Below are 1,079,327 nucleotides of genomic sequence, written 5' to 3' on the forward strand. Positions count from 1 at the left end.
AAATAAAAAGAATAATGCTGTTCTGCCTGCTGGAAAGCCAGGAGGAAATTGAAGGGCGCTCCAAGATGCCACCTTCCCCACGCTCACCTCAGTTTGGCATTTGTGTGCTGAGCCGGGAGAGCGGGTGCCTTCACAATGGGCAGGTAGCCTTTGTTGTTTGTGCCATCACAGCGCACGGCACCTGCCAGGCGGATTTGAACGTGCCCAGTGCCTGCGCTGTGTGGGCCGAGAGACGGGCAGGGCACTGGTGCAGCACAGAGTTGCCACCATGTGCACATTGCAGGAGAGGAATGGTGTATCACAGGCAGATCTGTTCCCCCTCAAAGGGAGGAAACGGGCCTGCCATTTGAATCCTGGATTCAAAGCCTTCTCCCAGGGGTGTTGAACCTCTTTCAGCCTGAAGGCCAAATTCTATTTCAGAGAAGTGGGGGGCCCCCACTACATTCCAGTGGTGGGCGGGGCCAAAGACAAAAGGGGTGGGGCCAAAAATACCAGCCTATTTTAGCTTGAAGCTCTGAATGCCAGTCACTAGGCCTGAGGAGAGGCATTTCAAGCTCGGCGGGGGGGTATGCACAAAAGCCAAGAACGCACCCAATGAATGGGGGTTGGGGTAAAGGGGGTGGCGCCCGCCTTATACAAAATCAGACCATGGATCCACCCAGCTCAGTACCTGCAGACCAACTGGCAGTGGCTTTCCAGGGTTTCACACAAGGAACTTCCCTAGCCCTGCCTGGAGATGGTGATTGAAGTTGGGACCTTCTGCACACAAACCATGTGCTCTTAACCACTGAGCTATGGTGATGTTGCAGCACTACTCAATAGGTCCCCTCTCCACGGTTGGCTTTTTCCTGATTCCGACTATTCCTGAACTGCTTTTTCAGACCTCACCCTGAGGCAGAAAGAGGTACATTTGTACTGAAGGTGGCTGGGGGTGGGGGGCACTTTCCAAATAGCCCCGGTGTTCTTCTAATGTTACATCTGTCTTCACCTTAAGCAGGTGTTTGGAGAGCCCGACAGCCTTGTCAGGTCTCCTATAGCAGGGAAAAGGCTGGGATGGCGGCTCTTTGCCACCCAATGTGGGCAGGAGTGGAAGAGTTTGTGGCCGGCACCAAAGAATAGCAACAGAAGCCTTGCCCTGCTGGGAAAGTAGTTCCTTTCTCACCTGCTTGCTTTGTTTGGCTGAATCTCACTGAGCAATGACCAGGTGCAGGTAAAACAACAGAGTCTTGTGGCACCTTTAATCTTCACACATTTATTCTGGCATAAGCTTTCCTGGACTGTAGCCCACTTCATCAGATGGGTGAAGAATGTTGACCTGAAACTGGCAGATGTGGTTCGGATAGAGTAATTCCTTGCAAGCATTTGGGTTTCCCTGGAAGTATTTGGGGTTCCTCAGGGCTGCAGCAATATAATATTTTACTTCACTGTGAAGCAATCAAGGGGTGTTCCAACGACACTGTCCCTTTATCCATTTGTTTAGTTGTTTATTTATCTTGCAATGTTGCTCTCTTCCATCTAGCAGCAGCTTCCACCTAGAGCAACGCAGGCTGCAGTGAACATACATGCTTGGGGGTAAGTCCCTTTGAACTCGGCAGAACCCACGGCCGAGTCCACATGAGATAGGATTGGAGTGCCAAAACAGAAAACTGCACAGAATGCACACATTGCAAGCTGCCTTCCCTTCCCCTCACCCCCAAAATAGAACGGCGCTTCTGACAAAATGCTCAGCCATCAGCAAGTCTCCACAGGGGAATATGCTCCATAATTGTACAGGAGCTACCACAGGCGTCTGCTCGTGTTGTATAAACTCTGCACTAAGATGGCGTAGGTGGGGATTTGTTGAAAGGGGCTGGATAGACAATGCGTGCATCGCTCGGTCCCTAGGGTCTGCACACTCCAAGGTGTTCAGAAGATGCTTGTTTTCACCACCACCACCACCTCAGCATACCGCACTTGGGCCCAGTGAAAATGTGATGCCAGGCAAGCAAGAAAAACCCGTCCATGTGCTCTTGCAAGCCCTGCATGATCTTTAAACTGGGTTGCCTCCCCACCTGCCCGTGCAGCAGTGACAAACCAGGGACCCGTAGGTGTGAAGAACCTCAGGCCAGAGGGGCCAAATCTGGCCTGCCTGGGGTTCCAACAGTGGAAGCCACTGGTTCCAATTTTGGTGCAGCTGTCAATCCATTCCAGGTTTCAGCCAGAACTCTAAAGGAGCTGTCCACAGTGCTGAACTCTATTACCACCACCACCACAATCAGAGCCACCAGCCTCCACTGGGCTCCAATCTAGCCCTCTGGGGTTCCCCAGAGGGCCCAGCCCCTTCTGGATCCACCCCCGCCCACTGATCATTCGGTGGTTTCACAATTTTTGTGCATTTCCCCCCACTCTAAAAAGTTACATAAGAAGAGCCCTGCTGGATCAGACCAAGGGTCCATCTAGTCCAGCATTCTGTTCACACAGTGGCCAACCAGCTGCCCACAGGAAACCCACAAGCAGGACATGAGTGCAACAGCACTCTCCCACCCATGTTCCCCAGCAACTGGTTACATAGGTATACTGCCTCTGATACTGGAGTTAGCATAGAGCCATCAGGACTAGTAGCCATTGACAGCTTTAGTCTCCATGAATTTGTTCAGTCCCCTTTTAAAGCCATTGAAATTAGTGGCCATCACTACATCCTGTGGTAGCCAACTCCGTAGTTTGACTCTGCGCTGTGTGAAGGACTTCCTTTCATCTGTCCTGAATCTCCCACCAATCAGCTTCATGGGATGACCCCTCTGGGTTCTAGTACTATGAGAGAGGGAGAAAAATGTCTCCCTATCCACTTTCTCCACACCACGCATAATTTTGTACACCTCTATCATGTCTCCCCTTAGCCTCCTTTTTTCCAAGCTAAACAAGCCCAGCTGTTTTCCCCTTCCCACATAGATGAGATGCTCCAGCCCCTTGGTCATTTTAGTGAATGATTTAAGAGGTTGAAATGGTTCTCCTAAGGCTTAGTTACCGGGCGGCAGCAAGAGGTTTAAGCTAGAATATGCTGTTGTTTTGGCTGCACCCTTTTGCCTTTGGCCCCACTGACCACTGAAATGCAGCCCTGGAAGACGATCACACGTGTGACAGCTGAGGTCTTGGTTTAAATGAGATGCCAGGCACATGCAATGCTGCTGCATGGGTACGTTTAAATGGGGCCTCAGCTGGGAAACTGTGGGATCAGCATGCACATAACATGATCTTTGGCACAGGGAGGAAAAGTTATCTGGTTCCCCCTGACCAGACCGGACCCCCTGCAATGGGACAGCTCCACCATTTCTCACTGAATACTTCCTATAAGCTTTTTCAGGACCAGCCCAGCTTTGGCACTCAGCTGAGTGAAACAACCTGCTTCAGACAGCACCATAAGGGGGTGGGCAGAAAGATGAAGGTGAGAACTTGGTGTTGGAATGGTGCAGCAAGACTTTTAAGGGTGCAATCCTATTCATGTTTAGACAGAAAAAAGTCCTACAGCTCCCCGCATTCCCCAGCTACCATGCTTGGCTAGGGAATGCTGGGAGTTGTAGGACTTTTTTCTGTCCAAACATGCATAGGATTGAGTCCGTGAAGTGTTTGCTACAGTTGCAGGGAACAGGGGATTTGAGCTCTGTTTTGGGCAGCAAAATGTCTCAGGTCAGGACTGAGCTTCCTCCCACCACTCATCACCATCACCTCACACCTGTTGCCAGGACTCCTTCCCCCTCACCCCCAAGCTGGGCTCCCAGGCACTAGAAGGAGTAAAAGTGCCAGGGGTTGGGGGGAATGGTAAGGAGATAACCTGCAGGAGGAGGAATGCCCACCAGGACAGTGAGGGGTCTGGAAACCCAGTCCGATAAGGAATAGTGGAAAGAGCTGAATATGTTCAGCTTGGAGAAGAGAAGACTGAGGGGAGACAAGAAAGCGGTCTTCAAACATCTGAAGGGCTGCCACACAGAAGACGGAGCACACTTATTCTCTGTGGCTTCAGATCATAGGACTAGAAGCAATGGGTGGAAATTGCAGGTAAACAGATTTTGGCTAAATATTAGGAGAAACTTCCTAAGGCAAGAACAGCTTGACAGTAAACTGCCTCCAGAGGTGGTGGGATCTCCTTTGCTGGAGGTATTTCAGCAGAGGGTAGACAGCCAGCTGTCACTGAGCAGGGCAGTGGAGGCTGGTGGCTCCAATGTCAGTGGGGTGGTGAATCACACAAAAAACTCTGCAAAAATGCATATATTAAAGGAAAGTGGAGACAAAAATGTAAGTGAAATTAACCTACAAAAATGCATTATATAAAGGGGAGCTGCATGCAAAAAAAAAATGCGTATGTTAGGTAAAATTGCTTATAAAATGGGGTAGATCAGGAGAAAGCCACACACAAATGTGTACAGGTTTTTGTGCAGACTTCTTTTTAATCGCAAACTGATAAGGAAAGGGAACAAAGCAAACTTTTAAGACTGGAAAAATGAGATACTGAGAGAAACCAAAATTAACAGGTTTGTCCATTCCTATCCAGGACTGATTGATTTGATATTAATTCCAACTTCCTAGCTCACCAAAAAAGAATGCATAAGTTGGCAAACAATAAGTTTGCAACAACAACAACAACAACAGCAAAAGGGGAGGGGGTGGAGAGAAAGTAAAATCAGTATTAAAGCAATAATGAACACAGCTCTTAAAGAGCTACAAAAAGGTTGAGTCTGTGCACATGTGTGGCCTTCATTTGGAGGGAATGCAAACTGTACAAAACTTTTTTCCTGTTGCAAGGTGGAGCTCAGAATCCCATAGAACAGAGGTGGGAAACTTGAGGTCTCCAGATGTTTTGCCCTACAACTCCCATCATCCCTAGGACTGATGGGTGCTGCAGTCTGATAACATCTGGAGGGCCACAAGTTGCCCATCCCTGCTCTGCCACAGAAGAACACAGAGACCTCTGCCTGATTTGAGATAACCAGCAAGGGGATGTTGCTGAGTTTCCTTCTTTGCACAGAGAGGAGGGTTGGTTATCTTCTAGACCTGTGTACTAGGGCTTCTTCAGCTGCTTGTGTGTCACATATGGCTACAGAGCAATGTTTCTGACCACTGTTACTTTCCCCCCACAAGGTCTCTCAGACTAAAACCACGAACCTCATACCCTAAGGCTTGGACTGAATGCCAGTGAGCAGCCAGGACTGTGGATAAATGTTTCCTCTGTAAATTTATCAAATCCCCCTTTCAAGCTATTTCTGAGCCATCAGCCATGGCCACCTCTTGCAGCACCAATTAATCTTGCACCACATGAAGAACCTTTGGTCTGTCCTGAAAAGGGCCAGCTTGGGACATTTTGCTGCCTGAGGTGAAGGACGCCGCCACCCCCATCCCACAAACAGAAACCGGCCAGACTGGCAGCTGAATCTTACTTCAACCAGTGGAAGCTGGTGGCTTCGATGTCAGTGGGGCAGTCAATCCGCTCTGGGTTTCAGGCAGAACCAGGCAGAACCTTGGATAGCTCCTTTAGTGTTCGGACTGAAACCCGGGGTGGATTTACCGCCCCACTGACATTGGAGCCACCAGCCTCCAACACCGGCGACAGGCGCATCCACTATGGATGTGAGGGTGGCAGGCTAGCTTAGTGGGCACAGGGCAAGCTAGTTTAGCCCTGATCTGGGCTGGATCTGGGTTTTTGAGGGCCCTTGGGCAAGGCACCCTCTATGGGAGCCTCCCTCATTGAGCCTGCCTTCTCAGAGCCATTGTCTCCAGCTGGTCTTCCTCATCATTGCTACCACCCACTTGCTTGACAGGCAGAGGGCCAGCCAGCAAGCAGGCCGTGGCCTCTCCTGCTCGTCCTTCTCATCACCACCTCTGTCTGGGCCAGAGCAAGAGGCAGGTAAATAAGCAGGTTGTGATGGTGAAGAGGAGGAGCAAGTCCAGGGGCCTCTTGTGGGTGGGCCCCTACTGGGGTGATGGCCCTTGGCAGGTGCCTGACCATGCCTACTCTGGTCCTGAATCCTCCAACTAGGCAGTTTTACTGGAGTTCTAGTATTATGAGAAAGGGAGAAAAAGATGTCCCTGTCTGCTATCCCCCGCACACACACATGCACACGCGCATACCCAAGTTAGCTGATCCCCATCACCTAAGACAGGATTTGTCTACTTCCAAAGACAAGGACACCTCCATTTGCATTCCTACCCTGTTCTGCTCTTTCTGTTCCCCTGATCAGACCAAGTGGCTGGAAGCAGCTACATCTTTGGGCCTGTCTATCCATACGGACTCGACCTTGGGGGAGCTGGGGGTGGCGACAGCCGACAGGAAGCTCTGGCGTGGGCTGGTCCATGAAGTCACGAAGAGTCGGAAGCGACTGACCAAATAAACAACAAAATCCATACCTTCACGATCACCTTGAGATCATTTTGTTAAAGACCTATGGAGATGTATAGCTGTTACGGGCTCGAAGGATCCCCACCCACCACAAGCTGAATGGGTGCCAGCACAGAGATAACATCTGTCTGGGCATCATGTGATGGCTGATCGTCGCCAGCACAACAGGGTAAACAAAAGGTTTCTCAGAGTTGTGATTCTGGGTCCTTGTGATACCCAGAACCTTCCCCATCCTAAACCCACATCATGAAAGTGAACGAGCCACTCGCTGATCAGATCAAGGGTTTTGGATGTCTCTCTCATACCTGTCCTTCCATATATCACCTTTTCAGCCATACCAGCCTGAGGAAGGCTCTAGGACCTTAGCAGCCTTCTCCCAATCAGGTGCCCTCCAGGTTTTTTTTTAGTGGTGCAGCTAGGGCTGGATTTGGGGGACAAAGTCCTGGAAACAATGGAGGCTGGTGGCTCCGATGTCAGTGGGGTGGTGAATCTGCTCCGGGTTTCAGCCCGAACCAGTCAGAACTCTAAAGGAGATATCCACTGAAGCACCCTGGATATCTCTTTTAGGGTTCTGACTGGTTCTGACTGAAACTTGGAGCAGATTCACCACCCCACTGACATCGGAGCCACCAGACTCCCTTGCCTGAGACCCCAAATGACCACCTGGAGAGTGGCAGGTGATCCAGGCAGTGGCAAACAGGCCTAATGTCAGCACCTGGGCCACCATGGGCATTAAAAAAATATATAGTCAGAGGGCAGCTGGTCAGGCATATACATGGTTACAGATGTGCATTTTATTATTTGTACTTAAACGTATATATGGTTTTATCCTTATCTACAACAAAGTGGTGCTTAGTCCCAAGTCAATGTGTTTTTCTTCAGGGCAGCAGAAGCAAACTCCATTTTAGTCTTATAGTCAAGATGGTGCTTGGGTTTACGCAAGTTTAAAATGTGAAACTGCCCATGCTTGTTGTTGTTGTTTTAATCAGCGTTAGCAAACAAGGGTTTTTGTGTGAGTTTCTTTGTTTTGTTGCTACAAAAAAAAAAAAAAAACAGGAATGTAGAAGCAGTTCTAAAGCATGGAATGGTGAGAAGGGGGAGTAGAGAAATGTTAGTTGTGTGCTAACACACATGGGCATCTAAAGGGGGGACCCCCACTCACCCAAGGCAACTAAGTCCAGGGTCTGAAATGATCTAGCTACACCACTGGGTGCTTTTGGTGGCAACTCCCATCGGCCCAAGCCGGTATGGCCAATGATTAGGGATGATGGGAGTTGTGGTGAAAAATATTTGAAGCGCACCAGATTGGGGAAAGCTGGATTAGAGGCTTGGTGTGTGTATTGGGGGTGGGAGTGGGGGTGTCATGTTTTGCAAATCCCCAAAGGAAAGGAAAGCAGATATGCTTTATACAAACAGTGATGGGGGAAAGCTAGGCCTGTTTGAGGCGCCTGTTGCCATGGCAAAGATAAGACGGTGATGGATGCTCTGCAGGTGACGGCAAGCTGAATGGGGAAAAGGTGGGCTGGAGTTGCCAACCGACTGCCTCTTTTACACTAGGGTTGGGTGTGCCTAGTCTGTGGAGACTGAAAATGTCTCCTTCCAGCCCAGCTCTACCTCCTTGACCCAGCAGAAATGGACTTTCTCACCTCCTTGACCCAGCAGAAATGGACTTTCTCGCAGCTCCGCATCGAATAATACGCCCAGAGTTTCAGCTTGATTTTAAGCCTATTTGCTTCAGAACGAAAATCCCATGTAGCATTTCAGCAGAACATGCTTCCACGTAAGATGCGTAGGGTTGCAATTACGAGCCAAGTCTAGAGTGGCTGTTCCTCCCCAAACACAGAGATGGGTAGGTATGGCGCATGACAATGCGCAAGTTGGGAAGCTGGTTTGTGCCTTAATGGTCCGTATCAAGAGAAGGAAAAGGGCATGAGCAAGGCTGCCCTCACATTTATTTGGATCCAGATTTAGTCAAACTTAGGGCAGACTCATTTCAATCAATGGGACTTAAGTTAGGCATGACTTAGTTAGGTCCCATTGATTTCAATGGCCCTACTGTAAGTATGACTAAATCTGGATCCAAGCCATTACATTGAATATGCTTTTTGTGAGGTGTTCATCTAAGCACCTACATACCATGAATCTTGGCCACATGCAAAAAAGAGAAGACCTGAGCTCTCCTGAGAGTCAGAGGGCCCATACAGAGCAGAGAGTTAAGAGAGACATTTCTGACATGAGTCAAGGTGGAAGGGCAGGGATCATTTACCCTGGTGTGTGTGTGTGTGTGTGTGTGTGTGTGTGTGTAGCTAGAGTAACACAGCCCTGCTCTTCTGAGTCCTTACCAAAAATGTCATATGCAGCAACATAACACGAAGATGGGAGAGCCAGTGGAGGCTGGTGGCGCTGATTTCAGTGGGGCTGTGGATCCATTCTGGGTTTCAGTCAGAACCAGCCAGACCTCTAAAGGAGCTATCCAAGGTGCTAAGCCCTATTCCCAAAATAGGTTCAGCATCTTGGGTAGCCCCTTTAGAGTTCTGGCTGGTTCTGGCTGAAGCCCAGAATGGATACACAGCCCCACCGGAATCAAAGCCACCAGCCTCCACTGGGAGGAGTCACTGTAGCCAGCCATCTCTCCTGTAGCTCTATGGACCCCCAGCCAGTTTACCTACTGGTAAGAGCTGTTTGACAGTGGAACGGACTGCCTCGGATAGAGGTGGGCTCTCCTTCACTGGAGATATTTAAGCAGAGACTGGACTGGACAGGCTTTGGTCAGAGATGCTATAGCTGCATCCTGCATCGCAGAACCTGCATTAAGCAAGGGGGTGGACTACATGACCTCCAAGGTCTCTTCTGATTTGATGACTCCATAATTGCTCTGCATATGGCTCCCACGGTTTGCTAGCACTGATCTTATGACTCTGGCTCTTCCTTCCTTCCTTCCAACCCACCCACCCCCATCTCTATGAGAAGGCCCATTTTTCTTCTGAAAGCAGGTACTAGTCAGTAAGGAGTCAGCTGGGTTGGGTCTAATTGGGACATCTCTGCTGGATTGGGGCAATGCCTCTGCTAAAAGAGCAAAGCAGGTGCTGAGGCTGTTTGGAAAGACCCTCTGTATTTTCTGCTTTGAACATTCCCCAGAAAGAGGCATGTGGCCTGGAGTGAATCAAAGCAATCAAAGGCCTGACCTAATTTTGTTGGTTTAACTTTTCCCAGGTGGCTGGGAGGTTAAAAGGACTGCTTTTTGTATTTTCAAATGTCAGAAGGTGTGATATGTCATGGAAGAACCGGGAACAAAGCGCTCAACTAAGAATTGCTATACAGGTTGAAACATTCCTGTAGGAAAAGCATTGCAGCTCCTGGTTGTGGCCAGTTGTGGATCCCTAGCAGAAGCACACAGAGTAAAAAAAAACCTGCATGGCTATTTGAGTAGGGCATTTCACAACATGTAAAGCAGCCCTCAGTAAAGTCATAATAATCCTTTGCATTTATCTATTTAGAGTCTTCCAAGAACTTACATACATGCCTGAATCTTGCACGTTTACTCAGAAGGAACTCCTGCTACGTATAATGGGGCTTGTTCACAAGTAAGGGAGAGCCAGTGTGATGTAGTGGTTAAAGTGTTGGAGTAGGACTGTCCCCACTCAGCGATGAAGCTTATTGGGTGACTTTGGGCCAGTCACTGACTCTCAGCCTCATCTACCTCACAGGGCTGTTGTGAGGATAAAATGGACAGGAGGTAGATCATGTACTTGGGCTCCTTGGAGGAAAGGTGGGATATTAACCTTACAAAGAAAGAACTAAGTCTGAGCATAGATTGCAGCCTTAAACAATTCATAGCATAACAAGATAAGGTAGGTCAGTATTATTGTTTCAGAGCAGCCCTCCCCAACCTGGTGCCCTCCAGATGTTTGGGACTACATCTCCCATCATTGCTGCTTACAGGCCATGCAGGTTGGGGCCAATAGCAGTTGTAGCCCAAAATATCTACAGAGAGCAGAAGGCAGCTGAAGCTTACAGACAGTAGGAACCTAGGAAGCTGCCTTAAAGGTCAGTCAACTCTTCTACCTAGTCCAGCAGTAGGCAACCTGGTACCTTCCAGATGTTTTTGGACTTCATGTCCCATCAGCCCCAGCCCACATGGCCAACAGTCAGGGATTATGGGAGTTGTGATCCAAAATATCGGGAAGACACCAGGTTGCCTATCCCTGAACTAGCCCCATATTGTCTACTCCAGGGGTCAGAGCGAGCTTCAGGTTTTGGAAAGTCCTTGGGTGAGACATCCTCAATGAGCTCTCAGTAGGTGCCCAAAGATGCCTACCCTTGACACCGACCATACTTGACTCTGATTGACAGGATTTCAGGTGGAGATTTTTCCCTTCAACTGGGACCTTCCACATGCAAAGTATGCACTCTCTCACTGAAGTATGGGTCCTCCCTCAAAAGATAGAGCATCCATACTCCTCCCATATCAGAATTAGAACTAGCTACCTTCTGCTCTGCAAGCAACACAGCTGACTCATCACCCAGCCAGGCCTGCAGCTGGCTTACCTAAGGCTCCCCAGGACATACATGGCAGAGACAAGGTTTGAACAAGGGACATGGCAACTCACATGCCCAGCCACTAATTTACACCTCCTGCAATACGATGCCCAAGAATAATCCTCCATTGGGTGATGTGAGGGGACAGAAGCCTAATATCATTCCTTCTATTTCCAGTGCTCTGATGTGAGTGCCTGTCCTTAAGTAGTCAAAACGGCACCACCTGGATATAAGAGGGAGGTATCAGCAGGCTTGGTGGAGCCCCAGGGGTTGCAGAAGTACAAAAAAGATTAGGGGTAAATGAGGGGGAGGGGAACCCCAACTCAACCCAATGAGTCCGCTCAGTGGTCATGGAACGCTGACTGTTGGGGGTGGGGTGGGGTGGGGTGGGGGACAGAAAACCAGGTGGGAAGAAGAATGGACTATCCCGGAGGTGGGCACTGAACAGGAACACTCCACATTTGGGGGCAGGTCCCACTTGTTCCCATTCTATAACTGAGGTGTTGCCCAAGACTGTTTCTATGCCATGGTCCGTCCTAAGCTCATTTCACAGCCATCCCCTCTTCCTAGGTGAAAGATTTGTAGATCTGCAAGGTGGCAAATGAATCTCTAACCCAGAATCCCCAGTGCTTTCACCAAACTACAATTCCTAGGATTTTTTTCCCGGAAGCCAGGGCAGTTAAAACTACCACAGAAACTCGCATAGGCTTGCAGCAGTGTGCAGATATGTCCTCCTTGAACAAAGCATATGTTGCTTGGGTGAGAAGTGGAGCAAGCAGGCTGCCCACACATTACATCCACAGTTGCCCCTTGTCCTAGTCTAATGCAGGGTTAGGCAACCCAGTGCCTTCCAAATGTTTTGGGCCACAAGTCCCATAATCCCTGACTGTTTGCCATGTGGGCCGGGGCTTATGGAAGTTGTAGTCCAAAACATTTGGAGGGCACCAGCTTGCCTAGCCCTGGTTTGGTACAGCTTCGAACACCTGGTGCCCCCCAGATGGCCAATGGCCATGCTGGCTCAGGATGAAGGGAGTTGTAGTCCAACACATTTGGAGGACACAGCCATGGTGGTGGGGGTGATAGAAGTTGTAGTCCAACATCTGGAGCACACCAGGCTGGGGAAGGCTAGTCTAGTGTTCTAATCATCAGTATTATGTAACTCGTGTTGTGTGTGTGTGTGTGTTTTAATATGAGCAGAGACATTTTCAAGTAGCTATTATTGTGCATCAGCTGAACAGAAAGATGTGGCAAACCACTCCTGCAACAAGAAGCGTAAGTCAGGGTGGGATTCCTTCATGTGTCCATTTTACACAAATCCGCATTTCTCAGATCCTCCCCCAGCCCTGCATTACGGCGGAAAAGCGCTTTGTCAGAGTTTATGGTGCAGCCAGATGTCTCCTGATTCGGCATTTCCATTGCAAATAGTGGCTGGTAATGAGGTAGACGAGATCGCAGATTTAGAGCAGCCACCTTGAAAGCAAGCTTGAACTTTAAAATAATAATAGCAGTAACAGTAGTAACAATAAAAATAATAATGCGTGATGGATCACTCTTTCCACAGCTGCAAAAAACAGAAACTGCGCGAGACCGCGGTCCATTCGGCGCGCCGGCCCACCCGCGCGCCTGGGCCACGTGCTCGTGGCGCCACACCTGAGTCGCGCTGCCGGGATCCAGCCCAGCCGGCCTCGCGGCGCCCGTCTCCGGCGGCGTCTCGGGCCTGAGCCAGCGGCGTAGCGCGCGCTCCGCTCCTGCCCGGGCCGCCGCCTCGCCCCGGGCCGCGGGCGCACGGATCACGGGGGAAGCTGGGCTCCCGGCCGCGGCGCCGCGCCCTTTGCTGTCGCCAGCGCCGCGAGCAGCCGGGAGGCGCGCTTCCTCCCGGGCCGCGGCTGCGCCCCACAGAGCTCCGCGAGGCGGCAGGGCTCCTCGCGCCTGGAGGCCGCATCCGGCCCGGCCGGGGGGCTTGAGAGGTGGCCGAGGTTAGCGTGTGTGCCAGCCAGCCGGCGGGGCGGGGCGGGGCGGGGCGGGGGGAGGCGTCGACTCCGGGCTGCAGACAGGTCAAGAGGGACGGATGGGAGAAACGCCAACGCCGTCCGCACAGCCTGGCGTGCAAGTTCCAGGCATCGAGAGGCAGCCCTGTGGCGTCCTACTGCGGGAGGGGGAGGCAGCCTGGGGAGGGGGGGAGGCAGCCTGGGGAGGGGGGGAGGCAGCCTGGGGAGGGGGGGAGCCGGGGGGGCTTGCAGGCAAACAGGCGCAAGGAAAGAGAGGGGGGCGGAGATGCGCCTGGCAGAGCTACCTGTGGGTGGCGGGAAGAGGTTAGCAATATCCGCAGGGTCACGGCTATTGCTACTAAGTGCTTTTGCAAGGCTGGGGGCTGGGGGGAGGGAGGAGGTTGCCATGGCGAACACACACACACGATGCATACTGATGGACGGGGGGGGGGGGTGAGAACTGCCACAGCAAATATGAGAAGCTTGAGAGCCATCTGTACAGTGAAAGGAGAGAGCGAGGAGGAATGAAGGCGGGCGGGTAGGGGGGACGGGGCTTCTGCCGCAAAGGCGCTTCCCCGCGGGGCCGGCGTTTCTGCACAACCGCCTGTGCGCCAGCGGACTCCCCAGCCCCCCTCCCTCTCCCTCGCTTCGCTTCTCCCTCGTTCTCCCCCAGAAGAGAACAGGCCGCCAACAGACGTTTCCCTTTTGCTGCGCTTCTGAGCGCGCTTGAGAAACGGCCCCCGAATCCCCCCCCCCGGCCTCCCCTTCGCCTGCGATCTTGGCCAACTCAGACAGAGCGCCTGGAAAGGGATCAGAAAGGAAAAAACGCCCGACCACCTGCCAAACCACGGTGACCTTGCAGGGGCTGATTTAAAGGGTCCCCGCTCTTATTTTCTCAACACCGCCAGACGGGCTGACAGCTCTTGCAGGAAGGAAGCGCTGCAGGCCCTTGCCGTTGTAGTGGGTGCTGGCAAAAAGCAGGACTGGAGGGGGCGAGCCGGAGTCTGCTGTGGGAGGGAGGGAGCCAACGAGGAGATTTGGGTTGTGTGTTTGCTCTGAATCAGACGCCAAAGTCATAAATCAACAGAAGGCGGCATTGAGCTCCCCAAGACATTCCCATTTGGCCTATTCCTCCCACCCTGAGTCTCTGGATCAGGGCTGGCTCCAGCTTGGAGGCAGCCCTTGGCAAAGTGCCCTCTGGGACCCTCTTCTCCATCAGTAGCCCTCTATCTGCTCTGCAGCAGGCACATGAATGCTGCTATCTTAAATTTCTCACAGTGCCCCCAGAGTGATGCTACAACAAGGGCATTATGGGAAATGTGCAAGGGCGGCTCGCAGGCCCGGCAGCATTATGGGAAATGTGCAAGGGCGGCTCGCAGGCCCGGCAGCATTATGGGAAATGTGCAAGGGCGGCTCGCAGGCCCGGCAGCATTATGGGAAATGTGCAAGGGCGGCTCGCAGGCCCGGCAGCATTATGGGAAATGTGCAAGGGCGGCTCGCAGGCCCGGCAGCATTATGGGAAATGTGCAAGGGCGGCTCGCAGGCCCGGCAGCATTATGGGAAATGTGCAAGGGCGGCTCGCAGGCCCGGCAGCATTATGGGAAATGTGCAAGGGCGGCTCGCAGGCCCGGCAGCATTATGGGAAATGTGCAAGGGCGGCTCGCAGGCCCGGCAGCATTATGGGAAATGTGAAAGGGCGGCTCGCAGGCCCGGCAGCATTATGGGAAATGTGCAAGGGCGGCTCGCAGGCCCGGCAGCATTATGGGAAATGTGAAAGGGCGGCTCACAGGCCTGGTGTTAATAGGACATTTTAAAAGGCAGCTTGCAGGCCCAGCATTATGGGAAATGTAAAAGGGTGGCTCACAGACTCGGCCCCCCAGCACAGACAGGGCAGAGCAGGTTTAGAGGGTGACAGGTTCCTTGGCTATTGGCATTTCACGCCAGCACATATTCACAACCAGAGTGTGTGTATGTGGAGGGAGGGGCTGCAGTCTGGAGGGGCCAGTGTAAATTAATGCAAAACAGGAAAACCCTAAATGTGTATTGCCTAAGGGTGAGGGTAGCAGAGGCAGTTTTGCAGCTGCTTTGTAAGGCCACATACTCCTTCAGTGCCAAGGTGAGACCTTAACTGGCCCCCTCCAAAAAACAAATAAAATACTGTTCGGTGTCAGCATTGAGGACTTTGATTGGGGAAGATCTGCTTATGAGGGTGCCTATTCACAGCTCCTTGCGATATCACAAATCCAGCCCCTTTCCAAACCATGAAGCAGTTTTACAACTTTAAAAAAACTTTGCATTAAAAATTGACGGATAAGCATATCAGGGCGCAATCCTATGCATGTTTAGACAGAAGAAAGTCCTACAACTCCCAGCATTCCCCAGCCAGCATAACATAGCTGGCTGGAGAATGTTGGGAGTTGTAGGACTATCTTCTGTCTAAACATGCATAGGATTGCACCCTCAGTGAATAAATGCACTGGCGACCTGTCTAAAGCATGGAAGGAGGGAGTGGGGCAGGATGGCTGATAGAACCAGTGTTCGATTTCTTGTTAAATCTGTCTGTCTGTCATGCATACTGCAAAGGTTGATGGAAGCTGGGCCTACAAAAATTAAGTAGAAACTTGATGTTATATCTCTTTTTGTTCTATCTAACTTCACCTCAATGCATGTAAATTAAAGTTAAGTTATTTAGTAATTTCAGCAAGATGTAAATTAATCGTCATAACATTTAATTTTCCTAGTCCTCCCAATTGCTATGTATTCACTGGCCTTAGTAATAGAGCAGGGACCAGGATTTGTTTGGCGTTTTTTTACTAAGCAATTCTGCAATACAGATTCCCTGTAATTTATTTATTTACTGCATTTATATCCCACCTTTTTTCCTCTTGCAAGGAACCCAAGGTGGCTTACATGATCCTCCTCCTCTCTGTTTTATCCTCACAACAACAACCCTGTGAGCTTGGCTCCTCGGCAATATTCTGGGTCCCTTCCCTGAATGTTTTAACTTTAAAAAACAAAACAACTTTCTAGTTCCTTTTGGGAGCTGGGAGATCCGGGTTCTAGTCCCCACTCAGCCATGGAAGACTGGCCCAAAGTCACCCAGTGAGCTTCCATGGCTGAGTGGGGACTAGAACCCGGATCTCCCAGCTCCCAAAAGGAACTAGAAAGTTGTTTTGTTTTTTAAAGTTAAAACATTCAGGGAAGGGACCCAGAATATTGCCAAGCAGCCAAGCTCCCACAAATCCTTGCATGGATATAGGCCCAGTCTGTGGAGGCTTGATAATGAAATGAGGGCGCAATCCTATGCATGTTTAGACAGAAAAAATTCTTACAATTCCCAGCATGCCCCAGCCAGCCATGCTGTCTGGGGCATGCTGGGAATTGTTGGACCTTTTTCTGTCTAAACATGCATAGGATTGCGCCATTAGAGGCTAATGCTATCAGCTTGACTTCTCTTAGATGTTATATTTTTAAAGGTAACATATATAGTTGAATCCCACCCACAAGCTGTAAATCAATTAATAGCATCTGCAGTGGACAGACAGACTGCCTCTTTGACCCCCAAAGACTGCACTCATTGTTTGGTGAGCATCAACAGCATTTTCTCTTTTTGTTGCTGTTTTCTCTCTGTCTGTCTCTGTCTCCTTCTCTAAACATCAAAGCCCAAAGAGGAGGTTTCCATGACTCAAAAAGCTTGCTTTCAGCATTTTAAACACCAATTGTTCCAAATATTTGTTTATATTTTATGCTTTCCCCCGCCTCTTCGGCAAGGAACTTGGGGCAGCTGTAGACATGCTTCACAATGACCCTATGGGGCGGGCTAGGTTTGTCTCAGGGGCACCTGCCTGGGCATGGATCTGAAGCTAGATTTTCCACATCCAAACCATTCTAATACACATTAGGGCTATGCTGGGGGGGGGGGGGCACAAATGAAATAATGGACCAGATAGAGTCTAGTGGGTTCAGTTTCCATTCATTTTGAAAAGAATGCAGAGAAGAATGAATATAAATAGAAGACCCAGTCCTATTCATTCCCATCCATTCCTCATTCATGCCATTTGGGAAGGGGTGGGTGGGTACCTGTTCTGGCAGTAGAAGTCTTCTCAGCAACTGTCTCTCGGCCATTTTCCCCACTGCAATGACCTGGAATAACAAAATGTTTGGGGCATTGTGGGTAAACAAAATGGCGGCTGCCACTATGAGACAGCCACCGAGAAGACCTCCCTTGGTGCCAGTGCCACAGATGGCAACCAGGAACAAATCAGTTAAAAAAAACAACAAAAATGTGAATACCGCCATGATGAATTTTCATGAATGAGAAACAAAATGAATAGGATTTCCACAAAGGAATATCAAAATAAAGATTGTAAATAGGAAAATGAATGGGATAACACAATGAGGAAAAAATATTCTTGCACACCCCTAACCTTACCTGTTCTGAAGTACAGGTTTTGGGCACAGTGTAGACAAACATAGGCACACCTAGAGCTTTTCTGCACAAGGCTGTTAATCCTCTGTATCTACTTTTGGTTTCGTTGCAGAACTGAGATCTGAGCACTACACAAAGAGCCTTTCCTTCCCTGCTTTTCTGCTACATAACCTCTAAGTGGCACTGTGGCATAGCAGAATAGTGCAAATACCCAAATGAAAAAAGTGGTTTCCTTTGCTTTCACAATTAAATGCCACATTTTCCTTGCTCTAAAAAAAATTAGCGAAAAGTGCTGGCTAGACACAGAAGCAAAACTGGAGGGTCATGACATCGTCGAAAGAACCCATAAACAACTGTCAGTAGGGAACGAGCACATGATAAATGCCTTGTGTAGAAAAGCCCCTAGTGTAAGGCACAGGTGGAGTTGGGGCCTTGAACTGGTGGCTTTGCTAACCAACTGAGCAAGGCACTTTACTCTCTGCGCAAGCATGGCAGTGCAGCAGGGGAGAGCACTGATGGCCTGCTCTCTCTTGTGCTTAGATACCAGCAACACTGGCAGGCCAGGAAGTAGTACTGCGGTTCCTGCTCCACAGCTGCCAACTGACCCAAGAGCTACTAGGATTCCACCTAGGCCATGTACAGCCTTGGATCTGGGCTTGGCTCCTCAATCTGAGCAACACTTGCTTCTCCACCATAGGAGCAGGGTCTCCCCTGTTTCGGGGAGAAGGTTATTCTACCCAGTTACATACAGGAATAATGGGGTGACTTAGCAGAGAAGGAAGAGTCGTGTGTCCATCAAGCATTGCAGCTCCACCTGTCTTCCTTTGCCGTTCTTGCCTCTTTCTTCCCAGTCCTCTTCCTGGGCCTTCCGCTGGAGCTCTCTTGGGAGCCTTTTGTGCAAAGGGCTGTGAGGGTGTCACCACACAAGGAAGGCTGTAAGCTGGTAGCAAAGGAACACGTGCTTGCCATAGCAGGAGGATAACGTCATTCGAAATTGCGACCACTGCCCTTTAGTTCAACTCCTTCACCTGTCTCTTCTAGCCATGAATGTGTCAGGGTTGTCAACTGTGGATAGACTGGAAGCGCAGGTCTTCTGGGAGCTCTGTCACCCCAGCGGGATACCGAATGTATGCCTGGGAGCATCATCACATTTGGATCATTAAGGGTGCAATCCCATGCATGTTTAGACAGAAAAAGATCCTACAACTCCCTGAATGCCATACAAGTCACTCACAGAGCCATAGAAGTCACTCACACAACATATACACACACCTAGGGTAATGTTTACAGAACCCCATGAGCCATGTTCAGAAGAAAACTACGTGTTTTATCTTTATTATGGTCATATGCCCCATTCAGGTTAAAAAAGAGAACTCAAATAACAGAACAACAGTATAATTTATCCAGTTTAGCTAATACAGTCATGGAGCAATCTTATAGTCCCTGGGTGAGTGTCCCAGGGGCCGTAGGATTGTTCAGAGTTCCTCTTCTGAGGTCAGAGACAGTGCTCTGACCTCGGAAGAGGGAGTCAGAGATCTGCCGTGGTCCCCTCGCAGCTGGCTCAGAAATAACAGCTCTAGTAGCCCTCCAAGGTCGGAAAGTGACTTTGGAGGAGGAGGAAAGGGTGAGTTTCTGTGGGCAGGGAGGGGACGAGACTGGAGAGACCAGGATACAAGTGATCCTGAGCCTCTTCCAGCCTCCTTCCCTCTGACTCTGAAGCACCCTCACTAGATGGGCTAAAAAATCCATCTAGCAAAATCTGCAGAGTGGGAAGATGGGAGGCAAAGATTGTCTCTGCCGTTCCTCTTGCCCTGCATTGGATTATCAGACGCCTCTGACTTCGGGAGCATCTGAACACTGAGGGTGCAATCGATAGGATTGCACACTCAGTCAGTTGAGCTCTTATACACATAACAATTAGAAAAAAGTTAGAGTCACCTGCTTAGTAATGTATGGGATCTTATCTGATAGACCATGTCTTTCATCTGGATGCCCTGGCAAGCTGGTCAAAAGAGGATAAATTATACAATATCTCTTATCAGCATAATTACAGTATAAAAGTACACTTCCTGGATTTTCAAGGACTCCCGCCTTACACGGACACAACCTATATTGATTCCTTACATGTTCAGTGAATATCAGGGATACACACTCTGGCCCCTCCCATGACCTCTGTGTGTTCAGCTGAAGGCTCAAACAGTTTCATATCTTGTATGTGCATACACCTGTACTTCCGTTGGCTCTGAAGTAGGAAAAACAGAAGAGAAAATGCCAGAAAAACTTTAATAAGCCCAATGAGTTTCAGAGAGATATTTCATTCTTCAGGGAACCCTCACCTTTTTCTGCATATATCTTGCAAAATCTTGCTAATGCTTCTTCTGTTTCAAACTACTAGTAGTTTGTATGGCCAGGATTCCTGTCATTTGCAGGGGTGCCTGAACACTTGGTAAGGGACTACGCCTACATACAGCTTGTACATAGTTAGACTTTTCCAGAGCTGCAGCTGAAAGCACAGGGACAGCAGGCACAATCCCAAATCCCACCCCTGTTAAAATTAGGGAATGCTGCATTAAGGTTTGGGCAAAGGAACTCCAGTTTCCAAAATTCACATCCTCACATCACCCATGCTTCACCCTGAGTGAAGACAGACATTACATTGGGGCCAGCTCCAGGATTAAGGCTGGCCTGGGCAAAGTCGTCTCTGGTGGGCCTGTGATACGTTGATGGGCCTCTGCAGGCTTATCTTGCAGTGGCAGCAGCACTCCAGGGGTGACTGGGAGCTGCCATTTTAATTTACAACGCTGCCCCAGAGTGCCTGACTTAGTGTCACTCTGGGGCATTGTGGGATATTAAAACAGCTTTGCAAAGCCAGGTGCCTAATGTGTAGGGCCTGTGCAGTTACAAGCGCTGGTGAGCCCTTCTGGAGTACTGGGGCCTTAGCAGCTATCCTCAGATGGCAGGTACATTTTAATTACATTTTAAGAGTGGCAGAGGTGATTTGATGTTTGGGATGTTGGTCACAAATGTTTGGGACGAGCTCTGAGGGGAAAAGATTCATTCTGTATGCTTGGGCATAGTTTCAGGTGGAAGCAGTGAAATGCCAGTTTCTCCTCTGATGTTGTTAGTGTTGTGATTGCGTAAGGGAATTATTGGCTAGTATCTAGGATGTAAGGCAGCTTCCTATTACCAGGAACAGTCCCTACTCTCCCTGGTAAAGTACCCTAACCCCATTTTGCCTTTTGATGATGTCTTTCTGAAATAGTGTGCACATGCTTGAGTTTTCCACTTTACAGCCAGTCTCTAGAAGTTTGTTGTCGTTCAGTCGTGTCCGACTCTTCGTGACCCCGTGGACCACAGCACGCCAGGCCTTCCTGTCCTGCGCTCTCTCCCGGAGCATGCTCAAGTCCATATTCATTGCATCGGTGACGCTATCTAGCCATCTCATCCTCCGCCGTCCCCTTCTCCTTTTGCCTCCAGTCTTTCCCAGCATCAGGGTCTTTTCCAGAGAGTTTTCTCTTCACATTAGGTGGCCAAAATATGTGAGCTTCAGCTTCAGTATCTGTCCTTCCAATGAGCACTCAGGGTTGATTTGTAACTCTAGAAGTTACATGTATGTAAAACAGGGATGGCCATACCTCAAGCTTGCAGGATCTATTTTGTTTTTTACTAGAACACTGAGGTCTACCAACGAGAGCCAGACACGAAATGGTGGCTTGGGGGCTGGAGTCAATTATCTACAATCAATTATCGACCCCCTGCCCTGGGATATATACTAATCTACACACTCATTTCACATGCCAGCAAGGTTATGCTCAAAATCCTACAAGCTAAGCTTCAGCAGCATGTGAACCGAGAACTACCGGAAGTACAAACTGGGTTTCGAAGAGGCAGAGGAACCAGAGATCAAATCGGCAACATTCGCTGGATCATGGAGAAAGCAAGAGAATGCCAGAAAAACGTCTATTTCTGCTTCATTGACTATGCTAAAGCCTTTGATTATGTGGATCACAACAAACTGTGGCAAATTCTTAAAGAGATGGGAGTACCAGACCACCTTACCTGTCTCCTGAGAAACCTGTATGAGGGTCAAAAAGCAACAGTAAGAACCGGACATGGAACAACCAATTGGTTCAAAATTGGGAAAGGAGTACAACAAGGCTGTATATCAGAGCTTTCCAAACTTTTCGTGTTGGTGACACACTTTTTAGACATGCATCATTTCGTGACACGGTAACTCAGTTTTACTAGCAAACCAGAGGTTAAATTAACCCGTTATAAGAGATACGGACACATACATAAATTGTAATAACGAAATGTATGGGGATACAACATATCTCATGAAAACCTTTCATTTATATTTTTAAAAATATATGATTTGTAAGATAATAACATACATTGTTGTCATTTATGAGTAACAGTATGTAAATATGTGCAAGAATTTTAAAAAGTTGAATAACACCAATAACTACTTACCATTTCCAGGTCCAGGTAGGAGCTCAGCTGCAAAAACACATGAAGTAGAGAAGCAAAAGTCCAACAAAAATGGTGTAAATATATATGTCTCACTACAAGGTGATACTGCTGTAAATATTTGCAATGCCTATGTCCAGAGTCCAGTTCCAGCACTCTCCGGTGGTACACTGCCAGTGGGTGGTTAATCCACAATTAAAAAGGTAAAAAGGTAAAGGTGTCCCCAACCAGTCGTGTCCGACTCTAGGGTGCGGTGCTCATCCCCGTTTCTAAGCCGAAGAGCCAGCGCTGTCCGAAGACGCTTCCGTGGTCATGTGGCCGGCATGACTGAACACCGAGGTACACGGAACGCTGTTACCTTTCCCGCCGAGGCGGTACCTATTTATCTACTTGCAATTTCTTGCTTTCGAACTGTTAGGTTGGCAGAAGCTGGGACTGAAGACAGGAGCTCACTCCGTCACGCAGGGTCTCGAACTGCTGACCTGCCAACCTTCCAGTCTGCAGTTCAGCGTCTTAACCACTAAGCCACCGCAGCCCCAATCCACAATTACAGCAGAGTAAAAATAAAAATAAATGGCAGAAATCAATTGAGCTCTGTTCCAACTGGCCAAGATGGCGGACGGCCCGCTCGGTGCAGTCCCAGGTGGCGTTTCCACCTGTGTGTTACTTTGGCCAGGCCGCGCAGCAGCGCGGTGCAGAAGTCCGCAAAAGGCACGCCCGAAACCACGCAGGGCTGGTGGCCACAGCCACTTCTCCACGCCGGTGTCGGCCGAGCTCTGCTCCCAGGGCAGTGCCTCCCTTCCCCTCTCTTCGCCCTGCGCCTCTACCTTTCTGGGGAGCGCAGGCTCGAAGCTCCTCACCTGCCCAGCGCAGCCCTCCCTGCTCTGGGGGCGTCCAGCGGGCCGTTGTTCTCCCCCGCTGCCTTGCAGCCGCACCGAGGATGTGGGGAAGCCTCTCGCCAGAGCTGATTGCAAATTGCTCGACTAATTGCTCTGCTAACTTCGAATTCTCCACACTCCTCGTGCAGCCAGCGTTACCACACTCCTCGCCATACCGCTCCAACACCGCCAATCACGTGCGTCCTGCATCAAGACGCCACGTGATCTAAAGCAGCTAATGTTAAAGCACCTAAGCCTTAGCAGCTAAGCTGCTTTAACATTAGCTGCTTTAGGAAGTTCCGGGGGAGGGACCAAGCGAAGCAAACATGAGTAAGGGAACTCCACGGTGCCCTTCTGCACAATTTTCACGCGACACACCTACACACTGCCGGTGACACACTAATGTGTCGCGACACACACTTTGGAAAGCTCTGCTGTATATTGTCGCCCTGCTTATTTAATTTATATGCAGAGTACATCATGAGAAACGCTGGGTTGGATGAATCACAGGTCAGAATTAAGTTTGCCAGGAGAATTATCAACAACCTCAGATACGCAGACGATACCACCCTATGGCAGAAAGCGAAGAGGATCTAAAGAGCCTCTTGTTGAGAGTGAAAGTGGAGTGCAAAAGCTGGTTTGAAACTCAACATTAGAAAAACGAAGATCATGGCATCTGGCCCCATCACTTCCTGGCATATAGAAGGGGAAGAAATGGAAGCAGTGACAGATTTTACTTTCTTGGGCTCCAAGATCACCGCAGGGTGACTGTAGCCATGAAATTAAAAGACGCTTGCTCCTTGGGAGGAAAGCTATGGCACGCCTAGACAGCATAGTAAGAAGCAGAGACATCACCTTGCCGACAAAGGTTCGTATAATCAAAGCTATGGTTTTCCCAGTAGTAATGTATGGCTGCGAGAGCTGGACTATAAGGAAGGCTGAGCGCCAAAGAATTGATGTTTTCGAACTGTGGTGCTGGAGAAGACTCTTACAAGTCCCTTGGACCACAAGGAGGTCAAATCAGTCCATCCTAAAGGAAATCAACCCTGAGTGCTCATTGGATGGACAGATACTGAAGCTGAAGCTCAAATATTTTGGCCACCTAATGCAAAGAGAAAAGTCTCTGGAAAAGACCCTGATGCTGGGAAAGGTTGAAGGCAAAAGGAGAAGGGGACAGCAGAGGATGAGATGGCTAGATAGCATCACCAATGCAATGAATATGGACTTGAGCACACTCCGGGAGAGAGCGTAGGACAGGAAGGCCTGGCGTGCTATGGTCCGTGGGGTCACGAAGAGTCGGACACGACTTAACGACTGAACAACAACAACAACAACACGTGAGTTACCAGAGAGCATGGATTCTAACACAACTCTCTAAAACAGGGCAGGAGAGTTGAACAAGGACCTGGTCAAAAGTGACCAATCAATACTGCTATTTCACAGATGAGGAACACTGAGGCTCAAAGATAAGCAATTAGCACATGGCCAACACATTTTTTTCTAATTACAATTTTACTTGCTTTCATTAAAGTATTGGGAGTCAGAAACCCTTGGATATACTGCAAAACAATGTGTTACAATGAGGGTCGCATCTTTTGCAGTAGCAACTCAAAAAATCCGCTGTAACATTTTAATGACATCTGCTGTGAATTGCCAAGGAGATCATTTATTATAATATAAAGATGTATGAGCTTGGCCAGTTACTTCGTTTGGTATATTTTTGTTATATAAACTGTTTCTTATTCTCAGCGTCAGTTTTTAATGAACTTTTAAAAAATGTTTGTGTGGTTATTCTGTTTTACTGTGGCCCGATCTTAGCATTTTTAAAACTTTCTTATTTCGTATCTCTATTTTTTGTATAGCCCCCCGGATTCTGCTTTTAGGTATTCATTCTTTGATGCTTTTGCTTTGGGCTAATGTTATATATAACTGTATTGTACCTTATATTTGTAAAGGCCTTTGTGCTATGGAGAAATAGTAAATAATAAAAATACTGCAAAACATGCAGAGATCTTCCAGTAGATTCCCATCTCAGTGGTGCATTTAGGTAATTTTAGACTCTGGACTTGCTTTATTTGTTTGTTTGTTTGTTTTACATTTATGTCCTGCCTTTTTTCTTGCAAGGAACTCAAGTTGGCTTATTCAGTCCTCCTCCTCTCAATTTGATCCTCACAACAACCCTGTGAGGTAGGTTGGGCTGAGAGTCTGTGACTTGGCCGAAGTCACCCAGTGAACTTCCATGGCCGAGTGGGGACTAGAACCCGGATCTCCCGACTCCTGGTCCAACACTCTAGCCACTATACCACACTGGCTCTTAATGGTCTTACAGCGCACCCCCCCACCGGAGGCTGGTGGCTCCGATGTCAGTGGGGTGGTGAAACCACCCTGGGTTTCAGTCAGAACCAGCCAGAACTCTAAAATTGCTATCCAAAGTGCTATCTCCTTTAGAGTTCTGACTGGTTCCGTCTGAACCCCAGAGGGGATTCACCAGCCTCCAGTGCTGCCACCATCAACTCAGACTTAGAGCGCAATCCTAGGCATGCTTAGACAGGCAAAAGTCACCCAGTGAGCTTCCATGGCGGAGTGGGGACTAGAACCCAGATTCCCGACTCCTGGTCCAACTCTAGCCACTACACCACACTGGCTCTTAATGGTCTTACAGCACAGACCCCCACCGGAGGCTGGTGGCTCCGATGTCAGTGGGGTGGTGAAACCACCCTGGGTTTCAGTCAGAACCAGCCAGAACTCTAAAAGAGCTATCCAAAGTGCTATCTCCTTTAGAGTTCTGACTGGTTCCGTCTGAAACCCAGAGGGGACTCAATGCTGGCTGGGGAATGCTGGGAGTTGTAGGACTTTTGTCTGTCTAAACATGCCTAGGATTGCGCCCTTAATAGTCTTATGGGGGGAGTCTTTAGACGGTAATGTGCATTATTTTACTTGTTTCTAAATGCAGTAAGCCAGCCCTGCTGTGTTTGTCCCCCCGCACCCCTGCCCGGGACATCTGCCCTTGATGGAACCACTGCCCAATCTACCTTCTGTCTTCCCCTGATGTAAATGAATGAAACACAGGCATAAATTGGAGCGAGCCCCCACACCAGATGGCAAAGTGCGCTCCGCAGTGAGCGATCGGGGCCCGAGCAGCGATCTTTGCTGAGAGAATAGGCCTCGGTTACCAAGCACGACAAGCGATGCCCCTGTTTTCGGCCGCAAGGCCTGGGAAGCGAGGCTGCTGTGGCCTGGTCCGGGCCGCAGCCCTTCCCTGTTCCTCCAAGAAGTGCTTAATTGGCCTCCTTGGCGGTGTGGTGGAGGCCATCTCCCTTGTTAGTGACCTTGCTCCTGCGCAAGGCGCTGCGAGGAGCCTGACATTGCTAGAGGCTGGAGGGGAAGAAGAGGCCAGGCCTGTTGCCTGGCAACCACACAGCTGTCTGTTGACCTAGAAGGAGCTGCTCACTCTTGACACAGCTGGTGTTTGCACGGAGCCAAATCTTTCTCCTTCATGTTTGCATGGAGCGAAAGCAAGGCGCACGGACGCAAGCGCTTGCACACAGGCGCACACGGGCACTTCTCTCCCCAGCTCGAAAGGAAGAGACAAAAAGGAGAGAGAAAACGCAGGGGACCGAGGGAACAGGCCCTCCCTCCCCCTGCTTCATTGCTAGCTGGCAGAGAAGATGTGCGTGTGTGTGAGCGTGCGCACACGCACGCACATGCATGAAGGGGTCAGGGACGCAACAAGAACCTTGGAGAACCAGAGACATCTTTCTCCATGGCAGAATAGAAATGCAGTGAAGGCTGCATGCATCCTGGCTTTTTCTAGAACTGGCCACTGGAGTCCAGGGGCCCCTGGCATGAGCTTGTTAAAATGGATGTCCTAATCTGTACCACATTTTAACCACCCTGTTGTGTTCCTCAATTTAGAGGCGGGGTGGGGGTGGTGGAAAGAGAGCGAGAGTGTGTGTGGGTGTGTGAGGGAGAGAGAGAGACTGACTTTCCCTTGAAAGAATTGAAATAAAAAAATACTCTTAAAAACAACACAGAGCTATAAAGCTCAGGAGGCAGGCAACTTCTGAGGATGAAAACCAGTCCTCTCACCAGCGCCTTTGAATAATGTCCTCTTGTTTATTTTTTTCCTGGTTGTGTGCTTGCAACAATTAAGCAGGGCTGAATCTACATATAGCAGTTATACCGTTATCATAACTATTGGTGTCATGTGTACCAACAGTCACGGTAATGGTATCACTGCTATGTGTATATTCAGTGCAGGAGCAGTTAAAAATGCTTTAAAACTATGGAGGAAATGTGTGCTAGAGCTGGGCTGTGGGCAGCCATCTGTGGCACGCCAGGAGCCAAGAATCAGAAGGCACAGGAGTAAAATCCAGCCTTCCCTACCCTGCCCTCCAGATGTGTTGAACTACAGCTCCCATCCTCCTTTATACTGGCTGAGGGTGATGGGAGTTGTAGTCCAACACATCTGGAGATCACCAGAGTTGGGGAAAGCTAGAATAAGCCAATACTCAGAACTTAAGAGCCAGGCAGGACAGAAGGACTACAGGAACACACCACCAGAACTCAGGAAATCTCTGTTGCTTGAGCAAACTTAACTGGAACAGGAAGTCCTTTTATACTTCTTCCTGTCCAGCAAGATTCAATGGCCAGCCTAGGTGGGCAGAGTCAGTCCAGGCCCATCATCTGTCCCCTTCCCCTATAATGGGCAGGACTTCAGAGATGCTTCCACATTGGATGTTTACTCTGGAACTGCTACTCTTTGTACACTCACTTTTTAATGGGACATCTACATGACATCATCAAATTGTTGTTGTTCTATGTTTTCCCTGTGCTTCTTCCACCTCTTTTAGGAGCTCACAAAATCTAACCTTTCAAGAAGAAGAAGAAGAAGAAGAAGAAGGAACAGACCAGCAGTGCAATCTCCACAGGTGTAAATTGCTTTAGCACAACTCTTCAATCTCTTTGAAAAGCCATGATTTTGACAGGGGCAGTCATGTGGTTTTGGGTGGTTGAGGCTTTTCACTTCAGCACATCTTCACTATTAGCTTTCCAGTTGGCACCACTTTAGAAATGCGTTGTTATTTTTTAAACTCCAATCTTTTAATATGTGCTAAAAAGCTTTTCGCCTCCTTTAAAAAAAAAAAAAAATTCAAGCAAAGCACTTGCACAAAAAAGCAACTGAGCACACATTTTAAAATTGATTACAAAATTAAACACGCTGCTAAAATGGCATGTTCATGTGCATTGTCTCTTCCATGCCCACACAGGACTTTTCTACATGAGGCCTTTAACCCACCACTTTACCAAGGCTTGTGCTCCTGGATTCTTTGTGGGATTAAGATTGGTTCCTTTACACATGTTTCTTCCCCGAGATTTTTCTCTCTGCGTTTCTATATGTTCCGTTACACAACCACTAGGTGGTGCTGTGGTATAGCAGAATTGCACAGCTACACTAGGGTTTCATTCCACCATTTCCAGATAAAACCAGACTTTCCTCGATTAAAAAAAAAGTCGTGGAAATGGTTGCAAAGAATGAGAGGAGGCCCTGGAGGAAGATGACATTGTGTTAAGTACCTGCAAACTACCATAACTGAGGAATCAGAGCACACAATAAATGCCTTGTGTGGAATGGCCCATGGTTAGGTTATGCCCACTTCATGTGGATTGTACATCGCAGGTGGTACACACACAGAAAGCACTATACCCCCTGAAGTGTGGAAACTGTCATGACTCCCCAGGGGAATTCTTTATCAGAGGAAGAGCTAGAATCTTTGGAGCCAGATGTTCCCAAGGAACAGACCGTTTCAGACCCAAAATAGTCCTGGGTCCTCAGGGGATGATGCCTTCAGATCCGCCTCCTCAAGAAGCAGATAATTCAGCTTCTGAGGCAGAACAGGTTGCTAAGCCACCACCTAGCCCCCTAGAATGCTGGCACCTAAAGATTCAGGCTAGGATGCTGGCCAGGCGAAGGAGTACCTGTTTGCTGAAGAATCTCCTCAAGAGTATAAGCCTTCTCAGCAATAAGGCCCTCCTCATGAGTAGACTTCTGACAAAGTACTTGTAATGAACTGCAGCTGAGCCTCAGGGAGTTCATGTTTATAAGCTCTCACCTGAGAGCTGCTGGAACAATGCCTTTCATTTAGCTCCCAGTACTTTGAAACTTTGCTTCTCCTAGGACTGATCTCTTGTGCTGCTGACTTCTGGACTCCTGATAAGACCTTACATTTGGACAGCCAATAATGTGCTTTTGACCTTTTGCTTGTGTACTGACTCTGCTAAAAGGATTTCCCCCTATTTGAGCCTGAGCCAGCTGTAGCAGGGCAAAAAGTCAATTGCAATTCTGCATGTAACTTATAATGGAAGAGCAAGAGCTCAGTAGTGCCCAGACCCCTAGTCTGGAAGCATCCTAGGTGTGCCGTGTGGTGGGATGAAAGGACTGAGCTCTCTAATGGGGTACCTGCAAGGCTCTCTGCCTCCCATGGTTTTTGTTTTATCTGAAGATTTCTTGAATTAAAACAAAACAAAAAATGTTTTTAACTAGGAGGCTGATGTGCTGCAAAGCAAAGTGCTTCCCCCCAGCACCACCATTGTTTAGGTTTGAAAGAGCGGTTTTGTGTTTTGGAGCTCAGACCCCCACCTCTGCCTTGTGAAGTTCTTGGGCAAGTAACTTTTCTTTTAGCCTCTGGGAAATAGGTGTTTGTGTCTGCTCACGCCCATCATTGCAGCCATTTCACAAATGTGCAAGCCCCCTTGTGGCAGCCACATTGTGAGAGTGCCCGCAATGCTCTCTGAAAATTCCAAATTGCCCACTGACACAAAAGAGTTGGGAACCCCCAGACTAGGAAAATAACAGGAGTGAGAGTTTGCAATTGCCTTGCCTGTCAAGACGGTACACACAGCATTGGGAACATTGGCCTTAAGCAAGCCCTTGTTTATTTCACAGGGGGCCGCTGATGTGCCTGAAAGCCTTATGCAGCTTTGGCTTCAACAAGGTGCAGCGGTGTACCACTGCAGCCAGTTTATCTACCAGGCCCAAACTTGTATACAATGCTAGGGCTCAACAACATGCTGGCCGGGGGGGGGGGGGGGAATGGGAGTTGATGATGGGAGTTGTAGTTCAACATATGTGGAGGGTGCCAGGTTGCGGAAGGCTATATTCTAGCTTCACGATGTGATCCTAGGGATGTCTACTCAAAAGTCAATCCTCTTACGTTCAATGGGTCTTACTCCCAGGGAAGTGTACACAGCAACCTTCCCCAACCTGGTGCCCTCTGGATGTGTTGGGCTGCAGTACCCATCATTTTCAGCCAGAGCTGGCTGGGAATGATGAGAGTTGTAGTCTGTCACATCTGGAGGGCACTTAGTTGGGGAAGGATTGTGATCTGAAGCAGTTGCTAAAATTGGATCCAGCACCAAAGGCCACTCGCTGAGTGCGAACATCAGCACTTTCCTGCTGTGCCTGTGCTTAACTTCTATTTTCAGGTCTGCTTTAACAACAAAAATTCTAACACAGCAGGGGCTCCCTGTTACTTATTAGGAGGACCTTTGCATTATGGAGGGAGGGGGGAAGCACACTGCCCCTGTCTCCAATTGACTCCATGTGCCTGGCTTTGGCTCACGGATCAGCCAAATGTCTGCGGCTCTGCGCAGCAGAGGGAAAGCATCTGCTTACTTGACAGCGGGCCAGGGGTTGTGGGAGCACCACACAGTCATGCATCCACCTGGACTCCACCACCTGTGGGGAGAAGGGAAGAGAGGATTTGTGTGGGCTAGCCCTGCCCCTCACTCCTGCTGCCAATGCTGGCCCAGTCAGGACCCCCCTTGTGTAGAGGAGGTGTAGGCACCTAGTCATCTGAATCCCCTTACAATTACCTTGGATAGCTCCTTCAGAGTTCCACCTGGTTCTGACTGAAACCCAGAGCGGATTCATCCACCCCACTGACATTTGAGCCTCCACTGCACCTAGGCCAGCTTACCCCAACCTCTTATTCTCCAGATATGTGTGGGACTACAACTCCCATCATCCCCTCAGCTTGCATGGGGATGATGGGAGTTCTAGCCCCACACCTCTGGAGGCAAGAGGTTGGGCAAGGCTGATCCAAGTTGTAGTCCCAGCCCCAAAATGAATAATAGAACCCAATCAGAAGTGTGGGGGGGGGAGTATCTTAACCCGAGGACCCCAACCAATGAAGGGAGGGGAGGCTAAAAACAAAATGAGAGCCCTGTTGGAGACTTCTGGCCCAGCATTTGGTTTCCAGCAGATGTCTCCCAGAAGCTGACAAGCAACATGGAGGCAACATCCCACTCTGTCCTTTGTTCTCCAGCCACTGGTATGCAAAGTGAGCCCTTTAGCAGTGCATCTCTGTCCCTTAAGAAGAGCGCTCCTATTCATAGCTGGGGCTGAAGGCAAAAGGGCAGGGCAAAAGGGACAAGGACAAAAATACCAGCCTATTTTAGTGTAAAGTGCTTACTGCCAGTCGCTAAGCCTTAGGGGAGGCATTTCAACCTTTTAGAATGGGGAAAAACTGCACAAAAGCCGGGAACCTGTCTGGAGAATCCTGGAAAGCCAAACTGTGACCCCAGGTGGGCTTGAGGTTCATCACCCCGGCTTAAAATATATCTTTATTCCATTTATATCCTTCTTTCCCTTGGAGGAACTCAAGGTGGTTTACAAGGCCTTCCTCCTCATTTGTCCCCACAACAACTGTGTAAGGGAGGTTAGGCCAAAACTTGAACAGATCATGCTGCACCATTCAGGCACCAAGTCCTGCCTTCATCTACCCTGCCACACACACACACCCCCTCTCAATCCTGGTGCCGCGTGAAGCAAGTTCCTTAACACTTTTCGCATGGCGGGGCTGGCCGTGCTCTTCACGGCTACAAAAACACATCTGTTCCTTCCTTCCAGGGAGTTCATGCTGAATCTAAACTCTCCCTCTCTTCGCGCCCCCTCCCCCTGTCAGTTTTCCAAGGGCTCCAGTTTCTCAGTTGCTTCTCCATGAAACGAAAGGCAAGTGCATTGACCTTGTGAGGCTCTCGGGAGGTTCAGGGTGGAATTTGTGCAGCGACGCCTCCTTCTCTTCTTTCCCTCGCATTCTCCCTCTGGTGACTTGATTCCGATTCAGAGAGGCCCGGGCAGAGAGACAGAGAGAGAGAGAGAGAGAGAGAGAGAGAGAGGCCAAATGGCACATAAGGTGCAAGCAAGGCATCTGTGATTGAAGCTTGCACAGTCCAAGCTGGAGAGAGTTTTGCAGGCCAATGCACCCAGCCCAGACAAGTTAGGAGGGACGTTACAGCAGAGCTGAAAACATGCTGCGTATTCCGCGTGGCTGGAACTCCTGGGTGTGGGAGTGCCAGTTAAGGAGTAGCCCTGAGATTCTAGCGTTTGGAGACTGAACTCCATCCATACTTAACATAATCAGGGCAGCATGATCAGATACTTTGAACTCTCTCTATGTATCAGGAAGGACCACTTATTTTATGTCCCTGTTTGCCTTTGTGCAAGGGAGACGTTTCGGGTCTTCCTTTTTTTTTAAAAAAAAAAAGGTTTTTGGGTGGTCCTTCAGGTTTTGCCTCCCCAAAGCCTCTAGAACAGGGGTGCAGAACCTCAGACCTGCGGGCACCAAGGTTCTCCAGTTGGCCACCCACTTCTCCTGACCCCACCCATTTTCCCCAGCCTCTGATCATTGGGTGGGTTTCCCAGCTTTTGAGCAGTTCTTTCCCTCATTCTAGAAAGTTGAAATGCTTCTCCTAACGCCTAGTTACTGGCAGCAAGAGATTTAAGCTAAAATATGCTGGTATCTTTGTTGTTTTGGTCCTTTTACCTCTGGCCCCAGCTACTGCTGGAAGAAGGCACCCAAGAGTTTCTGTGAAATGCAATTCAGCCCTGGCCTGAAAAGAGTTCTTCGCTCCTGCTTCCAGATGAGGCTTGTATCGTGCCATCGTCCTGCCTTGTTCACAGAATTTTACAGCATGTCCAGACAGTGTTGTCTTCCACTTGTGACTCTCCCGTGCTTTCCTAATGGTTCTTCCATCTTTTTTCTTACCACAGAAAATCCATTAAGGAAGGAAAGACAGAATCGCTGCACAGTCTCTTTGGATTGTTAGTGTTAAGGGCCCTCCGTCTGGAAACACCCCATCTCTCTCATACACATGTGAGTAAATGCCTATGGGTTCACATTCAAGCACCTCCCCAGTGCCCAGCCTGTCATTTTTATACACTGCAGCACCGGAGAGGTTCATGTTGAACTGGTGATAACCTCCTATGATTAGGACAGTGCTGGTGCGTTGCTCTGTTCTCTTCCTCTAACAAACACTTTAAAAAAACCACCAAAGGCGTTTTGCTTTGAAATTGATTCAGGGCGGGGCAGGCTACTGCAGAATTCAGCAAGCAGAGCATCCTGCAGGCGGTGAAGGGGCTCTACAGCAAATGTGTGACGGTGGTGTGAGGAAATGGGTGTTGTATAAGCTCACCAGAGAGCATCCCTGTTTTGGTCCAGAAATCAAAAGTTGGAAAGCTTACGCCATGGGGTTCACACCGCTCCCCCTCTCTCGTCAGCATGCCAAGGCCCGCAAGTGCCAGGCTTGGATGATTGGGCTTGCTGGCAAAAGCCGACTTCAAAGGACTGCTTGTGTAAGCCTCCTGCTGCAGACCGATGAGGCACACACAGTGCGAATCTTTTCCCAGATACTGATGTGCTGAAATCCTAGCTGGCACTGAACGGGAGCAAACCGGGGGCGAGGGGGTGGAGGTGAATCAGACATGGCCAGGACTGTGTCCATTTCCTTCCTCTCTTGGGGTATGTTGTAAAGCACTGTGTCTGAAACCAACAGACTTTGCCGCATGGCCTGCCTCCCATCTTTCTGCTCAGCTGAGGTGCCTTGACTCCTGTTGCATTCCGGTGGAGCTTCTTCCTAATGAGCTGGGTTATGGTTGGCCTAGGGTGGCCACTTGTGAATTACCCAAAAAGAGGAAACGCGTCACCCAAGAAGAGGATGCCAGTTTGCATAACATTTGGATGCGCTAATGTATGTGTACAGATGCAAATTTATAATTTATTATAATTTCAATAGAAATACAGAACATCTCACCAGAGGGTGGAATACTGTGACCAAGTGAACAGTGTGCCCTGCCCAGCCTGCTGTTGATGAGCAACATCAAGGACCATCTCTTCCTTCTGATGGTTTCTTATCTTTGTACCAAACTTGGATTGGACAGCACTTCAAATACAGAGCACCTTCAAAACAGAGGGCAGTCCTCTGGCAGCCCTTCAAACAGTGGACTATCCTCTGTAAAAGAGGACACCTGGCCACCCTAGGTTCCCTGCAAGGCTCCTGCCTTCCGGTGGGGGTGGCCACATGTTTCCCAGAATTCAGCACTGTCTCTTGCCTTCAAAAACAAAGAAGAAATCGGTCCTTGCTTCCTGCAGTCCTCCTTTTAGGAATCTCACCTACTGTAGGCCTTAGCAAGGAGACATGCCTGCTTTGAGCAGGGGAGGCAACCAAAGCTTTAAAGCAGGGGTACAGAAGCCCAGGGACCAAATCCAGCCCACTTGGGGTCTTAATCCGGCTCTCTGCAGTCCCCAGATGGCTACGCCCTCTTTCCCCCAACAGCCAAGGGTTTGGTTTCCCAACTTTTGCATGTTCCCCTGCCCCTATTCTGAAAGGCTGAAATGCCTCTCCTAATGCTTGGTTACTGTCAGTAAGAGCTCTAAGATAAAATAGGCTGGTATTTTGGTCCTGCCCTTTGCCTTTGCCCTTGCCCTTGCCCCATTTGAACTACCCACCACTGGAATGCAGCCCCCGACAGCTTTTCCAAAATGGAATTTGGCCCTCAGGCTGAAAGAGATTCAACACCGCTGCTTTAAATAGTACTTGGGGGGAAATATGCTATTCAAAGGGAATTTGCTCCTGTTACTCATTCCAAAAATATGTGGGATGGAGACACGTCACTGTCAAAACCAGGGTTAGCAGCATACAACATTTTGGTGCATAAGGAAGAAAATCAAAATGGCATTCCCTAGCCATTAACCTAGCCACAGTAAAACATGCATTGGTAACATTTTATTTATTTATTTATTTATTAAATTTATTAATCGCCCATCTGACTGGTCACCCAGCCACTCTGGGCGATGTACAACCCACCATAAAACAATTTAAAACAATAAAATTTTACCATAAAAAAATTTTTTAAATACCCTAGCCCACCCCAAATGCCTGCCTGAACAACCATGTTTTTAATGCACGACGGAAGCTCATTAAAGAGGGGGCATGACGGAGTTCCCTAGGGAGGGAGTTCCACAGAGTGGGGGCCACCACAGAGAAGGCCCTCTCCCTCGTCCCCACCAGTCTAGCTGTCCTGGCTGATGGGACAGAGAGAAGGCCATCCGAGGCTGATCTTGTTAAGCGGCCTGTCTGGTGTTGCTGGAGGCGCTCCTTAAGATAGGCTGGGTCGGAACCATATAGGGTTTTAAAGGTCAAAACCAACACCTTGAATTTGGCCCGGAAAACAACTGGTAACCAGTGCAACTCCTTCAGCACTGGAGTGATGTGATCTCGCCGGCGGCTGCCTTTAATCAGGCGAGCTGCCGCGTTCTGTACCAGCTGCAGTTTCCGAACCATCTTCAAGGGTAACCCCACGTAGAGCGCATTACAGTAGTCCAAACGAGAGGAGACCAGGGCATGTACTACCGATGGGAGCAGATGGTCGGGAAGGAAGGGGCGCAGCCGCCATATCAGATGGAGTTGATACAGCGCTGTCCGGCTCCCAGCTGACACCTGAGCCTCCATGGACAGCTGGGAGTCCAAAATGACCCCCAGGCTGCGGACCTGGTCTTTCAAGGGTAGCCGTACCCCATTCAACACCAGGTCAACATCCCCCAGCCTCCTCTTGTCTCCCACCAAAAGTACCTCGGTCTTGTCAGGGTTCAGCTTCAGCTTATTCCTCCCCATCCAGCCACTCACCGTCTCCAGACATTTGGACAGGGATTCTACGGCCAACCTTGGTGAAGATTTGAATGAGAGGTAGAGCTGCGTGTCATCCGCATATTGATGACACTGCACCCCAAACCTCCTGATGATAGCCCCCAGTGGCTTCACATAGATGTTAAATAGCATTGGGGAGAGGATGGAACCCTGTGGCACCCCACAAGTAAGTGGCCACGGGTCCGAAACCTCCTCTCCCAGTGCTACCCTCTGGTACCTGCCAGAGAGGAAGGACCGGAACCACCGCAATACAGTGTCTCCAATGCCCAACCCCTCCAGGTGGTCCAGGAGGATACCGTGGTCAACGGTATCAAAAGCCGCTGAGAGGTCGAGGAGAACAAGGAAGGAGCATTCACCCCTATCCAGAGACCTCCTCATATCATCCACCAAGGCGACCAAGGCCATTTCTGTCCCATGCCCAGGCCTGAAGCCCAACTGAAATGGGTCTAGATAATCAGTTTCTTCCAAGTGTGCCTTCAACTGCTCCGCCACCACCCGCTCAATCACCTTGCCCAAAAATGGCAGATTTGAGACTGGGTGAAAGTTGTTCAGAACTTGAGGATCCAAGGAGGGCTTCTTTAAGAGCGGTCTTATCACTGCCTCCTTGAGGGCTGATGGCATCACTCCCTCCTCAAGGGAGGCGTTCACCACCACCTTGATCCCCTTACCCAGTCTCTCTCTGCAGCTCATAATGAGCCAAGATGGGCAAGGATCAAGTAAGCAGGTGGTTGGCCTTACAGATGAAAGCACCTTGTCCACTTCATCAGGAGGAAGAAGCTGGAACCGATCCCACAAAACCGGTTTGCCACAGGCCGCCTCTTGCTCACTAACTGTATCCACAGTGTGCAGAGTAACACACCTAATCTGATCAATTTTATCTGCAAAGTGCCTTGCCAAAGCCTCACAGGAGGCCTTAGAATGCTCCAGTGGTTCCGGAGCCACAGGACCGACCAGGCTCCGGACCACTTGGAACAGCCTCCTGGGGCAGCACTCTGCAGACGCGATGGAGGCAGCATAATATTCCTTTTTTGCTGCCTTCACCGCCACATGATAGGCTGAAGATATAGCTCTAGCCCGTGTCTGATCGTCTTTGGAGCGAGACTTCTGCCACCGGCGCTCTAGCCGTCTCACCTCCTGTTTCAGAGCTCGTAACTGCGGATTGAACCATGGTGCAGTCCGAGCCCTGTTCAGGGGGAGAGGGCGTTTCGGAGCCACCCGATCTAATGCCCCAGTAATTGCGGCATTCCAGCCACCCACCAGGGTCTCGACCGAGTGGCCGTTGGCATGCCCCAGAGAATCCCCAAGCGCGTTCAGGAATCCATTTGGATCCATAAGACGCCTGGGGCGGACCATTTTAATGGGTCCTCCACCCCTGCGGAGGGGTTGTGGAACCGAGAAGTCCAACATCACCAGATAGTGATCTGACCATGACAAGGGGGTGGTGGATATACCCCCGACTTCCAGATCACTCCCCGCTTCTCCAGAAACAAACACAAGGTCTAGTGCATGACCGGCTACATGGGTGGGCCCAGTTAGAATATGGTGCAGCTCCCAGGAGGCCATGGTCTCCATGAAGTCCCGAGGTGCTCCTGTGAGGATGGCCTCCGAATGTACGTTGAAGTCCCCCAACACCAGTAAGTTAGGGGACTGTACACGCACATCAGAGACCACCTTAAGCACCTCGGCCAGGGAGTCAGTCGTGCAGCGGGGTGGACGGTACACGAGCAGAACATCCTGATTAGACTACTGCAATGCATTTTAGGTGGGGCTGTCCTTGAAAATGACTCGGAAGTTGCAGCTAGTACAAAATGCAGCAGCTAGACTGCTGACCAGAACATCTCATAAAAATAATGTAACACCAATTTTAAAGGAATTGCACTGGCTGCCAATACAGTTCCATTTAAAGCCCTAAGCGGCTTGGGGCCCCGATATTTGAGGGAGCACCTCTCCCTATATATGCCTGCCCAAGGACTGAGATCCGCTGGAGGGGCCCTCCTCTGCATCCCACCAGTGCGAGACATACACTATGGTGGGACATGGGAGAGGGCCCTCTCTGCTGTGGCACCCTGGTTGTGGAATGCCCTCCCCTTGGAGGCCTGATTTGCACAGACATTGGTTTCATTTCAGTGCCAAGTAAAAACATGGCTTTTTACCAAAGCTTTTGCAGGCTAAATGCGTTCCCTAAAGTAGCACACTGTTTTAACTGTTTTATTGTTTTAGATTTTAATTGCTATTAGCTTGTTTAATGTTTAATATGTTTTAGCTGTTTAAACGATTTGTTGTTTTATACTGTTTCAATTGATTTTATCTGTATGCCGCCCTGAGATCGTAATGATATAGGGCAGGATATAAATGTTTTAAATAAAATAAAAATAAAAAATAAATTCCTGCCTACTGCTGATTCAGCAGTGGAACAACCTAGGGCTGGTGCCAGCACCTGATATCCTTGGGCAACGGCTGGGGTCCAAGCAGGGACTACTACTGATGCTTGTCCTGGCTGTTCATTAAACAATCCAACAAAATCTGCCCCAGGGCTCTCTGAACAGCACTGGGCATCTGGGCCAAGCTGCCTATTGATTTCCCACAATTCCGTTGATGTAGCATCACTCCAAGACGTTGTGGGAAAATAAAATGGTCGCCCCACTCAGCCACCCGCTGCAGCGTGTAGTGCTGTTGCTTGCTACCTCTAGGCAAGCCCCAAAGGCCCAACTCACAGAAGGGGACCCCCCCCCCCAAACCTGGAGCTAGTCCTGGCACAATCCACTGAGAAGTTCTCCCCCCGAGACTCGTTGGTATGAACAGGTGTGTGCCAGGTTGCAATCGTGAGATCTTCTGCTACACTTTTCAATCTTGCATTTAATCACGAGACTCTGTAGCCTGTGGCTTCTCCTACCCATTTCCCCACTGGTCCTTTTGTCCTCAGCCCAGCGCCTGCAGCAGGGAGCAGAACTCCCAGGTGTGCCACTCAGGAGGTTGGGAGGATGGACAAAAGGACCAGAAGGGGAGCGGGTGGAAACATGTGGTTCTCATCCCTGTAATGTTGTTCGCATCTGTAATGCTGCCCCTCAAGTAGGCTTCCCCAGCCTGGCACCTGCCAGATGTGCTGGACTGCAACTCCTATCATTCCCACCTAGCATGGCCAATGGGAATTGCAATCCAGCACATCTGGCAGGTGCCACAGTGGGGAAAGCTACCCTGTAACAGGAATGGGCAGAAGGTAAGATCTCCAGCTGTTTTGGACATCAACTCCCAGAAGCCCCTCCTAGTGTGGCCAATGGTCAGGAATCCGTAAGGGCTGGTGGCTCTGGTGTTAGTGGGGCGGTGAATCCACTCTTGGTTTCAGTCAGAACTCTAAAGGAGCTAGTCAAGGTGCTTGCTGAGAACTGAAGTCCAAAACAGACAGAGGACTACTTTCTGCCCACCCCTGCCCTGTAATATGTCACTTCTCTATTGTGTTGCATTTGCACCAAGGTTTGGTTCAATCCAGCCTGCACAAAGTAGGGAAGTTCAGAGGACGCCTCCACACACACACACACACACACACACACACACACACACACACAACATGCATTGCAAGAGCATGTGAGGGGAGTTGCAAGGCCACTATGGGCTAGCCCCACTCCTGTCACCGGCGTGTGCCATGGACGCACCCCCACCACCCTTCACGCACCAGCCAAACGTGTAGATGTTTGGTGTAGGTGTGGCCATGAGGGGGTGGGAGGGGCTAGCCTGCACAGACCCACACTCTTTCAGTGTATGTGTGTGTGTGTGTGGGGAGGACATTTGAACCCCCCTAGAGTAATCCAGCCAAAGCCTATGCTTATTTAGAGCCAGTGTGGTGTAGTGGCTAGAGTGTTGGACTGGGAGTTGGGAGATCCGGGTTCTAGTCCCCACTTGGCCACGGAAGCTCACTGGGTGACTTTGGGCCAGTCACAGACTCTCAGCCCAACCCACCTCACAGGGTTGTTGTTGTGAGGATAAAATGGAGGAGGGGGAGGACTATGTACGCCGCCTTGGGTTCCTTAAGGAGGGAAAAAAGGCGGGATACAAATGTAATAAATAAATAAATAAATTTACTCAGAACTTAAGACCCATTGAGTTCAATAGGTTTTATTCCCTAGTAAGTGAGCTTATGAATTTCAGCCTTCATCAACTAGCAAGGACTCTTTCCTAACAGCTGCTACTAGAGGGCACCAGGTTGGGGAAGGTTGCAGCCAGGGGAAGATGGGCAAATTCTGGCTCCCTCTGAGCTGATAAGGGCCCCTTTGCAAGTAAGTGTGTCACCAACTAGTCTAGACAGCGGTTTCTTGCGCAAAGGAAAGGAAAGGTTCCTCCTGTGCAAGCACTGGGTCATTGCTGACCCCTAGAGGGACGCTGCTTGCGCTGGCGTTTTCATGGCAGACTGTAGTGGGGTGGTTTGCCATTGCCTTCCCCAGTTTCCCCCAGCAAGCTGGGTACTTATTTTACTGACCTCGGAAGGATGGAGGGCTGAGTTGACCTGAGCCGGCTACCTGGCACCCAGCTTCTGCTGGGATCGAACTCAGGTCGTGGGGAGAGTTTTCAGTTGCAATACTGCCACCTACCACTCTGCGCCACACGTGCAAATTTTCAAAAAGCCTCTCATTTCATGCTATACTTTAATAAGGAGGGGGGAAGTCACCAGAAAATAAGGATGCATTTTTTTAAAAGAGCAAATGAAGTATTATTCAAGCAAGTGCCTTCCTTCTCCACTGACTTGGGTAGAATTACCAAGCAGGGCATAAAAACCTAGGAGTTGCTACAATCCCCTGTGGTTCAAAAGACATCTCAAAGAGTTCAAGATGGCATTGACTGCCTGGCTTCTAGGCTTCCCAGGCCTTGGAGAAGCTCTAGGCAAGCCATCAGGTTAATAATCCCCACAAAAAGTTGTCTGGTCTGTCCCCTTTGCAGGGGCTTCTCTGTAAAGAGAAGTAGTAGAAATGGAGGGAGAGGCCTTGCTTCCCTAAATCAACCTCAGGAAGTGCTAGGCAGATTTTAGGGTGGCTGCTTAGTATCTCCCCCTCCCCCCAAAAGAGGAACAGATTTACATTAAAATGTGAATATATAGAGATGCAAATTTAGAAATAATGACTTAAATGTAAATAGATGTGCAATACAACTCACTATAGTGGGGAAGAGTGCGCCAGGTGATCTGTGTGTTGCTCTATCTGCTCTCTGGGTGCTGAATTAGGTTGTCCAGGTGTCCTCTTTGACAAAGGAAAGTCCTCTGTTTGAAGGCATCCTCTATCTGAAGGGCTGTCCAGCCCAAATCCAGTTTAAAGATAAAGAACTGGGGGCCTTGAAGTTGCCTCTCAGGTAGTACCTAGACAACAAATTAAGCAGGTCCTCAGGTCATCCGGTCACAGTAACTTCCCTACTCGCAATGGTGAATATGGTGGCCAGTGTGTCTTCTTTCATAAAGGATAGTCCTCTATTCGAAAACCTGCCAAAATGCCCATCATCTATTTGAAGACATCCTTTATTTAAAGGGCTGTGCTGTCCAGTCCCAGTTTAAAGGTAAAGAACCTTAAGAACTGTTACCCATCAAGAGTTAGCACCTGGGTAACGGACTGAACAGATAGGCACACGGGTCACCTGGCCACTGACTTCCAGACTATGGAGAGATGTACAGTACTTCTATTGAACTAATAATTTCTAAATTTGCATCTGTACATATAAATTAGCAAATGTAATGCGAATCACTGTCCTCTTTTGGAGTGATGCATTTCCACTTTTTTGGCCATTCATAAGCGGCCACCCTACTGGGGACGGGCAGCCTCAAGGCCCCCACCAAACGGCTTGGGGTTCTTTATCTTTAAAGCAAAATTAGACAACCCTTCAAATAGAGGACTGTCCTCTGTAAAGTAGGACACATGGCCACCTAGATTTGCAAGAAGCAACCATGGCTTCTGGGCACGGGCCACCCAAGACATTTTGCTGCCTGAGGGAAAAGACAAGAAGGCGCCCTCCGCCATTCCATGCACACAAGCTGACTGGCCTGACAGATGATGCTGTCTTAACACTGATGATAAGACAGAATCTTCCCCTGTATCTGAAGGCAGCAAGCTATCTTAGGAAGCACAGAGCAGATCCCATGGCACACAGGTCTCTCCTCCAGCACTTTGCTGCCGTCTTCCAGCAACTGCCGCCTGAGGCAACTGTTTCACTCTGCCTAATGGTAGGGCCAGCCCTGCTTCTGGGACTAGCTCCAGGTTGAGAAGGCCCTGGGAAAAATGTCCTTGGGGGGGGGTCCTCTGTCAGTTGGCCACGGCAGGCTTATCTGGCTGCCAGGGCAGCTCTCCAAGCAGTGTGGGGCAGTTGCATCTAGCCACCCTTTTAATTTCCCATATCCCAGGTCAGGGGCATTGTGGAAAATTAAGAGGGTGCCTAGATCTAGCTGCCTGATGCAGTTTGGAGTGCCAAGCCAGAAAAAAAATAAGGGGGGAGGGTTAGGGTAGGCAGTGGCCCCTTTAGAGTTTTTTGGGGGGGCCCTCTAGAGTTTTGGGGCCCTGGCAACTACCCAGGGATGCCAAGGGCTGATGCCCACATCTACATTGTAAACAATAGCTTTCAAGTACCTTTGACACAGGAGAACTCAGTGTGAATTAAGGACAAGTGGATAGGAAAATACAAATAAACAGGCAGCCTCTGCACTAGGAACATAATGGCCTAGCATTTAAGTGTGAAAAGAAATGGGTTGCTCTCCAAGAAAAGCTTAACTAGTTTGGGAATCTGCATTTTTAGAGCTTCAGCAAGGTTGTTTGTTTGCCGGATGAATAATCACAATCTTCCATCAAGCAGGGAATCATTGCAATCTCTTCTCAAGAAGGCTCCCGGGCCTTGAACATCTGCAGGGCAGGGAGAAATGTAGCAGGTGAGACTGTTTCTCTCTCTCTCTCTCTCTCTCTCCCTCACTCTCATATCTCTGTATTTCTATGATAAGAAAAGCAGCTCCTGTTTAATTTCTGCCTGTCAAGCAGTGGCTAAAGGCACCAGCTCCTTGAGAGAAAGCAGGCAGTAATCTTGATTCCTTGCTCTAGGATAAAATGCACAGTGCACAAAATAGAACGTGGAAGAAGATGACGATACAGTGTGATGTATTGGTTAGAGTGTTGTACTGGGACTCTGGAGACTGGGGTTCTAGTCCCCACTCTGCCATAAAGCTCACTGGGTGAATTTGAGCCAGTCACTGACTCCCAGCCTAACCTACCTCACAGGGTTGTTGTGAGGATAAAATGGAGAGGAGGAGGACCACGTACGCCACCTTGGGCTCCTCGCAAAAGTGGGGGAAAGGACTGGATATAAATGTAATAATAAGTAAAGTTTGGGACGGGGGTATCCGTTTATTTTCAATCCTAAAGGAAATCAACCCTGACTGCTCATTGGAAGGACAGATACTGAAGCTGAGGCTCAAATATTTTGGCCACCTAATGCGAAGAGAAAACTCCCTGGAAAAGACCCTGATGCTGGGAAAGATCGAAGGCAAAAGGAGAAGGGGACAGCAGAGGATGAGATGGCTAGATAGCTTCACCGATGCAATGAATATGGACTTGAGCACGCTCCGGGAGAGAGCGCAGGACAGGAAGGCCTGGCGTGCTATGGTCCATGGGGTCACGAAGAGTCGGACACGACTGAACGACTGAACAACAACAATCTCTTTATTTATCCTATATGCTAATAGCAAACTCATTTTCTGAGTGTTGATCCTTATGTGGGAAAATAGCACCATCCACATACAAGAGGGGTATATTTTTGCAGGAATACAAAACAAATTAGGAAAAAAATCCTATGTTGAGGGGAAATACCCCCAAACAGTCTAATCAGCATGTTCAGTGGCCATGGAAGGTGGACAGACTGTTGGGCGAAGAATGGAAAACTGAGGGAATGGAATGGAATAGAGTATCCTGGAGAAGGGTGTAGCATCCTGAACAGGAGTTCTCCACACTGCAACATTTTGCAAACGTTAGCAAGGTGATCATGCTCATTTCTGAGCCACCGAAAGCTTTCACCCTGCTGATTTTTGTAGGGCAAGCTTCTGTTAAAGGGCATAGCAACAATCTAGGCTGTCTTCTCCCCACATCAGTTGGCAACCCTAGCCCTTGCCTTCTGGCTGCAAGTGCAACGGGGTGGTTAAAGGTTGTTATAGACTCACAGATCTGTGCCACGTGATGTCTTGGGTATGGACCCTTGCAGACGGCTGCTGATAGCAGAAAGCGAATCCGGTGCAAGGAAGATAAGGGGATGTTGCTGAGCCAGTGAGGCCGGCAAAGACTTGATGTGTGGTTCTGCAGCTCCTCCATCCGACTCTTCTTGTCTGCCTCATCCAGGCAGCTCAAATCCCCAGCTGTTGCTGCGCCAAGTAGGCAGGCGGGCGGGGAGCTCCAGGCAAAGGAGCCACACTGGTATATCATGCTGGTGTTGTTGTCGCAAGAGCAGAGCAGGAAGAGGATTTACGGGTTTCTCAGTGTTGCGGGTGTGACTGTTTCATCCTGCAGCCCCCTTTGCTAGATGTGATGCCAGCTGAAGGCTTTGGTGACAAAACAAGAGAGGTTTAAAACACAGGCATGCACCCACACGGAAATCACCATGAAGTTCTACTGCATGGGAAGCAAACTGTCAGCTGAAGCAGGCCACTTAGAGGAGTTTATCCTTTAGAGCAGTTTATCCTGTCCATCCTTTAAATATATTCATTTGGAGAGCCAGCATGGTGTAGCGGCTAGAGTGCTGGACTGGGAGTCAGGAGATCTGGGTTCTATTCCCCACTCGGCCGTGGAAGCTCACTGGGTGACTTCGGGCCAGTCACAGACTCTCAGCAAAACCCATCTCACAGGGTTGTTGTTGTGAGGATAAAATGGAGAGGAGGAGGATAATTTATGCCGCCTTGGGTTCCTTAAGGAGGAAAAAAGGTGGGATATAAATTAAATAAATAAATGTGTGTGCGTGCGCGCGCGCGCGCGTGTGCATGCGTGTGTGTTGAGGTTCTCTTTAGGTGCTTCCAGATGGGACTGTTATCATGGAATTTTGTGGAGGGTCCAGATGTCTTCCACTCTCCCAGGTTTTCCTCACCACTTCTTCCATCTTTTTCCTTACTGCAGAAACTCCATTAAGAAGAAAAAAATGGAATAGCTGCATAATGCCTTCTGATTGGTAGTGCTAGGAGCCCTACATTCAGAAGAACCCTTAGTGCACTGGCTATTTCTGTAAACTTTGTATCACTGTTAATGCAGAAGCAGAAAGCAAAAGAGAGGCATTTGTAATGCGGATGAGCATTATGGCTAGTGTAGATCTTACATACACACAATGGGGCTGTTCAGACAACATACTAACCCACACTCAGTGGTTGAGTGTGCGTTGTTGATGAACCGTGGCTTAGCATGTTGTCTGAATCCAGGACATTTTCTGCCAAATGGCTTGTTAACTATGCAGTTTGGCTTGTTAACCACCTCGGGTTCTCATTGTGGCTTGTTCGAGAAAAATAAGCCACACTACATGGTTAACAGGCCACCCTGCGGAAAATGTCCTGGGTTCAGACAACACACTAACCCACGGTTCAACAAACAACCCACAGTTCAACAACAACTGTCACTCAACGACTGAGTGTGGATTAGCGTGTTGTGGGAACCCAGTCTGTAAAAGGACAGATGTCACACTTGTACTGATCCGTCTCTCTCTCTGTATTGTATATGTCTTGTGTAAAGCGAATGGTTCTTAATTACCGATCAAGACCAAGCCACCCCAAAATACTTTGCATTACAACAGGGATTGATCACAATAATATATTGATGCTGGGGAAATCCATTTTCTCCCAGCTACTGGGAGGACCGCAGCTAAGCTCAGAGAGAACAGAGAAACCTAAGAGGGTGGCAGATGATCTCATCATCCCTGCTATTCAAAAAGTCCTGGTGCTTTCACCCCAGGAGCCCTGGCTCCACTACACCACTGCTGGACCTCCAGAGTTGATTCAGCAATTAATGTGGTTTGGTTTGGTTTTGCAGCAAGAAACTCACATGGCTATTGGCCTGGAAGCTATCTGGTGGCACGGTGGATGCCAAGGGACTAGAAAGACAGGGTGACATCTGGGAAAGGGGAGGCAGATGTGACGCAAACACAGCCATCCAGGCCCTGTTCTGATTGCACCACTGCTCTAGGAAAGCCTTACCAATATTTCCATGGTGAGTGGGCCAGAACTGGCACTGGTTTACAACAAGCTCCACAGAGTGTCACCCTGCTGAGGCTAATGAAGCTGTAGGTAACGGAGGAGGCTGGTAGCTCCGATGTCAGTGAGGTGGTGAATCCGCTCTGGGTTTCGGTCAGAATCAGTCCGAACTCTAAAGGAGCTATCCCAAGTGTGTCTTGGAGAGCTCCTTTAGAGTTCTGACTGGTTCTGACTGAAACTCAGAGCGGATTCACCACCCCACTGAAATTGGAGCCACCAGCCTCTACTGGTTGGTAGTGAGAGCGGGTTCAAGGGTATCCTGTATCTAGGGAGAGCAAGTTGTTTAAAAATAAAAAAGCAACCCAAAGCATTTATTTTCCACGGGGGGGGGGGGGGCAAATTGTTAAGAGTTATCATTGGAGGCAGAAGCCCTCCACCATTTCCTGCTGGAGAGCGGAGTGCAAGTCCCCAAGGGGACAGATTAGAGGGATTATTTTATTACTGGTTATCGCTGAAAAGAGGGGGGTGGACAGCAAAGAAGAAACTTCAGTTGCTGGGAATTCTGCCTAATCGGAACAATTATTAGCTGTCCTCTCCAGCTCGCTTAGCACAGTGCGGGGGTGGGGATGGGGGGAGATCTCCAGCAGGCTGTTTGCCTCCCGTTTTTCCTTCTCTCCACTAAGGGCATTTATAGGTTAAAAGAGGTCCTGTATGGGAGTTTTAGCTGCAGCACATCTGCAGAACACCAGGCTGGCTTAGGACTTGTAACAGCACAATCCCATGCAGCATGGCTATTATTTTATGCATTTATTGGAAGTATTTTTATGCCACTCCTCAGCCAAAAGGGCTCCCCGAGTGGCATATGTATAATAAATTAAACAAGACGGTCCCTGCCTGCAGGCTCTAAACATATACAACACACACAGAAAAGGGAATGGAGAGGGAAGGGGAGGGGGAAATTAATTCTTTTTGCAGGGTGGGTGGAATGGCCCTGCTCTCCCTCTCCTCTCCTCTTCTCTCCATCTATGCAGCCTGCTGGAATGACGTTTTGACTTACTCAAAAGTAAATTCTAGTAAATGCCAGGGGGCTTACTCTCAGGCAAGCGAGTATAAGGATTGCAGCCTAAAGGTCAATACAAGCTCTCGAAATTGAGCCTGGAGACTCGCGGGTATTTGTGGTGAGGCCTGCCCTTGCAAGCAAGGCCGATGTCAAGGGTAGGCCTGGTTGGGCATCCGCCAAGGGCCTACATTCTTTAGGGACCCACTGACAAGAGCCCCCTGGAGTTGCTTCTCCTCTTCACCATGGCAACCTGTGTGTTCTCCTGCTTCTTTCTCTGGCCCAGACAACAGAGGTGGTGAGAAGAAGGAGAAGTCGACGTCACTGTCTACTTGCTCACTGTGCTAGGGTGGCCTCTTTTACAGAGCTCAGTCCTCTGTTTGAAGGGCTGTCCTGACCAAATACGGTTTAAAGATAAACAATCATCAGGAAGAGGAGCTGGGCCCTGAAGGTGCCCATCAATAGCACCTGGACAGCAGACTGAGCCAGGCCCAAAGGTCACCTGGTGTACACCACGGCACTATGGCAAGATGTACTGTATTTCTATTTAAATTATAATAACTATTTCTAAATTTCCCTGTGTGTGTGTATGAACTTTTATTGTTTCCACCAATGGTTACAACAAGCATAGAAAAAACATAAATGCATAAAACAGATAAAACAGATATTACATTTTTAATCATTCTGCAAAATAAAATAAGAATTCTCTATAACTTTGGCCTTTATGAGCAAAATTGGCCAGTGCCAAAAGATTTGTCTTATCGTGACACGTAAACACAAAATTTATTCTGTCTGTATCAGACCAGTTAAACTTTTTCTCAAAGAGTGGCTCTAACTACTTGGGACGGATTTGAGAAAGATAGGGCAATAAAACGGATAATGAAACAGGCCCTCCACTTTCCCACTACGGCAGGGGCAAACTCTGGAGGCATAAGGCACTTTATCAAAACGCCCTTCCAAAACTGCCGTTTTCATTTGCTGTGTCGTGTTTAATTGTGTTAAAGCTGATCTGAGACGGAGATTAGACATCTCAACATGTAGATTAGCATGTGCAAATTTGTGCAAAGTCTTCTCTTTGGGTCCTGCATGTCCTCTTTTTTAGTGATTGATGTGGCCACCCTATGTGTCTCTCTGTCTGTCAAGCAAGCAAGTGGTAGCGATGGTGAGAAAGAGGATGAGGAGACATATAGCTGGTGACCATGGCGGTAAGAAGGGAGGCTCTTGGAGGGATCGGGTCCACTGCGGGTGTCTTGCCCAAGGGCCCTCCAGAGCCTGAAGCCGGCACTGCTTGCAAGGGTAGCAGGCCCTGGCTTTGTCCATTTGCCAGTCCAATGTTCAGCTGCAGCAGTGGGAAATACTGCTTGCCGCAGCTCAAGTGAGTGTGGGCCCAGGCTGCCACTTACTGCTGGAAGACTCTGCAGTGGTTCAGGGGAGTTAAAGAGACAGAACCGATGACTGCTTCTGGAGAGAAATCATTGACCAGCAGCACTGTGGTGGTGTTTTTAAATTAAAAAAACAAAAAACCAAAGTCACCATTCTTCCCCCCTTTTTCCCCCTGAGAGGGCTGCTGGGGCTGCTGTTCTTTTAACAGCTACATGACAGGCAGCAGTTCAACAGGTGGAGGCTGTCATACCCGCGCACACCCACGCCCTTGCTTCTCCATGCTGTGAAAACCTGCATTTGTTTGATTTTTGCATCTCATGCAGCTGCAAATGGCATAATACCTGTGTCAAAGGGGAGGAGAAGTGGGAATCCTAGATTTGCAGCATCCCCCATGCTCACCTCTTTGGGGGGATTACCAGGGGGCGGGGGGAGCCATCTGCAGTGTGTAATCAATGTAACTGCAACAGTGGGCTCCTAGGAATTCTATATGCAACAGAGGTTCCGGGGGGGGGGGGGTGGCATTTTACTCTGAACACACACACACACACACACACCCCACCAAGCTTTACAAGTGAAGAATAATTCATAAGAGTCTGTGGACAAACAGAATCAAATTTATAAAGCTAGGAAGTAGGAGCAGCTACCTTACACTATGTCAGACAATTAGTCTATCTAGGTCAGTACTGGCATCACAGCTTTCTCCAACCTGTTGCCCTCCAGATGTGTTAGGCTACAAATCCCATCATCCCCAGCATGCTGGTCTACACTGACTCTTCAGCGTTTCAGATAGGGGCTTTTACTGGTCCTACCATGAGATGTTGGGGATTGAACCAGGGATCTTCTGCATTCAGAAGCAGGGATCTTTTGCTCCTGTTGGTTCCACACGGACCTATGGCCCGACTGGATTCCACCCAGAGAACAGCCTTCAGTGTGGTGGCCCCCTTCCTATGGAAATCCCTACCTCTGGAGGTCAGGCAGGCGCCAACATTGTGCTGTTTCTGGCACTTTCTGAAAACATCTTTATTTCAGGAAGCCTTGCTTAACTGACCGGCCAGGGTTTTATTGGAATTCTGTTTCTTTTTTTAAAATAAGAACAATTTTTAACGTAGAGTTTTATCCTTTTATCTTATCTTGTATCTTTTATTGTTCACTGCTCCAGAATCTGTCTAGATGTGGAGTAGTATATAAATGTAGTAAATGAAATAAATAAATGCATAGTATGTGCTCTACAATAGGAACCTAGGAAGCTGCCTTATACTGCCAGACCATTGGTCGATCTAGCTCAGTACTGTCTAAACTGACCAGCAGTGGTGCGTTCAGAATTTTTCCCAGCCCTACCTGGAAATGCTGGACCTTGAACCTGGGAAATGTGCATGCAAAAATATATGCTAGCACTGAACTATGGCCTTTCCCTAGGAACCCCAGAAATTGAATTAGGGGTAAGACAAAGATCTAATGGATTTACCTCTAGAACCTAACCTGCTGTCCCTTCTTCAGGCTCCATTTCAAAATTCAGTTCTTCTGGAATTAACTCTTTAATCCTCATACACACACATAACATGCATGCAATGGGAAAGGGAGTTAGTTATTTAAGACATTTATATCTTGTAATTTCAACATGACTGCTCCTAGAGGAGCTAACAAGTAGTTTAAATCAATGTAACACAGCCAACAAATCAATATGCAGAACAATAAAGACACGAATAAAGATAATAAAAATGTAAGAGCATAAAAGCCACAACAGCAGATTAAAAAGCAGCAACATACAAGTTAACCAGAGTTTTAAAGGCCTGGAAAAATACAGTGATCTTCTCCTCATGCCAAAATGGCATCAAAGTAGGAGCCAGGTCAGCCTCCCTTGGGGAGAGACTTCCAGAGACCGGTCTCCACAACCAAAAATAGTATTTTTGGTGGTGGCCTCATCTGTGGAACTCCCTCCCACACGATTTACATTTCATTCCATCAATAGTGGCTTTTAAACAAGCACTGAAAAACCATTTGTTTTTGGCTGCTCTTAGTTGAGATGCCAGGCTGCATTTTAATTATTTGATAGCCTGAATCGGTCTTCCCCAACTGGGTCCCATCCAATGGCTATGCTGACTGGGGATGATGATGATAATTATAGTTCAACACATCTCATTGGGAAAGTCTGGTGGCTTTTTAGAAAAAAAACCCCATTGTTCAAATTAATTTTAGACAAGCCTGCTGCTGCTGGTTTGTGAAATGTTTTAAACCACTGTTTCAAGTTGTTGTATTTTACTGCAATATGATACTGTGGTTTTCTTTTTATTTGTTTCTATTCGTAGGCTTGCAGCCTCCCCCAATGACCCCAAAGCAGCAAGGATTAGAATATAAGAACATAAGAAGAGCCCTGCTGGATCAGACCAAGGGTCCATCTAGCCCACCATTCTGTTCACACAGTGGCCAACCAGCTGCCCACAGGAAACCCACAAGCAGGACAGGAGTGCAACAGCACCCTCCCACCCATGTTCCCCAGCAACTGGTGTACATAGGCTCACTGCCTCTGCTACTGGAGGCAGCACGTAGCCATCAGGGCTAGTAGCCATTGATAGCCTTCTCTTCCAGGAATTGGTCCAATCCCCTTTTAAAGTCCTTCAAAGTGGTGGCCGTCAGTACATCTTGTAGAAGTGAATTCCATCGTTTAACTGTGCGCGGTGTGAAGAAATATTTCCTTTTATCTGTCCTGAATCTCCCACCAATCAGCTTCCTGGGATGACCCCAATGGGTTCTAGTATTTTGAGAGAGGGAGGAAAATGTCTCCCTACCCACTTTCCACTTTCTCCGCTCCATGCATAAACGGGAAGCCTACAAGAAGGGCATGAGTGCAAGAGCCCTGTCCCGCCCGTGTTCCCCAGCAACTGGTGTATACAGGCTCACTGCCTCTGGTACTGGAGGGAGCACACGGCCATCAGGACTAGTAGCCATTGATAGCCTTCTCCTCCAGGAATTGGTCCAATTCCCTTTTACAGCCATCCAAACTGATGGCCATCGCCACGTCTTGTGGTAGTGAATTCCATAGCTTAACTATGAGCTGTGTGAAGAAGTCCTTGCTTTTATCTGTCCTGAATCTCCCACCAATCAGCTGCTGCTTCTATGCCACTAATGGCAGTTGCCTGGGAAGTAGCGTTCCTGAACAATGTAGCCTCTCCCACACACTCCAGTGACCTTGAGCAGGATTGCAGGGATGGGGGCAAGGTTAAGGCCTCCCCTCCCCTCCATGCCAGAGAACCTGTGCCTGTCTCCCTCTCGTTCTCCCTCCCCCCCATGTGTGTGTGTGTGTGTGTGTGTGTGAGAGAGAGAGAGAGAGAGAGAGAGATCCCCCACCCCACCCCTGACTGACACCAGATGCAGACCTGAGGAATGAAAAAAGGTTGTGGACTCCTGAGTTAATTGGTTAAAAAAAGAGAGGCCTTTTTAACAACCAAAACTGCCTGCTATGAATCATGAGTTTACAGAATGCTGATGGCAGTTAAGCAGAGAGAAAGGATCAAGACTCTCAGGAAACCAGGGGAGGATTAAGTTTGGGGGGAATATGTACCATGAGGTTAAGGCACTCTCCTCTGTACTATGCAGGAATGTTTCTGAAGCAGAGGAAAGAAAAAGGCACCTTTTCCTTTTCCCATTCCCAAGACACCACCTCTGCCCCCCTACCATGGGCCTGTCTTGTCTCAGCTCAAAGGAACATAAGAACATCAGAAGAGCCCTGCTGGATCAAGCCAAGGGTCCATCTAGTCCAGCATTCTGTTCCCACAGTGGCCAACCAGCTGTCAACCAGGAACCCACAAGCAGGGCATGAGCTCAACAGCACCCTCTCACCCATGTTCCCCAGAAATGGGCATGTATAGGCATACTGCCTCTGATACTGGAGGTGTCCTATAGCCATTGGGGATAGTAGCCATCAATAGCCTTCTCTTCCATGAATTTGTCTAACCCTGTTTTAAAGCCATCCAAATTGGTGGCCATCACTGTATTTTGTGGTAGCAAATTCCATAGTTTATCTATGGGCTGTGTGAAGAAGTCTTTGCTTTTATCTGTCCTGTATCTCTGGATTCAGACAGCAGACTGCAGCAGAGGCATTTAGCTCAAGCCACATCAGAATAGAGCCATGTCAGGAAAAGGCGAGGCAGGACAGGGTTGCAGCAGGCAAGGCAGTGGCTGTCAGGACCTTGGACAGCAACTGTAGAAGGTGCTGCTGGGAGCATTCTCCCAGAAAGAGAGCTGTTGTCTCAGCAAGAAGCCTTCTGAGGTCTTCTGAAGGCTGGCTGGTCTACTGCTGCTGTTAGACCTGTCCCTTTCTGAGGTGTCTGAACCCTGAAGGCAGGGATTGTCTGGTTTCTGTTGAATTGTACGCCACTCTGGGAGTCTTTCCAGCTGAAGAACAGGGTATAAACGCTTCAAGTCGGACATGTTCAAGCCTGTGGGCCAAATCCAGCCTCCCTAGGGTTCTAATTGGCCCTCGGATTCCCCAGATGGCCATGTCACCTTCCCCTGGCTTGGCCCTGGACTAGAGTGTTGGGCTTTGATGTGGGAAATCCACATTAAATCCCCATGCAACTGTAAAGCTTGCTGGGTAGCCTTGGGCACATCACTCCCACCCAGCCCAGCTGACCTTGCAGGGTTGTTCTGTGGTTAAGGGTACAATCCTATGCATGGTTAGACAGAAAAAAGGCCTACAAGTCCCATGCTGGCTGGGGAATGCTGGGAGTGGTAGGACTTTTTTTCTGTCTAAACATACATAAGATTGTGCCTTAATCTGCTGTTCCAAGCCCATGGCAGAGAGGCAGGCACATTGCACTGGATCAGTCTTGGCTCCTGAATCAGTCCTAAAATGGGCTGATTGTTGGTTTGTTTGTTTATTTTCATTTCTATACCGCCCAATAGCCGAAGCTCTCTGGGCAGTTCACAAAAATTAATAACAGAGCCATGAAGAATTTGATGGGATGGGGTGGAGCCTGGTCATAGAATCATAGAATAGTAGGGTTGGAAGGGGCCTACAAGGCCATCAAGTCCAACCCCCTGCTCAATGCAGGAATCCAAGTCAGAGCATCCTTGACAGATGGCTGTCCAGCCTCGTCTTGAACACCTCAAGTGTGGGAGAGCCCACCACCTCCCGAGGGAATTGGTTCCATTGTCGTATTGCTCTAACAGTCAGGAAGTTTTTCCTGATGTTCAGCCAGAATCTGGCTTCCTGTCACTTGAGCCCATGAATCCGTGTCCTGCACTCTGGGATGATCAAGAAGAGATCCTGGCCTTCCTCTCTGGGACAACCTTTCAAGTACTTGAAGAGCGCTATCATATCTCCCCTCAGTCTTCTCTTCTCAAGACTAAACATGCCCAGTTCTTTCAGTCTCTCCTCATAGGGCTTTGTTTCCAGTCCCCTGATCATCTTTGTTGCCCTCCTCTGAACCATCTCCAGTTTGTCTGCATCCTTCTTAAAGTGTGGTGCCCAGAACTGGACACAGTACTCCAGATGAAGCCTAACCAGCACTGAGTAGAGGGGAACTAGTACTTCCCGAGATTTGGAAGCTATGCTTCTATTAATGCAGCCCAAAATAGCTTTTGCCTTTTTTGCAGCCATATCACATTGTTGGCTCATATTCAGCTTGTGATCGACAACAATTCCAAGATCCTTCTCGCTTGTAGTGTTGTTGAGCCACGTATCCCCCATCTTGTAACTGTGCAAACCGTACAAACTGTACAAACTGTGGTTGGTTTGTGGGTGGACCTAAATCAAATTTAAGAAAATATCCAACCCACCCCCTCAAAGGCCACTCATGCCAGCTCTGAAGATGACACTTCCATTCAGACTCCAATACTAGTGACCTGCGGAAATATGGTTTTACTGCATTTTTATGGAGCCATGCAAAATATTGTCCCTGCTTGCAGGAAAATTGTAACCAATAGCAAATGTGTGCTTCTAGCTCTCTGTATTGTATAGATAAGCACACAAACTGGGGATTGGTTGTGACTCCCTGTAGTGGCAAATGTCCCACTGCCACTGTATAACGTATTGTTAAGTGCTCCCCATTTCTCAAAGTCAGGAGCAATGCTACAGTGTTTAATTTCCTTTGGGTGAGGGAGCACTGGAGATCTGTATTGTCTTTGCAATCTTTGCTTTAGTGACAGTACAGTAAATTAAATAAATAAAATCCAGCAATAGCAGAGACTATTGGCACAAAACCAGGCAGTAACTTTACTAATCTTGTATCAGATCCCCAGCGAGCCATGACCCCCCCCCCCTGCAGCCCATGGGCTCCTTCCAGTCCAGCTAACCTCACAGCTCCCTTTTCTTCTATGTATCCAAATTCAAAGTGCTGCCTCTCTCCCTCAAACTCTGGTGGGTGTTCATTCCAAAGGCAGAGGAGAGAGAATCCCAGGCCATTAAGGAACATTGGAGGTTTGTGTGTTAAGTCCTTGACTACCCATTAGTTACCCAGGCAACACCACAGCATTCACATTCATCAAGAAAGCCAGATTTCTATAACACCATGAAGTGGTCCAAGAGGTGGTATCACAGCCCTGGGCAATCATTTCAATACACTGGGGTAAAAAAAAAAAAAAATGGCAGGGGTTCTCAATGCTCATTTTAAAAATTGGGGAATTGAGACCAAGACAGGAGGAAGAGGAGGAGGAGGAGGAGGAGGAGGAGGAGGAGGAGGAGGAGGAGGAGGAGGAGGAGGAGGAGAAGAAGAAGAAGAAGAAGAAGAAGAAGAAGAAGAAGAAGAAGAAGAAGAAGAAGAAGAAGAAATGGCTGCTGTTTTGCTCAGCATCCCTTGATACCGGACAAACTGTGAATTTTATTTTCTTCCTCAGTGACCTTACAAAACCCCAGCAAGATGCAGTCCTGTAGCCCTGGGCTAATGACAGTCAGTCTCCAGAGCACGTGTGTACATCTGCACCTTGTAGGTAGGACACAGCCTGCCTCATCTATCTTGAGCCAATCGCCAGCCAAAGAACCAAACCTTGAGGGCATGAGACCTAGATGGAGCTGGGGAGAGGAAAGCTTCAGAGTGGGGGGAAATTACTCAAAAGAAAGGGCAATGATGGCTGGGCACAAACCACAGAGGCCTACACACTGGGCTTCCCTCTTCCTTTTCCTTCTGATTCCTTGCTTGCCCCCTTTCTCGCCTAACTTTTCTTTCTACTTGCTTGTCCAAGCAGAAAGCTGGATGCCTGTCATCAATGCACAAAACAAACAAACAAAACATCCCATTATGACTCCCTGCAGGGAGGGAAAAGCTAGAAAGAGCTTCTGGAGCACCCTACCCCAACCTGCCGCCCTCCAGATATGTTGGACTACAACTCCCGTCATCCTCACCCAGGATGGGCATGCTGGCTGCATGGATGGGAGTTGTAGTCCAGCATGTCTGGAGGGCACCAGGATGGGCAAGGCTGTTCCAGAGGCTGTGAGAAAGACATGGTTGAATAAAAACAAACATGTTTCAACATCAGATTTTAACCAAAGCTTCTCCCAAAGTAAAAGGGTTTTCAGCATGTAACACTTTCTTAAAAAAAAAAGGTAAAGGTGTCCCCAACCAGTCGTGTCCAACTCTAGGGTGCGGTGCTCATCCCCGTTTCTAAGCCGAAGAGCCAGCGCTGTCCGAAGACGCTTCCGTGGTCATGTGGCCGGGTCTCTAAAGGGACCCACAGCAAAGGCCTTATACAGGGACAATTAATATATATATATTTATATATATATATAAATTATATATAATTTAATTTTGTAATTATCAATACATAATAATAATAATGTTACACATATAAGAATTTTACATAAATAACAATTCAGATATCACAAAACAATAAAACAGAACAGCCCTCCCAAAGTTCTGTCTTCCCGACTGGGTCCACAACAAACATATAAATAAAACATCTCCCTGAAGCTTGATTTTTCTGCTGGCCAAAGAGGAAAAACAGACTCTTCTCATTTCACCTCAGCAATACAGCAGTCTCCTCAAAGTTCCTCACAGGAACAGAATTCTTAAAGGGAAATATACTGGTGGGTTACAAGTGCTGATGGCATCATTGCAAAACAGGTACAAGCAAAGGAAGGTGTGGATTATTGAAACAAGAAAACGTTTGCAGCTCCACTGTGTGTGATTTTTTAAAATTACTTTGGTCTGCTGTTTGCTTCATCAGAGATCCACCCCACCCCCATAAAAGGATCTTTGCTGAGATACAGCGTGATGTATGTATGTATTTATTTTAAACTGTTTGTGTAAATGCTTAGCTTATCCCAAGGGCTGGGAGGGGGAAATAATCATCCAAAACAAAGCACAGATAATAATTCCATTAAAAACCAAGCTAGGTCCAAACATGACAAAAAAGTAAAATCTGCCCCCCAGTCAGCTTGACCTTGCTCAACAATTCCTTGCTCCAAACTCAGCCTCATTTGACAGTTGTTTCTGAAAAATACCCAGGTCTCCAGGGTCCGTGGGGCAAAGCAATCCATGGTTGTGGGATTGGCACTGAGTACACCTCCCTATGTACTTTTAAGTGGCGGTGCGGGTGCTTTCCACTCCATTTATGAGACCAAGGTAGGGTGGCCATGTGGCCTACTTTACAAAGGACAGTCTTCTGATTGAAGGGCCATCCAGTCCAACCCTGGCTTAGAGATGAAGAACCATCAGAAAGGAGAGCAGATCAGGGCCCTTGATGTTGTCCATCAGCTTAGCACCTGGACCAGAGACTGAGCAGGCACACAGCTCACCTGGCCACAGTCTTCCCTACTAGGGTAGGGATGCTGGAGAAATCCACAACAGAATCAAATGAGTTCAAATTTCTATGAATCTGACCAGTGGATTACACAGTGGACCAGCTTTTCCCGAGTCTCATGGATTCCACAGACTTGCAGACCATATTTGGGTTTTTTTACTTCCTGAAATTTTACGCAAATTTAGTCATAGAAAAATACGCAAAATAAAAAAGCACCACCCAAAACTGAACATTTCCCCCATAGGCTAAAGCAAGACAGTGCACATTTTGAGGCGATTTGTGCATGTTGGGGAAGATTTGCGCAACTTCGGGAAATGGGGGGAAAATCTGATTCTGTCAATGAGAGGATGACGGAAGGCTAGGCACCTAATGATCTGTGAAAAGCAGACAGAACAGATTTTACAAAATCCGTATATCCTTACACTAGGGTGAGATGTATTATATTTCTACTTAAAATATAGTAATTATTTCTACATGTGCATCGCCACATATACATTCGCGCATACAATTTTTGTGTAAACTTGTGCCCTCTTTTCTGTTAGTAATGCATGTCCTCTTTTTTGGCCATATGCAACTGGCCTCCCCAGGTAGATGCAGGTGGAAGGCCAAGGAAGAGACTGTTTGGGCCTTTGCTCCATTGCTGGGAGATGAGGAACTGGAGCTGTGGGTTGTTATCACCTCCTCTCTCCATTTCTGAGACCAAGGGAGGAAACAGAATTTTGGCGGATGAAGCTGTACTTCTTCCTATGGCATGGTCATAATGAAATGTGCCTGCAGGGTGTCCAGGTGTCTTCTTTTATAATTGACAGTCCTCTATTTGAAGGGCTGCCAAAGGACTGTCCTCTCCTTCAAGCGCTGTCCTGTCCAATTCCAGTTTAAAGATAGAGAACCAGAACATCAGAATAGTTTAATTAACATCAGTTTAAAGAACCATCAGAATTGTTGCCCATCAACAGTTAGCACAGGGACAGCAGACTAAACAGGCAGCACAGAGGTCCTCTGGTCAAAGTCTTCCACACTATAGTGAGATGCAGTGTATTTCTACTTTTACTATAATGATAATTATTAATTCCATATTTGATCCTATACATAAATTAGCATATGTAAATTTTATGCAAATCTATATTATCATTTGTCCTCTTTTCAGTGACAGCTTTCTTCTTTTTTGGTGATTCATATACACCTGTCAAAATTCCTTCTACCCAATTATTCAACGGACAGGATCTCTGTCCTCTGTTGTAGCTAGTCCCTTTATGCCTATGTCTGTTGGGCCCGAGTCATTTGGCTGTTTGAATGAGTCAATGAATGAACTAACTGTTGAGGGAAAGCAGCATGTTTTGTTAACTAAAAATCTTTATTCGGCCAGCAGCCAAGAAAACTTTGCAGCTTGCAAAAGGGCAGGACTGCAGGTTTCATCATTGCAGAATAATGAAAAAAAGGGAAACTGGGAGCAAGCAGTGGAGGCTGGTGGCTGGGATTTTGGTGGGGCTATACATCCATTCTGGGTTTACAGACATACCAAAATCGGAGCCACCAGCCTCCACTGGGAGCAAGATACTGTCAAAGGTTCCTTGGAGGCCTCTCTCAGTCTAATCCAGTAGCCCAGTCCAGACACAGACAAAGGGATTCTTTTCAAAGCTTTATTCCTCTTTACAACTTAACAACTCTACCGTTAGCAACTAGATATGAGCAACAGAATACCTATGCCCTAAGTTGGAACAGTTGGTCCCCATTTGAAAGGGAATTACTGGCAGACGCCTGAACTTAAGGACTAGGGAGAGTCCCTCCCCTTTTCCCTTGGATCCTCTGGGCACAGCCGTTGTTTGCGTGCCAACCGGGCACTACGCCTCCTTTCTGTGCCCTCCATTTGGCGCCACTCTCTGCGTCGGCGTCGCACGTCCATCAAGTCTGCTTCCCGCACTCTGTCACTCCCAGGACTGCTATCTAAGCTAGGAATGCTGGTGGTAGGAATCTCCATCAGCTGTTGGCCCTGGGAAAGAGGAGCTGACAGCTGTCCAGCCTCATCTTGAATGCCTCCAGTGTGGGAGAGCCCACCACCTCCCAAGGTCATTGGTTCCATTGTCGTATTGCTCTAATAGTCAGGAAGTTTCTCCTGATGTTCAGCCGGAATCTGGCTTCCTGTCACTTGAGCCCATGATTCCGTGTCCTGCACTCTGGGATGATGGAGAAGAGATCCTGGCCTTCCTCTCTGGGACAACCTTTCAAGTACTTGAAGAGCGCTATCCTATCTCCCCTCAGTCTTCTCTTCTCAAGACTAAAACATGCCCAGTTCTTTCAGTCTCTCCTCATAGGGCTTTGTTTCCAGTCCCCTGATCATCTTCATTGCCCTCCTCTGAACCCTCTCCAGTTTGTCTGCATCCTTCTTAAAGTGTGGTGCCCAGAACTGGTGATATCCACCAAGTCAGGTTGTGAAACTGACAAGATGTATTCATTAAAAGAGAGTGGTATGACTCTGAGTGTGAGTGTGTGTGTGAGAGAGAGACAGAGAGAGAGAGAGAGAGAGAGAGAGAGAGAGAGAGATGGTATTCACCAAAACAGGTTGTGAAACTGACAAGATATATGTATCTTGTCAGTTTCACAACCTGTCTTAATTACATTCAGTATTATAGAGCAGGGGTGGATAACCTGTGGCCCTCCAAATATTGTTGGACTACAACTCCCATTGCCCCTGACCTTTGGCCATGCTAGCTGATAGGAGTTGTAGTCTGTCAAAATGTGGAGTGACACAAGTGTCACCCAGCTGTAGAAGGAAAGTCCACATAAAGTTTCAAAACGAAATGGGGGTGGAAGGAATAGGCGATGAAGTGCTGATGTCATTACTGCAGTTTGAGGCTGAGTCAGGGATGTGGCTTTGCAGGTGTTTGCTGTTTTAGTTTTTTTGTTTCCATCCAAAGGGCTAAATCAGTGCTCCAATTCTTCAGTGGTCCAAGAGGCTGACCTCAGTCATGCAGTTAGGAGGCATTTGTTTGTTTCATTTCTATACTGCCCAATAGCCAAAGCTGTCTGGGTGGTTCAACAAAATTAAGGCAGGGTGTTACTCATTTATTATTATTTAGTTATTTATATAGAACCATCAATGCGCATGGCGCCGTATCTATATCTACATAGAATCATAGAATAGTAGGGTTGGAAGGGGCCTACAAGCTATCCCTAACAGATGGCTGTCCAGCCTCTTCTTGAACGCCTCCAGCATGGGAGAGCCCACCACCTCCCTAGGTAGTTGGTTCCATTGTTGTATTGTTCTAACAGTCAGGAAACTATTCCTGATGTTCAGTCGGAATCTGGCTTCCTGTCACTTGAGCCCATGATTCCGTGTCCTGCACTCTGGGATGATGGAGAAGAGATCCTGGCCCTCCTCTGAACCCTCTCCAGTTTGTCTGCATCCTTCTTAAAGTGTGGTGCCCAGAACTGGACACAGTACTCCAGATGAGGCCTAACCAGTGCCGAGTAGAGGGGAACTAGTATTTCCCGGGATTTAGAGGCTATACTTCTATTAATGCAGCCCAAAATAGCATTTGCCTTTTTTGCAGCCATATCACATTGTTGGTTCATATTCAGCTTGTGATCTACAACAATTCCAAGATCCTTCTCGCTTGTAGCCACGTATCCCCCATCTTGTAACTGTGCATTTGGTTTCTTTTTCCTAGGTGCAGAACTTGGCATTTATCCCTATTACATTTCATTCTGTTGTTTTCTGCCCAGCGCTCCAGTCTATCCAGATCACTTTGAATTTTGTTTCTGTCTTCCAAAGTATTAGCTACCCCACCCAGTTTTGTGTCATCTGCAAATCTGACCAGCATTCCCTGCACCTCCTCCTCCAAGTCATTAATAAAAATGTTGAAGAGCACTGGGCCCAGGACTGAGCCGTGCAGTACCCCGCTCATTAAGCACTCTTTGAGTCTGATTCTGTAGCCAACTGTGGATCCACCTCATTGTTGTTTCATCTAGCCCACTTTGAGCTAGTTTTCACATCTATATGTGCAAACTATATAAAACATCTATATCAACATCTATCTATATCTGTCTCTCAGGGCTGGGGAACCTGTGGCCCTCCTGATGTTGTTGGACTACAGCTCCCATCTTCCCTAACCATAGGCCATGCTGACTAGGCCTAATGGGAGTTGGAATCTCTTGTAAGGTTCTTAGAGTGGCCATGTACCCAGGGCTGGCCCAAGACATTTTGCTGCCTGAGGTGAAGGGCAAGATGGTGCCATGTCCCCATTCCATACACAGAAGCCCATCCAGACTGGCAGCTGAATCACCCTTCCATGCTGTGACATCCCCAGACTCAGAGGCTCAGCAGTGCCCCTAGGAGAGTCCAATGAGCCACAGGTCACCCCATTTCAGGGAAGACCCTTGGAATCCCCTCATATACCTTCCAGACTTGAGGATGTAATGTCCCCTCAACCGCAGACACTGACTCCCTCTCTGCTTCTCCTGTCCCTTGGCCATGAAGGAGCATGAGGCTAACAAAAATAACTATTTTTAATTTTAAAAATTATTTATTGCCTTAAGGGCTGCAGCTAGCGTCCAGCAGTGGTGGAGCTTGTGATAGTCCAGGGCATGCCAGCCGTCTTGAAACCTCCGTTGCCTGTAGGCCTTTGCTGGGACAACAGTTCTTCCTGTGAGGAAATACTTCACTGTCGGTCACTCTGGTCAGTATCCCCTGTAGCGTGCTCTACAGGGTCCTGACAGTTCCTTACCTTGCCTTGACTCTGTTCTCCTGAAGCTGACTGAGCTTTCCGGGATATGACCTTGTTTACTGAGTGTTATCCTGTTTACTGTACCTGACCCTTCTCTACTTGATGCTGAACTTTCTGTGAATGCACATGATATAGCAGGAGTGGGCAACTTGTGGCCCGATGCTTTGGCCTACAAATCTCATCAGTCATGGCCAGCATAGCCAGTGAGGAGGGATCATGGGAATGTGGCCCTCCAGATGTTTTAGCTTACAAGTTGCCCACCCCTGTGATATAGGCTGCACATGATATAGGCATCAAGCCAAGCCTGGACAAACACTGGCAATGAGATAGAGTCCTCCATCACACCTGAGGCAGTAAGCTAGTTCAGGGGTGGGTGGTGTCACGTTCCTTCTTCTTCTCCGTTGGTGATCGACACACTCCAGGAAACAAAGCTTCAGGCTGACACAACTTTATTAGTAAAGGACCAGCTTCTTTACAAATGCAGATTTTAGGAAACTCTCAGACTGCATAGAACCAGCTAATCCACACATCTGCGAATATCAATAGAGGAGACAAAGTGAAAGTTAGAGAAGTTGCCCACAGTCTGGGCATGAACTTCACGGCCAGACGTGCTTCACAGGGATGCCCCTCCCTTAGGGTGGCTCCCTTCTACGTTGGCTTCCACGAGTGTCCAACCTGGCAAAGTGTCTTAGCTCTGCCCCCAACTTTTCCTGCTTTGCTCTGCAATGGACCCTAGCATACCTCAAGTCACGCCCCTTGCCATCCTCCTCCTCCTCTGAAACTTGAGTTCTCATGGTGGAGGAATGGGGGAGCCATTCAGGCTGCGCCATCTATGTGTCAAGGTCTTGGGAAGAAAGTCTCACCATACCTGGGCTCACTCGGGAGGGTGCCTGCCTCTGTTCTGGCTGTTCCCATTCTGATTCCGAATCTGAACTGCCAGACATCTCTACAGACTCAGATTCATTCCTGACAGGTGGGTCATGTTGTATGGCATCCACAGCTCTGTTGTCCAACAAAGCAGAACAGCCAAAAAATCCAGGGGGTTCAGCTGGGAGGCTGCCCTCACTGCTCCCCTCCAGCACCTGCTGCCTGAGATGATTGTCTCACTGTGCCTAATGGTAGGGCAGGCCCTGCATTCCTACTACCTTACAGAAGACAGATCTCATCTGTCTCATCTGTCTGGTTTAAAGAGAGAAACCCATAAGGAGGAAGAGCAGGGACCTTGAAGTTGCCCATCATTCATTAGCACTTGGACATCGGAGCAGGACACACCCCTGTTCACAGTCTTCGCCACCCTGGTGAGATGCATTGTATTTCTATTTAAATTCTAGTAATTACTTGTGAATGTGCATTAATAAGTATAAATTAGCACATGCAGATTCTATGCAAAGCTATGTTCTCTTTTGCCTTTTTGGTGATGCGTAAGTGGCCAATCTAAACAATGGTGTGAGATGCTCCCAATGGCTGGTCCCGGTCAGAATTCTAGCAGCTGTATTCTGCTCTGACTGCAGCTTCTCAGCCATCTTTAAGGGCAGACCCACATCTAATGCATTTCAGGTAACCATAGTTAGACCCTCATACTAGGACAGGTTGCAATTGGTACAGCAGCCTAACGTAGCAAAGGAGGCTCTGTGCCACTGAGGTCACCTGGGCTGCCGATAGGAACATAGGAAGCCGCTTTGTATCAAATCAGACCATGGGGCCCATCTGTCTCCAGGGTTTCAGGCAGGGGTTTTTCCAGCCCTCCCTGGAGATGCCTGGGATTGAACCAGGGACCTTCTGCATGAAAAGCTTGTGCTCTCCCAACTGAGCCATGGCCCCACAATGACAAAGCTGTATCCAGAAGGAACCCCAAATGGTGAGTCTGATTTTTCAGAGGGAGCGCAACCAACCAGTGGAGGCTGGTGGCTCTGATGTCAGTGGGGCAGTGAATCCACTCTGGGTTTCAGTCAGAACCAGTCAGAACTCTAAAGGAGCTACCCAAGGTGCTTCAGTCAGAACCAGTCAGAACTCTAAAGGAGCTACCCAAGGTGCTTCAGTCAGAACCAGTCAGAACTCTAAAGGAGCTACCCAAGGTGCTTCAGTCAGAACCAGTCAGAACTCTAAAGGAGCTACCCAAGGTGCTTCAGTCAGAACCAGTCAGAACTCTAAAGGAGCTACCCAAGGTGCTTCAGTCAGAACCAGTCAGAACTCTAAAGGAGCTACCCAAGGTGCTTCAGTCAGAACCAGTCAGAACTCTAAAGGAGCTACCCAAGGTGCTTCAGTCAGAACCAGTCAGAACTCTAAAAGAGCTACCCAAGGTGCTTCAGTCAGAACCAGTCAGAACTCTAAAGGAGCTACCCAAGGTGCTTCAGTCAGAACCAGTCAGAACTCTAAAGGAGCTACCCAAGGTGCTTCAGTCAGAACCAGTCAGAACTCTAAAGGAGCTACCCAAGGTGCTTCAGTCAGAACCAGTCAGAACTCTAAAGGAGCTACCCAAGGTGCTTCAGTCAGAACCAGTCAGAACTCTAAAGGAGCTACCCAAGGTGCTTCAGTCAGAACCAGTCAGAACTCTAAAGGAGCTACCCAAGGTGCTTCAGTCAGAACCAGTCAGAACTCTAAAGGAGCTACCCAAGGTGCTTCAGTCAGAACCAGTCAGAACTCTAAAGGAGCTACCCAAGGTGCTTCAGTCAGAACCAGTCAGAACTCTAAAGGAGCTACCCAAGGTGCTTCAGTCAGAACCAGTCAGAACTCTAAAAGAGCTACCCAAGGTGCTTCAGTCAGAACCAGTCAGAACTCTAAAGGAGCTACCCAAGGTGCTTCAGTCAGAACCAGTCAGAACTCTAAAGGAGCTACCCAAGGTGCTTCAGTCAGAACCAGTCAGAACTCTAAAGGAGCTACCCAAGGTGCTTCAGTCAGAACCAGTCAGAACTCTAAAGGAGCTACCCAAGGTGCTTCAGTCAGAACCAGTCAGAACTCTAAAGGAGCTACCCAAGGTGCTTCAGTCAGAACCAGTCAGAACTCTAAAGGAGCTACCCAAGGTGCTTCAGTCAGAACCAGTCAGAACTCTAAAGGAGCTACCCAAGGTGCTTCAGTCAGAACCAGTCAGAACTCTAAAGGAGCTACCCAAGGTGCTTCAGTCAGAACCAGTCAGAACTCTAAAGGAGCTACCCAAGGTGCTTCAGTCAGAACCAGTCAGAACTCTAAAGGAGCTACCCAAGGTGCTTCAGTCAGAACCAGTCAGAACTCTAAAGGAGCTACCCAAGGTGCTTCCACACCTTGGATAGCTTGAGTTCTGACTGGTTCTGACTGAAACCCGGAGCAGATGCAGCACCTCACTGACATCAGAGCCACCAGCCTCCACTGCAACCAACCCCCTCCAAAGCAGGGTGAACACCACCTCTCTCAACAGAAGAACCATCCATCCACCAAACCTCAGTCACATTAGGATTGAACATCAGTTTATGTTGTTTGTACTGTGACGTGTGATCAATAATCCACAGGCCAGTCTGAAATTCCTCTGTTTGGAAAACACTCCCTCTTCCCCTGGCCTCAAATGGACCTGGTTCACATTTGGGGTGAAAAATAAAAATTAAAAAAAATGGTTGGTTTGTGCCTGTCTTTCTTTCTTTCATCCCAGATTCTTAAATGCAGAGCTCTGCTGCAACAGATAATCAAAGCCCTTTCAGCTCATGCCCTTTCCAAGCGGCCAGCGCTGTTTTCCAAAGTCTTTTATTTACACGTTTATGGCTCTTGTTTTTGCAGTGGCAGGCTCTGCTGGAGAGCACAGCAATCCTTCAGATCTTGGCTGGTGGCAGAGATCCACCTAATCATAGTCATTATCTGGTAGCAGGTAATGGGCATCTTTCCCGTGTTAATTTTGAGAGGGAAGAGATGAGAGAAGGACACTTCTTGGAGGGCGGAGGGTGGGGGGAATGCTTCTAGCCTTCCCTGAGGTTGGAATTCTTTACCCTTTCTACTTTATTCCACCTTCTCTGCCAACAAATTATGAATAGGAGTTTTGATACAGGGCCATTCTCAATCATAAGACCTTGATTCCACCCCGCTCCACCAGACTCATAGTATCACATTTGCTTTCATCCAATGTTTCTCAATTAAAAAGAAGAAGCTCAGCCCTAATTCCACATTTATTTTACCTCCTGGACACCTCCCCCAGCCCTCCAGCAGCCATCTTTTTGGCAGGCAAGCACACTGAATTCTCATAAACAGCTGCCTGCATGCAACACATGAGGGTACGCATTAGGAACAGCCTTGCAAATAAGCCCACAAAAGTTACTAGCCTGCTGGGGCTGGCAGAACAGGCCCGGAGAGTTCCATCCCTCCTCCAGCAGCCTGCTACATTTTGAGCATCTCTACACCAGCCTAAAATCCCACATTTAAAAGGGGGCTTTCTGCTTCCATTTTAAATGCAGGATCATGACGGACTCCCTTTACACGTGCTTCCTTTCCCCCCTCCCCTTCCCCCTCCTTCTCTCCTGTCTCTGAGTCTTCCATATGTTTCATTGATCAAGCTCCTCTTCTTGTGGCTTTTCCTTTTTCATGGAGGGAACTCAAGCACAACACAAGCGGGGTAATGTGATACTTCTTTATCTCTGATCTATTTAAAAATGGAATCAAGGTCATTTAGTACAGGAGATGCCCTGGAGATTAACAACATCATCTAAAGGGCCTGCGAATCTCTATGAGTGAGCAAACACAATAGCAGGATAAAAGCTTTACGTGAAGAAGCTCCTTCTATGATGGGTACAGAAGAGGGATGGAGCAGTCATTGCCTCCTCTGCCAGCCTGCTTGTTTGACTGCATGCAATGCCATGCACTCCCCCGGATCCAGTTCTGTATGATGGCTACCAGGTCAATGCTTAAATACAAGGCTGCTTTAGGATTGGTGGCGGGGGCATTGCTACACCTGGGCCTAGGGCTCCCTATCCCCGAATCTATTTCCTAGGGCCCCGGATCTGTTTCCCAGAACCCCGAGTACCCATTGCTTCCAATAGGGTTTTTTCCCCTCTTTCAGCTTAATCACCATACTGGGGGGAGATTTCGGGGGTGGTGGTGATCACAGTTGGGGAGGGAAGGGTTAACCCTCCACTCCCTGCCTGCCCCCAATCCCCCCTCCCCCGCTAATTAAGCTTAGACGAAAACCTTCCATTGGTGCCAATATATGCTTTTTCTATGCTCAATAGCATGGTGGCAATTTTCTTCCAGTATGGGGAGGAGACAGAGAGATGAGTGGGGATGTGAACTGGAACAGTAATCTAACCATGGCATCAAAAGAGGACTGGAACAGAGCATCTCCAGCCAGAGAAGGAGATGGAAGGGGGAAGAGCCACTGAGAAGTGCCAACTTCTGGTTTTTGTGGGCCCTTGGCAAGACACCCCCAAGGGCCTCCCTCTCAGAGTGAGTCTACCTTCTCATCAGTGGAGGCTGATGGCTCCAGTGTCAGTGGGGCATTGAATCCACTCTGGGTTTCTGTCAGTACCAGTCAGAACTCTAAAGGAGTTTTCCAAGGTACACCTTGGAGAGCTCCTTTAGAGTTCTGACTGAAACCCGGAGCTCCGCACCTTGGAGAGCTCCTTTAGAGGTCTGACTGAAGTCCGGAGCTCCGCACCTTGGAGAGCTCCTTTAGAGCTCTGACTGAAGCCCGGATCGCCACACCTTGGAGAGCGCCTTTAGAGTTCTGACTGAAACCTGGAGCTCTGCACCTTGGAGAGCTCCTTTAGGGTTCTGTCTGAAACCTGGAGCTCCGCACCTTGGAGAGCTCCTTTAGAGCTCTGACTGAAGCCTGGATCGCCACACCTTGGAGAGCGCCTTTAGAGTTCTGACTAAAACCTGGAGCTCTGCACCTTGGAGAGCTCCTTTAGGGTTCTGTCTGAAACCTGGAGCTCTGCACCTTGGAGAGCTCCTTTAGGGTTCTGACTGAAACCCAGAGCTCAGCACCTTGGAGAGCTCCTTTAGAGCTCTGACTGAAGCCCGGAGCTCTGCCCCTTCGAGAGCTCCTTTAGAGTTCTGACTTAAACCTGGAGCTCTGTGCCTTGGAGAGCTCCTTTAGAGTTCTGACTGGTTCTGACTGAAACCCAGAGCAGATTCACTACTCCATTGACATCGGAGCCACCAGCCTCCACTGCTTTTCTCTGTCATTGTCACAAGCTGCTCCTGGAAGGACTGGAAAGGACTCTTTTCTGGAATCTTGCTGCTGCCAGTCAGTGTAGACAATACTGAACTAGATGGACCGATGATCTCACTCAGTCGATATGGGTCAGCTTTCTCCGTTTCACTGCGGTAGCCCCCTATCCTATATTGTCCAAGCAATCCAGCTCCTGAGCTTAGCCTACCTTGCAAGATTGTTCCGAGGATGAAATAGGGTTGGGGGGAGAACCATGTATGCTGCTGAGCTCCTTGGAGGAAGGGTGGGGTATAAATGCCAATAAATTGAGAAAATGGCTTTAGTCTAACCTCACTGGGGAGAAGCACAATCTGATAACTAATGGGGAAGAATAGCCTGCTTAAAATACAGGGCCTTCAAAAATAACTAAAAGCTCTGGTGGTGCTTCTGATGGCTCTGTGCTTCGGGACATGGGGCTCCCGGGGCCCACTGGGCGGACTTGGCGCCTTCTCCCATGACATCTGGTCCAAAGTTACTCTGCTGGTGCTGGCTTTCTTTCCCCCTTCTTTCCTGCTGCTGCTTCCATGTTGACCCGCAGCCGGCTGAGGGGTGCATTCTGAAGTTGCCTAGCAACAGCGGCCTACTCTTGCGCCATCCTCTCCTCCTGCCCCAAGAAAACCCCTGGGCCATGCCCGAAGCGTGTCTCGGTTTTCGAACCACTGTACGACCAGCAATTATAAATGGAGGAGCCTGCATCTGCAGTGTACCGCCAGCAAACTGGCTGCTTATTTTTGAGCCCCACAGCGCTGCACACTGTGCATACATCAAGAGGCGTGCTTGTTAGGTGTATGTCCCAGGTGCCAAAGGGCTCTCAGACGTGCCTCTGACTTTTTCCTTGCTTGCAGCCAACTGGCTCCAAGAACCAGTTTAGTTACTTAGCTTCCTTTGTGCCTCACAAGCCATCAGCCTGTCATTCCCAGAAGCCCATGCAGGATGCATTGCCATATTGCTCCAGCATAGCTTCTCACAACTCATACGCACTCTCCTGTACAATCCTGTTCCTTTAAGATAGGGGTGGGGCACAGATTACTTGGAGGGAACAGTGGGTGGGGCCAGAACAAAAAGTGGGCAGCTTGCCCCCTTTCTTTCTCTCTCTTTGACACCTCTCTCTCTCTCTCTCTCTCTTACACACACACACACACACACACACACACTTTTAGCCTCTCTCACACACTTTTTGCCATTCTCTGTCTTTGCCACCTCCTTTCTCTCTTTTGTTATTTGCCTCCCCGTTCTCTCTCTCTCTTGCTTTTTGCCACCCCCTTTCTCCCCCTTTTTCTTCCTCTCTTCCCCTTCTCTTTTTCTTTTTTGCCACACTCTTTCTTTGCCACCCTTCCTCTCACTCACTTTCTCTCTCTCTTTCTCTTTACTATCCCCTTCTCTTTCATACACACGCACACGCACACACACACTTTTAGCCTCTCACACACTTTTTGCCATTCTCTGTCTTTGCCACCTCCTTTCTTTTGTTATTTGCCTCCCCTTTCTCTCTCTCTTGCTTTTTGCCACTCCCTTTCTCTCCCCTCCTCTGTCACCCTTTTTCTTCCTCTCTTCCCCTTCTCTTTCTTTCTTTTTTGTCTCTTTTCCACCCTTCGTCTCTCTCACTCACTTTCTCTCTTTCTCTTTGCTATCCCCTTCTCTCTCTCGCGCACACACACACACACACACACACACACTTTTAGCCTCTCTCACACACTTTTTGCCATTCTCTGTCTTTGCCATCCCCTTTCTCTCTCTTGTTATTTGCCTCCCCTTTCTCTCTCTCTCTCTCTTGCTTTTTGCCACATGTGGCTGTAGGGGCTCAGGTTGCCCACCCCTTTTTAAAGATAAGCAGGGGTGCCAACAGTGCCACCCCTTTCCAGAAGAATCAAAGTCTGGGGAGAAAAATACAAAGGTGGTTGTTTGTTTCTCTCTCCCCTCCATTGGGCAAGATTCCCCTACCCACCTGGCTCCGATGGAGAGGAAGGAGGGAGTGGGCTTTGCTTTCAGAGGTACCATTAGTTGGTGAGCAAAGGTTGCCGTGTGTCTCCATGGAGACAAGACAGCAAGCCAGACAGTGTATGTGTAGATCTAAGGTTAAAGCTGATTAGCAAATGTCAGCGGGATCATGGCAGCAGTGTTCCTAGGACTGCCCTCCATCAGTGTTGGCGTGGGTCCCTGTCAGAAAGGAAAACGCAGCAGGCTAGAGCAGGCTGAAAGGAAAGATACGGCGGGGGGTGGGGATCGTGTGGATGAAAGCTCATGTTCCTTCTTCCAAAGCTAAGCATTAAAGAATTAAACAATAGAGACCCTTTCTGCAGTTGCAAAGTATAGAGTCATTGTTGCTTTCCTGTGCCCATAAGCAGGACTAACGCCTTATTTGGTCTGTCAACTGATTGAAATACCTGAGTCGTTGCATTTGCTTTCGACTGACTCATCAGTTCAATTTATTATTAAAATTATGGTTGGTTAAAAGTCGCTTTTCTACCCATCGGGGAAAAGTAGAAAAGTGGCATACAATTTAAAAGACCAATAAATAAATGCAACTGTGGCAGAATAAAAGCCGAAACACAACATTCTTTCAGATGAGCCAGAACAATATTCATATCCATCAAAGCCCCGCCAAACAATGTATATTTTACTATCTGTCTAAAACTGGGCAGGGATGGTGTCTACTTGAACTCTCTTGGGAAGGAGTTCCAGACTCAAGGTGCTGTCTCATGTACCTAGCAACTTAGGGTGCAATCCTATGCATGTTTAGACAGAAAAAAGTCCTACAACTCCCAGCATGCCCCTCCCAGAACATTTTCCACAGGGGTGCTTGTTAACCTCCCTGAACAACCCAACAACAAGCCATGGATTCTCAATGTGGCTTGTTTGAGAAAAATAAGCCACACTGCATGGTTAAGCCACCCTGCAGAAAATGTCCTGGGTTCAGACAACACACTAACCCACGGTTCAACATACAACCCACACTTCAACAACAACACACACTCAACCAGTGAATGTGGGTTAGCATGCTGTGTGAACAGCCCCATTTTCTTACTGGCATCTGGGATTGCTATGAAATAGATTTCTGTTGGTGCTAAAAACTGTGGGCTCAAAGGAATTTAGTGTGTTGGGGTTTAGACACCACCTCTGCCTTGTACTTAGTCTTTGGGGCAGGTTACCTTTCCTTTGCCATGCCTCCCATGGCAGGACAATTTCTCCAATTGCCAAATGTGCCCACAGCCCCAAAAGTTTGCCTACTCCTGTGCTAACCACTGCACCATGGTGTCTCTCAATAAAAGCTGATACTCATTAATAGGTGAAAAGAATGGCTTTAATCAAGGCTTTTTCATTGCCCAGTTTTGTAAGATGCTCTGGATGAAAGGTGGCCTAAAGATCTTTTAAATGAAATAAATAATGAAGTAAATAAATAGTTACAGGAATGCATACACATGACCTGAATCAAAATTGCCTAACAGTCACACCCTTAATTCACAGCCTCTCCAACTGAAATTGGACCACCCCACAATTATTAAAGCTATGCAGTATAATCCTATGCTTGTCTACTCGGAGGCAAATCCCATTTAGTTCAATGGGACTTACTGCCATGTAAGTGTTTATAGGACTGCATCCTTAGTCGAACTAATCTACTGATATGAACCAATATAAACTTGCAGTCCTGCTGATTTATTTAGATGTATGGCTCTGCTAAGGATCAGGAGAGGCACAGGTCGGTCAGAGCAGCTATATCAAGGCTCTTGTGTGTGTCGAAGCAGGAAGGGCTAAATCGTTATTTGGTGACCTTTCCATGACTTTAGTTTCTCCGTCAGCACTTCTGCTGTGAAATTCAGGGGTGGGGATGTGCTTTAACAAAATGATCGCCCCTGGCAAAATATCTAAGCTGAATCGGATGATAACTGTGGAATTACACAGGATGCCAAATGAGGGTTTGCTGGCAAAAATGGCAACTTATGTCCAGTTCCTGAAACTTGGGATGCAACATCATTGCAATGTCCTTGGCCCTCGTTACTGGCTCTTGCTGGGAGAGAGAAAAATGAAACAGCTGATGTCAGATCATACGTTTCAGGAACTAAACCAGCCTGCACCAACCATATGCCAAACAGATGTGTTGGACTACAACTCCCATCATACCAGGCCAGCAGCCAATTCTAGCACCTTTTGGATGTGTTGGACTATAGCTCTCACCACCCCCAGCCACCATGCTGGCTGGGGATGGTGGGAGTTGTAGTCTAACACATCTGAAGGGCACATGGTTGGGGATGTCTGTGGTCAATATTACAGGGAATTTATGACATTTTTATCCCACTCTTACTCTGTGGTGCTCTGGACTGCACACATGGTTTTCTTCTCTTCCTTCCCCCCAATTGACCTTCATAACAACCCTGTGAGGTAGGTTAGGCTGAGAGATGGGTGACAGGCCCACGGGCACCCAGTAAGTTTTGTGGGTGAGTGGGGATTTGAACCTAAGGCTCCTTAGTCCTACCCCGACACTCCTGGCACCACACCATGTTGGACGCAAGTTCCGTTTTCAGTGGCAAACCAATCAGTGGTTGCAATGATTCTGGGGTCTCCAGTGTGGTGCACCATCGACACCTCTCTTGGCACCAACCAGGTTCCCTGCCCCCTTGGTTTTTATTTTATTTCTTAAGATTTTTTTTAATCATTTTGTTTTTAACTGGAAGGTTGCCCTGCTGCAAACCAAAGTGCTGCCCTTCAGTACTATCTTTATTTTTGTTCAAAAGAGTGTTTTTGTTTTTCAGAACTCCGCCCCCACCTCTGCTTTGTACTTAGGTTCTTGGGCAAGTCTTTTAAACTCAGCAGTTTAGTCTCAGCAGTTCGACTTCTGGGAAATGTGTGTTTTGTGACCAGCCACCATGGCAGCCATTTTGTGAATGCGCAAGCCCACCCTCCGACCCTGGTGGCCATTTTGGAAGAGTGCCCCAAACATTCCCTCAACATTCCAAATGTGCCCACCAATCCAAAACGGGTGGGGACCCGTGGCATCATGTCTAGTCTGCCCTTAAAGAATCTAGTGATTGGGGTGGGGGGAAAGCTAATCTTATTGCAAGAGGGGACCTAAGGAGATGTGGGCCTGATCAGTGATTGGATGGGAGGCCACCAGGAGACCGTGCTGTTTGCACATGTCAGAGTTTGTGGGGGCACATGAAATGCCCTGAGCGGCCTAAACCTCAGCTCCTTTGCTGGTAAAGCTGGAAAACCCTACTTCACAGGATTGTTACGACGTGCAGACAGATCTAACATTTTCGGAATGGCAAGGCCCACGGTCTCTGGCTGAACTTGTTTGGCAGGTTTTCGGCATGCCTCAAGTTGCAAAGGGGAAAACTCAACTCCACCTCTAAGAGAGAAGATGAAGGTCCCAGGGCATAGCCTGAAGGCACATGAGGCAGCCACCTTGCTGAAGTTAAGCAGGTCTGGGTCTGGTCAGTGCTTGGAGGGGAGACCACCTGGGAACCACGTGTAGCCACCTAAAGTTCCATGATGGAAGAAAGGTGGGATATAAATGTAATAAATAATTTTAAAAAATTAGGTAGTGGATTATACAGAAGAGTGCATGAGTACAGAAGAGTGCATGTGGCTGACTATTGGCTAGTGCCTGTGAAATCATGGGAGCCAAATAATGCACTCCCACCCCTCCCAGGAGGAGTTTAAACATTTTTGTCTAAAAAAAGCACACAGCACATAGTTAAACTAAGGAATTCGCTACCACAAGACATAGTGATGGCCACCAATTAGTATGGCTTTAAAAGCGGGTTAGTCAAATTCCTGGAGGAGAAGGCTATCAATGGCTGCTAGTCCTGATGGTTCTATGCTGCCTCCAGTATCAGAGGCAGAAAGTCTATGTACATTAGGTGCTGGGGAACATGGGTGGGAGGGCGCTGTTGCACTCATGTCTTGCTTGTGGGTTTCCCATGGGTAGCTAGTTGGTCAATGTGTGAACAGACTGCTGGACAAGATGGACCTTTGGTCTGATCCAGCATGGCTCTTCTTACGTTTTTTATGTTCATTAAGGCTGCAGTCCTAAAGATACTTACCTGAAAATAAGTACCACTGAACTCAACTCATTGAACTCAACACTTGACTACCTCTGAGTAGACAAGTGCAGGATTGCACTGTAAATGTACAGTACTTCTATTGTTACTTACGTTGGAGGAACACATACACACATAAACACATCTCTTTTATTTGTATAAAAAAGAAATCACACAGGACAGCTAAATATTTTCTAATTGATTTGATACCCTTTGTATGATGTGTAATGAATAGTATCAATCTGTATTTTTAAAAAACAAAATACATAAAATAATAGTAATACTAAGGAAGATGACAAACAGAAATAGTGCAACACTGCTCACCGCCCCCACCCACCCACCCACAAGACGGCACTGACAATGAGATAGTTGTATTATTTTGTTAAAAACAACAACTCACATTTTAAATGTACAGAGTGTGTTCTTCTTCTCCAAGAGAAGAGCGTACATCTGGGGGTTTTCATCTTTTAAAAAGAAACAAACCTGTTTTCCATCCGCAACAAGGCATCCCATTTCCTATGTTATGTTGTCTATCTACCATAGCAGGATTTGGGGTCACTGTAGCGGTATAGGGAGAGAGGTGCAGCCAAAGACAAGGCTTAGAGTGTATGGGGTTCCTGTTGTAGGATTCCTTATATCTTTGAGGGGCACTGACTGTGGGGCGCAAGGAATGAAAGGTTGTTTGAGCTTACTGACTTTTCTTATATGGCTCTTCGCCCGCCCACCCCACCCCTACCCTGCCATCTTCTAGTATCCAGTCTGAAAAATAAATTCTGTGTGAACTGAAATGTTGCAGTTCTCCACTTTCGCTGGCGTTTTCACTTTCGCTGGCGTTTTCATGGCAGACTGTAGCGGGGTGGTTTGCCATTGCCTTCCCCAGCCGTGACTACCTTTCCCCCAGCATGCTGGGTCCTCATTTTACCGACCTCGGAAGGAAGGAAGGCTGAGTTGACCTGAGCCGGCTACCCGAGACCTGGCTTCTGAACTGCCGCCTACCACTCTGCGCCACACGAGGCTCTTAAACAATAGGCAGCCCCATAAAGAATGTTGGCTCAGATGCAAAGATCAGCTAACTTAGCGTGCAATCCTATGCATGTTTAGATATGCAATCTTATGCATATCTACACTTGCATAGGATTGTGCCCTTAAGGAAGTTCATGGAAGGAAAGTTTCTTGTTCCTCCCTGCCACCGCCTCCAGCCACCTGATGACACACAACCCTCCAGAAAATCTTTTCAAAAAGAAAATGATTCATCTCAGGTAGCTGCCAGATGGGGAAGAAGGGACGAAAAACTTTCCTGAATCTAACACAGAGATAGGCAACCTGGTGCCTTCCAGCTGTTTTGGACTACAACTCCCATCATCCCTGGCCATTGGCCATGCTGGCTAAGGGCTGGAGGGGGAGCCAGAGCGCTCTCATAATTTCAAGCTGGACTAGCAGGACATGCTGGGAGGATTCTCATACAGTATATTGCAGGGAAGGGGCTTTTGGAGCAGGCAGCTTTGGAAAGGGAACATTGCTGAAATCATTTGGGGGTCTTTTCTGTAGAAATGAATAATATTTGATGCTGGAATCAATGTTACTAAAATGGAAATGGTGTCACTGGTGTGTGTGTGTGTGCGCGCACACGCGCCCATGCGCACATGTGTGTGTGTGTGAGTAGCAGGTGATTGGAAACATTTCGGATTGCTAAGGTGCAGAATATTCCATGTGGCTTTTTAATCTATTCCAAAGTTGATTCAAGCATCTGCACCTGCAGTTTGCCTCTTGAAAACACCTGAGTTCCAGCTCTTCAGCTCCCCACGCTTCCTAATTTCAGAACTGATTCTTGGGGAGGCTGACATACTAAATCCTGCATAAAAACAATCCTTGTCTCAACTGCAAACTTCAGCAAACTCATTTACAGATGGAAGTGAGTGGAGGACGAGCCCAGCGTCCACAACAATTCTGCTTGGGGCTGTTCATTTCCCGCAATTTTTTGAATGTGGGATTGTGCATGGAACTGGATACCTAGGATCATGTCTTTCTGAGATGTTCCATTTTCTTTTTTTTAGAAGTCTCAGCAAGTTTCTGGTCCTCATGAATCTGAACATGTGCTTTAAAACATGCAGGTGAGTGTCTGCAAAAAGCTGCTTTGTTCCCAAGCAGACTAATTTCTCCTGCCTGCAGGGCTTGTGCTGCCTGTGCCTCCACTGCCATCTCAGTGTTCACTGCACCAAATTTGAAATCTGTTGGAAATTTATGTATTTAACACTATTTCTGAATTGCTTGTATTAAAGATGCTTCTAAGCAATGAAGAGAAGATTAGCTTCCTGGGTACCCCTGTTGGAAAAGGTATGTTTTTAGTAGGTGCTGAAAACCCAGAAAGGTTGGCATCTGCCTAATTTGTAGTGGTAGGGAGTTCCCGAGAATGGGTGCTACAACACTAAGGGTGCAATCCAGCATGGCTGGCTAAGGCATGCTGAGAGTCGAAGAATATTTTTCTGTCTAAACATGCATTGGATTGGGCCCCAGATCCCTATTTTGAGTAGGGATCTGAGCACTAGTTCTCAGCCTCAGTTTCATATGCATGTAAAAAATAAGGCACTTTAGGGCACAGTCCTATGGATGTTTAGACAGAAAGAAGTCCTACATCTCCCAGCATTCCCCAGCCAGCCTTGTTGGCTGGGGAATGCTGGGAGATGCGGGACTTCTTTCTGTCTAAACATCCATAGGATTGCACCCTTAAATACTTTTGTACACTGAAAATACTTTTTGTACACTGAACCAGCAAACAAACAAAGAAAAAGCAATACAATGATCTGCTGCACTATTGCGTATGATAATTGGATATTGTCAGGAAGGAAAGGTTCCTCCTTTGCAAGCACCGAGTCATTGATGACTCCTAGAGGGACGCCGCTTGCGCTGGCGTTTTCATGGCAGACTATAGCGGGGTGGTTTGCCATTGCCTTCTCTAGTCGTGACTACCTTTCCCCCAGCAAGCTGGGTACTCATTTTACCGACCTCAGAAGGATGGAGGGCTGAGTCGACCTGAGCCGGCTACCCGGGACCCAGCTTCCACTGGGATTGAACTCAGGTTATGGGAAGAGTTTCGGTTGCAATACTGCTGCCTACCACTCTGCGCACAACAGGTGTGCTTTTTGGCATCCTTTGTGGGGTTTCCCATTTGCTGCCCAGTTGCTAACTACGGATGGGTAACTTCAAGGTTACCAGTTGTCCGGGAGAGTGTGCAGGACAGGAAGGTCTGGCGTGCTATGGTCCATGGGGTCACGAAGAGTCGGACACAACTGAACGACTGAACAACAACAAACTTCAAGGCCCCCTGATCTGCTCTAACTTCTTATGGTCCCTTATCTTTAAACCGGGCTTCAATAGGACAGCCCTCCAAATAGAGGATGGTCCTCCATATAAGAGGGCATATGGCCAGCAATACACCTTTGCTGGCTGGGGAATGCTGGGAGTTGTAGGCCTTTTCTCTGTCTAAACATGCATAGGATTGCGCCCTAAGTGTACACTTGGTAACAGACCCGGCTCTGTTGCTGTGTAACGTGTGAAACAACCCTGCTCCAGCCACATTCTCGCACCGCAGACCTCGCCACTCCCTTCCATCACGGGAGTTTCCAAACTTTCTCGCTTTGTTATAATACCCCCACGACGCCAGGGGGAGCCTTCCTTTAAGCCTCAAGACCATCGAACTGACTGGCCTAGCGAAGAGAAATAACGGGAAGGAGGTCGAAACCATGATGGAGAATCGTCCTCCTGAAACAAATCTGACGCGAAACATCAACTACCGTCCTTTCTTACTTAAATAAAAACAAGAGCGATGTCAAACTTCGCCTTCCCTTCCAAATCTACTGTCTAACGCGCGTCACCTCTTCACCCTCCTCCCCCACCGACCTCGGCTCGTGGTACATCCCACGCTGTCGTGTCCCCCCCCCCCCCGAGGCTCGGTTGGGTGTGGTCGTTTAAGGGTAAGGGAAGGAAGCTGGGGTGCCTACGCAAATCGCGTAAGGTAACATTTGACAGGCAGCGCTGGCTAGCCAATGAAGCGCGGGCGGTTAGGCGCAAGGGAGCCAACGGGAACGCGGACCGGCGGAGAAGGCGGGGCTAGCTCCGGTCCAGGCAGGCTGAGGGGAAAGCCGTGGAATGGCGGACGGCTGGGACGTTTCGCTCCGGGGGTGACGGGCTGAGGGGAGAGGGGCTCGGAGAAGGCGGCTGTGGGCGGGTAAGGCTCGGTCGGTGGCGGGGGTGGGGGGGCGAGGAGCGGGAGGGGATATTATGGGGTGGCGGGGAGGGGATATTATGGGGTGGCGGGGAGGGGCACCACTGGGGGGGTCTCCACCTTGAGCACGGAGGTGGGGGGCGAGTGACGTGAAGAAGGCCCTTGGGCAGGAAGAAAAGATGGGGGGTCGGGCCCTGTATGAGGATCCTCATCGGGAAGGTCGGACGTGTGTTGTGTCCTGGGATGGGTTGGTGATGGTGGGTGAGGTTGCCCCCTTCTTCTTTTGCCTGTGTTTGTCCTGCTCCTCTGCTGTTAGCAGCTCCCTCTTTCCGCAGGTGTGTGAGTGAGTGAGACACTGTTTCCCCTATCGCTTTGCTAAGTGCTCTTATTGGAATACTGTTAGTACTTTGGATGGGTTCTGCCTTTCATAAGAAGCTGGTTCACCAAATGGAGAAGGACGGTTCTTTTCCAAAAGAAAGAAGCTACAACATTGGGTGAGATCCGGATTTAGTCAGTAGGTAGACCCATTGGAAGTTAGGTGTGACTCAAGCCCTGTTGATTCCTGTGCATCGACTGTGACTGAGGGTAGTATCCAGTGTTAGTCCTACATGGAGTAGACCCATTGAAATGCATGAGACGTAAGTTACAGCTAACTTAAGCCCCATTGATTTTAGTAGGTCTACTCTATGTAGAACTAACATTGGATGCTACCCTAAGTCTGGATCCAACCCATTTGTCCTCATTGTCTTATGACAATGTCTTGGCTAGGCTTTTATATTATAGAATACATGACTTCTGGGGCTAAAGCAGTAACATATTTTTAACACTTTTTTAAAGTGCTCCTAAACGACAGTGGCTTATTCCTGTGGTAATTTCTCCATTGCTTTGGGTACCATACTATCTGGGTGGGGAAGTGGAGTTGGGAGTGCAGACAGCATAAAATGAAGTATTTTACTGCTGGAGTAAGTGACTGCTGTTTAAAAGTATAATCCTGTGTGTTTACTCAGAAGTATGTTCCATTGTGAGTACCAGTTTGGTGTAATGGTTAGAAGTGTTAGGAAAGGGCTAGGGAGACATGGATTCAAATCTCCCCTTAGTCAGGAAGCTCACAGGGCCACCTTGGGCCAGTTGCTGTCTTTTAGCCTACCAAACCATCAATGAAATGGAAAGGTACTGGATGCCACACAAAAAACAAGAGAAATGATTCTCAGAATGCATAAAACATTTAGTCTTCCCAACCTCACCCACAGGGATATTGTGTAGATAACATGGGTGAGGAGACCAGTGTAACTCACTCTTCCTCCAGGGAACTTGAGGGTAAGAATGACATAAAAAGTAATAATAGCAACAGTAATCTTGTTTAATGGGACTTGCACCCTAGTAAGTGTGTAGGATTGCAGCCTGAGACTGTTAAGTGTCAGCCTCCCACCTAGTGTAACTATGTAAAAGCATTTCATTTTTGTACAGAGCACACTGCCAACTGTATAACTGTATAGGGAATATCTTTATAGTAAAATGTATAGGCTGCCTTTCAGCCCCACTCAGGGTAAACTAAGTTGACAGCGGAAACTACACAGAAGGGAATACTTCTGCTGCTGTAGTAAATTATTGTTGTCTGAGAGCATAAGTGTGAATGTACTGATTGTATGTCCCATAAGGCAGCCCTTTTAGCTTATGGAAGGTTGAACCCTTGTTCAGGTTGGGCTTGCTTCTAAGTACTACATACCTGCTGGCAACTCTTTCCACTTATCTGGCAAAGTTGTTTTCTGGTTGGATTTCGTTGGGGGGACGGATGGACAGACAGATGGTCATCACATACAAGGGATGGGGAAAGCCCTTTATAGATAAAGTGTCATAGTTTTGTGTGTAGTATGGTAGAAAGGATGCGGGTGCCCTGCCACCGGAAGAGCAACAGGGCGTGCTTGTGTTTGTGATGGTGGAAGGAAGGGCACTGAGGTGCTGCATGTGGCAGAGCTGGGTAAACCTGACAGGAAAGGGGAACTTGTGGCATTTAAAAGTGGACATGGAAGGGAGGGGCAGGTTTCACACTACATGAGAGAGGGGGGTAGTGAATGCTGATGGATGGGGGAACAAATAAAATGGGCAGGGAGATGGAGTCCCTGAATGAGAGGATTCCTGGTTTCAGATTAGGCAGTCTCTGTGGCTTGGGGTGGGGAAGAAGCCTAAAGTGGGTCCTTGAATTCATAAGTAGAAGTGGCAGGGGAGCATATAGTGTGGGGAGGAAAGATGGACATAAGGAAGGGATTTTTTTTAAGGGTGGTCTATAACAGGTAGATGGTACTTGTCTTATGATCTCTGGAGATAATTTGCCCTTCAGAAAAGACACAGAATGCCTCGATGTGGGGCTAAAGAGGTGACTGGCAGAAAGGAAAGCTACTTTCCTACAAAGTAGGTGAAGTTTCCAACTTGGAGAAACAGTGCCCTGGATAGGCATGGGAGATAAAGTGAATATTAGGGTGGCAGTGATGTAGATATAGTGGGAAGTGAAAATGTGGCATTGCATGAAGGTAGGCATACTGTAATAAGGAAGGGTGTCCATGCTTTTTATTATATTAAATGTATAACCTGCCCTATCCCAAAGGCAGTGGTTGGGCAAAGGTACAGGGTCATTTGCTCAGGAAATGATTTGGAGTATGAATTCAAGGGGTGTGTGGAGAAGCATGCTCATGCTGGGTTGGAAGTTATCAGCAGAACTGAGGCAATTGTAGCACGCAGTAGCAAGGAGTGGGACTGTGTATGTGGCTACAAGTTCTAGGCCTTCGAAACAGAAGGCTGTGTGTGATCTCTGGTTATCTCACTTTTGTCCTGCTTTTTCTCCAAAGAGCCCAGGGCAACATATATAGGATCCTCTATTTTATCCTTACAACAATGCTTGTGAGATAGATTGGGCTAGAGGTCTTGACCTGGTTTGCACGACACGGCATGCTCATCCTGGGTTATTTAATGGACATGCTGGGCATCTGTGGCCACCATTTTGAATATGCAACCCCCAATTGGGGCTATTGGGGGTTGCGCCATGTCATGCGAACCCGGCCATCATGTGTTATTCGAGGGTTAAACAACTCTTGCATAACCCTCAATTAGTAGGAGGTTTATGTGAGGGTTGTTTAACCCTTGGAATAGTCCATAGTGGTGGGGTTTGCAGAACGTGTCACAACTCCCGCTTGCCCGAGTTTGGGTTGCATATTCAAAATGGTGGCCACACACTACAGCTCATTGTGGGTTAAATAACCCATGATGAGCCATCTGTGTCATACAAACCAACCCAGTGATTGGCCCTAGGTCATATCATGACTGAGCATGGATTTGAACCTGTTTCTCCTGATCAGAGTTCACCACTCCAGCCACTACACTGGCACGCTACAATGGGTTTTCCCAGTACTAGAATGCAAATACAGGAATGCTGGGGAAGGAGTGGTTCTGAGAAGGCATTCCTGACCTCCTTTATAAGCTGATAAGACTAGGTAGTTTACAATTACATGAAGATCTCTAGAACCGTTTAGGCCTTCTTACTTAAGGAAACCTGATGGATATGGTCATCAGTCTGATGTACAAATAAAGAGTTTCACTAGCGTATGTATCTTTTCTGTGTGGAATCTTTCTCTATGTATATTGATGTAATTTGCCTCTGTGAAACTTGCTTTGCTTGTGGAAATCTCGCTGTTTGTGTGTTTGTGCATGCAGCCAGTTGCCCTTACTTGTAAAATCTATTATGACTGGAATTGTTCTGGAATTTTGCTTGCATGTTAACCTTTTAAAATGTGTATCAGTTTTCAGTATGATGTATTGGGTATGAAGCAGTTATCAGCTTGTAGCTAATCTTGCTAATCAGGGAGGTGCATTTTGTGAGGGTATCTATATAAAAATATGAAGATAGACTGAATGCGCAACTAATGTTTGCTTATGTATGTTTGTGGAACAGTTCATTGCATATGACACCTTCCCTCCATCATCATTAATACTAACGTTAAAAATTTCTGTTGAAATCCTTAATGGGGCTAACGTTTTACTGTAATTTTCACTTGCATCCTCGTTCCTGTATGATACAATAATAATTCATTTTTTAAGCTAGGAGACTGAAGCTTACAGTGTGCCTTGGCCAAGGCTAGTTGGAATGCTCATGGCTGAGGAAGGGCATGAATCAAACACTTTCCATTACAACACAGTAGCTATCAGATCCTTAGGGGTCTATAGAAGGTACAGTAAGATTATGAGTAGTGGCCCTCTTATGCAACATACAGTTAACCAGCCTGATTAGATTCTTTACATTTTGTGCATGTGGTGAAATGTGATCTAGCTTACGAATCTTATGCCACAATATATTTTCAGGCTTGTTAAGATGTGACCCTGACCAGGGCTGGGCAACTTTTAGCCCTCAAGGTGTTGTTGAATTGCAACTTCCATCAGGCCTAGCCAGCATACCCAGTGGTGGGGGAGTTGCAGTCCAGCAACATCTGAAGGGCCACAAGTTGCCCACCCCATGATGTAGCATTATGTGCACAAGCCACAATGTGTCTCCAGCTTGCATGCACTCCCTCCATTCCTTTCCTTCTCTGGTGTGCACCTGAACTTGGGGAGCTCTGTTTAAACTGTGGTTAGTGAACAAGCCAGGATGATATACCATAGTTCGATTCTGGCTTGTTTGAACTAATTAGAACTCCCTGAGTTTAGACATAATACGGAATTCTGGTTAGCTTAAAAGTGGAAGCTTTGCGGGAGGGGAGCATGCCTGAGTTCAGTGCAGCTCGATCATCTAATGCTATTCTATGGCTTAGTGTTATCTCTGTAGTGGCCCTTACTCTTTAAGGTGCTGAAGGATTCTTTGTTTATGACTAGGCAAAAAGAAATGTTATTTTAATAGGATGGTTTTATTCATTTAGGAGAGCCATCTATACTGTCTTTCAATATACATCTCTAGAAGAATATAAATCATAAAACTATAACCATCAAATAATATAAAACAAAACCAACAAAGCAGAAGGATCGAGGCTCTTACCTATTTGCAGTGCATGTTCGAGTAATAAATAAGTGCCATTTCCCCATCTTCCTGATCTTCTGTTTCTGCAACATCCTAACAACTTGTGAGAGAAAAAGCTTGAAAGCCAAAAAATACAGTAAAAAAGAACCAAGGAAGTATAGTTCCTTGTGTTTGAGCAGGGTCTGCTGCTTCATCTGACATTGATGGGTCTGTGCAAAAACCGATTGCTGGAGGAATAAGAAAAAAGTCAGTTTTTTTTGCTGATCTAAAAACCTTTAGGTCCATTGGATAAATAAATCGTGGAAAATTCTCTCTTAGTGTTTGGATAAGTTTTACTTTGCTGCAAGAGCCATGTGCATAGAAGGAAATCAGCTAATGTAAGAGCGACAAATGGAGTAAAAGGATTTGATCATGGTTGCCTGGTAAAGAAGGAAAAGAACTGTGGAACTGCTGGCCAGCATTTGCACAATGTTTTCACTATGTAGTTGTGGAAATGAATCATCTGCAGTCTGAATAGTCTCAAACTAGTTTTACTAGAAATTCTGTTACATGCCAGATATGAAGTGCTTGTTATATTTATGGTTGAGATTGCACAATTCCTCATCAGATCTTGAGGCAAGGTAGATTATCCAGTTAGATTTGTGCTGTGCCTCATGTGCTGCTTTCCCAAACCAAAGCTGCAGTCTTATATACACGTAAGAATAAGTCCTATTGAATGCAGTGGAGGTTACTTCTGAGTAGACATGTATAGGATTGCACTGTCGGTTTAGGTGGAACAACTGATTTATTCATCAGACTTGGCTAACCTCAGCCTTCTGTGATAGCTCACATTGTTTATCTTTGAAAGGGGCATTAATAACTTTGCTGTAGACATTGGGTGTGGTCGTGATTACTTAAGTGTAAAGGGGCGGAGAAGCTTTCCAAATATGAGCTGGATTTCTTGGCTTTTAATTAGTCATTCTAACTTAGCTTTTTGCATGTCTTTTCAGAAGCCTTTGAAAAACATCTTCTAAGAACCACATTTAAAACTAGTAATCCGGTAATCCAAGGGTGAGGAACCTTTTTTTGTGGAGGGCTGTTGACCCATGAGGAAAGTCATTTGGGGTCTGGAGCTAGTGGTGGGATGCCCCTTTCCTCTCTCTTGTCTCTGACCTGTAAAATGCAGCATAAAGCCAGAATCAAAAGGAAACACCTCTGCCAAACTCTGCAATAGAAGGGTGGTGGAGGCATACTGGCTTTCTCTGTCTATTCATCTGTCAGGCAGATGGAGTTTCAACCACCTTGGAGGTGCATAGGCTGGGAAAACACCTTGGGAAGTGGCATCCAATGCTTCCCCTCACTCCTGAGGGAAAGTTTGGAAGGAGGGGAGTGCGCAGTGTGGGGTCCTGCTTCCTAAAGGCACATGGAGCTCTTTTGGGCAGTGGCACCCAATGTTCACACACTACCTGGTCTTTCCTGAGGGAAAATGGTGGGGGTAGGGGCAGGAGTGTGCACTCTTGAGTGCTGCTGCCCAAAGGGGTGGAGCAGCTAGAGCAGGCTAATGCCATGGGCTTGATGAAATTTGGCTGTGGCCCTGTACTTCTGCACCCTGGATGTAGTCAGTCCTCTTTAGACCTCCCATAATGCTGCTTTTCATATTAAAGTATTCCTGGGCAGATCTCATGCACTCGAAAATCACTTGTTCCTTGCAGATGTGGTATTGCTTTTCAATCACTGCTTAGAAGTTGTTTCACCACCTTTCCAAAGAGATTTCCTGAGAAGGCTTGAGTACTTGCTGCAAGGATAGGTGAATTCAGTTTTCTTTGCATCAGGTCTGTCTCCTGAAAGTGGCGGTACTTAGCAACTGATTTATCTACCTCTACATATTGGTATCTGGGCACACTGCTGTATAATACCAGAACCTAGTCATGTTGGATTTGCAAATATCCAGTAACTGTTTTCCCCATCTCCTGTTTGCATGGCTTCGTATACATTTTTGTGCTGCCTAGCGCTTTTCATACATGCAGCTAAATCTGATGATGCTTTTATAAGGGTTAAACTAAACAGAAAATGGTGAGTAGTGGCTAATGGATTGATATTCCAGTTAGTATAGAATTTGTCATACATACTGTAGGGATGAAAAACAGTTTAAAATGCAAAATATGTGGTGTGTCATAAGCAACAAATGTCTTGCAGTGTTATAGTTTTTTTGGAAGGCACAAGACAACTCTATGTTACCATCATATATAGGTTTTTATACTATTCTAGCTGTCATGGTTCCCCCAAAGAATCTTAGGTATTGTAGTTTGGTGAGATTTAATTGTTGGAGATCCCTAGCTCTGTAACAGATTTATAGTCCCTTGGGAAGAGAAAATGACTGCTAAACTGATTTAAGATTGTAGTGTATTCGAACAGGGGACATGGGAGTAAGGAGAATTGCTTTGCATTAATTTGGCTTCTCTTGCATTGCAGAACTTACCACTCAGAAGCTAGATGTCATGACCTCTCTGTTGCTTTAATTTTTAAAAAATTATTAATATAAAGCACTACGTATATGTTTAAACCGGCAAATGTTGCTAGATAATAAAACTTTGGCTGTTAATCTCCCCCCCCCCCCAATGTAAGCCTCACATTTAATGGTAGCAAAATGCTGTGTGAAGGCCCTACAGAGCTAGTTTTTTTCAAGCATTACTTTCCTAGATATAACTGAGCAGAAACATTCTTGTACCATTACTGTTCTGCCCTGGGGATGTATATAGGGGGGAGATGGGAAATCTGTGGCCCTCCAGATATTGTTGGACTATAACTCCCATCATCTCTGAACATTGGCCATGTTGGCTGAGAGTGGTGGAGTCCAACCACAGGTTGCTCGCCCCTGATATAGGACTATCCTAATTTGAATATGAGTAGGGAGGTTGGGACTGCAAACTAGTACTACGTATGGCACAAATACAGAGATCCCAAATACAACTGTTTGTTATTGGGTGAACTAAAATATAATGCGAAAACTTGTTATTAGTCACCGATCAGGTTGCCAATGGCTGGGCGGACAGCCAGCCCCTACGACATTACAAGGCTGCCCTAACTTTTCAGAATGGCTAACTCCAGACACACAATCACTTCTGTAATTATCCATTTACCAGGTTCATATGAGCAGGAGGAGAACATGAGTAGTTGAACTCCTTCTTTTAATGGCTGACGCAACTGGTCATTCTGCAGTAGGATAACTATAAGAGATCAGTTGATCTCACTTAAAAAAAAAACAAAAAAACAGTTCTACAGCAAGAGACTCCAAATGACATTCATGGGCCAAAAGCATTTGGTGTGTGGCATGCTGATGTTGCCACTGCTCATGCAGACAATGCAAGGAGTGGGGTTTCATTGGAAAGGAAGGTGCTGCTGCTGGTATCATTGTGCAACACCTAATATTTATTCAACATTTTAACACTTCAAAAAGACCACAGCAGAAGTGAGCGAGAGCAGAAATGAGAGTTCCCTTTTGCATACATCTGGATCTTGTTGCACCAGCTGGTAGCATACCTAGAATCAACACCTGTGATATAAGAATTACTTGGTGGGATTAGTCTCACAATCTTACCTTGTTCAGCATTGTGTCACCATCAGAGGCCTGCTGTATGCCACTGTAAATCATACCTAGACCTCATGAATTTGTCTAACCTTTTTTTTTAACTACACCAGTATTGGAGGCCATCACAGCATCTTGTTGCGATTAATTGTTGTTGTTGTTGTTCAGTCGTTCAGTTGTGTCTGACTCTTCATGACCCCATGGACCATAGCACGCCAGGCCTTCCTGTCCTGTGCTCTCTCCTGGAGCGTGCTCAAGTTCATATTCATTGCATCCGTGATGCTATCTAGCCATCTCATCCTCTGCCGTCCCCTTCTCCTTTTGCCTTCAGTCTTTCCCAGCATCAGGGTCTTTTCCAGAGAGTTTTCTCTTCGTATTAGGTGGCCAAAATATTGGAGCTTCAGCTTCAGTATCTGTCCTTCCAATGAGCACTCAGGGTTGATTTCCTTTAGGATGGACTGATTTGACCTCCTTGCAGTCCAGGGGACTTGTAAGAGTCTTCTCCAGCACCACAGTTCGAAAGCATCAATTCTTCGGCACTCAGTCTTCCTTATAGTCCAGCTCTCACAGCCATACATTACTACTGGGAAAACCATAGCTTTGATTAGACAGACCTTTGTCGGCAAGGTGATGTCTCTGCTTCTGACTATGCTGTCTAGGTTTGCCATAGCTTTCCTCCCAAGGAGCAAGCGTCTTTTAATGTCATGGCTACAGTCACCGTCTGCGGTGATCTTGGAGCCCAAGAAAATAAAATCTGTCACTGCTTCCATTTCTTCCCCTTCTATATGCCAGGAAGTGATGGGGCCAGATGCCATGATCTTAGTTTTTCTAATGTTGAGTTTCAAACCAGCTTTTGCACTCTCCTCTTTCACCCTCAACAAGAGGCTCTTTAGATCCTCTTCGCTTTCTGCCATTAGGGTGGTGTCATCTGCATATCGGAGGTTGTTGATAATTCTCCCGGCAATCTTAATTCCGACCTGTGATTCATCCAACCTGGCGTTTCTCATGATGTACTCTGCATAGAAGTTAAATAAGCAGGGTGACAGGGTAACTGTTTTAGCTATTTTAAATGCTGTATATTTTAATTTTTTGGAAATTGCATTGAGTCTTTTTTGAGAAAGGCATCTAAAATCTAATAAAAATAATAACAATGAATTATGAGTTGAAACACCCTGCTCATTTTCAGACACATATTCTCCACAATCATGGGAACTAGAAACATTTGTGTGTGTGGGGGGGAGTCTTTAAATGTGTTTTATACTGGATCCTATGCAGAACTCAAGAGTGAGAAAGAATAAAAGCAACTCATAGCCCAAGGACTTGACCCACTCTCTCACAGATTAGCATAACCAGTTAGTGAAACAGAGCATACATCTGAATCCTGTTATTTCCAGCAGCTTCTGGGCCTGGTTCTTTGGAGAAACGTTCTCTAGGCAACTTGTACAAAGGCTTTCCTGTACTTCTGAGTGTGCAAAAGCTTCTTGCTTCTCCAGAGAAATGCCCTTGACCTACCTATTTTACAGTTCAGTATTGGGGGGGGGGGGGATGTCTCAGAAACCAGAACTGCATCCAAGAATATGTGAAGCCTGACTCTAAATGAGAAGCTTCTAGGAAGCGGCTTCAGTTAGGCCTGATCCCTGAGCAAGATGGCTATTATAAAGCCCTCGTATGTTAAAAATGCTGGGTACATAACATCTTGGGTTTACATTGGTGATGGCCCTAATGCTATTCTTCTGGGTTCTTTAGAACAATACAAAAAATTTCTGAAGCAATTTTAAAAAAAAATCTAAAACAAGGCTTAAATGAGTGGGTGATTGAGACAGTATTTCTGGGTAATAGATGTGACTATGAGTAGTCACATACAGTAGTTTGATTTGCCTTCAGTAAAGGACAAATGATAACTTTCTCTGGAAAGTGGTCTACATGGTGCTCTCCTGTAATGTCCTTGGTCTGTAATGCTGTCTTATCTGTCATTAAATGGTCCCAGATGTTTACAATCCAGCACTAGATGTATGGAAGCCTCTGTACTGCTAGTTGAGATCCTGGAATTGCCAACAGTATAGAGTCTCCAACCTTTTTGGGCCCATGCACAAATCTGGCATTTTGTAAAAGTGCCCTGGGGACCATCATAAATTAGATACACTAGGGGGTATGGAGCCAATCACAAAAATTTTGAGAGCACCCCCTTATCTGTGTTTGCTTGTGTGTGCATTATTGTGCACACTGTATGCTACTCTGATTTCTCTCTCTGGCTCTTTTCTCTCTTCTCTGGCTCCACCCCCCCGGCTCTTTCTTTCCTTCCTTCCTTCCTTCCTTCTCTTTGGTTCCTCTTTCTTCATCTCTTTGGCTCCTCTTCTCTCTCCCTCTGCCCCATGCCACTTCTCTCTCTCTCTGGCTGCTCTTCTCTCTCCCCCTGCCCCCCGGCTCCTCTTTCTTTCTATATCCCTGTCGCCCCATACCCATGTAAGTGAATGGAGCAATTTCTCCATTCATTTGCATGGGGCAGGGAAAAGTCCCCCTGCCAAAAATCAGCTGGAGTAGGAGTGAAGGTCACCCCCTACCAAGGATCTTGTTTCTCCAAGGGTCCTTGGTGGAGGCTGGACTTGGCCTCCTCCTAACCAATTTTTGGTAGGGGGGACTTCCCCACCCCCATACAAGTGAATAGAGGAATCACTTCATTCACTTGCAGGGGGTGGGGGAATTGCTTGGCCAGGGCCCTGGTATAGATATTCGTTCATTCTTTACTGGTGGGATTTCTTCAGCTCTTGTACAGTTCAGGAGGATAACGTTTGGATCTACCATTAATTTATATCTAGTGATAACATCTGTGTGGTATAAGATCTGGGTTAATACCGTGCACCTATAGCAGGTCCATCAGATACAGTAGAACTTGCTCTCTTCTCCAAGCATCCTCCAACATTGGCCAGGATTTACTGATATGCACTGCTTAAACTGGATCAGATTTATACTGCCTTCTGCTGACCAATTTAAACATGCTTTATCTTTGAGGTACCTTGATAGTTTGTTGTTTATTCGTTCAGTCGCTTCCGACTCTTCATGACTCCTTGGATGACCCCATGCCAGAGCTTCCTGTCGGCCATCACCACCCCCAGCTCCCCCAAGGTCAAGTCTGTCACCTCCAGAATATCATCCATCGATCTTGCCCATGGTCGGCCCCTCTTCCTTTTGCCTTCCACTTTCCCTAGCATCAGCATCTTCTCCAGGGTATCCTGTCTTCTCATTATGTGGCCAAAGTACTTCAGTTTTGCCTTTAATATCATTCCCTCAAGTGAGCAGTCTGGCTTTATTTCCTGGAGTATGGACTGGTTTGAGTTTCTTGCAGTTCAAGGCACTCTCAGAATTTTCCTCCAACACCACAGTTCAAAAGCATCTATCTTCCTTCGCTCAGCCTTCCTTATGGTCCAGCTCTTGCAACCATAGGTTACTACGGGGAATACCATTGCTTTAACTATGCGGACCTTTGTTGTTAGTGTGATGTCTCTTCTCTGAACTATTTTATCAAGATTTGTCATTGCTCTCCTCCCAAGAAGTAAACGTCTTCTGATTTCTGGATAGGGCACTGGATAGGGGCGAATGCTCCTTCCTTGTTCTCCTCGACCTCTCAGCAGCTTTTGATACCGTTTACCACGGTATCCTCCTGGACCGCCTGAAGGGGTTGGGCATTGGAGACACCGTATTGCGGTGGTTCCAGTCCTTCCTCTCCGGCAGGTACCAGAGGGTAGCACTGGGAGAGGAGATTTCGGACCCGTGGCCACTCACTTGTGGGGTGCCACAGGGTTCCGTCCTCTCCCCGATGCTATTTAATATCTATGTGAAGCCGCTGGGGGCTATCATCAGGAGGTTTGGGGTGCGGTGTCATCAATATGCGGATGACACGCAGCTCTACCTCTCATTCAAATCTTCACCAAGCTTGGCCGTAGAATCCCTGTCCAAATGTCTGGAGATGGTGAGTGGCTGGATGGGGAGGAATAAGCTGAAGCTGAACCCTGACAAGACTGAGGTACTTTTGGTGGGAGACAAGAGGCTGGGGGATGTTGACCTGGTGTTGAATGGGGTACGGCTACCCTTGAAAGACCAGGTCCGCAGCCTGGGGGTCATTTTGGACTCCCAGCTGTCCATGGAAGCTCAGGTGTCATCTGTGAGTTGTTGATACAGCCGGACAGCGCTGTATCAACTCCATCTGATATGGCGGCTGTGCCCCTTCCTTCCCGACCATCTGCTCCCATCGGTAGTACATGCCCTGGTCTCCTCTCATCTACACTACTGTAATGTGCTCTACGTAGGGTTACCCTTGAAGACGGTTCAGAAGCTGCAGCTGGTATAGAACGCGGCGGCTCGCCTGATTAAAGGCAGCTGTTGGCGAGATCACATCACTCCAGTGCTGAAGGAGTTGCACTGGTTACCAGTTGTTTTCCGGGCCAAATTCAAGGTGTTGGTTTTGACCTTTAAAACCCTATATTGTTCCGGCCCAGCCTATCTTAAGGAGCGCCTCCAGCAGCACCAGACAGGCCACTTAACAAGATCAGCCTTGGATGGCCTTCTCTCTGTCCCATCAGCCAGGACAGCTCGACTGGTGGGGATGAGAGAGAGGGCCTTTTCTGTGGTGGCCCCCACTCTGTGGAACTCCCTCTCTAGGGAACTCCGCCATGCCCCCTCTTTAATGAGCTTTCTCCATGCATTAAAAACGTGCTTGTTCAGGCAGGCATTTGGGGTGGGTTAGGGTATTTTAGAAAACCTTTTTATTGTAGAATTTTATTGTTTTAAACTGTTTAATTATACGCTGTACATCACCCAGAGTGGCTGGGTGACCAGCCAGATGGGCGATTAATAAATTTAATAATAAATAAATAAATAAATAATAAAATTTCCTGGCTGCAGTCAGCGTCTGCAGTAATCTTTGTGCCTAGAAATACAAAGTCTGTCACTGCCTCCACGTTTTCTCCCTCTATTTGCCAGCTATCAATCAAGCTGGTTGCCATAATCTTGGTTTTTTGAGGTTTAACTGCAATCCAGCTTTTGGAGTGATTTCCAAATCTGAATCCAAATTTCATCCTCTGTTCCAAGTCCTGTTCTCATAACTTAATGATCTTGCTTCTGTTTTAAGGAAGTGAGAGGTAGCTGGTACTTAAGCGGTAGTAACACCTTTAAAAGATGTAATTATCTGGTTTATTTCTCAAAAGAAGTTGGATGTCTGTCAAACTGCTTGTTAAGAGATGGAGATCACAAGAATGGAAATACCTGGGAATAGGGAATTTTCTCCTCTTCCCTCTTGCATGATATTTTCTCATTAGTTAACATTTTACCTTTATGTAGGACTTTAAGTGAACCTAAACATCCTGTATTTGTGTCAACTTTTGAAGTTGCTAGTTTGGATACATTACAAATGGAGATACTGAGAATATAGTTTGAGCCAAATGCCTTAGCTAGTAGTTCCAGCCCCTTAATGTAGTGGATATATACATACAGATTTTTCAAGAGCCTATCTTGTTTTGGTACCCATATCATTTCTTCAAACGAGTGCCCTGCTAGAAAATAAATTCTTTCAACTTTCTGTTTTCCTGATTTTAAAAATAATAATTTTAACATTCAAGTCACAAAGCTCTAGCATTGAGGATTTGTTCAAAACCACAAACTAATTGATAATGGCAAAATGGCTGACAGACTTCTTCATCAGGGATAAATGGCTAGGGAGACTCACTATATACTCTGCTCTTTAGAACACAGCTATCAATGTAGCTCAGCTGTACTCTGCCTGGTATTAGGACTTCTAAACTTCAAGGGTGAGAGCAGATATTGGCAGTGTGGCAAAAAGGCACAGACTTGTCCCATTGCAGGAGTGTGTTGCTTTCATTGGATATCTATTCTGTGTAGACATGGCCAGAAGTTTGGTTCAGTGACTATGTGGTACTTATTTATTTTATTTATTTGTTACATATGCATCCTGCCTTTACTCTGAGGAGCTCAGGGCAGCTTACATGGTCCTCCTCTCTATTTTATCCCCACAACAGCCCTGTAAGGTAGGTTAGGTTGAGACTCAGTGACTGGCCCAAAGTCACCCAGTGAGCTTCATGGCTGAGAGGGAACTAGAACCCAGGGGGTGTTTCCATGACAATGGAAGGAGAAGTGAATGGAGGAGTACCAGATTTTTTAAAAAGAATCAGCTTTGCTGTGCTTTGGTCCATGCAGGGCTCTATGAGCGAGTACTCCACACCAGTAAAAATCTTTTCACAGAACATACTTCGGGGCGGGGGAGGGGTTGGAGTGAACACCATCTGATTGGCAGGGGCTGCTCAACCAATAAGAGGATCCCCCCATCCCTCCCCCCTTTCTCCTTTCACCTGAAGCTCCAGCTGCACCTGCATTTCAGGAGCAAGCCTCATTGACCACAGTGAGAGTTACTTCCAAGTAGACAGACATATGCTTGTGTTGGGAAAGGGTGGGGGTGGGGAGAACACAAGGATGGGAAACCAGCACCCTTTCTAACCCGATGCTGCTCAGGATCTCTATAACGAAGGTGTGAAGTAGTTGCTTAATTGGAGCCTCGAGATCATGCTTTACAGCCTTTAGGGAATTTGTGTTTTAAACTGTGCCATTTCAGTTGTGGGGGATCTCTGTAAATTCTGATGTGCGCATTTGGGAGACAAGCCTCATTGAGCACAGTGGGAATTACTTCTGAGTAGACACTAATTGGTTTGTGTTGGGAAACAGGGACAGGAAACACACCTTGACTGGGGTCACAGTGAAAGACACACCCCTGGGCAGGGCTAACGTACCCCAGGTAAATGCGGGGGTTGGGGCACACAACAACTATACTTCCGAGAACCCAACTTGAGGAAAATAATCTGACTTTAAGCAGCCTCAGGAAATCCGTTTTTTTCGTCATCAGCTCCAGGGTGGCTGCTGGATGGCCACAATGTCATGTATCCCTAATGACCTCAACATGCAGTCAGCTAGGAGTAAATCGCTGGTGGAAACACCCCGCAGGTCTTCCAAGGCCAACACTTTTAACCATTGCACCACACTGGCTCTCAATTCTTTGGAGAATGTAAAGAGGAGGTGAGAATTGGTTTATTGTTAAATGTGTCTGAGGTGGCTAATCTGCCAATGGAAACTCTCCACATATCCTGAGCAATACTTTTGTACTATATTTGACAACAAATGGGTATTGAATGTAAGAAATAAGTATTTTAGGATCAAAAGAAAGGTCTGTTTAGACCAGCATCCTGTTTCTCACAGTGGCTAGCAGATTCTTTCCAGAAGCCTCACAACCAGGGTATGAAGGCAACAATGAAACTACAGATGTGTGCAACTACGTGTTTTAGGGTGCAATCCTCTGCATGTTTAGACAGGAAAAAGTCCTACAATGCCCAGCATTCCCCAGCCAATCTGGCTGGCTGGGAATGCTGGGAGTTGTAGGACCTTTTTCTGTCTAAACATGCAGAGGAGTGTGTTCCCTTGAAGACTGTTCTGTGGCAGAAGTGCCTCAAGATGTTGAGGTGAGAGAGGACCTTGGGTTGAAAACCTGCTCATCCAACATTGCTGTACCACCATCACTGGTGCTAATCCCTGAGACATTTTTAACCAGATTATTTTGTGTATAATGGTTCCCATAGCTTGCCTGTTCTGATTTTTAAATTGTGTGATTACCATGAGGGAATAAAACCTGAATTTCTAGTATAGACTGTTAACAAAATATATCATTGTGAATTATTCAGAGCCCACATTCTCGCTCAGTCTTGGTGCCATTTATAAGTCTCTTAGTTCAAATGCTTGAGACACTTCTGCAAAACATTTTTTTAAAGACAAATCTGAACCACTATCTGTAAAACATGTTAAGAAAAAGAAATTGTCTGCCATAGATTTTGTAATGTCAAAGTTTGACTTAATATGAATGCAGCAATGATTAATTTAAGATATTAAATCTATTCAGGCAAGAATGCATGTACATATTGTAATGACTTCCTTTTCTTACAATTAAAGTAATTGGATTATATTTAATGAGTTATTTACATTTAATAATTAAGAAAAGACTTATCTTTCCAGTATTCCCTAAATGCAACAAACGGAAGGGTGGGGGCACTCAGTACTGGAATATAATTAACAAGCCATAAGTTGAAACTGAAAGAGCTGATGAGCTGTTGTGGAAAAATCTGCTTTATTTCAGTAATTTAGAATTGCTTTTGAAAGAGCCGCACATAATTTAAAATCTGAATTATGGGAAACAGCTGATTGCTTCTAGAGACTTGCTTATATGACACAATTTTGGGTACATGGCCTGCAGAATAGCAGTTAGCCATTCCTAGCTAGGTATACTGTGAGAGAAAGGAAACGGTATGTAAAGGGAAGATAAATTTGCTTCTCTTTGTATTTAGGAAGTGAGCCACGCTTTTATAATCTAGGTCTTGTAAATTTTAAGTGTTGGGAAGACAAGGGTATTTTCCAGGTGGAGAAAGCAATAAACCAACCAGATGCAAATGAGAGTGAATAACCATCTTCAGATGTGTTTAGATACTGGAAATAATCCAGTTTGCAAAAAGATGCATTAAAGTCCTGCCTGCTCACAGACATCTATGTTAGTAATTTATGGAATGTTGTTGGGCGTGGAGGAGAAAAAACTCATTTCTAATTTATGAATACTTTCCTGTCTGGTCACCTGGAGGGGTGTGGTGTGTGTTTGCCACAGGCAAGTGGCTATTTACAAGTTTTCTTAACCTCTTTGCAGCTGCTGTTGTGGTTCTCAAAGGCATAGGGTGGATTTAAGGATGAGCAGTCATGTGCAGTAGCCTGCACCTGCCCCTGTGCCACGGGAATCAGGAGGGTTTAATACATTTTTCCTTGACTTTGGAGGACTTACTATCTCACTTTAAGAATTAATCGCTTAAACCGCAATCCTTTTAATGTCTACTCAGAAGTAAGCTTCACTGAACTCAGTGGGGCTTACTTCCAGGTAACTGTTAGAGGATTGCATCCATACAGTTAGCATTTTCAGCTTGTATTCTTGCAGTGTTGTACGATAGAAGAGTGCAGATCACAGATCAGATGGGCAACTGAAACGCAGAACTGTTCTTGGACACACTGCAGAATAATCTCTGGCTACCAGTGGGACTAGGCCGTAGTAAGTAGCTTCAGTCTCTAGTGGAGTAGAATTGAAAAATCCCTGGCTGACAACCCAGACATTAAATTAGTTTTCCTATTTGATGTTGCACCTCAACATCTGGTCACAATGGCCTGGGCCACATGTAATGACAACCCACGATTTTTTAAAGTTTTGGGTTGTTGTGAACAAGGCGGTATGCTCACCAGTTGCTCACACTGCAAGTGGGAACAGCTAAACAGCCCAAGGATGCTCAGTCCCTGGGTTGTTTGCTGTGAAGTGTCGACCAGGAACTCTGGCTTGTCTCTCTCCCAAAAAGCCAGAGAAAGAACCCATGGTTTGTTCTTGGGTTATTTCTCTGGCTGTCAGGAGAGAAAGAAGCCAGAGATCCTGGTTCACACATAACTCTAAACAAACCACAGATAGAAGGCCCGTGGTTTGTTTAGCAAGTGGGATCAGGCATTGTGCACCAGCACCCTGTCTCATTCGCAAGAACCCACAGTTTTTTTAAAAATGTGGGTTACATGCCAGCCAGCCTATTAGTTATACAAGCAAAGATGGCATAAGCCAGTTAGCAGAAAGTTTTGACTCCATGCACCTGTGTGGTCCAAAGCAGTCTTTAGAAGTGATTCTGTTTTGTTACTTATTGTCACTAGCTTTGGGCGAATCGCTAACCGAGGCTGAGAGGTGGTGTAGGTAACAAAAACAACGCTATGTGATATACAACAAGAGCATCAACTTTTTTTCTTTTCCCCTTTCCCTTGCTAAAATGGACTTACTAGGTGGTGATGGTAGAATATTGGTATTCATTAGTGCACATTTGGAATAAAATTAATTAGTGTACACACTGCACCATATTTATGCCCCAAAGATATCTGCTCTTAGAGCAGCTTCATTATTTTATGGGCATGTCTTAATACTTAACATCAGCAGAAACAGGGGTACTGAAATGTCAGAATGATGGAATGAGTGCCCTTTGACTCCTTGGCTATGTTTTGGGAAGCTGGCATTATGGCTTGCAACATGTATATCTGAGGAAAAATACTCATTCTGCCATTCTCCATGACAGTATAAATAATGGGAATGTTAACACTTGACACAAGTGTTGATGTCCAAAACTAACAAACAGTGGGCAAAGTGGCTGTTAATCACTCCTTGACCCAGTCAGTCATTAGCTTGTTGGCTGTCGTTCCTGTGGAAACCAAACGTGCTGTAATAAGTCTTGTTCCAGTGGATATAAGGTAGTTTTAATCTATTTCTCTAGAAACTGCTTTGGCTGCCTGAATAAGTGAAAACAACTTCCATGGTTGTTGCCCTCTGTAGCGGGTACTGGATTCTTTGTCCTTGCTTAATATAGAAAAAGGGGCAATAAGAATGAGCAACCATTTCAGGCGTAAACAAGAAATGCTTTCCTGCAAGTTCCAGAAATCTTACAGGCTGATGGACATTGTTTATTGCACTTGCCCATTTTTAATTGGAGTTTTCTGTTCTGGGAATTAAACACTTGTCTAGCTAAGTTAGCTCTTTTCAAGTGTGTTAATGATTGGCATACATGTGAACTGACAGATTTTCCTACTGGCAAGCAAACTGCATTTTGTGTTCATCTCAGTTTCTAAAAAATATAATGGAAATGGTACACAGTCTCAGGACATACTTGGGCATGCTCTGAAAAGTAACTGTAGACATGGCTTGTAGATCTAATCTCTAGTTGTATTTGAAAGAGCAAATCCTAGTAGCGAACAGATTTATTCCTAAGAAAATGACTGAAGGCTAACTTCTGTGCCCATTCTTCACCATAATCAACTTCCAAAGAACCGAAGCCTTGGTAACACCTTCCTAGAATTTCTCAGAAGGTACAAACATTTGAAATTGGGAAAGCCATTTTGTGTTCAAATCTTGCAACAAGTTAAAAAAAACACACACGTGGCAATAAACATAGGGCATTCCAAATTGTCTCATCTCAACTTTTTCAATTATATATTTAATTTGCATTAAGTTAATGTAATATCAACTTTTATTCTTGGCTCTTACCATCATTACTCATGCTTTTAAGTTCATCTTCCATGTAAATACTTACATAGGACCTTGCTTCCTCTCATTCTGATGAACTAGCAAATGTAGCAGCTTTTCCCATCCTTGGGTCCCCAGTTGTTGTTAGGCTACAGCTGCCATCATCTCTGACTATTGACCATGCTGGCTGGGGATAATAGAAATTGTAGCACAACGTCTAGGGACCCAAAGTTGGGAAAGGCTATATAGTAAGGAGCTTTACACAAGTACTTCACGCATCCACCATCTGTAAATCCAGAATGCTTAGAGAATTTATTATATTAGGTTATGGATATTTCTTAATAAATAAACCATTTGGTATCTTGACATTTTTCTTTCCAAGCCTCTAGACTTCAGAAAAATGTCTGTACAGCTGATTCTTTCCATGGCTGTTATTCTGTTCTCTTCCCCTCCAGTTGTCCTTACCAAAAAGAGTATTTTTACAAAAACCTGGAACAGAATGAATAACAAAAATTATTAAATACTGAATATTCAGACCAGCAACTTTTTTTTTTTACATCCCAGATCACCACTGAGCTACAAAAATATTTCCAGCTTGTGGGTATCGGGATGAGCAATAGCCTGGGATTTTCCTAGTGCTGCATTCAAGTGCATTGAGCCATGAGAATATTACTCTCCTCCTGGTTCTTTGGAGAGAAATAAAATCTGTTCCAAGGGAGTGGTAAAGGCCACACACAAGTAAATTATTCTTCCTGTGAGTAGGAAATGAGTGAATTTAGGGTTGTCTTATGGTGGATAGCTCTGCACAAAGCCTCTCTGGACTGTTGGGAAAAGAGGAACCTGCTAAAGCCCTGTAGCTGCCCTTTCCTACCAATTATTATTTGGCTGCTAGCTATAGCTGGACTGTTAATGACAGATAACTCTGTGATATTTGGGGTGGTAGGAGAGAATAAATGCTCATTACAGGTGAAAAGGAATAATGTGTGGCATCATGTGGCAGTTGCTTCATAATCGTTACTCTTGTGCTGACTGCTGATGCTTCTCCCTTAGGTTGGTCTGTAATTGCTGTGCCCTGGATTTACAGCATTCCCTTCTTTGTGGCCACATCTGTGAATATTGCTCTGAGCCCTCAGCAAAACTTTCTGCTGAACATCCTTTTTTATTTTCTGGCCTCTGCATGTCTTTTAATTGTTTCTCCCTTACTTTTCAGATTTACGTAAAGCCAGCCCCTTCCTGGCTGTTTTGACAGAGAAACTGTAACTGTTGAGAGAAGCTTGAAAACTTAAAGCTAGTTGCCTTAAGAGGTTGGAAGGAACAGTTGGCCTGTGTTGGCAGAATGCAATGAGACCTCTAACTCTGTTATCTGATGGGAATTTTAGATTTAATTATTGCCTTCCTCCCTTGCTTCCAAACCTTCTGCTGTGTCTAATTCACCTTTGGCCATTCTGAAAAGCTGTCCCTGAGGAAGTTATGCTGGAGGCTTGTTCTGGTTGGCTTTGCTGCATGGTTCTGTAAGGGGCAATGGGGGGAATTGTTGGTAACTAGATGCACTGTAGGTACTCTTACCTTGAGCGTGCAGGGTTCGATGTCATCAGAATCATTGCAACAGTGTTTGGGTATGGATTCCAAAAAATTCCTGACTTTGAGAAGGGGTGGTTTGTTGATAAGAGACAGCCTATGTGGCATTACTAATTCTAAGATTTTTCACACAGATGGTGTCTAAGAGATAACTTTTCACAATAAAATAACTGAAATTAGTGATTTCCACACATGCCTCTTTCCCCCTTCCCCTCTCCTTTAAATAACTGGTGAAACAGGCTCCTGATTTCCTCTAGAAACTTATCTGAAGCATTTCTTGCAGTTATGTTAGGGGAGGGTGGGGCATGTTGGCTTCCTTCCTTTCTGGGTTCACTGATTGCTTTCAAGTGTGTGTGGGGGGAACCTCAGTCATTTGGTGCAAAGGATTATTCATATGAGGTGGTTATTCTGGGAGAGTATTTGTGATCTTTGATGATAATGGTCTAGTTTGTTCAGGAACGTGACTGAGCATGTGTGTGTTTTTGCTCATCTGTACAGTATTATTCTATAATAGTTTACTCACCCTCTGGGGCAAGTTAGTATTATGCTTAGATTGTTCCAGCCAAAACCCCCGCTTTGATACTCAAGTCCTTAGGGATCTTATGAGCACCTACTTGATAACATTTCAAACCCACCTTCTTAATAATGCCTGCATATGAGTAATGGCATGCTTCCTACAACCAAATCTGTCACTGGTGCATTTTGTGCAAGTGGGAAACCTCTGCCGTGGCTGCTGTTATGTGCTAGAAATGGCCAGTAAGCCATGTACATGGACCACAGCTCAGCCGTTTCTGCTTTCCGAAGCCTAAAATAAGCCACCTCTGGGGGATGACATCAGTATATGACTTTGGGTGTGGCCTGCTGCCACAAGGTAGAAAGACTGCTGTTCTAGGATCTGGGGTCAAGATCAGACTTCTCCAGCCTGGTGCCCTCCAGATGTTTAGGACCCAAACTCCCAGCATTCCTGACCAATGCAAATGGGAGCTAAAGTCCAAAACATCTGGAGGGCACCAGGCTGGAGAAGGCTGCTATAGGTCAAATGTTGGGAGTCGACAGGTGGTTCTGGTATTGTTTTCTCTTACTAGTGCCATGGGGGGCTGACCGTTTCAGAGATATTTGTACAGAGACGGTTCCCTAGGTATGAACGCAAGTGGCTAATCTTGGAGTGCTTTTTACATTGTCTTCTAATATTTTTAAGCAAAAATAATTCCCCCTCATTTTCCATAGAGCAAAACTAGGGCACAGCCCCAAAATTTGTGAGGCAGTATGTTCTTCTTTGTAGTCAAGTGGTGATTCTCCCTGCCCCCTCTTTTTCTTCGCTGCATGCTTATGTTTGCACTTCTGTTTCCTCTTTTGTTTGTTTTATCTCCTTTTTTAAACATTTGTGTTTTTCCCCTTCACATTTCTACTGTTCTTACTTCTGTATTTCTTGTATACTTATGTCAAAGCTTAACATTAAAAGTGAGGAATGTTATGCTGTTATGAAAGAGAACAGTCTTAAGCTGATTCTTGAACACTCCGTCTCTGTCTTCTGTGATGGTGAATGGACTGCATCTTCTAGGAGCAGCCCTGCATATGTCACAGATCAGTGATGGGATCTCTGTGAGTGTGCATTCAGTGGTGGGGGTAGGGGTTAATTGGGTTGGAGCAGTGATGCCAGGAGAAGGGAAGTTTGTTTTCCTACTCCATATCCTCCTCTCAGCTGTGATTAGTTCCAAATTGCAAAAGATACGTGTGTCTGTATCCTGCCCATGTTTTCCCCCAAAGGGGGACACCCCCTGTCCTAGAGTTGCTTTTCTGATCTAACGTGTAGCTCTAGCAGCTGTTCAGAATAAAAATAAATAAATTAGGAGATCATGGATCTCTCGTACCATGTGTAGTTTGGCCCTAGGAATCCCATCAACATTGGAAGCTTGAGGGTGCTTAGATCCTTACAGAATCTTTTTTTTTGTGGCTCTGGATTATGTTATATGAGTAAAGAGTACTTTCGGGAAACTCCTGGACTTAAAGTAAGTGATTTTGAATTTTTACTAAACCTCCAGGTGAAGTGTTTGTGTGTAGCATTTATGAATCACCCCTCAGTATTAAAGCCAGTGTACAAAATAAGAAGAATACAAGAAAACAACATCAACACTAGCTTCCAGATAACAATAAAAATACAAACACAAAGAGCACTTTCCCCCAAAGGTGGAGCAAGTAAGGTTTTTTTTAATTAGGCCTTCCAGTTGATTAAAGGATTTTAGTTGGTCATACTTCTGCCTTGTGACCAATAAATGAATTGCTTAAATTTGTATTTATCCAAAACAGTGGTATGGGTGTATTTTTCATATTCTAAGAAGTGTGAGAGTTTACAATTTAAGGCTATTCCTCATTGCTAGTAGGAAAGACCATCTTCAATAGTATATCTGGTCCTGATATTATTACCTACCATGTGCATTATTTACCATGGCTTCAGCAACTTTCCTTGGAAGGAATGCTACCAAGAACTCAAGAGATATGGTTCCTTGAAGTGGTTGAGAGGAGGAAAACCAAACACCCCATCACATTTTGAAAGGTTCAAAAACAATACCAAGTAACGTGTTGTATCATTTACCGATAATCTTGTTCCAAAATGATGTGTTGATGGTAATCCTTATTATAGTAACACATCTAAATCAAAGTATAAACAAGTGTGTCCGTAATTCTCAACACCCCCCCACCCAAATTAATCAACTAAAGCAGAGAAATGGACTGATTCAAACCTGCAGCTGCAGGGGATGATTCAGTTCCCTATTACGTTCTTTCCTTATCCTACCATCAGGCCCCATCTTATCCCCCTCACCTGCATGGAGGTCATGGAGTGCTGTGTCTCTAGTTTAAAATCTTCAGAAATTAGCAAAGATGTTGCATGACAGGACTTGTTAACGAGAGTGTTACACATCTGGGGATGCCACCAGTAAGTAGAGACCAGCCATGTTGGGATGATCGTGGGGGCAAAAGAACCTATTGTGGGTTCTTCCCCGTGTGTGTGTGTTGTGTGTGCGACCGCAATTTGCATAATTACCTGCAAAGCAGCACAGGTTGCCATGTTGTCCAAACCCAGCGTGATGGGGATGGCTTCTTACCTGCACCACAACCCATGGCTTACAGTACGGTTGTGGGGTGGGTGCACCACTTCGGCTTTGGATGGCACGGCAACCCACACTGTATCAAGGGTAATTATGCAAATCGTGGTCACATGCACGGGGGCAGGGGAAGAACCCACAGTGGGTTCTTTTGCCCCCACAATCGTCCGGTCACCGCCTTCAAAAAACAAAAGCAGGACACGAATCTATTAAGCATTCTCTGAGCCGTTTTAGTAGAATTGCAATACACAGTTCTGCTAACCTTGAAATTTATGGAATGCCTATTAATCCAGCAACTAGAGGGGTTTTTTTTTCTATAAGTGTCACAAAGCCGGACCGTTGTTGTCTTGCCATCAGTTAATTTGGGGAAATTAGATGATTGTGTATAGCTTCGTGTCCTTTTTCCTTGTAACATACGGCCAGTCATCCTTTTACTGTTTTAATAACAAATCTGGTTTTATTAACTGTTGTTGCTTTTCTTTGCAGTTTAGTAATTTAACACTTTGCATTTCATGAATATGTATTTAGGGTATTTGCAAACACTTCCTGCAAATGTGGAGTGTACATTCAAGTAAACTCATAGATGGAGTTCTTAAACCTGACCTGTCCCACAATCATGGCTAGTTTTTATTTGCTCTTGATACTGAACTCTTTGGGGAAAAAAATATCACAGTGGGGATGTTGCAATGACTTTGTGCTTTTTGTCTATTGACCCTTGAAGACTTGCACAAGGTGTTGCATATTTTCTTTTCTTTCCCTTCTGTCTTTGCTGTTCATTTATATTCATCTATTTGATATCTGCGCTAACTTTAGATCCCAAAGGATCCTTCTCTAGTGGCTTTCAGTGCTCCAGAATGTGTCTATTAATGACGCACTGGGGCCAGGCTCTGTGTTTGTGTCCAGATGTTCAGAGTCCAGTGCTGTTGAAACTACAGACACGATTGCTGCCTGGGTCTCTAGCCCCATAGATGTGAGCTGTATATATAGGTGTTTGCTGTGGTGTAAGGGAAATATTGGTGCTGATAAGGTAGAACCACATGTTATGGGTAGTGCAGGGGTGTTGCCAAAAATGTCATTCTCATATCAAAGTTCTGCTCTCCCCTGTAATGTTTAGAGTCACTTACACCATCTTCTGTACGTCTCCCCGTCCCCCCCCACCGCCCCGCCCCGCCAGCCAGTAACATGAGGCATATGTGGGGAAAGTCAGAATGATAATTAGCAATGCTGGGCAAGTGATCCTCAGCATTACAGAGGAGAACTCAGTACAGGGATGCTGTTTTCAGCATGTTCCACCCTTCAACAGGAACAGAAACCTCTAAGTGGCATGAACAGTCAAGCAAACATGACTGTAGGGACATTGCATATGTGACGTGTTTCCAGGCAGTCTGTGAAGGAAAAACCATAGATATGAAGCTGCCCCTTAGGAAGAGTTAGGTTCAGATCAGGACTTGGCCAAGAACATGGTGGATGACTTTGAGCAAATCCTTTTAGCCTGTTTTCTACCTATAAAATAGGTAAAGAACTGCCCTGCACAATTAACATGCAGTTGAGTGAGAGGTGACTTTCTACACTGAGCAGTATAACAAATTCTCTGATTGTTAAAAGATATAACTAGAAGTGTGTCCTTATCAGTGGTTGTGCTTTTCGATACAGCAAGCTGGCTGACCTCTGCAATACCCAGGCACAAGGCGACCATTAAGAGGTGGACATATTCCTGTCAAGATTTCCCAGCTCTTCTTGGCTCAGGCTGTGAATTTCTTGAGGTTTTTCTAACCTCATGTTACACATAAAACCTTGGATGTTGTTCTGTGCCCTCCAGATCTTGAACTCCTCTGCAGTGGCAGGTCAAATTTGGAAATTCAGATTTTTGGCTTGGGAGGTAATTAGCAAAAGCTAATATCGGCTTCAGTCTCTTAACACCCTGATAGAAAAGCATCCAGGAATGACTCCTGGACCTCAGAGATAAGCTGCCAGCTGCCACAGAGACTATAAAAGGGTGGTTCAAAGTCAAGCACAAAAAGCTGACTTAAAAAAAAAAGAGAGAGTCTTGGTTTGTTGCTGTTGGTGACAGGAAGCCATGTTCCCCAAGCTGTCAGCTTCCTGCTTTTATTTTTCCCATTCTATCCACAGCAGATCAGAGTCTTTGTCATAAGACAGCTGTCTCCTCCAGCAGAGTTGTTCACCATCTGACCTAGGAGGGGGCCCTCCCTTATCCTTTTAAGAAATTAGCCAACCAGTTGCAGGGTACTTTATTTTCGTTAGTTGGATAATCTCATAAACACTTGGTTTTGTTCTCCATCAGAGCTTAAAGTTCTCAGAAAGAAATATTTCAAGAAAAAAAATCTTGAAGATGAATGACCTGAGCATACAGGCAGTATAAATGGACTATATTTGCTGGGAATTGAGTGGTTATTTTTTGTTATGGGATGGGGCAGCAGTGAACAAAAGATGAACATTCTTGCTTATTTTGGTGCGTGTGTGTGTTATTTTTAAACTGAAATTCTATAAAATAGAAGTCATGTGCTGCTTGCTTCCAAGGATCAGGTTAAGATCACTGCAAATGCTTTGGTAAGATCATTTTTGGGAGGGCAAATAAGTGTGTTCCTCTGGAAAATCCTCTCAAAGCTTGTATTTTAATTTCTAGAAGTAAGATCTTCCCCTGACAAGAATTGGCCACTCACTGCTGTATGTCTTTGTAAAGCTACTTGTGTGTACGTAGGCTACAGTATCATTAAAACTGCAGCTGCCTTAGTGGGAAAACCTTCTGTCACAAGGGACTTTGGAGAAAATGGCGCAGCCCTCCGGCTAAGAACCAGTTGTTAGCAAGCTTCCTGGTCAGCTAAAAGCGCTTCCTGTTTTCTCAGGAGAGTCCAGCTTGTCTGGCATGACAGAAATGTTTAACCCTTTCCCAACTGAAATACAGAACTGTGGTGGTGTCACAGCCTTTTTCTGTCAGCCTTTCATGCTTTTGGCAAAACGCTCAGTGGTAGTTAAAAGAGCTCATTTAGATAGTTTTGAACACACGGGTGGTGGACTGGTTACAGCAGCCCCATATGCATTCTTGTTATCTGGGAAATGTCCCGTTGGTGGTCTTGGCTTCTCTGCAGCAAGCAGAAAAACACCCGGCTCCTTATTTTGGAACAGCGGTTCTGGTGGGTTTGGGAGTGTGATGGGGAGGGAGGGATGTGGTGACTTGGATAAAGCTGATTTCTGAGCATGGAAATGAACGCTCTGCCTAGGATCTGTGGCTGAGTAATCCTTTTCCTTTTCGGGGGATGTTTTTTATCTTTCAGAACACCGCCCAAAGCTAGTCCACCATGCCATTAGTAACAAGAAACATCGAGCCAAGGCACCTGTGCCGCCAGACATTGCCCAATGTTCGGAATGAGCTGGAATGCGTGACCAACATCACCCTGGCAAATGTCATTCGGCAGCTGGGCAGCCTGAGTGAGTACCATGGCAAGCCTGCGTGCTGCCCTCAGGAGCTGTTGGGCTCTTGATTCAGCTGCTTTCTCTCCTTGTGTTCCTATTTCTCCCCCATCTGTCTTCCATGGGTAGTGCTAAAATATCTTCCTGGTAAAACCTTTGTGAACTTTGTTCAGAAACACAGATGGAATGAGTATAAGGTGGGTTTCATAAATGGCCTGCATACAGAAACCCTGGGCTGAGAACTTCCAGCATGTTGAACACATTAACAAGCATAGCTCATCTGTTTTTAGTATCCAGTGTAAAAATATCCATTTATCAGGGTCCTGTCGGGATACAGTAACTTAATGATTTGAACTTTAACATACTGCATTGCTTACTTGAAATTCCCCCACAAAGGCTACAAACAGCCACGAAGTCTCTGGTATTTGGTATTTTCATGTTGCATATTTCTACAGATGACCAATATGAGCAACTGGTTTTGGCTATTTATCTAGCTGGCCAGTAGCCTTGTAAAAGGGGAGGGTTAAAACTTTAGACTGAGGCTGGATAAAGAGTGAAATCATCCACTTTATCTTTGTTTTACCCCTTTTAAACTTGTTATGGAATTGGAGTAAGCGTTTAACCTACTCAGTTCAACAGACTTCATTTTTCAAAATATTTTACAGGGAGTAACTCACTTACTCCTCACAGACTTGTGAGGTAGGCAGTCAGAAAGTGATTTGCCTGAGGCTATGCAGGGAATGTTAAGGATGAATATCTAGGTGTATTGATTGACATCAACTTTCTCATCTTGAAACTCATGTATTTCCTGAGCAAGCATGTATACTACCTGGTTGGTACAACTATTAGAACATACTGATTTGTAACTAAATAGAGCCCTTATATAATAATGTAGGAGCAGAATCCAAAGCCTTTGGTCCCATAAATCACATGCCTTTTGCACTGACACAGATTTCTGTTTGGCTGGCTTTCTTCGTACACATACAAGAATACTAAGCAAGTTCACTTATTGGAAGGCTAATGGAAGTCCCATTGAACAAAGTTGAACATTTCTGAGTAAACATGCACAAGACTGGGCTGTAAGTGTCCAGAACTTTGTAGAAGGAAGGGCTGATAGTTCCAGGAAAAAATTCATGTCTCCATGAGATGGAATGTAAATGTTCATGCTGTTGGTTTGATAGAATCAGATGTTCATCATGTGAGAACCAGAAACAATGTAGAGCTCATGTAGTTGGAAGGCATAAAATAGATTATCAGTATAGGCTCAATAGATGATCCTAGCAAGATGCAGAGGGATGTCTTCTGGATCCTGTTAGTCCTTGGTTCTACTAGGAAACCCATAATAATAAAGTTAGGTTTTATAGTTCATTCTTTAACATTTGAAACGTTCCTTAACTCAATGACCTGGTTCGCATGATCAGATAACCCAAAGTTAACAAACCATGGGTTGTTTGTAAACATGCAGGAGCTGGTGAGCGTGCTGGCTCCTGACCGCTCACCCACTTTCACTTTGCTAAACAATCCAGGAGCACCCTGTTCCTGGGTTGTTCACTGTGACGTCTGAACTCAGAACTCTGGGTTGTTAAGGGAGAAACAACCCAGAGTTTTAAACCATGGTTTGGGTTAAGACTCTGGGTTGTTTCTCTATCAACAATCCAGAGTTCTCGGTTTGGAACTCAGCATGCGCTGAATGCGCCTGAGTTGTTTAGCAAAGTAGAAGTGGGCGAGCAGTCAGGAGCCACCATGCTCGCTCTCTCCCAGCTGCTTACAAACAACCCACATTTAACTGTGGGTTGTTCAGTCATCTGAGCCAGGTCAGCGTTTTTAGATGGTAACAATCCAGTTTGAAGAGATTATAGGTATGTGTTTCAACATGGTTGTAATCAGTTTGGTTTTTAAATCAGGCTATTTTTAAAGACATTCTTAGAAAATCATAACAAAAATTGTTTAAAAAAAGAAACAAAAATCCATCTGGCTGAGCAGAGACTGCTCAGGCACTCAGCCTGAAGTGAACTGTTCCTATGTTGGTTGGTGGCATTTCTCTGCTTTGTATATCCCCTGGTACACTTATGAGTCATCAGTGTTTGCAGTAATAGTAATTCATTTACAACAAACTGGACAGTGTTGGAACTTGCATATCAGCCGAGTGAATTTTCAGTATTTATTTCCATTTCTATGCTTTATTTATTTAAAATCCATTTATATCACATTTTATAACAGTGCAGAAAAACAAGGTATACAATAAACTAATACAATATTTTAAAAATAGTAAACAAAATTAAACCCAGTAAATGAAACAGCAGCAAAATCTTAAGCCAGCATACAGTACCAAAAAAGCAGCAGGTGGTAGCCTAAATAATTCTCATCTATATAGTTTCTAAAATAAAGAACAACCACATTTTAAACAATAGAAGCAATGATATCAGTAAAAATAGTAAAATAAATAAACCAACAGCAAATGTTTACAAGACCTGCCAAACAATAAAAATTACTGCCCTTTTTAATGGCTCAAAAGGGTACAAATGAGACTTGCTTGAAGCAGTAGTGAGCCCGATTTCGTCAGAAGCTAAGCAGGGTCAGCCCTGGTTAGTACTTGGATGGGAGACCGCCTGGGAATCAGGCTTCCTGCACTGAGCAGAGGGTTGGACTCGATGGTCTTGTAGGCCCCTTCCAACCCTATGGTTCTATGATTCTATCAGGTGGCAGTTTTGCCTCCTTTGGTGGTTAAATCTGCAATAGGACCTTATTACTAGAACCTAATTTCTGTGGTGTGGTAGTTTTAGGGATTCATAGGAGGAGAAGGCACAAATATCCCGCACCCATTCCATTTAGCTCCTTGAATTTGGCTTGGAAACTAATTGAAGCCAATGGAGCTCTCACAGAATTAGAGTAATATGCTCCTTGTGTGTTGCCCCAAATTAGCCACATTATGAACCTGTTGAATTTTCCAGACTGTCTTCAGGGGCAGCCCCTGTACACAGTAGTAGTAAGGCCAAGTAGTTACCAGAGCATGCAATATATCAGGAAGGTCCTCATCCAGAAGAGGGAGCAGCTAGTGCTACTGGCCAGATTTACCACTTAAGAATCCAGGAATTCAGCTGGATCTAGGAGTACTCTAAAGCTGCAAGCCTTTTATTTTAGAGTATGACTCAGATGGGTAGATCTTCTACTTTCTGGGTTCCTCAGTCTTCCACCATAAAAAACAGCAACCCGTCTTTTCTGGATTGAGCTTGTTTTGTAAATGTGTTTCATCCCGTGTCCTCTTAAAGGTTTTTTTATGGTCTCTAAAAGGAGTAATTGAAGGTCCTCTTAGAAGCTTGAGCGGGGCATGGGAACACACAGTTAAGCTACACAGAGTTGCTTGTTCATGTGTAAGACATTTTCCTGAGGCACTTGCATTTCAGACTGAGGTAAAGGAATAGCAAGAACATGCTAAATTGGCAGGGGTCTGAGATGGCAGAGCATGTGAACAGAAAACCACAATTCTTGCAACATGAATAAATTATATAGGTAGAAAAATTGAATAAATTTAACTTCCATAATATGGAGAATGCAGCACCTTGGCTTTGGGCAAATTTGGAACCTTGTGATAGCAGAGATCATGTGTAGCAAGCAAACAGATCAGGGGATGGAGATTATGTGAAAGGGTAAGGATCTGTGTGGAATGCTACACTTGGAGCCTTTTTAATTTCTGATCTTGCATGTTACCCTGTGTTTTTCAGGGGTCTGAAAAAATATAAAGCCTGTCTTCATCCTCTTTAAGGAACTTGACACATTGATTTTATATGTTCTACTTTACAGACCCAGATAATAGCCATAGTTGACCAAGTAAGGTATTATGGTAGATCTGCATGCTGCTTTCTCCCCCGCCACATGCCTCCTCTTCATCTCTCCCCTTTGGGTAAAGCAGCAGCACTTCTGCCTGCAAAGCAAATGTGCACCTGAGACAATCTGACATATACACAAGTTGCTGCTTAAACTCTTGAGGTTTGAAAAGCAGATTGCAACATATCAGCGAAGAAGTTTGGATATTGCCGTAGGATCAAACTTGTGGAAGGCGAGCTGCTCTTGGAGCTAATGTGCATTTCTGAGGGGGATGAGGAGGAGGTTGGCAGGAGGGCAGGGAGAATGGGCTGGCTGCTCCTCCCACACCTGCAGCATCCGTATTACTGCACCTGAGTATTGATGAGGGAATAGTAGGAGCCTCTGTCCTCGTTATTCTTGAACTATTTTGGAGATGGGGCATGCTATGTTGCTGCATTTGACCCCAGAAAAATGTATGTGGACAAATCAAAATCCTCCTGATGTAATTTGTCATCTGCGCCTGCCAGTATCTTAGCCTTTGTTGGTTTTCCCCCAGCACAAAAGAGACTGCAATGAGCTAGGCTTGTGAATTGTGGCACCACTTGGTTTTAATTGTACCATGGCTGGAAAGTAACATTGCATGTTTCTCCCAGTACAAAAGGGATTACCTAGGAAGTTGGCAGACATAGAAGTCCCATCTCTGCATCCCCAGGGATAGGAGAGTTCCGTTGGGTATACAAATACCATCGGAAAAATAAAATGTGGGTCAAACACAGGAGCAGGTGCTGCAGTTAATCAAAGTATATGTGCTAAAATCAATGGAAGGGTCAGATTTTCCCCAGAATAAAGCACAATTTCTGCAATAAAAGGTCCTTTGGATAATTACCTTTGGTAAAGAGTGCATTGCATTGCAGCCTTACTTGGGTGTACTTCCAAATGCCCATGCATAGGATTAGGCTGTAAATAGTTACACCAGCAATGTCCAGACACAACTAGAAATGCATACGCAGACCTGTTTCGTGGTGAAATACCTTTAAATACTAATATGTATGACTACCCAAGAGCATAAGTTGTATGATGCAATTCCATGAAGGTAGGAATAACGGTGCTTCCAGACACAGGGCTCCTAGTGCCACCAATTAAAAGCCATTGTGCAGCTCTTCCATCTTTTCCTCAACATTTTTTTTGTGTGTGTGTGGAAGGAAGGAAGGAAGGAAGGAAGGAGAGAGAGAGAGAGAGAGAAAGAAAGAAAGAAAGAAAGAAAGAAAGAGAGAGAGAAAGAGAGAGAGAGAAAGAGAGAGAGAGAGAGAGAAAGAAAGGAAGGAAGGTGGTGGGAAAACACAGGAGGGTAAAAGTGGGAAATGATGAGTCTGGGTCCCCCATAAGATTCCCTGGATGAGGCAGGGCAATTGCATGATAAAAGCCTAGTCCGGAAGCACCCTAAAAATACTTCCAAGCCAGTATGGGGAGAGGCCATATCTCAGAGACAGAGAACATGCTTTGCATGCAGAAGGTCCCAGGTTCAGTCCCTGGTATCTCCAGTTAAAAGAATTAGGTATCAGGTGATAAAGTTCTTCACCTGAGGCCTTGAAGAGCTGCTGCCAGTCAGAGTACATAATATTGGACTGGGTGGACCAGTGGTCTGACAGCATCAGACAGCTTATTTATTTATTTATATTTATTTATTTATTCAAAACCAAACACACAATAAAACAATTTAAAACATATAGAACATTAAAACCACAATATAACAATACAACCACAATAAAATCTAGCAGCAGTGCAGGAGTTTAAAATACAGATTTAAAACAGCAAAGCTAAAAATTTAGAAAGCTAAAATGCCTGGGAAAATAAAAAGGTCTTCACCTGGCGCCCAAAGGAATACAATGTAGGCGCCAGGCGAACCTCACTAGGGAGCTCATTCCAGAGCCGGGGTGCCACAACAGAAAAAGCCCTCCTCCTAGTAGCCACCCGCCTCACTTCCTTTGGCAGGGGCTCATGGAGAAGGGCCGCTGATGATGATCTTAAGGTCCGGGCAGGCACATATGGGAGGAGGCGATCCTTCAGGTAACCTGGCCCCAAGCCGTTAAGGGCTTTGAATGTTAACACCAGCACTTTGAATCGGGCCCGGAAATGGACTGGCAGCCAGTGCAGCTGGAAAAGTACTGGCGTAATATGAGCTCGCAGGCCAGTCCCTGTTAACAATCTTGCTGCCCTATTTTGGACCAGCTGAAGTTTCCGGACCGTTTTCAAAGGCAGCCCCACGTATAACGCATTGCAGTAATCCAGACGAGAAGTGATCAGAGCATGGATAACTGTAGCTAGGCTATCTCTGTCCAGATAAGGGCGTAGTTGGTATACCAGCCTAAGCTGATAAAAAGTGCTCCGTGCCACTGAGTTCACCTGTGCCTCAAGTGACAGTTCTGGATCCAAGAGCACCCCCAAATTACGAACCTGATCCTTTAGGGGGAGTGCAACCCCCTCCAGAACAGGTTGAATATCACCTAGCCGGGCAGACGAACCACCCACTAACAGTACCTCTGTCTTGTCTGGATTGAGTTTCAGTTTATTGGCCCTCATCCAGTCCATTACCGTGCCCAGGCACTGGTTCAGAACAGCCACTGCCTCACCTGGTTTTGATGAAAAAGAGAGGTAGAGCTGGGTGTCATCTGCATACTGATGGCACTTCAGCCCACACCTCCGGATAACCTCCCCCAGCGGTTTCATGTAGATGTTAAACAGCATGGGGGATAAAATAGAGCCCTGTGGAACCCCATGGCACAATTGCCATGGCACAGAGCAATAATCCCCCAGCACCACCTTCTGGAATCGGCCATCCAAGTAGGAGCGGAACCACTGTAATGCAGTGCCTCCAACTCCTAACCCAGACAACCTATCCAGAAGGATACCATGGTCGATGGTATCGAAAGCCGCTGAGAGGTCCAGGAGAATCAACAGGGTCGCACTCCCCCTGTCCCTGTCCCTCTCCCGGCAGAGGTCATCCCACAGGGCGACCAAGGCAAGGCAGCTTTATATATTATGTATGCTAATTAAACATCACTTTTCCCATCCTCTCCCCCCCCGTCCCCCCCCTGCCCCTTGCACTCTCTCTCTCCCTCTCTCTCTGTGATACTCAGAAACATGTTCCCTTGACGGAAATCAAATTCCAATGCAAGCACACCTTTTTGTGTAAGGTGTGTCTGTATTAAAAATGTGTGAGAGACAATACCATGAAAAGTAAATATTCGATAAAGCTGTTTATGGGGACCTCTGCTTTGTATCCAGGTCTATCTACAAAACAGTGAATATTCTTTTGAGATCTGCTGTTAGCATACTGATGACAAGAACCTGCCAGCAATACCTGGGAAAGCAAAAATTCTAAAATCTAGTGGTGCTGAACAGCTTTTATAGGAGGGCTCTGAGGCTGGTATATCTCCAGAATCTGGGATCTATATGCGTTTTGTAGCTGTTAGGAGGAAAAACTGAGGTTCAGCCTGTGGTAGTGGTGTATTGGCATGCTGAAACAAAACCACTTTTTCTGTGTTGCTGTCTTCTGAGAACCTGATAGCTGTTTCTGTTGCAAGACAGTATCACCTGTCTCACTACCTTTTCTTCCACCCGGGATATACTCTTCATCTTTTACTCTTTTTACATCGCCTTATCATGTAGATAATTTATTTTCACAACTGTATCTTGCCTTTCAGCCCACCAGAACTTTCAAGGCATTAGATATGGAAGCACTTGGGAATGGGGATCTGTCTTCTTGTTTCACACCCTTCCCCTCTTTTGTTAGTGTTACACGTCTGATTTTATGTATTGCACTGCGCTTGTGTGAGAGGGTGATCTTTGGATCTCAACAAATAATGAATTATTTACTCTGCTTTCTTGGCTTCTCAAAACTACTGAACACCTTTTTAGGCTTCTTGGGTACCAATGGGAACTTCAAGTACTCTGTAGTTTTGAATTTAATCTTTAATTTTCATTTTTATTTTAACTCTTTAAGTTCAGGTTTCTTCCTTCAAACCACTTGTAACTATCTAGTTTTGCAAGAACATAAAATCTTCAATTCAGAGTTGTTTTCACCTTTGAAAGTACCTTGCTTTGTTTTTTTGTGCTGCCACCTGCAAGTAAGAAATGACTCTATGTCCAGTATGAAAGAAAGCAGAGCGAGACGGGGACTTCCTTTTTGTAGTATGCAATGAAATGAGTCTTTTAGAACTTCCAGAGACCAATGGACTGTAGCTGTAATTGTGTGTCTGTCTAGCAGACCATCTCAGAAGCGAAAGAGATCAGACTCATAAGATGAAGGCTAATGTGTCATGGTCATCTGGCTCATGACTGCCTTCTTTAATGAAGTAATAACGTCTTTACAAATAAGTCTTTACAAATGCTGCCTCACTTCTTTCCTTAAAGATGCTCTGAAAGAGTCACAGTTCGCCAGACAGGTTCATCGGTTCTGTTTATACAGGAGTCTCTTGTTACTAATGTCCTGGTTGTGAGAGCAAATGTGACTTTCAGTCAATCCCTCCTGTAAATAACAGCAAATACGTATAAATACTTATTGCACCTATGGATGCACTTACATGCATATATAATTTATATAGCACCCCTCTAGCAATCAACACTTTATGGCACATCGCAAAATATAACTAAGAAGGAGACCATGTCAGGTTGGTTAGTGAGGGGGGGAGAACAAGTGGCTGGGCATCTGTGTGGCTAATACCATTCAGAAGTGTAATATTCTGCTCTCCTTTTTCTCCTTTCCAGGTAAGTTTGCAGAGGACATATTTGGAGAACTTTTTACTCAAGCAAACACCTTTGCCTTTCGAGTGAGCTCTCTAGTCGAGAGAGTTGACCGCCTTCAGGTCAAAGTCACTCAGCTGGATCCAAAGGAGGAAGAAGGTAAGGGAGCAAAATGGTATGCATTTTGGCCAGCTGTGCTAAAGAGTCACACCTGCAGCTGAGAAATGCTTGTGGCATGAACTTGAAAATAGGGTTGGGCACCTATTATTTGACAATCAAACATGAAGATGTTTCATGTAATCAAGAATATTGTTGCGCCCATCCTTCTTGTTGTATCACAGGGAGGTCACCTGATAGTAAGGGCAAAAGTGAAGGCCTTTTGCTAGCCATTCTACAGGATCAGGAATGCACATGGATGAACCTCATTAAGGAGCCGGCCCCCCTTGCCTTGCAGCTCTTTCCAGAGAGCTGCCTCCTCTCCTGATTAAGCTGTAGGGAGTGTTCAGTGAACAGCGGAGAAAGAATGCAGCAGCAGTAGTTTTCCCCGGCCCTGTGCATGCCGGTTGCGCAATTGGGATTACCCTAATTACCCGCACCGCATCATCCAAACGTGGTGTGGGCGTAGTGACTTTTCACCCACCCTACAACCCCTACTGCAAGCCATGGGTTGTATGGTGGGTGAAAAGTCACTACGCCCATGCTGTGTGCTGGGTTCAGATGACATGGCAACCTGTGACACAGTGCAGGTAATTAGGGTAATCCCGGTCGTGCGACTGGCACATGGGGGCAGGGGAAACAACCAATGCTGTGTTGTTTCCCCTGCTAATCGTCTGAACCCGGTCATACAGTTTAGCTTTTCCTACTGGCCATATAAGTTAATTGTAGGGATTTCTGAGAAGGAAGAGGAACACGGGGTTCAAGGGGAATTTTGAAGCAAACACAAGCTATTATCAGAGTGCCGAAGGATCACAATTACCACTGAGTCCATTACATTTGCTGTGGGGAGAGATTCCTCATTGACCTAGCTTGGTGATCTGTAAGGCTTCTGGGCTTTATTGGATGCCAGAGATGTTTAGAAGATAGTAGAATTTGTCACAGCCATCATTTTCTGTTGGTCCTTTTAAAATATTTGAGTGATTGGTTATTTGATGAAAAGTGTAGAATTGGGTTATTTTCGGGGGTGAGGTGGAGATTGGACTGGTCAGATGCAGCCCTACATGAAGGTTTTCTGAATGCTTATAGATCTCCTATTTGACTAAAGGTGGTTGGCTCTGTCCCCATGTTTTGTTTTGTTTTGTTTAAAAAAAGCATTCCGCTATTACTAAAATAAATTATTCCACAGCAGTCTGGTTTCTTACCCAGCATACACTGGCTGTTAGGCAGTTAACTCCTTTCCCAGGCTTCAAACACAGTATCAGATGATATTGTGAAAAGAAGTTTGTCTTGAAACGCTTCCTTAGAGAAGTGGCAAAAGGATCCATGTTGTAACTGCGGAGTGCATTGAGAACAGTAACTGGGCAAATGCTGGCTCAGCTTGTGTTTTGAGGTGAGTTCTCAGTTTCGTTTTTCTTTCTTCCTTTCTCTCCTCTTAGTGTCCCTGCAAGGCATTAACACCAGGAAGGCCTTCAAAAGCTCCACAACTCAAGACCAAAAGCTCTTTGACAGAGACTCTCTCCCCGTGCCCGTCCTTGAAACATACAGCGTTTGTAATATGCCTCCACCTCTTAACATCCTCTCCTCCTACAGGTAACATACCTTGTATTCATAACCAAGCATGAAGGTTGCCCATCTAATTGATAAGGATGGTCATGAACCTGCCTTGTTCCCTAAATTCTGTGGAGTGGTCCAGCTGGTCCATAAGAGAGCCTACTCTCTGATCAGAGCATTGGCGCACCTTCCTTACAGAGGCTAAAATGTTTTGGCCTTTTTAGTTGAGAGGAAAAATGTGATGGTGGGGGGACAGAAAGTGGGCAACATGATACAGATTTGTGAGAGGAGATGGGGACAATTTTTTTCCTATAATACTAGGACACAGGGTCACTCAATGAACTTGGCTTAGGACAAAGAAAAAGGTACTACTTCATCTTTCGTATAACTGACTTATACATTGGTCCCACTTAAGTGGTGATGGCCACTAGTTTTAGAAAACTTTTTTTTAAAGCAGTAGACAGTTTCATGTAATATAGGGCCACTCAGTGGCTATAGGCCCTGATACCTAAATGGAGCTTCCATCTTCAGAGGTGACATTCTCTGAGTATGCTAGACTCAGACAAAGGAGGGCTGCCTTCACCATGCTGTGCTTGTGTGGTTCCAGAGGCATCTCACCAGTCAGTGCTGGACTAGACTAGACTCTATCTAACAAAGATAGATCTTTGCTGTAATCGAGCAAGATGCTCTTATGTTTTCCATTCTCTAATGCAGGGGTGTCTGACTTCATGAGCCTGCGGGCTGGGTTCCCCTTGGCCAAAGTGCTCAAGGTCCATATTCCCCACTACCAGCAATAACAACATTGCATGCTGTCTCCCCGCCCCCACCCCATATGCACCTGTATGGAGCTAGGTGGATCACTGGCCCAACTCAGTATAAAACAACTTCCTGTGTTCCAAAGGTGACTTATTGCAATTAGGGCAGGGGCCTGATATTGCCTGCAGGCTTCCAGTTGCCCATCACTACTATAATGGGTTTTTAAAATAATTTCCCTTTAGGGATTATGTGAATGGATGTGGCTGGAAAATTGGTAATTTACTCTCTGGTATAGCTAGTGGTCATAGTTTTTGTAGTAATGCCATAGGAAAGTGGAATCCTGATAGCTCTACATAAACCTCCACAAAGGCAAGCCTAGCATATCTTTTGTTTGTGTTCATGCATATTCCTCTGTGCAATCCTGCTGTTTCTTTCCTACTGCCATATATGCAATTTACAGTGCATATATTTGCACGTTGAGTTGCCTGAAGTAGGTGCAGACTGTTCTTCTGGGAAGTGTGACTGTCTGTTGGCCCCTCTGTCTGGTCTCAAGAGATGGATCCAACCAGGGTAGAATGTTGTAGTAAAAGCAGGCAGGTTCCTTGCTGACCCTCTAACTGTGCCATGTCTTCCTGCAAGATAGCAAGCATATTCAGGGTGAGAGGGTTAAGTGGTCAGGAATACAAATATTTCTTCAGCCCATATCCTTAAATATCTTTTGAACAGGTAAAAAGTAATTACAGATAGCTAGAGGCAGCTGTCTTTGAGATACAGTTACACTGCAAAGCAGGCATGGGTGTCTGTACACCGTATAAACATACTGCCTTCTACATCTCAAAGGCACAGTGGGTACCCTCACTAGTGTAGGTTGTGACTGAGAGTTGCAAGTGGGAAAGGATTGAACCAGAGTTTTTATTTTAAGGGGGCAGGGAATCTTTTTATTTTAAGGGGGCAGGCAACATGGTGTCTGCACTTGTTAGGTGCATGGTATCTGGGCTTCAGATAAAACATTTAACGATCTTGCTGTACCTATCTGTCTGGCTTTCCTCTTTCCTAGGGATGATGGCAAAGAAGCACTTAAATTCTACACAGATCCATCATATTTCTTTGATCTTTGGAAGGAGAAAATGCTGCAGGACACCAAAGATATCATGAAAGAGAAGCGGAAGCATAGGGTGAGATGAAGGGCATCTTTCTTGTTGTTTTTTTAACCCTTAAACAGAGCAAGGAAAGGAAAACATAAGAGATCACTACTGTCTGAATCCAGGTAACCATTCTTAAAGGTGGATGTGGATATTTTTGTCACACAACTGGATTGGTTCTTACGGTTTCAGATGAAGTAGGCACTGTTTCTATCTAATCTGCTTCATGGGATGTTTGTGCTGGCACAGCCGTGCCATTTCTTTTGCAGGGGTGATATTTAGAGCCTCTTCACAAAATCTTTAGTATATTGTTAACATCTCTCTTCAGTGCCTAAGGATGCAATTCACTGGCAGTAAGTCCCATTGAACACAGTGTGGTTTACTTTAGAGCAAACATGCATAGGATTGGGCTGCAAGCTATTTACTCTGAAGAAACTGTGGGAAACTCTAGTAGAAACATACTAACATACATCTTGTAACTCATCAAATGTGTTTCAGGCAGGCCCATCCTCACATTTTGCAAAAAAAATAAACCGCAATAGAAAGCCCCCCTTTCCTCTGCAATAAATAAGTGGTGGAGGGATTTTGTTCGGAAGTAGCTTTTTGTAGGCCAACTCTGCTTCTCTTTCCCTGTGCCTTGGCATGTTTTGGGAAGAAGGGGAAGCGCTGAACCCTCCCTTCATTCCCCAAACAGGCATGGTGGAGTGGGGGCAGGAAGGGGAACAGCCTCCAACACAGTATGCCAAAAGGTATGCTATCTGAGCCAGTTTTCCCCCTTCCTCCATATGGTCTCTTCAGAGGCAAAGGGGATCAGTTTCCCTTTGCTTTCCAAGAGACCGTGGTGAGAGGACTGGCTGCTTGTGCTGGCTGAGCGGAAAGCATGTCATGCTTGCTTCTCTATGCCTGCAGGCTTGGAGCTTGTGCCTGTGTTGCTGCTCTCTGATATTGGGGATCTTCTCCAGTGGCATAAGGGAAGTTTGCATTCACAATTGTTGACCAGCTGGGTGTGTGCATGAATTCTCACTCCTTGCTGGTTTTCTGCAAGGGTAGGCCCCTGGAATGCCAACGCAATTCTGCTCTAAGCCGCGCTTTGAACGGCGGAGTATAACTTCCTACAATAAATAAATACACCCTGCTTTTGAAAAATGGGAAGTGATATTCTGAGCCATGTGGTAAATGAGAGGTGTGGTTGCTGCTTCCCCAGAGCTGGATCCTGTACTGCTCTGGTACCTTTTGAGTAATAAGATTATGTTAGCAGTTTTTGCATCAGAGCTGGTAGTCCCACAGAATAACTTCCCAAGTGATCTGGTAAGGTTTCTGCAGCCAGAGTAATGTGGAATCCAGCAACAGGAAAGTGGCTTTGGTAATGCATAAATCAACCCAACAAAAGCATTTCCTGCCTGCCCAAATGAAGCAATGTGTAGTCTTCCCCTTTCAGGACTGACTACTCTCTTAGTGTCATTAGGCTGAACTGTTGTGGTGTAGCAGTGCTCTGAAAATGCTGATCCATCAAGTCACCATGCATAGATTTGCTGTGGCTGAGCAGCTCTGGCACAGGAAGCTGTTCCATAGCAATGTAGTTTGCCTACAACAAAACAAGCTATCCCTTTGCCTTTGTTTTGAATGTCTGTTCATAATAGGCCATGAGTGGTGATCTAATCGGACCTTAGGAACATTGCTTATTTGAGACCCTTTTGCTGAGTTTCGCATTAGCCTAACTGTATTTTAGGTGGGCATCTACAAAGTGCACAGCTCACTTATTGTGTTACTTCATGAGTTTGTTTCTGCTACACCTGCCTAGGCCCCTGTAGCTGTGTAATATTTGGAAGCAGTCTGAATGTTAGTTGCCCCATGCTTAATTATGTATGCTATTGTATAGCTGTTGACATGTATAGTGGGTGAAGGTGATGTTTCTGCAACTTTGATACATTACACATGGATTCCTTATACTAAGGATAGGCAACTTTGGGAGGTCTAGGTGCCAGTTTTGCCCCCCATGAGCTGCACCTCCCCCGCCCCCCCGGTGGTTCCAGTTTTTTTAAAGGGCGTCTGGAGCAGCTACAGAGCACTAAAAGGTTAAAAAGGGCTTTAGAATGGCCACTCCAGACACTTTTTTAAAAAGCGGGGGGGGGGCAGTGGGGGCCACAATGCGCACATTGCCCACCCCTGGCTTAGATCAAAGTATTCTCTGATATAGGGGGATATAGCACACAGTGGCTCTTACTCCATGAGTTTCTGTTGCAGTTGTATCAGTACTGTCTGAGATTGATGCCACTTTGAGTTTACAAAGGTGTGGGAGTTCTAGCCCAGTGCTATACTATCTTCTAACCCCCGCAAAAAAATCTGGCACAGTGACTTTCAAATGTATTCCAAGCAACCCTGGAAACTACTTATTGTTTAAGAAACATAAAGGGAGGACAAGCGTCCTTGTCTGCCATTACTGATCCTCCCATACCATGCACAGCTACAGGAGAGTGTAGGGAGTGTTCTGGGGCACTTCGGCACCTTCTCAATTGGTGTAGGGCAATGATGAGGCTCCACAGGCCTGGCCAGCACTCCCCATGGATAGAGGATGTACCCCTAGAATGCACCCCAGAATCCTCTCACATATAGGTGTGTTGGGGCAGAGGCACAGAGGCAGACACATCAGCTGTTCCTTGAAGTTAAGAAGTAGCTCTCCTGGTCTGCTCTGCTTGAGTTGCAGGTAAAGCCTTCTGGAAATTGAGACCGCATATTGGTCACATTAATGGCTCTTCTCCTGTTTCAGCCCCTTTGAAATCCAGAACAGGGGATAGCACTTGGTAATCTCTGTGTGCCTGTGTACAACACCCCTGCAGATTATTGGGGTAACCGCAGTGAAGGGGTGCTATGCAAATATTTCTCTTTAGTGGAAACATACCTCTGAATGGAGGACTAGCCCACTAGTTATCTCCTAGTTGAGGGCTTGGTTAGGAAACTGCACACCTTGGGTGTTGAAATCTCTAGGAAAACTAAGGAAGCTTTCTAATTTTATTAAGATAATCTCGTAGTTTCACTCTCTGGTACAGTGGGGAAGCTTTTACAGTAACTACTGTGTCCTGTGTTGCTCTCTATTCTCTAACTTAATAAGATAAGCTCTAGCAATGAGGAAACTGCTTTTAAAAGGTTCCATGCAGTCCCCAAGTATGTGGCTGGGATCATCTTTACTCTGTCAATGCAATAAAATAGGACGGTCCTGGAAACTAATCTTTTTGGAGTCTATTCTAAGAGGTTTGTTTTTTATATTCATTTTATTTTATAGAAAGAAAAGAAAGATAATCCAAACAGAGGAAATGTGAATCCTCGGAAAATCAAAACCCGGAAGGATGAATGGGAGAAAATGAAAATGGGACAAGAGTTTGTCGAGTTAAGGGAAAAACATGGACCAGGAGGGTAAGAAAAACTAGAATGCTGAGCATGGCTGATCTGAACATGATCCATACTGCTCTGCAGTTCCTCTGCTTTCATTCTGCAGTCTTGGTCCTATCAAGAGTTTTTAGGTGCTCTCAGTAATGCATTTGACAATGTTAATGTTTTCTGACTAAATCCAAGAGCAAAACAGGTAACATATATTTGCACCTTGCTATGTCCCTGGGGCTCAGGGTGGGTTACACAGATACTTAAAATTGGGCATGCACTGAACAAAAGGATTTGAACAGGACTGTGACAGGAATGTATAATAAACTTTGAGTGACTGATTGAAGAAAAGGGTTTTCACTATGTAGCTCAACATTTGATTTATCCTTCAGTGGCTTCAGCTTAAATGCAATGGCCAGGTTCCAAAGAACCATACAAGAAGTTCTGCATGTCCAAGGGAGCTTTATGTTTCAGCTTCTTGAAGAGCAGCCCCTATGTTGCATGGCAGCCCACCTGGAAACTGGAGGGGCTCTCAGACTGTTTGTGATGGAGGTGGTTTGTTCAAAGCAAAGTCAAGAATCACACTGAGCTCTTTGGATCCTAGCCCATTTCCTCCTGTTTTCTGGTTCTGTATCTCTACAAGGCCTTTGGAGCCGATAACTGATTGCCAGCCTGTTGATTTGGTAGCTTTCTAGAGAATTCTTGTCACATTCTGCTCCCACCAAACCCTCCCCTTACTCCTAAACACTACATGTTCGTAATGCCTAATTCTGAAACCAAGGAAAATGTATAAGGGAGGAGGGAAGTGAGCAAAAGGAGGCTTGTAATACATGTTACGCATGCAGTGGTAGCTACACTTGCCTGCATGCTATGCAGCCTGAAAGTCAGTCTTGAGCCAGCATCCTCTGGACTTGCACACTAATGCTTAGAGCCACTGCAGGTTGTTTTAGGGACTACTGCTGGCTCTGAGGTTGCTCCTGGTATGTCTTTCTGAGATCAGATTTGGAGCATGTTCCGCAAACCAACCATTTCACCCTTGGAACACGTTGGCTATTTATAAGAGGGTACTGCCTGCAAAATCCAATTTGAGGGTACTTCCATCACCCAAACATAGCCACAAATGTCGTGTTCTTATTTGGGCCCAGCTTTTGGCTGGCACTTTGGACATGGTGTTCTGGCACTCCACAGATAATTCTCAGCTGGTTAGCTGGCAGCATTATGTGCTGTAGCTTTTCCCCCTGAAAAATAAGCACACAAGATGGTCCTGTCCTTTCTTTCTGATTTTCTCTTGGTACTGAAGTTAGAAGTAGACTGGGTTGGTAGCATGTCTCCTTTTTAGTTGAATCCATAGATTGAATAGAATTGTCCATTTCAAAGATGAATGCCACAGCAGGCAGGGGAAGATGGTGGTGAGCAGATTGTTATGTTTAATGGCCACTTTTCCCCATTTTAAAAAAATATTCTTTTGGCCTTCTGTCTAGGGCACATACAGAGTGAAACCTCCTCCCCGTTTAAATTTTCCAGACTCTACTGTTCTGAAAATATCCTTCTTTTCTCTTTAGTGGGCATTTTGTTTGTGGATTTAACTTTTGGTGCTCATTTTAGCTGTCATTGAATTGCATAACTGCAGTCTGGAGAATACAATTCCTGCCTTTTGTGAACATTGGAGCTTGAAAAAGCTTCATGCATCCAGGTCACACAGCGGCATATGCACTCCCAACTCCTCTCCTCTCCAAAACTTCAAGGGAGAGAAATTTGTCTAACACTACCTCTAGAATGGCAACCCATTGGTGTTGCAAAAGAAAAGCCTTTGGCAGTATTGGAACGAAGTTGCCTTCCCCAACCTGATGCCTTCCAAATAGAGTGCTCAGCCAGCATGGCAAAGAGCCATCGGGAAAAGGAGCAGTTGATGAGAGCTGGGCCCTGTGTTCTGCTAGGCCATGATCTCTGAGGTTACTAGAAGAGAGCTTCCCAAACAGTCACATTTTTCAGAAGCCCTCAGTGTGTGGTCACTAGTATTTATTTTCCACACTTATTTGCTCTAGTAATGAACTGGAAATATCAATTAGGTATCTTGAAAGGCTTTTTAATTGTTTTGGCAAACAGGTGAAACTTGAATAATTCTGCATATTATTTTTCTGCCTGTCATTTGCAGCCAAGGTCTGTCAGTTTAGGCGTATAGCAAATTTGTAAACTCTAAATGAGCATTAAGCTGAATCAGAGTTGTGCCAGTACAGACACAATTCTGGCCACATTTAGGAGCCCCTTCTCTAATGAGTGTGTGTGACTTGCCTGAATTGGTCTGATTAGGAGTAGGCTCACATGTCTGTTCTTTCTCCTCTACAAGGATTTTTTTTTTCATGTACATGTTTGCCCCTTTCAGAAGATTCTGTTGCATGTGAGGGGAGGCCAAAAAAAATCAGCATTGAGTAGGAGAATATTGCTTGTAATTCCACCACTGCTCATTCTTAAAATACTTGCTACAGTTATTGTTTCACTATTTCTATCTCCAAATCTGGGTAGGTCACTTTCAAATATACAGGCAGGGACCGTTGAGCTCCAAGGAATTTAGCAACCCTTTGTCACGCTGCTGCTTTTCTTTGTAAGAATACATTGTTTTGAAGCTAACTTCATATTAGCTGTCTTCTGGATTGTACCATTTCAGATTGCAGGTAAGACGATCCTGTGTTGATACACTTCGAATTTTAAAAAAAAAATGCCTGCACATAGTTCTGATGCCTTGATGTGCTAGATTTCTATCTTCCTACAAGTTTATTTGATTCTTTTATTGATTGATTTGGTTTATACCCCACCTTTCTACCAAAAAATGGCACTCAAGGCGGCTTACGAAAACAATTTAAAATTGATTAAAACGATAAAATACATTAAAATACAATAAAAACATAACAATTACAGAATAAAAACAACACCCAACCCACAGACCCATTTACAGGCCAAAGTCCTTCTTGAATAAAGCAGAAGAAGAGCAGAGAGGGAGTGAACCTAGCCTCCCTCGGGAGGGAGTTCCACAGCCTGGGAGCAGCCACCAAAAATGCCCTCTCTTGCATCACCTCCAAATGCGCCTCTGATGGTAGCGGTTTTCAAAGAAGGGCCTCTCCGGAAGATCTTAAGTTCCTGGCAGACTCATATGGGAGAAGGCGGTCTTTCAGGTAGCCTGGTCCCAAGCCATATAGGGATTTATAGGTCACAACCAGCAGTTTGAATTCTGCCCAGAAACAGACTGGTAGCCATTGAGACTGCTATACAAGGGAGTTGCATGTTCCCTGTAAATGGCCCCATCGGCAGTCTGGCCGCAGTATTCTGGACCAGCTGAAGTTTCTGAACAGTTTTCAAAGGCAGTCCCATGTAGAGCACATTACAATAGTCCAAACAGGATGTAACTAAGGCATGTGTGACTGTGGCCAGATCAGACATCTCTAGGCAAGTTTGCTTGTTTGTTTGTTTGTTTTTCATTTCTGTACTGCCCAATAGCCGAAGCTCTCTGGGCGGTTCACAAAAATTAGCACACAGTAAAACAATATAAAATATAAAAACGTTAAAACCACAATATAACAATACAACCAGAATAAAACCAGCGTAAAACCTAGCAGCAATGCAAAGATTTAAAATACAGATTTAAAACAGCAAAGCTAAAAAGTTTGCTTTTCATTTGGAGGGACTTCTTGACATACAGGGGAATATTCAAACATGCAGTCACCTATGTGCAGTCAAGTGATACAGTCCAGAAAGAGCTGTGCTGTGTGAAACTTCTTGCTGTCTTCTGTCACTGCCCTGACAGTGTTCTTCCTAAAACTGTTACTGTCATGCTTGAAGGACTTTACTAAAATCAGAATTACAGGGCTGGAAAAGACCAGGAGACAACCCTAGCCCAACCTCATGTCCTCCTCACCCCGTAGTCTCCTTTACATGTTATGCTATATCTGTTCCATGCCCTGAAAAGCCCATCTGCATGTATGCCCTGGTTACTATCCATACTGATGGTAACTCATCATAAGTAGAAAAGGAGTGAACCAGTCTTGGAAAGGAAAGGTTCCTCCTGTGCAAGCACCGGGTCATTACTGACCCCTAGAGGGACACAGCTTACGCTGGCGTTTTCATGGCAGACTGTAGTGGGGTGGTTTGCCATTGCCTTCCCCAGTCATGACTACCTTTCCCACAGCAAGCTGGGTACTCGTTTTACCGACCTCAGAAGGATGGAAGGCTGAGTCGACCTGAGCCGGCTACCCAAGACCCAGCTTCTGCTGGGATCAAACTCAGGTCGTGGGGAGAGTTTCGGTTGCAATACTGCCGCCTACCACTCTGCGCCACATGAGGCTCAGAGTGAACCAGTCTTAACTCTTCTCAAATACCTGCACAAGAATGTTTTAGTATATCATGTAAATGGCCTATTTATTTATTTGTTTATTTATTAAATTTCTTAATTGCTCATCTGGCCAGTCACCCAGCCACTCTGGGCAATGTACAATAATACAAACAGTTTAAAAACAATAACATTACACATTAAAACATCATTTTCTAAAATTTCCCTAGCCCACCGCAAATGCCTGCCTGAACAACCAAGTTTTCAACGCGTGGCGGAAGCTCATTAAAGAGGGGGCATGGAGGAGTTCCCTAGGGAGGGAGTTCCACAAAGAGGTGGCCACCACAGAGAAGGCCCTCTCCCTCGTCCTCACCAGCCTAGCTGTCCTGGCTGATGGGACACAGAGAAGGCCATCCGAGGCTGATCTTTTTGAGCGGCCTGTCTGGTGTTGCTGGAGGCGCTCCTTAAGATAGGCTGGGCCGGAACCATATAGGGTTTTAAAGGTCAAAACCAACACCTTGAATTTGGCCTGGAAAACAACTGGTAACTAGTGCAACTCCTTCAGCACTGGAGTGATGTGATCACGCCGGCAGCTGTCTTTAATCAGGCGAGCCACTGCGTTCTGTACCAGCTGCAGCTTCCGAACCATCTTCAAGGGTAACCCCACAGAGAGTGCATTACAGTAGTGTAGATGAGAGGAGACCAGGGCATGTACTACGGATGGGAGCAGATGGTCGGGAAGGAAGGGGCGCAGCCGCCGTATCAGATGGAGTTGATACAGCGCTGTCCGGCTCACAGCTGACACCTGAGCCTCCATGGACAGCTGGGAGTCCAAAATGACCCCCAGGCTGCGGACCTGGTCTTTCAAGGGTAGCCATACCCCATTCAACACCAGGTCAGCATCCCCCAGCCTCCTCTTGTCTCCCACCAAAAGTACCTCGGTCTTGTCAGGGTTCAGCTTCAGCTTATTCCTCCCCATCCAGCCACTCACCATCTCCAGACATTTGGACAGGGATTCTACGGCCAACCTTGGTGAAGATTTGAACGAGAGGGAGAGCTGCGTGTCATCCACATATTGATGACGCCACACCCCAAACCACCTGATGATAGCCCCCAGCGGCTTCACATAGATGTTAAATAGCATCGGGGAGAGGATGGAACCCTGTGGCACCTCACAAGTGAGTGGCCACGAAAATGGTCTGAAACCTCCTGTCCCAGTGCTACCCTCTGGTACCTGCCGGAGAGGAAGGACCGGAACCACTGCAATATGGTGTCTCCAATGCCCAACCCCTCCAGGCGGTCCAGGAGGATACTGTGGTCAGTGGTATCAAAAGCCGCTGAGAGGTCGAGGAGAACAAGGAAGGAGCATTCGCCCCTATCCAAAGCCCTCGTAGCATCCACCAAGGCAACCAAGGCAGCTTCTGTCCCGTGCCCAGGGCTGAAGCCCGACTGAAATGGATCTAGATAATCGGCTTCTTCCAAGTGTGCCTTCACCTGCATCACCACCACCCGCTCAATTACCTTGCCCAAATATGGCAGATTCGAAAGTGGGTGAAAGTTGTTCAGAACTCGGGGATGCAAGGAGGGCTTTTTTAAAAGTGGTCTTATCACTGCCTTCTTGAGAGCTGATGGCATCACTCCCTCCTCAAGGGAGGCATTTACCCCCAGCCTGATCCCCTCACCCAGCCTCTCTCTGCAGCTCATAGTAAGCCAAGATGGGCAAGGATCAAGTAAGCAGGTGGTCGGCCTTACAGATGAAAGGACCTTGTCCACTTTATCAGAAGGAAGAAGCTGGAACCGATCCCACAAAACCGGTTTGCCACAGACCGCCTCTTGCTCACTAACTGTATCCACAGCGCACGGATTAATACTTCTAATCCAATCAATTTTATCCGCAAAGTGCCTTGCCAAGGCCTCACGGGAGGCCTTAGAATGCTCCAGTGGTTCCAGGGCCACAGGACCGACCAGACTCCAGACCACTTGGAACAGCCTCCTGGGACAGCACTTTGCAGATGTGATAGAGGCAGCATAATATTCCTTTTTTGCTGCCTTCACCGCCACGTGATAGGCTGAAGATACAGCTCTAGCCCATGTCTGATGGTCTTTGGAGCGAGACTTCTGCCACCGGTGCTCTAGCCATCTCACCCCCTAAGCAAATGAACCAGCCTCCATATCTTGGGGAAGGGGCAACGCACACTAGCTGCAAATGTTCAGTGCTGTGTAGGCATGCAGCGTAAGAACAGTTCCTGTCAAAAGAACTCCACATTACCAGATAAGCTGTTGCAAAGTATCAGTACTAGAGAGGTGCTGTTTTTGATGGCGCTATGCGTACTTTTTTCTTTTTTTATATAATTATTTTTCTTTTTTAAAAAAGAAAAACAAAACACAACAACAACATAAACACACAATACACATACACTAAAATATCTCTTAAGATTGTAAGATATCTACCTTTGGCTCCCCTTACACAACAAATGCTTATTATTATTCTCTAGTTCTGTTCTTAGTTGTATATCATGCATTGAGTTCACAGACCTTATCTCATTTCTCTCCTAATTTTAACAACAACAACAAAAAAGAGAGCCATCTCAAAGTTCAAAATCCACATACATAGATATCATTTTTTTCTATTTCTTGTACAAATTCTATAAAAGGTTTCCAATCTAACATAAATTTAGTTGTTGATCCTTCTTTAATTATAATAAGTTTTGCCATCTCTGCCAGCTCCATCATTTTCACGATCCACTCGCTCACAGTTGGTATTGTTTTATTCTTCCACTTTTGTGCATACAGTAACCTTGCAGCTGTTGTCATGTAGAGAAAGAGTTCCCTCCTTCTCTTTTACGTGTTTATCTGTTAGTCCCAACAAGAAAGTTTCTGGCTTTAATTCTATAGTAGTCTTTTAATATTCTTTGAGCTAAAGACTGTATTTGTTTCCAAAATGTTTTAGCTTTTTTACAAGTCCACCATAAATGATAAAACATTCCCTCTTGATCTTCACATTTTCAACATTTTCCAGAAACACCTTTATACATTTTAGACAATTTAAACGGTGACATATACCATCTATACATCATCTTATAAAAATTCTCTTTAAGACTTGTACATAAAGTAAATTTTAAATCTTTTCCCCACATACTTTCCCACTCTTCGTTGATATATTATGACCAACATTTTGTGCCCATCTTATCATACAATCTTTTACTTGTTCATCCTCTGTCTCATACCGTAACAGTAATTTATACAGTTTAGCAATAACATGTTCATCATTTGTACACAGTGCTGTTTCAAACTCAGATTCTGTTTGTTCAAATCCACCATTTTTCTCATCTATCTTAAACCTTTCTTTAATTTGCAGGTATGAAAACCAGTGACATACATGACCTTCTTCCAATAAGCTTTCCCTCGATTTTAACTTATATTCCCCTTGTGACAGTTCCAGTAAATCATATCTTATTCATTTATGCGTGCTATCAAATTCTCTTCTGTGCATTGCTTCTTGTGAAGATATCCAATGTGGTATTTTTTGATAGAACCTTAATTTATATTTATTCCAGATTCTTAATACAGCCCTTCTTATATAGTGATTATTAAAATCTACATTCACTTTTGTTTTATCATACCACAAGTAACCATGCCACCTGTATCTCAATTCATGTCCTTCTAGTTCTAAAAGTCTTCTATTTTTCAACATCACCCATTCCTTCATCCACATCAAACAGCAGGCAGAAAAATAGGTTTTAAAATCTGGTAATCCCAAGCCACCTCTTTCCTTTGCATCTTGTAAAATTTTATTTTAACTCTTGTTTTTTTTTGCTTGCCATATAAACTTGGTTATATCTATCTGCCACTGCTTAAAAGGTAAATCCGATGTAATAATGGGTCTCATTTGAAATAAAAATAACATTCTAGGTAATACAGTCATTTTGATCATTGCAATTCTTCCCAAAAGTGATAGTTGTAATTTTTCCCATTTTAATTGGCCTTGTTTAATTTCATTCCACACTTTAACATAGTTATTTTGAAAAAGCATACAATTCATATTTGTCAAAAGGACTCCCAAATATTTTACTTTCTTCTCAATTTGGAAGCCAGTCTTATCCATCAACTTTTTTTTTTCTTGAACATTCATATTCTTTGTTAAAAATTTTGTTTTCTGTTTATTAACTTTGAACCCTGCCACTGCTCCAAATTCTTTTAATTTTTTCATTAAAATTTCAATTCCCTTTAATGGTTCTTCCAACATAAACACCAAGTCATCTGCAAAAGCCCTCAGCTTATATTTCTCCTTTTTAATCTTTATTCCTGTAATTCAATCATCTTGTCTTATATCTCTGTTCAATAATTCTAAAACCAATACAAACAGTAGCGGTGACAATGGGCAACCTTGTCTTGTTCCTCTTTGTATATCACAAGGTTTAGTCAAATCCCCATTTATAATTATTTGAGCCTTTTGATCGGTATATACCAATTTCACTGATTTTATAAAGTTTTCTCCACAGTCCAGTTCTTCTAAAGTCTTAATTAAAGATTTCCAGCTGAGATTATCAAATGCTTTCTCTGCATCTAAAAAGATCAGAGCTGCTTGTTTTTCTGGGTGTTTTTCCAAATATTCCACCACATTCAAGACCGTTCTTACGTTATCTCTCATCTGTCTCTTTGGTCCTCATATACAAACTCCTGCAATATTTTCTTGAGCCTTTCTGTCAAAATTGTTGCAAATATCTTATAGTCATTGTTTAATAATGAGATTGGTCTGTAGTTTTTTGTCGTGGTTAAATCCTGTCCTTCTTTAGGTATTAATGTTATATATGCTTTTTTCCATGTTTTGGGTATCTCCCCTTTTCTAAAATACTGTTCATCATATTTTTCAATGGTTGTAAAATTTCTTCTTCACACTTCTTATAATATAATCCTGATATTCCAATTTAATTTTTTTTATTGCTTCCACCATTTCATTTACTGTTATTGGGCCATTCATCATTTGTTTTTGTTCAGTAGTAATTTTTGGTAAATTTTGTTTATGAATATATTTATCTGCTAATTCTTGGGAGATATTCTGTCCTTTATACAAATTTGAATAATATTGATAAAAGGCTTTCTGAATTGCCACATTATTGGTTAATTCTAATCCACTTTCACTTATTTTCACAATTGTTTTCTTTTTCCTTTCTAAGTTTTTAGACCAACCATCTTCCTGGTTTAAGCAAATTCAAAATTTCTTTGTTTTACAAAGTTTAATTTTTTTTTTGCATATCCTGAACTGTTAACATCAACAATTGTTGTTGGAGTAATTTAATCTGTCAGAGGACACTTGCCTTTCCCGTTTTTTTCTTTAGGAATTCTTCTTTCTCCTTTATCTGTTTTAGAATATTTTGTACCTTCTCTTTTCTTTTTCAGTTGCGTGTTTTGTTGTATAAAATAACCTCTCATATAGGCCTTACTTGCATCCCATACTGTTCGAATATTTGTTGCCTTGTCTAGAGTCAGTTTAAAACATTCAATTTCTTTTTAGTGTCATCCACAATACTTTTATTTTGAAATATTTCATTCAGTCTCCATCTAAAAGTAGTGCTTCTTTTCACATATGACACAGATATAGGGTTATGGTCCGAAAATGATCTTGATAGAACTTGTCTTTTGACAATATTCGTAGCAAGCTCTTTAGTTGTCAAAATCATATCAATCCTTGAAAAAGATTTATGTATTTCTGAGAAATATGTATATTCTTTTGAGTTTCCATTTTTATTTCTCCATACATCTACTAAAGCCAAATTGTCCATCAATTAAAAAAAAAACTTTTAGGTAATTTCCCTTGATTACGCTTAATTTTTTTCTCCGATATTCTATCCATTTGAGGTGCAATCACCCCATTCCAATCTCCCGTTAAATACCAACAGACGTTAGATCCACGAGTTTGGATAAGAGAACCTCATAAAATTCCGCTTTGTGGTCATTACGTGCATAAACCCCTAAAATCAATGTTGATATGCCATTCAGTGTAATTTTAACTCCCACAAAACGACCTTGTTCATCTGACATTACCAATTCTGGTCCCAAATGTGGCTTAATATATAAAACTACTCCATTTTTCTTTTTTCGGCTTGCAGTTATAAACTCTTCACCTAATTTTTTTATTAATTAAATATTTGGTATCTTCTTTCTTGATATGAGTTTCTTGTAAGCATATTATATCTTGTTTCAGTTTTTGTAAATAGTAAAATATTTTCTTTCTCTTTTGAGAAGCGTTCGCCCCATTAATGTTCCAAGTTAAAAATTTATAATCCATTTTTTAGAAAATATAAGATTAAGGTACATTCTTAATTTACACCTGTTGCACCCTGAGTGCTGTGTCTTCTTGTACATCAGGTTGTAGGTCTATCCAATATTTCCATAAGTTCAAAGGAACTCTCTTGCTTTTTGAACTGAGCTCAACTTAAATCTCTGTCTGTAAGACAAGACCTCACCTTCTGGGAATTCCCATCTAAACATGATCTTGTTCTGTTTCAGGATTGTTGTTAAAAATGCATAATCTCTCCTTTTCCTCAGAAATCTTCCAGGAATTCTTCCAGGAAAAAAAATATGCATACTTTTTTCTGACTTAAATATGCTGAAAGCATTCCTCACTTGGGGGTTTTGTGAAGCCTTGGCAGGGAAGGATCATGGCTGAAGTAAAGTTGTCTTTCTGTTGTTTTTAGGTATCCATCTAATATGGTGTATCAGAATGGTAGCATTGGCTCCAATGAGAGTGTTGATGCCAACTACTACCCGCCTCCTCCACAGCCAGATTCAATTTCATCATCACCCCCCTCATTTACAGATGACAGTCTTCCGCCACCACCAGTGGAGTTTAGGTAAGCAGTGCTGAAGCCACAGTAGGCAGAGCATAACAAATATATGGTCAGGAAGTTTCTAATACAAGTGTTCAGGAAAGGCCATAAAGAGCCTGTCTGTAAGCCCCACCCATGAAGTCTGCAGAAGCCGTTTGGCAGGAAAATAAACCCTTTAGGGTGCAATCCTATGCATGTTTAGACAGAGAAAAGTCCTACAACTCCCAGCTGTGCTGGCTGGGGGATGCTGGGAGTTGTAGGATTTTTCTCTGTCTAAACATGCATAGGATTGCACCCCTAGTTTTTTTTTTAAGCAGTCTGTTAAATGCCATGCAAAAAAAGGTGCTGCCCCTGTGCTTTCTTGACAGATGAATTCTTTTTACTTAAGCTGCTGCTTGGGATTGTTTCACACAGCACATTTATCCTACATGTAGGGAAAAATATGTTACGCTACTGTGTGAAACACAAGTATGTCTTCCTGTGATTACACCTGTTAGCCAGTGTGAAGCAAATTAGAGAAGAATTGCTGTAGTTAATCTCCAGAGTGGGGAAGAATTTTACCAAGGGAAGTGGGGAGTAGAAAAAGTTTGAAAAAGATAGGTGCGAATGCATATACAAGTTTCCTTTCATTACTATGAGGGCTAGGAACTTTATTTAAATGAAAACAGATGTTTCTGGGATCCAGATAAACCTATGCAATTTTAGGTTGCTTGCTAAAGCAAGATCCAATATATTGCCTTGCATCTTCAAGGTACATTTTGTAGCGGTCTCTGTACCTTGATGGGAAAATGCTACAGTGGAATGTTGGGGTTCCAAGACATTCCCATTTGCTGGAACTAGATTTTTAAAAAATCCTACTGCTAGGGTTATCTTTGAGCAAACTGTGCTCAAACTCTTTTCATGCATTGTCTTCTAAAATCCCGCCACTGGATGCAAAACAGAGTATTACAACATAATTCTTACATTCCTGGATCTTTTAGAGGCAAGATCGATCTAATAAAAATCAAGACTGGTTGAGCTGGGTCTTGAGGTGTGACAGGAAAATCTGAAAAATAGTGCTTTCCTTTGCACCGTAGTGGATGACCTTAGCCAAGCTCAGTTTGCAGTATTTGCAAGACTAATGGAACTTTCCTTCTGTCTCCCTTCCTGCTTCCCAATTTCCACTCCAGCAGCTATCCAGCACACAACCAAAGCAGTTCTGGAGGGCCGAGAAAACCCAGCCTAGTCAGCCCAAGCCACCCTCCACCGGCTCCACCCATTGGCTCACCACAGGGGGCCAGGCCAGGCTTTGCGCCACCTCCTGCACCACCACCACCACCGATGATGGGCGCTCCACCACCACCTCCACTTGTGGGCTTTCCAACTGCAGGCATCCCACCGCCACCGTCCCCACCCTCATTTCCCCCTCACCCCGATTTTGCTGCCCCTCCACCCCCACCCCCTCCAGTAGCAGAGTATGCTGTTGTACCTCCACCCCTGTTGCCCCAGCCAACAGGTGGTGCACCACCCCCTCCTCCACCCCCACCCCCTCCTGGTCCTCCTCCTTCATCCTTTGGTGGCATGGATGGTCCAGAGGCTCCTCTTCCACAACCAGATTCTACGTCCTCCAAGCCCAAGTCTTCATTGCCTGCCGTTAGTGAGGCTAGGAGCGACTTGCTCTCTGCTATTCGTCAAGGTAAGCCTCTTCTCGTTTTGCATATCCAAGACTTACCATCTGAAACGATAGACATTTCCTCTCTGTTGGGGGATTGGGGGGGATTGCAAGCTTGTGGCTACTAGATCTTTAGCCCTTAGCAAGCATGTATTGGGAATGCCTTCAGCGAACTTCCCTCCTCTAATCCATTGAGGATCTCCCCTTTGAACCTTTTCCAGTTTGACCTGTGAATATCTTTGTACACCACACATCCAAACAAAGTAGCATTTCAAAGGACAGTATAACACCCACACTTTGAATGTCCTTTGGTTATTGCTTGTTTGGGTTCTTCAGTGCCAGAAGTAGTTTAACCTCTATGTTCCACCAAGCTGGTTCAAACTGAAGCAGTAGTTGAACTTTTATTAGTTCCAGTTGAAAAGTCACAAGACTGAACGTCCAGATGACTTACATTTTTCAAAGGGGGAAGAGCCATTGCTGCTTTATCCCAGGCTACTTTGCTGTGACCCAAAGACTTTTGCATTTGACACAGTCTGAAATTAGCTTTCTGCACCTCAGTCTTAAGATTGTCATATTGTCTCTGCCATATTTTGTACCAGCAACATTTTTTTCTTTTCCCCCACCTTTCTTGTTTAACATCTAAGGATGCAATCCTATCGCGATGATCGTAAGCCTCAAAACTCAGAGGCTTACAGTCATCCAATGCAGCATGAACACAGTATTTTTTTAAAAAAACTGAAGTGTTCTTCCATGAAACCTGAAAGCTAGCTTGTTTTGTGATTATTTGCAGTTAAAAAAATACCTAATAAAAGATATTCCACTGTTGCTTGGGGTTTTTGTCAAGCTGGGTCAGTGTGCTTCCAGAAATTGTGCAGCCCTTCCCCTGGGCCCTGCACAAGACATCACTAAAGGTCACTACTCCCTGGAAGAGCCTTCAGGTAACCTCTTCCTTCCTTCCTTGCCAGGATTCCAGCTCCGTAAAGTAGAGGAGCAGCGTGAACAAGAGAAGAGTGATGTTGTGGGCAATGACGTGGCAACCATCCTTTCACGCCGCATTGCAGTGGAATACAGTGATTCCGAGGATGATTCTTCAGAGTTTGATGAGGACGAGTGGTCTGATTAAATGCCTGCCCACCCTCCAAGCCACCTTGGGGAGGAGGGGCAGTTGAAGAGATAAGCCCACATAACATCCCAGATTGCCAAAACTTTTCTTCACTTTTCTCTCGCTCATCCAATAACCAAAGATCAATGCACCAAGCTTCCAAAACCATTTTTCAGTGATGGGACTTGTACCTCCTTCCCAGCAAGAAAGAAAATGAAACTAACCCCAGATCTCCAGATTCTCAGGGTCCTATAACAAAAAACACATCTGGTTAAAGATTTATCTTGGGTTGGGAAGATACAATTTGTTGTCAGACTGAAAATTGCAGGTGCTGTTGCAGTCAAGAAGTGTTCTTTAAGAGGACTAGCATCTTAAAGGGCAGTACCCCTGTAGGCAGTGCCCTCTTCCTTTGCAGTTGCATGTCAGGCATTGGAAATACTCAGCAGTGCCTTCCCTTATCCAGTCAAATTGGGAAACGGGCTTAAATTTCTATTCCCAACCCACCCCATCCTTAAATGCTCATTTCAAAACCTAACACAGATGTTCTTAGAGAGTTGCACTATATACAGAACAGTTAGGATCTTCTAAAAGTTGATCCACCACCCCCACAAAGTCCTGTTATGGCACTTTGTGCCCCCCTCCCCAAATGGAAGAAATGACCCAGAGGCTTTTGAGTAGTTCCATATTGGCCAGCTGGTCTCCTTAATAATGAAATTGATATCTGATAAATGGGGGAGCATGTTCCACCACGTGCCTCACGTAGGAAGCCATAAGCACTGGGCATGGTCTTGTATTTCAGTCTGTGGAGTTGCATACTCTTGGTCCATTTGGGGGCCCCTGAGTAGACCAGGTGCTTTTTAAAATTACTAGGAGGGGACGCTTTATGCTGTAGGCTGAGCAGCAGCAAATCCAAGCCATTAGGCTCAGTGTGCTGCCTCTCCAGATACCACATGGGAGCTTTTAAGAATAAAAAGTGTCTGTTGATGGACCAGGTTGGCCATCTGTAATATACGCCTAGTTTGCCTTACTAGCTTGCTTTTAACCCTTCAGTAGTTAGTTCTGAGATATTTTCTCATTTCTATTAGTGGATAAAATCTACAGATCCCCAACTTCAGTTGCAAGGTTGGTTTATACAGAGCAACTCTTACAGATCTTCATTCGATTTTACTTTAAGTTTCACACAGCAGCATTAGGTGCACATGCCTCTTTATAGACGAGGCCCTTTAAAATGGCTTCTCTGGGTTTTCTTGGCTGAGAGCTGGTACGCAGAATATCAGAGGGCAGGTCCTTAAATTTTTCTGGGGATCCTGGTTACTGGAATGATGCTGGCTGCTCCCATAATGAGGGTTATGGGATTATGCATGACACTAGACTGCGCTCCTGCCTTTTTTCCAGTTTGAAATTCTTTCGCCTGCTGTATGCCTGTCCTTCCTTTCTCAGTAGGATGTGCCTTGTAACCACTTTCATACACCAAAGGAAAGGTGTTACTGGTAAAGAGGTGATATTGTTCCTTTCTGCCTTGTGTTTCCAAACCCTTATTGCCTGTCCACTTTTTAAAAAGAACTTCTGATGCCAGAACATAGCCTAGAGCTTAGAGTTGTGTTCAGTCAAGGGACCAAAGTATCAAAAGCAGGCACAGATTTGCTTCCAACTGTGAGGGAGTGGGGAGAATTCATGTCTAAACTACACTGGGGAAGCTCCTTCAGACATTCCCTGTTGTAGGCCTGGTGCTTTTGCTTGTGGCACTGAGGAGCCTTAAGCCCAGCATGTTGAGGAAAGGGTGATAGACTCTTTGCTGGTGGATTATAAAACTTTAAAAAGCACTCTAAATCTTAGAACACAAGATGCTTATAAAAACGGTTCTATGCTTTCTAGCTTCTATTCATTGGTCCTCCTAAAGAAAAAGATCTTTTAAATGGCAGTAGGGAGAGACTGGATGCTGCTTTACATAGAACATTATCCTGGAAGGTGCTGTATCTGCTGTGATTCGGAACACAGAATTTATGTTCAGGCACTAAGATCACCAGCTGGCTTGTAATGGGGTGAAGTGACCTTAGTCTGTTTTGTAATGTGCCTTGCATCTCCTCCCAGTCTGCTGTCAGTCTGTGCAACAAAACCTGCAGTTTTGTCACTATCATTAAGCAGTGATATTTTATGTGGCTTCCTGGTTATTCCTTGTATGAACAAATAGCACATCAGGCAAACCAGGATAAATAATAATGGATTGGGTTATCCATGAAGACACTGCTATCATCATTGTGTACTTGGGATTATGGTAGTAAGTGTCCCTGCTTTCCCATTTCCCATGCACACTGGGTGGCAGTTTCAGTCTGAGTTGCTTATCAAGTGTACAGAAATGGGGTAGGGTAGTGGGCATTCTTAAATAAAGCAGAATGAGAAAAAGAGCATCTCAATATGTGTTCAGAACTCTAAAAGTTTGACAGTGGTGCTAACTCTGTAGCCCTTCAGAGGTGGATATAAAACAAACACACACATACAGAGAGAGAGAGAATGAATAATTCACTCAGGGCTTCAGAAATAACTTAGTAGCTCAAGGTTCTCCCTCCTAAATCTCAATGAGGTCTCCTTCTGTCCTGTTTAAAGAGGTGTAATGACATGTTTCTACACACAGCAGTGAGCTTAACACGAGTACCCGGAAAGAAGAGATTGGTTGTCCAGATTGTATCGTTCAAATGTAGGGCAAGCCTGTACAGCCTCTGACCCACCAAGCTGGTCACAGTCCACCAGCCATGTAATGTGGCCTGCCAGATGCTGGGCAGCACCTCCACCCCTTTTTTGCAGTTCTTGTCAGGCAGTAAAAATGGGTTTATTGAGCCCTCTGATATAAAACAAATGATACTGTGGTCTGGATTAACTAGAACTGAAATGGATGCTTGCCAGGAACGATCTCCAAAATTAGCTTTACTTCAGCCATTCTGACTTTTGTCAACCACGGGGGTGGTGTACGATCAATCTTGTTGGTTGATTTACTTTGGGGTTCTTGAATTTTGCTTTGCCTTAGCTGCATTCTAAAGAAGAGCAGAAATGGCTGTTCAGTTAAGTGAAGAATGGGGTAGGTTGGGGGGAATGCTTGAGCTTCCTTTCCAGGCTTCAGGATTCTTAAGGAAATCCATTAGAACAGTGCTACCGCTGCTTGCATTCTGCAGAAGTGTGCCAGTTACTCGGCCTGCTTTCTCCTTTTTACTTCACAGCATGTTTCTAAGTAGATTCTTTCCCCCCTTTTAGAGTTTTTCTGGCTCTGGTTTTTAAGAGTTCTTTCTCATTGTCCTTTGCTCCAATTCTTGACTGCAGCTACCCTGGGATACAGAATGCTGGGTCCAAAACTTCTTCTACAGGCATTGAACTTTCACTCTTTTCCTTCCTTCTCCATCACAGCTGACCAAATCTAAGGAGAAGAGCCCTTGGAAGTCCCACAGAGCTGTGTCAAGCAGCCTTTTGGGAAATCCAGGACTCTTGAACTACATGCCTGGGGAAAGGGGACTGTGTCCTTTTAACAGGCTGTCCGTGCTTTCAGAAACTCTGAAGCCATTTGGCGTTTGATTTCTTTTGTATGTATTTCCTTTTTAACAAAATCTTGAACTGTGAGGAGGGCTAAGGGTCCGATTTTTTTTTGCATTGCAGCTTTTAACATGATTCATTTAACTGATTTCAGAAACTAACCCTTTTTTCCTATCTAGAATGATAGATGACTTCTATAAGTGCCTTATTTCATATGACACAAGTTATATTTATAAGAGTAATTATTTCAGATGTATCGTAAGGGTGAACCTAAACAAAAATCGAATGTTGAAGGAAGCCTCCTTTTTTTAAACAAACATACATATTTCTAAATAGTTGGTTGACAGAGGGATACCAGCAGATGTGCCTTGGTATCAGTGGGAAAAAATGGTTATGACACGGGTTGCTTGATTCTTACCAGTGGGAAAGGCTGTTTATCAAACTCAGAGCTGGTACATATGCTCCTGAACGCCAACACTGTGATTTCCCACTTGCCGAGCATTTATGTTTTCACATGCTTGCTGGAGATGAGGCATGCGGTCAGGCAGCCTGTTGTACATTGAGAAGCTACTGTATACCCAGACTTGGCTGTTACCCTAGACCAGCTTTCCCCAACCTAGTGCCCTCCAAATGTTTTGGATATCAACTCCCATCAGCCCCAACCAGCATGGCCAATCAGGAATTCCAGGAGTTGTAGTCTAAAACATTTGGAGAGCACCAGGTTGGGGAAGGCAGTCATAGACTCAGCAGTTGTGTGAACTGGCCCTTAGGGTGGATCCAAAAGAATCTGAGTTTTTCAGAAAATGCTGTAATGACTCCACTCTTATTCAGTGCTGAGTCCAGTAGCATGTATGTTTCTGTACAACTCGTTTGTCGGGTGCCACATTCTAGTTTGTTCACCTTGCGTGAGGAGGCGGAAGTAGCATCATTGAGTCAAGTAACGTTACTTCCCTTTGGGACCCTCGTTCAGAATTTGTCCCTCCTTGTTCATCTTACTGTCTCTGATTGCAGTTCTTAATCGAAACTTTTTTTTTAATATTGCTTTTATAATCTCTTCAGTCTTGTCTGTCTCTCTTTTCTTGAGGGACTTTTTGTAATGTACATGTGATTTTAAAAAATACTTTTTACCATGTAAACTTTAAAGAAATTATAAATTCTTTCTAGCCAATCGACTCTTGTGTCCCTTTTACTTGGAAATAAGGGGAATAATGCCATTGCTTGGGGCACAAGGAAGGGAGTGACTGTTCACCTTATATTATTTGCTCTGAGGACTGGAAAGCCTCTTCATTGAACTTCTTGGAATGTACGGGGCTGAATTTCTACAAATCTCTACAGGGCTGTATGTCTGTACCTATATAAAAGGGATCACCTTTATCATTCTGGGTTTCTACACAAGTCTTCCCTCAGGTGATAGTGCCCCAAATAAAGAGCGCAGCCTTTTTGTCTGTTTCCAGTAAATTATCTGTAAAAACACGAGAAATTGTCTTACTGGATCAGACTAAGGGTCTGTGCTTTATCTAGTCCAGCAGTTTGTCTCCCAACAGCGGCCAGCTGGAAACCTCGCAAACCCAGTGAGGGTGGGTTGTTGGGTGTGACAAGCCACCCAGAACCCATGGGCTGTTTTAGGGTTGCGGGTAGCTTGCCAACTACCCCAACAACCAACCCTTGCTGGGTTCGCACGTAACGTGAAGCTACGGCATGCCCCTGCTGTCCCCCAAATACTCAAAATGGCCGCTGTCCAACGAGAAGCCCATGAGGAAATTCACCCATAGTGGCTTCTCCTTGCTTGCAAACCAGGTCACTGCCTTGGCTGTGCTTAAAGCAAGTTCACCCTCTTTGTTTTATCTCAGTTGAACCCAGAACTGTTTTCTATGATCCCTTGGTTTAAACCAAGAATGTGGAACATGTGGCCCTTTGGGTGATGTTGAACTGCAATCCCCATCATCCCCTACCATTGGCTATCCTGGCTAGGACTGATGGGAATTGCAGTCTAACACCATCTGGAGGGCCACACATTCCCCACCCCTGGTTTAAACTATAAAAACTTGGGGCTCCAAGCCCTCAGCGCTTGCCTGCCCTCCTGTAGTGTTAGTGTTCCTACAGTGTCAGTAACATGACTTTCTACTTGCCCATAAAGTTCTGTGGCTTATCACATCTTGGTATAATTTCAGTCAGTTTCTCCAGTGATTATGACATTTCTCACAGCCATTCAGAAATAAAGCTCTCAATGAGAGCTTTCCTTCCATTGCAAATAGCAGGCATGGAGTGAAGCCTTGGGAAAGGGTCTGCCTGGCACCCGCCTGGCACCAAGATGCGAATAATGTCCTGTCTAGTTTGGCCCACAGAAACAAGAACCAGGCAGAAACAAAATGAGGCTGCAATTGATCTTTCCTTATTCAGCTCAATAGTTACAAGAGGATCCTGAATAAGAGACTGGTGTTTACACCCATCTGCACGCTAAAGTAAGCTTGAGCCACCCCAAATTGTACACTCCCATAAAGAGTGTTACAGGTGCCCTAGTATTTTCTTTAGGGTGACTGCTTAGGAATTGCCCAAAAAGAGGAAACGCATCATCAAAAAAGAGGACATAAGAGTTGCATGAGCTAATGCATATGTACAGATGCAAATTTAGAAATAGCTAGAAATTGACATTGAAATGCAGTCTATCCATAGTGCAGATGATTATGACCAGGTGACCTGTGTGCCTGCCTGTTCAGTCTACTGTCCAGGTGCTAACTGTGGATGGGCAACAGTTCTTAGGGTTCTTTATCTTAAGCTGGACTTGGACTGGAAGCCATTCAAGTCGAGGATGGTCCCCTGGTAGCCCTTCAAATAGAGGACTGTCCTCATTTTTAACACATGATGCCCATTAGGAATAAGGATCTATGGCTTTTTTTTTTTACCTAGAATGAACCATGATCCACCCCAAATTGTACACCCCCACTGCTGGAGGCCATGCTGGAGCATCTTGAAGCCCAAGGCTAAGGTTGGGCTGGAAGTGCATAAACCAGTTCCATCTTCAGGCTTCTGATGTGGCTCTCTACTGATTTACGGGGCAACTAACTTTAGCTTTGTGCAGGTTAGCCTAAAACACCATCTCCCTAAGTTCTGAAGCTTGTCAATACCATCTTACCCTTGTACAAATCTGTGGTGCAGCTGCACTTGAAATACTGTGTACAGTTCTAGTTCCTACACCTCAAAAGGGAGTTGGAAAAAGGGCAGACAAGGGCAACCACAATGACCAAGGGGCTGGACCAAGACCCTTACGAGGCATAGTTACAATTTTGGGGACGGTTTAGAAAACAGGTAAGTGAAAACATGATAGATGTGTACAAAATTATGCATGGTGTGGAGAAAGGTGGATAAGGAGTTTTTCTCCTGTCCTGCATGATACTAGAACCCAGGGTTATCCCATGAAGATGAATGGTAGAAGATTCAGGATAGATAAAAAGAAGTACTTCTTCACACTGTGCATTATTAAATTTTGGAATTTGTTACCAGAAGATACAGTGATGGCCACCAACTTGGACAGGTTTAAAATTCATGGAAGATAAGGCTTTCAGTGGCTACTAATCATCATGGCTGCTAATAATGTTCTCCTGTATCAGAGGCGGTATAGCTCTGTACGCCAGTTGCTGGCGGACATGAGCAAGAGGATGCTATTGCGCCAATGTTCTGCTTGGGGGTTCCTCACAGGCAGCTGGTTGTCCAGTGTGTGAACAGAATGCTGGACTAGATGGACCTGTGGTTTGATCCAGCATAGCTTTTCTTACGTTGTTACAAGATGTAAACTCTTAGTTCTGAAATGCAAGTGTGATGTTTCTTCCTCACTTTCCAGTCTGTTGTATACCCTTTCACCTTTGATCCTGCTGCTGTTCCTAATGCTCAGTTGCTCGGTTGCTTCTTAAAAGTCTCTCCAGCTGTTGCCCCAAAGACCCATCAAAACAGTGGCATGCTGATGCTATAGGACAGGAGAGAAGAGAGATTTTGTCAGCCATTTTTGTATGTTGTAGTCCCCCATGTGTGTGTGGGGGGGGAGGTCTGTATTAAGCCTTTTGTCATGATGGGGCACTCGGTTTGCTTAATAGGTCTGCCTGTATTCTATGCCCCCCTCTCCCCAAATACTGTAGTAAAAAATGTGCAAAGGGTGGAGATCTGAGTACATTTGTCAAATAACGGTGCCAGCTTCAAAGATCCAGGATTTTAGAGAACATGGGTAAGGATTGTCAGAAGTCATAGAATCATAGAATAGTAGGGTTGGAAGGGGCCCACAAGGCCATCGAGTCCAACCCCTGCTCAATGCAGGAATCTTAAGTCAGAGCATCGCCGACAGTTGGCTGTCCAGCCTTGTCTTGAATGCCTCCAGTGTGGGAGAGCCCACCACCTCCCTAGGTAGTTAATTGTATTAAAAGGTGGATGGAAAAGAGAGCCTTTGGTGGGGTGGGGGGAGAAACAGTTGCTACAAAAATAGTATCAGGGCCATCGTGAAGAGTAGGCATGGTTGGGCATCTGACGAGGGCCAACACCCCAGCAGGGGCCCAGTGACAAGAGGCCCGTGGAGTTGCTCCTCCTCTTCACCATTGCAAGCTGCTTGTTCACCTGCCTCTTGCTCTGGCCCAGACAGTGGCGGTGGTGAGAAGGAGGAGCAGCAGTTGCCACTGCCAGCTTGCTCACTGGCTCTCTGTCTGTCAAGCAAGCCACTGGTAGCACTGGAGAGAAAGATGATGAGGAGCAATCGCAGCTGGTGACAAGAAGGTCGACCTGCTGAGGGAGAGGGCCCACGGAGGTTGCTTTGCCCAAGGTACCACAAAGACCTGGAGCAGGCACTGCGAAGGATTATATGTTGGGCAAGATCCCCGCCCTTGTCCCAAAGCGCTGGAGAGAAACATCCCAGCAGCTTCTGATTTTCTCAGCCTGCACCAGACAGGGGGCGCATGGCTTCAGTATCTCTGTAACCAGAAGCAGACATTCTCAGCAGAACAGATTTCCTGTTGGATTGCACCCTGGGTGGGAAAGCACAAACAAACAAACAAAAGAACATCGCCCTATAGGAGTGGGGGATGGTTTGTGCTTGGGTGGGGCAGATGATCCTGCTCCCAAGTCCTCAATGGGCCAAATGATGCCAGGCACAATGCCACGCCATGTGTCAGGAGTGTTTCTGAGTGCAGGGAGTGGGAGAGCAATTCAGATTCTGAAGAAGAACCGCCAGACGTGGGGGAGGTATGTTCCCAGGCTAGTCCAGAGATGGCTAGGCAGGCTCCTCAGGTTTCAAAGGTCCACCTGCAGGAGGAGGGTCCCTCCTCACCACTACCCCTGTGAGAGATAGCAAACAGGGAGAGGCGGGGTTTGGGGAGTCTGAATTATTAGATGCCAGACAGAGACGCAGAGCAAAGAGGGAGAAGGCTGGGGTGGAACTTAGACAGTCTACCTGGTTGGCCTAGCGTGAACAGCTGCACCTAGAGACCTCACGAATGAGGGAGAGAGAGGGACCTCCCTCCACCCCTTAAGTTAGGCTAGTGAGACTGCTTAACTTTCTTAGCTATCTTTTGAACCCCCTGAAGGCATTTCCTTGTAGACTGAGAGTCACTGATAATTTGCATCTGTATAACCCTTTGAAGAAATGGATCAAAAGCCGTAGATCCAAGCCTCTTGTCTGTGTTTGATTTGGCATTTGAAGGTCAATGGGGGCAAAAGGAATCCTGGCACCATGCCACGCCCTGGCTGTATATCCCAGAAATGCCACAAGTCTCCTGTGACTTCCTTCTAAGGAAACTGAACCCTGGGTAAGCACTGGAGCCTCAGGACATCTCACCGCCCAGAAATGGGGTTGTTGTTGTTCAGTCGTTAAGTCGTGTCTGACTCTTCGTGACCCCATGGATCATAGCACGCCAGGCCTTCCTGTCCTCTGCTCCCTCCCGGAGTGTGCTCAAGTTCATATTCATTGCATCGGTGATGCTATCTAGCCATCTCATCCTCTGCCATCCCCTTCTCCTTTTGCCTTCAATCTTTCCCAGCATCAGGGTCTTTTCCAGGGAGTTTTCTCTTCACATTAGGTGGCCAAAATATTTGAGCTTCAGTTTCAGTATCTGTCCTTCCAATGAGCACTCAGGGTTGATTTCCCTTAGGATGGACTGATTTGACCTCCTTGCAGTCCAGGGGACTCGTAAGAGTCTTCTCCAGCACCACAGTTCGAAAGCATCAATTCTTCGGCGCTCAGCCTTCCTTATAGTCCAGCTCTCACAGCCATACATTACTACTGGGAAAACCATAGCTTTGATTAGACGGACCTTTGTCGGCAAGGTGATGTCTCTGCTTCTTACTATGCTGTCTAGGTTTGCCATAGCTTTCCTCCCAAGGAGCAAGCGTCTTTTAATTTCATGGCTACAGTCACCATCTGTGGTGATCTTGGAGCCCAAGAAAATAAAATTTGTCACTGCTTCCATTTCTTCTCCTTCCATATGCCAGGAAGTGATGGGGCCAGATGCCATGATCTTAGTTTTTTTAATGTTGAGTTTCAAACCAGCTTTTGCACTCTCCACTTTCACCCTCAACAAGAGGCTCTTGAGATCCTCTTCGCTTTCTGCCATTAGGGTGGTATCGTCTGCGTATCTGAGGTTGATGATAATTCTCCTAGCAATCTTAATTCCGACCTGTGATTCATCCAACCAGGCGTTTCTCATGATGTACTCTGCATATAAGTTAAATAAGCAGGGTGACAATATGCAGCCTTGTCATACTCCTTTCCCAATTTTGAACCAATCGGTTGTTCCATGTCTGGTTCTTACTGTTGCTTCTTGACCCTTGTACAGGTTTCTCAGGAGACAGGTAAGGTGGTCTGGTACTCCCATCTCTTTAAGAATTTGCCACAGTTTGTTGTGATCCACACACTCAAAGGCTTTAGTGTCGTCAATGAAGCAGAAATAGACGTTTTTCTGGAATTCTCTTGCTTTCTCCATGATCCAGCGAATGTTGGCAATTTGATCTCTAGTTCCTCTGCCTCTTCGAAACCCAGCTTGTACTTCCGGTAGTTCTCGGTTCACATGCTGCTGAAGCCTAGCTTGTAGGATTTTAAGCATAACCTTGCTGGCATGTGAAATGAGCGCAATTGTACGGTAGTTTGAACACTCTTTGGCATTGCCCTTCTTTGGAATTGGAATGTAAACTGACTACCTTTTCCAGTCTTGTGGCCACTGTTGAGTGTTCCAAATTTGTTGGCATATTGAGTGCAGCACTTTAACAGCATTATCTTTTAGGATTTTAAATAACTCAGCTGGAATACTGTCATCTTCGCTAGCTTTGTTGTTAGTAATGCTTCCTAAGGCCCACTTGACTTCACTCTCTAGGATGTCTGGCTCAAGTTCAGTGACCGCACTATCATGGCTATCAGGGACATTCAGATCTTTCCTGTATAGTTCTTCTGTGTATTCTTGCCACCTCTTCTTAATCTCATCTGCTTCTGTTAGCTCCCTGCCTTCTTTGTCCTTCATCATACCCGTCTTTGTACAAAACGTTCCCTTGATATCTCTGATTTTCTTGAAAAGATCTCTAGTCTTTCCCATTCTATTGTTTTCCTCGATTTCTTTGCATTGTTCATTTAAGAAGGCCTTCTTGTCTCTCCTTGCTATTCTCTGGAACTCTGCATTCAGTTGGATATATCTTCCCCTTTCTCCCTTGCTTTTCGCTTCCCTTCTTTCCTCAGCTACTTGTAAAGCCTCATCAGACAGCCACTTGGCTTTCTTGCATTTCTTTTTCTTTGAGATGGATTGAGTTGCTGCCTTCTGAACAATGTTACGGACCTCTGTCCATAGTTCCTCAGGCATTCTGTCTATCAGGTCTAATCCCTTAAATCTATTCCTCACCTCCACTGTATATTCATAAGGGATATGATTTAGGTCATACCTGAATGGTTTAGTGGTTTTCCCTACGTTCTTCAATTTAAGCCGAAATTTTGCAAGAAGCAGCTCATGATCTGAGCCACAGTCAGTTCCAGGTCTTGCTTTTACTGACTGTATAGAGCTTCTCCATCTTTGGCTGCAAAGGACATAATCAATCTGATTTCGATATTGACCATCTGGTGATGTCCATGTGTAGAGTCGTCTCTTATGCTGTTGGAAAAGAGTGTTTGCTATGATCAGCGTGTTCTCTTGGCAAAACTCAAGTTTTGTTTTCAAAACAAAACAAAAATTAGCCTTTGTCTTGCTTCATGTTGTACACCAAGGCCATGCTTGCCTGTTATCCCGGTTATTTCTTGACTTCCTACTTTAGCATTCCAATCCCCTATGATAAAAAGGACATCTTTTTTTGGTGTTAGTTCTAGAAGGTGTTGTAGGTCTTCATAGAACCAATCAACCTCAGCTTCTTCGGCCTCAGTGGTTGGGGCATAGACTTGAATTACTGTGATGTTGAATGGTTTGCCTTGGATTCGTACTGAGATCATTCTATCGTTTTTGAGATTGTACCCCAGTACTGCTTTTCCCACCCTTTTATTGACTATGAGTGCTACTCCATTTCTTCTAAGGGATTCTTGCCCACAGTAGTAGATATAATGGTCACCTGAATTAAATTTGCCCATGCTTGTCCATTTTAGTTCGCTGATTCCCAAGATGTCAATGTTCAATCTTGCCATCTCATGTTTGACCACCTCCAGCTTACCTTGATTCTAGGGATGTCAGAGAATTTTGCCACGAATCTCGGGGAGGCCGAATGCCAGTGCATTCGGCCCCCTGAAATCGGTGGCGAAACGGTCTGCCCCCCCCGCCCCCCCGGGACGGGACTTACCTTTGGTGAATCGTCCTGGTGGCAGCGGCTCCGGCGGCAGTGCAGTGGCGGCGGCGGCCGGTCTTCCGACCGGCTGCCACCGCCGCCATTTCCAGTTAAAAAAACAAAAAAACAAAAAAACGTGATAGGCTACGTAAAGATTTACGTAGCCTATCACGGCTAGATTTTTTAAAAAACACCGTGATAGGCTACGTAAACATTTACGTAGCCTATCACGGCTGACTGCAGGGACACAAACGGCGGTGGCTACGGCTGCCGCCATTTGCAGAGCCGGCCGGCCAGAATTTGGGGGGGGGGAACGGAGCGCCTCCCCCCCGGCCAGAATTTCGAGGTGAGGGACGGAGTGCCTCCCCCCTACCGCGAATGTCACCCTTCGAAAAGGTAGGTGACTTTTGTACATCCCTACTTGATTCATTGATCTTACATTCCAGGTTCCTAAACAATATTGTTCTTTACAGCATCGGACTTTCTTTTCACCACCAGACACATCCACAGCTGAGTGTCCTTTTGGCTTTGGCCCAGCCGCTTCACTCTTTCTGGCACTACTTGGAAATTCCCTCTGCTCTTCCCCAGTAGTGCATTGGACACCTTCCGACCTGAGGGGCTCATCTTCTGGCGTCATATCTTTTAGCGTCGTGATACGTTCCATGGGGTTTTCTTGGCAAGAATACTGGAGTGGGTTGCCATTTCCTTCTCCAGTGGACCACATTTTGTCAGAACTCTCCACCATGGCCTGTCCATCTTGGGTGACCCTGCACGGCATAGCTTATGGCTTCACTGAGTCACGCAAGCCCCTTCACCGCAACAAGGCAGTGATCCATGAAGAGGAGAAATGGGGTACATGTGTTTAATACTATAAGCAGAACCAGGGGGCAGGGGAGGATAACAGAGTGAGAGCGGAGAGAGAGTGAACAAATTTTAAAATACTAGATTCCGCTAAGGGAACAAGAAGGGTTGATTTCTCTGAATGCAGCAGCATCGCCGCAGCGCACCTGTGCGAGCATCTTTGGCCTCATGCAAGCATGTGGAATTGATCAATCTAAGGTGGCGCCAGATGGCTCCTAGCGTTACCGACCACAAGGCATTGCGCAGCCATTCTGTGTTTCCCTCCTTCATGGATTTTTTTAAAAAGTAAAGCAAAAGAGTTGGAAGAAGCGGTGGGAAAATACAGAGGGGTAACAAATTGAAAAACACGCCTCTCCCCCACCCAGCGCATAAACTTCCATAAATGAGGCATTTGCTTGTTGTTGTTTTTTAAGCCTCATCTGGAAGCACCCTAAATCACAAGGTTAGCCTTTCCCCTATCCTGAAGCCCCCCTGCCCTCCCCCTTTAAGGAATGAGACTGTGGTTACCTGGAAGACCTTTTGGCTATGCATATGGCCTTCTGCAAGGCAATAGCCTCCTGTGTGCATCTTAATTTTGTTCTGGTGGAGGGTACCTAGGCTGCAATCCTGGGAGCAGGGGCATTGCTAGGCACTTAAAAGATTTGGGGCCCAGGCCCCATAGGATACGAATGTGCATTAAAAATTCCTATGTTGATTTATATCAGTATGTGCAAATGTAGAAATAATTACTAGGATTTCTTTAAATTTCGCAGGAGACAACGCCAGCCAGTTGATTTCTTGTCCCTGCTAAATAGCCTTTGAGTGAGTGCCCAGTTAAACTCAGTGGGACATTACTTGTGAGAAGCGCTGGATTGTGATATTAGCTACTTGGGGACAGTGGAAGCTGACAGTGTTTGCTCGTTCTGCAGCTTGAATGCTACATCCAGCGTTTGCGACAGCTTTGGATTGAGAGCTGCATAAACTTTTAAAGTTTTGAGGGACATTATTTCGTAAGAGTAAATCTCTTTTTTTGTTCAGTTGTACTCTAACCTTCCTCTGGAGTTGAAATTTCTATGAGCTTTTCTAGATGAGACTGTTTAACCTGCAGTTCATACTTCCAGTTTCGTTGCGGAGTTAAGATCGGAGTTCTGCATGGATTATTTTCCTTTCCTATCTTTCTGTACTTTCCACTGCATAACCTCTATATGGTGCTGCAGCATAGTAGAATAACACAACAACACTAGTGGGGACTAGTGCTTTATTTCACTTTCACACAAAAAATACTGGATTTCCCCCACTCCAAAAAACTCTGTGAAATTGCTTTTGAAAAATGGAAGCAAAACTGGACGGTGAACCTGTAAACAACAGTGAGTGAAAAATGACCAGTGCACAATAAAAGCCTACTCTAGAAAAACTCTAGGTCTATCCATGTGCTTCAGCATACTACAATGTTATTATGCTTTAAACAGAAATACACTACCTCTCACCGTGGTGCGGAAGGCTGCGACCCGGTGACCTGTGTGCCTGCCTGTTCAGTCTGCTGTCCGGGTGCAAACTGGTGATGGGCCTCAGTTCTGATGGTTCTTTATCTTTAAACTGGAATTGGACAGGGCAGCCCTCCAAATAGAGGACACCTTCGAATAGAGAGTTGTCCTCTGTAAAAGAGGACACATGGCCACCCTAAGATGACTAATCTAACCTCTTCACTTTTATGTTCTCTTTTTCCCATATCTTTTTTCTCTCTCAAGAACATAGGAAGAGGCTTGCTGGATCAGACCACAGGGCTCTCTAGTCCAGCATGCTGTTTCCCACATTGACCAACCAGACACCTCTGGGAAGCCCACAAGCAAGACATGAGTGCAAGGGCACCCTCCTGCTCGTGTTCCCCATTAATTGATATCTAAAGGCATCCTGCCACTGATCCTGGAAGTAATATGTAAGCATCATGATTAACAGCCATCACCCTTATCCTCCATGAATTAATCTAATCCCCCTTTAAAGCTGTCTGAAGGTGCAACCCTATGCATATTTAGGCAGAAAAAAAGTCTCACAGCTCACAGCGTTCCCAAGTCAGCCATGCTGGCTGAGGAATGCTGGGAGTTGTAAGACTTTTTTTCTTTCTAAACATGCATAGTATTGCGCCCCTAGGTTGGTGGCTATCACTGCATCTTGTGCTAGCGAATTCTGCAGTTTAACTATGAGCTGTGTAAAGAAATCCTTCCTTTGGTGTATCCTGAATCCTTTTGTGTATTCATTGGATGACCCTGGGTTCTAGAACAACGAGAGAGTAAAACCTCTCCCTGTTTTCCTTTTCCACAATATAGATAATTTGAGAAAGCTCAACCATGTTTCTCACCCCTGGTCTTTTTTTTCTTAAATTATAAAGGGCCAAACTTTGTAACCTTTCCTCATAGGAGAGTTGCCCCAGCCCCCTGATGGTTTGGGATGCCCCTTTCTGCAACTTTTCCAGCAAGTTGGCAAGGAAATAATCTCAAGATGGTTAAATATAAGTGGTTACCACAGTTAGAAGGAGAGGCCTTTTCTTGAGTGTTGCCTTTCTACTAGAACCAGTGTGTGTATCCCCCCCCCACCACGCAAAGAAGTTGGGGCCAAGCTATCCATTTGGTCTTGCCTGAATGTTTTGGCATAGTTTGATGTTGCTGTGTCTTTAAAAAATGTAAATAGCAGTTACTGGGGAAGCACAATCAGGACTGGGACCATATAGGGGAAGGTTCCCCCCCCCAATACTGTGGTCCCAGTAAAAATGCCCCCTTGGTGCTGCTATTGGGCACAGAAGACAGAAGCTACCAGTGCTTCTGAGCCCAGCCAATTAATAAACTAAAAGGTTTAACTGATTTAATCAAGTGACTAAACCAACAAATGCTTTCAGCCCAATTTAAAAATCGATTGCATTTCTAATGGGTGAGTACTCATGGTGATTTACACAATATTTTAAAGCAATCAAACATTACAACCGTCCATTAATATAGTACCGTAAGTACAAAAGCAACAGCGCAGCAGGGTGTTGAAAGAGTCCGCCCGTAGTGGCATTTTTAAAAGCTTGCCAAAGTGTCTTTAAAAATAATTTTTAAAAAGTTTAATAAGGGCACCATCCTATGCATGTTTAGACAGACAAATGTCCTACAACTCCCAGTGTTCCCCAGCCAGTTGTAGGGCTTTTGTCTGTCTAAACATGCATAGGATGGTGCCTTAAGTTGTTTAAAACTGAAGGAGATATCCTTCCAGGTCTCTTTGAGGTAGTTGTTTCATAACTGCAGTGCCACTACTAAGAAGGCCCCGCCCCACATGTTGCAGGATTTTGCTTTCAGAGGTGGTGAAAGCAGTGACAGGGATTTGGTCCGGGGAAGGGCGGTGTTTGAGTGAATGAGTGGCAACAGAGAGGAGGAGAAGGCAGGTCCGGCCCTACCATTAGGCAGAGTGAGACAGTTGCCTGAGGCAGCAGCATCTGTTTACTTGTGCCCAGAGTACCTGAGGGAAAGGCTAATCAGCTGCTAGTGTTAATACGTTCCCACATTTCTTTCCATTAGCTGTGATTTGGAGGCAAGGGGATGAGCTGCTCATGGATGCAGCTGCAAGGGGCTTGCAGAAGGGAAGCCTTGCTAGGCCTCGCTATTCCACCTTGGGTTCGCTGGGTCAGCTCCAGGTTTTGGAGGGCCCTTGGGCAAGAACAAATTCTGCCAGACGAATCTGATCTCATTTTTTGATCAGGTAACCTCCCTTGTGTTCTCGACTTCAGCAAAGCTTTCGACAAAGTGCCCCATGATATTCTGATGAGCAAACTAGCTCAAAGTGGGCTAGATGAAACAATGATCTGGTGGATCCACAGCTGGCTACAGAATCGGACTCAAAGAGTGCTTCTCAATAGGATCTTCTCAAACTGGGGAGAGGTAATGAGCAGAGTACTGCAGGGCTCAGTCCTGGGCCCAGTGCTCTTCAACATTTTTATTAATGACTTGGAGGAGGAGGTGCAGGGAATGCTGATCAAATTTGCAGATGACACAAAATTGGGCGGGATAGCTAATACTTTTGGAAGACAGAAACAAAATTCAAAGTGATCTTGATAGACTAGCGCGCTGGGCAGAAAACAACAGAATGACATTTAATAGGGATAAATGCCAAGTTCTGCACCTAGGAAAAAGAAACCAAATGCACAGTTACAAGATGGGGGATATGTGGCTCAACAACACTACAAGCAAGAAGGGTCTTGGAATTGTTGTCAATCACAAGCTGAATATGAGGCAACAATGTGATGTGGCTGCAAAAGAGGCAAATGCTATTTTCGGCTGCATTAATAGAAGCATAACTTCCAAATCCTGGGAAGTACTAGTCCCCCTCTACTCAGCATTGGTTAGGCCTCATCTGGAGGACTGTGTCCAGTTCTGGGCTTTGCACTTTAAGGAGGATAAAGACAAGCTGGAGAGGGTTCAGAGGAGACAACAAAGATGATCAGGGGACTGGAAACAAAGCCTATGAGGAGAGACTGAAAGAACTGGGCATGTTTAGCCTTGAGAAGAGAAGGCTGAGGGGAGAGATGATAGTGCTCTTCAAGTACTTGAAAGGTTGTCCCAGAGAGGAAGGCCAGGATCTCTTCTCGATCATGCCAGAGTGCAGGACACGGAATAATGTGCTCAAGTGACAGGAAGCCAGATTCCGGCTGAACATCAGGAAAAACTTCCTGAGTGTTAGAGCAATATGACAATGGAACCAATTACCCGGGGAGGTGGTGGGCTCTCCCACGCTGGAGGCATTCAAGACGAGGCTGGACAGCCATCTGTCAGGGATGCTCTGAGTTGGATTCGTGCATTAAGCAGGGGATTGGACTTGATGGTCTTGTAGGCCCCTTCCAACCCTACGATTCTATGATTCTAAGACACACCGCATGGGCCCCCTCCCTCAGCGAGTCTCCCTTCTCGCCGCCATGGCCACCAGCTGCTATTGCTCCTCATCCTCTTTCTCTTGCGTGCTACCAATTGCTTGCTTGACAGGGAGAGAGCCAGGGAGCAAGCAGGCCGTGGCATCTCCTGCTCCTCCTTCGCAGCAGCACCATTGTCTGGGCCAGAGCGAGAGGCAGGTGAACAAGCAGGTTGCAGTGGTGAAGAGGGGGAGCAAGTCCAGGGAGCTCTCGTCAGTGGGCCCCTGCTAGGCTGTGGGTCCTTGGCAGGTGCCTGACCAGTCCTGCCCTTGCTACTGGCCCTGGAAGCTTTGGTTGGAAGCTTGGGTGTGTTTGTGCGTCTGCGTGCGTGTCCCTGGGTGTCGCTTACACAGGAATGCTAGTCTCCAAAGACCTGCTTGCTTGTCTCCTTACAAGTTGGTGTTAGCAACACCTAGGAGATCTCACTGTTTAGCTCAGACAAGTGGGGATTGCCCGTCCTCTCTACTGTTGATGTCACGTTCTTCCTCTCCCTCCCCTGACTGCCTTCATTCCCCCGCTGGGACTGAGGCGCGATGAGGCACTGCCAGCTTCGATCAGAGTTAACTGAGCGCCTTCTCGCCACATCGGTTGCCCGTGTTGGCTCCGTTGTTGGCTGGATGTCCGTGGGGTGCAGGGAATTCAATGCATGTTGGGCAGGGGGGTGGGGGGCGTGAGCGAGGAGTCGCTGTTGGCTCCTGTTCCTGAGACCTAATTCTCCATGCTACTCCACGCCTCCCACATCCCTGTTTCCTGCCATCTTGTGATTTTTGCAGGCATTTTAGGAAAGCCCACTGAGCTTGTATAGAAATGGCTGACATTTTTACTGTGGACTCCGCAGCTGGGTCATCGGAAGCAGAAATGGCCTTTAAGCCAAGGACAGCTTTGTTTCTAGCCTTTTGCCCTCCTTTCCCCTCACTCCCCAACCTGTTTGCAAATAACCACAGGCTGCCAGAACGAAATAGGAACTCGAAGCTACAGCTGTCTGGCAGAGTCTTGGCTCAGCGCGAAGCTCAACTGCTTAACAAAGGCCAGCCCCTACGTGCCGAAGGCTTAGAGCACAGAGCTTGTCAGATGCTGCTTCCGTGCAGAAGAGCCAGATCGATCCAACGGCACAGCCATTAGGCCACAGCCCTTTGCACTTCCTGCTTCCAGTGCAAGTTTGCGGGGGGTGCTGGAATGCGGCCTTTTGGCTACCGAAGAGAGGGGCCTGATGCTACATCGGCAGTTGCCAAATTAACTTTAATCGGGGACTGTGGAAACAAGAAAGACCCAGCCAGGCCTAACATTTGCTGTCGTGTTTAGCATTTGACCACAGCGAGAATGTTTTGCTGTGACTTCCCTTTCCATTTGTACATACAGAGAACGATTTCTTTATTTACTTACTTACTTACTTACTTATTTATTTCTATACCACCCAGTATATTTCTATACCACCCAGTAGCCGAAGCTCTCTGGGCGGTTCACAAAAACTAAAACCACAAAGCGCAGCATAAAACAATATAAAATATGAAAGCTTAAAACCACAGTATAACAGTACAGCTGGAATAAAACCTAGCAGCAATGCAGAGATTTAAAATACGGATTTAAAGCATCAGAGCTAAAAGATTAGGAAGCTAAAATACTGGGAAAATAAAAAGGTCTTCACCTGGCGCTGGAAGGATTATAATGTGGGTGCCAGGTGAACTTCTCTAGGGAGCTCATTCCACAAACAGGGTGCCACAGCAGAAAAGGCCCTCTTCCTGGTAGCCACCCGCCTCACTTCCTCTGGCGGGGGCTCCTGGAGAAGGACCCCTGAGGATGACCTTAAGGTCCGGGCAGGCGATCCTTCAGATAACCTGGCCCCAAGCCGTTAAGGACTTTGTATGTTAATACCAGCACTTTGAATCTTCTATAAAATGCTCTAGAACAGATAGCTGGGGATGATGAGAGCTGCAGTCTAACACGTTTGAAAGGCACCGGGTTGGGGAAGGCTGATTCAGAGAGTGGGCAAATGCGTCCATCCATTCATCCCCTTTTCTTCTGCTTCCACTGCCTCGCTCGTGTGACAGGAGAAGTACAGCCAGAAAGCTGAGAGGTGTCAGGCCCCCTTTGGAAGACTCCTCTGTCGACGAAGGGTTAGAGGCCCCAAAGGGAGATGATGCCCAGGGCCTACGCTGCAGGAGGGGTCTGAGCCTGTGGAGGAGCCAGCTGAGGCCCCAGGCCCCGGGAAGAGGGGGAGTTTGCCCCAGAGAGGGAGGCTGAGCACCCCCAAGGCCCAGGGAGCGACGGCACCAGAGAAGGCAGGCCCAACTCAGAAAACCGCCACAAAGTGCGAGGCTGCGGCAGAGGTCTACTCAGGAGGAATGCGTCTCCTCATGAGTAGAGGGCCCTCCTCACGGGGAGGACTCTCTGCACTCCAAGTGAAGGACTGCAGCTTGGGTGGGGCTGTGGCAGCTCCAGTATATAAAGCCCAGAGAAGTTGTTGGAAGCCACATCTGTGTTTGACTCTGGTTGCAGCTTGTCCCTCTGTTGCACCTTCAGGTACGGACTCACCAGACCCCAGCCCAGCTAGAGCACCGGGAGGGTGGGGGGAATAGGACAAGAGCGGGGAGAGCGAGTGACCGCTCACAACAGAGAGAGACCAGGGACGGCAGTCAGGGACAGGCTCCCTCAACGCCGTGTTAAGGGCCGCTGTGACATCAGCAGCCACCAGACTGAGTTTCTCCCTCTGCACTCTCCCCTATTTGCATGTCTGGGGGGGAAAATGGCTATGTGGTTGCAAATGGCCCACAATATTTTGCTGCCTGAGCCAAAAATGAGATGCCCCACAAATTACAGAAGCTGGCTGGACTGGCAATTGACTTCAACAGTGGCGACAGGACAGCATCTTCCACTGCAACTGAGGGCCGCAGGCTAGCGTAGGGGCACAGGGCAGACTGCATGGTATGCACAGCTCAGTCGTCCAACACCTTGCCACTGTCTGCACTGTGCTACCCGAGACGAGTGATGGTTGAACGTCCCCTGAGTGAATGAATTCGTTATTTCCATGGAAGTCGCAAATTCATCCAGGTAAGCGTGGATGAGAGTTGTCTTTTAATACGAAACCGTGTTCCGTGTATATGTGTTTTTGTGCATGCGCGATATCAAGGTGCATCTTGGGAGCTGTAATCTGGAATTGCAAAGTGTGGCATGGCGTTATCTGTCACCATATTCTGTGCCCTCTTTCTGATGGGTTCTTTTCGCGTGGCCTGCCTGCGTGATGATGTCATGTCACGTGATGATGTTGTGGGATGTTTACTCGCCGATCGCCAGTATGAAGATGACCTTCAGGGTCTTCCTTCTCTTCCTCCTTGAAGCCAGAGCTGCGGTGGCAGTGTCAAGGAGGGAAGCAGGTAAGGTGACTGCTTCAAGTAAGTTTTTGGCGGTTCTAGGAGGCAGGATGAATGAGAATTTAGGTTGAGGGGAGGATCTCTGTAGTACTTTACCAGGCATGCTTCGAAATTTGCAATCAATTCTGAACTTAATAGCAAATTGATCCAGGCTGGCTGCAAAGGTGAGCATTATGAACAGATGGGTTTTGACCAGTGAGCCAACTAATCATGAAATTCAGTGGCATCGCTACCTGAAACATCTACCTCATTCTGCCTAATGTTAGGGCCAGCCTTGAAGGTGGCCCATGCTGCAGATTTCAAGCACAATCCCTGTTTGGTGGGGGTATCTTATCAGTACTATCATGTAGCTTGTGTGCCAACCAAAAAATGTAGGTAGTCGAGGAAAGTCCATCAAGTCAGTGGACTCTTTTTTAAAGGCAGTAGGAATTCTGGCATCTTTTATGTCAGCAATAGAGGACAAACCTGCCCACTGAAGGCGGGTTCTAAGACAGGAGTGAGGAACCTCTGGCCTGCAGAGCCTCCCCAACTGGCCCAGAGCTCCCCAACTCTTCCTGGGGCCCCCCAGCAATTTGGCTCCAAAAAAGCCTTCCATAGGAGCCAACAGAAGGCCATTTTGATGCCTAATAGCTGTGTGGGGCAGGGGAGATTTCAGGGGGCGTAGCTGGGGGGAGATGGGTTAACCCTCCCCACATGCTGTTACCAAACTCCCCCTTCCCCATCCTGTAATTAGGATTGAAAGAAGCCTTCCATTGGAGACAATTGAAGACATTTTCCCCAAAACTAATTGCCATGTCAGGGCATGTGTGTGACTGGGTGGGGTGGAGATGGGGGTATTGCACAACAACCTCCTCCAAAAAATCACTCCTGGAGAGGAAGTATTTGTGTGTGTATGTGTGTGTATAGACCCTGACGCTGGGAAAGATTGAAGGCAAAAGGAGAAGGGGACGGGAGAGGATGAGATGGCTAGATAGCATCGCTGATGCAATGAATATGGACTTGAGCACGCTCCGGGAGAGAGCACAGGACAGGAAGGCCTGGCATACTACGGTCCATGGGGTCATGAAGAGTCGGAGATGACTGAACAACAACAATGTGTGTGTAACCATTTTGGGACTGGCGCAAGTTGGTGGACCTTGGGGGGATTATAGTGCAACACAAATTAGATCCTGCAAGACAGAACTCCTCCCTTTCCTGCTCTAAGTCCTTTGATTTCAAGGGATTTAGGTGCATATCTAATTTCCAATAGTGGGGTCAAGCTGTTAGGCTCCCTCTGCTTTAATGGGAAGGAAGGAAGGAAGGAAGCGGAGGAGAGGGAGAGAGAGAGAGAGAGAGAAAGGGAAGGAAGGAGCTACACAAAGTAAACGACACCTTCTCTTCAGGAAATGATACATTCTTCCCTGCTTTTCTGTTTTCTTTCTGTTGCATTGGAAAATACTGTTTGGACTACAGAGGTGTTTGGTCTCTAGTCTAGTCCTGAACACTTTGATCGGATCTGAAGGCCTGCAGCTTCTTCCAGCTGGAACAGCTGCTTTCAAAGAACAAAAAGGACTAAACTTCCAGAGCATTAATGTAGGATGAGGTCAGAACTTTGTCTGTTGCCCCTGTGCTAAAGTCAGGAGTTTTTAATAATGTGTTTGTCACACTCCCTCCACCTTTGAATGGTAGCAGCTGTGTTGACTATGGCTTTCTTCTTAGGGTGGCTGAGGTCAAAGATAATAATCACATGCTTTTGTTTTCTTTATTTTAATAATTGGTGAGATTTTAACCTGCAGTGAAGTGCAATATATTGGAGATTCAATCTGTAATATTAGATTGCATGCAAAGGTGGGGTGGCCATTTGTCTTATTTTAAAGAGGGCAGTCTCCTATTTAAAGGCACCCTCTGTTTGACGGACTATCCAGTCCAAGTCCGGTTTAAAGATAAAGAGCCCTAAGAAGGGAGAGCAGATCAGAGGCCTAGAGGCTGCCCACGAACAGTTAACACCTGGACAGCAAATTGAGCAATAAAGAGATCATCTGGCCACATCTCACTTTGGTGAGATATATTGAATTATCGCTATTTAAATTGCATTCATTATTTCTAAATGTGCATCTATATGTATTAGTATATGCAAACTGTATGTAAATCTGTGTCCTCTCTTTTATTGATGTGTAAGAAGCCACCGTAATAAAGCAGAGTATAATAAAGTCATGTTGTTGGACAGTAACCCGATTTGTACAAGTGACAATGCCCACCATGGTTTAAATAAGCCATGGTGGTTTGCAGTGCATGCCGGTTGCCATTGTGAATATTCAAGCCATGGTTTATCATAACCTGTGAACCCAGGTTGGGTGGCTTGTTGCCGTGGGTTGAATATTCACAACTGCAGCCGGCATGCCGTTCTGGGCATCACAGTTTAAGAAGGATGCAGACAAGCTGGAGAGGGTTCAGAGGAGGGCAACGAGGATGATCAGGGGACTGGAAACAAAGCCCTATGAGGAGACACTGAAAGAACTGGGTATGTTTAGCCTTGAGAAGAGAAGGCTGAGGGGAGATATGATAGCGCTCTTCAAGTACTTGAAAGGTGGTCACGGAGAGGAAGGCCAGGATATCTTCTCGATCATCCCAGGGTGCAGGACACGGAATCATCGGCTCAAGTTACAGGAAGCCAGATTCCAGTTGAACATCAGGAGAAACTTCCTGACTGTTAGAGCAATACGACAATGGAACCAATTCTCTAGGGAGGTGGTGGGCTCTCCCACACTGGAGGCATTCAAGATGAGGCTGGACAGCCATCTGTCAGGGATGCTCTGACTTGGATTCCTGCACTGAGCAGGGGGTTGGACTCGATGGTCTTGTAGGCCCCTTCCAACCCTACTATTCTATGATCCTATGCCTGTCTCAACTCACTATGGCTTATTTAAGCCACAGTGGGTGCCAACGATTGTGCAAACCAGCCCATTGAGTGAGCCCTCGTTTCTGAGTCACTGCAGGGTTGGTTCCAGCTGGTAGTAGTGGGGAGATTGCTTCTTGACCCTGTGACCACTGTGCTATAGGGTCCCGCAGGGCTCCATCTTGTTCCCCATGCTCTCTACCATCTATATGAAGCTGCTGGGAGAGATTGTATGGGGATTTGGAGTGAGGTGACATCAGTATGTTGATGACACCCAGCTCTGTTTCACCTTGTCATCTGAGTCAGGTAGGAACATAAGTCAGACCCTTGGTCCATCTAGCCCAGTATTGTCGACACTGACTGGCAGCAGTGGCTCTCCGGAGTTTCAGGCAGTTTTTCCAGCCCTACCTGGAGATGCCGGGGATTGAAGCTGGGACCATCTACATGCAAAGCAGGGGCTCTACCACTGAGCTACTTCCCCTCCTGTTTTGGACAGCAGCTTCACTCCCCCTGAAAGGACACTTTGGGGATACACCCTGATCCAGGCTTGTCACTAAAGGTCCAGGTGGCCTCAGTGGCACGGAGTGCCTTTGGCCCACTTCAGCTGGTCTGCCAGCTGCAGCTGTTTCTGGACAGTAGGTGGGGCTGCCCTTGAATATGGTTCGGAAGCTTCAGCTGGTGCAGGATGGAGCCACCAGAATGGTGAGTGGTCTGACCGGGTTTATGCATATAACCCCAGTGTAGCCTGGAGTCCTCTGAAGCTCCAGGCTAAACTGGAGTCCTCTGAAGCTGGACTCTGGAGCCTGAATCAGTTCTGAGCTAGAGTTAGAACTGCATCCATTTGCTTGAGCATCTCTGTCTCTTAACTTGGGCATTGAACCTGCCAGGTTGAGTGGTCTTAATGAGTTGATTTCTAAGTTGGGTTTCCCTGCTGCAAACCGCCTCCTGTAGTGATCATTTTACAGCACCAACCTCTGCATGCCTACTCAGAAGTAAGTCCCACCGGGTTAGAAATGGGGCTTGTTCCCACATACAGCAGCCTTCTTCAAATTGGCACCCTCCAGAAGTGTTGGCCTGCAACTCCCATCATCCCCAGCCAGCCATGCTTGCTGGGGGTGATGGGAGTTGCAGTCCAACACATCTGGAGGGTGCCAGGTTGGGGAAGGGTGGTGTATAGGATTGAAACCTTTTCTCTATTGACGTAAGCCATGTTGAATATGAATCCAACAGAACAGAGGCCACCTTTTCTATTTATTTGGTGTCTGGTGTTCTTGCCCAAAGCTACTTCTGCTCTCTCTCAGGCACATCTGCAACACCTTTTTATTTCCCTCTTTTGGCTAAGAGGCAAGAAAAGCTTGCTATCTTCCCAGCATAAAGCAGGCCAAGGACATAAACCTCCCACTCAGACATCTGAGTGGCATCGCCTGTCAGAGGACGTAAGCTTTCCGCTCTCCTCCTCTGCCAGGGAGTTTCCCCAGTACTTTTGCATTACTAGAGCAAGAGCCCAAAGAGAGTTGTGCCTTCCCCCCTCCCCTTTTACTGGAGAATTTATTTACTAAAGAAGCATGGAGCAGGTGGAGGGGGGGGGGCATTAGAAACTTCCTGAGCTTGGCTTCCACGTACTCAAGCATATTCAAAACCATTTCCCTAAATTTATATAATTGTTTCTTTGTTTATAGCATTTTATTCCCACCATTCAGCCAAAAAGGCTCCCGGAGAGGCTTACAAAGTTAAGGAATAAGACAGTCCCTGTCTACGGGCTGACAATATAAAAGATACGACACAAAAGGAAAAGGGATTGGGAGAGAAGAGGGAAAAAAGCAAATTTCAGGTACTGGATTAGAAGTGGGCAACTTGTGGCCCTCCAGATGTTTTAGCCTACAACTCCCATCATGACTAGTCAACATAGAAAATGGTGAGGGATCATGGGTGTTGTAGGACAAAACATCTCAAATGCCACAAGTTACCCACTCCTGCTGGATTTTTGGATGCAACTTTTACAGCTTTCTTGTTTTAAAAAAAGAAAAGCCTCAGAGTCTAACCATTTACTTATGGAAATAATAAAGTGGGCAAAAATGTGCAGGCTGTCTTCTGTGCCAGAATGGCAGACGTCAGGTGTGTGGGATCTGTTTTGTGTTTCACTAAAACCCTGAGGTCTCCTAACCACAGCCAGACACAAAATGGTGGCTCAGGGGTGAAGTCAATTATCTACTGCACCCCATGAACCCGACACTGGGATATATCCAGATCTACATGTGAGATATCAGTGATCAGGGACTCTTAACACAATGCTCTCAAACTGTCCAGCAGAGCTGAACAAAGACCTGGTCAAAAATGACCAATTAGTACTTCTATTTCACAGATGAGGAACACTGAGGCTGAGAGATGAGCAATTACCTCTCAGAGATTTTTTTTTCTTGCCATTTCATTTACTCTCATTAAAGTTTTGGGAGTCAGAAACCCTTGGAGATCTGCTACAGATCACGCAGGAATCTACCATTAGATCCTCTTCTACCTTCTGCCTGCCCCTGCAATACATCTCGCCCTATTGGGGAAGACTGTGACCGGGTGACTGGTGCTACTCAGTCTGCTGTGCAGAAAGGGGACGTTCTCTCCTTGATCTCTTGCTGTTAGAATTTCTTTGGGATGACCGTGTGCAGGATACATTGCCCCTCTTTTTGACTTGGGTAGAAATCGATAAAACTGTGAATCCCCCCCCCCATATTTTATTGTGAATTTTAACAAACCAAACCAAACTGAAAACATAACAAAACCATAATAATAATAAAAAATAAAAATGCAACAACATATTCTAAAATCCTCAGTTTCAAATATTACAATATTCAAAAAAGAAAAAGGAAAAGAAAAAATAGGTTACACATACACTTCAGTGAAAGCAGAGCAAATATCCACATTTAAGTCCACCTGCAAGTTACATCTATATACTTGGTTCTGAAGGACGCAAAAGCCAACTGTAGCCAAATGTATATCCTGGATTTTAGGAAAGCCGATTTTAATAAACTCAGAACAATGATAAGTAAGGTCCCATGGCAAGTGACTCTAACAAGAAAAGGAGTCCAAGATGGGTGGGAGTTTTTAAAGAAAGAAATTCTAAAGGCACAATTACAAACAATTCCAGCAAGAAAGAAAGGCGGAAGACAACAGAAGAAGCCAATGTGGCTTCACAAAAAGCTAAGAGATGACCTGAAAACAAAAAAGCACACATATAGGAAGTGGAAGGAAGGCCAAGCAACAAAGGAGGAGTAACGGCAGGTAGCACAGAATTGCAGGGATGGCGTCAGGAAGGCTAAAGCTGAGAACGAGCTGAGGTTAGCGAAGGATGCTAAAAGCAACAAAAAGGCTTTCTTCAGATACGTGCATAGTAAAAGACAGAGGAAAGAAATGGTGGTTCAGCTGTTAAATAAGGATGGCAAAATCATAACAGATGACAAAGAAAAGGCAGAAGTGCTCAATTCCTACTTTGGCTCAGTCTTCTCCCAAAAGAGGGTCTGTGACCCCCCTGGCAAAGGTGAAGAACAGTCTGAAGGGGCAGGATTGCAGCTTGAGATTGATAGGCATATGGCCAAGGAACACCTAATTACTTTGAATGAATTCAAATCTCCAGGGCCAGATGAACTGCATCCTAGAGTAATAAAGGAACTGACAGAAGAGCTTTCAGAGCCACTGTCTATTCTCTTTGAGAAATCATGGAGGACGGGTGAAGTGCCAGATGACTGGAGGAGGGCTAATCTTGTCCCCATCTTCAAAAAGGGCAAAAAGGAGGCACCTGGGAACTACAGACCAGTCAGTCTGACATCAACCCTTGGGAAAATTCTGGAGCAGATTATAAAGCAATCAGTAAGCACCTTGAAAACAATGCAGAGATTACTCGAAGCCAAAATGGATTTGTCAAGAACAAATCCTGCCAGATGAATTTGATCTCATTTTTTGATCAGGTACCCTCCCTTGCGGTCTGTGGGAATGCTGTGGACATAATATACCTCAACTTCAGAAAAGCTTTCGACAGAGTGCCCCATGATATCCTGAAGAGCAAACTAGCTCAGAGTGGGCTAGATGAAACAACAATCATGTGGATCCACAGTTGGCTACAGAATTGGACTTAAAGAGTGCTTATCAATGGGACCTTCTCAAACTGGGGGGAAGTAACGAGCAGGGTACCGCAGGGCTCAGTCCTGGACCCAATGCTCTTCAACATTTTTATTAATGACTTGGAGGAGGAGGTGCAGGGAATGCTGATCAAATTTGCAGATGACACAAAATTGGGAGGGATAGCTAATACTTTGGAAGACAGAAACAAAATTCAGAATGATCTTGATAGACTGGAGCACTGGGCAGAAAACAACAGAATGATGTTTAATAGGGATAAATGCCAAGTTCTGCACCTAGGAAAAGAAACCAAATGCACATTTACAAGATGGGGGATACGTGGCTCAACAACACTACAAGCGAGAAGGGTCTTGGAATTGTTGTCGATCACAAGCTGAATATGAGCCAACAATGTGATGTGGCTGCAAAAAAGGCCATTGCTGTTTTAGGCTGCATTAATAGAAGCATAACTTCCAAATCCCAGAAGTACTAGTCCCCCTCTACTCAGCAGTGGTTAAGCCTCATCTGGAGTCCTGTGTCCAGTTCTGGGCACCGCACTTTAAGAAGGATGCAGACAAGCTGGAGAGGGTTCAGAGGAGGGCAACAAAGATGATCAAGGGACTAGAAACAAAGCCCTATGAAGAGAGCCTGAAAGAACTGGGCATGTTTAGCCTTGAGAAGAGAAGACTGAGGGGAGATAGGATAGTGCTCTTCAATGGAACCAATTACCTAGGGAGGTAGTGGACTCTCCCACACTGGAGGCATTCAAGATGAGGCTGGACAGGGATGTCAGGGATGCTCTGACTTGGATTCCTGCATTGAGCAGGGGGTTGGACTCGATGGTCTTATAGGCACCTTCCAACCCTACTATTCTATGATTCTATGACCACTCTTTCAAATGTTGCTAGTGTTGCTAAATCTTCAGTCCATTGCATTATAGGTGATGAGCTTTTATCCTTCCAATATCATAATATCAGTCTTTTAGCAACCAAAAGGGCACGAAAAATCCATTTACACTGACCGTGTGTTACATTCCAAGAAGGAGGTAAGTAATTTAAAAGAGCATTTATATCAGTAAATATTAAAGAGCTTTCCAATACAAAATTTATCCATATAATAACTTCCTCCCCAAAGGTGGCAGCCATTGGGCATTTCCAAAATGTATGAATAAGAGAAGCATTGACTGCATTACACCTCCAACAATTAGCCGAATTTGACAAGCCTTTATTAAAAAGACATTGTGGCGTCTAGTAGACCCGAAACAAGAGTTTTTGCTGAATAAAACTGTGAAATTAAGGCAGCCCAATGAACCTAGCTCCTGTGTTTTTCAGGGTACTAGAGAAGAAGGGATTATGGCAAGTGCAGCTTGTGCTCTGGTGAGAAACTGCACGCTCTGAATTTCCCTAATAGGTGTTAAAAGTGCCAGAGCTTTGTCCTTTTAATGCATCTGATTCACTTAGGTAAAACCAGTCGCTCTCCTGAAGGAGCGCAGTTGACATCAAGGACTGCCAAGTGTCCCTTGCACAAAAGCAAAGCTCTGCTGCCAGCTGTCATTTTTGTTGCATGGAGATCCACAGCATCACTACACTGCAGAATCACAAGCACCCTCCCTCCCTCCCTGGAATTGTAACTGACTGCACAGGAGAGGCCAAATGTGGGAGGGGCCTGCTAGGTTTAACTGTCTGCAGCGCACACGTACGTATGGTTGACATGCCTGGGAGCTGACCTTGGGGATCAGCTTAGTTGGGCGCCTCGCAAGCAGGGTGGTGAATTAGGGTCATCAAAGAGGAGACAGTGTTTTGCATAAAATGTGCATATGCTGATTTATATGAATAGATGCCAATTGGGAAATAATGAGTATCCTTTCTATAGAAATACAATCCATCTTACCGTAGTGGGGAGGACGGTGATCAGGTGCCCTGTGAGTCTGCTGTCCAGGTGCCACCTGCAGATGAGCTTTCCCTTCTTATGATCCTTTATCTTTAATCCGGACTTGGACAGCCCTCCAAACAGAGGACTGCCCTCTGTAAAGCAGGACACATGGCCACCCTCCTATCCTGTGTCCTCTGGCGTGCACAGATGGCTTCTGTCATTTGTGCAGAGCGGGAAGAAGGTAAGAAGCACTCTCCTGCTGCATGGACAGGACTCCTGTTGCTTTTTACCTGCTCAAAAACTGCAGTGGAAATGAGACATCTCCAAGGTTGGATTCTGTGGGACGCTCGATGTCCTGCTCGTCATGGAGCCAGGGGCACTCGCCTCTGGCAAGCTGGCCAGCCTATTTGTGGATGCCTAGTCTGTAAGCTGACCCTGTGAAAACTCTGCTAAGTCAGCCTTGCGTTTAAGTGCTTGCCTGGTTGACACAGGCGGGAAGGCGTTGCAACCACTTGGACGGCTTTAAAAGGGAATGAGAACAATTCATAGAGGATGAGGCCATCAATGGCTACTACGTATGATGGCTATATGTTATCTCCATTTCAGAGGCAGTATGCCTTGCCTATCAGCACCAGCTGCTGGGCAACTCAGGTGAGAGGGTCCTGTTGTCCTGCTTCTGGGCTTCCCATTGGATGCTTCCCATTGGAGCATCTGGTTGGCCTCTGTATAAACTGAACGCTGGATGAGCTACGCCTTTGGTCTGATTCAGCAGGGCTCCTCTGATGATGATGATTGCATTTATATCCCGCCTTTTTCCCTCTTGCAAGGAACCCAAGGCAGCTTACATTCTCCTCCTCCTCCTCCTCTCCGTTGTATCCTCACAACAACAGCCCTGTGAGGTAGGTTGGGCTGAGAGTCTGTGACTGGCCCAAAGTCACCCAGTGAGCTTCCATGGCCGAGTGGGGACTAGAACCTGGACCTCCCGGCTCCCAGTCCGTCACTCTCACCACTACACTACACTGGCTCAGGTGAGTGGCCTGGTGGAGAAGGGACAAGCGCTGTGTCTCAGAGTGCTCTGTGACCAGTATAGAAATGCAGCAGGCTGTTGTAGGAGACCCAGAGCTCCCCGGTCATCCTCTGCTAGCCCCCAGCAGACTAGCAAACTATTTTGCATGCTAGCAACTCTTCTGGGCTGATTTTCAAGGCTGTGTAATTCTGTACAGTGCCCCAGGACTCCTAGTTGTTTTTACTGGGGCACACTAACGTGGCTGTCCGTGTGTCTCTCTCCAGTCTTTCAAAAGATCCATGGCAGTTCCTACAAAATGAAAGGTGACCAGACTTTGCCCAGCTGGTTTTCTCACTCAGGACCTGTCACCACAGTCAAGGAGAGACAGTGTGGTTAGAGTGCTGGACTGGGAGTTGGGAGATCCGGGTTCTGGTCCCCACTCGGCCATGAAGCTCCCTGGTTGACTTTGGGCCAGTCACTGAGTCTCAACTGAACCTACCTCACAGGGTTGTTGTGAGGATAAAATAGAGGAGGTGGATCTTGTACGCCACCTTGGGCTCCTTGGAAGAAAAGGTGGGATATAAATCAAATAAAGAAGTATCCCAACCTCTTCTTCACCTTGCCACATTACCCTGCAACTCTGTTTTCTGTGACAATAACATGAGAGATCCCATAAAAACAATAGCTTGGTGGCAATTGCCTTACTGTGAAGAGAAATAGCAGTGTTCCCTCACTCAACACACAGTTTCATAGGCAAAATAGATACTTGTCATCAAGGCATTTACAGTCTCGTGGGGGAGCAGTATGTTTAGAGGTAGCAATGAACAGTGTGTGATCCAAGGTCTGCCTCAGGATCGATTTCAATGTCTCAGGTCAGCCATAGATCGACTTATGCCAGGCAGGTGCCCTCCAGGTGTGGTGGACTGCAAGTCTTATTATCATAGAATCACAGAATAGTAGGGTTGGAAGGGGCCTACAAGGCCATCGAGTCCAACCCCCTGCTCAGTGCAGGAATCCAAGTCAGAGCATCCCTGACAAATGGCTGTCCAGCCTCGTCTTGAATGCCTCCAGTGTGGGAGAGCCTACCACCTCCCCAGGTAATTGGTTCCATTGTCGTATTGCTCTTACAGTCAGGAAGTTTTTCCTGATGTTCAGCCGGAATCTGGCTTCCTGTCATTTGAGTCCATTATTCCGTGTCCTGCACTCTGGGATGATCAAGAAGAGATCCTGGCCTTCTTCTCTGTGACAACCTTTCAAGTACTTGGAGAGCACTATCCTATCTCCCCTCAGTCTTCTCCTCTCAAGGCTAAACATGCCCAGTTCTTTCAGTCTCTCTTCATAGGGCTTTGTTTCCAGTCCCCTGATCATCTTTGTTATCCCCACCCTGCATGGGAATTATAATCCAACACATCTGGTAAAGCACCAGGCTGGGGAAGGTTGACCTATGAGTGTACAAACAGCACAGCCACACGTATCACAAAATCATTTTTATTTTTTTCCCTGATGGTTGTAAACAAAAGTATACAGTACTTTTCAACTCATACAGAGCATCTTTTAGTTTCTCCACAATGCAGTAGTAAAAACATCAGATTTCCAAAGTGCCTGTTACATTCATTTCCTTTCCAGGATTGTGCAAATTTGAAGGAGGGAGTGGGGGGAAGTTCAGTATATAGACTATATGTGATCCAGGGTTTTCACTGTTGACAATCATCCATTCTATTTCCCCATGGTCAGAAATGCTCCCGCCCCCACTGCCGCCGGTGCTGGGGAGTTCCTAGTGCAATAGTTCAGGCCAGACTTTGCCAACCTTGGGTCCCCATGTGCTGTGAGACTACAACTCCCATCACCCCCAACCATTATGATGTTGGCAGGGGCTGATTTGTAGTGCAACAATGTCTCAGGATCCAAGGTTGGGAAAGACTGGATTTAGGCCGTGATCCATAAATCACTTACTTTAGAGTAGTACCGCTAAAGTCCTTGAGTATCACAATCTCTTTTCCACTCTACATTGTTTATTTTTATTAGTTATACATTCCATTTACTAATACTGACTGTTAACAGACATGCAAAATAATCCTCTTTACCGCTCCCCTCCTTCTTCACAACTTTGTGTGTAATGAAATGGAATGAACACCAGAGGGCAGCAAAATACAGAATAGGGAAAAATCTATTTTTGTTTTTAAAAGCTGGTAAATATTAAATAAATAAATAACTAAAACGCACACATTTCCTTTAGAAGCTGGCATATTTCTGGACCCATCTCTCTTCTTCCATCAGGGTAAAAACAACAACAACAACCAAATATGGAAGGGGGTACAATGGAATTTGTTTAAATGTAGAAAAATATTTTCGGATGATCTGAGGTTATTAAGGCTGTAGAAACTCAAAAGCAAGGTCAAAAGGTTTTGAGATTTCTTCCCATTTCCCTTTTAAGAAAATAAATGCATTATAAATATTTCACATAAAATATTTATATCAGATCTCTGACATGTAACACACACACACACACACACACACTGGCAGAAACACATTTTTAGAAAATGTATGGATAAAAAAATAAATGATATTTCTCTCTGTCCTTTTCTATCTGAAAAAAATAAATAAAAGATAACCACAACTTCACTTACATGGGGGAAAGGAAATTATAAAGGAGTGCCACATATTTGAGATGTCTCTCAAAAATCCCAAGGGATTGTGCAAAATAAAGAGGCTATTTGCAGATCAAGTCTTTTGAGCAGAGCAGGCTAATGTGGGAGGTGTGATTCAGACGTCACTGGGAGATCTGGATCGGAAAGGCATGGTGGAAGAGATACACCCACAGCATATAGTCCATAATACTTTCTGGATTTCTTGGTTCCTGAAGGCATAAATCACAGGGTTGATCATGGAATTGTAGGTAGCAGGCAGCACAGTCATATACGTGTAGAGGGCTGGGTAGGTGTAATCTCCCAAGAGGCAATAGATGGCAAAGGGCAACCAGCACGAAGCAAAGGTCCCCAAGATGATGGCCAAAGTGGAGATCCCTTTCCGCGTGGTGACGTAGTGCGAGGTGGCCAGGAAGTGTCTCTGGAGGGCGATCTGCTGGGCGTGCCGGCAAACGATCTTGCAGATCTGCACGTACAGCTGTAGCATCATGGCAAAGACCATGAAGAAGGAGATGGAGAGGATGATGAGGTTGTTCTTGGTCAAGGGCTTGACAATGCTGCAGCTGGAGTTGTCCTTGAGGCAGTTCCAGCCCATCACGGGCAAGAGGCCGAAGCAGACGGAGATCCCCCAGGTAATGATCAGCATGATGTACGTCCTGGTGACGGTCCTTTCCGAATAGTACGTCAGTGCGTTGTAGAGGGACAGGTACCGGTCTATGGTGATGGCCAGGAGGCTGCCCACGCTAGCTGTAAAGGAGCAGACCAGGAGGCCCACCGTGATGAGGTTCACGGCCTGCGACGGGATGCAGTAAACGAAGGCAAAGTGGAAGATGAGCCCCAAGCCAGCTAAGAGGTCTGCAGTAGCTAAGCTCCCAATCAAAAGGAACATGGGAGTCCGAAAGGCCGGGGTGTAAAAGATGACAGCCACCACAATGGCATTCTCGCAGGAGATGATGGTCCCGGAAACGCAAAGAACCACATCCCAAGGGTTCAGGGGAAGAGGAGGAGCCTCGGAGAGGGACAAGGAGTCACTGCTGGTGTTGCTGGGTACAAACCAGCCAGGCTGCTCTTCCGTAGAATTGGGGAGCACGTCCTCTTTCATGCTGTCCACCTGCGAGGGCACACAAGAAAACCCGCTCAGTACCATGCAAGAGACAGCAGAAATCGACCCGCATTTGTGAGTGTCTGGGGACCAAATTGGGGGGGGGGGGAGAATCTTTGAATTGACTCCAGTTTTTCTGGTGCTAAAAATCAAGATGGGAGCAAACTGGCCACTTTTATCCACACGCATTGAGGGCGGGGGGAGAAGGTGCAGGTTAATTTCACACACAGAGAGAGCATGTGATCACAACGTGCTTGTTATCAATGGTCCCTGGATGGGATATTTCTGGCTTAGACCTGCCCTTGTTTGCAGTCCTTCCCTCCCACCAACCTCTTTCTTTTTTCCTCAGATAAAGCCATCAAGATAAAGGATAGCAGCCCAGCTCTCACTGTTGTCTCTTGTCAACATAAACTTTCCCAGATTACATCATTATTTTGTACCTGGCAAGTCATCCTTTCTTTCCATAGCATGCACACGCACAGACACTAAGTAACTTAGCTCTCTTAAATTTATTTATTCATTGCGTTTATATCCCGCCTTTTTTCCTCTTGCAAGGAACCCAAAGCAGTGTACATAATCCTCTTCCTCTCCATTTTATCTTCACAACAACAACCCTGCGAGGTAGGTTTGGCTGAGAGTCTGTGACTGGCCCAAAGTCACCCAGTGAACTTCCAAGGCAGAGTGGGGACTAGAACCCACATCTCCGGCTCCCAGTCCCAAGACTCTCACCACTACACCACACTGGCTCCCAATCACTGACTTTATCGAAGTTTACAGAGACTCTGTAATGGACACTGTAAGATGGCCATGGTACCTTGAGTGATCATTTATCTGCTTACAATTTGGGCATCTAAGGACTACTGGCAGCTGCCTGCCAGCCAGAGCCATTTGTTATTATAACAGCCAAAGAAGCCGTTTTGCTTACTGTCCGCCCCCTTTTTTCATCTTTACTGTTTCCTCCTCCTCCTTTAGCCAGTGTCTACTGGAGCCCACAGAGTGAGGCACACACAGAGATGCAGGTCCTTGCCTATTACAAATCCGTGGTCCCTAAATGAACACCGCAAAGCTACCATCCTGGACTGCTTCTATGGGGACCTACGGGGGGTGGCGGGTGGGCGCCTCCCATTTTAATGTTTCAAAACCCTCCCTTTCACTCTTCTACAAAGCCGATCGCTCCCAGCCTTTACGTGTCTACTCAAAAGTAAGCCCCATTGAGTTCAGTGGGACTTACTCTGGTGTAAAAAAAAGGGGGGGGAGAAGGATAGGATCGCAGCCTCAGCCTCCCTTCAGAAGCAGTCGCACATTATTTTTGTCATCCGCCCAGAGAGCTCCAGCCTTCGGGCGGCATAGAAATAAATAAATGATTATTTTTTAAAAAAATGGCTCTTGGTCACCTCCTCCCTGGGAAAAGGGGCTTCGGCTGCAATCTCCCCTCCGCGTACTTGGGAGGAAGGGAGCCTCCTCGACCTCAGGCAGGGGGGAGGCTTACTTCTGAGTAGACCCGGCGAGGCTCGCACTGTTCGGCGGCGCAGAGCCGGCTCGCGCCTCGGCCAGCCGGGTCGACCAGTGCGGGAAGGCGGCGGCACTCACCCTGGGCGGCGCCCCAACTGCAGGTCCAGCTGGGGACGGGTCTTTCCGGGGGGCGGCGGGCTCTGCCCGGGCGTCCGCTGGGAGGGCAGGCGGGAAGCAGCCCGCCTCCCCGGCTGCAGAGGCGAGCTGGTCCTGGCTGCGGGACGAGGCTCGAGTCCAGCTGCCGCGGCTGAGGCTGAGGCTGGCTGGCCGGCTGGCTGCTGGGGGCGGGCGGCGCGGAGTTATAGTGAACAAGCCCCTTGCCGGGGGGGGGGGGGGGCTGACTCACGCGCCCGGCTCGGGCAGCAGCGGGCGGCTCCGCCCTCGGCGGGTCTCTCTCTCTCCTGGGTGACGTCAATGGGCGGCGGGGGCCAATCAGGCGGCGGCTGCCGCCGCTCGCCGCGCGGCATAGTTATTAGGCTCCGACTGGAGAATTCCATTCATAAAAAAAGGGGGAAATTGGAGCGGCGGGGGGCGCTGCTGAGGCTTCTGATGTGCGGCCGCCGGAGCCCTTCCTCCTCCCCCTCCCGCCCACTGTGTCCTTCCAAGCCCTCTGCGGAGAAGGGAGCGGGGGAGAGGCTCCGGTAGGATTCCCCGGGGGGGCGCAGCTGGTGGCGCCCCGGGCCGAGGATGCTGTGGGGAGGCCTGGCTGCCTTTCTTTCCCATTATCCTCGGAGGCGCCATTCCCATCCTGCCAGGCCTGTCTGAAAGACTGGACTGATGGGGTTGTATCCAAGATTAGCCCTGCTCAGAGTAGACCCGCCGAAAGGAGTGGGACTTAAGTTGGTCATGGCGGAAAGACTGAAGGCAAAAGGAGAAGGGGACGGCAGGGGATGAGATGGCTAGATAGCATCACGGATGCAATGAAATGGACTTGAGCACACTCTGGGAGAGAGCGCAGGACAGGAAGGCCTGGCGTGCTATGGTCCATGGGGTCACGAAGAGTCGGACACGACTGAACGACTGAACAACAACAACAACAACAACCCCGCAGGGCTGGCGTCAAGGGGAGGCCTGGCCGGGCGCCTGCGGAGGACCCACACCCCAGCAGGGGCCCACTGGACATGCTTCTCCCTATCAGCTGCCTCCCCCAGACAACAGTGGCGGCGAGAAGGAGGAGCGGGCGGGAGATGCCACTGCAGACTTGCTCGCTGCCTCTGTGCCTGTCAAGCAAGCAAGTGGCAGCAATGATGGCAAAGAGCGGGAGGAGCTATGGCAGCTGGGGACAATGTCGGTGAGAAGGCAGACTCACTGAGGGAGGGGGCCCATGGGGGGAGTCTTGCCCAAAGGCCCTCCAAAATCTGGAGCCGGCACCGCTAAGAAGTCCCATTCATTTCAGTGGATTCTCTCTAAGTAGAACTAGCATTGCATACAACCCATGATGGTGCGGTGACTCCAGGCTACAAAAGAAGCCCCTCTGTCAATCTTAGAAGTTGCATGTTGCAACAGAAGGAGGGATCTGTGGAATAGAATGGCATGGGCTGCCCATTGGAATGCAGACATTCCCCATTGGATGCACATGGTTCCATTTGGAAGGAACCTGTGTATTCCAGTGGGAAATTATTATTATTATTATTTATTGTTGTTCAGTCATTAAGTCATGTCCGACTCTTCGTGACCCCATGGACCATAGCACGCCAGGCCAACCTGTCCTCTGCTCTCTCCCGGGGTGTGCTCAAGTTCTTCTTCTTCTCCTCCTCCTCCTTCTTCTTCTTCTTATTATTAATAATAATTGCATTTATATCCTGCCTTTTTTCCTCTTGCAAAGAACCCAAAGTGGCTTACATCATCCTCCTTCTCTCCATTTTATCCTCACAACAACAACCCTGTGAGGTAGGTTGGGCTGAGAGTCTGTGACTGGCCCAAAGTCACCCAGTGAACTTCCATGGCCGAGTGGGGACTAGAACCCGGATCTCCTGGCTCCCAGTCCAACACTCTCACCACTACACCACACTGACTCTCTGGATAATTTAGCATTATCCTTTTTCATAGGTCTACAAAAACAACATCAACAGAGTCTAGTGTGCCCCCTTTAAGGCTAACACATTCATTGTGGCAGGAGTATCAGTGAGCCATCTTTATAAAGATAAATAAATCTTTATAAGAATGTTTCCATTGGTCTGCATAGAAAGTGGATCATATCTGGCAAACCTCTTTTATCCCAACACGAATTAATTCACCTGGAAGTCTTTTTTAATCCAACAGTGCTTTATGATGAGTAATTTGGGCTGGTAATCTTATACTCACCCGGGAGTATGTCCCACTGAACTCATTGGGGCTTACTTCTGAGTAGACATACATATGTTCTGTTAGAAACAAGGAACTCTGGTTGATGTGATGTTTGCAGAGCAGTAATCTTTGCCTGTTTATCAACCCCGTCTCCAGGTAATTTGGTACAGAGCTCCATTCCCTTTCATTAGTTGCAGCATGACATCATTTGGATTGCTACAGAGTGGCACTTTGACTTGAATCTATATTGTCTGTCTGTCTGTCTCCCTTTTTGTCTAATAAATACAGAGAAGTGGGATGGTTAAAGGCCCCTGATAGGTAGAAATCTGAAATTCATTGTTCTGGGATGATGACTTACATCAGCGTTCCTCCAGCTGTAAGATCAGCTCCCTTTAGCATGTTTATGTACATGCATGCATTTTCATAGAACAGGGGTAGACAGCATTTTTTTCTGTTGAGAGCCACATTCCCTTGCTGGTAATGTCAGGGAACAGTGTGGTGGGGGCAGGTGGGGCCAAAGCCAAAAAGTGGGTGGGCCAGCCCTTTTCTCTTTCTGCCACCCCTTTTCCTCTCTCCTCCTCTTACTTCCTGCCCAGTGAGCTGCCAGGGAAGGGACAGATCACACTTGATAGAGGTCTGAACTGACTGTGTGCAAAGGGCCTTGGAAATCAGGCCACAGGCTGCATGTGACCCTAGGTATGCAGGTAGCCCAACCACTGGCATAGAGTCACCTGAAAGGAGAACATGACATCCCAAGGATGGAGAGGATCCCTTGACAGCCAAAGTCAGAGGCATGTTCTTCTCAGCTGTGCTGCGTAAGCACTACATCTACCAAAATTGCTATGCTAACTATAGCATGGCCATATGGAAGGGACTATATGGAAGCTTCTGGCCATAGGAACTTCTCCTCTCCCCACTCCCCCCTGCCACCTTGCACCTCCTTTCCTGACTGGCTGTTTGGTTTTAAAAGGAGATGCCCTGTTATCATCCTCTTCTAGTCCCAGTGTTAGATGAGTGCCTTCTAGACTTGGTGAAAGATGCATCTATTCTGTACTTGGGGGTCTGTGTCATTAGGAAATTATGTATACTACTATACCCAATGTCTAGCCCTTAGAATACTGCTATAATGTTATGGGCAGGGCACTGTAGTGCCTCAGGCAAACAATTCAAATGGCACCCTCTGGCCAAGAATTAAGATGGGACATTTGGGAAGTTCTCCTGCATAAGCATTATAGAAATGAATAGAAGTGGCCATTCATTTAAATGGGGCTTGCACAGAGTTTCCTGGTGATCATGCCTCAAGGATTAGATCTAACTGCCTCCTGCTTTGCAGCCCTTAACATTCCCAAAAATCTGCCACCTGGGTTGGTTTCCAGACTTTGCCATGTGACAGGGCTAATTCTGACATGGGAGGCCCAGCAAGACATGGGAGGGATCATAGCTCAGTGGTGCAGCACACAATTTGCATACAGCAAAGTGAAGGTTCAGTCCCTACAGTTAGAAGGGTCAGGTAGCAGGTGATGGAGAAGAGACCTCTGCTTGAGCCTGGAGAGCCACTGCCAGGGAGGGGAGACAATTCCTTGGTTAGATAGTCAAATGGACAGAGCCTGGTCAGCTTCCTATGTTTCCATATAATTCACTTTTGACAGTGATTTTAAGATTCCCTACTCCAAGACAGACCATGGGAGTTCATCTGACCATTAAAACACCTTTGTATTTAAGCACTCACCTGGTCGCCACCAGTGACCAGGAATCACATGCAGGTGAGTGCATGGAATTGCATGCAGGCAAGTGAGCAGGCTGGACAAAGTGTGATGGAGTTCTCCATCCCCCATTCTGAGCTCTGCATTCAGCATGTTGCTGGAAGAGACACAGAACTCTCTGTCCCTCCTCTGCCATTTCCACAGACAGGTATGTAAAATATTTTACAGGCTAGTAACTTTTGTGGGCTTATTTGCAAGGCTGCATTAGGACAGACTTCCTTTGACGGGGCAATTTCTTTTTTGGCGTGGGGTTTTAAATTGTGTGGGGAGCCTACTCATGTAGAAGAGCCCCTCCTGCTGTAGATGTTTGCCCCCACGTTATGGAGGATGATGAGGATGGTGAGGGAGGTGGGGTAGAGCTAATATGCTCATCCAGAGTCACTCTTTCACCGTGAGAAACTTGAATGCCTAAATGGGGCTACAATGAATGGTGTGGAGAATCATTAATTAAAATAACTCCTATTCTGAACTTTTCCTGGGGGTGGAGGTGGGGAGATCTTTCAAAATAGAACATCTTAACTGAGTTTATGACGCACCATCTGTCTCCATCTCTTTTTTAAACCAGTGACTGTACCGCTAAAGCAAATGAAATGCACATATCTCCCCATTTCTTTGGTGAGTGCTTCTGCTGCCAACAGAATATCAAACAGCAGCAGTTATGTAATAGCCCACTGCAAAGCCATGCATGTGTAATTAGATCCCACCAGAGTAAGCAGGCAGGCCAAGGAAGGAATACCACTTGGAAGTATTTCAGGATGATATCTTGAGTGCTCCCATGCCCCTTTGCATAATAGGATTTGGGTTGGGGGGAGCTGGAAATAAAATGAGGGGTGTACACTGGATCTGGTTGTAGGTGTCACCTGCAGGTCTGTTTTCAAGGACTACAACGGTAGGGGGTTCAGTTAGGTAGTTTTAGTCTCTGAACTTGGGGCTCTTTAGATGGTAATGTGTATTTGTTCACTTCAAAAAGTGGTAAGCTAGCCGTGCTGCATTTGGGGTAGCCCTTCTACTTCTAATGGGATACTGCACGTCTGCCCCAAGCCCTTCGCCGAAGGCGCTACTCAACAACAAACAGCTACTCTTCCTTGATGATCAGTACTGAAGAGTTAAGCTTCGCAGGCAGGGCTACAGGGGCAGGAGCTGTCTGTGGTGCTGAATCTCCCTACCTTGATCCTGCACTGTGGATAAAAAGCACCTAACTTTACTATGAAGCCATGTGAAGCATCTACTTCAGGCAGCGAGTTCCACAGCGGGAAACTCCCCCCCCCACGCCATATTCATTTCCCCAGCTCTCCAGCTTTAAGCAGAATGCAATCACAACCCAGTATTCATAATTTTTGCAGCTATTCTTATCTCTTGAGGTGGCTGGAGGGAGGGAGGGGGAATTAGTTATGTCATTGTTGTATTTTCTGAATTGTAGGGAAACTTGGAGGATCCAGACCAATCAAGTGCTGTGTGTGTGTGTGTGTGTGTGTAATTAAAGGCAATTTCTTCCCTGAAATTTACAGCCTAGAAACAGCCTTTGGAGAACCAGAAATCAGGTGAAGTCAAGAGAAGTTTGGCAAGGAAGGAGCAGTCTTATCCAACAGAGAGCAAAATGGCTATCAGGGCCAGTCTGTATGGCACATTTCTTGTGCTTGATTCAGTTCTGTATCATTTAGCAGTGTGTGTGTGTGTGTGGGTGTGAGAGAGAGAGAGAGAGAGAGAAGGCGGGAGAGAGCGCACAGAATTTGGGAGCAATGGTCTTTGCTTTGGACTTTAACACCTATACTGGTCTTGCTAGTTAGTTCTTGCTCTGCTGTTTCTACTAGCAGTAAAGCAGCAGGCCACCTAATCTGGACCATTAAATTCTCCAGTCTGGCCAACAAGACCTTCCTGGACTGAATGTCCTTTTGCCTTCAATCCCACCCCCTCCACTCAGTCATGGGGGGGAGTTTAAAAGTGAGGGGGGCTTCCAACTGAGCCTTTGAGGAGCAGTGTCCAGGGCCCTGCAGCTCAGTTGGAATTTTGTGTGTGCCCCCCCCATCTTTCCTGAGTAAAGACTTTCTCACATGCATCTAGGGGTGAATGCGTACATCCCCACTGTATGGGAAATGTTTTTCCTTCAAGCACCCTAAGAGCTCTCGGTTCACCTCCTAAGGGACTTCATATACCAGTGGTTTTCAAAATGATATTTAGCTGTGACACGCTAACTCCTCCTTCCCTCTTGCTTCCCCCCACCTCATTCTCTCCTTTCCTGTTATCTTTATAGGTCTTGCTTTTTTATGTTATACTGTATGGCTTCACTGAGAGAACAGCAAGCAAAGGATTACACAGAGGGAAGGAGCACAGAATAAAGTCACAGAGTTGGATCCAGACATACTTAGAGGAGACCCCTTGAAATCAATGGGATTTAAGCTAGTCTTAGCTAACTCAAGTCCCATTGATTTCATATGATTAGGTCTGGATCCAACCCATACTGGTTATCATTAACATTAATGACAAGAAAATGAAAACGTTGAGTGATGCCAATGTAGCTTCTCCACCACATCCCTTACCAGGCACATCTGGTTGTCTGAATCAAACTTCTCCCTTGCACACACACACAGGTATTTGTGTCCTGCCTTTCCTCTGAGCAACCCCAGGACGTACACACAGCACCTGATGACCACACATCCATTTTTATTCTTCCAGCCCTATAAGATTACCTAATCAAGGAAAGATTTTTTTTTAGCTTGCAAAGCTTTATTAATTTTATCTACACGGCTAAGAATATAATTACATATTGATAACGTGCATAAAAAGTTGCAATTCATTTGAGTAATGATACTTGTCACTGTAGCAATTGTTTCTGCGTTATGCATTGATGTGTTTGATATTCTGTTGTTTATGATTTTGTGCACTTCCTTAATCTGTATGTGTAATGCTTGAACTGCATTTGCTCTTGATGTCCAGTGCATGTCAGTGTCTTTTCAAAATTGTGTTCAGAACAGACATTAGCATGTTCCATGTTATCATAGCTGGACTTAGAGACTGCGTGCATACATGCTAGATTTAGACTGTGTGCTGAACAGGGGACAAATGTGGTGGATTTGTTTTGTTTTAATATAAGGGTTAGAATGCCTTTGTACATGCTAGACATATTTGCTTTATTATCATATCCTTGGCCTTGGGCATTTTTAATATCAATATTATAGACACACACAGAGAAATTAATCATGATTTTGGCATCATCTTGAATCAGTTGCCCAGAGCAAGGGACTCACTCACCCTACCCCAGCTCCAGCTCTACTAATCACTTCAGTTAGGCTTAAGATTCCACCCCACCCCAGTTCTGGAATGCTCTCCCAAGGAAAGCTTGCTGGTACCCACACTGCTAGTTATCTGGTGCCAGGCTGAGACTTTCCTGTCTTCCCAGGCTTTTAAAATCTTTTAAAGTATTTTTAAGTATTTTACTATTTTTGCGTTTTCACATTTTTGCCCCCGGAATGTGGTTTTACCTCTTATACCTGATGTTATATTTTATACTGTGTGGGTACATTTATTGGTATTATATTGTTGATTTTATTGTGACTTTATTTGTGTTATAAAACACCTAGAGGAATTTATTTTATGAGATATTTAATAAATATAAGAAATACATAGACAGGGCCAAAACATGGCAATTGCTCTGTGCCATGGCAATTGTGCCATGGGGTTCCACAGGGCTCTATTCTATCCCCCATGCTGTTTAACATCTACATGAAACCGCTGGGGGAGGTTATCCGGAGGTGTGGGCTGAGGTGCCATCAATATGCGGATGACACCCAGCTCTACCTCTCTTTCTCATCAAAACCAGGTGAGGCAGTGGCTGTTCTGAACCAGTGCCTGGGCACGGTAATGGACTGAATGAGGGCCAATAAACTGAAACTCAATCCAGACAAGACGGAGGTACTGTTAGTGGGTGGTTCGTCTGCCTGGCTAGGTGATATTCAACCTGTTCTGGAGGGGGTTGCACTCCCCCTAAAGGATCAGGTTCGTAGTTTGGGGGTGCTCTTGGATCCAGAACTGTCACTTGAGGCACAGGTGAACTCAGTGGCACGGAGCACTTTTTATCAGCTTAGGCTGGTATACCAACTACGCCCTTATCTGGACAGAGATAGCCTAGCTACAGTTATCCATGCTCTGATAACTTCTCGTCTGGATTACTGCAATGCGTTATACGTGGGGCTGCCTTTGAAAACTGTCCGGAAACTTCAGCTGGTCCAAAATAGGGCAGCAAGATTGTTAACAGGGACTGGCCTGCGAGCTCATATTACGCCAGTACTTTTCCAGCTGCACTGGCTGCCAGTCCATTTCCGGGCCCGATTCAAAGTGCTGGTGTTAACATTCAAAGCCCTTAACAGCTTGGGGCCAGGTTACCTGAAGGATCGCCTCCTCCCATATGTGCCTGCCCGGACCTTAAGATCATCATCAGCGGCTCTTCTCCATGAGCCCCTGCCAAAGGAAGTGAGGCGGGTGGCTACTAGGAGGAGGGCTTTTTCTGTTGTGGCACCCCGGCTCTGGAATGAGCTCCCTAGTGAGGTTCGCCTGGCACCTACATTGTACTCCTTTCGGCGCCAGGTGAAGACCTTTTTATTTTCCCAGGCATTTTAGCTTTCTAAATTTTTATCTTTGCTGTTTTAAATCTGTATTTTAAACTCCTGTACTGCTGCTAGGTTTTATTGTGGTTGTGTTGTTATATTGTGGTTTTAATGTTCTATATATTTTAAATTGTTTTATTGTGTGTTGTTTGGTTTTAGTTTTTGTGAACCGCCCAGAGAGCTTCGGCTATTGGGCGGTATAGAAATGAAATAAATAAATAAATAAACAAACATGGTGTTACATGAAAATGCTTACAACTGTAGCACAGTTCCTCCCCCCTCCCCCCCCTTTTAAGCCATTTCAGGAAGGGACAGCTAAGACTAGGAAAGCTGGAGAAAGAGGCTGTACTTAACCCTTTCTCCACTGTTTCCTTCCTGCCAATCACCCCCAAGTGGCTTCCCTCTGCCCTGTGGGGTTTCAGATGCAGGTTTCTCCTTACAAACACAGATTTTGAATCCTTCAGGGTCTGTGTGTGTGTGTGTGTGTGTGTGTGTGTGTGTGTGTGTGTGTAGAGTGGAGGGAAAGGTGTTGGTTGGCTGGGTGAAGATTTGGAATGAGGGAACGGGGTGAAGAAAGGACTAAGCACGGGGTGAAGAAAGGACTAAGCACCCCCTCACCATTCTCTCCTTTCAACTTCTCTTTCTAAAGTGGCTTTAAAACAAATGGAGTGGGTGGCATCAAGCTAGATGTAACATGTCCTTTGGCCCGAGGTCATTCAGTGTGCTTCAGAGATTTGGATCTAGTTCTCCCTGGCATAAATCCAGCATTGTTTTCATTACTAAGCCTCATCATGCTAGCTCTCAGGCTGACTAGAGCTGTATGCCAATGGCCTCTCGAAATTCTCCACCCTATATGTGGGCAGAGGAGTTGGGCAGGACAGTTTAATGCTCTAACAGTTCCTCAGGGACAGGGCTCACCATTAGCAGTGGCAGGAGATCTGCTTTCTTTTTTTACTAAGGGTTTTGTTGCTGCTGCTACCGCCACTGCAAGTGTGACAGCTGTTTTGTATCCTCCACTGTGCTGGGGCCTAATGTCATTCTGAGGTATTGTGTGTGTGGGGGTGGGGGTGGGGAAGGAGTTGGCAGCCTCTACAAAAAACCCAGTGGAGATTATGAAGAGAAAGTTCTGCATAGCAGCCTTCTTTTTCTAGTGTGGGGGGTGGGGTGTTAAAAAAAGACAAGTCTCATACGTTCTCAGAAATATGAGGGAATGTTACCACAGCTGGGACTGTTTAGCTTAGAGAAAAGGTGAGTGGAGGAAGACATGAGAGAGGTGTAGAAAATTATGCATGATGTGGAGAAAGTGGATCGAGAGACATGTTTCTCACTCTCTTATAATCCTAAAACCCAATGGAGTCATCCCATTGAAGCTGATTGGTGGGAGACTCAGGACAGATAGAAGGAAGGACTTCTTCACACACACATAGTTAAACTATGGAATTTGCTACCACGAGATGTAGCGATGGCCACCAATTTGGATGGCTTTAAAAGGGGACTGGACAAATTCATGGAGGAAAAGACTATCAATGGCTACTAGTCATGGCTATCTGCTTCTTCCAGTATCAGAGGCAGTAAGTACACCAGTTGTTGGGGTATATGGGTGGGAGGGTGCTGTTGCACTCCTGTCCTGCTCATGGGTTTCCCATGGGTAGCTGGTTGGCCACTATGTGAACAGAATGCTGGATGAGATGGACCCTTGGTCTGATCCAGCATGGCTTTTCTTATGATCTTATGTAAAGGTTTTCTCAGAAAAGTTGCTCAGCTCTAGTTGAAACATGTGATGGCCCTGTGAAAGTCTGAGTTCAATGCTATCTACCATGGGAGATCAAGCAACTCATCCACAGACCTGATTTGTATGTGCTGCCTCTTCTTTTCTCCCTCTGCAAAAGAACAGAGAGTGTTCCAGTTCAGGGTGTCCTTGACCCGCTCTGTATTGTGCATTGTCATGCTGTTATTCAGCTCAAGTCACAAGATGCTCTTTGCTCCAGACTTGGCCAAACCAGATGTATCAGAGCAACTGGTACCCACACAGCCTGTACGAACCATGCAAAGGCAGCAGCACTTTATGGAGCGCTTCTGGAGATGGCGGGTTCTGCAAATATAATCTTATTAACTGTGTGAGGTTGAAGGGAAGCCTTCTAGTGACAGCTGCATCTTGTGCTGTTTCTGCATCACTACGGCACTGTGTGTGTGCATATGCACATATGTGTGTTTTGACACAACTTATGCATCAATAAAAAGGGGGCTGTTGTTAACTGCAAGATCTTTAGTGAGGTTCTCTTCATCCCCTGCTGAATTAGCTCACTTTCCATGTTTAAGTTGTCTGTATCATTTCATTGTGCCTTGATGGATCAAAAGGACCCTTAGTGAATTTGCTGTCCATAATTCTCTGCCTCCTCCAGGACTATGTAAGCTGTTCTTTGGACTGTAGATACAAATGAGAGTCCAGTCATACTGAAACATGCTCAGACAGCTGTGCTTTACTGTGTGTACAAAAATGGGGGGGGTGTAGGAGGAACTTGGAATCCAGTGATACAAAAACCATCTGGATAGCTGCCCAAGGGAGCAATCAAGAAAGAACAGATCTGTACCATCATATTTGGGGGTGGGGGGAAGAGAATAATTTAAGAGGGGTTTTATTGTGAAGGAGCCATAGGACAGGAGCTCTCCTGGAATGAATATGCAGATATGTCTGCTGGAATTTGTAGGAAGGATATTGTCTTGGCCTAGGACTGTGAACCCTCAGAGGCTGAGTTCAGCAGCAACAGTAGCTCAGATAAGTTAGAAGAGGTCCCAGGCCCCTCTGCCTTGGATCCTGCACCCCGTCCACTAAACCCTGGGGAAGTACTGCTGCCGTCTGGCTCCAAGGAGTAGCCCCCAGGCTCTTCCAGCAAGCAGGAAGGCCCTGGGGAGCATGAGATGCTCACTGCCCAGGAGAAGACAGCAGTTGCAGAAAAGGTCTGTAGCCCTTTAAAAGCCAGAGGCACCAGTGAAGATAGCGGAGCTGCCAGGAGGACTCTCTTGGCCAAGCTAGAAAACCCCTGTCAGTTCTTCCAGGCTAGTGCTGGTGCAACTTGTCATCTATTTTAGCTACAGGGTTGTTAGCCATGGTCCTGAATCCAAGTTGAGCTCCGTGCCAGGACCGGCGGTGCTGACCAGGGTCCTGAACGTGCGCTGTGCCAGGCTTGCACCAGTCAGCTGCCTTACCTTGTGCCTTCTCACCTGAGCTGCTGCCTGGCTGGGATGGTGGCATCCCTGATAGAGCAGGACAGATACTGCCTCTGTAGAAGTTTGAGCAGGGGCAGGGAACCTTTTTTCTGTTGAAGGCCTCATTCCTTTGGGTGTAATCTTTCTGGGACTGCATGATGGCGATAGGCTGGCCTGAAAATGATGGTGGATGAGGGCCAGAGCCAAAAGTGGGTCTGACCCAGTGGAGGTTGGTGGCTGCCTTTTTTGTGGGGCTGTGAATCCATCCTGGAGTTCAGACAGAACCAGCTAGAACTTTACATGGGCTATCCAAGGTGCTGTACCTATTTGAAGGCTGGGGTACAGTGCCTTGGATAGCTCCTTTAGAGTTCTGGTTGGTTCTGACTGAAACCCAGAATGGATTTACAGCCCCACCGAAATCAGAGTCACCAGCCTCCACTGGTCTGACCACCACCTTTCTCTCTCTCTCTCTCTCTGCGCGCAACTCTCCTTTCTCTCTTGCCTTATTCAGGCATTATTTAACCCACTTTCTTAAACATGTTCCAGAGGAGTAGCAATTTGCATGGAGCGTTAAACTCAAATTGGCACCTCTCTCTACACATGATGAGAGGAGGGGTGATAATTTGGCTCACCATTGCCAAGATGTCTGTGTTATCACCCAACAACATTTTGTGAATGGCAACTGTTAAGGTAATCATCAATTCCTGCACTTTTTGCATTTCAGTTCCATCTTATAACACAGCTTACATCTTCAGCCTCTACCCCTCAGCATGTGTACATAGATCTGCCAAGTCCAAGAAGAACCAGGACAGCCCATCCCCATATGCCTGGACATTAAGATGTTCAGCAGAGAGCTTCCTCTGGTTCATTGCCATCAGAGGTGCATCAGGTGGCTACCAGAAAGAGGGCCTTTTCAGTGGTGGGACCTGGGCTTTAGAATACTCCCCCCCAGAGTAGCCAACTAATAAGGGTACATACTTCCACATGTGGTGGAGATGCCCAAAGGCAAAAGACTATTGGGTGGCTATTTTTAAGAAGCTTTCAGAGATCACATGCCAACAGATAGATCTAAATCCTAATATTGTGCTTCTTTAGGCACAATATCTTTAAGGGGATCAATGTTACTTTCTTGCATAAAGATTTGATCATTTTTCTAGTTGTTACAGCATGGTTAGTTTTTGCTAAAAGTTGGAAGGACTGTACATCTGGACATTTAGTATCAGAAGGCATGGTATCTGGCACTACCTGAAAAAGTAACCCACCAGATTAGACTGATAAAAGAAGAGACTTAAGCCAGACTCCTCCTTTTTGACTTGGGAAGCTTTTATTTCTCATACAAGCAATGGAAAGAACAGAAGAAAACCACCAGTTTCATGTGTTGGGCTGTGGACAGACTCATGAGAATGAGATGGTGGAAGATGAAACATTAAGAGGACCATCATTGTGGTGAAGATGATGGATAATGATGCTCATCTTGTAGAAACACCCTGTAATAGACAAAATGATGAGTTTGTTATACTGTTTTGTGCAGTTGTTAACTTCTTCTTTTTTAAGTCAAACCAAGTGTCAGAAGCACCTCAATTTGTGCCCAGAAGCAAATAGGGAATCAGGGCAGCTGTTGTGGGCATCTGTATGATCTCTTTCCACTGGTACACCTACTCCCACCAGAAGACTGACAGACGTGTTGAGTTGCCAAAGGTTCCTTCTGAAGGATCATCAAGTGCAGCTCTCTGTAGAGCAGGAGTGGGGGAACCTGTTGCCCTTTACATGTGATTAGACTACAACTTACATCAACCCTTACCATTGGCTATGCTGGCTGGGCCTACTGGGAGCTGTAGCCCAAAACATCCAGAGGGCACCAGGTTGGGGAAGTCTGATGTGCTGAAATAATTAAAGACTCTTGAGAGAAGGAACTCTTACTTTATTTTTCTCTTTTACATCTGGTAACAAGTGTTTTGCTTCTTAAAATAGTAATGCCAACTATTGCACCTATAATTAAGCACTTATTTTATTGAGCCAGGCAGCTGATACTATTCACTAGAAATTTCCAGGTGTATGCATTCCTCCTTTTCCCTTCTAAGGGATGCCTTGTATTTAATAACATCGGAGCTCTGTAGAATGTAATGGGTTGGATACAGATTTAGGTGGATGCAACTGGGTTGGCAGAACTGGACTTCCCTGCTTCCTCCTCATTGTAGCCCCTGCAGCCCCCAAAAAATGCTACAGAGAGAGGTTGGAGACCCTGCTGGATGGGATGGGATGTGGAACTGGGAGGTTCCCCCCCAAATCAGGGAGAAGCTCCTTCTGTGAGTGGAGCCCCCCTGTCTATTGATGGCAGATCCTGGATCCAACTTTTGGGATTACTCTCATCTTAAAACACTCATAATAATCCTAAAATTGTCAGAGAGAGAGAGAGCGAGTGAGAGAGACAAAGAGAGGCTTGCGCAAGGTCATCCAGTGAGCTAATGGCTGAGAGAGGATTCCAACTCAGTTCTTCCCAGTCCAAACCCAACACTGTCTATCACATGCAAGCAAGATGCAATTACAGCATCCATGACAGATGACAGTTGTTGACTTAAATAGAAAAAGGCTGAACACACATCAAGTAATACTTTAAAAAGAAAAAAATATTTCTGGAGCAGTAACATTACCTCTTCCTGCCCACAACCTTGCCGTTTCAGAAACCTTACATGGAATTTATTGCTGCTGCTGCTGCTGTTGTTAAATCACATTATTTATTCATTATTCCAGTTGATATTCCACCCCTTCTACATGGGGCACTCAAGGCAGTGATAACAACAGTAATGACAATACAATGCCCATTTTTTGACTGGCTGTGCATTCCTGTGGTCTGTCTATGGTTCTGTCTGTTAATTTGCACACACAATCAATATAAAATTCTGTGCCAATCAAAGCTAAGTTCTATAACCTGCATAAACTATATAGATATTTTTGCTCAATTCCTCTTATTTTGCCCAATTCTGCATTTTTAAAGTTTATTTTAACTCTTTCAGGAGGCTTGAGGGAAATGGGCTAACTACAATTTGTTCGCATGGAAACACCTGGCTGTTATGAAGTCCAAGGCTCTGTCCACATATTTCCCCACTGCAATGCACTGCTGAAGGTCCTACTCACATAAATCTCATAGGAAACCCACAACAATATCTTTTTAGCCATAAGGGCTAGAAACCTGGGGGGGAAATACCCATGCACAACCATTATATTCTATGGGGGCTTTGTGCTCCCATGCAATCATGGCATACCAAACAATCATCCAGCCCCTCCACCTTTAAAAAACATACACCAAACATTTGTTGTAAAACCCCACCTTTTCCACTAAGCCTTGGGCACAAACCCTTAGTCTCCCCATATCAGGGGGCCAGTAGGCCCAGGCCAGGGTGATCTTGGCTACGAATCTCGTGGTCCATACCCTGCTGCAACCAAATATAAATACATGAAACTGAAATGCCAAAATCCATATTAGTGTAATACCTTGATTAGGCCAACCAAAAGAACACAAACAATGTTCAAGCTTTCAAGATCTCCAGATCTCTTCATCAGGCAAAATAAGAACATAAGAAGAGCCCTGCTGGATCAGAACAAGGGTCCATCTAGTCCAGCATTCTGCTCATACAATGGCCAACCAGCTGTTGACCAGGAGCCCACAAGCAGGACACAAGTGCAACAGCACCCTCCCACCCACGTTCCCCAGCAACTGGTGTACATCAACTTACTGTCTTTGCTACTGGAAGTAGGACATAGCCATCAGGACCAGTAGCCATTGATAGCCTTCTCCTACAGGTATTTATCTAACCTCCTTTTAAAGCCATCCAAATTGGTGGCCATCACTACATCTTGAGGTAGCAAATTCCATAGTTTAACTCTGCAGTATGTGAAGAAGTCTTTCCTTTTATCTGTCCTGAATCTCTCACCAATCAGCTTCCTGGGATGACCCCGAGTTTTAGTATTATGAAAGAGGGAGAAAAATGTCCCCCTGTCCATATTCTCCACACCATGCATAATTCTGTACACCTCTAAGATGTTATAAAAAGCAGGTTTGACTGGATAGAGGAAAGCTGCCTTGTTAAAGTCCTGGTGTCTGCATGATCACAGCCTTGACATGGAATGGAGGACCTGCTAACCCCTTATTTGAACATCTGCAGACCCTTCCTCTTCCCCATTCCATCTCAAGATCATGATCAGGCAGACTCCATGATTTCAACAGCAAGCCACTCCCCCCCCTCCTTCCCCCATCTCCCAACCTACTTTTAATAATATCTTGCCTGATGAAGAGATCAGGAGATCTTGAAAGCTTGCACAGTTTTTGTGTTCTTCTGGTTGACCTAATAAAGGCATTATACTAATATAGATGTTGGAATTTGACTTAGGGCTGACAGAGCTCCCTTTGTTTTTTGTGTCATGCTCTTCTCCTGTTTACTCCTGCCTTCATCCTCTGTTCTCCCCTGTGTCAGATTTTAGATCCTGGGGGAACAGGCCTGTCCTTCTCTAGCTTGTCAAGGGCTTTGCACGTTGGTGGTACAATAACAACAACAGCTTTCACTGTTGTCTACATGTCTACCTGACATGCCACAGCAAGGCAATGCTCCCCTCCTTTATGTGTGGAACAAGGGCTAGTTCTGCTGGCCAGGGCCAGTGCCAAGGGTAGGCCGGGTCGGGCACCTGCTGAGGGCCCACACCCCAAGCAGGGGCCCACTGCCAAGAGCCCCCTGGACTCACTCCTCCTTCACCACTGCAGCCTCCTTGTTCCCCTGCCTCTTGCTCTGGCCCAGACAACAGTGGAGGCGAGAAGGAGGAGCAGCAGATGCCACGGCCTACTTGCTCACTGGCTCTCCCCCTGCCCTGTAGGGATGGGTGAACTCATCCCTGTCCGTGCCACCGGCCCCTTGATTCTGCTCGCTGCATGGTCTGTGGGTGCCCAGCAAGTGGCACCTGGCATCCTGCTCCTCTCCCAAGCCGCCATTTTGTGCAAAATGGCAGCTCGTCTTTTTCTGTAAAGATTGATTTTGCGTAAATGGCGTCATGAAGAGGCCCATTTATGCAACATGACAGGCATAAATGATCTAAATAGACCATTTATGCCCATAATGTTGCGTAAATGGGCCTCTTTGTGGCTGCCATTGACATAAAATTGGCCTTTACAGAAAAGGCTGAGCCACTATTTTGTGCAGAATGGCAGAGCAGCGGGGCCTGCCGGGCAGAGCAGCGGGGCCGCCACAACTCAGGCCATGCCAGCAGGGCAAGTGCAGTAGTCTGCAGACTCCAGTCCGGGGGGGGGGGGGCAAGCTTCTGGTCACCCACCTGGCTCGAGCCCCCAACCAGACTCTGCTGCCAAGCAAGCGAGTGGTGGCAATGATGAGAAAGAAGATGAGTAGCAAGAGCAGCTGGTAGCAGTGGGGGTGAGAAGGTGGGCTCACTGCCCATGGAGGGTGTCTTACCCAAGGGCCCTCAAAAACCTGGAGCCAGCACAGCTTCTGCTGCTGGATCATCATGGCTCCCATCAAATTTATGCGAGGACTAAGAGACATTCTGTACGTGCTGTTTTTGCTTGCGCAGAGAAACGTCCTTAACTGGTGCAATTCACGGCTGAGGAAGAATTGACAGCAGGGTTGAAATGGAGGCCCACAGGGCCTGTGGATGTCTGTGAGGCATTGCGCTGACCCCTGGGATCGATCTCTCTTTGATTTGCATCCCTCTCCAAATGAATGAGCCTCTCCCCTCACCCACAGCCCAGGTGCAGGGAGAGACTGCCTGCTGTGCGAGAATGCTGCCGTGGAAATCTGGATCGGGCTGGCTAGAGCCTAATGGCCTGTGATCAGAAGTGTTTGGGGTGAGAGCGCTGCAGGCGGCACCTGCACACGTGCGCACATGCGCCAAGGCAAACCATGGAGGGTGAATAAATCCTAAAGCATTCATGGCTTATGACAGTGGAGCTGATGTGCCGTGTTATGAATCAACGTGTGTAGGATGTATGACATTGGTGACTCAGCACACTGCAGAGAGAATTTCTTCTCTCCCCTCCCCCCCCCCATGTTCTTATGAGCACAATGGCTTTTAAGCACCATGGATTCCTGGCACATTACCTGCCTCGATCCTTCCCAGAAACATTGAGCACATTTCCCTTCCTCAAAGGAGTGGGGAAGGGGAAAGCCAAGGAGGCCTGGCAGTTGAGTTAATGTTTTCTGTAGTCAAGAAGAATTCTTCCCTTCCTCCAAAACCTAAAATGTATCCTTTAAAGAAATGTGAGATCCTCATTTTCCACCTGCGGGGTGGAGGTAGGGGTTTGCTTCCAGCGCAGAATAGCGCTGCGGTCAGAGTGTTGGACTGGGGCTTGGAAGACCTGGGTTCTAGTCCCCACTCAGCCATGAAGCTCACTGGGTGCCTTAGGGCTCGGCACTAACTCTCAGTCTAACATCCCTCACAGGGTTGTTATGAGAATAAAATGGAGAGGAGGGGGGCCATGTAAGCTGTCTTGGGCTCCTTGCAAGGGGGAAAAGACAGGATATAAATGCAGTAATAAATAAAATAAAATTTTAAAATATGCTCCCCACATGAAACTAGGATGATCCCTAAGGTGACTGGGGATCTTTCCCTGTGAAATAGCAGCCCAGTGCCCTCCAGAGGGGTTGGACTACACTCCCATCATCTCCAGACAATTCAGAATGGTGGGCATTGTAGTCCAACACATCCAAATGGCCATGTTGGCTGGGGAATGGTGGGAGTTGTTGTCTAACACATCGGGGGGGGGTCTTGGTCAGGGAGCCGTGATGCAACCTTTTCTGGCTTGTGTATCTTCAGTGTCCGGGGGGGGTGTTATGGGGGTGTCATATTTTTGAATGTTCTCCATGAAGTGGAGGCAGGGAGAAAACCCACCTCTGCATAAAAAAAACTGGGGTATCAGGGTGAAGTCTAGCTTAGAAAAATTCCCACTGACACACTGGTTTTCTTTGCACAGGGAGTGGTGTTTTTCCCCCCTCATAGGGAAGCATGACCTCCATCCTCATGCTGACATTGTGTGGTCCAGTCCATGAAAATCTGGGTCACATGATTTTGCTGCACATGTGGATCAGTCCTTCGGTTATTCATTAAACTGCTGACAAGTGGAGCCTGCAACAAAATGGTGCAGCATGGAGTTTTGCTCTTCAGGATTGCAGCCACTCCATTCCATTCTCCATGCAGTCCATGCCCAATGAGCATGCTCAATTCTTGTTAGACTGTTTCTAGATTGTCATTCCCCTACCTTTACAGAGTTTTTGTTCTAAAGTTTTTTTTTCATATTTCTGCAAACTTGGGGTTCCCCAATCCCGCTGACACCTCCCTGTTGTGCATGGACATTGCCGTTTCAGCTTATGCAACGGCACTCATGCTCTGGACATTAGAAATAGAGGGAATGAGGATGCTCTCAGTGCAATAACACTCAAAACAAGGACCAATTATGGGTGCTACATGAGGACTGCTAGAAAATCTTCCTTGTGGTGGTATTTCCAGTTGGCAGGCATAATGGTATGGATTCCATTCCCTTGATAAGTTGGAAAGTCTTCATATTACCACTGGAGACTTTTTGGCAGTAGCTGATGCCAATGGGAATGTTCTCTATTTGACGGGACAATGCATGCAGCAAGCAGCCCAATTCCACCATGTGGATCCTGTGCCACGTGAAAACATTTCCACTTTCTGCCATGTGGTGACCATAGCCTAGCTCTTGCATTTTTATTGTATTTATCCTCACAGGGATGTTTATTTGTCCCCATTGTATTACACCATGAGTTCTATGGAGAAAGGGTGCGATTCCAATGTGATGCTGGCAATTGACAATGACATTGTGTTAGCAATTTTATCATCTGCTTATTGTTTACGGTGGTTTTCCTATATTTTAAAGATGTTTTCAAAAAACATATTGCTTTAATTTTTCCTTTATTGAGATTATGAGCTACTTTGAAAATCAACTGAATTCTAAAGTGGGGTAAACATTTCCTAAATGACAGAAACGGCCTTGGTCGCCTTGGTAGATGATATGAGGAGGGCTTTGGATAGGGGCGAATGCTCCTTCCTTGTTCTCCTCGACCTCTCAGCGGCTTTTGATACCGTTGACCACGGTATCCTCCTGGACCGCCTGGAGGGGTTGGGCATTGGAGACACCGTATTGCAGTGGATCCGATCCTTCCTCTCCGTCAGGTACCAGAGGGTAGCACTGGGAGAGGAGGTTTTGGTCCTGTGGCCACTTACTTGTGGGGTGCCACAGGGTTCCATCCTCTCCCCGATGCTATTTAACATCTATGTGAAGCCGCTGGGGGCTATCATCAGGAGGTTTGGGGTGCAGTGTCATCAATATGCGGGATGACATGCAGCTCTACCTCTCATTCAAATCTTCACCAAGGTTGGCCATAGAATCCCTGTCCAAATGTCTGGAGACGGTGAGTGGCTGGATGGGGAGGAATAAGCTGAAGCTCAACCCTGACAAGACCGAGGTACTTTTGGTGGGAGACAAGAGGAGGCTAGGGGATGTTGACTTGGTGTTGAATGGGGTACGGATACCCTTGAAAGACCAGGTCCAGCCTGGGGGTCATTTTGGACTCCCAGCTGTCCATGGAGGCTCAGGTGTCAGCTGTGAGCCGGACAGCGCTGTATCAACTCCATCTGATACGGCGGCTGCGCCCCTTCCTTCCCGACCATCTGCTCCCATCGGTAGTACATGCCCTGGTCTCGTTTAGACTGTAATGCGCTCTACGTGGGGTTACCCTTGAAGACGGTTCGGAAACTGCAGCTGGTACAGAACACGGCGGCTCGCCTGATTAAAGGCAGCTGCCGGTGAGATCACATCACTCCAGTGCTGAAGGAGTTGCACTGGTTGCTAGTTGTTTTCCAGGCCAAATTCAAGGTGTTGGTTTTGACCTTTAAAACCCTATATGGTTCCGTCCCAGCCTATCTTAAGGAGCGCCTCCAGCAGCACCAGACAGGCCGCTTAACAAGATCAGCCTTGGATGGCCTTCTCTCTGTCCCATCAGCCAGGACAGCTAGACTGGTGGGGACGAGGGAGAGGGCCTTTTCTGTGGTGGCCCCCACTCTGTGGAACTCCCTCCCTAGGGAACTCCGTCATGCCCCCTCTTTAATGAGCTTCCGTCGTGCATTAAAAACGTGGTTGTTCAGGCAGGCATTTGGGGTGGGTTAGGGTATTTTAGAAAATGTTTTTATGGTAGAATTTTATTGTTTTAAACTGTTTTATTGTATGTTGTACATCGCCCATAGTGGCTGGGTGACCAGCCAGATGGGCGATTAATAAATTTAATAATAAATAAAAAATAAATAAAATACAATAATTTTAACCAATTCTGGCACTTCTCTTATTTGTTATCTTTATTTACTTATTACACTTATAGCCTGCCTTTTTTCATCTTGGAAGGAACCCCAGGCCAGCACCTCCATGCGCTGTTTCTGAGTACATAGCAGTATCTTGCCAGCGGTGTAGGAGATGGGGAACGCAGTACTGGGAATTTTGCTGGAACAGGAGCAATGACTGCTTCTGCCGGAGGGTAACCGACAGACTCTCCTTGCTCCAGAGACTGAATGAGGTGATAACAAGGCTTTCAAGTTTACTATTATTTGTGTGTGAAGGTTTGAGGCCTACAGAGGCAAAGGGGGGAAAGCTCAGGCTTAGAGGCCTGGACTTTTCTTTTGGGAGGGGTAACCCTGAGAGGAGTAGTTTCATTTCTCCAGTTAAGCATCAGTTTCATTTCTCCACTTCATTTCTTTCGGTTTGAAGCAGTACTTTCAATTTTGAGGAAGGACAGTATATAAAGAGACCAAGAGAGACAGTAAGAGCAGAGACAGCCAGAGCCTGAAGCGAGAGCAGAGTCTGAAGAATGAGCACGAAGAAGCAGCCTAGAAAAGTCTAAGGACAGCTAGGGTAAAGGAACTTGCGTTTTGCAACTTTTATTTTCTTGTAATGCCTTCTGTATCACTCAGCTCTATTGTGTAAATACCTTTAGTTGTGATTTGCTTCTTTTAATTCACTAGCAAACTGTTGTCATTAAACCCTGTGTCTAGCATGTCAATCACCCCACATCTACAACCTAAACCCCATGTTATTGGGAAGGGGAAGTTTAAAAGAAGGAAGGTGGGACTCTAAAGGAGGAATGAGATCCTTAAGGAGTTGCTCAGGGGGTCCAGGTCATAAGGAGAGCCTTGACATTGTGACATTAGCACAGAATGGGGTGTTGAACCTCTTTCAGCCATAGGACTGAATTCACTTTTGGAGAAACTTTCTGGGGCCACATTCCAGTGGTGGATGAGGTGGAAAGCAAGGGGAGGGGAATATACCAGCATATTCTAGATTAAACCTCTTACTGCTGGTAGCTAAGCCTTAGGGGAGGCATTTCAACCTTTTAGAATGGGGAACAAACGGCACAAATGCTGGGAATCCACCAAGCAATAGGTGGCTGTGGGAAAGGGGGTATGGCCAAGAGAAGGAGATGTGGCTATCTGGGGATTCCCTGGGAGGGCTGGATTTAGCCCCTGGCCCTGAAGTTCCCCACTCCTGGCATAGAGGAGGTCAGAGAAGGAGGCCATTTCACGATTCTATGATTGTCAGCTAATACTAATAAATTGGATATGTATGTATGTATTTATTTACAATATTTATATACCGCTCCACATCAAAGATATTTGAGTGGTGAACAACAAGATAAAAGAATAAAACACCATATTAAAGCAATTAAAACATTTTAAAATAAACAAATTCTGAATTTAATAAACTGCGGCTGGTTACTCAAGGAAGGCCACTCAAAATAACACTGTCTTCAGGAGGTGGCGAAAGCAACACAACATTAGTGCCTGCCTGACCTCCAAAGGCAGGGAGTTCCACAGGAAGGGGGCCACCACACTGAAGGCTCTTTTCCTGGTGGACTCCAGCCGGGCCATGGGTCCATGTGGAACCACCAGGGACATGCCCCCTGATGACCTCAGTGACCGGGCAGGTTGGTAAAGAAGAAGGCGCTCCCTCAGCATAGATACTATGCTATGTATAGATGCTCTCGCTCTGTGTGTGTGTGTGTGTGTATTCATGTGCATGATATTTCTGGACTCTCCTTGGGGGTGACGCCACTGCATTTGGTTGCCTCTTTTGGCAAACAAAACAACATAGCTGGAGTTCTGGGTCTCAGCCAGCCAGAAAATAAATCTTGCATTCTTAATTAAACAGCTGTATAGAGCTCTGGGAAGGATGGATAAGTTGTCACCTACACAGCCTTCATGTTGCTTTTGTTTGGCTCATCTTAATCTGTGCATCTTGCCTTGTGGCCTGTTTTTTGTTTCTGGAGATTGTGAGCCAAGCTGCCTGTCAATCTCAGCAAACCCTTGAGACCCGGGTGGAACCTGTTTGGTTTATTGAAAGGCGACTTTACCAAGGTCTGATCAGCCTGTGCAGTTTCATAGCAACAGGGAGAAATCACTATGACGAAGCCCGTGTATGTGTGTTTGTTTGTGTGTGTGTGTGTGTGTGTGTGTGTGTGTGTGTCTGGGCGAGATGGGACTGCCTGGAATTAGTCAGTTTCATGTTTGATTGAGTTTTGATCCTGCTGAAAAAGCCAGCAGGTTCTGAGCTGGGGATCCCTGTGCTATGAGCTGCAACGGGATGCTCTCTGCCTAAGCTGCCAGCTCTGGATTGATGCAGAGGAAGGAACAGATGTGAAAAAACAACAAATCAGTTCTGCAATAAAATGTTGCAGCGTGGAATGCTGCTGTTCAGGATCCCAGCCATTCCACTCCCTCTCCCCCTGGCTTTCTGTCTCCCCACCACTGGGGACATTTCATGTCCACTGAGCATGCTTGGCCCTCAGAAGGATGTTCGTAGGTGTTTCCCCCCTCTCCTGAAGTCCCCCCACCAAGATTTATTGTACTTTTGCAATCCTTGGGTTGCTCCCCCAAACAAGCTGGTACCTCCCATTTGTGTGTGGGTGGTGCTGGTTTGGCGACAGGAGCAAGAGCGCTCATGGCCCGAACATTAGTAATAGCAGGAACAGTGGAGGTTGGTGGGTCCGAGGTCAGTGGGGCAGTGAATCCACTCCAGGTTTCAGTCAGAACTCTAAAGGAGCTTTGCACCTTGGATAGCTCCTTTAGGATTCTGACTGGTTTTGACTGAAACCTGGAGCGGATTTGCCATGCCACTGACATCGGATCCACCAGCCTCCGCTGAGAGGGCTTGATGGATTCCAATATCTCCATTACATTGCAACTGCCTACAAGTAGATCCAGTTACGCAGACAGTCAAACAATCCCTTGATTTTAAACTAGCCACAAGTGTTTCAGTTATACATCACCCTTTGCTCCAGACCAAAGTACCATCACATGCTCCCCATTTCTCCCAGCAGAGACAGGTTCCAGGGGCAGTGCTTCTCAGATTGGCTTCCTTTTGAGGAGGGATCACTGAGGAGACTTATGGGATTTTTGTCATAGTTTGATTTACAAATCTGTAAATCAAATATACCAGCAGAGTGTAAGCGGACGCAAAGAGCACACACAGGATCAGGGCTGGCATCAAGGGCAGGCCTGGTTCAGCACCTGCCAAGTGCCCATACCACAGCAGGGGCTCACCAACAAGAGCCCCCTGGGCTTCTTCCTCCTCCTCCTCTTCACCATTTTGTTCACCTGCCTGTCGCACTGGCCCAGGCAATGGTGATTGTAGGAAGGAGGAACTGTAGATGCCTCTGCCTACTAGCTCCCTGTTCTCTGGCTGTCAAGCAAACAAGTGGTAGCAATGATGAGAAGGACTCAAGAGTGCTTATCAATGGGATCTTCTCAAACTGGGGAGAGGTAATGAGCAGGGTACCGCAGGGCCCAGTGCTCTTCAACATTTTTATGAATGACTTGGAGGAGGATGTGCAGGGAATGCTGATCAAATTTGCAGATGACACAAAATTGGGCGGGATAGCTAATACCCTGGAAGACAGAAATAAAATTCAAAGTGATCTTGATAGGCTGGAGCGCTGGGCAGAAAAGAACAGAATGAAATTTAATAGGGATAAATGCCAAGTTCTGCACCTAGGGAAAAGAAACCACATGCACAGTTACAAGATGGGGGATACGTGGCTCAACAACACTACAAGCAAGAAGGGTCTTGGAATTGTTGTCAATCACAAGCTGAATATGAGCCAACAATGTGATGTGGCTGCAAAAAAGGCAAATGCTATTTTAAATGCTATTAATAGAAACACAGCTTCCAAATCTCAGGAAGTACTAGTTCCCCTCTACTCAGCACTAGTTAGGCCTCATCTGGAGTACTGTGTCCAGTTCTGGGCACTGCACTTTAAGAAGGATGCAGACAAGCTGGAGAGGGTTCACAAGAGGGGAATGAGGATAATCAGGGGACTGGAAACAAAGCCCTATGAGGAGAGACTTAAAGAACTGGGCATGCTTAGCCTTGAGAAGACTGAGGGGAGATAGGATAGCGCTCTTCAAGTACCTGAACGGTTGTCACAGAGAGGAGGGCCAGGCTCTCTTCTTGATCATCCCAGAGTGCAGGACACGGAATCATGGGCTCAAGTTACAGGAACCCAGATTCCGGCTGAACATCAGGAAAAACATCCTGACTGTTAGAGCAATACGACAATGGAACCAATTCCCTAGGGAGGTGGTGGGCTCTCCCACACTGGTGGCATTCAAGACGAGGCTGGACAGCCATCTGTCGGAGATGCTTTGACTTGGATTCCTGCCTTGAGCAGGGGGTTGGACTGGATGGTCTTGTAGGCCCCTTCCAACCCTACTAGTCTATGATTCTATGATTCTAAGGAGGAGGAGGAGCAAGAGCTGCTGGTGACAATGGTGGTGAGAAGACAGACTCGCTGAGGGAAGGGACCCATGGAGGGTGCCTTGCCCAAGGGCCCTCCAAAACCTGGTGCCAGCACCATATAAGAACAGGCTAGAATAACAACAGCTTGGAGTGTGGCAGCCTTGTTGATTTGGATGCTCTGGACCAGGCGCCTGGTTGAAGGCTCCTGCCAGCCATGGCCCTACGTTCCCTGTGTTAGCATCATTCTGTTCCTGTGTGGGACTGGACCAGACACATCCCTCTCCCATCCCTGGTCCTCCTCCTTAACTGGGGGGAGTGGGAGCTGGTTGTTTCCCAGCACACCACCTCCAGGTGAATGGGAATCATCTTCTTCGGTTGCTTAGCAACTTCAGCCTTCTCCCTCCCTCCCTCCCTCCCTCCAACCCAATAAAATGGTCTGTTGATGGCTGAAAGAACAAAGAGCTACTGATGCCAAGAACAGTGTCCCAGCAGCTGGTTTATTTTATTTATTTAAGAATATTGATATACCACTTCCCATTTTAAAAATCCCAAAGCGGTTCATGACAAATTATAAAACAAGACATCATTATAAAAGCACACAAGCGTTTAGACAAGTTAATTGTTGGGAAAAGCCAGGATAAGCAAGGAAGTTTTTAATCATCAAAAGCACGTGATCGCCAGTGCCTGATGTATCCCAGAGGGGAGCTCATGGCAGAGGGAGGGTGCCACCACAGGGAAGGCCCATTGCTGTGTTGCTACCTGATGAGACTCAGCAGGTTGTGGCACAAACAACAAGGCTTGCCCTCAAGGTCGTAGTAGTCTAACAGATCTACATAGGGGGAGATTATCTTTCAGGTAACTTGGTCCTAAATGGTTTAGAAGCAGACTTGGGAGCACAGCGAAACAAATCTATGAGAAGGAGGAAACCTGGCCACACATCCCATAACATCACTCAAACCCATTTGTTGACCCCATTGCCAAGCATCACACCCCCATCCTAGATTTGAGGGACACCCCCCCCACACACACACACACATCAGAACTTAATATGCTAATTCCTCCTGGCAGGGCAGAAGCAGACAACCTGGCTAATTTCAAGTTCAATTCTCCAAAGTGAGAACAAACACAACCCTAGGAAGCGGTTCCTCCTTGCCTCCAAAGGGACCATCCATGGCTCACCCCCAGCCACCCCCACACTTGTTCAGACTTGCTTGCACTCTGTCTCTGCCCATTCATCATATCTACTCATCACAAATTAATTCTCTGAGTGCTGATCTTAGGTACTCAGAACCGTACCTATGACGAACAAGGAGGAGGCATCAGCAGGCTTAGGAGAACCCCAAGGTTTGCAGAAGTACAACCTTCGGGGGGGAACCCTAATAGAACAACTCCCCCAAACCCTAGGCTAATGATGAGAACTAAGCATGCTCAGTGGCCACACAGTGCTGTCTGGCTGGCATGTGTGTGTGCGCATGAAATGCAGTACACTGAGAGAGGGCAGGGCTGGCCGGTTGGCACCCTAAACAGAAGCACTCCATACCACAACGTTTTGTTGCAGCTCCCATTTGTTCTTGTTAAGATTTCCCAGAATGGGTTGTTCTCTGAATCTCAACAGAAGCAGAGGGGGAGGACTTCCCCCTCCCCCTCCTGCTCTCTTAGACTGCTGCAGATCAGAACACTGCTAGTGCGGGCGCATGAGTGCACATGCACACAAACGTGTGCGCATCCAGAGATGGCTTCTCCCCTTCACAGGAGACGTACTCGCAGTCCGCCTTGCTGCTTCCATCCTTGAGGAAGTCATCATTACTGTGTTAATTTCCAGAGCTCATAAATAAGGAGTAAAAGCCAGCCCATTAAAGTGGTTATTAATATTCCAGGCAGCTACACGGAGAAGCTACAAAGTGTTCATGCGGAGATCCCTGCACTTAGGATGAGGAATTAGCTAGAAGCAGTGATGTGGACTCTGACAGCTCTGTGCTGCTAGGTTTACAATTCATCCCGCCCCCCTACACACACACACACACACACACACACACACACATTTCATTTCAGGTTGTAGCAAAAGGAATCAAGTTTGTAGTATTTGAATAGTGCAACTTTTGTGGGTATTTTAAAAAGTCACTTTCCCAAACCTAGTAGTTATGCTCAGAGGCAGAGAGCATCATATGCATGTGCATGCATGTATGGCTCACAGCCCCTCCTCCCAGCTGATGCCAGCTGTGTTCCTGGGGGGTGAAAACATTGGGCACTCCTATTATCACATTTGCCCGCTATCACCCTTTCCACTTTGTCACCTTTCTTCTGCTGAGGGTCTCCTTTGCAACTGCAGAACAGGCAGAAATTCAGCTGGAAAAGAACTGTCCATTGCTGCATCTTCAAGGTTGCATCGTTTGAATTTCTGCCTGTTGTGTAGCTGCCCAGCTTCATGCTGTTTGTTGGAGCCCTGCCAGATTATTTTTAAAAAGAGTGGCATCCTTAACTCACAGCTGCATAGCTCTGATAAAACAGTCGCCTTGGAGGAAAAGTACAGGATGATGACACCAGGGTGTATGGTGCACTAAATTGGCAAAGGTGTGGAATGCTCTCAGGAACACCCTGCCTTCCACAGCTGGATGGAACCAGAATTAGGAACAATTGGGGAAGCTGCTTTATTGCCTGTTTCATCCTTCTCCAACCTGGCGCCCTCCAGATGCTCTAGACTACAATTCCCACCAGCATGGCTATACTGGCTGGGAATTATGGGAGTTGTAATCCATCACATCTGGAGAACACCAGATTGGGGAAGGCTCTACAGCAGGGGTGGACAATCCGCAGATCACAGGCCACAGGCCCCCTCGGTGCAGCTCCCGGACTCCCCTGCCACACCTCTGAAATTTGCAACAGTGGCAAAAAAATGTTGTCAGTATGCCACCAGAAACCAGTGGCAAACCACTATGGAATGCTAGAATGGTCAAAAGTAGCTTGTTCTCAAGCTGGATTCAGCCACTGTGGGATTCCATAGCTGTTTGCCATTGAGAATCGGTGGCAGATTGGCGGGGGTTTTGATGCCACCGCCAAATTTCAGGGGGTGCCCAACAGCAGGAGGGTGGCTTGTGGGGGGGAGGGCAAAAATGGCCCTGGGGATGTCCCAAAGTTGCCCACACCTGCTCTACAGGGTCTCAGCAATCTGAGGTACTTCTTGTCACCCGACCCTTTTTACTGTGGAGATGCTGCGTATTAGGCGTGGAGGATATTCCGCATGCAAAGCCTGGGGCTCTGCCACTGAGCTGTGGTCCTTCCCCAACTGTAAAGGTTGGGGTTGCAGAGCACATGGTGTACCTTTGGCAGCTCTTTCCCAACAAGCACGCATTTGGCAAAATGGAGGTGCGCTCAGTCTTCATCCATGCCGGCGCACATGGTGTTCTCCCACCCACAGGTATACTTCTTTTCCTGCACAGGAAAAATGTCACATCTGAAATAGCTCCTTGTAGGTAGAGGAGGCCTTTTGAAATGGAGGATTGTGACAAAACGATGCTCTTGCAACACAAGGCTGCTCTTCGCTTGCTCCATACAGCACCTCCTGCTGGGGAAAGCGAGGACTGCCGCAACGGTTGAGAACTTCCCCGTGGCAAAGTGGTCCCTTGGTCCATCCCACAGTTCTCCTTCCTCAAAAAAGCTACTCACCACCCAGTTGCAACACTGGCTTTTTAAAAAAGGAGAAAAAGAGGGGTGCCAGGACTCCAATGAGATCCTCCAAACAGGATCCCTTCCCTCTCATTTCAAATGCATGGAGGTAGGCTGCAGTGAGGGAAATGCATTGGGCAAGACATGCTCGGAGGCATTCTTATTGTCTTCTGCATGCATTTCCGGAGCCGACACCTAGCACTGGAGAAAAAGAAAGACTCCACGGCTGAGTGCTGCAGAGATTTAGCCTAATCCCACCAGGTCATGCTCAGTCCTCTGCCAGCCCTAGTCCTTTAAGCAGGATCCTGAAGACCATCTCTCTCTCTCTGTCTCTCTCTGTCTCTCTCTCTCTCACTGTCTCTCTCTCTCTCTCTCTCTCTCTCACTGTCTCTCTCTCTCTCTCTCACACACACACACACACACACACACACACAACACACACACACTCCTATTGAGTCAGACTACAAAGCAAATGAAAAGCGTCTCGCTCTCCAGGGCCCAGTCTGCTGCCTACTTTGATTAGGATTCCACACACCCTTCCTTTCCCCGCTTCCTCTGATGAGCTGACAGAGCGGAGTTAGCAGTCAGGGAAACATCATGTGTTGCTGCTGCGGTGGCTTTTTCCTTTCCCAGGAATTAACGTCACCAGGCAAGGACGTGAGGACCCCGTCAGAGCAGCACCCCTTGGCTCACACACTGATTCCTAATCCAGCAATAACAGTCGCTCATGTAGGCCTACCAGCTCAACTCAGCTGCTGCTGCTGCAGTCACCGGGAGTGGGAGACCTACGCCAATCACATCCAGAAGCCTCATTCCTCCTTGGCCAATTGCCGATGGGATATAACAGCATCCGGAAAATTTCTTAGGAACCAAATAGGGTCAGAAGAATCCAGCAACTGCTCTCCTGCTTCAGCCATTGTCAGGGTCGCCACTCATGAAACACAACAGAGTGCGGAAGCTCCATTGACTATGCATTTCATGCAACAGCGTCATCTACCTGATCCATTTAAATGTTTTGCTTTGGAATATATTCATCACATCCCTTTTAAATGCACTGTGTTGACTGAAGTATTGGCCAAGAGGGAAGCCTTCTGGATACATAAACTAAAATCCATGGCTCCGGTGGGCTTAAATGACAAGTTATATCTGTCTCTTTTTCTTTAATTGAATCCTTCACATCCTTTTCTGGCCATAATTTTAACATGTGTCCCTCATATTAATTGGACCTTAACATATATGTAGGGATGTATGAACCCCCCCAATGTCCGGTCTGGGAGGGTCCACAGTGGGGAAATCTGGGCCATCTGGAGCTCCGCAGATTTCCCTGGAGCCCTGGTGCATCTGCTGGATTTCCGTGTTTCTAAAAGTAACAATAGGATAACGGCAGCTGCCATTAGCCAATCGTGGGAAAAATACCGCCTTAAATTGTGTAGTTTACAGCCTTTGTGGCCGTAAAGCACTTCCTTCTATGAAAATTGCAGCCATTCATTCATTCATTTATTTCATTTCTATACCGCCCAATAGCCGAAGCTCTCTGGGCGGTTCACAAAAAATTTATATAGAAGGAAGTGCTTTACAGCGGCAAATGCCATAAATTACGCAATTTACGGCCATTTCCCTCCCGCCCCCCACAATTGGCTAATGGTGGCCGCCATTAGCCGATCATGTCATTTAGAACAGAGGAGAGCCGCCTCATGGGAAATCCGGCTGATCCGGAGGTGAGTGGGATTGGTCCTCTGTGGACTTCGCAGGTCGTATTCTTGAGAATCCAGCCTTATTTGAGTCCGCAGCAGATTCTCTGCCATCCCTACTTATATGTACAGTCACAGTCTTGACTCAAAATAGCTACCTCTGTAAAAGAGGTCACATGGGCACTCTTGATTGTTTTCTGCCCAAAGTGAAACCAGTCTTTGAGAAATGAAATGAGCAGGAGGGGCCCAAATGCAGCAGGGCTGGCTTACCACAGTTTGAAGATATCAAAGTGATGCACATCACCATCAGTGGAGGCTGGTGGCTCCGATGTCAGTGGGGCGGTGCATCTGCTCCGGGTGTCAGTCAGAACTCTAAAGGAGCTCTCCAAGGTGCTTCCGCATTCACCACCCACTGACATTGGAGCCACCAGCCTCCACTGATTACCATCAAAATGGGGCGGGGGGGCGGTTGTCCGATGAGACTGTTAAGCCAGAGTCTAAAATGACCTAATTGCACCACCATCTGGCTTTGCAAGTAGTCTACAGTTAAAGGTCTTTATTTTCCCAGTGGCAGAGAAAAATGTCCTCCCCACTCCCTCTCGATTTCTGTAGGTGCTGGATATTAAACTGAATGGCTGGCAATTCAGTGGCTGGTTTTATCTTTGTCACAGCATCAAGTAGTGCTGTAACTGCTGTTTTGTAAAAAAAAGAAAAGAAAAAAGAAGACATTAAAAGCAAACAACTCCAGTCGTGGAACACTCTCCCCAGACAGGTGATACTTAGTCATGAATTTGGAGGTGTGTGTGGTATGAAATATCCCAGAAACCCTCCAGAAACCACACCGTAACATAGGGGAGGACGACTGCAGGATGTCTGGGGCATTTTTGCCCCTGGACACCTCCCCCCATGCAGGCCGCATATACAGAGCACTCCAGCATCTTATCTTTTAAAGGAAGTTTGCTGTTGAAATTCAGTGGCAAAATGCTCTGTAATGCTAAACGGTTAAATTTAGCTTGTTTGCAAGATAAATTTGACCCTTCTTAGCACTCTGTATCACTAAAGGAGCCATATTGTTTTCTTAATTTATTTCCCACCACTACCAAATTCAGTAGCGCAGAGGGGACCACATGCAGCCCATCGCCCACCCCTGCCATAGGAGCACCAGAAGAGCCCTGCTGGATCAGACCAAAGGTCAGTCTAGTCCAGTGTCATGTTTCCCACTGGCAGCCAGATACCTCTGGGAAGCCCAAAAGTAGGGCATGAAGGTGTTAGCTCTCTCCTGTTGCTCCCCAGGTGGGAAGAGGAGTCTGTTCAGCAGTGTCTCCCAAATGCAAGGGCTGAACCAAGCTCGAACAGCAGTTATATACAGCTAGCCAGATCCTAATTGGTTCTTCACATCACCAGGTCTGGCTGGGTAAACGAGCCACAGTACCTTCTCTGGCCATTGCACAGGTGGTGGTGGTGCAGTGCAGTAAACATCAGGTCAATAACTCTCTCAGCTTCTGGGGTCCCAGATGGCCACATCTCTTTCCCCTGACCCCACCCCCTTTACCCTGACCGCACCCTCTATCCCCTGACCACCAATCGTTTTGTAGTTTCCTGACTTTTGTGCAGTTTTTCCCCATTCTAAAAGGTTGAAATTCTTGTTCTAAGGCTTAGTTACTGGCAGTAGGAGCTTTACTCTATTTTTTTTTGTATTTTGGCCCCTCCTCTGTTGCCTTTGGCCCCACCCACCTCTGGAATGCGGCCCCCGAAACCTTCTCTTAAATGGAATTTGGCCCTTGGGCTGAAAGAGCTTCAACACCCCTGATCCATGACTTAGCTCTCATAGCTTCCCACTTCTTGGTGCTGGAACACTCTTCCTCAAGATTGATCCCTCCAGTCGTTTAGCAACACATAGACCCAGTTTGCACAGTGGCGATTCCTGGGTTGTTTAATCCAGGAATTGCGGGGATTGAGAGTAACACATGAGCTGTGAGTTTGTCATTACCTCTTTTAATCAACAACTCAGGAATGCCCCATTCCTGGATTGCTTTGTGACATGCTGTCAGTGTTCCCCTTATGACCCGGATGCCCTGAGCAACTCCTTAAGGATCTCTTGCCTCCTTAAGAGCCCCACATTCCTTCTTTTAAACTTCCCCTTCCCAATAACATCGGGTTAGGCTGTATGCATGTGGTGATTGGCACGTCAAACACCTGAGTGTTAACCACAACAGTTTACTGGTAAATTAAAGCAAGCAAATTACAACTAAAGGTATTTACAGAATATTGCTGAGTGATATAAAAGGCATTAAGAGAAAATAAAAGCTGCAAAAATGTAACTTCCTCTACCCTACCTTCACTTAGACTTCTCCAGGCTGCTTCTTCCTACTCTGGTCTTCCTCTCTCTTCCTCACTGGCTCTCTCTCCCTTTTCATCCCCTCCTTCCCCAAAACCAAAAGTACTGCTTCAAACCTGGAAAAATGAAACCTCGCTCAGGAAAATGAAACTACTCCTCTCAGGGATACCCTCTCCCAACAAAAAAAACCCAGGCCTCTAAGCCTGGCTTTTTTCTTTTCCTTGCCTCTGCAGGCCTCAAACCTTCACATGTGCGAACCCAGAAAATCTGAGTTATTTATGGGTTAACCAAACAACAAACCATGGGCAATTGTTGGGTTAACTCTGGGTTGTACACAGAGTTTCTGGGTTCACACATTATGAAACAACCCAGGAATGGGGCGTTCCTGGATTGTTGATTAAAAGCAGAAATGACAATCACACAGCTCATGTACCTCGCAGCTCATGTGCTTCACTCGTCCCTGCAATTCTTGGGTTAAACAACCCAGGAATTGCCACCACGACATACGAACTGGATCATTGGCTCACTGGAACAGAGAAGCTGGCTGCTACACACCAATGGTGTAATTTTGGCATCGACGTTCTGGTCACACGGTTAGTTCTGGTCCATGTGCGTACTTGCCATGCCAGCATACCAATCCTGTTTTCCTGCACTGCTTCCCTAATAACATTGTTTGGAGATAAAGAGCAAACAACAAGGCTGGTATCTATCTGGCTATTCATACAAATAATATTTCAGAAGGATTGTCTGGAAGACGTGTAGCTAGAGAAATCTCCACTCCTCTTCACAGAGAGAGAGAGAGAGAGAACACATGTCTCTCCTGAGCGTAATTTTGGCCTGGATTTTCAAAAGGGCTCTCCCAGTTCTGGAAGTCTTGTTGCCATAGTAACAGTCATTGAGTGATTTACTGCTCCCATGTGGAGGGTTTAGGCTACAGCTGCTCGCCTCACCCCCTGCTCCTGTCCTGTGTCTGTACTCTGCTTTTGCCTCAGAGCCACAGGAACCCTGAAACCAGACCTCCAAACCTGCTCTTCTGTATCATCGTAGGACAGGTTGTGAGAGTCAGCCGCCCTGGAGATTGAGAGCATGGCCTAAACATAGTTAAGGGCAAGACTTATCTATAAAAGTTGCAAATGTAAAGGTTTCATTGCCATTTCAGTCTGGCCTTTACTATTTTTCCCCTTTACACCCATGAGTATGTGTACCTGCCAACTGAGGAGAATCACACGACATGCATCTGATGAAGTGGGTTCTAGTCCATGAAAGCTGATGCCACCCTAAAATGTGTTACAGCGCAATCCTAACCATGTTTACTCAGAAAGAAGCTGTGCTGGCTGGGGCATGCTGGGAGCTGTAGGGCTTATTTCTGTGTAAACATGCATAGGACTGCATCCTTAGTCTTTGAGGTGACACACGACTCTTGGTTGTTTTTATTGTCTTTAAGTTGTGCTGCTATTTTGTGTTTGAATGTCACATTCAGTTTAGTATTGCTATTTTATCTTTAAGATCGAGTTGTTTAGCTGTCTAGATTTTCCTAGCTGCCTTGGGAATTGTATATAGAAAGGTGGGATAAAAATACTTTAAAATAAAGACATTGGGTAAAATCCAATGTAAATCCTACTTGAGTGATTTACTAGGGTTACTCTCTCCCAACTGTGCCCTCCTGGGTACTCAGTGCAGCACCAACACCAACTTGAGGGTCGGGCGGGGGGGGGGGGGTTGCTGTGGTCTATTGGAATTTGATCTCCCTCTCTAGGCTTCCGGCTCATTCAAGTGCAGATCTTGAGTGTCTGTACGTTGTGTTGGGTACCTGGGACAGATTAGGGATTCTGCTGGTGTACCGTGCACCCCGCTGCCCATCAGACTCCCTGCCTGAGCTGACAGAGGTGGTCTCGGACTTGGTGTTGAGGACCCCTAGGATGATGGTCCTGGGGGATCTCGACTTCCATGCCGAGGCCGCTGTATCCAGGGCGGCTCAGGACTTCATGGCTGCCATGACAACCATGGGGCTGTCCCAACATGTCATCAGCCCAACACATGTAAAAGGACACACGCTTGATCTGATTTTCTCAACTGGGCAGGAGGATGGTGATCTGAAAGTGGGGGAATTAACATCTGTCCCCTTGTCCTGGTCAGATCACTTCCTGCTGAGGTTTAGACTCTCGGCAGCCTTTCCCCTCTGCAAGGGTGGGGAACCTATTGAAATGGTCCACCCCTGGAGGCTAATGGATTCTGATGGATTCCAGAGGGCTCTGGGGGATTTTCCTGCTGGTATGGCTGGTGCTCCTGTCAAAGCCCATTGCACTGTGGAATGCAGAGATGACTCGGGCAGCTGACACGATTGCGTCCAAGTGCTCTCTCCCCCTCAGCAGAGCCCAGCCAGTTCCTTGGTATACACCCAAGCTAAGGGCAATGAAGCAAGAGGGGAGACAGCTAGAAAGCAGGTGGAGGAAAACTCGTGCTGAGTCTGACTGAACACAGGTTAGAGCTCATTATCAAGCCTACTCTGTGGCAGTGAGTGTGGCAAAGAGACAGTTCTTTGCTACCAGCATTGTATCTTCTCAGTGTTGTCCAGCGGAGCTTTTCTGAAAGGTTCGCAGCCTGTAACATTCTAGGCCAGGGAGAGAGACTTGGGAATAGGGATGTACGAAAGTTCCGCCACGGATCTCGGGGAGGCCGAATGCCAGCGCATTCGGCCCCCCGAAATCGGTGGCGGAACGGCCTGCCCCCCATGCCCCCCCGGGACGGGACTTACCTTGGGCGGATCTTCCTGGTGGCGGCAGCTCCGGCGGCGTCTCCGGTGCGGCAGCGGCGGCCGGTCTTCCAACCGGCTGCCGCCACCGCCATTTCCAGGTTAAAAAAAAAACAAAAACAAAAAAACATGATAGGCTATGTAAAGATTTATGTAGCCTATCACGGCTAGATTTCAAAAAAACACCGTGATAGGCTATGTAAATGTTTACATAGCCTATCACGGCTGACTTTAAAAAAAAAAAACCCATGCGTACGCAAATGGCGGCGGCCATGGCCGCCGCCATTTGCGTTCCTTATTTTGGCACGTCTTAGTCTACGTAAACATTTACATAGACTAAGACGGCAAAAATAAGGGGAACGCAAATAGCGTAGACGCTACGCTATTTGCGTTCCCCTTATTTTCGCCGTCTTAGTCTACGTAAATGTTTACGTAGACTAAGACGTGCCAAAATAAGGAACGCAAATGGTGGCGGCCATGGCTGCTGCCATTTGCGTACACGCGTGTTTTGTTTTTAAATCAGCCGTGATAGGCTATGTAAACATTTACGTAGCCTATCACGGCTGACTGCAGGGATGCAAACGGCGGCAGCTACAGCCGCCATTTGCGTCCCTGCTAGCCAGCGGCCGGATGTCCGGCTACTGGCGGAGCCAGCCGGCGGCTCCGCAGAATCTCTGCGGAGCACAGCCGGTCAGCCAGGATTCCGGGGGGGAGGAACGGAGCGCCTCCCCCCCCCCCCGTCCAGGATTCTGGGGGGAGGGACGGAGCGCCTCCCCCCCACCACCATCAGCATAATCCCCAAAAGGTAAGTGATTTTCGTACATCCCTACTTGGGAACCCTCGGTAGCATGCTGTGATGGGTTTGCACAGCACTTTGACTGAACATGAACTGGACACCATGATTAATGCAGTTCCATTGGTAGAGGTGTCCAGAGCACTGTCTGGTCCACTTTTATTGGATGAGTTTCAGTTATTGAGGCCTGATGTGGACAAGGTGCTTGGCCAAGTCCAGTTGACCACTTGTGTGCTTGACCCTTGCCCTTCATGGCTTATTATATCAAACAAGGAGGGGATGTCTGGCTGGGTCCAGGAGGTTGTAAATTCCTCCTTGAGAGAGGGAGTGGTGCTGGCCTCTTTAAAAGAGGTGGTAATCAGGCCACTGCTGAAAAAGCCTAACCTGGACCCGGAGGATGTTAACAACTATAGGTCGGTGGCTGACATCCCCTTCCAGGGCAAGGTGCTTGAGTGGGTGGTTGCAAGACAACTCCAGGCACTCTTGAATGAAACGGATTATCTAAATCTATTTCAATCGGGCTTCAGGTCTGGTTTTGGAATGGAAACTACTTTGGTCACCCTGTGGGATGACCTCTACCAGGAGAGGGACAGGGGGAGTGCGACCCTGTTGATTCTCCTGGACCTCTCAGCAGCTTTTGATACCATTGACCATGGTATCTTTCTGGATAGGTTGTCTGGGAATTGGAGGCACTGCACTGCAGTGGTTCCACTCCTAGTTGGATGGCCAATTCCAGAAGGTGGTGCTGGGGGATTATTGTTCTGTGCCATGGCAATTATGTAGGGATGGCGGAGAATTCTGCCATGGACTCCAATGAGGCCGGATTCTTTAGAATCCAGCCCCCCGGAGTCCGTGGCAGAATGGACCATTCCCCTCTGCCACCCTGCAAAATTATCCCCGGATGGACCCTACCTGCTGCTGACTGGTCCAGTCCAGTCTGTCTGCTGCCCTGGTCTGTGGCCACAAATGGCGTCCAGCGTAGTGGACACAATTTGCATCCCTACTTTAGCCGTGATAGGCTACGTAAATATTTACATACCCTATCATGGCTAAAGCAGGGACGCAAATGGCATAGCAGACTCCATTTGAGTCCCTGCTCTTTGCCATGATAGGCTACATAAATATTTACGTAGCCTATCATGGCTAAAGCAGGGACGCAAATGGCGTCCACTATGCCGGATGCCATTTGCGGCCGCAGACCTGCAGCAGATGGAAGTCCAGCTGCGGACGGACCCGGCCAGTGGCTCTGTGGACTCGCCGCAGAGCGGAGCAGGCCAGGGAGGATTCCAGGGGGAGGGACGGATCACCTCCCCCCCCTTCGCGGACGCCCTGGACCGGAACAGTGAGTGGGGTTCATACACCCGTACAATTATACCATGGGGTTCCACAGGGCTCTATTTTATCCCCCATGCTATTCAACATCTACATGAAACCACTGGGGGAGCTTATCCGGAGGTGTGGGCTGAGGTGCCATCCATATGTGGATGACACCCAGCTCTACCTCTCTCATCAAACCCAGGTGAGGCAGTGGCTGTTCTGAATCAGTGCCTGAGCACAGTAATAGGAAGAGGGCCAATAAACTGAAACTAAATCTAGACAAGATGGAGGTATTGTTAGTGGGTGGTTCATCTGCCTGGCTAGGTGATATTCAACCTGTTCTGGAGGGGCTTGCACTCCCCCTAAAGGATCAGGTTCGTAGTTTGGGGGATGCCCTTGGACCCAGAACTGTCACTTGAGGCACAGGTGAACTCAGTGGCACGGAACACTTTTTATCAGCTTAGGCTGGTATACCAACTATGCCCTTATCTGGACAGATATAGCCTAGCTACAATTATCCATGCTCCGATAACTTCTTGTCTGGATTACTGCAGCGCGTTATACATGGGGCTGCCTTTGAAAACAGTCTGGAAACTTCAGCTAGTCCAAAATAGGGCAGCAAGATTGTTAACAGGGACTGGCCAATGAGATCACATTACGCCACTACTTTTCCAGCTGCACTGGCTGCCAGTCCATTCCGGGCCCGATTCAAAGTGCTGATATTAACATTCAAAGCCCTTAACGGCTTGGGGCCAAGTTGTCTGAAGGATCGCCTCCTCTCATATGTGCCTGCCTGGACCCTAAGATCATCCTCAGTGGTCCTTCTCCGTGAGCCCCTGCCAAAGGAAGTGAGGCGGGTGGCTACCAGGAAGAGGGCCTTTTCTGCTGTGGCACCCTGGCTGTGGAATGAGCTCCCTAGTGAGGTTCGCCTGGCATCGACATTGTATTCCTTCCAGCGCCAGGTGAAGACCTTTTTATTCTCCCAGGCATTTTTGCTTTTTAGCTTCCTAGTCTTTTAGCTTTGGTGCTTTAAATCTGTATTTTAAATATCTGCATTGCTGCTAGGTTATATTGTTATATTGTGGTTTTCATGCGTTTATATTTTATATTGTTTTATCCTGTGCTTTTTGGTTTTAATTTTTGTGAACTGCCCAGAGAGTGTAGGCTATTGGGCGGTATAGAAATGAAATAAACAAATAAATAAATAAATTACATTGAAATGAATGGGATTTAGTCATGACTAACTTAAGGCCCATTCATTTCACTGGCTGTACTCTAAGTAGGACTTCTATTGGATTTTACCCATTGCAGACATGGAGGGGGGGTGCACATGTGTTCATGACCCACAAAAATAATTCACCCTGCGAAGTGGAAGGCTTTCACTTACATAAAAGTTCTGCCCACAAACAGAAGGCTGGCTCAGCCACAAAAGCTTTCCATAACAGCTGATCAATGCAAAGCACAAGCTGGTATTTTTTCATCCTATGGGACTAATAGCAAACCCATTCTCCAAGTACCATTCTTTCTATAGCCAAAACAGCAACACTCATGCACAAGAGGGGAGATCTCAGTAGGCTTAGGGGGACTCCAAGGTTTGCAGAAAGAAAGAAAGAAAGAAAGAAAGAAAGAGTGTGGGGAGGGAGGCAAAAACAGCCCAATGAGGCCTGAGCTTGCCGAATGCTGACTGACAGTTACGGAGGAATGGAGTGCTCAGAATCCTGAACAGCAGCACTTCCAACTGCAACATTTTGTTGCAGGTTGCCCACTTGTGTAATCAGAGTGCTATTGTGGGACACATGAGTCGCGCTTTCTCAGCACAGCCTACCTCACATGGTTGTGGTGAATATTAAATAGAAAGGGCGGAAAAATTGTAAAACACAACTGAGCTCCTTGGAGGAAGAGTGGGGTAAACATGTTATTTCCCATCGAGCGCTGCCTGTCCTAATGAGATTTGGAGTTGGTCAGAAGTGACCTTTAAGGGATCTCTGATGCCTAGCCTAGTTGTACAAGATTCAGGGTCAGTGAGAGGCCAACAGTTTAGCCTGGCACATCCTCATTAGCTCTTTACGGTCAGCAAATATCTGAAGGGCTTCCTCTCCCACCAACCCCTAACAAATGTGCTAAGTGGAACAGACGAAGATAGGAAGCCACCTTATACTGGTCCATCTAGCCGAGTATTGTCCACACTGACTGGCAGCAGCTCTCCAGGGTTTCAGGCAGGAATTTTTCCAGCCTTACTTGGAGACACCAGGGATTGAACCTGGGATCTTCTGCCTGCAAAGCAGGTGCTCTGCCACTGAGCCACGGTCCTTCCTCAGTGGGTGTCTAGGAAAGCTTTTCCAAACCCGTTGTCCTCCTGATGGGTTTGCCACAATTCCCATCATCCCAGCCAGCACAGCTGAGGGTGATGGGGGTTGTAGTCCAGCACATCTCAAGTGTGCCAGCTTGGGGAAGGCTGGTCTACAAAAATTCAAGCAGTTTGGGAGGGGGGAAGTTGCAGCTGGAAGAGATTCTGGCTGGAGGTAAGTAAACTCAAATGGAGTTTTGGAGGCTTCAGGTGCAAGCTCCCCCACCTCACCCCGCCCTGCAACCTATTGCAGGAGCCTACAACTCCCATCAGGCCTCACCATTGACTATGCTGTCTAGGACTAGTGGGAGCTGTGGGCCATAACATCTGGACAGCCAAAAGTTGCCCACCCCTGGCGTAGAGACTTTTCATTCCACTTTGGTGGAGCAGTCTAGTTTAACATTGGGAGGATGTTTCTGGGTTTGCTGTAATATGCCAGTATCCCACTAGGGGGAGATTTTAGCTAACATTATTCTCAACTTCTCATCATCACACAAGCTTATATTTTAGATTTTCCCAGATAGACATTTGATTAGGTGAATTTCACGCATTGGTTTTACAGGTATGAGTATTAAAGCCACTGTGAAAAGCAGATAGGCCATAATGTGTGAAAAAGAGGGAGAGAGTTTACTTCTCTGAAAAGATGGATATGTGTACCTATTATGAGGCATGTTACAAAATGCCAAGAATCTTACAACAAAAAAGTTACACCCTCAGGAGCCTTTCTATTTTATTGGCCCAGTTCACACATAACAACTATTGGTTAAACAACCTACAGTTAGTTGGGGCCGCATGGCAGTGAACGAGCGCACAGCGTCCTGCCTGCTCACCACTTCCACTTTCCATCAGCTTTCAGAAACAACACAGGAACGCCCCATATTAAACCCATGGCTTATTGTTGGGCTAAAACACTAGGTTGCTTGTAGGGATGCATGGATTTTCTTAAATCTGTTTCATCTGTGTTTCACAGACTGACATGCATCTTTCATTCTATCGTCCACTCATTGACAAAATCAGTATTTCTGTAGGGATGTAAGAGAATTTTGTTCCACTTGCACAAGTGCACATTAGCAGTAATGCACATTAGTGCAAGCATGCACTTGCGCTAGTGTGCATTAGCGCTAGTGTGAATTTGCACAAATCCCACCCCTGCACCCAAAGTAAAAAACTGGTCCACAAGTCCATGGAATCCACACAACTCAGAAAAAGCCAGTTCACTGCAGACCCACAGGTCAGATTCATAGAAATCCATAGTCATTTGAATTTGTTGCAGATTTCTCCAACATCCCTAGTTGCATGTCTCTCAACATTCCAGAGTTCCAGATTCAGACAGTCGCATCAAACAGCTCAGAAATGGAGCCTTCCTGGGTTGTTTACAAAAGCGGATGCAACGGCAAGCAGGACAGAGGCAGTGTGCTCACTTGCTCCGCTACAGGCACACCAATTCATGGGCTAAACAACCCATGAATTGGTGTTACGTGCGAACCAGGCCAGTGTGTGAATAAATTCCTTAGGCTCCCTTCCGTAGGCATTTTGTGGCCTGATCCAATGGGCACAAATGAGAAATGTGGCTGTTCTTTTCTAAAGGCATCACTGAAATGTATCTTGATTTATATCTTCCTGGCACTGGCAGAGTGGGAGTCAAAACTAGTCTTTGCCTCATCTAGGGGAGCTGCCAAGCAACCATCTAGAGGAGGAGATGGCTTAAAAATTGGTACTACAGAAAGAAAATAATTTCCTGCTTGGCTGTGCATTGCAATATTCATATATGTTTAATATCCCAGTGATCAAGCTGACATCACTTTCCTGTTAGCTTAAGATCTTAACCAGTTAACTTTCTTTCTCTCCCAATTTGCTTCCACCTAAAGGCTGGGAAAGACCCCTGCCTAAGTCCCTGGAGAACTACTGTCTGTTGGCATATGCTGGGACTGGTGGACCTTTCTTTCTGTCAAGGGACCACGATGGCAGAAGATGATGCTGAAGCCAGCAGTGGGTGGGGCCAGAGCCAAAAGTTTGCAGGGTCACCCTTCTCTCTCCCTGTCCCCGCCCCAGTCCTCCCCATTTAACACAATCTCTTTTTTACCTGTCTCGGCTTTACTTAAAGCTTTAGCTGCCAGGAACTAAGCCTGGGAAGCATTTCAACCTTATAGAAGGGAGGAGAAACTACACAAAAGCTGAGAAATTATCAAACTACTGGTGGCTGGGGGGGGCAGGGGAAGGGAGGCATCTGGGGAGTGCTGGAAAGCCAGATTGGGACCCATGAATGGCTGGATTTGGCCCACGGGCATCAGGTTCCCTACCTCTGTCCTAAAGTGTCAAGGCCCCCCCGCCCCCAAATCACTTCCTCTCCCAAATGTGGCAATCCAGGCGTGGCAAAACTGCTACCCCAAAAGCAGTTCTGTGAAATAGGATAAAACCTGCATATAGAGATGTTCAGCGTAACCCTTCCAGGCAAAGCACCCTCAGCGGGAGAGCTTCTTCCTATGTTGCTGGGCTCCTGGTCATGGGCTTACCTGGTGGCGGCGGGGGCAGGGACCCATTTTAATTCCCCACCATGCCTTTGATGGACACCATTTACTTTTCCCAGCAAGCTAGAGGGTGTTACATCAGGGCACAGCAGGAAATTAAAATAGCCACCTGCTGCAAGCACCAGGTAAGCCCATGACCGGGGTCCCAATCTGAGCATTAGCTCTGGTGTGCCCCGCCAAGGCACCAGGTTCCCACTAAGGTGCTGTGCGCTGATGGTGATCAGTGTAGGATGATCCCATAGTTTTCGTACTGTATGTATATATGCTGGGAAGGCCTTTGGAATTTGAGTTTTGCAAGGTAAGGTTGCAATCATTGGCACATTTACCTGGGAGTAGCGATGTATGGATTTTGTTCCATCTGTGTTTTGCGCATTGTCAGGCATCTTCCATTCCGTCCAGTGGAGGCTGGTGGCTCCGATGTCAATGGGGCAGTGAATCTGCTCCAGGTTTCAGTCAGAACTCTAAAGGAGCTATCCAAGGGGCTTCCTCCTTTAGAGTTCTGACTGAAACCCAGTACGGATTCATTGCCCCACTGACATTGGAGCCACCAGCCTCCACTGCTTCCGTCATCCACTCATTGACAGAATCGGATGTTACGTATGAGAATTTCGTTCATGTTTGCCAATGCGCGTTACTGCAAATGCGCATTTACACAAATCCCTGCAAAAGTTAAAAAAAATAATCCATATGTCCATGGAATCCAAGTGATGCTGGGAAAGGTAGCCCACTGTGGAATCCCCAGATTGGATTCTTAAAAATCCAAACTCTTTTGAATCTGTTGCAGATTTCTCCGACTTCCCTGCCTGGGAGCAAACCCCATTCAACATAGTGGGACTGACTTCCGAGACAACATGCCTAAGCTTCTGTTGTAAATAATTTGACAGCTACTGGCTTTGTTTTTGTTTCCCCTTGCATTTCTAATAGTTCTTGTTGTTGTTATTATTATTATTATTAAATGAATGTATTGTGAACTGCCTCGAGCTTATGCAGCGATGATAGGGCTAAAAGAAAAGAACAGCAAAGTAAGAAGATACGCTCGCTTCTCAGCCCTCCCCACCCCGCACTTGCTGCAAAATACACGTATGGGAGCATGCACGCGTGACTCTTGGCACGTGGCTGTCCACTGTCTCTTCTTGCACACCCAGCGGAATTCTGCGCCATCCTAGGTGTAGCGGTCCCGGGGCACGAGGGGACAGCACTCTCCACGTGCTCAGAGGACGTCCTTTTCTGCCACCATTTGACCTGACGTGACAGGGTGTATATAGAAGAACCCCGGCACGGAAAGCCGACGGCTGAACTGCAGCTCAAATTCTAGCCCGGGCGAGGGCTCGTCGGGCTCAGGTTCCCCCGGGTCGGCGATTGCTCGGAATAACAAAAGAGGAGCGGGGCGAGGACGCGCCCCGCTGGAGGGGGTGGAGCTGCTTCCCCCCCCGCACCCCCCGCCGGCGCACCTGCCCGCCCCGCCCCCTGGATCCCGCCCCGCCCCGCCCCGCCCGTGCGCGCATGTGCCCGCCACCTGCTGTCGCTGGTTTCCCAGGCGCCCTGATCACTTTCTAGTGGGTCGCCGTTACCAAAGTGAAAAACAAGCACCCGAGCCGGGCGCTCTCAGCCGCCGCCGCCGCCGCCGCCGCCGCCGCCTCTGCTCGCCCCGAGGAGGACGCACAGCCATGCCTGCGGCCCGCCCCTGGCCGCTCCGGGCGGCGCTCCTCTGCGCCCTGCTCTACGCGCGCGGCGGGCTGGCGAGCCAGGCAGGTGGGTGAGAGCGCGCGGGGCTCTCTTCTGGGTCCGATCCCCTCTGCCCGCCCGCCCGCCCCGGTCCTGATCCACCCCACGCGGCCCTCCGCGTGGAGCCAAGACTGGGGGGGACCCCCTCCCCCTCCCCTCCCCCTCCCTCTCTCCCTGGGAAGGAGCGTGTCTTCCCTTCCGTGGGGAGGGCGCGCGGGGGAGAGAGAAGTTCGGGAGATCTCGGCCTGACCTCGTTTTCCTGGAGGTGGGCTGGATGGCGCAACAACGGCCGGCTCTTGGGTGGGGCGGGCCGGCGGGCTGCTTCGCGGGGCCGTGCGGAGTTGGTCAACCCCCCCCCACTCGCACGCACCGCCCCCGCCCCTTGGGAGAGCCTCCGGGTGACCTGAGTAGTTCGAGCATGAAGGCACTTCCCAGTTCCTTTCGTGGTGCCTTGCTCAGGAAGAGCCGCCCCTGTTCTTCTTTATTGTCCTGGAATGCCTCCATAGGAAGTCGCCTCTGCTAGGATTAATGTGCCAGCTGCGTGCGTCCCTCAGCTTTTCTCAACCTGGTGCCTTCCGAATCTTTTGGACTTTTGGACTCAACTCCCATCACCGCCCCCCCCCCAGCCTTTCCTCTAAGGTATTGCCCCTGGGCGGCACAAGATGACCCACCACCGGAGGTGGGAGAACATATGATGCCCTCCCCCCCCCCCGCTGCCTCTCCCCCAACACACATAATCCTCATAACAGCCCTGTGAGGTGGGTTAGACTAGAAGGACCAGCCCTACCATTAGGCAGAGTGAGGCAGCCACATCAGGTGGCAGATGCTGGGAGGCAGGGAGTTGCAGCAAAGTGTTACAGGACAGAGCTGTGTGTGTCCGGCGGCCTGTCCTGAGCCCTCTAAGCTAGCCTGCTGCCCTCTGATGCGGTAGCAAATGCTGACCTGTCACCAGTGCCAAAGTAAAGATTCAGCTGCTACTGTGGCCGTCTTCTGGATGTGGGATGGGGATAGGTGCTATCTTGCCCTTCCCTTCAGGCAGCAAAATGTCTTGGGCCAGCTCTCGTTTAGAGAGAGAGAGAGAGCAGCTCACCCTAGGTCACCAAGTAAGTTTCATGAGCCACTCTGCATTTGAACCCAGGTCTTATGGGTCAAAGTTTGAGGCTCAGTCCACCAATCCACCTTGTGTGGATGGCTTACACATGTGCGTTTGTCACTCAGTAACCACAACATAAAGTGGCAACTGGCATGTACAAATGGGCCATCATGTTCATATAATATCCTTTTATGTCACCATGGAATGATGTGGGGCTTTTTGGTGAACTCAGTTCACACATTTGGCTTCAGGTTGCCAAGGGTTTGTTCAGATCCAGAGTTAAGGCACTACGTGTGATATTGAGTGGGCCCATGGTTTGGGAAAGCATGTGTCTGCCACCACAGAGGTGACCATGTGTGAACCGCACCATCATATGTATGATTGTGCAATTCTTTGGCCAGGATATCTGTGATCCAGGTGTAGCCCTATTTGGAGGGGAAAGGAGTATGAACGCCCGGCATGTGTTTGTAAATGCAAAGGCCTGACTTGCATGTGAGCATGCTGTCTGCTCTTTGCCGTGTGTGGGACGATACTTGTCTGAATGTCTGAACCTGCCCCAGATGCAGAGTTCTCACATGTAGAGCACTCAAGTAGCAAAAGAGCATGTGTGAATCAGCCCTGCGTAACCACCACACATGTGGATTTCCCATTTGGAAAGCTGCGGTTGGCTGTGTGCATATATGTTGGTTTGTGTGCATGTGAGATGATTGCACAATATGACCTCATGTGGGTAGCATGTTAATTCTTGTGTGCCAGTGACTTCTGTGCAAGGGTATTTGGAAACCCATGGCATGAGTTCTCTCCATCCACTTCTTGTTAGCACTGTGTAGCTCCAGTCCTTGTCAGCATTCAATCTAAGATATTTAATTTTTTTTTTTTTATAAAGTGGGTGGATCCATACAGTTGCTTTTCTCCTACTCTGAGTGGGTTTTCATTCCTCCTGAAAAGATAATCCGCTTGTTCATATGAACAGCCTAAAATGCATTGGCCTCCCTGGTCAGCAAACCTGTTTTTTAAGGTTTCCCAAATGCAAGGAGGCTGGGGAAGTGAATGGATCAGCCTTCCCCCAGCTCAATGCCCCCTAGATATCTTAGACTATAATACCCATCACTGTTAGTCAGCATGCCCATGCTGGCTGGGCATGATGGAGTTGTAGTCGATGCATCAAGAGACTCCTGCACTGTGTGTGTGTGTGTCCTCTTTTGAACGTGCTTTATCATCAGCATGGTATGTCATGTGAACCAGAGCTGGATCTGCAAGGTCTGAGTTTGGCCATGGCACTCTGCTTTTGCCAGGTTGGTGTGTCTGTGCCTAATTTACGTTTTGAAGTTGTTTGAGGATAGCAATGCGGGATGGATGAATTGTAAATGTAATCTGAATCCTTGGGAACAGGGCCGGAAAGAAAAATAAGTTACTTCTCAAAGCAATTAAAATGCTTTAAGGCAAGGCACAGCATGGTAAGTGTTGTGTAAACTCTCAAAGCTCTTTAAATGGCTGCCCTCCGGAGACCAGCCCTCCCCGTGTACCTTAGGGCAGGGGTGGACAGGCTTCAGGCTTGCACGATCTGTTTCGTTCTTGGGGGGTTTTATAAGAACGCTGAGATCTACAGACCACTACCAGACACAACATGGTGGCTCAGGGTCCAATTATGGACTGCACTCCATGAACCATACACAAAGATATATGCACATCTACATGTGAGTTATCAGCAATCGGGGATTTTAATGCAACACTCTAAAACTGGACAGCAGAGCTGAACAAAGATCTGGTCAAAAGCAACCAATTAGTACTCCTCTATTTTACAAATGACAAACACTGAGGCTGAGAAATAAGAAATTAGCACATGGCTATTGGGAGCCAGAAGAGATCTACTGCAGATCACCCAGAGATACCCCAGAAAAATGAAGGAATCCTGATTCTTTAAGGAAAGGGCAGAAGCTCAGTGGTAGAGTACCTGCTTTGCATGTTGAAAGTCCTGGGATCAGTCCCTGGCATCTCCAGGGAGGGTGAGGAAAGAATCCTGCCTGAAACCCTGGAGAGCCACTGCTGATCAGTGCCAACAGTACTGAACTAGATGGACCAGTGTTCTGTCTTGTTATAATACAGCGACCTATATTCCTGTGTTTTGTAATGCAGTGAAGCATGAGTTTCCTTTATAGCCCCCTGACCCTACAGCATAAACGCTCCCCTATATGGTTGGGGACACCTTTACCTTTTTTATATTAAAAATAAAAACTGAAAGCTCCTTTAAAATATGCTAATCCTTCACATTATAATCCTTCACATTTATCTTCTCAGCGTAGGTTGCATTGTTCCCATTTTACAGATGGAACAGTATAGGAAATGGCTTGTCCAAGGTCACCCAGCAAATTTGGGGGCTGCATAGAGCAAGGGATGGGGAGGGGGACCTCCAGAGTAGAGTGGGCAAAGGCTGAATTTGGCCTGTCAGGCCTCCCCATCCGGCCCATGAATTCTATTTATTTTATTACTTTATTTAAAACATGTCTTGGTCGCCTTTCAGAGCAGAAGTCCTCACAGAAATACAATACATAAAAACAGTTAAAATATTAAAAGTGATACAAACAACGATAACAGCCAACAATAAAGCCAACCTTTGCCCAAGTCCCATGAGCAGCACTTCTCTGGGGCTTCACTCACCCCCTCACCTTTCCCAGTGAAGGAGTGAAGCTGGCTCAGTGTGAGTGAAGCTGGCTCAGCGTGCTTGTGTGTGTTGGGGGGGGGGATGTGCCAGCAGTGGCCCTGCCCACTCTGGGCTGTGGCTCCGCCCACTGCTGGCATATGCCATTGCCCAGTGCCGTTGCCCTGGGCCAATTCCCACCCTGAGCATAGGAAGTTCGAATCTAAGCCTACCTAAGCCTGCAAACCTGCCCACGCTTACTCTGAAGTAAGCCCCGTTGAACTCGGTCAGGTTTCCTACTGAGTAAACCTGCATAGCTCAGGTTGTCAGTTGCTGGGTTCCAGGTCTCTTTCTGTTGGGCTGCACCCACCATTTAGCCATGACTGATGTCAGCTGAGCGGCCTTGAGAGAGCAACTGATTTTATCTAAGGTGAGCAGATGCATTCAGAGGACACAGCTCTGGCACTGTTAACACCCCTGAAGAAGGCAGCTCTCTTGCTGTGAGCGTTTCTTTGACATGACAGGGTAAAGAATGCATTGCCCCTCTGCTTGACTTGGGTTGAAATGGATAAAACTGGGAAATTAAGGCATCCCGATGAACCCGGCTCCTGTGCTTTTCAGGGTGCCAGAGAAGAAGGGATTGTGGCAAGTGCAGTTTGTCATGACCCAATTGCTGCTCAGGTGAGAAACTGCGGTCCCTTAATTCCCCCCTCCCCCAATCTATACAGGTCTTAAAAGTGCCTGAGCTGTGTCTTCTTTAATGCATCTGGTCAACTTAGGCAAAGTGATTGCTGTCTCAAAACTGCTAAGTTGACATCAAGGACCGCTAAGTGTCCCATGCTTTAAAAAATGGAGATGGGCTGTGGCTCAGTGGCAGAGCACCTGCTTTGTATGCCGAAGGTCCCAGTTTTGATCCCCAGGTTGGTAGCAGGGTGCAAATAAAGCTGTTGGAGAAGGTGGCATGGAAGCAGCAATGGCCCCCGTCTCCCAGTGATCATCAAGAAAGTAGGATGACAGAGGGCAAAGGGATATTCTTTAGTTTCACACCAGTGGTGTAGTGGAGGCAGGGCGCACAGGGACACAGCGCTGTCACCATGGACGCTGGCATCATCTGCCACCCCACTCCCCCCTCAAGCTTCCCTGTTCTCTCCGAGCTTAGCTGCGATCCTCACAGTAGCTGGGGGGGGGGGGGATTAATTTTCCTACCAACTATATATTGTTCCCTGTTGTAATGCAAACTGTTTTACCCTTAGTTTTACCAAAGACCTGCTGCTGATAGAGATGATAGAGATGAAGATTGCTAGAACTGATTAGTTGATATGGATCAATGCAGCTGCCTGCAATTTTTGGACTCTCCTTGGGGGGAGTGGCTATAGGGACTGTCACGATGGGCGCCTGTACTTCAAATTTTACTACTACACTACTGTTCCACAAACAGAGCTTGAATTGCAATCCTTCCATCTGGGATTACCAGGGCCGGCCCTACCATTAGGCAGAGTGAGATGGCCACCTCAGGGAGCAGAATTCGGGTGTCATGAAAGGGCTGCAAATGGTTGGTTATTGATTATTCTCTTGACTGCAAGGGAGGGGGAGCGGTGTGTGTGGGGGGGTTCTGCCTCAGGTGCCAAAATATCTCAGGTGGCCTTGGGTACTGACTGTGTCCCTTGACTTGGGCGAGGGATAGAGGGGCACCGTTTGATGCTCTGCCTCAGGTAGTACAATGTGAATGTGTTCAGCTGGCCTTGGAGATTACCTGGAGAAGCTGACGGCGCTCTTGCTCTTTCTGCAAATGGCTTTGAATTGGGCCAGGGCTGACTGTGGGTGATGCACGATGCAAAACTCCGTCCCCTGGGTTACCTTTTCACCTGTTCGGAGAGTGGTGGTGTTTGCTGGCAGGAGCACTAGATGTGGGCTGACCAGATGCGAAGGCGGTTTGGGCTCTTCTACCTTTTGCTCGCCTCATAGAAGGGGGGATTTTGGCATGCGCTGTGTACCCTGCAGAGCAGGGAGAAGATGTACCTGTTGCAATTCCTCCTCAACACACCTGTCAGAGGCCCAGAGGCCCTGTCCTCTTTTGCCTGCCATCCCCGTAAAAATACTTCGTGTGCTGGATCAACTTTTCAGCTGACGTTGAACAACCCCACTTTAGGGGATGCTTGAAATAACTCCTGCAGCCCGCATCTCCAGGGCATGTTTACTCGGAAGCAAGTCCCACTGTCTCAAACAAGGTTTACTCCCAAGCAGGGGTTTTGCAAGACATGTTAAAAGATTTGGGGCCCGGGCCCATAGGACACCAGTCTACGTATGGTAATTTATATCTATAGATGCAAATTTAGGAATAACTATGAGGATTAAATTTCACAGGAGGCAGCCAGTTAATTCCTCATTCAAATCATCTCAAATAAAATAGATTCTGCAGTTAATTTGCACCCTGCCCTAGATAATCCCAACCCACTGTAAAGAGGGTTTTTTTTCTTTCTCAGTTTAATTTGCCATGCAGAGGAAGATTTGGGAGGGGGTGTTTTGCAGCGTGTGAGGAGGGGAGAGTTGACCTTTCCCTTCCCAGCTACAATGACCCTTGGAAATTGCTCCCTGCATGGAAACTAAGTGAGAGAGAAAACCCCTTCTGTTGGCACCAATGAGCAGTCAGGACTCTGTAAAAGTGATCCGGGACCCTGTGAAAGAGATTTGGGGCTGGGCTAAAGGATCCTGGCAATGCCCCAGCTTCCAAGTGCTTAGAATCCCAGCCTTTAGGTGATATTTGCGCTGTGCAGGTCCTGGAAACTATTGTTCGTTTGTTTGTTTGTTTCTATACTGCCCAGTAGCCGAAGCTCTCCGGGTGGTTCACAGAAATTAAAACCACAGAGTCCCAGCATAAAACAAAATAAAATATGAAAGCTTAAAGCCACAATATAACGGTACAGCCAGAATAAAACCTAGCAGCAATGCAGAGATTTAAAATGCAGTTTTAAAACATCAGAGCTAAAGGATTAGGAAGCTAAGATGCTACAATACTGGGAGAATAAAAAAGTCTTCACCTGGCACCGGAAGGAGTACAACGTAGGTGCCAGGCGAACCTCTGTAGGGAGCTCATTCCACAGCCAGGGTGCCACAGCAGAAAAGGGCTCTTCTAGGTAGCCACCGGCCTCACTTCCTTTGGTGAGGGCTCCCGGAGAAGGACCCCTGAGGATGATCTTAGGGTCCAGATAGGCATAAATGAACCATTGTCGTGCAGATGGGCAAGTAGGATCGTTTTGGTACACCTACCCACCCCCCAGGATTCATTTATCATGGGGGCTATTAGATGCGCAAACAGGGCCCCATCTGTGGGGCGTCTGAAACAGATTGGTAGAGATTTTGAAGCAGTCAGCGCTTCTCCCCCCAGCGCCCCCGTCCCTCCCGCTGTCCGATGCAGCATGCCAGCATTCGAAGGCGTTGGGTAAAGCATCCAATTTCTGAGCGTCTGTGCCATGTTAAAAATAACTCTACTCATAAAAAAAACCTGTCAGAAATCTGGAGAACGAAGCCCTACTTTCTTATTGGTTGTGCCACCAGTCCCTCACTGCTAGATTTAAGCAAAAAACAAGAAAAGTGCTGTAACCAGAACACTGTATCCATGGCAATGGGGCCCATCAGCTTTTCAACTTACCCCATAGAAAGGTAGTTGGTTAACTCGTGTGTGTGTGTGTGTGTGTGTGTGTGTGTGTGTGTCTTTCATATTAAGAGAAAAGACTCCCACGCTACCTTGGAAGCTTTCTGTTGCTTATTGACATGCTGGTTCTCAGAGAGTGGGTGTCACCTGCGGATGGTTGCCTCCCACTCTCAAATTCCTCCCAGGGCTGGAATCCTATGCATGCTTTCTTGGAAGGAAGCCACATCGGATTCTTGTGAGCCTTGCTTCTTGGGTAAAGATGCATAGGATCTGGGCTGCGTGGCAGATACCGTCCAGTTCCTTGCTAAGTAGAAAGACTCGATATCTCCAGTATGTGATTCATTAAAATATGCGGAGGGGTGTGGGGAGAGAGACGGTCTCCTCATCCAATTCCTGCTCCCACAGAGCTGCTTGCAGTGGAAGACTGAGCTCTCCACACACTGCAAAAGCTCACTCAGGCCTCTGCCCTAAAGGGAACAGCCGCGTTCGAAGATAGTGGTACCACTCGGGCAGGTTGAATGCAACTCTTAGGCCAGAACATCGCAACTAGTTAGTGTTGCTCTCTGGCTGATTGGCAAGCTTCCATATCTCACAGAACTCTTCATCATCAAGCAGAATGGAAAGCCAGCAGGATCTTGAGTAAGAATATAAGGACATAAGAAAGAGCCCTGCTGGATCAGACCAAAGGCCTCCAGCAATCCTGAATCTCCCAATGACTGACCAGATTCCTCTGGGAAGGTCATGAGCAGGACTTGAGGGCAATAGCACCCTCCTGCTCACGTTCCCCAGCTACTGATACACAGAGGCTTGCTTCTTCTGATCCTGGAGATAAAGAGTATAGCCGTCATGACAAGTAGCCATTGACAGCCTTATCCTCCATGAATTTGTCTCATCCCTTTTTAAAGCCATCCACTTTAGTAGTCATGATCTTTGGGCAGTTAGTTAATCCCACAGTTTAATTATGTGCTGTGTGAAGTACTTCCTTTGGTCTGTCCTGAATCTCCCACCGTTCAGCTTCATTGATTAATCCTGGACTATAGTATTATTAGGGACCGCGGTGGCTCAGTGGTTAAGACGCTGAACTGCAGACCAGAAGGTCGGCAGGTCAGCACTTCGAGACCCGAGTGCTGCGTGACGGAGTGAGCTCCCGTCTTCAGTCCCAGCCCCTGCCAACCTAGCAGTTCGAAAGCAAGAAATTGCAAGTAGATAAATAGGTACCGCCTCGGCGGGAAAGGTAACAGCGTTCCGTGCACCTCGGTGTTCAGTCATGCCGGCCACATGACCACAGAAGCGTCTTCGGACAGCGCTGGCTCTTCGGCTTAGAAACGGGGATGAGCACCGCACCCTAGAGTCGGACACGACTGGTTGGGGACACCTTTACCTTTTTTTTATAGTATTATTATGAGAGAGGGAGGAAAACCTCTCTCTGATTGTGCATCCCTGGTATAGGGAAAACAATCTTTTTGGCCCTGAGAGCTGCTTGTGATACTGGCACAAGGGGTGGTGTGTACGCACGCACGCACATACACACACACGTGCACTGTCTCCAGTGGCGTAGTGGAACCAGGGCTCACAGGGACACAGCACAGGGATTTTTTATTAGCAGGGACACTGACATCATCTGCCACCCTCCTAAGACTTCCCTGTTCCCTCTGAGCTTAGCTGCAGTCCTCACAGTAGCTCAGCGGAATTGGATTTCCCCAGCAATATATTGTTCCTTGTTATAGCACAAAAAAGTGCTGTGCCAAAAAATTTCCCCCACATTTTTTTTGACCATTCTCATTCAACTTGATAGCAAAGAAATTGCTTTCGAAAAGACATTCAAAGGAGGAGAAATTTTGGAGAAATTTTCATGGGTTGGGTTTGGGGTTCTTATGCTTACCTTACTGATGAGGTGGCTGAGGAATGTGCATGCGTGGTCCTGTCTGTCATTGTACAATTACCTCTGCGGCAGCCTGTAGCCTCCTCAGCTTCCTGCACTTCATAAAGCCATCATGAGGAAGACATCATGAGGCAAATCCTCCTGTGGGGCTTTTTCAGTTCAGGAAGTGCAGGTGGCCTGGGAGGCTGCAGAGCAACGGGCAGATGTGTAATGGAGAGAGAAAACACACACAGCACTCTCTGCCACCTCACAGGATTAGGTAAGCTCAAAAATACCACCAAAAGAAATTCAGAATTTTGCCTCAAAAAAGTGGAAGCCTCAACACAGTTGATGCTGTTGCCTCCTACAGAAGCAGCGCAATAAAGCAAAAACCCTGAGGAAAAAAGAAAGAAGCTGTGCTACAACCCCTGTCACTAGTGAGCCCTATCTGTGAGAAACTGTTGGAGAATTTCTCCTCCCCTAGGAGAAATGTGGTGAAATTGTCCCCCCAATTTCTCTGCCCACAAATAGGCTGGAGAATTTTCAGAGGCCATTTGTGCACTGCTCTAGCGCAAAGTATTTTGGGGTGGATTGGTCTTGAACGGGCAATTAAGACACATTCGCTTTACAGAAGGCTTGCTCCTGGTGGAGATAAAACAGCTAGAACTGGTTTGTTGATATGGATCAACGCAGCAGCCTCACGTTTTGGACTGTCCTTGGTGGGGCGTAGCTATGGGGATCATCATGATGAGGGCCTGCACTTCAAAATCTACCACTGTGCCAGTGACCGACTCTCTCTCTCTCTCTTTCTTTCTCTTTCACACACACACACACACACACACACACTCCCCAGAGTCTACCCCATGCATAATCCACACCATGGATATATGCAGGGTGTGATTAAAGTGTTCAAGATGGGCTATTGATAATATGAATTGTATAAACCAGTGGTGGCTCCACTGACATTGGAGCCACCAGCCTCTGCTGACCAGAGGCCTATTTAGCCCAGCATGCTGGACTATCTATCAGTGGCCAATGGGAAGTCCACAGACAGAACATGAATGCAGTTCTCTTGCTTGTGTTCTCCAGCAGCTGATATTCAGAGGCATATTGTCCCTGATACTGGAGATAATATATAGCCATCATGAGTAGTAGCCATTAATAGCCTTCTCCTTCTCCATGAATGTGTTTATTCCCTTTTAAAGCCGTCCAATTTGGCAGTCATCACCACAACTTGCGTTAGTGAATTTCACAGTTTTCATCACTGTTTATTTTATGTATTTATTTGTTTATTCCATTTCTATACTGCCCAATAGCCGCAGGTCTCTGGGGAGTTCACAACAATTAACACAACAACTCACAACAATTAACACCACGATAAAACATAATATAAAAATGTGAAAGTACAGTATATAATAAAAATAAAAGCCAAAATAAAACCTAGCAGCAGTTCGAAGATTTAAACTACAGTTTAAAAACAGATTTAAAACAACAGAAACTTAAAGATTAAGTGCCTGGGAAAATAGGAAGATCTTTACCTGGTACTGAAAACGCTACAATATAGGCACCAGGTGAGACTTTCTGGGGAGCTCTTTCCACAACCAGGGTGCCACAACAGAAAAGGCCCTCATCTTAGTAACCACCTGCCTCACTTTATTGGCAGGGGCTCCTGGAGAAGGACTGTTATGCTCTGTGTAAAGAAGTACTTCCTTTTGTCCTAGATCACTCACCATTCAGCTCCCTTTTCACCCTTACCCCCAGGGAAGATTCATCCCAAACTGAATGCTCCCCAGCTCCTGTTGGTTCTTTCCTAGGGGGTTAGTTAAAAAGCTGCTCTGCCACCTTTTTGATAAGCACCAGTGCCATCAGTCTGATTCGGCTGAAGCCTGTCCCTTTTGTACAGACCTGGCTTGTCCCAAAACGTTCCCCAATGCCTAACAAATGCTAAACCCCTCCTCCCTACGCTGCCAGGCATGCATTGAGACCTGCCTCAGCTTCACCTGTCCAGCTGGTGCTGCATGTGGACCAGGTAGCATTTCAGAGAAAGCTACCTTGGAGGTGTTGACTTTCAACCTCCTGCTACCTAGCGAGCTTTAGGGCAGGGGCAGGGCCAAAGCTCAGCAGTAGAGCGTATGCTTTGCATGCAAAAAGGTTGCAGGTTCAATTCCTGGCATCTCCAGGTAGGGCTGGAAAAACTCCTGCCTGAAACCCCAGAGAGCCCCTGCCAGTCAACAAACTGGCAATACTGGGCTACGTGGACTGATGAACTGAGCCAGCTTCCCGTTTACCCCCAAGTCTCTGCAGTATAACTGAAGTGAAGCTCCACTTGCTCTCTGTGCTGCCCGGTTATACTGTTTTCTCTTTCCGCATCGTCCCTTGGGGTACTTACACAAGAATACACCTTTTGTATCCTGCGTAACCAATAATTGCTACGACTCCTTGGGTCCCTATTCACCAGTACAGATGAAAATCCGCCATTTCATTGAGTGTGTGTGCGTGAAAACCTCACCCTTCTGTCACACTCTGTAAGTAAAATAAGATGATGAAACTAAGCCAAATTAAGGCTGCAATCCAATGCACACTCCCTCAGGATTAAGCCATATTCTTGCATGCAGCAGGATGTATTTCCAAGTAAACATGCATAAGATCAGGCTGTACACAGGCTTTGGTCATGGTGCAATTGAGGGCTCATCCTCATATGGTACAATTAATTGAGAGGATCAAAGGCACAACATGGGTGCTTTCTATTGAATTTGGCTTTTTAAATTGCCGAGCCCAGCATGCCCAAGAGAGTTTTCATTTGAAAACTGCATCCAACTCCTGTTACATTTATTTCTTTATAACACAGTCTTTCTGTCTGATTTTTGTTGTTCTTGTTCCTGCATCCCAAACACAAATGATAAACTCTAATGTTACAATATGCCACAACTTCGAACACCCCAGAGGACTGCAATAAAAACGAAACCAATTGCTACTAACCTAATAATAACAGTATACAAAATAACGGCATATCAGGAGAGAACATAAGAAGAGCTCTGCTGGATCAAGCGGAAGGCCTGCCTTGCCCAACTTCCTGTTTCTCACTGTGGCCAACCAGATGCCGCAGTGGGAAGCCTAGAAGCAGGACATAAGCTCAAAGAGCACCCTCCTGCTCATGTTCCCCAGCTCCTGCTCATCCCCCAGTAATGCTCATCCCCCTCATTACTCAGCTTCATTGGGGTGACCCCAGGTTCTAATATTATAAGGGGGGGGGAGTTCTCCCTATCCACTGTCTCCACTCCATGTAAAATGTTGTGCACCAGTCTGTCATGTCCCCCCTGCTTTCCTTATTTTCTCCTAAACTGAAGAGTCCCAAACATTGTAACCTTTCTTCAAGGGAGTCTCTTCAGCCCCTCTGAACGCTGAGTGTTCTTCCCAGATCTTTTGTCCCCTTCCTCAAACTGGTTCAAAACTTTCCTTCCTCTTTGTTTGTTTGAATGTAAAATTATAGCAGCATGTTTTACCTGGAGAATAAAGGGACCTAGCTGCGAGGGGAACTTGCCAACAAGGCCTCCTTTAAATCCCTTTCGATTGGCATTCTTGAGTTCTAAGTTGGAAGCTTAATTTTTGATGTGGGAGCGAAAGAATTCTCCGGGCAGATTTAATAAAACAAAGGATTTGCTACTAATAAGCTGTGACTCATGTGTTTTTTTTTTCTAGGTTTATATATTTAAAATATTGAGTGTCAGTCAGCAAGTGGATGTGAGGAATGTGGAGGGAGCTGCCATACAGAGATGATGTTCAATAGGAATAGGATTTAGGATTAATAATTGTTCGGATGGAGGGAGAGAATGCAGAGGAGGTGAGCAGACTTCAGGTTTGTGAGATCTCGTTTGTTTTTTATTAGAGCCCTGAGATCCAGTAGCTGGAGCCTGGTGCAAAAGATGTATGCTTAGAATTAAAGAATACTGAGTCCAGGAATTTGTTATCAGTACCAGAACTGAATGGAGCTCACACAGCCCTTCCATGAACAAATCCACCTATGGGTACCCCCAACTTTAGGAAGTGCGGTTACCCCAAGTAACTTCAGATCTACCTTCTGCCCATTCCTGGGTTAAATCAGTCTCCCACCCACCCAGTGTAGGAGTTGCATGTTTTAAAACCGAAGGCTGTGGTGCAGCTAGGTGATCGTAGACTCTGGTCTTATTGGGCGGGGTTTAGATGGCCATGTGTATTATTTCAGTTGTGAACTGACATTGTGAACAGCTAACATTTCTCTTCTCTGCTCCCCACCCCCAGCTTTCCATACTTTACAACTGCATGTACATTCCTGATTTTTTTGTAGCAACAAAACCAACAAATAAACAGACCCTGTTTGCTAAGCCCAATGAAAAGGAATACTCTGAGCATGTGCAGTTTTGCATTCTGAACTCACTTAAAGCACCACCAGAACTTCAAGAAGAAAATGGAGTTTGCTTTGGCTGCCCTGATGCAAAACACATTTACTCGAGAAGAATCGCTTTGTTGTATCTGCAACCATATCCATGCCTGGCCAGCTGCCTCAACTTTATTTTTTTTTTCAGTGTCCATGCCAGGCCTGTTTCTAGGTGGTCATGTGTGTGTGTGTGTGTGTGTGTGTGTGTGTGTGTGTGTGGCTGCACTGCAGGCTTCTGAACTTTGACTCCAAGGTGCAGCCGTAGCTGCATCACTGACCAAAGGGTAGGGTAATTCAGATTCTTCCAGCTGGATACTAAACAAGGAAAAAAGTGTGGTGGTTTTTTTTAAAGGACGGGGCGGGGGGAGAAATGCAAAGCCCAACTCTGCAGATTGTGATTGCTTGAAGTTGAAGTGGAGAGGTGTCTTAAATTAGGTCAGGTCAGGTCCTGCTTGGTGCAAATAGCTCTCTGGTTGCACCAAAGGCTACAGGAAATTTTCCCAGCAGTAGTTGGAAGGACAGTTTACACTGGCGTAAGCTGGGATCTTCGTTCTTCTCACTGAGCTGCATTTCTTGGGGTGGGGAGCAAAGCTGAAAGGGCAAAGTTTCTTGGTCCTAAATTGTTTTTGAAGATTGCTTTGATTGTGACAAGTTCTGTCAGAGTCATCCTTTTTAAGGAAGAGTAGCAGGAATGTTTGCACCCGGCTGCACAATTGCCATGGGTGGGTGCAAACATTCCTGCCACTGTCGAACCGTAAAGGAACTGACTGACAAAAAGAGAGCCAGGGTAGCAGTTAAGAGCAGGGGTGTGAAACCTCTTATGACCTGAGGGCCAAATTCAGTTCTGGAGAAGCTTGGGGCGGCAGGGGTGGGGCCAAAGTCAAAAGCAGCAGGGCAAAAATAGCCCAAACACTGGGATGTTTGAGCTTAAGGTTCTGACTGCCGGTAAGTAAGCTGTTGCATTTCAACCTTCTAGAATGGGGAAAAAACATGCAAAACTGGGAAACCACCAAATAATTGGTATTCAGAAAAAAATGGGGGTGGGCCTGGGGCAGAGGTGTGGCCTTCTGTGGAACCACAGGGGGATACATTGAGACCCAAGGCGGGCAGGATTTGGCCCAAGGGCCTGAGGTTCAACACCCCTTGGTTAGAGCGTTGGACTTGAACTCGTATCCATTTCCCTGGTTCAGGAAGGCTTTAGAATTCCATGTCTAGGTCCAAAGGTTCATTGGGGTCATTGGAGGTGCAGGAATGCTAGGGGGTCCTGCTCCCCCTGCTTATCCCCTGAAGAGACCCCAGGCTCCAAATCTGGGCAGGGCTGAACCCCGAGGCCTGGGTTTAAATCCCCACTGGGCTACAAAGCTCACTGACTGACCCTGGGCCAGTTTCTCTTCCTCTCTCTCTGTCTCTCTCTCTGTCTCTCTCTCTCACTCTTTCTCTCTCACTCTCAGCCTCACCCACCTTGCAGGCCAATGGGCATGATGGCTGGGGATGATCGTAGTTGTTGTCCAGCCCATCTGGAGGGCACCAGCTTGGCCATGGCTGTTGTCAGGGAAATTGTTGTCAGGGCATTGATGGTTTCCATTCTGCCGGTGTCCAGCTACAGACCTTGAACCCCGAGGCCAGCTGCCTTAGCGAGCATAAAGTTCTGTAAGAGGCAAATGTAATCCAACATTTATAGGTTTAATAAATGTTAAATAAGCTTCCAAGCGTTTCAGCCTTATCTGTGCTCCAGCAAGCCGGGATTCTTGGCAGTGCTTCCACTAGCAGGTCAGCGAAATACATAAACACCTGAGTTCAACATGAGCTTATACTGCATGTGTAGATCCTCTCCTTTTTAGAAGGTCTTCTTTTCGGTGTACAACTTCTGGTTCGATACCCTCTGGACAACTTGGTTCTATTCCAGCATATTACCGGTTTTGTGATAAGTAGGAGTCTTTATAAATACATGCAGCTCGTAATAGAATTTACAGATTGTCAGAATGGTGGTTGTTATTAGCAGTAGTAGCAGTAATAATATTTATAAAGCACCTAAAAATTTCCTACATGCTGTTCAGCAGGGAAGGGCGGAAGGTAGATTAGGTTCTACTGGTAGATCTCTGAGTAATTTGAAGTAGAACGGTAAAGATTTCAGACTCAGTTGTTTAGTAACGGCAACAGCAAAATGGCTCCCCTCTTGCCCTAAATTATACTGCTGAAATGAAAGCCTGGAGTAACCAGGAGAAAGTAGATTTTTGTGTGGAAGGACCATGAGCTCCTTTGAGTTCTGGTACTCAGAACAAATTCTGGGGCTCCGAATTTTTTAAATTCCAAGAGTATATCATTTGCACCAGGCTCCGATTGGAGGATCTCGGGAAAAAACAGAGTAGATCCCACAAGCCTGAGGTCTGCTCACCTTTGCTGTATAGAGGGGTTTTTCTTTTAAATGAAGACAGTCCCTGCCTGCAGGTTCACCATCCAATACAGCCTGGCTGGGGAATGCTGGGAATTGTGGTCCAACACATCTAGAGGGCACCAAGTTGTAGAAGGCTGATCTAATAGACACAATGCAAAAGGAAAAAGGAGTGGGGAAGGAAGAGGAGAACAAGCAAATTCAGGGACCAGTTCTTATAAAAGTTACACAGACATAATTGTTTCTTCTTGTGACCAGCTAGAATGGCTGCTGAGAGGGCTGCTCTGGGAGAGGAGGAGCCAAACGGAAGCTGGGCCCAGCAAGGGCAACGGAGTGGACCTCAGTAGCCAAACTCCTAGATAATAGATCTATCAAAAGCAGGGGTCAAGAAATCTTCGCTAACCCTGGTAGCCAGCCAAAATTTGTTCTTGCTGTGACCCTGTCTGTCTGCCTGCCTCCAGAGAGGGGATCCTCTAACATTAAGCTGAGCTCAAGAAAAGCATAACTGTGGGAGGGTGTGAGCCCCTGCTCTTCTCCACAGGTGAGGAGAGGCATGGGAGCTCAGCCCCTTTGCACTGAGCTTCAGATGCTTAGAAAGCAGCAAACAGCCTTGTGGCTTTCCAAGCATCTCTGAATTTCAGTACAGTTCTCTTCCTCCCTGAGCTGTCACTGCCAGCAGCTGTTCCAGCTGAAAGGTCACTTGCTTTTTTTTCCTTCTTCCCTCCCCGTCCCTTCTTCCTTGTGCGTCGTAACTTTTTGTAAGCTTGCAGGTAGGGACTCTCTTGTTTTACTGATTGCATGCAAGCCACTCTGAGAGCCTTCTTGGCTGAAAAGCAGGAGAAAAATAGTTTAAATAAAGAAATAAATGCAGCCACGGGAGGAACCCCTGCTACTCTCGTGTGCTTCTGAAGTCAGAGTAGCGTAATTTCCGTTTTCCAGCCATGGAAGAAGGGTGGGGCTTCTCTCTCTCTCCCTCTCCCTCTCTCTCTCTCTCTGATTCCATACTCTCTTCAGGGCAAAAACTGACCTTACCAGCGGTAAATTGGCAAATGTGTTTGTGGATCTTTGATCAAAAGTTACTGGCTATGATAGCTGAGCAGAATATCCATGCTCAGAAGTGGTATATCTCTCTGAGTACTAGATGCCAAAGAGTAGGCGGTGGCTGTTCATTCCCTGCTTGTAAGCCTCTATAGACAGCTGACCTGCTGTTATGGAAAAAAGAATGTTGGATTAGATCAGCCTTCCCCAATCCTGGTACCCTCCGGTACCTTCTCCAACCGGATGCCTTCCAGATGTTTTGGGCTTCAGCTCCCATCAGTCTAGCCAGCATGGCCAAAGGTCAGGGATTACGAGGGTTGTCGTCCAAAACGTCCGGAAGGCACTGCATTGTCTACCCCTGCCTAAAAGGATAACAGTGTCAGGGCGTGACAGATGTCACTTGGAAGGGCGTTCCACGAGGTGGGTACTGCTGCTAAAAAGGCCCTGCTACTAATAAGGCTGCTTTGTGGGAGTGCCCTTTAAATCGCTACTCACGTCAGTGTTCCTACTTGATAAGCCATTCATGGGCAGTGGGATCAGATGGTTTTCTCCCTGCTGGTTGCCATCATATATATATGGCAAAATCTCCTTCAGTGGGGGGCCACTGCACTGAAAAAAGGCACCCTGCGTAGTAGTGGACAAGTGGAACTATTTCAAGATGGCCACTAGCATATATTGGCCGTGACATGTTTGTACCAGCTCTAGGGATTGGTTCAAGCATGGCATTGCTGCTCTTGAGTGCCTGGACTAAAACAGATTGGGGACTGGCAGAGGTTCTCAATCATTTATCTTTCTTTGTTCTTTCAATAGAGATTTGTATCCCGCTTTAAAACGTACACACACATTTCCAAAGCAGCGAACAATAAAGATCAGTCAAAACAAAACTCCATTTAAATATCGCAGGAAATAGAGTTAACTTGCATACCAGCAGATCTGATGAATAGCCAGCAGCATCTGCAGTAAAAATAATAAAAACATCAGAGCTATCATTGTTTTATCTATGCAAAAGTTCTCCATGGATTAAAAAGTTACAAACTCACTCTTTGCTAAAGCTAAAAGACTCCAGCAAGTAAATAAGATCATAAACTGGCACCTAAAACTTTACCAAAGAAGGTGTCAAGCAGACCTCTTTGTGGAGGACATTCAATAAAAGGAGTGCCAGCACCAAAAAGGCTCTCTCCACAGTCATCACCCGCCTCTCCTGTAATGCTGAGGGCACCCCAAAGGAGGGCTTCTGATGAAGATCTCAATACCCAGGCAAGTTGTATGTGAGTAGGATGAGTTGGCTTTAAATGTTTTCGAGCTTCTCTACGTGCCTGACAGAGCGCCTCTCCCGGTATGAATCTAGCCATACACTGCGATTGTCATCTGAGGCCCTCTTCCTCTGAGGGAGGTTCCAAGGATGGCAACAAGGAAGAGAGCCTTCTCAGTGATGGCCCTCTGATTGTGGAACACTGTCCTCATTGAGGTCCGCCTGGCACCAACATTGTCATCCTTTCAGCGCTAGGTTAAGACTTTCCTCTACTCCCAGGCATTTGACAGCATATGAGAAGGTTTTAACTGGCCATGGGTTTTTTATTGTTAGTTTTAAATTGTTTTGTAAATGGTTTTATATTATGCTTCATATTGTATTTTAAAGTTTTAATCTTTTGTAAACTGCTCAGAGAGCTTTGGCTATTGGGTGGTATAGAAATGTAAAAATAATAATAATAATAAATTAATATATTGTAAAGACAGTAAAAAGATAGTTCTTCTAGTAGTAATGATGGCTGCTGCACACACAGCACAAGCTGAACATCAGAATAGCGGGGGAGTGGGACCACATGAAAACTGCCAGGCAAGGTGCCTATACTAACCAGCATAGACTTGATGTGTAACTTCCAGGTCGTTTTTTCCCCCCCTCTTGTGCAGCCTGTTTTAATGTGTCAGTGTTAAGATTCACACTCACTGCCTGGAAACCCAACTTCATCTGTGGGGGTTGTGTCATTGCAGGAGAATGCAGAGAGCTGGAGCAGTGTGACAAGTGCATCGAAGGCGCTGCTTCCCGGAACATCACGGACTGTGTGTGGATGCACTGTCAGGAGTCCCCGGAGAAGCCAGGTGAGTGGGAAAGAAAAACTGGGTTCGCGCACCTTGCAAAAAACAGCCCAGCTCTGCAGGATCTATGCAAAGTGAATGTATTTGCCTAAATCATTTCCCATTTCCCTGTGTTACCATCACAGCTTGGGCGTTTGGTGTGTGCGGTGCAGGGAATAGGCAGGGGGGGCTGAACTTGATTTGAACTAACCGGCCTGATTTTTGGATGTACGCCTGTATTGCGCTGTTGTGCAGCTGAGCCTTTGGTTCCGATCATAAGCATGTTCTGTGGCTGTTGCTTTTCCACCCTCCAGAAATTGGAGAACTCCCCAAAGGTGCCTGTTTCTCCTTTGACATAACACCTGGAACCTTCCAGAGGAAAGCTCCAGAGAGACGTGTGAACAGCCAGACGGTGTGGTCTCTGATAACTAGTGTCTAGCCCTACTCAGCACAACTACACTGCAAACCAGAGATCCAGAGGCAACAGGGCCGGTATCTCTGCAGACCAGCCTTCTCCAATCTGGTGCCAGCCCTATCGTTTTGGATGACAGCTCCCAGCATTCCTAACCATTGGCCATGCTGGCTGGAGCTACTGGGAGACCATTCCAGTATTTGTAGTGCACTGTACCTAAGGTCCTGTGATATGACAAGAATGTGTGCGTGCGTATGTGCATGCGTGTGTATGTCAGGGCCTGGGCGGAGCGAGTCTCCCCTTTCTTAAACCAATTTGGCCCCCTCTGGGGAAAAGGTACAAGTGTAAGAGGTCCTCCCACAAGCCAGCGGCTTGATGGCCAGCAGGATCAGTGCCATATATTTGTATTTTGATTATGGTAGAGTTGCACAACTTTACTTCTTGTAGTGCATTGTTTCTGAGATGGTGTTTGGTTATATTGGACAGGTGTCCTTGAACAGCGAATATATGATGCATATTCATCAGATCACCAACTCAGGTTAACTGCTTTCAGAGGAATAATGCAGTGAGGTGCATAGGATAAGTATGGTGCCCTGGTAGCTGAATGCTTGCAGAGCTGAATGCCACACTTTACACAATGCTCTGCCCCTCTGGAGAAAACCATGGTCTTCCTTAAGAAAGGGATTTATCAAAGCAAAGGGTCTGGTTCCCCCTCCATCTCTGCTTCTGGAAGGCAGAAACAAAATTCAAAGTGATCTTGATAGCCTGGAGTGCAGGGCAGAAAACAATAGAATGAAATTTAATAGGGATAAATGCCACGTTCTGCACATAGGAAAAAGAAACCACATGCACAGTTACAAGATGGGCAGGGCAATACATAGCTCAGTGACACTACAAGCGAGAAGGATCTTGGAATTGTTGTCGATCACAAGCTGAATATGAGCCAACAATGTGATGTGGCTGCAAAAAAGGCAAATGCTCTTTTGGGCTGCATTCATAGAAGCATAGCTTCCAAATCATGTGAAGTACTAGTTCCCCTCTATTCAGCCCTGGTTAGGCCTCATCTTGAGTACTGTGTCCAGTTCTGCACACCACACTTTAAGAAGGATGCAGACAAACTGGAAAAGGTTCAGAGGAGGGCAACGAAGATGATCATGGGACTGGAAACAAAGCCCTATGAAGAGAGACTGAAAGAACTGAACATGTTTAGCCTTGAGAAGAGTAAGCTGAGGGGAGATAGGATAGCGCTCTTCAAGTACTTGAAAGGTTGTCAGAGAGGAAGGTCAGGATCTCTTCTCCATCATCCCAGAGTGCAGGACACAGAATCATGGGCTCAAGGGACAGGACGTCAGATTCCGGCGAACATCAGGAAAAACTTCCTGACTATTAGAGCAATACGACAATGGCACCAATTACCTAGGGAGGTGGTGGGCTCTCCCACACTGGAGGCATTCAAGACGAGGCTGGACAGCCATCTGTCGGGGATGCTCTGACTTGGATTCCTGCATTGAGCAGGGGATTGGACTCGATGGCCTTGTAGGCCCCTTCCAACCCTACTATTCTATGATTCTATGATCATTTTGGTTAGAGCAGGGGTGGGGAACCTGTGGCCCTCAGCTTCCCTGACCATTGGCCATGGTAGCTGGGTAGAGTAGTCGTGTGTCCTACTTTACAGAGGACAGTCCTCTGTTCACAGGGATGGGCAAAAGGTAGATCTCCAGATGTTTTGGTCTTCAACTCCCAGAAGTCCCTGCCAGCATGGCCAATGAGCAGGGATACTGGGAGCTGAAGCCCCAAACATCTGGAGATCTACTGTCTGCCCACCCCTGCTCTATTGGAAGGTACCTTCCATTTGAAGGGTTTAAAAATAAAGAATCCTACGAAAGGGCCTTGAAGTTGTCAAAGCATAGTTTGCACCTGCACAGCAGCCTGAGCGGCAAGCACACAATCATCTATATTGTATTTCTGTGCAGATGATTGTGACTATTTCTAAATCTCTATCTATACTTTTAAATTACTATTTGCAAATTTTATGCAAGCCTGTGTTCGTGTGTGTGTGTGTGTGTGTGATGCACTTATTCTTTTTTGACAATGTATAAATAGCTTCCCTCCGACTGAGCCTGATGGGATTCCCGCAACATCTGGAGGGGCACAGGTTTCCTTCCCCTGGGTCAGAGTACATGCAGAGCACAGCTCCTGGAAATGAGAGTGGTACACTTTATACTTCCCATGTTGCTTTCTCCTACAACTTCCTCCTCTCACAAGAAAGTCCCCTTGAACCACCCCTTCCCCATAGGCTTCCTTGAGGGACTCCATATCTGCCTGTAGCCCACAGGAATAGGGCTGGAGGGAAGTAAAAGGGGGCCTGATGGAAGACTGCAAGGAACCAGATTACTGGTGGGGCTTAGGAACATGGAGCTGCCTTATATTGAGTCAGACCCTGGGTCCATCTAGCCCAGTATTGTCGACATTGACTGGCAGCAGCGCCTCTCCAGGGTTTCAGGAAGAATTCCTTCCCAGTCCTACCTGGAGTTGCCAGGGATTGAACCTCGGACCTTCTGCATGCAAAGCAGGCGCTGTCCTGCTGTGCAACAGCACCATGCTTCTAAACTATGGCTTAGCTGAATCAGGGTGAGGGGGGTCTTAGCAGAGTGGATCTCTCTTGCAGAAGTGGTTTGGGGTACTGAATGCTAATCCATTAGCACAGGGTTGCAAAAAGCAGGCAGTCCCCTAAGCCATGTCTGGCAGCCCTCAGACCCCTAGCATCTGCCAGTGCTGAAAAAGGTGTGTATGGGGGAAAGACACTCTTAAAATAGTCTCTACCGTTCCTGTTGTGGAAGCCTCATTCTTAGAGCATCCTAGGAAGCTGTGCTTGAAGGTTCCTGTTGGCTTCCTAGGATGCTCTAGGAATGAGGTTTTTAGCCTGTTTCTAGAGCATGTTTCCTCTGTGTTTATGATCCGGGTGGAGGCTTCAGTACATCGATGCTGTGATGTGGAACAGATGCTGTTGCTGCAAGACCAAGGCCTGTTGCTGCTGACATGAGTGGTGGGGAGCACACATGAATGCCTGTGTGCGGCCCCCACCAGCCCAGCTGACACTCAGTGTGGCCCTTAGGGCCGAAAGGGTTGTGCGCCCTTGCGTTAGCACCACTCTGCTCTCCTCCTTGGTTAACATGGCTGCCTGGCCATTCTGTATTCCTGCATTCAATTGTGATTGTTGATATCTCTAGGGCTTTGGGGACTTTCTCAGCCTGCGCCCCCTGTTGCATCCTCATCAGCCCTGCTGTCCGTGTGTCAGAGAGAGAGCTGGCCAAGGGAGCTTGTTCCCCGTGTGATTTGGAACTGTGATCGCACAGGGTTTGAAATTCCACAGGGAGCTTTTGTGTCTAGAGCAGGTGTCCCTCTTCAGACCTTCTCTCAACGTGTGGATAGTTGGGGTGGGGTTTGGGGGATGCAACGGCGGGGGCAGGCCCAGCAACTGCAGCCCTGCGGTCTTTCTCCAAGCAACCTTCATCGTGCAGTCATTGAAATAGGGCTTGTCTTTCGTCACTCCACAATGAGAAGGGAAAAGAACTGAAGGAAGGCTACTACGGTTTTCGGTGTGCATTGATTTTTTTACAAAAATGTCTCCTTTTTTAGGTACTGGGAGCTGTGTGGGGAAGGGAGAATCGGCCAAGGAGAAGTGTTCATTTTTCAATGTCTCCAAAACTTGTGAAGGTAATGGTTTCTGCTTCTAAAGTGCTTATTGTGGAAGGCTTTGCAAATGCTACTGCCTGTACTGTAGCTTAACTAGTTTGTGAAGATTGGGAAGGGCCTTCTTAGTGGTGGCCCCACACCTCTGGAATCAGTGGGGATTCGTCAGGCCCCTTATTTGCAGGTCTTCAGGAAAGCTCTGAAGACTCACCAGTTTTTGTTGGCTTTCCTAAAATGCCTTGGACTGCTGGTTTTTATTGATATCTGTTTTTACTGATTTTTAAAAAAATGATAATCACTATTTTAATGGAACTTTTATTGAATATATATTTATTGGATTTTATTGTATCTGTTCTGTTTGGTTTTTATCTTGTACGCCACCTTGAAAGGGTTCCACCCTTAAAGGCAGTCTGGAAATAATTTAAAATAAAATAAAGAACTGCATTCTGCTGTAGGTTGTTGTACTGCATTCCCGGCGCTGCCCAGAATGCAGTACAACAACCTACAGTAGCCTTCCCCAACCTGCTGCCTTCCAAATGTGCCAGACTACAACTCCCATCACCCACAGCCAGCATGGCCAATCTCTAACACATCTGGAAGGCACCAGGTTGGAGAAGGCTGAACTGAAAAGTGTAGAACAGAGGTGGGGAACTTGTGGCCCTCCAGATATTTTGGACTACAACTCCCATCAGACCTAACCAGCATAACCAATGGCAAGGGATGCTGGGAATTGCAGGGCAAAACATCTGGAGGGCCACAAGTTGCCTACCCAGGTGTAGAAGAAGTAACGCATATGGGGTACCAGCAGAGGTGCTGTTGGCAGGCAGCAGTGGGAGAACACTGTTCTAATTGTAGAGCATAGCAGAGAGGCATGTGTGTATAAATTCTGTATTTAGTGCAGAATCTAGAATCCAGAGAACTTCGGCTTTGATTTTTAGGGATGATGTGGGGCCTACAACAAAATGTTGCAGTATGGACTGTTCCTCCTCATGGTGTCAGCCGGCCATGCCCTCTTGCAAGATGCTCTGTTCCATTCCCCCTCCCCTCCTTTTTGGGGCGGGGGGGTTGTCACCAACAATCAATGACCATTCTGTAACCACTGAATATGCTCAGTCCTCACTGGGCTATTTTGGGAGTTCCCCCTGCTTTAGGATTTTAAAAAAGAAATATTTTGTGTTTGTATTTCTGCATACCTTTGGGTTCCCCCAAGCCTACTAAATTCTCCCTCTTGAGTGTGGAAGGTGCTATTTTGACTACATAAGGATTCACATTCAGAGAATGGGTTTGCTGTTAATGTATAGGATCCCTTTATATGGCCATATGAAAGTGCCTTATCCCGAATCAGACTATTTATGCATCTTAACCAGTGCCATCTCCTCTTACTGGCAAGGTCCCAGGCAGCTTATGGAATTCCTTGCCACAAGATATATGAAATTCATTCTTAGCACAGCCCTGAGCATATTTCCCTAATTTGACCCTCTCTGGTTAGAGATCTTGATACACCATACAACAGTTTGCTTAGTATGCTTAATATACAATTAAGAAATGTTGGGTGATTTGTTTGGATGATCTTTTCGTAGCACCAAAAACAATGACCACCCCCACAGAACCTCCGCCCCCAACTACTAAGGAGCCTCCAAAGCCATCCACTAAGGAGCCTGAGATCCTGACGCCGGGTAAGTGATCTCTGCAAGTTTTTGGAAAACTGCTCGCTGCCTCACCTGTCTCCCCAGCTGCAAGAGAGCACTGAAGAAGCTGCCTCATGCAAAGTCAGGCCCCTGCATGGTCCAGTTTTGTCTGTATTGACTGGCAGCGGCTCTCCCATGGTTTCAGACAGGAGTCTTTCCCAGCCCTACCTGGAGGTACCTGGCATTGAACCTGGGACCTTCTGTATGCAAAGCACGTACTCTACCACTGAGCTACAAGGAGGAGCACCAGCAACAGAGCCTCCAGTCCACCATGCGGCCCCTGCAGGGTATGGGCCTTTGGCAGTGCCCAATTACGCTGACTGCTGATGCTGGCCCTCTGTGGAAGGATACTGTTTTCCCCCCAATAAGCACCTTTTGTTATTTATTTATTTCATTGAAATATTTCTATCCCACCTCCTATGCTATCAACATCTGCATCCTAGAGTCATAAAGGAACTGGCAGAAGAACTCTCAGAACCGCTGTCTATTCTCTTTGAGAAATCATGGAGGATGGGGGAAGTGCCAGATGACTGGAGGAGGGCTAACGTAGTCCCTATCTTCAAAAAGGGTAAAAAGGAGGAACCTGGGAACTACAGACCAGTCAGTCTGACATCAATCCCTGGGAAAATTCTGGAGCAGATCATAAAGCAATCCATCTGGAAGCACCTTGACAACAATGCCGTGATTACTCGAAGCCAACATGGATTTGTCAAAAACAAGTCCTGCCAGACAAATCTGATCTCATTTTTTGATCAAGTAACCTCCCTTGTAGACCGTGGGAATGCTGTAGACATCATATACCTCGACCTCAGCAAAGCTTTCGACAAAGTGCCCCATGATATCCTGATGAGCAAACTAGCTCAAAGTGGGCTAGATGAAACAACGATCCGGTGGATCCACAGTTAGCTACAGAATTGGACTCAAAGAGTGCTTATCAATGAGACCTTCTCAAACTGGGGAGAGGTAATGAGTGGGGTACCGCAGGGCTCAGTCCTGGGCCCAGTGCTCTTCAACATTTTTATGAATGACTTGGAGAAGGAGGTGCAGGGAATGCTGATCAAATTTGCAGATGACACAAAATTGGGTGGGATAGCTAATACTTTGGAAGATAGAAACAAAATTCAAAGTGATCTGGATAGACTGGAGCGCTGGGCAGAAAACAACAGAATGACATTTAATAGGGATAAATGCCAAGTTCTGCACCTAGGAAAAAGAAACCAAATGCACAGTTACAAGATGGGGGATACGTGGCTCAACCACACTACAAGCGAGAAGGATCTTGGAATTGTTGTCGATCACAAGCTGAATATGAGCCAACAATGTGATGTGGCTGCAAAAAAGGCAAATGCTATTTTGGGCTGCATTCATAGAAGCATCGCTTCCAAATCCTGGGAAGTACTAGTTCCCCTCTACTCAGCACTGGTTAGGCCTCATCTGGAGTACTGTGTCCAGTTCTGGGCACCACACTTTAAGAAGGATGCAGACAAACTGGAGAGGGTTCAGAGGAGGGCAACAAAGATGATCAGGTGACTGGAAACAAAGCCCTATGAAGAGAGACTGAAAGAACTGGGCATGTTTAGCCTTGAGAAGAGAAGACTGAGGGGAGATATGATAGCACTCTTCAAGTACTTGAAAGGTTGTCACAGAGAAGAAGGCCAGGATCTCTTCTTGATCATCCCAGAATGCAGGACACGGAATAATGGGCTCAAGTTACAGGAAGCCAGATTCCGGCTGAACATCAGGAAAAACTTCCTGACTGTAAGAGCAATACGACAATGGAACCAATGACCTAGGGAGGTGGTGGGCTCTCCCACACTGGAGGCCTTCAAGACGAGGCTGGACAGCCATTTGTCAGGGATGCTCTGACTTGGATTCCTGCATTGAGCAGGGGGTTGGACTCGATGGCCTTGTAGGCCCCTTCCAACCCTACTATTCTATGATTCTATGATCTGTCGCAGTCATTAAAATTGGGTGTGGAATGCAATTGCATCCGTCTCTTGCAGGCATCTATTGGCTAGCACTTGTGATGTCACTAGTGAGTCTTACCCCTGCCCCACTACAACACCATTTTGTGCTTTTTTATTAAAGTCCTGTTTTGATCTTAAAAGGTAGCAAGAGATGAGGATGAGTGCTGCACCATTCTTTATTTTTCAGCTCCTCCTCCTTTGCTGCACTGCTCCAGCAGGTGTTCACTCGACTGTAACCCAGAAATGGGCAATCTTTTTGGGTGAAGGTGTGCCTTGGTAGCTGTGGGAACCTTTCAGGGGTCACATGGGGCTGGCGGGGGCAGGGGGTGAGGAAGATACGCATACCCACACCCCCATTTGCACACATGCCCATTCACAACCTCAACTGCATGCATGCGCGCACGCACACGTTCCTGAAGGGATCACTGGTTAAGGTTAAGGGCAGGTTAAGGCCTCACCCACAACCCAACAATCTCTGCAGCCAGGATGACTGTTTCCCCAGTGCTAATAGCCACTTTGATCTCCACCACCCAGCTGATGGCTGATCAGCTAGGCAGTGGGGAGAAGTTGCCCACCTGCAATCCAACCTATTAACACAAGCATGCAAAGGCAATCCAGGGAAGCTACCCACTTGCTCACCCACATGAATGCTGTTGCTTTTTCCTTTCTTCCCCCATCCCACTCCTTTTTCCCCTTTTGTGTGCTTGCTCTGTCAATTACTGCAGTGCACGTTTTGCTCATCTTTAAAGGAAGAAAAACAGTGTGAAGGCAAGTTTCCAGCTATGCCTGCCCTGCAACACAGCAGAACATCCACACGTACCCCGCAGAGCTATCCCCCCACCCCTTCATGAATGAGGTTGGGGAATTGTGCTCCGGACTTTCGTTTGGGGCATGCACTGGCACCCCACCAAGGCAGCCTTCCCCAGCCTGATCCGTGGCACCACCACCCATTGTTTCATGTCTTTGCAGGATGATCTAATCTGGATTCCTCCAGATATGTTGGCCTACTACTCCCAGCATCCCTGACATGCTGGCTAGGGCTGGTGGAAGTTGTGGGCCAAAACATCTGGAGGGACCCAGTTTGGGTAGGTTAGGCGAAGGGGAGTTAAAATAATCGAGAACGGCCCTGCTTAATCGCTTTCAGCTCAGTTTTCTATCACACTTTTCCAAAGTGGGCAAAGCGTAAGGGACCAGCCTTGGGTGTCCCTGAAAAGCCTGTAGGCAGAAATTAAAGCACTAGCCTCGTGAACACAAAGTGCTGCGTTTGACTCCTGTGGTAGAGTAAGGAAGGTGAACCAGCGTGTTGTACTGGTCAGAGTGTTGGACTGGGGAGACCCAGGTTCTAGCCCCCATTCGGCCATGAAGCTCACTGGGCAGCTTTGGGCCAGTTGCTGACTCTCAGCCTAAGCTACCTCACAGGGTTGCTGTGAGGATAAGATGGAGCGGAGGAGGCCTTGTGTTCCTTGTAAGAGGAAAAGAGGCGGGATATAAATGTAATAATAAATAAAATGATAAATAAAAGGTCTGAGCCCCGGATACCTGCTTGAGCAGGTCTTCCCATACATAACCCAGTTCGTGCCTTGAGGTCATCAGGAGAAGGTCCTATTATTGGTGCGTGTTTGTCCCCATCTGAAATTTGCAGGCTGGGTACTAGGGCCATGATCTGCCCATGTAGCACCTTCCCTGTGGAGCTCTCTTCCTAGGGAGCGCTGCCTGCCCAGCTCCCTTGAAGCTTTCAGAAGCGGGAGTCAAGACACCCTCTGTTAGGGCTTTTTATGGTTAGTCTGGCACTTCTGACAACAGTTTTTTCTTGGCGCATGAGCCTTATTAATATGTCTTCTGTCTTGCTGTTGTGGCTGTCCTGTTTTGACTTGGTTGTTTTGTTGGGTTTAAAACTGTTAGGCTGGTTTTTAACTTTTGAAAGCTGCCTTGGGGAACAAAGTGGTTGAATTTCAGGGTACACGTTTAAAAACTCGATTAAAACAAATTCTGCACCAGACAACTCCAGCTTCTGCAACTGGGGAAGACCAGTTGACTGTCTGATGCACATTCTGATCTGATCCAAATAGCTGACACACGTTATTCTGAGGCTGCAGGATGGGGTTATGATGACTGAAGAGCTGGCTTAGCGTCACTGGACTTGTCAGGCTTTATGGTTAAACATGGTCTGTGGCAGAGGTCTGGAGAGATCACAGAGAAGACCTACATCACTGTTACAGTTCGTGGTGGCTGCTCAGTTCTCCTTTGATATTTGGTGGTTAGCGACTGGAGGAATCCCGTGAAAATTACCTGAATCTGGGAACGTGCCTTGGGCTGTGTCCTCTCACACCTCTCTCACACGTCAGTTCCATTTCTGGATTGCACCAACTGCTTTTTCTGACATCTGAATAAGCTAGCCTTCCCCAACTTGATGTCCTCCAGCTGTGTTGAACTGTAGAGCCTATCATCCCCAGCTAGCATGGCCAAGGGCTGGGTCTTATGGGAGCTCTAGCCCAACACAGCTTGAGAACACCAAGTTGGGAATGTCTGCTCTAAACCGTGGCCTGCGAACTGATGGCAAATGATGCTTTCGAACAGGGGTAGGCAACCTCCTGTCCCCAGATGTTTTGGACTGCAGCTTCCATCAGCCCCATTCAGCATGGTCAGAGACAATGGGAGTTGTGGTCCAAAACATCTGGGGGGCACCGAGTTGCCTACCCCTGCTTTAGAAGTTAATGCTAACTAGGAAAGCTTGTGAAATTCGCCATTCACGAGTTGCAATCCATACCAACCTGATCCATGCTTCTTGGAGTAATGTGCAGATTGGAATGTAGCCATCGGATTTCGCACATCTCCAAATGCTCTGACTTGGATTCCTGCATTGAGCAGGGGGTTGGACTCGATAGCCTTGTAGGCCCCTTCCAACCCTACTATTCTATGATTCTGTGATTCTGTGAAATATTATGGTGGAGTTTTCAGCTCCAAAGTATCAAAATGCATTTAAAAATGCATATTTTACATCCAAAAATGCAAATGATTTTTTCATTTTTCATTTAAAGAGATTTAAATGCAAATCTTTGTGTGGATTAAAAAAAAAAACCCACACAGATTAACACAGAAACGGGATAGAACAGAATGAACATGCGTTCATGATAGAACAAATGAACATGTGTGAAAGCAAGATGGACCGGAAATAGACTGATCCCTCCATCCCTAGTGCTAACCATATTTTGCCTGTTTCAGGCATCATAGCGAACTATATGGTTAGAGCAACGGAGGAGGAAATTCTGGAGTTTGAAGATACCTCAGAGGTCATCTAGTCCAACCCCCGGTTGTTGCAGGGAATCCACAACTGCAGCATCTCTGCTAGGTTACCACTCAGCCGCTGCTTTAGACCACTGAATGAAGACGAATCCACTATCTTCCAAGACCGCCTGTTCCACTGTCAAGCAATTTGTACAGTCAGGAAGTTCTTCCTAAGGTTAAGTCAATATCTCCTTTTTAGATGCGAGAGGTAAGTGGGGAGAGTGTACCAGTCCTCAGCATGTACCTGATCCTCCAAACAGCGGGTTGGAGGATCGCCCACGCTGACCCTTTGAAAACATCCAGGCTCGTAGCAGCAATTAAGAAGACCCAAGACTTCTACTATCCCACCTCCCACCCTCTGGTGTCTGTTAAGACTGCAGATGGAAATGATGGGACTTAATTTAAAAAATCCTCCTGCTTCTGGTAAGCTCTTTCCGCACCTGTGCTGCCTGGATGGGAGAGCTTAACAAGGCAGGCCAAAGGAACGTTGCTGGTTAATAAAGGAGAGAGGGAGAGATGGATGTGTGTGTGTGCGCGCGCGCATGCTCTTGGGGAGAATGAATCTTCCTGCCGAAAAGAAGACCAGGAATGGAAGAGCTTTGGGCTAATTAAAGTGAGTAACTCTATCCCAAAGCCTTGTGAATTATTGATCCAACACATTCTCCCGATGGGCAGTTGTGTGCTCGTTTATCTCTGTGCGAGCGGTGAGGCTTCTGTTTGGCTTCCACCCCAGCCCGCCTGCCCTGTATTTGATTGCTTCATCTCTTCCTTTTGCGTTTCCTCGCACGAGCCCTTGTTCTTTGTGTACCCTTTCACTAGCAACTCTTTTGCTATGGCAGCCTCCCCAAACTTGGTGCCCTCCAGATGTGTTGGACTGCAACTCCCACCACCCCCAGCCATCTGGCGGGGGTGATGGGAGTTGCAGTCCAACACATCTGCTCATGGGCCATTGAAAAGGGTGAAGCCTTGGCTCTGCAAAGCGGGCGGGGTGGCAGCGGGAAGAGAAGCACAGCTTGCGAGTCAAATGCGTGTCACTTTCTGCGTTTTTTCAAGCGTGGCATCGGTTTGGCCTGGAGACACAGGCATCGGCCCCCTTTTTGCACACGGCCTCCTAATCCCTTCCACCGTCAGGAAAGCTCAAAGGGCTCCTTAAGGGGCTATTTGGCTCTCTGACCTGTTAACGCTGCTCACGAGGGATTCTTTGGTGAACGCAGCCAACGGAGCCTGCAAGAAGCCTATATTGGGGATTCAGCTTGCCAAAGAAGAGCTGTTATTTATACAGCGCCATTGGTGCACGTGATACTTTGCAAAGTTTAATAAGCAAAGAAAAAACAACTACTAAACAAATCTGGATCCCTGCCCACAATGAGCTTACGCTCTTAAATCTTGAAAGCGGGAGAAGCTATCGGAAGGAGGGAAAGACAAGGGTAACAGGGGATGAATGTGTGTGCGTTCCCATCTCAATATGGGCCTAATCTAGGTTATATTGGGAGAGCAAAGGGAGAGGAAGGGCGAATCCATAGAATCATAGTTATAAGTCCAAGTAATCTTAGAGGTCATCTAGTCCAACCTCTCCCTGCTCAATGCAGGATCTATAACACAAGATGCAGCTCCAACATCCCTGACAGATGGCTGTCCAGCCTCTGCTTAAATACCTCCAATGAAGCAGAGCCCACCACTTCCCTCCTTAGGCAGTCTGTTGAGCAGCTCTTACCACTGGGAAGTTTCTCCTAAAGTTGCGCTGAAAGCTGCTTCCCCCACCATTTCCACCCCTTTGTTCTGATTCTGCCCTCTGTAGCAACAGAGAATAAGTCTGCTCCATCTTTTGCCTGACAGCTCTTAGATATTTGAAGACCACCACTATCGTGACTCCCCCTAATCTTCTCTTCTCCAGACTAAACATACCCAGCTCTTTGAACCATTCCTCATAGGACTTGCTAGACTTCTCAGCATCCTGGATGCCCTCCCCTGGACACGCTCCAGTTTGTCAGTGCCCTCCTAAAATTATGGGGCAAAGCTTAAGTTTGTATTGTTCACATTGCTATCGTATGTAAAAATCAGTAACTGAATCATAGAATAGAATCGTAGAATATAGGGTTGGAAGGGGCCTACAAGACCATCGAGTCCAACCCCCTGCGCAATGCAGGAATCCAAGTCAGAGCATCCCTGACAGATGGCTGTCCAGCCTCGTCTTGAACATCTCCATTGTGGGAGAGCCCACTACCTCCCTAGGTAATTGGTTCCATTGTCGTATTGCTCTAACAGTCAGGAAGTTTTTCCTGATGTTCAGCTGGAATCTGGCTTCCTGTAACTTGAGCCCATTATTCTGTGTCCTGCACTCTGGCATGATTGAGAAGAGATCCTGGCCTTCTTCTCTGTGACAGCCTTTCAAGTACTTGAAGAGCGCTATCATATCTCCCCTCAGCTTTCTCTTCTCAAGGCTAAACATGTTCAGTTCTTTCAGTCTCTCCTCATAGGGCTTTGTTTCCAGTCCCCTGATCATCTTCGTTGCCCTCCTCTGAACCTTTTCCAGCTTGTCTGCATCCTTCTTAAAGTGTGGGGCCCAGAACTGGATACGGTACTCAAGATGAAGCCTAACCAGTGCTGAATGGAAGGAACTAGAAACAAGAAATGAATGTGAGCAAACACAGATACCTGTACTTAGCCGTGGTTGCAACCGGGGATGTCGATTAAGAGTTGAGCCACAGACTTTGTGGAGTTTGGGCATCTTGTTCTTAACTTGAAATACGGGATGGGGAAAGGAGCATCTCTTCTTCTGGGCTGTCTAGAACTGATGCTGTGAAGCAAGTTGTATGGGCCGCAAGGCATTGCTTTTGTAGGTTGTGTGGACAGGACAGAACAGGAAGCCTCACATGGACCAGTGCGGGTGGACTATGAAACCAGATGACCTGTATGAACGCCTCCAGTTTTCAAGATAATAACCGTCTGCAACCATTCTCTAAATTCAGAGACCACAATAATGTTCTCAATAAAATCTTACATGTTCAGAACTGCTGTATCGGTTCAACTTCCAGTAGGGTTGACACATGCAGCAGAATAGGGTGCGATAATCCTGAGATGGTACAGCGAACAGTAGTGGTCCAAACTCTGTGTATGGGGAAGGGGCGCCATTTTGTCAAATATTTCTCCTCATTAAAAAAAAAAAAATCGAACATCAAAAAGGGAGATTCTAGCCTGTCCTGTTTCCTTGCTCTTCTAGCCTTCTACCTGAAGGGAGATTTTTATTTTAAAAAAATTCTGGAGGAGGATTCAGAAATGTGATCTTCCATCTTCAGTCTGAGGTAGTAGAGTTTACTCTACCAACTTACTCTCCGGCATGCATAAACCAAGCCTAAGATGGAGTAGATGAGATGGCCATAAGATACTATGGAGATACTGCAGGTTGTTGAAGGGGGCTGAATCGCGGGGCCAGAGTGATTGGAACAAGTTCACAATTCCAGAAAATGGTGAAGCCCATTTTTGAAACTTATACACATCAGTGCTGCATACTGCAGAAGAATCCTGCCGGATCTAGTTGAATCCAGAGTTCATCATAATTAGAAAGACTGAAATCAATTGACTCAAATTTTGGAAGCATCTTTAAAAGGAAGGAAGGAGAGGGGGAAGTTGAGAGTATGCAAACTCATGACAAAAAAAATATTTGTGCATTTCATGCAGGGATAGGGGACCTTTTTCAGCTGAATTCAGTTTTGGAGAAGCTCTCAGGGGGCTGCATTCCAGTTGTGGGCTGGGCCGAGGGGAAAAGGGATGGGGACAAAAATACCAAAACTCCCAGGGTATTTTAGCTGCAAGCTCTTCCTGCCAGGAACTAAGCCTTATGAGAGGCATTTCAACCATTTAGAATGGGGAAAAAAACTGCACAAAAGTCAAGAAGCCACCAAATGATCAGTGGTTGGGGGAAAGGGGGTGGGGTCAAGGAAAGGGGGCCTGGCCCTCTGTGGAACTCAGAAGGGCCACATTTGCCCCTGGATCTGAGGTTCCTCACCCCTGATCTAGGGGTTCTCCATTTGTTTAAATGCCGCATCTCCATCATCTCTGCCTTGGCATCACTTCAGTGTATGGATATGGAGAGGAGTTGCTGGATGATACGGACCTTTGTAACCAATAATTTATTCAAGTTGCAAAATACATTTGCTTTTTCTTGCCAGGATTCGGTTTGCCCTGGTGCAAAATTCGGATGTAGCATTAAACAAAACCAAAGTAGAGTGAGTTAAGAGATCTTAATATAAGAAGGTAGAGAGCATGCGAGATACCTGTGGTGAATCTTTTTGCCTCATACCATCAGAGCCCTCCTGCTCTGTTTTCCCTTAGGTACGACAGTCAGTCCTCCACTAACTGGCTCCCCAGAGTTCCACCCACCGGGCTTTGACTCTGCCAGCTTCATCGGAGGGATCGTCCTGGTGCTCAGCCTCCAAGCTGTCGTGTTTTTTGTTGTGAAGTTCCTGCGATCAAAGGACAGCACCTATCAGACACTGTAAGTTCCCTACAGGCTTCTGGGAGCAGTGGTTGGGGTGGAGAGTCAGGGCAGGACTTCGGGGCAGAAGCCAAGGGCCCCTCTCAGCAGAAAGGGAAGGAGGTCCCCCCAGATACAGCAGGGCTGGCCTATCACATTTTGAAGTTTAGTAATATACATTTAGATTTACCTTCTAAAGAGGGTAAACCCATAAGACCATTAAACCCAGCTTTCCAGAAGAACATCTGTTCTTCATTTTGATGCCCAAGCTAATGATCTGGAGCCGGGCAGTTAAAACAAATCTTATAAAAAGTGGGCAGGGGGGATGAAAGAGGTGCTTCATCCCTTGGGTTCAAGAACTTCTGTGGGATGTGAAGTCTCCCTTCATGACAGGCAGCCATTTTGTATCAGGCAGTTACTTTGAACGTGTCCTCAAAATGGCCGTTCACGCTGGCTGTTAACACAGCTGCTGTCTTTTTTTCTTTTAATGTGAGTGGGATAAAGCAAGGCAAATCAGCTTCCTTTCCCTAAACACAAGAATAAAGGGATCTCTTGCTTGACAACCCTCCACTCCCTCGCATCATACCTTTATCCCCACACACCATTTCTCTCTCCTTTGCTGCTGCAGTCTGCACTTCCCATTCACACATCCGCACTACCAACTGTGTGCAGAGACTGGCAGTTCCACATGCTACCCAGTGCTGCGAAACTCTGTACTGTTTGTGCCAAGGCAGGGACTATGCCTGCTGCTCGCATAACTGACTTTTCACAGACTCATTTCCTCTGAGCAGATATTTGCGCTCTTCTCAGGTATCGTTCGTTTCCTTCCTTCCTTCCTTCCTTCCTTCCTTCCTTCCTTCCTTGTTGATCGCAACTCTTGCTTTCTTCCTCCATTTGTTCTGCTTCCCCTGCCCTCCGCCTCCTTGGTCACAAAATTATGACTCGCTTTAAATTAGGACCCTGGGACTTTAAAAGGTAGCAAAGCTTTAACGCATGAGGGTTTTTCCAAAAAAACCTTTCTCACTTCCTTTATACTGCTTGCCATTTGGGGTCAAGCTGTAGCTTCAGATGCCTCACTCAGAAGAGTGGCTATGCTGTGTTAGCAGCAAGTACACACCAACCACCAATCTGTGTCATGTAGTCATTTCTCGGGGCCAAAGTATGTGTTGCATTGTCCATGCGTCTGATATTTGGCCTCTGTGTTATTCTCCTGCTGAAAATCACCCCCCTCCCTGACAGATGTTTGCCTCTAAATATCAATGGGCACCTGCAGAGGCAAACTGCAGCCTGTGGGGGATGAAGTAACTGCCATAGTGGCCCAATCCAGATCAGAAGCCCATTCGTATATTGGGCTGGTTTTCCTTCAAAGTTTTTAAAGTTTTCATTTAAAGTAAAAAAAAAAATGTTTTTAATAAAGTAAAAATTATATTTATTTTCCTTCAAATAAAAGCTTACGGGTGCAGTCCTATGCATGTTTAGACAGAAAGAAGTTCATGCTTCTTCAGGAGAGCCAGTGTGGTGTAGTGGCAAGAGTGCTGGACTAGGAGCTGGGAGATCCGGGTTCTAGTCCCCACTTGGCCATGGAAGCTCACTGGGTGACTTTGGGCCAGTCACACACTCTCAGCCCAACCCACCTCACAGGATTGTTGTTGTGAGGATAAAATGGAGAGGAGGAGGATAATGTAAGCTGCCTTGGGTTCCTTGCAAGAGGAAAAAAGGCGGGGTATAAATGCAACAAACAAACAAATAAATAAATAAATGCTCGCTGCAGGATACTGGGAGTTGTAGCACTTTTTCTGTCTAAATGTGCATAGGATTGCACCCTTAGTGTGGTCTTTAAAAAGCATGGATAACATAATGTGTAGTCTGGCCCTCAAAGTGGGTTGTACTTTTGCCTGCTAGTGGCAAACGATATCTCTCTCCCACCCCCAAGATTTCTATATCCCTGCTACTTTTAGACTTCTGTCAATATGAAAGAAATCTCAAATGTTCTGTGAGGCACTGTTCCCCTCCCCGCCACACACAAACACACACACACACACACACACGGGTATTTCTGAGTTTCTCATCTATATCTCTGCTACTGCCACCTCTGTCTGCCTTAACAGGTGCTCCTGGAGAGTTACCAGCTGGTTGTTACTCCTCCTCTCAATCTGTCCTTTCTTTTTTTTCCCCCTCAGCCCAACTCACCCTACTCAGATGAAACTGTGGGTTCAAAAACTGTGAAGTAGACACACAATACTTTTCCATGAGAGAACCTGCAGACACAGTCATATGCAGCGTAGGACACAACTGTGTGTTTTTACTTCAGCGATATGGAAGCCAGTGGGGTCTACTTATAGAAAAATATCTCCGCGTAGGAAAGCGATCGCTTGTAAAACCTCGGCAAACTTGGCTGCGTTTTAGTTGCATCCTTTTTGCCCTGATTTCAGTCATGTTTTAGTTTGGCCCTGGCTTAAACAGTGGGCCAGTCAGGAATGGATTATCCAGTGTCACCAGGGGGAGGAATTTGAGGCAAGATAAGAAAATGCCACCCTTCGCCCAAACCTTGGATCGCATTTCTTTCTTTTTTAAAAACTGCATGAGGCGCAAGATCTGAAGCCTGCTAGTCTTCCCTCTCCAGCTTTTAAAACCTCCTTAAACAGATGGCTGCCATCCAAGGGCAGTCTGGCAAAATGAGCACGCGAGGATTGTGAGGACAAGAGTTTAACTGGCATGTTTACAGCTGTGTGCAAACTGCAGCCGATCTCTAAAACGTGACTTGCGTGCACGCGTGCGGTCGTGCTGATTTGTGTCCTAAGTCCGTAATCGCATGTGCATCTCAAAAGGGGTTTGTTTGGCTGGTGTTGTTAAGAACAAGCGTGCGCTGCCAGTGTGGGGTGACATCAGCCAGGCAGTGGCTGCTTCCTGCTGGTAGCATGCCAGTCAGGCCCACTAACCGAATGGCTTATCTCATGGGTAGGACATCTGTGGCCCGCCAGATGTTGTTGGTCTCCAAGTCCCAACAGCTCCACCTGGCATGGCCAATAGTCAGGGGTGATGGGAGGTATAGTCCAACCCCATCCGGAGATCCCCAGGTGTCCGTACACCTGGTTTAACCCTAGGTCGACTATATTCTGAAAGGAATGGGGCTTCTGTCATTTTTTCAGAACTGTGGGAGGCAGGTATTCTACAGGTGCCATTCCCCCCCCCCCCATCAGCGTTGCTGTGATGGGGAGGACTACCCTTATTCTGCTTCAGAGTTGTTGACAGAGGCAGAAGCGTTGTCCTTTTGGGATCACCCCCATCTCATCCCACTCCGCCTCTAACCTTCGTATCTCTAACTAACTTGATCCATTACTCTCCTCTCTGGTCATCACTCAACACAGTGTGGCATAGTGGTTAGCGTGTTGGACTGGGACTTGGGAGATCCAGGTTCTAGCCCCTACTCGGCCCTGTGAAGCTCACTTGGGTGACTTTAGGCCAGTCACTGATTCTCAGGCTAACCTACCTCACAGGTTTGTTGTGAGGTTAAAATAGAGAGGGGAGGTCCTTGGAGGAAAGGTGGGATATAAATGTAACAAATAAATTAATAAATCCCCGTCCTTGGCTCTAAAGTTAAGCTTACAATTTTGCCCTAGCCCAGTTATGCACATTCCTCCTCTGCCCCCATTAACCCAAATGCTAACCTTAGCCAAGGTGAACTTTCCTCCTACCTGGAGCGTGGGAGGCTTTCTATGCTCCCCCCTCCAGAAAAGAGAGAGAGAGATGAGTGCATTGGGTATGTTTTAAAGGAGCATTGTGGTGTTTTTATGTTGTCTCTAACATCCTGTCCCCATTCCCATCTCCCCCATTTTTTTTTGTATCTCCCTTGCATGCTGCCTGCCATCAGAGAGGAGAACCAGCAGTAGGTGTAGCTGTGTGTGAAAAGAAGCAGCGGGAAGTAATGGGCTGTCTCTGGAACAAGGAAAAACCTATAACCTTTTTCTTCAGTCTGCTTCCTAGTGGTGTTCTTTTTTCAGAGCCAGGAAAGGCTATGGACCAGTTTTTATACATTCAGTAGGATCAAAAGGTCATGCTATTTGAATGCTTCTCCCTGCACATAGAAGAATAGCGTGTCTTGAGGGAAGGCTAGCCTGAACTCCCTCACATGCTAGTCTTCTATCTGCAGGGGGATATATATTTATATTTTAGACACACACACCAGAGAAATCTTTATCCCTTCTTTCTGCTGAATGCATAAGCTGGCCCTGACTCTGGGGGATTCAACTTAACTCATTCTTCTCTCTTCCTCTGCTGTCTTGTTCTGAGTGGAGGGATGGATGAAGGACCGGGACTGCTTTGAACCAAATACTGTGAACTTTTCGACTGTGTGTGTGTGCTTGTGTGTCTGTGTGTGTTTATGCGCGCGCGCATGGAATGGGAATGTGCAAAACAGCCAGTTCTGTTTGCTTTTGAAAGGAAGGGCCTTCCCTATGGCAAGGATGAGGAATGGAGACAAGCCATTCAGAGCTGACCAGAGCCCGTCTGGGCTCCCTTTGTTGCCTGGGGGCATGGCTGCATTTTACATTCCTCACATAATGGCAGCTCTACCTTATGAGAATCCTGAAGGTTTTTGCCCCTAAAGATATGAGAAAGCTGGTGGGGTCAGGTTGTGCACTTGGTGGAGGGGGAGCCATTGGCTGCCTTTTTGGCCTGCCTGCCTGCCTGCCTGTATAGCCAGTATGGTATAGTGATTAGAGTGTTGGACTGGGACTCAGGAGATCCAGGTTCTAGTCCCCACTCAGCCATGAAGGTGACCTTGGGCCAGTCACTGACTCTCAACCTAACCTACCCCACAGGATTCTTGTGAGGATAAAATGGAGAGGAGGACGACCATTTAAGCCGCCTTGGGTTCCTTGAGGGCTAAAAATGAAATAATAAACAGCTGCTAAGACAAAAGAGATGGGGAGGGAGGGGAAAACTGGGGCACGAGGGGAAATAAGCAACAGATAGAGAAAGGCAGGCAGCAGCTCCTGCTTGGCTGGGGTGTGTGAATGCTTTCCTCTCCAGCTCTCTCTGGCTCTTGGTGGCAAAACCTTACGAGCCCTGATGAGTGTAATACGCCGCCAGGCTTTGAGGCCTGTGAGGGCGTCATCGCGTCGCATATTCTGCTCCCAGACGAGGCCTCTTCCCTACCGCTTGGCCTATATGGTTTCCCTGTGGCGGGGCTGAGAAAGTAAGTGCTTGAAAATAAGAAGCTGTAGAGTCACCATGGCGACTCCTGAATTCTATTCCCAGCCAGCTTTGCTTCTCTGCGCGAGGATGGAAGCGTCTCTCCCTCTTGGTTGCCGAACTTGTTCAGTTGAGGAACGGCAGCTTTAGGAGGAAAGTGGTGGATTGCGACCTCCTTTGCTAAAATGTGGCATGGGGGATAATTATGCCCTAAATCAGGGGATGGGAGATCTGCGGCCCTCCACCAGGTGGTGTTGGACTCTAATCCCCATCATCCCCTGCCAGGGGGATAGTTGTGGATGACGGGAGTTGGAGTCCAACAGCAGGTTTCCCTGCCTAAACTGATTTTAGTCCATTTCATGTCTTCACCACCACCACCACCACCACCACACCTTTTTACATTGATGGGAACTTGATTACAGGAACTTGATAACACACATACTGAGCCCTCTTTCCCTATGCATAGTAGGAGGTAGTTTGAGTGCTCTCTCATCTAGCTCCGTGTGCCTCCTGACTCGTGAAGAAATCTTCCTGCCCTCACCCTTCCCCCTTCAAATATTATTATTTATGCAGCTTATTAGTCGCTTTTGCTGCAAAATACCCAAGATGATGTACCCAATATGATCATCACCTCATTGACCATAATTTTGTAAGCTGCCATGAGAGCTTGTTCACAGGCCAGGAAGTGGGATTAGGACTCCTGAGCCACAATCCTCTGTGCTGGACACTCAAAGGATGGAGGGCTCCAATGTCAGAGCAGGGCAGGAGAAGCAACAGAGGCTATTTTTGCCTCTCCATCCTCCAAAATAGCTTTTTACACTAGATGGGCCTCTGAGCCTGTCTAACTGTCCCTCCCTGCTGGCAACAGGGACAGGAGCTGAGAGGCCTTTGGATACAGCGGATCCATGGCCTTGCCTCTCCCTGCCCACCAAAAAGACAGGGGCTGGGGTGGTGGTGAGATCTGTAGTCAGATCTCGTCCTCCATGGTCAGCGCTCTATCTCTGGCCTTGGAGGAGGAGATCCACTGGATCCTAAGCCCCCCCCCCCAATGCTGTCTAGAGGCCATTGGATTGCTACCTTAAACTGGAGTAAGCCCCATTGAACACAGTGGGACTTACTACCCAATCAACATGGTGTTGGAATAAACTGAGCATTCAAGCAATGATTTAAAAGTAGACACAGACTACGAGGCAAGGAAGAGAAATAAACGTCATTTAGTTCAAATAAAACCTGTCATGTGAAATTAGGTTAAACTCCCCTGGAGTAAATAAAAGCTTCAACAACCTGTTTAAATGGGGGAAGACCCTGCTTCTCTCAGGGCACAGAACTCAACGGAGGGAGTTGATGAGGACCAAAAATAATGTCTGGCTCTTACCATAGACAGCTGCCTTTCTAGCAGACTATTTCTCCATCTGGGGTCTTGAGCAGGGGTCTTTCTCATCGCCTGTGACCTCATCCTTTTTAATAGGAGATGCTGGGGATTGAACCTGGGACCTTCTGCATGCAAAGCAGGTGCTCTGCCCCCCAAGCTTGGGTCCCTCCCCATAAGACAAATTGACACATGTGGGCCCCTGCCTTGAGCCCTTCTTCTCAGAGTCTTCCAAAAGCAGAAGGGGTCCCTGCCCCTCCCAGTAACAGCCGTGCTATTTGTTTGAGCAGACCGGGCTGCTACTGGGACTGGGGGTCAGTACTGGATCGCCAGAGGAGACGCAGTGTCCATTTGAGTCACGCGTTCACAGCAGCTGCTCTAGTTTTCCTTAGTAAGCCACTTAGTGGCACATTTGCTTCCAGACAACTGGCAGGTCTGAAGCTGGGATGGCAGAAGCACGGCACCAGCCGCAAGCCCTTTGCGTTGGTGTGCAGTGGTGTAGTGGAGCCAGGGCTCACAGGGTCAAAGTGCCAGGACTTTTTGATTAGCAGGGATCATCTGCCACCCCCTTCAGAGTTCATTGTTCTCTCTGAGCTTAGCTGCAATACTCGCTGGGAGGAGGGTGGATTTCTCTAGAAACAATACATTGTTTTGAGGTGAGTTACTCCATGCACGCACATATAATACACACGCACACATATAGGTATGGATCAACACCTGCATTTTTGGACCCTCCTTGGGGGCATTGGTATGGGCACTATCATGATGAGCATCTGCACTTCAGAATTTACCACTATACCACTGTTTGTATGCTACCAGTGAGAAATAGCCAGTTCCTTGTTCACCACCTGGCAGATGTGCCAACTGTAGAAACTGGCAGTCTGAAAACCCAGAGAAGTGATATTTTTACCAGCTTTCTCCTTCTCCTCCTCCTCCTCCTCCTCCCAGTCCAGAAGCTCACACATGCTGAGCAGAGTGAATGCAGGTGAATTCTCTTGTTGGTTGCCCTTTCCTTCCACCAGCTCAGGAATGAATTCTGTGTGTTTCTTGCAGTGCCTCTCTCGTGTTGCTGTGTAACTTTTGCGGTGCTGGAACCTTCCTTCTCGGGGGAGGAAAGCGGGAGGGAGACTAGCTGAATTGCTGTAACACCATCTGGGGTGAAGGCTTGTGATCCCCAGTTCTTGATTAAAGCTTGTGGGAGCTTGATTTTCTCCAGGTCTCGTGCTGTTGGGCGTCTTTCTTCTGCAGCGTTACTTGGTTCGGAAGAGCTTGAGCTAAGAGCCCGAAATGAGCAGCATGTGGGGTCCCAGACTTCTGCTGCCTGACTCTCTCCTGGTGGTGATGGACTTGAAAGCCCTGGCAGAAAGGGCAGATGGAGACAGCTGGGAGCCACCCAGTAGTTGCTGAAGAACTTACCCCACTTGGCACCTGTGATGGTTGACTGGCAGCAGCCTCTCGCCATGCTCAGCATTACTATGTCCTCTGGAGCTGCTCAGAGTGGGATGGTAATGCCGGCCTTAGAGAGGGACCCTAGCTTGGTAGCAGAGCACCTGCTTTGCATGCAGAAGGCCCCAAGTTCTACCTCCAACATCTGGTGGTTCCACATGGACCTGCTATGGCCCAATTGGAGTCCACCAGGAGAAGAGCCTTCAGTGTGGTGGCCCCCTTTCTTTGGAACTCCCTGCCCCTGGAGGTCAGGCAGGCACCAACACTGTATTGTTTCTGGCACCTCCTGAAAACAGCACTGTTCCAGGAGGCATTCCTTAACTGACCAGTCACGGTTTCCATTGGCATTCTGCTTTTTTTTTTTTAAGCGTATTTTTTAATGTGTTTTAATCTTTTTATTTGTTTACTGTTTTATCTTTTGTGTTCACCGCTCCAAAATCTGTTTTAGATATGGAGCAGCCTACGAATATTGTTAACTAACTAACTAATATCTCCAACCAACAAGAATCAGGCTACCCTGCTTCCCCCCTGGTGCACAGAGCAGAGTTGCACGGTGGAATTTGCTACCACAAGATGTAGCGATGGCCCCCAAATTGGAGGGCTGGGGGTGGTAGGCCAGTACGTCATGCTGGGGAAGGCTAAGGCAAGCAGATGATGGCCAAGAACTCCCTCAGCCTGAGAGGCTGGAGAGCTGCTGCCAGTCAGAACAGACACAGGTGGGCTAGATGGACAAAGGATCTGACAACTCCCATGATCCCTCACTGTTGACTATGCTAGTTAGAGCTGATGGGAGTCGTAGGCAAAAACATCTGGAGGGCCACATGTGGCCTGTCTCTACTTTAGGGCGCAATCCTATGCATGTTTAGACAGGAAAAAGCCCTACAACTCCCAGCATTCCCCAGCCAGCATGGCTGGCTGGGGAATGCTGGGAATTGTAGGATTTTTTGCTGTCTAAATATCCATAGGATTGCACTCTTAGACCTTTGTTTTATGGAAGGCTGTGCTGAGGAAGGAGACCTCCCCATCCCCCTGAAGGCAGACCACCAGCCAGTTCCATTGGTACAACCTTCAGTGCCTGGATCCCACATCTGTTGTCTTCACGGCAGCAACAGCAGGCAGCCAGCTGCCTTACATGAAATCAAACCAATGGCCCATCTAGTGCTTTTTACAACCAGCCTTCCCCCAACCTGGTGCCCTCCCAATGTTTTGGACTCCAATTCCCATCAGCCCCAGCCAGCGTGGCCAATGGTTGGGGTGATGAGAGTTGTAGTCCAAAGCATCTGGTGGAGGGCGCCATGTTGGGGAAGGTGGGTTGGCACTGGCAGCAGATCTCCAGAGTTTCGGCCTTGGCGGTCTTTCCCTACCTGGAGATGCCGGGAATGGAAGCTGGGACCTCTTTGCATACAAAACGTGGTTGCCGCCACTGAATTACAGACCCTCCCCAAAGTTAAAAAGAGGTGGGATCCTTCTGCTAACCCATGTTTTTATGCCTACTTTACTGACACCCTCTCCCTGGCCTGCACTTTTGTAGTCCCTCCATGCTATATCAGTCTCACCCTCCTCAGGGAGTGAACCAGTTACCTGTTGGTCATTATTGTACCCAAACGACCAACGACACCAGGACTTATACTTGCTTCTGCTTAGAAGCCCTGTCGCATTCACTGCAATCCTGCAGAAGCAAATGTAGGCCACCCAGTTTGGTTTGCCAATAATCTCCACTTCCTTTTAGAAGTCGCCGCAGGATTGCATGCTTGACAGTGAGATCGCAGGGGCCTTCCAATGGCTTGGGGAGGAGGGGGGCGTGGGAATGTAGTACCCATGACAGCAAAACACAAACTCTGCAAAATATGTTATGTAAGATTAATGGAATCATACAAGTTTGCTTAATTCTGCAGAGTTGTCTTGTGGTGGAATTTCAGTTAATATCTTGGCACAATGTTGCTGTTTTTCTTAATTTGGTGCAGAGAACACACTGTCCTAATCAATAGCAGAAGGGGCATATGTTATCATCTGTTGGCCTTCCTTAACCTGCTGCCCTCCAAATGCATTGGACTACAACTCCCATTAAGGGCCATGCTGGCTGAGGATGATCAGAGTTGTCCACACATCTGGGCAGTGCCAGGTAGAGGGAGGCAGATCATAGAATAGTAGGGTTGGAAGGGGCCTATAAGACCATCGAGTCCAGCCGCTATGTGAACATCCCAAAAATGGGACTTGTTCTTCCCCTTCCTGGGGTGTGTCTGTCCACCCACAGAAAGTTATTGCTACTTGCACTTTGGGGGGCAGAGCCAAGAAGATCTCTGGATTTTTACAGAAAGGGTTCCTTCTGGGGAGGGGTGGGGGAAACAGCTCCCTGTTCTCAAGCAATCTCTGTTTCAGGGAAAGGGACAACATTTACAGCGAAGTGCAGTGATCTGCCCTTGGATAAATTTTACATTGTGCAAAAAGGAGGGGGGGAGCAGCCATGCATTTCATTATCATTTGTTGAAATTGCTTTTTTTTTCCATACCAGAAAGCAGCCAGAGATTTCCATCCTCCTTAGGCAGGACCATATGAGGTTTAAACTGGGGGTGGACGAAAGAGACAGTTGCACCTTCTTTCTCCTCCTCCACCCTCAGTTTTGCCCTTTCTAAATGGTGCCGGAACCATTAAAGGGACCAAACTTTTGAACAGTTTTTCAGAAATACCCACTGCCATTTATTTATGTGCATATGAATTATTTATTTTTTTAATTATTTGTATAACTCATTTTCCAGCCAAGATTGGCTTCCAAAGCAGCCTGTGATCACTATCTATCACAAGTTGCAGGGATGCTGATCTCCCTTTGGGGATCTCGTCATGCTCACGTCAGTCCTTCAAGGCCCCCATGTATATGTTCTCCTGGTGTTAATTTCCATTGCGGGTTTGGCTGGCCAGTGACCTCCCATCAGCGCACGTTTAAACATTAGAACCATCCTTAAACTTTTACAGAGCGATCCTCAGAAGCTAAATCCCACTGTGTTCAGTTGGACTTACTCCCAGGAAAGCGAGTATAGGATTGCAGGCTGACAGCTATGCATGTCTCCACATGCATAGCTGTCAGCCTGTATGCATGTGTTCACAGAAGTAAGTCACTGAGTTTAATGGGACTCACTTCTTGGAAAGTGTGTCTAGGATTGTTGCCTGAGGCTGAAAACTTGTACCCTGGAAAAGGAAAGTGACTTGGCCAGCTCAGATGGTCTTGTTCCCAGTAGATTTTTCTCCTCCTGTCTGATTTTTTATGTTGAATTTTCTCCAGATAACTCTCAGAATACCTGATTATCTGTCTTTGCTGTCTTGTGGTGGTTTTATCTGACAATTGCTATTTTAACAGCATTTGAGAGCTAACATGCAATACCATTTCATATCTGACTGTGTTTGATAGCTGACATGCAATAGCGTTTGTACCCAACACCACATTTGATGGACAAGAGGCAATGTTGCATAGGATCTGGCAGTTGACAGCTTATAACATTTCATGCTGTTGACGCCTACCAAAATCAAAGTGAGCAGGATGCCAAGCAGTCTAAACTGCTCTGATTTTGATATACAAACTTCACAGTTGAATTTCACATCTTAATCGTTTTGCAAATAAAGATTTGAATGGCGAAACGGGACATTTTGGCATGCACATGTCTTGGTATCCAGCCATTCTCAAGCTATGTAAGTTGCACCTTTTGTGTTTCCCAGATGTAGTTCTTTCCAGCACTGGAGAAAGCAGCAGCAACAACAGAGAAGTTGTTCTCAATGGTGTATGTAGACTAGCTACCGTTTTGGCTAAGCTAGGCTCCCCCCTGCTGTCTGTGCTCTTGCCTGGTGAGGTTTTCCCCCCTTTCTCATTTGTTCCATCACACTAGGATCTGATGGCTGATCTCCAGGGAGCTGTCTTGACATGTTTCTCTTGCGGGAGGAGTACCTGATGAAGAGGTGGCTAGTCTGGCCATATTTGGAAGCCAGGACAACACTCTCTTTCCATCAGATGGAGTTGCTGAAGCAGAAGACCTGCTCTGGATCTAAGTAACCCGTTGCCACAGTGGGCACTGCTTGGCTCAGATGCCTGGACCCTTTAGACTTGCTGCAGAAATGGTATAAAATATGCCCAAGATCTTTTTTTACTAGCAAGCTCAAGCTGTAGGGGAACCTTTCTCTGCTTCATCGGTGTGGGTATATGCAACTGTGAGGTTAAGAACCTCCTCAGCCAATTGGAGTTTTTTCTGTACAACTAGCTTTAGGTTAATTATTCTTCTCAGCCCATGGAGAGCCATATATCCCTTTCTCAGCACCCACTGGTTCTGTCTCTGCATTTCCTGATGCCCCCTCCCCATGTTAGTTTATTTTAAAATGGCCCTCCCAGCACTACCTGCAGTGCTGTAGGCAATGCTAAATTAACCCGTTTTCAGGGGAGTGTTGCTAGTCCTCATGGCCTCCTGGAATTTTTTTCTTAAATATTTTGCAAGTATCCCAGCATATACTCCTAATAATTATGATCTCCTTTCTAAAATGTGGGCTGCTTGCTCCCAGTCTCTCCCTCCCCCATCCCACTTCTGTACATGTTGATTTGTTGTTGTACCCCACACCAAACATGGAATATCCAGTGTGACTGGAGCTGCTTCCCTTTATATGCCTTTCTTTCCCCCACATATTGTTTAGCCAGGTCACTTTAAAATTTTGGTATCTCATGCAGATGTAAAGACACTTGAGTCCTGATGTTAAATTTCTTGCATGAGAGATGTGGGGTCTCATTCACACGTTTTCTTGAGGGTGAACTCTAGAGCCTCCTTTCCGGTATAGGAATTGTAGCAGGGATGAGCAGCAAGGCTGGTGGGTTATGCTAAGCCTAACCAATGTAAGACTTCTTTGGGAATGGATCCTTGAAGACTCCAGTTCTGAGCTGCCCCATTGGAGAAGCAGAGAGACCCCTATTATGGAATGCAGGGAAGAGAGAGAGAGACCTCTCAAATAAAATGAAATATTTGTGGAGCATTTTGTCTTTTGTACTTTGTGCATATGAGCAGTGAGATGGCCAAGTTTGCTGACAACACCATGTTATCCAGGGTGATTAAAACACAAAGGGATTGCAAAAGAGCCAGTCACAGACTCTCAGCCCAACCCACCTCACAGGGTTGTTGTGAGGACACAATGGAGAGGAGGATAATGTAAGCCGCCTTGGGTTCCTTGCAAGAGGAAAAAAGGCGGGATATAAATGCAACAACAACAACAACAACAATAATAATAATAATAGGCTCCAAATGGATCACTCTGACCTGGGGAAATGGGCATTAAAATGACAAACGTGTTTCAGCCTAAGCAAATGTAAAGTGATGCACATTGAGATCAAAAAGAGTTCCTAACCTTACTTTCATGCAGATAGGGTTGAGTAACCAGGGGTGCTTCCTAATGGAAGACTCCCAGCACTACCCATTAGAAGGATATCTTTGTTTGCGATCAGGTGATCTGTGCAAGAAAAGGAGTCAGGCTTGTGGCTAAAGCTTTTGGTCTTTACCAGAGGCTGCCCTTGAAGCTTGAGAGTCCATCCTGTCAAAGCTGTTTTGCAGTGGGCGTTTGCCACAGTGGGCGTGGCCAGCTCCTGTGTACTTGGAGACTACTGAACTCTCCAGTTATTAGTCTGGGGCCTGTGTAACGAAAGGCAGAGGGCTACATGATTCCCTGAACCACCTTTGGTCTGCTGCCACCACCTTTTGCTGGCCTCGCACCTGAAAATGGAGGGAATCCCTGGTGACCTGCCCCTGGGAATTAAGAGTAGAGATCAAACCGGTTCCCCAGTTACTTGAGTCCAGACAGAAATACTTAGTACCACCAACCCCAAACTATCTTGGATTCAGCACTGACCCAGAAGGAAATAGCAGCACAATTCTTAGAGGCAGATAGTTTATTTCCAAATGAGGGAAAAGGGATGTGAGAAGGATACAATAACAAGTGGATTACAAAAAAGATCTACAGTACATCAAACAGCTGGAAAACCACGTACAGACAATATAAAAGCATGCTAACTGGTCTAGAGTACTTACTGGCTGTAACAGTCATAAGCTGTACCAAACCTGAAAAACCTCTTCCTCGAGACAGGATGAGAACAAGACTGAGGGGAGATACGATAGCGCTCTTCAAGTACTTGAAAGGTTGTCACAGAGAGGCAGGCCAGGATCTCTTCTTGATCATCCCAAAGTGCAGGACATGGAATCATGGGCTCAAGTGACAAGAAGCCAGATACCGGCTGAACATTAGGAAAAACTTCCTGACTGTTAGAGCAATACGACAATGGAACCAATTGGCTCTCCCACACTGGAGGCATTCAAGGTGAGGCTGGACAGCCATCTGTCAGGGATGCTTGACTTGGATTCCTGCATTGAGCATGGTCTTATAGGCCCCTTCCAACCCTACTATTCTATGAATCTGTGATCTGGGGTGAAAAACCCTCCCCAGATTTATACTAAATCCAGGTCTGACTCCGGTGCTTTCCCACTCCCTTCAGGAGAGGAGGGAGAGGTGGTGTGATTTACACCAACCCAGCTGTAGGCATTCTCCCTGTCCTTCAGCAGTTTATGACCTTGAAACCAGAGGTAACTTGCCTGGAGACAGCAGAGCCATATACTTTGAGACAGTGCAGACTCATCTTCCGCTCAGGTGACATGAGGTCTTCATGCCACCATCCTCCCTTCTTGGGCTCCTCACAGACCAGCAATCACTAAGCCACCCACCGTAAACTGAATATCACAAGCAAAAAAGAACATGGTGTCACTCTGGTTCTTTACAGCCTGCCACAAGCTTGACCCCATTTTAGATGGCCAGCTCACACAAGTATAGAGGATATGTGCATTCATGGCATGAGGTTATTAGCTGAGGATGGAATGTACTTCCTGAATGAGCCCCACAAGAGGCAGAAGGGTAATGAAGCACATTTTCTTCTTTTCCTTACAACCAGCAAACAAAGCTTTGATCAAAGTTGTTTACCTTGATTATTTGTCCGCTGTCTTCAGCCGTAGTGGCGCTCGAAGCAGGTTCACAATAATAAAGTCAGATATATAGGTGGGTGCTGCTGTTTTCACACAGCTATGCATTCTGTGAAATGCATGCTAGCTTGGGAGCAGTTACCCTTTCTAAATGCTGTGATGTAGTTGTGGGTGAATTCCTGAGTTGAGAGGTTAAAACCTAGCTGCAGGGCCACCCTGAGGTTTGCGGTGAAATGTACTTCAGCTGGGCAGCAGTGGTTTTAACTGGCGGCAGGAGGCTGGGAGCCACTATTTTAATTTCCTACAATGCCAAGAAGTGATGATACATTGGGGCATTGTGGGACACTAAAACAGCAGCTTCTAGATGCAACCACTGGGTGCATTTTTAAAGATTATTCTGCAAATATTTAAAGATTGTTTTTTAAAACTTTTAAGATTATTTATTGGACTGGTTTTCTATACCACCCACTAGCCAAGGCTCTCTGGCTGGTTCACAAAATAAAGGTTAAAACCCTAAACTATGCAAATAAAATAAAACACAGAATAAAACCAACAGCAGTGCAAGGATCTAAAAGCACGAACATGTTTTGTTTTTTTTTAAAGGAAGGACTTAAAAACCTGGAAGAATAAAAAGGTCTTCACCACATGCTGAAAAGACCACAATGGAGGTGCTTAGGCGAGCCTCTTTGGGGAGGGCATTCCACAACCAGGGTGCCACAACTGAAAAGGCCCTCTCTTAGAATCCACCCACCTTGCCTCCAGCAGACCTCAGAAGATGACAGGGTATTTCATTTCATTTATTGTATGTCTATACTGCTCAATAGCCAAAGCTCTCTGGGTGGTTTACAAAGATTAAAAACCATGAAAATACATTATACAAAGTGTAAAAACCATTTACATGCTAACATATAGACAGACAGCACAGACACATGTAGAGTATGGATAAATATATAAGGGAGAAGAGGTTCCTTCAGGTAACCTGGCCAGGTGGCCCCAAACTGTTTAGGGCTTTAAAGGTAACACTTTTTAAAAGGAGGCCCAGGGCTCACAGCAGCTATGGGCCCTGCGGGGGTGCTGTGTGCTGATGCCAGCAGGAGATCTCCACGACAACAGGAAGAGAAGTGAATGGAGGATTACCGGATTTTTCAGGGAATCGGCTTTGGTCCACGCAGGGCTCCATGAACAAGTGCACTGAACCATTCTAAGTCCCGTCACAGAAACATAATTCCAGGTTGGGGGGGGGGGTTGAGTGAACGTCATCAGACTGGCAGGGGCTGATCAACCAATGTGCGAGGCTTTCTCCCCCCCCCCCATCCTTCCTTACAGCTGACAAAGCAAACATTAAAGAAAGCCTTCTCCCTCCCCCAGAGCTCCCCTTATGCGAAGGATTGAAGCTTCGCAATAACTACTTCCTCACAGCTGACAAACATGAAAGAAGTGTTGCTCCCCCCCCCCCAGCTCCCAATGCTGCAAAGGATCAAAGTTGCAAATTAATTACTTCTGAAAAGCAAGGAAGCAAACATCAAAGATATGCAGCTTCCACATAGCTTTAAGGGCATTTCAGGAACAAGCCTCATTGACCACAATGGAAGTTACTTCTGAGTAGACACACATATGTTTGTGCTGGGAAAGACAGGGATGGAAACACCCCTGGGCAGGGCTAACATACCCAAGGTAAATGTGGGGGTTGGGGCATACAACAAATTATCATCATCACCTCTATACTATCCCACAGCTGAAGTTCTCTGAGCGGTTTACAGAAGTTAAAACATTAAATACAACATACAAAGTTTAAAAGCCATTAACATAAACTCACACAGACAATATACGCAAACAACATATAACTAAAAACAGTCTAAAGACACATCCAGGACTGATTCAAACTCATCATGTGCTGCTAAGTGCCTGGGAAAGGAGATAGGTCTTAACCTGGCGCTGAAAAGATAACAATGTTGGCGCCAGGTGGACCTCATCGGGGAGCTTGGACAGGCCTCCATCCCCCAGAACCAACTATACCACAGAGGAAAAGAATCAGACTTTAAGTAGTCTCAGGAAATCCGGCTTTTCTGCAAAAAGCTCCAGGGTGGCTGTGGGATGGCCACAATGTCATGTGCCCCGAATGACCTCCAAACACAGCCAGCTTGCAGGAAATCTCCTGTGAAGACCTCCCCCAGGTCTCCTTGGCAAGGCCAATGGGCAGTGGTGGGGGGAGAAAGCCAATGAAGTTCCTTCAGGGTGTGAATATGACCCATGAGTTACCAGTTGGCCATCTGTGTCTTACACAGAACCTACTTCCATGAAATGATACATGTAGGTCAGCCTTTCCCAGCTAGTGCCCATTCTGGCTGGGAATGATGGGAGATGTAGTCTGAGACTTCTGGCAGGCACCAGATTGGGGATGGAGGCCCGTGGGGGAGCTGCCCCAAGTGCAAGCTTTCCCATCCTGGAACCCTCCAGATGTTTTTGACCACACCTCCCAGCCTTCCTGACCAATGTTTGTGCTGGCTGGGGCTGATGGGAGTTGAAGTCCAAAACTTCTGGGGAAGGCTGGTGTAGTGGAATGTGGAAACCTGTGTATAGAACAGTACATAAATTTTTAATTCCCCGTTTTTCTTGTAGCAGGCAGGGCTGCAGCTGACTTTCACTGCCATCTTGTGTACAAATTGCTCCATGCCAGTTCAAAAGAAAAGAGCGAGCTCCTGATCAAACACCTAGACAATCCCAAAGTAGCAACTGCGCACACATTTTAACATTCATTTGAAGAGTGTGGAAATAAATGGATACAACAAGGACACGTGCATCCATGAGATGGCAAATGCTCTTTCGTCCAAAGGAAATGGCATTTTTTCCATATATTAAAACGTTCCTTAAGATAAGCATTATCCTTCGTTCCTAAACTCCATCAAACACAATCAACCAGTGCAGCGTCCACAGTGCATTTGCAGCCCTGGCAGACAGTTGTTTTTTCCTTCCTCTTCAGCAGAGCCTAAAAATTCCTAAACGTTGACTGTGATGGGCTTTTGTTGTGCAGTGATGCACCTGCATAGATCCAATGTTAGCAGAAGCATAGTAGAGCAGGACTGCAGAGGAGCAGAGCTCCAGCACGTTTTTTTCAGCACTAAAAAAAATGGGGTGTTGTGCTGTATACTGCTGCTGCCTGTATTTTTGGACTGTCCTTGGAGGTACGGCTATGGGAATTCCTGCACTTCAGACTTTACCACTACACCACTGGATGTTACTACACAATTTCCTAAACTGTGGGCTAAAAGACAGTAGGAGGCTGCCTTATATCAGGTGAGACTGTTTGTTCATCTAACCCTGGTGTGGTCTACTGTAACTGGAAGAAGCTCACCAGGATCTCTGGGAGGGGTCTTTCCCATCACTTGTCACCCAATTCTCTTGCCTGGAGATGCCAAGGATTGAATCTGGAGCCTTCTGCATTTCAAAGGCTGAACTACAGCAGTTCCCCATCCATGCCAAGAGCATCAGGCCAGGAGGGAACAGCTGGTGACCCCAAGGCACCCACCCCCTGGGAAGCTGCCTGCTGTGTGGGTGCATGGCAGTCATCTATAGATATATACTCATGGTGAGGTCATTCGCTACATTTTGCCGATCCATATGTAGCCAAACTGGCACTGTCCACACATAAGAGAGCGGGATCAGCAGGGTTGAGGGGTGAAACCCCAAAACAGGTCAGCGAGACCCGAGCATGCTCAGTGGCCACAGAATGCTGAGTGTCTGGGGGTAGGGTGGAAAATGTGGAGCAGGGACAAGGGGAGTTGAATGGAGCGCCATCAAAAATGGCATGGCTGGCTCACTGACCAGGAGCGCTCCATGCTGCAACATTTTGTCACAGGTCTCACTTGTGCTATGTTAATATTTATAGGCAGTTTGAATTTCATTGGGCTGCTTTGGGTTTTTTCCCACCCCTTAGGGTGTTTTTTCCTGAAGTGTGCATATGTGTTTCTGCAAAGCTTTGGGTTTCCCCTGAACCTGCTGAGCCCTCCCTGTGCGGATGATGCTCTTTCGACAACATAAGGATGAGGATGAGTTCCCTATTCGTATCTATAGGATAAGAGGGTGGTTCCAGATGGACCTACCAATGGGAAGCTATTCTGTCTTCTCCTCCTTAATGCAGGGCCAGCCCTACCTTTGGGCAGAGTGAGGCGGCTGTCCCAGGCAGCAGATGCTGGGTGGAGGCACAGAGCAGTGGCAAGGTGTCGGAGAACAGAGCTGTGTGTGCCCTGTGCCCCCTAAATGATCCTGCTGCCGTCTTTGGCAATGGAGGATGCTGTTCTGTCACCATTACTGAAATAAGAATCAATAAGAGTCCAGCCAGTTTCTGTATGTTGAAGGGAGGTTGTTAACTTCGTTAACTTGTCCTTTGCCTCAGGCAGCAAAATGTCTTGTGCTGGCAATGCCTTACCATAAAAAAATCTGTTAAGAAAAAAGCTGGAAGAGGTGGAAAATAACTGGATGGTTACAAATGGAAGACAACACTGTCCTGTAAAAGTCCATGTTTGAGGCAGGGCAATTAATTGCACAATGAAAGCCCTGTCTGCAAGCACCCAAAGAGAGAAGGTGCTGGCAGCAACCAGATTCAAATTTCTGGATTCCTGTGTGTGTGGCAACACATATGCTCAAGGGCAGTGCTAGGTACCTAAAAGATGTGGAGCAAAAAATTGCACAAATCTACATATGCTAATTTACATATGCTAATATATGTGCATAATTAGAAATAATTACCATAATTTAATTTTTTTAGACGGCAAGATGATTAATCCTTTGCTTGCTTTCAGGACAGAACTGTGCAATGTGCCAAATTGTGCTTGCTTGAAATTTACCCTCCATGCACCCACACTTTTCCTCGGTCTTTCACGCCCATATCCAGATGGGGAGGCTGGACCAGCAAAGAGCTGTATAGCACCTAAAACATTTACCGATTAATTGCAAACTGAACATGGCACACTGGCGTGGAAGAGCGTGGAAATGTGTTGTAGACTATAATAACCCATGCTTTTAGGCTGCAAACTTATACAATGACTAGGGATTTGCTTCTGAGTAAATCCTCACTTCCCACCCACCCCCAGTCACCAACAAGCACAACAGCACCCGACAGAGACAGCAGGACTGAAAGGTATTGCTTTGCTGCTCCAGGTTCTCAGACCAAGTGAGGAGGTGGAGAGAGCCGCTACCGAAGGTGGCTCCTCATTTTATTTCAAATACTTTTGCAGTTTCTGGGATACTAGAACACTTTTTTTTTTTTTTTACATTTCTTGGCTTCCCTGGCAGTGAAAATACAATAATTAACAAATTAAATAATGAATAAGTTGCTGCTTTTTCATGATGTCCCAAATCAGCTGTCTGAGGCAGCTGCCTCGGGCTTTAAAGTGTATATCTGTGTGTGTGTGTGTGTGTGTGTGTGTGTGTTTAAAGGACCATGTCTCCTAAGGACGTCCCTATTTGTAAAAAGGGATGTATGGACAGGGGAGAGGAAACATTTGATTTTAGGTGGGGGGGGAACCTCAGGCAGAAAGATTCAAGGGAGGCAGCAGGAGGGGAACCACATGTGGCCAAAAAGCCAGCTAGTCCAGGGGGATCGGATGCAACAGAAAACATCAGGGCTCCTGTACCCTTATTTCAGCAAGTACCATTTTTCTCCAGTTACATGAAAAGCGACATCTTTCAAAATAACCTTCTGTACAGTGGAATCCAGGCTATGAACGTTTATTATGCCACAGTAAACGTGTGGGGTTTTAAGGTGCCACAAGGCATTGTGGCTTTTGAACACAAAACAGCAAGAAGCCTCTATCCTCCTCCCACATCTATTCACCTTTCTCTCGCCTAGCACAAACCCCCTAACACCGAGGACCATGCATCCACCAGAATCTGCTCACATGGATCATGTATAAAGCGGGTGCACTCCAGAAAGATGATTGCAGAGCCAAGGAGCTCCAGCCACACTCAAGCCAGCCAGTGCAAGCTGCATACTGATACATTATCTTGCCCCAAATTCAGACACTGCTGCTCATTTAAACACTTTTTGCAAGCGAACCCACTCCTATTTCCCCCCAAGGTAAGGGGCCTGGGCCCTCTTGGAGGAAGCAACACATGAGGAAGGCCTCTGATACATGAGCAGCCGGTGTGCCTACTCTTCCTTCAGTCAGGGCCTCGCTGCCTACAATGGCCCAGGGCAAAGGTGCAATTGTCTACTAGCAATTGGCTGGGCAGCTCTCTGCAGAGTCATGCACACTCCGAGAAAGCCAGGTGACAGTGGTGCTGTTAGGCAATTTTGGACTCTGGACTTAATGAAAATAATGAGCAGACTGTGGAAGGAAAGGTGGCAGTCTTCTATGCCGTGCAGGGCCACCCAAGACGGACAGGTCATGGCAGAGAGTTCTGACAAAATGTGGTCCACTGGAGAAGGAAATGGCAACCCACTCCAGTGTTCTTGCCAAGAAAACTCCATGGAACGTATCACAAGGCTAAAAGAGATGATGGCGGAAGATGAGACCCTCAGGTCGGACGGTGTCCAATATACTACTGGGGAAGAGCAGAGGGAATTTCCAAGTAGCTCCAGAAAGAGTGAAGCAGCTGGGCCAAAGCCGAAAGGACACTCAGCTGTGGATGTGTCTGGTGGTGAAAAGAAAGTCCAATGCTGTAAAGAACAATATTGTTTAGGAACCTAGAATGTAAGATCAATGAATCAAGGTAAGCTGGAGGTGGTCAAACAGGAGATGGCAAGATTGAACATCAACATCTTGGGAATCAGCGAACTCAAATGGACAAGCATGGGCGAATTTAATTCAGGTGACCATCGTATCTACTACTGTGGGCAAGAATCCCTTAGAAGAAATGGAGTAGCACTCATAGTCAACAAAAGGGTGGGAAAAGCAGTACTGGGGAACAATCTCAAAAACGACAGAATGCTCTCAGTACGAATCTAAGGCAAACCATTCAACATCACAGTAATTCAAGTCTATGCCCCAACCACTGAGGCCGAAGAAGCTGAGGTTGATGGGTTCTATGAAGACCTACAACACCTTCTAGAACTAACACCAAAAAAAGATGTCCTCTTCATCATAGGGGATTGGAATGCTAAAGTAGGAAGTCAAGAAATCACCAGGATAACAGACAAGCATGGCCTTGGTGTACAAAATGAAGCAGGACAAAGGCTAATAGAGTTTTGCCAAGAGAACACGCTGATCATAGCAAACACTCTTTTCCAACAGCACAAGAGGCGACTCTACACATGGACATCACCAGATGGTCAGTATCGAAATCAGATTGATTATGTCCTTTGCAGTCAAAGATGGAGAAGCTCTATACAGTCAGTAAAAACAAGACCTGGAGCTGATTGTGGCTCAGATCATGAGCTTCTTGTTGCAAAATTTCAGCTTAAATTGAAGAACGTAGGGAAAACCACTAAACCATTCAGGTATGACCTAAATCATATCCCTTATGAATATACAGTGGAGGTGAGCAATAGATTTCAGGGATTAGACCTGATAGACAGAGTGCCTGAGGAACTATGGACGGAAGTCTGTAACATTGTTCAGGAGGCAGCAACTCAATCCATCCCAAAGAAAAAGAAATGCAAGAAAGCCAAGTGGCTGTCTGATGAGGCTTTACAAGTAGCTGAAGAAAGAAGGGAAGTGAAAAGCAAGGGAGAAAGGGGAAGATATATCCAACTGAATGCAGAGTTCCAGAGAATAGCAAGGAGAGACAAGAAGGCCTTCTTAAATGAACAATGCAAAGAAATCGAGGAAAACAACAGAATGGGAAAGACTAGAGATCTCTTCAAGAAAATCGGAGATCTCAAGGGAACGTTTTGTGCAAAGACAGGCATGATAAAGGACAAAGAAGGCAGGGAGCTAACAGAAGCAGATGAGATTAAGAAGAGGTGGAAAAAATACACAGACGAACTACACAGGAAAGATCTGAATGTCCCTGATAGCCATGATAGTGTGGTCACTGAACTTGAGCCGGACATCCTCGAGAGTGAAGTCAAGTGGGCCTTAGGAAGCATTACTAACAACAAAGCTAACAGAGATGACAGTATTCCAGCTGAGCTGTTTAAAATCCTAAAAGATGATGCTGTTAAAGTGCTGCACTCAATATGACAACAAATCTGGAACACTCAACAGTGGTCACAAGACTGGAAAAGGTCAGTTTACATTCCAATTCCAAAGAAGGGCAATGCCAAAGAGTGTTCAAACTACTGTATCATTGCACTCATTTCACATGCCAGCAAGATTATGCTCAAAATCCTACAAGCTAGGCTTCAGCAGCATGTTAACCAAAAACTACCGGAAGTACAAGCTGGGTTTCGAAGAGGCAGAGGAACTAGAGATCAAATCGCCAACGTTCGCTGCATCATGGAGAAAGCAAGAGAATTCCAGAAAAACGTCTATTTCTGCTTCATTGACTACGCTAAAGCCTTTGATTGTGTGGATCACAACAAACTGTGGCAAATTCTTAAAGAGATGGGAGCACCAGACCACCTTACCTGTCTCCTGAGAAACCTGTACGAGGGACAAGAAGCAACAGTAAGAACCAGACATGGAACAATCGATTGGTTCAAAATTGGGAAAGGAGTACGACAAGGCTGTATATTGTCACCCTGCTTATTTAATTTATATGCAGAGTACATCATGAGAAACGCCTGGTTGGATGAATCACAGGTCGGAATTAAGATTGCCGGGAGAATTATCAACAACCTCAGATACGCAGACGATACCATCCTAAAGGCAGAAAGCGAAGAGGATCTAAAGAGCCTCTAGTTGAGGGTGAAAGAGGAGAGTGCAAAAGCTGGTTTGAAACGCAACATTAAAAAAACTAAGATCATGGCATCTGGCCCCATCACTTCCTGGCATATAGAAGAGGAAGAAATGGAAGCAGTGACAGATTTTACTTTCTTGGGCTCCAAGATCACCGCAGATGGTAACTGTAGCCATGAAATTAAAAGTCGCTTGCTCCTTGGGAGGAAAGCTATGGCAAATCTAGACAGCACAGTAAGAAGCAGAGACATCACCTTGCCGACAAAGATTCGTATATTCAAAGCTATGGTTTTCCCAGTAGCAACGTATGGCTGTGAGAGAGCTGGACTATAAGGAAGGCTGAGCGCCAAAGAATTGATGCTTTCAAACTGTGGTGCTGGAGAAGACTCTTACGAGTCCCCTGGACTGCAAGGAGGTCAAATCAGTCAGTCCTAAAGGAAATCAACCCTGACTGCTCATTGGAAGGACAGATACTGAAGCTGAAGCTGAAATATTTTGGCCACCTAATGTGAAGAGCCCCTTCATGGATCACTGCCTTGTTGTGGTGAAGGGGCTTGCATAACTCAGTGAAGCCATAAGCTATGCCATGCAGGGCCACCCAAGACGGACAGGTCATGGCAGAGAGTTCTGACAAAATGTGGTCCACTGGAGAAGGAGATGGCAACCCACTCCAGTATTCTTGCCAAGAAAACCCCATGGGACGTATCACAAGGCTAAAAGAGATGACGCCGGAAGGTGAGACCCTCAGGTCGGACGGTGTCCAATATACTACTGGGGAAGAGCAGAGGGAATTTCCAAGTAGCGCCAGAAAGAGTGAAGCGGCTGGACCAAAGCCGAAAGGACACTCAGCTGTGGATGTGTCTGGTGGTGAAAAGAAGATCCGATGCTGTAAATAACAATATTGTTTAGGAACCTGGAATGTCAGATCAATGAATCAAGGTAAGCTGGAGGTGGTCAAACATGAGATGGCAAGATTGAACATCGACATCTTGGGAATCAGCGAACTCAAATGGACAAGCATGGGCAAATTTAATTCAGGTGACCATCATATCTACTACTGTGGGCAAGAATCCCTTAGAAGAAATGGAGTAGCACTCATAGTCAACAAAAGGGTGGGAAAAGCAGTACTGGGGTACAATCTTAAAAACGATAGAATGATCTCAGTACGAATCCAAGGCAAACCATTCAACATCACAGTAATTCATGTCTATGCCCCAACCACTGATGCCAAAGAAGCTGAGGTTGATGAGTTCTGTGAAGACCTACAACACCTTCTAGAACTAACACCAAACAAAGATGTCCTCTTCATCATAGGGGATTGGAATGCTAAAGTAGGAAATCAAGAAATCACCAGGGTAACAGGCAGGCATGGGCTGGATGTACAAAATGAAGCAGGACAAAAGCTAATAGAGTTTTGCCAAGAGAACACGCTGATCATAGCAAACACTCTTTTCCAACAGCACAAGAGACGACTCTACACATGGACATCACCAGATGGTCAGTATCGAAATCAGATTGATTATGTCCTTTGCAGTCAAAGATGGAGAAGCTCTATACAGTCAGTAAAAACAAGACCTGGAGCTGATCGTGGCTCAGATCATGAGCTGCTTCTTGCAAAATTTCAGCTTAAATTGAAGAACGTAGGGAAAACCACTAAACCATTCAGGTATGACCTAAATCATATCCCTTATGAATATACAGTGGAGGTGAGCAATAGATTTCAGGGATTAGACCTGATAGACAGAGTGCCTGAGGAACTATGGACGGAAGTCTGTAACATTGTTCAGGAGGCAGCAACTCAATCCATCCCAAAGAAAAAGAAATGCAAGAAAGCCAAGTGGCTGTCTGATGAGGCTTTACAAGTAGCTGAAGAAAGAAGGGAAGTGAAAAGCAAGGGAGAAAGGGGAAGATATATCCAACTGAATGCAGAGTTCCAGAGAATAGCAAGGAGAGACAAGAAGGCCTTCTTAAATGAACAATGCAAAGAAATCGAGGAAAACAACAGAATGGGAAAGACTAGAGATCTCTTCAAGAAAATTGGAGATCTCAAGGGAACGTTTTGTGCAAAGACGGGCATGATAAAGGACAAAGAAGGCAGGGAACTAACAGAAGCAGATGAGATTAAGAAGAGGTGGCAAGAGTACACAGAAGAACTATACAAGAAAGATCTTAATGTCCTTGATAGCCATGATAGTAATGTCCTTGATAGCCATGATAGTGCGGTCACTGAACTTGAGCCGGACATCCTCGAGAGTGAAGTCAAGTGTGCCTTAGGAAGCATTAGTAACAACTAAGCTAGCGGAGATGACAGCATTCCAGCTGAGCTTTTTAAAAGATGATGCTGTTAAAGTGCTGCACTCAATATGACAACAAATCTGGAACACTCAGCAGTGGCCACAAGACTGGAAAAGGTCAGTTTACATTCCAATTCCAAAAAAGGGCAACGCCAAAGAGTGTTCAAACTACCTCACAATTGCGCTCATTTCACATGCCAGCAAGGTGATGCTCAAAATCATACAAGCTAGGCTTCAGCAGTATGCGAACCGAGAACTACCGGAAGTACAAGCTGGGTTTCGAAGAGGCAGAGGAACTAGAGATCAAATCGCCAACATTCGCTGCATCATGGAGAAAGCAAGAGAATTCCAGAAAAACGTCTATTTCTGCTTCATTGACTACGCTAAAGCCTTTAATTGTGTGGATCACAACAAACTGTGGCAAATTCTTAAAGTGATGGGAGTACCAGACCACCTTACCTGTCTCCTGAGAAACCTGTATGAGGGTCAAGAAGCAACAGTAAGAACCAGACATGGAACAACCGATTGGTTCAAAATTGGGAAAGGAGTACGACAAGGCTGCATTTTGTCACCCTGCTTATTTAACTTATATGCAGAGTACATCATGAGAAACGCCGGGTTTGATGAATCACAGGCCGGAATTAAGATTGCCGGGAGAATTGTCAACAACCTCCGATATGCAGATGATACCACCCTAATGGCAGAAAGCGAAGAGGATCTACAGAGCCTCTTGTTGAGGGTGAAAGTGGAGAGTGCAAAAGCTGGTTTGAAACTCAACATTAAAAAAATGAAGATCATGGCATCTGGCCCCATCACTTCCTGGCATATAGAAGGGGAGGAAATGGAAGCAGTGACAGATTTTACTTTCTTGGGCTCCAAGATCACCGCAGACGGTGACTGTAGCCATGAAATTAAAAGACGCTTGCTCCTTGGGAGGAAAGCTATGGCAAACCTAGACAGCATAATAAGAAGCAGAGACATCACCTTGCCAACAAAGGTCCGTCTAATCAAAGCTATGGTTTTCCCAGTAGTAATGTGTGGCTGTGAGGGCTGGACTATAAGGAAGGCTGAGCGCCGAAGAATTGATGCTTTCGAACTGTGGTGCTGGAGAACACTCTTACGAGTCCCCTGGACTGCAAGGAGGTCAAATCAATCCATCCTAAAGGAAATCAACCCTGAGTGTTCATTGGAAGGACAGACACTGAAGCTGAAGCTCAAATATTTTGGCCACCTAATGCGAAGAGAAAACTCTCTGGAAAAGACCCTGATGCTGGGAAAGACTGAAGGCAAAAGGAGAAGGGGATGACAGAGGATGAGATGGCTAGATAGCATCACCGATGCAATGAATATGAACTTGAGCACACTCTGGGAGAGAGCGGAGGACAGGAAGGCCTGGCGTGCTATGGTCCATGGGGTCACGAAGAGTCAGACATGACTGAACAACAACAACACCTTCATGCTACACTCCCTTTCAGTCTGCTAAGGTAGTGAGACCTAAAGTCTCCTAGTAACGGCAAGGCTACCGAGTTCAGAAGGAAGAAGTAGCCTTATATTAAGGCAGATGATGGCAGCTAGAATAGCTCTAAAGATCCAGGGCCCATGCGGAAGTGAGTGGTTTTGCTAATAGGCAATGGTTCTGTTTGGATATTCAGAAACAATAAGCACACCAGTGGGTGAAGATGAAAAGAAGCTTATTCAGCAAGAAAATAGACTGGTAGAGCAAGAAAGGAATACCATAATACAGGATAAAGACAGCAAGGAAAAATTGCAAAGCAAGATTGTTACGCTTACACCCTTTCAGCTACTGGGAGTTCCTTGCAGCAGCGAGAATCGGCCTGCCTTGTACATAGCACTTCTGCAGTCAGTCTGTGTTGAGACTCTCCCTAATGAAGTTCCTTAGTGACATATATACTGTTTAGCTCATATGTACAGCACTGATTGATACATTAATCACACCTGTTCTTTTGGTTATGCAACTGCCCTGACCCTATTTGTACATTCTTGCAGAGCTAAGTCTATAGATAGCAGTGTGATCATCTCAGTGCTTTCCAAACAAGTGGTTGACCTTGAGACTTTTCTCCCAGCACAGACTGTCTCAGACAGATAACTAGCCCTGTGACTAACCCTGAGAATAACAAGACAAGAAGCATTGCAAACCATTTAAGGGGGCAGGAACCAAAAAGGAGATTCAGGCATGGAAGGAGCAATTACCATACACCACTTAAACTGCTTGATGTACAACTTTTCTTCTGGTGATTTCCAGATTTCCTCTACATGGGCCTTCCCCTAACACCGCCCATGCATACGCTTCTCTCATTTGGCAAACAGAATGGAATAAGATAGGTTCTCTGCACATGAGCAAATTGTGCAAGGAGTATGGTATCTGTGCTTTCCTCTTAAGGAAATCTTATTGATGAAATTCTAGAACATGTTTTGCTGTTGGTATATGGCAAAGATTTTGCCTCACCACCACCACCTCCTCCTCCTCTCCTGATGGTCTCGAAGAAATGGGAAATTAATATTTTTGGTGACTGACTTTAAACAAAGGTTGGAAATCGTCTGTTTACTTTCCAAGATAAGCCTCCTGCAATTTCTTTGTCCCCAGCAATTATACAGAGAGTAGGACAGGAAGAAGAAGGAAGAGCAAGAAAGTGAGTTGCAAACAGGGACAAAGAAATGATGGATTCGGACATAGTTCCAAGGGTTTTTGCAGCCTTGCTCTGGTTTTCCACCTGGACAGAGGCAACTGATAATCCCAGCACATGCCCAGGTAGGAGACTGTTCGCTTTGCGATGGTAATTGAAGAGAGGAAGCTGCCTTATAGTTCAGTATTGCCTGCAACAGGGAAAGGGAGAAGGTAGATTGGGATCTGCTGGTAGATCCCTGGGTGATTTGCAGTAGTTCGACAACGGTTTCTGACTCCCAGGTATTCAATAGCAGCAAGTACTACTGTAACTTTTTTAAAAGCCCCAGCTATGGCCAGCATTCCACTAATCACTTATCTCGGCCTCAGTTGTTCCTCACCTGTAAAATGGGAATATTCATTCATTGCCTTTGACCAGATCTTTGTGCAGCTCTACCAGCCACATTGAAAGTTTATGTTAGAATCCCTATTCAATAGTAACTCAAATATAGATTTATATATACAGTGTATGGCTCTATAATTGATTCCACTTCTCCCCTCCAAACAGCATGGGTAGTGAGAAGGGATTTGTGGTACTAGTCACCTTGGTGTCACAGGCATTCGCCAATAGGTGCTGGAGATGGGCAAACTGCAACCCTGCCTCAACCTAATTTCATGCGGCCCTCAGCCTAATTTCAAAAGGCCTCTTCTCTTCAAATGTTCAGTGCAGAACTGTGGCAAGAGCCATCTGTCCCTCTTCCAGCAGTCTGTTGAGCAAGGAGAAATAAGGAGCGGAGCAGAGCGGCGTGGCGTGGGGTGGGGTGGGGTGGGGTGGGGTGGGGGAGAAAGAGGGAGAGAGAAGGGAGTGGCAGTGAGAGAAAGAGAAAAGGGGTGGCAGAAAGAAAAAAGAGAAAAGGGGTGGCGGGGGAGGGAGGGAGAGAAAAGATAGCAAAGGGAGAGAGAAAAAGAAAAGAGGGTGGCAGAAAGAGAACAGTGGGTGCACGTTCAACTCTGGTTCTACCTACAGATGACTTCAGCCCTGCCTACTGCCAGCATACAGCCCCCCTCCCCCTCCCAAGAGATTACCCCCAAGAAATGCTGTCCTTGACAGAAAAAAAAGTCTCCCACCCAGCCATAATCCACATAACACTCATCATTACTGCTGGAGTTGCTGTTGTGAAATACAATTTTATTTACCAACAACTGCCATCGTGATTTGAGTGCAGGGAAAAAGTGTGATTTGTTAGAAACAGATGTGCTAGCTGGGGGAAATGTTGTCTGGAGCACACTCAATATATAGCTAACAATTGCATGGCCACCCCACCCCCACTCTCACAAAAGCAGCTTTGCTCTGCAGTGCCCCTAAACTCTTCTGAAAGTAGAAAAAAAGAAAGAAAAGGTGGTGCTGCCTGGTAAAGGACAGGGGAGCAACTGGAGGAGAGAGCAAGCAATGGGGGGGTGAGAGAAAGTGCAGGAAGAGCAGAGGGAGAAAAGGTGTAGGAAGAGCAGAGAGAGAGAGAGAGAGAGAGAGAGAGAGAGAGGAAAGAGTGAGAGAGGGGGTGCAGGAAGAACAAAGATGGGGGTGCAGGAGAGAGTGAGAGAGGGTGCAGGAAGAGCAAAGGGGGGGTGCAGGAGAGAGTGAGAGAGGGGGTGCAGGAAGAACAAAGATGGGGGTGCAGGAGAGAGTGAGTGAGGGTGCAGGAAGAGCAAAGAGAGGGGGGCAGGAGACAGTGAGAGAGAGGGTGCAGGAAGAACAACGATGGGGTGCAGGAGAGAGTGAGAGAGGGTGCAGGAAGAGCAAAGAGAGGGGGGTGCAGGAGAGAGTGAGAGAGGGGGTGCAGGAAGAACAAAGATGGGGTGCAGGAGAGAGTGAGAGAGGGTGCAGGAAGAGCAAAGAGAGAGGGGGTGCAGGAGACAGAGAGAGGGTGCAGGAAGAACAAAGATGGGGTGCAGGAGAGAGTGAGGGAGGGTGCAGGAAGAGCAAAGAGAGGGGGGTGCAGGAGACAGTGAGAGATGGGGTGCAGGAGAGAATGAGAGAGGGGGTGCAGGAAGAACAAAGATGGGGTGCAGGAGAGAGTGAGAGAGGGTGCAGGAAGAGCAAAGAGAGAGGGGGTGCAGGAGACAGAGAGAGGGTGCAGGAAGAACAAAGATGGGGTGCAGGAGAGAGAGAGAGGGTGCAGGAAGAGCAAAGAGAGGGGGATGCAGGAGACAGTGAGAGAGGGGGTGCAGGAAGAACAAAGATGGGGTGCAGGAGAGAGTGAGAGAGGGTGCAGGAAGAGCAAAGAGAGGGGGTGCAGGAGACAGTGAGAGAGGGGGTGCAGGAAGAACAAAGATGGGGTGCAGGAGAGAGTGAGAGAGGGGGTTCAGGAAGAACAAAGATGGGGGTGCAGGAGAGAGTGAGAGAGGGTGCAGGAAGAGCAAAGAGAGGGGGGTGCAGGAGACAGTGAGAGAGGGGGTGCAGGAAGAACAAAGATGGGGGTGCAGGAGAGAGTGAGAGAGGGTGCAGGAAGAGCAAAGTGAGGGGGGTGCAGGAGAGAGTGAGAGAGGGGGTGCAGGAAGAACAAAGATGGGGGTGCAGGAGAGAGTGAGAGAGGGTGAAGGAAGAGCAAAGAGAGGGGGGGTGCAGGAGACAGTGAGAGAGAGGGTGCAGGAAGAACAAAGATGGGGGTGCAGGAGAGAGTGAGAGAGGGGGTGCAGGAAGAACAAAGATCGGGTGCAGGAGAGTGAGAGAGGGTGCAGGAAGAGCAAAGAGAGGGGGGTGCAGGAGACAGTGAGAGAGAGTGCAAGAAGAACAAAGATGGGGGTGCAGGAGAGAGTGAGAGAGGGTGCAGGAAGAGCAAAGAGAGGGGGGTGCAGGAGACAGTGAGAGAGAGGGTGCAGGAAGAACAAAGATGGGGGTGCAGGAGAGAGTGAGAGAGGGTGCAGGGAGAGCAAAGAGAGGGGGGTGCAGGAGACATTGAGAGAGATGGTGCAGGAAGAACAGAGATGGGGGTGCAGGAGAGAGTGAGAGAGGGTGCAGGAAGAGCAAAGAGAGGGGGTGCAGTAGACAGTGAGAGAGAGGGTGCAGGAAGAACAAAGATGGGGGTGCAGGAGAGAGTGAGAGAGGGTGCAGTAAGAGCAAAGAGAGGGGGGTGCAGGAGACAGTGAGAGAGAGGGTGCAGGAAGAACAAAGATGGGGGTGCAGGAGAGAGTGAGAGAGGGTGCAGGAAGAGCAAAGAGAGGGGGGTTGCAGGAGACAGTGAGAGAGAGGGTGCAGGAAGAACAAAGATGGGGGTGCAGGAGAGAGTGAGAGAGGGGGTGCAGGAAGAACAAAGATGGGGTGCAGGAGAGAGTGAGAGAGGGTGCAGGAAGAGCAAAGAGAGGGGGGTGCAGGAGAGAGTGAGAGAGGGGGTGTAGGAAGAACAAAGATGGGGTGCAGGAGAGAGTGAGAGAGGGTGCAGGAAGAGCAAAGAGAGGGGGGTGCAGGAGAGAGTGAGAGAGGGGGTGCAGGAAGAACAAAGATGGGGGTGCAGGAGAGAGTGAGAGAGGGTGCAGGAAGAGCAAAGAGGGGGGGTGCAGGAGACAGTGAGAGAGAGGGTGCAGGAAGAACAAAGATGGGGGTGCAGGAGAGAGTGAGAGAGGGGGTGCAGGAAGAACAAAGATGGGGTGCAGGAGAGAGTGAGAGAGGGTGCAGGAAGAGCAAAGAGAGGGGGGTGCAGGAGACAGTGAGAGATGGGGTGCAGGAGAGAGTGAGAGAGGGGGTGCAGGAAGAACAAAGATGGGGGTGCAGGAGAGAGTGAGAGAGGGTGCAGGAAGAGCAAAGAGAGGGGGTGCAGGAGACAGTGAGAGAGAGGGTGCAGGAAGAACACAGATGGGGGTGCAGGAGAGAGTGAGAGAGGGTGCAGGAAGAGCAAAGTGAGGGGGGTGCAGGAGAGAGTGAGAGAGGGGGTGCAGGAAGAACAAAGATGGGGGTGCAGGAGAGAGTGAGAGAGGGTGCAGGAAGAGCAAAGAGAGGGGGGGTGCAGGAGACAGTGAGAGAGAGGGTGCAGGAAGAACAAAGATGGGGGTGCAGGAGAGAGTGAGAGAGGGGGTGCAGGAAGAACAAAGATCGGGTGCAGGAGAGTGAGAGAGGGTGCAGGAAGAGCAAAGAGAGGGGGGTGCAGGAGACAGTGAGAGAGAGTGCAAGAAGAACAAAGATGGGGGTGCAGGAGAGAGTGAGAGAGGGTGCAGGAAGAGCAAAGAGAGGGGGGTGCAGGAGACAGTGAGAGAGAGGGTGCAGGAAGAACAAAGATGGGGGTGCAGGAGAGAGTGAGAGAGGGTGCAGGGAGAGCAAAGAGAGGGGGGTGCAGGAGACATTGAGAGAGATGGTGCAGGAAGAACACAGATGGGGGTGCAGGAGAGAGTGAGAGAGGGTGCAGGAAGAGCAAAGAGAGGGGGTGCAGTAGACAGTGAGAGAGAGGGTGCAGGAAGAACAAAGATGGGGGTGCAGGAGAGAGTGAGAGAGGGTGCAGTAAGAGCAAAGAGAGGGGGGTGCAGGAGACAGTGAGAGAGAGGGTGCAGGAAGAACAAAGATGGGGGTGCAGGAGAGAGTGAGAGAGGGTGCAGGAAGAGCAAAGAGAGGGGGGTTGCAGGAGACAGTGAGAGAGAGGGTGCAGGAAGAACAAAGATGGGGGTGCAGGAGAGAGTGAGAGAGGGGGTGCAGGAAGAACAAAGATGGGGTGCAGGAGAGAGTGAGAGAGGGTGCAGGAAGAGCAAAGAGAGGGGGGTGCAGGAGAGAGTGAGAGAGGGGGTGCAGGAAGAACAAAGATGGGGGTGCAGGAGAGAGTGAGAGAGGGTGCAGGAAGAGCAAAGAGGGGGGGTGCAGGAGACAGTGAGAGAGAGGGTGCAGGAAGAACAAAGATGGGGGTGCAGGAGAGAGTGAGAGAGGGGGTGCAGGAAGAACAAAGATGGGGTGCAGGAGAGAGTGAGAGAGGGTGCAGGAAGAGCAAAGAGAGGGGGGTGCAGGAGACAGTGAGAGATGGGGTGCAGGAGAGAGTGAGAGAGGGGGTGCAGGAAGAACAAAGATGGGGGTGCAGGAGAGAGTGAGAGAGGGTGCAGGAAGAGCAAAGAGAGGGGGTGCAGGAGACAGTGAGAGAGAGGGTGCAGGAAGAACACAGATGGGGGTGCAGGAGAGAGTGAGAGAGGGTGCAGGAAGAGCAAAGAGAGGGGGGTGCAGTAGACAGTGAGAGAGAGGGTGCAGGAAGAACAAAGATGGGGGTGCAGGAGAGAGTGAGAGAGGGTGCAGTAAGAGCAAAGAGAGGGGGGTGCAGGAGACAGTGAGAGAGAGGGTGCAGGAAGAACAAAGATAGGGGTGCAGGAGAGAGTGAGAGAGGGTGCAGGAAGAGCAAAGAGAGGGGGGTGCAGGAGACAGTGAGAGAGAGGGTGCAGGAAGAACAAAGATGGGGGTGCAGGAGAGAGTGAGAGAGGGGGTGCAGGAAGAACAAAGATGGGGTGCAGGAGAGAGTGAGAGAGGGTGCAGGAAGAGCAAAGAGAGGGGGGTGCAGGAGAGAGTGAGAGAGGGGGTGCAGGAAGAACAAAGATGGGGTGCAGGAGAGAGTGAGAGAGGGTGCAGGAAGAGCAAAGAGAGGGGGGTGCAGGAGAGAGTGAGAGAGGGGGTGCAGGAGAGAGTGAGAGAGGGGGTGCAGGAGAGAGTGAGAGAGGGTGCAGGAAGAGCAAAGAGGGGGGGTGCAGGAGACAGTGAGAGAGAGGGTGCAGGAAGAACAAAGATGGGGGTGCAGGAGAGAGTGAGAGAGGGTGCAGGAAGAGCAAAGAGAGGGGGGTGCAGGAAGAACAAAGATGGGGGTGCAGGAGAGAGTGAGAGAGGGTGCAGGAAGAGCAAAGAGAGGGGGGTGCAGGAGACAGTGAGAGAGAGGGTGCAGGAAGAACAACGATGGGGTGCAGGAGAGAGTGAGAGAGGGTGCAGGAAGAGCAAAGAGAGGGGGGTGCAGGAGAGAGTGAGAGAGGGGGTGCAGGAAGAACAAAGATGGGGTGCAGGAGAGAGTGAGAGAGGGTGCAGGAAGAGCAAAGAGAGAGGGGGTGCAGGAGACAGAGAGAGGGTGCAGGAAGAACAAAGATGGGGTGCAGGAGAGAGTGAGGGAGGGTGCAGGAAGAGCAAAGAGAGGGGGGGTGCAGGAGACAGTGAGAGATGGGGTGCAGGAGAGAATGAGAGAGGGGGTGCAGGAAGAACAAAGATGGGGTGCAGGAGAGAGTGAGAGAGGGTGCAGGAAGAGCAAAGAGAGAGGGGGTGCAGGAGACAGAGAGAGGGTGCAGGAAGAACAAAGATGGGGTGCAGGAGAGAGAGAGAGGGTGCAGGAAGAGCAAAGAGAGGGGGATGCAGGAGACAGTGAGAGAGGGGGTGCAGGAAGAACAAAGATGGGGTGCAGGAGAGAGTGAGAGAGGGTGCAGGAAGAGCAAAGAGAGGGGGTGCAGGAGACAGTGAGAGAGGGGGTGCAGGAAGAACAAAGATAGGGGTGCAGGAGAGAGTGAGAGAGGGGGTTCAGGAAGAACAAAGATGGGGGTGCAGGAGAGAGTGAGAGAGGGTGCAGGAAGAGCAAAGAGAGGGGGGGTGCAGGAGACAGTGAGAGAGGGGGTGCAGGAAGAACAAAGATGGGGGTGCAGGAGAGAGTGAGAGAGGGTGCAGGAAGAGCAAAGAGAGGGGGGTGCAGGAGACAGTGAGAGATGGGGTGCAGGAAGAACAAAGATGGGGGTGCAGGAGAGAGTGAGAGAGGGTGCAGGAAGAGCAAAGAGAGGGGGGGTGCAGGAGACAGTGAGAGAGAGGGTGCAGGAAGAACAAAGATGGGGGTGCAGGAGAGAGTGAGAGAGGGGGTGCAGGAAGAACAAAGATGGGGTGCAGGAGAGTGAGAGAGGGTGCAGGAAGAGCAAAGAGAGTGGGTGCAGGAGACAGTGAGAGAGAGGGTGCAGGAAGAACAAAGATGGGGGTGCAGGAGAGAGTGAGAGAGGGTGCAGGAAGAGCAAAGAGAGGGGGGTGCAGGAAGAACAAAGATGGGGGTGCAGGAGAGAGTGAGAGAGGGTGCAGGAAGAGCAAAGAGAGGGGGGTGCAGGAGACAGTGAGAGAGAGGGTGCAGGAAGAACAACGATGGGGTGCAGGAGAGAGTGAGAGAGGGTGCAGGAAGAGCAAAGAGAGGGGGGTGCAGGAGAGAGTGAGAGAGGGGGTGCAGGAAGAACAAAGATGGGGTACAGGAGAGAGTGAGAGAGGGTGCAGGAAGAGCAAAGAGAGGGGGGTGCAGGAGACAGTGAGAGAGAGGGTGCAGGAAGAACAACGATGGGGTGCAGGAGAGAGTGAGAGAGGGTGCAGGAAGAGCAAAGAGAGGGGGGTGCAGGAGAGAGTGAGAGAGGGGGTGCAGGAAGAACAAAGATGGGGTGCAGGAGAGAGTGAGAGAGGGTGCAGGAAGAGCAAAGAGAGAGGGGGTGCAGGAGACAGAGAGAGGGTGCAGGAAGAACAAAGATGGGGTGCAGGAGAGAGTGAGGGAGGGTGCAGGAAGAGCAAAGAGAGGGGGGGTGCAGGAGACAGTGAGAGATGGGGTGCAGGAGAGAATGAGAGAGGGGGTGCAGGAAGAACAAAGATGGGGTGCAGGAGAGAGTGAGAGAGGGTGCAGGAAGAGCAAAGAGAGAGGGGGTGCAGGAGACAGAGAGAGGGTGCAGGAAGAACAAAGATGGGGTGCAGGAGAGAGAGAGAGGGTGCAGGAAGAGCAAAGAGAGGGGGATGCAGGAGACAGTGAGAGAGGGGGTGCAGGAAGAACAAAGATGGGGTGCAGGAGAGAGTGAGAGAGGGTGCAGGAAGAGCAAAGAGAGGGGGTGCAGGAGACAGTGAGAGAGGGGGTGCAGGAAGAACAAAGATGGGGTGCAGGAGAGAGTGAGAGAGGGGGTTCAGGAAGAACAAAGATGGGGGTGCAGGAGAGAGTGAGAGAGGGTGCAGGAAGAGCAAAGAGAGGGGGGGTGCAGGAGACAGTGAGAGAGGGGGTGCAGGAAGAACAAAGATGGGGGTGCAGGAGAGAGTGAGAGAGGGTGCAGGAAGAGCAAAGTGAGGGGGGTGCAGGAGAGAGTGAGAGAGGGGGTGCAGGAAGAACAAAGATGGGGGTGCAGGAGAGAGTGAGAGAGGGTGCAGGAAGAGCAAAGAGGGGGGGTGCAGGAGACAGTGAGAGAGAGGGTGCAGGAAGAACAAAGATGGGGGTGCAGGAGAGAGTGAGAGAGGGGGTGCAGGAAGAACAAAGATGGGGTGCAGGAGAGTGAGAGAGGGTGCAGGAAGAGCAAAGAGAGTGGGTGCAGGAGACAGTGAGAGAGAGGGTGCAGGAAGAACAAAGATGGGGGTGCAGGAGAGAGTGAGAGAGGGAGCAGGAAGAGCAAAGAGAGGGGGGTGCAGGAAGAACAAAGATGGGGGTGCAGGAGAGAGTGAGAGAGGGTGCAGGAAGAGCAAAGAGAGGGGGGTGCAGGAGACAGTGAGAGAGAGGGTGCAGGAAGAACAACGATGGGGTGCAGGAGAGAGTGAGAGAGGGTGCAGGAAGAACAAAGATGGGGGTGCAGGAGAGAGTGAGAGAGGGGGTGCAGGAAGAACAAAGATGGGGTGCAGGAGAGTGAGAGAGGGTGCAGGAAGAGCAAAGAGAGTGGGTGCAGGAGACAGTGAGAGCGAGGGTGCAGGAAGAACAAAGATGGGGGTGCAGGAGAGAGTGAGAGAGGGTGCAGGAAGAGCAAAGAGAGGGGGGTGCAGGAAGAACAAAGATGGGGGTGCAGGAGAGAGTGAGAGAGGGTGCAGGAAGAGCAAAGAGAGGGGGGTGCAGGAGACAGTGAGAGAGAGGGTGCAGGAAGAACAACGATGGGGTGCAGGAGAGAGTGAGAGAGGGTGCAGGAAGAGCAAAGAGAGGGGGGTGCAGGAGAGAGTGAGAGAGGGGGTGCAGGAAGAACAAAGATGGGGTGCAGGAGAGAGTGAGAGAGGGTGCAGGAAGAGCAAAGAGAGGGGGTGCAGGAGACAGAGAGAGGGTGCAGGAAGAACAAAGATGGGGTGCAGGAGAGAGTGAGGGAGGGTGCAGGAAGAGCAAAGAGAGGGGGGGTGCAGGAGACAGTGAGAGATGGGGTGCAGGAGAGAATGAGAGAGGGGGTGCAGGAAGAACAAAGATGGGGTGCAGGAGAGAGTGAGAGAGGGTGCAGGAAGAGCAAAGAGAGAGGGGGTGCAGGAGACAGAGAGAGGGTGCAGGACGAACAAAGATGGGGTGCAGGAGAGAGAGAGAGGGTGCAGGAAGAGCAAAGAGAGGGGGATGCAGGAGACAGTGAGAGAGGGGGTGCAGGAAGAACAAAGATGGGGTGCAGGAGAGAGTGAGAGAGGGTGCAGGAAGAGCAAAGAGAGGGGGTGCAGGAGACAGTGAGAGAGGGGGTGCAGGAAGAACAAAGATGGGGTGCAGGAGAGAGTGAGAGAGGGGGTTCAGGAAGAACAAAGATGGGGGTGCAGGAGAGAGTGAGAGAGGGTGCAGGAAGAGCAAAGAGAGGGGGGGTGCAGGAGACAGTGAGAGAGGGGGTGCAGGAAGAACAAAGATGGGGGTGCAGGAGAGAGTGAGAGAGGGTGCAGGAAGAGCAAAGTGAGGGGGGTGCAGGAGAGAGTGAGAGAGGGGGTGCAGGAAGAACAAAGATGGGGGTGCAGGAGAGAGTGAGAGAGGGTGCAGGAAGAGCAAAGAGAGGGGGGGTGCAGGAGACAGTGAGAGAGAGGGTGCAGGAAGAACAAAGATGGGGGTGCAGGAAAGAGTGAGAGAGGGGGTGCAGGAAGAACAAAGATCGGGTGCAGGAGAGTGAGAGAGGGTGCAGGAAGAGCAAAGAGAGGGGGGTGCAGGAGACAGTGAGAGAGAGTGCAAGAAGAACAAAGATGGGGGTGCAGGAGAGAGTGAGAGAGGGTGCAGGAAGAGCAAAGAGAGGGGGTGCAGGAGACAGTGAGAGAGAGGGTGCAGGAAGAACAAAGATGGGGGTGCAGGAGAGAGTGAGAGAGGGTGCAGGGAGAGCAAAGAGAGGGGGGTGCAGGAGACAGTGAGAGAGATGGTGCAGGAAGAACACAGATGGGGGTGCAGGAGAGAGTGAGAGAGGGTGCAGGAAGAGCAAAGAGAGGGGGTGCAGTAGACAGTGAGAGAGAGGGTGCAGGAAGAACAAAGATGGGGGTGCAGGAGAGAGTGAGAGAGGGTGCAGTAAGAGCAAAGAGAGGGGGGTGCAGGAGACAGTGAGAGAGAGGGTGCAGGAAGAACAAAGATGGGGGTGCAGGAGAGAGTGAGAGAGGGTGCAGGAAGAGCAAAGAGAGGGGGGTTGCAGGAGACAGTGAGAGAGAGGGTGCAGGAAGAACAAAGATGGGGTGCAGGAGAGAGTGAGAGAGGGGGTGCAGGAAGAACAAAGATGGGGTGCAGGAGAGAGTGAGAGAGGGTGCAGGAAGAGCAAAGAGAGGGGGGTGCAGGAGAGAGTGAGAGAGGGGGTGCAGGAAGAACAAAGATGGGGTGCAGGAGAGAGTGAGAGAGGGTGCAGGAAGAGCAAAGAGAGGGGGGTGCAGGAGAGAGTGAGAGAGGGGGTGCAGGAAGAACAAAGATGGGGGTGCAGGAGAGAGTGAGAGAGGGTGCAGGAAGAGCAAAGATGGGGGTGCAGGAGACAGTGAGAGAGAGGGTGCAGGAAGAACAAAGATGGGGGTGCAGGAGAGAGTGAGAGAGGGGGTGCAGGAAGAACAAAGATGGGGTGCAGGAGAGAGTGAGAGAGGGTGCAGGAAGAGCAAAGAGAGGGGGGTGCAGGAGACAGTGAGAGATGGGGTGCAGGAGAGAGTGAGAGAGGGGGTGCAGGAAGAACAAAGATGGGGGTGCAGGAGAGAGTGAGAGAGGGTGCAGGAAGAGCAAAGAGAGGGGGGTGCAGGAGACAGTGAGAGAGAGGGTGCAGGAAGAACACAGATGGGGGTGCAGGAGAGAGTGAGAGAGGGTGCAGGAAGAGCAAAGAGAGGGGGGTGCAGTAGACAGTGAGAGAGAGGGTGCAGGAAGAACAAAGATGGGGGTGCAGGAGAGAGTGAGAGAGGGTGCAGTAAGAGCAAAGAGAGGGGGGTGCAGGAGACAGTGAGAGAGAGGGTGCAGGAAGAACAAAGATGGGGGTGCAGGAGAGAGTGAGAGAGGGTGCAGGAAGAGCAAAGAGAGGAGGGGTGCAGGAGACAGTGAGAGAGAGGGTGCAGGAAGAACAAAGATGGGGGTGCAGGAGAGAGTGAGAGAGGGGGTGCAGGAAGAACAAAGATGGGGTGCAGGAGAGAGTGAGAGAGGGTGCAGGAAGAGCAAAGAGAGGGGGGTGCAGGAGAGAGTGAGAGAGGGGGTGCAGGAAGAACAAAGATGGGGTGCAGGAGAGAGTGAGAGAGGGTGCAGGAAGAGCAAAGAGAGGGGGGTGCAGGAGAGAGTGAGAGAGGGGGTGCAGGAGAGAGTGAGAGAGGGGGTGCAGGAGAGAGTGAGAGAGGGTGCAGGAAGAGCAAAGAGGGGGGGTGCAGGAGACAGTGAGAGAGAGGGTGCAGGAAGAACAAAGATGGGGGTGCAGGAGAGAGTGAGAGAGGGGGTGCAGGAAGAACAAAGATGGGGTGCAGGAGAGTGAGAGAGGGTGCAGGAAGAGCAAAGAGAGTGGGTGCAGGAGACAGTGAGAGAGAGGGTACAGGAAGAACAAAGATGGGGGTGCAGGAGAGAGTGAGAGAGGGTGCAGGAAGAGCAAAGAGAGGGGGGTGCAGGAAGAACAAAGATGGGGGTGCAGGAGAGAGTGAGAGAGGGTGCAGGAAGAGCAAAGAGAGGGGGGTGCAGGAGACAGTGAGAGAGAGGGTGCAGGAAGAACAAAGATGGGGTGCAGGAGAGAGTGAGAGGGGGTGCAGGAAGAGCAAAGAGTGGGGGGGTGCAGGAGACAGTGAGAGAGAGGGTGCAGGAAGAACAAAGATGGGGGTGCAGGAGAGAGTGAGAGGGGGTGCAGGAAGAGCAAAGAGGGCGGGGTGCAGGAGACAGTGAGAGAGAGGGTGCAGGAAGAACAAAGATGGGGTGCAGGAGAGAGTGAGAGAGGGGGTGCAGGAAGAACAAAGATGGGGTGCAGGAGAGAGTGAGAGAGGGTGCAGGAAGAGCAAAGAGAGGGGGGTACAGGAGACAGTGAGAGAGAGGGTGCAGGAAGAACAAAGATGGGGGTGCAGGAGAGAGTGAGAGAGGGTGCAGGAAGAGCAAACAGAGGGGGGTGCAGGAGACAGTGAGAGAGAGGGTGCAGGAAGAACAAAGATGGGGGTGCAGGAGAGAGTGAGAGAGGGTGCAGGAAGAGCAAAGAGAGGGGGGTGCAGTAGACAGTGAGAGAGAGGGTGCAGGAAGAACAAAGATGGGGGTGCAGGAGAGAGTGAGAGAGGGTGCAGTAAGAGCAAAGAGAGGGGGGTGCAGGAGACAGTGAGAGAGAGGGTGCAGGAAGAACAAAGATGGGGGTGCAGGAGAGAGTGAGAGAGGGTGCAGGAAGAGCAAAGTGAGGGGGGTGCAGGAGACAGTGAGAGAGAGGGTGCAGGAAGAACAAAGATGGGGGTGCAGGAGAGAGTGAGAGAGGGGGTGCAGGAAGAACAAAGATGGGGTGCAGGAGAGAGTGAGAGAGGGTGCAGGAAGAGCAAAGAGAGGGGGGTGCAGGAGAGAGTGAGAGAGGGGGTGCAGGAAGAACAAAGATGGGGTGCAGGAGAGAGTGAGAGAGGGTGCAGGAAGAGCAAAGAGAGGGGGGTGCAGGAGAGAGTGAGAGAGGGGGTGCAGGAAGAACAAAGATGGGGGTGCAGGAGAGAGTGAGAGAGGGTGCAGGAAGAGCAAAGAGGGCGGGGTGCAGGAGACAGTGAGAGAGAGGGTGCAGGAAGAACAAAGATGGGGTGCAGGAGAGAGTGAGAGAGGGGGTGCAGGAAGAACAAAGATGGGGTGCAGGAGAGTGAGAGAGGGTGCAGGAAGAGCAAAGAGAGGGGGTGCAGGAGAGAGTGAGAGAGGGGGTACAGGAAGAACAAAGATGGGGGTGCAGGAGAGAGTGAGAGAGGGTGCAGGAAGAGCAAAGAGAGGGGGGTGCAGGAAGAACAAAGATGGGGGTGCAGGAGAGAGTGAGAGAGGGTGCAGGAAGAGCAAAGAGAGGGGGGTGCAGGAGACAGTGAGAGAGGGTGCAGGAAGAACAAAGATGGGGTGCAGGAGAGAGTGAGAGAGGGTGCAGGAAGAGCAAAGAGAGGGGGGTGCAGGAGACAGTGAGAGAGAGGGTGCAGGAAGAACAAAGATGGGGTGCAGGAGAGAGTGAGAGAGGGTGCAGGAAGAGCAAAGAGAGGGGGGTGCAGGAGAGAGTGAGAGAGGGGGTGCAGGAAGAACAAAGATAGGGGTGCAGGAGAGAGTGAGAGAGGGTGCAGGAAGAGCAAAGGGACAGGGGGTGCAGGAGACAGTGAGAGAGAGGGTGCAGGAAGAACAAAGATGGGGTGCAGGAGAGAGTGAGAGAGGGTGCAGGAAGAGCAAAGAGAGGGGGATGCAGGAGACAGTGAGAGAGGGGGTGCAGGAAGAACAAAGATGGGGTGCAGGAGAGAGTGAGAGAGGGTGCAGGAAGAGCAAAGAGAGGGGGATGCAGGAGACAGTGAGAGAGGGGGTGCAGGAAGAACAAAGACGGGGTGCAGGAGAGAGTGAGAGAGGGTGCAGGAAGAGCAAAGAGAGGGGGGTGCAGGAGACAGTGAGAGATGGGGTGCAGGAGAGAGTGAGAGAGGGGGTGCAGGAAGAACAAATATGGGGGTGCAGGAGAGAGTGAGAGAGGGTGCAGGAAGAGCAAAGAGAGGGTGGTGCAGGAGACAGTGAGAGAGAGGGTGCAGGAAGAACAAAGATGGGGGTGCAGGAGAGAGTGAGAGAGGGTGCAGGAAGAACAAAGATGGGGGTGCAGGAGAGAGTGAGAGAGGGTGCAGGAAGAGCAAAGAGAGGGGGGTGCAGGAGACAGTGAGAGAGAGGGTGCAGGAAGAACAACGATGGGGTGCAGGAGAGAGTGAGAGAGGGTGCAGGAAGAGCAAAGAGAGGGGGGTGCAGGAGAGAGTGAGAGAGGGGGTGCAGGAAGAACAAAGATGGGGTGCAGGAGAGAGTGAGAGAGGGTGCAGGAAGAGCAAAGAGAGAGGGGGTGCAGGAGACAGAGCGAGGGTGCAGGAAGAACAAAGATGGGGTGCAGGAGAGAGTGAGGGAGGGTGCAGGAAGAGCAAAGAGAGGGGGGGTGCAGGAGACAGTGAGAGATGGGGTGCAGGAGAGAATGAGAGAGGGGGTGCAGGAAGAACAAAGATGGGGTGCAGGAGAGAGTGAGAGAGGGTGCAGGAAGAGCAAAGAGAGAGGGGGTGCAGGAGACAGAGAGAGGGTGCAGGACGAACAAAGATGGGGTGCAGGAGAGAGAGAGAGGGTGCAGGAAGAGCAAAGAGAGGGGGATGCAGGAGACAGTGAGAGAGGGGGTGCAGGAAGAACAAAGATGGGGTGCAGGAGAGAGTGAGAGAGGGTGCAGGAAGAGCAAAGAGAGGGGGTGCAGGAGACAGTGAGAGAGGGGGTGCAGGAAGAACAAAGATGGGGTGCAGGAGAGAGTGAGAGAGGGGGTTCAGGAAGAACAAAGATGGGGCTGCAGGAGAGAGTGAGAGAGGGTGCAGGAAGAGCAAAGAGAGGGGGGGTGCAGGAGACAGTGAGAGAGGGGGTGCAGGAAGAACAAAGATGGGGGTGCAGGAGAGAGTGAGAGAGGGTGCAGGAAGAGCAAAGAGAGGGGGGTGCAGGAGAGAGTGAGAGAGGGGGTGCAGGAAGAACAAAGATGGGGTGCAAGAGAGAGTGAGAGAGGGTGCAGGAAGAGCAAAGAGAGGGGGGGTGCAGGAGACAGTGAGAGAGAGGGTGCAGGAAGAACAAAGATGGGGTGCAGGAGAGAGTGAGAGAGGGTGCAGGAAGAGCAAAGATGGGGTGCAGGAGAGTGAGAGAGGGTGCAGGAAGAGCAAAGAGAGGGGGGGTGCAGGAGAGAGTGAGAGAGGGGGTGCAGGAAGAACAAAGATGGGGTGCAGGAGAGAGTGAGAGAGGGTGCAGGAAGAGCAAAGAGAGAGGGGGTGCAGGAGACAGTGAGAGAGACGGTGCAGGAAGAACAAAGATGGGGTGCAGGAGAGAGTGAGAGAGGGTGCAGGAAGAGCAAAGAGAGGGGGGTGCAGGAGAGAGTGAGAGAGGGGGGGCAGGAAGAACAAAGATGGGGGTGCAGGAGAGAGTGAGAGAGGGTGCAGGAAGAGCAAAGAGAGAGGGGGTGCAGGAGACAGTGAGAGAGAGGGTGCAGGAAGAACAAAGATGGGGTGCAGGAGAGAGTGAGAGAGGGTGCAGGAAGAGCAAAGAGAGGGGGATGCAGGAGACAGTGAGAGAGAGGGTGCAGGAAGAACAAAGATGGGGTGCAGGAGAGAGTGAGAGAGGGTGCAGGAAGAACAAAGATGGGGTGCAGGAGAGAGTGAGAGAGGGTGCAGGAAGAGCAAAGAGAGAGGGGGTGCAGGAGACAGTGAGAGAGACGGTGCAGGAAGAACAAAGATGGGTTGCAGGAGAGAGTGAGAGAGGGTGCAGGAAGAGCAAAGAGGGGGGGGTGCAGGAGAGAGTGAGAGAGGGGGTGCAGGAAGAACAAAGATGGGGGTGCAGGAGAGAGTGAGAGAGGGTGCAGGAAGAGCAAAGAGAGGGGTGCAGGAGACAGTGAGAGAGAGGGTGCAGGAAGAACAAAGATGGGGTGCAGGAGAGAGTGAGAGAGGGTGCAGGAAGAGCAAAGATGGGGTGCAGGAGAGTGAGAGAGGGTGCAGGAAGAGCAAAGAGAGGGGGGTGCAGGAGAGAGTGAGAGAGGGGGTGCAGGGAGAACAAATATGGGGGTGCAGGAGAGTGTGAGAGAGGGTGCAGGAAGAGCAAAGAGAGAGGGTGCAGGAGACAGTGAGAGAGAGGGTGCAGGAAGAACAAAGATGGGGGTGCAGGAGAGAGTGAGAGAGGGTGCAGGAAGAGCAAAGAGAGGGGGGTGCAGGAGACAGTGAGAGAGAGGGTGCAGGAAGAACAAAGATGGGGGTGCAGGAGAGAGTGAGAGAGCGTGCAGGAAGAGCAAAGAGAGGGGGTGCAGGAGACAGTGAGAGAGAGGGTGCAGGAAGAACAAAGATGGGGGTGCAGGAGAGAGTGAGAGAGCGTGCAGGAAGAGCAAAGAGAGGGGGGTGCAGGAGATAGAGAGAGGGTGCAGGAAGAACAAAGATGGGGTGCAGGAGAGAGTGAGAGAGGGTGCAGGAAGAGCAAAGAGAGGGGGGTGCAGGAGAGAGTGAGAGAGGGGGTGCAGGAAGAACAAAGATGGGGGTGCAGGAGAGAGTGAGAGAGGGTGCAGGAAGAGCAAAGAGAGGGAGGGTGCAGGAGACAGTGAGAGAGGGGGTGCAGGAAGAACAAAGATGGGGGTGCAGGAGAGAGTGAGAGAGGGTGCAGGAAGAGCAAAGAGAGAGGGGGTGCAGGAGACAGTGAGAGAGAGGGTACAGGAAGAGCAAAGAGAGAGAGAAACAGGGGTTCTGGAAGACCAGTAAGAGAGCGAGAGTGCCAGGGGAGAAAATCAGGGAGATGGAATGCCCTAGTGTGTGCAGGGGGGGCGGGCAGGAGGGCAACTGTCTCAGAGCCCTCAGTCCTGGCAGCCCAGCTGATTCCCCACTATAAAGCAAGAAAATGTCCAGGTGCCTCAAACCGGAGCCCTCACTGCTATATAACATGAGAACTCCATGTGCATATGTGTCCATGTGTAAGAAGAAGGGTGTCCTTTATCCCTTCTCCACTCCTGAAATTCCACCCACCCACCCACCCGCAAGAGGCCTGAACAGCACTACGGGGTTGTCTGGAAACTTGATTAGAAGTCTTCCTCTTAGCGGCTGGGGCCACACTGCAACATTTTGTCAGAGGTCACACTTATGATTGCTGGATGGATGGATTGATGCCATCCTTCCCAAACCTGGTGCCGTCCAGATGTTTTGGACTGCAACCAGTGGTGCAGCTAGGTAGTGTTAGACCCTGGACGGTTTTATGGGGACCCCCCTTAGATGGCCACATGCATGAAGTCTGTCGTGAAGAGCACAACTAATATTTCTCTTCACCCTGCAACCACCCTTCCATGCTGTTTGACTGCTTTTACATTCCTGATAATAAGGACAATAAAACTGTCCTTAGTTTTATTGTCCTTATTATCAGGATAAGAACAATAAGGACAATAAAACTGTCCTTATTGTTTAAATAAAAATAAAATAAATAATTACCAAGAACAATAAGGACAATAAAACTGAAACCTGTTAAAAAAAAAATACTCTGAGCAGGCGCAGTTTTGCATTTTAAGCTCACTCAGAACATAGCACTGTCATGACTACAGGAATAAAATGGAGTCTGCTTCCACTGCCCGGATACCTCATCTTTCTGGGTGGTCATTTGGGGGCAGCCTTGGTTGCAGGGTTCTGGACGTTGGGCCCAAGGTCTAGCCCAAGCTGCACCACTGACTTCAACTCCCAGGAACCCCAGCCAGCATGGCTAAAAGTGAGGAATCCTGGGAGTTCTAGTCCATTGAATGGCTCAGAGTCTGGAAGGGACACACAGCGTTCCACTCTAATGCTGTCTTTCCACAGGGGTGAAGATTGTGGGCCTTTCTGGCGAGGAGAGACTTGCCATTCTGCAAGGATGCCCTGGCTTTCCTGGAGCAGCAGGAAGCCCTGGAGAAAAGGGGGCACCTGGACTATCTGGCCTAAAAGGTACTGAACTGGTGAGGATGATGTCACTCCGAGGGCTCTACCTAGGGGGGCCAGGAGTCCTACTTTACAGAGTATCCTCCTAAACTATTGTCCTCTAATTGAAAGGCTGCCAGGGACAGTCCTCTATTTAAAAGCATGTTCTGTTTGAAAGGCTGGCCAGTCCAAATCCAGTTTAAAGAACCCTAGGAAGGGAGAGCAGGGGGCCTTGAAGTTGATGGGATCATTTAGTAATGATTAACTGACTATGGCTGAATGGCAATACTTGCAATTACAACACTTGTTGGAATCTGGGTTTGGTCCGACCGGTTTTACAGCTCCAGAGTCCCCATTGTTATTGGAAACACTGATAGCAGCTGATCAGTCATACCGATGCACGATTCATGTATATAAATACTTGTTATCAGTAAATAAATATGGTATTCAGAGTGTAAGACAGGGATGGGGTAGAGAATTGGAGCACCCCATTTTGCCTAATCAATGGATTGATGTTTTAGCGGCTGTACTTGAAGTTATCTATGGACTTTAGGCTACGCCTTATACAGGAAAAAAAATCTTGTTTCGGGTTTACTGGACTCCACAACATCTTTTTAATAAGGGTTTGTCTAATTCACATAACTGTTGGAGATGTAATACACCTAATGCTTCTCTTATTCACATGTTTTGCAAAGCTTAGTTGTCACTGCCTTTTGGGAGGAGGACATAATACGGATAAACTTTGTACTCGAACACTCCTTAATACTGAATGATGTACATGTCCTCCTAAACTATTTACCGGTTTCTTGGAAGTTAACATATGGTCAGTGCAAATGGATTTTCAAAGCCTGCTTGACAGCCAAAAGACTGATATTATAAGATTGGAAGGATAAATATTCACCTCATATAATGCAATGGATTGAGGACCTAACAACGCTGTCAACATTTGAACATGTGGAGTATAGTCGCCACTCGCAAATAGATAACTATATGGATATTTGGTCTGCTTTTCTTGATGCTTATGCATAATCTCTTGTCTGTTTGCTTTTTCTTCTAGAATGTTGTATTTAATGGAATATTGATATTTCTATGCATATAATTTCTTGTCTTTTTTCCTTTATTTCTGCATGATTTGTTTTTGTTTTGTTAAAACCACAATATATAGTAATATAGTATACTATATATAGTATAATATATAGTAATATAGTAATGATGCCTCCTGTTAGAAAGGCAATTCACAGAGAAAAAACAAAAAGGCAAAAACAGAATGAGCATTTTCCAGGCCCACATGCACGCAGGCTATCTTAGCACAATAAAAGGAGACCACACCCTTCTTTAGTGAGGAAAGGGTAGTTTTACTCACAAATGTTCTTGCATATAAAATGCAGGTAAAGCGTAGAGTTTCAAAAAGAGTTTGTTCAGTCCATTTTGTGTTCCATTATACAGGCATGAGCGAAAGAGCAAACACACGTGCTCCCAACAATGGTGGAAGTCAGAGGGGGCGGTGAGGGAGGAAGGGAAGGAGTAAAAGGAAGAAATCACAGGAAACCACATTGTAGGGTATAGAGATCCTCAGGCCAGCTGCTATGAACTAATTGCAACACTGCCCCCTTCCAGTAACTTGCAGATGAGGTTGCAATATTCCCAACAGAAGTTGCCCATCAGTTAGAACCTGGACAACAGACTAAGCAAGTCCACAGATCTCCTGGTCACAGTAATTTCCCCACTCGCTATGGTGAGATGTATTGTGTAGGTCTTCTTAAATTAAAGCCATTGGGCAGTTCTATTACACCCTGCCAATTCCTGTCCGCAAGTGGCACCCACTACTTGTAGAATGAAGATTTGGCATTTCTGGGGCAATTGGAAACAAGTGAAAGTGCTCGTTTCTAGAATGGGGCAGGTCACATAAGGGAGCTCCACCGACCTGCCCCAATCAAGAAACGAGCGTTTCCACTAATTTCAGGGCTTCCTCTGGGAAGTGCTGCATCTCTGTTGCACAAGTGGTGGATTCCACTTGAGCAACAGAAACTGCAGGACACAAGAGAATTGGTGGGGACGTAAGCACCCCATTGAATTCCACTCAGTATTTCTAAGTTTGTATCTACATCTACTCAGTTTGTTCTGAATCCAGATTCTTCATTCTTGGAGTCCCAGGCCTCCAAACACAATGACAGACAGTTTGTCAATTCTTTCGGGGCCGTGGCTTAGTGGTGGAGCACCTGCTACCTGCTGTGCATGCAAAGGGTCCCAGGTTCAATCCCCAGCATCCCCAGGTAGAGCTAGGAAAGAATCCTGCCAGAAACCCTGGAGAGATGCTGCCAATACTGGGCTAGATGGGCCAATGCTCTGATGCAGTATAGGGCAGCTTCCTATGTTTCTAACCTAGCTCACGTGGATTTGCAACAAAAAGTTACTGGCTGAAGCTGTATTCCTGACCCACCCCTCCTATAATAGCAGATTCAAAGGGAAGGGCTTTAGACCGGGAAAGCTGCATGGAAAAAATGGGTTATATGCCCCCTTCCCCAGTGTGATTGCTCTGATCAAAATTAGAAACCCCAGAGGCTGCTTTAATGTAACCCCCCCATACCCCAACTCCAGATCTGATCACAGATCCGTTTGGTTTTTTTTTACTCAGCTGGCCACTTAACATATTGCCAAAAAGAGGAAACTCATCACCAAAAAAGAGGACAAAAGAGGACAAGATTTGCTTAAATGTTGCAGATGCTAATGTATATTTATAGATGCAAATTTGGAAATAATAACTATCATTTAAATCTAGGATGGCCATTTCTGAATCTCCAAAGAAGAGGAAATGCACCACCAAAAAGAGGACACTGATTTGCATAACATTTTGCATGTGCTAATTCATGTGTATGGGCCGCGGTGGCTCAGTGGTTAAGACGCTGAACTGCAGACTGGAAGGTCGGCAGGTCAGCAGTTCGAGACCCGAGTACCGTGTGACGGAGTGAGCTCCCGTCTTCAGTCCCAGCTCCTGCCAACCTAGCAGTTCGAAAGCAAGAAATTGCAAGTAGATAAATAGGCATCGCCTCGGCGGGAAAGGTAACAGCGTTCCGTGCACCTCGGTGTTCAGTCATGCCGGCCACATGACCACGGAAGCGTCTTCGGACAGCGTTGGCTCTTCGGCTCAGAAACGGGGATGAGCACCGCACCCTAGAGTCGGACACGACTGGTTGGGGACACCTTTACCTTTTTTAATTCATGTGTATAGATGCAGACATTATTATTATTATTATTATTATTATTATTATTATTATTATTATTATTATTATTGAAATAGAAATACAGTACATTTCACCACAGTGTGGAAGACTGTGACCAGATGACCTGTGTGCCTGCCTGTTCAGTCTGCTGTCCAGGTATTAACTCTTGATGGGCAACAGTTCTGATGGTTCTTTATCTTTAAACCAGATTTGAACAGAACAGCCTTTCAGACAGAGGATGCCTTCAAACAGAGGACAGCCACCCTATTTTTGACCCTTAATGTAATGCATGCAATTGTTCTGTGTGTTCACAGGTGTTATTAATCCCAATATCCATAGGGAAATTGTCCTTGTCCTTTGAAGGATGCTATGTCCTTTGAAGCACGGCAAAGCAAAAAAAAACGATGACAAAAAAAACGATGATTTGCATATGCCAATTTGTATGTTAATTCAGCCCTCAAGACACACTGTCCCCGCTACCCTAGAATCATAGAATAGTAGGGTTGGAAGGGGCCTATAAGACCATGGAGTCCAACCCCCTGCTCAATGCAGGAATCTAAGTCAAAGCATCCCTGGCAGATGGCTGTCCAGCCTCATCTTGAATGCCTCCAGTGTGGGAGAGCCCACCACCTCCCGAAGTAATTGGTTCCATTGTCGTATTGCTCTAACGGTCAAGAAGTTTCTCCTGATGTTCAGCTGGAATCCGGCCTCCTGTCACTTGAGCCCATGATTCCGTGTCCTGCACTCTGGGATGATGGAGAAGAGATCCTGGCCTTCCTCTCTGTGACCACCTTTCAAGTACTTGAAGAGCGCTATCATATCTCCCCTCAGTCTTCTCTTCTCATGGCTAAAAATGCCCAGTTCTTTCAGTCTCTCCTCATAGGGCTATGTACCTCTCCAGCAAGCTAGATGCTTAAGATCTGTAAGGATGGAAAAGACACAAACTCAAGCTGGTACCCAGGAGGAACTGAGTTCTGTTAACTCAGGGCTAGCCAGTTCATTCCTGGCATATAATAGGTTCAGACAGTGGTAGCCAAGAGTCAGTCTTGTCAGCAAAACATTAGATCTTCCTTGCAGAAGAGGCTGTGATTGGAAGGCTCAACATTGCTGAGTTGTCAAAAAGGCTGCAAATCTTCCCTTTTTCGCTAAGGATTTCCATTTTGTGAGACTGCTTTACCTTATATGTTATTATATTTCAATTTATAATTGCTTTCTTTTTTGTTTATTGTTTCCTACCGTGCAAACTGCTTTGAGCTTATGGGAAGGTAATATAAAAATTCTTCAGATAAAGAGAATTCCCGTGAGACCTTTTTTGGGTAGTGGTAGTTATTATTTGGGGGGGGGGTGTCTTGATCTTCCCTTTGCTGTCAGTATAATCTAGCTGTATAATATATACGGTTGGGGGCAGTATAATATAGAAACCAGGCTTATATCAGATTATGTGTCCATTGTCTAATTCTCTGGCAGAGGTCTTTCCAGTTAACTGCTGCCTAATCCTTTTAACTGGAGATGCTGGAGATTGAACCTGCATACAAAGCATGTGCTTTACCACTAAGCTACGGTTTCTCCTTTTGACTCTGGCTGTTTCTCGTTCTAAGAGAACACCTATATTTTTCAGTGCTGTTCTTTCATCACTGAGCTTTCACAGTGCCCTCATAGTGTCTTGCTTCACTTTCAGGAGACATGGGGCCACCTGGGAAGCAAGGACCGAAAGGGGCACAAGGTAACCCTATGCTGATTTTCTTCAAGGGGATGAATTCTAGAAGGGTAGTCACGTTGGGTTGTTTGCAGCAAAAACAACAGACTCAAACAACACTTCACAGACTAAGGGTGACCTCTAAAGAACTACACAGCCAGCTCCACACAGCCAAAGGGACTTTGGATTTGTGTTTTTCAAACAGCATTTCCATCCCCTCACCAGGGCCAGCCCTACCATTAGGCAGAACAAGGTGGCTGCCTCAGGTGTCAGATGTTGGGAGGTAGAGAACAGCAGTGATGTGTTGGAGAACAGAGCAGTGTGTGGCACACAGCCTTCCCTACATATGAGTTACTATTTATTTATTTCATTTATATCCCACCTTCCTTCCATTGTGGAACTCAAGGTGGCTACATGTGGTTCCTAGGTGGTCTCCCCTCCAAGCACTGACCAGACCCAGACCTGCTTAGCTTCAGCACAGTGGCTGCCTCATGTGCCTTCAGACTATGCCCTGGAATGCATAGATCAGGGTTTCTAACAGTCTAATTTAGAAAAAGGAAGAAGTCTTTTGATGTTTGGGATCTCTAGCCAAGTTTGTTCTGCATCCTCATCCACAGCCATTCCCAGGACCTGGGGTGGGGTGGGGTGGGGTGGGGGAAGTCTGCCATGACAAACTAACACAATAATTAACCACTATTGGTTCTATAGACAAGCCCAAAACCAGTAATTTTTTGTATATGTGCTGGCAGTATTTGGGGAAGATGGGAGTTGAAGTCCAACAATATATGGGGACCAAAGCTTGGGAAATGCAGCTGTACATGAGTATCCTGTTCTCCTGGGGCATGAGGTTCATGGGGTCAAGTTAAGGCAGGTCTCTCAAAGCAGTAACCAGAACCTTGGAAAGTTACCAGTGGGCCCTGCTGGCTGAGCTATGGAAATACAGTCAGGGCAAGAAATATTGGAACACGGATAACTGTTTTGGCAGTTGGCCTCTGTACACCACCATTGAAGTTGAAAGGAAACACACCCAGATGGGAGCAAAGTCAGGACTTTCAGCTGTAATTCAAGGGGTTTGACAAAAGTGGGGCACTAACCATTCAGGAAGTACAGCCAGTGGCATGCACACACCCCCATCGTTGGTGGCCCATAAGTAATGGAACAAACCAACATCATTTCAAACCTAAGGATCGCCTTTAATACCTAGATGAAAATTCTTTGCAGTCAATGACTGCCTGAAGTCTGGAAGCCATGGACATGACCAAATGCTGAGTTTCCTCCCTCGAGATGCTTTGCCAGGCCTTTACTGCAGCAGCTGCTGCTTGTTTGTAGGTCTTTCTGCCTTCAGTCTTGTCTTCAGTAAGTGAAAAGCATGCTCTATTGGACTGAGATCAGGTGAGAGACTTGGCCATTGAAGAACATCCCACTTCTTTGCCTTGAGAAACTCTTGGGTAGCTTTTGCTGTATGTTTGGGTCATTATCCATCTGCAATATGAAGCGGCATCCTATCAGTTTGGCAGCATTCGGCTGAATCTGAGCAGAAAGTATAGCCCTATACACTTCAGAATTCATCCTGCTGCGTTTATCAGCAGTCAAGTCATCAATAAACACCAGTGACCCGGTTCCATTGGCAGCAATACATGCCCATGCCATAACACTGCCTCCACCATGTTTGACAGATGATGTGGTATGCTTTGGATCATGAGCTGTTCCTTTCCTTCTCCATACTTTTCTTTTCCCATCATTCTGGTACAAGTTAATCTTGGTTTCATCAGTCCAAAGAATCTTATTCCAGAACTGGACAGGCTTTTTTAGGTGTTTGCTGGCAAAGGCTAATCTGGCCTTTCGGTTCTTGAGCGTTACCAGTGGTTTGCACCTTGTTGTGAAGCCTCTGTATTTAATTCATAAAGCCGTCTCTTGACTGTAGATGTTGACAATGACATGCCTACCTCCACAAGAGCGTTCTTGATCTGGCTAGATGTTGTGAAAGGGTTCCTCTTCACCATGAGCAGAATTCTGCAGTCATCCACTTTAGCTGTCTCCCATGGTCTTCCAGGCCTTTTGCTGTTGCTGAGCTTGCCAGTTAATTCCCTCATTTTCAGGATGTTCCAAACTGTTGTATTGGCCACTCCCACTGTTTTTGCTATCTCTCTGATGGGTTTATTTTGTTTCCTTGGCCTAATGATGGCCTCCTTCAGTCGCATGAACACCTCTTTGGACCTCATGTTGAGAGTTCCAGTGAACAGCTACCAAATGCAAACTCAAAACCACCTCCAGGCCTTTTATCTGCTTGACTGGTCATGGGACACCCAGGAAACAGGCCACACCTGGCCATGCAGCTGCTTGTCAGCCATTTGTTCCATTATTTATGAACCACCAGCAATGGGGGGGGGGTGTATGCGACTGGCTGTACTTCCTGGATGGTTAGTGCCCCACTTTTGTCAAACCCCTTGCATTACAGCTGAAAGTTCTGACTTGGCTCCCATCTGGATGTGTTTCCTTTCAACTTCAATGTGGTGGTGTACAGAGGCCAACTGCCAAAACAGTTACCCTTGTTCTTATATTTCTGGCCCTGACTGTATGTTGCCTTAACAGGGAGGGAGCCAAAGCCCTCTGAGGCCTTAAGTCAGGCAAGGCCAGTTCTGCATTAGGCCCCACCTCCTTGAAGGAGCCAGCTGTGTTCCTTAAAGGGTCCTTGCCTGGTTCCAAATCCTTTGACCTGCAAGGTCTAAGAGATGGAAGAGCTGCTTGGGAGATTCATCCTGTGTGTCAAGGTGGACACTGAGCCCATAGAATCCCAGAGTAGTTTTGATTCTGATTCTGAGGAGTCGCTCCTGGGAGAGGAGTGCACTCCTCTTTCCCAGGGCCAACAGCTGACGGAGATTCCTCCCACCGGCATTCCTAGCTTAGATAGCAGTCCTGGGAGTGACAGAGCGCAGGAAGCAGACTTGATGGATGTGCGTCACCGACGCAGAGAGCGGCGCCAAATGCAGGGCGCGGAAAGGAGGCGTAGTGCCTGGTTGGCACGCAAACAACAGTTGCGCCCAGAGGATCCAAGGGAAAAGGGGAGGGACTCTCCCTAGCCCTTAAGTTCAGGGTCTGCCAGTGATTCCCTTTCAAACGGGGACCAGCTGTTCCAACTTAGGGCATAGGTACTCTGCTGCTCATATCTAGTTGCTAATGGTAGAGTTGTTAAGTTGTAAAAGAGGAATAAAGCTTTGAAAAGAATCCCTTTGTCTGTATCTGGACTTGGCTACTGGGTTAGACTGAGAGAGGCCTCCAAGGAGCCCTTGACACTGTGACTCAGAGGCTGATTGATGGTAGGGCCATGTCTTCTGGCTAGGAAGGCATAGGGGGAGGTACTGAAGGTTCTGCCGCAGGGAAATTGGCCTCAACCTCATCTTGATCTGAGTCCTCCTCAGAGCCCTGTGGTACCCCAAGGTCAGGGGCCAGGTCAACGAATGCAAGGTTGTCGTTATTTGCTTAGTAACATGTTTGGTTTCTTTAAATACCAGGTGAACCACCGGACCTTTCATCCCTCTGCCAAAACGGTGAGTTTTTTATTGCCTCTTCAAATAATTCCCCCCCATACATACACACAATGCCTGCGCTCACTCCAATTGCCTCCATCAACAGCAGCACTTCAGGACTGCAATAATAAGGAAACAAATCAGTTATGCGTTTTTCAAAGCTTGAAGCAACTGTCCTTTCTTCAAAGGAATATGCAGACTTTGAAATTCCCCAGCTTTTCTTTCATTCATTCATTATATTCCGTTTAACATTCACTTTTCATGGTAAGGAGTGCTGCTGAGCTGCTGATAAAATCCTGACATCACTACACACAGCAGAGGCTATTTCTTAAATGCTTCAAAAGCACCAGTGAATGAAGCTTTTCATATCTTATAAATTTAGTCTCAAGGAGGTCAAGGGGTGACTCTTGTACCCCAAACCAGTTAAAAATGTGGAGTAGCAATGATAATCTGTATAATTGTGATCTAGTGATTGACAGAAAATTTCTAGATTAAAATACACGGAATTACTGAGGACACGCGAATTACTAAATGGAAAAGCCATCCTTTATATGATCTTTACCTTACTATATAAAATGGGAACACAACGGGTTTTAAACTGTGTTAAAAGTAGAGATGTATGGATTATATGAAATCCATTCCATCTGTGTTTCACGGATTGTCAGATGCTTTTCGTTTCACAGTCCGCCCATCAACGGAATTGGACTTTTTTTAGTTTCCGAATTTGTGCAAACACGCATTTGTGCAAATGTGCATTTGTGCAAATGTGCATTTGTGCAAATGTGCATTTGTGCACATGCAAAAATGCGCAAATTCCCCTCAAATGCACAGAATCCCCCAAAATGTGCATTTTCAAGCTTTAGCCTATGGGGAAATGTACATTTTTGTCATTTTAAAAAAATGTTTGAGCATTTTTCCATGAGGAAACCTAGAATACTGTCCACAAGTCAGCGGAATCTGCCCACCAGGGAGGAGGGGGGTGGTCTGCTGTGGAATCCACTGGTCAGATTCATCAAAATCCAAATTCATTTGGTTCCATTGCAGAGTTTTCTGACATCCCTAGTTAAAAGTAACAGTAATATTACATTGTAAGATACTTCAAATGTGCTCTTAAAGCGTGGAGTAGTCCTAATCCACTGTACTCAAAATACAATCCATGGCTAATGTCAGCATGCAGCATCCTAAGGTAGCTGCCAAAGATTCCTGCGCTCGGGCAGGGCCTGCCCCTGTGTTAACACCTGCCCTGGGGGACACTCACTCACACTGGGTGACTGGACCTAAGAGCCACCCACCATTTTAATTTCCCACAGTGCCCTGATTTAGCATTGTTCTTAGGAAGTTAAGCTGGAGCTCATCAGTTTTGTTGTTTGCTGCACTGCCAGGTAAACCCACTAGATTTCAACAACGTAGGAGTGTCCCCCTCAAATCTGGGCCCCAATACAATCAGAATCATATGGTTTTTCAAAAGGGGAAATGGCCAAACACTGCTGCTGAGAATGGAAACTGTTCATTCATTTCCCTCCTCTCACTCTGTATTGTCTGGTAAAAATTACCTCAGGCTCTGACATCAAGCCGCACCACGCTGCTGGGTCTAGCTGCCATTTTAATTTCCCACAATGCCCCAAAGCAACACTACATCGGAGAAGATAGACCATCTGCCTGGTGCTACTTGGTGCATTTTTGCTGTCATTGCTGCTTACTGCCAGGAAAACCCACTAGGGCCCACCAACAGAGAAAGGAGCCCACCACAGGGTACTTTGCCAAGACCATGAGATCTAGACACCTGAAATTTGGCATAGATACTAAGGAGAGACTAGGGGTGTGCATGTCGGGATTATTTTGTTTTTAAAACACGTTAATTAATTTTAATGTGTCCATGCAGTTGAAGTCTGAAGTCAGAGGAGATTGATTGATGGATTGTTTGTTTGTTTATTTCTATACCTCCCAATAGTTGGTGGAAGGAGAGAATTATAACCTGCCCCTTCTCCCATGCTGTGGGGCAGCCCCCCTTCAAAAGAATGGAGTGGACAGACCCCTCCAACGTTTCCCTCAGAAGGATAGAGTGGGAAGATGTCTCCCTCAGGGGCTTGTAGGAGTGCACCCTGGCAGGTCCCATGCCTAGGGGTGTCTGGCTTCACTCAGACAGGACGGGCACAATGCGTTCAACTCGGACAACTGCGTAAGTTTGCTTGCAGCCTTTGCTGTGTCGGCGTGAGGCAGGGTGGGCACCTTGTGTCCCTCTAGAGGTTTTGGGCAGGTTATAATTCTCTCCCTCCACCAACTATTGGGAGGTATAGAAATAAACAAGCAATCAGTCAATCTCCTCTGGCTTCAGACTTCAACCTCATGGACACATTAAAATTAATTAACATGTTTTAAAAACAAAATAATCCCGACATGCACACCCTTAGAGTCTTCTTAGTATCCATGCCAACTTTCAGGTGTCTAGATCTCATGGTCTTGGCAAAGTACCCTGTGGTGGGCTCCTTTCTCTGTCAGTGGGCCCTAGTGGGTTTTCCTGGCAGTAAGCACCAATGACAGCAAAAATGCACCAAGTAGCACCAGGCAGATGGTCTATCTTCTCCGATGTAGTGTTGCTTTGGGACATTGTGGGAAATTAAAATGGCAGCTAGACCCAGCAGCATGGTACTGCTTGATGTCAGAGCCTGAGGTAATTTTTACCAAATTGGTCAGAAATGTGGGAAGTTTTCACACAAGAGATCAATGCAAACCATGGTACCAAATTATCTGTTGAAAGAATGGGAATTCCTTGCTTATTATTTTTCCTTTCTCCGCTACCATTGTCTATTGTCCTTTGGCATCTTTCCCCAGGACCAAGGAACTGCAAGGAGCTCTTGAGGAAGGGGGAGTTCTTGAGCGGCTGGTACACCATCTACCTGCCAGACTGCAAGCCACTGCGGGTCTTCTGTGATATGGATACTGATGGAGGGGGCTGGCTGGTGAGTCCCTGCCTCAAGATGAAGGCACTGCAGTCTTACTATGCACTCTGTTATGATGGGGAGTTTTGCTCCTTTGGTTTTGATTGCAGCTTATCACCATTTTGCAAGGATTCCAGATTTATTTATTTATTTATTTATTATATTTCTATACCAGCCAATAGCCGAAGTTGGCTGGGCAGATCACAGATGCAGAGATTCCTCATGGTGATTCCCACCCACCCATCATTTCATATAAAATTGAAAGAGCCACTTGCTCAAGACAGTAAATAAGTTTTACATTATAATGACATGTTTTTATTGTTGTTATCCTGTGTATGTACATGGCTCTTTACAGGCTTGACAGGGGCTTACAGTCTAAAGATAATGAAGAATAATGCATAAAATGCACAAAATTATTCAATAATGAGCAAAATTATTCCAAAGTCACAGTTAGGGAAGTATGGATTTCATTAAATCCGTCCCTTCTGTGTTGCACAGATTGCTAGGTTTCTTTTGTTCTGTTATCCACTCATTGATGGCGTCAGATTTTTTTTTACCAGAATGTCATTCTACTTGTGCTAATGCTCATAAACTAATGCGGATTAGCGCAGTTGTGCAGGTGTACATTAGTGCTAATGCGCACTTATGCTAATGCACATTAGAGCTAATTGCATTAGTGCAAATCCTCCGCAAAATTGAAAACTGGTCTGGAAGTCTATGGAATCTGTCTGACTCAGAAAAAGCTGGTTCACTGCAGAGTCTACAAGTTGGATTCAGAGAAATCCAATTTATTTGAATCTGTTGCTGATTTCTCCAACATCCTTAGCCACAATATTGTTTGGGATCACTTAAGTAAAACACTAGAAATAATGGCATCAAAAAAACAGCACTCCAGATCGGGGTCACTAGGACAGAAAGGAGTCTCCTCACCATGACCCCAAACCAGTCCATCCCGTGTGTGTGTGTGTGTGTGTGTGTGTGTGTCTGACTCCAGCCTGCAGCTGACATCTGATGTGGCCCTCAGAGCTGAAAAGGTTGTGTATACCTGCCGTAGTTCATGGATCAGAGTGGCTGAGCAAAATAATAACCCAATTACAGATGGCCCTCACCTCTCTTCCCACATCTCTTTCTCAGGTATTTCAGAGGCGATGGGATGGCTCTGTTGATTTCTACCGCACCTGGAGTGAATACAAGAAAGGCTTTGGAAACCAGCTGTCGGAATTCTGGATGGGCAATGACAACATTCATCTTCTCACCCATGAGGGTAATGGAACCCAGCCTTTTGATTCGAGGAAATTTAATTGCATAGAGGCTTGTGAGAGGGACCTGCTATGCCCCCGTGAGCCTCAGGGAGGCAAGCGAGAGCTGCAATTTTTTCCTTTTCTCAACAAGAAGATCAGATTTACCTGCAGCAACCTGTCTGTGCGGAATAAAAAAATATGATGTTCACAACTTTAGGACACCCAGTCAGTTTTTTCTGTATAACAATAACCAAAACGTGGGAAACAGACCAGGCCTGGTGTCAGTGGTACGTTATCCTAGGACAGTTGTTAGGGCCCCAGGAGGTCCCACCAGCAAGGACACCTGTCCCAGGGCCTCTACATTGCGCAGCTGGGTCTGCGATCCTCTATTTTAATTTCCCACAGTGCCCTGGAGCGACACTACGTTAGGCACTCAAGGGCATTGTGGGAAATTAAAATGGCAGCCCTCACCCACCCTTGGAGTGATGATGCCACCACCAGGAGGGCAACATTGAGAGGGGGGCATCAACTTAAGAGCAGGCCCACCAGAAGGCACTTTGTCCAGGGCCCCCTCAGACCTGGAGCCAGCTCTGAAAGTGATGTCACCTATTTAAAACTAGAAGGACCGCTCAGATGATGATTATATATTGCCAAGGGTTCCGGGGCTGAAGTTAGGAGTCTCCAGTGTCCGGGGCTGGAACCAAGCCTAGCAAGCTACCGTGTACGATGCACATTCAGACTAATGCTGTGCCGAAAATATCTCCCACATTTTTTTTTTTACCATTCTTATTCAACTTGATAGAAAATAAATTGCTTTCAAAAAGAAATCCGAAGGAGGAGAAATTTCTGAGAAATTCTCATGGGTTGGGATTGGGGTTCTGGTGCTGACCTTCCTGATGAGGTGGCTGAGGAGTGTACATGAGTGTCCTGTCTGTCATTGTACAATAATCTCTGTGGCAGCCTGTAGCCTGCTCAGCTTCCCACACATCAGTTAAAGCCACCATGAGGAAGACATCATGAGGCGATTCCTCCCACGGGGCTTTTCCAGTTCAGGAAGTGCAGGTGGCCTGGGAGGCTGCAGAGCCATGGACAGATGTGTAATGGAGAGAGAAAACACACACAGCACCCTCAGACACCTTGCAGTGATTAGGTAAGCTCAGAAAAACCGCCAAAAGAAGTTCAAAATCCTGTCTCAGAAAAGTAGAAGCCTCAACACAGCTGATGCGGTTGCCACCTGCAGAAGCAGTGCGATAAACCCAAAACCCTTAGGAGAAAAGAAAGAAGCTGCACTACAACCCCTGTCAGTAGTGAGCCCTATCTGTGAGAAACTGTTGGAGAATTTCTCCTCCCCTAGGAGAAATTCGGTGAAATTGTCCCCCCAGGTTCTCTGCCCACAAACAGGCTGGAGAATTTTGAGAGGCTGTTTGCTCACAGCTCTAGTTCAGACCTCATAGACCAATTCAGGCCAGAAAGAGATAGTGCTATGCAATATCAACCCCTTTGATTGGCAGACAGTAAGAATCCTCTGGATTGGCTCAGTCTAGTATAAATATGAGCCTGGCTGCTGCTGCTGCTGCTGCTGCTGCTGAAGAAGAAGAGGCGGCGGCGGCTGAAAATAAAACTGATATCAGTGGCCACTTACGCATCACCATAGAAGAGGAGCAGAGAGTTCAGATTTGACTAGAAATTTTCATATGGCAATTTGTCTAGACAGATGCACATTTGGAAATAATGGGTTGGATCTAGATTTAGTCATATCTAGAGTAGATCCATTGAAATCTACTCTAAGTATGAGTAAATCTAGATCCAACCCACTATTTCTAAATGGGGCAGGGGGGAGGAAAGACCAGCATGAACAGCGAGTATTCTAATTTTACCCCAAACTGCAGATTGTCGAGAGAATTATGGGTATAATAATTCTGCTGCACTGGTGAAAATCCCCAACCCACATCAGATCACAATAGGCATACCTGGGATTCAGCATACCCCAGGGCATGATGGCTACACAGCATGCAGCAAATCTGGCAATGATTGGTTAGAATAGTTATGACAGCTCCTGACCAATGGTTCAATTTTCTTCCCATAACTGGGCACAAAGCATTGACACTTAACTGCAGATGGACGGCATGCAGGGCCTCTGGAGGCACATTAGCACAGGGGAGTTTGTGGACTGCTGATGTGACCATGTTTTCCATTTTGCAGAGGAGAGTCCTCTATTTGATGGCATTTTCTGTTGAGGAAAAGGGCACTAAGGGTGCAATCCTATGCATGTTTAGACAGAAAAAGTCCTACAACTCCCAGCATTCCCCAGCCAGCCATTCCCCCATGCTGGGTGGGGAATGCTGGAAGTTGTAGGCCTTTTTTGTCTAAACATACATAGGATTGCACCCTAAAATGATCAAGGGGCTGGCCCCCCTATGACAGAAGTTTGCAACAGATGGGATTGTTTAGCTTGAAAAAAAGGAGGGTAAGGGGAGACACGATAGAGGTCTACAAACTTATGCATGGTGTGGAGAATGTGGAAAGGGAGACATTTTTCTCCCTCTCTCAAAATGCTGGAACTCGGGCTCATCCTATGAAGCTGATTGATGGGAGATTCAGGACAGATAAAAGGAAGTAGTTCTTCACACAGCACAAAAACTATGGAATTTGCTACCACAGGATGTAGTGATGGCCACCAATTTGGATGGCTTTAAAAAGAAGTTAGACAAATTCCTGGAGAAAAAGGCTATCAATGGCTACTTGTCCTTTGGTCTGATCCAGCAGGGCTCTTCTGATGTTCTTATGTTCTGCCTAGCCCAAGTCCAGTTTCAAGACCCAGAAGATGGGAGATCAGGGGCCTTGAAGTTGCCAATCAATACTTAGCAACTGGGCAGCTGACTGAGGGCAAGATGTATTCTATTTATAGTAACTGGGTTAGATCCAGATTTAGTCATACAGTAACCATTTTTTCCCCATGCCCCTACATTAGAAGCATTTTATTGTGTTTTAAGTATTTTATGAAATTTTTAAAGTCACTTTCGAGTTCATTTTATAAAGAAAAGCTGGGTATAAATGTTTCAATGAATAAATGAAGTCACCAACATTCAACAAGTTTTGGAAGAGACCAAAATTTCCAGTTAAAAAAAAAAAAAAGTGATAGGCTACGTAAAGATTTACGTAGCCTACCACGGCTAGATTTTTAAAAAAATACCGTGATAGGCTATGTAAATGTTTACGTAGCCTATCACGGCTGATTTAAAGGAAAAAAAAAACGCGCGTATGCAAATGTGTATGCGTATGCGTTCCTTATTTTGACACATCTTAGTCTACGTAAACATTTATGTAGACTAAGATGGCGAAAATAAGGGGAACGCAAATAGCGTAGACGCTACGCTATTTGCATTCCCCTTATTTTTGCCGTAGTCTACGTAAATGTTTACGTAGACTAAGACGTGTCAAAATAAGGAATGCAAATTTGCGTACGCGCAGCGTTTTTTTCCTTTTAAATCAGCCGTGATAGGCTACGTAAACATTTACGTAGCCTATCACGGCTGACTGCAGGGACGCAAACGGCGGCGGCTACGGCCGCCGCCATTTGCACACCCGGCCGGCCAGGATTCGGGGGGGAGGGACAGAGCACCTCCCCCCCCGGTCAGAATTTCGGGGGGGAGGGATGGAGCGCCTCCCCCCCACCTTGAATCAAATTTCGTTAAAGGTAAGTCACTTTCGTACATCCCTACTGGCACTTGGCTTGACTTTTACAAAACATGCTGGATTTCCCACACTCCAAAAATCCCTGCAAAATTGCTTTCAAAAACCAGAAGCAAAACTGGACAGTGACAATGTCATCTAAAGCACCCATAAACAAGCATGAGTGAGGAATGACAAGCACACGATAACAGCCTCGTTTAGAAAAGCTCTTTGTTTTTTATTTCTTCCCATCTTCTTAGCAACACTGGCTAAGTGGCGCAAGAGACAAAAATTATGCTGAATTTGTGCACTTTTTTCCTTAGGAGAGTACCAGCTCCGGGTGGACTTGGTGGACTTTGAAGACCAGAAAACCTTTGCTCTTTATCAGTCCTTTGAGCTCAGCGGAGAAGATGAAAACTATCAACTTGCCCTGGGACCATTCCTCAGTGGCTCAGCAGGTGAGGGACTTTAATGCTGTTTTAACATTACATTATTCCTCTAGCTTTCTCAGTTAATCATACAGGGATGGCAAATTTATCACCTTGTGCTTGAAGGTGTAAAGCCAAGAAATTAAATATGAGAGAATCCTGGTCAGTGGTGTAGTGGTAAGTTTTGAAGTGCAGGTGTGCTCCTCATGACCATCCCCATAGCCACGCTCCAGAGAGAGTGCAAAAATGCAGGCAGCTGCGTTGGCCCATATCAACAAACCAGTTCTACCAGTTTTATCTCCACTAGGAGCAGGTCTTTTTATAAAGCTGATGGGTGTTCACTGCACATTCAAGAGCAAGACACCTCCAAATTATCTGCATTACAACAAGGAATAATATATTGTTGCTGGGAAAATTCATTTCTCCCAAGCTACCGTGAGAATTGCAGCTAAGCTCAGAGGGAACAGAGAAGTCTAGGGGGGTGGCAGAGTTAGTTAGTTTTGATTCTGTGCGAATAAAAAACTGCTAGTGCTGCATCCCTATGAGCCCTGACTCCACTACACCACTGATCCTGGTCAGCTCTTGATCATTTAGGGCACAATCCTATGTATGTTTCGACAGAAAAGAGGCCTGCAATTCCCAGCAGGCCCCAGCCAGGTATGCTGCCTGGGGCGTGCTAGGGACTGTAGGCTTTTTTATGTCTAAATATGCATAGGATGGTGCCCTTAATGTGCTATTGTTATGCTGCTCAAGACATAATAATGGGGGTGGTGGGGATGGAATTAAGTTGCCTAGGGCAGCCAAAAGAAAAAAAAAGTGCTGCAAGGCAAACTTACACAGCACCCTTGCACTTTACAGGTGACTCCATGTCATTCCATAAGGGACATCCATTTTCCACCCATGACAGGGACAATGACAGCGGGACACAGAACTGCGCTGTCACTGTGCATGGAGCGTGGTGGTACTTAAACTGCTATTGGTCCAACCTGAACGGTGGCTACCCAGTTGGCAATCGGAAGGGACAGCGGTATGGCATTGACTGGCAAAGCGGCAAGGGTACTGGCGTCTCATACAAGCACACAGAAATGAAGATACGTTAAGCAGATCCCATTCGACAGCCCACGGGGCAACAGTACATAAATAAACAGAAGTAAGCCGTGTGTGTCTGTGTGTTCATACTGCACAAGATATTTTGCTTCCAAAATCCTTTCAAATATTTTTAAAGGGCATCAAAATGACGATTCATAAAGGCAAACCTGTTTACCCTGTCTACTGGGGAGAGATAAGGAACAATAGATTTCAACCACACAAACCATCATCATCACCCCCCAATGCAAAATACCAGGAGACTTAGAATACTTAGGCTGTAATCTAATAGCCACTTACTTGAGAGTAAGCCCCATTGAACTCAATGGGACTTATTCAGTATTTTTCTTTGATTTCCATTATTGGGTATTCTGTTTAATTAACCAGATGTTTTGAACTGGATTTGTTATTGAACTGGGTGATTTGTTGCTGTTGTCGTCGTCCTCCTCCTTCTTCTGTGTTTGAAATCTATTGCACTGTTAATGGGTGTTGACCATAGTATATGTATATGTGTGGCTTTATAGTGAGTCAAGCACAGTGGTCTATCTCTGTTCTAATTCTGTCTGCTGTGAATAGCAACAAAGCTTTCGAAGGTTTCAAGTAGAGATCTTTCGTTATTCCAGCTCTGCTATGTGAGCTCTTCTAAGAGGAGAGAATAGAGAACAGAATGGGGACCTTACGCGTGTAAAGCATATGCCTGGCCACCAAGACGAGCGTCACTCCAGTTCACTGATGGGGTCTGGTGCTAAGAGAGGTTATGTAGAAATACTAGCATGATTGGCAAGGCAATCTGCTGACTGTGAAAATGCTTTGAAACTTGGTTAACCCAGTATAAGCGTGGGACAGGGTGGTCATGTGTCCGGCATTACAAAGGACAGTCCTTATTCAAAGGGCTGTCCAGTTCAAGTCCGGTTTAAAGACAGAGATCCATAAGAAGGGAGAGCAGCAGGGACCTTGAAGTTGCCCATCAGGAGTCAGCAGCTGGGCAACAGACCAAACACACATGCACAGATCACCAGGTCATAGTTCAAATAGTCCACTATGGAGAGGTGCATTGTGTTTCTATTGACATTATAGTAATCATTTCTAAATTAGCATTTATATGTAGGAATTAGCATATGCACATTTTCTGCAAATCTGTGTCCTCTGATTCAGCCAATGCATTTCTTCTTTTTTGGTGATGCATAAGTGGTCACCTTACTTACATCTGAGGTCTGGAAGTTTCTCGACGCACATTCACTGTATTCCAAGACATCTGTTTGCAGGGCAGAGAAGGTGTGCCAAAAACATGTCCGCCGCTAGGGATGTGTGAACCCACCACCGTCCAGGTTCTCCGGGCACCTGCCCAGCCCCTGCCCCTGCTCGCCATTCCCCGGACCATGCTTGAGACCCTTCTGCGTTCAGCGAGCAGCCCACACTCACCACTGCAGCCTCATCAAGCATATTTGCATGCACGCGAAAAGCACTTTTTTGCAAAAATGTGCATTTTCGCGCATGTGCAAAAATGTGCATTCACAAAATGCACATCTTCACGCACACGCAAATATGCGCATTGGCAAAATGTGCATTTTCGCATACACAAAAAATGCAAATTTTTGCACATATGCAAATATGCGCATTTTGCGACCGCCATTTTATTTTTTAAAAAATGGCAGCTGCGGAGCTTGATGAAGCTGCTGGGGTGACTGCGGGCTGCTCCCGAGCAGGGGCAGGGGCTCCGCGAGCAGGGCTCAGGGGTGCAGGCAGGGGGGATTCTGCCATATTCCCATACGGAATCGGTGGCCTGCACCATCCCTATCCACCACACTTTAAAATATTTGTTTCTCGTCACCCTCTGATTTTTAAAGCTTCATCCCCATAAGACAGACTATGCAAAAGAAGAAGAAGAACATGAAGGACATGGACAGACATAAACAAATTCTCATAAACACTTCAAACATTCCCTCCCTCACCCTCAGTTTATATCCTGACTGGAGAAGAAGCCTTTGAGAACAAGTTCATCTGCAGACATATGCTAAACTTCTTATACTCTCCTAAAATAGAGTGCCAGGTAAAAGTATGTGTACATGGGCAGCGGGTACTACTGCTGCAGGCAGCCTTCCACTCCAGATTTTTTCCAGGTGGGGCTTCCCAGCAAATGACTTTAAAAGTTCTCAAGAAGAGAGAGATAACAATTTGGTTGGAAGAGAAGGCAGCTCCATCAAGCTCCACCCTCCAACAACTGTCACCTGGCAGCAGCCATTCCATCAGGGTGAAGTAAGGGAGAGAAGGGAACATTTGAGATTGCTTTCCCAACTCTTCCCCCCCAATCCCTTTTCCTTTTGTATCTGGTCATTTATATTTTAAGCCTGCAGGGAGGGACTATCATATTTCTGATCTTTGTAAGCTCTTCTGGGAGCCTGTTTCAGCTGAACAGCAGGATAAACATGATAGTAGATAGATGATAGATAGACAGACAGACAGACAGAGGCAACAGAAACTTCTAGAATACTGTCACTGACTGGTCACACAACACGATAACCCACACTTTCTGATGCTAACAATTTGTAGACACTAAACACCTATGTAGATAATTGGACTGACTGGGTTCACACAACATGACAACCCACACTCAGTGGTTGAGTATGGGTTGTCATGGAACCATGGGTTGTTGCTGAACTGTAGTTTATTATGTTGCCTGAACCCAGCTACACTAACAAACCATGGTGTGTTAACTATGAACAACCCACAGTTCACAACCCAAAATCAAATCAGGGTACTTGTTTGAGAAAAATAAGCCACACTGCAGAAAATGCACTGGGTTCAGACAACATGATAACCCAAGGTTCAGCAACAACCCACGGTTCAACGACAAACCACACTCAACCCATACTCAATCTCTTAATTTGAGTTATCGTGTTGTGTGAACCTAGTCAGTCCAATTATCGATGTAGGTGTTTCGTGTCTGCAAATTGTTAGCATCAGAAATATACAAATTGAATAAGAACAGCTCTTTTTCCGTTCTAAAGCTTTTATCTCCTTATCATGAACACCTTTCTTTAAAAAAATAAAAATAAATAAAGCTTCCTTAAATTGCCTCTCACTTCTTTAAGCACCCTGCCATGTTCAGAGTCATAGGAGCTAAAGGGGATGTTTTACTCTCTCGCGCCCAAACTACTTGGGAAATTCTTGAAAAATTCTACTCTGATTTTTCAGGGGAAATATTGAGTGAGCAGTGTGAAGTGGGTGGAACACTTCCAGTTTTGGATGGCACTAAAAAAAACAAAAACAAAAATGTTCTTAGTATTCTTAAAGACAAGCTATCATTCTTTGAATGGAATCTGACATGGCACAAATGAAAAAGCCAGTTCTTTGAAGCAGTGTTCCAGTTGCAGTGCAGTCACTGGGCCCATACTGGCAAGAGTGCCAAAGAAGACTGGAAAAAATAACTCTTTTTAATCTACAGGTCCTAACTTTCACTGCTCTCCACACCTGGCCTTTTCTGCTTACACCCATTTTTCATTTCTTCATGAACCCCCTGTTGTTTCCCCACCATCCCCTCCATGCTGCTCCCTGTGCCTTGAACAGAAGCTTCCTCACCCCTCTTTGTACATCGATTTGCTTTCCTCTTGTCCTCCAATCCTGTTAAGCAAAGCTTTTTGTGATCCACTCAAGCCTCCGCATCTCCTACTCTCCCACTGCCACCTGCATCCCCTCTGCCCTGTGCTGCTGTTGGTTAGGGTAGGACTTTAGGGCAGACATCCAGAGCCCAATTGAACAATTTAGAATCAGACTAAAGAGAATAGGGAAGACCCACAGATCAGTTAGATATGAGCTCACAAATATTCCTAATGAATATGCAGTGGAGGTGAAGAATAGATTTAAGGGACTAGATTTAGTAGATAGGGTCCCGGAAGAACTATGGACAGAAGTTCGCAACACTGTTCAGGAGGCGGCAACAAAAAACGTCCCAAAGAAAAAGAAAACCAAGAAGGCAAGATGGCTGTCTGCTGAGACACTGGAAGCAGCCCAAAAAAGAAGGAAAGCAAAAGGCAACAGTGATAGGGGGAGATATGCCCAATTAAATGCAAAATTCTAGAGGTTAGCCAGAAGAAATAAGGACTTATTTTTAAACAAGCAATGCGCGGAAGCGGAAGAAGATAATAGAATAGGAAGGACAAGAGACCTCTTCCAGAAAATTAGAAACATCGGAGGTAAATTCCAGGCAAAAATGGGTATGATCAAAAACAAAGATGGCAAGGACATAACAGAAGCAGAAGAGATCAAGAAAAGGTGGCAAGAATATACGGAAGATCTGTATAGGAAGGATAATAATATCAGGGATAGATTTGATGGTGTAGTCAGTGAGCTAGAGCCGGACATCCTGAAGAGTGAGGTTGAATGGGCCTTAAGAAGCATTGCTAATAAGGCAGCAGGAGACGACGGTATCCCGGCTGAACTGTTTAAAATCTTGCAAGATGATGCTGTCAAGGTGATGCATGCCATATGCCAGCAAATTTGGAAAACACAAGAATGGCCAACAGATTGGAAAAAATCAACTTGTATCCCCATACCAAAAAAGGGAAGCACCAAAGAATGTTCAAACTATCAAACAGTGGCACTTATTTCACATGCCAGTAAGGTAATGCTCAAGATCTTGCAAGGTAGACTCCAGCAATTCATGGAACGAAAACTGCCAGATGTACAAGCTGGGTTTAGAAAAGGCAGAGGAACTAGAGACCAAATTGCCAATATCCGCTGGATAATGGAGAAAGCCAGGGAGTTTCAGAAAAACATCTATTTCTGCTTTATTGACTATTCTAAAGCCTTTGACTGTGTGGATCACAACAAATTGTGGCAAGTTCTTGGTGGTATGGGGATACCAAATCATCTTGTCTGCCTCCTGAGGAATCTGTATAACGACCAAGTAGCAACGGTAAGAACAGACCACGGAACAACGGACTGGTTTAAGATTGGGAAAGCAGTATGGCAGGGTTGTATACTCTCACCCTACCTATTCAACCTGTACGCAGAACACAATGGTATTCCCTGTAGTAACCTATGGCTGCAAGAGCTGGACCATAAGGAAGGCTGAGCGAAGGAAGATAGATGCTTTTGAACTGTGGTGCTGGAGGAAAATGCTGAGAGTGCCTTGGACTGCAAGAAGATCAAACCAGTCCATACTCCAGGAAATAAAGCCAGACTGTTCACTTGAGGGAAGGATATTAAATGCAAAACTGAAGTACTTAGGCCACATAATGAAAAGACAGGATACCCTGGAGAAGATGCTGATGCTAGGGAAAGTGGAAGACAAAAGGAAGAGGGACCAACCAAGGGCAAGATGGATGGATGATATTCTGGAGGTGACGGACTCGACCTTGGGGGAGCTGGGGGTGGTGACGGCTGACAGGAAGCTCTGGCATGGGCTGGTCCATGAAGTCATGAAGAGTCGGAAGCGACTGACCGAATAAACAACAACAACCAGAGCCCCACTAGGCAGAATGAGCAGGTGGGCCTCCAAACTCAGGAAGGCTACACATTATCATTTAAAAAGAGCAGGATCCCTATAAGACCATCCAGCGTCCAAAATTACTCACTGCTCATCATAGATCCCCAGCTCCTCTGCAGTCCATCCCAATCTTGTTCACTCCGAAATACAGATTATAGTGACAGGCAGGGCTGGCCCTACCATTAGGCAGAGTGAAGCAGTTGCCTTGAGCAGCAGATGCTGGGAGGCAGCAGCTAGGTATTGGAGGAAAGACCTGTGTGCCATGCAGCCTGCAGTGCGCTTCCTATGTTCAGGCTCAGTGGAGGATGCTGTCCCATCACCAGTCTTGAAGCAAGATTCAACTGCCAGTCCAGTTGCCTCTTGTTCACCGAATGGGAGCAGGCGCCATCTTGTCCTTTGTCTCAGGCAGAAAATGTCTTATGCCGCCCCTGGAGACAGATCATTTTTGTTTCTACCAGCCTTCCCCAACCTATACCCTCCAGATGTGTTGGACTACAACTCCCATTATTCTCCTAGCCAGCATTTAAGGATACCAGGGTACCAGATTGGGAGAGTACCAGGTTGTGGAAGGCTGTACGTAGCACTCCGCTGGCCAAGCCACCCCCCCAAAAAACAGCCCTGTCATCTCCATGTTGCTGTTTAGAAACCAGAAGCGGTCTGTCTGGTGTAGTGATGGCAGCAGGGGAGGGGAACCTGTCACCCTCCAGCTGTTGTTGGACAATAACAGTGTGAGAAGCAGTGTGGTATAGTGGTTAGAGTATTGGACTGAGACTCTGAAAACCCGCATTCTAGTCCCCACTCAGCCATGAAGCCCACTGAGTGACTTTGGGCCAGTCACTGATTGTCACCCTAACCTACCTCACGGGCTTGTTGGGAGGATAACAAGGAGGACCATGTAAGGCACCTCGGATTCCTTGCAAGAGGAAAGAAAAGGTGGAATATAAATGTAATAATAATAAAACAATTAAAAATCATCCCTGACTATTGGCCATCCTGGCTGCAGTTAATGGGAGTTGGAGTCCCATATCATCTAGAGGTTCCCCACCCCTGGGTTAGAGTGTTGGACTAGGGCATGGGAGACCCAGGTTCTAATCCCTGCATGGTCACAGAGCTCACCTGGTGACCTTGGGCCCATCACCGCCTCTCAGTCAAACCTACGTGACAGGTAGGCTGATGCGAATAATGGAAGGACAGCATTTAATAGAAGCACAGAATCATAGAATAGTAGGGTTGGAAGGGGCCTACAAGACCATCGAGTCCAACCCCCTGCTCAATACAGGAATCCAAGTCAAAGCATCCCTGAGAGATGGCTGTCCAGCTTCATCTTGAATGCCTCCAGTGTGGGAGAGCCCACCACCTCCCGAGGTCATTGGTTCCATTGTCATATTGCTCTAACAGTCAGGAAGTTTTTCCTGATGTTCAGATGGAATCTGGCTTCCTGTCACTTGAGCCCATTATTCCGTGTCCTGCACTCTGGGATGATCGAGAAGAGATCCTGGCCTTCCTGTCTGTGACAACCTTTCAGGTACTTGAAGAGCGCTATCCTACCTCCCCTCAGTCTTCTCTTCTCAAGGCTAAGCACACCCAGTTCTTTCAGTCTCTCCTCATAGGGCTTTGTGTCCAGTCCCCTGATCATCTTTGTTGCCCTCCTCTGAACCTTCTCCAGTTTGTCTGCATCCTTCTTAAAATGTGGTGCCCAGAACTGGACACAGCACTCGAGATGAGACCTAACCAGTGCTGCATAGGGGGGAACTAGTACTTCCCGAGATTTGGAAGCTATGCTTCTATTAATGCAGCCCAAAATAGCATTTGCCTTTTTTGCAGCCACATCACATTGTTGGCTCATATTCAGCTTGTGATCGACAACAATTCCAAGATCCTTCTTACTTGTAGCATCGTTGAGCCACGTATCCCCCATCTTGTAACTGTGCATGTGGTTTCTTTTTCCTAGGTGCAGAACTTGGCATTTATCCCTATTAAATGTCATTCTGTTGTCTTCTGCCCAGCACTCCAGCCTATCAAGATCACTTTGAATTTTGTTTCTGTCTTCCAAGGTATTAGCTATCGTGCCCAATTTTGTATCATCTCCAAATTTGATCAGCATTCCCTGCACCTCCTCATCCAAGTCATTAATAAAAATGTTGAAGAGCACTGGGCCCAGGACTGAGCCCTGCAGTACCCCTCTCGTTACCTCTCCCCAATTTGAGAAGATCCCATTGATAAGCAGTCCTTGAGTTTCATCTAGCCCATTTTAAGCTAGTTTGCTAATCAGGATATCATGGAGCACTTTGTCGAAAGCTTTGGTGAAGTCGAGGTGTATTATGTCCACAGCATTTCCATAGTCCACAAGGGAGGTTACCTGAACAAAAAATGAGATCCGATTAGTCTGACAGGATTTGTTCTTGACAAATCCATGTTGGCTTCGCGTAATCACTGCATTGTTTTCAAGGTCCTCCCAGATGGATTGCTTTATCCAGAATTTGCCCAGGGATTGATGTCAGACTGACTGGTCTGTAGTTCCCAGGTTCCTCCCTTTTGCTTTTTTTGAAGATAGGGACAACATTAGCCCTCCTCCGGTCATTTATGCTGCCTTAATCACCTTGGAGGAAAAACAAGATCTGCATGTAATAAAATTAACGCGAGTAAATCTGATATTGCAACTGGAAGTCTGTAGGAGTATTTGCATATGTGACTCCACAGCTGCATCTGCAACACCTTCCAACCCATCACACCCCATTTGAGTCCCAACAGATCCCCATTAGAAAGGGTTAGATATTGTGTGAAGCAACAACCTGCACCTCTCAACCCCCTGAATAGATTCAGTAGCCAGGGAGGGCATGCCTCATCCTGCTGGGTGATTTTTTTCCCCACACCTGCTAGTCTGCAGTGTTTAAGGCTGCAATTCCATGTACAATTAGCTAGGAGTAAACCCCACTGCACGCTGTGGGACTCATGCAGAAGATCAGGCTGCAGCTTTGCTTATCAGAAGGGACCTGCAGCACCTCCTCCCTTTGTGAAGAAACCTTGCAGCTTAAGAATGCAAGATCTCCTGGGTCAGGCCAAAGGCCTAGTCTAATCCGGCATCCTGTTTCCCACAGTGGCCAACCACATTGCCTCTGGGAAGCCCACAACAAATGGGACATGAGTGCATGAGCACTCTCCTGCTGTTGTTTCCCAGCAACTGGGGTTCACCAGCATGCTGTTTCTGATCCTCAAGGTAGCAGAGAGCCATCACAACTGGTAGCCACTGATAGCCTTCTCCTCCATGAATTTGTCTAAAGCCATCTTAAGCCTGGTATGGGTGAGTCAGGCTTGTGGGATCTAACTTGTTTGCTTTTTACTAGAAGTCTGAGATCCACCACTGAGAGCTAGATGCAAAATAGTGGCTGGGGGCAATTACCTACCCATCCATGCCCCAGGAGCCATACGCTGGAACACTCTGCACTGTACATCTGAGTTGCTACAGGTCAGGAATTCTGGCAACCTAATTGAGATATGGGGAGAAACTCTTTACTGTTGCTATTGATTCACAGCTGGGGGTAAGAAAGCCTTAATAATCTACTTCAGATCATCCAATGATCTGCCAGTAGTTCTCAAGTAGATCTACAAGTAGATCAGTACCCTTGAACTAAGCCAGGCTCCCAAGACTTTTTGGGTCAGTGGGCACGTTTGGCATTTTGAGGGAATGTCTTGGGTGCTCTCACCAAATGGCTGTCATGGGAGGGGCACTTGCCCATTCATAAAATGGCTGCCAAGGTGGGCTTGGCCAGTCACAGAACAGTCATTTCCCAGAAGGCAAACTGGTGAGACTAAAAAAAAAAAGGACTTAGCCAAGAACTCCCAGTTGGGAGTTCTTGGCTAACAGGGAGAAACCTCTGGCTTCTCCCTGCTGATAGAAGACAGGGGTTGGGTTTGAGCTCCAAAACACAAAATAAAGATGGCACTGAAAGGCAGCCCTTCACTTTGCAGCATGCCGGCCTCCCAGTAATTTTGTCTAATTTTAAAAAAATTAATAACATAAAAAGCAGCAGGGGCAGGGAGCCAGGCAGGAGCCAAGAGAGGTGCCTGTGGGCACATTGGAGGCTCCTGATCTATGCAGTCACCTCAACTTGTGTTGCAACTTCCATTGGTTAACTGTGGAATTAACAACCTGAGTGCCCCCCCAGATGTTTTGGACTACAACTCCCATCAGTCCCAGCCAGCATGGCCAGTAGTGATGAGAGATTATGGGGAAACATCTGGGCTGCCTACCCCTGAACTGTGCACTGTGTGAAGAAGTCCTTCCTTTGGCCTGCTCTGAATCTCCCACCAGCAGCAGCTTCGTTAGATGACTTTGGGTCCTAGTGTTGTGAGAGCAGGCGAAGCTGCAGGAGGCCAGCATCCTTCCCAGCCAGTGGTGTGTCAGCCCAGTGCTTCCTTTCCTGCTCTGCAGTCATTTGCAGGTGTGGACTTCATATAGGCAAAGACTGAAATTTGGGGGCAGGGGGGAATGGGAAAGAAATAGACTGGGTCAGATTATTCTGGTACTTCAAAACCTGGGGCTGGGTCCAGATTTATTTATTTAGGGTGCAATCCTATGCATGTTAAGACAGAAAAAGTCCTACAACTCCCAGCATTTCCCAAATGCCTTTGAACCACTCTCATGTTAGGTGTGCGTGCATGCATGACCTGAGATGTGTGCATGTGTGACCTGAGATGTGTGCATGTGTGTGCATACGTGACTTGAGATGTGTGCATGTGTGACCTGGGATGTGTTACCTGGGATGTGTGCAGATGTGACCTGGGATGTGTGTAGGTGTGCATGCTGTGTGTGCATGTGTGAGTGCTGTTCATGGGAGAGAGAAAGCAGCTGACGTCCATTTAAAAACTGGTCACACGTTAATCCATGTCCGACTTATTGACACAGTCCTGACACGGATGAGAATTCTCTGAAGAGATCTGAACACATGGAATGAAAACGCCCAAAGGGACGGCCGTATATATTAAGCTGCATTTGAGCAGGGGTTTTCTATGATGCGTTCAGTTCTGGAACTTCACAAGCAATAGTGAAGGGTGTTCCTCTGTGCATGTAGAGCAGCCTTCCCCAACTTGGCGCTCTCAAGATGTTTTGCAGAGTCCATGGCTGGCTGGGAGATGCTGGGAGTTGTAGTCCAACGCATCTGGAGGGCACCAGGTTGGGGAAGGCAGAACAGAGAGTGCTTTTTGTTCATTACAAATAACTAATTAAAAAAAGCTCCAAAACACTGGGGATTAGAAAGCAAGAGGTCCCAAGCTAGTGAGCGTGGCTTCAGCTCCAGGACCTCTCTTTCTCATTTGGTTGTTTAGAACAAAAATGAGCTTTTACACTGTAGGTCCCAGGGTTGGATCCGGAATCTGCCTTCTGCGAGAGGAACGGCTCTGCTCATGGAAAGTCTCTCCCCCTGATTTTGGGGGATTCCCGCTCACTACATTCAGCAGGGTCTCCTGACTCTCTGTGTAGCGTTTTCAGGGGGCCAGAGGCGCTACTGTGGAAGGAGGGGGTGGAAAAGTCCACTTCCATCAGCACAGTTGATCCCAGGCTTTTTAGCCCTTCAGTTTTAAAAACTCTTAGTGCATCTTTAGGTCTTTGCACTGCCGCTGGCTTTTATCTTGGTACCTACTTTGGTTTTAAACTTATGGTTTTACGACTTTATTGTATTTTATGATATTTTGGCCAAAATATTGGAGCTTCAGCTTCATTATCTGTCCTTCCAATGAGCACTCAGGGTTGATTTCCTTTAGGATGGACTGATTTGACCTCCTTGCAGTCCAGGGGACTCGTAAGAGTCTTCTCCAGCACCACAGTTCGAAAGCATCAATTCTTCGGCGCTCAGCCTTCCTTATAGTCCAGCTCTCACAGCCATACATTACTACTGGGAAAACCATAGCTTTGATTAGACGGACCTTTGTCGGCAAGGTGATGTCTCTGCTTCTTACTATGCTGTCTAGGTTGGCCATAGCTTTCCTCCCAAGGAGCAAGCGTCTTTTAATTTCATGGCTACAGTCACCGTCTGCGGTGATCTTGGAGCCCAAGAAAGTAAAATCTGTCACTGCTTCCATTTCTTCCCCTTCTATATGCCAGGAAGTGATGGGGCCAGATGCCATGATCTTCGTTTTTTTAATGTTGACTTTCAAACCAGCTTTTGCACTCTCCTCTTTCACCCTCAACAAGAGGCTCTTTAGATCCTCTTCGTTTTCTGCCATTAGGGTGGTATCGTCTGCATATCGGAGGTTGTTGATAATTCTCCCAGCAATCTTAATTCCGACCTCTGATTCATCCAACCCGGCATTTCTCATGATGTACTCTGCATATAAGTTAAATAAGCAGGGTGACAATATGCAGCCTTGTCGTACTCCTTTCCCAATTTTGAACCAATCGGTTGTTCCATGTCTGGTTCTTACTGTTGCTTCTTGACCCTCGTACAGGTTTCTCAGGAGACAGGTAAGGTGGTCTGGTACTCCCATCACTTTCAGAATTTGCCACAGTTTGTTGTGATCCACACAATCAAAGGCTTTAGCATAGTCAATGAAGCAGAAATAGACGTTTTTCTGGAATTCTCTTGCTTTCTCCATGATGCAGCGAATGTTGGCGATTTGATCTCTAGTTCCTCTGCCTCTTCTAAACCCAGCTTGTACTTCTGGTAGTTCTCAGTTCGCATACTGCTGAAGCCTAGCTTGTAGGATTTTGAGCATCACCTTGCTGGCATGTGAAATGAGCGCAATTGTGCGGTAGTTTGAACACACTCGCTTCCCTTCTTTCCTCAGCTACTTGTAAAGCCTCATCAGACAGCCACTTGGCTTTCTTGCATTTCTTTTTCTTTGGGATGGATTTCGTTGCTGCCTCCTGAACAATGTTACGGACCTCCGTCCATAGTTCCTCAGGCACTCTGTCTATCAGGTCTAATCCCTGAAATCTATTCCTCACCTCCACTGTATATTCATCAGGGATATGATTTAGGTCATACCTGAACGGTTTAGTGGTTTTCCCGACGTTCTTCAATTTAAGCCGAAATTTTGCAAGAAGCAGCTCATGATCTGAGCCACAGTCAGCTCCAGGTCTTGTTTTTACTGACTGTATGGAGCTTCTCCATCTTTGGCTGCAAAGGACATAATCAATCTGATTTCGATATTGACCATCTGGTGACGTCCATGTGTAGAGTCGCCTCTTGTGCTGTTGGAAAAGTTTGCTATGATCAGCATGTTCTCTTGGCAAAACTCTATTAGCTTTTGTCCTGCTTCATTTAGTACACCAAGGCCATGCCTGCCTGTTATCCCGGTGATTTCTTGACTTCCTACTTTAGCATTCCAATCCCCTATGATGAAGAGGACATCTTTTTTGGGTGTTAGTTCTAGAAGGTGTTGTAGGTCTTCATAGAACCGATCAACCTCAGCTTCTTCGGCCTCAGTGGTTGGGGCATAGACTTGAATTACTGTGATGTTGAATGGTTTGCCTTGGATTCGTACTGAGATCATTCTATCATTTTTAAGATTGTACCCCAGTACTGCTTTTCCCACCCTTTTGTTGACTATGAGTGCTACTCCATTTCTTCTAAGGGATTCTTGCCCACAATAGTAGATATGATGGTCACCTGAATTAAATTCGCCCATGCCTGTCCATTTTAGTTCGCTGATTCCCAAGATGTCGATGTTCAATCTTGCCATCTCATGTTTGACCACCTCCAGCTTACCTTGATTCAATGATCTGACATTCCAGGTTCCTAAACAATATTGTTCTTTACAGCATCGGATTTTCTTTTCACCACCAGACACATCCACAGCTGAGTGTCCTTTCGGGTTTGGCCCAGCCGCTTCACTCTTTCTGGCGCTACTTGGAAATACCCTCTGCTCTTCCCCAGTAGCATATTGGACACCTTCCGACCTGAGGGGCTCATCTTCCGGCGTCATCTCTTTTAGCCTTGTGATACATTCCATGGGGTTTTCTTGGCAAGAATCCTGGAGTGGGTTGCCATTTCCTTCTCCAGTGGACCACATTTTGTCAGAACTCTCTGCCATGACCTGTCCGTCTTGGGTGGCCCTGCACAGCATAGCTTATGGCTTCACTGAGTTACGCAAGCCCCTTCACCACAACAAGGCAGTGATCCATGAAGGGGATGGGTGTTATAGAAATGTAATTAATAAATGTATGAATGAATGAATGAATGAATAAATAAATAAATAAATAAATGAGACTCCTATGCATGTTTGGCTGGCTGGGGAAGGCTGGGAGTTGTGGGATTTTTTCTGTCTAAAGATGCATAGGATTGCACCCTAAATAAATCAACCTGGATCCAGCCCCAAGTTTTTAAGGTGCCAAAAAGCACACCATTGATTCTGCTAGATATATATGCTGTTTTAATGTTGTTTTGCTGCAACACAGATCAACGCAGTTATCCCTCTAGAAGTCGTTACCACAACATTTTTAACCTTTAAAACCCTATATGGTTCTGGCCCAGCCTATCTTAAGGAGCGCCTCCAGCAACACCAGACAGGCTGCTTAACAAGATCAGCCTTGGATGGCCTTTTCTCTGTCCCATCAGCCAGGACAGCTAGACTGGTGGGGATGAGGAAGAGGGCCTTCTCTGTGGCAGCCCCCACTCTGTGGAACTCCCTCCCTAGGGAACTCCACCATGCCCTCTCTTTAATGAGCTTCTGCCACGCATTAAAAATGTGGTTGTTCAGGCAGGCATTTGGGGTGGGTTAGGGTACTTTAGAAAATGATGTCTTTACTGTACAATTTTATTGTTTTAAACTGTTCCATTACATACTTTGTACATTGCCCAGAGTGGCTGGGTGATCATCCAGATGAGCGATTAATACATTTAATAAATAAAAACATGTTTAAAGCTTTTCCCCAGGCTGTATCACCACAAATAAGGGGCTGGCATGTTTGGAGGCTGGCATGTCTCAAACCAACTAATCAACTAACCTCCTTGCATGTAGAAAACTAGCTTGTCAGGGAGAAGGCTTTTGGATTCGTCTTCTTTCTGGCATGCGCTTTTGCGTCTTTTTTTTTTTTTTTTTTACCCCTTCGAAGTGGCCCAGACAGTCCCCGCAGGTAAGCAAACAACAACAAAAACGATCGCCATTCGCTTTTGCGCTTTGGATTCAAACGGGCCCTTGGAGAGTTCGATTGCGCAGGAGCGATTCCGGGAAGGAGCCGCTAAGCCGGGCGTCTACCGGCAGGCAGCGGCAGCGGCAGCGGCGCAGAGACAGAGGGAGGGGGAAAGAGCAGTCGCCACAGAGACGGCTTCGCGCGAGTTCTTCGCAACTCTCTCTTGCACAATCGCCCTGGGGCGCTCTCGCTCGCCTCGCGGGGATCGTGCCAACAGGAAAGGCGGCGGCAGAGGAGGAGCGCGCCGCTGCCGCTCCAGGGGGGCCCCTTCCCTCCGTCGCTCCAGGCTCGTGGGCGTGTGTCTGCTTGCTCGCTCCCTCCCGGATCGCGGGAGGACGCAGGAAGGAGAAACGCCCGACAGGCTTTCGACGGCAGCCCGGCCAGCTGGGGACCCACCCTCTGCTGGAACTCGCGGAGGAAGTTTTCGCCAGGCGGGGCTTGGGAGTCCCACGTGGGGCTGGAATTGACCAAACTTGGAAGCTGGTAAATAAGCCCTGATTTCTTCGGTGGGGGTGTGTGTGTGTGTTTTTTAATACGTGCGTCTGAAAACTTCGGCGCAGGCGGAAAAGTCGGGGGTTGTTTTGGGGTTAGGGTGTTTGGTTTTTTTGCTCTTTCAACCTGATGCGGGCGGAAAAACCTTTCTCCTGTCATGGGTGGTTTTGAGAGCGGCGAGTTCTGAGCCCGACGCATCGCAGCATGGAGGGAGACAGTTGCAAGCTAGGAAGCGCCGGCAGCCTCTGGCAGGACACGTTAGCCATCGCGCTCACCCCCAGCAAGCCCGTCTCTGTGGGGACCCAGGGCGGCCGAGGGGGCTGCGGCGGCGGCGGCTGCGGCGGTAGAGACCGAGCCCTGAGCGTGGTTTATGTCTTCACCGAGGATCTGGAGGAACCGCTGCCTCTCCAGTGCTTGCGGGAAGCCTGCAGGGAAGTGCCGGCGGCTGAGGTGACGACGGCGCCCTTTGGCACCTTGATGCTGGGGGACACCGACACCTTGGACCGTTTCTACAACGCAGGTGAGTTCCCTCGAACCAAGCGCTGCCTGTCTGTCTGTCTGTCTCTCGCGCCTTGATCGGGCCAGCTGTTTTGTTCAGCACAGCAGGAACTTGCCCGGGGAAGAAATAGCAGCAAGACAGATCCTCGGTGCAATTTTCATTCATACCTACGGAACAGTGTTGTATCACCTTGTGGTCACTCCCCCCCGCCCCCCGAGCAGGACTCCTATGGCCTCTGGACAAGCTGCAGGACAGGCTCCGCCCTCCCCATGGCTAAATCTCCACGACAGGGTGAAAACTAGGCAAGCATCGCTGGCTGGGGTCCTACTCAGTCATACAGCTGATAGTGTTCCTAAAAGAAGAGCCAGCAGCAAACCCTATCAGATTTTTTTTTCAAAATCTGGAAGTTTGATTCTGTTCATTTAGGACTCAGTCGCGGCTAAGATTTTGTCTCCCACCGCAAGAGTTCAATGAGCAGAGCGAAGTGAGGAAGGCTGCATTATCGTCAAGTAGCTGCTGTTGTGAATAGTGACTGTGCTTCTCTTGTTTACATTTTGAGCTTTGGATAGAACCTTTTCACAGATCTTTGGTCCCATGGTTTACTCCCCCCCCCCATTTGTAGTTATCTATATACACATTGGTATGTGTATATAAGATTGGGGGCAGGGAGGAACACACGGATCGCAGGCTTTATGTATCCCCCCAGAAGCACAAAAGCTTCTGGGGGGAGGAGTTGTAACTCCGTGGTAGAGCATATGTACCCCATGTACCTAGCATGCAAACATGTGCATACACACACACACACACACACTTCCCCTTCTCTTCTTCACTGCAGGCATACACAAAACCACACTCACTCTCCCCAAAATCCCCCATGCTCTGGATCCCTCCTAAACCCTTTCTCTCTTCCTCTCTCTTTCTCACGCACATGCGTGCTTCTGTGGCTGAATGAATGGGAGTCACAACTCTCCTCAACCCCACGGGTTGCTCCCAGATGATTTCTCACTGCTCTCTCTAGCCCCCTCCCTGGCTGCTGGCTTTCCTCCCCCCCCCTTACTTATGGCTGCATTTCTTAGTTGTCCCTCATTGTTTATTTATTTATTTATTGCATTTATACCCCGCCTTTTTTCCTCTTGCAAGGAACCCAAGGCGGCTTACATTATCCACCTCCTCTCCATTTTATCCTCACATCAACAACAACCCTGTGAGGTGGGTTGGGCTGAGAGTCAGTGACTGGCCCAAAGTCACCCAGTGAGCTTCCATGGCCAAGTAGGGACTAGAACCCAGATCTCCCAGCTCCTAGTCCAACACTCTTGCCACTACACCACACTGGCTCTCTCTTTTATTTATTTATTTACTGATTTACAGCATTTTAATCCCATTTCTCGGCTGCAAAAGGCTCTTCAAGCAGCTTACAAAGATTACTATTAAGATTCTCCCTGCTATCAGGCTTTCTAAAAGACATGAGGAAAAAGGATTGGGAGGGAGGAGGGGAAAAAGCAGAATTCAAGCACCAGTTCTTAGTTCCAAAGTTCTTACAAGAGCTGTATCCAGCAGGGAGGGGTGACGCATGCTCCTTGGAGCTGCTCCCTCTGGCTGACATTTGGGGCCAGGTTGGTCTCCCTTTCTCCAGGATGTTCTTCCTGGAGGGAGGGGGTGCAGCCTTACAGTGGCCTTTGGTTCTTGTTAATGGACCAGTCTAGTGACCTGCATTTTTTCATTTGAACTTGGAGCATGCCCCAGAATCCTCTGCAACATGCTGGCAGACAGGAAGCTGCTTTATAACATGCAAGACCATTAATCCATCTATCATGGATCCATGTAACATAGGAGTGGGTAACTGTGGAAGGTCCTGGGTCCATTCCCCCCCCCAACACACACACTCAGACCCTCTCCCCTGCACTGTTTAAAAACATTAAAATAATTTGCTCTTTGTTTTTTAAATTGGCAGTTTGCCGCCAAAATTTGTCAGTTCCGTAGTAGCCAGTTGCACTAAAACAGATAAATTCAGCTTGTTTGCAAGCTAAATTTGACCCTTTTAGTACTCTACGGCGGCTATTTCATTTATCGAACAATGTGTTTTTTTAAAAAATTGAGGGGTGCAGTGGGGGCTGCATACAGCCTGTGGTCCACGTGTCCTGTAGCCCCCTGATCTAACAGATGCTATGTTTTAATTAAGATTTTGTTTTAATTCAGTTCTTATTGTTAGCCACCTTGAGTCCCATTCTTTGGTGGAAAGGTGGGATATAAATAAATTAAGGGCACAAGGCTGGCTGGGGAATGCTGGGAGTTGTAGACCTTTTCTCTGTCTAAGCTTGCATAGGATTGCGCCCTGAATAAACAAATAGCTCGCTATTGTATACACAACAAGTGCATAACCTGCAGTACATGGGCCACGTGTGGCCCTCTGAGGCCTTGAGTAAAGCCAACCAGTGGCCACTGAACGAAGAGGAGGCCCACTGGAGGGAACTTTGCTCAGAGCCCCCTCAAACCTGGAAGCAGCCAAATGGGACCTGGGCTGGGCCAGTGTTCCACTGGCCACCATGTTAAATAACCCCAAATTCATTGCCCAACATCTACGTTGGGTTGGGCATTGCATTTTGGATAATCTAAGAAGAGGCCAGCCAGCACAGAGTGAACCAAACGCTGCCTCGGCTCCCATTCAGAAATGTTGCCACCAGCCCAGAAAAGGCACTCGGTCCATCTATGCGCGGGGGTGAGTGACTGGCTGTGGTGCAGCATGATGGCGGCAGCACAGGGTCTGGCAGGCAATGGGCTCATTGGCCTTGCAGTGCTGAGGGCCCCCCCGGCTGGCATTAGGATATGGGGGACTTTGGCTTTTGAATGTCCAAGAGTTCCATGGCCAGTGGTGCAGATAGACAGAATGTGCTCTTTTCCATTTTCCGAGAGCGGGGGTGACAAACCTCAGGACTGCGGGCCAAATCTGGCCCACCTGCCATCCGAATCTGGTTTCCCAGACAGCCGCACCCCCTTTCCCCCGACTGCCGATTGTACTTGGTGGTTTTTCGGCCTTTGCATGTTTTCCCCTCTTTCTAAGACGTTGAAGTGCCTCTCCTAAGGCTTAGTTCCTGGCAGCAAGGGCTCTAGGCTAAAATATGCTGGCATTTCTGGTCCTACCCCTTTTGCCCTTGAGCCCGCCTTCTTTTGCTTTCACCCCGCCCACCACTGGCTTGCAGCTGCCCCACCGCTAGCTTCTCTGAAATGGAATTTGGCCCTCGGGCTGAAAGAGGTTTGCCATGCCTGTGCCAGAGGGTGGCAAGTGTTCCTGCAAACACACCTTGCCCTAGAAAGCCAGCCCTCGCCAGCTAGCCTTTACGCACAAGATGGGGGCTGAGGGACAACATGGGGGCACGTGGGGACAAAATGAGGGGTGGGCTGTTTGCTCTCGGCCCTGTTTGCTCTCGGCCGTGCAAACCTTGTTTGCTCTCGGCCGTGCAAAACCTGTTTGCTCTCGGCCGTGCAAACCTTGTTTGCTCTCGGCCTTGCAAACCCTGTTTGCTCTCGGCCGTGCCTGATGGTCTCTGCTGTCTCCCTGCCTGCAGATGTGGTTGTGGTGGAGATGAGCCATACCCTGTGCCAGCCTTCACTCTTCTATCACCTGGGGGTTCGCGAGAGCTTCAGCATGACCAACAACATCCTCCTGTGCTGCTACACGGATCTTCCGGAGCTGCAGGCCCTCCGGGTGAGTGGAGGCACGCTATGCAATTCTGCAGGAGTGCCTGTCTGCGGAGACTGCTCAGAGAGCCATCCGGCTGTCCAGGCTCTTGGCCACAGTGAAAACCAGTCAGCTGGTCAGACCAGCCAAACATCTCTAGCAGGGCCAGCGTCAAGGGTAGACATGGTCAGGCATCTGGCGAGGGCTCACATCCTAGCGGGGGCCCACTGACCACAGATGCCTGGACTGTCTCCTCCTCTTCCCCATTGCAACCTTCTTGTTCACCTGCTTCTCACTCTGGTCCAAACAATGGAGGTGGGGCAGAGGAGGAGCAGGAGATGCCACTGCCAGCTTGCTCACTGGCTGTCTGCCTGTCAAGCAAGCAAGCATGCAAGCGGTAGCAGTGACGAACCAACGACCTCGGGAGGTGGCAGGCTCTCCCGCGCTGGCAGCATTCAAGACGAGGCCGGACAGCCACCTGTCAGGGCTGCTCTGACCTGGATTCCTGCACTGAGCAGGGGGTTGGACTGATGGCCTTGTAGGCCCCTCCCAACCCTACTATTCTATGATTCTATGAAAGAGAGGATGAGAAGCAACAGCAGCTGGTGACAATGGCAATGGGAAGGGACTCACTGAGTGAGAGGGCCCACTGAGGGTGTCTTGCCCAAGGGCCTAAAAAACCTGGAGCTGGCACTGATCTCTAGGGCAGGGATGGGCGGTCTTCAGACTTGCAGATCTACTTTCATTTTTCTTTTTTTACTAAACCCTGAGGTCCATTAACTGAAACCAGGAACAAAATAGGGGCTCGTGGCAGGGTGGAGGTGGGGAACACATTGAATTAAAGAACGAGGCACATGCTCAGCCCAGGAATTTATTGCCTGTATCAGCCCAGAACTGAGCTCATGGTCCTTCCACACAAGCATCCGCTCCTGGTTTTCCTCCGAGTTTGCTTTGTTTCAGCAGCCTAATTTAGGAGGGAGTGTGTGGGAGGTGGGGGAGAAAAACCTTGTTGTTATTCTCAAACAATTAGGAGCTGGGGAAACCCTTGCTGATCTAGGGCAGGGGTGCAGAACTGCTGGGGGGGGGCAGATTGCCCACACCCCATGGGCCAGAGGACCTCAGGGGGAACTGAGGGCAGCAGCCTAGCTTTGGGGGCGCAGGGGAGGCTGCATGGCACACACAGCTGAGGCTTCCAAACCTTGGCACTGCTTCCTGCCCCCAGTATCTGCCCCCTGAGGCAACCTGCCAAGCACCTCCAGTTATGGATAGCAAAGGCTGGAGATAGATCTCTGCCCAAGCCCTGGGGAGCTGCCCCCACTCAGAAGAGACAATGACTGGGTTCACACAGCACGATAACCCACACTCAAGGTTGCGTATGGGTTAAGTGTGGGTTATCACTGAATTGTGGGTTGTTGTGTTGTCTGAACCAAGCCACTATAACAAACCATGGTTTGTTAACCACAAGCAACCCACAGTTCACAACCCAAGAACAAACCATGGATTCTCTTCACAGGTTGTTCCCGGTTAACAAACCATGGTTCAGACAACACAACAACTCACGGTTCAACAACAACCCACAGTTCAACGGCAACCCACACTCAACCTATACTCAACCTTGAGTGTGGGTTATAGCGTTGTATGCACCCAGTTAATACAGGGCTAGACAGATCCATGGTTGGGGTCAGCAGGAGGCCACCCCCCCACCACCTAGGTGATTCCTTATATACCACTTCCACACCAGATTTCCTATGGAGCTGGGGGCTGGAAGAGGCAAAACATTTGGTGGGTAGGGTGTGTGTGGAAGAACAGAGCCATGAAACATAGAAGGAAAAAACTACAAGGGGCCAGGCAAGAGCCAGTTTTGGACTCAGCAGGGGAAACCAAAGCTAGTTTGCAGCAGAGTAAGGAAGGTGAACCAGTATGTTGTAGTGGTCAGAGTGTTGGACTGGGACTCGAGAGACCCGGGTTCTAGTCCCCACTCGGCCATGAAGCTCACTGGGTGACTTTGGGCCAGTCACTGACTCTCTGCCCAGCCTACCTCACAGGGCTGTTGTTGTGAGGATAAAATGGAGAGGAGGAGGAGGATGTGAGCTGCCTTGGGTTCTTTGCAGGAGGAAAAAAAGGCAGGTTATTAATCTAATAATAAAAAATGTAAAAAGGCGGATTTACAAGTGTCGATAACAGAGAAAACAAGAGCTTGTCGCAAGTAATGCAGAGATGGGGAACCTCAGGTTCGCAGATCAGTTCTGGCCCTCGTGTGTTCTCAGTCCAGCCCTCCGGGGTTCTCAGATGCCCATGCCCCCTGCCCCCAAACCACTGATTATCTGCCATTTGGCAGTTTCCTGGTTTCTGCGCAGTTTTCCCTCCATTGGAATGCCCCTCCAAAAATTGGAATGCCTCTCCAAAGACTGAGTTGCTGGCAGTAAGAGCTTTAAGCAAAAAGATGTGGGTCTTTTTGGTCCTGCCCTTTTGCCTTTGGCCCGCCCACCCCTTGAATGTGGACCCCCGAGAGCTCCTCTGAAATAGAACGCAGCACTCGGGCTAAAGTAGGACGGCTGGCCCTGTTGCACATGCATAGGGAAAGAGTATATGTGTGTATATGCTTTTTCAGCTTTAAAGACACTGGAGGGGAAAAGGTTGGGATGACACTCCTTCCTTTTCCCCTCTCCACAGCACATTTTGTACAAGAAAAGGGAAAAAATGTTGCCTGCGTGTCCCATGTAGTGTGAGAGTGAGATTTACTTCTGCATAAACCTGAGTGGAGTGGTGACAGCGAGGTGTCCTAGGAACACAGGAAGCTGCCCCAGACCAAGTCAGACGGTCAAGGAAGTCTGATGAGTTTATGATCACCCTGCATTATCCTGTGTTATCTGCTCTCTAGTGTGATGAGGAAACATCTCACATCACGTGGCTCAGCCTGGCTAAGGGGGGGAAGGGCATCATTGCGTCTGCTGCAGCAGAGGACTCCTTATCTCGCTGTTCTGACAGTAGATTATAACCTTGCGCACTTCATTCATTTATCTGAAGTAACGCACTGCTCCTGATTTCACGCCTTAGAATCGTCAGTGCAGATTAGGTTTCTCACATTGCCCGTAAATACGCATGAAATCATGCAGGGAAAGGAGACGATCCACCCTCTGAGCTCTCTTTTGCAAGGACGAGAGGTGGCTAACAGCACAAAGCTATGCATGTCTATTCAGAAGCAAGCCTTTCTTAAGTTAAATGGGTTTTGCTCCCAGGTAAATGTGTATAGCAGCCTTCCCCAACCTGGCACCCCCCAGATGTGTTGGACTACACTTCCCACCATCCCCATTTGCTGGGGTGGTGGGAGTTGCAGTCCAGCACATCTGGAGGACACCAGGATGGGGAAGGCCAGCTCATAGGATTGCAGTTTTTAACAATCTTAAGATGGTGTGCAAGGACGTGTTATACAAAATAAGCTGCAGTCCAAAATCCCATTGAATGCAATGGGACTGGGACTTATTTCTTAGTAAAACGTGCATAGGACTGCCCTGCTAACTAGGTTAAACGGTGTTATGTTCCAAACAGATTTCAAAGGAACTATGCTGTTCCCCTTTCTGAAAATAGAATAGCCAGCAGTTATTTGGAACCAGCAGTTCTTGGAACATACAGGTCCTTTGTTAGGCAGAGAGTGTAAGTAAAGGAAAATATGGTTGTCCTTGTTTTACCTAAGTTTTAGGTGGTGTATTAAGAAATAAAGTGTCAATAGAAGCCTAATTAGGTAATTTTACCTGGTGGCTAGACGGCCCATCACTGTCTCATCTTTAGGTGGTAGAAGAGTCTTAGTTCACACAAAATGACCACCCACACTAACAAACCATGGGTTCTCTTTGTGGGTTGTTTGTGGTTAACAAACCATGGTTTATTAGAGCAATTGGGTTCATACAACACAACAACCCATGGTTCAACAAGAACCCACAGTTCAACAATAACCCATATGCAACCTTGAGTATGGGATGTCATGTTGTGTGAACCCAGAGTTCACTCTGCTAAGCTTCTAGGGTGGCCATGTGTCCTGTATTTGAAGCAGGGCTGGGCAAAAAGTAGCTCTCCAGATAGGGGCGTTGCTAGGTTCTTAAAAGATCCGGGGCACAGGCCCATAACACAAATTTGCATATACGAGTCTAAGCGCACGTCTTTTATATATATATATGTGTGTGTGTGTGCGTGTGTGTGTGTGCGTGTGTGTGTGTGCGTGTGTGTGTGTGGTATGTACATACACTGTGCTTGCATGTGTGTATAGATGACAGACAGACAGACAAAGTGTGTACTGACCCCCACCCCACTTCAACTCAGACCCCGATTCAGCATTTTGGAAAACATCCTGCTTCTACTCTGGTCAATTTGTAGTCGGACCACTTCAGCTTAGCACCAAATCTGAGTCAAGGTTTCGAAAAATGACTCTTTATGCTTCCTGTTGACTACCATGGGAAATTAGAAAAAAAATGTAACTTTTTTCTCTTGGTCAGAACTGGATGATAATTTCAGGCATAGTAGCCCCCTAGAAGGGGATTACACCTGCCGCATGTCAGAAAAATAGGTGCAGGGTTTATATTTAGATTTTCTTTTCAAGGGAACTGTCAATAACATTTTAATTCCTTGGAAGAATTAGATAAAAATTTCAGGATTCATTGCCCCATCAGAGGAGATCATGTCTGCCAAATGTCAGAATACTAGCCACAAGGGGTTTTGTGCAAGGGTGGTCTTGACATTGTGAGGTCTCCAAAAGAGGACATAGTTATCTCCCTATGTTCCTTGTGGACCATTGTTCTGAAAATTACAGACAGCCTAGAGTTGTCCCTAAGTAAGAAACCAGCAAAGTTTCAGAAGGATAGGTGTAGCAGTTCATGTAGAAGGGGAGTTCTCCAATTTGGGGGAGGGAGTGATTTGCTTTCCCTTCCATTCATACCTTCTCCAATAGTTTTTGGGTAAATTTTTATGAAAATGCACAGGTCATTAGAGGCATCCCCCAGGCAAGAAGCCTGCAAAGTTTCTGAAGGATATAAAAGCATTCTAATTTAGAATGACTAGAATTTATTTACATTTCACCAATGTTAGCAGCAGGGGAACATGGGTGGGAAGATGCTATTCCACTCATGTCCTGCTTGTGCATTTCCCATGGGCATCTGGTTGGCCACTGTGTGAACAGAATGCTGGACTAGATGGACCTTGGTCTGATGCAGCACGGCTCTTCTTATGTTCTTAAATAGAGAGTGCCTCTGAGCATGTGCAGAATGTTTTACTTTCACCACTGATCACTTACATTCTCCCCCTACCAATTCTTTTCCCCTCCATGCAACCATCCCTCCTCATCCTACCATCCTCCAGCAACTCTTCATCAAAACAGATGTCTTGTTTTGTGCAACTCCTCTCTACCTCCTCCTCCTCATGCACAAGCTCTCATTGTATCTTCCTCCCCATAACTTCATTTGTGCCAAGACTTCACCAGGATTCAGCCAATGAGTCATTTTTCAAAACTATGACTAAGTTATGGAGAAACTCCGAGCATGTATTAAGTGCTTTTCCCTCACCACTGAAGCTAGAGTTCATGCAAAAAAAAACACAACCCAAACCAAACCCATAAATGACAAAACATGCATAGGACTGAGCTGAAAGGGTAATCAGTTCATTAGACGGAATTGGGTAGGCACTGTATTAAGCTTGCAGTACCATGCTCACAACTCAGGGCTTATTTCTGAGTAAACATCAAGGTGCAAACCTCCCTGCAAAAGTAACTTGTGCTGGAATCTTATGCACACTTTCTTTTCTCAAAGGCTTGAGTGAGAAGAAGGAGAAAAACCAACCCTCTTGTCTGTTTGTATAAAGTCAAATACAGTTCAGAATTTCTCTTGCCCACCGAAGAGAATTCTCTTTAAAAATTCCCCAAGGTATGTTCTGGGTGGAATAAAGAGAAAGAAAGAAAGAAAGAAAGAAAGAAAGAAAGAAAGAACAGGGGAGGGGAGGGGAGGGGAGGGGAGGGGAGAAGAATGGTGATTGGAAATGTGCATGGGGGTGGGGGGTAGAGAGAATTCCCTAAACCAAGTGGCTCAGGGTTTGCAATGACTGCACATACTGCACATAAAATGAGCTTTATGAGGTGAGGTGGCTGAGGGCTTTTTCTAGCTTTTTTAAACCTGTAGAACTTATTTAAAAGCTCCAGCAGTTTCTCGATCATGACGCCACATAGTACTAACCCTCCCTTTGGGATTATTTGAGTCCTACAGCTATTTAGGAGAAATTAAAGTGGAGTGGGAGAAAGAAGTTTGTGGAGGCTGATTGGATCCTTTGCTGTACTGAAGCTACTAAACTTCTGTAGAATCCAAAGGTTCCAGTTTGGGGCAGTAAAATCAGATGCTGTGTGAAATACCAGTATTTCACATGGAGAAGGAAGGGAAGAAAGAGCTCCGTCTTCAACAGTGGGCATGTAAAAGCAGAAAAGAAAAGTAGGGGGAGAGAGGTTTTTTTGCTCCTCAAAAAAATCCTACACCAGAGATTAGGGATAGTGACCTCCTAATGGTCACCTTAAACACCTTCTGATTAGGATCTCTAATCCCCTGGGTGACTTGACAGTTTTTACTTTTTGTTTTAGACTTTGAGAAAAGAAAACTTTATGCTTGGCTAGCACAAAAAACACTGGACCTAACTGTCTGAAATTTGGTAGGTTCAGTCAGCTCCACAGGGCCTGCTAGGTCCTCAAATTCCATGAATTTTTGTGGAAGCACACACACAAAAAATCATAGCTCTTTACTTTGACAGATTTTCTTGGAAAAAGCAAATTTTACCTGTGGCTAGCACAAAAGCCACTAGACCTAACTGTTTGAACTTTGGCAGGCTCAGTCATCTCTATAGGGGCTGCCAAGTCCCCAAATTCCATGAATGTACATGGAAGCACAAATAAAATATAGCTCTTTGCTTTGACACATTTTCTTGAAAATAGCAAATTTTACCTGTGACTAGCACAAAAGTTACTGGACATAACTGCCTGAAATTTGGCAGGTTCCATCAGCTCCATGGGGGCTGCCAGGTTTCCCAACTCCATACTCTCATCTCATGTGGAAGAACAAAGAAATTATAGCTCTTTGCTTTGACACATTTTCTTGAAAAAAGAAAATTTTACCTGTGGCTAGCACAAAAGCCACTGGACCTAACTGCCTGACATTTGGCAGGCTCAGGCAGCTCTATGGGGGCTGCCTGTTCCCCAAATTCCATGCATGTATGTGGAAGCACAAAAAAATTATAGCTCTTTGCTTTGACAGATTTTCTTGAAAATAGCAAATTTTACCTGTGACTAGCACAAAAGCCACTGGACCTAACTGCCTGACATTTGGCAAATTGAATCAGCTCCATGGGGGTTTCCAAGCCTCCAAATTTCATGAATTTATCTTACAAACTAAAAAAGTTATGGCTGTTTTTGTTTTCCAATGCAAGTCAGTGGGAATATGTAAAAAAAAAAAGTCAGTGGGAATATGTAAAAAAAAGGGGGGGGGCAATTAAGACAGCTCAAAAGATCCAAGGCACAGCTCAAAAAAAAGATCTGGGGCCTGTACCCAGGTGGGCCTCCAATAATGATGCCCCTGTCTCCAGATGTTTTGGACTTTAACTCTCAGCATTCCTAGCCTTTGGCCATCGTAGCAAGGGCTTCTGGGGGTTGAAGCCTGAAACATGGCTCAGTCTTCTCCCAAAAGAGGGTCTATGACCCCCCTGGCAAAGGCAAAGTACAGGCTGAAGGGGCAGGGTTGCAGCTTGAGATCGATAGGCATATGGTCAAGGAACACCTAATTACTTTGAATGAGTTCAGATCTCCAGGGCCAGATGAACTGCACCCTAGCGTAATAAAGGAACTGGCAGAAGAACTCTCAGAGCCACTGTCTATTCTCTTTGACAAATCATGGAGGACGGGGGAAGTGCCAGATGACTGGAGGAGGGCTAACGTTGTCCCTATCTTCAAAAAGGGTAAAAAGGAGGAACCTGGGAACTACAGACCAGTCAGTCTGACATCAAACCCTTGGAAAATTCTGGAGCAGATGATAAAGCGATCCATCTGGCAGCACCTTGAAAACAATGCAGTGATTACTTGAAGCCAACATGGATTTGTCAAAAACAAGTCCTGCCAGATGAATCTGATCTAATTTTTTGATCAAGTAACCTCCCTTGTGGACCGTGGGAATGCTGTAGACATCATATACCTCGACTTCAGCAAAGCTTTCGACAAAGTGCCCCATGATTGCACTTGGATTGCACAACCCCCGCCTGGAGGGGTTGGGCATTGGAGACACTGTATTGCGGTGGTTCCGGTCCTTCCTCTCCGGCAGGTACCAGAGGGTAGCACTGGGAGAGGAGGCTTCAGACCCGTGACCGTTCACTTGTGGGGTGCCACAGGGTTCCATCCTCTCCCCGATGCTATTTAACATCTATGTGAAGCTGCTGGGGGCTATCATCAGGAGGTTTGGGGTGCAGTGTCATCAATATGTGGATGACACACAGCTCTACCTCTCATTCAAATCTTCACCAAGGTTGGCCGTAGAATCCCTGTCCAAATGTCTGGAGACGGTGAGTGGCTGGATGGGGAGGAATAAGCTGAAGCTGAACCCTGACAAGACCGAGGTACTTTTGGTGGGAGACAAGAGGAGGCTGGGGGATGTTGACCTGGTGTTGAATGGGGTACGGCTACCCTTGAAAGACCAGGTCCGCAGCCTGGGGGTCATTTTGGACTCCCAGCTGTCCATGGAGGCTCAGGTGTCAGCTGTGAGCCGGACAGCGCTGTATCAACTCCATCTGATACGACGGCTGCGCCCCTTCCTTCCTGACCATCTGCTCCCATCGGTAGTACATGCCCTGGTCTCCTCTCGTTTAGACTACTGTAATATGCTCTATGTAAGGTTACCCTTGAAGACGGTTCGGAAGCTGCAGCTGGTACAGAACGCGGCGGCTCGCCTGATTAAAGGCAGCCGCCGGCGAGATCACATCACTCCAGTGCTGAAGGAATTGCACTGGTTACTAGTTGTTTTCCGGGCCAAATTCAAGGTGTTGGTTTTGACCTTTAAAACCCCATATGGTTCCGGCCCATCCTATCTTAAGGAGCGCCTCCAGCAGCACCAGACAGGCCGCTTAACAAGATCAGCCTCGGATGGCCTTCTCTCTGTCCCATCAGCCAGGACAGCTAGACTGGTGGGGGCGAGGGAGAGGGCCTTTTCTGTGGTGGCCCCCACTCTGTGGAACTCCCTCCCTAGGGAACTCCGCCATGCCCCCTTTTTAATGAGCTTCCGCCGTGCATTAAAAACATGGTTGTTCAGGCAGGCATTTCGGGTGGGTTAGGGTATTTAAGAAAACTTTTTTATTGTAGAATTTTATTGTTTTAAACTGTTTTATTATACACTGTACATCGCCCAGAGTGGCTGGGTGACCAGCCAGATGGGTGATTAATAAATTTAATAATAAATAAAATAATAAACATGATCTCCTGATGAGCAAACTAGCTCAAAGTGGGCTAGATGAAACAATGATCCGGTGGATCCACAGTTGGCTACAGAATCGGACTCAAAGAGTGCTTATCAATGGGACCTTCTCAAACTGGGGAGAGGTAATGAGTGGGGTACCGCAGGGCTCAGTCCTGGGCCCAGTGCTCTTCAACATTTTTATTAATGACTTGGAGGAGGAGGTGCAGGGAATGCTGATCAGATTTGCAGATGACATAAAATTGGGCAGGATAGCTAATACCTTGGAAGACAGAAAAAAATTCAAAGTGATCTTGATAGACTGGAGCGCTGGGCAGAAAACAACAGAATGACATTTAATAGGGATAAATACCAAGTTCTGCACCTAGGAAAAAGAAACCACATGCACAGTTACAAGATGGGGGATACGTGGCTCAACCACACTACAAGCGAGAAGGATCTTGGAATTGTTGTCGATCACAAGCTGAATATGAGCCAACAATGTGATGTGGCTGCAAAAAAGGCAAATGCTATTTTGGGCTGCATTAATAGAAGCATAGCTTCCAAATCCAGGAAGTATTAGTTCCCCTCTACTCAGCACTGGTAGGCCTCATCTGAAGTACTGTGTGCAGTTCTGGGCACCACACTTTAAGAAGGATGCAGACAAACTGGAGAGGGTTGAGAGGAGGGCAACAAAGATGATCAGGAGACTGGAAACAAAGCCTATGAAGAGAGATTGAAAGAACTGGGCATTTTGAGCCTTGAGAAGAGGAGGGGAGATATGATAGCGCTCTTCAAGTACTTGAAAGGTTGTCACAGAGAGGAAGGCCAGGATCTCTTCTCGATCATGCCAGAGTGCAGGACACGGAATCATGTGCTCAGGTGACAGGAAGCCAGATTCCGTCTGAACATCAGGAAAAACTTCCTGACTGTTAGAGCAATACAACAATGGAACCAATTACCTGGGGAGGTGGTGGGCTCTCCCACACTGGAGGCATTCAAGACGAGGCTAGACAGCCATCTGTCAAGGATGCTCTGACTTGGATTCCTGCATTGAGCAGGGGGTTGGACTCGATGGCCTTGTAGGCCCCTTCCAACCCTACTATTCTGTGATTCTATGATCTGGAGATGTACTTTCTGCCGATGCCTGATTTAAAGGACTGTTGGAGGACATTCCTTTATCTGAAGGCCTGTCCCATCCAAGTCCAATTTAAAGATAAAGAACTATAAGAAGGGAGAGCAGCACAGTGGCCTGTAAGTTGCCCATCAACAATTAGTACCTGGACAGGAGACTGATCAGGCAGGTACACAGATCACCTGGTCACAGTTTGCCCTGCTATGGTGAGATGTATGGTACTTCTGTTTAAATGGTAGTGGTTCCCCCCACCCGCAATTTGTATCTATGCATATAAATCAACATAGGGAAATTTTATACAAATTTCTGCCCTCTTACGTCATCTTTTTTTTCTTTTCTTTTTGGCAATGTGTAGTTGCCAAAGTTGACTACCAACACAAGTGACTGAGTTCAGGGCAAATGCCTCTAGATTTTGGTCTGGGCGATGGCATGTTTCGCAAACACATCACAAGGTGGCCTGGAGGAAGTCCTTGTGCTTCTTCAGAACGTCTGTGAATTTGAAACCATAAATTGCAACCTCCACCATGCCCCTCTGAAGCCCTTGGTGGTAGTGCCTGGTTCTCGTTGAGAACACTGATGCCATGAGGTTTTTTACATCGATTGCTTTTGATAGCCAATGTGTATTCTGTGTGGTGTCTATAACAACTATCTAAAGTGCTCTGAGGCTAATGCAGTCCTGTGGCCCTTGCTGGCTTCTGTTAGCAGATGTCGATCCTCTGAGGGCCGTGCAAGCTTCCATGTCTGTTGTCCTTAATGCAGCAGCAGGCCTAGGTTTCGTTTAAATGAATCACCCCAGCCTTCCCCAGCCTGGTGCCTTCCAGATGTTTTGGACTACAATTCCCAACATCCCTGACCATTGGCCATGCTGGCAGGGGCTGATGGGAGTTGTAATCCAAAACATCTAGAGGGCACCATACTAGGGAAGACTGGGCCACCCTGCCCAAAGAGCTGTGAGCTCCTACTCTGGATTGCTACGAAGTTTTCTTGTGTAAGATGGAGAGGAAAGGGGACTGGAATCATAGGTAAGGGTTTCCTCTCCTTCTGACGGCAGTTACAGCAGGGGATTGTTCCAAAATCCATATGGTGTGATGCCTTTATTATGCCAACTCCAAGATTTTTTAAAAATATATGCAAGCTTTCGGGATCTTCAGGTTTCTTCGTCAGGCAGATGTTAGAAAAGGCAGGTTAGCTGTGGCAGGGGAGGGGGGCAGACAGGATGTTGTAGCCGGGGTGTCTGCGTAGTCAGTCTTAAGATGATATGCCTGCCTCATGAAGAGATCTGGATATCTCAAAGCTTGCACATTTTTGTGAACTTTGAGTTGGCTTAATAAAAGTATTACGCTATATGGATTTTGAGATTTTTCTTATGGTCAGCACAGCCGCCTTTTTTTTTTGTATATCAGGAGGTAGGACACTGATGGACTGGGGTAAATAGAACTGCATGAATCAGTTGGGTTGTGATGACCTGAACTAGAGAGCCTAGTGATGCTGAAAGCAGTCAGTAGTTTTTAAAGTCTAAACATGTCTAAACATGCAATCCTATGCATGTTTAGACAGAACAAACTCCTTCAACTCCCAGCATTCCCTAGCCAGCATGCCTAGCTGAGGAATATTGGGAGTTGTAGGACTTTTTTTATGTCTAAACATGGATAGGATTGCACCCTAAGAGAGTTTTGTTTGGAAGAACTGTGAGCTCAGTTTCGTTCTGGTACTCAAAACAAATTCCTGGGCTCAGAATTCTTAAATTCTGAGGATATATTTTTTGCACCAGGCTCCAGCTGGTGGATCTCAGGATCCTAGTCAAAAACACAAAAACACAAGCCTGAAGTCTGCCCACCCCTGGTGGAGGTGCAGCAATATGTTTTTATCAAGCAATCCCAATTAGGGCATTAAGTGTGACAAAACAAATCACACTTGATTTGCATGTATTCCACTTTTCTTACTTGACCTGTGACCATTTCCTAGTGGCTAATAACTAGGGTGGCCCTTGGCCATTCTTCAGTGACACCAACTAGGGTGACCAGATCCAAATGAGGACAGGGCTCTTGCACCTCTCCTACAGAATTATTAAAGGTGCAGGAGCCGTATCCTCTTTCACATCTGGCCACCCTACTAATATAACCCTGCCTATCTTTCTCCTTTCTAGGAGGAGATCTTCCAGAAAAAATCAGTAAGTTCAGCTTATTTTCTGACTTTCACTATATTAGATTCAAGATCTCCTCCTGGGAATTCAACTGGTCCAGGTAGCTGACTTTTCCAAAGGTGTTGCCACCATTTCAGGTGGCAAACAATGGACAGTGCAGCCATTTACTGCATCGGTAGGGCAGCATTAGTACGAGAGCAAGGGATTTTTATTTTTTGCTACCATGGTGTAAACCCTAGATGTCTAATCACGTTACTCAGGTGATTTCAGTTGTACAGTGCAGAAGTGAGAAACAACTCACTAGTGCCAAAGGGTCACTACAAGCGGCAACCTTATGCACACTTAACTGGGAGTAAGCCTCATTGAACACAGTGGGGACTCGGTGCAGAGTAAACACGCAGATGATTGCACTGCATGTCCCTTATTATCCATCTCAGCCATTTCAGCTTTTAGAACAGGCAGGACAAAACCCTTGCTGCTGTTCTTGTTTTAATGCAATGGAGGGTGCTGTAGGCGGCAAAGTGAACGAAGCAAATCTGTTACCCCCAAATTCCTCCCCTGGGTTAAGTAGGGGTGGGTTTTATTTTGAAAAGAATACAATTACATTCCTGTGCCATCTTTCATGCCATAAAGTTTCATGAATCTTAAGGTAAGAAGAGCTGTGCTGCATCAGGTGAAAGACATACATATTGTATCTGTCTATCTATCCTTCGCCACCTTTCAGGGCAGGAACCTTCCCAAGGTGGTGTGCAAGAGTAAAACTCACATAATAAAAACGAATGGGGTAAAACCCCCGCAAAAACAGCAACAGCAGCAAACATTCTAAAAAACAACACCAGCATAAAACAAAACCTACAACACACAACTGCATCTACAACTCAGTTTATGGAGTCCATCGTGAACAGCATTGTGTTTTCCACAGTGGCCAACCAGGTACCCCTGGGAGGTCCACATGCAGGACATGGGGGCGATAGCATCGTCCTGCTCATGTTCCCCAGCAACTGGTAATCAGAGGCACGCCTGCATCTATTGATATAAAACAATGTATGCAAATTTTATTGGCGATCTGTCAGTGGCTGCCCTAGTTTTTAGTTCCGGTTTGGGGGAATTTCTGGAAAACATGCTTGCACTTTTACTTTGCTGCCTTCAGAAGCGGCCCCCCAATAATGTTTGAAATGTGTGTAATGGACAAATGGAGCTCTCCCCGCACCCCAAATATGGGCAGAATCCATCTATAATCTTTCTTTTAAAATTTATTACGTTAAAATATGCATTTCCTCCACAATGGAACTTAAGGTGGGCAGCCATTAGGTCCCTAGATGGACTCCCATCTGGGCACTGACCAGAACCAGACTTGTTTAGCTTTGCAGGGTCGCTGCATCATATGCCTGCAGACCATACCCATTTTAAATTTCTGAGCAGATTGCCCCAAAGATGTTTATGGCGTCCATAAAGAATTATGAAGACAGGTGGCAACCCATATTTTGCTTTTCAGTGCTACTCCCATCCAAACAGCATCCCCACCCACCCCTGACCAAAGGTTGTGTTCTGAGCCAGGGCTCCAACCTGGATGCCTCCAGATGTTTTGGGCTACACCTCCCATCAGTCCCTGACCATTGGCTCTGCTGGCTGAGGTTGATGGAAAATGTTGTCCAAAACATCTGGAGGGCATCACCTTGGGAAAGGCTACATGTCAAAGGACTAATAAAGGTGAGTGAGTGCCTTTAAGCACAACTTCCTCACCAAGGGTGTATGCAGCTGAAGCGTGGGATAAAAAAATGTTTTAAATAAATAAGGGAAAAGGTCATGTAATCATAAATAACCAAGGTGGATGCCAGTACTTTTGATGTGTGCTTTGAAATTTGGGGATGGAAATGGGGGGAATTTATGAGGCTAATTTGCATGGCTCTGTTTTAGGATTGCAACGGCAGCTACATCTTCATTCCCTACATGGTGACAGTCCAGAACAAGGTATTCTGTTGCGATCCCAACGCCATGAAGTGCCTGAGTGAGCTTTACCAGCCTACCTTCAATATGGCAGCTTTCTTTACCCCGCTGTCCACAGAGCTTACAAGACTGCTTGAGGGCACCTCAACCAGCTCCAGGTAACACACCTTTTCTCACCCTCCTAATCCTCCTTCCATACATGGGCTCGACTAGGCAGCAATGAGAGAGTTATGTGCATGCATGAACTTGCCTACTCTTACTGAATACCATTTTGCACTCCATCTTTCTCCAAGCTGTGAAAAGTTTTGGGTTACCTTTACGGAATCAACTTCCTTTGGAGGCGAGAATACTGAGTGCACATAGAGACAGGGTTCACACAACATACTAACCCACCATGAGTTATTATTGTATTGTCTGAATGCGGCACATTTTCTGCAGGGTGGGTTAACATGTTGTCTGAACGCAGAGCATTTTCCGCAGGGTTGGTTATCATGTTGTCTGAACACAGTGTGTTTTCCGCAGGGTGGCTTGTTAACCATGCAGCGTGGTTTATTTTTCTCGAACAAGCCACCTTGAGAACCCATGGCTTGTTGTTGGGTTATTCAGAGTGGTTAACAAGCAACCTTGCAGAAAACACGCTGCATTCAGGCAACATAATAACCCACCCTGCGGAAAACGCGCTGCATTCAGACAACATGATAATTCACGGTTCAACAACAACCCACACTGGGTGGGTTAGCATGTTCTGTGACTCTGTGGTAATCGACATATTTACGAATGCACAGTCTGAGCCAGTAATATGGGGGTAAAGAAGCAAGTACATAAGCAGTGCAAGAATCTAAGCAATGTTGATTCTTGCAGGGCCGGCCCTTGGATAAATGGCACCCTGGGCGAGGAGTGCCCTTGGTGCCTCCCCGTAGTCAGTTTTGCAGGGCCACCCAGAGGATTTATGGGGCCTGGCGCCGGTGTGATGTCCATCAAGAGCGACTTCTCAAAACCTTGATCGCTCTGCCACTGTGCTACAGTTTGCACAAGCCAACGTTCGAAAAGCCACTTCCTGAGCAGTGGCAGTGCGCTATGCAACACAGCAGAACTATCACAGGTTTTACTTATAATATTCTTTGTTTTGTAGCCATTCCTATCTTTGGGTGAGCATTCTTTATTTTAGAATATCCATTATTTTTCTCTTGAAAAATAATTTAAAAAGTTATAAATAAAAAAGGTATCCAGCTGACCTCATATAGCTTACGGTTTTATTTTTATTTATATAGTGCTGATAGTGTTTACAGTACTTAAGTGCTAAGTGCTCGGTAACCTTGCCTCAAATAAAGCTGCTGATTTTTACCTAGCCCAAATGACATCAAGGTGGAAACTGAAAAAGAAACACACTTTAAAGCTAATAGAACAAAGATCATTTTTGTAGTTAGTACCCAAACAGCCTGTAAAACCTTGAAAGAAAGGTTACAAACTCTTGCTTTTTGCCACCTGAGCGCACTGCAGAAGGTACATTAAAAAACACACAGCCACTGAGCTCAGCTTGGCATCCCCGTCAGCTCAAATTACCACCAAGTACATGCCATGTGACTTGAGACAAGTTAAAAAAAACAAAAACAAAGCTACATTAGACTGCTTCTTTATTCCTCACTGGTAGCTGATGGGAGTTTATCAAGATTATCAGAGTTGGAGAATGTTTTGTAGGCCATCTAGTCCAACTCTTGCTTGATGCAAGAAACCTAGGGCTCGAGCATCAATAACAGGTGGCTGTCTAGTAGACTTGCAGACAAGAGAGCCTTTGCATGATAGAATGTTATGGTGCAGCCACCCCCAAGCTGGTACCCTCCAGAAGTTTTGAACTACAACTCCCAGCATTCCTGAGCATTGGCCAAACTGGCTGGGGCTGATGGAAGTAGAGTCCCAAACATCTGGAGTGCACCCGCCTGGGGAAGGCAAGTGTGGTGGAATCAATACTTGGAAGAAACAGAGAGCTTCAGCTACAGGGCAATATAAAAACCCAGTTAATAAATAATAACAATGTGTAGGAACAAAGCACTACTGTGATATGGTCTCTGCCCCCAAGCGCTTACAGTGCTTGGAAGATAGGTAAGTGAACAAGGAAAGAAGCTTTTGTTGATGATGTGGTGTGTGTAGATAATTCCAGAGCACAGGAAATGTGGGCCTCTAGTGGTCAAGGACAGACATTGTGGAAGTAAGCAAAGGGGAGCAGAAGTGGATTTCGAGAAGGAATGTGATGGAGATGCTGCTGGTTTGGTAGGTAGAGATCGCAAGGCCTTTGTAAACATGAGGAGCAGCACTATAGACAGCAAAATAAGGGGGAGCTGGAAAAATAGTATTAAATATTAGGCATATTTCATTATCTAATAAAATACACCAGTAGCAGTAACAGTTCCCCAACCCCATGATGTGTAGTTATTAGTACCGCTGTCCAAAGGTTTTTTCCTTCAGTTAATGGGCATCATCTGAAATGAAAACTTCCAAATTCATAATCAAAAGCTACAGGAGATTGATGGACGAGAGGTTGTTTATTACTATCATCATCATTTAACCAATCTGGAAAATTAGAGTGTGGAATATACATTCTTGTTAACAGAGTGTGGAATAACAGGCTAGATTCCAAATGGCCTAAAAATGAACAAGTTTAAGCACCGTCAGTATTGTCAAAGATGGAGATTTAACATATTGATGTTGATTTAAGCACCATTGGCACCAGTTGTCTGTAGCTGTTCTTGCTAGATATCTTCTTGGTTTGGATACAAAGTGGAAGGGAGAGCCATTTCAGAGTCCCTTTTGCATCAAACTGAGAACAAGGAGAATTATCTCTGTGTGGCAGCATGGATTGCATAGTGTTAGTTCATCCATTTGGGCCCCAACCATTAATGAGGGGGGGCATTTTAATCTGAAACCTTAAACTCCTGTTGATTGATCTACAGATAACATTTATAGAAGCTTGCAGCCCGAATTACCATAAGAAGGAAATCTCCCAAGAAAAGAAACACAAACCTTTGGCATTTTCCTTGAACAGCACCTCTGGAGGGTGCCAGATTGAGGAAGGCCGCTCCACTCTGAGCAGAGCACATCAAGGCCACCTGTGGGTTCTCTGGCAAAGGAACATAGGAAGATGCTTTATATTAGATTATTCATCCATCTGGCGCAGTATAGTGCACCAGGGTGGCCACTTATGCCTCACCAAAAAAGAGGACAAAAGATGGCAATATTTACATCAAATTTGCACAGGCAAATTTATATGTAAGGATGCAACATTAAAAATAATTACTCTGATTTAAATAGAAATGCAATACCTCTCACCAAAGTGAGTGGGAAAGACTGTGGGTTGGGTGACCTGTGTGCTTGCTGGTCAATGTACTGCCCAGGGGTGAACTCTAGATGGGCCACTTCAGGGCCCCTGCTCTGCTGTCCCATCTTATGGCTCTTTATCTTTAAACCCGACTTGGACTGGGCTGCCTTTCAAATAGAGGGCTGTCGTCTGTAAATTAGGACACATGGCCACCATATTGTCTACAGGGTCGGCAACCCGGTGCCCTCCAGATGTTTTCGATACAACTCCCATAATCCTTTATCATTGGCCGTGCTGGCTGGGACTGATGGGAGTTGTAGTCCAAAATGTCTGGAGAGCACCAGGTTGCCTATCCCTGGTTCTGTTCTGTTCTGATCAGCAGCACCTCTTTAGAGTCTCAGGCAGAGAGAGTTTTTCCATATCACCAGCTCCTGATCCTTTTTAACTGCCTGGGACTGAACATGGGACCTTTTGCATGCAAAACGTGTGCTTTGCAACTGAGCTCTGGTTCTTCCCCTCTTGTTTCTGTCAGGCCCCATTTTTAAATGCATTTTCATGGTTTTCATGGTAACAGTGATGTTGGGTTTTTTGGTCTTTTCAGCTGGAAAGTTGAGATTTTAAGATGCTGTAAAAATCTAGATAGCCACTTTCTGTTATCAGTGGTGTAGTCGTCGCCTCGGCAGATTCTTAGAAGGACAGATGACAGTCTGCAACTTGTAGGAATTCATATTAATAACTGTAGGTGTGGGGAAAACCCTTCAAAACTGCTTTGATCAGTCTGCGTTCAAGTTAGATAAGCAGGAATGTTGATGGTTGAAAGGGAAGATTGTAATACAAACCATCCCTTAGCTAAGAAGTCCCTCAAAATCTCATCTGACAAAGAGGTTGTGGGGAGCAAAGGTCACCGGGAAAAAGGGGATAAACCCACAGCTTAATGTGAGAAAGGCTTTGAACAATTTGAACTCATTTTCTGTGGTTAACTGGAGGGAGCCATTCATTTATTTTATTGATCATAAGAAGCTGCCATATACTGAGTCAGGCCAATGGTGTACCTAGTTCAGTACTGTCTACGCCAGGGGCAGGAAATATTTTTGAGCATTTGCCCTGGGGGCAAGGTCTTGGGGTCCGCATTCCTATACTGGATGGGGCCTGAGGAAAAAATGGTCAGAGCCAGAGGTGAAATGGGCAGTGCATCCACACAGCCATTCTCTCTCTCTCTCTCTCACGCACGCACGCACACACACATGCACGCACACACACACACACACACCACTCCATCAGCTGAACATCCCAGGGGAGGAGAGATTGTGGGGGAAGGGGAGGTTTCAACCAAAATTACAACATAATGTGCAAGCTGTTGAGTTCATCAGAAGTTCTTGAGGTTGAATGCTGAGCAAAGGAAGGAAGGAAGGAAGGAAGGAAGGAAGATAGATGTAGCTGCGGGGAGAGAGATGTTCCTTGATTTTGTGAAAAGCCCCTGTCCAGTCCTTAAATGGAACAGAGGAGGTGTTACACAGCACAGAATTAACTAGGCCAAACTCTGCCTGATGCAAAAAGAGCTCAGGTGCAGCAAAGCATGCTGGGACAAATGGCTGCTCTCCCTTTGAAAATACAAGAGCGTGAATCAGAGCTCACTGGTCATTTGCAAAGCAGTGTGACAATAAAGGGTGAAAGTAAATAAAGCTGGATGCTGACGTCAGATGATCAGGGCTCACTGGAAATGCCTCCCAAATTCCCTGCAAATTGAAGGATGTTTTGGCAATTTGGCAATTTTTGGCAGTGTGTGTGTGTGTGCAGGTAATTTTTTTTAAGAGGGTCAGGGGGAGTTACCATCAGCAGTTGCAGCAGGTCTTTTAAACATGTTTCTGAACTTCTTTTCTCCTGGCGGCTGCATTTTCTTTTTTCCCAGAATGCTCCCAGAATGACACTATGGTTGGGGCGTTCTGGGGAAAGAAAATGGCGGCTGCCACCACCCCTTCCGGCAGTAGCAGGGGAAAAAAGGTAAAGGAAAAAAAGACTTGCTCTGATTTACTGGTACTACCAAAAATGATAAGCTCCCCCTAAACACCATTTAACCTCCCCTCCCAGTCAAACTCCCCCAAACCTCCTCTCAATCTGATTTTCAAACTAAACGTTCTCATTTGAGAACTTCTGGCTCATCAGATATAGAATCAATAGAACCCAAATGGGTAGTATTACACAGCGGTCGGAGGGCATGTTTTTCTCCTTTAGACAAAGTCCCATCATTGTGAGCTATGAGGTTGATCACTCACCATCACTGTACAGATGGGGAACTGAGGCTGAGTGATGGTGCTTTGCCCAAGTCCATGTTCAGTCTGGAATTTGAACCCAAGTCCAGATAAAGATTGCTCCCTTGACACAGAAGGGCAGGTCATACCATAGTGTTAGCAACTTCAATGTCACTTCCCTGGATAAGAAAAACAGCCTGTCCGTTGTGTAAATAAATAAACAGGGTTGGTAGGCTAATAACCATGGAAAGGGTCGATGTTGAAGGGAGAGAAATTTAAGTGAATAAACACAGCACCATAGAGACATGTCTGGAGGAACAGCTAGGTACCCTGCGGCACTGCTGAGACAAGTCTGGGTTTAACAGAGGATCACAGGCTGAATGCTCTGGAAAAAGTGATAGTTGCCATGCAGGGATATCAGTGCAGAAATGCAGGACGTCTTATTGATGGGGTGTTGCAGGCTGAGCCGGCAAATGAGTGAGTCCCAGACAAAAAGGCTCTTGTTCTAATGCAGCTTTGCAATTTGTTCTGTTGACACTTGTGCAGGAAAACAGGATGTTGCTCTGGACGGGCAGCTCAGGGCAGAACAGCCACACACTGTCATATAAGGACTGATGTAGGTCAGATGTGAGTAGAGAGGGGGTGTGATGTGTGGGCAAGGCAGCCTGTGGTGTAGAGAGATGCTATTCATCTGTGCCTCGGTTATATTTCTGTCCCTGCTCTGGATGACTTTGTCACCTAAGAAGAGCTGTGCTGGCTAAGATCAAAGGCCTATCTAGTCCAGTAAACCTGTTCCCCACAGTGACCAATTGGATGGCCACAGGAATCTCACAAGTGCCACATGAGGGCAATACGATCATCGTGCTTGTAGTCCCCAGCAACTGGTTTTGAGAGGCTTGCTGCCTCTGATACTGAAGGTAGCATTTATTGATTTATTGTATTCTTAATCCCAAGGCCAGCCCAAGATGTTTCGCTGCCTGAGGCAAAGAACAAAGTGGTGTCGCTTTCCATTCCATTTGCAAAAGCTGACTAGAGTGACAATTAAAGCTTTCTTCAACACTGGTGATAGGACCACACTTGCCACACCTGAAGGCAGCAGACCAGCTTAGGGGGCGCAGGGCAGGCTGTGTGGCGCTCAGCTCTCTCCTTCAACACCTCGCTGCTGCCTCCTAGCATCTGCCGCCTGAGGCAACTGCCTCACTCTGCCTAATGGTAGGCCCTGCTTAATCCACCCAATAACAAATGTCCTCTGGGCAGATTCCAAATGGTTGAAAGAATACAATAGAAATGGTTCAGACTGAGCCGTCATGATGCAACTGGAGCCATCATGACTAGTATGTATGTATGTATGTATTTATTGCATTTATACCCCGCCTTTTTTCCTCTTGCAAGGAACCCAAGGCGGTTTACATTATCCTCCTCCTCTCCATTTTATCCTCGCAACAACAACCCTGTGAGGTGGGTTGGGCTGAGAGTCTGTGACTGGCCCAAAGTCACCCAATGAGCTTCCATGGCCGAGTGGGGACTAGAACCCGGATCTCCTGGCTCCACTCTTGCCACTACACCACACTGGCTACACCACAGTAGCCATTGATAGCTTTCTCCTCTGTGGCCAGGTGATCTGTGGGTCTGCTTGGTCCACTGTCCAGGTACTAACGCTGAATGGGCAATTTCAAGGCCCCTGCACTCCCATCTTATGGTTCTTTATCTTGAAATCAGACTCGGATTGGACAGCCCTACAAACAGAGGTTGCCTTCAATTACTGTCCTCTGACAGCCCTTCAAATAGAGGACTGTTCTTTGTAAAGTAGGACACTTGGCCGCCCTAGGAGTGAAGGGAGAAGGAAAGAGTGGGTGTCCATGGGTTTCAATCTGTCACATGGCCCAAATGGTTTTTCTCGGTGCTCTTATTTATTATTTTGCATTACATTTATAGCCTGCCTTTTTCCCTCTTGCGAGGAACCCGAGGCAGCTTACATGGTCCCCCTCCTCACCGTGTTATCCTCACAACAGCCTTGTGAGGTAGGTTAGGCCGGCCCAAAATCACCCAGTGAGTTTCATGGCTCCCCAGTCCACTGCTCAAACCGCTACATCACACTGGCTCTCTTGGGCTTACATAGACAACACAAGGACAAGGAGGCAGAGGCTGGCTGGCAAAAACTACTGTAGTCTAATGTTCACATTTTCCATGCAGTTCCTCTGTGGCGAAAGCATGGCCTCTGAATCAGACCACCGGTAATGTGCTTGGCCGTGATGTAACTGCTGAGGCCAGCCACCGCTTCCTGCCATCTGTGGTGCAGGACAATTCTGGAAAGAGGAAGAAAGTTCGGAACAGCGAGTTTTCTTCTGCTTTTGGGGGTTTCTTCTGCTTCATGGAAACACACCGCTGATCTAGGTTAGCCTTCTCTGAAATTAGCCAGAGCCCAGCAACAGACATTGCATTGGTGGCCATGTGTCCTTCAGAGAGGGCAGTCCTCCATTGGAAGGGCTGTCCAGTCCAAGTCCACTTTAAAGATAAAGAGCCCTACGAAGGAAAGGGGAGCAGCAGGAGCCCTGAAGTTGTCCGTCTGCAGTTTGCACCTGGACAGCAGTCCAAGCAGGCAGATGGGTCACAGTCTTCCCCACTCACTATTTCTGTTGAAATTGTAGTCATTAGTTCTAAATGTGCATCTGTACTTATAAGTTAGCCTATGCAAATTTGAAATACACCTGTGTCCTCTTTTTTGCTGATGTGCACGTGGCCACCCTACCTTACATGAAAGACGAAAAGCTTAGTTTCCACCTCCCAAACTGGAGACAGCACCTACTCCTTTAAGTCAGCCTTCCCCAACCTGGGGATCTCCAGATGTGTTGGACTACACCCACCATCCCCACCCACTGTTCCTTGCTGGGGGATTGTGGGAGTTGTAATCCAACCCACCTGGAGGGCACTGGGTTGGGAGAGTCTGTTTTAAGCGCTCTGATGAAAGGGGATGCCCCTTCATATGTGGCACCCGCTGTGAAAGTTAGGAAGCTGCTGCTGGGTGGTTTTGCTCTGTGTTTGAGCAGGCTCTAAGGACAGGGTGCTGACTAGCTTTGTGCCAGTGCAACTGTTGGTGTAGCAAGTTCTCAAGCACCCCTGGATGGGTCAGCCAGTGTCTGGCAGACTCAGGTCACTGTGCGTAACTGAAAAGCATTTTTTAGCCCTTCAGTAGGGTGGCCCCCTCCCAGCCACAGAGACAGCACCTCTTCCTTCTCTAGCTAAACCATGGAATTCGCTACCACATGATGTGGTGATGGCCACCAACTTAGATGGCTTTAAAAAGGGATTAGACCATGGCCGTGCTGGCTGGGAATGATGGGACTTGTAGTCCAACACATCTGGAGGGCGCCAGGTTGGCAAACCGGCCGCTGTATGCAATTCCTAGGTTTCAGAGGCCTTTCAGTTGCAATTGCTGGGAAGGAACCATGGAAAAAGCCTATTGACTTCTCGTCTGGCTTGTAGGCTTCCCAGACACATCTGGTTGGCCTCTGTGGGAATCAGGATGCTGGACTAGATGGACCTTCTACCTGAGCAAATTGTCTGTTCTTACGTCCTTGTGCAGCTCACAGTCATCTCCATGGGGCATGTATGGGAGGACTTCCCAGCGGGTTGCAACCTATGGGCCAGTCCTGTCACTTGCCCACCCAGCTGTCCTTACTGGCACTCAGATGTCCTTCCATCTGAGTTGGCCACCTCACGTTGCCTCATGGTAAAGCTGCCCCTGCTTCACAGCACCACTTGCTTTAAAGTAGCTAGGGCTGGCCCTACCATTAGGCAGAGTGAGGCGGCCACCTCAGGCAGCACATGCCAGGGGGTGAGAAGTGGCAGTGAGGTGCTGGAAAACAGAGACGTCTGTGCCACATGGCCTGCTCTACACCCCCTAAGCTAGCCTGGCTGCCCTAAGATGTGGTGAAGGAAACTGCCCTGTCAAATGTTTTGAGAAACAAGGTTCATCCATCAGTCCAGTTGGCCTCTGTACTTGGAATTGGCAACATACCAACTTGTCCTTCACCTCAGGCAGCAAAATGTCTTGGGCCAGCCCTGAAACTAGCCCTATAAATGGTGTGGGGGGTATATCTCGGGTGGGTGGGGCAAGGAGGACAGGGAGGAAGCCATCCCAAGTTGAATAGATCAGTGTCCCTGGAATTACTTGAGCAGCCTCTCTGAAATGTAATGGGCCAGGATCGTCAGCTGTTAGCCCTATCCAGAAGTGTCCTCCATGTATTAGCAAACATTTCAGGGATGGAGGGCTCTTGGCTTTTTGCCTAATGCCACATGCGATACCATGCCGACCTCATGTTGTGACATCTGCACATTGAGCGTGGATGTCTGCTAAAGGCTGCTTATGTTTGAGCAGCTGGATGCACATAGGTGGTCCATGGAATGGGGACCCCCAGTTGTTCAGGGGTCCTGATTGTGTGGTCTGCCAATGCAGGCAGTGCTAGGAGGTCAGAAGGGGCTGTTGCATGGGCCATAGAAGAGAGGATGGGCCTTGGGTAAATGCGCCCACCTCTCCTGTATAAGTCAAGGGCAAGAAAAGCATGTTGGTTTCTCCAGTGGCTACTTCCGGGAGATGATCCGGAGGGACATCCGCAGGGCTCGTGAAAGGTACTGCGGGGAGCAGCTGAGCCGCGAGCTGACCAGCATTCAGCAGCGCCTGGACAGTGTGGAGTGCCTCAGCCTCGATATCGTCATGAACTTCCTCCTATCCTACCGTGATGCACAGGTGAGTGGTTTTACTGGGGCTATGGGCCCTCTTGCCATGGTGGGTTGATGTGCACAGGTGGACTAAATGCTCCAGTGGCAACAGCAAGCTGGCTGTAGAGAGTGGGGAACATCTGGTGGGTGGGTGGGGGCAAATGGCTCTCCCATCCAGCCCTCCACAACCTGGATGATGTCAAGGGCTGTGTCCCTGATGTCAGGGGTGTGTGGCTACAGGGAATCTGGCCATGTCCCTGATCATACAGTCCCTGGTTGAAGTCTCAGGGGAAAGGCGTGGTTCAGGTGAACTGAGGTGTAGGGTAGAGGAGCTTCCTCCCATTAGGGTGGGCAAAGAACCTAGTGCGCCGCTTCCCTTCTCAATTGGGAGGACACATTAAGTAAAGGGAATCCCCCTGTTATCTCCGCTCAGTTATCCCCGTGTCTGCCCCCTCCCCAAGCTCCCAATAGTTTCCAAGGAGTGGGGCTTGAGGAGGGGAATGCGTGTGGCCCATGGAGGGAGCCAAAGCCTCTGTGGGCCAGATGGGGAACTTCTGTGCGCCCTGGTTCCTCATCCTTGCTGTAGTCCATTCTCAATATGTGTCTGTCCCTTGGGGGCAAACCTGTCCTCACATCAACTCAGTACTCCCATCAGCTCCGGTATTTTCTTGTCCTGTCAGTACAACTGTAGTATAACCTGCTTGTCCTACAGCAACGGAGGGTTACGTGTCACTGTCCCACATGCAGTGGCAGCTCCAACTGCGCACAGTCGGCATCCCCTGAAGAATGTGACCTTTCATTGTACTGTTGACGCTAGAAACGTCATTGCTATTCTGAATGTTGCAATTACTTGAGTTTCTCATCAGCAAAAGATGAGTTTCTCATCTTGAGTTTCTTGAGTTTCTCATCATCATCATCATCACCGCCGCCGCCACCCAACCACCACAGATCCATTAACAAAAATCCCCCAAACCACACTAGAGTAACTTCTTTATCAGAGCCAACTGAAATGTCCCAAAACAGGGAACTATGGTCCTTGCTGTGTTTCTTGGATTGTGTTGCTTCATACAAAGTCCCCAGAGGAGGAGCCATGTGGAGCTGGGTAGAACTGGGTTTGGGTTCAGATCGGTGGTTCTCAACTGTGGGTCCCCAGATGTTCTCGGATTACAACTCCCATTATGCCCACTGCTTAGGGATGATAGGAGTTGTAATCTGACACTATCAGGGACCCAAGCTTGGGAACCGATGAAGGCTGTGTCTGTCTGTACTGTGGCTTCACTTGATGTCTTCTCCTGCAGGATTTCGATGCCATCATCACGCTGGTTGAGACCTTGCAGGCTCTGCCGACTTGCAACGTTGCCGAGCAACACAATATCTGCTTCCACTATGCCTTTGCTCTTGACAGGTGAGGAACTTCGCCACGCAGGGATGGGCCTCTATTCTCAGCCGTGTTAGCCCTCGCTGCCCTCTGCCTGTCTGGATGTCCATGGGTACTGGTGCTCTAACTGATGTCCCAGATTCCTATGTGCTGCTATGCTGAGAGCAGTGATGTAGTGGACCAGGGATGCAGGGCAGCACATCTCTGGGACTTTTTACAGTGAAGGACACCTGCCAGAGCACCAGGGTACTTGTTAGATCCTCCTTGCAAGTGAATGAGGTGATAAGGAGGCTTTCAACAGATTCACTTGCAGGAAGTCAGAGCATAAGGAAAATAATTAAGCAAAGACTGGATACTTTCCTTTCTTTTAATGGGGATAAAATGCTAGCAGTTTAAATGGTAACACTTCTTTGCAAGGTTGTTTGCATTTCTAAGTAGAACGTAAAGATTGCATTTCAGGTGGCTGAAGATCTTTTGTTAAAGCTCCAATGTGTTTTACAAGTTGACTCCTTGCACTCAGAAGTAAATACCACTGGGTTTAATGGAGCTTACTCCCAGGTAACCAAGCATAGGATTGCAATCATGCCCCATTCACTTAATTTTGATATTTGATTAGTGGTTTGTTTGTTTGTTTGCTTGTCTGTTTTGGATGTCTGTGTTTTGTGAGGGAGCTAATTTTAAGAACATAAGAAGAGCCATGCTGGATCAGATCAAGGGTCCATCTAGTCCAGCATTCTGTTCACACAGTGGCCAACCAGCTGTCAACCAAAATGTTGATGTTTTTCTTGCTCTGCTGCTGCTACAGGTGGCTTTTTTAAAAAAGAAAGAAATTGGCACCTACAGGGGATGTCTGGAGGGGGTGAAAATGGCCCCTGGACCTCCCAAAGTTGTCCACCCCTGTCCTGGCACTAACAGACAGGCAGTGCTGGTGGCCTTGAGCCAATGGTGGGACATGGCTCTTCTTGCACTAGAAGTGGGATCTGGAACCATCGCTGCTTTGGTATCGACACTGGGTAACCCCTGCACTTGCCATAGGCACAAGTTCAGGCACAAAGGCAGTTATACCAGTAGCGTGGGGGTAGACAGAGCAGTGTCTCCTCCAGCCCCTGTCAGAAAACATACCTTTTGGCCCACGGAAGTATGTAATTAGGGTGGTGGGAAGCTCCTAAAAGAAGGAACACAATAGATCCTTAATGTAGGCGTGTGGTGCAAGTTGCTACATGTGCTTCTGCCTCTAAAACCAATATTAGGAAGGAAACATTTGTCAGGGAAAAAAGCAGAGAACATATGGGCTGGTTCTCACAATATATCTTTTGTCCATGCTGGAAGTCCCAGACACTCCCACCCACCCCCGCATCAGTATTCGCATTGACAAGTGCTGGGCGACTGCAAACATGATGAGTGCAGGTTGCCATTTACCAGGTAACTGTAAAGATAAAGTCCCTACATACGACGATATGTGCTGGAAGGAAAAAATGTCCACAGGCCCGACATCAGCACCTGGAAGCTTGGGGCTGCTGGCCGGGCCCACTGGTGCTGACACCTGCCCAGAGTCCCTGCACTGGTTGGCAGGCAGCTAGGAGCTGCCGTCTTAAATTTTCTGTAATGTGCCCTAAAGCACCCAACTTAGCTGTCCTGGGACATCACGGGAAATTGAAATGGTTAATTGGTACTGGTTTGATTATGTTTACAGATCTTTTTAACAACATTATTTGTATATAGATGTAAAGTTAATGGATGCATTTATTTGGAATGATTATAGTGAAAGTAACCTGAACTCAGAATAGTGTGTGTGTGTGTGTGTGTATGTGTATATATATATATATATATATATATAGAGAGAGAGAGAGAGAGAGAGAGAATATAGAATGTATAGAATCTATATAGAGAGAGTTCAATATAGAGAATATACATAGATATAGATAGTTATATATATCTATATATATGTATAATATATATAGATAATCTATATAGAGAGTATATTCCCCCCCTCTATATATACTCTCTATATAAATTTATATCTATATATCTATATCTATATCAAAAGAGAGAGAATATATATTGAGTTCAATATATATAATATAGATATAGATATAGATATAGATATAGATATAGATATATAATCTTTGTACATTTAAAAAACCGTGCAAATCAAATCAATGAAGGGCATCCCCAAGTCAGGGGCTGCCATTTAAATCTCCCACAATGCCCTGGAGCAAAGCTGCATTGGCTGTTCCAGGGCATTGTGGGAAATCTTAAAATGTTGGCTTCCTACCTGCCTGCTATTGCCAAAGAGGAGTGAGACCCCTCAGCCATGAAGCCAGCCCTGACCAGCCATGTACTAAAGCAGGGGTGTGAAACCTCAGGCCCGTGGGCCAAATCTGGCCTGCTTGGGGTCCCAATCTAGATGTCCGCACCCCTTTCCCCTAACCTCCAGTCATTTGGTGGTTTCCCAGTTGTTGCACGTGCCCCCTTTTCCCCATTCTGAAAGGTTGAAATGCCCCTTCTGAGGCTTAGTTGCTGGCAGTAAGAGCTGTAAGCTAAACTACACTGGACATTTTGGTATTTTGGTCTTGTCCCTTTTGCCTTCAAGCTGGCCTACTGTGTTGGTGAGCTTGCTCTCGGTGACCCTTGAATGCTCTGTATGTACGTGTGCGATTTATTTGTAGGCGGAACCATCCCGGTGATCGTGAGAAGGCACTTTCTGTTCTCCTGCCCCTGGTGGAGAAGCCCGAAGGGGCAGCACCCGACCTCTACTGCATGTGCGGCCGCATCTATAAGGACTTGTTCATTGAGTCCGGCTTCACCGATGCCGAGAAGAGAGACCAGGCCTTTTATTGGTGAGCAATGGAAAGGAATCCCTGGGACAGAGGTGGAACTATCCTGCACTTCTATGGGTTAAAACTCTGGGTTGTTTCCCCCTCAACAACCCAGAGTTCTGCGTTCTCACATCACACTGAACAACCCAGGAATGGGGCATTACTGGGTCGATTTCTAAACTGGGTGCAAAGCGGAAGCAGTGCGTAGGTGGGAGGCAGTGCACCCACTTGCTCCTTCATGGCCCCAACAACCCATGGGTTAAACAACCCATAAGTTGTCGTTACATGTGCACCAGGTCCAGACAGGCAGTCATTGGGTGGGGGTTAGGGGGAGACAAAAGCTAGTGTATGCATGTGCACAATAGCAAGATGTGCATTCCTTCAGATCTCCCTCAAATGAGGGAGTGATTTGCCAGGGGCAAGTAAACTGAGAAAAAGGGCAACCTCTGGTAAACAGAGGCTGAGCTAGGTTCATGGCAGGATGTGGAGAAAACTCTTGTTTGTTTTGAAGTCTGAGATTCCCATATGCTTTGACCTCCTCAGGTACCATGAGGCCTTCTTAACGGAGCCGAGCCTCCATGCTGGGATTAACTCTGTCGTCTTCCTCATTGCCGCCGGGCACCACTTCGAAACCTCCACGCAGCTTCGGCAGATTGGTGTGGGGTTGTTTTCTTTGGCATATCCAAATTACGCCAGTGGGGAGGTGGATCGTAGTTCTGAGCCATAACAGCTTTTCAATAGACTTCTAATAGATACATTTATTTTTTAAATTCGAGAATGCTAGGTTTCAAGACTTGCTAGATTCAATAATCCTAAGCATTGTGATAGAGAATGTTGAGCGGGGAGCAAATCAAAGTACTATCAATTAGGAAAAAAGCAAATGAGACTCTGTCTGGTGCAGTTTCATTATTTAGTCTAGGGGTGCAGAACCTCAGGCCTGGGAGCCAAATCCAGTCCTCCTGGGGTCCCAATTTTGCCCTCCAGAGTTCCTCAAATCACCACACACCCTTTTCCCTTGACCACTGATTGTTGGGTGGTTTCTCAGATTTTGTGCAGTTTTTTTACCTATTCTGAAAGGTTGAAATTTATTATTCAGAACATCAGAAGAGCCATGCTGGATCAGACCCAGGGTCCATCTAGTCCACCATTCTGTTCACACAGTGGCCAACTAGCTATCAACCAGGAACCCACAAGCAGGGCATGAGCACAACAGCACCCTCCCACCCATGTTCCCCAGGACTGCCTCTGATACTAGAGGTGGCAGACAACCATCAGGACCAGTAGCCATAGATAGCCTTCTCCTCCAGGAATTGGTCCAGTCCCCTTTTAAAGCCATCCAAATTGGTGGCCATAGCTACATCTTGTGGTAGCGAATTCAGTAGTTTAACTACGCACTGTGTGAAGAAATCTAATCAAATCAATCAATTATTGATTGATTTGATTTGATTGGTACCCCGTCCTTCTACCAAGAAAAATGGCACACAAGGCAACTATCATAGAACTTCAGATAAGATCTTGAAGCTAAAATATGCTGGTATTTTGGCTCCTCCCCTTTTGCCTTTGGCCCCTCCCACCACTGGAATGCAGCCTCCGAGAGCTTCTCTGAAAAGGAATTTGGCCCTCAGGCTGAGAGAGGTTCAACACCCTTGGTTTAGCTAGAAGGTGACAATAAATATGATAATGTTCTTGATGAACCCCTGCCCCACTAAAAACTGTTTCAACTCTAGGAAATAATCTCTTCCCTCCTTCTTTCCCTCCTTCCCTCTTCCTGAAGGTATGAAGGTGAGCTGTGTCCTGGGCCGGAAGGGCTGCCTGGAAAAAATGCAACATTACTGGGATGTGGGTTTTTATCTGGGTGCCAGTATCTTGACCGGTGACATGGACAAAATCATCCAGTCCTCGGAGAAACTGTATAAGCTCAATGCCCCTGTTTGGTATGTGGTGGGAACTCTGGCTTTTCTCTGTTGTGGGGGCGAGGGGAACTAACTGCCTGTTGAGGTGAACAGGAGAAATGAGTCAAAGAAGGTGCTGGAAGAAGAGGGCTGATTTGGAAAAAGCAGGCAATTTCGTTCTTGCTCAAATGTGAAATAGAGCATGGCCTACTTTCATCTTAATGAAAGACATCAAGACTGACCCGGTTTGCATGATGAAACAACCCTCGGTTTGTTAATCTTGGATTATTTGGAACCAAGTGAGCGTGCTGGATCCCAACAACTTGCCCGCTTCTGGTGCACTAAATAAACCAGGGACATCCTGTCCCTAGGCTATTCTCCATGACATGCGAACCCGGAACTCTGGGATGTTGAGGGAGAAACAACCCAGAGTTATAACCCAAGGTTTGTTCTTGAGTTATAACTCTTTTGGTTGTTTCTCCCTCAACAACCAAGAGTTCTGGATTCTCACATCATGGAGACAACCCATGGACAGAGCATTCCTGGGTTCTTTAGCACACTGGATGCGGGTGAGCAGTCCGCAGCCACTTGCTCCTGAACAACCCATGGTTTAAAAACTGCAGGTTGTTCTATTGTGTCCGCCAGGTCAGGATGTTATAGTACAAAAATAAGGCAAAAACTTCTGAATAACCACTACAGGAATAGGCAATGCTATTTACCTAAGTTGATGCTATTTATTCATGAAAAGAAGTGTCGAACCAGGGGGGGTCCAGACAAAGTGGCACCTTGTGCTACCCACTGTGAGCTACATGTGGAATTGAAGCTGACTTTCCTCACTTTGGGGGTTAGATGGGGAGTATACCTTTGTGTACATGTGTGTGTACATCCTGCTATGTTATGTCCACCCTAGTAGATGTGACATAGCCATATGGGTGAGGGAGGGACAATTCTGAGTAGGCCAATTTTTAAAAAAATATTTTTCTGAGCAATTTTAGAAATCGTTTTTTAAATTTGCACTGAAGGACTTTTGGGTTTAGGTAGTATTGTGTGATCACAATAACTGGTTTTGTTTTGAAACATAGGCCAAGAGGTGTTTTAGTGCTAATTAAAAGATTGGCAAAAACAAATAAATAAAATGAATACGTTGCTAAAAGGGTGCCAACAGGAAAGGCGTTGGCTTTTTACAATCAATTTTTTACACGTTTGCTAAAATGGTTTTTCCGTTAAGTGTGATTGTGTGAATATTTCAATGCCTAGAAAAAACGGGGGGAAAGGCATTTTAGTGCAAATTAATAAATTGGTAAAAGAAAGACACTGATAAAATGGTGCTGATGGAAAAGGGTGTGCCAAATTAGATGCATACTACATCACAGCTAGGGATGCTGGAGAAATTTGAGATGGATTAAAATTAGCTTGGATTTCCAAGAATCCAACCTGCAGAATCCACTGCAAAGTGACCCCCTCAAGCCGCCTGGAGTCTGTGGACTTCTTTTACTTTCCCAAAATTTATGCATATTTATTTGTAGGGAAATGTGTGTTACGAAACCTCTTATGTAATTGTGTATTTTTCCACATGACGAAAAAAATCGCATCCGTCTGTGAGCAGACGGTGGAACAAAAGGCGCCTGACAATCCACAAAACACAGACGGAGCAGATTTCACACAGTCCGTACATCCCTAATCACAGCACATGTCAAAATCATGCCTCTGCTGTAACCACTACACCACACTGGCTCTTAGATGCATACCAGCTTTTGGGGGGCGGGGGGAAGAACTGTGCAGCTCTCAAAGTTTAAAGAAGGTGGGCCCAATCTAGGGAATGAATCTGCCACTTGTCTTCCCATTCTGACGTGGTATCTGTCAAAGGAAATCTGATCCACATATATTCTTCTTCCTGATCTTGGGGGATCCAGAGTTTGCTTTGGAGTCACTGGCATTGGATGCATTGGAGGCTGGTGGATCTGATCTCAGTGGGGCAGTGAACCTGCTGTGAGTTTCAGTCAGAACCAGTCAGAGCTCTAAAGGACAGAACTTTAGAGTTCTGTCTGAAACGTAGAGCAGATGTACTGACCCACTGACATTGGAGCCACCAGCCTCCACTAATTGGATGGAAACATTGACTTTGCTGTCTGGGAGGGATTGTCTGAACTATGTGTTTCTCCTTTCTTACTCTCTTTTCTCCCACCCCATCCCATTATTGATGCAGGTACTTGATTTCTATCAAGGAGACCTATACAATCTACAGTCATTTCACTCCTCCCTTGGAAACATGGTCCCCCAAACAAGAGCTGGTGGATTTCTGGCTGGGGGTTTTGATGGAGTGTTGCCAGCCCTTTGTCTCCACAGAGCAGTGTCTGGTAAGGAGGGAGTGAATGGGTGATTCTTTAATAATGCCTCTCCTGAACCGTCAGCCACACCACCTACTAGGGATGGGAAGAAATATGTCAGGAAATATCCGCTTCTTTTGTATCCTCTCCACTCTGGTCTTTTATGTTCCCTCCCCCTAATCTGAACAAAATTCAAGGCATGCTTTACAGTGCTGGCTTGGTTTAGAGGAAAGAGCAACTGGGAGTCCCTCTCTGCCTCTTTTGGTTACATCCATAAATTTACAGGGCAAAAGAAAATGGTAGGGATGCCGTTTGCTCTTCCTTCAGATCCCTTTTCCAGCCCCGCCTTTTCTGAGATGCTGTTGTGTTAATTCTCTGTTCTTATCTCTTACCTCAGGGGAGGGGAACCTGCAGCCTTCCAGATATTGTCGGACTACAACAACCATCACTCATTGTTGGCTGTGCTGACTGGGGCTGATGGGTGTTTATTCATTGATGTATTTATTTATTACATTTCTATACCACCCAATAGCCAAAGCTTTCTAGGCTGTTCACCACAAACAAGTTTGAGTCCAACAACCTCTGAAGGGCCGTAGCTTCCCCATCCTTGTCTTAAGTGAAGCAAAGCTGAAGGATGTGTAACTGCCTCCACTCATGTTCACCCCTTGTTATCTATTTTATTATCTATTTTATTATTTATTTATTTATTGCATTTATATCCCGCCTTTTTTCCTCTTGCAAGGAACCCAAGGTGGTTTACATTATCCTCCTCCTCCTCTCCGTTTTATCCTCACAACAACAACCCTGTGAGGTAGGTTGGGCTGAGAGTACATGACTGGCCCAAAGTCACTCAGTGAGTTTCCATGGCCGAGTGGGGACTAGAACCCGGATCTCCCAGCTCCCAATCCAACACTGTAGCTGTTACACCACACTGGCTTGTTCCCTTGCCTCTTGCATCCTTCACCTCTCTTAGTCACCTTTATTAATTTATGACATTTACAGTATATGCTGCCCATAACACAAAGATCTCTGGGTGGCTTACAAGAAGCAAGCATAAAAACCCCAATTTCGATGGAAAATAGAACATAAAGCCACACAATCATCAGCAACATAACATACGACAGCAAAACAAAATTCACATCATCCCCAAAATTAGGGTAGTATCCAGTGTTGGTCCTATTTAGAATGGACCCATTGAAATGAATGGGACTTACACTATTTTATTTATTTGTTTGTTTGTTTGTGACACTTGTATACCACTGAATATAATAAAATGCCTCAGCAGTTGACAATAAATATTAAAATACATTGAAATACAGTATTAAAAAGACAACATTAAAACATTTCCAACTACAATAAAATCAATTCAAGGACCAGTAAAATGACATTAGTCATTGATACTACCCACAGATTTTAAGACTGAGAGGCCCAGACTTAACGAAATCATGGAAAAGGCCTGGGTGGACAGAAAGGTCTTCACCGGGCACTGAAAGACCTCAGGAATGGTACTGTTGAGCTCATGCCCTGCTTGAGCATTCCCGGCCGACAGCTGGTTGGCCACCATGTGAACGGAGTGCTGGACTACATGGACCCTTGGTCTGATCCAGCATGGCTGTTCTTATGTTCTTACCAGACAAACCTCCCTGGGACGGCTGTGCCACAACTCGGGTGACACTTCTGAAAAGGCCCTGTCCCTAGAAGTCACCTGCTTCACTCCATTCAGCAAGAGGAATTCGGTAAAGGGTCTCTGTGACCTTACTCATCTCCCCCCACTGTGGAAATTTGGACTGCAAGTTTCTTGGAGCAGGAACCTCTCTCCCTCTTTCTGTCTCCCTCCACCCCTCTGCTTATGACACCTGTATCACACTGCACCAATATTAATTATACGAATAATATAGATTTATATACTACTTACCATATTTAAAGTGTATCTCTGAGTGGTTTACAAAGAAATACTACAACATATGATAATGTAAAAACATTTATTTAAAACACTTACAAAAACACTGTTATATAGAAAATAGTCCTGAAGAAACACCAGTACAGTGTAGGTCATGGCTGCCTCTACTCTTAAACATAAGAGCATAAAAAGAGCCCTCCTGGGTCAGAACCAAGCAGCCCATGTAGTCCGGCCATTCTGCTTCCCTGTGGAGGTTGGTGGCTCCGATGTCAGTGGGGTGATGAATCCACTCCGGGTTTTAGTCAAAACCAATCAGAACTCTAAAGGAGTTATCCAAGGTGCTTTGAGTTAAGAGTTCTGATTGGTTCTGACTGAAACTTGGAGCAGATTCACTGGCCCACTGACATCGGAGCCACCAGCCTCCACTGCTGCTTCCCACAGTAGCTAGCCAGATGCTTACAGGAAGCCCAAAACCAGGGCATGAAGCCAGTGGCCCACCCCTGCTTATGCTGCCCTCCCAGCAACTGGTATTCGGAGGTACACTGCTGCCAAACCTGGAGGTTTGATATTAGCTCCCCTCCTCCATGAATGAGTTCAATCCCTCTCTTAAAGTAAGCGCTTGTCTGCTGGCTTTCTTCCCAGGTCTTGATTCTAGAGTTGGGCAGAGTGTTACAGCCATCCCAGCTCAAAGTCTGCAACCAAGAGACAAACAAATCAGTGACGTTGAGTCACATTGGATCCCTGGAGGAGGTAAGTTCAGAATTTTGCAAACTTGCAGTGGTTCAGTTTTGTCTTCTGATTGTTCCCCCATGGTCCTGATTTGCAAGGCTTGGGGTTTTTGTTTCTGTGTGTGTGTGTTTTACCTTTTGGGGTTCTCTCTACAGGAAGGAATTTCCACCTGGACATTTCCAGTATCCTCCATCCGTGGAATCAGGTGATCTTTGTTTATATTTTAAATTGCTCGTGATTAACACCAGGCTAGTGCTTAACATGGGAAGCTGACTTATACCAGGTCAGACTCTTTGTCTATCTAGTCCAGTATTCTTTACTCTGACTGGCAATGGCTCTCTAGGGTCTTAGAGCAGGTGATGGGCAGATGGTAGATCTGAAATCTCTGGGTGATTTGCAGAAGATTGGCAAGGGTTTTTGACTTCCAGTTGTTTAACAACAGAGGCAACAAAATGGTTCTTCTCCCCACCACAAATCATACTGCTAAAATGAAGAAAACTTTGAGTAACCTGCCATGGACGTTTGCATGGAAGGGTGGTGAACTCAGTACAGTTCTGCAACTCAGAATCAATTCCTTGGCTTAGTTTCTTTAATTCAAAGTGTAGATCCTTCAAGTCTGCCCAACACTGAGGCAGAGAGCCTTTTCCGTCACCTGCTACCTGATCCTTTTAACTGGAGCTACCAGGGATTAAATTTGGGACCTTCTGCATATAAAAGCATGAGCTCTAGAACCGGGTGGTGGCCCCGGACCACTTGATAATGCCTTATGTACTAATTCAAGGTGTCCCATTCAGGCTGGCGTCAAGGGTCGGCATGATCAGGCATCCGCACCCCAGCAGGGGCCCACTGACAAGAGCCCTCTGGAGTTCCTCCTCCTCCTTTTCCACTGCAGCCTCCTTGTCCACCTGCCTCTCGCCCTGGCCCTGGCCCAGGCAACGGAGGTGGTGAGAAGGGGGAGCAGGAGATGCCCACTTTCTCACTGACTCTCTGCCTACCAAGCAAGCAAGTGGTAGCGATAATGACGATGATGAGGGGGAGAAGGAGGAGGAGAAAGAGCAGCTGCTGACAATGGCAATGTGGAAGTAGGCTCACTGAGGGAGGGGGCCCATGGAGGTGGCCTTGCCCAGGGGCCCTCAGTAACCTGGAGCTGGCACTGGTTCCATTAGAACAAGCTGCCTTCTGCTTAGGCCGGCCGTTGGTTTCGGACTGAGAAAGTCTTTGCCATCATCTGCTCCTTGCTCTCTTTTGAAGCAGAGTTGCTGGGGGTTGAACCTGAGCCTGTCTGTGTGCACAGCATGTGCTGTGCCCCACCTTTCCTCCCCTGCTTCTTTCCTCCCCTGGCTCCCCCCCCCCCTTCTCTCCTGCAAGAGACCCTTTCCAAGTGTCTCCTAGGCCTCCTTCTCACTGCGAAGGTCTGTTCTCGCAGGTCTGTTCTCACAGGTCACCACTTCTCACAGGTCACCCTGTTTCTGGGCTGTATCACATCAGACTGCAGGTGGGGCTCACCTGCCAATGCTTTTCCCATGCCCATAAAGAAAGAACATCCCTACACGTAGAAAGCTAGTATCCCAGGAAGAAAGCTTCTAGCTTTTAACCAGAAAGCCCCAGGGATGGTGCACACAATATGGGGTAGAGGGACCAGGAGAGAGGCAAGTTGCAGGCTTGTGCTGATGAGAAAGGGCCGTGCTGATCCATGCTGATCCTTTTTTTTTTCTCTCACCAGCATCTCGAAGTGCGATGAGCGGTGCTGCTTTCTCTATGTGCTGCACACAGCCGAAGACTTCCAGCTGTACTTCCCTACCCAGTATCACTGCCGCTGGTGAGTGGTGGGTATCCTGAAGGGAAGAGCACCTTTGGAAATGGGATGATAAGGGACCCCGCTTTTTGTTTTTTGTGTTGGGGAAAGCAGGGGAGCTTGTCTAGGATGGATCTGGGAGCTGCTTCACACATGGCGATTTCTAGGGGCTCTATTGCAGACCCATGAAAACTAATCATTGGAGCATATCCATGCTGATTTTGTTCGTCACATGTACAACGTGGAATTGGATGAATGAGAGCTATGATTAGATGCAACTGTATCTGCTCTTTTGAACAGGTCTAATAGGGAAAATATCATTTATTTACAATTGTTATTAGGTGTTTATATTGTTTTAATTGTTGTGTGTTAAAATCTTTTAGATTGTTTTTATCATTTTGTATTTTCTGTAATGCTGGTATATTTTTTCTGAATTGTAAACCACCCAGAGAGCTTCGGCTATAGGGCAGTATTGAAATGAAATTAATTAATTCCTTAGCCAGGGGGTTAGGACCCTCTAAGGCTGAGATAGGTGAAGCTGCACTCAGCAGGTATTTATTTATTTAGAATATTTTTGGATTCCCCCTCCACTCAGTGAGTGCTCACAATATACAATTAAAGCCCTTGTGGGCTCTTGCCAGTGTTCTGACAATGTCAGTGTTTGTTTTAAAACCATTATCAAGGTGCTAGGCCTCATGGATGCAGCATGGAGTTTGAAAATGGGTTCATGAAGATGAAATTAAAGGTTTGAGGACAGCAAAGTAAATAAAAAGAAGCTCAGATTCCCAAATCTGATTTCTAGTATATCAGGTCTACATGCATTTACGTGGAAGGAAATCCTGTTGATTCTCAGTCGAATTTACTTCAAGTAGTTTTTTTAAAAACTTTTATTTGAAACACCCCAATAACAACAGCAACAACAAAAACAAGAAAGCAAAAAAAAAGTGCGGGGGAGATCATATAATAAAATATATCAATATACAGTAATCATTAACATCAGTCCTGATATAGAAAGAGAGAGAGAGAGAGAGAGAGAAACAAACAAACAAACACAAAAGGGGAAAAGAAGGATTGAACACTTCCATTTCATTCATATACACACACACACACACATACACACAAACACACACACGTACACACACGCACGCATGCTGATATAAGCAGTCCATATATCTAAAAAGGCATCCATACAATTTTGATGTACTACTTCAAGTAGTTTTAAACTTGGGATCACTGCCTTACCTTCCATGCCACAATTTTAAAAATGCTGCCTCAGGGTTTTCTTTCCTGGGAGGTGGTGGTTAACGGTTTCAACACAAAATTGTTGAAATAGATGCAACACACCCACTGATTATAGTTTGCTATCCACAGTGTTCATAGTATACAAACATAATATGGACCATCTATTAATGCAAATCAGAGGCACTGGAAATCTGCCATTATGCTAAGCCAGGCATGGGAAATCCATGGCCCTCAGATATTTTTGGACTTGAGCTCTGATGAGCGCCAGCCAGCTTGGCCAATAATGAGGGATGATGAAAGTTGTAGTTTAGCAACATCTGGAGAGCCACAGGTTCCACACCGATTTTGCACCCTGTCCCTTGAAATTTGCCAGATTATTTTGACTCCCTTTCCCCCTCCCTCATCTTTCCAAATTCAAGCTGCCAAATTTTCCTTGGCTAAGTCACCCCTTTCCCAGCTCAAGGCCTCCCTTTTAGCCTTTGATGCTGAACCAATGCTAAGTAGATGTTTATGCAGGTTGGAGTCTGTTCTCTCAGGTTTTCCTTCCTCCTTCACCTTGTTACTTAGGTTTTGTGAACTGGTCCATTCTTTCATGGCAGAGATGGGCGAGGAAGGGAATAGCTGCAGCTCCCCAGAGGAACTAGAGGTGAGTTGGGGGAAGAGGGTGCTGATTTGGTTCAGGAACATGAATTGGCCCCTGAGTCACTCAAGACCTAGTGAAGGACGGTTTTGAGAACGGGCATTAAAACTGCTGTGATAGACAGCACAAAAAAGTCTGCTGCAGAGACAAGGCCAATCCAAGATGTTTTGCTGCCTGAAGGACAAAGTGGCATCACCCGTTCCACGTATAGAAGCCAACCAGACTAGCAGTTGAAACTTACTTCACCGTTAGCTGTCTCTTCTACATTTGAGAAAGCAGCCAGCTAGCTGAGGACATGCAGGGCAGGCTGTGTGGTGACTGTCCTCCAACTGTCCTCCAACACCTCACTTCAAATCTTCTGCATGAGGCAGCCACCTCAGTCTGTTTAATGGTAGGGCCAGCCCTGTGCTTACAGCCAGGTGTCAAACCTCTGTCAGCCCAGGGGCCAAATTCAATTTCAGAGAAGCTCTCAGGCGGCCACATTCCAGTGGTGGCGGAGCCAAAGACAAAAGGGGCGGAGCCAAAAAACCAGTATATTTAAGCCCTTACCGACAGTAATTACCTTTAGGAGAGGCATTTCAACCTTTAAGAATAGGGGGAAAACTGTAAAAGCTAGGAAACTACCAAATGACTGGCAGTCAGTTGAAAGGGGGTGGGCCAGGGGAAGGATGATGACCCTCTGGGGACCCCCGGAGGGCTAGATTGGGACCGTAGGTATGCTGGATTTGACCTGTGAGCCTGAGGTTCTCTCGACCAGGCCGTGTAGTTCCCTAACTCTTTGTGCTTTGGCTTGCACAGTACGACTATGAATACACAGAAGCGGGCGACAGGGTGATTCTGGGTAAAGGTACCTATGGGGTGGTCTACGCTGGGCGAGACCTCAGCAACCAGGTGCGCATCGCCATTAAGGAGATCCCGGAGCGGGACAGCAGGTAAGAGCTGTGGGCGGCAGGGAGGGGATTGCTGGATCACTCCTTGGGGATTTGAGTCTTCCTCCATGTGGGGAGAAAGCAGCGAGAGCTCTGGGATGTCTTTGCAGAAACAGAATGGGGGAGAGTTCTAGGATGTCATGGAATCCCATTCCCACCTTTGACAGGATCCTTGAGACAAGTCCAGCCCAAGCTATTTTGACAGGATCCTTGGGACAAGGCCAGACTAAGCTATTTTGACAGGATCCTTTGGACAAGGCCGGCCCAAGATACTTTGACAGGATCCTTGGGACAAGGCCGGCCCAAGATACTTTGACAGGATCCTTGGGACAAGGCTGGCCCAAGATATTTTGCTCCTTGAGGCACAGCTGCAAGATGGTTCCCCCTGAGCCCAGTCAAAGGGCATAGTACCCAAGGCCATTCAAATTATTTTGGCACCTGAGGCAGAAAATCCTTCCAGCACCTCTCCTCCTCCCTAGCAGTAAGGGTACTACTACTAAATTAAATAACCAACAATTTTCTGCCCTTTCTTGACACCGAAAACCAGCTGCCTGAGGCAACTGCCTCACTCTGCCTAAGGGCAGTGGTGCAGCTAGCTATTTTTTGACCCTGGACTTAATGGTCTTGTGGGCAGCCCTTTTGGTGGCCATGTGTATTCTTTCAGTTGTGAAGCACTCAGCTAACATTTCTCTTAACCTCAACCATCTTTTCATGCTTTACAGTAGCATCTACGTTACCGATACGTTAGTACAGTAACAACAAAACTATTTGCCAACCCTGAACATGTGCAGTTTAGCATTTTAAATCATAGCGCCATTATGACTACAGGAATTAAACAGAGCTTGTTTCTGCTGCTCTGATGCCCATATCACCTGCCACTCTCTCAGTGCTCCCTTGGGGTCCCCCAGAGCTGGGGAGCCCTGGACCTTAGCCCTAGCTGCACTACTGCCTAAGGGTAGGGCCGGCCCTGCCTTGGCAGAGGGTGAGTCACTCTCTCATGCATTGCCACACTTGCTCCTCAGATACTCGCAGCCCCTGCATGAAGAGATTGCTCTCCACAAGCGTCTGAAGCACAAGAACATTGTCCGCTATCTGGGCTCTGTCAGTCAAGATGGCTTTCTCAAGATCTTCATGGAGGAGGTACCGGGGGGTAAGTAGACAGAAGATGCCTTCTTGAAGTTTGGCTGAATCTTGGTGGGCCCTTTGCACGGGCAAAAGGGCTGGGAACTTGGACTTCTGATTCCAAGGTCAAAGTGGCATCTCTGACCTCAGATCCAGGAATCAGAACTATCTTATGGCCCCCTAGACTCTGTCTAAGAATCAAACATCACCATCATGCTTTTTTACCTCTCCCTCCCAATCCATTTCCTCATGTCCCATGTTGTTTTAGATTGGAAGCTTGAGGGCAGGAAGTTTCTAATTATTAATTATTGTAAACTGCTCTGAGAGCCTTTATGTGAAGAACAGGGTAAAAATGCTTTGAATGAATGAATTGATTAATTAATTAATGAGATCTATCTTTGGTCACTTATATCGGCCTGCCTTGGAGACGGTCTGGAATTGATTCAAAATGCTTCAGCCAGACTTATTTGGCAGTGGTCAGCAGGACAGACAATCTCACTGGCTACCAAGTTTTGTTTCCAGGCTCAAATCAAGTGGTGCTGGCCTTTAAATGCCCTAAATTGCCTGGGACCAGGTTTCCTGGGAACCCTCTCTTCTTGTCTGAATCTACTGGAGACCTGAGTTCAGTTTTGGAGACTCTCCTTGTCAGTGCCTGGGGTCAAGAGAGCAGGCCTTTTCAGTGGTGGTGCCTAAACCGTGGAATGGCCTTCCAACGGAAGCTCGGTTTGCTTCTTCCTTGCCTGCTTTGAAGGCCGTTCTTTTTCTCTCTCCCTGCAAGCATTGTTTACTTAGAGCAGGGGTGGGAAACCCCAAAGCAGGGGCGGGGAGGAAATCTGGCTCTCCTGGGGTTCTACAGATGGCCCCTTCCCCTGGTCTCAGCCCCTTTCACCCCACCACCAAACGTTTGGTGGTTGCCTGGTTTTGGCTGAAATGCCTCTTCCAAGGCTTAGTTACTGGCAGTAAGAGCTTTAAGCTACAATATTGGGGGGGGGGGGCGTTGATTGGTTGGTATTTTTGCCCCACCCCTATTTATTTATTTATTTATTTATTGCATTTATGCCCCGCCTTTTTTCCTCTTGCAAGGAACCCAAGGCGGCTTACATTATCCTCCTCCTCTCCATTTTATCCTCACAGCAACAACCCTGTGAGGTGGGTCGGGCTGAGAGTCTGTGACTGGCCCAAAGTCACCCAGTGAGCTTCCATGGCCGAGTGGGGACTAGAACCCGGATCCCCCAGCTCCTAGTCTAACACTCTTGCCACTGCACCACACTGGCCTTTATCTCCACCCACCACTGGAATGCAGCCCCCAAGAGCTATGTCAAAATCAAATTCGGCTCTTGGGCTGGAAGAAGATCCCCACCCCTGACTTACAGCTAATGAAGACACTATTATTCTGCCATTTGCTGATCTGTCTTTATGCGCTGCCTTATTGCTGTTTGCTTGTTGCTAGTATTGCATTTTTAATTTGCTTGTGATTTTATGTTGTTTTCGAGCTGTCTTGAGGATGATTTATTAATGAAAAGTGAGACATCACGTTACAACAAACAAACAAAATTACCGGGTGTGTGAGGAGGCAAAATAATGAGTATTGTGCTATGTGATTCCCCGCCATTGATTTGGGAATAGACACCATTTGACCATGTACGTAAATGTTGCCTTGTAAAACCTCCAAAGAAAAGAGACCCTTGGAAGTAAATGCTTATGGGTCAAGTGTTCCTAAGGGCCAGTGTGGAAGCAAGGAGGGGTGGGTCTGTCAGTTTTGGTTTCTCCTGCATTCAGACTTTTTAAACCACAAGCTCTTTCCATCCTGAATATGAAGAAATTTGTGAATTTTGGTACATAAAAAATGAACTGAAATAAGAGTCTCGCCCATTTGCGCCAGCCAAATCCAATAGGTAATCCTGTTCCCAGCATGAAGAGGATCATGTGCTACCTGTAACTGACATACACCTGTTCAAGATGAGAAATTTGTGAATCTGGATAAATTCGTGTGTGATGGTATGGATTTCCATCTTTATGATCGAAAGAACTTGAAATGTAAAAGATTTGAATGGGGGAGAAACCAAAACTGAAAGATTCATCCATCCAGGCTTTGATGGCTTAGCTGTTAGAAATCTGAATTAGGGCTGCCACTTCTTTTTTCTGATGGGCTTTTCATCTTTAACAGGTGTATGGAAGGCATACACCTGCTAAATATAAGCATATATATATATATATATATATATATATATGTTGAAACAAAATTCTCACCTATCTCTATGTGGAACTGCCTGCTGCCAGTTGGAGAATCAAGGTAGATGTATCGATGGTGTAACTGAGTCAGTGCTGGCTCCAGATTTTTGAGGGCCCTTGGGCAAGGCACCCCCACAGGCCCCCTCCCTCAGTGAGTCTGTCTTCTCACTGCCATCGTCATCAGCTGCTCTTTCTCCTCCTCCTCTTTCTCCTCACTGCTGCCACTTGCTTGCTTGACAGGCAGAGAGCTAGTGAGCAAGTAGCCATGGCATCTACTGCTCCTCCTTCTCACCAGCACCATTTCCTGGGCAAATGAACAAACAGGTTGCAATGGTGAAGAGAAGGAGCAGCTCCAGGGGTTCTTGTCTGTGGGCCCCTGCTGGAGTGTGGGCCCTTGGCAGGTGCCCGACCATGCCTACCCATGACACCAGGCCTAGACAGTGTATAAGGCAGCTTGTTCATACAGTCACTGGAGGTGGTGGCCTTGAGGCAGTCATTCAGGAGGTTGGACTCCTAGAGGCTTTCAGACTCTGTAATTTCCCATTCTCCCTGTTCCCATATAGGAAGTCTTTCCTCTCTTCTGCGATCCATGTGGGGACCCTTGAAGGACAATGAGCCAACCATAATTTACTACACCAAGCAAATCCTAGAGGGGCTGCGTTATCTCCATGACAACCAGATCGTCCATAGAGATATCAAGGTGAGAGCTGTCCCAGACTGGGCTGCCAGCATTTATGTGTGTGGGGGCCACCTCTGCACGGCATTGTCAGGACTGGTAGGGAGCAGGGCAGGAGAAGGGAGACAGAATCAAAAGGACAGGCAAAGTCCCAGGAATGAAAAGGAACGAAGTCTATGATTTGTCCAACGCGTCGAGAAAATGATCTTCAGGGGCATTGCAATTCAGTAGCATAAGAATAAACAAGGGAGTAAATCCTAAATCAATGCTAAGATGATTTAATAACTATAAACTTTAGCAGTGTTGTTGAAGTTCTTTCAGCTTGCGGGTCGAACTCAATTTCAGAGAAGCTCTTGGGGGCCACATTCCAGGTTTGGGTGAGGACAAAGGCAAAAGGGTCGGGGCCAAAAATAGCAGCTTATTGTAGCTTAAATCTCTTACTGCCAGTCACTCAGCCTTAGCGGAGGCCCGTCAACCTTTTAGAATGGGGATAAAACAGTGCAAAAGCCAGGAAACCACCAAACGATAGGTGGTCAGGGAAAAGAGTGGGGTGAGGGGAAGGGGGCGTGGGCTTCTGGGGAACTTAGAGGGCTGGGTTTGGCCCATAGGCCTGGGGTTCAATGCCCTGCTTTAAAGTAAGTGTTTTGGTCGTGTGGATTCTAAACATGGATATGGAGTTACATTTTATATTTTGAGTTGTTTGTGTAACACGTGTGTGTGTGTGTGTGTACACAGATCACAAAGAAGAGAAACAGGTTCTCAGGATGCAAGATAGAATTTATTATAAGAAGGCCAACACATTTTGGCCTTTTTTCTTACTTTAGGCTTTCTTCAGGGGTTAAGAAAAATGTCTGCAGAATTTCTGTCTGACACAGAAAAAGTTGACACAGGAGACAATCTTTTGCTTAAAAAATTCTGCAGACTTTTTTTTTTATGCCCTAAAGAAGTCCTAAAATAGAAAACAGGCCAAAATGTGTTAGGCTTCTTATAATAAATTTTATCTTGCATCCTAAAAACCTGTTTCTCTCCTTTGTGATCCACTTTGGATGCTCACCTCCTTCTGTTTTCTCTGTGTATACACAGACACATATTCCATTATAACAGCCTGATCCTACGCATATTTACTTGGGTGTAAGTCCCATTGTGTTGAGTGGGGCTTACTCCCAAGGGAGTGTGTGTGTGGTTGCAGCCTGGAGGTTTCTATTTATTGGCTCATCTTAGCATTTAGAATGTAACGTTAGCGTAGTTTGTCTGCCATTTTTTCACAGTGCTCCTGAAGAAAAGCGTTTTCAAAAGGTGTCAGGCATACCATAATCTATACTGATACTGATGTCAATTCTTGGAGTGCCGATCCTTATATAGCCAAAATGGCATCACTCACTCACAAGAGGGAGGTATCAGCACGTTTGGGGAAACCCAAAGGTGTGCAGAAGTACAGAAGATCTTTAGGGGAAAATGCTTCAGAGAGAACTTCCCCCCCACAAAAAAATAGGCCAGTGAGGGCTGAACATGCTCAGCGGACCAGAATACTGGCTGACAATTCGGGTGGGCAAATACTGTAAAATTTTAGGGGAAAGGGGATGAAATGGAGTGAAGAGGTCATGGCTGAACAGGATCACTCCATGCTGCAACATTTTGTTGCAAGCCCCACTTGTAGATTATAAAACGTTTTCATTTCTGAGCACAAGTCTTTGGGCTTTTTGTATTGGAGGTAGCAGGGAGGTTTTTGGTGCTTCTCCTTTTTTCATGCTCTGGAGCGGGGGAAAACCCTCAGCTCTTGAGTAACTTCTGGACCTCCAAAGCAGTGACTTGGGCTCTCTGGGGTTGACAGGGAGATAACGTCTTGATCAACACATACAGCGGAGTGTTAAAAATTTCAGACTTTGGCACCTCCAAGAGGTTGGCAGGGATCAGCCCCAGTACGGAGACGTTCACAGGTAAGGGATCATGTGTGTGTATTTCGCAGGGGAAGGAGTTACCTCTTTCTTCATTATGTTTGTGTCTCTCCCCCATCCCCTGCACACACTTCCTTATAGTTTTAGCAATGAACATTAAAAAACAACATTCTATTACAGGCATAAGCCAGCATATCAATTCAAAATAAAAGGGTGCTTCTATTCTTCTTTTTTTCCTTAACCTATTTTCTACTGCAAAAAAAATGACAGAAACAGCAATGGGGAAAACACAGGAAGGTTACAGTTGGAAGACGTCATTGTCTGGACCCCCCATAAAATTCCGTACATGAGGCAGGGTGATGGCACGATAAAAGCTTCATGTGGAAGCAACCCAAGAGCAAGGTTACTCAAAACAACAAAAGATCAACAATAACCGTAATTAAAGGAAAGATAACAATCACTTGCAAGTCATTCTTTCCCAAACAACCGCTGAATTCGGTAACCATCATAAAAGTGCTTATACACAGGGAAATTGGAAGAGAAAGCAAAAAGTTACAGTGTCTTCTTCTCCCAGGAATGCTCCTTTTCAGGGTTCCAGCCAGCCAGGGTTCCAGCCAGCTATTCAGTCGCAGAGGACATTCTTTGCATGCAGAAGGTCCCGCTTCACTCCCTGGCGTGTCCAGTTAATGGATTGGGTGGCAGGTGATGGGAAAGAGAACCTGCAGATCCTCTGCCAGTCAGAACAGACACTACTGAGCTAAACAGACAAACAGTCTCACCCAGTGCAAGGCAGCTTCCTATGTTCCTATGCCCTCCTCCTTATAAACTGTAAGGAGCTCAACCTCTTCTTTCTCAGTGGCCCTGTCTGGCTCTATTTCTCTTGGCACTCACTGCCTGAGTTTGCTATTACAGGGAGTGATGTATTGTGTTGCACAACAACAAATGATCATCAAATTGTCCGTGATCAATAAACATGAAATAAAATGATGTTTGAACGCCATTGCAATATATCTGGCCTGTCTATAAGAGTTACAAAGTGGAACCAGACTTCTATAAATGCCTCTTGCCCAGGGGTAGGAAACTTTGGTGGGTCCAGGGGCCATTTTTGCCCCCTGGACACCCCCACCTGCTGCGCTCTGTGGCAAAAAATAATAACTGGGTTTTAGTGGAGGAAAAGGCAGTTTTAGGGCTATGGATAATTAAATGGGTCAAATTTACCTTCAGAACAATCTAAATTTGACCCATTTAATGCTTTGTATTGGCAAAACTGCCATTCCCCCCACAACCTTTAAAAAAATAATCTTGTTCTTTGCAACAGAACAGTAACAACAAACAAAAAGGGGAATTCATAGCATGAAATGTATCAATATACAGCCATCATTAATAACTGCCTTGATATAAGGAAAAGAAAAACGAGAAAAAGAAAAAAGAAAACACAAGTGGGATGGAAAAAGGATGAACATCTTCATTTGAAATATATATGTTAATATAAGCAGTCCATATATCTAAATAAGCATCCAGACAACTTGGACAGTTGTACGAGATATGCTCAAATGTAGCAAAAGCAGTAAGATCTTCAGTCCATTGAGTGATAGGTGGCAGGTGTTTTTCCTTCGAAGCTTGGAGTATAAATCTCTTTGCAACCGCATGGGCTCTCACTATCCACTTTTACTGTCCATCTGTTAACACCCACATCACAGGCATGTAATTTAAACGCTCATGTACATCCATGACTATCACAGATTTTTCAAGAACAAAATTTATAGAAGCCATGACTTCCAACCAAAAAAAAGCCACTGCTGGATATGCCCATGTCCTCTGCCTCAGCGAAGCATTGCCCATATTACATCGTCAGCATCTAGCAGAGCTAGCCAGCTTCTTCTTAGCAAACCTTTGTGGTGTCCAATATACACACAATACCAATTTTTGTTGAATCTATCTCAATTTTAAATCTACAGAAAAATAGTACATATCAAAGCTAAGGCAAGTTTCCATTGATTACAATGTACAGAGCATTCCAAATCCTTATTACATTCATCTGTGACCTTCTGAGCATCTACTTTGCTAAATTCCAAATGACTTTTATAGACATCTGTTATAGGCTTAGGGTGCAATGCTATTGGGAAAGTCAGCCGCCTCCAAACTCGGAGGCAGCCAACTATCCAATGCAGAGTGGACAGAGCATGGAGGGGATCCTCTCCTTCCGCACTCTGGCCACACTGCATTTGCGGCTAGACAGCTGGTTTTGGCTGTCTAGCTGGGGACATCGGAGCGGGAGAGTGGGAGGCCAGATGGCGCATAGGAAGCATTGTAACGATGCTTCCGCAGTCTCCTCCCCTCCCCAGGAACGCCCCCTTTTTGCCTGCTCCATGCTGCAGTTATGAGCGCAGAGATGGGGAAGAACCGTGCTGCTTACGAGACAGCGTGGAGGGGGTGGGGAGCGCAGTTTCTGGGAACCGAGCTCGAAGTCCTGGCTCTGAGCTCGGTTCCTAGGAACCAGAAAATCCTATGAGTGTCTAGATGGCGCTGTCAAGTAGCCACAGGATTGCTCTCTTAGCTTTCTGCAAGGCCCGAATTAATTCCTCCAAAAGTGCAGGAGGCACTGAAGCACTCATCGCCGATGGGCCGTATACAAATTTCCAGTAAATGCTGAAGCTGCATATACTGCCTACTAGACAATGATCTCTAATCCGCAATAGTGAGTATGGTAGGAATTCATCATCCAAACCTCTTAGTTGATCTAATGTATTAATTCCATTATCAGCCCAACTCCTCCACATAAAAGGTTGTCTCTTTATTTTCAAAATTGGATTCTCCCATAAGGTTAGTTTAGCATAAGAAAATGGGTGAAACTGCAGCTGACGAGCCATTCTCTCTTGCTGCTAAGATTGTTGGTGGAGCCATTCGTTTCTTTTTAATATACCTAGATCCCAGCGCTGTCCAGCCAGAAAGGGGCGCCAAATAATTTGACTCCAAAAAAGCTAGGGACGTCAGAGAAATCTTCCACGGACCCCAATGAGGCCAGATTCTATTGAATCCGGCCCCCTGAAGTCTGTGGAGGATCGGATCTCCTACCTCGCGAAGTCCTTGCCCGCCGGATCCTGCCTGCCACCAGCTCCGAAGCCCCAGCGATACGGCCACTATTGCTGCACCACTGGCTGGACTGACGGACTGCGGATGCAAATGGCGTCCACTACGCCATTTGCGTCCCTGCTCTTTGGCGTGATAGGCTAAGTAAATCTTTACATAGCCTATTGTGTGAAAAAACAGGGATGCAAATGGCGAGGATTCGGGGGGGGGAATGGATCATCTCCCCCCCCAGTGGACCCCCCACAGACGGCAAGGTAAGGGATTTATTTATTTTTTATTTATTTTATTACATTTATATCCCGCCTTTTTCCCTCTTTCAGGAACCCAAGGCGGCTTACATAATCCTTCCATTTTAGCCTCACAACAACCACCTTGTCAGGTAGGTTGGGCTGAGAGTCTGTGAGTGGCCCAAAGTCACCCAGTGAGCTTCCATGGCTGACCAGGGACTAGAACCCGGATCTCCCGGCTCCCAGTCCAACACTCTCGCCACTACACCACACTGGCTCTTCGTACATCCCTAAAAACAACCCATGGAGGAGTATTAAAGGGATTGTTTTCCAATCATTAGTACAGATCAACAAATAAGCTTTATGATATAAACCATGATCTGGGAAATTAAATCCTCCCTCTTCAATTGACAACTGCATCTTCTTCAATGAAAGACAGGGAGGAGCTCCCCCTCCCCAAAATAAACTTCCAAAAAATGACCTAATTTTTTTGAAAACACGGTTGAGGAATATATAAAGAAATACTACATAATACACAAATTACCCATGGAAAGACATTAATCTTAAATGTATTAATCTTGCCCCAAGTGCTTAAATTAAGTGATGCCCATCTTTCCAAGTTGAGAGCTATTTCTGCCAGTAATGCCCTTATATTTAATTTAACCATTTGCGAAATATCTCTAGGCACCAAATATGCCAAGATACGTCATCATTTCTGGGCACCAACGAAATTGCCAATTACTAACTAATTTGGGTAACTTGAAACTACCTACAGCATTAATTCAGATTTTGTCCAATTAATAGTATAACCCGAAAATGTACCAAAGGTATCAATTAATCTTATTAATTTTGGCATAAAATATTCTAAACACGCTTGCTCCTTGGGAGGAAAGCTATGGCAAAGCTAGACAGCATAGTAAGAAGCAGAGACATCACCTTGCCGACAAAGGTCCGTCTAATCAAAGCTATGGTTTTCCCAGTAGCAACGTACGGCTGTGAGAGCTGGACTATAAGGAAGGCTGAGCGCCGAAGAATTGATGCTTTCAAAATGTGGTGCTGGAGAAGACTCCTACGAGTCCCCTGGACTGCAAGGAGGTCCAATCAGTCCATCCTAAAGGAAATCAAGCCTGAGTGCTCATTGGAAGGACAGATACTGAAGCTGAAGGTCCAATATTTTGGCCACCTAATGCGAAGAGAAAACTCCCTGGAAAAGACCCTGATGCTGGGAAAGACTGAGGGCAAAAGGAGAAGGGGACAGCAGAGGATGAGATGGCTAGATAGCATCACCGATGCAATGAATATGGACTTGAGCACACTCCCGGAGAGAGAGCACAGGACAGGAAGGCCTGGCGTGCTACAGTCCATGGGGTCACGAAGAGTCGGACACAACTGAACGACTGAACAACAACAATTCACGAATAACAACAAATCATCTGTGTATAAAACCATTTTATAATCAATCTGCTTGTGCACAAGCCTGAAAATTATTCTGCCTAATTGCACGCACCAAGGCTTCCAAGCACAAATCTAACATCAAGGTAGACAGAGCACAGCCCTGCCTTGTACCCTGCTCCATCCTAAAAAAAAAAGTTGAAAGAATGCCACTTGTCAACACTTGTGATACAGAAGAGAGATACTAATCCATTTTAAACACTCCTGTTGAAATCCAAATTTTCCCAAGGTTGCAAACATAAACTGACAAGGGGGAAACCAACCTGGCCCAATACAGAGGTCAGCGATGTATTTGCTTTCTTTCCCCTCCTCCCTCCCAGCCCCTTTCCCTTTTGTGTCGTTTAGATTGTAAGCCTGAGGGCAGGGACTGTCCTTTGTAAGCCACTCTAGTCTGGGCGCCTTTTTCAGCTGAAGAGTGGGGTAAAGTTGCTCTAAATAAATAAATAAATAAACCGCCAATGTAATTTGTCAAATGCTTTCTCAGCGTCAAGTGACAGTCGAGTGAAATAACCGCTGCTGACATACATTCTTTTAGAATTCAAAGCAATCAGATTTACTGCAGGGCTTAAATTATCTGCTCCCTGTCTCTGGCAAATAAATCCCACTTGGTTAGGATGAACAAATGCATGTATCACTTGCTGAGGAGCGAGTTCATGTAATTTTTTTCTGACACTGCCAAATTTTATTTTATTTTATTTATTTCATTTCTATACCACCCAATAGCCAAAGCTGTCTGGGTGGTTCACAAATTTAAAACCAAAATGCACACAGTAAAACAATATAAAAACATTAAAACCACAATATAACAATACAACCAGAATAAAACCAGAATAAAACCTAGCAGCAATACAGAGATTTAAAATACACCTGGCGCCAGAATGTGGTGGTGGGGAGGAACGCGCTGGGGTGGGGGTCACATGTAACACATTACCCACAGCCAGCAGTTGCCCACCTCTACTCCAGCTTATTCTTGCCTAAAGTTGCTAACCTTCAATGGATTGATTTTTTGCATTTTAAAAGAATTTAGCTCTTTCTTTGGAAACAGCCTTTCAGGTAGATCCAGAGAAACAACCATCCGAAGTGAGGATTCTGGCTGTGGCCAGATAAATAAGAGATCAAATAACAGCCTAAAAATGATTTAAGTCCAGATCAGGGGTGTCAAAGCTATTTTGGGAACAGGTAACTAAGTACCAGCAAGAAGGGAAGGAGATGTCGTTTGGGGAGAAACCTGACCAGCTCCTGCTAGAAGGTAGTGTGATGTGGCTCCCATGACTCTTCTGGCCTCTCCCTTCTTTCCTTCCTCAGGCACCCTGCAGTACATGGCCCCGGAAGTCATCGATCAGGGGCCCCGTGGTTATGGCAAGCCAGCTGACATCTGGTCCCTGGGCTGCACCATCATCGAGATGGCTACGGGCAAGCCCCCTTTCTTCGAGTTGGGCAGCCCGCAGGCTGCCATGTTCAAGGTGAGGCTGGGGAGAGCATGTGGGTATTCTTGGGTTGCTTAGATTCTTGCAGATGACCAGCAAAGTGGGTGAGCTGACATTCCTAGTTTGCTGGCCATGCCAGTCTCTGTCTAGGACCACTCTAGCAAGTTGGGCATACTTGTGACTGCAAGAGAAATGTAGCGCCGGGGTAGTGGTAAATTTAGCCACCTCGCTGACCGCCTTCCCGTGTATATAGCCAGTTGATCCCTGAGATCTTACTGGTCGTTCCGTGAGCAATGGAATGTCGCCAAGCAGTGGCATCAAAGTGGGCCTTCTCGATGGTGGCACCTGCCCTTTGGAACGTTCTCTCATGTGTCGTTCGAGAGGCAGAAACGGTGGCAAGTTTTAAAAGACTCTTGAAAACCTATCTGTTCATACAGGCTTTCCTTGCCCTGTAAAGGATTATATTACTGTCCTGTTTTATTGTTACCTTGTTGTAATGTTTTTAATTGTTTACTATTTTTTGTTTTTATATTATATTGCATTTTACTTGTACTTTTAATGTGAATCACTTAGGGATTTTAATATATTAAGCGGTATAAAAGTATTATAAATAATTACATAAAAATAAACAGCCAGGCCCTCAAGGAAAGTCCAAAAATGCAGACAGCTGTGTTGATCCATCTCTGTCTCTCCCTCCCTCCTCTCTCTCCCTCTGTATTGTATAAGTCTTTTGTAAAGCTAATGAGTCTTAATTACCCATTCAAAGCCAATCCAAAATACTTTGCATTACAGCAGGAACAGCTCACAACAATATATTGTTGCTGGGAAAATCCAGTTTCCCCCAGCTACTGTGAACATTGCGGCTAAGCTCAGAGGGAACAGAGAAGATTGCGGTTAGGATTGAAGAAGATTGCGGTTAAGATTGTGGTTAAGATTGCGGTTTAGATTGCGGTTTAGATTGCGGTTAGGATGGAAGAAGATTGCAAGAAGATTGTGGTTAAAATTGTGGCTAAGCTCAGAGGGAACAGAAAATTGCGGTTAAGCTCAGTTTGCGGTTAAGATTGCAGTTAGGATTGCAGTTAGGATTGCGGTTAGGATTGCAGTTAGGATTGAAGAAGATTGTGGTTAAGATTGCGGTTAAGATTGCGGTTAGGATTGAAGAAGATTGCAAGAAGATTGCGGTTAAGATTGAGGCTAAGCTCAGAGGGAACAGAGAAGATTGCGGTTAAGCTCAGTTTGCGGTTAAGATTGCGGTTAAGATTGAGGTTAAGGTTGCGGTTAAGGTTGCGGTTAAGATTGCAGCTAAGCTCAGAGGGAACAGAGAAGCCTGATGTGTGTGGGGTGGGGGTGAGGGGGAGGTGATGTCATTGTCCCTGCTAATCAAACGTTCCCAGTGCTTGGAGCCTGCAAGCTCTGGTCACACTGCACCACTGGAGTGCAGTCCTAAGAGTTTGGTCCCAGAGGACCTTTAGCATCAGACAGAGGCTGTAGCTGAGGGAAAATGCAGCAGCCTCCCTCCATTCTGCCAGAGCTGGAGGAGCTGTACTTCCAGGCACTTTTCGTCTTGTAGTGATGAGAGGTACTATCCTCTAGTGGTTAGGGTAGGAATGGGAAGACTCAGCTTCTGGGAAGACCCAGCTTTGAATCTCTGCTCAGCCATAGAGCTCACAGGGTGATCCTGGGTCGGTCGGTCACACTGCCTTTCAGCCTAACCTACCGTGTAGCATTGTTTTGAGGATAAAAATTGGGAGTGTGGGAGGCCCATCCAGAATGATGCCTTGAGCACTATTTTTGGTGGGAAGAAGGGATATCAATAAAACATTACAATAAAATGTATGTTCCTTTGGAGGAAAGTTCCATGGAGGGAGAAGGTGGGCTAGAAACGTAATTCATAAACAAACAGAGCTCTGACCTGCAACTAATATTACTAATAAGGCCTGTGTTGAGAAAGGAATGTGGGGTGGTGGGATAAGGCCCCTTGCTACTCCTCAACACAAGTCTTGCTGCCAGAGCTGCTGTTTTCTCCGCATTCTCTTCTTCACCTTCTGGGTTGGCAACTGGCACCAGAAGGGGATGCCACTTGCCGTTTCCTATTTTAAGAGTCCTCCAGCTGCAATTCGGGGTACAATTGGGAACACTATGACTAGACTACTGCAATGTGCTCTTGTGGGGCTGCCCTTGAGGCTGGTCCAGAAGCTGCAGCTAGTGCAGAATGCGGCTGCCTGGCTGTTGTCCAATGCCGCCCCATATCAGCACGTAACACCTCTGCTGAAGGCTCTGCATCTGTTTTTGGGCCAGGTTTAAGGTTCTGACATTAGCCTATAAAGCCCTGAACAACTTGGGACCAGGATAGTTGAGGACACGCCTTCCCCCTTATCATCCTGCCCAGTCACAGCACTTGGAAACCTCCAGGAGTAGGGCCTTTAGTGTGTTGGCTCCCACCCTATGGAATGCCCTCCAACTGAGATCAGGCATGCATCTATGTTAGTTTGGTTTTGGTGTTTACTTTTCAGGCAATCATTTCCTGGCTAATCACTAAATTCCAGCCACTGCTTGTTTCGGATTTATTGTATGTTTTTTAAAAAATTGTTGTACACTGCTTATCTCTTGATGTGGAGCAGTTTATAAATTTGATGATGGTGATGATAAAGAATTTTAAATAGTTTATTTTGAAGTTTAAAATACTGTTATTAACATATCTAAAACAAGAAAAGGGGGTGACATACATTAGTGGTATGGAGGGCAGGCTTTGGCAGGCATAACATCCTAGGTTCGAACTCTGGCATCTCTGTTTCAAGGACTGCAAGAGGCTGGGCTGGGCTGCTCAGGGTCCCTCCCTGAGACCTTGACGAGCTAATTAGAATAGACAGGACAAGCTTAGATGAGTGGGACCTGCAACAAAATGTTGCAACGTAGAGCCCTGCTGTTCAGGATTCCTACCACTCCGTTCAATCCCCCTACCCTCAGTTCCACCTCCACACATAAGAGTTAGTCCTCATTCTGTGGTCACCGAGGATGCTCAGTCCTCACCGAGTTGTTTGGGGGTGGGGGGTCCTACCATTAGATTTTTTTTGTGAAGTTTTTTGTACTGCAAACCTTGGGGTTCCTCTTGTGCAGGGGTGGTTCCATTTTGACAGTACTGTTGCCAAAGTACTATTTGCCAGTCATGTGTCTTTTCTCAGGTGGGCATGTTCAAGATCCACCCCGAGGTGCCCAGTTCCATGTCAGAGAAAGCCAAGGCCTTCATTCTGAGTTGTTTTGAAGCTGATCCGGACAAACGGGCAACTGCTGCTGCCTTGCTTCAGGAACCCTTTTTGAAGGTGCCCAATCGGAAGAAAGTCAGGAGCCCAGTGGTGCCAGGTGAGGTGGAGAGCCAATCTGTGAGCCAAGCCAAGCTGGGATTCCTGATGGTTTGGACTATGGCTTCTCCTTTTCTTTGCTATCAGCACTGCAGTCCTCTCTCTTCTCTCTGCAGATGAATTGTCTGCATCGGACACACCTGAAAGGTCAACTTCAGTGGAGGGGGTTGGTGGGTCGAGGAACCGATCTTCGTCCTTGCAGTCCTTGAGAACACAGACAGAAAACATATTTCTATCTCGGAGCTCCAGCGAGGTGGCCCAGAGAACCAACTTTCTAAGGTAAGCTGTGGGGCAGAGGGGACTCCATACACGGGCAGGTTCACAGTACACTTTGTGCCATACGGAATTGAGGTGCCACACAGGTCTTGCTAACTTAAGAGGCTGATTAACAGGGTTTTAAATGGCTCCCTGGTTGGGCCCTTAATGTAGGCCTACAGCAAGGTTCTTCTTGGCCAAGGGAAGAGAGAGAATCTGGAGACTGGCTTGCCCCTAAGGGAACAGTACACAGTTAATTCACCGTGTCTGAATACAACACACACCTGCTTTCATGCAATCATTAGATTTTATTGAGAGAGTTCGGATGTAACACTACACCATCATTTAGCATTATGTGCATGAGACTCGAGTTTGTGCACTCTCTGCTCCAGCTCCGGGGCATTCACTTCCATTTTCAACTAACCATGGCTTGTCATTGTGTCCCAAACTGGAATAAACTGTGGTTAGTTTTAACTACATTTTGCCTGAATGACCAACTTCAGACTGTGGTTTGTAATTCTGGCTTGTTCAGATAAACTTGGGCTGGGGACCCTCTGGCCCTCAGCTTAATTTCACACAGCCTGCAGAGATGGTAAATATATGAAGAGGTGGGAAGAACCATGTACACAGGCTTGAACTCCTTGGAAGGAAGGGTGTGTGTGTAAATATTAAATAAATCTATAAATATTGTATGTAGTTATAAGTCTCCTACCACCAAGCAAAACCATCCACATATAATATTGGGCTGCTACAAGGCAACCTAACACAATTCAGATGTACGACTCTGTCTCACAAAGCAAGAATTGAAAGCGTGCGCAGAGCAGACAGCTCAAGAAAGTGAGCCAAGGCAGCAGTGGCCAGAAAGAAAAATAGTCCAGAAGGGCCAACCAGAATCATCAGTTGGCACCCGTACTTAAGCCTTATTACAGGTGCTTCACTAGTGGGTCTAGGTGGAATGCGCTGTTGATGTCTGGCAAAATAAAGAAGAGTTTGACCACCACCTGGTGACAGCCTTTTGTCACTACCATCCTGAACTTCCAGTACTGTCGATATGATACTTTATTGCTTAAAGCCATAGGCCACCACAATGTACATTAAAAAGAGAGAGAGAAAGAAAAAGAACAGTACAGTCACATATTTGTATATACATAAATTCATACATCCAACAGAATCATCTCAGGTAGGCTGTTTGGGCTTTGGCACGTATTTTCCTTGCTGCCAAGGCAAATTTTGCTACCTGGGCAGTGGTAAAAGCATCTGTGCCAGCAAGAAGGACACATATCTGTTCTAAAGGTGTTCTATTTAGGAGGCTCTGGGAAATAATGGCAAGAAATTTATGCCTAGCATGGCCATAGAGAGGGCATCTTAGTAAGTAGTGAGAGACATCCCCAACCTCCCCAGACCCACAGATACAGAGTCTCTGATGGACTGGGGTATTGTCAAATCTTCCCTCCAAGAAGGCAGAGGGCATGCATTGTAGATGCAATGCTGTAAATGATTTCTGTAAGTGAGGCACAGTCAGAGTTGTAAAGTAACTCTCCAGACCAAATGACGTCTTATATAATGGGTACCAGCAAGAATAAGCCATTTGTGAGATTGAAACCAAATCCATCCACTTAGAATAAAGATTTTTTTTTTCTTTAAGCCTCTGCTTTACTCTATCAGAAGGGAAAGAAGGAAAGGACTCAGTATCAGTTCCACAAGCTTGCAACATAGGTTTAGTCAGGTTTACCCAACTTTTGGGATGGGGTCTGAAGTTGCTGTTGAAAGCATTTTTTTGGAAGGCGGGAATCACTCATGGGTCAACTTGAGCCAATACAAAGTGAGAGCAGCGTGAATAGATGTTTTAACTGAAATCGATCCTATTTCTGCCCTTAGAAGGGCCCCAGGTGTACTCCGAGGGACAGTTAAGAGAGATCTCATAAAAGAGTTCTGAACCACCTCAAAAATAGAGGCATTCGTGTATCCCCATACCTCAGCCCCATATGTCAGTTGTGAAACTACCTTCTTCTGAAATATCTCAACTGCAGGGGCAACTACCAGTACTATTATTATAGAGATAATGCATGTGACCTGCTGTCCTTTGAGCGCTCTTTAAAATAAAGTGTGACGTAAGTACTAACTATTATTAACAAATGAATAATTTTAGCCATGTAAATACTTCATAATTTTAGCCATGTAAATCAAAGCTAAGTAGTGGAAATCATGCTGCCACGCCCCCCAACCCACCCTGGTGAGCCATTAATCTGGATCAGGGCCCTAGCATAGTGGGTAGGGGAGCTCTTAAGATCCAGATTGGGGGCTCTGCACCTGAACTAGAGTAAAAAAAGAAAAGAAAAAGACATAGGTGCTAGATATAAAGTAATGTCTGTTCTGGCCGGAAGTGTGCAGCTTAGAATGTTCCTCCAGAATCCTTTGCCACACATAAGGGTTCCACAAGGGTTCCTCTGGCAGATAAGACAGCATCAAAATGGCTCCCTGAAGGCAGAAAGCTTGAAAGCCCCCACCCTGGAGCAATTTCAGAACTGACCGGGGGTTTCCCCATATCAAAGGGCTAAATGATGTCCTTTGCAAAAATCAGAAGCAACTGTCTGTGACAACCACTGTGAGGATGAGGAACTGAGCAGCTTCCCTCATTGACCAGAGTGTCTGACACAATGCAGATTGAGAGCAAACCAGCACATTTGTGTGTTGTTCCATGTTTCTTTTTAGAAAGACTTTTCTTTCTTTCACTCAGTGCAGCTGCTGAGGTTGCAGTTTAAAGAAGGAAACTGCTGGGGGGGGGGGTCAGGGAGGGCCTTCTTGCTTTTCCTCATCTTTTTCCATAGCTAGGGTAAAGGCAACCTTTGGCAGGGGGGGGATTTGAATGGAGAAATTGGCGCAAGGGAAAGGGGTCAAGATCTAAGAAGACCCCTCTCCTCCTTGCACTGGTCCCTGTCCAATTGCAGCAGCTGCATTATGTTTAACAGGGGGTGGGGGGAGTCTCTAAAAAGTATTACGAAAACGTACAGAACATTCAGTTCTGCCCAGAGGACAGGTGGGTTGAGAAATCTTGGTATTGACTGAGCACATATGGGGTGAAGTGGTAGAATGGACACCGCTGTCTCAGGAGAAGACCACATTTTTGAATGCTCTTTAAAAACGAAACAAAACACTCAACTCCACGCAATGAGAAAGTTAGGATAGCAAGGAGATGGTTGTGTTGAGGTTTTCTCCCTGTTGAGCCCATTTTCTCCTTGCAGAGAATTCTTTTATGTGAGGGAGGCTTAAAAAAATGATATTCCCCCATTTTGGTGGTACAGTCCAATCTCTCACATCAGGACTGTACCACCTCATTCTTCTCAGCAAGTGTAGAGACACCTGCTTTAATCCATTGCTTGTCCAGAGTTATGCACCAGTGTGCCAGAACTGTAGACAGGTGTGTTTGTGTCTAGGTTACAAAGCTGCCTTACACTGAGTCAGACCGTTGGTCCATCTAACCCATCATTGTCAACACTGACTGGCAGAGGCTCTCCATGGTTCCAGACAGGAGTTTCTCCAGCCCTACCTGGAGATGCAGGGGATCGAACCTAAGACTGTCTGCCTGCAAAGCAGGTGTTCTACTACTGAGCTATGGGCCCTCCCCTGCCAGGGGTGGGCAAAGCATTGCCACCTTTTTTTCTGGCTGGGCTCCAGTGCCTTTAACAGAGGAACAATAAGCAGCAATTCAACTGGTAGAGTCTCCGTCCCCCCGTCCCCCCCCCAGTCTTTGCATCTTTGTGTTGGGGTATGGTGAATCTACTGAATTCTGGTCATGCAGCTGTCAATGCACAGGAGCCCTCACAGGGCAGACAAGAGGAGGCAGCTGTTAGCCTGAGGGGATAACTGCATATAATGTGGGTCATCACCAAATGTATATAAAGCAGGGATAGCGGGATAACTCAAAGCCGAGAAATGGCAGGCAACCCTTCTTCTCCCGCCCCCCCGAGCCATTTTTCTCCTGACGAGCTCCAAGACTGGAAGTAAGGCCCACCAGGAGAACGAAGTCAGCAGGGGGGAGGGTGTGTGTGCAAGCAAGTGGGGGGAGGGTTCAGCGCCCCTCCCCTCTCCCCGTGTTTCCGCTTCAAATCCTTCTACCTTATTTTACATGAATTCAGCTCGAGCCCCACCCATGTTCTGACAGAAGATCATAGAATCATAGAATAGTAGGGTTGGAAGGGGCCTACAAGGCCGTCAAGACCAATCCCCTGCTCAAGGCAGGAATCCAAGTCGGAGCATCCCTGACAGATGGCTGTCCAGCCTCATCTTGAACGTCTCCAGTGTGGGAGAGCCCACCACCTCCCTAGGGAATTGGTTCCATTGTCGTATTGCTCTAACAGTCAGGAAGTTTTTCCTGATGTTCAGCCGGAATCTGGCTTCCTGTCACTTGAGCCCATTATTCCGTGTCCTGCACTCTGGGATGATCGAGAAGAGATCCTGGCCTTCCTCTCTGTGACAACCTTTCAAGTACTTGATGAGCACTATCATATCTCCCCTCAGTCTTCTCTTCTCAAGGCTAAACATGCCCACTTCTTTCAGTCTCTCCTCATAGGGCTTTGCTTCCAGTCCCCTGATCATCTTTGTTGCCCTCCTCTGAGCCCTCTCCAGTTTGTCTGCATCCTTCTTAAAGTGTGGTGCCCAGAACTGGACACAGTACTCCAGGTGATGCCTAGTACTCCAGATGAGGTCTGTCTGGAGATAGATCTCCAGAGGTTTTGGACTTCAACTCCCAGAAGCCCCCTGCCAGCATGGGCAGCGGTCAGGAATGCTGGGAAGGGGGCATCCGAAACATCTGGAGATCTACGTTCTGGCCACCGCAGCTCACACATGGTTTGTGCTGCCGCCACCTGCACCTAGTCCTCGTGTGGACCAGCCGCTGTTCCTCTTGGATCCAACCGCCCCCCTCCCCCCCCCCCGTGTCTACACAGGGCTCCTGAGGAACTCTCCAGTGCTGACTTCAGCCTCTCCTCTTCCACCCACGAGGAGAGCAGCTGCTTGTTCTTGCTGAAGAAGGACAGCGAGCGGAGGGCCACGCTGCACAAGGTGCTGACGGAGGAGCTGCCCAGCATTGTGGCTGCCATACACGAGGCCCAGGATGAGGTAAGTGCTGCTCGGGCCTGGTGGGCTTCAGAAGTGCCTGTGCCCAGCAGCGCCGGCTCCAGGCTTTGGAGGGCCCTTGGCAAGGCATCCTCAGTGGCCCCCTTCCTCAGCGAGTCTGCCTTCTCCCCGCCCACCACCACTGTCACTGGCTGCTCTTTGTCCTCATCCTCTTTCTCACCATGGCTACCGCTGGCTGGCTTGACAGGCAGAGAGCCAGGGAGCCAGTAGGCATGGAATCTGCTGCTCCCCTTCCTCACTGCTTCCATGGTCTGGGCACGTGAACGAGCAGGTTGCAACAGCGAAGAGGAGGAGCAACTCCAGGGGGCTCTTGTCAGCGGGCCTTTGCTGGGGTGTGGGCCCTGGGCAGGTGCCCAACCATGCCAACCATGCTGGCTGGGGCTGATGGGAGTTGTAGTCCAAAACATCTGGAGGGTATCAGGTTGCCTGCCCCTGCAGTTGCCGGATGCAGACTTTGAGAGATCTCTTCCTTTCCCAATCCCAGATACAGGGATCGGAAGGACATGGAATAAAAGCGAGTCCTCGCAGGGGACGTTTTGTTGCAAGCACAAGCCCACAGCGCCTCTGGCCTTTTCCGCTTTGGACGTTGCAGGGCAACTGTCAGCTGTCTAGCCTTCCAGAGCGGAGGGGAATGGAAATGGGAGATGGGGATGTGCAGCTAGCACCTGGACAGCAGATTGAACAGGCAGGCACAGAGGTCTCCTGGCCATAGTCTTCTGCCCGGTGGTGAGATGGACTATATTTCTGGTCAGATTATAATAATTACTTGGAAATTTGCATCTATACATGTGAATTTGCACATGCAAATTTTATTCAAATCAGTGTCTTTTTCTATCCTCTTTTTTTTAGGAAGGGCTATTCATAAGCAGCCACCCAACTGTGAACTAGGCTGCTCACACTGTTGGGTGGGCCATAGCTCAGTGGCAAAGCCCCTGCTTTGCAGGCAGAAGGTCCCAGGTTTGATACCTGGCATCTCCAGGCAGGGCAGGAAAAATTCCTTCCTGAACAGAACAGAAGAAGAGCCCTGCTGGGTCAGACCAAGGGTCTGTCTGGTCCAGCATTCTGTTCACACAGTGGCCAACCAGCTGTCGACCAGGAACCCACAAGCAGGGCATGAGCGCAACAGCACCCTCCCACCCATGTTCCCCAGCAACTGGTGTACATGGACTCATTGCCTCTGGCACTGGAGGTAGCACACAGCCATGAAGACTAGTAGCCATCGATAGCCTTCTCCTCCAGGAATTTGTCTAACCCCCTTTTACAGCCATCCAAATTGGTGACCATCACTTCATCCTGTGGTAGCGAGTTCCATAGTTTAACTCTGCACTGTGTGAAGAAGGACTTCCTTTTCTCTGCCCTGAATCTCCCACCAATCAGCTTCATAGTATGACCCCGGGTTCTAGTATTTTGAGAGAGGGAGGAAAATGCTTCCCTATCCACATTCTCCACACCATGCATAGTTTTGTGCACCTCTATCGTGTCTCCCCTTACCCTCCCTTTTTCCAAGCTAAACAAGCCCAGCTGTTGTAACCTTTCCTCACAGGGAAGTTACTCCGGCCCCTTGATCATTTTAGTTGCCCTTTTCTGCACCCTGAAACCCTGGAGAGCCGCTGCCAGTTGGTATTGACGGCAGCAGGTTAAATGGACCAAGGGTCTGACTTGGTATAAAGCAGCTTCCTGCGTTACGTTCAAGGCTCCTTTGGTTCTGTTCCCTCCAGGTCTGGCCTTCTTCCCCCTCCTCCCCTCGGCGCTCACTGTCCTTGGAGCACATCTCGCAGCTGGTGTCCTGCCTCAAAAGCTACATCCGCTCCCCCAGCCGCAAGCAGATGGCTCAAGACCTGCTCCAGCTCCAGGCCAGCTTGCAGGCGGATGGGCTGGGCCTCTGTCAGGTGCAGGCCCCGCTCTTCACCTTCCAAGACACCGTGAGTACTCAGCATTGGGCGTGGCCGGGTACAGCTAACAGAAAAGTGGCCTTGGCAGCATTTGCTGCCACTGGCAGCCTTCCAGGGCTATAAGAGGTCTAGCAAAATACCGTGCAGGCACAATGCTGGTGGTGTATGAGAGAAAAGAACTATAGGGCACTGCCCCCAAGGGTTATTCCAGTACGCTCCTCCTAAACATCTTCTGGCCTTTAAGGGTGCAATCCTATGCATGGTTAGGCCTGACCTGAACCTCCCCAGACACTATATGATCAACATCAGAGGCCTTCCTCAACACTGTCATTTTTTCGACACCAGCTTAAGACTGTCCTCTGCTCCTTGATGGCATATGATGGGGCATTTATGTCAGTTTCTGTCAGATCCAGTATGTTATTGTAAATGTTTTAGCTCTTTAAATGGTTCTAAATTTTCTTTGCTAGAGATTTTATATGATATTTTTATTATCTTGTATTATGATGTATATTTTTTGTGAACCTCCCAGACAGCTTCAGCTATTGGGTGGTGTAGAAATGATGATGACGACGATAGGTGAAAAAGTCCTACGACTCCCACCATTCCCCAGCAAAGGTTTGCTGCTCCATGGGCATGACTAGTTCAGTACACTTGAGTTAAATGGTTCTTTCTTCAGGGATGATTTCCATTCCATTCCATTACTACATGCAAACTAGAACAGTGGAGGCTGGTGACTCTGATGCCAGTGGGGCGGTGAATCCTCTCCATGTCTCAGGCAGAACCAGTCAGAACTCTAAAGGAGCTATCCAAGGCATGAAGCTCCTTTAGAGCTCTGGCTGAAACCTGGACTGGGTTTACTGCCCCACTGCCATCAGAGCCACCAGCCTCCACTGAGGTAGAATCATCACCATCTCATGTCCACCAGTCTGCTAGACAACCATCTGTTGGGGATGCTCTAGTTGGACTAGATAGCCTAGAAAGGCCCCTTCTATATCTATCCTATAAAGCAGGGGTCCCCAACCCTTGGGCTGCGGGCCAGTACCGGTCCATGGCCTGTCAGCAACCGGGACGCAGGGGTGTATGAAACCCCCTCACCTTGGGTCCGCGGGGGGCGGGGGGCGATCCATCCCTCCCCCCACCCAGAATCCTCGCCGGCCCCAGCTGGCTCCGCTCCGCAGCAAGTCCGTGGAGCTGCCAGCTGGCTCCGGCCGCTGGCAGACTTCCAGCCGCTGGGACGCAAATAGCATCCACTATGCGGATGCCATTTGCATCCCTGTTCTACAAGTAATAGGCAACATAAATCTTTAGGTAGCCGATTACTGCAAAGAATAGGGACGCAAATTGCTTTGCATCCCTATTCTTTGGGATAGGGATTTGCATCCCAGTGGCCGGGAAACCTCCCCCCCCCCCCCCCGGTCCGTGGAAAAATTGGACCGGACCCTGGCACTGCTATAAAGTGTCCTTTCTGGCAGTTCTGAAGGGATGCTTCAGTCCAGTTCACCGTGTGGTGACTGGCTGTGGCCAGAGAATGCCGGGAGCCAAGTGGAGCAAGGATGCCCAGTCCATCTTGAGCCTGTCCTCTCCCCCCTCCACAGGTAAAGCAGGCACTGCGGAAGCTTCAGATCAAGCCGCACTGGGTGTTCGCTCTGGATAACCTCATGGGGCAGGCGGTCCAGGCAGCTTTTACAATCCTTTTAAAAGGTAGGTTCAGCAGGTGGAGGAGAAGCCTGGATCGCTCATGAGAGAACAGGACCTGGAGTCGCCTTGGCGGAGAAACTGAATGGGTGCAGAGAAGAAATTGGTGTGTGTTCTGGGGGCAAATGGTGTGTGTTTGCATGTGCTCTAGAATCCTGCACCTTTAAAAAAAGAAAAGAAAAACCAACTTCTACAACTAGGGAATTCAACTTGAAATTCTACAACTAGGGAATTCACCTTGAAAGTCTCCAACTAGGGCATTCTAATTCTGATTAGAATCAGCTCTTCAAATCTGGAGGACTTTATATGAGTTTCCATGCTTAACTCTAGATGCATCGTTTTTATTTCTCCTAACCCCCTAAGTTTACAATTTATTTATCAAAGAAAAAGTGTAGGGTGTATATATGGTAAATGCAGAAGGACAAGAGGCTGCAGAAATGAGGCTGGGAACTCCTAATGACCTGAGAAGTCCCACATACTAATTACTGGCTATTAACGAGGGGTCTGCTGAGGCTAAGCTTTTCCTATAATTATGCGGTCTAGAATGTTGCTGTTGTCCTTGTATGTTTTGCTCAAGGTATTGGTCTTCACCTGGTGGATTGGGATGTAAGGTGGATCACAACAGTAGCATCACCACCTCTATAATTTTGCTGTTGTTGTCGATTAGGTTTTCTTTTCAAAGAGAAACAAAGACAGGGAGAGGGGGTGACCAGGTGCTGAAAAGGACAATTCTCCTATACATTTAATGGTTGAGTAGACAAGGGAATTTTTGGCATGTTCAGCTTCTTGCACCCCTCCAGGGTAATCTGCACTTGTTTGATTTCCCTCTTCTGCATATCTTAAAGGTACTGTTACACTCGTGCACCCCAGTCCTGAGAGGGGAGAACTTTCAGGGGCTCCAGTGCTTAAGCAGACTTCAATTTCCTGAAAGGAGGGCAGTGGAGACTTGTGGTGTTCCTTTTATAAAGGTTTATTTATACTGTGCTCAGGATGAAGGCCCACAACATCACCACACCAAGCCATCCCTGCTCCCTCTCTGCTGCCCAGCGATCTTCAAGACAAAAGCTGCTCTCCTTCTGTCTGAGATCCACCCTTCCCACAATCCATTTCCTCCTACCCCCCCAGGCCTTGTAGAACAAAGGTTACCAATTCAAGATAGCCTTTGGGTAACTTGCCCAAAAGACTGCATTGGGGGAAATCCTCAGTCCCTTTGTACTTAGCAGCACTGAATGGTAAGGTGCCTCTGGAGGCAACATAGCCTGACCCCAAACACATAACAGTACAGAATCTTTATTCCTTCCTCAAGGCCACCCTAGAGCATGTGTGGAGAATCTGTGGCCCTCCAGATGTTGTTAAAATAACCTCCATCGTCTCTGGGGCTCCCATCGTCCCTGGATGCGGCTGATAGGAGTTGGAGTCCATCAATATTTGGAGGGTTGCAGGTTACCTAATTCCGTCCTAGAAACTAAGACAGGAAGATGGGCATGCAGTATTAATAAATAAAATTAAAGTGGGTTCCGTGTTGGATGCTGAAATTAAGTAGGTATGGGTCCGCTTCAGTGGATACATGAGACAGACAGGCAGCAACTCTCTCAGGTCTTGGGTGGAGGCAGGGCCATCATCTAGGGTCGGCATAGTTGAGCCCCTGCTGAGGGACCACACCCTAGCAGGGGGCCCGCTGACAAGAGCCCCTGCAGCCTCCTTGTTCTCCTGCCTCTCGCTGTGGCCGGGACAACGGTGGTGGTGGTGAGAAGGAGCAGTAGATGCCACTGCCTGCTTGCTCATTGCTTCTCTGCCCTGACAAGCAAGCAAGTGGTAGCAATAATGGCAAGGAGCAGCAGCAACTGACCATGCTGGTGAGCAGGTAGAAGAAGAGGGGGCCGTTGAGGATGTCCTGCCCAAGGGCCACCTGAAACCTGCAGCCGGCACTCTGGTCCTTTTGAGTGGAAATGCTGGGAACCGACCCCGGGGGATCTTCTACAGGCCAGAGCATGTGCTGTGCCACTGAGCTGCACCCCCCACACCCTTGTTTGTTGCTCTAGAACTGCCTTGCCCCCCTTGAATCACTCATTCTCTGCCGTTTCCAGAGCTCAAGGTGAAACCGCAGCTTTCGCGGGGGGAAGGCCAGGGACACCTGAGTAGCCCGGAGGAGGACGAGGACGAGGGCCTTTTGACCCAGGAACCGCCGCCTTTGAAAAGCCGGGACAGCACCCTCAAGGGCAGCGCAGACACACCAAGCTCCGGAATTGGCACCAGCTCCAGCAGCTGGCTGGACTCCCAGGCTCCGCCGAAGGGCCGTTTGCCCCTCATGGCCCAGCTGAGCCATTTGCAGGCAGAGACGAGAAGGTGAGCCCCTTCTGGCTTCTCTGGCATGGGGGTGAGGGGACAGAGGGCAGCAGGCCTTTGCCCGCTTGGGGTGAGGAGTGGTTGGCGACTGACTAAGCCAGTTTGGCCCTCATGTCTGAGCCAGCAAGGCCAGCGCAGGCCGGCAGCCCACCAGTCACTCCATGAACCATCCTCGTGCACGCATGAGGGCTGCACGCCACGCGAGCTGGCAGGCCATGGCGCAGAATCGGAGAGCTGCATTTGGCTTGGCGGCTCAAACGTTTAGAGAAACTGGGCTGAACTCTCTCAGAGGAATTTCAGTTTGAATTTTAGCAGGCCCTTGGAAAGGGGGTGGATGGGCATTTTGCTTAATATTCTTTGGGGAGAGGAGTGAGATTGTGCAACAGCTTTTCCGGTGAATCACCATTAGCAGTTGGGTGGCTTCTTTCTTTCTTCCGAACTCTTCTGCCACCTAACAGCAGCAGACCTGGTCTTATGTATGTCCAAAGAACATACATAATGTTCATAATGTTCATACTTAAAGAGAAGAAGCACCTGAAAAATGCTTTAATAAGCCCGAGGCTTTGGGGGAAGATATTTCCTTCCAGAGGAGCCATACGTCCCTGTCTGCATATATATTTCAAAAATCGTACTGATATCTTCTGTGTTTCCAATGGATGTGGGTTCACCCTCTGACCTCCTGTGTTCTGCCAGGCTGCAGTGGAAACTGATGGAGAAGGAGCGTGAATGCCAGAGGCTCCTGCAAGAGGCACTGCAGGCAGTGGAACGGGATGCCTGGATGCTAAGAAGGCCAAAGTCAACAGGTGAGGTCACTGGCAGTGGCAGGATTTGGTTGCAGTTAGCATCAGAGGGTATGCTGCATACTATGCAGTGGCATGCAAGACTATGTCCGCTCTGTGCTAAACAGATCAAAATTAGGCACCCAGCCAATCCAGATCCTGTGCTGAGAAAAACTGGGCTCCATCTACCTGGAAACAGAATGAGAAGAGCTTTCAGGTTATATCCGGATTTTCATGGAATCGCTTTGGTCCATCAGGGGGCACACAAAGCAATAAAAGTGGAGTATAACCTAACCTAAAAACTCGGGTCACAGGTCACATGTCCTGCTTTGGGGTTGGGTGGGTGGAGTAGAACTGAACATCATCAGTCCCATAGGTGCTGCTCAGCAAATGAGAGAGGCTTGTCCCCTGCCCCTGTCCACGCTCCCCTGCTCAGGGAAATTTACTGGAAGCACTGAATTAAGCCCCTGTAGTTTACCCCACACCTCTCTCCTCTCATCCACCGTTGGGACATTGCGAAAGTATTAAAGATACTACATTGTCGTGAATGGGAAAAACAGGCTTTACACTGTGAATGGGTGACGCAGCTACCGCGCTGTTGTGAATGCTTGAAACAGCAGTACTGTGCTCTTCTGAATGGGAAATGCAGGCTACATACTGTGAATGGGGAAAGCGGCTTAGGAGCTGCGTTTAAGGGGAAAAGATGCATTAAAAGGACTTTCTGAAAATGTGCCTTTTCCAGGGGGAAGCTGTGGGGTTGCTGTGGGTTGGCGACAGCATCCTCTGTTGCAAACCACCTTGATATGCCGTCACTCCACACTAAAGCGGCTATGTAGATTGGGCCCTGGATTCTGAAAGCAGTTCCAGTTATGCAGAGTTGCATTTGGGTGTGCTTCATTTGCATAATTCTGGTTTTGCTTCAAGCTCTGACCCATATCCCCTGGAAATCCTCATTCTAACATTGCTGTGGCTTGGGAGATTTCAGCAGACACTGCCCACTCACTTTCAGTCATCGGTTCATTGGAAGGTGCTGTAGACCAGTTTGGACTGTTTGTCCATCTGGCCCAGTATTGTCAACACTGACTTTGTTGTTGTTGTTGTTCAGTCGTTCAGTCGTGTCCGACTCTTCGTGACCCCATGGACCATAGCACGCCAGGCCTTCCTGTCCTGCGCTCTCTCCCGGAGTGTGCTCAAGTTCATATTCATTGCATCGGTGATGCTATCAACACTGACTGGCAGAGGCCTTTTGTGTCACCTGCTACCTGATCCTTTTAAAACTAGATCAGGGCTGGGGTACATGTTGCCCTCCGGATGTTTTTGGACTCCTGTTCCCACTGTTCCTATCAGCCGCTGCAAGCCTGGGCAATGCTGAAGGATGATGGGAGTAGAAGTTCATCAACATCTGGAGGCCCACAGGTTTCCCAGCCCTTCTGTAGAGGCTGGGGACTGAACCTGGGAACTTCTGCATGCAAAAATGTTCTGTCACTGAGCTATGCTTCCTCTCCTAAGATCTATGGACTTTGCAGCCATGAGGGCAGAAAACTTGCTTTTTAAAAAGAGATTTTCAGAAACCTGAATTCTTCTGCATCGAGTAACATATTACGTCTTCGTGCAACACCATACACAGAGAGGCCTCGTTATACAGTAGAAGAGAAGGAGTGGCGGGGGGGGGCAGATTTCTATCCCCCACTCGTGCATCTCCCTCCAATCATGACATGGTGCATTGCTTCTTCAGCCCAGCATTGCATCATCTCAGTCTTTTTTCCTGGGGCGCAAGTTGTCCGCCTTTCAGAACCAAAAGCCGCCTGAAGCAAGGAACCATGGGAGGGTTGTGCTGTGTGCTTTTAGGAAGCGGAAGCTGATCTGCTTTGAACCTCCTTCCTCTTCCTCTGCTTCCTCAGTAGTCTCTACTGCCCTGACTCTTTCCTGGGAGGGAGAGGAAATGGCTGCGGATCCCCTCCTTGCCGAGTGGTTAGAAAAACATGGAGCAGACAAAGCTACAATCGCAATGGTAGGTCACGTTTTGGGGGTGGTGGGAGAAGGGGGTCTAGCATCTCCTCCTGGCTCCAGGTAGCATGGCCCAGCCTCCAGCCATGCGTGCCTGTTTTAAATGGGACTGGCAAGATGGGAAGGAGCCCCACTGCATCAGCCCTTGAGCAGAAGCTGAACTGCACCTTCCTTGCAGGGTCCTTCCTCTTTTCCTCTTTTTAAGAAGAGCAAGTACTCTTGACTAGTCTTCCCCAAATCTGCACCCTCCAGATGAGTTGGACTGCAACACCCATCATCCCCAGCCATCCCATCCCATGGGTGTGCTGGCTGGGGTGGTGGGATTTGTAGTCCCAACACATCTGGAGGGCCCCAGGTTGGGCAAGACTGCTCTCCATCCTTTTCCTGGGGTGGAGCCAAGCCCTGAAATTGTGTGTGTGTGTGGGGAGGGGAGACACAGAGAGACAGAGACAGACACACAGACAGAGACAGACAGACAGAGACAGACAGAAAGACAGAGGGTTGTATCCAGATTTAGATGTACATGAGGGTAGGCCCATTCAAATCAATGGGACTTTAGTCAGTGATGACTCACTTAAATCCCATTTATTTCAGTGGGCCTACTACTCTGGAGTATGACTAAATGTGAACCAACTCACCGTGTGTAACATATATGCAGAAGACTCCCAGCAGGACTTGGAGCCTTCTCTTTCATTTGCTAGGAGGTGGTCCAGAGGAGGGGGCACGTACTTCCCTACCTGAAGTTTCTCCTATAAACAAAGCAGCCTTGTAGAGTCTACAGATTGTACAAACCTGCTGGGGTGTTGTAGTGGCAAAGGAGGGACAGAGAGTTCTGTCCCTCCTCTGGGAGCCTGCTTGGTTTCTGTGCTTGGGTGCGGAGGAAGGGTAAAGCGGTCCATCCCTCCTCTGCCAGCCCACTCACTCACCCACATGAAATCCTTTGTCACCGATGGTGACCAGGCCATGTAATTTAAGTACTAGGCTGATTTTTAGGCAGTGTTTACACTGGCAATTATGTAGCTGCCCTTGTCCAGTCTGCACCAGTTTCTCCATCCCAGCCAGGTATCAAGATTGCTGATACTGGGAACTGTAGACTGTGCATGGGTTGTTCCATCTACATCAGGGGTGCAGAGCCTCAGGCACGGGGACCAAATCTGGCCTCAGGAGATCCCCATCTGGCCACACCCCTTCCCCTAGTCCCACTACCTTTCCACTGACGGTTTGGTAGTTTCTCAGCTTTTGTGCAGTTTTTATGCCTCGCCTAAGGCTCAGTTGGACCGCAGTGGCTTAGTGGTTAAGATGCTGAACTGCAGACTGGAAGGTCGGCAGGTCAGCACTTCAAGACCTGAGTGCCGCGTGACGGAGTGAGCTCCCGTCTTCAGTCCCAGCCCCTGCCAACCTAGCAGTTCAAAAGCAAGAAGTTGCAAGTAGATAAATAGGTACTGCCTCGGCGGGAAAGGTGACAGCGTTCCGTGCACCTCAGTGTTCAGTCATGCCAGCCACATGACCACGGAAGCGTCTTTGGACAGCGCTGGCTCTTCGGCTTAGAAACGGGGATGAGCACCGCACCCTAGAGTCAGACACGACTGGTTGGGGACACCTTCACCTTTTTTTAAGGCTCAGTTACTGGCAGTAAGAGCTTTAAACTAAAATACGTTGGCATTTTTTGTAACTTCAGGCCCACCCACCACTGAAATGTGGTCCCCAAAAGCTCTCTGAAATGGAATTTAGCCCTTGGACTGAAAGATACTTTTGCCTGGATAAAGCTTCCCTCACTTCTGGTTCAGTGCTGTAGCCCCAAACTAGGACTTGCAACTTCACCTGTGGACACGCCCGTCCTTCCAGCCCCACAGGTTCTGTTTCCCCTGTGGGAAGGAGCCTGGCTGCAGCGCCACTCTTTGACCAGCCATAACTAAGGTATCTCCCGCTTCTTCCCAGCTCTCCCACCATGGCTTTACCTTGCGTGACCTGCTGAATTGTGCCACAGCTGATGACCTCCGGTACACCTGCATCAGGTAAGGCCTAGATAGGAGTCAAAAGATGTAGCAGGCCCCATTCTTGCAGCTTCTCCTTGCTGAAATTCCATTTCCTCCACAATTAAAAGGAGATCCCTCCTCCCCCATCCCAATGGACATCTACCTCAGCACTGACTGTGTCTGTTCTGGAGATGAAGATGGGTTAATGACATATTTGTCTAGCAATAGTTATTAGTCATAAAGCTTAATGGAACCTCCAGGGTGGGAAGCAGTCTATCTCTCAATACCAGATGGTGGGTGCTAACCGGAGAGGGACATTGCCTTCCTTCTGAACCTCCCAAAGGCCATTGTTAGAAACCAAATGCTGGGTAGGCGCATAGGAAACTCCATAATACCAAGTCAGACCGTTGGTCTGTCTAGCTCAATATTGTCCAAGTCACCCTTCCCCAACCTGCTGCCCTCCAGATGCTTTGGACTACAACTCTCATCATCCCTGAATATTGGCCATTATGGCAGCCATAGTCCGAAAAAACTAGAGAACACCAGATTCAGGAGTTTTAGTCTATGTTGACTGACAGTGGTTCCCTGGGCCCTGAGGCAGGGTTTTTCCCCTAGCCGGGAGTGCTGGAAGCATCACTTTTGTGAATGCTTCCCTGTGGACAAATCTCTCTGCAAGCAGAAATCTAGCACACCAGGGATAGAACCTTTCTCCCTGAGGGGCTTCTTTTATATGTGCAAGGAGGACCATAGGAAGCTGCCTTATATCAAGTCAGACCATTGGTCTACCTAGCTCAGTATTCTCTCCACTTACTGGCAGCAGCTCTGCAGGGTTTCAAGGCAGGGGTTTTTCCAGCCCTACCTGGAGATGCTGGGGATTGAACCTGGAACTTCGGCATGCAAAGCAGGTGATTTACCACTAAGCTGTGGTCTTTCCTCTTCTGCATCAGGGAGGCATTGATGTGGTCTGATCTAGCGAGGCCATTATATTGGGTCCTCTCCCCCTGCAAATGTTCTCTATGAAGTCCTAATTCTTCCTCACTGCTCTACAGAGCCCTGTCCATTATCACAAAACATCCAAACCTCTGGCAGTATGACACTTTTAAGCAGACAAACTACAATTTATTTCAATCTGTGGAATCTAGCTATAGTCAGCCTAGAATATAGGCCTGGGGTCTGAGCATACCTCCTCCTAGAGGACTGGAACCCAAATGCTACCTCTTAAAAGTAAAAAAAAAACAAAAAACACATTCTGGAAGCCACTACACCCACTACTTGCATAATTATCTTGTAAGTCACATCAGCCAAATGGATGAGAGTTTCACTGTGGCATGCCCAGCGGCTGATGCTTTTCTTTGTCTTTTCTTGGCAGAGGCGGCATGGTGTGCCGCATCTGGAGAGCCATCTTAGAACATCGTGAAACCCTTCACCAACAGTTGCAACACACAGCCAACTGAGAGCAAGACCAAGGGACGCCCTCGATTTGTTTGCAAGGCGGCCGGCTCTGAATTGTGCAGACCCCTTTCTTGCCCAGCAGTGAAAAAGAAGGAAAACGAGTCTTCGTAGGGTTTCAGGCTTGTCCATCCGCACACTGCAGACTTATCTGTCCTCACATTGAGGCAACAAACTGGTGTCCCATCTTTCTTTTGGGTGGGGAAGGTGGGAAAAATCTTCCTTAGCACCTCTGGCAAATAAGGTCTAGAGAAAACCTCATGGCGTCGGTTCTTGTGGAAGTGCCTCTGCCAAAATCTTCAATGCACACACTCTCTTGGATTGAGAAAAAGGAAAACAATTGGTAATTTCCTCCACTGGTCTGAATCTCAAAAGAAAAGGGACAGAAGGATTTGGCATGACCCTGCAAGCATTACAGGGGAGGCTGTTCTGGGATCAGCAGTGGAAAATCGCTGCTGGAGTCTAATCTTAGCTAATGAAGCGTATTCAGGAATGCCAGACACACACAACCACACCAGTGTCTGCCGACCATAACGCACAGCTCTAGGCGTCATTGGTTCAGTAGTGGGAGATGATGGGAAATGTGCCTGCCACGTTAGGGTCCCCTAGCTAAACAGCAGGAGGGAAAGCACGGATGACTTAATAAGGGAACCGTTTGGGTTCCTTTGTGTACCAGCAAGGATGGAGATGTGATGCAGAGGAATGAGGCCATTAATAAAAATAAGTGGCGGAACCTGTATTTGTCAATGTCAATAGTGTGTGAAGACTGGGAAGGCAAGGGGCAAAAGTCAAAAATAATTGTAGCTATACATGGGGCATTCCCACCCCAAAACTATAGTGGCTGATCCAAGTTACCCTTCTCCGAGAGTCTTGCATGCTCTTCTCCCGAACCGTGTGAGGGCAGGCACTTTCCGGTACAGGAGTCAGCAGCAAGTGGGCATGGCTCCTAGCACCAAGTCTTTTATTGTACCCTGTCAGGGCTGGTCCCTTCAAAACCAGTGCTGCTGTCATCATGAGGTTCTGGAGATTCTCGGGATCCTCCGTCCACATCCATCAGGTCCCCCTCCTCTGGAGGCAGATCATCTCTTCCCCATCATCCCACCAAGCACAGGCATTCCACTACAGATTGGCCAAGGTGTGGGATTAGGTCCTAGAGCTCAAATTGGTCCTCAGGGGAAGTCCTGCTTCCACCCACTGCTGAGGGTTCTTGAACACCATCTCCCAGATGTGGCGCTCCTCCTCTGTCGAATCCATCCAGGGGACGGGCAGGCCATAGCTGTTCCCTGCAGGAAAACAGAGCCTCCATTTAGTCCCCAAGTCATCTTGCCTCCAGTGACTGTTAAGACAGCTGCATGTGCCAACTTGTGGCATTCTTAGGACCCTCTCTTGACACCTGCCCTGCTTCCCCCTTCAAACAACTATTTTTGCCCAGCACTCTGATCAGGTGACTGCGTCTAGGAGCTGCCATTTAATTTTCCACAATGCCTCTAATTGAGCAGCAACGATGGGCATTGTGGAAAATTAAAATTGTGGTAGGCCCTGAACCCACACTGGATACTGCCTGGTACTAACTGGAACACTGCTGTTCCCCGTGCTATTTTCCCACTGAAAATCACCCCTCAAAGCTGCTAATTGCAACTTGGGAGCAGGGTGATTTTCAGCAGGGAAATGGTCACATTCCACCTCCAAATGTGGATCGGGGTTCCCCATGGCTAGCTTTTGCTAATGAAAAAGAGAGGTCAGTTATGCAGTTTGGCCCAGAGGCTGTCATCCTAAAACGCACTTCCTAGATTAAAGGCAGGGGAAATTGTAACATCCCCCCCCCCCCGCTCCCCAACTGTTACTGCTTCACACTCCCAGAAAAGGTCAGCCTGTTTCTTTTCTCCTGCAATGACATTTGTCTTTGCAAGAGTGTCCCAACTGTCTGCCCATACACATATTTACTCAGACGTAAATTCTACTTACTCCCAACTATGTGCATGTAGGATTGCAGCCTCCACCATCCCAAGATCCCTGTCTCATTCGGAATAAAGCAAAGCCGTTTGAAGCTTCTTTGATTCCAGTGACCATATATCTGCACATTCCTTTCTATGGCCATGCATTGCTTCTTCTGAATGCGATGCCTGGCAAAAAGACCCCTTAGCAGCCAATCCACCCAACTTGCCCGATGCCTTGGCATCTCACCTGTGCCAAGGCTCAGCCGGATGCCTCCAAGCCACTGCTTGGAGAACTTCTCACGGTCCCAGACGGTGAACTCTGCACATGCCTCAGCCAAGTCTTTGGCCTGGAAGCCGTCATAGACCATGGTGTGGTTGAAGGTGGGGCTGAGGCTCTTCTTCACAATGCGGGTCTTCTGGCGGCTTGTCTTGCTGTCATCAGGGAGGATGTAACTAGAAGGGTAAGTTGGGGGAGAGGGAAGGCTCTGGTTGAGGTAGGTTTATCTTTTGGGAGAATCTGTCTTGAACCGGACAGGAAGGGGAGTCTGGGGAGGGGCCGTGGCTCAGGGGTACAGAACCTGCTTTACACGCATAAGATCCCAGGTTCAATCCCCAGCATTTCCAGGTAGGGCTGGAAAAGCTCCTGCCTGAAACTCTGGAGAGCTGCTGCCAGACAGTGTCAACAATATTGGGCTAGATGGGCCAATGATCTGACTCAGTGTAAGACAGCTTCCTATGTTCCTATAAAGCTCGTCTGCCTTGGGATCTGGAGAGTTTGCTCCTGGCCAATGGCAAATGGAGCTTCCAGCACTAGCTGGCACACCCTCGGCACTTGCAGCGAGCTGAGTTTCCCAGCTTCCTGACGCATTTCATCTTTTAAGAAACCAATGCAACACTAACTAAACTTTGCAGAGATGCTAATTCAGTCAGCTATAGCAGCCCTTTTGTCTTAGTTGACAAAAGACAAGAGTGGAAATTTGGGACTTGGGGTCAGACTACCCATGATGGGAACTCCCAAGGTCTTTTTTTTTATAGAGTGCAGTTGCTGGAGTTTATGTGCGAACTGAACTGGATTGAGACCATGCCATGGGGGGTGGGGGGGATTAGGTTTAACCTTTCTCTACATGTTGCTGAAAAGGCTATTTGTCCCAATAAAGGGGGGGGGGAAACACCTCACATGCATAGCCCTGTGTGCCCATATGTTTTCCCTAATTGGGGCCTGAGCAGAGGGATTTGCAGTCTGAAAATGGCACAGGGACAATGGGTTAACCCACTTTCCCCTGGGTCATGGTCGTGACCTGGGTTGTGGGTTTGCCCTGTTTGTTAAAGAAGAAAATGTCAGGAGTTCCAATCACTCCCACATCAGATCTAGTTTGATTTTCATGCTATAAAAAGGAAGCTCTGTGCAGACAGCAGCAAATGAGCGCTGGTCTACATGTGCAGCAGAGGGAGATGGTGTTCTGAGGCTATAGAATAAACTGCAGCACTTCAGAATGCAGGTGCTGGATTCCAATTTTCAATGTATCTCCTTGTAAACAAAAGGTCAAAAATGAGGACAGAAAGGAGCCTTCTTTGCCTGTTGTGCTGGCTTTCTATAGGCAAGGAGGCATTTTTTTATACCATAGGTGAGCATTCAAAAAAAGGGCAGTCACATCATCTGCAGTCCAAAACGGCGAACATGCACTCATACATAACTTTGGCTGCACCATGATGCCTTTGCTTCGTATTTGAATCACTCCTCCTCCTCCCTTAAACCAGCCTTCCCCAACCTGGTGACCTCCACATGTTTTGGACTACAACTCCCAGCATCCCTTTAGCCATGCTGGCTGGGGCTGCAAAACAAATGGAAGGCACCAGGTTGGGGAAGGCTGCCCTAAGCCTTCGCCGCTGCAAGAGACACTGCCACTCACCACTGCACATAGGAGTCCGCTGTGCTGCCCCGGCGGGGAACAATGTTCTGTGCGTCCTTCACCCAGATGTGAAGCTCTCCAGTGGGAGGAAGCCCCTTCTCTGAAATAAAGCCATGTTAATGGAGGCGACTCCGGAAGCCACAGCATCTACTCCAGCCCAATGTCAGCTGGATTTTAAATGTGGTCCTCCTCATGTCCACCAGTGGCCAGATCCAGCGGGTTTAAGACAAAGCAACACTCACTGACGTTGGCTCTAAACCAACCTTTCCCAGCATGGTGCCTTCCAGACGTTTTGGATTACAACTCCCATCATCCCAGACTACATGCTCTGGAGGCTGGGGCTGATGGGAGTTGAAGTCCAAAAATCAGGAGGGCACCCCGTTGCAGACGGCTGACCTGAGCCAATTCAAGCCCTAAATGGTTTGGGAGCGGGGTACTTGAAAAGCCACCTGCACCTATATGAACCTGTCCAGCAGCCTTCAGGTGTCCATGGCTGGTCTCTGGGCTACCAACAAGATGGCCTTTCCTGGGGTTGCATACTGATGGTGGAACTCCCTCCTGGGAGAGATCTGCTTGACCTTTTAGGTGCCAGGTGTCCTGTTTACTTTGGCTTTTGGCAGGACAACTGATGGGTTGAGGTGGTCTGTCTGCTGCTGGCTATCTAACCACTGCTGAATCTGAAGTCCCTCTGTTCCCAAGAGACCCCAGGATTGATCACCTACCTACGCTACCCTGGAGTTGGCACAGATCATTTCCTCTCCACTGAAACCCGTGGGGGATTTTGGAGGTGGGGAAGAACCACAGGAGAACCCTCTGGGGAAGAACCGCCCCCTTAGCCGCTGCTCTGACCAGCTCCCCACCCCGGGACTGCTCCGCTTGTTACTTGCATTCTATTTTCTGTGGTTTTATACTGCTGTACAACCTCCTGCCCCCAAAGATCTATATGGCCCTCTTAACACGATATTTCTGGCTCTCTAGCAGGGGAGGGCAAACTCCGGCCCCTGGAGGCTGCCCATCTGATCCACAGAGCCTTCCTGGGTTCTTCCCTGCAGGACTGGCTTGCAGTGCCTTCCGCATTGGGGAAGCCAAGTCAAATCAAGCCAAATTCTACTGAATTAGTCTTCAGACCGTCGCAAACTGGGGAAGTCCTCATGCAGGTGAAGCATCAGGGTAAGGGGCGGCAGCTGGAGGAGCTCTCCTCAGCAGCTGACTCAGCCACGGTGGCTTTGCCTGCCCCACATCCTATTCCAAGTGGGAAAAACGGTGGGGGAAGCAAAGCAGCTTTGCTGTGTGAGTGGGCTTCCTCCAGTGGGAGAGAGCCCATCTGCAACTAAGCTGGTTCCTGTCAGACACACTGGGAGGACCTTCCTCCAGGTGCACCTACCCGGGACCAAATGACGCCAGGGAGAGCAGCCACGCACCTCTGATGGCAAGGGGTGTGGCCACACATGCTTCCGATGTCATGTCATTATGCCCATGGATAGGGGCGCATGTTGGAGATGAGGAGTTATGTGCCCAAGACACTGATAAGATCTGAACTAGCAGCAACTGACTCAGGCTGGGTGAAGAGGTCATTAGCCCCCCCCACAATTTGGGTTGCCCTTCCCTGCTATAAAGGGTACCATGAAGTTAAGGTGCACCCCAACAAATCCCCCCTCCCCCCCAAAAACACAGGTCTTACATTTTGGAAGACCAGTTTTGCTCATGTTGATTGCTACATCTGGGGGCATTGAGGTTCCCCCCCTCCAAATGGAATTGGCTAATAGTTGCCTTGAGGGGTTTTGAAGCATGCATTTAAATCCCCCACCCCGCCCCAATCCAGAAATGGCAGATGGCAGGGAGGAGCCTGAAAGGAACCCTAGCCTGGAGCCTCACCTTCTGAGCTAGCTGGGATGAACTTCAGGGCCAGATTGAGTTTGCCATGGCTGGAGAGAGAATCAGGAGTGACCGGAGTCTGAGAAAGGAGGAAGGGAAACAGGTCACAAGGGAGAACTGCACGAGCGCAGCCATAAACAGAACGGCAGGACTACATTGCTCCAGGTCTGGCTGCAGGTTTGAGGGGGCCCTGAGAAGATTGCCCTCTGATGGTCCCCTCCTTCATCAGTGGGCTCTGGTGGATGTACCGGGTGGCAATGGTTGGTGGAAACAAAGCACTGCTCCAAGCTGTGGCAGGTGGCTGGGTCTAGCTGCCACTTTAATTTCCCACAATATCCCAAGTGTTGCAGTGCATTGTGGGAAATTCAAATGATGGTTAGACCCTGATGGCCAGTGCTGGTGGGAATGCCAGGCCACTGTCCCCTCCCCACTACCCAGCATCTGCTGCCTGAGGTGGCTGCCTCACTCTGCCTAATGGTCAGGCTGGCCCTGCAAGTGCAGATCTCTTCCCCCAGCCAAGACCTCTTCTGGGCAATGTTCCATAAGAAAGTGTTGAAACGCTAAAGAGGAAGCAGTGCATGGGGGGGAAAAGTGCAACAGTTTGTGCAACATTCCTCCAGTGTCAATTGCACCACCTGTACTGACACAGCAATTCTTTCAGGCTATGGTGGAACAGCACGTAAAGGTCAACTGCCCTGAATCCAGGCCCCCACAAAGCACCCTTGGGAGAAATGCCCTTAGGGCACCCTTTGTGTCGTGGGGATCTTTAGTGGGAAAAGGAGGCGGCATGCTCCCTGCCAAGTTGCCTCTCTGCTTCCTAGACCTTTCTGCCTATGTGCTTTACAGGTGAACAGGCCACAAACAGACTATTTATGATTATATTTGGGCACTAGGAACAGGCAATTTGTCCCCAGCTGGAGTGCTCCAGTCTGGAATATAGCCACATGTCCGAAGTACCCAGGGCTGGAGGAAGAACCCTGCATCCTCTGCTAGTAGCAAAGGATCTGAGTGCCCTACAAGGGCTGGTGCAGGCTGTGGGAATCAGGCCCACCTGCCTGCTTTCAGGTCCATTTGTTTACCTTCGTGGTGGGCATGTGGAAGCCACCCACCGTTTAATAATTTCCTAGAATGCCCTGTGGGAGCAATGCATCCACCCACTGCCAGTAAGCCTTTGGGGGGTGGGCAGGGAGGGAGGCATAAGATGGAACTTTGCTGGCCCCGCAAGTGCCTCCTGGATAGTAGGTTGGAACCAGATTAAGGGCGCAATCCTATGCATGTTTAGACAAAGAAAAGGATGTCTTTTTTCTCTGTCTAAACATGCATGGGATTGCGCCCTACGCCATTCTTACAGTAGACCCACTAAAACCAATGGGACTTAAAATTAGCTGTGACTAACCTACCCCACTGATTTCAATGGGTCTACTCTAAGCAGGGCTAAGTCTGGATCCAACGCAATATCCGATAAGTGACACAAATCCCCACCCACACCTTTGCCTCCCTTAACATTTTATTCATGTATTTATACACACACAGCCAATAGCAGCAAGCATGTTAAGGAGCTGCCCCATCCTGCAGCGCACCAGTCCAACATCTAGCCCAGTTGTTGTGTGTACTATGATTGGCAGCTGCCCCTGCGGTCTCAAGCAGAGGTCTTTGCTGGTTCTGCTACCCATGTTTGAGGCCTAGGACAGCATTTTTTGTGCTCTTCCTGTGCTCCAGCTGGATTGCAGCAAACCAACAGCCCTGACTATTTTGCAATCTTGAAACAATGACCTTGTGAAAGAAGCAACAGTTGTACTGTCTTGGTTTTGCGGGGGATTGAACCTGGGCCTTTCAGCATGCAAAGCAAGGACTCTTACCCCTGAGCCACAGCCCCTCCCTAACAACTGAGAGGCAGTGACATTAGAACCTGGCTGAGCTCTCCCACTCCAGAGATCAGCACTTTGGCCATAAGCCTACAGGAGGTGAACTCCTATCCCAGCATTATATGCAACCTGGGTGAAACTGAAGGTGGGAAGAGAAGACTTTTGGGCAGCCATGTTTCTAACACTAGTTGCGAAACAAAGGATGGATGGATGGATGGATTTATTTATTTATTTTATATTATATTCTTAATCGCCCATCTGGCTGGTCACCCGGCCACTCTGGGCAATGTACAATAACACAAACAGTTTAAAAACAATAAAATTTCACATTAAAACATAATTTTCTAAAATTTCCCTAACCCACCCCAAATGCCTGTCTGAAGAACCAAGTTTTCAATGCATGGCGGAAGCTCATTAAAGAGGGGGCATGGCAGAGTTCCCTAGGGAGGGAGTTCTACAGAGTGGGGGCCACCACAGAGAAGGCCCTCTCCTTCGTCCTCACCAGCCTAGCTGTCCTGGCTGATGGGACACAGAGAAGGCCATCCGAGGCTGATCTTGTTGAGCGGCCTGTCTGGTGTTGCTGGTGGCGCTCCTTAAGATAGGCTGGACCGGAACCATATAGGGTTTTAAAGGTCAAAACCAACACCTTGAATTTGGCCCTAAAAACAACTGGTAGCCAGTGCAACTCCTTCAGTGTGATGTGATCACACCGGTGGCTGCCTTTAATCAGGATCTAGTACTCATCAAGGTTGTAAACCTGTGCCTGGGCTGTTCCACTTAAGGCCTCAGCCAGCAGCTCACAGAATCAACCACTCCTCCATATCAAACCACTTCCCTGTGTAGGGAAGACTAAGACGTCAAGGAGGAGGCTAGAATCGGTTTCTCTGACATCTAGTTTTCTTTGTGGAGGAACATTTCATCATACAAATGCCCACCTGCAGTCTGAAGCGGTACAGCCCTGACACAGACTTGTCATCTCAGGGAGAATTAGGTGTTGAACACAGTCACTCCCCACCAGACATGCAAGGAAAGCTCCCCCTCTGATGCTAGGGAACTCTTTCTCCCATTATGCGCAGTCCGGATGCTCCAGTCATGAGACTAATTCCATTATAAACAGTACACATATAAACATCTGTCCCCCATCACCTGGGAAAGCCCCTCTGCTGGGGGATGCAGTGAAGGATGTCATTCCTCCCAGGGAGAGAAAGTGAGAGGGAATGGGACAAAAACAAAGGAGAGTGGAAGGGAAAACAAGATAGATTTGTAAGCAAAGGATACTCACCCTGGGCAGGAGGTTGAACCATTGCGGACCTGTGTTGCTCCAGTCCCAGGCATTCAACGCAACTTCCACCTCTCCCATGAAAAGGTTTCGGCTCAGGGCATCATGATGCCAGACGGACAGGTTCAGGAGCCGGCCCTGGAGCTCAGCCCTCTCAATCTTGTACTGCAGACCAGGAATGGTGGAGAGAAGGGGAGGACAAGCAAAAATTCAGAACATGCCGATGGTCCAGTGTGCGTGCAGCACAACGGATCTCAATGTCTGGCAGCCCCACTGGATTACTTCACTCTTACTATCAAACTTCAGGGAGCTGCCTTCGAGGAAACGGTGGAATTTCCTCCCAAGAGCGATCCACCAGGCTCTGTCTCTCCCAGTCTTTAGACGATTAATAAAGACTTCTTTACATGGTTATTTCAGTTGGATTTGGCAGGGCCAAAGATACAAAAAATACCAGGACATTCTAGCTTAAAATTCTTACTGCCAGTAGCTAACTTTAGGAGAAGCATTTCAGCTTTTTAGAATAGGGAAAAACCTCCATAAAAGCTGGGAAACAACGAAATGATGAGTAGTTGGGAGGAAGGGGCCATGGCTAGAGGAATGGGGCATGGCCATCTGGGGAATCCCAGAAGGCCAGATTGAGCTCCCAAGCCTGAGGATGCCCACCCCTGCACATCCTTCTTAAAAGTGTGACGCTTTCGCACCAGCAGGTCCTATGGCCCAAGTAGCTTCTCCCTCCTCACCTTAAGGGTCTCGTTGAAGATGGGGTCAAGGGTCCTCTTCTTGACAGCGGTTTTCCTCTTGCTGTGATTGGATTTGTCAGGAAGGAGGTACGTTTTGACATACCTGTGAGTGAGAGGGAGGCAACACAGCAGCAATGCAGAGATGCCACAGTTCTTTTCAGTTCGCTAGGATCACAGTTGTGGGTCACAACTCACAACTGGGGTGAGATCTTCCCTAAAGTGAGCCACCCTAAAATTGCTACTATCACTTTCTGGTAAGCAAAGGAGAAAGAGAAGGGAGGAGGAGGTGAAAAACGGCAGAAAGAAGGAGAGCAAGATTAAGAGAGAGGTGGAGACAAACCATGAAAATAAAAGCATGAAAATTCAAGGAAGACAGATCTAATAGGAAATAGAACAGGGATGTTAAGAACCTAAGAACATAAGAAGAACCCTACTGGATCAGACCAAAGGTCCATCTAGTCCAGCATTCTGTTCACACAGTGGCCAACCAGGCATCGACCGGGAACCCACAAGCAGGGCCCAAGTGCAACAGCACTCTCCTGCCCATGTACCCCAGCAACTGGTGTACATAGGCATACCGCCTCTGGTACTGGAGGTAGCACATAGCCCTCAAGCCTAGTAGCCATTGATAGCCTTCTCTTCCAGGAATTTGTCTAACCCTCTTTTAAAGCCATCCAAGTTGGTGGCCATCACTACAGAGTGGTCCGGGGAAAGAGGTGGGAGCATGACCAACTGGGGAACACCAGAAGGCAGGACTGGGACTCCAGGAGGGCAGGATTTGGCCCCAAGCCTAAGGTTCTGCACCCCTGATATAGAAACTAAATACTAATGGTGGCTCCTTTGTTACAAGTGTCTCTGGAAAGGATGAAGACCATGGTTGGACCACACACATTTCGCAGGATCCATGTCACCAGGATCAAGCCATGCCACTAAGTCCCTACACTGCCTCTCCAGTGCCTTTCAACACTCAAGCTCCTAGTCCTTACACTTAAGAGCTCTCTTCCCTAACTATATTTCTTGTCTTGACCGCCCCACCCTGCCCCTGCTCTTATCTCCACTTTTTCGATTGCATACATGGTAAAGGAGAAAGGCCATAGCTCAGTGGTAGAGCACCTGCTTTGCAATCAAAGGTCCCGGGTTCAATCCCTGGCACCTCCAGCTAGGGTTGGGAAAGACCCCTGTCTGAAAAGCAGGACAGCTGCTGCCAGTCTGTATAGACAATACAGAGCTGGATAGACCAAGGGTCAATTAGTTAAGGCAGTCAGCTTCCTATTTTCTTTTGCTATTGGACCCTTTGCTCCATTCTTATTTATTCATTGGATAAATGTATATCCTACCTTTTAATTAATTTATTAATTAACTAATCAATTAATGTAGTACATTTCTATATCACACCATAGCCAAAGTTCTCTAGGCAGTTCCTTCCAGGTAGATCTTTGAGTCTTCTGTGCCTTGGATTTGGAACAACCTATTCACCTTTAGCCATGAAATTACCTCCCTTTAGTTAGGAAAATTTAAATTAAATGTATCAGAATCCCTGTCTTTACATTTTTGCTGTTGTGTGTGTGGGTATTAGAAATTACTCTAAGCATACCTTTGGGTGCCACAATACACTGGCAGAGAAAGTTTTTCTGCCCAATACCTGAAAGAGTCCTTTGCCAGATTAGACAATACTTCAGTGAAATCAATCAATGGACCTGACTGAATATGAAATAACCCTTTTATAGCATACAAGTGGGAACTGCAATGAAGTGTTGCAGTGTATCCTTACCTCTAAGATAAATGCTCCTGTTCAAAGTTCTAGCCAGACATGCCCTTCCCAAGGATACTATAAGCTATGAGGGATTCAGGCAGACCATTTTTATCCTCACCCCACCAATTTCTTTTTTTTTCTTTTCCAGTGGACACTCCACAACCCATGGCACCTGCAAGCCATTGAATATACTCAGAAGTCACTGGGATTTGGGGGTTCGAGGGGTTGTCCCCTTCGGGGGGTTTTAATGTGTACTTCTGCAAACCTCAGGATTTCTCTGAGCATGCCAATACCTCTCTCTTGTCTGTCAGTGGCCCAATTCGGCTCCATTTTTGTCAGCACTCGCCACCTGAGTTCGAGGGAGTTAGAGGGAGGGATATCCTCACACAGGGTTGTACTGTAGCAATACTCGCAGTGGACAGAATTCTCTTGAAAGTCCTTGGAAGGATTTCTGTTTTCCCTAAACAGCCACCCACCCATGACATTCTTCCATTTGGCTGGATCAAGAGAGTGGCACAGAAGCTAACAGAGGACAACTAAGAGCAAGCCCCAACCCCAAACATACGGATCCGACCGCTGCTTCTTGGCTTCAGCAAGGTCTCGGCACTGGATGACTTGAACATGCAGCTCCTTCCTCGTGGAGTCGTACTGCAGGGAGAACTGAATGCAGCCACGGACCTCCACATTCCCAATATCATTGTCGCTGAATATGCTCATCATGCTGCCACTAATCTGAAACAAAGCAGGAAGGTCAAAAGAGGAAGAGACAGGATCTGAACACAGGGCAATAATGCAGGAAAGGAAACTAGGGGGCCCAGGGGGAGAAGGCGAGTTTGTGGTGGAGCCAAGGTTCTTCAAGTCTCTCCATAATGAGCCTATACAAGGAAATATGAAAGAAACAAACCAAGAACTACTCAGTATCCACAAATGTACTCAGTACAAAACAAATCATGCTCTTTATTGCAACCTTTTTCTTTGGCACTCGATAAAATGTGAAACCTCGATGAGAAGACAGGGGAAATGCAAACCTAACTTTTGAAAAAGGAGAGCGTGACAACTGAGGGGCCTGTGGAATCAAACCATTACAGCACAGTCCGAGTGGCAATCCCTTGGGGATCTCAGAAATAAAATATTTTCTACTCGTGGATCAGATGACTGCCCCAGGGCAGATCACAAGATTTTAGAACCCACGTGCCATTTGTACACCTCTCTTTTCTTTGTACAATTTCGTTCCCTTTTCTCCCCATCTTCCCTGTTGCCATTTTTGCTGTCTTTGCTTGTGCCTCCAGTAGAGGTGGTCCTCATGGAGGCCCAGCTCTCAATTTTGAGACACTGGATTGTTCTAGTGGGGTGGGAGTAATGATCCAAGGATGAGAGAGGCAGGGCAGGAAAGATGATGAACAGGGATATCAAGGGAAGATAACGTTCTGCTCCATTCATTTCCTGCTCAGTTCAGCAGGGGTGGGGAACTTGTGGTCTTCCAGATATTTTGGCCTACAACTCCCATCATCCCTCAGCACTGGCTATGCTGGCTAGGGCTGATGGGAGTTGTAGGCCAAAATATCTGGAGGGCCACACGCTCCCCAATCTCTGTGCTGAAGGCTGTTCCAGCCACCAAGCTGCTGCCAATTCCCCACACACACACACACACCTCTCTGCGTCACATACCGTGGATGAGCTTAGACTGGAGAATGAGGAGCTCATGCTCAGCAATTTATTCCGGGGGCTCATTGCATTGTTCTTCGGAGGTGATGAACCCAACGCTCCCCTCTGGCCATTTTCAAGACTCCCATTACTCTAAGAATAAAAAACAAGTGGGGTGGGAGGAAGGACCTTATTCTCACAGCCCTTCTACAGCAAGGCACCTGTGAATTTGAGTGAACCTTGCGGACTTCTAGCTGCAGGATGTCACGCGCTAAGATACCAATGCTGGATCCTGCATGCTACAGGAATGAACAAAAAGCTGTAGGTCTGTAGAGGAGTCCAAAAAGTGTGACTGCACCAAGAGCTGGTAGTTGACATTCAGACAACAACAACTGCCCCCCCGCCCCCCATGGTGCCCATGGCTGGAAGTCATTTTATTTATTAATTACATTTATATCCTGCCTTTCTGCCAAACATGGCACTCAAGGCAGCTAACAGAGCTTAAAAATAGAAAAACGAATCAATTAAAAACAGTTAAAGATGCAACAATAACAGAAACAGCCAAAACAATAAAAGAAATAGACAGCACCCAACCAGTTAAAACTACCTTCAGCAGCAGACCAGCTTACATGCCATAACAGACATGCAAATTTGGGGGCCAGGAAGCCAATACATTATTTATTCAGAACTACGAGATCCAAAGGACTCATGGTTGGAAACATTTTCTGTCATCCACCCTCAAAAACAACCCCCTGCGCACGCTCACTCTCATTCCCATTTTTCAGAATGTGAAATGAGGCAGAGAACTGGCCATTTGGTTTGTTTAGGGCAGAGCAGGATTCTTATCCCAGCATCCCTAGTCCCTTTCACCAGAACACACCAGCTTTTCACTTGGGCTTGGGTTTCTTCAGGCCTGGACTTAGTTTGGACAGTGGTCAAGTGGGCAGCTGGTATTAGGTTACTTAGCAACACCCTCAGCCTTCATACCTGCAACGTGCCTGTGATGGCTGGTACAGTATTGGTCCGCTGTTCCTCTTCTTCCTCCCCAGTGTCTGAACTCAGGCTACTAAATGAGTCGCTTCTCTCTGAGGGGGAAAATAATGATTTGGTGAGGCCCAGAACTTGGAAATTCAGCAAGTCTGAAATCTAACATTAAGTAATGTTACGTAGCACAAGTGTGCAGGGCTGGGCCTGCTATTAGGCAAAGTGAAGAGGTCATCTCAGGCAGCAGATGCTGGGAGGCGGCAGCAAGGAGGAGAACGCTGTGGGCCATGTGGCCTGCTCTGCACCCCCCAAGTTAGCCTGCTGCCTTCAGGGGCAGTGGAGGATACCAGCTCCACAGATCCATCTGCCACTCCAGTCAGCTTTTGTACAAAGAATGGGAGGGGGCACCATCTTGTCCTTTGCCTCAGGTAGCAAAATGTCTTGGGCCACCCCTGCAAGTGTATCGGTCAGAATTCTTTTATCAGGATACTCCATTCCCTTTCAGTCCTCATTGGGCTTTTGTGGGCTCCCCACCCACTGTTTAAGGATTCCCCCCCCCAGAGTGTTTTGTACTTATGCAAAGCTTGGATTTCCCTCAAGCCTGCTTATACCTCCTGCTTGTGCACTGACAGTGTCATTTTGGCTACATAAGGATCTACACTCAGAGAATGAGTATGCTATTAGCATACAGGAATTTTATAGCACTTCCAAGTCTTCCACAGGCTTCAGATACATTATCTTGCTGTCATCCTTACAACAACCCTGTAGGTATTATTTCAAATGGGGGGCGGAGGGGAGACTAAGAGATGGTGGCCTTAGGCAAGACACACGGCCATGAATGTACCATGCTGAGATTAGGGTCTCCCTGATTTGTAGCTCAAGGTCTTAGCCATTATGCTAATCCCAGGTAGTAAATTCCAGGTACTTGAGACTCTCAGGTATATTGTGTGTTGTTTTGTGCTTTTAAAAAAGGAAAGCTTCTACTCCTCATGACTGAAGCTTGGAAATATTTGGAAAATGCATGGTGAGATCTCCAAAGCTCCAGGAGGATTGCCAATTTGTGGAGCCTTTGTTGCGTCAGGGGTGGGCAGATCTCAGGCATATGGGATCACCTTTTATTTTTTCTACTAGATCCCCAAGGTCCATCAAGTGCAGCCAGGTGCAAAATAATGGCTCAGGTGGCCAGAGAGACATACACTAAAAATGAAGGAACAGGGCACCTCTGTGCACATGGTCAGCCCAGAAATGTGTGATTGGTATGAGAACCAAGTTCACAAGTCCTTTCACACAAAAATCCACTTCTGTTTTTCTTTCCAGTGTCCGTTTTGGGCAACCTAAATTACAAGGTGGCAGTGGGAGCTTTTTAGTTGTTGCTATATTGTTAGACATTTGGCCACCAGAAATACTTGCTGATCTACTGCAAACCAGACAGAAATCTACCAGTAGATCCCAATCTACCTTCTGCCTACCCTGATATAAATCTTTGTGCCTTTCTTAGAACCCTCAGAAGCAATGATGCAAATAAGCAAAGATATTCCAATCATTTTCACAGTCTGCAGCTTCTGTTAGGTCATAAAATCCAGCTTGTCTTGGCAAAGCTCACCTTTCCACAGAAATGCTTGGGACAACTAAGCACCACAGGACACAGAGTGTTGTAAAAGATGGTATCACTCTAGAGCAAATGCAATTGGGCTTGCCCAGTGCAACCTTGGAGGTACTTCCTCCGAACTGGAGGGAGCACACACTGGGAGGGAGATGTGGCCTGCTTGGTTTTTTGACTTCAAGTGGCAAAAAGAACGATGTGGGGAAGCTGCGAAGCTGCAGGATAGGGTGTGATACTTAACCACTGCAGGGAATTTATATGGCACCCCCTGGAATGTGCTGTCTCTGAGGCAAACTAGACATGGCAGAAAAATGTGTTATTGCATTTAACATGCAACGGTTGTTTTAGTGTAAACAGTTGCTGCAGCGGGGCAGGGGGAGACGAGACAGGTGAGCTGAACCAAGACTGTGGCAGGTACGGATGTTGGATAAATCTGCAACGGGTTCAAATGAGTTCGGATTTCTATGAATCCAACCTGCAGTTTCCACAGCAGACCGGCTTTTTCTCAGTCATGCTGACTCGCAGACCGTTTTTTTAACTTTTGAGGGGGGTTCACGCAAATTCACACTTGCACTAATGCGCATTAGTGCTAATGTGAGTGCAAATTAGTGCCAATGTGCATTAGCGCAAGTGGAATGAAACTGTCGTGCAACCCTAAAAAAAATCCGATTCTGTCAATGAGTGGACGATGGCATGAAAGATGCCTGGCAACCCATGAAACACAGACAGAACGGATTTAACAAAATCTGTACATCCCTAATGGCAGATGAGGAGGGAGAGTTTACCTTTCCCTCCACTTGCGGCAACTACAACAAAGGTCTCTCTCTCCTGACACAATGATTTGAATTGGGAGAAAGCTCTCTTCAGAGCCAATGGAAAGCTTTCCTTCTAATGCAAATTGCAGTGATGGGGTGGAGGGATTTTTGACAGTGTCACGGCAGGGCAGAGAAGTGTTAAATTCCCCATCCCTGCCACCTGCAGTCCCAATCCTGCTCCATTCATAATTGTGGTTATTTAAACACAAAAAATGCATCAAATACGTTAAATGCAATAACATATATACATCATATCTAGTTTGTGTGTGTCTCCACCCCACCCCACCCCTCTCCATCTCTCACTTTCTCACACACTGATGCTGTCTGTGTGGTTGCTTGTTGTTTTGTTTTGTTTTTACCTGGCCTGTTCTCAGCCATCTGCTCTGGGGACTGGATCACATCCTGGGGAGAGGGAGAGAGAAGGAACATGCTGAGTTCATTGGCTATGGATGGCCTAACCATGGAAATATATTCTGATTCTGATTTGCATATGCAAATCACACCAATCACCATCCCCCTCCCTTCCAGAGAAAGAGCTGCACGACCCAAGCAGTCTGTCAAAGCAGCATTGACGACAGCAGCAAAAGCACCCAGTTCCACACTTCCCAGGACATTTGCTTATGCAAAATGTGAAAAGCTGCTGCCTTGTGTGTTATTTTAAAGCCAGCTCTGTGAATAAAGACCAGCCTCCCATCTACAGATTTAGGAAGCATCATGCTCCAAAATGAGGAACGGGGACATTTTGAAAAAGGATGTTCATTCTGAAGTTCTGTTTTGGGGAGGTGATATCTGCAGCCGGGCATTCCGGGAGTGCCACCAGGAGGTGTTCTTGGATGTCCCACTCCCACTTCCACACCAGCAGGGCCAGCACCAGGAGTGGGCAGGGTCAGGCATGTGCCGAGGCTCACTGCTAACCCCTGGAGCCTCCGGTCCACGCTGCTGCTCCTGTTGCTGCCGCTGCTCTTTCCAACCATGCCAAGCAAGCAACGAGAATGGCAGGGAGGTGGAACGCTTGGGCCACTTCATTCATGCTCTTCCCCTTAGGTCAGCATTCCCCAACCTGGTGCCCTCCAGATGTTTTGGACTGCAGATTCCACCAGCCCCAGCCAGCATGGCCAATGGGAAGATATGCTGGGAGTTGCAGTCCAAAAGATCTGGAGGGCACGGGGCTGAGGAAGGCTGCTCTAGGTGGCTGCGCCAACAAAGCCCAGAGGAGAAACCAAGTAAAGGGAAACAGTGACAGTGGCACAGAGGAGGTGAGCTCGCTCAAGAGACAGGGGCCCCACTCTGGGCATTTTGCTCAAGAACCCCACCCCCCAAAAAACCTGGAGCAGCACGGCATGCTGGATTCGAGACCCTGGCACACACAGCAGTAGCGAGAGGTGTGGGCTGCAACAACAGGAACTGTTGCGTGCGTGAGTTCAGTGCCAAGGACTAACCTAGGAACAATGGAAGCTGCCTTATGCTGAGTCAGACCATTTGTCCATCAAGCTCAGTACTGTCTACACCAGCCATGCAGAACCTCAGGGCTGCGGGCCAAATCCGGCCTACCTTGGGACGCAAACCCACCCTCCAGGTTCCCCAGACGGCCATGACCCCTTCCCCTGACCACCGATCATTTCGTGGCTTCTCGACTTTCGTGCCTTCCCACTCTAAAAGGCTGAAACGCCTCTCCTAAGGGCTAGCTACTGGCAGCAGGAGTTTTAAGCTTAAATACACTGGTATTTTGCCTTGCCCCCTTTTGCATTTGGTTCCACCGCATTTTGCCTTCAACCCCGCCCACCTGTGGAATGTGGCCCCCGAGAGCATCTCCAAAGCTGAGTTCAGTCCTCGGGCTGAAAGATGCTCCATATCTGTGGTCTGCACTGACTGGCCATGGCTCTCCAGGGTTTTAAACAGGAGTCTTTGCCAGCCCTAGCCAGAGACGCCGGGGATGGAACCTGAGTCCCTTTTGCAGGCAAAGCAGGTGCTCTATCCCTGGGCTACAGCACTCCATCCAGTCCAATTCAGGTCGCACCCAAAAGTCACACATTACTGGTCGGACTCAGTGGGAGGTAGCTTTCCATGTTTAAAAAGTGCTTGGCACTGCTCCAGGACTTTGCAACCAAATTCTGAAACACAGACACGCAACCCAGCAGTACAAAGGGCCGACACACCTGGAATATTAGATGTCCTTCTATAAAAATAAAGGGAAGTATATATATTCCCCTGCCCCTACCGCAAGCAGGTTTTGCCGTCTTACTGAAGCTGACTGCAGCAGCGAAGTGAACTCACCTGAGTCTCTTTTGGCCAGTGTGGCTGAGAAGCAGCAGTGTCACTGGGGACCCTATGAAGAAATGGACAGTTGAAGACTTTTCAAGGCAAGGTCTCTGGTTCATAAGATGGTTCCCCCCCGCCCCTTTGTTGAAGGAGCAAGCGTAATATTCCGCTGCTCAGAGAGACGCATAGGGGAAAGCCTGGCTCCTTCAGGTCCCAACAGGCTACGGTTATTGCTGCTCCACACATTGTGCAAAGACCACCGAGTAGCAATCATTGTTCCACTTTATCCGGCCTTAGCCAGACCTCATCTGGAGCACCGTGTCCAGTTCTGGGTGCTGCATTTTAAGAAGGATGTAGACAAAATGGAAGTGGTTCAAAGCAGGGCAACGAAGATGGCCATCTGTATGGAAACCAAGCCCTTTGAGAAAGCCTGAAAGAGCTGGGCATGTTTAGCCTTGAGACAAATAGACATGATAGTTCCCTTCCAGTACTGGAGGGGCTGACACACAGAAGAGAGCCAATGTCAGGGTGGATACTGAGCCCAGAGAGCCCCAGAGCAGTTCTGATTCTGAGGAGGAACAGAAATCCGTGGGAGAGGAGCCAGCTCATCCCTCACAGGCTCAGCACCTGGCAGAGATTCCTCCTGCCGGCATTCCTGGGATAGATAGTGACTCTGGCAGTGAGGGAGTGTGGGAGGGGGGCTTCTTAGATGCTCGACACAGACACAGAGAGTGACAAGCAATGGAGGGCGCGGAAAGGAGGCGTAGCGCCCGTTTGGCGCACAAGCAACGGCCGCCTCCCGTGGACCCAAGGGAAAGAAGGAGGATCTCTCCCTAGCCCATAAGTTCTGGGACTTCAAGTGACTCTCTTTCAAATGGGGATCAACTGCCTACTTGAAGCTTAGGCCTCTCTGCTGTTCCTTGCTTTAGTCACTGGTGATTAGCATCTGAAAGAGTCATTAAGTTGTAAAAAGATTAAAGCTTTGAAAAGAATTCCTTTCGTCTGTGTCTTGAGTTGGCTATTGGAATATACTGAGAGAGGCCGCCGAGGCACTCCTGACAGCCAAGAGTTGCTCTCTGCTGCCCACAGAGGGCAGGACTTGATCTAACGTGCTCAAGTTGCGGGGGGGGGGGGATTTCAGCCAAACACATTTCAGAAAGAGCAGTTTGGCAGCGGAACCAATTACCTAAGGGAGCGGTGGGCTCCCCCCTTGCTAGAGGCCAAACAGCCATTGTGTGGGGGGGGATGTTCTTCTAGCTCTGGATTTTCTGAATTGAGGACGCTGGGATTCTAACCAAGGTAGGCCACCCCATGATCAGGGCCGCCCCAACAAATTTTGCTTCCTGAAGCAAAGAACAAGATGGCACTCCCTCCCATTCCATGTATGAAAGCCAACTGGCCAGCCAGATAAATCTGTCTTCAAGACTGACAAAGGTCCAGCACATGAAGGCAGGAGGCTAACTTAAGGGGCACAGAGCAGGCTGCATGGCACACAGCATTTTGCTGCCACCTCCCAAGATCTGCCGCCTGAGGTGACTGCCTTACTCTGCCTAATGTTAGGGCTGGCCCTGGCCATGCTCAATAGGAAGCTGCATTCAAATTATGTCTCCTTGCTGGCAAGTGCACCTGTATGTTTGCAATCACGTGTTTCTCACATGCACAGACTTCCACAATTTGAGATGCGTGCCCCTCAAAATGTAGTGCAAAGTAGCTCTGAACTCTCTTTGTAAAAGGACTCTAAGCGGGAGAAGGTAAGCTGAGATCTACTGGTAGGTCTTTGGGCAACCTGCAGTAGATTGGAAAGGGTTCACAGAACGTTATGAGTTGGAAGTGACCTCAAAAAGGTCTGGACCCAAAATACCAGAACACATATTGGCCTTCACAAAGTGCAATCCCATTCCACAGAAACACACACATACACAGGCAAAACACTGTGTGGGACCCAGAGTATTTCATTACTGGAAATAAAAATAGCATTGGAGGCTGGTGCTTCACTTTATAGCATGCCAGCCTCCCTGTTATTTTTTTTCAAAAACTCTAAAACTAATTTTAAAAATCAGGTGGGTTAGAAAGCCTGGCAAGCATCAAGGGAGATGACCACGGGCCTACTGACTGGAGACTCCAGGCCTAAAATGAACCTGTAATTTTCATAGCTTGGTGGGGATTTGAATCCATGCCTTCTTGGTCTAAGTCCAACAGTCTAACCCAGGAGCTGAATGCGGCTTCCACAACCCCCTAGTGAGGCCCCCCACCTCTCCCTGCCCCGGAATTTAAAAAAACAACAAACAAAATGGCTGCTATTGTGTGCTAAGAGTTTTAGCACTTTGTAGCAGCTAAAGGGTGCTAAAAAGGTCAAATTTAGATTGCAAACAAGCTAAATGTAACCCTTTTAGCGCTACCAAGCACCATGGAGCAGTGTGCTGCTGAATTTCAGCAGCAAACTAGTGATTTATTATTTAAAAAAATTTAACCCTGGGCAGCCCGCAGGGGGGTGTTTGGGGGAGCAAAAAAGGCCTCCAGGGCTCCTGCAGTTGCCCACCTCTGTTTCAACCGCTAGACAACAGTTTGCTGCAATATGGTAGGTTGCCAATGAGTCACTGGGAGTCATGCAGAAGTTGGCAAGCGTCCCAGGACCAATCACAGCCTCGCTGACTGTGTGTGACCTTCTGGTGATAGGGCATGGAGACCTATCACCAGACCACCAGCTTACCACAAACACTCACAAGCCTAGGCAGGCAAAAGATAACCGCTTGGACTGAATTTTCTTTTTTTGGTAAACTGGGCCACTGGTTGCATGAGTCACTCCTGCTGACTCCCCAGTTCCAGCCCTGCACCTGGGCTTCCACTTTCAGCTAAGAGATTCTGTACGACCTTATTAAGCCACCCCCTTTTTAAAAAAAGAAAGAAAAATCCTTGTCTACAGCCTCCTCAAGCAGCTGTCCCTCACTGAAGCTGTTATCCATTTGAGAAGCACTCATTGGCTTTTGGCTGTTTGACATGCTCCTGGAGGAGGAGACATTTCCAAACAAAAATGGTCTCCCTTCCACACTGTGATGTCAAAGCTTCTCACCTGTCCACAGCATCTGGCACATTCTCTTCCTCAGCAGTGGGTTCACTGATCACCTCCAAATCTCCCAAGCTGGCTCGTTGCCTCAGTTCCCATTCACCTGTTTTGTCATGGTGAAAGTTGTATCTCTTTTAGTGAATATCACCTCATTATTTTTAAAAAAGTAAGAATTGTACCAGCCTTTCTCAACCTGGTGCCCTCCAACTGGACTACTGCTTCCCAGACATGTTGTCTGGGAATGATGGAATTTGTAGTTCAAAGCATCTGGAGGACACCAGGTTGGGGGAAGGCCATACTAGATGGTGCAACTACTTAATATATTTGGGCTTTCCCCACTTAACAACTATGGCATAGGACTTCCTCCTTTGGTAAGAACTCCCAGTATGAGAAAAGACAGAGGGAAGGAAATACTTTGAAGGGGAGAGAGAGTCTTGCCAAAGTATCACTAACATGCACCAGATCTAGTGAATTGGCACGCAAACCCTGTAAGCTGTTTTGCAACGTTGCTCATTTTTTAATTTTTAAATATCTCCACATGCAGGAGCAGTATCTCTCCAAATGCCAGCTACTGGGGACAAACAACAAAAGAAAGCCGCCACCTCCTCCACCCCTTTGCTTGTGAACTTCCAAAGGCATCTCCCTGGCCACAGCCAGAAATGCAACAGCGGACTAGATCTGCCTTCCCCAATCAGGTGGCCTCCAGATTATTTTGGAATACAACTCCCATCAGCCCTAACCACCATGGCCAATTATCAGGAATGCTGTATTTATAGTCCAAAACATCTGGAGGGCATCAGGTTGGGGAAGGCTGGGAAACAAAGACCTGTGGTTTGAGCCAGCAAAGCAGTTCTCATGGTATTAAATATAGTTGTTCCCCTTTTATTTTTCCTAGGTTTAGGAGTTGGGGGAACAAGATGAGACATTTAGAACTTTTCAGATAAGGTATTTTGCTGCACAGATGGCAGCAAAGTATTTTATTAGTTATCATTATTTTTCTTTATTATATTTCTTAACCTGCCCAATAACTGACGTTATCTGAGGAGATTACAAAAGCTAAAATTATACAATAAAATACAAAAAGCAGAGCCTCAGGGTGTGTCTGCCTCTTACCTTTGGGCTTCTTCCGGCGGATTGAAGCCCGGACAATGTCCGAACCAAAATGATTGTGCCGGTGCCGCTTGGAACGGACATCACAGAACCAGTCCCCGGATAAGATCTTCAGGCAGTTTGGATCAGAGACAGACTCGCGCAGTTTGCTTGAGGCAGGAGGGATAAAAAGAAGACAAGTTAGAATGCTTCCCAGGAGTAAAATCCCAGGCAGCAATCCTATGCAAACCTAGCTGGGAGTATGCTCCATTGAACTCAGTGGATGGGACTTACTTCTGAGTAGACATGCATAAGACTGCACATCAGTCTCTTAACACTTAATCCTATATACCAGACTTGGGGAACCAGTGTCCCTCCAGATGTTGGACTCTAACTCCCATAAGCCCTAACCAGCATGGCCAATGGTCAAGAATGATGGAAGTTGTAGTCCAACAACATCTGGAGAGCCATAGGTTCCCCAACCTTCCTATATACCAATACTGAACTCAATTATTCACATGTGGATCCTTATGTAGACAAAACAGCTTCACCCAAGCACAAGAGGGAGATATTAGCAGGCTTGCAGGGACCCCAAGGTTTGGAGAATGACACAAATACCTTAGAAATAAACTAAGGGGGGGAAGCAAGCCAGTGACGAGTGAGCATGCTTAGTGGTCATGGATTGGTTGTTGGAGGGCTCAGGAAAAGGAATGGAATAATCTGGAAGAGGGCATGGCTGGCTGGCACTCTGAACAGTAACTCTCCACACTGCAACATTTTGTTGCAATATGGATTAATATACCACTTACCATATCTAAAAAAATATCTAAGAGGTTCACAAAGAAAGATTAACATACATTTAAATTCATCATAATAAACACAACAACATTTATATAAAACATTAAAACCAAATACTCAAAACACTGTAATTAACAAGCAAACTGGGCTGCACAATCAGGGAAGGCCTGGATAAAGAGATGAGTTTTATGTATTAGAGATTATTGGAAATTGCAGGACCATTTCAGCTGAGCCAGGTAGGAAATCCGTCAACAAGAGGCTCATGAATTCCACCATGCCAACGCTGGTGAAGAGAGTATTCAGTAACTGAAATCTTTAAAAAAAACAAAAAACAACCATTCTAAATAATTCCTCCCTCTTCAGTCAAAATATTCACCTACTCTGGTGAATTATATCTTGGGAACATCATTACATTTGCATCAGCCCAGCTTTAAAAAAAATGTGTTCCTTTGTTAACAAATTTCAGGATAGGTTTGTCAAATGGATGGCGGGGCGGGGATGGGGGGGGATGCAAATAAACCAGCCTGACCAGTTGTGTTTGTTTTGTTTTGCTTATGGGCCAGTTGCCAAAGTAAAGAAAGAGAAACTCAGCCAATTATTTTCCCCTCAGCTGTTTACTTTATTTTTAACTGTACACCTGAGGTGAATAAATAGACAGATTTTGTGCCAGGCTCTGCCTTCAGAAGACCCTTCAGCCTCCACCCCAGGCCAGCCCACCAAAAGTTAAACGTTTTCTACAGAGGACTGGGCTTGAAACTGGAGAGGTTGAGGGGATGAAAGGTGCCCCCAAACAGCCCCCCACACACACTCTTTTTCACCAACACCTCCTATTTCACCGTGATAGCAGTATTCCTCTCAGGAATATCAGCAGGTGACAGCCAGAAGTCTCTTCAGAATGAAGCTACATCATCCCAAGTTGTGGTTCTGAAGTGATTTCTGGATTTAAAAAATAGCACCTGCCAGCAAAAGGGGCTGCAGGGAACACTACCGTCAGGAAGTTCAGCCGGATTTCAACTCATTTCAGCCCCTGCCCCAAAGATATACATTTCAGTACTTTATATTAGGGGTGAGGAATCTGTGGCCCCCAGTTGTTCTTGCACCCCAACTCCCATCAGCCCCAGCCAACATGGCCAACAGTCAGGAATGATGGGAGCTGTGGTCCAATAACATCTGGAAGGCTACAGGTACCCCATTCCTGCTTTATACAAACCCTTTGCTTCCATTTCATAAATCAGGGATGTTGAACCTCAGGCCTGTGGGCCAAATCTGGCCCACCAGGGATCACAATCCACCCCGACCCCAGGGTTCCTCAAATGGCCCTACGCCCTTCCCCTGGTTCTGCCCGCTTTCCCCCAACCATTGATCGGTTGGTGATTTCCCAGCTTTTGCAGTTTTTCCCCATGTTAAAAGGTTGAAGTGCCTCTCCTAAGGTTTAATTCCTGGCAGTATGAGCTTTAAGCTAAAATATGCTCGCATTTTTGGCCCCAGCCAGGGCCGGCCCTACATTAGGCAGAGTGAGGCACTCCCCTCAGGCAGCAGATGCTGGGAGGCGGCAGCAAGGTGTTGGAGGAGGGAGAGTTGTGGCCCATGCAGCCTGCTCTATATCCCCTAAGCTAGCTTGCTGCCTTCAGGAGCGGTGGAGGATGCTCCGCCATTGCCAATGTTGAATTCAACTATCAGTCCTGTCAGCATTCGTACATGGAATGGGAGGGGTGCTATCTTGTCCTTCACCAGAAGCAACAAAATGTTTGGGGCCAATCCTGGCCCCACCCCTTTTGCCTTTGGCCACACCCACCACTGGAACGCAGCCCCCCAGAGCTTCTCCATAATTGAATTTGGCCCTCAGGCTGAAAGAGGTTCAACATCCCTGTCAGAAATTAATGGGATTCCCCTACCCTATCCCCAGTCAAATCCTAGGGAAGCAAGGAGACAGAGAGCTGTTTCACCAAAAGGTGGGTGCGTGAAGTCATTTCCCTGGAGCCCCAGACTCTGAAACTGGAAGCACGTGCAGGCAGCCCTGGTCAAGCCATTCTGCCTCTTCCTTGGATTCCAAGACAGCGGGGAAATCATGAAGCCATTTATCTTCATCTATTTTCAGGGAAAGACCATAGCTCAGTGGGAGGGTGACCAGTTTGCATGCAAGGGGTCCTGGGTTCATCTCCACTGGAAAGGATCAGGAAGTGGGTGGTGAGAATGGCCCTGGAGAACTATTTCAGAATAGACAAATTTGGGCTGAACAGACAGAGTCTAACTTGCTACAAGACAGCTTTGTACGTCTCTGGACCCGGGGGTGGGAAGATTGTGGATCGGGATCTAGATCACTGAGTGGATCAACAAGGATTTCTGATTCCCAATTGTCTAACAAGAGCAATAACTGAAAAGCTTTCCCCTCCCCCCTAAAGTAGGATGCTGAAAAAGAACTTGGGGAGGGGGGGTCAGGAGTGGATTTTTGCATGAAAAGGCTTGTGAATTTGGTTCTGGTACTGATCACAAATTCCTCAGCACGTGTTCAGAGGCACCCTGTTCCTCAATTCTTAGCATGTGTCTGCCTGTCTGAGCCAATATTTTGCACCTGGCTTGGAAAAGGAGATCCTGCAAGCCTGAAGTCTGCCCACCCCACTTCAGCCCCTGTTTGTTGGGACTACTGCCACCAGGCAGCCCCTCCTCACCTGATTCTTCCCTCCTCCGACATCCGGAGCTGCAAGTCTCTCTGGAGAACTTCCACAATGGCATTCTGCTCCTCCTCGGTCAGGAAGCTGAGGTCCAGCAAGGTGTCCATGCCAGTGTCTTGATCCATGGGAAGTGTTTGGCACGAGTGTGTCGAGTCAAGGCCGTTGGAGTCTAAATGCAGCCGCTTTTCTTAAAGGCCTCACAGGTGTGGCGTGTCAGTACATCATCCCTCTACCTGGAACTGGGAGGTCCAGCCAGGAGACCAGTAGCATCATTCCGCTCGTTGCCATAGGTATGAGAACACATTTCAAGAGGGAATCATTCCGTTCTAGGTGATGCTCCATGGACGATTACTCTCCATCCTGACACAGAAGAAACCATGTTAAGTACCAGATGCTCTTTCTCAAAGACTACACAGTTTAATGTCTTTTTAAAATATATATATACCAACTTGGGATCTCACAAAGAATCTTGGAAGCTGTAGTTTACTGTAGGGTGGCCACTTACAAATCACCAAAAAAGAGGACAAAAGAAGACAGTGATATGAGGGGGAGAAGAGGAGGAGCAGCAAGGAGACAGAGAGAGACTGGCTGCCTTTGGCTCTCTTCAACCGTCACTTATCTGGCAAACATTCCAGCAGGCTACCTGAACTGTTTTCATCGCAGCTGGTTGTGGCAAGAATTGTAACTTTAAGAAGCAGTGGCTGAGCTTGCTTTTTTCCTCCTCCCTCCCCATCTCCTTTTCCTTAGGTGTGGTGTCTTTCAGATTGTAAGCCTGGGGCAGGGACTGTCATACTATTGGTATTATTTATTTATTCATGTCAGAAGCATCACAATTAAAAACACACTATAACACATAACTTTTAAAATATAAGATGTTAAAGCTAAAATATATAAAAGTTAGACAACCCTTGCCCCAAAACTAGCAACGTTAATTGTGTTCTGTCGCGCTATCATAAGGTCCTCATGTGTGCATTGCTCAGGGCACAAAGGGCAAGTATACATATGTGTTGTTGTCTGCAAGTCTCCGAAGTCGCATAGGGCAGAGATCTCCGGATAGCCCCATTTATTCAGAGTATCTCTAGATCTTGTTGCACCCGTGCGCAGTCTATTCAATGATTTCCAAACTTCCCAGCTTTCATGGGAACCGGGTGCCAGTTTCTCTGCTGGTTCCATCCAGTGTTGATTCTTTGTAGCAAATTACTACTGGTATTTATAAGCAGCTTTGGCAGCCTGCTAAAGCTAAAAAGCAGGATAAAAAAAGCTTTAAATAAAATAAATTTAAACAATAATGTTTTAGCTGATAGCAGTGAAAAAGTTAAAAAGTGCATTTTAGAGGCTAAGCTTAATATCAAGAAAAAAAAACGAAATAAGAACAATCAGGATGTGGTTTTTACATTCCTGTTGCCTTTCGACAACTTGCTATTGTGCAAGATGCCTCAAACTACCACTTTCTTGGTGCACTTCCTGTATCTCAGGGAACAGCCTGAGAGCGACAAAAGCTCATGTCACAATAATCCAGAGGAAGTCTTTTCACAAGCAATATTAACACTGCCATTTCCACCTGGATAGACAGTCACTTCTGAATGTTGCCCCAGTAATCCTGCCACATTTTAGTTCATTTCAGTTGAGTACCTTGACGGCCTGGTACTAACCTTCATGTTTTTCCCATGAAGATGTGCTTGCCTCCAGCAGGAGTGATGTAAGCTGTAGCCCACCATATCTTGAGGGCCCCAGCTTGGGGAAGGGCACCCTAAAGTAATACTGAATTATGCATGACAGCATCTATGCACTAATATGCATGCCATGGGCATGCAACAAGTTTGATGCAGTGTGTTTTTTAAAAACAAAACATTTTCGGGAGTAATCTTATTGCTGCTGTGTTCTGTGGTATCTGGGGGAAATGGATAATCTCAGCAACAATATATTGTTGTGAGCTATCCCTGTTGTAACGCAGAAGTGTTTGGGGGTGGCTCGGACTTGAATGGGTAAGACGGATCAGCACAGCTGCCTCCATTTTTGGACTCTGCTACAGGCATTGTCATGATGAGTTCTGCATGTCAGAATTTACTACTAGACCAATGCCCAAGGGAGGGCAGGGGAAGGAACAACTGCCCAGAGAACAGCAGGTTTCTAAAACAAATGTGTAGTCGGAGCAATGGCTATACACATGTAGATGCTCATTTGATTGTTTTTACTTTAAAAAATACAGTATCTTTTTCTACAACAAACCAGTTTTTCTTCCTGAGCCAATGTTTAGCATCATGGTAGCAGAAGAAAACTCAATTTTATTCCTGAAGTCATGATGGTGCCATGATTTCAGTGAGTTTAAAATGCAAAACTGCCCATGCTCAGAGGAGAGTTTAAAAAAAAAATTAAGCAGAGCTGACAAACCATTTTTTGCTTTTCTTTCTTTTTTTCTTCCCCCCCCCCCGTAATGTATCAGAAACACAGAAGCAGTTGTAAAGCATAGAATGGGGGTGGAGAGAGGGAAAATAGAAGAAATTGTAATTGTGTGCTTCATACCTAAAGTTAGGATCTGTAACAACATTCAGTCCAGGGTAAAAAAAAAAAAATACCTAGCTGCACCATTTAGCAGGAAGCTCAGTTTGACAGATCACAGGATGCAATGTGGTTTGTAGAGTTATATCTGTAGCAGATTGTGTGAATACACACCGGTCTGGTGGCATTCTATTTGTTACCTCACCTGAGATGAAAGCACCAGCCTGTTACTTCTCATTAATTCCCAAACTCTGGGTGACACACGAGTACACATACACACCACTCCTTCATTTTTACCCTGGCCCCTGTCCAAGATTGGAGTTACTAGGACATTTCTTCCTTGCCAACACACAACTACATCCTGGAGATATTTTAATGGGCATTGTTATTTATTTTTCACAGCCATCCATAACTGAGTCAGGGAGGATCCTACTGTGCGGACGGTTGCACACCCTGTGCAAACACAGCTCCTCCCGCCTCCCTGGTTCAGGCCACCCTATCTTCCAGCAACACCATACTCACTTTCCACATCAAACTATAGGTTTATCCACAATGGTGTGAAGTGGAGTACAGTGAGATGCTGCAGTTGCCAACCTGCATTGGGCAAAGGGCTGGACTACAGGCTCTCCATGGTCCCTTCTAACTCTATGGTTCTAGGAGATACGATACAAATACACCAGTCGCAGCAGTCGATGTTTCATAGGGGAAGGGTGCATGGAACGCATCCATTAAGCCAGGTTGGAGGAGAAGGTAGATCTCCAGATGTTTGACCTTCAATTCCCAGAAGCCCCTGCCAGCATGGCCAATGGTCAAGAATGCTGGGAGTTGAAGTCCAAAACTTCTGGAGATCTACTTTCTGCCCACCACTGCATTAAGCCACCTGGGGTGCAAACCTATGCATGTTTAGACAGAAGAAATGTCCTACAACTCCTAGCATTCCCCAGCCAGCATAGAATGCTGGAGCTGTAGGACTTATTTCTGTCTAAATATGCATTGGACGACACCCTTAATCCATTTAGGGTGTGATCCTATGCATGTTTAGATAGAAAAAAAAGTCCTACAACTCCCAGCATGCCCCAGGCAGCATGGCTGGCTGGGGCATGCTGGGAGTTGTAGGACTTTTTTTCTGTCCAAACATGCATAGGCTTGCTCCCTTAGCCTTTCAAAAGTGTCAGGTTATAGGAGAGTGGTAAGAGAGTGACTGAACAGCCAGTGTGATGTAGTGGTTACAGTGTTGGTTAGGATCTGGGGAGTCCTAGGTTCAAATCTCCACTCAGCCATAAATCTGATTGGGTGACCTTGGGTCAATTGCTATCTCTCAGCCTAGCCTATCTTACAGGGCTATTATGATATAATGGGGGATGAATCATGCATGCCATCCTGAACTACTAGGAGGAAGGATGAACTAATAATTTTTAAGAAATTAGAGACTGAATTATGATCCAAAAAGCTCCTGATTTAAATCTTACCTCTGCCATGAGCTGAGTAGTGGCCTTAGGAAAGCTATATGGTAATATTATCTTGACCTACCTTACACGGCTGTTGTAAGGATCACTGAGATTTGCTATATCGGGTGCTTGGAACACTCCAAATCACGACATCGTCATTCACTCTATTTCCAATGTTTAGGCTGTGAGTGCCATTGCTTATACAGCCAAACCGGCACCACCCACGCACAAGAGGGAGGTATCAGCAGACTTGGGGTAATCCCAAAGGTCTGCAAAAGTACCCGCAAATTAGAAACAAAAAAACATTAAGGGGAAATCCCAGCCATAAACGCAAAACAGCCCATTGTGGAGCGAGTTTTCTCAGTGGTCACATAATGCTAACTAACTGCTGCAGGGAATGGAATGGAGTGGCTGAAACTGTGAACAGAAACCCTCCACGCTGTAACATTTTGCTGCAGGTCTCACTTGCATAAAGTATGGAGTACTTCAGCCCTTCCTGCCAAGAGCAATATTACTCTACAGCAGCTATTCCCAACCTGGTGCCCTCCAGGCAGGTTCACCTACAACTCCCATCATCCCCAGACAGCATGGCCAATGGGGATGCACACCCAGAGGGCACCCTGTTTGGAAAATCCGCTCTTCAGTCTCCCTTCCTGTATGCCAGGGGTGGGTAACTTGAGGCCCTCCAGATGTTTTAGCCAACAACCTCCATCAACTATCAGTTATGCTGGCTAGGGCTGATGGGAGTTGCAGGTCAAAACAGCTGGATGGCCACACATTTCCCATCCCTGCTGTATACACTCACATGTTCTCAAACCTTCTCTGTCTTATGCAGGTGTACATTTTGAGGGTTAGTATTATTAATGAACAACAGAAGCTTGCCAAGGTGGTTAATGTGATTCCCGGAATTCCTTGTGATTTGTTCACTATATTTAATGGCACCTCCATGGGAGGACTACACATTTCTTGATTGTTGCATGGCAAATGGGCTTAAAACCTGAACCATGTTATCAAAAAGTAAGACACGATTAATTTACATCTCGTTCATTATTTAAACAACTTCCAGGCATTAAAAAAGGGTTTACCAGTATTTTAACTTTTTGCCTTGACATCTTAAAAAGAAGAAAAATTACATAGGCGATGACTACGTAACAAAACTACGTAACAAAACTCCACAACAAAAGGAGTTTCTCATTAAGAGGGACATGGAAGAGGGGAATATTTATCACTGTAAAGTACAAAATCTGCCCAGTTTAAAACACTTTGGTCAAAAATGCAAAGCTATAAAGAGATTCAGGCCATTTTAAAGCAAGGCCAGCCCAACTAGGCAGCAAGATGAAGAAAGCTGTTTCAGGCTACAGAATTTATTTATCTATTTATTTATTTAATTACATTTATATACTACCTTTCTTCCATCACAGAACTCAAGGTGGCTACATGTGGTTCCCAGGTGGTCTCCCCTCTAAGCACTGACCAGACCCAGACCTGCTTAGCTTCAGCATGGTGGCTGCCTCATGTGGCTTCAGACCATGCCCTGGGAGGAATAGATGAAGGCAAGAACTGATGTCCAAGAGGTGAAATGGACAGTTTGGAAGTACCAGATGCTCTAATGTGAGTGAAGCTAAGCAGCTCTGGTCTTGGTTGACTCTCTGGTTGGGTGGCCACTGGGAACATCTTCTAAGAACAAGATATACATACAAGAAACATACTTAAAAAAAAGACAATAATTAATGTCTGAATGGTGCAGCAAGACTTTTTAAAATGTTGACCCTAGCACATGGGCATTTGGTTCTCCACTTCAGGCAGCAAGCTGTCCTGGGCAATGAAGGGTGACAAGACAATATCTTTTGCAATAGTCCCTCTTACTTCTTGCTGAATCATAGTGCTGATTAACCTGCAACATCGTTCTTCTTATGGGTTAAACAAACTACACTTGATCAGGAGGTTAAGTCCATTTCACCCTCCTGTCTAATCCACCCTCTCCCTACAGCTGGCAAAACTAGGCAAGCAACTTGTATTGGGAAAGGCGCATGCTTGAGTAACTGGATGGGAGGAAATTTGCACAAGAAGGAGCCAGAAAGATCATTATCTGCCGAATGAGGCAACAAGCTTGCTTGGCACGCAAGGAGCCATACCGGAGGTAGAGTTGGTTGCTTACTCTACGCTTCCCAAACCTGGAGCCCTCCAGCTGGGGGGCAGGGCACCTTACAGCTCCCATCATCCCCAGACAGCATGCCTCCTGGCTGGGGATGATGGGGGTTGTGGTCCAGCACAGCTGGAGGGCACTGGGCGCAGGAAGGCTAACTTATTCATTGCCCAAAACAGTCTGTGAGAGCAATCTCATAAAATGAAGCAGAGGGAGAGGTGAACTAGAGAGCCACTGGGTCGAACCAGGGCAGGGTCTAGTAGCACAGGAACATCGGAAGCTGCCTTATGCTGAGTCAGACGACTGGTCCACCTAGCTCAGTATTGTCGACAGGGACTGGCAGTGGTTCCCCGGGGTTTCAGGCAGGTTTTCCTGGCCTACCTGGAAATGCCCGGATCAAACCTGGGACTTTCTGCATGCAAAGCAGGGGCTCTATCCCCCTCAGCTATGCCTCCCACTATGGCAAGGGGCAAAATCTGGCAGCTCAGGGATGGAGCTGGATGGATATGGGGTAAAGCAAATATTTATTGATTTGTTACATTTTTATCTCCTCCTTCCAAGGAATTCAAGGCGGCATCCAACATTCTTTCCTTTCCCCTGTTTTATCCTCTGGCCCAAAGTTATCCATCCATTCAGCTCCACGTCTGAGGAGGGATTTGAACCTGGGTCGTCATCCCCCAGTCCTTTCCCAATACTCTAACCACTACACCATACAAGCAAACATTCCCAAGCCAGACAGAAAACAACCTGCTCCTTGGCTTCTGGCCACTTCATGATTCCCCCCCCCCCCCAACACGCACACAAGTTCTTCCCCTGGAGAAACAGGATATAGTTCATGCATCTAATGAAGTGGGCTCTAGGCCCAGGGGTGTTGAACTTCAGGCCTGCGGGCCAATTCCAGCCTACTGGCCCACTAGGGCAAAAGCCAGCCCTCCAGAGTTCTCCAATTGGCTATGCCCCTTTCCCCTGGCCCCATTCCCCAGCCCCCCCCCCCCATTGTTTGGCAGTTTGCTTGCTTTTGCATGTTTTCTCCCACCATTCTAAAAGGTTGAAATGCCTCTCCTAAGGCAGTAAGAGCTTTAACTAAAGTATGCTGTTTTTAGCCCAGTTTTGACTTTGACCCTGCCCCTTTTGCTGTGGGTCCTGCCCATCACTGGAATGCACACACACATCCCGCCGGAAGAGCTGCTCCAAAACTGAAGTCAGTCCTTAGGCTGCAAAGGTTTCAACATCCCTGTTCTAATCCATGAACACTTTGGCCAAAATAAATGCATTCTGCTCTCTTAAGATGCCAAAATACTTCTTTTGGGAATCATAGAATTTTAGAGTCGGAGGGCATCTTGGAGGTCATCTAGTCTACCCCCCTCAATGCAAGATGTAACTGCACCTACCCTAACTGTTATCCATCTACTTCCTTGCAATTTCCAACCCTTGGTTCTAGTCCTGCCCTCTGGAGCAACAGAGAACAAGTCTGCTCCATCTTCTGCCTGAGAGCCCTTCCTATATTTGAAGACAGCTATCCTGTTTCCCCCTAATTTGCTCTCCTCCAGGCTAAACATACCCAGCTCTTTTAGCCTATCCTCACAGCAGTTGGTTTCCAGACCCCTCACCATCCTGGTCTCTCTCCTTTTGAGAAAGTCCCAGGCAGTTTCAGTTTGCCCAGGAAGACATTGCTTCAAAATGCCTAAGGGGGAGGTTGAGAGCCAATTCAGATGCAAATTTCCCCAGCAAATGCCAAATTTGCAACACCTCTCCAGAATCAAAGCATGCAAATCCTCGTGCAAGATAAAGTATTTGCAAATTGTTCCTGTCTCACTTTGCCTACTTGTATTTCAAGTCATACTTCCTGGGACTGTGGAAATATGACTTGCCTCACCCCTAAGAAAAAGGCAGGCAGGCAGTGAGGCTGCCTAATGTTTTGAAGATGGAGGAGTGTCGCCAAGGAACAAGGAGGTGTGCCAATCCCAAACACCAGCATGAAGTCACAGACAGCTCTTGTGTGTCCAAGGAGGGGGCCCCTCGCAGAGGGAGGAGGAGGAGGACAGGTCTCTGCTCCAGCCCAGAAATCCAGTCCGGGATTTGCCCAACACCCTTCCAGAACAGCAGCACTCCCAATCTGAACCTGTGCCAGCCCAGCAAGGCTCATCCGCCCATCCTGGGGCATTCATTCACCTGGGACAAACAAGAGAGAAGGAATTCCCCCATCCTGCACCTGTGTTTCCAAATGCCCCATAGCCAGCAGGACCAAGGCCAAGCTGTTTTACTTCTGCGCTTCTACCCCAGCCACCTGGTGAGCAGCTGCAAGGCCTTCCCTGCCTTGCTCAAGTCTGGCTGCCTTCAGGGGAGGTGTTCATGCCAGGAGAGGATGTGGTCGGCAGCAGGTCTCAACCCGTCCACTCTCCATCCTGCATTGGCAACATCTGGATCAACATGGCTGCTGCATATGCCTCTCATCACTCACATATTATGGCACCCAGGGGTAAATGTCACGTCTACAAAGAGCCAGCACACCAGAACGCTGGTCCACAAGAAAACATACAATCTACTGTGGACTGGGGAAATGGGGAAATGTCAAGATTAAATATCCCCTTCATGGATCACTGCCTTGTTGTGGCAAAGGGGCTTGCGTAACTCAGTGAAGCCATAAGCTATGCCGTGCAGGGCCACCCAAGACGGACAGGTCATGGCAGAGAGTTCTGACAAAATGTGGTCCACTAGAGAAGGAAATGGCAACCCACTCCAATATTCTTGCCAAGAAAACCCCATGGAACGTATCACAAGGCTAAAAGAGATGACGCCGGAAGATGAGCCCCTCAGGTCGGAAGGTGTCCAATATGCTACTGGGGAAGAGCAGAGGGAATTTCCAAGTAGCACCAGAAAGATTGAAGCGGCTGGGCCAAACCGGAAAGGACACTCAGCTGTGGATGTGTCTGGAGGTGAAAAGAAAGTCCGATGCTGTAAAGAACAATATTGTTTAGGAACCTGGAATGTCAGATCAATGAATCAAGGTAAGCTGGAGGTGGTCAAACATGAGATGGCAAGACTGAACATCGACATCTTGGGAATCAGCGAACTAAAATGGACAGGAATGGCTGAATTTAATTCAGGTGACCATCATATCTACTACTGTGGGCAAGAATCCCATAGAAGAAATGGAGTAGCACTCATAGTCAACAAAAGGGTGGGAAAAGCAGTACTGGGGTACAATCTTAAAAATGATAGAATGATCTCAGTACGAATCCAAGGCAAACCATTCAACATCACAGTAATTCAAGTCTATGCCCCAACCACTGATGCTGAAGAAGCTGAGGTTGATCGGTTCTATGAAGACCTACAACACCTTCAAGAACTAACACCAAACAAAGATGTCCTCTTCATCATAGGGGATTGGAATGCTAAAGTAGGAAGTCAGGAAATCACCGGGATAACAGGCAGGCATGGCCTTGGTGTACAAAATGAAGCAGGACAAAAGCTAATAGAGTTTTGCCAAGAGAACATGCTGATCATAGCAAACACTCTTTTCCAACAGCACAAGAGACGACTCTACACATGGACATCACCAGATGGTCAATATCAAAATCAGATTGATTATGTCCTTTGCAGCCAAAGATGGAGAAGCTCTATACAGTCAGTAAAAACAAGACCTGGAGCTGACTGTGGCTCAGATCATTAGCTTCTTGTTGCAAAATTTCGGCTTAAATTGAAGAACGTAGGGAAAACCACTAAACCATTCAGGTATGACCTAAAGCATATCCCTGATGAATATACAGTGGAGGTGAGGAATAGATTTCAGGGATTAGACCTGATAGACAGAGTGCCTGAGGAACTATGGACGGAGGTCCGTAACATTGTTCAGGAGGCAGCAACAAAATCCATCCCAAAGAAAAAGAAATGCAAGAAAGCCAAGTGGCTGTCTGATGAGGCTTTTACAAGTAGCTGAGGAAAGAAGGGAAGCGAAAAGCAAGGGAGAAAGGGGAAGATATATCCAACTGAATGCAAAGTTCCAGAGAATAGCAAGGAGAGACAAGAAGGCCTTCTTAAAAGAACAATGCAAAGAAATCGAGGAAAACAACAGAATGGGAAAGACTAGAGATCTCTTCAAGAAAATCGGAGATCTCAAGGGAACGTTTTGTGCAAAGACGGGCATGATAAAGGACAAAGAAGGCAGGGACCTAACAGAAACAGATGAGATTAAGAAGAGGTGGAAAGAATACACAGAAGAACTATACAGGAAAGATCTTAATGTCCCTGATAGCCATGATAGTGTGGTCACTGAACTTGAGCCGGACATCCTCGAGAGTGAAGTCAAGTGGGCCTTAGGAAGCATTAGTAACAACAAAGCTAGCAGAGATGACAGTATTCCAGCTGAGCTATTTAAAATCCTAAAAGATGATGCTGTTAAAGTGCTGCACTCAATATGACAACAAATTTGGAACACTCAGCAATGGCCGCAAGACTGGAAAAGGTCAGTTTACATTCCAATTCCAAAGAAGGGCAACGCCAAAGAGTGTTCAAACTACCGCACAATTGCGCTCATTTCACATGCCAGCAAGGTGATGCTCAAAATCCTACAAGCTAGGCTTCAGCAGTATGCGAACCGAGAACTACCGGAAGTACAAGCGGGGTTTCGAAGAGGCAGAGGAACTAGAGATCAAATCGCCAACATTCGCTGCATCATGGAGAAAGCAAGAGAATTCCAGAAAAACATCTATTTCTGCTTCACTGACTACGCTAAAGCCTTTGATTATGTGGATCACAACAAACTGTGGCAAATTCTTAAAGAGATGGGAGTACCAGACCACCTTACCTGTCTCCTGAGAAACCTGTACGAGGGTCAAGAAGCAACAGTAAGAACCAGACATGGAACAACCGAGTGGTTCAAAATTGGGAAAGGAGTACGACAAGGCTGCATATTGTCACCCTGCTTATTTAACTTATATGCAGAGTACATCATGAGAAACGCCTGGTTGGATGAATCAGAGGTCGGAATTAAGATTGCCGGGAGAATTATCAACAACCTCCGATATGCAGACGATACCACCCTAATGGCAGAAAGCGAAGAGGATCTCAAGAGCCTCTTGTTGAGGGTGAAAGAGGAGAGTGCAAAAGCTGGTTTGAAACTCAACATTAAAAAAACTAAGATCATGGCATCTGGCCATATCACTTCCTGGCATATAGAAGGGGAAGAAATGGAAGCAGTGACAGATTTTACTTTCTTGGGCTCCAAGATCACCGCAGACGGTGACTGTAGCCATGAAATTAAAAGATGCTTGCTCCTTGGGAGGAAAGCTATGGCAAACCTAGACAGCATAGTAAGAAGCAGAGACATCACCTTGCCAACAAAGGTCCGTCTAATCAAAGCTATGGTTTTCCCAGTAGTAATGTATGGCTGTGAAAGCTGGACTATAAGGAAGGCTGAGCGCCGAAGAATTGATGCTTTCGAACTGTGGTGCTGGAGAAGACACTTACGAGTCCCCTGGACTGCAAGGAGGTCCAATCAGTCAATCCTAAAGGAAATCAACCCTGAGTGCTCATTGGAAGGACAGATACTGAAGCTGAAGCTCCAATATTTTGGCCACCTAATGAGAAGAGAAAACTCTCTGGAAAAGACCCTGATGCTGGGAAAGACTGAAGGCAAAAGGAGAAGGGGACGGCAGAGGATGAGATGGCTAGATAGCATCACCGATGCAATGAATATGAACTTGAGCACGCTCCGGGAGAGAGCGCAGGACAGGAAGGCCTGGCGTGCTATGGTCCATGGGGTCACGAAGAGTCGGACACGACTGAACGACTGAACAACAAAATTAAATATAGACATTTTGGGTATCAGTGAACTGAAATGGACTGGAATGGGCCACTGCACATCAAATGACCACCAGATCTACTACTGTGGACAAGAGGACCACAGAAAAAATGGAGTAGCCTTCATAATTAATAATAAAGTGGCTAAAGCAGTGCTTGGATACAATCCAAAAAATGACAGAATGATCTCAATTCAAATTCAGGGTAAGCCATTTAACATCACAGTGATCCAAATATATGCCCCAACCACAGATGCTGAAGAAGCAGAAGTAGATCAGTTCTATGAGGATCTGCAGCACCTACTGGATAGTAGGCCAAAAAAAGATGTTATTTTCATTACAGGAGACTGGAATGCTAAGGTGGGTAGTCAAACGACACCTGGAACTACAGGCAAGCATGGTCTGGGAGAACAAAATGAAGCGGGACATAGGCTGATAGAATTTTGCCAAGACAACTCACTGTGCATAACAAACACTCTCTTCCAACAACCTAAGAGATGACTTTATGCATGGACTTCACCAGACGGTCCACACCGAAATCAGATTGACTACATCCTTTGTAGCCAAAGGTGATGGACATCTATGCAGTCGGTAAAAACAAGACCTGGAGCTGATTGTAGTTCAGATCACGAACTTCTTATTGCACAACTTAGAAACAGACTAAAGAGAATAGGGAAGACCCACAGATCAGTTAGATATGAGCTCACGAATATTCCTAATGAATATACAATAGAGGTGAAGAATAGATTTAAGGGACTAGATTTAGTAGATAGGGTCCCAGAAGAACTATGGATGGAAGTTCGCAACATTGTTCAGAAGGCGGCAACAAAAAACATCCCAAACAAGAAGAAAACCAAGAAGGCAAGATGGCTGTCTGCTGAGACACTGGAACCAGCCCAAGAAAGAAGGAAAGCAAAAGGCAACAGTGATAGTGGGAGATATGCCCAATTAAATGCAAAATTCCAGAGGTTAGCCAGAAGAGATAAGGACTTATTTTTAAACAAGCAATGTGTGGAAGCAGATAATAGAATAGGAAGGACAAGAGACCTCTTCCAGAAAATTAGAAACATCGGAGGTAAATTCCAGGCAAAAATGGGTATGATCAAAAACAAAGATGGCAAGGACCTAACGGTTTAAAATCTTGCAAGATGATGCTGTCAAGGTGATGCATGCCATATGCCAGCAAATTTGGAAAACACAAGAATGGCCAACAGATTGGAAAAAATCAACCTATATCCCCATACCAAAAAAGGGAAGCACCAAAGAATGTTCAAACTATCAAACAGTGGCACTTATTTCACATGCCAGGAAAGTAATGCTCAAGATCTTGCAAGGTAGACTACAGCAATTCATGGAACGAGAATTGCCAGAGGTACAAGCTGGGTTTAGAAAAGGCAGAGGAACTAGAGACCAAATTGCCAAAATCTGCTGGATAATGGAGAAAGCCAGGGAGTTTCAGAAAAACATCTATTTCTGTTTTATTGACTATTCTAAAGCCTTTGACTGTGTGGATCATAACAAACTGTGGAAAGTCATTGGTGGTATGGGGATACCAAGTCATCTTGTCTGCCTCCTGAGGAATCTGTATAACGACCAGGTAGCAAGGCTAAGAACAGACCACGGCACAACGGACTGGTTTAAGATTGGGAAAGGAGTACGGCAAGGTTGTATACTCTCACCCTACCTATTCAACCTGTATGCAGATCACATCATGCGACGTGCTGGGCTTGATGAAGCCAAGGCTGGAGTTAAAACCGCTGGAAGAAACATTAACAATCTCAGATATGCAGATGCTACCACTTTGATGGCTGAAAGTGAGGAGGAGCTGAGGAACCTTATGACGAAGGTGAAAGAAGAAAGTGCAAAAGCTGGGTTGCAGTTAAACCTCAAAAAAAACAAGATTATGGCTACCAGCTTGATTGATAACTGACAAATAGAGGGAGAAAACGTGGAGGCAGTGACAGACTTTGTCTTTCTAGGTGCAAAGATTACTGCAGATGCTGACTGCAGCCAAGAAATCAGAAGACATTTACTTCTTGGGAGGACAGCAATGACAAATCTTGATAAAATAGTGAAGAGCAGAGACATCACACTGACAACAAAGGTCCGCATAGTGAAAGCAATGGTATTCCCCATAGTAACCTATGGCTGCGAGAGCTGGACCATAAGGAAGGCTGAGCGAAGGAAGATAGATGCTTTTGAACTGTGGTGCTGGAGGAAAATTCTGAGAGTGACTTTGACTGCAAGAAGATAAAGACAGGATACCCTGGAGAAGATGGTGATGCTAGGGAAAGTGGAAGGCAAAAGGAAGAGGGGCCGACCAAGGGCAAGATGGATGGATGATATTCTGGAGGTGACGGACTCAACCTTGGGGGAGCTGGGGGTGGCGACAGCCGACAGGAAGCTCTGGCGTGAGCTGGTCCATGAGGTCACGAAGAGTCGGAAGCGACTGACCGAATAAACAACAAACTGTGGACTAGAAACTTAAAATGTGCTGCAGAATGACAGAAAGAGAGAGAGCAGATGTGTGCTGAGCCTTAAAGAAATATGATGTGAGCCATGGACTACAAACCAGCTAACCATTTGCTCTCCAGTTTGTTGGTGAATAAGCCCTGTTTCTCTAGCCTTGCTTGGCTGACAAGGGCAAGGAAGGTCCAGGTTTTTTGCATCCTGGGCAAGAGATCTGCATTGGGCCCAGGCTGCAGCCAGCCTAAAAGTTTTTGGGGGGGAGTAAGGGGGGGCAGTTCATCTGGTTTGCAGGCCTTTTAAAGACAAAACTGTAAACTGATTTTTAATTATTTATTTGTAAAAAGGGGGGGCAGGCCCCCCTAGCCCACCCGGAGCTACAGGCCTGAATGGGCCCCATATACATATCTGCTGACTCTGCGGCCTGTGGGCAGACTCTTTTGGCTGTCCAAGTGCAGCCACTTGAGAGGTACAGTGGTCACACTGCAAGCAGACGGTGTCAGCTGAGCGGAGGAAGATAGTTAGCAGCTCAGATGCAGAAGAGGAACAACCAAAACCAGGGGATGCATTTTCCCAAGCCAGTTATGATATGGGTAGGTGTGCTTCTCAGGTTACTAACTCCCAGATGGCCGGGCCTGAAGGCCCCCTGTGCCCCCTCTGTGAGAAGCCCAGAGGAGGAGGAAGAGAGCGGGGGGCTATGACCTAAGCGATGCTAGCCTACAGCGCAGAGCTAAGAGAGAAATGTCAGGGGCGGAGCTCAGACTGCCGGTTAGTATCACTGGAAGGGTGGGACATCCCTCCCTAAGTTAGTCTAGCCAGCAAAGCTTCACTTCAAACTGCAGGCAACTTCGTGTTCCCATCTGAATCCCCTGGAGGCATTCCTTTGTAGCCTGAGAGTCTTCAAGGATTTGCATCTGTAATGAACCTGTTGATAATGAATTAAAGGCCTGAGACTGAAGCCTCTCTATTTGTGTGTGTGAGTGCATCAGGAAAGAGGGGGCCCAAGGGAAACGTGACAGATGGATGGATGGATCTGGATCGCTGATGGTGGCAAGCGGCACCTGAGACTCAGAACCCAGTGTACTAGCAGGCAGCACAGCTAACCGTTGCGTTGCAGGACTCACTGTGCCCTCCCACATTTCCCATAAGAAAAGCAGTGACAGGCTCCTGTACTTGGAACAGCCCTGTTCTCACACCTGCACTTCCCACCCACCACTGCTACACATCGCTGTTGCTTTTCTCTGACAGCCACACACTGCAATCAGTTACTTTGCCATCTCTTGTCCTGCACTGGCTTCTGAAGCGGGTGTGCTAGGAAACTGATCATAAAAGCATTTGTAAAACTCCTACCTTTTCTATAACTCCTTTTGTAAAATTAAAGCATGCTTCATAGGCTGCTTACAGTGCAATCCCAGATATGTCTATTCAGAAGTAAGCCCCATTGGGTTCAATGGGGCTTACTCCCAGGTATGAGACTGCAGCCTTAATCTCACACCAGATAGGGTTATCATATGGTTGCTGCAACTCAAACACATGAAAGCAGAGGAAGGCAAGCTGGTGGGCTCCAGATGCTTAGGACTAGAACTCCCATAATCCCTCACAATTGGTCATGCTGCCTGGGCTTGATGGGATTTGTAGTCCAAAACATCAGGAGGGCACCAGCTTGCCTACTCCTGCATTAAAGTACACTGAGTATCTTGATAGGCACTTATGCAAGAGATAAAGGCAGTGCACAGGCATTTTTTGATTAGACAGCCAAGAAAGAATCAATTTAGCCACACTCAGCCTGGATCTTGTCACATGAACTAAAAGGGAAAAAAGAAGAGGTGATATATCAGAAAAATATAGTGGATCGCTAATATGACATACTTAACTGTTCAAAAGGAACTTCAAAGCCATGTTGTATCAAATGGTATGTCAGTATTCATGCCAGTATGTCAGTATTCATGCATTTGCATTTACATGGATGTGCACTGGAGAAAAGAGGCATCTGTCCTCCATGCAGAGAATTAACTTCTAAAGACTCAGGGGAGGAAGCTGAAACCCACAGATTAGGAGCTTTTCTACAAACATGAGGTATTTGTTGTGCACTTGTCATTCCCTACTCATGGTTGTTTATGGGTTCTTTAGATGACAACATGACTTTCCAGTTTCATTTCTGTTTGTAAACAGCACTTTCTGTGTGGCTTTTTTTTTTTTTAGAGCAGAGAAAATGGGGTGTTATTTCTGATGGTGAAAGAAAGCGCGATTTCTTCTTGTGTTATTCCGCTAAACCACAGTGCCACCTAGAGGTTATGTAGCAGAAAAGCAAGAAAGGAAACGCTCCTCATGTAGTGCTCGTATCTCAATTCTGAGACGAACCCAAAAGTAGATTCAAGCGGTTTAACAACCTCGTGTAGAAAAGCCCTAAATCATGGAGAAGGGCTGTAGCTCAGTGGTAGAGCACACGATTTGCAAGCCAAAGGTCCCAAGTTCAATCTTTGGCATCTCCAGATAGTGATGGGAAACAGATGGACCAATGGTCTGACTGGTGATAAGGCAGCTTCCTATCTCTCTTCCTAATTCTAGTGTGTGCGCGTGCACGCACAAAAAATGTATTGTTGAAAGATATCTTTACACTCTCTACAGTGATTTTCCAGAGATGAATACCACAAATAGAAACAGTTGGATTCACTCCTCTCCCCTCCCAGATAGGGACACAACCATCACTGATACCATGCCTACTTGAGAGCATCTGGCTGACTCTTGTAGCTTTGCACGCATGCTCAGAATTATGCAGGGTCTGGAGAAAGGGGACAGGAAGACATTTTCCCCCCTCTCTCATAATACTAAAACTCTGGGTCATCCCGTGAAGCTGACTGGTGGGAGATTCGGGACAGATAAAAGGAAGGACTTCTTCACACAGCGCAGAGTCAAACTATGGAATTCACTATCCCTAAGGTGTAGTGATGGCCACCAATTTGGATGGCTTTCAAAGGGTATGAGACAAATTCAGGGAGGAGAAGGCTGTCAATGGCCACTGGTCCTGGTGGCTATATGCTACCTCCAGTATCAGAGGCAGTATGCCTATGTACACCAGTTGCTAGGGAATCATAGAATAGTAGGGTTGGAAGCAGCCTATAAGACCATCGAGTCCAACCCCCAGGAACATGGGCAGGAGGGTGCTGTTTCACTCATGTTTTGCTTCAGGGTTTCCCACATGCAGCTGGTTGGCCACAGTGTGAACAGAATGCTGGACAAGATGGACCCTTGGTCTGATCCAGCAGGGCTCTTCTTATGTTCTCAGGCAAAGCCAAAAGACGGCACCTCTCAGCAGAGATTTGCTGGTGCCTCTGATGAGCAGTGTGCCCCTTCCTGGTCCATGGATCCAGTATCAGCTGCTTGTCCATGATGGTCCCTGAACAGAGTTGTGTAACTAGGAGATTAGAGCAGCACCTCGAACATCAGAGTGATTGAAGCATAACAGCCAGGAAAAGATACTTCTGCTCAGGAAAAGATACTCCTGGGTACATACATGCTTTAAATATATATGTAACATCCGAGCAATTCTTAAGAGAGGCAGTCCAAGTGTTACAATTCAGTAACTTTTAGTCCCAAACAATCAAGGTCCCATGAACCTTCCCAGGAGGCAAAGACAACTAGTGTCTTGAGAAAGATGTGGAGAAGGTGGATAGGGCAAAGATTTTCTTCCCTCTCTCATATTACTACAACCAGGGGTCACGCACTGAAGCTAAATGGTGGGAGATTCAAGGACAGACAAAAGCAAGGATTTCTTCACACATCACATAGTTGGATGTCCCTACCACACGATGTAGTGCTGGCTACCAAGTTGGATGGCTTCAAAGAAGGATTAGACAAATCAATAGATATCAATGGCTACTGGTCATGATGACTATATATTACCTCCAGTATCAAAGGCAGCATTTTATCATTATTACATTTGTATCCTGCCTTTTTTTCCCTCTTGCAAGGAGCCCAAGGTGGCGTACGTGGTCCTCCTCCTCTCCATTTTTTCCTCACAACAACCCTGTGAGGTAGGTAGGTTAGGATGAGAGTCAGTGACTAGCTCAAAGTCACCCCGTGAACTTCATGGTCAAGTGGGGACTAGAACCCGGAGTCCTCTGAGCCCCACTCCAACACAGTACACCACACTGGCCTCGGTATACCAGTTGCTGGGGGACATGAGCGGGAGGGTCCTCTTGGGCTCATGATCTGCTGGACTAGACAGGCCTGTAGTCTGTCTAGTCCAGACAGACTACAGGCCTGTCTGGGTCTTCTTAAGGCAAATGAACCAAACACAAAAATAAGAGTTCTACTAACGCCCCCATCCTGTTTACACATAACCAGGACTTTTAAACACACCCAAACAAATGCCTCTCATGCTCAGACAAGGAACCAATGCATTGACTGAGGTCTCACCACAGCCCAAGAGGTGTTCAGGTTGTGGATCTGCTTCTGTCCACACTGGAAACACAGAGAGAGGCCACGGCCACAGTCGTAGGCAGCATGGAGGGAAAGAGTACATATGAACATGGCAAAAACAAAAACAACCAGATGGAAAAGGAAATGAAATATTCGTAAATGTTTCTGTGACACACTGAAAGTGCCTCTCTAAGCACTTACAAACTCCACCTGTTGGACATACAGACGCACCCTACTTAGACAAACAAGAGAACACCCTCAGCCATGTGGGTTTATTCACACACATCACACACATGAGCCCAGGCTGTTAAAAAGAAGGGTTGCTAACTTTTAAGTGGTTTAATCAGTAGATTAATCAACATTAAATACTTTAGTTGATTAACAAGTAGAGTTATTTTAATGAGGAGGCTGCAGATTAAAGGATGACTGTGTTGTTTTGAGGCTCTCATAAACAGGGGTTGAGAAGGAGAATATTAAAAGGCAAATATTACTTCCAAAAACAAATGGTAGCTGTAGCTTTGTTAAGTTGTAGGCGATCATACTTCCTTCCAAATTTCAGCTAAACAGGTCAAAAAACAAAATGATTTAGGTCGCAATCCTATGCACATTCAGGCAGGAAAAATGTCCTACAACTCCCAGCATTCCCCATCTAGCATGGCTGGCTGGGGAATGCTGGGAGTTGTAGGACCTTCTTTCTGTCTAAACGTGCATAGGATTGCACCCTTCATCAACTAAAAATGTCTCAGGATCTAAAAACAAAATCTGGGATGCACATGAGAGGGATATCCAAAATAAACTTGTGATCAGCTGATCCAGTTCTCTTAGGACTCATTGCACTTCTGTTTATCATTCCAAATCCAGGAATGTGTCTGCCTCTGGGCTGGAGTGAAGTGGAGGCTATGGTAGACATTTTTAACAGCTTGCTGAACCCAGTACAGCTGTTGCATTTTGTAAGTAGGTATGTAAGTAAATTTTAATGTCCACCTGGATGACTTGCTCAAGGTAACAGACCTTAAGGCTGAGAATGAACAGGAGGGACCTAAATTGTTGCAAGGCTGAGTTAGCACATTTTGAAGTAATACACATTACCGTCTTGGGGGTTGGGGTGGGGTAAGACTTAAGCCCAAAGTCTAAAATTACCTAACTGCAACACTGGCTAGGGCAAGGACAGGAAACCTGTGTCCCTCCAGATGTTGTTGGACTCCAACTCCCATCAGCCCCAGCCAGTATCACTGATGGCTGGTGTGATGGGGTTGTAGTCCAACACCATCTGGAGCGCCACAACTACCCCATGCCTGGGTTAGGATGACTGGATGTAAGGGAGGGGTCAGGGTTATTGCAGCTTCAATCATTCTGTGCAGAATGGAAACATGTTCTTTGTTTGTTTAAACATTTTCTCTTTGAATTATAGATTTGTTTCTATTTCAGTTTTTTACTTTTACAAGACACAAGTAAAGTACATCCAACATAAACGGAAAGAACCGGGGACGAAACTACACATGCCAAAGGGCAGCGTAAAAGAAAGAAGTGTAAATTTTGAGCTTTTGCTCACCCCTTCAGCGATGTTGCACCCACCAAATCACCTTTTTTTTTTTTATAGTGGCAGCAAACTGCTTTACATCTGGCTGCTTGAGAGCGCTCCCAAACTCAAGTTGCCAGCTTGCACTCTGGCACACTTCCTGTGCCTTTCAGCAGCTCTGCAGCAGGCAGACTTTCAACAGGGACAGCTTGCCCCAGAACAAAGGCACTGTACTGTGCAGTGCTCCCCCAGTTTGATTTCTGCCTGCAACAGAGCACCTGGGAAAAGTACAGGAGTCCTGGGAGGAGGAGGAGGAGGGGATACACCATTTTTGCTACTTCCATTTGGCTGATAGCAGTGCCGGGGTCGCCTTGGGAGATGCACTTCTACTGGGCCTCATTCATCTAGAAGAGGGTGGCCATTTAAACCAAGAATTGACTCGTGCCCCCTTGGACCCTCTTGGGAGCTCCATGCAAAGGAAAAGTGGTGGTGCTGGGAGGGCGCTGCACCACCCACCCAGTCTCTGGAGCCAGGGGTGCTGCCAGGGTGGGACTTTGGGGCAGTGGTCCAGGGCCCCATCCAGCAGGAGGGCCCCCAAATACAAAAAGAACTGGCTTACCACATTTTGAGGTAATGCACATTACTTCAGAGGTGTGTGTATGTGTGTATAAGCCCATGAGATCTAAAGTATAAAATCACCTAAGGGTCACCTATGCACGTTTAGACCCACGAAAGTCCCCCAACTGGCTGGGGAAGGCTGGGAAAGGCTGGGAGTTGTGGGGCTTTTTCGGTCTGAACATGCATAGGACTGCGCCTTAAAGGCATCATTGCTCTAGATCCTGCCCTTCTGTCTCTGCAGCCAAGGCTGGTGGGAGGTACAAATAAGAGATAAGCATACCTATATGGCTGCTCGCAGGCAGCCAGCTTGGGCGAAGTGCCATCGCGCGCGCGCCCAACCCTGCGCCTTCCTCGAGGCACTCCCCAAGCAGGTACGCACAGCTGAGCGGGCCCGGGCAGCCAGGGGCGAATGAAGCGCAGCGCCGACCCGCTCCGCGGCAGGGGACCCGCGTCCTTTCTCGCCCAGCCTAGCCCGGCTTTCCCATATGCGCCAGCAAAACGAAAGGAAGCGGGGGGCCGACGGCAGGCCCGCGAGCCTCGCCCCCAAACCTTTTGCTAACAGGCAAGAGAGAGAAGGAGGGGGTCGTGTTACCTGGCCGGGGGGGCTCCGCGGGGGTGCCAGACCCAGCCAGAGGAAGGCTACAGCAGCGGGGTCCGGAGACGGCGGCTCGCGCGCTCCCTGGAGAAGCAGAAGTTGGCTCTCTGGAGTCCCGCCGCCGCCCGCCGCCCTCCTCTGCTCGTTTTGTGTTTTCGCAGAGGGCACAGAGGGGAGGCCTCCGCGGGAGGCCTAAGGCTGAGTCAACCGCAGAGAGGAGGAAACACCTCCCCGCGCAGCTAGTGGGAAACCAGGGCCTGGAGCCGAGGCCGCCGGCTGGGCCGGAGCGCGCCGCGCTGGAAAGAGCTCGCCTGACGCCTGCAGTCGTCTGAAAGGGCCTGGGAGGAGCTCGCCTGACACCTGTGCTCGTGAGGCAGGCTATGCCCGGACGGACTCAGTAGGCAGGCGGGCAGGCCGGCCGGCCGGGCCTTGGACGGGCTGACCTGAAGTTGCGGGGTCGGGGGGCGTTCTTCCGGCTTTCTTCACCGAGTCTCCAGAGGGAGGCTTTGTTTTCAGGAGGATGGGCAGATTTTTTTTTAAAAAAAAAACTTCACAGCATTATCTGTTCCCCACACACCCCTCACACTCACACACTTCCTCCAGCCCAGAAGCTCAGGATTGCATACTTGTTGGGGCTCTGCATCAGGATCCTGATGTGGGGAGTGTGTGTGTGTGTTTAGGGGGTGTTAACCCTGCTCCTGATTGGGCTTCTATGTCTGAAATTTGTATGCGGGGGGGGGGGGGAGTCGCATTGGATGGATGGAAGCTTTACCCTTATACAAAATTGCAGGTGTGGGGCCCCAATTAGGGGGGCCACAGCAGAGGGGGCAAAAGGTTAAAGCCCCCCTGTGCCTGGATCCTAATCCAGCTCCCCAAAGCCCCACAGCTCCCGGATGCTCCAATTAGGAAACTTGGTCCGTATAGCCCACACTTGTCAACACTGACTGGCAGCAGCTCCCCAAAGTTTTAGGCAGGGTTTTTTCCAGTCCTACCTGGAGATGCCAAGTATCGAACCTGGGACCTTCTGCATGCAAAGCAGGAGCTCCACCACTGAGCTATGGTCTCTCCTTATTGGAAGGCATTGCACAGCTATTCCATCTATCCCACCTTAATGGATTTTTCTTTGTTAAGAAAAAAGAAGAAAGTAGTGGTGGAAAAACAGAAGAGGGTTACAAATGGAAGATGACTGTGGCTGGACATCCCCCCCGCTCGCCCCAAATATAATTCTGTGAATAAGGCAGTCCGCATTTGAGGAGTTCTCTGGCCATGAGAGGGCAGCCTTGAGCAATTCTTGCAAGGGTGGCAGCTTTAGATCAGAGAGACTGAACCCAGCACCTTCAAGAGAGCAGTCATGGGACCAGCATAAAAGGCCGCCTCTGCAAGGGCATCCATGATCCCCTGGAAAGGGCTGCTCAAGACTTCTGGAATGCATGCACAGGAAGCTTTAAGAAGTGGAATAGTGCCAAAGGCAGAATTTCGGGGGAGAGGGGCACAGGGTACAATTGCAGACCGTGTGTTGTGTTTGTAACTGGAACCCATGAATAACTATGGAGGGAGCAATCCTACAGTTGACCACCTATCCAATGCAGGGCAGGAGAAGCGCAGAGGGGATCGTCCCCACCACGCTCCAGTTGCCCTGCATTTGCAGCTAGACAGTTGATTTCGGCTGTCTAGCCGCAGGAAAGCAGAGTGGGGGAAACGGCTGCCAGATGACACATAGGATGTGTCCTACTGGCATTTCCACCTTCCCCGCCACGGAACACCATTTTCGCCACTCCGCGCTCCTCTTCCAAGTGCAGAGTGCAGGGCCATTCTGCGCTGCCTACAAGGCAGCGCAGGATGGGGGGAAGGTCAGTTCTCCGGGAACTGATGGATCCTATGGCCATCTCGCCACTGACTAGTGGCCATAGGATTGTGCCCTTAATCATGCAATCCTATGCATGTTTATAGTTCCTAGGATTACTCAGCCAGCATGGCTGGTTGGGAGAATGCTGAGAGTTGTAGAACTTTTTCTGTCTAAACATGCATAGGATTGCACCCTAATCCTCTGCCTTGGAAGGCATCTTGTTCCACCCACAAAACAGCTATTCAGTCAGAATGCAAAAACTGAGGAGGGGGCAGATTTAAAAGGCCAGGATGCTCTCTACCTTTGCCCCCTCACCACAAAGGAGGTTGCTCCACCCATCAAACACCTATCAACAGAGATCGCCGTTATCTATTTCAGATTCCCCCAACCATGAGTATTTCCAGCAAGCTAATAATGTCATAAATAAATCCTCAAGCATGATGTACAATTTAGCCTTGATTTTTTCTCCTCCTGTCAAAGTAATGGATTTTCAGCATGGGCATCCTGCCTTGGTCAAGTGTATCCATTTCCTCCCCACACACCCCATGCTTGGGCCCTGGGTATCTCTTGCCTCCTAGCAACACACTTACTCCAACGCCAGAATTCCTTTTTGTTTGCACTAAATATCAAAATGCTGCTATAAGGGATGGAAAAATCCGAAGCTCACTGTTAATCAGTCTCCTAAAAACATAATGTGGGTACACTGAAATTTTAGAAGTTTTTCCCTCCATCCCTGTACACAAAGTTGATGCTTTAGGTAATAATAAAAAAGTAACAATGGGTGCTACAGAATTCATGCTGGAACCTAAGGCTTGAACCTCTGACCCTTCCCAGCTGTGCCCTTGCTACAGTTCAAACAACATCAGGATTCTAGAGAGCAGCAGCCCAATAAACAAAAGTCTGGATGCTACATGTGAACCTAGATCAATGAGAAAAATGGAGGAGTGAATGAGAACAGAAGCTTAGAGATTGTGTGTGATTGTGATTCTGTGTATGTGTGTGCATGCAGAAATTCAGCAGTGGACAAAACTTACGGCAGCTGACTGGGCATGATGGGAATTATAGTCCAACACATCTGGAGGCCAACAGGTTGGGGACGGCTGATCTACACTGGCCAGCAGCAGCAGCCTCCAAGCTTTCAGGCAGGGCTCTTTCCCAGCCCTACCTGAAGATCCCAGGAACTGAACCTGGGACCCACTGCATGCAAAGCGTGTGCTCTATCACTGAGCTATGGTTTGGGGGGGGGGGAGACCTCCCTGTTGGCGCTTTATTAACTCATTAGCAAAGTACATCAATGCCAGTGTGAGGGGTCCAGTTTCAACCCACCAATCAATAAAGGATGTCCGCTAGCAACGCTGGAAAAGCTGGTCAGAGTTGACATTATTGGGCTAGATTGAAGATGGACCTTGCTCTGACTCAGATCAAAGCAGCTTCTTCCTGCCAGCAGGGTACACCCACATTTCCCATGGTGTTATCAGGGCTGGGTACACTTCACACTGACCCAGTTGATCAGCCAGCGTCGTTGTACCCAAGAAAGCACAATGGGATGCTGCCATCTAACGGGCACACATTCTTCTCTCTCCACAAACATTCCCTCCACCCCCCTGCAGCAGTTAGAAATAGTTTTAAGATTTTAGTCAGTCACGCTATAAAGATCAGAAGGCAGGACAGTTTTTGTTTCTTTTTCTGCCTTTTTGCAAGAAAACAAGGAAGTGACCATATACTTGATATCTTCACACACAAACACATCTCACCAAAATTTGCTTGATTTATTGACAGAGGTTTTCCTCAAAGGAAGCCTTCTGCAAAAGCAGTAGGTTCTTCTCCTCAGCTAACTTATTCACTATACATAGAAAAGCATTTTGGAATGTGAGAAAAAGTGAAATAATTTCCTCTCCCTTTGAATCTCTCACAAATCTCTTGCAGTGCTATCCCTTAGGGATGGATCTGTCCATATCACTTTCTAGAATGTTCACATTTTTTAAAGCACAAGTTCATTCTGTCCCGTTTCCACATCAGTTTGCAATTTTTTCAAGTCTACATGAAAATTCATACATGTTTTTATACCCAGTTTCTAAACTGGGGATAAAATGCACTTTTGTTGTTGTATGCACTTCCTCCTAAGGCAATTTCCCTAACGGATTGGAGAACTGCATTGCAAAATGTGGAGAAGTGTGACAAACACAAGGATAATGGCATTGCAGTTCACATATAACTATGAATTAGGTTGGTTGGTATTAAAATGCAAAACAAATTTCTCCCCTATCCCTAAATCCTATGCGTCAGAAATAAGGCACACTGAGTTCAGTGGGACTTACTCCTAAGTAAGTATGCATAGGATTGTAGCCATAACCATGTAAAAAGAGGCATTTGTACAGACAGAGATTTGAAAGCCCTTAGTACTTCTTTTATGGAAGGAAGAGCTCAGCTCCGTCCATATCGCAGCCTTTGATCACTGGGAGGGAAGGTAGGATCAGCAGCGCACAAAGATGTCATGATACAGATGACCAACTAGCAGCTTGTAAGCCATATCCAGTCCCCAATCCCAGGGGGTTTGGTTTTTGGTGAGCAGATACAGCTTCTTGAGGGACTTTGTTGAGGACCATGTTGGTTGAGGGTGATGGGAGTTGCAGTCCAACACACCTGGAAAGCACCAGATTGAGGAAAACTGGTTTAACGAATGGGATCACCCTGTGGGGATAAGACTCTGTCTAGGTTCACACAACATGATAACCCACACTCAGTGATTGAGTGTAGGTTGTTTGTTGAACTGTGGGTTGTTTGTTGAACCATTGGTTAGCACGTTGTCCAAACCCAGGACATTTTCCGCACGGTGGCTTCTTAACCACGCTGAACAACCCAACAACAAACCATGGATTCTCAAGGTGGCTTGTCAGGAAAAATAAGCCACACTGCATGGTTAACAAGCCACCCTGTGGAAAATGTCCTGGGTTTGAACAACATGCTAACCCATGGTTCAACAAACAACCCACACTCAACCACTGAGTGTGGGTTAGTGTGTTGTGTGAACCCGGTCTCTGTCTGAAACCCTGGAGAGCCAGTGAGTGTGGAGACTTGGAGTAGGGGAACATGTGGCCTTCCAAAAGTTGCTAGACTCCAACTCCCATTGGCCTCATTCAGCATGGCAAATAGCCTGGGATGATGGGAGTCGTAGTCCAAAACATTTGGAGGGCACCAGGTTGGGGAAGGCTATCTTAGAAGTTATCAAAACAGAGCCAAACAGCTTAACACCAAAGAGGTCTTAAAGAACTCAAATATGAAATGATGGAACTATTACGTTTGGAACTGATCACCACCATAATTAGCATCCTTAGCAGATGCAGAAGGCAAACAAAGAAGGGATGAGCTTCCCACAACCATCTAGCAGGCCCCAAAGGAATGGTAGGCTAGATAAGATCTGAGTCAGCATAAGCAATTCTTACATTCATAAGATAAGAGATGCTGGCTTCTCAAAGGGTTTGTAGCTTTCGTTGGGCAACAGGGAGGTAAATGCAGCCATCCATAACTCAAACAGGCCTAGGAAGCCCATTCTCTTGGCATCTGGTCCTATCAGCAGTAGTATGCTTACTTCAAAGATGGGCAGACGTTGGATGACAGATGAGGATCTGCTGGAAGATCTCTGGGTCATCTGCAGTAGATCACCAAGGGTTTCCAATTCCCAATGGTTTAACAACAGCAGCAACAAAAAGTCTACCCTCCCCCATCCTAAATTAGGTTGGTGAAATCAAGAAAGGTGGGCCGGGGACAGGAATGGACTGATGTGTGCAAGGACTTGTGTGCAAACTTTTCAGTTCTGGAACTGAAAACAAACTCCTGGGCTGAGCATGTGCTCAGAGGCACCCTTGTTCCCCAATTCTGTCTCTGTCTTCCTGAAGTGCTGTTTTGCACCTGGCTTTGGTTGGTGGACTTCAGGGTTCTACTGAAAAACAGGTTGCCCAAGTCCCAGTTTAGAGGTCTCTTTATTTCGGACTACTACGGTACTAACCAAGGGTAAGCAGAATAGCTCATCTCTTGTTCAACGACAGCCAACCCATGCGTTTAGGCTGCAATCCTATACGGCAGGGGTGAGGAACCTCTTTCAGCCAGAGCATCAAATCCGATTTCGGAGAAGCTCTCAGAGGCTGTGTTCCAAGTAGCGGGCAGGCCGAAGGCAAAAGGGGCGGAGCAAAAATACCCCAAATGCCAGCAAATTGTAGTTTCAAGCTCTTGCTGCCCGTAACTAAGCCTTAGGAGAGGCATTTCAACCACTTAGATTAGGGAAAAAAACCCACAAAAGCTGAGAAGCAACCACATGATTGGTGGTTGGGGCGGGAGGGAGTGACTGTCTGGGGACCCCATGACTGAGTGAATGAAGGTCACACTGAACTCAGTGGGGCTTACATCCAAGGAGACATGTCTAGGACTGCTTTGCCAGCTTTCTAGTGCACTTTGAATGAAGGTCTGGGGGTTTGCTGCAGGCTGAGCCATATGCTCAGAATAATGTGGAACAGCCCTCCTATCACTGTACCTCTTCAAAATGACAGTGGAGGATCACCTGGCCTGACTGTGAGCATCTTTTGTTTGTTGTTGTTTATTCGGTCAGTCGCTTCCGACTCTTCCAGCCCACGCCAGAGCTTCCTGTCAGCCGTCATCACCCCCAGTTCCCCCAAGGTTGAGTCCGTCACCTCCAGAATATCATCCATCCATCTTACCCTTGGTTGGCCCTTCTTCTTTTTGCCTTCCACTTTCCCTAGCATCAGCATCTTCTCCAGGGTATCCTGTCTTCTCATTATGTGGCCAAAGTACTTCAGTTTTGCCTTTAATATTCCCTCAAGTGAGCAGTCTGGCTTTATTTCCTGGAGTATGGACTGGTTTGATCTTCTTGCAGTCCAAGGCACTCTCAGAATTTTCCTCCAGCACCACAGTTCAAAAGCACTTATCTTCCTTCGCTCAGCCATCCTTATGGTCCAGCTCTCGCAGCCATAGGTTACTATGGGGAATACCATTGCTTTCACTATGTGGACCTTTGTTGTCAGTGTGATGTCTCTGCTCTTCACTATTTTATCAAGATTTGTCATTGCTGTCCTCCCAAGAAGCAAACGTCTTCTGATTTCCTGGCTGCAATCAGCACCTGCAGTAATCTTTGCGCCTAGAAATACAAAGTCTGTCACTGCCTCCACGTTTTCTCCCTCTATTTGCCAGTTATCAATCAAGCTGGTAGCCATAATCTTGGTTTTTTTGAGGTTTAACTGCAACCCAGCTTTTGCACTTTCTTCTTTCACCTTTGTCATAAGGTTCCTCAGCTCCTCCTCACTTTCAGCCATCAAAGTGGTATCATCTGCATATCTGAGATTGTTAATGTTTCTTCCAGCGATTTTAACTCCAGCCTTGGATTCATCAAGCCCAGCACGTCGCGTGATGTGTTCTGCGTACAGGTTGAATAGGTAGGGTGAGAGTATACAACCTTGCCGTACTCCTTTCCCAATCTTAAACCAGTCCGTTGTGCCGTGGTCTGTTCTTACCGTTGCTACTTGGTCGTTATACAGATTCCTCAGGAGGCAGACAAGATGACTTGGTATCCCCATACCACCAAGAACTTGCCACAGTTTGTGATGATCCACACAGTCAAAGGCTTTAGAATAGTCAATAAAACAGAAATAGATGTTTTTCTGAAACTCCCTGGCTTTCTCCATTGTCCAGCGGATTTGGCAATTTGGTCTCTAGTTCCTCTGCCTTTTCTAAACCCAGCTTGTACCTCTGGCAATTCTCGTTCCATGAATTGCTGGAGTCTACCTTGCAAGATCTTGAGCATTACTTTCCTGGCATGTGAAATAAGTGCCACTGTTTGATAGTTTGAACATTCTTTGGTGCTTCCCTTTTTTGGTATGGGGATATAGGTTGATTTTTTCCAATCTGTTGGCCATTCTTGTGTTTTCTAAATTTGCTGGCATATGGCATGCATCACCTTGACAGCATCATCTTGCAAGATTTTAAACCATTCAGCTGGGATACCATCATCTCCTGCTGCCTTATTAGCAATGCTTCTTAAGGCCCATTCCACCTCACTCTTCAGGATGTCTGGCTCTAGCTCACTGACCACACTGTCAAATCTATCCCCGATATTATTACCCTTCCTATACAGATCTTCCGTATGTTCTTGCCACCTTTTCGTGACCTCTTCTGCTTCTGTTAGGCCCTTGCCATCTTTGTTTTTGATCATACCCATTTTTGCCTGGAATTTACCTCCGATGTTTCTAATTTTCTGGAAGAGGTCTCTTGTCCTTCCTATTCTATTATCTGCTTCCACACATTGCTTGTTTAAAAATAAGTCCTTATCTCTTCTGGCTAACCTCTGGAATTTTGCATTTAATTGGGCATATCTCCCCCTATCACTGTTGCCTTTTGCTTTCCTTCTTTCTTGGGATGCTTCCAGTGTCTCAGCAGACAGCCATCTTGCCTTCTTGGTTTTCTTCTTGTTTGGGATGTTTTTTGTTGCCGCCTCCTGAACAATGTCGCGAACTTCTGTCCATAGTTCTTCCGGGACCCTATCTACTAAATCTAGTCCCTTAAATCTATTCTTCACCTCTACTGTATATTCATGAGGAATATTCGTGAGCTCATATCTAACTGATCTGTGGGTCTTCCCTATTCTCTTTAGTCTGATTCTGAGTTGTGCAATAAGAAGTTCGTGATCTGAACTACAATCAGCTCCAGGTCTTGTTTTTTACGGACTGCATAGATGTCCACCACCTTTGGCTACAAAGGATGTAGTCAATCTGATTTCGGTGTGGACCGTCTGGTGAAGTCCATGTAAAAATCATCTCTTAGGTTGTTGGAAGAGAGTGTTTGTTATGCACAGTGAGTTGTCTTGGCAAAATTCTATCAGCCTATGTCCCGCTTCATTTTGTTCTCCCAGACCATGCTTGCCTGTAGTTCCAGGTGTCGTTTGACTACCCACCTTAGCATTCCAGTCTCCTGTAATGAAAATAACATCTTTTTTTGGCCTACTATCCAGTAGGTGCTGCAGATCCTCATAGAACTGATCTACTTCTGCTTTTTCAGCATCTGTGGTTGGGGCGTATATTTGGATCACTGTGATGTTAAATGGCTTACCCTGAATTCGAATTGAGATCATTCTGTCATTTTTTGGATTGTATCCAAGCACTGCTTTAGCCACTTTATTATTAATTATGAAGGCTACTCCATTTCTTCTGTGGTCCTCTTGTCTACAGTAGTAGATCTGGTGGTCATTTGATGTGCAGTGGCCCATTTACACCAGCCTAAAATCCCACATTTAAAACAGGGCTTTCTGCTTCTGTTTTAAATGCAGGATCACGACCAACTCCCTTTACATGTGCTTCCTTCTCCCCCTTCTCTGAGTCTTCCCTATGTTTCATTGATCCAGCTCCTCTTCTTGTGGCTTCTCCTTTTTCAAGGAGGGAACTCAAGTGGAACACAAGCAGGGTGATGTGATACCTCATTATCTCCGATCTATTTCAAAAAGGAATAACAGGCATTTTGTGCAGGAGATGCCCTGGAGGGTAACAGTGTCATCTAAAGAGCCCGCAAACTTCCATTGAGTGAGCAATCTCAATAGTGGGATAAAAGCTCCATGTGAAGAAACCCTGAGTGCTGTCAAAGTTTCCCTGCATATAGAAAATTAGCATGCCAGGAAGATTTCTAGCCTACTCCTCCCACAACATGGTTATTTTCTACATGCAGAGAAGTTTTGGCCTGGGATAGCATTCCATCATGCTGTACTCTGAGGCAGTGGGTTAGTGGTAAACACTGAACTGCAGGCACTCATGACAGTCCCCGCCCCAGCCACGCCCCCCCCCCAAGAGTCCAAAAATGCAGGCAGCTGTGTTGATCCATATCAACAAACCAGTTCTAGCAGTTTTCATCTCCACCAGGAGCAGGTCTTCTGTAAACTTCATGGGTCTTAACAGGCCATTCAAGACCAAGCCACTCCAGACTACTTTGCATTACAACAGGGAACAACATACTCTTGCTGGGAAAATTTATGGTCCCCCACCCCACCCCAGGCTCCTGGGAAGATTTCAGCTAAGCTCAGAGGGAACAGGGTAGGTAGGTAGGTGTGTGTGCGCGTGCACGTGCACACGTTAAAAATGGGGGAGGGTTAAAAGAGTGGTGATGCTGCATCCATGTAAGCACGTGTGGCTCCGCTACTCCAGGGGTGGTCAAAAGGTAGATCTCCAGTTGTTTTGAAATTCAACTCCCAGAGGCCCCTGCCAGCATGGCCAATAGTAAAGAATGCTGGGAGTGGAAGTCCAACACATCTGGAGATCTACTTTCTGCCCACCCACCCTGCACAATACTACTTGCTCTGAAGTGTTACAGTTGCAGACAGATGTGCTTCAGGATCCCTTTGAATATGTAGATGAGCTCTCATGGAGGAGTAAATAACTACTAAAGGAGATCACCATCAAACCTCCGAACTGGCTGCTGCCAAGTCTTTATCTGACTCTGTTCCATCATTGGCGCCCTTCTGTAAAATGATCCAAGTTATTTGGCCATGTCTGACGTAAGCCCCACTGTGTCCCCAGGAACCAGTTCCTCAATTCCAGTATCAGAGTCAGTATGCCTACATATACCAGTTGCTGGAGGAACATGGGCGGGAGGATGCTCTTGCACTTGTGACCTGCTTGTGGGTTCTTGGTCCATGGCTGGTTGGCCACTGTGTGAACAGAATGCTGGACTAGATGTACCCTTGGTCTGATCCAGCAGGGCTCTTATATTCTTAACAGATAAGCAGTCCTGTTGACACAGGACAAAGGAAGACTCTCCAGGTTCTATATGACTGGACTGGAAAAATCCTAAACACTTGGCCCTCCAGGAAGCTAAACATAAGTGGTTGCATCCAGACTTAAGCAGAATCAGCTGCATTGATGGAAGTGGACTTCCCTGCCTCTTCCTCCCCACAGCAGCCCCTCCAACCCCCTGAAAATGCTACAAAGAGAGCCAGAAGACCCTGCTGAATGAGATGAGCTGTGGTATGCTGGGGAGGAGATGCCCAAAAATGGAGCCCTTCCTCTCATGGAAGGTCCCTTCCTCTCAAAGAAGGCAGATCCTGGATCCAACCATTGATGATGGCACATAAGAATCTTGATAGCTTCCCCCACAACCATTTCCAGAACTGGCACCTAGAAGTATGAAATATATTTTTTTCCAGCTTAGTTTTAAATGAATCAAACCTCCTGCAAAATGTTAATGATGGATAGGAAAGGAGGACCTTTGAGTCTGTGCCCAGCATTTACTCCACAATTCCATCCTCCTTAAAAGGCTTGGGTTTTGATGGAGGAGAAGGCACCTCCAAGCCGCAGGGTTCATCCCAAAGAACAGACGCTACTGGGCCCCTGACAAGACACAGCAGCAAAAAACAGATCTTGAAAAGACTTCGAAAGAGATCAACTGCATCATATGTCCAGTGCTGGGACTTGTGTGATGCGGTGATCAGAATCAATTTCATAGTGATAGCGGTACTCCTCCATCAGGTTCTGGCAGGTATCCCTCATGCTGTTCATCCATGTCTTGATGCCCTTACGATTCAAGTAAAGGACAAAGAGAAAGATGACCCCAATGACTCCTAGGACTACACCTAAGGCAGCATAAGAGGTCTGAAGAGTGTTTTCTCCAGGCTGGGTAGAGTGGCATTCCAGATCCACCCCCACCAGTTCCATCAGGGAGGCATTCTTCATATCCCGAGGGAAAGCACAGGCAAGTTTTTCCATGTCCGCTACCTGCCCGCTTTGGTTCAGCCAGCTCACCAGGTCTTCGATGTCACAGTTGCATATGAAAGGGTTGTCCTTCAGGAAGAGGCGGAGATGGGGCTGTCTTGCAAGGGCAGATAACCCTCCCCTCCTCAAGGTCTTGAGGGCGTTCATGGTCAGATCAAGGTATTTAAGGTCCAGGCCAGCAAAGGTGGAGTTCTTAATGTCCACCAGGGAGTTATTCCTCAAGTCTAAGTGCTCCAGTTTGGACAGACCAGACAACATGCCTGTGGGCAAGTAGACAATGTCATTGCTGGTGAGCTCTAGCCTGGAGAGGTTCTGAAAGCCACCTTGGGCCAGGGCAGCTGCCATAAATTGAATGGCAGAGGAGTTGTGCAGCGAGTGGCTAAGGTTTAGCTCCTGGATGGAGTTGTTTCTAGCGTTGAAAGCATCTGGGTGGATGGCAGCCAGATGATTATGACTCAAGTCCAAGTAACGCAAGCTCTGGAGAGCAGAGAAGGCCTGCGACTCCACAGTGTTAATCCTGAAGAGAGAAAATAGACAAGATTTCAGTCATGGGCAACTCCTGTCACACTAAAAGTGCAATCCCACGCTGGCTGGGGAATGCTGGGAGTTGGAGGACTTTTTCTGGTCAAATATGCACAGGATTGCACCCTTAAGAAGATGATACAAGATAGTTAATTCTGTAAGGTTGTTCCACGAAAAAGGGGAAGATCCCTCTGATCCAGATGGGATTTTTAAAATCTGGCATAGCAGACTGACATTTCTTCTTAACAGGGGCATTCCTAGGCCTGGGCCCATGGGATCTCAGCCCAGAACTATTTCCTAAGGCCCCCAATTGATTCCCCAGAACCTGGGAGTCCATTAGTGCCAACAGAAGGTTGTCTTTTCCTCAGTTTAATTGCCATGCAGGAAGCAATTTTCATGGGGAATTGCAGCTGGGGGGGGGAGTGTGGAAAGGTTAACTCTCCCCTCCCCACATGCTTCAAAACCTACATCCCCACCCCCAAATCTCTCTCCCTGCATGGCACTTAAGCTTAGAAAAAACTTCTTCCATTGGTTTATGATTATCTTAACTGAAGAATTTGTTTTATCTGAAATTATTTGGATGAGCAATTAATTAGCTGGCTATGCCTCTTGTGAAATTAAAATAAATCCTAGTGATTAGTTCTACATTTGCATGTATAGATATAAATCAACATATGAAAATTTCATGCACACATATGTCCTATGGGCCTGGGTTCCGAATCTTTTAAGTGCCCAGCAACACCCTTGCTTCTTAAGGTGCTCCATTCTGGACTTTAAAAAAAACCTTTAAATCTTTTATTGCAGAGGTAGGCACCCTGGCGTCAGTGGAGGCCAGTGTCTTCAATGTCAGTGGGGCAGTGAATCCACTCTGGGTTTCAAACAGAACTGGTCAGAACTCTAAAGGACCTATCCGAGGTGTTTCCGCACCTTGGATAGCTCTTTCAGAATTCTGACTGGTTCTGACTGAAACCCGGAGCAGATACACCGCCCCACTGACATCAGAGACACCAGCCTCCACCACATGGCATCCTCCAGATGTTCTGGACCACAGCTCCCATCAGCCCCAGCCAGCAGGACCAATGGTCGGGGATTATGGGAGTCATAATCCAAAACATGTGGACGGCACTACGTTACCTATCTTGGTTTCATTGTTCCTCCAAGAATAGGGTTTGTTTTAAAGAGGTAAAATTATGTATTTATTTATTTCATCTCATTTTTTGTTTCATTTCTATACTGCCCAATAGCCAAAGCTCTCTGGGTGGTTCACAAAAATTAAAACTAAAAAGCACACCTGGTTAAGGTGTAACATTTTAACTGAATTCAAAGACGCCCGAAGGGTAACTGACTCTGTGGGCCCATCTTCCTGACAGCTGCTCTCTCTTCCATTTCAGCAGTGGCCCTCGTATCTCATATCTACAGATCATCAGACAGGCTCATCTCCCCGGCCGCTCTGTGCTCCCTGGGGGAAATAAGCCACACAGACCTGAGCTTTTGTGAGTGCTTCAATCATCCAGGACCGCCCCCTGGATGGTTGGAGGAGCATCAGGGAGCCCATGCCTCTGATCTCAGAAACCAGATGTGCAGGATGGGCTCCCCCTCGTGCTTCTTGCTGCCAACAGAAATGAGAGCGGGCATCAGAGCATCAGTGCAAGGCTTTCACTGCCATCTCCAACAAGCCTGTTGCCATGGTGATGCCTGCACCTCCCAACCAAAGGTGGCAAGCTACACAAGAGTAGCGCATAGCCCAGACTGGGGGGCACTAACTGTAGGTGAACGTACAGAACACAGCAACCGAGACAGGTCAAGCACCATCCGCAAAAGGCAAACTGAGCTGGGTTTCCAGGGCTGTGCATTTTCAGCAACCGCATCATAACGGAGCAGAAGCATTGAATTTCAGACTAGGCACAGAATCCAGCACTCTCAGAAATCGTGAGCTTGGGTTGCGTGTGTGTGTTATGGTAAGTTGCTAGACCTCACAGCTGCAAAGAAAGGCTTGGAAATGCAGAGCCCTGAAAACAGATTGCGAAGTCTAGAGAGAGATCCGAAGCCCAAGGAGCAGCCTCGGGGTTGGGAGAGTGGCTCAGTGTCCCGTGTAGCTCCTTGTAGCCAGCAGAAGCAAATTAACTATTCAGATTAAATGTGTATTTTATTTATTCATTCATTCATTCATTCATCCATCCATCTATCCATCCATCCATCCCATTTCATTTTTCTATACAGCCCAATAGCCGAAGCTCTCTGGGTGGTTCACAAAAATTAAAACCAAAGAGCACACAACAATATATATGCAGCAACCTAGCGGTGAGGAAAATGGCAGATGGTCTATACATGCTCAATGACCAGGCATCTACCCACATTCCAAGTATGCTGCTTGAGGGCCCAGTATGTACACAGAACTGAAGGTGGTTGGCTGGACTGGACTATTTCAGACTGCAGAGGCAAGGGACAATTATTGGATGCTTCTCCATGTAATGCACACATACACACAAACCCTGCAAGTAAAAAACTAGCATGGCAGGGGAAAATATTCTAGCACAGTCCACTCCCTGGTATGCTACTTTTATACTTGCAGGGAGGATTAAAAAAAAGTTACAGAACAGCATTCAAAAACTGTGATACCCTCAGCTGCAGTACGGGGTCTGTATGTCTGAAAGATGTTGCACAAGTCCCCCAAGATGGAACATGATGGCCTCTTGTTCAGAAGGATATCCTTATTTATTTGTTTGTTTGTTTATTAAATTTATTAATCACCCAGCCACTCTGGGCTATGTACAACATATAATAAAACAGTTTAAAACAATAAAATTCTACAATAAAAACATTTTCTAAAATACCCTAACCCACCCCAAATGCCTGCCTGAACAACCACGTTTTTAATGCACGGCAGAAGCTCATTAAAGAGGGGGCATGACAGAGAACCTTAGGGAGGGAGTTCCACAGAGTGGGGGCCACCGCAGAAAAGGCCCTCTCCCTCGTCCCCATCGGTCTAGCTGTCCTGACTGATGGGACAGAGAGAAGGCCATCCGAGGCTGATCTTGTTAAGCGGTCTGTCTGGTGGTGCTGGAGGCGCTCCTTGTGGAGGCACAGTATTATCCTCAGCCCAAGATATTAGTACAGGATAAGAAGTGAATCTGATGGTGGTAATAATTAAATTTTCATCTTTTATTTCAGGTGAGCAAGACTCTAACCTTTTATTTACAGAGGGACAAAGAAATATAGGCAAGCACTGGTCACTAAGTAATCTGCTGTCAGCTTCCAATGAGTGCAAATAAATATGGGGTTTTAACTTAATTTTATGGTAATGTGCTGCTGTCTTGTGAATTGTTTTAAACTGCTGTCTTAAATTATTGTAATTTATTGCAATGAGATTGCATTCCCAACAGTTTTATGTTTATTTTTCTGTAACCTGCTTTGTGAGGTCTTTGTGCTAAAAAGTGGCATAGAAATATTCAAAAGGAAAGCAACAACTGTTATTATTTAGCAAAACTGCCACACTTTAAATTTAAACACAACAGAGAACCTGCATGTAGTTGGGGGTTTGGAGAGTGTTCCTCCAGCATTATTTTAACTTCTGTAAACCACCCAGACAGCTTCGGCTATGGGGCAATATAGAAATACGAAATAATAATAATGTTGATGATGATGATGATAATTATAATAAAAAATTAAACTGTTCCATTACCAAAACTTTTCAGGCTTTCAGCCTGGAAGAAGATAAAGGATTCTGAATATGATGGCATTTCAGTTTATTTCTAATGCCCCCATTTATGTTAAGCCTTTCAGATGGAAATATATATTTAAAATCAGGGGTGGGGAAAGCCAGAGGCTTTGGCCTACAACTCCCATCCACAACATAGCCAATGATGAGGGATCATGGGAGTTGTAGGCCAAACTATCTGGAAGTCCATAAGTTACCCCTCTGATTTAAATCCTTCCTCCATTCCCTTCCAGTGATCAAATTTGGGGTGAGGACTTAATGAAATCTACACGCCTGACTCCGGAATTCCCCTAATTTTAGCCATATTATGACCCCACCCCATAGCCTTCTAAAAAAAAGTAGCTAGGGGGGGGCAGACTGCCCCCTTCTGTGGTTCCCCTGTAATTTGAGCACTGTTCCCCACTTTCCACTGGGCTTTACCTGTTGTTGGCCAGCGAGAGTGTGACCAGGTTGGGCAGCCCTTGGAGGTCCTGGCTGCCGACGTGGGCGATCCAGTTGCCAGTTATGAAGAGGTTGCGGGTGTAGCCAGGAATGCCAGCTGGGATGGCAGTCAGCTCCTTCTGGACACACTTGACGGTGCGGGCCGGTTCTGAGCACTCACAGGGGACAGGGCACAAGTGGCAGGAAAGGGGGGCAAGGAACAGGAAAAGGAGCCCCCAGGAGCCCAGAACGGCACCGGGAGGGTCACGAGGGGTCATTTCCAACACGCCTCCAATGGCGAAGGATCCTGGCTGATGAAGGAAAAGAGGTCATCAGAACCCATAACAGCTGAGAGAGAGAGAGACCTGCCTCGCTGGATAACCTTCCTTCAAGATAGCAAGGTCAGAGCTGGCCCAAGACATTTTGCTGCCTGAGGCAAAGGCCAAGATGGCGCCCCCGCCATTCCACAAACGGAAACCGATTGGACTCGCAGATTAATCTTTCTTCAACACTGGTGACTGGACAGCACCCTCTGTTGCACCTGAGGGCAGCAGGATAGCTTAGGGGACACAGGCTGCATGGCACGCACAGCTCCATCCTCCCACAACACCTTGCCCCAGCTCTGTGCCACAAACCCCATCCCACCAAGCACCTGCTGCGTGAGGGGGCCATCTCACTCTGCACAATGGGACCAGCGGAGGCTGGTGGCTCCAATGTCAGTGGGGCAGTGGATCCGCTCCAGGTTTCAGTCAGAACCACTCAGAACTCTAAAGGAGCTCCCCAAGGTGCAAAGCACACCCTGGAGTTCTGACTGAAACCCGGCACGGATTCACTGCCCCACTGGCATTGGAGCCACCAGCCTCCACTGCATGGGACAGAGGGCCCCAAGCAGAGCCGTGAGAAGCAGAACAGAGGAGCGTGGCAATGTAGCATAGCGGTTACATCAGCCTTCCCCAACCGGGTCCCCTCCAGGCGTGTTGCACTACAACTACCACCAGCCCCAGCCAGGACGATTGGAGTTGCCGTCCAGCACACCTGGAGGGCTCCAGGTTGGGTAAGGCTGGGTTCAAGGGTTGGATTCAGTCCCGGGAGAGCCAGCTTCAAATCCCCACTCAGCTACACTGGGTGACTTTGTGCCAGTCACTGTCTGTCAGCCTACGCTACCTTCCAGGGTTGTTGTATGGAGAGAAAACGCAGGAGGTGGGACTATGTATGCCCCCTTGAGCTCGTTGGAGGGAGGGCAAGATAAATATGTAATGAAAATGTCCCTTGTCTTCCAAAAACGAAGTCCAGCCCCAGCACTGCACTCACATGGATTACAATTACTGCTTAATCTTAGCATGCATATATATATATATATATATATATATATATATATATCCCGTCTGCCTTCCACAAAGCGGCCACAGTTGCACTCCCAGGTGAAGTTCCATCCAGGCCAAGACCTGCTTAGCTTCAGCAAGGATGCTCATATCAGGCACCTTCAAACTGTATCCTGGGAGCTAGCACTGCCAGAGAGTTTAAAATGCTTTGCACATAGTGTGTGCCTAGACTGTTGGACTGGGAGTCGGGAGATCCGGGGTCTAGTCCTCCAGACTCTCAGCTGAACCTACCTCACAAGGTTGTTGTTGTGAGGATAAAATGGAGAGGAGGATTCTGTATGCTGCTTTGGGTTCCTTAAGGAGGAAAAAAGGCAGGATATAAGTGTAATAAATACATATCGGTAATCCTTACAAACAACCCTGTAAGGTAGGTCAGAATTATTATCCCCAGCATTGCAAGATGGGGGAACTCTGGCTAAAAGACAGGGGAGGGACCGGAGCTCAGTGGCAGTCCCTATGCCGGCCTTCCCCAACCTGGTGCCCTCCAGAGGTGTAGGATTGCAATTCCCATCATTCCCAGGCAGCATTAGTCCCTGGAAAGCTGCTACTAGTCAGAGGAGACAATACAGGGCTAGGTCCTGAACCTGGTGTCCTCCAGTTTTGTTGGCCTATAACTCCCATCATTCTCAGCTGGCTGGGGATGATGGGATTTGTAGGCCAACAAACCTGGAAGGTATCCGGTTGGGGAATGCTGACCTAGATGGACAAATTGTCAATTCAACAGGCCAGTTGATAAACATTTCTGAAGGCACAAACCACCAGGCCGAGCCTAGGACGCCAAGCATCGCAGTAGCACTCGCAGATTCTCAGTTTTCTAGGCCTTCCTTTTTTCCACCTTCATCTCCGTCTCACAAATACTCCTGCCCCCCTTTCCAGCCTGGTCTACACATGGCGCAGAATAAAATGGGGCAGGTGGAGATGAGGTGGTCAAGTTCTGAGATGGTAGAATACCCTGTACCATTTTGGACGACAGGGAGGGGCAGCCAGTTTGGAATGCTCCCTGCAAGGAGAAAGCCAGCACAACAGGGAGCAGGCAGGGTTAAAATCTTATTGTGGTAGCTTTCTTTTTAATTAAAGAGAAGTAGTTCTTGTTTTTAATATTGGATAGTAATTTTTTTTACTGGTATTACCCCTAGTCCACTCTACCCCTTCGGAATTGTCATTCTGTTGCAAGGGCAAATTCTACCTGCCTCCTTGTCCACAGTCCATCCCCACCCACCACAACATAATGGTCTCCCCCCCCGCCCGCCCCAAATCCCATCCCATTTGTCTCCGCACACTGAAGCTGCCTGCCCCCCTGCTCATCCCCCGCCCCCGCGAATCTTGGCCAAACACTCAAGAGTGGGATGCCTGCCCTACTCCCCTGATAAAGACAAAAATGACCCCCCCCATCTCCCCGAAAGTTGCACCTTTTTTCTCCCTCCGCTTTGCAAGTCGAGGACTTCTGTCTGGCTCAGCTGCTTCTCCAAACACGACCGACACCCCCCCCCCCCCAATTAAAAAAAATAAAATCTGATGCAAACTTCTTTCGGGTGAGAGCCCTTCCTTGCTTCCTCCTCCTTCGCCGCCGCCCCAAGGCAAGGACCTCTCCGCTTCCCAGCACGGATCTGCCGGCGGGCGCACACAATGGGATGAAATAAATTCAAAGGCAAAACCGGGGGGCGGGGCTAGCGGGGGAGGGGCCCCCGCCTCTCTTTCCCACCCGCCGCCGCCGCCGCCGCCTCCTTAAAGACATAGACACCCGCCCCGCAGGGCTCAGGCGACCTCGCGCTCCCTCCTTTGCCCTCTCTCGCCCCCAGGGCGGTGGGAATCGCGGATCACTCAGAAGAAGGGGGGGCAGGGATGGAAATGAACCCAGTCTCAGGCAGCCTTCCCCGACTGGGCGTCCTCCAAATGTCTGGGACTACAACTCCCATCATCCCCGGGCAGCTTGGACAGTGCGAGCTGGGAACGATGGGAGTTGCACCCCAACACATCTGGGGAGGTCTGACCCAAAGCGTCATAACTGCAAGGGGCATTTCCTCTGCTGTAGCTCCCGACGACCACAGCAAAAGCCAGAAGGAATGTTGTGGTACCCAAAACAGCAGCAGGAGCATCTTTCATGGGTTAAAGGCAACTTTGCAAGGTACAGACAGAAGCAGAGGTCCCTTAAAAGACTGGGCGGTGTTATAAACCTTCAGGGAAAAGACGCAAATTCAGGGGCAAGAACAGAAGCTTTGAGTGCACAAGGTCACAGGTTCTGTACTACCTGGCATGTTCAGGTTCAGCTGCGCCTGGAAAAAAAAGAAGCTTGCAGGGCCAGAGAGATGCTGCCAGTCCGTGGAGGCAACACTGAGCCAAATGGGCCAAGTGCTTGATTCCAGGTACATGGCAGGCAGCTCCTTATCTTCTGTAGGTGTTTGGATTACAACTCCCATCATCCCAGACCGTTTGCCATGTGGGATGGGGCTGATGGGAGTCAGGATCCAAAAAAGATCAGGAGAGCATCAGGTAGCCTGCCACTGTTCTATACTATCAGCCTTCTCCAACCTGGTGGTGCCCTCCAGATGTATTGGACTACAAGTCCCATCACTGCCAGTCCACATGGGTGACGGTCAGTGATGCTGGGACTTGTAGTCCAAAACATTGGTAGAAAAGCCAAACCTTTCTTTCCCCCACCCCACACCCATTTTATCCCAGGGTTGAAAATCTAATGGATAGATCGATGTGCATCAATTTCCTGGAGTTTAGGAACTTTAGACATTTACTTTATTCAAATAGCTTGAATGTTAGAAAAAAATACAGGAAGTCAAAGCTAGAAAATAGAATCTGCAGAATCTTATTTACTAGACACTTGACTTGAGTCCTGGAAGGAGCCAACCTGGGCTGTAAACAGCACTTACCATGTAGGTGTTGCTACTACTTTGGTTCAACTGCTACCAGACCAGCTTTCCCCAATCTGGCACCCTCCACATGTTTTTAGACTACAACTCCTATCACTCTCAGGCAGCAATGGCCAGGCTGGCTGGGGAGTGTGGGAGCTGTAGTCCAAAATATCTGGAGGGCACCAAGTTGGGGAAAGCTGTGCTAGATTATATTCTGTGCAGCCAATTCCCTTAGAAACACTGCACATGCACACGCACACACTGATCCCGCTCTTAGCAAACTGTTATTATAGGAATGGATGGGGGAGATGCTAGCTACACCTGTTGCAGGTAACTGCAGGCCTGCCTGCATTAATTTAAATAGCCCCCTCCCACCTATTCAAGGATGAAAGCAATTACTGCTACCAACAGCAGTTTAACTATATAGATTTTGAACTACGTTTCATAAAGTAGTTATAATTAACATTCAATGACATGCTGAACACTTAAACAGTGATGGGGAGTATTCAAATAGTCATACCCTACCTCCAGGGAATGTTGGGAAGTATAGTTCTGTGAAAGGAGCTAGGGATCTGTGATGGAGAATTCTCAACACACGTTCCAAAACTACGATACCCAGGATTGGGGGGGGGGGTATGACAGTTAAACCACTGGTATAAAACCAACATAAGATTTACAAGTGGGATCTACCACAAAAGGTTGCAGTGTGGAGTGCTTCTGTTTCAAATATTCGATTCCATTCACCCTCCCACCTGCTTTCCGCTCTTTGCGCAGCATTCTGCTGCTAGAGCACACTCAGTCCTCATTGGGCTGTTTCAGGGGGGTTCTCCCTATAGACTCCACCCCCCAAATTGGGTATATTTCTGCAAACCTTGGGGGTGCACTGCGTCGGCTGATCCCTCCCTCTTGTGTGCAGGTAGTGCCGTTTTGGCTACATAATGGCACACAGCCTGGACAATGGCAATAGAGGGAATGATAGTGGAGATATGCCCTTAAAAGTCTTTAGTAGGGATTCATCCAGGTTTAGGATGGGCCCATAACAAATCCTCAGCCACTGTCACATTGCAAGATGGATTTAAGCTGCCGCCTTTGGCATGGCTGCTGCTCCCTGTGAGCTATCCAATCCCCTTAATTATGGATATGTTTATGGAAACGCTCAAAAGAGATACCTCCACCCAAGCTGTCGTGGAATGGCTCTGAATTCCCTTTGATCTCTCCTTACAAACAGAGGCACTATGCACAGGCGGGCTGGAGGCGCCAGGGCCTGTTTTTGCCTTTGTGATCTGCTCTCCTGCAAAACAAGGAGCAGGGGAGAGGGGTTGGAGGCGACAAGATAGATGACATTTTTCCAATAGAAAAGTATTTATTTGGCTTTTAAACGGCAGGCTTGGAAAAAACACTTCCTAATCAGCTTATCAATCACCACAAAGGGTCATCTTGGTTGGAATCAAGGCAGCTGCCAAGCTGATAGCCACCATGCTTTTGGTTGGGGGGAGGCAAGCAACTCAGGAATTCAGGGTAAACCCCTTCCTGTGACTGTCCGACATGCAGAGGGAGCCTGGGAGGAGGCCATGATAATGCAATGCAGCTTTTTCTGGATAAACAATAGCAGAAGGAGGAAGAGAGAGAGAGAGAGAGAGACTAATGAGGCAAACAAGACAAGCTGTACAACTTAGCTGAGATGTGAAAGAGCACAAACTCATTTTCAGTGATGATTTTTTGGCAGGACAAAATTGGGCGACGGCAGGGGGAGCGGGGGGGGGGGAATCAAGCCATGACTGAAAAGGTAATTGCCAACTGTACAGTAGGATTGCTACAGAAAGGCCTGATTCTCTCTCTCTCTCTCTCTCATCTACCCATTGTAGTTTACACGTGCTGGTTACTTTTAGAGCACAATTATGCCATCTAGAAAGTTTAGGATTTTAGGATTTAGGAAAGCTTTAGGATTTAGTGCAAATCTTCACCTCAGCCAATGGATCTTGGTGAAAAAGCACCACTGGGGACCCGGCGCCAGCAGGATGTTAGGAATACACCAGTGTAACAGTGCGCTAGCACATTAATCTGTGTCACTGGTACATCTCTGCCAGCAGAGAAACTGAAAACAGGCTATGTCAGAGGAGAAGCAGATTTAGTCTGGATCCTAAACCCACTCAGACCTTGCTTCTGGCCTCTTACGCAACCACAACATGATTTTTTTAAAACAATGATGTCCCACTTTTGGTCAATAAGAGCTCAAGGCAGCTAACAACAACAACTACACATTAAAACCACCTCCCCCAACCTGGTGCCCTCCAGATTTTTGGACTACAACTCCCATCATCCTTGACCATTGCCGTGCTGGTGGGTGTTGCAGTTCAACATCTGGAGGGCACCAGATTAGGGAAGGCTGGATGAGGGTAAGCCACAAGGGAAGCCACAACTGCACTCTCATGGGAGTGTATGCTGATAGGTCACTGGAGAGCACTGGGATGGGAAAACACAGGTAAGGCAGGTGCAAGCGCTACCAGGGGGAACGGCAGAACTCAGGGAAAGGCTGCCCTAGTTCTTCCATTTCCTTTCCAGGCAAAGCAAGCCACCTCCTTAGCAGGCCTGGAACCCTTGTCCTAGGCAGACCTGGGCATTCTTTATGCGCACCTCTTCCGAAGCAAGCTGCACAGGAATCACACTGTACTGGCTGCCCTTCCTTGCCCCCATGTGTTGGTCAGGTTATTGGTAGTCTTTGTCTGGGTGCATGTGCCACCACCATGCAGGGAACCCTGGAGCCTCTTGGTTTCTTGGCTCCTACCGCTTGGGTCACTGTGGAAGCTGCCATGTGTAGCCCTGTGGCATCCATGTGTCTGCCAGGTTGTGTATGTGGTGAGGTCAGGTGATGGTGATGGGGGGGGGTGTAGGCAGTGGAGGCTGGTGGCTCTGATGTCAGTGGGGCAGTGGATCCGCTCCAGGTTTCAGTCAGAACCACTCAGAACTCTAAAGGAGCTCCCCAAGGTGCAAAGCACACCCTGGAGTTCTGACTGAAACCCGGCATGGATTCACCGCCCCACTGGCATTGGAGCCACCAGCCTCCACTGCATGGGACGGAGGGCCCTGAGCAGAGCAGTGAGAAGCAGAACAGAGGAGCGTGGCAATGTAGCATAGCGGTTACATCAGCCTTCCCCAACCGGGTCCCCTCCAGGCCTGTTGCACTACAACTGCCATCAGCCCCAGCCAGGACAATTGGAGTTGCCGTCCAGCACACCTGGAGGGCTCCAGGTTGGGTAAGGCTGGGTTCAAGGGTTGGATTCAGTCCCGGGAGAGCCGGCTTCAAATCCCCACTCAGCTACAGTGGGTGACTTTGGGCCAGCTAAAGGATGGCTCCTTTAGAGTTCTGACTGGGTCTGACTGAAACCCGAAGCGGATTCACCACCCCACTGACATCTACCTGCTGCCAGGTTGCTGGCATGCCGCTTGGCGATTGGTGGGAGCTGGTGGGGTTGCCATGGGCCCTGGGAGAGCAACTGATGGAATGGCTCTATGCCCTGGTGCTTCCACTGCTGCCGCTTCCGCCTCGATTCCTCTGCTGCTGGGAGTTCATAGGGTCCCAACCGTGCTATGCCGGTGTTATCCTGGTGCAAGCTCACTACTGCCATGGCAGAACCGTAGCATTGCCCAGCCCAGCTGGCATGTGGCAAAGGGGCTGTTCCCAGTGGTGGCTTTGGGCTAGTGGAAAGCACATCCACTTGCCCAAGGGGGGCCACCCAATTTTCATGGGGCCACCCTACCCAATTGCGCGGACATGCATACACACATACACACCCCCTAAAACTGCTCTTGAAGGTTGGGGCACCCTCTGGGACATGATGGGATAGGACAGAGAGGGTAAAATTCAATGGATCTACTTAGAGTAGATCCACTGAAATGAAGGAGACTTCAGTGAGTCATGACTTAGATCCCATTCATTTCAGTGGGTCTACTCTAAGTAGGACCTGTGTTGGGTTTTACTCAGAGGTTTCTGCAAGCGCAAAGCCGCATCTGGGTGCAACCAACAGCCCATGGTTTGGCTGGTTGACTCAGATCCATGTGAAAAACTGACTGCACCCACCGCTACATGGCCCACATTCCCTCACTCACTGCTTGGCCTGCAGTCCCCTCCCTCCAACTTCCAAAGCTCCCAAAGTATCTATTCATCAGTAGGGATGAGCGGATCTGTCCATTTCTCTTTCTCCTGCATTCATTTTCCGTACACTTTGAAGTTCATCCTTTCCTGACCATGAAGAACTTGGTGAATTTTGCTAAATTCTTATCAAAACCAAACCAAACCAAAATCCTCGCCCATCCTCACCACCAAATTCAACAGGTACAGCTATTCCCAGCATGGAGAGGGACCATGAGGTACATGCCTGCCAGGCAGCTGTTAAAGTTGAGGAGCCTGGGGGGTGGGGAGCTGGTGATCCTAATTCAGCACTAACATGGGTGAATATGCAGGGATTAAAACCCAGACTTTTAAGAGCTAAGCCCTCAAAGCCCTGGGCCTGGAGGGACAGATCTGTCAGCATTGGGTTCTCCCACATTTTAATTTTTTTTAAAGCTCCAGCTCTTTTTGTCCCAAATATGGAGTGTTGTGTCCAGGGGCCTGGGACCCTTGGAAGTAACAATCTGGATTCACACAGAATGTAGGTGATAATAGTTTGTTTTAGTGTCCCTTCCTTGCCTAAAGGCACAGGTGGACTAGCCCCCGCCTTGCCAGTCTAATATAAACCCTGGGGTGGACTATCTGTGCTTAGCCCAGGACATTCAGAAATCCTGGCCCGGCTCAAGGAATGGACCTACCACAAACACTTCATGGAGAAGTTTGCAAATTTGGCTAAATCCTTGTCAAAACCAAACTGAAATAGGAACTACTCACCTGTCCTGCCCCCCAGCCCTGTGTGAAGAGAACCCAGTGGCTTCCTATTGGGAACGCTTACCTAATGGTTATCTTCCAGTTCTCAAGGACTTCTTTATCTTCCTCTCTTCTGAGGTGTCCTGCTTACAATATTGCAGGACAGAGCTCCAGGGATTTAGAGCTTTTCTATATGAGACCATTTAACCTGCTGTTTCTACTGCCGGTTTTATTGCAGAGTTAAAATTGGAGCTCTACATGAAGTTATTTTCCTTCCCTGCCTTTCCATACTTTCCACTACATAACCTCTAGGTGGTGCGGTGGTATAGTAGAACAAAGCAACTACTATGGTGGAAACCTGCGCTTTGTTTTACAATACCAAGAAATAACAGATTTTCCCTGTTCCAATCTGCCCCGCCCCCCACTCTTTAAAAAGGAGCAAAATTGAATGGTGACATTATCTAAAGCACCCATAAACCGTGAGTGAGGAGTGAATGCACAATAAAAGCCTCCTGTAGAAAAGCTCTTCGCCAGCATCACTTCCCGAGGCAAGGTCAGTAGGCAGTCCAAAGGCTAAACGCAGGACCGTCCAGAGAAGAGCAAAGTAGGCTGGCAAAAGGCAAAGCAGGACCTACTGCACAAATGTTGTTTCAACACTTTGTGCCTAGAACTGAAGGCTTTTAATCCTGAGCCTTCAGAGATCCACCAAGAGCACAGCTGCAGGCCATCAGTACTACATGAGTACAGCCTTGATCATGAGTATATCTTTACTTATGAGGAGTCCTTGTTCCTCAGGCAGACAATTCTGTGTCTGGTAGCTGGCCAGGCCTGAATCTGTAGGCGCCTGTGCTACCTAAGGCTAGCTGCCCTCTCAGCCCTCGCCTCTGAGTCCAAGAGGGGGCTAAGTGTGTCTTGAGCAGAAGTTACAATGGCTGTGTCAGGATTCCCCTGATCTGCCTCAGTTCATTCTCTGAAGTAGAGTCCTCTGGGCATGACACTAGGCCAGGAGTGCAAAACCTTCCTGGCACTCTAGGCAGCCATCTCTATGGTCACCACGATTTATTCACGGAGCAACCACATTTACCTATGGAGCGCCCAACAGACGGCATGGGCAGGAAACACGCCCCCCCCATGACACACTAACGCATTGTGGGTCACTCCCAAACGCAACCCATGGTGGGTTAGCATGTTGTCTGAACCCAGCCAAGATATATTTAAGCAGATGCTGGTCAGACATCTGTCAGGGATGATGTTCAGCCTTTCCCAACCGGGTGCCCTCCAGATGTTTTGGACTTCAAATCCCATCAGACCCAGCCAAGGTAGCGAATGGTCAGGAATGCTGGGAGATGAAGTCCAAAGTATCAGGGGCACACCAGGTTGAGGAATGCTGCTGTAATTGTTTCTTGCATTGTAAATCCTACATAGAGCAGGTAGTAAGACTGGGGGGATTTCTACACCAGCCTAAAATCCTGCATTTAAAATGGGGCTTTCCACTTCCGTTTTAAATGCAGGATCACAACTGATTCCCTTTACACGTGCTTCCTTCTCTGTAGATGGCCATTCCCATAGCGTTCTGTTTCCATGAAGAGGCATTACACACACTCCAGGTTCAGCGATGCTTGCTCCTCGGTTCCTGCCCCTTTCCCTCCCCTTGCACATTAATGGTGGATGGGGACTGACACACGGACAGCCTCCCCCCTGATCTCCCCGGGCCCCACCTCCCTCTTCCATGCTTTTGGCCAGTCCCTGCTGCTCAGCCCCTCTGCCGCCCCCCTCGCTGCCGCTCTGCTGTTCTGCCGCTCTGTTTTGAACAGGCAGGCTGAAAATGGCGAGAAGCCAAAATGGCACAGGAGTGGGAAGGCTGAATGCCCATCAGACCTTCATCACCACCTTCAACATCATGACCACGCCCCCAACAACCACACTCAGCGCTTCGTTCACGCTAAAGGAGAAATACACGGGGAGGACGTGGCGCTCCATTTGGGCATATCTGGAAAAATACTCCATTTTTCCCGTTTGAGGAAAACATGGGACAGGTGGGAGGAAATAGTGGAATAATGACTGGACAACGACGACGTCATATAATGGACCCGCACAATTAAGTGAGTGAGCAATGATGAACATGCAATAAACTTGAGGTGTAGAGAACCCCTGGATTACCTCCAATATTCCTTCCATCTCTATAGTTCTATTATTCTACTTAGAAATAAGCCCCACTGTGTTCAATGGTCTGCAATTTTATCCTACACTCCATCTTAATATTGTGACTGAATGCAGACGTTGTGACTACAGCATCAAGATTGCTTTTTTCTCCCTTTCCCCCTGCTCCATGCACTGTTTAACATCCAGCCTGTGTTGTTTTAAGCGGGCCATTAAAACTTGTCTCCCCACCTTGTGTTTGAGTGATTTTAAATGTAATTCAGCTCTTGATTTTAAAAGATGATCTCCTGTTTTAATTTGTCTAGTAGTGTGTTACATTTACTATTCTATATGTTTTGATTTGTACATCACCTTGGAGCCTTTTTCAGAGGCCAGGGAGTGGAGGAAGCTAAGAGGTGACCAATATAACAATTTTATAAATAACTAACTTTCCTACACAGCCAGGGAGTTGGACAATATCTCCTTTAAGGTCCCTTCCAACTCTTAAGATTCTACTAAGTTAAAAAGTCAAAAGAAGCCAAAGAGGCTGTAGAGATGAAGCCCTTTTCCCTTCTGCCCCATATCCAAGCCACTCAGCCCTGACATCAAAGCTGTTCATCCTTTGAAACAAAAGGGTAATCAAAAGGGGTCAAAGGAGCATGCGAGGAGGAGAAACCAGCTGTTGGAAATCCATTCTGTCCCATCCCCTGTGCTCAGTCACCAAGATGGTTCTCTAAATGGGGAAGAGGGATAATTTGGGCAAAATTCGTTGCTTTTCAAAATAGAAATGGCATATCCCGTTACTTCCACTGTCCAGTGCAGATTTGCCCTGCTTTTTTGATCTCACAGGTTCACCAAGATGGGGATGTTAAGCTGTGAGAAGTCCCATTGGTGGCTGAGCATTAAAACGTACACACACACACACACACACACACACACACGGTCAACAGGAAGTTTGGTATTGCAGTTCCTTATAATATGTTTTATATCAAATGCTAATATTCAGTGGTGTAGTGGAGGGTTCACAGGGTTGAAGGACTTTTTTTATTAGAACAATGACAACATCTGTCACCCCCAAAAGGCTTTCTTGTTTCCTCTGAGCATAGCCGCAATCTTCACAGTAGCTGGGGGCAGGGGCGATGGATTTTATGAGGAACAGCATATCATTGTGAGGTGAGCTATCCCATGCACACACATATAGTACACAGATATGGATCAACACAGCTACCTGCAGTTTTGGACTCTCCTTGGGAGTGTGGCTATGGGGGCTCTCATGATGAGCACCTGCACTTCAAACTTGGCAACCTGATGTCCTCCAGATGTTTTGGACTATAACTCTCATAAGCCCCAGCCAGGATAGCCAATGGTCAGGGATTCTGGGAGTTGTCATCCAAAACAGCTAGAGGGCACCTGGTTGCCCACCCCAGAAGTATATCATAGGAATGCAGGAAGTTGCCTTACACCAAGATTTTTGGGTGGTCAGAGGCCTATTATGCTCTGGCCTGCAAAAAAAGGAGGCGACCACTCAATAGCCCGCTGTGACCAATTGTAAGGCCCCAGGCCTGAACTAAGCTATTAGTAGTTTTAGAGGCGCTTAAATGCTCTCTGACTTTGACTCTTGGTGGATGCTATGAGGAGGGCTCTGGATAGGGGCGAATGCTCCTTCCTTGTTCTCCTCGACCTCTCAGCGGCTTTTGATACCGTTGACCACGGTATTCTCCTGGACCACCTGGAGGGGTTGAGCACTGGAGACACCGTATTGCGGTGGTTCCAGTTCTTCCTCTCCGGCAGGTACCAGAGGGTAGCACTGGGGTGGGGAGGTTTCAGACCTGTGGCCGCTCACTTGTGGGGTGCCACAGGGTTCCATCCTCTCCCTGATGCTATTTAATATCTATGTGAAGCCGCTGGGGGCTATCATCAGGTGGTTTGGGGTGCAGTGTCATCAATATGCGGATGACACGCAGCTCTACCTCTCGTTCAAATCTTCACCAAGCTTGGCCGTAGAATCCCTGTCCAAATGTCTGGAGACGGTGAGTGGCTGGGTGGGGAGGAATAAGCTGAACCCTGACAAGACTGAGGTACTTTTGGTGGGAGACAAGAGGAGGTTGGGGGATGTTGACCTGGTGTTGAATGGGGTACGGCTACCCTTGAAAGACCAGGTCCGCAGCCTGGGGGTCATTTTGGACTCCCAGCTGTCCATGGAGGCTCAGGTGTCAGCTGTGAGCCGGACAGCGCTGTACCAACTCCATCTGATATGGCGGCTGTGCCCCTACCTTCCCGACCATCTGCTCCCATCAGTAGTACATGCCCTGGTCTCCTCTCATTTAGACTACTGTACTGTGCTCTAAGTGGGGTTATCCTTGAAGACGGTTCGGAAGTTGCAGCTGGTCAAAGGCAGCTGCCAGTGAGATCACATCACTCCAGTGCTGAAGGAGTTGCACTGGCTACCAGTTGTTTTCTGGGCCAAATTCAGGATGTTGGTCTTGGACTTTTAAAACCCTATATGGTTCCGGCCCAGCAACACCTGACAGGCTGCTCAACAAGATCAGCCTCGGATGGCCTTCTCTCTGTCGCATCAGCCAGGACAGCTAGGCTGGTGAGGACGAGGGAGAGGGCCTTCTCTGTGGTAGCCCCCACTCTGTGGAACTCCCTCCCTAAGGAACTCCACCATGCCCCCTCTTTAATGAGCTTCCGCCGTGCATTAAAAACATGGTTGTTCAAGTAGGCATTTGGGGTGGGTTAGGGTATTTTTAGAAATATGATGTTTTTAATCTAGAATTTTATTGTTTTAAACTGTTTCTATTATTGTACATCGCCCAGAGTGGCTGGGTGACCAGCCAGATGGGCAATTAATAAATTTCATAACTAACTAACTAACTAATCTAGTTCCATTTCAATCAGGCTTCAGGCTTGATTATGGGAAATGGATGGACTTGTTTGCCTTGGTGGATGATCTACGCTGGGAACTGAACAGGGGGAGTGTGTTGTGTCCCTCAGGACACACTTCCTTCCTATCCTCCATGCTATTTAACATATAACTGCTGGGAGAGATTGCCTGGAATTTTGGGGTCAGTTGTCAGCAGTATGCTGATGACGCCCAACTCTGTCTCTCCTTTCCATCCAAATCTAAAGAAGCTGTTCTGGTTCTAAATCGATGTCTGATGTTGGTAATGGACCGACAACATATGCTGTTGTTGTGTCTGTTATTTATTCTATGTTATTACGTGAATGGTTTTATATTTTAAATAATGCATTTTAATGATTTTTAATTTCTGTGAACCGCTCATAGAGCTTCAGCTATAGGGCGGTATAGAAATATAATAAATGAAATGAAATGAACGGACTGGATGAGAGTAAACAAATTGAAGCTTAATCCAGACAAGACAGAGGTGCTCCTGATTAATCAAAAGGCAGATCAGGGAATATTGTATTTGTTTATTTATTTATTTCATTTCTATACCACCCAATTGCCGAAGCTCTCTGGGTGGTTCACCAAAATTAAAACCACAAGGTGCTGCATAAAACAATATAAAATATGAATGCTTAGAACAGCAATATAGCAGTACAAACAAAAACCTAGGAATGGGGGGGGGGATTTCAACCACAATAAAACCTAGGAATTGGGGGGGGGATTCAACCAGAATAAATCCTAGAAATAGGGGGGATTCAACCAGAATAAATCCTAGAAATAGGGGGGATTCAACCTGTGCTGGATGGGGTTACATTCCCCCTGAAGACCAAGGCTCACAGTTTGGGTGTACTTCTGGAGTTGGCCTTGAACCTGGATGCCCAGGTTTCACTGGTGGCCAGGAGTGCATTTGGGCAGCTGAGGCTAGTGCGCCAGCTGAGCCTGTTCCTAGAGACATCTGATCTGGCTATGGTCGAACATTCCTTAGTTGCATCCTGTTGGGACTACTGTAATGCACTCTACGTGGCGCTGTCTTTGAAAACAGTTCAGAAACTTCAGCTGGTCCAGAACACTGCAGCTGGTCTGTTGACCGGGGCTGGTTTCAGGGAACATGGCACTCCCCTGTTCCAAGAGCTTTGCTGGCTACCAGTCTGTTTCTGGGCAGAATTCAAAGTGCTGCTTACATCCTATAAAGCCTTATATGGCTTGGGACCAGGTTACCTGAAAAGTGGCCTTCTCTCACATGAGCCTGCTGGGTTCTTGAGGTTTTCTGGAGAGGCTCTTCTTTCAAGACCACTGCCTTCAGAGGCGTATTTGGTGGCAATGCAAAAGAGGGCCTTCTCGGTGGCCACTCCCTGGCTGTCAAGGGAAGCTAGGTTTGCTCCCTCTCTGCTCTCCTTCCACAGGCAGACAAAGACCACTTTATTCAAGCTTTATTAAAAGCTGTTTTTAATCTGTTATTGGTGTGTTTCTAATTGCTTCTAATGTTCTAATTGTTTCTAATGGTTCCAATTATTTTATTATTGTTTTTATCAAGTTTTATTCACGCTTGTAAGCTGCCTCGAGTGCCATTTTTGGTAGAAAGGTGGGGTACCAGTCAAATAAATAAATATGAACCTCTGGTGGTGACTGTGGTGCAAAAGCTGGAGGAAGCTTCTAGCTGGAGCCAACAGGCTGCTTTCGGGGACCTGAGAGGAAGAGCAGCAATTCAGGCTGTGCTGCTGTCACATTTCAGAAGTTCCAAATGCACACCAGCTTAAGCGCAATTTGATATCATTCCACCAGGAAGGCCTTTGATGCGGTAGCCTGCTAACAGGATGAGAAACCCCCTTCTATCCAGCTGTGACTAACCCCCAACCCCCAGCCTACTTCAAAGCATGCCTGGCAGCTGACCCCTGCCATGACATGCCTGCCTTCTTCCATCGCAACCATCGCTCACTTTCACAGGCTTTCCTGCTGCGTGGGTTGTTTCCTTTCCTTTCTCACCCCCGCCCCTCCCCCTGAGAGAAATACTTCTCCTTTAAACCCCCCCCCCCAGGAATGCTAATTCTGCACTGGCAATGATGGGGGGTGGGGGGGTATTTCTTCCTGGCCCTCCTCTCCCCATCCACTCTTTTGGGGGCAGGAGCAGAAGCCAGGAGTCGGATGTGATCCCCAAGGAAGAAAGAGGAACTCTTGTAAACACACGTGCCGCCCCCTGTGCCTAATAGCTAATGTATGTTTATCATCTCAGAAATACCCTTGGGGCTTATAGAGCCCAGGTAAGCCTGCATAGTAATGTAGCCCTTCTCCGTGAGCCCCTGCCAAAGGAAGTGAGGCGGGTGGCTACTAGGAGGAGGGCTTTTTCTGCTGTGGCACCCCGGCTCTGGAATGAGCTCCCTAGTGAGATTCGCCTGGCACCTACATTGTATTCCTTTCGGTGCCAGGTGAAGGCCTTTTTATTTTCCCAGGCATTTTAGCATTTTAGCTTTCTAAACTTTTAGCTTTTCTGTTTTAAATTTGTATTTTAAACTCCTGCACTGCTGCTAGGTTTTATTGTGGTTGTATTGTTATATTGTGGTTTTAATGTTCTATATATTTTAAATTGTTTTATTGTGTGCTGTTTGGTTTTAATTTTTGTGAACCGCCCAGAGAGCTTCGGCTATTGGGCGGTATAGAAATGAAATAAATAAATAAATAAATAAATAGCCCTATTGCAGGTGTCCTATTTCACAGTCCTCTGTTTTGGAGAGCTGGCAGAAGACAGTCCTCTATTTGAAGGCCTCTTCTATTTGGAGGGCTGCCCCTTCCCAAGTCCGATTTAAAGAAAAAGGACCATAAGGAGGGAGAGCAGCAGGGGCCTTGAAGTTGCCCATCCACAGTGAGCATCTGGGCAGCAGGCTGACCAGCACACAGGTCACCTAGTCAGTCAGACATCTTCATGAAGGTGAGATGCACTGTTGTTGTTTTTTAAATCATAGTTAGTATGTCTAAATTCGCACCTATACAAATACAAATTTGCATGTACAAATGTAATGCAGATTGGCACCCTCTTTTTTGGTGATGCAGTGGTTCCCCTGTATGTGTGGCATTGTGGCCATAGGGAGCATAATTTAGGGAGGGCAACAGGAAGGGCTCCCCCCCACCACAATATTTCAAACCATTTGTGATTATTCTTCAGGCATGTCATATATCCTACATACTGTTGAAGGCAATTCACTTGGGCCTAGCTGCGTGTGCCAAACGCAGAAATCTCTTTGCTAAAAAAAAGGAGGAAAGGGTAACTTGGGCCCGGGTTGATAATACTGAAATAATTATTAGGAGGCATAACAGGTAAGTATAGCTGGGGCTGGCCCAAGGTGTTTTGCTATCTGAGGTGAAGGACAAGATTGATTGATTGTATTTATATCCCACCTTTTTTCCTCTTGCAAGGAACCCAAGGCGGCTTACATTATCATCCTCCTCTGCATTTTATCCTCACAACTACAACCCTGTGAGGTAGGTTGGGCTGAGAGTCTGTGACTGGCCCAAAGTCACCCAGTGAGCTTCCATGGCCGAGTGAGGGCTAGAATCCTCACTCGGCCAGATCTCCCGGCTCCCAGTCCAACACTCTCACCCCTACACCACACTGGCTCCCACTCTCTCCCCAATCCCCCATTCCATGTACAGAAGCTGACCGGACTGTCACTTGTATCTTGCTTGAACAGGTCAGCAGGCTAGCTTCGGGGCTGCAGGGCATACAAAGCTCTGTCCTACAACAGAGGAGAATGGCTGGGGGAGCTCAAAAGGAATGGGTGGGAAGGCTCACCCCCGGGACCTGCTGCCTGAGGTGGACAGGCTTTGTGGCAGCCCATGCTGCAGTTTGCTAGCATGAACCACTGGGCTTCCACTGGAGGACAACCAACAGGGAGGGAGAATTCCGGTCAGTCCCTATAAACATTGGGAGGTGGTGGTGGAGGAAGCAGAGGGCCCCTCCATTAGGATTGTGCAAGCCTGTGCTTGCTAACTAGCTAGCCGCTACTGCTGACCTCAGCAGCCAATATGGAGGGCAGCCAGTCAGCAACCACATCCTTGCATGGTACTGACGGAGGTGTCCCTTGCTGGTGCCGCCTCCCAATGGTTTCTGGTCAAGAAAGAGATCCCCCTCCCCCCTTTGATCACCTCATGGCAGCAATCGGCAGTTCCTACTAGCAAGCCTTTTCATTGCTGCTGTTGAATATGCTGCTGGTTTGCAATTTAATTTTGAATATGCACAAGACCAGGCTTTTTGAACCTTGCTGTGAAACTTTGCCTGCCCTATCAGGAAAAAAAAACACCCTCTCTCCTCTCTAACCACCCACTGTGACAGGAAACAGCTCCCCCTGCATAAACCAGTGCAGGTAGTCTGTTTCTCAAAATGAGAAGCTGTCCCGAATGGAGCTGAAGTGTGGCCCGGAAGCCACATGTTTGGGTTTTGTCCTGGAATCCATCCCTGCAGATCTTCAGATGTGAGCGGTGGGCTGGTAGCAATTAGTTCGGAATGAGTAAAACCAGATGTGCATAGCATACGAACCTTTCATGCTGTCAATTTAGCATCGCCATTTTCATCCAAGAGCTGGTGTGGTGTATAAAGTCTTGGACTTTGACCTGCTGAGCCAAGAAGCTTGCTTACACTGAGTCATAGGGCTCCGTCACACAGGGCTTTTATCCTGCGATTGAGATTGCTCCTTCACGGAAGTTTGCGGGCTCTTTACATGACGCCGTGATCCTCCTGCACTAAATGCCCTTTGTTCCATTTTTAAATAGATCGCAGGTTTGAGCGATCAAATTACCTCCCCACCCTTGCGTTCCACTTCAGGTTCCCCTGTGAAAAGAGTGGAAGCGGGAAGAAGAGGAGCGAGTTCAATGAAGGATAATGGAAGACTCAGATACAGGGAAGGGGAGGGGGGAAAGGGAGTGCATGTAAAGGGAGTCGGCTGTGATCCTGCATTTTAAATGCAGGATTTTAGGCTAGTGTAGAAATGCCCAGAGAATTCAGGGCTGGCGCGAGACATTTTGCTGCCTGACGCGAAGGACAAGTTTTTTTTTTAAAAATATTTATTTATTATTACATTTATATCCTGACTTTCTTACTCTTCCAAGGAACCCAAGGAGGCTCACATGGTCCACCTCCTCTCCATTTTATCCTCACAACATCCCTGTGAAGTAGGCTAGGCTGGGAGTCAGTGACTGGGCCAAAGTCACCAAGCGAGCTTCATGGCCGGGTGGAGACTAGAACCCAGATCTCCTGAGTCCAACACACTAACCACTACATCACACATGCCTTCTCCTTCCATGTGCAGAAGCCAACTGAAATGGTAGTTGAATCTTACTTCAACCCTGGTGGTGGGACAGCATCTTACACTGCATCTGTGGGGAGCAGGCTTAGGGAGCACAGGGCAGGTGACACAGCACTGAGAACAGGGAATCAACGATACTTGAGGCTGCCAAAATTCTCCAAGCTTCACCTTGAAGCCTGGACGGCCTCACTCCCGTTTTCAATTGCAGTCTGATTTGTGGTAGTTTTTATTTTCGTTCAAATAGGAAAAGTGCACATTTTGGTATTCATTTTTTGAAAGTGTGCACCCAAATACACACTCCCCCCCCCTGCCCGCTGCCATAGACTAAAGTGTCAAAATGCGCATTTTAAAGGGTGCGTTTTTCTAAAGTACTCATTTTGCAAATCTGAAAGCCACCTCAGGAACGTGCCAGTTTTCTCTGAAAACTGTGCTTGTGGTTTTGGGTTGTGAACAGGGCAAATCTTTAAAGGTTCTGAATGAATTTCTCACACGGCTCTGTCCTCCATCACCTTGCCACCCCAACCCTCAGCCTTTGCTGCTTAAGGCAGCGGACTCATTCCATCTAACAGTGTTCTGGGGGGCAGCTCCAAACATATGGGGCAGCAAGGGAAAAAGGGTGGAATCTTCTGACTTATGGCAAATCTTATTTTTTAATGCAGTACAAATTTATTTTTTAAAGCAGTACAAATTGTGGGGAAGGACTGGCTGACTGGCTTTACTGCTGCTGTGCCTTCTGTGCCATTCTTTTATGATTTTGAGATTTGTAAAAAAATGTTTATATGGCACGCTATATTGCATGTTACGTTATTTTTATTACCATTGTTACTATTGGGGGTCTTCTCGATGGAAAGGAAGGGTTTAAAAGAACACAAACAATATAAATGAATGAAGTTCTTCCTCTCAGTTTCTGTGCAATCATTGCAAACCCAGCTACTCTGTAGGTGACATATTTCCCCTGATTACCCAAGGTCACGAAGAGTCGGACACAACTTAACGACTGAACAACAACAACAAATAACATTTTAGATGATCTCCATATAACCGCCTGAGTAGTAAGCAGTACTTGCCTTCCTTTGTTCCTCATATATGGAATATGCACTAAATAATGGGACAAAGCTACATACAGTCTACGTGCCACAGGTTTGTAGGCTTGGATCTTAAGTTGCTGCTGCTATCATCATTATTTTCATTTCTATACTGCCCCATAGCTGAAGCTCTCTAAGTGGTTTACAATTCATAAAAAGTTACAGAAACAATATTTCAACAATATGACATTATGATAAAAACAGTGTAAAAATTTAAAACTTTAAATAGCTAAAATGGCGGTAAACAATTTCCCCATAACAGTCCTGTTCAAGACTGCAGACAGAGATGCCCCATCATATGCCATTAAATGCCTGGGAGTAGAGGGCAGTCTTAACCTGGTGCTGAAAAGATGACAGTGTTGGCTTGGCACCAGGCAGGCCTCAGTGGGGAGCTCACTCCATAGCTAACTAAAGGTGCAATCCTATGCATGTTGAGACAGAAAAACATCCTACAACTCCCAGCATGCCCCAGCCAGGACTGCTGGTTGGGGTATGCTGGGGATTGTAGGAATTTTTCTGTCCAAACATGCATAGGATTGCATCTTTAGAGCACAATACTGTGTCTACTTAGAAGGAAGCCCCATGAATTTGATGGGGCTTACTTCCAAGTCAGTGCACAGCAGCCTAAATTGCCTTATTTTAAGGATCAAAGCCATAGTCTCTCATCCAGCAGAATCTTGGGATCTCTCCAGGTGTATGGCCCTGGCATCATTTGAAATCAGCACAGCAAGGAAAGGAACAAAAAAGCCTTGGCAAGGAACTAAATGAAGTTCATGAAAGCAAGATTCCAGAAAGCTTAGAAACAAGCACACATTACAGATCAGGGGTGCTGAACCTCTGTTAGACAGAGGGCCAAATTCCATCTCAGAGATGCTCTCAGAGCCACGTTCCAGTGTGAGCAGGGCTGAAGGCAAAAAGGACAGGACCAAACTAACAGCATATTTTAGCGTAAAGCTTTTACTGCCAATAATTAAGCCATAGGAGAGGCATTTCAACTAAGCCATGGGAGAGGCCGTGGAGTCCAATGAGGCAAAGGTTTAGAGGAATTTTTAATAAAAGGAAGCTGCAGGGTCTCAAGGATGGAGCCAGCCAGCTAATAGCAACCTGCTTTAAATTAGAGCAACTTTTCAGCTTAGCCCATCCAAGCCCTCGTGCCACTGTGAGCTCTCCTTGAACTGGGACCCTTGACATCTAAACCAATAAATGCAAGGAGAAAAAACAGAAGGAAATGAAGACACAGCTGTTTTGCAGCCAGCAATCCAGAAAGGGTGACTGATTGTGCAAAGAATTCTTTTTTTCTGTTTCAGACTTCTGCATTCTGGGGGTCGGGGTAGAGTCCTTGTTGCTGAATTTGTGATTTCTAAAGGCAGTTGCAAGGGGAAATACACTCATGAGAATTGGGTTCTACATGAAAACAAAGGTTCTGTATTAGACCCCTCACTGCTGTACTAGTAGGTGAGACTGGTTCTGCCCTCAGTTTGCTTTAGATGGGCAGTAAAGAGTGTTGTTCTCAGTTGGGCTTTTAATTCTGTACAATGCTTTGTTGCTCTTTGATTTTAATTTTGCTCTCAATTTTTATTTATTTGGTCCTTTGTTCCTTGTGAGTCTTCATTTTGTGGAAAGTTTAACATATTTTTATTATATGTTGGTTCAGGCACCAGGTAGGCAGAGGGTGCAATTTATAAATTTAATAAATAGAATAAAATACTGCACTAGGTAAGACAGCAGTTGAGATGGGATTGTATTTTTGAAAGCCTCCCCTTAAAAGGTTCTCTGCAAGTAGAAATCTAGTCTAGAACTTTGCTCCCTGATGTGCTTTAAAAAAAAAAATTGTTGTTGCTTGCAGGCTGTTGTTTATATGGAAGGATTCTATCATGGCATCCTCAACCTTCTGTCCAAAACAGTACAGTCCTCCACTACCAGACCTCTTCAAATCTGCATGAACACTTCTTTAAAGATTGCAGTGTCTGGTCGGATTTGCTATAGACACCGATGGTGATGCAAACAGAATGACTGAATGCTTAAGACATGCAGATGGTGCGATACGTCTGGAAGGGGTATTATAGGGGGTTTTAGTTGCATTTCATCCAGTCTAAGGTTCACTTGAGGAACTCCTTTCTACTAGAAATCTGAATGGTCAAACTGATTTTTAAGACTGGATAAATGAACAGAAGGTAGCAATCTCAGTAGTAACTGGGTACAATGTTTAGCAATTGTGGATATGACATTTAACAACAAATCCTCTGGAGGACCCACCCAACTACCCGTATTCTATCACCCTGTGTTGCAGTGTTTCCATTTTGGCTAGGGTTGCACTAGGCACCCATCTTTACTTACCAGCAAAGCAGAGCTAAGCCTGTGGTGTTGCTCACAAAGGGAAGCTGCACCCTGACATGCACCCCACCCACCACAAAGCAATGCAACAGATGCTGTCTGCAAAAATCAGCACTTTCCTGGTGCTGATGGAGCTAGGGCCAACTTCCCTGGCAGTTTGATTTGCCTCCTAGGCAGAGACTACATATTATAAGAAACTTGGAGCCTCTGGCAAAAACAGCAGACCCACACCAAGTGCCCCCTTAAACTCCAGTACAACTTCTCCCAGTGCCATCATGTTGCATGTTTCCCTGCCACTATGAGTGGCAGGTGAGAATGTGGAGCAGCAGTGGAAAGTGTGAGCTTAAACCTGTTGATTGTGGGGCAAGTAGGCTTCCCGTTTTCAATGGGCTTAGGTCAACTTACTTCAGTCCATGCCGGATTGTGGCTTCAGGAAATAAATTCTGCATAGGCGAGGAGAAGCTGATCTCACTACTGACACTATCCTATAACTTTGGAGCTTCTCCTGTGAAACACATGGGACCTGCATCAAAATATTAGTTGGCGGTGCTCTTGGTCAGGGTTCCAGCCAGCCATGGCCTTTTCAGGACACTCCACTGCATTCCCCCCTTTCATCTGGTTTTCTATCCCCCCCCAGCCCCCAGGCACTCCGTGTTCCAAGCCCAGAACATGACCAGTTCTTACCAGGCTGCTTTGCGGGTTTCCCTCACTCCTTAGGGTTTTTTTTTTCCACCCTGAAGATTTTTTTGTAATTTTGCATACTGTCAAGCCTGCAGATATCGCCCTCTTGTGCATGGATGGTGCTGTCTTGGCTACATAAAGACCCATGCTTGGATGAGTTTGCTATTAGTATATAGAAACTATGAGCTTCCAAATTTATGGAAGCCAGTCCTGGGTCTGAGTACTTGTGCCTCTTTTTACAGGAATCTCTTCCCACATTATGCTAAGTTATAATGGGGGCTGTGTGAAGAATTCAACAGCTACATCCTGTAAATGCTCACTAAAATGAACAAAAAGGTCTAGTCTTCAAGTCTGCAAAGATAGGGGGTGCTTCTAGACAAGGCATATTTATTATAGAGTTGCCCTGACTCATTCATAGAACTTTACAGGAGGTCCAGACAGTGTCAGCTTTGATTTGTAGCCCTTCTGTGTTTTCTCACTGCTTATTCCACCTTCTTTCTTACCAGGAAAAAAAAATCCGCCAGAAAAGAAACTGCTGGGCCAGCACTTCCCCCTCCCTGCCTCAATTGCTAGGACAGTGCTTTGGTTCACCATGATTTCATATGTATGTATATGAAAATATATAGGATTGCACTGTTAACTTCCTTTCAGTTTCAGTAAACTGCAGACCCTGCAGTTTGAGGGACAAAGACAGGACATTACACACTGTTTTACTGCCCAGTACCCAAGACTATAGAAAGTAAATTTCAGATCTAGGAATTGCACAGCTGGGAGCATGGATCAGTTCCCAAGAATTCTGCTGCTCCCCCACAACAAACATTCAAATAAAATGAAGCAGGGTACTCAAAAAGTAGCTGCTGTTGCTTTAGCCCTATTGAGACAAACTATTGATGTTTGTGCTTAATTGATATTTGGATATTTTATCTTATAGTGTCCTTAATGAATATTCTGCAACGGGGAAGGGGGGAGTGCTTTGGCTTTGATTATGGCTGTTTTTATTCTTTAGTTAGACACCCACAGTGTGTGCATGCAACTATGTTATGGCTTGTAGCCAACTGCCCCCCTCCACACCAAATCAGCAAAAGGTACCGAAACAGTGTTTCCATGCTTTGCAGGTGTGATGGTAATTTATGTGGATTCCAGCGCAGTAGCCCCACCGCCACCCAAATAGGCCCACCTCTTTTGAAACTTGCTGGGCACGTAGGTATACAACAGCTTGTGGAGCATGTTCACAATGTTTGCAACAACAACAAAACACCCCCAAAAAGGGTTGGTGATGTGAATCTAACCAAAGATTAAATCTGACTATGATTGATAGGGCCCAAGTTAAGGGATTTCTCAGTTCTTATCTTTCAGTACTATAGATAGCCCAATTCGATTTCTAGAACCTTTCTGCCCTCCCCATGTCACACAAAGGCCATCCCAGCAAATTGTCCAGGAACAAACAATACTGTACTAGTGGTTGAAATTAAGTGGATGTGAACCTCAAACAGTGTTTAGCTGGGAGACCACTGGGAGAGTGCCATGTAAACTGCTCTGGACTTTCTGAACCAGAAGAGCGGGACAAAAGTGCGATTAAAATAAATCCCTCCCGCCTCTCAAAAATACAGATTTTTTTAAATACATTCATACTAAAATCTACCTTATTTGTGCAAAAAAACAATACCCAAATATTCTCCAGTGGATTGTGTCTGATCAAGCATGGGCAGAAGGTAGATCAGGATCTACTGGTGGATCATCGAGTGATTTGCAGATTAGCAAACATTTCTAACTTCCCGCAATTTAACAATAGTATGCGGGGGGGGGAGGGGGGGGGAGACAGAATGAATAGAATAGATTTATGTGTGAGTTCCAGTTGTGATACTGCAAACACGTTGTCAGGCTGAGCATGTGCTCAGAAACACCTTGTTCCTTGGTTACACATCAGCCTTCCTCGCTATTATTTTGCACCTGGGCTGAACCTCAGGGCCACATGAAAAACAAAACAGATTCTACAAGCATGAAGTCTGCCCACCTCTGTACTTGATCACAGCCATGAAGCCTTCTAGCCCTCACTCATTTTGAATACAAACCCCTCTCCGCCCTGACAGCTGGAGGGAGGGAGGGAGAGGCAGTCAGAACAATGAAACCACCGCTGCTTGGAGACATACATAGAACTGCATTTATTTTTCACCATCATCAGGATTATGAAATCACAGCAGCAGAGTTCAGTATGTACAAAGGAATCCAGCACCCTCTGGAGAAGCAACTCGAAGGATAGAGGCCCATCTGGCTAATCACCAGCAAAGGAAAAAAAAGGGGGGGGGGACAACCCCAAGTGGCAGATCACTGAAGCTCTGCAGCAGAAACAGAGAAGTTTAAACAAAATGAAAATGGAAAAGGGGCATGCGTGTATATATATATATATACACACACACACACACACACATATATATATATATATATATACACATACATACATATATATACACACACACACAAATACATACATACATACATACCTAGGGAGTCTCAAAGTGGGAGGTAAGAAATCAACACATGAAACCTTTGAGAAGTATGTTGCACCTCACCAAATTCTTACATGAAAGTCATTCCCATGCGAATGTGAATGTGAAATCCACGCAGAGATTGTAGCATACATGACACTATATGAATGTTCCTTGCTGTGTCTACACACCCAGTACATTTTTGCCAAGAAGCTGCAGCCAATGGCTGTGTGCAAATGCACGTATGTACACCAAGAAACCCACTGCACTTAAAGTCAGGATGGACTCGCAGGTTTCTAAAATCTCTACACAGAAGTGCTTCGCACAGAGGAATTTTTAGCTCACAAGAAGTGGCATTAAACTGCAACACAGTAGTTTGAAAATGGGCGATTACTAGGCAGACATGGAGAAAGAGGGGCCCATTCATTTGGCAAGGATGTGGGCTGGATTATGCGGGCTCACAGTGAAGATGTCACAAGCACGGTTCTTCTGCTATGTGCCCTGCTTAACCCACATTTTTCCCTGGCTTTGCCACCTCACTTTCAAAAGCTTATCTTTTTCAGAAGCATAATCATTACAGACAGGACTGCCAGCCAGGTGTGTGCAGTGAAGGAGATGTAAGTCAGATGACCAGCAGCCACTTAAGAACTTACCATAGAAGGCCTTTAATTGGGGTGGGGACAGAGAAACAAGACAGCTGCTTCTAATCACACCATTGTGCCAACCATGGCAATCCCTTAACAACAACTTCGAAATCCTTTGCAGCCAGGTTCAAAACCCAGTGAAATCAAGACAAGCAAAGGTTTCTCTACAACTGCAGCCTTGGCCCATTAGCAGGATAGAGCACTTGACCTGTCAGGTGCATTATATTACGCCTCCAACCCGACCCCCACCTTCTTCTTTGGGTTTGTCAATTTATCACTAAACAGTCTGTTCAAGAACACAGAATCTAAAATACCTATTATGAGAACATAAAAGGGGGGGGGGGAGAAAATATGATTACTTCGAATAACTTTGCTCTTTCTGCTACTGCTGCCAGCCTTCCAGTTTGTTCAGTTGCATTATGTTAGCAAAGCACTTTTTAATTGACTCAAAAGACAAGTCAAGACTGATGCTACTGTAGAAAGGAAGTTGGCTTTGAGTGTGAGGTCTGGGAATTGCTTGGGCTTCCTGGAGCTCTTTTTGGCAAGTCACTGTAAGGAGGGGGGGGAATTAAAGAAGAAAGGATTGTGTGTGTGTAGTTTCTCAATTCAGGGGACTCAGTCTATTATTTCCATAAGAACTGGAATCCCTGCTGGGGAGTAACTGAAGCAGCTCAGGGATAGCTTGATGGAAATGCCACACGCATTCACTTTGATGTAAGACCTTTGATCTCTAAGCAGCCTCGAGCTTATTGACTGGCTGTTTGTTCATGCTCAAAATGGCTGAATGCAGCTCAGTCACAGGTGTAGGGGAGGGTACAATGCCTCTCCTTAGCACAGCACAAAGCAATTGGCACTCCAAAGCGTTTGCTAAAGAGGACCGGAATGGATGGAGATTAGCATAGGGAAAGGCAAGAGTAGAAAAGAGAGGAGAGTGGAGCAGCCTAACAGCCTTTTACGTCCCCTTCAGTTAAAGAGGAGGAGGCAAACGAGGCTGCCCTTTTTATCATAACATGGGCAAGATGAGGAGAGGCCACAATTAAGCCTGTTTAGAAGTGGAAGACAGAAGGTGATTAGTGAACACACACACACAATTCCCTACTGCTCCCAAGTTACCTGGATGCAGTATGGAAGAACATGGATCTAGAATGAATTATTCTATTCCCCCAAGAATAGACTTCATACTGGTAGGGCTTCTAGCTTCAGTACTCTTGGTGGGAGAGATCAGGCATTTACCCAGTGTGGGTTATGCTTCTAGAGTCTTCCAAGGCACAGTGTAGTGCATAACCATATTAAAAACCAAATAGTTTAACTAGTAGGCTGGTATGTCTTTGACACAAAGACACACAGAGAGAACTCTGGAAATTGACATTCAGTGAAGAGGACTAGGATGTCTTAACAGAACTCTCATAGAAAGCTTTGCCAAGGCCAACTCAAGGTCAGCCTTGACAACAACTGTGCCAATGACAGCTTGAGCTGGTGGGAGCTTGAGAAAAACCAGCTGCTTTTAGGTTTACTAGTACACCACATTTAAAAACCAAAAAACGAGAACATGCACCTTTTGTGCAACAAGAGAATACAATAGCGAGCCCCACACTGTGCCAAATTACTATCTGCAAAAGCAGACACTGAAGTTAACCCCAAACATGGGCACAGCATCTCCAGCCTGCATATACGAGGCCATTCTCTCGTTTTGAGGTTGCCAATATTGAGGTACCCAGCTATAGGAAAAATACTACAACCAAGAATGCAGCAATTTACCAGTCAAAGTGCAAGCAGATAAAACAGCTCCTCCACCCCAAGTCACAACGTAGAGCGGACCGCGCACCATCACTTCCCATTAAAGGCCATCCTGGATCACTCCATGAGAAAGTGGGGAACTCTGCAACCAGCCCTGGCACCCACTGCAAGGGGAGTGAAGCAAACCCAAGTCCAGGCTGTTAATTCCACACAGGACCTTCAGTTGCAACGGAGCTTTGGTGAGAAGCGAGATGCATGGCTTCTCCACCCCACCCCCCACCCTGATCCCTGGACAGTCAAAGGCAAGGAAGATGAAAGGATAAAAGAAGAGTCGTTACAAAGCACAAATGGATGTCTTTTCCAAGGGCTTCCAGGGCACGAAGCTCCAAGCTTTACTGGGCTGAAAAGCCAGTTTCCAACACTTGACTTCAAAAGGGGGACGGGGTCGCTGGCATCATCCATCATCACAAGTGAAGAGTCAGGCTGACAATCAGGACAATCCCCAAAAAGAGGATGAAGGGGAGCCAGGTCTTCACAAAGCCCCCTATGCTACAAGGGAGAGAAAAGAAAGTGCTAAGGAATAAGGGAGGGGGGTGAGAGCATGACACAGAGAAGATGCGACTGTGGAAGAGTAAGGACAGAACCAGGAGAGGGTCCTTGGGAAGTCAGTAGGAAATAAAGGGAGAGGAACCATGTCCATCATTTCTGTTTTACTGACACTAAGTCTGTTTCAATTATACACACTCAGGCTTGCTAACGATCACCTATCTATTTCCCCATTTATCCCTGGCTCTGTTTCCTTCCTCTGCCTCGATTGTGTTTTAGACTGTAAGCTCATGGGGAGAGGGATCTCTACTTTGTAAAGCACCATGTGCACAGATGGTGCTATATAAATAATAACAGTAATAACTGAACTGATCTATTCTAGCTGGGATCTTGGGAGTGGCATGTTGGTAGGCTAACGCACTTGCCAACTCAGAGCTGGAGCGGGGTGGGGTGCAACCATCCCTGCAGTGCCACCGGGCTTCTTCAGACATTAGACCAGTCCCTTCCCAGGGGAGGGACAGGAATGATGATGAGAACTATTTTTGACAGGCGACCAATGCTAGCTACAATTTTTAGACCCCTGCCTGGCAGCCACTGGAGAAAGAGGTGAAAGAGACATGTCCTTTTCAAAGGTCCAGCTGGGACCATAAGCCTCTTGGCTCTCCCCATCTTTCAAGAACCGACTCCTTCACAGTGACAATTCCATCAGGCCATTACATTAATGCAATGTACCTGAATCTGCTTCTTCTCCAATTCCCTGCTTCCCCTTCTGTCTGCTAGACTGTAAACCTTTCAGCAGGAATTTATTTTTATGCCCAATGTTTCACAGTCAGGCCAGATATTGCGGGCAGGTTTCAGCACCCCAAGAAACTCGCCTTTTTAAAAAAGAGGTCAAATTTCTACCCCTTAAGGCTGTAGATACACAGGTGGAGGATCACACAGGCAGGGGCGTAGCATCATATGAAACAAGAGGAGATTGGGGGCAGGGGGCGAAGCTGTGGAGAGATTTGAAGATAAGAACAGGCTTGTGCTGGATTAGGGAACGGACAGGAGAGCACTGTTTCTGCCCTCCCTCTGGTGCCAAGGGGAAAATGGAAAAATGGTGTCGAAAAAGAGTAGAAAATGTAGTTGCCACTGGGAAGTGGGAGTAAATGTTTTATGCAGGCCCCTCAAAAAAATCAAGCAGGGGATTCTTTGCAGTGAGTGTGCATGTCTGCAATTTCTGCTCAGCCCTACTCAATTTGCCTACTTTTTCAGGTCAAAAAATGCAGGTTTTCCTGGCACTCAATGCCCCGAACTGTATTCTATGGACAAGAGGGAATAACTGGAGCAAAGGTCACAACTGGCTGTGCTTTTTCAACTGTACAGGTCATGCTCCTAGCAAATTGTGCCCACTGCCGGTGTTTTACACCTTGTGCAAGGTTAGATACCCATCAAAATGGCTTGCAGCTGTCCTCAGGGCTGAAATAACAACACACAATCTGGACTGTGAGCACCACAAGATTCCAAGATCTGAACAGTATTCAAACCTGGACACAGAGGGTCACAGCTACCTGAGTGCTACATTCTGGAGAAGCTTAGTGGAGAACCAAGCTCTTGATCGAAGTCTCCCCCCACCCCCAATGGTATTTACAGCAGCCAGGCTTTCTACTTACCTTACATATTTTCCATATATCAAGGAGAGGAAACAAAGTTTGATCATATTCCAGGATGTGCTGTTGTCATATCGCATGAGGTTTAAGGCCAGAGCTACGTGGGAGTGGCAGTTGTCACAGCAGAGGTTGTGCTGGGATAGAAGATGTACAATTGAGGATAGCTGTATCTCAGAACACAAGTTCTTCTACTGTCTTATCAACATTCAGTGCCAAAGTACCACTCTAAGGTTGATCTGTCCACTTATTAATCTGAAGCCACTATGTGTGTGAAGACGTATTTCACTTGATCAAATGCAAAACACACTTTGGGTTATGTTCCTAACAGAAAAAAGAAAGAAACGCACCCAACTCCTCTGTTTTCAAATATGCTACCCAAGTTAGGTTCAGCCTTTACTAACTTTGACTCTGTCTATCATTGCAGGTTGAGGAAGGAAAGTAAGTGCAGACCAGTTTATACATTCACAGGAATCATATAGTATAGACTTTCTGGGACTGTTTCGTCTTATAATGCAGGGAGAATTGCAGGCTTGAATGAACGCTATGTGTGGAAAGCTTATAGTGTAACAGGAATCCAGCTGTGCAATTTTTTTTGCTCAGTTTGACACCAAGGATGCGATTGCTTCACCATATTAACATATGTTACTCTGCTGGATCTGACCAAAGGCTTATCTAGTCCAGGATTCTGTTCCCACAGTACCAACCAGATGCATGTGGGAAGCCCACAAGCAACAGCTGCTAAGAAGATGGAAGGTTGAGAGGAGGGCAATTAAAAAAGGCAGACAAGGACCACCACAGCCGATAGGCAGGACTAGGAAACAGTCTAGTCATCGAGGCACAGAATGGCTGTGAGGGGTAGGTGGGAGCAGGAGGCCTGCTATGTGAAAGCCACCAGAGAAACAAGCAGTTGCAGCGTACTGTCAACTGATTCCAGCTAAGACACTGTGTGCACATAGCAACTGGAATCAAGGAAGAAGACAGGGAAAAGGGGCAAAACATCTGTTAAAGCGAGGGAAGGAAATTATTAGATTTTAAATAAATAAAACTTTAATTATTCAGGTATTTGAGTGGACCCTTTAATCCCCATCTCAGATCCCCTGTTAAAGAAACCAGTGGCCCCAGCTGCCACGTATACTGCCTCCAATACTGGAGGTAATATACAGCCAACATGACTAGTAGCCATTGATAGCCTTATCTTCCATGAACTGGTTTAATCCCTTTTTAATATGTCCAAGTTGTCATCATCTAATGACTTTATGTTTGACTCTCTTTTTATACTTATTAGCGAACCGTACCACTTCCCTATGGCTGTAGTTCAGTCAGCTTGAAGGTTTATTATTTTTCTCTACATCTGTAACTCTCAAATGCTTAATAAGAATAGTTTAACTGATACAATAGGACACAGTCAAACTTGCTGTCTGAAGTATGACAATCTCAAGAAATCTGTACTATGTGATGGTTCCGAGTATATAGCTGCAGTCTGATTCTTGTCTATGAAGCAACTATGGCAATTGTTTCAAATGTGTAGACAAGAGTGTCTGATCAGTTATGACTTGCAAGGAATTGAGAGGTTTAAAAATGACAGGAAAATCCTGGGATACGAATAGTCACTACACCGAATTGGATCAAACTTTTAGAATTGTACTCCTATAACAATTCACAAACTTTACGTAACAGAAGTATAGCACTTCTGGAAGAATCCTTCAGCTAGCCTTCCCCAACCTGGTGCTCTCTGGATGTGCTGGACTATAACTCCCAGCATCCCCAGCCAGCTGAGAGATGCAGTCTAAAATTACCTGGAGGGCCCTGCGGAATGTTGTTCTACAAGTTCTCCTAATTTTATTTAATACATCAGATTTGTTCTCATGAATAGACTTCATATTTGGTCTTTTCCTGGACAATTAAGATACTATGCAAATATTCAGGGCTCAGATTTCCTAAAGATCCTTGACTAGTAAGTGCTTGTGTTGAGCTTAATAAGTCAAAATAAAGCTCCTCCCATACATCTTTCCTCAGCAAGTAAAATAATCAAGAAGAATCTTGCCAGAGATCAGCTGCAACTTAATATAAGTTTAGCATTTGAAAGCAAATTCTGGCATTTACTGTTCGGCCATAAAGCACAGTTGACACCGTTACCTTAAAATTTCCCTGAAACATGCACTTAGTATGATGAGAACAAATCAAATTAAATTAACACTTTTTTCCCCTGGCAGGGCTCCTGTGTCTTATCAGATGAAACTTTTACTATCACTTAATCACCATATAAAGAAAATCTTCATCTAGCAAGATTTCTGCCCTTAGGCAGCTGCTAAAAAAAATACAGGAGCCCTACAAGGAAACCTCTCCCTGCCAAACATCTCTGAAAGCATTGTATGGACTTTACTTTTGCAAAGATCACAACGAAGGGATTTCACAATTAGAGGGCAGATCTAAATTTATTTCTTAATGACCTTCAGTAGTTGACAGGCATATTTATATTTGTAACAGCTCTGCTGACCAAAGGCAAGATCAGCCTTTCAGAGAAGGACTCTAATTCTTCCACTTCTGCATGTATGGGAGCACTCCAAGTTGAGTGCTAAAGTCACCTCACCATTCGGTGCTTGTACTCTTCAGAGGCATCATGCACTGCAGTATCCCAAGCATTAGGGCCACAGGAATACACTTTGCTGGGATCCAGCTTCCAGTATCTGAGGGCACAAAAAGAAAAGAAAAAGAGAGAACCAAAGATGCCACTTCATCTGTTTTCCCCACCTTCCTCCCAGGTGGAATCTTTTTTCTTCTAAGTTCTCTGGCTAGGATTTTCAAACGGCATCTCCCTAGACCTGGTTCTGATAACCCGAGAGCAGGTTTGCATATACACGCTTGTGCCATGACTTCACAATTGTATCACAAAAGGAAATGATGACTGGGTCCAGAATTCAACACCCTAAGAATTAACACTCTCACACACTCGCGCGCACACTCGCGCACTACCAGTCTTTATGGGACTGGAAGATCTTCTTGCCCTCCCACTTGCCCAAGACGTCTCAACACATTCCTCCAAAGGATTTCCATACAGCAAGAAGATCTAGAAATTTGGGCAGATAGGAGCCAAGGTCATTGGGATGCCAAATCCCATGCTAGATTCTGTGCATCCCCAACTTGAAGCACATGGGAAGGCTGTAGTTGAGTGGTAGAGCATATGCTTTGCATGCAAAATGCCTCAGGCTCAATCTCCAGCAACTCCAGATAGGACTGGGAAAGACCCCTGCCTGAAAACATGCAGAGCTGCTGGCAGGAGACAACAGTGGACTAGATGGATCAGCTTCCTATTATGTTAAGTCAACCTTCCCCTACCTGGCACCTTCCAGATGTGTTGGACTACAACTCCCTGCCAGCAAAACTATGCCGGCCGAGGATGATGAAGGTTATAATCTAACACATCTGGACAGCACCAAATTGGGGAAGGCTGATGTATGGATTGCCTTAAGAGTTTCTCCCTGACAGAGAACTCAAAATAGTGACAAGAAACCCATCTGGGGAAGACTTCCCTGCAATGCTCATCACTTACTACATCTATTTAAGATCTTCCATCCATGCAGATTTTCTCCAAAGGAAAGGCAAAGACAAGTAGCTTAAAAGTTATCCCCAAATGACCCCAACACAGTGCCAGGTAGCTCTTAAGTGATGGGGATGAACGTTCAATCAGGAGAAATGTAGGCTAGGGGAAAAGGGGTGCATGGAGCTTTGAGAGGGGCATTATAAGTTTCTTTCGCCCCTCACCCCAAATATGAATTTCAGATCTAGAATATCCAAAAACAAAAAGCAGCACTGAATTCAGGAAATTTTTTCAGCTTCTGTCATAATCTGCAGGCAGCAATAAATTACCTTCAGTTCATGCTCAGAGTAGCAGAAAATACTATGGTGAGATTGGAAGCTCAGATGGCTGCATGTCTGCTGCTTATGAAGAGATTTTATGTTATGCTCCTAGTTGGGAAGTGCAGGCCCCAGCTGTCTGCTGTAACTTGAATATTTACTTGGCCTTATTAACTACAACATAGCACATATCTGTAATACTTTATCCACTGAAAATCTATTTTCAAGTGAATACATTAGGCCTTGGAGGCAGCAGGGAGGAAAGCAGCACTTACTTCACAGGCTTCCCAAAAGCCATGTTGTCTTCCTAGAGGGTGTGGAAGAGAAAATAAAAAGCACCATTTCAGTTAATGAGCACCATAAAATAAAGGTATTCATACCATTAATCACAACACTCTGGGTTCAGCGGACTTAAGCAGAACAAACAGCTCCCAACACACTCCCTCAACTTCATATTGTCTTCTCCCCATCAGGCTGGGAATCTCACAATGGGACCATCTTCTTTAACATCTATCTTGTCTTAGGAAAGGCTGACAGCTTTCCCCAGCCTGATGCCCTCGAGATGCACCGAGACTACAATTCACATCAGCTCCAGCCAACATGGCTGAGTGCCATGTAGGTTGCGGATGATGGGAGTTGCAATCCAACCTATCTTGAGGCTGGGCTAAGAGGGCAACTGCACATCAGTCTGCTTTAGAATGTTGTGCAGCTGGTAAAGAAGCAGAGAAAGCCTTCAAGCATTTGGAGGAAACCTTTTTCAGAACATTTTTGTGCTACTGGAAGGAAGAGCAATGGGATGGAGCAGCTCAGGTACAGATTAAGGGGGAAGCTGTTCGTGCTAGTGAGGAGACGATTAAAGAGCCATTTTATACTTTGACCCATGTGGAATGAGTCAGCAGGCAGAGCTAATGCAGGCCCTTCAGCCCTTGTTCAACTCCGATACAGTCCACTTAAAAATGTAGTTGCCAACCAGACCTGTACAACAGGACAGGGAGAACTTGTTTCACCTCAAGAGCTGCATTCCCCATCATGGGTAGCCTTTGGGGGTGTGGGGGTGTGCCAGCAGCAGGCAGGGTCAAAGCCACCCGCACACCGCACTTGCTCAAAAGCATACACACACACGAAGATGATTGTGCCCCTGGCTGCAATTCAGCTTGGAAAAAAAGCCTCCTACTGACTCCAGTGGAAGAATTTTTCCCAAGCTGAACTGCTGTGGGCAACCGGCACATCATGGGATGGTCAGAGAGTTCTTGCAGGCCACGTCTGGTCCACAGCCTGGAGCTTCCCTATCCATGGTGTACACTACAGGAGCACGCTTTTACTTACTGAGACATAGTAAGGCCCTGCAAAGTCCCGGATGACTCCAGCCGAGGTACAAATCCCCATGTGACCGATGATGGGGAAGAGCCAACTGCAGAAAGAAGGGAGAGTGTTCAGGGGCCTTGTGTTTCTCTCTTTGACAACAAAAGGTGTGGTTTTTTTAAAAACTGGAGAAAGCGGCTATCCCATAGCCAGACTGGACTGAAAAGACCAATAGTTGATAAGTGACAAGAGAAAAGAATGCCCATGAAAGCCAGCAGGCCTCACATAAGCAAAAAGACATGGTAAGGGTGCTCACAGAGGGACCTTTAGTCTTTCATGCTGTCTCCTTCTGATTCACTTATACTCTGAATGGTTACAAACTATATATTCCTATTAGAACAGGATATGCTCAGACTTCTAAACGACTACTCTCCCAGCCACTTGGGGAAGTAAGAATCACCTCCAGGCACCGGGGTGGAGGAAAACCTTTGTAAACTGGAAGACATGGAGGGTTATTCCCCTCCACACCTTCTTTTCAGGCCGATGATACCCCAAATGCCTAAAAGAGGTATTATGGGCACATGGACTAGTTGTGGACTTTTTTTTGCAAGGCAGCCAGCTGAGCTATTGGCAGGATTAGAGTTAACTTTTGCACTGCATTAGCATGCTAAGAGCATGAGTTTGACGTTCCAAGTTCAAAAGCTGAGCAACATTTGCGTGGACAATGGGAGGGTTCACACACTATACTAAGCAGTGCACTCATAAATACTGTCTGATCACTTCTGCTACAAGTGGGAGTGGCTAAACAAACGGTGGACCTTCTGTCTGTGGTTTGTTTACTGTGATGTATAAACCTCTGGCTTGTTTCTCCCCTGACAAGCCAGAGAAATCAACTGAGAAAAAAAAATGTGGGTTATTTCTCTGGCATGTAAAGGCAGAGACAAGCCAGAGGTCCTGGTTCACACCCCATCCCTCCTATATAATTGGGAAGGCGGGAGGGGATTAAAAAACAATCACCACCAACCCAACCCAACCCACCCCCTGCAAAACAACCCCAAAACATACAGCTACAGAATAAAACCAAGAAAAAACAACAGCAGATGCTAAAAGCGGTGCAAAGATCTAAAAAGCACTCTCACCATTTTGCAAAACTGAAAGTCTAAGAAATCTAGGAGAATAAAAAGGTCTTCACCTGGTGCCAAAAAGAATGTAATGTAAACATCAGGAGAGCCTCTTGGGAGCAGGAGGTGACCTTCCTTAACCAGCCACCCACCTCACCTCATTTGACAGGGGCACCTGGAGAAGGGCCTGTAAAGATGACCTTAGGATGTGAGCAGGAAGGAGACAATCTTTCAGGTAATCCAGCCCTGTTTAGGGCTTGTGCCCTCACTGCTTGGAAGACCTCGAACTTGGAGGCTTCTGAGATTTCTATGCCCTGCCAGGCTGAAGCTGCCAATTTCCCTCCCCGTCCTTCCATCTTTGATTTTTTTGCTAGACAGGCTTTTTAGTCTGTCTAGCGAGGTGCTTCAGAGGGGGGAGGGAAGGAGGCTGAAGGAGGCTCAGAATAAATTGTACCTTGGCTTCTCAGGTCTCCACCCCTCCTTGCCCACCAGACCACCACCTTTTCTCCTCACCGACTTTGATTACAGCCTCAGAGGCAACTGGCACAGTTCTCTCTGCACCGGCTGCAAGGGGGCACAGGTCGGATCTCCAGCTCCTACTTTTGAGCACTGCCTCTGATCTCAGAGAGGGTAATCTCAGCCATCGGATCCTGGGGCACTTGCCCAAGGACCATAGGATTGCTCTACAGCTTATGTGTGTGACAGTTGTTCACGTTTACCAAGGGGAGTCCCTGTTTTGTGATATCTGTTTGTAGCAAATCCCTGCTTTGTCTTTTAGGGAGCTTTTAGGGAGGGGGTGTCTTTTGAATTTATTTTTGGCGCAAGTTGCTAGTGTTTTGAAGTTCCTTGTCTCTGGGGATTGACTCTCCGGGGCGTTTGGAGATAGTGGATGCATCCTAGCACTAGTAGGCATGCAAATAGTGTTCCTTCTTCCATCCAAGTGAACTGCCACCCTTATGAACATACGAAATTGCTTTTACCAAGTCAGATAATTAATCCATCTAGCTCAGTGTTATCATTCTACACTCATAGGAAGCAGCTCCCCAGAGTTTCATGTGGAAGTCCTTCCCAGCCCTACTCGGACATGTGAGGGACTGAACCAGAGGTGTTCTGCACACAAAGTCAGTGCTCTTATTGAGCTATGGCCTTTAAAGCTGCTGCGCAAGTTTGCCAGGGAGAAGACAAAGCTTCTTCATTGTAGCCCATGCCCCTGTCTACAGAACACTGCCAGCATCGGATTAAAAGGGCGACACCACCTGCAACAAACATCTGAGCTCCATGGCCAGGGAGCTCTAGAAGTTTGGCCTAGTTCTCTTGCTCCCACAGAAGGCCGCCTCAAACCAAGCAAGAGGTATGAAGGGCTGTGGGTGTGGGATCTTTTTCTAGGCACACAAAAGAGAAAGGACTGAAAGGATTGTTTCTATTACGTATCTTCTCTCTTAAATAACAGTCAAAGAACATTTTTTGTCCTTTAAGCTTTCAGAATAGTTTTCTGACCTGTCATATTTAATTATTTGCAGATATCATTTCTATATCTTTAAACATATTTTTTTTAACCGCAGGGTGCATTAGTACCAACACCTGCCGCCTTAAGGCCGAAACAGATGCAGTGTGGGAGATCCATAATCAAATCCAACTTTTTTTTATTTTTACACTTTCAAGCAGCCATGTGGAGCTCCGAATTTGACCAGGGTGGTGGCTCCGAGGGAGGAGATGTTAAACTCTTTCCCCTGTGCCACACTTAGTACTGTTACTGGTGTGCCCCCTCCCCTGCTCCTGTACTTTCCATAATTGTTAGCTCTTTTTTTTCCCCCTTCCATAGCCGTTAGCTAATCTGTGTTTTTGTAATGCTGCATTTTACCTTATTGTATTTTTACTGTATCATTTCTGTATATTTTATATTGTTGTTTCATTTTGCAAGCCACCCCGAGAACGTCCTCGTTATGGGCCAGCTTATAAAGAACACAAAGAAGTGAAATAATTATACTTCAACCCTTCCTTTTATCCAAGGAACTAAGGGCAGTATATATACTTGCCGCTTAACAAGATCAGCCTCGGATGGCCTTCTCTCTGTCCCATCAGCCAGGACAGCTAGACTGGTGAGGACGAGGGAGAGGGCCTTTTCTGTGCTGGCCCCCACTCTGTGGAACTCCCTCCCTAGGGAACTCCGTCATGCCCCCTCTTTAATGAGCTTCCGTCGTGCATTAAAAACGTGGTTGTTCAGGCAGGCATTTGGGGTGGGTTAGGGCATTTTAGAAAATGTTTTTATGGCAGAATTTTATTGTTTTAAACTGTCTCGTTGTATGTCAGAGTGGCTGGGCGACCAGCCAGATGGGCGATTAATAAATTTAAATAATAAATAAAATAAAAACATAGCCTCCCCGCTCCAACGTACATTTTATTCTCATAACCGCCCTGTGAGGGAGGCCACGCATGCACGTGTGCTGCGCACACTGTTTATACGCTCACGCGGCGCCCCCATTTCGTCCTCATAACAACTTGACGGGGTAGGCTAGCCTGAGGGAGGCGGGGGGGGGGGGACGTACGTATACACCAGCTCTCCCCAATGCGTTGCCCTCCAAATGCGTTGGGATTGCAACTCTGGCTACGCCGGCTGGGAGCCACGGAAGCTGCAGCCCGGCGCATCTGGGACACCGGGCTGGCATACCCAGCCCCCGCCCCGCCGATTTCACCCCCGCAACAACCCTGTATGGTAGGCTAGGCTGGGCTGCGAGCGACTGAGCGCGGGAGAGGAATCGCCCCACGCGCTGGGCGGCTGAGGGAGAGCCTGAACCCAGCTCCGCCTGCTTCTCAGACCCCCCACTCTATCCCCGAGGTCCAGTCTCTGCCCCGAGAAGCGGCCGAGGCTGCAGCCACGCCAGGCAGGACGAGCGCTCCGCAGCCAGCCAGCGGGGCCGCCAGGGCGGAGGGTCCCTCTCCAGCCGGGTCTCTCCGCAGCCCTCCGCCTCCAAGCTACGGGCGGGCACTCACGTGAGCACGGGGATGGGCGTCCACACGACGCAGTAGGGGAAGCGGCAGCGCTCAGGGTCCAGCCCGGCGCCGGCGCCGCCCCCCACGGCGCCGCCGCCACCGCCGCCGTGGAACTGCTTCATCTTCCCCACCGCGGCCTCCTCTTCCTCCATCACCGGGAGGAAGGGGGGGGGCGTCGGGGTGACGCCACTTCCTGGATACGGGCGCCCCGCTTCCGGGGCAACTAGGGGGGGCGGGCCAAGCAAAGGGGCGGGGCTGCGTGGGCGCTGCTCAGGCGGCGGGTTCTCGTTCTCCCCCCCCCCCCGCCGCCCACCTCACCGGGTTGTTGTGAAGAGACAAGGGGCGTGGGGGGGGGGGAAGGAGCCACGGCGGCTGCCTTGAGTTTCTGGGGGGAAAGGCGAGGTGTATAACAACAACAACAACGGGCCCAGTCCCACGCACGTTTAGACAGGAAAAAGGCCTAGAACTCCCAGCATGCCCCAGCCTGGCTGGGGCATGCTGGGAGTTCTAGGCCTTTTTCCTGTCTAAACGTGCGTGGGACTGCGTTCTAAATAAATAAAGATATTGCCAGAGGCTCCCCGCAAATGGGGGCCGTGCAAAAGCCGGAATGGAACCGGCCGGAACATTTGTTCATTTCGTCCATTCATCACGCTTCTGTTCCGCCCCGTAGCCGAAGCTCTCCGGGTGGTTCACAAAAATTAAAAACGGTCGCGCTGCATTATATAGAATATAAAACCATTCATGCGATGACACAGAACAAACCACGCACGCGACGACGACGACGACGTATATCTAAAACGATTTAAGTCAGCCAGAGACGGTCAAGACCGGTTACACGCTGCCAGATGCCTGAGAGAGGAGGGCAGTTTCATAAAATAATGAGCAAGCTTTGGAGTTCTCCAGAGCACTTCATCGTACTAGATGCTAAGCAAACGCTTAGCCAATGGTGAAGGGCAGGGACTCCTTTGGCAATTTGAGAAAGTGTCCTGGACGCCACCACAAAATGGATGCTGTAGGAGGCATGGCAAAGGTACAAGTTACCTGCCCCAAAGACTGGGTACAAGGCAGAGGTGGAGTCTGAGCCCCAACACGCTAAACAACTCCGTTGAACCCACAGCTTTCAGCACCAACAGAAACCTATTTTGCAGCAATTGATAAGAACACTTTTTTTTTTTTTACAGTGAAGTGATGGGGAGAGAGTGCCTTCATGGATGCTAAGAAAGGTATCCAGGACACCACGTTGCCTACACCTGGTATAGTGCTTACAGTAGTAGTATACGGCCCTCATTCTTTGAATGTTTTGGTGAAGACTGAAATTGTGTCCCTCTTCAGTTCGCTCTTCTTTTCTACATCTTTGGTCTTCTTTGCTATCGTTGTATAGGATGGTTTGTGTATAACTTTAATTGTGCTTGTAAGGCAACCCAAAATGTGTGCTCACCACGACCCTGCCCCTCCCCCTGTGCCTGATCTTGTGCTGTACCTCCATGCAAGTTCGGGGATAATCCTGGCTGCCCTCCCCAACTCTAGGCTTTGAGTAGGGAGCATGGATTGTCTCAACACTTGCGCTGGGCTTTGTAGACTCTTGGAGGACTCCAACAACCCAGAGCAACTATGGGAGCAATCCCTGCAATTCCGCCCCCGCGTCCCACACGCATGCAAACCTGGAGCTAGGAAGGGATGCTGCAGCCCAGTGCTCAAACTGCATGCCCCAGCCTTCTTCACTAGCTGGGATCTACAGTGGATGGGTGGATGGGGATCTCCCTCAGAGAGGTTGTGGGTCCTCTCAGCACAACTGCAGGGATGATTCCCACCCCCTCTCCAGCTGGAGAGGAATGCTGGGACGCTTTTCTTCACCCTTGCCAGAGATGAACACTTGCCATGGCAAGCAGGTGAGGGAGGCTAGCAGAGTTGTAGACCCCTCCCTGTTAAAATAATCCAGTTGCACCTTTGAGGTGAATGTACATTATTTTATTGGAAGAGCACAAGCTTCCATGGGTGGTTACCTACATTTGATCTGTCAGCCAAATGACTTGGTGTTACTACTCTCCAGTCTAGCATTTGGAGGTGTAGGCCATTGCCTATCAAAGTTCAGGCTCTTCCAGCTAGAATGTAGGGCAACCTTGTGCATTTCTACGCAGAAATCTCACCTTTCCCAGCTCGGTGGTACGTACGTATGTCTGAGTAACCGTGCATAGATACAACTGTCAATTATACAAGGGTAGCCATAGCCATGTCCTTAGGAAGATATATAGATGTCACTGTGGGAGATTTTTTAGGAACTACAAAACCACAGGGGGGCAGTGTTGGCTTGGTCAAAACTCTAAAGGTAGTTAGGTAGTAGGCAGCAACTCATTTTATCCATTTTTGTTTCGGATACCTAAGACCAGCGGAGCCCCATCTACATGGAGTCAGAGTCTGAAGCGTTTTCTGGTTATATATGGATTTTCATGAAATCGGTTTGATCCGTCAATGGCACGTAAAGCAAAAAAAGTGGCGTATGCATTACCTAAAAACCCGCTTTCTCGGGTCAAATGGCACCTGAAACTGCCATACTTTGGGGTGGGGGTGGGGCAGAGTCCTGCTAGTAGAACTGAACGTCATCAACAGAGTAGGTGCTACTCAGTGAGTGAGTGAGGCTTGCTCCCCGCTCCTCTCCATGCTCCCGTGATCAGGGAAATGTAATGGAAATGTACGCCCCTGTAGTTTACCCTACACCTCTCCCCTCACATCCACCATTTGTCTTCAGAAGTGCACACAGCTTCTAGAATAGTTATACTGATACAACCATGATTTGCATAAGTGGCAGTAACTCAGTAGAGACCCTGTTACATGTCCAACCTCCTAGAGAGCAGAGGTTGGTGCCTACTTGAGACATGGCCTTTTGTGTGGCAGCACCCCAGTCGTGGAATTGCCTCCCTGGGGAAGTTAGGCTAGCTTCCTTTTCATTGTCCTTTACACATCTGGTAAAGAAAACAGCGTTCTGCCGAGCTGTGAATAGTTAATGCCACTCCCTGATTTTACTATTCATCCCTGGTTTTATTGAACAAAAAATTGTTCAACCTTTCTAGTTTATGTATGTTACTATCTAATTTGTAGGTCACCTTGAATGCTCATTGAGAGGAGGGGTGATCCAAAATATTCGAAGGGAGCAATCCTATGGGCCCCTAGACATTGTCTCATGGGCCATTGGATACAGGGGATTCCCCCCTCCAAGGTCGGAGACAATGCTCCATCCCTCGCAGCCAGTGCGGAAAGAACCAGGCTGGCAGCCCTCGGAGGTAAGAAACTCAACCTCAGACAGGGGAAAGGGGGCATGCCAGTGGGCAGAGAGGGGAGGAGCCTGGAGAGGACGGGATACGAGTCATCCTGCACCCCTGCCAGCCTCATCCTCTCCCCTTCTGAAGTGCCATTGCTAGACAGGCTAACAATCCCAACCAGTGAAATATGCAGGGTGAGAGGATGGGGAGGTGAAGATCGCCTCCGCCACTTCTCCTACCCTGCATTGGATGATCGGAAGCCTCCAATTTGGGGGCTTCCAATCATCGAGGGTGCAAGGTTTATTTTTTTATCTATTCATTTAGGGCGCAATCCTTTTGATTGCACCTTAAATAAATAAAATAATAAACCTCTCTGAGGGATGAGCAGGGCTCGCCGCCTCTTACCAAATGCCTGACGAGGCACTCGTGGCATCGCCAGTTTTCTCGGCACATGCCAAGGCTCCCATGCCAGAGCAAAGGGCAAGGACAGAGCGGCCACGGGTGGCGATGGTTCAAACAGAAGGCCTAGAGCTGGCCCCATCAGCCAAAATGAGCATCACCTGAGGGAAGAGAAGCCAGGAGGATGAAAGAAAGACAGGAGAGCAAGGAAGCAGGGGGCTGTGGGAAGAGGGAGATTGCCCACGAGCAAGGATGGCAGAGGAGGCAAGCCCAGACAGAAAGGCAAGAAAGGGGAATGAAAGAGGAAAGCACTTGGGGAAGACATGGAAAAGGTATCCCTGTGGGGGCGGGGGGGAGGCATACTTCCAAATGGGGCAAAGAGTTAATGCACAGCCAGTTTAGGCCCTTGGTGGGGGAAGAGAGGCTTTCCAACATCCTGTCATTAACCCTACTGTGGCAGGACGGACTGAGTGACCTAGTGGCGCAACTGTTGGGCGCTGGAGAAGGTGGAGGCACGAGCAGAATTGCATGTTAGAGGCAAAGCAACAAGAGGAATTGTCCGAGAAGGAGTGAGCAACTCTAGGCTCGGTGCAGAGCCCTTCTAGCACTCTGGATGAGGACTGTTTTCCAGGGAGGAGAAGAGCCATTCCTTGAATGTCAGAGGCTGTTCTGGTATTGTTTATGGAGAGCTGATCCCTTTGTGTGATGGTTTTAAGGGGACTGCCAGTGAATCTCCCTCCTCTCACACCCAGGATGTGCCTCCGGGGGGAGGGGGCTTTTGGTAGTGGGAGATTCAATCATTAGACACATAGACGGCTGGGTTTGTGATGGTGTGTAGGCCGCATGGTGAATTGCCTGCCTGGTGCGAAGGTTGCGGATATCACGCGCCATCTAGATAGCCTGGTAGATAGTGCTGGGGTGGAGTCAGTGGTCGTGGTCCATGCTGGTACCAACGATGTGGGGAAATGTAGTCGTGAGGTCCTGGAAGCCAAATTTAGGTTGCTAGGTAGGAGGCTGAAATCCAAGCCCACCAAGGTGGCTTTCTCTGAAATGCTGCCTGTTCCACACGCAGGGCCAGCTAGACAGGCGAAGCTGAGGCGTCTCAATACGTGGATGAGATGGTGGTGCAGGGAGGAGGGGTTCAGATTTGTTAGGCACTGGGAAATGTTTTGGGACAAGCTGGGTCTGTACAAGGGGGACGGGCTCCAACCAGAACAGAACCAGACTCCTGACGCTTAACATAAAAGTGGTGTCAGAGCAGCTTTTAAACTGAACTCTGGAGGAAAGCAGACAGGATCTGGGAAGCATCTGGTTCCGGTTAAATCATCCCAAAGGGATGAAGATGAAAACTTTTTTGATTGCCCAAATGTAGAAGGGGAGGAAATAGGCCAGGAGTACATGGCAGAACATAATAGCCTATCAAAGGGGCCAATGTCCCATAGCAAAAGATGCACATGCCAGAGGCATCTGGGGAGGGATACTGTGTATAGGTGTTTTTATGCAAATACTAGAAGCCTCTGAGCCAAAATGGGAGAATTGGAGTGCTTGATTTTAAAGGAAAACCTGGATATAGTGGGCATTACAGAAACCGGGTGGAGCAGAGAGAACCAGTGGGATATGGTCATTGTTGTTGTTCAGTCGTTCAGTCGTGTCCGACTCTTCGTGACCCCATGGACCATAGCACGCCAGGCCTTCCTGTCCTGCGCTCTCTCCCGGAGCGTGCTCAAGTTCATATTCATTGCATCCGTGATGCTATCTAGCCATCTCATCCTCTGCCGTCCCCTTCTCCTTTTGCCTTCAGTCTTTCCCAGCATCAGGGTCTTTTCCAGGGAGTTTTCTCTTCGCATTAGGTGGCCAAAATATTGGAGCTTCAGCTTCATTATCTGTCCTTCCAATGAGCACTCAGGGTTGATTTCCTTTAGGATGGACTGATTTGACCTCCTTGCAGTCCAGGGGACTCGTAAGCGTCTTCTCCAGCACCACAGTTCGAAAGCATCAATTCTTCGGCGCTCAGCCTTCCTTATAGTCCAGCTCTCACAGCCATACATTACTACTGGGAAAACCATAGCTTTGATTAGACGGACCTTTGTCGGCAAGGTGATGTCTCTGCTTCTTACTATGCTGTCTAGGTTGGCCATAGCTTTCCTCCCAAGGAGCAAGCGTCTTTTAATTTCATGGCTACAGTCACCGTCTGCGGTGATCTTGGAGCCCAAGAAAGTAAAATCTGTCACTGCTTCCATTTCTTCCCCTTCTATATGCCAGGAAGTGATGGGGCCAGATGCCATGATCTTTGTTTTTTTAATGTTGAGTTTCAAACCAGCTTTTGCACTCTCCTCTTTCACCCGCACCGAGAGGCTCTTTAGATCCTCTTCGCTTTCTGCCATTAGGGTGGTATCGTCTGCATATCGGAGGTTGTTGATAATTCTCCCAGCAATCTTAATTCCGACCTCTGATTCATCCAACCCGGCATTTCTCATGATGTACTCTGCATATAAGTTAAATAAGCAGGGTGACAATATGCAGCCTTGTCGTACTCCTTTCCCAATTTTGAACCAATCGGTTGTTCCATGTCTGGTTCTGACTGTTGCTTCTTGACCCTCGTACAGGTTTCTCAGGAGACAGGTAAGGTGGTCTGGTACTCCCATCACTTTAAGAATTTGCCACAGTTTGTTGTGATCCACACAATCAAAGGCTTTAGCGTAGTCAATGAAGCAGAAATAGACGTTTTTCTGGAATTCTCTTGCTTTCTCCATGATGCAGCGAATGTTGGCGATTTGATCTCTAGTTCCTCTGCCTCTTCTAAACCCAGCTTGTACTTCCGGTAGTTCTCGGTTCACATACTGCTGAAGCCTAGCTTGTAGGATTTTGAGCATCACCTTGCTGGCATGTGAAATGAGCGTAATTGTGCGGTAGTTTGAACACTCTTTGGCGTTGCCCTTCTTTGGAATTGGAATGTAAACTGACCTTTTCCAGTCTTGTGGCCACTGTTGAGTGTTCCAGATTTGTTGGCATATTGAATGCAGCACTTTAACAGCATCATCTTTTAGGATTTTAAATAGCTCGGCTGGAATACTGTCATCTCCGCTAGCTTTGTTGTTACTAATGCTTCCTAAGGCCCACTTGACATACTCTCTAGGATGTCCGGCTCAAGTTCAGTGACCGCACTATCATGGCTATCAGGGACATTCAGATCTTTCCTGTATAGTTCTTCTGTGTATTCTTGCCACCTCTTCTTAATCTCATCTGCTTCTGTTAGGTCCCTGCCTTTTTTGTCCTTTATCATGCCTGTCTTTGCACAAAACGTTCCCTTGAGATCTCCAATTTTCTTGAAGAGATCTCTAGTCTTTCCCATTCTATTGTTTCCTCGATTTCTTTGCATTGTTCATTTAAGAAGGCCTTGTTGTCTCTCCTTGCTATTCTCTGGAACTCTGCATTCAGTTGGCTATATCTTCCCCTTGCTTTTCGCTTCCCTTCTTTCCTCAGCTACTTGTAAAGCCTCATCAGACAGCCACTTGGCTTTCTTGCATTTCTTTTTCTTTGGGATGGATTTCGTTGCTGCCTCCTGAACAATGTTACGGACCTCCGTCCATAGTTCCTCAGGCACTCTGTCTATCAGGTCTAATCCTTTAAATCTATTCCTCACCTCCACTGTATATTTATCAGGGATATGATTTAGGTCATACCTGAATGGTTTAGTGGTTTTCCCTACGTTCTTCAATTTAAGCCGAAATTTTGCAAGAAGCAGCTCATAATCTGAGCCACAGTCAGCTCCAGGTCTTGTTTTTACTGACTGTATGGAGCTTCTCCATCTTTGGCTGCAAAGGACATAATCAATCTGATTTCGATATTGACCATCTGGTGACGTCCATGTGTAGAGTCGCCTCTTGTGCTGTTGGAAAAGAGTGTTTGCTATGATCAGCATGTTCTCTTGGCAAAACTCTATTAGCTTTTGTCCTGCTTCATTTTGTACACCAAGGCCATGCCTGCCTGTTATCCCAGTGATTTCTTGACTTCCTACTTTAGCATTCCAATCCCCTATGATGAAGAGGACATCTTTGTTTGGTGTTAGTTCTAGAAGGTGTTGTAGGTCTTCATAGAACCGATCAACCTCAGCTTCTTCGGCCTCAGTGGTTGGGGCATAGACTTGAATTACTGTGATGTTGAATGGTTTGCCTTGGATTCGTACTGAGATCATTCTATCATTTTTAAGATTGTACCCCAATACTGCTTTTCCCACCCTTTTGTTGACTATGAGTGCTACTCCATTTCTTCTAAGGGATTCTTGCCCACAGTAGTAGATATGATGGTCACCTGAATTAAATTCGCCCATGCCTGTCCATTTGAGTTCGCTGATTCCCAAGATGTCGATGTTCAGTCTTGCCATCTCATGTTTGACCACCTCCAGCTTACCTTGATTCATTGATCCGACATTCCAGGTTCCTAAACAATATTGTTCTTTACAGCATCGGATTTTCTTTTCACCACCAGACACATTCACAGCTGAGTGTCCTTTCGGGTTTGGCCCAGCCGCTTCACTCTTTCTGGCGCTACTTGGAAATACCCTCTGCTCTTCCCCAGTAGCATATTGGACACCTTCCGACCTGAGGGGCTCATCTTCTGGTGTCATCTCTTTTAGCCTTGTGATACGTTCCATGGGGTTTTCTTGGCAAGAATATGGTCATCTCTGGATATAAACTCTATAGGAAGGACAGGGAAGGGCGTACTGGGGGAGGTGTTGCCCTGTATGTCAAAGACAGCATAGCGTCGAGTGGACTAGAACACCTAAAAGGGGTAGGCTCTTTCACAGAAACACTGCAGGTGACAATACCAGGCTCCAAAACTAATTTAGTGCTAGGGACATAATATCATCCCCCAGACTAGAATGCTCAGAGTGAGCTTGAGATCGAAAACAAAATCAGGGAGGCCTCCAAACAAGGTTGTAATAATGGGCAACTTCAATTACTGCCACATTGATTGGATAAATGCATGTTCCAGCCACGACAAAGAGGTTAAATTTCTCAGTGCCCTAAACGATTGTGCCCTAGAACAGTTGGTCATGGAACCGACCAGAGGGGAGGCAATCTTGGATTTAATCCTAAGCAGTGTCATCCAGGACCTAGTACAAGATGTAAATGTTGTTGAACCACTTGGAAAAAGTGCTATCAGATTTTATATATATTTGAGTGGAAAATTGCCCAGGAAGTCCAATGCAGTCACGTTTGACTTCAAAAGAGGAAACTTCTCTAAAATGAGGGAACTGGTGAAAAGGAAGTTAAAAGGGGGAGTCAAGAGGATTAAATCCCTTCAGAATACTTGGAGGTGACTTAAAACCACAATAATAGAAGCCCAGCTAAAAATGCGTACCACAGGCCAGGAAAGTTAGTACCAAGTCCAAGAGGTTGTTGACATGGTTAACGAGCAGTGTTAAGGGAGCTATTAGAGAAAAGAGAGCTTCCTTCAGAAAATGGAAGTCTTGCCCAAGTGAGGAAAACAAAAGGGAGCACAAGCTTGCACAAAGGTGATGTAATCAGACAATAGGAGTTGCAAAAAAGCATTTTGAAGAGCATATCTCTAACAACATCAAGGCCAACAATAAATAATTCTTTAAATATATCAGAAGCAGAAAACCAGCGAGGGAGGCAGTTGGACCATTGGATGACAATGGAGTTAAAGGAGTACTGAAGGAGGACAAGGAGATGGCACAGAAGCTGAATGAATACTTTTCATCCATCTTCACTGCAGAAGATATAGGACAGATACCTGTACCTGAACTGATGTTTTCAGGAAGGGAGTCTGAGGAACTGAGGCAAACAGTGGCGACAAAAGATGAAGTCCTCAACCTTACTGATAAATTGAAAACAAATAAATCACCAGGCCCAGATGGTATCCATCCTAGAATTCTCAAAGAACTCAAATATGAAGTTGCTGATCTTCTAACCAAAATATGCAACATGTGCCTAAGATCAGCAGCTATACCAGAGGGATGGCCAATGTAACACCAATTTTCAAAAAAGGGATCCAGGGGGGATCCAGGAAATTACAGGCCCATTAGCTTAACATCTGTTCCAGGTAAATTGGCTGAAGGCATTATTAAAAATAAAATTAGTAAGCATATAGAAGGACAAGCCCTGCTGAAAAAGAATCAACACAGCTTCTGCAAAGTAAGTCCTGTCTCAGTAACCTTTTAGAGTTCTTTGAGAGTGTCAATAAACATGTAGACAGAGGTGATCCAGTAGACATTGTTTACTTGGACTTCCAAAAGGCTTTTGACAAAGTCCCTTACCAAAGGCTCCTGAGCAAATTTAGCAGTCCTCTTATGGATCAGTAACTGGTTAAAGAACAGAAAGCAGAGAGTAGGAATAAATGGCAAATTCTCCCAATGGAGGGAAGTAAATAGTAGGGTCCCACAGGGATCCATATTAGGACCAATGCTTTTCAGCCTGTTTATAAATGACTTGGAATTAGGAGTGAGCAGTGAAGTGGCCAAGTTTGTGGATGACACCAAATTATTTTGGGTGGTTAAAAGAAAAAGGGATTGTGAAGAGCTCCAAAAGGATCTCTCCAAACTGGTAGAATGGGCATCTAAATGGCAAATGCGGTTCAATGAAAGCAAGTGTAAAGTGATGCACACTGGGGCAAAAAATCCCAACTTCACGTATAGCCTGATGGGATCCGAGTTAGCCATGACCGACAAAGAAAGAGATCTTGGGGTTGTGGTGGACAGCTCAATTAAGATGTCAACCCTGTGTGCGGCTGTTGTAAAAAAGGCAAACTCCATGTTAGAAAAGGAATTGAGAATAAAACTGCCAATATCATACTGCCCCTATACAAGTTTATGGTGCAGCCACACTTAGAATACTGTGTCGAGTTCTGGTCACCACACCTAAAAAAGGATATTGTAGAGCTGGAAAAAGTGCAGAAAAGGGGAACTGAAATGATAAAGGGGCTGGAGCATCTCCCCTATGAGAGAAGGTTACAACAGCTGGGATTGTTTAACTTGGAAAAAAGTTAAGGGAGACATGATAGAGGTGCACAGAATTATGCGTGGTGTGGAGAATGTGGATAAGGAGACATTTTTCTCCCTCTCTCACAATACTAGAACCTGGGGTCATCCTATGAAGCTGATTGGTAGGAGGTTCAGGAAAGAGAAAAGGAAGTCCTTCAAACAGCGCAGAGTGGAACTCGCCACCACAGGATGAAGTGATGGCCACCAATTTGGATGGCTTTAAAAGGGGGTTGGACAAATTAATGGAGGAGAAGGCTATCAATGGCTACTAGTCCTGATGGCTATGTGCTATCTCCAGTACCAGAGGCAATGAGCCTATGTACACTAGTTGCTGGGGCGCATGGGTGGGAGGGTGCTGTTGCGCTCATGCCCTGCTTGTGGGTTTCCTGTGGGCAGCTGGTTGGCCACTGTGTGAACAGAACGCTGGACTAGATGGACCCTTGGTCTGATCCAGCAGGGCTCTTCTGATGTTCTTATGAATGTAACTAGGACAGTCAGCGTCAATAAAAGCTAGCTTAACACCCACTGACTGTTGCCATTCTGATGGAGACAGTGGATCGAGGGGGTTTTGATTCTCTTCTTCCTTAAGACTGGCCAACAACCTCAAAGAACATTGTGGTGCTTAGGAAAATGTATTATTACAGAGGGAGGATATAGTACAGGAGGTAGGTGGTAGCTGAGTGGAACATTTTCAAGAGAATACCTTTGTGGAAACAAACTGGGTTTCTACACAGGGAGCATCAAAGGCCCCAATCAAAGGGTTTGGGGTTTATAAAACAGCTCACCTTAAAATAAAAGTGGTAGATCAAAATATATGAAGATTAACACAACAGATTCACTTAGAAGAACATTTTAAAATGTTCAAATATACATACAATTGTTTAGAACACCTTAAAAAAACCTTGATTTTATTATTTTATTAATTGTACATAAGTTGTAAAAAAAACAACATTGAAGCAGAAAAGAAATCCGACAGACTTTTTCAAATATGCTAACAAATACGCTAAAAGGGAAAATGGTACCATTGATAAAAAGGGGGGATAAAATTTTGAGCACAGCTGAAGAAACTCTAGATGAATTTTTGTATTTGTATAAGACATTATACACATCAGTAAATAGAAAGATGGAGGAATTTTCCCACTAAAATTGATGTAGCTGAACATTATGATGGAAGAACTTAAAAAATTAAATGTGCAATTAAACCTGAGCTTTTCTATGGATCACAAAATAAAGCGATATCATTTGTGTTTAAACTGATCTTAACCATCTGCATTCGTAACCTCAGCCCCCAATTTTAGGACTTGTTCTTACAACCTGGGCTGAAGACAAATAGTAAAGGTGATAAGGGGCATCCTTTCCAGCTGTTTAGATTTTGACTTTACCTCATTTACTGATACACTTTTAGCCTCAACAGCCTGCCTTTTATGACTATCTCCACCATGGCAGTCATTTTGTGAGGGGAAAAGCCACTGCATGGCAGCCATTTTGTGAAAGTGCCCCTAATAGTCTCTCAAAATTCCAAATGTGCTCATCAGCCCCAAACGGTTGAGGCTCCTTGTTATAGACCTTTTAAATCAGGACTTCGAAACCTGGACTGGTTTAGAAACTCCAAACCTTGATACAGGCAAAAATATAATAAACACTAAATCTCATTGAAATTTAGCAACTTTTAAATGGACTAAATAGGATATGCTGTTAATCTCCCAGACCAAGAAGGATCACAGCTTGAAAGCCTACTTTGAATCCAGAAGTCCCCTCTCCAGCAGTATGCCATTGAATGAAGACAAAGGACCTGGTATGCTGGCAAAAATGCCTAAGATGTTGATGCCTACATGAGGCATTTATCATGTGCTCGTCATTCCCTACTCATGGTTGTTTATGGGTTCTTTAGATGTTATCGTGATGCTCCAGTTTTGCTTCTGTGTTTAACCAGCACTTTTGGCGAGTTTTTCTAGAGCAGGGAAAATGTGGCTTTTAGTTGGGAAAGCAAAAGAAAGCACAATTTCCTCTTGTGTATTTGCACTATTCTGCTATACTACAGTGCCACCTAGAGGTTATGTAGCAGAAAAGCAGGAAAGGAAATACTCCTCATGTAGTGCTTGGATCTCAATTCTGTGACAAAACCCGAGAGCAGATACAGCGGATTAACAGTCTTGTGCAGAAAAGCTCTAAAAGACGGCTGGGCGATTGTAACGGAGATATCTATTCAGATAGCAGACCTCAAACAAAACAGTACTACACTATAGAAGGAATCCATCACACCACTGGAATGGAAGATCCATATCTCCTAAATAACTTTCCAAAACGGCAATCTCAGCATTTGAAATCAGATTCTGCTGTATGGAAGACATCGCCTCTATCAAATGGTCAAGCAGTCAAGTACTTGACTGGATTGAAGCATCGTGTGTCTTTTTAGATTGCAAGGCTGTCTAGTTACTTATAATTGTAAGCAAAATAAAGATGCTTTGAATAAATAGAGAATCTATGCAACTGTGTGCCTTTTCATGTTGCTTCTGTCCTTTAGGGTATGAGAATGAGCCTTAGTTAGTGAGTTCATTTTTAATTATGCATATTTAAAGCTTTCAATTTTTATAGTGGTTCTTTTTTATATATAATTATATATTTTATGTTCACATGAGGTGATATTGACTCATTCTTCGGCTGTCAAGTCTAAGAGCACCCAGACCACAGTGAGCAAGGCACACAGATCATCTGGTCACAATCTTCTCCCCTATGGTGAAATTTTTATATATTTTTAGTTAAATTATTCATTATTCCTAAAAGGCAACACATGCAGATTTTATGCAAAGCTGCATCCTCTTTTTAGTGATACAGTTCCACTTTTGGAAAGTGGCCACCCTAATAGCCGTGTCCTGGGCTACTTGAGTTGCCCTTGGGCTGCTGAGCTGAAAAAAAATACGCTCCGGCCCAGAGGATTATGTGCTGGTGGACTGTGTGTGTATATATATGCGGCAATTGGCTTTGTATTACCATCTATTGTAAGCTGCCTTGAGGATCTTTTGATGAAAGAGCAGGGTATAAATCTTCAAAACAAAGGAGTAACCCACTGCTGGATGACCTCCCCTGAATTTAATTGCCTATTCTCCCCCCCACCCCACCCCATCCCACCCCCGTTTACCCCAGCCTCTGCTTCCCTTCCTTTAAGTTCCTAGGGGCAGAGACCTGCTCTCTTGTACTCTGTACATTGATGGTGCTATATCAGTAAAGCAATAATCATTCATTGAAACTTCAGTGTTCCTTTGCTGCCTGTCATGCAGTTGTGAAGCCCTAGAATCCTGCCAGAGACACCCTTGCACAGGGCCCAGGGACGGATGTGATGAGCTGAGGGCAGGTAAGTTGGTTTGCAGTGTCAATGTCGCCCCGTAGAGCACTGCTCTTCAGGATGCAGACCCTCCGTTCCGTTCCCTCTCCTCCCTGCCTGGTTTCCATTTCCCCTGCACAAGAGTCAGTGAGATGATTTGCCACCTGGCACCAACACTATCATCTTTTCAGCGCCTGCTTAAAACTGCCCTCTTCTGTCAGGCATTTGGCAGCATTTAACGAGTCATTTTGATCGGGTCCTGGATTGTCTCTGGCTGATTGTTTTAGATATATGTTGTTGTTGTGTGTGCTGTTTTATGTCCTTACATGAATGGTTTTTATACTGTATCTAATGTATTGTTAGGGGGCCGCGGTGGCTCAGTGGTTAAGACGCTGAACTGCAGACCGGAAGGTCAGCAGTTCGAGACCCGAGTGCTGCGTGACGGAGTGAGCTCCCGTCTTCAGTCCCAGCTCCTGCCAACCTAGCAGTTCGAAAGCAAGAAATTGCAAGTAGATAAATAGGTACCGCCTCGGCGGGAAAGGTGACAGCGTTCCGTGCACCTCGGTGTTCAGTCATGCCGGCCACATGGCCACGGAAGCGTCTTCGGACAGCGCTGGCTCTTTGGCTTAGAAACGGGGATGAGCGCCGCACCCTGGAGTCGGACACGATTGGCTGGGGACACCTTCACCTTTTTAATGTATTGTTAATGGTTTTTAATTTTTGTGAACTGCCCAAAGAGCTTTGGCTATGGGGCAGTATAGACATATAATAAATGAAATGAATGTTCCTACTGGCCACTGTGTGAACAGAATGCTGGATGGGATTGGCCGGTGGTCTGATCCAGCATGGCTCTTCTTGTATTCTTACTGCAGATTTTAATGTGTGCTGAAGGAGCAGGGGGTCTTATCAGGAGGGAAGGCTTCCCGCATCTTCATCACTTTGTGTAGGGCAGAGCAATCTCCTGTCTGCACAGTTGTGCTGTGTTTGCAAATATGCCACTGCCCCCCTCCCCACAAAAGGTGAGAAAATGACAGATACTGTCCTGGGACAGCTCGAATCCGTCCTATAGCCCCAAATCGGGGACAAAACAGTCAACAACACCCACATGCCTCATGCTGACAGAGGAAGCCAGTAACAGTGTGACGCCCCTGCATGTGCCCTGCATCACATGACACACCACGCTGTCACCGTGACACTCTTCTGGTCACTGTGACAGGTGTGGGCAACCCTTTCCCTCTTACATGCCACATGTGGGGGTTGGCTGGCAACATTCACCGTCACCGAACAAGATCGCTGGGAGGAGCAGGAGGCTGTACCTTCACCCTCTTCCCAGCAACCCTACCAGGAAAGAAGTTGCACGGCAGTGACTCTTATCCATGCCTTCATGCTTGGCAGGCTATCAGGAGCCTAATAGTGCTTAGGAGAGAGTGGCAGAAGAGTCATCCCCCCCACTCGCTTGCACCCATCCTTAGCGGTGGTGGGGATTCGAGGAAGGGCAGTCCTCCGAGGAAAGGCATCCTTCAAGGCCTGCGTGTGGACCACGGACCACCCACCCCCGCCAGGAGGCATACGATTAGGAAGCTAGTGACTGGTGTTCAAGCCCCATGAGGGGAAGGACGGACATGCCCCCGCCCCACTCACATTTGCAGGCTAAAGCTGGGAGAGGGGGAGGCATGTCCTGGCAAAAGAGGGAGCTCCTGGGACTTGAACCCACACAGCAAACGCCACAGAAGAGACAGCATTAAAAAGGACATTGCGAACATTCTGGATGACCATGGATGGGACGACCACACATAGCCAGTGGTTATTCCAGATGGAGAGCTCCCATTCAAAAGGCATTGTGCAGCTATTCTGCCTTTTCTTCCTTAACAGATTTTTTTTCTCTCATAAGAAAAACAGAAGATGGAAGTGACGGGAAAATACAGGAAGGTTACATACAAATCAAAGATGACAACACCTGGACCCAGCCTCCATGAATGAGGGGGACTGCGCAATCAAAGCCTCATCTGGACGTCCTCCAGGCCTAGATACGATTTTCTGTGGGACGCTGCGGATTCCCCATTTTTATCTTTTTATCTAATACAGGAACATCTCCTTTGTACATATCAGGCCGTGGTTCCACATGTGAATCTTCCTCTCCATACGTGGACTATTTTCTCACACCATTTGTTCCTTTTCTGGGTGTTTGCAACTCTCCACAGCATCCAAAAGCTCTTGCAGGGAGTGATCACGTCACTCTCGAGCAGGAGTGGGCAACTTCCAACCCAGAACCCACCCACCCTATCACTACTGTTGAATTGCAGCCTCAGGGAGCACAACTTTGCATTAAAACAAGATGCCCCCTCTCCTCATGCCTTGCTCTAAAGGGAAAGTGCGGCTTTGTTTCTCATATAAGAAATATATGGTAATGGCAACAAACAAAAAAGAACAGGGGTACATGCAGCCTGCTTGTTGCCCCTACCTGTTCTAGGGCCATCTCTGACTTTTGATGTGGCTCTGGGTATATCCTTACCATAGACTAAATAGCCATTTGCTTCCTGGAGAGAATACCGGGGGGGGGGGGGGGAGCAGGTATCTCTTTGAAGTGCATGCATGTGAACATGTGTTATATTACACACGCATACTTTCAAATATATTTAACTGAGCAACCGTGGCCTCTCAGAGGTAGCCAAGAGCAACAGCTAATGAATTTCCAAAGAACCCTAATGGAATCAAAGGTGTTTTGTGTTTATCAGTCACTCCGAAAACTATAAGAGTTCTGTAGGAATCTAAGGCTGCTTCCACCACACACATCCTTGAGATTAACTGCCACATACACATGCATAGATGCATGCTTTGCAAGCTTACAGTAGCCATTATGCCTTTGAGCTTTTCTAGACGAGGCTGTTTAATCCGCTGTTTTTACTTTGTTTTGTTGCAGAATTAAGATGGGGGCTCTGCATGGATTTTCCCTTCCTGCCTTTCCGCTACATAACCTCTAAGTGGTGCTGTGGTATAGCTGAATAATGCAACTACACTAGTGACAATTAGTGCTTTGTTTCAGTTCCACAAATACTGGATTTCCTCACTCCAAAACCCCCTGTGAAACTGCTTTTAAAGACCAGAAGCAAAATTTGATTGTGGCCTGGTCTAAAGCACCCATGAACAACTGGGAGCGAGGAATAGCGAACACACAATGAAAACCTCATCTAGAAAAGCTCTGTGTGACCAGTTCTCCAGTTTCTCATTGCATTAAAAAATACAACTACGTAAATAGGATACCCATAATTATAGCATGGCTGCAATCAGCTCTTGTGAGCCTTGTTCATTTCACCCCACCAATGTAGCAAAAGGCTGAACTCCCTGTAACTTTGTGAGGCTAAAAACGTGGCAACTCTTCACAAATTAATAGTTTCCCTGCCTTGGTTTGTAAATATAGTCTTGGGAAAAAAGAGACCTGCAAGACAGAATTCCATCAAATGTTGAGTGAAATAGAATACATTTCCAGCTGCAAAAATAGAATACATTTCCGAATAAATAAGGCGCCCTCTTAAGAACATCTTGTCATTGTTACTACGCAAATGTTTTAGAATAGGTATATAGTTTCTTACAAATATCCATATGGGAAGCTGTTTGGCAGGAGTATGGTCTCTTGAAAGAAAGGAAGCATCTTCTCCAGCCTTGTCCACTTTGCATCCTTGGGTACGCACACAGAGCCAGCTGGCATAGGTACAAGCCGTCTTCTTACCATGAGAGACAAATGCTTCCAATGAATCATTGCTTTCATGAAGTCTTTGGATCTTTGTTCAGGATATGCTGAATGTTTTCCCATTTTTACAGGGGAGTGATCCCCTGCCCTTTTTAAGTCGCAGGATTGCAGAGATAGAATGTCAGACACAGTGACCTGGCTTGCATGTAACAACAACCTAGAGATTGTTGCCTTACCCAGAGTTTGCCTGCCCAATGATGACACAAAGTACAAGTAATTTTTTCAATTCCTGGGTTGTTTGATTCTCTCCTCCTTCACCTGCTTGCTCCCTATATCCCAAATCTTTTGCACCACTGTAAAAACCCCCAGAAGGGAAAAGCTTATATTTCTGATCACCTGCTGATCAGAGATAAAAGCTTTTCCCTGCTGGGAGGGGGAGGTGGGGCAAGGGAAGAAGACTGCTGAGTGATTCAGTCCTGCTTGCTTGTGAGTGGACATGGAGAAGCTTTGTATTTGGGTGCTATCTGAAAGTGCTGCTGAGTTATTCAGTGCTGCTCACTTATGAGTAGACACACAGACGGTTATTTCGCTTATGTCTGATAAGGCTTAAAATATGAGAGAATCTTATTTCGGACCCACCCACTCTACTTTTGTTCTCACCCATGGATGGAATGTAGCGCCCAAGACCTTTCCCAGATTGGAATTTGGCCCTTGGAATGGAAACAGGTTCCCCACGCTTGTTGTAATCGTATCTCCTCTATACAAAATGCGAAATCCCCAAGTTTCCATGAAAGCATCCCATATATCAAGGCAACGATGGATGTGGCGGACAAAATATTCTTGAGAATCAAGGCTACTTCATTTTGTCTGGTACAGGGACAGGCAACTTGTAGACCAAAATATGTGGAGGCTACAACTCCCATTATCCCTCACCATAGGTCATGCTGGCTAGGGCTGATGGGAGTTGTGGTCCTTCAGGTGTTTTGCCTACAAATTGCCCCCTCTGGTCTATCATAATAAAAAGCACATGTATGCACACACACACATGAACAGATGTGGTATTCAACCTCCAGAAGATATATTATCTAAGTGCGCACAAGATGTAATAATTAGTTTCTATGAAGTGAATAGTATATGAATGTGGATAACTGCATTAACTTTAGTCTGGAAAGTGCTTTTAAAATAGTGTGGGAACTAACAGACAAAATGAGCAGAATTTAGCAGATTATCACCCCTGTATAGACTACTCCACTCCCTTACCACCTTCACCCAGTTGTTTTATTATTGCTAACCTACCCATGTTATAGTGAGTGAAGTCCTATTTTGGAAAAACTATTGAAATTCATAAGATTCAAGATCTCAGTTTTACAGTACATTTTATGCACTTCTGTTTTCTTTTGAAATAGGAAGTATTACATCAGTTCAATATTATCATCACTTATATATTTTTTCTCTCTGTTTCCACAACCAGTAAGTTATGCGGCTGCTATGTGTATCAGAAGTCCAGCCGATCCACTATTTTGGAATTTGGCACAGAATCTCTCCTGAAGAAATGTAGCCAATATTGGAATTCAATACTTAAATATAGCAAAGATACAACTTCAAGATGAGTCACTGGGGTGGGGGAGTATAAGTTTTGCCCCCAAAGAGGAAGATGAGGCGTTAACTAGCACACCCACCAAGGATTCATCATCTCTTTGCAAAAGCCGCAGAAGGTAAGCCCAAGGCCAAAAACTGTCTAAAGAACAGAAGGACACCAAAAAGAAAACTAGAACAAAGAATTGTTTAATTGCTTAACCCCTTCTCTTCCAGCGACCAGAGAAACAGAAATATCCCCTTCCCAATAAGAAAAAAAAAGACTGGTGTATTATTCTCTACATCTGCAGGGACAGGTTTTTGGAAGAAAATTTTAGTTTCAAATTCCCGAAGAGTTATATATGCAACCATTTTCCCAGCTGCGAATAAGAAGCCTTTTCTATACATTCATAAATGTATACACCAGAAGAGATCCCTTTGCTAATTACAAAAATAGTATTTCTGGGCTTTTTAAAAAAGGAATTAATCAAAAGGAAAAATAGAGCTGATCTTCTCCCCACATCGAGCATGAGGGGGCAAATAACTAGAGTCAAACAGCATCTCTTCCGCTATCACAGTTTTCTTCTATCAATCCATACAAAATTTCTCATTCACAAACATGGCGCATATGTCCAGAGTGAGATGTTGTAGAAGATAGGGATATCTCTAGTCTACTTTTTCTTTCTCTTTAAGCCAAGCAGCAGTGAAACTAAAATTCTGTTCATGGCAGTGGAAAAGAAGGTTCTAGCTGTCACACCAAAGATGGCGGCAGTGGGGGGGAGAGGAATGTTGCTCTTGCATCAGGAACAGTAGCAGCTACAGTAGTAGCTACACAGAGAAAGGTATTTTGATCCTATTCTCTAGAGCAGGGATTGGGAACATGTGACCTTCCAGATGTTGGACTGCAATTTCCATCATCCCTCACTGCTCTTACCCACACACCCTCAACACCACACCCACACCCATGGATGAATTTAAAAAGCTTCATCTGCAGAGTACGGAGGGTCAATTATTCACTGGAGTAATTACTCAATTACTCACAACGAGCATCCTTTCCAGTTGCCTTATCCCACAGAACAACTACCTATCATTACTATTCCTTTTGCCCTATCTATTGGAGGCAGGGGGTAGTCATGATGTTGTGGCTAACTGAATTCAATCAGTTGGATACTTGAGGGTCCACCAGGGAGACTCAATAGCACTGCAACTTTCAAACAGTAGCAGCCCTTTTTATATTTCTCCCTTACACACACATGCATGCAACCCCACAAAGCATTTTTCAGGGTAGGGAAGAGGCGACCCAAGCTAGCCCCTTATTCCCTAAGGATTGGGGAAAGTGCATTTCCAATGCAAGAAAAGGGAAAAGCAGCCAAAAAAAAAAGGCATGGTGGTTGTGGTGGAAGAGATATGTTTTCTTCTCTTATGGGCCAGAATACCAGGTACCCACAGTCAGCTCAGTTTTGTTGTGGTTTTATTTCTACTTGAGTTCTTCGGATGGGAAAGAAACTGATAAGGTTTCTCCAATTCATTATCGTTGGGGTAATCCCTTACCTGTGTCACAGATAATATATTCTGTTTAATACAGTTGAAGAACCTGGGAAACACAGTCACAGAATCATAGAATAGTAGGGTTGGAAGGGGCCTATAAGACCATCGAGTCCAACCCCCAGTCACGCTTCTAGCTTTATGAAGAGAGAGGCATGCACCCATTATTAAAAGATACTGCTCTGTAAGTGGCTGGAAGGCCAGGCTAAGACCATGGCTTTAGCAAAAGGGAGGGGAGCAAACCAAAGTTGGCCCGGTCCAACCCACGTCTCCTAGGGGGTATGTGGATTGCAGAAGTGTGCAGTCCTCCTGTACTTGATGGGTACATTGCTCAGTGGCGGGGAATTAAGTGTAATCAAGGACTTTACCTCTGCCTAACATGCAGTTGTCTGGGCCTAGTTAGAGAGTGGAGACAGGAGACACAGAGCTGTGCTAGTTCTAGCTTGGTGACCACAAGAGGAAGAGGAAGCGCGACATGACATGGACCTACAGCATTTGCTTCTGCTTGGAAAGACCATGCTATCTGGGGAGGAGGGGGGCAAAGCAAGCAAGCCTCAAGGCAGCTTTCCCCAACCTGGTGCCCTCCAGATGTGTTAGACCGCAACGTCCATTTGTTGCAGTCCAAACACATCTGGAAGGCACCAGGCTGGGGAAGACTGTCTTATGGCAAGGTCAGTTGCACCCAGATTTCTAACACACGCATATGTGCCTGGCATTGCTTCCAATTCCAACTGAATATTCCAGGGAAGCCACTTGGAAGAGAACTTACGAGCTGTTTCAGGATAACCTCATGCGATCACCACTATCTCACCTTGAATGTGCTGAGAGCAGAGCTTATGCTGGCCTTACTTCTGCCACCTTTTACTCCGGAGGGATTGGGGGAGGCAAGGGTGGGGGGAGAGACACCAGCATGAGACTGAAGACCTGAGGGCTATGCTGTGCCAAGCGATCACTTTCCTTAAGATCTGATCCTCTGGATAACATGGGAATGCTGTGCTGCCAAAAATCAGCCCTACAGTAGCAATTTGCCCTGGTCGTGCCTTTCCCCCATCCTCACCCCATGCATACTCAAGGAACAAGGCAGGCACTGCAATGTAAAGCAACACTGAATAAGTGTTAATGTAATTTTCAGGGACACCGTGGGTTTTACATTACAATCGGGGGGTGGGGGATGGGGTGGAAAGAAGACTGTAGATCAGCTGTGCAGGATCCATGTGACTGTTGGAATATGGCAAGCGCACAGGTGAATGGGGTCATTTAACAGAAAGGAACAAGGGGACAGCCAGCATGGTACACTGCCTTAAAGAATCCCGCCTACTGGAAGCCAGTGTTGGCAAAGGACAGAAGGTCCCCAAAAAGTTCACAAGCCCATGAAGCTTCCCCTACACATGGCAAAGGGGGTGAGGGGGTCATCACACTAGCGACAAGGAGTTGGGGAGGGGCAACCCCGTTCAGAACCAGTGGGCAGCTCCTTCCCATATGACACAGCTTTCTTGGTGCTCAGTCTCACGCTGTGATGAGGCATGTCAGCAAAACACCCCCCACTCCCTGCCAGAGAGACAAGGGAAAGAAAACATTTTGGGAGAAGGAAAAAAACATTATCAGGAGTTTTCAAAAGAGCAGTAACATCGGGTCTTTTTAGTAGCTCAGGTCACAGGCGTCGCTGTGCCCCGTGCTGACACCTCTCAATTACAGCCATCTCTCTCTGCACGCAGAAGAAATAACATATTAGATACCAGAGCCAGAAAGTTAATTTCTCTGCCTGATGCCATGGACTCGGCCCCTCCGTAGCCACGTTAGCCAAGGTGCCCATGTTTATCTGGCCATGTTGTTGCGGTTGTGTTCTAGATGCCGAGGCCAGGTGAATGCTCGTCAGCTGTCCTATGGGCTGAAAGAGGACCCCGGTCAAGAGCTAGCAGCGGAGCAGGCAAGCCAAGCTTCGGAAACAGAGATCACTGCATTAAACTTCATTCCATAATCCCTGCCCTAGTTTACGCTTTTATTGAGCTTTTAACATCCTCTCTGCAGAAACGCGTTCGTGTAGGCAGTGCCTCCCACCATCCAGGAGCCATGCAGCAGCACTGGAGGAGGGGATGGTTACCCTGTTTTACACTGCTCACAGACAACACGGAAAAGAAATCTCTGCACAGACTAGATTCTGCTAGGAGGCAAAACTCGACAGGCTGCGTTACCATGCTGCCCGATAGTGGGACGGGGCAAAGGGGGAGAAACGGTCGCAGCAGTTAAAACAAAGCCACTCCTGCCCCTGCTGGCGTGTCCTATTCTGTGCATAGTGTGAAACAGTGCAGTCGTTCATCAGAGTTCAAACTGAGCAAACTAGATTTCCCTTCAAACAAACAAAAAACACCAAAATTATGGGAAGGAGAGGCAATTCGGCTTTAGCTGGTCCGGCAATGGACCTGCCCCTCGGAACTGTCTTCGTCATCCAAGCCTCCGGCGCCACCACCGGTCAGTCCTGTGATCCGGTAGCCCATGTTCAACAGCATCACCTCCAACGGGTCGGCGTTCATCCGCCTCTGGTTGGCCTGGGAAGCGCCTTCCATGTCTTCCACCACCCGCCCATTTAGTGCTTCGCTCTGCAAAACAAGAGGGGAGAGGGCACCAGACAACATCAGTGGCTCATGCGGGGCAAACTGGAGCGGAGGGGGTTGCTCCAGCTGCTCCCACCAAAGGTCTTGAGATGCCCTCTGCTAGACTAGAGAGCGTGTGCAGGGCTGGATAGTGCCTTGTGGGACACAGACAGGTGGGACAGGCTGAACCCACAATGGGCACGCTGCCACTGAACACGGAGAGATCATTTAGCTGTCACATCTAGAAGAAACTGATAGAAGGCAGACCTTCAAACGTGTCTCACCCATTTCAAAATGCCACCTAAGGTTAGTGCCTATCATCACACCTTGTGGCAGTGAGTTCCATAGGCTCCAATAGATCTCCTTTTGGTTCAAGATTCCATAGAGAAGATTATTTTGGAACCATCATGAACAAAGGCAATCATTGCCTTTGGGGGCCAGTGCGGTCAGCCATCTCTCTCTTCATCCCCCTGGACCCTGAGAACAAGACCATATCATGAAGTGGCAGCAAGGGTTTTGTTGTTTGAACAAAAAGGAGAGAAAACCCCCTGGTATTTAAAGGCAAGACAAACATTCTTAAGATTCACCTGCTCCCCCAAAGTTAATCCATTTGGTGGGGCGGGGGGAGATACACTTTGAATTTCCAAAATATGGACCAGATACTTGGAGTCAGCACTGGAACTCAGTTTTAAATCCAGCATTGCCCAATATGCCAAGCTGGTTCTGATAACCCAAGGTCTGGTTTGGGTAAATGGTGATGATGATTAATACAGCAAATTCTGTGATAACTATTCTTTCATATCCATATCCCACTCTACAAATAAGTAACCAGGGCAGTTTACCAAAACGGAAAGCACACAAAAACAAACGACCAGCCACTATGAAAAGCGGCAATTAAAATAATTAATTATTAAACACAACACCAGAACTGGATATTCAACTGGTTTGATTTTTTTATTCAGTTTCTGCCTGTGGGGGGAAAAAAACCCACAGGAAGGGCATTCCACATTCCAGGCGACACCAATGTGTTTATGAGACAGTGGAATCATTTCTGAGGAACAGATAGAGCCATTTCACAATGTGTTTTCATGGTTTTTAATTTCTGTGAACTGCCCAGAGACCTTCGGCTATTGAGCAGTATAGAAATATAAGCAACGACATGAATTCTGGATAGCAACAAGCCTATTACCCCTTTTTGTTTGAGCTTCCCCGTCCTGCTGCAGTCTGGCCCGATACGGCGACAAAGTGTGTCATTTTCTGCATTGCAGAAGAACGTGGCTCTTATAAATAAAGCTACCTGCCTGACGAAGGTGGCAGGCTCCTCCCGGCGGTCCCCCCCAGGCCCCTGCCTCTGATCTTACCTCTGGCCTGGGATTCCACAGCCGCACGACCGGGTCGATGCCGCTAGTAGCCAGGAAGCAGTAACTCGGATGAGGCTGGAGGCAGTTGACGATCGACTCGTCCCCCTGCAGTACCCGCACCAGGTTGGTTGTTTCTTTCTCCCAGATGAAGAAGGAGCCATCGTCGGAGCCGCTGACAATGTACTGCGCATTGCTGGGAAGAAGAGAAGCAGAGGAATTGAGGCCGAGATCACAGATGAAAGGCTCAAGAAGGGCAAAAAGTAGGGGAAAGCCCAACTCAAATTACAGAGGCTGTTACACATAGCGTGGACTGCTGTGCTTACGCACTCCATATCCCCAGCTGTGGCTCTGGAAAACTTTAGCCTTCTGGTCTATTACGGACAAGAACCAGGTGGCAGCATGGTAAGGGAGGTAGGTAGTATTATGGGCCTGGTAAGAACGTCAGAAGCTACCTTACGGAGTTAGTCCTTTTGTCCATCTAGCTCTTTTTTGGCCGGAAGTAGCTCTCCAAGGTAGAGGTCTTTCCCAGCCCTGTCGCTCAAGATGCCAGTCATGGGAGGTGACAGGAATTGAACTGGGATCTCTTCCATAGAAAGATGTCTTCTACCAGACAGCTATGGATCGTCCCACATCTTATATGGCATAGGAGGATCAGGAAGGTCCCTTGGGCTTGACTAGGCATGCTACAGACTCCTGTTGTCTGTGTCACCCCTGCTGCAAACTGGCCGCTCGTGGCTTAGCTCTAACTTGTGTACCAATCCAGTGCACAAATAAGACCACCAAATGATACTAGTGAGGGTTTTTTCCCCAGTTGTCACAAGACACTTATGAGGAGACGTGCACCTAGCAAAATTAACAGGTGCCATCACCGACACCAACAAGATAATTGGCAGTGTTATTCTAATGTCAGTCACCCAAATGGAGACATATTTTAAAGTCAGGTTCATATAAGTCTCTGGTACCCTGGGGGTGGGGGGTACAGTACCCCCATGTGTATGGCCCACCATGCATATGATACAGAGCGCAACCCCTTGCAAAGAGGGGTGGAAGGTCACAGAAAATCTGCAACACAGCATACACAAATGCACATTTTGGGCTTTTCTACATGAGGCTTTTACTGTGCACTCGTGATTACTCACTCACAGTAGTTTACAGGCCCTTTACACAAAGTAGTCATCCTCCAGGGCCTCTCCCATGCTTTGCAATCATTATCGCAGATTTTTTTTAGACTGAGGACAGTCTGGTATATCCTGAATGGTGCTATGAAATGCTCTGTGTACCACAGTGCCATCTAGTGGCTGTATAATGAAACATATAGAAGGCCAGGAGAAAGAAAATCCCGTGGAAAAACACACATGTAAAGGAGTCGATCTTAATCCCATACTGAATCCAGAAGCAGAAGGCCCAGTAACAGTGTGGGACAAAAGCCTCATGTACAAATGCTCTTTGTCATACAGCCTCATGCTCAGGGTTTTCAGCTGGCAACTGTGTGAACTGACCCTAGCATTGACTGCAGTTATCTGTACCAAGGCACATTCTAAATACCACAGAACTGTACTACCCATAACTGACAGTTAAAGGGGGATGGGGGCAGCAAGAGCAGGTTCTTACACAGAGGGCACATATGGGAATTATAAGTGAAAGGCTAACTCCACAGAAGTCTGCGGTCTGAACTACGTGCAATGCTCAATGAGTCATTAGGAACGCTGTGAAATGTGTTAATTTCTGTAATAATTAACAGGCACAGCGGCAATGTTCATCTAGACTGTAGCATGTGGGGAGGTTTGACCCATCCCTTCCCATTTGTGATCCCAATGAAAATCCCGCCCCCAACCTCCTCCACTCCGTTTTCATCAGGAACAGAGAACACACAGAGGTTTAACCTTTCCCACCCCAGCCACGACCCAGACAGAAATTTCTTCCCCACCGCTTAGGGAAAAGCTCCTGCTGGTGCCAATGGGACCATTCCCCCCCCCAACCTTCATAGCCGAGCTGGAGGAAAGATTTTTGTCTGGGTCGTGGCTGGGGAGGAAAAAGTTAAGACTCCATATGTATGTTCTTGATGAACATTCCCCCTCCCCCTGGCTAATAAGTTTTCAGAGTTTGGCAAGAGTTCTTAATGATGCGTTTAGCTTCATATGTATTTTGACCCTAAGAGCAGGAGAAAGATGGCATCTAGATTTTGGCAGATCCCTCAAGAGCCCTAAACCATGGAAGGGCTGCCGCTGCTTTCCCCAAACAGTGAGCAGTGAAAGACGATTAGATTACAGGCCAAACATTGCGCCCAGCAGTGATTCAGCACAAAAAAGCTGTATCCCCAGTTTCTATTGTCCGTCACGCCTATGAAGAAGATAATGTTTGCTGAAGCTGCTGCTAGTGCTGCTGAAATGAGAACCTTCGGCACTTGGGCTGGGACTCTGGTGGTCGGAGACTACTACCGGCCACCCAATCAAGGAGAAGACAAGGATGAAACTTTTGAAAAGCAAACTGCCGATGTTTCAAGGAAGCATGATGTAGTAGTAATGGGGTACTTCAATTTCCCCGATATTTGTTGGGAGACAAATTCTGCAAAACATGGCCCCTCCAGGAAATTCCTGACTTGTGTGGCGGATAACTTCCTCCTACAGAAAGTAGAGGAAGGAACTAGAGGATCGGCTATCCTTGGCTTGATCCTAACCAACAGAGATGACTTAGTGGATAAAGTAGCAGTTACAGGAACTCTGGGGGAAAGCGACCATGTTGTACTTGAGTTCTTGGTTCTAAGGGAAGCAAAAGCTGAGTGTAATCAAACGCGTACCCTGGATTTTAGGAAAGCTGATTTTAATAAACTCAGAACAATGATCAGTAAGGTCCCATGGCAAGTGACGCTAATGAGAAAAGGAGTCCAAGATGGGTGGGAGCTTTTGAAAAAGGAAATTCTCAAGGCACAATCACAAACAATTCCAACAAGAAGAAAAGGTGGAAGACAACAGAAGAAGCCAATGTGGATTCACAAAAAGCTTAGGGATGACCTGAAAACAAAAAAGGACACATATAGAAAGTGGAAAGAAGGCCAAGTAACAAAGGAAGAGTACAGGCAGATAGCACAGAATTGCAGGGATGGCGTCAGGAAGGCTAAAGCTGAGAATGAGCTGAGGTTAGCAAGGGATGCTAAAAACAACAAAAAGGCTTTCTTCAGCTACGTGCATAGTAAAAGGCAGAGGAAATAAATGGTGGTTCAGCTATTAAATAAGGATGGCAAAATGATAACAGATGACAAAGAAAAGGCAGAGGTGCTCAATTCCTACTTTGGCTCAGTCTTCTCCCAAAAGAGGATCTATGTCACCCCTGGGAAAGGCGAAGTACAGGCTGAAGGGGCAGGATTGCAGCTTGAGATTGATAGGTCAAGGAACACCTAATTACTTTGAATGAGTTCAAATCTCCAGAGCCAGAAGAACTGCATCCTAGAGTAATAAAGGAACTGGCAGAAGGGCTCTCAGAATCACTGTCTATTCTCTTTGAGAAATCATGGAGGATGGGGGAAGTGCCAGATGACTGGAGGAGGGCTAACGTTGTCCCTATCTTCAAAAAGGGTAAAAAGGAGGAACCTGGGAACTACAGACCAGTCAGTCTGACATCAATCCCTGGGAACATTCTGGGGCAGATGATAAAGCAATCCATCTGGAAGCACCTTGACAACAATGCCGTGATTACTCAAAGCCAACATGGATTTGTCAAAAACAAGTCCTGCCAGACAAATCTGATCTCGTTTTTTGATCAAGTAACCTCCCTTGTAGACCGTGGGAATGCTGTAGACATCATATACCTCGACTTCAGCAAAGCTTTCGACAAAGTGCCCCATGCTATCCGGATGAGCAAACTAGCTCAAAGTGGGCTAGATGAAACAACGATCCGGTGGATCCACAGTTGGCTACAGAATCGGACTCAAAGAGTGCTTATCAATGGGACCTTCTCAAACTGGGGAGAGGTAACGAGTGGGGTAGCGCAGGGCTCAGTCCTGGGCCCAGTCCTCTTCAACATTTTTATTAATGACATGGAGGAGGAGGTGCAGGGAATGCTGATCAAATTTGCAGATGACACAAAATTGGGCGGGATAGCTAATACTTTGGAAGACAGAAACAAAATTCAAAGTGATCTGGATAGACTGGAGCGCTGGGCAGAAAACAACAGAATGGAATTTAATAGAGATAAATGCCACGTTCTGCACCTAGGAAAAAGAAACCAAATGCACAGTTACAAGATGGGGAATACGTGGCTCAACCACACTACAAGCAAGAAGGATCTTGGAATTGTTGTCGATCACAAGCTGAATATGAGCCAACAATGTGATGTGGCTGCAAAAAAGGCAAATGCTCTTTTGGGCTGCATTAATAGAAGCATAGCTTCCAAATCCAGGGAAGTACTAGTTCCCCTCTACTCAGCACTGGTTAGGCCTCATCTGGAGTACTGTGTCCAGTTCTGGGCACCACACTTTAAGAAGGATGCAGACAAACTGGAGAGGGTTCAGAGGAGGGCAACAAAGATGATCAGGGGACTGGAAACAAAGCCATATGAGGAGAGACTGAAAGAACTGGGCATGTTTAGCCTTGAGAAGAGAAGACTGAGGGGAGATATGATAGCACTCTTCAAGTACTTGAAAGGATGTCACAGAGAAGGCGGCCAGGATCTCTTCTTGATCATCCCAGAGTGCAGGACACGGAACAATGGGCTCAAGTTACAGGAAGCCAGATTCCGGCTGAACATCAGGAAAACCTTCCTGACTGTAAGAGCAATAGGACAATGGAACCAATTACCTGGGGAGGTGGTGGGCTCTCCCACACCGGAGGCCTTCAAGACGAGGCTGGACAGCCATTTGTCAGGGATGCTCTGACTTGGATTCCTGCATTGAGCAGGGGGTCGGACTCGATGGCCTTGTAGGCCCCTTCCAACCCTACTATTCTATGATTCTATGACTCCACACCCTGGGCTATTCAGGAGAAGGGAGGGAGGGGGGCAGGAGAAGGCAAAGGGAACTTCAGGGCCTGCTCTGGTTGGACTGTCCCCACCCCCAGGAGATGAGAGGAGAAGAAGGACTATTCCACCAGCTCTGCTGACAGTCTGCTTCCCCCCGCCCTTCCCTCCTCGTCCCTTTTTCCTTGTGTGCCATGCCTTTTTAGATGATACACCATGTGGGCAGGGACTGTCCTTTTTGTTGATTGACTGTAAGCAGCTCCAGGAGCCTTTTTTGGCTGAAGAGTGGGATAAAAACACTTTAAATGAACATTCGACAGGCAGTGTGGATGGATGGGTGCGCAACAACATGCAACAGAAACACCGCACTTGACCTCGTGAGAGGTCCCCGTACCTGCCAAAAAAGTTCGCCTCTTTGATGTCCGTGGTGGTGTTGCAGTGGCCACAGTATCTGAACTTGTAGTCGTAGCTGCGCTCCCTCAACACCATCTCATCATCCGAGATGGAATCTTTGCGGCCGGTCGCTCGCAGCCAGATGGGGCCGCTCCCTTTCTTGTCTTCCGCTAAGCAGAGTTAAATGCCAAGTTACTGATTTCTGAGTCTTCAACAGGACAGAAAGCCTCACTACCTACCAGGCTGTCCTACTTCACAGGGAAGACCGTCTCCACACACACCCGTTTTACAGGCGGGGAACAGAGGTTGCAGCACAGCAACTTCTCCAAGGCCGACCACTGAGCTGAAGACCGAGCTGGGTTTGAACCAGGAATTTCAGGCCCAGCCCGTCCTCATGCTCCAATCAAGCCCAAGCAGACGAGGTGCTGGGGACCTTAATTTCTTTTCAACGTAGCCACAGGGGGCTCCAAATGGGATCAGGCTCGTGGCGGAAGGAGGGAAGGGTTCAACCCTTTCCCCACTGATGCTCTTTCTGTGATCTAAATGGCACCTTCACCCCTGCCCCACACAACCTGCTTTCCCCCATTTCGAAAAGCACACAGGCACAGAAACACACAAGGTTCAGTGCTGCTGCTGCATAGTCTTGAGCAATGTAATGTTTCACCGAGGCCTGCACGGCCGAGAGAAGGAGACTGGGCCTTCGCCGACACTCGGGGCGGGAGGGGGAGATGCTGTCATGTAGGTCCTCACCGTTATCCGTTTTTGAGAAGAGGGCGGCATTGATGTCCCGGTCCAGGGCATCACAAGCACTGCTATGCGCCTGCTCGGGGAATTTTCCTTTGAAGTCATCCAGACACTCCAGCGCTTCCGCCACATACTTCAGCTCAAAGAGGCAGCGGGCCAGGCGGAAGTGCGCCTTCAGATGGCAGGGGTTCAGGGAGATGGCCCTTAAGCAGTCTCTCAAAGCATCGTAGTGATCCCCATCCCTGCAAAGGGGACACAAACAGATCCTTGCAGCGGACAAAGCTTGGATGTTGATCCTGTCCTCCGTTGCTGCCCCCCAAAAGCACATTTCTGTCCAGATCAACATAGGAAGCTGCCTCGTATGAATTCAGACCATTAGTCCAGATATCTGACTCAGCGTTGTCTGCACCAGGCATGATAAATGGGTGGCCCCCTGGATGTTGTCAGGTTGCAATTCCCATCAGTCCCAGCCAATAGTGAGAGATGGTGGAGCTGCATTCCAGCAACATCTGGAGGGCCACACAGGCCCTAGCCCTGATCTACACCAATCGGCCGTGACCTTCTGGTTCTTTCCAAGCCTGACCTGGAAGAGGCCAGGGGTTGAACCTGGGACTCCTTGCCTGCAAAGCATGTGCTCTGCCACTGAGCCACAAATGGCTCCACGTGTCCCTCAGAACAGAAGCAGCTCTGTTTTCCTTCTAGAACAGCGATAGCCAAGATATACCTGGCCCCAATGTAGGGCGCTACTGCTCGCAGCGGTTCTCCCAACAGGGAAAGTGAGATGTTCTTTTTTGTTCCTGTTGGGAGGGCAGAAATGCCAGAAGGCAAGGGCTAGGGCTGTTGACCCAGACGGAAGCTCATGCAGCTCCTCTGCCTAGAGGACAGCCGAGGAGTGAATCCACAAGCCAGTGGGGAGTCACCTATGGCGATTATCTCCATGTTCCCTGGGATTTAGGAAAGGGTAAGAGCAGGGTGCCCAGCACTGGCTTATTTCTCAGGCCGCCCCGAGACACTTGGCTGCCTGAGGCGCAGGACAAGACGGCGCCCCCCCTTCCACGTACAGAAGCTGGCCGGACCGGCAGCTGAACCTTCCTTTGACAGTGGTGCTGGCACAGTGTTCACCGCCACGCCTGACGGCAGCAGGCTAGCTTGGAGGGTACAGGGCAAGTCATGCGCTACATGCAGCACGTCCTCCACTGCCGCTCCCCAGCCACCCGCATCTGTTGCCCGAGGCGGCAGGCCTGGTGCTGCTGGCGTTGCCAGCCTCCCACAAAAAGGTCCCGTTTGCTCACCACTTGCGCTTCATGTAGGCCGCTGCTCTGTTTCCGAACAGCATGGCATTGCTGGGGGCTTTCTGGACAGCTTTGCTGTAGAGCTGAATGGCTTGAGTCCACTGCTGACAAGCAAAGGCCTCGTTGGCCCGCAGCTTGATTTTCTCCAGGTAGGGAGGCAGCTCCACCTGTGGACTGCAAAGACCGGGAAAGATGGAACAAGGCAGAGAGAGCCCCAGGCGGGGAACCCCCGCCCCACCTCCATTTTATCATACCCTGCTATACAGCTAGGTTTGCCGAATTAAAATCGGAACAAGAAAGGCACAACGCAGATAGAGTATGTTGGTGTAAGGCAACCTTCCCCAACTTGGTGCCCTCCAGATGTGTTGGACTGCAGCTCCTGTCACCCCCAGCCAACATTACACTGTGGCGTAATGGGGGGAGGGAATCTTTTCTGGTCCCCAGCAGTTGGTCATATTGTTCCAGTTCTTCTCTCTCTCTCTCTCTCTCTCTCTCGGCAAAAGGATGCCAGAGCAAGAGCCCCTTTCTGCCTGGAAACTCTTCTCCCCTTGGTCCAGGTAAGGACCAGTTGTGACAATTCAGTGGCAAGGCAAAAGATACCCAGCACTCAGCAGCACTCCCTTCCTCGCTATTTATTCACACAGCCTATGGCAAAACCCGAACACAGACTGCAGATTGTATGACTAAACCCTGATGGGCGTCAGATTAAAATTAAGCCTCAGTTGCTTTTCAGTGCCTTGAGCACGGTACAGATAAGGCCACTCTTTTCAAAGGAGAGACGTGTTCCTATCGCAGCTAAAGTGGGAGCAGTGGTGCATGTGCATGATGCATACCCAGGAAGCCCAGCTCCTCCACCTCCACCTCCTGCAGGACAGCAAGGAGAACAAAACTGCTACTTGGGGCAGTGGCTACGGTTTCCAGCAATAGGTGCAGTTCCTAGCTAAGCTAGCTCTTGCTCTCAATCTCTGCAAGTAAAGCTCCATAACGTTCTGGGCACCGTTTGGGCTAAAAACGCAGAAAACCCTGTCCCCAACACCTCCTCCTCCTCACAGAGGCACAGAGTGGATGTTGTTAGTAAGACAAGGAGGTCACCTTACCTCATGTGCGCTCGCCCTTCAGACAGCCTGAACCCGTTGCTGTGGAGGTGGATGCCATTCGACACGCCGTTGGTCGAGGTCTTCCCATTCTGCACCTCTGAGGGTCATAAAGTTAAAAAGACATGTGCAAGCAGCAAATAAAGAGGCATCCTGTGTGCACTTGGCCTTTCAATTCCATGGACTTACCGACCTGGAAAGAGACCAGATGTAACAGCACCATGTGCTGACTCCCCACACGTGTGCACACCCTCACTAACAACAGAATTCATGTAGCACTTTGCATTCCCCATCTCTATAGTCCCTACAAGAGTCCCAGTAAGGCAAATTATTGCTCCCTTGTTGCAGATGTGATGCTGACTGTGGGTAGCCTGCTGGAGGCTGCTTAGCACGTTTATTACAGGGGCAAGATTTTAAGTAGCACTCCCTGGTTCACAACTCACTCCCTTTAACCATGAATTCACTGAGTCAACTGGATCTCACTGCCCACAATATATTCTGTGCATATACTGTGCAAGGTTGCATCCCCCCACCCCCAAAATATAGGTTGTTCCAGTAGACCTAGATGCGTGCAGTGCTGTGGCCTACAGTATGCAAGGGGAATCCCAGATGCTTCAGATATTTTGGACGACAACTCCCAGAATTCCTTTCCATTGGCCATGCTGGCTGGGGCTGATGGGAGTCGAAGTCCAAAACACATGGAAGGCACCAGGTTGTGGAAGGCTGGGCAAACCTAACCAGCAATTGTAACTGGCCTTTTCCAATTCACCACACGTGTTTTGGGTGAAATGCAGGTATGGGGAAACAGCGCCCCCAAGTGGCACGTCCTAGCTACTACTCGTTCTTAAGCACGGTGAAAAGTTTAAGGGCATATGCACGGCTACACTAAACAAAACTACTGAACAATGAACTAGCGGTTTTGTACCAATGTAACTGTGATGGCTTCTCCCAAGTAATCCTAGGACTCACAATTCAGCAAGTGTGCTGAAAATGCTGTTACAGATCCCCAACTCCAAAAAACCACCGCAGTTCCCCATGGAAGAAGCGTTACTGTTAAACTAGTTTAAGTTGATGCTTGATATTATTTTAACTCTAGCATTACGCTTAAGACTCCACTTCCCCTCTACTCCAAATGGGAGAGAAACCCTGAACGGAGAGATAGGCATCCCGAGCTGAAAGCAATATGAAGCCACCAATATTGCTTACAAATGGAAGCAGCCCTGAGAAAGGACAGGCCTCACAGTATTGTTCTGTTATCTGTATTGATCATTCAAAGCCAATTAGTTTTGCTTTATATGCTTCTCTCAGCCCTTTCCCTCTTAAGCAAATAAGCTTCTATCCATTACAAACACCTGGTTTTATTGCTCTGCAATTAGGCTTTGGACGCTGGGTACTTACAACTCAACCAAAAGGCTGAGTTGTAAGTACTGCTTTGCATTACCCTCTGCCGTGCCATGGCTTTTAACAAAGCCACAGCATGCCATAAATTACCTACCCTGGCAGCCACATCTGAAGTATCAGCTGGAAAGCTGTAGTTATTTTGCATATCTGATTTATGTGTTATTACAAAATGCACGTATGAATGCCATGAATAGGGCTGAAGCCAAAATTGACAACTGATAAATATTCAAAGCAACACGCAGAAAAAAGACATCCCTCTGTGTGTGGGATGTTGCAAAACCTGTTAGGTGATTAAGGACTGACGTGTCTATAGTTTATAGGGAGACACTAAAATTACAGTTGTATGGAATAAAGCACTGTGCAAAGTTGCTGGAACTGGGTTGCTAGTGTCCTCCTCCCCCAGCCACAATTCCGGAGGATTTAAAACAAAAAAATTACAATATTCATTTTGAAATCTATGTCAGACACCATGAGGGCTAGAAACATAGCAGACAATTCCAAAAAAGCCAGAAAGCAGCACACAGAAATACCTTGGGAACTGAAAGCAATGAAGACCCTTCACTTCACTTCAAGATAAGTGTAACACACTTACCTCCTGAAGAGTGGCATTTCTTTGGCAGGAGAAAAGTATATGGCCGCTGCTTATAAGTCAGGTCAAATAAATAAACCTAGAAAACAAATGAAAATGGCAGTTGCAGACTATGCAGCCAAATGATAAGCAAGGAATAAGGCATCCACATGAAAGTACTGGCTTTCTGTTGGTTTAAAAACAACAACACATGTATCTAATAGAAAGCAATCATGCCCTCTGCAGGGTAAAATAAAACATGGGCTCAAGTAGGGGCATTAAAATAAAAAGGTCCCTCCCTGCCCTGAAAGGTGGTGTCTGACTGAGAACTCATAGAATCATAGGATAGTAGGGTTGGAAGGGGCCTACAAGTCCAATCCCCATAGAGTCCACCCTCCTGCTCAATGCAGGAATCCAAGTCAGAGCATCCCTGACAGATGGCTCTCCACCCTTGTCTTGAAGGCCTCCAGTGTGGGAGAGCCCACCACCTCCCGAGGGAATTGGTTCCCAAGCATTGTCGTATTGCTCTAACAGCCTGGAAGTTTTTCCTGATGTTCAGCCGGAATCTGGCTTCCTATAACTTGAGCCCATGATTCTGTGTTCTGCACTCTGGGATGATCAAGAAGAGATCCTGGCCTTCCTCTCTGTGACAACCTTTCAAGTACTTGAAGAGTGCTATCAAATCTCCCCTCAGTCTTCTCTTCTCAAGGCTAAACATGCCCAGTTCTTTCAGTCTCTCTTCATAGGGCTTTGTTTCCAGGCCCCTGATCATCCTCGTTGCCCTCCTCTGAACCCTCTCCAGTTTATCTGCATCCTTCTTAAAATGTGGTGCCCAGAACTGGACACAGTTCTCAAGATGAGGCCTAACCAGTGCTGAATAGAGGAGAACTAGTACTTCATGGGATTTGGAAGCTATACGTCTATTAATGCAAACCAAAATAGCATTTGCCTTTTCTGCAGCCACATCTCATTGTTGGCTCATATTCAGCTTTTGATCTACTGAATACTTATTGATGGCCCCAGAATAAAAACATGGATTTCAGAGCTACACCAAGAGGCTACTTTATCTACATCATGGAACAGATCTCATAAAGTTTTATCAGCTCTTGGAAATCGAAAATCAAGTCATTTGCTTGACCCAGGAAGCAGGTTTGCCTGATCAGGGCAGAGAACAGAAAGACTTCTCAATAAATCCCTAGAACTACATCTGTGAGCGTAACAATGCTTACATGAAATCAGAATGCAGGACACATATGCATGCGCAGGAGTTTAATGATTCCGAGCAGACACCACGGATAATCTTATCCAGTTTCATACAAAAATGCTACAAATATGGGTTGGCAACTTCTCTTCAGCCAAGGATGAGTTGTTCGTTTGCTTTAAAGAGACACACTGAAGACACACTGAACCTGCCACAGGATGCACCAATGTAGACTGTAAGCCCTGTCGACAGGGACTACATAATTTTCATCTTCTTCCACCAACCTGGTGCTGTCCAGCTGTTTTGAACTTCAACTACCATCTCTTCCCAGCCAGCACAGCCAAATCAGGAATGCTGAGAGTTGTGGTCCAAAACATGTGGAGGGTGCCTAGTTGGAGAAGGCTGTTCTTTACAATACCCAACACTTCCCTGGTACCTAAGGAAGTATATCCTTCGCTTCCCAAAGAACAAGTACCTGGGAAGGGTAAGGTTCTAACTTGTTAACCATTTTTCCAGACCATCCAAGATTTTCTGAGTCCTATAAAGGATTCACAACCTTCACGTCAAGTTCCCAAAACACTTTAGTTCAGGCAACTCTCAAGCCCAGAGAGGCCAGAAAAGAGGCACTGAGCACAAACTCTGGTGCTTCTGTCTACAGCACTCTACAGCATGACTGAGAGAGAGGTCCCCATTATTTATTTATTTATTAGATTTATTAGCCACCCATCTGGCCCAGCTACCCAGCCACTCTAGGAGGCGTACAATACAAATAACACAAAATGCAACATAATCAACTGAATAGAACAACATTGCTTTAAAAAACCCTAACCCACCCCAAATGCCCACCTGAACAGCCAAGTTTTCAAAGCCCGGGGGCAGCTCATCACCCCGTGCCCGATCATTAATGACTGCCACATACATCAAATGATCACGTGCGCAAAGGAAACTGCCATCCAAGGTGAGTCTCCCAACATGACCTCGACTACAATAATTTTCAATAGCAGCAGTTCACACATTCAGCTGAACATCCATGAAAAAGGCCATTCCACAGATTATGTAGCAGCAAACCCGGGTTTGGGAATAAGGAAAGGCACCAAATGCAGGGAAAGAAAAGAGACCTCGAGGTGCACAAAATTATGGTTTGCTTTCAGCCCATGCCATTTCAAATGTCATTCTTTTTCTGATGCACACTTAGGCACAACCAGTGCCTCTTTAGTCTCCAAACTGTTGCGAAATAATTCCAGTAGTTTTTTTGAGGTGTTGCTAGCTTTTGAGTTCGCATTATCTAATGGAGCTTTCTTCAACAAATCACTGGGTCCTATCTTCTATCTTCTATATATATAAAAGTCAAAAATTGTGTGTGGGTTTGTGGCTGGCTGCAGGGCTGTCTGTAACGCAGGAAATAAGGGGGAGCTGCCCTGGGTGTTTTCACACTGTAGGGGCCCACTGAGCCTGCCATTTGGGCCCTACAGTGCTGCCGCTTTTACTTCACATTCTCACTTGCCAGAGTGTATGACAGGAGGCACTGGGTTACATTATTACTTTGATTATACTTTCCCTTACTAACAAGTACACCCTCTCAATCATGGTACAGGCCAGGTTTCTGATTTCAGCTACCAGTCATCCTATTGGCCATCTTTCATTCTATTGGTCTCTCTCCCATGCACTCTGACTTCCTTCACCTTGGATTGGCTGGCTGCCGTTTGTTCCCTCCCCTTTACTCGTGGTTTCTTTTCTGACTGTTCAGAGCATTTAGTTTCTCTCCCCTCTTCCTGCAATATCCAGCGAGCAAGCAAGTCAGTGTTAAATATCTTTACCCCTTTCAATGCCAGATGTATCTGTTAGTGGTGTGTGATTAACACTAATGTGAAATGTGGTGCAGTGTGTATTCGCCTGTCTGAGGGGCTGGGATGACACACTGGAGTGGAGACTTAGGGATTTATTCATAAAAGAGTGAAGTGCGGGGAATTGAGGAATTGCAAAATAAAGGGCAAAATAGCAGAGTTTTACGTGTAGCTGAATTGAGGATTTTTCCCAACTCAGCTTCTTTGGCTTTAAGTTTGCAATTCCCTCTTTCATGAATAAAGCCCTAAGTGGCAGAGTTCAATATATAAGGTGGCAGAGGTGACATTTTTTCAGGTTACTGAGCTGAGTGTGTAGCTGGGGTTTGATGTAAAGGATTTGCAAGTTAGCTGGTAGTTGGTAGGCTGGTGCATCACATTGTAGTACGTGACATTGTCATATTATCACTGTCACACAGCACACTGAAGTAGGGAGAAGTTTTGGTGAAACATGGGACATGGAGCAGTGTTTGTTTGGGGGGGCACAGTAGGGTGATGTGAATTTCAGTTTTACATTGCTGTAGGCGGTGTCCATTGGGGGCACATTGTGTGTGAGAGAGAATGGGGTTGGAATAGGATTAGGTTTTTTGTGACATATTTCAAGATTTTGGTGACCATTAAGGCTTACAAAGCATTAAAAAAAAAAACCCTCTGTGTGGATGATGTGCCATAAGCCTGAAACCATTTATAGTGTTAATGCAGTGTTATGATGGGGCTTCATGTCAAACCAACCACTGTGCTGGACTCTAATAAATAAACAAAAAATCTCCTAAATTTTCCTTTTAATCTTTCTTATGGAGCCTTTCCGAGAAGCGTAAACCTACCTTAGTGTGTTTCTAACATATAGTACCTATGACAAAATTACATCCCGGGCAACGCCGGATATATCAGCTAGTTATGTATGAAAGAGAAAGAGAGTGTTCAGAGTACTCCATGTTTCTCAGTTTTGCAATGTTTTCTGCACTGTAGGTGGACTGAAGACCACCCTAATGATGCTGACCCTGACCCACTGGAGTTTTATTTATGAAATAATTTGAGTGACCTTCCATTCCAATTTAAGGTGCCCAATACAACAAAGAATTAAAGTAGGGAAGCATAGCAAATGCCACCACCAAAACTCCTTCCACCACCAGTTTGGAATGGATAATTGACCTAGTATTCTTCTTACCTGCTCCCCTCCCATATTGACCAAGAGTTCTGTACCATCGGGACTGAAGGTGACATACGTAGCTACCAGAACTCTCAGCCGGTTATTGTAGTCGGGTAATTTCACTGGAAGATGCCCTGCAGATGAGAAAGAAATCCAAGCATAGCTCAACAGTACAGCTTGGCAGAACAGATGCTACTTCAGTCTGCTGTTAGCAACAGCTTACCAAGATCTTTTAAAGTAAGAACAGTACCTCAGATTTATGCCGGCCTCTGTGCATCAGCAGTGAAAGAATGGGCTCTGCAACTCAAACTGCAAGCACACTCTACAGCTGATGAGATCCATGTTTGAGGGTGAAAGCCTACTGGATTACCACCCATTGCACAAAAGCCTCTGATCTCAGAGGCTTCCACATATCCTGTGCCCTGCAGGGCTGCCACCAGCAGGGTGGGCGGAGCAACTGAGGTGATGTTCACCTCTCCATCCTTCTTTGCATTTTTTCTCTCTAGACAGCCTCTAAGCCCATCTAGAGGAGCAGCGCTGGGGTGGGGCTGGAGAGACCAAAGAATTCTGCAGATCCCAGCCTCTCCTCCCTTCCTTGCCCACTGGAACACCCCCGAAGTTGCTTTTGTGATCTCGGAAACCAGGCACCATGGTTCTTTCTGCAGCAGCTGTGAAGGAGCAGGAGGAGGGATCAGATCTCAGAGTCCCTCTCCCGAGGTCATAGGAGTGTCTATGGTGTTGAGAGGAAGACTCCAAAATACCCTATGGTACCTGGGACACTCTCCCAGGGACCACAGAATTGCTCTCTTAGCCACCCACCTGAAGTTGCTGATGTGTACTGCACCTCTCACCTTAATGGGCCAGCAAAACTACCAAGCTTTCTGAATATATTAACCAGGCACCAGCTACAAAGTCATACCTGCTACATAGTACTGAGCTGCACCATCTGGGAGAGGTTTCTGTCGATCGCAGAACGTATGGACTCCAGCGGTGGGATTCTGTTTCATGCTTTTTCTAGGCAAGAGAGAGGAAAAGTTTAGTCTTCTCTTCTGTTTGTTTCTTTAAGAAGAAAAATGCCATTTTTCTTGAGAAGACACATTAGAAGGCCAAAGCAGTTATATTAAAAAGGGAACCATACAGAAACCACTGGGGGAATATGTCAGTTTACTGGGACATCCCCTGAAGTCTGTATATTTATTGGTGGGGTTGGGGAGAGGACTGATTGAACAGGAGGCCTCTGAATTAGTTTGTTATATTAATTTCCAGGTGCACAGCCATGTTAGGTCTGTCGCAGCAGAAAATAACAGTCTTGTGGCACCTTAAAAACTTAGCAAATTTATTATGGCATGAGCTTCCAGGGACTCCAAATGCATGAAATGTTATCTTGAGTTACAGGTATTTTAAACTGCATCCCAAGATTTCCAAGCAGTTTACATAAAAACTCATACAATACAATATAAAAACAGTATAAAACAATACTTTAAAAACATTACAACAAAAGCAGTGAAACACAGCAGTGTCATGACTGATTACAAGACAAGGAAAGCCTGAGTGAACAAATGCATTTTTAAGAGGCATTTGAAACTCACCACAGTTTCCAGCTCTGAAACCACATGTGGGGAGAATGTTCCAGGAGGTGAGTGCCACCACCAAGAAGGCCTGCTTATGCGCTGTTACCTGACGATATACTGCTGGTCATGGAATGACCAATAAGGCCTGTTCAGAAGATCTCAGGGATCGATCTGGTGTATGCAGGGGAAGGCTATATACACCTGGCCCCAAGTTCAATTTGGGACCAGGTCACTTTGCGTCTGACCTGGCCCCGAGTTGTTTAGGGCTTTGAATGTCAACAATAAATCCTTGAACATGGCTCGGTAGCTAACAGGCAGCCAGTGCAGGTTTTAATAGGTGTACTATGTGTATAGCTAGGTACTCCAGTGAGCATCCTGGTTGCTGCATTCTGCATTAGCTGCAGCTTCTGAACCAAGTACAAGGGCAGCTCCACACAGAACACACTACAGCAGCCTATATGAAAGACAGAAAGACTAACAACAGAGTATTAAAAAAATATATTAAAGCTAAACGTTTTGGCTTCTGCCCTCATCAGTAGCTGTGCTGTTAAATGGATATCAGGAGTGGCAGTTTGGAATGCCTGGAGATGAAAGTCCCTTAGGAGAAAAAACAGAGGTATGAGTGGTATAATGCCTACAAGTTGACCTCCAGATTAAGGCCATTGAGACTAAGAGTTCTCAGTCTATAGATCCAGAAATTTTCCTTTTTGTCAAGCGTGTTACTGTCTTTTTGTTTGTTCTGTTGGAAGCCACTGTAAATCCAAGAGAAGGTGAGTTGACATGACTTGCAACAGGCTACTCCAATTTTTTTGGTATAATCACAGATTTGTGGTTACAGAATCTTGTTCTTAGGCCCATTGTAGTTTGCCCTACATATTGCATCCTTTTTTTACACTCAATTAAATAAACCACATTAGTAGAAGTGCTAATGATTGCCTAATTCAACAAGGGCGCAATCCTATGGGGATAGTACTCTGAACTTGGAGGTGGCCGACTATCCAATGCATGGTGGACGGAGCACGGAGAGGAGCCTCTCCTCCATGCTCCATCTGCCCTGCATTTGCGGCTAGACAGTCAACTTTAGCTGTCTAGCTATGGATGTTGGAACGGGACGGGGAGCCAAGAGGCCAGAGAGGAAGCATCATAACAACACCTCTGCGGTCTCCTCCCCTCCCCACCCCACCCCACCCCCAGCAACGCCCCCTTTTTCCCTGCTCCACACTGCAGTTACGAGCATGGAGATGGGGACAAACAGCGCTGCCTACGGGGCAGCAGGGGAGGGGGTGGGGAGCGAGGTTTCTGAGAACTGAAAAATACTATGGCTGTCTAGACCCTATCTAGTGGCCATATGATTGCTCTGTATGTTTCACTAGTAACTGTGCTCCTGAAAAGTGGTTTCTTGAAGGCAACTGCAGGTAATGCAACACATTGATTTACAATGGTATGATCTTGGGTTGCAAGTATCTTGTTTTATATATACACATACACACACACACACGTTAGGATGGGTGGGAATTGGAAACAATGAGGTCCAGGGGAAATGAAATGCAGAGAGTAATTATCACTGTACTTTCTGCATTTCATTTCCCCCTGACCTCACAGTTTACAATCACCCCCCAAAACCATAACGAAGGACAACACTTCTTGCATCTGAGGAAGTGGACTACAGTCCACGAAACCATGCCAGCCTTCCCCAACCTGGTGCCTTCCAGACGTATTGGACTACCACTCCCATGGCTGGTTGGGGGATGCTGGGAATTGTAGTCCAATACGTCTGGAGGGCACCAGGTTGGGGAAGGCTGCCTTATGCTACCATGCATTTGTTAGTCTTTAAGGTGCCACAAGACTCTGTCTGTCACATTTGACATCATCGTTTGGTATAAATCAGGAATTCAAACAGTAACCTTGCCACAAAGAGCATGTGTAGTGTAACAAATCATATTAAGGTTTCACAGTTCAAAAACTTTTTAATTTATATATCACTATTGATAAGCATGGGATCCTTGTCTGAAGGAGTTTACAATTGAGATTTCTACAGTGGGGACACTTAGAGGGGGAGCAGAGGGGAGAAAAAAGACAAGTAAATGCAGCTGCACACCAAAACAAAACAACCAACCAAAAAACCCTAAGTTTAGTTCCCATTGGGTATGAGGACATCTAGGTTCTACTACATAAGAACTAAGCACTATAGGGTCACTCCATATGAAATCAATCAATTTAAAATTAAATAGTTGCATGAACATTTTTTAAAAAACAGTTTGTTTATCCGGCCTGAAACTTCATGCGTATACTGTCTATATAGAGTACAATGAAAGAGGGAAATATCAGGCCTGATACTTTCCCCCTGCATAAAAAAAATTAGCTCAGAAACTGCTTTTTTAAAAAAACATAACCATAATTTTCAAGTCAAATTTCAGGTATAAGGTAATAAAATAGGAATAGAATGTATATGAGATGAAATGTAGCTCATTTCAAGAGCTATGTGATTTTTTTTTAACCAAGTCTCTAGCTTAAATAGGCTCTGAGATATTGATGATTGTATGAATGTAAAAATTTCCAAAAATTGATGGGCGCTACTTTGGAAAAATGGTGTATTAGAAAAACTATGGGGGATAAAAATAAATTCATGGTGAACTACCAATACATGTAGGAACATGTGTTCAAAATTTATATATTTTTTAAAAAATGGTCATGCAACCACCACTGGGTGATTTGACATGGAATGACCCTATATAGTTCAGTTGATTTTATTGTATATAACCAAGGGTTCTTACAATTTTGCCACAACAACAACAACAACAACAACAACAACAAAAGAGTGACAATTACGGGGGTGGGGGGGAAGGCTGAACAAGCTACTCAGATCAGTTCTTCATGTGCACAATCTACAGCAACAGTTTTTAGGCCCTTACTCTAATCTTTTTAGCAGCCACTGCAAATACGGCTACTTGATTAGTTACATAAGGATGCATATCTACAAGTAGTCTGCACAACTGCTCAGCCAAAGTTCTATCAGACATTCCTCCCACCAAAGGTGCAAGAAATATTTTGCTAGGACTGGCATACAGTTCACAAAGATATACATGATGAATAATGTCCTCTATTTGTGGACCCCCACATATACAAAGGCGTTGGGATGTTGGAACATTGGTATATCTCCTATCCAGGTATGCCGAAGGCATAGTCCACTAAGCACTATACAACAAGGGTTGGGTATGATTTCATTTCACTGATAAACTGATCTTTTAGCATTCTACTGTGGTCTTTTCATTTATAGCTAAAATATAAACAAGATACATTCCTTTATCTCACATGGTAAAACTGCCCCCACCCAACAAACAGTCTCCTCTATGCATGTGTACACATTAATATATTTGCCACCTTTTCTGTCCACATTGTATAATACAGGAAAACAGACTTTTTTATTTGAAACCATGTGCTGCAATAAAATCACTCAATATTTTAAAAACATGCTACAGGTCTCACTTCTGCTGCAAATGAATACTTTTCTAGAGTCTGCCCCATTGCAGCAACCACATACACCCACTGACAACTAAGACGATTCCTAAGGTTTGGGCAACAGGACCGACTCACATGACCCTTGATGGACTGTCAGTTCAAAGGGCATTGTAGCTACCTCCACAGCAAAGCAGACAGTTGACTGTTCCACCACATAGTTGGAGCAGTTTTACGTGTGGGATGAAGATAGGCGAGTGCAGGAAGACAAACCTCGTCAACTCTACAGTTAATGTTTGCCTTTAAAGGTGCCATAGTGAGAAGACTTTGTTTTTGCTGCAGTTTTTGCTAATTTGCTTGTTTGTTTAAATATTTAAGTGCCGCGTTTCTGGACCAAGTCCACCCAAGCTGGTGAATAAAATATATTACAATAAAAGTTTAAAAAAATTAAATACACACGAAGCCATTAAAATAGTTTAACCAATATAAAACATTCCTAGAGCTACAGCAATAAAATAAATTAAAAGCCTCTGCAACAGGTAGGTTTTGAAAGCCTTTTTAAATGCCACAACCGAGGGAGGCAACCAAACATCCCTTGAGAGGTAGTTCCATGAGGGTGGGCCATGACTGAGCAGCGCTGCCCCTAGGGCCCACCAACCTAAATGATGTTAGAAGTGGGCCAATTAGTAGAGGCTCCGATGCTGAACCTAAAAACGTGGGCAGATGGGCCTTCAAGCAATCTGGCCCCAAACAGTTTAAAGTCCAAAACTAGCACTTTGATTTGGGTCTGGAGACACACCGGTAACCAGTGCAACTGGCACAGAATTCGTGCAGTATCATCTGTCTGGCTCAGACAAATACCTGAGCAGCTGCATTCTAACACCAGCGGAAGTTTCTGGGTTGTCTCCAAAGGCAGGTAGAGTGCATTACGGCAGCATAGTCTGGGTGTAACTAGTGCATGCGTGACCGAGGCTAGATTTCTCTAGGTAGGTTAACAGCTGGCACGCCAGCCTATGCTGGTAAATAGCACTCCTGGCTGCCACCACCACCTGTGCTTCCACAGACAGTGTTGAGTGCAGAAGAACTCCCAAACAATGAACTTCCTCTTTCACGTGGAATGCAGTTCTGTACAGAACCAGTTGCACCCATGTACCCACATCAGCTGGTTGCCCTACGCACAGCACTTCTGCCTTGTCCGGATTAGGCTTCCACCTGTCCACCCTCATACATCCCAAAACCACCTCCAACATACTTGTCCAAGAGTTCCAGCCTCCCTGGTATTTGGAAGTGGAAATCGGAGGCAGAGCTGCATGTCATCAGCATATTGTTGACATCACAGTCCAAACCTCCAGAGAACACCCCACCCTGCAGTGGAAGTTAAAAAGTATGGGGACAAGACTGAATCCTGTGGTATCCCATATGCCACAGGGCAGAGGAGAAATCCCCCAGCACCATCTATGGAGACCGAGCCTCCAGGAAGGGCCAGAGCCACTGCCACAGTGTGTCTCCCAAACCCAACCCAGCCAGGCACCCCAGAAGAATGCTGTGGTCGGTGGTATTGAAAGCAGCCGAGAGGTCCAGGAGAACTAATAGGACTGCGCTCTCCTTAATGTAAGTAATCCACAAAGGTGACCAAGATTGCTTCCGTCCTGAAACTAGACTGGAATGGATTCAAATAACGAGTTTCCTCCAGAACTACCTGAATTTGAGAGGCCACCATCCATTCCAACACCTTGCTCAAAAAGGGAAGATTGAACACTTACATGGTCATTGCCCTTGAAGATTTGTTTTTTCTTCCGAAATGGTTCTCGCTACTGCCTCCTTAAGACTGGCAGGAACTACCCCCTTTCTCAGAGAAGCATCGATTACCTTCGAGGTCATAAATCCAGCCCAGCTCTGCCAGATTCCAACAGCCAGGATGGGCAAGGGTCCAGAGGACATACGGTAGGCCTCAATGCTCCAAGCGGTTTGCCCACATTCTCAGGTTGTACAAGATGAAAATATCCATTAACAGGGCCAGGCTTGGTCCTGGGTGCATCCATCTCTGACTGTTAAAACATAACTCCCCCTGTAGAATTTGAATTTGCTACCTCCTCTATAGACTGTGTGAACTGGCACTTAAGTCTCTTTCTTCTGGATTTCATCATTATTGCCCCTTCCTCTTGAAAGCTTAGCCCCACTGTTAGTCCTCATTACCTGTGGTTGTGGATCATGCGTATATCATAGATCCGTACGAATGGCCCACTGGCTCCCACTGCTAGGTAGTTATTGTCCTGCGGGTTGACAGTGAGGCACTTTGCCTCCACAAGCTGTCCACAGTATTCTGTCAGATCAATCAGGACTTCTGAGTGTTTGCTGTTCTCTCGTAGGTCATACTGTCTAAAAGGAGGAATAGAAGGGTTAGCAGGTAATCCACAGGACAGATGCAGCCAATGGTAGGCATTGCACATCAACCCACTCTGGAATGTAGTGAATTAAGCCAAGACACCCAGACTTCATTGACCCCCTTCTTTATAGTCCTGGGTTTAGTTTATGTGCTTTTGTTTACCTGGGGTACCTCTGATGAAAAGTCTGACAGAGAGGGCCTATAGTTTAACAGTAGAGTACATGCCTGGCATGCATGAGGCCACCAGTTCAATTCCTGGCATCTCCGATTGAAGGATCTTGGCTCATCCATCAGCCCTGGGCCCAAGACCTTGGACAGTTGCTACCAGTTACAGCAGGCAATTGTGTGTGTGCGTTTTGCTGTGGTATAAGGCAGCATTATATCTATACTACAAACTAAAACTGGGTTAACACTTATGGCTCTCACCCCACCCCTCCAAGAAACCTGGGAATTGCACTTATGGCCAAGAGAGAGATCTCAGCATCCTCGCGAACCTCACAGTCCTCGGGGGACCTGAGTGGGAAGAGATAGAGCAGTTATTGCTCTTCAGGTCAGAAGAAAAAGGCTTGTACCTAATCAGCCCATCCTCAGCTGCACTCCAGAAGGTGTTGGGCCACATGGGAGCTGTGGCAATCCGCTTGACTCGGTTTTTGTGATCCCCAAACATGTGGATGGTTTCTTTAACAGTCAAGTCGTGGACGTGCACCTTGGAGTCAGCAGCCCCAGTGATGAGGATCCGATCCTCCGTATGCGGCAAGAACTACGGAAAACAAGCAAGATACTCAAAGCAGTGGTCTCCCAACCATGTATTTACTACCATTCTGCTGTTAGCAGGAGAGCCAGACAGTTACAAGTGCAGCTTTTCAATCTCTGCAGACACTCTTTCCTCTATAGCACAGAGTGAATGTGCGCTGGATGAACCAGTCATGGGAGTTGGCCACTGCAAACAAATGGCAGTGAGCACGCAAGTAGCTGTGCAAGAAAATCCATGCAGACCGTTACGTGTATGCCAGAAGCACCACTGGTAGGCTTAATCAGGAAGTGAGGAAAGCTCTATACCAGAGGTTCCCAACACAGAGCATGCAAATGGGTCCTCAGTGTGGTGCCAACAAGCAGCTGGGGGAAAAAATTACTCCCATTTTTAAAATATACACCCATGGATTTGTATGAAATGAAATGCATACGACTTTCTAGCAATTATACATGGTTTTCAAAAAAAGTGGGCCAAATATGCAAATAAGTATCCAATTGAAAGTGGCGTCTTTTATGCCACCCATCCAAATATTGGAAGCATTATAAGGTCCTCAATCCATTGCATTATAGGAGATTAGTGTTTATCCTTCCAATGTTGTAACATCAGTCTTTTAGCTGTCAAAAGGGTGCAAAGAAACCATTTACACTGACCATTTGTTAATTTCCATGAAACAAGTAAATATTTTAAAGGAGCATGTAAGTCAGTGAATGGTAAAGACTGTTGCAATACAAAATTGATCTGTGTAATAACCTCCTCCCCAAAAGAAGCAACTACTGGACATTGCCAGTACATACCTTTAAAAGAAGCAATAGCAGTATTGCACCACCAGCAATTAGCCAAATTAGACAATCCCTTATTAAAGAGATGTTGCGGTGTCCAATAGACACGAAATGGGTTTTTGCTGAATAAGACACAGCCTAAGATCCATAGATGCAACAGGTAGATGCCAAAGCGGCGATCCACTGATTAGGTATTTGGTGGTGGTGCCCACAGAATGGTCTCAAATTCCCAAATGTGCCCACAGGTCCCAAAAGGTTGGGGACCCCTGCTCTATACAGAACCTATGCAGAACTTCCTGTGAAACAGTCCGAACAGAGGCAGCCTAACCATGAGGCAAGGTGGGTAGCTGCTTCAGGTGATGGACTCTGGGTGCCAATTACAAAACGAGGATGGGAGAGACAGCGAGATTAGCCCATTAGACACAACCCACTGGGATGTTCCTGCACAAGCGCCATTGAAATGGGTAGGAGTTGCACAAGAGCATGATTAGTTTGTGTTTGTGTGGGGGGCACGATTTGGATGTTTTGCCTCAGAATGCCTTGGACCAACCTTCCCCAACCTGGTGCCCTCCAGAGGCTTCGGACTTCAACTCCTATTAGCCCCAGCCAGCATGGCGAATGGTCAGGGATGCTAGGAGTTGTAATCCAAAACCTCTGGAGGGCACCAGATCGGGTGTGTGTGTGGCAGCGTTGGACTAACCCTGGGCCAGAGCTACTGTAGAGTGGATTTGTCACAGAACTGTCTACTCTGCTCTCCAGTCCTAAAGGTTTAAAAAGCTGAGTTCTCCTTAGTTATAATATATACTGTTAAAGGAGATCATTTCCCCTCCCCTTGGCTTTCACCACTTTGTCCAAAGCCCACTCACCTTGACAGAGAATATGTTTGCCGAGTGTCCTGTACGCATGGAAAGTAGCTTTTTGCGGTGCAAGGGATCCCACACAATTGCGTTCTGGTCATCAGAGCCAGAAGCCAGCAAGCTGAGAAGTAAAGAGAGACAAAGTGTTACAAGCTTAGCTGCACCGACGGCCTGCAAAAGGCTGCTGTGACCTTGCAAGTTCTTCCCCGTGCAGTTGCAGCTAGCCCTCAGGTGCAAGTGCAGCATGGACGCTCTCGAATCTAGAAGGTTTGCAGAGTACAAGCAAGGAACTCAGGAGCAGAAGCAGTCGACTCCGCCATTGGCAACAACATTCAACAGAAAATGGACAAGACGATGGTAAATCATCTGCTAACAAATGTTGGAAGGTGGCCTACGTTATGGAATAGGTCTGGAGCTAAACAGGACCAAATTAACAACAAAGGGCTCTGACCAATGCCTTTGACAGAAACCGTCCCTTTGGCAAGAAAACCGGGGGAGGGGGGGAAGAGACGAACCTGTGGCCCTCCTGATGTTGTTAGCCTCTAAGACCCATCAACCCTGATCATTGGCCACCCTGGCTGGGGCTGATGAACTCTGAGTCCAGCAACATCTGGAGGGCCACAGGTCCCCGCACCCCACCACGCCCGCTATAAACATTTAGTTGAGTGGCCTAGTACTTCGCCAGGATACATTTCTGCTATGCAAGGGCTTGAATCATAGATAAGGGAGTGTCAACGTAACCTTACAACTGTCATGTCAAATATGGCCTGCAGATACCATTTCTGCAGCCCTCAGAAAGTCTCCAAGTTGTACTGTGTGGCCGTCAATTTATGTGGCTTACAGTATGACATATTCAGCATGACTCCTACCTTCCAGCATTTAACTCTTCCTGAATAATACAACATTGCACTGCATGGTATAAAAAGGGAAGAATTGCCTCGCTGGATCAAGCCAAGGTCCATCTAGTCCAGCATTTGATTTCCAACAATAACCAGACTCTGGAAGGTCACAAGCAGGGCATAAAGACAATGGCTTCTGCCATTTACCCCCAGCACCTCGTATTCAGAGGTACACCACCCCTTTGTGCATGCCAATCTCAGTTTTGCTGTTGTGGCTAGTAGATATTGATAGCTACTAGCCACAACATGAATTGATTTCATCTTTTAACCCATCTATAAAACATTACCACTGGAAGAGGTAAAACTATAACAAAGGGGCCATTTGGCTGAACTGCAACAGAGCAAACTGTAAGCTAGTGCATCATAAAACCAGTTGCACACCCCAGTTTCCAGGATTTCCTCCATTCTGCCCTGGACACACAATATGCCAGCCTTCCCCAACCAGGTGCTGTGGGACTCCATCTCCCATCAGCCTCTGCTAGCATGGCCAATGGTCAGGAATGCTGGAAGTTATAATCCAGAACAACTGGAGGGCACCAGGTGGGGGAAGGTGGTGCTACGCTAATCATCCAGACATCCCATAAGTTTTAAAATGATACTTACTTTCCCTTTTCATTCCATTCAAGACAGTTGACACAACCAGTGTGACCCTGAACAAAGGTGACAGAAAGAGTTATACAAATTCTAGATTTAACAGATTGTTCCAAAAGAAAGTTAAAATGAATGCCTCCCCCACCCCAAAACTGGACATGTTCACTTTTCTTTAAAGTTTTAAGCTTCTCAGACTTTCTCTTGACGTACAACCAGCTGAAAAATCACAACCCCATCTTAGAAGGCCTGTTTCAATAGCCAGCAAGACCCAGATTGCCTGATTAGAGGTTCACTTCTTAAGTTTGCTAGATGGGCCCTCTAATAAGTTCTACTGCTCAATTCTGACCAGCAAAAGCAAGACATGCTGCTCCAAGGCACTCAAGTATATGTTCAAAGAGTGATGTCTTCCTGGACTCAAGTTAGCTTTACTTCCAAGTAAACTTGCATATGATCAGAGTGCTCATCTGATACACACATCATATTGACACTTCACTTATAGGACTGCGAAGGTTCTTGTGTGTCACATGCACATAAAGCAGGAAGCTAATCCTTTGAGACAAAGAAATGGTTCCCTTAATGGTAGTAAGCCTCTGCCTGGGCTGTACCACTTCTGGATAAAGGTGGGGGGCTCTCCACATAAAAACTAACATGTCAGGGAGAAGGGTTCTAGCTGAGCCCTGCCCAACGTACTAACTTTCTATCTAAAGGACTTTTTTTTTTTAATATGAAAGAGGATTTAATCATGCAAGCCCCACCCCCACCATCTGCAGCCTGAAGTGCTAAATACATGTGTGGCCTGTATCACCTCAGTGAGAACTAGGCCAAGGCTGCCGCCTGAAGACCACCATTTATTTCCAAGCACAAGTGCATGTCTGTGGAGGGAAAAAAAACCCTCCTCTTGTATAACTGGGAGGATCCAAGTGTCTTCACATCACCAACCCCAAACATCTATACAAAAATATGGTAATGCTTACAACTAGCATTATACCAGACTGATTTGCTCATTTTTTAAAAAAAAACTGAAGCTTGAGCAGCGTAGACGTGCAGAAAATTTTGAAACTTCGAAAAGTTCAAAGCTCAAGCTTTAAAAGTAAAACAGTATGAGTATCTGTTCCACACCAAACAGTCTCCTATTGCTCTATGGTTCAATGCTGGTTTATTTGCTCTGAACCAAACAGCGCCTGATCTGACATCATTTGTTTTCTACCTCCATTACCTGCATCTTCCTGCTTTCCTTTTTTCTGTTTGTTTATTATTCATTTTGCTTCACAGGCAGGCTTCAAGGGGTGCTGCTAGGCCTTGGGGTGGTTGCTAGGAGCAACAGACACGCTCCCCCCCAGATTGCATTATTTCGAACAGAATGAATCACAGAGCAAGGAGGGAGGGGCTGCTGGTGCTCCTCCCGTGATGCCCTGCACGCGGGTGGTGTGTGTGTGTGTGGGGGGGGGGGTAATGGGTGGGGCGCTGCGGCAGACATGGGTGGGGCACAAGACCAGAGCCATATTGGATGGCTCTGGCTCACGACAGGTGAGAGAAAGTCGATGTTTCTTCTCCCCCCCGCCGTCTCATCTTTTGTTTTTCAGGCCCAGGTGAAGATGGGGTGGGGGCTTGGAATGCCCCCTTTTCCTGCAACAGAGGAGGGGTGGCTCTGTCTATGCTTTCATGTTATGGGAAGGGGTGCTTATTGGAAAGAGAGAGGCTAATTGGGTGGGTAAAGGAGGGTGAGGATGGTGGGTTGGAAGACCCCATTTGCTGTGGCGGGGGAGGCATGTTTTAATGTAATGGGAAGAGGTCGTATTATTGGGGAGCTCACTGAAGGGAAGCTGATGTGTGACATAATTGGAAAGTTGAGAGAGGAAGAGGGAGGGAAAGAAGGAAATGCCCCCTGAAAGTTGTTCCAGTCAGAAGGGAAACGGCCAAACATATTTTCATCATATAATTCTCGGACTACTCGCGCCCATGGCACCATGGGCTTTACACTAGTTTAAAATGAGTACTTAAGAGGATGATTTAAATAGGCTAAAAACAGTGGGATTTTAAGGGTATCACAAGCCAGCGTAACGCATTCCTTGGGTAGTTGTTTTTTTTTTAAAGCACCCCAAAGAGCAAAGCATGTCAAAAGAGGCACACTAAGTCTTAGAGAAAGAAAAACCAGATTTGCATTCGCGCTCAGCTGCTCTACAGCTGATATCATCAGACAGGCACATGTTTCTTCTTGTGCCTTCTTCTTCCAGCACTGCCCACTTACCTGCAGCTCTGCCTCCAAGCCCAGGCGCTGGATGAATGGGTCGGTAACATGATAGTGTCGTTCAAAGCTGAGGGCGCCCTTCTCCTACAAAGAGCCAATATATACCATATTTGTTGTTATGGAAAAGGGCCTTTCGCAATCAATATGGGAATTCTAAATCCAACTCTATACCATTCTAGCACCAAGAGGCGGTGCATCTCACATTCTCCAATTCAGCTCTTACAAGGTCTTGGAGATGATGAATTGGTCATTTATTCTTTATTGACCAGGAACATAACTATCATTTTAAGAATCACCAAGGGCTTAATTTCCACATCACTTTTTTTTAATTTGCAAGTTACCACTTGTGTCAGAAACAGCGGGTGCTTCCAGACAGTGGGCACTTAGCACTACCTATCAAAAGGCATTGTGCTCTGTTCCATCTTTCTTCCATTAACAGATGTTTTTGTGTTAAGAAAAGAGATGGAAGAAGCGGTGGGGAAACACTGGAGGGTTACAAATGGAAGACAATGCCATCTGGACCACCCATATAATTCCATGAATAAAGCAGGGCGACCACACGATAAAAGTCTCATCTGGAAGCACCCAGAGAACACAACATGGTGAAGGCCAATGTGCACTAAAAAGAAAAAAAATAATTCCCCACAGCCATCCCCACATTACACTGCAGACATTTTCCATGCCCCTTCTCCATGTGTGTAACAAGTGTAATACATAATTGTATAAGAACTGTGAAAATAATCCCACAGATGCTGGACTCTGAACTCATCATAGACCCCAACACAGATAGGACAGGGTTTTGTGTAGTTGTTTTTTCATCTGTGCCACATGTTCACATTAATAAGATTTCGTCTCTTGAGCAAGAGAACAGAGCTAGGCATTTCTGTGAAACAAGAATTGTTCAGAGCTTAGCAATTGTTGCTGAAACTTGAAAAGTGCTTCACTAAGTGGCTAGGAGTGTAGTGGGGAACCCTCTGAAGTAATTCCCCCATCAAGTACTTCAGCTGCTCCTGCTTTATTTATTTAGGGCACAATCCTATGAAGGTTTAGAGAGAAGAAAGTCCTACAACTCCCAGCATTCCCCAGACAGCATAGCTATCCTGATAGGGAAGCATACATAGCTATGCTGGCTGGGGAATGCTGGGAGTTGTAGGACTTTCTTCCATCTAAACCTGCATAGGATTGCGCATTGATTGATTGGATTTATATACCCCTGAACATATTTAAGAATATCTGTAAGCGGTTTTGCATGATCATTTGGTTCCACATAGGAGTAACAAGCTGATGTGGATAAATAGGAGAGGACTCAACAGAATTTCTGCTGCTGTTCACACAGCAGGGGGAGTGGGGTGTTAAACAGCTCATTGCCTGTGTTTCAGCTCACAGGAGACAGCAGCAGACATGCAAGAAGGAATTCTTAAGATGGAGAATTTTGTCAAGATCTGATGGGAAGCCCCTGAGAACTCCAGGTCAACCGCTACCTATCCCTAGCTTACACTACTGCCTTCAGATTACCTTTATTGCTATACTGATGCATTGGCTCAACAGGGTAGGTACAGCAACCCAGTTTAGACATCACAGTGAGACCAGTTTATCCATCAGAAATGTGCTCCGTGCTCCACACAAATGCTCCGTGGTTTACAGTATCCATCGTTTGCCATGATGTCCAAAGTGGGCAAATGATGGTTACTGTAGCCTGGCTCCAAGCTAGAATCAGAAACTGTGGTTTGAAGTGGGTTTCCGATCCTGATAGGGAAGCATACAGCAAGGGGTAACCACTGTTTGCCCAATCTGACCTTATGGTGAAGGATGGTTAATGAAACCAGGGAGTGCCGGAGGGGATCTGAACACCCAAGGGGAGGAGGAAGTGCCCAAACACGTTCCTGATGGCCAGGGCCAAAGGGAGAGGGAAGCATCATTGGGCTCCTCCTGAGGCCCATTGCCAGCTCCTAGAGTTCCTGCTTCTTCCCCTTCCTGTCATTGCTCTCCCCAAGTTTGCAAGCAGTGATAAGACAGATGAGACAGAGCAGCATCCAACATTTGCTTTGTGCTCTCCCTCTGGGCACAAACTGGGCCCAGAGGGAGAGGGCAGGCAAATGGGCAGAACTGACAAGCTGGCGAGCCCGCTCAGAGGAGAGTCCTCCAAGGGCATCTTGCCCAAGCCTCTCTGCCCCAAAACCCCTCTCACCCCCCTCCCCAATAAAACACAACTCAGGGACTCTTTAAGACAAGATGTACCTTGAGCTGCCTGTGGATGAGGTCTCTAGTAATGTTTGCATTTGCCATCTTCTCACAATAGGGCCAACGAAAGCAAGCTAGTGGAGGTGTTGCTGTGAATCCAAGCATTCCAGTAGAGTTCATGTCCATAGAGAAGGCATTGAAATTACCTGTGGTCAAATAGGGTGGGGAGCAAAATAAAAAAAAATATATATTTTATACAGAAAATTAAGCAGTATTTCCAGTCAACAGAGGAAAGGAATCCCTTTCTTAATCTCCTGAGATATCCAAATGTTTCCCCCAAGTATTTGACTTGCAAAATCTTACATCTACCTATAAATACATTCCTCCTCCAAGCAGCAGGCCCAGTTGTCTCACTAAAGTTTGAGCATTAATTTTCAGCATAAAGCCAATGCATCGCCACAGCTTTCAAAATCCAACTTGATGTTCAAAAATCAACTCATGTTTTCCTACTCTGCAAAGTTGGCAAATAGCCCTCTACTGTTAAATGACAAAGAAGGGGCTTAAGGGAGCAAACCCCTTTCTCCCACCCCAGTTATTCCACTCAATTCAATCAGCAGTCCAACTAGTACCCTATCTGGGCAGCTGTGCCTTCTAAAGTTAAAGTACCCCCCAAATCTCTCCAATACATGCAGCAGATTCTACCTTACAATTTAAACTAAGGCCTAGGTTTCATCGTTCTTGTAAGAGAGGGACACTGCAGTACTTCTTAGACAAAAAGCGAGATGTGTCAGATCACTAGGCACTGTCCGAATTCCAAGTTCTCAGCTACCACAAAAAATAATGCAACACTACATCTCAACTCTTGGACCATCATCCCCTAAATCGCAGCCTGACACAGGACTAAATTTTTGAGTTCAGGCCAACATAAGACGGAGGGCCAGGTAAGCAAACAAGCCAGCCCAAGCTCGAGATAGAGAGATTCTCTCAACCTCAGACTGACATGGAATACAACGAGCCTAGCCCAAGTCTGCCATATATTTTTATTTCTTTGGGCTTCGTAAAGAATAGACCCCTCCCGATCCTAGTAAAAAGAACAGTTAGGTACAATAAATGTGCCATATGCAGACGTTATTTAAATCAAATACAACTGGATGTATTAGGCACAGACAGCATTCAGCATCAGCAAGAGTACTAACCATTTGAGAAATTAGCACCTATCTTCTCTTAGGTACTCTGACTGCAAAACAGACAAAAGGAGAACAGTAAAGGGAGAAGATGAGGTGGGGTGCATGGAATACTGTCAGGAAGGAGAAATGGAGACAGGGCACATGAGGAGAGACAAGGTGATGTTCCCCCTCCCCCTGGCCACTAGAAGCTCCTCCAACGCCATTCTCTTGTCTTGGTGCCATCAGCAGATTACATCTTTCTCCTTATAAGAAGATTCTTCAGAAGTTCATGATCCTGAAGCTTGTTCATGCAACACTAAGGCCTAGTTTAGCATTACATTTGAATGAGGCCATTATGTGTCTTCCAGTCAGGTCAAAACAGTTACCTGTCGGGGGCCAGTGCTCATCACTGATTGGTTTGGATTTAAATGTACCACTGCTATTCTTGGTTTCCCCCTCTGTTTTTAGAGAGTGTTTTGTATTGATTTTATACTGGTCCTGTTTTGTACACCCCACAAAGCACTTTATTGTAAGGAGACAACCAGCTACCATAAATAAAATAAAAATGAAGTACACAAGCAGAAAAGCACAAAAGCTTGACACAGGTGCCCAAGAATTCCAAGTGTGTCTTTAGCTCTATGCAGTGCTGGCTCCCAAAAACACTTGATTCTTCCATTAAAGAACCTGGAATATCATTCCATCCCTATAGTTAAGATTTACAGAGTGTTGATCCGATATTCTGGCAAAAGCTATGTCGCAGTTTTGATATATTAGAGACTTAGAGAAGAAGACAGTTTCCACTAGCAACTATACAGGCATAGGCAACCTTTCCGGGTCATGAGCAGGGGTGGGGTCTGAGCCACAACATACTAAACAGCACCAAAAGAAAATGACTTCCCAGCAATCTCAGCTGCTGGTAAGAAAATGTGTTATCATTGTTTTTTTTTAAGTGAGAGGGGTAGGGCACCTTGGTGGGCACCAATAAATGTGCCAGAGGGTGCACTGGTGCCCAGAGGCGCCACATTGCCCAACTCCAGCACTGAAAACAGGAATGGGGTGGTGTATCCTAGAAGAGTTGTGCTCCATTCATGCCCCCTGTAATTCTGAACCAAGAACTACAGTTATTATGGGCTGAATACTGGGGACTAGGGACTGGTCAGTTCATTTATATTCCACCCTTTCTCCAAAGAGCTTAAGGTCAGAATATCTGCATTTTAGTCTCACAATGTTTCAGTGGGACAAGTTAGGCTGAGAGATAGCGACCAGCCCAACTCTAGCTCTCTAGCCACTACATCACACTGGCTAGCCATCCTAGGTATGATCAGGCTCTTGGCTCCAGAAGATACCATCTGTGCCTAGAAAGTTAAATAGCCCTGCTCAAGTAAATGGCCTCACTCAGTATGCTTGCACACATAATAACAGAAATCCAGTCTGTCTATGCCTTTGTGTGTATACTCTCTCAGTTATAGAAGGTGTGTGTGACAGTTCAGAAACCAATTTTGCAGGACTTCTAGGCATCAGTTCAACTTTGTATCACCATATCTGACGTGGAAGTTTAACAACTTTTTACAAAAAACCCTATGATAAATACATTTTTTGCCATACATATTAGGTAGAATGGAGAGTAAGTTAGGACCACAAAAGAGCCCTTGAAACAAACTGGTACTCATGAGCGCTGTTTGGTACCTAACTTTCCCTGCACTGCATATGATGGCAACTACCAAACCCATCACTCTACAACATCAGCACACATACTAATTCCACTCATTTATCGGCTTTCCTCTCAAAAGGAGTTATTGCCTCCCAAACTTCTTTGAGAAACCTAGGAAGAGAATTTAAAGGGGAGGAAAGAAACATTCAATCCCCAAGTTAAGGGGCAGGGAGAGAGCAAGAGAAGGGCCAAGTGAGCAGTCAAAGAAACGAATTTGGTAATCCTACAGTCTAGCCAGGGTTGATAAAAATCAATGATTTAAAAACATATAAAAAACAAATTGGATTTTAATAATTTAAATCAATTTTTAAATCAGATTTCAAAATTGTCTTAAAACAGTAAGTAAAAAAAGACCCTAGGTCAACGATATCATCATCATGAATACTAATTATACACCTTCTAATTATATGAATTTGTTAACAGCAGTTTATGGAGATGGGAGATAACCTGATCAGTCCTATTCTGCACTGCAGGTGGTATACAGAAGTGCAGTCAGTCAATCTCTCTTTTTCTCTCAGCCTTGCTTCTCTTTAAGTACAACGACAGAGAAGGTCAATGAATAGAGAATTTGGGGAGATGGAATAGATCTGAACAAGGAGGAAGAACCTGGATAGAAATGCAAGGGATAGGGGAGGGGAATAGAAAGTGAAACCAAAAGTGAACAGAACATATTTACAGTCCAGACACCCGAGAAAACTTCTGCTGTATGTATCCTCCACAAAAATCCATGTGCATGGTTTGTTACTGTTGTTGTTTGTTGAAGAAGAAAACTAACCAGAAGAATAAAGTCTTATTAGTACAATTTAAATGCCTGTTTGGTGGTGGTGTTTCTGGCACATCATGAAAAAAATATCATGATTAATTGAATAGTTGGAGCTGGTTCATCTCCTGAATGACTTCACAAGTTCATTCTGCTTTATTACCAAAATGATCAAATTATCATCCCATTTTTTTTAATGAAAATTAATCTGAAAACAATTCAGAATTGTTTAGTTCGTGCCTACCCTCTAATGAAACCTACATCTCTGAATATGTATTAAGGTTATATTAAACAATATGTATTAAGGTTATATTAAACAATGAATAAACTAGTGATTTAAACTCTAATTTAAATAATTAAAATTGAGTCCTTCAGAGAAGCATTTTAATCATTATTTAAATCAAACCAACCCCGAGTCTAACCTTGCACATTTTGACAAAGGCAGGGTATCCCCCATACCCCCTATTACTTGGACTATAAGTGTCCCATGATTGTGGGCAGGGGCACAAAACACACAATTATGTATTGACTACAGTCTTATCATTTCTCTAAAACCAAGTTCCAAGGTCTGACACTGATGAAGATATGCTCAAGAATGTGGACAATACCTGGAAAAATCCCACAAATTTCAGAGCCCTACTGAATCAGACCAACCTGTGGTCATGCTGGTCTAATCCAGCATGTGTTTCCCACAGCAGTCAACAAGGTGCCACATAAGCAGGGCATGGACCCAATAGCCCTCTCCTGTTGTTTCTCCCCAGCAGTTAGTGGTCAATGGCATACCCTCTCAGAACCTGGAGGTTGCCTATAGCCCTGACTGGTAGCCACTGATAGCTTTACACTCCATGAACTTGTCCAAACCACAGCTTAAAGCCATCTGAGCTAGAGACCATCACATCTTGCAATAGCGAAATCCACAAATTAGTTCCATAAGGAGCATGACCAAGATGGATTTGCACTTGCCTGCGGCGCAGGACTTCAACACCCTGTCAAATTCTTTTCCTCTCAGTAAACAGAAGTAAAAGCAAAATAAGTTATGTAAAATAAGCAAGTTATCATATTTGATATCATATATTTGAGTAATATAGATCACAATTTTTCTTGTCACAGAATTTTGGTTCCCCCACCCCGAATTATATACTGCCCTATTTCATAGAAATTATCATAGAATCATAGGGTTGGAAGGGGCCTACAAGACCATCGGGTTCTACCCCCTGCTCAATGCAGGAAGCATCTCTTGTCTCTTCCAGAGCTCCATGTACTTACTGTGATCTTGTGATGCTCACCCAACTCCACCTACTTGAATCAGTTACTGTGAGGTGAAACTAGCAAGGAATGTAGGCAAAAACAGCCAATGAAACCAGCCAATTAAGCATGGAAAAAGCCTTAGATCTTTTTCTTTATTTTGTTGCTGCTGTTGAGCTTGCTCCAGGTTTGACTTTACCATCCATTATGCAAGCAAACTAACTGAACACTGTAATGTTATCTCACGATAACTGATTGCTCAAGGAACCCCCAGGGTAAAAAGTGTGTGTGTGTGTGTGGGGGGGTGATTTAATGACAGAAAGAGATGAAGTAGTTAGGGCTTCCATCTCTCCACAAAGGAGTGCTAAAGACTTAAGCTTCTCTTCAAGATGGGCTTCAGCCAGCAATCTGGGCTGGAAGTCCATCCACAGAGAAATGCACGATGGGTGTCATACAATGGGGCAGAATTGCATGGCCAATTTATCCCATATAGATATTTTGTTATTTAATAATTTATATTCAAAGCAAAGATGAAAACACATTAAAATAGATTCCCAACCTTGTGTCTGGTGGTTAGTCTGAGCTGCAAGAGACAAATTTACCAAGCCAAACATAGTGCTTGAATTAGTGTGGGGGGGGGGGAGTAAGGGGTTTCTTTATGAAATCTGGAAGTCTCCCACCCCAATTCCTACCCACTAGTAACTAAATCATGACCTTTTCACAGGCTTCTGAGAAACTAAGGGATAGTCACAAAAGGAAAGGGGGCCAGGCCCCTTCTGTCTCCCCCGTAATTTGAGCACCATGACAGAAAAGGGCAGCAAAGATGACAGGATGTGGGATGGAAGGAACAAGGCACAACCGTTTCTCAAAAGGAGAACAAGAATTACAAAAGGAGAGATTCAGGTCCACTTCATACCAATTTTTTAGCCAGTTTTTCAAACTTAGAGTGCAACCCTATGTAACTCCTAGCTGGGAATGCTGGGAGTTGTATGACTTGTTTATGTCTAAACATGCATAGGATTGCACCCTAAATGGTCTTGTTTTGGTTAAACCCCTGACTCAGTTTGCACCTGTTGGAACCCTGGTCATCCAAGGTCAATTCATGTAGCTGCTATTCAACGCTTCTTTCTCAATCCATGCAGATTTGTTACCCAGCAGAGCCTGAGCCTGTGCATGGCAAACTGGTTGTGTGTGTTAGGATTGCAAGATCGCAACATAAAGAACCAGCTTGTTCCTTTAGACGTCTTCAAACTTACCTGGGAGCAAGTCCCACTGAATAGCATGGATTTCCAAGCATAGGATCAGGCTGCAAGTTCAAATGGAGCAGAATATGAAGCCACTATGTCTACAGCCCCATTTCTCCACCGGTACCTTTACTCACCCTCCTCCTCAGTCTGCTGTGTAGTAAAAATCTGGGAACCATAGCATCAGGCCAACCATGATCAGTAACTATCCACATGCAGTGATGAGCTATACTGATCTTCTCACATAGCTGTTCATGGGCATGCTGAACATTTGGACTCAGGGCAGGCTGATGCCTACAACCACTTTTCCATCTTCGCATTCAGTCATGGACAGAAACAACCATGCGATTCTGTCATGAATGCTTCAATACATTCCCATATAGTTAGGCAACCAGTATTAAGCCAAAGAAGTTTTCCAACTTCTTTCAGCACAGGCTGGCCAGCTAGATACACCCATGAAACACACATATATTCAACCCAGATTAGCTTTGCAAGTTAATGTTTGGGCTTATTCTACCTGTTTTGATGCTCGCTGGGATGCAGAGGCACGTATGTGAAACAGAATCTCATACCTAAAAAACAACAACCCTGTTTACAGTAACAATGAAATGCAGCCATAGGTTTCATTGTTTAACTCCCCAAAATAAAATAAGATATGGCACTCCGCTTACACATGCACCAATACATGTGCCATACAGGGATAAAATAAGGCCAAAATGCATGGGTGATATAAACTAACTTTGGTTACCAAGTAGCAACTAAAACCAATCTAGATTAAAACTAAGTACTAAAACAGGTGTACTCCTAAACAAGAAACTAAGAAGGAGAAGCAGGGCCATAAGGTATGGGCAGGGAAATGGGCAGCAAGGGCAGCTGTTTGGAAAATCAGAAGTGCAAAACCGTCTGTAGCCACAAAAATGCTAGGTTGTTCTCAGCAAGGCACTAACTTCCACCTCACTTCCCCAGCCATGAGAGTGGAGTAGCAAAAATCCAACCACCTATGCCTGGATGCAACTGAGAAGCAAAGTAAAACCACTGCAGAACTGAATAATAGGATAAGAGAAGACTTTACTAATCAAATTTAGGTAGGACAATTTCCTGACAGAATAGATGACTAATACCACAAGAAGGCAAGGAGGAACAGTGGCATGGCAGAGGAAATGAGACACAAGGGCAGGTAATACTAGCAACAGGTGGAGGGCAGTAGCTTGGGCACACATATACAGGAAATTGCTTTTACTAAAGACTGTTAGTTTTCCAATCCACTCCTGTCCACTCATAAGCACAAACACTGAACAAAGACTTGCCATCACCTTTATCACTCTGATGGCCAGTACAATGCTGAAAAAATTTGTTCAAAGAAGAGAAAGAGGGTAGCTATTCTATGGTCAAGAAAGGAAGGAAAGGGAGGTGTAACAACTGTTTTATATTAAGGGATCTCAGGTGTTTGACCATAAACTGCTACCTGTAACAAAGGGGGGGGGGATCTTGTGATACCTCAGATTTATTATGTTAGAAGCTTTCATGGACTAGATTGCTCCATTTGCTGACAAAGTGAGCTCTAGTGCATGAAAAGGGCCATCGCTCAGCAGTAGAACACATGCTTCCCATGCAGTAAGTGCCGGGTTGAAAGCCCAGCACCTCCAGGTAGGTCGGGGGGCGGGGGGCGGCGGGGGGCGGCGGGGGGTGGGGGGGAGAAACTCCAGCCTGAAACACCAGAGAGCTGTTGCTGGTCAGCATACACAATACCGATCTAGACAGACCCATGGTTTTACTCAGTGCGAGGCAGCTTCCTACACAGAGGTTTTCCGGTCATTTTACAGGGAAAGGCCGTAGCTCAGTGGTAGACCACATGCTTCGCATGCAGTAGGTCCCAGGTTCAATCCCCGGCACCTCCAGGTGGGTCCCGGGAGAAGAAGACTCCCCTCCGAAATTCTGGAGAGGCGATGCCAGCCCATGCAGTAGTCAGTCCCGAGCTAGACAGTCAGATGGCCTGCCTGGATTTAAGGCAGAGTCCTACGTTCGGGAAAATCTTCCACCGCAATAGATCTGTTGCTCTTTCGAGTGCCACAAGACCCTCCGTTTGGGGGATGTGCGTGTGCCTGGGGGCGGGGGTGATAGCTGCTGGGACGGAGGAACGCAGCTGCCCCTTTGGGATTCTGCTTGGGAAAAGACACCGCGAGAGAGAAAAGGGGCGCGGAGGGGGGGGGGAGAAAGCAAGTTACGGGGCAATAGGTCATAAGGGCAATAGGTTATGGGGGCAGAAAAGTGGAGGGGTCACATCTACCCCTCTGGAAAGGGGCGGGGGGCACGTCCCCTCGCAAGGCTGGGGGGGTTACCTGTCGGGCCTCCTCAGGGCAGGCGCAGCAGCCAGGGGACGAAGCCCTTGAACTTCCATGCAGGGGGGCGGCCCGACCCCTGAGCCAGGGCAGGGGCCCCTCCAGGAGGTGAGCGGCTGGGCGGCAGTCGGAGCCGCTGGCCAGGCGTCGCCGCCCCGGCCTGGCTGGGGCCCGAGCCCTCCTCGGCCCCCTCCTCCGCTTCTCCCCTCCAGCTGTCTCGGGCTCAGCAGACACCCACCGCCACCAACATCGCCGCCTCCGCCTCCTCTACCGTTTCGCCCCCTCCCCTTTCTCCACCGTTTCGCCCGCCAGCGCGCCTGCGCGACGCTAACTGCGCCACCAACTCCCTCTCCCCGCGCCGGCCTTTACGCCGCGCGAGCGGCGCAGACGCGCTTGGAGAATAGCGTTGCCTCCCTTGACGTTAGGCGTCCAATTGGCCCTGCGAGGGAGTGACGGCTGGGGCGCCCAAAGGGAATCCGCCGAGCGGCGGGAGGCCCGGGCCAATCTGCGCACTTAGAGTAATGTTAAGAGGGGGCGGGCCCATCGGGGCCAGAGGGGATGTTGGGAGATGAAGTTTGCAGAGGAGGGGGAATGGGCTCCCTCTTCCTAGGCCAGTGAAAAAGGGAGCGGAGGAATATTATTATTATTATTATTATTATTATTATTATTATTATTATTATTATTATTATTATTTAGAATAGCAACAACCAGCTGTCTTGTTGGCGCTGTTAATTTTTTTTGAGGGGGTAGTCCTTAAGGAATAAGCCCCACTGGACGCAGCAGGACTTACTTCTGAGTAGACATGCATAGGCTTGCACTGTGAAGGTTTAGCTCTGTGGTGTTCACTAGGACATTGCCACGGGGCGATATAGATGTAAGAAACGTTAGCTGCTGTAAGCGTCGCTGGCAAATATTTCAGAAGGGGAGGTCGTTTTTAAGTTGCAATCCTTTTGCAATTTTACCCGAGAGGAAGCCCCATTGAAGGGCTTCTGCGTATACGTGCATAACGTTTGCGTGACACCAGCAGACTTGGACTGAATAGGCACTGGGAGTGGCTGCCGCCCAACGAAGAGTTTTGTGGTACTTCAAAGACTTACTACATTTATGATGGCACATAAGCTTTCGTGGGCACCGTCTGTGGACTCTGAGCCACAAAAGCTTGTGCCATACATAATCTGTTAAGTTGCTCTGTTGTACTTGCTGCAACAGACTAACACAATGCTACCCCCCACTCCACCCCCGCGTGGAAATTGTTACTACAGAAAGTAATTGCCCTTCTTTCGAGGTTGGGTTGTTACTGTTTTGCACCTGATTCAAACTTATTTTGCCAACTAGAAATGCACAACTTGCTCAGGAACTCACACTAAGGGTACAATCTTATGCATGTTTAGACAAAAGTCTTAAAGCTCCCAGCATTCCCCAGCTGGGCATGCTGGGAGTTGTAGGACTTTTTCTCTCTCTAAACATGCATAATTTAATGAGCTTCCGCCGTGCATTAAAAACGTGGTTGTTCAGGCAGGCATTTGGGGTGGGTTAGGGTATTTTAGAAAATGTTTTTATTGTAGAATTTTATTGTTTTAAACTGTTTTATTATATGTTGTACATCGCCCAGAGTGGCTGGGTGACCAGCCAGATGAGAATTTAATAAATTTAATAAATAAATAAATAAATAAATAAAATAAACATACATAGTATTGCATCCTAAATGTGTTAGCATTTAAGATGCCACAGAGGAAACTTAGGATTGATGTAGGATTGGGCTTTGTGGCTGCAATCCTATACATACTTACTTGGAAGTAAGCCCCATAGAATGGAATGGGACTTACTTCTGAATAAACACGTATAAGACTAATCTGTATGTATGTTACAGCAAACTCAAAAGAGTCTTGTGGCACCTTAAAAGTATCAGCACAATCCTATACAAGTTTACTCAGAAGTAAGTCTGAAATCCTAAATACACTTACTGGGGAGATTCTTCCAAGTAAATATATCTAGGATTGCACTGGGCAAGATCTATTGAAGCATAAGCGTTCATGGGCTAAAACCCACTACATGGATGTATGAAGTTTTAGCCTCATATATAGAATAAAAGTGGATGTGTGTCTGTCTGTCTGTCAATGCCCTAGTGCCGAGACTGAAACCTACACACCTGAAACTTGGTATGCATACTAAGGGGACTCTATCTGTGTGCACTACAGGGTTATTTTCTTTTAAAATGCATTAAGTAGTTTAATTTTAATGCGTCCATGTGGTTCAACCCTGCAGTAACATCTTAAGCTATTAGCAGTAGACTTCCTTAACTAGCACATGGCTTTGCACTCCATACAGTCTGAAGCTAGAGGAGATAAGTAGGTCGAGGAACAGTTATACTCCTTCCCCCTCCCCACTGTTGTGGGGTAGCCTCTTCAGGGGAATGGAATGAACAGACTCCTCCCTCAGGAGGCTATTGCTTAAAAGCTTTGCTGTACCAGAGGGCTATTCCAGCCTGTATGAAGCCAGGTCTATTCGCTAGTATTTAGGTATAGAGGGAAATGTAAACAGTGCATCCAAAAGGCCATAGAATGTTAGCAGTACAGTATGACATTCTGTGCAAAGCTCATATACATACATTACAGGATATGCACAGTGACCATTTACAACAGTGTTTGCTCCTGTAGCCTAATCTTTATGTGGAAGTAAGAACCGCTGATTTCAATGGGGCTTGTTCCCAACTAAGTGTTCCCAAGAAATGCAGTCAGTAAGACTGATTGTGATTACAGCACTAGGGACTATATACACATTTTTCTTCATTACATTTATATCACACGTTTTGTCCTCCTTAAGGAACCCAAGGCAGTGTCCACAGTCATCCTCCTCTCCATTTTTTTCCTCACAACAACTCTGTGAGGTAGATTAGGCTGAGAGTCTGTGACTTGCCCAAACTCACCCAGTGAGCTTCACGGCCGAGTGGGGAATAGAACCCAGATCTCCTGAGTCCCAGTCCAATGGCCTTGACTTTTTAGGGAGCAATCTTACCAGGATAGGCGTCCGCCTCTGAACTCGGAGGCTACTGCCTATCCAATGCAGGGCAGGAGCCGCTCTGCATTTGCGGCTAGACAGCCGATTTTGGGAAGGTGGAGCAGGGGAAGCAGATGCCAGATGACACATTGGATGTATCCTACTGGCATTTCCACCTTCCCCACCCCGGAACACCCCGTTTTCACAGCTCCGCAGTCCTCTTCCAAGAAGGCAGCGCGGGGGGGGGGGGGAGGTTGGTTCTCAGGGAACCGACGTATCCTATGGCCATCTAGCCACTGACTAGCAGCCATAGGATTGAGCCCTTAGTAAGTCTGTCTAATTTTAAAAGATTTTTTTTAATGTGTAGCAAAACTGGGTTTGTTTGTTTTTTAAGATATTGATATATGGTTATTAAGAACATAAGAAGAGCCCTGCTGGATCAGGCCAAAAGTCCATTTTGTCTAGCATCCCATTTCCCAACCAGCAAGATGCTCCTGGGCAGCCCAAAGCAGGGCATGAAAACAATAATAGCACATCTTCAGCAACTGGTATTCAGTGGAATGCTCAGCTGACTGACCGTCTCCTCCTCCCTGAAATGACTCCACCCATTTTCCCTTGCTGTCCCTATGCCTGGAACTGCCTCCCAGAATGCCTCCATGTGTCCCCCCCACCCTTATTTCCTTTAAGTCCCTCTTCAAAACTCATCTTTCCCAAAACTCACCTTTTCCAGGAAGCCTTTGGATCATCCCTCTGCCCAGTCCCTTAACTTATTGCAACTAAGTCAAAGTATGTGTAATTTAAATATTCACATTTTATTTAATTATACTAATTTTATACTGCTTAGGGCGCAACCCTATGTATGTTTAGACAGAAAAAGGTCCTACAGCTCCCAGCATGCTGGGAGTCGCAGAAAATTTTTTTCTGCCTAAACATGCATAGGATTGCAGCCTTACTATCCTAAAATCTCTGAGCCCTTCATAAAACATTTAGAATGTAGTCTAAAAACAATGTAAGAATATAGTTAATCAATTAATTAAAAGCATTACAACAGAGACACTATATTTTATTTATTTATACTACTTTTATACTGCTTAATATCCTCAAATCTTGGATGGTTCACAGTACATATTATAAAACCAATATAAGGACAATCTAAAATAATTAATTAAGAACATCACATATGTGAGAGAGAGCCAGTGTGGTGTAGTGGCTAGAGTGTTGGATTGGGAGTTAGGAGATCCAGGTTCTATTCCCCACTCTGCCGTGGAAGCTCACTGGGTGACTTCGGGCCAGCCCAGCCTTCCTCACAGGGTTGTTGTTGTGAGGATAAAATGGAGAGGAGGAGGATTGTGTACACCGCCTTGGCTTCCTTAGGAGGAAAAAAGGCGGGATATAAATGTAATAAATAAATAAATAATGAATAATGAATATTCTTTCCCTGCTTACCCAAGCCTCCATTTCTCTCTTCTTCTGTTGTTTTCCCATGTCTGTTTCAGATCATAAGCCCCTTGGAGGAGAGACCTGTCATACCTATTCTTTGCCATATCTGTTCTATATCTGTACATAGATGGCATTATATAATAATAATAATAAAATAATTAATAATTAATAATAATAATACCTCTTGAATATGGAAATTCTATACAACCTCATGGCCAATAGCCACTGACAAACCTCTCCACCTTCTACAGAAATGTGTCTATCCCCATTTAAAGCCATCTAACCTGGTAGCCATGGTCACATCTTAATCCCAATCCTTAGCTACTCGTTGTGTAAAAATCTACTCTCTTACGGTCTCTTACAGTTGTCCTGAATCTGCTGCCAATCCATTTCTTCGTTATAATAATTATTTAAATATCTATACAGGCAGATGCTGTAGATGAAAGGAGATGAGCCCCACAAGGAGGAAAGGAAGGTGGAAAATCCAATCAAGAAAATCACAGAAAAAGGTATATCACTAATAGCAGGCTGAATGAAACAATGGAGATGGAGAAAGCTGGACTTTCGGGATGGACAAATTGTTCCAGTCGTGGAGTGGAGATGAGAAAGAAGTTGTAATTTGAGGCTTAACAAGGAGAAAGGTATGACTGTGGTGGGGTCAGGTTGGGTTGGGTGGGGGCAGGGATGAAGGAAAATGGAGACAAGAGCAGGAAAAATAAAAGTGTGAAAATATTTAATTAGGGTGGTCAGGTGCAGAAAAGGACAGGCTTCCTTCACCTGTAATAGTTGTGTAGAAGAGGGAATTTCAGCGGGTGGACCTTGCAATGCAAGGTACACCTGCTGAAATTCCCTCTTCTACACAAGTATTGTAGCTGCAGGAACCCTGTCCTTTTCTGCATCTGGCCACCCTTTATCTGAAGCTGCAGTCCTGTGTCCACATAGGTGGTAGTAAGTCCCACTGAAATAAGTGGGTCTCATTTCTGAGTAAATACAGATAGGTTAGGCGGAGCAGAGATGTAAAAGAAGCCCTTTAAAAAAAAATGAGATGAAAATGGGTCAAATAAGGAGACACAGTGGAGATGCTGTTTGTTTGCTTATTTATAAAAAGTATCTACTAGCTCAAGGAGAGGGAGATGTGCAGGGAAGTGAGCCCATTCCTCCAGCCCTGTCGAAAGACTCCTTAGGGCACAGTCCTATCTGGATGCCCATCAGCCTCCAAACTCGAAGGCTGACAGGCATCCTGTGCAGAGCTGGAGGAGCACAGAGGCAATCTTGGCCTCCACGTTATTCCTGCTCTTCATTTCAGCTAGAGGGGTGCTTTTGCCCATCTAGCTGAGGCGTCAGGGAGAGGGAGGGAAGGAGGCTGGAGGATTCCTCATATGCCGGCCTCCCCAGTTTCTTCCCCACCCCACCCACGGGAGTGTCCCCTTAACCTTCCTTCTGAGGTCGCTTTTGCGAGATCAGAGAGGCAGCCTGTGGGGTTCTCTCTGCGCCAGCTGTGAGGCAGAGGGGAGCTCTGACTCCTGGGTCCAAGCCCTGTCGCTGACCTCCAGTCCAGGAATCCGAACTATCCTATGGTCCCCCAGGCACTGTCTAGGGGCCATAGGATTGCTCTCAATTTTTCTCTCTTCCTCATCTCTTTTTCCTTGTGTGTTATATCTTTTTAGATTGTAAGCCTGCTGGCAGGGATTGTCTTGCTTTACTGACTGTATGTAAGCTGCTCTGGGAACCTTTTTGGCTAAGGAGCAGAGGAGAAAAATACTTCGAATAAGTAAATAATAATAAAGATTCTGTTTGCAGCAACAAGTGCAGCATAGAGGAGGCAGGCAGCTCAAAAAGGAAAAAATGCAAAGGGTGTTTAATAAAAACAGCTCCATGGTAAAATACATAACCATAAATATTGGCTTTTCTTTTAGTTTTTTATTTAAAAAACACACAAAACTTAGCCATTGCCTTTTGTGTAAATCCACTATATAAATCCCTTCCCATCCCCATCACTGCTGCTGTATCCTCAGTCGCATTCCCCATAGCTGCTACAGCGTCCTAGAAACAGATATAGAAGGGGTGCGGCACCTTGCCCAGACCAAGGGCTTCTTCACATGGAGCTTTTATCCTGCTGGTGAGATTGCTCACTCACGGAAGTTTGCGGGTCCTTTTCATGACTTCATCAACTTCCAGGGCACATCCAAAGGTATTTCCTGGTTATTCCATCTCAAAAAGATCCAGAAAGAAAGAACTATCTTTTTAAGTTGGGTTGTTACGCTATTAAAACAGCCACTAGATGGCGCGGCTTCATTGATCTCTATGGAACCTCTCAGCAATCATGTGGTCACCATCTGGGAGCCTGCTGTAAATGCGGAAAGGCTCTACAACGGGAAGACTGTGAGGATTTTCTTTAGTGAAAAGGCAGCTGAAGGGGCGAATTCCCTTTCAGGGGACACATTCCAGTGGGTGGAGCCAAAGTGCCAGCTCTTACTGCCAGTCACTAAGCCTTAGGAGAGGCATTTCAGCCTTGTAGAATGAGGGAAAAACTGCACAAAACCCAGGAAACCACCACACGGACTGGCAGTTAAAGAAAAGGGGCCAGTGGAAGGGGGTGGAAACATCTGGGGAACTCTGAAGGGCTGGATTTGGCCCCTAAGCCTGAGTTCTGTAGCACTGAGCTGTAGCCATCAAAGTTTGCAACATAACCCAAAGCACACACAACCAGGAATAAGATTGATTCTGGCCTGCTTGCACTGGCTGCCTATATGCTTCCGAGCTCAATTCAAAGTGCTGGTTTTGACCTATAAAGCCCTACACGGCTCGGGACCACAGGACCTGACAGAACACCTCTCCCAGCATGAACCAACCCGCACTCTACATTCTGCATCTAAGGCCCTCCTCCGGGGGACTCCTCCGAGGGAGATTCGAAGGGTGGCAACAAGGGAGAGGGCCTTCTCGGTGGTGGCTCCCCATTTACGGAATAATCTCCCTGACGAGGCCTGCTGGGAGCCAATTTTGACATGTTTTTGGCACCAGGTTAAAACTGCCCTCTTCTCTCAGGCATCTGGCAGCGTATATTGAGTCTCTTGGTTGTCTCTGACCGATTGTTTTTGTTTTAGATATATGTTGTGTTGTACACACATATGTAATAATGTGTCTTATTTGTTCTACATTATTATGTGAATGGATTTCTATTTTATATAATGTATTTTAATAGTTTTTAATTTTTGTGAGCTGCCCAGAGAGCTTCAGCTATGGGGCAGTATAGAAATATAGTAAACGAATGACTGAATGAAGCTCTTTCCCGGGCAGATCCACTTCTGTGAGGGAGCAATCAGTGATCATTCCAGGGGCTATAGTACCACCGCCCTACTAGACCTAGTATGTGACCTGTATTAAATCAGTCCGACACTCTTCATGCACTCAGAGGTACTCTCTTCTTTGTCATTCTTTCACATACCTGAGGGATGAACCACCGTGTTGAAAAAGGTGCTTTTGTCAGAGGGTGAAAATAATTACAAAATATGCCCTCAACCTCCACCCCTGTTCAGCTCAGCACAAATTATAATTCCCTTTCCTCCTAGCACCGCTGTCGCCAATTTATTATGAAAGTCAATTCTGCCATGTTTTTTTTTAATCCATCCTGCATCATTGAGGCTCTGAATATACCAGCTTTTAGTCTATCGCAGATAAGAGGATGCTCTGAGCTCCCAGCAAACCCCCTAGTCCCCATGCCAACTTAACTCCTCAATTCATATCTACGTGAGGAAAATTGAGGTAAGTGCACAGATCCTGTGTATCAGGATCTGTTTATGAAGATTATGAATTTCCTCTTATACACTGTCTCCTCTCCACCCCCACCCCCACAAGCACCAGTACCTACACCAATGTCATGATGGCAAATGGGAGTAGCCTTCGCACAAAGCGAAGTGAAACAGCTGCTTTGGGCAGCAGACTCTAGAACTGGTGCGATTTTCCTGCCTCCCTTTGTCTTTTTTTAAAAATGATCTCCAGAGCAGGTTGGAAATTACTTTAACCTTTGAAGGTGATGTGGGAAGTAACTAGAGAAAGGGCCTTTGTAGTGTTGGTTCCCCAATTAATGGAATAACCTTTCTAGGAAAATTCACCTGGCACCATTACTTTTACATTTCAGATGCCAGGTCAAACCATTTTTATTTTACCCAGGCATTTTAGGGCACAGTCCTATACAGATAGACGGCCGCCTCCGAACTCGGAGGCAACCTCCTATCCAAAACAGGGCAGGAGAAGCACAGAGGGGATTGTTCCCTCCGCACTTCTCCTGCCCTGCATTTTCGGCTAGACAGCTGATTGCAGCTGTCTAGCCACGGGGGGGGGGGGGCTGGGCAGGGGAGGAGGTTGCCAAACGAGTACAGGCATTTCTGCCCTCCCCACCCCAAAACAGCCCCCAGGAACGCCCCATTTTGGTCACTCCACGCTCCTCTTGCTTTTCCGCACTGCCTGCGAGGCTCCAAGGTCACTTCCTAGAAAACCAGATATCCTATGGCCATCTAGCTGCTGACTTGCGGCCATAGGATTGCTCCCTCCATTGTTTTGATATTTATACCATGCCCTTCCTCCAATGAACTCAAGGGAGTATAGATGGTTTGTTCCTCTCCCCCCATTTATCATCACAACAACCCTGTGAGGTAGATTAGCCTGAGAGATAGTGACCAGCTGAAGGTTGTGCAGCAAACTTCATGGCTGAGTGGGGAATTGAACCTGGGTCTTTCCAGTCTTAGGTCCAACACTCTAATCCAGCCCTCACAACCTGGTACCCTCCAGATGTGTTGGGCTACAACTCCTATCATTCTCAGCCATCATTGGCCATGCTGTCTGGGACAATAGCAATTGTAGTGTGACACTTCTGGAGGGCACCAGGTTGGGGAAGGATGCAAACCACTACACTGAGCTCTCTTGTAGTTCTATTCTGAGTGTTTTTATTCTGCTGTTTCTGTTTCGTTCTGTTTCTGACTTTTATATTTTGTTGCTATTGTAATCCCACTACTTTAATTATTTTTCCTTTAATTTTTTAATGTAGGATTTGTGTCTCCCTGCCATCTTTTTAGTTACCCACATTGGGAACTGGCTTTAAGGTGAAAAGTGGTTTAGGGTGCCATTGTACGCATGTTTAGACACAAAAAAGTCCTACAATTCCCAGCACTCCCCAGCCAGACATGCTGGGAGCTGTAGGACTTTTCTCTGTCGAAATGTGCATAGGATTGTGATTTTATATCGATTACTTCAAATCGATCAATCAATCTCAGGTGTGAAAACATCTAAAGCTGAGACTGATGAAAACAGCATACCCATTTTTTTTAAGATGATCTGGCAGAGAAGACTAAGAACTTGCTTCTACCTCCAGCTCAAGAACTAGAAGAGCAAACAAAAAAACTCAAGATGTTTACTTTAAGACTCAATATTGCAAGATGCAATATATTGCCCCTTCATGGATCACGGCCTTGTTGTGGCGAAGGGGCTTGCGTAACTCAGTGAAGCCATAAGCTATGCCGTGCAGGGCCACCCAAGACGGACAGGTCATGGCAGAGAGTTCTGACAAAATGTGGTCCACTGGAGAAGGAAATGGCAACCCACTCCAGTATTCTTGCCAAGAAAACCCCATGGAACGTATCACAAGGCTAAAAGAGATGACGCCGGAAGATGAGCCCCTCAGGTCGGAAGGTGTCCAATATACTACTGGGGAAGAGCAGAGGGTATTTCCAAGTAGCGCCAGAAAGAGTGAAGCGGCTGGGCCAAAGCCGAAAGGACACTCAGCTGTGGATGTTTCTGGTGGTGAAAAGAAAATCCGATGCTGTAAAGAACAATATTGTTTAGGAACCTGGAATGTCAGATCAATGAATCAAGGTAAGCTGGAGGTGGTCAAACATGAGATGGCAAGATTGAACATTGACATCTTGGGAATCAGCGAACTAAAATGGACAGGCATGGGCGAATTTAATTCAGGTGACCATCATATGTACTATTGTGGCCAAGAATCCCTTAGAAGAAATGGAGTAGCACTCATAGTCAACAAAAGGGTGGGAAAGGCAGTACTGGGGTACAGTCTTAAAAATGATAGAATGATCTCAGTACGAATCCAAGGCAAACCATTCAACATCACAGTAATTCAAGTCTATGCCCCAACCACTGATGCCGAAGAAGCTGAGGTTGATCGGTTCTATGAAGACCTCCAACACCTTCTAGAACTAACACCAAAAAAGATGTCCTCTTCATCATAGGGGACTGGAATGCTAAAGTAGGAAGTCAAGAAATCACCGGGATAACAGGCAGGCATGGCCTTGGTGTACAAAATGAAGCAGGACAAAAGCTAATAGAGTTTTGCCAAGAGAACACGCTGATCATAGCAAACACTCTTTTCCAACAGCACAAGAGACGACTCTACACATGGACATCACCAGATGGTCAGTATCGAAATCAGATTGATTATGTCCTTTGCAGCCAAAGATGGAGAAGCTCCATACAGTCAGTAAAAACAAGACCTGGAGCTGACTGTGGCTCAGATCATGAGCTGCTTCTTGCAAAATTTCGGCTTAAATTGAAGAACATAGGGAAAACCACTAAACCATTCCGGTATGACCTAAATCATATCTCTTATGAATATACAGTGGAGGTGAGGAATAGATTTCAGGGATTAGACCTGATAGACAGAGTGCCTGAGGAACTATGGACGGAGGTCCGTAACATTGTTCAGGAGGCAGCAACGAAATCCATCCCAAAGAAAAAGAAATGCAAGAAAGCCAAGTGGCTGTCTGATGAGGCTTTACAAGTAGCTGAGGAAAGAAGGGAAGCAAAAAGCAAGGGAGAAAGGGGAAGATATATCCAACTGAATGCAGAGTTCCAGAGAATAGCAAGGAGAGACAAGAAGGCCTTCTTAAATGAACAATGCAAGGAAATTGAGGAAAACAACAGAATGGGAAAGACTAGAGATCTCTTCAAGAAAATTGGAGATCTCAAGGGAACGTTTTGTGCAAAGACGGGCATGATAAAGGACAAAGAAGGCAGGGACCTCACAGAAGCAGATGAGATTAAGAAGAGGTGGAAAGAATACACAGAAGAACTATAAGATCTTAATGTCCTTGATAGCCATGATAGTAATGTCCTTGATAGCCATGATAGTGCGGTCACTGAACTTGAGCCGGACATCCTCGAGAGTGAAGTCAAGTGGGCCTTAGGAAGCATTAGTAACAACAAAGCTAGCGGAGATGACAGTATTCCAGCTGAGCTATTTAAAATCCTAAAAGATGATGCTGTTAAAGTGCTGTACCCAATATGCCAACAAATTTGGAACACTCAGCAATGGCCGCAAGACTGGAAAAGTTCAGTTTACATTCCAATTCCAAAGAAGGTCAATGCCAAAGAGTGTTCAAACTACCGCACAATTGCGCTCATTTCACATGCCAGCAAGGTGATTCTCAAAATCATACAAGCTAGGCTTCAGCAGTATGCGAACTGAGAACTACCGGAAGTACAAGCTGGGTTTCGAAGAGGCAGAGGAACTAGAGATCAAATCGCCAACATTCGCTGGATCATGGAGAAAGCAAGAGAATTCCAGAAAAACGTCTATTTCTGCTTCATTGACTACGCTAAAGCCTTTGATTGTGTGGATCACAACAAACTGTGGCAAATTCTTAAAGTGATGGGAGTACCAGACCACCTTACCTGTCTCCTGAGAAACCTGTACAAGGGTCAAGAAGCAACAGTAAGAACCAGACATGGAACAACCGAGTGGTTCAAAATTGGGAAAGGAGTACGACAAGGCTGCATATTGTCACCCTGCTTATTTAATTTATATGCAGAGTACATCATGAGAAATGCCGGGTTGGATGAATCAGAGGTCGGAATTAAGATTGCTGGGAGAATTATCAACAACCTCCGATATGCAGACGATACCACCCTAATGGCAGAAAGCGAAGAGGATCTCAAGAGCCTCTTGTTGAGGGTGAAAGAGGAGAGTGCAAAAGCTGGTTTGAAACTCAACATTAAAAAAACGAAGATCATGGCATCTGGCCCTATCACTTCTTGGCATATAGAAGGGGAAGAAATGGAAGCAGTGACAGATTTTACTTTCTTGGGCTCCAAGATCACCGCAGACGGTGACTGTAGCCATGAAATTAAAAGACGCTTGCTCCTTGGGAGGAAAGCTATGGCAAACCTAGACAGCATAGTAAGAAGCAGAGACATCACCTTGCCGACAAAGGTCCGTCTAATCAAAGCTATGGTTTTCCCAGTAGTAATGTATGGCTGTGAGAGCTGGACTATAAGGAAGGCTGAGCGCCGAAGAATTGATGCTTTCGAACTGTGGTGCTGGAGAAGACTCTTATGAGTCCCCTGGACTGCAAGGAGGTCCAGTCAGTCCATCCTAAAGGAAATCAACCCTGAGTGCTCATTGGAAGGACAGATACTGAAACTGAAGCTCAAATATTTTGGCCACCTAATGCGAAGAGAAAACTCCCTGGAAAAGACCCTGATGCTGGGAAAGATTGAAGGCAAAAGGAGAAAGGGACAGCAGAGGATGAGATGGCTAGATAGCATCACGGATGCAATGAATATGAACTTGAGCACGCTCCGGGAGAGTGTGCAGGACAGGAAGGCCTGGCGTGCTATGGTCCATGGGGTCACGAAGAGTCGGACACGACTGAACAACAACAAATTGCAAGATGCAGTTGGCCTTGGAACCCTTGCTGCTTTCTGCTGTAGATGTAGGCAGCCCAAAGCTACAATCCTGCGCCAGGTTTTGCAGCTTAAATCCTACTGACCTCGAATAGTTTTAAGCAGCCAAGTGGTGCACAGCATTGCAGCAGCCCAAATGTGTCACATCAAAAATAACAAACGCCTTGTACCATCTTAAAGGCTAACAAATCTTTTATGACATAAACTTTAGTGGACTAGTTCACTTCATCATGTGAGGTAGGCTCCAGTCCATAAAAAATTGTGCTGTGGTAAATGTCTTAGACATTAAAGTGCTGCAAGACTCTTTTGGTTTGACTGGCTGGAAACTGTGTCTGATTTAAAAATAGCTCTACTTTCTATTCTGCATGTTTTAAAATCTTCAAGTGATCCATCCCCCCCCCCAACATATACCCAGGCTCTGAACACATTTACTTAGAAGCCAGTCCTGCTAAATTCAGCAGAACGCTCTTCGCTGCAAGTGGACGTTGGCAGTGTGGATCCTGATACCATACAGGCTTATTCAGAAGTTAGCGCCCCGAGTACAATGAGATCTATTCATGAGTAAATGTGTCTAGCATTGCAGCCTTAATGTCTCTTGTGAAAATACCCTTTCTTTGAATATCTAAGAAGAGCTATGCCAGATCAGACCAAGGTCCATCTAGTCCAGCATTCTGTTCACACAGAATTGAGACGTTTGTAGCTTAAACAATTTGGCTGCTGTGTCTGGGAAATTATTTCTTCTCCACGGGGTGGCAGTATTTGCAAAAGGCCCCATTCACACCCTCCTGTTTCTATTCTTCTGTTATTTCTTGGTTTGCAAATTGCTTTTCAGGGTCTTTGTGAAATGATCCACTCACTCCCAACATGTTTTTTTTTTTTTTTAAGAGGAGTGTCTGTTGCAATTTGGAATATGAGAACTATAGTTCTACAAGTGTCATGGGCAGCTCTTTGCTAGCAGCTGTGACATCGCTGGTGAAGAGTGGCATGTACGTCCCATACCCTCCCACACAAACACCCCAGGTTTTGTCCCTTGGACAAATTAGGAAAGGAATCAAAAATAAAACTGCCAATATCATACTGCCCTTATGCAAATCTATGGTGCAACCACACTTGGAATGTTGTGTACAGTTCTGGTCACAGCACCTAAAAAAGGATATTGTAGAGCTGGAAAAAAGTGCAGAAAAGGGTAACCAAAATGATCAAGGGGCTGAAGCAACCTCCCTATGAGGAAAGGTTACGATGTTTGGGACTGTTTAGAAAAAGGGCGCGTAAGCTGATTGGTGGGAGATTCAGGTCAGATAAAAGGAAGGACTTCTTCACACAGCGCAGAGTTAAAAGGATAGAATTCACTACCACAGGAAGTAGTGCTGGCCACCAATTTCTGTGGCTTTAAAAGGGGGTTAGATAAATTTCTGGAGGAGAAGGCCTTTATTCCATTTTTAAACAGATGGGAGATAATGAGGTATCAAATGGCTACTCGTTTGGTGGTTTCCCAGCTTTTGGGGCAGTCTTTTCCCCTTCTACAAATTTGAAATGCCTCTCCTAAAGCTTAATGACGGGCAGTAAGAGCTTAAGGGCTCCTTCACATGGAGCGTTTATCTTGCTATTAAGATTGCTCACTCATGGAACTTTGCGGCCCCTTTAGATTACACCATTAACCTCCAAGGCGTCTCCCGCCCTACATGACCTTTATTCCATTTTTAAACAGATCAGAGATAATGAGGTATTAAATTACCCCACTTGTGTTCTGCTTGAGTTCCCTCCATGAAAAAAGAAAAGCCACGGGAAGAGGAGCTTGATCAATGAAATGTATGGAAGACTCAGAGAAGGGGGAGAAGGAGGGGGAAGGGGAGGGGGGGAAAGGAAGCGCGTGTAAAGGGAGTCTGTTGTGATCCTGCATTTAAAACGGAAGCAGAAAGCCCCATTTTAAATGCAGGATTTTAGGCTGGTGCAGAAATGCTCTAAAGCTACAATAGGCTGGATTTGTTTTGGTATTTTTGCCCCTGCCCCTTTTGCCTTTGGCCCCACCCACCACCAGAATGCAGCCCCCAAGAGCTTCCCCGACATGGAATTCAGACCTTGGGCCGAAAGAGGCTGTACCCCTGACGTACAGCTTCAGGGCAGCACACCTAGCTAGATTCTAGCCACAGATCATGAGGTTCTCAAACACTTCGACGTTTTCAGACTGAGTGTTCCTATCACTAACAGTTGAAATGATGTATACAGCAATTCCACCTTCCCCTCCTTAACAGGTTTTTTGCAGTCAGAAAAAAAGATGGAAGAAGTGGTGGGAAAACATGGGAGTGTTACAAACGGGATATGACATCATCTGGACCCCTGTAAAATTCCATGTTTGAGGCAGGGTGACTGCATGATAAAAATCTCATCTGGAAGCACCCACTATATCCTTAGAAAAACTGCTGTGCAAGAATCCTCCTTATCCTACATGGATGACACCAATAATTCTTTGTACTAACTTGCATGTAAATGCTTAATTGAATAGACATCTCTCGTAGAACCCTGGAGAAAGTTCTTCCTGACCGCACGCAACCAGCCACATCGATTGGTCTTACACAGATGCACGTATATAAATGAATGCTTTACAAAGTTTTCATGCATCTGAAGAAGAGAACTATTAGTGAGTACTTTGCACAGTACTCCAAAGCTGTATTATTCATGAGCATTTGAAAAGGGGCAAAGACCACTGAAAATTCCAAAGATTGCAAGAGAGTGTATGATTAAAGACTTTAAATGGTTTATCAAATGATTAAGGATGCAACCGTAGGCACAGTTAGCGTGAAGGCAGACCTATTATGAAAACAGAGCTGTGTCAGGTGCCTAGCCCCTGGCTTCCTTTGTAGTCAAGCTGCCCAGCCATGTTTCCAGTCAATTACTTTTATTATGCAAACTACAAACAAACAGACCTTATGCAGCAATTGACAACAAGCTTTTCTAGCAAGCTTTGCATAAAAGAGGAGGTTTCAGGTAACTACCTGGGTTGCTACTAAACTGCCCTGGCTACTTCCGAGCCCCCTTCTCAAATGGAGTGGCTTACCAAGTCTTGCCCTCAAGGTGGGTCTTTGCTGCAAGTTTCATGGAGCCCCTCAAGACCCTGTGTTGCTCCTCCCTTTCCATCTGACTCTATTCCCACTCCCTCTTCCTCTTCATTAGGAGCCTGCTTTCCCATGGGTTCAGGGGATGGCCTGCCCAGGCTGTAATCCAGCTGATTAGTTTGCTGCTGGGTTTCACCCTTTATGGCACCAATATTCTTATGGGGCAGGGGGAGGGCTCCTGCAACCTTGATGCCCCAACAACTCCTTCCACATCCCTGTCTGACTTGGGGTGTGTCTGCAGAGGTGCTGGGCCCAATCCCTACAAGCTAACAGCGAATTCTTCAGCTTCTACATGAGCCTGGATTCACCAGTGAAATAAACACCAGCAAATTGAATGCTGGCTCAAGCCATCAGCCTTGTGTCTCCCCTTATGCATCAGGAGGAGTGTCTGGTTTTGTTTTTTAAAGTGCTGCATGACCGCTCTCTGATTTATCCATCCATTTTCTTAGCTGGTTTGTGTGTTTATTGTGTGTTTATTAAAAACATTGAAAACTCTTGGAATACTGCCTTTCATCCAATAGATTCCAAGGTGGTGAACAGCAAATATATCCCCAAACACTGTGTGTGTGTGTGTGTGTGTGTGTGCGTGTGCGCGCGCGTGTGTGCGTGCGCGTGTGCGTGCGTGCCTGGGAGAGTAAACATGTCTTAATCTGGCATCAAAAATAATGAAAATAATAAAAAAAACCAGGCACACCTCTTTAAGGAAGGTATTCTGTGACAGCGGTGCCACCACCGAAAAAGCCCTCATTGTTGTTGCTGCATAGGCACTTCTGATAAGAAAACCGCTTGGAGAAGAAGTTTAGGATGTTGAAGCAGAGTACTACCACCTTGAATTGGGCCCGGGAATGAGTAGGCAACCAGTGCAGTTCTTTCAAGACTGGTGTAATATGTACAAGCCTGGCTGTACCAGTTAAAATTCTGGTAGGTATATTCTGCACTTGTGAACTTTCCAAATGGTCTTCAAGGAAATTTAAGACATTGCATTAATCCAGCCAGAAGGTTATCATATCATGGATTACCATGACCAGACTACCCCTGTCCAGGAACAGCTACAACTGGCAAACCAGCCATATCTGGTAAAAGGCACTCCATGCCACCAAGGTGACCTGGGCCTCTAGTGATAAAGCTGGATCTAGGAGCACCTCAAAGCTGCAAACCTGCTCTTTCTGGGAGAGTGTAAACCAACTTCTTCAAATATGCAGGACATTTTTTACAATTTGGCCCTGGAGAGGAAAGGTACATTTGGATTTAAAAAGGGGAGGGCACTGCCGTATACTTAAACAAGTGTAAAATATTACCTATATTACTCTTCCATTCAAATGTGGCAATGGCAGGTTCATGTTTTGGAACTTGTGTCATGACTGGATTGATAAAGAAGTGACTGTGCTTTTCCCCCCAAATCCCATTCTCCCAGATGCTTTTCTCCTGGCCAGGCTCCAAGGGGCAAATTAAGTAATGCTGAGCCAAAGTATTACCTTGGCAATCCTTTACAGGGAAATGGGGTGTGGGGAGATGTGGGGTGTGAAATGCCGCCTCCTCAAGAAAATCCTAACACTGTCTTTCAATTCACTTCTGTAGTAGCTGTCTGCAAATGTTGCAGCCACAAAAGCAACACATTGCAGCACAGAACTAGAAGATAAGGAGAGTCTCCAGATTGCCCAGATTGCATTTGAAGCTGGGGTTCAGTTCAGCCCTAGAAGTTCACCCCACCAGGAGAAAAGCAGCTTGAGGGAGGCAAATACAGCGGGCAAAGCAGGGACAGGGGAAGGGTTCAGCAGCCCCTTCGTTCCTTCCCACTTACTTCCCTTGCTCCTTGCTTTATACCTGTTCAGAACTTTAAGCAGTTCTGGTTGCCACCGCTCAAACAGAATATTGTAGAGCTGGAAAAGGTGCAGAAAAAGGCAACCAACATGATCAGGGGGCTGGAACAACTCTCCTATGAGGAAAGGTTAAAATTTGGGGGTTTAGAAAAAAAACATGAGCATGGTGGAGGTGTATAAAATAATGCATGGCTTGGAGAAAGTGGGTAGAGAGAAGTTTTTCTCCCTCTTATTACTAGAACCTGTGGTCATCCAATGGAGCCAAATGGTGGAAGATTACGGACAGACAAAAGGAAGTACTTTTTTCACAACGAGCACAAAGTAAACTATGGAATTTGCTACCACAGGATGGCTGCTATGCCTCCTCATCCTTTGGAGGTGAGAAGTCTATTGCTGGTACTACCAGCCTATTGCTACCACCTGAAGAATGTTCATATGTTACCCTATACCAGCCTTCCCCAACCTGGTGCCCTCCAGAGGAATTGGACTGCAACTCCCATCATTCTATGCTATTGACCATGCTGGCTGGGAAGATGGGAGTTGCAGTCCAATACATCTGGATGGCATCCAGTTAGGGAAAGCTGCCCCATGCCCTCAAGTACACCAAGGTAACTTTGTTGCTTCTGTGAAAGCTGCCAGCTCTAATCATGCTGGAAACGAATTCATCCCAGCCATGCTGGATATGTAACAATGTCTTTAATTTTCCTTTTAAGTAACAGAAACCACTTTTGTCATTCTCACAAAGCCAAGCCACCCATCCAAGCAGAACAGACAAAGAACCTCTTCCTTTTTACTTCAAGATCCCGCTTCCAACGGCTTGCTCTCTTCAACTGTCTAACACAGGCGTGGGCAACTCACGGCCTGCGAGCCGTTTGTGCCCCCGTGCCTTTTGTGGGGCTCCCACTGCTGCCAAATCGCAGTGGCTGAAAAGGGCCAATTTAGCTTAAAAAGAAGGTATGCCCTCCCAGTCCACCTTGCTTAAAAGCTAAATTGGCCATTTCAGCCACTGCAATTTGGCTGCAAACTGCCCGTTTTTTTTGCCACTGCTGTAAATTCAGAAGGAGCGGCAGCGGGTGTGGGTGCGGGGGTATGGGTGGGGTGCAGCACAAAAGAGAAGGGTCACATGTGGCCTGCAGCCCATGTCTCGCCCACCCCTGAGTGAGAGGATCGAAGAGTGTGAGCAGTTAGGACAACCAGAGTGGGGTCTTGTTTTAAAGGTTTGGGGAGGGGAAGAATTAGCCTGAACCCCTAGAAGTTGCCCACCCCTGTCTGACTGCTCACAGAATCCCTCTGTCCAATCCCATCTCAAAGAGAAGACCAATCACAGTGAAGTCCTATCATCACCACAGCCTGTCAAAGAGTGGATTTGCCTCCCTTCTTCTTTCATAATACCTTTATTATTCTCTGACTAAATACATATATTGATCTTGAATATGTTTTTCAAAATTGTTATAAATTCTAGACTTCTAATGGTGTGAAGCAAATATGCTTGTGTTCTGATCAAGAGTTTGATTGGGTTTATTTTGTTGTCTTATGGTTTGTTGACGGAGGGAACAGTCCTATAGCCACTAGTCAGCGGCTAGACAGCCATAGGATATCTGGTGTTCCAGGAACCGACATTGGAGCCCTATGCTCCGAGCTCGCAAGAGGAGTGCAGAGCGGCCAAAACAGGGCATTTGGGGGGGGGGGCATTCCAGGGCAGGAAGGGCAGAAATGCCTGTACGACACATCCTATGTGGCGTCCATCAGCCTCCTCCCCCACTCTGCCCTCCTGTGGCTAGACAGCTGAAATTGGCTGTCTAGCTGAAAATGCAGGGCAGGAGAAGCATGGAGTGAACAATCCCCTCCATGCTTCTCCTGCCCTGCTTTGGATAGGCGGCCGCCTCTGAGTTTGGAGGCGGCTGCCTATCTGCATAGGATTGCGCCCTAAGAGAGCAATCCTATGGCCGCTAGGCAGTATCTAGAGCCAGGGTTCCAAGCTCAGTTCCCAGAAACTGCACTCCCTGTCCCCTCCCCTGCTGCCTCATAGGTGGCACGGTTCTTCCTCATCTCTGCTCTTGTAACCGTAGCATGGAGGAGGCAAAAAGGGGGTGTTCCTGGGGGCGGGGAGGAGACCGCAGAAGCATCCTTACTACGCTTCCTATGCTCTGTCCAGCCTCCCCCGCCTCCTGCTCCAACATCCCCAGCTAGACAGCCAAAATCATCTGCACAAAATTGGCAGCCAAATTCGGCTGCTTAAATGCACATCTGCCATCTTAAGGGTTTGGTGGCATAACAGCAAGTTCTACAGCCCACTTAAATTAGGTTGTTTGAACTCATTGCTACTTTGGCTAAAATGAATGTGGCTGAGTTTGATCCACAAACTTAATCCATTTAATTAGTATGCTGGTAGTGAAGCTGGCTTCCTAGGGGCTAAACTAGCTTATGTGGTTTCTTGTTGTGCTCTGCATTGGTTTAAGTGCATGGAAATCAGTTCAAGCTGTGGATTATACTGCTGGCCCATAGAGGGTTTGCGATGTGACTACAATTTATATGCCTGCCCAAGGATTGAGATCTGCTGGAGGAACCCTCCTCTGCATCCCACCAGTGTGAGACATACACTATGGTGGGATGTGGGAGAGGGCCTTCTCTGCTGTGGCACCCTGGTTGTGGAATGCTCTCCCCTTGGAGGCCTGATTGGTGTAGACATTGCTTTCATTTCAGCTCCAGGTTAAAACATGGCTTTTTATCAAAGCCTTTGAGGACTAAATGCGTTCCCTAAAGTAGTACACTGTTTTAACGGTTTTATTGTTTTAGATTTTAAATTGGTATTAATTTGTTTAATGTTTAATATGTTTTTAGCTGTTTAAATTATTGATTGTTTTATACTGTTTAAATTGATTTTATCTGTATGCTGCCCTGAGATCTTAACGATATAGAGCAGGATATAAATGTTTTAAATAAATAAATAAACTTATGAGTTCCATTTTTTATCTCCCCTTGCATTCCTGGGAGGGGGAAAAATCCAATATATCAAGAAAGCGAGGAAAATGGTCCTGCCATTATTAAATTAGTTGCTAAGAATTGACTTAGTACAGGCTCAGCACCAAATGCACACAGTAGAAGTCATGCTGGCTGGGGCATGCTGAGAGCTGTAGTTCTTTTTTCTGTCTAAACATGCATAGGATTGCACCTTAAGTAGTAAAAAGACAAAGCAGCATGTAGAAATGGAAGCAATACAAATGAAATGTAACTGCCAGGATTAAGATGGTGTCAGGCTTCTGGGCAACCTGAGGCCAAGGGAAACCTCTTCAGGGGAGGATAGGAACATCTGAACATAAGAAGATGCCTTATACTGAGTCAGATAATTGGTATGAGGCAGGAGTTTTTCCAGCCCTACCTAGAGATGCTGGGGATTGAACCTGGGACCTTCGGCATGCAACGTAGGTGCTGTAGTACCACTGAGCCACAGCCCCTTTTCATAACATTAACCAGGCTCAGCCCTGCTTAACTTCCAAGATCAGATGGAATAGGGTGCTTTCAGGGTGGTGCAGTTAAAGGCTTGAGATGCCTCAGGAAACTCCTCTCCCACAGATGATGTGGGGCAGCCTGAGGAGCCCTGCCATAGGAGTGCCCCGCCTGGGATCCCAAAGAACCCCTTCAACCCAATCCCAAGCCCTGCCCTTGTTCCCAACTCTCCCCCTTGTCCTGCAGGTCTCCAGAGGATCAGGTGGGAGACCGAAAGTCATTGCCAGAGCGCCTGCCTGGCCACCACAAGACCCTTTTGCCCAGGGTCTGCTCAGGAGGAAGGGCCTACTTAGGAGCATAGGTCTACCTGGGAGGAAGGAAACAGCCCAGCTACAGGTGATGAGGAAGCAGATCCAACTGCTGAATCAGGAAGAGAGGTAGTTGACAGCATGTCTATAAGCCCTGTCACCTCCTAGACCTTTGTTGGGTCAACAGCTCCTTGGCTATGGACAGATGGTCAGCTCATGTTAAACCAGTCCTACATCAATTATGTGTTCATTAGGCTAAATTCTGGGCACCATCACCAATATGCTGGTGTTGATCTCCAGATGCTTGGGACTTCAACTCCCAGAAACCTCTACTAGCATGATCAATGGGCGGGAATGCTGGTAGTTGAAGTCCAAACATCTGGCGGTCTACTTTCTACCTACTCTTGGTCCAGGACAGGAGTGGGGAAACTTTTTCTTTCTTGTCGTGTGGGGCTGGACTCCCTGTGGGATAATCCATGCAGGGCTGTTAGCTGGTGGTGGGTGGGACCAAGCTAGTAATGGGTGGGGCCAGAGCTGAAAGTGGATTGAGTAAACTCTTTTGCTGTCTCATTTCCCCAAACTGGCGCCCTCCAGATGTGCTGTACTACAAATGGCTGCAGGATTATGGGAATTTTAATCCAACACATCTGGAGGTCACCAGGTTGGGGAAGGCTGCAGGGCTTAGTGTCATTTCTTTTTGTTGTAAGGTTTTACTGTCTCATTGATGCAAGTGCATTCTCTCTTTTTAAAAAAACTTTCTACGAGACACTTTATGCTTATTGATTTGTTTATTTTTGAGGAGGTGGTGTGTACCACCATCCCATGGGTAAAAGCAACAAAGAGCCTTGTGGCGCCTTAAAGATGAATGCTTTATAAAAATGAAATAAAATATGGCATAAGGTTTTGTGGATGACAGCCCACTTCTTGGATGCATATGTCCCACTGGTGTAGCCGTAGATGCACAAGATGTAGCAATGGCCACAGCTTTGGATGGCTTTAGAAGGGACTTGGACAAATTCCTGGAGGAGAAAGCTATCAATGGCTACTAGTCCTGATGCCTATATGCTACCTCCAGTATCAGAGACAGTTTGCCTCTGAACACCAGTTCCTGGGGAGCATGGGTGGGAGGGTGCTGTTGCAGCCATGGGACACATGCGGGAGGGTGCTGCAACATGGGACACGTGCGGGGGGTGCTGTTGCACTCGCGTCCTGCTTGTGGGTCCCTGGTTGACAGCTGGTTGGCCGCTGTGTGAACAGAACGCTGGACTAGACGGTCCCTTGGTCTGATCCAGCAGAACTCTTCTGTTGTACTTGTATAATAATATCGTCCTTGGCACATTATCCTTTGTATAATATCTCTATAATATCTGTATATATTATCCTCTGTATAATATCTGCACATATATATTGTATATTATACAATGTATCTGCATATTATTCTTCGTATAGTAATATCCTCCGCCTTTGCGTAATATAAGAGAGAGAGAGAGAGAGAAGAAGGGCTGCTATTTCACAGGGAAGGCGCTGAAGGAGAGGGCCTGCCCGAGGCCACCCGAAGCGGGGCGCGCTCTGAACGCGCGTCCCGCTCGCGCTTGCTTCCCCACGACCGGCTAGCCCCGACCCGGGGCAGCGGAGGCGGAGAGGGCGGGCGCTGTGGGGAGAGGGCGGGCTCCCGTGTAGTGCCGCTCCCAGCCGGTGGAGGCTGCTGTGGCTGCAGCCGAGGCGCCGCCTCCGCCGCGCTCTGCCTTTGCCTCTCCCCGTGGTGCCCTTGTCTCGGGCGTAGATAAGGCTGAACGAGCCGGCGGGAGAGCGAGAGCTCGGCGCGCGCCGGAGGAGGAGCAGCTGCAGCTGGGTTGGGTTGGGTTGGGTTGGCCCGGGCGGAGCTGCCGCGCTGCAGCGCACGCGGAGCCGGAACAGGCGCCGCTTCCTCGTCCCCAACGAGACAAGGCGGTCCTCTGTCCCCCGGGCGCCGCTCGGCCTGCCGGTTTCTCCGCAGACCGCCGGAGGCGCCTTCTGCGGCGGCCTCTCCAAGGGGAGCCCCGGCTGCGCTCGCTCGCTCGCTCGCTCGCGCGCCCCCTTTCCTGCCGCTCGCTCTGCCGCTCTCGCCGCCCGCTTGCCCTTGTCTCTGCGGCGGAGGCGGCTGCTACCTGCCGCCGCCGCCGCCGCCCCGTTCTCTTGCCCGGGCATCTCATTTTCTTTCTCCCCCTCCCTGGGCCGTTGACTGCCGGCTTCTTCTCGCTTCCCTCGGAGCTGCCCGCCTCCTCTTTTCCTCTTTCGGTCAGGTATGTCCAGTCGCAAGTCGCTTCCTCTTTAGAGAGAATATTTGGACTCCTTTTTAAAAAATAGTCTGCAGGCGCTAAGTTTTTTTCCCTCCTTGGGGGGGGGGGAAATACTGCAGGGGTTGTCCTTGTTTTAGGGGTGGAGGGGAAAAAAGTACCCCATCCTAATCCAGACTTCTCTATTATGAGAGCTTTACCAAACCCAGCTGTGTTTAGGTTTTATTTCTTGGCCAGCTCTCTCTCTGTGGCCTTGCTTAACTTCTCTGCCCCCCTGCTCTAACCAAGTCTTTCCCTGGAAGCAGGTTCCTCTGAAATATTTGGGTTTGGGCTTTATAGACAGGGAAGAAACCTGCCCTGGGCAAGAGATCCTCCCATTTTCTGCCCCAAAGGAGGAAAATGCCGGCAAAATTCCTGGGGGCTCCTAGCTCTTTCCGTGCTTTGCCCTTCCTGTTTGGGGTCGGCGCCCTCCTAGGGCTGCTGCCTGTGCTTCACAGCCATGGCTCGCAGCCGAATCCCATGGTGGTCACTACGCCATCTCACTCGTTGAAGCCGCTCCTAGCCGTGATGGACAGCATCACCACTTCACCCCCTGCATCCCAGGAGAGTCACCCTGGATCCACGCACCCCAAAAACACTTCCACCACTGGACAGGGCAAGCACCGGAAATCTTTTCCTGTCCTGGGCATTGACTACACACATGTACGGACACCCTTTGAGATTGCGCTCTGGATACTGCTTGCGTGCCTCATGAAACTGGGTATGTATTCTGTACGTGTGTGTGTAAGTATGGACCTGTATGAAAGGGCTCCATTTTGCAAAAGGAGTTTTCAAGAAGTGACCTACGGTTCCATCTCTCACAATTGTTACTCTCCTGATGCTTCTGAATTTGTCCTCAGCCACTTTGGGGACATAACCACAGGAGCCGGGGGACTGCTTGTTTTTTTGTGGGATGGGAGTTGGTGGCAGCGGGGAGACGGTGTTTGTCCTGAGCTGATGCTTGGAGAGATGACACATGTGGTTGTACATGAGATGGTTAGGTGTGAAGGTTCCATAGTTTGCAGCAGGGGTGTCAAACTTCTTGTAGAGCTGGAAAAAGCGCAGAAAAGGACAACTAAAATGACCAAGGGGCTGGAGCATCTCCCCTACGAGAGAAGGTTACAACAGCTGGGATTGTTTAGCTTGGAAAAAATGGTGACTAAAGGGAGACGTGATAGAGGTGTACAAAATTATGCGTGGTGTGGAGAATGTGGATAGGGAGACATTTTTCTCCCTCTCTCACAATATCAGAACCCAATCATGTCATCCCATGAAGCTGACTGGTGGGAGATTCAGGACAGGTAAAAGGAAGGGCTTCTTCACACAGCGCATAGTTCAACTATGGAATTCACTACCACAGGATGTAATGATGGTCACCAATTTAGATGGCTTTAAAAGGGGGTTGGACAAATTCCTGGAGGAGAAGGCTAGCAATGGCTACAAGTCCTGATGGCTGCGTGTGAGCCTGTGTACACCAGCTGCTGGGGGACATGGGTGGGAAGGTGCTGTCGTGCTCGTGTCCTGTTTGTGGGTTCCTGGTCGACAGCTGGTTGGCCACTGTGTGAACAGAATGCTGGGCTAGATGGACCCTTGGTCTGATCCAGTAAGGCTCTTCTTAGGTTCTTAGGTTCTTTCAGCCCGAGGGCCAATCTCAATTTCAGAGAAGCACTCTGGGGCTGCATTCCAGTTGTGTGTGGCAAAAGGAGCAGAATCAAAATACCCCAAATACTAGCATGTTGTAGCTTATGGGTTAACATGGCTGGCTGCGGGAATGCTGGGAGTTGTAGGACTTTCTTCTGTCTATACATGCATGTTTCTGTCTATACATGCATGTCTATACATGCATGGTTGGGGGGAAAACACGCAGTTTTCCCCCCAACCTTTCAGAATGGGGGGAAAACTGCGCAAAAGCCAATAAAACGACCAAATGTTTGGCTGGGGAACGGGCAGGACCAAGGGAAGGAGGCATGGCCCTCTGGGAAATCCCAGAGGGCCAGATCAGGACCCCAGGAGGGCCAGCTTTGGCCCACAGGCCTGAGGTTCCACACCCTTGGTTTTCAGGGTCATGTCTATGTACTGCAATAAAGGGTAAGTTGACATACCCTTGTTTCAAGTTGAATCTCTCTCTTGGTATGTTCTTTTTATTATCCGGTCCAGTCCATAGCATTCACGCATGAAAAAAGTCATTGGTTCTTGGTTCAGGGATTTCTGGAATGGCAAACTATTCCCTAAGACTTGAACCATTAACTTTTGAACTGAATGAATTACACACTGAGACATATTAAGGTTATCATGATTTATCTTTAGAAACTTGGATCTACCATGAATGCAACCTGTGGACAAAGGCAACGTTCATCAAATATAGTACTTAGTTAATTGCCTGAGAGCACAGGTCAGGATGCTCTGTTCTGGTTGAATATGGCTTGAATTGTGTTCCTGAGCACTGGCTGCATGTATCTTTGTCCACAGGTACACAACTATATGGTTATCCCCCCCCCCAGAGTAGAGTTTATTTTTCCATGGCTGCCCACTTCCCATGTGTACAGACCATTCATGCTAGCCTTTCCCCACATGTTTCTATGACTGCATGGATAAATTAGACACACTGAACTTTAATTTCTAAGTTTACTATCACCTACAGATCAGCCTTCTCTAACCTGATGCCCTCCAAATGTGTTGGACCAGAACTCCTGTCATTCTCAGCAGATGGCCATGCTAGCTGGCAATGACAGGAGCTGCAGTCCAACAGATCTAGCACTAGGTTAGGGAAGGCTGACTGAGAGAACCTCATTTGCTTCTATAAATTGCCAGTTAGTTAGGATCTTCATAGGACAGTGTTTTCGGAGAACCCAGGATGAAAGATGGTGACCAAAAAGACAGTGTCCTGTTACATCTCGTTCTCCTTCCCAAACTAATGCCAGCATTCCAAGTATTGAGAAACAGCTCCCTGAAGCAGCTTCTGGTTTCTGAATTTATGCAGGAGAGGAAAACGACTCGGTTTTAAAATTGGAACGTGCCACCATCCCACAGTCATCTCTCTGTGGCTGCCTTTACACTAAAGAAAAACCCACAGTCCCCCCATTCTGGAGCCTTTCCGCGTTTACTGCGGGCTCCCAGACAGCGACCACATGATTGCTGAGAGGGGAAGCTTTTAATTTTCAAGGTTCTATAGAACTCAGTGAAACAGCGCCATCTAGTGGCTGTTTTAATCATGTAACATTCCAAGTTAAAAAGATAGTCCATTACTTTAGTATCTTTTTGAGATGAAATAACCAGGAAATACCTCTGGATGTGCCCTGGAGGTTAATGATATCATGAAAAGGACTCGCAAACCTCTGTGAGTGAGCAATCTCAATAGCAGGATAAAAGCTCCATGTGAAGGAGCCCTGTGTCCCAGATTTCAAAGCTTTCTTCTGAATGTAGAGATAGTGGTCATACTGGCTATCCTCCAAGTGGGATGGAGTGTAAAAGTCATCACTACAATGTAGTAGAGAATCTGTCTCTTTTAGAGGATAACAGAAAGGTGATAGGGAGAACTCTGTGTGTGTGTGTGTGTGTGTTTTCCCCCATGCTCTGCTCCTTTCAACTTTCATCAAAAGCCAGTGTGAGTGAGTTGCATACTAGCTTCATGGGAAATCGGGTACTGCTGCAAGCGTGGCATTTTTACACAACCTGGAATCTTGCATGTTCTAACTTCTTGGTTTAGACTGGGCTTTTAACCATAGTGCTGAGGGGAAAAGACTGGTGCTTAAGACGGGAGGCTTTTCTGTGCATAGAGTGCTTGCATTTGAACATTCAAGAACTGATAATAGAGATGCTTCCTTTGACCTAGATGAATTCCTTCTTCCCTTTAACACTTTCCCATCCTCTGATCTAGAAGACCTAACCTCAAGAAAACTAGAATAGAGACAGTCCCTAGGCATCAGCTGCCTGGCTCCTGGCTTCCTTTGTAGTCAAGCTGTCAAGCCCTGTTTCCAGTCAGTTACTTTTATGTACGCAAACTACAAACAAACAGGCCTTGCTTCAGGCTACAGGTAAGATCCTTAGGCAGCAATTGACAGCAAGCTTTTTTTTTTTTTAGCATACTTTTTGTAATAGAGGACGCTTCAGGTAACTATCTGGGTTAAAACACCATGCATGAGAGTTGCTACTAAACTGCAGCTGACTAATACAGAGCCCTCATCTCAGACTGAGTGGCCTACCAAGTCCTGCCCTCAAGGTGGGTCTTTGCTACAAGTCTCTTGGAGCGCCTCAAGACCCTGCATTGCTCTTCCCTTTTTGTCTGACTCTGGGGTATCTTATTCCCACCCCCTCCTCCGCTTGGAGCCTGAATTCCCACGGGTTCAGGAGATGGCCTGGCTGGGCTGTTACACAACTAATTAGTCTATAGCTGGGTTTCCCCTTCTCTGACGCCAGTATTCTCACTGGTGGGCCCCTCCTGCAACCTTGGTGCCTCAACAACTCCTTCCCCCTCCCTGTCTGACTCTGAATCAATTCCTGTGTCTTCTTGGGGTGCATCTGCAGAAGTGCTGGGCCCTGATCCTACCCTAGGGAAATTCTGTTGCACAAGCCTTGTTGAAAAGCCTGAATGCTGCGCATGAGCATTGCTCATTCCTAACCATGAGGCCTGTGCAGAAGAACTTCCCTTTGGATTTTGCCCCAGGTACTTAAAAATAAATATACTTGAATTCATTCAAATATACATTTCTAAATCGCCTTTGAAAGCAAAAAACAAAGCATTCAGCAGTTTCCATTGCCAGATGGTAACGCTAGAGTTGCTATCTCTGCAGTTGAGCTCCTGCAAAGTTTTGATTGCTGTTCTCTTTTTTGTTGTTGTTAGAGTTGCCATCTCTACAGGTGAGCTCTTGCAAAGTTTCGATTGCTGTTCTCTTGTAAAGGAACTGTGTTATTGCGAGGATATCTGCTGATGGAGTGCATGTTTTGCATACAAACCTCCCCAAGTTTGATCCCCAGCGTCTCTAGATAGGGCGGGGAAAGAACTCTTCAGAGCCGCTGCCAATCCATGTAGACCAGGGCTAGGCAACCTGGTGGTGCCTTCCAGATGTTTTGGACTACAGCTCCCATGACCCCCAGTCAGCATGGCCAGTGGTCCATGATTGTGGGAGCTGTAGTCCAAAACATCTGAAGGACACTAGGTTGCCTACGTCTGGTGTAGCAAATACCAAGCTAGATTAGATCAATGATCTGAATTGGTACAAGGTAACAACCCAAAGATTACAAAGCTATTCTTTTGCACCTTTTGTTTAGGAAACATCAAGAAGCCAATACCTAAGAGGAGCTCCTAAGATGAAATGGTCTGGAAGGAAAGTGGCCCTTCTCCGTGAGCCCCTGCCAAAGGAAGTGAGGCGGGTGGCTACTAGGAGGAGGGCTTTTTCTGTTGTGGCACCGGGGTGGAATGAGCTCCCTAGTGAGGTTCGCCTGGCGCCTACATTGTACTCCTTTCGGCGCCAGGTAAAGGCCTTTTTTTTTCCCAGGCATTTTAGCATTTTAGCTTTCTACATTTTTATCTTTGCGGTTTTAAATCTGTATTTTAAACTCCTGCGCTGCTGCTAGGTTTTATTGTGGTTGTATTGTTATATTGTGGTTTTAATGTTCTATATATTTTAAATTGTTTTATTGTGTGCTGTTTGGTTTTAATTTTTGTGAACCGCCCAGAGAGCTTCGGCTATTGGGCGGTATAGAAATGAAATAAATAAATAAACTGCACAAACACTGGGAAACCACCAAACGATTAGCGGTCAGGGGAAAGGGGGTGGAGCTAAGGGAAAGGGGTGTGGCTCTCTGGGGAACTCTGGAGGGCCAGAGTTTTCAAAAAGATGAAAGATTCAAAAAGGATAGGGGAGGTTTGGAAGCAATCTCTCCCCGTAACGTGTGGGTACTGGGTGGTCCTAACTCACTTTGCCTATACCAGGCTTGCTTTGAATGCATACAAGGATTCGATTTCCCTGTGTGCCAGTGGAATGGCAAACTGTCACTTAAGAACTGAGTCCAGAGTATTTTATGATTCTTTAGCAAAGGCCTCTTATAAAGGTAATATTAGGATTGTGTTACTTGATTACAGCAATCTTTCCATGGATATGGGCAGTGAATTCAAACCATGCCATGGGGTGGCAGAGAGCTTGGCCCAGTAGTGCCAAATGTACTTCATTAGTGAAATCTTAGAATCATAGAATAGTAGGGTTGGAAGGGGCCTACAAGGCCATCGAGTCCAACCCCCTGCTCAATGCAGGAATCCAAGTCAGAGCATCCCTGACAAATGGCTGTCCAGCCTCGTCTTGAAGGCCTCCAGTGTGGGAGAGCCCACCACCTCCCCAGGTAATTGGTTCCATTGCCGTATTGCTCTGACACTCAGGAAGTTTTTCCTGATGTTCAGTCGGAATCTGGCTTCCTGTAACTTGAGCCCATTATTCCGTGTCCTGCACTCTGGGATGATCAAGAAGAGATCCTGGCCTTCTTCTCTGTGACAACCTTTCAAGTACTTGAAGAGCGCTATCATATCTCCCCTCAGTCTTCTCTTCTCAAGGCTAAACATGCCCAGTTCTTTCAGTCTCTCTTCATAGGGCTTTGTTTCCAGTCCCCTGATCATCTTTGTTGCCCTCCTTTGAACCCTCTCCAGCTTGTCTGCATCCTTCTTAAAGTGTGGTGCCCAGAACTGGACACAGTACTCCAGATGAGGCCTAACCAGTGCTGAGTAGAGGGGAACTAGTACTTCCCGGGATTTGGAAGCGATGCTTCTATGAATGCAGCCCAAAATAGCATTTGCCTTTTTTGCAGCCACATCACATTGTTGGCTCATATTCAGCTTGTGATCGACGACAATTCCAAGATCCTTCTCGCTCGTAGTGTGGTTGAGCCACGTATCCCCCATCTTGTAACTGTGCATTTGGTTTCTTTTTCCTAGGTGCAGAACTTGGCATTTGTCCCTATTAAATGCCATTCTGTTGTTTTCTGCCCAGCACTCCAGTCTATCCAGATCACTTTGAATTTTGTTTCTGTCTTCCAAAGTATTAGCTATCCCTCCCAATTTTGTGTCATCTGCAAATTTGATCAGCATTCCCTGCACCTCCTCCTCCAAGTCATTAATAAAAATATTGAAGAGCACTGGGCCCAGGACTGAGCCCTGCGGTACCCCACTCGTTACCTCTCCCCAGCTTGAGAAGGTCCCATTGATAAGCACTCTTTGAGTCCGATTCTGTAGCCAACTGTGGATCCACTGGATCGTTGTTTCATCTAGCCCACTTCGAGCTAGTTTGCTCATCAGGATATCATGGGGCACTTTGTCGAAAGCTTTGCTGAAGTCGAGGTATATGATGTCTACAGCATTCCCACGGTCTACAAGGGAGGTGACTTGATCAAAAAATGAGATCAGATTTGTCTGGCAGGACTTGTTTTTGACAAATCTTCTGGCAGTCCAGTCCAGCATGTAATGTGTGAATGGATTCCACAGAAGTAAGAGTTGGCAGATGTCCAGTCTCCCTGGACCAGACCCTAGGTTCCCCCACATGGCTCCTCGGTGGTACCATTGGTGCAAGGAGTGGAATTGCCATTTTATTGAACGAGCTGGGCCTCAGAGCCAGGAGATGCTTTCACGTGGGCTCTCTTTTGCCATCACTCGCCGTCACTTGGTGGCAGCCAGGAAAAGAGCAGGCTGAACCTTGGCAACCGGATTCCTGCAAAATATCACCGAAGAGGAATCTGTAGGCGGGTTTAGGGCACAATCCTACACATGTTTACACAGAAGAAAATTCTACCATTCCCAGCCAGCTGGAGAATGCTGGGAGTTGTAGGACTAAATATGCATAGGATTGCGCCCTCAGCGCCTTTGTGAAGGGACTATTGCTTGGTGGTTGACCACATGTTTTCCATGTGGAAGGCTCCGCGTTCAATACATGGTATCTCTGGGTAGAAGGATCAGGTAGCAAGTGATAGGGAAAGACCTCTCTCTGCCTGGGTCCCAGCAGAACCAAAGCAGACAGTACCGGGCAGATGGACAAATAGTGTGACCTGATAAAAGGCAGCTGCATGTCATGTGTTCTCTTCCGCACATGAGTTAAGTAACATTTTCCCTTTAGCTGCTTCAGCAGCGTACATCGGCAGTCATCCCTTTGACTTAGCAGGTGATGGATGAGGAAATGCGGAGTGGTGGGAGTCCATGCAGAAGCTTGCAGAGGGCAGGAGGAAGAGGTGGTAATTCTGGTCTGGAGTTGAATAGCCAGTTCCAAGCGTGACTTGACTGGAAAAAAGGGGTAGTGCCGGGAGAAATGTAAGGAAAGCCTTTCTTAGTTGTTAGAACAGACTTCCCCAGTTCGGCACCCTCCAGATGTGTTGGACTACAACTCCCATCATCCTCCAGCCAGTATGGAGATTGTTGGGAGTTGTAGTCTTTTAGCTCTACTGCTTTAAATCTGTATTTTAAATCTCTGCATTGCTGCTAGGTTTTATTCTGGTTGTACTTTTATATAGTAATTTTAAGCTTTCATATTTCATATTGTTTTATCTTGTATTTTGTGGTTTTAAGAGCTTCGGCTCTTGGGCAGTATAGAAATGAAATGAAATAAATAATAGTCCAGCATATCCGTAGGGCACCACTCTGGGGAAGGCTGTGCTAGGTGGAGGAACAGCAGGATTATAGAATGCCTAATTTCTAATAGGCATCACTTGGCTGTCTCTTTTTGTAAGGATCTTCATTTGTCAGCTTGATTTGTTATCCCTCTGGAGATACTTGTACACAGAATGGTTTCTGCGGAACTGGTTCTTTAGCTTGGAGGAGTGATTTTTAGCCAGTGGGTGAGCCATTGCTACCGTTTGCAAATGAAGATGAAAGTTATCCACTTCCAAAGCACATGGGAGGATTTGATCTTGCCATGTGTCTTTTCTCTGGTGCTATAATACTGCATAATTGGTCTTGGAGCAATGATTTTTTACTGGGGATATATTTTCAGAGCTTTTCTTAACTGTTCTTTCTCTGGTCCCATCTCTTTATCCTACGTTAACAATTGCTGCTAATAGTGTCTGTCTCTGTGTGTATCTTGTTACTCATGAGTAGCACAAAGCAGAAGACAGTTCAGAATGAGACAGTTCAAAACCTGTGACTTTCCAGATGTTGGACTCCAACTCCATCTGTCCCAGCTAGCATGACCAGTAGTCGGGGGTGGGAGTTGTAGTCCAGCAGCATCTGGTCAACAAGTTAGTTGTTCCTTGTTCATTAATTTAAATAAATAATAAATAAGTCCCCCACTCCTGGTTAAGAGCTTTCTTGGGTACATGGAGAGGGGTACATCTGCTGAGTGCATCAGATTGGCTTATCCACTTGTAGGTTAATGTGCAGTGCAATCCTGTGGATGTTTACTTAGAGGTAAGCCCGACTATGTTAGGTTAGTATACATAGGATTAAAGCAGGGGTGGACAACTTGTGGCCTGCCAGCTGTTTTGCCCTACAAGTCCCATGATCCCTCCTCATTGGCTTTGCTGGCTGGGACTGATGGGAGTTGTAGGCCAAAATATCTGGAGGGCCACACAAGCTGCCTCCACCTGGATTAAAGCCTTAAACCTTGAAATGTCTGCATTAAACATTATACTATAGGACTGTGTGCTACACAACAGCATCCCATCTTGCAGGGAAAGAGAAGTGTGGGATACCTCTATGGGGCGATGCTCATAATGTAGATTTCTACTTGCACAATTGTGCATTCCAATTAAATAGGGACTTTCATGGGGTGTTTGCATTTATGACTGAGAACAGAGACTTACTTTCCATTAAATATGCTTTATGTGAAAAAAGCCAGTCCTGGAGTAAGTAAATGTCACAAACAGTTCTTAGAATGCACCACCAATTGTCTGAGTTCAGACTTCAGGATAAATGATGGTTTATTGTGATGGGAGGAAGCCTATTCTCCCACTGGGTTCACTGACTCTTCTCTCTTCTGGCATAGCCATGAGAGTTTGGAAGCTTCTACTTCTGTTTTAGATTAACTGCAGTTTAGGGTTTGGGCAACACACTACACTGTGGCTAACCTGAACTCTGGTTAGTTTAAACAAGCCAACTCAACTATGGCTTGAAGATGGTTTGTTTCAAACAAATCATAAGTTAAGATTTAGACACAGTTTGTCAGGTTTGGATGATATGACAAAATGGTTTTGACAATGATGCTGACACTGAAGAGAAATATGTTATTAAAATTTGCTTTGATTTGTAGAAAAACAACAAAAAGTTTATTAAGTAGCCCGCTGAAACCCCTCGCAATTTTCAAGTGGTATACACACACACACTTGAGAAATTCTGCCTTGCTGTAATGTGAAAAATCTTACCTGGTTGCAGTCTATTGTACTTACCTACCTTTCTTCTTGAATCAGTCCTTCATGCCCCTGCTAGAGATCTGCACTTCTCTGATATCAAATGTTTTAGTTGCAATGGATGTGATCCTTGCTTTTTCACCCCTCCCCATCTATCTTCTTTGGGCAGCAGCACCTTGGGCAATATGCAGTGGTAGTCCTACATACGCTAGGTCCATTCACTTCAATGGGTCTACTCTGTGTAGCAGTACCACTGGATACTGCCCCCTTGTCTCTGGAACTTGTCGATTCCAGGCATTTGTTCAGTCCCTCCAGTGCTTTTGAGAATCACTCTCTATTTTTTATCAATCTGTTTTAATTAATGGAGGTATTTGGAAGCATTCACCACTTTTTCACAGAATGGCTTACCATGAATGGATTGTGTGCTGGTTCATACAGCCTGTTCCCTCTGGCTTGGCTCCTCCCACTAGCACAACTGGCTAAATGAACCAAAAATAGTTTATTTAGCGCGTTTTCTGAACCTGTGATCCAGGCTTTTTGCTTCCAAATGAGCCAGGATTTGTAAGCCTGGTTTATAATCCTGACTTGTAAAAGGCTCAACAAACCAGGACCCTGGGTTTGGATGACACACTAAACTAGGGATGAGGAATGTGTGGCCCTCCAGATGTTGTTAGACTACAACTTCTATCATTCCTAGCCAGCATAGCCAGTAGGGAAGGATGATGGGAGTGCATCCAACAACATCCCAGAGACAAGGTGCTACTGCCCAAGAAGAACATCTGGAGGACCACACACTCCCCATTCCTGCACTAATGAACCATTCCATCAAGCTTCTGCATCAAAGTGCATTTTTTTTAAAAAAATCCTCATGAAAATTTGTGTCACTACACATTTAAATAATATTTTTGAATGTTTTTCACAAAATATGCATCTTTTATACACTTTTTACCCTAAAACACACATTTTATATGCATTTGGGTTTTTTTTTAGCCACAATCTGCATCACAGCATTTGGAGAAATGCACAGACTTATGGGTAACTCTGTTCTGATCTGCACATTAATTTGTGAGGTGTGGATTGGGTTGTTTCAAGGCAAACAAAACCTCAAGCAACCTTAGCAGCCAGTAGAGAAAAATATGGATAATGTGTAATCCTGGGATGAGGGGAGCTGCTGTGAGATTAGGCTCGAGTGCCATTTTTGGAGGAAAGGCGGGGTATAAATTTAATAATAATCATGGGGTGTTAGAAATGGCCCTGCTTTAATCTGTGAAAAGTTGGCAGGTGTGCAGATACCTATACAGCTTCCACTTCTCTGATGGGTTTCCAGATGTCTCAGTGTTAGGTCAGACCAAAATGGATAATTACCTAGGAGCGTTTTGTGGCCTTAGCCGAGAGCTCTCGATTGCAATGTTCAGGCTAACAATTTAGCTCTAAAATCTCGTGTCTCCCAAATAAATATGGGTTGCTAAAATTGGTTGCTGTACTGATGCATTTTCAGACTTAATGATGTGGGAGAAGCACAACCAAAGGGGCTTGATCCGTATCACCTCCACTTCCATGTCTGATGATCTGGGTGTTTAATTATCGCTGTTCCTGTTTCTAATTGTAGTATTGAGACAGGCAATTGCATATTGCTATTCCTACGTCTAATTGTAGTATTGAGACAGGCAATGGAAGATAAGTTTGAAATAAGCAGGGGATATGTCTGCACTGAGGTCATCTCATTCTGCCTTGTGTTGCTTCAAAGCATTTTTATCTGATAATCTGCCCCTCTCATTGCTCATGAGTGGGGCTATTGTGTTATTGGCCCAAAGCACGTTATATTTGCTTACATGTATGAAATGGTAGGAGGTAGGTAACATCATTACGGACTTACTTGTTAAGGGCTTTTTTAAAGAAAAAGGATGTTCCTGTACAAATCCTTTGGGTGGGTGACAATGTCTAAATGGAAACTAATGGTACTTGTGCATCTTTTGGAAAGTTATGGTAGCCTTCAAAAAAGGACATCAGCTGTTCCTTTCCAAAATGCACTTATTTTATTTACTTTACCCTAACTGTGTTTTGGAGTACTCAGATGATGTTCTCACCCCAGGTGAAAACATATGTTAAAACAGTACATATGTTTTATGTACATATGTACAGTTAAAGAGGTATAATTTTCCCCGTGATTTATCTGTGGGAAAAGTAACATGCTGTCCCTTCTTCCAGCGGTTGTCTTGGCCCCTTATTCATCCTGTCTACCTGTCTGTCTTTTTAATACTAAAATTGCACCTATGGGACTATTAACATAGATAGCTACTAACTATGTATTAATGGAAGTTAAAACTAGATATTTTTTTATTCTGGCACCTAGCTACGTCATGATCCCAGCTCAAACTCCGATTTTGCTTTTCAGCATGTTCTTTTGCCAGGGCATATTTGTGCAAATTCAGCATAATTTTAAGGGGCAGAAATGTCTGTGTGTGCATCCGTGCGTGTGTATGTATGTGTGTATCTATATATCTTTAAACATTAACAAATGAAGGGAAGACTCCAGCGATATAGGCTAGATAATCCAGAAATCAGAGCTCATAGCAACCAATCAATAATATAATTTGTTTGATAGTAAGAAAAAAACACTAGAGATAATCAAATTCCAGGTGGATAAGAGGGGGAAAACCCCCATCCTATTGCATTCCCAAATTAGAGTGTACAGAACCACCTTTTCCTTGAGATCCAGACTGTTTTAATGAAAACTTGATCTTCTTCCCGATATCTTGCATAAATTGTTTGACACTTAAAGACAAACACACTTAAAAGGGAATCCCTATCATCTAACCCAGCCTGAAGAATTTACCAAATCTCTTAGAACCAAGCCTGTATGTTACACGCTAAACATGTGTTTGGTGCCAAAACCAGCATTTCTGTGGTTTGCTGTCCCCACTACAGTTTCTCCTTAATGTCTACTAGAACTTACTCATGTTCTGAGGTCATAGTGTTCAGCATTTCTTTGTCATGACCCAAGAAATGGCTTCAAACAATTAAAGCATGACTGCCATTTTTGGCAGCAGTTATGTGTTTAGGACCAAGCTATGCATTACTTTGAAGGTGTAACTAGCAGCTGTATCTGTCTTGTTTACTCTAAAGTAAGAGCAGGGGGTGATCTAGGGCAGGACTTTAACCCTTCCCCTCCCCCATCTTGCTGTGATCCTAATTCAGATCAGGGGCCCTGCTCCTGTAATTTTCATTGCCAAAAGTGCTTCACTTACAGTAATCACTTTTTCACATTCAGCTTTACAGATGCAGGGCCAAACTGTCAACATATTTTAGGTTAAAGATTTTACTGCCAGTAACAAAGCCTGAGGAAAGACACTTTTAGAATGGTGGGGAAAATGTGCAAAAGTAAGGAAACCAGGAAATAATCAGTGGTCGGGGGAAACGGGTGGGACGTGAGGAAGGGTGTGCTGCAGAACCCTGGAGCAATGGAATTGGCCCTGGGGGGCTAAGGTTCAACACCCCTGCTGTATGAAATGGACAAATCATTTGATAGATATTAGCAACTCCTGTTGAGAAGAGAGTCTTGTGGAATGGATTCTGTATCAAGCAGTGGTTACATGTGAGTTGTAACAGGGTCCCAGTGACTTGGATACAGGCACAGGAAGTTTTTGGTTCTGTGTGAGATGAACACTAGCACCCAAAAGGTAGATAATTGGGGTCAACTGGCTTGGAAAATCCCAAATCTGGCACCCGCTGGTTGTGATGGGCTACAGTTCCAGCCAGGATGGCCAACACATCTGGAGGGTACCAGGCTGGGGAAGTCTGGCCTAGGGGTTTCAGCTAACTTTGCAATAGATCTTTATCTGGCTAGGCCAGAGATGTTTCTTCAAGACTGAAATATTACCACATTTTGGGTATGTGATGACAGTTGCAAGGCACAAGCCATCTGTTCCTTGACATTTTGTCGAACAGCCAAATATCGGGCACAGAGGATCTCAAATAATGTTCGTGATTGGGACTGCACCTTCTGTCTAGCTCCTTAATATTTTTCTAGCTGACTGTCTCCTCTCCCCACCCTTTGTCAAAATATTTTATTCCCTTTTTGCTTGTGGAGAATTGTGGCCAGCCTGTTCCCAGTATAAACAGTAGATTGTGGCCCCGGAAATCCCTTGCAAAGCACTTGGATTCCTGAGCAGACAATTCAGTGTGGAAAAAGTTCCCTGGAGGTAACAAGTTGAAGAACTACTTTTTTAATTTAAAGAATGCAACCTTATAATGTTTGCATCAGTATGGAAAAGTTTGTTTCTTTTCAGAGTATGTTTGTTTTGAACACACAAACCCGAGGAAGAGTTCTGTGTAACATAAAAGCTTGCTTCCAGTATTTTGAATATGACATGGTTCAGTGAGGGTGCTCCTTTTTTCATTTCTTTGCTGCTTCACATCATATGCTTCTCAAGTTTTGGATATATTTACTTTTCAAGCAGCTCAGAGAAATGCTTCTATGGGTTATCTTTCTCTTGTGTGCTAAATCAGCCTTGAGCCATTCGAGGCTTCCTTTTTTGTTGTTGTTCAAGGGGATTCCCTAGGCCAGCCTTCCCCAACCTGGCGCCCTCTGGATGTGTTGGACTACAGTTCCCATCATCCCCAGCCAGCATGGCCATTGACAGAGATTCCCGAGCCTGGGGGCCACCACTGAAAAAGGTGCCATCTCTTTGTACCTGCCAACCTGATTGATCTTACAGGGAGACTTACGTGGAGGGCCTCTGAGGCAGACCTTCATGCTGTGGTATCTTCATCTGGGTGCAGGTAGTTCTTTAGTGGCCAGACAAGCCCCAACCTTCCCCCCAACTTTGGAGCTGAGGAGGTGGTAGGGATGGACCCGCAACTGCCTAGACAACCCCCCTGTCTGCTTCCAAGGTTGGGAGGGAGGCTGCTGTTCCTTGTGCCTCTCCAGAGAGCAGTGGCACAGTTACCATGGTGAGCAAAAATGTGGAAGCCTGGTTGTGATATGTGCTTCAATTGCAGTGGGAGTACCACTGCAGAAATGCAGCCTCAAAAACGATACGTGTTTTGCTCTTGGAATTGCTCCAGTGACATGCCTGTCTACAGAGCCAGGACTTCCCTTGATGTTTTTCTCTGCTGCTCCTGCTCTTGAAGAGACAAGCTACCACTGTTCAGTTGAAACTGGCTTGCCTCTTCAGGAATAGAAGCTGCAGCAGAAGGAGGGGGCGGGATATGCAGAGAGATCCAGCTGTTTGTGCAATTTCCTTCATTTCAGTAAATGACTTCTCTAATGGCTTATGTCAGCTTACTTGTTTTTCCCCTTGCTCAGGGCTGTTTTATTCAGCATTTTTAGCAAGTCCACCATGTGTTCCAAGGTAAACATCAAATGCGCCCGATCTCATCTGATCTCGGAAGCTAAGCAGGGTCAGCCCTGGTTAGTACTTGGATGGGAGACCGCCTGGGAATCAGGCTTCCTGCACTGAGCAGGGGGTTGGACCTGATGGTCTTGTAGGCACCTATGATTCTATGGGTTATATGATTCTGTGATCACGTTTGAAGCATATTTACAGATTTATGCCTCCCCATCAAATGTTACTGTGGTTGCCGTAACGACATGCTGGAAACACACTCCTGGTATGGAGTGGCCCCTCTGTTTGGCAAACTGAGGCCTATAGGGCTGATGAAATATTTTGTAGGTGCAAGTGTCCAATTTTATGGGTCAGTCTTACACACAGAGTTTTTAAAAGCCCTTTTGTTCAAATGTTAGGGCACTTGCAGAAAAATGTTACGTGCCCAGGATTTTTGCTCACTAGCTGCTGTTTAGTGGCCTGTTGATCACAGGCTAAATTAAAAACATATTTTTGTAAAAGCTTGCAATGAAAGAGGAAGAAGTGGAACAGAGAGGCGAAGCAAAGCTTGATAGATATTTTCCTGGGTAATGCATATATTCAGCTGAAGCAGCTAGGAAAGGGTACTTGTTCCATAGGCATTCCCAATTGCGCTACCACGTGTAGCTTAAGCGGTGTTATCTTGGGACGCCTTTGCACAGGGCAGTTTTCTTACATGGCTATTGCTTTTGTATGGGGCAGCCTTTCCCAATCTGGTGCCTTCCACATGTGTTGGACTACAACACCTATTATTCCCAGCCAGCAAGACTGCCCAGACGATAACCTGCCCACTTCTGCAGCTTCAAGGCTGGGAGGAAGGAATACTGAGCTGCAGTCCCAATGGATTTGGAAGGTCCCAGGTTGGGGAAGGTTCTTATAGCGGTTCTTATCTTTTCCATGAGTGGTAAACTTATCAGTGTCTGTGATGCCACATTGCACATTGGATGGGAAGCAGTGACTAACACATATTGGTGGATACACTTTCAGGTTGAAAGCTTTCCTCCCCCCGGAACTGTGTTTTAGTTTTTGAGTGTTGGAAGCTGCCCTATGTGGAGTCAGACCATCCACACCCAGTATGGACTGCTTTGACTTTGCAGGATTTTAGGCAGAGTTCCTTCCAATTCTGCCCAGTGAGATCCATTTAACTGGAGCAGCTGGGGGACCAAATCCTCTGCAGGCAGGACTGTTGTGCTGCTGAGCTATAGCCCTTGGCCAAGTTTCTGTACTGGTCTCTGCTCCAAGGCCTTTAAAAGTGCTGCGATCTGCAGATGAAGAAAGTCAGGTTGTGTGTGTGTGTTGCTGTATCCTTTGCAGGAGCTGGGAAGCTACTCCTACTTAAGGTCATCACTTTTGCTGTTTTTACAGCTTGAGGGCACCTTTGCCCAAATTGGCACCTTTCAGATGTGTTGGGCTACATCTTCCACCCCCGCTCCCAGCCAACGGACTTGCAGGCTGGGAAAGATGGGACTTGTCGTCCAATACATCTGAGGGGCTCCAAAGCATCAAGGCATTATTCAGGAATGAGATCTGTGCCCAGTTCCTTCTCCCAACCCTGCTCCTCTGCCCCAGAGCTGTGAAACAAAGCTAGATTTCTGCTTGGCAAGTGTGGAGTGGGAGGATCCCTGAATCCCAAACTCCTAGTCAAGCGACTCAAAAAAAAAGGAGGCCTTCTCTACTCAAAATAAGGAGGGGTGTGTGTGTGTGTGTTTTAAACTGAGCCTTTGGACACACTTTCTTTCACTCCTGTCTCTTTTCTCTGCTAAGCTGTATGTGATGTAAGATCAGCAGCTGATGCAGCTCTTCTGCTTAGCTGGGCTTGCTGTAATGAGTGAGTCATTGCAGAGGGCTTTTTTTCTTGTTTGTTTGCAGCCCTTGGGTTTTGTCTGGGTCAGGACTGGCTGATTGGGTTAGCCTGGTGTGCAGCAACCCGCTCTGGTGACCTAGCTCTTAATAGCCACCTGACATCAACTTGTGCTTTTGGGATGGGGGGAAAATGTATCTCTATAATTTAGGCAAGCAAGATTAGGGGTAAAATGACCTTGGCTTAAGCCTTTTATTATTGTTATTGAAAACTAACAGTTTGCAGGTTCTCCTTTCCCGTGCCTTCAGTCAGACTGACTGACCCAGCGTCCAGACAGTCTCGGTTGGGATGGATTGAGCCATGCGCTCTAACGGAGCTTAATGTATGCCTCTCATCGTACGACGAGCCTCACACAGGTCCATTTACACAATGTACTATTTTTGTAACGTGGGATGGTTGCATTGCAGAAATGCCATCGGCTCCGTCGGGCTGCTTCCTGTAATAACATCCTGGCTTTTGACTGCAGTGCTGCTGCTCCCTTGGGACGAATGCTTGACTCAGTCGAACCCCAGAGTAATGACCATCCTGGGAGTAAATCTTCATCTCTTACCTGACCCAGCAACTCAGGTTACTGTACCCTTGTCCAGCAATTCCACTCCTATGTCACATAATTCCAACAATTGCAGCTATTTTATGTTGATAGTTCTCTGAGGGCACAATCCTATGCAAGTTTAGAGAGAAAAAACTCCCAGCATCAGTGTCAACTTGAGATGTTTTCACACCTGAGTTTGATTTGAAGTATAATTTATAAATCTGCAATCCTATGCATGTTTAGACAGAAAAAAGTCCTACAACTCCCAGCATGGCTGTCTGGGGAATGCTGGGACTTGCAGGACTTTTTTCTGTCTAAACATGCATAGGATTGCACCCTTAAGGAACACAGGTGCTGCTGCCCCTCTAAAAATTTTCATGAATTTGTCTGATAGTCCCCTTAGTGGTTAAGATGCTGAACTGCAGACTGGAAGGTCGGCAGGTCAGCAGTTCGAGACCCGAGTGCTGCGTGACGGAGTGAGCTCCCATCTTCAGTCCCAGCTTCTGCCAACCTAGCAGTTCAAAAGCAAGAAATTGCAAGTAGATAAATAAGTACCACCTCGGCGGGAAAGGTAACAGCGTTCCGTGCACCTCGGTGTTCAGTCATGCCGGCCACATGACCATGGAAGCGTCTTCAGACAGCGCTGGCTCTTCGGCTTAGAAACGGGGATGAGCACCGCACCCTAGAGTCGGACACGACTGGTTGGGGACACCTTACCTTTACCTTTACCCCTTTTAAGGCTATCAGAAGTTGTAGCCATAAGCCCATTTTATGGCAGGGAGTTCCATAAAACAATAAAATGAAATAAATATTTATAATAGTTGCATTTTCATGTGAATTCAAATTTATTATGGCAATTCAGCATGCTAGGACGTAGTAACTCTACTTTCCCCTCTTGAACAAAGGGAAGCTCACTATAATTTTAAAAATCTGAACTCTTCTCTAGGTCATTATTTTTTTTAATCCTTTGATATCTCATGGATTGGCTTAATAATAAGGCTCTATGCCTGAGATTTAAGAAGCCTAGGTGCACATGATTGCAGCTTTATGAGATTTTGAAGGATCTCCTGGTCTGCTGTAGTTCATGAATACTATAAACTGATTTGGGGTATATGTGGGGCAGGCTTTAATTATTCGTGTAACAACTTGCTCAGATTTTCCTCTTATGGTTAGGCAGGCTGCCAGGGCCAACCCAAGATATTTTGCTGCTTGAGGTGAAAGGCAAGATGGTACACCCCCTGCAGCCCCCCATTCCATTTACAGAAGTTGAGCAGACTGGCAGTTGATTTTTTCTTCAACAGTGGCAATGAGACAACACGGAACCCATGGGCAGCAGGAGTAGTTTAGTGGGCACAGGGTATGGGAGGCTACATAGCACCACACACAGCTCTATCCTCCAACACAGCCTTCCCCCACCTGGTGCCCTCCACATGTGTTGGACTGTAACTCCCATCATTCCCAGTCAGCATGGCCATTGGCTGGGAATGATAGGGGCTGGAGTCCAACACACCTGTGGGGCAGGCTGCTCCAACACCTCATTGTCACTTTCCACCCCTTGTCTCACTTTCCTAATGGTAGAGCTGTCCCAGGATGGGATCCGGGGGACTGGGGCTGTGGAGAATGTGAATTGCTATACCGGAGGACTTATGCCCCCATTATTCAAGAACTTTGAGATCAAATATCTTGGATCCCAAATTCAGAAAATCTGGAAAAGAGATAATGCTAACAATGCCAACAATATGTGCTACATATTGACTTCATTTGTTCTTTTATTTAATGCATTTCTTTGCCTCCTTTCAAGACTGCAGCCTTCTCTAAGCGGTTTACAATAGAAAACCTACAGTTCCATTTCAATATACCAAGTTCATAAAATCATAGATCATTTTAAAACAAATGTATTTGATTGTGTTTATTTACTTATTTAATGACATTTCTCAAAAGCAGATCTGCAGAAGTACAAATACATAGTGGTATATCGATTGCATTGCATTATAGCCTGCTTAGTTTGTGACCACTAAAGCCAGATATATCCCAATAATTGTGGTGTGCTAGGTGTCAACATTTTTGGCTTTTATCGGCATCAAAGCTTGGACCACTGTACATGGCTGGTGGGCTTTGTTCAATTTGCTGGGTGACGTGTTGTTCAAGCCTGTATTGTAGTACAATGTTTAGCTTGCAGCTGAGCTCTCCATTTTCCTGAGTGGGGGCAGCTTGAGGGGACAGCTAGAAATGTGTGTGTTTCCTTGTGGGGTGGGAGCCCTGGGGACTTGTGGCATTTTTGTGACTGTTTTTTTTTTTTTTTTTTTGAAGTAAAGAAATATACAGGTTGAGCACTGGGAAAACAAGCGAAGCACCTAGGCTGTTATCTGCCCCAGTCTCCAATCCTGATTTCCTAACTATAATTAGGATTGGGAGATTGGTCGTGCAGGTTCCTTCCCCCTCTCATGGGAGAATTCTCCCTCCCTTTCCTTTTTGGAGCTACCTAAAGTGTTTGTAGCTGCACTGGTGTTGACACTAAACATGGTTTGCAAACCTTGCTCTTTTTATAAGCTTTATTGCTACTGAGCCTTTACAAGAGGTATACAAGAGTTGCAAGAAATGCAATCAAAGAATGAAAACATCAGAGTATGCATGTGCAACCCCCCCGCTCCCCTTCTCTGAATGAGAAACAGAGAAAGCAAACTAAAGGTGCAATCCTTTGCATGTTTAGACAGCTTGGGTGGCTGGGGAATGCTGGGAGTTTTAGGATTGTTTTCTGTTTAAACATGCATAGGATTGTACCCTAATACACACATTCACAAAAACAATGCAAACCCTGGCTACAGTTAACCATGGTTACCATGAACATTTGGGTAAATGTAAAGCCATGCTCTGGTTTGCTCTGAAAAGGTGTGCCTGAGCCAGCCTGGGGCAACCTACCCTTTTCCTAACAATGGTTAGGAGGTCAGGAATGTTACACCTCCATCAGGCCGCAATGGTAGTCCTAAAAGCAACATCATCCCACCCCCACAAAGCAAACTCAATCTTCTTTGAGCGCCCCCCCCCCCCCCAAGGCTCTTTCCCTTCAGCTGAAAAACTCTGGCTTATGTTTCCTTATATGGCTACATTCCAAACAAAATAGTTTCATTCTAGGATTTCCAGTCCCACTGAAATATGTGGGATGAGTTCAGTCTAGTAGCTACCAGCCAACAGTACCCAGTAGGAACCCCCCCCCCCAATCCATACGCCCTCTTCTAGCTTTCATCAAGTATTGTATAAGCATCCTCAGGTAGCTTCAGAAATATCAAGTGCTCATTGGCTATAACCAAGTTATCCAAGAGATGGTCATGTCCCCACTTGACACAGGAGTATCCCCATTGTGATAGAATATAATAGCATCCAACATCGTCCTATATTTTGGAGGCATGGATAGTTGTTAAAAGAGGCAAAAACAAATTGGGTGTCTCAATGGAAAATATGACATTTATGGGCTATGTCAAGGCCATGACACTAATAAATGAAGATTCAGAAAGAATGGAGAACATTATATTGCTCTATAAAAAGTGAAGTGTTGTAGCAAAATTTTAAATTGGAGAGATGAAGATGGATTGGTTTGCTTGAACCATGATTTTTTTTTTTTTTTAGAAAGGTATAGAAAACTATCTGGATAACCTCTTGTTACTTCATCATTGATATGTTGCGTATGTTAGATACTGCAGTTGTATTTACAGAAAGGGAAGAATACTATTAATGGGTTGGTTCAGATGTAGTGATGTTGGTCGTTTGAAAATCAGGCACTTTTGGGGCCTGATCGTTCCCCGCTGATCACCTGGCTTGGGTTGCATTCACGAGCTGAGTCCTGGGTTTTTCCTGAAATCCGGGAACTTTTTGCACATTTCCCCCTTCTTGTCAATAGAAAGTTGCACAAATTGCAGGTGCAATTTGTGGAACTTCCTGTTGACGAGGGAAAAAAACTACTGGAAAATTTGCAAGGTGGCCTGATTCGATCCTGATCATATCGGGCTTGCTTGCAGGGTGGCCATAGCTGAGCTTTACAAGAATGAGCCTAGCCTTCCCCCACAGGCTCAAACCCAAGGGCAGCTTTCATTTTTGATTAACCACATCTTGCTGCATTGCCCAGTCCTGGACAAACAGTAGTTAATCTTAAGTACGGTTTGTGGAAACAAGCCAACTTCAAACCATATTTATGAAGCTGGCTTGTTTTCACTAACCATAGTTTAAGATTAACTAGAGTATAGTGTTTGGATGGCATGTTAAACTGTGGTTAATCTAAAGCAGAAGCTTCCATTCTCCTCACAGCCATGCTGGACGTGGAAAGGGGAGTGTGTGGGTCTTGAGGTGGGAGGGGGTGGGAATGTTATTCTTGTTTTTGTCATAATAAACCATGGTTTAGCGTTACACCTTCAGTGCAGGCACTGCAGCATCAGAGAGACTTCATGGCTTAAATCTGAGGCCTGCAAATCTGGGCAGCATCATATCCATGCTCTTTTGTATAAGATGCCATATCATTATGGGAGAAGACTTTTATTTCATGAATTTACCTGACGTATATTTTGAAGCAGGTGTTTTATCTCAGGCATGGAGTGTTGAGGGAAAAGACTACAGGTTGTGGTTTTGCATGAATACTTCTTTATTTATTTCACTGTTTAAACTGTAGCAAAATCAGGGGTGGGGGTGAGTTGGGGGCAATAGGGGTCTGGTGGGCACATTTGAGGGTCCTGGCAGGCACCGAATTGCCAATGCCTGGGTTGGAGTGTTGGACTAAGACTCGGGAGACCTGTGTTCAAGTCCCCACTCAGCCATGAAGTTGACTGGGTGACTCTGGGACAGTCATTGACTCTCAGCCTAAGCCTACCTCACAGAGTTGCTGTGAGGATTAAATGGAGAGGAGGAGTATCATGTACACTGCCTTGTGCTCTTTGGAGGAAAATGTGGGATATAAATGTAACATAAATAAATTTTTGAGAAGTTTTTAATAACTAACTGAGTGAAACATTCACCTATCCCTAGACATTAAAAACAAAAAATAGAGTATAAAATACTGTTAACTACTGTCATGATATTCTTGGGCTTTCTGTCATAGAGAGGGGAAAGTAGGGCTCGAGAAGTGGAGTTAGTTTATAAGTTAGTACTGCAAGACTGACTAAGTTTATAGGCATGTCTTGCTTCAAAACGTTTTAGGAGCGATGGCCTAAGCAAAAAGGGATAAGATCAAGTAGAGGCCTAAAAAAGGAGTAGCCAGAGGCCTACGAAAAACACAGGCTAAGGAAATAGTGGGGAGACGACTAGGAAAAGAGAACTGGTGAAGAGCAAAGCCAGACAGATACAGAGAATGGGCCGCGGGAATGGCAGCACACAGTCCGAAGGAGAGGCAGCATTTGAGGAAGGCTGAGGTTTTGCATAGACTGATTTGATACAACCAGCTGAAGGTTTGGCTGTATAGGCCTATAGTCCAAAATCGGTGTAGTGCTTGTGCGCGCGCTCTCTCTCTCTCTCTCTCTCTTTTCAGCTGATTTTGTGATATTCAAGTCTGCAAATGTCAAAATTACACATATATTAAGTTTAATGCATCTGTGTATTGCCTTAATTCTATTGGTTTCTGTGATGAACTTTGGCAATGAGCCGGTTAAGTTTCACTGCTGTGGAAAAACATTGTGTACGTTTTCCTCACTTGGCTGCTTCATGAATGGCTTGAATGCACTGAGGGAAGAAACTTTTTTTTAATAATGTAAATAGCAGTGAGGAATGAATTGCAGGAGCAGCCTTGTAAACACTTTTTATTCTTTTGCTCCCCAAGGTTTAATTTGCTCAAATAAAAACTGAAATCCCATCAGAGTGAGAGGATGTGTGCTTAGCAGGGTGCCAGACCGCTGTGCTGTAAATTTTGTAGATGGGGGAGGAAAGCTTTCTTCCTTTTCTTGTTTTTTGCAGCTTGAAGGCCCTTAAACCATTATTTCTTACACCCAGTAACCAAATGCAAAAAGAGAGTGAGAAAACACTGTATCTTTACTGCAGAACTAGCAATAGAAGAGGTTAATGAGCAGGGTTATGTATACTTGGTGATTTTTAGTTTTTTAAAAATCACATTCTGCACAAGTTAAGGTCAGCCACCTGTGTAAATTTATGCAAATTTGCATAATTTGTCTTTGACTTATTTTCTGTTTTGCATAATTATTCTATTTCTTTTAGTCATGAGAAGGAGCTAGTCTTGCCCTGTGCCCCCTGGAAATGTTTATTCAGTGCAGTCCTTTACATGTCTACTTAGAAGTAAGTCCTGTTGAGTCAAATGGGGCTTACTCCCAGGTAAGTGGGTGTAGGAATGCAGCCACACATCCAGCTGCTGAAATTTCAGTAGACATTCTACCCACACACTTTGTGTCATTACAAACCATAAGGGCTAGAAACTTTCTTTTTCTTTTTCTTTTAAAAGAAAAGTTGAGGTTCTTGGAAGCTAAATTCTGTACCCATTACCAAAGTCTGTGCATACGTTGCTTGGACTATTTTGAATTGCATGGAAAGTGCCTAACAATGCATTTGTGAAGCTTGAACTCACCGTCTTACCCTGTGAAGTGATACAAAGAGAGATGTACTGCATCTGAATCCTCTATAGAACTATCATTTATTATATACTTCCCTTCAATATACGATTATCAGGACAATTGATGAAAGTTAGAGTAAAAACGCAATAAAACATCAGCAAACTCATAAAACAGAAGGATTAAACTAGTATAGTAAAAGATACCATCATATTGAATAATCTTAGATGCTGTCTTTGGGATCAACATAAGCTCTGTTTTATTACAGAGGCGTCATCCATCAGCTATGTTTAAATAATGTCAAGATGATTCATTTGTCCTTCAGTGGAGCAAGAAGGCTTTATCTGTTAGTTGGTTTGGATGTAATAGATTTTGGAGACTTATTCCTGCCCCCCCCCCCCGCTCTTCCTTAGCTGTATATCTTGAGTGAACCTGTTGAATCTCCGTTTCTTCCCAGTTAATATAATACATGTGTAGGGGCTGCTTTGCAGAGATGCTTAGCTGAAGAGCACACCAAATTCCCCAAAGGTTTTTACAGAATTCTCCAACAGTCCTTTTTGCAGGTATGTTTACCTGACTGGCTGCTGGGTTGGGCCACAAAAGCCAGGTACAGACGTCACGCTGGCTGCATGGAAACCATGGGCAGTATCCAACGGTATTATTCGCAGACTGTCAGGATTGGGCCCAGGCTCCCTGGTTTGTTTTCTGAATCGGAGTCAGATTCGGAGACAGAGCTAGAAGAAGCCCAGCCGAGACAGGGAGCGTGGGAGGAAATTCTCCAAGACTCTCCAGGAGCCAGCGAAGAACCTTCCCAGGGGCTTATTGAGCAGGAGGGCCAGGCTCCGGGACCTTCTTTCCCCCTCCCCATGGGACCCTGGCCTCTGTCGGAAGGGGAGGGAGCACCGGAATACACAGTTGCCAGAGCCCACCGCTGAGCTAAGTAGGCAGAGGTGAGAGGAGATGGGAGGTGTTTCGCCAGATTGGCTGCGCATCAGAAGATGGGACAAGAGGCTCCTCCCTGAAGGGAAAAGCCCGGAACAAGCCTGTTCAGCACAGAGGGAAACTGCTTTGCTTGAGTACATCTCTTAACAAAGCCCTATTAGCTAATTAGGCTTCCAGGACCGCTCTTAGCTTTGCAGATGCTATAGGTATGAAGAGGTGCTATTAACTGAATAAAGAGTTTGTGGTTTACACGGGGTATCTTTGTTGCTTCACTGCTCAGTGGGAGGGCTTGGAATACTTGACAGAAACTCAAATAGTGCTAGCAGAGCTCTGCCAAATCATTCCATTGTGCAAGCAGTTGCCCATTCCGTCTGTGCACCTGGCTGTGAAAGCAGTTGCGCAACTGGCTGTACACCAGGTTGTGCGAGCAGTTGCGTACCAGGTAGCACAAGACTTGGGTACAAAAATGTACAACTGCCTGCACAATGACGCTTGTGCAAACGTAACTCTAGTTGGATTCTCCTCTTGCTCATAGTTTGGAACCTAGTTTCTACTAGCACAATGTCATTTGAGCAAACAGAATGACACAGTTGGGTACTACCCCATGGTCTGCAAACTAGGAGCCAGCTTCAGAAACATTCACTCTTACCTCCCCCTGCTTTCCAGAGTGAATTTATCCATTTGACTTCCAAGTATTTAAATACTGGTTTTGCATTTCATGTGTATCGGTGCCAAACAGGTTCCTGCATAGCCAGGGGTTGCAAACCCACCTCCTAAACAATGGTTTCTCGATCCAGACTTTTGCTAGCATTTGTGCCAAACTGCTTAGTATAATTTTGTGTGTGTTTGGGAGTACAGAATCCCTCTGCTAACTCAGGAAAAATGGACAAATCTAAAGAAAGCTGCTCTGTTGCTTAACTTGCAGGATTTGCTATGGCCCACTTTACAAGATGCAAGATCTTTCTCCTCCCTGCTGTCCCTGTTAATGGTCATTCATATTTAATGGTTTATAAAGCTTCAGTTATCCCCAGCGGGAAGTACTGTTCTCTATAGCTTGTGTTGCGTGGCAGAAAGTGACAGTTGGGGAGATATAAGACATGTCTAAAGGTGCAATCCTATGCATATTTAGGCAGAAAAAAGTCCCACAACTCCCATCTTCCTCAGCCAGTTGGCCTTGCTGGGTGGGGATGATGGGAGTTGCAGTTCAACACATCTGGAGGGTGCCAGGTTTCGGAGGGCCATTCTAAACTGGTGGCAACACCAGACCATTTTGCAGTTGGTACTCCGTTGCATATATCCAGTTAAGTACATGTGTGTGCTTGTGCGCACATGCTTTGCATGCAGAAGGTCCATTTTCACTAGTATCTCTAGTGGAAATTATCTTTGGCAGCAAGTCTGGGAAAGCCCTCTGTCTAAGGCCTTGGGAAGCCTGGCATGGGAAGCTATCTTAAGTTATACCAGGTCAGACTGTTTGTTCAACTAGGCCAGGTTTGTCTGCTGTGATTGGCGGAGGTTCTTCAGGTTTTCATGCAACGGCCTTTCCCATCGACTGCTGCCGGATCCTCGTGACTGGAGGTGTCAGGGGTTGAATTTGGAAGCTGCTGCGTGGAAGGCACGTGCTGTGTCCCTGAGCGATCATCGCTGCTCTGGCAGGCTGCTGCTAGTCAGACTAGATGGTGCTGAGCTTGGACAAACAGTGGTGTGATTTTGGCAGAAGATCGTTTCATCTTTTCATATATGCAGTTGGCTGATGGCGAATGAAGAGGGAGCACAGCCCATTTTCCCCTCTGGAGCAACTGAGGAGGAAGGTTGGGCTGGACTCTTCTGTAGTGTCCAGCATTCCCCAGTGCTGTCATTAGTTTAGCTTCCACGCTGATGGCTGAAAGGCCATAAATTGTACCAGTGCTGTATTCCCCTTGATGCTCCTTGTGACATGTGCATGGCGGATCTACTCGTGAGGAAGCTCTTCTGCTGCTACTTAACGCAGTGAGCTGGGGTGCTTGCCTGCAAGTCATTTCTCTGCTTGCGCTTTATGTGTGTGGATCGTGCATGGCGAAGGAGCAGTACAGGAGTGTGCTGGGACTAGCAGGATTATGCTGTTCCTATGCTAGTTCTTCTACCTAGAAATTGTTCCTAAGGCAAAAATGAAGTGTGTGTGTGTGTGTGTGTGTGTGTGTGTATTCCCCTTGCTGTGCCCCAGTAATTCATGGGCTACCGCTACCCTCTGACAACCCACACCCACAAGGAACAGCACAGGAATGACTTTGCCCCAACTTGCCATATCAATCAGTGGGCTGGGATGCTTAGGCATGGGCTTGTAGCTTGATGAGCAGGATAGAAACTTCCTTTGAAAATGGCAATCCTCTGGTCTAGATACTTAAAAAAACAAAAAAAAAACAAAAACCAGCTGGGGCGCTTATTGATGAGCAGGGCTACTTGTTAGCAAGCACCTGAGCTGTCCTTTCAAGTGGCAATCCTACTGGTGGGAATGTTTCTGGCACAATGACTGGGTTAACATGATCAGTGGGGGAAAAGAAGCCACCATGCCTTCTTTCTCTGCCCCATGTGTGCTGCTCACGCACCTCCCATTTCCCTAATTACCCACAAGAACAACGTGGCACGGGTTATCATATTGTCCAAACCTGGTGAAGTGCACGGTGGGGGTGGCTTCTAAACCACAAGCCCTACAACAAGCTGTAGGGTGGTTTAAATGCTCCCCTCACTGCATGCCTCCCCTGGTGTGGCTGACATGATAACCTGCAGTTCGTTGTGGGTAATTAGGCAAACAGTGGGAGTGTGAGCAGCATCCATGGGGGCAGGGGAAAAAGCCGTGGTGGCTCCTTTTCCCAGGTAATCCTCCGAATCCAGCCATTATCTTCTCCAGACTGCCTGGAACGTTGTGGGAGAAAGGTGAGTGCCAGCTGAAAGAGGCGCTTGCTTCCCAGTAACCCCTTCCCCTTGGAAACTGAGCCCTAATTGGGGGTGTGACTTGGGGTATGGTGTAGACCTACAATGGGGGGAAATGGCTGAGGTGGACGCAATTTCAATTTGCCCTTCCTTCCGCCAGAGTTCCGTCGCACGCTTCTTTCCAGGACAAATCGTTCTGCTGATAAAAGAGGAGGGACTGGATCTCAGTGGTAGAGAACATATGTTGCACTTGCAAGGTTCCAGGTTCAATCCCTGGTATCTCTACTAGGAGCAGGCAACATGGGTGGGGGGGAGGTGTAGCTCAGCGGTAGAGCACCTGCTTTGCATGCAGAAGGTCCCTGGTTTGATCCCTGGCATCTCTAGGTAGGGGTGGAAAAGAATCCTGCCTGAAACCCTGGAGAGATGCTGCCAGTGAGTGTTGACAGTACTGGGATAGATGGTCCAGTGGTGTGACTCAGGCAGTTTCCTATGTTTTAAGTGATAGACAATGCCTGAGTCTCTGCCTGAGACCCTGGGGAGCCCCTACCAGTCCAGGTGGACAGCTCTTGACAAATAGCTTAGCCCTATCTACCTACCTACCTACCTACCTACCTTCCTATGGAAGAACTAGAGCTGGTTCAAGACACTTTGCTGCCTGAGGCAGAGTAGCAAATGATGCTCCTACCCTCTCCCAAGTCAAGGTGCGTAGTATCCAAGGCAGAGCAAGTTATTTTGACACCTGATGCAAAAAAAAATCCCCACAGGTGCCTTTCCCTCTGCTTTGCAGGAGAAAAATATGATAATAATCAATTAAATAACCAACAATTATTTGCTGTCCTTTCATGACTCCGCGCCCCCTTCAAACTTGCTACCTGAGGCAGCTACTTTACTCTGCCTAATGGGAGGGCCAGCCCTGAAAAGAATACTTTAATTTGTATCTCATGTGTGCTCGTTATTTATGGTGTCTTATGAAAGCCTCACCTTCTCTTCAGGCCAACCCCTGAACTCTCGCCAAACCAACCCGCTAAACTGGCCAAACTAGGATGTATGAGAGAGCTGCAGTTGAAATAACTTTTTATGTGAGGGCTGAAGTTGAAAATAAGGGAGAGTCCATAGTTCAGCACAGAGCACCTGTTTTGCATGTACAAGGTCCCAGGTTCAGTTCCCAGCATCTCCAGGTAAGGTTGGGAGACGTTCCTGCCTGAAATGCTGGAGAGCCGCAGCCCATCAGAAAAGGGAAGGAGCCAGACAGACCAGTGTTCTGACTTGATATTAGGCAGTTTCTTGTGTTCCTGGTTATGCTAGCAATAAGCAACTATTGTTAGAGGCCAGGCATCTTGAGCTGGACTCTCGGGAGTCTTTGGGCCTTCCTGCAGCTGCCCTGCCTGCTCATAAATGCATCGTTCTTCTGTTTTCAGTGTGAGGGGCTGTCTCTCTGACTAGGAGATATAAGTGCTGATTGTCTCTCCTGAATACATATTTCTCTCCTCGTGTCAAATGACCAAGGCCATGTGTTCATCTTTCGTATGCGTGTTAGCTCTGTTTATCTCGCCGCTACATCCGCCTTTATCGGTCCGCTCCAGAGTTGCTTGTATGCTCCTTTCTTTTGACACACATAATGGGTATGTGTATGTGTGGATCCTGTCTTTGCATTCCTGCTTGTCTTTCAGTATAAAGTATGCAAAGGCCTTAAAAGTTAAATCCTCACTTACATATCTGAATTTGGAAGTGACATCATTAGTGAAAGCCCCTTTTTGGGATGATTTGGAAACAGTTATGACATATGCCGGCCTCCTGCAACCTGGTGCCCTCCAAATGTGTTGGCCAACAATGCCCATCACACTCAGCCAGCAGGGCCTGTGCTGTCTGGGGATGATGGTACTTGTAGCCCAGTGTCAGGGTGGAAACTGAGCCAATAGAGCTCCAGAGCAGTTCTAATTCTGAGGCGGAACAGCAATCTGTGGGAGAGGAGCTCGCTCATCTCTCACAGGCACAGCAGCTAGCAGAGATTCCTCCTGCCAGCATTCCTGGGATACATAGTGACCCTGGCAGTGAGAGAGCACTGGAAGGGGGCTGGCTGGATGCTCGGTGCAGACACAGGGAGCGACGACAGATGGAGGGCGCGGAAAGGAGGCGTAGCGCTCGTTTGGTGCGCAAACAACGGTCGCATCCCGAGGACCCAAGGGAAAGAGGGAGGATCTCTCCCTAGCCCATAAGTTCAGGGTCTTCCCGTGATTCTCCTTCAAACGGGGACCAACTGCCTTACCTGGAGCTTAGGCTACTCAGCTATCTTTCCTCAGTGCTGTTCCTTGCTTTGGCGCTAGCGACTAGTATTCTGAAAGAGTCATAAAGTCATAAAGGAATAAAGTCTCGGAAAGAATTCCTCGTCGTCTGTGTCCTGAGTTGGGTATTGGTGGGGACTGCAAGAGGGAGCTAGGGCGCTCCTGACACCCAGCACCTGTGGAGGGTGCCAGGTTGGAGAAAGTGAATGTATGCTTCCTTTGGACTGGAGAAGGGCCATTTCAGATTCTAATTGGTTACAGTTATGGCTTTCTTCAAGTATTATTTTGGTAAAGCATGATGGTTATTAATAAGACTCTTGGACACGTGGATTATGGCCTATAATTTTTCACTGCTGTTCTGCTTCCTTTTTATTAAAACAGAAATGATCATTTTGATCATATAAGCTTTAAATGGGGGCTACAGGTTAATGCATGTGGCGTATTCGAGAGGTCTGTCTTGAAACCCTCTGGGCCTTTTTTAGAGGCTGGAAATACACATTGTGTCTGCCTTCCTCCTCTCTCCCCTAGTAAGGACTTTTAGTAATGCAAAACATATGATGCAATGTCCTCACGTTGCGAGTTTCTCCATCCGCTTTATGAGGCAGGTGATGGAGAGGGGTCGTGGGCATGAAAACTCATGACATGGTGTCAAAGTTCTTGCGTTGCTCAACTTCATGGAGGGGAGAGGAGGTGGCGGCAGTGCAGGACTGTTCCCTTTGGTGGCAATTGCATGTCAGCCATTACATAATGAGTAGTCCCAGCCTGATTCATTGGGTGCAGTAACATAGGCACACCTACTAGGGAGTAAATGCCCTTCTCAGTAAACATACATAAAATCATGCTGCATATACGTAGCATCATTACAGACTTTTATATTCTCTTTGGATTGTTCTCTCTCTTTCTCTCTCTCTCTCTCTCTCTCTCTGACAATCTGACTTGTCACATTGTTCTTTCCTAGTGATGTGCTGGTAATATGACTTGAAGAAATAATGGCTTGGATCCAAGAACTGCCTTCTGCAAGAGGAAGGGACTTTCCATGAGAGGGAGGGTTCCGCTTGCAGAAAGTCCCTCTGCTTGATTTTGGGGGATCCCCACACACATATCACAGCTTACTCCATTCAGCAGGGTCTCCTGGCTTTCTGTGTAGCATTTTCAGGGGTCTGGAGGGGCTGCTCTGGAGGAGCAAGCAGGGCTGTCCACTTCTATCTGTGTAGTTGATCCAGCATAAATCTGGATCCACCCTTATGACCAGGTGCCCACGACATGACAGCCCATTGTGGTTTAATTTACTCACAGGGGCTGTCACATTGTGCTGGGTGCCCATGGGTGCCGTTGTGGCTTGTCATGTCGTGCAAACCCAGGCAGCAGGGATTGTTTGAGGGTTAGACAACCCACAAGTAACCCTAAAACAAGCCATGGGTTATTTGAGGGTTGCCTAACCCTGAAAAAAACCTGGGCGCCTGAGTTCATAGGATGCAAGAAGCCATAGCAAGCTGGGCGCCTGCAGGTGCCACGCAAAATTTATTTATTTATTTATTACATTTATATCCCACCTTTTTTCCTCCTTAAGGAACCCAAGGCAGCATACATAATCCTCCTCATCTCCATTTTATCCTCACAACAACAACCCTGTGAGGTAGGTTGGGCTGAGAGTCTGTGACTGGCCCAAAGTCACCCAGTGAGCTTCCATGGCTGAGTGGGGACTAGAATCTGGATCTCCTGACTCCCAGTCCAACACTCTAACCACTACATCACACTGGCTCTGTGGTGCCTGCGGGCACCCAGAACAGTGGAACAGCCCCCATGGGTAAATTAAGCCATGGTGGGCTGTTGTGTTGTGCAAACCAGGTCTGAGTGTGCTAAGTGTGACTTGCTACACACAAGTCAAAGATGTATTTCAGGAGAGCTCATATTTTCTTTTTCCAAATAAGTTATGCAGTTTAATTTGTTTGTGAATCTGTTTTACCTTTTGTTTGCCTTATGGCTAAATAAATAAATACCAGTATTTATTTATTTCATTGGATGTTATATAGTTATGGCAACAGTGTGCACTGCTAAACAGTAAGGGAACATTATCAAAAATCACGTGGGAGGTACCAGTAGCTGTGCATAGCACAAAAACCATATGAGAGTCCTTTGCACACATCACAAAGTTTCACATGTGTTTTTCTCAGCCACGAGAGCTAGAGACGTGTCTTTTTAAAAAAGAGAATCTTAAGATTCAGTAGAAAAATATTTTTCCTGAAGTTGTGTAGATGTTGGAATTGTTCCAAGAGTTTTCTGGGAAATGCCTTTGTATGCTACCACCTGCCGCATGGCCTTGGAGGGAATTAAAATTATTTCAGCTAATTCCCAAATTATTTCAACTAGTCCCCCCTAATTTTGTTCTTGGAGCTGAGTAAGTTAATATTCAGTTCAGACTGCCTCTGGCTTATGTATAACTGTTAAATTGCCCATTCAACCAAATTTAAGTCAGGAGCAGGTAAATGAGTCAATGGCTCTGATTTCCGGAGTGGGTGGAAACAGTGTTTGGTGGTGGTGCCTGATTCTAAAATTGACTGAAGACAGAAAGCAGTCCCCCTGCCTGCCTTGTTGAAGGTGGGTTGAAAGTGGGATATTTGCACCTTCATCCAACTTTTGCCTAACTGGTAAATGGGTTTTGCAAGTTTTTTCTGCATAGTTTCAGTACAATATAAGAGACAGCAGTGGGACAAATAAAAAGCATGTACAAACTCTTGGAAGCAAGGCCTTTCTCAACCCCCACGTTCAAGAAACTAAAAAAAAAAAAGCTATTGTCTGCTTCTAGCCATTAACAGCAGGATGAAATCTACTTTGCTTTTTTCTAGAGTACGGTGCAAAAGATATACACTTAGAATTAAATAATTCTGAGTCCAGGGATTTATGTTGGCTGGGGATGATGGGAATTGCAGTCTGGGGAAGACTGTCTTACACTTTCTTCATTTCAGCAGTATAACTTGGGTGAGGAGATCATTTTGTTATGCCATTGCTAAGTGACTGGGAATTGAAAATCCTTGTGAATCTATCGCAAATCCCCCAGAGATGTACAGTTACAGCCATATATATATTCTTCCCGCTGTTGCCTTACAGTCAAAATTGGGAAGCCCGTTTGTTTGTTTGTTTGTTTGTTTGTTTAAAGCATCCTGCTTCCAAACAGGAAATGTGCTCCAATATGCTAGGTGAATTTTGGATGTATCAGCAAAGTCAGATGAGAGAAATGGGTGTTGGGAGCCTGGCCAAAAGCACATCTCTCTTCCTGCTCTTCAATGTGAAATTATGGTACAGGACATGACAGTGATCTGATTTGTCCAATGGAAGTATGTAGTCAACTATTTCCCCATAATTCTCAGTGACTGCACTCCTGTCCATATACTGGAAGAACTCCGAGGGGTGACCCCAGTGTGAAATTGCTGACCTAAATTATCAGTAAGTTTGATTCTGTTTGCTTAGGTCTCCCTCAGGACCAAGGCTTTCCTTTTTTACCACAGGTTTTAAAAGAGCATAGGATAACTAGGAAGACTGCATTGTTGTGATATGTGTATATACAGTGTCTTGCATCAGTATTCACCCTACTTTGACTTCCCCACATTTTGTTGTGTTACAAGCTGGAATTAAAATGAATTTAATTAGTATTTCTTGTCACTGATCTACACAAAATAGTCCATAATGTTGAAGTGGGGAAAAATCTACATATTTTACAAAATGATTTCTAAAACTCCCACAAAAAACTGAAAAGTCTGGATTGCAAAAGTATTCACCCCCTTTGCTGTGACATCCCTAAATAAGCTCTGGTGCAATCAGCTGCCTTCAGAAGTCACATAATTAGTTGAATGGAGTCCACCTGTGTACAATTCAAGTGTCACATGATCTCAGATTAAATACACCTGTTTCTTGAAGGCCCCAGAGTTTGTTGGAGAGCATCTGTAAACAAACAGCATCATGAAGACCAAGGAGCTATCACAACAAGAAGGGGATAAAGTTCTGGAGAAGCACCAACCAGGGTTGGGTTATTAAAAAATATCCCGAACTATGAACATCCCCCAAAGCATCGTTAAATCCATTATTACAAAATGGAAAGAATATGACACAATCGTGACTCTGCCTAGAGAAGGCCATCCATTAAAACTCAGTGATTGGGTAAGGAAAACATTAGAGAAGCAACAAAGAGGCCAATGGTAGCTCTGAAGGAGCTGGAGAGATTCACAGCTGAGATGGGAGAAACCATCCATTGGACAACTATCACCTGGACGCTCCACAAAGCTGTGTTTTATGGAAGAGTGGCAAGAAGAAAGCCATTGCTGAAAAAAACCCATATCAAGTCTCATTTGGATTTTGCCAAAAGACATGTGGAGACACAGCATACATGTAGAAAATGGTTCTCTGGTCTGCTGAGACCAAAATCGAACTTTTTGGCCTTACCACAAAACACTGTGTGTGGCTCAAAGCCAACAGTGCTTATCATCCTGAGAACACAATCCCCATGGTGAAGCATGGTGGTGACAGCAGCATGTAGGGATGCTTTTCATTGGCAGGGACTGGGAAACTGGTCAGGATGGAGAGCAAGATGGATGGAGCCAAATACAGGGCAATCCTAGAGGAAAACCTGTTTCAGTCTGCAAGGGGACTGGGGCAGAGGTTCACCTTTCAGCAGGACAGTGACCCTAAACACACAGCCAAAGTTACAGTGGAGTGGTTTAAATACAAGAACCTGAATGTCTTAGAATGGCCCAGTCAAAGCCCAGACCTCAATCCAATTGAGAATCTGTGGCAAGACTTGAAAATTGCTGCCAACTAACTGAGGGGAGATATGATAGCGCTCTTCAAGTACTTGAAAGGTTGTCACAGAGAGGAAAGCCAGGATCTCTTCTTGATCATCCCAGAGTGCAGGACACAGAATAACGGGCTCAAGTTACCAGAAGCCAGATTCCAGCTGAACATCAGGAAAAACATCCTGACTGTTAGAGCAATATGACAATGGAACCAATTCCCTTGGGAGGTGGTGGGCTCTCCCACACTGGAGGCATTCAAGATGAGGCTGGACAGCCACCTGTCAGGGATGCTTGACTTGGATCCTGCATTGAGCAGGGAGTTGGACTCGATGGCCTTGTAGGCCCCTTGCAACCCTACTATTCTATGATTCTATGGTCCCCATCCAGCTGTCAAGGGCTCCTTGGCAGCCTCTTTCAGTCTAATCCAGTAGCCAAGTCCAGACACAGACAAAGGGATTCTTTTCAAAGCTTTATTCCTTTTTTACAACTTAACTCTACTATCAATGACTAGCTATGAGCAGCAGAGTACCTATGGCCTAAGTTGGAACAGTTGGTCCCCATTTGAAGGAGAATCACTGGCAGACCCTGAACTTATGGGCTAGGGAGAGTCCCTCCCCTTTTCCCTTGGATCCTCTGGGCGCAACTGTTGTTTGCGCGCCAACCAGGCACTACGCCTCCTTTCCGCGCCCTCCATTTGGCACCGCTCTCGGCGTCGTGCGTCCAGCAGGTCTTCCCGCGCTCTCTCACTCCCGGGAGCACTATATATGTCAGGAATGCCGGTGGGAGGAATCTCTGCCAGCTGTTGGCCCTGGGAAGGATGAGCACGCTCCTCTCCCAGGAGCGGCTGTTCCACCTCAGAATCAGAACTACTCTGGGATTCTATGGGCTCAGTGTCCACCCTGACATCAACCTGACAGAGCTTGAGCAATTTTGCCAAGATGAATGGGCAACAATTGTAGGATCCAGATGCGCAAAACTGGTGGAGACTTATCCCAAAAGACACACAGCTGTATTTGCTGCCAAAGGTGCTTCTACCAAGTATTGACTCAGGGGGGTGCATACTCATGCAACCAACAAATGCTAGTTTGTTTGTTTAACTTTCGTGCTACAATAAAAAAAAATTTGCACCTTCAGAGTGTTAAGTATGTTGTGTAAATCAAATGGTGCAAATGCCAATTGAATCCATTTTAATTCCAGGTTGTAACACAACAAAATGTGGAATAATCAAAGGGTGTGTGTGTGAATCCTTATTGAAGACACTGTCTTATATATCTGTCTATTGGGGGTACGCTTCATGCATTTGACAAGTGAGATCTAGTCCACGACCATCTCCGTCGGGTGGCCTTTTGTATCCAGGAAGGCTACCTGTGCAATGTGGAGCCCTGCTTGCCCCCACCGAAGTTCATCCTCAATACGAGGAGGGTATTCATCTGAATCATAGAATCATAGGGTTGGAAGGGGTCTACAAGACTATCGAGTCCAACCGCCCTGCTTGGTGCAGGAAGCCTGATTCCCAGGCGGTCTCCCATCCAAGTACTAACCAGGGCTGACCCTGCTTAGCTGCCGAGATCAGACGAGATCAGGTGCATCCAGCCCTTTGCTCATGTCAATGAGGGGGTTGCAGAACTAGTGCCTTTGTCCCCACTCTCTCCCTCCTCGTGTGTAGAACCTAAACAGATTAAGAACAGCTGCATAGGGTTTTACTCAGTCTGGTAAGTGTGCCCCTTGCAACTGCGGCACTTGGCTTCCAGTTTCCCTTCTCTGCCGACATCCTCACTGAGTCATGTCTCTTGGTGCTGACTAAGCGAAGCCGGATGCCTCTGCTTGGAGGCCAGATAGCGGCTGAACTGTTGTCAAACCAGGAGATGGCATCTGTGGCTGCAGAGCATCCTCTCTGTATTCAGGGTTTTGTAATGCTTAGGGGTTGGGCACTCCTAAGTGAACACAGAAGCCCCATTTAATTTGATGAATGCTTTAATTTGTGGGGGAAAGGCACCCCCACCAAGCAGTTCCCAAATACCCAGGGCCCTTCGGCCTTGTCCTTTCGGCAGCAATCCATGTAGCTAGCCAGTCTCTATGGAGGTTCTGGTAGGGTAGGGAAGGGGCTGCCCTTGTGCACCTACTAAAGCTATACTGCAGATGTCGTGGCACAGCTACATCATTTCAGATCCTGGACTTAGAGAACAATCCTGTTGCCCCTAAAGAGCAGCCCAGTTGTGTATGGGGGGATTTGATAATTTGGATTCCTGGATCCGCGGTCCGAGTCAGCGCTCTGACCTCAGACCCAGGTGTCCGAGCCCCCCACTCCCCCTTGCACTGGTGCAGAGAGAACTGACCCAGCTGCTCTCCAAGGTCACAAAACTTCAGAGGAAAGGTAAAGGGGGTGTTCCCGTGGGAGGGGAGGGGACTGGGGAGGCCTGCTTACGAGGAATCCTCCGGCCTCCCCACCCTCCTTCCCTCCCCTATGCCTCAGCTAGACAGGAGAAAAAGCTCACCAAGCTGAAATGTAGAGCGGGAGGAGCACAAGGCACTCCCCACCTCTCCTCCCGCTCTGCATTGATGGTTGTAAGCCTCCGAACTCAGAGGCTTATGTCCACTGCCACAGTATTGTGTCCTTAACGGTCTTGTGTGGGGCTTCTATTACGTCATTTGTGAAGCACGCAACTAACATTTCTCCCCCACCCTGCTGCCATTCCATGCTTTAAAACTGCTTCTACATTCCTGATATATTAGAGCAAAAAAAAAGGAAGAGAGAAAAAAATAGTTTGGCAACCCTGATAAGAAGAAGAAGAAGAAGAAATACTTTGAGCACATTCAGTTTCACATTCTAAACTCACTGAAATCATGGCAGCAGCATGCCTACAGGAATACATTGGAGTTTGTGTCTGCTGCCCTGATGCTAAACACATTGACTTCGAAATAAGCACCATTTTATTGTAGGAAAATACATTTTAAAAGTAAAAATAATAAAAGGAGTACCTGTAACCGTGTAGATGCCTGTTCAGCCACCCCCTTATAAAATGTGCTTAAAAATAAGAAGTAAATAAGGCTATCAATGGCTACTCGTCCTGATGACTATATGCTGCCTCCAGTATCAGAGGCAGTATGCCTTTGTACACTAGATGCTGGGGAACATGGGTGGGAAGGTGCTGTTGTATTCATGTCCTGCTTGTGGGTTTCCCAGGGGCAGCTGGTTGGCTGCTGTGTGCACAGAATGCTGGACTAGATGGACCCTTGGTCTGATCCAGCAGGTTTCTTCGTATGTTCTTAAGTAAGAAAGGGGATGCTGCATGGAGCAGTGTGTCTCCTTGTGGGTTCAGGTGCTGAAGCTGGGCCTGTTTGCCACTGTTCGCCTCACCTGCTGGTGTTTCCTTGGTTATCTGGGAGGCCACCTGGGCTGGGGGCTGCTGAACATCAGCCCAAAGTCCTACCCTAGCTGCACCACGGGTAGTTGGCAGAAGATAGATCTGAATCTACTGGCAGAGCTTGGGGTGGTTAGATTGGCAAGGATTTTCGATTCCCAATGGTTTAACAATGGCAACAATAAAATGACTCCCCCCCCCCAGCTGTACTGCTGAAATGAGGAAAGCTTGGATGGATGGGGGTGACCAGGAGTAGATTTTTGTCTGGGAGGACTGTCAGTTCAATTCTAGTACTCAGAACAAATTCCTGGGCTCAGATTTCTTTAAAGTGTACTTCTTTTGCAACTGGCTTCGGTTGGTAGATATCAGGGTTCAAGGTAAGTCTTGCAAGCCTGTACTAAAGCCCTTGATGGTCTCTTCAGGTGCTTAATGGGTTGAAAGCTCTGATCTGGTGGGGGGTGTCGTCCTCTCTTTTTCCCTGGGAGCAAAAGGAACATTGTATATTTTGAATAAGGAATTTGCCCATTACAAGCAGATTTTTCCCATACATCCATCTGGAGTACTCAGATTATTTTCCCAGACACCCAATTACTGTCTGAAAAATTAATAGAAATGCTAGATTGGGTCTGGATTGATTTGGGCTCCTAAGCTTTGCTGCATAGTGATAATTTTATCTTTATATATACCATTCAAGGTCGGGAGATAGTTGGTCATACCTTTTGACTGCCTTCCTGTTGACTGATTCTCATGAAACACACTTTATTGGAAAGCTCTTGACACGCAGATTCCATGAGTAACAACAGTTTTCACTATCATTCAAAGTTGGGTGTTTCTTTATGTCCATAATTTTTTTTAAAAAGAATTATGCTATCTTCCATAACGATGTAGTATAAAGTTTTATTTTTAATATAAAAATCATTTGCAAATTGGAGCAAAATGAAATATGAACAAAAAAAAGTATCTGTGCATCTTTATAAATACAAGTGCAGCCCAAAGTACAGTGATATGCCAGTAATATACAGCCTGTAAACAAATTATGAAGGGATTAAGATACACTTACCATTAAAAGTAACCCAGTCAAAGTTTAGTTATTGCTCAGAAAGGAAGTCACTAGCTGTTACATGTAACAAAGTGGCATTTAAAAGTCTCTGTACACCTTTGTAAACAGAGGTGCAGACCAAAGTACAATGATAGGCCAGTAACATGCGGCTTGTCAACAAATCATGACGGCATCTACGTTGCCATGAGTTGTGTGTGCTCATTGGCAAACCTCAAGATTCAAGTTGTTGATGGACCAGAACAAGGACGTTACAGTGGCCACCCTGGAGTTTACACCAAGAACAATGTATTTAAGGAAGTTTTGCAAAGATAAAAGATGTAACTCTGAATGTTTCAATAAATGTAGCTAAGTTTAAACTTTAGTTAGTTTGATTTTTCTTGGCAAACTGTGTTTGTGGGTAACCAGCTAGCTTTATTTAAAGTATTTTTACCTGCTCCTCAGCCAAATAGGTTCCTAGAGTAGCTTACATATAACCAGGACTACATGACAGCACACAGGCTCACCATCTAAAAAGTCATGACACACAAGGAAAAAGGGATGGGGAGGAGAGGAAGAAAAAATTAAGTCTTTCATCGTGGTGGGTGGGATGGCTCTGCTTCTCACTTTCATCTCCCTCAGTACAGCTTACCGGAATGGCTTCTGGATGTGACAACTGAGGGAAGAGAAGCCTTCATGAGGGAGGATTATCAGCTTGGCTGATGGAAAGGCCCCGGTTGTCCCTCTCATCTCTCTCAGGACATTCTGGTTCATTGCCACATACCAAGGCCTTCCTCTTTATTTCCTCTTCCATGGAAATATGCACACTTACCATTCTGCTGCATGTTAGGTATTGTGTATGAACTCCTCCCTTTTCCTCCTGGTTTGCCAAATATGCTGTTTGTCCTGCAGACGAGTACTTTACCTTCTCAGCCTCCCATTGCATCCTTTCCACCAAGCGTGGCAAACTCTTTTTGGTCGCATGTAAGCATCTTAAAACCTATGTTATGGTCACTGGGGATTTTCTTTCTTGGGATCTCGATTCTGTCATTTTGTATTAGCGTTCTCCTGTAGGTTTTAAGGACTCTTTTATTTCTCTTTTTAGTGCTTTCAGTTTTTGCAGGTTGCTTCTGCTTGCTCTGATCCACAGCTCCTTCCATCATAAATCTAGAACCCGGAGCCGACCTATGAAGCTGAACAGTGGAGAGTCAGGACAGACAAAAGGAAGTGCTTCTTCTTCCGACAGTGCATAGTTACACTGCCGAATTTGCTACCACCAGATGTAGTGATGGCCGCCCACTTAGATGGCTTTAATGGGCTCAGACAAATTAAGGCTATCAATGGCTGCTTGTCCTCCAGGGTCAGAAGCAGCAAGCTTCTAAATACCAGTTGCTGCCCTCATGCATGGCTTGTGGGCTTCCCAGAGGCATCTGGCCAGCAGAATGTTAGACCCCTTGGGGTAGGCAACCTGGTGCCTTCCAGATGCTTTGGACTACAACTCCCATAAGCCTCAGCCAGCATGACCAGTGGGCAGGGATTATGGGAGTTATAGTAAACAACATCTGGAAGGTGCCAGGTTGGCTATCCCTGAGATAGGCCTTTGGTCTGACCCAGCAGGGCTCTTCCAACAACTACATGACTGGCTTACAGGGTCTACTGTGGGGGCTTCTGGGGCAAAGGTTCTTGCCTTCCTCTAGGATGGTTCCTACACTCCTGGATGAGAACTGTAGCTCTGAATAGGGCCGGCCCTACCGTTACGCAAAATGAGGCAGTTGCCTCAGGCGGCGGATGCTGGCTGCTGTGGAGGGGGCAGGGGCGGAAGCCCCCCGGCTGTTCCCCTCTGCTGAAAGACCGACTGACCTGGTTCACATGACATGACAGCCCACCATGGCTATTTTAGGGTTATTTGAGGGTTGTGTAACACTCAGACAACCCCTGATGCCTTGGTTGGCATGATATGACAAGCCACGGCAAGCCGGGCACCCATGGACGCTATGCAAAAATGGCACTTGCAGGTGCCCAGCATGGTGCAGCAGTCCCTGCAGGTAAATTTAAGCCACGGTGGACTGTTGTGACATGCAAACAGGCCCAGTGATGTGTTCCAGGCAGTCTGCTCCTCACCCCCTAAGCTAGCCCACTGCTTTTGGGTGCGGTGGGGGATGCTGTCCGTTGAAGTAAGATTCACCTGCCTGTCCAGGTGGCTTCTGTATGTGAAATGGGGGGCGGGGATGTTTTCCTCACCTCAGACAACAAGATGACTTGGGCCAGCCTGACTCTGAACTCAGGAGTGAGAGGAACTGCTGCCTTCATGAGTTGTTCGACATTTCCTCCCCACCCCAAGAGTCCAACAAGCAAGAGGGCACACCTTGGTCTGTTCCCCTATTGGTATTCTACTTTTCCTTCCAGGACAGAGTGCTAAGACATCCCAGGATATGTCCCTCTGTGCTTCCTCTTTGCCAGTAACTGTCGGGAAGACCTGTGTGGGCCTAGTTGTTAGTGAGGTGGTAAACCTATGGATGGGTTTCTTTAGACTGCAGTCAAGGACTCACATGATAAAATGCTCCTGTCTCTGTCTCTCTGTCTGTCTGTCTGTCTCTGTCTGTCTGTCTCTGTCTGTCTGTCTGTGTGCATGCGTGTGTGTGTGTGTGCGCGCGCGCGTGTTCAGATTTCCCTCTACACAGAGAAAATCACAAAGTCCAGGAGGAGTTCTAGCATAACCACCCCCCTGGCATGCTAGCTTTCTATATGCAGGGATTTCTTTGTGTTTATTTAGAAGGGGAAACACTTACTCATGTGAGCCCCCTCTTGCAATCTGAGGTGGTACAGCCCTAGTTCATTAAGAGCTAGGCCATAGAAGCACTCTTCGTTAGCTTTTTATCTTTTCCCTCCCCAATTAAATCAGAAATGTGTTTACTTTTTCTTTCTACTTCCATTATGCTACAGGAGTGCATTTATTCCCTTCCCCATCCCTCCTCAAAAAGCTATTTTTTTGCTAGCTGTTGGTTATCTAGAACAGCCCTCCCAAGCCTGGTGCCCTCCAGATGTGTTGGACTGCAATTCCCATCATTCCTAGCCAGCATCCACACTCCTGGCATCAACTCTGTGTGCACGTCTCAAGTGGAACTTGGCCTTGTAGAAATGGAAGGGTTCAAGGTATTTGGATCTCCTCCATCTCTTTCCCTCTATTTTTCTTCTTATCGGGATTACTCCTTGTCTTTTGCTTGCAGGGGTTACACACTTGTTAAAAGATTCCAATCTACTCTCTGCAGTTATTGCCAATGCCATGGCCATTTTTCATCTTCGTAGTGGCAGCTACAATTCATGACTGGGTGCTAGCAGAATTTTAAGGAGCAGATAGCCCATCAACACTGCCAGTAGAGATGTCAGAGAAATCTGCAACAGAACCAAATGAGTTTGGATTTTTATGAATCTGACCTGTTGATTCTGCAGCAGACTGGCTTTCCCCCTGTCAGGTGGAGTCTGTGGACTTGTGGACTGTTTTTGTAACCTTTGGGATTTTTGTGCAAATTTTGTTGAAGAAAAATCCGCAAAAATTAAAAAAAACCTTGGCCAAAAATGCATATTCCTCCTGTAGGTAAAAGCTCGAAAATGTGCATTTTGTGGGAATTTGCACATTTTGTGGGAATTTGCACATTTTTCATATGCAAATTTGTGCAGATTCGGTAACTACCCCCCCATTCCGTCGATGGACAGACAATGCCTGACAGCCTACGAAACACAGACAGAACAGATTTTAAACAATCCACACATCCCTAACAGCCAGTTTCTTTTTTTGCACAAAAGGAGGGCACTGACTACCTTCCGCCTTGGGCCTAATTCATATCACCCGAAATGTGAACGATCCAGTTAGATTCTTCTCTCCAAGCAAAAGGTTCCTGCCTGATCGCCAGTCACCAGACCTGCTCCAGAAGTAAATGCTCACGTTGAATGTAAACCTGAAAATTCTGGATCAGAATTTTTCTTTCACATCACGTTCTTTAAACCTAGGCTTAAGAAACACAAACCCTCAGAGGGTGGAAAAATACTTTAAACTTTTAGATGCCAGCGTCAAATATTTACATTACCAGCCACGAAGGGTATTTTCAGCCTGAGTTCTGCCATTAGCTATAAACACGGAAACTGTAAAGCAGCCTTCAGTTATGTTGTGGTACCATTTCTATCATCCCCAGCCAGCGTGGCCATGATGGGAGTTGTAATACCATACATCTGGAGGGCACTGGGTTGTGGAAGGCTGCTGTAGTGTTAAGTTTAGGTGGGGGATTTAATACATTTGTAAGTTCCAGTGTTAAATAATGTTGCTGAGGAGTTCTTGCCAAGAGCTCTGGTTCATCCTGGAAGTTTAGTTCTTGCAAAAGTTACCTTTGTAGTCTTTATTTATTTAAGGATTTATATTTTTTTGTGTCAGTTTCAAGGTGCTTATCCATCAAATAAGATAAAACAGTAAAGCAATATAGCACGACAAAATAAAAATAATTTTTTATTATTAAAACATCCTAATGAAAAGCAACAAACAGTATAAGATAAATAAAACAGACCCAGGGTATAGTTTTTTAAAAAGCCACAAAAATAAGGGAAGCCAGTATCCTAAAAGTTAGATACAATGTTTTGAGAAGTCAATGAACAGAGATGCTTAAGGAGATGACACTGTCCAGGAAGAAAACCACCACGAGATAGAGCATAAGTTCCCAAACCAATAGGTGGAATTGCTACTCCTGGAGCTGACCTGCATCCAAGACAGGTGCTGCAATCTGATGTGTGTTTATTCAGAAGTAAGTTCCTCTGTGTCTAATGGGGCTGACTCCGAGATATAAGTGCAAAGGGTTCCAGCCTAAATTTGATGACTGAGTTGGGCCCGTATTTCAGTGGTAGAGCACACCCCCTGCATGCAGAAGCCCCCAGTTCTTGGTCCACTGTATATCACAGAATCATAGAATAGTGGGGTTGGAAGGGGCCTACAAGGCCATCGAGTCCAACCCCCTGCTCAATGCAGGAATCCAGGTCAGAGCATCCCTGACAGATGGCTGTCCAGCCTCTCCTTGAATGCCTCCAGCGTGGGAGAGCCCACCACCTCCCTAGGGAATTGGTTCTCCAGGGACTTAAGTAACAGGGCTGGAAAAGATCTCATCCCAGGGCTTCAGTAAGTCACTGCCAATCAGAATCGAGTTGCCTCCCCAAACTGGTGCCCTCTAGATGTGGTGAACTACAACTCCCAGCATGCTGGAGGGCACCAGGTTGGGGAAGGCCGGAGTTGATCATGCAGTTTGATGGGTCACAGGTGTGCCTTGACATAATACAGCATGAAATCTTTGTACTACAAAGCAGGAAGCTGTGGCACTGTTTGGAAAATAGCCTGATGAATGTGTAAATTGGCCATTCCTGTTCTCTAGACACAATGGCTGTTGTAATATAGTGGTTAGGACTATAAGTTAGGACGCCCCAGGTTCAAATCTCATCTCAGCTCTTAGCTCATTCGGGAACTGCAGGACAGCCTTCTCCAACCTGGTGCCCTATAGACATATTGGACTACAGCTCCCATCATCCTCACTATGCTGTTTGGTGGTGATTGGGGTTGTAGTCCAACCTCCTTGGAGTGGCGCCAGGTTGGAGAAGGCTGCTATAGGAGCTTAGGCCTATGAATTGTAATTAGCCTTGTCAGCTAAATGGAACTGCCAGTTCTAGAGGCAGTATATACCTCTGAGTACCAGATGATGGGGACATTTAATGGGGTGCCTAGCTTATGGCATCCATTACATTTCCCCAGTATGCTGGACTAGAGGACCATTTGGTCTGATCAAGCAGCACTATTCCCATTTTTTTAAAGAACTGCTGCCTTCCCCAACCTGGGTTCCTTCTGATGTTTTGGACTACAGCTCCCATAATCCTTAACCATTGGCCATAGTGGCTTGAGCTGTTGAGAGCTGTAGTCCATATCATCTAGATTGACCCAGGTTGGAAACTGCTCCCTTTGCCTTACATCTCTGGTATGAATACGGTCACTACACCTTCCCTTCCGGTGTTTGTTGTGCAGGTTACTGGGATAATATGGAAAGACCTTTGAATGTGTGTGTGTGTGTTTTTTTGTAAAGGGGAAGGACAACAATACAAATGCTAAATATTACCATTGCTTCTACCCTGAAGTTGGTGGCCGCACTGCTAAGGTTAGGATTCTGTGGTGGAGACACGGCTGTTTTCTCATAAAATATTTGCTTGGTGTGTAGACAGGGGAGTGGTGACCCAGGGGCAGTCACAAAGTTTGTTGATTTGCAGGTCGTACCAGGTACCTTTTATAGAACAGGCAATAGGCAGGATTTTGCCTTCCTGATTTCTTATCTATAGGTGTGGCTTAAAATTCAAAAGGGAACCTTCTATTGACATAAACCAGGAATACCTGGGGGGGAGCTTAGGGGCGGAACTTGAATGACCAAGAGGGCAGGCTGTATATAAAGAGACTTAAAAGTAGGAATTGCCACATTCCCCCCTTCTAACTTCCCCTACCTTCACACTGCATTTCAGACATACTCTCCTCTGAATCATCTACTGAATGTTCAGTTTTTCACTTTCTCCAAGTGGGGCTGTCCATCCTTTAAAATAGAGGTCTAAAGCATGATTATTTTAAAAGTTAATTTGGCACTTCTTAATGTTTTAAAAAGATTTTGTTAAGTAGAAAAATTGTTCTGGGGAGTTGGGTTAGTGATGACACAGGGGTGAGCCAATCCATGCTGAGCATAGCCAGCTTCTGTTTCAAGCTGGCAGAGCCAGTTTTCCTTGAGCTCAGTCCAGGTGAGAATAGTATATATGTGAAGAAGATTCAGTGAGTGTGCTTCCACAGCAATCCCAGTGCTCAAATAGGAACATATCCTTATGTCTGGACCGTTATAGGGACAATAGTGAAGACCCATATTAATGCAAGCTAACCCAGCACAGAGGTGTATTTATAAGCTTGGCTATTATCACTCTGGAAGCCATTTCTCTGTGCCTGAGCTGGGTTTGTCCTTTATCTTCAGAAAGGGCAGGGTAACTTCTGGTAATGCATATATAGTTGGCATGCCATTGGAAAGTATTTGCGTGGTGCTTTTTAGGAGGATAGTCTCTCTTTGACTGACGTTGGAAATGCTGTTTTCTCAAAGGCATGGCTGAGCAGGGGAAATGCACACTGAGAAACTTTTGCAAAAACTGGCTGGCGAGCCCTCGATCCAAATCGGACAACGCTTGATACAAAAATAGTTTGCTATTAAACTTTTAAAAGTGCCAAGAGGCGGGGGTGGGGGGGGGCAGAGAGTTGAATCCCCCAGTTTTTTCTCCTGTCTCACGAAGTCCCAGAATGACCCCCCACCCCACCCATGACACTTCCTGAGTCTGTCTTCTGTAGTCAATGATGGAGTGAGCAGTTCCTATCGGGCTGCCCGGCAGCCTCACTTAGGATGCCCTTCCTCCTTTCCTTTTTCCTGCCTGTGCTGGGATCCCAGTGCTTCAAGCCAAGCGTAGGTGAGTAGAAGAAAGTGGCCAGATAAGGGCTTCTCCACACAGAGTCTTTTCATCCTGCAATTTTACTAGGGCTTCTGCTTCCGGATTCTTTGCTGTATTAAGATCAGCCCTTTACATGCGCTTCCCTTCCCCCCCTTTCCCCCTTTATCTGCAAGTTCTATATGTTTCATTATACAGCCACTAGATGGCGCTGTGGTTATAGCACCACTTCCTCTTTTCACAGACAAATTCAACCCAATTCAAAATTATTATTTTCGTTAGCTCATTTCCATTTCAAATGAAGCCGTGGAAATGGTTGGAAACCATGGGACAGGTGCTGGAGGTTGAGGACATCATATAAAGGACCCTGTGAATAACGAATCTCAGTCTCAAGTTAAAAGCCGCATATGGAGAAGCCCAAGGTGACATAGAGTTCCTTCCCCAATCCTAACCCCACAGCCCATACTTCATTTCTAAGGGAAAGGATTGTACATTAGCTGTTTGCAAAACTGAGTGGATTTGGGAGCAAGTATCTCCTTTGTGACTGGCAAGGGGTAATGAAATTGTTTGAACTTGCTCAATGTGAATTTAATTTTAAGGCCCTAAGAGGGCCTTAAAATTCTATCCTATTTCTAGAGAGAAAAATACTGTGTGTGTATGTGTCTGTTTCCTATGGGATCTTGGAAGTTCTGAATATTCAAAGGGGGAAACCCTAATTCTCAGTTCACTTTGCCTTTGTTAAGATGTCCAATTGTTTCTGACCTTCTGGGATGTGCAAAAGTGGTGTGATGTGTGGCCTGTTTTTTTGACCTTTCTATAAAATGTTTCTCTTAAAAAAATAAATAAATCAGGTATAGGATAGTATACCCTGCTCCAATCTGGCTCCAAGAAGGAGTGTCAAGAGTACAATCTACACCTGTCCTCCCCAACCTGGTGCCCCCCAGATGTTTGGACTGCAACTCCCATCACCCTTGACCAGTGGCCATTCTGGCTGGGGCTACTGGGGGGCACCAGGTTGAGGAAGGGTGGTCCACATGGACTGGCAGCCATGACACTGAAGCTTATTTATTTGTTTACTGCATTTTTATCTCACTTTTCAGACAATTATTGTTTTCCCAAAGCAGCTGACATCAATAAAAATGTGAGAGACAGGCCCTGCCATCAGGCTTACAAGCCAAAATGACATGACACAGAAGGGAAGGGGAGAGGAGAAGAAAAGGGAGAAGGGGGAGATCAGTCTTCCAAGGCCAAAACAAGGTGGTGAGCTATAAGAGGGCATTGAAATGCATTTTGGGCCAGAAGTTGGCTCCTAGTTCCTTATACACCAGTGTGGTGCAAAGGACTAGAAAGACCCAGGTTCAAATCCCCCCTCAGTCATGAAGCTTACTGGGAGACCTTGGGCTGGTCACCATCTCTCTCAACTTAACCTACCTTATAAGGAAAAATGGTGGCTGGGGACCCCTACTTTGAGCTCTTTGGAGTATATAAATGTAATTAACTGAAGTTTCAATAAAGTGCTGAGAGTGGAAAGTTCTTTCACCCTCAAACTTAGCTTTGGGCTAACCAGCCAACATCAATGCTACCAGAAGACTTCCACCAGCCTAGCGGGGTGTCGAGGCCCAACACATCCTTGTCTGTGCCAACTTGAATACTGTCAAGCTCGGGTTTACGGATGGCCGTTAATGCTTAGTAAGGGTGGGAGGTGTGTGTTCGATGGGAATGAAACGACATGGCATATGTGACTGGATGGGACTCCGAATATCTTGGCCTTAAGTGGGTGGCAGCTGGCCATTCCTATCGTTTGGGCTCTTGAAGGTTAAGCTTGCCTTAAGAATGGGACTCTTTCCTGATGCTGGGAGGGAGGGAGGTGTGTGTGGTGTTTTGTGCTCTCTCTGGTTGGAGCAATCTAGACGCCGTGTCCTTCAGAAGGGCAATGTCCCCCAAGCGCATGTTCCCTTTTCTTCCCCTTTATATATAAATCCAATTCCCTACGTGTTAGTAACTCAGCCTCACTTTGCACTTCGTATCTGGGTCACGTAGTTTAGTAAAGAAGGAGCCATAGGTGTCCATCGGTAGCTCAGCTGTGCTTGCATTTTCAGGAAACTGCTTAGGAGCCTGTGACTGTGCCTCATTCTACAGCTTTTTAGCCCTTTGGCAGGGACACAGGATGCTGCCTCAGATTGAGCCTGACCATTGCTCCATCTAGCCCAGTGTTGTCAACACTGACTGGCAGCAGCTCTCCAGGGTTTCAAGCAGGTGTTTTTCCAGCCCTACCTGGAGAAGCCGGGGATCGAACCTGGGACCTTCTGCATGCAGAGCAGGCGCTCTACCACTGAGCTACGGCTCCTCCCCTTTTCAAGCAAAATGTGCGAGAGATAGAAGTTCCCCACTTCGTGCTCCTTATTCTTCCCCCCACACCCTTTTATAGGTAATTTAAAAACAAAATGCTCATTAACATCACTGGAAGGATTCTCGCAGAAGGCTCAGAAAGCTATAATCAACATGTCTAAAAGGGAAAATATATGAACAACATTTTGGCAGATTCCTCCTCTGGAGTCTCATGTGTTAGAATGTGCAGTGCTTTTGTGCTGTGGAATAGGTGGCTTCTGAGCATCTTTAGATCCGTTGCATCCTTATAATAATCTTATCAAAAGAAGGGAGTCTTCCCTTTTATATCTATTTTAGAGTTCTGTCTAAAACAGGGGTGTCGAACCTAGGACCGGGGGCCAAAACCAGCCCTCCCGGGGTCCCCAGAAGGCCACACCCCTTTTCCCCTTCCACCAATCATTTGGTGGTTCCCTGGCTTTTGTGCAGTCTCCCCCCCCCCATTTTAGAAGGTTAAAATGCCTCTCCTAAGGTCTAGTTACTGGTAGTAAAAACTTTAAGCTAAAACATTCTGGTATGTTTGGCTCTGTCCCTGTTGCATTTAGCCCCTCCCACTGCTGGAATTAGGCCCCTGAGAGCTTCTCTGAAATGGAATTCGGCCTCGGGCCGAAAGACGTTCTGCACCTTGTCTAAAATAAGTGAACTTCCAGTTGCCAACCCCCTTATAATGTCAGAAAGGACGCTGCATTGGAAGCGAGGCATTGTACTCTCAAGCCCACAAGGTCAAGATGCTTCTGAGAGTACAATGTCTCAATTCCAATAAAGTCTCATCCGACTTTATATGGCAACAGGAAGCACCTTGGCTGATCTATCCCCCTGATGCAGCCTGTTTTCCCAAGTGCCAACCTACAAGCAAAAGCCGTGCAACGTCAGTGGTATTTATGATAGCAAATCTCCCTAGCAGGCCGTTTTAATGGGCCAGGTAGGGAATGGCTCACTACATCTCTCTGAACTCTCTGCTGACCAGGGTTACAAGGAGGTAATTTTCCCTCCTGGCTCTGCGCCACCAGTCTTGAACTCCCTGCTCCTTTCACTTCATGAGGCTTAAATCAAGGAAGGACTGAGAGCCAGTCCCCTGTTAACATTTCTAGAATTCGCCCCTGCAGCATTGAGGTGTGACTCAGTTGCTTGTGAGTCTTGAAACACAGCACCTTTCCCAATCTGGGCATGGAACAAAAGAGTGAGAGAGACAGACAGAAATCTGGCAAGGCCCTGGGAGTGCAGTGTGACTCAGATACCGTGCCTGATCTTGGCAACATTCCTCCAGATTGCACATCCCTACTCAGGTTCTCAACCGCATTCGAGATACGGGCAAAACTGGATGTTAAAAAAAAGGCAGAGTTGTTTCTCCTCCCTTTTCCTTCAGGGTCTCTAGTGCAAATGCTGTGAGATGTGATGACATCGCACTGTGCACTCCCCCCACACCTGCCCGTCAAAAGTGAGGTGGGGAGATGCGCAGTGCAGTGGGCATCATTTATTGCTTACACTGTCCTTAACTTTTAACGTCCTCTGACAAGAATTTGGCCTCTATCTGTTGGTAACCTCCTGTTCCTCATTTTTGCCTGGATCAGTAATGCTCTGAATCATTAAGTGTATGTCATTCAGTCTGCATAACATGGAACAATTTGAAACATTTGTATTCCAGAGATCCTTTACATTTTTTAAAGGATGTTGCAATAACATGTTGAGATTTTGAATAAGTCTCTTGTGCAATTCTTTGTACGCTTACTCCACATGCTGTGTTGAATCTTTGTTAGGGGTTAATTTCCCTGAAATTTATTTATTTATTTTTATATGTTTATTTATACATTTGTTATTTGCCTTTTGGCTCAAATAGGGCCCAAAAGGTGACTTACAATTTTAAAACAGTTTTAAAACTAAAAAAAAAATAACTCACAGCAGAATTAAGAATAGGAGAGAATCTTAAAAAAAAAACAAAAAACAGAGTGCAAAGAGTTCTACAACTCCCAGCATGCCCCAGCCAGCACGGCTAGCTCTATGCATGTTTCAACAGAAAGTCCTACAGCTCCCAGCATTCCCCAGCTGGCTGGGGAATGCTGGGAGCTGTAGGTCTTTTTTCTGCCTAAATATGGATAGGATTGCATCCTTAAAATACTAAAATGTCGCGTGGAACAAAAAGGGGTTAACAGCCTACCTAAAACTGAAGAAGGAGCTGCTAACAGTCTTAGGGGAGAGTTGCCCAGGTGGGATGCTGCCACAAAGAGAAGGCCCTGGGCATCTCTACAGCAGCCTAAAATCCTGCATTTAAAATGGGGGGTTTCTGCTCCTGTTTTAAATGCAGGATCACAATGACTCCCCTTTTCATGTGCTTCCTTTCCCCCCTCCCCTTTCCCCCTCCTTCTGCCCGTATCTGAGTCTTCCATTGATCTCACTCCTCTTCTTGCTGCTTTTCCTCTTTTCACTTCCTCTTTTCATGGAGGAAACTCAAGCGGAACACAACGGGGTAATTTCATAGCTCATTATCTGCCATCTATTTAAAAATGGAACAAAGGGCATTTAGTGCAGGAGACTCCTTGGAGGTTCATGGTGTCATGTACTGTGAAGGAGCAATCTCAATTGCAGGATAAAAGCTCCGTGTGAAAAAAGCACCTGTCTGTTTTCCCACCAGCCTAGCCTCCCTTGGTGGTGGGACGTGCAGAAGAGGATCTAAACCTACAGGCAGGATTGTATAGGAGGAGGCTGCCTTTCTGATATCCTGGCCCCAAGCCATTAATACAATGTATATATTAATTACTTTTAAAGATCTATACAATCTGGAGGGCCTTTCTGTGAGGGAGGCACTGCCGTTTTCCCAGCTCTTCCAAGAACTGTACAGGTACAGACCTGCACACACCTGGTGGAAGCCCCTACCATTTGAACTGTGGCTGGCTGTATCTCTGGCTTTCTGGCATCTGCTTAAATCATGGCTCTTCTGGAATGAGCTTTTGGCTAGTTGTATCACTGTTTGGATCTGGGTCTCTTTGTTGGGACTTGTGCTGAAATCTCTTTGGCTGTTCCCCCCCCCCCATGCTGGTTGTGGCCAGTTTTAAATTGTACCCTCGGGTTTTTAACTGTTTCAGTATTTGGTGAGCATTCTTATTGCACTCTGTTGTATGCTGCTTCAGGTGCCACATTCAGGCAGAGAGCATGGTTCATACCCTTTATTTAACATTTTTAGACACTGATTGCTCCATATTGTACTGTTCCAGTGGAATCGCGTTTGGTAGCAAAGTAATGAAACACTGGGAAAACTCATTCTGCAGTAATTCCCTGCTATTAGTTGACCAGTTTGTCCTTATATACACACAGTATATAAGTGAGTGAGTGAGTAAGAGAGAGGGGGCTGGTTTGCCTGATCACTGTGGCTTAAGCCTCAGTGTGCGCACAGGCACAGCTTGTCAGGTCATCCAAACCCAGGCAGCATGGCTTATCGGAGGGAGAAACAACCCTCAAATAATCCAACAACAGCCCATGGGTTAAGTGAGGATTGTTTCCCCCTCCAAGAAGCCATGCTGCTTGGGTTCGGATGACACAATAATCACCAGGTGGGTGATTATACAAACTGTGCCCAGCATGTGATAGCACACGCTGTGGCTTAAATAAGCCACTGTGCCTCTTCACAAGATCACTGTGGCTTGTTTAACTGGATCAGAGAGAGAGCAACATTTGTATTCCAGAGATCCTTTACATTTTTTAAAGGATGCTGTAATAACATGTTGAGATTTTGAATAAGTCTCTTGTGCAGTTCTTTGTACTCTTACTCCACATGCAGTGTTGAATCTTTGTTAGGGGTTAATGGCCGGTTTGCATGATCAGCTGGGTAAATGACGCAGTATGGATCGTTTCCCCTGCCCTTGCATGTGCCAATTGTGTGATCGGCATTTCCCTAATTACCTACGTTGCATTGCAGGTTGTTGTGTCGTCCAAATCCGGTGTGCAGTGGGGTGGGGGTGGCTTCTTACCCACCCCACAAGGTCTACTGCAAGCTATGGGTTGTGCGGGGGTGGGGGTAGGAGGAAGAAACCACCCCCGCTGCACCACATGCCAGGTTCAGACAACACCGAACATATGATGCAGCATGGGTAATTAGGGAAGTGCTGGTTGCGCCGGGGTGGGAGAAACTACCTGTACTGTGTAGCTTTCCTGCTGGTCTTGCGAACCTGGTCAGAGAGAGGGGTGGGGAGAGAATTTGTAACCTGCTCATGGTGGCTTACAACAATTAAAATCACACTATCACAGTAAAACGGGAGGAGAACCTCTGGCCAGTTGGCCTAATCCGGCCTGCAGGTGTTCCCCATCTGGCTTGCAGGGAGTTTGGCTCCTTCCATGGGCCCCACCCTCCCAAGAGGCTTGGGAAGGTCATAGGGGCTTGTGCAGGGGACAGGAATCCCCCTGTTAATAATTAATAGGAAATAACAAGGGGATTCATCTCCCTGCCCCTTGTTTACCTCTGGTCAATGATAGGAGATAACAGCGGGATTCTTCTTAGCATGCCAGTCACTCTCACCATGCCCCCCATCACATCATCTGGACTGTGGAGAGCTGGGTGGGGAGTCATTTGCCCCCTGACCCAAAATCAGTTGCCCACTCCTCCATTAGATTGATGGGTCAAAAGCCATGTAGGCCTACTTAAAAAGCACAGCTCATGCATTCTATTTCTCGCTCTCTCTCACTGTCTACTTTACTTTTTTGAAGTGGGATGGATTGCAGTAGCTGCAACGTTTTCTAAGCTTGCTGATGTTTGTTTGACGCAAAGGGTTCCCCCCCTCTTCATCTCTGGGTTTGGGTATGAATGGGCAATTTACACCTACTGGAGCAATGATTTATGCCAAGCTATGTGATGATCTGACCTCATTTCTGGGTTATTCCTTCATTGGTTGTATTGGATTTGAAATCACAACGAAATAGCCAAAACATACTTGAAATATTCTTCCTTTTATTTGCTCCACATGTAAGAAAAGAGAGATTTAATCCCAGCCAGGTTCTTGCAAATGCCTTCCTGTTCCTCCAGATTCTTGATTAGCTTTGAGGAGATACAGCATTTTTGGCTTATGAAATGTAAACAGGGATCTCATCAGGAACCCAAACAAGTGGAGTATTGCGTTTTCTTTGGCTGGATACTTTTGAAGAAAGCTGTACTAAAAATGGAGCAATGGGAACCTGTCTCTTCTGGGAACAGTAGCTAGGTTAGATGTTGAAGCTTGAGGCCCTGGTGAGAGAGTTTTAGCTTCTTAAACTTGGGCAGTTGTGTGGTCCTGCCTCACCAATACATGAGTACTGCTGAGACCCATAGCTCAGGAAAGGAGCTGGCCAAAGTGGTGCAACTGGTGAAGGGTTGAAAAGTGCTCCCCAGAACTGGTTTTTCTGTCAAACTGGGAGAAACCTGTGCTAGGAGCCATTTAATATCACATCTGCAACTCCCACCTCCATAGAATGATAGAAATGTAGAGTTGTAAGGGACCTGGGATGTCTTCTAGTTGAACCTCCTGCTCAGGAATCCTCAACTACACCATACCTGACAGATGGCTGTCCAGCCTAGGGATGCATGAGAGATTTGTTTCAGCTCATTTTCTATCAGGATTTACCCAGTTCGCAGCTTCTGGACTGAACACAGACTCAGACGCAATCTGCAGTTGAAGTCTGTAGATTTCCAAGCTTGGAATGTGATTTGTGGACCCCCAAAACATGTGTTGAATAGCATGCGTACAAAATACGTACTTTTGAAAAATGTGCAGAAATACGCTTTAATCAATGGGAGAAGAATGAGTACACTTCAAAGATGCGCGCAGTTGAGCCATACATTTGGAAAAATACACACAGGTTTTCATGTGAAAAGAAAATAACAAAGATTGCGATCTGATTTGGAATGAGCTTCAGGATGGAATTCGGAGAACTTTGATGAGCTTGTGTTTTGCTGATTTGCACATCCCTGGTCCAGCCTGTGCTTAAATACCTCCAAGGAAGGAGAGCTCCCCACCCCTGGAGGCAGTGGCCACATTTGGACAATCAAGAGGGGGAAAAGAAGCCACTGCGCCTCCTTTTCCCTGCCCTGCGCATGCAACCGCCACTTGCATAATTACCTGCAATGCCGCACAAGTTGCTGCGTTGTCCAAACCTGGTGTGTGTGGCGGGGGTTGCGTCTTACCCACCCCATGACCCCTACTACAAGCTTGTGGGACAGGTAAGAAGCCACCCCTGCCGTGCGTTGTGCTGGGTTTGGACAACACGGCAACCTGTGCATCATCACGAGTAATAGTGCAAATGGAGGTCATGCATTCAGGATGCACGGGGGAGTGGAAGAAGCCACAGTGGCTCCCCCCCCCCTGCAAGATTGTCCAAACCTGGTCTGTCTGTTTCACTGCTGAACAGCTCTGAAAATCTGTTCCTCTAGCCTGGCATTGACTCAGACTAACAGCCCTCTGAAGTCTCAGGCAGAGACAGGGTCTTTCCAATCACCTGCTACCTGATCCTGTTAACTGGAAATGCTTGGAAATGAACACTGGAACCTTCTGCATTCCAAGCATGTGCTCTACCACTGAGTTGTGGTCTAGGACCCCTATAAATTGAATCAAGGTCTCCAGTTCACTAGACATGCAATTCACCCAGCTTAGCCAAGGCACCTCACACAAATTCTGTGCTGCCCTAAAGGTTAGATTTAGAATTCATGAAGGAATTAACACTTCTGTGTCATCGAAACCAAAAGGATCATCCCCACATTTGTGTATATATTTAAAGCATTTTAACTGAAAGGAATTCCTTGTCCAACTTTCTGATAGTCCAGTCCTAGCCAAATTAGTCAGTTTCACCAATTGAGTCATCTCCCAAGGTCTTGACAAACCCCTTCTTTCTCAGTTTTCAGACTCCTGTGACTACTTCTATCCTTGCTGCTACCACCAGGTCTATTACCAACTCCTTGTCTATTTTTCTTTTCCACTCCATCCAAAAGACCAAGCAAAAAAGCACCAAGTCAAATGGTACTTTGTAACCTACAAGATTTTCAATTGCTTGTTCCTCTTGCAGTCACTATATCCACCCAGAAACGCACATCTACCAGCACTAAATTTGATTAGCTGGAAATTGCCTGCACTTCCAGCATCTGTGGAAACTGTCATCCATTTTTCCCCCTTTCAAGCTTTTTTCTACGTGTCGAATGCATACTGCACTTTTCTAGTATAGTTGCAGCCCATTTGAGGGGCTGGATCAACTCAAACACACACACGGTTTGGCAGAAAATTCTCATCACCATCTGTTATTTCAAAGATGGAGAACCAGTGGCCCTCTGGATGTTGTTGGATGCCAGTTCCTGCCAAGTTGGCCAGTGGTGAGGGGTGATGGGAGTAGTAGCTCATCAGCGTCTGGAGGGCTTTATGCTTTCCACCCCTGCATTACTTGTTTGCATGCTGCATTTCCATTGTTTCCCCAAGTGGCTCACAACATATCGAATGAACAGCAATAAATATAATAATTAAAAATGATATATATTCATTATTTATTTATTTACAATATTTATATACCGCTCCACATCAAAAGATTTCGGAGTGGTGAACAGCAAAGATAAAAGAATAAAGCACCATGTTAAAACAAGAAACAAGTTCTGATAAGACTGAATTTAATAAACCGCAGCTGGTCACTCAAGGAAGGCTTCCCAAAATAACAATGTCTTCAGGAGGGTCTGGAAGCAACACAAGGTTGGTGCCTGCCTGACCTCCAAAGGCAGAGAGTTCCGCAGGAAGGGGGCCACCACACTGAAGACTCTTTTCCTGGTGGACTCCAGCCAGGCCTTGGGTCCATGTGGAACCACCAAGGACATGCCCTCTGATTACCTCAGTGACCGGGCAGGTTGGTAAAGAAGAAGGCGCTCTCTCAGGTATCCTGGTCCCAAGGCTAGAATGCAGGTGGAGGAAAACTCGTGCTGAGTCTGACCGAACACAGGTAAGAGCCCACTATCAAGCCTACTCTGTGGCGGTGAGGGTGGAAAAGAGACAGTTCTTTTCCACCAGCATTGAATCTTCTCAGTGTCATCCAGCGGAGATTTTCTGAGTGGTTCATGGCCTGTTACATTCTGGGCCAGGGAGAGAGACAGTGGAACCCTCGGTAGCACGCTGTGACGAGTTTGCACGCCACTTTGAAGATAAAGTCGCTCAGATTCGTCATGAATTGGACACCACCATTAATGCAGTTCCATTGGTAGAGGCGTTCAGAGCACCATCTGGTCCAGTTTTATTGGACGAGTTTCAGTTACTGAGGCCTGAGGATGCAGACACGGTGCTTGGCCAAGTCCGATAGACCACTTGTGTGCGTGACCCTTGCCCTTCATGGCTTATTAAATCAAACAAGGAGGGGATGTCTGGCTGGGTCCAGGAGGTTGTATATTCCTCCTTGAGAGATGGAGTGGTGCCTGCCACTTTAAATGGGGCGGTAATTAGACCACTCCTGAAAAAGCCTAACCTGGACCCAGAGGATGTTAACAATTATAGGCCAGTGGCCAACATCCCCTTCCTGGGCAAGGTGCTTGAGTGGGTGGTTGTAGGACAGCTCCAGCCACTGTTGGATGAAACGGATTATCTAGATCCATTTCAATCAGGCTTCAGGCCTGGTTTTGGAACGGAAACTGCCTTGGTCGCCCTGTGGGATGACCTCTGCCGGGAGAGGGACAGGGATAGTGCGACCCTGTTGATTCTCCTGGACCTCTCAGCGGCTTTCGATACCATCGACCATGGTATCCTTCTGGATAGGTTATCTGGGTTGGGAGTTGGAGGCACTGCATTACAGTGGTTCCGCCCCTACTTGGATGGCCGATTCCAGAAGGTGGTGCTGGGGGATTATTGCTCTGTGCCATGGCAGTTGTGGCATGGGGTTCCACAGGGCTCTGTTTTATCCCCCATGCTGTTTAACATCTACATGAAACTGCTGGGGGAGGTTATCCGGAGGTGTGGGCTGAGGTGCCATCAATATGCGGATAACACCCAGCTCTACCTCTCTTTCTCATCAAAACCAGGTGAGGCAGTGGCTGTTCTGAATCAGTGCCTGGGCACGGTAATGGACTGGATGAGGGCCAATAAACTGAAACTCAATCCAGACAAGACGGAGGTACTGTTAGTGGGTGGTTCGTCTGCCCGGCTAGGTGATATTCAACCTGTTCTGGAGGGGGTTGCACTCCCCCTAAAGGATCAGGTTCATAGTTTGGGGGTGCTCTTGGATCCAGAACTGTCACTCAGTGGCACGGAGCACTTTTTATCAGCTTTTACCAACTACGCCCTTATCTGGACAGAGATAGCCTAGCTACAGTTATCCATGCTCTGATAACTTCTCGTCTGGATTACTGCAATGCGTTATACGTGGGGCTGCCTTTGAAAACGGTCTGGAAACTTCAGCTGGTCCAAAATAGGGCAGCAAGATTGTTAACAGGGACTGGCCTGCAAGCTCATATTATGCCAGTACTTTTCCAGCTGCACTGGCTGCCAGTCCATTTCCAGGCCCGATTCAAAGTGCTGGTGTTAACATTCAAAGCCCTTAACAGCTTGGGGCCAGGTTACCTGAAGGATCGCCTCCTCCCATATGTGCCTGCCCGGACCTTAAGATCATCATCAGTGGCCCTTCTCCGTGAGCCCCTGCCAAAGGAAGTGAGGTGGGTGGCTACTAGGAGGAGAGCTTTTTTTGCTGTGGCACCCCGGCTCTGGAATGAGCTCCCTAGTGAGGTTCGCCTGGCACCTACATTGTATTCCTTTCGGCGCCAGGTGAAGGCCTTTTTATTTTCCCAGGCATTTTAGCATTTTAGCTTTCTAAATTTTTATCTTTGCTGTTTTAAATCTATATTTTAAACTCCTGCACTGCTGCTAGGTTTTATTGTGGTTGTATTGTTATATTGTGGTTTTAATGTTCTATATATTTTAAACTGTTTTATTGTGTGTTGTTTGGTTTTAATTTTTGTGAACCGCCCAGAGAGCTTCGGCTATTGGGGGGGTATAGAAAATAAATAAATAAATGAAGTTGTTTTGCACTTTGTACGCTAGTACTAATACCTTAAACCTAGCCCAGTAGCAAATAGGCAGCCAGTGCAGTTCCTTCAGCAAAGGAGTTGCATGCTGAAAAGGGGCAGCTCCTGACAACAGCCAAGCTGCTGCATTCTGAACTAGCTCCAGCTTCCAGACCAGCCTCAAGGGCAGCCCCACATAGAGCGGATTGCAGTAATCCCGTTTTGAGATTACTAATGCCTGGACCACTGTGGTCAAGCTATCCCTGTCCAGGAGAGGCCATAGCTGGCAAACCAGCCGAAGCTGGTAAAAGGCACTCTGAGTCACCAAAGCCACTTGGGCCTCCAGCAACAGTGATGGATCTAGGAGTACCCCCAGACTACGAACCTAATCTTTCAGAGGGACTGCGACCCAGAACAAGCAATGCGCCTATCTCCTGGACCCGGGAACCACTCAGCCACAGGCCTTCCATCTTGCCAGGATTCAGCTTCTGTTTATTGGCCCTCATCCAGCCCATCAGTGAATCTAGGCACTGATCCAGGACTTGCACAGCCTCTCCTGATTCAGATGTCACAGGGAGATAGAGCTGCATGTCATCAGCATACTGATGGCATTCAGCTCCAAGATATTCGGGGCAGTTACAAATTATACTGTCAGTGGGCACCATCCCAAAGTTGCCCAAGTGGATTTCCACTCATGCAAGGACTTAGCCTTCCCCTCTTCCCCCTTGCCCCCCTCCCCATGCCCCTCCCCCAAATGTGCTCCAGAGAGCCCTCCAACCCTCTGGAGCAGATCAAGGCAGGGAGTTCCATAGGAAGGGGGCCCCCACGCTGAAGGCTCTTTTCCTGGTGGACTCCAGCCAGGCCATGGGTCCATGTGGAACCACCAGGAATATGTCCTTTGATGACTTCAGTGACCAGGCAGGTTGGTAAGGAAGAAGGTGTGCTGTTCGGGGAGAAGGGGGGATCTACTGGCAGATGGAAACTGTTGGGTTTCACCCAATAACTAAATTAGCGGTGGGAAATCACTTTCAGCCTGAGGTCCACATTCTGTTTCAGGGAAGCTTCTGGAAGGCTGCACTGCAGTTGTGGGTGGGGCCAAAGGCAAAAGGGGTGGAGCCAAAGGCAAAAAGGGGCAGGGCCAACCATACCAAAAATACCTGCCTATTTTAGCTTCAAGCTCTTACCGCCAGTAGCTAAGCCTTAGGATAGGAGGCATTTCTGCTTTTTAGAATGGGGGGGAAAACTGCACAAAAACCAGGTCCACAAAAAATTTGTGGACCCCCAAAACATGTTTTGAACAGCATGAGTACAAAATACGTACTTTTGAAAAATGTGCAGAAATACGCTTTAATCAATGGGAGAAGAATGAGTACACTTCAAAGATGCGCACAATTGAGACGTACATTTGGAAAAATACACACAGGTTTTCATGTGAAAAGAAAATAACAAAGGTTGCGATCCGATATGGACTTGAGTTGGAACGAGCTTCAGGGTGGAATTTGGAGAGCTTTGATGAGCTCGAGTTTTGCTGATTTGCACATCCCTGGTCCAGCCTGTGCTTAAATACCTCCAAGAGAGGAGAGCTCCCCACCCCCGGAGGCAGTGGCCACATTTGGACAATCAAGAGGGGGAAAAGAAGCCACTGCGCCTCCTTTTCCCTGCCCTGCGCATGCAACCGCCACTTGCATAATTACCTGCAATGCCGCGCAATGCCCATTACAGTTTGGGGAGATAGGACATAGGAAACTTCCTTATACTGACTCAGACCAGTATTGTCGACACTGACTGGAAACAGCTCTCCAGGATCTCAGGCAGGATTCTTTACTTGCCCTACCTGGAGAAGCCGGGGATCGAACCTGGGACCTTCTGCATGCAAAGCAGGTGCTCTGTCACATTGCGCTATGGCCCCCAATATTTCTCCATCTCTCTCCACCAAGTATCCCTTCCAGCCCTGTGTTGAAGACAGCAGGCTTTATCGAGCTCCAGGTTGGTGGGTGTGGGGCAAGGCAGGGGGAAATGCGCAATCCCTTGACACTAGTCTCTCTTCACCAAGCACCCTTAGATGACACCCCATCCTTCAAATTAACATGAAGTTCAAATCCACGATTTGCTGCACGATCCCCATTGAAATGAGGAATAAACCAAAAGCATTTTCAACTTGGATGATGCAGAGAAGGGCCCATGTGCTCTCCACCCTGCGCTTTTTCGACCACCCACTACATACTTTAAATCAAAATCAGAAGTACTTTTCATCGAGTGGTAATGCCTGCTTGTTTGTTTGATGCATCATATTGCAATTCAACAAGACATTTTAACAACAGCAACAAAAAGCAACCTGTAAAAAGACAAGACAAATGATATACGTGAAGGCGAGAATCGTGGAAAGAAGGACAGATAAGGATCAAAATGTACACACGTTGTGAAAAACACTGATTTATTGGAAGGAGCAGGGCACGTGTGTCACATTGCTGAAAAACAAATGTGAGAATTGTCGTAACCTTGATGCAAACCTTACAACTGCAGTGTGTGTTTGTGTGTGTGTGTGTGTGTGTGTGATGTAAATCAAAGCTGTTCTTTTTGAAGTTAGAACTGTTCTGAAAAAGGAAAAATGTTAGAACAGTACTGAAAGGCAGAAAAACTATTTTTCTTTTTTTCTTCTTAAATATTAAAAGCTACAAATGCAAGAGTCCTACCAAAATCTATGTCGTAGATACGGACAAACTGAAACAGAATTAAAAAAATTATGATGTATGTAGTGCAATATAGCTCTTGGAAATGATGGGCATTGTAGTCTAACACACCAGGTGGGCATTGGGGTGGCGAAGGCCAGCCTACAAGATCCTTCATGATGTGCGTTGTCTTAACACTGTATTGGGAATGTCCAGCTTGAGCAGTTGTTGTAGCCCACGGCAATATGAATTCCAATGTTGTAACTGTTTGGGCCTTCAAAATCCTGCCAGCTCTCCAAGTCCAGTAAGCCCAAAGTACTTTTTCACTGCTTTTACCACCTGCCTTTTAATCACCCCTCTGGCAGTGCCAGACAAAGCTATTTTTCTACACCTATAATAAAGATGGGTGTCGATATTGCTATGCATTCTTGGGGGATACGGGGCTAATTGACCACTTGACTTTAATGACTAATAAGAAAGTTGAAATTTCCACTGAGCTTGCAGAGAGGTGTCCCTTCCCATGTCTACGTAATTGAAAATCAAGGCTGTTACATTAGGCTCAACCTATGGGTTTAATTGCCACTTTTATTATTACTCATATTTAAAAAGTTGTTAGTGTGCCAAGAACCTTACAACCTATGTAGCCCGATCCTACGCATACTTATTTGGAGCTTACTCCCTATTAACGTGCAATCAAACTGATCAAGGGCTTGGAATAACTCCCCAATGAGACAGATTACAACATTTGGGGCTTTTTAGCTTAGAAAAAAGACAAGTCAGGGAGGACATGACAGAGATATACAAAATTATCCATGGGGTGGAGAAAGTGGATAGGGAGAAGTTTTTATCCATCTCTCATAGTACTAGAACCCAGGCCATCTAAGGAAAGTGGGAGATTTAAGAGAGACAAAATTATGGACTTCTTCACACAGCACATAGGCAAACTGGAATCTGCTACCACAAGACGTATTGGTGGCCACCAACTTGGACATCTTTAAAAGGGAATTGGAGAAATTCATGGAGGATATAAAGCTACCAAAGGCTAGTATTCATGATGGCTATATATTACCTCTGCTATCAGAAGCAGTTGAATAGCAGTTGCTGGGGAACATGAGCAGGAGGGTGCCATTGGTCTCTGTGATGTTACACGTCTCTATATATGGAGTTTGTAAGTATAATAATGTATTCCTGTTATAAGTCTATGTTTTGCTGAATATCTCTATGGTGAAAGTGGGATGAGTGGCAGGAAGAATGGTGGATTTGCATATGTGTGATGATTGGCTGAGTGAGTGAAGGGAGGAGTTAAGTGTGTGTGTTATATAAATTGAACTGTGCTGTGTGAGTTAGACAGGGTTTAGAACAGAGATAGGGATATGATTTGAGATAGGGTATGGATTAGAAGGAGATTGGAAGAGATATAGATATAGTGAAGGTCTGTGGTGATTGTGTAGTGATTGACTGAGAGTGTGGTCTGGAGTATTGTGTATGAGAGGACATATAGTAGTAGAACCATTAAAAGTTACTTGTTTACTGTTCAACAACTTATTGCTATAATTAATAAAATTTTGTTTGTTTATACAAATCCTATGCTTTCTGCTCTTGGCTACATAAGGGGAAGGTAATAAAGAAAATAATACAGGTGATAATATAAACAAGTGGGACCTCACAGCTTGAGGACAGAGTAAAGGGTTGGACCTTAGCCTTAATGGTCCTGGTGGCAGTGTGATTGTGTGTGGAGAAGGTGTTTTCTGCTTGGGTGAGAAAGGTCTTAGAGAAGGGGAATTTTCACTGGGAAGGGGCAGGAATGCCACAGTCTCATGTCCTGCTTGTGGGCTTCCTAGAGGCATCTGGTTGGCTACTGTGGAAATAAGATATTGGACTAGATAGGCCTTTCGTCTGATCTGATGTGGCTTTTCTTCTATTCTTACTATGTTTGCATAGAATTGGAGCCTTAGTCCTTTTTGCTTTAGTAAGCCTAGCAAGTTTCTTTCTCGCAGACAGAGAACTTGAGGCGTTATGACTTGCCCAATCCAAGGTCAATCAGTGGATACCTGACTCAGGATGGAAACTGAACTCACATTTTCCAGGTTTAGGTCAAGTGCATAGCCAAGCCAGGTAGGGGGTCAAGATCCAAGGCAGCAATCAGGGAAATGGAGCAGGAGTTTAGGCAGCATCCTTACATCACAGACGAGTTGTCCATACTGAGGAGGAAGCTCTGAGGCTAGGACTTTATAGGACCTGGTGGGTAGGGATTGGCCTTTGGGGGTCAGCTGACAGAATTCTCAGTCTGGCTGGTATTGCAGCCCAGATGGTGCCCACAAATCACAGGGTTGAGTTGGCTGGACTTACAGGGGAAAAAGAACAGAGGTGGCAAAGGAGGTAAAGTACTGGAGCTGGACTGCTGAGAATGCCAGTTCAACACCTGCACACGCACACCAGGGCCTTGCGCTCATGCAATCTTATTCCTAACAACATCTAAATTGTGGCTGAGTTCATGAGGCTTCTACAACTTAACTTCCTCTTCCGTTTTGTTTGTTTGTTTTGCATTGCGCAACCATCCCATTCCCTCGACTGCTGTGGCAATTAATAATTTCATGGAGCTCTGCATGGCAGACCGTTTTAGTAACGGAGGCAGCCAGCCAGGCTGGGCTTCGTGACCAGCATAGCATTTGGCTGCATTCTGGCAGCTGCTATAAAGTACAAGTTCTGAGCGGGCCGGGTTGATGTTTGAATTCGTGTCTTATTAGCGCCGAAGGTTATTTATGGATCTCATGCATTGGGAGTGAGTCATGGTGCAACTGTGCTTTTCCAGATGAGAGAGTGGCCAGCTGGGATTTTTCTCTCCTCTTAGAGGCCTCCGACGAATCGGGGTGGGGTGGGATCCTGTGCTTTGTGGACTTGAAAAATGCAGCCGTTGAGCCAATCACAAACCCTAAAATCGGAAGTTCTTTAACTACATCAGAGGTGGGGAACCCCAGGCCTGGAGGCCAAATCCAGTCCTCTGATGTTCTCTACATAGCCACATCCTTTCCCCCCCAACCACCAATTGTTTGGTGGTTTCTTGACTTTTGTGTGATTTTCCCCCCATTCTGAAAGATTGAAATGCCTCTCTGCAGGCTTAGTTACTGGCAGTAAGGGCTTTACGCTACAATACGCTGGGGTTTTAATTTTTTTTTAGGCCCTACCCCATTTTGCCTTTGGCCCCACCCACCACTGGAATGCAGCCCCTGAGAGCTTCTCCAAAACTGCATTTGGCCCTCACGGTCAAAGAGGTTCCCCATCCCTGGCCTCCATATTTAGATACACATATATGTATAGAGAAGTCCCAGGGCAGTGGTACCATATATGAAGTGTTGACCTAGGCATGTTTACTCATAAGAAAGTCCCACTGTGTTCAGTGGGACTTACTCCTAAGAAAGTGTGCATCAGATGAGAGAGAGAGCACTGGAGACTTAGGCCCAATTTGGAAGTAACCATCTTGGTTCGATAGACAATGGTTCATTGACGGAGTACAAGCATTGTGCCCGGATGCTCCCTGCCCTTCCCTCCTCTGCTTGCTCTCCTGGCTCCTGAGGAAAATACCATGGTTTTGCTGGTTTCACATCCTGGTTTATAAGCAGTGCTTAGACCACAGTTTCCTGATTCTGTAGTCATGGACAATTCTGGTTTAAGCATGCTATCTTCCTTGAAGCCAGGTGCATGGGTGGCAGGAAGGCGAGAGTAGACAGGGGTGTGTAGGCAAAGGCATGTCCTTAGTCCAGCAGTGCAGGACCTCAGGCCTGGGATCCCAGTCTGACCCTCTGGAGTTCCCCACGAAGCCATGCCCACACCCCCTTTCCACCAGCCACCAGTCACCTGTTGGTTTTCTGGCATTTGCACAGGTTTCCCCCCATCCTAAGAGGTCGAAATGCCTCTGCTAAGTTGTAGTTACTGGCACTAAGTTAAAATATGCTGGTATTTCTGGTCCCACTGCTTTTCTCTTTGCCCAGCCCCCTTTTGCTTCAGCCCCACCCCTCCCTGGAATGTGGCCCCCAAGAGCTTCTCTGAGAGTGAATCTGACACTTGAGATTGAAGAAGTTCTGCACTCCTGGCTTAGTTCATCAAACTGGTTTATGGGACCAAAATGGTTGCATCTGAACTGGGCTGTTGGGTGCTAAAAATGTATGGGCAGAGCATAAGTGGAAGCAGACAGACAGTCCTACGAGACAGAAGATCCCCCAGAGAGCACCTTGAGGCAGCTACCCAAGACTGCACTCTGTTTCCAGCTGGAAATACACACACTTTCCTTGTGGGACTAATCAAATAGCTGATCCCAGCCAATCATCGATAATGTGATTGTTTAGCTTGGAAAAAAAGGAGGGTAGGGGGAGACATGATAGAGGTGTACAAAACTATGCATGGTGTGGAGAATGTGGATAGGGAGACATTTTTCTCCCTCTCTCAAAATACTAGAACCTGGGGTCATCCTATGAAGCTGACTGGTGGGAGATTCAGGACAGATAAAAGCAAGGACTTCTTCACACCGCACAAACTGTGGAATTTGCTACCATGGGATGTAATGATGGCCACCAATTTGGATGGCCTTAAAAAGGCTATCTATGGCTACTAGTCTTGATGGCTATGTGCAACTCCAGTACCAGAGGCAATGAGCCTATGTACAACAGTTGCTGGGGAACATGGATGGGAGGGTGCTGTTGTGCTCATGTCCTGCTTGTGGGTTGTCCTCCTGGTCGACAGCTAGTTGGCCGCTATGTGAACAGAATGCTAGACTAGATGGTCTCTTGGTCTGATCCAGCAGGGCTCTTCTTATGTTCTTATGTTATGTAATGGAAAGGAGGGGGCATAGCTTAGTTGTAGAGTACATGCTTTACATGGAGAAGGCCCCAGGTTCAATCCCTGGCATCTCCAGGTAGGGCTGGAAAAATTCCTGCCTGTAACCCTGGAGAGTTACAGCCAGTGTTTACAATAGTGGGCTAGATGGATCAATGGTCTAACTCTGTATAAGGCAGCTTCCTATGTTCCTAATGCAGTGAATTGGATGACGTCACGGCTCTCTGGAGCTAATCAGATTTGGCTACAAAGTGACATCACAGAGGGTAAATGCGGCCGAGTGACAGAGAGGGGAATGTGGACCGATTGGTTTTCAGTAGTCTTGCCCAGTCAAGGATCATGCAATCAATGGGATGATGCATAGAATCATAGAATAGTAGGGTTGGAAGTGGCCTATAAGACCATCGAGTCTAACCCCCTGCTCAATGCAGGAATCCAAGTCAAAGCATCCCTGACAGATGGCTGTCCAGCTTTGTCTTGAATGCCGCCAGTGTGGGAGAGCCCCCCCCCCCAGGTAATTCGTTCCATTGTTGTATTGCTCTAACTGTCAGGAAGTTTTTCCGGATAAGCACTCTTTGAGTCCGATTCTGTAGCCAACTGTGGATCCACCTGATGGTTGTTTCATCTAGCCCACTTTGAGCTAGTTTGCTAATCAGGATATCATGGGACACTTTGTTGAAAGCTTTGCTGAACTCGAGGTGTATTATGTTCACAGCATTCCCACAGTCCACAAGGGAGGTTACTTGATCGAAAAATGAGATCAGATGTGTCTGTCAGGATTTGTTCTTGACAAATCCATGTTGGCTTCGAGTAATCACTGCATTGTTTTCAAGGTGCTTACAGATGGATTGCCACCCCCACCCTGCAAAATGACGGCAAGCGAAGGGCAGTGGATAGGTGACTTTCATGAAACACTGAAGAGTGATGGCTCCACCTACAAAAATTGAAGTTATAATATTGGGAACAAATATTTTGCAACATTGGCAATGTATGTCGAAAAAGAATTTCAAACGCTGGATGAAAGAAAGTGGCAGTTCTGGAAGACACACACAATTTCCCCCTGCCTTCCACCAGAGGGATGTGACCTTCCTCAAGTACTGATGGTAACAACTTCCAGAATGGTGGCCTTCCATTGCAGCAAAAACAATGAAGAGTCTTATAGCACCTGAAAGACTACCTGATTTATTGTGGCACAGGCTTTCATTAGACTAGAGTCTGCTTCATCAGATGCTCTGACTGGGAGGTATCCTTCAAAAAATACGGAGAGATTCCTAACTTTCACCATTAGCTCCCATTGATGATATAATAGATAACCAGCAATCTGACTAACAGTAGATTTGCATCTCATTGTTCTGCATGCTTGAGGTGGCTTACAATAAAACTATAAGGCAGCTACATCCTAAAAAGCTAAAAACACAGAGCTATAAATACAGAGCTGAAAGCTAAGTACACCGAGTATAACAGGGCAGCAAAGTTTATAGGGGGAAGTGGCTTTCTCTGTGGTATGTTGGTCCCAGGCTATTAAGGGCTTTAAAGCTCAGCATTATTGAATAAAGTCAGCCCAGCTTGCAATCTTTTATTGGACACAAAGTAGCCCCCCCCCCTTGATGTCTGGATGCATTTTATTGGCCTATAATTTTATAGCGCCTGCAACTAGATGCTTTCCTGGTGAAGATAAAGAGAGATTCCTGCCCAGGAGCTTAAAATTTAATAGGAAAGGGGGAACAGAAGGGGCAAGGTAATGAGCTCAACAACGAAATATTAATCTGGAAAGGTCAAGTGGAGGGTTGGGGGAGGAACTGAGGGTTTACCTCTTTTTAAAAGCAACAATTAAGGAATTAAGATTGCTGGGAGAATTATCAACAACCTCCGATATGCAGACGATACCACCCTAATGGCAGAAAGCGAAGAGGATCTCAAGAGCCTCTTGTTGAGGGTGAAAGAGGAGAGTGCAAAAGCTGGTTTGAAACTCAACATTAAAAAAACGAAGATCATGGCATCTGGCCCCATCACTTCCTGGCATATAGAAGGGGAAGAAATGGAAGCAGTGACAGATTTTACTTTCTTGGGCTCCAAGATCACCACAGACGGTGACTGTAGCCATGAAATTAAAAGACGCTTGCTCCTTGGGAGGAAAGCTATGGCCAACCTAGACAGCATAGTAAGAAGCAGAGACATCACCTTGCCGACAAAGGTCCATCTAATCAAAGCTATGGTTTTCCCAGTAGTAATGTATGGCTGTGAGAGCTGGACTATAAGGAAGGCTAAGCGCCGAAGAATTGATGCTTTTGAACTGTGGTGCTGGAGAAGACTCTTACGAGTCCCCTGGACTGCAAGGAGGTCAAATCAGTCCATCCTAAAGGAAATCAACCCTGAGTGCTCATTGGAAGGACAGATAATGAAGCTGAAGCTCCAATATTTTGGCCACCTAATGCGAAGAGAAAACTCCCTGGAAAAGACCCTGATGCTGGGAAAGACTGAAGGCAAAAGGAGAAGGGGACGGCAGAGGATGAGATGGCTAGATAGCATCACGGATGCAATGAATATGAACTTGAGCACGCTCCGAGAGAGAGCGCAGGACAGGAAGGCCTGGCATGCTATGGTCCATGGGGTCATGAAGAGTCGGACATGACTGAACGACTGAACAACAACAACAACAACAAAAGCAACAATTCCGTCTTAGCAGGAAGAGGGTTCCAAAGAAAGGAGCTGGTGCAAGGGTGAGAGGTTGAGAGGAAGTAGCTTGTGGCGTAATGAACTGATCAGAACCAGAAGGCCCATTAAATCCAGACATCTGGCCACAACACCTCTTTCTCCTAATTTGCACTGATTTTTAGCCACGGTTTACATTTTGTTATAGCACATCCAAGGTTTGAGATTGACTTGAAACATATATTGCCAGTATTGCAAAACACACTTATTACCAACATTATAACTACTTTTCAAAATGTTTTTTTGTAAGTTGAGCCAACACTATTTCATGAAAGTCACCTATCCACTTACATTCCCCAACTTTTTTGCCCTCATTTTGGGGTGTGTGAGTGGGGCACCATTCCATTAACTGTGTGATCCCTGATTGGGTAGGAGTATGTCAGACTAACCTAGTCAGCATTACTCACCCTGTTGATTGGCCACATTTGCCCTCTGTGATGTCACTGTGTAGCCAAACCTGATTGGTTCCATAGAGCCATAATGCCACCCCATTCACTACATTGTTGCTGATTGGCTGGGATCAACTATGTGACTAATCCCAGAAGGAGGAGAAAGTAACAGCAGTCTGGAGAAAAAATGGTACTGAACATGATAGGGGGGAAAGTTAAATATTCACTACATTGTTGCTGATTAGCCGGGATCAACTATGTGACTAATCCCAGAAGAAGGAGAAAGTAACAGCAGTCTGGAGAAAAAATGGTACCGAACATGATAGGGGGGAAAGTTAAATATTCACTACATTGTTGCTGATTAGCCGGGATCAACTATGTGACTAATCCCAGAAGGAGGAGAAAGTAACAGCAGTCTGGAGACACAATGGCACCAAACATGATAGGGGGGAAAGTTAAATATTCCTAGTGGTTTTGGGGGGAAATTTCTCCTCCCACCAAATTGCCAATTTTGATCTGGAAGATGACATGGGAGAACATACAGTAGAGGTCCAGTTTTGTATGAGGCCTTAGCGAGGTTAATTGTGACAGTTTAAAAATTATTGCACTGGCATGATTATGTTTCCCATAAAACACTGAATCAATTTGCCTCACTTTTTTGTAGTCATTCCATAAACAATACATGAGTAAAGGCAGTCACTGTTTACACTGTGTTGGTCATACACAGGTGTGTTGGTCAATATCTCTGGGTTCTACCCGGGGAGGCAGAGGGTGGAGTAGATGAGAACTGTAGAACACTTGGACAGGTCTAAGAATTCTTATAATGTAATATGGTCAACATACTTCCTATGGGCAGCTACCAACCCTTTTGTATATAGTGCTTAGATAATTCTGCTTAGTGTCATGCAGGGGTAGGGAACCCGCGGCTCTCCAGATGCGGTTGGACTCCAACTCCCATCAGCTTCAGCCAGCATGCTAGGATGGGGATGATGGGAGTTGTACTCCAACAGCAACTGGAGAACCGCAGGTCCCCCACCCCTGATTTAATGAGGATATTACAAACTTGCTCAGTCAGAATCTTTAGAGGCCCGAAAAGCTTGTTGATGCTTCAGTTTATCTTCTTTTATTGTTTTAATTTCAACTTTCACGAAATCAAACATTGGTTGTGCAGGTATTTATGCTGATATACCGAATCAGTATATCTTTGTGCTCTGTGGATGTCTTGGAAACAGTGTCTTTGATTCTTTGTCATGTTCTAGTATACAAGATAAGAAGACGTTCATTTTTGGTTAAAGCATCCTTCTCTGCTATTCCTGAACTTAATCGCCAAAAATAGTAGTAAAGTTTAAGAGCAGCAAGCACATAGGGATTTACCATAATGAAAGTCATGGATAGTATCTGATTGTTCTTCCCGTATTTTGGCTCTAAGAATTTGAGCTGCGAGCAGAATAATAGCAGTTCCATTCGGAGGCTCTGAATCCATCCGTCTCAAAAGGAAGAAATCCAAAGGAAAAAGGCGTAGAAGACTACTTCGGGTTTTGAAACGGAAGATATAGAAGAGATCAGCTGTCAGCAAGTTACCTTTGGAGCCAGATGTCACACATTGTCCCCCAAAGTATAGAGGGATATTAGGAGCTCGATCAGACCCTCCCTGATAGGCTTGGAAGATGCTTCACGGGCTGTCACCTCTTTAGCTGGTGTGCGGCAGCAAGGGAAAGTTTTGAAAGAGTACAGGAGCTTCAGCCAGTAGGAGTGGGTTCCCTTGGTTACAGCGATGAGCGAGCGATGTGAATGACTGCTGGGAAGTATTGCATCTCTGCTTTCCCAGTTGGGGAAAAAAAGATGCAAATAAGCTCTCCTGAGAGTACCAGGAACTTCTTCTTATGCCATTCCACCAGCCTCTACTGAGGGAGGTGAAGGGAGGAAGCAGGGCCATTCCATCAGACCACCCCTATGAAGCCTCCTGCTCTCTCCACTGTTGCCACCAGCAGCCATTCCAGCAGGCTGCAACAGAGGCAGATGAGGGAGGAAGTGACGCTATGCCACCAGCCCTGAGAAAAGGCTACGTCGTTTCCCCCCTCTTCCCTCCCCATCCCTTTTTCCTTGTGTATACTGTTAGCTTAGACTGTACACCTGCGGGCAAGGACCATCTTATTTAACTGATTGATTGTAAGCCACTCTGGGAGACCATTTGGCTGAAGAGCTGGATTTAAAATGCTATAAATAAATAAACTGAAAGCTTGGAGGCACTTCTGAATACTCTCAGTTTTTTAAAAATACATCTAGTGCAGCCTTCTCATATGTGGGTACCTCCAGGTTTTGGAGTGCAGCTTGCCTCATCCCCAACCACTGGCCATGCTGGCTGGGGATAATGGAAGTTGGTGTCTAAAACAATGGGTGGGGCCAACATTGGGGAAGGCTGATCCAGTGAGATTTGTCTCAAGCAGGGTTCCCCCCGCCGCCAACATATCAACCAGCCCCCCTCCAACATCTCAACCCGCCCCCCTCCAGTTCAAATATTTACACTTCTCTGGCTGTTATCAGCTCTGCTCCTGAATTGATCTGGGAGCCAAACGTTACTGGGAAGGGTTTGCTCTTTGCTCCACTGCCACAACTGCTTAGGAGGTGTCAGTAGGCAATGTCAAAGTGTTTATGTCCTTTGGCAGGGCCCAGTGGGAGTCTGTTGATTTGTTTTTTAGAGTGGAAGAACTTTGTCTGCTCGCCTGGAGTTGATGTTACTCGCCACAGTAGACCAGGCGAGGGACAATTTATAACCCTGATTTTTCATTGCGCATCTTATAGCCTAATTGCCTTGCTTGTTAGTTTGTGCTTTTTTCTGGCTCTTTCTTGTTTGACTTTGGTTGCATATTGTTGGAGAACTCTCACAGTGCCAAGCTGGTTGAAACAAAACAAAAATCCAGGCACTTTGGTTATAAAAGCACGGGAGGTGCTAAGCGACTGGGTGTTCTGAATTTCATCGAGATCAAAGGCATAATGAAAGCGTGCTCCATGTCAGTGTATTTTTAGAACATCACAAAAAAGACTCAGGATCCTTCATTCTCATTAACTCAGGAGTGTTCCATCCTAATGGAATCTTGACAGCCCATGGGGACAAAGTGAGAGACGGTTATAATTGCTAGACTTGAGTCTTTAATTCGTACTTGACTCTCCGCCTTTTGTAGGAGGAAAGTGACTTTGCTGCAGTCTCCGGCAACTTGAACAGTTCACAAGTCTGTAGGCAGATGACGAGAGTTAAAGGGATCTTAATCTTGGCTGCCAATTTCCATTTTGTCAGGTTAGTTTTGCACGAACTTGGAATGCTAGCAAGCAACATGGTTAGAAGCGTTGGGGGTTTGGAGGTGTGGGGGCACAAACAAGGAGGAATTTTTTCAGGGCCAGGCCAAGCTCCTGGGTGGCCCTATCCAGCGTAGGACCTGGAAGGTGTCACGTGCTCTCCACAGCTCCGCGTTGGGAGCTGCCAGGACTAGAACCAAGAACCTTCAGCCTTTTAGGCAGCTGCCCCTTGTGGCGAGCAACTAGAGCTGCAGCTTGGAAGAGCTTCCTGGCAGTGAAGTATTCTCAGGTTGTGGACTGGCCCTGCCCACCCATTGATCCCTCCTGGACAGGAAGGGCTACAAAAAGCTTCCTGTTTGGGCTGGGACTTCACCTGAACAAGATCTTCCACCTGAGCACACCAAGATCTGGTGTGTTCCTATGCATTCTTTGGTTCCGATCCCCTGGCTTGGTCTCTCAGCCCTGGCTCACCTGGTGGCGGCTGGCTACAGCTCAGCCTTGACCTTCAGGATCCGTGAGGTCAGTGGCTGGAGCTGGAGATGCTGGAGACCAAAGTGCAGCAGGCAGAAGGTGACCACTGCAGAAGGCCAGTCTGCCAGTGTTTTGTAGGCCTGGCCAGATCGGGCAGATGTTTCACATCCCAGTGAACACCCGGAGCCCAGTGTGTGGGTGGGGCGGGGGTAGAACGTTGGACTGCAACTCCCATCATGCCCAGCCAGCATGGCCCTTGGTCATGCTGTGTGGGGCTGATGGGAGTTGTAGTCAGCTTGGGCTGATGGGAGTTGTAGTCCAACACATCTGGAGGCCACCAGATTGGAGAAGGCTGCTCTATGACTCAGGAGATCCCTGGATTCTGGGCTGTACTGCTTCAGGAAGCCCCTTTATGCTCTTTCCTGTCCCGGAGGACCCAGTGGCCATCCTGGGTGGGTGGATCCAGTCCAGGGGCTGAAGGTGCTTCACTGAGAGGGCCACTATCTGCAGTTCAGTGGTGAACTTCAGCAGGGAGCTGCACCCAGATTCAGTAGCTCCCGACAGCAAGACTGTATTCTCCTCCATGGAGGTGGGATGAATGCACTACAAGTAAAAGGGAAAGGGGCGGGGGTTGCTTGTTTGTATTGCAGGCGTGTGCATTCATGTTATTTTCACCACCTATAATCTGAAACAGTACAGCCCAGGTACATACACATCTCAGGAAAAAGTAGGGGCTGCTGAAATTCTGTCAGGGGCTGGATCTTCTGGCACACTGGCTGCTAACAGACTGTACCTGCTCTAGCCTGTCCCTTCTCATTGTTTTTCTTTCCCTCCCTCGTTTAGACCTGGCACCCTCCAGTTGTGCTGGCCTGCAATTCCCAGCGGCCATGCTGGCTGGGAGTGATGAGAGCTGCAGTCCAACACATCTGGAGGGTGCCAGGTTAAGGAACACTGATTTAGACCTAATTTGTTTATCTTAAAAAGAACAAACAAACACAGCCCCAGAGTTTGGGAAAGCTCTGTACACCTTTGTTGCCATGCATGCTCTGTCCGGCACGAAAGCCAGTCTGCAGGCAGCTTTGAATACCAGCTGGTGTCGGGAGAGAACGATGTTTCGTATTAGATTTGTAGATTTTAACCACAATTCTGCATGCAACATTTCAAAAACCTCTCTACTTCCACGGTGTGGAGTAGGAGGAGATGGAAGTAATGCTGGTGTCTAAATCTATCTTGTTTTCTGCTCTTGATCTTTTTTCAATGCCATTGGGTGTATATTTTCCGTCTAGCGGTTGCAGCAAACTGCTGACTCATCGTTTCGTCCTTGGATGACTCCACTGAATTCTTGCCTGTTACATATGGGGGTGGAGGGAGAACAGCGGGCTGTCACAGTGCAAAGGAGCCAGGTAGAGAGCCGCCGTATGCGAGCGGTGCATCCTGAGCTGGGCTAGGCACTTGTCATTCCGGGACTGCTGCCTGATGCTTTCTCTGCAGTGTGCAAAATAATTGCATTGCACCAGCTGGGCTCAACAATTATACAGTTCTGCACCAAGAAAGGCTGAATTCTGTGAGCTGTGTACATTATGTGGATTAAGCAAATGTGCAATTGCATACTTCATTCTGGTATTCAGACATTGCTCGGCTCTCTTCCCACCATTATATCCCTTTTGACCTGGTCCAAAGCTTCTTGGACTTGTTGTGATTGCCTCCTGAGAGTGTGGATGGACGTTTGGCCTTTTGGGGTTGGTTGTATGAACCAGTGCCGCTGCATGGGCACAGATGCTTGGCTGCTGCAGCTTGCACCACTGCAGAGGAGCCCTTCCTTGAGCTGTAACCACTGTGCAGGAGATCACACCAGTTGTGCATCCACCCCATCCCTGTAGAGACAGCAGTTCATTCAACTGGTACCTTTGTGTGATCCCAGCCAGGTCGCAAGGCTGCCAGCAGCCCGTTACGCTCCTGGAAGCCTTTGCGACGAGGGCCAAGGAGCATCTCAACCGGGTCTTTGTTGCACTCTAACAGTGTGTGTGTGGGTGCACACACACACACACACACACACACACACACTCAAAGGTATCACAGCAGTATGATACATTTGACAGCTCAACAGGTTGTAACCAGAACAGATGGTCTAATGTGCCCTAACAGTTCAGCAGGAAAGAGGGAAGCAACTGAGGTGTTGATTAAAAATTGCTGCCTCTCTCATGGAAATTAGTTCCTTTGCCAGAGAATTAGAGGACAGAACATGCTGTGCTTACCAGTTATTTTCTCCCCTAAGCAGCAGGGTTGGATTTTGAGGGACAAGAAAAATTCTTACCTTGGTTCTCGCAGGAAGGAAGCACTGGTTGAATTTCTCCGTTTGCAACTGGGAGCTATGACAAAATGTTGCGGTGCGGAATGCCCCATCTCCAGGATTCCATCCTCTCCGTTCTGTTCCCTCTCCCAACTGGGTTTCCTTCCCCTGCCCTCCCCCAACAGTCAGCCAGCATTCCATGGCTGCTCATTGGGTTGTCTTGGGGGGGATCCACCCCTCCCCCTTTTAAGATGTTTTCCTAACGATTTTCTGCACTCCTGCGAACCTTGGGGGACCCCCCAAGCCTGCTGATACCTTCCCCTTCCCCTTGTGCTTGGGTGTTGCTGTTTTGGCTACATAAGCAATGGCACTCACAGCCTGAACATTGGAAATAGAGGGAATGATGATAGAAATTTAAATGAGCTAAGAAACTGGCAATTCCTCAAAGGACCTATGCCTAAAAAGAAGCAGATGAAGTAACAGGCGGTGGTAGAAGGGGAGAAAACATGGTTTTAACAGCTATGCCCTTATAGCACAAACAAACTAGTTTAACAAAAATGTGAGTGCCTGTGGGCCGCATCACACCTAATGTTTTTACATGGATGCTTAAAAACCTCTTGGGTGCACATCTAAAAGTTGTCAAAGTATGAAAGCGGCAGAGGCGTTACCATGCAGGTATGCTTCCCAGGGGCCACTTCTTATAGGGGCTGTGGTGGCTTAGTGGTTAAGACGCTGAACTGCAGACCGGAAGGTCAGCAGTTCGAGACCCGAGTGCCGCGTGACGGAGTGAGCTCCCGTCTTCAGTCCCAGCTCCTGCCAACCTAGCAGTTCGAAAGCAAGAAATTGCAAGTAGATAAATAGGTACCGCTTCGGCGGGAAAGGTAACAGCGTTCCGTGCACCTCGGTGTTCAGTCATGCCGGCCACATGACCACGGAAGTGTCTTCGGACAGCGCTGGCTCTTCGGCTTAGAAACGGGGATGAGCACCGCACCCTAGAGTCGGACACGACTGGTTGGGGACACCTTTTTTTTATGCTTCCCAGGCAGCTGGGATTGGCTGCAGTGCATGCTTCCGGTTAAATCCAGGTTGACTGTTCAGTAATGTCTGAAACAGACCTTTGTCCTAACAGTTACCTTGCAAACATGGCGTGGAGTCCTGAGACTATGCCTGTTGCCACCTCTGCTGGACCCATGTAGCCTCAGTGGCGTGGAGTACCTGCTTTGTGCCCAGACGGTCCCGGGTTCGATCCCTGGCTGATCTATACCTACATATGCAAATTAAGAAATAATTATGAGGATTTATTGACATTTCACTGGAGGCAAAGCCAAACAATTCATTTCTCATCCAAACCATCTTGAATAAAAAAATTTCCTCAGTTAATTTGCACCCTGCCCCAGACCACCCCAAACCAGCTGGAAAAAAGTTCTTTTTCTAAGCATAATGGCCATGCAGGGGAAGGTTTTTTGTGGGGTGTTACATCATTTGGGGAGGGGAGAGTGAACCCTTCACTCCCCAGCTGCAATTAAACCAAGAGAAAACACTTTCTGTTGGCATCAATGGACACTCAAGGCTCTGTGGAATAGATCCAGGGCACTGTGGAATAGATCCAGGGCCCAGACCAAGCAATGCCCCGCTTGGCATTTCCAGTTAAAGGAGAATTTAGCAGGGCTGAGGAGTGCCTCTGGCTGGTACCTTGAATAGCTGCCACCAGTCACAGGAAGCAATAGTGGTCATGGACAGACCACTGGACTCTCTATAAGCTGGTTTCATCAAATAACCCTTCTTTGGTAATTAGCGTGGCAACAGAATTATTATATTATTTTCCAAGCCTCCTATGCTGACTCCTCAGACTCCTGTATATTAGAATGTAGGCCACCTACATTCACCTACATCCAAGAGGAGATGCCTTTCTGATGGCCGCAGCTCTCCAGGGTCTCGAGCTCAATTGCTGGAAATTCCAAGTAGGTCTGGGAAATCCTGCCATCTGGAACTCTAGAGAGAACTGCTGCTGGTCAGTGTACAGGCCAGCCTTCCTCAACCTGCTGCCCTCCAGCTGTGTTGGACTACAACTCCCATGCTGGCTTGGGGATGTTGGGTGGTGTAGTCCAACACATCTGGAGGGCAGCAGGTCAGGCAAGGCTGGGGTAGACAATATTGAGCTAGATGGACCAATGGCTTGAAAAGAGCTAAAGAAGATAGCACCTTATTACAAATGTACCCAATTTTTGTGATTTATATGAGTCACAGAATCCGATTATTGTCTTGCTGCAGAATCAGGCAGCCTTGGAGTCACAATGTTATCTTCTGTATTTCTTTAAAGAACAAAAGCCTTTTCTGTTAGTGTCCCTGAGCTTCCCACATCCATGATTCTAGGAAGATTACATTATTTTAGTTTCAAGTATAGCTGTGGGCATAGGAAGGACCATTGGGCACTATAGCACAGCTGAATAGGGACTCACCGTTGTCATGCTGCTTCTCTTTCCACTTCCAGGTTTCCATGTGATCCCCACAATTTCCAGCATCGTTCCTGAGAGCTGCTTACTCATCGTCGTTGGACTGCTGGTCGGGGGGCTGATCAAGGCTGTGGGGGAGGACCCGCCGATCCTAAATTCGAACATCTTCTTCCTCTTCCTCCTCCCACCCATCATCCTGGATGCCGGCTACTTCCTGCCCTTGCGCCAGTTCACGGAGAACATGGGCACGATCCTGATCTTTGCGGTCGTGGGGACGCTGTGGAATGCTTTCTTCGTGGGCTCCCTGATGTTTGGTGTGTGCCAGATTGGGGGCTCCGGTTTGACTGATATCGGCCTCTTGGCCAACCTGCTTTTTGGCAGCATAATCTCGGCTGTGGACCCTGTTGCCGTGCTGGCCGTGTTTGAGGAGATCCACATCAATGAGCTCTTGCACATCTTGGTGTTCGGAGAGTCTTTGCTGAATGATGCGGTCACAGTGGTGAGTGGAATGTGACTCTGGCAAAGCTGGCCCTACCATGCGAGAAAGGAAAGCAGCTGTCAGGAATGAATCTGAGCGTGTAGAGATATCTGGCAGCTCAGATTCAGAATGGGAACAGTCAGAACAGGGGGAGGCTCCCTCCCTAGTGCGCTCAGATATGGCAAGGCTTTCTTCCCAAGACCTTGATACATAGATGGCCCAGCCTGAACGGCCCCCCACTTTCCTCCATGATGAGAACCCAGGTTTCGGAGGAGGAGGAGGGCGAGGGACGTGACTTGAGGGATACTAGGGTCGCAGAGCGAAGTGGGAAAAGTTAAGAGGCAGGGATCAGACGCTCCACCAGGTTGGCCACTTGTGAAAGCCTACGTAGGAGGGATCCACCCTAAGGGAGGGGCAACCCTGCGAAGCTAGTCTGGCCAAGAAGTTCTTGCCCAGACTGCTGGCAACTTCCCTGACTTCCACTTTGTATCCTCTACTGATTTTCCTAGATGTGTGGATTAGCTGTTCGTTGTAGTCTGAGAGTTTCCTAGAATCTGCATTTGTAAAGAAGCTAGTTGTTAACTAATAAAGTAGTGTAGCCCAAAGCCTTGTTTCCTGGAGCGTGTTGATTGCGAGAGGGAGAAGAAGGAACGGCAGCAGCTGCCTCAGGCTCTAAATGTGTGTGTGTGTGTGTGTGTGTGTGTGTGTGTGTGTGTGTGTGGCATTTAAGGCAGGGCTGCAGGACTTCAGGCCTAGGGGGCCCAATCCAGCCTGCCTGGGGTCCCAATCTGGTCTGCCCGGGTTCCTCAGATGGTTCCTCTTCCCCTGCCCTCCCTCCTCCCGCCTTTCTTTGGGTGGTTTCTTGGCCTTTGTGCAATTTTGTCCCTATTCTAAAAGATTGAAATAGCTCTCCTAAGGTGAGGGGCAGTAAGTGCATTTGAGCTGAAATATGCCTGTGTTTTTCACCGTGACCCTTTTGCCTTCGGCACTCAGCCTTGGAATGCGGCCCCAAGGAGCTTCTCTGACATGAAATTTGGCCCTTGGGTGGAAAGAAATTCAGCACTTCCCGATCTAAGACAGCAGAGTAGGAGAGAAGTATGACTTCCAGGGGAACAATCCAGTGGGCTGCCCAAGCAGAAAAAACAAGATGAGCACAGTGATAGAAATCTACCAGTTGCCTTGTTGGATCAGACGACTTAGTCCAGATTTCTGACTTCAAAAGCAATCAGCTGTATACAGTGGGAGCCTCACAGGAAAGGTGTGATGCAGTACTCGTGTCCTGTTGGTTTTGCCCTTAGCATCTGGAAATCAGAAGTATGCTGCATCTAGTCATCTGTTGGCTTGACGTGGTGAACTGAAAATCCACCAACAGGCCTCCAAATCTTTTTTAAAAATTCCAGTGGTAGAACATATTATTTCCATGCAGGAGGTCCCAGGTTCATTCTCCGGCATCTGCACATAGGGCTGGGGAAAAACTCCTGTCCCAAACCCTGGAGAGTCACTGCCAGTCAGTGTAGACACCACCTTCACCAACTCTGGTGCCCTCCAGATGTTTAGGACTACAGCCCATGTCAGCCTCAGCCAGCATGGTCAATGGTCAGGGATGATTGGAGGTGTAGACCAAAACATCTGGAAGGCACTAGGTTGGAGAAGGCTTGTGTGTAGACAATACTGAACTAGATGGACCTGCTTATAATTCAGCCTCCTTTGCTAGTGGCCATCGTCACGTCACGATAATGAATGTTGTAAATTTTAGTTCCGTGTTGTGTGAAGCATTGCTACTTTATTTAGTTATTAAAACATTTATACCCACCTCTCAGAGATCCTCAAAGAAACTAGCAATATGCATCTGAAAGCATAGCAACATGATAAAAAAAAAGTCCATGGTAAGTTTTAGGACCAATAAAACTAAACAGATAAAACAGCTAATGAGGAACAGTATTACAGCTGAATACCCTTAAATGCCAGCAAGAATTTTTAAAACAGTCACCTAAAAACATCAGCAAAACTGCTTGGAAGGATTTCCAGAGATAAGGGCCCACAAGTGAAAAGGCCGTGCTTCCTCATTGCCTTCCACTGCACCTAAGAAAGTGGGGGTGTTCTGAGCAGAATGTCTGCTGCCCTTCCCCCACTAGTGTCATTGGGGGTGCTTCCAGGTGAGGCTTTTATTGAGCATTTGCCCTGCTTATTCATGGAATTTTATTGCGGGGGAGGCGGCAGGGTTCAGTCGTTGGCTTTCATTTGTAATCCTGCCATGTTTTCCCGAGGGCAACTAAAACGATTAAGGGGCTGGAGCATCTCCTCTATGAGAGGAGGTTACAACAGCTGGGATTGTTTTGCTTGGGAAAGAGGAGGGTAAGGGGAGACATGATAGAGGTGTGCAAAATTATGCATGGTGTGGAGAATGTGGATAGGGAGACATTTCTCTCCCTCTCTCAAAATACTAGAACCCGGGGTCATCCTATGAAGCTGACTGGTGGAAGATTCAGGACAGATAAAAGGAAGGACTTTTTCACAGGGCACATAGTTAAACTATAGAATTCGCTACCACAAGAAGTAGTTGTCATGATTCCCTTAGCCCCCACTTCCCTTCAAAGGCACAGAGGAGAGGCTTCAGTCTTCAGCTTTTAATCCATTACTTCACAGGGTCATACGGATGCAAATTTTCAGAGAAACTCTCAGTCTACAAGGAATACCTTCAGGGGATCCAAATGGAGTTGCCTGCCGTTTGAAGAGGGAGGCGGTCTCGCTAGCCTAACTTAAGGGGGGGAGGTCCCTCTCTTCTTATGAGACCTCTAAGCACAGTCTCTCACGCAAGGCCAATCAGGTAGACCGTCTAAGTTCCGCCCTGCCTTCTCTCTCTTTGCTCTGCGCCTGCGCCTGGCATATATTAGGTCAATCTCCTGTTTGCTGCCTCTCACGGGGCGGGGGGGTGAGGAGGGACCCTCAAGCTCAGCCATCTGTACATTTGTAACTTGAGAAGCCAGCCTACTCATATCTGGAACAGCCTGGGAACACACCTCCCCCATGTCTGATGGCTCTTCTTCAGAATCTGAACTGCTGTCCCATTCCCTGCGCTCAGAAACAGCCTTGACAGTAGTGATGGCCACCAGTTTGGACGGCTTTAAAAGGGGGTTAGACAAATTCCTGGAGGAAAAGGCTATCAGTGGCTACTAGTCTTGATGGCTACGTGCTTCCTCCAGTAGCAGAGGCAGTGAACCTATGTACACCAGTTGCTGGGGAACATGGGCAGGAGGGTGCTGTTGCACTCATGCCCTGCTTGTGGGTTTCCTGTGGGCAGCTGGTTGGCCACTGTGTGAACAGAATGCTGGACTAGATGGACCGTTGGTCTGATCTGGCATGGCTCTTCTTGTGTTCTTATGTTCATTGCTTCCTCTTTTTTCTTACCAAAAAAAAAACCATTAAGGAGAGAGAGGCTGAATAGCCAGTGTGGTGTAGTGGTTAAAATGTTGAACTGGGGCTTGGGAGACCCTGGTCCCCCCTCAGCCATGATGCTCACTGAGTGACTTTGGGCCAGTCACTGAGAGTGATTCTACATGAGGCTTTTATTGTACGCTTGTGATTGCTCGCTCACTGTAGTTTGCAGGTCCTTGTACATGATGTCGTCATTCTCCAGGGTCTCTCCCATGCTTTGCAACCATTATCACGTTTTTTTTTCCTAATGAGGAAAATGTGGCATTTTTTTCTGAATGGTGGTCTAAAGCCCTGTGTAATTTCCACTATGCTATGGCATCACCTAGTGGTTGTGTAATGGAACATATAGAGAGGCAGAGAAAAAACATCCATGGGGACAAAAACATGTGGTGTTGTGAGGATAAAATGGAGAGGAAGAAGATCACATAAGCTGCCTCTGGTTCCTTTGAGGGGAAAGAAAAGACGGGATATAAATGTAGTAATAATAATAATTCATAATTTTGTATTCCTCTGCCTTATTATTATTTAAATCTATCCATTGCTTCTCACTGAAAAGCAGTACACCAGGCCAGATCTGGGGGCCTGGGTACCATGGTTCTGTTATTAAAAGCCTTCGAGTCTCTGGCTTACATCCTGAATTGTTTTTTGGCAGGCCATTGTAGACATAAAATGGCTGCCCAAGTACTGTGCACTGTAAACCTATTTCTCTCTTTCTGTGCTAGCCTGCAATGAGCTTCCACCATGCATTAAAAACATGGTTGTTCAGGCAGGCATTTGGGGTAGGTTAGGGTATTTTTAGAAATATGATGTTTTTAATGTAGAATTTTATTGTTTTAAACTGTTTTTTTTATTGTACATCGTCCAGAGTGGCTGGGTGACCAGTCAGATGGGCGATTAATAAATTTAATAAATAAATAAATAAATAAAATTGGAGGGCTTAGATTGGCTTAAAGTGCTGAGGAATGCAGTTGTGGCCAACTGGGAAATGTAAACCTCAGGCTAGAAGAAGTCTGCACTGTGGGTGGAATGACACAGAGGACTAGGCTCCTCTGTCAGGGCAGCAGAGGTAGCTCAGGCAGGGATGGCTCAGGACTGGAATAAATATAACAAGGCTGGTGTGGTGTAAGCAGCAACAGCAGTTGAGTGACATTGTTTGTAAAAGGCGACATTGTTTGTAAAAGGCCACATTCCCCAACCGGGCGCCTTCCAGATGTTTTGGACGGCAACTCCCAGCATTCCTGGCCAGTGGCCGTGGTGACTGGGGCTGATGGGAATTCAAGTTCAAAACATCTGGAGGGCAGCAGGCTGAGGAAGGCTGCATAAGGCAAAGTCACTTAGCAGTGACCCGGAAGTGTATGTGAGTGGTCGATGAAGGCTCGAGTCCGACTCGGCTGGCCTGTGGGCAGGCTAACAAAATGGCAGAGGATCCCATCAGCCCCAAACAGCAGAGCCAATGGTCAGGAATGCTGGGATATGTCACCCCAAAACATCTGGAAGGCTCCAGGCTGGTGAAGGTTGCCGTAGCTCTTGCATAGCTCTTGTTTAGGTCCAGTTGCCTGCTGTTTTGGACACTGTTCTGGTGGCTTTGGGCTTCTTCCCATGGAGCTATTGAGATTGCTCACTCACAGAAGTTTGCGAGCCCTTTAGACAACGTCGTTCCCCTCCAGGGCGTCTCTTGCACTAAATGACCTTTGCACAGATGAGAGATAATGAGCTATCAAATTACCCCGCTTGTGTTCCGCATGAGTTCCCTCCGTGGAAAAGGAAAAGCCGCAAGAAGAGGAGCTAGACCACAGCGCCATCTAGCGGCTGTATAATGAAACATATGGAAGACTCAGAGCAGGGGGAGAAGGAGGGGGGAAAGCAGGGAGGGGGAGGAAGAGCATGTAAACGGAGTCCGTTGTGATCCTGCATTTAAAACGGAAGCAGAAAGCCCCGTTTTAAATGCAGGATTTTAGGCTGGGGTAGAGATGCTCTTTGATGCCCACCCACCACGCTTTGCAGCAGGTGAGAAGCACTTTTAAGCTCTTCCGAATTCTACTGCCACTAGGTAGGCACTGAGAAGAACCAAACTGGAAACAAATTCATTCCCAAACCTACATTGCGCCATGGTGGGGAGTGTGTATATTTTAATCTGGGCTCCCATGTTGTGCTTTCAGTCACTAATACAGAGGAGGATCCTTACCTCAGCCTTAGCTTGCATTTGCAAGAAGTTTGAGGCAACGGGGAGAAAGCTTATTTTTAGCCAAATTGGTTCATTCCATGAAAATGCAACAAGGGGTGACTAAATCTGTGCTAAGGCATCATTAGTATGTGGGCCAAGATATATACTGTAATTTCGGAGTGATGCAAGAGGTTAGTACACCCTTTCTCTCCCCAGGACAAATTTCTCCTGTCCACTTGTGACTCATTTTAGCTTGTAAACTCCCTTGACCTTTGACAGTTTGAACCTGTGACTGCTGGAAAAGGTGCAGAGAAGGGCAACTAAAATGATCAAGGGGCTAGAGCATCTCCCCCATGAGAGAAGGTTACAACAGTTTGGATCGGGAGACATTTTTCTCCCTCTCTCACAGTACTAGAACCCTGGGGTCATCCCATGAAGATTAGTGGGAGATTCAGGACAGATCAAAGGAAGGACGTCTTCACCCAGCGCAGAGTTCAATGATGGAATTCGCTACCACAAGATGTAGTGATGGCCTCCAATTTGGATGGCTTTACAAGGGGGTTAGATAAATTCTTGGAGGAGAAGGCTATCAGTGGCTACTAGTCCTGATGGTTATGTGCTGCCTCTAGTACCAGAGGCAGTGAGCCTGTGTACACCAGTTGCTGGGGAACATGGGCAGGAGGGTGCTGTAGCACTCATGTCCTGCTTGTGGATTTCCCATTGACAGCTGGTTGGCCACTCTGTGAACAGAACGCTGGACTAGATGGACCCTTGGCCTGATCCAGCAGGGCTCTTCTTATGTTCTTGTGTGGAGTGGCTGTGTTTTAATTTCCAAATTGCTATGTAACTGCATCCAGGGGTGAGAATGTAAGAACAGGCCTGCTGGATGAGACCAGTGGCCGACCTAGTCCAGCATTCTGTTCTCTACAGTGGACAACCCAACACCTAGGGCAGGGGTGTTGAACCTCTTTCAGCCTGAGGGCGAAATTCAGTTTAGGAGAAGCTCTTGGGGGCTGCATTCCAGTGATGGGTGGGGACAAAGGTAAAAGAGGCAGGGCCAAAAATACCAGCATATTTTAGCTCTTTCAGCTAAAAACTAAGACTTAGGAAAGGCATTTCAACATTTTACAATTGGGGGAAAAACCCTACACAAAAGCTGGGGAACACTAAACTACTGGCAGTTGCGGGGAAAGGAGGTAAGGCCAGAGAAAGAGGGAGTAGCCATCTGGGGAACCCCAGAGCACTGGATTTGGCCCACAGGCCTAAGGTTCAACACCCCTGACCTATGGGAAGTCTGCAAGCAGGACATGAGGGCAGTAACCCTTTCCTGCTGTTGTTCCCAGTGATTGGTGTTCAGAGGCATGCTGCCTCTGGTCTTGGAGGTGGCAGCTGTAGGTAGGGGCTCCTTCACACGGAGCTTTTATCCTGCTATTGAGATTGATTACTCATGGAAGTTTGTGGGTCCTTTAGATGATGTCATCAACCTCCAGGGCATCTCCCGCACTAAATCACCTTTATTCCATTTTTTAAAAAGATCGGAGATAATGAATGCTTGAGTTCCGCTTGAGTTTCCTCATGAAAAGAGGAAAACCTGCAACGGACCACAGTGCCATCTAGTGGCTGTATAATGAAACATATGGGGGAAAAAAATTTCTTGCAAGATGACGCTGTCAAGGTGATGCATGCCATATGCCAGCAAATTTGGAAAACACAAGAATGGCCAACAGATTGGAAAAAATCAACTTATATCCCCATACCAAAAAAGGGAAGCTCCAAGGAATGTTCAAACTATCGAACAGTGGCACTTCTTTCACATGCCAGTAAGGTAATGCTCAAGATCTTGCAAGGTAGACTCCAGAAATTCATGGAACGAGAATTGCCAGATGTACAAGCTGGGTTTAGAAAAGGCAGAGGAACTAGAGACCAAATTGCCAATATCCGCTGGATAATGGAGAAAGACAGGGAGTTTCAGAAAAACATCTATTTCTGTTTTATTGACTATTCTAAAGCCTTTGACTATGTGGATCAAAACAAATTGTGGCAAGTTCTTGGTGGTATGGGGATACCAAGTCATCTTGTCTGCCTCCTGAGGAATCTGTATAACGACCAAGTAGCAACGGTAAGAACAGACCACGGAACAACAGACTGGTTTAAGATTGGGAAAGGAGTACGGCAGGGCTGTATACTCTCACCCTACCTATTCAACCTGTACGCAGAACACATCATGCGATGTGCTGGGCTTGATGAAGCCAAGGCTGGAGTTAAAATCGCTGGAAGAAACATTAACAATCTCCGATATGCAGATGATACCACTTTGATGGCTGAAAGCGAGGAGGAGCTGAGGAACCTCATGACGAAGGTGAAAGAAGAAAGTGCAAAAGCTGGGTTGCAGTTAAACCTCAAAAAAACCAAGATTATGGCTACCTGCTTGATTGATAACTGGCAAATAGAGGGAGAAAACGTGGAGGCAGTGACAGACTTTGTCTTTCTAGGTGCAAGATTACTGTAGACGCTGACTGCAGCCAGGAAATCAGAAGACGTTTACTTCTTGAGAGGAGAGCAATGACAAATCTTGATAAAATAGTGAAGAGCAGAGACATCACACTGACAACAAAGGTCCGCATAGTGAAAGCAATGGTATTCCCCGTAGTAACCTATGGCTGTGAGAGCTGGACCATAAGGAAGGCTGAGCGAAGGAAGATAGATGCTTTTGAACTGTGGTGCTGGAGGGAAATTCTGAGAGTGCCTTGGACTGCAAGAAGATCAAACCAGTCCATACTCCAGGAAATAAAGCCAGACTGCTCACTTGAGGGAATGATATTAAAGGCAAAACTGAAGTACTTTAGCCACATCATGAGAAGACAGGATACCCTGGAGAAGATGCTGATGCTGGGGAAAGTGGAAGGCAAAAGGAAGAGGGACCAACCAAGGGCAAGATGGATGGATGATATTCTGGAGGTGACGGACTCGACCTTGGGGGAGCTGGGGGTGGCGACAGCCGACAGGAAGCTCTGGCGTGGGCTGGTCCATGAAGTCACGAAGAGTCGGAAGCGGCTGACTGAATAAACAACAAAATGGGAAAATCAGATAAGGGGGGAAAGGAGGGGGAAGGGTGAGGGAAGGAAGCACGTGTAAAGGGAGTCCGTTGTGATCCTGCATTTAAAATGGAAGCAGAAAGCCCTTTTTTAAATGTGGGATTTTAGGCTGGTGTAGAGATGCTCCAGGAGTGCCTTTGCCCGGTTTAAGAATGCTCACCAACTGCATCCATTCCTGACAAGGCCGAACCTGACCACGATGGCACATCTCCTAATATTCGGATTGGGTTATTGCAGTGCACTCAACTTGGGGCTACCTTTGAAGAGCCTTTGGCAACTGCAATTGGTCCGGAAAGCAATAGCTTTTCCATCATCTCTCACCATTGGCTATGCTGGCTAAGGCTGATGGGAGTTGTGGTCCCTCTGCTGGGTCAGTTGTCCTCAGTGACACCCATACACACACACAGGCACACACACACACAGCTTCAGGCCCTTTTACTCTCTGGATTAAAGAGACACCCAATTAACCTTATTTTATCTGGGTCACTTTTCACAATGCAAACACATACATGAAGATAACAGGCATATGTTACACAGTCCAGAAACACCTGGAGGTCCAAGGTGCTGACCCCTGGATAAAATAAAAGCCACCCTTTATATGAAGGTCTTTGCCAGATGGTAAAACTCCAGAAGAGAAGGTGTCAGCTGAGCCATCCAGGACAAAGAACTCCACATTTTAAGTGTGGCCACAGGGAAGGTCTTTTCTCTCTCATCCCCATCAACTGCGACTCTGCCATAGCTGGGACCAAGAGATCTTAGAGCACAGACAGGCTGGCAGGATATCCTAAGGTATCCTGGACCTAAGCTATGTAGGGCTTTAAAACTCCTCACTAGTACTTTGAACTGTGTCCAGAAACAAATGGGTAACCAGTGCAGACCTTATAGGACAGGCCTAATATGATCCCTGAGTGTTGTGCAACCACCAGAAAGGTGAGATCGAACTTGTCATATTCAATAAATAAATTATGCCATCATGACTAGCAGTCATCAGTACCTTAGCCTTATCCTCCCTGACTTTGTCCAAGTTATTTTTTAAAACTGTCTAAGTTGGTGGCCATCTTATGGTAGTGAATTCTGTTATTTAACTCTGTGTAATGTGAAAGAAGTACTTCCTTTTGTCTGTGCTTTTTTTCTTCTTAATGGGTGGGATCCAGACAGCCTCTTGTGTGAGTGGAAGGCACTTCTGGGTGTGGCTGGAGGGGCGTTCACAAGTGACTTCATCTCCACTTGTGGCTCTGCGGATCCCACACACTGTTATTACCATTTTTCTGCTTCTTTGAGTACATGCAATGATTTATAATGCTTAGATCATTTAATCCTCACTTGGCCCAGTGCAGACATAATGCTGGCAGATTATGGTTTGCAAAGAGAGCCAACCTCACAAATGTGTGCTTTCTCCCCTCCCTGGAGTGATACCCTCCCTTCTCTTGTTTGCATTAACCATGATTTCATGCTATAGTGCTGCAAACCATGGTTAATCCAAACTATGGTTCTCTTCATAAACCAGAGATCTTGATTGTACAATATACGCCCTGTGTGGAGAAGCCCTTAGCCACTGCGCTACACCAGCTCTCAGGCACTAAAGCATGTATAACTGTGGCCAGCTCTGATCCTTTTTCTCCAGGACAGGATGCAGCTGTCGAACCAGCCTGAGTTCGTGAAATGTACTTGTAGCCACCACTGTCCCTGGACGTCCAGGAGGCTGGGCCCAGAAGTACACTCAAGCTGTGAACTTGAGCTTTGAGTAGCTGGGCAGCCCATCCAGCATACAATACAACAACAAAATGTTGGTCTAATAAAGGCTTGTCTTTTGGGCATAGCTTGTCCTATATCCTTTAGAGCAGACTTCCCCAACCTGGTCCCTTCCATATAGCTCCTATATGGAACTTCCTATATGGAACTTCCTTCCAACTTCCTATAGCTCCTATCATCCCTGAAAATTGGCCATGCTGGCTGGAGCTGATGGAAGTTGGAGTCCAACATCATCTAGAAGGTACCAGGTTGGGGAAGTTTCCTGTCTTTTGTTGCTAGTTCCTGCCTTTTGACTCTTGGCATTCCAGTGCTTTTCCTGTTCTCTGTGGAGTGAGCATGTAGGAGGCCAGCATGACCAAGAGGCAGGGCATCAATGCATCTTTCTATCTCCGTTTTGGAACTGTTTGCCTCCCCAGTAGCAAACTAGATAAAAAGGGGAAGGGCTGAGCCCGGTGGGGCTCAGCACAGCCTGGTCCCTTTTTCCCTTTGCACCTGACTCTCCAGGTCCTTGCAGGATGAGGAGGAAGAAGAGTCAATGAATCAATCAATCAATCATTCCATTCCTCAGCCAGAAAGTCTTGAGGAGCAGCTTACAGACAATAAATAAAAACAAGGCTGTTTAGGCTTACAGTCTAAAAAGACACAACACAAAAGGAAAAAGCAATGGGGAGGGAAGAAGAAAAAAGCAAGTGGATTTTGAGCACAGATGGTGGGATGGCCCTGCTTTCCATCTCATCTCCTTCTGCTTCAGTTGAAGGAGGAGCCTGATGCAATGCTCCAACCACATAGATCTGTCCAAGAAAGGCTTTTGACAGCTGAATCACCTTCAGGCCGCTGCAAGATGGACTAAGACCTTGCCTTTTCTGCTTGCCCCGGTCTTTGACCAAACTGTGCAAGGAACATTCTTCAGAAAATAACTTGCTGGACAAGTCCTCTCCCACTCCCTTCCTTGCTCCTACTGCTCTGGTTGGATTCACTGGTGAACTTTGTTCTGAAGCTGATCTGGGAAGGAGGAAAATATTTCAGCAGCGCAAAGCTTCTTTCCCCCCAGGGACCTGTTCTCCTCCTGCATCTGTAACTTGGTTTGAACAAGCCTCCCCTCCAGAACATTGTTTTATGATGCTAGCTCTAAGTCAGCAGCTTAGGATCTTGGGGAGGGAGAGGTTGTAGAACTCGCTGCCTGTAGTGGGAAAATGGGAGTGAAACAGGAGCACTATCCAACATTAAACTGGAGGGAGATCAGCCAGGCGGGTTCTAGTAAAGCTTAGATTGCAGTTTGCCTTGTATGCACTGCCCATCAGGGAAAGAAACTGTTTTGTAATTATGATCTTGTGTGGCTCTACTAGAGCTGTCTGTCAAATTGTTGGAGGAAAGTTGTTGGAGGAAATGGTGAGAGGGAGGGAGAGAACGCAGTTTTCCGAAAGAGCTCTGTGGCTGAAATCCTGAGAAAAATCTCTGCTTGGAGTTTTGCTGTTTTAACACTGGTGGAACAGATTTTGGATTGTGTTCCCTACTGCCCTCCACCCCCACTGGCAAAAAAAGAGAAAAAGTTGTTGGCAATGGAGACCTCCTTCAGTGTGCTTCAGCGAGGAATAAATAGCTAAATATAAAAGAGTAGCTAAAAATAAATAATTCAAATGTTAGTGTGGGAGTCTGTTTGGCCAGTTTTTTTTTTAAATAGACTGAGAGAGAAAACAGTAAATTGGAAAAGAGTGATGGGTTGTTGTTTAGTTTTATTATTTACTATTAGCAGCAGCAGCATCCCTTCTAATACCAATTCACGTCTTCCTCTGCTAACCACAACTGCACCACCAATGCACAAGGAAGAGGTAGCAACAGGTTCTGCATACCCCTAAGACAACTTCCTGCAACTCGATGCCCTCCAGATGTTTTGGAGTACAGTTCCCATCATCCCTGACTATTAACTATGCTTGCTGGGGCTAGAATCATAGAATCATAGAATAGTAGGGTTGGAAGGGGCCTACAAGGCCATCGAGTCCAACCCCCTGCTCAATGCAGGAATCCAAGTCAGAGCATCCCTGACAGATGGCTGTCCAGCCTCGTCTTGAATGCCTCCAGTGTGGGAGAGCCCACCACCTCCCTAGGTATGATGGAAGTTGTCACTGAAAACACCTGGAGGATGTCAGGTTAGGGGAATCCACCCTAAGGTTTGCAGATGCTCAAAAAAATCTTTAGGGGAAAGAGGCACAGAATGCCGAGAGACCTGACAAGTAGAAAAAAAACAACAGGGTGTGAGGGGGAATGGAATGGAGTGGCTGGAAAGGGAGGCAGGAGAAAGACACATAGATATATTAAAGGTAGAAAGCACCACCACACTGTCTGGATAGGTCACTCTCAGGGATGGAACTAAGAGCTGCCCAATGCCCATAGGTTTTGAGAGAAAAATTAAAGAATTCAATTTTGCTTGGATTAAACCAAGTGTGTCCCCACACACAAACATGCACCCCTCCCCCCAAAAAATAGAACATGCCTGGGGCAGACGGGGACAGGCCAGTGAGGACTGAACCTGCTCAGTGGGCCCAGAACACTGACTGACTACTTGGAGGGGGATGGGGGGGAAGGGAATGGAAGGGATTGGCTGTACCCTGAACCAGAAGCACTCCATGCTGCAACAATTTTGTTGCAGGTTCCCTCTTGTCGTTACCATTATTGTTTGAAAGCTGGAAGGAAACATTCTGTTTTTTATGACTTACACCCAGATAGAAAGAGTCCTACTATTATGTTCAACAGTGTTTATTTAGTCCATAGAGCTTTCCACAAATTGGTACATAAAACAGTTATTAAAACCATAAAATGGGGATAAATTAAGGACATGATTCTATGCATGGCTGGCTGGGGCATACTGGGAGTTGTAGGATTTCTCTCTCTCTCTAAACATGCATAGTATTGTGCCCTTAGATATGTTAAATAAACAGAACAGTGTGTGTGTATGTGTGTGTGTGTAAACTAATAATAGAAATATTAATTAGCAGCTAAACATGCATACACACAACGTAACATTAACAGTCAACCGCATTATTAACAGTGCCCATACCATATATCTCCCAGTAACAATTACTGTCAGCCATTAATTAATTATGATCTCATCTTAATAGCTGCAGTAAAATATTTGGCTGTTCATTCTGTTGTGACCTTATTTATGGTAGCCAGCAGATATGAAACATAAAATCCAACTGTCCTTCCAGGCAGTGAAATAAACAGTGGGGTTATAAAATGGGCCAATCCCTTTATATAATTTGAGAGTCCCTGCTCCCTTCAAATATAGTCAGTCCTTGTCTGACAAAGGGCTGGTTCAGATGCAGACTTCCTGGCTTAATAAACCAGAATTTATTAAACCAGGAATGAGCATCAGGCTCACGCATTTCCTCGCACCTCCTGCCTTGTGCTAGCTTTAAATCACAGTTCCCTGTGACATCTGAAATGAGGTGCTATGGTTCAATGTTGGTTTATTAACCAGGATCTTAAACCATGATTTGATCCTGGTTTAAGATCCTGGTTAGCAGTTCTGGCTCCAGGTTTTGGAGGGCCCTTGGGCAAGTGACCGTTCATGCGCCCCGCAAGGGAGTTCGCCTTCTCACTGGCGTTGTCACCAGCTGCTATTGCTTTTCCTCCTCATTGCTACAACTTGCTTGCTTGACAGGCAGAGAGGCAGTGAGCAAGCGGGCAGTGACATCTCCTGCTCCTCCTCCTCACCGTCTCCGTTGTCTGGGCCAGAGAGGCAGATGAACAAGCAGGTTGCAGTGGTGAAGAGGAGTAGCAAGAGTCCAGGGGGCTCTTGTCAGTGGGCCCCTGCTAGGATGTGGGCTCTTGGCAGGTGCCTGGCCATGCCTACCCCTGACACCTGTCCTGCTGAGAACATTTAATCACAGTTCTCAGTTTTGGGTGTAACAAATTGCAGTGGTTTAATTTAACCAGGATTACTGTACTGAAACCAGCGTGCGAGGGGAGAAGAGAGAGAGAAGTGCGCAGAGCCAACATTCGTCACTGGCTTCCTAAACCATGGGGTGTTGAACTAGTTTGAGGTGGGGGGCCAAATTGTTCCCCAGCAGGCTGTTTGCGGGCCAGATGACGTCAGTGGGCATGGCCACACTCGCTGATGTCGGTGGGCGTGGAGACACCCGCTGACGTCGTTGCTTCTCCCCCATCCATTTTGCCTAAAGAGACTTGGCCACTGATGAAAAGAGCAGGCACTCTGCCCAACGCTGGCCATGTCCCTGGCATCATGCTGCTCCCCTCAGTGCTGACGAAGTCCCCTGGCTTCGCTTAGTGTGCGTCATCTCCATAGGGGAGCCATGCAGGATGAAACAACATGGCTGGTGCTGGGAAGGCCAGACGCTCCTCCCGGCATGGGCCACTTTCCACCTGCGTCCCCAGCTTGCATCCCGGCCATTATCTCCAACCTGAGGTTGGAGATGATAGCTGGAATTCCTTCAAGGGGAGATTCCTCCATGGGGTGGGGCTTGGAGGCCAAGCCCCGCCCCCTTGGAAGACCCCAAGCAGGATCCATGGGCTGGATGCAGAACTTCTGCAGGCCGGAGGTTCAGCATCCTTGGTTTAGGAAGCCAGAATCAATGCACCCCCAAAAGCCCAAAGAGTAACACAGAGTGTGTGCGTGAGAGAGAGGTTCCCGCCATCTGCACATCAAGCAACTCACCAGAGAGCCAAAAGCAAGACAGGAACTCCTTTCCCAGCTACTGTGCAGTCAGGACTCCTCTGTCCAAGCAGCAAGAGGGAGGCTCCTTGCCTGCATTTGCCTTGATGATTCTAAGACAGTGATTATGAAGAGGTTTTGTACTCAGCAGGATGAACACTGTAGAGTTCTAAAGCTACCTTTTTGATCCACTCCCCCCCCCTTCCCTTTGCGGGATACTAATTTTCTGCCTCTTTCCACGTTTGCACACCTATTGGCAGTCTCTGATCAGGGCTTCTCTGGGTTGAGCTGGCTTCTTCCTCCTCCCCCTTCTGTCTCTCCAGGTCCTCTACCACCTTTTTGAAGAGTTTGCCACATTCGAGCAGGTCACCTTTACGGACATCATTCTGGGCTTCCTCAGCTTCTTCGTGGTATCCCTGGGGGGCGTCTTCGTTGGAGTCGTCTACGGAGTCATCGGAGCCTTCACCTCTCGCTTCACCTCCCACATCCGTGTCATCGAGCCCCTCTTCGTCTTTCTGTACAGCTACATGGCATACCTGTCGGCAGAACTCTTCCACCTCTCGGGCATCATGGCGTATGTATTGGGCTGGGCTGGGCCAGAGCAGAAACTGGACTTTGGTGGGAGCATAGGAAGCTGCCTTATACCGAGTTGGAGTGTTGAGTTTCAGACAGGAGTCTTTCCCAGCTCTTCCTGGAGATGCTGGGAATTGAACCCAGGACCTTTTGTTGCAAAGCATGTGCTCTGCTACTTAGCTATGGTCTCTCTCCTAAAACTGAAGCAAGGTTCCATGCCTCATGGTTCTTAATAAAAGGCTGATAAAAATAGGAACATAGGAAGCGGCCTTCTACCGGGTACAGATGGACCTTCCACCCTTGGTCCATCTAACCCAGTATTGTCAACGCTGACTGGCAGCTGCTCTCCAGGGTTTCAGACAGGGGTCTTTCCCAGCCCTACTTGGAGATCCCAGGGATTGAACCCAGGGCCTTTCACTCCCAAGGCATGTACTCTGCCACTGAGCTCTTTCTCCTACAAGTAAAGTAAGGTTCTGGTCTTCGTGGTTCTGAGTAAAGGGCTGATTCACGCTGAAACATGAGGAACTGCCTCATACTGAGTCAGATCATCGGTCCACCTAGCTCGGTATTGTCCACGCTGATTAGAAGCGGTGCTCCATGTTTCAGACAGGATGTTTTTCCCAACCCTGCCTGGAGATGCTGTTGATGGAACCCAGGAATTTCCACATGCCAAGTATGTCCTTTGACACCAAGCTGTGGCCCTTCCTCTGTCAGATCACACCTTTGAAAGGGGCACAAACTGTGCTATGCTTTGCAGCACCCCGTGTTGTTTTGTTCTACTCCAAAAGAAGAAGCAACCATTTTTGATGTCTGCTGTGACAAAACGTTTATTCTGCAAGCACAATATGTTGATCTGTTTAAGAAAGTCATACATCTTCGAAAGAAGAAGAAAAGAATTGCACAACTCTTGCATTTTTGATGTCTGCCGTGACAAAATGCTTATTCTGCAAGCACAATATGTTGATCTGTTTAAGAAAGTCATGCATCTTTAAAAAAGAAGAAGAATTGCACAACTCTTGCATTTTGGGAGAATTTGGCTACCTTTCATTCTGCCAGCTTGCAAAGGCGACTTCATCCATGTGATCAGGAAAACCCATGTCCGTGTCACGCTTAATCCTAATAATACTTTGCATTTATACAATCCTTTTCCTAAGTACCCAAGGTGCTTTGCAAACATAATCTCAAGAATCCATCCAACAACCCTGCAGGGTAGACAACTATTACTTTCCCCCAGATTACAGATGGTGGGCTGAGATTAAGTAACAGTGGCTTGCTTAAGCGCACCAAGTCGGTCCATGGATGAGATGGGATTTGAACCCTGGACTTTTCAGCTTACTACCCATACCTGCATCTGAACTTTCAACCAACACACATCTAACTGCTCATAGAAGACTCTTGGGGCATGAGTCTTAAAAATGTACATGGATAACAGTTTGAACCGGTCCTCCGAAACCAGTATTCTTCAGTGCGAGACCCAAAGTCCACTCACCTCAAGTGCAGTTCTTCCCTTTTTCTTGCTCTCATGAACTCATTCTCCTGCTTTCTTTGTGCAGGAGCTGCTCACTCTCCGCAGAGGCTCTCTACCTTGGCCTTGTTTTTTGTTTTAGTGGTTGTCCAGCTGCTGTGATCTGAGCTACTAGAGGAGGCTTCGGGGGTGGGGAGTCAGGAGACCTGTATCAGCTGTAAGGTGGTGGAGTGGAGAGGAGAACTCAGGCAATCAGCCAATTAGCTCTGGTGGAGGAGGAGCCCAAGTGACAAAGAGCAACATGATTGGCCAGCTGCAGTGCTGGACTGTACAGAAGCTGGAGGCGAAATTGAATGCGTGGCCGAGAAAGTGAGCAACGTGGACCTCATCTGGGAGATTTTGCAGATGCAGAGCCAAGCTCTCTCCTAGTGATGAGAAAAAGAGCCATTCCTATCCAAAGACCATGAGCCTGTCAGAATTTGCCTGCCTGTTGACAGAATTATCAGTCCTTGCCTGGATGATGTGGAGGGGGATAGGGAGGAGAGGCCTGGAAAGGCCTTCAGCTGAGGCCACCCAACTGCATGGGAAAGGCCCCCAAAAGGACTCAGTGGCAGTGCCTGGAGCTAAAGTTGCTCCTGCTTGAAAAGTAATGGAGTTCACCATCCTAAACATTTACAATGGAGTAAGCCAGCTTTTCTCAACCTGGTGTCCTTCAGACGTGTGGGACTACAACTCCCAGCATATGCCAGCCAGCCATGATGAGCATGGACTTCCTTCTGAGTAAATGTGCACAGGATGGCACTGTCAGCGTAACTCGCAAGACTGAACAGAGACAATCTCCCACAGACAGCGAGACAAAGAGAGCATATGTGCTTCAGTGTACAATTTCTTTTCCTTCTTTGCCTCAGAAAAATGTATTGCGTGAAGCCAATCTCGGTTGGGCCAATAAAATATAGGGCCTCTCTTCCTGTTTTGTAACCCTGTTTTATGAGAGGCTGACGTAGCAACAGCTCTCCACCAAACCTGACGAGTGAGTCATCGACAGGCTCGGTTGCTAGTGAAGCCAGGATTCTCAACACTCTCAGCTAGAGGAGAAACAATGGCTTCCAACTGCACAGGGAAAGGAGCTGAAATCCAATCGAGGCGGTAAACCATGGGGGCAATGCAGAGGAAGTTAGAACCCCTCTTGAGTCTCGTTTGAAAGTGGTAATAGTTGTGTGCACATCCTGTCGATTCAGTAGAACTCAGAGCTGGTTCGTTCATGCATGTTCCATCTCTAGGTGACGACTTGCCTCTGTAAATGAGCCATAACAGATCTAACTCTCTTCATAGGACCAAATATCACCTTAAACAAGCCCACAAAAGCTATTAGCCTGCATTGTTTTTTTACTGGTCTCCGGGGGGTGTCAGAGGGGAGACGGAGAGTTTCTATGCTGGGCATGGAGGAGGAGGCTTCACTCCTCTAGCAGCTCACTTAGTTTCTGTGTGGGTACAAAGGGCTCCATCCCTCCTGCACCAGCCTGTTTACCCAGCTACATGCAATTCCATGCATTCGCCTGCCTGCAGTTCCTGGTCGCCTGTGGTGAGTGCTTAAATACAAGGCTGAATGTTTTCACATATTCAGCTGCTAGTCTTCAAGTGATGTACATGGATACGCGAGTCTCCATGCTTTCTTTCTTTCTTGGTCATGATTGTGCCCCATCACGTCAACCATGAAGGCTGGGGGAAATTCTCCCTGCTCCTATTTTAAAGCTGACATTCTATAAAAAAAGACGTCACAGATGGAGGCCTATTCAGATACCTTGCCCTTCCTTGCCAGTTCAGCTTGTGATTATCTCGTTAGAATGCAACACCCTCTTCCAAGAAGGATCAGGGCACACTAGCTGGGCCTTCCAGATGGAGCCCCCCCCCATGCCTTGCTACAACTCAGAAAGCATTGTGCAGCTATTCTGTCTTTTCTTCCTTAACGGATTTCCCGCAGAAAGAAAAAATCTGGAAGAAGTGGTAGGAAAACACAGGAGGGTTACGAATGGAAGACCCCCTCCCCTGGTAAAATGTTGTGAGTGAGGCAGTGCGATTGCACAATAAAAGCCCCATCTGGTAGCACCCATGAGGTGGAGGACAAGACTGTTGCCGTCCTCTTGGGGAAAGGGTTCTGTTCTGTTGCAGGGAATTCCTTTGCTGATCTTCCAGTGTTTCCCTTTATTCTGAACTCTGTGGCACAATAACTGCAGGTGTAGCTTTGTGCTACCAATCCTCTATGGTTGTCCCTCACCTTCCTAGTGTAGGAATATTGAAAGATGCCTTGTCCCATTTCAGACTTCTACCCATTTTGCTCAGTGTGGTACGCAGCAGGGATGTTGAGCTTCTTTCAACCCGACAGCTGAATCCAGTGGGAGGGGCTGTGGCTCAGTGGTAGAGCAGCTGCCTTGCATGCAGAAGGCCCCAGGTTTGATCTCTGGCATCTCCAGCTATGGCTGGGAAAATTCCTGCCTGAAACCCTGGAGAGCTGCTGCCAGTCAGTGAGCTTCTCTACACGAGCAATTCATTGCATGCTCATGATTGGCCACTCGTGGAAGTTTGCAGGGCCCGTACATGACGTCCTCAACCTCCAGGACATTTCCCGCCCTTTCCCCCCTTTATCCCCCCTTTAACCAGCTTTCAAAAAGATCTGAGGTAAGCTGTAATAAAAGGTAATGGCGCAATATTGGCAGTGTGTCATGCTGCCATGGTGCTATAACTCAGCCGCTAGATGGCGCTGTTTCATTGAACATATAGAGCATTGCCGAGAAGGGAAGTTTTCAATTCCAAATCACACGTTTGCCGTCTAAAGTAGCCCATCATAAACCCGGAAAGACTCCAGAAGAAGAAAGCCCCAGTAAGCATGTGGGCTTTTTGCTTAAGGTAAAGAAGCCCAGTGTCGACAATACTGAGCAAGGTGGTCCAGTGGTCCATCAGCTTCTTGTGGTTTTCTACTCATTTGTATTTACATGTTATGAATCTGTTATTCTGTGGTTCGTTGTCTGACCCAGGATCATAGGAAGCTACCTTACACTATGTTCCAATTTCAGCAAAACTCCCGGGGACCACATTCCAGTGGTGGAGAAAGTGAAAAGGGCTGGGACAATATACCAAAAATACTCCCCCCCCCATCATATTTTAGCTTAAATCTCTTATTGCCAGTAACTAAGTCTTAGGAGAGGCATTTCAACCTTTTAGAATGGGGGGGGGGAAATTGCAGAAAAGCTGGGAGATCACAAAATGGTTGGGAGAAAAGGGGTGTGGGCTGGGGAATCCCAAGGGGCCAGATTCAGCCCACAGGCCTGAGATTCAATGGCAGTGGCTCTCCGGGATTCAAGACAGGGCTCTTTCCCAGACCTAACTGGAGATGCCAGGAATTGAATTTGGGACTTTCTGCATATAGAGCATATGCACTACCACTGACCTACAGCCTGACATTATAAGCTGTGAGGAGCTCCCTGACTCTGAGCCCATCTAGCCCAAAACGTGGGACAGCAATGGCTGGGCAAGGGTGCTTTCAGATGGAAAGTTCCTAGTGCTAGCAGTCAAAAGGAGTTCCATCTCTCCTGGACCTGTATATATGCGAAGTATTCTGTCTCCCATGGAACTCTGGTCCTTTCCTTTCTGTCCTAGAGCCAACTGAAGAGTTAGCTGTTGTGGAATGTGGATGAAGGAGGTCTCCCAGGGAGTCGGGGAGAAATGAATTAATTGCCTGCTTTTGGTTTCTTTGGCTTTCCATAGCACATGTCTCCCTCCCTTGCAGGCTCATTGCTGCTGGGGTTGTTATGCGCCCGTATGTGGAGGCCAATATCTCCCATAAATCCCACACCACCATCAAGTACTTCCTGAAGATGTGGAGTAGCGTCAGCGAGACCCTCATCTTCATCTTCCTCGGTGTCTCCACTGTGGCTGGGAAGCATCACTGGAATTGGACCTTTGTCATTAGCACTCTGATTTTCTGCTTGATTGCCAGGGTTTTAGGTGAGGGGCAGAGGCTCTGATGGGAAAAGGTCAAGTGGAGGTGAATGGGGCAGGGGGGCTTGTGTTACTGAAGACAAACCTAGAACCCTACACATGTAGGACCAGAACAGCAAGCCTCAACTGGAGAAGGGCCGCCCGTAACAAGGAAAATGTCTGAACGCTTTCCCTGCATCAAGAGCACCAGGCATTCGATGTTTCTGCCTTATTGCGTGGCATCTTTAGCCCAGCGTTCTCCAATCTGGTGTCCTCTAGATGTGTTGGAGAACAACTCCCAGAATCCCCTGGCCAGGAGGTTGTTGTTCAACCCATCTGGAGGGCACCAGGTTGGGGGAAGGCTGCTCTAGCCCCATTCATGTGTTATTCAAGCTGTAAAATGTACCACACAGGCAGGGAGCAGGGACACGCCAGGTAGTCCCGACCCTCTTCTAACATGACCTACAGCACAAACGCCAAGGGCATGACCACGATGCATCGCATGAGGGGTGGGGCTCCTCAGGATGGCCCCGCCTGCGTGGTGAGTTCCACAACTTTAATAACGTTGTGAGTAGGGCTTCAGTCTCTCCCTCCTTTCAGGGCAGGGATGGGGAGTGTGTAGCCCTCTCCTGGATGGCAGCTCCCATCATCCCCCACCATTGGCTGTGCTGGCTAGGGCTGATGGAAGTTGGGACCCACCAACATCTGGAGGGTCACACCTTCCCCACTTCAGTTTTAAAAACATGTTTCAAACCTTGCGGGGGCATGTATGTCGTTGGACTCCAACTCCCATCCATCGTGGTCAGCATAGTTAATGGTGGAGGATGATGGGAGTTGCAGTCCAGCACTATCTGGAGGGCCACATGTTTCTCATTCCTGGTTTATAGGGACTGCGCCACCCAAGGGTAGAAGTGTGTGCTGCCTCCAGAATTCTAGATGCTGAAAATCGCTGCTTCTCCCATGTCTTTCCCCCATTTGAGGGCAGTTTTCTGTCCCTGAAGGGTGCAGAGGCAGAAGCCTGTTGGGAACTTCCAGGGCTAGAATCGGGAGGCTACAGAGCCCATGTAGTAAGCCACCAGAGCGATGGGGTGGAAAGTTCCCTGGGCTGAGAAGCGGCCCTAGGGGTAGGCAACCTGATGCCCTCCAGATGCTTGGAACTCCCACAATCCCTGGCCATGGGCTGTGCTGGCTGGGGCTGATGGGGATTATGCTCCAAACTGTCTGGAGGGCTCCAAGTTGCCTAGCCTTGCTCTGGAGCATCTCCGCCCGCCCAAGCTGCCTGTTGGCTCCCCCTGACCCAGATGGGACTAAAAAGGCTTTCCAGGTCAGGCTGGCTCTTTTGCCCAGGCAGCTGCCCACAGGCCAGTGTTGACAAAGCCAGAGAGGATCTCAGCAGGATTTCCTGTGGTCAAAGGGTGGCAGGACTGGAATAAGTTAGGCCATTGAGGCATGATTTTCTCCCAGCTGCAGAATTCTTTACTGTTCCATCTGATGCTTCAGCAGTGGCCACAGGTGGAGATAAGATAAGGACTTTTGTGCCAGAGACTAAAAACATTTCTTGTTGGGGTAGCTGAGTGATTTCCCCTCCCCCCTTGCCCCCACCCTCATAATTATGTGATGCACACCAAACAACACCGCTCCAGGTTTGACGGGGTCCTGGGCAAAGTGTCCCCTGGTGGGGCCCCCTCCTCTGCCAGTGGACACTGGTGGGTTTATCTGGCTGTGGTGGTCATGCTCTAAGCAATGCTGCAGGTGGCTAATTTCCCATAACACCCCAGAACAATGCTAGGTCAGGGGCACTGTGAGAAATTAAACATGTGGCTCCAGGGCTGTGGCCACTTCCCAAAGACACCAGATAATGAAGCTGCGCCTCCCAAACAGCTTCCCTGCTTTTAGAAAACTAGCATGTCAAGATGAAGGGTTTTAAGCGACCCTACTCTCAGATGTGCTAGCTTTCCGCATTCCGGGAGGTTTTCCTCCCTGAATCCCACAATCCTCTAGCAGTGTTCATATGCTGTTTTGTTCTCAAGGACCAACAAAATAATAGAATGAGGGAGAGACGCTTTTCTCCTGAGTCAGTTTGGCTGCCGCTGTGACATCATTAACTTTCTTCCTCCAGAACGTGGGTCAAGGCTGCTTCCGTGAGCTGCCCACGTGTGCGTGCGTGTGTGTTTGCTAAATGTCTTCCTTGCCCTGGCGCATCTCGGTATCTCCTGCTTTGTGCTCATGCCTCGCTGTCTCAGTCTCTCAAAACGCAGTAGCGCCTTTTCTGCCACCTGCTGCTAGCAGCGCCTCCTTATTCCCCTATGTGAAATTCGGTGATTCTGGATAGGCGCCATTTCTGTGAAGATTTTGTTTCCAGATTATTTCAAGCATTCGGTCCTATTATCTTTAGTCATCCTTTTCTTTTTTAAAATGATTTTATTCAGGAGTCCTGGGGCTGACGTGGTTCATCAACAAATTCCGCATTGTGAAGTTAACCCCGAAGGATCAGTTCATCATTGCCTATGGCGGCCTGCGAGGGGCCATCGCCTTCTCCCTGGGCTACCTGCTGGAGTACGAACATTTCCCCATGAGAGACATGTTCCTCACGGCCATCATCACAGTCATTTTCTTCACAGTCTTTGTGCAGGTAGGCCTGCAGATAAGCCCTCCATTTGCTCGGCCTGGGGACATCTTGGCAACAGCTGTCGGGTGAAGTCCGGCCTACTCGTGCAGCAGGAGGAAGTGGTAGCAACCTGAGGGCTGCACTACTTCTTCAGGAGGGGGAAGCCATTTTTATTGCTCTCCCATGTCGAAACAAAAAGAACAACAACCCCGCTACAGTTACAATAACAACAACAAACTATCACATGAGGGAAAGAGTTCTATCCCAGACTGCTCTCCTGGCCATGTTAGCTTGGTGCTGGCAGTAACATAGGCAATACTCCCTGCTGCAATCTGAAGTAGGCAGCCCATTCTACTACCTCATTTGGCTTCATGTCTACATCAAGCCTAAGAACTGACAGCTGACAGGAAGGGGAAAGTTCTGGCATGTTCCCCAGGCTTGACCCATCCTCTGGCTCCAAAGAGGACTCAGAGGCAGAGGAGACTGCCTCCATTAATCTAGTCCCCACTAGGCCGGGGCCTTCCAGACCAGAGGATGTGCCTCAGATGCAGATGATGTTCTCCCATTACAGCCTTCACCACCCCTATCCCGTAGGTGCCAGCGGCTACAAATCAAGCAGTAGCCCTTTAAGAAACAAACCACCTCTCTGAGGGGGTGGAGTTAACTGCAGGTCTTTAGCTGCTGGCCTTTATAAGGCTTCAGAAAGCTGTTGACTGTCGCTGAGTCAACAGTTCCTTTTCCTCGAGTCAACAGTTCCTTTTCCTCGAGTCTCCACTAACTTGGAGCTGGCCAAGGTCCTGGAAGACCCGGCCTGGTCCAATCTGTGTGGCTATTCAGCACCCTTAAACTGGCCTTGCCTTGCCTGGACTTGTCTTTCCTGGACTGGACCTGTCAAGTCAGACCTGACCTGACTTGTCAAGTCTTTGCTTGTATGTGCCTTGCTGGTTTAGCATCTCTGGGTGCCTTGAACCAAGTCGGACAGGACAAGTTCAAGAGCTCCTGGTTGAGGGAGCAGATTTTGAAGGCACCAAGGAAATAGATCCGGCTGCAGCTGTTGCCGCTGCAATGACATGCGGAGAGTGTCGTATCCAGTGTCACTTGCAAAAGCCACAAATGCATCTGTACTCCACCCCCCTTTTTTTTGTCCTATAATCGCTCAAGCTTCTAATACTGGAACTCAGGATGGTGATAGTGGTTCACCCAACGAAATTGATTGACAAAAGAAAGTGCTTCTTTGCACAACACATTTAACATATGGAACTTACTGCCCCAGGATGTGCTGATGGCTGCTAGCTTTTTAAAAGGGCTTGGACAAATTCCAAGGAGAAGAGATTTATTTTATTTTATTTTTTATTTATTACATTTCTTAATCGCCCATCTGGCTGGTCACCCAGCCACTCTGGGCGATGTACCACAATACAAACAGTCTAAAATAAACATTAAAACATCATATTTCTAAAAATACCCTAACCCACCCCAAATGCCTGCCTGCCTGAACAACCACATTTTCAATGTGTGGTGGAAGCTCATTAAAGAGGGGGCATGGTGGAGTTCTCTAGGGAGGGAGTTCCACAGAGCGGGGGCCACCACAGAGAAGGCCCTCTCCCTCATCCTCACCAGCCTAGCTGTCCTGGCTGATGGGACAGAGAGAAGGCCATTGAGCAGCCTGTCTGGTGTTGCTGGAAGCGCTCCTTGAGATAGGCTGGGCCAGAACCATATAGGGTTTTAAACGTCAAAACCAACACCTTGAATTTGGCCCAGAAAACAGCTAGTAGCCAGTGCAACTCCTTCAGCACCAGAGTGATGTGATCACGCTGGCAGCTGCCTTTAATCAGGCGAGCCGCCGCGTTCTGCACCAGCTGCAGCTTCCGAACCGTCTTCAAGGGTAACCCCACATAGATCTGTCATCTTGCCCTTTATTTGTTGCTATGCAGCCAAAACAGCACCACCCATGCACATCCATGCACAAGAGGGAAGTATCAGCAGGCTTTGGGGGAGCCCTGGGATTTGCAGGAGTAAAAACATTTTTGAAAGAAAGCAAAATCCTAGAAAAGGGGGGGGGAATCCCAAAATAGTCCAGTGAGCATGCTCAGTGGCCATTGAATGCTGACTGTTAGGGGGGTGAGGAAGGTAATGTGGAATGGAATGGAGTATCCTGGAAGAGGGCATTGCTGACTGGCTTGAACCCTGGACAAGAGCAAGCTAGACTGCAACATTTTGTTGCAGGTCGTACTTGTCAGTAGCTATCAGCCATGAAAGCTAAAAGGGTATCCCACATTCAGAGGTAGTGCACCTCTGAACACCAGCTGATAGGGGGCAAAAGAGGGGAAGGCGAACAGGCCCTATCAGTGGGCCTCCCAGATGCATCTGGCTAACCACTGTGGGAAATGGGACGCACACTCAAGAGCCACCATCCTTTCCCCTGTGGCCCTCCAACAAACTATTCTGCAACAGGGCTGATTCCCCACCCCATCCCCGGAGTGGCATTTGGTGACCTACTCTGCAGATCATTTCCTCCACCATATTGGTTTCACCACGGTCTGATCCCAGGCCCGTTTTCTCTCATTCGTTGAAGTGCCTTGTGGGAGCTGCTATCCATCACATCTGTCTCCTGCTGTGCAGTTAACCTGGCCTATTGACTGTTTTGCTAAGACGGTGCTCAAATCAGCTGCTTGAGCAGATCCCTCTGAGGAGGCCGCTAAGGAGGCTCAGATCAAACCTGGGCTTCTCCTGCTTTAGACAGAGGATCCAGAAGCCTCTCTGCTTTGCGACCCAGCCCGAAATGCCAGATGTGCTCCCCTAGTCAGACAAGGGCAGGGCTCAGCACTTTCACACCCATTCTGTGACAATGCACATCCGTCCTTCATGCTGGGCTCCGCAGTGCGCCTACTACGAAGGATGTATGGACTGTGTTAAATCCATTCCATCTGTGCGTCGTGGGTTGTCAGGCACCTTTCGTTCTGTTGTCCGCCCATCCACGGAATTGAATTTTTTAAACTTTCCAAATGTGTGCATTTGCGCAAATGTGCACGAGCGAAAATGTGCGGATTCCCCCCAAATGCACAAAATCCCCCAAATGTGCATTTTCACACATTAGCCTAGGGGAAATGCACATTTTTGGCTGGGTTTTTTTTCTTGGTTTTTTTGGCGTATTTTTCTATGACAAAATTTGCGCAAAACCGGGAAAGTTAGAAAAACAGTCTGTAAGTCCGCAGGACCTTCCCGACTGCAGAATCTGCTAGACGGAGTCATCAAAATCCACACTCACTTGGTTCTGTTGTGGATTTCTCTGACACCCCTAGCACCGTCCTCTCGGTGGTTGAATGCTGCCAAGCTTGGGGATCCCTGTGCCCCTCTGCAGGACCAGCCCATCCTTAAGAGGCCAGTTCCCATGCTGCCCACTTTGCAAATGGAATGAAGCCTGTTCTGTCTGCAGTTCAGAAGAGGTGGAAAGGCAGGAGTGAGCAGCCATCAGCCAGTGGGCTGCATGCAGACCTCCACTGTCCTTGGCGTGGCCTGCTAAACCCTGGGGAGCCCCACCCGCTTTTTCAGGGGGGAGACTTCTGTTCCAACACCGCTGTTTCCAGCATCAGGACAGAGGTCCTGATCAGGAATGCTGGGGGGGGGAGAGCCCCGCCACCCCACCCTGAGTAATCCCAGTCCTGCTGACATTGCAGTTGAAACAGCGATTTCAGAGGGGATAGCTGGGGGTGGGAGAGGTGTTAATTTTCTCACCCCTCAACAATCCCATTTTAGTGAGCAGGGAGGGGAAGTTTAAACCTCAAAGTGTGTGTGTGTGAGGGGGGGTCGTGGTTTTTCCCCCCCCAACCCAGCTCTCCATGTGGCTGTCGGGACCCACCCCTGTAATAAGGACACAGGCTGCTGCCTTTTAGCAATCCATGCAGGTGGCAGCAGCTGGGGAGATTTCCCAGCACTTGCTAGTTTGGTCCAAGCACGTATGTATGTATGTATGTATGTATGTATGTATTTATAATATTTCTTGGCTGCCTTTCAGGGCAGAAGCCCTTCCAAGGTGGCTTACAGCCATAAAATACATAAAAACAGTTGAAAACAGTTATTTCTCTTCTACCCCCACCCTTGTCCACCCACCACAGCCTCCAGTCACTGCTATGGGGCCACTCCAAACTGGGCACTCCACTGCTGTAGCTGGAGGAGGCTTTGAGTGCTGAGGGAGGGGAATTGGTCCATTTTGCTCAAAGGAGAGTAGCAGCCACTGCCAGAGTGAGGCAGTGGGATGGGATTCTACGCATCCCCTCGTAAACAGTGGAACCTATGGCTTGTCTCATATGATGCCTCCCCTCTTAAGTGCTGTTGCACTTAAGTGCTGTTGCGGCCATTTTCTTCCAGAGCTCCAGGTATTCCCTCAGGGTGAAAAGTTCCAGCCTTATCCTTCTCCCTGATGAGCTACATTTTCACCTGCGGGGAACTTCTGGGACCATTTTACAGGTTTCATGGAGGCTAGTTTTAACCACCAAGCATACATTCCACAGGGCAGAGGAGCAATTTGTAGTTTCCTCGTGAGCGTAACTATAATGATACATGGGTTTGCTGCGTTCACGCTTTATGTTTTTAGGCGTATACTTCTTTATGCACATTTAATCTTTGGTATTAAAGATTAAGAGGTAACGAGTGGGGTAGCGCAGGGCTCAGTCCTGGGCCTAGTGCTCTTCAACATTTTTATTAATGACTTGGAGGAGGGGGTGCAGGGAATGCTGATCAGATTTGCAGATGACACAAAATTGGGCGGGATAGCTAATACTTTGGAAGACAGAAAAAAATTCAAAGTGATCTTGATAGACTGGAGTGCTGGGCAGAGAACAACAGAATGAAATTTAATAGGGATAAATGCCAAGTTCTGCACCTAGGAAAAAGAAACGAAATGCACAGTTACAAGATGGGGGATACGTGGCTCAACAACACTACAAGCGAGAAGGATCTTGGAATTGTTGTCGATCACAAGCTGAATATGAGCCAACAATGTGATGTGGCTGCAAAAAAGGCAAATACTATTTTGGGCTGCATTAATAGAAGCATAGCTTCCAAATCCCAGGAAGTACTAGTTCCCCTCTACTCAGCACTGGTTAGGCCTCATCTGGAGTACTGTGTCTAGTTCTGGGCACCACACTTTAAGAAGGATGCAGACAAACTGGAGAGGGTTCAGAGGAGGGCAACAAAGATGATCAGGGGACTGGAAACAAAGCCCTATGAAGAGAGACTGAAAGAACTGGGCATGTTTAGCCTTGAGAAGAGAAGACTGAGGGGAGATAGGATAGCAATCTTCAAGTACTTGAAAGGTTGTCACAGAGAAGAAGGCCAGGATCTCTTCTCGATCATCCCAGAATGCAGGACACGGAATCATGGGCTCAAGTTACAGGAAGCCAGATTCCGGCTGAACATCAGGAAAAACTTCCTGACTGTTAGAGCAATATGGCAATGGAACCAGTTACCTAGGGAGGTGGTGGGCTCTCCCACACTGGAGGCGTTCAAGATGAGGCTGGACAGCCATCTGTCAGGGATGCTCTGACTTGGATTCCTGTATTGAGCAGGGGGTTGGACTCGATGGCCTTGTAGGCCCCTTCCAACCCTACTGTTCTTTGATTCTATGGTTCTTTTATGTTCGGGAGACAACAGTGGTGATCTGGAGGTGAAGGAGCCTTCTGTGGTTCTGTTGTCATGGTCAGATCCCTGCCAGGTCTGCTTTGAGCTAGTGGTGCCATCTGTCCTCTGTAGGGGGCCCATTAACATGGTCAGTCTATGTAGGTTTATGTCTTCAGCCAGATTTCTTACGTCTCTTGGAGATTTTCCTACTTGCATGTCTGGTGGCCCTGTTGAGGACCTGGCTCACCTCTGGAATTGGGGGGTGACGCGGGCAGTACCAGGTGCTCCTAGCAGCCCTCTCCTTCCTTGTGGAGCTCAACCAGCTCCCTGGTTTTCCAAGGAACCAGGAGCACTAAAACCTGGGTGTTGGGTGGCGCTCAAGTGGAGGAAGGCTCATGATAAATCCAACCAAACACAGGCCCTTGCTGTTGTTTAGGGCCTACGGAATTTAATCAGTTGTGTCTCTCCACAGGGCATGACTATTCGCCCTTTGGTGGACCTTCTAGCCGTGAAGAAAAAGCAAGAGACCAAGCGGTCCATCAATGAGGAAATTCACACGCAGGTAACCATTCTGTTCTACTTGGTGGTGAATGATGTTTGTGTGTGTGTGTGTGCGTGTGCGTGCCAGCTTCTCACTACTCTTCTCCTTCATATCTGGTTACATGACACACCTTACAGAGTAGCTAGTAACTCGTAAAGTATACGGACCTCCCCGTATTCCCCACCCCAAGGACTTTAGTTGCTGAACTCTCAACATAGCTGTCTGTTGCCACCTGCGGGCTTGCCATTGGACTGCACCTTGTCCCAGTGTCCTCAGATTTACTGATCTTCTACTAGGGCATCGCCTCAGGAGTGGGCTGCAATGTGACTTAAGATGGATCTCGCCAATGGCAAGGAAAACGGATGGCGGCACCAATGCCAAACAAACCAAAACCAAAAGTATAGCTCATAAGATGCTGAAGAAATAGTATTGCAGATTTGCAAAAGGCCTTCAGTTCTCTGCTGGTTATGCCTAATGCAGGGGTGCAGAAACTTCGGCCTGGGGGCAAATCTGGCCTGCGTGAGGTCCCAGTCTGGCCTTCTGGGGTTCCCCAGAAGAGCATGCCCGCTTTCTCCCAACCCCCGATTGTTTGGTAGTTTCCTGTGCAGTTTTTCTCCCTCCCCCTCTATTCTTCTAAAAGGTTGAAATGCTTCTCCTAAACCTGGGTTACCGGCAGTAAGAGCTTTAAGCTAAAGTGTGCTAATATTTTTGGCCCCAAACCCCTTTTGTCTTTGGCCATACCTGAGAGCTTCTCCTAAATGGGATTCGGTCCTCGCTCTGAAAGAGGCTCAGCACCCCTGGCGTAGCGGGTTTGGAGTGCAACCGCTCTTTGTCAGAGGCAAGCGTGGCTTTTTGTCTCCTGAATGAGAAGTTGTCTTTTGTCTTCTGCTTTTGCAAACAAACTATGCTATTTCTTCAGCACCTTGTGACATTTGCTTCTTCAGGTTCATACTGTTGTTGTTGGTATTGGTGGTGGTTTTTGGATTGCACCACTCACACCACAGCATTGGTTTTTTAAAAAAAAGCAGGGATAGAAAGATCAGGGGGAGAGAAGGAGATTGAGCAGGGCTGGGCAGAAGTAGACCAGGATCTAGTGGCTGATTGCTGGGTGATTTACAGTAGATCAGCAAGGGATTTTCATTACCTGTTTTGTTTAGCAGCAGCAGCAGCAGCAGCGAAGGTTGGAGGAAGGGTTTCCTTAACGTTTGGCTCCTGAAATGGAGAGAGCTTTTTGGGGAAAACCAGGAGTGGATTTGTTTGTGAAAGGGCTATGAGGCCAGTTCTGGTATTAAAACAAATTCCTGGGGTGGGATACAAGAATGCGTATGAATATATGCCTACACTACCAATGTTTGTCATACCAGTTCTGTACTAACGTAACTGTCATGTCTTCTCTTCACTGGCCCAAATTTTTGGAATTGCAGTTAAGAGCAGGAGCAAAAGGGGAGTATGCAACAGGGCCGCTCTGCTGGTTCTGATGTGCTCGTGGGAGCAGTCGCTTGGGCAACAGGGCTTTCACCCTTCTAAAAATAATCCCAGAAATGCTCATTTCCTCATCGGGACACCTCCCTTCTGCGAGCTCTGCTGACCTGCCTCGTTCCGGAAACAAGTGTTTCTGCTCATTTCAGGTTCTTTTTAGAAGTGCAGAAGCCCAGTTGCACAAGTGGTCACTCCTGCGAGCCCACAAGCATAATAGGATACTACCCTGAGACCACTACCTACCACCTACAATTCCCAGAGTTTCTTAGGGTAGGGATGTGGAGACTCTGATCCATAGAGCCCCCTTGCATTCCCCCAAGCCCCGCTCCCTGGAGGAATCCCTGTGGTTTGTCTGCAGTCTGAGTACAGAGGTAACTGTGGAAATTCCCCTGCATGCTGCTCTCCTTCCCTGTTGGGGAGTGAATGACCATTAAATCAGCAGGTGTGCACAATTCCAAGTGATGATGATTGCATTTGAATGACTGAGGGAACAATCCTACCAGGATAGGTGTCCACCTCCGAACTTGGAGGCAACCGCCTATCCAATGCAGGGCAGGAGGAGAGTGGAGGGGATTGTCCCCTCCGCGCTTCAGCTGCCCTGCATTTGCGGCTAGGCAGCCTTTTTTGGCTGTCTAGCCACAGGAAGTTGGAGCAGGAGAAGCGGCAGCTGGACGACACATTGGATGTGTCATACTGGCATTTCCGAGTTCCCCGCCTCAGCACACCCCGAGGAACACCCCATTTTGCCACTCTGTGCTCCTCTTCCCGGGAACCATCCTATCCTATGGCCATCTAGCCACTGACTAGTGGCCATAGGATTGCGCCCTAAAGGCACAATCCCATGTAGGCCTTTTTTCTGTCTAAACATGCATGGGATTGTGCTTTAAATGACTTGGGCTCAGGAGAACTTGGGGACTGCCACCTTCCATATCATACTGCCTGCTCCTTAAGATCAGAAGGAGAGGCCCTTGCATGTATCCTATCTGGGGGGGGAAGCATGCTTGAGTGAGACAAGAAAAACGGCTTTCTCAGCAGCTGCACCTAGGTTATGAAACACCTTGCCCAGCAGGGTAGCCATGTGTTCTACTTTACAGAGGGCAGTCCTCTATTTGAAGGGCTGTTCAGTCCATGTCTGGTTTAAAGGCAACCTTAAGAAGGGAAGAATCGTATTTTTCCTTGGCACAAAATATTTCAAGTTACATGCTGGGCATCTGTTGCAGGCATAAGATGAACAAGTGGGGTGCAGTGAATGAGAGACAAATGCACATTACTTCTTTCTTTTTTTAAAACAGTTCTTGGATCATCTTTTGACAGGGATTGAGGATATATGCGGCCACTATGGCCACCACCACTGGAAGGACAAGTAAGTGCTGCTGACCTAGAAAAAAATGGAAACAAAATGCATTAAAAACTGCTGCTGCTGCTGTTGGTTTTATTTATATGCCACTGTCAGGGTTCCTGTTATGACCTGGACCCCCCGACCAACTCCTTAAGGATCTCTTGCCTCATTAAGGATATCTTGCCTCCTTAAGGGTCCCACCTTCCTTCTTTTAAACTTCCCCTTCCCAGTAACGTAGGGTTTAGTCTGGAGATATGGGGTGACTGACACTCTAGACACAGGGTTTAACAACAACAGTTTACTAGTAAGTTAAAACAAGCAATTACATCTAGAAGTATTTACAGAATAGAGCTGAGTGATACGAAAGACATTAAGAGAAAATAAAAGCTGCAGAATGCAAGTTCTTTAATCGTAGCTGTACTTAGACTTCTCCAGGCTGTTTCTTCCTGCTCCCAATTCATGTTCTGCTCTTCCTAACTCTGTTCTTCCTTCTCTTGTCTTTCTGACTCTCTCTTTTTATACCCTCCCCCCATAAAACTGAAAGTATTGTTTCAAACCTGAAGAAATGCAACTTAACTGGGGAAGTGAAACATAACAGGGGAAATGGAACTACTCTCAATAAAAACTCCAGGCCTCTAGGCCTGACCTTTCTGTCCCTTTGCCTGGGGTAAGCCTCAAACCTTCACAGCCACCTTTCAAAACAGAAGTTTTCTCAAGGCTGCTTACAGTTAACATCTTAAAAACATATAAAACTGATATCTAAACACTTTTCACTTAAAAACATCAGCCTAAGCAATTTCTGAGCAGTCCCATAAAATCATATTATAAGTTAAAATGAGAGCAATGACAGCTGGAAAAAATAAGCCCAACATAAGCCCAATTTCAGCAAAAAGCAGATTGCAATAAAAAGGCCTTTAAAACCTGCTTGAAAGCAAACAGAGAGGGAGAACTTGGACATTCCTGGAAGATGTGGTTAGTATCAGCTACTTCTGTTTGGCATCTCTAACTTAAATCATTCTGAGGATTAACGATTCACCATCACAGGGATAAATATGATCTAACTGTCATATGTATATAAACTCTAAGAGTAACATTAACTGGGCTCTTTCACATTATTCCTCCACATCCATTCCCATTCTTTATTTGTCATGACTATATGCTCCCTGATAAACATGTGTGCTTATTAATTTTTATCCCACCCCTGCTCCAAGGAGCCCAGGGCAGCTCACGTAGTTCTCTTTTGCTAGCTAAGCCTGTGCTAGGGAACCTGTGGTCCTCCAGATGTTCTTGGACTGCAATTCCCATCACTCCAGTCAGCATGGCCACAGGCCAAGGATGATGGGAGTTTTAGTCCAACAACATCTGGAGGGACCGCAGTTTCCCCAGCCCTGAACTCAACAGACTGGATGGATGATGGTTTATTGTAGTCTTACATGGTTGTTGTTTTTTTCATCTCCCTTTCTCCCCCCACCCCTCCAATCACGATGCTTCTCTGAAGGCTGAACCGCTTCAACAAGAAATATGTGAAGAAGTGCCTGATTGCTGGGGAACGATCGAAAGAGCCCCAGCTGATTGCCTTCTATCATAAGATGGAGATGAAGCAAGCGATCGAGCTGGTGGAGAGCGGCGGAATGGGCAAGATCCCCTCTGCCGTTTCCACGGTCTCTATGCAGTGAGTATCATAATGAGAGCAAGGAAAGGAGGGCGGTTATTTCATTAAGAGGGAAAAACTCACAAACCACCCTCCCCCTTTAAATGTTGGAAGAAGCATAGCACTTTTAAAATGTCAACATGCTCTGCATACGTTAATCTTGTTAAAGGGTGGCCAACCCTCTGGAGGCATGTGGCCCGCGGAGGCTGCTGTGAAACCCAAAATGCCTGCTGTGGAACCCAAAATGCCCCCCCACACATTTCCACCTTCTGTTCCAAGGAGGTGTGATCGTGCTGGAGAAGATGGTGTGCGTGGCTGACTGTTCATCCCCCGTCTTTCCCAGCTGTACCACACTGCTGACAGCCTGCCAAACAGCTGTTCAGCAGGCTGTCAGGAGCCCAGCTGAGCTGAGGAAGGGGGCACGTGAGGAGAATAATCCCCATTCTCCCTCTTCCTCTGCACGCTCAGTCTGGGTGCAGTGGGGATTGCTGTTTCTTCACAGCAAAGGGCATTATGGGGGATGGGGGCAGGGAGAAGCTTTCGCTTTCCCCAATGATCCCAATGCAGCCTGGATCACTGTTGCCCACTCCTGTTATAAATCCTTTCAACAACCTCTGTAAGGTATCATTTTGCAAATAAGGGAGGAGAGGGGGTGTTGAAAGAGAGGGAATAATGGCTTACCCCTAAGGCTACCTAGTGAGTTTATGGCAGAGATGAGATGTGAACTAAGGACTACTTAATTCTTAGCTCAGTCTCTTAGCCCTTATGTCAACCTTCTCGAACCTGGCGGCCTCCAGGTGTTGGACTACAACTCCCATCATCCCCACCCTGGGGATTATGAGGGAGCTGCAGTCCAACACCTGGAGGCCACCAGGTTTGAGAAGGGTGCAGTTTGTTACGCCAGCGCTCTGGCTAAGTATGCTAAAGCTTTCTTTCCCCTCACCCCCCTCCATCTTGCATAACTGGTTCTCCGTACAAAATCTGAAGTTCTTCCTTAGTGAAACCTGGAGCTTTGAGCCAAAAATGGGGAATGCCTGATGGGGATGAACTGAAGGGGAAATGCCAAGAGAGGGACCAGCAAACTGCACAGGTCCCATCTTGAATTGACCATTGGAAGCTGTATGCAAATCCACATAAGGATTTGAGAAGGTTTGTTCCTCCCTCTTTTCCCACTCTGCTCCGCTCCCACCAAACCGGGTTTATTTCTTTAAAAGATGTATATACTGCCCATCATTGATGCTTCCAGTGTAGTTTACAATGAGGTAAAATACAAAGTTAGATTATCAATACTGGGGGGGCCTTGCTTTTCCTTTGTAGCCTGAATCTTTGAGGCTTTCCCTTAACCCTGCAGGAATATCAATCCGAAAACCTTGCCTGTGGAACGTATCTTGCCTGCTCTTTCGAAGGACAAAGAGGAGGAGATCCGGAAGATCCTGCGCACCAACTTGCAAAAAACCAGACAGAGGGTAAGAACACGGACCCCGTTAGGATCTGTGGTCTGGAAAACCGTGGTAGGTCAGAGCTATTTCCAGTGTTCCTTCTTGCTGGGCCCTCTCGTCACCCCTCTGAAGTCCCCCCAAGGAGAATTCTCACAACCACACAAAAAGCACACGGGCTGGATCTGCATTTGCATCTAGCTGGCAATCCAGGCATGTGGTGAAACAAAGCGATTTGCTGCCCGGCCAGATGCAGACCTGGTACTGACCAGCCAATTAGAAGGTGGGTGAGGATGGGACTGTGCAAGCGGAGCACTGCGTTTGGGGTCGTCAGGCAGGAAGGATCGGCATACCTCTCTGGAGCAACAGTATGATGATGATAGAAGAGCGAGTATTTGAGCACGGGTGTTGAACCTCAGGGCCTGGGCCAACCCCAACCCACCTGGGGCTCCAATTTAGTCCTCTGGGTTTTCCAGATGGCCCTTTGCCCCGACCATCAGTAGTTTGGTGGTTTCCCAGCTAAAAGGTAAAGGTAAAGGTGTCCCCAACCAGTCGTGTCCGACTCTAGGGTGCGGTGCTCATCCCCGTTTCTAAGCCGAAGAGCCAGCGCTGTCCGAAGACGCTTCCGTGGTCATGTGGCCGGCATGATTGAACACCGAGGTGCACGGAACGCTGTTACCTTTCCCGCCGAGGCGGCGCCTATTTATTTATTTGCAATTTCTTGCTTTCGAACTGCTAGGTTGGCAGGAGCTGGGACTGAAGACGGGAGCTCACTCCGTCATGCAGCACCAGGGTCTCGAACTGCTGACCTGCCAACCTTCCAGTCTGCAGTTCAGCGTCTTAACCACTAAGCCACTGCGGCCGGTTTCCCAGCTACCACACAGTTTTCCCCCCCATTCTAAAAGGGTGAAGTGTTTCTCCTAAGGCTTCGTTCTTGGCAGTAAGAGCTTTAGGGTGCAATCCTATTTGCTAGGAGTTGTAGGACTTTTTTCTATCTCAATATACATACGATCCTGCCCTTAAGCGAAAATGTGCTGGTATTTGGGGTGTTTTTGGCCTTGTCTCTTTTGCCTTTGGCCTTGCCCACTGCTGGGATATGCCCCCAAGCATCTCAGAAATTGGATTAGGCCCTCTGGCTGAAAGAGGTTCCTCACCCTTGCCTTTGAGAGAGGGGGAGAGCTGAAGAGCAGCTGTCCCCATCTCTCCGTTGAGGGGTGTTATTGCACAGCTGTGAGTGTGTTGGGACTGTTAGAGAAAAGGGGCATGATCACCCTTGCCACTGAGATGCCACCACTCCCCAGTTTGGGTGTGTGTGTGTGTGTCAGAGGAGCCGTTGCTCATGTACATTTTAAGCCAAAGAGTTTGATCCTGTTTTTCTGAAACCGCAGCAGTAATTCAAATATCGAGGTGTCAAAATGTAATCAAAGGTGCCAAACCCTCTATGCATTAAGGATGTACATTTGTTTTTCAAACTGTGGAAGGCAAAACAAATGAGCACCCGTTAGTCTGTTTTTAGAGTGTAATATGAATTTAAACGAATGAAAACTCAACAAAAATTCGTTCATTAATTTATTTGTCTTTAACTGCTTTGCGTTGCAGGCATTTTGCACTGAAGAAAAGGGCTAGAACTCTTTGCACAGTTCATAGAAAAGGCACAAGGAAGGGGGGGAGAGAGAGCGAGCAATGGAGTTAACACAGTGTTTGTTGCCACAGCTGTGTTGACTTTTAGATAGCAGCTGGGTGGTGTGTCTGTGCACCTTTTAAAATTGCCTATAACGTGGAGGGACCCTTTGTCCTATCCATCTGAAGTTCGGTAGGTCTGATGCCTAACTAGAAGAATGCATGCACCTTTCATGCTGTTTGGATTGGGGGCGGGGGAATGAAAGTTGCAGGCAACAGAAGTCTGGATGGGTCTTCCTTTGAAATCAGGTGGAAAACAAATCCAATTCAAACAAGTGGAATTAATGGGAAAGCAAATGCAATTCGGAAAAGAGAATTGTTTTCCTTGCACACCCGTTCTTGGAGGATACTAAAAATAAGTTTTCATTGAAGAAGTTCTTGTTAGAGCTCATTCCCAATATCCCCCGAGTAAGAATGGCTTTGCTCAAAACTTAACAGGATTTGTATACCTCCAAGTTAAAGTCAATATTCTTTGTTTCAGGAGTGGGCAACCTGTGGGCCTACAGATGATGTTGGACTTCAGATCCCATCATCCCTGGCTGTTGGTCATGATGGCTGGAGCTCATGGGTGCTAGAATCTGGCAACATCTGGCAGGTTTTAGGTTACCCATCCCTGTTGTATTTGAATCACTCTAATCATTTTCCAGATGTTAGCTGTGTTTACCTGTGTTTACAAGTGTGTGTGTGTTCTAACCTGTTTTGAGTTCCGTTCTAGTTGCGGTCATATAACCGACACACCTTGGTGGCAGATCCTTACGAAGAAGCATGGAACCAGATGTTGCTGAGGAGGCAGAAGGCTCGGCAGCTAGAACAGAAGGTGTGGTCGTGGGAAGGGCAGGATCAGGTCGAAGGAGGGGGTGGCTTTATTGATTGATTGATTGATTGATTACATTTCCACCCCACCCTATATCATTAAGATCTCAGGGTGGCGTACAGATAAAATCAATGTAAACAGTATAAAATAATAAATAATTTAAACACCTAAAAACATATTAAACTATTAAACAAGCTAAAACCAGCGAAAATCTAAAACAATAAAACAGTTAAAACAATGTGCTAGGGATGCATTTAGCCCTCAAAAGGGCTTTGGCAAAAAGCCATGTTTTCACTTGGTGCCAAAATGAGACCAGTGTCTGCGCCAGTCGGGGCAGGGGGGATGCCCGGTTGTGGAATGCCCAAGGCAAGGGCATTCCACAACCGGGGTGCCACAGCACAGAAGGCCCTCTCCCACGTCCCATCATAGTGTATGTCTCGTACTGGTGGGATGCAGAGGAGGGCCTCTCCAACAAATCTCAGTATTCGGGCGGGCATATATAGGCTTGTGGGAGATTTTTCTCTTCAGCAACTCCCATATTTTGGGCTTGCTTCAGGACCTGCCTCTCCACTTTATGTTGGGCTTGGCCAGCACCATCGGGTCATGAGCTAAATCTTTCCCCTTTTAAAACTCCAGCAGTGATGATCAAACTAAACTCTGCAAATCACGTAATCTGCATTTGAAAGCACATACTTTAAAACAACAACAACAACAACAATAGAAGCTCTTTGTGTACTACTTTTTCCAGAACTGATTCTAGAAAAAGCTTATGCTCCTTACGGGCACACATTTCTTGCAGACAACGGGCACTTCAGGTGTTCGAGTGACTCAGCAATGGGTTGTGCGCTTGCAGGTGTTGGACGCCTCCGAGGGAATTGTGCCAGTCCCTGTGCTGGTTGCCGTCTGTCAAAACGGAATCAGTGTAGGCGGGATAACACAGTCAGCAACAGTGTAGCGCAAAAGCAATGTGCTGGCTGGTGATGTTTTATGCTGTACTCACTCCCAGCCTCCCAGGTTTATCCCTTTAGTGCAAAATCATCTGTGAAAGAGGTTGTGAACTGGGCATGCCTTCTCTCCCCCACTCCGCCCTTGCACTCCCAGCGTTGCACCGGGACTGTTTTCTGATTTGCTAAAAACACACACGCGCTATGTGTTGCCTTCACAATTTTCCATTAACACTTCATCCAGGTCCCTTGTTCTGTTGGAGAAATGTTAAAATGTCCCAATTTCTAGGCATTTCTCATGGTCAAGGTGCTTTGGGCTACATGCATGTACCAAATCTTGGCTAAGTCATACGTAATACACTAACAATTTTGATATTCTCCTGAGGCATAGTCAGTCGCAAGTGCCATTTGTGTGTGTGTGACACATGTAAATGATACTAGCATCCACTCTTCCCCAATCTGGCACCCTCCAGATTTGTTAGACTACATCTCCCATCACACCCTGTTGACTGGAACAGATGGGAGTTGTAGTTCAACACATTTGGAAGTAGGGATGGGTAGGTGCGCCTCCACCTGGGTTCTCCATCCGTCCACCCAGCCACTGCCCCCGCTCGTGCACACCCAGACCCCACTCGTGCACACCCAGCTCTCTGCCACTCGCCAAATCGCCCTCTCTCACATGGGTGGCCTTGTCGAGCTCTGCGATTGCCATTAAAAAAAAAATGGCCTTGAAAATGTGCATATTTGTGTATATGCAAAATGGGGACGTGAATACCCTATGTGTGCAAGCTTACAGGCAAGCAAACGCCTGTAATCATGCCTATATGGGCTATTCATGGCCCCATTTTGCATATATGTGAATATGCGCTTTTTCATGATCGCCATTTTTTCCCGAAAGATGCCAATCGCGGAGCTCAGTGTCGATGCCTGGGCGAGTGCAGGCGGCTCAGGGGGTGAGCAGGGGCAGGCGTTCGGTGAGTGCCGCTCGGGGGCATGGGTGGGGTGGGGGTCCACCAGATTCCCGGATGGAATCAGGCACCTGCACCGTCCCTGTCTGGAAGCCTGGTCTACTCACTGGCTAGCAGCACCCAAATATAGTAACGTGCTGCCAGTCCCTGCCAAGAGACAGTTGCCTTGCAGTAAATGGCACAAAAAGCGGAGGCTGTCACGTGCCATGAGAAGATGCTGAAGATTTATTTCGTTATTAGCTGCCTTTCTTGATCTGACTGCTCAAGGCTGCATACGAAACTTAGAAATTCCAGCAAATGTCAGAAAAGGTTCTGTAGTAGCTGCATTCGCTCCATCACAAGAAGCAATTTTAAGTCATGCCTTGGAGAAAAGAAGAGATCTTGCACCACCTGGCAGAAGACATATTACCTGTTTGTTTGCGTAGTCATTTTTACATAAATGTCTATATTCTACAGCTGAAAAGTTCCTAGAGTGGCTTAGTAATCAATAAAAAGAACACATATTAGTACTTTGGGCACTACATTGGGCAGTATGCCACTGTGCTCCTGCTAGTTCCGTTGCACCAGCAAGACCCATCGCCCGTGCATCAGAAAGCTAGCAGTTCAAAAACAACCCCAGAAACAAGTGGAAATGCTTGTTTACAGATTGGGCCAGGTCAGCAGAGCCTCCTTCTGCAAGCTCTGCTGACCTGGCCCATTCCAGAAAGCATGTTTCCATTTATTTTGGGTTGCTTTTAGAACCGCTAGCTCACCGTTGCACTGGTACTGAATCCCGCTGGCCCGCAGGCAGACTTGGGTACTGTCCATAGTGTTCAGATGGGCATGATCTCAAAGGGACTGTTTCACAAAAAGGGTGCCACAACAGAGGAGGCCCTGTCATGTTTACTAGCCTATCTTGCCTATCGTGTGGGTCACGCATGGAGCAAAGTCCCTCCTGCCTGTATCAGAGAGTGGGGGAGAGTCATTGTGGGAGATGTTCTCTGAAGTAAAATTACCTTGGGCCATTTTTGGGATGTAAAGGCAATAATAACCACATTGATTGGCCAGCTGAGGAACTCCTGGCATGGAAAGCTAGCACATTGTCCTGGAGCTTATTTTTGAGTGCACACGGGGCACTGGTGAAGCCTGTATGCCATAGTTAGAACATGCTTTGCACTCTCTAATGACTGCACATTGTGGATGAAGCTTAGCACTTGTGGGCCAGCTGGTCTTTCAGGGAAGTTCATCCACCATCGAAGAAGCCCCGATAAGCATCCAAGGAACCCCAGGGTCCCCCAGCTTAAAATCCACCAACCTGATAGGTAGTTGGTGCAACTGGGCCAAGTGAAGCACAAGTGGGTTCATGAAGAGAACTGGAGGGTGGGTGAGCTTCTCCATAGATCAGTTCCATATGGCAGGGGGCACGGTGGGTCACCATTTTGAAAAGAGGACAAAGGAGGCTGCTCAGGGACGAGAGAAGAAGGGTGGTGCCAATGGGGCCTTGTAGGTGGGAGAGCTTTTTGTGAATGGCTGTGTGTTTCTGTTTCCAGATAAACAACTATCTGACGGTGCCGACGCACAAAATCGATTCGCCAACCATGTCACGGGCGCGCATTGGCTCAGGTGAGAAGAGAGGGGGCGGTTAGGCTCTCCAACAATTAGGAAATGGAAACCGGGGCAAGGTGGATGGCTCAGGAGCAACGTTTCAAGCCTGCACTGATGCTGATACTTACCCCACCTGTCCACGCCTGGCAGGTCCCACCTCAGTGCAGGGGTGCAGGACCTCTGGCCCAGGGGCCAAATCTGTCCTCCTCGGGTTCCCCAGAAGGTCCTGCCTCTTCCCCTGGCCCCACCCCTTCTCTCCAACCTCTGATTGTTTAGCGGTTTCCTGGCTCTTATGCAGATTTTTCCCCATTCCGAAAGGTTGAAATGCCTTTCCTAAGGCTCAGTTCCTGGCAGTAGGAGCTTTAAGCTACAACACGCTGGTATATTGTGTTTTATGGCCCCACCACTGTAATGTGGCCCCCGAAAGCTTCTCCGAACTGGAATTCGAGCCTTGGGCTGGAAGTGCTTTTGCGCTGCTCTTTTAACGGGCCAGCTCTGACTTTTCGTCAGGGCCCATCTACAGGAGGTCCCCAAAAGGCTCTGGAGCAGTGTGTTTTTAATGTGTTTGGGCCAGGGGTGGGCAACGTGTCCCCCTGCCCTGATTTTTGGGCCTACGAAAAAGCCAAGTCCCAACAGGGCACAGCGAAAATTCTGTAATGGCATTAGTCATCTGATTTGGGCAACTTTTCTCCTGACCCCAAGTATCCCTCGGTGAGAGCTGCGAGCAAAGCAAAACCCACCCACTGAGTCTCCCCAAGGGCCACGGTGGACCTAACCGATCTCTATCAAGGATTGTTGTCCTGCCAGCTCTTCCTTGTGCCTTTCTTTGTTCTTTTTATCAGACCCCCTGCTCTACATAGAGCTGCCACTTGTCGTCCTCCGCAGGTAATGGAACGAAACCCGGCCATCCCTGCTGTGATTTGTACAAGCCCACCCTGCCCCCTTTTTTCATTCTTGAACCAAGAATGGAAACCCAGGGGGCCTGCAACCCAGCGTAGCTTCCTCTGCCTACTTAGACCCCCATTTCCTCCCACCCCACCAAGCCCTCTTTTTGTGGAGATTGTGTGTCTTCTGTACTAGTCACGTTCTGTAACTCCCCAGATTGTGAGTTGAGCAGCCCAGAAGTCTGCCACTGAGGGAAGAACTGCTAATGGGCATGAAAAAATGAATAGAATTAAGAGTTCCAGTGACAAGCCCCTGATAAGCCCCGTTCTGGTGCTTGGTGCCCACGAGTAGCGAATGCATGAAGGGGCTCCCATTTCAAGAAAAGCCCCCCCCCCCCCCCCCGGCCGGCTAGCCTCACCTCCCAGACACCGTCGCACATGCGCAGTCTGAAGAGGGCCTTAGGTACGTATGGATAAACGTGCATAGGGCTGCAGTCCTCACAGGAGCTGGGGGAAATGAATTTTCCCAGCAACAATATATTGTTCCCTGTTATCAGGCAAATAATTTTGAGGTGGCTTGGTCTTGAATGGGCGATTAAGACCCCTTAGCTTTATTTTATTACATTTCTATACTGCCCAATAGCCAAGCTCTCTGGGCAGTTCACAACAATTAAAACCATAACATGCAACATGATAAAACACAATATAAAACTTTTTAAAGTACCATGTAAAACCAAAGTAAAACCCAGCAGCACTTACAGCCCAGGGAAAGCCTGGGTGAAGAGGTATGTTTTCAGGAGGTGTTTAAAAGGTGTCACATTTTCTGCTTCCCAAGCTGCACAAGGGCGGGTTTTCCAGAGGGTGGGTGCCGCTACCGAGAAGGCTGTCTGTCGGGGTTCTTCATGGCAACACTCCATTCATTTTGGAACGACCAGCAAGGCTTCCTTTGATGATCACAGATGTTGCCTGGGTATATATAAGGGAAGGCGGAGTGCTAGGTATCCTGGTCCCAAGTTGTTTTACAAAAGACCTGCTCCTGGTGGAGACGAAGACTGCTAGAACTGGTTTGTTGATATGGATCAACACAGCTGCCCAAATTTTTGGACTCTCCTTGGGGACTGTCACGTGAGGCCCTGCACTTAAAAATTTACCACTACACCACTGAACGTTTGTCATTTTCTAGCAGGGGGAGAAACAATCATTTCAATCTGATCTTTGTGCTATGTGCTTCCCAGAATTAAACAAAATAATAATTAATCTCTGTCTACTTTCAACAATGACAACTGCAGTTCAGTGTTCTGCCCCCACCCCCCGGCCCGTGACTGAATAGAATGTTCTGTTCTGAAAGAAGTTGCCTTCTGCCTGATGGCTTGAATGAAGTAATAAGTCTATCAATGGAACTACTGGCCACACGTGAATAATCTCGAAATGAACGCCCTCCATTTGACAAGTTGGTCAGCAAGAGTGGTGCAAAATTACAAGAGGAAAAGAAGGGTGTACCTGTAGCTAATTTGTTAGTTAAAATCCAAATCTGATGTAATTTTTTACTATGATGTCATGCCTCCTTGAGTCCACATTTCCCAAATGTGAGAAGTCTCACATTCAGCCTTCACCCCCCTGAAAATCCTAAGCACCCTCCCTTATTTCAATTCCTGGGGGAAATATTGGGGGAGAAGAAGGGAGATGAGTGCTATTTTTATGCACCCAAAAGTAAACCTTTGTCTGTAGGTGCAAAATGTTAATTTGGGAAAAATGTTAGCCTCTGCAGTCAGGAGCTGGGGAAACTCTGGCCTCGCTCCTTCTGTATGCTCAGCTGCATTTGTCTTTCCTCTCCCCATCCAGACCCTCTAGCTTACGACCCCAAGCCGGACTCTGAGAACCTCCCCATCATAACCATCGACCCCGCATCCCCGCAGTCTCCGGAGTCCGTTGACCTGGTGAACGAGGCGCTGAAGGGGATGAGCCATCTCCCACCGTCCCCGGAGGAAGACGAGGATGAGGAAGGGCTGGTGATGCAAGTCAAAGAGCCTTCCTCTCCAGGCACGGATGACGTGTTCACCCCCGGAACCGGTGACAGTCCCAGCAACCAGCGGATCATGCGATGCCTGAGTGACCCTGGGCCTAGGCCCGACCCCGAAGAGGGGGAGCCCTTCATCCCCAAAGGGCAGTGAGCCCTGAGATGCACTACCAGACCTGACCTGTAGGGGGAGCTTCTTGCACGCACACACACACACACACTCTCTCTCTCTCTCTCTCTCTCTCTCTCTCACACACACACACACACACACATATATATATATATATATATATATCTCACAGGCTCTCTCCCCTCTTGCTTTCTTCTCTCTCTCTCTCTCTCTCTCTCTCTCTTTGCTCTTCATTTTGGAAGCTTTGCTAGGAGGTGAGAGAAAGCCCTCAGATGGAACACAGCTCATGCCAACTGGGCAGCTTTGCCAAGGAAGCAACAGGTAGAGCGGTTGATCCAAATTCCTTTTCCTGTGGTGGGAGGGAAGCCAGTCTCCACACGTCGAGAAGAGCATTTCCTCCAGGACAGGGGTGTCTTTTGCCCTGCTGCTGCTTTTTCCTGCCGTGCCAAGAGACTGCTTTCGTTTGGGCGCCTAAAACCTCTTGTGCATTTGCACATTGGAGAGCCGTCTTTTTGTTGTTGCTGTTGCTCTTTCCTGCAGACATGCACGGGCACACACACCCTCCAAGCACACCAGAAAAGCTGAGGGAATTATGTTTCATCTTGCATCACGTGTAGCGGAGCCTGTGGCCAGATGGTGTCTCATGTTGTGCCAGTCTCTCCCGCATTCTTGTGGACCTGACCACAGCGCAGGCGTGCTCGAGGCGAGTGGCGAAGCTGGATCTTCATGGGACGCTGCACACAGCTTTAATTCACCAGCTGTACTTTAGCTTGTCCTCTCCTCTGGCTGATCTTGGCCGTAACATACCTGTCAGCTGCTCCTCCTCCAAAGAGGGTCCTTGAAATCTCTGAGCCACGGGTGCTTTAAACCCAGTTGATTTTTTAATTTTATTTCTAGAGTGCTTCTGACTCAGAGGGAGTTCGGTATTGTGACATTTCAACGTTGCCTAGTGCCTCCACCCTCAACTCAGATGCCACACTTTTTTCTGACACTAGTTTCTAGTACAGGGTGATGGTTTGGGGGTTCCTCTTTAAATTCCATGAAGCCATAGATAAATTAGTCTCGCCTTTTCGACTTCCAAACCTTAAGGTCACCTGGTTTGTGTTGTGTTTTTCGATTAAGAGAAAATGAGCAGTTTGCTCCTTAGAACCTAACCTGTAAGTGTGATCTGACAATGAGGGCTGATCTTGTGCCAGGTTGGTGATCATGCGGGCAAGTTGGCATGAGGGCCCAGCTCCCGCTGCCCTTCTCCGCTACCCATCAGGTTTCACACAGCCACACATACAAGCCACCACCGCCTGCCTAATTCTACACGGCATACGGTCGCTCTACTAATCACCTCCTTCCCTGGAGTTACCCACTCCCTCATCATGGTCGAAATTACTTAAAAAGAACCCCCCATGCTCACTCAAAGAGCATTTTGTTGACCAAAGATGAATATGTGGTTGTACATATCTAATTGTTGCTTTATTTTTATTTTTTTTTAACACAGGGTATCTATTTCTTAAAAGGTGACAAATTATTCCCCACCAGGCACTGGGATGTCTGTAGAGAAGCTCACGCCACCTGCTCTGTCTGCGGGTCTAAATACTGCGCAAACACACGCACACCCTCTTCCCCTAGTGCAGGGTGGGCAACTTGTGGCCTCCAGATGTTGGGCTGCCACTCCCATAATCTCTCTCACCATTGGCTCTGCTGGCGAGGGCTGATGGGAGTTGCAGCCCAAGAACATCTGTTGCCCACCCCTGCTCTAGCGAGAAGCTTTAATCATCTTTTTTTTTCTGCCTATAAAGTGAGAGCATGGACTCTCCTTGGTTGCTGGGTTGGGCCTTAGCTTTTAGCAATATCTGATCCAGAGAAGTTCTAATCCCAGCCAGTTTTCTCTCCTTCCACAGACGCCTCTCCCAACAGGGACCCCCTCCAACCTCCGTTCTTTATCACACACTCCCTACTTGTCCTTCCCCAGTGGGCACCATCGCCTTTCTATAGAGGGTGCTGTTCTTCCCATGCCTCTTTCAGTCACCCATCCTGGGTTTCTTGGAACCTAGCCTCTGTCTCATTAGCCTGGGCTATAAAGCTCCGTCTCTATCCTTGCCCCTCCCCGCAATTGTATATTAGGAGATTGATTGATTGATTGAGGAGGCGTGTCATGATTATTCTACAACCAGCAGTAAATCCATCCTTGCAAGTGAAAGCAAGGCTTGAGTGTCTGGAAGTCGGAGGATTTCCGCCCCCCCCCCCCCCCGCTGTCCTGGGGTGGAGTAGCAGCTGGGCCATGAAGATAAAGTGTTGTCTACAGAACAAGCAGGTCACTTGAGCCCTACTCACACATTAGGGTTGAGTGTTTAATGAAGACACAAGCAGGAAGAGCAGGGATAAGTGAGGACGGCCTTCTGTAGCAGGGAGTCTTTCGTATTCCAGGAAAACCTACTTTACGCAGAGATAAAAAATATGGATACAAAAGACTCCCCGCTGCCAAAGTTTGGCATCAACATGGGGAGGGTGATGTGAACGGCGATGGGCGGGGGCGGGGTTAGCGTGCTCATCTTTCTCCCCTCTCCTGCGTTCATACTACTCTAAAACAGAATGCCTGAATAGGGCTGTGGTCAAAATGTGGATGGTACCACTCCAGATAGCAGGTACGGGAAGTGGCATGATTTAATGCTCCCCCGTATAGGGAAAAAAATGCTCTGCACATAGAAAACGAGTGTGTCAGGCAAGAGGGGTCTAGCCTAGCTTTTGCCCTACGATGATCTAGTTTTCTATATGTAGGGAGTTATATATGGGGGAGGATTCAGTCATCCCCCACCCTGCAGCCTGAAGTGGTATGGTCCACAGTTTGACCATGTGATCTGCCTCTTGTGTAGAGCAGCCCTTAGCCCAGGGGTGGGCAACATGTGGCCTTCCAGATGTTCTTGGACTGCATCTCCCATCAGCCCTAGCCAGCATAGTCAATGGTGAGGAATTCTGGGAGTTGCAATCCAACAACATCTAGAGGGCCACAAATTGCTCACCCCTGCCTTAGCCAAAGATGGCCTTCCTGTCCAGATGTTGCAGGGATTCCCTATTGCTTACACGCAAAGAAGATAGACTGTGAGGTTGCTTTTCTGTACATGGGGCCATCCCTTTTTAGCAGGGGTGGGCAACTTGTGGCTCTCCAGTTATTTTGGCCTACAACTTCCATTAGCCCTAGACAGCATAGCCAGTGGTGAGGGATCATGGGCGCTGTAGGCCAAAACATCTGGAGTTTTGGCCTACAAGGGTTGCCCACCCCTGCTTTATAGCATGTTGCAACATGGCTTGTCAAAAGAGAGTTGGTCCTGATTCCTGCTGTGTTTTGTTCTTCTGTCCTACACTGAACTGATCTCATATCTCGGTCCGGTTACTTCAGAGTGGGCTGATCTATTTATTTATACATTTGTTTGTGGTTATTAAGGTTGGGGGTGTGTTGTGCGTATGGCAGGGGAGAGTAAGGTAGAGGCTGCGTATATTTTGGTATCAGTTCTGCATTTTGGCTACCAAAGTCTGGATATTGTGAGTCTGTTATCAAGACATCGTTCAAGGACAGTGCCCTCTTACAGAGCCATGCTGGTGCCTGCTGATTTTTTCCAGTAGTTCTTAGACCTCCCCTCTGCCCTCCCTTGAAGGCGGCATTTCCTTTCTTTGCCCCTGTGCTGTGCCTTTTTAGCCATACAGTGTCTGCCTGCGCAAAATGGTGTTGTGGTTTGCTGCTCTGTTTGCCCGGCAACCGGGGGGCCCAGCCGGAAGGGCCGAGAGTTGGCCTGCCAGTTGTTCCATGCATGCTTCTCCATCTTTCCATCCAAGTAGCAACCAACCCCCAACCCCCCTCCAGCACCCTCACTCCATCAGAGGGGAAGAGCTGCAAGCAGCACAGGTAAGAGAGGGGATGAGCGGCAGAAAGGGGGCCCATCCGGCTTGCCCCCCCCCCATGACTCTGTGTATTCTCTATCTAACTTGGGTTTTGCCGTTATCTCTGCTTCAGACTGAGCAGGGGTCCAGTAATCCGCAGTAGCCTGTATTGTGCTTTTGTGTACAAACGCTCTGTCTCCAGCGAAGAGCGGTTAAAGCAATGACAAATATTGTATAAAAATATGTGTAAAGAGAGTCTTTTTACATAAATATTCTAATAAATGAATGTTTTAATTTTTAATGGCCTGTGATTATTCTTCTCTCTTCCCCACCCCACACCCCTTTCATTCTCATTTTTAACATTTTTTCCCCTACTGTAGATTCTAGGAAATATTGGTGCAACACAGGCTGGGTATCTTTGGTAACTTTTCAGAGATGAGGAGCCCTCTTTTCACACTTCCCTCCCTGTGTTCAATCCAGTAGTGCAACTAGATAATTTTAGACCCTGGACTTCATGGTCTTACAGGGAACTGCCTTTAGACCGCCCCAAAAAGTTTGGCAACACTGTTAAAACAATGAGTTTCTAAGCATGTGCAGAGTTTCATGTTTTAAACTCAATTTATCATGGCACCATCATGACTACAGGAATAGAATTGTGTTTGCGTTGGCTGTCCTGATACTAAAAACATACATACATTGCGGAGTAAGCGCTATTTTGTTGTAGAAGGGGATAATGTATTTTTAAAGTAAAAATAGCAAAATGAGCATCAATAAGCATGTGCTCACTTGGCCGGCCAGCCCCTAACAAAACACTTAAAAATAAGAGAGTGGATGCTGTGGCAACAGGAGCCACTGTGGCACAGTGGCTAGAGTGTTGGACTGGGCCTTGGGAGGTCCGGGTTCTAGTCCCCACTCTGCCACGGAAGCTCACTGGGTGACTTTGGGCCAGTAACTGACTCTCAATCTAATCTATGTCACAGAGTTGTTGCAAGGATAAAATGGAGAGGAGGAGGACCATGTAAGCTGCCTTGGGTTCCTTGCAAGAGGAGAAAGGTGGGATATAAATATTATTAATAATAATAATAATAAATGAGCATCAGCCCTGGTAGGCACAGGCACGACCGCGCCAGCCCAGATGCTGACACCTGTCTGTTTTGCCATGTCCTCATCCTCTGCCGCTCATTGGGGGTGGGGGTGCTGGGCTGGGCTGGGCTGTGGGCCCCTGGACTTCAGCCTTAAGGTACTCCCACTACACCATTGGTTCAATCAATCCATGGAGGGGAATGGAGTTGTGCTGGATGGACATCAGCCCCTGATCTTTGACAATGAATCAAAGGTGAGAATGGAGCCTATAAGCCAAGCTAAGTAGGACTAGGCTCAACTGATGAAGGACTTGACCTAGGAGAGGCTGACAACAGTGATAAAGCACATCTGGGAGAGATGCCAGGTAGCCAAATTGACAGGGTGTGGCCATAGAGAGGTGTGGCCTCAGCATCCAAAGGATACAAGGAATGGAAGTGGGAAGGAGAAGGAGATGGCTGTGAAAAAGAAACTGGGGAAAGAAGTCAGAGAGGACAGGCCTCTACATTGAGGAGTGGGACACTCGGAGGCCCAGCCAAGCTAGAGCACAAAGCAGAAGGAAAAGGAACTAAACAAAGGCCTGAGTGGAAAGTAGCTGCAGTAAGGTGTGTGTGGTCAGAGAACTGGGGAAAAAGCACAGGGGATGCACACATATTCACCGAGCATGTGGGTGATAAGGTGAGAAGAGGCCTAGCAATGTGGTTTTCCAGAAAATGTTAAAGTGGCCAGTATAGGGCCGTGGTGGCTTAGTGGTTAAGACGCCGAACTGCAGACTGGAAGGTCGGCAGGTCAGCAGTTCGAGACCTGAGTGCTGCGTGACGGAGTGAGCTCCCGTCTTCAGTCCCAGCTCCTGCCAACCTAGCAGTTCGAAAGCAAGAAATTGCAAGTAGATAAATAGGTACCGCCTCGGCGGGAAAGGTAACAGCGCTCCGTGCACCTCGGTGTTCAGTCATGCCGGCCACATGACCACGGAAGCGTCTTCGGACAGCACTGGCTCTTCGGCTTAGAAACGGGGATGAGCACCGCACCCTAGAGTCGGGCATGACTGGTTGGGGACACCTTTACCTTTATAGGTTAGAATCTGATTTAGCACATTTTTATAACATCAGAACATACGAGCCCTGCTGGATCAGACCAAAGGCCTATCTGGTTCAGCAGTCTGTCCATGGAGCGGCCAACCAGATGCCTGTGGGAAGCCCACAGGAAGGACATGAGGGCATCACCATCTCTTTCTCATGTTCCCCAGCTGCTGGTATCGAGAGGGATACTGCCTCTGATACTGGAAGTAATATACAGCCATCAGGACTAGTAGCCATTGATAGCCTTCTCCAGGAATTTGTCTAGCCCCCTTTTAAAGCCATCCAAATTGGTGACCATCACTAAGTCTTGTGGTAGCAAATTCCATAGTTTGACTATGGGTGGTGTGAAGAGGTCCTTCCTTCTATCTGCCCTGAATCTCCCACCAATCAGCTTCATGGGATAACCCCAGGTTCTAGTACTGTGAGAGAGGGAGAAAAATGACTCCCAATCCACTTTCTCCACACCATCTATAATTGTATACACCTCTATCATGTCCCCCTACTTAATCAGCTTTTTTTTCTAAGCTAAAAAGCTAGAAGCAAGGTAACCCTTCCTCAGAGAGGAGGAGTTCCATCCTCTTGATCATTTTGGCTGCCTTTTTCTGACCTTTTGAGTGAGATAGTATGCAAACAAGCAAGTAAAAGTCCATCATGCTAGATTTATACACTATATAAATATCCAGAGCGGTATTTTTTCCAATAGGCAAAAGCAGCTGAACTGAAGTGACTTGACTGAGGAAAAACTAAATAAATAAAATGAAGTGCATTTAATGTGAGATGCAATGCAACAATCCAATGCATATCTACTCAGAGGTAAGACCCACTGAATTCAATGGGCCTTCCTCCCTGGGATATGTGTGTGTAGCCTTCGAAGTAAAGCACCAAATATAACATAGAAACATAGAATAGTAGAATCATAGAATAGTAGGGTTGGAAGGGGCCTACAAGGCCATCGAGTCCAACCCTCTGCTCAATGCAGGAATCCAAGTCAGAGCATCCCTGACAAATGGCTGTCCAGCCTCGTCTTGAATGCCTCCAGCGTGGGAGAGCCCATCACGTCCCTAGGGAATTGGTTCCATTGTCCTATTGCTCTAACAGACAGGACATTTTTCCTGATGTTCAGCCGGAATTTGGCTTCCTGTAACTTGAGTCCGTTATTCCGTGCCCTGCATCGAGAAGAGATCCTGGCCTTCCTCTCTGTGACAACCTTTCAAGTACTTGAAGGGTGCTATCATATCTCCCCTCAGTCTTCTCAAGGCTAAACATGCCCAGTTCTTTCAGTCTCTCATAGGGCTTGGTTTCCAGTCCCCTGACATCTTTGTTGCCCTCCTCTGAACCCTCTCCAGCTTGTCTGCATCCTTCTTAAAGTGCAGTGCCCAGAACTGGACACAGTACTCTAGATGAGGCCTAACCAGTGCTGAGTAGAAGGGAACTAGTATTTCCCTGGATTTGGAAGCTATGCTTCTATTAATGCAGCCCAAAAGAGCATTGGCCTTTTTTGCAGCCACATCAAATTGTTGGCTCATATTCAGCTTGCGATCAACAACAATTCCAAGATCCTTCTCACGTGTAGTGTTGTTGAGCCACGTATCCCCCATCTTGTAACTGTGCATTTGGTTTATTTTTTCTATCCCTATTAAATTTCATTCTGTTGTTTTCTGCCCAGTGCTCCAGTCTATCAAGATCACTTTGAATTTTGTTTCTGTCTTCCGAGGTGTTAGCTATCCCACCCAATCTTGTGTCATCTGCAAATTTGATCAGCATTCCCTGCACCTCCTCCTTCAAGTCATTAATAAAAATGTTCAAGAGCACTGGGCCCATGACTGAGCCCTGTGGTACCCCGCTTGTTACCTCTCCCCAGTTTGAGAAGATAAGCACTCTTTGAGTCCGATTCTGTACCCAACTGTGGATCCACCTGATCGTTGTTTCATCTAGCCCACTTTGAGCTAGTTTGCTCATCAGGATATCATGGGGCACTTTGCCAAAAGCTATGCTGAAGCTGAGGTATATTATGTCCACAGCATTCCCACAGTCCACAAGGGAGGTTACCTGATCAAAAAATGAGATCAGATTCGTCTGGCAGGATTTGTTCTTGACAAATCCATGTTGGCTTCAAGTAATCACTGCATTGTTTTCAAGGTGCTGCCAGATGGATTGCTTTAGAATCTGCTCCAGAATTTTCCCAGGGATTGATGCCAAACTGACTGGTCTGTAGTTCCCAGGTTCCTCCTTTTTACCCTTTTTGAAGATAGGGACAACATTAGCCCTCCTCCAGTCCTCTGACACTTCCCCTGTCCTCCATGATTTCTCAAACAGAATAGACAGCAGTTCTGAGAGTTCTTCTGCTAGTTCCTTTATTACTCTAGGATGCAGTTCATCTGGCCCTGGAGATCTGAACTCATTCAAAGTAATTAGGTGTTCCTTGACCATATGCCTTTCGATCTCAAGCTGTAATCCTGCCCCTTCAGCCTGTACTTCGCCTTTGTCAGGCGGGGTCATAGACCCTCTTTTGGGAGAAGACTGAGCCAAAGTAGGTATTAAGCACTTCTGCCTTTTCTTTGTCATCTGTTATCATTTAGCCATCCTTATTTAACAGCTGAACCACCATTTCTTTCCTCTGTCTTTTACTATGTACGTATCTGAAGAAAGCCTTTTTGTTGCTTTTAGCATCCCTCGCTAGCCTCAGCTAGTTCTCAGCTTTAGCCTTCCTGACGCTATCCCTGCAATTCTGTGCTACCTGCCTGTACTCTTCCTTTGTTGGTTGGCCTTCTTTCCACTTCCTATATGTGTACTTTTTTGTTTTCAGGTCATCTCTTAGCTTTTTATGAAGCCACATTGGCTTCTTCTGTTGTCTTCCGCCTTTCTTGTTGAAATTGTTTGTAATTGTGCCTTGAGAATTTTCTTTTTTAAAAACTCCCACTCATCTTGGACTCCTTTTCTTGTTAGAGTCGCTTGCCATGGGACCTTGCTTGTCATTGTTCTGAGTTTATTAAAACCAGCTTTCCTAAAATCCAGGGTACGCATTTGGCTATACTCGGCTTTTGCTTCCTTTAGAACCGTGAACTCAAGTATAACATGGTTGCTTTCCCCCAGAGTTCCTGTAACTGCTACTTTGCCTACTAAGTCATCTGTGTTGGTTAGGATCAAGTCAAGAATAGCCGATCCTCTAGTTCCTACCTCTACTTTCTGTAGGAGGAAGTTATCCGCCACACAAGTCAGGAATTTCCTGGAGGGGCCATGTTTTGCAGAATTTGTCTCCCAACAGATATTGGGGGAATTGAAGTCCCCCATTAGTACTAGATCATGTTTCCTTGAAACATTGGCAATTTGCTTTTCAAAAGTTTCATCCTCGTCTTCACCTTGATTGGGTGGCCGGTAGTAGACTCTGACCACCATGTTCCTTTTATTCTTTGCTGCATTTATTTTAACCCAGATGCTCTCGATGGGGCTACCAAGCTCATCCGCCTGTATTTCTGTGCAGAGATAAGTATTTTTAACATACAGTGCAACCCCACCTCCCTTTCTGTTCCTCCTGTTCTTTTTGAACAAGTTATATCCTTCAATTGCTGCATTCCAATCATGAGAGTCATCCCGCCAAGTCTCAGTTATACCTATCAAGTCATAATTTCCCTCTTGTATTAAGAGTTCAAGTTTGTTCTGTTTGTTTCCCATACTCTGGGCATTAGTATATAGACATCAAAGACCATGTGCTTCATGGTCTGGCTTTCTTCCTACACGTTTGTGAAGACTATTATTGGGCACTATTAGAGCTGTTCTCTCCCTTGCGGTGCATGAGCCTTCGTCCATTGTTACCCCCAACTTTACGTCTCCCTTCCCCGTAGGATTCAGTTTAAAGCCCTCCTGATGAAGTTCTTCATGCTGTTGCCAAACACATTCTTCCCAGCCTGTGTGAGGTGCAACCCGTCCCTTGCCAACAGTCCATCTTCCAGGAATTATAGCCCGTGGTCCTAGAATCCAAATCTCTCTCATCGGCACCACCTTCATAGCCAGTCATTCACCCCGAGTATTTTTCTTTCCCTTTCTGTCCCTCTTCTAACTACTGGAAGGATGGATGAGAAAACTATCTGGGCCCCAAAGTTCTTGAGTTTCCTTCCCAAAGCTTCAAAGTCTGACGTGATTTCTTCGTAGCTCCACTTGGTGGTATCATTTGTTCCCACATGGATGAGAAGAAAGGGATACTCGTCAGTGGGCTTTATGAGTGCAGGCAACCCTTCAGTCACATGTCTAATTCGTCCTCCCGGGACACAGCATACCTAGCGAGTCCACAGGTCTTTGCAACATACTTGGGTTTTGATCCCACGCAGCAAGGACTCTCCCACTACTACTCCTCTTCTCTTCTTGTTGTTGTAGGCCTTGGTTTCATCGCCTCTGCTTGGCTGACCTTCAGCCTCTTGCTCCCTCTCATGCAGGTTCCCCTGTAATTCTCCCTCTGCAGGCTGTCCTCCAGTCTCATCTTCACATACCTGGAAATGGTTCCCTAGTTCCACTGCCTCCACTGGTGCCCAGTGTCTTCTAGTTCTTCTGCTCCTAACTGTCACCCTTTTCCAAGGAGTATCCTCTACTTCATTTTTCCTCACCTCAGCAGTTTCCTCTTCTGCCTCAGCTTGCTGTTTCTCTTCTAACTTCTGTTCTTCACTTTGCTGCTGTAGTTCCACCATTCTGTCCAAGAACTCTTCGTGTTCTCTTATTCCCTGGAGGGTCGACATTCGCCGCTCTAGTCCTCTTACTTTTTCTTCCAGCAGCGTGATCAACTTGCACTTGTTGCAGGTGTAGGCCATGTTGTTCTCAAGCAAGAAAACAAACATGGCACACACCTTGCAGGTCACCACCACTGGAGAGTCTTGTCCTTCCATAGTCTCTTTTCCCTTTTTGTGTCTAGCTTCCTGGTTGTTCTAGAGTAGCCTGTGCCTGGTCCTCTACTCACTCTTTGCCTTTGTCTCTTCTGCCACTGCAGCTCCCCTGGCCAACTCCTGTTTGCTCCCCCTGTTTGCTCGCTCTGATCGCTCACTCTCTCGGAGCTTGCTTCCTTCTGTAGTCCCTAGACCAGCTGGAGCAGCTTCCTCTGCTCTGCTCAGCTAGGAAGCGGGAAACAGACATATGTGAATGTAACATGTAACCCATGAAGCTGATTGGTGGGAGATTCAGGACAGATAAAAGGAAGTCCTTCTTCACACAGCGCAGAGTTAAACTGTGGAATCTGCTACCACAGGATGTAGTGATGGCCACCAATTTGGATGGCTTTAAAAGGAGGTTGGACAAATTCCTGGAGGAAACGGCTATCAATGGTTACTAGTCCTGATGGCTGTGTGCTACCTCCAGTGCCAGAGGCAGTGAGCCTATGTACACCAGTTGCTGGGGAACATGGGTGGGAGGGCGCTGTTGCGCTCATGCCCTGCTTGTAGGTTCCTGGTCGACAGCTGGTTGGCCACCGTGTGAACAGAGTGCTGGACTAGATGGATCCTTGGCCTGATCCAGCAGGGCTCCTCGTATGTTCTTATCTTTTTATTAGATTACTTGTAAATCAGAACCTCTTTCAGCCCGAGGGTCAAACTGCATTTTGGGGGTAGTTTTCAGGGGCCGCATTCCAGAGATGGGTAGGGGCAGAGCCAAAATATCAGCCTATTTTAGCTTGCTTTAGGAGGAGAGGCATGTCAGCCTTTTAGAATGGAGAATAAACTGCACAAATGCTGTGGAGCCACCCAATGGTCAGTGGCTTGGTGAAAGGGGGAGGAGCCAGGGGAAAGGGACCTAGCTATTTGGGGACCCCAGAGATATGAATTTGGTCTCCAGACCAGAGATTCTGCACCCGTCTTGTAAACATTTTAAGACATGACAATTCAATAGAATTAATTAATTAATTACATTTCTGTACCACCCAGTACAGAAGCTCTCTGGGAGGTTCACAAAAATTAAAACTGCAAAGTGTAGAGTAAAAACAATATAAAATATAAAAGCTTAAAACTACAGTATAAAAATACAACCAGAATGAAACCCAGCAGCAGTGCAGAGATTTGAAATACAGTAACAAATTTAAAACAGCAACGTTAAAAGACTAAAATGCTAAAATGCTGGGAAAATAAAAAGGTCCTCTTCAACTGGCACCGAAAAGAGTACAACGTAGGCGGCAGGCGAACCTCCCTAGGGAGCTCCCACAGCAGGGGTGCCACAGTAGAAAAGGCCCTCTTCCTGGTAGCTACCCACCTCACTTCCTTTGGCAGGGCTCCTGGAGAAGGACTCCTGAAGATGATCTTAGGGTCTGGGCAAGTATACATGAGACGAGGCGATCCTTCAGATAACCTGGCCCCAAGCCATTTAGGGCTTTGAATGTTAATACCAGCACTTTGAATCGGGCCTGGAAATGGACTGGCAGCCAGTGCAGCTGGAAAAGTACTGGCATGATATGATCACATTGGCCAGTCCCTGTCAACAAATCAATCTCACTGCCCTCTTTTGGATCAGCTGAAATTTCTGGACCGTTTTCAAAAGCCACCACACATATAACACACTGCAGTAATCCAGACAAGAGGTTATCAGAGCATGAATAACTGTAGCTAGGCTATCTCTGTCCAGATAAGGGCGTAGTTGATATATCAACCTAAGCTGATAAACGGTGCTCCATGCCACTGAGTCCACCTGTGCCTCAAGTGACAGTTCTGGGTCCAAGAGCACCCCCAAACTATGAATGTGGTCCATTAGGGGGAGTGCAACCCCCTCCAGGAGAAATTGAACATCAGTTAGCTGGGCAGATGAACCACCTACTAACAGTACCTTCATCTTGTCTGGACTGAGTCTCAATTTATTGACCCTCATCCAGTCCATTACTGCACCCAGGCGCTGATTCAGAACCACCACTGCCTCACTTGGATTTCTACATTATTAATTTGCTGGGGAGGGAAGGGAAGGGAAGGAGTAGCATGCCCAAAGAACTCTGCAATATATTCCTGGGGCAGTTACCAGAAAAAAAAAATGCAAATTTTAACTTTGAACCAGCATGATTATGATTATGATTACGATTACCATTATTATTGTTGTTGTTATGTCATTTCTATATAGGCTCTCTGGGTGGTTCAGAACAATTCACAAGAAAATACAAAAAATACATTATAAACATTGTAATTACACTGCATCCATACAATTCAATCCATGAATTATATCCATTCATTATGTTACTAATTTGATTTTGTGAAACAATGCATTAGAAATGTAATAAATAATAAATAATAATAATTTTTAGAAATTGACATTTTCCCATTGTATAATTTGTTGTTGTTCAGTCATTAAGTCGTGTCCGACTCTTCGTGACCCCATGGACCATAGCACGCCAGGCCTTCCTGTCCTCCGCTCTCTCCCAGAGCATGCTCAAGTCCATATTCATTGCATCAGTGATGCTATCTAGCCATCTCATCCTCCGCTGTCCCCTTCTCCTTTTGCCTTCAATCTTTCCCAGCATCAGGGTCTTTTCCAGAGAGTTTTCTCTTCGCATTAGGTGGCCAAAATATTGGAGCTTCAGCTTCAGTTTCTGTCCTTCCAATGCGCACTCAGGGTTGATTTCCTTTAGGGTTGACTGATTTGACCTCCTTGCAGTCCAGGGGACTCGTAAGAGTCTTCTCCAGCACCACAGTTCGAAAGCATTAATTCTTCGGCGCTCAGCCTTCCTTATAGTCCAGCTCTCACAGCCATATGTTGCTACTGGGAAAACAATAGCTCTGATTATACGAATCTTTATTGGCAAGGTGATGTCTCTGCTTCTTACTATGCTGTCTAGGTTTGCCATAGCTTTCCTCCCAAGGAGCAAGCGTCTTTTAATTTCATGGCTACAGTCACCATCTGCGGTGATCTTGGAGCCCAAGAAAATAAAATCTGTCACTGCTTCCATTTCTTCCCCTTCTATATGCCAGGACGTGATGGGGCCAGATGCCATGATCTTAGTTTTTTTAATGTTGACTTTCAAACCAGCTTTTGCACTCTCCACTTTCACCCTCAACAAGAGGCTCTTTAGATCCTCTTCGCTTTCTGCCATTAGGGTGGTATCATCTGCGTATCTGAGGTTGTTGATAATTCTCCCAGCAATCTTAATTCCGACCTGTGATTCATCCAACCCAGCGTTTCTCATGATACACTCTGCATATAAATTAAATAAGCAGGGCGACAATATACAGCCTTGTCATACTCCTTTCCCAATTTTGAACCAATCGGTTGTTCCATGTCTGGTTCTTACTGTTGCTTCTTGACCCTCATACAGGTTTCTCAGGAGACAGGTAAGGTGGTCTGGTACTCCCATCTGTTGAAAAATTTGCCACAGTTTGTTGTGATCCACACTATCAAAGGCTTTAGCATAGTCAATGAAGCAGAAATAGACGTTTTTCTGGAATTCTCTTGCTTTCTCCGTGATCCAACGAATGTTGGCGATTTGATTTCTAGTTCCTCTGCCTCTTCGAAACCCAGCTTGTACTTCCGGTAGTTCTCGGTTCACATACAGCTGAAGCCTAGCTTGTAGGATTTTGAGCATCACCTTGCTGGCATGTGAAATGAGTGCAATTGTACGGTAGTTTGAACACTCTTTGGCATTGCCCTTCTTTGGAACTGGAATGTAAACTGACTACCTTTTCCAGTCTTGTGGCCACTGTTGAGTGTTCCAAATTTGTTGACATATTGAGTGCAGCACTTTAACAGCATCATCTTTTAGGATTTTAAATAGCTCAGCTGGAATACTGTCATCTCCGCTAGCTTTGTTGTTACTAATGCTTCCTAAGGCCCACTTGACTTCACTCTCTAGGATGTCCAGCTCAAGTTCAGTGACCGCACTATCATGGCTATCAGGGACATTCAGATCTTTCCTGTATAGTTCTTCTGTGTATTCTTGCCACCTCTTCTTAATCTCATCTGCTTCTGTTAGGACCCTGCCTTCTTTGTCCTTTATCATGCCCGTCTTTGCACAAAACGTTCCCTTGAGATCTCCAATTTTCTTGAAGAGATCTCTAGTCTTTCCCATTCTGTTGTTTTCCTCGATTTCTTCGCATTGTTCATTTAAAAAGGCCTCCTTGTCTCTCCTTGCTATTCTCTGGAACTCTGCATTCAGTTGGCTATATCTTCCCCTTTCTCCCTTGCTTTTTGCTTCCCTTCTTTCCTCAGCTACTTGTAAAGCCTCATCAGACAGCCACTTTGCTTTCTTTTTCTTTGGGATGGATTGAGTTGCTGCCTCCTGAACAATGTTACGGACCTCCGTCCATAGTTCCTCAGGCACTCTGTCTATCAGGTCTAATCCCTGAAATCTATTCCTCACCTCCACTGTATATTCATCAGGGATATGATTTAGGTCATACCTGAACGGTTTAGTGGTTTTCCCGACGTTCTTCAATTTAAGCCGAAATTTTGCAAGAAGCAGCTCATGATCTGAGCCACAGTCAGCTCCAGGTCTTGTTTTTACTGACTGTATAGAGCTTCTCCATCTTTGGCTGCAAAGGACATAATCAATCTGATTTCGATATTGACCATCTGGTGATGTCCATGTGTAGAGTCGCCTCTTGTGCTGTTGGAAAAGCGTGTTTGCTATGATCAGCATGTTCTCTTGACAAAACTCTATTAGCCTTTGTCCTGCTTCATTGTATAATAGGGTTATTGTTTTTCTGGAAATCCCACATTACTGTTTGGAGGCTTTTTTTTATATTATTTACATTGTGTCCAGGCTGTTTTTCCAATACAATTTCCCAAAGCATTGTTCAGAATTTAAAATATCAATAGAAATTGCATAACACAACACAAAACTAAAGTGAATGTTGGCTTTCACTGTTGATTTTTAGCCTTGTTTTACATTGAAGTGGCAAATAAAAAGTTGAATTCAGTCATCAAAGGGGCCTGGAGGACTTCCTGGGGGAATCATCTTTTGGTGAGGCACCATTACTGAAAAGGCCCTTCCTCTTAACATAGCAGAGCTTCCCCCGTTCCTATATAGTGGGGATGGGGGGAGACCTGTAGCCTTCCAGATGTTGTTGGACTTGAGCTCCAAAAATTTCCAACCACGGTAGCCAGGGATGATGGGAGTTGTAGTCCCAGCAACATTTGGAGGGCCACAAGTTTCTCTCCCCTGCTCAACAGCAACTGTTCCCAATTTTGGGGCTCGAATTGTTGCTGGACTGCAACCCTCCATCATCTGTGATAATTGGCTGTACTGGCCAGGGATGATTGGAGCTGTAGCCAACAACATCTAGGAGACCCATGGTTGGGAAAGGCTGCTCTGCAGGAATAATCATCTGTAAAAAACACAAACATAAACAGCCATATTGTCAAAGCTTAAAACTGGGTCGCCCCAGAGAAGTTGCCAGAAATCACACGATTACCACTAGGTGGCAACCTTCCTCCTTGTATTGTTAATCCAGCAAGTCTGAACATGGGCACGTATGGGAATTTCGTTTCTGTTCGCAAATCAAACTAATATGTTGCATTTGCAACCCTGAACAAGCAGGAACACTTTTTTTTTTTGTTTTTGAGAAATTGGGTTTTTTTTAAAAAAAATGCGCACTTTGAAATGTGCGCTTTCTAAATCATGGAGGAGCCTCCATAGCTACAGGATTCCCCACCCCCCATGGCTTGACAAGTGACAGACAGCACAGCAAGGGGGATGGTGGCAGTGGAGGCTGGTGGCTCCAATATTAGTGGGGTGGTGAATCCACTCCGGGTTTCAGTCAGAACTCTAAAAGAGCCATCCTTTAGAGGTGCGGAAGTTTCAGCTATTGAGTGGTATAGAAATGAAATATGTAAATCATACAAACGCTTCTCAATGACCTTTTTATGTTCAGAGACATCCCCCACCCCCACCCCTTTACAGTGGGTGAGCATTCACTAAAAATGCAACTCTCCATCTGCGGACAAATGTGGTACTGTCTAGGAAAAGAATTACATTCCGTTGAATATATGACCTGCTGCGAACGCCGACAACTTGGGCTGGGTCTCCTCGTTCCCATTCCTGCATGGAAGAGGGGTTACAAATGAACCAGAACATCCCATGTTTATTGCAGGGGTGGGCAGCGTATGACCCTCCAGATGTTTTGGCCTACAACTCCCATCAGCCCTAGCCCACATAGGCAATGATGAGGGATCGTGGGAGTTGTATGTGAAAACATCTGGGGGGCACCCAGGCTGCCCAGCCCACGTTAGCGGGTCACAGGGATCTTCTTGAAGCAATGCCAGAGCTCTCGGCCTCTGTCCATTATTCCCATGTGCCGCCCATTTTGAAAATGGTTGTGACAAACTCGCCCGGTCCCCAAACCTGTGCTTAGGGTTGGCTTTGTTGCCATCAGCAGATGATTCACCAGTTCAGGACACCATTCAGGCCTTTCAAGGTTGCTGTTCGGCGTCTGAAGGATAAAGACAGCAGAGCCAATTCAAGTGTTAAGGAAGAGCAGCTGCCCTGGGAAAGCACCATTTGGGTGAGTGTTTGAATGCTTCCCTGAACATCAAAACACTCCGCATGTGGAAAGCTAGCATGTCAGGGACAAAGCTAGGCGTGAACCTTCCTTGGGATGTGCTAAGTTTCCACATATTGGAGGAAGAAAGGCAGGGATGGGCACAAGATAGATGTGCTGGACCTCACCTCCCAGAATCCCCTGCCAGCATGACCAATGGTCAGGAATTCTGGGAGCTGAAGTCCAAAACATCTGGAGATGTCCTTCCTGCCCACCTCTTGACATAACTTGTCATTCAAACTTGTCATCCCACCAAGCCCCCGCCAGGCTTGGTGTCAGCATGTGTCATTCCTTGGTTGCAACGGGGGCCACCCCCATAGCTGATTCCTACTTCACCCCATCCCAACTGGGTGTCCCCCTGTGGGAATCTTAATTTCCCTCAATGCCCCAGAGTTATGCTATGCTGGAGGCACTGTGGGAAATTTAGATGGCAGCCCACCCAACATTCATCAGATTGCTGATGCCTGCCTACCTGCCTGCTTGGGGGTGGGGGCTACTAATGTACAAGGGGGGGACACAAATGATCATTTTGCTGAGGACACCCCACAAATGTAGGCCTGGCCTGGCCTGGCCTGGCCCACGGCATTCTGAAGTAGTGTGTACCATGTAGGGTTTTTTTTGGCCCTGAATGTTTGAACTGGATCTGAGGACTTCCGTGAGCTCTGAGGTTGAATCTTGCATGCACACAGCTTCTATATCCATGCAAAGAGCTATTCCTGTGCAGTGTAAGATCTCCTGTTCAGCTTTCAGTCTGAGTTTCCCTCCACCAGAAATTCACCAGGCAGCATGATATGATAACAGCGAGGTACAGAGGCCGAGGCTGGCACCCAGTCCCTGCTGATGGGATCAGGCACAGCCAAAGCACGTTCGTGAACGGGGTGAGATATGGATGTCTGAACAAGCAACGCACACTGAATCTGTGAGGAGCGCAAACTCCACGCTGTGTCCTGACGGAAGCCACAGGTGGGCGGAAGGGGGGAAGGTTGGTGTAACATTTCTTCTAAACCACCTCAGGCGTCTGGGCAGACCACTAGGCATGGAAGTCTATGAATAAAAGTGAGTTAACAAGAACCAGGAATGGCCCTGCTTGCACATTCAGCATCATGATCAGTGCAAATAAAAGCAAGACCTTCTATGAAGTTCTCCTAGTGCCAGGTGGGCGACCTCTCCTGGTCTGGAGACTAGTTGCCCCCCTGACCAAGGCAGCGGGTTAGATGATGTCAAGGGACTGGAACCTGCCCCTCCCCCTTCCATTGCATCATCCAGCCCCACCTACTTTTCCTTTCTCCACCAGGAGGGGAGTGGCACACAGGAAAGTCCCTTTGTTATCGCTGATTACGGATGGGAGATAATACGAGGATTCATTTCCCCCGCCTCATCCCCAAGCCTCCAGTAGCCTCCGGGCCAAGGGCACAGTTTGAGGAGGAGGGGGCTCATGAAGGGTGCCCAGCCCTCCATGAGCTGGATTATGCCCAAGGGCGAGAGTTTACCTGCTGCTGTGCTAGCTGGATGATCGGTGGTCTTGTGGGAGGGGGTTGGTCACAGAGGAGCACAGCTCTGGGGCTTTTTCCAGAACCAGAGCACCAGTGTAACTGTTGGCTGGTCCCTGCTCTGGCAAATGAGGTATCTTTGGGGGCCATTTGTTCAGCTGCACGGAATATGCTAATTTTGAGACAAATATCAAAATCAGAGAACATTGGGCACAGCCCTTGTGAACTGACTAGCGAGTAGTCCCCACAATCTTCAGTAGAGGAAATAAATGAAGTCTGTGCCAACCCCCCTGCCCAACCCACTGTAGATCTCCCCCCCCCGTGGAATTTAGCTGTGTGTATGAGAGCTAGGGTGGCCATGCGTCCTACTTTACAGAGGATGTTCCTCTATTTAAAGGGCAGTCTGGCGAAGGGGCTTGCGTAACTCAGTGAAGCCATAAGCTATGCCGTGCAGGGCCACCCAAGATGGACAGGTCATAGCGGAGAGTTCTGACAAAATGTGGTCCACTGGAGAAGGAAATGGCAACCCACTCCAGTGTCCTTGCCAAGAAAACCCCATGGAACGTATCACAAGGCTAAAAGAGATGATGCCGGAAGATGAGCCCCGCAGGTCGGAAGGTGTCCAATATACTACTGGGGAAGAGCAGAGGGAATTTCCAAGTAGTGCCAGAAAGAGTGAAGCGGCTGGGCCAAAGCCGAAAGGACACTCAGCTGTGGATGTGTCTGGTGGTGAAAAGAAAATCCGATGCTGTAAAGAACAATATTGTTTAGGAACCTGGAATGTAAGATCAATGAATCAAGGTAAGCTGGAGATGGTCAAACATGAGATGGCCAAACATGAGATGGCAAGATTGAACATCGACATCTTGGGAATCAGTGAACTAAAATGGACAGGCATGGGAGAATTTAATTCAGGTGACCATTATATCTACTACTATGGGCAAGAATCCCTTAGAAGAAATGGAGTAGCACTCATAGTCAATAAAAAGGTGGGAAAAGCAGTACTGGGGTACAATCTCAAAAATGATAGAATGATCTCAGTACGAATCCAAGGCAAACCATTCAACATCACAGTAATTCAAGTCTATGCCCCAACCACTGAGGCCGAAGAAGCTGAGGTTGATCGGTTCTATGAAGACCTACAACACCTTCTAGAACTAACACCAAACAAAGATGTCCTTTTCATCATAGGGGATTGGAATGCTAAAGTAGGAAGTCAAGAAATAACCGGGATAACAGGCAAGCATGGCCTTGGTGTACAAAATGAAGCAGGACAAAGGCTAATAGAGTTTTGTCAAGAGAACATGCTGATCATAGCAAACATGCTTTTCCAACAGCACAAGAGGCGACTCTACACGTGGACATCACCAGATGGTCAATATCAAAATCAGATTGATTATGTCGTTTGCAGCCAAAGATGGAGAAGCTCTATACAGTCAGTAAAAACAAAACCTGGAGCTGACTGTGGCTCAGATCATGAGCTGCTTCTTGCAAAATTTCGGCTGAAATTGAAGAACGTAGGGAAAACCACTAAACCATTCAGGTATGACCTAAATCATATCCCTTATGAATATACAGTGGAGGTGAGGAATAGATTTCAGGGATTAGACCTGATAGACAGAGTGCCTGAGGAACTATGGACGGAGGTCCGTAACATTGTTCAGGAGGCAGCAACTCAGTCCATCCCAAAGAAAAAGAAATGCAAGTGTAGTAGCAATGTAGAAGGTCAGACTAAGTAGCCTCATGCCTCATGCTCTTGCTGAGCTCTTGCTCTCTTGAATATATGTTTGTAAGCTGACGAGACACAGCAATTTCTTATCTTGTCAGCAAGGCTAAGGTCAATATAGAGTTGTATATCATGTTCCCTGCTTATCATGTCCTATAACCCATTTCCTGGGATATAAACAATGGTGCTAAGAGAGGAAATGTTGAGGACTGCAACCCCACATGGGAGGGAGAGGAGGAGCCGTTTCCTATGTGTCACAATATCTATAAAAACAATCTGCTGATGTAAATTGGGGCTTTTGGCTCTTTGGAAGTGATTCCAGCCATAAAGCCCGCGCGTTAATAAAGAAAAACCCTTTTTCCTTCACTCCGTGGTCTCTCTGACTCTGCTTTCTGCAACACAAGAAAGCATTTGTCTGTCTGATGAGGCTTACAAGTAGCTGAGGAAAGAAGGGAAGTGAAAAGCAAAGGAGAAAGGGGACGATATACCCAACTGAATGCAGAGTTCCAGAGAATAGCAAGGAGAGACAAGAAGGCCTTCTTAAATGAACAATGCAAAGAAATCAAGGAAAACAATACAATGGGAAAGACTAGAGATCTTTTCAAGAAAATCGGAGATCTCAAGGGAACGTTTTGTGCAAAGACGGGCATGATAAAGGACAAAGGCAGGGACCTAACAGAAGCAGATGAGATTAAGAAGAGGTGGAAAGAATACACAGAAGAACTATACAGGAAATATCTGAATGTCCCTGGTAGCCATGATAGTGCGGTCACTGAACTTGAGCCGGACATCTTAGAGGGTGAAGTCAAGTGGGCCTTAGGAAGCATTACTAACAACAAAGCTAGCAGAGATGACAGTATTCCAGCTGAACTATTTAAAATCCTAAAAGATGATGCTGTTAAAGTGCTGCACTCAATATGCCAACGAATTTGGAACACTCAACAGTGGCCACAAGACTGGAAAAGGTAGTCAGTTTACATTCCAATTCCAAAGAAGGGCAATGCCAAAGAGTGTTCAAACTACTGTACAATTGCGCTCATTTCGCATGCCAGCAAGGTGATGCTCAAAATCCTACAAGCTAGGCTTCAGCTGTATGTGAACCGAGAATTACTGGAAGTACAAGCTGGGTTTTGAAGAGGCAGAGGAACTAGAGATCAAATCGCCAACATTCGCTGGATCATGGAGAAAGCAAGAGAATTCCAGAAAAACGTCTATTTCTGCTTCATTGACTATTCTAAAGCCTTTGATAGTGTGGATCACAACAAACTGTGGCAAATTCTTAAAGAGATGGGAGTATCAGACCACCTTACCTGTCTCCTGAGAAACCTGTATGAGGGTCAAGAAGCAACAGTAAGAACCAGACATGGAACAACCGATTGGTTCAAAATTGGGAAAGGAGTACGACAAGGCTGCATATTGTCGTCCTGCTTATTTAACTCATATGCAGAGTACATCATGAGAAACGCCAGGTTGGATGAATCACAGGTCGGAATTAAGATTGCTGGGAGAATTATCAACAACCTCAGATACGCAGATGATACCACCCTAATGGCAGAAAGCGAAGAGGATCTAAAGAGCCTCTTGTTGAGGGTGAAAGTGGAGAGTGCAAAAGCTGGTTTGAAAGTCAACATTAAAAAAACTAAGATCATGGCATCTGGCCCCATCACTTCCTGGCATATAGAAGGGGAAGAAATGGAAGCAGTGACAGATTTTATTTTCTTGGGCTCCAAGATCACCGCAGACGGTGACTGTAGCCATGAAATTAAAAGACGCTTGCTCCTTGGGAAGAAAGCTATGGCAAACCTAGACAGCATAGTAAGAAGCAGAGACATCACCTTGCTGACAAAGGTCCGCATAATCAAAGCTATGGTTTTCCCAGTAGTAACATATGGCTGTGAGAGCTGGACTATAAGGAAGGCTGAGCGCTGAAGAATTGATGCTTTCGAACTGTGGTGCTGGAGAAGACTCTTACGAGTCCCCTGGACTGCAAGGAGGTCAAATCAGTCCATCCTAAAGGAAATCAACCCTGAGTGCTCATTGGAAGGACAGATACTGAAGCTGAAGCTCAAATATTTTGGCCATCAAATGCGAAGAGGAAACTCTCTGGAAAAGACCTGGTGCTGGGAAGGATTGAAGGCAAAAGGAGAAGGGGACGGCAGAGGATGAGATGGCTAGATAGCATCACCGATGCAATGAATATGAACTTGAGCACACTCCGGGAGAGAGTGGAGGACAGGAAGGCGTGGCGTGCTATGGTCCATGGGGTCACGAAGAGTCGGACACGACTGCACGACTGAACAACAACAACTGGAGACAGTCTGCTATTTTAATTTTATTTGTCGGCGGGGGAGGAATGTGAGTGGCCACCCTAACTGAGAGCAAGTCCCCTTCCAGTTTTTAACTCTTCTCCTTGGGCAGCTGGCTCACCTGCTTCACTCCTTTTCCCTCTGCAGCCCTTGGGATGTTCTCTCGAATGTGCTGACACATTCATTCTTGGGTGGGGCAGCGCGAGATAAAGAGACAGAGACAGACCAGCCCTGGAATTCGAGCAGAGCTAGGTCACATTCAATCGACAGACAGGCTCTTGCTTGGGTTGATGAATGGTGACTGGCTGGGCCGCGTCTTGCTAGCGAAGCAGGAAGTCTGTTGGTGTGGCGTCGATAAGAGACTTTTGTGCAAGCCAAGCCCAGCTATTAACTTTGCAGCCAATTCTGCTGCTGCTGCTGCTACCATTCCACTGTGCCCTGCACAGACAGGGATTTCCGACTGATGCTGCATTTTTCTCGCCTTAGACAAGCATTTGCTAATTACGTTGCCACCTCTTCCTTGTGATGGTTTCTCTTTGCATTCCAGCAAGGAAGCAAGAGTCATTTCCGTGCCATGGTTCAGTTAAAGGAAGAGGGTCTTCCGTAGAGATAGAAAAATGCTACAGTCATGCATAGTACCATCCTTCCAGTTTCCAGTTGAAAATTCCATATTTACACCCATGGACACAGGGGAACAGTTCTGTCTCCTTCCCTGCTTGGTATTTCCATGGTGCGCTGGTCCATTTGCTTGGCACCCATCATCCTGCACATAGCCTCTCTCAACTGACAGATACCAGCCCATGGCTTGATTGTTGTGCGCCTGCAGCTTTTATTATATTTCATTTCATTTATTACATTTCTATACCACCCATTAGCCTAAGCTCTCTGGGTGGTTTATAAAGATTAACCCCCACCCTAAAAAATACAACATAAAATGCAGTATTAAACCATCTGCATAAAAATATATGAACAATTTTGGGCAATCAACAATAAAAATCTCAAGACCCATTAAAAATCTTTATCATATGAAGTCAAATGCCTGGGAGTAGAGGGAAGTCTTAACCTGGTGCCAGAAAGATGACAATTTGGTGCCAGGAAGACCTCACTAGGGAGAGCATTCCACAGTTGGGGGGGCACCACCAAGGAGGCCCTCTCTCTAGTTGCCATCCTCCAAACTTCCCTCGAAGGAAGCACTTGCAAGAGGGCCTTCGATGAAGATCATAGTGTATGGGAAGTTCATACCAGGCGAGGCACTCCATCAGTGTATTGCAGTCCTGAACCTTGAACTGGGCTCAGATATGGATGATCCCTGCCCTGTCCCCAACTCTTAAGCTAGAGAGGGAAGCTGGGGCCAGATCTACACCCTGTGTCACATCATGAGGATCCCATCATAGTAATGCTATAGACCTCCTGCACATTTATACCTCGTAGGACACACAATGACATTTGTTGCAGTATATTGGGTAATGTGGAATAAAACGCAGGAAATAACACTATAAAAGTGGCATATAGACTGTGTAATGAGCTCGAAGAGTTATCAGTGCACTTCAATACTGCTATAAAGCAGTAGTGTAGATCTAGCCTGGGTCTCCTCAACCTCGCCAGAGGGTGAAAAAGACTCACCATGGCAAGGTTGGCAAGTGGATTTATGTTCTCGTGGTTACGCCGGTTTTCTTTCTATTGCTTAACAAAGAAGTTATGTGTCCCTGCTTCAGTTTTGCTTGTGGTGTTTTCATTGTTTCAATATGTAATTAGACTTTGAATTTTTGGGTGACCTTGTTCAGATCAAAAGGTAGCAGTAATAATAACGTCATCATTATTATTCTTTTGTATTATTATTGTTGCTTTATATTGTTGTTTAGTATTAACATACAAATGGGCCAGCACATGTAGTAATTGCATTTAAATGTGACCAAGCATATGCAGAAAGTAGATTATACTAAGTATACGAATAACAGTTTTTCCCAGGCTCGGTATCTTGCATGAATCAAGGCCATCAAGCAGATATTTGCAGAATGGGATGGTAGACTGAGATGCAGAGACTGTACCACTTCAACATACAGGTAGGCAGTGCCATGTGGGAAAAGTCATATACTTGTAGGGCTCCTTCACCCAGAGCTTTTATCCTGCTGTTGAGGTTGCTCATGCACGGAAGTTTTGGGCCCTTTAGATGACGTCGTGAACCTCCAGGGTGTCTTCTGCACTAAATGACCTTTATTCGTTTTTAAATACATCGGAGATAATGAGCCATCAAATTACCCCACTTGTGTTTCACTTGAGTTCCCTCCGTAAAAAAGGGAAAGCCGCAAGAAGAGGGGCTGGATCAATGAAACATAGGGAAGACTGAGAGAAGAGGGAGAAGGAGGGGGAAAGGGGAGGGGAGAAAGGAAGCGCATAAAGGGAGTCCGTTGTGATCCTGCATTTAAAATGGAAGCAGAAAGCCCCCTATTAAATGTGGGGTTTTAGGCTGGTGTAGAGATGCTTGTAGTAAATCAAGATATTGGAAGACAGGTTTAGTGCAGCCTTTTCCCTGGTGTGCTAGTTTACCACATGCAGGGAGGTTTTTGTGCAGTGTGCACTGGGAAAGGGAATCCCGTGGTGTTAGTGCATTTTTAGATCCTTGCACTGCAGCTGGCGTTTACTTTTGTTTTATTCTGTTGTGTTAAGCTTTTAATATGGTATTTTCTTAAGTTTTTGTATTTTAGGGTTTTAAGAGAGCAACCCTATGCCTCCCAGAGACAAATAATGCTGAGGATTCCCCACAGAGTTGCGGTCTTGGAGGGGGAGATCCAAGGGATTGCTCCCTCCACTCCCAAGGCCCACCCAGCCACCACAGAAAGATCCACGGCAGCTCCCTCTCCCAAGAATGCAGCTCAGACCTTGGGAGGAGAAAGAAGAGGGAGGGAAGGGGGCATGCCAGTGGGCAAGGTGAGTGAGTTAGACGGGCAAATGTAAAAGGACACAAAGAGGATTTCCAGGGGATGGAGAGGTCCGGATAAAAAAAGCTTCTGTTGTTCCTCCCACCTTGCCAGCTCTTGCCCAGATACTTGGCGTGCCCGACAGAGTCTTCCATCCTGTAGAGTAGGATTGTTCTCAAAGTTCTGTTTTCTGAATCCCCTAGAGAGCTTCAGCTATTGGGCAATATAGAAATATAATAAAACAATACAATACAATACAATACAATACAATACAATACAATACAATACAATACAATACAATACAATAATGGGACAATCCAGAATTCTACCACTTCATTCACCAAATCATGCAGTGCATGTATTTTTGTGGGAGGTGGTAAATTAAGAGGAGAGAGGGTGTGAGCCTTTTTCCAGGCTCTGGGAAAATGACTGTGAAAGTAAACAGCACCTTAGGACTCCAGGCATATAACAAGCTGCCCCCAGCAGCTCTCAGTGGCCTTGCTAACTGCGGTCATTTCAGGGCCAAAAAACAGGGCTGATCCCTGAAGCAGCCAAACAGGAGTAAGACAGGGAGGTGTATTAGACACCGAATGAGGGGAGGACATGATTACCACCATGCCCCTTAATTAAAATAATTGGCTTTAATAGCCAAAGCAAGGAGAGGTGCTGCAATTTCCCATTTTGTAGGGCATTTTTTGCCACCAGGAAGCTGGGGTGTCAGAATTGTTTCTGTGGCTGCACAGCTTTAATTGAATCCTCTCCCTCTGCCCGGTTCCCAGGGTGATAGGGATCAGCAATCCGTGGCGGAGCAGAGCTGGACAAAACTGGCGGGGGGTGGGGGTGGAGGTGGGAAAGGGTTGAGGGGCACAATGACCTCAGTGTGTATCCTTCATTGGCCTTGGGGTTTCCCAAACGGAGGCCCGGAAGGCCCCGCTAGTTCCAGAAATTAGCAACAGGAACACATTGAAAGATTCCAGCGGAGCTAGGATTGCGGGTGTTTATTAACTACACCAACAACCCACCCTTGCCGGGATCAGGCGGCACAAGAAGCCCCGGCAACCATCTGCCGTGGCTTGAATATTCAAAATGGCCACCAACAGGCACCACAACCTGCCATGGCTTAAATAAATAAGTCACAGTGGGCTGCGGGGATCGTGCAAACAGGGTCGACAGGGGGATTTTTTGACTGGGCCAGGCACTATAAATGTAGCTGCTTTTGAGAGGAGTTGAGCTTGCAAACCCTACAGCATTTCCCAGAGAGGAGATTGGTATGCCATAGAGCAGCCTCTGGCACCCTCGAGAGATGTGGGGTTCAACTTCTATCATACCCACAATGGGAGTTGTAGGTATCTGGAAGGGCACCAGGTTGGGGAAGGAAGGCTGGCATATAGGGTTGCCAACTTCTGGTTTTAAAGAACAACGTGATGCCTCAGGTTAAATGCCTCTGACATATACAGAGAGCCTTTCCCCCTGCATGGAATAACAAAGGTTGTTACAGAAGAAGCAGAAGCAGTAGCAGCTAAAGGCAAAGTGCCTCTGATCATATGCAGAGTGTTCCTGAAGCAGCCCCTGACTGAAAAGAACATCTGAACACACGTCTTTAAATTATCTCTCTCTCTCTCTCTCTCTCTCTCTCTCTCTCTCTCTCTCAGATAAACATTACAATGCACACAAGTGCACGTCACTCATTTTTTCTTGTTCATTACACGTTGTCAACATGGTTACCTTTGCTGCACTTCTTTCCAATATAGCTACCCACTGCCATACTTCTCACAAGACACAGCTTATTAAACAGGATGTCTTTTTCTTCTGGTCTGGCAACTGGTGAGGCAAGTACAGTGGGGCCCAATACAGTGCAGGGGAGATGGGTTCCAATCCCCCCTCAGCCAGGAAGTCCATTGTGATCCTGCATTTAAAATGGAAGCAGAAAGCCCCAATGGGTTCCAATCCCCCCTCAGCCAGGAAGTTCAATAGCGGACTGTGGCCCAATCACTCTCTCTCAACCTGACCTACCTCACAGGGCTATTGTGAGGACACAATGGAGCAGGAGGGGTGGAGGAGGAGGAAGAACCATATGTGCTTCCCTGAGATTTGGAGCATCTCTACACCAGCCTAAAATCCGGCATTTAAAATGGGGCTTTCTGCTTCCATTTTAAATGCAGGATCACAATGGACTCCCTTTACACGTGCTTCCTCCCCACTCCTTTCCCCCCTTATCTGAGTCTTCCATATATTTCATTATCCACCCGCTAGATAGTGCTGTGGTCTGGCTCCTCTTATTACGGCTTTTCCTCTTTTCACAGAGGGAACTCAAGAGGAACTCAAATGCTGTAACTGGATAGCTCATTATCTCCGATCTTTTAAAAAATGGAATAAAGGTAATTTAGTGCGGGAGACGCCCTGGAAGTTGACAACGTCATCGAGAGGACCTGCAAACTTCCATGAGTAACCAACCTCAACAGCAGGATAAAAGCTCTGTGTGAAGAAGCCCTTGTAGAGGAACAGTGGGATGAAAATATAATGAATGAATTCAATGATTAAAAAACCTGCCAGTTTAAGACCAGATTTAAGGCTATCTCATGTTGGTTCAAGTGCCACGAAGCCAGGAAATTGGAAGCTAAGGCTGATGCCTCAACTGATGTATCCTGTGATCCATGACAATGTTGTGCAATGTCACAAATCGTGTTTGCATACATCCTACCCTCCATGCACCCATGCTTTCCCTTGGTCTTTCAGGCCCAGATCTAGATGGAGTGCCTGGGATCAGCAAAGATGCCCCACATTGTCCTGATCCTGTATTACCATATGAAGCCACTGGGCCTTACTGTATTGCTAGACGAATCTTCCTGTGAGTTGACCCATGCCAATTCGTTGCTTCCATTTGCAGTCGGATGGGCAGGTTAAACGGTGAGGCTAGGTGCCAAGTAGTTTGAAACAGAGGAAGCGTTCGCAGGTTTTTGCACGATATACGCGGAAAGGGACAAGCAGCCCCCGAGGAAGGAAATACCTTTCTGAAATGCATCAGGCCTGCTGAAGTTTTTTCTGTCGCACGAAAACGTTTTCTCTTCTGTTTTGGGATACAGTAGGTGCCTTTCCCTCTTGCTGGTTCTTTAACTTTAAGGACCACCTCCTCCCTTGCATATCCTCCTGAACACTCAGATGTACATCAGAGGTCCTGCTCCGAGCCCTACCCACCCCCACCCCACTGCCTGAGGTTTGGTATACAAGAGACAGGTAAGGTGGCCACTTATGCATCGCCAAAAGAGAGGACAAGAAGACAGGAATTTGCATGTGCTCATTTATATGATGCAAACTGAGAAATAAGTATTATAATTAAAACAGAAATACAGTACATCTCACTATAGTTTGGAAGTCTGCGACCAGGTGACCTGTGTACCTGCCTGTTCAGTCTGCTGTCCAGCTGCTAAGTGTTGGTGTGGGCAAGAATTCTTATGGTTCATCATCTGTAAACCAGAATTGAGCAGAGGAACCCTTCAGGTGCAGGATAGCTTCAAAGAGAGGGTGATCATCTGGCAGTGCTTCAAATACAGAACTATACAGGCAGGAGAATGTGAGAATTGTTCATTACCAGGCAGAATGGAACAGCAGCTAAAGACTAGGTGATATAATCTGGAGGTAGGATGGCCAGGTGTTCTACTTTAAAAAGGACATTCCTCTGTTTTGGACAGCTGGAAGAGGACAGTCCTCTAAGAGGTATCCAGTCCAAGTCTGGTTGTAAAGTCAACGAATCGTAAGGAGGGAGAACAGATCAGGGGCCTTGAAATTGCCCATCAAGCAGTTAGCACCAGGACAACACGAGCAGGCACACAGGTCACCCGGCTGATATTCTCCACGTGAGACATATTGCATTTCTATTTGAATTGAAGTTATTATTTCTAAATTTGCACCTATACAGAGACATTTGCATATGCAGATGTTATGCACACTGGTGTCCCCTTTTGTCCCCTTTTTTGGTGATGCGTTTTCTTCTTCGGGGCAGTGTGCAAGCGGCAGGCGCATCATCATGAGGATGATGCACAGGATGCATCATGGGGAACGAGCACAGGAGCCCTTGTGCCAGCTGGAACAGGCAGAGCAAGTTGCTCCATGCCACGCAGGTGAATGAACTCTTGCAGCCCGGCATGAACTCCACAGGAAAACGGGACAAGGGCGGCCTTCCAGTCTGTAGACTGGCACTTCCCCTAACGTCCTCGCAGTCTTTATCCTGCAAGGAAACTTGGACAGCATCTATCAACGGTGCGATTAGAGTTTTTAACAAACGTATTGGTGTTTGCTTTACGAAGGCATGCGGGTTTTCTTGGAAGGCTTCCAGAGGATTCAAACAGAGCTGTGTTGCAGTGCTGGCTCTGGGTCTCCCCCCACCCCCCTTGAGTCTACCTTCTCACTGCCATTGTCAGTAGCTGCTCTCATTCCTCATCCTCGTTCCCATCGTTGCTACCATTTGCTTGCTTGACAGGCAGAGTTCCAGTGAGGAAGCAGCCCGCAGCATCTCCTGCTCCTCACCATCACCACTGTTCGGACCAGGGCGAGAGGCAGGTGAACAAGCGGGTGAAGCAATGGTGAAGAGGAGGAGCAACTCCGGGGGGCAGTTTTCAGTGGGGCCCTACAGGGGTGTGGGCCATCAGCAAGTGCCCGACCAGGCCTATTCTTGATGCTGGTCCTCTGCAGCTGTGCGACTGAACCAGAGGAATGGTATTGCCCTTGCAAGCATCCCTGCCCCTCTCTCAACATGCACATCCTTTGGTATGAGAAAGATGATAGGTGGCCATGTTATGGTGAGCGCCTACTGATGCTGCCAAAAATCCTTCCTTGTTGATCAGCTATCATGATAAAATGCTAATTTTTGTTCTTCCAGCAATCATGGAAAATTGGGGAGAAATTTACTTCTCCCCATCTCAATAGCCTCGTATTTAATGAGACATGCTGTATCATGTTAACGTGATGAACTTGGTTCAGAATAAGATCCAAGGAAGCTACACAAGCTAGTGTGAAATGAATGAGAGGAGACGCTGAGCAGATGTGCACCGCAATGGTTTCAATACCTTCAATTAAGGTTTTTTGCTAGGCTGGATACTATTAAGGGCACTGTGACATCATGTATATCGATACTTGAATTGATCATATGTGACAGGAAAAAATCAAAGAAGGCTTGTTATTGCCAATTTATTACATTATGTTAGCCTTAGACCAGGGGAGGGCAACCTGCGGCCCTCGGACCACATGCTGCCCTCGGACTAATTTCAAAAGCCTTCTGCATGTGATGTCTTCAAACCTTCAAGCAAGAGAGATCTGTCCCTTCGCTGGCAGCCAACAGCATGGGAAGAGGGAGGGAAAAATGGGGATGATAGAAAGGATAAAGAAGGTGGCAGAAAGAGAAAAGGGGTGCTGCATCCACTTTTGTCACAAGCCCTGCCCACCTCTGGCTTGGCCCCAACTCCCCACTGTTGATGTGCACTCCATGACAGATCACTCGTGATGGAATGTGGCTCTCAACATAATAGAGGTTGCCCAGCCTTGCTTTTGATGCAGGGATGGCCCAAGATATTTTCCTGCCTGAGCCAAAAAACAAGATGGCTTCCCTCCCAATCTGTGTACAAAAAGCCAACTGGACTGGCAGATAAATCCAGCTTTGACACTGATGAGGGGACAGCGTCCTCCACTGCACCTGAAGGCAGAAAGCTAACTTGGGGGTGGGGTACAGAGCAGGCCACTCAGGACACAGCAATCTCCTCCAACACCTTGCTGCCTTCTCCCAGTATCTGCCACTTGAGGAGACTGCCTCACTCTGCCTAATGGTAGGGCCAGCCCCGTTTAGATGACATCAAAGGGAAGATGTGGAAAGATATTGAATATACGTCTACCTGGCTGTCAATTTCCTTCATACAGTTAGAATCATGTGAGGGAGAGTGGAGACCATCATGCTATTTCCACCTCCTCCAACACAATCTTCATCACCCTCCACAAATAGGAGGGTGACCATGTGCTACTCGAGTAGCAGGGGTCAGGGCCGGCCCAAGACATTTTGCTGCCTGAGGTAAAAGACAAGATGGCACCCCTTGCCCAGTCCATGTACAGAAGCTGACTGCATTGGCAACTCAGTCTTACTTCCACATGGGCGATGGGGTAGTGTCCTCCATCACAGGCCATGGTTAGGGGGTCCAAGACAGGTTGACTCCCTGTCCTCCCACAGGGACAGCCAGAGGGTTCATGAGGACAGCCAGGGCTTTGCTGCTGCTGCCCCCCTGTATCTGCTGCCTGAGGCGACTGCTTCACTCTGCCTAATAGAAGGGCTGGCCCTGGCAGGAGTGCAGAACCTCAGGCCCAAGGGCCAAATCTGGCCCTCCTAGTGTCCAAATCCAGCTCACTGGAGTTCCTTAAAAGGCCCTTTCCCCCTGACCACAGATACTTTGGAGGTTTCCTGGCTTTTGTGCAGCTTTCCCCCCATTCTACAGGGTTGAAATGCCTCTCCTGAGGCTTCGTTACTGCCAGAAAGATCTAGAAGCTAAAATAGGTGGGTGTTTTTGGCCCCTCCTCTCTTGCCTTTGGCTATACCCCTTTTTCCTTCAGCCCCTCCCACCACTGAAATTAGACTAGATGGGCTAGATGAAACATCGATCAGGTGGATCCACAGTTGGGTACAGAATCGGACCCAAAGAGTGCTTATCAATGGGATCTTCTCAAACTGGGGAGAGGTAACAAGTGGGGTACTGCAGGGCTCAGTCCTGGGCCCAGTGCTCTTCAACATTTTTATTAATGACTTGGAGGAGGAGGTGCAGAGAATGCTGATCAAATCTGCAGATGACACAAAATTGGGCAGGATAGCTAATACTTTGGAAGACCGAAACAAAATTCAAAGTGATCTTGATAGACCAGAGCACTGGGCAGAAAACAACAGAATGACATTTAATAGGGATAAATGCCAAGTTCTGCACCTAGAAAAAAGAAACCAAATGCACAGTTACAAGATGGGGGATACGTGGCTCAACAATACTACAGGTGAGAAGGATCTTGGAATTGTTGTCGATCATAAGCCGAATATGAGCCAACAATGTGATGTGGCTGCAAAAAAGGCAAATGCTATTTTGGGCTGCATTCATAGAAGCATAGCTGCCTAATCATGTGAAGTACTAGTTCCCCTCTACTCAGCACTGGTTAGGCCTCATCTGGAGTACTGTGTCCAGTTCTGGGCACCGCACTTTAAGGAGGATACAGACAAGCTGGAGAGGGTTCAGAAGAGGGCAACGAAGATGATCAGGGGACTGGAAACAAAGCCCTATGAGGAGAGACTGAAAGAAGTGGGCATGTTTAGCCTTGAGAAGAGAAGACTGAGGGGAGATACGCCGAGCCCCCTCTCTCACCCACCTGCCTCCCACTCGCCGAGCTGCTCGCACTCCTGCTGGGCCCATCTGGCTACCTCTGTGCCTGCCATTTTGCACAAAAAAATTGGTGGGTGCAGATATGTGCACATTTGCACACCCACAAAATGGCGCTGTGAATGGCTAATACACGCAATTACAGGAGCGTATCCCTGTTCCCTGGCGCATCTAGAATATTTCGTTCACATACATACATACATACATGGTAAAGGTGTCCCCAACCAGTCGTGTCCGACTCTAGGGTGTGGTGCTCATCTCCATTTCTAAGCCAAAGAGCCAGTGCTGTCCGAAGACGCTTCCGTGGTCATGTGGCCGGCATGACTGAACACCGAGGTGCATGGAACACTGTTACCTTTCCCGCCGAAGCGGTACCTATTTATCTACTTGCAATTTCTTGCTTTTGAACTTCTAGGTTGGCAGAAGGTGGGACTGAAGATGGGAGCTCACTCCGTCACGCAGCACTCGGGTCTCGAACTGCTGTCCTGCCGACCTTCTGGTCTGCAGTTCAGTGTCTTAACCACTAAGCCACCGCGGACATATATATATATATATATATATATATATATATATATATATTCATATGTACGGATATATATATTATTCATTCATACATACATACATATATATCTATATATTCATATACACACACACACACACCAGCCTGCTCTCTGGGATATTTAGAATATATCCCTGCTTTATATACATATATCCCATCCTGCTCCCTGGGGTATTTAGCTGGTATATAACATGCTCCCTGGGGTATTTAGAATGCCTCAATAGGGCTGGTGTCAATTTCAGTGCCAGCTTGGCATTCAGCCTCTACCAAAGGGTCAGCTCATCAGTGCTCAGATGATGGTGGGGAAGGCAGAGGGCCTTCTCCCCCATGTATTTGACCATTGCCCCACCTGCATTGTTATACATGATGGGGGTAGTGCCGTGTTTAAACATACAGAACTGCCGCTCTCCTGCGTCAATCTGGTGCAGAGTGGAAGACACATGGGGATCTGAGCCAACATGAGCACGATCTACAGGACGTTAGGGTGGCCATGCCAAAAAATTATCTCTCTCTCTCTCTCTCTCTCTCATCACATTTCTTAATCTCCCATCTGGCCGGTCACCCAGCTACTCTGGGGGATGTACAACAGTACAATTTAAAACAGTAAAATTACACATTAAAACATCGTCTAAAAATACCCTAACCCACCCCAACTGCCTGCCTGAACAACCATGTTTTCAATGTGTGGTGGAAGCTCGTTAAAGAGGGGGCATGGCGGAGTTCCCTAGGGAGGGAGTTCCACAGAGTTGGGGCCACCACAGAGAGGGTACTCTCCCTCGTCCTCACCAGCCTAGCTGTCCTGGCTGATGGGACACAGAGAAGGCCATCTGAGGCTGATCTTGTTGAGTGGACTGTCTGGTATTGCTGGAGGTGCTCCTTGAGATAGAGCAAATGCATCAGCAAAAAGGAGGACATCAATTTGCATGAATTTGGCATAGGGCACTTTATATGTAAAGATGCAAATTTAAAAATAATTATTATAATGTAAATCGAAATACAGCCCATCTCACCAGTGTGGCAGAGTGTGACCTGTTGGCGATTTCGTCTTTAAGGATAAGCCCACGCCCACCCAAAAGGTCTCCAACGTCATACCCTTCACCCAATATTGCCTCTATTCCCACACACACACTTTCAGGGAGCAATGGTCCCACAAATTTTGGGTGAGGGACAGTGGAAGCTGGTGACTTCAGTGAGGCAGTGCATCTGTTCCAGGTTTCAGTCAGAACCAGTCAGAACACTAAAGGACAAGGGGCACCTTGGGTAGCTCCTTTAGAGTTCTGACTGGGTCTGAATGAAACCCGGAGTGGATTCACCACCCCACTGACATCGGAGCCACCAGCCTCCACTGGTGGGGGATATTCTGCCCAGCTGATCTCTACTTTGGCATATGGAAGGGGAAGAAATGGAAGCAGTGACAGATTTTACTTTCTTGGGCTCCAAGATCACCGCAGACGGCGACTGTAGCCATGAAATTAAAAGACACTTGCTCCTTGGGAGGAAAGCTATGGCAAACCTAGACAGCATAGTAAGAAGCAGAGACATCACCTTGCCAACAAAGGTCCGTCTAATCAAAGCTATGGTTTTCCCAGTAGCAACGTATGGCTGTGAGAGCTGGACTATAAGGAAGGCTGGGCGCTGAAGAATTGATGCTTTCGAACTGTGGTGCTGGAGAAGACTCTTCTGAGTCCCCTGGAAATCAACCCTGAGTGCTCACTGGAAAAACAGATACTGAAGCTCAAATATTTTGGCCACCTAATGCGAAGAGAAAACTCTCTGGAAAAGACCCTGATGCTGGGAAAGACTGAAGGCAAAAGGAGAAGGGGACGGCCGAGGATGAGATGGCTAGATAGCATCAGCGATGCAATGAATATGGACTTGAGCACGCTCCAGGAGAGAGTGTAGGACAGGAAGGCCTGGCGTGCTATGGTCCATGGGGTCACGAAGAGTCGGACACGACTGAACGACTGAACAACAACCTTTGTAAAATATATGAGACTGTGTGTTTTCTCGTGTCTTTCTCATTTTGAGTTGGAAAAGGGTTGGTAGGTTTTAATCCCCTTTTGATCTTTGGAAAGGTGGAAAAACACCAGTCAGCACACACATGCACAGCCCAGACATTCAATGGTCATGCTGCTGGGGAGGATGGGAGATGTAGTCCAACCCATCTGGAGCGGGACAAGTTGGGGAAGACTGATCTGAATAGCGACCCTGTTCCTTTACCCTACAGCAGAGGCAGATCCCTTTTCCCGTGGAGGTGGGGAACTGGACTTTTTCCAGCATTGTCATTTCTGCCAGAGCCTTGTGGATCCAGGCAGCCCAATTCTTCCATGACCAACAAGCCCTGGTGCTCATGTTCAAGGTGAGTTGCTCTGTTTGTGGAGCAAGCACCCCTTCAAGTCTCCCTTCTATGGAAACTTGCTAAGGCCACTGGAAATCAATGCCCCTTGCAGGCATGCCACACAGGCACGCTACGGAAAGAAACGCCCCTGCGGGCCCTTGCCCTCTCTGTTTGCTGTTTGCTCTTCACTGTTTGCCAAGGGGGCAGCAGAACATTTACTTGCCTTTCGAATCACCCTGGCCATAAACATCTGTTCCCTCCCTCCCAAGTTACTCAAGGTGTCAGCCGTATCCTAGCGCTGGCTTTGGTCCAGACGCGGCAGTTGGGTGCATAATAATACTGAACCCCGCTGTACGTCTGCAGTTCAGATCCAGAAACCAATCCTTTCCCACCCACTGCCAAGACTTGTCAGATGAAGCCAGGTGCGATTGCTTTGTGTTATGTGGGAAAAATACTTTCTCATCGTGCGATTGGCAGCCAGCAGCACAAGCTGAGCCAGGACAGATTTAGAGTGGAGATTCCCAAACAGTGCCACAAGGGGTACAGAACTGTGTCTTTGAAAAATGGAGGCACCACATCGGATGTCTCCATTGGTCTTTGCCCATCAGAAGAGGGTAGGGTGACCAATTATGAACTGCCAAAAAAGAAGAAATGCATCACCAAACAAAGAGGACAAAAGAGGACACCATCTTGCATAACATTTGCTAATTTAAAAGTATAGATGCAAATTTAGAAATAGTTATTGGGATTTAAATAGAAATACAATCCATCTCACCATCGTGCGGGAGGCTGTGACCAGGTGACCCATGTGCCTGCCTTTTCAGCCTGCTGTCCAGGTGCTGACTCATGATGGGCAACGGTTCATAGGGTTCTTTTTTCTAAATGGGGAATTGATTGTGTGTTCATCATTACATCTGCATGGAGCAGCGGGTTAGACTTGATGGTCTTATAGGCCCCTTCCAACCCTACGATTCTATGATTACCTACTGATGGTTCTTTACAGGTTGTTTAGATGATGATGTGATCCTCCAGTTTCACTGCTGTTTGTAAACAGCACTTTCAGAGAGTTTTTTTAGAGCAGGGAAAATAGGGTATTATTTCTGAAAGCAAAAGGAAACACTGTTTCCACTTGTGCATTTGTGCTATTCCACTATACCACAGTGCCACCTAGAGGTTATGTAGTGGAAAAGCAGGAAAGGAAATGCCCTTTGTGTAGTGCTTGGATCTAGATGCAGTGGATTAACACCCTTGTGTAGAAAAGCCCTTCATCTTTAAACTGCAAATTGACAGGACAGCATTTCAAATAAAGGATACTTTCAAACAGAAACAGAGGATGATCCTTCAGTAGCCCTTGAAATAGAGGACTGCCCTTTGTAAAGGAGGACACATGGTCACCCTAGGTCCCATGTGGCATTGAATGCCCCCTCTGTCTGCTAAAATTTTGGGCAGTGACACAAGATCCTGCGGGAGGGAGAAAGAAAGCCTGAAGCCACCAGGCCCCCTTTTTTTGGGGGGGGGGTCTAATACAAACTTGGAGCACTGGCTCCCTCCCATATGCAGACCACTATCACATCCCCTATGTACAATCTCATGAGCCGTGAAAGAAGAGTTTCTATTTTAATTCAGACATTACATTTTCTCCATTTCTAAAATTACATCATGGCCCACACTGGAGCTTTACTGCTATGCCCGCCACCCCCGCTTTTTGGGGGGTGCTATTTTGCTTTAACATAAGATCCAACCCGAAAAAAAGTCCTACCAAGACTCCTGACTATTCTATAAATTTTTGATTGGTTCTAATAAGGGTTTTATCATGTTGATGTTATGTTATATTTTTTCTTAATAGAGCGACACAGCTGCAATCCATTTAAATCAGGAGTGGGCAACTTCAGGGGGTCCAGGGGCCACTTTCCACCCCCTTGCATCCCACTCTCTGTAGGTCATGCTTCTGCTGCTGCTGAAATTGGCAGTTTACCACTGCAAACAAATTGGCAGTTTATAACTGAATTTTGGTGGCAAACTGTGACAGAGGCTTAAAAAGGACAAATTTAGTTTATTTTAAAGCAACATTTGGCCTTTTTAACCCTCCATTGTGGTTTGCTGCTGGAATTCACTACAAAGCTTTATTTTTCTTGCCTTTTTCATTGCAAAACCATGAATTATCGCCCCAAAGTCAATTTCTCCTGCAAGTTCATGCTCTACAGACAAAATAACCAGGTGGCCTAACCATTTTTGCCCCATACTCGGACCCCTACAGTTTTATGTCCACCCACATCTTTTGCCATTGACTTTTCTAGTGTCCAGGTTTTTTCAAAAGTCAGGATACCAGCTAGAACAATTTTTTGATGGATAGAATCTGTTGTATTTTTTGGCCACACGCCTGGATCTTTGGGGTTGGGGGGAAGAATCAGATTGTGTAGCACTACTCACTCCTGGTTTGTTTTTGTAATCTTTCTTCTGAATGTGGCAGTGCTAATGGTGCTATTAGCTGACTTGTGAAAGTGTCTGATTAGAGTTGCAGGATGCATCTGGCAGCTTTCCTTCATTGTCAATTTGCCCCAGACAAAGCCCCTACATTGAAATCATTTTCATCTTGCTTTTGTTCATCTACTTCCCTAGTTAGTATATTGCCAGAGTCAGACTGCAGAAAGGCTTTGTCTGTTTTGAAGAACTGGAGGACTGATGGGTGTCCTAGCTTCATTTATATTTAGAGCCAGACATAGCAGTATGCTGTGTGTGTGTGTGTGTGTGTGTGTGTGTGTGTCCCCTGCCAGTAGCACTGGCTCCCACTACTCTTGGGATCAATGTCCCTGATTATTATGGTGTTTTGTCCCTCCCTCCCACTTATGCACAAGGAAGACTGGAAGCGGTAGGTCTTGAGAGAGCATGCCACTTAGGAAAGCACAAATCTCTCTGTCTCTTAAACCCACTGTTCAGAATCTTACCTCTAACATTGCTTCTCCGTTTGGCTCCAGCAGATCTCACAAGTTCTGGACAATCTGTACATAGATACAAGGAAATAAGATTCCATAACTATCTTCAAGCATGATGTATTTATTTATTAGATTTGTATGCCACCCAGCTGGCGGTTTACAACCATAAAATCAAATAACAACAACATAACCAAAAAAATTAATGAATAAGAATAACAATACAAGTTTCAAAATAATACAATATTAAACATTAGAAACATTTTAAAAAGTTAAAAGCATTGAGGAGCCATGGTAAAATTAATAAAGCAACAGAGTAAAGGTTAAATGCCTGCATAAAGAGGAAGGTCTTAACCTGGTGTCTAAATGCATACAGTGAAGACGCCAGTCGGATCTCCCAGGGAAGGGCATTCCATAGACAGGGGCCACTACAGGGAAGGCTCTTTCCTTGGTAGCCACTGTTGTGCCATTGTGGTGGCTCCTATTTCAGTGGGGCTGTGAATCCCCTGGGTTTCAGTCAGAACCATCCAAGATCCTCAAAGCACATTCAGCATCTTGGATAGCTCCTTTAGAGCTACCAGATGCGGACTCGAGTTGAAACGAGCTTCAAGATGGAATTTGGAGAACTTCCGCCAGCTCGAGTTTTGCTGACGTGTACATCCCTATGCGCCATGCACTCAATCCTACTCGGGTTAACTGGTCATCCCATCCCACACTCTCAGCTTACCGCTCTGGCCATGTGAACCAGCTGACTCAGCAACACAACTCCGCTTGCCAAGGGGGCTTGCTAAGGATCCTGTTGGTTTTTATCAGAAACTGGGTACAAGCAAACACTGGCCACACGCACAGGAAAGGGATTGGAGCGATGCAGGTGTCCCGAGTCGCTGCACCAGCATAGTAACGCTCTGCCTGCAAACAGCCTCCGGGCAGACAGGTGTGACCTTCCCAAAGACAGAGAGAGAAACAAGTGTGTGCATTTCTAGTAACCTGCACGGATTGCCATGGGAGCAGTATACCAGTGGAGGCTGGTGCCTCCGATGTCAGTGGGGCGCACCTTGGATAGCTCCTTTAGAGTTCTGATTGAAACCCAGAGCGGATTTCCACCCCACTGACATCGGAGCCACCAGCCTCCACTGCAAGATACCACACAATGGTCTTGGCCAAATGTGTCCAGTTCATGGCAGGAGAATGCTGATCTCCTCCTTCCCCTGATTTCTGAGGAACGTTTTTGCAGGAACAGCCAAAGACTGCCTGGAGCACAGGGATGACGCAAGGGGAGGGTCTCCCCAAATGCTTCCCATCCCCGATTCACTCCCCCCAGCTTTCCGTGACAGCATACGAAGGTCCTAAATAGCATGGACTAAAGCCTTGCTCCCCCAGTCAGGCTCTTTGCCAGCTGTTCATGGCCTCAAATGGTTTTTGTTTCTCTGCAGCCAGTTACTCCAGAAGTAAAATAAATAAAAAATAAATGCAAAGCTTGCCGCTGCTTGCAGTAGTAAAAATATAATAAACTATGTTTGTTTGCTATTATTATTATTACATTTATATTCTGCCTTTGTTTTCTCTTGGGCGGCTTACATGATCCCCCTCCATTTTATCCTCACAACAACCCCGGTTAGGCCGAGAGTCAGTGAGTGTCCCAAAGTCACCCAGTGAGCTTCATAGCGGAGTGGAGACTAGAACCCAGATCTCCTGAGTCCCAGTCCAACACTCTAACCACTATGCCACACGGGCTGCAATACTTACACCTGCGAGTGAGTCCCATTGAACTTCAGGCTTATATCTGAGCAGATATATATAGGACTGTGCTGTAAATAATTGGCAGTTTGCTGCTTCTTATCTCCAGTCAGCAGCTTGCTATATAGTATATACCCTACAGAACACATATAGGATTGAGCTGCATAAAACTGGAAATGGGAATGCCATAGAATGCATTGGCTTTGTTTGGCTCTGGAATCCACGAGGATCTTGAAATATGGGTGTGGAATGCTGGAAGCTCTTACATCAAAAGGGGAGTCTTACCAAAGTGTCTCCAACCCACACTTTCTGAACCAACAGCCCCCTCCACCCTTGCCACCTTGTGTTGTATCCGTCAACAGATCTGAGTACACAGAAAAGTAATTTCCAATCCATGAAGGGTACTTTCAGACAGTGTTGTGCCCTGGGGATTATTATTGTTGGCTGCGTTCTTGGGGAAGCAATTATCATCTTGATGAGCAAGCATGAAGTGCTCAATGCTTGTGAACAACCGATGCAGTTAAGCAATTCCCAGGTTCGTGGAAGGTAGTAGGCAAGAGACGGAGCTGTAAACCAGGAAGTCTCTGGTTCAAATATCACGTTTGAAGTGAGAGCAGTCCAAGGCAAGCCACGTGCTCTCTTTCAGCCTGAGTTTCCCATCTGCAAAATGGGTGTGATATTACTGAGCTACCTTACAGGGGTGTTGTAAGATTGCTAGGATAACTGCATGTTAAGCCCTTTGAACACTGATCTATAAAACTTAAGTATTTGTTATGCTTCCATGTGGCTTAAATGATAAATATAAGAGCATGAGAAGAACCATGCTGGATCAGACTAAGGGTCCATGTAGTCCAGCATTCCGTTCGCATTTTGCTTTTCTACCTAAGGCTGTTAAGCTGCTGTATCTACTTTTGGTTTCATTGCCGAACTGAGATCTGAGCACTACACGAAGATAGTTTCCTTTCCTGCTTTGCTGCTACATAACCTCTAGGTGGTGCTGCGGTATAGCACAAATGTACAAGCAGTAAAAGAGTTTTCTTTTACTTTCAGAAATAATACTGCATTTTCCCTTCTCTAAAAAATCTTGCCGAAAATGGCCTTTAAAAACAGAAGCAAAACTGGAGGTTCATGACATCATCTAAAGAACTCATGAGTCGGGAATGACGAGTGCACAATAAATGCCTTATGTAGAAAAGCTAATAGAGGCCAACAAGATGTCTGTGAGAAACCCACAAATAGGACATGAGTGCAATAGCACCCACTCACTCATGTTCCCCAGCAACTAGTATACAATGGCATAGTGCATTTTATACTGGAGGTAATATAGAGCCATCAGGACTAGTAACCGCTGATAGCCTTATCCTCCATGAATTTGGCTAATCCCCTTTATAAACGGGGATTAGCCAGCGGGGACAAATAAGTCCTTTGATCCGAAATAAGTCCTTTGTTGGAGCGCCTTTCCAGATGATGAGCTTTTAGCAGGAAGAATGTGTGCATGGGTATATCTGTGAGCCCTGCCTTCCACATGACATTTCCACAGCAAGCTCACCCACTGCGTCAGTGAATGTGGCATTTATACTCCAGGTGAGATTGTTGCAGGCTAATACTACTTATGTCACAAGCAATTAGCAGAAAAAGGAGAAGTTGGCCTGTGACAACTGATTTTATCTAAACACTCTTATTACAGTCAAAACAGTGACTGCATATTGCTCACGGTACCTTGGTAATTTCAATCAGTCTGTAGCTGTCATATCCGGCATTTTAATGAAACTCAATGCCGATGCTTTTTAAGTGAAGTTCAGATTTGGTAACTGAATGATGTTTTGCTGATCTACTCTATTGGTAAATTTGGAACTTTACTTTGGAGATGTTTGATGGTGGATAAAACAGCTAAAAGCTGTAACCTTCACACTTACTAGGGAGTAAAGCCTATTGAACACAGTGGAATTTACTTCTCAGTAAACGTGGATAGGGCCACCACTGACACTGCATTGATTTCCTGGGTGAATTGTCAGTGATGTATAATAAAACATTGTTTTGACTGTAATAAAAGTAATGCCGATTGTTATAGCTGCAGTTCTTGTTTCTCTGCTTATTTTGGGTTGGATTTAAGGCTGCCTTTCCTGTGGCTTTTTTTGGGGATGAGTACTAATAATGAATAACATAACTGCCCCTGCTCTCATGCCTGCAGCATCTTAAGAACCTTTTATGTCATCTTTCATTAATTTATGTAAAAACGTATATCCTGCCCGTCTAGTTCTCCTGGGTGCACTACAACAGTTTAAAAGCACAGGTGTTTTCAGACGTGGCTTTTATTGTACAATCGTACAATCATACAGAGGTTGTTCTCTGCTCATAACCCTCCTGTGTTTTCCCACCACTTTGTCCATCTTTTCCCTTACTAAAGAAAATCCATTATGGAAAAGAAGATGGAATTGTTGCACAGTACCTTCTGTTCAGTAGCGCTAGGAGCCCTCCATCTGGAAGCACCCATTATACAATTTTAAAAACCACACATTCATTGTGCAATAAAAATACAGAGGCAGAGGCAATAGACAAAACAACCTTGCCACAAAACAAACACCTAGCAGGCAAAAACCTGCTGGAATAGAAATATTCTATTAGGGTGATTGATGAAAGCGTTCATTACTTATTATTACATTTATATCACACCTTTTTCCCTCTGTGGGAAGGAAGAGGCTTACATGACCCAGTCCAGCACTTTAACCACTATACCACACTGGCTCTTGAGGACAGACAGGAGAAGGGAGTGGCCTGATGCAGGGAGATATGAACAGAATGGCTGAAAGCATAAAGAGAGAAGTGGGAAATGGCTGCAAATGTACTTCGCTGTAAGCACATATTATTACATATATCTTAGCCATGCTATATGCACTTACAACCCTATATGGACTTACCATTGAACACCATGGGACCTCCTTCTGAGTAGATATGCATAGTGTAAGTGCACTGAAAGGTGAGTGTGTTGACTGGGGCTGGTTACAGGGGGCATGTGAGTTTCTTGATACAACAGCTTCATTGGCTATTCAAAGTGCTAGTGATGACCTATAAAGCCCTATACGGCTTGGGACCGGGCTACCTGGAAGACCCACTTCTCTCATATGAGCCTGCCCAGGTTTTAAGATCTTTGGGGCAGGCCCTTCTCGCGATACCATCACATTCAGAAGTGCACCTGGTGGTGGTGATGCAAGAAAGGGCCTTTTCAAGGGCTGCTTCCAAGCTTTGGAACTCCCTGCTAGGTTGGCTCCTTCCACCGGCAGGCAGAGTAATTTCCAATTTCAAGCAGGGCTTTGGCATGTAAGGTGGTCTGTTGTATCGGGTGGTGTTTTTATGCTTTTGTTGTTGTATATTTTTTTAATTGTGCTTCAATGTATTTGTTTTGTGATTGTTTTAATTCAGTTTTTATTTTAAGTTTTAGTTCTTACTCGTTTTAGCTACCTTGAGTGCCATTTCCTTGATGGAAAGGCTGGGTGTAAATCAAACAAAGAATTAAAGAATTTAATTTTTGTGAACTGCCCACAGAGCTTTGGCTCTTGGGCAGTATAGAAATGTAATTAATTAATTGATTAATACAATAAATACAATAATGAAAGAATTAAACAGAAGAAGGAGGGTAGGGGAGATGGGCAAGGAAATATAGCCAGTGCCAGAGAGGAGTGAAGCTTTAAAAAATGAGGACTAGAACCTTGATATAATGATGAAGAATATAATGAGGAGCCAATGTTAACAACTGAAGACAGGAGGAAAGTGGTGGAACAACAAGATTTCTTTAGCAGAAACATTCTGGAGTGTTTGGAGAATGTTAACATGGCAGGAAAGAAGGACAGAGTAGAATAAGTCTAGATTAGAGACAACTAGAGCATGAAGAATTGCATTATTATTATTTGTATGTATGTATGTATGTATTTTATTTTATTTTATTTATTTCATTTATATCCCACCTTTTTCCTCTTGCAAGGAACCCAAGGTGGCTTACATTATCCTCCTCCTCTGCATTTTATCCTCACAACAACAACAATGCTGTGAGGTGGGTTGGGCTGAGAGTCTGTGACTGGCCCAAAGTCACCCAGTGACCTTCCATGGCTGAGTGGGGACTAGAACCCAGATCTCCCGGCTCCCAGTCCACCACTGCACCACACTGGTTCTCACTGGGTGCAGGTATTTGCATCCTTCCTCCGGGGTACTCATGGCACATACACTGTCCTCCCCACCTCCTTTAGCCTCAAAATAATCCTTAGGCTGAGTGGCAGTAACTGGCTCAATTCCTCCCAGTGCAATTCACAGTTGGTCGGGTATCTGTTTTGAACCCAGGCCCTTGTCCAATAGATGTCCACTATACCAGCCTTCCTCAACCCAGAGCCCCCAACAGATATGTTAGACTACAACTCCCATCATCCCTAGCCAGCATGCCCAAGGGCACTGGGTTAAGGAAGGCTGCCCTATATTATATGTGCTTGTGTGGCACATGCTTCCCTATGATAACTAACAATCAGTGCCCGTGATCTAAATCTCCTGCCTTTTAAAAAAATATCAAGCTACAGTTTATACACCTATAGTTGTGGGTAATTACTTGTAATGAAATGCCTCCCTTCACATCTGTGCTGTTCTGTTTATGGCCAACCATCCTCTGGACGTTTCATGTCATCTTTAATTAGAAGATTATTTGACAAAGGCCTCCCTGCATCATCAGCTTCATTTCACAGGTAGGATAAACTGAGGGTCAGAGAAGGTAAGCTGCTGTGTGCAAAGTCATGCCAGTTGCAAGACTGAAATTCAGCGCTGGGAAAAGAGTACAACTCCTGACAGCTTATTACATCTCAGTGTGCCTCTGCATGGCGAATTATTATTACAGCACGTGTCTCTGTGTGGAATTCTCTTATCACATACCAGCAGGGAAACAATGAACGAGTGTGCCGTGGTGAGTGTTTCTCAAAGGCTGCCAGAAGTATTTGCATGGACCAACTGGTGCAAACATTTTCCGAGGACCAGCTGGAAATGAGAGCCATGTAGCCCTGAGTCTCTACCTCACCGTTGCCTTGAAAAGCCATATTGGACTATACTGTCAGGACAGGGAACATTACATACATCTGGTGAGAAAACTCAACCCAAAGCTTTTTGTTGCTCTAGGCAAATTAGAAATGTACACACACACCCCGCCATCCTATACAGAGAAGCATAACAACACCAACACATCTCAACTGCAATCCTATACCCACTACATAATATAGGATTCAGAGTGTAGGACAGCACTGTAAGTGATCGAAAATTGACCAGCATACTATATTTTCTCATTGTCTCATAATTGTCTTCAGGTTTGTCTTTATTTCTTCCCTGTTTTAGTGGTGCCTCTGTTCCAGGCAGCTGGTGAAGATAAGAAGGCTCTCGATCGTGCCTCCTGGAATGCTGACAAGCTGCTAAGCTGCTTTGGTGCACCGCCTCCAAAAGTGCAAGCAATATTCCTCCCTCCCTCCAAGACATGAACATAGCTGAGGCAGGCACCCTCTGACTTTGACACCCAAGCAATTGCCTAGTTTGCCTTTCTGGAATGGCCAAACCATACTCAGCCATACCATTAAAAGGTGGATGCTAGAAGAGAGGACAGCTTCCTTTTGGAGAGAAATGGAAAAAGCTTGTTTGATGATCTCTAGACTTCACTAGAGACCAACTCCCCTCTCTGTATCATACTGTTTTTTGGTTAGAAGTACAGAGATTGATGGGAATGAAGCTGATGACCAAGTGTCACCATGCCACTCTGTTCTCAAAGCTGAGTAGCTCAGCCAAGAGACAGAAGCCTTTCTAAAGTGGCTGGAGCACATGGCTTCTTCCATAAAATCCTCTAGTTCTACCAAAGCTTTTGGCAGCTGGAGTGGGGGAGGGAAGTTCTCATTTTTGGTTTTGCCAGTGCTTTGACCTAGCTTTGCCAAAGATGGTTGGATATTGCAATAAATAACCATCAAAAAGCCGTTCCTAGCCTCTCTTGACCTTGCTTTCCCCCTCAGGCTCACAAACCTGAAGGCCAGTTTGTTGGCCACTTTCTTGACAAAGCCACCCTTTGTACTGGAAGAATGTTAAAACTCATCCAGGCAGAGATGGTCATGGAATGGAAGCTGCTGTCATACCTAAGATGTTTTAATGACACAACGTCAAAGGAAGGTTTCACAAGCCCATTTCTCTTGGCAGGCACTCAAAACTGAAGACCAACCAAGACGCCCATTGTTGACTATTTTGTTGACCCTGTCTCTGCACTGGATACAGGCTTGTTTCAATAGTTGTTCATTACTTGTCCACTCAGGGGTCATGACAGAGGCCCTTCTTAAACGGAGGTCAAAGAGAGAGTTTCTTTCAGGCTGTAGATACCTGAAGAAAGGCATGATTTCATGTATACCTTCCCAGACATTGGAACTTTTATTCTAAGTTTCGTTGTCAGCCAAGGTGAGACCATGAGTGATGAGGAACTGAGCCTTCTTCCTGGTGCTGCCCTCCCACTGGAACTCCTTGCCCTGGGGCGGGGGGGGATCATTTTGATGGTACTTTGAGTACTTTTTTGAAGGCTGGTCAACATCTCCTTCTGCAAGAAGGCTTTTGGCTTGTGTGACAGATGGCTGTGCTAAATGATGGGTTCCTGCCTCTGCTGGGCAGGTTTTGTTTTTCCTGCATTGATTGTATTGTTTTTAAAGACATTCAGAATATGGTATGTATTGATATGCCTGAGCCACCACAAGTTCTTATTGTTGGCTAGTCTAGCAGGATACACATCTATAATAATAAAAGAGGATGTGCGTTTGTCAGTCTGCTATCAGAGCCTTAGTGCCAAGAATGTGAAACCTAGACTCCAGAAACTTGGCATGCATACTAAGGGGATCCCAGGGATGTGCACCTCTGGGCTATTCTGTTTTTAAAAATGATCAATTATTTGAAATATATCCATGTGGTTGAAGCTTGCAGTAATATAGTCAGCTACTAGGGTCTGACTTCCCTCACCAGACTTCCCTTACCAGTAACCAGCACACAGCTTTGCATGCTATAGTTTGAAGCCAAGGGGATTAGTCGGTCGATGGACACAGTTTTACACTTGCCCCCCCCCCCTGCTGTGGGGCAGCCTTCCCTCAGGGGAATGAGGTGGACAGGCAACTATAGGGGTGCACCATGGCAGAGGCCACATCTAGGGGTCCCAGCAGGTGTGCCTTCACTTAGATGGGGCGAGTACAATGTGTCCAGCTCTGACAGCTGCGTAAGGCTCCTTGAAGGGTTCGCCATATCAAACTAAAGGCTATTCCAACCTGTGTGAAGCCAGGTCCCTTTGCTAGTTTTCAGTCAGTGAAACAAAGCATAAATAAATAGGACAATTTATCTGGGTGGACACAAAATGGCTGCTAATCAAACACTTCAAGTAGTGAATGAAAGACACCAGCGGAGGCCAACAAATCTAAGCCTAAAGCAAAAAAGTTTCCATGATTCATGACTGGTTCCACAGAGGATTATTCCAAGTGAAAGGGTGACTACTCCACACTGTTCTTCTTGTTGAGAGCCCTAATGAACTCCATGCAAAGCTCAAGGAGCCACAAAGGCAAGCTTCGACTATTGGGTGGTATAGAAATGTAATAAACAAACAAAATAGGAAACAAAATGGTCAGCATACCAACCACAAACCCTGAAAAAATACAAAAGCACAGCAGGAAATGACTGGGCAAACCTGACAGGTGACTTTACTGCGGGCGAATGTCATATATACACTTAACCTTTCAGGAGCCTAGGAAATACTTGGAAGAAGTTTGATCCTCCTCCCATTAAAGTAAATTAAGACCTCATCCCATAAACAAGGGCACACCCATTCTGAAGCTTATTTAGAAGTCTACACAATTCAGGTAGACTAGGAGTGAGGTTAACCACCCACAGGCATTCGGTTATAGGGTAAGCGAGCCCCAGGCAGTTCCTCCTAGACTGGCACAGCCTGGTGCTGCTGACCTTTTTTTCTTCTTTTAAAAAAAGTCCCATCTAAGATGGTGGCGATGAGAGCAATAGGAGGAGCACCCAAGGGTCATTTTGGCTGCTCCAAGCACAGTGATTCAGGAACCATAGGCAAAAGGGCCCATTGGTCCATGGGACCAGAATCTAAAGATCTAAAGCTGCCTTGAGCATTGTTTTGTTTGGTGGAAAGGCAGGGCACAAATCAAATAAATAACATATTATCACTGGGATATTTATTTTACTTAGAGAGCAATCCTACAGCCTGTAGACAGAGTCTGGGGGGCCACTGGATACTTTGGATTCCTGGATCCGAGGTCGAAGGCAGCGCTCTGACCTCAGACTCAGGAGTCCGAGCTCCCCTCCCCCTTGCAGCTGGCACAGAAAGAACCACGCCAGCTGCCTCTCCGAGATCACAAAAGTGGCCTTGTCGAGGACAGGAAGGGGAAGTTCCTGTGGGCAGGGAGGTGACTGGGGAAGCGGAGAGCCAAGCTCTCCCCAGCCTTCCTCAGCCTCCTTCCCTCCCCCTCCCCAGCGCCTCAGCTAGATGGGCGAAAATGCCCGTCTAGCTCAAATGCAGAGCGGGGGGAGCGCGGAGGCGACGAGCGCCTCCACTGTTCCTCCCGCTCTGCATTGGATAGTTGTAAGCCTCCAGGTTCTGTGGTTTTTGGCCATCTCCTTAGGATTGTGCCCTTATTGAGTTTTACATTTTTATCAACTCCACCTCCAAATTGGCTCAGAAATGTGTAACTGGGCCCGTACTAGGGGGTGGGCTGATCTGATCTGCTCAAGGCTCTCAGTTTTTCACTGGGAAGATCATTCAGTCCTGGTTCTGTATGAGGTTTTGTAGGCTTTTCCACACACAGATATCCAGACATATCCAGTAGTGCTGGATATGTCCACATCACTGCAGTGTAGCCCAAAGTTGTTATCTAGCCTTGTAGTGTGTTGTAGTGTGTAGTGTGTGTAGTATTGTAGTGTGTAGTATGTTGTAGGCTTGTAGTGTGTTGCGTGCTGTTATCTAGCTTTGTAGTGTGTTATCTAGCCTATCAGTGACATCACTGCACTGTTCCCCAGAGTTGTTATCTAGCCTTATAGTGTGTTGTAGTGTGTGTTGTAGTGTGTTGTAGCCTTGTAGTGTGTTGTGTGTTGTTATCTAGCCTTGTAGTTTGTTATCTAGCTCATCAGTGACATCATGGCAGTGTAGCCCAAAGTTGTTATCTAGCCTTGTAGTGTGTTTGTTTTTTGTTTTGTTTTTGTTTGTTTTTAGGGAAATACAGTTGGGGTGGGGTGCTGAGAAGTGTTTAATGAAAAGAAGGATACTTTCCTTCATTTCCTTCATTAAATACATTCTGCATTTAATTTCTTTCTGACCTCACTGTTTACAATCCCCACCCCCGCGCCCCAATATATACCGTCATATGAGAACACGATGTTTTTCAAAATTTGAATGTTTAGTGTGAGTTATAAGAGCTGGTGTCAGTCAGTCTTCAGGCTCCCTCCCCAGCGTCTCTGTAAGATAAATTTCCAAGTGAGGTACTTGATGTATCTTGTGTCTACTGCATGTGCATGTAAATGAGTGCACACCGTAATGCAATGCACTGGTGGCCACTTTACACACTAGAGAGACTTATTATGAACAAAGTGTAAGACAAGTATGTTTTTCTAGTATAGAATTATTTACTTTATTTTATTATCTTTTTGTTTTGCTTTCCCCCACGATCTCCCCATTTTTACCATCACAACAACCCTGTGAGGTAGGTGAGGCTGACAGGTAGTGACTGGCCCAGATCATCCAGGCAGAAATGGGAAACAGTGTGTCCTGTTTGGCTGTTGGATCTGAAGAATCAGGCAGTGAGTCAGTCTATGTCTCCTTCTTGCGTGTGTGTGTGTGTGTGTGTGTGTGAGAGAGAGAGAGAGAGAGAGAGAGAGAGAGAGAGAGAGAGAGTTTATGTTTTCTGTGACTGTGTGCTGTGTGCTGTAAAAGGGGAAGCTTGTGTTTGTATCTGAGTTCTCTACCATGGGAAGAGATACTGGCCCTATACAGACATCACTCTAAGCCATGATGGTTAGGAGTTTTGAGCTAACCATGTTAGCTTAGCGTGATGTCTGAACAGGCGTCTGTCCCAACCATGGTGGTTTATTAACCACAGACTAACCACGTTCACTAACCACTTGCTGCAATATGGTTAGTGGGCTCTATCATGGCTTAGCGTGATGTCTGAATAGCCTCCGTGGTTAATTGATAGCTACCATAAAGCTCCATGGCAAGAGCAGCCAAAGAAGGAGTAGCTACTGAGCACCAAAATGGCTGACACCACAAAGGCCACTGGGATGTATGGCTGCCCATCGGGAGGATTGCAGGATCCTGCAGGAGAGAGGGTGGTTAGAGAATGGTTAGCCTAACCATGTTGTGGAACATGGTTACCTGCACGTGTGGCAGTAGCACTCGCAGTGGTTAGCGGTAACCACCATGCACCATGGTTAGCCTAACCACCCTTCCCCAATGTGCATCTGAACAGGGCCATTAGTCTTTTGCTTCCAGAAAAGCGCTCTCTCTCTCTCTCTCTCTCTCTCTCTCGGTCTGTGGTGAGGCCTTGCAGCTACTATTAATGCTTACATAACATCAGTCCCATTGTAGATAGCATAAATCATTTTATGAGAGCTTGTATTCCATTTAGTTAGCTCCTGCAGAGAAGAGATGCCCCCGCAGACGGGGATGGAACCCTTCCTTTGGCCCTGCTTGACAATTTCATTTCTCCTGCTGTTTCCCAGGAAGGAGCTCTTCTAGGCCTTGAAGCCATTAACGGTAATTATTGGCAAATCCATAATGAAACATCAGCACTAATTCAGGTGGCATGGATGGAACGGTTCTGAAGGCTGTGTGCCAAATGGTTTACCTTCAGCTGAAATGAACATGGGATGTGCTGGCTAACAAAACAAACAAAGCTGCATGGAAAATGCCAGTCAGTATTTGATCTCTGACATTTAATTAGACCTGCATACAATACACGTCTCTATATTTGAAAGGCAAACAAGCCAGCAAACACACTGGTTTACCCCAGGAAAATTTCAAAGAGCAGATGCATCTACCCTTCCTGGATTCTTGAACAGGCACTCAGCACCACTGCAGAAACTTCTGTTGTGCTTATTCCATATTTCCTCTGTGCCTGGAGGCCTGGAGATGCTAATACCTAGTTAATGGGGGTGACTTTCCAAGCTCTTGGAAATGTGAGGTTGGCCACCTAGAAGAGACCTTATACCACATCAAACCATTGGTCCATCTAGTTCAATATTGTCTAAATCAAGGATGCAGAACTAGATATGGGTGGTGATGGTGGTGGTCCCCCACCTGGTGGTCCGCGGGCCAGATAACATCAGCGGCTGTGGCCAAACCTACTCATGTCAGCTGCTCCCCCAAGCACTAGCTGAGTCCCTGGCTCTGCATGGTGTCCTGATAGGATTGCCTTACACCTCACCCAGGAAGAGTGGCCACTCTGTCCAGCACTGGCCAAGTCCCCCGCTGCCCACATCCTGGATGTTTTCTCCTATCTGAGATAACCATGGGGATTCCCCTGAGGCTGCTCCCCGCTCTCAATGGGAGGAAGAGCTGCACACAAGGGCAATACCTGCTGTTATCTCTGATCTCAGATCGGCCAGACACTGCCTCCTGGAGGAACTCTACAGGCCAGACTGGGGAGCCTGGTAGGTCAGTTGGGCTCACAGGACAGGGGTTCTGCACCCCCGGTCTACACTGACTGGCAGGAACTTGCCAGGGTTTGAGAGAAAGGGTCTTTCCCAACAGGGATTGAACCAGGGATCTTCTGTATACAAAACATGTGCTATGCCATTAAGCTATAGCCCCTGATGGAGTTATAGCCTGGCAGCGATTTGCAGGAGAATCTATCTTGCGAAGCTGATCTGCGAGCCTTCAGGTGGGACAAATCAATCAAGCATATTATTGCCATCCTACCTTCCTCTCGAGTCTCCCCCAAGCAGCCACATTTCTCTCTCTTTCTCTCCCCCCTCACTCCCTTCCTCCTTCTTCCTTCCTCCTTTTTCTTTTTGCATTATTACATATATCAAAAGGAGCAAAAATGAAAGCCCTGTATAGGCAACACAATGGGATCTAGGATGAATACCATCAAGCACCACCAGTGTATAAATCTATCCTGGTTATAGGGGTGACAGGACTAAATCATAGTCCCTCCCCATTGGCTTCCTCCTCCACCCACCCCCAAGTTGGCCGTCTATAATACACAGTCCTAAAATGCCACATTAATCAGAACCACATTGCTGGGTCAGAATAAAGGACCATCAAGTACAACACTGTGGGAAGCTCAAAACAGGGCTGTGAGGGTGATGGCCCCCTGCTGTTGTTTCCTCCCAGCATCCGCAATCAGATATGTTGTATCTATGTGAACATAAGAGGTTCCATCTTAGCTATCCTTATGTACTCATAGCAAACTCATTCTCTGAGTGAAGATTCTTATGTAGTCAAAATGGCACCATTTCCACACAAGAAAGAGGTGGCACAGCAGGTTTGTGGGAACCCCAGGGCTGGCAGAAGTACAAAAGATCTATGGGCAGGAGGGAAACCCTAAGGGCAGGGGGAGAACCAAAACAGCCCAATGAGGACTGAGCATGATCAGTGGGCACAGAACATTGACTGACAGGGGTGGGGGACTGGAAAGGGGGGGATGAGATGGAATATGGGGCATGATTGTCATCCTAAACAGGAACACTGCAGACGGCAACATTTTGTTGAAGATCTCACTTGTAGGAGATGTCTAATAGTCATTGACAGACCCCGTGCACTTGGATACTTTTGAAGGCCACTGAAGCTGGTCACTTCTTGTGACAGTGAAATGTACAAGCTGATGATATGCAACATGAAAAAATAAATATGACTTACGTTGGTTTGCCCTGAACTTACTAGGGATGTCAGAGAATTCTGCTACGGATCTCGGTGAGGCCGAATGCCAGTGCATTCAGCCCCCTGAAATCCGTGGCGGAACGAAGCCCCCCCGCCCCATGAAAGGCGCACGAAACGGGACACTTACCCAGTGCTGTTTGCACTGCTCTGCAAATGGCATCCGCGTCCACCATTCTCTTCATCACTATAGTTACTATGTAAATACTTACTATGTAAATACTTAAATAAATGTAAATCACTATGTAAATACTTACGCAGCCTATCACGGCTAACGCAGGGACGCCATTTGCGTTCCTGCGGAAGCCATGATAGGCTGCATAAGTATTTACATAGCCTATCACGGCAAAAAAACACAAAAAAACAGTGAATGCAAATGGCGGTGGCTACGGCGGCCGCCATTTGCGTTCCCTTTTTTTTGCCGTGATAGGTTACGTAAATATTTACGTAGGCTATTACGGCAAAAAAAGGGAACGCAAATGGCGTAGTGGCCGCCATTTGCGTTCCCCCCCTTTTTTTTGCCATAATAGGCTATGTAAATATTTACGTAACCTATCACAGCAAAAAAAAAAGGGAACGCAAATGGCGGCCGCTGTAGCTGCCGCCGTTTGCGTTTGCTGTTTTTGTTTTTGCCATGATAGGCTACGTAAATATTTATGGCAGCCGCCATTTGATTCCCTGCAGGCTGCCCAGCGGCTGGATGTCCAGCTGCAGGCGGCCCCGGCCGGCGGCTCTGTGGAATTTCCGCGGAGTGGAGCCAGCCAGAGAGAATTTCGGGGGGAGGGACGGAGTGCCTCCCCCCCACCGCGAATGTCACCCTTCGAAAAGTTAAGTGACTTTCGTACGTCCCTAGAACTTACTGCAAATCAAGTTAATTAGATTATCCTGCGTTCCAGTATTATGTGAATGGGGGAGAAATGTTCCTCCTTTCATTGTCTCCACAAGGTTCAATGTCTGTAAATGCTACAACAGGGGGTGGGGGACCTTTTTTCTGATGAGGGCTGCATTCTGTTGCGGGAGGTCACATGTCAGTGGAGGGCGGTGTCAGGGTGGACACTGAGCCCATAGAATCCCAGGGTAGTTTTGATTCTGAGGAAGAGGAGTTGCTCCTGGGAGAGGAGCGCGCTCCTCTTTCCCAGGGCCAACAGCTGACAGAGATTCCTCCCACCAGCATTCCTAGCTTAGATAGCAGTCCTGGGAGTGACAGAGCGCAGGAAGCAGACTTGATGGACGTGCAACGCCGACGCAGAGAGCGGTGCCAAATGGAGGGTGCGGAAAGGAGGTGTAGTGCCCGGTTGGCACGCAAACAATGGTTGCGCCCAGAGGATCCAAGGGAAAAGGGGAGGGACTCTCCCTAGCCCTTAAGTTCAGGGTCTGCCAGTGATTCCCTTTCAAACGGGGACCAACTGTTCCAACTTAGGGCATAGGTACTCTGCTGCTCATATCTAGTTGCTAACAGTAGAGTTGTTAAGTTGTAAAAGAGGAATAAAGCTTTGAAAAGAATCCCTTTGTCTGTGTCTGGACCTGGCTACTGGATTAGACTGAGAGAGGCCTCCAAGGAGCCCTTGACAGGCGGTGTCGAAGCCAGTGACAGGCGGGGCCAGAGCCCAAAGTGGGCAAGGCCACCCCCTCCTCTCTTTTTGCCACCTCCTTCTCTCTCTCTCTCTCCCTCTCAGGCTATGGTGAGGCTTACAGCTACTGTTAATGCTTACAGAACATCAGTCCCATTGTAGATGGAATAAATCATTTTATGAGAGTTTGTGTTCCATTTACTTAGCCCTGGACCTAAGCACGGTATTTGAGCATGAGGCTCCTGCAGCCAAAGCCAACCATCTATCCAAAGCACCAGTAGTCCAGCATCCCGCTGTTGTTGTTGTTTATTTGGTCAGTCGCTTCCGACTCTTCGTGACTTCATGGACCAGCCCATGCCAGAGCTTCCTGTTGGCCGTCGCCACCTCCAGCTCCCCCAAGGTCAAATCCGTCACCTCCAGAATATCATCCATCCATCTTGCCCTTGGTCGGCCCCTCTTCCTTTTGCCTTCCACTTTCCCTGGCATCAGCATCTTCTCCAGGGTATCCTGTCTTCTCATTATGTGGCCAAAGTACTTCAGTTTTGCCTTTAATATCATTCCCTCAAGTGAGCAGTCTGGCTTTATTTCCTGGAGTATGGACTGGTTTGGTCTTCTTCCAGTCCAAGGCACTCTCAGAATTGTCCTCCAACACCTCAGTTCAAAAGCATCTATCTTCCTTTGCTCAGCCTTCCTTATGGTCCAGCTCTCGCAGCCATAGGTTACTACGGGGAATACCATTGCTTTCACTATGCGGACCTTTGTTGTCAGTGTGATGTCTCTGCTCTTCACTATTTTATCAAGATTTGTCATTGCTGTCCTCCCAAGAAGCAAACGTCTTCTGATTTCCTGGCTGCAATCAGTGTCTGCAGTAATCTTTGCGCCTAGAAAGACAAAGTCTGTCACTGCCTCCACGTTTTCTCCCTCTATTTGCCAGTTATCAATCAAGCTGGTAGCCATAATCTTGGTTTTTTTTAGGTTTAACTGCAACCCAGCTTTTGCGCTTTCTTCTTTCACCTTTGTCATAAGGTTCCTCAGCTCCTCCTCGCTTTCAGCCATCAAAGTGGTATCATCTGCATATCGGAGATTGTTAATGTTTCTTCCAGCGATTTTAACTCCAGCCTTGGATTCATCAAGCCCAGCACGTCACATAATGTGTTCTGCGTACAGGTTGAATAGGTAGGGTGAGAGTATACAACCCTGCCGTACTCCTTTCCCAATCTTAAACCAGTCCGTTGTTCCGTGGTCTGTTCTTACCATGGCTACTTGGTCGTTATACAGATTCCTCAGGAGGCAGACAAGATGACTTGGTATCCCCATACCACCAAGAACTTGCCACAATTTGTTTTGATCCACACAGTCAAAGGCTTTAGAATAGTCAATAAAACAGAAATAGATGTTTTTCTGAAACTCCCTGGCTTTCTCCATTATCCAGCGGATATTGGCAATTTGGTCTCTAGTTCCTCTGCCTTTTCTAAACCCAGCTTGTACATCTGGCAATGCTGGGAAAGACTGAGGCAAACGGAGAAGGGGATGGCAGAGGATAAGATGGCTAGATAGCATCACTGATGCAATGAATATGGACTTGAGCACGCTCCGGGAGAGAGCGCAGGACAGGAAGGCCTGGTGTGCTATGGTCTACGGGGTCACGAAGGGTCGGACACGACTGAACGACTGAACAACAACAACCTTGCAAGATCTTGAGAATTACCTTACTGGCATGTGAAATAACTGCCACTGTTCGATAGTTTGAACATTCTTTGGTGCTTCCCTTTTTTGGTATGGGGATATAAGTTGATTTTTTCCAATCTGTTGGCCTTTCTTGTGTTTTCCAAATTTGCTGGCATATGGCATGCATCACCTTGACAGCATCATCTTGCAAGATTTTAAACAGTTCAGCTGGGATACCGTCATCTCCTGCTGCCTTGTTATTAGCAATGCTTCTTAAGGCCCATTCAACCTCACTCTTCAGGATGTCTGGCTGTAGCTCACCGACCACACCATCAAACCTATCCCCGATATTATTATCCTTCCTATACAGATCTTCCGTATATTCTTGCCTCCTTTTCTTGATCTCTTCTGCTTCTGTTAGGTCCTTGCCATCTTTGTTTTTGATCATACCCATTTTTGCCTGGAATTTACCTCCGATGTTTCTAATTTTCTGGAAGAGGCCTCTTGTCCTTCCTATTCTATTGTCTTCTTCCGCTTCCGTGCATTGCTTGTTTAAAAATAATTCCTTATCTCTTCTGGCTAACCTCTGGAATTTTGCATTTAATTGGGCATATCTCCCCCTATCACTGTTGCCTTTTGCTTTCCTTCTTTCTTGGGATGCTTCCAGTGTCTCAGCAGACAGCCATCTTGCCCTCTTGGTTTCCTTTTTCTTTGGGACGTTTTTTGTTGCCGCCTCCTGAACAATGTTGCGAACTTCTGTCCATAGTTCTTCCGGGACCCTATCTACTAAATCTAGTCCCTTAAATCTATTCTTCACCTCCACTGCATATTCATTAGGAATATTCGTGAGCTCATATCTAACTGATCTGTGGGTCTTCCCTATTCTCTTTAGTCTGATTCTAAATTGTGCAATAAGACGTTCATGATCTGAACTACAATCAGCTCCACGTCTTGTTTTTACCAACTGCATAGATGTCTGCCACCTTTGGCTACAAAGGATGTAGTCAATCTGATTTCAGTGTCAACCGTCTGGTGAAGTGCATGTATAAAGTCGTCTCTTAGGTTGTTGGAAGAGAATGTTTGTTATGCACAGTGAGTTGTCTTGGCAAAATTCTATCAGCCTATGTCCCGCTTCATTTTGTTCTCCCAGACCATGCTTGCCTGTAATTCCAGATGTCGTTTGACTACCCACCTTAGCATTCCAGTCTCCTGTAATGAAAATAACATCTTTGTTTGGCGTACTATCCAGTAGGTGCCGCAGATCCTCATAGAACTGATCTACTTCTGCTTCTTCAGCATCTGTGGTTGGGGCGTATATTTGGATCATTGTGATGTTAAATGGCTTACCCTGAATTTGAAATGAGATCATTCTGTCATTTTTTGGATTGTATCCAAGCACTGCTTTTGCCACTTTATTATTAATTATGAAGCCTACTCGATTTCTTCTGTGGTCCTCTTGTCCACAGCAGTAGATCTGGTGGTCATTTGATGTGAAGTGGCCCATTCCAGTCCATTTCAGTTCACTGACACCCAAAATGTCTATATTTAATCTTGACATCTCCCCAATAACCACATCCAATTTGCCCTGGCTCATAGATCTTACATTCCAGGTTCCTATGGTGTGTTGATCTTTAGAAAATCGGATTCGTTTTTCAGCACCAGCACTATTGGCTGCTAGCCATCCTTTCGGCTTTGAGCTAGCTGCGTCATCACATCTGGGGCTAGTTGAACTTATCCTCTGTTCCTCCCTAGTAGCATTTTGACTAGGGATGTACAAAAGTCACTAACCTTTTCGAAGGGTGACATTCGTGGGGGGGGGGAGGCGCTCCGTCCCTCCCCCCGAAATTCTGGCCGGGGGGGAGGCGCTCCATCCCCCCCCCCCCAAATCCTGGCCATCCGGCTCCGCTCTGCAGGGATTCTGTGGAGCCGCCAGCCGGCTCTGCCAGCAGTCGGACATCCGGCCGCTGGCTAGCAGGGACGCAAATGGCAGTGGCCATAGCAGCCACCGTTTGCGTCCCTGCAGTCAGCCGTGATAGCCTACGTAAATGTTTATGTAGCCTATCACGGCTGATTTAAAAGAAAAAAAAACACGTACGTACACAAATGGCGGCGCCCATGGGCGCCGCCATTTGTGTTCCTTATTTTGGCACGTCTTAGTCTACGTAAACATTTATGTAGACTAAGACGGCGAAAATAAGGGGAACACAAATAGCATGGCGTCTACGCTATTTGCGTTCCCCTTATTTTCGCTGTCTTAGTCTATGTAAATGTTTACGTAGACTAAGACGTGCCAAATAAGGAACGCAAATGGCGGCGCCCATGGGCGCCGCCATTTGTGTATGCATGTGTTTTTTTTTCTTTTAAATCAGCCGTGATAGGCTACGTAAATATTTACATAGCCTATCACGGTGTTTTTTAAAAATCTAGCCATGATAGGCTACGTAAATCTTTATGTAGCCTATCACGTTTTTTTGTTTGTTTGTTTTTTTAACTGGAAATGCCGGCGGTGGCAGCCGGTCGGAAGACCAGCCGCCGCAGCCGCCGCAGCCGCCGCTGGAACCGCCGCTGCCAGGAAGATCTGCCCAAGGTAAGTCCCGTCCCGGGGGGGTGGCAGGGGGGTAGCAGACCGTTCCGCCACCGATTTCGGGGGGCCGAATGTGCTGGCATTCGGCCTCCCCGAGATCTGTGGTGGAATTCTCTGACATCCCTAATTTTGACCGTCTTCCGACCTGGGAGTCCCATCTTCCGATGGTATACCGACATATCTCTGGTTGTACTGATCCATTTAGTTTTCAGTGCAAATGTCTTGGGCTGGCCCTGGTGGAGAAGCAGGCTGAGTAATAGATGAGAAGAGAGTGTGTGATGAATAGGGATTAGGGATGTAGGAGAAATTTGTTTCAGTTTGGTTTTGATCAGGATGAACACAGACTCAGGTACAATGTGGTCAATGTCTGTACATTTCCAAGCTTGCCGCATGATTCGCAGACCGAAAAAAATGCATTTCACAGCATGTGTACATTTCAAAAATGTGTATATTTCAAAAATCTGTACATTTCAAAATGTGTCCATTTCAAAAATCTGTACATTTCAAAATGTGTCCATTTCAAAATGCACACAACTGATGTGCATATGTAGAAGGGGAAAAATGGGGGAAAAATGGGCCAAGAGTATTACAATTTAAAAAATATGTTTTCCAGTCGACAGTAGATTAATACAGGAGACAATCTTTTTGCTTTGGGAGACTGCAGACATCTTTCTCTAGTAAATAAGAATTTATATGTTATTTCTTAGCATTATGGCAGATTTTACATGTTTTTTTTTAACAATATTAAATATGCATAGGCCCTTGTGGCAATATGTTTTATTAATCAATTTTGAAAAGCGTTTTAGTAGTATGTCTTGTCTGATTTGTAATTTTTATTATCGCTAATGTCACAGCCCCCTGAAGAAGGCCTCAAAACAAGGAACAGGCCAAAATGTGTCGGGCGTCCTGTTAATAATTATTTTTGCATCCCGAGAACCTCAAAATCCTACAAGCTAGGCTTCAGCAGCATGTGAACTGAAAACTACCGGAAGTACAAGCTGGGTTTCGAAGAGGTAGAGGAACTAGAGATCAAATTGCCAACATTCGCTGGATCATGGAGAAAGCAAGAGAATTCCAGAAAAGCGCCTATTTCTGCTTCATTGACTACGCTAAAGCCTTTGATTGTGTGGATCACAACAAACTGTGGCAAATTCTGAAAGAGATGGGAGTACCAGACCACCTTACCTGTCTCCTGAGAAACCTGTCAAGAAGCAACAGTAAGAACCGGACATGGAACAATCGATTGGTTCAAAATTGGAAAAGAGTACGACAAGGCTGTATATTGTTGCCCTGCTTATTTAATTTATTTGCAGAGTACATCATGAGAAATGCCGGGTTGGATGAATCACAGGTCAGAATTAAGATTGCTGGGAGAATTATCAACAACTTCAGATACGCAGACGATACCACCCTAATGGCAGAAAGCGAAGAGGATCTAAAGAGCCTGTTGTTGAGGGTGAAAGTGGAGAGTGCAAAAGCTGGTTTGAAAGTCAACATTAAAAAAACTAAGATCATGGCATCTGGCCCCATCACTTCCTGGCATATAGAAGGGGAAGAAATGGAAGCAGTGACAGATTTTATTTTTGGGGGCTCCAAGATCACCGCAGACAGTTACTGTAGCCATGAAATTAAAAGACGCTTGCTCCTTGGGAGGAAAGCTATGGGAAACCTAGACAGCATAGTAAGAAGCAGAGACATCACCTTGCTGACAAAGGTTCGTATAATCAAAGCTATGTGTCAAGGGCTCCTTGGAGGCCTCTCTCAGTCTAATCCACTAGCCAAGTCCAGTCACAGTGACAAATGGATTCTTTTCAAAGCTTTATTCCTCTTTTACAACTTAACAACTCTACTGTTAGCAACTAGATATGAGCAGCAGAGTACCTATGCCCTACGTTGGAACAGTTGGTCCCCGTTTGAAAGGGAATTACTGGCAGACCCCTAAACATAAGGACTAGGGAGAGTCCCTCCCCTTTTCCCTTGGATCCTCTGGGCGCAGCCGTTGTTTGCGCGCCAACCGGGCACTCCGCCTCCTTTTTGCGCTCTCCATTTGGTGCCGCTCTCTGCGTCAGCGTCGCGCGTCCACTCCCAGGACTGCTATCTAAGCTAGGAATGCTGGTGGGAGGAATCTCCGTCAGCTGTTGGCCCTGGGAAAGAGGAGCGCGCTCCTCTCCCAGGAGCGACTTCTCTTCCTCAGAATCAGAACTACTCTGGGATTCTATGGGCTCAGTGTCCACCCTGACATCATGGTTTTCCCAGTAGCAACGTATGGCTGTGAGAGCTGGACTCTAAGGAAGGCTGGGCGCTGAAGAATCGATGCTTCGGAACTGTGGTGCTGGAGAAGACTCTTATGAGTCCCCTGGACTGCAAGGAGGTCAAATCAGTCCATCCTAAAGGAAATCAAGCCTGAGTGCTCATTGAAAGGACAGATACTGAAGCTGAAGCTCAAATATTTTGGCCTCCTAATGTGAAGAGAAAACTACCTGGAAAAGACCCTGATGCTGGGAAAGATTGAAGGCAAAAGGAGAAGGGGATGGCAGAGGATGAGATGGCTAGATAGCATCACCAATGCAATGAATATGGACTTGAGCACACTCCGGGAGAGAGCGCAGGACAGGAAAGCCTGGTGTGCTATGGTCCATGGGGTCACGAAGAGTCGGACACGACTGAACGACTGAACAACAACAACACATGGAAATGTGCATGGATTTTCATGCAAAAAGAAAAAAAATAAAGCTCGCAGTCTGATACAGATTCAAGTCAGAATGAGCTTTGAGATAGAATTGGGAGAACTTTGGCAAGCTTAAGTTTTTCTGATTCACGCATCCCTAATGGGGATACCACTTTTTATTGGCCCTGGTCCTGTGCCTTTAGTGGCTGCCTGGCATGCAGAAATTAACCCAGTGAAGCTTTTTAACAGAATGGAAAGAAATGATGAGAATAGTTTCATTTCTCCAAGTCAGGCCACTTTTAAAAAGAGATGGACAAATCACTCTACTTGCAGTCCGTGTCACTTTCAATGTGTTCACTTATAAATCCATTCCGTCCTTTTTCTGCTTTAATTTGCAAAACAAACAAATCCCAAATCAATCCACATGAAATGTCACATTTAAATAAGTATCAGAATATGCATGGCTAAACATATTTTCATTTTCAAAATAGGCATTTCTAAATGCATTTTGATATATCTTTTGAGTTGAGAACTGCGTTGGAATGTTTGGGGAGTGCAAAAGCCAATGGGTAACTACGTCCCACTACACATCTCCCTCTGGGATGTGTGGGGCGGGTCAGGTCATATCTGAATTCACAAATATTGAAAGACCGAGGGTGCAATCCCTGGACTTGGGGGCTTACGAGCATGCAGGGCGGGAGGAGTGGCGGAGGCGATCTTTGCCTCCCCAACCTCCCACCCTGCATTTTCGCTGGGTGGACTTTTTTGCCCATCTAGCAAAAGCATTTTGGAGGGGGAGGGAAGGAAGCTTGAGAGGCCTCAGGGCAGCTCATATCCTGGCCACTCCAGTCCCCTCCTCTCCCCTCCCCATCCACCAAAACGCCCCATTTCCTGACCTCAGAGAGGCAGCCGGCATGGTTCTTTCTGTGCCAGCTGTGAGGTGGGTCAGGGGGTCGGAGCTCCAATTTCTGGTGCTGAGGCCAGAGATGGGAATCTGAAATAGCCTATGGCCCCTCAGACGCTGCCTAAGGGCCATAAGATTGCTCCCTGAATTACTCAAGCCATCACTACTTTTAACAGGCTAAAGGAACCTCTTTCAGCCTGAGAGCTGAATTCGATTTCAAAGCTCTTGGGGGCCACATTCTAGTGATGGAAGGGGCCGAAGGCAAAGGGGATAGGTCAAAAATACCCAAAACACAAAAGCCAGGGAACCACCATGTCATTGGTGGTTATGGGAAAGGGGGTGGAGTCAGGGGAAGGGGGCATGGCTATCTGGGGAATCCCAGATTGGGACCCCAGGAGGGCCAGATTTGGCCCTTGGTCCTGAGGTTCCCCACCCCTGGATCAAGGAGTAGGGCCAATTTTAAAAATGGAAACTTTAGAGCCAACAGAGAGAGGAAGAAAGGAAAGGGAGGAATACATTGGTTGGGTCAACGAGGTGGGATGTTGGTGATCTGGCTTGTACTAGCAGCTGGGCTCCTGACACAGCATGTCAATATGCATTTCCCAACTTGGTACCCTCCAGGTGTGTTGGATTATGATTCCCACCACCCCAAGCATGGCACAGCATGGCTGCACTGCCTGGAGCTGATGGGAGTTGTAGCCTGACACATCTGGAGGGTATAGGGTGGCCATTTACACATTGCCAAAAAACAGGAAAAGCTTCACCAAACCAGAGGCTGCCTATGTATAGGTGCAAATTTAGAAATAATATCTATAATTTAAACAGAAATACAATATAGCTCATCTTGTGGCTGGGCAGCTTCAAGGCCCCTGCTGCTCTCCCTTCTTATGGATCTTTGACTTTAAATCAGACTTGGATTGGACATCTCTTCAAACAGAGGACACCTTCAAACAGAGGACTGTCCTCTGCCATCTCCCCAAAATAGAGCACTGTCCTCTGTAAAGTAGGTGGGGAAGACAGAATCATGGCCTGAAGGCACTCTCCAGGCCACTGTGGGTATAAACACATTCCCAGAACTGCCTTGAAGAGACCAATTCACAGCATACATGGAGGCCAAGGAATTTTTCTTGGTCTGTTGAAGCAGTCTTGTGGCTCCTTCGATCAATATCCTCGAAGCTGAGTTGTGATCAGGTGAGGAAGAGTGCTGCCTCTTGAGATTTCAGGCTGCCTATACACATCCATTGATTCTCAGGCAGAAACTTAAGGTGATCTGGGAAGCTTTCATCCTGAATTCCAAGTGCTAGCCTATTATTAACATTGTTATGAATTCAGGAGGACAAGACATGGGATAAATGTATATTGTTTCCCTCATCCTCTGGATCATGAAACCTCAGTGGCAGTGAGTGTGAAAGCTATTTTTCTTTCACAGCTTTTTTTGGATTTATTTCCTACATCATTCATTTATTGGAAACATTATTCAGATTAGGCTTTCTTCCCTGTGCCTGTTCCTACCAGAGTCGGCCCAAGATACTTTGCTGCCTGAAGGAAAGGACAAGATAGCGCCCCCTCCCGTTCCATGTACTAAAGCCAGGTGGACTGGCAGCTGAATCTTTCTTCAACACTGGTGATGGAACAACCTCCACCACCACACCTGAAAGCAGCAGGCTAGCTTAGGGAGTGCAAGGGAGACTCTTTCCTCCACCACCTTGCTGCCGCCTCCCAGCATTTGCCACCTGAGGTGACTGCATCACCCTGTCCCATGGTAGGGCCGGCCCTGGTTCCTACTGTAAAAGACTCAAGGATGTGTGGGTTTATCATGCTTCATTGAGTTGGTAAGCCTGTCTCTCTCTCTCTGGGCTGTACCAATTCAGACTGATGGGGGGGGGGTTCCTCATGATTGAATACTTCCCCTGCAAAATCCCCCTACATTTTTTTTTAAAAAAGAAGTTACCATGTTTTAGAGAAGGCTAGGTTAGAACCCTTCCCCGTGACAGGGAGTTTCCTGTGTGAAGGAACCTGTTGTTGTTGTTGTTATGTGAGCCCCCACCTGCAATCTGAAATGGTATAACCAGGGCTGGCCATACCATTAGGCAGAGCAAGATGGCTGCCTCAGGCAACAGGAGCTTGGGAATAGGGTGCTGTGACAAGCAGTGGAGGCTGGTGGCTCTAATGTCAGTGGGGCAGTGAATCCTCTCCGGGTTTCAGTCAGAATCAGTCAGAACTCTAAAGGAGCTATCCAAGGTGCTTTGCAGTTCTGACTGAAACCCGGAGAGGATTCACCACCCCACGGACATCGGAGCTGCCAGTCTCTACTGCCCACAAGGTGTTGGGGTACAGAAGTGTGTGTGCTACAGGGCCTGCCCTGTGTCCCCTAAGCTAGCCTGCTACCCTCAGGTACAGTGAAACAGGGAGGAGGGTGCCACCTTGTTCTTTGCCCCAGGCAGCCAAATATCTTGGGCCAACCCTGGATACTGCCCAGATACAGGTGTGTGTGTGTGTGTGTGTGTGTGTGTATAAATACTGGTCTTCCCGGCGGTGAATTACAAATCATAGTTGAAAACAGCGTAATTAAAAACACTGCTTTTTTGTTTATCACGACATAATATAAACGACCAAAAAATTTATATAATGTATAAGGTGAGTGCATAAACAGTATATTTCTACAATATACATGAAGTTTACCACCTCAGGGAGGTTAACTAGGCCTATCTTATTCTATTTAAATAGTATTTGACTTAATTGTAAGAAAATTGCTTCTTTGACCTGTTCCATGTCTGTTAGAGTTAATTCCTTTTTATAAGGTTGGTCCAGCCACAGTTAGCTTTACATTCTGTCTCTGTCACCTCAATTTGTGGGATGAAAAAGCATTTTAGGCTGTGGCTAGAGCTGCACTTGACCTCCCTCACATTTTGAATTCAAACCAGTTCGCTCCTACATGTCACAGCACCTGGGTTACACTTCTCCTATTTAGTTCTGCCCTGAGTCGTAATTCGAATCCAGGACTCCCTGGCCCAAGACCAAGGGGTCCACTGCATCCACTGCACTGGTTCTCTGAGCTTGGTACGTGCGCTCCAGCATCCCAACACTGCCCACCCCCACAAGCCAACTTGTGCTGACAAAACCCTCAACAACTTTCTGTCAGTATATGTTACAATTGTGCTTGTGAGCTTGTCCCCCCTGGGGGCTCCTCTCCCATCAAGAGACCCACACTCAACCTTATCCTTATCTCTTCTCTTTCATGTGTGGAGAGAGACTGAGGGAGGTGCAGAAAACTCACATAACTCTCCCCACCCGCCCCAGTTGCTCAGGCACACCTAGCAGCTGGGGCATATCTACTTCCTCATCTCCAGGCGGCTGGATCTGAGGAGATTTCTATCTCTTCTCTATTTGTATGAGCACAAGTGATACGCTTCGAGTGGTTTGGTAACAATGACATGGCAGCTGCAGAGAAAGGGGAGGTAAAGCAAATGGCTGATAACTTTGGGTGGAGGGAGAGCAAGGGTGGGAGGTGGTGTTCCCCTTTGTGCTTTCGCAAGCCTTAAATAGCTTGTCCGCATGAAAAAAAAAAAACATGGAGTGGAAGGGAACAATCAGAATAATTATCCTCCAAGAATCTGCTTGCTCAGCTGCTTGCCTTCATTTCTTTGATGTTGTATTCTTAGCCTGAATTTCACAACTATCAGAGGGCAAGATCCTTTGGCATCATCTCTGTACAAGTGGGGCTTCAACAAAAAGTTGCAGTCTGGAGTGCTCCCATGTAGGGTGCCAGCCAGTTAGCCATATGCTTATCTAGTCTATGCCATTCTATTCCCCCTCTCCACTGGTCTTCCATTTTTCCACCAACAGAAACTCAGCATTTTGTTGCCGTTAAGCTTACACAGGCCCCGTTTGGCTGTGTTTGGGGTTCTAAGATGTTATTTTTCTTTGTCCCCAATGATTTTTTTGTATATTTCCAACCCCTCAGGGATCCCCTGAACATGCTGATACCTTCCTCTTGCATGTAGGTGGTGTCATTTTGGCTACACAAGGATCGACACTCACTCCCAAAAATTGCTAATACAGGGAATGATTTATCTATAACATTCCATCATTCTATTGTGTGACTGAGAAACTCGTTGACTATCTGGGCCTTTAAATATGTGCAGAGTGTTTTTCCCTCACGTCTGGGTAACCGCATCCGCCTCATATACATCTGAGATTAGATTACATGAGAGTTTCCACCATACAGGTTTAACCCCCCGCTCCCCATCTCTCTTTTTAAAAAAATTAAGAACTGGGGTTCAGGGGAGAACCTCCCCCCCCCCACACACACACACTGTCTTACACATTCCAAGCCTTCAACAGAATGCATATTTTAACATTTCCAACAGAATGCATATTTTAACACATCCAGCCAGAACAACCATCAAAAGCCCTGCTCCTTCTGATCTTTTGTTTGCTTGTTTCGTTCCAGGGCGGAGGCACTTGGCCAGACCTCATTCCCAGCAGATGTCACTGTTGTCACCCTTGCCTGTGGGTTGCATTGATTCCTAAACAGCTCACACAGAGGGAGTTTGGTGTTGTTCCACAGTCCTGCCTCACTTGCCTCTCCTTCAGTAATGACAGCCCACCCAGCTCCAGCACCTTTCATCTCTGGATCTTAAAACATGTTACAAGCACTCATTAAGTCTCGCTACACCCTGTGTGAGGTAGGTGTTAAGTGTTATTAATTGCATTGTATGCAGAGGGAAACTGAGGCACAGAGCGGTCAAACTACTTGCCTCCGGTCACAGAGGAAGTCTGTGACAGAGCCATTAATAGAACCCACGACTGTTGGCTCACCATCCCTTTTTTTAGATTTTACAATTCCAATAAATAGCAGCATGATGCACTTCAGGGTAATCATCTTGTATCTTTGGTGATGTATCATGGTTTACCTGTGCTCAGGGGAAAGGGCTGGGGCATGGCTATCTAGGGAGCCTGTGAGGGCTGGATTTGGTCCATGGGCCTGAGGTTCAACACCCCTACTTTAAAGACACTCAGGAATACACTCAATTCAATGGGAGCAGATTCTCTGGTGTCTACTCCTTTTCTGACTCATCATTTATCATTATAAAAAGTCAACAATGGTAACTTGCAAATGCATACATTTTATGTATTTATTTATAGAATGCATATCCCGTCTTTCACTGCAATCAGCTTCAAGGCAGCTTAAAACTACCATAAAAATAAATAAAATCAATTTATATAAAAAAAATTCAAATATCAAACAGCAGTAAAACCAGAAAATAAAAATAAGAGCCAGCAGAATAAAACAACATCTGAAAACCATTAAATGGATCTCAAATACCACTAAAAGCATGGGAGAACAGGGCAGACTTCACCTGGTGCCTGAAAGATAACAAGGATGAACATGTCTAGGGAGAGAGTTTCAGAATTTAGCTGTCACCACAGAAAAGGCCCACTCCCTCAAAATTAGCACTTAAACTTTTCTTTCCTTCTTTTTATTGTATTTATAGATTGTGTTTCTCCATAATCGGGGTCTCTGAGAGACATACAGTTTAACCAAACAAAAAAGGTATAAAACATAAAACTGCACACGTCACTCAAATATAAAAATTACAGCAAAGGACTAAAGTCCTGAAGACCTATCCATCAAAAACCACAACCCAGAGAGTTAAGACGCATCAAAGGGCAAAACACATCATAACAGCACAGGGAATCAAATCGTTACTATCAGTAAAAAGATGGTAAATTATACTGAAACAATGTTAAAATAACATTGTAAAAATCTGAATGTAAAGGTCGTTGCCAGGTACTGAAAAGACATCAATGGAGGTGCCAGGCAAGCCTTTCTAGGGAGAGTGTTCCACAATCAGGAGCCACCACTAGGATGGCCATGTGTCCTACATTACAGTCCTCTATTGAAAGGGCTGTCAGAGGACAGTCCTGTATTTGAAGGTGTCCTCAGTTTGAAAGGCTGTCCAGTCCAAGTTCAGTTTATAAAGAAGCTAAGAAGGGAGAGTGGGGAAGGGGCCTTGAAGTTGCCCATTGAAGTTGCACAGTTAGCGCCTGGACTGAGCAGCAGGCACACTAATCACCTGGTCACAGCCTCCCTCCCTGTGGGGAAATTGATTAAAGCTTGATTTAAACTATAGTCATTATTTTGAAGTCTGCATGTATACTTTAAATTAGCATATGCACATTTTATACAAATCTGTGCCCTCTTTTGTCGAGTTTTTTTGGAGATGCCTAAGTGAGTCCCGGAGGGAGCAATCCTACTGGGATAGGCAGCCGCCTCTGAACTCAGAGGCAACCACCTATCCAACGCAGGACAGGAGAAGCGCAGAGGGGATCATCCCCTCCGCGCTTCAGCTGTCCTGCATTTGAGGCTAGACAGCCAATTTCAGGTGTCTACCTGCAGGAAGTCGGAGGGTGGGAAGCGGCAGCCGGACGATATATGTTGGATGTGTCATACCAGCATTTCTGACTTCACCGCCCCGGCACGCCCCCAGGAACGCCCTGTTTTCACCGCTCCGCACTCCTCTTCTGAGTGCGGAGCCGTTCCACGCTGACTGCAAGGCAGCGCGGGAGGGGATGAAGGTTGGTTCTCAGGGAACCGACCTTGGCGCATGAGCTCCAAGGTTGGTTCCCGGGAACCGACCTCTCCCATGGCCGACTAGCCGCTGACTAGCAGCCATAGGATTGCATCACTGATAAGATGCACCTTTCGCACTCCAAAATAGGGACTATTTGGAAGAGGACTGCTGTAAACTTCCCTAGAAATAGTGTATACTTCATTTTCCCTGGAACCATTGCGTAAAATCCAATATATGTCTTACTCAAAGTAGACCCATTGACATTAATGAGACTTAAATTAGTTATAACTTAATTAAGCCCCTTTCATTTCAATGGGTCTACTCTAAGTAGGATTTATGTTGGATTTTACCCATTTATAAACTTCCCTGGGCAGCATGTTTTATAGGTACATAGAATATATTTTCTATACTGGGCAGCAGGGGCATTTCTAGGTTCTTAAAAGGTCTGGGGCACAGGCCCATAATACAAATTTGCATATACGAGTCTAAGCGCACGTCTAATATATATATATGTGAGTGTGTGTGTGTGTGGTGTGTACATGCAGTGTGCTTGTGTGTGTGTGTGTGTGTATAGATTACATACATTCAGACAGACAGACATAAGAAGTGTGCACTGACCCCCACCCCACTTCAACTCAGACCCCGATTCAGCATTTTGGAAAACATCCCACTTCTACTCTGGCCAATTTGTAGTCGGACCACTTCAGCTCAGCACCAAACCTGCGTCAAGGTTTCGAAAAATGCATCTTTATGCTTCCTGTTGACTACCATGGGAAATTAGAAAAAAAATGTAACTTTTTTCTCTTGGTCAGAACTGGATGATAATTTCAGGCATAGTAGCCCCCTAGAAGGGGATTAAACCTGCCACATGTCAGAAAAATAGCTGCAGGGTTTATATTTTGATTTTCTTTTCAAGGGAACTGCCAATAACATTTTAATTCCTTGGAAGAATTGGATAAAAATTTCAGGATTCATTGCCCCATCAGAGGAGATCCTGTCTGCCAAATGTCAGAATGCTAGCCACAAGGGGGGTTTGTGCAAGGGTGGCCTTGACATTGTGAGGTCTCTGAAAGAGGACATACTTATCTCCCTATGTTCCTTGTGGACTATTATTCTGAAAATTACAGACAGCCTAGAGCTGTCCCTAAGTAAGAAACCAGCAAAGTTTCAGAAGGATAGGTGCAGCAGTTCATGTGGAAGGGGAGTTCTCCAATTTGGGAGAGGGAGCGATTTGCTTTCCCTTCCATTCACACCTTCCCCAATAATTTTTGGGTAAATTTGTATGAAAATGCACAGGTCATTAGAGGTGTCCCCCAGGCAAGAAACCTGTAAAGTTTCTGAAGGATATACATGCATTCTAATTTAGAATGACTAGAATTTATTTACATTTCACCAGTGTTAGAAGAAGGGGAACATGGGTGGGAAGATGCTATTGCATTCATGTCTTGCTTGTAGGTTTCCTATGGGCATCTGGTTGGCCACTGTGTGAACAGAATGCTGGACTAGATGGACCTTGGTCTGATGCAGCACAGTTCTTCTTATGTTCTTAAATGGAGAGTGCCTCTGAGCATGTGCAGAATGTTTTTCTTTCACCACCGAGCACTTACATTCTCCCCCTACCAATTCTATTCCCTTCCGTGCAACCATCCCTCCTCATCCTACCATCCTCCAGCAACTCTTTATCAAAACAGATGTCTTGTTTTGTGCAACTCCTCTCTACCTCCTCCTCCACATGCACAAGCTCTCATTGTATCTTCCTCCCCATAACTTCATTTGTGCCAAGACTTCACCAGGAGTCAGCCAATGAGTCTGTTTTCAAAATGAGGGCTAAGTTATAGAGAAACTCTGAGCATGTACTAAGTGCTTTTCCCTCACCACTGAAGCTAGAGTTCATGCAAACAAAAAACCCCAAACCCACAAATGACAAAACATGCATAGGACTGAGCTGAAAGGGTAGTCATTTCATTAGATGGAATTGGGTAGGCACTGTATTAAGCCTGCAGTACCATGCTCACAACTCAGGACTTATTTCTGAGTAAACATGCAGAACATCAAGGTGCAAACCTCCCTGCAAAAGTAACTTGTACTGGAATCCTATGCACACTTTCCTGAGGGTAAGTCTCATTAAACATAATGGGACTTCTCAGTAGGCATACATAGGATTGCATAAATTAGCAATATTTATCTCCCCTCTACTTAAAAAACAAACCCAAAACTCCTATTTTTTTAAATTAAAGCTTTCTGTTCATAGGAACATAGGAAGCTGCCTTATACTGAATCAGACCCTGAGTCCATCTAGCGCAGAATTGTTGACACTGACTGGCAGCAGCGGCTCTCCAGGGTTTCAGGCAGGATCCTTTCCTTGCCCTACCAGAGATGCTGGGGATTGAACCTGGGACCTTCTGCATGCCAAGCAGGTGCTCTGCCACTGAGCTACAGCCCTTCCTGTTGCTGGATAATGGCAACTGGCAAACAAAACAGCCCCAGATTTGTTTCTCTGCAACCGTGTGAACCCACTTTTCTCAAAGACTTGAGAAGGAGAAAAACCAACCCCCTTGTCTGTTTGTATAAAGTCAAGTACAGTTCAGAACTTCTCTTGCCCACCAAAGAGAATTCTCTTTAAGAATTCCCCAAGATATGCTCTGGGTGGAATAAAGGAGAGAAAGAAAGAAAGAAAGAACAGAATTGGGGAGGGAAGAAGAAAAGAAGAATGGTGATTGGAATTGTGCGCAGGGGTGGGGGGTAGAGAGAATTCCCTAAACCAAGTGGCTCCTTTCAGAGAGGTAGTATTTCAGAGGAATTTAGGAGGCTGTGCAGGGTTTGTAAGGACTGCATGTAGTTAAATGAACTTTATGAGGTGAGGTGGCTGAGGGCTTTTTCTAGCTTTTTTAAAACTGTAGAACCTATTTAAAAGCCCCAGCAGTTTCTCAATCATGACGCCACATAGCCCTAACCCTCCCTTTGGGATTATTTGAGTCCTACAGCTATTTAGGAGAAATTAAAGTGGAAGGGGAGAAAGAAGTTTGTGGAGGCTGATTGGATCCTTTGCAGTACTGAAGCTACTAAACTTCTGCAGAAGCTAAAGGTTCCAGTAAATCAGATGCTGTGTTAAATACTAGTATTTCACATGGAACTCTTTCTTTCCTTCCTTCTCCCTCTTCAAAATTTCATTGCAGGCAAGCTCCCAACAGGGGGCATGTAAAAGCAGAAAAGAAAAGTAGGGGGAGAGAGGTTTTTTGCTTGTCAAAAAAATCCTACACCAGAGATTAGGGATAGTGACCTCCTAATGGTCACCTTAAACACCTTCTGATTAGGATCTCTAATCTCCTGGGTGATGTGACAATTTTTACTTTTTGTTTTAGACTTTGAGAAAAGGAAATTTTATGCATGGCTAGCGCAAAGGCCACTGGACCTAACTGCCTGAAATTTGGCAGGTTCCATCAGCTCCATGGGGGCTGCCAGGTTCCCCAATTCCATACTCTCATCTCATGTGGAAGAACAAAGAAATTATAGCTCTTTGCTTTGACACATGTTCTTGAAAAAAGCAAATTTTACCTGTGGCTAGCACAAAAGCCCCTAGGCCTAACTGTGAAATTTGGCAGGCTCAGTCAGCTCTATGGGGGCTGTCGGGTCTTCAAATTCCATGCATGTATGTGGAAGCACAAAAAAATTATAGCTCTTTGCTTTGACAGTTTTCTTGAAAACAGCAAATTTTACCTGTGACTAGCACAAAAGTCACTACCCCTACCTGCCTGAAATTTGCCAAATTCAATTAGCTCCATGGGGGCTTCCAAGCTTCCAAATATCATGAATTTATCTTACAAACTAAAAACGTTATGGCCATTTTTGTTTCCCAATGCAAGTCAATGGGAATATGTAAACAAAATTGCGATTAGGACAGCTCAAAAGATCCAGGGCACAGCCTAAAAGATCTGGGGCCCATGCCCAGGTGGGCCCTCTGCTAATGACACCCCTGCTGGGCAGTATATTTTATAAGTAAGATATCCATATAAGTGTTTGCAGGTGGCATCTATATACAAACAAAAGTGGCCTGCCATTGCTGAAGTTTATGTATAACTCTCAGAGAGCCATATTTTCATATATGCATGCATTGAAATTGATATATTCAAATTTATGTAGCTACATTTTTTCTTGTTCTCTTCTGGTTTTGTTGAAATTTCACAATAAAAATTAATTAAAATATTTTATAGGTAAAATAAAATAGTATTTAACAAGTTATTCAAATTCATTCAATTCCAGAGTTAGCATGTACAAATTAGAATATTCAAAGGATCCAACCTCTGAAGCAGCCTTGCCCAACCTGGTGACCTCCAGATGTGGACTACAACTCCCATCATCCCCAGAGAGCATGGGAAAGGGGAGTTGCAGTCCAACACAAGAGGGCAGCAGGTCAGGGAAGTAGGGCTTGCAAAACGTAGAAGCTCTGCTCATTTTAAGCACTAACAAAAAGAGTGTGTTCTCTGACCCCAATTCAGCAACACATTTTAGGCATGGGCCAGGGCTCGATTTGCAGAGGTGCTTCAAGTGAGATTTCTTAAAGAGTTCAGCACCCAAAAGCAGAAGCGCAAATTTTGAATGGGTTCTTTGGGGACCGCTGGGCTGCAAGTCAGATAGTTTTTGGCTCTTGTGTGGCTCTTGAACCCTGCTAGACTTCCTCCCGGTTCTATGACACATACACGGATGCTGGCCTCTCTCACCAGGCCTGAAGCCAGTCAACACATGCAGTAGAACATAGAACAACATAGTAAAGTGTTGAAGAGAGCCAGTGGACTGTACCAGTTCAGACTGTAGGTGGACGATACCATTTTTTAAGGCTCCCTTATTTTATTTGTTAACACTCTGCAAGCTCATCAGGGACAGCACTGCCTGGTCCATACTGTACTATGGTGTGTATGTGAGTGTGTGTGTTGTAACTTGCAGCAGCTTTTTAAAGTATATATTTCTGTGTGGGACCCTAGCTCAGTGGTAAAGCACCAGCTTTGCATGTAGGAATTATCAGGTTCAATTCCTGGCATCTCCAATTTAAAAGAAGAACAGGAGCAGCAGGTAATAGGAAAAGACCCTTTTTTGTGTGAGACCCCAGAGATCCACTGCCATGTAGAGTACAGCATACTTGGTAAGATGGACAAATGGTCTGACTGGTTGTAGGGATAGACAAATCTTTCGATTTCTATTTTTCTCAGTTCCCTATTTTTTTCAATCAGTTCATCCTGTACACTGAGATTTTAAAAAAAGTTTGCTTCAAAATTTGAACACATTTTTGTGCACATTTGTCCTAATATAGGTGTTTTTGTACTCAGGTTTGCCTAACACACACATTTTTTGGAAGTGATTTTCCTAATATAATGCATTTTTACTGTTATTTTCATTAATCACACATTGTTATATGCACTTTCCCTTAATATACACATTTTTGTATGCATTTTTTGCTTGGAGAAGTCTACTGAAACATTCAAAGAAGTGCAAATTTCAATAGATAACTGAGTTTTAGTTTGCATATTGTTTTGAAAGTGTGAAATTGGGTATGTTTATATTAAACAAAGGACTGAACTAATTTCTCCCCGGATCCCTAACTTAGTATAAGGCAGCTTCCTACATTAAGTAAGCTTTTTTTTTTTTTAAGTGTCACTGAAATGGTGCTATCCATTCTACCACCTCCTTTTGCTGGTTGTGTACATTCAACCACAGAACATTTGCATTCCAGAAACAACTCTTTAAAAGATGCTATTTCCACGAAGTGAGATATCAAAGATCAAAGGGAAAGAATCAGCCAAAAGCAATTTGCCTGGAAGGCACTACTGTTCTCAAGTGTATGAACATCTGCAGGAAAAGTACTGCCACTTGTGGAAACATGCAAGGCAGAAGTAAGAGAGGAAGTTCTAAGTTAATAGCACTCATGGGCATGGGAATGAGACTGCTGCAGGCAGCTCAATCAAGCAGATTGTAGACAGAAGGGTTGACAACAGGTCCAAGTCCAAATGGTTCAAAATACAGCTGCCAGAATATTAACTCGATCACGTTGTATTAAGCACATAACTTGCATTCAGCACATAATGCATATATTAATGAAAATAACATTAAAATGCACTGTGTTAGGAAAATTGCTTGCAAAAATGTCTATATTATCTAAAATTTCATACAAAAAATTCAAGTATTAGGAAAAATGTGCATAAAAATAAGTACAAGTTTTCATGCAAACTTTAAAAAAAATTAAATCTCAAGAGTTTGGGATGAACCAAATTTAAGATTGGAAAAATTATCCAAGATTGGGATGGAACAAATGTAAGACTGGAAAAATGAGAATCTGAGAGAAACCAAAATTGACATAATTGTCCATCCCTATTATGACCATATAGATACAATCCATTGCAGTGGGATATGCCACATTGAATGCGCCTTGATGGCATCAAGGCAGCGTCCCAAAGAGTCACAACCCATGTTTGGAATGAAGTTGGTGGCTTACAAATACAATGCACACTTATCAAGAATCTGCTAACACAATTCCATTGAGATCAGTTTGTGAAGGGTGGTTTTCTGACGCAAAAGAACTCCACCTCTTTGGTCCACATTCACGGGCCTGGAGGCAGCTGTGTCTATGTCGCCTTGATTGACTGCTCCTAGTTGAGTGCATGGGGAATACCTGTAGGTGCTGGAAAGGTGCAGTCACAGCTCTACAGAGCCCTAAATCCATGGGAAAGGATTGGCAGAAATTATCTTTAGCCATGAATACGTCAAAGTCAAGCAATGTTCTTATGTGGCTACACTGGACAGATATTCCAGATATTATTCAAGAATATCCGGTTATTCAAGAATAACCTGTGGTATTCTGTGATGACAAAACCACAACAAACAAGTACAGAATTTAGTGTGGAATGCAGAATAATTTGCACTGAGAGTCTTCTTTCTTTCTCTCTTGAGATTAAAAAAACACACCAAGTTTCTAGCCCTTGAGAAAATAGGTTTGGAGTCAATGAACAAAATGCCTGGTGAAATCTCAGAAGCCCAGGGGAAGGGGAAGCAAATTTTCATCATGAGCTTTAATACCCCCAAATAGCTTTTTGTTCTGGTGTTTGACTAGTGGAAGCAAGGTAAATTATGCAAAATTATGCAAAACTGGTAAATTTGCATAATGCCTATATTGCATTATTCAGCATTTATTGGCACAAATCTTTGATCTTTCCTTTTTAAAGTGCAGCTCTGCCTTGACACTAACCCTCTTTTAAGACATGGACCAGGGCTAAAGTGGAGAACTTGCCCTTGGTAGTTTACATTAAGATTCTCTGATATGAGAGGGGGATGTCTCTTATTTGCTCCAGCTTTTTTGCTTTTGACACACTCTGCTTTGAGGTGATGTCAGTGAATCTGGAGCTGGGGTACCAGCTATCATTCTCTGAGCATGTTGCTGGAACTGGAGGATGCGTAACGTCAAGGGGGAAGGAAAAAAATGCAGCGGAGCCATTCTTGCCAGTCATGTGCTTGCACACGTTCTGTTAGCCTGCACATGTCAACTAAGGGATCCTATGCACAGTACCAGCTGCACTCACTATACTGCCCACTACATCAATTTTTGCCCCTTAAAAAAGGGAATGGCATAATTGCCAGAAGAACCGGACTTAGGTGAAAAACGAAAAGGCAATGTTTAAAAGTGCATTTTACATTAGAAACTCAAGCTTTCAGCAACTGTGCTCATTGCTTTATGTATTTGGAAAAATGACAGCAGGTCATCTCATCATTAAATTTCACACAAAGCTCTGCTTTCACAAGAGGACCTAACGTATGATTCCTTTTGTCATGTTGCCTGTGTGTGAAAACACCCTCTCCACATAAGCATCGCTTACTGGGATGGCAAGCACAGCGCTTACAATGTGCACTAGAAATCTAGATTCTATGTGCTTCAGTAGCTGCACCCAGTTGTGGTCTAGTGCTGCTCCATCTGTGCACAGTCAAAAGTAGCCACATGCTCAAAAAAGTCATGGAGAAGGACATGGGGGCTGGGGGAGAAGCTTATGATGCCACTGCTGTTACTTTCCTCCCCCTAACCAAGCTGGCTTCCCCCACTGCTGTTGGATATGGCATTTTCTGTGGCTACATTAGAATTTGCATGACCGTGTGTCAACAATACACTGTAAAACAATTTGCTTTAAAATTTGAGTTCTTGAATGGGAGAAAAACAACAGCATCTAGACTACAGCATCTAGGCAGCCTTTCCCTTCTCCCATTCCCTCTCCCCCCAGATCTGTATTTTTGTAACGTCTTGCCTGATGAAGAGATCTGGAGATCTCAAAAGCTTGCACATTTTGGCAGTCTTGGACTTGACCTAATAAACATGTTGCACTATATGGAGTTCAGTATTTACATAGCATTCAAAATGCTTCACATCCATTACTCTTCTTGAAATCCTTGCAACAGCCCTGTGCAATGTGTGATTTCACGACCATTTGTCATCATTATATGTTTGATGTGTGTATGAATATATATGTATACATATACATATATGCATGTGTGTGTATCTATATGTATACATACACACACACTCGTTGTTTAATTTCAAAATTTTGGGGCGATCATAAATATTGTAATAACTTTTATCCTGACCTTTAGATTATTTCTCATTATCACATGTGGTTATTAGGGATTATGTGGGGCAGGCGGGGGGAGCAAATTCTGCATGGGCCACAAACTCAGCGGTGCCCTCAGCAAACCTGCCACCTGTGGGCAATATGTGGTTAACAAACACTAGCCCACTTCATGGGGCTGTTGCAAGGATTGCAAGAAGAGTAAGGGATGTGAAGCAATTTGAACGCTATGTAAATATTGAACACCATATAGTGCAACATGTTTATTAGGTCAACTGCAAGAATGCCAAAAACGTGCAAGCTTTTGATATCTCCAAATCTCTTCATCAGGCAAGATGTTACAAAAAACAGATGGGGGGAGAGGGAATGGGGGAAGGAAAAGGCTGCCTAGGTGCTGTAGTCTAGATGCTGTTGTCTTTCTCCCATCTGCCTTATTTAACATCTTGCCTGATAAAGAGATCTCAAAAGCTTGCACATTTTTTTTTTTGTGATCTTTGAGTTGTCCCAATAGAAGTGTTATACTAATATGGATTTTCAAATTCTTCTTATGGCCAACACAGCACCATAATCTTTATATATATGAGAAAGATTCCAAAATATGTGTGTGTGTATCTATCTCTATCTATCATCGTGTGTGTGTGTGTGTGTATATATATATAGTTTTGAGAATGGCTGTAATGGACCGCCTTTTGCATATATATTCCTCACTAAAACAGGGAGTGGACTCCTGTCATGCCCTGTGGCGGGGAGTAGGGGCTGAGCTGTGGTGCAACTCAGGCCATGACAGAGTCCAACCTCTGTCATGCTCCTCTTACGAGAGCCACAAAAGACTACAAATCCCATCAAGAAAGTGCCCCCTCCATTCCACATACAGAAGCTGACAGGAATAGCAATTAAACCTTACTTCAACGCTGGCAATGGGATAATGTCCACCACCATATTTAAGTGCAGCTGGCTGGTTTCAGGGGAACAGGACGGACCATGTGGCACTCACAGTTCTGTCCCCTAAGCCAGGGTATTGCCAGGGGAGCTCAGAAGGAACGGCCATGGGGCTGCTTCCACTGTCCCTCAGTATCTGCCGCCTGAGTTAGATGCCTCACTCTGTCTAGTGGCAGGGCCGGCCCTGATGGTTGGCCTCTTTTAAATGCTGAGTTTCACCAGATGGAATTTTGGATTGTTATTTTCATTTTAGATTCTCTTCTTCATTTACAGAGTCTCACTGAGCCTGGCTGTATATGCTTGTTTGTTTGTTTATTTAAGGTCATTTATGTCTCATCTTTAAAAATAGAATCCTCCCCTCCCCCAGGCATCTTACAAAATAAAATTATAATAAAATCACAGACAGTTTAAAAAAGTACCAAACAATTAAAAACACAAGATTACTCATAAAAAGTCTTGTGGAATAAAAAGGCTTTCAGAGCCCATCTAAAGATGGGAAGAGAGGGGAATTGATGGAGTACCCCTTAAAAAGGCATTCTCCATCACTGTATAGCCACCACTGAGAAGGCCCTGGCATTAGTCAGACATTTACTCAGAATTAAGTCCCACTGCCAAGTGCACATAGCATTTCAGCCTTACCTTTTCTAGGTTAAAATCTTGTGTATGCTTAATTGAAAACAACTTAAGCCCTATTGAATTCAGGGAAGCTTACGTCCTAGTAAAGAATCAACAGTATAATTCCTATATCAAGAAAGAGCACTGGCTAATTTTGCCTGAAGCGTATTTTGCCCTTTCTTGCTAAACCATCCAGATCCTCCTGTACTCTTATATCAATTCTCTCTAACTCCTTTGGGACAGTAAAAGCCTGGGCCACTGAGAGATGCTGGACTGCACCCAACAGAAACAGACTCACCCCTTTGGTGCACAAAAGAGATACAGCAATCCCGATTTGGAAAGCACCTATTAAAATCAAGAAATTGCCTCACCAGCACATTCTCAGACTCGTACATTTCATGAGCCTTTTCTGTAGGCCGTCCTCAGTTCTTATAAGGAAAGGTGCTAGAATGAAGTCTGTCTGAATGTCCTATTGAACTCAGTGGGCAGGGTCAAGGGTAGGCATGGTTGGGCACCTGCCAAGGGCTCACACCCCAGAAGGGGTCCATAGGCAAAAGCCTCATGTTGTTGTTCCTGCTCTTCACCATTTCAATATGTTTGTTCACTTGCCTCTCACTCCAGCCCAGACAATGTAGCTGGTGAGAAGGAGTAGGAGATGCCACAGCCTGATTGCTCACTGGATCTCTGCCTGTCATGCAAGCAAGTAGTAGCAATGATGACAAAGAGGTAAAAGCAATAGCAGATAGTGATGATGGTGCTGAGAAGGTAGATTCACTGAGGGAGATACTCACAGAAGCTGGGTATCCCAAAGGCCCTCAAAAACCTGGAGGCAGCACTCTAGTAGGACCCACACTTCTGAGTAAACATGCGTCACATCAGGCTGGAAGAATGAGACTCAGTGGTTCCAGAGTGCTCCACAAACATTTAAGCTGGAATACATGGATTTACTTGGATTGATCCAAAACTTTTTCATGAGTGTCATATAAACAGTACGTCTCCATTTTGGCAACTTTCACTGTGCCTTTCCTCCTTCTTTGCCCTCACTGTCCTTGGCCTCAGTTGTCCTCACTGTCATTTTAATCAAATCAGCTGTGTCAACTCACCTTGAGAGCCAGTGTGGTGTGAGAGTCAACTAGGGAAACCTGGGTTCAAATCCTCACTCAGCCATGAAGCTCACTGAGTGACTTTGGCTCAGACCCTCAGCCTAACTTACCTCACATGGTCCTTGTGAGGATAAAATGGAGAGGAGAAGTAACATGTATACCACCTTGGGCTCCTTGCAGAAAAGGTGGGAGATAAATGTGACAAATTAGAAACAGATGAAAAATATATTTCCAGACATGGGGAAAATGAGACAGTGGGTTGGATCCAGGATCTGCCTTCTGCAAATCAGGATCTGCAAATCAGAAAGGATTTGCTCCTGGAAGGTGCCTCCACTTGATTTTGGGGGATCCCCCTCCCCCCACACATCACAGTAACAAACAAACAAATAAATAAATAAATGGATACCTATAAACAAAATCAGATGAGTGCCCACAGTCAATAGCATTAAATGGCAGGTGTGGGGTGGTCAAATAAGGCTGAAGACAGTGAGGGCAAAGTAGAAGGAGGAAAATGATGCCAAGAGAATGCAGCAGCCACAGGAACACAAGTGTGCTGTACATCTTTGAAACAATGTGAATGCTTGGTGAGGTGAGTGTATATGATAGCTTGTTTGGCTGCATGAAATATGCTACTTTTGAGCCAAACATTGAAATTAGAGAAAATTCAGCATAGCTCTCACTGAAGCTGATTTAGCCCATGAAATCATAACATTTGTGCTGGGGCGCCAGGAACGTCAGGACAAAGTCACAAAAACACCAGCACAACATGTTTGGTGATATTTCATTAGCACAGCTCTTGGCTTGCCTTATCCTAAGAAGGAAGTTCTAAAGTTTTGTCCTTTGCATGTTAACTCAGAAGTAAATCCCTTTGACCTTGGAGAAGATGCTGATGCTAGGGAAAGTGGAAGGCAAAAGGAAGAGGGGCCGACCAAGGGCAAGATGGATGGATGATATTCTGGAGGTGACGGACTCGACCTTGGGGGAGCTGAGGGTGGCGACGGCCAACAGGAAGCTCTGGCATGGGCTGGTCCATGAAGTCATGAAGAGTCGGAAGCAACTGAACGAATAAACAACAAAAATCCCTTTGAGTACAGCTGGAGTTACTCCCAAGCAAAAGCATATGGGATGATAGCAGCCTTAGGATCAAGCTGTTGATGGGGTTGCAGTGCAATCCTATGCATGATCGCTAAAAAGTAAGTCTAACGTATTCCAGTGGAACCAACAGTGCAATCCTATACTCAGACATAAACCCCATGGAGCCCTACTGAACCTCCCTCCACACCCAGGTGAGTGGATATAGGGTTGCAGCCTAAATCTCTAGTAAGTGTGCTTAAATAGAAGCACCTGATGAAGGGGACACTATGCCTTGATAGCTTATGCTATAATAAATTTGTTCAACTTTGCTTCCTTCTTTTGCCTTAAATAGTTTATGGCTAGGTAACCAGTATACTTCCTTTACACACTGAGTACAAATCACAGGGTTTCAGCTCATTCATTTGAGTTGTTACTCATCAGGGAGGATAAAGCTATCAGCTAGTCATGATGGCTAGATTTTACCTCCAGTATCAGAGGCAGTATGTCTATTTATCAGCTGCTGGGGAACACAGGCGGAGGGTGCTATTGCATTCATGTCCTGCTTTTGAGCTCCCCATTAGGGCATCAGGTTGGCCACTGTGTGAATGGAACGCTGGACTAAATAGGCCTTTGGTCTGATCCAGCACTTCTCTTTTTATGTTCTTATGAGCCACAGTTACCGCCTCCTTGTGATTTACTTCAACTGCAATTAGTTGACAGGGAAACTGAAAACTGGTCGATCTCCTTGCCTCTTGATCTTCCTATCACTGGCTCTTTTAAATAATGACCTCTGATAAATATTAACCACTGTGTGGTTTTCCATTAGACAAGGTTGTTTGCTTTGGCATCCAGAGTACCTTGTCCTTCTTCAAAGTTGGTTGCAACCTAGATCTTATGTCAGGAACAGACAGGCCCTGCCTTTCCCTCTGGGAATTTGCACCTCCCTGTTCTCTTCACTGATAATTTCATTGTTCTCCTTCCTACCAGATGTCTTCCTCATCTTCCAGGTAGGGATTTGGAAAAAATATCCAAAAGCAGCTTCTCAAGCTGACCTATTTCTTCCAAGATGAAAAGGCAGACAGCAGGAGCTGAGACCAGTACAGCGGCTCTACGGGTCTCAGTTATGTTTTGTTCCTGTATACCTGGGGTGCAGAATTTCTTTCAGCTCAAAGGCCAAATTCTATTTTGGAGAAGCTCACAGGGGCTGCATTCCAGTGTTGGGGGTGGGGCCAAAGGCAAAATGGACAAAGCAGACCCTGCAAATATCAGCATATTTTAGCTTTAAGCTCCTACTGCTAGTAACTAGACTCGAGAGAGGCATTTTAACCTTCTAGAATGAGGTAAAAACTAAACAAAAGCTGGGAAGCCACCAAACTATTAGTGGTTAGGGAAAAGGAGGTAAAATTAGGGGAAGGGAGCATGGCTCTCTGGGTAGTCTCAGAGGGCCAGATCAGGACCTCAGGAGGGCTGGATTTGGCCCATGGGCCAAATACGGGAAACAAAGAGGATTGAGGAATCAAAGACAAAGACAAAGCTACATGCCTGTTCAACAGAGTGAAAGATAACATTGTCAATGGATAAGGAATGTTCATGACAGGCATAAGGAATCTGTGGCCCTGGAAGACGTTGTTGGTCTACAACTCCCATCTTCCCTAACCATTGACCATGCTGGCTAAGGCTGATGGGAGTTGGTTTATGGGAAGAGGAGGGCTTGGAAGGGAAGAGGAGGGCTTGGAAGGGAAGAGGAGGGCTTGGAGGGAAAGATGGGATGTTTATATTATTGACTTTGGGATGATGACAAAGCATCCCAGCTAGGGATGTACAGATTCCCCACCATCTGATCCGGTGGGGAATCTGCGGGGGGGGGGGGAGGCAATCCATTCCTCCCCCACCCCGGAATCCTCGTGGAGCAGCAGAGTTGAGGGCTGCCCCATTCCGCCGTCTGCATGCCCCAGATTCCCCCGTTTTTTTTCGGCTCCCAGAACTTATGTAAACATTCCGTAAGTACCGCTGAAAAATCCTTTTCGGAGCCTGCCATCAGTCTCCGTAAGGCCTGGGTCATGGGGAAAATGCCTGTTTGTTATTGTAAAAAAGGGTAAAGCACTTCGCGGGGATTCCCCACGTAACTTCCTGTCACCTGACCTCACCAGACCTGATCTGACCCGATCTCACCTCACCTCACCTCCACAAACAATAAACAGAAGAGATGGAGGATTTCCGTGGACTTCGCAGCCCCAGCAAAAGAAAGCCTCGGGTCACAGGGAAAATGCCTATTTATTATCGTAAAAAGGGTAAAGCCGTTCACGTTCTTCCCCTATTTCTGATTTACGTATTCTTTTTCTTTTTACGTATTTTTGTAAAATCCGCCGTTCGGCGGACAAAAAAAAGGGTCCACGTGAGCCAAAAAAAAGGGTCCACGTCCGGGCCAACCAGACCGCCCTGTTCCAAGGAGGATTCCGCAGACCGGATTTGTCAAAATTTGATCACATTTAAAATTCGTGCGGAATTCTCTGACATCCCTAATCCCAGCAGAGATATCAGACAGACAGCTGGAAATGCAGGATTGGAATGAGGAGAACAGTTCGAGGAAGAGAAATAGAGCCGGACACCATCTGTATGCCAAAGTGGAGGCCATGCAATCTGACAGGGACAGTGGGTAAAGAGAGAAGACAAGAGGGCTAAGTAAGAACAGATCCCTAAGAGAGGTGAACTATTATAAAAATATTGTAGGAAGAGAACTAGTTAAGAACAGAATCATAGAGACCTAGGGCATGAAATGAATCACGGAGGAGAGAGGATCATTGTATCAAATGCAGCAAAAAGATCTCGAAGAATGAGGATGGAACAGAAGCCTTTAGAGAAGGGGCTTTGAACCTTAGCCTTAGGGCAACTAAAATGATCAAGGGGCTGGAGCATCTCCCCTGTGAGAGAAGGTTAGAACAGCTGGGATTGTTTGGCTTGGAAAAAAAGGAGGGTAAGGGGAGACATGATAGAGGTCTACAGAATTATGCATGGTGTGCAGAATGTGGATAGGGAGACATTTTTGTCCCTCTCTCAAAATACTAGAACCCGGGGTCATCCTATGAAGCTGACTGGTGGGAGATTCAGGGCAGATAAAAGGACTTCTTCACAGAGCCCATTGTTAAACTATAGAATTTGCTACCACAGGATGTAATGATGGCCATCAATTTGGATGGCTTTAAAAGGGGGTTGGACAAATTCCTGGAGGAAAAGGCTAGCAATGGCTACTAGCCTTAATGGCTATCCGTTACCTCCAGTACCAGAGGCAATGAGCCTATGTACACCAGTTGCTGGAGAACATCGGTGGGAGGGTGCTGTTGCGCTCATGTCCTGCTTGTGGGTTCCTGGTTGACAGCTGGTTGGCCACTGTGCCAACAGAATGCTGGACTAGATGGACCCTTGGTCTGATCCAGCATGGCTCTTCTTATGTTCTTAGATGTGCCTTATATGGAATCAGACCTTTTTATTTTCTGAGGCTTTTTAAAATGTTCAGTTTTAAAAAACCATGTTAGTGTATTTTTAGATTTTTGCATTGCTGTGGACTTTTATCCTGGTTCCTACTTTGGTTTTATTTTGTTTTAAACTTTTGTATTAATTTTCATATTGTGTTTATGGGGAACATGAGCAGGTGGGTGCTCTTGCATTCATGTTCTACTGGTATGTTTCCCGTGGGCAGCTGGTTGGCCTCTGTGTGAACAGAATGCTGGACTAGATGGACCTTTCTGTTCTTTTGTTATTGTATTTTATGGTTTTAAGTTTTGCTTTGTGAACCTCCCAGAGAGCTTCAGCTAATGGGCGGTATAGAAATGTAATAAATAAATAAAAAATTTTATGAAGCTGGAGCCTTTTGCATATGAAATGTCTGCTCTGCCACAGAGATAAGGTGGCCCTAATTAGGGCTTTGAACAGACAGCTCATGATGTCAGAGCTTCTTTGAGAATTGGTACTACCAGTCAGAATGTCTTTGATTCAGAATATCTCATGGACTGATGGCAAGGTGGTCTCAGGAAGCCACTCCCAGTATCAGCCTTCTTCTCCCCCCACCCCATCTGCAATAGGCCTTACAGTTCTGCTATACAGATTAGCAAGACAATATGTGATGTGTTTTAAATACTCTGAAAAACACAGTATTTTAACACAGTATAAATATATTTACTATTATTTATATCCTACCTTTCCTCCAGGGTGCACAAGGGAGGATACGTGGTTGCCACCTTTTATCCTCACAACAACCCTGTAAGGTAGATGAGGCTGAGAGAAAATGACTGGCCCAATATCACCCAGTATCCTTAAAGGTGAGCTGTTTTTCACTAGAGGTATGATCTGGGAAGTTATGTTTGGCACTTATCATTTAAAACAGTCAGCATGGTGTTGTGGTTAGAGTGGCTGATGAGAACAGGAGAGGCCTTGATTCATAGAATCATTGAATTTTGGTGTTGGAAAGTATCTGGGAGGTCATTTAGTCTACCCCTCTGCTCAATGAAGGATCTGCAATACAGGATACAATCACAGCATCCCTGACAGAAGTCCATCCGGCCTCCAAGTGAGAGCCCACCACCTCCTGAGGCAGATGTTTCTGCTGTTGAAAGGTCATTCTGTCAGGAAGTTTCTCCTAATGTTTAGCTGAAATTTGCTTCCTTGCAGTGTCCACTTATTAGTTCTAGTCCTGCTTTCTGGAGCAAGAGAGAACAAGTCTGCTCTGTTTTCTGTGTGACAATTAGTGATGTCCAAATCTCTAAATTTTGGTTTCTCTCAGTTTTCAAGTCTTATATTCAGTCCATCATGTTTCCATATCGGTCTGAAAGAGACAGAGGTGTGCGCGTGTGTATTTGCATGAGAATTCATATGCATTTTTGTGTGCAATTTTTAACTGATATACCATTTCCCATACTATAAGCCATTTCCCCTACTATAATGAATCCTTGAATGATGTTTTCATGAATACATGCATTTTTGTTTGCACTTTCCCCTAATATACATATTGTTTATTTCAAAGGATAACTCACATATATGTTCAGATGTGCAAAATCAGGCAAGTTCGTATTCTTTCTAAACTGCCCAGGTAATCTTTGTAAACTGCCCAGAGAGCTTCGACTATGGAGCAGTATGGAAATGGAATAAATAATAAAAGAACAATATAAAATAAATATTAAAATGTGAACCGAACAAATTTCTCTCCCATCCTTAGTAACAACCCTTCACATATCTGAAGTCCACTATCATGACTCCCCTTTATCTTCTCCTCTCCTGGCTAAACATACCCAGCTCTTTCAGCCATTCCTCACAGGACTTAGTTTCTGGTTGTTCACCAACCTGGTTGCTCTTCTCTGGACACGCTCCAGTTTGTCAACGTACGTATTAAAATATGGCACCAGTGACAGCTTCAGGTTTTTGAGGGTCTTTGGGTAAGGCACCCTCAATGGCCCCCTTCCTTCTGTGAGTCATAGAATCATAGTATCATAGAATAGTAGGGTTGGAAGGGGCCTATAAGACCATCGACTCTACCTTCTCACCACCATTGTCACCAGCTGTTCTTGCTCCTCCACTTTCTCACCACTGCCTGACTGACAGGCACAGAGCCAGTGAGCAAGTAGGCAGTGGCCCCTACTGCTCCTCTTTCTTGCCACCACTGTTGTCTGGGCCAGAGCGAGGCAGGTGAACAAGCAGGCTGCAAGGGGGAGCAAGGCCAGGGGGCTGCTGTCGGTGAGCCTCTGCTGGGGTATGAGCCCTTGGCAGGTGCTCGACCAGGCCTACCCTTGCCACTGGCCCTGTGTAGCACCCAAAACTGGACACAATTCTCCAAGGAGTTTTCTTTTACCTGGTCTGTGTAGGTTTAGCAGCCATCAGCCCCTCTGTACATGGCTCAGCTCTTGCTTACGTAGGTCACCTTGGAAGCAAAGTTGTGTCACACCAGCAAGTTCCTTAACATAGATGAAACTGCAGTGTGTGCATAACCTGAGCTGTTTTGGCTACACGTTCAGCAAGGCCTGGAACGTGTCTCCCTTTGTGTTGCCACACGTACTGGCTTTATTGCAAGAGGCAATGAGTGGCTGGGTATTGCTGTAGACTAGCATTAATATGGTAGGATGATTATATAAACAGCTGGCGTTGCTTGATGAAGCTAATTACGGGCTCCCTCCAGCAGAAAGCTCTCCTAAGCATGTCCCACACCAACATGAATGGGGCCAGCCTGTGCACCTCCTTTTGTTCATTTTGAACGGAGCTTATGCAGGAGAGCTTCCCGTTGGCCTGTGCCCTAAAAAAAACACTGAGCCAGGACAAGGTTGCTGTTGATGGTGGGAATTTAACAGAAGATAACGGAAGTCCTTCAGTGAAACTGAGATCCAATAAGATGTAGTGGTTAGAGGGCTGGACTATGACTGGAAAGACCCAGGTTCAAATCCCTGCTCAGTCATGAAGCTTATTCAGTGTAAACATGGATACTTCCTCTGCCTCACCTACCTACCTCACAGGGCTGCTGTGAGGATAAAATGGAGCATGGAGAGAGAACTGCAATGCCACCTTGAGCTCCCTGGAATAAAGCTGGGGATATAAATATGATAAATAAAATAAACTGGGGCTCTTTCATCATTTAGAAAATGTTTGCATTCTTCTCTGTGTCTCTTCTATTATTCGTTTGTTCTAAACTAACATTTTCAAACTGGGTAAATGATGATTGTTTAAGGCAACCTGAGTGTATTTCTGACCACTGGCCATGCTTCTGGGAGTTGAAGTCCAAAACAGCTAGATATCTACCTTCTGCTGTAATGTTTAACCAAAATCTACCCTCCTGTAACTTAAACCCATTTAATCTAATCCTGTCTTCACCTATATGACAACCTTCAGGTATTTGAAGAGTGCTCTCATATCGCCCCTCAATCTTCCTCTTTTTCTGTCTAAACATACCCAGTTCTTTCAACCTTTCTCACAGGACTTGTTTTTCATACTGCTGACCATCTTCACTGCCATCCTCTAAGGGTGCAATGCTATGCATACTTCGACAGAAGAAAGTCCTACAATTCCCAGTATTCCCCAGCCAGCCAATGGCCATGCTTTCTGGGAATTATGGGAGTTGCAATGCAACACATCTGGAGGGTGCCAGCTATGCAGTCTAGCAAACTCCATCCACTTTTGGCTTCTGGCTCTGCCCACCAACAGTTGCTCCTCCAGTTGACTTTTCCCATGGATCAACAGCTCTTCATAAGAAAAAGATCTGCTCTAGATACTGGTTGAATGGCCAAAGGTCTCTCCTGATTCTACTACTACTGTTTGGAAGATCTCACTGGTTCCCAACCTAGTTCTGCCATGATATGCAAATCTTATTCTAGAGAATCTCCCCCAGCCCATGACTTCACTAGGGCTTCTTTGGAGTCAGTGGTTACCAGACTGGAGCTTTAAGAAAACAATTTGATGTATCATGGCAGGGAGAACAGGAGGTGCATAAATCCTAGAGATTTGGGAGAGGAGAAAGGAGCACTCTTTGATAGTCCTTGATCCAGAATGTGTTTGGAAGCAGTTGTGCAGTTAGGTAATTTTAGACTCTGGACTTAATGGGCTTATGGTGGGGAGGATAGCTGGTAATAGTTTGGATCCTGGCCTACTCTAAACATGACTACATCTGGATCCAACCCAATGGGTATTGTTTCACTTACTTCAAAATGTGGTAATCCAGGCTGTGACATGGGAAGTAAGCTAGGGTTGGTCTACGGAGATGGAGTTTACACCCTTTCCCCTGAGCTTCTCCAGCTTTCCTGTTTGCATCTCGTCTGATCTTCCCTCTGTAGGTAAATTACAGTGTGCGTGTCATCAGGGTATCTCTTAATTGGCTTCTGTTTGATAAGCCTCATAGCCGGAGTTCCTTCTGTGTGTGTGCTCTCAGATATCACATGTCCCCAGCAGCAGGGTTGTGGCACTTCAAGTCGGGCCTCCTTTGATGTCATCAAAGCTTCAGCATCTATGATTTAAACAGACACATGAGTGTATGTTAGTAATGCATGTGTCACTGTCACAGTCTCCCCCCCCCCACCCCCCACTGTCAGTTGCTGCTAAGAGCTGTGCTTTTAAATGACATCCCTCCATGCTGTTTAGGGGGCATAATATTCCAAAGGTGATGGTGAGGGCTATGTGTCCAAAATCCATTCTGGCTCGTACATTCTCAGTATGACTGGGGAGGGGGGCTGCTAAGGCTAGTCTCCAAAGGCCAAAAGACTGAAGCAAAGTGAACAACAGTGAGCCACTTATGAGGATCCTGATGCGTTTTCTTAGTGCAGAATTAAGGACAACAGGAATAATCAGGATGAATAAGGTCTCCTAATTGCCAGCACATGTGATTAATTGGACAGTACTGTAAAACCAATAAAAGTAAATTGCTTCAATGAGCACATCAACTTGACTGTCATTCTTCTCTTCTCTTCCCCTCCCCTCCCCTCCCCACTAACCATCCCCTCCCTCTAATTTGGGAAACAGCTCAGAGCCTCAGAAGCAGCCAGCATGATGAGGGCAAGCTGCAGCAAGCCTTGGGCTTGCTTGCTCCCCCTCCCCTTTCTCTTTCAGTGCAGACCAGTTCTGAAGGGGAGATTGGAAGCTTCTGCTTTAGATGAATCACAGTTTAGCATCACAGCAACACCCTAAACTGTGGTTAATCTTCACTATGGTTTGTTGAAACAAGCCATCTTCTTTAACTATGGTTTGAAGCTGGCTTGTTTCAACAAATCATTATTAAGATTAAGTTTGTCAGGTTTTGTCCAAATTAGGGATAAGGGAGAATTTCATTTTATATGAACTTGCGAAAATGTACAAATTTCTCCATAAACAGGATGGAAAGAACGCAAAATTCACAAAGATTGAACATGGGAGAAAGCGAAACGGACAGATTTATCCACTCTTTGTCCAAGTGCAGTCACTGAAAATCCAAACTCTCTAGTTCCAGCAGGGGTCTCTATGTCACCTGCTAAGGAGATAAGACAATAAGAATTGCCTTGTCAGGTCAAACCAAACTATCCAACTAGTCCAGAATCTGGGTTTCCTGGATGCCGAATTTTGATTTTATTTGTTTTAAAGCACAAGAGTATATGCAGCCAGTGGATGCTGGTGGCTCCGATGTCAGTGGACGGTGAATCCATTCTGGATTTCAGTCAGAACTCTAAAGGAGCTATCCAAGGTACAAAGCAGTTCTGACTGAAACCTGGAGCAGAAGCATCACCACACTGACACTGGAACCACCCATCTCCACTGTACACAGCCCTGCAGGTTGCTGGGTTCATCACAGACAATTGACTATACGAAGTTCCCTTACATCAAGTCAACCCATTTGCCCGCTTAGCTTCCACATCATGGATAGCTCCTTTAGAGTTCGGATGGGTTCTGACCGAACCTGCAGCAGATTCACAGCCCCACGGACATTGGAGCTACCAGCCTCTACTGGGTATCATGGCTGTTGGGAATAAAGACAGATGGATCAATCTATCTCTGGTCTGTGTCATTTTTACAGGTATTCATTCAAATCAATCAAATATATATTTTAAAAAATACAGTACTGCACTAAAACCCTAAAGAAAAACACGTCAAAATTCCATCAAAACCACAACACAGAGAGTAAAGACACCTCAAAAGGCAAAACACACCAATCATCATAACAGCAGCAACACAAATAATATCAAAGTGTTATGACAATATTACAATGGTAGGAGCACTGGAGACTTATGATGTCTCTTTTTCTTAAATAAATGTGCAGATCACCAAAAACACCCTATGGTGGTTAGAGTGTAGTGGTTAGAGTATTGGGCTCTATGATTCAGCCCCATCTCCGGATTAATCTGCAATTGTGTTTTTTTAAAAATCCCCACAAAAATCTGTATTTAAATACATACTTTTGAACATACCGCAAAATATGCATTTATTTATTTATATACAACATTTATATACCACTCCACATCCATGTATTTATCTTAAAATTCACATTTCTAAGTATATGGTCTCATAAAATGCACATTTTAAACACATTTTGGTATAATTCATTAATTTGTTATAATTCATTAAGGATAATTAAATCCCCAATCTGCACACTAGTCTGTGAGATGTGCATCAGGTTAGTTTGCATCAGAATTTGCAAAGACTGAATTACCCAAAGATTCCATAGCTGGGAGATCAGCCCCGGTATTCAGCCCATTGTTTATTAATTAATTTATTAGTATGTGATCAGTTGATGTTCCCTGAATGGCTGGGAATCTCTCCTCCCTGCCTTTGGAAGGCGATATCTTTCAGTGACTGGGAAGAATACTTTGATGGTGAGCAGGTTTGGAATGAAGAGCCAGCGAGGTGCAAGTTGGTTGAAGGTGAAGGGCCCGGAGCTACAGTTGCTGTCTTTGGGAAGCCTGATGCAGAGTTACCAATCGTACTGTGAACTTCAGGAGTCTGATCCCAAAGTGCTCCGCTTGTATATTTATACATAATACAAGTATTTATTTATTCATTTATTACCTTTAGGGTGCAATCCTATGGGTTGTGCCCTCGTGAAACCGAAGCCTCTGAACTTGGAGGCTTCCATGTATCCACTGCCCGGCTGGGCTCAAATCGGCAGGGCAAGAGGAGCAGCACAGGTAATCTTTGCCTCCTTGTCCTCCAATCGTTGCATTTTTCACTAGATGGGCTTTTATGCCTATCTAATGACAGCGCTTCACAGGGTGAGGGAAGGAGGCTGGAAGAGGCTCAGGATATCTTGTATCCTGGCCTCTCCAGTCTCCTCCCCTCCCCCTGCCCACCAGAACACCCCCTTTTTACCCTCTCTGATGTCGATTTTCTGACCTTGGAGGCCAGCCAAGTGTGGTTCTTTCTGTGCTGGCTGAGAGGGGGTGGATCTTTGACCTCCTTCTGAGGTCAGACTGCTGTCTCCGACCTCGGAGGAGGGAATCCCCACTATCCTCTGGCCCCTCAGACAATGTCTAGGGGGCATAGGATTGCACCTTATATCCAGCCCTTTTTCCTCTTGCAAGGAACCCAAGTCAGCTTACATGGTCCTCCTCCTCTCCATTTTATCCTCACAACAACCCTGGGAGGAAGGTTAGACTAAGAGTCAGTGACTGGCCTAAAGTCAGCCAGTGAGTTTCATGGCTGAGTGGGGACTAGAACCTGGATCTCCTGACTTCCAGCCCAACACTCTAACCACTATAGGGCGTTTTTGGTGATCTGCATATTTATTTAAGGAGAAGAGACATCATAAGTCTCCAGGGCTCTCATCATTTTAATATTGTCATAACATCTTTTCTAGATATTATTTATTTGAGTCGCTGCTGTTATGATGATTGGTGTGTTTTGCCCTTCGAGGTGTCTTTACTTTCTGTGTTGTGGTTTTGATGGAATTTTGACAGGTTTTTCTTTAGGATTTTAGTGTTGTGCTGTATTTTTTATATTTGTTTGATTTGATGTCTTATAATTCTGCGAAGTAGGAGATATGGCTATTCTAAGATAGAGAGAGAGGAAAGATAAACAAAAATATGAAGAGTTTCAAAGTGACTGTGGTATACAGCACACCGCAATGTATTTAGAACATACCATTCAAATGCAAGGTATCATTATGACAATAAGCGAAGCCACGGGTTTAAAAAAAAAAAAAACACACTTCCTGGATGGTTGGATGTTTACAGCCAAGGAACAAATGAGAAAGGTTTAACCATGTTCCCTTACAAACAAATCACTACAAAGACTTGCCTACACAAGTTTTTCCACAGAATTAGCAAGCCGCTGTGCTCTGTGTTCACACCCCTTAAATGCTAGTTAATTAACTACATGGCCACTTCTCTATCCATCTTCAACCTCTTGGTATTTATTTAATTAAATAATTGCTTACTATAACCCACCTTTATCACAGAATGGTGAAGGCAATTCTGGACAACCTCTCAGATTGCCTGCTTTTTTATGACAGGCATTTTGCTGTACCAAGAAATTTTAGAAACACAAACGACAGAAAAACCAGTAAAAAAATCAATACAAGAGTTAAGTTAAAACTATAATGTGTGTGTGTGTGTGTGTGTGTCTGTCTGTCTGTCTGTCTCTCTCTCTGTGTGTGTGTGTGTGTGTGTGTGTGTGAGAGAGAGAGAGAGACAGACAGACACACACACACACACACACACACACCATATGTAACTATAAAGGCAATAGCAATGGGATCAGATACGTCAGCAGCAGTTTACCCACATTTGATGACCTGCTCCCCAAAAACTCTCCCAGACTCTACGGGGGGGGGCAACTTGTGGCCCTCCAGATGTTCTAAACCAACAAGAAAAATAGGATGGCACCATGAACAGGAAAAAAAGAGGGAGGAACTCCACATACCAAAATAAGATTTGCAGTCCTGAAACATTTGAGAAAACCTTCCTCAGGGGTACTAAATAACATACTTATAGAATGAGATAATCAGAAAATGAAAATGAACGCATAAGCAATTGTAATACAATCTCTTGCTAAACAGTATTAAAATAAAATGGTTCCAATTATTTTCATTAAAAATGTACATCTAGAGCTATAACTCAAGAGATTATATTGCCAAAAATTTCTTTTGTTAAAAACTAACAATATTGAGCATGTATGCAAAACAAACATTGGGCCTGTTCGCACAATCAAACAGCCCACCGTGGCTTATTTAAGCCACAGTGGGCTGCAGCATGTGCCAGCAGCCATTTTTAACGCGTCATCTGGCTTGTTGTGTGTCATCCAAACCCAGCAGGGTTGGATTGTGCAAGAGTTAAACAGCCCTCACACAACCCACCCCCGCCGCGTTCAGACGGCATGACAAGTCGCAGTCGGGGCTGAATATTCAGGATGGTACCTACAGGTGCCGCAGCTCGTTCTGGTTTACATAAGCCATGATGAACTGCAGCGATTGTGCGAACCTGGTCATTGTTTAAAAGACAAAACCTCTAAGAACAAAACAGCCATTAAAAATTACAGCTCAAAACACCTTTGCCAACATTGTGCTCTCCAGATGTTTTAGTCTACACCTCCCATGATCCCTCACCATTGGCTATGCTGATGGAATTGTAGGCCAAAACATTTGGAGGCCCCCAAATTGCCCACCCTTGCTCTATATCTTTCTATGTGGCAGAAGGCATTCAACAATAGGGCTATGCAGGGGCTTCCTTAGGGATGGCATTCCAGAACAAGAGTGCCATGACCTGTCTCACATTCCCACCTACCAATATTCAGCCGACATGGGAGACCTGGAATAGGATATGTGATGTTCGTCTTTCATTTGTTAAGCCTAATAAAAACAAGTGGTTTGAGAGCAGCAACCATTGTAAGCTGTTTATGCTTAAGGTCTGTTCTAGGAATTCCCAAAGTGTTTGCCATGAGAAATAATTAATTAAGGTTGCAATCCTATGTCCACTTAGAATCATGAAGTTGGGAGGGGTCCCAAAGGTCATTTAGTTCAGTCCCCCTGCTGATGCTGCTACAGCATCCTTGATAGTTAGCCATTCAGCCTCCGCTTGAAAACCTCCAAGGAAGGGAAGTCCACCACCTTCCGAGGCACTTCCGGAGCACAAATCTCATTGCCACAAGCAACTCAAATAGTCAGACTGGTTCTTCCAGGCAATCTCTCTGAGTTCTGGAATTTATCTGGAGCTTGGGGGCCTTCAGAGACACAAGCCCCACTTCAAATCTTGCTTTAACTATGACGAATCAGAAGCACATGATGATGGCAGCTCTGCAACTGACACAATTAAACCAACACATGAACCGGCTCTGTCGAAATCAGTGGGGCTGATTTACGTACAATGTGCTTGAATCAGGATATAAAAGAGTCTATCAAAGTACCACATCAGCAAAAGCCCCACAAGGAAGCGTACAAAAATAATCCTTGCGCACACTTTGTGTTTAGCTAATTGGAGCTCAGGGCACTTTTCATATTACAGTATCACAGCCAATCCAATTAGGACATAATGTTAAGAGAGAGGAAGGGGAAGATACATTAATGGGGAGCAAACAATGGATCTTCTCAGAAACTCCTAGAAATTTAAATTGGGGTGCAATCTTATGCATGTTTAGACAGAAACTGTGTGATAGCCTGCCCCCCTTAATTTTCTCTGCCCCCCCTAAATTTTGTTTACAAACAAATAATTATAAAACAGTTTACAATTTTGTCTTTAAAAGGCCTGCAAACCAAATGAACTGCCCCCCCCCTACACTTTTTTGATGGGCCCTCCCAGAACTTCTAGGCTGGCTACAGGTCTGGTTGCAGTTCAACACATCTGAAGGACACCAGGTTGTGGAAGGCTGGGCTAAAATGTCAGACTAGGACTGGGAGACCCAGGTTCCATTCCCCATTCAGCCATGCATGAAGTTTACTGGGTGACCTTTGGATGGTCTCTCTCTCTCTCCTCTCAGCCTAACCTACCTCACAGGGCTCTTGTGATAATAAATTGAGAGGAGGAGAGGACCACGTACGCTGCCTTAAGCTCCTTGGAGGAAAGGCCGTATAGCAATAAAGTGCATTATTCTTTCCCTATTAAAAGGTGTCAGCAACTGCAGCTTTCTTAAGAAAAAAATCACATGCTGGATTGTGGCCGAAGTCTACAAAGGTACTGGACTGAATGACAAGCACTTGACAGGGTTTTTTTTTTTATTTAATCATATTAAGGGTGCGATCTTATGCATGTTTAGACAGAAAAAAGGTCCCACAACTCCCAGCATCTCCCAGCCAGCATGCATTACAAAACTACAGACATAGTGGAGAACTTGTATTTAGGCTTTTCTTATGCACACACACCCCCCATGTACCCTTAGGCTTCACCAACACAAAATTTCTAACTGCAGGCCTGAGCCTCAGCACTCAACCACGTTTTCCCATCTAATTCCATTTATCCACCATCCAAGCACCCAAATTCTCCTCCCACCACTTAAAAAAGCATTTCTTTGCACACAGTGCAGGAAAATTAACTTCTTCCCACCCACTTCTCTCATCCAATCTTCATTAAGGCCAGTCTACCTCAATATCCCATCTTGTTCACCATCCCATCTCCAGTGTTCGATTTTGAGCCGGGGTTCTGCCTTGGATCCTGAGAAACATTATAAGGCAAGAGTGCTTCTAAGCACGTGCAAAATACTGGCCCTGCCCTTTCCCCCACCCTCTCTTTCTGAATAATTGCAGTCAGCCATGCACATCCGTGCTTCCAGGTCAGAGAACATGAATTCTGGACTGCCTTTCAGCCCCAGCCTGGCCTTTTATATATAAATAAAGCTCTGTGCGTGCGTGTACACGCGAGCACATATAATACGTCCTCACCTCCAGCGCCGTAGACTAGACTACCGTCTTCGTTACCTTCTCGGCCTGGTTGCCTTTGATGGCCTCCTGTCTCTTTAAATCCAGCCTTTACCCAGCTAGCCAATCCCAGACAGGATTCCCTATGACGTCCGAGCCCAGCCATCGCTCTTCCCCAACGCTTCATTCCGCGCACCTTTCCACAACTGCTCCTCCCATCTCCCTTCTAACGAACTAAGGGGAGGGGCGCCACTGTGAGCCCCACCCCTCCCTCCTTCCTTCCATCCAATGAGAACGCCCGGAGCTTCCAAAGTTCGCCGAGGGTTGGTTTGCCGAGCCGAACCAATCGCGGTGCGCCGCCGTCGGGGTATAAAATGTGAGTGCGGGGCTGACGCGCCTGCAGTGCTCAAGCGTTGCTGGCGCAGTCAGAAGAGGGGACGGGTGGAAGCGAGGAAGGGACTTGGCTGTTGCACGCGCCGCCGTTACGCCTCCCCTTTCCCCGTCCCCTCAGATATACTCGTTTTTCTCGGGGTTGCGGCTTCCCCCCCATCCTTTTTCCTCCTCGTGGAGTTTTCCTTCGGCTGTTTTTTTATTAATTAGCCCGGTTTGGTTTCCTCAGTGACGCGGCCCGCTTTTATTCTTTTTTTATTGCCCCTCCTCAGCGTGTTCTCTCTTCTCCTTCCTTCGTCTTCCCGGGAGGGCTCCTCAGCATGCGTACGACGGGGTCGGCGGCTGCGGTGACGGGCGCCGGACCCTCGGGCGCCGCCGCCAACTCGGGAAAGCCGCCGCAGCAGCAGCAGCCGCCCGGCAGCGGCGGGGATGGGCGCTTCAGCGTCCTCAGCTGGGAGCAGGTGCAGCGCCTGGACCACATCCTCGAGGAGGCCGTGCCCATCCACGGCCGCGGCAACTTCCCGACCTTGTCGGTGCGGCCGCGCAGGATCGTGCAGGTGCGTGGCAGAGCCGGATAAGATGCGGCCGGTGGGCGGGAAGGCCCTCTTAACCCTTCTAGAAAGGCCGTGGGTTGAACCCGGGCTTGGCCGTGCTCGGAGTGGACCGTTGCAATCAGTGGGGCTTCAGTTAGTCACGAATAACTCGAGCCCCGTTGGTTTCAGTGGGTCCGCTCCAAGTATGGGTAGCGCCGGATCCAACCCATAATTCTTAAAAGTCGCCCTCTCAGCCGCCTTTTACCTTGAAGTAGGCTCCTCTGGCTTCTGTGGTGCTTACTTCCAACTAAGCATACTTGGAATCTGGTTCCAGGTTGCGGAAGAGAAGTCAAGAGCGAGGCTAAGTTTCTAACCTTAGCTAGCAGAAACTATGGTACACAGTCCTAAATGCACATACTAGGGTTTTATTTATTTATTACAATTCGTAGCCTGCCTTTCTGCCTATGGCAGGAGTAAAATAACCAATCCGAGTGGCTTAAAATAGCATGCACAACTTAATGAGTAATAAAACACATAATGTAGAAACAGTAACACATCAATTACTACAGAGCAAACACGCTTAAGGTCACGCTGATTAATTCAGCAAGCTTATTGCTTCCCTCCTGCCAAGGGAAAAACCGACTGCCTGCCCTCAGTCATTTTTACTTGTATGTAAGGCCTCATCAACTCAGTGGGTCATACTCCCAAGTAAATGTGCATATGGTTGCAGCCTTAAATAATTGGTGTAGTTGTCAGCTCTCATTAGGTTTATGCAAACTATAGCTATTACAGGTATTAAGAAGCTTGGCTCACTCTGAGCTAGATTGCCTGGTATAAAGTGGGTGTATTTATACGTGTCAGTTTTGCTCTTCTGTGGCTCTCTTTTATCTTGGATAGCTGTATCGAGATTTTTAAGAGCTGCTCTCTGTAACCATCAAGATGGGTGGCTGTAACTAAAGCACCAGCAAACCTAATGTCATGGCTCCCCACCCCCCCCGAAAGCCTGGGAAGTGAGCTATTAGCATTTAACTTTTCTATAGTGTACTCTGAGAATATAATGCTTTTTTAAACAACTTTGGTAATCCTCACCATAATCTCCTGCTAAGTTAGCTAAGTGTTTCTATATAATTTACAGCAAAGGCAAACTTTGAATGCAGGGCTTTCTTATTGATACTCCTAGACTAGCTGCTGTATTTCACAAGCTCGCTGTACTTTGAGCAATGGCAACAGCTTTGGCAAAGAACATTTTAAACGGGGGGGGGGGAGGGCTAGTAAGTTCATAAGCCTTTGTTCTGATTGGTTTTTCTTATCTAGTCCAGCATTCTGTTCCCACAATAGCCAGCTGCTTGTGGGAAACCTGCAAGGACATGAGTGCAATAGCAAACTCCTGCTCTTATTCCCCATCAACTGGTATACAGGAACATACTGTATTCATAATAGCCCTTCAAGGTGAGCCAGTGGTGGTATTCACAAATTACAAGTGGGGGCCAAGAATAGTGGTTGGTATTCAGTGGTTGTCTTACTGAACTTAGTTTCTGTGTTCTTAGTTCAGTTTTGCCCCCCCTTTGAGAATATAGATTGGAAAAGGCCCTGGGGTCTCCCTGTAATCCATGTCGTGCACCTCTTGGGGTTTAGTGGCGGGGGCTGGTGACAGTGCCACCCCACATCCTAATATGGAAGGAGATTGCAAATTTCTTCAGGCCTTGCATTCACTTGTGAGGTGGAAACCCATGACCACATATGGTATTCAGGTGCTTTCTTTAGGAGGAAAACCTGACCTAAGAAGAGCAGCGTTTAGGGTGCGTACAGGATATATAGGATACCGGTAATGGGTGTCTTAATACAATGGAATCTTGAAGATACAACCCCAGGCACGTGAGCAAATGAGTGTGAATGTGTTGAGCAGAGAGGTTTTGGGGAAATAACCCACCCACTTCTGTTTGTGTCACTATACCATGTATCTGGGAACATTAGTCTCTGGATTGGGTTGTGGTAGAGGGGAATATTTAAGATTCTTTGTCAAGAAACTATGCAGAAGTGAAGTGCACTGGAGTCTACCCACAAACTACCCACAAAATCCCACTCCAGTGAATGATACTGGTGCAGTCCATGTCCTTCAGCTAGTGTATGAGGCATCTGCCCCTGACACTGGGGCAGGAGAAGGAAGGGTGGTGAAGATGCTGGGTAAGGAAGCGGAGTTGAGAGTAGTGAGGAGGGGAGGGGTTCTTCCTCCGAGAGCTTAGGAGGGCTTTTTGCCAGGTAAGTGGTTAACCTTGCTAAAGTGATGCTGGGGAGCATCCTCCAGAGTAGGGATGGGCCAGTGCTCCTGAGCTGAACTATGCATATTGCTAGTGTGACTCCTTCTCAAGGCAGTGTTCCCTTGACAGACTATGTGGTAAGGATGCTTGGCATGATGGGGTTAAAGGCAGGCCTCCATATATCATGTGAGGTGTGAAACCATAAGTCAGAATTTCTGTGGAGCTAAAAGATCATAAATTGGCAGAGATGCCTCTTATGCCAAGCTATGTTTGAACAGCTTTTGCTTGTTGGCCCTTGGGGTGTCTTTCTGGTGTCTTCCAAGGGTGTCTTCCTTTCTGGCGTAGACTTGCATTCAGCCTCCCATAAAACAGGATGTATGTTGAAGCAAGTCCAGTTGACACTGGTGCTTTTTCATATATATATATATATGAAAAAATATATTTTTTCATATATATATGCCCCTTTTTCACATATATATGAAAAAGGGGCAACCAGCAACCCTCAACAAGAGGCTGATGCGACGCTAGAGAAATGCTATATATATATATATATATATATTGCATTTCTCTAGCGTCGCATCAGCCTCTTGTTGAGGGTTGCTGGTTGCCCCTTTCATGCTGAGCCTGAGGCCACAATCAACTCAAAAAGGGTCTCCTGCTGTGGTTCGATGTGTGTCTGAACACTGTGCTAGATTTGCCATTACAGTCCTGCAGTGCCCTTCCTCCACAGCAAAGACCAGATTGAATAGTGCATTACCGTGCTGGCTATCCCAACTACAAAAAATGCTGCAATCCACACATTTTTTTCCATCTCTGTGCAAAAGAGACGTCTGTGGGGGATGGGGGCAAATACCAGCTGTTGAAAAGTAATGGAGAAGGAACTGTATTGTACTTCTGACATTACATAGCCCACAAGCAGCCGATACAGGTTAAAATCCTGCTGATCAGGTGGCAGGGTGGAATGGGGGATGGGTCGAGTCTTTAGCCCCTTGCTTCCTCTGTAGAACAGCTGCTCAGGAGCATCTAACCTTTTTGAAAGGGCTCAATGGGACCACAATGGGGTGGGGCAGGCAATGCAGCAAGATCAGCTGCCTCAGACCACTCCTCTTGCCAGTCCACATGTGAAGGCTGGTGCTGCAGTTGTGTTCAAAGTCAGGAATTGCCACAGGCCATGTCTTCAAGATGGGAGAAGAGGGAAAACAGTAGAACTCAACAGTAGCAGCAACATTGTCTGGATTCTCTGGGAAATACATACACCAGGCACGCTTGAATGAAATGGATTATCGAGATCCATTTCAATTAGGCTTCAGGCCTGGTTTTGGAATGGAAACTGCCTTGGTTGCCCTGTGGGATGACCTCTGCCGGGAGAGGGACAGGGAGAGTGTGACCCTGTTGATTCTCCTGGACCTCTCAGCGGCTTTCGATACCATCAGCCATGGTATCCTTCTGGATAGGTTGCCTGGGTTGGGAGTTGGAGGCACTGCACTACAGTGGTTCCGCTTCTTCTTGGATGGCCGATTCCAGAAGGTGGTGCTGGGGAGGGTATGGGCTGAGGTGTCATCAATATGCGGATGACACCCAGCTCTACTTCTCTCATCAAACCCCAGTGAGGTGGTGGCTGTTCAGAATCAGTGCCTGGGCACAGTAATGGACTGGATGAGGGCCAATGAACAAACTCAATCCAGACAAGATGGAGGTACTGTTAGTGGGTGGTTCGGCTGCCTGGCTAGGTGATATTCAACTTGTTTGGGGGGGTTGCATTCCCCCAACGGATCAGGTTTGTAGTTTGGGGGTGCTCTTGGACCCAGAACTGTCACTTGAGGCACAGGTGAACTCAGTGGCATGGAACACTTTTTATCAGCTTTTGCTGGTATACCAACTACGCCCTTATCTGGACAGAGATAGCCTAACTATAGTTATCCATGCTCTGATAACTTCTCATCTGGATTACAGCAGTGCATTATACTTGGGGCTGCCTTTGAAAACGGTCCAGAAACGTCAGCTACTCCAAAATAGGGCAGCAAGATTGTTAACAGGGACTGGCCAATGTGATCACGTTCCGCAACTAAGTTTCCAGCTGCACTGGCTGCCAGTCCATTTCCGGGCCCAATTCAAAGTGCTGGTATTAACATTCAAAACCCTTAACGGCTTGGGGGCAGGTTATCTGAAGGATCGTGTCTTCCCATATGTGTCTGCCTGGACTTTACGATCATCCTCAGTGGTCCTTCTCCATGAGCCCCTGCCAAAGGAAGTGAGGTGGGTGGCTACTAGGAGGAGGGCCTTTTCAGCTGTGGCACCCCAGCTGTGGAATGAGCTCCCTCGAGAGGTTCACCTGGCACCTACATTGTATTCCTTCTGGCGCCAGGTGAAGACCTTTTTATTTTCCCAGGCATTTTAGCTTTCTAGTGTTTTAGCTTTGCTGTTTTAAATGTGTATTTTAAATCTCTGCATTGCTGCTAGGTTTTATTCTGGTTGTATTGTTATATTGTGGTTTTAATGCTTTTATATTTTGTTTTATCCTGTGCTTTTTGGTTTTAATTTTTTTGAACTGTCCAAAGAGCTTTGGCTGTTGGGCAGTATAGAAATGAAATAAATACACAAGAAGCTGTCTTATACTGAGTTAGATCATGGGTCCATCTAGCCCAGTACCGTCGACACTGACTGGCAGAAGCTCTCCGGTGTTATAGGCAAGAGTTTTCCTGACCTACCTGGAGATCAAACCTGGGGCCTTCTACATGCAGAGCATGTGCCCTACCACTAAGATCCCCCCCAATCTGAGTAAAATGTCACTTACACAAGTCAGCTAATATGAAGCATCCAAGGTCATTTAACTTTAGAGGGCCACCACTGGCTAGTCTGACCAAAGCAATTCAAGTCAAATGTTGGACTCTGCCCTGATGAGCTTGCATCCTTGCTGGCCCCTCACTTGGCAGACTGCTGTCTGCTTATATGGGGCTTGGAATCTGCTAGCAGAAAATAAATCTGCTGAGCGAGTGATATCTAGTCTCTTGGCCTTGGCTCTGTGCCACCGGGGCTCAGGATTCTCTAGTTGAACTTGGAAGAGAATGCCTGTTTGGTAGCTGTAGCTATGGAGCAGGAATGGAAACCCATTCAAGGTTCCTAGTCCCTATGGCTAGGATAAGCAGTTGGGCATGTGATGAAATGCTACTATTCTTGTCAAGGGGCATGATCATGTTTATACTTGATTCTAAGTATTACATTTCAGTAATGGCTCCTGTCCAGTTGGCCTGTAATGCTAGTAAAATGGTCAGAAAGATTGATGCCTGGGTTTAATAAGGAGAGAGGATTAATGGCAGACAGCACAGGTGTCTATGGTTGGCTAAGAAAGGCTCTACAAATTGGTCTGTTTGAGGTTCATATACATGGGATTATCACAACAGCCCTGTGAGGTAGGTTAGGTTGAGATAACGGTGACTTGCCCAAGGCTACTTGCTGAGTATCATGGGTTCAGATCTACACTTGGTCACGTCTCTGTGGCTTTCTTCACCTGCATAAGTGAGAGCTGTTCTAACATGGATCTACTGATGGCCAAGAGGAACAAAAAGGTGGGATGGGAGACTGATTGATGATCACATATGGCGAAGGTAGTAATGAAGGCAATGCTCATACCAAATGGGTAGAGTCTTCTCATTATTACATTGGCAATAGACGGTCATTAATGGTCTTTGTCCATTATTATCTTGATGATAAAGGTTTAAATAATATAGTAGGCTAACATGTTCTAGAGTTGTAGCATCAGCTGCTGTCATAGTTCTGTCATACTTTGGCTTGTTTCTGCTCCTTAATATGCCTGCTGGGTTAATGACAAAGATTGACCATACAGGTTTAACAGGTACAAAGCAACCTGCTGTGCAGAACGTCACCCACAAGGTTGGACTTCTTGGAAGGTAACATTGTACAACTTGATTGCTGAACATCAGGGTGGATTTTTAAAGTTCTCATTGGAACATGGTGACTTTAATCTAGATACTTAAGGGCAGCATAGTAGGCTGAGCTGTAGCTGAGACAAACAACCTGAGGCAGGTAACTCCAGGATTGCAGTTCAACAGAATGCTTACATTGGCTTCTAAAACTTGGCCATTTATAACCATGATGCTTGCTGCCAAAACAGATCCAGTCTCTTGCTTGGAAGTGAATCTTAACACACTAGAGTAGGATTTAGACTTCATTTTTATGTGGCATGTAAGAGTGCATACAGACAGCTTGAGCAGCAAGTCTGATGTGGAAGTTCATGTCCTGCCATTTGTTTAGATGTACAGTCTTGTCTCCCAGATTTGTGTGTGTTGGGGTGTGGGGGATCTGTGTTGAACAACTTCTGCATGTGTTAAATATCGAAACAGAAACCCATTGTGTGGACAGGCCACAAGCTGCAGGAGAAGCCACAGAATCTTGATGTGTGTACCCAAAGTGAATCAAATTGATATGTATTAAATAACTAGAAGCCATATAAGGTCTTGTGCTTCTCCTGCAGCTCTTTACTTGTATTTCTGTTTTATGTTTTTCCATCCTTCTGTCAAAGAGCTCAGGGTTTTCACGCTATCCCATTTGATCCTCTTAACAACCCTGTGAGATAGATTAGGCTGAGAGAAAGAGACTAACCCAAAGTCATCCAGCAAGCTTTGTGGCTAAGTGGGGATTTGAACGTGGTCTCCCTGACCATAGTCCATCGGTATAGACAGTCCAACCGCTACACTACACTGGTTCTTACACATGACATTTCTTTACATGGAAACTACTTCATGGGGACAGGAGGTAGTGAGCATGTGTTGGTGCAAACATGTGCATGCAGCAAAATACTCCTACTATACTTCCCACAAGTGTACATCTGTGACGGAAATAAGTGCACTTGAAATGTCAAAGCAATAAATGGCTTTGATGTGTATTGTCCCTATTGCTTGTTGACGCCCTCCAGTGAGAAGCTGGATAATACTGAAAGCTGCTTCCAGTACAGTCCATTTGCCCTGAAATAGCCTACTCTGCTGTGTGTCATCACCGCCACAAATTACTAGGGTTTTGTTTGTCCATAAAGTAGCAACAGTGTGCTTAGTAGGCACTAATGTTGTGCCAATAAGCTGCTTGCATATTCATTTTGTATGGGAGGTGGCTTCATTCCTCAGCAGTGACTCACTAATGTAAAATAAGGCACATTGGGTTCTAATTTTTTTAAGCATTTTAACAAACTGGCTGCCTTCCACAATAGCAATTGCCAGGAGTCAAAGATCATATAATAAGATATTATAGATTATGTGTAAATTTCCTGTTCTGTTTTAAGCATAGTACAGAATTTAGGGCTAATTACACTAGGCAGAATACTGACTTTCTTGTTGAGCTCTTTTTCTAATTGTATACTTTAAACCATATGCTCAAACTGTAAAGCTATCTGCACTTAATGATGAAGACTATTAAAATCTATATTCAGGCAGTTTTACTTAGACTAGACTATGCATATTACTGTTTGTAAGCTTGCTTTAATTCATTACTGGCATTACAGTGGAACTTGAAACTCTGGGAGGGTGTGGATAAGTCATAAAGTCTATGAGGAGTGGGCATCCAGTTATGGTATGTTGGTAAAGCACCACCATCTACGCACCGAAACAAATCAGCCTCATGTTAATCTCCAAACACATGCAGGCATAAGAACATGAAATTTCTTAAAGATTACTGGCACTCTTCACGAATTGTCAGAATCTGACACACTCTGTGCAAACATCTAGCCCTGCATTTGAGTAATCGGTGTGGAGTTGTCAAATATATGGTTTCAAAACTTACTGAGGTCCCCAGTGTGAACCCACAGCTATCCTTCTATACAGGTTTAGAAAGCAATGCCCTTGAGAGGGCACAGATTGCTGCCAATGACTTTGGTTGGATGACTGCCTTTGCTATTGTTCCCTCTCAAATGGGAGTGCAGGTATCTGGGGGGAGCAGGGTGGGAGTGGTGCACTGGGGCGAAGTAGCTGGAGTGTAGCAACTGCAGTGGGTGTGGTGGTGTGGAATTTGTAGCAGCCAATGGAAAAGCCTTGGCTGGCAAGGGATGGGAAGTGCTGATCTAGCATGTAGGGATTTTAGAGGGCAAGTTGTAGCGTGTAGGAAAGGGGCTTGGTTGGGGATGAGTCAAATTTTACTGGGGAGGGGAGGGTGGTTGGAGGCAGCAGTGATGCCACTGAAGGGATTCTGGTGAACAAGGTGTAGAATGGTGGCATACTCTAATGCAGCCTTCCCCAATGTGGTGCGCTCCATATGTATTGGACTACAACTCCCAGAACCCCCCCCCCGCCGCCGTTCAGGGAGTTGTAGTCCCAACACATCTGGAGGGCGCCATGTTGGGGAAGGCTGCTCTAATGGGGTGAAGAGAGCTATTTTAAGACCACTGATACTAACTCTCCATCTCCCCATAAAGAGCAGTGTTTGAATTAAGCTATGGCCCCTGGGCATATGCTTGATAAGCCACTTGCCTTTCCAACCCATTTTGAGTTTGATGCCCTGTGAGAATGACTACTATATGAAGTTGTAGCACTGTCAGTGAATGGCCACAGCCACAACTGCACATGGGATAGTTGGGGTGTCATAGTTGTCTCATACTGGCACAAGAAGCAAGAGGAATATAGTACATTCTCTCCCTCTTCAGTTCTGTGGACTGATGCAATGTGTACCCAAAAGCAAATCTGCTCCTCCTGAAAATCCCAAGAGTTTGGTAGATTGCTTGTTTTGAGGGCGTCTACCCTTCTGGCTGCTGCAGTAGTGATGACTGCAAAGGGAGACTAATAAATATAGTGCCCCACTTGTGGTGGCTACAGCATGCTAAAGTCTAGGTACATAGAACTAGTAGCAGCTGGGTGACAAACTGAATAAACCATGTGTGGCAGTTGGTGGGCACATGTTGCTTATGAATAATAAAGATAATCCTTGTTATCTAGTTTGAGTCAATCACAGCTTGGCACACTTCTACCACTCTCAGAGAAATACACAAATGGAAACAGAGTGGTAGGATAGGAGATGGAGCCCATGAACCAACTGCCACAATAGTTTGTATTCAGTACAAAGAGGGAGACTAACAGTGGTGATACCTGATTAACATAGACTGTAACACACTATATATAATCTATTGACCGGCTAAAAAGAAAATGCAAGCTTGAGTTCAGACTTTCCTTTGAGCAAATGGTCAGTGCAACGTGTTTCAGGTAAGATGGAGATAATGCTGGATAAAACCCCCTAGCATCCTCCAGAAAGTTTGTAAGCTATTAGTTCACACTGTAGTACTCATCTGGCATCTATGTATGTAATTTAAAAGATGTTGTCTAGATCAGGTAGCATTTGGAAATCCTCTTGCTAAGCAGTGCCATTTGTCACCATGTTTCAATATTCTAGTAGAAAGTACAACTCTGCACTTATCAGTGTGATTGAACCAGTTTCAATTCACTCCTGGTGAATTAATACACTAGTCAGATGAGCTCCTGACTGTTGGTGGTAGATTTTAACAATGCCAGAGCATGGAGGGCTGTAAGGAGTTGGGGGGGGGGGCAGTGGGGGAGAGAAACGACCCTCATTGCTCATTCTGTAACAAGCCCATCTGCTGAAACAACTGAATCAAATGTGTCTGTCCACACTTCTTCCTTTTGTGAGAAACCTCACTCTCTTGTAAGCTTCAGTAATACTACTGTAGATTAAAGGGTAGCTAATGCAGTTCTTCCTATACTTTAAAAACCATAATAGCACACTCAGTGGCTCACAGCAATTTTCTGTAAGCAAAGGCAAATGACTCTGACCAGATAAACATTAGTCAGCCCTAAATGCAGAGGTTGCCAATCTCCAGCAAGTAACCTAAAAAGGAAGTCACTTCTGTAATGCTTGGTCCGTGCATTGTCTCCAAACCAAAAGAGGTAAGGAACACTAGATGTTAAGACAATCAACGTACTATGCCTGGTCTGCTGGGTGGGTAGGTGGCACACAGTAGTTCTATATTCTGGTTAGTGTTCTACAGAAAGAGGCAAGCAGCTCTCTTCTGTAATCTGCTACAATACCCAACTCACTAGTAGGCTTGTATGATAGCTGTGTGGCAGGCAAAATAACGATGGGCAAAACTTTCTTCATCGCTACACCCAAACTGTGTATGAATTCCTATGAATTGTTGAATTCCTTTTGTACCGGGGTCAAAAGCATTATTGCATTCTGCAATAAAGATAAGGCAGTCCTCATCCAAATTCCTAAACATCATTAAAGCTTCCCTTACCAGAAAATTAAGTAACTTCTTAGCTATACCTAAATGCTTGTTAGCAAAATGAAGTCATCATCCTCCCACCCCCCAAGTTTTGGAGGCTTGACTCTGCTACATTCTGTAGCTCAGCTTATGAGCCTTTAGTTGGTGGTGGTGCTCTGTCAAAAAAAGTATAGCCCTTCATTATATGATCATTCATGTCTTCCTCCTGACACTCTGAACTGACTTAGTCCAGAAGGTGATTAAAGATGCACCTTAAGTGGTTTAGTTAACTCCTTTAATGCAATGTTCTAAGCACCTGGCTATACTCAAATTGGGATGGAGTACTGCATCCATTTTCCATACATATGTATTAATGTAACTGCTCTGAGCAATGCTCTGGGGGTTGTAATCTTGTGTCCCTGTATTTAGTTCACCTTAATTCTCACAAGTAGCATTTAACACTTGGGTGACACTGACAGCTGCCTTTTAGTTTGATTTGATGCTGGCATGTTAGATGCCTAAAACTGCCCAGCCTGCTAGCACATGGCCCTGCCATACAGGTGGCCAGTGTCTGGTCTGTTGCAGGATCTCTTGTCCTTGAGCCTTGGTAAAAGCAGCTCCAGAAATGAGCAATTTAATTGCCAGTATTCTTAACTGCATTTTATCAAAAATGTATGGTGTTTCGGGCTCCTCCCTTCAGTTTTAATCTCGCTGTGTTGTATTTCTTCAAGGAAAGTTCTAGGAAACTCCTGGCCCAAGAATAAAGGCTGTAGGAGGAGGCATAGTCATTTGTGTCTAACTTGCCCAGACAGTCACTGCCTTAGGGTGGGAACAGCAACAGATCTCCAGCTCCCATCATGGAAGATTTGAAGACCTGTTAGCAAGCATGTTGATGTAAAAGCCAGAATCTGAACCTATTTAAGGTCAAACTAAACATAATGCCACAAGATCAGTGACTAGATTTCCTTTGGTCCCTAAAATTAACTGCAATTAGGGTAGGTGGTTCCCATTCTTTCCCATGCCACTTCCCAGTTAAAATTGCTCTGCCAGAGTTGCTCTCTGTCCCATAGGGACAGGTTTCCTGTATAGGTTCCCCTGTGGATCAAACAGCAGCTTTGAGGAGGTAACGGCAAATCATGCTAAAGTGCTCTCCCCAACAGCACTTCACAGTCAGATTTGTGGTCCTTGCAGCCGCAACTAAACTTTTAAAAAAAACCATGAGAGATTTCCTACACTGTACCTAATTGTGTGCATAGAAATGCTCTTAGATGTGTGCTTCTTCATTTGCTCTTCTAAATTGCCTATAAAGGTATTAACACAGGTCACCTATTTAATCACACCAGCCAGATGTTCGCCGAAGGCAGTGGGGAATTGCCTCCTGTTTTGCTAGCTGTCAATGCTTACAGCAATCTGCCTCTCCTTGTGTTGCAGGTGGTCCGTAGCCGTCTAGAAAAGCAGGGCATCTCTGTTCACAATGTGAGATTGAACGGCTCGGCAGCAAGCCACGTGCTGCATCAGGACAGTGGCCTGGGGTATAAAGATCTGGATCTCATTTTTGGTGTAGACCTGAAAAGTGAGGATGTTTTCCAGCTGGTGAAAGATGTAGTGATGGATTGTCTCCTGGACTTCCTCCCAGAAGGGGTAAACAAAGATAAGATCACTCCCATGACTCTGAAGGAGGCCTATGTGCAGAAGTTAGTGAAAGTGTGCAACGAAACAGACCGCTGGAGCCTTATATCGTTGTCAAACAATAGCGGGAAGAATGTGGAGCTCAAATTTGTAGACTCTCTCCGACGGCAGTTTGAGTTCAGCGTAGATTCTTTCCAGATAATATTGGACTCACTGTTGCTCTTTGGAGAGTGTTCAGAAAACCCGATGTCTGCAAACTTCCACCCTACTGTCACTGGGGAGAGTATGTATGGGGACTTTGAGGAGGCAATGGACCACCTGAGGAACCGAATCATTGCCACCAGGAATCCAGAGGAAATCAGAGGTGGTGGGCTTCTGAAGTACTGCAACCTCCTCGTAAGGGGATTTAAGCCCAGATCAGAAGTTGACATGAAGGCGCTGCAGAGATACATGTGCTCCAGGTTTTTTATAGACTTTCCTGACATTGGGGAGCAGCAGCGGAAGCTGGAGTCCTACCTCCAGAGCCACTTTGTTGGCATGGAAAGTAGAAGGTACGATTGCCTGATGACCCTACACAGAGTGGTGAATGAGAGTACAGTGTGCTTAATGGGACACGAAAGGCGGCAGACACTGAACCTCATTGCCATGTTGGCTGTGAGGGTCCTGGCTGAGCAGAACATCATCCCGACTGTCACAAACGTGACCTGCTACTACCAGCCAGCACCGTACGTCAGTGAAATCAATGTCAACTATTACGTAACCCACATGCAGCCTCTCCTGCCGTGCAGTCACTCCTACCCAACTTGGCTCCCCTGCAACTGAGCACTGAAATGGCTCCGGTCAGTGTCCTCTGGGGAGCAGAGGTTGTGCGCTCAGAAGAAGAAGAAAAAATGCTCTTGACTATCTTGGTCCTACATTGGAACTAAGTCTGCTGTATATTGTGGGAAATTGTGCAGTGTTATGAGTAGTTACCAGAAATGTTTACAGTAAGAAAATGCTTGAGTTATGTATGGGGTGGGTGGATAGGATTAGGTTAAAGGTAGAGCTGCACTACCTGAGATGCAAGCTGATTTTTTTTCTTTTTTTTTTAGTACAAAAGCATTAAGGGCTGTGCAGACTGTTTCTGAACATATGCCACAGTGGCTGATTCCTTTTTAAGGGACCAAAGAAATCCTATTCAAGTGCCTGCAACCAAAAAAAAAATTGTACTGTAACCTTTATTAATATTTTTTGTAGGAGCAGAACTCCCTGTTGGTAGTTCAGTTTGGGATGTCTGCAATTAATTTGGGGGTTAGGGTCACTCAATCATTTCTGTCAAGGGAACTGAACAGGGGCTTGTGAGAACAGTCACTGTACTATGGCTTGGTCTCTGATGGACCAGCAGTATTGATTTAGCCATCACAGCCGAATCGGGGTGGGGGGGGGTTCATAGCAATAGAGATGCTTTTGACAAGATGGGTTGTTGTACATAACCATCATGAAGGCTAGAAGAGGAATGGGATCCTGCCCCCCCCCCCCAAGTATTACTCCAGAAAATGTGCAGTGCCAAACCTAGGAGGTGACTTCATGAAGGAAAGGATCTAGATGAGTCTTTGCTATATCAATACACCCTTTTGAAGGGAATGAGCAATAGTAGGAGTTCTCTGTGATATTGAAAGGCAGCCTAGCTGGCTACCAACCAGTATAAATATATGGAATCACAAACAGATGTGGGCAGACCATCTGTTCTTGGTAGCAGCTGTGAAGCTAAGGTTAAGTCTTGGGCCAAGATTCCTGCCCGCCCCCCTTTACAGAAAATAGTAGCAGACTCTCTGACACTATCACCAGCCCTGAGAGCTGCTGCTCTTTTCCTTATTGGATGCCTGTGTCCACCTGCTTGACCTCCACATCAGGGTAAGATAATATTTTATGTAGCCTAGCAAGAGGCTTCTCATTGGCAAAGGATTGATGTTGGAGAATTCCCCCAAGTTTGGTGCTTTTCTGCCATGGAAGGGAGATTGGGGGAGATGTCTTTTAAAGCCAAACTTCTGTATCCAAGAGGCGCTTGGTATCTTGTACAAAATACACGAGCTTTTGAAGGAGCTACTTATACAGCACAATAGTCCTTTCTCCGGATGTTCTGGATTGCGTAGCAATTCCTTGTGCAATATGTCAGTTCAGGTTGGTTCTTTATGCTTTTTCTTAGGAAGCGAGGCAGTGAATGAATACTTTAGCTTTTTGGCAGGCCTGCTCTGAAAGGGCTACGTGAAAGATGCTTCATGGTGTATCCTTGAAGGCCAACTTACTTACTAATCTGTTTCTTTGCAATAAAGCTGTACCATATTGGGGCAGGCTGAAAAAAAATGAAATAAAATATCATACTTGGATTGTGTCTAGGTAAAATTCTGCCTCTTCCTGGGGAATGTGAGCTGGTTTGACAAGACCAAACCATTTTAAGTCTGCTGCCATCTCGACAAATATCTGCTCCAACTTCTCCCATTTTGACCTTTCACAACTCTTCCTGGCTGAGAAGGTTGGACTGCTCACTTCTGAGAGGTCCAACACTATGTAAATAGGGAGTTCTCCTGAAATACGTAAATGATTCTTGAAGACATTTCTTCTACATACCAGTGAATTCTTCCCTGCTCCAAGATGAATGCGGCTGCAGTGCCAAATGTAAGGGGCTTTATCGAGTTTTCCTTTTTCCACTTCAAGAAAAGGCTGCTTCTAGACTCTTCCTTGGCAGCCTTTTAGTAGTTCACATTTAAAAGGGGTTGCACTAAAGTAGCACAGCTGACTAGCTAGCAGCACTTTTTTGGCTAACGGGAAACTTAAGCATTAGAAGAACTGCCTCTTTACAAAGGTGGGTTTAAAAAAAAACAAAAAAACCTTCCTCTATAATCAAGGGCTTGCTGGAGGAATTAAAAAATGCACTTTTGTGGCATGGGGATGTGTGTGTGGTGAAATTCTTACAAATGGAAGCTGCATCAGACGTATGCTGTGATCATGCTGTTTACTTTGTATGTGTGAGGATATCCTAAAGATTTGAAGAGTTTGACACTTTGAATGGCACTTCCAGACTTGTGTTTGAATGTGTTCTGCAGCAATCAAACCTGTCATGCAGTAGGCCTGACATAAGACTTGCTAGATTCTTTAGAATCTGTCACCATAAATAAATACAATGTATTGAACTCTGTTGGATTCTTCTTACTTGACCACATGAAGAGATCTTGGTTCTCATTTCTTGATCACCAGCCCTCCCTTCTGCCCCACCAGTTGTTCACCTGAAACAAGACTGATTTGGGCAGAAACGGGCCCAGGCACAAAGATGGCTTCCAGATTGCTATCTTTCCCTCCCCTCTATGAAATGCCACTTCAAATTACAGTTGCAAATGGGAAGAACAGGTAAACTCGAGCGCCTTCCCTGACCTGGTGCCCTTCAGATATTTTGGAATGCAACTCCCATTGTCCCTGACAATTGGTTGTGCTGGCTGGGGCTGATGGGAGGTGTAGTCCAGCACAACTGGAGGGCACCATGTTGGGGAAAGCTGCTTAAACATATGGTGTCAGCTCAATCATGGTACTATGGGAAGGGAGGCAAATAACCCAGAATTGGGACGGGGGCAGAGGTGTGAAGAGGCAGAATATTAACACTCTATAGTCACACCATGTCAATGGGCAAAGTAATTCACGTTAGTTTTTCCGTCATGATAGAACATTCATGCAGCACACATTTACATCCTCTCAACTAAAAAGCTGGAAGTAAATACAGCCAGTATGGGGGCTTCCTTTGCCTATGCTGTCTTAACAGAAGCATGCATAGTTTTCTTTGCCATAGGGCGCTAATGTAATCAAAGGCTGACTTAGGCACTCTAGAGTAAGTCTGTTTCTGGAGTAACAGTTCCTTCTGCAGTGGAAGTTGAACTTCAATATGAGTGGAAGAATTCAGTGAGAAATCATGATTAGATAAGGGCTAAATTAGCAGAGGTTATAGGCACTATATGCACACAAGGGTTGAAAAAGCTGAACTGAGCTAGAGAAAATGCTGTTTCTTAACATGGGCTGTGAATTGCAGTCTATTCTGGAGGGGGGGGGGAGAAAATACTGGGATTCAGATAACACTAAGCTTAGCACCCTGACTGTGGCTGGATCTGGCAACCTAGCTCCGTGTGGTCCTGTCTTAACTCTCCATTAGTTGAAAATGAATATTCACATTTGCCCTGCCTACAAGGCTCAAAGCAGTTCTGAAGATGATGCTTCTGGTGTGAAAATTATTTTGCCCCTTATGCATAATATGCCTTAGTTCTTATCCTACCAAGTTCTAGCTCTCTTATGCCATTCCAATGGTGTGATCTCTCCAGTCTCAGCCTATTATGTTCTGCAGTTGGCAGTTGTCTCTGAATCTGACCAGAGCAGCACAAAACACCTGATGTGGTTGGCTTTTTCCATTGTTGGAGCAGATCAAGCTAAACAAAAGGATGCTAGTGGAAAACACTAGTTGTGATCGGAAAGGGGCTTTCAATGTTTGAGTTGATCTCTTTTAAAATATCTAATAAAACATCTATTTTCTCAAAATGTGGTCTGTCATTCTTGGCTAACCAGTGACAAAATGCTGAAGGCGACCTTCAGTCTATACCTCTTAAATTTACTAGTCTGTCAGTGACTAGGAAAAAACAGTTAAAGGGAAACCCTTGCTAGATTAGCCCAAGTATAATGCAAATTTCTTTGGAGGGCTGTAAGAGAAGCAAGCAACCCTGAGCTGGTTAAATAAGGGTTGCTTTTATGCATGCATATTTGGCCTTGATAGTTGTAAGTAGGGATGTCAGAATTCTGCGATGGATCTCGGTGAGGCCGAATGCCAGTGCATTTGCCCCCCCCGAAATCTTTCGTGGAACGAAGCCCCCGCTGCCCCCACCCCACGAAAGGCGCGCGAAACGGAGCACTTACCTGCTCCCATCTGCGCTGCATTGCGAATGGCGGCCGTCCTGGCCATTCGCTTCCTCCTCTTCCTAGCCGTGATAGGCTACGTACGTATTTACGTAGCCTATCACGGAGGGGGGGGAACCCCAGTGTACGCAAATGGCGGCGGCTACCACCATTTGCGTACACTGGGGTTTCCCCCCCTGCCATGATAGGCTACGTAAATTTTTACGTAGCCTATCATGTCTCAATACAGGGGCGCAAATGGCGGCAGCTACGACAGCCGCCATTTGCGTCCCTGCAGGGCTGCCCAGCAGCTAGATGTCTGGTTGCGGGCGGCCAGCTGGTGGCTCCGCGGCTTGGCCGTGGAGCGGAGCCAGCCGGGCAGGATTCCGGGGGGAGGGACAGAGCGCCTCCACCACCGTCGAGGATTACGGGGGGAGGGACAGAGCGCCTCCCCCCCACCGTAGATGCCCCTGCGCGGAGCCAGGTAAGGGATTCGTACATCCCTAGTTGTAAGGAGAGATGAGTGAATCATTTGGGATCCTGAACTTTCTGGCTTCAAGTGTTTTCCATGAGTATACTGACGTAGCATACATGTTACATCAAGGATAGGCAACCCAGTGCCCTCCAGATGTTTTGAACTACAGGTCCCATAATCACATCATTAGGCATGCTGGCTGAGGCTGATGGGAATTGTAATCCAAAACCTGGAGGGGGCCAGGTTGCTTTCCTCTGCGTCACACCTTATCAAGTTAGCAGAGTTGGCTGCTCGCACCCAAGCTGCTGCCATGATCAGACTTGGCCATGAATTGCTTCCTTGCAAGATCAAAATGACCTGGTAAGGGTTGACAATCCATGCAAATGTCCCCGTAGATGTGACAGCTTCCATCTACCAAAAGGTTTAAGATGGTTGGTGGCCTGGCTGTGTGTGTGCACACTGGAAGGGCTGCTCCGCCTTTAAATAAATTAATACCCGAACAGCATAACCGTGCTGTAAGGGAGCAATCCTATGGCCACTAGACGGTGGCTAGACAGCCATAGGATATGGTGTTTTCTGGGAAATGACCTCCCCTCATTTCTGCACTGCCTCAAAGGCAGTATGGAACAGCCCCGTCCTTTGCACTTGCAAGAGAAGCGTGGAGCGGCCGGAAAGGGGCATGTCTGGGGACGTTCCAGGGTGGGGAGAGCGTAGCTGCCTGCACGACACATCCTATGTGCTGTACAGCAGCCTCCTTCCCCGCTCCGTGCTCCCGCAGCTAGACAGCCGAAAAAGCAGGGCAGGAGGAATGCGGAGGGAACAATCCCCTCTGTGCTTCTCCTGCCCTGCTTTGGATAGGCGGTCGTCTCCAAATTTGGAGGCGACCACCTATCTCGATAGGATTGTGGTCTAAGTAAATGAAGTTCTAGAAGCCAAGCTTCTGTGTGCAGCTTCTGCCACTGTGAGGGGGGAAAATTACTACTTCCTAATGTTACAGGAGCCTAGAGCTGTGTGCCAATGGCATCCCAAAATTCTCCACTCAACAGTGGACAGACATTTGGGGGATTGGAGCATTTCACCAAAAGTTTTTCAGAGGTTTGGCTCACCATTAGTAGTGGCAGTAGCACAGTTTCTGTTTTCCCCAAAGTTTCACCTACCCCTGCTGTGCCAGCAACCGCAGCAACTCAGTTGGCTGTCTTGCCACCATTTTGCATCCTCCACAACACCCCAGACCTAGGGACCACACAAAACAAACAATACAGTCATTGGTATTATTGTATTTGCTGTTGTTATGTATGGTATCTTGAGAGCATTGGCTATAGGGGGTCACATTTTGAATGAAAACATGAGTAGTTAGAGAAAATTCTGCAAAGTGGCCTCTTCTAGGGGAGGCTGATGAAAAAAAGAAAAATGTCTTCAGAGAAATTTCAGTCCAGCTCTACAGGAGTCCCTCTCAGCCTTGTCCTACCAATCCTGTATAGGAATCAGTCTTCATAGGCAGTGGTGTACATGAAAGTTACAAAAAGTAACTGGCCTGTTGAATTGCATCTTAAAGTAAATCCCACCTGAAACCTTGGGACAGGCTTCTTTAAAACACACACACACACACACACACACGCACCCCAACACTTGCCTCATATCCTACAGTGAAGGTTCCACCTCTTTCAGCTCACATACTGGCTGTTGCTGATGGGAGTTGGAGTCCAACAACATCTGGTGGGCTGCAGGTTCCCCGCCCTTGCATTAAGGCATGGATATTTAGAGGTATCCATGGAAGTCTCCTATAGTTTCTGCCCATGTAGCATGGAGGTTAATGCATTCTCAGTGACTGATGAAAACCTGGACCCATGTCTAACAATGTTTGCCTGAATGTCTTACACAAATGGAAACACACTTTGTGCATGGTATGGAAGAGGAAACCAAATGGGTTTAACTGCAAGAACAAGATCTTGGTGGTGTCATCTGCTGAGCCAAAGGATGTATCTCGTACTTTTTCTGCTGAACTAGCTTAACGCACAGTGCTTTGCATCCAGATTAAGTTATACCTAGAGTACACTCATTAAAATCAATGGACTTGAGTTAGTCATTACTAAATTAAATCCCATTGATTTCAGTGGTCTGCTCTCAGTAATTCTGGATCTGACCCAATGCAGGAAAGGAGCAAGAAGTGGGTGATGGTAGAAAAACATTTTCTGCTAAAATGGTCTTCGATCCCCCTCTCGGCTTTACTTCTGAAATGTTTGTTTCACAACGTTTTTTCAGCAACTGTTCTTTCAGTCAGTTGATCTCTGTTTCCTATTGCATTATACACACACTCCTGCCGGGATTGCAAGAATGAATTGATAAGCAACGTGACCTGTACTGGCATATTTTTGGAATAATGTCCCTCAGTAACCGTGTGGAACTGACTCCTGCTGCCCTCCCAAAGAACATTTTGCTTGAGCAGTGGCGTAGTGGAGTTAGGGCTCACAGGCGTGCAGCACTGACACTTTTTTATTAGCAGGGGTGATGATGTCATCCGCCACCTCCCACCAGCTTCCCTGTTTGCTCTGAGCTGCCAGTGCCATCCTCAGAGTAGCTGGGGGAGGGGGATGAATTTTCCCAGCAATAATGCATTGTTCCCAGTTGTAACGCAAACTATTTTGGGGTAGCTTGGTCTTGAATGGGCAGGTAGGAGTAGGGCTGTGCACCGCTTCGGCTCTGGATCCGAATTCTGAGAGCGGGTCAGGATCGGCCTGAAGCAGGTTGGATCAATCCAAAGTGCTTTGGAACACTTCGGGCCGATCCGGACAGCTGCCTACCCAGCTGCGCAAGCCCTCGCCTCCTTACCTGGACCCATGGGGAGCGCTCACAGCCTTCACCCTTTCTTCTTTTCTTTTGAAATACTTTTTGTTCTATTTTTTTATCTTTATAAATGAAATAAACAATAGCAACAACCCGGTCATTTGCCTTCACCCTTTTCAAGTGAGCCACCATTTTCTTTTAAAAGACTCCAGAAATAAAATCTTGTGCCATTGGTGGCCGTAAGGCCATCATGTACACAACATTACAGGCCGAGGTGGGTTGGGGCGAATTTGAAAGTGGGTTTGGGGGTCCCTGCACAGCCCTAGTTTAGACCCATCAGCTTTACCAAGGACCTGCTCCTGGTGGAGATGAAAAGTGCTAGAACTGTTTTGTTGATATGGATCAACAGAACTGCCTGCAATTTTTTGGACTCTCCTTGGAGGTGTGGCTATGGGGACCGTCATGATGAGCCCCTGCCCTCCAGAGATTACCATTACACCACTAGGCTTGAGCAAAGAATGGATACCAGCCACAATGGTCATGAAACTGTGGACGTACAGATCCTGCTTGCGCAGCTATAGTAATAGTTAAAGGTAACCATGTGAATGGAACCATGCTGCCACCGGTTCTTTATTTAAAGCATTTTTGTACCCCTCTCTTCAGCTGAAAACGTCTCCCAGAGCCACTTACAAAAATGAGTGATAACAGAGTCCCCAACCCTCAGGCATGCAGTCTAAAAGACATTGGAAAATGACTTGAGAAGGAGGAGGAAAAAAAGCAACCCCAGGCATATCTTTTAGTTCTGAAGTTCTTCTAGGCCGTCTTCTTTCTGGCAAGGCGGAGCAAAGGGAGCTCCTTGCAACAGCTCCTTCTCAAGGCTGGGTTGGCCTCTCCCTTGCCTTGATATTCTTGGGGGGGCGGGGGGGGGGAGCAGCCCTTGGGAGGCCCTTGGTTCTCTGGCTGATGGTAGAGGCCAGAGTGTTCCACCCTTACGGTCTGCAGTCCCAGGGCAACTGTCAGTGGGAGCAGAGTGTTCTTTCTGTCAAGCGGGGGCAAAGAAAGTTCCCTACAGCTGCTTCCCCTGCCCTATGGCTGGCTGGAGCCAGGTTGATCTCTCAGAGTTCACTCTTGAATCTAGGAGGGGTCAAATTATAGCCTTCTCCGGAGCTGACAAAGACTGTAACCGTGTCATACCTTTTTTTAAAAAAACAGAGTTCTAGCTATACAGTAAAAACCATGGCTACCTTTCAGAATCCCCAAAAGTACCTTTGGGGGCTGTTGCAGTTAGATGGATGAAATCTGTCAATTTCAGTTTCTCTCAGTTTCTCATTTTTCCAGTCTTAAATTCAGTTCACCTCAAACTTAGCAAAAAAAGATTTTTTAAGTTTGCATGAATATTTGCATTTTTGCACACATTTCTCCAAATGTACATCTTTGTACACAATTTTGCCTTATACACATTTTTGCATTTTTGCAAAAAATAACATGCATTTTTGAATGTTATTTTCACTAAGATACACATTCTTATGCACTTTTCTGTAATGTACACATGTTTTGATTGGAGAACTGCATTGCAAAATTTTGAGAAGGGTAAATTTCCAAAGATCACTGAGTTTCAGTTCACATGTTATGTGCCTTCAGGATCAGGACACACCCTGACAGGCTGAGCATAAGCATGGTAACTCAGAAATAAATCCCACTGGGTTCAATAGGATTTACTCTCTCCTAGCTTTCCCCAACCTAGTGCCCTCCAGACTACAACTCCCATAATCCTCAGCCAGAAAGGTCATCAGCAGTGCTGGCTGATGATTCATTGGAGTCGTAGTCCAACCCATACTGTGGTACGGTATGAAGTCATACAGCCTAATCTGCAGCCTCAGGCTCTACCCCCTTGTTCTGTTGCTTGGGCAGAGCAGGCCTCTGTCTGACTAATACAATCAGACAAAGCAGTAGGATTACCTCCAGGTTTTATGGGGTGTGGGGAGCCTTATGAATTGGCAAAAAAGAGGAAATTATTTATTTACTATTTCATTTCTATACCGCCCCATAGATGAAGCTCTCTGGGCGGTTTACAAGAAGTCATAAAAGTACACCAGCATTACAAAATACAATGAAATGCAACATAATAAAAACAGTCTAAAAATTTAACACTGAAAAATTAAAACAATGTAAACAGCTAAAAGCAATTTAAGTGAACAATATATTCCCTAATAGACCTGTTCAAAAGCAGCAGACATAGATGACCCATCATATACCATTAAATGCCTGGGAGCAGAGCAGTCTTTACCTGGTGCTGAAAATATGACAGTGTCGGTCCCAGGCGGGCCTCAGTGGGGAGCTCATTCCAAAGTCAGGGAACCATCCCTGAGAAGGCCCTCTCTCTTGTTGCCACCTTCCGAGCCTCCCTTGGAGGTAGCACTCAGAGGAAGGTCCCAGTTATTGATCATAGTGTCCGGGTATGTTCAGGCTGGAAGAAGTGTTCTATCAGGTACTGCAGTCCTGAGCCATATAAGGCTTTATAGGTTAACACCAGCACCTTGAATCAGGCTTGGAAACATACAGATAGCCAATGCAAGCAGGCCAAAATTGGTCTTATATGCTCAGACTTTCTGGTCCCTGTTATTAATCTAGCAGCTGCATTTTGCACAAGCTGGAGTTTCTGAACAGTCTTCAAGGGCAGCCCCATGTAGAATGCACTGCAGTAATCTAATGTAGAGATTACCAGAGTATAGATTATTGAAACCAGGTTATCCCCCTCCAGATAGGGGCATAACTGGTCCACCAGCTGAAACTAGTAGAAGACACTCTGTGCCACTGAGGCCACCCGAGCCTCAAGTGACAGAGATGACTCCAGGAGAACCCGCAAGCTACAAACCTGCTCCTTCAAGGGGAGTGCAACCCCATCCAGAACATCCTCCATCCTGTCAGAAGAACCACCCACTTAACAGCATCTGTCTTGTCTTGTGATTGAGCTTCCATTTGTTAGTCCTCACCCAGTCTATTGTCATGGCCAGGCACTGATTTAGCACATCCACAGCCTCACCTGGTAAGGATGAAAAGGCGAAATAGATAGGGATGTACGAATCCCTTGCCTTGGTCTGGTCCGGGGCGTCTGTGATGGGGGGGAAGTGATCCGTCCCTCCTCCTGGAATCCTCCCTGACTGGCTCCACTCCATGGCGAGTCCGCGGAGCAGCCGCCCAGGGCCGCCCGCAGCTGGACCTCTGTCCGCTGCCGGGCTGCGGCCGCAAATGGTGGCTGCCGTAGCAGCCGCCATTTGCGTCCCTGCGTTAGCCATGATAGGCTACATATATATTACGTAGCCTATCACGGCAAAGAGCAGGGATGCAAATGGCATAGCAGCCGCCATTTGCATCCCTGCTCTTTTCGTGATAGTCTACGTCCCTGCGTTAGCCGTGATAGGCTACGTATATATTTACGTAGCCTATCACGAAAACAGCAGGGACACAAATGGCATAGTGGATGCTATTTGCTTCCCTGCTCTTTGCCGTGATAGGCTACATAAATACTTACATAGCCTATCATGGCTAAAGTAGTGAGGGAAATGGTGGCCGCAGACCAGGGGCAGTGGATGGACCACACGGCCAACACAAGGTAAGATCTGTCCCGGGGAAGTTTTGCGGGGTGGCAGGGGGGATTGCTCCATTCCACCATGGACTCCGTGGGGGGGCGGATTCTAAAGAATCTGGCCTCACTAGAGTCCGTGGCGGAATTCTCTGACATCCCTAGAGATATAGCTGTGTGTCATCAGCATACTGATGACAACACACTCCGGATGACCCAGCTTAGCAGTTTCATGTAGATGTTGAACAACATGGGGGACAAAACAGACCCCTGAGGAACCCTATGTTGGAGAATCCACAGGGCTAAGCAGTATTCCCCAACCACCACCTTCTGGAGCTGGCCATCCAAATAGGAGCGGAACCACTGCAATGCGGTACCCCCAACTCCCAGCTCAGACAGTCGCACCAGAAGGATACCATGGTTGATGATATCAAAAGCCACCGAGAGATCAAGGAGTATCAACAGGGTCCATACTCCCCCATCTCTCTCCAGGCATAGGTCATCATACATGGCGACCAAGGCTGTTTCCATGCCAAAACCCAGCCTGAACCCCAACTGAAATGGATCCAGATAATCGGTCTCATCCAAAAGTGCTTGGAGTTGGTTGGCCACCACCCACTCAGGGACCTTGCCCAGGAAAGGAACATTTGCTTTGTGCCTAAAGCTGTTTAGATCTTCCGGGTCTGGAGGATTTCTTCAGGAGTGGCTTCACCATCACCTCTTTCAGGCGGGCTGGGACCACTCCCTCTCACAAGGAGGCATTTATCCTCTCTCTGGCCCAGTCAGCTGTTCCTACTGGCTTTTATAAGCCAAGAGGGGCAAGGATCCAATATAGAAGTGGTCGCTCGCAGGGCTGGCCTTAGGGGTGGGTGAGCTGGGCGGTTGCTTGGAGTGCTGAGCTGACGGGGGTGCCAAGCCGAACTCAGTAGCTGTGGGGTTTTTTAAATGTACTGTCTGCGGTGGGCTAGGCTGGCAAAAAGCAAGTGCCTGTAACCGTTTTTTCAGGGTCTACAGGTTGTTGAGGTATTAACTACAAAAATGATCTTCCTTCAGTTAGCTTTAAAGTATGCTTCTTTTTCAATTTCCACTTTGATCTCATTTGAGCTGGGCAAAAATCAGTGGAACACAGCATTACTTTGAGGCAAGGTTACCGAGCACATAGCCCTTCAAAGACTGTAAACACTATAAGCACTATTACTATATAGATAATAAAATAGAGCTGTAAGCTGCAAGAGATCAGCTGGATACCTTTTTTATTTATTTATTTTTATTATTTACTATTTTTAAAGAGAAAAATAATGGATATTCTAAAATAAAGAATGCTCACCCAAAGATAGGAATGGCTACAAGACAAAAAAAAATACTATAACTAAAACCTGTGATAGTTCTGCTGTGTTGCATAGCACGCTGCCACTGTTCAGAATGTGGTTTTTCGAACTTTGGCTTGTGCAAACTGTAGCACAGTGGCAGAGCGATCAAGGTTTTGAGCAATGTCATTCTTGATAGACATCACACCAGTATCAGGCCCCATAAATCCTCTGGGTGGCCTTGCAAAACTGACGGGGGGGGGGCATCAAAGGCACTCCTCGCCCAGGGTGCTATTTATCCTAGGGCTGGCCCTGGTCACACGAACCTGTCCCAAGCACCTTGTCCACGTCCTCGAGCTGTACCAGCTGAAACTCATCCAAGAAAATTGGACCTGGCTGTGCTCTTGACACCTCACCTGATTCACCTGCAGTAACACTGGAGTCTAAATCCTGGCGGATGCAAGAGATTTTATCTTGGAAGTGCCTAGCCAGTGCATCACAGTGGGCCTCAGACGGGTCCACAGTGTCCTTAAGGCCAGCATGTAATAGGCCCCAGATGACCATAAAAAGCTCCACTGGGCAGAATATGGAGGACTGAACAGAGGCAGTGAAATGTTCTTTCCTTGCCACTCTCACTGCCTTTGAATATACCTGGCCACAGGCACACACCAGAGTTCAATTGCATCCACTAGGAGTTTTTCTCCACCTGCACTCAAGCTGTCTCCTGTTTTGTTTCATTGCTCTCTCTGCTCCAGGTTATACGATGGTGCTGTTCGAGCTCTACTACACAGAGGCACTCAAGAGTGATCATGTCCACTGCCCGGGTCATTTCTGCATTCCACAGATTGACCAAGGCTTTGACAGCAGCACCAGCCATATCAGCCCAGAAACTGCCCACAGGTCCTCCAGAAACCACCTGGAACCATTAGCCTCCTGGGGCAGACCATCTTAGTAGGCCCCCCACCCTTGCAGACAGGAAAAGCCTCAGTCTAAATCTCAGCAGGAGGTGATCTGACTATGAGAAGGGACTGATTGAAAGACCCCCCCACTTCCAAGCACCATGACCATGACCAGCTGAAAAAACCAAGTCTAAAGTGTGCCCTGCTCCCTGCGTTGGGCCGATGACATGTTGGGACAGTCCCATGGCTGTCATGGAGACCATGAAATCCTGAGCTTTCCCAGACAATGGGCCCTCAGCATGAATGCTGACGTCCCCCAGAATCAAAAGCCTGGGAGACTTCAACATCACATCCGAGACCACCTCTGTCAGCTCAGGCAGAGAGGCTGCTGGGTAGCAGGGTGGGCGGTTGACATTGTAAAAAAAAAAGGACAAAAGAAGGCAGTGATTTGCATACATTTTGCATATGCTGGTTTATATGCATAAATGCAAATTTATAAATAATGACTATAATTTAAATAGAAATATAGATACGTTTCACCATAGTGTGGAAGACTGATGTGTGTGCCTGTTCAGTCAATTGATGGGCAACAGTTCTTAATTGGGTTTGGACTGGACAGACCTTCAAATATAGGATGTCGTGAAACAGAGGACGGTCCTTATAAAGGAGGATACATGGCTACCCTAGGGGGACCTTGGCCAGATGCCCTCAGTGGGCCTCCCCCTACATGGGAGGGTCCCCCTAAAGTACAAGGGCAGGGTTAGCTTGTAGTATGGCAAAGTGGTTGGCTTTTTTTCTTTTCTTTTGTATACCTGCTGTAAGGGACAGGAGATCGCCTCTGTAGAAGAGCAGCCTCCCAGCATCCATCAATTTCTTTTTCCCACAATGCCCTGGATGTTGCATTGGTTCAGAGCATTGTGGGAAAACCAAAATGGCAACCTCCACTGGCATTCACCATTCTGCCCCCCATTCCCGGAATGATGCAAAGCCTGGAGCACTGGAAAAAACAAAATGGCAGCCACCAACCCAATAGCGGCCATCAGACACCGAAGCAGAGGCAAGGGGAAGCAGGCAGGCAGCAGCAGAGTGGGCCCTAGCAGTTGCCCAGAGAGGCTACGTGCTAATGCTTTGCCTGTAAAACATTACTGTCCTGCTGCTATCAAGGAGCAAACTATGTACACAAGCCCTGCAAATGCAAGGTAACCTTTGTTACACAGCAAGGGAAGGGCTTCCTACAGCCAAGAAATTGGCATCAATGGAGGGCAAACAGAGGTTAGCCCACTCTGTCATTGCCCAACGCAACCACATTTTGTCTCTTGGCACATCGCTGCTGGCTGGCTGTTACCGTCCACTCACGATTAAGTTACGCTTCAGTTAGGCTTAATTCCCACAAATGGGATTTCAGGGTTCTCCAGCATCTGCTCTTGGAAACAGTTCCGAAACAAAATATTCGACTCACACGCAACATGAAAATATTCATCTCGATGAGAGAGCCAGGATGCGGTGATGGAGAGGGTGTTGTTGGACTGAAACCAGGGAATCCTGGGTTTGATCCGCTCTCTTATGTTCCCCCAAGCCTGGCCTGGACCTGTTGAACTATGTTTTAGCAGAAGCTGCCAACACCTTTTCATGGTGTTCTTGTTTCCTGGAATGATAAAGATTAGAAATCTGTTTATTTACACTGCTTTCACCTGTGCTGTCCTCCAGGCTCAAGGCAGGTCAAGCCAATGCCCCCTTACAAACAATACTTACCATCTGGCTCTTTCCGGTGAAAGGTTCTGAAAGCACCATTCTTTCTATCTGTGCCCACAGGGTTCAACATCCATGGCAGATTGATATGGAAGAGGGTCTTTAGTTTCATTTAGGATGCCAGTGGACCTTGGAAAACAGAGTCTGAAATCTAAATATCTCCCTAAGCCACACATGGGCTGGCCATGGGCCACATGTGGCCCACAGCTGGCTTCTGGGGGCCCACAGGCCCTCTCCCCACTGGATTGGTGCTGCAAACAGCTGTCAATGTGCTCTTCACCTTTTCCCAGCACCAAACCACTGGAGAACAGGAAGCGGGGGGAGGCATGCAGTGAGATTACTGGAAGAGTATTTGCATGTTTGTTTGTTTGTTTGTGAGAGAGGGGGGAGCCCAGACTTCACCCCCATCTGAGCCCCAATCTGCTGCCCACCAGCACATGTGGCCTTCAGGGGCAAATAGGTTGCCCACTCCTGCCACAAGCAGCAGCACTGCCTAGCCCAAAGGAGAGCAGCTACTCAGTGACATCAGAGCATTTAAGCCACTGGCAACCAGCAGGGCCATGACTTTCCTACCAACTACGTCATCAGAGCAGCTCAGCCAATGATAGTGGTGTGATGCAAAGCGGACAAAGGCAGAGGAGAAAAAAGCGGAATTGAAGGGAGGATAGGCCTATGGCAACATTGCAAGAAGGTCAGAGGACGAAGAAAGGTAGGGTGGCCTCTTCTAAAATGCCACAAAACAGGAAATGCATCATCAAAAAAGAGGACAAAGGAGGACACCAAATTGCATAACATTTCCATATGCTAATTTGTATCTATAGATGCAAATTTAGAACTAATAATTATAGTTCTACATTTCCACTAGTTGCCCATACATTTCCAAGCCCAATTCAAAGTGCTGGATTTGACTCGGGAGCACAATACCTGATGGAGCACCTCTCCTGGTATGAACCTACCCATATTCTACACTCATCATCTAAGGCCCTCCTCCAAGTGCCTCCTCTGACAGAGGCTCAGAGGGTGGCAACAAGGGAGTGGGCCTTCTCAGTGGCGGCCCCCCAATTTGAAATGATCTTCCAGTGAAACCCACCTGGTGCCAACATTTTGTACTTTTTGTGCCAAGTTAAGACCTTCCTCTACTCTCAGGCATTTTACAGAATATGGAAATGTTTCTAATGGGTTCTGGGATTTCTTATTGTTGATTGTTAAGATTTTTTATAATGTGTGTGTGTGTGTGTATGTGTGTGTGTGTGTCTGCCTGTCTGTCTGTCTGTCTGTCTGTATATATATTATGTTGTATGTAAATAGTTTTTATATTATGTTACAATATTGTAGTTTTAAGGTTTTTAATCTTTGTAAACTGCCCAGATAGCTTTGAATATTGGGCAGTGTAGAAACAGAATGAATGAATTTAAACAGAAATAGTCTATCTCACCATCAAGTGGATGACAGTGATTAGGTGACCTGCGTGCTGGCCTTTTCAGTCTGCTGCCCAGGTGCTAAGCATTGATTGGCAACAGTTCTATGGTTATCTTTAAACCAAAATTGGACACTTCAAATAGAAGATGCCTCCAAATAGTGGATGGTCCTCAGGCAGCCCTTCAAATACAGGACTTTTCCCTGTAAAAGAGAACACATGGCCACCCAAAGAGTGCAGGACTGTCAGGAAAGAGTTTCAGCCACATTTGCAACTTGTCAATACTGGTGGGGATTTGAGCTGTCCTTGCTCCCATGTTATCACCCTCTGATGCCCGCCAAGTTCAATTTAAGTGGCAGCTGATCATGGACAAATGTTGTCCAAAGTACACCACTTCTAGACCCTGAACAGCTCTCTTCCATGTGGCCTGCAGAGCCCTTCCTTCGCTCCCCAGCTGAATGCCTTCCCATTTCCCAGTAGATTGGTGCTGGAAACAAATATCACTGCACTCTTCAGCTCTGCTGAGGGTTTAACCCTAAAAGAAAGGATACATCCATTAATAAGTGAAGCAAGGTGTTATACTCTTGTTGTTAACAAAACCACTTTTGTGGGGTTCGGGTGACAACCAAAGAAAAATGAGTGAGCTAGAATAGGCGTGGGCAAACTTCAGGCTTACGAAATCACCCTTTCTTTCTTTCTTTCTTTCTTTCATAACCTGCATTCTACCAGGAAATGGCACTCATGGCAGCGAACAACAATTTAAGATAAAAACGTAACTAAGGGCGGAATCCTATGTTGATAGTAGGCAGTCTCCAAACTCGGATCCTCACCTCTGTGCTCCAGCCGCCCTGCATTCTTGCTTGACGGGAGATTTCGTCCATCTAGCTGTGGCACTTCAGAGCAGGAGAGAAGGATGCTGAGGCAACCATAGTAAGCTGCATAAGGCAGCTTCCCCAGTCTTCTCCCCTCCCCGCCTCCACCACAACCCCCTTTTCCCCATCTTCACACTCAGGTTTCTGAGCACAGAGAGGTAGCTGGTGCGGTTCTTTCTGCACTGGCTATGAGGGCAGGGATGGGTGGGTAGCACAGTTTCCTGGCTCCGAGCCTGGAAACCAGAAAATCCTATGTGTCCCCCCTGCCCCCATGCTGTCTAGGGGATATAGGACTGTTCCCTAAAACGATCATAAAACAAAACACCTGAAGCCCATCAACCAGAGCCGGGTGTAAAATAGTGTTTCAGGCAGGGTAGACAGATGTTAATAATTAAGGAACAAAATGCCTCTCAGCACATGCTCAGCCCAGGAATTTGTGACTGGTAATAGGAACAAGCTCACAAGTCCTTACACACACAGCTTCACTGCTGGTTCCACACTCCACCACCCATGAATTTTTATAGCAACCTAATTTGGAGCGGGGGGGGGGGGGAGCTTTTACTTGGTGGCATTGTCAGACAATTCGAAGTAAGAACTCTTTGCTGATCTACTATAAGTCATGTGCAGATCTGCAATAGATCCTGATCTACCTTCTGCCCATCCCTGAAATAAAATGCTCAAAATCAATATCTCCCTATAATGCAGAAGGACGTCTTCAGTTTTACTTTTCTCATCTATTTAAAAACGTCCATCTGCATTTAATCCATACCTGCCTGGACAGCTTATGATATAGCAATTTAAACAAAAAAACATAGAGAGGTTTTAATAAAACACTTAAAACACACATGCCAAACCACAAGTGTATAAAGATGGCAAGTAGTGCAGGGCATTCAGTGCTCATTTCAATGTCATATTTTAGACCATTCTCAATGCCAATAGGCCTCATGTGGGAGGAAAGGCTGTGAGACAGATTGTAGCTCTTTAAACCAGAACAGTGCATTGTGGGTAGAGCCTCTGCTGCTGACACCATTCCTTCGACAGTGCAACCACCTCCACCATCGGGCCCGTCTGTTGTGCAGACAGGGGTGGGGAGGGTGGGGCATGGCGGTGATCAGACAACTCACTTGCTCACAGACCAACACCCAGTGAGCAACAGAACGATTGTCTTTGTGTTTGTCTTGCATGTCATCCGGCCGTACTTTTTTTTTTTTTAAGTGAGGCAAAGCGCTCAGAATATTTACACTTGAGAGAACTTTCTTATGACACCTTGTGAGATGAGGGCTGTTTGTAAAACATATAGTCCTCGTCCCAGCCAAATAACTCCAGTCAGCAGATAGATACAATCTCATTTCTTGCATTCCTCATTTGCTGAAATGGCTACGGTGTTACCTTATTAATTCTCATCAGATAATTTCCCTTCATATAGGAAATTGTATACCCATTTTTTGGAAAATCCAAAATCTTTGCCCAGATTCCAGAATATTTTTCTTTTAAAGCTACGGTGGTTTCTGAGAGGTATATTCATATAGCCATTCATTATTGTATTTATGATTTTATATTGTTTTTATATTGTACTTTATGTATTCCATATGTAAACTGCCTAGAGATCTTCTGACATCAAGTGGTATATAAAGGCATGCATGCGTGCATAAATAAATAAATGGGGCTGCATGAAAACTGCTGGAAGAGATTTCTTGTATTGGTCCCAGCCTATGGTGATTTGGGCCAGCCCTTCATTTCTGGCATAACCCTGCCCTTAATTTCTGTTGTGCAGAATTTCTGTTGTGCAGAAATCCTGCAGCAATCATTATAGGTCAGAGAGAGACTGTGCACACTTTGAACTTTCCATGTGGATTTCTAAAAATGTAAAAATAAAGCCATGTTGAAATTCTCTACAAATATATAAATTATAACATCTTTAGTATTTACTGAACAACAACAACAACCTGTGCCCCACCAAATCCTCCCCTCCTTCTCCAGCTTGTCCCATGTCTGAATTCTCTTCCATTGATCCTCCTTTCCCATGATCTCGCCTACAGGAAAAGCACATCCACAACCTACAAAGTGCATAAAGTATAGACTACTTAGATTTTTAAAAATCTCACCCTATCTCTAAGGCTTGGAATTGCTTACATTTTGAATACAGCCCGCCACTGCCCCAAATACAATATTCCCTATGCTTTACATTTTTATAAAGAAGAGATTAATAAGGCCAAAATTCCCTGTAGAAATCATCCAAGATTTATCTGCCCTCCTCCAAGCCCCCTCTCCTCTTGCCCAGAGACATCCTCTTCACACCACCTTGACTCCACACCCTCCAGACCCTGTCCAAAGCCCCAAGCTTCCCCTGTTTCATAATATCCTAACCACTCCCCTTCTTCTGTCTCTCCAGTATTCTCCAAATGAGCCTGGACCATCAAAACATTTCAGAAACAATGAAGAGTTTTAAAGACAAAACACAAAGTTATGTCACCATCAGCTTTCATGCACCAGGGTCCATACCATCAGGCGCACAGTGATGGGCATGCGGCCTGTGGATGATGGGCTGGTACCAAGTTGAGGAAGGATGGCTTGTGCCAGGGATTCCCAACGCGGTGCCCACAGGCACCTGATTCGCCCCACTTTTTTTACTATATGTACTTTACTATTTTTTTACTATATGCATTTCATACTATATGTATGAAATGCTTACAACTTTCCAGCAATGATACATAGGCTTCAACAAAAGCGGACCAAATATCCAAATAAGTATCCATTTGAAGGTGGCATCTACAGTATATGTCACCCATTCAAATACTGAAAGTGTTGTAAAGGCCATCAATCCATTGCATTATAGGAAGTGAGTATTTATCCTTCCAGTGTTGAAATATCAGTCTTTTACCTGTCAAAAGAGAATCCATTTACACAGACCATTTGTTAATTTCCATGTAGCAGGTAAATAATTTAAGAGAGTGTGTACATCAGTGAGTATTAAAGACTGTTCCAGTACAAAATCTTTCTGTGTAATAACTTCCCTGCAAAAAGAACTACTGGACGTTGCCAAAACATATGTTTAAAGACGCATTAGCCACATTGCACTTCCAGCAATTTGCTGAATTAGACAATCCCTTATTAAAGAGACGTTGTGGTGTCCAATAGACACGAAACAAGTGTTTTGCTGAATGAGACACAGCCTAAGATCCATAGACACGAAAGGCAGACGCCAAAGTGGTGATCCACTGATTAGGCATTTTGTGGTGGGGCCACAGCAGTTATCAAATTCCCAAATGTGCCCATGGGTCCGAAAAGGTTGGGGACCCCTGGTTTATGCTGTAATAAATGTGTTAATTTTTAAGACTTTTTGTTGGGTTTGCTGCAGCAGATAAACATGGCTGCCCCTCTGAAAATAACATTCCCAGGCCCTTTCTCAACATCACAGATCAGTGGATCAGTTTCTGTGATGGCCTTCCAAGCTGGCTAAGCCTTTCTCCACAGAGATGAGAGGTGTTTCCCTCTCGTATGCCCGGGGGGAGGTATTTCTGGAGAAGAGGACAGTGTATTTTTCTGCCAGCACAACAGAACAGAACCCAGCATTGCTTATGGCAGCCTTTCCCAACTTGGCGCCCTTCAGATGTGTTGGACTACAACTCCCATCATTCCCAGTCAGCATGGAATGATGGGAGTTGCGATCCAACACATCGGGAGGGCATCAGGTGGGGGAGGCTACTGTATATGGTGTGATCACAGTTGGAATACTGTGTATAGTTCTGGTCACCACACCTGAAAAGGCTATCACAGAGCTGGAAAAAGTGCAGAAAAAGGCAACTAAAATGGTCAAGGGGTTGGAGCATCTCCCCTATGAGGGAAAGTTACAACATCTGGGATTGTTAGCTTAGAGAAAAGGCAAGTGAGGGGAGACATGATAAAGGTGTGGAGAAAGAGGATAGGGAGCCATTTTTCTCCCTCTCTCACAGTACTAGAACCCGGTCTATGAACCCATGAAACTGATTAGTGGGAGATTCAGGACAGATAAAAGGAAGGGCTTCTTCACACAGCACATAGGGAAACTATGGAATTTGCTACCACAAGAAGTAGTGATGGCCACCAATTTGGATGGCCTTAAAAGGGGATTGGACAAATTCATGGAGGTGAAGGCTGTATTGATCTGGGGTTCTGATTCTGTCAGGGCCCAGTCAAAGTAGATTATTTTAGATTACTAAGATGAAAGAAAGCCACTGGTGCAAAAGGATGACAGTTTAGTGATAGAAATAGATGCAGAAAGCTCACACCTCTCTTCAGCTGACAAAGCAGTTCTCTGTCCCACTGTTTGTACTCCCCCCCCCCCCCCGAGTACGAGAAGTCGTTCCTCTAGGACCGGCAAAAGTCCTCCAGGCTGATAGTGCACACATTGCCCCTTGGAGCGAGACCAGAGACCAAAACCAGCCTGCTTGATTTTATAGGTTTCTGTGTCTCTAAGCTCAGGAGCTGACAGGTTACCTCCACCCATCCCAGAGAGGGGGGCTCTCTTTCCCGTGAGAAGCAAAACCTATCTCATCTCAGGATGAGCCAATACAGCTGGCCTAAACAGCTTCAAGGCAGACTGTGAATTACCAGCCTGTGTGAAAGGGCTTCTTTTTAACTATAAAGCTGCCAGTTAGGCCAAATTGCACAGGTCTACCCCCAGCATATAGGAATGCTATGAACTCTACTTTTTTGCTCACTAACCAACTCCCTACAAAGGCTACCAATGGTTACTAGTCATGATAGCTATAGGCTACCTCCACTATCAGAGGCAGTATGCCTATGTACACTACTTGCTGGGGAATATGGGTGGGAGGGTGCTGTTGCACTTATGTCCTACTTGTGGTTTTCCTACAGGTAGCTGGTTGGCCACTGTGTGAACAGAATGCTGGACAAGATGGGCCCTTAGTTTGGTCCAGCATGGCTCTTACATTCTCATGAAGGTTGAGAAAGGGTGCTATATATTTTTGTTCCTGGACAATTCTGCATGGGGGAATGTGAGTAAGTCCTGGACTCTGTACAAAAAAGTGGATCCCTGTTCCATCCATTCCAACCTGGCCTGGTAACCACCCCCCTTTAATCAGAAGCGAACTCTTTGCAAGCCACTGTCAGTGAATATACCACTGGGGATCCTTCCATGCTCCAATCCCAGCTCAGATATTGATCCTTGCCCCCTGTCCTGCCACCAGTACATGTTTACCCTCCTTATCTTGCCCACTATCGAAAGGGAGTTTCAGTGAGAGCAGTGTCACCCTGCCTTCAAAGCAAAAGCGAACAGCTTCGGTGCATTCCAAAGGGTGTTTATAGCATGCCCTAGATTTGGCTTCTTAATACAAGGAGGAGTCAGCTGCCAGGACACACCCATCTCTTCTAAGGTGGTGGAGCTTGGAACATCTGATTACTTTGAAGCTTCTCTGTGCTCAGTGTGCAATTAGAGGTTACTCGAATTAAGTGCTTGCTATGGAGTGATTCATGTAACTACCGCTCTACTAATGAATGAATACTAACTAAATTCATTAACAGCTGGACAGAATAGTAACATGCATTCTGTCATCCTATCCTCCATCTTTTCTTTTTTAAAAAATAAATCACTAGAGTGCAAGCTGAGCCAGTTTTTCCATATCAACAACAATCAATGGTTCACCTGGCAAAATTGCCCATATACTACTAGACTAGAAATTACTGCTAGACTAGAAATGACTACTAAATTAAAAATTGCAAATTGCATCGCAAGGAGTATAATTAAGACTCAGCGAAGGGGTTTCCTTCTTAGCGGCTTTCAAGAGTCTTGCAGCAATGATGCGGTAAGGCACCTCACAGAGTTCCTGTGAGGTCATTTTGGTTTATTTAAAGCATATTTACCCTACACTTCAACAACAACAAAAGCTCCCAGAGAGGTTTACAAATATCAATAAAAAATTAAGACTAACACTTGTTGTTGTTCAGTCGTTCAGTCATGTCCGACTCTTCGTGACCCCATGGACCATAGCATGCCAGGCCTTCCTGTCCTCCGCTCTCTCCTAGAGTGTGCTCAAGTCCATATTCATTGCATCGGTGATGCTATCTAGCCATCTCATCCTCTGCCGTCCCCTTCTCCTTTTGCCTTCAATCTTTCCCAGCATCAGAGTCTTTTCCAATGAGTGTTCTCTTCGCATTAGGTGGCCAAAGTATTTGAGTTTCAGCTTCAGTATCTGTCCTTCCAATGAGCAGTCAGGGTTGATTTCCTTTAGGATTGACTGATTTGACCTCCTTGCAGTCCAGGGGACTCGTAAGAGTCTTCTCCAGCACCACAGTTCGAAAGCATCAATTCTTTGGCGCCCAGCCTTCCTTATAGTTCAGCTCTCACAGCCATACGTTGCTACTGGGAAAACCATAGCTTTGATTAGACGGACCTTTGTCAGCAAGGTGATGTCTCTGCTTCTTACTATGCTGTCTAGGTTTGCCATAGCTTTCCTCCCAAGGAGCAAGCGTCTTTTAATTTCATGGCTACAGTCATTGTCTGCGGTGATCTTGGAGCCCAAGAAAGTAAAATCTGTCACTGCTTCCATTTCTTCCCCTTCTATATGCCAGGAAGTGATGGGGCCAGATGCCATGATCTTCGTTTTTTAATGTTGACTTTCAAACCAGCTTTTGCACTCTCCACTTTCACCCTCAACAAGAGGCTCTTTAGATCCTCTTCGCTTTCTGCCATTAGGGTGGTATCGTCTGCGTATCTGAGGTTGTTGATAATTCTCCTGGCAATCTAAATTCCGACCTGTGATTCATCCAACCCAGCGTTTCTCATGATGTGCTCTGCATATAAATTAAATAAGCAGGGCAACAATATACAGCCTTGTCGTACTCCTTTCCCAAGTTTGAACCAATCAGTTGTCCCATGTCCGGTTCTTACTGTTGCTTCTTGACCCTCATACAGGTTTCTCAGGAGACAGGTAAGGTGGTCTGGTACTCCCATCTCTTTCAGAATTTGCCACAGTTTGTTGTGATCCACACAATCAAAGGCTTTAGCGTAGTCAATGAAGCAGAAATAGACGTTTTTCTGGGATTCCTTTGCTTTCTCCATGATCTAGCGAATGTTGCTGATTTGATCTCTAGTTCCTCTGCCTCTTCTAAACCCAGCTTGTACTTCCGGTAGTTCTCGGTTCACATGCTGCTGAAGCCTAGCTTGTAGGATTTTGAGCATCACCTTGCTGGCATGTGAAATGAGCGCAATTCTACGGTAGTTTGAACACTCTTTGGCATTGCCCTTCTTTGGAACTGGAATGTAAACTGACCTTTTCCAGTCTTGTGGCCACTGCTGAGTGTTCCAAATTTGTTGACATATTGAGTGCAGCACTTTAACAGCATCATGTTTTAGGATTTTAAATAGCTCAGCTGGAATACTGTCATCTCCGCTAGCTTTGTTGTTAGTAATGCTTCCTAAGGCCCACTGGACTTCACTGTCGGGGATGTCTGGCTCAAGTTCAGTGACCGCACTATCATGGCGATCAGGGGCATTAAGATCTTTCCTGTATAGTTCTTCTGTGTATTCTTTCCACCTCTTCTTAATCTCATCTGCTTCTGTTAGGTCCCTGCCTTCTTTGTCCTTGATCATGCCCATCTTTGCACAAAACGTTCCCTTGAGATCTCTGATTTTCTTGAAAAGACCTCTAGTCTTTCCCATTCTATTGTTTCCTCGATTTCTTTGCATTGTTCATTTAAGGAGGCCTTGTTGTCTCTCCTGGCTATTCTCTGGAACTCTGCATTCAGTTGGCTATATCTTCCCCTTTCTCCCTTGCTTTTTGCTTCCCTTCTTTCCTCAGCTACTTGTAAAGCCTCATCAGACAGCCACTTGGCTTTCTTGCATTTCTTTTTCTTTGGGATGGATTTCGTTGCTGCCTCCTGAACAATGTTACGGACCTCCGTCCATAGTTCCTCAGGCACTCTGTCTATCAGGTCTAATCCTTTAAATCTATTCCTCACCTCCACTGTATATTCATAAGGGATATGATTTAGGTCATACCTGAATGGTTTAGTGGCTTTCCCTACGTTCTTCAATTTAAGCCGAAATTTTGCAACAAGAAGCTCATGATCTGAGCCACAGTCAGCTCCAGGTCTTGTTTTTACTGACTGTATAGAGCTTCTCCATCTTTGGCTGCAAAATACATAATCAATCTGATTTCGATATTGACCATCTGGTGATGTCCATGTGTAGAGTCGCCTCTTGTACTGTTGGAAAAGACTGTTTGCTATGATCAGCGTGTTCTCTTGGCAAAACTCTATTAGCCTTTGTCCTGCTTCATTTTGTACACCAAGGCCATGCTTGTCTGTTATCCTGGTGATTTCTTGACTTCCTACTTTGGCATTCCAATCCCCTGTGATGAAGAGGACATCTTTTTTTGGTGTTAGTTCTAGAAGGTGTTGTAGGTCTTGATAGAACCGATCAACCTCAGCTTCTTCGGCATCAGTGGTTGGGGCATAGACTTGAATTACTATGATGTTGAATGGTTTGCCTTGGACTCGTACTGAGATCATTCTATCATTTTTTAGAATGTGCCCCAGTACTGCTTTTCCCACCCTTTTGTTGACTGTGAGTGCTACTCCATTTCTTCTAAGGGATTCTTGCCCATAGTAGTAGATATAATGGTCACCTGAATTAATTTCGCCCATGCTTGTCCATTTTAGTTCGCTGATTCCCAAGATGTCAATGTTCAATCCTGCCATCTCATGTTTGACCACCTCCAGCTTACCTTGATTCAATGATCTGACATTCCAGGTTCCTAAACAATATTGTTCTTTACAGCATCGGACTTTCTTTTCACCACCAGACACATCCACAGCTGAGTGTCCTTTCGGGTTTGGCCCAGCCGCTTCACTCTTTCTGGCGCTACTTGGAAATACCCTCTGCTCTTCCCCAGTAGCATATTGGACACCTTCCGACCTGAGGGGCTCATCTTCCGGCGTCATATCTTTTAGCCTTGTGATACGTTCCATGGGGTTTTCTTGGCAAGAATCCTGGAGTGGGTTGCCATTTCCTTCTCCAGTGGACCACATTTTGTCAGCACTCTCCGCCATGACCTGTCCGTCTTGGGTGGCCCTGCACGGCATAGCTTATGGCTTCACTGAGTTACGCAAGCCCCTTCGCCACAACAAGGCCGTGATCCATGAAGGGGAAGACTAACCCTATCCACAGCTTTATCATCTAAATTCATGGCAGCTGTTTGTATACTCTCCCATGGTAATGTTATAGTAATGACATTATACACATTTAAAAGTTTAAAAGTACTATTTAAAAATAAAATAATGAAACAGAAGCTAGCAGCAAAAGATGTAGAATACAGTATCAGATAAAAACAAACTGAAAAACTAAAATGCCTGGGAGAATAAAAAGGTCTTTACCTGGCGCTGAAACAACCACAATGTAGGCACCAGGTGAACCTCTCCGGGAAACTCATTCCACAACTGGGGTGCCGGAGCAGAAAAGACCCTCTTCCTAGTAGCCACCCACCTCACTTCCTTTGGCAGGGGCTTCCGGAGGAATACCGCTGAAGCTGATATTAGGATCTGGGCATGTGTACAGAGGAGACTATCTTTTGTTGCCCCCGAACAAGATAACAGCAGTTAAACATTTACTTCAGGGATGGGGAACCTTCATCCCGCAAGCCTAATCCATCTGGCAGAAGCTTGACCTCCTTCCCCAAACCCTGGCCACTCCTCCAGCTCTGCCTCCTGTAGGCTCACTGATCAGAGATAATGGTGGAGATTCCCCTTAGCATGATGCTCACCTTCTCCATTGGGAGGGTGAATACCATGCTAAGTGCTTCGCATTCCCCGAGGCTTCCCCAGTGGGGGAAGGCACAGAGCAGGCAAAACTACCCTGATCAAGGCATGGGGCAGAGGAATGTTGCTCTACTTGGTGCCTCAGTGAGGGGCGAGGGGCTGCATGTGCAAAGCGGGGCTCCCAGTCAAGTTGTGGGATGGAGGACACTCCTCCATCTGGTGAGGCCACTGCCCATAGGCTTTCCCCAACTGAGGACTGCCCACACACAGTGAAGCCAGAGTGGATGACATCACGGGGGGGGGAGGGTGTTCTCCTGATGTCGGGGACATGACCCTGCTCCCTGTCATCATCAGGCCCAGTGGTGGCATTTGGAGGGACAATCCAGCCCACCTAAACAAAATGGTTCCCCACCCCTGATGTACTTCTTATTTGTAGATCAGGGGTGGGACACCATTTTGGGTAGAGGGGCTGGATTGCCCTCCCCTGAATTCCACCATGGGCTGGGTGATGTCAGGGGGAAGGATCATCCTCTGACATCCGGGGTGTGTGCATTTTCAAAAAAATGAAGAATCCCTAATTAGCACTAATGAGGGATTTCCTCCCAGTGCAAATAGCTTCAGAGGAGGGAATTTCCTCAGGACCATGTCAAGTGAGGAAAGAGAAGAATTCTTCCTCCCTGCCTGCTGCGACCCCGATCATGTGTAGAATCAGTGTGGTGTCGTGGCGAGAGTGTTGGGCTGAGAGCTGGGAGAGCCGGGTTCTAGTCCCCACTCAGCCATGGAAGCTCACTGGGTGACTTTGGGCCAGTCACAGACTCTCAGCCCAGCCTACCTCACAGGGTTGTTGTGAGGATAACATGGAGAAGAGGAGGATTATGTACACCACCTTGGGTTCCTTAAGGAGGAAAAAAAGGTGGGTTAGAAATTTAATAAATAAAGATCAACCCCACCTCCCATACGCAAGCTGATGCAACGTGTATTTTTTTAAAAAACCCTCCAGATTAACTGCAAAGACATTTCATGTCAAGGGTAGTTTGGCCCAGAGATTCTCAAGATGGTGAATTCTCTTGTCCATCAATCAATTCTCCATTTTGGTGAAATTAAACCATGTTTGTCCTTTTTTAAAAACAGAAAAGCAACAAATGGCCTTTAGATGTTAGGCTGATTTGATAGCATAATATGAAAGTTACAGGCTGAACCAGTTGTTGATGGTGGCAGTTCCAAGCCTTTACAGATGGAACTGCCCCAGTTATGTAGAAAGAGGTGTACGTCTGATTCCTGACCTCTGAGCAGTCACCAGGGCTGGTCCAAGACATTTTGCTGCCTGAGATGAAGGATAACATGACGTCCCCTCCATTCCACCTATAGAAACCAACTGGACTGGCAGGTAAATCTTACTTCGACACTGGCCTCCACCACAGCTGAAGGCAGGCAGCAGGCTAGTTTAGCGGGTGTAGAGCAGACTGCCTGATACATATAGCTCTGTCTTCCAATAGAGGGGAACAGCAAGATGGCTGCCACTGCTGCCCCCTCCACACCACCCAGTGTCTGTTGCCTGAGGCAGCTGTCCCACTCTGCCTAATGGTAGGACCAGCCCTGATGGGTTCTCAGTCAATCAATCTTTATTTACAGTCAGCAGACCATTAATACATCATATTGAATATACACATATTAATAAAATAAATATTAGTAAAATGGAGGGATACAAAATCTGTAAAGGACTGAATGTAAATTTATCTCCACAAGGAGTATAATCAAACAAACATAAGTGGTCTAGTGAGGATAACCAGGTTCAGGAATTTAGCCACTTGCTCAGTGATTAACTTGTTGGTACCCTGGAGCAAAACAATCATAAGGGACTCTCTCTTGGCCAGCTCTCCAGGTGCAAAGAGCCCCAGTGACAAAGCATCAGCAAACAAACAAATTAAGCAACTGTGCAAGGGAAAGGTAAGTGAAATTACTTAGTTATTTATTAAATTATCTCAGGCAATCACTTATAATCCATAAATAGCAGCTGAAGCCAAAACAAGGGCACAGCCAAGGGAGCTAAATCCCAGAGGGGTAACTCCTTACAGACTTACAGTAGAGAGCTAAATAGCGGGCTGGGGGCAGAATCCAGCAAGAACTTACAGGTCTTGCAGCTTTGCACTAACAAAGATCCCTGAGTGGTTGAAAAGAACCTCAGCCACATATTGTAACTAATCCCAAGCTTAAAAGGGGGGAATAAAAGCAATTCACAGCAATTCTATAATTCCCAGAAGCCAAGGAAATCTGACTTTCCTCCTAGAAAAGACCAGTTGGCTGTCTTCACAAGCAATTTACTGCAAAGTTAGAGCAGTCTGAGTTCGTTCGCAACAGATGACGTTGTCACCAATCCGCTACTGTCAACCATCCACTTCCCTCTTGAAAAGCCGCATTTCCAAGACTCTTTTTACTACGACTTTTTTTAGTGAAAGCGGCTTCCTGGTGGTTTTACCACAGTGTGCCATGTCCCCCCCTTAAATCCTGGGCATGCTTCTGTGACCTGGCAGTGACATGATCAAGGGGGTGGGATGCCCCATTCCCTCTTGTTTCCTCAATCAAAGTAGTTTTTCCCATACCCCCCCTTCTGCGCATGTTTACTTGGAAGTAAGAAATACATCTGTGCATGTTTACGCTCCCCCACAGTGAATCTTTAACATATTCCAATGTTGGCTGGGACTCTTTAAAGCATTCCCCTCCTGTGCATGTTTACTTGGAAGTAAGAAATAAATCTAGCTGTTCCTCAGTGAATCTTTAACAGATCTCAGTGTAAATGGAGCCATGATAAATCGCTAAAGCATTAAAGCATTTAAAGGGCTAAAGGCTAATTTCAGTAACTCGCCCTAAAGCACTCTTTCGCTTCTCTGTGAAATCCCTACCTTGATGCTGTGCCTCTTTGACATTCTGTAGTTTCTCTGTTGTTATGTAAAGTCACAGTAGCGATCATTCCAGATCAAGGGAGTTTCTCATCTCATTGTGAGAAAGGAGAAGGAGAAAGGGGGGTAGAAAGGGGTGGTGGTGGAAGCAATAATTCCCTGGGAGAGTGCTGGAATGGGGCGAAATTGAGAGGCTGGGCTGCTTTCCTTGGAAGTCTTTAGACACTGCGCTCCAGAATCAGGGATTTTGGCTTCTCAAGGCAAGAGTGTGCACATTGGGGAAAAGGTGTGTGTGGTGGGAGATAATATAGCAGGAGAAGGGAGCGGAAAGCAAGCCTCTCTCATTGGTTGAGCAGCCCCTGCCAGTCTGATGATGTTCAGTTCTACTCCCTCCACCCCACCTGGAACTATGTTCCTTTCTAGCGCTATGTGACCCGTGAAAACCAGATTTAAAGGTACTGTACACTCAGCTTTCCTTGCTTTGTGTGTCCCTGACAGACCAAAGCCGATTACATGAAAATCCAGGTAATACTCCAACACGCTTCTCATTCCGTTATCGTGAAGATCCCGCCCCCCCCCCTTTAGTTTTTGTGAAATTGATTGTTTAAAAGTTTTTTTACAATACTTGGCAAAGCTGCTCAATAATCTTTTAAGGCCTGCCCAACAGGTCTGGGAGATCAGAACAGCATCATCAGCATACAGAATCATAGACTAGTAGGGTTGGAAGGGGCCTACAAGGCCATTGAGTCCAACCCCCTGCTCAAGTTACAGGAATCCATGTCAGAGCATCCCTGACAGATGGCTGTCCAGCCTCGTCTTGAATGCCTCCAGTGTGGGAGAGCCCACCACCTCCTGAGGGAATTGGTTCCATTGTCGTATCGCTCTAACACTCAGGAAGTTTTTCCTGATGTTCAGCCGGAATCTGGCTTCCTGTAACTTGAGCCCATGATTCCGTGTCCTGCACTCTGGGATGATCGAGAAGAGATCCTGGCCTTCCTCTCTGTGACAACCTTTCAAGTATTTGAAGAGCGCTATCCTATCTCCCCTCAGTCTTCTCTTCTCAAGGCTCAACATGCCCAGTTCTTTCAGTCTCTCTTCATAGGGCTTTGTTTCCAGTCCCCTGATCATCTTTGTTACCCTCCTCTGAACCCTCTCCAGTTTGTCTGCATCCTTCTTAAAATGTGGTGCCCAGAACTGGACATACTACTCCAGATGAGGCCTAACCAGTGCTGAGTAGAGGGGAACTAGTACTTCCCGGGATTTGGAAGCTATGCTTCTATTAATGCAGCCCAAAAGAGCATTTGCCTTTTTTGCAGCCACATCACGTTGTTGGCTCATATTCAGCTTGTGATCTACAACAATTCCAGGGTCCTTCTTGCTTGTAGTGTTGTTGAGCCACGTATCCCCCATCTTGTAACTGTGCAGTTGGTTTCTTTTTTCTAGGTGCAGAACTTGGCATTTATGCCTGTTAAATTTCATTCTGTTGTTTTCTGCCCAGCGCTCCAGTCCATCAAGATCACTTTGAATTTTGTTTCTGTCTTCCAAAGTATTAGCTATCCCGCCCAATTTTGTGTCATCTGCAAATTTGATCAGCATTCCCTGCACCTCCTCCTCCAAGTCATTAATAAAAATGTTGAAGAGCACTGGGCCCAGGACTGAGCCCTGCGGTGCCCTGCTTGTTACCTCTCCCCAGTTTGAGAAGGTCCCATTGATAAGCACTCTTTGAGTCCGATTCTGTAGCCAACGTGGATCCACCGGATCGTTGTTTCATCTAGCCCACTTTGAGCTAGTTTGCTCATCACGATATCATGGGGCACTTTTTTGAAAGCTTTGCTGAAGTCGAGGTATATTATGTCTACAGCATTCCCATTTATTATTATTAGTCCACAAGGGAGGTTATTTGATCAAAAAATGAGATCAGATTCATCTGGCAGGATTTGTTCTTGACAAATCCATGTTGGCTTCAAGTAATCACTGCATTGTTTTCAAGGTGCTGCCAGATGGATTGCTTTAGAATCTGCTCCAGAATTTTCCCAGGGAGGGATTGATGTCAGACTGACTGGTCTGTAGTTCCCAGGTTCCTCCTTTTTACCCTTTTTGAAGATAGGGACAACATTAGCCCTCCTCCAGTCATCTGGCACTTTACCCGTCCTCCATGATTTCTCAAAGAGAAGAACAGAGACTTTTGTGAGGCCAAGCTTAGGTAGATGGGATGTTATTGACGCCAGCATGGAAGGGAGGTCTAACAGGTATAAACTGAATAGAGTGGGGGCAAGAATGTCTTATCTAACACCTCGAGAGGAGTCAATCTCGTTGGTTGCTGAAAACATTCCTGTTGTCTCACAGTGTCTACTGAGGTTTGGAGATCACCATACAACAAGAATTTCAGTGAACAGACCCAGCATCAACACATAGGATACTTGGGCATCTAACGTGGTTCCAGCACTGTAGGAAAAGCCCACCGCTAATGGCTTCAGCTATTGGGCATACAGAAATGTAATAAATATATAAATAAATACCTCCTCTGGACCACCACCACCCCTTTGAAAAATATGGCTTGTCCAGGGAGCCTCCATTTCAATTTCCCACAATGCCCCTGATGCAGGGACACTTCCTGTTTATTAAACATATGGAAGTGCTGTCTGTTGTCTCTAGTTCGTCTATAGCATTCTTTTGTTGCTATGACTGCTGGTCATTCATGCCCTTTGCTTGACAAATTGCCTGTTAATAGCCCAAAATGACTGTAACTAATTAATGGTTAGGAAACAGCTGGAAATCTCTTTTGAATATTTTAAATAAGACAGGCTACCAGAACTTGAAAAGTGACACGCCTTTCCCTCGTCCCTCCAGCTAAGGGTGGAGTAAGCTCTGTGTTTGTGAAGTAACAAAAGAAGTAGGTTTGGGATACAGAACGAGAGGGACACAGAGCAGAAAGAGCGAGAGAGAAATCTATGCTCAAGGCACCCGGAGAGCCCAGGTACCTCTTGCTGGGCATCTGTTTTGGGGTTGTAGATTTGCAGCCTGCTAGGACCATGTATGCCGTTTGCCTCCACCTGTTTTGTAAATAAACCAAATATCACCCTCTTTTTCCTCTTATTTAGTGAGGGCTTAAGTGGCCCTCTTACTAAAGCCTAGAAGTCATTCACATGTTGTTATTGTTGAGGTAGTGAGGGGAGAGAAACAATCCCAGTGCTGTGTATACCAGTGGAGGCTGGTGGCTCCGTTGCCAGTGGGGTGGGGAATCCGCTCCAGGTTTCAGTCAGAACCAGTCAAAATTCTAAAGGACCTTGGATAGCTTGTTTAGAGTTCTGACTGAAATCCAGAGCAGATTCACTGCTCCGCTGACATCGGAGCCACCAGCCTCCACTGGTGTATACTCTCTACTCAGCACCCAGCTTCACATTTAGTTTGGCCTTCCAGTCCTGGAATTTGCGTGAGGACTAGGAGATCTTTGCTTCTATGGGCATCTTTACACCAGCCTAAAATCCTGCATTAAAAATGGGGCTTTCTGCTTCCGTTTTAAATGCAAGATCACAATGACTCCCTTTTTCACGTGCTTCCTTTCCCCCCACCCCCTTCCCCTTTCTTCTCCCCGTTCTGAGTCTTCCATCATCTTTCATTGCTCTCGCTCCTCTTCTTGCCGCTTTAAGTCTTTTCACAGAGGAAACTGAAGCGGAACACAACGGGGTAATTTGATAGCTCATTATCTGCGATCTATTTAAAAATGGAACAAAGAGCATTTAGTGCAGGAGATGCCCTGGAGGGTCACGGCGTCATGTAAAGAGCCCGCAAACTTCCGTGAAGGAGCAATCTCAATGGCAGGATAAAAGCTCCGTGTGAAGGAACCCTGTGTGGGTTTGAGCTGCAGTCCTGAGGAATCTAATTGCTCTTCTAAGAAGAATGCAGTCCTTGGACCAGAAATGCTGCATTAGTGCCTCAGTGAGGGGATCCTTACTCATCCATGCCTAACGAAGTGAGTAACCTATTGATTCAACCTGCGTAAGATTGCTAAAATGTCGCCCTGAATGCCATGCTGGGCCCAATTCTCAAAGCAGCCAAGTCCCTGTAAATGCCACAGGAAGGCGAATCAAACTTTTAAAATCTGACCCTAGAGTGGTGGAGGCCGAGGCCAGCCCAAAACATTTTGACATTTGAGGCACAATTGTGAAAACTATGAATCTGGCAAACGGACCGACCCTTTGAACTGCAAAGTCACATTATCCATTTGGGCCTGAACTTGAGCACGCTCCGGGAGAGAGCGCAGGACAGGAAGGCCTGGCGTGCTATGGTCCATGGGGTCACGAAGAGTCGGACACGACTGAACGACTGAACAACAACAACAATACTCTGCATATACACAAAAAGGATCCAAATATCTGTTCTGCCAGTCCACCTGGGATTCCTGCATTACTAGCATGCAACAGTATTCTGTACAGGCTTTTTGCGAGAAGAGAGACTTCACCCCTACCGGCCCTGATCAGGGCCAGCCCTTGAAGAAATAGCGCTCTTGACTGAGGAGCATGGCCGGCACCCACCCCCTTGAAGAAATAGCTGGTCTGCCAACAATTTCTTTTATTATCTATAGTTCTTTATAGCGTTTGTAGTTCTTATAACGTGTTATGTTGTCTCAAAGTAAAGGCATGCTGTGTTGATTTTTAGCTGTTCTAATGACAATCTAATGACAATCTGGAAATTGAAAAAGGAACATACTTTGCATATAATTGATGGAAGTTCTGTAGAACATGGCGGGGGGGAGGTTAAAGACCGCTTTCTTTGGCTTCAGTGGAGGCTGGTGGCTCCTATGTCAGGAGGGCGATAAATCTGGTTTCAGTCAGAACTAGTCCTGATAGGTTCAGACAGAAACCCGGAGTGGATTCACTGTCCCCCTGACATTGGAGCCACCAGCCTCCACTGATTGGCTTTACTGCTTTTGTTGGCTGTAGTTCACTGCAGACAGTACACTCAACAAAACCAACTCCCCAAGCTCAGCTTGGCGCATCCTTCTGCTTGTAGCCTTGGGCCATCCCTAAGGCCTGCTATGGCCCTAATCAGCAACTGGTTTTATGGGAGAGCTACTTTGAAGGCCAGGACTGGGAGCCACGCCCCACCTTCCCCAAACTGAGCTACCAGTAATTCCCATTGCCACAGCCAACACATCCGCCACACTGATCTCTTTCCTCTGAGTTGGCAATTGGGTACTGGCTAATACCTGCAGCTCACTGGGCTGGACTGGCCCCCGGATTGCTAATCCATACCTCAGGAAGTGCACACACAGAACGGTTGGATGGGCTGGAATCACTGGATCCAGGTCTTACTGTTTAATTAGAATTTTAACTAGGGTTGCCAATGAATTACAAAATGTTTAGCGGATTAACTAGCCTGGCTTTTAACCAATTAATTAGTTAAAAAGCTGGTTTAAGTTTTCACGCATCTACGTGCTTTTCTTTTATTTATTTATTTATTGCATTTATACCCCGCCTTTCTCCCTCTCGCAAGGAACTCAAGGCGGCTTACATTATCCTCCTCCTCACCGTTGTATCCTCACAACAACAACCCTGTGAGGTGGGTCGGGCTGAGAGTCTGTGACTGGCCCAAAGGCACCCAGTGAGCTTCCATGGCCGAGTGGGGACTAGAACCCGGATCCCCCGGCTCCCAGTCCGTCACTCTCGCCACTACACTACACTGGCTCTCCCAGGATCGCCAATAGAAGGTGATACGTTCATTTTCAATTAATCAGTATGCATGTAAAGCCACAATTAAAATTCTGAATCTAACAATTCAAGGAACCAAATGAAAGCTCACAGACTCTTTTTGACCTTGTACTGTCCACGTGCCAAATCTGCTCCATTCCCAAAGGCTTAGGGCCTAGAGACCTAACAATGATTAGCACTTATATAGCAATTTCAAGCATTAAAACACCTTGCATACGTTGTTTCTTATTATTTCTTCATTTAAAGCATTTTTATCCTGCCCCTCATTCAAAAAGGCTCCAGGAGCGACTTACATATAACCAATATAAACAAGACCATCCCTACCTGCAGGCTCACAATCTAAAAAGACACAACTTCACCAAGCTACTTTAATGCATATCATAATGTTTTTAATGTTTTTCATTTTTCTTATAAACCAGATAATATTATTAATTATTAATAATAAGAGAAATTATTAATAATAAGAGACATTATTAATACGGACAGCAGTATATAAATCTATTAAATAAATACACACACCCCCCCCCAAAAAAACCCAGTTTGTGTCTATTTTCCAGCATTTTGCAACGCAGTTGGTCTCTCTGCTTGGCTGACTGCAGGCAGAAATGAGAACATGGGTCATGAGAAGCTCTCCAGAGAATACATTCATGCGTAGCGTCCACTATGTCCTTTTGAGACACCTATCTGATCTAACCTCCTGTCATCTATACACTTCATCTCTTTCTTCTACGACTCCTGTGAGGGGACGCCCAGTTAGCTAGTCACAGACAGTACCTACAGCCCCAGCAGCCAGGTAACTGGATCTCCCCGAGACCTGCAGAGTGCTGCTAAGCCAGGGAAATATTAGAGCACTTTGAGAAATGATCCATGACAAGAGACGTCATGGTCCCACATAGAGTTCTGGTGCCCCCAGCTCTCAGCAAAACGGGTGCACTGGAACAAGCCGTGATGGGTCAGCAAATGAAGTGGGAGCTTCGCTTGCGTGAGCTGCTTACACGCTCCTCTGCCATATGACACCCCTGGGCTTCTTCCTTGCGTATTGCCAGTAATGAGAAATGGACAGTGGCCAAATCTAATGCTTGCACAACCAGCAATGAGCTGAAAACAGAAGCCATAAGGCGACAGCTGCACAACTCTTCTCATTTTGCAAAATTAGAAAGTAGAGGGCATTGTCTAATCTCTTGAAAGGACTGGAGGGGGTTCTAGGTGCATTCATCAGCACGGCAGGTTTCTCCTCAAGCTTATATCCTCCTGCCCCCATTAGAGGAAACAAACAAGTCAAGAGGAATTGTGGGGGGAAGCAAAGGATTCTTCTAAAAAAGTTGAATCCTTTCTCCTCATCCCTTTCCTTTTGTCTGCAATGAAACGATTCTTGGAAGAGAGAATTTTCCCTCTGAGCACAGTCTAGCCCTGAAATGATTGCTTGGGCACCAGAGGAAGTCATGGTGGGGACAGGACAGGGGTCAGAAAAAGCACACAAGAGGGAATGTTGCAAGTCGCTATACCACCAAGATTGGCCTGAGAATTTTGCTCCTGAGGCAACGTACAGGATAGTGCCCCCCTCCATTCCACGTACAGCAACCAACTGGACTAGTGGTTCAACCTTTCACCACACCTGAGCAGGCCAGTTTAAGAAGTGCAAGACAGGCAGTGTGGCACATATAGCTCTGTCCCAACATGGAAGACGGGGGGGGGGGGGTGGCCAGGGGCCTTGCGAGAAACAGCAAGGGGAGGGCCACTGTTCCCCCCCCCCAGCACTTGCCACCCGAGACAGTTGCTCCTAATGGTAGAGCTGATCCTATCTAGCAGTTTTGAAGAAAAACAGCTTGAGGAGCTTGCTGGATCAGACCAAAGGCCTATCTGGACCAAAGACCAAATCTCCAGCTGGCTTGAATAAAGAGATGAACTGGATGGTCATGCTTTAAAGCTGGTCACTAACAACCCTATTTTGTATATGTTTTTTTAAATGTTTGGCCATGATGTGCTTGATTTGCTGTTATACTGGTGATGTTTTTAAATAATTTACTATTATCAGTTAGTAACTGATAATTAGTAACTGATAATTGACTGTTATCAGTTAATTTACTATTACCAGTTAGTTTGGGATGGGTGACCTTTAAGGAACTTATTCAGCTTTATCAGGCTCCGTCCTCTACATCTGTGCCTTTATTGTTTTAGGGCACAATCCTATCACGATAGCCAGCAGCCTCTAACCTCGGAGGCTATCAACCAGTCTGTGCAGGGTGGATGGAGCATGGAGGAGATCCTCATGGGGCGGAGAGGGGATCCTCATGGAGGGGAGAGGGGAGAGCAGATCCTCATGGAGGGAAGAGGGGATCCTCACAGAGGGGAGATCCTCATAGAAGGAAGAGGGGAGAGGAGATCCTCATGGAGGGGAGAGGGGATCCTCACAGAGGGGTTCCTCTCCTCGATGCTCCAGCCGCCCTGCATTTGTGGCTAGACACACGTTTAGCACATCTAGCCTCAGCTTTGGGGAGGGGGAGGGAAGGGGTCCAGAGACCTGCTAAGAAGCTATCAAAAGCAGCTTCCACAGTCACAGCCCCGCCCTCAGGAAGGCCCCCTTTTGCCCTCTCCGCGCTCCATTTATGAGCATGGAGACAGCGGTGCCAAAGGAACTGCACCAGCTACAAGGGGGCGGGGGATGGGAGCGCAGTTTCCAGAAACTGGAAAATTCTATGGCCATCTAGACAGTGGCCATAGGATTGCGCTTTAATAAGTCAAGGAGAGCTCCAAGCCTCAACAGGCTGTGTGGAAAGCTTGAAGGCTCCAGTTCAGGCAGCTTTTTAGAGTGGCTCTTTTATCTTCCTGGCAAACTGTTTGTGAGTATGTGGTTTTATACATGTGTAGCATTGCATTTTATTGATCTTTTAAATCTGCATGTATTTATGTTCATATATCTACTTTTGGGAGCACTGCAATCCCTTTCCATCCTCAAAAATAGTTGGTGATAGCGGAGCCTTTGGTCCCCTTACAGTTTTTTCACTACCATCACATGCACATTCCTTTGTTGGTCCATCTACTAGAGGAAGGTTTGGCCAGACTTATAAATTGGTGAGTTTTTAACTTTTAATTTTAAAAATTCTGCATATTTTAATGCATCTTTAAGTAGCATTTTTTAATCACAGTTAAAATATTTTTAAACATAATCATGTTTGTATATTCACAGGTCTAAATACTGCAGTGCTGGTAATTGTGAGCAATGGACTATATACAATGTGCTTGTATGCATATGTTTGTTTTTTTTACTTTTTGACATACCTTTTATATGCTAAACCATGTCCTTTGTACTAGGCCACTGAGGAAGACTGTGTGTTGAAACACGTTTGGATGATTTGGTATTGGTTATTTTTGGTATGGTTAGGCTTATACAGCACAAGCCCATTGTATTCTCTCCTACTGGTTTGATGTATATTTCTTTTACAGAGTAATAGCAGTGCATTTCCTCTAAGTGTTTTGATGTATCACATGCCAGCCCAATTTGCTTAATTACGCTCACCACTGTGGCTTGCCAGGTTCGGACAACACGGTAAGGGTGGGTTGCTGCCATGGGCCCATGGGCTGCTTTAGGGTTCTGGGGTGGTTTGTTAATAACCTTACAACAGGCCATGAGTTATTTGAGGGTTGTTTCCCCCTCATACAAATATGTTTCCAGATATGGGGAAAAGGAGACAGTGGGTTGGTTGCAGGATCTACCTTCTGTGGACAGAACGGATCTGCTCCTGGAAGATCCCCCTTCCCCCATGCACCACAGCTCACCCCATTCATCATGGTCCCCTGGCCCTCTTTGCAAGATTTTCAGGGGGCTGAAAGGGCTGCTGTGTGGGAGGGAATGGGCCGGGGAAGTCCACTTCATCCAACCCAGCTCCATACACCTAAATCTGAATCCAACCCCTTTTATTTTAATCAACTCTTTGAAATATGTCAAAATTGGGTCATTTGTTCAGACCCGAGGGCCACAGCCAGAAAACTCTTGTGAGCCAAAGGGCTTCTGTGCATTGTTTTCCCAGTCCCTCATCATTGTCACTGTTTGCATAAAACATGCGCGAACATGGCAGACGCTCATTTCTAGCTGGAGGGAATGTGTCACAGACCTTCCCATCCATGCACTTTGCAATGGGCAACTTAAAACAGGTATGGAAAACTTTAGGAGATGATCACCATTTAATTGAGCTCTCAATTTAGATTTAATTTAGGTTCAGCTATGCGCATGTTGACTCATGAACGCACATTCTTCCTTTGACACAAGGCAGTTTGTTGAAGGCCAGAGGAAATGTCTTGTCTTCTCAATGCATCTCCCAAGGAAGCTGTTCAAAGAGACGGAGTCAAATGAATGTAAAATAACAAGGGACATCATGACAATTTATTGATCAACGGCCTTGTGACACACAAAGGAAGGAACATACAAGCCCTGGGGCTTTAATTTCTGCTCTCACCAATTTGGAGCATGGAGTTTCTGAGATGCCAAGGTGCTTTCTCAGTCCTGCTCTTTCGGCCCGCGTACTCCACATATCTTTGTGCCACGCGACATTCCTTTCCCTCTGAGACAGTGTGCAAGTAGGTGAGCAGGCGAAGTTGGGTGTGTATCGCATCTTCATGTGCAGTAGTAACAACAGCAATAACTGAAGAGAGAATCCTCAGATTGCCACGCTAATTAAGACACAAAAAAGCCACAGAGTGTCCTGTGTACTTAGACGGGTGGATTTCCCTATGCAGAGAGACTTCTCTTGCATGCCCAGTGGGATGATCTCTCTCTGTGGAGGTGGCCTTCCCAATGTGGGGAGCAGAGTTTGGCCTGCTACAATGGTGCTACCAAGTGCAAGACTTTATTCCATAATGAATGGCGGCCGATGCCACTCACCCTTTGGGAAGGAATGTGCTCATCATGGGCCAAATTAGAAGTGACTTATTTGGGCTGTGCACCTCTTTGGATCCAGATCCGAATTCCCAGCTACAGTGGGGCGATTCAGCTCTAATCGGTCCAGTTCCAAAGTGGGTCAGGATTGGCCCGAAGCAGTCTGAAGCAGGTCAGATTGATCCAAATCATGTCAGACCACTTCAGCCGATCTGGATGATCCCGAAGCTCCACAACCCTCCCCCACGGATGCACCCAGTGAGAGTGTGAGCTGCCCACTGAGCCACCCACTGAGCCACGGGAATCCCCTGCTCCTGAACTGGACCCATCAGAGTGCCTACAGCCATCAGCCTCTTCAAGAGAGTCACCATTTTCTTTTAAAATGGCAACTCCTCTATTTCCGGAAATCAAATCCTGCACAAATGGCGGCTGTGAGACAATCCTTTATGCAACATTACTAACGTAAATGGGCCATTTACTGACGTCTGCAGGCGCTCCAAAGGGTCCAGGTAAGGAGCAGGGGGCTTGCGTGGCTCGGCAGGCACAATTCGGATGTCAGAATCTCACTTTGGACCAGGAGTCCGAAGCAAGTCAGCCCAGGACCAAATCAGATCGAGGCGGATTAGGGCTGATTCAGAAACTCCAAATCGGCCTCCAAAGTGGGTTGGGGGTCCATGCACTGCCCCAATACATATAGTTCGAGATGGACACATCTGTCAATTTCAGCTCCTTTCACTTTCTCATTTTTCCAATCTTACGGTTGGTTTCTCCCAAACTTTGAGAATTTTTCCAGTCTTAAGTTTGGTTCATCCCGAATATTTGGAATTTACTTATTTTTAATTGTGTGAAAATTCATATGCATTTTTGTGTATACTTCTCCTAATATATGCTGGTTGGATCAGATTTTGAGATGGTATTCTGCCTGCCTCTCTCTCTCCCCGACTGGATTGCATAGTAATTGTTTAATTATTTATTTATATGTTGTAAGCTGTCCCAGCCTAGATAATGTGTTGCAGCAGAAGGGTGTGGTAGGAATATATATAGCTATATAAGGAAATACATACATAAAACTGTTTCCCCGGACCAGCTGAGGGTCTCTCCTTTTCCACAACCTCCTCAGAGAGCTTCATTGCTAATCTGTTCTTAGGGCACATCTGGTGTCAATGTAAACATGACTCAAATTCCATAGTTAGCAACCATGTCCGGGTTTTTCAACAAATTTCACAGAAGGTGCAGAGGGAAGATTTTCATTGGGACTGCAACGTGCAGGGAGGGGAGGTTTAAGCCTTCCCTCCCCAGCTGCGATCCCAACGAAATCCACCCCCTGCACTGCAGTTAGGCCTCAGGGGAAAGAACGCTCCTACTGGTGGTAACTAGAGCTTCCGCCCCACCCCTGGCTAACTGCTGTTTGGGGGGTGGGTGTTTGTCAGGATTGTGTCAGGGGAAGGAAGAGTTAAACCTACCCTGCCTAAAAGCCTGTATACTGCAGTCTCGATGAAAATTGGGCTGGGGCAGCGGCGGGAGGGAACGACCTACCATGAATCCTTCTTAAAAACCAGACATGGTGACAAACCACACAACTAGGATGATAACTGTTTTGGGCACTGCATTACGGAGCTATATCTGTTTTGCACCAATTTAACTGTCATGGCTTCTGCCAAAGGGTTCTGGATTATAGTTTGGTGATGGTGCTGATAATTTTCTATTGGAGGTTCCTACCCATCCCACACAGAACTACAGTGGGGTTCTCAAGGGAAAGGGAATTACACTGCTCAGTCCTGTGATGTAGCTATACTTCTATAATTAGGACGTTGTTGCTGGTGTTCAGGTGAAATATTCCTTCTTTATCGGGGGGGGGGGCAATCTGCAGCCTTTGAAGTGGTAATTTTTTAAGTGCAGATGTTCATCATGACAGTCTCTATAGCCACACTGCCAAGGAGAGTCCAAAAATGCAGGCAGCTGTGTTGATCTGTATCTATACAGATCAACGCATATGTGCACACAACTGTGCATACATGTGCATACAACTGTGACACTACGTGGCATAATACCCAGTTTATTAGGATCCACTGACAACCGACATGCAGACAATGCGATGCGCATGATAACAGCATTCCCAAAACAAAACAAATCATGACCACCAGTAAGCACATCCAGTTTATGACTCTTTATAGATTTTTAAAATAAAATAAAATTCTAAAATGTAAAATTTTATAGCTGATGATGTTTATTAATGCAGCTTGATTAGCTGTTGAATGCAAGAGTTGATTGTTAATCCTTGTTCCCTCATTGAGGTTTGGCCTGTTCCTGGTTGGTTCTGGCTCAGCTTTTATGTGGTATTGTAGCGTACTCTTATTTGTGACTGAAGCTGGTGTTTTATGCTGAAACATTTCACATTTTAAAATCTGTGTCTATGTTTACAAAACATTTAAAGCTATAAAATTTTAAATTTTAGAATTTTTTTAAAATTAAAATCTATAAAAATTTATAAATGGGATGCAGTCGGTCATTTGTTCTGTTTTTGGATCCACTGATCCTCTTTGTGAGCTGGAGAGACCTGAGATGGCACGAGAAAGGGGAAGAGAGGGACACAACAGGTCTCCAAACAGCATGAGGCTGCCAGCTTGAGATTTTCCATGAGTTTATTTTCCCAGCACCAGGGAGAAACGTGTTGACCCAGTTCGCACAATCACAGTGGCTGAAACGAGCCACCATCTGTGCCGGGTGCGTGCCGACCGGATTTCCCAACTCATCCACACTGGTGTGGCTTGCCGTGTCATCCGAACCTGGCAGCGTGGCTTGTTTGGGGTGGGCAGCAGCTCTCAAATAACCCAACAGATCCGGGACCCTTTTGTCAAAGTCAACAAGCTGGTTCTAGCAGTTTTCATCTCCATCAGAAGTAGGTCTTTTGTAAAGCTAATGGGTCTTTCATTGCCCTTTCAGGACCAAGCCACTGCCAAATACTTTGCATTACAACAGGGATAAAGCTCGCAACAATATATGACTGCTGGAAAACTCCACTTCTCCCCAGCTGCTGTGAGGATTGCAGCTAAGCTCAGAGGCAGGCAATAGGGAAGCGGGTGAGGGTGGCAGATGACAGCGTCCTTCCTAATCAAACAGCCCTGGTGCTTCGACCCTGTCAGCCCTGGCTCTCCTACACCGCTAGGCCCCTCTGCAAACAATCAGCTCGTACCTCACTTGCATAGAAAGTGAGAGAGAAAATGGTTTTCCCTGCCCACTGCCTACCTGCATGTAGTCCCTGGAAGAGTATGTCTGAGGAAATTCAGGACCCAAACAGACATTATTTTAAATGTGTGTCTTAACAGCTACATCTTTGGTCTTTTCTTTTCATTTTTACTCTAGAGTAGGTGGGGGGGCCCTAGCATGGCGATGGGCAGGCGGGGTTTTAAAGTTCTGGGCTGGGGGGAGGGGGTCCTGCACCTACTCTAGAATAAAAAATGAAAAGAAGACATAGCTGCTAGACACACATTTAAAGTAATGTCTGTCTTTTGGCCCTAATGCAAAAAAGGTTTCCCCACCCCGGATCTGTATGGGAGAGATTGGAAGAACACATCCCCCCCAGCTGATTTGCTAGCAATTTGACATCTATGATGCACTGTGATGCCAAACTGTTTCCTACCAGCAAAAGGCAGAGGCATGCGAAGTGTGCAGGCCCGACGTATTTGTCCTGTTGCTCATATGTCCTGGGCTGAACCGATCAAGGAATGGAATGTGTTGGGAAAGAATTTCCTCCCCAGGCAACATCAGCGGGAACTTTGCTGGGGAGTGGCAGAAGAGCGCCTTCCTGGGCAGCAGCGTTTGATGGAATCAGGGAGGTGTGACTGACCTCAATTTCCTGCATGTTTACTGAGATGATATGGAAGTAAAACCATGGAGCGCAGACTATAAAGGCCTCTAGAGCAGCCTTCCCCAAGCTGGTGCCCTTTAAATGTGTTGGACTGCAACTCCCATCGTCAGGGTGGCTGGGGATTGTGATCTAGTCCAAGCCATCTGGAAGGTCCCAGGTTCACTTCAGGAAAGCTGCTATAGAGCAATCAGGAGCAAAAATGGGACCACTAGGTATCAAATAGCAAGATCCTATACATGGATAGTATATATCCTATGTATAGGATCTATGTATCCTAATACTATATGGGGGTCGTGGTGGCTTAGTGGTTAAGACGCTGAACTGCAGACTGGAAGGTCGGCAGGTCAGCAGTTTGAGACCCGAGTGCTGCATGACGGAGTGAGCTCCCGTCTTCAGTCCCAGCTTCTGCCAACCTAGCAGTTCAAAAGCAAGAAATTGCAATTGCAAGTAGATAAATAGGTACCGCCTCGGCGGGAAAGGTAACAGCGTTCTGTGCACCTCGGTGTTCAGTCATGCCGGCCACATGACCACGGAAGCGTCTTCGGACAGCGCTGGCTCTTCGGCTTAGAAACGGGGATGAGCACCGCACCCTAGAGTCGGACACGACTGGTTGGGGGCACCTTTACCTTTACCTTTTATACATATCTAATCAGAAGTAAAACCCATTAATGTCAGTGGAACTTACTTCCCAGTAGAGATGTCAAATTTCTGGAAATGTTGAGGCCATAGGGGATGAGGGAACCGGCTTTTTTCCCCTGGAAAACCCAGAAATGTGTATGTGTATGTGTGTGGGGACGGGGGGGGGGGGGATGAAATATATGCTAAACTTACTTTCTTATCAAAGCTACATTTATTTTACTGCTTTAACAATGTGAAAAGCATATTTAGCATATAAAATAGCATAAGAAAAAATTCAGTTATGGGGCAGTATAGAAATGTAATAAATAAATAAATTTGTACCAACTGACATATTTATGAAATTACAGAACAATCCTACATACTCAGAAGTAAGACTCTTTGACGAGCTTCCTCTGAGCTTTAAAAACCTGGCCATTCAGGCGGGCACTTGGGGTGGGTTAGGTTTTTTTACAGCAGTGTTATGTTGTTTTGTTCAGTTGATTATGTAAATTTGTTGTATTTCATGTTATTAGTATTGTAGGCCACCTAGAGTGGCCGGGTAGCCAGCCAGATGGGCGGCTAATATATCTAATAAATAAATAAATAGATAAGACTCATAGTTTGGTGGAGCTTACTCCCAGGTAAGCATGAATAGGACTGCAGCCTCCAAAATATAAATGCTTTACAACAGGGGTGAGCAGAAAGTAGATCTCCAGATGTTTTGGACTTCAACTCCCAGAAGCCCCTGCAAGCATGGCCAGAGGTCAGGAATTCTGGGAGATGAAGTCCAAAACATCTGGAGATCTACTTTCTGCCCACCCATGACTTTCAGTGCAAGCCTAGATATGCCTACTCAGAAGTAAGTCTCACTGAGTTCAATGGGACTTACTGCAAAGTATGTTTGTATTTGACTGCAACCTTAGTTTTTTACAAGCCAAAGGACAGCAGACACAAGTTACTTGCTTCTAGTATCTCCATAGTAGATCAAAGATCACCTGAAGAAGGCAAGCAGCAATTCAATAGCAACAAAGGCTCTATATCCTCCACTCTTGAAGGTGGCAGCACCCTCTAGGCGAGGACCCTCCAGTCCAGATGTTTTGACCTACAAAACCATCACCCCTCACCAGCGTAGCCCATGGTGAGGGATCATGGGAGTTGTAGGCCAAAATATCTGGAGGGCCACAAGTTGCCCACTCCTGCTCTAAGTGCAGAAATGTATCTTGGATTTGAGATATACAACATTCAATACTCCATAGACATAGCCATCTACAGAATACACAGGAATTATCAATGGCCATGCTTGCTGGGGATGATGGGGGTTGCAGTCCAACACATCTGAAGGACACCACGTTGGGGAAGATTGGATGTCATCAGGGGTAGGCAAGCTGGTGCCCTCCAGATGTTTTGGACTACAACTCTCATGAGCTCCAGCCAGCATGACCAGTGGTCAGGCATTATGGGAGTTGTAGTCCAAACATCTGGAGGGCACCAGGTTGCCTAGCCCTAGGCTAGATGGACAACTAGTCTGACATAGTTTGGCAGCTCCATACATGAGTGCCACTCAATGTTACAATATTTACACCAAAGATGCTGACCCCCATGGCGAACATAAAAAGTAGCCCAGGCCAGAGGTATCCCTGACAAAGGAAATACAGTGATGCTGAATTAATTGAGTCCCTAAAATAGCTCAGACTGAGATACATATACAGAGAGAGAGAAGCATGTTTTTTTCCTAGCCAACAGCAGAATGCAAGTGTACAACGCTTTGATTTTATAGACAATTTAAAAAAAAAAAAAAACCCTCTACCATCAAGCTATTTACAAGCTGCATGATTCTGACCTTCACATGCTATCCCATCAGCTTACTTTGGAGCAATCAAAACCAACATGTCTGAACTTCACCAGGCCCTGCTCATCTAGTATTTCAAGACTCTGCGCTGCCTTTGTGCAAAGCACCCAACGTAGGTTGAACCCTGCTGTGCCTAGGCTCGTCTGTGTATGTAGCTTGAGTGGGGTTATCAGTGAGAGCTTGGCATTAGGAGATAGCAGCCATTGTAAACGTCCTGAGTTGATACAGGGCAATTATGAAAGACCAGATGAATGGGTCGGTAGCCCAAACCATAAAGTGCGCAAACAACCAGTCCCCTTTAAAAGCCTCAAGGCTCAACCAAAACAAACAGCTTGATTTAAATGCTAAACTAGTGGTTATCTCAACCTAGTGGGCATGTAATTGCTGACTTTTGATTGGCTAGGAAGAAGCAAAGGGTCTCCTTCCACTCTAACAGCAGAATCCTATACAGGTCTGTTGTTGTTGTTCAGTCGTTCAGTCGTGTCCGACTCTTTGTGACCCCATGGACCATAGCACGCCAGGCCTTCCTGTCCTGCGCTCTCTCCCGGAGCGTGCTCAAGTTCATATTCATTGCATCCGTGATGCTATCTAGCCATCTCATCCTCTGCCGTCCCCTTCTCCTTTTGCCTTCAGTCTTTCCCAGCATCAGGGTCTTTTCCAGGGAGTTTTTTCCAGGGTCTACAGGTCTACACAGAAGTAAGTCTTAGCTCCATGAGAGTTACTCCCAGGTAAGTGTACAAAGGATTGCAGCGTGACGTTTGTTTGGGGTGGGGGTGGAGGTGGGGATCCTGCCTGTTAAACAGGTGAACTGCTCCTTACACCTCCAAGCTACGAAATTTTGATATGCCCACTTGGGCTTCCTCTTGAACAGATACTAACATAGCAATGAAAAGAAGACTGGTGGTGTGTCAGGAATGCCATACAGTTTTCAGAATGCCTTGGCTGGCATTTCCTCACCTCAGCCTTCCCCAAACTGGTGTCCTCCAAATGTGTTGGACTAGAACTCCGATCACCCAGCATGACCATTGTATACCAATTGTGTGTGCTTGCCACTGAGTGATGGATCAAGCCTACTTTGATTCTGGTGTGCCTGATGCTACTTTTTTTAGGGTCAGGGTGGCCAATTAGACATTGCCAAAAAAGAGGAATACATCAGCCCCCCCAAAGGACAGCGATTTGCATAAAATCAGCATATGCCAATGAATATGGATAGATGCACATAATTTAAATAGAAATACAATACATCTGACTGTAGCTGGGGGAGACTGTGGCCAGATGAGCGGCGTGCCTGCTGCTCCGTCTGCTCTCCAGGCGCTGACTCTGGATGAGCAACTTCAAGGCACCTGCCCTGCTCTCCCTTCTGATGGTTCTTTATCTCTAAAACAGACTTGGAGTAAACGGCCCTTCAAACAGAGCAGGGATGGGCAACTTGTGGCCCTCCAAATGTTGCTGGACTACAACTCCCATCATCCCTACCCCTGGCCTTGATGGCTAGGGCTAGGACTTATGGGAATTGCAGTCCAACAACATCTGGCGAGCCAAATGTTCCCTACTCCTGAAATAGAGGATGCCTTCAAATAAAGGACTGTGTAGAACACGTGGCCACCCTAACTGTAACCTTCTGCTAAAAATATTGTTTTTTCTTCCTATGAACCGTATCAATATTTCCCCTCCGTCAACCAAAGGGGTAATTTCAATAAAGACCTGTTAAATATTGACACCAGGAGTTTGTGCTGCTATTTTTGCCAAGGCTGTGCGCACTAAAGGGAAATCAGTGTTTAAAAGCATATTGGTGGGCAAGGTTAAAGGCTAATGCATTGCCATACACACTCCTTAGTGTACAGAGCGGCATTAGATAGGCTGCAAATCTAAACCAAACATTGCAGGGAGTAGGTGGGCATTAAGGCCTTTGTCCTAACAGAGAATTTTCATCAGGAATAGAGGGTAATGAGACTCTCATGTAGTCAGTATGATCCTTGTTTTATTTTTTGCCTCTCAGTTTGGGATTTTAGGCTGCAATCTCTAAAACACACTTACTAGTGAATAAGCCCGACTGGACACAGTGGGATTTACTTCCTAGGAAGTGTGTTTTAGGGATTGCACCAGTAGAGGCTGGTGGCTCTGATGTCAGTGGGGTGGTGAATTCTCCACAGGTTTCAGCCAGAACTCTAAAGGTGCTTTGCACCTTGGAGAGCTCCTTTAGAGTTCTGACTGGCTCTGACTGACACCTGGAGTGGATTCACCTCCCCACTGACATCTGAGCCACCAGCCTCCCCTGAATTGCACTACATGAAACTGAATGCATTGTCCCCTGCTTCCTAGACTAGAGAAATAAACATTAATTAAAAAAAAAAACACCACACACACTAAATGGACTAACTAAAAATCTTTATGAAATTCACAACTTAACAGAGCTGAAACATTTAATTAATCACTCCGGTTAATTAACAGGGGCAGTATTTTTTTCATTTTTAAAAATAAAATACAAGTGTTGACAAAATCTCAGAAGAGGCATCCTCCTTCTGCAGGAAGAGGCATTCCACTTTGTGATTGCTGTGTGTGCACTGTTCTGTAGAGCCTTTCAGTAAAAAGTGTCATCTAGAACAGGGGTGGGGAACTAAATTAGGGGGGGTTGGATGACCTCACCCACTCACTCATCCACCCAGACCCTCATGGGCTGAATGGTGTCAGGTGGCACATCCATGTCCCTGACACCAGGGGGTGGGGTCTCGCCCCTGCTGTCTGGGGGCAGGGCTGCCACCCCCACCCCCACAATGTCATTTGGTTCCCGGTTGACTTACCAGATGGATGATCTGTCTGGGACATCAGCCAGGACCCAGCTTCGCCATGCGTGATGCTTCCCCTATTGAGGGAAGGTGCTGGGCAGGCTGAGCCACCCCAACCGAGTTGGCAGCTGGAGGAGTGAGTGCTTTAGCGCCAGCTCAGCTGGGAAGCTTCACCCATGCAGCACCCTGCTGCACCCTGTGCGGGAAGGCGCTGTGCAGGCAGGTCCCTGGGGCTTCATGCGCCATGTGCCGTCTTGATGGGGGCAGCTGGGAACAAACTCTGCCGGTGCTGGGAGAAGCAGCTCTGTGACATTGGTGGGGGATGGGTGGTCGGCTCATGTGATATCGTACCGTCTGCACTGGTTGCCAGTGCATTTCCAAGTCCATTGGAAAATTCTGCGTTTAACCTTTAAAGCCTTAAATGGTTTGAGCCCAAGTTACTTGAAGGACCACCTTCACCTGTACCAACACCCACTCTCTGAGGTCATCAACAAAGGCTTTTCTCACTTACCTGCCACCAAGGGCAGTTAAGTTTTTGAGTATTACGAAGGGGGCCTTTTCAGTGGTGGCCCCACACCTCTGGAATCAGCTTCGATCTGAAGTTTATTAGGCCCCTTCTTTTGCAGGACTTCAAAAAAGGTCTGAAGACCCACTTTTTTTTTTGGCTGGGTTTCCCTTAATTTTGGGGCTACTGCTTTTATTCACATTCACTGTTTTTATTGAATTTTATTGTTTTATTTTTTTATATTGGGAGGATTCCACTCTTAAAGGCAGTCTACAATTTTTAAATATCAAAATAAATTCCTCCCATCACCAATTATTTTATAGATTTGGAGAGCAACCCTATGCATGTCTGCTCAGATGTAAGTCCCACTGAACGGAAGGATACTCGCTTTCAGGGAAGCGCATAGAGGAGTACAGCCCTAGAAACTCAGTCCGACTATTAACATTCATCCGGTTACCATACCAATACTGGGAAAAATAAATATTAATACTACTCACGGGATTGACATGAATGTGTTCTTCTGCTGACAAAGTCGTTTTTATTCAAGACGGCCTGTTACATGTAAGCTGGTCTGTTGGGTTGGACACTGTTTTTTATTCTTTTATTGTTGTGTTTCTTTTATGACTGCTTTAATCATTGTCTCCTCCCGTGCCTGAAGGTTCATCTCCTACTATATACAGTATACCTGCTGGATGCTAAAGGCACAATCATATTGCACATGTTTGACAGAAATAAGGCCTATAACACCCAGCATTCCCCACCCAGCCATGCTGGCTGGGGAATGCTGGGAATTGTAGGTCTTATTTCTGTTTAAATATGCATAGAATTGCACCCTAAGATCATGTTCAGACGCCCTTCTTCAGATTTCCCCGCCAAATGAAATGAGGTGGGTGGCTACTAAGATATGTGGGGCACCAGGTTCAGGAAGGCTGAGTTTGGGGAATGTTGACCTAGGGATATGACGTGATGCAGATGGCTACATTTAGGAGAGGGCCTTTTCTGTTGTAGCACCCCAGTTGTGGAATAAGTTCCCCAGAGCGGCTTGCCTGGCGCCTATGTTGCAGGCTTTTCAGCACCAGGAGAAGACCTTATTTTCCCGAGTTTTATATTATGTTTTACCGTGCTGCATTTTATGGTTTTAATGGTTCTGAACTGCCCAGAGAGCTCTGGCTATTGGGCAGTATGAAAAGTAATAAACAGAAATAAATAAATACATTTTGATCATGCCTTTATTTTAAATGTTGGTTTTTATTGTTGTTAGCTGCCTTGAGTGACATTTCCCAGTAGAAAGGCAAGGTATAAATAAAATAAAATACTTAACATATCCACATGGTATCTCCTCCATTCTTGAAATTTGAAATAACAGGCAAGCTTGTGACTTGTTATCATCATCATTATTATTAACATTTATATCCCGCCTTTTTCCTCCTTAAGGAACCAAAGGCGGTGTACATAATCCTCCTCCTCTCCATTTTATCCTCACAACAACCACCCTGTGAGGTGGGTTGGGCTGAGAGTCTGTGACTGGCCCAAAGTCACCCAGCGAGCTTCCGTGGCCAAGTGGGGACTAGAACCCGGATCTCCCGGCTCTCAGCCCAACACTCTAGCCACTACACTGGCTTTCCTGGACATCAGTCTTGAAGGAATGGAGGTACCTGCAGATGTAGGCAACCTGTTGCTCTACAAATGTTTTGGACTACAGCTCCCATAATCCCTAACCATTGGCCATGCTGACTGGGGCTGATAGGAGTTACAGTCAAAATCATCTGGGTGGCGTCAGGTCATCTACCCCTGCCTGCTGTAGAAAGCTGCTAAGGTCTAAAATCCAGGGAGGGGGAACTATGTAGGCTATGTGTCTTCCCTTCCAGATGTGCTATGCAGCACAGACTCCATCAAAGGCAATAGCTGTGCTCAATCAATGACACATTATGAACATAAGAACATAAGAAGAGCCCTCCTGGAACAGACCAGGGGTCCATCTAGTCCAGCATTCTGTTCACACAGTGGCCAACCAGCTGTCTATCAGGAAACCACAAACAGGACATGAGTGCAACAGCACCCTCCCGCCCATGTTCCCCAGCCACTGGTGTATATAGGCATACTGCCTCAGGCACTGGAGGTAGAACATAGCCATCAGGACTAGTAGCCACTGATAGCCTTCTCCTCCAGGAATTTGTCCAACCCCCTTTTAAAGCCATCCAAGTTGGTGGTCATCACTACATCTTGTGGTAGCGAATTCCATAGTTTTAGTTTTAAAAGCGTGAAAAAGTACTTCCTTTTATTTCTCCTGAATGTCCCACCAATCAGTTTCATGGGATAACCCCAGTTTCTAGTATTTTTGGGGGGGGGAATGTCTCCCTATCCACATTCTTAACACCATGCATAGTTTTGTACAGCTCTATTGTATCTCCCCTTACTCGCCTTTTTTCCAAGCTAAACAATCCCCGCTGTTGTAAACTTCCCTCATAGGGGAAATGCTCCAATCCCTTGATCATTTTAGTTGCCCCTTTCTGTAGTTTTTCATAGGGATGTACGAAAGTCACTTACCTTTTACAAAAGTTGATTCGCGGTAGGGGTGAGGCGCTCCGTCCCTCACCTCGAAATTCTGGCCGGGGAGGAGGCGTCCTGTCCCTCCCCCCCGAAATTCTGGCCAGGGGGGAGGCGCCCTGTCCCTCCCCCCCGAAATTCTGGCCAGGGGGGAGGCACCCCGTCCCTCCTGCCGCGAATCCTGGCCGGCCGGGACTGCAAATAGCGCCGGCCGTAGCCGCCGCCGTTTGCGTCCCTGCAGTCAGCCATGATAGGCTATGTAAATCTTTACGTAGCCTATCACGTTTTTTTTTTTAAAACTTGGAAATGGCGGCGGCAGCCGGTCGGAAGACCGGCCGCCGCCAAACTGCCGCCGCCGCCAGGGAGATTCGACCAAGGTAAGTCCCGTCCCGGGGGGGGGGGGGGTGGCAGACCATTTCGCCACCGATTTCGGGGGGCCGAAATTGCGCTGACATTCGGCCTCCCTGAGATTTGTGGCAAAATTCTCTGACATCCCTACTTTTTCAGGTTCTACAATATCCTTTTTTAAGTGCAGTGGCCAGAACTGTACACAGTATTCCAAGTGTGGTTGCACCATAGATTTGCATGAGGGCAGTATGATATTGGCAGTTTTATTCTCAATTCCTTTTCTAATTATGCCTAACATGGATTTTTAGGGATGTACGAAAGGGACTTACCTTGTCCCGCAGCTTGCTTCGCGGTGGGGGGGAGGCACTTCGCTTCTCCCCCTGAAGTTCAGGCGAGGGGGGAGAGGCGCCCCGCCTCGCCCGGCTGAAATTCAGGCCAGGGGGGGAGGCACCCCGCCTCGCCCGGCCGAAATTCAGGCCGGGGAGAAGCGCCCCGTCTCCCTGGCCGTGAAAGAAAAAGTGGGGGGGGGGAACCCGTGATAGGCTACGTAACGATTAACATAGCCTATCACAGCTAGATTCCCAAAGTCAGCCGTGATAGGCTACGTTAATCGTCACGTAGCCTATCACGGGTGACTTTGGGGGGAAAAAAAGCGTACGCAAATGGCGGCGGCCCATGGGCGCCGCCATTTGCGTTCCTTATTTTGGCTCGTCTAGTCTACGTAAAGATTTACGTAGACTACGGCGAAAATAAGGGAACGCTATTTGCGTTGCCCTTATTTTCGCCGTAGTCTACGTAAATCTTTACGTAGACTAGACGTGCCAAAATAAGGAACGCAAATGGCGGCGCCCATGGGCCGCCGCCATTTGCGTACGCGCTTTTTTTTTCCCCAAAGTCACCCGTGATAGGCTACGTGACGATTTACGTAGCCTATCACAGCTGACTTTGGAAATCTAGCCGTGATAGGCTACGTAAATCGTCACGTAGCCTATCACGGGTGTGTGTGTTTTGTTTTTTGTTTACTTTTTTATTTTGTAATGGCGGTGGTGGCGGCAGCCGGTCGGGAGACCGGCCGCCGCCCCCGCCCCCGACGAAACGCCGCCGAAACGCCGCCGAAACGCCGCCGGGACCCGCCGCCGAGAGGGACATTCGGCCACGGTAAGTCCCATCCCGGGAGGGGGGAGGGGGGCCATATGCCTCGGTGCTCGGCCTCCCGAAGATTCGTGGAGAAATTCTCCGCCATCCCTATGGAGTTTGCCTTTTTTATAGTGGCCACACACTGGGTTGACATTTTTATCAAGCTGTCCAACACAGCCCCAAGATCTCTTTCTTTGTCGGTCACCACTAGCTCAGATCTCATCAGGTTATACTTGAAGTTGGGATTTTTTGCCCCAATGTGCATCACTTTACACTTGCTTACATTGAACCGCTCGAACTGTGGTGCTGGAGAAGACTCTTACGAGTCCCCTGGACTGCAAGGAGGTCCAATCAGTCAGTCCTAAAGGAAATCAACCTTGAGTGCTCATTGGAAGGACAGATACTGAAGCTGAAGCTCAAATATTTTGGCCACCTAATGCAAAGAGAAAACTCTCTGGAAAAGACCCTGATGCTGGGAAAGACTGAAGGCAAAAGGAGAAGGGGACGGCAAAGGATGAGATGGCTAGATAGCATCACTGATGCAATGAATATGGACTTGAGCATGCTCCGGGAGAGAGCGGAGGACAGGAAGGCCTGGCATGCTGTGGTCCATGGGGTCACAAAGAGTCGGACACGACTGAACAACAACAACAACATTGAACCGCATTTGCCATTTGGATGCCCATTTTCCCCGTTTGGAAAGATCCTTTTGGAACTCTTCACAATCCCTTTTTGTTTTAACCACCCTAAATAATTCGGTTTCATTGGCAAACTTGGCCATTTCCCATCATTTCATCATCCTGCCAGCAAAAGCTTGATTGACAGCTGTTTACTTTTAACATCTGTGTAGCTGTCAATTAAGGAGACCTGTGGGTAGTGGAGGGAGGAGGCAACCCCCAAGTCCATCTTTGTTCCATGGCTGAGATGCTGAGAAAGAGAAAGAGAAAGAAAAGTATTCCATAGCTGACAAATTACTCTCTAGAGACAGAATTGTCCTGGCATTATCACTGCAGAAATGATTATAGGGGTATTGCCTTTCCCAGAAACAACAATCAGTAGAGATTTGCATTTTTTAATCATGTCACAGCACATGTGTTTAGAGCACCATATCTTCCTACTATATCATGAACCTAAGAACAAAAATAAACAAGTTTGTGATCTTTCTTAACAGGAAACTCATAATAAACAGGGTTTCCAAAGGGAAGGGTCCTAGGGCGAACAGTCAGAAGGCATTGTGCAGCTAGTCCATCTTTTCTTCCTTAGTGGATTTTTAGCAGCACGAAAAAAGATGGAAGAAGCAGTGAGAAAAGATAGGAGGATTACAAGTGGATGGCAACAACAGCATCTGGACCCCCCATGAAATTGTACAAACGAGGCAGGGAGACAGCACGTTAAAAGCCTCATCTGGAAACACCCTTATCAAAATTTGCATGGCAAACTATGCCTAGGGTTGTACAAGAATTTTGTTTGTTTGAAAAACAGCCAAATATGTCCCAATTGCAACCCTGAATGTGAACACAATTACATTGGGGGGGGGGGGCCCTCACACTTGCATTTGCAAAATGGAAAATGCATCCTCTTAAAAAAACCATGCACTTTAAAATGCGTATTTATTTTTTTTAAGGATACATTTTGACGCTTTAATTAATGGAGGGAAAATGCACATTTGGGTGCATACTTTAAAAATGTGCATTTCTCCTGTTTGAAAATGCACACTTTTCCTGTTGTGGGGAGGGAGATGCTCACATTCAGGAACAAGAACAAGGCAAAACAAGCAACAGGCTGGAAAACAGAAAAGCTTGAGGAGCTTGAATGTCGCTCACTCTTCCATCCCGAACTACACCTGCTAAAAAACCCTGTTTTACACAACTATTAAAGGTTCACATGCCCCAGTCTTCTTTTGCATGGTCATCCTATTTTATTATTATTTATTATTTATTTATTAAATTTATTAATCGCCCATCTGGCTGGTCACCCAGCCACTCTGGGCGATGTACAGCATATAATAAAACAGTTTAAAACAATAAAATTCTACAATAAAAATGTTTTCTAAAATACCCTAACCCACCCCAAATGCCTGCCTGAACAACCACGTTTTTAATGCACGGCGGAAGCTCATTAAAGAGGGGGCATGGCGGAGTTCCCTAGGGAGAGAGTTCCACAGAGTGGGGGCCAGCACAGAAAAGGCCCTCTCCCTAGTCCCCACCAGTCTAGCTGTCCTGGCTGATGGGACAGAGAGAAGGCCATCCGAGGCTGATCTTGTTAAGCGGCCTGTCTGGTGTTGCTGGAGGCGTTCCTTAAGGTAGGCTGGGCCGGAACCATATAGAGTTTTAAACGTCAAAACCAACACCTTGAATTTGGCCTGGAAAACAACTGGTAACCAGTGCAACTCCTTCAGCACTGGAGTGATGTGATCTCACCAGCGGCTGCCTTTAATCAGGCCAGCCACCGCGTTCTGTACCAGTTGCAGCTTCCGAACCATCTTCAGGGGTAACCCCACGTAGAGCGCATTACAGTAGTCTAAACAAGAGGAGACCAGGGCATGTACTACCGATGGGAGCAGATGGTCGGGAAGGTAGGGGCGCAGCTGCCGTATCAGATGGAGTTGGTACAGCGCTGTCCGGCTCACAGCTGACACCTGAGCCTCCATGGACAGCTGGGAGTCCAAAATGACCCCCAGGCTACGGACCTGGTCTTTCAAGGGTAGCCGTACCCCATTCAACACCAGGTCAACATCCCCCAACCTCCTCGTCTCCCACCAAAAGTACCTTGGTCTTGTCAGGGTTCAGCTTATTCCTCCCCATCCAGCCACTCCCCATCTCCAGACATTTGGACACGGATTCTATGGCCAACCTTGGTGAAGATTTGAACAAGAGGTAGAGCTGTGTGTCGTCCGCATATTGATGACACCGCACCCCAAACCTCCTGATGATAGCCCCCAGCAGCTTCACATAGATGTTAAACAGCATCGGGGAGAGGATGGAACCCTGTGGCACCCCACAAGTGAGCGGCCACGGGTCCGAAACCTCCTCTCCCAGTGCTACCCTCTGGTACCTGCCGGAGAGGAAGGAGCATTCGCCCTTATCCAGAGCCCTCCTCATATCATCCACCAAGGCGACCAAAGCCATTTCTGTCCCATGCCCAGGGCTGAAGCCCGACTGAAATGAGTCTAGATAATCAGTTTCTTCCAAGTGTGCCTTCAACTGCATCGCCACCACCCGCTCAATCACCTTGCCCCAAAATGGCAGATTTGAGACTGGGCGAAAGTTGTTCAGAACTTGGGGATGCAAGAAGGGCTTCTTTAAGAGCAGTCTTATCACTGCCTCCTTGAGGGCTGATGGCATCACTCCCTTCCCAAGGGAGGCATTCACCACCGCCCTGATCCCCTCACCCAATCTCTCTCTGCAGCCCATAATGAGCCAAGATGGGCAAGGATCAAGTAAGCAGATGAAAGCACCTTGTCCACTTCATCAGAAGGAAGAACGAAGAAGCTGGAACCGATCCCACAAAACCAGTTTGCCACAGGCCACCTCTTGCTCACTAACTGTAGCCACAGCATGTAGAGTAACACTCCTAATCTGATCAATTTTATCCGCAAAGTGCCTTGCCAAGGCCTCACAGGAGGTCTTAGAATGCTCCAGTGGTTCCGGAGCCACAGGACCGACCAGGCTCCAGACCACTTGGAACAGCCTCCTGGGACAGCACTCTGCTGACACGAAAGAGGCAGCATAATATTCCCTTTTTGCTGCCTTCACCGCCACGTGATAGGCTGAAGATACAGCTCTAGCCCGTGTCTGATTGTCTTTGGACCGAGACTTCCGCCCCCGGCGCTCTAGCCGTCTCACCTCCTGTTTCAGAGCTCATAACCGTGGATTGAACCATGGTGCAGTCTGAGCCCTGATCAGGGAGAGAGGGTGTTTCGGAGCCACCCAATCTAATGCCCCAGTGATTGCGGCATTCCAGCCACCCAACAGGGTCTCGACCAAGTGGCCGTTGGTGTGCCCCAGAGAATCCCCAAGCGCATTCAGGAATCCATTTGGCTCCATAAGATGCCTAGGGCGGGCCATTTTAATGGGTCCTCCACCCCTGTGGAGGGGTTGTGGAACCGAGAAGTCTAACGTCACCGGATAGTGATCTGACCATGACAAGGGGGTGGTGGATATACCCCTGACTTCCAGATCACTCCCCGCTTCTCTAGAAACAAACACAAGGTCTACTGCATGACTGGCTACATGGGTGGGCCCAGTTAGAATATGGTGCAGCAACCAGGAAGCCATGGTCTCCATGAAGTCCTGAGGTGCTCCTGTGAGGATGGCCTCTGAATGTATGTTGAAGTCCCCCAACACCAATAAGTTAGGGGACTGTACACACACATCAGAGACTACTTCAAGCACCTCTGCCATGGAGTCAGTCGTGCAGCGGGGTGGATGGCACACGAGCAGAATCCCCAGACTGCCCTTCGGGCTCAACCTCCAGTACATGTACTCAACAATCTTGGTCTCCCGGAGAGGGAGGTGAAGACCAAGGACTCTCGGTAGATAACAGCCACTCCCCCTCCCTGATCCCCAGCCCTCGGCTGCTGTGCATACGAAAATCCGGCTGGACACATGGCTGCAAGAGTTGGAGTAGCAGCCTCAGGCAGCCAGGTCTCCGTAATACATGCCAGGTCTGCACCCCCATCCAGGGTCATGTCATGGATGAGGGAGGTTTTCTGGGTAACAGACCTGGCATTGCAGAGCAGCAGACGAAGGCCAGAAGATGGAGTCACGCCTCCCCCAGCCATTCTTTGGCTCTGGACAGGCCCGGAGCAGGGGACAGATACTACACATCTCTCCCGTGTTCCTCTTACCTGGCATGGCCTGCCCCTAGCGCTCCGCCGGCGCCTGCCGCCCAGACTCGGTATGTTCTGGCCCCCAATACTCCCCCCACTGCCTCCATCAGGTGGACACATGCTCCCTCGCTCCTGCCTATCAGGCAGGCTACCCACCCCTAAAAACACAACAGAATCCCCCAGAAATTAAAACAACAACCAAAAAATCCCCTTAAAAATAACGCCAGGCAGGAGTCCACAGTAGTGATAGTGGTGGTGGTGCAGCAGCAGGCACGCCTCTTCCCCGATGGTGGCAGCTTTTCCTGCAGGCCCTGGCTCTCCCAGGCCACCTCAGCCAGCCAGCTTACGTAGCCCCTCCAGGAAGGGGCAGGTGGAAGCAGCACAGCTGGCTCGGTATCTGAGGGCCTGGTCCTGCAGGGACTGGCGGTCTGCCAGGCAGAAGTCCGCAGGGAAGGCCTGGTGTTGGTGGCGGCATCCTAAGCACCAGGTGGATGAGATGTGGGAGTACAGGCAGCATTTGTGCTAATAAACCAGCCTGTACACTACTATAGGTTTGTAAGTGTCCTCCTAGGGCCTTGGGCCAAATCACACCCATGTCCATCTAGCTCAGTATTACCAGCAGCTTTCAAAGGTTTGAGACTGGAGACCCTGGAAATGATGGGGACTGAACCTGGGAGCTTTTGCATACAAAGCAAAGCCTTTTTTTGCATGCAAAGCCAACACTGAGCTACAGCCTCTCATTTTAAAAAATAAAGTAAGCTTCCAGTCCTCATGGTTCTGAGTAAAAGGCTGACTTGCATAGGCACCTAGGAAGTTTCCTTATACTGAGCCAGACCATCTAGCTCAGGGGTGCAGAAACTCAGGCCCAAGGGCTAGATCCAGCTCTCCTGGGATCCCAAGATGGACATGCCCCCTCACCCTGGCCCCACCCCTTACCCCCACCCACTGATCATTTGGTGGTTTCCTGGCTTTTGTGCAATTTTTCCCCATTCTAAAAGGTTGACATGCCTCTCCTAAGGCTTAGTGACTGGCAGTAGGAGCTTTAAGCTAAAAGATGGAAGGGAAGCTCAAAAGGCAGCAACGAGGGAGAGGGCCTTCTCAGTGGTGGCCCCCCCATCTGTGGAACAAGCTCCCTGATAAGGTCCATGTGGCTCAAACATTGTTATCTTTTCAGTGCCAGGTTGAGACCTATCTCTTCTCCCAGGCGTTTGGCAGGACATGACGAGTTTTAATTGGTCTTGGATGTGTCTTTAGTTATGACTGTTCGAAGTTGTTTTTAGTTATATGTTGTTTGTGTATATTGTCTGTGTGCTTTTATGTAAATGGCTTTTAAACTTTTTATATTGTATTTAATGTTTTAACTTCTGTAAACCGCTCAGAGAGCTCTGGCTATGGGGTGATATAGAAATTTAATTAATTAATTAATTAATAATAGGCCCCACTCATTTTGCCTTCAGCGCCACTCACTGCGGGAATGCAGCCCCCAATGGCTTCTCCAAAATGGATTTTGGCCCTTGGACTGAAAAAGGCTCAGCACCCCTGATCTAGCTCAGTGTTGTCTCCATCCTGTGGCAGGGGCGCTCCAGGGTTTCAGACAGGGCCCTCCCTGGAGATGCCAGGCACTGAACATCAGACCATTTCCATACAAAGCATCTGCACTCCCACTGAGCAACAGCTCTTTCCTGCCTTAGATGCTGCATCAGTATAACCAACAGAATCCTAGCAGTGGCCTCAGCCTTAATTGGCCAGATCCCCTGATGTTGCAAAACCCAAGCAGCACAATGGATAGATAACAAGGCTCAATACAGCAGAGAGCCTGATGCCCTGATCAAATGCCTGCCCAGGGATGAAACAGAGACGATGAGGTTTGTATGTCCTCTGACAGTCCTTCAAATAGAGGGCTGCTCTCTATCAAGCAGGGCGCCTGGGCCCAACCTACACAGCTGATTTAGTACAGAGCAAGAGCACATCAGGCTCATTCACGACAGGTGATGCTGTCACCACTCTGCAGAAACCCCACAGCTTCCCTCTGGGAAAGTCCTTTTAGTGCGTCTTTTTTTCCCTAAAGGTGGCTCCCGCACAGTTCCGCTGCAATATGCCATGTCCCCCCACATTAAATCCTGGGTGTGCCTATTTCTGTGACCTGGCTGTGACCTGGTCAAGGGGTGGAGCTGCCCCCTTTCCCTCTCTTTGCCCATTCACAGGAGGGCTGCTTTCCAATCCACAATATCTAACCTCTTTTTCCCATTCACAGTATCGCAGTTGCACCATTTCAGCCATTCACAATAGCAGAGCAGCTGTTTTCCCCATTCACAGTATGCAGCCTGTATTTCCCATTCAGAATAGCGCAGTAGCGCTGTTTCGAGCATCCACAATAGTGCAGTAGTTGCTTTGCGCATTCAGATTATGTAGCCTGCTTTTCCCATTCACAATAGCGCAGTATCTTTTAATCTTTCACAATATCCCAAAGGTGGATGAGAGGGGAGAGGTGTGGGGTAAACGACAGAGTCTTAATTCAGCTCTTCCAGTAAACTTCCCTGAGCAGGGGAGCGTGGACAAGGGCGGGTAGCAAGCCTCTCTCCTTTGCTGAGCAACACCTACCAGGTTGTTGACATTCAGTTTTACTCTGCCCACTGAACCCCAAACTATTGGGGTTTCAAGTGCTGTGTGACTTGTGAAATTCGCGGGTTTTTAGGTAGTGTATACTCCGCTTTTCTTGCTTCCTGACGGGCCAAAGCAATTTCATGAAAATCTTGATATGACCAGAAAGTGCTTCTCATTCTGTTTCCACGTAGATGGAGCCCTGGTCACCCTAACTGTGCTTGAGGACCGAGCTTGAAATCCTTGCTCAGCCTTTCATCCCATTGGGTGACACATGGCCAGTCACTATCTCTCTGCCTAACCTCCTTTGCAAGGCTTTTGTGAGTTTAAAGTCCACAACGTGGACAGCATGGATGCCCTCCAGAGCTCTCTAGAGGAAGGGTGAGATAAAAGTATAACAAATCACACAAACCAATCAATCAGATCTCATTGCAGCCCAGCCATCTTCCCAGGCAATGCATTTTTTCTTCTGCTCTTGCCAGCCTGTTGCTTTTGAGCACACACACACAGCGAGTGGCGGTTGTGGTCGATTTGAGGAAAGCAGCAAGGTGAGAGCTATTGTTGAACGTTCCATGCCTGAGTTTTATCAGTGAAGTGGAAAGAAACAGCCATCCTGGATATTAATAGCTCTGATTGGTCAGGATTTCTTGCCCTGGCTGGCCACTGTTTTTTCCGTTTGGTATGATACCGAGGGCATCGAAGAACTCACTGTGCCTGGATCGAGAGGGACACAGCGCAGTGCTTGGGAGAATTTCTGTTTGTTTTTCTTATCAGGAGATAATGCTGAAATCCAGATGGCTGAAGAACTAGAGGGGAAAAGTGCAGTGTCGTTATATAAAACTCTGGCAGCTGGCTTCTTGCGAGGTCACCGTCCCTTGCAGCCGAAATAATCAGCGATTCCAAATCATCTATGCAGATGATACACAAGGATGAATGGATTTGTACAGATTCATGCAGAGTTTGGGTAGTGGGGAGGGCCCTGCTTTTAGCTCTTATTGTAGGATTTCCAAGGTTTAGCAGCAGCCACCAGCTGTGACATGAGGCGCAGCCAAAATCTAAGATTTGGGCAATTCCGATTAGGAGCAACTGAAAGGTCACAGAAGAGTGAGCAAGCTTTTGAGTTTTTCAGAAATCTTTATCAGAAAAGATGCTGCGCAAAAGGGGAGCAGAGGAAGGGAGAGAAGGCCAGTGAGATGTCAAAACAACAAAAACTGCTGTTGAAACAGTCTCTAGGATAAATAGTTTGGGGATCCAAGCAGACATTCATTTGGAACCAGGCGGTGGCAGAAGCTACTGCTGGGGGTGTGTGTGTGGAATTTGGAGCGTTGAAATGGCAGGGGGCATTGCGAAGCACTTGAAAGATACGGGCCCCAGGCCCATAAGACATAAATCTGCATAACATTTGCATATGCTAATTTATATCTAGATATGCAAATTTAGAAATAATGACCGGGATTTATTTAAATTTCGCAGAAGGCAAGGCCAGCCAGTACATTTCCCCTCCAAATCCCACCAAATAAAAGGAATTCTTTAATTCATTTGCAGCCCAACCCCAGATCATCCTAAAACCAATAGCTCCTATTCAATTACAATTAATTTGCAATGGCTGTGAACAGGAGTAGGGGATGGGGGAAGCACAAAAAAGAGTGCTGGTAAGTTTTCCCATGAATCACTCGACATGCAATTAAGCTTAGGAAAAAAGCTCCCATTGGTGCTAATGGCAGATTTTTTTCTAAGCTTAAATGCCTTGCAGGAAGGGATGTTTCGAGGGGCGCTGCAGTATTTGGGAAGGGTTAACCCATTGCTCCCGAGCTGCAAATCTCCTCAAAAATTGCCCCCTGCATGGCAACAAAGCTAAGGGGAAAAAAACTTCCATTGGGACAAATTGATACTCAGGGCTCTGGGGAAACGATCCGGGACTCTCAATGGTGGCCAGTGGCTCTGATGTGGGTGGGGCAGTGAATCCACTCTGGGTTTCAGTCAGAGCTAGTCAGAACTCTGAAGGAGCTATCCAAGGTGCAGAAGCTCCTTTAGAGTTCTGACTGGCTCTGACTGAAATCTGGAGTGGATTCACCACCCCACGGACATCAGAGCCACCAGCCTCCACTGGGGACCCTGGTAAATAGATTGGGGGCTGTGGCCTATGCGCTCAGGTCTAGCAACGCCCTGAAAGGGCTAGGCACCATCTCTCCTGCCCCTTCTACAAATCCAAACATCCCTCCAGCCTTTCCTTCTTAAAGGGGCCATTGGAATCACATTACACAGTGTAACAGGTTCGCTGACCCCGGCTACGGCAAGTTCAAACAAAGGCAATTCCCTTGTCGCTCCTGCAACACGTTGCTATTTCCTTTCTTCGGCTAGCCCTACCCTGTCGGCTGTTTCCCTCGCCGACCAACCTTTCCCTTACGGCTATTCGACACCATCCCACGCTCCGCTGCCAAATCTTCTTTCCAGCGTTCGCGAAAACATAATGCAAAGCGTCCAGCCCCGTCCCTGCACTCTGCTCATTCGAAAGGGAGCAGGGAGGCCAACTCTTCACACGGCTGTTGCAGACAGTGCTATGATGTGATGAGCTGCCCCTGGGGGACCAAGCCCCCCTCTTGCCTGCCCAGCTATTAAAAGGTCAGGAAGCCTCTGCATTCGATCAGCCTGACTCTCGTTCAATCCCCGGCCTCTCCCAGTTAAAAAGGAGCTCAGATTGCAGGCCTAGGAAAGGGATTCTGCCTGAGACCTTTTGGAGAGCTGCTGTGAGTTAGCACAGAGAGCTGCTGGCAGCCAGGGGACTGTGGCTCTCACCAAGGCATTTATTTTTATCCTTCTGCTCATAGGCACTAGGCATATTTTGCATAGGAAACTGAACTGGCTAGGGACCAGGCAGAGAATTCCTCCATCCCTCTTGTGCAGCTCATGCCAGCGATTCGAGCTCGCTGTGCTAGCAATTGTTCCAATGTGTGGAGCCTTCCCACTCAGGCAGCAGTAAATGAGGCGTGTGCATTCGGCCTTACTACGAAACGGCAATGCCACGGCTGTCACTGGCTTCATTTCATGTATTTCATTTCTACACCACCCAACGGCCAAAACTCTCAGGGCAGTTCACAAAAATCCACAAAACCCCCAAACACAACACAATAAAAACGTAAGATTAAAATCTATAACATGCAAACATTGAAAACCATTTTTAAAAGCTAAAAGCAATTCACAATAGAATACCAGGACCTGATCAAGCAACTGATATGAACAGCCCCATCCTATGCCGTCAAATGCCTGGGAGTACAGAAAAGACCTCAGTGGGGGAGAGCGTGTCACAAGGGGGCTGCCATCGAGAAAGCCCCCTTCCTTATCGCCATTTGTGACACAAAGCTTCTCTCTCTGTGGAGAGAAGGCATGGAGGAGAATGTGTGGATGGCTGGGGATAGAATTTGGCCCTACTGGGAAGAATGGGCAAGTCCACCAGAGATGGAGATATCTTGGAAGCTAAGCAGGGTCAGCCCTGGTTTGGATGGGAGACCGCTGGGGAATCAAGCTTCCTGCACTGAGCAGGGGGTTGGACTTGATGGTCTTGTAGGCCCCTTCCAGTCCTATGATTCTATGATTTCTATGAATAAGGTTGCCACTGTTTAAATTGCCACTGTTCCTGTGCCTTTAAGAGCAACCCATCTCACAAGAATGAAGCAGGCAAAGCTCTGAGCTGCTCTTAACTCCTCGCCATAGCTCAGTGGTAGAGGACATGTTTTGCATACAGAAGGTCTTCTAGGTTTGGTCTCAAGGTGAAAAGGTTCTCAGTAGCTGGGCTGTGAAATAAAGCACACCTGGCCTTGAAGATCAGGATAAACAGCACTGGCCAGAACTCAAGATGTGCAGGTCGGTCAGTTTCACTTTCTCTCGCATTCGCATTTTCAAAACCTCAAGTTCATTCTCTCCCAAATATGAAGATCTATGCGGTTTATCATAAATTCTTATCAAAAACAAACTGAAATGAAATTCTCACACATCTGCACCAGCCTAGCTGAAAAGATATTCCCATAATGTTCCTACCTGCCATATAGCCTGCGATGAGGAGCCTGCCAGAAAAAAGAGGTGGTGACCCTAATTAAGCACTAATATGGTTGAAAACACAGGGATTCAAAGCCAGACTTTTAACAGCTAAGTACTCAAAGCCCCAGGCCTGGATGGATGGATCTGTCAGTTTTGGTTTCTCCCACATTTTTTTTTTTTTAAATTATTTCTGTCCCCAATATGGAAAACTTTGCAAATTTTGTTAAATTCTTATCAAAACTGAACTGAACTGAACTTCTCTCCCATCCCTAGCTAGAACAGCCTTCTCCAACCCAGTGCCCTCCAGATCTGTTTGGACTACAGCTGCCATCACCCCAACCAGCATGCTGGCTAGGGATGATGGGAGTTGTGGTCCAAACACACCAGGCAGAAGTGAGATGCCCAGTTGGAAAGTTGCATGCTATAATAATAATACTTAATATTTGTACGGTGCGTTCAAGTGGTCAAAGCCCTTCAAGTATATCATCTCACTGTAATCATTACAACAACCCTGCAAGGTAAGTCAGTATTATTATTCCCCATATTGCAGATGCAGAGGGGAGTGCTGAGGCTGAGAAAGAGTGGCTTGCCTAAGGCCATATAGTGAATTTATGGCAGAGGTGAGATTCAAACTGGGGACTTCCTGATTCATCGCTTGGACTTTTTAGCCACTACACTACATCATCTCTCTATGGTTTTGCAGGGAAATCACAGCTGTTAAAAGACTTCATTCTCCCACCAAAGCCTTTCTTCTGGAAGCATCCTTTACATTTTCAGTGGTCCGGGGACAAATGGCTTAATCAGGATTCCCATGGTGGCTGAAGGCTGCCATGGGGGATGGAATGGGTGCAGGCAGCCCCCAGATAGGATTGTCAGAAGGAAACCTTCACGAGAGTTTTCTGATCACACCAGAGTCTTTCCTTAGCTCCGGCCCCCGGACAGGCTGCCAGCTGGGAGTTGGAACAGGCTGCTGATGTCTGGGCTTTTGTTTCGAGGAAGAAAGTCAAACTGTTAACTCAGTGTGTCGCTATTCCAAGAATTCCAGCCTCCGCTTTCGTTCTGTGTCGGGGATACATTCCCGACCTTCTGTCCTTGTCCATGTCAAGGAAAAATGCTGGATCCTGTCCAAGAGAATGTTAAGAGGATTCGGAGGCAATGATTTTTTTTTAAGTGACTGCAAATTTAAAATAACTTCTAAAGAAAAAAAAATCTAAACTGATGGGCAACTCAGTGGCTAAACCTGCTTCCACTGGAGTACATGGGTGGAATACAAAGGCTTCCTGGGGTTGACGGGGAGCTCCCTTGACCTCCTCTCTTTCCCATCCGTCCCTCCTTTATGCCACATTGGTGTTTGCTAAATGACACTGGTGAAATCACGTGCATGGTGTGCTTTGTTCAGCTTTCAGTCATGCACGCATTTTTTAACAAATATAAACTGGAACCAAATAAGTCCCATTTGGTTCAGACTTAATTCATTCTGAAACAAACGTATGGAGATGCAAATGGGTATGAGTGGGGCTTTGAGTGCACCACTTATGAATCGCCCCCAAAGAGGAAACGCATCACCAAAAAAAGAGGGCAGCGATTGGTATAAAATGTCCATATGCTAATTTATACATAGAGATGCAAATTTAGAAATCATTATTATAATGTAAACAGAAATAGAGTACCTCTCACCACAGTGCGGAAGACTGACCAGGTGTCCTGGGTGCCCTGCTGCTCAGTCCGCTGTCCAGGTGCTCACTGTGGATGGACAACAGTTCTGATGGATGTTGATCTTTAGACCGATATTGGAATGGACCACCCTTCAAATAGAGGACTGTCCTCTGTAAAAGGCCACCACACACCAAAACTGGCATCTTCCAGTGGGGACTGCTGTTTTTTGTGGCATTGTTTTCTCACAATCCCCCGAGCGGGAGAGGAAGCTGTGTCGTACAGGCAGATCCATTCTCCCCACCTTGGAACGCCCCCAGCTCTGCCCCTTTTCAGCCGCTCCGCGCTCCTCTTGCGAGCACGGAGGACGGGGCTTCTCCATGCTGCCTCCGAGGCAGCGCAGACATGGAGGGAGGTCGGTTTTCTGGGAACCCGACCTCAGAGCACAGGCTCCGAGGTCAGTTCCCAGAAAACAGCACATCCTATGGCCATCTAGCTGCTGTCTAGTGGCCATAGGATTGCTCCCTAAAGCGCTTTAGGACCAGCCAAGGTCTACCACCGCTGTGAAAATTTGGCAACCTTCTTTGTTAAGTTTTGGGGGGGGAAGATTGCCATCTTTCTTTCTTTCTTTCTTTCTTTCTTTCTTTCTTTCTTTCTTTCTTTCTATTAGATCTGCTCCCGAGCCCTTAAGAACAGGCTGACACGCAGAAATTAAGCAGGTAAAACTGTACTCCAGTATGAGGAAAAAACACTTCAGCTATCTGAGTTCTGCACATCTGGCTGCTGTTGGCAGAGCTCAAAAGGAAGTTACCACCACGTTCAGCCTGTGAGGGGGTCACAGAGGGCACTTTGCCCAGGCTCCCACAAACCTGGAGCCAGCCTTTCAACAAATGTGTTCTTCTAAGCCAGGGGTAGACAACATCTGCCCCCAGGCCCTTTTTGTGGCCCCTCCTGCCCCCTGCTACCACAGCCAAATTTGCCACATTGCTGGCACCAAAAATTGCAGTGCTTTTGCTTGAAAAGCAGAGGTACAAGGAGCATGTGCTTTGTTTGGAAGCAGCATCGCGCTTCCAGAAGCCTCCAGGATTTCACGCAAAATTCCTGCTTCTTTGCTGCTGCCACTGCTGCAGCAGTAATTTTGGCAGCAGCAGTGGGGTATACGGATGTGTGTGTGTCCCCCCCGCTGGGTTCTGGGGGAGCAATGCAGCCCCCTGACCCCCAGAGGTTGCCTGCCCCTGCTCTAAATGAATATTACAGCTGGTGGCAAGATGGCACAAGCCTTATTGCCTGAGCAGAAACTTATTGGTCACTAGAGTTGGGCAAGCAAGTGATTTTCGTGAATGTCAAGATTCTCTGAACGCTGCCTTGAAGCTCGGCTCACGTCATTTCCTGTGTTTGAGTAGGCTCTTTTTTGTTTCATTCATACAGGAAAAGTGTGTTTTGAACGGGGAAAATGCGTAGTTTTTAAAACAGCACACCCAAATGCGCTTCCCCCCCATACAGTGTGAAAATGCACATTTTTTTAACGTGCACATTTTTTAAAGTGCACATTTTTAAAGTGCACATTTTTCAAACGCAAATTTGGGAATTTGCAAACATTTTAGGAGATCATGAGCTCTTGCTTGCATTCATATTCAGGCTTGTGAATAGGGCATGTTCGCAGAATTAGCAAACATAAACTAAATTATTGAACATCGCTACTCATTGCTCAGATGAGCCTAGAATCAGTGAGTACCTGGCTGATTTTGAGCTCCTGGTCCCTGCAAGTGAGTGAACTGATTAGAAGGTATCCCAGGCCAGTACCACCTTGCAGTCTTTGTAAAGCAGCCTTCCCCACCTGGTTCCCGCCAGAATTGCTGGCTGGAGTTGTTGGGAGTTGTAGTCCAGCACATTTGGAGGGAACTAGGTTGTGGAAGGCTGCTGTCTAGAGGGTGACACCAACACATTTTACCTGCCGTTTCCTAGTGCACTTGGTTTCTGCAATGAGGATTTTAAAAGGCTATTACAAAAGGGGCTTGGCCCATATAGAATGGAATGGCAAGTGAGGAGGAGTAGGCAAGAGGGTGGCGACTAGGGTGGTCACACATTCTCTTTTACAGAGGACAGTCCTCTATTTGAAGGTGTCCTCTCTTTGAAAGGCTGTCCTGTTCAATTCCAGTTTAAAGACAAAGAACCATGCTGGATTTCTATTTAAATTATAATCATTCTCTCTAAATTTGCATCTCTGGCTGAATCTACACATAGCAGTTATACCGTTATCATACTGCTGTCATAACTATTGGTACACATGGCACCAATGAGCACCAATAGTTATGATAACAGTATAACTGCTATGTGTAGATTCAGCCTCTCTCTCTATAAAATTAACTATGCAAATCTTATGCAAAAAGTGTCCTCTTTTTTGGCAAATCCAAAGTGGCCACCCTAGGAAGAACCTCTGCTTGATGTGCTCAGAGAAAGCTGTTTGCTAGCGCTTTGCCAGCTACTCCCTGCCCAAGTGATGACTTCAGTGAAGGAGAAACTGCTCGACCAAATATAGAGCTGGCCGTGCAGAGCGGGACTCATGTCCAGTGTCATGCAATAATTGTGTGCAGAAAAAGCCAGTTTACAAATGGACAAAGAGGGAAACGTCAGAGCTCTCTGGTTAAAGAAGATCCCATCTGAGATTAAACCAGCGGAGTGTATTGTACACAGTGCCCAGTGCAGAAACAGAAATGGGTGTTTCCTAAAAGATTCTGCTATCAATTAATTCCCAGCTCCTAGAGTGACTATTTTATGAGATTAAAGAAGGAGGCTTTTTGAGGAACAGTGAGCCAAGCTACTTTTGGCAGAAAACAGTAGAGGCAAGATTTGAACTGGGCACTTTCTAAAGCTAACCCAGATCTCTGAGCTGAGCCACACAACAGACAGGACAAAAAGGAGGCACAGATGAGGGGACCAAGGAGAAAAGGAGCGGCATGGGCAATGCTGTGACTACCAAATCTCCTGTTCAGTCAGTCAGGCAGATGATGATGATTAATTTCCTTCATTCCTGTACCACCCCATAGCCGAAGCTCTCTGGACAGTTTACAACAATTCATAAAAAATACACCACCATTATGATAAAAACCGTCTAAAATGTTTTTAACACACAAAAATTGAAACAATATAAACAGCTAGAACAATTTAAGTAAACAATTTTCCCCCAATAGACCTGTTCAAAACAGCATTCATAGATGCCCCATCATATGCCATTAAGTGCCTGGGAGGAGAGGGTGGGCTTTATCTGGTGCTGAACAAATGACAGTGCCAGGCAGCTGAAGGTTCCAGGTTGCAAAGAACGTAGGAAGGGCCCTGCGGCAACAGAACAAATGTCCATTTGATCTTGCATCCTGTTTCCCCCAGTAGTCAACCAAATGCCTCCAGGGAAGCCCCCAAGCAGGACACAAAGGCCATAGCCCTCACTGTTGCTCTCCGTGTACTTATCTGTGAACATGAAGCTTCTACAGAACCATCATTCCCTCTGTTCAGGCATGAGTGCCGATGCTTATGTATCCAAAACTGTACCAGCCATGCACAAAAGGGAGGTATTAGCAGGCTTGGCAGAACCTTGAGGTTTGCAGAACTGCAAATATCTTTCGGGAGGGAAAAAACCATATGGAAACAAAAAAAACCAAAACAAATGCAAACAGGTCCATTGAGCATTGAGCATGATCAGTGTCCACAGAATGTGGACTGTCTGTTGTGGTGGGGATGTAAGGATCTTGTATACGCTTCTCTGTGTTTTGAGGATTGTCAAGTGTTGTCCGCACCATCATCCACTCATTGACAGATGTGGATTCCCCGCTTCTAGAAAAGTATGCCAGCCCCCCAGCCCCCACCCTAGTCAAAATTTATGGAACTTTCACTGGTATATAACATTTTGCATACCTTTCTTAGGTCAGCATAAAATCAAGGAGCAGAACGCACACACAAAAAGATTGCTACACTGCAGAGGCCGAAGAGAGATCAGAGATGTGTAAAATGAAGCATGTGTGTTTTTAAAAATTCCCTATACATTCCGGTATTTTTATGCAACTTCTTTCGTTTTGCACAACCAAAGTTGCATTCAGTTCCAGAACGTTTAAAGAACAGTCCACAAGCGTGCAGAATTCGCACGACTCTGAAAAGCCGGGCCTCTGCAGATTCCATGGGATGGATTAATAGAACTCCAGTGTCATTGTGACCCACTGAAGATTTCTCCGACATCCAGTGGAGGCTGGTGGCTCCAATATCAGTGGGCTTTCCAAGGTGCTTAGATTGCTCCTTTAGAGTTCTGACTCGTTCTGACTGAAACCCGGACTGGATTCACCACCCCACTGACATTGCAGCCACCAGCCTCCACTGCTGACACCCCTAGGTGTGGGGATGGAAAACGCTGTGGGAAGGGGAATGGAATAGAGTATCATGGAAGAGGGCACGGCTAACTGGCTAGTTGAGTAGATCCCTCAGCAGAAGCACTCCACGCTGCAACATTTTCTTGCAGGTCCCTCTTGTAAGCTTCTGAATGCAAAAGCAGTTCTCCTCTCCCACTCCCCTTCCTCATCACACTGGCTGCTTCTCTGGTGCTGATGTCTCTCAGTCATGTGCCTGGAAAGAACTGTGTTGACTTGCTTTTTCCATTCCAGGAAGGCCCAGGGATCCAGCAATGAGATATGTCCTCGGTGGTTTGCATGGGGACACCGCTGTAGAGCAGAGTGGGGGGGATTCCTCTTTGTGTAGTCTCTCTCTCTCTCTCTCTCTGTCTTATGGAGATCTCTCTCTCTCTCTCTCTCTCTGTCTTATGGAGAGCGCAGCCACAGGAATGGATAAGGGATTAGTCAGAGAGCACAGAAGGGATGGGAGAGCTCAAACAGGCTCAGAGAAAAAGGCCTGGAAACCAACACAGAGACACTGGCCAGGACAACGGAATCCATTGAACTCTTTTCCTTTCAACGGATGGATTTGCACAGAGCTAACTACACACCTTTCTGCCCTGGCATGAACGAGATGTCTAGAAAAACATGGGTGTGACCGTGCAAACAGCAAGAAGGCTTTTTTCTTTCTTTCAACAGCCCAGTGTTTCCAGTCTGGGAATGTGCTTTAATGCCCAGTTTCAGCCCTGGAACTTTGGAAGTCCTAATTGTGATACTGGTGCCACTGAGCATGTGCAGAATGCCTTTTCCCGGAATAGCCACAGTCCACACCCCCACACGTTGGGGTTGACTGACCTGGTTTTCAGACTGGAGGGTGTGGCTCTCAGAGGCCGGTTTAGTAACTCCCTTTTCTAAAAATCAGGCACTGACAATGAGGAAATTCTAGCTTTCGACTGCATGCCTGCTGGCATTTGGAAGTTCAGCAGCATCAGGTGCAGTTGGAAGATACAATGACGTACTGGCTAGATATTCCGTACACATCGGCAACTGGTCTACTAAAGCCGGGGTTGTATGTGTTTGTGTGTGTGACTTGTGATTCTGCAGGAGCACAGGAAAGGCACAGAACAGTACTGAGGAAAGAATTCTGCTTCCTGACAATCTCAGCTTTCACTTTAAAAAAGGAAAGGAAAGGTCAGCTCCCTATGTCTCTATTTAAATCGTTTTTTTATTCAGAACCAGGACTGGAAGCTTACTTTCTTTTTTTTAGGGGAAAGACCATAACTCTGTGATAGAGCAGATGCACTGCAAGTAAAAGGTCCCAGATTCAAGCCCAGCATCTGCAGGAGGGGCTGAAACCCTGGAGTGTCAGCCCTGCTAGTAATTAGGCCTTATGAATACACCGATTAGACCATACGACATGCAAATTATGTGTGTTTTCTATGTGTACATCCTGCTATGTTCTATCCACATTAGTGGGCATAACTTAGTCCTGTGGACAGGGGAGTAGCAATACCTGTGAGAATGCCATATTAACTGTGCATTTCTTCATGTAGTCATTATTTAGTCATTTTAAAAAATGCACTAAAGTGCTTTATCATTTCAGCAGTGTATTGTGTAACACTGGATGACAGAAGAAATGCTCACGAAAAATTTTGGTGAGGACTTTTTGAGGCTGAATTTGCAAACTGATGTGGCAATAGGCCAAAACAAACTTACAGACAGGAAAATGAGAAATGGCGCAAAACTGAAATTGACCCCAGGACTAATTGGCCATGACACTTCAGGGTTTCAGCCCCACCTGCAGATGCTGGGCTTGAACCTGGGACTTTTTACTTGTGACACATGTGCTCTATTGCAGAGCTATGGTCTTTCCCCTAAAAAAAGAAAGTTTCCAGACCTCATGGTTCTGAATAAAAGACTGATTTAAATAGGAAGAGAGGGAGCTGAGCTACCTAAGTCAGACTGCTCGTTCATCTAGCACAGTATTGTTTACACTCACTGGCAATGGCTCTCTAGGCTAGGGTTTCTTTCCCAGCACTACCTGGAGATGTCAGTGATCAAACTTGGGCCCTTTTGCATGCGACATATGTGCCTTGCTATTGAGCTATAGCTCACACTTGAACGACAAGGAGAGATTCTCATGGCAGCTCAGTGCAATTGTACAGCTGCCATTTCTGCCAGGGCCGCAGTGGTGTTAGCTGCTCCCCAATCATATCCACTTCCCCTAGATAAGATATATATACATTTGCAAGCCGTCTGCTTGCTTCCAGCCATGTTAAAGTTGCTGTGGGTGGCGGCAGCACCAGGTGCCATTACGTGCATGGTGGGAGGGGGGAAGAAACCCCAGCAAATGTACCTACTGAACTGTAGGAGGCACGAAACGCTTGTCACTCTACGTACCACCCACTGATGCACCCCAGCGGGAATCCAAGTTTCCCATTTCGCACCCAGGCCCAGCATTAATGAATCTCCTGGTATTTTCCACTGCTCAGTAGCTGGTCCCCAGCCATTATGAACAGCTGCTTCTAGCCAAGCAGACCAGTGTTTTTTTCACAACCCAGCCAAATGGCCTGAGTCACAAGCCAAGAGAAACAGCTCCAGATTAAAAGTTGTGAGGCGGCGGGGGTGGGAGGAACAGGCAGGGGACAGGGAGAGGAGGGAAATCGCAGCTGGGCTGGATTGATGGGATGCATAACACTCCAATAGTGTGATTCCTGCAACAGATGTTCCTGTACTTGTACTGCTTTAGAGACTTCTCAACTGGCGCTTGCTTAGGAGTGAATGCCCCCAAACAGCTGTTGAAATGGCCGTTGGACTCTACAGAGATTCAAGTTGGTTTGGGGAGGGATAAGGTGGACCACAGCCTTCCTCAACCTGGCGCTCTTTAGATGTGCTGGACTACAACTTCCATCATCCCCCTGAGGATGGTAGTTGTAGTCCAACACTTCTAGAGGGTGCCAAGTTGGAGAAGGTTGGAGGACAAGGTCTTTGCCAGAGCACTTTAACCAGAAATGTTCCTTCAGCATTAAAAGACACGCTGTCCACAATTTCCCCAGTAAAGGCTCAATAATATTTGAGAATGGCCTAATAAGGAGCAATTATAATAATAACAAGAATAATAACAACAGTCATAAATAATAATGAATAGAGGACCACGTAAGAGCCATTTATTGAGAGCACAGCCAGGTAAGGATCCAAGAGCAGAAAACAACCCTCATAAAAGTGGACCTTGGCACATCTCTAAACTGAAGCTGGCATGAAACCAGGAGAAAAGAGGGACACAACATGTCCCCAAACAGCAGAAGGTCACCAGCTCAAGATTTTCCATGTGTCGATTTTCCCTGCACCAGGGAGAAACATATTATGTCAAAGTCAACAAGCTGGTTCTAGCAGTTTTCATCTCCACCAGAAGCAGGTCTTTTGTAAAGCTTGTTGTTGTTGTTGTTGTTCAGTTGTGTCCGACTCTTCGTGACCCCATGGACCATAGCACGCCAGGCCTTCCTGTCCTCTGCTCTCTCCCGGAGCGTGCTCAAGTCCATATTCATTGCATCGGTGATGCTATCTAGCCATCTCATCCTCTGCCGTCCCCTTCTCCTTTTGCCTTCAATCTTTCCCAGCATCAGGGTCTTTTCCAGGGAGTTTTCTCTTCGCATTAGGTGGCCAAAATATTTGAGCTTCAGCTTCAGTATCTGTCCTTCCAATGAGCACTCAGGGTTGATTTCTTTTAGGACTGACTGATCTGACCTCCTTGCAGTCCAGGGGACTCGTAAGAGTCTTCTCCAGCACCACAGTTCGAAAGCATCAATTCTTCGGCGCTCAGCCTTCTTAATTGGCCACTCAGGACCAGGCCACCCTAAAATACTTTGCATTACAGCAAGGATAGCTCACATCAATACATCGTTGCAAAGAAAGTCCATACCCCCACCCCCGCTCCATGTACTGTGCGGTTTGCAGCTGAGCTCAGATGACAGAGACCATTTCTCCACAACAGAAGGAGAAGCAAATGGAAGAGTGCTGGATTTTTTTAAAGGAATCGGCTTTGCTGTGCTTTGGTCCATGCAGGGCTCCATGTGTGAGTGCTCCACACCAGTAAAAATCACTTCACAGAACATACTTCCCGGTGGGGGTGGGGGTTGGAGTGAACATCAACTGATTGGCAGGGGCTGCTAAACCAATAAGAGGCTCCCCCCACCTCCCCCTCACCTTTTCTCCTTTCCCCTGAAGCTCCAGATGCACCTGCCTTTCAGAAGCAAGCCTCATTGACCACAATGGGAGTTACATCTGAGTAGGCACATGTATGCTTCTGCTGGGAAAGGGGGGGTACACACTGATGGGAAACCAGCCCCCTTTCTAACTGCAGGATCTCTATAACAAAAGTGTGAAGTAGTTACTTCCTAAGGCAATAAACCAAGCCACGGAGAAGCAGAGAATTGCAGGTTCAGTAAAGTGCTTTACAGACTTCAGGGGATCAGTGCTTTAAAATCTTATGAACAGACACTAATTGGTTTGTGCTGGAAAACACAGGGGACAGGAAACACCACTTGACCAGGGTCACAGTGAAAGGCAGGGCTAGCATACCCCAGGTAAATGCAGGGGTTGAGGCACGCAACAGCTATACCATCGAGAACCCAACTTCAGGAAAAGACTCGGACTTTACACAGTCTCAGGAAATCCAGTTTTTCCCTGATAAGCCCCAGGGTGGCTGCTGGATGACCACAACATCATGTATCCCTAACGACCTCAATACGTGGCCAGTCTCTGGTGGAGACACCCCTAGCGAAGCCTGAGGAGGTTGTACGTCACATCATCATCCCTGTTAACCAAAAGGCCCAGGCACTTTGACCCTGTGAGCCCTGGCTCCTCTATAACGCTGCTCAGAAGCAAATCTCACCGAGTTTAGTGGCACTTATACACAAGGAAATGTGCATCAGGTTTCAGCCAAAACTGCAATCCTATGCGCACTTAACAGGGAGTAAGCCCCATTGGCCTTACTTCTGAGTAAACCCATTTATGGAAAAGATATGTCTGAAGATACTGAAACAGAGATTTTGTTTGTAAAAAAAGCCCCCAAAGCATTTCGGCCTATTTTTATTTAAAGGCCTTCTTCAGGGATTTTTTTTTTAAAGTCTGCAGAAATTCCTGTAATAATGTCTCCTACTAAAATGCACCGGCAACTCTAGTAGGAGACACTGGGGATGTTAGGGCGACCACAGGGTGAAAAGAAGCCATCATGGCTTCTCCCCCGCCACCACACGTGCCACGCGTGTGACCGCTGTTGACATGTCATGTGAACCCACCCGACAACACCTACTGCACGTTCGCACGACATGCCAACCTGTGCTGCAGCGTGGGTATTGATGTAAACGACGGGCACACACGGGTGGGGGAGAAGTCACAATTTTACTCCTGTGATTGTCCGGGCCCGGACATGATTACAGGTATACCAGGGATGCACGACCTCTTTCAGCCTGAGGGCTAAATCCCATCTTGGAAAAGGTTTTGGGGGCCGCATTCTACTGGTGGGTGGGGCTGAGGCAAATGGAGGGGGGGTGGATGCTCAAAATAACTGCATAATTTAGCTTAAAGCTCTTACTGCTAGGAACTAAGCCTTAGGAGAGGCATTTCAATGTAACTAAGCCTTAGGAGAGGCATTTCAGTGTTTTAGAATGGGGGGAAATGGCAAAAATGTTGGGAAGCCACCAAGCAGCTGGTAGTTGGACGAAAGGAGTGGGGCTAGGAGAAGGGGCATGGCTACCTGGGGAATCCTGGAGGGCTGGATCGGGACCCCAGAAAGGCCAGATTTGGCCTCCTGGTCTGAGGCTCTGCACCAGGTCTGAGTGCAGTACAGTGGAGGCTGGTGGCTCCGATGTCAGTGGGGCAGTGAATCCGCTCCAGTGTAGGGATGTACAAAGCCCCACTTACCTGGCTCCACCAGGTTCCGCTGGGGGGGGGGAGGTGCTCCATCCCTCCCCCCAGAATCCTGGCCGGCCAGCTCCGCTCCACGGGGATTCTGCGGAGCCGCCAGCTGGCTCCGCCAGCAGCCGGACATCCGACCGCTGGCTAGCAGGGATGCAAATGGCGGCGGCTGTAGCAGCCGCCGTTTGCGTCCCTGTATTCAGCTGTGATAGGCTCTGTGAAGACTTACGTAGCCTATCACGTCTGGGTTAAAAAAACAAACAAAACAATGCGTACGCAGATGGCGGCGGCTATGGCCGCCGCCACTTGCGTTCCTTATTTTTGGCCATCTTAGTCTACGTAAATATTTACGTAGACTAAGACGGCGAAACTAAGGGGGAACGCAAATAGCGTCCGCTACGCTATTTGCGTTCCCCCTTAGTTTCGCCATCTTAGTCTACGTAAATATTTACGTGGACTAAGATGGCCAAAAATAAGGAACGCAAGTGGCGGCGGCCATAGCCGCCGCCATCTGCGTACGCATTGTTTTGTTTGTTTTTTTAACCCAGACGTGATAGGCTACGTAAGTCTTCACGGAGCCTATCACAGCTGAATACAGGGACGCCAAAAATACAGGGACGCCAAAAATAGGAATGCAAATGGCGGTGGCTGTAGCCGCCGCCATTTGCGTACGCGTTGTTTTTTTGTTTTTTTAACCCAGGCGTGATAGGCTACGTAAGTCTTTATGTAGCCTATCACAAATGGGGGGGGGAAGACTGCAAATGGCGGCGGCGGCAGCGGCAGCCGGTCGGAAGATCAGCCGCCGCCTCTGCCAAAGCCGCTGCTGGAGCCGCCACCGTCCAGAACATCCGCCCCAGGTAAGTCTCATCCCGGGGAGGATCCGTGGGGGGTGGGGGGGTGGCAGGCCATTCCACCACGGAGTTCGGGGCCTCACCAAGATCCGTGGCGGAATTCTCTGACATTCCTACTCCAGGGTTCAGTCTGAACCAGGGCCCCTCTACACCCGGCTTTTACTCCGGAGTGGGTACGAGTCGAGGTCCCTCATGATAGATGATACAATCGCGAATTCACAGCCATCCATGGTTTTTGCCCAGAAAATACGGAGTTCCAAGGAGTCATTTTGCTGCAATGTTTTTTCTTTACTATGGGTTTCCCACGCTTGTGAGCCGTCTGTTCCTTCCCCAAACTGACTTCACATTTTGCAGTGGGCGTGTTGTAGGCGTGTGTAGTGCCTGCATCACTCTGTGACACCCCTTTACTTCCCCCGTCCCTTCACAGCTGTGCAGTTACAGAGGCACAGAGGGGCGTTTTCATCTATTTCAGTTTCGCACATTTTTGCAGCTTTGTACCTTCACAACGGTTGCTTTTGGACTCAGTACCTAAGGGAGGGGGGGGTCTTGGGGGAAGACCAGCATCGCTCCAGCCACCATTTCAGAGTGATGGGTAGGCACGTACCGCTCACGTTTGTGAGTGCGAACCATCATGACAGCCTCGGGTTGGGGAACTGACAAACTGATGGCGTGGAAATGAATTTATTTCTTTAATTTATTTATTACATTTCTATACTGCCCAATAGCCAAAGCTCTCTGGGTTGTTTACAAAGATTAAAACATTTAAAAATACAATATACAGATTTTAAAAGCCAATTCCATAAAAAACACATGAACAGAACAATAGACAAGAACATAGCTGGTGCGGACGCAAATGGCGTCCTGCATAGCGGATGCCATTTGCATCCCTACCCTAGCCCATGATAGGCTACGTAAATATTTACGTAGCCTATCACGGCTAAAGCAGGGACGCAAATGGCGTAAATATTTACGTAGCCTATCACGGCTAAAGCGGGGATGCAAATGGCATAGGGGACGCCATTTGCGTCCCTCCTTTAGCCGTGATAGGCTATGTAAATATATACGTAGCCTATCACGGGCTGCATAGGGACGCAAATGGCGGCCAGTATGACGGCCACCATTTGTGGCCACAGCAGCCCGGCAGTAGCCGGAGCCGTCGCCGCCACTTCATCTGCTGCCGGAGCCCCCACCAGAGCCGCCACTGCTGCATCCACCACCAGGTAATTCCGTCCTGGCGGGATTCCGCGGAGGAGCAGGGGGCAGGAGGCTGTTCCGCCACAGACTCCAGAGTCCATGCAGAATTCGCCACCATCCCTAATGAAGGAGCACAAAACACCCACTTTTTACCTAAAAAGAGACACAAAGACACAGCAGAGCCCCTCAAATACAAAATGGCCACTGTCGTGTCGCACCCCCACACTCACAGGACTGCACAGCTGCACATTTCAGTATAATAGCAAAAAAAGAGGGCACGGCGAGTCTGTTAGGGAAGCACGCAGTACATTGTGAGGGTATCGCAGGGCATACTGATTCGAAGCCGCCTTGCTGCACAGTTGTGACGGGGTGGGGGGTCAAAGCGGTGCCATATAGATGGGGCCCCAGTCAGAACTCTAAAGGAGCTATCCGAGATGCTTGGATAACTCCAAGGCAGAAGCACCTTGGAGAGCTCCTATGGAGTTCTGACTGGTTCGGACTGAAACCCAGAGCAGATTCACTGCCCCACTGGCATTGGAGCCACCTGCCTCCGCTGGTGCCGTGTACTACTAGCAAACTCATTCTCCAAGCGTGGAGAAACTCTACTACCCGCACCCAAGAGGAAGATATCAGCAGACCTGGGAGGAAAAAAACCTTTAAGGGGGTGGGGGACACCTAGAAACCCAAAAGCACCCCAGTGAGCATGCTCAGTGACTACACCCTCCCGTGTTTTCCCACCGCTTCTTCCATCCTTGTTTATTTGAAAAACAAATATCCATTAAGGAGGAAATAATAAAACAGCTGGCCGGTTGGAACACTGAACAGGAGTACTCCACGCTGTAATATTTTGTTGCAGGTCCTACTCATTATCTGTCATCTAAACTGAGGCATCAACATGACAGTTCCTGGATGTTTTCAGAAACAATCTTGATTGAACTTTGGGTAAGAGAACATGCAGGCACCCTAGGCTATTTGGTTCTGAGAGTTTTTAGGATGTGTGCATATATTTGCAAATACTCCATTATGTACCCCATTGCCTTCACCCCAAACATACACACTTATACATTGGCAACCTCCTCACAATTTCTGCCCCAAATTTTCTCTCCCCCCTGCCCCGCCACCCCATTTCTACCTTTTCTGAAGCCATTGCAGATCCATATAAGCTCATCTTATTCCTTAGACACAAGGACGGTCTTACAACATATTTCATTCTGAGGAACTAATTCCTGAGTACAAATTCAGCCACATTAGCACAAGTTAGGAAGTGTGCCCATATGTCAAAATCTCAACTTTCCCCTTCAAGAAAGATACATGCAGGTGAAGGGTTCTTATCCTTTTGCCACTTATCAATGTTTTTTGGTGGTGGCTGGCATGGGTAGAAGAACCAAGGTATGTTTATTTGCACAGCTGAATGTTACACTTCATGGTGGTGTGGAAAAGCCCTCAGGCAGAGGCTGTTCCCAGTTCCCACTGGGTGAAAAAAGGTACTGTAGAGACTTTAATCCCAACTTCCTCTCTAGAAAGTGAATAATCACTTTCTCAAGTCACAGTCATGATGACAAATGTACATAATTCTGGTTGTGAGGGACATACAGTACACAAAGTATCTGTGCTAGGGCTGTGCACTGCTTCCACTCCAGATCTGAATTCCGAGCCAAAGCAGGCCAGTTTGGACCACTTGGTCCAGATCCAGAGCAGGTCAGGATCAGCCCGAAGCGGGTCAGATCGATACGAAGCATCAGTTACGCCTGTAATGTTGTGTACATGATGGCTGCCATTTGCATAAGATTTTATTTCCGGAAAAGATGAGCCACCATTTTAAAAGAAAATGGCGACTCCCTTGAAAATGGTGATGGCTGCGGGCGCTCCCCACGGGTCCAGGTAAGGAGCAGGAGGCATGTGCAGCTGGGTGGCAGCAAGGCGAAGGGCTCGCAGGGCTGTGTGGTATGGGGGGTGTGTGGGGCTTGAGCAGCTGGCAGGGGGCAATTTGGGTGTCCAAATCGCTTCAGATGTGGAGTCCAAAGCAGGTTGGACCGGGTCTGAATCGGGCCGAGATGGGTTGGGGAAGCTCCGAATTGGCCTCTTAAGTGTTCCAAAGGCCACTGCAGAGAAGGCCCTCTCACGTGTGGTCACCTACCTACCTGACTGCTGTCATGGGTTGCAAATGAGAAGGGCCTCTTTTTCTGATCTTAAAGCACGGGCAGGCTGATATGGGTGAGGGCGGTCCTTCAAGTAACTTGGTTGCAAACCATTTAAGGCTTTAAAGGTCAAAAACAGCACTTTAAATCGGGCTTAGAAACCCACTGGCAACCACAGCAACAATAGGGTAATCCATGGGGGGGGGTCCACCCCCTGCTTTATATGATCGGTCATTGGAGCTCTCTTCAGGTGCAGAAGGGAACATAATTGTGAAACATCAGACTTGCAATTGGCAGACAGTATAAGAACTCTGGATTGGCCAGGCAGATAGTATAAATGAGGAGCAGGAAGAGAGAGCCTTCTGCCCTTGCCTGGTCAACCAAGCAGTGCCTTCAACTTGCTGTATTTCATGTCCCAGCTTCTCCACTGACTTCAGAGACCCTGAAATGCACAACATGCCTTCCATGTCTAGATGCAGGTACAACTGCTCATGGGTCCAGCTTGTCCCGGCATTTGGGATCTCCAGCACTCAGCACCCACACCCAACTACAGTTCCCAAGACTCTTTTTCGGGGGATGTCAGTTAAATTGGTATAAACCCCAGATCTATCAATGTAAAATTATTTCAGATACCTTTGAAGTAGAGGACAAGGCTATCCATGGCTACTGATCACGATGGCTATGTGCTGCTTCCAGGATCAGAGGCAGCATGCTTCTGAATACCAGTTTCTGGGGGACAACTATAGCAGGAGAGAGCTACCATCCCCATGTCCTGTTGTAAGCTTTCAACCCGCACACCTCTGGTTGGCCACTGTGGGAAACAGGATGCTGGACTGGAGAAAGGCCTTAAGAACATAAGAACAGCCCTGCTGGATCAGACCAAGGGTCCATCTAGTCCAGCATTCTGTTCACACAGTGGCCAACCAGCTGTCGGCCAGGAACCCACAAACAGGACATGAGTGCAACAGCACCCTCCTGCCCATGTTCCCCAGGAACTGGTGTACATAGACTCAATGCCTCTGGTACTGGAGGTAGCACATAGCCGTCAGGACTAGTAGCCATTGATAGCCTTTTCCTCAAGGAATTTATCTAACCTCGTTTTAAAGCCATCCAAATTGGTGGCCATCACAACACCCTTTGGTAGTGAATTCCATATGTGCTATGTGAAGAAGTCCTTCCTTTGATCTGTCCTGAATCTCCCACCTATCAGGTTCATGGGATGACCCCGGGGTTCTAGTATTGTGAGAGAGGGAGGAAAATGTCTCCCTATCCACATTCTCCACAGCATGCATAATTCTGTACATTTCTATCATGTACCCCTTATCCTCCTTCTCCCCAAGCAAAATAATCCCAGCTGTTGTAACCTTCCCTCACAGGGAAGATGCTTCAGCCCCTTGATCATTTTAGTTGACCTGATCAATCAGGGCTGCTCTTATTATCTTCTGGCTGTAATCTGAAACATCAGGAGTGAGCAACATTTGCCCCTCAGATGTTTTGGCCTACAACTCTCATCAACCCTAGCCAGCATAGCTAATGGCAAGGGATAATGGCAGTTGTAGGCCAAAACTTCTGAACAGCCAAGGTGCCCACCCCTGCTACAAGCCAACCAAAATATACTTAGGGAGGCCAAATGTCCTACAAGGACAGTCCTCTGTTTGAAGGCATACTCTATTGGAAGGGTTGTCCAGTCCAAGTCTAGTTTCTAAAAACATACGAAGGCCTTGAAGTTGCCCATCAACAGTTAGTCCTTGGACAGCAGGCTGAGCAGGTACACAGGTGACCTAGTCAATCTTCTCTACTATGGTGAGATGCATTGTATTTCTTCTTAAATTATAGTATTTTTATTATTTATAACATTTTTATACTGCCCCACAGCCAAAGCTATCTGGGCAGTTTACAAAAGTTTAAACATTAAAATACAATGTACAAAGTTTAAAAGCCACTTACATAAAAGCACACAGACAATATACACAAACAACATATAACTAAAAACAACCTTGAACAGTCAGTCATAACTAAAGACACATCCAGGACTGATTAAAACTCATCATGTGCTGCCAAATGCCTGGGAAAAGAGATAGGTCTTAACCTGGTGCCAAAAAGATAACAATGTTGGTGCCAGGCGGACCTCATCAGGGAGCTCATTCCACTGAGGGGCTACCACCAAGAAGGCCCTCTCCCTCGTTGCCACCTTCCGAGCTTCCCTCAGAGGAGGCACCTGGAGGAGGACCTTAGATGCTGGATGTAGAGTACAGGTAGATTCATTTCGGGAGAGGTGCGCCATCAGGTATTGTGGTCCCAAGCTGCATAGGGCTTTACAGGTTAAAACCAGCACCTTGAATTGAGCTTGGAAGCATATAGGCAGTCAGTGCAAGCAGACTAGACTCTGTCTTATATGTCCGGACCTTCTAGTCCCAGTTAGTTAGTTAGTTAATTAGTTAATAATAATACATTATAGTAATCATTTCTATACCCATGAATTAGCATATGCAGTACTTATGTGTCCTCTACTATCCTCTATTTGGTTTATGCATTTCCTCTATTTTGGTGATGCATACATGGCTACCCTGTAGATACTTACCTGACAGTAAATATGAGTAGAAAATCATAGGATTGCACTATAAGTGAAGATATGTCCTAAGACAGGGGTAGCCAATGTGGGGTCTGTGGGCACCAATGTGCCCCCAGCCACCTTCCTTGGTGCCCACCAAGACACCCTAGTCATCCCAATTTTTACTTAAAAACATTTTCAATATTTTCTTACTGGCAGATGGGGTTGCTTCAAAGCAAAATGGCAGCCTCTAGCTGCTGCCATCTTAATTTCTGATTAATTCCTCCCAGGAGGTCACTTGTCCTTTGTGACTAGCCATGACACTCCCTTTATGGCTGTGCTCAGGACAGTTTCTCAAATTTCATAATATGCGCATGGGCCCCAAAGGCTGCCTACTCCTGTCCTAAGAGCTGCACCCTTTGAATAACCTTTAGGGCATCTCTACAGCCGAAAATCCTGCATTTAAAACAGGGCTTTCTGCTTCTGTTTTAAATGCAGGATTACAACTGACTCCCTTTACACGCGCTTCCTTTCCCCCCACCCCCTTCCTCCTCCTCCCCGTATCTGAGTCTTCCATTCTCTTTCACTGATCTCACTCCTCTTCTTGCCGCTTTAATTCTTTTGACGGAGGGAACTGAAGCGGAACACAACGGGGTAATTTGATAGCTCATTATCTGCGATCTATTTAAAAACTGAACAAAGGGCATTTAGTGCAGGAGATGCCTGGGATGATCACTGCGTCATGTGAAGAGCCCGCAAACTTCCGTGAAGGAGCAAGCTCAATCGCAGGATAAACGAGCCCTTACAGAAGGAGCAAAGGGTGTTTGCCGTGGTTTTTGTTACTGTGTCAACCACTGCTCCCACAATAAGAAAACTAGTACGATGCATAGCAAAATAGAAAACTAGTACTATAGCAAATATATAATAGCAAAATATAATAAATAGCAAAATATAATAAAATAATAGCAATGCATTTTACTTATAGCAAAATAAGTACATCTCGATGTCTTTGGACTGGTACACATAGCAATAAACCAGAGTACTAGACCTATGAAACAGGTACTGTTGGAAAAGATGACAGCAATGACGACAAACTTGCGTTATGTAAACTCCTCTTTGGGGTGAGGCTCAAGAACACAGTCGCTAAGGTGTATCCCTTGCTTGCTAAATGACATTGCTGCTTAACTACAGAAACAAACATCACCCAAACTGCAAGAAACTCGCTGGTAGCCTAGTGGGGAAAGCAGCTGCTTATCTCTCCAAGTGTGGCCACGAGTGTGGAAAATTCCCACCAGTGATTTTTCGGTGACAATGATAGCGCAATATCCAATAATTAGCACATCATGGATGGGTAGGAACTAGGAAGGCTTTTCTGTGAGGCTTATCTGCCCTCACTTAATTCTGAAAGGAAGTCATTGATCTGGTATTAACTTGGAGAATCTGTAGGGTTTTACAATCAGCCAGTATTTTTAATCAGTAAAAAATGTATTCTGAGTGGTAACTTGTCGGGTCTGAAACTACAGTAAACTCCACATTCTCCTGGCTCCATGGCTAAGGCCATCTAGGGAGTTTGTACTACAGTGGCAAAATTTGAGCCAAGTGAGTTCCTATTTCACAACTCATTTTCTTGAAACTTGATCCTCTACCTTTCCCAACTGCCCCCCCCAGATGTGTTGGACTACCTGTCTGGGGATGATAGGGTGTGTAGTCCAACACATGAGGGGAAGTGTCAGGTTGGAGAAAGCTGCTATGCATGTTTTCTTAAAAATAAGTTTCATTGAGTTGGAATGTACTCCCCAACGGGTGTGTGTGTTTAATTATTAAATGCATTTTTGTTTATTCATTTATTCAGCAGATCTGTATCCTGCTTTTCAAGTGTAGTCCTTAAAGCAGCTCACAGTATTAATTAAATACAATGAACACACCAAACGCCACACGCTTAAGCAAACCAAAGCAAAACCTGTTATATACTGTTATATACTACATATATATACTGCTTTTCATTCCAAAAATACTTCAAAATCTTTTACAATAAAATAGAATTTAAACAATAGAGCACAGCTTTAAACAATAGAAAAGCAGCAAACCCAAAGTGGAAGAACTAGCTAGCTACCAAAAACAAGCGGACATAAAAATGCCTTAACTTGCATGTGGGATGTCAGAAGAGTTGGCAGACGCAGCGTCTGCAGCATGTGGCACCCCCAGGCACTTGCCAGGCCCAGGCCCACTGCTGACAATTGCCCTGCCTCCATTTAATGTTTTTTTCTACAGGGGACAGTCCTCTGTTCGAAGCCAACCAGTGTTAATACCTGCTTAGAATAACAAACCTTATTAGGATTTCAGTGCTGGCTCCATGTTTGTGGACACCCTGGGCAAAGTGCCCTACCCAGGACCTTCTCACAGGCTGATCCATAGGGCAGCCAAGTGTCCTACTTTACATAGGGCAGTCCTGTATATGAAGAGCTGTCGGAGGATCATTTGCAAGCATCCTATATATGAAGGACTGTCTGGTCCGTGAAAAGAAGGCGGCTGATAAAAATGGGAGTAGAAGTCTTCAAATTGTCCATCCACAGTGAGCACCTCGACGGCAGCCTGAGCAGGCATGTAGCGGGGCGGAGCAGTGGGGAACTGCACAAAAGCCAGGAAACTACCAAACCATCAGTGGTTGGGGGAAGGGGGGTGAGGTCAGGCGTGGCATTCTGGGGAGCCACAGAGGGCCGGACTGGGATCCTGGCCTAAGTTTCTGCATCCCTGCACTAAATACATTCATAGTCTTTTGCCACAATGCTACACTAGCATTAGCAATCCTATACACACTAATTAGTGAGTAAATCCTGCTGCACTCAGTACGATTATAGGATCGTGCTACGTAAGCAGAGTAAGTTTAGTCCTTTGCAACAGTTTTGATAGTATAAAAACATGCTGACGCATGGGCAAGAATCATCTTTAGCAGAACGACGTGAGTCTCCCCCCGCCCTGCCCCCACGTTGGATTAAAGAACCACCATAAATCTGTCAGCTCTTGTTCTGCCATCCACTTTTGAAATTCCTGCAGTATAAGAGATTAGCACATCGGCCTTATGTGTTACCGCTAGGCCTGTCCAATGTGGGATTCATTACTCCATTAAAATCCCTACCTAAGTAGACTTCTCCTTCTAGAAACCCATCTATCAAGTTAATGAACTTGATGGAAAAATGGCAGCAAAGACCAAAATTAGATCCAAAAACAAACACTAAAGCGAACATTGATATTCCAATGAACAAATGCTAAGTGAAAATTCATATTCCAATGAACAAATGCTAAAGTGAACATTCGTATTCCAATGAACCCTTAAATCCATGTTTCCCAACCTGGGGGCAAACTACAATTCCCATCATTCTCCAGCCAGCATGCTTAATGGTTGGGGTGATGGAAGCTACATTCCAACAACATCTGGGGATTCAAGGTCAGGAAAGCCTGCTTTTAAACAAACATACACCCTTATCCTCCTCCAGGGGGTTGTTAATGAGAAATGATACATTCTGGCTTATGCATATAGCATCAGTTTTGGCCCTAGTTGTCACTGAGGTAGTAAGAACAGGAAACCTGTCTCTGGTCTGGGCTGTACCACTTCAGTCTGCAAGTGGGATCTCAAATGATGGAATGTCCATATATATATATATATAAAATCTTTGCACATAAAAACTAGCTATTAGGAAGAAAAACTGGAACCTAACCTTGTGCTTGACTGGGCTATACTTTTTTACATGCAGGGCTATATTTTTTATGGAGCAATCAGTCTGAAATGTTACAGTCCATACACAGGTTTACAAACTCTGTGAGTAATTGGGGCTTAGTTTTAATTATGTCATGGTACAAAACGTTGGTCTTTAAGCATTTCCCCCCTTCCCAAAAAAGAATGTATATTTGGGAGTTGCTTTGGTGGCAGCAAGATACACGCTCCTTCTTTGCCAGGCCTGCAGGATATGGGGGATAAAAGAACATCCTCAACAGCCAACAGTCATAAGTTACAGCATATTGCTTACTGAACAGTTAGTAAGACAAGCAAAACATGTGTAACCATTGCACGAACCTGTCAAAGTAACATCTGGCCTCTAGATCTGCATGATGAGGAAATGGTGCAATTCCATTTGGCAGTCCCTGCTTCAGGCAGCAGGTAAAAAAAAGAAATCTGGGGGCCAGGGGAGAGAATACATGTGTCTCAATACTCTCAAGGTGCCATAACATAAAAACAAGACTCACCAGAGGGTTTCCTCCCACCCCATGGGGTGAACCCATCTTGTCTGCCCACCTCCATCACTACAATGTGAGCCAGTGTGGTGTAGTGGTTAGAGTGTTGGACTAGGACTGGAAAGATCCGGGTTCTAGTCCCCACTCTGCCATGAACTTCACTGGGTGACAATGGGCCAGTCACTGACTCTCAGCCTAAGCTACCTCACAGAGAGGATAAAATATTTATTTTAGAGGACAAAAGGATAAAGGGAGGATAAAATATTTATTAATTTATTAAATTTATATCCCGCCTTTTTTCCTCCTTAAGGAACCCAAGGTGGCGTACATAGTCCTCCTTCACCTCCATTTTTTCCTCACAACAGCAACCCTGTGAGGTGGGTCGGGCTGAAAGTCTGTGACTGGCCCAAAGTCACCCAGTGATCAGGGACTAGAACCCAGATCTCTCCAGTCCCGGTCCAACACTCTAACCACTACACCACACTGGCTCTCCATTCAAAATAGAGAGGAAGAGGAGGAGGATGTAAACCACTTTGGGCTCCTTGGAAGAAAGGTAGGATATAAATGTGACAGATTTTTTTTTTTTTTTTTACTAGAACACTGAGATCCAGACCCACCAACCAGAGTCTGGTGCAAAAGACATTCATTTAGGGTGCAATCCTATGCCTGTTTAGACAGAAAAAAGTCCTAGAACTCCCAGCGTGGCTGGCTGGGAAATGCTGAGAATTGTAGGACGCTTTTCTGACACACATAGGACTGCACCCTTAGAATTAAAGAATTCTGAACCCAGAAACTTGCTTTGAGTACCAGAACTGAAGAGAGCTCCCAGTCCTTCCACACAAAAATCCATTCCTAAGTACCCCAAGCTTTCTTTATCAAGTGCATTCTGCGGATTTGCTGATCATTTCTTTACTTTTGGGGGGGATTTGCACTAATTCCCATTAGCACATTAGTGCAAGTGTGCATTAGTGCTAATGTGTACTTGTGTTAATAAGAATTAGTGCTAATGCAAATTAGCACAAGTAGAATGAAATTCTGGTTTTAAAAAATGAGAGGACGACAGAATGAAAGATTCTTGATATTCCAGGAAACATAGACGGAATGGATTTAACAAAATCCACACATCCCTAGCGGGAGGGGGAAAGAGTCGTTTTGTTGTTATCATCAAACTACTGGGAGTTGGAAATCCTTACAGATCTACTGCAAATCACCCAGAGATCTGCCAGTAGATCCTGATCTACCTTCTTTATGCCCACTCCTGAATTAGGTGAACATTGTCTGGACTGAGCACAAAATGTGAATATTCCATTATGAATAACCACTCTGAGTTTGCTCCAGAAATGCCCTCTCTGAAAAGGCTCTAAAATGGCCCTGAAGAAGCTTTACTGCTCTTTGGACTCTGTTTCTTACTTCGAGTCAGCCTCTGGCTGACTGGATGCAAAGCAGAGCTTGTCAGTTGTCACAGAGGGCATAAGGCCAGGGAGCCTAGTGACCTCACCACCCAAACAGTGGAAATTAAATCAGGAAAAAACCCTCTTCAATCTCCTTTAATATCCAGACATTTCTTGCACACTTATAACTCACCAACTACCCATTACTTCTTGGCAGGCAGGGTGCCTCCCATTGTTGCCATATTGTTTAATAGACAAAACATTGCCATAACAACCATATTTCAGAGCCCTAATTGATGGTTTGCATTTGATGGCACAAGAACGCCCAGTTTAGAAGGTGTCGGGGTGTGTGTGTGTGTGTGTATGTGTCTCTCTGCAAACAGCTGTGCACTCTGCCCTCTGTCGGTTTCCCACGGATGGGAAGGGCCAAAAGGGCATCCGAGAAATTTATCCCCCACTTCCAGCTGCATACACACACAGGACAAACCATGAAATAAACAAGCAACCAAGGATCCCCTCAGCCATTTGCTCTTCAACATTTTTATTAATGACTTGGATGAAGAGGTGCAGGGAATGCTGATCAAATTTGCAGATGACACAAAATTGGGCAGGATAGCTAATACCCTGGAAGACAGAAACAAAATTCAAAGTGATCTTGATAGACTGGAGTGCTGGGCAGAGAACAACAGAAGGAAATTTAATTTTAAATGCCAAGTTCTGCACCTAGGAAAAAGAAACCAAATACACAGATACAAGATGGGGGATACTTGGCTCAACAATACTGCAGGCGAGAAGGATCTTGGAACTGTTGTAGATCACAAGCTGAATATGAGCCAACTATATGATGTGGCTGCAAAAAAGGCAAATGCTATTTTGGGCTGCATTAATAGAAGTATAGCTTACAAATCACATAAAATACTAGTTCCCCTCTACTCAGCACTGGTTAGGCCTCATCTTGAGTACTGTGTCCAGTTCTGTGCACCACATTTTAAGAAGGATGCAGACAAACTGGAGAGAGTTCAGAGGAGGGCAACGAAGATGATCAGGGGACTGGAAACAAAGCCCTATGAGGAGAGACTGAAAGAAGTGAGCATGTTTAGCTTTGAGAGGCGAAGACTGAGGGGAGATATGATAGCGCCCTTCAAGTACTTGAAAGGCTTTCACAGAGAGGAAGGCCAGGATCTCTTCTCGATCATGCCAGAGTGCAGGACACGGAATCATGGGCTCAAGTTACAGGAAGCCAGATTCCGGCTGAACATCAGGAAAAACTTCCTGACTGTTAGAGCAATACGACAATGGAACCAGTTACCTAGGGAGGTGGTGGGCTCTCCCACACTGGAGGCATTCAAGATGAAGCTGGACAGCCATCTCTCAGGGATGCTTTGACTTAGATTACTGCACTGAGCAGGGGGTTGGACTCGATGGTCTTATAGGCTCCTCCCAGCCCTACTATTCTATGATTTGCCAAAATCGGATAGTTGGAGATGGTGGGGGGGGGGGGGAGAGAAGTCTATCTCATCTGTTCTTGGAATGTGTGTAGGTGCACAGTTAATGTGCACAGCAGCGTAGGATGCAATCCTATGCATGTATAAACAGAAAAAAGTCCAACAACTCCCAGAAGTCTAAACGTGCATAGAATTGCCCCTTATAACCTAATGTGGACCACTGGACAACAAGGGAGTTAAAAGTGTGTTCAAGGAGGAAAAGAAGATTGAAGAAACCTGAATACCTTGTGTCTTTCTTCTCTACAGAAGATCTTATTCTTCCAGTGGTGATCATATTCAGCCACCCTTCTGACTCCTCAGATATCAGCAAGCAATGCCCCTATACAGGGCCAGTGTCACGGCTCAGCAAGACTGAGCACCTGCCAAGGGCCCACACCCCAGCAGGGGCCCACTGACAAGAGCCCCCTGGAGTTGCACCTCCTCTGCACCTTTGCAACCTCCTTGTTCACCTGCCTCTCGCTCTGGCCCAGACAATGACGTGGTGGTGAGGAGGAGGAGCTGGAGATGCCATGGCCTGCTTGCTCCCTGGCGCTCTGCCTGCCAAGCAAGCAATTGGTAGCACTGAAGAGAAAGAGGATGAGGAGCAATAGCAGCTGGTAGCCATGGCGGCGAGAAGGGAGACTCGCTGAGGGAGGGGGCCCATTGAGGGTGCCTTGCCCAAGGGCCCTCCAAAACCTGGAGGCTGCACTGTCCGTACACTTTCAGCAACGACGACTAGATCCCAGAACGTCTGTGCGCTGTGATTTTTCTGGAAGTGGAATTCTGCCTCTGATACCAAATTCCACATCCCCACCCCCACCCCACCCTTGTACTTGCACAAAGTCCTCACACCCTTCTCTCTTCTGAGATTTCCTCTACCGGTTTAACTTCCTTTAACCTCTCTGCAGCCTGTGTCTGTAGCCTGTGACTTTTACTAGTGTAACTTCGGTGTCCTGATCTGCACAAGACCACCTACTGCTGTGCAACTCACAACCGAAGGCGCAGTCGTATATGCGCCCACCTAATAAGTGAGACAGCAGGCAAACAGGATCTGGAACATTCCATCTTAAATGCCGAGCACATTGAGAGGGAATGACGCAGGCTGTCCCTGAGTCACACTCCAAGCCCTTTCCAGCAGCCCCCTCCCTTTTTTTCTGAAGGGATTCAGGCCTCCAGAACTGTCTGTAGATCTATGCTTTTTAGCAGCTGTAAAAGACATCCAAATCCAACTGGCAAGAATTGCTCCTGGTTAGGAACACTGTTTGGTGACTCTGAGGAAGAGGAGAACAAAGAAGAGGGAAAGTGAAAAGCAAAGGGAGGACAAGCAGAGGAATGTACAAAATTATGCATGCTGTGGAGAATGTGGATAGGGAGACATTTTTCTCCCTCTCTCAAAATACTAGAACTCAGAGGGGTCATCCCATGAAGCTGATTGGTGGGAGATTCAGGACAGATAAAAGCAAGGACTTCTTCACACAGCGCAGAGTCAACCTATGGAATTCGCTACCACACGACGTAGCGATGGCCACCAATTTGGATGGCTTTAAAAGGGGGTTAGACAAATTCCTGGAGGGGAAGGCAATCAATGGCTACTAGTCCTGATGGCTGTGTGCTACCTCCAGTACCAGAGGCAGTGAGTCCATGTACACCAGTTGCTGGGGAACATGGGTGGGAGGGTGCTGTTGCGCTCATGTCCTGCTTGTGGGTTCCTGGTTGACAGCTGGTTGGCCACTGTGTGAACAGAATGCTGGACTAGATGGACCCTTCAGCAGAAAAGGCCCTCTCACTGGTAGCCACCCGACTCACTTCCTTTGGCGGGGGCTCACGGAGAAGGACCGCTGAGGATGATCTTAGGGTCCGGGCAGGCACGTATGGGAGGCGGCGATCCTTCAGATCGTTGAGCATGCCACAGAAGTCTGGCGAGCCCCCAAACGGCCAGATTTTCCAGTAACAGACATCCCTACTTCTTGTATATCACCACAGCAGATTCGAAGTGGCTTTGCCTCTTGAAGTCATAGGAACATGTCTCATAATCAACCAGACCAATATCTGCTTAGCTGAAGTGCACGTGAATGAACTGACCTGGTATTCTTTTGCCACTATAAAACTCTGATCCTAAGAAAACTTACTGGAACAGCTATGGGGGCTTGCACTCAGATAGGGTTTCAGATAAGAGTCTTTTCCAGCTCAAGCTGGAGATGCCAGTGACTGAATCTTGGGAGGGACTTTCAGCATGAAAAATATGTGTTATACTACCACTGCAAAAGGTCCTTACCTCTCTCTCTCTCTCTTTGCAAGGGATGCAACCCTTTCTGAAAAATATCTCACTTGCTTTTGAATTATTTTGTGGGTTTTAGTGAATTTTAATATGTATTCATGATAGTGTGGCATCTGTCAGTTGAATAAATCCAAGAAACATTAAAAAAAAAAAAAAACCTGGGGGGATCACCCCTCCCCACAAACAACCCCATTAGGATTCAGTAGCACAGAATCTTGGCTGACTGAGGGGGCGGGGGCTGACAATTGGGTGGGAGGAGGACTGGAATGGAGAGACTGGAAAGGGAGGAGGGAGGAAGAGACACATAGATCTAAAAAGGGAAGAAAGAACCCTGTCATTGTCATTACCTGGATCACATTCTGTAGTGATTCTAGAGTTTCACCAGGGTCAGAAGAGACAGCTGCCTATCAGAGATCAATGGAGAAATCAAAGATTTTAAGGTAGCTGAGAATGGGTACAAGCATGTCCAGCACATCCCAACCCCCCCCCCCTCAAAATGGTGCGGGGGGAGGGGACAAAATGGAGGGCAGGAATAAAAAACAGTCCAGACTGAGCATGCTCAGTGAGCATGGAATGCTGGCTGACTGTAGGAGGGAGAGAAGCAAAACAGGGAAAGGGGGATAGAATGGAGTATCTGCCACCCTGAGTAGAAGCACTCTGCACCGCAGCATTTTGTTGCAGGACCCCACTTGTACATAATTAAATGCAACAAGGTACAGTGGTGCAGATAGTAATTTCAGAGCCCAAGGGTCATTTCTGAAAGATTTTGGGATCTAATTCTGACCCATCATGGCTGTAATTACCCATGGAAAAGCTGGTTCTGTTATTACTTTTAACCATGAAGGGTGGGTGGATAGTGGAGTCAGAGGTTTCCTGTGTCTGTTCTGATTTTGTTTAAAAGAGATAATAAAGTTCTTATCCAGTTTCCTGATCTGTGTGGCCTCTAAACCATCCATGGCAGGATGGACGGCCTATAAATCAGTAGCTAATGAGGTGGCCACTTATGAATCACCAAAAAAGAAGGGGACACACAATGTGCATATGCTAATTTATATGTATTCCCATGATCTCATCACTGCATCTCCATAGAGGAAAGGGCTTCACCTGTTGAATATCCATTTTGTCATGTAGGTATAGAAGTCACAGAGAAACGCCTGCTAAGAAATAAAATTAAGATTGCTACAAAGTACTTAAAAATAAAGAATAAAGACCATAGTTCCATGAACGTTGCACCTCTGTAATCCATCCACATTAGTGAATCTAGAGTAATTATCACTCCTGGATACCATACTAACATCTATGAATGTTAAACATTCCAATTGACTCATGAGAGTCCCTTGTGTTGGACTGCAATGCCCATCATTCCCAGCTAGCCAGCTGGGAATAATGGGAGTTGTAGCTCAACCCATCTGGAGACCACTTAATTGGGGAAGGTTGGGTTAAAATATTGGTCTGAAACCAGCAAAACATGGGTTCAAACCCTCGCACCATGAAGTTCACTGAATGATCTTGAGCCAGTCACCCTCCCTCCTTCCCTCTCAACCTAACCTACCTCACACGATTCTTGAGTGAATAAAACTATTGATTGCTTGATTGTATTTGTATATCGACTTTCTGACAAGGCACCCAAGGTGGTTTACAATTTTAAAACCGTGACACAAACAAATGTTACAAGATACAAAACAGAATCCTCTCTGGCTCGATTGATGGCACCTGACAGCACAAACTCCCTTAGCCTGGCTTCCTTCATTTCAAAAATGGCGAGGGGAAGCCACATGTACTTCACCTTGCCATTTTAGAAATGGCAGGAAGTGTGGGATAAAAATGTCAGCAAGAAAAGCAAAGAAAGACAGAAAGAATTGAAAGGGTGTTACATAACCATTCCTTTAACCACTGGTTGTACGTTCAGCAAAAAGGGTGGTCAACAAAAAGGGAAGCCAATCCACCCACTTTAATTTCCACTCCTAGCTGGGGGGTACACAATGTTCCCTCTCGCTCAGAGGGTGAAGAGTCTCTTTTACATCCCTATATATCCTTACAAAGCAGAAGCACCGCTTCCCGGGAAAGTTGCTAGGCATGGCCGGGAGATTGCCCCACGTAGAAATCCATGCAGAGGCATTATAATTCCACCTCACAAGTACCCTATCTGGTATGAAGCAGTGCAGAAGCCTGGACAATCTCTTGCCAGCCCCCACTGACATCGAGGGCTTCCCCCACTGCCTCTCCATAAGAGGAGCTGTTCAGGCAGCAAGCGTCAAGGCCTCAGGCTTTCCCCTCAGCCCTCCCTTCTTCTCTTCTCCATAAGAGGAGAGGTGGACAGGAGAAAGAGAAACACCCCCCACTCTTGGCACCCTGGCCCACATTCCATTCTGGCCCGTCACTGACAGATATAGTCGCTCGCTTCACTCCTTGCTGACGTCCGAGACAGCCCTCCGGGAGGAATTTGGCAGCGCCAAAGGCTCGTGTTCAAGGCCTCGGGCCTGCTAGCTACACCAGTGGGTTCCCCAGCATTGTGCTATTGTAATCCCACCACCCCAATTCAGACAGTAATGCTGGGGTGTCCATGTGTCCTCTTTTACAGAGGACTCTCCTCTATTCTGAAGATCATAAGAATACAAGAAGAGCCGTGCTGGATCAGACCAAGGATCCACCAATCCAGCATTCTGTTCACCCAGTGGCCAACCAGCTGCCCATGGGAAGCCCACAAGCAGGGCATGAGCACAACAGCACCCTCCCACCTATGTTCCCCAGCAACTGGTATACAAAGGCTCACCGCCTCTAGTACTGGAGGTAGCACATAGCCATCAGAACTACTAGCCATTGATAGCCTTCTCCTCCTTTAATTTATCCAGTCACCTTTTAAAGCCATCCAAATTGACGGCCATCGCTATGTCTTGTGGTAGCGGATTCCACGGTTTAACTATGTGCTATGTGAAGAAGTCCTCCCTTTTATCTGTCCTGAATCTCCTACCACTCAGCTTCATGGGATGACCCGGGGTTCTAGTATTACGAGAGAGGGAGAAAAAATGCCTACCTATCCACTTTCTCCAGACCATGCATAACTTTGAACACCTCTATCTTGCCTCCTCTTACTTGCCTTTTTTCCAAACTAAACAATCCCAGCTATTGTAACCTTTCCTCATAGGGGAGTTGCTCCAGCTCCCTGATCATTTTAGTCTGCTATTTGCAGGGCTCTCCTATCGAATTCTGCTTTAAAAATAAAGAAGCATCAGAACTCTTGCCCAACCCCAGTTAGCATCTGGACAAGACTGAATAGGCAAGCACACAGGTCACCCGGTCACAGTCTTCCACACTATGGTGAGAGGTATTGTATTTCTGTGTAAATTATAATTACTTAGTAATAATTGTTGCCCGCAGAAGATAGAAGCAGTTTAAATACATTTGACTATAATGCACCCTCCTAGGGTGGCCACTTATGAATTGCCAAAAAAGAGGAAATGCATCACCAGAAAAAGAGGACAAAAGAGGACACTGATCTGCATACAATTTGCATATTATAACATATATGTATAGATGCAAATTTAGAATTAAATATTATAGTTTAAATAGAAATACTGTACACAGGGACGACAATAGGGGTAGGCATGGTTGGGCGGCCAAGGGCCCACACCCCAGCAGGTGTCCACTGAAAACAGCCCCCTGGACTTGCTCTTCACCATGGCAACCTGCTTGCTCACCTGCCTCTCACTCTGGACCAGACAATGGTGGAGGTGAGAAGGAAATATGGGAGATGCCAGTACCTACTTGCGCCCTGGCTCTCTGCCTGTCAAACAAGCAAGTGGTAGCAACAATGAGAAAGAGGAAGAAGACAATACAATAGCAGCTGGTGACAATGATGGTGAGAAGGTAGACAAAGTGGCATGTGCTGGCGCATACTGGGCACCAATTTTCTAATAACCCACCTGGGTGTGGCTTATTGTGTCATCTGAACCTGGGCAGCATGGCTTCTTGCAGAGGGAAGCAACCCTCAAATAACCCATGGACTACAACCCTCAAATAACCCATTGTTGAAGACGCGGTGATCGTGCGAACCAGGTCACTGAAGCAGGGGGCCCATTGAGGGTGTCTTGCCCAAGGGCCCTCCAAAACCTGGCCCTGGCATCCATCTCACCATAGTGCGGGAGACTGTGACCAGGTGACCCATGTGCCTGGCTGTTTAGTCTGTTGTGCAGGTACTAATTGTGATGGGCAATAGTTCTTATGGTTGTTGATCTTAACACCAGAATTGGGCAGGACTAAACAATGAATGATGGGGTGTGACTGAGAGGCTGCTGGACAGAGGAGGGAATGGGAAGATTTCCTTCCTTTAAGTTAACACATCTAAAGATCCAAGACTGATTTGGGGCAGTTCTCTTCTCCCCTCCCAGCTTCCCTCAACCCATCCTACATTGTTCAGCAGGGTTCCTCACTCCTCCAGAAAGGCTTTTCGGGGCACAGAGAGCTGCAGGGGGAGGAGCAACTTCCCTTTTGTTAACTTGCTTAAGGGAGCCATCCTATGCATGTTTAGATAGCAAAAAAAGTCCTACAACTCCCAACATTCCCCAGCTGGGGAATGCTGGGGGTTGTATGACTTTTTTGCTATCTAAACATGCATAGGATTGCACCTAAAATTATTTTAGGATCTGCTTGCACATTTAGAGCAAACTGGTGAATAGGCAGAGGCAGCAAGGAAGCTCTGAGAGTTGGCAGTGGGGCCCCTGTAGTGGTGTGAACCTCAGCAGGGGCCCAGCAATGCCGACCATTGAAGCTGGCCCTGCCGTGCATGCACCTTCCATCAGGTGTAGGGGGAACTAAGGTTTGAATGGTATCTTTGATTTCCATGATCTGGCATGCTTCCAGGTGAGACTTTTCTCAGGCAATTGCCCTGCCTTGTTCAAGGAATATGACAGGAGTCCACATGATGACATCTTCTACTTGTAACCTTCCCGTGTTTTCTCACCACCACTTCCGTCTTTTTTTTTCTTACAGCAGAAAATCCGTTAAGGAGGAAAAGACGAAAGAGCTGCACAATTCCTTTGGATGGTTAGCACTAGAAAACTTCTGTCTGGAAACACCCTTATATGTATGTATGTATGTATGTATTTGTTTTGTACATATAAATATTTATTTGTTTGTTTGTTTGTTTATTTATTTTAACATTTATACCCCACCTTTTTATGATCAAATTAAACTCAAGGCGGCTTACAAACTAAAAGATCAATTGCAGCAAAAATTAAAAACTATCTTAATGCTAAAACAAAATAAATTAACGGTTGCAGAAACATATAACCGGACAAAATTCTGGGGAAAGCCCAGAAGTAAATGTTGTGGAGGCTGGTGGCTCCGATGTCAGTGGGGTGGTGAATCTGCTCTGGGTTCCAGTTGGAACCAGTCAGAACCCTAAAGGAGCTATCCAAGGTGCTTTGTGCTCAAGACGCCCTCACCTGGAGCTAACCGCAGAACCTAGCTTCGCTGCCTTTCCCTTTTTCTGCCCAGAGGTAAGTTTCTTCGACTCTAGGGAGGGAGAGGGCATGGTGAAGCACATGCTTCTTGCGCACCTCGAAGGGCTTTGCGTGTATGCTCTTGGTGCACACACAAAGGCTCGATCCCTTTCTGGGGAAAGACGAGGATGCTCTTGCATCCCTCCCTCATGACGCAATGGCCATCTTTCTATCTGGCAAGCATCTGTTGTTTTGGATGGAGAAGACAGCCACGATGGTGTTAGTGAAGTTTTAGAAGCTGCTGCATGACAGCCCTTCCTGCTAACAAGCTATTTCCAGCTGGAGACAACTGCTCCCGTGGGAGGATGTCATGCTTCTATCTTTGTTCCAGTGGCTGGAGACCAGGGCCGGCGTCAAGGGTAGGCATGGCAAGGGACCTGCAAAGGGCCCACAACTTGGCAGGGGCCCGCAGACAAGAGCTCCCTGGACTTCATCCTTCTCTTCTCCATTGCAACCTGCTTGTTCACCTGCCTCTCGCTCTGGCCCGGACAATGGTAGTAGTGAGAAGGAAGAGTGCTACTCGGTCACTGGCTTTCGGCCTGTCAAACAAGCAAGTGGTCACAATGATGAGAAAGGAGGAGCAAGAGCTGCTGCTGACAATGGCAGTGAGAAGGGAGGCTCACTGAAGACAGGGCCCATGGAGGGTGTCTTGCCCAAAGGCCCTCACAAACCTGGCGCCAGCACTGCAGGAGATTATGGGATTTGTTCCCCTGAAATAGGCGGGACTGCAGCAAACCTTAGAATGAGCTTCCATGTTGCAGCATCCTTCTGAGGATCTTGCCCTCTGTACCCAGCTCCCTTTCCTTGACCTTTGCATTTTAAGGCTCACAGTTCCAGCGAACGCTCCGTCTGATGGATTGCACCGATTCGAAAGGGGCAAGAGTAAGGTCCAGGCAACGATCCCCACACGATTCGAAAAGCGCAGGAGCCCTTCGCTGGCCTTCTATCGCCACAGGCAAGAGGTCACAGTTCAAGACAGGACTTTTACCAGACAGGATTGGGGATCTAGCTGACCTCTGTGATTCTGCAAATGTCAGGGGGTTCATCCCCCGGAGTCACCTTGCCCTGCTAGCTGACTTCTGCAGTCTCCTGCAAGAGAAAAAGCAGCAGCTGGACTGGCATTTTTACAGCAGCCTTCCCCAACCTGGTGTCCTCCAGATGTGTTGGACTACAACTCCCATCGTTCCCAGTTGGTGTGGGCATGGGTAAGAATTTAGGGATAGGTGAGAATTTCATTTCAGTTCATTTTTGATAAGAATTTACCAAAATTCAGATTTTTTCCATAAATGGGACAGAAAGAACTTGATTCAAAAAATGCAAATGGGGGACAAACCATACCTGACTGATTCATCTATCCAGGCCCAGGAATTCAAATACTTCATTCTTAAAAATCCGGGTTTGAATCCCTGTGAGTGGTTAGTTAAGTGTTGCCACCTCTCCCCATCTTTAATAGCAACTTGGCAGGCAGGTACAATATGGTAATCTCCATGCCAGGAATAGCTGTATCTATTGAATTTGGCCCATGCAATGGGTGAAAAATGTGTTTCAGTTTGTTTTTCAGTCTGCAGATTTCTTCCTATTTGGGATGGAAAAAGCATGAGATTGAAAACGTTTGATTGCAGGAGAAAGCAAAACTGACAGATTAATCTATCACTACTCTGGAGCAAGAGATCTTCTGCCTGATGGCACATCAGATGTTTGAAGAATGCTGTCATGCCTCTAGCATTGCATCAGCTGCCAGTGGATCAGTGGGAATGTTTGCACTGACCTTCCCAGTGGAGGCTGGTGGCTCTGATGTCAGTGGGGCAGTGAATCTGCTCTGGGTTTCAGTCAGAACCAGTCAGAACTCTAACGGAGCTATCCAAGGTGCAAAAGCCTTTAGAGGTGTGAAAACGTTTAGAGCGCATTCTATCCCGGAGCAGATTTACCGCCCCACTGACATCGGAGCCACCAGCCTCCACTGGACCTTCCCCTTTCACCTTGATTCTGACAGGGTTCAGAAATAAACATGCCTGCTCTCATTGACCTATATACGCAAGTAAGCCATAAAACGCAGGGGACTTAAAGGTGAAGGGGACAACTTGACTCTGTGTTCTATCTGTGCATCTATGGGCTATCTCTGTTACGGTCAAGGTCTCTTGGCTCCACCGCTTCCTCTAAATGTGCCTTGCCAGAAGGCATTAATGCCCGAATGGCTGGCAGTTGCGAGCTGCTTGGCCAGCTGCAAAGAACCAGTGGATTAGAGAAGCCGTCAGAAATAGACATGGAGCGTCCTTTGGTGCATTGTGAAAAGGCTATTAATAAGGGATCCCATCAAGAGATGGGTTCAAAACCGAGCCTGTTTTTAACCTTTTGGAAACTGCAGATTGCCAGCCTGGATGAAGAGCCCAGAGCTTGGCTAGTTTGGCAAGGCAGCTTTGCTCAGCAGCAAGTGAACCTGCACAACACGCCCACGCCCTCCAGCATTTGAACCCACACAGCCATCAAGACTAGTAGCCATTGACAAGTCTCTTCCTTCAGGAATGTGTTCAACCCAAAAGCCTTTAGTAATCCTGAAAGCCTTCAATCCCAAAACCCTTTAGTAATCTCAAAAGCCTTCAGTCCCAAAAGCCTTTAGTAATATTTGGTTTATGTAAGGCATAAACCTCCTTTAAACATAACATTCATATTTATTTTAATATTTGTAATACCCCCCTAAGACTCCTGCTTATTTTTTGTTAGTATGTATTGTAATAAGCTTCCATATGTTGTTTGAATAATTGGGGGGGGGTCTTTTCTCCCCCCCCACTCTTTTTTCTTCTTTTCTTTTCCCTTTTTTCTGTTTATTAGTCTTATTTTATATGATGGATTTTATTGATTATTGTTCATGGTGTTTTCTGTATTTTGTCAAAACTAAATAATTATTTTTTAAAAACAAAAAGAAAAATGCAGCTTAGATGCCAAAAAGTCTGCCTGAACTTTTTAAAATAGTCTTTGCCTGCTGGCAGAAGGATAACAGAGATGGAGCTAGACTGGCCTGCCTTGGCAAGGGAGCCGCCACTGAGAAGGCCCTCTCTTGTGTTCCCATCAAATGTGCCTCTGATAGTTGTGGGACAAAGTTTTAACATAGTTTTGAAAATTATTTGTACATCATGACTAAGCTACATGCTGAAAAATGCTGAAAGTTACCCTTCCTAGGTGTAACCGAAAGCCCTCTGCCATTCTTGAAGGAAGATACTGAAGCATACCTTATTATCAGCGTCAAGCGTCTGACCTTGTGAGTCTTGAAAAAACTGAAGATCTGATACATTCTCTTTTGTGTTATCCTATTTGGGGGGTGGGGGGCTCCTCTGCTGTTACAAGGTCATGAGCATTGGTCCACATTACGAAAAATAATACATCACTCCCTCTAATAGCAAACTCAGATGCTGAGTGCTATCAGGACTGTAGCCAGACCGAGGCCAATGAAAAACAGGAGGAAGGTATTGTTGGGAATATTGCAACCTCGTCTGCAAGTTACGGGAAGGGGGTAATGTTGGAGTTAGTTAATACATGAGAATTTCGACTGTAGCTAGCCTTAGGATCTCTATAGCCTACTATGTGGTTTCCTGTGATGTCTTCCTTTTGTTCCTCCTCTCTCTCTCTCTCTCTGACCTCTTCCATTGCTGGGAGCATATGTGTGTTTGCTGTCTTGCTCCTGCCCGTGTAATGGAACACAAGATGGACTGAACAAACTCTTTTAAAAACTCTAGGCTGTACCTGCATTTTATATACAAGAACATTTTTACGTAAAACTATTTTACCTTTTCTTCACTAAAGAAGGATGTGGTCTCCTTTTATTCTAAGATAGCCTTGTGCGCATGTGGGATTGGTAAACGATCGTTCTGTTTTGCCTTTTTGTTTTTCTCTGTTAGTTTCTTTTCTAATGGGAGGCATCATTACTAAATAATCCCATCAGGTATCAGCATGCTTGTTTGCAATCTACAAAAAGTACAAAAACATCTTTAGGACCCTCCGCCAAAAAACGACCCAACAAGGAATCCCAATTCCTCAGGGTTAATATTGCTGGTGGGAATGACCTAGGCAGTGCTGCCACTAGGACTGGAGTTCAGGGTCAACACACCCCAATGAGTGGCCATAGAATGCAGTGTCTGTTGGGAGAAAAAAACAGAGAACTGGGGAGGCAGGATGGAATGGAGTATCCTGGAAGAGGAGATGGCTAACTGTCTTGAACCCTGGACAGGAGCTCTCCACACTGCAACACTTTGTTGTAAGTCCCACTTGTTTGCTCACTAACGACGACACATAGATTATACAAACAACAGTTTTCCTTGGCTTTCATTGTCTGTCATTTGGATCAACACTAAGGATATAGGATTGTCTCTGTTGGAAAGATTGTATGTTTTATTGTTTGAAGGTTTATATATTGTGTTTCCAGTTTTTAGCTGTTTGTTATGGCCTCTGGCTAAAATGACTAAAATAAATGGAACAGAACTGTAAAGGGGTCCATTAGGAAACATCCCACATAATTATGCAACAGCAAGATCTTCAATACAGCTGGGCCCCAACTCTGCATCACAGAATCAATCAGACAATTGGAAATGACCCCAAAGGTCATCTAGTCCAACCCCTCGATGATACAGGATATCTGCTGCTATAGCATCCCTGATAAGTGGCCATCCAGCATCTGCTTAAAAAACAGTCCACCACCTTCTGAGGCAGTCTGTTTCACTGTCAAACAGCTAGTACCATCAGGATGTCCTTCCTAATATTGCTTCCTTAGGGTGCAATCCTATGCATGTTTAGACAGGAAAAAGTCCTACAACTCCCAGCATGCCCCAGCCAGCATGCGGGGGCATGCTGGGAGCTGTAGGACTTTTTTCTGTCTAAACATGCACAGGATTGTGCCCTTAATGATGAATCCGCACCTGCCCAAGAGTTCAGGTGTTAGACTCACAGAGAGGAGATGCTGGATTTGGTTCAGCTGTCAAGCAGGAACAGGCCTGAGACAATCAGATCAGTTAATACAATCAGATCCGATAACGTGCGGGGGGTAAAACAAACTGGGTTTCCAAGGTTTAACTGGATCAGTGATTTAAGGGGCTTAATATGGAATAAGAAACTAGCACAAGATGACCTTAGCATAGGGTGGCCGCTTATGAATCGCCAAAAAAAGAGGAAATGCATCACCAAAAAAGAGGTCAAAAGAGGGCAGCAATTTGCATAAAATTTGCATATGGTAATTTTTTATATAGCTGCAAATGTAGGAATTATTATTAGAATTTAAATGGAAATTCAGTGCACCTCACCCTAGTGGGGAAGACTGTAACCAGATGATCTGCATGCCTACCTGTTCAGTCTGCTGCCCAGGTGCCAAGTGTGAATGAGGAACGGTTTTTATGGGCCTTTAGGTCTTATGGGCCTTATGCTTTATCCCATGGATGTTTGGACAGGAAAAAAGCCCTACAATTCCCGGCATCCCTCCAGCCAGCCATACTGCCTGGGCCATGCTGGGAATTGTAGGACTTCTTTCTGTCTAAGCATGCATGGGATTACACCCTTAATCTTTACACCAGGCTGCCTTTCAAACAGTGGGCTGTCCTCAGTAACAGAAGATACATGGCACCCTGGCACTTTGACCAGATGAGAGGGAAGATACAGAAATGAATGGGGCACTGAATCCCAATTCCTCAGTGTTCATATTGCTGGTGAGGATTACCTAAACAGGCTTGGAACTTAGGCGCAAAGTCCAGGGCTCAGCAGCCTGGGAGGGCCGAGATAAGCAGTGTCAGGGTTCCACTTATGACCTGGACCCCCCTGAGCAGCTCCTGAGGATCTCTTGCCTCCCTAAGAGTCCCATCGTCCTTCTTTTAAACTTCCACTTCCCAATAACATGGGGTTTAGGCTGTAGGTGTGAGACGATGGACATTCTAGACACAGGGTTTAACCACAACAGTTTACTAAATGTAAAGCTAGAAAATCACAACTAAAGGTATTTACACAATAAAGCTGAGTGATAGAGAAGGCATTAAGAGAAAATTAAAGTTACAAAAACACAAGTTCCTTTATCATGTCTGCACTTAGACTTCTTCAGGCTGCTTCTTCCTGCTCCCTATTCAGGCTCTCGTCTCCCCACCTCTGCTCTTGCTCTCTTTATATACTCTCCTCCCTCAAATCTGAAAATACTGCTTCAAAACTGAAGAAATGAAACTTAACTGGGGAAATGAACATGAAACTTAACCAGGGAAATGAAACTACTCCTCTCAGGGATACCCCCTCCCAACAAAAAACTCCAGGCCTCTAAGCCTGACTATTTTCCTTGCCTCAGTAGGCCTCAAACCTTCACAACCAGCCAGGCAACAGGGGCAATGGCAAACTGGACTGGCATCATAACCTGGGTCAGCATGGGAGCACTGGGGCCCACCAGGGCTGACTGTGCTTGCTCCAGCATCCTTTCTTCCCATTTGTAAAAACATTTTGTAGCCAGGGGATGGCTGGCCAGGCATGCACTTTGGTTCTAGGGATGTCGGAGAAATCCACAATGGAACCAAATGAGTTTGAATTCTTATGAATCTGATCTGAGCTGTGGATCCCACAGCAGATCAGCTTTTCCCCTGTTGGGTGGATTCCATGGACTTGCAGACACTTTTCTAACTTTCCCAAAATTTGTGCAAATTTTGTCATAGAAAACTATGCAAAATTTTAAAAACCATGGACTAAAGCATGAAAATGCACATTTGGGGGAATTTGTGCATTTTCGCACGAGCAGAATTGCACATTTGCGTGACTGTGCATTTGCACAAATTTGGGGGGAAAATCCGATTCTGTCGATGGGTGGATGACGGAACGAAAGGCACCTGACAATCCGCAAAACACGGGTAGAATGGATTTTACACAATCCATACATCCCTAATTGGTACAGATGCTCATGTTATTATTTTTCCTTTGAAAATATGTGATCCTTTTCTATAACCAAATGGTGCTTATTCCCAGGTAAATAGGTTTAGCGGCAGAAGCAAACTCCAGTTTACTCCTGTGGTCATGATGGTGCTATGATTTAACTGAGTTTAAAATGCAAAACTGCACAGGCTCAGAGTACTGTTATTTTTTAACCAGGGTTAGCAAACAGGGGTAGGAGTTGCCTGTTTGTTTTTCTCTCCACTCTAACATATCAGGGATGTGGAAGCAGTTGTACAGCATGGAATGGCAGTTCTGGGGGGAGGGGGGAGAAATGTTAGTCATGTGATTCATAACTGGAGCAATTCACATGGCCTTCTAAAGTGGGGCTGTCATAAGAACATTATTTCCAGGGTCTAAAATGACCAACTGCGCCATTGTACCTAGACTGAGACAGAACCCAGGAGAGGATGGGGCAAACAGTGGGGATTTCCCCAGGACCACCCACTCTAAAGTGTTGGCCCAGGCTCTTTATGGAACCTGGCCTTTGTTTAGGGTGGTCACCCATGCATCACCTCCAAAAGAGGACAAAATTGGGAATAAGAAACTAGCACAAGATGAGCTTAGCACGGGGTGGACACTTATGAATTGCCAAGAAAGAGGGCATGCATCACCACAAAAGAGGACACAGATTTGCATAACATTTGCACATGCTAATTTATATGAAGAAATGCAAATTTAGAAATAATTATTATAATTTAAACAGAGATACAGTTCATCTGACCATAGCAGTGGGTAGCCTGCCTGATAGGCAGAAGCGAGGGGGCATGTGTCCACCTGATGGAGGCAATGGGGGGAATGTTAGGGGCCAGAACATACCGAGGCTGGGCGGCAGGTGCTGGCGACTGCTAGGGGCAGGCTACACCAGGTAAGGGGAACAAGGGAGAGATGTGTAATATCTGTCCCCTGCTCCGGGCCTGTCCAGAGCCAAAGGATGGCTGCAGGAGGCATGACTCCATCCTCTGGCCTTCGGTTGCTGCTCTGCAATGCCAGGTCTGTTACTCAGAAAACATCCCTCATTCATGACATGATCCTGGATGGGGGTGCAGATCTGTCATGTATTACAGAGACCCGGCTGGCTGAGGCCACTGCTCCAACTCTGGCGGCCATGTGCCCAGCCAGGTTTTCGTATGCACAGCAGCTGAGGGCTGGGGATCGGGGAGGGGGAGTGGCTGTTATCTACCAAGAGTCCTTGGTCTTCACCAGACCCCTTCTCCAGGAGCCCAAGGTTGCTGAGTGCATGTACTGGAGGTTGTGCCCGAAGAGCAGTCTGGGGATTCTGCTCATGTACCGCCCACCCCGGTGCATGACTGACTCCCTGGCCAAGGTGCTTGAGGTGGTCTCTGATGTGCGTGTACAGTCATTGGGGGACTTCAACGTACATTCGGAGGCCATCCTCACGGGGGCACCTCGGGACTTCATGGAGACCATGGATTCCTGGGAGCTGCACCATATTCTAACTGGGCCCACCCATGTAGCCAGTCATGCACTAGACCTTGTGTTTGTTTCTGGAGAAGCAGGGAGTGATCTGGAAGTCGGGGGTATATCCACCACCCCCTTGTCATGGTCAGATCACTATCTGGTGATGTTGGACTTCTCGATTCCACAACCCCTCCACAGGGGTGGAGGACCCATTAAAATGGTCCGACCCAGGCGTCTTATGGATCCAAATGGATTCCTGAACACGCTTGGGGATTCTCTGGAGCACGCCAATGGCCACTCGGTCGAGACCCTGGTGGGTGGCTGGAATGCCGCAATCACTGGGGCATTAGATCGGGTGGCTCCGAAATGCCCTCTCCCCCTGAACAGGACTCAGACTGCACCATGGTTCAATCCACAGTTACAAGCTCTGAAACAGGAGGTGAGACGGCTAGAGCGCCGGGGGCGGAAGTCTCGGTCCAAAGACGATCAGACATGGGCTAGAGCTGTATCTTCAGCCTATCACGTGGTGGTGAAGGCAGCAAAAAAGGAATATTATGCTGCCTCTATCGCGTCTGCAGAGTGCTGTCCCAGGAGGCTATTCCAAGTGGTCCGGAGCCTTGTTGGTCCAGTTGCTCCGGAACCGCTGGAACATTCTAAGGCCTCCTGTGAGGCCTTGGCAAGGCACTTTGCAGATAAAATTGATCAGATTAGGAGTGTTATTCCATGCGCTGTGGATACAGTTAGTGAGCAAAAGGCAGTCTGTGGCAAACTGGTTTTGTGGGATCGGTTCCAGCTTCTTCCTTCTGATGAAGTGGACAAGGTGCTTTCATCTGTAAGACCGACCACCTGCTTACTTGATCCTGGCCCATCTTGGCTCATTATGGGCTGCAGACAGAGATTGGGTGAGGGGATCAGGGCGGTGGTGAACACCTCCCTTGAGGAGGGAGTGATGCCATCAGCCCTCAAAGAGGCAGTGATAAGACCACTCTTAAAGAAGCCCTCCTTGGATCCCCAAGTTCTGAACAACTTTCGCCCAGTCTTGAATCTGCAATTTTGGGGCAAGGTGATTGAGTGGGTGGTGGCGATGCAGTTGAAGACACACTTGGAAGAAGCCGACTATCTAGATCCATTTCAGTCAGGCTTCAGCCCTGGGCATGGGACAGAAGCGGCCTTGGTCACCTTGATGGATGATATGAGGAGGGCTCTGGATAGGGGCGAATGCTCCTTCCTTGTTCTCCTCGATCTCTCAGCGGCTTTTGATACCATTGACCACGGTATCCTCCTGGACCACCTGGAGGGGTTGGGCATTGGGGACACCGTATTACGGTGGTTCCGGTCCTTCCTCTCCGGCAGGTACCAGAAGGTAGCACTGGGAGAGGAGGTTTCGGACCCGTGGCCACTCACTTGTGGGGTGCCACATGGTTTCATCCTCTCCCTGATGCTGTTTAACATCTATGTGAAGCCGCTGGGGGCTATCATCAGGAGGTCTGGAGTGCGGTGTCATCAATATGCGGATGACACGCAGCTCTACCTCTCGTTCAAATCTTCACCAAGGTTGGCCATAGAATCCCTGTCCAAATGTCTGGAGATGGTGAGCAGCTGGATGGGGAGGAATAAGCTGAAGCTGAACCCTGACAAGACCGAGGTACTTTTTGGTGGAATATAAGAGGAGGCTGGGGGATGTTGACATGGTGTTGAATGGGGTACGGCTACCCTTGAAAGACCAGGTCCGTAGCCTGGTCTTTCAAGGGTCATTTTGGGGTCATTTTGGACTCCCAGCTGTCATGGAGGCTCAGGTGTCAGCTGTGAGCCGGACAGCACTGTACCAACTCCATCTGATATGGCAGCTGCGCCCCTACCTTCCCGACCATCTGCTCCCATTGGTAGTACATGCCCTGGTCTCCTCTCGTCTAGACTACTTGTAATGCGCTCTACGTGGGGTTACCCTTGAAGACGGTTCGGAAGCTGCAGCTGGTACAGAACACCTGATTAAAGGCAGCCTGATTAAAGGCAGCCGCCAGTGATATCACATCACTCCAGTGCTGAAGGAGTTGCACTGGTTACCAGTTGTTTTCTGGGCCAAATTCAAGGTGTTAGCCTTCTCTGTGTCCGATCAGCCAGGACAGCTATGCTGGTGAGGACGAGGGAGAGGGCCTTCTCTGTGATGGCCCCCACTCTGTAGAACTCCCTCCCCCAGGGAACTCCACCATGCCCCCTCTTTAATGAGCTTCCACCACGCACTGAAAAAATGGTTGTTCAGGCAGGCATTTGAGATGGGTTAGGGTATTTTTAGAAATGTGATGTTTTTAATGTGGTATTTTATTGTTTTAAATTGTTCTTGTTGTACAGAGTGGCTGGGTGACCAGCCAGATGGGCAATTAATAAATTTAATAAATAAATAAATAAAAACAGTGCGGACAGCTGTGACCAGATGACCTGTGTGCCTGCTCTGTCTGCTGTCTGGGTACTTACTGTTGATGGGCAACTTCAAGGCCCCTGCTCTGCTCTCCCTTCTTATAATTTTCTGACTTTAAACTGGACTTGGACTGGACAGCCCTCCAAATACAGGATGACTTCAACAGAGGACAGTCCTCTGACAGCCCTTTAAACAGAGGACTGTCCTCTGTAAAGTAGGACACCTGGCCACCCTAACTTCATCTGTTTCAGATGACCATGGATGAGATGTCTAAAAGTTTAATGTATTTTGCTGTCATAAACGTGGGTTGTATGCAATTTGAATGCTTTTGCTGCTTGTAAGACCTGTATTCTTAAACATAACCCAACACATAACCTCAGTACACTGCCCCAATAAGGCAAAGCATACAGCAAGGAATAAGTTTGCAAACGCTGCCCAGATCCTCTGGAAATGCGTCCCACCACAAACGGCCATCTGAAGGTGAGTCTTTCGTTTGGGCTCCATCCACAGGTGACCCATCAGACAAAGCAAGCTTCTCTCCATTGAACTATCTCAGATTTCCCCAACCTGGTGCCCTCCAGTTCTGTTGGACTCAGTGGAGGCTGGTGGCTCTGATTTTGGTGGGGCTGTGATTCCATTCTGGGTTTTAGTCAGAACCAACCGGAACTCTAGAGGACCTATTTCAGCACCTTCGATAGCTCCTTTAGAGTTCTGGCTGGTTCTGACAGAAACCCAGAATGGAATTATAGCCCCACTGAAATTGGAGCCACCAGCCTTCACTGGTTGGACTACAACTCCCAGCATTCCCAGCCAGCATTCCCAATGGCCATGCTGGCTGGGGGGTGATGAGAGATGTAATTCAGCACATCTGGAGGGCACCAGGTTGGGGAAGGTTAACTAGCTCATCTTAGACCCTGAGCACTTGATCTCAACAAAGATTTCCTTGTCAAGGATATATTTAAAAAATGAGCAAACGCTTGGAGCTGCCAAAATTAGAAAGGCTAAGAATTATCGCTGACTCAGCTGTTTCTTTTGTCATCCAGGAAAAAGGTTTTCTTGATTAACCAAAAAACTTCAGACATCATCCATTCCAGAGCTGTGTCAGGCCATCATCTTGGACCTAATCCAGGAGGACATGGGTGGCGTCCCTTCCTGCTTCCTCCAGTGGCACAGATTTTGGCAGCAGTGTGTCTGTAATCCCTGCCTCCCCAGGGCTCTGTCACTCATCTCCTGGTTGTTAGTGACAGCTGTGGGAAGCTTAACCCAGGTGGAGCGCCAGGTTCCTCAGGTGTCTCTCCTGAGTATCTCTGAGCTCATAACTCTTGCTGCACCTGATCCCAAAGCGAAAGCATAGATGCAAAGGCTTTTGTGGCCAGATATTCTCCAGTTTCATTGGAATTACGTCAGTATTGAACAATTAACCCTTTGGCCAGTAACAGAGACGTTACAAGCATTTGAGGAGAGTAAGGGGGCTAATTGCGAATCGCTGAAAATCTGGAAATGCATCACCCCAAAAGAGAACAAAAGATGGTGTCAATTTGCGTATAATTTGCACATGCTAATTTATCTGCATAGATGCAAATTTAGAAATTATTATTAGTATTTCAATAGAAATACAGTCCATCTCACCATCGCGTGGCCGGCTGTGACCAGGTGACTGGTGTGCCTGCCTGTTCAGTCCGCTGATCAGGTCTAACTGCGGATGGCCAACACTTCTGATGGTCTTTATCTTTATCTTTACACCAGACTTGGGCAGGACAGCCTTTCAAATAAAGGATGCCTTCAGGTAGAGGCCTGAGGCCTGGTGGTTCCCATGTCAGTGGGGCGGTGATTCCGCTCTGGGTTTCAGAACCCTCAAGTCAGAACTCCAAAGGAGCTATCCGAGGTACAAAGCACAGGGGACACCTTCAAATAGAGGGCTGTCCTCTGCCAGTTCTCCAAAACAGAGGACAGCCCTCTGTAAAGTAGAACACCGGGCCACCCCAAAATAAACTTACCTTTGGACAGGCAAAGTGAAAGGCCTAAGTGGTGGGTGTGGGTGCTCCCAGCCCCTAGCAAAGTGTCTTTTCTGGCTGGGTCAGGGACTACAACTCCCTGCATCCCCAGCGGGAACTTGACAGTGCATGTGCCATTCCCACAATCACTCCAGTGTCTTTAACAGCACTTTGCTCCACCAAAATCCACAGGTGAGGCTTTTCAAAGCATAGAGCAGGCTTCCCCAGCCAGGCTACAGATGTGTTTGACTACAACTCCCGTCATCGCAGGGATGGTGGGAGTTGTAGTCCAAAACATCTGGTGGGCACCATCTTGAGAAAAGCTGGCACAGTGGTATATTCAAAGGGTTTATTTCACAGCTCTGGCTTGAATTCCATGCAACCTACCCACTGAGTCCAGATTCTGAAACAAGACACCACAAATGCTGAGGGTTAGAGCCAGATTTAGTCATACTTAACAGCAGAAATCAATAGGATTGAAGTTAGTGGGACACACTCAAACACCACTGAGTTCAATGGCTTTGCACTAAGTATGACTAAATCTGAATCCAGCAGAGGCTGGTGGCTCCAATGTCAGTGGGGTGGTAAATCTGCTCCGAGTTTCAGTCAGAACCAGTCAGAATTCTAAAGGAATTCTGACTGGTTCCTTTCTGGTTGCACCTTGGTGCACTTAAAGATGCACCTTGGATAGCCCCTTTAAAGTTCTGACTGGTTCTGACTGAAACGCAGAGCGGATTTACCACCCCACTGACATCGGAGCCCCCAGCCTCCATTGTTTGGGTCCAACCCCATAATGGAAAAATCACTTGCATCTGATTTCCTACTGTTTTCTTTTTCTTTTTCCTTCCAGGTTATGGAAGGATAGTTGCAGTCACAGGAAGTGGGGAGGGAAAGAGGAAGCAATAGGCTTAAAGTCGGGTTATTGACTTTTGTTGTTTGTTTTACTGAAGCAATGCTTTTAACAGCAGCTTGAATGCAGAAATTAAGTTGGTGAAGCTTTTCTGATCACTTTAACCCCATGCTAGGGAAATATTTTCCATCTCTGTTGTTGTCGAGGTGCCCCTATCAGGTATGCTGTGGGGAAAAAATCCCTGGGCTGGATTGGATGACCTTTGAGGCCCCTTCCCAGTTCTATGATTCTAGGACTGGAACCTGTAAATAGTCGAGAACAACATTTCTTTGAAGAGGAAGATGGCTATGTATTAGGGTGGGGCTGTGAAAATAACCTGTTCCTTAAGTCCTTAAAGCCTCTCACACAAACAGCCCATGAAAGGGATTAATTATTTGAGTCAGACTTCACCAGGGCTTAGTCCTCCTCTCGAAACCTATTTTTCAGCCTTGGAATATTTGAGCACCGTCATGAGGACTGGGGCAGCCTCAAACATGTGCACAATGCCTTTCTCTGAAATAGTTCTGAAAGTGTGCTTAACACTCCCAGAGGAGTAGTCCATTGAGATGGGCTGGAGCCCACTTTGTGCGATGTTTGTGATCCGGAGGGCTCTTGACGCTCAGTGGTGTAGTGGAGGCAGGGCTCGCAGGGATGCAGCTCTGACACTTTTTCATTAGCAGGGACTCTGATGTCATCTGCCACCCCCCTCAGAATCCCCTGTTCCCTCTGAGCTTACTGTATCCTCACTGTAGCTGTGGGGGGAATGCATTTTCCAAGCAATATATTGTTCCATGTTGGAATGCAAAGTATTTGGGATGACTTTGTCTGGAACGGGCAATTAAGACCTATTCACTTTACCAAAGATGTGCTCCTGGTGGAGATGAAAACTCCTAGAACTAGTTTGTTGATACGGATCAACACAGCTGCCTGAAATTTTTGGGCTGCCCTTGGAGACTGTCACAATGAGCTCCTGCATTTCCAAATTTACCACTACACCACTGTGTGTGTGTGTGTGTGCGCGCACGCGCGTGTAGTTCAATCCAGCTGGGTGCATGGATGTTTCTGTTGGAGCGGGGAGGCGGGAGATATAATGAAGGAGCTTAGGGAAGGCTAATGGGTAATGTTGGGGTGCTAAGGGAGCGTGCAAGGGGGCTGATTAAATGAGAAGGGATCTGTCCTTGTGGAGTGAGTTGAGAGGGTAAAGCTTCCATAGAGTATCATATTCTGAAAACCTAAAATGTTGTGAGTGAATGAGTGAGTGAGTGAGTGAAAAAGATTTTAACACCCCTGCATTTTTTTCCTCAGACATCCAGTGGAAATACCACCACCTTACTCTCAGCTGCACTGTTTTTGGATCCCAGCTGAAGGCTGTATATCTTACAAGGTTGTATCGTCTTAGAAGGGGGTGTGGCTGTGAGGGGGCATGGCTGTGACTGTCACGAAGGGACCCTGCACTTCTGAATTTGCCACTACGCTACTGTTGACGCTGAATCTGTTCACCTTTGAGGTGCCACAACACTCTTCAGTGTTTTTACAGAGCTCCCATCGCATCGCAACAGAACTTTATGGTTAGCAATGCACAAGGATAAAAAGGCTGCAATCCTGGGTACACTTACCAGTGAGTAATCCCCATGGAACACAGTGGGGCTTAACTTCCGCGTAAAGCTGCACAGGAGTGTTTGCACAGAAAATGCTTTTGCTGGCATTCTGTAGTGTTTTCTCATACATTTGTGCCTATCCATACCTGCTCCTTTTGTTAGATCCTGCCAGTGAGCAATCACCACCGCCACTGCCACCCCAAGCATATTTCGGTCGGGGGCGGGGGGGAGGCAACAATTTGTATTATAATCAATGGAGGCTGGTGGCTCCGATGTCAGTGGGGATGTGAATCCGCTCCAGGTTTCAGTCAGAACTCTAAAAGAGCCATCCAAGGTGCAGACGCTCCTCCAGAGTTCTGACTGGTACTAACTGAAATCTGGAGAAGATTCACCGCCCCGGTGACATTGGAGCGCACACGACACAGTCCCTGGCTGTCTTCTTTGTACAAGATTCCAGCCAAATTTGTATTTCTGGGATCTAAAATCCTTCCACCATTCACGGCCCTGTTTCCTCAACATTCAGCAAGGCGAACCCTGTTCTTGCCTGTTGCAGCTTGCATTGTTGCTACCAGCACTGACACTCAGGGCACATTGAACCAGCCTTTTGCAACTCTAGTGTCACAGGGTGCTTCTGGATGGAGGCGTCAGAGTGCTACCCATCAAAGGCCCACTGGCTTTGGGAAAGGGGCCTTGGAGCAGCTCCAAACTGGAAACACCATGAAAAATAGCTCCTTTGCAAATTATTTTGGGGTGGGGGGAGGAAGCTTCCATGGGAAGATGCCAGCAGAGAGAATGCACAGCCCTCCTTAGGACAAGGATTCAAAACCCATGGAGGGGAAGAAGGAACCTTTTTTCCCCAAGAAGGACTGTAGCTCAGTGGTGAAGCATAAGTTTGCATGTCGAAGGTCCCAGGTTTAATCCCCAGTATCTCCAGGTAGGGCTGGGGGAAAGGCCCCTCTTTGAAATCCTGGAGAGCCACTGCCAATCAGTGTAGACCAGGAGTGGGGAACCCTTTTTTGGCCCATGGGCCCAATTGCAATTTGGGGAGAGTCTCGGGGAATGCATTCCAGCAGTGGGTGAGACTAAGGGCTGGGGGCGGGGAGGCAGTCCTCAAAGCAAAATGGGCAGGGCCAGATGTAATTCGTACTAATTTGGGCATTTTCCCATCAAGCGTGCACAACGCCGCTCAGTTCTATGTACGCCTATTCAAAGGTAAGCCACAAGAACAGACTTTGTAAACACAAGCCTCCTTTTTCCACATTTTTTTTCCTTATGGGACTAGTTTAGATGTCTTGCTCTTTAAATATCTTCTCAAAGGCGTTTAAAGAGCAGGGTATTTAATTTTAAAGTTTAAATGCCCACAGGCATCCTTTTTGCATGGCACCCACAGGCACTCCTGCTCGCCATGGTTTTCCGTGTCATGCAAACCGAGTCATGGGTTCTTTGAAAAGGCAGACAACCTTCAAATAACCCTAAAACAAGCTATGGGTTATTTGAGGGTTGTTTACCCATTCAAACAACCCACACTGCCAGGTTCGCATGACACAACAAGCTATGACTGTGTTGCTGCTTCATATTCAAAATGGTGGCTGGCACACTCCGCTAATCCCAGCAGGGAAATTAAACCACAGTGGCTTAGCGTTATGTGCAAACAGGCCCAGTGTAGAGTTTATGAGGCCTCCCAACACCTAATACAGGCCCCAACCCCAAAAAGGTTGTATACCCGTGTAGACTATACTGGGCCAAACATCTGACTTGGTAGAAGGCAGTTTCCTATGTTCAAAGTTAGCCCTCTTGTATCTTGAGTCATAACACACAACTGTAACCGTTTTTTCTAGGAAACCACTTTTTTCCTTACTGGTGTGGAGGCCCTAAGCCTGCTTGTGCTTCAGAAGCTTGATAACAAGAAAGAAAAGTTACTTCGCTGCTCCCCAAAAGTACATCTTAAGAAAATGAATGCTCTATACTTTAAAAGAAATTCTTGTAACCCACCCACCCCACCCCAAAAGCAGGTAGCAGCGGGAGGCAGGGTACAATGTAGACCTGACTAAAAGGTAAAGGTGTCCCCAACCAGTCGTGTCCGACTCTAGGGTGCGGTGCTCATCCCCGTTTCTAAGCCGAAGAGCCAGCGCTGTCTGAAGACGTTCCGTGGTCATGTGGCCGGCATGACTTTACACTGAGGTGCACGGAACGCTGTTACCTTTCCCGCCAAGGCGGTACCTATTTATCTACTTGCAATTTCTTGCTTTCGAACTGCTAGGTTGGCAGAAGCTGGGACTGAAGACAGGAGCTCACTCCGTCACGCGGCACTCGGGTCTTGAACTGCTGTCCTGCCGACCTTCCGGTCTGCAGTTCAGCGTCTTAACCACTAAGCCACCGCGCCCCCCCAAGACCTGACTGGCAGGTTACAAATTAAAAATAGTAACTAAATAATCTTCTTGCAAGACTGGGGCATTGCTTTGAGGGAAACTAGCACTATTTTATTTTATTTAAGACCTGCGCGCCACCACAGGTATCTGGATAACCGTCCATAGATATTTATTCTTTTCCTCTGGGAAGACCAGAGTGCCCTCTTGTGGATGATACTGGTACCAAAAGGCTTGGATAAGAATTGGGAGTAATTTCCAGGTGATAATTGTATAAACAGCCACTCTTTAGTAGGGCTTGTTAGACCACCAGAACCCATGAAAGGGTTTGTTTGTTTTTCAAATAATTCATTCTCCAGGAAATTTGGGGTAACTTTGTGGAGTGCGAGAATCTAGCCCGGTGGGTGTGACAACTTTGTTTTTCCCAGACCTGTTGTGTGTCTCTAATAGCAGATTGGTCTGCACAAAGAAGCGGATGATAATACTCAGGCCCGGCCCATTCTGTTAGGCAGAGTGAGGCGACTGCATCAGGCGGCGGTTGCTGAGGGCTGGCAGTGGCTGTGGTGGTAGCATCTTCCTGGCTGTGCCCCTGTTTTGGAGGACTGAGCAGTACACACCATGCTACCTGTCCTGGGGCCCTTAAACCTGCTGTCCCAGGTGCAGTGGAGGACGCTATCCCACCGCCAGTGTTGATGTAGCATTCAACTGTCAGTCTGTCGGCTTCTGTACGTTGACTGTGGAGGGAGCGCCATCTTGTCCTTCGTCTCAAGCAGCAAAATGTCTTTAGCCGGCCCTGATCACGCTTATCGCAATGATGCTATAAAAAAAAATGGTTTCAGCAGATCAAGGAGCTGTTAAAGGCACAGACTGGGATTTTTTTCTGGTCAGATGGCAACTCTGGCAGGTATGCATAGGCTTGCGAACATTTCAAATGTCCAGTGTAGCTGGGGGGGTTTTAATTGCCGCTTCATGTGCAGATATTAAGAGGTGGTCGTGTTTATCTTTATGCTGTGGAGAGAGAGAGAGAAATCTTCACTTGCCCAAGTTCCTGTAACGAGAACAAGGGCAGGGAGGGAGTGCTTCCTAGTTTCCTTCGGTCAGTTTTCAGCCTTGGGCAGAACAAACATGTCTTAATTGTTGTTTCTCATTTACCGCAAAGGCTCAGAATGAGCTGCATATTTGAAAACAGGCAAAAATACAGACTCTGGAAACATAGGCATATAATATTCACAAAATCTAACAAGCAAGCTTATTTCTTTATTTATAGAAATACTTATACGCTATCAGCCCCCATATGGGATTAAAATCCCAGATCTGCTTGAAGCCATGCTTCCCCACTGGTGGCCACCCTTTTTCCTACCAGGGCTTCTTTGCTTTTCATAGCTGAATGAGATGAAAATTCAACTACCCTAGGCCTGGTTCACATATTCATGGGCATCTCTTAGTCTCCCTATACTTGATCAACAACAGTCAAATTTGTGGACTGATTCTCCTGATAGACAGCGTGTAGGAGGCAATATGAAAGCTCCAGTGTAGCACAATATCTGTGGGATTCTGGCCCATTCAGTGTATGAGTTGCCAACGTAGCTTACCAATGAGGCTCCAGCATGAAACCACTGAATTGCAACTTACCAAGAAGTTTGATTATACTACCTCTGGCCTGAATCCATATAAGGGTTTTTTTATATTTAAAAAAATCCACTATGGGTGTTAATTAGCTTACCAATGCAAGGACCTTTGTGATATATGAACACTGTTTTGTTAATGACCACTGTAATGATTTTACATATATTTAAGCTTTAACACAGAGGTGGGCAACTTGTGGCCCTCCGGATGTTTTGGCCTACAACTCCGATCAGTCCTAGCCATGGTGAGGGATCATGAGAGTTGTAGGCCAAAACAAGCCGCTCACCCCTGCTCAACTTAATTGTCACAGTCTGTACTTCTTGTATCTTATTTCCCTCTAACCTCAGTCTTCCGCCACCACATTGTGTGTATATATACCTACCAAGTTAGGATAACACTTCATGCATCTGATGGAGTGGACTCTAGTTAGTGAAAGCTGAGGCCATAATACATTTCCTAGCCTTTAAGGTGCCACAAGACTGTTGGTTTTGCTGCAACAGACTAACATGGAGGAGAAGGCTATCAATGGCTACTAGTCCTGATGGTTATATGCTACCTCCAGTATCAGAGGCAGTATGCCTATGTACACCAGTTGCTGGGGAACATGGGCAGGAGGGTGCTGTTGCACTCCTGTCCTGCTTGTGGGTTTCCCACGGGCAGCCGGTTGGCCACTGTGTGAACAGAATGCTGGACAAGCTGGACTTTTTGGCTGAACCAATAGAGCTCGTCTTATGTTCTTAACTTTGGATCAGTCTCTTTAACAGCAGTTTTATCTCCTGGAATACAATTATATCTTTTGAAAAGGTTAAGTAAGAGGCTTTGACTATTGTCTGATGCTCTATATGAAAACAGATGTAATTGTCTTTTTCTTTTCTTCTGTTACTTATTAATGCTGGCTCTTCATGGTGTTTTGTAGTTCTCATTTTAATAAAAGTTCATTTTTTGATTTAAAAAATAGCATCTGATAATATGCTTAGCCCCTTGCCAAGAACATGCTGAAGTTTGCCTCTTTAAAAACAAAAACGAAACTATATTTATTGGATCATATTTTACATAGGGAGGGGGGATTGCATACAGGTTTTAAAGAAAACTGACAATAAGATATATAAGACCATGTAGCAGAATTTAATACATAGACATATTCATAGTGCAATAGCATCATTTTTTAAAAAAATTGTCCCCAGGTGTTTGCAGGAAGAAAAAGAAGGAAAACCAGACAGTGACTAGGTTCACACGATCGTGGGGGTAAAAGAAGCCATTGTGGCTTCTTCCCCCCACCCCCCATGCATGTTTACATAATTACCTGTGCTGCAGTGTGGGTTGGTGTGTTGTCTGAACCCAGCACATAGCGTGATTTCATACCCACCTCACAACCCCTACTGCACATTGTGGGATGTAGAGTGGGCACCGCATGCCAGGTTCAGACGACATGCCAACCTGTGCTGCAGCATGGATAATTATGTAAACAACTGGCGCACGTGCGGCACACTCAGGGGCCAGGGGAGAAGCCATGATGGCTTCTTTTACCCCCGTGATCGTGCGAACCAGGCCACAGTGAGGAAGTTACCTAACAACGTGGGACCAGGATACCTAAGAGAGCGCTTTCTCCCTTACCAACCTGCCCGATCACTGAGGTCATGAGAGGGCATGCTCCTGGTGGTTCCACATGGACTCATGACCCAGCTAGAGTCCACCAGGAAAAGAGCCTTCAGTGTGGTGGCCCCTTTCCTGTGGAACACCCTGCTTCTGGAAGTCAGGCAGGCGCCAACACTGGGTTGTTTTCAGCATCTCCTGAAAACAGCTCTTTTCCAGGGCCATGTTTCCATGACAACAGAAGGGTGAGGCAAATGGAGGAATACCGGATTTTTCATGGAATCGGCATGGCTTCACGCAGGGCTCCACAAAGGAGTGCACCACACCATTATGAGTTGCTGACAGAAACATACTTCGGGGGGGGGGGTGTTTGGAAGTGAACATCATCAGATTGCCAGGGGCTGCTCCACCAATAAGAGAGGCTCCCCACCGCTCTCCCCCCCTTTCTCCCTTCCCCTGAAAGTCCAGATGCACCTGCATTTCAGGAGCACAATGGGAGTTACTTCCAAGTAGACACACATATGCTTGTGCTGGGAAAGGGGGGACACAAAGTTGAGACAACACCCCCCCCCTTTTAACCCGCATGATCTCTATAACCAAGGGTCGAGGTAGTTACTTCCTAAAGAAATAAACCAATCAAATGTGAATTGGAGCCTCGAGATTGCCCTTTACCGCACTTAGGGAATTGGGCTTTAAACTGTGCCATGTCAATTGAGGGGGATCTCTGTAAGTTCTGATATGGGCATTCCGAGGGCAAGCCTCATTCAGCACAATGGGAGTTACTTCTGAGGAGACACTAATGGGTTTGTGGAGGGACGGGAAACACACAGGAAACACCCCTTGACCGTGGTCACAGTGAAAGGCACACCCCTGGGCAGGGCTAGCATACCCGAGGTAAATGCAGGGGTTGGGGCACACAGCAACTATACCGGGGAGAACCCGACTTGAGGAAAAGAATCGGATTTTAAGCAGTCTCAGGAAATCCGGTTTTCCCTGATAAGCTCCAGAGCAGCTGCTGGATGGCCACGTCACGTATCCCTAATGACCACAACACACAGCCGTGTCAGAGTAGATCACTGGTGGAAACACCCCCAGGAAGCCTTCCTTGGTTGAACAGCCTCAGTTTTATTGGCACTCCGTTTTTTAAAGAATAATTCTAATATCATGTCTCATTCTTTTTATCTTTTGTTCATTTTATCTCTTGCTGTTCACCGCTCCAGATTGTGTTTGGATGTGGAGCAGTTTACACATGTTGTAAATAAATAAATAAACAAACAAATTCTCAGGATGTCTCTTTTCACAAATCTGAGAAGTTTGTTTGGCCATGGTCATAACTTCCCCAAATTTATTAATCTCTTCTAGAAGGACAGGTGCAAGCCAGGCCTGCTTTTGTTTCCTGTTTCTCTGCCCAGTTGGCAACCTTAATTCAGAAATGTAAATCATCCCTTGATGTTGTAGCCATCAAGTGATGAAGAACGCACAATGCATGAATCATTTCTTAATAACAACGAGGTTTCTTAAGGCGAGTAGAGCAAAGCAGGACATCTCTCTGACCCGCCTGGCAAGTTCTGGGCGCAGCTACAGCTCTTGCGGCTGTAACTAGTGGTTACAGGGTGATAGCTGAAGAGAATGCATCAGACTGGGCTGTTGGGTACACAGCCCAGGCCATTTGAAGGAACAGCTCGATACCTCTGGTATTTATGTCATTTCTTTATATAATGTACATCCTGCCCTTTTTCCAAGGAACTCAAAGCAGACTATATGGGCCTCCACCTCCACCCCTCCGCACCCACACTCACTATATCCTCACAACAACCCTATGAAGTAGCTTAGGCTGAAAGAGAAAGTCCGTGACTAGCCCAAGGCAGTGGAGACTGGCAGCTCCAATGTCAGTGAGGCTGTGAATCCACTCCACGTTTCAGTCAGAACCAGTTTGAAGCACCTTGGATAGCTCCTTTAGAGTCCTGACTGAAACCCGGAGCGGATTCACTGCCCCACTGACATCGGAGCCACCAGCCCCCACTGACCCAATGCCACCCAGAGAGCTTCACAGCTGAGTAGAGATTGACACCTGGGTCTCCCCAGTCGTGGTTGACATTCTAATCCTGACACTACACTAGCTCTGGTACTACTGGCATTGCCAACTTTTTAACTGGACCTGCTCCTACACCCTTAATGGCAACTCTCACACAAAGAAATGTGAGGGGTTTGATTTTTTACTGCATTGGAACAAATGGCAGGAAAATGTTTCACCTGCTAAATTTCTGCACACAAATATGTTGTAAAGGCCCAGGAGCAGAGTCAGTTAAAAAAGACAGCAACCCTAGGTACGGTGTTCTCAGAGACCAGAAATATTAGCTGACCTATTTATTACATTTCTATCCCACCTTTCTTCCACAAAGCTCAAGGTGCCATATATCAGGTGTTGGCGACTTGTGGCCCTCCAGATGTTATTGGACTGCAACTCCCATGAGCCCAAGCCCCAGTGGTGAGGGCATACACAGAGTTCTCAGGTATCCCATTCAGGCGCTGACCAGTACAGATGCCGTTAACTTCAGCAGGGGATGGATGTTAGCTCAATGGTAGAGCGCCTGCTTTGCATGCAAAGGGTCCCAGGTTTAATCCCCAGCATTTCCAGGTAAGGCTGGGGAAAAGCCCTGCCTGAAACCCTGGAAAAGCCCCAGCCAACCAACGCAGACAGTACTGCACTAGATGGACCAATGGTCTGACGCTTTGTAAAGCAGCTTCCTAGCAGGGGCACTGCATCAGATAGCTTTAGACAACTTTTTTTTCCTGCCTGGAGCCCTCCAGATGTGTTGGACTACAACTCCCATGATCCCCAACACATCTGGAGGGCACCAGGTTGGGGAAGGCTGCTTTGGACCACTGACCCAAATGGGTGTAATACTAACTGGGTGTAAAGAACGAATCATGAGCTGGGCACAAGCCTTTGCTTTAGAGGGGTTGTAATGTAAATTTACTTTAAGAACAACAAATCAGTTCGACCAAGATGCCGGGAAACATGAAGTTGCCTTCCTGATGGACCCTCCTGCTTGCCCTGGGGAAACTGGCAACCCTTCAAAGCAAGCCCTAGGCCAACCTCTGGGTTAAACAAACCTTGTGAGCCTCTCCCCAGATGTGTACACATTTCTTTCTCAGGACTGACACAAACAGACTTTTTATATGGTTGTTTATTTTGTGCATGTGCTTGTTTCAGTGGATTGGCAAGTTCTTCACTACAAGGCAAGACCCTGGAATACCTTTGGGGGAGGAAAGTGGCTGATCTCAGCGCTATCTCTCAATACATCAAAGTAAGTATTTTCCACTTGCAACAGGTGTATTCAGGAGTCAGCAACAGGAAGCGTTTGGGTCAGATTTAACCCTGAGATGAAGGATGCTGCCGCAGGGCTGGCCCTACCATTAGGCAGAGCGAGACAACTGCCTCAGGCAGCAAATGCTGAGAGGGGCAGCAGTAGCAGATCCCTGGCTGTTTCTCCTGAGCCCCCTGTTCATTCTGTTCTGTTGGAGGACAGAGCTGTGTCTGCCACACAACCTGCCCTGGGACCCCTAAACTGCTGCCCTCAAGTGTGGTGGAGAATGCTATCCCTTTGCCAGTGTTGAAGTAAGATTCAGCTGCCAGTCCAGTCAGCTTTTGTACATGGAATAGAGAGAGGGCGCCATCTTGTCCTTTGCCTCAGGCAACAAAAGTCAGACAAAACTGGAGAACATCCAAAATCACACAGTAAAACGGAGAGACAAAGTCCCAGGATGTAAAAAATAAAGTTTTATTCCTTGGAGTAGCCCACACATTTCAGCCCTATGCCATATATTTCTGGGCCTTCTTCAGGGGTTAACATTTTTAAATGTAGCCTGCAGAGATCTCTGAAAAGTCACAGGATTTATTCTTGGAGACATTTTCCCCCCCAGAAATCTCCGCAGGGTACATTTAAAAATGTTAACCCCTGAAGATGGCCCAGAAATATATGGTAGAGGGCCAAAACATGTTGGGCTACTCTGAAGAATAACATTTTATTTTTTTACATCCTGGGACTTTGAGTTTTTCTACATGAGGCATTTCTTGTGTGCTCATAATTCCCTACTCATGGTTGTTTACGGGTTCTTTAGATGACATCGTGATCCTCCAGTTTTGCTTCTGTTTGTAAACAGCACTTTCTGCTGGGTTTTTTTAGAGCAGGGAAAATGGGGTATTATTTCTGATGGCAAAAGTGCGATTTCATCCTGTGTATTTGTGCTATTCTGCTACACCACAGTGCCATCTAGACGTTACGTAGAAGGAAAGGAAACGCTCCTTGTGTGATGCTGGGATCTCAATTCTGCAATGAAACCGAAAGTAGATGCAGCGGATTAACAGCCTCTTGTAGAAAAGCCCTTTGTTCCTTTTCACCTTTTGCCTCAGGCAGCAAATAGCTCTTAGTTTAATACAGTGAAGCCTTCAAGCAAAGTTACACAGGTGTCGGAGTAGGACATGTTGTGTCTGGCCTGTCTGAAAGAAGCCATGTCTGCTGCCATTGCTAGGCATGGCCTTTATCATGCTGGACCCCTATAGCCCCCGAGGGAGGGGTGTGTCTATTAGAAGTTAATCTTCTATCTAGCATTGTCTCATTCGCTCTCTCCGCAGTAGAGAGTTCCATCTCCTGGATAAAGAGGGAAGCATGAAGAGAGTTATGTTGGGCAGATAGAATGAGGTAGTGTGAGGAGATTACAGCATGCAGCAAGTCTTAGTTAGAAAGGAAGATAGAGAATAGATAGAGTTCTGCTTTCTTATGTTAATGTATTTTTAAATAAAAGAGTTTGTAAGTTTAACTAGAGATACTGGCTTCTTGTTCTCCAATTTCTTAAGTCTCTAATATTTCTGCTGTGCAACTTAGCTTTCGGTGTCCACTCCACTTCCCTGAGTGGGAGGCTGCCCCACGGCAGGGTGGAGGGGCAGCTCTCCTGCCCGCTATGCCCTAGACCAGGGGTAGGCAACCCTTCAGATGTTCTGCACTACAAGTCCCACAATCCCTGACCATTGGCCATGCTACCTGCAAAACATCTGGATGGCACCAGGTTGCCTACCCTTTGCCCTAGATGGGAATTAAAAAGTAGGATAGCAGCTCCACACTCCACCAATGTGCATTTACCTGAAAATAAGCACCCCTGAACACAGGGGAACATGCCTTACTTACTTACTTATTTATTACATTTATATCCCCTCCTTTCTTCCATAGTGGAACTCAAGGTGGCTACATGTGATTTCAAGGTGGTCTCTCCTCCAAGCACTGACCAGACCTCCTTAGCTTCAGCAAGGTGGCCTCCTCATTTAGATCATGTCTTGGGACAGATGAGTAAACCTGCCCAGGATCAAGCTGTTAAGCTGCAGCTCTAAACACACTTGTGAGGGAGTAAGACTCATGGAATTCGATGCGATTTACTTCTGAACAAATGTTTGTTTGTTGTTTTATATCCCACCTTTCTGCCCCAAAAATAGCACTCAAGGCAACTATGTTTAGCATGGCACAGAACATAAAAGAGTGCTTTGGGGAAGGCATGGATAGGGTCCCGGTTGGTCAGGCCTCCTGTACTTTAATCTAGCTAGCCCCATGGCTAAGCTACTGTTAAAAAATCCGAATGTAGCCATTTCAATGCAATACATCCCCGTTTCTCTTGCTTCCCTAATTTCTCAAGATTCCCCCCAACCCCCAGGATTTGAAGAAGGATGTTTGGATCTGGACCAGGGTGCTGGATGGGTAAGTGCTGAATCTGCCATTTGCTTATAGTTGAGGTTAAAGATGGATGGAACCAGATTCCCTTGGGAAGGTCAGTGTCAGCTGCGAGAGATATGAACTGCCTTTGCCAGCAGCTGCATCACTGCTGAGTCAGCAGTGGGAGGCAGAGTCGGCAAAATCATCAATATCCTAGAAGAACAATTCCACGGACCGCAGTGAGTCAGCAATCCCAGAAGGCTCTGTAGCCTCAGATTCCATGCAGCATCAAGGGTTCTACCCATAAAGGTGGCCTAAAAATCATTTAAAATAATTAAATCAGGGCACAATCCAGTGCATATTTAGACAGGGAAAAAAAGTCCTACAGCTGTAGGACTTTTTTTCTGTCTAAATATGCACTGGATTGTGCCCTAATAAATAAAAACATTCTTCCCCACCACCTTCCTTTCCCATAGCTGAGACTTGCCTGCAATTTGGGCGTCACCCTTCTTGTTGATCCGCCATGGGTGGCCACTTACACACGTCGCCAAAAAGGAAGACAAAAGAGGACACCGATTTGCACACATGTTCTATGCGCTAATTTAGAGGTATCAACGTCCATTTATAAAGAATTACTATAGTTTAAACAGAAACACAATTCATCTCCCCATACCAGGGTAGACCAGGTGACCTGTGTGCTTGCTGCTCAGTATGGTGTCCGGGCGCTAAGTGTGGCTGGGCTGTGTCAAGGCCCCTGCTGCTCTCCCTTCTTTCTTAAGATTCTTTATCTTTAAACCAGACTTGGACCAGACCACCCTTCAAACAGAATAGAAGACTGAAGACTCTCCTCTGTAAAGTAAGACATGCAGCCACCCTACCTGCACCCAGAGGCAGCTCTACATTTGGATCAAATGGGGTGGCGACCCTCTGCGTCTCCTCCAACCACTTGTGGCAGAGAAATCACCCCACAACCAGGTACGTTTGCTCCAATGCACGGTATGCAGCTGCTGATTGCCGCGCACAATCTTCTTTGCTCTCCTCTGACAATCTCAACAGAATATTGAATATCTGCTCTGCCTTCTGCCCCACCAGCCACCACTGCCTGTGCCTTTAACGAGGCATCAGACACAGAACTGGCATCTGGGGCCGGTATTGTCAGGCACCAGCCAAGGCCCACGCTACAGCAGGGGGCGACCTGGCCCTGCTGCTCTTCCCCTTTTATGCCCCTCCGTGTTCTCCTGCTCTCTCCAAACACGTGACAAGAGCAAGGCAAAGGAGGAGCAGCCTCCACTTCCCGCGACCTCTCTTTCTGAGTAGCAATATGGGCTGGGCCTGGAGGGAAAGCACAACGGTGGAGACAGGGGCAGGGAGGAGCAGGGCCTCTCCAGGAGAGCCCCCCCCCCCCACAGGCATCTTTGCCCAGCAAAGCCACAAAAACAGCAGCCGGCAATTCTCAAGACATGCAAAAACATGCCAGCAGAAGATTTCCCCAGCATGCCAGGAAAAATAACAGGGCAGGGGCACAGAGGCACCCACAGTTCAGTAGCAGAGCAACTGCTCTGCATGCAGAAGGCCCCACATTCAGTCTTCAGCACCTTGAATTAAGAAAGACCAGGAGATGGGCAAAACCTCTGCCTGAGACCTCAGAAAGCCACTTAGGGTGGCCAAATGTAAAAGGAGGACCAGCGCTCTTGCACCTTTGATAGCTGTGTATATCCAAGAGGGAAATTCAGGAGGTGTGGCTGGCATGAAAAGCAACACCTGCTGAAATTCCCTCTTTGAAGCAACTATTAAAGGTGCAAGAGCCCCGTTCCTCTTTTGCATCTGCCCCACCACCAGTGCTAGTTACAGTAGACTCAGCCTTGCCTAACCTGGCACCCTCCAGGTGTGTTGGACTACAACTCCCATCACCCCATCAGGGATTATGGGAGTTGTAGTCCAGCATACCTGGAGGGCATCAGGTTGGGGAAGGCTGGAGTAGAAAATACTGGCCTACCTGGACAAAGAGTCTCACCTGGTTTAACACAGCATCCTTTGTCCCTATGAACACTTCTGTAACAAGAGCCCTGCAAGGGTGCCACCTTTCCTCCCTAGTAGCCCCCCTCACAGAGTTCTAATTCCGAAGGTTGCTTGGCTAGAAGGGTTGTCACCTGAGCAGGACAAAAAAAACCCTGCTCTGTTTCAGCAGGTAACTGTGCTTTTCTACAGGAGGCTGTTAATTGGCTGTTAATCCACAGTATTTACTTTCGGTTTCATTGCAGAATTGAGATCTGAGCACTATACTAAGAGAGCTTCCTTTCCTGCTTTTCTGCTTCATAACCACTAGGTGGCACTGTGGTATGGCGGAATAGCACAAATGCACAAGAGAAAAAAGCATTTTCTTTCACTTTTACAATTAAATACCGTATTTTCCTTGCTCTAAAAAAACTTGCCAAAAGTGCTCTTTAGATACAGAAGCAAATTTGGTGACCCATAAACAGCCTGTGAGTAGATAATTGTGAGCTTACGATAAATGTCTCATGTAGAAAAGCCCTCTATCTCCTGCTAATGTTTGCGGAGTGACCTACCGTAAAAAGAACAATCACGATGGCAGACCCATTGGTTAGGAACCATGACAGTTTAATGGATTTGGAATGAACTTAATATGTAGCGTAGAGATATGTCCCAGGTTTGCATGTGTGGTTACTAGTAGAGGAGAGAATAGGGCCTATGGGTTCCGGGTGTGGGCCCCAGAACATCCTTTCCCTTTTAAACAGATGCGCAGTGCAAGTCAATCCAGGTTTACTTGGAAATCAGTCCAGGAATCTAGTCCAGGAATCTAATTTCAGTGAGCCTTACTCCCAAGTAAGATTGCACTCTTAAACATTTTTTTTATGATAGAGGCCTAGAGTTCCAGTTTCAGAGGAAAACACACAATAAAAGAGCCTCAAATAAGGTGCTACAAAGCCACCAGGAAATTCCATGTAGAAATCCATCTTCCCAGCATAGCATGAGTGGATCCTGCAGGAAATCCACCTCCCCGCTGCCCGCTCCACGCCCAAATGTCAGCCAATTCTGTACTATGCCACTACCATATTTCCAATATTAGCAATGCCTCACATCAGTTACAGCCTGTGGATGTTTCTCCCACGTGCATATTTCACCCACAGCCCCACTGCATAATGGGTTTTGGAGTCTTAAAGCTGCATAAACAATTGTTGCAGTGCATGCCTGTTTTATGCCTTTGTCCCACAACATTGGCTTTGTACTCTGAAAGGTACATAAATGATTGCTCTTGTGCATGATATTGTGGGCATACAGAATGCTCATTACCCTAATGCTTTCACTATAAAACAAAAGAACAATTCTGGATAAATATGCATCAGTTTTCATATCTCTGCCCACAATTTTAAAACATAATTCTGCAGTAACATATTTCCTAGATTATGCCAAACTCCATTTAGGCAGAATTTGGCATGAACCCAGATATTAACAGATCGTCGCTGTACTTTTCTAGACTTCAAATCCCCCAAGAATTCCGTGTTCCAATTCTCTTCCTTGGATACTGAAACATCACTTCCATACATGGCCACAAAACCAAAGAACTGAAAGAGGTAAAATAAATGTGTATTTTATTATCCAACTCACAAATATAGGTCCCATCTTATGCTGAACAAATATCATAATTTCATATGAACAGGAAATCTCAAATTTAAAAAGAAAGGGGCAAAATGGCAGAGTGAATAAATACTGAGATAGAGATATAACAAGAAAACACAGGACATTTGATTAAAATGATTATGAACCATTAGTAGAATTGGTAGCTTTTCAAAACAGGAGGTTGGCATTCACTCCCTCCTTTGAGCACAATCCACCGAGAAACTCTCCTTCGCAAGCTCCACTGAAAAGTACAGCTCTGCTATGGTCTTGCAAAGTGAATGAACTCCCTTTGTGCTCTTGCAAAGCTCACATTCATTTCCATGAAGCCTGTGCCGGAGAACTTCCTGATGGACTGAGCTAGAGGGACAAATCAGACATGAAGGTAAATTCGTCATTAGAAAGCGCATCGGTTTTTCTTGCTTATTTAATAATACTGGTGCTGGGGGAGGGACTTGCATTAGAACCACATGGGTCCCACACTGGGGGAAGGGGAGGTTCAATGAAAATCATTCCCCCTCTCCTCACTGCCATTAACTTTAGAAAAATAGCTCCTATGACTACCGATCCACAGCAATACCAAAGAGTCATGAAAACAAGGGAGAAGGATACATTGGGGGGGGGGGGACACAGAAAGGCAGGCAGGCAAGAGTAGCCCAGTAGGTGTGTCAACTTTGTTTTTTTACCAGACCTGTTGCTGTGTCTTTAATAGCAGATTGGTCTGCACAAAGAAGCCGATGATAATGCTCAGGCCCTGCTCATTCTATTAGGCAGAGTGAGGCAACTGCCTCAGGCGGCAGTTGCTGAGGGGTGGCAGTGGCTGTGGTAGTAGCATCTTCCTGGCTGTGCCCCTCTTTTGGAGGACTGAGCAGTACATGCCATGCTACCTGTCCTGGGGCCCCTAAACAAGCCTGCTGCCCTAGGTGCGGTGGAGGACAGTATCCCACTGCCAGTGTTGATGTAGGATTCAACTGTCAGACTGTCGGCTTCTGTACATTGACTGTGGAGGGAGCGCCATCTTGTCCTTCATCTCAAGCAGCAAAATGTTTTTAGCTGGGCCTGATCACGCTTATCGCTATTATGCTGTGAAAAACCGGTTTCAGCAGATGAAGCATCTGTTAAAGGCACAGGAGCAGGCCAGATTGGGGGGTTTTCTGGTCAGATGGCAACTCTGGCAGGTATGCATAGGCTTGCGAACATTTCAACCGTCCAATATAGCTGGGGGGTTTTAAATTGCAGCTTCTTGTGCAAATATTAAGAGGTGGTTGTGCTTATCTTTATGCTGTGGAGAGAGAGAGAAATCTTAACGTGCCCATCAAGTTCCCGTAACGAGAACAAGGGCAGGGCGTGTTTCCTAGTTTCCTTCGGTCAGTTTTCAGCCTTGCGCAGAACTAAAATGTCTTAACTGTTGTTTCTCATTTACCGCAAAGGCACAGAACGGTCAGTTGACAACTCTGGCAGGTGTAAATAGGCTTGCAAACATTTCAACTGTCCGGCGTAGCTGTTTAAATATATATATATATGTATTGCAGCTTCATGTGCAAATATTAACAGGCGATCGTGTTTATCTTTATGCTGTGAGGAGAGAGAGAAAGAAAGAAAAATTCTTCCCTTGCACATCAAGTTCCTGTGACAAGTGCAAGGGCAGGGCGTGTTGGCTAGTTTTCCTTGGTTCGGAAGACACTGGGCGAGCCCTGCAATGGGGTTAGAAGGTCAGACCTCCTAAAGTTAGAGGTGGCCTCGGGCTGCTGGTTATCACTAGTGTTGCTGTCAACTAGTGAGGCCATCAGACAGTTCTGGTACTGATTCCGTGTGATCTGTGTGTGAGAGAGAAAGAGAGAGAGAGAGAAAGCAGAAACTCAGAGACCTATCACTAGGCACAGTCGAGCCTGGCACATATCTTTTTATCAGCGGGTTCTTCCGTGGTGTCATGGAGTCAGGGCTCACAGGGACGCAGCACTGGCACTTCCTGAGGAGCAGGGACGCCTAGATCATCTGCCTCTCCCCTTGGGTTTCTCCATTCCCTCTGAGCTTAGCTGCAGTACTCAAAGTAGCTGGGGGTGGGGGATGAATTCTCTCAGCACCAATATAGAGTTGTGAGCTATCCCTGTTGTAGTGCAAAGTATTTTGGGGTGTCCTGGTCTTGAATGGGCGATTAAGACCCAATAGCTTTATAAAAGACCTTCTCCTGGGCAGAGATTAAAACTGCTAGGATTGGTTTGTTGTTATGGATCAACCCAGCTGCCTGCATTTTGGGACTCTCCTTGGGGGCATGGTAATCCCAATGATTAATCTTGATGATGATAATGGCATATAGCCATCAGGATTAGCAGCCATTGACAACCTTCTCCTCCGTGGATTTGTCCAACCCCCTTTTAAAGCCATCCAAATTGGTGGCCATCACTACATCTTCTGGTAGCGAATTCCACAGTTTAACGAAGCGCTGTGTGAAGAAGTCCTTCCTTTGATCTGCCCTGAATCTCCTACTAATCAGCTTCATGGGATGACCCCAGGTTCTAGTATTATGGCAGAGGGAATAATCTGATGACAATACTGTTATCTATCTATTGGGGTATGACCATTCTTCACCTCTCTCAGAATCACCTTCTTAGGCCTCAGACAAATCCATCTAAGCCTCACCTTGATGTACAGGAGGTCAGTGAGGGCACGGACAGTGAAGTCTGCCATATACTGCAGGCTGCTGCTGGGGAGAACTTGGCTGGTGCTGATGTTACTGCTGAAGGCTGGCAACAGTTGATCATAGCCAAAGCGATTCACATTGCTCAAGTGAGACATGGAGCTCATCTCTAAAGCTAGACAAAAGAGACAATGAGGCAGGAATTGTACCCTCCGGCCTGCTCCCTTCCCTGCACTCTTTCTTTCTCCCAGTTGCCTCCCTCAGCCGGCCTGCCCGTGCTCCATCTGCCTTTACTTGAGCATCTTCTACCACAGCTTTCCCCAACTTGGCGCCCTCCAGATATGGTGGACCACATCTCCTATCCACATCCATGCTGGCTGAGGATGATGGAAGTTGTAGTCTGACCCATCTGGAGGGTGCCGGGTTGAGGAAAGCTGTTCTACCATTTTACTGGAGGACACTTCTTCATATCTTCTTGAGTAGACACAGGGGCTTAGAGTTTTTCTACACAAGGCATTTATTGTGTGCTTGTCATTGCCTACTCACAGTTGTTTATGGGTTTTTTAGATGACATCATGACTCTCCAGTTTGGCTGCTGCTTTTAAACTCGGCGAGTCTTTTTAGAGCGGGGAATAATGCAGTATTATTTAAAGAAAGCAAAAGGAAACGCTATTTCCACTTGTGTATTTGTGCTATTCTTCTATGACACATTGCCACCTAGAGGTTATGTAGCAGAAAAGAAAGAAAGGAAATGCTCCTCATGTAGTGCTTGGATCTCAATTCTGCGACGAAACCGAAAGTAGATACAGTGGATTAACGGCCTCGTGTAGATAAGCTCTTAGAGTCTCCCTTTAGTTTTGGCCTGGCCATTTGTGGTGGATGTTAACTAAGAGACAATATAGGCAAGCTAGATGTACAAGTCACACCTTCCTGGCAGGAGAGGGGCTCAGACCAGTGTTCTGCCTAGGAGAACATAGGCTGAAAGAAAGGAGACAAGGGGTTGTTTTGAACGTGACACAAAGTGAAACACTCTGAATTTGGAGCTGGCTGTAAGCAGTGGTGCAGCTGGAGCTGGACTTGGGGCCAGTCCTGGAAGGGGGGCGTCCTCAGACAACCACCCAGAGAGTGGCAGGTGATTTTGTTGTTTATTCGTTCAGTCGCTTCCGACTCTTCGTGACTTCATGGACCAGCCCACGCCAGAGCTTCCTGTCGGCCGTCGCCACCCCCAGTTCCCCCAAGGTCGAGTCCGTCACCTCCAGAATATCATCCATCCATCTTGCCCTTGGTTGGCCCCTCTTCCTTTTGCCTTCCACTTTCCCTAGCATCAGCATCTTCTCCAGGGTATCCTGTCTTCTCAATATGTGGCCAAAGTACTTCAGTTTTGCCTTTAATGTCATTCCTTCAAGCGAGCAGTCTGGCTTTATTTCCTGGAGTATGGACTGGTTTGATCTTCTTCCAGTCCAAGGCACTCTCAGAATTTTCCTACCGCACCACAGTTCAAAAGCATCTATCTTCCTTCGCTCAGCCTTCCTTATGGTCCAGCTCTCGCAGCCATAGGTTACTACGGGGAATACCATTGTTTTAACTATGCAGACCTTTGTTGTCAGTGTGATGTCTCTGCTCTTAACTTTTTTATCAAGATTTGTCATTGCTGTCCTCCCAAGAAGCAAATGTCTTCTGATTTCCTGGCTGCAGTCAGCGTCTGCAGTAATCTTTGTGCCTAGAAAGACAAAGTCTGTCACTGCCTCCATGTTTTCTCCCTCTATTTGCCAGTTATCAATCAAGCTGGTTGCCATAATCTTGGTTTTTTTGAGGTTTAACTGCAACCCAGCTTTTGCGCTTTCTTCTTTCACCTTCGTCATGAGGTTCCTCAGCTCCTCCTCGCTTTCAGCTATCAAAGTGGTATCATCTGTATATCGGAGATCGTTTCTTCCAGCGATTTTAACTCCAGCCTTGGCTTCATCAAGCCCAGCACGTTGCATGATGTGTTCTGCGTACAGGTTGAATAGGTAGGGTGAGAGTATACAACCTTGCTGTACTCCTTTCCCAATCTTAAACCAGTCCATTGATCCGTGGTCTGTTCTTACCGTTGCTACTTGGTCGTTATACAGATTCCTCAGGAGGCGGACAAGATGACTTAGTATCCCCATACCACCAAGAATTTGCCACAATTTGTTATGATCCACACAGTCAAAGGCTTTAGAATAGTCAATAAAACAGAAATAGATGTTTTTCTGAAACTCCCTGGCTTTCTCCATTGTCCAGCGGATATTGGCAATTTGGTCTCTAGTTCCTCTGCCTTTTCTAAACCCAGCTTGTACATCTGGCAATTCTCATTCCATGAATTGCTGGAGTCTACCTTGCATGATCTTGAGCATTACTTTACTGGCATGTGAAATAAGTGCCACTGTTCGATAGTTTGAACATTCTTTGGTGCTTCCCTTTTTTGGTATGGGGATACAAGTTGATTTTTTCCAATCTGTTGGCCATTCTTGTGTTTTCCAAATTTGCTGGCATATGGCATGCATCACCTTGACAGCATCATCTTGCAAGATTTTAAACAGTTCAGCTGGGATACCATCATCTCCTGCTGCCTTGTTATTAGCAATGCTTCTTAAGACCCATTCAACCTCACTCTTCAGGATGTCTGGCTCTAGCTCACTGACCACACCGTCAAATCTATCCCCGATATTATTATCCTTCCTATACAGATCTTCTGTATATTCTTGCCACCTTTTCTTGATCTCTTCTGCTTCTGTTAGGTCCTTGTCATCTTTGTTTTTGATCATACCCATTTTTGCCTGGAATTTACCTCCGATGTTTCTAATTTTCTGGAAGAGGCCTCTTGTCCTTCCTATTCTGTTATCTTCTTCCGCTTCCGTGCATTGCTTGTTTAAAAATAATTCCTTATCTCTTCTGGCTAACCTCTGGAATTTTGCATTTAATTGGGCATATCTCCCCCTATCACTGTTGCCTTTTGCTTTCCTTCTTTCTTGGGCTGCTTCCAGTGTCTCAGCAGACAGCCATCTTGCCTTCTTGGTTTTCTTTTTCTTTGGGACGTTTTTTGTTGCCGCCTCCTGAACAATGTTGCGAACTTCTGTCCATAGTTCTTCCGGGACCCTATCTACTAAATCTAGTCCCTTAAATCTATCCTTCACCTCCACTGCATATTCATGAGGAATATTCGTGAGCTCATATCTAACTGATCTGTGGGTCTTCCCTATTCTCGTTAGTCTGATTCTAAATTGTGCAATAAGAAGTTCATGATCTGAATTACAATCAGCTCCACGTCTTGTTTTTACCCACTGCATAGATGTCCGCCACCTTTGGCTACAAAGGATGTAGTCAATCTGATTTCGGCGTTGACCGTCTGGTGAAGTCCATGTATAAAGTCGTCTCTTAGGTTGTTGGAAGAGAGTGTTTGTTATGCACAGTGAGTTGTCTTGGCAAAATTCTATCAGCCTATGTCCCGCTTCATTTTGTTCTCCCAGACGATGCTTGCCTGTAATTCCAGATGTCGTTTGACTACCCACCTTAGCATTCCAGTCTCCTATAATGAAAATAACATATTTTTTTTGGTGTACTATCCAGTAGGTGCTGCAGATCCTCATAGAACTGATCTACTTCTGCTTTTTCAGCATCTGTGGTTGGGGCGTATATTTGGATCACTGTGATGTTAAATGGCTTACCCTGAATTCGAATTGAGATCATTCTGTCATTTTTTGGATTGTATCCAAGCACCGCTTTAGCCACTTTATTATTAATTATGAAGGCTACTCGATTTCTTCTGTGGTCGTCTTGTCCACAGCAGTAGATCTGGTGGTCATTTGATGTGAAATGGCCCATTCCAGTCCATTTCAGTTCACCGACACCCAAAATGTCTATATTTAATCTTGACATCTCCCCAATAACCACATCCAATTTGCCCTGGCTCATAGATCTTACATTCCAGGTTCCTATGGTATGTTGATCTTTAGAACATCGGATTCGTCGTTCACCACCAGCACCATCGGCTGCTAGCCATCCTTTCGGCTTTGAGCTAGCTGCGTCATCACATCTGGGGCTAGTTGAACTTATCCTCTGTTCCTCCCCAGTAGCATTTTGACCATCTTCCGACCTGGGAGCCCCATCTTCCGATGGTATACTGACATATCTCTGGTTGTACTGATCCATTTAGTTTTCATGGCAAGAATGCTGGGGTGGGTTGCCGTTTCCTTCCCCAGGGATCGTATTTAGTCTGACCTCTCTGCCATGACCTTCCCGTCTTGGGTGTCCCTTCACGGTTTAGCTCATGACGTCATTGAGGTGCTCAAGCTCCAGCACCACGACAAGGTAACGATCTCCTTTGCTGAAAGGCAGGTGATAGGGATCAGTAACAAACAGGTCGGAACCTGGACCGGAAACCTCCATTTTATTCCTGTAGTCATGAAGGTGCAATGATTGAAGAGAGTTTAAAATGCGAAAGTGCACAGGCTCTGAGTATTTCTATTGGCAACATGTTTGTGTTGTTGTTTTGCTTCTGTTTATCAGGAATATAGAAGCAGATGTAAAACACAGAATGGCAGTTAAGGGGGGGGCGGGGAGTGGAGAAGAGAAATGTGAATCGTGTGCTTCACACATGACCATCTAAAAGGCTGCCCTGTAAGTCCAGGATCCAAAATTCCCTAGCTGCACCACTGGCTGCAAAAAGTAGCCTTGGGGAGCTCCAAGGGCATGCTGTTGCTTTGTGCGGGTACCGGCACTGCTTTAGAACAGGCACATAAGCCTAGCACTGCTTAAAGACCCTCTGCCTTCCATCAGCTCTGTCCTTCTCTCTATAAATAAACAGCTGTTGACACCAGTCTCCAGTACTCTCCTCTCCTCAGCAAGGAAAACTGACCCTGTAAACCTACCTTGGGTAAGCCTTACTGCTCAGGAAGAGGGGAGCATGAAGAAATATCTATATAATTACATATACAGAAGCGATTGCAAAAAGGGATCGAACGAGGAATAAGAGGATTGTGGACAGTCAAGGCTTGTCAGAACCAGTACCACATACAGAGCTGTGCCTGGTCCAGCCAAGAATTTTGGGTGGCCGTGCATCTTCTTTTACAGAGGACAGTCCTCTCTTAGAAGAGCTGCCAGAGGACCATACTCTGTTTGAAGGGCCATCGTGTCCAATCCTGGTTTAAATATAAAGAACCATCAAAACGGTTGCCCATCCACAGTTCTCACCTGGACAGGTAGGCACACAGGTCATCTGGTAAGATGTACTGTATTTCTATTTAAATTATCATAATGTATAAATCTATTTACTTACTTACTTACTTACTTACTTACTTATTAGATTTATTAGCCACCCATCTGGCTGGCTACCCAGCCACTCTAGGCGGCATACAATATGAATAACAACACAAAATACAACATAAATCAACTGAACAAAATAACATTGCTCTAAAAACACCCAAACCCACCCCAAATGCCCACCTGAACAGCCAGGTTTTCAAAGCCCGGCAGAAGTTAATCAAAGAGGGGGCATGGTGGAGGTCACTAGGGAGGGAATTCCACAGACATCCCTGGTGTTGCTGCTGGAGGTGCTCCTTAAGATAGACTGAGCCAGAACCATATAGGGTTTTAAAGGCCAATACCAAAACCTTGAATTGGACCCGGAAAACAACTGGTAACCAGTGCAACTCTTTCAACACTGGAGTGATGTGATCTCGCTGATGGCTGCCTTTAATCAGGTGGGCCGCCATGTTCTGCATCAGCTGCAACTTCCAAACCATCTTCAAGGGTAACCCCACATAAAGCGCATTACAGTAGTCTAGGCGAGAGGAGACCAGGGCATGAACTACTGAGGGGAGCAGATGGTCAGGGAGGTAGGGACACAGCCGCTGTAACAGATGGAGTTGGTACAGAGCCGCCTGGCTCACAGCTGACACCTGAGCCTCCATGGACAGCTGGAGTCAGTGTCCTCTTTTCTTGTGATGCATTTCTTCTTTTTTGGCGATTCGTAAGTGCCCGCCCTAGGATTAAGTGACACTAGGTGTCTGCCTAGGCTGGCTTGTCCCCCTTTTTTTCATGACCGCTAATCATGGGGAGTAGCACATCTGATGGACAGGCAATACCAGCAGGCAGTGGCGAAGCCACCCCTGCCACTTGTTAAGTTAAGCAACAGTGTCATGGCCATGCCTGAACAGGACTTGCTTAAAGGGCTCTTCTGGCCAAATTCTGGAGTGGGGTGGCAGAAATAATGGTGGGAGGGAGTTGTGTTGTCTATTTGAGGGAACACCTCTTGTATATATGCCTGCCTGAGGACTGAGATCTGTTGAAGGGGCCCTCCTCTGCATCCCACCAATGTGAGACATACACTATAGTGGGAGATGGGAGAGGGCCTTCTCTGCTGTGGCACCCCAGTTATGGAACACTCTCCCCTTAGAGGCTCAACTGGCGCAGATGTTGGTTTCGTTTCAGTGCCAAGTTAAAACATGGCTTTTCACAAAGTCTTTGAGAGCTAATTGAATTCCCTAAAGTTGCACAACTGTTTTAGATTTTCTAATTGGTACCAGCTGTTTAACAATTTAATATGCTTTTAGTTTTTTTAATTATTCATTGTTTGATACTGTTTAAATTGATTTTATGTGTACGCTGCCCTGAGAACTTAGAGGGTGGGATACAAATGTTATAAATAAATAAATGTCCCTTTCTCCCTGCCTGCCTTTCAAGATGGCTTTTCTGAATGAACGGAGGGAGGGAGGGAGGGAGGGAGGGAGGGAGGCAAGGGAAAGAAGAAGATAAAAAGACACCATGAAATCCCAAGCTTTGTCTGGTTTGGCCCTTAGTTCCAAAGCACCTACCTTTGTAACCTGTTTCCACTTAAGCTGTAACCACTAGGTGGCACCATCCCACTATCTGATCTGACAGTGCGCATTGCATTCACCAGCCTCCAAAGAGGCCAGGAGCAGAAAAAATAAGTGCTGTTATCTGTTTTGAAGCATGATTCCCCCACCCTTATTACTTTTGTATTCCATCACTCCCAACTTTGCTTTTCTTCTGGTGGGCTTTATCAGCCTCTTCCCTCCCAGCAATGACCAGCTGTTCAGCAACGTTTTCTTAGTTCTTTCTTTACTTCCCTTGAGGAGTGAAATTGAGGAGAACGGGAGCTATTTGCAGCTTGGCTGAATAATTGATTTGAACTGCTCTGGTAACTGATATGGGTCTTAGGAAAATGGCTACAATTTAGAAGTAGAACTACCAAGGAAATTGGCAGTTTGCACTTTAGTTTGCCCTGCCACCACAGACACATTGGTTTAGATTTGTGCAGCGATCAAGATATGGCCCAGGTTTAACGCTAATGCCATGGAAGCAGATGCTCACAATTCATTAAAGTCCCAAGGGCCGTTTCAAAAACAGAAGCGGTACCCAAAAGGATAAGCAGGGAAGTAAGTCTCATTGTTCCATTGAAATAATTGTCTATGCAAACTCTAGGGGTAGCAACACCAGGGCATAAGGTCCTGTTGAACTTAGGGTGGCCATGCATCCTCTTTTACAGGGGACAGTCCTATATTTGAAGGGCTGTCAGGACCACCCTCTGTCTGAAGTATCCTCTATCTGAAGGGCTGAAATGTCCAGTTCCAGTTTCAAGATCAAGAACCATCAGAACTGTTGCCCATCCACAGTAAGCACCTGGGCAGCAGACTGAACAGGCAGACACACAGGTCACCTGGTCACTGTCGTCCACAGTACAGTGAGATGAACTGTATTTCTATTTAAATTATAATACTTGTAACAGTATGAAAGAACTGCTGGATTTGGTTCTGTGGGATGCAGTCCACCAACTTTGAAACAATCATCAGTTCTAAATTTGCATCTATACATATAAATTAGCATCTGCACATTTTATGCACATCACTGTCCTCTCTTGGCCTTTTGGGGAGGGGGGGTTAAACATTTTCTCTTTTTTGGTAATTCATAAGAGGCCATCCCAGCAGCCAAGGAGAAGAGCCCAGAGCAGGCAGGGGGAGCAAAGACCCACCGATTGCGTGACTCATGGAGCACGGCTAACAGCGATGGCTTTTATTTTGCTCCTGTGGCTAGCGCTGGCAAGGGTGGAGGGTGGCACCTGCACTTTGTTCCAGCAGAGGGCAGAAAAGCGAGCTTCTGCCACACCGACAGGTTCTGCTGCTGCAAACACCACTTCTTGAGTACTGCGTCCAGTTCTGGGTGCCACACTTTAAGAAGGATGCAGACAAGCTGGAGAGGGTTCAGAGGAGGGCAACAAAGATGATCAGGGGCCTGGAAACAAAGCCCTATGAAGAGAGACTGAAAGAACTGGGCATGTTGAGCCTTGAGAAGAGAAGACTGAGGAGAGATAGGATAGCACTCTTCAAGTACCTGAAAAGGTTGTCACAGAGAGGAAGGCCAGGATCTCTTCTCGATCATCCCAGAGTGCAGGACATGGAATCGTGGGCTCAAGTGACAGGGCTTATGAGAAGTAACAGGGCTTATGACATCAGAGGGTTGGATCTCCCTCTTCCAACAATTCCAGCTAGCAGTGCCACTTGATCCTTTCCTTGCTGCCATCTCCTCCTGGTCGTTTGGGATTCATAGAATCATAGAATAGTAGGGTTGTAAGGGGCCTACAAGGCCATCGAGTCCAACCCCCTGCTCAATGCAGGAATCCAAGTCAGAGCATCCCTGACAGATGGCTGTCCAGCCTCGTCTTGAATGCCTCCAGTGTGGGAGAGCCCACCACCTCCCCAGGTAATTGGTTCCATTGTCGTATTACTCTAACAGACAGGAAGTTTTTCCTGATGTTCAGCCGGAATCTGGCTTCCTGTAACTTGAGCCCATTATTACGTGTCCTGCACACGGGGATGATCGAGAAAAGATCCTGGCCTTCCTCTCTGTGACAGCCTTTCAAGTACTTGGAGAGCGCTATCATATCTCTCCTCTCTTCTCTCAAGGCTAAACATGCCCAGTTCTTTCAGTCTCTCTTCATAGGAGAGACCCCTATTGTTTCCAGTCCTCTGATCATCTTTGTTGCCCTCCTCTGAACCCTCTCCAGTTTGTCTGCATCCTTCTTAAAGTGCAGTGCCCAGAACTGGACACAGTACTCCAGATGAGGCCTAACCAGTGCTGAGTAGAGGGGAACTAGTACTTCCCAGGATTTGGAAGCTATGATTCTATGAATGCAGCCCAAAATAGCATTTGCCTTTTTTGCAGCCACATCACATTGTTGGCTCATATTCAGCTTGTGATCTACAACAATTCCAAGATCCTTCTCGCTTGTCATGTTGTTGAGCCACGTATCCCCCATCTTGTAACTGTGCATTTGGTTTCTTTTTCCTAGGTGCAGAACTTGGCATTTATCTCTATTAAATTCCATTCTGTTGTTTTCTGCCCAGTGCTCCAGTTTATCAAGATCACTTTGAATTTTGTTTCTGTCTTCCAGGGTATTAGCTATCCCACCCAATTTAGTGTCATCTGCAAATTTGATCAGCATTCCCTGCACCTCCTCCTCCAAGTCATTAATAAAAATGTTGAAGAGCACTGGGCCCAGGACTGAGTCCTGTGGTACCCCACTCGTTACCTCTCCCCAGTTTGAGAAGATCCCATTGAGAAGCACTCTTTGAGTCCGATTCTGTAGCCAACTTGGATCCACCGGATTGTTGTTTCATCTAGCCCACTTTGAGCTAGTTTGCTCATCAGGATATCATGGGGCACTTTGTCAAAAGCTTTGCTGAAGTCGAGGTATATTATGTCTATAGCATTCCCACAGTCCACAAGGGGGGTTACCTGATCAAAACATGAGATCAGATTTGTCTGGCAGGATTTGTTCTTGACAAATCCATGTCGGCTTCAAGTAATCACTGCATTGTGATTCATGAACGTCCTCAAGGGGCTCAGCTATCAGGTGAGGAGGGCATGTGAATCCAGAGGGAAAAGGGTTGCAGATTACCTGCTGGGGTGGATGGACCCAAGGCCATGACCCCGTAGTAGGAGAAAGGTCCGTTCTCAAACTTCATGTTTTCCTTGCAAGCTTCTACCTCCACTTTCCCCTGCAACAGAGAGGCAACGTTAGAACCTTAAGCCCTGCTGCTCCAGCACAGAAGAATCAAACTGGCAAGGCCTGTGCCACACCTGGAACCTCACAACAGTCGATCCAAGCTATGCATAAGTAACTCCCACGCAACCCAGTCATTCCTGCGGGCAATGGCGATTCACATTTCTAAAAGAAGAGGCTTGAGGGCTTCAGCTTGTGCAGGAGAGCCCTCGGAGGAAGCCCTGCTCATTAATTCTAAGTGGGTGGGGACAGGCTGCAGTTGCTCAGTTGCGTGGGAAAGGCACTCTGTACATGCTCAGAGGAAATATATCACACAACATTTCTTTTATTCTGCTTATTTAATGATGGGGCATGGCCAATGATGGGAGGTAATGGGGTAGCCAAAGGGGAGTGGGATAGAACCAAACCCAACAGCGGCTGTGTTTTTATTTTTAAAAACTATTTTACTTATACTGCTGGATATATAACAATGGCATACAGAGCTGCACACAGCTGGGATGGGGCAGGTGGAAAGAACTGATGGGGCACATGGAGCACACCAGTGGGAAGGCTTTTAAGGCTGCCTTTGTGTGGAAGCCTTAACATTTCAGTTGGCCATCGGCAGCAGTACATTGCTATGTAAGGAGAGCTGTGCTGGGTCAGACTAAAGGCCTATTTAGTCCAACTTTCTGTTCCTACAGTGGCTGGCCAGATGCAGCTGGGAAGGCCACAAGCACGACGTGAGGACAAGAGCACCCTCCTGCTCATGTTTATTTAATGTATTTTTTATTTTATTTATTTATTGCATTTATACCCCGCCTTTTTTTCCTCTTGCAAGGAACCCAAGGCGGCTTACATTATCCTCCTCCTCTCCATTTTATCCTCACAGCAACCACCCTGTGCGGTGGGTTGGGCTGAGAGTGTGTGACTGGCCCAAAGTCACCCAGTGAGCTTCCATGGCCGAGTGGGGTCTAGAACCCGGATCTCCCGGCTCCTAGTCCAACACTCTTGCCACTACACCACACTGGCTCTCACCATGTTCTCCAGCAACTGAGATTAGGATGCATACCATCCCTGATACTGGAGGTCAGGTATAGCCATCATGACCAGTAGGCCAATCTGAGAGCCCCCTTCTCCATAAATATGTCTCATCCCCTCTTAAAGCCATCCCACTTGGTGGCCATTATTACATCTTGTGGCAGCAAATTCCATAGCGGAGGGAGCAATCCTATGGCTGCTAGACAGCGGCTAGACAACCATAGGATACGTTGTTTTCCGGGAACCAACCTCGGAGCCCGCGCTCCAAGGTCGGTTCCCAAAGAACCAACCTTCCCCCACTTCTGCGCTGCCTCGGAGGCAGCACAGAACAGCCCCATCCTCCACGCTCGCAAGAGGAGCGCGGAGCGGCCGAAAAGGGGTGTGTCGGGGGGGCGTTCTGGGGCAGGGGCTGCAGAAATGCCTGTACAACAGACACATCCAATGTGTCATACAGCAGCCCCCTCCCCCGCTTGCCCCCCCCCCCTGCAGCTAGACAGCCAAATTCGGCTGTCTAGCAGAAAGTGCAGGGCAGGAGAAGCACGGAGGGAACAATCCCCTCTGTGCTTCTCCTGCCCTGCATTGGATAGGCAGTTGCCTCCGAGTTCGGAGGCGGCCGCCTATCTGGATAGGATTGCACCCTTAACTATGCACTGTGTGAAGTCCTTCCTTTTGTCTGTCCTGAGTCTCCCACCAATCAGCTTCATGGGATAACCTTGGGTTCTTGTGTTATGAGAGAGGCTTTAAAAAATCCACTTTCTCCACACCATGCATAATTTCGTACATCTCTACTATGCCTCCCCTTAACTCGCCTCTTTTCTCAGCCAAACAGCCCCGAACGTGGCTATGTTGTGGTGTGGTGACCAGAACTGTACACAGTATTCCAAGGTATACCATAGATTTGTATAATGGCAATATCATATTCGCAGGTCATGTGATAGATGCTTACTTTGCTGATTGGAGGGAGTACTAGAGCATTCCTGACCATTGGGTGGGCTGGATGGGGCTGATGGGAGGTGACATCTCAAGCATCCATAGGGCACCAAGTTGGAGAAGGTTGGATTAGAGAGAGTCAACAAAATACCTGCAAAATGAGGATGAAGTAGCTGGCCGGCTTATTCCTTTGGTACAAGTAATTGGCATCCTTGTTCTCCTCGTCTAATTTCAGCTCACAGATAACATCACGGTGCTTAAGAAGACGCAGCAGGTACTTCTCTGAGATGAGGCTCGGGCAAAATTGTAGGACCTCTGTATGACAGAGAGCGGGTGAAGGAGTGACAGAGTCACCAAAAGAGTAGTCCAGAAAGAGTGAGCTTCTTCCTGGAAGGGTGAGCTTCCTCCCCAACACTCTGCTAAAAAAAAGTCCTGCTGCACCATTCTGACAGAATTTCTACCCTAGGGTGGCCAGGTGCCCTACTTTATACAGGACAGTCCTCTATTTGAGGGTCTCCTCTATGTGAAGAGCTGCCCAGTACATGTCTGGTCTAAAGATAAAGAGCGTTTCTACACGTGGCATTTATTGTGCGCTTGTCATTCCCTACACACAGTTGTTTACAGGTTCTTTAGATGACATCATGACCGTCCAGTTTCACCTCTGTTTGTAGACAGCACTTTCGAAGAGTATTTTTAGATCAGGGGAAATGGGGTATTATTTCTGATGGCGGAAAGAAAATGCTGCTTCTGTTCGTGTGTTTGCACTATTCCACTATACCACCTATAGATCTCGCAGCAGAAAAGCAGGAAAAGAAACACTCCTTGTGTAGTGCTCTGATCTCAATCCTGCGACAAAACCAAAAATAGGTGCAGCGGATTAACGGCTTTGTGTAGAAAAGCCCAAAGAACCATATGAACAGTTATGCTCATCAACAGTTGTTCTGTCCAAGTCAGGTTTAAAGTCAAAGAACCATAAGGAGGGAAAGCAGCAAGGACTTTGAAGTTGCCCATCCATAGCTGGGCAACTTGGACAGCAGATTGAGCAGGCACACAGGTCACCTGGTCAGTCTTCACCACTATGGTGAGATATATTGTATTTCTATTTAATTTCTATTGTTATTTCTAAATTTTCACTTATACATAATACATTTGCATGTGCAAATGTTATGCAAGTTGGTGTCCTCTTTTGTCCACTTTTTTGGTCGTGCATTTCCTCTTTTTTAACAATGTATAAGTGGCCACGCTATTAATGTGTGAGTGTAACTGTAACTTGTAAGTGTAATGTAAATGTAACATGTAAGTGTAAGTAGCCACCCTATCAACATGTAATTGTAAGTGTAATGTGTAACATGTGAGTGTAACATGTAAGTGGCCACCCTATCAACGTGTAAGTGTAGTTGTAATGTGTAAATGTAACGTGTAAGTAGCCACCCTATCAATGTGTAAATAGCCAGCCTATCAACGTGCAAGTGTAGGTGTAATGTGTAAATGTAACGTGTAAGTGGCCATCCTATCAACGTGTAAGTGTAACGTGTAAGTGGCCACCCTATCAATGTGTATGTGGCCACCCTATCCCCTGCTCAAGGTGCCGCCTGAAACAGATCACATCCCCCTGCCCCCCGACCACTGCATGGCTGCACATTCCACTCCCTTTGTAATGAGTCATCTGGCACACCAGATGTCGTGGTCGTGCTAGGTGGCCCCTCCTCCCGAACGGCCTAGGTGGACCATATGGGCTCATACCTGTGGAGAGAAACCGGTGTGCAGCCAAGAGTAGCTGAGGGGAGATCTTTGCTTCATTGTCATTGCCCTTGAAGGCAGAGAAGTCCCACTTCCTTGAGTTGGCGACGCGTCTTCTGGTGCGATTGTCCGCTGCAAAGGAGGAAGGCAAAGAAAGGGTCACTCCACAACAATTGCTGTGGTGGGCAAGATCACAGAAGGGGCTGTGTGGGCACTGCACGGGGCACAAACAGAGATGGAAAGAAACACAACAGTGGAACCCCACAATCAGAGATTTTATCTAAAAGAACATATGTGTTTCCAGTCCTCATGATTGCTAAGGAAAATTGGAAAAATGCATGGTTGTTATCTGCAGATGGCTCAGAAATCAGAGTCTTAGGTGAAGCTTCTGGTGGCCAGGAGGTTAAACTTTGAACACCTCCCTGTCCTACCCCCTCATTGGGAGGCTTTAAGCTGTACCCCCCAACCCAACACTAATTTTGCTCCCCCTGCTTGATGATTCTCCTTTCCTTGTAGCACCTGTCAAAAAGATGTGTCAGTTTCTTCCATATCCCACATGCTACATTTGGAATGAAGAAAGCCCTAGCATTCTTTTCCTTTATGTAGTTATTGGATGAATTTATACCCCCACCCTTCAACTGGGGGAAAAACTGCTTGCTTGCTTGCTTGCTTGCTTATTACATGTATATTTATATTATTATATTTTTAAAGATTTATACCCTGCCCTTCAGCAAGTTCCCAGGTCAGTTTACACAGAATTAAAAATTATAGTTGAAAAACCAGTTTTAAAACCTTAACATACCACCATTGAAAAGAAAAGCATATAAGAGACTTCCGGCTGGGACTGATGTTGCTCTGGCAGCTTGCCACGGATCTCCGTGGGAGCTTTCTCAAACAGCTTTTTAAAAGGTTGAAAAACCTTTTCATCTCCCTCCTGGAATTGAAGGGGGGGGCAAGGCATGCTCTGGACAACATCTTGGAGAAAAGTAACCCCCACAAGATAGTGGGGGGGGGGGGCTGGATTCCAGGATTATCTTCCCAGAGCTTTACCAACGCGAAAAACTGCACAGAGACTCCTATTTTATAGGAGAAAACAGGGCTGACGTGTTCCATAATAATATATGCTTTAAGAAATATCAACAACCTCTGAGGGATTAGTTAAGAAACGTTAACAATATTTGAGAACATCTGAGGACCTGTAAGATCTGTTTGAGAGAAACATGTCTGCGCCAAGGAAAAGAAGGGAGCTGGCATCTACTCCCCCCGCATCCTCTGTGTCAAAAGTGCCGGAAACAGAAGACATAGGGGAATTATTTACGCTGATAAAGACTTTATCTTCGCAATTTATGGAACAAGTCAAAAAGTTGGATTTAATCCAAAATTCCATCACCACCCTGCAAGGGGCTGTAGATTTAATTAATGCGTCACAGCAAAAAATGGAGACGAATATTAATGAGCTTGAAGACCGAGTGGCAGGAAATGAAACTACGACTCAATTTTGTTTTAAAAATATCTCTGAGAGAATCTCTCAACTGGGGGCCTTCACGAAAAGATCCAATGTACATATTACAGGGATTAAAAATCTGCCTAATGATATAAAATTGCCTATTTTTGTGGATAAACTTTTGCATGAGATACTCCCTATTCCATCTGATTATTTACTTGATATTGAGCAGGCATTCGTGTGCCAAATGCTAAAGGGACTGATTACACGATCATAGCTCAATTTGCAAAAGTCTCCACAAGGAATTATATCTTGCGTTTGGCAAGGGAGGCTAGAAGCCTTTCCTGGAAACAAGATAAAGTTATGTTATTTCCAGACTACATCAAAGAGGTGGCGAATAAAAGAAGGCAATTTATCAAAGCAAAGAACATGGCAAAACAAATGAACTTACAATATTACTTAAAATATCCTGCTACACTTTGTATTGTGTCTGAAGGTCAGATGAAGAAGTTTCTAAATCATGAAATGGCAGAGGCATGGCTGAATGGAAAAATGCGTGAGATTTCTGTTACAACCCCATGAACTGGAATCTTTAAACAAGCTTTATTAACTGTTTGTGTTTAGTCTACACAATCCAGGCTAATTCAGAAGATAAATGATTATATTTATATTGGTTTACTCTCTTTCATCTTTTATTTTTTCTTGCTTTTCTTTATATTTTTTTATTTTAAAATAGATAATATATCTAGCATAAATATATATTACTGATGGTTGAAGGTTTATATTAAGTTTTTTTATTATATAATACTATATACTTTTTATTATTATTATTACTACTAATAATATAGATTTTGGGGAATGAATTGTAGACCTGTTTCTTTGATATAAGCTTGATGATACGATATAGAAATGTAAGGTTGTTTATTAAACTGTAAGATTGTTAAGGTTATAGATATAGTTTTTAAAATAGAATGGCATCGGAGGCCGGGGGGGGGGTGTGTTGGAGTTTAAACTCAATTCTTTAAGGGGGAGGGGGAGGGGGAAGAAGAGGGATTTTTTTTTTCTTCATTTCCTTTCCTCCTCCCTTTTCCCCTTTTTTTCTTTTTTTCCTCTCTGTTTTCTTCTCTCTTTGTTATTGTGGAGTCCTCATCAGAATATTGTACTGTTGGGAAATGGAAGTACTGATTAGGTGGCTGGTAATTTTGGTATTGTTTATTTCATTTATATATATATATATATATATATATTCAAAAAAAAAGAAAAGAAAATCATATAAGAGATCAGCAGATGTAGGGAATGTCTCGCACATGCACACACACTGCTATTTTCTAGAAAAAAGACAATGAGGGAATGAACGTAACTGTAGATGTCGGATTCATCCAGGATCTCTGATTTGATTATCTCTTCGATGACATCTTCCAAGGTAACCACACCCACCACTTCACAGGCATGGTCATGCTCAGCCTCCGTCACCTTTTGGACAACAGCCAGGTGAGATTTGCCTATGGGATAGACTTTGGTTATATTACTAGGGCTGGGTCACCTCAGATGGCGCTTTAAAAAAAACTTCTTTGGACCTTATTTTCATAAAAATCTTTAAGCAATATATTCAATAAGTAGTACATTTCAGAATATCTTGACTTCATTGCTGGGACATTCTGTATGTTAAGTGACATGTATTTGCAGCATACCAGCTTTCCCTGACCTGGTGCCCTCCAGACATGTAGGACTATAACTCCCAGCATCCCCCAGCCAGCCATACATGCTTTGTTGTAGAGCTTTTCTACACGAAGCTGTTAATTGGTTGTTAGTTCACTGCATCTACTCTTGGTTTTGTCACAAAATTGAGAACTGAGTACTACATGAGGAGCACTTCCTCTCCTGCTTTTCCACTGCATAACCTCTAGGTGGCACTGTTGTATAGCAGAATAGTGGAAATACACCAGAGGAAATCACATTTTCTTTCACTTTCACAGTTAAATGCCACCATTTTCCCTGCTCTAAAAAAACTCACTGAAAGTGTTGGTTAGACACAGAAGCGCAAATGGAGGTTCACAACATCATTTAAAGAACCCATAAATGACTGTGAGTAGGGAATGATGAGCACACGATAAATGCCTCATGCAGAAAAGCCTGTAGTCCAACACATCTGGAGGGCTTCAGGTTGGGGGAAGGCTGTTCTATCTTATTGCATAATAGATTTTCTTACAACACTATACTCAGCCCTTGCTTCCATTCTGAAAATGGGTGGAATTCCTGACCCAAATTTCCCCTATCCACCCTTAATCCTTTACTTTCAGCAGAAAAAAATAGGCAATATAAATAAATTCCCCACCCCTGCTTTTATCTATTCTAAAGATCATAAATCTTGCAAACAGATCCAGAACCTGAGAGTGGATCCACCATTTTGATACCTTTTTTGAACTCTTCAAGCATGGCATCCAGTGTGGTATTGTGGAAGACGTAATGAACCGGGTGGTTATAAAACTTAGTGATCGTCTTGAGTGGGGTGCAGTCATCGGGGTCAACAAAGGCTAGATCCTTGACATATAGCATGTCAGCAATATTAGGCCTTTCCTTTTCATAGATGGGGATGCGGGTATAGCCACTCTCCATGATCTCAGTCATGGTGTCAAAGTCTAGGATGGCGTCACTGTTGAGCAAGAAGCAATCCTGTAACGGGGTCATGACGCACTCCACTGTCTTAGTCCTCAACTCCAGGGCTCCTTGGATGATATTCAGCTCTTCCTTCAGGAGGTCCATGTAGGGTTCTGTCAGCCTCAACATCTCCATCAGTTTCTCTCGGTTGAATATGGTGCCCATTTCTTTACCGAGAACATAGTCCAGGATTTTGCTGATGGGGTAAGAGAGTGGGAATGTGAGCAACATGACAAACCTGGTGATGAGGATGGTGTTCGCCCCCACTGCCAAACCATGACGGGAGCACAGGGCCTGCGGGATGATCTCCCCAAAGAGGACAATGGCAAAAGTAGAGACCACAATAGCCACAAAGTTTTCCCCAAAAAGAATGTCAATCAAGATGGTGAGGGAGGCGTTGACTAAGACGTTGCCTAGCAGCAGAGAGCACAGCAGGTAATTGCCCTTCCGGCGGATGGGCTCGATCATGGTGGCATATTTCCTCTCCTTGGCCGTACCACAGTTCTGCACAATGCGCAGTTCCATGGGATCCAGAGACATCAGGCCCAAGTTGAGGCCACTAAACATGCCCGACAGCCCCAGTAGGAGAACAATGAAGATGATATGCAGCCAGAACGGCAGGTCCAATGTCTTTTCTTCGATCACTCGGAGGAACGAGTCAGGGTCCTTGAGCTGGTGCCGCAGCTGCCCAGAACTGTCCGCAAGGCACATCATGTAGTTCTTGTAGCGGATGCCCTTCCGCAGGGTCTGCACGGTCACGGTCAGCACTGCAGACGTATCTCGTATGTCTAGACTGTACGGCTCCACCAGCAAGTCACTGGTCCTTTTGGAGCAGGGATCCTTGCTTAGGCCACCAGCCGCAGCATCCGAGGCAGACATCTCAGCAAAGTAGACAACCTGCCAGGTGAGTTCATGGATGCCTTGGCCATAAATCCGAAGTTGGATCTTGCTACCCTCCACCACTTCGATGATTCCCTTTTCCAAGACGCCAGTCCCTGGCTTGGTGCTGTACTCCAGCCTCATGCCTATGATGACTGTGTTATTATGGCTCGGCCCCCCATTCCCAGCACTGGCTGGCAAGGAGAAGGTCAGCAGAAGCAAGAGTATTCTTGGCAGCATGAGAACAAGCCCTGTGGCTTTATCCCTTCCCCTCAGGCACCTCAACAAACCCTCCATTGTATCAATGTCCACGGAGAGCGAGTTATTCAGGGCCTCCACATGGTCACTCCCTCCAGTTGCTCGCTAGAGATCCACACACTGAGCTGGAGTAGCACATGTCATAAACACAGGACCTATATGGACACACCCACCTCATTTGCATGCCACTGAGGGGAAGGGATATTCAGCCCACCTTGGCCCTTGTGGTTTATAGCTAAGATGTGATTAGAAGTAGTCTGGAAGGGTCTGGACCGGTTCCAGCCCCTGGAATGTCAGAATCCGTGTGAGCATAGCTCAGAGCAGAGCCAGGGGGAGTCGCCCAACTCCCTGTCCACCTGCTGGTCTGGTCTTGGCAGGCAGGGTGACTGGGAGCCGACCAGAGAACCTGACAGAGATGGGGTGGGGTTTGCAGGAGGGCCGCCCAGGTTGAAGCGCCGTGCTGAAGGGCTGTGCAGTGATGCCCTGTTTGGACAGGGGCCTTGCTGGAAGGCCAAAGGCCCCTGTCTGTCAAGGGATCTGCAGGAGGCTTCTTACAGTCACGCTTTCCCCTTTTAAGTGGATGCAAAGGCGAGGAGGCTTTGCTAGGAACATCTCGTCTTCATTGCCCAAAACCCATCGTCTGAGCCGCTGGAGGCACTCTGCACATGGACTCTTTCTAACTGGAACTTTGGATTGCTAAGGACTGGCCATGAAAAGGACCGTGATGCTTTCCATAGACTTTGAGCTCTTGCTTGCTGTGGATTGTTGTCAGCCCAGAGTGCCAGCAGGCTGGGTTTGATCTTGACTCTTGGACTTTTCTCTGCCTGGACTCATGCAGCGTGGAGTTACCAAAGTGAACGCTATGGAATGGAACTCATTGCTTGTATGGGTTTCAGCTTGGATCTGATAGGCCACATAGCCTGGCGTTTTCAATGAAAAACTCAGAGTTGGACAAACTTTATCTCTCTCTCTCTCTGTGGTTCATTTTAAGCCCTTGTTGAATCCAGCCCTTTGACTGCCTGGGTTGGATTATGCCAGGCAATCATTAACATTCCTTGTCTGGGGTTTGGATCCCCATATATGGATTGCCTGGGTTGGATTACACCAGGAATCCCAAGTCTCTTCCCTGAAACCCTTGTCCTGAATTGCCTGGGAAGATTTATGCCAGAAAACCTCATTCCTTTCCCTTGTGTTCAGAGCCATAGAGATCGCACTTTTGGCTTTCTTTTTACTTGGGCAGAGCACCAGAAAAGGATGTCCACTTTTCCATATTTATATTTGGAACTCCTGGAGTGTGTTATTAGACAGAACAGTAGTATTGATGGACTAGTGCATGCTAGTTTAGAATTCAAAATTATCCTTTATGCTGATGATCTTTTGCTGTTTATTTTGAAACTCCAATCATCTGTTCCAGCTTTGATGAAATTGATTAATAACTTTGGTGACTTGTCCAGCTATTCCATTAACCGGTCAATGTCTGAAATGTGTACCAGCTAACTGGCAATTTCAATGGTACCCAGATTTTATTACCTATTTGGGAATACTTATCTTTAGCAATATATCTCAAATGCTCAAGTTACATTTTTAATAAGTTGATTAATGAGATTTCACGAGATATTGATAGATGGGCATCCTTAAAGTTCAGTTTGTGAGGCAAGGTTAATGCACTTAAATATGATACCTCAAACTGTTTATGTTATACTTAGGATTCCTCTACCTATACCTGGCAAATATTTTCAAAAAATGAATGCTTTGTTTCACAAATTTTGGGGAGGTTCCTTCCCAATCCCACTATGAATATCTTTGAAAATGATGCAACTCCCAATTAAAGAAGGTGGGTTTGGCTTTCCAGATGTTGCTGTACATCACTGGGCTTATTTGCTGACCTGTACTAAATTTTGGTCCTTTTCACTTAGATTAGATTTTCCACCTTGGGCAGTTTTGGAATCTTCCTGTCTGGAGCCTCTCTCCAAATGGATGGCACTAGGTTCTCGGCCCATTGGAGTGGACACGATTCCACTAGGGATGTACGAAAGTCACTTACCTTTCCGCGGATTCTGTTCATGGGGGGGGAGGCGTTCTGTCCCTCCCCCTGGAATCCTCGACGGGGGGGGAGGCGATCCAGTCATCCCTCCCGGAATCCTCAACAGCCGGCTGTGCTCCACGGTGGCTCTGCGGAGCAGCCAGCCAGACCAGGGCCATCCGCAGCCAGATTTCCAGCCACGGTGGCTGCTGGGTAAGAAAACAAAAACGCATACACAAATGGTGGTGGCTATGGCCACCGCCATTTGCGTTCCTTATTTTTCGCTGTCTTAGTCTACGTAAATATTTACGTAGGCTAAAACAGCGAATCAAAAAGGGACGCAAATAGCGCCCACTACGCTATTTGCGTTCCCCTTTATTTTTGCCGTAATAGTCTACGTAAATATTTACGTAGACTAAGACGGTGAAAAATAAGGAACGGAAATGGCGGCGGCCGTAGCCACCACCATTTGCGTACGCGTGTTGTTTTTTAACCGGGATGTGATAGGCAACGTAAGTCTTTACGTAGCCTATCACATCTCTGTAAAAAAAAAAAACACCCCAAAACGACAAGACTGCAAATGGCAGTGGCAGCAGCCGGTCAGAAGACCAGCCGCCGCCACCGCCAAAGCCGCCGCCGGATCCGCCGCCACCTGGAACATCCACCCCAGTTAAGTCTCGTCCCAGGGGGGATCCGCAGGGGGGCGGGGGGGTTGCAGGCATTCGGCCTCACCGAGATCCGTGGTGGAATTCTCTGACATCCCAAGGTTCCTCCCATAATTCCAGCGGTCCGAGACATGTGGCATATAATGTCACATCAATTACAGTTTGATCATTTTCCCATGCTAAATTGACTTTATGTGGAAATCCAGATTTAAAAACTGGAAAGAAAACGTTTTTGTGGCGGACCTGAGTGGATGATTTTTACCTTGGACCAATTATTGTGTGTAGGCAATGAGTTTTTGTCATTCTCTGCTTTGCGAGATAAATTTGATTTGTCTACTATGGCTGAATGGCAATACTTGCAATGGAACATTTGTTAGAATCTAGATTCAGTCCTGTTGCTTTCACAGCCTCAGAGTCCCCTTTGCTATTGGAAACATTTATTGACGTTGATCAGCTATATCGACCAATAATTCATGTTGATAAATACTTATTACCAGTGAATAAATATGATACACATGGTCTTAAGTAGGGATGGAATAGGGAATTGGACTGTCCTATTTTGCCTAACCAATGGATTGCCACTTTGGCGTCTGTATTTGAAGTGCCTGTGGATCTTAGGTTACATCTTATTCAGCAAAACCTATTTTGAGTCTATTGGATGCCACAGCATCTCTTTAATAAAGGTTTGTCTAACAGCTAATTGTTCGAGGTGTAATGCAGCTAATGCTTCTTTTAATCATATGTTTTGGAAATGCCCAATAGTTGCGTCTTTGTGGGAGGACATTATCATATGGATAAACTGGGTATTGGAACACTCTTTAATATTTACTGATGTGCATGTTCTTTTACATTATTTATCTGCTTTGTGGAAGTTTACACATGGTCAACGTAAATGGATTTTACGCACCCTTTTGACCACCAAAAGACTGATACTACAACACTGGATGCTCACCTCCTATAATGCAATCAGTTGAAGACCTAGCAACACTAGCAACATTTGAAAGGGCGGTATATAGGTGCCACTCACGAATGGACCTATATATAGATTTGGTCTGCTTTTATTGAAGTTTATGTATAATCCACTTTTTCTAGAATGCTGTAATAATGGAAAATGAGACTTTTAAAGCATGTAGTTATACTATATATTTTCCTTTCTTTTGTTCCCTTTTTGTTGTTGTTGTTCTTTTTTGAAATTTACAATAAAGAAATTAATTTAAAAAATGCAGTTGCATGGGATCCAGATACATCAGGCCCAAGTTGAGGCTGCTAAGTATGCCCGACAGACCCAGGTGGAGAAAAATCAAGATGATCTGGAGCCAGAAAAACAGGTCTGATGTCTCTTCTTTGACCACTCGGAGGAACGAGTCAGGGTCCTTGAGCTGGTGCCAAAGCTGCCCAGAACCGTCCATGAGACACATCATGTAGTTCTTGTAGCGAATGTCCTTCCGCAGGGTCTGCACGATCACAGTCAGCACTGCAGAAGTATCTCGTACGTCTAGACTGTACGGCTCCACCAGCAAGTCACTGGTCCTCTTGGAGCAGGGATCCTTGCTCAGGCCACCAGCCACAACATCCGAGGCAGACATCTCAGCAAAGTAGACAACCTGCCAGGTGAGTTCATGGATGCCCTGGCCATAAATCCGAAGTTGGATCTTGCTACCCTCCACCACTTCAATGATTCCGTTTTCCAAGACGCCGGTCCCTGGCTTGGTGCTATTCTCCAGCCTCATGCCTATGATGACTGTGTTATTATGGCTCGGCCCCCCATTCCCAGCACTGGCTGGCAAGGAGGTCAGCAGAAGCAAGAGTATTCTTGGCAGCATGAGAACCAGCCTTGTGGCTTTATCCCTTCCGCTCAGGCACCTCAACAAACCCTCCATTGTATCAATGTCCACGGAGAGCAAGTTATTCAGGGCCTCCACATGGTCACTCCCTCCAGTTGCTCCACACACTGGGCTGGAGTAGCACATGTCATAAACCCAGCTCCTACACAGACACACCCACCTCATTTGCATGCCACATTGTTTCCTGGCAGCTTCAGCATCTCCACCTCTGGAAAGTGATACCTGGATATCTTCTCATGAGACTGAGGTCCCAGTGTTAAATTTTGAAGTGCAGGTGCTCATCATGACAGCCTCCATAGACACACCACCCCCACCCCCAATAGAAGTGTTTTGCTTAAATGTTTTATCCAGGGCACAATCTTATGCATGTTTAGACAGAAAAAGTCCTAAATTTCCAGCATGCCCCTGCCAAAATGGCTGGCTGAAGGGATGCTGGGAGTTGTAGGACTTTTTTCTGTCTAAACATGCGTAGGATTGCGCCTTGAAGTTCATAATCCTCAGAGACCTGATTCATTCAAACATTTAGCTTTGATGGCAGGGGATGTTACTTCCAGGGTAGGGCCTGATGTGGTTTTCTGATTATTGGGGAGCGGGGAGGGCCATGATGTGGTCCCAGGCCTTTCTGCCTTAATTTGGGGAGTGGGATTCTGTTACATGCCACTGTGTGCAGAGAAAGCAACCTGGGCAGGTCCTATGTATTTGAGCAGCCTTGATACCAGCCTAGTCCTGCATTGCTTCCTGCCTGTACTGTGGCAGAGCGTCTGCTTTGCACGTTAAAGGTCCCAGGTTCAATCCCTGGCATCTGCAGGTAGGGCTGGGAAATACCCCTGTCTGAAACCTTGGAGGGCCTCTTCCAGTCAGGGGTCCTCAATTTTTTGGGGTTAGTGGGCACATTTGGAATTTGGAGAGTGTCATGGGTGCTCTCACAAAATGGATGCCATAGGGGCATGGCCAGTCAGTCACAAAACACCCATTTTGCAGAAGGGCACGTGGTGCAATGAAAAGAAAAGTATTTTCCCCAAGAACCAAAGTACAAGGAAGAGGTGACATCTGAACTCTAAACCCCCCAAAACACTCTTTTAAGCCCACACCCATTTTGCAGGAGGCAAACTGATGATGCTCAGAGATACACAGTACACACAGAGACACACACTCCCAGAGACATTCTTGCCTCCCTCCCAGTTAATTGGTTTTTTTTTTTAATTAAAGACAAATCTTTACAAACAAACTAAAAATCAGAAGGGGCAGGGAGCCTGGTGAAGACCAAGAGAGGTGTCTGCCGACACACTGGGCAGAATCCAACCAGGTGCTTCTGGCCCCGCCGATTCCCTTGTGCAAGCAGAACCCACTGTTCACGCCACAGAGATTTACCTCTTCCCAGGGGAAACACTGGTTTCCCAATAGGGACAGGTTGGCGGAGCACCTTACGTGAGCTCTGCCAACCTGCCGAGTCCGTAAGAGATTTTCACTCTTTCCTTGTTGCCCCGGAAATGCTAAATCTTTGTTCCTCAAGCAGTGGACACCACTTGCAGATGGGAATTGGCAGGGCACAAGAGAATCAGCAGGGGCATAAGCGCCCTGTTGGATTCTGCCCATTGGAGCCTATGGGCACCACATTGAAGACCCCAGGGATAGATGGCGCAATGGTCAGAGTTGGCATAACATTATCAGGTCTGCAGATTTCCCTCTTCTTCACTGCGTTCAACTGCAATGTGTTTATCCCTCAGATAGTTTCCCCCCATGGCCCCAGTGATAGTACCTGTTCCATCAAAGAGTCCAGTGCAGAGAGATATCCACAAATACAGCCCTTCCCCATTTCACAGCCGATCATCACAGCCCCCAGTAATCAGAAAACCACACCAGGTCCTATGCTGGAAGTATCATCGTCTGTCATCAAAGCCAAATGTTTGAATAAGTCACTAGCTCAGCGGTAGAGCACCTGCTTTGCAGTGGAGGCTGGTGGCTCCAATGTCAGTGGGGTGGTGAATCTACTCCAGGTTTCAGTCAGAACCAGTCAGAACTCTAAAGGAGCTATCCAATGTGCTTCACATTTGTTTTGACTGAAACCCTTGAGCTAGTCACACTGTGAAGATTTGAGGCCTCCAGAGGCAAGGAAAAGAAAAAGGTCAGGCCTAGAGGCCTGGAGTTTTTGTTGGGAGGGGGTATCCCTGAGATGAGTAGGTTAATTTCCCCAGAGAAGTTTCAGTTTCATTTCCCCAGATAAGTTTCAGTTTCATTTCCCCAGTTAAGTCTCATTTCTTCAGGCTTGAGACAGTAAGTTTTGTGGGGAGGAGAGTATATTAGGAGTGCAAGAGAGCCAGTAAGAGCAGAGACGAGGAGACCAGAGGGGTCAGAGGAAGAGGGAGCAGGAAGAAGCAGCCTGGAGAAGTCTAAATACAGCTAGGGTAAAGCAACTTGCATTTTGCAACTTTTATTTTCTTTATGTCCTTTTGTATCACTCAGTTCTATTGTGTAAATACCTTTAGTTGCAATTTGCTTGCTTAAATTTACCAGTAAACTGTTGTGCTTAAACCCTGTGTCTAGAGTGTCAATCACCCCATGCATATTATTTATTTATTAGATTTATTAGCTGCCCATCTGGCCGTCTACCCAGCCGCTCTTGGCGGCATACGGTACTAGTAACAACACAAAATACAACAAATTTACATAATCAACTGAACAAAATAACATAACAAAACAACAGTGCTCTAAAAAAAACCCTAACCCACCCCAAATGCATGCCTGAATGGCCAGGTTTTTAAAGCCCGGCAGAAGCTCATGAAAGCGGGGGCATGGCAGAGGTCTCTAGGGAAGGAATTCCACAGAGTGGGGGCCACCACAGAAAAGCCTGTCTCCCTAGTCCTCACCAGCCTAGCTGTCCTGGCTGATGGGACAGACAGAAGGCCTACTAAGGCTGATCTCGTTGAATGGCATCCCTGGTGTTGTTGGAGGTGCTCCTTAAGGTAGACTGGGCCAGAACCATATAGGGTTTTAAAGGTCAATGCCAACACCTTGAATTGGGCCCGGAAAACAACTGGTAACCAGTGCAACTCCTTCAGCACTGGAGTGATGTGATCTCACTGGTGGCTGCCTTTAATCAGGCCTCTGTGTTCTGCACCAGCTGCAAGTTCCAAACCATCTTCAAGGGTAACCCACATAGAGTGCATTACAGCAGTCTAGATGAGAGGAGACCAGGGCATGAACTACTGATGGGAGCAGATGGTCAGGAAGGTAGGGGCGCAGCCACCATAACAGATGGAGTTGGTGCAGCACTGCCTGGCTCATGGCTGACACCTGAGCCTCCATGGACAGCTGGGAGTCTAAAATGACCCCCAGACTGCGGACCTAGTCCTTCAGGGGAAGCTGCACCCCATTAAACACCAGGTCAACATCCCCCAACCTCCCCTTGTCTCCCACAAAAAGTACTTCGGTTTTGTCGAGGTTCAGTTTCAGCTTAGTCCTTTCCATCTAGCCACTCACTGACTCCAGACATTTGGACAGGGTTTCTGCAGCCAACCTTGGCGAGGATTTAAATGAGAGGTAGAGTGGCATTTCATCCACATATTGGAGACACCGCACCACAAACCTCCTGATGATAGCCCCCAGTGGTTTCATATAGATGTTAAATAACATCAGGGGGAGAATAGAACCCTGTGGCACCCCGCAAGTAAGCAGCCAAGGGTCTGAAGTCTCCTCCCAAGAGCTACCCTCTGGTACCTGCCAGAGAGGAAGGAACGGAACCACCATAATACGGTGTCCCCTATGCCCAACCCCTCCAGGTGGTCCAGGAAGATACCATGGTCGATAGTTTCAAAAGCCACTGAGAGATTGAGGAGAACAAGGAAGGAGCATTCACCCCTATCCAGAGCCCTCCCCATATCATCCACCAAGGTGACCAAGGCCGTTTCTGTCCCATGCCCAGGCCTGAAGCCCAGTTGAAATGGATCCAGATAATCGGCTTCTTCCAAGTGTGCCTGTAACTGCAAAGCCACCACCCACTCAATCACCTTGCCCAAAAATGGCAGATTCGAGACCTGGCTAAAGTTATTCAAGACTTGGGGATCCAAGGAGGGCTTCTTTAACAGTGGTCTTATCACTGCCTCCTTAAGGGCTGATGGCATCACTCCCTCCTCAAGGAAGGCATTCACCACCGCTCTGATCTCCTCCCTAAGTCTCTCCCTGCAGCTAATAATGAACTAAGATGGGCAAGGATCGAGTAAGCAGGTGGTCGGCCTTAGAGATGAAAGCACCTTGGCCAGTTCCTCAGAAGAAAGAAGCTGGAACCGATCCCACACAACCGGTCTGCCGCTGGCTGCCCCTCATTCACTAATTGTATCCACAGTGCACAGAATACCACTCCTGATCCAGTCGATTTTATCTGCAAAGTGCTTTGCAAACTCATCACAGGAGGCCTTAGAATGCTCCCATTGGTTCCAGAACAACTGGACCAACCAGGTTCTAGACCACTTGGAACAGCCTCCTGGGACAGCACTCTGCAGATGTGATAGAGGCAGCATAAAAATGCTTTTTTGCTGCTCTTATTGCCACATGGTAGTCAGAAGCTACAGCTCTAACCCATGTCCGATCATCTTCTGAGCAAGATTTCTGTCACCAGAGCTCTAGCTGTCTCACCTCCTGCTTCAGAGCTTGCAACTGTGGGGTGAAGCATGGTGCAGTCTGAGCTCTGTTCAGGGGGAGAGGGCATTTCGGAGCCACACAGTCTAATGCCCCGATGATTGCAGCCTTCCAGCCATCCACCAGGGTCTCGACCAAGTGGTCGTTTGCGTGCTCCAAAGAATACCCAAGCGCAGTCAGGAATCCATTTGGATCCATAAGATGCCTGGGGTGGACCATCTTAATGGGTCCTCCACCTCTGCGGAGGGGTTGTGGAACCAAGAAGTCCAACCCCAACCAGGTAGTGATCTGACCATGATGGGGGGGGTGGATATACCCCCAATTTCCAGATCACTCCCCACCTCTCCGGAAACAAACACAAGGTCTAAACACATGACCAGCTACATGGGTGGGCCCAGTTGGAATAGGGTGCAGCTCCCAGGAAGTCATGGTCTCCATGAAGTCCTGAGATGCCCCCACGAGGATGGCCTCCAAATGTATATTGAAGTCCCCCAACACCAACAAGTTAGGGGACTGCACATGCACATCAGAGACCACCTCAAGCACCTCGGCCAGGGAATCTGTCATGCAGCGGGGTGGACGGCACACGAGCAGAATCCCCAGACTGCCCTTCGGGCCCAACCTCCAGTACATGCAATCAGCAACCCTGGTCTCCCAGAGCGGGAGTCTGGTGAAGACCAAGGACTCCCAGTAGATAACAGCCACTCCCCGTCCCTGACCCCCAGCCCTTGGCTGCTGCGCATACGAAAATCCAGCCGGGCAAATGGCTGCAAGAGGGGGAGCAATGGCCTCATCCAGCCAGGTCCCCATAATACATGCCAGGTCCGCACCCTCATCCAGGATCATGTCATGGATGAGAGATGCTTCATGAGCAATGGATCTGGCATTACACAGCAGCCAGAGGATGGAGTCATGCCTCCCCCAGCCATCCTTCGGCTCTGGACAGGCCTGGAACAGGGGACAGATACTACACATCTCTCCCCTGTTCCCCTTACCCAGCATGGCCTGCCCCTAGCGCTCCGCCAGCGCCTGCCGCCCAGCCTCGGTATGTTCTGGCCCCCAGAACTCCCCCCATGGCCTCTGCCAGGTGGACACATGCCCCCTCGCTCCTGCCTATCAGGTGGGCACCCCACCCCTAAAATCACATACCCAACCCCAAAGCCCACCACCCGCCAACAATTTTTAAAAGCTACAACCCAGGCCCTCTGCTCCCTTGTGGCTCCCCTGAGTGGTTCACCCAAGTTAGGAGCCTTTCGGGGTCGATTGAAAGCCGTGTGAACTTTCTAGCAGGGTGCAGCGGAGCGAGCCCCCTGCAGCTCCTCCCTCTCTGGCCGAAGCATAGGACCAAGTGGGTCTCCTCGTGTGGTGATCTTCTCCCCGGGAGGCAGGACGTGCAGCCCCCCCAGTGGCCCTTGGTTCCCTGGCTGATGGAGGAGGCCAGAGTCCCCAGTCCCAGGGAACTCTCGGGTGGATCCCCACATTATTGGAAAGGGGAAGGCAAAAGAAGGAAGGTGGGGCTCTTAAGGGGGCAAGGAAGCCTTAAGGAGCTGCTCAGGGATCCAGGTCAATGGTGGAACCTTGACACACGCACATTCTCTTTCAGCCTAAGCTACCTCACAGGGCTGTTGTGAGGATATAATGAGTATGGGTGCGGAGGGGTGGGGGCGGAGGACTATATAGTCTGCTCTGAGTTTCTTGGGAAAAGGGCAGGATGTACATTATATAAAGAAATGACATAAATGCCAGCGGTATGGAGCTGTTCCTTCAAATGGCCTGGGCTGTGTATACCCAACAGCCCGGTCTGATGCATTCTCTTCAGCTATCACCCTGTAACCACTAGTTGTTGTTGTTCAGTCGTTAAGTCATGTCTGACTCTTCGTGACCCCATGGACCATAGCATGCCAGGCCTTCCTGTCCTCCGCCCTCTCCCGGAGTGTGCTGAAGTTCATGTTCATTGCATCGGTGAGGCTATCTAGCTATCTCATCCTCTGCTATCCCCTTCTCCTTTTGCCTTCAATCTTTCCCAGCATCAGGGTCTTTTCCAGTGACTTTTCTCTTCGCATTAGGTGGCCAAAATATTTGAGCTTCAGCTTCAGTATCTGTCCTTCCAATGAGCACTCAGGGTTGATTTCCTTTAGGATTGACTGATTTGACCTCCTTGCAGTCCAGGGGACTCATAAGAGTCTTCTCCAGCACCACAGTTCAAAGGCATCAATTCTTCAGCGCTCAGCCTTCCTTATAGTCCAGCTCTCACAGCCATACGTTACTACTGGGAAAACCATGGCTTTGATTATGCGGACCTTTGTCGGCAAGGTGATGTCTCTGCTTCTTACTATGCTGTCTAGGTGTGCCATAGCTTTCCTCTCAAGGAGCAAGCGTCTTTGAATTTCATGGCTACAGTCACCATCTGCGGTGATCTTGGAGCCCAAGAAAGTAAAATCTGTCACTGCTTCCATTTCTTCCCCTTCTATATCCCAGAAAACCACTAGTTACAGCTGCAAAAGCTGTAGCCGCACCCTGAACTTGCCGAGCAGGTCAGAGAGATGTCCTGCTTTGCTCTACTCGCCTAAAGAAACTCATGGTTATTAAGAAATGATTCATGCATTGTGTGTTCTTCATCACTTGATGACCACAACATCATGGGATGATTTACATTTCTCAATTAAAGTTGCCAACTGGCCTTAGAGAGCTGCTGCCAGTCAGTGTGAACAATACTGGACTAGAAGGACCACTGGTCCAGTTCAGGATAAGGCAGCTTCCTATGTCAGCAGGGTTCACTTTGAACCAAGTGTTTTCAGGCTGAGACCCTAATGGCCTGATTGTATGGGGAGCTGAGCTAGCATAGGAATGCATTGAGAGAAGAAGAGAAGAACAGAAGATCCCTGCTGGATCAGACCAAGGGTCTGTCTAGTCCAGCATTCTGTTCACACAGTGGCCAACCGCCTGTCAACTGGGAACCCACAAGTGGAACATGAGTGCAACAGCACCCTCCCGCCCATGTTCCCCAGCAACTGATGTACACAGACATACTGCTGAACCTGGAGGTAGCATAGCCATCAGGACTAGTAGCCTTCTCCTCCAGGAATTTGTCTAACCCCCTTTTAAAGCCATCCAAGTTGGTGGCCATCGCTACATCTTCTGGTAGTGAAATCCATGGTATGACTAGGTGCTGAACCTCCCATCAGTGAGCTTCATGGGATGTCCCCACAGTCTGCTATTATGGGAGATGGAGAAAAACGCTTGAGATTAGGCTGGTGTAGCAAACAGATATACACCAACGCAAATATCTAACCTTGGAGTATCAGTTCATGAATGTGCATAAGACGCTTTCATCTCCCTGGAGCAGGGCAAAATTGCAAACCCTTAAGAGATCATAAATGCACTGGATCAAGGCATATTTCAAAGGGGTCTTTGTCAGGGGAGGGGAGGTAAATCTCCCTTATTTTAGTCTGTGCGCTTTTAACTGAGAGAGTGGGTTTCTTTTCTTTTTTATCTACCATTCTTTTTAAGCGGATTTTTCTATAATAGGGGTCAAAAGCTGATTTGCAAATAACAGCTCATCGGGAGGGTGGGGGTGAAATGAAAGGATTTAAGGCCAAGCTGTGCATTTCATAACATTAACTGAAACCCTCTGGGAGATAATGTGTTCCTTCTCCTATCTGAGCCCCCTAAGCTGCTATTAAAATCATCCTCTCCACTCTGTATTTGGCCAATAGGGACCTGGATGAGATTAGGGCAGCAGCTCTTCTCTCCTCCTCTTCCTGAGCGCACCCTGATTTTTGAAGATCACCGGAGCAGGCCCAAGACTGCCTGAGACAAAGGACAAAATATTCCCCCTCCCCATTCCACATCCAGAAGCCAGAGCTGGACTTGAATCTTATTTCAACACTGATGACAGGACAGCATCTTCCACCACCCCAAGGTGCAGCAGGATACCTTGGGGGGGGAGGTGTTGCAAGACCGAGTTTATGGGTGGGACCGTGGCTCAACAGTAGAATACTTGCTTGGCATGCAGAAGGTCCCAGGTTCAGTCCCCAGCATCTCCAGGTAGGGCTAGGAAGGAATCCTGCCTGGAACCCTGGAGAGCCGCTACCAGTCAGTGTCGACAATACTGAACTAGATGGACCAACGGTCTGACTCGGTATCAGGCAGCTTCCTGGGTTTCTAGGAGTGTGTGGTACACACAGCTCCATCCTCCAATAGAGGGGAATGGCCGGGGGGCTCAGGAGAAATTGTTTGGGGGCTGCCACTGCTTCCTCCCACCCCCACCAGTATCTGCCACCTGAGGCCTTGCTTCATCTGCCTAATGGTAGGGCCGGCCCTGATGGTCAGGAGGCTAGGAAAGGAGAACAGACACAGGAAGCTGTGTTATACCAGGTCAGACTTCCTGACATAGACATAGACTCATAGGGCTGGAAGGGGCCTACAAGACCATGACGTCCAACCCCCTGCTCAATGCAGGAAGCCTGATTCCCAGGCGGTCTCTGTCCATCTAGCCCAGTACATTTCTGCTCTGACTGGCAGCATCTCTGAAGGGTCTCAGGCAGGGAAGAATCTTTCCATTACCTGCTACCTAATCGTAGAGTAGCCCATCTAGTTCAGCTTCCTTCCCAATGCTGGAAATCCAGACTAGAGCATCCCAACAGATGTTCTTGTTTCTTAGAAATGTGCAAACTCCAGCAGCGGTACAGGTAATAGGGTAGGGTGGGGTGTTTCTGATTGTGACCCAGTTGTAGCCTGGATTGGGTTGTAAGTGTGGGGAGGGGTCTACTAGCATGTGCAGTTGCAGTGGAGGCTGGTGGTTCCGATGTCAGTGGGGTGGTGAATCCACTCCGGGTTTTAGTCAGAACCAGTCAGAATGCTAAAGGAGCTATCCAGGGTGCTTCACACCTTGAATAGCAAAGCACCTTGGATAGCTCCTTTAGAGTTCTGACTAGTTCTGATTCAAACCCAGAGGGGATTCACCACCCCACCGACATCGGCACCACCAGCCTCCACTGCATCTGGGGCACCACACGTTGCCCACGCCTGCCTTATGAACAAAGCATTTCAATGGGTTTTCCCTTTGCGAATATGCAGGCTCTACCTCCAGGTGCCAGACTTTTTTTATTCCAAAAGTTCTGGATCTGATGCTTTGTGCTGTGGGTGCTAGAGATGGACCCTAGTCTGAAAAGGCTGAAGGCTGCTGCACCATCCAAGTTCACCTTCTGGAACTGTCAATCCTTGTGGTGATCGATTCCTCACCTTCGACTGGCTCTCCTTGGACTTTATTCGAGATGCATCCCCTTTTGGGGTTCTGATCAGTGCCCAGGGCTGACATCCTGCAGGTAAATCCAACTGCAGTATGTCACTCAGCAAAGTATAGCAAAGTCTGGAGCAGAAGGCATTTGGAAGAAACCAGCTTTTCAGTCATCAGAGAGAATAAAAGCAGAAGGCATGAGTCAGCAGCAGATAGGGCCTATCACAGGAGTTGCGCCAGCACTGGGACGCAGAGCGTTTGCACATCATGACACAGCAGCAGTAGGAAAAGTCACCAGGAACGGGATTCATAGTGCGTCTGTTGCTGGGTATTGCACAGAGACTTTTCTAAATACATCACATGGGGGGAGGGGTTGTCCAGTTTTGACAATTGCAGGAGCATCCACAATTTTTCCCAAAGCAGTTTATAAATAAATAAATAAATTTAAATTAATTTAAATTAAATTAAATTAAAATAAAAGAGTACATTTGTTCCCTAAGATCCTTTTTTTCAAAACCCATGCAGCTGTCTTTTGGTGTCTTTTCCAGCACTGTGTTTGATCCCATTTTGTGAAGAATTTTGTCCCTTGACCAAAAATCAACCACAAAATCCCTGCAATACAGTAAGCAGCCATACCTTTAAGCAGGGAAGCACAACCTTTTTGGCCCCGAGGGCTGCACCTGTTGTTGGCGAGGGATCCTGTAGCAGCATAGAAACGGGCTCAGCAACACTGGCTGCTTTGGGGCTGCTGGGGGCAGGGGGCTTGGGATGGGCATGGGAGCCGCACAACAGGCGTCTGGGGGGCATGAGTTGTGAATCCCTGCCTTAAAGTCTTTAAGTTAAAGGTACAGAATGCAGCAACTGTGCTGGAGCTGAGCAAGTAGGTTTGGGCCTGGCCAGTGCCTGGATGGGAGACTGCCCGAGAACTCTTTAAATACTGCCTTCAGTTCCGTGGTGAAGGAAAAGCAGGATGCAACTATAATGATATAATTGACATGACCTCAGGAGACCTGTGTCTTAAAGAAGTTAAAAAAACAGTTGGGGAGGGGAGAGAGAGTGCATCAGGGCTGTGGTGCTGGAACTTTAATCCTTTCTCCCTCTATTGTTTTCCCAACTTAAATTGCCTTCCACAACCTGCATGTTCTTCCCCATTGGTCAAATAGCAGCCTCGTGGGGCAATAATAGTCAGGGAAAACATTGCATTCGTAAAGGAATTGCCCCCTTGCCCTGTACCACAGCAGAGGGCCAGCATCAAGGGTAGGCATGGCTGGGCATCTGCCGAGGGCCCACAGCCCAGCAGGGCCCCACTGACAAGAGCCTCCTGGATGTGCTTCACCTCTTCACCATCACAAGCTGCTTGTTCACCCGCCTCTTGCTCTGGCCCAGGCAATGGTGGAGGTGAGGAGAAGCAGAGATGCCACAGCCTGCTTGCTCGCTGGCTTTCTTCCTGTCAAGCAAGCAAGCGGTAGTAATAACGAAGAGGAGCTGGAGCAGCTGGTGACAGTGGCAAAGAAAGGGCAGACTCCCTGAGGGAGGGGGCCCATTGCAGGTCTCTTGCCCAAGGGCCCTCAAACACCTGGAGCCATCACTGCTGCACCCCTCATCAGATACGCACATGCACACAGAGCTGTTTAACCATTTTTGACAGCACAGTTCCTTCCAGTTTGGTCACTACGACTTATGGGTCATGCTTCTTAGAATCTGGATAAATCTCGCACTTAAAAAAGAAAAAAAGGCTCCCCTTTCTTTTCTGTGTTGCATTCATGTTTAGTGCCCCAGCTAATGTTTAGCATTCACATTTGATGCTCCAGTTTCCAGATGGATATTGTATACATCACCCTCAACCTGGCACTGCCCAGATCTATTGGACTACAAGTCCCATCATCCCCAGCCAGGATGCCCAATGGAAGTTGTAGTCCAGCACATCTGGGGGGTACCAGGCCAGGGGAAGGCTGATCTATACATCTTTACCACTGCAGCTGTCAGCATGTTGAGGATTGTTGGGTTTTGTTTATATTCCCTTTACCTTTTAATTCTCACTTGGTTAACTTGATTCATCTCCTATTGTACCCCTATTTGCTTACCAGTTTCTCAGACCACTTCAAACATTCATCACTGCCTTACCTACAAATATCTGTGTCCCCATAAACCAGCAAGTCTCTCTCACATAGTATCATGTGCCTTTCTTTCCCTCCTTGAGAAGCACTATGTATTTTCAATGATGCTATTCAGGATTCCCATGATCACAGCGGCATGATGCCAACGTATCAATTCAGTCAGAAGAAAACTTCACTAAGTTCAATAGAGCTTATTCCCAGGTATATCTATATACGATTGTAGCCTTAGTGTGGGAGTGCAAAAATGCAGTGGCCAGATTGGCAGCAGAGACTAGAAAGTCCAAACACATAAGACCGATTCTGGCCTGCTGGTACTGGCTGCCTGTATGCTTCCAAGTCCAATTCAAGGTGCTGGTTTTAACCTATAAAGCCTTACACGGCTTGGGACCACAATACCTGACAGAGTAGTTCTTCTGACACGAACCTACATGTACACTACACTCAGCATCTAAAGTACTCCTCTGGGTTCCTCCTCCAAGGGAAGCTCTGAAGACTGCAACAAGGGAGAAGGCCTTCTTGGTGGAGGCACCCCAATTATGGAATGATCTCAACAAGGCCCGCCTGGTACCAACATTACCTTTTTGGCACCAGGTCAAGACCCTTCTCTTTTCTCAGGCATTTGGCAGCATACAATGAGTTTAATTAGGTCTTATGGTCATGGTCGATTGCTTAAAGTTGTTTTAGACATACATTGTCTATGTACCTGATGTCTGTCTGTGTCTTTTTTATGTAAATTGTTTTTAAACTTTGTATGTTGTATTTTTAATGGTTTTTAATCTTTGTAAACCACCCAGAGAGCTCCAGCTATGGAGTGGTGTAGAAATGTAAATAATAATATGCCCAGGTACATCCATATAGGATTACAGCTTTAGAGTGGGAGAAAGCATCACTCCAATTTCACTTGCATTTACTTCTTTTTACCTAGTAAACCACCTGAAATTATCTCCAGCTCTGTCAACAGTAAAAACTGTCTAGTTTCTCTCTTCTGTTTCCACCTACGAAGGAATCAGCATATTTTGCCTAAGGAAGGCGCAGATTTGAGCCAACAGCTGGATTTTATGTTTTCAAAAGTGGTGATCTGTCATTGTTTGTTTCTTCTTCCCAACAACCCCTGGGAGGGTCTCAGGTGTAAGCAGAAACCCATCTCGGTACCTGCTAAAACTGGGATCTCCAACATGTTGCCCGTGGGCACCAATGTGCCCAGAGACATTTGTCTTGGTGCCCACCAAGCCCCCGCCCCTCCAGGCTGTTATTATTTAAGCTTTTTAACTGAGGCGCTGGCATGTTGCAAAGTGAAGAGCTGCCCTCCAACACCATGTTTATTTGGGTTCAAAAGAGTAGTTTTGTGCTTTGGAGATCAGACCCAACCTCTGTACTTAGTTTTTTATGCAAGTGACTTTTCTTTTAATCTCACCAGTTTGCCTTCTGGGAGATGAGTGTTTTGTGACTGGCTATCGCCAGGTTGGACGAATCACAGGTCAGAATTAAGATTGCCGGGAGAATTATCAACAACCTCAGATACGCAGACCATACCACCCTAATGGCAGAAAGCGAAGAGGATCTAAAGAGCCTCTTGTTGAGGGTGAAAGAGGAGAGTGCAAAAGCTGGTTTGAAACTCAACATTAAAAAAACGAAGATCATGGCATCTGGCCCCATCACTTCCTGGCATATAGAAGGGGAAGAAATGGAAGCAGTGACAGATTTTATTTTCTTGGGCTCCAAGATCATTGCAGATGGTGACTGTAGCCATGAAATTAAAAGACGCTTGCTCCTTGGGAGGAAAGCTATGGCAAACCTAGACAGCACAGTAAGAAGCAGAGACATCACCTTGCCAACAAAGTTCCGTATAATCAAAGCTATGGTTTTCCCAGTAGCAACGTATGGCTGTGAGAGCTGGACTATAAGGCTGAGCGCCGAAGAATTGATGCTTTCCAACTGTGGTGCTGGAGAAGACTTACAAGTCCCCTGGACTGCAAGGAGGTCAAATCAGTCCATCCTAAAGCAAATCAACCCTGACTGCTCATTGGAAGGACAGCTACTGAAGCTGAAGCTCAAATATTTTGGCCACCTAATGCGAAGAGAAAAGTCACTGGAAAAGACCCCGATGTTGGGCAAGACTGAAGGCAAAAGGAGAAGGGGACGGCAGAGGATGAGATGGCTAGATAGCATCACTGATGCAATGAATATGGATTTGAGCACGCTCCGGGAGAGAGCGCAGGACAGGAAGGCCTGGTGTGCTATGGTCCATGGGGTCATGAAGAGTCGGACATGACTGAACGACTGAACAACAACAACAAATCCTGATATTATATGAATGAGCAAGCCCCACCCCCAGAGCAGCCATTTTGTGAGAGCACCCACAACTTTCTTTCAAACTTCCAGCCACTTTAATCAGCCACTTTTCTTCCACCACCACCCTGTTGTTGTTGTTTTGCTTTGTTTACCATCTTGCCTGATGAAGAGTTGTGAAGAACTCAAAAGCTTGCACAGTATTCTGTGCCCTTTGTTCTTGGACTTATAAAAGTATTACACAGATATGGATTTTAGCATTTTTCTAAAGAATAAAGATATTTGCTTGGCCATCTCGTCTTTTTTGCCCCACATCATGCAACAGCCCTCAAAACACACCTGATATGCAATGAACAAAATGTTTATTTAGGTGTAAACCATGTGCTCCCTTCCTGTGTACATTCATTCCACCAGAGCCGTAGTGCTGCATCAAGCAGGGAAGCTCTCATCCATCAGAAACACAAGGGAGGCAAAGATTACATAACAGACCATCTCTCTCTCATCCACGCTTAAGGGAGTCTTTGTACTTCCATGAAACCGCTGTCAATCTGTTTGTCTATATATATATTTTTTAACATCTACACATGTCCGCAGTTACCTTCAAATTCCTTTAAAAGGATGAGAAAAACAAGTGAACATATCCTCTCCTGGTAGGGGTAAAGTAATTAACAAGAGTCCCTCCTTATGCCAAAGGAAATTAGAGCAGGAAAAAAAATCAACACCTTTATAAACCTTCCTGTCTTTGACATTCTTGTAATGGATTGTGTTCAGCCATACGGGAACGGGAATATTGCAAGAGTTGGATCAGAGCCAGTACTGATCTTCTCTCCCAAAGTGCAATTACACACACACCTTACCAAAACCTCATTTATCCAAATTTGCTTTGTTCTATCAATGCAACTCTGTTAAAAACGAAGCTGTTTACCCAAGCTGCTGGTTATTCAAAGGTTTGGCAATTTGCACCCACTTTCAGGGTGCAATGCGATACCCATCTACCTGGGACTGATCCACGTTAAACTCAGCAGGGCTTACTTCTGAGTAGACATGTATAGGATTGCTTTGTTAGGCGATTGTATTGTATGTTCCAGAGGAGAGGTTGAGTGTTGCTTATTCAGATAATGGTCACTCTTCATGCCATGTGTTTCAATGTCATCATCCTTACAGCTACTGAGTTGCATTTAAGCCCTATTTAGAGTTGCCACCTTTTTTCCTGGCCCAGCTCCTCTACCTTTAACAACAACAGCATGACAAGGCAGAAAGGTCCTCTGTTACATTTCTGTAAGTCAGGCTGCTGTAAAGGCACAAGAACAGAGCCAGGAAAAAGATCGCAAGCTTGGCCACACAAATTTCAGCAGGACCTTAGTGTACTAGATTGTATACTGGGTTGCTAACAGAGCTGAGAGAAAAACATCACATACAGTTGACATTCTGTGAATTTTGCCAATTCAGAATTTAAGACTAAAGAGTGGCAGTTTCTCCTTAAAACTTATCTCTAATCTTACTTAAAAGTATTAGGATTCTATGCAAATGATGTTCAAGATCACCAACTACTCACTCTTCTGACACCAGGAACATGGCTTTAGAATACTAGAGAATTGTAATTTGCAAAACATTTGGTGTTCAAGAACAAAAAACCCTGATATGAGTTTTAAAATGGAAGGGTTGAAACTCAAATAGTGTCCCAAAAAGTCAAGATTCACTTACTATTTAATAAGCGCATCAATCCCAAAACGTGCATGGCAAAGTCTTGAGAGTTGTGTTCAAATCTGATAGTGTATTAACATCCCTTCTCCACCCCATCCCCAAAATTGTTTCAGCTGTAGGCATCAATGGCTCAAATAACCTCTTGCTATCCTAATGGTTATGATAACATTGAATTCAATCTGGTGGCTTTATTAAAATCCTGAAGTCTCCGCAATCTCTTTATTATCTTAAGGAAGTTTCTAGCCCTCTTGGTTGCAAGTTTAAAAACTGTGAGCCCTGACTACTAGCCAATGCAAATGGTTTCTCTGGGTTAGGCACACAGTTTTGCAGGGGGTGTCACTTATGCATCTTCAGGGCTTCTCTATCTTCCCCTGACACCCACTATCTCCCACTGCCTCATGTGTCTTTCTTCTCCACCAGTCCAATTCCTGCAAATCAGTTTTTTTTTTTACTATTTAAGGTGCTACATGACTCTTCATTGTGTTTGCCACAAAAGATGAATGCGGTTATCCTTCTGGATGCAGCATCAATCCAAATTCTATAAGAAAATCTCTAGTTACTTTTGCAATTAGAATGTTATGTGACATTGTCCAATATTGCTTAGTCTGTACAATGTATTTCTGTTATATCATTAGTGGGGATTTTAGTGTGGAATTCTAAACACACAGCCCTAACAGAAACCTACTATGGCTTTATTTCAGACTCCGCTGACCTATGCTTTGAAATGTGATTCAATGCAATCCCTCAGTGAAGTGGCTTAAAGTGGAACTATCACTTAGGTACAGAGATTAGAAGTCTTTATTGCCAGTTGGATGCAAAGGATCAAGGGCACACAACATCCACTGGATATTGTACCCCAAACAACTACCCTATGAAACTCAAATGGCAAAGAAATGTCACCATCTACATTAAAAGTGCTATTTAAAGGTACCTTCAAAAGTCCCCATCTGCTAACTGGCAGGGAGCAGAAGTTAGACCTGGTGTGTCATTACACTCCGATGAATTGCCCCCTATAACCAGGACATATTCTCAACATGAGAAATAGCATTGCTTCTGAGTGCTGGACCCTGTACATTCAGGACAGCAGAAATCCACCAACCCCAACTCAGGTCAGTATGTGCTATGCATCAGGTTATGGAAAATAATACAATCACCAGAAGAAAAGTTCCTTCTTAGTCCGCCCCTATAGGCATTGTCCAAAAGAGCAGGAAGGAGCCATTCAGAGTACCTCTTGGCTTGGTTGCAGTTCCTTAGCCATTTTCCCCTGGTAGATAACAGAAGCGTTCATCTGTACAAGGGCAAATTAAGGCAGTTCGCTCAGATCCAGTTCCCTGTGGCTGATGTGGGCGAGAAGGAGATCGGAAGACAAGCATGGCCGGCAGCCTGCTGGGATAGAAGAGCCTGTCTCAAGGAATAGCTGGCAGGGGAGTCTCTTGTGAATGCCAAAGCCTGTCCGGCAGGTACCAACATTTGGGTAAACCTAGCCCTCCACATCACAAAGTCCTCTAGCCAGCCGAGTGACTTTGAGTTTGAATCTTTGGCAGATAACTTGGAAGCCACTCTCAACAAAAAAGCAGACCCCAACATGGCTTGGTCTTCCCCTTCTGATGGACAGAACATTATTCAAAGCTCCAAAGATTTAACCAGAGTTTAAGAGGGGCAATGTCATGTCACAGGAAAATTGGCTGGCTTAAGAATTATGCAGGCTGAAACATTTCCAGGTTCTGAAGAAACCGGAAGTTCTCACAGACCAGGAGGCACATATGCTTGGACTTGAGAAGATGAGCTTCTGCAGAACAAATCGGCACTTTTCTCATTGTCTATGAACTGACTGACACAGATCTTCCTGCCTCCGCTCCCCTAAGGGCTGCCACAAGACACATGACTACTCATTTTGCCCAGGATCTCCGCTACAGTGCACTGTTTGAAGGCCCCAAACATAATGGGCATTGCCAAAGGTCACGATTGCCCTGCCGATGGCAAATGGGCCAGACTCAATTGCCAGGAGCAGGTGGTGCAACTTTGCTTCCTAAGGCAAACCTCCTTGTGTTGATTCCCACAATCATCTCACCCTATAGCAGTCCCAGGAAAAGCCAGCTCCATATTGCCTTCAAAGCCTCACCAATTGGACCAGGGGGGCAACAAACCAACAGCTGTCCCATGGCTCATTCTGAGCCATATTTCTGACAACCAGCTAGCCAGAAGTTACCATGGCTGACAAGTCGCCATAGAGCTGTATGGTGTTATTCTGGGGAAAGATTAACTATTGATCTCAGGGTATATGAAACCTTTAAACCTTCTCATACTATGTTTAGATTATGTTAAAGGTTATGTTAACATTACAAATTGACCTGGAATCTTTTAACTGCCATAAAAATGGAGAAGTAATCAGAGGACATTAAAATTAAAGTTAGCAAAAATATGGAATATTGTAAAATGGTTAGGATTATTGAATATATTAAATAGCCAGATGGAAAAAAATTTAAATGGGACATTTTAATGACAATTGGGGACCATTTATTCAGTTTTTGAAGGTTAGATATTTATATGGATATGAACTGATACATTTAAATTGAGTTGCAATTAAAGAATAATTTGAACTCAGTTCAAAAGAACAGCACATGGGTTGTTTAGATTGTGCACTTTAAAATACTGTAAATATTTATGTTTTGATTTAGATGTGAAATATGTAATAGCTACATTTTAAGATCACCTTTTAATTCTGGACCTCTACTGCTAATTATTGATGATTAGAACACTTTACTGATATCTAAATTATTTATAAGGCTCCCTTCTCAGCTGGAGAATGCATCAGAGGCTTCATATTATATTGGCGCAGACTCGGATGGTTAGAAATGTTTCAGTCTTTCGAATGTTAAAAGCTGGGGTTCAAAGAAACTAAGTGTGCCGCTCCCACCCCCGTGCTGCCAGGTATCACTGCATGAGATGGTCATGAGAATCAGAGGTCTCCAAAGGTGGCGCAGGGGGCGCTGACATTCTACCGCTGGTGGAGGACTCAAAGAGGCCTCGCTGGGCACGAGCAGTCGGGAAGGGAGGGGAGAGGGGCTGCCACTGGCGGGGGCACCCGTCCCTCTTGCCCCTGGGAGCCGGCAAATGCCCCCCCCGCCCCTCCTCCAAGGCCGTGAGGACGCGTCCCGCGCTCCTGGTAGCGGGCGCCGTTCCCCTCGGCCAGGGCGTTGGACAAGGGGCGCAGCTGCCTTCCATCCTTCCCGCGGCGCAGGCTGCCCTCGCCTTGCCCCGCCCTTCTAAGGCCGCTGGGCCGATGAAGCCGCTGCGCCCTGGAGACTCCTCTTGAAAGGGGACTCCGGCGGCTCCGCGGCGCCCCCTCGGCCGCGGCGCATGCGGCACGCCGCCCAGGGCACGCAGCTGCCCAGTCCCAGCGCCGAGGCCAGCAGGGCCGGCGGCCGGGCCTTCTTGTACCGTCGCAGGGTCTTCTTCAGGCGCTGCCCGTGCGCCGACAGGTGGAGCTCGGCCTGCGCCACGCCGCTGCCCAGGCGGCCCAGGCTCTCGGCGCGGGTGGCCATGCGCAGCTCGGCCGCGACGAAGACGCGGTGCAGCTGCTGGACGCGGCTCTCCAGCTCCGACACCAGCTGCCGTCGGCCTTCCGCCTCCAGCAGCCGCCGGCGGGCTTCTGCCAGCTCCAGCGCGCTCCGCACCGCCGCGGGCAACGACGACGACGACGACGCGGACCCCGCGCCGCGCGCCTCCAGCTCCCGGCTCGCCGCTGCGGCAGCCACCTCCCCCGGCGGGCCGGCTTCCGACCTACGCGGCGCCATGGCCCCGCCGGCAGGGGGCGCGGCGCCGCAGCCGGGCATCCAGGCGCGCCCTTCGGAGCCTTGGCCGGCCGCGCCGCTGCGCTGCGCTGCGGAGATGCCGTCGGCCGTGCGCCCTGGGCGCGTCGGGCTGCGCTCCCGCGGGGCTAGACAGGGCGCGGAGCCCTCCAGCCCCGGCTCTTCGCGGAAGTGCTCCGGAAGTTCGTGCTGCGGGGGCCGCGGAGCAGCGCTTGCGGAAGAAGCTCCCCCGGGCTCGCTGGCACCGCTCGGTTTTGCAGCGAAGGCCAGGCGCTCCCCCGGTCTGTTCTGCCTTCTGCCAGTAGGGAACGGCTCCGAGCGCTCTTATAACGGGACGGGCGGAGAGGGAGGGCTGGCAGCAGGGAGCTGAGAGATGCTGCCCTGAGCCAGTCACAGAAGCTGCGAGAGTATCGCTCAGGCAACTAATCCCCGCCCGCTATCCACCTAGCTCGATCGGATGCTCATCCGTTCTCCCGACCCAGCCGCCCTCCGGCCGCGGTCTCTCCTCTCGTCCGGCTATTGCATCATTTTTGCACACGTCCATAGCTTTCCTCTGTAGAACAAGCTCGCTCAACAACTTGCCTGCCTGAAGCGCTTCTGGCCACCCACATTGTCGCTCTGTTCTTCGGATGCCTTCCCCCAAACTCTTAACACAGCGCCGCAGTTCCTCAAGGCACACTTTACTACTCTTTCACGGAGGTTTATTTAGCACCTTCCCCGAAGATGTACATGAGACCAGCGAGGGAGGGATGCAGGACAGCTCAGGGCTGGCAAATGTGCAAAGAGGCGACATTAGTTAAGGTGCACACACAGGCTGAACGGCACACCCTCGGACCCGGAATTCCATGTCGTGGACACACAATTGGGAAAATCCAACATAAATCCTACTTAGAGTAGTCCCATTGAAGTGGATGGGGTTTAAGTTAGCCATGACTTTAAGTCTCATTCATTTCAATGACTCTACTCCATGTAGGACTTAGGTTGGATTTTACCTATTGACCCACACACGCTTGTCGGGGCAAATAACCTACCCCCAAACCGTACCGGTTGTCCTAGGGCTCATCAATCTTAGGATACAACCCTAAGCACAATTTCCCAGAAGCAAGTGCCACTGAAGACTGGGTAATCATGCATCCAACTGCAGTATCAAATTTTATCATGTGGGCTTTCCTTGATTAATTAAACAATTGAGGCTGCAATCCTATACTCACTTACCTGGGAGTAAACCTGCATAGGATTGCACTGTAAATGCACATACGTTTCCATATGAATAAAAACAATGGATCTGAAAAAAGATAATTCTTTGTGTTATTGTTGTTATTATTTTTGGCAATGATTAATAGCAACTATTTATCATTTATTTCAAATGACTCTCTTTGCCACACACCCTGGAAAAGCTACTGCAAGCTTGAGTCAGCTTCATCAGAGGGTTGAAGATCCAGCTCCATCCGTCTCTGTCACAGCATCTGTGTGAGTTCAGAGAAGGAAGCCCATGAGAGGATGAAACCTTGGCAACTTCCTAGAGGAGATGTTTCTATAGCAATCTGTGCCGGAAAAATACCAGCCCAGTGGAGAGGACGCAGTGAGAAAGGAGGGATCAGTGCTTACCAGAAAGAGGTGTATATTTATTCGCATGATTTCTTACCCAGATGAAAACCAGTGGTTCACCTGCATCTGTCGAGATGAGTGCTACAGAGGCTAAGAACGCTGCTCTAAAAACACTCAGATGCACCAAGCACAAAATACCCAACCTGCAGCCACAATACTGTGAACTGAGCATATTTTGAGTGCAGTGACGGCGAAATCCTTCCATGTGTTGCCTTTCTTCCTATGTTAAATGTTGGCTGTTATGGAAAATGTTGGTTTTAATTGTTATTTTTTACTAGCACTGGGATGGGCTGTAATGTTGGGCAGGGACCCAGCTTACAGTAGGGAAAGAAGTGATGGGATATTTGGCACACTCCTGGGGTGATGTTGGGTGGCTATCAATGGCTACTAGTCCTGATGGCTAATGGTACCGGCACCAGTATTGGAGGAAGTAGGGCCTTTGTATGCCAGTTGCTGGGGGACATGAGCAGGAGGGTGCTATCACATTTTTGTCTTACTTGTGGGTTCCTACAGGCAGCTAGGTGGCCACTGTGTGAACAAAATGCTGGACTAGATAGACCCTTGGTCTGATCCACCACGGTTCTTCTCATGTTCTGAGAGGGCTTAGGAGTCACTTCCCCTACCAAGGAAGCTGAATCCAATCTCAGTTTGTTGGTTGGCTTCATCCTTAACAGCAATTACATGTTCTAGGGTTTTTTTTTTTATCCCCATACCAAAGTGATCCAAGTTATTCTGTTCTTCTCCAAGTGATCTAATCACATTGCTTTCCCGCAAGGGGGAAAAAAACACGTGGGTTTCCTGCACATTCTTTGACATACAGCATCCTTCCACTAGATGTTCCACCTGATACTGCAATGTGTCTGCCAAAAGCATGATTACATAAGGCTTTATTAATAAGGCTTAAAGTGGGATGGGTTGGCAGGAAATCACAGACCCACTCAGAACAAGATAGAGAGTTACATGGCAACCAAATGTCATTGCTACAGCTCATTGTATCCAGCTAAACAGAAGGCAGCACTGGTTGCCCACCCGATGAGTGTATATTTTCCTTTAAAAAAATGAAATTATGTTTTTGCTGCTGCCAGTTCAAACTGGACACTGAATTTACAGACTGGATTTGAGGACTTGTGGGGCTACAGTGAAGGTGTGTGCTGTTAGTTACAGTTTCCAGCTTGTCTCATTCTGACGTTTCATCATAGCTGAATAGGTGCCACAGATTAAAAGAATGCAAAGAGACCCCTGTTTCCCAGCAGGCTTGCACTATCCAGGAAAAGGAGAAGCAGGGCTCTGTACCATGCCTTCTCCTAGAAATACTGCCCTTCTCTTATAATTATTTTTAAACATCCAGCCTGCCTGACGAAGAATTCTGTGTACATTTAAAGCTCACATGCTACTTTGTGAACATTAGTATCATAAAAAAATTTAGGACTAGAGCATTTATTATTTTTATCTTAAGTAATAAACACTGCAGATGGCAGACCCCATCTTAAAAGATGCATTCCCACCCCCCTTCTTCCACATAGGAGAGCATGCCTTCTAAAATGATGCCTGCTGCACCATAAACATGCTTTTTTCAAAACTATTGTTTTTATTCATATGTAAATGTATGCAGATTTAGGCTGCAATCCTATATACCTGGGAGTAAGTCCCACTGAATTCAATTGGGGCTTACTTCTGAGTAAACATATATAGGATTGTACTGTTGATAAGAATCGAAGGTATTGCCCAACTGTGGATTTTGGATTTTCCCCCCCTCATGGACCAGTGTGGCTGTCTTGGTTTTTGTGGACCGTTGATTAGCTAATTAATGAAAATCTACTGTAATCCGTATGGTTGATCAACTGGGATCTCTGTACATTCCTTGTGATTTTGGTTTAATCACCAAGTCTCCCTTGGGAAGAAATCTCGTTGCATTTTGCGGTGCCTTTTATAAGTGTGTTCCTCCCAAAGCTAGTGATGCTGCAGTGTCCCCACTGCACTTCAAACCCCACATCACAGACACCAAACCTTCACCTTTAAAAGGAGAGGCTCGTTTTATGAAAATTCATCCTAGCAGATTACACAATGATTTTTTAGCAATGCAAAGAAAGAAAACATGTTAGCCATTGGTGTTGTAAATCCAACATGCTTTTGTGTGTGGGGGGGTACCCTCGGTTGCCCCTACTTACTGCTTGCAGAAATTCTGTTCCAAACATCTCCATTTCTGGATCTCAGCTTGGCGTTGCTGCTGAATTATTTAAAGGTTGTCAGCCTCAGCCGATATCCTGAAACCTTGGAAAGGGAGAACAAAGCTCACGGAAGATGGGGGAAAGGGCGGTTACATCGAAGAGATTTATAGTTGCGATTCAAGGAAGTGTTCTCCCTTCCTAATCCTCGCAGAAAGAATGAGGAAGCCCTTGACGTTTGAAAGCAAAAGGCAGTCATTTTGCGGGCACACACAGTAAGATAGTGCAGAACAGGCACAGGGAAAAACAGACACCGCATCATTTGCAAGGATTATTTTGCTGGCTTGAAAGATAGATTTTTCACCACTCTTGTGTCCCCTAATCAGGGACCAGAGCTTGCAAAGACTGGAGGGAATTTGTAGATTCAACGAGGCACGATTATATATATATATATATATATAACCTTGCCCTTCTTCCAAGAAGTTCAGAGCCGCGTATGTGATTCTCCCTCACACACATTTTATCCTGTAACACCTCTGTGAGGTAGGTTGGCCCAAGGTCAGTGGAGGCTGGTGGCTCCAATGCCAGTGGGGTAGTGAATCCGCTCTGGGTTTCAGTCAGAACTCCAAAGGAGCTATCCAAGGTGCAAAGCTTCTGACTGGTTCTGACTGAAACCCAGAGCAGATTCACCACCCTACTGATATTGGAGCCACCAGCCACCACTGTCCAAGGCCACCCAATCATCTTCAGGGTGACTGGGGATTTGGTCTCCCCGTGTGGCACAGCGTGGTAAGGTGGCTGTAATGCAACCAAAACTCTTCCCCGCGACCTGAGTTCGATTCCAGCGGAAGCTGGTTTTCAGGGACCCGGCTCAGGTCGACTCAGCCCTCCATCCTTCTGAGGTCGGTAAAATGAGTACCCAGCTTGCTGGGGGAAAGGTAGTTAGGACTGGGGAAGGCAATGGCAAACCACCCCACTATACAGTCTGCCAGGAAAATGCTGAGGAAAAACGGCGTCCCTCTAGGGGTCAGTAATGACTCGGTGCTTGCACAAGAGGAACCTTTCCTTTCCTCCTTCCTCCCCAGTTTGGTGAGGGTGTTGGGGGTTCTCTGTCCCACAGGCTCATGTACTCAACTGCACTGAAGTGCACTGTGGGAATTTCCTTCAAAAGATCACACCAGCATGTGAGATAGCATCTCTATAGGCCTGGGAACCTTAAAAGGACAATATCTCCAGTTACCTTGTTATTGGGAGAACAGAACATGTGTTTGCATGCCATGGCCTTGAGGAACCTGGGTAGCGGTTGCCTGGGGAATACAGTGTGTGCATGATGAGCCTCAGTGGAGTTGGTTTTACAAACACAGAGATCCCCCGGGAGAAGCAAAGGTGATCAAAGTTGGCCCATAGGCAATGTTTTCTTGTGGGGCTCTCAGCACAACACTAATAACAGGCCTTGCTGGGAAGAGGCTGTGTTGCCTCAGGAGAACAAGATTTTTTTAAAAAAATCCAGCCATTACTCTCCAGTATTTCTAAGAAAAATGGTTTAAGCTGCATAAAATAAGAGGCACCTGTCAAAAAGGAAACTTTAGTTTAGAAACTCTAGAAATACAAAGTCTGTCACTGCCTCCACATTTTCTCCCTCTATTTGCCAGTTATCATTCAAGCTGGTTGCCATAATCTTGGTTTTTTGAGATTTAACTGCAACCCAGCTTTTTCACTTTCTTCTTTCACCTTTGTCATAAGGTTCCTCAGCTCCTCCTCACTTTCAGCCATCAAAGTGGTATCATCTTCTTGGTGGTGGCCCCCTAATTATGGAATTATCTCCCCAATGAGGCCCACCTGGTGCCAACTTTGTTATCTTTTGGGGTAACACGTTAAAACTGCCCTCTTCTCTCAGGCATTTGGCAGCATATAATGGGTTCCTTGGAGGAAAGAAGGTAGGATATAAATTAAATACATACATACATACATAATAAAAGTTTTTAATCAGGTCCTGGATTGCCTTTGGTTGATTAAAAATTGTTTTTAGTTGTATGTTGTATGCTATCTGTCGATATGTTTTTATGTAAATGGTTTTGCACTTTGTATAATGTATTTTAATGGTTTTTAATTTCTGTGAATCACCCAGAGAGATTCGACTATGGGGCGGTATAGAAATATAAGCAATGACATTAAATGGCCATCATCAAGCAGAATTAGAGAATTCCTACTTTCTCCATTATTTATAAAACTGAAAATCCCCAATTTCCCTTTCTGACCTTGAAATAAGTCATTCTAGATTCCATGATATTCATGCTCATTGCTGTTGGGGTCCCTTGAGCAAGATGCCCCTAGAGAGGAGATGCCCCCGAGTGCAGCCACCACCTCCTTGCCACTCTCATCACTATCATAAGGAGAGCCAAGCTGAATCAGACCAAAGGCCTATCTAGACCATTATTCTGTTCCCAAAGTGGCCAACCAGATGCCTATGGGAAGCCCGTAAGCAGGACATGCACTCAGTAGCACCCTCCCGCATGTGTTTCCCAGTTCCTGGTGTACATCAGCATACTGCCATGGATCCTGGAGTCAGCATATAGCCATCAGGACTAGTAGCTATGGATTTATCACACTGTAGGCTGGTGGCTCTGATTTCGGTGGGCCTATGAATCTATTCGGGGCTTCAGCCAAAACCAGCCAGAATTCTAAAGGAGCTATCCAAGGTGTTGAATGCATTTTGGGGATAGGGGATTTGTAGTTGGGTCTCCCCGGTTCAGCACCTTGGGTAGCTTCTTTAGAGTTCTGGCTGGTTCTGACAAACCCAGAATGGATGCACAGCCCCTCTGAAAGCCAGCAGCATCCCCTAGTTTATCCTCCATTAATTTGTCTAATCCAGTTGCTTGGCCTTTCATCACTGCATCACCACCCAGAGGGAAAGAGTAAAGCCAAAAGAGTCTGCACTGCTTCTCATTCTTGTCACTGCTCACACTCCCAGAGAGGGCAGGTGAACAGGCAGCAACAGCAAGGAGGACAAGGAGAAGCAGGAGCAGGGCTCCAGGCAGTGCCAACTCCAGGTTTTGGGGGCCCTTGGACAAGACACCCCTCCCTCAGGAGTCTACCTTCTCACTGCCATTGCCACCAGCTGCTAAGATGATGTCATCTGCCAGAGTACCAGGATAATTGCACTGGCAAGTGAATGAGGTGACATGAGGCTTTCACGTTTTGCTGCTGTTTGTGGCACATTTGCAAAAAGGAATAAGGAAAATAATCCAGCGGAGCCTAGATACGTCTTTCCTATTCCTTGATGGCATTTTCTACTTTGTGTTAGCAGTTTTAAATGGTAACACTTATTTGCAGGATGTTTTGGATTACTAATTAAAAGCTAAAAGGTTGCATTTCAGCCAGCTGGAGATCTTTTCCTAAAGCTCAGTGTTCCCTCTGCTGGCTGGGGAATCCTGGGAATTGTAGGACTTTTTTTCTATCTAAACATGCTTAGGATTGTGCCTTTCAACAATTTAGGATGCAATCCTATGCATGTTTAGACAGCAAAAAGTCCTACAACTCCCAGCATTCCCCAGCCAGCAGAGGGAACACTGAGCTTTAGGAAAAGATCTCCAGCCAGCTGAAATGCAACCTTTTAGCTTTTAATTAGTAATGCATAGGATTGTGCCTTATTTTATTTTTGTTTTCAATGTGGCGTACTTTATGGGCAATCTGTTACAAGCATGTCTTGCTTCTTTCACTCACCTAGGGCGCAGTCCTATGCAGGTTTAGACAGAGAAGAAGTCCTACAACTCCCAGCATGCCCCAGCTCCTCTCTGTCTAAACATGCATAGGATTGCACCCCTAGTCATTTAGCGCCTCCAGTCCCTTCACTCTACATAGATTGAGGATTCAGCCAGTCTTGGACATCAAGCTAATCCATCCAGCTGACAGTGACCATAGAAGGATCAGCATGGGCTGGCTTATGCAATGTCCCTGTGGAGATCTACTAAGATTTTCCCCCCCTCCAGTCATTTTTAGGAGTTGAAAAAGACTATTTAGGAATATTCATAGAGACCTCTTTGTATATCCTAGAACTGGGGTGCAGAACCTCAGGAGCAGGAACCAAATCCAGTCCCAATCAGGCCCTACAGGATACCTTCCCTGGCCACATCCCCTTTCCACAGACCACCCATCATTTGGTGGTTTCCCAGCTTTTGTGGAGGTTTTGCCCCATTCTTAAAGGTTGAAATGCCTCTCCTAAGGCTGAGTTACTGGCAGGAAGAGCTATAAGCTACAATATACTGGTATTTCTGGCCCTGCCCCTTTTGCCTTCGGCCCCACCCAGCACTGGAATGCAGCCCTCGGGAGCTTCTCTGAAATGGAATTCAGCCTTCAGCCTGAAAGAGGTTCCCCACCCCTGCTACAGGGGGTGGCACATTGCTAGAATGATTGAGATAATGTCTGCCAAGCACTCTGAACATTCTAGAAATGCTGGATAAATGCTAAATATTTCATGCGTCAGCAGGTTGTGTGTTGTTTTCTACCTCGTGGAAGTGCTTTCTGTGTGAGGAAAAAGTGAAAGCATGGGCATGGCTCTGACAGCAGAGTCTTATACATGTCTGCTCAGAAGTAAGTCCCATTCATACACAGAAGTATTTGTAAAGGCCTTTAATCAGACTATGGAAAAGAGACTAAATTTAATCTGTTATAGTGGAGAATTATAAAGAAAAACACCAAGCAGCCTATGGATTCCACCTATAGCTTGGTTTGAAATTTAAATCCAATGTGTTTCTTTTTTATGTATTTATGTATTTATTCTTCTTTCTGTTGGTTTGTTTAATTTTGTTTTGGAAAACTAATACAGTCTTAAAATTAAAAAGAAGTAGTAAGTCCCACTGAGTTCAATGGGGCTAACTCTCAGGTAAGTACATGTAGGACTGCAGCCTGAGGAATAGGCAACCTGGTGACTTCCATACGTTTTGGACTTGTTGTTGTTGTTGTTCAGTCGTTCAGTCATGTCCGACTCTTCGTGACCCCATGGACCATAGCACGCCAGGCCTTCCTGTCCTGCGCTCTCTCCCGGAGCGTGCTCAAGTTCATATTCATTGCATCGGTGATGCTATCTAGCCATCTCATCCTCTGCCGTCCCCTTCTCCTTTTGCCTTCAGTCTTTCCCAGCATCAGGGTCTTTTCCAGAGAGTTTTGGACTACAACTCCCATAAGCCCCAGCCAGCATTGCCAACGGTCAAGAATTCTAGGAGATGAAGTACAAAACATATGGAGGGCACCATGATGCCTACCGCCCCACAAACAGAGGCTGCTTGCAACCACCATGAGATGATAAGGTGAGGCAGCCATCTCAGGTGATAGCTTCAAGGTGCCATCAAGGGTAGCAACATGAGGAACAGAGAGGTTTGGCCCCTGGGACCCAGTCCACAGGGATGTTCTCCTGTGCAAGCCGCAATGAAATGAGCAAGAGTGTGCTGCTGGATTGTGCCCCAGCTTAATTGGTTGGAGGGACAAGCCCATTTGAATTGTCGACCACAAACACCAATGCGTCTGGCTATCTAACTGCAAGGCGATTTAAAAAGCAAGCCAAAAAAGATGCATCAGAACATGCTAGGACTTTACTCCGATCAGCCACAGCGAGCAGAGTAGATGCTTTAATTAGCAGCCAGCTCACCCTATGCTGAAGATGCTCTCTGGCCCTTGCCGGAGTATTATCCATCTGGGCGCTCAGCCACCAATAAGCAGCCTTGATGGCAGCAGCTGCCGCTTTAATGCGCTGTTGGCTGCATAGTGCTGTGTGCTGACTAATAACACAGCCTCTCTCTTTTTCTCTCCCTCCCTTTCTCCCCTCCACCCCCATGCAGAACATCACTCAGACAGCAAATACGTCTACAGCTGTCTCTTGCCGGAGCATACAACCTGCAGCCAGCAATTGCAGAGTGACTTTTTGTAGGGTAGCAGCACTGGAGAGACCAGGGTTCTTCTGAGAACATACACACAGTTGTACATCTACACACACACACACACACATTAGAAACATGGGAGAGAAAGATAAGTAGAATTTGTTCTCCTTTGAAGTTGCCACAAATGTGTCAGTGGTGCCATGAGCAGTGGAGGCTCGTAGATCTGATGTTAGTGTAGAGCACCTTGGCTATCTCTTTTAGAGTTCTGGCTGGTTCTGACTGAAATCTAGAGCAGAGTCACTGCCCTGCTGACATCAGAGCCACCAGCCTCCACTGGCCATTAGAGCAGGATTTGGGGGCACAGACCCAGGGCCCGGCCCAGCAGAACTCGCAGGAGGGCCCCCAAATGCAGAAGGCCTGGCTTACCACATTTTGAAGCAAGTGAAGTAATTCACATTACCCTCTGAAAAGGAGTCCCCAGTAAGATCATTAAGTCCAGAGGCTAAAATTACCTAACTGTCCCACTGCTTGGGGTGAATGAAAACATCAGTTCAGTGGGGGAATACAAATTTCAAACTTGAGATTATTAGGAAAGGGACTGAAAATAAAGCTGCCAGGCTAATGTTGCTTACTGCATCCTACACAGATCTATGGTGCAGCCACATTTGGAGTTAGGGTGTTGGAGCACCTTCTCTACAAAGTAAAGTGTTAGGGCCTTCTTTAATTGGGGGGGGGGAGATGACTCATGGAGGGGGCGAGACATGATAGAGGTTTATAAAATTAGGCATGGTGTGAAGGAAGTGGATAGAGGGAAAGGTTTTCTTCCCGCTCTTGTCATAGTAGAACCCCAGTTTCAACCCCAGGATGAAAATAACTGCCGGTAGATTCAGGCCAGTTCAAAGGAAGCCCCTTCAGACAATGTGCAATTAATTTATGGAACTCACTGCCACAAGATGGGGTGGTAGCCGCTGGCTTAGGTGGCTTTAAAAGAGGATCAGACAAATTCACCAAGGAGGAGAGATCTGGCAAGAGCTGTCAGTCAGAATGATGGCTATATGGCAGGGATAGGGAACCATTTTCAGCCCGAGAGCCATATTGGTCCTGGAATGCACCCCCTCACACGCACACATTTTCACACACTCACACACATCCACACCATTGTCACACACAAACACACGCGCCATTCATACACACAAACCCACACATCCACACCCTTTACAGTCCCGCACATGAAGCATTATCCTAAGGTGGCAGGAATAGATACCCAAGAGGGAAATGAAATGTAATAATAACAACAACGACAATGACGACAATGGTGACTGTGTTATGTTAAAACTTAAATGTATGTAAATAATTACTGTGACCATTCACAAACCAGCGTTGAGAAGAACACAAACCTCCTGGAATTGGTAAGCCAATTAACACCTGTGTTAATTAAAGGGCTCACCCAGTTCTCATCTGCCGCCTAGTGGATGCAGGCCTCCCACTCGATTTCCTTCTTCCTTTATTATATAGTTTTTTTAAGCTTCTTTCATCTCAAAAGATCTGAAAGCTCTTTACTGGGTTAATTAAGTAGGCCCAACCATGAGAAAGATCAGTATCTTTGCCCCTCTTTGATAGGTGGATAAGCAAAAATATGCAGAGATCAAGCAGCAATTTCAGAGACCAAGGAGCAATTTTTCCTCAAGGTCACACACAAGTCAATACCAGAGCCCAGAGCCTCAACTCTGTGACTCCAACAAGTTCTGCTAAAGAGGAAGACATCCTGACAGTGCTGTGGTGGGGGGGGTGTTTCCTGCAACTCCAGGGTATCACAACTTAATTTTTTTCTTGGTAGGCTGAAATCCAACAGGTGGAGCTGTAAGTGTTGTGCTTTGGCCTGCAGCGCAACTGTTGCAAGCTAGAAGCCTCAGCCAGAGGGTGCAGTGGGGAAGCAATAACTGTACTGCTGTTTGTTAAGGAGTCTGGGGGAAGTTCTAACTGTCAAGTAGACCTGGGTAACCCATAAAGCCTAGAGAAGCTGCTGGCCAGCAGGCAGTGCCCTCCTCTCTATAGCTGTAGGATGTGTCTGCAGTGGTGCCATTATATGTGAGACTTAACCTGAGCCAGGGTTTATCAGGGCTACCTGTTCTGAATGCCAGAACTCAGACCTGCATAATAATATGACTGTGTGTGGGTAGTGGATTAAACTATCAGATTAACACCAAGGAGACCCAGGTTCAAATTCCCCTTTAGCTGGGAAGCCCATTGGGTGATCGTGGGCCTGCCATTATATTTCAGCCTAGTCTACCTCACTGGGTTGTTGTGAAGTTGAAATGGGGCAACAGAGATAAGGAGAGAAGTAGATGGTGTGCCTTGAGCTTCATAGGGGAAAGGTGAAATATGAATATAATAAACTGATAAAAGGAGTCTGTGTGCTTCGCCCAGGATGGAGACAATTCTGAGCAACAGCTGGATTTTATATTTTCAAAAATGGGGGATCAAATGTTTCTGCCTTTCTTGCTCCCACCAGTCCTAGGGGTACCTCCAGGTGAAACCCCAAACCATCACATCACCAGCAAGAGCTTTAGTTGAATGTCTGCCGAGCCCTTCCTCCCCCGTTCCATCTCATACCTGTGCTCATACAAACAACTATAACTTCAAAATCAAATCAGCCTTTTTGTTTCTCTCTCTAACCCCTCTCCCCTCCCCCCCCACCTGCTTTTTGGTAACATCTTGCCTGATGAAGAGATCTGAAAACTTGCACACTTTTTTGTGTCCGGGGCCGGCCCTACCATTAGGCACAGTAAGGCGGCTGCCTCAGGCGGCAGATGCTGGGAGGCAGGGAGTGATGGTAAGTTGTTGGAGGACAGAGCTGTGTGTGCCATGCAGTCTCCCCTACGCTAGCCTGCTGCCCTGAGGTGTGGTGGAGGATGTCATCCCATCACCAGTGTTGAAGTAAAATTCAGCTGTCAGTCTGGTCAGCTTTTGTACATGGAATGGGAGGTGCCGCCATCTTGTCCTTCGCCTCAGGCAGCAAAGGGTCTTGAGCCAGTCCTGTCTGTGTCCTTCTGTTTGGACTAATAAAGGTATTACACTTACATGGATTTTGGATTTTTTTCCTTATAACCAACACAGTGACCTTTGCTTATAATAAATAAAAACACACTTACATGGGCGTAAGACTAACTGAACACAGTGGGACTTAAATCCGCCTAATTATGCATGGGATTAGGCAACGCCAAGTCCTGGCATCTAAGCATGTGCTGGTGGCATTTGTTGCTACCTAGGTTGCAACACTGCCTGTTTTCCTCCCACTGCCACCACCCCAGGATTGACCTAAGACATTGGCATGGCTCTGAGACAGAAAAACCAAATGGCACCCCCACAATTGCTAATTAACAGGGGACACAATCCTCCGGGAAGTTCTGCTATGGTATTGCTCGTGTGCAGCTCCCACTAGTTTCAGTGGTGCAGGGGCTTCCCGGGGGATTGTGCCTTATGAGTTTATCTTCCACTCGGCCATTCTTAATAGTGCCTCAGTTCTGGGCTGTGTTGGAGGTTCTGCCACCCACCCCTCCACCCCCAAGGGTTTTTCTAAATATTATTTGTACTTCTGCAAACCTTGGGCCGCTTCATGGATCACTGCCTTGTTGTGGCAAAGGAGCTTCGTAACTCAGTGAAGCCATAAGCTATGCCATGCAGGGCCACCCAAGACGGACAAGTCATGGTGGAGAGTTCTGACAAAATGTGGTCCACTGGAGAAGGAAATGGCAACCCACTCCAGTATTCTTGCCAAGAAAACCCCACGGAACGTATCACAAGGCTAAAAGATATGACGCCGGAAATTGATCCCCTCAGGTTGGAAGGTGTCCAATATACTACTGGGGAAGAGGAGAGGGAATTTCCAAGTAGAGCCAGAAAGAGTGAAGTGGCTGTGCCAAAGCTGAAAGGACACTCAGCTGTGGATGTATCTGGTGGTGAAAAGAAAGTCCGATGCTGTAAAGAACAATATTGTTTAGGAACCTGGAATGTAAGGTCAATGAATCAAGGTAAGCTGGAGGTGGTCAAACATGAGATGGCAAGATTGAACATCGACATCTTGGGAATCAGCGAACTAAAATGGACAGGCATGGGCGAATTTAATTCAGGTGACCATTATATCTACTACTGTGGGCAAGAATCCCTTAGAAGAAATGGAGTAGCACTCATAGTCAATAAAAGGGTGGGAAAAGCAGTACTGGGGCACAATCTAAAAAACAATAGAATGATCTCAGTACGAATCTAAGGCAAACCTTTCAACATCACAGTAATTCAAGTCTATGCCCCAACCACTGATGCCGAAGAAGCTGAGGTTGATCGGTTCTATGAAGACCTACAACACCTTGTAGAACTAACACCAAAAAAAAGATGTCCTCTTCGGGGTTTGGAATGCTAAAGTAGGAAGTAAAGAAATCACCAGGATAACAGACAAGCATGGCCTTGGTGTACAAAATGAAGCAGGACAAAGGCTAATAGAGTTCTGCCAAGAGAACATGCTGATCATAGCAAACTCTCTTTTCCAACAGCACAAGAGGTTACTCTACACATGGACATCACCAGATGGTCAATATCGAAATCAGATTGATTATGTCCTTTGCAGCCAAAGATGGAGAAGCTCTATACAGTCAGTAAAAACAAGACCTGGAGCTGACTGTGGCTCAGATCATGAGCTGCTTCTTGCAAAATTTCGGCTTAAATTGAAGAACGTAGGGAAAGCCACTAAACCATTCAGGTATGACCTAAATCATATCCCTGATGAATATACAGTGGAGGTGAGGAATAGATTTCAGGGATTAGACCTGATAGACAGAGTGCCTGAGGAACTATGGACGGAGGTCCGTAACATTGTTCAGGAGGCAGCAACGAAATCCATCCCAAAGAAAAAGAAATGCAAGAAAGCCAAGTGGCTGTCTGATGAGGCTTTACAAGTAGCTGAGGAAAGAAGGGAAGCGAAAAGCAAGGGAGAAGGGGGAAGATATATCCAACTGAATGCAGAGTTCCAGAGAATAGCAAGGGGAGACCAGAAGGCCTTCTTAAATGAACAATGCAAAGAAATCGAGGAAAACAACAGAATGGGAAAGACTAGAGATCTCTTCAAGAAAATTGGAGATCCCAAGGGAACATTTTGTGCAAAGACAGGCACGATAAAGGACAAAAAAGGCAGGGACCTAACAGAAGCAGATGAGATTAAGAAGAGGTGGCAAGAATACACAGAAGAACTATACAGGAAAGATCTTAATGTCCCTGATAGCCATGATAGTGTGCTCACTGAACTTGAGCCAGACATCCTAGAGAGTGAAGTCAAGTGGACCTTAGGAAGCATTACTAACAACAAAGCTAGTGGAGATGACAGTATACCAGCTGAGCCATTTAAGATCCTAAAAGATGATGCTGTTAAAGTGCTGCACTCAATATGCCAACAAATTTGGAACACTCAACAGTGGCCACAAGACGGGAAAAGGTCAGTTTACATTCCAATTCCAAAGAAGGGCAACACCAAAGAGTGTTCAAACTACCGTAAAATTGCGCTCAATTCGCATGCCAGCAAGGTTATGCTCAAAATCCTACAAGCTAGGCTTCAGCAGTATGTGAACCAAGAACTACCGGAAGTACAAGCAGGGCTTCGAAGAGGCAGAGGAACTAGAGATCAAATCGCCAACTTTCGCTGGATCATGGAGAAAGCAAGAGAATTCCAGAAAAACGTCTATTCCTGCTTCATTGGCTATGCTAAAGCCTTTGATTGTGTGGATCACAACAAACTGTGGCAAATTCTTAAAGTGATGGGAATACCAGACCACTTTACCTGTCTCCTGAGAAACCTGTACGAGGGCCAAGAAGCAACAGTAAGAACCATACATGGAACAACCGATTGGTTCAAAATTGGAAAAGGAGTATGACAAGACTGCATATTGTCACCTTGCTTATTTAACTTATATGCAGAGTACATCATGAGAAACGCCGGGTTGGATAAATCACAGGTCGGAATTAAGATTGCCGGGAGAATTATCAACAACCTCAGAAACGCAGACGATACCACCCTAATGGCAGAAAGCGAAGAAGATCTAAAGAGCCTCTTGTTGAGGGTGAAAGTGGAGAGTGCAAAAGCTGGTTTGAAACTCAACATTAAAAAAACGAAGATCATGGCATCTGGCCCCATCACTTCCTGGCATATAGAAGGGGAAGAAATGGAAGCAGTGACAGATTTTATTTTCTTGGGCTCCAAGATCACCGCAGACGATGACTGTAGCCATGAAATTAAAAGATGCTTGCTCCTTGGGAGGAAAGCTGTGGCAAACCTAGACAGCATAGTAAGAAGCAGAGACATCACCTTGCCGACAAAGGTCTGTATAATCAAAGCTATGGTTTTCCCAGTAGTAATGTAAAGCCGTGAGAGCTGGACTATAAGGAAGGCTGAGCGCCAAAGAATTGATGCTTTCAAACTGTGGTGCTGGAGAAGACTCTTACGAATCCCCTGGACTTCAAGGAGGTCAAATCAGTCCATCCTAAAGGAAATCAACCCTGAGTGCTCATTGGAAGGACAGATACTGAAGCTGAAGTTCAAATATTTTGGCCACCTAATGCAAAGAGAAAAGTCACTGGAAAAGACTCTGATGCTGGGAAAGATTGAAGGCAAAAGGAGAAGGGGATGGCAGAGGATGAGATGGCTAGATAGCATCACCGATGCAATGAATATGAACCTGAGCATACTCCGGGAGAGAGCGGAGGACAGGAAGGCCTGGCGTGCTATGGTCCATGGGGTCATGAAGAGTTGGACACGACTTAACGACTGAACAACAACAACCAACCTTGGGGGTTCCCCTAACCCTTCTGATTATGCCTTCTTGTCAGTGGTGCCATTTTGGGTTCCATGGCCTGGAGAAAGTGGATAGACAGCATTTTTCGCCCTCATAATACTAGAACCGGGAGTCATCCCATGAAGCACTTTGGTGGGAGATTCAGGGCAGATAAAAGGAAGGACTTCTTCACAGAGCGCATAGTTAAACTATGGAATTCTTTACCACAGGATGTTGTGATGGCCACCAATTTGGATGGCTTTAAAAGGGGGTCGGACAAATTCCTGGAGGAAAAGGCTATCAATGGCTACTAGTCCTGCTCGCTATATGCTACCTCCGGTATCAGAGGCTGTGAGTTGCACCAGTTGCCAGGGAACATGGGCAGGAGGGTGCTGTTGCACTCCTGTCCTGCTTATGGGTTTCCAGTTGACAGCTGGTTGGCCACTGTGTGAACAGGATGCTGGACTAGATGGACCCTTGGTCTGATCCAGCAGGGCTCTTCTTATGTTCTTATGTACATAAGGATTCACATTCACCTCTTGAGTTTTGGAAGGGAATGTTGGTATTGGGCTATTACCTGCACACTGCAAATGCACAGTAGCTGAAGCGAATGATTAAATAACGGCTTTGAGCATGTACAGAGTGCTTTCCCCTTAATGCAGCCTTCTCTAACCTGGTGCCCTCCAGATGTTTAGGACGTCAACTCCCATCAGCTCCAGCCAGCATGGCTAATGGTCAGGAATTCTGGGAGTTGTAGTCCAAACTTCTGGAGGGCACCAACTTGGAGACCGCCGCAAACTACGAAGCAAACTGCAAGAAGTCCCCCGCAGGTCTGGGATTAGAAAGACCTGTTTTTGTTAATTATCCACCATCCTTATTGCGTTTGATCTTCGAAGCTGTACAATCAGGTTCCACGAGAAGGGACAGCTCATGGCTGGGGGCGGAGCCAACTTCCCAAAGTGGGCGGGGCGCGGCGGCGGCGCCGCCCCAGCCTCTCGAGGGAGCAATTTCGCCTTCTGGAGACGCGTGTCCTTTAAGGCAGCCCGTAGCGTCACGTGGCTTCACCTGGGCTCAGGTGAGGGAGGGGCCCCGGACGCCGTTCACCTGGCTGGGCAGGTAATGCCAAGGCGGGGCCGGGGAGAACTATTCCCGGGGGGGGGAGAAGGGATCCCCGTGGGGCTGAGGGCAGGCGAGCGCGCCCCCAGGGACGCCTGAGTGGGCTGGGGCGGCCCCGACCTCCCTCTGGAAGGACCAGGCCCTGCCCAGGTGTGAAGGGCGGCACCACCCCCTCGACGCCTCCTCGCCCCTTGACTTCCGCCCGGGCTGCGCCCCGTCCCCGGTCGTTGGGTGGTTCACCCCCCCCAGCCCCCCCGGGAGTCTCCCTCGTTTATGAGCGGAGGGCATGAAAACCTGGCCGAGGCGTGCCACTTGCATGGAGGCCCCCTCCCCACGCTGAGCTACAGGTAATCCGGTGGGTGTTTGTTTTGGGTTTTCGCTTATACAAAAATAAGGAACTGCCCTTTTCACCCCCGATCCTCTGCACGATTAATCGAGGCCCTATCGATTTCATGCGGAACTTTCTCTCAAACACGCACGTTTAGGGGGGTTGCAGGTTTAAATGTACAAGATCATCCATGGTCTTTGGTTCTGGGAGCCGATTTAGTCTGACATGACGCCCTCTCTCAAGAGTCCGGATTTGACTGCTTGTCGCCCCACCACCTTTTCAGATGAGATGACCGCAAGTGCTGTTGATTTCACTGGGGTTACTCTTGAGTATGAATGTTCAGGTTTGCATTGTTGGCGTAGAGCTTTATTGATGTCTTCGGTTTGGAAGATCAGCTAGCCTGATGCAGGACTGTCTGAACATCGGTTCCTGGTACTTCTACAACCCACCCCATAGTAGTGCTATTAGCTGCTACTCAATCTACCCAATCCAGATTACCAGCACCCCTTAGTATATTTGCACGCTTGCTGTCTCTCTCTCTAGGAGCAAGCCTATAGCTTTCCTTAAATCACAACTGTGGCCCCTAAAATATGTTTACTCCAGTTCTCTAAAGCATAGAGTCTACCATTTGGGACCACCTTGCTTGTTTGGGGATTGAAGGGCTGGAAGGAGAAAAAAGGATGTTAAGGGACAACTCATCTGTATACGCTTACATTACAAAAGTGTACAGCCATGGCCCTACAAGGCAAACAGTCATTTGTGCATTCTGCCAGCTCCATTTTGGTTATTTTATTTACAAAAGCAGTGTGGCCATAGTCATAGCAGTAGTGACCTGGACAGTAACTGGAATTATGTGTGTGTGGGGGGGGGGGGAGCAATTTGCTCAAGGATTTTTAAAAAATGCCAAATGGCAGGGATGGTTTGATCTGATCATTCCAAATGGGATCCGATAGTGAGATCTTGTGTTTGTTTAACACATACTTATCTGCCTTGTTCCCTGATTTGGAAGTCACCCCCTTGTGCAGCAGTGCGGAATACTGGCTGTAAAACTTAACTGTTCTGACTGTCAAGGCCACCCTCCCTTAAGCCTCACTTCTTAAGCTGCACCTTGTTACTCTTGCAAAGCCCTTAACTGCCATCATGCATTCATGTTCTTCTGGATTTTCCTGCATCTGTATCTAATTGTTGCTAGAAATGGAGCTGGTAAAGGGGTTCTCTACTCAAACAGCCTTTCTACACACAGATCCTAGGAAAGGCCTATTTCTTCTGAAGTTCTCCCATTTTATCAGCATTGATTGGTATATTACGCTTCAGTATGTAAAGTCAGTTTAATTGGCCTTCCACAACCTAGTGCTCTCCAGAAGTCTTGGACCACAACTCCTAGCATTCCTGATCATTGGCCATACTGGCTGGGGCTGCTGGGAGTATACGTCCTAAACATCTGGAGGGCACCTGGTTGGGGAAGGCTGGTCTAAATCCTTATCCATTCCAGCTGCACAGTACCCTTCTACAGCAGGTGACAGTGAGGGCTGGCCCCTCCATTGAGCAGAATGAGGCAACCACCTCAGGTGGTGAATGCTGGGATGTGGAGGAAGGGCTGTGGAAGCCCCACTGGCCATTTCCATCTGTTGGAGGACAGAGCTGCATGTGCCATGCATCCTACCCTGTGCCCCCTAAGCTGCCCTCGGGGCGGGGGGGGGGGGGCTATTCTGTTGCCAGTGCTGAAGTTCGACTCAAATGCCAGTTTTTTTACTGTTGAATTGGGGGTGGGGATTTGTTCTTCACCTCAGGCAGCAAAATCTCTTGAACCAGCCCTGCTTTTTTTCACTTATATGGGATAAGAAAACTTGGATGCTAGTTAGAAACATTTTAAAGGTAGCTAACGACAAAATGTAAATAAAGAAAACATTAAAATTGTATGAATGCAACAGAAAACAAACTATAGTAGCGATGTTAGCCAATTGGTCAAATGATTTCTTATACTCATGTTGTAATTTTAAACATACTTACTAGGGAGTAATCCCCATTAAACACAGTGCAACTTGTTTCTGAGTAAAGACGGATAGGTTTGCACTGTTGGTGAATTGGCCGTTCAAGCCCCTCTGGGCGGAGTGCAGCACAGAGGGCTCACAGAGAAGCCCGTTTCTCACTTCTGTAAGCCTTAGCTCTGAAGGTAGTGGAATCCAGAGCAGGGCCTTGCTCTTGGAACCTGGGAGCAGGAATAGCAGGCATCAGGGTTGTGTGTGTGTACCACAACAGCACTGTGCAAGTGTGGAAATTAATACTCTGTGCACAACTGAATGTACGGAGTGTCTCAACTTTCATATGTTTTTAGCCCTCAAGGCTGTGAAAATAGGTTTGAAGGTGTGTCTGGCAAAACATAACAATCCAGTTGAGAGATTGTCCATGAAATGTCTTGCATTTTTTAAAGGCCTTAAAATAAATACATAAATAAATAAATCAGCGCTTGCTCCATTTTAACCAATCCTTCTTTTGTCACAACTTTGCTGCCTTTCTTCTCTCCCCCCCCCCCCAGTCCCCACATGACATACTTGCAGGAACTTCCCCCAAGAAGGTGGAATGAATTCTGTATTTTTTTTGTTTTAATCGTGCAAAGTAGACAAATATATGTACATCCACTTAATTTATAAAGGCTTCCTTGGAACAGAGTTTGGATTACCTAGATGCAAAATTTTCAGGGTCCTATCTTTTGCACACAGTACATGCAGCTCTAACTTTAATCCTTAGTCTGTTGATGGAGGACTTGGTTGTCTGTCAGTACGTGCAGAATACAGGTGGTCAGGAGTGGATCCGAGGCTTTCTCAGGTTGCAGTCCTATGCATGTCTAGTTAGAAGTAACTCCCACTGAATTCAGTGTTGCTTACTCCCAGGTAAGGGTGGATTGGATTGCAGCCTTAGTCTATTTACAGACCATTTGTCCCTATATCAAAATATTTTCTCCTTGGATCATTCTGCTCTCCCTCAGGGGTCATGCAAGGGTTCAGAACTTGCAGGCCACTTGCAGCCTGCAAAGCTGGCAGGACCCCTCCTCCTTTTCCCTACAGCCCAGCTGATCTCACTGGGGGACAGGAGATACTTTCACCTCCCCACACACACAAACACGCACACATCCATGATCCCTAGTTCTCAACAGACAGAAAGGGGAGATTTAAGCTTCCCCGCCCCTACATGCTGAGGTGTGTGGTGTGGGTGGGAGTGCCTGTTGAAGTACTCGCATACATATGCACCCCCAAGCCAGCAAGAGATGTGCGTGTGTACACACACTTATATACAAATATGCATACCCCAGTCAGATGTGGGAGCTGAAAAGATTGTGCACTCCTGCTTTAGAGACTGAGGTTGACAGCTTCATCATGGCATCCCCAAGTCTTCTCTAAGAAACAATGGGTCATGCCTAACATTTGGAGATTTTCAACATGTAATAGCCAGTGTGCCAGAGGCAGTGTGATGTTGTGGATAGAAGAAACCTAGGAGAGCCACTGCCAGGCTGATGGGGTTCACACAATGTGCTAACCCACGCTCAGTGATTGAGTGTGGGTTGTTGTTGAACCATGGGTTAGTGTGTTGACACAACCCAGGACATTTTCCACAGAGTGGCATGTTAACCATGCAGTGGTTAACTTATTTTTCTCGAACGCGCCGCCATGAGTGAATTACTTGTCTTTTGGCTAGCCAGGCCACCACAGCAGCCGTTATGTGACTAGCTACATCCTCCATAGGAGCTGTTTTGTGGTGGTGCCCACAGTTTCTCAAACGTGCCCATGGGTCCAAAAAGGTTGGGGACACCTATTGTAAACATTGGCACATAAAACTCCAATATCATAACAACTTTGCTTCCATTGGGGGATTGGACCCAATTTGAAGTGCTGGCATTGACTTCCAAGCTCTCAGTGGGCTGGAACCAGGATATCTTCACCACCACCTTGAATATGGACCTACCCGTTCACTTGGGTCTTCATCTGAGATCCTGTTCCATGTCCCCTCATGATCCAAAGTGGGCAGCTGTACAGGATACGGCCTTCTCTGAGGTTGTGCCCTACTTGGTCTCTAGAATTTCCTTTCCTGAAAACCCTGTTTGACTCCATCACTCCTGTCCTTCAGGCATTTCGTGAAGACGTTGCTATTCCAGAGCATGTTTGGAAATGGACAGACTGTGTGTTCTGATAGTGCATAATCTTATCTCCCTGCTGGGTTTGCATTTGGAGGATGTTTCTGAATGTTAGGTTGGGGGGGCGTTAGCGCTTGGTTGATTTTTAACACTTGGTGTGGTGGTGTGTTTACATTGCGCTGGCTGCCTTGGACATCCAAGTGACAGAGATGCAGGATGTAAGTGTTCTGTGCCTGCCCTCCCTGCCTCCAAACCAGGTTCTATCACCCATTTGCACAGTCTTGCAGGTATGGCCTATGGGACAGAGGAGCTCTGCAACAGCAAGTGATCCTTAGAGGAACAGAGGCTGCCATGCAGCGTGGGTAGATGGCTCTCATGGGCAGCAGACAATTGGGTATGATTAAAAGAGGCAGACGGATCAGGTCCACTCTCAATCCACTAGGAAGCTCTCCGGCTTAAGCATCTTGCACGCCTGCAGTCATATTTCAGCGAGGCATGTACAAGAAAACATCCCAGGGGTTGATGTTCTACATTAATTGCTGAGGCAGAGGGTTACCTTTGGATTGCCTGCCTCAAGCACCAAAATGGCTTTGTTTGGTCTAGTGGAAGAACTCAGGTTGTGTTTACTCTGTGATCTAATGAAAATGAAAGTTCTGCTTCCCACCATTAACTGGAAGAGAGAGGTGGTGGTGTTTTTTTAACTTTAACTTCTCAGTGAACCCAACCAGGGATTTCCTGGCTGCGTTAAGTCACTGCAACGTTACTTCTTTACTTTGCAAAAGGAGCATTCTTTGTTTTTGTCAATGTGCTTATGGACAATGATACCCCAGAGAACCTTTGGCCTGGAGAATCCAGGGAAGGCATAGGCTGGGTGGTACTGGAACTTCCTGGCCCTCTTGAGCATCATAAACCTTCCGTGGAACGTCTAGGTGGAGCATGTTGTGCCAGCCTTGCTTAATCAAAACATCATCGCTTTCTTGTCCCATCACAATGGTACAAGATCAGCCAAGGATAATCTTATTTTGGTTATTCCATATCGAAATGACCAGCTTGGGGATTGTCTCGGTCAGGAATGGCTGGCTGGGTGGCCTCCTAAAACACCTTCATTTGGCCCCTAGAAGCCCCAGGGGATATAGAAGGGGAACTAGTTAATGCTTTCATATGTGAAGAAATGAAGCACAAACACACCCATGATTCTTTGCATGTGCCGTTTATTGTATTGCTGTCTCTGGCATGTTCTACAAAGGCAAAGTACCGCAGCCATCTAGCCTCTTGAAGGTCTTTCAGGAAGTGCATTCTTTCCCCAGTGTGAGTCCCCTCCCCAGACTGATGACCTGATAGCATCCGAGCTCATGTGCTCCATGCTTGGGAAGCTCTTGCTGTTTACTTAATGCTGACTAGAGCCTGAACATCTCCGAGAGGTTGGGGGGTGGGGGAGGAATGACACTAGAATCTGGAGAACACAGTGCAATATTTCCCAAACACTGATCGCGGAGGCATGCTGATTTTTCTTCCTGAATTAAAGTTGGAGGCACTTGGCTCTTAGGCCAGAAAAAGCTTTACTTTTTAATGTGTTAACGAGTAGGAATTGCCCTTAGTTTCCCTGCGTTTCTGCATGAGTTGATATTCTGAGTGATGATGAATGGAAGGGATGAGTCCAGGGTGAGGTCTCGTGCAGAGGTGCAAGAGGCAGCTGATGCTGGGCCAAGACATTTTGCTGCCTGAAGCAGAACACTGTATGACACCTGCTCTTCTCCCCACCCACCCCACACACACAAGCATGCTAGGCTGCCACTTTTAGAATGGCTGCCACAGGCAGCTGCATGGCCAAGGCATCCAGAACCGCACACTGGACGCCCCCCAACCCACCTTCCCTGCTCCACAGCAGGAAAGATTGGCAGGGGGCTTCTTTGGCTGCTGCTCGGTGAAGGCACTTGGCATCTCTGCAGAGCATGTGCCAAGCTGGCAGGAGCAACATCCCAGCAACCGCAGTCTTTGATTTGGCTACTTAGACCAGCCGAGAAATGGTTGACCCCCTTGGCCAAATTGCTTCTAAAACCCTATTGATTTCAACATCATTCATTAGAATTCCCAGCAATTGCAGTAAATCATTTACATTTAAACCAAAGTGATGTCTGCAGCTGACTGGATCTTGTAAATAATTCAGAACTATTACTGTTGGGTTGTACTGAATTATAAATACTTGAGCAAGCTCCTTACTCACACCGCCCCGCATTCTGACTTCCTGTCTCACTTCCGTTCTAGAGGCAGACCATGCGTTGGCGTTTTTCTCCTCTTATAATCCTAGAACCCAGAGGGGTCATCCCATGAAGCTGATTGGTGGGGGATTCAGGACAGATAAAAAGGAAGGACTTCTTCACACAGCGCATAGTTAAACTATGGGATTCGCTACCACAAGATGACATGATGGCCACCAATTTGGATAGCTTTAAACGGGGATGAGACATATTCCTGGAGGATAAGGCTATCTACCGATGGCTACTAGTCCTGATGGCTCTCTGCTACCTGCAGTATCAGAGGCAGCGAGTCTATGTACATCAGTTGCTAGGGAACATGGGCGGGAGGGTGCTGTTACTCTCACGTCCTGCTTGTGGGTTTCCTGTGGGCACCTGGTTGGCCACCATGTGAACAGAATTCTGGATGAGATGGACCTTTGGTCCAATCCAGCAGGGCTCCTCTTATATTCTTATGACAGTAAAGGAAGCAAGAGAGGAGATCTGAGTGCATGAGCGGAGGAGGGAGCACAGAGCTCATTCATACAGCACCATGCCATTGTTCGGCCTTATGTCTGAACTGGTCCAGTATTTCTTAATAGCTTCACATTATCCATCCGTGTTAGCAGCAACCCATGCAAGATGTAACATTCTTGCCTTGGCCACTGTTTGACTGAGTGATCGTCATCATATAAAGAAAGTGAGGTGGTTGACCGCTGATAGGCCTCTAAAGCTGTTGGGGTAATAGGCAGGGACATCTGACAGAAACGCTCTGGCATTCCTTGTGCATGCAGAAAGGGGCTGGTTGTTTTATGATAACCTCTGAATCTTTGTCTTAAGCAAGCAAGCTTTGAAACCCTCCCTGAACATATGCATGAATATCAGGGCCAGCCCTACCACTGGGCAGAGTGAGACAACTGCCCCAGGCAGCTGATTTGGGGCATCATGAAAGGAAAACAAATCGCTAATTATTTGATTTATTGTATCTTTGCTGCCAAGAGAGATGGGGTTGGGGGACACTTGTGGGATTTTCTGCTTCCGTACCAGAACAACTTGACTACCCTTGGGTGCTATGCACCATGACTTGTGAGTTTGTGTTTGTGTAGTGGGGGCAGCGGGGTGTATGTGTCAATTTTCTGTTCCACTTCAGGCAACAAAATGTCTTGGGCTGGCCCTGCATGTGGCGCTACCTTTCTCCCCACCCTCAAAGCCCTCTTAAACTATCTTTTCCATGTTTGGCCTTTGGCTTATCCCCTCATTAGGATGACCACTTACACATTGCCAAAGAAGGTGGCACAGGTTTGCATAAAGCACCTAGGTACTAATTTATATGTATTAGTGTACATTTGGAAATAATAACTATCATTTAAATAGCAATACAATACATCACATTATAGTGGGAAGACTGTGACCAGGTAACCTTTGTATCTGCTGTACAGGTGCTAATTGTGGGTGGGCAACTTCAAGGCCCTTGGTCCCCCTCCTTATTGTTCTTTATCTTTAAACCAGACTTGGACCAGACAAACCTTCAAACAGAGGACTGCCCTCTGTAAAGTAGGACACATAGTCACCATGCCTCTCAATTCCAACTCTAATCTATGTCACTGCACTTGTCCCCATTGTTCTTGTCAGGTATCCCTTTTGTCCCTGCTGAACTTCAATAGCCAAATCAAAACACAGACAAGAGGCTTCTATCTAGGACTCTTTAATCCTTTTACTTCAATGGGTCATACAGATGCTAATTGTCAGTAACTCACAGTCTACAAAGGAGAAGCCTTCAGGGAGTTCAAAGGGAAACCAGGAAGGTTGAAAGTTGCCTACCATTTGAGAAAAGGTGGGCGCACTTTCCTAACTTAAGGGATGGGGAGGGATCTCCCTCTGCCTCGTGAGGTATCTACGTGTAGCTGTTCCCACCAGGCCAGTCGGGCAGATCGCCTTAGCTCCACCCCTGCCATCTCTGTCTTGGCCCTGCGTCTGCACCTAAGAATTCAGGCTGTCCAAGCCCCACCTCTCCCTGTTCACTATCTCACCAGGGGCGGGGGTGAAGAGAGGCTCTCTCCATCCAGCTATTGGACTATTGAAACCTGGACTATTGAAACCTGAAGAGGTTGTCTCTCCCTGTCTGGAAGAGTCTGGGAAAGTTCCTCCCCCACGTTTTGCGGTTCCTCTTTGGAATCTGAGCTACTCTGCCACTGCCTATGCTCAGAGGCACCCCTGACAGTTCTTTCCCTAATCTTGGGAGATACATACATGATTCAAATTACCCTGAAATGTATAGTCTGAGGAGCCAAATTTAAATATTCTACATAAATATCCTTGTCTCTTTCTCCCCCTCTCCTTCCCCATTGCCTATTTTAGATTTTAAGTTCCTTGGGAACAGGAACCTGCCTATCTTTGCCCATGTCACTCTGCAATGTGTCAGATATGCTGATAGCTGTATCTAAACAGAATCTGTGCTTGCTTAGAGCTCTTCTTCTGAATCAACTGATGGTTCAACTCTTCATTTTTACCCAAAAAAGTGTTTTTTGTCTCTGTGGGCATAGGGTCCTCTGAAATGGACGAAGCAGCTGCTTAGTGTCTCGATTAATCCCAAGGAAGGCAAGACAAAAGGTAAATAATTCAAAAGAAGTTGTGGGTGGGGAGGAAAGATGGGAGGTATAAAACGAACCAGGAAGTCTGTATGTGCTGTGCTCTAAAGACCCCTGAAATTCTCCCCTTGGGCAGTCCTGTTCCTGCCCTGCGAAAAGCTGAATTCCTAGCCCTATACAAATGAGGCAGAAGGAGCTAATTTGCATGATTTCTCTTATCTTGTGTAACTCTTTTGTGTTTATTGTTTTGCATAACTCTATTCTGGTTTTGCCAAGAATGGGGAGGGGCAAGGTGCTATGCGCAATACCAAAGTGCCGCCTCCATCCTTGACCACTGCAAATCTTGTTCAGCCACCTTCTGAGCCTTTGGCAGGAATTGGACTTCTAGATCAGGACAGTGGAGGCGTCTATCAGTGAGGTGGTGAATCTGCTCCAAGTTCCAGTCAGTACTCTGAGTTTGCACCTTGGATGGCTCCTTTAGAGTTCTGACTGAAACCTGGAGTGGGTTCACTGCCCCACTGACATCGGAGCCACCAGCCTCCACTGGGTCAGGATTCTAAGGTGTTTCCTGCTGCAGCTGCACACATCCCTTCCAAAAGCTGTGCTTAAAAGTTGGGAACTCTCTGGAGCAGAACTGGGCTGCAGCTGGAAAGCAAACCTGGCAATCATCCTCCTTTCCCTCCCATAAGGGCTAGAAACTTGCTAAAGGAAGAAGGCAGAGTTTCCCAGGAAGCTGAACTCTGCACCTGATGTGACATTCTGTGCTTCTGCAGCATTGCAGCATGCATGCAGCCTTTGGGGGGGGGGGAAATCTGATGCCTCCCATTTGATTATTTGGAGCTTTATGCCATACTTAAAGACTCTGTTAGATGCCACAGGACTCGGTTTCATCTTATACATATATGCCAAGGATGGGGAATGTGTGGCCCTCCAGATTGCAGCTAACATCAACTCTCACCATTGGCTATGCTGGCTAGGGCTGATGGGAGTTGCAGTTCACTAGCAACTGGAAGGCCCCATGCCTACTATATGCAATGCTGTAGGATGAGCGGACTGGGGTGGTTCCTCTCCGATGCCCAAAGTCTCTCAAATTTGTCAGTGTGTGGCCACAGTCCTGGATGGCTGGATCACCCTGAGACATAGGGTAGAGGAGGAAACAGGACCAAGGTACAGTGAACTAGACAGAACTAACAAGCACACAGCCGTTCCCTGTTAAGGCAGGTTTCCTATGTGCGATCAGTGGTGTAATGGAGCCAGGGCTCCCAGGGATGCAGCAGCTGCACTTTTGTATTTGCAGGGACACTGATGGCATCTGCCACCCATCTCAGTCTTCCCTGCTCCCTCTGAGCTTAGATGAAACCCTCACGGTGGGCTAGTTCGCATGATCACAGCTGGGGAAATAAGCCACGGTGGCTTATTTCCCATGCTGCTGTGCATGCTGGTCACATGCTGGGGGGATTAGTGCAGCTTGCTGTGTCATGTAAACCCAGCCCATGGGTTCTGGGTGGCTTGTGAACCACGGCAACAAATCACGCTGGCCAGGTTCACACGACACAACAAGCCACAATGCTGAGGGTAATTACGCTGACCCCTCTAGCATGTCACCACCATGCGCAAGATGGTTAATAAGCCACCTTGGCTTATTAACCACCCTGCGATCGTACAAACCAGGTCAGTACCTGGGGGGTGGAATAGATGTTTCCAGCAACAATATATTGTTCCCTGTTGGAATGGAAAGTATTTTGGGGTGGATTGGTCTGGATGGGCAATTAAGACCTGCTAGCCTTACAAAGCAGGCCTGTTGATATGGATCAACACAGCTGCCTGCATTGTTGGACTCTCCTTGGGGACGTGGCTATGGGGACTGTCACGAATCTGCACTTCCAGATTCACCACTGCACCATTGTGTGTGAATACTTGCCTGCCTGCCCACCCTTGGAGCTGTAAGTGGGATCTACAAGAAAGTTGTGCAAAGAAGAGAGGGTTACGTGTAGGTCAGAGAAGCACTGGGATTCAGAATCGGCTGTAGTCAATGCCTTTTCCAAGCCCGGCTATAAGCTCCTTTCTTGATCCTTGCACCCCTCTGACCCACGCACGTTCCTCTTTGCTTTGTGTGATTTTTGTGTGGATCCTGCCTGGCAGTACAAATAACACAGAATGGAAAGGGCCTTGTAGAGTGTAGAGAAGAGTCTTGATGTGGGAGAGGGTCTTGATCTCTTCCTCTTCTGGTGCTACTGCTCAGGTTATCTGGTCCAATGTGGAGAGAAAGAGAGAGAGAGAATTTTTTTTGTGCCTGTTCCTTTCCCACCCCAAAATCAGGAGTCTAAAGGGTGGCAAGTCATGCTTGGAATGAGACCAGGGCATTGCCAACAGCTAAGCAACTACCATCAGCCTGCTCAAGATGTTGCTGTCCCCCAGAGGATCCACTCCCCCAAGGTGAGCAACATTAGCCTGGAGGTGTTCAGCGGCTCCAGCCCTGAGCTCAAGGAGACCCGCAAGCTAGCCCGGGACAGGAAAGCCTGCAAACTCAATTCCAAAGACTCCAATGGGAGGGAGGGCGAAACCATCACCTTCATTCCAGCCACAGCAGGAACTCCCCAGCCCCCATGCTGCTCCACTCTATCCCAAGCCTGGAGTGCTTACAAAGCTGTCTTCTGCTGCATCGTGACATGCGGAGGCTGCTTCAGGGACTGCCGGCCCAGGGTCTCATATTCGTACAATGAGACGTTGACGGAGGAAGGGAAGAACTGGGAGCACAACGGCCGCCTGCCCAACAGTCCTGCCAGTAGCTCCCCCAGCGGAAAGAATGGGAGCCAAACCAAAAAGAGCACCGTGGGCAGCAGTTTCAGCTACCCGGACGTGAAACTGAAAGGGATCCCAGTTTTTCCCAACCAGAGCCCCAGCTCCCGCACAGACACTGATTCATGCTACAAGGAGCCTCTGTCAGAAAAGGTCTCCCAGAACAGTGTGGAGAAGCAGCCTCCCCCCAGTAGCCACCGAAGCTCTGAGGAACACTATTCCTTCCACGAGGATTTTGAGATCGGGGAGCAAAATAGCTCCATGTCCAGCCAGCAGATTGACTACTTGATCTTCCAGAAACTGACCGAGCTCTTCAGCGTCCACCAGATCGACGAGTTGGCCAAATGTACATCAGACACAGTCTTCCTGGAGAAGACCAACAAGATCTCGGACCTCATCAACAGCATCACTCAGGACTATCACCTGGATGAGCAGGATGCTGAATGTAGGCTGGTCCGGGGGATCATACGCATCAGCACACGCAAAAGCAGAGCCCGACCCCGTGTTGCTGCCCCAACCCTCCCGAGCCAGGAGGAGAACACGAACCGAGGCAATCCACCCGACAGCGGCAATGAGACCATGTTGGCATCCATGGTCACTAGTGAAGAAGGTATGTATGTACCTCTGCTCCGTGTGGAGTTCAAAAGGGCAGGGGAAATGGTACAGCAAAGCAGCAGCCCCAACAATCAAGGGGTCAGAATGCCTCTTTTGCAAGGGAAGCCTATAACAATTGGGGTGCTTGGAGGTGGGGGGAGAGAGAACAAACCAAAATGGGGGGGGAGACACTGTAGGGCAGGGGTGAACAACTTATGCAGGTCTGTGGACCAATTGCTAGCCCCAGCTGTACCCCTCCCTGCCACTTCCGAAATTGCCGCCACGCCGATGAATTTGCCAGTGAAATTTGATGGTGCGGCAGCAGCCAAAAAGCAGTGGTTTCTCTTTAAAACAAGGTGCGTGCACTCCACGCACCATGTTTCAAAGAATAATTGCAGCCTTTTTGCTGCTGCTACCAAATTTCAGTGATGGCGACAGTGGGGGGCACAAAAAAGCTAGGGACACCACATGTTGCCCACCCCTGCTGTCGGGGCTTAAAATTGTGAATGAGGGGAGGAGAATTTTTCTCCCAAAATTCTAATATTATAAGAGAGAGGATCACTCAGTCAATCTGGGGTTTGGCAGAGGGTCAGGATGAACAAAAGGAAGTACTCTTCATGTAGCTCATAATTAACTTTTACAATTCACTGATGCAAGTTGAAGAGTCTCAACTTCAAGTATAAGCTGGTGGGATCTGAGCTAGTGGTAACTGACCAAGAAAGAGATCTTGGGGTTGTGGTGGACAGCTCAATGAAGATGTCAACCCAGTGTGCAGCAGCTGTGAAAAAAGGGAAATTGCATGTTATGGATAATTTAAAAAGGAATTGAAAATAAAACTGCCAAGATCATACTCCCCTTATACAAATCTATGGTGCGACCACATCTAGAATACTGTGTACAGTTCTGGTCACTCCACCTCAAAAAAGATATTGTAGAGTTGGAAAAAGTGCAGAAAAGAGCAATTAAAATGATCAAGGGCTGGAGTAACTCCCCTATGTGGAAAATTTGCAGCAGCTAGGATTGTTTAGCTCAGTAAAAAGGCGAGTAAGGGGGGACATGATAGAGGTGTACAAAATTATGCATGGTATGGAGAAAGCGGCCTGGGAGGCATTTTTCTTCCTCTCATAATACTAGAACCCAATTGGGTCATCCCATGAAGCTGATTGGTGGGAGATTCAGGACAGATAAAAGGGAGGACTTCTTCATGCAAAGCATAGTTAAACTATGGAATTCGCTACCACAAGACGTGGTGACGACCACCAATTTGGATGGCTTTAAAAGGGGATTGGACAAATTCATGGAGGATAAGGCCATCAATGGCTACATGCTCCTTCTGATATCAGTGGCAGTATGCCTATGTACACCAGTTGCTGGGGAACATGGGTGGGAGGGTGTTGTTGCACTCATGTCCTGCTTGTGGGTTTCCCCACAGGCAGCTGGTTGGCCACTGTGTGAACAGAGTGCTGGACTAGATGGACCCTTGGTCTGATCCAGCATGGCCCATCTTATGTTCTTAAGGTGGGGTAATGCTTAAGGCAGGGGAGGGAAGACTTCAAATGTTTTTCTTCCCCTTTCTTGGGCACTTTAAAATGGGTGAGCAAACTTTGGCATGGCAGGATCTACTTTGTGTTTTACTGGAACACTGAGGTCCACCCACCTGATCCAGGCAGGAAGTAGCGAGGGATAGACATACACTTAGAATGAAGGGACAAGGTGCCTCTGAACGCATTCTTAGTCTAAGAATTTGTTTTCACTACCAGAAGTGAACTGAGTTTACACAAAAATCCACTCCTAGTTACCCCAGACTTCATATCAGCAGCCTAATTTAGGGGATGAAAGCTGTTTAGTCATTGCAGTTGTTAGACAATTAGGAATCAGAAGTCCTTGCCAAGCTACTGCAAATCTCCCAGAGATTTACCAGTATTTCCTGATCTACTTTCTGCCCACGTAAGGTACAGGCAAAGGTACCTTCACAGAGGAAGCATTACAGGTCTTTCTGTTTCAGGCGAAAACTCTGCTTTCCGCCAGTTTCTTTCTTCACATACAACCCTGGATCAAGAGCACACGCACCACACCCTGCTTTGAGCGGGCTGTCCACTGTATTCCCCGCCACACCAGGCACCTGGCATATTTATGTATTCCAAAGTCCATTTGACTTTTCTTTTTAAAATCTTTGTTTGCAAGTTGTTGGGTTTTTGTTTTGTGTTTCAACTCATAAGCGGGGAGCCAGCAGTCTGGATGCAACCTGCCTGGCCTGCAGTTACCCTTCTCCTCCCATGCAGTTTAGATTGAAAAAAGCCCCCCACTGGATCTTTGGATGCATCGTGAGTCTCTTCCAAAAAAAGAGGGAGAGCAAAAGGCAAGCAATGGCCAAAGCTCAAAAAGGACATATCCTTACCGCACAAGTTCAGCAATTTAAACCTTAAAACCAAAATCGATAGGTAAATGATCTTTACAAAGTAGGCCCTCACCCTATTTTCTTGAGGTATGCTTTGTAAACACACCAACAATGGATACTGTTGTGGCCCCAGCAATCCCAGGGAACCAAACTAGAAGTGACATGGGAGAACTCTATATATATTAGGGTGGCCACTTGAAAATTGCCAAAAAAAGAGGACACCCATTTGCATAACATTTTCAGATGCTAATTTATATGTATAGATTTAAATTTAGAAAGACCAACTATAATTTAAATAGAAATACAACACATCTCACCATAGTTTAGAAGACTGTGAGCAGGTGACTGGTATGCCTGCCTGCGCTGGTCTGCTGCCCAGATGCTGTTGATGGGCAGCTTCAAGGCCCAGCTCTTCCTTCTGATGGTTCTTTATCTTTAAACTAGACTTGGACTGGACAGGCCTTCAACATAGAGGACAGTCCTCTGGCAGCTCTTCAGATAGGACTGGCCTTTGTAAAAGAGGACATCTGGCTCACCTGTTTTGTTTTTTTAAAAAATGAATTACAGCCATGGGGAAGGAAAGTGGAATTTGGAAGATACCTGTGTGTATGGTTTGCCCTGAGGAGCAAGTAGCAGCTTCAGTGGGACCCTTTTCAGCGGCAGTACAATGCCGGTGTGGAAGAAGGGGAGGATTAACTACTGCTGCTTTCTTTTTAACAACACAAAAGGGGAGAGAATAACCAGACACAAAGGGGGACAGGGGCTCCTGGATTTCTCGTAGTTGTGCCATCAGCTGTGCTTCCCCTCATCCCCCTGCTGAAATTCACTCTTCAGCACAGCTCTTAAAACTGTAGGACCTCCTCTGTCCTCTGCTTGGTCATCCTAGAGACAGAAAAGGAGACAGAAAGACATGTGCAATGTGTTCTAAAATTAGGTCCCCGGCTGCACATTCAGGATTAAAAGTGGATCCTGAGTGGGGAAAGATGTCTTGTGGACCATTCTGGGTGTGACAAACATCTGGAGTCGTGAAAGTCCAGGGAGCAGTTTTACTCTAGGGCGGTCCTTCTCAGATTTGCTCAACTTGGGAGAGCCCCTTTCTAAAATCAAACCCCCAAACTGATCTCCCACCATCTACAAACTGGAGAGGGTTCAGAGGAGGGCAACAAAGATGATCAAGGGACTGGAAACAAAGCCCTATGAAGAGAGACTGAAAGAACTGGGCATGTTTAGCCTTGAGAAGAGAAGACTGAGGGGAGATAGGATAGCGTTCTTCAAGTATTTGAAAGGTTGTCACAGAGAGGAAGGCCAGGATCTCTTCTTGATTATCCCAGAGTGCAGGACACAGAATAATGGGCCCAAGTGACAGGAAGCCAGATTCCGGCTGAACATCAGGAAAAACTTCCTGACCGTTAGAGCAATACGACAATGGAACCAATTCCCTAGGGAGGTGGTGGGCTCTCCCACACTGGAGGCGTTCAAGACAAGGCTGGACAGCCATCTGTCAGGGATGCTCTGACTAGGATTCCTGCATTGAGCAGGGGGTTGGACTCGATGGCCTTATAGGCCCCTTCCAACCCTACTATTCTATGATTCTATGATTCTGTACCCTGTGGGTAAGAACATAAGAGCCCTGTTGGATCAGACCAAAGGCCCATCTAGTCCAGTGTTCTGTTCGCACAGTGATCAACCAGATGCTCGTGGGAAGCCCATCCCATGGGAAGCCCATGAGCACAATAGCACCCCCCACTCCCTAGCAACTGGCCTTGAGTGGCATAGTGCCTCTAAGACTAGAGGACTTTATCGCCATGATGACCAATGGCCATTGAGAGCCCTGTCCTCCATGCTTGTGTCTGCATGCAGACCTCCCGGGTGCCCTTGTACCTGTGTCAGCCACTCTTGTGTGTGACGATCTGGGAGGTGGGAGTAGCTGAGGAGAAGGTTGTTGGGCAAAAGAAGGCCCTGTCTGCCCCAGCAGTGTCCCTTTCCCACCCCAGAACTTCATGGTTCCTTCCCCTTAGGACAGTATTTCGCCCCGGGTTGCTCTTGCAAAAGGCAGTGGCAGCTGCACTGCTAAACCCTCGACTGGCAGGATAGTATCGATGCCTGCTCGTCATGGTGGCGATATGCAGAATCGGAGGTACCATGTCTCAAAGCCAGTGGAGGCTGGTAGCTCCGATGCCACTGGGGCAATGAATCCACCCTAGGTGCCAGTCAGAACTCCAGAGGTTCTCTCCAAGGCCTAAGGAAGCTCCTTTAGACCTTGGAGGGCTCTCTTACCACTCTGAGTGCTTCTGACTGAAACCCGCAGCGGATGCCCCGCCCCACTGACATTGGAGTCGCCAGCCTCCACTGCTCAATACCAGTTGCTGGGAGGAATAGTGGGAGAGGTCTCCTGTCTTGATGCCAGCCCTCTCCAACCTGGTCCCCTCCAGATGTGTTGGACTGTGACTGCCATCCTTCCCAGCCAGCCTACATATCCCCTGTGCCTGTGTCGTTCTGCAGGCCCGCCCACCCTGTTGGAGTTTACTGTTCGTCAGTGTTGCTGTGGCCCCCTTCATGTGGGACGCCTGGTGCCATTGCCCCTCCTTAAAAAGGGGGGTCTCCTGCCATGTGGTGGGGGCCATCGGAAAGGGCTGAATTCATGGCGGCCTTTGCAGCCAACACTCCCACACAAGCGGCGAAGACATCGCTGCTCCAGCAAGCCTGAGTTGGACTCCAGCTTACTCTGGAGTCCTCCAGACAACCACTTGATTCCCAGCACTCAGGTCGCAAAACACAAGCTGGGGGAAAGATGGCTGCCTCTGTTCTTTGCGTATACTTTCCTTAGGGAGACCAAATAAGCATGGGAGGCGGGCAAAGGGGGAGCCTTGTCTCTCGCCACACCACCGCATGACCCTGTGTGCCATCGGTAGCTTTTTACTTGGGATTGCGTGATAAATAAGATGTTTTTGATGTGCAAAGGGCGCCTAGGGTGGGCTCTGTCTTAGCCACTGGGTCTGAGCATGAGGGGAATAGGCAGACCTGGGACACTTGAGCCAAACTCTCAGGTTGGCCCTGGTTTTGCTATCCACGTTTCTTTCACTTGGCCTCGGTCTTCCACCTGCAAAATGGGGATAATGGCAACTTAATTTGCAGGATGGTTATGAGAATGAACGGAAGAGAGAAGGTGGGTTATAAACTTTTAAAAAATGCAAGTCTTGCTTGCATAAGGGCCTGGGTCCAATCGAGGGCGGTAGCGTTTGCATAATGGCTAGCGAACTGGCTCCCCTCTCAGCCGTTCAAACCTGGCTTTGTCACCAAGTGTCACACATCAGGAAGCAGTGACTGGCTGCAGCTCCCCACCACCTGTGTTAAATGTGTGCCTGCATGAAATGTGTAGTGCTTTTGCTGCCTTCACGCACTTGGGTGTATGCCCAAGATATGTGTACATGAAATGCCCTTGTGTGGATAGGACCGCATGTCCTTCAAATCTCAACCTTTTTTGTTATTTATCTTCCAGACCTGTCTGTTCAGATATCTGTAGAAACCACGGCAGATATGAAAGCCAGGAACATGAGGCATGGAGCATACAGCATTGCAGGTAAAGTTTACTTCACAGAGTAAACTTTGTTGTTACTGTTTTGGCCGTTCAATAGCTCATCCTTTCCCAACCTGATGCCCTCCAGATGTGTCGGACTCCAAGTCCCATCATTCCCAGCCAGTGTGCTCCTGTCCTCTAGTAGTTTGCAACAGCACTGGAATGATTGACAACTTATTTGTTTGAACATATCTATAAGCCGCTTTTCAGAGCAATGCCCTTGCAAAGCGACAAACATCAAAAGGAATGATACAGATACAGTAGATATGTAGGCATATAAGAAACGTGTATACGCCATAAAAAGAAAACTGCCCTGGCTAAAGGTTTATAGTATAAAAGAAAGCTGCTCTAATTAAGTCATTCACAGCATTCATTAAAAGGCAACTAAGGGCACAATCCTATGCATATTTAGACAGAGAAAAGGCCGACCAATGCTGGCTGGGGCATGCTGGGAGTTGTAGGCCTTTTTTCTGTCTAAATATGCATAGGATTGCGCCCCAAGAGCTCTTCAAGGCTCACTTAAACGCCTGTACTGAAGGAGGAAGGTGTAAGTCAATTAGAAGGGACTTCCACATCTGTGGGGGGCCACCACTGAGAAGGCCAGGCCCTTTGCGCTTGCCAGCCTAACCCACACAAGCAGGACCTCTGAGACAGACCTTAATATATGGGCAGGATTGTACTCATAGAGGCATTCCTTTAGATAACCTGCTCCCAAACAAGTTAAGGCTTAAAGGTTAACACCAGCATTTTAAATTGAGGCTGGAAATGTACTGGTAGCTTTGTTTTCCTGCCCCCCACCCCACCCTCTTTGATTATCATGGTAGGCCACTTTGCAGCTGGATCTTCTTACAGACATTCTTTCAGTGCTATTTATGATGAGGGAAAGGAGAATGCCTAAGTTGGAGGGGGACTGTAGCAACTGGTTTTACACAAGTCCTTGTTTTTGCATGTTTGACTTGTTTTCAGTGATTGTATGATCATACCTTTTCTTTTTACATTAAAGCAAAGTAAAATACCTAATGAGTGAATGAAACAAATTTAGACAGCGCTTCTCTTTAAACTTAATAGTGCCTTAGCACTCCCTCCCCACTCCGCCCCCATCTCCCAAGCACAATACACCTTTCTGGCTATGGGCCTACTGACTTGTATAATGTATGCAAAATCTATTTTGTAACGTTATTCTCTTTCTGCTAGCCATGGAGAGAGGCAAAGTACTGTACAAGGTATGGAAGCTCTGCTCTCGTTCCTGGAAGTGGTGCTCCATGCTCTGTTGGTTTCTGAGGTTTCTCAAGGCGTTGCCTGTGCATTTTCAAGCCGGTTTACACAGCCCTAAGGGCTAGGAACTTGCTCTTGGTTTTTTAAATGCAGCTGAGATTCTCCAGATCCTGAATTCTCTCCTTCAGTAACGGTTTCCATACAAGCAGAATGCTTGGGAGATGGGAAGTGAGTGTGTGTGTGTGCGCTGGGGGGGCCTCTAGAAATTGGGATGGCTGTTGTTGCTCTATGGAGGGCAGGCTGTGATCTTGAAAAGAGAATCTACCAGGTTAAGTGTGTTGCAAAGAATCTCAGGTTTCAGTTCTTACTAAAAGGCAGGTTCTAGCCCTCATGGCTGCAGTCTTTTTCAGAGGGCTCCACTGCTTGGATTATGGGGGGGTGGCCATATACCTGTTCCCCTTTCCATAGATGCATATGTTTCCTTCTTCCCCTTTCCCAGGTACTTTCAAACAGGGGTGGGCAAACTTCAGGATTGGAGGATCTACTCCTTTTTTACCATGAGGTCCACCAACCTGACATACACTTAGAATAAAGGGACAGGATGCCTCTAAGTCACAGGTGGGCAGACTTCAGGCTTGTTGGATCTACTTGGTTGAATAATTAGAACCCCAAGATCCTCCAGCCGGAGCCAGGTGTAAAAAAAACAGAATTGAAGAACAGGCTGCCTCTGAGCCTAGGAATTTATTTTCAGTATCAGAACTGAACCCAGTTCTCCATCCTTTCACACACAAGTTCACTCCTAGTTGCCCCATGCTTCCTTGATTTCAACCTAATTTAGCTAGCAACAGTTATATTGTTTCTACATTTAAATAATTGGGAGCTGGAAACCCTTGCCAATCTATGGCAAGTCATCCAGAGATCTGCCCACCCCTACTTTAAGAAGATGCCATAGTCCCATGTGGCTCTCTGTCTCTGTCTCTCCTCTTTCTCCTCTCTAACCATCTGCCTCTTGTTCTTAGGGTTGCAGTGATTGCCACATGCAACGTCATTGGTGTGCCTTAGCTATGCTTTAGGGCAGGGGTGGGCAACTTGCAGCCCTCCAGTGCTTTTTGGCTTACCACTCCCATCAGCCCTCATCAGCAGAACCCAGAGGTGCCAACCCTCTGGCCTGCAGGCCTGATCCAGCCCACGGGACGCCCCAATACAGCCCATACAGCCTCTTGGGGTTCCTCCTGGGGGCGGGGCTTAGTCGGCAAGCTCCACCCCCTGGAGGAATCCCCTCGGAGGTCATCTCCCACTGCTGTCTCCAATCAGAGAGAGAAACGGGGATGTGGAGCGGCCTGGGTGTCTTTCTCTCTGCTAGGAGGAGGCACAGTTCCGTGCCTTCTTCCAGCACAAAGAAAAAAAGGAGGTGACATCATTGGGTGGGGCCACAGCCACTGGCATCATCCAGCCCCCATCCCAAAATAGTTCTGCATCCCTGGCATAGTTAATGTAAGGGCTGATGTGAGTCATAGACCAAAACATCTGGAGGGCTGCAAGCTGCCTACGCCTGCTTTAGGGATACTTGACCCTTAATGAAGTTTGAGAGCACCTAGAATAGCTTGTAGTCGAGCTATGCTCTCTAAGCTCGATGCAAGAATGGCCAGGTGCAGTTCTTTGGTTTTATGTGGGATCTTGGGTTAGTTATAAACAGGGCTGTGATTCTTCCACGCATTCACGATTACAATGTATGAGCACGAGCTTTGGTTGAGAATGTTGGCCTTAATTTCTTTATTTTTGAAGTGAGCCCTGAGCTTCTGTGGTTACAAAGGGACGTTTAAAAACATGCCATGAGATCTCGGTCAGCAGTGTGTTGATCAAGACTTCTGTAGTCTGTTGGGCTTTCGTGCTCTTTCTTTATGGCAAGCAGAAACAGGATTTTTAAAAATTACAAATCTATTAAACAAAGCGTACATAAATACAGACAGATTCAGTTTTCTACATCATGATTTTTGAGTCCAATAAATTATGAATGGATGCCATTTTGGGGGTCGAGGGGTATTTATGTTGTATGCCCATTATTTTGGCAGACCAGGTCTGTTGATTTTGTGCCGTTCCAAATGCCTTTTCATCCCCGTGGGTGGAGAAGGGGGTTTCCAGCATCTGGCTCATACGATTTTTACTGCAGCTAGACGTGTTTGCAAACGCTGTCATATTTGTGCCCTCTAATGGCCTTTCCTGAGCTGGCGCCTTCCAGATATGTTGGACTACAACTCCCATCACTGCTAGACAGCATGGGCAGGGTGATTTGTATTGCAACACAACTGGGGCACCAGGTTGGGGAAGGCTGCCTTATTACAATAGTCTTCGAAATGTCAGCCTTTCAGAGGAACTTAAAACAAAGCCAATTTGCACCGCTCTGTTTCCAGAATTGTCAAATAAATAAATAAATAAATAGCACAGAACTTCCATTCTTTTGGTGCAGATTGTAATACAGCCCTGGTTATAGTATCTAGCTTATCTTCTGAGTGTGTATTTGCCAGGCTTTGTATCTTATGTATATAATCCAATATGAGCTTTTAAAAAAATTCTTCTTTTTCCTCCTCCACCCCAAGGACATCCACTGAGCACAGGCTCTTCTTTCCAGGACACAGAGACTGACTCTTCTGGGACCCCTCTACTTAAAGTATATTGCTGAGAAAATGGACCTGGGGATCATGCGTTAGGCAATGAGGCGAGTTCCCCTTTTGTAAATGATGAGTACGCTGCCACTTTATTTTGCTCAATATTAAAAGTTCAACTTGCCTCGTTTTAACTTGCGTTTTAAGCGAGCCTCACAAACGGGTGATGGAGATGTAGTCTAGTAGCAAAACGACGGGAAAAGGCTGGCAGCATCACCAAGAGGCAGTGCTTTCCACGGTTTGCCCAGTTTGCAATTTTTCAAGTTTGATTCTGCTGTAAATGTGCCTTCAGATGGCCAGCTGGTGCATTTTTTACTCTTTCCTGAGTGACTTTCATCTCTTCCAGTGCTAGAGATGTTAACTGACATTATGTAGCAACCACAATGGCTTTTTGCACATGCCTTTCGATGTGATCATTCCAAAGGACTTCACGACTCATGCCAAGCGATATCCCACATTTTGACCTTAAATGTGTTGGTCAGTGCTTGGAGGCTTGTTTCCGCAGCTGCAACTTCTGTGGATGCCATGCTGGGCCCAAAAGTGCTTCATCTGTGCTTTGGATGGACTGCAGCGAGAGAGAAACTGAGTGAGGACAAGTCAGTCTCCAAGCAACATGCAATCTCAGGCCATCTTCCAGCAGTTTCCAACTAAGTTAACCCAAGACAGTTGGTATTGGCTGCAAACAAACTGGCCAAAACATGACTTTGTGTGGATCGCTGGTCAATTGTTGTAGAATGTTGTTTCACTTAACTGCCAACCATCACCCAGAGTCAGAAATCAAGGTTGCAGACCACAAGCAACTAAAATGAGTTGTCAGTTGCAACTGTAAACCATGGGACTTGGCTTCAAGGGTAATTGTTGGTTCCTTATTTTTCTAACTTTATTCCTCACCAAGTGTCTTAAGTCTTGCAGATAAGAGAAGAAACAGTTGTATAACCAAGCAGATTATAGCTTTCACTGTAATTTCTAGGCCTCACAATGCTATTTGGAAATGCCCCCTGATAAGTTTGTTATGGGGAGAAACAAGGACTTTAGGATGAGTAGGTAGGACTTCACAAGGTATCTAGAGGGGGACATCTAACTTCAAATTCAAACTGGTTTGAAACCTGTTGTAAGTGTCTTATCTCCTCTTGAAGGACAATGGGAATTGTAGTTTGGGGCAATTCTTTTAGCAGTCCTCATCTGTTCACAAAAATAATATACCCAGGGATCCTTGGTTGGAACCCATGTACAGTTAAAACCAGTTTGAAACTGGTTTTAAAGTTGTAGTGCAAATGTGCGAGAGAGCTCCTGCCAAAGTACACCTCTCTCAGAGCTGTGCTTTCAGCTTTGCGCCTCAAGTCATGTGGCTTCTACTTAAGCGGCAGAAGAGTTTGAGTTGTAAATGGAAGTGTTCTGCAACTGCTCTGGGTAATCTCACCCACGTCTTGGCTTCAACTCCACTGTACAGTGGTCTCTGGAGTTGTGTCTGCCCATTATCTCATCTTTCTCAGCACTGCTTGAGCAGTAGAATTACTTCAGCCTACAAAATAAGTTGCCATTACTGTAAAGACCAAATGTACAAAATACCAAATGTACATATTGCTGCTATAACAATGCAGCATTAAGGTGGAGATTGGGTTCTTGTCTTATGGATATCCCTTCCCCCAATCCAAGAGGGGCTCTCTGCGTGCCTGCAAAGCGCAGGGCAATGGGAGGGGAGGTCTTTCTGGCAACAGCTGTGCAGTAAGATTGTTACTGGAGCTGCTGCCCTAGAGCTGGGGTGTTGCACCCGAAGCTCACAGACCAAGTCCGGCCCACCTGGGTTCCCCATATGGCCACACTCCCTTCCCATGGCCCCACCTGCTTTCCCACTGCTGCCAATCATTGGGTGGTTTCCCGGCTTTTGCACAGTTTTTTCCCCATCTGAAAGATTGAAATGCCTCTCCTAAAGCTTGGTTACTAGCGGTAAGAGCTTTAAACTAAAATAGGCTGGTATTTTTGGCCCTCCCCTTTTGTCTCAGCCTCGTACCTTTTGCCTTCAGTCCCACCCACCGCAGAATGCAGCCCCGAAGAGCCTGTTGACCATCACCTAACCCCTTCAGTGTGCTTGAGCTCATGGGAAAGCGATTTGCGATAGTAGCGTAATTTTTTAAGATCCTGCTTTCATAATTGCTTTCATAATCCTAGCTGGGAAGGAAGAGCATGCTAGGGTGATGTGAGCAATGCAAACCATGGCCACAGTCCAGAGCTCCATAACTCTGCATACTGTTTTGGAGCTCTTGGAATTGTGTTTGTGTTGTGCGGCAGGAGCAGGAGAGAACATGTAGCCCTCCTTCTCTTTCCCCCGCATCCCTCAGTTGTATCTCAGACCAAAAGATCAGCACAGTCAAATTCCCATTCTCTTCTCTTGCTCTCCACCACTGAGGCCTTGCCGGATGGGGACCCACGCCTTGCATTTCTTCCCCTACGTAAGGCAGCAGGGAAATTCTCCAACCCATCAGGTTCATTCCTACAACGGACAACCTTTTGGTGACTCACCATTCACTTCTCCACGCTTTAAATTTGGACTTGATCACTGCTGGTATATAATTCCCCCCCGCCCCGCCCTTTCAATGTGCACTCTTTGTTGGAAATAACACACTGGGTTGCATGAGGATGTTACGGTGCTGATTTCTGGAGTGTGCCGGTCTCTCTACTGAAATCTTCATCACCTCTTGTCGCTTCTCTGTTCTGCATTTTTCTGTCTGGGATGAACCTTGGCCTGCTTGGAGGGATGGTTTGGAAATGCCAGGTGAGGCAGGGAGGGGAGCTGTTACTGAAACATAAGTTACTTTGATTCCTGCTGTGCCTTAGCTTTTTAAAAAAGAGCAAATGAACCCTGCTTGTTTAAAAATGCAGAGGGTTTAGGGTTTTCTTTGTCTAAAGCTTCCCGTCTTCCACACATACAAAGGAGCTAATTTAATCTAAAGCAACTCCCCCCCCCCCGCTGGGGATGATGGGAGGATATTGGGTTGGGGGAGACAACAGGATGAACTAAAGGATGGCAATAGGAAAGAGTTAAGATTCTGCCTTTTGTAAATAAGGACATTACTTTTGCAGGGTGTTCTAATAGTTGCTTCTGGCTCTACTTGAAAATAAAAATTGGAACATGAGTCTGAGCGTGTGTGTTTCCTAAATCACAAGAGGAGCATTGTCTCACATGAAGGGGTGTAGCCCATCCAGGCCGTTATTGTCTACTCCAGGGGTGTCGAACCCATTTGAGCCTGAGGGCTGAATTCGATCTTGAAGAAGCTCTTGGGGGCCTAATTTTGGTAGTGGGTGGGGCCAAAGGCAGAAGGGAGTGGGGCCAGAAATACAAGCATATGTTAGCTTAAAGCTCTTACTTCTAGTAACTCCACCTTAAGAGAGGCATTTTAATCTTTTAGAATGAGGGGAAACCACGCAAAAGCTGGAAAACCACCTAACAATTTTTTCCAGCCAGGGAAAAGGGGTGAGGCCAGGGGAAGCGGGCATGGCCACCTGGGGAACCTAGGCAGCTTTATTTTGCCCCCAGGAGGGCCTGGTTTTTCACTAGGAAAATCCCCTCTCCACATCTCTAACCTTGGGAGGAAGTCTGGGGCTCATCACACTTTCCAGAGCAGGGGCTGAATGAATTGCCGGGTCCCTATTTATGCACTATTGAGTTTCTCTTGATCCCTACTCTTTAACCTCTTTTCTTTTTAAAGTTGTGTATTCACAGCTCTGGTTGTCATATGTTCCGTGTACAGCTACTGCTTAATCGTCTCCTTTAGCTTTTATGTTTGTGTGTTTAATTATCGGCAAGGGGAGAAGCTTCCTTGGGGATAGATGGTGGTTGTGGGGGAATTGTCCTATTACCCTGAAATGGAGACCAGCAAAGCTTGGCCGGAGTGGCTGCTACTTTCTTTGGTCAGCCTGCCTTCTCTTTGAAGTAGTGTCCATTTGCTCTCAAAAGTGGAAGCGTGTGCCTTGGGGATCTGTTGTGGGTTTGCCTAAATGGACCAGCCTTCCCTAACCCTTGTGCTCTCCAGATGTGTTAGACTACAACTCCCAGCCTGGATGAGGAAGATGGGAGTTGTAGTCTAACACATCTGGATGGCACCAGGTTGGGGAAGGCTGTGTGTTGAGAAAAATGCTGTGCTTGGGTCTGAACATGTCCAAGAGGGGTTAAAACTCTTTTACTCTTTGTCACAGAACTGGTATCTTCAGGGGAATGCAGAGGTTAGAAGGCACTCAACTTGAAGGACCAGTTTTCCCCCTTCTGTATTGCTAGAAGGAAAATCTACTGGCTCTGTCAGCAACTTCCACTGCACAGAAAAGTAATTTCATAGGAACTCTCCCCCATCCTTGCTCCTTGTAATTAGATGTAGGCTGGATTCCACATCCAGGAGGGTGCGGTGGTATAATAGACCCCCACACACACTTTTTTGTGTTCATGCCACATTATGAGTGTTGTGGGTGCTCTCACAAAATGGCTGCCATGGGTGGTGGTTGCCCATTCATAGAACGGCTGTCGGGGATGGCAGGGCAATATCTGGTCAAAAGTTTCCCATTTCTCAGAAGGCAAACTGGCGAGGCTAAAATAAAACTAACCTCCCCAAGAGAACCTACCTACAAGGCAGAGGTGGGGGGCTGAGCTTCAAAAACATGAACATCTGCTTTGAACCCAAACAAAGATGGTGCTAGAGGGCAGCGTTTTGCTTTGCAGCATGCCAGCCTCCCAGTTAAAAATAATTTTTTAAAATACCTCAAGAAACAAAATAAAACTCAGGAGTAGCAGGGAGCCTGCAGGTGCCAAGAGGGGTGTCCGTCGGGACCCCAGTGGAGACCCCAGAAATAGACTCTTATCACCTCCGATTGCAGGTAGGGAATTGTGTTTTTGAATGCTTCCCCATGTATCAAAATACCTTGCCAATAGAAATTTAGCACCATAAGAAAGTGACTGTGTCAGAACCTCTTCCCTGATGTGCTAGCTTTCTTCAAACAGGGAGGAACATAGGACAGTGCCTTATGCCAAGTCAGACCACTGGGCCATCTAGCTCAATGTTGCTGCCTTATGTTGACTGGCAGTGACCCTTCAGGATTTCAGACAGGAGTTGTTTTTCCCAGCCATATTTGCAGATGCCACAGACCGAACTTGGGACTTTCTGCATGCAAAGCATGCCCTCTACCACTGAGCTATGGAGCATTCAACAATGGTAAGCCCGCCGAGAGATGAGCAGTGCAGTCCATTTGCTATTTTGGGGCCCTGCCGCTGCATTCTGCTGTGTACAGAGATCTCCCACTGCAGTTCCTATTCAGCCATCTGATAAAATCTTTATGAAAGCGTCTGTTAGCCTTTATGGGGCCGCAAGCTTGCATGTGTGTGTGTGCACGCCTGTGTGCAGGGCCAGCCTGGCAGGGTGGGGGGGACACAAGCTGAGCAGTTGCCCAGGGTACCAAGCTGAGCTGTAGGGGGGCACCAAGTTTTGCTGAGGAGCTGTGTGGTTTTTTCTGCAGTGAGCTCTGGTGGCAAAAAACAAGCATCTATAACCTTTGTTTCAAGGTTCTATGAGTACTAACTACAAAAATTAGCTTCCTTCAGTTCGCTTTAAAGTATGAAAAGTATGTTTCTTTTTCAATTTCCACTCCGATGTTGTTTGCACTCCAGCACTTAGCACCTCAAATACTGTAAATACTATAAGTACAACATGAAGAAGGAGAAAAGGAGGGGGAGGGGGAGGGGAGAAGGACAAGGGGAGGGGGAGGAGAGGAGAAGGAGAAGAAGCCGCCATAAGCTGTAAGACGTCAGCTGGATACCATTCTTATTTATAACTGTTCATTATTTTTCATAATAAAAATAGTGGATATTCTAAAATAAATGCTTACCAAAAGATAAGAACTGCTACAAAACAAAAAACATAAGTAAAACCTGTGATAGTCCTGCTGTATTGCATACCGCCACTGCTCAGAATGTGGCTTTTCAAACTTCGGCTTGTGCAAACTGCAGCACAGTGGCAGAGCGATCAAGCTTTTGAGCAATGTTGTTCTCGCTGGACATCATACTTGCACCAGGCCCATAAATCATCTGGGTGGCCCTGCAAAACTGACTACGGGTGGAGGGAGGAGCACCAAAGGCCCTCCACGCCCAGGGTGCTATTTATCCTAGGGCCGGCCCTGCGTGTGTGTTTGCTACAACAAACTAGCATAGTTGCCCCTCTGGATTTTGTCACCATTGTTAATGTCCAGTTTGCCCATTTGTTCCTTTATGTTGAGGGAGGCCTGCTTAGCTTATATAAATGGCAGAAGTGCATCGTCGGACCGCATCACATTAGAAGATTTGTATTGATGATGGATTAGATAGACTTAATGTTTTGCTTGTTTGGACTTTTTAAAATACTGTCTTCCAGGGCCGAAACAGCCCAGGTGGTTCACAACATAAAATCATATTAAAACAGCAAAAGTGAAATATAACATTCACAATAATAACAGCCTAAAAAATAATTAATTCCAAAATCAGCAATAAATTTGTAGCATCGGTTAAAATTCCAACAGGGCACAATCCTATGGCCGCTAGACAGCAGCTAGACGGCCATAGGATTTTTCGGTTTTCGGGAACTGACGTAGGAGCCAGTGCTCCAAGGTCGGTTCCCAGAAAACCGCCTCACCTGCTGCCTCGTAGGTGGTGCAGTCCGTCCCCGGCTCCACACTCAGAAGAGCGGCACAGAGTGGGGGAAAGGGGGCATTCCTGGGGGCGGGGGGGTGGAAGTGCCTGTACAAAATGGTTCCTATACGCCGTGCGTCCTCCCCCCGCCCGCCCCTGCTTCAAGACGCTCCAGCGAGACAGCCGAAATCGACCGTGTAGTCGCAAATGCAAGTTGGCCAGAGCACAGCAGAGAAGACCCGCTCTGTGCTCCACTCGCCCTGCATTGGATAGTTGGTTGCCTCCGGTTTCAGAGGCGGCTGACTATCCCCATAGGATTGTGCATTTAGGAGCATAGAACAGTATCAATGAAAACAGATGTAAACAACAAGGTCTTTAAAGCCCATTTAAAACCAGTCAACAAGGGAGCCAAACGCATTTCCTGTCGGAGGGGGATTTACAGTAATGGGGGGGCACCTTTAAGAAGGTGCTTGGGCCAAACAGCCTGATTTTGTTTATTTAAAGCCTTTTAACCTCACTTTTCAGCCCCCAAAAGGCTCAGGTTTAAAATCTAAAAGACATGACACAAAAGCAAAAGGGAGGTAGGAGGAAAAAAGCAAATTCAGGCTTTAGTTCTTAATTATAAAGGCTTTATAGGAGTTCATTCTGGCAGGGAAGGCCAAAGCAAGCTCCATGCAGCTGTTCCTTCTCTGGTGGAAGTATGGGGCTGGTTTAGTCTCCCCCTTGCCATGATGTTCTTCCTCAGAAGTAGGGAATCACCGAGAAGGCGCTCTCTCGTGTCCCCACCAGACACTCTTCTTCTGATGGCTGTGTGATCAAGAGAAGGGCCTCCTCCAAAGATCTTGAAACCCAGGCAGGCTTCTATCAGAGAATGGGGACTTTCAGGTAGTCTGGTCCCAAGCCATATAGGGCTTTATATGTCATGATGATATTATCCATTCAGTCGTGTCCGACTTTTGGCAATTCTATGGATCGTCTCTCTCCATGTATCCCGATCTTGTACTATTTCTTTGAGCTGTTCCATGCTCTGGTTGGTATCAGTTTTGATGGTATCTAGCCATCTTGTTCTTTGGCAGCCAGGTTTCCTTTTTCCACAAAGCAATCCGAGCATAATTGCTTTTTCTAGTGAGTTCCTCCTCATAACATGGCCAAAATAAGTCAATCGCAATTTCATGATTTTTCCATCCAATGACATGTCTGTAAGTGGCCCCGATCTACAATCTGGCTGCAGCATCCTGGACCAGCTGAAGTTTCTGAACACTTTTCAGTGGCAGCCCCATTAGAATACATTACGGTAGCCTAAACGGGATGTAAACGGGATGCATGACCTTGGCCTGAACAGAAATTCCCAAGAATGGGTGCACAGTTGGTACACTAGCCTCAACTGTACAAATACACTCCTGGCCACTGCCGAAATCTGGACATTCGGTTAAGGGCTGAGTCCAGGGGTACACCCGATCTTCAGAGAGAGTGTAACCCCATCCAGCACAGTTTGAGTCCCTGTTCCCTGATCTGCCTTTGGACTAACCAGGAACATCTCTGCCTTGTCTGGATTAAGCTTTGTTTGCCTTCATCCAGTCTATTACTGATATCAGACATCAATTTAGAACCAGAATAGCTTCCTTGGATTTGGATGGAAAGGAGAGGCAGAGTTGGGCATCATCAGCATACTGGTGGCAACTGACCCCAATTCCTGACAACCTCTCCCAACGGTTTCATGTATATGTTAAATAGCATGGGGGACAAGATGGAATCCTGAGGGACACCACAGGCTGATGGCCACAGCATCCAACAGGAATTCCCCAGCCCCCACCTTCTGAAATCATCTCTCCAAGAAGGACTGGAGCCACTGTATAACAGTGCCTCACAGTCCCATCTCAGACAGATGCCTCAGAAAGATGCTGTGGTCAGTGGTATCAAAAGCTGCCGAGAAGTCCAGCATAATCAACAGGGAAGCACTCCCCCCTGTCCAATTCCTACTCTAGATTGCCCACCAAGAGCAAATCTAAAGCAGTCTTTGTGCCATAACCAGGCCTGAAGCTAGGTAGAAATGTATCTAGATAATTTGCCTCATTCAGAAACAAGTGATCCTATGCACCTAAGGAGCCTTTGCAGTTCTCTCTTTCAGACGAGAATCCGTCCCGCCACACCACATGTCAAGCTGTCTCTGGAATGGATGCCCATTTTAAAAGCATTGCGATATAGTATACTGTTGTTGAACAGAGAGAGTAAAAAAAACATTCCACTGGGGACCTCTCTAAATTCTTTCAATTCTATACCACCCAATAGCCGAAGCTCTCTAGGCGGTTCACAAAAATTAAAACCACAAAGTACAGCATAAAACAATATAAAATCTGAAAGCTTAAAACTACAATATAAAAGTACAACCAGAAGAAAATCTAGCAGCAATGCAGAGATTTAAAATACAGATTTAAAACAGCAGAGCTAAAAGACTAGTGTGCTAAAATGTTGGGAAAATAAAAGTGGCTTCATCTGGAGCCTAAAAGAGTACAACATAGGCAGGTGAACTTCTCTAGGGAGCTCATTCCACAGCTGGGGTGCCACAGCAGAAAAGGTCCGCTTCCTGGTAGATCATCCCCTAAAGCTTCAATCCTGTACTTCAGCCTTTCCTAACATGGTGCTCTCCAAATGTACCTCAGCCTTTCCTAACCTGGTGCCCTGCAACTCCCATCATCCCCAACCAACATGTTCATTGGCCATGCTGTGCTCCAATGTCGTTCAACATTTTGAACAGGATCGGAGTGAGAAAGGCTGCTATACATGCTTACTTGGGGGTAAGCTCTGCTGAACTCGGTTGAGACTTACTTCTGAGTAAACATGCATAGGATTGCATTGTGGATTCCCTTTCCAACTTGCTGGGTTTATGTTCACGCTGCAATCAGTTTATCAGAAGCAGATTAGAATATAGCCTGGGATTTGATTTCGCCTTTATTCCTTTTGAGCTAGTGTTTAGTGACAGGGCTGTGCCCCTTCTGTCTGTCTGCCTTGTGGTCAGGCAGAGGTGGACTGTGGTATTTTACAGGGTTCCTCCCACATCTGGAACTGGAGACTTTCATACAAGTGATCAATAACCCTTTTGTTTCAGCTTTTGTGTTACAACAGCCTGCTAATGAGTGCGTGGGCAGGGCAAAATGAGCTGCTGACATCATTCAAGAGAGCGTCTGTCTTCTTTCCAGGACTGGCCCAAGACATTTTGCTGCCTGGGGCGAAGGACAACACGGCTCTCCCTCCCATTCCATGTACAAAAGCTGACCAGACTGGCAGCTGAATTTTACTTCAACGCTGGTGATGGGACAACATCCTCCACAACTCCTCAGGGCAGCAGGCTAGCTTTGGGGGTGTAGGGGAGATTGTATGGCACACGCAGCTCTGCCTTCCAACAACTTACCACCACTCCCTGCCTCCCAGCATCTGCCACCTGAGGCATCCGCCCCATTCTGCCTAACGGTAGGGCCGGCCCTGTATCTTCCAGTCCGACAATGTTTGAATATGCTTTCATGGATGATCTCAAAAGTTCAACCGCCATTTGAAAATAATAAGGATTTGGAACATGGGAAGCTGCCTTATACTGAGTCAGACCATGGCTCCATCTAGTCCAGTGTTTTCAACACTGACTGGCAGTGGCTCCCCAGGGTTTTTGACAAGTGTCCTTCCCAGCCCTACCTGGAGATGCTGAGGATGGAACTTGGGACCTTCTGCCTACAAAGCATGTGCTTTCCCACTGAGCATTTCTTTGGTCATTTCAAGTGTTAATGTGAAGTGCTTTCATCTCAGAAATCCTTTCCACAGTCCTATCTAGTATTATTTATTATCCCTCTGTTAATGCTGGAGGCAGGGGCATCATTATAAAAGGGCTCACCTGGGCATGGGCCCTGGATCTTTTGAGTTGTCCTAATTGCCTCTTCTTTTTTTTACATTTTCCCATTGACTTCCATTGGAAAACAAAAATGGGCATAACCTTTTGAGTTTGAATGATAAATTAATGAAATTTGGAGGCTTGGTAGCCCCCATGGAGCTAAGTGAATATGCAAAATTTCAGGCAGTTAGGTCCAGTGAGTTTTGTGCTAATCACAGGTAAAAATTTGCTATTTTCAAGAAAATGTGTCAAAGCAAAAAGCTATATTTTTTTGTGTGCTTCCACATACGTACATGGAATTTGGAGAGCTGGCAGCCCCTATAGAGATAACTAAGCCTGCCAAAGTTCAGACAGTTAGGTCCAGTGGCTTTTGTGCTAGCCATAGGTAAAATTTGCTTTTTCCAAGAAAATCTGTCAAAGTAAAGAGCTATAATTTTTTTGTGCTTCCACATAAATTAATGGAATTTGGAGACCTGGCAGGCCCTATGGAGCTGACTGAACCTACCAAATTTCAGACAATTAGGTCTAGTGGCTTTTGCACTAGCTATGTGTAAAGTTTCCTTTTCTCAAAGTCTAAAACAAAAAGTAAAAACTGTCAAGCCACACAGGGGATTAGAGATCCTAATCAGAAGGTGTTTAAGGTGACCATTAGGAGGTCACTATCCCTAATCTCTGGTGTGGGTTTTGGTTTTTTGAGGTGCAAAAAACTCTCCCCGTACTTTTCTGCTCTTACATGCCCACTGTTGGGAGCTTGCCTGCAATGAAATTTTGAAGAGGGAGAAGGAAGAGAAGAGCTCCATGTGAAATACTGGTATTTCACACATCTGATTTTATTGCCCCGAACTGGAACCTTTGGAGTCTGCAGAAGTTTAGTAACTTCAGTACAGCAAAGGATCCAGTCAGCCTCCACAAACTTCTTTCCCCCCCTCCACTTCAATTTCTCCGAAATAGCTGTAGGACTCAAATAATCCCAAAGGGAGGGTTAGGGCTATGTGGCATCATGATTGAGAAACTGCTGGGGCTTTTAAATAGGTTCTACAGTTTTAAAAAAGCCAGTAAAAGCCCTCAGTCACCTCATTTCATTAAGTTCATTTAACTACATGCAATCCTTACAACCCCTCCACAGCCTCCTAAATTCCTCTGAAATACTACCTCTCTGAAAGGAGCCACTTGGCTTAGGGAATTCTCTCTACCCCCACCCCCGTGCACATTTCCAATCACCATTCTTCTTTTCTTCTTCCCTCCCCTATTCTGTTCTTTCTTTCTCTCCTTTATTCCACCCAGAGCATATCTTGGGGATTCTTAAAGAGAATTCTTTTCGGTGGGCAAGAGAAGTTCTGAACTGTATTTGACTTTATACAAACAGACAAGGGGGTTGGTTTTTCTCCTTCTCACTCAAGTCTTTGAGAAGAGTGGGTTCACACGGTTGCAGAGAAACAAATCGGGGGCTGTTTTGTTTGTCAGTTGCCATTATCCAGCAATAGGAAGGGCTGTAGCTCAGTGGCAGAGCACCTGCTTGGCATGCAGAAGGTCCCAGGTTCAATCCACAGCATCTCCAGGTAGGGCAAGGAAAGGATCCTGCCTGAAACTGTGGAGAGCCGCTGCTGCCAGTCAGTGTCAACAATTCTGCGCTAGATGGACCCAGGGTCTGACTAGGTAGAAGGCAGCTTCCTATGTTCCTATGAACAGAAAGCTTTAATTTAAAAAATAGGAGTTTTTGGTTTGCTTTTTAAGTGGAGGGGATGTAAATATTGCTAATTTATGCAATCCTATGTATGCTTGAGCCTCATGTGGCGCAGAGTGGTAGGCGGCAGTATTGCAACCGAAAACTCTCCCCACAACCTGAGTTTGATCCCAGCAGAAGCTGGGTCTCGGGTAGCCGGCTCAGGTCGACTCAGCCTTCCATCCTTCCGAGGTCGGTAAAATGAGTACCCAGCTTGCTGGGGGAAAGGTAGTCACGACTGAGGAAGGCAATGGCAAACCACCCCACTGTAGTCTGCCATGAAAACACCAGTGCAAGCGGCATCCCTCTAGGGGTCAGTAATGACCCGGTGCTTGCACAGGAGGAAGCTTTCTTTCCTTTCTTTCATGTATGCTTACTGAGAAGTCCCATTATGTTTAATGAGGCTTACCCTCAGGAAAGTGTGCATAGGATTCCAGCACAAGTTACTTTTGCAGGGAGGTTTGCACCTTGATGTTCTGCATGTTTACTCAGAAATAAGTCCTGAGTTGTGAGCATGGTACTGCAAGCTTAATAAAGTGCCTACCCAATTTCGTTTAAGGAATTGACTACCCTTTCAGCTCAGTCTTATGCATGTTTTGTCATTCGTGGGTTTGGGAGTTTTTTGCATGAACTCTAGCTTCAGTGGTGAGGGAAAGGCACTTAGTACATGCTCAGAGTTTCTCCATAACTTAGCCCTCGTTTTGAAAACAGGTTTGTTGGTTGAATCCTGGTGAAGTCTTGGCACAAATGAAGTTATGGGGAGGAAGATACAGTGAGAGCTTGTGCATAACAAGGAGGAGGTAGAGAGGAGTTGCACAAAACAAGACATCTGTTTTGATGAAGAGTTGCTGGAGGATGGTAGGATGAGGAGGGATGGTTGCATGGAGGGGAATAGAATTGGTAGGGGGAGAATGTAAGTGCTCAGTGGTGAAAGAAAAACATTCTGCACACACTCAGAGGCACTCAGTATTTAAGAACATAAGAAGAACTGTGCTGCATCAGACCAAGGTCCATCTAGTCCAGCATTCTGTTCACACAGTGGCCAACCAGATACCCATAGGAAACCCACAAGCAGGACATGAGTGCAATAGCACCTTTCCACCCATGTTCCCCTGCTGCTAACACTGGTAAATAAATTCTAGTAATTCTAAATTTGCATGCAAGTATATCCTTCAGAAACTTTCCAGGTTTCTTCCTTGGGGGACACCTCTAATGACCTGTGCATTTTCATACAAATTTACCCAAAAACTGTTGGGGAAGGGGTGAATGGAAGGGAAAGCAAATCACTGCCTCCCCCAAATGGGAAAACTCCCCTTCCACATGAACTGCTGCACCTATCCTTCTGAAACTTTGCTGGTTTCTTACTTAGGGACAGCTCTAGGCTGTCTGTAATTTTCAGAATAATAGTCCACAAGGAACATAGGGAGATAAATATGTCCTCTTTCAGAGACCTCACAATGTCAAGGCCACCCTTGCACAAACCCCCCTTGTGGCTAGCATTCTGACATTTGGCAGACAGGATCTCCTCTGATGGGGCAATGAATCCTGACATTTTTATCCACTTCTTCCAAGTAATAAAAATGTTATTGGCAGTTCCCTTTAAATGAAAATCAAAATATAAACCCTGCACCTATTTTTTTTTCTGACATTGGGCAGGTGTAATCTCCCTCTAGGAGGGTAGTATGCCTTAAATTATCATCCAGTTCTGACCAAGAGAAAAAAGTTACTTTTTTTTCTAATTTCCCATGGTAGTCAACAGGAAGCATAAAGACTCATTTTTCCAAACATTGACTCAGGTTTGGTGCTGAGCTGAAGTGGTCTGACTACAAATTGGCCTGAGCAGAAGTGGGATGTTTTCCAAAATGCTGAATCAAGGTCTGAGTTGAAGTGGGGTGGGGGGTCAGTGCACACTTCTTATGTATGTATGTAATCTATACACACACACAAGCACACTGCATGCACACACACACACATACACACACATTAGACGTGCGCTTAGACTCGTGTATATATATGCGCAAATTTTTGTTATGGGCCTGTGCCCCAAATCTTTTAAGAACCTAGCAACTCCCCTGGCTGGGGGGCTGAGCCTAAGAGAACAGTAAGTTGCCTATGCCACTCAGGCTCCAATCCTTCACCCACTTAACTGAAAGTGAGCCTCACTGAACTCAATAGGACTTCCTTCTGAGTAAACAAGTATCATAGGATTGCCCTCTTATTGAGTTGGTGGCTGAAATTAGATTTGAACCAGAGACTCCCTACATCAGCCTTCCCCAATCTGGTGCCTTTCAAAAGTTTAGAACTCCTAGTGGCTCAGGCAAAATCTTCTATGGATAAATTATGTTGATCAGATTGGGTAACAACCTGTTGCATTGTATGGAATTGTTCTCCCTAAGCAACTCAATGGGTGGCTTCCCAACTCTTATCAACATAGTTGATCCAATAAAGGTGTTGTCTAAACAATAATGGTCTTTGTATGGTAGTAAAAATACTATTTTATTTATTTAAAAATGTTCTATATTGCTCTATCACCAAGGGCAATTCCAGGACATTGTATATAAAATTATAGAAAAACATAATGGTACAATTAAACAGAGGTGTAAAACCATTTTAAAAAACAAACCAATTTGCATGGAGTTAAATGTCCATTTTTAAAATTCTCCTCAAAATGCCTGGATAAACAGGAACATTTTAATTTCGTGCCAAAAATAATGCAGAGTTTATAATTTATTTTGTTTATCTGAAGAACATGGAGTTTTGCTTTGATTTAATATCTTGATTCTCACACAGTTTAGCTCACTGATCATAATGGCAGTAAATACTTTGCTTACTATCCTAAAACATTCACAACCTGGACATAAATTACATTGAAATCAAAGGGACCTGTTTCTAGCTGGGGTTTTTAGAGCTGACATTTTCTGTTATAAAACTGCCTTGGAAGTGTTTACTGAAGGGTGGTATATACATTATTATTATTATTATTATTATTATTACTACTACTACTATTACTATTATTATTATACAAGTATAAATAGGTATGCTTAGTTGAGACTGACTTCTGAGTAAACATACATAGCATCAGGCTGCACAGCTGTGATGTTTTAACACTGATGGAGAAATGGAAGAAAATATGGCTGTGAAAGGTAGTAGAGAAGATCCCAAACGTGTAAAGTGGTAGGTACATCCTTTTAGCTGGAATCTACCTCATAGTTGGAATCTACTTCCTAAGAACCCATTAGATGATCCTCAACTAGGGCTGGAGAATCTAGCTGTGGCCCTCGTGTTAGAGTCCGCTTCCCATCAGTCCCAGCCAGCCTGCCCAATTATAAGGGATGATGGGAGTCGTAGTTCATCAGCATCTGGAGGGTCACAGGTTTCCCAGCCCTGTCCTCAATGGTCTTTGTTTCCATTCTTCATTACAAGCCATCATTCTTGTTCGAGTTGGAGGTAGCAATGGAGCACAGTAGACACTTCTCTCTCCTCTCCGAAACACTTATCAGTTCATTGCTTGCCTTTTTATTGTGAAATCACAAACATGCTTCAGTTGGAACCTGGCCATTAAACACCCATCACCTTTCTTTCCCAGAGGGTGGCAGCAGCACCATGATGAACTGGCTGAATAATTAATTTCAAAACCACTTTGCTAGCTACAACAGAGGTAGGCACCACTTCAAAATAGGCTGTTTTACTTTAAATTAATGTCCATCTAGTATGCAGTGCTAGAAGGGACTGTAGAAAATATCTACTAATGTAGAAACGTACTTTTGCAACTTCCCCCCTGCACTGCCCCCAAAAAGACTGTTATTGTTTTCTGAGGTTTGATGTGATGTGCAAAGTATTATCTAAAATACTGCAAAGAACTGAAACCTCCCCTTGAGGTAATGTTGCAGAACAGGAATTATCCTTTTCGCAGTGGTTTTTCAAATACTGGGGTTCTTTTGAAACTTGTTCATCACCAGACATTCACTAATGGCAGACAGCTTCCCTAAAAGATAGGGTTTTTTTAGGGAATTACCAATTTAGGGAATTACCAACTTTTTTTCTGTCTAAGCACGCATAGGATTGCACCCTAAATAAGTCATCGGGACACTGTCTTCCCCACTGTGGTGAGATATGTTTTACTTCTACTGAAGTCGTAGTAATGATTTCCAAATTTGCATCTATACTTATATATGGGCACATTTTATGCAAATCTGTGTCCTCTGTTGTTCCCTTTTTGCATGATGCATATGTGGCCATCCTAGGTGTGTTCTGGGGCAACAACAGACCCAGCAGGTTTATGGTCTGCATAAATTGAGGATGTACCCCAGAAAGAACACCTCCCAGATCCTTTGCACTGTGCAGTGGTTTGTTAGCAGAGAATTTGATATGCCTTCTCAGTGGTGGAATCTGCTTCCCATGGAGATCTGCCAGGCTTCCCTTCTCTTGTTGGATTTAAGTGTCTACTGAAGAGAGATATTTATTTTAATGGGCTTCTAATTATCAGCTTTTCTACTGTTTTAGGAGTGTTCTGGCTGCTGCTTTTCAGTTTGTTTTTATGATTGCTGCTGATCCGCCTTTTCATGATGAGGGTTCCCATGTCTTGCTGCTGCTTTTTCATTGAGTTACATGCTGTTTGGTTGATTAGTACTACTAGTAGTAGTAATATTGCATTTTGTAAATTGTTTTAGATTTTGGGTAAGCTGCTTTGAATGCTCTGTAGAAAATTGGGGTAGAAATGCCTTTATTATTTTATTATTATTGGGAAAAGATTCTGGGAAGGCAGAAAACTTGAAAATCATCAACTTAGTTTGGGCCTAGAAAGCAGAGAAGGATCAACACTAATCAAAACCTGAACAGATGTTCTGGTCTGGTTCCTTCAGGCATACATCACTGTAGGAGTAACCCTAGGAAAGAAGTGGTGGAGTTTTAGGCCCACACAATACAGCAAGGTAGCCATCAATGAGAGAGATTTTTTCCCTGCATTATCACATGCAGGGTTTAAGATGAGGATGTCAAACCTCAAGCCAAATTTGGCCCATTTAGGGTCCCAATCCAGCCCTCTGGGATTGCCCAGATGGCCACACTCCCTTTCTCTGATCCTACCCTTTCCCCCCAACTGCCGATTTGTGGTGTCCTGGATTTTGCACTTTTCCCCCCTCCTAAAACTTTGAAAGCTTAGTGACTGGCAGCAAGAGCTTTAAGCTAAAATATGCTGGTATTTTTGATATTTCACCAAAATAGAATTCGTCCCTCAGGCTGAAAGAGATTCAACACCCCTTGTTTAAGACAATGGGCCGATCTACACTTACGGGTATTTTCACTTCCAATGAGGTTTCACCACCCGTCTTTCACACTACGCGGTACCCGCCTCAAATTGGAACCGGAATTTCTTGCTTCCGTGCTCCCACTTTCAATACCCTGATATCCCAGTATTTCCCCTTAATGTGCTCTGATTTTCCACCTTCACTACCATATCTGGTCGTAGTCCCCTCCCCTGCCTGTCCATATATGGCGGTGTTTGTATTTCCCTCCTGTCCAATCACAGCTCTCGACGGCCCCATGTCATCTTCCGGCTACTGTGAAGCTTCACAGTTTTGAATCTTCGAAGATCATGCCTGAATTAGAAAAAAAAAAAAAACATCGTGGAGAAGCCACGATTCTTCGAAGATAACACCTTAATTAAAAAAAAATCCAGAGTGGGGGATAGGAGGGGATAAAACTTAGCAGGAAGCCTGATTCCCAGGCGGTCCCCATCTAACTACTGACCAGGGCTAACCCTGCTTAGCTTCTGAGATCAGACAAGCATGGGCACATCCAGCCCTTTGCTTGTTGCTGAGGAAACATTGAGTGCTGAGAAAGCTATGCGATCAGTAGCCGGAAGACGACATGGGGCCGTCGAGAGCTGTGAGCATGGTGGGCGTGGAATCGGCAGAAACAGGAAGAGTTTCTGATCTTCCAATGGGAGCCTCCATCTTTAAGAGCAGGAAAACAGAACAGCACTCAAGTGTGCACCGAGCTCGTGAATTCGATGAAGCATCGCAATGGGGAAAATGGGTGAGTGTGGATAATCACATTTTAATACTAGAGCATTTAACCCGATGGGACACCGAATTCATTGCGATGGCAGGCGCAATGTAGATGGCCCAACTAACTTTGAGTTACTCTTCATCAGACTTGCCTGCAGGGTGCAGTGCTGAAGGCTGGGATAATGGAAGGTTCCTTTCCCTCCAGGCACAACCTGATCACAAGTGTTGGTAATGGAGATGGCCAAACTGTAGCTCTCAGGTAGCATGAGCCATTCAAGTGAGGGAAGAGACGTTCACAAAGAAACCTCAGTGCTCAGATGCACCAGGCATGCTGGAGACTTGCTCATATCATACACAACAGACCACTGGAGGCTGGTGGCTCCAATGTCAGTGGGCCAATGAATCCACTCTGGGTTTCAGTCAGAACCAGTCAGAGCTCTAAAGGAGCTATCCATGGTGCGGAGCTCCGAGTTTCAGCAGAACCAGTCAGAGCTCTAAAGGAGCTATCCATGGTGCGGAGCTCCGAGTTTCAGTCAGAACCAGTCAGAGCTCTAAAGGAGCTATCCATGGTGCGGAGCTCCGAGTTTCAGTCAGAACCAGTCAGAGCTCTAAAGGAGCTATCCATGGTGCGGAGCTTCGAGTTTCAGCAGAACCAGTCAGAGCTCTAAAGGAGCTATCCATGATGCAGCACTCTGGGTTTCAGTCAGAACCAGTCAGTACTCTAAAGGAGCTAGCCTTTCGAATTCTGACTGAAACCTGGAGTAGATTCACTACCCCACTGACTTCGGAGCTACCAGCCTCCACTGCAACAGAAGTGTCAAACCTCTTTTAGACCCAGGGATGAAATCTGTCTGTCTGTCTGTCTATTTCATGCACTTCCATATGCCTTTCTGCCAAGGCAGTTTACAGTTTTTAAATACTGAAACAAACAAAAGTTACCAACCCCCCACAAACAAACACCAGAATATAGTTATCTCAGGCCGATTGAAGCATTTCTCAGCAGCTGGCCTTCCTCACTTCTGCCGTTCCTTCAGAACGCACAGTTCTTAATTTCAGAGAAGCGCTCAAGGGCTGCATTCCGGTGGTGGGTTGGGCTAACAGCAAAAGGGGGTGGAACTAAAAAAATTAAAGATACCAGCATATTTTAGCTTAAAGGTCTTATTGCCAATAACTAAGCCTTAGGAGAGACATTTCAACATTTTAGAACGTGGAGGGGGGGATTCATGGAAAGGTGGGGAAACCACCAAATGATTGGTGGCTAGGGAAGGGGTGGGGCCATCTGGGGAACCCAGGAGGGCTGGATTTGACCCTCAGGAGGGCATAGATTCAACACCCCTGATATCTAAAATGGTTTTCAGTAGCCTCCCCACAGTCCGGTGCTCTCCCAGTGAATATGCTGGACAGAGCCGGCCCTACCATTAGACAGAGTGAGGCGGCTGCCTCAGTAAGCAGATGTGGGGAGGGGTGTCAAGTTGTTACAGGACAGAGCTGAATGTGTATACTACGCAGCCTGTGCTGCACCCCCTAAGCTACTCTGTTGCCCTCAGGTGCAGTGGAGACAGCCAGAGTTGAAGTAAGATTCAACTGCCAGTCTGGTTGGCTTCTGTGCATGGAATGGGGTGGGAGGACACATCTTGTCTCTTGCTTCAGGCAGCATAATGTCATGGGCTGGCCCCGATGCTGGGAAACCCATGTGGGCCAGATTTGACACTCCTGATATACAAAATGGTTTTCAGTAGCCTTCCCCAATCTGGTGCCCTTCCCAATGGCAATGCTGGGAGTTGTAGTCCAAAATACCTGGAGGGCACCAGGTTGGGGAAGGCTGGTTTTCGTAATTGCACCTTCCTTTCATTCTACAGCACAACCTTTGTTTATTAATACCTTAGTAAGGGGAATGGCTTGCAACTTCACATAGACCCAGCACTCGCTTGCTGCCCCCAGGAACTCCCTAGCCCCCTTGAAATAGATGACCCAGACCTGGGGAATTCAGTTCTGGAGACTATGTTTTATTTAGCTATCAGGAAGGCAGGCCAGTCTTAACTTTCACCTGGTGCACTTTATGTAGCGTCAAAAGAATCAAAGTCCGACTTACGTATTTTGACTTGGCATTGGCAAAAACCTCTTATGGGGCAGTGCCCTTTGCAATGTGCAATTCTTCCCCCCTCCCCCTGCCACTACCCCAAAAAGCATCCTGTGTATCTTCTTCCACCTGAACATACACAGGTGAGGAATTTCTAACTAAGCTAAACACTTGGATCAAAATTGCCATCCCCTTCCTCATGGCTATATCTGGTGCCTAGAGAACAGAAAATACCACCACTGCTGTGTCTATTTCAGAAGGGGGGGCAGAGGAGGATGACAACCCACTAACAAAAGGAGTGTGCTGGTCAGTGGGCTGAAGTCCATTCTCACAGCGCCTGTTTGTTTTCATAGTAGCAGGACACAGTAGGTTGTTTACACTAAGCCCAGCCAAGACCTTGGTTCCTGAACATTTTGGCCTCCGATGACAACACTGCCCCGGTGGCATTCCACAGTGGTGGCCTTGTAACAGGGGAAACAGAGCAGGACCTCTGATTTTGTGCAGCAGGTGTTCAGAGGCCGAACAACTGCTGTGACTTCGACTACTCTGTTTTCCTCTAGCACAGAAGATCTCTCAGAGATAGTGCAAGCCTGCATCTTCTTCTTCGAAGAAGTCAGTTCTGCTAAATTCTGTGGAGCTTGTTTCCATGTTAATTCGCACAGAATTGCATAGTGAGTCATGGCAAACGTTGCTAACTGAAGGAAGAACTCTTTGAGCCTCTCTGAGTGAAACTGTGATGTTGTAGACAAAGTGGCTTGACTAGGAATTGCAACTTTTGGCTTGCGAAGGCATGCTTTGGGGTCACTGAGGGAACACCCCACTCCCCAAGTATCCTTCTCCTGATAGGGTTGTCTTTGTATTGGCATTCAATACAAGGGCAATCAGTTCTTTTCAGAAAATTAGTCAGAAACTAACCCCTGCCCAACCCTGTTCCAATCTGCATTTTTATTATATCATAGAATTATAGAATAATAGGGTTGGAAGGGGCCTATAAGCCCATCGAGTCCAACCCCCTGCTCAGTGCAGGTATCCAAGTCAAAGCATCCCTGACAGGTGGCTGTCCAGCCTCATCTTGAACCAATTACCTAGGGAGGTGGTGGGCTCTCCCACACTGGAGACATTCAAGATGAAGCTGGACAGCCCCTTGTCAGGGATGCTTTGACTTGGATTCCTGCATTGAGCAGGCAGTTGGACTCGATGGGCTTATAGGCCCCTTCCAACCCTACTATTCTATGAATGCCTCCAGTGGAATGATGATGACCATCATCACCAGTATGCATACAGCCCTGATCATGTTTAGATAGCTTTTCAAGCTAAAGACCTGGCTTTTTGTTTGCTGTTCTCTACAGGGCTGTGCATATTGATAGCTCTGCATAAATAAGGGCCAAACTAAGCACAACACCATTAACAATTGTGTGAATGATGTTTAAATAGTAAATAGCACAGGGACAGGGTGGAGGGAGAATTGAACTCTTTCCTTTGCTCCCCCACCCACATTCCCAGTTGGGGGTGTCTGCAGCTGCTATTTACTCCTAAAAACCCATTGGCGCAATCAGTAATTATGTGAAAGGCATCATCGTGTTTAGTTTGGCCCGAATAATACCAACTCAGTCAAAATGCAGACTGGTCTGGCAAACCAACAGAAAGAGTCACTGTCTGCCTTTGAAACTGCCTGTACTTCCTCATTTTGAAGGGGTGTTAGTCTGTCACAGCAAAACCCAAACGTCCTGGGGCGCTTCAAAAGAGTTCTTGTGCAGATGTTTCTGTGGGCTCTAGTCCACAGAAGCCTTTAGTATTATCCATTAGTCTTTAAGGTGTAAGATGGCCAGATGGCCTCCTTTACAGAGTACAGTCCTTTATTTGAAGTTATCCTCTATTTGATGCCCTGCTCAGATGCTAATGCAAATTTAAAACTATGATTTAAACAGAAAGACACTATATTCACCTTAGTATGGAAGACTGTGACCAGGTGACCTGTCTGCCTGCTGCTCTGTCTGCTGTCCAGATGCTAACTGTGGAAGGGCAATTTCAAGGCCTCGGCTGCTCTCCCTCCTCATGGTTCTTTGACTTTAAACCAGATTTGGACTGGGCACCTCCTTAAATAGAGGACACTTTCAAATAGAGGACTGTCAAGACTGACCTTTGTAAAGTAGGACACCTGGCCACTGTAGAACTTCCCCACATTCTAAAAAGATTGTTGAACACTCTGTGAAGAATAGCATTGGAATCTGCAGGGAGTGTCTTTGTGAGGGGGAGGAGAAATGGGCATGTTTGAATATCTTGGTTTCTAGAGTTGCCTGGACTCATTACTTTTCACATTGTTTTCAGACACTTTTTCCATCAGAGGTGGGTGCGTGAGACCCAGAGATTGGAACTTTTCTATTGTGGCACCCTGTCTTTTGAATATACCTTCCCAGACAATATTTGTCATGTGCAGACATGGTTAATTTTTAGGCACCGAGTAAAAATAATTTCTGTTCCCTCCAGCTTTTGGCAGTACTTGATGGGTATTTGTGTTTATGCTGTCCTTGGAAGCTAGATTTGCTTCTGGTTTTTCTTGTTTTCCATTCTTCTTCTTGTTAGTTTCTCCAGAGGCCTAGCTTTGGTAGGACAGTGGGATATTATAATCTTATATATGCAAACTTCTAAGAGGGGGAAAAGCTACTGAAAGCCACAACACTGTTATACTTTTACTGCCAGGGAGGGGGAAAGGGCTTGTAGGATTTTCTGCCTCAGACGCCAAAATAAATTGGCTAGTGTTGGGTACTATAAACCTTGACTTAGGGAGGTGGGAGCGTGCCCTTTGCTGCTCTGCCTCAGGCAATGAAATGGCTTGGACCAGCCCTACTCTTCGGCTATACAAGAGGACACTACTCTTGTATAGCCCAATCCCATGCATATTTCAGCAGAATTAAGTTCCACTGTGTTCAGTCAGTCTTACGCCCATGCAAGTGTGCTTTTATTATATTTCTTATTGCAGCTTTCCTCCATAGAGCTCAAGGCAGCATATAGAGTTCATCCCTCCCCATATTTTATGCTTCCAACAGCCCTGTGAGGTTGGTTAGGCTGAAAGATAGTTGACTGGCCCATGATCACCCTGTTTGGTTTCCTGGGTTTCCTTGGTGTTAATCCGATAGTTTAATCCACTTACCCACACGCAGTCATATTATTATGCTACAGGTCTGAGTTCCGGCATTCAGAACAGGTTCTGTGGCTAAGCCCTGATAAACCCTGGCTCAGGTTAAGTCCCACATATGAAGGCACCACTGCAGACACATCCTACAGCTATAGAGAGGAGGGCACTGCCCGCTGGCCATCAGCCTCTCTAGGCTTTATAGGTTACCCAGGTCTACTTGTCAGTTAGAGCTTCCCCCAGACTCCTTAACAAACAGCAGTACAGTTATTGCCTCCCCACTGCACCCTCTGGCTGAGGCTTCTCATCTGTTAATAGCTGCATTGCAGGCAAAAGCACAATACTTACAGTTCCACCTGTTGGATTTCTGCCTGTCAAGAAAAAAAATCAGCTATGACTGCCTGGATCTGCAGGAGGAAACACACCCACACCACAGTACTTTCAGGAATTCTTCCTCTTTGGTGACTAGTAAGAGTCACAGAGGGCTCTGGTATTAACTTGTGTGTGACCTTGAGGGAAAATCACTCCTTGGTCTCTGAAATTGCTGCTTAATTTCCGCATATTTTTGCTTATCCACCCATGAAAGAGGGGCAAAGATACTGATCTTTCTCATGGCTGGGCCTAGTTAATTAACCCAGTTGTATTTTATGGTTTTAATTGTTGTGAACCACCCAGAGAGCTTTGGCTATTGGGCCGTATAGAAATGTAATAAAGGGAGAGCTTTCAGATCTTTTGAGAAGAAAGAAGCTTCAGAAAACAACATAATAAAGGAAGAAGAAATCGAGTGGGAGGCCTGAATCCACTAGGTGGCAGATGAGAACTGGGTGAGCCATTTCATTAATGCAGGTGTTAATTGACTTATCCATGCCAGGATGTTTGAGTTCTTATCAACACTGTTTTGTGAATGGTCACAGTAATTATTTTACATACATTTATGATTTACTATTATTAGCACAGTCGCTAATTTTATTTTATTTTTGGCCTTTCATTTCCCTCTGACCCCACAGCTTACATTCCCTCCCCAATACACCCATAGGTAGCTATACTTGCCAACTTAGGATAATACTTCATGCATCTGATGAAGTGGACTTAAGTCTGTGAAAACTGATGCCATGGTAAATTTGTTAGTCTTTAATGTACCAAGAGACTCTTTGCTGTTTTTGCAGAAACAGAATGACTTGGTTCCTTTCTGGAAATTTAATACCCTCTCACCTCTAGTGCATATTCTCCTGAGAACGTTTAGACAGACATTCCAACGAGTGCAGCAAAAAATAGACAGAGTCCATTAAAAATTATAAAATCATGAATATCTGTTTACTCAGAAATAGGCCCCACAGTTTTCAGTGGGGCTAAGTAAGTGCATTTAGAATTGCGGTGCTACACCTGCAAATCTTTACTTTACTGGCTTTGATAATGCCTCCTTTGAAATAAGTTGCAGTGATGTATCTTTTTAAAAAAAAGATATTTCAACCCCATGCTTCAAAACAAAACAAAAACTTTTTCAGAGCCACTTACATAACAGATAAAACAATAACCACACAACAAGACAAGCAAAACAATAAAATGTAAATGCAGCAGATAGAAAGGATAGAAATGCAGTATTAAAAACTCATTGGGTGTTGAAATGTCACAAAAAAGAATGGGGGGGGGGAATCTTCACCCAGTACCTAATTTACAGCAAATGTCAAGTGAGCATTCTACAAATAGGCCACTGCCACAGAGAAGGCCTTTTCCCCATTCCCCCCACCCCCACCCCAGAGCGTACAGACAAGCTGATGCGGAGTCAGGGGATCCTTTTGCAATGGTTTCTTCTGCCCCAATGCTACAGAAATGTCCCATTTCTAGCCCTCTAATAGTCATGGCAAAGTTACCCCTTCCTTTCCTGACAGAGGTATCTGGGCCCTTAACAACTGGTGAGGATGTCAGCTAGTACAGCATGGGGTCTTTTGCAAGGTTGTCATTGAATAGCATAGGCAAAAGGAGAAGGGGACGGCAGAGGATGAGATGGCTAGATAGCATCACTGATGCAATTAATATGGACTTGAGCACGCTCCGGGAGAGAGCGCAGGACAGGAAGGCCTGGCGTGCTATGGTCCATGGGGTCACGAAGAGTCGGACACGACTGAACGACTGAACAACGAACAACACTGAATAGCTCCTAAAGAAGGTTTTCTCTAAGCTCTCCATGCAGGAGCTACACAATTGCAATCCTGAACACAAGCATTTTCTCTCATCTGAACTAACGTTGCAGATGGGTTCAGATTAGTGCCAGCAGGTTAGCCAGCTAATTATTGGATGCTACATTCTTTGTATGCTGCGACATCCCTATGGACATCCCTACTTATAGCTCAGTCTTAGGGTCGCCAGATGTAAAAAAGGACAGGGGCTCCTGCACCCTGACTAGTTGAAGGGAGAGTTTGAGGGCATGTAGCTTGTCATGCAATTCCCTCTTCTTCACAGCTATGAAAGGGGTAAGGACCTTGTCTTCTTCTGCATCTGTCCACATTAGGAGGGCATGCTTTGCATACAGAAGATCCTAGTATCTTCAGTTTTTTTGTTTTGTTTTTATCAAAGACTTCAGAAAGGCCTCTCTGCCTGAGATAATAGAGAACTGGAGAACACAATACTGGGCTAGATGAACACGGAGGAGTAACATAAAATCTCATGAGACTGGCTGTGCCCTCTCCGTGTTCATGTATTTGCTTTTTGTTTGCACATGGTTCTTCACAATAAAAAGCAACAAATACAGAAGTATTCAGACATTGTGCTGGATCTAACACAGAGCTGGGCAACACTGGGCGGTCTGAGGGCCAATTTGCCCCCCTCCCGGACCGCCCTGTGGGCCACACACAGACCGCCATGGTGGATTTGTTAAAAACTAAAATTGGCAGTTTAATCACTATAGGGCTTACTGATGACAAAATTCTAGACTCTAGCATAAGGAATATAGGAAATGTTCGTATACAGGGTCAGACCTTTGGTCCATCCAGCTCAGTCTTGTCTACACTGCCTGGGAGGGTTTCGGAGAGGAGCCTTTTCCAGACCTATGTAGAGATGCCAGTGATTGAACCTGGGGCCTTCTTATGCAAAGCATGTGCTTTACCACCATGGTACAGACCCTGTGAGAGATACATAGGCATAAAGGTCATGGTGTGTGAAAAGATTTAGGATTAGTTGCTGAGCCTTAAACAATGACAACTCTAGCAATTCATACTATACAGGGTTTTATTTTTTGTAAAGACACCTTCCAGAAGGCAAAAATAGGGATAAGTGGGATCTGCAACAAAATGTTGCAGCACAGAATGCTGCTGCTGATCAGGAGTCCAGCCATTCTGTTCCATCTCCCACCCCTAATTCTCCATCAGCATTCCATAGCCACCGAGCATGTTCAGGCCCCAGTGGGCTCTTTTGCGGGGATTTGTTTTCTAAAGACTTTTTTGAACTTCTGTTAACTGTGAGGTTCGCCCAGAACTGATGATACCTCCCTCTTGTATATAAATGGTGCTGTTTAGGCTAAATAACCAACCACAAACACAGCCTGAACATTGGGAAGGATAAAGTGTCCGTGATTTGTCAGGGACTGGTACCAGAAACTAGGGACTATCCCTGGTAAAATTACTTGGAGTGTATGTACTGGATTTGGGAGTAAACACGTCAGAAGCATGCTGTAGATTTCCTATCAACAGGTTTTTTATCCCCTGCTGTAAAACCCCGTCTTTTCTAACTTTTACAAATGACTGCTTGTGACTCAAAGCTGGCTTTCAGCCTAAAGCCATGGACTTTAATCCCCCGAAACCAGCGGAACAGAAGGTGTTTCTCCCCGATGACCTTGTCTTGTGCAATTCTTTGTACCATTGACTGCTCCACAGGGCTTCAGGTGAACTTCCCGACATATATTCATTTTGATGCTTTTATCCAGGTTTGGGGATCAAAGGAGCCCCCAAATGCCAATACTAGAAAAGACAGAGCAAAATCACAAGACCGAAGGAAACCAGGAAGGGTGTAGATGGATTCCTAAGCAGTTGAAGATGCTCAATGGCTTTTAGTCTATTTGAGCTAATGAGATGAAGATACAGTAAGTACATGTACACTGCAGTTCTGTATCTACTTACATGGGAATAAGGCCCATTGAGCCCAATGGAATCTGCTTTTGAGTAGACCTGTATACATTTATTGTACTTATTTATTTATGGTGTAGTGTAGAAACTGAGCTATGAATCATGATGTTCCTTGCTCGAAATCTCATCTTCCCATGGACTCACTAGGTGGCCTTAGGCAAGCCACACTCTCATCCTCAGTCCCCCTGCCCCGCCCCAACAATATTGTAACTCTTTTTTAAATGCAAGGACTCTCCATATGGCCCATATTCTGTATTAACTAGATCTGGTTCTTAATTCCCTGCATGATCAGTACAGGAAACTGTTGCTTACAGGCAGCATAGGGAACATAAGGGGACCCTGTATTACCCCATAGACTAAATGCCATGAAGTCATGCAATAGTCCCCCAGGACCATCTTCTGGAATTAGACCTCCAGGAGTAAAGCCATCAAGATACTGCACCCCTAACTCCCAATCCAGAGAACCCATCCAGAAGGAAATCATGGTTAACTGTATCAAAAGCTATCGACGGGTCCAGAATTAGCAGGGTTGCACCCCTCCCCACATGCTCCCCCGGTACAGGCCATGCAACAAGGCAGCCAAAGCAGTTTTCATGCTAAAACCAAATGGAAATGGATCCGGATCATTTGTTTCATCCAAAAGCATCTGGAGTTGCATGGCAGCCTCCCGCTTGAGTACTATTTATCCTGCTTAACATTTTATTACATTAAGAGCACAATCATATACATGTCTACTCAGAAGTAAGTCCCCTTGATTTCAAAGAGGCCTCCTCCTAGGTAAGTATGTACAAGAC

General features: G+C 46.7%; 14 protein-coding genes and 1 long non-coding RNA gene across 38 annotated transcripts; 7 read left to right on the top strand and 8 right to left on the bottom strand.

The window, feature by feature from the left end:
* Positions 1-78,062: 78,062 nt before the first annotated feature.
* Positions 78,063-140,076, top strand: WASF2 (WASP family member 2). Of its 6 annotated transcripts, none has more exons than XM_084815747.1 (10): positions 78,063-78,158; positions 93,627-93,796; positions 105,820-105,973; positions 114,527-114,661; positions 116,095-116,248; positions 118,023-118,140; positions 121,388-121,518; positions 132,502-132,657; positions 133,803-134,308; positions 135,250-140,076. In XM_084815747.1, exons 3-10 carry the CDS (start codon positions 105,844-105,846, stop codon positions 135,405-135,407), a joined length of 1,488 nt encoding a protein of 495 aa, XP_084671873.1. In that variant the 5' UTR covers positions 78,063-78,158; positions 93,627-93,796; positions 105,820-105,843; the 3' UTR covers positions 135,408-140,076. The 6 variants fall into 6 exon arrangements, with proteins under 6 accessions (XP_084671873.1, XP_084671871.1, XP_084671877.1 ...); XM_084815748.1 differs by lacking the exon at positions 78,063-78,158 and adding an exon at positions 78,491-78,649; XM_084815745.1 differs by lacking the exon at positions 93,627-93,796.
* A 29,356-nt stretch (positions 140,077-169,432) lies between these two features.
* Positions 169,433-170,416, bottom strand: GPR3 (G protein-coupled receptor 3). Its single transcript, XM_084814406.1, has one exon. It carries the CDS (start codon positions 170,414-170,416, stop codon positions 169,433-169,435), a length of 984 nt encoding a protein of 327 aa, XP_084670532.1.
* A 46,147-nt stretch (positions 170,417-216,563) lies between these two features.
* On the top strand, positions 216,564-264,431 carry CD164L2 (CD164 molecule like 2). Of its 3 annotated transcripts, none has more exons than XM_084815753.1 (6): positions 216,564-216,767; positions 235,821-235,928; positions 239,956-240,033; positions 241,590-241,685; positions 251,282-251,444; positions 263,307-264,431. In XM_084815753.1, the coding sequence occupies exons 1-6, from the start codon at positions 216,683-216,685 to the stop codon at positions 263,311-263,313; spliced, it is 537 nt and encodes a 178-aa protein (XP_084671879.1). In that variant the 5' UTR covers positions 216,564-216,682; the 3' UTR covers positions 263,314-264,431. The 3 variants fall into 3 exon arrangements, with proteins under 3 accessions (XP_084671879.1, XP_084671878.1, XP_084671880.1); XM_084815752.1 differs by lacking the exon at positions 263,307-264,431 and adding an exon at positions 255,295-259,202; XM_084815754.1 differs by lacking the exon at positions 216,564-216,767 and adding an exon at positions 230,795-231,343.
* Positions 264,432-279,841: 15,410 nt separating this feature from the next.
* On the top strand, positions 279,842-316,743 carry FCN3 (ficolin 3). 2 transcript variants are annotated; one of them, XM_084815755.1, is made up of 8 exons: positions 279,842-280,261; positions 297,744-297,866; positions 302,739-302,783; positions 306,269-306,304; positions 309,116-309,243; positions 310,357-310,486; positions 314,459-314,593; positions 315,422-316,743. In XM_084815755.1, exons 1-8 carry the CDS (start codon positions 280,168-280,170, stop codon positions 315,661-315,663), a joined length of 933 nt encoding a protein of 310 aa, XP_084671881.1. In that variant the 5' UTR covers positions 279,842-280,167; the 3' UTR covers positions 315,664-316,743. The 2 variants fall into 2 exon arrangements, with proteins under 2 accessions (XP_084671881.1, XP_084671882.1); XM_084815756.1 differs by having other exon boundaries at positions 315,471-315,753.
* Positions 316,744-330,729: 13,986 nt separating this feature from the next.
* MAP3K6 (mitogen-activated protein kinase kinase kinase 6) lies at positions 330,730-408,762 on the top strand. 2 transcript variants are annotated; one of them, XM_084815757.1, is made up of 29 exons: positions 330,926-331,279; positions 334,822-334,961; positions 347,671-347,694; positions 349,585-349,772; positions 359,755-359,923; positions 361,194-361,300; positions 363,943-364,113; positions 364,636-364,748; positions 365,867-366,026; positions 368,191-368,341; positions 370,854-370,961; positions 371,096-371,145; positions 372,664-372,759; positions 374,545-374,623; positions 375,416-375,549; positions 376,569-376,696; positions 379,464-379,600; positions 381,408-381,513; positions 387,546-387,703; positions 390,850-391,027; positions 391,143-391,305; positions 396,228-396,399; positions 398,136-398,339; positions 399,905-400,010; positions 402,092-402,350; positions 403,044-403,153; positions 405,031-405,140; positions 407,075-407,151; positions 408,482-408,762. In XM_084815757.1, exons 1-29 carry the CDS (start codon positions 330,964-330,966, stop codon positions 408,564-408,566), a joined length of 3,999 nt encoding a protein of 1,332 aa, XP_084671883.1. In that variant the 5' UTR covers positions 330,926-330,963; the 3' UTR covers positions 408,567-408,762. The 2 variants fall into 2 exon arrangements, with proteins under 2 accessions (XP_084671884.1, XP_084671883.1); XM_084815758.1 differs by lacking the exon at positions 347,671-347,694 and having other exon boundaries at positions 330,730-331,279.
* On the bottom strand, positions 408,197-456,506 carry SYTL1 (synaptotagmin like 1). The gene is made up of 15 exons (XM_084815759.1): positions 456,360-456,506; positions 434,846-435,208; positions 431,403-431,548; positions 430,296-430,392; positions 427,241-427,292; positions 425,326-425,368; positions 422,552-422,649; positions 421,589-421,717; positions 420,486-420,652; positions 418,168-418,270; positions 417,431-417,592; positions 414,284-414,362; positions 412,409-412,508; positions 410,746-410,951; positions 408,197-409,844 (listed from the first exon to the last, which is right to left on the bottom strand). Exons 2-15 carry the CDS (start codon positions 434,971-434,973, stop codon positions 409,705-409,707), a joined length of 1,650 nt encoding a protein of 549 aa, XP_084671885.1. The 5' UTR covers positions 434,974-435,208; positions 456,360-456,506; the 3' UTR covers positions 408,197-409,704.
* Positions 456,507-462,720: 6,214 nt separating this feature from the next.
* On the bottom strand, positions 462,721-503,326 carry LOC146338045 (trophoblast glycoprotein-like). Of its 3 annotated transcripts, XM_084815763.1 has the most exons (4): positions 475,418-476,717; positions 474,240-474,302; positions 472,627-472,937; positions 462,721-468,483 (listed from the first exon to the last, which is right to left on the bottom strand). In XM_084815763.1, exons 3-4 carry the CDS (start codon positions 472,902-472,904, stop codon positions 467,646-467,648), a joined length of 1,116 nt encoding a protein of 371 aa, XP_084671889.1. In that variant the 5' UTR covers positions 472,905-472,937; positions 474,240-474,302; positions 475,418-476,717; the 3' UTR covers positions 462,721-467,645. The 3 variants fall into 3 exon arrangements, with proteins under 3 accessions (XP_084671889.1, XP_084671886.1, XP_084671887.1); XM_084815760.1 differs by lacking the exons at positions 474,240-474,302; positions 475,418-476,717 and adding an exon at positions 503,243-503,326; XM_084815761.1 differs by lacking the exon at positions 474,240-474,302.
* Positions 496,183-512,669, bottom strand: TMEM222 (transmembrane protein 222). 2 transcript variants are annotated; one of them, XM_084815765.1, is made up of 6 exons: positions 512,509-512,669; positions 508,421-508,505; positions 507,370-507,401; positions 505,830-505,926; positions 503,243-503,373; positions 496,183-498,510 (listed from the first exon to the last, which is right to left on the bottom strand). In XM_084815765.1, exons 1-6 carry the CDS (start codon positions 512,658-512,660, stop codon positions 498,447-498,449), a joined length of 561 nt encoding a protein of 186 aa, XP_084671891.1. In that variant the 5' UTR covers positions 512,661-512,669; the 3' UTR covers positions 496,183-498,446. The 2 variants fall into 2 exon arrangements, with proteins under 2 accessions (XP_084671891.1, XP_084671890.1); XM_084815764.1 differs by having other exon boundaries at positions 496,183-501,590.
* Positions 512,670-531,949: 19,280 nt separating this feature from the next.
* Positions 531,950-576,368, bottom strand: WDTC1 (WD and tetratricopeptide repeats 1). 2 transcript variants are annotated; one of them, XM_084815767.1, is made up of 17 exons: positions 576,074-576,368; positions 570,933-571,091; positions 567,666-567,814; positions 565,428-565,511; positions 563,192-563,238; positions 561,699-561,810; positions 559,872-560,059; positions 559,110-559,292; positions 552,806-552,900; positions 551,905-552,020; positions 547,719-547,794; positions 545,729-545,825; positions 544,632-544,805; positions 543,346-543,581; positions 542,597-542,765; positions 537,253-537,445; positions 531,950-535,897 (listed from the first exon to the last, which is right to left on the bottom strand). In XM_084815767.1, the coding sequence occupies exons 3-17, from the start codon at positions 567,792-567,794 to the stop codon at positions 535,700-535,702; spliced, it is 2,097 nt and encodes a 698-aa protein (XP_084671893.1). In that variant the 5' UTR covers positions 567,795-567,814; positions 570,933-571,091; positions 576,074-576,368; the 3' UTR covers positions 531,950-535,699. The 2 variants fall into 2 exon arrangements, with proteins under 2 accessions (XP_084671893.1, XP_084671892.1); XM_084815766.1 differs by lacking the exon at positions 570,933-571,091.
* Positions 576,369-599,605: 23,237 nt separating this feature from the next.
* SLC9A1 (solute carrier family 9 member A1) lies at positions 599,606-727,679 on the top strand. The gene is made up of 12 exons (XM_084815777.1): positions 599,606-600,928; positions 679,125-679,585; positions 695,006-695,256; positions 700,505-700,722; positions 703,125-703,327; positions 709,395-709,484; positions 712,235-712,305; positions 713,780-713,953; positions 715,284-715,398; positions 717,764-717,865; positions 721,304-721,376; positions 724,085-727,679. Exons 1-12 carry the CDS (start codon positions 600,568-600,570, stop codon positions 724,411-724,413), a joined length of 2,448 nt encoding a protein of 815 aa, XP_084671903.1. The 5' UTR covers positions 599,606-600,567; the 3' UTR covers positions 724,414-727,679.
* Positions 722,822-821,864, bottom strand: LOC146338049 (uncharacterized). Of its 7 annotated transcripts, XR_014785147.1 has the most exons (7): positions 821,818-821,864; positions 815,836-815,973; positions 811,547-814,494; positions 763,578-763,631; positions 753,743-753,894; positions 752,067-752,247; positions 747,319-750,554 (listed from the first exon to the last, which is right to left on the bottom strand). It is a non-coding gene; the product is annotated as an uncharacterized LOC146338049 (long non-coding RNA). The 7 variants fall into 7 exon arrangements; XR_014785150.1 differs by lacking the exons at positions 747,319-750,554; positions 752,067-752,247; positions 753,743-753,894 and adding exons at positions 722,822-723,208; positions 761,408-761,510; XR_014785148.1 differs by lacking the exon at positions 753,743-753,894 and having other exon boundaries at positions 747,316-752,247.
* Positions 821,865-822,192: 328 nt separating this feature from the next.
* Positions 822,193-839,368, top strand: TENT5B (terminal nucleotidyltransferase 5B). The gene is made up of 2 exons (XM_084815778.1): positions 822,193-822,740; positions 834,621-839,368. Exons 1-2 carry the CDS (start codon positions 822,504-822,506, stop codon positions 835,638-835,640), a joined length of 1,257 nt encoding a protein of 418 aa, XP_084671904.1. The 5' UTR covers positions 822,193-822,503; the 3' UTR covers positions 835,641-839,368.
* Positions 839,369-964,871: 125,503 nt separating this feature from the next.
* On the bottom strand, positions 964,872-991,179 carry LOC146338051 (metal transporter CNNM4-like). Its single transcript, XM_084816351.1, has 9 exons — positions 990,455-991,179; positions 986,695-986,806; positions 985,141-986,626; positions 984,088-984,228; positions 981,286-981,414; positions 979,694-979,857; positions 977,491-977,590; positions 967,553-967,725; positions 964,872-966,729 (listed from the first exon to the last, which is right to left on the bottom strand). The coding sequence occupies exons 1-9, from the start codon at positions 991,177-991,179 to the stop codon at positions 966,571-966,573; spliced, it is 3,189 nt and encodes a 1,062-aa protein (XP_084672477.1). The 3' UTR covers positions 964,872-966,570.
* A 14,501-nt stretch (positions 991,180-1,005,680) lies between these two features.
* Positions 1,005,681-1,011,912, bottom strand: TRNP1 (TMF1 regulated nuclear protein 1). The gene is made up of 2 exons (XM_084816352.1): positions 1,011,894-1,011,912; positions 1,005,681-1,011,172 (listed from the first exon to the last, which is right to left on the bottom strand). Exons 1-2 carry the CDS (start codon positions 1,011,910-1,011,912, stop codon positions 1,010,304-1,010,306), a joined length of 888 nt encoding a protein of 295 aa, XP_084672478.1. The 3' UTR covers positions 1,005,681-1,010,303.
* A 16,349-nt stretch (positions 1,011,913-1,028,261) lies between these two features.
* KDF1 (keratinocyte differentiation factor 1) lies at positions 1,028,262-1,054,084 on the top strand. Of its 5 annotated transcripts, none has more exons than XM_084815772.1 (5): positions 1,028,262-1,028,385; positions 1,037,661-1,037,727; positions 1,040,025-1,041,114; positions 1,046,996-1,047,076; positions 1,050,886-1,054,084. In XM_084815772.1, the coding sequence occupies exons 3-5, from the start codon at positions 1,040,046-1,040,048 to the stop codon at positions 1,050,966-1,050,968; spliced, it is 1,233 nt and encodes a 410-aa protein (XP_084671898.1). In that variant the 5' UTR covers positions 1,028,262-1,028,385; positions 1,037,661-1,037,727; positions 1,040,025-1,040,045; the 3' UTR covers positions 1,050,969-1,054,084. The 5 variants fall into 5 exon arrangements, with proteins under 5 accessions (XP_084671898.1, XP_084671894.1, XP_084671896.1 ...); XM_084815768.1 differs by having other exon boundaries at positions 1,028,267-1,028,426; XM_084815770.1 differs by having other exon boundaries at positions 1,028,384-1,028,426; positions 1,039,948-1,041,114.
* The last annotated feature ends 25,243 nt before the right edge of the window (positions 1,054,085-1,079,327 follow it).

The sequence above is a fragment of the Heloderma suspectum genome, chromosome 10, assembly GCF_057233095.1.
Source record: "Heloderma suspectum isolate Gila_16-S chromosome 10, 16-S_ref, whole genome shotgun sequence".
NCBI lineage: Eukaryota > Metazoa > Chordata > Lepidosauria > Squamata > Helodermatidae > Heloderma > Heloderma suspectum.

Bases quoted from the DNA above. Each gene is read 5' to 3' on its own strand.
- WASF2 (XM_084815747.1), top strand. From the start codon at position 105,844: ATGCCATTAGTAACAAGAAACATCGAGCCAAGGCACCTGTGCCGCCAG. The intron at 116,249-118,022 runs GTAACATACCTT...CCTCTTTCCTAG, and splicing joins AACATCCTCTCCTCCTACAG to GGATGATGGCAAAGAAGCAC. The intron at 121,519-132,501 runs GTAAGAAAAACT...TGTTGTTTTTAG, and splicing joins GAAAAACATGGACCAGGAGG to GTATCCATCTAATATGGTGT.
- GPR3 (XM_084814406.1), bottom strand. From the start codon at position 170,416: ATGAAAGAGGACGTGCTCCCCAATTCTACGGAAGAGCAGCCTGGCTGG.
- CD164L2 (XM_084815752.1), top strand. From the start codon at position 216,683: ATGCCTGCGGCCCGCCCCTGGCCGCTCCGGGCGGCGCTCCTCTGCGCC. The intron at 235,929-239,955 runs GTGAGTGGGAAA...CTCCTTTTTTAG, and splicing joins GGAGTCCCCGGAGAAGCCAG to GTACTGGGAGCTGTGTGGGG. The intron at 240,034-241,589 runs GTAATGGTTTCT...ATCTTTTCGTAG, and splicing joins TGTCTCCAAAACTTGTGAAG to CACCAAAAACAATGACCACC.
- FCN3 (XM_084815755.1), top strand. From the start codon at position 280,168: ATGATGGATTCGGACATAGTTCCAAGGGTTTTTGCAGCCTTGCTCTGG. The intron at 310,487-314,458 runs GTAATGGAACCC...TTTTTTCCTTAG, and splicing joins TCATCTTCTCACCCATGAGG to GAGAGTACCAGCTCCGGGTG. The intron at 314,594-315,421 runs GTGAGGGACTTT...TGCACTTTACAG, and splicing joins ATTCCTCAGTGGCTCAGCAG to GTGACTCCATGTCATTCCAT.
- MAP3K6 (XM_084815757.1), top strand. From the start codon at position 330,964: ATGGAGGGAGACAGTTGCAAGCTAGGAAGCGCCGGCAGCCTCTGGCAG. The intron at 331,280-334,821 runs GTGAGTTCCCTC...CCCTGCCTGCAG, and splicing joins GGACCGTTTCTACAACGCAG to ATGTGGTTGTGGTGGAGATG. The intron at 368,342-370,853 runs GTAAGGAGGGAG...CTTTCTTCCCAG, and splicing joins TCTCCACAGAGCAGTGTCTG to GTCTTGATTCTAGAGTTGGG.
- SYTL1 (XM_084815759.1), bottom strand. From the start codon at position 434,973: ATGGATCAAGACACTGGCATGGACACCTTGCTGGACCTCAGCTTCCTG. The intron at 420,653-421,588 runs GTATGTGACGCA...GCTTTGTTTCAG, and splicing joins CCAGTCTAAGCTCATCCACG to ATTAGTGGCAGCATGATGAG. The intron at 414,363-417,430 runs GTGAGTATCCTT...CTCCTTTCTCAG, and splicing joins GGTTCAACCTCCTGCCCAGG to ACTCCGGTCACTCCTGATTC.
- LOC146338045 (XM_084815760.1), bottom strand. From the start codon at position 472,904: ATGACCCCTCGTGACCCTCCCGGTGCCGTTCTGGGCTCCTGGGGGCTC. The intron at 468,484-472,626 runs GTAAAGCCCAGT...TTCTCTCTTCAG, and splicing joins CTCTCGCTGGCCAACAACAG to GATTAACACTGTGGAGTCGC.
- TMEM222 (XM_084815764.1), bottom strand. From the start codon at position 512,660: ATGGAGGAAGAGGAGGCCGCGGTGGGGAAGATGAAGCAGTTCCACGGC. The intron at 507,402-508,420 runs GTAAGTAAAAGC...CACACCCTCTAG, and splicing joins CAGGGCCTTACTATGTCTCA to GAAGACAACATGGCTTTTGG. The intron at 501,591-503,242 runs GTAAGTAGAAAG...TCTCCCTTGTAG, and splicing joins ATATATGGAAAATATGTAAG to CATAGGGGGCTTTGTGAAGA.
- WDTC1 (XM_084815766.1), bottom strand. From the start codon at position 567,794: ATGGACATGAACTCTACTGGAATGCTTGGATTCACAGCAACACCTCCA. The intron at 559,293-559,871 runs GTACAAGCCTTT...TCCTCCTTTTAG, and splicing joins GCTGAGGATGGGCTGATTAG to ACAGTATGACCTACGAGAGA. The intron at 552,021-552,805 runs GTATGACTTTGT...TCTCATCTGCAG, and splicing joins AGCTCAGTACTATGTAGCAG to GGCATCTTCCAGTGAAATTA.
- SLC9A1 (XM_084815777.1), top strand. From the start codon at position 600,568: ATGCCGGCAAAATTCCTGGGGGCTCCTAGCTCTTTCCGTGCTTTGCCC. The intron at 600,929-679,124 runs GTATGTATTCTG...TTCCACTTCCAG, and splicing joins TGCGTGCCTCATGAAACTGG to GTTTCCATGTGATCCCCACA. The intron at 709,485-712,234 runs GTAACCATTCTG...TTTTTAAAACAG, and splicing joins ATGAGGAAATTCACACGCAG to TTCTTGGATCATCTTTTGAC.
- TENT5B (XM_084815778.1), top strand. From the start codon at position 822,504: ATGCGTACGACGGGGTCGGCGGCTGCGGTGACGGGCGCCGGACCCTCG. The intron at 822,741-834,620 runs GTGCGTGGCAGA...CTTGTGTTGCAG, and splicing joins GGCCGCGCAGGATCGTGCAG to GTGGTCCGTAGCCGTCTAGA.
- LOC146338051 (XM_084816351.1), bottom strand. From the start codon at position 991,179: ATGTGCTACTCCAGCCCAGTGTGTGGAGCAACTGGAGGGAGTGACCAT. The intron at 981,415-984,087 runs GTTACGTTCATT...CCTCCTTTGCAG, and splicing joins GGATGAATCCGACATCTACA to CGGACAATCGCACCAGAAGA. The intron at 977,591-979,693 runs GTATTTTGTTGA...TCTCTGTTGCAG, and splicing joins ACTTCATCCTCATTTTGCAG to GGGAAAGTGGAGGTAGAAGC.
- KDF1 (XM_084815772.1), top strand. From the start codon at position 1,040,046: ATGCTTGGAATGAGACCAGGGCATTGCCAACAGCTAAGCAACTACCAT. The intron at 1,041,115-1,046,995 runs GTATGTATGTAC...TTTATCTTCCAG, and splicing joins CATGGTCACTAGTGAAGAAG to ACCTGTCTGTTCAGATATCT. The intron at 1,047,077-1,050,885 runs GTAAAGTTTACT...CTCCACCCCAAG, and splicing joins TGGAGCATACAGCATTGCAG to GACATCCACTGAGCACAGGC.